Consider the following 835,868-nt stretch of genomic DNA (forward strand, 5'->3'; position numbering starts at 1 on the left):
AGGCCCCAGAAAGGTGAATGATCTCGTCTTGACCCCTTGATGTCTCTCCATTTTCCAGAGCTGCTCCTGTGAGACCAGTCTGTGTCACTCTGTGACACTGGCCCAAGGCCATGCAGAGAATTAGTGTCAGGGGTTGTCAGTGGAGGCCCCCCTCTGGACATCTTTAGTGATAAGCCAATCATGAACGTGAGAGCTGGCTCATTCCAGCTTCAGACCATCCTAATGAGGAGAAAGAACCCCTGCCAGATGGCCTGGAAGCTTCCTCCCATTGCTTCCACCCACTGGCTATCATTTTGCCCACTGGTCAGAATGGACCTTGTGCTTCTTCCTCACACTCCATCAGAGCACATGGAATTAGCCATCAAGCTACTCTGAGTCTTTCCTTTTCCAGCCTAACTGGAGATGGATAAGAGAATGTCTGGGAGTAGTAGACTGACTTTAGATATCTAATGTAGACATAGTCTGTTTTCCCGAAGCCATCGCATCAGAACCTGTGTGCCTCTGCAGGTCTCAAGTACCAGCTCAACAAAGCGTGAAGCTGCCTGTGTTTTGGAAGAAGGGATGACTGTAAAGGCTTTTTGTTCACAAGTGTGCTTGCCCAAGGGCCTACACAGTCTAATTTCCTCCAAGCCTCTCCAGAAGCTCCATTTCCTGACGATCAGTGGTAAAATCCCTGCAACAGGATTGGTGGCGTGAAATTTCAGATTTTATGCAAGTTCACAGCTAGAACCAATACACAATTACCGCTAAGAGTTTGATTTTTGTCACTGTGAAAGTCCCGTGGATTAGGCCTTTCAGAAGAAAGGGAAAAGCCGCTTCTGAACTCTTAGCCTCTGTTGGATACTTCACCATAGAATAGTGCTCATACTGCCAGTGCATTTACAATGTAAATGTTTTCTTTCTAAGGTCAAGGTTTTAGAGCCCAAGGCCACTATTGAGACTGCAGGAGCAGAGCCAGAACAATTCTGCTGGAGTCCTAAAAATAAAAAGTTTTATTTTCAAATTGCACGATGTGGTTTAAAAGACAGAGTCTCAATAACTTACTTTTTTGACTGCCACTTGCATCCTTTTTCTGTTGATTGGGCCTGGGAGAAAGACGTTGGCTTCGTACCGAGGGAGTGTCAATTTCTGAGACTTGCATAAGACTAGCCTTCTTGGATTCTGGTACCAATGTCCCAACGTTCTCCTCCCTTTTCCTTCCAGGTGGTGAGCTGTTAGATTCACCAAATCCTTAGGCCAAATCCTAAGCATGGTCAGGCTTCCGGCAGACACAACAGCAGAAAGAAAATTCTGAAAAGACACCAAAGGGGCAGCAATCGACAGAACTGAAGTGCCAAAGGCTTTAGGGAAAAGCTTCCCATGGCCATCTCAGAGGGTCAGACAAGCATAAGAGGCAGTCTGGGGTTCTCAGTTCCTCATCGTCATCCCTTCTTTCCAGGTCTCATCCTCCATGGAATAGAGAATGCTTTTTAGAGTAACAATGCGTCCAAGGTATTTAATAATGTGGACACAATATTAGCACTCTCAAAATTTGTCTTGAAGATGCTCTTCTCCAAAGGCCCTGGAAGATTCTAGTAGGAGTCATCATTGCTTTCTTTGGAGGGGTGGTTCTTTGCCTTGACCATATTGGACTCAGGCAGTATGAAGTTGGGGCCCTGGGGAATAAATTTGCATGGGACAGAGGAGACAGAGGAAGATCAGAGAATATAGAAAAGAAAATAATGCACAGGTGAAGGGCACTGACGTATGAACAAGTTGAGTCTTGAGTATGTGTGAATGAAAAATCAACCCATAGGGAACAGCAAGTTCCTGCCACCATCTTCTCAGTTGGCCCACGGTCAACTACTAGTTGAGACTGGGTGCTCGCTGTATTGGACTGCAGCAGCAGGCCCATGCAGAATTTGATGTACATAATAGCAGTCTTTCACATAGTTTTCATTTATATATAAATATATATTCATTTATGCATATATAAATTTATACATGTTAATATATGAATATATAAATATATAAGTATATTTATGTATTTTTACATATTTATATATGAATATGCTATGAATATAGAATAACTTTATACCTTTATATGTATATATTTTTTCCAAGCACCATGTTATTCATAAGATCTCCCTCAAAATCCAACCTGTTTTTCCCAAGATTGAAGCAACCATTTCACAGCCATCAGATGATAGCTATTAATCTTTTTTCCATCAGTCTTTTGGGATTTTTGAAAGACACTTTTAAAAAATGAAGTATCATTTAGAATTGTTTTTATGGTGCTTGAGGATCTTGACTGACTGGGTACTTCTCTGAAGGGAAGGATTTAATATGTGTTTGAGTGCTTTTCTCTACTCCCTCCAACCCCAGAGCTAAATCATTGTTTTCCACTTCCTTGCTAAAGTCATGTCATAGATTTCTAATACCTATGGAAGTTTAACATTTGACTTGTAGGGGAATATAAAAGGTGGTGTCAGAATAGCTGGCTAACTGGTGTTCAGGAAGGTCACCTTTAATCATGTTGCCCAAGCAAGGTAGCCTTGACAAAATAAGCTTTTCTGAATTGTTGTTTTTATTTCTGTATAACAGAAGAGTTAAGATGGCTCGATGATGGTAACATTTTTTTAAATATAAATTTGAAACTCCCTCTTCCCTTCTTTGATTCTTTGAATCCATTTTATTACAGGATTTGCCCTCATTGGTCTTTGCTCCTAGATTATTATTTTCCTAGTTTTTCCAATAATATGCTTCATTTTTATTCTTTAAAGTTCATGTGTCAAAAGTTACCTCCTTAATAGGTCTTCCTGAACCACTCTAAGTCATCCTGACTTGCAAATGCCCTGTTTCTATGTTGTCATGTATTTATTTTCCATGTCCACCAAGAGGGCTGGGATCTTGTGTTTCTTGCTTACTGGCAGCTCATAAGCTTGAAGAGTGCCTGGTTCATTATACATGTTAAGATAAATGAATAACTTATACTTTTTTCAAAATTAACTTCATACTTTGCTATGATAGAGTTTAATTTCCTAATTATACCAACTTTAGAGATGTGAGAGGTAGGGAGAGGGTGATGGCTTTTGTTTGTTGCCAATCTGGCATGAGGCCTCCTGGTGTAGGCCATGTGAGAAGCCCTGGAATTCAGAAACCAGGGTGTGAAGTGTGGGCAGCATATCCAGCTGCCTTCTAGCTGCAGGGAGTACTCAGCAGGGGGTCCCAGTGACTGTTTCTGATGGAGAAGTCATTGGAAGAGTTTGATATGGTTCCTTATGCCACATTATCATTTTAAGTGATTCAGTGTCCAGCACATCAGTGCTTGAGGGAGAAAAAGAAGCTGAGATTACCCATGTACACCTCTCATGCTAATAACTTGATGACTGGGAGCAGCTGTTTTTATCACTTTCTTTGAGGCAGTTTTGTGTTCCTAGAAACTACATTATACATAGCAAAGTGTATCAGTCAATCAGCAAACATTTCTTGCATACTTACTTACCATGCAACACGCTGTGGAATATTTCTTGTCATAACCTCCTTCAACTTAAAAGCATTCAGGAATGCTCTTCATGAACAGATTTTAAAATGATTAAATATGATCCTTATCCAGGGGTTGCTGCAAGGGTTGGATTTATCTAAGCCATCTACCATTCTTAGATGATATCACAAAGTTTTCTGTGTCTACTTCTCATTTTTCAAATCAACCATGTAAGGGGCTCATTCACCTCTTAAAAATTGGCTCCTAAAATGGAATCCTTTAGTGGCAGCCTTCTAAGGTCAGGTGGTCCAAGTAGTTTGACAAAAATTAGAAGCAAGGCTTGCCTGAGGTAAGAATGTAACATCTTTTGCTAAGCCTAAAAAAAAAAAAAAATCCAAATGTGCTGTGTTTAGAAGGAGAGGGATGCCTGTGCCAACTTCAAAGAAATCTTCTACAGTTCAAATTTTATAGCAAATCCTTTCCTTTTGTTTTTTTTTTTTTTGAGATAGAGTCTCACTCTGTCACCAAGGCTGGAGTGCAGTGGTGCCATCTAGGCTCACTGCAAGCTCCCGCCTCCTGGGTTTTACGTCATTCTCCTGCCTCAGCTTCCCGAGTAACTGGGACTACAGGTGTGCACCACCTACGCCCGGCTAATTTTTTTGCATTTTTAGTAGAGACAGGGTTTCACCATGTTAGCCAGAATGGTCTCAATCTCCTGACCTCATGATCTGCCCACCTCGGCCTCCCAAAGTGCTGGGATTACAGGTGCTAGCCACTGCACCCGGCCGCAAATCCTTTCTTAAAGCAAATTTTTATTTTTGAGGAAAAGAAAATGAACACACTATTGGATACCTTTTATTTCCGCTACATGGTATGTATTATTATTAGAAATTACAGTCATTTTCTAGCAAGATTATGAGCTTTAATCAATGGTGACCCAAACTTCTTCAGCTGTGGCGATCACTCACCCAACTTTGTTCCATTTCTACAGAGAAAAAGTGCAAAGAAAAACACTGAGCAACTTTAGAAGCACACAACAAATTGAGAGAAACACTTGCTCAATGTTTCTCGAATCCTAGACAAATGGCTCACTAGAAATGGTAAGAGAAAGACCTATGAACAAAAGACAAATGGCTAAAAGATGTAAACAGACAGAAAAACATTATAAACAGAAGTATAAAACGTACAAAAAGATGCTCACCTTATTCTTAAATAGAGAAACGCAAATTAAAACTATGCAAGAATGTCATTATTGCAAATCATACTGTCAGAAACCACACTAGCAAAAATCCAACATTTGGATGTTATTGGGGTCGCAGGAAACCAGGTATTTTTATACGTTTCTGGCAGCAGTGGAAATTTGCACAATTCTACAAGGAACAATTTGAAAGTAGCTATCAAGTTTGCTAATGTATGTATTCTTTGACCTCATACTCCTAATTCTAGAAATTTATCCAGCAGATATGCTCCCATGCATGAGAAATAATGTTTGTACAAGCAAGGTTAATTTTTGCATGATTTGTAATTGTTTGTAATAGCAGAAGACTGGAAGCAACCAAAATGTTAAACAGAAGGTGACTGTTAACATTTTTTTCATCTACACAATAAAGAAGTTCTTCATGTATATTTATGGGAAGATTGCTAAGGTGTAGTCTCAAGTCCTGAAAAAGCAAAGTTCAGGAAGTGTAAGTATGCCATAATTGTGCAAAGAAAAAGGATAAAAACTTGTATGTGTGCATTGTGTGTAGATAGATAGATATTTGCTTGGTGTGTTAGTCAAGATTCTCCAGAGAAACAGAACTGATAGCTATATCTATACCTATCTTGATAGGTATAAATAGATTAATATAGAAAGGATTTGTTATGAGAGGTTGGCTCACATGGTTATGGAGTCTGAGAAGTCCCATGATCTGCTTGTCTGCAAACTGGAGGCCCTGGGAAAATAGTGGTGTAGTTCCAGTCCAAGCCTGAAGGCTTGAGAACCAGGAGAGCCAATGGTCTAAGTCCCAGTCTGAGTCCAAATATCAGAGAACCAGGAAAAGTAACGTCCAAGGGCAAGAAAATGTGTATTTCCCAGTGTAAGAAGAGAGTAAATTTGCCCTACATTTGCCTTTTTGTTCTAATTGAGACCTCAACAGGGGTAATGGCCACTCACATTGGTCAGGGTGATCGTCTTTACTCAACCTACTGATTCAAATGCTAATGTCTTCTGGAAACACCCTCAGAGACACACCCAGAAATAATGTTTTGCCCAGCTATCTGGGAACTTCTTAGACAAGTCAAGTTGACACATAAAATTAGCCATCACACTTGTATATGCATGAAATATCTATGGAAGTAGGAACTTACTGCATAAGTAAGGAAACAGATGAGGAATGATTCTGTTACCGTGTGAAATGTGACATTACAAAGAAAAGTACAAGACCCCCACAAGGGCCTAGAGGAAAGAGTGACTCTTTGTAGGACTTGATAAAAGCAAGAGGTAAGTCTTTATGTGGAGGGGGATTCTCCAGACAAAGAGGAGGGAAAGGGACACTCCAGGTCGAAAAAATGTGCAAAGGCTTGAAAGAGGCTGACGTGAGTGACATTTGATGCTCAGTAAGAAGTGCAATGTGTCCAGAATTTCAGGTGAACTGGAATGGAATGGCAAGAGATGAGTCAGGTAAGGCTGAATTCCAAGCCATGGGAGCAAGATGGGTGACAATGCTTGGGTAACTCCCAAGGATATCAGGTGAATGACACCAGCCTTGCCATGGCAGAGCCATTGCGTTGGGCCATCGGGAATACAGCTGAAGCAGCCAGGGAGAGCTTTGCACAAACTGAGTTAGCCTCACAACTCTAACACTTGCCTTGGATGCTTGGATGATAACAACAGCCTGGTTTCTAGCCCTGCCTCATCTAATCCACCCTCCATTTGACTGACATTGTGGTTCCTAAAGCAGCCTCCACCTACTGCTCTACTGTTCTCAGAATCAAGTCCAGTTTCCTTAGTGTGACATATAAAGCCTTTTGTAATCTGGTCCTGGCCTTGTCTCTCCCCAGCTTTATTTCTCTGAACTTAGTCCTCCAGCTATCCCAACTATTTGGGTCTGGTCGCAAAGCCTTATGCTATTTCATGGCTCCCTGCTTTTCTCCTGCCCAGGATGCCCCATCTCCACCTCCCCTTCCTTCCTGACTCATGGCTTAACATTTAAGACATAGCTCACTCAGTCTTCCTAAAGACCCATTCATTTCTACCTCCACCCTAGGCTGATTTCAGTGCCCCCTTCTATCCTTCTAAGCCACACTGTATACGTCCACATTACTCTTTTCTCATGCTGCTAATAAAGACATACCCGAGACTGGGTAATTCATAAAGGAAAGAGGCTTAATTGACTCACAGTTTCATGTGGCTAGGGAGGCCTTACAATCATGGTGGAAGGGGAATGAGGAGCAAAGTCACATCTTACATGGTGGCAGGCAAGAGAGAATGAGACCCAAGCAAAAGGGGAAACCCCTTACAAAACCATCAGCTCTCGTGAGACTTACTCACTACCATGAGAACAGCATGGGTGAAACTGCCCCCATGATTCAATTATCTCCACCAGGTCCCTCCCACAACATGTGGGAATTATGGGAGCTAAAATTCAAGATGAGATTTGGGTGGGGACACAGCAAAACCATATCAATGTCCTTGGGAGAAGTGAGGAAAAATCAAGATTTTGGTGTCAGTGAGAGATTTTTCCCTCTCATTCCCTCTGCTTCTCTGTACCTTGGTGTCTTTCAGACAGCTACTTAACCTTGCTGTAGCTTTGCTTTCTCTTCTATGAAATAAGGATCATAATCTTGTTTTGCATGATTACCATGTGGATTAAATGGGGTTGTGTACCTGAAGCATGATTGACAATGTCTGCCTTGGCTGGAGTTGCCTACCACTGCAGGTATTATTGCAGGCATGTCTCTGCCGCTGTCATTATTATAGCATTTCTATTTTTTACATCAAAATTATTTGTTTATGTGCTCTGTGTGTCTGCTTTTTCCCTTTGTCATGAGGGAACTACCTTCTGCAGTCTCTGCATCCCTATGCTCAGCACAGGGTGTATCTTGTACTAGGTGCCCAAAAGATATTTATTGAAATCAACTATAAAATATTTTAAAATATTTTCTATGATATATAATACCCACACATGGTCATAACAACGATGGTGATGGCAATAAACATTTGCACCACTTTACAGTTTAACAAGGAACTTTAGCATATTATTAAGCTGTGTTCCTTGCTTCATTTTTCTTTACCAAAGAGCATCTTTATTTACCAATTCCTCCACTTAAAAAAAGAATGTGTTACTTACTGCATTCATTAATGTTCGTAAGAAATGTACCTGTGTGCTATTCTTTTGATGAATCTGACCTATCATTTGATTACATAAGACAACATCTCTGCAGGGACTCCCTGAAGAAACAGGAAAGAGCACAGGGGATGAGGAACAAACACAGCCAATGGTGAGGCCCTCAGTAGGGTGCAGGGAGGGGGTGCTGCTGTTAATAAGAAAAGAAGAAAGAAGATTTTCATCTAAAATGAGAAAAGAGAAGAGAGAAAACAGCTGCATTTATATAAGATGGTATGATTTGCTTCTATTCATGGGCATAATGGGAAAAAATAACTTGCACATTGGGTTTAAAATTGGGTTGAATTGAAAAGAAATCCAGCTGGATAAAACGGCAGATCTGAACGGAAATGTAAGGTATCTCTGAAATGGCATTAAAATGGTGAGGAGAACAGTCATATTTTAGGAGGGGTGATTGCTCTATGACCCAGAGGAGCCTGGGCTATATTATTCATTTAAAGTTCTCCGGTTTCCAGCCTGTAAGAGTTCAGAGACTTGAGCTTCCCTGGGCTCAGTCTGCACTAGGCAAGGGTGGGGCTGAGCTGTCTCCACTGGCATTGTGGCAATCTATGGAAGCTTCCTGTGCTTCTGACTCAGTATTTCTCCACCCTAGTTGTGCAGTAGATCAGTATAAATTGAAGCCCCAGTTTACCTTCACTACCTCCTCTCCACCACTCAGCTTGTCATGACCTGCTCAGTAAATAGCTCCACAATTCCTAGAAGCTGTCCTTCAGTGCTTTCCTCTCAACTCCCTTATCCAGTCCATCAACAAGTGCTCTCAATTCCACCTCCTAAATATGTCTCTAATCTGAACCCGTTCCTCCTCTACTTTCAAACCACTAGTCCAAGCCTTCTATATCTTTTACATTCTAATTGGTCTCTCTGCTTCCCCTATTGCCCTTTTCATATTCAATCTCTTAATAGGAGCCAGTAGTTCTTCATATGGATCAGATCTTCAGTGGCTTGAAAAACCCAAAATGACTTAGCCAGCCCTGCATTATGTGGCCCATGCCTTCTGCTCCAAACCCTTTTCTTACCATTCTACTGTTCATCCACCACACTCTAGACACTGGCCTTTATTCAGGGTTTTCCCCCAGCCATGCATCTTCTATTATTCTGTGGGTAGCAGGGCCCCAAAGGCTCACTTATGTCCCTCAAGCCTTATGGTTCATGTACATACAACTCAGGTGACTAACTCTGACCTCCAATGACCTGTCCCTTATCATACCCCCAACAGATGTGGTTACTTTGTCCAAAGCACTTGGCCTTCCCCCTCCACCTGGTCTTTGCCAGATTGGTGAAAAGAGACAAATCTAAACCGTCTTTAAATCCCATTCCTTCCCCATTTTAGAGGTTTAGCAAGTAGCTGGTGCAGTGGGTCTGCTATCCACTCTCCTGGAACAGCTCCTGTAGTGGGTGCAGCCCAGCTTTGTCTGGGGGATAATGAGTGCTGGAAGATTGTGTACTCTGTGCTACTTCAAGACATATAAGCTTCCTCCTCTGAAGCCCATTTCATATATATTGCAAGGCATACTTTCAGCGTCTTTCTGCCCCTTTTGCCAAATCACTAAATTCATCTCATTCTCATCACTAGAAAATCAGCTCCAAGGGGGCAGGAACCCATCTGACACATTTACCTCCATATCCCCTCCGCTCCTAACATAGTGTTCAAGAGCACCAACGCTGCACCCAATAGCCTGGCAGACTCTTGGCCTAAAACTTTCTGGATGTTTTGAAAGAGATACGTCAAATCTCTGTACCCCTTCTTATTCTTTGTAAAATAGGAAAAAATCGCTTTCTACGTTTGGGTAGATTAAATGAGCTAACATACCCCAAACACTTAGAATAGTGCCAAACACTTGAAAGTTCTCACATAGGTTGGCCGGGCGCGGTGGCTCAAGCCTGTAATCCCAGCACTTTGGGAGGCCGAGACGGGCGGATCACGAGGTCAGGAGATCGAGACCATCCTGGCTAACACGGTGAAACCCCGTCTCTACTAAAAAAATACAAAAAACTAGCCGGGCGAAGTGGCGGGCGCCTGTAGTCCCAGCTACTTGGGAGGCTGAGGCAGGAGAATGGCGTGAACCCGGGAGGCGGAGCTTGCAGTGAGCTGAGATCCGGCCACTGCACTCCAGCCTGGGCGACAGAGCATGACTCCGTCTCAAAAAAAAAAAAAAAAAAAAAAAAAAAAGAAAGTTCTCACATAGGTTTGAATGATTCTTTTTATTGGCCTGTGATAGATGCGCATCAAATGTACTTTGAAAGAATGAATGAATGGACTCTGCAGGTATCAGCTTAAACATCATCTCTTTAGCAAGGTTTTCCAAGAAATCCAAGCTATAGTAGGTTCTTTTCTACAAGGGCACTTTACCCCAGTTTAGCCTTCTCTTCTTTGTCTCGCTCTCAGGATCTCTCTCTCTGACTAGACATGATCACTCTGAAGGCAGCCTGTGTTTGCTTCATGGACACATCTTTCCAACAAGTGCTTAGCACATAAAGTTGCCCAGGGTTAAGTACTGAATGAAAGAAATGCAACAGGAAGACTGAAAGGTTTTTGGAGTGTGTCTGAGTAGTTGTGTATATCCAAGGAATGCAGGACATCAGAGGTCAAAGTTAGATATCCTCAGATCTTACGCACACGGACCAGAAGACTTTGGGGGTCCAAGGGCAGTTAGATGAGGGAGCTTTCGAGACCCAGATGCCAGTGACTAATGGGATCAATTAATTTGAAAATCCACACATACACACTTAAAATCAGAACAGTACCAAATATAGCCAATATAGTCATGGTCAAAACTGGTCATAAATTCTGGTTCTGCCACCTACTGGCCATGTAACTTAGGCAAATGCCTTAACATCTTTGAGTCTCAGTTTCCCTATCTATATAATAGTGATAATTATCATTCAGTTCATAAGATTATTGTGAGAATTAAATGACAGAATGTGTAAAACTTGCTTATGATTTATAGTATTGAATTCTTATGTCTATTCAGTTCCCCACTAGATCATCACTAAAATGAAAGTAAAAGAATGAAAGAGGAGAGGTAGGAGAGGAAAAACAGCCTATGAGAAATAGCAACATGTATCAGAAGCTGGAAAGTGCATGGAGTAGGGGTCGGTGACACAGCAGAGCAGAAAAAGCAGAAGCAGAGAGGAATGAGGGTACAGAGCAAGTCTGAATTTACCCTGTAGAACCCTAGAAAGGCTTGAAACTTGGAAACATCATGAACTGCTGGGCCAGAGGTGAGGATCCAGATGAAAATCAAAAGAATTAACTGAAAGTCTGAACTAGAATTAACTGAAAGTCAGTAAGACTTCTGGATGTCTCCACCTCTTGCTGCCCAAAGACAGCTCCTTTTCTCTCCTCTACAGAGACTGGAGGTTTAGTCTCCAACCCTGAGGGCACCAGTGAGAAGGAAGTGGAGGAGTGAGGCATCAGGTTGAAATCAGAGGGGTTAGGAGAGAGTCTAGACTGAATAGTGAGACACTGCCTACCTGCTTCAGTTCCTGTCTTGTGTCTAGAACTTCATCAGCCAGGGGTATTCCATTCTCTGTCCACTAACACACATAGGAGATCAGAAAATTATTCTGTGGAGAAATGGAATTGCAGAAAACTGCTACAGATATTGGCATCCTGACCGTGTACGGGCCTCCCCAATTAAAAATCCAATTTGGCCAGGCACGGTGGCTCATGCCTGTAACCCCAACACTTTGGGAGGCTGAGGCAGGCAGATCACCTGAGGTCAGGAGTTGAAGACCAGCCTGGTCAACATAGTGAAACCCTGTCTCTACTAAATATACAAAAATTAGCTGGGGGTGGTGGCACATGCCTGTAATCCCAGCTACTTGGGAGACTGAGGCAGGAGAATCACTTGAACCTGGGAGGCGGAGGTTGCAGTGAGCTGAGATTGGCCATTGCACTGCATCCTGGGAAACAGAGTGAGACTCTGTCTCAAAATAAATAAATAAATAAATAGAAAAACCCAGTTTGCCTCCAAACTACCCTGCAGTGAGGCTTTCTACTCTTGTTTTAGTGACCCATTCTCAAATATGAAGTATCATTAGATACTTGAGAAATGTGTGAAAAACACCAGATAAAAAGGAACTCAGAAGAAACAAAGGCAATAGAGAAAGCAAAAAAAAAAAAAAAATTAAACTTTTTCTATTAATACCTTTAGATATATAAGGCAAGATCTTGAGTCTACAAAAAAGAATAAGATTACATAATAAGGAGTAATAAGGAAAAACCACTTTTCAATTTTAAAAATATAATAAATGAAATGAAAAATTAATGAGAAAGAGTGGTAGAAATATCAAGAAAATCTTTCAGAAACTAGAGTAAAAATCAAATAGATGAACATTAGGATAGAAGAAATAAGAAAAATTAGAAAACTAATCTAGGGAGTCTAATATCTAGGTAACAGAGATTTTGGAAAGAATAAAGAGAATAATATTGAGAGAAAATGATCAAAGAAATAATACAGAGAAATTTCTCAGAACAGTAGGACATTACTTTTCTGGTTGAGAGGGCCTACCCAATCCCCAACACAGTGAATAAAAATAGATTTACAGAAATTTTAGACTACCAGTGAAAATGAGAAGAACCAAAAATTTCACATAAAAATACAAGTCAGTACAAAGAAACTAGATTAAGGATGGCATTAGAAAATAGGATAAATATGCTATATGCCAGAAAACAAAGAAAAATATTTTTTAAATTTTGAGGGAAAATTATTTTCAACATATAATTCTCTAATGAGTCACCTTTCAATGAAGCCTGAGTGTAAAATAAAGCCATTTTCAGATAGAAAGGAACTTAACATTTTTATCTCCTACATATTCATTTTTAGGAAACTTTTGGAAGATGTATTTCAGTAAAACAAGGGAATAAGCTAAGACATAGAAGTAGAAAAATCCAGAATCCAGGGAACAGGAAAGCTAACAGAGAGGCAGTGAAGGAAAGTTCCAGATTGCAACCATGGAGCAGTCCTAGAGAGTCATCCAGTTTATGTTCACATTTTCAGCCACAGCATGGGAAGTGGGAAGCCAGGCAGAGCTCAGTAGATTCTAAGAGCTGAAGAAACAGAGCTGGGAGGCTGGAGAAGCCAAGGCAGCTAATAAAATTCACAGGGTAGAGTACCAAAGAGAAAAGTGTTGTGGAGAGAACTCCAGAGATTTACAGAGGATCTTTCTCAAGTATATATTTGAGTGTTGATGCATATCTGTAATACAATGCATGCCTATGAGGAAACTATTAAAGATCAGAGGAAGAACCACCCCGAAGGATTAGAGGGAACAGCATTCAGAAGTTATGCAGGGCTGGGAATAGTGCCTGTACCCGACAGCCGAAGTGGAAAACCTTGTAATTCACAAGACATTCATGAATCATGGTCTTGCCTCAGTAGTGGAGAACAACTAAAGCTACCTGGCACTCAATCAAAAATTATCAAGCATACAAAAAAGCAAGAAAAAATTGCCTTAATTAGGAAAAACATCTATCAATTGAAACTGACCCAGAAATAACAGAGGTGATAGAATTAATAGACAAAGCATTAAAAATTATTACATCTGTATTCTATATATATTTAATAAGTCAGAGGAAAGACGGAACACGTTAGGTAGAGACATAGAAGAGATTTAAAGAAGACCCCAATCAAACTTCTAGAGATGAAAACTACATCTAAGATGAAAAGTACACCGAATAGGATTGACAGCCCATTAGACATTGCACAAATCTTACTCAAACATTACTTTGATTATGGAACAGCTACAAAGTATTTTTAAAGTTCTGAAGGAAGCAGTGCTCTTAATTATCATTTATAATCAACACTGGACTTTCCTATTGACAGTACCTGTGAGTTAATTAAGAAGTCACCTGGCATTGATGTTGAGAAACCTGACATGTCCTTCATCAAAATAGATTCTTTTCAAGCCACAGAGGATAAGTGCTACCTGTTTAATGATACTGAGTGGTTGGCTCATTAGCTTGTCATGACTACCTCCCCTTCCCAAACACATGCATGCCATGTTTTTAACCTCTTGTGCTATAAATAAAAGAGTCTAATGGGAAAAGCCCAGGATTTTGAGGCCTGGTTTTCCATATTGTTCAATCAATTTTGAATGTGTTCTAGGCATGCTGTGAGGTGCCAGTGACTCAGTGACAAGACACAGCACCTGTCTTTATAATGCTCAAAATTTAATGGCAAGAGACAGATGAGGAAATGTGCGATTATGATACAGTATGATATGGTTATGATGGGAAAGAACTGGGTATTAGTGAAAGCATACACCATGGTATTTTAGATTTGGAAGCTAGAGAAGTTTTGGAGGAAATGAGGTCTTTTATGAACCTCGAAATATGAGCAGGAGTTTATCCAGTGAAGAGTTGGAACATGGGTCAAGCAAAGGCCCAGAGCCAAGAAAAGGCAAGGCATGTTTCAGAAACTGCAAGCAATTCAGCATGGTTAGAAAGCTTGAGGACTGGTCTTGGTGAGAGAGAAGCCTGGGGAGGCTTGATTTGGATATTGTCCCAAAGGGAAAAAAAGGAATGGAAGGAATTTATAATGTTACCACATTTGCTTTAAAAAATGTTGACTCAGAATAAGATGTCAGAGTTGAAGAGAGGGCAGATGCAATAATCCCAGTGAGGCGAATGTTAAATGGCATGAGGCAAAGGCTGCCACTATGGAGAGAAATGGATACTTTCAAGAGAAATGTAAGAGCTCAATTCAACAAAATGTCCTTGGTTAATGATAGGGCCTATGAAAGAATAAGAAGGCTTAGGTCATTTTTGGCTTGAGCAACTGTAAGTCCCCATCCCTGAGTCACTCTAACGAGCTTTCTTTCCTGAATGCCCACCTGACTGCTGGCTACTACTTGTAAAGTCCCCCAGTCCCTCTGTGGGCTAGTGTCTGTTTGAATTCACATTCTTGGAGCTCACCTCAGTCCCCAATGTTATCTGGCAACGACTGTGCATTTTTTGAGTCAGCTTTCATTCTACTTCTCCGTAGTGCTTCAAACCTCCCACCCTCCTTAAAACTCCCATCCAATCACTCATCATTCCCTTTTCAGTCCACAGACTTGCCTTCCATTTCACTAAAAACGATCAAAGCCAACCAAACCAACTGATGCTTGTTACCCTCTCACCCTCTATATGCTAACTTATCTTTACAGCTTTCCTTTGACTTGCAGAGAAAAATGTGCCCTATTGCACTGGAAGCATAATTTCTCTGCCTCTGCACTAGATCACCTCCCTTTTCATTTCTTCAGTCACCTGGTTTTGGGGCTCCATCAATTATCTCCCCACTCTGCACTTCCCCTACTCTTCTGTTTCCTTCCTGCCAACATCTAAATATTCCCAAACTTCTGCCATCTTGGAAAACCCTCCCTTGAGTCTTTCTGGCTTGCATGGCTCTTTCTTTTCTGTTCAGTTTGCCTAAGACCTAGCCACCCTTTCTCTCACCACTTCTGACTTTCCCATTGATTCCTCAGCCTTCAGAGGCCACCTGTGGGCTAAACCTAGTGCATTTCTTTTTAGCTTTGAGATTACTTTTCTTATTTCAGCAGCACTTAACATGACTGAAACCACTGGACACATTCTTCAAATTATTTCTTCCCCTCACTGTTCCTTCCATTCCCTTTTGCCTATTCCTCTCCCTTTGTTGGAATGTAATAAATTCATATTACCTGCAGTTTTATATTCAGGTCATTTTATTTTCTACTTAAAGGATTTTAACTGATATTTGGCTTTCTATATTTTTATATAATAAATGTGTGAATATATCTCTTTATAAACCATTCATTGTTTTTGGATAAAGCCAAAGTTCCCCTAAAATGCCACTCTTTGTCCCTTCCTATATCGCAGAGGTAACTGTGTTTGTCTTTTGGTGAGGTTCACTCCTGAGTTTGTTTTCTCAGTCTTTATGTACACACCTATGAGGGGTCTTCAAAATGTTCATAGAAAATGCATATTATGAACAAACTATGCATGGTTTTCACATTTTTTTGCACCAAAATAAACTGATACTAATGTGTTATGCCATGTCTGAACAGGATCTAGTTTGAGGCACTCAGAAGGATAATATATCAGTTTGAAAAGAATCCTTATCAGAGAAACATGAATTCTGCTAAAATTGAAGCAAGAACAAACATCAAATTTATGGTGAAACTAGGGTGGAAAATTGATAAAAATCACTGATGCTTTATGAAAATTTATGAGGATAATGCCCCAAATTATCCAGTAGTTTACAAATGAATAATTTGTCTTAACAAGGAATAAATCCAATGTTGAAGATGAAGCCCACAGTGGCAGGTCATCCACATCAACTTGTAAGGAAAACATTCACCTTGTTTGTGTTTTAATTGAAGAGGACTGACGATTAACAGCAGAAACAAGAGCCAACATCATAGACATCTCAAATGATTCAGCTTACACAATTCTGAATCAAAAATTAAAGTTTAACAAACTTTCCACTTGTTGGGTTCCAAAACCATTGTGTCCACCAAATCATCTGCAGACAAAAAAAAAGTTTTCGATGAAAAATTTAAACAAGTGGGGTCAGGATCCTGAAGCATTTTTTAAGAATTATAACTGGAAATGAAACATAGCTTACCAATATTATCCTTAAGACAAGACATAATCAGAGCAAAGGTTACTAAGAGGTGGAAGGGGTCCAGCCAAAGCAAAAGTGAACCAGCCAAGAGCAGAGGTCATGGTAACAATTTTGGGGGATGGTCAAGGCATTTTGCTTGTTGATTTTCTGGAAGGCCAACAAATGATAACATCTGCTTATTCTGAGAGTGTTGAGAACGTTAGACAAAGCTTGAGCAGAAAAAACAAAAACGTCTGGGAAAGCATTACTAGACAGTCCTGTTCCATCATGACAATGCTCCTGCTCACTCCTTTCAGCAAACAAGGGGAATTTTGGGAGCATTTCAATGGGAAATTATTTGGCATTCACTTTACAGTTGTTATTTGATGTCTTCTGACTTCTTTTTGCTGCCTAATCTTAAAAAAATCTGTAAGGGACACCCACTTTTCTTCAGTTAATCATCTAAAAAAGATTGCATTGACATGGCTAAATTCTCAGGACCCTCAGTTCTTTAGGGATGAACTAAATGGCTGAAATCATAGCTTACAAAAGTGTCTTGACTTTGATGTGAAATAAAATTTACATATTTTATTTTTACCTTTTAGTTCCACTTTCCATAAACTTTTTGAAGTCCTCTAGTATCCTCAATCTTTAGGGCCTTCCTCTACCCCAGAGGTCACCACTGTTTTGGTTTGATAGAAATGGTACCAGATCTTTTCCCATGCATTTATAGACCTGTATAAATCCATGAGTATTTAGTTTGGCTTCATGGAGGTTTAAAAAAACTTACATAACTTATTATTGCAAATTGTCTTTAAAACAATGACAATGACGGCCGGGCGCGGTGGCTCAAGCCTGTAATCCCAGCACTTTGGGAGGCCGAGACGGGCGGATCACGAGGTCAGGAGATCGAGACCATCCTGGGTAACACAGTGAAACCCCATCTCTACTAAAAATACAAAAACTTAGCCGGGCGAGGTGGCAGGCGCCTGTAGTCCCAGCTACTCGGGAGGCTGAGGCAGGAGAATGGCGTGAACCCGGGAGGCGGAGCTTGCAGTGAGCTGAGATCCGGCCTCTGCACTCCAGCCTGGGTGACAGAGCGAGACTCCGTCTCAAAAAAAAAAAAAAACAATGACAATGTGTCTTGGAAAATCTTTCCTTGTTACTACTAATGGGCCAATCACATTCTTTTAACATACAACAAAGCGTTCTATGGGTCCTGTATTAGCTTCCTATTGCTGCCATAACAAATTACCACAAACTTAGTGGTTTAAAGCAACACAAATTTATTTATTTATTTATTTTAAAATATTTATTTCAGGTTCAGGTGTACATGTGAAGGTTTGTTACACAGGCAAACTAATGTCATAGGGGTTTAAAATTTATGGTTCAGAGGTCAGAAGCTGAAATGGGTTTCACCGGGATAAAATTAAGGTACAGGCAGGGGTGCACTCCTTCTGGAGAAAGTGTAGAAAGAGAAAAGTGACAGACAAGAATCTCTTTCCTTGCCTTTTGTAGCTTTCAGAGGCCACTTGCATTCCTTGGCCGTAGACCTTTCCTCCATCTTCAAAGACATCGGTGTAGCATCTTCAAATCTCTCTCTGATTCTAACATTTCTGTTTCCCCTTTTCATAGATAAAGATCCTTGAGATTACATTGATCCCACCTGTATAATCCAGGATAATCTCTCATGTCAAGAGCCTTAATTTAATCAACTGCTTAGTCCCTTTTCCACGTGAGGTAACATATTCACAGATTCCAGGAATTACAATGTTGACTTCTGCATATCTCAGGGCCCATAGTCTGTAGCTGTTTTCCTCTTTTTTCTTTCTGCATTCTCCTTGGTGATCTTTCTCATTCTCCTGGATGATGCTACATTTCTATCTCCAACTCCAGTTACAGCTATTTATTGAGTATATCTGCCCTCTGAGATCCCACAGGCTCTGGAACCATGCCGTTTGTCTTCTTCAGGTCTTTGCAAATTTGCTCTCTTGGTTTGAGGACTTTTTCCTCCTTTCAAGCCACACTATCTTCTTTGTCTTTCAAGACTCAAGGTGTTTGCATCCTTCCCCAGGTTGTTTTCTTTCCAGATCAGTTCTCATACCTTCCAGAACTATGCCTATTGCAGTTTTCATCCTGTATTCTAAATGTCTGTGTTTTACCTGTCAACTTTCTGGACTTATCTATTATTTCTCGTAACCCTAGTGCTTGGACCAAAAGTAGACATTTAATCAATGTTTGTTGAATGTATGAGGTCAGAAAAAGCAGTCCTGAGGGCAACCATTCGCTTTGAAATCTGTCTTAAAGTTGCAGCTACCTCTAGATTTCCAACCCATGGACTTCTAACATTCACCAACTGGTACAGTTTAGGAAAAGGGGGCTGCAAGTGTGACTTCATGCCAACGCTCCAGGGGTTGTCTGAAGACCTCAGTTCATATCAGGTGTCTCTGCATGCAGCTACTTTAGGTCCTGGGAACCTTCCCTTCTTGCCCATCCAGGAAGAGAGGTGAACTGCTCCTCACTGTCACTAGTCCCAGGGTCCTGTGCTTGTTCTCATTAGATTTTCTATTCCTGCCCATTCCTTTGCAAGTATTTCCTTTGCAAGTATTTCCTTTACTTTCTCCTCCTTAGCTTATCCAACTTGAACATGCTCTCTGTTTACTGCCAGATCCCTGACTAACAGGGGCAATGGTCATATCTAATCTGTAACCAGATCCTCAATATTTCAAACCAAGCCTGTATCTCAGCACTCAGTTGATGTTTATGGAATGAATATTGAATGTTCTGTGATAAACTTACTAAAGTTTATAATGTCATAGTGTAATCATTGAAATGTTATAACTGGACCTGACTTTAGATATTTTCCACCCAAGACCCATCATTTTATCTAAGCAAATTTCAGTTTGGAAATTGTGATAGAACAGAGAGTGTGCAATAATGGGTAGAGGAAATATTTCAGAGTCATGTAGACTTGAGTTTGGATCAGAGGTGCCACTGGGCATATTCAGTTTTGTCAACTGCTAAATGAAGAAAATATTACATCACTGGACTGTTGAGAAGATTAAATGAGCTGATGCACCTGAGTTCCCTGGTATAGAACACAAATGTCCTGGTTTCCATTCCAGGGTGCATGCCACCATTTGGCCAACCAAACTGAGCTGAATATGTGATAGTTTAGTATATAGAAAGGACTTCGTGTGGCCCTACTCCTGGTGTGTACGTCCATGCTGCTAAACCAGTGATAAGAGATGAAGGAGCTCTTGCGGCCAGCTCCCAGCTGACTCTTCCAGACCATATTTTGACATTTATGTTTTCTTCTCTTTCATTATGTCGTTATATTTGTAGCTACAATTTTTATATTTAAACACACTCATAGAAGATGGAAAAGTTGAAAAAAATGTTGTTCAAGGGGATTCCACATTTGTTCTCCAGAACATTATTTTCTGACTCCACGTCTCTTCCTGCAAAGGTTCTTCCATGGTGGGTGCTCTATGAAACAAGCTTCCTATTTAGCTAAGCCTCAGGCAAGCTCATCCTCTTTTTTCTAAGGGATAGAATGTGTGGGTCTGCAGTCCTATTCTAGCAAATCTCTTGATACAGCAAACATTTCCTGAAGTCCTATTTCCTTCCAAGTATTTTGAAGCTTGCAAACGCAGATATAATGAATGGAGCCTTTAGCGTGAACAATCGCTCAACAGCATAAGTTATTTTAATGGGCCCATCACTTGAAACTAAACTTCCACCATCTGTTCTACCCTTTTACTGCAAATGCAAAAAGAACACCATTCCCAGTGGCATCATAAAAAGTTCGATATAAGTGATTTAAATGCATGTTTTGGTTTTGTAGTCAGTGCAATATACATCTGAAGGAAGGCTCATATTGGATTTATTTTTTATGGCAAAATCAAAATTCAGAGTGGAAGAGTTTCTCTGTTAACTGAGTACCTTTAGAATTGGCATGGAATAAGTTCTATCATGTCATTCATTCATTCATTCATTCATTCATTCATTCATCTTTCTTTCTGCAAATACATATGGAATGCCACCATGTACTTGGCACTATACGGACACTTGGAATATAGAAGTTAACAGTGACAATGGGTAAGACCCCTAGCACCTCTAAAGGAATGTAAAACAGGACATTTCATGTAAATACACATAAAAATCACATGAAAACATAAATTTCATGTTATGCTTCAGAATACTAATGTGAAGGAATAAAAAAAGTTTGCAGTCAGCCAGCTCTTGATTTAAAATTCCCAACTGCTCCACAATGTAACCTGAGACTGTTTTCTTATTTAACAATGACTTACATACTAAACTTTGTCTCCTCATCTGGAAAATGGGAGTAATAATATCTCCCTCATGAGTCTGTAGCGATTGAATAAGTTGTATACACAAAGCTGTTAGCTCAGGGCTTGGCTCATAGTTGGTGTTATATGTTAATTCTTCTGTTTTCTAAATAGCATTTTTTATGGATTTGGGGAAATTACATCTTAAAGTAATATTTCCCCTTTACTACATAAAATAATACACTCATAGAACACCAGAGTAGAAAAGAATCTAAGAAATATTCAGCTTTCAGCCTGGGCAACATGGGGAGGCCCTGTCTCTACTAAAAATACAAAAAAATAACCAGGCATGGTGGTGTGCACCTGTGGTCCCAGCTACTAGGGAGGCGAGGTGGGAGGATTGCTTGAGCCCGGGGACAGAGGTTACAGTGAGCTGAGATCGTGACACTGACTCCAGCCTGTGTGACAAAGTGAGACCATGTCTCGAAATAAATAAATAAATAAATAAATAATAAAAAAGGAAAATTCAGCTTTAACTTAGTGTTCCATATTGTATAGATAAATTTCATTCCAGAGAGAATTAGCAACTAAAGCCTCGCAGTATGCAACAGTTTCTAAAGCATTTTGGTTGTGTACTTATCAATAAAAAAATTTTAAGCATGCATTTCTAATATATATATATGTCATATATATATATATATATTTGAAATCATGGATAGCTACATTAACATCTTATAGTCTGGGCGCAGTCCTCACTCCTGTAATCACAGCTCTTTTTGGAGGCTGAGGCTGGCAGATCACCTGAGGTTGGGAGTTCAAGACCAGCCTGACCAACATGGAGAACCCCTGTCTCTACTAAAAATACAAAATCAGCCGGGCATGGTGGTACATGCCTGTAATCCGCACTACTTGGGAGGCTGAGGCAGGAGAATCTCTTGAACCCGGGAGGCGGAGGTTGCAGTGAGCCGAGATAGTGCCTGGGCACCAAGAGCAAAACTCTGTCTCAAAACAAAAACAAAAACAAACAAACAAACAAACAAACAAAAAGACCAAAAAAACCATATTACCTACATTACTATATATAATAGAAATAAAAAAGAATGAGATAATATGAACAATATTTATTGTCTCACTGGTTTTAGTTTCTTCCTACTATGCTTAAGGCATGCATATTGGTCTCTGGAGGCACACTGTATGCTTGGATGAAGCTTATTATTAACATTAATGTATAATTTCACAGTCAAACACTTTTTGAAAAGATATTGAAGAGATTTTTAACTGACTGCATTATTTCTATCTTGTGATGGGGCTGACCAAGAACTCATACCAGGAGGACAAGCATCAAACTCTGCCGTTTTCTTGTTTTTCTCCTGCATTATGCTCAACCCACCATTTCTTTGCAGGGATATTTTCAGCCACTTCTCCATTTCATGCTGAGTAGTCTGATTAGAACTGGACAATAAAATGCATATCCACTTAACCAGGTGCATGTTAATATACTGACAGGGAACAGATGTGTGAGGGAGCTGCAGCTGTCCCTTCCCTTCATGGGACTTGTCCTTGAGAGCACTCTTTGCACATTATGTGGCGTGTGACCCTCTCACATAGTGATCAAAGGTGGGTGAGAGTATCAATGTGTATATAAAACATTAGCAAAGCTCTTATTATTTCTCAAGGACGAATAGTTAAATAGTTTTTCTCAATATTTTCTTTCCGCTGTCCCCAAAATGGCCATGCTCACCTGACACTGAAGGACACTGAATTGCTGGAAGTGGAAGGACTAGAGTCTATTGATTTCAGCAAATGTTTTTTCCTCAGAAAATATAATTAAGTAAATACAAAAAACCTTTATTTCATTGTAGTCTCACTTGTTCAGAAAAGTGTGTATACCAAAGTGCACACCTTCATGAAGCTTCCTAAACTGAACCCACCCCATGACCATCATGAAGATCAAGAAATAGAACCTTCCCAGCACCCACTGTGGTTGTGTGCTTCCATCTTCCCCCACATAACGCCTGTCCTGACTTCTAAATCCACAGATTAGTTTGCTTGTTTTTCTAATTTTATACATAGGGAATCATACAATGGAAATTATTTTGAATTTGGATTTCTTTTGTGTAACATAATATTTGTGAGATGTATCTGTGTTGGTAGGTGTAGTGTGGTTCTTTCATTTTCTTTTTGTTTTTGTTATGTAGTATTTCATTGTTTGAGCATATAATTGCTTATGTATCCATTCTAGAGTTGATGAATATTTGAGTTATTTTTGTTGTATGGTATCATGAATAATACTCCAATAAGGCTCATACATTTGGGGTGTGCGTGTGTGTGTGTATATACATATACACACATATATATACATACACACATTTTAATTGGATATATACATGTATATCCATTTAAATATATACTTAAAATATGTTTATATATAAAATACACTTATATATAATTATAAATATGCATTATAAATATAAGTATAATTACATATATAAACAGTGGATTTGCTGAGTCATAGATTGGATATATATTGAGCTTTGCCAGGTAGAGTAGAGCACATATTAATCAACCATTGCCACAATAACGGCATGAAGTTAATCACATCAAAATGAGCAACATATAACAATGAGCATTTATTACTCACCCATCTGTGGGCTGGCTGGGATGCTCCTGATTTAAATTGGGCTTACTCAGGCTTTGCTTGGGTGTCCCTCATCGTTCTCGGACCACTAGCTTCTCTGGGTACATTCTTTTCCCAGCAAGAGGCTGGAACCAAGATGGCTTGCCTAACTGCAAAAGCATATTTCAAGCCTCTGCCCATCCACCAATATCCTCAGTACAATGCAAGTCAAACCCAAGGGATGGGGAAAAATCATGCCACTCACCATGCGGTCTTTGTGAGTGTGTGAATATATAATTCTATTACAGAGAAATGAGGAAATTTGCATCAGTAATTAAATTGGCCAGATAATTTTTTAAAGTGTGCCAATTTACGCTGCCAGCAGTGGTTCTTAAAATTCCCATTACTCCACATCTTCAACATTTGGCATTTTCAGTCTTTTTAAAGATAATCATTCAATACCATGGTTTTAACTTATAGCTACCTAATGATTAATAAGGTTGAGTACCTTTTCATATGTTTATTGCCTTTTCTAAATTGCTTGCCCAAGATTTTTACCCATTTAAAAAATTAGGTTGCCAATCTTTGCCTTATTGATTCATGGAATATATTCTGACTAGGAATTCTTTGTCAGTTACATCTTTCCCCACTCTGTGCCTTGCCTTTTCACTCTTCTAATTGTGTTTTGGATGAATATACACTTTTTATTTTGAATATAGCCCAATTATCAATCTTTCCCTTTATGATGAATGCCTTTTATGTCCTCTTTAAGAAGTCCTGGTCTACCCTGAAGCCATGAAGATATTTTCTCATGTTTTCCTTCAAAAGTTTTATTTTTCTTTACATATTTAGATATGCAATCTCTCTGGAATTGGTTTTTATGTATTTTATAAGGTAATGATTCAGATTCATATGGATGTCTAATTGACCCCGTACCACTTATTGAAAGATCATCTTTTCCCTACTGCAGTGCTGGGACACTCTCATATGAAATGACCATTATGTATTATCCATCCCCGAGCTGTTTTTTGCATTCTGTTGACCTATTTGTCTGCCTTTATATCAATATTACACTCTTATTTACTGCAGCTTCATGATACATCTTGACAATTGAGACCATGAACCCTCTAGCTTTGTTCTTCTTCAAGATTGTTTTCACTTTTCTTGACCCTATATTTTCATTAAAAATGTTTAAACCCACTTGTCAATTTTCACAGCAATCCTTCTGGAATATTGATTAAAATTATAATGATTAATTTGTAGAGAATCGATGATCACAACTTCTTTCAGTATACAAGCATGAAATATTCCTCCATTTTTTAAAGTATTTAAAATGTTTTACTCAATAGGTTTCTGTGTAGAGGTCTTGCACCTCTCTCTCTCTCTCTCTCTCTCTCTATATATATATATATGTATATATACTGGGCTTTTGATTTTTATTTATTTTATTATATATATAGAGAGGTATATATAAATATATGTGTATATTTATAGTTACAAGTTTTTGAGCTACAGTAAAAGATGTCTTTTAAAATTTCATTTTCTAGTAGTTTTTTTGTCAGTATGTAGAAATAAAATTAATTTTATATTGTTTCTATCTAGTGACTTGCCCAAATTTACTAACAAATTCTATCTTATCTGTATTTTTTCAGATTTTTATATACACAATAATGTTATCTGCAAATAATGACAACTTTATTTCTTTTTTCCAATTCTTATATCTTTTAGTTTTTTATCTTGCATTATTACTTTGAATATATTATTACATGGTGAAATAAAATATTTTCTGAAGTTCTTCCTGTAGGTGCCCTTAATCAAATTTAAACTGGTTCTTTCTAGTCTTAGTTTGCTCAAAGTTTTTAATGGTAAATTTTATCCATTTTTTTGCATTATTAACATGTTTGTGCAATTTTTTGTTATTCTATTATATGGTGGATTATAATCCATTGATGTTTGAGCATTAAATTAACCTTATGTTCCTGAAATAAGCACAATGTGGTCATAATAATTCTTTTCATGTGTTGCTTAATTGGTTTTGCAAATATTTTGTTTGGTATTTTATTTATTTATGCTCATGTGAATTATTGGTCTCTAGTATTTTTCTTGCAATATTACTGTCAAGTTTTGATTTCAAAGATGTACTGGCCTTACGTGTAATATGACTTGAAAAGGCAACTGGCTTTGTCCATACTCTGAAAAGTTTTGTGTAATATTGGTGTTATTTCTTCCTTAAAGTGTTTGGAAGAGTTCACCAGTGATGTATCTTGGTATCGAATTTTCTTTATGGAAAACTTTATTTACTTCAATATCTTTAATACCTAAATACATATTCAAATTACTTTTTCTTGTTTAGCTTTGGTAAGTTGTTTTGTAATAAATCACTTATATAACCTACATTTTCAAATTTATTTGAAAGTAGTCTAACTTGTTCAGTAAAGTGTGCATACCAAAGTGCACATCTTCATCAAGCTTGTCAGTTATATCTTTCCCCACTCTGTGCCTTGCCTTTTCACTCTTCTAATTGTGTTTTGGATGAATATACACTTTTTATTTTGAATGTAGCCCAATTATCAATCTTTCCCTTTATGATGAATACCTCTTATGTCCTCTTTAAGAAGTCCTGGTCTACCCTGAAGATCATATGAAGTGCACACCTTCATATTGGTCGCATGTTATACATTTTCCATAAAAATTTATGGGTATAAATTGATCATAATATTTTATTAATCTTAGTGTCTATAGAATTATGTAGTCATGTCCTGTTTTTCACTGATGGTATTACTTTTTTGCAACTTCTCTTTTTCTTGATGTGTTTTATAATGGAATTATCAATTTTATTAACTTTTAAAGTATCAACTTCTAGATTTATTGATTTTTTTATTGTACATTTGTGTTGTATTTCAGTAATTTAGAATTTTGTCTTCATTATTGTCTTCTTGAAATGTTTTTCCTGTCATCATCTTATATCATGACTTCAAACCTGTCTTCCTATCTGCTAGGTTTAATTGAGGCTATACGTTTTACTCTGAGCATGATTTTAACTACATCCCATATGTTTTGATAGCTTGCATTTTATTATTCACTTCAAATTATTATTTAATTTCCATTTTGACCTTTTTCTTTCACTTATAGGTTATTCGATAGTGTAAAGCTTAAATTGAAAATATTTGGAGATTTTCCAGTTAGCTTATGCCATTAATACTGTTCTTGCTTAATTTCATTGTAATCAAAGGATATATTCTCATTTAAATCATTTAGAATTTGTTGAGACTTACTTTATGGTACAACATATGGTTGGTTTTGGCAACTCCTATATGTCCTACCTACCCCAAAATAATATGTTTTCTGCAGGTTATGAATGCATTTTCCTATATAAGTTAATTAGATTCACTATTGCATACATGTTCAAATCTTACATTTCTTTAGTTTTGTTTATGATGCCATATTCCACTGATTACTGATAGAAGAATCTTAAAATTTCCCACTATAATTGTGGCTTCCTATGTTTCTCCTTTGAATTTGGATCATTTTTCACTTTATACATTGTGAAACTGTGTTATTTTCTGCATAAAAATTTATATTAAAAATAGTTTCCTGTATATTGACTCTCTTATAATTACAGCATCCCTTTTATCAAAATTTGTTTTTACTTTTTATTTTTAGATATTGGGTCTCATTACGTTGCCCAGGGTTGTCTCAAAGCCCTGGACTCAAGCAATCCTTCTGCCTTGGCCTCCCAACGTGCTGTGATTACAGGTGTGAGCCACTGCACCCAGACTTCCCTTTTAATCCCTAATAATATTCCTTGCCTTAAATTCTATTTTGTTTCATATTGGTTGCATGTTACACATTTTCCATTCTTTTACTTTTCTATTTTCTTCTATATAAGGAATATATCTTGAAAGTAGCATAGAGTTGGTATTTTCATTTTTTCCAATTTGGCAATCTTTGGCTTTTAATTAGAGCATTTACTTTGTTGACATTTTATGTAGTTACAAATACATTTGGGTTTAAATATATCACCTTACTACCTTTTAAAAATTTGTTTCACTTTTTTCGTGTTTGGTTTCCCTAATTTCTTGCCTTCTTTTAGATTTTTTAAATTATTTCAATTTCTTCTACTATTTGTTTGTTACTTTTACTTTTTTCTAGTCTAGATTCCCAAGAAATACAGCCTGAGATGAGGATCCGAGTTCAAGTTATTTACTGCAGGGATGCTCTCAGGAGGAGAAGAGTAAAGAAAGCAGAATAGGTCAGGGAAGAAGGTCAAGCAAGAGTGGCTCTCTGCTGTAGACTAGGTTCAATATAATCTAAGGGGAATCTCTGGAGCACAAATTGCACCATAGAGTTCGTCCTCCTTGAAGGAAGGGGGCTTTTTATACTCCTGTCAGTCAAACATTGTTCAAGTTCTGTTGTGGTGGCTGGGGAAAGAATGAGGGTCCATAGCCCGCATTTCCCTGCTTTTTAATAAGGTTAATTTTTAAAATATTTGCTCACCATTTGTAATTTTTCTCCTGTGAAGTGCTTGTTCATATATATTGTCCATTTATCTATTGGATTGCTGGTCTTTTTCTGTATTTCTTTATATATTCTGGATATTCATTCTTTGTCAGTATATGCTGCAAATACTTTCTTGTCTTTTCATTTTATTTTTTTTTACAAATGGGAAGTCTTAAAATTTTTTAATTTTATTTTAACATCCAGGGTACATATGCAGGAAGTGCAGGTTTGTAACATAGATAAATGTATGCCATGCTTGTTGCTGCACCTGTCATCACCTAGGTTTTAAGCCCCGCATGCATTCACTATTTTTCTTGATGCTCTCCCCGCCCCACGCACGCCCTCCCCTGACAGGCTCCACTGTGTGTTGTTCCTCAACCTGTGTCCATATGTTCTCATTGTTCAGCTCCCAATCATAAGTGAGAATATGTGGTGTTTGGTTTTCTGTTCCCACATTAGTTTGCTGAGAATAATGGCTTCTAGCTCCATTCATGCCCCTGCAAAGGACATTAGCTCACTCCTTTTTATGGCTGCATAGTATTCCATGGTGTATATGTACTGCATTATCCTTATCCAGTCTATCATTGATGGGCATTTGGGTTGATTCCATTCTTTGCTATTGTGAATATTGCTGCAATGAACATACACGTGCCTGTATCTTTATAATACAATGATTTATATTCCTTTGGGTATATACTCAGTAATGGGATTGCTGGGTTAAATGGTATTTCTGGTTCTAAATCTTTGAGGAATTGCCACACTGTCTTCCACAATGGTTGAACTAATTTGCATTCTCACCAACTAATTTGCATTTTTACACCAACAATGTAAAAGTGGTCCTTTTTCTCCACAACCTTGCCAGCATATGTTGTTTCTGGGCTTTTTATTTTTATTTTACTTTATTTTACTTTTTTGAGACAGAGTCTCACTCTTGTCATCCAGGCTGGAGTGCAATGGTGTGATCTCGGCTGACTGCAACCTCTGCCTTCCAGGTTCAAGCGATTCTCCTGCCTCAGCTTCCTGAGTAGCTGGGATTACAGGCACCCACCACCAGGCCCGGCTAATTTTTTTGTATTTTTAGTAGAGATGGGGTTTCACCATGTTGGTCAGTCTGGCCTCATACTTCTGAACTTAGGTGATCCGCCCATCTTCACCTCCAAAACTGCTGGGTTTACAGGCGTGAGCCACTGTACCTGGTTGGACTTTCAAATAACTGCCATTCTGACTGGCATGAGATGATATCTTATTGTGGTTTTGATTTGCATTGCTCTAATGATCAGTGATGTTGAGCTTTTTTCCAAGTTTGTGGCCACATGTATATCTTCTTTTGAGAAGTGTCTGTTCATTCCCTTTGCATAAATGGTAAGTCTTAATGAGTGTATTTGAATGCATTAGTCTCTTCTATTAGAATTTGTGAGTTTCATTTCATTTTGTTCTCTTGTTTACCAAGTTAATTTCTACCTCAATCTTATAAAATACTTTTTAGTGATGTCTTCTAAAAGATTTTACAGTTATGTCTTTAACATTTAAATCTTTGTTTAAACTGGGATGGATTTATGTATGGTGTGAGGCAGGGCCTCAAATTTAATTAGGAATCTTAATTCCACTTGTAATCTTAATTCCCCCTTGCCATGTAACATGATATTTCACAGCTTCTGCAAATTAGAACATAGACATCTTTGGAGTGGAAGAAATTATTCTGCCTCCTACAGCGTGCTGTTTGGCCTCAAAGTTTCATATCCAACTTACATGCAAAACATAAGTTGGATATGAAAACATTCACAATTGTCTAATTCCTCCTAACAGCCACAAATGTGTCAAGTAATTACAGCATACACAGTAAAAAAAAAAAAAAAAAAAAAAGTCATCTAAATTTCATCAGCTTAAAGAGTCTTAAGTCTCACCATCTAAATCATTTAAATCAGGTATGAATGTGGCTCTGTGTATAATCCATTCTAAGGCATAATTCTCCATCTGAAACCTGCAAAACTCAAGAAGTTATCTGCTATCAAAATATATAGTAGTAGGACAGATATAAGGTATCAGTTACAGATAGTCCCATTCAAAAAGGGAGAAAATTGAAGGAAACAAACAAACAAACAAAACCTGAGTCAGTGGTTCCAAGCAGTTTTGAAATCCAGCCAGGAAAACTCCATTTGATTCTAAGGTCTGGGAATAATTCTCTATGACTTGAGGCACCTCCCTCTGCGCTGTAGGATTTAACCTTTAGACTCATGGATTTATTCTCACAATCATAACTCCTTTTTCTTAAAAGATAGCACACATTTACAGCTGACTAGTTTTACCAGCCTGCTTTTTGCCTGGAGAATCTGGGGGAGGGGTTGACAGACTTTCATTTCATCCTTTCCCTGCACCTTTCAGTCCAAGATGGCAGTATTTCTGCTGATATGAGATTTCAATAACTTTGTCGATCACCCATGTATGTCATGGGGATTCATGCCATTAGACAAGAGGCTCCTCCACAGATCTTTCCTGGATAATCCCAACTCTGTTCTTGGCTTCTGCGTAGATAACTGAAATGATCCATGAGTAACACTTCTAGTTTCTTAAAAAACCCATCTGTGCAACTGAATGCTCTGATCTTCTGATCCTTCCAAAGCACTAGCATAAGGCTGTCCACCACACCCTTGATTTTCTCTCCAGAGCATGCTTCCCCGAAAGTGAATATCCTAATTTTAATATCTTTTATAATATGGATAAGCCAAGAATTTTCTGAATTATCAAATTCTAGTTTCTTTTTGCTTAACAGTTCAACAGTCTATCTATTTCCTCTTGCATGTTACTATAGCAGAGAGAAGAAACTAGACTTCATCTTTAATACTTTGGATGAAATCTTTTCAGCTAAATATCCAAGCACATTGTTTACAAATTCGCTTTCCACATACCTGTACACAATTCAGCTAAGCTTTCTGTCACTATATAAAAGATCTCTTTTCCTCTGGTTTTCAATAATATATTCCTTATTTCCATCTGCGCCCTCACTGGCAGTGCCTTAATGTCCATATTTCCACCATCGATCGGCTTATAATGATTTAAGCATTCTCTAAAATGTGGTAAGTTGTCCCTATCATGATGCTCACTTTCTTCTGTGTCCTCACACACAGTCATTAACAGAAATATCTCTGCTAAGAGTGTTTGTGAGGCAATCTAGGTTTTCTTCTCTCATGCACTTCAAAATTCTTCCAGCCTCTGCCCATTGCCCAGTTCTAAAGTTAATTCTACATTTGCAGATATTTATCTCAATAACACCACATTTACAGGTACCAAAATTTAAATTAGCTCCCTATTTCTATTATAACAAATTACCATAAACTTTGTGATTTAAAACAACAAAAATTGATTATCTTACAATTCCAAAGGTTAGAAGTCTAAAACAGGTCTTACTGGGCTGAAATAAAGACATTGGCAGGGCTGTGTTCCTTCTGGATCTTCTAGAGGATAATTCATTTTCTTGACTTTTCCAGCTTTTAAAAGTCACTCACACTTCTTGGCTCTTGTCCCCTTCTTCCATCTTCAAAGACAGTAATGGCCAGTCAAGTCCTGCTTATTTTGCCTCCTACCTCCACAGTTAAGGACCTATGTAATTACACTGAGCCCAGATAATCTAGGATAATCCCATTGTTTTAAAGTCAACTAATGAGCAACCCCAATTTCCCCTTGCCATGTAATAGAACATATTCTAGGGATGCATATCTTTTTTTTTTTTTTCTTATTGTCACTGAGTCATAGGATGAATATCTTTATGGGGACATCTATCTGCCCCATGACATGCTTTTTATAGATTTCTGTGAATATCTTTTTTTTTTTTTTTTTTTTTTTGAGATGGAGTCTCATTCTGTCACCCAGGCTGGAGTGAAGTGGTGCGATCTCGGCTCACTGCAACCTCCACCTCTCAGGTTCAAGCAATTCTCCTGTCTCAGCCTCCCAAGTAGTGGGGGTTACAGGCCCATGTCACCATGCCCAGCTAATTTTTTGTATTTTAGTAGAGATGGGGTTTCACCATGTTGCCCAGGCTGGTCTCGAACTCCTGAGCTCAGGCAATCCACCCACCTTAGCCTCCCAAAGTGCTAGGATTACAGGCGTGAGCCACTGTGCCCAGCTGTGAATATCTTTTAATAAATAGTTCTAAATTAATAGTTTTAAAACAAATTAAGGATGTGTCTTTAAAATTTCATGAGACACAATTACATATTCATTCACTAATTTTTTCATTCATTGTGAAAATGTTTTGAACACTAATCTTTGTTTTGGATACTCTAATGGGAGTTGTCAAAATGAAACCATCTCTGAGAGGCAGTGGAGCCTGTGGCTAAGCTCACAGATTCTAGAATTTAACTGCCTGGGGTTGAATTCATTGCCTCAGCAGAAACACTACTTATAAGCTCTCTGATCTTGGGATAGTTACTTATCTTTCCATGCCTCAGTTTCCATCTTAGCAAGAGGCTTGAACTAGTGCCTGACATATCAAACGTCACATTAAGAGTTTGCCATTAACATCATTTTCATTTTCAGCCCTCAAGGAGCTCATGGTTTAGTTGTGGATTCAGACAAGTAAACAAAGTGTGATCGTTTCCATGGCTAAGGTAAATTTTAGACATAATGAGGCTTACTGCATTTTGGTTAGACTATAAAAAATCAGTTTATCTGAGAATAAATAAGATATTTTCTTCTCCCTGACTATCATCTTCCTTTCTCCTGTGTTCCCTCAAGAAATGTTAGCGTTCTGCTCAACTTACCTGTGTGAGTCTAGGTGCTCTCCTACCCTTCCCTTCCCCATCCACATCTCTCAGACAAGTCCTGTTAATTCGATCTCACTAACATATAACTTTTCTCTTCCCTTCTTTTCATTTCTTTTCATGTCCCTTTTCCATTCTTTTATCATCATTAACTTTGAATGTTTAGTAGTTTACTAATCGGGCTACCTACCTCTTTTATCTCACCCCTTTCTTCTATCATTTACAAAGCTTCCAGAGTGATTTTTCTAGAACACAAATTTGATTGCTTTCTGTTCAAAAAATTTTCACCTGCAGGATTAAATCCAAACCCTTTCACGTGATATATGCATCAGTTAGTATGCTTTTGTCCATTGTAAATTAAATCTACCTAACTTGTGACATGAGTCCCTAGTAAATACATAGGGGCCTGTTTTTCTCACATGATAAAATGTCTGCAAACAGGTGATGGCTGGTATTTGTTCACAGCCTCAGTAAAGGATCCAGGGTCTTTCTACCTTTCTACTTTGCCACTGTTAACATGTTGGCAACTCTCATGCGTGCTACCTCATGGTCACATGATGCTTGCTACTGCTGCAGGCACCATATTCATGTTGAAGGCAGGAAGAAGGGGAAGAGACAAAATATTTCTCTTTACATCTTATTGGCCACGACTGGATCACATGTCTGCTTGTTGGCCAGTCATTGAGGAAGTGGAATGATATTACCTAATTGGTTTAGACCAGTCATGATTTAATCCCTTGACTGAGAAGAGGATTGCCTTCTCAGAGATCAAGGGATCTCTATACATGACCGGAATAAAGGTTCTGTTAGCAGGTAAGACATGGTGAATGACATTGGGTGAACCACTGGCTTTTGCTTACCTCTTCAAGCTCATTTCTCACTATTGTCACTGTCAATCGACACACCAACCTCAACCCTAATCCATCCAACCTGGGTCTCTGTTATATGTAATTTTCCAAGATGTTATTGTTGTCTTATGCATTTGTGCCTTTCTCTACGTTGTTGCATCTGTCTGGCAACCCTCTGTGCTGTGTCTTCCTAGCTAACATGTTCTTATCTTCCTGGAAAATATACCCTTATCCTGCAAGAAAACTAGAGTATCTGTCCCTCTGTGAAGACTTTCCTGAGTCTGTTTCAGCTTCCACTCTAATCTGCACACATTTCCTTTCCAGCAGGTATTGTATTTGTTTGTTGTATGTTTGTTTTCCCTCCCTAAACAATAACCTCCTGGAGAGAAGACCAATGTTTTACTGTCTTTGTATTCTCAAAGTGCATTGTGGCTGGCATGAAGCTTTTCTTTGAACATATTTGGCTGTGACAGTGGAAGGGATGTATTATCTGGAGCTTGAAAGATGAGTAGGGTGGGCTAGAGAGGCCATGAAGAAGGTCATTCAAGCAAGAGACAATGGCTTATGTTTTCTAAATGACCTTTAGGAATGTGCGAATGACCTAAGGTGTTACCTTAAAAGTCATTTCATTCTCTGATCACCATGCCAGCTTACATTACCCTGCTCTATTTCCATTTTCCTTATCACAACCTTGATCCCCTCTTCCTCCCATCACTTCCCCACCTAGCCAATCTCAGCAAAGGGCACTACCATTTATCGTTCATTCACCCAGTTGCTCAAGCTAAAAACATAATGGTCATTCTTACTTCCTTTCTTTCCAACATGCCTTTTATTCATTCCAGCAGTATGCCTTGTGAGCTCCATCTCCAAGTTACCCTGTCACTACCTCTTATCCAGTCAGTCTTGGCCATGATCATACAAGCCAGCAGCATTTCTCTCTTGCACTTCCTTAAAATTCTTCCTTCTGTGAACACTTTGGCTCTCTCTCTTTGCATTCCATTCTTCGCCCAGCTGCTAAGGTAATATTTTGCAAATCCAAACAGATCACACCTTTCCCCTGCTTAAAATCCCCCATCTATGTCCAGGTGCAGCTGCTCATGCCTGTAATCCCAGCAGTTTGGGAGGCCAAGGCGGGTGGATCATGAGGTCAGGAGTTTGAGACCAGCCTGGCCAATATGGTGACACCCCGTCTCTACTAAAAATACAAAAATTAGCAGGGCATGGTGGTGTGTGCCTGTAGTCCCAGCTACTCGAGAGGCTGAGGCAGAAGAATCACTTGAACCTAGGAGGCAGAGGTTGCAGTGAGCCAAGATCACGCCACTGCACTCCAGCCTGGGCAACAGAGTGAGACTCCATCTCAAAAAAAAAAAAAAAACAAAAAAACCAAAAAAAACCCCCCAAAAATCCCCCATCTCCCTTAGAAGAAACCCTTCTCTTGGTTTCCAAGACCCTATATGTTCTGCCCTTTGTCTCTCAGACTTTGCTCCTGTTCTTCCCTCCCCTGATTCACTGCTCCAGACCTCTTTGCCTTCTTGCTGTTTCTTGCTCTTCTGTCTGCCTGGACTACTTTTCCCCCAGTGACTCCCATGACTTGTTCCACCTGATAATCCTCATCACTTCTCATTCAGACAATGTCACTCAGAATATACTGGTAAGCAATGAGGGATTTGGAGTCAGGTTCCCTGGATTACAATTCACAATTATCAGCAAGGGACATTAGATAAGTTTCTTAAATTGCCTTTGCCTCAATTTCCCTCAACAACTTTAAAGTTTGTAAGTACTTAGGAGGGGGCTTGTCCGTGGTAAATCATATGCAAATGTGGCTCATTATAATTTTCTTAACTTAAATATAACTCTTCAGAGAGACTTCCTCGATCACTCACTGTAAAAGAGTAGCCCCAAGTCTCTCTCTCTATTACATCAATCTGTTTTCAGTTCTTCGTAAAACCTATAGCATTATCTTGTTTGTTCATTTCTGTGTTGCTTCCTCCTCCTAGAATTGAGCTCGAGAGATCAGAAGGTGTGTTCCTGCTGTATCTTCAGCATCTGGAACAGGTCTACCACCTGGTAACATTTCAATTGATAACACACACACAGGCGTGCTATTGACCTTGGAATAAAATCCAGACTCCCAGCTCCATCCTACAAGGAGGATATTGTCTCCTCTCTGTCTTTCTGACCCCATCTCTAACCTCCCTTCTCTTTCCTCATGAGGCTTCTTCCTTAGCGTGAGTTTCTTCCCACAGGATTCTTCTGAGCAACTTGCAAGTAAAGTTCTCAGACTTTCCTCAGAAGACCTAATATTACTCCTAATTTTTCTGAATTTGCAGCCAGCACCCATCTTAGGTCTTTTGCTATGGATTTCACTCTTCTGGATGTTACAACTTCCTCTTTGAGTCCATGTCTGTTACACAGTTCCTGTCTGCTAGCCTCTCTCCTCCATCCTAGAATCCCACTTCAAGGGAGTTGAAGAGCACCATGCTCTTTGGTTACAAATTGAATTTTAGGGACATTGTAAATAATGTTAACATACTGCCTGGATATTCTTGTCTTCTTGTCCTTTATACACAGATTATGTTTGACAACTCACCACTGATACAGTCCATGATTCCAATTATTCTTTTTAAAAAATTATTATTCTATTTCCGGGCAAGACTCCCAACCAGGGAGGTAAACAAATAAGTCATTATGATTTTACATGTCTACAGAGAGAGATAAAATGATATAATAGGAGAATAATTTAAAAACTATTGTGTTGGTTAATTATAATTTTAAAATAATTTATTCTTTGTAGGAAATAAAACTAAATAAATGGAAATCCTACGAAATTATGACACGCTATGTAAATAGATCTTTTTGATGACACTTAAATGTAAATACTCTTTAAAAATTGGGTTCTGATTTTGAATACACTTGGAATTTCATGCCTGGTTCCAGATTAATAATGATATAATAAAATCCTTTAGTATTTAACACATTACTGTGACACAGCGCTTCCTTATAATTTTGGGAAGTTTAAGGCCAAACTGAAACAGTAAGAGTATTAACCCAATTCTTTGAGAAAAAAGAAAAAAACTGGAATAAAATAATTAAGTCCCCTTTGCCTCCGAATGAACTGGCATGCAACTGTATCCAATTTCCTTCTGCTTTTCCTTTGATCTCTTTAAGCTCTCCCTTGGTCAAACCTCTTCTGTTTGAATTGCACTAATTTGTAACTCAGCTTCCTCCATCTGGGGATACAGATTTGTGCAGGCCCGTTCCACGCTGGGCTAAATGCGTTCGGCACCTGGCTGAACATATTGGTTTCATCATATTTACCCAAATTGTTAGTAAAACATCAGAAACAGTCGGCTCCTGCGTATCAAATTGCAAACGGGGTCCCTATCACTTAACGCTAATACAATTTAGACTCGAAGTTCACAAACAGAAGCACGGCATTTCCAATCATATCAGCTGCAGCCTCTGGAATCCCAGATTTGCTGTCTAAAACATCCACAGAGAGGGAGAGAAATAAGGGCAGTAATTCAGTTGGTCTCAGCCTTGGGTTTTATACATATTCTGCGGATAATTTTTTGACTTTTCCTTTTCATCTCCTTTTAACGTCCCCAAAGCCTTTGACTAGGGCTGTGTCCCAAGTGCTATAGCCACTCTCATTTCCTGTGGTCTTTTCAAATCCATTCTTTTTAGCTCCCTCTGTTTGGTTGAGGGATTAGAGCTTCTTAGCCTTGAAGCCAATTTTGGAATGCAGGTTGAGGGTCGATGGTGAAGAGACTGCTTCCTCCTTCCATTTTTGTCTAGAAGTATCCTTTTTGACTTACATGTCTAGAAACCAACAAAAGCCCTCTATTATTATGGTAGTTGGAAAATGGCCCAGTTCCAGCCCAATCCTTTGCAGCAAAGAGGTCCTTCTCCCATTCTTGCCTTATGCTTTAGAATTCATTATTGTGATGCCTTGTTTACCTACATTTCTATCTGGTGATAATAGGCTTTTCAGCCTCAAGGCTTCGAGGTCCCTGGCTGCAGAAAGAAGGCCAAGAAAAAGAGAGAAATATGTGGGATGGCTGGGGAACTTGCCCTGGGACTGGTTTCTCTGTGTAGATTCTGAACACTGATGATTAACTCACTGTGTCCTACTCATCTCTCTTAAAAATTCAGAATCTGTGAATGAACCAGTTTGTTTTCTTAGTTTAGTGTCTGGCTGGGGTTTCAGAGCCATGAGCAAAGTTAGTTGCTTGTTATCCCTTCTAAGGAGTGGATGTGGTGGTCCCAAGATGGAAAGAAGCTACCTACTCTATGCTGCTGTAGGAATGGGATCTTTAGCTTGCCCTGCCATCTCCTATGACACAGAAGAGACTTCTCTCCTCCCACACAGAGGTAGGAACAAGTCCACCCCTTCTGCAGCCCCCTACTATCCAGTGGACACAGCAGCCTTAGGAAATCAACTCTCATGTTTCAACACAGCCAAGATTTTTCAAAGAATAGATTGCAATTGTGTCTGTGGTTATAGGTCAGGATTTGTGTGCTTTATATGTCATTTGTGTAGCCAGGGAGGTAATTTTTTTATAGTATCCATCAATTTATTTATCCACTCACTGCTTAGCACTTCCTTCATGCATTCATTTACCTGTCCTCATGCCAGAGTGCTCACCACCTTCTGGGTCCTGCACTGGGTCCTGACAGTAGATGCTTACTAAATGATGAGCAAGAGATGAATAAGAAAGTTGGAACAAGGCTGGGGAATGTCCCACAATTCGTAACGAGGAGACATCAGTCACAATCCTGACTAGGGTGGTGAAAGGGTAAGGGGGTGTAAAGGGTCAAATAATTCAATTAGCCAATAAAATATTTTGTTGAAAGCAGTGAGGATGAGATGAGCAGACTTTTGTGTACTCCCTCAGTGATGAGAGTTGAAAGAGGTTGTCTTAGGAAAGGGGTGAGGTGAAACTGGGATTGCAAAGTCAAATCCCAGATGAAAGGCTTGCCTGTGGTGGCCCCTTGGATATAGCGGGCCCATTTTAGAGAGGTCCTCTGTGAATCTTATATGTGTATCCTTTTTCTTTATTTCTCCCCATCACAGGAATCCATTTCCCTTAGGAAGGCCATCCCTTAGGAGACTTGATGACAGTGAGCAGAGACTTGATGACATTGCAGACCCTGGAAGTCAGATTCTGACTTTCCTAGCTTCCACGCAACCAATGCTTTGGTATGTGCCTTGGACTCAGGTAATCAGATACAGGTGCCTTAGGCTGTGAATGGTGAACTACTGATGTGAAGAAAAGCAGAGAATTCATTCTGGTAGCAAGTGGCAACAGCTACAACAGCAGCATCCAGCTTCTAGAGGAGCAGTGGCCATGGTGATGGTTTCACTGTCTGTGTCTATCAGGCAGTACCAGTGGTGCACCCTGCCATGCCTCATCTCAGCAATGACACAGTGTTGTTCTTCTGCAAGGAAGTTGAATTTTGCCATTTTCCCTATAAGCACAGCCTCTGAAACTGGTTTCGCAACTTTCCTTCAGCTCTAAAGAATCCAGTATCCCAATGGTAGACCAGTTTATGGTTTAAATTTGCCAGTGGTTTTCTGTTGCATGAAATAATCTATTGCCCAAATTTACTCTCTTCAAGCCACATCCAAGTTTGCATAATCCCATTCAGAATCTTACTTTTAATCTTTAATTTTGTTTTTAATTAACTTTTTATTTTGTAAAAACAACTGTATCAAAGTTGCAAGAACCTATCCTTCATTTAGGTTTACCCACTGTTAACATTTGTGCCACACTTTTGCTTTTTCTTCCTCTCTACCACAAATGTGCTCACATTCTTATTCCTTTCACTATTCTTATTTTTATCTTTTGCTGAACCATTTGTGGAGATCTGACATTTCACTCCAAATATTTCAGTGTCACTACCTTAAAGAAAGTGACATTTTCCAATTATCGAATTCAGGAAGTTTACATTTATTAAAACTGATATCAAATATATAGTCTGCATTCAAATGTTGTTAATTGTCCCAATGCTGCCTTTTCAGCTATCATTTTTCTCCCTAATCCAGAATCCAATTCAGGATCATGCATTGCATGTAGTCATTATGTCTATTTGGCCTTCTTCCTCTTTCTCTTTTTTTTTTTTAAAATGATATTGACATTTTTGAAGGGTACAGTCTGTTGTTTTGTAGAATGTCTGTTAATTTGGGTTTTTCTGGCTGTTTCCTCTTGGTTTGATTTGGGTTATGTATTCCCAAGTCTTTGACAAATCCCTTGAATTTGCAACCTGTGTCTCAAATCCCTGACAACATTGAATCTGTAATTTCATTTGCTAAAGTAGGCCTGAGAGGGTAATTCTATTCTCTTTGGTTGGATAAGTGACTTTGTAACTACAGGAAAGGATAAAATATAAGCATAGAGATGATAAAAAATAAATTTGGTGTTTAAACCTTCATGTAAATTGTGATTATACAAGTGTAATTAAAACTTTTGTATTCACTGTGTTGTTTGGATAAACTTGGTAGGATGTTTGAAACATTTAAGGTATAATGACATTCTAGAGAATCTGGCTTAAGATTTTAATTTAAATTGTAAGATGGTTTTATTTAATTACATTTGCTTAAAGCTTAAGAGAATTGAAGTTACTAAATTTATATATTGCTTTTGAAGATATTGAAATACCTGTATCTGATCTACTAATTTGATAAATTCATATTTATTAAAGTTGGAAGAGTTAGCTTGAGAAAATAAAATATATTCAATTTATGATCATAGTTTGACACGTTTAAAGAAATTTAATTAAGTTTTACGTAGTATGAGAGATTTTAATTTGTTGTTTATAAGCTTTTATGACTTTAATTTGATCTGTCTGAAAAAATTTGTTAAAGTTTGAAAACAATGCTTAGGAAAAATTAATCTGTGAAATTTATGATATAAATGAGCAGAAATTAAAGAATGAGAATGTTTTTAATTTTCACTCCCAATTGTTAAATTTATAAGCAAATATACTGGACTTGAAAGTTGAATTTAAAGGCTAAAGGAATTACACATTTTAAAATTTAAAAAAAGTAAGTAAATTACTATCAATAAAAACCCAAGTCATGGTAAATTTTGCTTTTTTCTGTACACCAATCCTCCTTTGGACATTAAAAAAAAACAATTGATAAGTTCTGGGTACACAGTTCCTGATATGATTATTAAGTTATAGAAAAGATAGACAGATGGACACAAAATCATGATACAAAATTCTTAGTGCAATGGAAGAGGCAGACCCAGCGGGTTGGAGAAGGCACCTATCTGATCTCAGGGTGGAATAGGATCAGAGAATGGTCCAGGGGTGAACAGGAATTTATCAGCCAAAGAGGAATGGAATGGCTTTCCCAGCATGAGTTGGAGAATTGAAACAGTGCTAGGGAGAGGGAGGTATGGAAGGCAAGAGATGTTGTGCTTGACAAGATCTAATCAGGTCTCACACTGTATACGGTTGTGAGAAAATTTTTCAAGTGATTTATTTATTTATTGAGTGCCCACTGTGTGCCAGCATCTCTGTTTCTCTTTCAGGGCAAAGACATGGAAGATGCAGGCCCTCGCTGTATAGTAGCTGTATCAGTCTTCTTGGGCTGCCCCAGTGATTCTCTGCTCTTGGATTTTTCTGGTTGTCTGGCTGAATGGCTTAAACAACAGAAGTTCTTACAGTTCTGGAGGCTGGAAGCCCAAGATCAAGGTACCAACAAGGTTGATTTTTAGATCAAGGTGCCAACAAAGGTTGGCCTCTCTCCTTGGGTTGCTGATGGCAACCGTCTCACTGTGTTCTCATACGGTCTTACCCCTGTGCACATGCAGAAAGAGAACAAGAGAGAGAGCGTGCAAGTGAGCTCTGGAGCCTCCTCCTCTTCTGAAAAGGATACCAACTCTATTGATTTAAGGCCTTACTCTAATAACCTAATTTAACCTTAATTACCTCCCTAAAGGTCCTATCTCAAAATACAGAACCTATGAATTTTGAGGGCATACAGTTAAATCCATAACATTAGCATTCATTATATTGTACTCAAGCGAGTCAGTTTATCGATATGTCTACATGACAAGGCTGACAGTGCCATCAGAATTGGAGTACAGACTTACATTTTTTTTTTGTATCTCCAACACTTGGCATGAAGCCTAAAACACAGGAAGCACTCGATGTGAGTAAGCACTAGAACCTAAAACACAGGAAACACTAGAAGCCTATTATGTGAGTAAAAGAAATTACTAAATGAATAAATGATGGCAAGTAAACCCAGCATGACAATTCAGTATGATATGGTTTAAACTTTTATTTAACAACATTATCTGGGGCCCATTGTCTGCCATGTTTTCTAGAACCTTTGAAATATCAGTGAAGAAAACCACTAAAACTCTCTGTGGTTTAGGTAAAATTCCCTAGAAGTTGCTGAAACAGGTATCTTTGTTCAAGTAATTTTTTCCAGGAAATGGTCATAGGAGAGGGAAATGAAGGAAGCAGAATAAGGAGGGCATAAAAGCTAAGTAAGAATGGGGCTGCATCTGGTGGTTAGCCTTAGTTTGTTCTTATGGGGAAGCTGTGAAGCACAAATAACATAGCAGAGTTAGTCCTACCTTGAGTCTAGGGGTGCTTAGTCTTTTGTACACCCATGTCAGTCAGTCATTAGCTGAGGTCTTTCCTCCAGAGGATATAGGATATAGTTCCACAGGACGATGGTTGTTGTACTTGCCCATTTATAGGATGTAGAATTATCAAGATATTCTGACAGATCACCTTTATGCCAACCATTGTTTTTGGCCCCATTATGAAGCAGCAGTTCTATATCCTCATGCGGACCATGGTCTATTATCCCTGCTGTTACATAGTGTTTGCTTTCTGTGACTACTGATCTATTTGCATTAGGATGCCCAATGACCATGTAGCACTCTCAACTGCATCCCTTGGTGGAAACACCTCCTTCTCTGGAGACTAGGATTTCTGTAGCTATAGTGTATAAAGATATAGACAAAGGACACACAAATTTCCTAAGCAGCTCATGCTACTCCCATCCCTATTTCTCTCACCCATATGTTCTATCTATTGGGTACATGTCACCATATAATGACCATTGGTTTACAGTATATACCCCATCATAAATTACAGCACCCCATCTTCAGAAGGATGTCATCTTCAATCTGACCCCTCAGCTGTATGTTCAAAAGGTTGTTTCATCACTCTATCAGGCCAATAGCTTCTGGATGGTTTGCTGTATGGCAGGACTGATGGATTCCACAGTTATGTGCTCATTACCATTTTCAAGATGTCCAGACATTAACAGTCCTTTTGGATTTTAGCATGACAGAGAATGGAAAAAATTAACAAAGTTCCACAGCAACTCTGAATTTGTACCATTATTTGTAACATGAGAATGCAAACTGCTTCTGATCTTCCTCTTATGTGGGTATGGAAAAGAACACATTCATTAGATCAATAGCCACATATGATATATCTCAAGCTGTGTTAATCTCCTTTAGTAAAGACACCATATCTGGCACAGCAGCTACAAATGAGACTACACTTGGCTAAGTTTGTGATAGTCCATTAACATCTATCATAATGCATCCCGTTTTTGCCTTAGTGAATAAATGGGATATGACAGAGTCTATTACTCCTGCATTACTTGAGTATTTGAAGGTGGCATTAATACCTGTCATATACTCCAGGATGGAATCTTGGTTTTGATTTACTATCTTGGAGCAGGGAGTAGTTTCAGGGACTTCCCCTGGGCCTTTCCTACTACCATAGCTCTTATTCTCCATGCCAGTATGGGAGTTCTGTCAACTGCTGAGTATGAAATTGTTGTTTATGCCTTTAGGAATCAGGGAAATAGCAATGGATAAGAATGAATCCACTGTGAAATGGACCTGGGCCAGGATTTCATTTATTGTTTGAACCCCCATAGGCACTCTCAGGGGCAATATTGGTACTCTGGGTTCCTGGGTAGTAGTGCCTACTCAGTTCTGTGTCCTATAGCCTTTGAAGGATTTGGGTATTCCCCTTTCTGCGGTGTACAGTTATTTGAATACATAGCCATAATTCTTTTCTTTTCATTGTTGCTGTTTTTTGCTTGTTGGGAAGAACTGGGAAAGCACTACTATGCTCACTGGCTATTGTGTTGTAGGATTCTTTTGTTTTCCGTGGGAATATGATCTTTCTTTAGTTGATGTGCTCTGGATCTGAGAACTCCTCAGGGCCGTAAACTGGGCAGTCAAGACTTTCTACCATTTGAGACCAGCCTGGGCAACAGAGCAAGACCTTGTCTCTACTAAAAATTAATAAAAGGAATCAGACAGGTATTGTGTTGCGAGCCTGCAGTCCCGGCTACTTGGGAGGCTGAGACAAGAGGATCCCTTGAGCCTAGGGGTTCAAGGCTGCAGTGAGCTGTGATTAGACCACTGCACTCCAGGTGGGAAATAGAGCAAGATCGTATTTCAGAAAAAAATAAAAATAAAAAAAGAGACTTTTTACAGAGGCAGCAGACCTTAGTCTCTTGATCATCCATTCTCTGTGAACCTTTTTTTTTTTTTTTTTTTTTTTTGGAGACAGGGTCTTGCTCTGTCGCCCAGGCTGGAGTACAATGGGGTGATCATGACTCACTTCAGCCTCAAACTCCTGGGCTCAAGATCCTCCTGCTTCAGCCTCCTAGGTAGCTGGGACTACAGGCACATACCACTACACCTGACTAATCTTTGTATTTTTTATAGAGATACAGTTTCACCATGTTGCCCAGGCTGGTCTGGAGCTCCTGGACTCATGTGATCTGCCCGTCACAGCCTCCCAAAGTGCTAGGATTACAGGCATGAGCCACTGCACCTGACTGTCATTCTCTGAACATTTTTGGTGATGTATTTTAAGCAGTACACTTTCTGGTTGCCCATCTATTTTGCACCTAAAAATACTATGTTCTGTGAGCCATTGCCACGATCCCTATGGGACAGATGCCTCTGGCTGCCATTTCAGTCTTGCTGTCTATCACAGTAACTGGCTTCACATTATTCTTTTTCTGACTGTTAAGGGCTGTCTCCTGGCCTCTTCTATTCCAGAGTCTTATCCTCATTGCTATTAGGGAGAACACTTCTGTAACAACTTCTCTTATCATCACTCCTGACCTACAGAGGACAATTACTGCTCAGTTTTGCACTGCCTGTGACTCTCTCACCAGAGCCCTCTATTGTTTTTGTTAATAAAATGTCCTCTGAGTCTTTTTTTTTTTTTCTTTAATTTGGCTACATTTTTATTTGAGCATGGTCATTTTCAAAAGAAATTACAAATTAAAAATTCAATAATACTTTTACAAAGACAATTCAGAAAGATTGTTTGCATGGTATCATACATTGTATTTAACTGTCCCTCTTTTTAGCTAAAAAACAAGATAAAGAAAGTGGAATTTTCAGTGGAAAATACAGTGTTTTCGTAAGATCGTATCAAAAGTTCCCAAATTTGGAACTTCCAGTAATTGGAAAAAAACAAAAACAAAATAATAAAATTGAAAAATCCCATCTCACAATTAATGTTCCAAAACACAATAAATGCTCTTCTCTTTACATAAAATTTGCCCAAATGATCAATATCATGTTCCTTTTTTACTAAAATATAGCTGTATACTGAAGAACTATAATACTATGCACTATAGTATGAAATAAATAAAACTAGGAAATATAAAATGAGCCACACAAATAAAATGTTATTTGACCTAAAATTAAATGAATGCAAAAAAAATTTTTTGTTGTTGCAAAAACAGTTTGTTGTAATACTGACAAAATTAATGAACAAAAAAGTACAGAAAATAATTGCACAAACATATGTAAACTAAGGAACTGCTGCCTATTCTTCTAATACTGACATGGGTGCTTCAAAGAACAGGGTGAGCTTAACACTGAAGCTGGTGCAAAGGTAACCCATGTTACCCTCTTAATACTGTGCAAGGATGGCACTGGCAGAAACACAGAGTAAAAGGTTTGCCTATAAGGCTTTTAAAACCACCTTACAAAGGCTTTATTTCTCATCTTACTTTTTCCTTTACATCCAGGTCACTTTAAGACTTCAGTATCTTAAATTCACACATGCAACACTTCAAGTTCCTTAACAGAAAAAAAAAAAAAAAATTGAGGCCTAAAATTGTATGGTTACTTAAGCTGGAAAAAAAAAGGGGGGGGGGAATTGATGAATAACTAAAGGAAAGTACAGAGAAATCATAATACTGATGCATTGTAGTGCGAGCAAATTAAAAAGGAATAACAATAATGATGTATGGTAGTGCTGGCACCTTTTTAAAATGTACTTATGTAAATTAGACATCGTTTTTTAAAGTTTGTACTGATAAGTAGGGTGCAATTTTTACAATTTTCTATTGTGCTTAAAGTATAAATGCTATTAAACACAGGAATTTGTCTCTGAACCACACAGGTTTTAGGCCTTAACACGGTACAAAATTTTTGCATAATGCAGTTTTTAACAATACCCAGCTCCAACTCTGTCTACATCTGTCTTGGCTGAACCGCCCCTTCTGTCCCTCTCCACAGCTTCCTGGAAGCGTCAGGCACGTGCATGAACAGCTTAACACAGCAGTGTTTTCAAGCAGGTAACAATACTACTGAAAAAAAAAAAAAGGAAGCTTCAAATGCAGTAGTTTATTCCATGCCATCTTCCATATTGTCCTCCTCGTGGTCTGATTTGGTTTCCATTTCCCCATCCTCCGAACTACCGTACCTGGAGTGATCTCCAGTTTCTTCTTCATCTTGTATCGTTTAGGGATCCGTATCCATACTTTTATTTTCACTTTCTTCCTCTTCCGCCTGGAACCCCTCGTCGCCATCTTGTCTGCCCAGCTTCCGGTAGCCATCCTCGCCCTCTTTCTCGCGCTCTTTCTGGCTCTCGCTATCCCTCGCCATACTCGCCCGCTCCTCCGAGTCCGAGTACCCTGGAGGGGTAATGCTCTGCAAGTAAGCCCGGTTCATTAGCAGCTCGGTGGATTCCAAGTGCCCTGTCTCGCGCGCCTTGCGCCCCGCCGCTTGCCGCTCCTCCGCCTCCCGCTTGCGGTAGGAATACCTGCGATTCCTGTGCTGCGAGTACCAGCCCGAGTGTGAGAAGCGCTTGCCACGTTTATCACACTTATAGGGCTTCTCCCCCGAGAGAATGCGCGATAAGGCGGTGCTTGTGTATAAACGCTTTCTTACAAATCTGACACTGATGTGGTCTGTGTGTTCGTATTTATGTCGCAGAAGGGAACTGCTTTTCTGGAATTTCTTGCACATAAGTCACATGCATACGGGCCACTCTGTCTTCTTGATCTTGCGAGACAGACAGGAGTCGGAGTGTGTCATAACATCGAGGCCTGACATGTAGTATTGTGCTTCATCAAGCAGTTCTCCCTGAAATCCTTGTTTCCGTTGGTACTTTCTCCTTTGCTGCATGTCAGCAAAGGTAGTTGCTCCAGTTGGGCAGGTGTAGGGTATATGTGGTAGCAAGCTCATTTAATCCAGGGCTGGGTATGGTTGTAGCCCAGGAATACTGGTCTAAACTGGTGGCATGAAAGTAGGAGGGGGGGAATGCGCTTTGAGGTGGAAGAGCTGTGTATAAAGATTTGGCACTAAAAGGGTTCATCCCGAACACTGGGTTAGTGCTCTTGTTGTCCAGATTATTTGAATTTGAAAACTTCTTGAAAAAGTCAAGTTCAGAGGTTCATCTGAGTTTTCAGACGAGGAAGAAACACTGTTATGGTCTAAACTGATGAGCCATCTTAAGAACATGTGTAGTTGGTACATTTTCTGTTCTCCTATGATAGACATGTTCTAGCATCCCTGCTTCTCTGAGGCTCAGGATTCCTTCCTCCAGAATTTTCCATGGCTGCTCTGGTCTCTCCTTTCTACAAGATGGACCACAACATTTCCCAAGCTCTCAAGAGTTACTCCAGTAATGTGTTAGAACAATCACGTAGTGTCCTTGCCAGATGTTAAACATTGTGTTACAGAGGAATGCCTCATGTTGAAAACATGTTCCCACGTGCTCAGGATCCACCAATCTGAGTTCCTGACAATACATGTTAGCACATGGTCCTACAGCTCCTTTGGCAAATCATTCCTTTCTTTGCTTAGCAGGATTGCCACTTCTCTTGTCATTTCTGGCTGAGGTTTGTCTCTACTTCCAGGTCTGGTGGCCAGTAGGAAAGGAGGAAAGAGATTCTGATGAAGGCAACTATTACATTGTAAAGCACCTGCTTCATTTTAGGTCTCTGCATATTTTCAGGCAAGAAGTTCTCTACCTTCCAAAAAGAGAGTGGGACACTTCTGTAGGTTCAGAGGGTTCAAAGCAATCTGGATGTCACTCTTCAAATACATCTATCTGGATATCCCTATCCCAAATCTTAGGGTTCTACTACTTTGTATCAGGGCCCTGACTTTTTCACTGTATACTTACATAGGCTGGAAATTCAAAATTCTCTTAAATTCTACAATTCTTTAAAAATTCTGCGATTCTTAAAATGAGATCTGGTGCCTAATCTCAAGCGATGTCTGCCTGCTGGCTGTAGGAGATAAAAGTTTTTAAATGCTGCCAAGAATACCCTATGACTCTCTGCTTTAAGATGTTGAATAATAGATCCAAGCCTGTCATTTTTTTTCTTTTTAATAAAACAATGCTGCTTGGAAACAGCTACCAGTTGCAGTTCTTATTATTTATTCTACATTTCTCAAGTGTCAAAGATACTGCATCAGCTAGTACACCTCCTTCCAATCGTGTCTCATCTTAGTCCAACAAAAGTAGAAGTCTTAGCAATTACAATGCTTGAATATGCCAGGGACAATCTATAATCCAGCTAAGACTAGTAGTGGGATTCTTACTGCCATTCAGTCAGCAAGTGACATAACTTGAAAAAGCCCATCCTTAGAGCTTCCTAGGACTACTCCACTTTGGGTACCAGTTGTCTTAGGCCGGCGTCCCTAAAAACAAAGTACCCATCCAAAGATGGGTATTGGTACTCAAGTGGTTTATTGGGAAAATGCTTTTCAGAGCAGGTGAAGTGAAGAAAGAATGATAAAGCGGAGGAAAAGCTAAGCAGGGATGTAGCTTCAGAGGACAACTAGTTTCAGTGTGATCTCAAAGTGAGTTTTGGAAAACAATTTGTACTACAAAGTTAACCCCACCTCAAGACAGTGGGCTAGCTATTGTTAGTCATTGGCTGTGGTCTGCCTCCTAAGAGAAGTATAGTTATTTTTATTTTTTTAAGCTGAATGTAAAAAAAGAATGTTTGCTGTTGGGAATGACCTAGTAGAAAGACTACATTAAAGTTGAAAACTAAAACTAAGAGGAAAATAAAAATGAGATACAGAATTGCTGCAGCTAAATGGATAAGTGGATATTTAAACAATATATGGGTTCACCTAAGATAGGAGCATGGAGTTTCATATGCAAAAACAGCAGAGAAGGAGGAGCAAAGGCAGAGGCTACAGTGAAGTGTGTTCAGGTCCCAGGTAGGTATCCCATGAGGTTACAAAGCAGAAGTATCAACTCTGAGTGGTGCTTGCCAGAATGGGGAGATGTCTTCCTGACACATGTCAAATTTGATCTGCATCTTAAAGAAGAATAGGAAGCATTGTTTAGATGGAAAAGGGGGAAGGGAAGAGTTTATATGTTTGCAGTTTTTCCCTTCTGAGGAGTTTATATTATTTTCCAAATTAAAGCAGCTTCTCTAAAAAATATTTCACAAATATCTTTCTGAATTGAGGGAAACAGCATTTATTCAAGATATACTATATGCTGAATGTAGAACTCATCCCTATTGGAAATAAAAACAAAACAAAACAAAAAACAGAGAAGCAAGAGATACAAGCTATTACCCTGCCTTTATGGCTTGAAAAGCCTTTGTCAAGCTGCCTACTAGGGAACAAAATCTTCAGGATCCACTTCCTGGCACTTCCTTACAGTTTTACTAATTTAAATATCACAATTCCTTCTTCTCAGCATACCCTCGCCAAGTACATTTGTCCTTGTAGACTTCATGTATTAATTGTGCATTTTTTCACTTTTGTTCAGATGATTGTATCTCCTTTACTCTGCCTTCTAGTGGCTGCCTGCCTTGGTGAGTGTGCGCCATATTGGTGATGAATACACTATCTGTGCCATGTTTTGTAGCCTTAGTCTTATGACACACCACCTAGCCACACATTACATGTACATAATCAAAGTAATTGGGATAAAAGTGTTGTTGCTGTTGATGATGATTGGTGATGGTGATGATGGAGAGAGTCGTCATGTGAATTCTCAGCACCTAACAATGCTCTGCAGAGAATAGACTTTTAATTTGCTGACTGGATGGATGGATGAAGGGTGAATATATGAGTTAATGGGTAACATAAAACTAGATTCCTCAGTTACTCTTACCCCTCACCTGGATATGCTCTTTTCAATGTGAAAAACCTAAACATCTATTATTCAGTTATGAAAGTTTCCTTGTCTTTCTTTACGGATCATTATGCTGCCAAGGGCTGAGTTTACTGTTTGCTGTTACAAGAAGGATTGTGCTTCAGTGAAAAGAATATGGATTTTGAATGTGAGGGCTGGTGTTAAAATATAATTCAGTTACCCCCTAGCTGTGTTATCTTGGGCCAGTCACTTAACCTCTCCAGTCTTTCTCCGTATCTACAAAAGAATAATAACAGCACACTCTATTGTACAAGATTTTATAAAGATCACATGAGATAATACATTAGAAGGTGTCTTGTGTGCCAAGAGCAGCACAGAAATGCGAGCTGCTATTCTCTTCTTTGATGCAGGCAATCCCAACCATCCTGTCTTTTGAATTCACAGGAGCTTAGCTTTTCAGATATGTTATTTTTTTTTTTAAATTTCTGCCTAGAAAACATAAAGATAATGTGAATGCCGCTAAACCACAGGAAAATAGTAGAATAATAACAGCCTTTCACCTCTGTAGAACTCAACAGCATGCACAGTGTGTTACCACACCCACACACTCTCTCATTGGGTCCTTACACAGGCTCAGGGAGTAAATGTTGAAGTGTCTTCATTACTGCAGTAAGGCTGTGTTCCTGACAGCATTCCCCTCTGGAAGGAAGGCCACTAACCGAGCAGAGTAGACCCTGCAGCTGAGTAACGGAGCAGAGTAGACACTGCAGCTGAGTTCCCCGTGCAAAAAGGAGATGGGCTCCCAGTTGCCAGGAGTGGAGGCAAAGAGGGTGGAGGTCTGCTGTCTGGATTATTGTTGACTCCAACTATGATGTCTAATTTATGCTTCAACTTGACTGGGTCATGGAGTGCCCAGACATTCAGTCTAACATTATTTCTGAGTATGTCCATGAGGGTGTTTCTGATGTATTAGTAAACTTTATTTTGTAGAAGAGGATAAAGAATTTTACCAATAAACTTTATTGTTTAGAACAGTTTAACATTTACAGAAAAATTGCAGAGACAGCACAGAGAGTTCCCATTTATGCCACATTTGGTTTTCCTTATTATTAACCTTTTACGTTAGTATAGCATATTTGTTACGATTGAAATGTTACAACCAGTATTGGTATATTATTATTAACTAAAGAATGTAATTTATTCATCATTCCTTAATTTTTACCTAATCTCCTTCTTCTGTTCCTGAATTCCTTTCAGGATCCCACATTCCACTTGGATGTTATAATTTCTGAGGTTCTCTTGGCTATCATAATTTCTCAGACTTTCCTTGTTTTTTTGATGACTTTGATGCTTTTGAGAATTGCCAGTCAGGTATTTTGTAGAATGTTCCTTAATTAGCATTTGTCTGATGTTTTTCTCTTGCTTAGATTGGGGTCAGGACTTTTGAAAGAAAGACCACAAAGGTAAAGTCGTACATTGGTATCAAGGGTAAACACTATCAACATGACTTATCACTGCTCATATTGACTTCATTACTGGTGGGGTTAGTGTTTGTCACATTTCTTCACTAAAGTTACTCCCTTCTTCTGTACCGTATTTTTTGGAAGGAAGCCACTTTGTGTAGCTCACATTTAAGAAATAAGGAGTTATGTTTTGCCTCTTTGAAGGCAGAATATCTTCATAGACAATTTAGAATTTTTATTGTTTTTATTTCCATAGGTTTTTTGAGGAAAGGGTGGTATTTGGTTACATCAGTAAGTTCTTTAGAGGTGATTTGTGAGATTTTGGTGCACCCATCACCTGAGCAGTATACACTGAACCCAAGTCGTAGCCTTTTATCCCCTTCCCACCTTTTCTGCCGGAGTCCCCAAAGTCCATTGTGTCCTTCTTATGTCTTTGCATCCTCATAGCTTAGCTCCCACTTATGAGTGAGAACATACAATGTTTGGTTTTCCATTCCTGAGTTACTTCACTTAGAATAGTCTCCAATCCCATCCAAGTTGCTGTGAATGTCATCAATTCATTCCTTTTTATGGCTGAGTAGTATGTCATTATATATATATATACATCTATCTCACAGTTTCTTTATCCACTCATTGGATTGGGTATTTGGGCTGGCTCCATATTTTTGTGGGCAAAATGGGCATTTGGGCATTGAGCAAGTAGGCATTTGGGCTGGATCCACATTTTTGCAATTGTGAATTGTTATAAACATGTATGTGCAAGTATCTTTTTTATATAATGATTTCTTTTTCTCTGGGTAGATACTCAGCAGTGGAATTTCTGGATCAAATGGTAGTTTTACTTTTAGCTTTTAAAGGAATCTCCACACTGGTTTTCATAGTGGTTGTACTAGTTTGCATTCCCACCAGTAGTGTAGAATAGTGTTCCCTTTTCACCACATTCACACCAACATCTATTATGTTTTGGTTTTTTGATTATGACCATTCTTGCAAGAGTAAGGTGGTATCACATTGTGATGTTGATTTACATTTCCCTGATCATTACTATCTTTTATTTATTTATTTGTTTGTTTGTTTATTTATTTATTGTGTGTGTGTGTGTTTTATTATTATACTTTAAGTGCTCGGGTACATGTGCACAACATGCAGGGTTGTTACATATGTATACATGTGTCATGTTGGTTTGCTGCACCCATCAACTGGTCATTTACATTAGGTACTTCTCCTAATGCTATCCCTTCCCCAGCCCCTCATCCCTCGACAGACCCTGGTGTCTGATGTTCCCCGCCCTGTGTCCAAGTGATCTCATTGTTCAGTTCCCACCTATTAGTGAGAACATGTGGTGTTTGGTTTACTGTTCTTGCAATAGTTTGCTGAGAAAGATGGTTTCCAGCTGCATCCATGTCCCTGCAAAGGACATGAACTCATCCTTTTTTATGACTGCATAGTATTCCATGGTGTATATGTGCCACATTTTCTTAATCTGGTCTATCATTGATGGGCATTTGGGTTGGTTGCAAGTCTTTGCTGTTGTGAACAGTGCTGCAATAAATGTATGTGTCCCTGTGTCTTTATAGTAGAATGATTTATAATCCTTTGGTTATATATCCAGTAATGGGATTGCTGGGTCAAATGGTATTTCTAGTTCTAGATCCTTGAGGGATTGCCACACTGTCTTCCACAATGGTTGAACTAATTTACATTCCAACCAACAGCGTAAAAGCGTTCCTGTTTCTCCACATCCTCTCCAGCATCTGTTGTTTCCTGACTTTTTAATGATTGCCATTTTCACTGGAATCAGATGGTATCTCATTGTGGTTTTGATTTTTATTTCTCTGATGACCAGTGATGATGAGCATTTTTTCATGTGTCTGTTGGCTGCATAGATGTCTTCTTTTGAGAAGTGTCTGTTCGTATCCTTCCCACTTTTTGGTGGTGTTTGTTTTTCTCTTGTAAATTTGAGTTCTTTGCAGATTCTGGATCTTTGTCAGATGGGTAGATCACAAAAATTTTCTCCCATTCTCTAGGTTGTTTTTTCACTCTGAGGGTAGTTTCTTTTGCTGAGCAGAAGTTCTTTAGTTTAATTAGATCCCATTTGTCAATTTTGGCTTTTGTTGCCATTGCTTTTGGTGTTTTAGTCATGAAGTGCTTGCCCATGCCCATGTCCTGAATGGTATTGCCTAGGTTTTCTTCTAGGGTTTTTATAGTGTTAGTTCTAACGTTTAAGTCTTTAATCCATCTTGAATTAATTTTTGTATAAGGTGTAAGGAAGGGATCCAGATTCAGCTTTTTACATATGGCTAGGCAGTTTTCTCAGCACCATTTATTAAACAGGGAATCCTTTCTCTATTTCTTGTTTTTGTCAGGTATGTCAAAGATCAGATGGTTGTAGATGTATGGTGTTATTTCTGAGGCCTCTGTTCTGTTCCATTGGTCTATATATCTTTTTTGGTATCAGTAGAATGCTGTTTTGGTTACTGTAGCCTTGTAGTATAGTTTGAAGTCAGATAGCGTGATGCCTCCAGCTTTGTTCTTTTTGCTTAGGATTGTCTTGGCAATGTGGCCTCTGTTTTGGTTCCATAAGAACTTTAAAGTAGTTTTTTCCAGTTCTGTGAAGAAAGTCATCGGTAGCCTGATGGGGATGGCATTGAATCTATAAATTACCTTGGGCAGTATGACCATTTTCACGATATTGATTCTTCCTATCCATGAGCATGGAATGGGAATGTTCTTCCATTTGTTTGTGTCCTCTTTTATTTCGTTGAACAGTGGTTTGTAGTTCTCCTTGAAGAGGTCCTTCACATCCCTTGTAAGTTGGATTCCTAGGTATTTTATTCTCTTTGAAGCAATTGTGAATGGGAGTTCACTCATGATTTGGCTCTCTGTTTGTCTGTTATTGGTGTATAGAAATGCTTGTGATTTTTGCACATTGATTTTGTATCCAGAGACTTTGCTGAAGTTGCTTATCAGCTTAAGGAAATTTGGGCTGAGACGATGGGGTTTTCTGAATATACAATCATGTCATCTGCACACAGGGACAATTTGGTTTCCTGTTTTCCAATTGAATACCCTTTATTTCCTTCTCTTGTCTGATTTCGCTGGCCAGAACTTCCAACACTGTGTTGAATAGGAGTGGTGAGAGAGGACATCCTTGTCTTGTGCCAGTTTTCAAAGGGAATGCTTCCTGTTTTTGCCCATTCAGTATGATATTGGCTGTGGGTTTGTCATAAATAGCTCTTATTATTTTGAGATACATTCCATCAATACCTAGTTTGTTGGGAGTTTTTAGCATGAAGGGCTGTTGAATTTTGTCAAAGGCCTTTTCTGCATCTATTGAGATAATCATGTGGTTTTTGTCATTGGTTCTGTTCATGTGATGGATTATGTTTATTGATTTGCATATGTTGAACCAGGCTTGCATCCCAGGGATGAAGCTGATCTGATTGTGGTGGAAAAGCTTTTTGACGTGCTGCTGGATTCAGTTTGCCAGTATTTTATTGAGGATTTTTGCATTGGTGTTCATCAGGGATATTGGTCTAAATTTCTCTGTTTTTTTGTTGTGTATCTGCCAGGCTTTGGTATTAGGATGATATTGGCCTCATAAAATGCGTTAGGGAGGATTCCCTCTTTTTCTATTGATTGGAATAGTTTAGATGGAATGGCACCAGCCCCTCTTTGTACCTCTGGTAGAATTTGGCTGTGAATTCCGTCTGGTCCTAGACTTTTTTTGGTTGGTAGGCTACCAATTATTGCCTCAATTTCAGAGTCTGTTATTGGTCTATTCAGAGATTCAAGTTCTTCCTGGTTTAGTCTTAGGAGGGTGTATATGTCCAGGAATTTATCCATTTCTTCTAGATTTTCTAGTTTATTTGCATGGAGGTGTTTATAGTATTCTCTGATTGTAGTTTGTATTTCTGTGGGATTGGTGGTGATATCCCTTTTATCATTTTTTATTGCATCTATTTGATTCTTCTCTCTTTTCTTCTTTATTAGCCTTGTTAGCGGTCTATCCATTTTGTTGATCTTTTCAAAAAACCAGCTCCTGGATTCATTGATTTTTTGAAGGGTTTTTTGTGTTTTTATCTCCTTCAGTTCTGCTTTGATCTTATTTATTTCTTGTCTTCTGCTAGCTTTTGAGTGTGTTTGCTCTTACTTCTCTAGTGCTTTTAATTGTAATGTTAGCGTGTCGATTTTGGATCTCTCCTGCTTTCGCTAGTGGGCATTTAGTGCTATAAATTTCCCTCTACACACTGCTTTAAATGTGTCCCACAGATTCTGGTATGTTGTATCTTTGTTCTCATTGGTTTCAAAGAACATTTTTGTTTCTGCCTTCATTTCATTATTTACCCAGTAGTCATTCAGGAGCAGGTTGTTCAGTTTCCATGTAGTTGTGTGGTTTTGAGTGAGTTTTTAAATCCTGAGTTCTAATTTGATTGCACTGTGGTCTGAGAGACAGTTTGTTGTGATTTCTGTTCTTTTATATTTGCTGAGGAGTGCTTTACTTCCAATTATGTGGTCAATTTTAGAGTAAGTGCGATATGGTGCTGAGAAAAATGTATATATTCTGTTGATTTGGGATGGAGAGATCAGTAGATGTCTCTTAGGTCTGCTTGGTACAGAGCTGAGTTCAAGTCCTGGATATCCTTGTTAACCTTTTGTCTCTTTGATCTTTCTAATATTGACAGTGGGATGTTAAAGCCTCACATTATTATCTTGTGGGAGTCTAAATCTCTTTGTAGGTCTCTAAGGACTTGCTTTATGAATCTGGGTGCTCCTGTATTGGGTGCATATATATTTAAGATAGTTAGCTCTTCTTGTTGAATTGATCCCTTTGTCATTATGTAATGACCTTCTTTGTTTCTTTTGATCTTTGTTGGTTTAAAGTCTGTTTTATCAGAGACTAGGATTGAAACCCCTGCTTTTTTGGTTTCCATTTACTTGGTAGATCTTCCTCCATCCCTTTATTTTGAGCCTATGTGGATCTCTGCACATGAGATGGGTATCCTGAATACATCACACTGATGGGTCTTGACTCTTTATCCAATTTGCCAGTCTGTGTCTTTTAATTGGGGCAGTTAGCCCGTTTACATTTAAGGTTAATATTATTATATGTGAATTTGATCCTGTCATTATGATGTTAGCTGGTTATTTTGCTTGTTAATTGATGCAGTTTCTTAATAGCATTGATGGTCTTTACAATTTGGCATGTTTTTGCAGTGGCTGGTACAGGTTGTTTCTTTCCATGTTTAGTGCTTCCTTCAGGAACTCTTCTAAGGCAGACCTGGTGGTGACAGAATCTCTCAGCATTTGCTTGTCTGTAAAGGATTTTATTTCTCCTTCACTTATACAGCTTAGTTTGGCTGGATATGAAATTTTGGGTTGAAAATTCTTTTCTTTAAGAATGTTGAATATTGGCTCCCGCTGTCTTCTGGCTTGTAGGGTTTCTCCCGAGAGATCCACTGTTAGTCTGATGGGCTTCGCTTTGTGAGTGACCTAACTTTTCTCTCTGGCTGCCCTTAACAATTTTTTCCTTTATTTCAACCTTGGTGAAACTGACAATTATGTGTTTTGGGGTTGCTTTTCCTAGGGAGTGTCTTTGTGGTGGTCTCTGTATTTCCTGAATTTGAATGTTGGCCTGTCTTGCTAAGCTGGGGAAGTTCTCCTGGATAATATCCTGAAGAGTGTTTTCCAGCTTGGTTCCATTCTCCCCATCACTTTCAGGTACACCAATCAAACATAGATTTGGTCTTTTCACATAGTCTTATATTTCTTGGAGGCTTTCTTCATTTCTTTCTACTCTTTTTTCTCTAACCTTGTCTTCTCGCTTTATTTCATTAATTTGATCTTCAATCACTGATACCCTTTCTTCCACTTGATTAAATTGGCTATTGAAGCTTGTGTATGCGTCATGAAGGTCTCGTGCCATGGTTTTCAGCTCCATCAGGTCATTTAAGGTCTTCTCTACACTGTTTATTCTAGTTCGCCATTTGTCTAATCTTTTTTCAAGGTTTTTAGCTTCCTTGTGATGGGTTCGAATATGCTTCTTTAGCTTGGCGACGTTTGTTATTACCAACCTTCTGAAGCCTAGTTCTGTAAACTCGTCGAAGTCATTCTCCATCCAGCTTTGTTCCATTGCTGGCAAGGAGCTGCAGTCCTTTGGAGGAGAAGAGGCATTCTGATTTTTAGAATTTTCAGCTTTTCTGCTCTGGTTTCTCCCCAACTTTGTGGTTTTATCTACCTTTGGTCTTTGATGTTGGTGACCTACAGATGGGGTTTTGGTGTAGATGTCCTTTTTGTTGACATTGATGCTATTCCTTTCTCTTTGTTAGTTTTCCTTCTAACAGTCAGGTCCCTCAGCTGCAGGACTGTTGGAATTTGCTGGAGGTCCACTCAAGACCCTGTTTGCCTGGGTGTCACCAGCGGAGGCTCAGAACAGCAAATATTGCAGAACAGTAAATATTGCTTTCTCATCCTTCCTCCAGAAGCTTCATCCCAAAGGGGCACCCTCCTATGTGAGGTGTCTGTCGGCCCCTACTGGGAGGTGTCTCCCAGTTAGGCTACACAGGGTTCGGGGACCCACTTGAGGAGGCAGTCTGTCCATTCTCAGAGTTCAAACGCTGTGTTGGGAGAACCACTGCTCTTTTCAGCACTGTCAGACAGGGACATTTAAGTCTGCAGAAGTTGTCTGCCACCTTTTGTTTGGCTGAGCCTTGCCCACAGAGGTGGAGTCTAGAGGCAGTAGGCCTTGCTGAGCTGTGGTGGGCTCCACCCTGTTTGAGCTTTCTGACCACTTTGTTTACCTACTCAAGCCTCAGCAATGGCAGACGCCCTTCCCCCAGCCAGGCTGCTGCCTCACAGTTCTATCTCAGACTGCTGTGCTGTTAATGGGCAAGGCTCTGTATGCATGGGACCCATTGAGCCAGGCATGGAAGAGAATCTCATTTTCTGCCAGTTGCTAAGACCTTGGGAAAAGTGCAGTATTTGGGTGGGAGTGTCCTGTTTTTCCAGGTACAGTCTGCTGCAGCTTCCCTTGGCTAGGAAAGGGAAATCCCCTGACCCTTTGTGCTTCCCGGGTGAGGCGACTCCCCGCCCTGCTTCAGCTTGCCCTCCTTGGGCTGCACCCACTGTCCAACCAGTCCCAGTGAAATGAACCAGGTACCTCAGGTGGAAATGCAGAAATCACCTGTCTTCTGCATCGGTCATGCTGGGAGCTGCGGACCATAGCTGTTCCTATTTGGCCATCTTGGAACGGATCCCCCAATTATTAGTATCTTTCTAGACTCTTTAGAATTTTTCTGTATGGGAGATTTTGTCTCTTCTCCCACAATTATTTTATTTATTCTATTATCTATTGTATCAATGTGGACCCATGTTCATATATTTTATACCTTGGATTATAATAAGTTTAAGCTGCTTTGGCTATTTGGAACTCTTTCTGTGAGCTCCTATTTCTTTTTGATATGTCTCCATCATTGTGTGTGTTTTAGTATTTCCTTACTTTCTGGCACTGCAAGATGCTATAGTCTCATCTTGTGTATTCCTTGCCCCAGTGCTAGAATCAGCCATTTCTTCAGGATTACCTGGTTTCTTTTATTGGAGAATGATATTAGAAACCAAGATCTGGGTTAAGTGTGTTCATTGCTATTAGGGTGCTGTTAGTTCCAGGCCTCTCAGTTGACAGAATAAGGAAATAAATGTGTGTATACTAATTCATGTATACATAAGTAGTATGCATAAAATTTATTAATATAATATCTACACATAGATATAATATTAATTGTATTAATTGTACTTATATTTTGCATAATATTGATACAGATGATATAATCTGTATCTGTTTTTACTGATGTCTCCAACTGCAGTCCAAAATCGTAGGAATTATTCTAGCTTTTCCCCTGGATTGCCTGTAACCTCCTACTATAACAGTGAGAAACCTGCTCTTACCATCTGCCATTCATTTACTTAACTGTTCAGTTCTAGCATATATATGTAGTAATATCAGAATTGTTAACTTGTGCAACCAGGAGGAACAACTTTATCAGCTATAGTGTTTATGTATAATTAATTTTGTTTTTAGTTTTATAGACTCTAATCATTTCCAAATGTACTTAAGTGAGTACCTTTCCCTTCCCTCCAACTTCTTCACTGAAGATGTTTCATACATTTATAATACACTTAGATTGTTTTTTCACGTTGTGTGTTTCATCCTAGGATTCGCCTGACCACTTAAATATATATAATATATATTTTTAATTTGCATACATTAAGACATACTCTGTGCAGTACAGTTGAATGAGTTTTGACAAATGCATAGTGAGACAGATATATTCACATTATCATACAATAGTTTTACCTGCCTAAAACAATGTCTACCCTAAGAATACTAATTACAAATTCAAATTCATCTGGGTATGTACAGAAATTTTGTACTGTCTGGGTATTCACAGTCATGAAAATCCCTAGCTAAAGTGTCATTTAATTTTCATTTATATTTTCTATGTTTTTGTTTCCCTGATTACATTACTTCTAATTTCTTCATATCTATTGAAGCAGCTTCATTGTCTGAGGTATTACCCAGAGTTCTTTGTCTCACATCCAAGAAAATTAAGGAGCATGGACACCAAGGGTGAAGTTGGAGTGAAAGTTTAATAAGCAAAAGAGGAAAGCTCCCTCAAGCAGAGAAGGGGCCAGAAAGAGAATTGCCAGCTATGAGGCTGAGTCTGGGGTTTTTATGGACTGGAAAGGGGAGAAATGTGCTGACTGGTCTGTAGGCCATTTTGGAGAAAGCACCACTTAGAAAGAGGTATGAGAGTGTGAAGAACCAATTGGAGGCAGAGGTGAAGGTTTGGCCCCAGACCTTGGCCCAGGACCAATCAGGGAGTGAAGTGAAAGCTTGTTCAGGGACCTTGGCTCAGGATCAATCAACGGCTGAAGCTATGATTCACCTGATGTAAATGAAGACTTCACCCATGGCCAGTTAGAGAAAGGTAGGCATATGTAAAATAGGTGAAAAGTAAGAGACCAATTGGTGAAAAGTAACAGACTTAGATGTGCCAAGAAGAGAAAAATTCTGAAAAGGAGTGGAATTTGTTCATATGGGTTTACAGAGTAAGCATTTCCATTCAAGGACATGAACTTTCTCTTATCTGGGGCCTGCAGTTTGATTTCCAGGCTGTTCTTTGTTTTAAGGAGTTTTACCAAGGACCTACTCTAACTGGCTGCTTGACTGTTCATTAACTTTCTCCTCTCTATCTTTTAGTTCACAGTTTCACTTTGGATTTGTAGGGTCTCCATTAATGTGGCAGAAGCAAATACCAATTGTTTCTAGAAGAAAAGACTTTAAACTCAGACCTCAAACACTAATCACCTATAAAATCCCACAGAAGATGAGGTCACATACATATGTGTGCTGTACATGTGCGTGCGCGCACACACACACACACACGTGAACACAAAAATCATCAAAAGCATCAGCAAAAAAAGATATCATGAATAAGTCAACAAACAAAAAAAATGTGGGATAATATCCCTGGACTCTGGAATTTTCAGATATAAAATACAAAACAAACATGTTTAAATGTTAAAAATCTAAGAATATTTTAAAAATGATAACAGTACAAAAGACTACCGTAAGTGACCCATCACAGTGGGAAAGAAGCATATTTGATATATGGAAATTAAGGAAAGTAAAACTAATATTAACAACTCAGTATACGGATTAATGTAAATTAGACATTGCAAAAGAGAGAATAAATAAGATGAAAGGCATGAGAAAACAGAGTGAACCTTGGGAAGAGAAGGAAAATATGGATAAGAACAAAAGAATGTGAAAGACTTAGGGAGTGAAAGATAAATCTAGGGGAATTTATAGATAAAGAGATGACAGAAAAAGGAGAAAGAAGTAATATTTTTGAAGGTAATGGCTGAGAGTTTCCAGTGTTAACAAAATATACCATTTCTTAGTCAAGGGTCCAATAAATCCCAAGCAGAACACTTAAAATGTAAGTCATACCTAAACATATATTGAAATTGAAGATTGGTAAAGACAAAGAGATGATCTTAGAGTGAGTCAGAGATATAAGATAGAAATGTACCAAGAAACTAAAATTAGATTGACCACTGATTTCTTAATAGTAACAAAAATACCTGGAAGATGAAAAATTCTTCAATGTGTTGAGGAAAAAGAACCCTCAAATTATAATCATATGCAAGCAGAATTGTTTTCAAAAATAACTTCGGAATAAAAACATTTTCAAACAAACAAAATGTGGATTTTTAAAAATTTTTTCATTAGGCTTTCATTAAAGAAGTCTTCCTTCCTTTCTTTCTTTCTTTCTTTCTTTCTTTCTTTCTTTCTTTCTTTCTTTCTTTCTTTCTTTCTTTCTTTCTTTCTTTCTTTCTTTTCCTTCCTTCCTTCCTTCCTTCCTTCCTTCCTTCCTTCCTTCCTTCCTTCCTTCCTTCCTTCCTTTCCTTCCTTTCCTTCCTTTCCTTCCTTTCCTTCCTTCCTTCCCTCGTTTCCTTCTTTTCTTTTCTTTTCTTTCTTTTCTTTCTTTCTTGATGGAATCTTGCTCTGTCACCCAGGCTGGAATGCAGTGGCACGATCTAGCCTCACTGTGAGCTCCACCTCCCGGGTTCACACCATTCTCCTGCCTCAGCCTCCTGAGTAGCTGGGACTACAGGCGCCCACCACCATGCCCGGCTAATTTTTTGTATTTTTAGTAGAGATGGGGTTTCACCGTGATAGTCAGGATGGTCTTGATCTCCTGACCTCGTGATCCATCCGCCTTGGCCTCCCAAAGTGCTGGGATCACAGATGTGAGCCACTGTGCCCAGGCTAAAGAAGTTTCTTAAACAATGCAATTTATAGAGTTGAAAAATAATTCCAGAAGAAGATTCAAATAGTTAACGTGTGGGTAGATCTAAACAAGCATTAACTCTAAGTAGTAATATTGATATGTTTAACTTGTGGAGATGAAAGAAATCAAAGTAGAAATAAAATTCTGAATACTTGTACTGTATAAACAAGTGGTATTTGTAGTTAGTAGCACTCAAAAATCATCCTGTGCAGGAGAAAGATAAAGACAGTATATTTCTCTGGACTTGTTAAAAAGTTAAATGCTAAGTATGCATTTTAAAATTTCTAGGAAAACCAACAAAAGAATAGCGGCAGCGTACATGATTTCCAAGCTAATAAAGAAGGAAGAATGGAAAGCATATGGGAAGGAGTGGCGGGGGGTGGGGGGTTAGAGAGAGAGAAATTGAATCAATTCAATAAGTGTGTAGGCAATAAAAAACAGAAAAGGAGAATAAATAGCATGTATAAAACATAATAGCAGAAGGAATTTTAAAATCTTGGTAATCAAACACCACTGTGCAACTAATGCAAGTGTTGCCTAGTTATACTGCACAAGCTGGTTTCTGCAGCAATGTCTGGAGTAAAAGACAGAATTGAATAATAGGAGTCAGGATACAATGGAGTCTAATATATCATTCACTATTATAAAGAAACCTCAAAAACTAGCAATAGATGGAAACTTTCCTAAACTAATAAAATAATCTATAAAAACCCTACAGCAAACAGTGTACCCAAAGGAAAAAAATGTAAGGAATTTTCTTAAGTTCAAGAACAAGACCAGGATGTACCCCTTCTCCACTCCGCCAGTTGCAACTTGTATGTAATCTTCTATTGGAAGTCATAGCTCATGAAATTAGATGAGAATTATAAGTGAGTTTCAAGGATTGGAAAGTAGGAAGCAATGTTGCCATAATTCACAGATAATTCTGTTTACAAAGGATACCTAATGAAGGTAAAAGCAAAGCAAAAGGCATAATAAGACTGTTTAGTAATGCTTATGTATATCAGATACAAAAGTTAAAGTGTTTCTTTACATCAGCAACACAACACAACATAAAACAAACAAACAAAAAATCAAACAAAAAAACAGCTTTAAGCTGATTTAAGCCAGAAAATAAAAAGTTAAGTATGCAGTTATAATCTTAACCAAAACACAAAGTACAAAGGGATACATTTTTGACAATGACATTACACATTATTTTTGTAACAAAAACTTTAATGAAAGATATCAAGAAGACTTAATATATAGACATAGCAGGTGTACGTACAGAAAGAATTCATATTGTAAAGAGGTTAATTCTCTAGAAATTGAGCAATAGATTCAATGCATTTTCAACGTATATCTCAACATATTTTCTTGTGGAGCATGATTGAGAAGTTCAAAAGTTTTCCAGGGATTGTGCATTGGTTGTGTTCTGTGGGAACCAGATGCCATGATGGAGTGAGAGGTACAAGGGGTTTGTTGGGTGAAATGCCTCGGAAAGTAAAAAGAAAGAGAAAGTAGAAGTAGACAGGGAAGGCCTTTAGACTGTCATGTTTATCTGATCCCTGTAAAAGGAGAGAGGGAGGAAAAGAGGCACGAAGAGCCTCGGTCTGCAATGCAAATGTGAGAAATTTTCAGTGGCCCACACTGGTGAGTGTTGTTAAAATAATTGCCTACATAGGAGTCTCAATCTGGCCCAACACAGTGAGCCCACCCTCAGCCGCCATTGTGCTCAGTGCTGGGACTTGTCTGTGAGCGCATAGCCTCAGGTTTAAAGCTGAGGCCAATTCTGAAGACATCTCCAGCTTACTGCAGTCCCCATTGGAGGGTTCTCTCTTTGAGGGAAGACCTAAGTAGTATACTTTATGGTTGCTACAAAGGGCAAAGTGCCAAAATCAGCCAAGACACTTTTGATGATGAAGTCCCTACCCAGGTGCAGTAGAGACTTGCCCTTCTGAATATCAAGACATTATAATGAAGCTAAAGTAATCAAGATATTATAATTTTGATAAATACATAGTTAGGCAGGGCAAGGGGACAAAACAGGGAGCCAGCATCAGATCTCTACATATATGGACACTTGCTCCATAATTGAGCTGGACCTGAAAATCAGTGAAAAAGGATGGGATTCTGTAAGTGATACTTGGACAATTATCAATCCAGATGGTAAGAAATGAAAATGAGTCCTGTATCTCAGGCACAGAAATCAAATCCAGATGGATTAAGTAGTTATTGTGAATAATACAACTTTCAAACTTTTAATAGAGAATATAAGAGATGGTTTTATGATTTTGAGATAGAATTTCTTGAAATCCAAAAAGCACAAACCATAAAAAAAATTGACAAATTCGACTACATTAAAATTGACAACTTTTGATTATCAAGACCCATTACAAACGTGGTGAAAAGTTAATCCACAAACCAGGAGAATATATTTTTATTTTATTTAAAAGAATATATTTTTAATACATATAATTGACAAAATACTATTATGGGTAATATCTTTTTTTTAAACTCTTGATAGTAAGCAAGAAAAAAGCCAAATTATTCCCAATGGATAAATGGACTAAAGACACAAATAGGAATTTAGATTAACTTCCCTCTTTTATCTCTCACACATGAAAGTCTTCGTGATTATCACATTGTCTAGGATGGAATACTAAATACACTCTTTTAAACTGGAAAGGAAATGAAAACAAGCTACTCCAAAAAGAAAACAAACGTAACCAATTAAATTGTTGTAACTCACAAATCATCCTTGTGTAGAAAATGTTACAATTCTACTAATTTTTATTTTTGCTTTCTGCCTATAAAAGCAAGACCTTAACATTTACCTTTGAAGTGCTGATCCCAGTTCTCTGGAATCCATCTTCCCAGGATGGCCATTCCCAGCTTTTAGCCTCAATAAACTGTTTAAAACTGGATTTCCTATTGAACTCAGGAGGCGGAGGTTGCAGTGAGCTGAGATCGTGCCACTGCACCCCAGCCTGGGCGACAGAAAGAGACTCTGTCTCAAAAAAAAAAACCCAAAAAACTAGATTCCAATTCTTTTGATTATTTCAGGTTGGCAGATATTTTACACCGATTGAATTAGCATTATCTTTATTTCTTAGGTTTGGAAGAAAATAGTTTAATACATGATAAGCACATGATATGATAAAAGCACTTTATCAAAAATATATCAGCAAAATTTAATGAAAATAGATAATATTTTCTTTTTTTTTTTTTTTTTTTTTTTTTTTTGAGACGGAGTCTCGCTCTGTCGCCCAGGCTGGAGTGCAGTGGCCTGATCTCAGCTCACTGCAAGCTCCGCCTCCCGGGTTCACGCCATTCTCCTGCCTCAGCCTCCCGAGTAGCTGGGACTACAGGCGCCCGCCACCTCGCCCGGCTAGTTTTTTGTAGTTTTAGTAGAGACGGGGTTTCACTGTGTTCACCAGGATGGTCTCGATCTCCTGACCTCGTGATCCACCCGTCTCGGCCTCCCAAAGTGCTGGGATTACAGGCTTGAGCCACCACGCCCGGCCGAAAATAGATAATATTTTCTTGTCACAACTTTTTCCAAGTGCATCAGCTTAAGCAAGGTGCCTCCAAGTGAAAAAGTTACAGGTACAATGAATAGTTATTGTTAAACCTTCCTGAAATTGATGTATAATAAAGTATCTTTGCTATCTTTCCTAGAAACGGAAAAAAATGAATAATTAAAATGACTGAAAAAGTTATTGCTAGTCAAATAGTTTCCAATTCTTTACTTTGAAATGAATTGACAAAAGACCTTATCAAATTGTTAGCTGATGGGCCCTTGAAAATTTTTAAGATGCCAGATTACTAAGTAAATTTTTGCATAAAACAGAATTCACAGAATTCAGCAATTTTTCTTTTGCAAAGTTTTTTTTCACTTCCAGGTTTAATAGAAAAGGAAATGTTTCTGAGTCCTGCAACTTTCTGAAATGCCCAGAACAATTGTAGCATTGTTCCAGCCATCTCTGTTAGGTGAGGACCATCTTCTCAGCCTGATCTAGGGAGCCTGGGCTCTCTTGGCCAAAAAAAGCCAAACTCTGTGAAATACTTGAAGAGATGTATTCTGAGCCAAATGTGAGGACTGTAACCTGTGACACAGCCTCAGGAGGTCCTAAGAACATGTGCCCAATGTGATTGGGTTGAAGTTGGTTTTATATGTTTTAGGGCACATACGATATTAATCAATACATGTGAAATATACATTGGTTTGGTCCAGAAAGGCAGAACAAACTCAAAGTGGGGACTTATAAGTCATAGGTGGCTTCAAGGATTTTCTGATTGGCAATTGGTTGAAAGAGTTACATTATTATCAAAAGACCTGGAATTAATAGACAGGAATGTCTAGGTTAAGATAAGAGTTTATGGAGACCAAGGTTGTTATTATGTAGATGAAGTCTCATAGGTAGCCTCCCTTAGAAGCAATAGATGGCAGATATTTCTTACTCAGACCATTAAAAGGTGCTACACTCTTCGCTAGTCTCTTTCAGGATCAGAAAAGGACCTGGAAAGAGAAGAATGTTATCTACAGAATGTAAATTTCCCTCACAATAGACAGCTTTGCAGGGCCATTTCGGAATATGACAAAGAAATATATTTTGGGGTAAAATGCTTTGAAGGCCTGGTATCTGTCATGTGATGCTATATTAGAGTCAGGTTGGAATTTGGCATCTTATTGCTGCAAAGAGTCTGTTTTGTCAGTCTTAAGATCTCTGTTTTAACGTTAATGCTGGTCAGTTTTGCCTGAGTTCCAAAGGGAGAAAGGTAGAGTGAGTCATGTCTGATTCTCCTTTTCATCATGGCCTGAATTAGTTTTTCAGGTTTCTTTGGAATCTTCTTGACTGAGAGGAGGGATCTTTTTAGCGGGTTGAGGGATTTAGAATTTTATTTTTGGTTTACAGCCCAATGATTTTGGAAGACACAGGAACCCACTTTCCACCTTCTGTGTTGCCTGCTATTTTCTCACCCAGCTCTATCCTCTCCTTTACCTCAGCTCTCAGCCCCTACGCCCACAGAAGATTAAAGCTCATTTGAGAACAGAAACTGGTAGAAGAAGTTGACAATTACTAAAGGTTTTATGTTAGAATTTGCCTTTTCACCAAGTTTTACCATATTTACAGCATGACAAATATTACAGTTTTTGCAACACTGTAAACTTCGGTTGATTAATTTTAGATGTCCACCTAGAAGTATTTAAAAATATTTGAGGGAATTTTCAAAAAGTTTGTAGCAGATGCTCAGGCCAAGAAAAAAATTGAGGAGCTTCACCCTAGAATTTTTTGCGCATATGCAATAGGGTCCATATACAAGAATAAAAATGCTGAAAACATTTGAATGTCACTTTCCAAAGAGTTGAGAAAAAGTATGCTGCATTGAAACAATGAAATACCATACAGCGCTGGAATTCAAGAAATTAGAGTTATATTTATCCTTTTGGTTCCCCAAGTTGAGTTTGAAGAGCAAGTTATAAAAGAATATATCCAATATGATTTATTTTATCCAAAGTTTGAAAACTGGCAAAACTAAACATTATATTGTTTGGGAATAACCATGGCAAAATCCTCAGAACAGATAGAGAATGATTAACATAAAATTTATGATAGTGGTTTTTTTATTTTTTAATGAGAGAGGTTAAGACGGTGATGTAATCCATTAGACATACACGGACGGCTTCACCTGTGCTGACAAGGTTCTATTTGTTAAACTGCAAGGTGAATACTGGGCTTTTTATATTCTTTTTATTTTTAAATGATAAGTATACATTCTATTGTTACAGTAGGTAGCTAGTCAGACATGAACAGGGCAGGAGAGGGCTCCCCACCACCAGGAATGTCAGGCGGAGTGTGAATCTTTTGTTTTGGAGAGAGGGGATGCCATTTGCCCTGTTCACTTAACGGGCTTAGCCCTTGTCCTCCTCATTCTGCTCTCAGTTATGAAAGACTGAAGAGGCTAACCTGAGGACCTCCTGCACAGGGGCACTGGGTTTCCAGGCTGATTTTTATAATTTCCTCCCAGTTCATTTTAAAGCCAAACAGTATTACAAAGGAAAACTAGTCTTTTTGTTTTAAGGTTTAGGGGAATCAAACTTTTCTCGATTTTGGAGGATGCATCCAAGGTTCATGTCCTGTGGTATGGAGACACGATTACCCACCTGTGAAGAGAGAATAAAGGAGAAAAAAAGAAAAAAGTGTTCCCTCTACTTTCCTGCTCTCCTGAATGGGGCATCCCCTGTCGTCTTCTGGGTCCTGGAGTGAACCAGTCTTACAGTGTACCCTTGGTCCCATCTCATCACAATTGCCCACTTGAGAGTAGAGGAGATATACAGTGAACAGTGGGCCCCCTCTTCATTCTTGGGGTTCTGAAATAACCAATCTTATCATGTACCCCCTAACCTTTCATCTCTGTTCTAATGGTAATCTCTTAGCCTGGGACCACCCTTCAACTCTGTCCGCTATGGGTTCCTTGCACCCAAGGCCTTGGGCCAGCCTGTATCCTTGTCTCCATGACCTTATAGTGTCGTTCAGAGCATTCCAGCAAAAAATAAAATAAAATAAAATAAATAATAAAATAAAAAAAGATTATCTTTTTTCAGATTCTTATTTCCCGTGATCTTTTAAGTGACAAGAAGCCCGTTTTTTAGATAACTGCCACATGGGGCCGAACTTCCCTCTCCACTCCCTTCAAATATAATATTGAAGGTCTTGGTGCATATTGAGAAGGGTGTGGAAGTAACTGGAGAAGTGGAGACTGCAGGAGGAAGTGGAAGGAAGTGAGAGGAATATTCATGCTAGCAAAAATAGCAGCCCTTGGATTCAAGAGGGCTTTATGTGCCCTCTCGACATAAAGGAGGAACCTCTGGAGGACTTGGGACTTGGGGTAAGAACTCACAAATGGCAAAAGAAGAATTTCTCTCCACCCAAAGGGGTGCTAACTCAAAAAAAGCAAGTAGGTGGAATCCTTAAAGGACCAGAGTAAGACCCTATGCAGGCAAACAAACTGCTTCAAATGCCACTGGAAAACTCGGCCCTGGGGCATAACAGGAATGAAAAACATATGGTAAGTCATAAAGATCTGGCAGAACTGGAATTCCAATTAGTGTCTGTCCCGGCAATGTGCCAGCAGACAGCGGAAGGGTTGAAGGTCATCTGAGACTTAGGGTAAAAAGAAGTATAAATCTCCCCAGAGATTTATACTTGTTACAAGGGAGCCTGTGTCTTTGCTCCCACACAAATGCAGCAAAAGCCACAGGTGCACGAATAACAGGGAGTGTGTGTTTAAGAAGTTATGTGGCATGCGAAGTGAAAGCAATGAGGAGGCAGGGTGCTTAAGGCCATTTTGGAACACACACAGAGAAAACAGGAGATTGGGCAGTGCAGGTTTTTGTGAAAGAGTCAACTGTAGTTGAAAAAGTGGAGGAAACCCCAGACATTGCATGGTTTTAGGCTTTAGCCCTACTACTCTTGCAAGCCTCCTGTCCAGGAGGGCCATTAGTGCCTTAGTTATACTCAGTGCAGACCCTAAGGTCCTTCCCACCCCCATGAGCCACCCATCAGGGTGAGCTGAGAAATCAACTGAGGGGAGCAGAGTCACTTATGGCCAAGAGAAATTGCTCTGGGGGTTGGTTAGTAAGCGGCAGAGAGAAAGGGGAGAAGAAAATCGCATACAGGAATTGAATGCCTCCAGCCAAAGAAGGCGAGACATAGAGGTCACTTAACACTAGGGGGTGTATCAGAGTCACATAGCACCAAAGTATGTCAGCGGTAGAAGTTATCTGAGTCACGGCACCAAAGTATTTATTGGTGGTGGATCCATATGGATCTACGGCAACCTCAATTCTTGCTTCCTCAGAAGAAAGAATTAGACTGAGGGGCGTAAGGCAGAAGGAGACACTGAGGCAAGTTTTAGAGGAGAAGTGAAAGTTTATTAAAAAGCTTTAGAGCACTTTATGCATGGTGACCTGCCAGCAGTTGGGAGGGAAGCATGCGCAGTGTGTTTACTGTAGTTGTACGCATGCTCACTTGAGGTGTTTTTCCCTTAGTGGTGGAATGTTCCTGGAAAGTCATCTATCAGTTAAACTCCACCATTTTGCCTTTTAGTTTGCATACTCGAGCCCACTCACTCAATTCCTGAGATCGTATTGGGAAGCTGCTGATCACCAGCTTCAGGTTTTTTCTGTCTATAGGGAGGTTGCCTTTCTGTGGTGCTGGCTGTGACCAATTATTATTTTAGAGAGACAGTTACCAACTGCCTGACCATCTCCTAATGGTTGCCTGACATTCCTGGTAGTGGGGAGCCCTCTCCTGCCTTGCTCATGTCTGACTAGTTACCTCCTATAACAACGTCAATACATATGTCTATATAGATAGATGCTATTCTTTAATATGACTATTTTATGACTGTTTTCAGAAGAAAAGAAACCCAGAGTGTCTCAATCCAAGATGAAATACTAGTGTCAAGGGATAAAATAAAAAGTGAGACAAGTGAAAGGCAGCTGAAAGTTCAACACAAGGACCCTGCACATTGTGGTTCTGTGCTTTCTTGATGGGTGTTCTCTTCCTCTCCTCAAGAGTCTCCAAATCATGTGGAAGCAGAAGCCATGATGGCAGCAATATACTTGCTCTGCATGGTCTTTCTGTTTTGATACCATATTCTTTATGGCAGCTGGGGCTCAGAAGCAAATCATGGTTAGAGAAAGAGTCTGGCAGGGAGAAGGCGGGTTGTCAGCCTCCAATCTCAATGAGAAACGAATGTGCTTATCAGGAGCCAAACTGGAAACTGACGCAGATGCAGTGGTGATTAGGGGGCTAGAGGTCTTGTAGGGGCAAAAGGCTCACCCCAGACATGTTGAGTTCCACGACTATGATAGTGTTGAAGAAAAAGTGAGTCAGTGATTCTTGTTAAAGTGTGGTGATAAGAGTTTACTCAAGACTATCATGAGAGGTATAGAGACTGCTGTAATGAGATTTTGCATTAAAGGAAAGAGATTGGGCTCAATGCTGAATATAGACAGCATGGATAGATGGGAACATATAGCTAGATAGCAGTGTAGGGGTCAGTGGATGGAAAATGTCTAAAAGGAAACAGCAGGGGCAAGGGGGATTCTGTCTAAACTGACCTAATAGGATTCTTGCTGAAGACAAGCTGGGGTGATCAGATATCACCAGGGAATGATGGAGGATAAGGAGCCTAATCAGCCATTGATCAGTCATTGATGTCAGGAACTTCCTGACAAATTGACTCAGGAAAGTTATTTGTCAAAACTGGATTTTACAGGGAGGTACACAGATGGGCCTGGGAAGTTTTCAGGAGCAAAACTAAAGTTTAGCCAAGCAAAAAATCTTTGTCAATAATAAAAGCAATTCCAGATACCACCAGCCTGTGAGCCTGGGCTTCCCAAAAGGCAGTCTGTCTTGTTTAGAACTTGTTTAGGACCTTGACTGTCAGCATGCACCCTGGGCTTTTGAATCAGACTGACCCCCTCAGTCACTGCATCTCCCCAGTCTTAGCCATGCCATGAACCCATCTTATTTTTTGTTTCCAGAATTCCTTTTGTTCTTGCCCCTTGCTTATCTTTGCTCATCTTTAGTGGATATATGGGCCTAGAGCCTTTGCATTTTCTACTGTTTCTGCTCCTTGAACTCCATATCTGATGTCTGAGTAAGACACCCTATTAAGCTTGGCCGTGCCTAAAGATAAGACTTAGGTAATGTCTCACTCCAGTTCTTCTTCCGCCTGGGAGCTCCACCTGGGAAAGGTTGACATCAACCTACTGCAGTGCCTAAAGGGTCACTTCATGCTGGCTTTGAAGGTCACTGAGGAAGTCAAAGGTTGGTGACACATCCACACAGAGTAACGTTCTTCTTACAATGCCTGGAGTAACTGCTTTGAGGATAGTTGCTATGGACTGAATGTTTGTGTCCACCTAAAGTTTGTGTGTTGAAACCTAATCCCCGATGTGATGGCATTTGGAGACGAGACCTTTGGAAGGTGATTAGGCCACAAGTGCAGGGCATCCTTATAACAGAGGCCCCAGAGAGCTGCCTTGCCCTGTTTGCCATGTGAGGACACGGCGAAGAGATGGCATCTCAGAACAAGGAAATTCAAATCAAAACCACAATGAGATACCATCTCACACCAGTTAGAATGGCGATCATTAAAAAGTCAGGAAACAACAGGTGCTAGAGAGGATGTGGAGAAATGGGAACACTTTTACACTGTTGGTGGGACTGTAAACTAGTTCAACCATTGTGGAAGACAGTGTGGCGATTCCTCAAGGATCTAGCACTAGAAATACCGTTTGACCCAGCCATCCCATTACTGGGGATATACCCAAAGGATTATAAATCATGCTGCTATAAAGACACATGCACACGTATGTTTATTGCGTCACTATTCACAATAGCAAAGACTTGGAACCGACCCAAATATCCATCAATGACAGACTGGATTAAGAAAATGTGGCACATATACACCATGGAATACTATGCAGCCATAAAGAAGGATGAGTTCATGTCCTTTGTAGGGACGTGGATGCAGCTGGAAACCATCATTCTCAGCAAACTATTGCAAGGACAGAAAATCAAACACCGCATGTTCTCACTCATAGATGGGAATTGAACAATGAGAACATTTGGACAGAGGAAGGGGAATATCACACACCAGGGCCTGTCGTGGGGCGGGGGGAGGGGGGAGGGATAGCATTAGGAGATATACCTGATGTAAATGATGAGTTAATGGATGCAGCACACCATCACGGCACATGTATACATATTAACAAACCAGCACGCTGTGCACATGTACCCTAGAACTTAAAGTATAATAAAAAATAAATAAATAAATAAAAATGCAAAAATTAACTGGCCGTAGTGGCAGGCACCTGTAATCCCGGCTATTCAGTTAGCCGAGATTGCGCCACTACACTCCAGCCTGGGTGACAGAGCAAGACTCCATCTCAAAAAAAAAAAAAAAAAAAAAAAGCCATCAGTGTTACAGAGGCAAAGAAACTATGTAGGTTACAGAGCTTTGGGAGTAAGGAGGAATTCCAAGTCAGGGGCTTGACAGAGAAAGGGAAAGCCTAAGTAAGATTCTTGAGAATTCTACCCTTACTATCCAGATCTTCTTTCTTATACTTACTTAGTTATCTGATAAGATTGCTTTTGAGAGGGAAAAAAAAAAAAGATTTCATTGCAAATAAAAAATTTGGAAAAAAAAAAAGCAAGGAAACGGGCAGTCACGAGACACTAAATCTGCTGGTACCTTGCTCTTAGACTTACCAGTCTCCAGAACTGACAGAAATAAATTTATGTCATTTATAAGCCATTCAGTTTATGGGACTTTTTTATAGCAGCCCAAACAGACTAAGACAACTGTTGAGGGCTTTGCAGGAGCCTCCGCAAAGAACATTGACTTGAGTCATACTTAGAAAAAAGAAGAACCAGGGCTACAATATTTTTCCCAGTATCTTTCTGAGTGATTTTCATGGACCCTAAGTCCTTTTAATAAGCCGTGCAAGTAGAGAACTAAACACAGGCTTTCTAGTCCTCCACTTAGAAAGTCATAATGCAGAGTTATTTGTAAAGGTTCTGAGAAGTCCTTTCATAAATATCGTAGTTCTATGTTGGCCTAACATAAAAGATGGTGGGACTTTCTCTTTTCTCACCCTCCCAACCCCTCCCTCCTTCCCTCCTTCCCTCCTTCCTACTCCGCTTCCCTCCCCTCCCCCTCCCCTCCCCTCCCCTCCCCTTCCCCTCCCCTCCCCTCCCCTCCCCTTCCCCTCCCCTCACCTCTGCTCCCCTTCCCCTCCCCTCCCCTCCCTTCCCTCTTAAGATCTCAAAGGACTAGACTTGTTTAGAATATACTTTGGATACTATGGCTTTAGTGACATGACTCGGCCCACAGTAGAAAATGAGAGGTGGGTCTCACAGCCATTGTGCAGTGACCAGCCAGCTGACCTTCACCCCTTGGTGCCCTTAAGGAGACACAAATCAACAAGCTCTGTGACATCACTGGAAAGAGCATGTTGGAAGGCCACCCTGCCAGATGTTCCACATTATTAGTTGAGTTGCCTAATGAGAATTAGTTTGTGTTATTTTATTGACATAAATTTACCAGTAAAATGTAGATCTAAGTAATAGAATGGTCCCTTTGCACATAGTTTTAGAAGCTTTCAACATGTTTTCATAATAAATTACTTAATTGGTACCTTCTGTCATTCTGGTGACATTTTGCCTACTGAAAATATAACTGGTTTTGATTGTTGATGTGGTATCACTGAATCATAAGGTTGACATTCCAAAACACTGTGCCATGTTTAAGTCATTTTTATATAATCTTAGAGTATATTCATTCTTTCTACAAACATTAGGAGCATACCGTGTTAATTCAGAGAAACAGAGAATGGAACAAAACCAATTTCACTTCCCTAACAGAAATTTTAACAAGTGTGAGCCTCCTGCATGCAAAATAGTGCACTCAGCCTTCCTCCATTCCTTGGGCATTTATTCAGTAGGTATCATTATCTCCATTCTGCAAATGCAGAATCTGAGACTTGGAGACATTAAACTTTTCCAGGGTCATTCATGCTGTGAAATTAAATTTGAGAGAAAAATACAAGCTACTTGACACAGGCTGTACACTTAAGCAAGGAAATTTTATACTTCTTCAATCTGCAAACTTAAAAAATAATGGAAATGCCAAAATGGTGACTTTAAGCAAGAGCTACCAAACTTCCTGCCAGTCAATTTATGAATCATCAAAAATTTTCTTTCTCAGTGGTGCTGTGATTTAAGAATTTTGTCATTCTGGCCAATTTTTCTTCATAGCCTAATTTGGTCTTCTTTGGGCAGTCAAGTCGAAAGCAGAGGTTTTCTACATTTTTGAAAAAACAGGACTTGAACTTTGTCTTCAAATGAAGCAATGCACAGATGTCTGAGAGAGAAGGCGCTCGAGAAGGGTCCTTGGCTCCCCTTTTCTTCAGCCTCTCCTTGCCTTTGGCAGTGGTAGCTCCAGGGTGTCTTCGCAAAAGGAGATTAGGGCCATTTATCTGGTTGCGGAGGGTCCAGGGGCCTGATCTCAAACTCTAATTAAATGCCAAAGTTTTATTAGATATAAATTATTTAGGCTTTTATTAGATACAGCTTATTCTTATTATAGGTTATATTATATTACATATAAGTCATATTATGCTATAGATTGTAGATTATTGTTACTATAGGCTTTCGTTAGGTATAGGGTATTATGTAGGTTTTATTCGATATAGGTCAGATACAGTTTTTTGTTAGATGATAGGTTATTTGGAGATCCTTGTGTCTAGGGTAACTGATGTAGAACATAAGTGTATTAGGGCTCCCTCTACCAAGGCACTCGCTTATTTGCCACTTTTGTCCCCAAGTCCCTCTGCAGAATCAGAGGTAGAGCGCAGCTCTCTGCATTTGGAGCATGAGCATCGTGTGACCTTGGCAAGCCTCTTCTCCCTGCAGACAGTTTCTTCAGGCACATGAAGATGCAGCATCTTGCCCCAGGATTTCCTGAAGATGAATGAAATCAAGTCTACAAAGCCTTCTTTGCTCTTTGGGGAACAGGGGATGAGGGGAATAGAAGAGAAAAGATATCATTAAATTGAATTATCAGGCCTGGCCACACTGGGGCAACAGGAATCCAGCCTGTTGCATTTGAGGCTTCGGTTCACTTATTTACAAAAGGGCTCAGAGCCTCCCGCTTCTTTCTCTGCATCAGGAAAGAGTTTGGAAGTGGCTGACAGCTGTGTCTTCTTTCTGGCAGCCCTTATATTTTCTCTTTACACAAAACTCAAAAGAAATCCTCTGTCAGAAGGAAAAAGTGGAGGCAGAGGAAGTGGGATAATGTGACCAACAGCTAAGCTCCCATCCTTGACACAGGCTTAGGCGGTGATCCGGGCTGAGACAAGGATTGGTGAGTTACCTTAGAGAAGCCTCTTCTAAGTGCTCAGACTCTCTGCAGACTGGAAGGATTTGACTTTGAATACTTCTGGAATCCTCCCCTCCTTGTTCTTGATTAACCATTGAGATGACAGTGTAGATTTGAGGGAGAGGTGGCTCTGATTCTGCTTCAACCAGAGAAAACTGAAAGTGATATTGGCAATCTCAAATATCAGTCATTTTATCGATTTGTTCATTGAGTCACTCATTCATCCATTCACGTGTCAGGCATTGTTCCAAGCAGTCGAGGTGCAGAGACACGATAGCAAAATCAGGACAGTGGATTCTTAGTTGGGATTTAGCTGTCTGTGGATCCTCTGATAGGGCAAGTGAAATCCAAGTGTGTGCTTTTCCAGAGAAAAGATGTATTGCTCTGGTCAGATTCTCAGAAGTTTAGAAGATGCTAGTTCTTGGGAAATAAAGGCTCTTATGGTAAAATATACAATCTATTAATTCAATTAGAGTGCAGTGGGGAGGTAGTGGGATGCGCAGGTGAACATCTGAAATGCCAAAGGGGACCAAAGATGACCAAATCTCACAGCAGCTGGACACAAGCAGCAGCAACCATTTCTCTGGGGTGTTTATGATGGCATTAAAAAAAAAATGTTTACCTGACGCCTGAGAATGGAAAGGTGAATGCAAATCTTCTGGGAAACAAAAAGAGGACCAAATATCAAATATCAATCATCAATCTCCTGTGGAAAGAAAAGTCTGAATGGAGAGGATATGCCTTACGGCTCCTAAGGAGTCTGCAGGTATTTTGGGAAGACAATGTAGAAGTATTCTTTTTGCCCCATCACCATCACACCTTCTTTAGCAGAGAGATTTATAGTATTCTTTGCAATCATTGTCTTGACTCCTAAGGCTGGAAATATTACCCAACCTGTGGATGCCGGTGGCACCGAATTTTCTACTAATCCATTTCCTGTCTGGAGGATAGAAACTGTGTCTCATTCACCAATAAAAGCAATTGTACCAAATAGATACTGGGTATGACCAGTACTCTAAACACTGCCTGGACGTCTTGGGCCTTTCAGGATGGTCCCTAGACTCCACCCCTTGGCACCTCCCTTCAGAAGATGGTAAAACATCTTATTTCTTCACTCCTTGAATATGGGCTGGCTTTGTGACTTGTTTTGACCAATAGAATGTGGCAGAAGTGACAGAGTGCGTGTTTTAGAGCTTAAGTCTCAAGAGGCCTTGCAATTTCTGCCTTTTTCCTCTTGAAAAAGGGAAATGCCCTGCCCAGGCTATCCTGCTGTAGAGAACACATAGGGAGATAAAGCCTAGAGGGCGAGAGAGCATGAGGGAAGAGATCCACAGCCACACAGAGGGCCTTCTGGTCACTGGAGCTGGGGCACTAGGCACATATAGATGTGACGTGATCTTGTGTCCCCTAATTTGGGTTGGGTGGTCCCACCAATACCACATGGAGAAAACACAAACTGTTCCCACTAAGATTTGCCAAAATTGCAGAATGGTGACCAAACAATGGTTATGGATGCTTCAAGCCTCTAAGTTTTGAAGTCATTTGGCATAGAGCAACAGATAATTGATATGGTGGCAGGTAGCTACTACTCAACAAATACATATGGATGAATAAATGAATGAATCAATCTGGCCTCAACTCTGAAGAGATACAGATTACCTGCTGAGGATCCCAGGTCTATCACATGTACTTGGTAACCTCTCATATGACCAAGAGGAGTTAATGCAAATACTTGGACCAATTTGCACTGTGCTGATTGTCTTTATATTAGTGATCCCTGGTGGATATTTGGAAAATTCCTTTCTGCTTAACAGACAAGACAACAAACACACAGTTTTAGGGCAATGAAGTAAGTGCTATGGACAAAGAGTGTGCACGGCTCCAGGGGTTTGTAGTGGAGGGAGCTTATGGCTGCCTAGAGTGGTCAAGAAAGTCTTCCAGGAGGAGGACTTGAGTTGAGAGGATTTTCTTCAATATCTGGAGCTGCAGAGAGAGGCTTCCAAGCAGTAGAATGAAATGTACAAAGACACATCAGCTGGGGAAGTTTTGCAGCATACATGGTACCAGGAGTGGCTTCTGGACTGTTTTTTATTCACTAGACCTTACTGACTAGTCTGAGATTTCCCATGTATGTGGGGGGCAGTGGATGGGGCAGCTGGATGGAGATGATGCTGGGGTGGGGGTGGACAGGGACCTGAGCATAAGCATCCTTGTTGGCCCCTAAGAGTGGAACTTTTCTGTAAAGACTCAGGAAACCATTGAAGGATTTTAAGAAGAAGTTTGATGTGATCTTACTTATAAGGGCAGCCCTCAGCTTTTGAGATTTCAAGGGACCAGAGCAGCTTTCCAAGTCATGGACTTAGATCCCACATGGCTCTACTTTCTGTTTGCTGCTGGCTGCCACGGGGCATTATCTTCAAGCAACTGCATGTCCTCGGTCCATTCTTTTTCAACTATGCTTAGAAATCTTCAGGGGGTAAGTGCTAAGATGAGAACAACTGCTAATTCATTAAATCATTAACTTGTTCTTCAGTCATTGATATGGGTAACAGACTCCTGAAATGGCATTTTCCTTATAAAACTGGTGACAAAGATGTGTTTCTTGGCCAAACTTTAGTCAGGCTCCTGAACCTTCTCCTAGGCTCATCTATGCACTTTCTAGTAAAACCCACTTTTAGCAAATAACTGCTGAGTCACTTTGGCAAGAATTCCCCATCCGCGATACCTGATCAGCCTTGATATTTGATCAGATTCTTCATCCTCTGCTGTGTCCCCTGTGATGTCTGATCACCCTGTACCATCTTCAGCAAGAATCCTCTTAGGTCAAAGTTGAGCCAGAATCCTCCTTTCCCCTGATGTCTCCTCTTAGTAATTTTTCATCCACTGGCTCCCCTCCCACTTCTCCCCAGGGCTCCTTAGCTATAGATTCCCACTTGTCCAGGCTGTATTTGGATTTGAGTGCAACCTCTCTGTACTGCAAAATCCCATTACCGTGGTCACTGTGCCTATTTGTGATGGTCTTAAATAAAGTCTTCCTCACCATGTTTCACAAGTATCACTGAAAATGATTTTCCTTAATGCTAGACAACCAGTGCATAGTGTTTTGAGTCTCTATGAATATCCCTTCACACTGATAATGAACATACAGAAAGTAGAGTCTCAAGTTAAAGATGTGTTTTCAGAAATAATTGGAAAATATTTCTGAGTTAGCAAATTGTGATTTTCTGCAGTGAGTTTCTGAGTTCACAGAACAAAATATTAGGGAACTTCTCTGAGTGGGATAGATACTATTCTGCTTCAGAAGGTATTAGACTTCAGAAGCCAGAGGAAGTCTGTATATCCCTCTGATCCCTGGGATTTATGACATTCTTAATCAGGAAGAAGGATCTGTAAGATTTCTTCCAATTTCAAATGAAGGCAAAATTTATGAGTGGTCAGATGAATAGGCCATCTCTTTCTGGAGACAATTTCATTTCCAGCCTTCAATCAGAGTTAGGATTGATTTAACCCTTTGGTTTGGTGCCGAACAGTCAGCCCTGAGCAAAGGTAGATGTGAGATGTTTATTAGGCTGGAGCATGAGCCTGATGGTATTCTGCTTCCAGTGGGAACCATGGTTCTGTCCACCCACCAAACCACGGCCAGGCTGCACAGAGTTGCACTCAGAGCAATGGCAGTCCCAAACTAATAAAAACTGCAAAGCAGTTTAATCTCAGTCTCACTCACAGCAAAAGTTTTGAATCTGCTTTTTTCATCTTTTGTACATAAATTTTACTGCCATGTGCCACCCTCAACCTCTGCTTTCCTCTAAATTACCCATAAAACTCTCTCTAAATGGGAGCACAACAGACACACTCTTTTCCCTCTTTCTCCACTGCTCTTTAAGTTTAGTTCTTCATTATATTAATCAAAATTATCCCCCTTCCCTCATCATCTGTATTGAGCCAAAAAAGAGGCTGGGATAAATTTGACCGGAATTGCTCCTCCTTCAACAAAAAGATACGGGGATAGTCAGGGGAATGCTGAGTTCTGAGCGCTGGCCTTATGAAGCCTTGCTTCTCACGTGCTCTCTGAAAATCCTAACATGGACACAAGAACTGGCCCAAACAAGCCTGCAGGAGATGAAGATGGTGGGAAGCAGAAAGGAGCCATCCCAGTGGGGCCATCCTTGACTAGCCAGACCAGCCTCCATGCTAGCTGGCTACCAACACAGGAGCAAGCCCAGGAAAACTTAGCCAAGCCTGGTCCGGATCAGCAGAGCCACCCAGGCTTCCTGGAGAACTGTGAGAATTAATACGTGGCTATTGTTTTAGAGTTTGGGGTGGGTGGTTGCTACACAGAAATATTGTGGTGATTGTGGTGATTGACAGCTATCTATCTACTCTCTTAAATCCATCATGATTCAGGCCAATGTCTAAGTTGAATCTCACCTCTTTCCAAGTGGATATCTGTGACTCCTCCAGGCTACCATGATTTTCCTCTCAGACAAATGTCTTCACCAAACAATCAGGTGTCAATCTTAGTTTTTCTCTTATAATGTTTTCTGTTTATCTCTTGTGTGCCAAAGAGTCACTGTATTATCTCACCACTCTACCCCCACCAAGATAATGTTCCACTCTAATGTCTCATTTAGCCCACAGGAAAAAATAAATTTTGAACTGTCCACATAAAATTAATCATATCAATTTTGAAACCTAACTCAGGCATTTTGTTCTGTCACAGTGGAATCTGTCAAAACAAAAACCAATGAAATAATTGAATGGTATCAAGGGGGAAAGTAGCTGGCAGGGTTAAATGGTACTAATCCACCCTCCCACCTTTGCACAGGCATACATTTTAAGCCTTTTTGTCTGGGAAAATCTGCCTTTTCTACTGGATTGTAAGCTTCCTGAGGTCAGCATCCATATCCTGCATCCCTCCTAAGCCCTCACTGACCACCAAAAATTGCTGGTTCTTGGTCATGGATAACTGTCAATTACATGCTTGAGGGATCCTTTAGAAAAGATAAGCAGCCAACCATTTCTTCTAATTGATGAGTATTTTGCAATCCTTGCCTGCCTCGTCCTCTTCCCCTCATTTCTCCTTGATTACTGCCAGGGAAAATTCCTCCATCCCAACCCCAGGGAGTCTATTTCATTTCCTAATTACTTTCCCTGCTGAGAACTTTCTTGTCTTGCTGTATCTAACCCAAATTCCCCCTTCTGTAGCTTTAGGCCATTGCTCCTTAGTCTAAATCCTCTGGAAGGAAGAGTAATTCCCTTGATTAATTTATATTGTAATCTCAAAGCTGTTTATACATCACAATTTCTGCTTTCCCTGGAGTCTCTTTTTGCTAGATTAGAGGAATAAGGTTTCTCTTTTCATTTTTTCTCTATACCTAATTTTTTTTTTTTTTTTGGCTTACAGACCTCTCAGATCTTTCTAGGTGCTGCAGTTAGATATCTTTTTTCCCAGGCTGATGTGTAAGAATTGCTTCTCATTTATTGAATATTTACTCTATGTGTTAGGCACTGGGCTAAGCATTTTTACACACATTATGTTGTTTGACTCTCAGAATGAGACAAATATTGTTGTTAACTGTGTTTAATAGATGAAGAAACAGAAGCCTGGGAAGGTTGAGTCACATCTACACAGCACAATCAATTCACACAGCTGATTATTGGCAGAATTGGGGCTTGGGCATCTGTCCTTCCATTCTCAATGTAAGTTCTTAACTATTGTTCTATACTTTCTTTAAATATGGTATGTTGTCTTCTCCATGATTCTCACCAGGTTACCTAAATGACACCATGTTCTCCTCTTTGGATATCCCTTTGGTTACAGAAATAAGTGCCTTCAAACAGTTAAAGAATATGAGTTTGAGTATTAGTTTGAGCACCTATTTTCTCTGTGACCTTGGACAGGTTATTTTCCAATGTGTGAAATGGGAGGGAAATCGTGTGTATTACGATTTCAGATGCGATAACTATGAAGCACTATACCATTAGAACAGACTTTATTTGTTGGAATTATTTATTTTTGTTACTATTAATTATTTTTATCACTAATTTTGAGAATGAGAAATAGGGGAGTGGGGAACTTGATAAATCCAGAAATATAAAAATAGCCAATAATTATATGGTATGGCAGCCTAGTCTGGATTTGGAATTTGGAATTCTACCCTTGACTTTTATCTCTGGTACTTATATGAGTGTGGGCATTATAGACTGAACTGTGTCCTTCAAATATTCTTATGTCGAAGCCCTAGCAGTGAGTGTGATTGTATTTGGAGATAGGGCTTTTAGGAGGTAGTAAAGGATAAATGAAGCCATAAGGTAAAATCCTAATCCTATAGGACTGGTGGCTTTATAAGAAGAGGAAGAGAGAGTGATCTTCATGGGCACCCACAGAGGCCAGGCCATGTGAGGACACAAAGAGCAGGTGCCATCTAAAACCCGAGGAGAGAGCCCTCACCAGGTAGTGACCCTGCTGACACTTTGATGTGGTACTTCGGGCTTCCTGAACCATGGGAAAATGGATTTATGTTGTTTAAGCCACACACTCCATGGAAGTCTGTCTGATCAGCCTAATACACTGAGTCAATCACTGATTGCATTATGGTCAATTCATGGTATCCCACTCGAATCTTCACTTGTTGTCAGTGAAGGCATAAACTCCATTTGCAGCGGCATTTTCTCTGCTTCCCGAGACTTCCTTTCCCATAAGGAATGGTGAAATGATCTTGAGTGAATCATCAAGGGAAGGACCATCTCTCAAGATGAGTCTGCATGTGGTGCAGCCCTGCAGGGAATCTTCAGCCTTCCTACCCCATGGGGAGATTGTCCCTTCCTTTCCAGTGTTGGGAAATCAGGGTATTTTTGTTATTTATGTCTTTATTGATTTTAAAGGAGCCAGTGAGTTCTTTAAAAACATTTCAGTTCTCTCATCTTCAAGGTAACAATGAAGTCACTTACGTATTAAGCAGGATAATAGAAGTGAGTGAACATTGTACTAGCTGTGATTCTTTAGCCGAGATGCTTAACCCTTCTAAACCTGTTTTCTTTTTCTGTAAAATGAGTTCTATTAGAGCCAGATGACAGGTTGGAAAGAAAATGCCTATCTAGACAGGTATCAAGGGTGATTGCAGAAACTGGAGCTTACCTGCCCCAAGGGGAGCCGCTGCTCCTCTCCTGTCAATTGGTGCCCTGTGGAATGCACACACTTGGGGTTGCCAGATTTCAGATTTTTCAAAACAAAATTAGGGATTGGATTTCTTTGTGACATTCCTTGTTTTCCAAATATGGGATACAGAGTTACATTTTATGAAGATGCTGACCAAGGTGATGCTGGATAGTTCAAACAGAAGACCTAGGATGTATTGCCGGGTAAATGGGGTAAAGCAGGGCTTTAGGATGTGCATATGAATTCTCCCTTGTTGACAGGCAGGGTTGGGAATGAGCTCCCAGGTGATGCAGTGCTGCTCCTTAGAGTAGAAAGGCAGCTAGATGATCTCTCGAGTAGGTTTCCTTCACCTCTAACAGCTGGCAATGATACTGAAATTCTTTAACTTCATGAGACTAACCTATATTGGACTTGCATCTTGAAGTGTGTTCTTCACCCACCTAGACCGACATTCCTCTTGTCTCTGTCCTTCCGTATCACACCTCTGTCACAATAACTTCCTGAATTCCCTTTGACCTTAAAGTAATTATAGTCTCTTTGGGTCATTTTGGATGCTTGGCACTGCTGGATATTACAGATGACATATATGATATAGGGGCATCCCAGGGTTTTCCAGGATGATTGCATGGGAGCTATCATAGGATGATATGAGAAGAGCAGAGATTGCAAAATGGGAAAACTGAACATAGAATAGGAAATGGTGATCACGTCAGGTTTTAGGTTTTAGGTTTCTCCTGATAAGACTCAGGTTTTAGGTTTTTCCTGGTAAGAGCCCCATAAATTAGGTTGTTCTGGTGATAGGGGCAGGAATTTATTCACTCAGCCACTTAATAAGAATTTATTCTTTGTCTGTGATGTGCCAGGCAGTATTCTTCTGGGTAGGGATGTAACAGAAAGCAAGACAAAATTCCCTTCTCTAATGGAGCTACATTCCAGTGAGAGAAGCAAGTAAGAAACCAGGAAGCAAACAAGTAATATAGTGTCAGACAATAATAAGTGCTGTGAAGAAAAAAAAAATATCAGGGTTAGGGGATAGAGTTTACTGTGGGAGGACTGGGAGCTTCTCTGAGTGGTCACAGAAAGTGTCACCAGGAAGTGTGAAATTCTACTTCATGGTATCCAGATTTGTCATAGTCTGGCTCTAGCCTCACCTTCTACTTTCTACCTTATAGTTCATGACTCAGAAAAGCTGAGCCTCGTTCTGTTTTTCCTTCCTGTGCTTCTTCTGTCTGGCTGTTCCTTCTATCTGGACTGTCTTCCTTCCCTGGTTACTTCCCTCGTCTGGTTAGCTCCTACTCATCCCTGTAGGCTCCACTTGGGTGTCTCTTCCGCTAAAGCACGCCCTGAGCTGCCATTACACCCTGACCCTCACTGGGACTGCTAGTGGTTATGCTTTAACCTCAACAATCCGTTAATGCCTTCTGCACTACCGTTCATTGCATTCTCAGTTTCTATGCAGTTGTCTCTATCAATTGGAACAGACCAGCTTAAAGGGGTTTAAATAATGAGGAAAAAATCTAGACTCTTGCCGCTGGGAATGCACAGGTTGACTGGGCTGCAAGGCTGAGCTAGTCTGGGTGCTTCTGCTCAGTTTCTCTGTGATTCTTTTACCGTGCCATCCTCTAGGTGCTGGCTTCATCTCCAAGTTGGAAACGAGATGACTGTAATCCTTTTACTATATCCAGTGGCCAGAGAAAGAGAGAGCAGACTTTCCCTCTTTATCTCATTGAACTCTTAGAGGTCATGTGGCTGCTTCTGAGTCAGTCTTTTAATGGGGAAGACTGGGTGCTGACCGTCTCAGGCCTGGGTTCCTGCACTAATCCCTGGCAAGGCTAAGGGGTTCCCCTTAGAACCATCACGCATGGCCTTTAAGCCAGGAATGGGGTCACCTTGTCCTGGGACCCATAACTGGCAGAGGGCAGGTAACTGAACAAGAGCAGGGGTCTGTTAATAAGGAGGAAGGGGCTACAGATGCTGAAGAAGCTGTCAACGCTGTCTTTTGCTATGTTTGAGTCCAACATTAGATGAATCTCCTTGAGGACAATGATACTGCCTTTTTTTATCTCTGTACTCCCAATACTTGACATAATGTCTAACATATAGCAGGCATTCAAGAAACACTTGTTGAATGACTAAGTTATAAGGGCATTAAAATGTAAGTTAGTTAGAAGGAAGACAACCTTAAGAGAAAAGTCACATTTTGGCCAAGTGAAGAAAATCCATGTACATTTTGCCGCACTTTATTCCCTACCTCATGGCTAACCCTGCCCTTTGTTATTCCAGATGATGCGTGTCCTTTTAACTGTAGAAATGTCCTTGTCAATCGTTAAAATTAAGTATCTATCTAGTGGACAAAGGTTTGAAGGACAATAAGTCATTGAAAAATGTAGACTGATCGGCACATAGTGGACAGCATATGAAGCTGTGGCCTCCACCTCCTGGTGGGTGCTGTTGATGGCCATAGATCAAAGTAAATGCTGAAGGCAGAGATTCACTGAGTTCAGATACTATCCAAATGTTCTGAAACCATTGGGTGAATGATCCCTGGAAACTTAAATCACTGTATTGAAAGTCCTTCAGGGGACAACAACATTTAGACTTAATTAATATGACTTCTGGCACTCTGCCACATTACTCAGGACTACAGGATCATGGTGGGATTCTGCACTGACTTCTTCTAGTCAATCACCTTCCTGTATGTGCAACCTTTGGTGACAAGATGCATGAACCCAACTGGAACCAGCTGAAGATTCTGGAGTTGCTCTTAGCGTCAACTAAAAGACAAAATCCAGGCCTTGGGAAGGAAAGGCAAATCCAGCACCTCAAAAACTAGACTGAGAGACCTGAACTCCACCAAGATTTACTCACTGTCACTCTTGGCTTTTTTCTCTTTGTTTTGGAGTGCTGGTCTCTCCCACTGTTTCTACAGATGATGTTGCAGCTCTTTGCTTTGCTTCTTCTGAACTTAGTCTCCAGAGGCAGACACTCACAGGAAATATTGTGATTGGCAAAAACTTGGGTGACATCTACACAATTTGGACCAATTAGTGGCCATGAGCTCAGGTCCAGTTATTGGGCCAGCTTGGGTTAGAGATCTTCTCTCAGACCAGTGACACACCAGTGTTTAATGTGCTAAGTTTACGCACCTCTTGTTTGCAGCAAGTGTGCACAGACCCCAGAGTCTCTTAGCTGCGCGACCTTGGACAAGTTGTTTAACTCTTTGTGTCCAAGGTCGCTTATCTGCAAAGGAAAATAATATTATATGGACGTTTTATATATATATATATATATGTGTACATATATTTGTGTATGTATGAATAGATACTGTTCATTAGATCTCACAATGCCACAATGTCTATATCATTATTATTCCCATTGTTTAGAACAGTGCCTGAGACATAGTAAGTGCTGTATAAGTCTTAGCTTACTAATTAGCTATTAATTGAGTCAGAGCTGGAAAGAGTGTTTCACCAAAAGAAGTGTGGGCCTAAGGTTGCTGCTTGACCTTGTCTGTTTCTCCTAATTATAATGTTGAAATTGTGGCCCAGACGAGTGGCCCTGTCTATTAGGCTCAGCTACTTGCTACTGGATTCCCCTGATGCTGGCCAGATTTAAATGCAGAAAGACCCAATCCTGGGTCATCTATACCACTCTGATAGGGCATTGCCAATCCTGCTGACCAAGGTCAAGCTTGGCATGTGGGGCCTGTGCCTGCATGGGGGGCCAAATGCCCTCTTGATTCTTCATGTCATTGCATTCATGGGCTCAAAAATACAAGCCTGGGCTTAAATGCAGTTTGTCATTCCCCAGAATGATGCATCAGTGTGTACTCTGAAAGGCCTTGTTGCCACCTGTCCCCGGCCTGAAGGGTCAAGATTAAGGAAAAATATGAAAAATATCTTGTTATGTTTGGTTTGTGTTTGACTTGGGAATCACTATAATTAGGACCACCTACTGTCAGCCAGAGGACTTATTCACGCCTTATGAACACTACCAACAGAATTAGAAGAACAAATTTGCTCGGCAAGCACACATTAAAACATGATGTCTTTGGTTGATAGAAAAATCTGACAAATCCTATTTCTATTTTCCAAAAGAGTGAGCAGTCTTATGAGAGAGTCTTTTGGATCAGAAGACTGTGTATCTTTAAAAACATATATGAAACTGTGGCACCTCTGACACCCCTGAGCTTACAAAATCTCCAGTGGTTCCCATTGCTCTTAGAATACAATTTGCAGTCCTTATCAGGGTTATAAGACCCCTGATCTGCATTCTTTAATATGGTGGCCTCTGAACACGTGTCACTATTTAAATTAAATGCAGTTTACAATTAAAAGTTTAGTTCATTATTTTCATTGACCTCATTTTAGGTGCTGAATAGATGAATCCATATGACCCAGCATAGATATAGAACATTGCCATAATTCCAGAAATTTCACCATCTCTCATTTTCTCCAGTGCACAAAACTTTTTCCCACGATTACACATTTCTCCCTTCTTCCCTCTTCGCCTCTCTAACTCATCAGGTTTCAGGTTAAATATTACCTTCTCAGAGAGACTTTCCTCGATTCCTCTCTCTAAATTAGGTCCCTCAATTAGTCTTTCTCATAGCAGCCTGTGCTTTACTTTCATGCTACTTAAGATTTATAGCTCTTTAGGTATTTTTGTGGGAAATGCGTGACTTCCCCTGTAAGCTCATGAGGACAGTCATATGTCAGTACTTTAACCTCACTGTCCAACATACAGCAGGCACTCAATCAATATTTTTTGAATGAACGCATGATTACATGGGTTCTCCTATGTGCCACCCTCACATGACACATTCATTTTGGTTTTCAGAGGAGACAGAAAACTTAATTTTCACTTGCCACATATATTTTCTTCCTCCCCTTACTCTGCTATACGTCACACTTAAAATTCCCTTGCAATCTGCTCTTCCAAGCTAGCCCATGAGAGCCTCTCTCTGTGCCATGTCTGTGCCATAACCATGTTAATGGGATGTACAGTTTCCCTGGAAAAAAAGGAATGTATGTTGGCAGAGTAAACTAAACTTTCTTGTTCAAGGTCTATGGTTTGTTTATTTTTCATAATTCTAATTGACAGGGTAAGCTATTTTAATTTTCCTATATCTATGTAATTAATATGTCCACTTTAGAAATCAATTATCCTTGATAATTACCATTGGTGCTGTGGCTATAAACTGAACGCCAGTCTTGCTAACAAACTGAATAAGACATAATTTCTTGTTGTTCAAAGAGATGATAAACTCTAATCAGCAGCAAATTCAATCAAAACTTACTGACATTAGTTGAAATCACATTAGACTTTGTAAAAAATAGGATAATTATGCTCATCTTATAAGCTGCAGGTATTGTAACAACTCTAAAACATGGGCCTATTTGAATAAATGCTTATATTTGCTGGCTCTATGCAAGCAGATGCAGAAACGTGTAATCTGCATAAGTAAATCAGGAGACTATTTTTTCCCCTCATAGCTCTTTAGTTCTATGAGATTCAATTTTTTCAATTTTTTTTTTTTTAAATGGGCTCAGGGTAACGAGGTAACCAGGTGTCAGTGTGCTGGCCACTGAAACAGGACAGCCCCTGGTACAGATTTGTCACATGGGGTTACTTTTAAAAATCCCGCTTGATTATTTAGAGATAAACTTAATAGGGGTTAAGATAATGACTCCTGGAGGTATGCTGGCTGGGGTCAAGTTCCAGCTCCACTGCTCAGAACTGTGAGTCTCAGTCAAGTATAGGGAGAATGTTGGTGCTCTGGCCAATCCCTCTGAGTCCCTCTTAGTGGATTCTCTGGGATGACCCTTAACCCAATGACTGAAGAGCATAGGAAAACAAAGGGCTCAGTTCTATCATATTGTGATATCATAAGAAATATAGATTTGGTTTCTGTCCCTGGTTCCTGGCACAAAGCTCGTAAAACCCTTGGAATCTCCAGAATGATGAGGGTGCTTTGTATGCTGATGAGACGACTGATGGCTGGGGGTCTCTAGGTAGCTTCAGGATGCGGGCTGGTCACACAAAAGACCCGGCATGATTAGAATGTTTGGGACTTTCAGCCCCATCCCCTTCCCAAACCTCCAGGGAAGGGAGGGGGTTTGAAGGTTCAGTTGATCACCTTTAATCGATCATGCCAATGGAATGAGGCCTCCATGAAAACCCCAAAGGCCCAGGTTCAGAGAGCTTCCTGATTGTGGAACATGTAGCAGTTCTGTGCTTCTTCCCACGTGCTTTGCCCTATCTCTTCATCCGGTTGTTCATCTGTACTGTGTGTGTGTGTGTGTGTGTGTGTGAGAGAGAGAGAGAGAGAAAGTGAGAGAGAGAGAGAGATGGAAGGAGATGGTCTCCCTGTGTTGAACAGGCTAGAGTGCAGTGGTACAATCATAACTCACTGTAGCTTTGAGCTCCTGGGATCAAGTGATCCTCCCACCTCAGCCTCCTGAGTAGCTAGAACTACAAGCATGAACCACCATGCCTGGAAAAGTGTTTTTTTCTCTTTTTTATAGAGATGAGGTTCTTGCTATGTTCCCTAGGCTGGTCTTGAACTTCTGGCCTCAAGAAATCCTCCTCCTGATCCTCCTGCCTCAGCCTCCCAACGTGTTGGGATTACAGGTGTGAGCCACCACACCTGGCATCATCTGTATCATTTGTAATATACTTTACAATAAACAGGTAAACGTGTAAGCTATTTCTCTGAGTTCTGCGAGTCCCTCTAGGAAATTGCTGATTTGGCTGGTTGATTAGAAGCACAGCTCACATCCTGGGGCTTGGAATTAGCATCTGAAGTTCGGGGAAGTCTGTGAGGCTGGGCCCTTAACCCATGGGATCTGTTGCTCACTCCAGGTAAACAGTGTCAGATTTAAATCGAACTTAATGATGCCTGGCTGGTGTCTGCTAGAGAATTGCTTGATTGTTATGTGGGGAAAAATCTACACACACGTTTAGGTAACCAAAGGTGAATTGTTTCATGTTGTGTTGACTGTGTGAAAACAGGAAAAACAATTTGTGATTTTCTTTCAGAATTCTCCTGTCTTGAGTTGGCACAACTCTGAGAGCATTTACACTCCAGAGCTCCCCGAAGGATCAGGCGGATGCTACCCCATGTAAAACTTTGGTGGATTTCTCACCTTTTGCTTATCTTCCTCCCTTTTCCTGTCCAACTCACCCCAACACCTGTGCTGCCTGTGCTGGCTCTCCCAGAGGCATTTCCTTGAGAAGCCATTTGCACACCATTTTTTTTTGAGATAGAGTCTCACTGTGTTGCCCAGACTGGAGTGCAGTGGCGCGATCTCGGCTCACTGCAACCTCCGCCTCCAGGGTTCAAGCAATTCTCCTGTCTCAGCCTCCTGAGTAGCTGGGACAACAGGTACATGCCATCATTCCTGGCTATTTTTTTCTATTTTTAGTAGTGACGGAGTTTCACCATATTGGTCAGACTGGTTCGAACTCCTGACCTCACGTGATCCACCTGCCTTGGCCTCCCCAAATACTGGGATTACAGATGTGAGCCACTGCGCTCGGTCTTGCACGTGAATCTTCGTCTCAGGGACTTTTGTTGAGGAGTCTGACCAAATACAACAAGTTTCTTAAATGTCTGCACTTCATTTTTCTTTTCTGTCATTTGGGAACAATGATAGGACTTTAGTCATGGGGTTGGTGTGGGCTAATTCAACATGAAGCTATGTGTGGTGGGCCCTACATAGAAATTAGATATTATTAGTAGTATGATTACAGCTTTATGAACTAACAATAATGTCCTAATTCATTATGGGACATTAATGTCCTAATACATATTATTCTATTGTATGTAATACTGTATTATAATGCAATATTGCAATATTCAGTACTGTATTATGTATCATACAATGAAACGTACACTTCGCTAAAGTAATACAGTGCAGTGCGGCTTAGTGAAATGAACTGAGGTGACACACTTGGATTTAAATTTTGGCTCTGCTGTTGACTCTGTGCTCTTTAGAAAGCTTTTCCTAACCTCTCTGAATCTCCATTTCCTCATCTGTGAAACTGGGGATATAAACATGCTACGTACACCTGATTTGGTGGTTGTGAGGATGTGAAGAGAGAATGCTGGACATAGGAGCAGCATGATGCCTGGCTCACAGTAGGCGCTTGATCAATGGCAGCTCCTGTGATTACTCTTATTGTTAATACGCCTTGAAAAGCAGCTATCATCAGATTCAATGCAACTCACAGTTATTAACAGCAATAATAGCGAGGAATATTTGCCAGCATGCCCTCACTGACTCTGATCCATGTAACTACTGTGAGTGTTGGGCAGGGCAGGGATTGTGTGCCAAAAAGGCAGATAGCACAACTGAGGCTCATGATGAGTTAATTACTCAGGAGAATTAAAGCCGCTGATTTGGCACAAATGCAGAACAAAAACCCAGAGTTAGTCTGTATTCCGTTCTGTGTCTACTGTACCATGCTTCCCTGTTTTGCGTGAAAACATTGGGAAAGTTTATGGAGAGGAGGGAGTGAAGACAGAAGAGCTGTCCCCAGATATTTGAAAGAGAGGAGTGCTGTGGCATGGTAGTTATGAATGACAAGGGCCTCAGTGGCCAGATGACCTGGTGTTTGAATTCAGCTCTACCCCTTTCTGTGTGACTTGGGACAGCTCACAACCTCTCTGTGCTCTGCTTCCTCACCTATAAAATGAGACATTGCTGGAACTTTCCATGTAGTGTTGTGAAGATTAAACAGATGTGTCTGAGGCGGGACGGACTTATCCATTAGACATTGTAGGCACATGCCTAGGGGGTCACAAAACTTGTAGGTTCCCAGAATTTTTTTTTTTTGAGACGGTGTCTCCCTCCGTCTCCCAGCCTGGAGTGGAGCGGTGCGATCTCGGCTCATTGCAGCCTCCGCCTACTGGTTCAAGTGATTCTCCTCTCTCCCCCTCCCAAGTAGCTGGGACTACAGGCACCCACCACAACGCCCAGGTAATTTTTTGTATTTTTAGTAGAGACGGGGTTTCACCATGTTAGCCAGGATGGTGTCCATCTCCTGACCTCGTGATTCGCCCGCCCTCGGCCTCCCAAAGTGCTGGGATTACAGGCGTGAGTCACCGCGCCCAGCTGGAAAATGTTTTAATTTCTTTTAAATATCAGAAGGGAAAAAATGAACTTTTCAATGAAAGAAAATATTTTATTACATACTATTAATATAGTCATCTTAATACCAATGCAATCATAAAATAGAATTTGTTATTTAATAATATTAGTTTTTTAATGGAGGAAGGGGACCATGAAGGCAAAGTATCTAGAGTTCCAGGCAGTCATAATGTGGCTGTGGTGAGAGGTATTTAGTGCACAGGCCGGCACTACACAGGGTGAGTATTAGGCATTCTCGCTCTGTAGGGGGCGTTGCAGAGTTAACTCAGAGCCGCTGGGTTCACGGAGGGTCAGTGCATCCACACATTCCGCCCTCTTTTCCTTCTTCCGCAAGAGCTCCTGTGCTGTACCTGCACGGGATAGAGAATACACCGCTGACCAGACTTTCTCTTAGGAAGGACTTCAGCGAAGTCCATGGGTTAGAGAGGGAGACCTCACAGTGGGGCCGGACGTGGGTGCAGCTTTTTGGCTAAGACCAGGGAAAACTCATCCATGACTCTGGGGTCTGTGTCTGGGATTGGGAGGCAGCCGAGCAGGTGGTAGAGAAAGCTGCGAGCTGGGCCTGTGGGATGACGGTGTTCTATGCATGTGACCTCCAGCTGTGACCCACCCAAGTCTTCAGCAAAGTCACCCAACCTACAGACCTTCTCCAACCTTAGTCTGAGGAGAACTGCACTGAGAAGTTCGAGGCCAGAGGCACAACTGCATCATGGCTGAAGACGAGGAGCTTTGACCTCGAAGGGAGATTAGAAATTCCTTATTCCGGCTGGGCGCGGTGGCTCACGCCTGTAATCCCAGCACTTTGGGAGACCGAGGCGGGTGGATCACCTGAGGTCAAGAGTTCGAGACCATCCTGGGCAACATGGCGAAACCCCGTCTCTACTAAACATACAAAAAATTAGCTGGGAGTAGTAGTGGACACTGTAATCCCAGCAACTTGGGAAGCTGAGGCAGGAGAATTGCTTGAACCCAGGAGATGGAGGTTCCGGTGAGCTGAGATTGTGCCATTGCACTCCAGCCTGGGCAACAAGAGCAAAACTCTGTCTCAAAAAAAAAAAATTCCTTATTCCGTGGGAGGCACTTGTGTGCCTTGCTACTCCAAATGCGGCCAGCAACCCCAACCTCCGCTAGGACATTGTTAGAAATGCACAATCTTGTGTTCACCCTAGGCCGGCTGCATTTTTACAGGACATGTGGTCTTCATGTACGTTAAAATTTGAGATGCACTGCTTTAGTTCCTGGGCCACTTGGCCACTGCTGTAAAACGGACCTGGAACTCCACCCATCTAGAAGAGGTTGCTTCCTTTTCTTAGCAAGGGGAGCAGGAACTAGAAGATTAGGAACTTCCACTTTTTGGTTTAGGTCAGCATTTCTCAGCATTGGTCACTCATTAAAATCACCCGAAGACCAATTCAAGCAGAAACTCTGATGGTGGGAATGAGGACTGGTAGATGTTAAACGTTTCCCATGTGCTTGTACTGTGTGGCCACATGTGAAAACCACTAATCTAGGCCTTTGGCTGCAGGGCTAAAGGGGAAGGAATTTCGACGGAGAATTTCCTACAAGGCCATAGGACCAGATCTCTGTCTAAAATGGAAGAACAGTTATGTCTGAAGTCTTCTCTCTACATAGATGTAATAACCACTATCGATAGGTGGCTGTGGAGGTGTAGGGAATTCAAGACCAGTGCTGTTCCTCTTTAACTCTTTGAGGATCGCTTGCTCTGTGGCTAGTCCAACTCTCCTCATCTTGTGTGAGATGAAAGCCGTGTAAAGAATATGGAGACTTTAAAGGAAAGACCTCTGAGCAATAGGTGTCCTTATTTATTTATTTATTTAAGATGGATTCTTGCTCTATAGCCCAAGCTGGAATGCAATGGCGCAATCACAGTTCACTGCAACCTCCGCCTCCCAGATTCAATCAATTCTCCTGCCTCAGCCTCCTGAGTACCTGAGATTACAGGCACACCCCACCACACCTGGCTAATTTTTGTATTTTTAGTAGAGACGGGAGTTTCACCATATTGATCGGGCTGGTCTCAAACTCCTGACCTCAGACGATCCACCTGCCTTGGCCTTCCAAAGTGCTGGAATTATAGACGTGCGCCACCATGCCCAGACTGATATTTTTAGTACCCAGACAAATCTGAGGCAACAGTTTCCTGAGGGAAGGCAGGGCACGAATAGAAGTGGGTATCAGAGAGCAGTGAGCCTCTGTGCATCTTATTCCTGGATCTGTTTCAACATCAAGCTTCTTGTTTTGTGGATTAAAAAAATGTGTATGTGACAAAGGGCTTAAGGACCGATACAACAGGTATAAATTACTCTCTAAGTTTTGAGGGGGAGAAGGTGTCACATTTCTAGATTTGTCTAAATCACATAAAACCTGGCTCCGGGTCTCTGCTCACCAAGGTCCCTGAGAAGCCCAATGACAGCCACCTGACAGGTCTGCTCTGCAATGCTGGGGATTCCACATACTATAATAATATAGGGAGAGAGGAGGCTGTGAGGCATCTGTCCCCACTGATCACACCACTCTGCTACAAATGCAGGGGTCAGGTGCTGTTCCTTCAATGTCCTTTCTGGCATCTCTGCTTCCAGTGACACCGGAGACATGCCTCACAACACATTTTTCCCTCACTTGGATCAGTACTGTGTCCCAAGGCCCCTCCCTTGGCCCCCTGAAGTCACTGAATTTAGTGTCCGGGCTCTCCCTAGGCGCCGCCACACAACCTCTCCAAGATCCTGCTGTCCTGGAGTGATGTCTGAGAGTAGACTGCAGCCGTCATCCCTGCTGCAGCCTGAAACCTCTGCTCTCCCCTTGCGGCATGGGATCCAGGCCCCTGGTAACAGGTCAGTCCTTCTTCTTTGCCCTCAGAGGACAAAAGTCTCCGTTCTCTTTGCCACCAAACGTGCTGTCCAATATGGTGGCCATGAGTGTCATGTGACTATTCTTGGAGCAGCTGACATGTATCCAGTTCAAATTGCAACATGCTACAAGTGTGAGATCTACACCATATTCTGGGGACTTGGTACAAAGGAGACGTAAAATATTTCAATAATAGTTTTTATATCACGAACATGTTGAAATAATATTTTTAAGCTATTGGGTTGAATAAACATATTATGAAAATTAATTTCACATGTTTCATTTTATGCTTTCAAGTGCTTACTAGAAATTTTAAAGTTCACACGTGGTTCGCATTATATTTATTTTGGACAGCACTGCTCTCTGCCCAGTGTCTTTCACCCGACCTCAGAATGAAAAGCTAGGGGAACAGTAGGGAGCATGTGCAGAGAAGCCCCTTCCCATCCATCAGGCCTGAAGTGCAAGCAGGCCTGTCCCTGTTCCTGCCTCACTCTTCCTGGAGAGCCTGGGTCTCTGCCTCTGAGCACCTTGCTGCCCTGGTCTGTTGTGAGCATGTCAAGGAGGGAAACAGGGTTACTACATTGTGAGCCAATGTCTTGGTCTTATTTATTCTTAATATTCTCTCTGGATTTACAGATGAGGGGGCCAAAGCCCAGAGAGGATAAGTGACTTACTTCAAGACACACAGATTGAGTTACAAGAGGGTGACTCATCCACGGCTATTGCCATCACACCACAGTGTCCACTGCAGTCCCAACAGCAAGAGAAAACGGCAGGCAGAGTCAGACAGGAAAGAAGTGCCGACGACAAGGGGTGACCACACAAGGGGTGACTTTTGAGAATGCTACTGGGATGACGGAAGGTATCTGTGGCCCGTGATGTGAGTTTAACACCCCAGCCCCATCCTAATCTTGAATTCCTTGTCCTTCGCTTATATTTTCAGACCCTCAATATTTAAGTCTTATTTCTATAAAAGATATTTTGGTGATGGTAGCGTGGGGTTTTGTTTATTTATTTAATTTATTTTATATATATATTTATATATATATGTGTGTGTGTGTATATATATATACACACATATATACATATATACACACATACACACATGTATGTGTATATATGTATATATGTCTCTTGTGTATATATACATATATACATATATATACACACACATATATGTGTGTGTGTATATATATAGTTGAAAACTGCTAAAAATTTCTTGTGAAACAAGGCAGAATAAAACCAAACTAGTACACACAAATTTCAGTAATTTCTGTGCTGGCCCCTTTGGTGTTGTCTCCTGAGGTGCCCCAGAAAGAAGGCTGAGAAGGAGTGAGGTCTCTCACACAGCACACAGAGGCACACAGCCGGGGAATGGTTCTTCCCCAGGAGGATGGACACCTGTCTTTTAATAAAATACAGACTAGCCTCAGGGGGCAAGGTGGTGAGAGCCCTTGGTGGACCTGCAGAGATGTGGAAAGACACAGGATCAACTTAAAATCCCTGCAAGCTCCCATTACCACTTAAGTTTCTTCCTCCACTTTCTTCCTCCTTGGGGGATAACATTGCTTTTCTGCATCAGAAACTCTAGGAGAAGAGGATTGTATTTCTTGGTGGAATTTCACGAAGACTTGGGTCTACCTTTACCCTTGTTCTTATCTGCATCCAACAACAGAGATTTTGCAAACAGCCCAGGTTGTCTTTTAAGACTGTAATGGAGATCCATGGAAACTCCTGCTTGCTTCCTTCCTTCCTCACTACCACCACAGCACAGGAGATGCAGGAGGCCATGGGCCCCCAGACCCCTCTCGTGTTCACTGGAGTAGAGAGTCCCATCGTGGAACAGTGCATGATGTTTGATTAGAGAGAGCTGATTTTTGCTGTATTTGCCCTTCATTAAGAATTTTGCAGGACAATGGGTTGAATGGGTGTTCATGGAAGGCAGATAAATGAGCTAATGAAAACTTAGTTATCTCATCTTTTAAAAGGCTACAGAGTCCTGCTCATGATGGCCTTTTTTTTTTTTTTTTTTTTTTTTTTTGGCCATCTACTTTGTGCCAGGAATTGGGCGAAGCCATTGTCTTGCATGGCAGCTTTCTTTGTTAGAGTGTGTATTTCATGTGTGACTTGCTTCGCTCTGCTGAGACCAGATGTCAGTCAGCCAGGGTAGACCCCTCACTTGACAGGAATGAGCATCATGTTTTGTGGAACAGCTGCCCTCCAGGGAAGCCAGGTCTGCATCTTATATAATGGGTTTGGTGTGTGAAATTTGCCAGGAGTTGATTTTGGAAGTCAGGGATGAAAGTCAGGGATGGAGAGGGCAGGATTGCCACTCACAAGAGTGAAAGAATAATTAAAAAATCCAAATGTGAGAAGGAAGAGGGTGAGAAGGGGGAAAAAATAGAGAAGTCAGCAAGAGCCTTGGCAGGGGGTGAAGTCTGCAGTGAAAATCCCATGGAGCCACCATGGCCAAAGGATGTTTTAAAGACAAAAATGTTCTAATGTTCAATTTCAAATGGCTTGTTTTTCCACGACGTAAACCCATTCTCCATCTCTCTCAGGCTCCCCTCCAAATATTCAATCAGGTGTCCAATCCTCATGCACTTGAAAATGCTTTTTGTGAGCTGTTTTGCTGTCATTATTATCGTGTGGAAATTAAAGAAGGGTTTGAATTCCACATCTGGATCTAGATGAGGCAGAACCCTGTTCAGCAGAAGCAGCACCTTAGAAATAGATTTGGCTGCAATAATGTAACTATCCCCCAGTTTTGAAAATAATATTGGTGGAAAGCTCTGGATCATCATAGATCATGAAGTACAGGTTCCAGTCTTACCAAGATTTCAAGAATATGGAAGATTCCAGCAGACATTTCTGTCTACATGTTAATAGTTTAGGCTTTCCTTCTCTCTTTCTCTTTCTGTCTCCCTTTCCCCCTGCCCCCCCATCTTAAGCTTGTATACAGAAATTAAGCTTGTATACAGAAATCCACATGTAAAGCTACAGATAGGTTAAGGAAGATTTTATAAAAACTCCCTCTAGGGAGTTTGCCCACCAAGAGGCCAGGGAAAGGTTGGCATAAGACAGGAGTAGGTGGGGAACACACACTCTGTTTCTTTAATAAGACAAAGGGTGAGGCTGGACGTGGTGGCTTACACCTGTAATCCCAGCACTTTGGGAGGCCAAAGTGGGCAGATCATCTGAGGTCAGGAGTTCAAGACCAGCCTGGCCAACATGGCAAAAACTTGTCTCTACAAAAATACAAAAATTAGCCAGGTGCAGTGGCGCATGTCTGTAGTCCCAACTACTCCAGAGGTGGAGGCAGGAGAATCGCTTGAACCCAGGAGGCAGAGGTTGCAGTGAGCCGAGATCACGCCACTGCAATCCAGTCAGGGTGACAGAGCAAGACTCCATCTCAAAAAAACTGCAACAAAACAAATTAAAAAAACAAACAAGACAAAGAGTGAGTTTTCTGTTACATACTCAATTTCTGGTAGGAAGCCCCTACAGGAGATGTAGCAACAAGTAAGTTAGTATGTATGCGCAATGTACATACATACTTTATCTCAATTTCACAAAAAAATTGTATTCAATCTTAAGTAGACCATAACCAGCAAAGAAGTTGAGATTAGACTTCAGCTCAGGATTAGTCATGTAAATCTTTCAACAGTTCCATCTATCACATCTCATGCCAGGGGTTATTCAGTGTCTTTTACTACTCATATAGATTGTCTTTACCAATATGTTCCTTTGCATTCAGCCCTGTTAACCCCTGGGTTCCCATTGCATTTCACTGCGTCCCAGCCTTAGAAATGCACCGTTATCTTTATGCCCGTGTTAGCATCTAATCTGGCCATATGTATTTCAGGCTTTCCTGGCTGTGCTTGAGTGATCAGTGTGTCTACCAGAAGCTTCCTGATAAAATACTGCCTTCTCTGCTATAGCAGACTTACAGTTTACTTTTAAAATAACTCACTTGAAATTTAATAGGCGGTTTTAAAGCTACATCTGATTTAAGCCCCATAAGTTCTAGTTTTTAAGAACACACTTGACATGCCAACCTGGGGTTTTCTGAGCTGTTGAGTGGAAACACAGGCTTGCCATTGTATTGTGCGTTGTGGCTGTGTTCACTGTGGATGTGAAAACAAAACCAAAAAAGCAAACCTGGGCTGGCCTGTGAATAAACTTGGTGACACTGGATAAACAACCAGAGAAAGCCGAAAACTAGGGCCGAAATCTTTCAGTTTACAGATGAGGTGTTTAAATGGTGCTCTCAGAACACAAGGGGAAGAAAATGCAAATCCTTTAAGATATAAGCTTATTGTAGTCAGTGATTTTTTTTCTTTCTTTCTTTCTTTTTTGAGACGGAATCTGGCCCTGTTGCCTAGGCTGGTATGCAATGGCATGATCTCGGCTCGCTGCAACCTCTGCCTCCCAGGTTCAAGCGATTCTCCCGCCCCAGTCTCCTGAGTAGCTGGGATTACAGGTACGCACCACCACGCCCAGCTAATTTTTTGTATTTTTAGTAGAGACAAGGTTTCACCACATTGGCTAGGCTGGTCTCAAAATCCTGACCTCATGATCCACCCGTCTCGGCCTCCCAAAGTGCTGGGATTACAGGCGTGAGCCACCATGCCCCGACTATAGTCAGTGATTTTTAAAAATCAAAGAAATAGGCCGGGTGTGGTGGCTCATACCTGTAATCCCAGCACTTTGGGAGACCGAGGTGGGCGGGTCACAAGGTCAAGAGATCGAGACCATCCTCGCCAACATGGTGAAACCCCATCTCTACTAAAGATGCAAAAAATTAGCTGGACGTGGTGGTGGGCGCCTGTAGTCCCAGCTACTCGGGAGGCTGAGGCAGGAGAATTGCTTGAACCTGGGAGGCAGAGGTTGCAGTGAGCCGAGATTGAGTCATGGCACTCCAGCCTGGTGACATGGTGAGACTCTGTCTCAAAAAAAAAAAAAAAAAAAAAAAAAAAATTCAAAGAAATCACTGGATCAATAATATTTATTGTCTTGGCAAATCATAGCATCCTTGTGGAGGGAAAGGAAAGGGGCTAGACAAATTTCAGCCTCACAAGCAAAAACCTTCACGAAGATTCTTTCCCGTGTTTCATAATAAGTCTGAGCCAAAGGCACCAGGAGTTCAATTTTACAGATGAGGACACTGGGACTTAGGAGGCACAGGTGGGGTATGTTGCAGTCCACCTAAATCCCTGGGTCCCAAGCCCATCCTCCTGCTGTGTGGCCACTCCCCCGCTCTTGCCTGGTACTTATGGTTTAGTCTTTGTAGACTCCCGTGGACACCCCTTGCAAACTCAGGAAACCCTGTCTCCAAGCCATGCACACACATTCCTAAAAGTGTCTCATAATTTAGCCTTTTATCCTTCATCAGGACTTGTCAAACTCTTGGTCTTAAGAAACAAAGCAAAACCGGCTTTCTGCTAGGTCATTTTTGCAGAGCAGCATTTGTTTTCTGTACATCATTGGTTTTCTAGCACTTCCTGGCTGCTCACAGAATTCTTTCTGTCATTCCTCTTTAAGATTCCACTTTGATTTCTCCTATGGTGAAAAATCTTGCTTTTGAAAGTCACAGAAAAAAAATCCTATTCTGATATGGCCTTGATTTAAAATTAGAGTAATAATTTGCAAAGCTCCTGTTGGAAAGAGATGAATGCTGTCATGCTCTATGTATGGTTCTGTTCCCTGATACAACAACTTTGCAGAGGAATTATGAAACCCCTTTAAACTTTGTCATTAATTATACTCTCAGAAATCTATCTTAAAAATAATAGTTTCAAAAGTAGAAAGAATTTCATGAGTAAAGAGACTCACTACTGTGTTGTTTTTGGTGAAGGTAATAAAAAGGGGAACAATTTAACTGTCTGAAAACTAGATATAATGTATCTACTAATGAATATTATGGAACTATTAAAAATGATTTTTATGGAAGTTTCAACTTTCATGTGAAAAACTGAATATATGTATTTACATAATTTCTTCTCCAAATCTCACTAAAATGATAGTAAAGGGATTTAAACAAGCTTAAGACCATATAGTCCAAGAGAATGAGACAGGAGACTAAAGCAGATGAGAGATGGCAGTACAGCTTAAAAAGCTGGACAGCAAGTTGACTGTTGGTAATGAGTTATGTGGCTGAGAAAGCTGAGCCCTAAGTGCCCACTGGGATGAAGATAAGAAGGAAACAGATCCAATTCAGAGAGCCCTGGAAGGCCTCAGGGACTCAAGGCATCAGGCAGCATCGAAGGGAAAGAATGTGTGGAGCTGAAAGCAAGGAGTGTGGGTGAGTTTTCATGGAAGCAGTAGGCCTGCATCTTTTCCTCAAATAGGCAATTCTCCTGAATCACCTCTGCATAAGATTGGAGGTTTACTCTCGGTAAAAATTAAACCAGACAAATTCTAGATTTGAGGACCTGAGACATAAAATAGGAACAGAGAGGAGCCTCATCAGAAAGAAAGAGAGACTGAGTGGGAGTTAACCAACATACTGTACTGTGAAAATCTCGGCCTCCTCTTCCCAACTGTGTAAGGAATGCTAGCAGGGCAGCTCGTACATGGCGCCTGACGGGACATTGAAGAATTCTCTAGGTAGAAACTAGGCAGTCCCTCTCTTCCCCCAAATCTACAGATTTTGATAGTTGGGGGAATCGTACATAATGACCAGGTCCAAGTCCTGTCACTGTATGGTGAAGTTCACTACTTGGTAAGCCTGGCCCATACGCAGAAGGCCCAAATGGCTTTTTAATGTTCCATCCTCAAATAAGAACAGATGGGTGAGGATCACCTGACATTTGCAGAAAGCATATAATATGAAAGGACACACTATGAAGATTTTTTTAAATGACCTTTATCAAGTCATATTTGAATGAAATTTCAAAACACTGGAGATAAAGAAAGGATACTTAAATCTCCCAAAGATGAAAAAAGTGCTCAGGCAGAGCATCGGGGATCAGAATGACATCAGACTTCTCAATAGCAACACTTAAAGCTAGGTGACAAAAGAGTAACTTTAAATTCAGAGTGGAAATGAATTTGATTCCAGAATTCCGTATCTATAAAATACTTATTAAAATGTGGTGCTGGAATAAAGCCATTTTCAGGTGTGTAAGTTCTCAATAATCTTACTTCTACTCCCTTTCTGAGAAGAAAGTGATTCACAACAAAAAAGGAATAAGACAAGAAGTTGGGGGGTGTGAAATTCTGGAAAGGGTCGGTTACACAGTAGAGCGATGATATAGTTTGGATATTTGTCCCTGCCCAAATTTCATGTTGAATGTCATCCCCGATATTGGAGGTGGGAGTTGGTGTGAGGTGATTGGCTCGTGGCAGTGGATTTCTCGTGAATGGTTTAGCACCATCCCCTCGGTGCTGTCCTCTGGAGAGTGAGTCCTCGTGAGATTTGGCCATGTAAAAGTACGTGGCACCCGTCCGCCTCTCTCTTGCTCCTGCTCTGGCCGTGTGACATGCCTGTTCCCCCTTCACCTTCTGCCATGATTGTAAGCTTTCTGAGTCCTCCCTAGAAGCTGACTAGATGCCAGCACCATGCTTCCTGTAAAGCCTGCAAAACCATGAGCCAATTAAATCTCTTTATTTACATATTATCCAGTCTCAGATATCTCTTTATAGCAATGCAAGAATGGCCTAATACAAGCAGGGAGAGGATTCACAGGGTGATGGAGAAGAGACATGCAGGGAGGACAGTTTTGCAGCCACCTTAGCCAGCTCCCGGTCTATATTGGGACCAGAGGTCAGAGAGCTGCAGAGGAGGGTCACCAACATAAATACAACTGACAGCTATGTGGTATTCAGAGGGTTTGAAAGAGCATTTGTGATGGGTGCATAGGAAATTAAGCAAATTAAATATGAGGTAACTATTAACTTGAAGGAGAATAAAAAGTTTCAGAAAGGAGAACTAAGGAGTTACAAACAACGTTTATACAGAATCAGTCAGATAAACACTAATACACAGTAGAACAAATATCTCTCTATATCTACATTGGAGAGATGGAGGGGGGGAGGATGTGTGTGTGTGTGTGTGTGTGTGTGTTTGTGTGTGTGTAAAGAGAGTGAGAGCTAAATTTCTAGAAGGAAGGTAATGTGTAAACCTGCAAAATTAAGAAATAGCAGATAAGCATTGTAAGAGGCTGCTGTTTGTCCTCCAATATCAGTTTCCCTCTGAAGATTTATCAAATGCACATCTGCAAAGGCCTGGAGCTCCAAACTAGTACAGAAGCTGTAGGATCTTACTTTGGCCTTAGATGATGAACATATTGCAAAAGATTACAAGATATTTTGTGAATGTCTACACAGCTGACGATCTCCTGTGGATTGAGGGAGAAGGTGTCCCAATGATGACTAGAGTGTTGAGAAATCAACACTATGTATAGGGAATTCCGAGATATATTTTTATTTGATATGGCAAAATGAGATAATGTGATCTCTCATGAATTTCAGTATTATAATGGAAATCAGACTCACTAAAAAAAGTAATCACAGCACTCAGAGGGAGAGCTGTAGTAGAATAAAACAAGGAGTACTGCAGAGGCGAAGAGGAAGAGCCCAGCCCATCCTTGGAGTCCAGTGATTTATACACAATACTTCAAGCCCCAGCTTGGAAAATGCCAATCTTCAAATTCCAGGGAATGCCATTGTTACGCCATGAAGTAATGGGGTGAAAATAAATAGTCTCAAGAGAAGTTCAGATAAATGAATGGGGGTCATGCTAGAGATGAGCATTTTGAGAGGAAATTGAAGATGTTTAGAACACCCTTTGTTGGGATAGGTTCACAAAAGTGAACTTCCTAGGTATGTGCTCCTGTCTTTTAAATTAGTCAGTCAAACGGAAACCAGCGCTTCCAACCTTCTGACAAATTAGCCCTTGTTGCTACTATAAGTTGAAAATACGGAATGTCACCCACTGTGTGCCCTAGAATTACAGACTTAGGGTTACAAGAGGCCTTAGGTGTTCCTTGTAGACTGGCCAGGCTCCAATGAGTTGGTAGCTTCACTTTGGACTAAGTTAATTATATTATTGTGTGTGTGTGTGTGTGTGTGTGTGTGTGTGTGTGTGTGTGTGTGTATGTATTAGTCCATTCTCACGCTGCTATGAAGAAATAAATGAGACTGGGTAATTTATAAAGGAAAGAGGTTTAATTGACTCAGTTCCACAGGGCTGGGGAGGCCTCAGGAAACTTACAATCGGGGTGAAAGGGGAAGGAAACACTTCCTTCTTCACATGGTGGCAGGACGGAGGAATGCAGAGTGAAGTGGCGAAAACCCCTTATAAAACAATCAGATCTTGTGAGAACTCACTCACTATCATGAGAACAGCATGGGAGAACTGCCTCCATAACCTGATCGTCTCCCACAAGGTCTCTCCTACGATACGTGGGGATTATGGGAACTACAATTCAAGATGAGATTTTGGTGGGGGCACAGCCAAACCATATCAGTGTGTATATGTGTGTGTGTGCGCATACATATATATCTACATGTCATATATGTATCATATATTACATTACCTGTGTTACATAAAATACAGTATTACATATGACACTAGAAGTCTCTCCTACTAGCAGGAATGTTCTTATCAGAGGATGTCCGTTTTCCTGGAACACCTCCAAAAGCACCTGCCGTTAAAGTAGGAGTTAGCAAACTGTGGCTCATGGACCAAATTCATCCCACTGCCTGGTTTTGTAAATAAAGTTTTATTGGAACACAACCACTGCCACCCATTCTTTTACATGTAGCTCCTTTCACAAATGACAGAGTTGAGTAGTTATGGCAGGAACTAAAATATTTATTACCTGGCCTTTACAGAAGGTATTTGCCAACCCCTGTATTAGAGCATGCTTTCTTGTTAGGAAGCCTGGGTGCCCCTCTATTGTTGACTGATTTTAAGTTGGCTACAGTCTCTTTTCAATGTTACCTCTCTGACTACAGAAACATCAAGGAGGGAAAAAAAGCCATCATGAACAGAAGTTTTCAAGTATGACTGAGCAGAATTACCTGGGGAACATTTACAATAGAAATTTCTGGACCTATTCCCAGAGATCATGATTCAGTAGGTCTGGAGTAGGGCCTGGGAAACTTATTTGATACAAATGATTCTGGTGCACAGCCAGGAGCGAGAAACTTGAGGAAAGCACTTGGAAGCTGGAAATCAAACACGCAGGAAGTGAATTCTGATTCAGTCTTGCTGTGTTAACTTGCGTGAATTGCTTCATTGAGCCTTAGTTACCTCATCTGTAAAGTGGAAATAACAGTTTTTCCTTCTGAGGACCAAAAGAAGACAATGGTTATAAAATGCCCAACACTGTGTTTGCACAGAGTAGGCACTTGGCTAATGGTCTCTTCTTTCCTCCACTGGAGAATCCAGTGCCTTAGAAAGCACACCTGTTTGATTTTCTTCATTTTTGTCTGTATTACGTTTCTACTTCTGTTTATGTTATTTTTGCTCTTGTCAAACTATTCCCCAATCCACAAGTCCTTCTCCATGTATATTAAAACTAGATGTGTTTAATTTTTTTTTCTTTTTTACAAATTTGTTTCTCTGGGAAGCACCCAGAGAGTTGAATGACCCTAACTGGGTTGTTAGCCATATGATTGCCAATGGTCTTGATAAATTCTGCAAAATATAATTAAGGCCAAGTTTTTAAATAGCGATTTTCTTAAAAACCTTGATACAAGATGTTAGTCTTTATACATTCAGAAGACAATCAATTGGACAAATTGAGATGAAGTTTAGTGAGAATCTCTTTCTTTAGAAATGGAAATACTTGGTATTAGTTTTTATTTCAGTGTTTTGTAGAAATGAGCAGTGAATCCATCAAGTTCCGGGCTTTTGATGAGAGACTGTCTGTTACGCTTCAATCTCATTCCTCATTATTAGTTTGTTGAAGTTTTTCTATTTCTTCATGATCGATCTCAGAGTTTGTATGTGTCCAGGAATTTATCCATTTCTTCTAGGTTTTCCAACTTGTTGGTACATAGTTGTTCCTAATAGTTTCTAAGGATTCTTTGTGTTTCAGTAGTCTCAGTTGTTAGTCTCCTTATTTGTTTCTAATTTCATTTAGATCTGAGCTCTGTTTTTCTTAATCTACCTAATGGTTTGTCAATTTTATTTATCTTTTCAAAAAACCAACTTTTAGTTTTGCTGATCTTCTGTATTTTTTGTCTCAATTTCATTTATTTCCACTCTGATCTTTATTATTTCTTTTCCTTTACTAATTTTAAGTTGGTTTGTTCTTGCTTTTCTAGTTCCTTGAGGTGCAACATTAGATTATTTAGTTGAAGTCTTTCTGCTTTTTCGATACGAGTGTTTATTGCTATAAACTTCCCTCTTAGTGCTGCTTTTGCTGTATCCCATAGATTTTAGGATGTTGCATTGCCATTTTTATTTGTTTCAGAAACTTAAAAATTTTCTTTCTTAATTTCTTTACTGACCCATTGATAATTCAGGGGCATGTTGTTTATTTCCATGTATTTGTTTGTTTCCTGCTGTTCCTCTTATTATTGATTTCTAGTTTTGTTCCGCTGTGGTCAGAAAAGAAATTGATATGATTCTGGGGATTTGTTGAGGCTCGTTTTGTGGCTTAAGATATGGTCTATTCTGGAGTGTTCCATGTGCTGATAAAAAATTAATGTGTACTGTCCAGCAGTTGGGTTATTTGTCCTGTAAATGTCAGTTGGGTCTATTTGGTCTAGTTCTTTGTTGATTTTCTGCCTTGGTCTCTTTCCCTTACCATCCTGACTGATTGAGAGTAAGCCATCTGTGAGTATTGGACACTGTTGATGTTTTGCTCACCTGTCCTCCTGCCCCCTCTGAGTTAACTGGCAGTCCCAGTAGACTTCCCAGCATGCTAACACCTTCCCGCCTCAAGCAGCAGATCATTCATCTGCTTCACCTGAGACCTTTCTCAGCCCCTTAGGTGCTTGTTCTCCAGGAGTCCAAAACAACCTGGCAGTATGGGGTAGTGGATGGTAACCCCAAGTCCCCTGTCTGCAGTGGGACAATGCTGTGGGGTGTTCTACTTGATTCCTCAGAGGGTCACCAGAAGGATTGAGTCCCAGTTGCTCAACATGTTTGTCTACTCTTTAACATACTCTTTACCGGCTTTTCTTTCTTCCTTGTCTCAGATTTCTCACTTCCTCACTCAGGACGTGTGGGATCATCTCCCAGATGAACTACCAGTTCCTAAGTCCTTGTCTGAAGGTACGCTCTTGTGAAAATCAAAACTAAGACCAGTTTGGACCCAGGACATAACAGAGACCATGGTCTGGCTTTAAACAGGCAGCTTTAAATTTGCCTGTGCATTTCTAGCTTTAGCTTCTTTTTTGCAAGGGGAGCTTAATGATTAGGATCACAGCTGAGGCTCAAGATATAAGAAAAATAAAAATAGCCTCTGAGCTCCAAGTTATGTCTATTCTGAATCTCTTGCTCACAGGTGAACATCTCTAGGCTTCTCTTAGAACCTGCTTATTTTTTTTTCTTTGCATTGATATAACAAACTTGTCTAAATAACTCCCAACTTTATAAATGTTAAAAGCAGCAAATTATAGAAAATTCAGAGGTTACTATTAGTACTGCTGCAAATATAGTTGTTACTAGCCTGCTGGTAAACAAGAAGACAGAAATTGCTCACAGTAAAAAGCACAGTGGTTTATGACCATCAAGTGAAGGGATGTGTAATCCTACATACATATAGACTCCAAGGATTTTGTTCTATTTTAGCCTAGTACAATAACTGATTGTGATGGTTAATTTCGTGTGTCAACCTCTCTGGGTCATGGTGCCCAGATACTTGGTCAAACATTATTCTAGATGTTTCTCTGATGTGTTTTTGAATTACATTTAAATCAGTAGATTTAAAGTAAAGCAGATTTCCCTCTATGATGTGAGCGGGCCTCATCCAATCAATTGAAGGCCTGAGTAGGAAAAAAAAAAAAAAAAACTGATCTCCTCTGAGCAAGAGAGAATTCTGCAGCACATGGCCTTTGTCTTGAGCTATATTGGCTTTTTTTCTGGGTCCTCAGCTTGCTGGCCCTCTTTGCAGATTTTGTACTTGCTAGCCTCTGTAATTGTGTGAGCAAATTCTTTAAAATAGGTATCTTTCTCTATATATACATACACATTCTATTGATTCTATTTCCCTGGAGAACCCTAATATATATCATAAATAAATATTTATGATAATTTACCTCTTTATTCAACACCTATTTATTGAGCACTTATTATGTGCCAAGTACCATTCTAGGAACTTGGAATGGATTATTAAACAATACAGGGTCTTACAGATGAAGACCGTACCTTGGTGTGCTTTTGTTCTAGTGGGAGAAGATAAATGGTAAAAAGTAAACATGAAGCATTAAATTATGTTCTAACATGCTAGAAGTGATAAGTGCTATAGAAAACAAAAGTGAAAGGAAGGCAGTGTGAGGAGGCATTGGGTCTTTAGAGAAGGTTGAAATATAATCAATATATTGGGAAAGTAGGTAACTCTGAAAGACTCACAAATGTGCAAATTGCTTTAAATTAAGCTTTTAATTTTGAGATAATTATAGATAAATGTGCTTTTGTAAGATATAGTATAAAGAGATCCTGTGTACGCTTTATCCAGTTCCCCGCTGTGGTAACATCTTGCAAATCTATACTAAAGATCACAACTAGTCTATTAACACAGATGCAGTCAAGACACACAACAGGTGCATCACTGCAGGTATTTCTCCTCCTGCCTTTTTACAAGCACACACCGCTTCATTTCTTTCCTAACCATTACTATAATTTTGTCATTTTGAGGCTCTTATATAAAAGGGCCTTATGGTGTGTAACCTTTCAGAATTGGTTTTTTTTCACTTGGCATAGATCCTTGACAATTCATTCATGTCAATGAGTGTATCAGTAATTCATTCCTTTTTATTGCTGAGTAGTATTCATGGTATTGATATACCACAGTTTGTCTCACCATTCACCCAATGAAGGGCATCTGAGTCATTTCCTGTTTGGGGCTTTTATGAATCAATTTGCTATAATTGTCCATGTACAATTTTTTATGTGAACATATGTTTTTATTACTTCATAATGAATGCCTAGCGGGTGCAGTTCCAGGGTCCTATGGTAGTTACGTATTTAGTTTTGTAAGAAACTGTCAAACTCTTCCAGAGTAGCTGTGCCATTTAATTCCCATCAGCAATGTATGAGTGATTCAGTTTCACTGCTTCCTCGCCAGCATTTGGTATTATAACTATTTTTAATTTCAATCATTCTGATAAGTGTGTAATGGTATCTCATTGTGGTTTTCATCTGTACTTGACCAATGGCTAATGATCTTCCACATCTTTTCATGTGCTTATTTGCCACCTGTATATCCTCTATAGTGAAGTGTTGCTTCATGTCCTTTGCCCATTTTCTAATTAGATTGTTTAGGTGTTTTTTTGTTTGTTTGTTTGTTTTTTAACTTCAGAGTTTGGAGAAATATCTACATATCTATATACTAGTCCTTTACTAGCTATGTGGTTTACAAGTATGCTCTCCCAGTCTGTAGCTTGTTTTTTCATCCTTTTAACAGGATCTTTTGCAGAACAAAAGCTTTTACTTTTGACGGAATTCAGTTTACCAATTTTTCCTTTTATGGTTCATGCTTTTGCTGTCAAGTATAAGATCTCCTTGTCTAATTCTAAATCCTGAAGATTCTTGTCCGCTGTTTTTTCTTATAAGTTTTGTAGCTTTATGTTTTACATTTAAGTTTGTAATTTTGAATTAATGTTTGTATTCGGTGTGAAGCTTAGGTCAAGTTTCATTGTTTTGCCTATGGATTCAATTGCTTCAACACCATTTGTGAAAAGTCTCCACTTCTTTCATCGAATTGCTTTCGTGTAACTTTGTTGAAAATCAGACGGGGATATATTTGTCGACCTATTTCTGGATTTTCATTCTCTTCTATTGATCTACGTGTCTATCCTTCTGCCAAGACCACACAGTCTTAACTACCGTAGCTATAGAATATGTCTTGAAATCAGGAGGACTGATTCCTTCCACTTTATTATTTTGCAAAATGGTTTTAGCTATTTGTTTCTTTGCTTTTCCATTTAAATTTTAGAATGAACCTATCTATGCCTACAAAAAATCTTGCTGGAGATTTTATAGGAATTGCATTAAATGTGTATATCAATTTGAAGAGAATTGACATATTTATTGTGTTGCTTTTTTCAAAGCACGAACTCAGCGTGTCTCTCCATTTATTTTGATCTGTAATTTATTTCATCAGTGTTTTGTAGTTTTTAGTATAGAAGCCCTGTGTATGTTTTGTTAGATTTAAAACTAAGCATTTTTATTTTTCATTTGCAAATGGTATTGCCTTTTAATTTTTGGTGTCCATTGGGACAGTTTTAATTTCCTTATTTCCATTCTCATTTGTATGTTTTTTTTACTTCCATTATTGTTGTTGTTTGTTTTCACCTTACAGCACTGGCTAGAACTTCCATCCCTGTGTTGAATAAGAGTGATGAAAGTGGACACCGTTTTTCATCGGTGAATTCAATTCACTGATGTAATTCAATTGTTGAATTGAAGGGTGAGTGCCACCTTATTACTGTCAGGTGTGGGAAGAAGTTTCACTTCCCCACTTGGCCTCCATTGACACCCAATGCTGGGAGGTTCCTCATTACTGGTGAGTAAGGTGAGTGCTCCAGATCTTCACTGAGCTTCCATTGATACCTCCTGGACTGAAAGAGGTAGGAATACCTTCTTACTTCTCCCCACATAACCCCCACCAACATCGTGGTGGAGAGGTGGAGGGCCAGCCCCACTACTGCGGGATTGTGTTGAAAATCCTAACTTTCCACTAAGCCTCCTCGGACACCAACTTAGTGTGGAGTGGGAGGTGCACCCAGTTACTTCCAAGTGGAGTGCTACTACCGCCCAGCAAAGATGAGGTTCCTATTTTTATATTCAGCCTCCTTTGATATCCCCGTCTCCCAGTGGGGAAATGGGGAGCCTCATTACATCTCTGTTAGGGTAGGAATCTAGGCTTTCTACTGGACCTTTGCAAACATGAGTAGGGCACAGAATTTTCTGCTGTGTTTGGCTGGAAATGAGCTGCTATTTTGTGGAAATTTTCTGACTTGAAAGATGGAAGCTTGGTTCGCTTGTTGGGTTGCCCTGTTCCTGGTCCTTTGATGGAGGAAGCAGGCTTCTGTTGGGCTTTATTTTGCCTGTGCTAGCTCACATCTATGGGCTGCTGGCTTACTTAGGAACAGTTTGGAATATATGAGGCAAGGAGCTTGGGTCCTGAGTTCCCTAGCTGGCCTATCTTCTTCTCTCTACTTTTCATAGCCTTCTTTTATTTATTTTACCTATAACATCCAAGGTTTTAAGTGTACTTAACAGAAGGAGTAGGAAAAAGCACATTCACTCCATCTTCTCCAAAGCTGAAGTCCTTCATAAGTTTTTTAAATCTCCTATAGCTAAAATGACTAAATTTTTAGTTATCTAGAAAACTTTCGTATCCAAAGTGACTCATCAAGGACAACTGTAAAATTTTGTTTCACCACCTATGTTATTAAACTGGAGATTTCCCCCAGAGAGTAACATTTACTTTGCTTGGTATTCAGTTATAACTATCAGATATTTAAGGCTGAGTCACCTATTTCTAATAACCAAGGTGACTGCACCAAATAATTACATATATAACATATGAAAGGCAGTCCTCCAGCCGAGGGATCTATGGAACCACAGGTCTGTAGAACTAGAGAGAATGTGAAAATCATTAAATCCTTCTGCACCGAGGGGTGGATATCTGAGTTAGCAGAGCAGGAGTTGAAGGTGCAGGTTTTGACATTTTGGCATGGAGTTGGCTGAGCTCAAATTTCTACCCTGTGTTTATAAGCTGGCTGGCTTTAGGCAACTTATTTTGCCTCAGTTTCTATTATTTTTAAATGGAGATTATAATCATACATATTTCAGGGGGTTGAGGTATGCATTAAATGAGCGTATATGAAACACTTATAACAATTATTGGCACATATAACCGTTCAATGAATATTACCTACCATAATTACTCATATAGTGTGATTTAGAGAGATTAGGAAAACTGCTTTCCACCTACTTTCCTGCCTATTTTTTATCAGTAGCTGGGTTTCAACCACTGAGTAATCACTTAGGTGAAGGTATGGGCCCTATTAAATGCAAATGTCAAAAGGTGTAATGTATTATTCTGAAGGCATCTATACCTTGTATTAGAGAGATATAGCTATTGCCTTGGCTGTCGATGGCAGAGACCCAAAATGACAGTGGCTTAAAGAAAGATGGAAGCTTGGTTTGCTCTTATCTGTAAGTTCAGGTGGTCTGGAAGTTCTGGTCTGCAAAATTGCCAGGGCCCAGGCAGCTTCTGTCTCATTGTTTTGCCATCTCTAACATGTTGGCCTTGTCTACATGGTGCTAGATGGCTCATCCTGTATCCATTGACCAAGCATCAGGATGGAGCAGAGACTAAGTGGGAAAGAATCTGCCTTCCTTTTAAGCACATGTCTCCAAAGAAGCCAGCATCACTCCCACTCACATCCCATTGGCCAGATATAGGTCACCTGGTTACATGTAGCTGCAAGTCAGGTTGGGCAGGGATTTCTTCAAAGCAGTTGACTATGACACTATCAAAAAATGCAGTTAATATGGAAGGAGAGTTTGCCCCAAACTGCAGGGTGGATTAGTGTATCTTCTACTGCCTACCTTAAAACCCGTGAAGAATCTTCCTGATTCAAGCCCTTTATCCTCACTCTGTCTTCTTATTTGCCTTGCATATAAATAGTACCTCCTCCTGCTCTCATCAAAAGTCAACATTACTGGGGCAACAGGGAGAAAAGTCAGTTGTCTCTGTTTTAGGCAAAAGCTCACCTTCTCTGTCATTCTTGGCTAACAATACTCACATAAGTTTTGAAAACCTAGGTTATGCTGGCTTTGTGATATTGGAATAATAGCTAATAAATCTCCCTAAACCAGTGGTTTTCAACTGGGGTAATTTTGCTCCCCAGGGGTATTTAGCAATGTCTGTAGGCATTTTTTGTTGTCCCAATTGAGGGAGAGGGCTGTTTTAGTGGGTAGAGGCCAGGAATATGGCTAAATATCCTACAATGCACAGAATAGCACCAACTTATAAAACATTATCTGGTCTGAAAATATTAATAGTGTTCTGGCAGATAAGTTCTGCTCTAAGCTTCAGTTTCTTTCCAGAAAACTGGGACGAAATAGCTTCATAGGTTATATGTGAGGAGGCTCTGAACCGGCACTCGTAAAGGATTTAGCCAAGTGCCTGGCCCATGGTGGGTTCCAGACAACCTCTGTCCTCAGGGACTCTTAATCTTCTCCTTGTTTTTTCTGACTTCTCTGCACTCATCTTCTTGCAATCTTTATGATTGTTATTTTTAATTTTAGATTCAGAGGGTACATATGCAAGTTTGCCACCTGGGTATATTGCATAATGCTGATGTTTGGGCTTCTAATGATCTTGCCACCCAGGTAGTGACCACAGTGCCCAATTGGCAGTTTTTCAGTCCTTTTCCACTCCCTGCCTCCCTCTCTTTGGAATCTGTAGTGCTTATTTTCCTATCTTTGTGTCTGTGTGTGTCCAGAGTTTAGCTCCCACTTATAAGTGAGAACACGTGGTATTTGGTTTTGTTTCTGCATTACTTGGTTTAGTATAAATGGCCTCCAGCTGCATCCATGCTGCTGCAAAGGACATGATTTCATTCTTTTTATGGCTGCATAGTATTCCATGGTGTGTATGTACCACATTTTCTTTATCCAGTTGCCACTTATGAGCACCTAGATTATTCTATGTCTTTGCTACTGTGATAGTGCTGGGATGAACATGTAAGTGCATGTGTCTTTTTGGAAGAACAATTTATTTTCCTTTGGGTAAATACCCAATAATGGAGCTTCTGGGTCAAATGGTAGTTCTATTTTTAGTTATTTGAAAATGTCCAAATTGTTTTCCATGGTGGCTGAACTAATTTGCATTTTAACCAGCAGTGTATAATGTCTTCTTGCAATCTTTAATTCATAGTATGTATGTTTCTTGGGAAGGGGAAATGAGGGAAATTACATTTTACTGTGGAACTGGTGGATACCAGAATTTTAACATAAATTATTTTAAGTAAACATCTCCAAATCATTTGAAGTTGGCATTACTCTCCCCAACTTGGAAATGGGCCAGTGAGGCTCAGGGAGATCTCCCAACACCCCGTGAAAACAGAATTAATCAGTGGCTGAGCAGGGATTCCACATCATATGTGTTTGACCCTGATACGTGTGTTTTGGTTGCAAATTGACTTCTCCCAGTCCTGTAACTTGAAAATTCTAAAAGGGTAAAGAGGGCCAGGTGTGGTGACTCATGCCTATAATCTCAGCACTTTGGGAGGCTGAGGCAGGTGGATCACCTAAGGTCAGGAACTTGAGACCAGCCTGGCCAACATGGTGAAAGCCCCTCTCTACTAAAAATACAAAAATTAGCCAGGTGAGTGGTGGGTGCCTGTAATCTCAGCTACTCAGGAGGCTGAGTCAGGAGAATCGCTTGAACCCTGGAGGTGGAGGTTGCTGTGAGCTGAGGTCACGCCGTTGCACTCCAGCCCGGGCGACAAGAGCGAAACTCAGTCTCAAAAACTAATGACAATAAAATAAAATAAAATGATAAAGAGAATCTGAAGCAACAGAATGCTCTGGGGAAAGTCAGGAGAGACTGTTGCAGGGAACAGGGATGCAGTCACACTTTTTCCCCAGGTTGGGCTTGCAAAGGCAGCATGTACTTCAACCTGTTTAGGAGCCTTGGCCACGTTATCTTGTTCTCACAAAATGGTAGGCAGTGTTATCCTCTTTTTTCCTTGTTGAATCCTAGGAATTGGGTTTATATTAGCATCCTAAGGATGTTGTAAGAAATTACCACAGACTGAGTGAACTAATGCAATAGAAATTTACTCTCTTACAGTTCTGGATGCCAGAATTCGGAAATCAAGGTGTCAGTGGGGCTGTGTTCCCTCTGGAGGCTCTAGAGAAGAATCCTTCTTTGCCTCTTCTGGCAATTGACAATTGCAGGCAATTCTTGGCATCCCTTGGCTTGTGGCTGCATCACTGCCATCGCCGCATCTGTCTTCACTGGCTTTCTTCCCTCTGCATCTGCATCTCTGCATCTCTGTATCTCTACATGGCCTTCTCATAAGGACAGCAGTTATTGGATTTTTGGCTGACTTTAATCCAGCATGACTTCCTCTTAACTTGATTATATCTGCAAAGACTATTTGCAAATGAAGGCACATTCACTGGTGCTGGGGGTTAGGACTTAAACATAGCTCTTGGAGGGACACAATTCAATCCATGATGGGTCTAAATAATGTTTTATAATTGATGTAAAAGCTAAACCATGTTTTCTTAAAACAACTAGAAACTTCTAACCCAGTGGCAACTTTGGGTGTGCAAGAGAGCTCAAAGCAAACTCTCAGTTTCCTGGCAAGAGAGAAGGCCTCCACTGTGTCACCCTGTGGAGACTCCTCCGTGATACTGACATTATTGCAATACATGCAAAACACACAAAAAATCACCTTAGAGTTTGGGGAGGATGAGGATATATAATGGCAGCAATATAAGTAATTTTTTTTTGCCTCTGCATATACTCTTTTAAATTAAAAGAATAAAAACAAAAATACAGATTGGGGTAAGGTCTCTTTAGTTTTTAGAGGCAATATGAAAGGAGAAAACCTGTATGGCTTCTGGTCTTTATATGGTGCACTGGAACAGAAAGTCTTAATTATACCAATCAAGGCGACATCCTTTTCCACTGAACTATGTATTATATTTTCCCTTCAAGACAAAGACGAACATTTATGCAATTAAAATAGGCTGATTGAAAAAAAATCCGTGTCAGGCATAAACTCGGATTTATACTTTCAGGCTCAAATGACTGGGGGAGCGTTTAAAAACCTGCACAACTGAGCAAAAATGGTCTTTTTTCAGCATGTATTTTGAACAGGAAAGAGGAGTTTGCTTTCTCCTGCATTCAGCAGCCCAGCTCCCCTCCTCACTAGTCCAGTGCAGAGCTGGGGCTGCTCCCTCGGGTCCTCATCAGCTTACTCAAACATGCTGTAAAATTGATCTGACAGCCCATGAAAGGGAGTTTAGAGGCAGGGAGGGAAGCACATGAGAGAGCTAAGATTTTGGTGACATGAAACTCTGTATTTTCAAGGCTATCGCCATGTTTGCCTGAGCATTAAGGGCTGTGACATTAGCAAGGCCCTCTGATCTTTGGGCTACAAAATTGTTGTGACAGCGGCCCTACGTGTGTGTGTGTGTGTGTGTGTGCGCGCGCGCGTGCCCATATGTGTGTTGAGGGGGATCTTTTGAGTCCAGAGCTTGAAAATACTTATTGGTAATAATGGGAAAGAAAGTTCTCTGTGATTGAGGGCTGAATCCTTTTGACATGAAGAGCAAAGACAATTAGCATTTGTTGATCATTTGCTCAATGACAGATGCTTTCATTTTTTTTCTTTTAATTACCATGGTCGGTATTATTACCCCATTATACAGATTAGGACACAGAGACCAAGAAGGATATTTGACGTATGTAACAATCGGAAAAACACACGCAGAGACGATTTAGAAGTACTCTGGTCATAGGTCCTGGAGTTTCCTGGGAGCGAGTTAGGATGGCTGGGGCCATGGGAAGGTGCACCAAGGAATCTTGGGACCACAGCTATTTATAATCACAAAAATGTTTCAACTGCCACCAGAGCAAACCAGGTAAATCGGTTCTGTTTGGGAGAAAAGTTTGCTTTCCCTAAGACAAGCAGTTAGTCACATGGTCTGACTTGGGATTTGAACTCAGCTTGTTTTACTGCAAAGATAATACTCTTTCCAATGTGCCATACTCTTGTCTGCTCACTCTATCCTTTCTGTGAGGTCAGAGCCTGCAAATGTGTCTGGAGGAGGAACAGTGGCAGATATTATCAGGGGTGAATGAGGTCAGAGGCTTTCCTGTGAATATCTTTGTCAAGGTGATGAAGAAAGTTTCCAGCAAACTTGAGAATGTGTATCATGTATCATGAGGATTGGAGACTACAAAGGGGGGAAAGGTGTTCAAATTCAAAGCTGGATAATTAAAAACAAATATTATCAACATCAATAATTTTCCCCAGAGCTGCTTCTCCCTTTATGGTATGGAAAGTTTCAAGACCTGTGACCTAGATGTTCTTCTGGAGAGAAGGTAGATATACATGGAGAAAATACCAATATATTTTATGGTTATGCTAAGCATATTTTGAAAACTTCCATTAAGATTTTGGTTTGGCCTGGTGCAGTGGCTCACACCTGTAATCCCAGCACTTTGGGAGGCCAAGGTGGGTGGATCACTTGAGGTCAGGAGTTTGAGACCAGCCTGGCCAACATGGTGAAAACCCATCTCTAATAAAAACAAGAAATTAGCCGGGTGGAGTGGCAGGAGCCTATAATCCCAGCTACTCGGGAGGCTGAAGGAGGAGAATTCGCTTGAACCTGGGAGTCGGAGGTTGCAGTGAGCCAAGATGGCGCCATTGCACTCCATCCTGGGCAACAAGATCAAAACTCCGTCTCAAAAAAAAAAAAAGATTTTGGTTCCCCCACACACAAAAAATAGAGTTTGAAATTTAGCCAATTAATAGTATTCCATGGCTTTTTCTTTACAGATAGATTCAGGTCTCATAAAAAACTATGCCATCTGTACACATTCTGATATGTACAGCGAAATGTTGTCATTGTCTTTCAACTGGCAACCCCAAGCTACAAACGAAAACATGTTGGTGGAAATTAAAGGAAATACCCTCTCTATCCAATTGAAACAGAGAGATGTGTAAAATCCTTTCTTTTGTTTTCAAATAAGGGCAAAAAACAACATTCCCTTCTCTAAACACAAATAGAAATTTATTCACTGGCTTGGAAAATTCAGGCCAAGAATGGACACATTTTCCTCTCCAGAGATCATCCTAGCTCTTATCTCTATTTAAAAACCTTTGAATCTGTGCTTCCTGCTGTTATCTTACATTTTTTAATTGCATCTACCTCACTATGCTGCTTTCGTCAGTGAACTAGTACCACCTCTCCTTTCCTTCTTATAGATTCAAACCTCTTCTGTGATAATCATAGAACTGTAGCATCAGAAGGCAGTTCCCTAAGTGTGGTCTGCCCACATCCCTGGTGGTTAGCCAAATGATCGTAAGTGGTAGAGCGGCAATTACTTTTTAAAAAATTTGACAGTCATATATCTATTTCAATGTATAGTAAATATAGAATTGGAACATCAAACTATGATTTTATAGATATTATTGTCTAGGACCATGCTAAGTTTCAAAAGTGAATCTATTTAGATTAAATAAAATATATTAAGAAAGTAGTGGCATAGGTGTTGTGTGACTCTTATAGAATATAAACCAGTTGGCAGACAATCCTACCGAGGTCTGGAATGGCATTCTCACACTTGGACTATGTTCTCAGCAGGTGGGCAGCTAGCTTCTGCTTATGAGGAGCAGGGGTAACTGCAGTGGCATAGTCTGAGTGAGGATTGAGCAGACCCAAACACAAGTTGAGAGAGGCTGGGCATTAGAAGAGCAAATATCTCTTTTTAAGATTGTTCAGCCTGGTAGGCTGTTCTCAATGTGAACTCAAGAGGCCGCTTCCTCTACTTGCCCATGCAAAGCACAAATCTGAGATCTTACCATTCCAATTTGAGGAAGAGCCACCTGTACCTTGGAGAAACGGAAGCGCATGCAAAAGCCTGAGAACCAGCTGGCTGCAGGCCTGTGCCAGGCGTTTCTGCATTGGATGTGCCTGGGTCAGGGGATAAGTCCATGGGGCTGAGCTCAGTCAGGCCAGTGCTCCCTGTATGTGGTAACAAGAAGGTAAAGGAACAAGAAAAGCTGTTGAACCAGTCATAAATTGGCTGTCTTCTGTGGTATTCAGTGTTCTGTTTATGACTGTAAATTGGGTATGTATCACAACTCTGCTTTTGGGGAAAACAGGAAGTATTTCCCTTAAGGATGGGTTTATGCTGAATATTTGGTGTATTAATTCTCACAGTGCTATAAAGAACTACCTAAGCCTGGGGAATTTATGAAGAAAAGAGGTTTAATTGACTCATAGCTCTGCAGGCTTAACAGGAAACATGGCTGGGGAGGCCTCAGGAAACTTACAATCATGGTGGAAGGCGAAGGGGAAGCAAGCATGTCTTACCATGGCAGAATAGGAGAGGGGGTTGGGGAAGTGCCACACACTTTTAAACTATCAGATCTCATGAGAACTCATTCACTCTCATGAGAATAGCATGGAAGAAATCCACCCCCATGATCTAGTCACCTCCCACCAGGTCCCTTCCCCAACATTGGGAATTACAATTCAACGTGAGATTTGGGTGGGGACACAGAGCCAAACCATATCACTTGGTATGTTGGTGAGGGTTCTCTAGAGAAACAGAACTAACAGGATATATCTATATATTTATCTATACGTAGGTGATTATAAGGTATTGGCTCACTCAATTATGAAGACTGAGAAGTGTCACAATCTGCTTGTCTGCAAGCTGGAGACACAGAAAAGCTGGTGGTGTAGTTTAATGGACTGAGAGCCAGTGCTATAGATTCAAGTTCGAGCCTGAAGGCCTGAGAACCAGAAGCTCCAAGGATAGGAAAAGATTTACTTACTAGCTCATGCAGTCAGACAAAGAACAAATTCAACCTTCTTCCACCTTTTAGTTCTATTTAAACCTTCAACAGATTGGATGATGCCCCCTCACATTGTGGAGGGCCATCTGCTTTACTCAGTCTACCAGTTCAAATCCTAATATCTTCTGGAAATAAACTCACAGAAATCTCCAGAACAAATGTGTCATCAGATATCTGGCCATCCTGTGGCCCAGTCAAATTGACACATAAAATTAACCATCACACTTGGTGTCCTCAACATTGTGCTAATTAAGACTGAGTTATTTAGACTTTGGAAAATATATAGTGAACTGTCGTGCTCATTTGAGGATGTCCATGAAGTCAGCCTTTAGTACTAGATACAAAACAGACAGATAAGAAGAATGGATTGTTTAGGCAGATTCTGGCACAGAACACGGCTGATATTAGAACCTCCCCTCCCCCAGGGTCATGACCTTGGGAAGAAGAGATGGATAAGTAAACCCTTAGACCCATCTCAATCTTACCTCCTCCATAAGTTCTTTCCTATAATAATTGTACCTTATTCTTCCTTGTTCTTCCATCTTCTATATCACGTTATTTGGACAGCGGTTAGGGTAAGCACGCTGCTAATTATGTTTTTGTTTAATCCACTTTGGTAACATGTTAAGTGCCCAGAGTGTAGAGATCTCTTCATGATCATCTCTGCACTCTGCTCAGAGTCCAGCTCAGTGCTTTGTGGAGAATAGTAACTCAGAACAATAGAAATGGAACTGAAGGAGGAGATAGAAGTGGGGAGATGTAACCAAACTCAGCAGGACAGGGCCACGTGGTCACAGAACTACCCAGGAGACTTTGTGCCTGGCCAGCGCCTAGATGACATTTGCTGGACACTTGGCACTAATTGCTGCTAGCTGAGTGGGGAGGGAAAAAAAATCCCAAAATATATTCAGCTGTTCTAGATTTAAGGTTTGCCTGGCTGCTTCATGGTCACAATTGAGCATGCTGGTTACTCTGGGTAAATTAAATTAGCTCCAAAGATATGCCCAATTGCACCCTAAGTTCCAGGTGTTGACAAGTCTTTGTCTCTGAAACAGGATCATTGGTGACAATAAATGTCACATCTTTTGCTTTTGTAAAACCTAAAGGGTTTGTTCACATGGTTTTAAATGGCTAAAGAAAACAGAGCAGCAGGTGCTAAGATATGTGTTGTTCAGTTGCTTAGACAGGCAGATAAGACCCTTAAATGTTGTAGCCTTGCAATTTGGGCTGGGGAAGAGTGATATCTGATGCCATGGCAAGCAGCATAACAGGCTGAGGAAGAACTGTCATTGCATCAACAGGTAGGGATTTGAGTTCTACCTCTGCTGCTTAGTGCCTGTGTCACCTTGGACAAGGTTATGTAACTTCTCTGAGGTTCAGTGTTTTTCCTTTGGAAAATGGATTTTAAAACACTTGCCTCAGTGCTCAATAAATAGTAAGTTTTTTATTATTTTTATATAGGACCTCATTTAATCTTTCCAATAACTTCATGAGTGCTCTATCAATATCCCCATTTTATAGATGAGAAAACCAAAGCAATGGAGGCTTGGAGAATGTATTAGTCAGGGTTCTGCAGAGGAACAGAACTAATAGGATAGACACATGTATAAACAGGAGTTTATTAAGGAGTATTGACTCACACAATTACAAGGTAAGGTCCCACAATAGGCTGTCTGCAAGCTGAGGGGCAGGAAAGCCAGTCCAAGTTAAAAAACCTCAAAAGTAGGGAAGCCTACAGTGCAGCCTTCAGTCTGTGGCCAAAGGTCCAAGAATTACAGAGCTGAAGAACTTGGAGTCCAATGTTTGAGGGCAGGAAGCATCCAGTATGGGAGAAAGATGTAGGCCAGAAGATTAAACCAGTCTAGTCTTTTCACGTTCTTCTGCCTGCTTTTATTCTGGCCTTGATGGCTGCTGATTAGATGGTGCCCACCCAGATTGAGGGTGGGTCTGCCTTTCCCAGTCCACTGACTCAAATGTTAATCTCCTTTGGTAATGCCCTCACAAACACACCCAGGAACAATACTTTGTATCCTTCAATCCAATCAAACTGACACTCAGTATTAACCATCACAGAGAGCATAAGCAGATTGCCCATGGCATTAGAAGTAGAGATGAATTTTGAATGTGTTACAGGACCAACAGGTTTGTTGGCCCACTGTGCAGTAACATACCAATACATTGAGACAGCAAGGTTTGCATCAGAGAAAGAGTTTACTTATCACAGGATGGCTGAGTGAGATGACAAGGATACTGAAATTCAGCTCCTTGAGAAGTTCTGGGCTGGAGTTTTTAAGGCGATTGTGGAGAGTGAGGGGCTGGGAAATTAAGGTCACTGGCTACTTGGATTAAGGGGGATGAAATCATTAGAATGTGGAAACAACACTCTTCAGTGTGTCAGCCTCTTCTCAGTAGTTTCACTGGAATGCAGAATCGGAAAGAACATCTCCAGTATAAAACTTAAGTTTCACAATGCCTAAGTTGTTATCTATAGAGCAGTTAGGGGAATTTTAACCTTGTGACAGGGTCTGCATGATTCTGGGGCAATAGGCACCAACAACTATGAGGAAGCAGGTCAGAGAGCCAGCTCCCCTCATGGTTAATGCTGAATGTGTTGCAAGCTGGATTTATTTTTGTTTCTTCCCCTCCTTTCTTCTTGACTTAAATTTAGTTTTCTTCTTTAATTTTATAAAGTTTATAGGGATGGTTACAAATCCATGTCTCCAGGCCAGTGACTGATCCCACTAACCCACCTTGGTAGCTTATAGCTATTAGTAATTTATATTCCACAACCAGCATAAACATGCTGGATGGGTTCACTTGAAGTTGTCAACTCTCCTTTTCTTCCAAGATGACTCAGAGACTTGCAAACTGAATTTTGTATAAGATGTATCTCTGTCCTCTTTGGCAGCTTGGCATACTGGATCACAATCTAATAATTACTTTCATGGTCATCCAGGAACAGACAAATCCCTTCTTTCCTCATGCCTTCAATGTCTTACCTGAGAAGCAAGAGGGCTGGAGTCTGAGAGATGATCTCCCAGCTCTTACATGCATGGGAACGCAAAAGGCAAGCATCGTCCATTGGAAAAGAAGAAGAAAAAAAAAACCTGTTTGGATCAATAAACACGAACAGGCATAGGAAAACAATCAGAGCTTGATAGATGAGGGAACCTGTCATTATGTAGGTGGGGAAGAAGAGGAAGACAAGGGTGCATAGAGGAAATGGGAGAGATCTGTGGCTCTTGGGGACTTTATTTAGAAAATTCTTCACAATTGTCAGAAAGCTTAAATAGTTTTTGAAGAAATAGGAGTGAAATTCTTTGGCTACAAAGTGTGGACAGGAGACCACTGATCTGTGTGCCTGTGTTTGTGAGAGTGTGAAAGTAGATGGATAAAATTTGCAAGCAGGAATGAGTCAGACAGCCAGCTTCTGGTACCCTTGCTATAACTATCCAGAAGCATGAGTCCATTCTGGTTTTAGGACTCAGGAATATAAATGGAATTTGTATTGCCATCCGAGGGTGGGTGTGAGAACTGGTGAGAATATAATAGATTACTTGTGTTTATGAGGTCTGATATGAGTAGTTTAAGCTGTAAAAGCAAGATATGAGTGAGTCTCATTTTCTGTCATTCTTCCAGTTGCCCCTAGAGAGAAGCGATGACTGGGTACATTCAATCCAATAAATAAATAAACACATACACATTTTGCAATGATTGCTTTCTGCCAATATTAAATATACCTCCCAAGTTGGGAAAATGGCTTATATGTTCTACTGTCCCTCCTGCTTTCTGTCTCCCCAGCCCCTCTCTTCCTTCAAGGCTGAAGACTTCCATAGTCAGTTGAGACTCTGCTTCCCACATTATAATGAAGGTACTTACTCTCTAAATGACTCTCTAGTCCTGATTGTGCTAAATAGGGTTTCTGTGGTTTCAGATGAGGACCATTTTTTGTTGTTATTTAAATGCTGATGGCCTCCCAGACATTGTAGAATCAGTGGGGTGCTGAGGAGTGAGGGAGAGGAAGCTTCTTTGCCAGTCTACAAAGAATTGGGGTAGGAAGCCATGAAAAGAACCCCCGGAGTTTCTAAAACCTCTCAACTGGAGTGGAAGAGGAGGGGTGTCCTTTGTAAATTATCCAAACACATTTCCATAAAAGTTGAGCATTTGTACTAAAATGGGATCTTGGCTTCATTTTCCCTGCAAATGGCCAGGGAGAAGGAAGCACTCTCTCATTGGGTGCAGAGAAGGAAAAATATGGCACCCTGCCTAGAATGGAGATTTTATGTTTTACAGAAATGGCTTAGGGAGGACATCCCGCAAGAAGCTGTTGATCAGTGAAATGTGTATTTGCTCAAAACACGCTTTCCCAGCTGAGCCCCACCCCTTCGTTCCAAGTCTTCCTGGCGGGGTCCTGCACATTTGGCTCCCCCGTCACCTTGTTTAGGACTGTTTCTGCCGAGGATCACACTGTGCAGTTTCAAAGTCATTCTGCTAATGTGAGTGCTTCTCCTATTTTATGCATCAGAAGGCATTCAAAATCTGTCCACAGTTGAGAGCATCAGAAAAACAAAACAAAACAGGTGTTTATAAAAGCTAACTTACTATATGCCCGACCAATTCTAAATACTTTACAAATACTAACTCATTTAATACTCACAACAAACAGTTGTTGCACTTATCATCACCCATTTAAAGAAGACTTAGGCATAAACATGTTAGTTTGCCCAGGGTCACAAAGCTCGCAAGTGATGGAGCCTGTATTTCATTCTGAGCTGTCTCACAACACAGCTCACACTTTAAAGCACAATACTATAATAAAAATAATACCTACTTCATGGGGTTGTTCTGAAGATCAAATGAGATCATCAAGAAGGATAAGCTGTAATTATCCAATGGGGGAGAAGCAGAAATACTTGAGCTGTGTTTCTGTTAGATGCTTCTGATAGAAAAATCACAATTGCCAGGATCCATCCTTCCTTCCTTCCTTCCTTCCTTCCTTCCTTCCTTCCTTCCTTCCTTCCTTCCTTCCTTCCTGCCTGCCTGCCTGCCTGCCTTCTTTCCTTCCTTCCCTTCCTTCCTTCCTTCCTTCCCTTCCTTCCTTCCTTCCCTTCCTTCCTTCCTTCCTTCCCTTCCTTCCTTCCTTCCTTCCCTCCCTTCCTTCCTTCCTTCCCTCCCTTCCTTCCTTCCCTCCCTTCCTTCCTTCCTTCCCTCCCTTCCTTCCTTCCTTCCCTCCCTTCCTTCCTTCCTTCCCTTCCTTCCTTCCTTTCCTTCCTTCCTTCCCTTCCTTCCTTCCTGCCTTCCTTCCTTCCCTCCTTCCTTCCTTTCCTTCCTTCCTTCCTTCCCTTCCTTCCTTCCTTCCCTTCCTTCCTTCCTTTCCTTCCTTCCTTCCCTTCCTTCCTTCTTTTCCTTCCTTCCTTCCTTCCCTTCCTTCCTTCCTTTCCTTCCTTTCCTTCCTTTCCTTCCTTTCCTTCCCTCCCTCCCTCCCTCCCTCCCTCCCTCCTTCCTTCCTTCCTTCCTTCCTTCCTTCCTTCCTTCCTTCCTTCCTTCCTTTCTTCCTTCCCTCCCTTCCTTCCCTCCCTTCCTTCCCTTCCTTCCTTCCCTCCCTTCCTTCCCTCCCTTCCTTCCACTTAAATTTTCCATTGGCTGCCACAGGTGACTGGATACTTGATCTAACTGAGAAGAATTTTGAAATGTGGAAGGGAGGAAGGAAGGAACAAGGAAGAAAGGAGGGAAGTGAGGGAGGGAAGGAAATGGCTCTTTTCTTCCCTGTTTCACTTCCCATTCCCTCACTTCTATGTCCTGAACTCACCCTTCCAAATAAACTTCCCATTCATGAACCATTGTCACCATCTGCTTTCAGAAGGACCCAGGCTGAGATGCTCTCTCTCTTCCTCCTACCCTTCCTGTCTTTCATTTTTTCCTTAGACTTTCCTTTTTTTGAAGTGCTATTAACTTGTTTTCTTAGATTAGGGGATATTTTGATCTTATTAGAGTCATCTGACTGAAAGCCCTAGTTCAAATACAGCAGATTTGGACAGGTAAACTGTCCGCACTGCTTACCAGCCTATCCCAGCGTCCAACCCAGTTCTGGAACATGACTAGTGTTCAGTAAATGTCTATCCAAAGATTTTGGAAAGTGTGGGTTAACCGTCATTGCCCAATCTACCAAAAACACAAGTGTAAAATGTATTTTTACATTAGCAAAATTGGAAAGTTGTATTTTCTTTTTTCTTGTCTTTCCCAGCAAAATCACTAACTTAGGTCTGCTGTTTTCTGTATTTCACTTCACATGTGGAATTTCAATAGTTCAAGAAGACAGGAAGGGCTGGAGAAATACTAAATATATATACTTACAGACACACACACATATATGTGTATATATATACATGCTCATATATATATGTGAGAGTGTAAAAGTAGATGGGTAATATCACTGAAAAAAGGAAAAGGCTCAGGAAGGAAGGAAGGGTAGGAGGACAAGAGAGAAAATCTTAGCCTGGGTTCTTCTGAAAGGAGATTGTGACAATGGTTCATGGATGGGAAGTTTATTTGGAAGTGTGAGTTCAGGACACAGAAGTGAGGGAAGGGGAAGTGAAACAGGAAAGGAAATACACACACATGTGTATGTATATATGTATATACATATATATGTGTATATATACATATATGTGTATATATTTGTGTATATATACATATATACACACATACACACATATGTGTATGTATATACACAAGTATATACATACATACATGTATTTACACATGTATATACATATATACACACAGATGTGTGTGTGTGTATGTTGTTTCTCCACCCTTTCCTGTCTCCTTGAACTATTGAAATTAAAGGAAAAAGCTTCTGGCATGCCAAAATTGAGATATATTTGTGCCTTTCAAGTTACAATTTTGAGGATCACTGGCCCACTGATGCTTCTATCTCTTTAAATTCTTGATTCAGACCAACTACCTAGAATGAACCTTTTCCAGGAGAGACTGTTACCCCGTGGACGAGGAGATGGTAAGGCATAAGTAGGTACAGCTGGCATGGTCTGACAAGCATGTACTGTAAAATGAAATCATTGCACCAGAAGATTAGAGGTGATAAAGAAAGTAAAATATGGAAATTTGAACAGAAAAACAAAGTAATTCATTGGAGAATTAAAGGCAAGACTAAAAGTCTGGATTAAAGGGGTAATTGTGCTTCATTTTATCGCAGTGGTTTGTTGTTTTATTGATTGATTGACTGATTTGTCATTTGTTGAGTGCCTGCTATGTGACAGATGCCCTACCTACACACATCTGTGTGTGTTATATTGTTGAACTGTAATTGAGAACTGTAGTCTTGATTCCTGAAGTGTATAGACTTGTCTTTATTTCTTATTTGTTTATTTTTAATTTTTTTTTCACCACCAACATAACCAAGTAGTGATTATAAGGCATCCCTGTAAACCTTTTAAGCTGCTTTTCTATGTTTAAGGACATTCCTATGTTATGAGTTTGCTTCTTTCCAAAGTGAAAGCCAGAAACTCACCTTCCAGCTTTCCTTGCTCTGGGTCAGACACAATGGCGTGAGATGTCCATGTGGAAACTAGTGTAATGGATACTTTCCTTACTCTGGGTCAGACACAATGGCGTGAGATGTCCATGTGGAAACTAGTGTAATGGATACTTTCCTTGCTCTGGGTCAGACACAATGGCGTGAGATGTCCATGCGGAAACTAGTGTAATGGATATCCAGGTGCTGGGCAGTGACAGGCACATTGCCCATTGCTGTGCAGAGGTAGCAGTGGTGGCAGAGGTTCTAGTGGTACCCTACAGCATCAGAGGAACAATCCATGTTACCTCTGCCCAGAAGTGGCAGTAGTTGTGCCACTCCTGGAGCAGTCCTTTATTATAATTTGAAAGTTATTCCTGAATTTGTAGCCTTCAGTCTTACTTCAGTCTTTCCTTAAATTTCTAGAGCTTTTGTGATTAAACCAGTTGAAATAATCTCATAACTGATTCAATGTCATACTCACATTTCAAATTTCAAAATGATAGCCTGAGAACTATTTGAAATAGCTTCCTTCCACATCAAACACCAGAGAATGATAGATTTTTTTAAAAAATAAAATAAAATATATATTTTAGAAATAAGAAACAGTAGCTTTTAAAAATTAGAGAAAATGGGCCGGGTACAGTGGCTCATGCCTGTAATCCCAGCACTTTGGGAGGCTGGGGTGGGTGGATCACCTGAGATCAGAAGTTCAAGACCAGCCTGGCCAACATGGTAAAACCCCGTCTCTACTAAAAATACAAAAATTAGCTGGGCATGGTGGCAAGCGCCTGTAATCCCAACTACTTGGGAGGCTGAGGCAGGAGAATTGCTTGAACCTGGGAGGCAGAGGTTGCAGTGAGCCAAGACTGCGCTATTGCACTCCAGCCTGGGCAACAGAGTGAAACTCTGTCTCAAAAAAAAAAAAAAAAAAAAAAAGAAAATAATTTCCTGGACCATAAGCTGCAAACAATTCCTAGAAGAAGGGAAGGCTGTGGGTCAGTTATCACTGTGTAACAAACCTTAAAAAATATCAGTGACATATAGCATACAAATTTATTTTTCATTCGTGAGTCTTAAGTGATATGTGTCACACTAATGTTGAGTTTTATCAGTGAATTAATGGTCATCTCAGTAGTGACACCTGCTGATCAAGAAGTAAACTCCGTTAGTGGCTTTCCATTACACTCCGGATTAAGCCCCAAATCTGTAACATTGTCTACAGGGCTGTGTGTGCACTCCCAGCCTCATCTCTCACTACTTCCGGCCTGGCTTATTCCATGCCAGTTACGCTGCCTTCATTTAGCCCCTCAAATCAACTGGAATATTTCTAGACTTGGAAACTTTGCGCAAGCTGTTCCTTCTATTCAGAGCACTAACATCACTCTCCTTCTCCAATTTGCTTGGTAAATTCTTTTCTCTTGAGAAATCAGTTTAACCTCATCTTACCTAAACCTTCCCTGTCTTTCCAAGCTAGAATAGTTTTTCTTATTATCTACTCTCATGATGACACCTGTTGCTTTCTGTTTGTGTTACTTAGTCACAATATAATTTTCTATTATATGCCATACTTTTTTTAATGTCTGTTTCGCCAGTGTGGCTAGAAGATACTTGAGGGTTGGAATCATGATGTTTTTGTTCAGTGTTGTATTATGAATTATTGATCTAGTGTTGGGTTTTTAGTAGGTTTTCAAGAAATATGAATGAATGCCTGTTTAAATAAACTGATATGTCAGGGTATGCACAACTGAATTGTGAATATATACCAGTTAATTTTGTGAATGTAACTTTTGTGGTTGATTAAGTAAAACATGCACCGCTATGAGAGAAAGAGCTGTAGGGAATTTGCTAGTGTTTGGTTTCACAAAAATACTGAAAGTTAGTTTGTCTATTATCCTAAGATTGGCTCTTAGGTAATCAACGTGTCACATTAAGTTGAGCTTTACCAATGGTCACTCAATACTAACACCTGCTCTTCAGGAAGGACACACTTCCTTCTCCCCATTAGCTATAATGTTTTTATTTGTCCTCCTCTTCACAGCTTCTATCAAAACTTGAAGTAGACAAGGACCTGATATGCAATGGAGTGAACGTTTGTGTTACCCCAAAATTCATTCGTTGAAATCCTAACCTCTAAAGTGATTGATATTAGAAAGTGGGGACTTTGGGAGGAGAGTAGTTCCTGAAGGGAGAGCCCTCATAAATGGAATTAGTGCTTATAGAAAAGAGGCTGCTTCTACCACGTGAGGTTATAATGAGAAGACAGGGGACTGTGAGGAAGAGAGCCCTCACCAGACACTGAATCTGCTGCAGCCTTGATATTGGACTTCCCAGTCTCCAGAAGTATAAGAAATAAATTCCTGTTGTTTATAAGCCACCCAGTCTAGTATTCTGTTACAGCAATCCTAATGGACCAAGATGTTTTTACAACTTGTACATATTGTTTTACAATCTTGTACATTGTACAACAATGTACAAGAAGTTTTTAGTTGTCCATTTAACCATCCTATGCTCTTTTTTGTTAATTAGAATCAGTTTTGTTCAGACCTATCAACTTCAAGGCCAAGGATTTTATAAGAGACAGTCCAGCCCTAGTCCTAGGTATGAGTCTTGATTAGTTTCAACCAATTATGATGATTATGAATAGATTTTCATTAAAGAAAATTGAGAACTCCAAAAAAGTAGAAAACATACTGATGTTTCACTATGCAAATGTAACCACTTCCCATATTTTCTTGAAATTCCTTCTTGTCTTTTTTCTCTGCACTAGTGAATTGTTTTAGCATATAGTATTCATAATCTCATATGCTATTGTATCCTACCTATTTACATGTATACATTGTGATCCTTTTTCTAAGTCTAATTCTTATTTTTAATGGCTGCATATTTCATTAAGAAATTGTTTCTCAACTAACATAAAGATGTTACTGTTTGTATTAGTTTCCTAGAGTTGTGGTAACCAATTACCACAAACTGGGTGGCTTAAAACAACAGAAATTTATTCTCTCACGTTTCTGGAGGCTAAAAGTCTAAAGTCAAGATGCTAGCTGGCCATACTCTCTGTGAAGGCTCTGTGTCTGGAATTGGTGGGTTCTTGGTCTTGCTGACTTCAAGAATGAAGCCGTGGACCCTTGTGGTAAGTGTTACAGTTCTTAAAGATGGTGTGTCTGGAGTTTGTTCCTTTAGATGTTCACATGTGTCCAGAATTTCTTCCTTCTGTTGAGTTCGTGGTCTTGCTGACTTCAGGAGCGAAGCTGCGGACCTTTGTGGTGAGTGTTACAGCTCACAAAGGCGGTGTGGACCCAAAGAGTAAGCAGCAGAAAGATTTATTGTAAAGAGTGAAAGAACAAAGCTTCCACAGCATGGAAGGGGACCTGAGTTGGTTGCCACTATTGGCTGGGGCAGCCTACTTTTATTCCCTTATCTGACCCCACCCACATCCTGCTGATTGGTCCGTTTTACAGAGAGCTGATTGGTCGGTTTTTGACAGGGTGCTGATTGGTGTGTTTACGAACCTTGAGCTAGACACAGAGTACTGATTGGTGCATTTACAGTCATTTAGCTAGACACAAAAGTTCTCCAAGTCCCCACTAGATTAGCTAGACACGGAGCACTGATGGATGCATTTACAAACCTTGAGCTAGACACAGGGTGCTGATTGGTGTGTTTACAGAACCTTGAGCTAGACACAAAGTGCTGATTGGTGCATTTACAAACCTTTGACTAGACATAAAAGTTCTCCAAGTCCCCACGGGACTCAGGGGCCCGGCTGGCTTCCCCTAGTGGATCCCACACTGGGCACCGCAGAGCTGCCCACCAGTCCTGCACCACGCACTTGCACTCCTCAGCCCTTGGGTGGTTGATGGGACTGGGCGCCACGGAGCAGGGGGCGGCGCCTGTCAGGGAGGCTCCGGCCGTGCAGGAGCCCACAGGGTTGGGGGTACTCAGGCATGGTGGGCTGCAGGTCCCAAGCCCTGCCCTGCGGGGAGGGGACTGAGGCCCAGCAAGAATTCCAGCGTGGTGCAGGCGGGCCAGCAGTGCTGTGAGACCCTCTGCACCCTCCGCAGCTGCTGGCCCGGGTGCTAAACCCCTCACTGCCTGGGGCCTGTGGTGCCGGCCTGCCGCTCTAAGTGTGGAGTCCGCCCAGCCTGTGCCCACCCGGAACTTGCTGCTGGCCCTCGAGTGCCACGTGCAGTCCCGGTTGCCACCCGCACCCCTCCCTCCACACCTCCCTGCAAGCAGAGGGAGGCTGCTCTGGCCTCGGCCAACCCAGAGAGGGGCTGCCACCCGCAATTCTCCCTCCACACCTCCCGGCAAGCAGAGGGAGCCTGCTCTGGCCTTGGCCAACCCACAGAGGGGCTCCCACAGTGCAGCGGTGGGCTGAAGGGCTCCTCAAGCGCAGCCAGAATGGAGGTTGAGGCCAAGGAGGTGCCGAGAGTCAGCAAGGGCTGCTAGCACGTTGTCACCTCTCAGCTCTAGGGGAGAGCTTATCCAGGCCTCTCTCCTGGCTTCTGGTGTTGCAGGCAATCCCTTGCCATGTAGATGCACTTCTTTGATCTGTGTCTCCATCCTCATATGACCTATCCTTGTGTGACTCTGAATGTCTTCTCTTTTTCTTGTAAGAACACTAGTCATATTGGATTAGGGTGGATCTTAACTTGAACACATCTGCAAAGACCCAATTTCCAAATAAGGTACTATTCAAAGGTGCTGGGAATTAGGACTTCAATGTATCTTTTTGGAGGATATAATTCAATTCTTTATACTATTCATCTGAAGTTGAAGAATTATTATAATTTTTTCTGTTATATGTACCACACCATTTAACATCTTCATTCAGTGTTTTCTACATCTAGAATTATTTACTTAGATTTCCCAGAGAGGAATTCCTGAGTAAAAGTATGAAAATGAGCATTTTAAAGTTCTGCAAATTGCTAGCCTCTTTTCCAAAATTACCAATTGCTAATTGTCATTAGCAATATACAAGGGTGTCTCTTTCATCTCGTTCTAGTGAGTATTTGGATTTTTTAGTTTAAAAAATACACACACAAAATGATTGATCAGGAAAAAATAGTATCTCCTAATGTGCATTGAGATCAAACATTTTCCCATGTTTGATTTGCTAATTTCATTTCCCTTTTTGGTGAATTTTCTGTTTCTTTCCTTTGTTGACTTACCTATAGGAGTCTTCATGCTTTTCTTATCTGTTTTTCAAATGTGTTGCATTATTTTTCCTAGTCTGCTGGTTCTCATTTTTTTTCTTTTTGTCCTGCAAAAATTCTAGTTGGTATGTTCTTGCCTGCAAGAGTGATTTTGAAAATGTAAACAAGTATAGTGCAAACACAAATCCATCAAAATGGGTGCTGTTTGTGCACTGTACTAGGATCTGTCTGCCCATCTTTCCTTATATGAATTATTTTATTATTCTTGAAAACAGAAAGTCTCCCTTTAAAAAAGGGAATTAAATTGAATATGTTTTAATTTTTATTTATATACATTATATTTTTAATTAATTAGGATATCTTTTATTATGTGGAATAAGGTAATTATTTAAATATATTATGTTCCAAATTGTTAGCTGATTGATCCAACCTCATTTATTAAATAACTTGAGCTTTTCTGAAAATTGGCTTGTGATGAATTCTTTATCGTATATTAGAATATGATAGATAATGGGATCATTTTCTGGGCTGTGGTCCCTGGTGCTATTTTGCACATATGTCACATTATTTAAATCTTTATAGCTTTATAGAATGCAGTGTACTTCCCCTTTAAAAATTTCTTCAATATTCTGTTTCTTTTTATAGGTGAATCTTAGAGTCATTTTGTTAAAGTCAGGTTGGAATTTTTGTTAAAATTGTAGCAAGCCACACATTAATTTAAGAAGAATTTATACTTTAGCAATATCCAGCCTCACCATATGGTATCTCTCTCTCCTTCTATGCAAGACTTCGTTTATATCTCTTCGTAAAGTCTTTCAGCTTTCTATGTAGGTCACACAGTTTTCATTAGAATTATCTCATGATATATTATCGTTTTTGTTGGTGCTGGAAATAGGACTTTTTAAATTATTTTATACATTATTTTTGGTACTCTGTATTTGTTTATCTTGCATTCAAATTGCTAAGTTACATTAAATTTTGATAGTTTATACCACATGCCTTTGGAGCTTTCAGACAGATAAGCACATGATCTACAAGGAATAATATTTTCTATTTTAAATATTTTTTGGTCAGAATTTCTCAAACAATATAAAATATGATGATAAAAAATTTGCTTTTTTGGCTCTTGATTTTGATATGAAGTGACTGCCAACTATCAGTGTGAAATACATTTTCTTTTTCTGGTAAGTGGCTCTTCTTATATTCCTACTTGAATTTTAAAAATAGACTGGTCATAAATTTTGTAAAGTGCCTCTGCATCATTTTGATATAATTTTTGTTGGCTTTGACCTATTGCGGTGATATGTGATGATAATAGCTTTTTATTTGCAAACCATTATTAAAATCCTACATTATATCCTGTATGACCCTGGTCCTGGCAGACTTAAAAAATACAAAGTTGAATTACACTTAATATTTCACTTTATTAATTATTAACAATGGGTTTTTAAATCATTAATTGCTAATAAAACAGCAACAATAATTTGTTTTTGTCACATAGACCTTACCTCATAAAAAAGAAAAGAATTTTACAACCTAGAGACTTGGTCTAGTACCAGAACCTGGGGCTACTCCAAGATAAAGATATTGTTCATTTACTTATTCATCCATTTGGGCATTGTTTGTCTCTCCACTGTAAATTCCCAAGCATTTTCTGAGTAGCCCCTGTGCTGGGCAGAGGTAGAATTTCCAAGGTCAGTCCCTGCGGTCAAGAAGACTTAAGTTTATATCCTGACTCTGTTATTTATTTACTGACTATGTGAACTTGGGCAAGTTTTCTAACTCTGAAAAGTCTCAAGTTTCCTCATTGGCAAAACAGGCATAGTGAGTAGCACCTGCTTGATGGTGCATATGCAAATAGTGTCTATCAAGCTCTTAACGGCATCTGCACACCAATACTCAATCCATATTATTATGATGTTATTACTACTTCCCGGGATATAAAGATGGATAGGTCTGTGCTCTGTGCTGGACAGCAGGGGTTATGTAGTAACTGCATATCATCCAGTCCTTCTCAAGCCTCCACTAAAGATTTGAGGGTTTTCTCAACTTGTATATTATTCCGGGTCCCTGGGATTCGAGCCCATTTCCCTTCATCATCCTGAAAGCCACACATACACTCCTCATCACCCAGTCTTCATTTCTATCCCTGTATAAGGGATAAGAACTGCTGGATAAGAACTAGAACAGCTCGACCATTATAGGAGAAACGTAAGCCACGTAACCAAGTCACCTGTGCCATGATTACCGATGAATTCTTGGTGGGGTAAGATGAGTTGAATATACTTATGGCGGGTTTCTGTTAAAGCTAGCATCAGACCATAACCTTGAGAACTCTCACTTCCAAGGGTGGTCTCTCTTTGCTTTGTCAGCATGAATCAGTAGCCTCAGCTGCAGAAAAGATTCAGAACATGCAGATGGCTTCACTTCCCCAGCGCTGTCCTGATCTCTCCTGACACAAGCTAAGTTTCAGAGGTCTTGGCCTTGATTGCCTTTTAACAAGTGGCCTCTGGATTGAACATGCTTCATCCGTATCATCAAGGTTGGCCGCCTGTTACTTTCTTGGTGATTGTGATGATTTATTTTATTTTGCAAAAATGATTTATTTTCTTGGCCTCCCCTCCTTTGAAGAAACTTAGCTAAGTTGTCTTGTCCCTTTGCCCTCTGCCCCGGACCCTTTACCGTAAGTCACATTTCAGAACACTGCCCCTCCTTCCCATGGGTAATGGGGTTTCTGCAAAGGAAGCATCTTTGGACCTTTTGGGTTGCTGAATTGTGTCAGCCTGGGAGACAAGAAGTTTGTTATGCGCATTGTGTCAGCTGCAGACATAATTCACGAAACCATCCCAGACACAGGATGTCACCAAGTGATGCTTCAATTTTACAGTCTCCCAGAGCTCCTGTTAGCAAACAGTGTTGAGTGAAAGCTGGGAGATTTTCAAAGGCCATGGACTTTCCTTTCCTTCCCCTTGGTTCCCCTTTACTTTGTCTCCTCCATCTTTGCCTTTCTGTATGGGTCATGCTGTGTGCCCCTAAGATTTTTAAGGCCAATTAGCAGGTTAGAGACTGTCAAGCCATATTGACCTGTGAGATCACAGTATTTACTGTCACCGTAATTTTTCATAATATTGAAGCTTATACAGGCCCTCTCCATGGCTTTGTTCAAAGCCTGGTGGGGAGAAGGCTGTTTAGATACCATAATCAGAATTCTTGAGCTGAACCATTTTTTAATTACAGCTTCGATAGGGAGCTGTGCAGTTTGGGAAAGGAGTCCAGCTGGGAGTTAGCATCTCTTTGATCACAGGGCTGAATGATTCACTTTGATCACAGAGACAACAGTTCATAAAAGAGCCTGGTCTCTTTCTGAAATTTGCAGGTAAACAGAGGGATCACTTGAACCGACTGTGGAATGAGCAATTCAGATCCAAGACAATGGTCTTCTTTGAACTGGATTTAGAGGCCTATTGATTAACATAGCAAAGGGAATTGATGGGTGGAAAAAGGTGGCTTTAGTCCCTAGACAGGTGCATCAAGAGGTCACTGGCTAGTTACTCTGTGGTTGGGCTCCCAGGTTTGGGATAAATCCCTCTTTGGGGACTGCATGTTGTTCAGGCAAATCTGTATAAAAATAAACATTGCAGGTAACCTCAGAGGGAAAGACTTGATCTAAAGAAGGTGGTTAGAACAATAGGAAGCTTGCAGGCTTTGGAGTCAGGGGACCCCGAGATGAGATCCTTACCTCTCCATTTTTTTTTTCAATATGCAGGACAAGGATCTAGATGCTTAAACCCTTCTGTGCCTAAAGTCTTTTATCTGTACAAATTGGACATATTTAGGTTGCTGCTAAAGTCGTTGCACTTCAAGGGTTATTTTAATACTTCAAGGGTTATTTTAAAGGTTTAATGATGTGCATTTTGAGAAAGAAGCCCTGCTAGGTACCAGACATGTTGGGAAAGAAAAAAATACCAAGGTGTCCTAAAACTACTGAGAAATTGTCCTGCCTATGCTACTGAGAGGAAGCTATACTTGATTTTCCTGAGCAAATTGTTTTAAAGTGCTATTTGAATTATATTCTAATGGGATTTGTTTGAACATTTTATATATAAGAAGCTCCATTTGGCTAAATTATAGTGCTTGAGTTTTGGGGGGTTGTGGGGGTACTGCTGCATGACACATGGGGGAACTGTATAAACGCGGTTGCTGAGTTTTAAGAATATTGGTTGGGCAGGGATTATTTAGCATTTAGTTGTGAATGTGATGTGTGTGATTTGGTTGGTTCCTCTTGTATTACCCCATAACACACTGGTCACTTGACATCTGGTTGTGACATACAGATAAATCATCAAGATCTGATAGTCACTGGAAAAAGACATTGGCCCTGAATAAATAAGCCAGTCTCTTTGAACAGAAAACAAAAGGCCCAGGGTTGTCTATGCCTAAGACTTGGATCCTAGGAAGGAAACACACCATCTACAGAATGGCTCCATCCGATTTTCTTTCCCATTCTTCTCCTATAGCTGCCTACAGCTCTGCTATTGGCTACTTGCATTTCTGTGTCATGGTCAACACTCTTTTATGGGGAGCAAATGGGGTTGGAGAAGGGAGGGAAAGTTGGCTTTGTGTGGAGTGTCCACCTAAAAATTCCTGCTACATCTTAATCAAGGGATGCCAGGAAAGTGAGGCATGGGACCCCCTAGTCATTAAAAACACCAGGTCGGCAACACTACTTCATCTCATTTTAATGAGTCATTGGTGAACACCTACCGTGTTGTTTTGCTTTGGCTTCCATGGCAAAGTGCTACACTTCGTGGCTTAAACAACAGAAATGTATTTGCTCACAGTTCTGGAGGCTAGAAATCCAAAATTTTAGGTGTCAACAGGCTTGGTTTCTTCTTCTTCTTCTTCTTCTTCTTTTTTTTTAGATGGAGCCTCACTCTGTCATCCCATCCAGGCTGAGTGCAGTGGCACGATCTCAGCCCACTGAAACCTCCACCTCCTGGGTTCAAGCGATTCTCCTACCTCAGCCTCCCAACTAGATGGGATTACAGGTGTGTGCCACTACGCCTGGCTAATTTTTGCATTTTTAATAGAGTTTTGCCATGGCTGGTCTCAAATTCCTGACCCAAGGTTATCCTCCTGCCTCTGACTCTCAAAGTGCTGGGATTGCAGGTGTGAGCCACTGCACCCAGCCAGGCTTGGTTTCTTCTAAGGCCTTTCTTCTTGGCTTGATGATGGCCCCCTTCCTGCTGTGTCTTCATCTGGTTCTTCCTTTGTGTGTCCACAGGTCTGTGTACAAATTTCGCTTCTTATAAGGACACCAGTGATATTGAATTTGGGTCCATCCTAATGACCTCATTGTACTGTAATTATCTTTTTGAAGATCCAAATACAGTTTCCAAATACAGTCACATTCTGAGGTACTAGGGGTTAGGACTTCCAACATACGAACTTTGGAGGAACACGATTCAGCCCAAAGCACCTGGTCTCCATCTCCATCCCCAGGAATCCTTTTCTCTGTTTCCTAGTAACTCTGTGCCTCAGTGTCTTCATCTGTGAAATCAGGTGAATAGAAATATTTTAAGGAATAAATGAGTTGAGCTCATGGAACAGTACCTGACACAGAGTAAACGTTCAGTAAGTATGAGCTGTGATGGTGGCAATCATTTCAACTTTCTTACAAGTGCTCTTGAAATTTCCTTTTCTTCTCCCTACGTCAAAATTGTTTTCTTTTTTCTTTCTGTCTTTTTTTTGTTTGTTTTGAGACGGAATCTTACTCTGTTACCCAGGCTGGAGTGAAGTACCACCTCTGCCTCCCGGATTCAAGTGATTCTCCCACCTCAGCCTCCCAAGTAGTTGGAATTACAGGCACCCGCCCCCATGCCCAGCTAATTTTTATAGTTTTACTAGAGACGGGGTTTTGCCATGTTGGCCAGGCTGGTCTCAAACTCCTGACCTCAGGTGATGTGCCCGAGTTGGCCTCCCAAAGTGCTGGGATTACAGGTGTGAGCCACTGTGCCTGGTCCCTACACCAGGATTGTTAAAGTGTGATCAGGTGACCACCGGCATGAAAATTCTCAATGGCGGGATGAATCTTAGATGGCCTCAGGTCTAAGAAGCCCAGCCCTAGGGTGAGTGCGGGAATTTCTGAAGACAACAACCTCTTGAGAGCAGTGACTATGTGTGAGACATCCGTGAATCCTGGTTCTCTCTCACTTGGGGCTTGGAGCCAGTGCTCGTCCACTGCTTACTGCACCAGCTGACAGTTGGACGTTTTAGATGGGAGAGGAGGGAGACATCATCCAGGGTACGGTATGATGGAACAAAACAAGGTACGAATGACGTTTTGGACATTTCCTAAATGAGGAAGCTGAGGAGAGTCCTGTCAACTTGGCCAATTTATAGTTTTGATTTTGTGCCCAGAAGCTGTTTGCAGAGAGGATATTTTTAGAAATATGAAAATAAATACAATTAAATTAGAGAGATATGTCAAGTATTTTTTTTTCTTGTTTTAAGACTGTCCTCTGACCATTACAGCTTAGGTAATGACAACTCTTTGAATAACAGTGCCATATTTTCTAATTAAACAATCAAGGCTCACCAATCATTACATTAACGAAGATAAGGGTCAAAAGGCTAGAACCTAATGGGAAAGGAATTTTAAATGGACAGAAATGGCAATAAAAATGGAAAATTTTTTCTGACTCTTTTCTGTATTTTATTAACACTTTGTGGCCTGAATATGTTTAAACAGCTCTTTGCCACTTAATGTAAAAGTTAGCCTTTGGAGATGAGAACACACACACACAAATACACACACACACAGAGTAGAATCAGGCAGACCTAAGGTTGCACCCTGGCTTACTAGCTGTATGGCCTCAAGAAGGTTCCTTAACCTCTCAGAATCTCAGTTTTCTCAACCACAGAATGGGAAGATTTAATACCAACACCATAGTTTGGCTATGGGAATTAAATTAAATAATATATATAAGATGAATATGCAGTTGACCCATCATGGTCAAGAGGTAGGGAATGTTGCTTCAATTATTTTCTTTTCTCAACCAAATCAAATGTGACTAAACTGGCAGATACTAGAGTTGGCTAAAAAAAAATTTTAACTTCTTAGTGACTCCTTCTTAGAACCCTACAACCCTACCCTTAGAGCCCTACTCTTGTAACAACCTGCAAGAGTTGGAAGATATTTATAGGGATTTCTAAGGCTGAGGACACCATTCTGAGGTTTTGCCTTGCCTAGGACCACATGGTGCAGAGCCCTGCTGGTAGCATCTGCTTCCCTCTTATAGGCGCACTTAGCCACACTGCTATTTGCCCCAGCTCCCAAAGATCTGGAAGCAACAGCAAAATCTCAGGCAACCACGCAGGTCAAGTCAGTCTGAGATTTTGATACTATTAATGACAACATCTGGAATTTGCAGGCATACTTTGTAGATATTGCAAGTTCAGTTTGTCTCAAACTACAATAACATGAATATCATAATAAAGTAAGTCATACAAATATTTTACTTCCCAGTGCATATAGAAGTCATATTTCCACTATACTATAGTCTACTAAGTGTGAGATAGCAGTATGTCAACAGAAACAGTGTACATACCTTAATTTTTAAATACTTAATTGCTAAAAAAAAAAAAAAAGGCTATCATCTGAGTCTTCAGTGAGTCATAATCTTTTTGCTGATAGAGGATCTTGCCTCAATGTTGATGACTGCTGACTGATCAGAGTGGTGGTTGTTAAAGACTGGGGTAGCTGTGACAGTTTCTTAGGACAACAATGATGTTTGCCGCATCGATTGACTCTTCCTTTCACAAAATATTTTTCTGTAGCATATGATACTGTTTGATAGCATTTTACCCACAGTATAACTTCTTTCACAATTGGAGACAATCCTTTCAAATCCTGCTGCTGCTTTCTCAAATAAGTTCATGTCATATTCTAAATCATTTGTTGTCATTTTAACAATGTTCACAGCGCCTTCACCAGTAGTACATTCCATTGTAGGGAGCCACTGTCTTTGCTCATGCAGAAGAATCTACTCCTCATCTGTGAAAGTTTTATCATGAGATCACAGCAATTCAGCACACCTTCAGGCTCCACTTCTCATTCTAGTTCTCGTGCTATTTTCACCACATCTGTAGTGATTTCCTCCAAGAAGTCTTGAACTCCTCAAAGTCATCCATGAGGATTGGAATAAATTTCTTCCAAATTCCTGTTAATGTTGTTATTTTGACTCTTCCCATGAATCAAAAATGTTCTTAATGATGTTTAAAATGGTGAATCCTTTCCAGAAGGTTTTCAATCGACCTTGCCAGGATACAGCAAAGGAATCACAATCTATGGCAGCCACAGCCTCACAAAAAGTATTTCCTAAGTTATAAGACTTGAAAGTTAAGATTACTCATTGATCCATGAGCTGCACAATGGATGCTGTGTTAGCAGGCATGAAAACAACATTAATTTCCTTGTAAATCTCCATCAGCGCTCTTGGGTAATGAGGCGCATTGTCAATGAGTAGTAGTATTTTGAAAGGAACCTATTTTTCTAAGCAGTAGGTCTCAGCAGTGGGCTTAAAATATTCAATTAACCATGATGTAAATGGATGTGCTGTCATACAGGGTTTGTTGTTCCATTTCTGGAGCATAGGCAGAGTAGATTTAGCATAATTCTTAAGGATGCTAGGATTTTCAGAATGGTAAATGAGCATTGGCTTCAACTTAAAGTCACCAGCTATATCAGCCCCTAACAAGAGCATCAACCTGTCCCTTGAAACTTTGAAGCCAGACATTGACTTCTCTCTTACTGTGAAAGACCTATATGGCATCTTCTTCCAATAGAAGGCTGTTTCATCTAGATTGAAAATATGTTGCTTAGTGTAGCTGACTTTATCAATGATCTTCGCTAGGATAACTTGCTGCAACCTTGCCATCAGCACTTGCCGCTTCACCTGGCACTTTTACGTTATGAAGACAGCTTATTTTCTTAAACCTCATGATCCTCCTTCTGCTAGCTTCCAACTTTTCTTCAGCTTCCTCATCTCTCTCAGTCTTCATGGAATTGAAGAGAATTAGGGGCCTTGTTCTGGATTACACTTTGGCTTCAGGAAATGTTGTAGCTGGTTTGATCTTCTATCCAGACCCCTAAAATTTTTTCCATATTAAGACTCTTTTGCTTTATTAGTCACAGGTTCACTGGAGTAACACTTTTAATTTCCTTCAATAACTTTTGCTTTGCATTCACAACTTGGCTAATTGTTTGGCACAGGAGGTCTTGCTTTTGGTCTTTCTTAGCTTTTGACATGCCTTCCTCACTGAGCTCAATCATTTCCAGGTTTTGTTTTAAAGGAAGACATGCATGATTCTTCCTTTTACTTGAACACTTAAGAACCATTGAGGTATATTAATTGGCCTAACATCAATATTGTTGTGTCTTATAGAATAGGGAGGCCCCAGGAGAGGGAGAGAGACAAGGGAATGGCCAGTCTATGAATTAGTCAAAAAACACAAAATATTTATCAATTAAGTTTGCTGTCTTACATGAGCACAGTTTCTGGTGACTGCAAACAATCACAGTAGTAATATTAAAGGTCACTGACTACAGATCACCATACCAGAGATAATAATAAAGTTTGAAATATTGTGAAAATTAGCAAAATGTGATACAGAGACACTAACTGAGCATGTGCTGTTGGAAAAATGATGTCAACAGATTTGTTCAATGCAGGGTTGTCCCAAAACTTCAATTTGTAAAAAAAAAAAAATACACTAAGGCTGCAAAGCACAATAAAGTGAGGTATACCTGTACTTAAACATACTTCAGTACACAAAGAGCGATGGTGTGTTTGTGTGTGTGTAGTTAAGCTATCATCCACGTGCTATACACATTCTAATCAGCACAATTCCAATGTGCTTCATTAACACCAAACAGGAAGCCCACATTCTGAAGGACACAGGACAGAGGTGAAACAGACATCCATATTAGCTCTCCATATTAGATCAATAACTCAGGCTTTCTTGAATAACCTAATGAATTTCTGAAATAGTTTTTCAGTGATGAAATTGGCCTGTTAACTAGGATGATACCAATTAGAAATGGACCCTCTGTGGATGGTGACATTAAAGGTATATGGATGTCTAGAATATTTTGGAGACACCTTCCACAATAGCATGATTCCTGCAAGGCCTCAGGTCTGTACTCCCAGCCATGATGCCCTAGGCTACAATTTGCTCACTCTCTGACCTTGTTTGTGTCATCTTCTGTGCACCTCTCTTCCTTCCCTCCCTCCTTCTTTCCTTTCTCCCTTCCCTCTTCTTCTCTCCCCTCTCCTCCCCTCTCCTCCCCTCCCCTTCCCTTCCCTTCTTTGTCTTGCTCTGTCATGGAGGCTGGAGTGCAGTGGCACCATCTCGGCTCACTGTAGCCTCTGCCTCCCAGGTTCAAGCGATTCTCCTGCCTAGCTTCCTGAGTATCTGGGACTACAGTGTGTACCACCACACCTGCCTAACTTTTGTATTTTTTTAGCAGAGATGGGGTTTCACTGTGTCAGCCAAGCTGGTCTCAAACTCCTGACCTCATGTGATTCCCCCACCTCGGCTTCCAAAAGTGTTGGGATTATAGGTATGAGCCACTGTACCCAGCCAACATCTCTCTTTCTTAAGAGCTACCTCAAATCTTCCTCCTCAGAGAACAATAATTCTTCTGACTATTTCATTGTTCTGCTTTTGCATGCCCAACTCATGGGTATGGAATGTGTTAGACATGACCATGTCAAGCAAACAACTATTGTTCCTGAAACAGGACAGTTCCCTGAACCCTTCTCAGTACCTGTGACAGGAGTGTGACTCGTTTACTCAGTCACTGTGCACTCAAATCCCTTACGGGAAGGGGAGCATGCAGACAGGCAGGTGCAGGAGCCAAGGCGAGTGCTTTTGGGCTCTGACCCGATGGTAGCATCTAGGAGTATGTTACAATTAATGCCCTTTTAGCAGTTGCCATCTGTGGAGGGCTGTGTTAAACCAGCTTAGTGGAAGGTCAGGGTGACAGCTTTTTACACCCTGCCCTCTTGGTAACTGGGTTCTTGTCCAGCATCCAGGAAGAACCAGGTCACATGGACTTGAACGATGGTGAATTTGGGGATTTTACTGAGTGATGGAGGTGGCTTTCAGTGGGACGGGGAGCTGGAGAGGGGATGGAGTGGGATGATGATCTTCCCTGGAGTTCAGCCATCCTGTGGCTGATCTCTCCAATTGCCCCCATCTAAACTCCTCTATGTACAGATTCTTCTGTTCTCTCCTTCTCTGCCATGTTGCTCTGCCACTCTGCCACTCTGCTGCTCTTCTACTCTTCTGTTCCTCTGCTTGTCTGCTCTTGAGCCTGGGATTTATATGGGTACAGGATAGTGGGGTGTGGCAGCCCAAAAGGAAACATTTGGGCACAAAAACAGGAATGCCTGTTCCATTTAGGGCTGCAGGTCTCTAGGCTTGAGAGTGGGGCCTTTGCCAGGGAACTGCCCTCTTCTGTCCAGTATTTCTCTGCCTCCTGTCCCTATCACTCTCACCTCCTTTGGCTCCTGTTGCTGGACTAACAGGTGGAGCGACTACTGGGTCTCTCTGTGATCTTTCCCCATGGGTCTCCTTAGCTGCTGCATAGTGTGGAGAGTGTGCTGTTCATCCCAACCCTAAGTTATGGCAGGACTGCCTCCTGTTGGCCCAGACCATGGTGTGTGGGCTCTGGTTCAACCTTTGATATGCCTCTGTACTCTGTGAGTTCAGGGCTCATCTTTGACTCAGAATCTAGCTGGTCCACAACACTCCCTTCTTCCTCAGGATGAGATCTTTTTTCTTTCCTCATCCTACTCATTCTCTCACCTCCCCACACAGCCTGCAGGCAGGGGTTAAGAAGGATTTTTCATATGAGTTGAGTTCCTGGAAAAATACCCTTGGAGGCTCTACTTGTTTCTATTCTCTTTCTATTATCATCTGTCCATCTACCATCCACCAGTGCATGGTCATGGCAAACATTTACTGGACATCAGTTGGATACCCCGTTTTTGCTAGTGAAAGGGAAGAATAATACTTCTTTAATTCAGCACTCATAGTTTCTCAGTTTGAATGGAGCCCTGCAACAAAAGACAGATTAACAAGAGAAAAATAGGCACAAATTAACATGGATATTTCATGTGTACATGAGAGACACCCAGAGAATGAGTAATTCTCCAAGAGGTAGCTTTGAATTCCAACTTGTATAGCATCTTCAATTTAAAAAACAGTAAATTTTTAGAGAACTGACAAGACAAAGGAAAGGACTATGAGTCTCTCAGGGCAGCAACTTGTAGGAAGGCAAATACATAGCAGAGAAAGGTGAGTTAGTAGAGCTTGTTCATATAGATTTATTTGGTGCCATCTCCAGATGACAGGGTCTAAATTTATCTTCAGTGGCACTCTCTGATAGAAGGAGGGAAAGATACCTTTTGACTTTGTAAATCTGGGTCCTGCCTTTAGGTAAATAGAGGGAAGGTGGAGAACTTTCCTGCATCTACTTCTTCTTAATTGCACTTACCTAAATAATGCTTTCTCTTTTGGGATGGCATATTCTGATCCCCCGTACTAGTAAGACAGGATTCCTGCCCTCTATGAGCACTTTTAGTGACTTGGGTTGGAGGGAGATATCTGTGGTTGAACAAATAGTCAAAATATTTTGTTTAAGAAATAAAAACAAAACACAAAAGTTTTAAATATTCATACACATGTATAAATGTGGCAAGTGTAATTGGTGGAAGAAATATGCACAAGGTATTATGGGCTCTCAGAGGAGAGTCCTTAACCTACCTGTAAGTGACCTGACCTTACTGTCTTGGATACTGCATTGAAATTCCTGGACCCCAATATAGTCAGAATCCTGCCTGAACTTGCTGTTCCTTTTGGGCACCCTTCTGAGGAGACTCACTGCCTACCCCAGCCTGCATGTGGAGCTCAGGGACAGCGGGAGTCAGCAGTGGGGCTTCCGAAGGCAGATGGTCTGACTTTGATACCCAGTTCCACTAGCTTCCTAGCTGTAGCATGTCCAAAAACCATGTAACCTACTTTATTCCTTTTTCAGTTCTTTATCTGTGGAAAGGTGGTAATAATGGCCCCTATCTTACAGATATTGCCTTTAAGGCACCTTTCACTGGGTTTATCACCTTAGAAACTTTTTATCACATTTAGTTTTTGTTGATTATTTGTATCACATCAATGCACCACCTCCCAACCCAGCCTCCCAACCCCTCGGGCCATATTCCAGTTCCTGGGATTCCATCGAATTCTAGACCTCTTGCCCACATACTTGCTTCATGTTCCAGTCACTAAATTTCTCTTGGCAAATCAGAAAGGGAAGGATTTTTTACACGTTTGAAACTGCTTTACTAAAAAAAAGTAAGTTTATTCCCAAAGTGCTCAATTAGTACAATTAAAATAAATTTTAATTTATAAATATTTAACTCACAAGCAATTATTTGTCCTATTCATTCTTTGAACAAACATTTTTTTAAATGAACACTTACTATGTAGTAGGTGCTGGGAAGATAGTGGTGACCCAGATACATGGTTCCAGACCTCAAAAAGCTGAGGATATTGTAGGGTATGCAGGTAAGTAAACCAACAGCAACACTTAATGTCTTAAGTGCCCCAAAGGGAAGTGGAGGGCATGTGGGAGTATGAGGAGAGGCTCCAGATTCAAATGGGGCACCTATAAATTGTACCACTAAAAAGTCCTTCATACTTATTTACTCAAATAGGACTGAGTCCTCCATAGGTTCTGTAAACTTAAGTTAGGTTTCAAATCTTCTGTTTCATTAAAGCACCTTTCTCTGTGTTGGTGACTCAAATCTATGAGAGATTTACACTGATTTTTTTCTCCATGTACAAAAGAGTTTGATTTCCTCGAGTGCCTATGGGATCTTCCATGTTTCAATTTGGAAAGTGCAATGAGCAGAGCTTCAGAAAAGAGTGCTTGCTTTCTGTGAAGCTCTCTCTCTCTCGTTCACTTGGCTTAGACACTGCAGGGAGGGCTCCATGATCACAGACAAATCGTATGTGGCTGGAAATTCCAGTCTTTCTAATTAATGAGTATCACCAGTTTCACCCCCTAGTTGGAGTGGGTCTGCAAATGACAGACACTGGACTGGTGGGAAGTATGTGAACTGCAGAGACCTGTGCACAATGCTGCCCCTGACTACAGCCATCTGTGTGGTTCCTGTCAAGTTCCTTAACCTTTCCTTCTGTTGCTTTATCTGTGAAATACAGATCATGTTTGCTTTCTATGGTTTATAGTAGGAATAAAATGTTAGGAAATGTAAAGCAGGCTGGGCGCAGTGGCTCATGCCTATAATCCTAGCACTTTGGGAGGCCGAGGCAGGTAGATTACCTGAGGTCAGGAGTTTGAGACCAGCCTGATCAATATGAAGAAACCCCGTCTTTACGAAAAATATAAAATTAGCCAGGCGTGGTGCTGGGCACCTGTAATCCCAGCTACTTGGGAGGCTGAGGCAGGAGAATCTCTTGGACCTGGGAGGTGGAGGTTGTGGTGAGCCAAGATTGCACCATTGCACTCCAGCCTGGGCAACAAGAGCAAAACTCTGTCTCAAAAAAAAAAAAAAAAAAAAAAAAGGAATTGGAAGGCAAATGGTATATATCAAGTACTGGAAAACTGCTAATTTCTTTCCCTCCCTCCCTTCCCCACTGAAATTATCAATGAAAGCAGACAAGAGCTGTATCTGCATGTGTATAATCAATTTCACTAAATTGGAGAAAAATATGTAGACTGAAGTTAGTGAAATGGTCGAGATAGTTTTGTCAATTAACATGATACCAGTATAGAAACTGGGCAGAATCCTCCACTTTCCAGACACTGGTTAGCCTACTTGGTGAACATAAATCTTAAATGAAGGATTAGGTCAATAAACACTTCAGCAGACAATGCTATTGCTCTCAGCCATGCCTCTCACCCTAAAGACTGGAGAACAATATCTTATTTTTGTCAGATCTGTACACATTTCCACACATTATTTCATGCAACCAGCAAAGAGGGATTCTGAATTAGATCGGGGAGGAATTACTCTCTCCATTTTGCAGATGGTGAAACAGACACAGAGTACAAGAAGAGTTGGTTTGCTGGCTCCTTGACTCTGCTGTATTATCAGGCACTGTTGCTTGACTATCTAATGTCCACACTCTCTACTTTGTCCCTCATCACAGTCTACAAATTTTGTTCACTTACTCGTCTTCCTATACTTAACCATGAGTCTGACAAGGTGGGTCATCTAAAGCCAGTTTTTGGGAAATTTTGGAGGAAAGGGGATGCTAAGTAAATCTAAGTAGTGGCTCTTGGAAGCATTCAGGTGTGGTGTTCCGGGCTTCCTGTGGCTGTGTCAGCAGCGGCCCTGACCAAGAACCTAGGGGGCACATAGAAGACTTGTGTCTTGGTCTAGGGCAAGGGTTCTTAAATTTGAATAGGCATCGGAATCACCTGGAGGGTTTACTAAAACATGGATTTCTGGGCCTCACACCCAGAATTCCTGATTTCATAGGCCTGGTGTGGGCCTGAGAATTTGCATTTCTAGCAAGTTTCTAGGTGATGCTGATGCTGGTGGTCTAGAAAACACACATTGAGAACCATTGGTCCGAAGGAGTTGGTCTTAACTTTGGCTACACATGAGGATTAACTGAGGAGCTTTAAAAATTCCAAAGCATAGTCAAGTGTGGTGTGCACCTCTGTAGACCCAGCTCCTCAGGAGGCTCAGGCAGGAGCATTGCTTGATTGAGCCCGGGAGGATGAGGCTGCAGTAAGCCATGCCAGTGCCACTGAACCGCAGCCTGGACAACAGAGTAAGACCCTGTTCCCCCCTCAAAAAAAAAAAAAATTCCAAAGCCAAGGCTACACTCCAGATCAATTTCATCTGAATCTCAGAAGGGAACCCAGGCCCAGTAGTTTCTAAAGCTTCCTAGGTGATCGTGGTGTGTACAGAACTAACTCTAGGGAGTTTAGAAGGCCTGAGTTCAAGGCCCACCTGTGACTGAGGGGTGGTGGTCAGTGGATTAGATCAGTGATTCTCAAATATGTAGGGGAAATGTTGTCACATTATAAAACTCTTTGTGAGCAGACATCAAACTTGCTCTCAGTAGAGTCCTACTATTTTATCCATTGTGAAATTTCAAAAATAAATAATCCTGTGGGATATTTACATTTATTCCAAGAAAGCATGAATGATGGCGTGCAGGAAAGAGTGTACATAGCAGGCTTGATGTGGCTGGTTCGATGGGCTTGCTTTGGGGTAGATCATTGGCTGGCCTCTGGGAACTTAGCTTTGGAGTATTCCCTATGTTATTAACTGATAAGACTGTTTTGTGTGCCTAGGGCACTGTACCAGCTTGCTAGACTTTGTATTCTGCTTTCTTTAGTGATCAGATGCCTGGGTGACCAGCCCCCAGTGAAAACCCCGGACACTGGGTCTGAAGTGTGCTTTGTTAGGCAGAAACACTTCATATACATTGCTGCATTTCATTGCTGGAGGAAGGAGCACATTCTATGTGATTGTCCCCTCGAGAGAGAGAACACATAAAACACACTAAAGCAAAGATGCAGGTACAACTGCCTCCAAGTCCCATGAATCCTTGCAGCCAAGTCACCAAATGGGTGGGTGTTTCTGAAACATCCAAAATAGATGGGTGAAGTTTTTGTGTAAAATTAGAGGTAACTTTTTGTATGGAATGTAGACAAACATAGGATTTCAGGGACCTCTAAATTTATTATGCTAAGGAAGAATTAAGCCCTGGAGATTGAGTCACAGAGCAGTTTTGCAATTCTGTGTCTTAGATTATAGATCAACTCACTTCCTCATTGTTCTTGTTCTGTAACTTACTAGGGGAGACGAGAACAGGCCCTCCCACTTCTAGTCAGTGATCTTTGTTATTAATTAACTGCCTCCTTTATTGTCCCATTCCCAACTCCGACTAGAGGCTGCAAAAGACCCCATGACTGCTACACCTTCAGTGTGAAATATTACATATACGTTTCCTGAAAGAAAAAGACTACTTAAACTAATTAGATCATTGTAGCTATACATTAAGCCTTATATAGGAAGATGTTAAACTTTGTCTACATAAACAATCTCAAACTTCTACACTTTGAAACACCGACTTCCATTTTTTGGAATCTGCTTTTCCTGGGTGGCTATCCTTAAACACTGCACTTGAATAAACTCTCTTTAAACTAGATTCTGACCATTTTGATTATTTTAAGTTGACATAAACATATACTAAGGAGACTTTATATGTAGACATGTATGTTTAAAGACCTTCTGTATGTGAAATAGAATCCAGTTAACAGAATTAGAAAGAGGATATTAAGCAAAGTTGACATTCCTAAAATCACAAGAAGAATGAAGATGGAACCTGAAAATGTTTGCGCAGACAGTGGAGAATAATATCATCTGCAGGGAGACTCAGTAATGCATAGGTGGCTTTACTGAGCCTGGGAACTCGTACCTCCTGCTGGCGTGGCCATGAACACAGTGGATCAACTAAAAGCTCCTGAATTCTTACTGCTGTCCTGTGCTGTTTCTCACCATTCCTGCATCTATATGTGATCACAGAGCCCACTTTATAACTCATCAGCTACCATGGCAGCTGACTTTTTCTGCCACACTCTCAGAGTCAACAAAGAGGGGCCAACCATTCTCCCCCACTCCCCACTGAGAGAGTAGGATTGAAGGAGAGATTGTGAACAAAGGGTCTCAGAAGGTTGAGAGCCACTTAACTAGACATTCTCTAAGGATCATGATGACCCTGAGATTCTATGATTCTGAGTCCAAGCATTCTGAATCTTGGTCTCCGCATCTGTAAGATGGGCACGCGCCTGTTGACTCAGCATTGTTGGGAAGACTTGCAGAAAGTTCTAAAGAATAATGGCAGCCAGGTGCCGTGGCTCACGCCTGTAATCCCAGCACTTTGGGAGGCCAAGGCGGGTGGATCACGAGGTCAGGAGACTGAGACCATCCTGGCTAACATGGCGAAACACTGTCTCTACTAAAAATACAAAAAATTACCTGGGCGTTGTGGTGGGTGCCTGTAGTCCCAGCTACTCGGGAGGCTGAGGCAGGAGAATGACGTGAACCCAGGAGGCGGAGCTTGTAGTAAGCCGAGATTGCGCCACTGCACTCCAGCCTGGGTGACAGAGCAAGACACTCTCTCAAAAAAAAAAAAAAAAAAAAGAGAATAATGGCTCGTCAGAACAAGGAAGGAAGCATGGGCTCCAAATCATCCATTTGACAGAGGAGGGAAAGGAAACACAAGCCATAACTTGGTTCCTTTGTTCAGTTAAAGTCAGAGTCGGGACTAGAATGCAAGTCTCTGGACCCCTCTGCTTAGCCGTTTGCATGCATGTTAAAGTTCTTTATTAACTTTCTGCTGCTGGGCAAATACAGTCAAGTGTGCTATGTTATATTGAGTGCCTATTGTGTGCTAGATGCTTTATATATATCATCTCTTTTACTCCTTACAGAGATTAAAGATGGGAACACTCAGAGACATACAGGACTACTAAGGTCTATATCAGTCCTGAGTTTAAAACTCAGATAAGTTCTCAATCACTTTCTGTCATGTAATCTTTGCTGCAGTAATAATAAAATAAATAGCATTTCCTGAGTGTTGACTGTATTCCAGGCACCATAGCAAGCTCTTCATGAATTATCTTATTTAATCCCTCTAAGAATGTTAGCATGAATTGTGATCTCATCAGCTGATTTCATCCATTCCTAAGGCAGCAGAGTCTCTGATAAATCAGTGCTGGGTGTGTGGTAAATTATTAAATCTCAATGCCAGTCCTAGGATTCTGAGACCAAGCCAAATGCTGGTGATTAAGATGACAACTCTGACTTAGGACCGTGTTGAGGCCAAAGCCATTTCTAACTGGACAGTCAAGTCTATACTGACCAAAATCAGCCTCTGCCCCAAGTACTCGTGGAAATGATGGTTTTCATTTCATTCCCAAACTGCCAAGGTGTAAGAGTTTGGTAGTAACATTGATTTGAGTTTGAATCCTAGCATCGATTCTACCAGGATTCATGCAAGTTATTTAATCTTTCTGAGCCAGCTTCCTCATTTACATAATGGGTATATATACAACAGAACCTGCCTTCTTAAATATTCAGAGAATTTAACAACTAGCCCAGCAAAGACACCAAGCTATTAGTGTGGAAACCCCATGGAAGTTCCCTGCTGAGCTGAATAACCAGAGCAGGGCAGTTCAGGGGGTCTCTTGGGAAGGCTCAGGGTAGTGCTGCTGGTCTAGCGTTTCCTCTCCGTTTGTCATGTTCTCCACAGACAGATGTGGCAGTGAACTTGGAGTGGGTGGGGAGGATTTTGGAGACCGAGACAAGAAAAAAGAAAGCTAGGAAATTGGTAAGAGGATCTGATATGGTTTGGCTCTGTCCCAACCCAAATCTCATCTTGAATTGTAGCTCCTGTAATTCCCATGTGTTGTGGGGTGGGGGGGGGCCTGGTGGGAGGTAATTGAATCCTGGGGGTGGGTCTTTCCCATGCCATTCTTGTAATAGTAAACAAATTTAATGAAATCTGATGGTTTTATAAAGAGGAGTTTTCCTGCAGAAGCTCTCCTCCCCGATGCCATGTAAGACATGACTTTGCTCCTCCTTTGTCTTCCAGCACAATTGTGAGGTCTCCCCAGCCATGTGGAACTGTGAGTCAATTAAACCTCTTTCCTTTATAAATTACCCAGTCTCAGGTATGTCTTTATTAGCAGTGTGAGAACAGACTAATACAGGAGCCCAGGAGGCCCACAAATGTGGAAGTTCTCCTTCAAATCACCAAGAGGAGATTGTAGCTGAAACTAAGAAACTAGAGGAAGTGGAGGACAGTTACTCCGTTGAGTTACCACTACGTACTAAGCATGTTTTAGAGGGTAGTGCTAAAAGAGGAGTGGTCTCTAGAGGTAGATGGCCTAAGTGTAATGTAGATGGCCTAAGTGTAATAACACAGGGTTTCACTGTGTTAGCCAGGATGGTCTCGATCTGACCTCATGATCCACCCGCCTTGGCCTCCCAAAGGGCTGGAATTACAGGCATGAGGCACTGTGCCCAGCCCAGACTGCTTCTTTAAGTGGGACACCAATTCATTTCTCCTCACTGGACCTCATTTCTTCTCCCAGCCAGGGCCTCCAGCTACCCCCACCTACATGTTTTCTGCAGACAGAGCTCTGATCTCTCCTTGGGATGAAGTGCCTATGGGGAGAGGAGAGTCACCAACTTGGTTATTTGGATGGTTCAGCTGTTCCAGCCTGCAGGCTTTAGAGAGTCCAAGCCAACAGGGCCAGAGATGGTTCCCCAGCACGACACAGATCCTTTGTCTAGGCATGGCCAGACTGTTGCTTTAAGTGGAACTCTAATCCACTCCTCTTCAAGGGGCAGGTCCTCGCAGCTGGATCCTCTGGCCACCCCCGACCATGTTCTACAGCCAGCAGAATTCTAATTTCTTCCTGGGACAAAATGTCCAAGGGGTGGGGTAGGCCACCACCTTGGCTGTTTGGCCATCTCAGCTGGTCCATCCTGTGGTCCTTGGAGAGCTCAGAGCAATCAGGGGCTGAAGGGATCTTCAACACAGCACAGCTGCTCTACCAAAAAGCAGCTAGACTGCTTCTTTAAGCAGGTCTCTGATCCTGTTCCTCTTGACTGGGTGCGACCTCCCAAGTGGGGCCTCCAGCCACTGCCTACGGTGCATTCAGGCCAGCAACAGGTCAGTACCCCCCTGGGATAAAGCTTCCAGAGAAAGGAGCAGGCTGCCATCTTTGCTATTTTGCAGGCTTCACTGGTAATACCTCCAGGTACAGGAAAAACCAAAGTGACTAGGGTCTGAAGCAGACCCCAGCAAACCACAACAGCTCCACAAAAGAGTGGCCAGACCATTAAAAGAAAATCAAACAAACAAAAAACACTAGTAACAATGAAAACAACAAACCACAAAAACCCCATCCAAAAGTCAGCAACCTCAAAGACTGAAGGTAGATAAGTCCACAAAGATGAGAAAGAATCAGCACAAAAACATTGAAAACTCAAAAAGCCAGAGTACCTTCTTTCCTCCAAATGACAACAACACTTCTAGAGGAAGGGCTCAGAACTGGGATGAGGCTGAGGTGGCTGAAATTACAGAAAGATCTCAAGTTAACAACTTAACACAACAACTAAAAGAACTAGAGAACCAAGAGCAAACAAACTACAAAGTTAGCAGAAGACAAGAAATAATCAAATCAGAGCTGAATTGAAGAAGGCAGGGACACCAAAACCCTTCAAAAAAAATAAACAAATCCAGGAGCTGGAGTTTTGGGGAAAAAAAAAAAAGAATAAAATACATAGATCTCTAGCTAGACTAATAAAGAAGAAAGGAGAGAAGATTCAAATAAACACAATCAGAAATGATAAGGGAGATATCACCACTGACACCACAGAAATACAAATAACCCTCAGAAAATACTATAAACACCTTTATGCACAAAAACTAGAAAATCTCGGAAAAAATGAACAAATTCCTGGATACATATACCCTCCCACGACTGAACCAGGAAGAAATTGAATTCCTGAATAGAGCAATGATGAGTTCTGAAATTGAGGTGGTAATAAATAGCCTACCAACCCAAAAAAGCCCAGGACCAGACAAATTTACAGCTGAATTCTACCAGTGGTACAAAGAAGAGCTGATATGATTTCTGTTGAAACTATTCCAAAAAACTGAGAGGAGGGACTTCTCTCCTAACTCATTTTATGAGGCCAACATCATCCTGATACCAAAACCTGGCAGAGATACACCAGCAACAAAAAAGCTTCAGGTCAATATTTCTGATGAACACTGATGCAAAAATTCTCAACAAAATACTGGAAAACAGAATCCAGAAGCATATCAAAAAGCTTATCCTCCATGATCAAGTTGGCTTCATCCCTGGGATGCAAGGTTAGTTTAACATATGCAGATCAATAAATGTAATTCATCACATAAACAGAACTAAAGACAAAAACCACATGATTATCTCAATAGACACAGTAAAGGCCTTTGATAAAATTATTGAACATCTTTTCATGTTAAAAACTCTCAACTAGATATTGAAGGAACATACTTCAAAATAATGAGAGCTATACATGATAGACACACAGCCAATATCATACTGAATGGGCAAAACCTGAAAGCATTCCCCTTAAAAACTGGCACAAGACAAGGATGCCCTCTCTCTCCACTCCTATGCAATATGGTATGGGAAGTTCTGGCCAGGGCAATCAGGCAAGACAAAGAAATAAAGCAAATTCAAATTTGAAGAGAGGCAGTCAAATTATCTTTATTTGCAGATGACATGATCTTATATCTAGAAAATCCCATTATCAGCCCAAAAGTTTCTCAAGCTGATAAGCAGCTTCAGCAAAGTCTCAGTATACAAAATCAATGTGCAAAAATCGCTAGCGTTACTACACACCAACAACAGGCAAGCAGAGAGCCAAATGACAAATGAACTCCCATTCACAACTGCTACAAAAACAGCCAAATACCTAGAAATACAGCTAAGAAGGTAAGTGAAGGACCTCTTCAAGGAGAACTACAAACCACTGCTCAAGGAATCAGGACACAAACAAATGGAGCAACATTCCATGCTCATAAAGAGGAAGAATCAATACTGTGAAAATGGCCATAATGTTCAAAATCATTTATAGATTCAATGCAATTCCCATTTACATTCTTCACCGTATTAGAAAAAGACTATTTTAAAATTCCTATGAAACGAAAAAAGAACTCATATAGCCAAGACAATCCTAAGAAAAAAGAACAAAGCTGGAGACATCATGCTACTCAACTTCAAAGTATACTACAAGGCTATAATAACCAAAACAGCATGGTACTGATACAAGAACAGAACCATAGACCAATAGAACAGAATTGAGAGCTAATCAATAAGACCACGCACCTACAACCATCTGATCTTCTACAAACCTGACAAAAAACAAGCAATGAGGAAAGAATTCTCTGTTTAATAAATGGTGCTGGGAGAACTGGCTAGCCATATGCAGAAAATTGAAACTGGGCCCATTCCGTACACCATATATGAAAATTAACTGATGATGGATTAAAGACTTAAACACTCAAAACTCAATCAAAAGCCTAGAAGAAAATCCAGACAATATGATTTAGGACATAGGCACAGGCAAAGATTTCATGACAAAAATGCCAAAAGCAACAAAAGCAAAAATTGACAAATGGGATCTAATTCAACTAAAAAGCTTCTGTACAGCAAAATAAACTGTCATCAGAGTGAACAGACAATCTACAGAATGGGAGAAAATTTTTGCAATCTATCCATCTGACAAAGGTCTAATATTCAGAGTCTACAAGGAACTTAAATTTACAAGAAAAAACAAAAAACCTTATTAAGAAATGGGCAAAGGCCATGAACAGACACTTCTCAAAAGAAGACATTTATTCAGTCAACAAACATATGAAAAAAAGCTCAATGTCACTGATCGTTAGAGAAATACAAATCAAAACCATGATGAGATTACATCTCACGTCAGTAAGAATGGTGATTATTAAAAAGTCGAGAAATAACAGATGCTGATGAGGTTGCTGAGAAGAAGGAACACTTTTACACTGTTGGTTGGAGTGTAAACTAGTTCAATCATTATGAAAGACCATGTGGTGATTCCTGAAAGACCTAAAGGCAGAAATACCATTTGATCCAGCAATCCTGTTACTGGATATATGCCCAGAGGAATACATATCATCCTGTTGCAAAGATACATGCACACATATGTTCACTGCAGCACTATTCACAATAGCAAAGAGAGGGAATCAACCCAAATGCCCATCAAGGATAGACTGGATAGAGATAATGTGGTACATATACACCATGGAATACTATGCAGCCGTAAAAAGGAATGAGATCATGTCCTTTGCAGGGACATGGAGGGAGCTGGAGGCCATTATTAGCAAGCTAATGCAGGAACAGAAAACTAAATATCACATGTTCTTACTCATAAGTGGGAGCTGAATGATGAAAACACATGAACTTGTGGGTGGGGAGGAAAACACACACCGGAGCCTGTCAGAGGGTTGGGGATGGGAGGAGGGAGAGCATCAGGAAGAATAGACAATGGATGCTAGGCTTAATACCTGGGTGATTGGATGGTCTCTGCAGCAAACCACCATTGCACACATTTACCTATGTAATAAACTGGCATATTCTGCACATATACCCCTGAACTTAAAAGTTGGACATTTTAAAAAAGAATGCATGGTTACAAAGAGAGATACAGAGAGAGAGTTCATACAAACATTCACACATGCATCCACACATGTACATACATTGTTTGTTGTAGCTCTTACCATGGAAATGGTAGCAATGAGCACCTCTAGAATCCGTATTATGATCATTAATGCAATTCCACAGTAAAAGGAACTAGAGATTCTTAGAAAAATGGCAAATTTCAGGTCTGAGGCAATCACCACCCCCCAAAAAATGATACAAGATGAACTAAAGGCCTTTCATTGTGCTAAAAAGCAAAGAAACTTTCAAAGTTTATTACTATAACATAAAAAAACTACTGTAATGTAAAAAAGACCCAGGAGACAACTTACAAAGTGTCATAAAATGTTATGAGAATTTGAACATAAAAACAGTAATAATTGTAATGGATTTAAACATTCAGTCAATAAAAATCCACAAGTCTATAGTAATATTTAGAAAATGAAAAGAAAACCCCCATTTCTTATCATTTTAGGCAGTTTAAAACAATTGATTACAGTCTGCCCTTTATATTCATGGGTTCTGCATCTGTGAGTTCAACCAACTGCAGATTGAAACTATTTGGAAAAAAAAATCAACAAAGTTTTAAAAAACAGCACATTGTTTGCTGCAATGATGAGTACTACATTGAATTCATGTAAATTAAGTGATGTGGCAGCATTATATCAAGTATTACAATATTCTAGAGATGATTTGAAGTATATGGGAGGATGTGTGTAGGTTACATGCCAATACTATGTCATTTTAAGGGACTTGAACATACAGCGATTTTGTTTTATCAGGGGTCTTGGAATCGGTCCCCCATAGAGAATGAGAGAAAACTGTACTTTGAAAATTGGTAATTATATGGATAGAATTAAGCAAGTATCTTTCTTTTCCGGTAGAATCTGTGCTTTGGTGTTACTAAATAGCCCTAGTTAAGATATAAATCTCCAATGTATAAAAGAACATCAGGTTAAGATATAAATATTCAATGTATAGGTAATAAATAGGAAAGAAGTGATTGCATTTTTAAAAACCTTAATTTATAAACCTTTTTGACAATATCGTTTGGAGTGAAAAGTTTCCATAGGTGTTAAAGTCATTAGATGAACATTTCATGAAGAACTGGATGTTTGAATAATGTTAAAAAAACACCACATAGGTTGCTTTCTGGATGCAGGTGAAAAATGACAACTAAAATTGAGCTCAGTAGTATTCAATCTTAACTTCCGTAGTGGTGTTTATTAGTTTGCTTGGGCTGCCTAACAAACTACAAACTACCACAAAATGGTTGACTTAAACAACAGAAATTTATTTTCTCAGTTCTGGAGGTCAGACATCTGAGATCAAGGTGTCGGCAGTTGTCTCCTCCTGGGACCTCTTTCCTTGGCTTTCAGATGTCCACCTTCTCCTCATGTCCTCACATGGTCTTTATGTGTCCAGATAACTGTGTTCAAATTTCCTCTTCTTTTAAAGACGTCAGCTACATGGAATTAGGGCCTAATGACCTTATTTTAACTAAATTATTTCTGTAAAGACCTTATCTCCAAATATTCCAAGTATTATGAAATACTAAGGGTTAGGACTTTAACACATGAATTGTAGGGGTTCACACTTCAGCCCATAATGGTGGGTTAAACAGAGAATACGTATTTGTGAATATGATGTGATGCAACATGTAGTATACTACAATACCCATTGTGTGTTCTAGTCAAAATTACCTATATTAATTACATCAAGTTTACAGGAAATACAAAGAATAAAGGAACCAGCTAAATAATACCCCTAGGAGACAACAAAACAAATTCACCAGCTGGAACAATCTGCAGGACAACGTGTCCAGTCTTTTTAACAAGTAAGATTTTTTTAAGTAATAGGAAATGCTTACAAATGAAAGAGACTTAAAGGAATAAACAGCATGAACTTTGTTGTGTTGGATTCGATATTGTTCTAAATGACTTAAATGTAAAGATTGGGGGGTTAATTGAGGATATTTGAATATTGCCTGGATAGTGGAGAAAAAGGAACTTTACCAAATGAGAAGGTAATAATTATGGACCCAAAACATTAAGTACCATATAATTTTACGTTGATTTTAAAAAGGGCTCTTTACTTCTGACCAAGACAGGAAAAAAGAGATCAAATTTACCCTGTAGCCTGAAACAACAACAACAAAAACAACAACAACAAAAAAAAAAACGAACATGAAACAATGGTTTTTGGAACACTGGACATTAGAGTAAGAATGACAGTGATCTTCAAGAGACAGAAAACACAATAAAGTGAGCCCAGCTTCGCCAGCTTATTGAATTGAGGGGGTTTCCAGGCCATAACATAGGGGGAGAGAACCCAGGTAGAGCCTGGCAAACTTCAGGAGTTTAGGAGATGAATAAATGAGGTAATGAAGCTTCGAGTCTAAGAAGATCAAAGAAGCTAGAGTTCACAAGATAGCATACCAGAGAGGAGAGAACTGCACACAGAGAGAAAACCAGAGGACTGCAGAAGGACCCCCACTTAAGTATTCAACAGAATTCTGATCAATGCATACTTATGAGGAAAGTACCTGAGGCTTGGGGAGGAAAAAACAAACAAACGAAAAACACTGGAAAGGTTTAAGCCAGGGATGTCCAATCTTTTGGCTTCCCTAGGCCATATTGGAAGAAAAATTGTCTTAGGCCACACGTAAAATACACCAACACAAATGAAAGCTGATGCGCTAAAAAAAAGTTGCAAAAAAAAAAATCTCATAATGTTTTAAGAAAGTTTATAAATTTGTATTGGGCTGCATTAAAAGCCATCCTGGGCTGCATGTGCCCATGGGCTGTGGGTTGAACAAGCTTGGTTTAGGGAAATCAGTGCCTGGAACTCAGAGAGGATCAGAATACTGTATGTTCCCATAAGTCAAACTGGAGAAACCTCGTGATTCATAGGCCATTGGGTGGAGTACATTGAAGGATTTTGCCTTAGTAGTGGCTAACAAATAAGCCTAGACTGAGCATTGTTTTCGTCATATATTAGTAAACATTAAAAGCAATACTGGAAAAACAAAGCAATACTGGAAAGGATCAAACTGTTTTAAGTAAATCAACTGTGTCCTGCAACAAAGTTCACGTATATTTATTTAAATATAAAAACATCCACCACCATACAGGGTAAAATTAACGATGTATGGCATCTAATAAAAACTTATGAGACATGCAAAGAAACAGAAAAATATGACCTATGGTAAGGAGAAAAGACAATCCATAAAAACCAATAGAACTGATAGAGATGTCAAATTAGTAGAAAAGAACATCAAAACAGTTATAACAGCATTCCATGGGTTCAAAAAAAATAACTACAGACATAAAATATATAAAAGAGACCCAATACAATATTCTGGAAATAAAAACTACAATGTCTGAGATAAAAAATGCACTTGATAGAATTAATGGCAAATTCGATGTTGCAGAATTAGACATTAATGAACTTGAAGACACAGCAATAGAGACTATTTAAAAATAAAACATGGAGTAAAGGGTGAATGATAATAATATAAAAAGATGAACAGAGCATCATTAAACCATGCTACAACTTCCCATGGCCTAATATATGTGTAATTAGTCCTGAAGGAAAGAAAAGAAAGATAAATACATCAAATAGTTAAAGAAATAATGGCTGGAAAATGCACAAATTTGAGTGAAAACTGTAAATCCACAGATCCAAGAACCTCAATGAACCCAAAGCCCAAAAATTCTGAAGAAAACAGCACCAAGATGTACCATTGTCAAATTGCTCACAACCATAGATAAAGGGAAAATCTTAAAAATATCCATACAAAAAAAGATACTTTATGTTTAGAGGAATGAAGAAAAGAATGACAAACTTCTGAAGAAAGACTGGAAGTAAGAAGACAGTGAAGCAACAAGTTTTCAATACTAACTCCTCAAAAAATCTGTTAACCTAGAATTTTACATTCAGAAAAAAATTGTAGAAAACAAAGGCAAAGTAAAGACTTTTTTAGATATTCAAATGCTAAAAGAAGTTATCACCAGGGTGCCAACACTATGGGAAATATTTAAAGGAAATCCCTTAGGCAGTGGGAAAATGATAACAATTTACAAATGGGAAACTTGTTTTAAGAAAAGACGAGACAATGTTGAAGATAAAGTCCACAGCAGACAAGACAATGTTGAAAATGAAGTCTACAGTGGCAGATCACCCACATCAATTTGCGAGAAAAAAAGTCATCTTTTTTGTGTTCTAACTGAAGAGGACCAGAAATCAACAGCAGAAACAAGGGCCAACATCATAGACATCTCAATTGGTTTAGCTTACACTAATCTGACTGAAAAATTAAAGTTGAGCAATCTTTCCACCCAATGGGTGCCAAAACCACTGTGTCCAAGTAAGCTATAGATAAGAGCAGAGCTTTCAATGGAAATTTTGGAAATTGTAAACAAGTAGGATTAAGATTCTGAAACCTTTCTTTGAAGAATTGTAACAAGAGATGAAACAAAATTATAACAAGATATGAAACATGGCTTTACCAGTACAATCCTGAAGACAAAGCACAATCAAAGCAATGGCTACCAAGAGTTAGAAGTAGCCCAGTCAATGCAAATGCTAACTGGGCAAGAGCAAAGGTCATGGCATTAGTTTTTTTGGGATGTTCAAGGTACTTTGCTTGTTGGCTTTCTGAAAGGCCAACGAATGATAATATTTGCTTATTATGAGAGTGTTTTGAAAGTTAGTCATAGCTTTAGCAGAAGCAGGGAAACTTCACCAAAGAGTTCTTCTCCACCATGACAATGTTCCTGCTCATTCCTCTCATCAAACTAGGGCAATTTTGTGAGAGTTTCAGTGGAAAATCATTAGACATTCACCTTACAGGTAAATGATTTGGGTTATTCTTTTATTTTTTATTTTCTTAATCTTAAAACATTTATAAAGGGCACTGATTTTTCAGCTAATAATTTAAACAAAGATGGCATTGACATGGTTACATTCCCAGGACCCTCAGTTCTTTAGGGCTATACTAAATGGCTGATATCATTTCTTACAAAAGTGTATTGAACTTGATGGATCTTATATTGAGAAATAAAGTTTATATTTTTTATTTTATCTTTTAATTCAATTTTTCCATGAAATTTTTGAAATTCCCTCGTATAAATGTCTATATTACAGTGGTGATATTGTACTATAGTTTTGCAAAATATTACCACTAGGGGGAACTTGTTAAAAGTACATGGAATCTCTGTATTATTTCTTACAGTCTACAATTATCTAAAAATAAAAACTTTAAGAAAACAAAATTTATTGTTCAAACAAAAATAGTAACAAGGCAGTGTATAATTTCTGACACCGTGGAAAAGTAAAATGTAAAAATTCCACAGCATAAAGGTTGTCAGAAAGATAGAGGTATACTAGTGTAAGTTTTTCATGTTATAAATGAACTTTTATAATATTATTTAAACTAGACAGTGGTAATTTAAAGATGCATACTATCAACCCTAAAGCAACCACTATACTAACACAACAAAGAGCTAAAGCTAATAAGTCAAGAAGGAGATACAATGGAATCATAAAAATGTTAAATCTAAAAGCGGGGTTGTTTTTTTCTTGTAAATTTGTTTGAGTTCTTTGTAGGTTCTGGATATTAGCCCTTTGTCAGATGAGTAGATTGCAAAAATTTTCTCCCATTCTGTAGGTTGCCTGTTCACTCTGATGGTAGTTTCTTTTGCTGTGCAGAAGCTCTTTAGTTTAATTAGATACCATTTGTCAATTTTGGCTTTTGTTGCCATTGCTTTTGGTGTTTTAGACGTGAAGTCCTTGCCCGTGCCTATGTCCTGAATGGTATTACCTAGGTTTTCTTCTAGGGTTTTTATGATGTTAGGTCTAACATTTAAGTCTCTAATTCATCTTGAATTAATTTTCATATAAGGAGTAAGGAAAGGATCCAGTTTCAGCTTTCTACATATGGCTAAGCAGTTTTCGCAGCACCATTTATTAAATGGGGAATCCTTTCCCCATTTCTTGTTTTTGTCAGGTTTGTCAAAGATCAGATGGCTGTAGATGTGTGGTATTATTTCTGAGGCCTCTGTTCTGTTCCATTGGTCTATATCTCTGTTTTGGTACCAGTACGATGCTATTTTGGTTACTGTAGCCTTGTAGTATAGTTTGAAGTCTGGGAGCGTGATGCCTCCAGCTTTGTTCTTTTGGCTTAGGATTGTCTTGGCAATGTGGGATATTTTTTGGTTCCATATGAACTTTAAAGCAGTTTTTTCCAATTCTGTGAAGAAAGTCATTGGTAGCTTAATGGGGATGGCATTGAATCTATAAATTACCTTGGGCAGTATGGCCATTTTCACAATATTGATTCTTCCTATCCATGAGCATGGTATGTTCTTCCATTTGTTTGTGTCCTCTTTTATTTCATTGAGCAGTGGTTTGTAGTTCTCCTTGAAGAGGTCCTTTACATCCCTTGTAAGTTGGATTCCTAGGTATTTGATTCTCTTTGAAGCTATTGTGAATGGGAGTTCATTCATGATTTGGCTCTCTGTCTGTTACTGGTGTATAAGAATGTGATTTTTGCACATTGATTTTGTATCCTGAGACTTTGCTAAAGTTGCTTATCAGCTTAAGGAGATTTGGGGCTGAGACGATGGGGTTTTCTAAATATACAATCATGTCATCTGCAAACAGAGACAATTTGACTTCTTCTTTTCCTAACTGAATACCCTTTATTTCTTTCTCTTGCCTGATTGCCCTAGCCAGAACTTCCACCACTATGTTGAATAGGAGTGGTGAGAGAGGGCATCCCTGTCTTGTGCCAGTTTTCAAAGGGAATGCTTCCAGTTTTTGCCCATTCAGTATGATATTGGCTGTGGGTTTGTCATAAATAGCTCTTATTATTTTGAGATATATTCCATCAATACCGAATTTATTGAGAGTTTTTAGCATGAAGGACTGTTGAATTTTTTCAAAGGCCTTTTCTGCATCTATTGAGATAATCATGTGCTTTTTGTCTTTGGTTCTGTTTATATGCTGGATTATGTTTATTGATTTGCATATGTTGAACCAGTCTTGCATCCCAGGGATGAAGCCCACTTGATCATGGTGGATAAGCTTTTTGATGTGCTGCTGGATTCAGTTTGCCAGCATTTTATTGAGGATTTTTGCATCGATGTTCATCAGGGATATTGGTCTAAAATTCTCTTTTTTTTGTTGTATCTCTGTCAGGCTTTGGTATCAGGATGATGTTGGCCTCGTAAAATGAGTTAGGGAGGATTCCCTCTTTTTCTATTGATTGGAATACTTTCAGAAGGAATGGTACCATCTCCTCCTTGTACCTCTGGTGGAATTCGACTGTGAATCCGTCTGGTCCTGGACTTTTTTTGGTTGGTATAGCCTTCCCTGATTTTCAGAGATCCTTTTTATCTTTATTAGGTAGAAGGCTTGAAGGAGATGCCATTTATGCCAGAGCTTGAAGAAATCCTGCAACAGGCACAGAAGTTGATTTGGTTTCAGATTTTGTCATCTCTGAATGAATTATTTTCTTGAATGAAACACTCTAAGCTCAAAAGAGCATCTCACAGTAGTTCACAAAGCATGTAGAGCTGGTCTTACATGCAGCCTAAGTAGGAAGTTGCCTATGCCCTACCTGTAGGCCAACATGCTCAGAGGAGACCCCTTTGCATCTGATTCCGCCTTTTGCTTTATCTCTTTGTGCTTACAAGAATTTTCATCCTTCAGTTTCAAAGTGCAGATGTCTTTCAGTTGCACTGATATGTCTGGGCTCAGAACCACGTGGTCTAATACAATGAACACTGCACTAGAAGTTCAAATCTCAAATCTGGTGTTTACTAGCCCTAGTCATTTAATGACTATGATCCTCAGCTTCATCCCCTTTCAATTGGGTCCATAATGGTCATTGTGAAAATTGAGATTATGTTTCCTACACAATACCACTCACTGTGGACTCTCACTTGGCCTTTACCTTTGCTAGCTTTCTTCCTTCCTAATGAACAAAAAATAGCAAGGAGCAGACTCAAAACCAGGGCCCACAGAAGAGAAGAAGGGGCTGGTAGTCCATGGGAAAGATTCAGTTTTCTTCATGTAAATGCCTTTTGGGGAGAAACAGCCTTGCACAGAAGTCTATCAATACAAATTATCCAGATTGTAAACTTCTTTGTATCTCACTTTCCATTTTCTGCTGACATCTACCCTACATCAGTAAAATGAGCTGAAATAATTTTAAAAGATGCAGCAGAAAAATTTCTCTAAATTATAATCTGCCAGCATATTTCAGAATTCACTCCACCTGTATTCTGGGTATTTGATCTTGGAACAGAAGATTAGCAAAGTGGAATTGATAATACTTCTTATCTTTGAAAGGTGCTGAAGAGTTAATTCACTAAGCAACAATTTAAAAATAACACCTGAGTTATCTCAGAGCCATTTTCCTAAAGAGGCTGGTGGAACTACCGAAACACTGTTCTTAAAAGCTTTTTTAGTCCTTCAATCCCCCAGAGATCATTCAAGGAGAATATAATTTTATATGATGAAATGAGAACTGGAGGAGAATATAATAAGTGTTAAGTGATTGAATCAAATTGAGTGTTTGCTAAATGTTTCCTAAATGGGTTGACACACACACACAAAAATACCATGAGATTCCATGTAGCTCTTCAGAAATGGAGGTCTTGACTAGTTAGAGACCTGAGAAGTTGTGGTGATCACATTTTTCATTCAGGCAGTACTAAAGAAACAATGTCTCTTAGAATAACTATTGATCAGCATTTCATGATTTGATCATTATTCATTCTTAACTTCTCTATGATGCAGTGTCTTGCTCTGTACAATGGGAACAAAAATAGCATCTACCTCAAAGTGTTGTGGTGAAGACTGGATAAAAAATTAACTAATATATCTTTTAGAATGGCATCTGGTGTACAGTAAGTGCTTGAATAAGTTAGTGATTTTCAATCATATTAATTTCTTCCAGCAAACCTATAGCACCTACTCTGTACTGGGCATTGTGGTAGGACCTAGCGTATCAGTCAGGCTCATAGTTGCAGACAGCAGAATCTATTGTAGCTAGCTTAGGCAGACATGCATCTTGTTGGAAATGGATTCAGCATTGTTCCCTGCTTTGGGACACAATATCTGAACATAAGGCTCCCACGAGTTCATCTGATTGGGGGAGACCAAGTCACATGCCTAGCTATTCTAGCTGCAAGGGAACCTGGTAAAGTAAGTTTTAGGATTTTTAACTTGGGTTAAGATTCTTTGAAAGTCATGACAAATGTCCACTAGACCTAGTCTCTGCCATGGAAGAGCAGTCTAGTGATGAGACAGGGGTATAAATAATTATAACATTGGGAGTAGGGATGTTTGTATTATTATCCAGCACATATCTACTCTCCCTCCCCCACAAAGAGGGAGACTGCTTGACTTTAGAGTTAGTGATGTGACCTGCTTTAGTCTATGCAATTGTGGGTGAAAAAGATGGGTTGGTAGCTCCAAGCAGAAGTTTTAAGAGGTATTTCAAATTTTCTCTAAATTTTCTCTCAGATTTCTGCTCTCTACCATGAGAACTTCACATTTATGATTGCAGGTGGAAAGTAAAGATTCTCCTTCAGCCTTGACACTTAAATTGAGAAAAGTTGTGGATCAGACCCCAAACTCAACCACAGTCTGGCAGGGCTATAGCATCAAATCCACAGGTACAACATGAGTGAGAAGTAGTTATTTGTATTTGTACACCTTTAAGCTCTGGAGATTGTTTGTGATAAAGCATTATTATAGACAATGCTGACTTATACAAGGAGATAAAGGCAGATACAGGTATATATGCCAAGTGCTGGAGGAAACTTAGAGGAGGTGATAATTAACTGGAGACCTTTAGGAATACATCACAAAGGAAGTGACCTTTAGGAAGAGTTTTGTAGGCATTTAGGATTTGTCCAGGAAGAAAAGCTCAGGGAAGGTAATTTCAGGATGACATATGCATATGCAAAGGCACAGAGAATTAAAGTGGTCAAACATGTTTTTGGAAATACAATGGGTTAATCCCAGCATATCCCAAGTTGTAGTGATTTAAGCATCTTGTGTTGTCTTTTCAAACCAGCAGTACAATTTTACTTATCATCTTATTTAAATCAATTTACCTTCTTGCTCTGCTCCCAACCTTAATATCATTGCAACAAAAATATTTCTAAAATCTCAAGCCTGATATCTTAATCGTTTTTTAATACATATTAGAATACATGTTTAACTATTATAGGTGTAAAAAATAGTTTTTTATGCGCCACCAATTTTATGTTCCCTGTGTTGTCTCTGACAGTGCTAGTAGACTATGACATATTTCTTCTTCCCTGCTTTATACTAATAGAAATACATTTTGTTTGAGGAAGCACTGTGCCCAATTTAAAAATGCTCGCCTCTCCAAACTCCTTTGCAGGCATCTGTTGAGTTGCCTGTGTGACCGAATTCTGGCCAATAAAATCTAAGTTTACCGGATGGTACTTTAGGGAAGGATGTTATTTTTCTTATGAAATAAGATTTAGTTGGCAGGTGTCTTTTGCATTTTCATCATCCTGTCCCTTTCTCCTTTTTCTTCTTTTCTGGAGCATGGATTTGGTCCCTGGAAGTGTGGCAGCCACCTCTAGCCTATGAGGATGAAGGGAATATGCTGAGTGGCAGAGCAGAAAGCTAGACGAAGCCTGGTCCCTGTTGCCTTCGTTTTACAAGTACTGTAGCCTCACCTGCAGTTAAGCCATTATAGATGAGTGTTCGTTACATGCAGCATCATACAATCTTACCTGATACATATGTTCTGGCAAACCCTGGGTTAGAGTATAGCATTCAAGTCTGGTAGGCCAGGAGGTAATTCTCCTAAAGGATGGCAAGGGCCACATCCCAAAGATGCTTGCAGAGCAGACAAACAAGTTTAATCTTTGTTTGTTTGTCTTTTGGCAGACAATGGAGTGAAACAATTTGGAAACCAGGGCGTCTTAGATTTAGGGCCCTGTCCAATCACCTGGACTATTTTTAGTTCTTCTTCCATTATCATGAAACTCATATGGGAGCCAGAAGATCTTATTATTTCTGGACCTAATTACATTAACTACAAGCTGGGAAAATCACAGAAGGTCTAGACTTCAGTTTGTTCAACTAAAAAACACCATGTATCCCTATATTAGTTTCCTAGGGCTTTCATAAAAAAGTACCACCACCTGGGTGGCTTAAATAGAAGATGCGTATTGTCCCATAGTTCCAGAGGCCAGAAGTCAAAAATCAAGATATTGGTTCCAAAGCAGGATTGGATCCTTCTGAGGGCTCTGAGGTGGGATCTGCTCCAGGTCTCTCCAAGCTTCTGGTAGCTGCAGGCGTTCCTTGGCTCTGTTTTCACGTCTTTCCTCTGTATGTGCCTGGCTCTGTGCCCAAACTCCTTTTCATAAGGATGCAGTCTTATCGAATTAGGACCCACCCTAATGACCTCATTGTAATGCAATCATCCGCAAAGGACCTGTGATATAACAAGAAATATAGATTTGATCCCTGCCCTTGTTTTTTGACACAGAGCTCCTAAAATTCTTGTAATTTCCTGAGTGATAGCAGTGATAGGAGCATCTTTGTTATATTTGGTCTTGGAGCTGTAAACTGAAAATCAAATCCTAAGCCCCTCCACCAACTGAACAGAGCCCCTCTTGGCCAATGGGACCCCAGAGAAACCTTAAAAACTGAGTTCCTGGCCATGACGGGATTAGGAGGTCAGACACGCCTTGTTACAGTTCCTTCTTTTTGCAGGTTAGGCACAACTGACCAGCGTTAATGTTAAAATAGAGATCATAAGACCAGTAGAACAAACTCTGTGACACTAAGTTACCAAATTTTAAATAGGACGTATGATCATGCCAGGCAAGGGTTAAGTCATGACCCTTAATTGGCCCAGAACATCTAACAGTATCAGAAACTAGGCGGAGAGAGGCCAGTTGAGGTTATTATAGTTTCATGGTGATTGAGACGAAAGCAAGAAAGTGGCTGCCCAGTCATCAGCTGGTGATGCCTGTGCAGTGCAGTGGCTCATGCCTGTAATCCCATCACTTTGGGAGCAGTGGCTCATGCCTGTAATCCCATCACTTTGGGAGGCCAAGTGGGTGAATCACCTAAGCCCAGGAGTTCTAGACCCAGCCTGGGCAATATGACAAAACCTCACCTCTACTAAAAATACAAAAAAAAAAAAAAAAAAAAGATCCAGATGTGGTGGTGTTTGCTTGAGGTCCCACTCAACCTCAGGAGGCTGAAGCAGGAGGATCCCTTGAGCCCATGAGGTTGAGGCTGTAGTAAGTCATGATCGTGCCACCACACTGTAGGGTGGGTTTCAGAGTAAGACTTTGTCTCAAAGAAAAAAAAAGTCATGCACCTCTATACTTAAAGAATAAACTATATTCTAATTGGCTCAAGGTTTTCTTTTTCTCTAGCAGTGAAACAAACACTGGCTTCAAGATAAGCAATATTAAAACAATTTGTAGCTCACCACGAGATGCTGACTGACTCCCCTGTTCCACAAGCCATAACTACAACTTTGATTAGACAAGAGACTGATTTCAATCCCTTTCTCCTGGTAAGAAGACCACTGGCCAAGACCTGGTTGTGACTGATTTATAGAGGCTGAGAACTGAAGTGCCGTCACTTCCTGAAAACACCTCAACATATAGGGCCTAACTGCAGTACATTTAAGTGTTAAGTCTTCACCTCAAAGTGAACACGGGTTGTATGTAACATGCATGTTTCTTCAATGCTCATGCCTCAGGACCACCTTCATGAATATTCACAGCTCCTCCTATAACCCATTGAGTATGTGTGTTAAGCACCTTTTCAGCTAAAGCTCCAACCTCAACCTTCTCCTTCAATACCTGTCTCTGACTTTTGCCTGAAGCACACTTCCCAGCCTGCGGGATGGCCATCTTACAGGCTATAACTATTTAAAATAAATAAAGTTTCTTTTTCCAAATGTATAAATTTTTTGATTTTTAAAGTTAACAGCCCTAGAGGATGGGGTTCAAAGAGCTCCTGGGTTGGTTAACACATCTCTGTGCCAGCAGGTGGCTCACTCAAAACTCCACAGGGACAGAAGCCCCCCTGTGCTTGGAACCCTTCAGAACCCTGCCCTATGTATGTTTTCATCTGACCGTTAATTTGTATTCTTTATGATTTCCTTCATAATAAACCAGTAATAGTAATCAAAGTATTTCTCTGAATTTTGTGAGTTGTTATGGCAAATTATTATACCTGAGGTGGAGAGATCCTGGGAGCCCCTGATTTGCAGCCAAGTCATAGAGAAATGTGGGTAAACTGGGAGCCCACTGTTTGCAATTAGTATCTAAAGTGAGGAGCAGTCTTGTGGGACAGAGCCCTAGTAGACTGACTCTGGGTAGTTGGTGTCAGAGTGGAATTAAATTAGAGGGCACCCAGTTGGTGTCTGCATAGAATTAGAGAATGTCGTGGTGTGAAAACCACACAGATTTTGTGTCAGAAGTGTTGTGAGTGCTGTATTTCAAAATCAGGTCACACTCACCGGTACTGGGGATTAGAAGTGGAACAGCATTTTGGAGGACACCATTGAACCCATAGCAATGCCCATCTCTCAGAGTTGTGAATATCACATGGCACGCATTGGCATGGGTTGGAGAACAAGGCACTGTGGGAGGGTGGAGAATTGCACATCATGTGTGCTGGTGCATTGATGGAACAGAACACAACAGCCTGAAGAAGTAGCCTATGAAAGAGGGGCACTGGATCCTGATTCTGTCATGGACATTGTCACCAGCTGATGACTGGGCAGCCACTTTCTTGCTTTCGTCTCAATCACCATGAAACTATAATAACCTCAACTGGCCTCTCTCCGCCTAGTTTCTGATACTGTTAGATGTTCTGGGCCAGCCATTTGAACTTTCACGGAAATTTTCCTTCCCCAAGGTTTTCTGACTTTAGGCCTGACCTTAGCCGGGTGGGCTGTTGCTGAGGTCTGAGTATCAAAATGTACAATGGTGGTAATGAAAGTAACAAGCTTATAACAGTAAAGCCAATTGGACCACTTTTAGAAAGGTCTAAGATATTATTTGTCTAGCTGATGAGAGGATTAGCTTGAGCAGAGAAGGTTTCTGTGGAGCAAAGCAGTTGATTAACTTGGATGCTAGAGAATTCTCTGTAGTGTGAACTCTGTTTGTTGTGGGAAAAACCTTGAGTAAACAAGTAGTGAAAATGTAGGACAAGCAATTTTATCTTTTATTCCGAGAAAAGGGGTCCTGGTTCTTGTTCATTTTCTTTAATTGCTTTATGAAGAAGATTGTTTCTTGAGAGTGAAATGTTTTAAATATTGCCTGGATTTAAAATTGGTTAAGGAGGTCAGCACTGCCTGACCCAGCTTAAATTTCCAAAGGGCCAATCACAAGTATATTGCACATAGACTCATCTGGCTGCAAGGTGGAGATTTTATTTTCAAAGTGACAGTTTCATTTCAGTTCATTTCACCCACACTTGGAAGGGGAGAGAGCTTCCTATGAAATTAACTGAGCACCATTTCTTATTTCATATTTGCTTTTCTAATTAAGGATTCAGGTTTGTGGCTGCCTTTCCAGACAGGTTCATGTTGAACTGGCAGACTCAGCTGTTTAGAAATAGAACTTGAGCTTTGAAGTTCAATATTTCTTGGTTCATGTCCAGGTTCTGCTGCTTACAAGTGCTGTGGCTTTGGGTACTTAATCTCTGGATTCAACTGTAATATAGGAAAAATAATTACATAAAATAGCAAGTTCTAATTGACCTGTGGAGTAAGGTGCCCAATAAATTTGTAGTTTCTGTGTTTCCCATTACGGAACCTTCCTCCCAGGATTCTGTTCTTCCAGATGAAACTTGAACCTGCCAGGTTTAGCCATTTAGCTATGTATCTATCTATATATTTATGTATGTATGTATGTATGTATCTATCTATCTATCACTATTTATGTGTGTATGAATCTATCTATCTCTATCCTTCCATGCATCCATTTATATTTTCATCATTCCTTCTGCCTTTTTCCTATCACCCAAACTTATTCTTCCTGTGTTCTGTCCCATTAGAGCTTCTTTGTATATCTGAAACTTACCTAACAAATTAATTAATGGGAATGTATAACGACTTAGAGAATAAAACATTTTAAAGCTAGAAAGAGCTTTAGAATTTTAGTCCAAATATCTTAATTTACTTATGAAGATGGTGGAGTGATTTGGGCAGTGGTTCATGGTTTAGTAGGAATATCATACTAATTTGTGTAGGCTCCCCAGACCTCAAATGCAGTGACAGTAAACAGATGAAACATTCTCCCATACTTGTATTTTACCATGAGGGAAGATGATGGTGATTATGATGATGGCGGTGATTATGTTGACAACAACAACAGGCATTCTTTTTAGCCTTTATCCTGTGCCCAATACTACACTCATGTATACCTCATTTTTTCCTCCAGAAATCCTCTTTGAGGCATATATTGTGATTTTTTAGATGAGGAAACTGAGATTTAGAGAGGTTAAGTAATTTGCCTAAGATAATACAGCTGGGAAGTGGAGGAGCCAAGATTTGAACATTACTTTGAATTTAAAAATTCAAATTTAAGCTCTTAATCTGGATCCTCTTCTGCTGGCATAATCAGGCAAGAAAGTGGTGGTGATGATGGTGATGATGATGACAATGGTATTACTGAATGTTTATTGAGAATTGACTGTATACTAAGCACACAGTAAATTAACACATATGATCATGCATTAACACACTTAATCATCACACCAACCCAATAAGGTCAATGCCTTTATGGTCCCATTTTTTGAATATGGATATGGAGGCAGAGAGAGGAAGTTAAGTATCTTGCCCCACAGCTAGAGATGGTAGATTTGAATTACACTCCAGGTATTGTGTTTTCAGAGTCCTTACTCCAAATCACTGCTCAGGGCAGTTTGTTTTGCAAAGGCAGGGAGTATGGCAGACTGAGGGTATGAAGTGGGCAGCAAGGTTGTCTGCATTTCAGGTTGCACACAGGAATGCACCATGCATATATCCAGCTAACGAAATTATGTACACAAAGGTATTTTGTAAAGTCTAAATCATAATCATGGTTACCATTACCTATTCTCAGCCTTGCCTAGGACATGGCCAACAACAACTCTGTTTTAACAGTGAGGTCTGAGTCAGGAGGACTTAGTGGCTGTCCCTGGGATGACAATCCCATCCTCTGAGAGCTCATAACCAACAGTTTGGAACCAGGGCAATCTCTGTGGCCCAAGTATCCACAGACAGCCAGGGAGACAATGTGATTGAGTGAAGATTAAACTATAGGAATAGTCTGGACTTCTTGCAAAAACAATATGGCCACCTACATTATTTTTGTTACATAATCAGTTCTTTTTAAACCTTTTCAATGTTTCAAAGCAAGGATATTGGGATAATCACTTTCTTCATAATTCTCCCAGAAACAGAGTGGCAAATAACAACCCATTTGCTCTCTAGCATCAGAACTGGGGTGTCGTGGGATCTGGTGTTAAAGGGTGAGCTCTGGACACATCAGAGGAGCCAATTACTATTCAGCAATTATTAGTACAAACTGTATTGATCAAGTCTATTGGGAGAACTGAAACACGTCAATCATTTCAAAGTGGAGAATTATTACCAGGAATAATTAAACAGATTGATGGACTGAAAGGCTTAAGGAACACACTAAGGTAATACTCAGCTGGTAACTGCAGGATGCTGCTACACTGCTAGTGGCTGGAGCAACAAGAAAGAGAGAATGTGGTTCTAGGTGCCTAGTGCTGCCAATTCCAGTACAGAGGCCACCAGCCCCATGTGGCCACTGAGAACCTGAAAAGCAGTCAGCCTGAATAGGGAAGTACTGCTATAAGTGTGAAATACACATTCAAAGTCCTAGTGTGTAAAAAAGCAATGTAAAATAGTTCATTAAAAGTTTTAAATATTAATTACATGTTGGAATAATAGTATTTTGGATAAGTTGAATTAAGTAAAATTTATGGTTAAAATTAATTTCCTCTGTTTCTTTGTGCCTTTTGAAAAATGGCTCCTAGAAAATTTAAAATTACATAGGTGACTTTCATTTGTAGCTCTCGTTATACTTCTGTTGGACAGCACTAACTTAAAAGCTTGGAGCAGAGGCCCCATGTTGCAGAAACCCAGATCTCCAGGGAGGTGAGTGGGATGGCTGGTGCTTGAATCTCAGTGAGGGGGAGTAACTAAGCTGATTTGGGGGCATGTGGAAAAACCACAAATGGGAATCACTACTCTATCAGGGTAAAGAACTTTTGCTTGGGTGACAATGACGAAGAGGAGAGACACAGGAAGCTATGTGTCCTTTCTTTCTCCTCTACATTTCAGACTGTCTCTGCAATGCTGCTTATTAGCAGAACCCAACAGAGAATCAGATGGCAAAAGAGAAATGTTTGCAGAGTTCCAGCATCTGCCTCACAGACCAGTGTAAGAAAGGGTGGGCTTAACATTAAGAGTCAGTAGTTTAATGACCAGCATGACTGGCATTGCAGAAACGATTTATTTCTCAAGAAAGCAGGAATTCTAGATTGCTTTTTAATGTGAAATTTTCCTAGTTCTAACTGATAACTAAATATCTTCTTAAAAAGTATGCAGTCTAAAGAAAGTATTTCTGTAGGTTCCATTGCTTGTGGATAATGATCTGGGGACCATGGTCTATATGTCTAAAGATCCCTTCCAGCTCTGACTTCTGTGTTTCTATGAGCATTTGATATGTGGGTAATAAAAAAATTGAAGTTCCCTGGGGAGAGACCACTGTGGGCTGTAGTCCAGAAAGGCTTTCTGGAGGAGGAGAGGCCTGGAGTGAGTTCTTAGATATGCTTTCCAGTAAGCATGCCCTTATGCAATGCCCCCAGTTCATCACTGGCAGGTTTTTCCTTTGCTTGCCCCCATGCATCTGCAAATACTGGTCAGAGAGTGCCAGCATTGTTTATAATCAAGGGTGGGGTTTGCCTGGGCCAAAAGTTGAGTTTGTTTAGACCCAAATAAGGCATCCCATTGACAGCCTCTCCAGAGTACCTCCGAGGCAAGTCATGACTTTCAGATGCGGTTGGTGTTGAGGGGATCTTGAAACTGCTCAGGAAAAATGGCTCTTTGTTGAGTTTTTTGTTGTTGATATGAAAAGGGGGTGAATCTCAAAAATGTACTGTTTTCATTTCTAACTGTTGATGTTTGTTTAGTGATAAGGATGATGTAATACATCTTTCAGAAATTAAAATGCTAATGCCAGTCTTTAAAGTTTGATAAGGAAGAACCTTTAAGTATGCTTGTGAAAATCTCATATGGAATTATTACTAGGATTTTAAAATTCTTTACAAAATTCCAACCTGGATTGCAATGTATTCCGGACCAAACTCTTCTCTAGGGAAAAACAATGGGTATGCAACTGTTTACAGGAGAAAGTTGGTGCAGATACACTGATGAATTCCCATCTGACTTTAGTTCCTGAGTCTTGCAGGAGCCCTTCTCTTGGCTGTTCACTCCATCCAGCCATCTCCACTGGGGCCCACTTAAGGAACTTTTCCAACTTCAGAACTTACAATTTACAAAATCACTGCAGCCCCTAATGTCCTGGGACCTTCAAACTCCTGTTTGTGTTTTAGTTTGTGCCCTGTGGCTACACAGCTGGTTGGAGGCAACTTCTAGGAAGAGCGCACAATGGAGTCTGTGCAGGCTTGACATTCGCTAGACCTTGCACTGTTAGACACTTTGCTTTGGAATTGGGTGCTAAGACTAGTGATATGGAGAGGCAATCAGGCCTATTGCCTGAGCTCCAGCTGTGGACAATGCATCAGCATAGAAGCCAAAGGTGACTGACCATGAAGAGTGGCTGTGGGATGGCCAGCCACCTGCTGGGTGGCCTGGAGTGAACTCTAGCTAACAGAGGTGCTGCATGCTGAGTGGTGGCAATGTCAACCATCCAATTCCTATCTTAGTAGAAATATAAATTTATGATGAATAAAGAGAAGGCATCTCATTCCAGATTTCTTTCTGTAGCAATGATGAGTTACTTATTTGATTTTTCTGTTGACCTACTGTGTATTCCAGTGTCGAAAGAGCTGAAACTCAGTGGTATAGTTCGTTTGTTCTTTCATTCATGTGTTTATTAAGATGCCTAATATGGGGCATTTACTTTACTGGACTCTAGGAATACAGCTATCCACAAAACAGTCTTTGCTATCATGGAACATACTACCATTGGGAAAGGAAGATAGTAAAAACACAACTACAGGGTAGTATGTAAGTTCTGTGATGGAGATAAGTACAGGGTAATATGGAAGCACAGAGAAGGGGTCACTAGCCTGGTGTGGGGGTGTTAGGGAAGCTTCCAGAGGAAGTGTGGTACAAACCAAGAATTGAGCAATGTATAGAAGTTAGCCACAGAAAGGGGGGGCTTTCTATGCGACCCAGACATCTTTGCAAGAAGTCTCCAGTTCCAAAGGTCATGAGTGCATGACTTTGGATCCCTGAGCAATTTTACTCTAATTGACCAGCTCAAAGTTTGTAGCTTACTGGCCTTAGGAGATAAGTCTTCCCAAAGGCAAAGGAGAAGCAAAGTCATGTCTTACATAGCAGCAGGCAAGAGAGAGCTAGCGCAGGGGCACTCCCATTTATAAAAGCATCAGATTTCCTGAGACTTATTCATTATCATGAGAACAGCATGGGAAAAACCTTTATGATTCAATCACCTCCCACCGGGTCCCTCCTTTAACAAGTGGGAGTTATGGGAGCTACAATTCAAAATTTGGGTGGGGACACAGCCAAACCATATCACTTCCTGTCTGGGCAATGGAGTGACTTACTGGATCAATGAACTTGAGAAGGGAAAGTGAGTGCAGCCTCTTCCCAACTCACTGCTCTTATGAAGGCAGCACGGGTTCTGTTTGGTTTGCTGTCACATGGCAAAGTAGGCCTCTCTGACAAGTCTTCGGGGCTGCCTGGTCACCTCTGACTGGCTGGCTAAGTCTCTCCAATTCAGTTTAGGAAGGCTGCATGCCTGCATGTATCAGCCGTATTTTCCATATCAGCATTGTCAGTAGCACTATGATATTCGAATATCTATACAACTCATATTCAACTTAAATTGATACCAAATTTTGTCAGGAAAGTGGCTCCTTTTATTGATTAGAATCCCTCTCACTCTAACATATAAAAATCACTATTCATGATTCACTCTTTGCCTTGATCATCAGGAAATTTTCAACCCGAAACATCAGGTGGTTAACAAGTGTAATGCTACACAGCAAAGTATAAACAAAATACAAAGGGACTTTGGTATAACTTTTCTTTTTCTTTCTTTCTTTCTTTTTTTAAGATAGAGCCAGTGAAATCCTTTGGCCACGCATGAATAAAAAAACTGTCTTTATTTGTTCCTGTCCCAGTTTCTCTTCATTTGTCGCTCAGGTTCTGCTGAGTCTCACATGTCTGTCTCTTAATACTTTTGTCCCAGGTTAGCCACCAGCATATGTGCTTTTCTTTGATGATTGACATAATGTGAAATTGCAGACCAAAATCTTGATTTCTGCATATTATTGTTTAAAAATCCAATTTTAAATATAGACACTCAATAAAAAGCATTTCTGAAAAGGCATTGCTCCAGGCAAGGGTTCCCTCTGTTTTGTGATAGTCCTGTTCATCTCTGTCTCTGTGCAGGTTCTACCTCTGCCATTCTTCCTCTTGAGTCTGATTGGCACTGTGTTTATTTTCCACTCCTCCACAATAAGAGCTGAGGAGTGGAAAAGCAACCCTTTGATTGGGGTGTGATCTGAAAATGGATTCCTCCTTTGAGCAGAAACTCAGAAGTGATTACAACAGCTATAAAAAGGATTATACATACTTTTCCCCTCTCCCAAACACAGCAGCTAGAGTTTTATTGTTTAACTAATTCATGCCCACTGTTAGAGAGTTTACAGTTTCACCTCCCCAAGCCTCAGGTTTTTCCTCCATGAGGAACCAAATATAGATTATCTGGCCTCTGAGTCCTTTATTTTCATTGCTTCCTTTCTAAGTGAATCAGGTATCCATGGAAACAACTGAAGATTAATACTCAAAATAGACAATCATTCATTTCTCTCTGAACCATATAGCAAAAATAAAGATTGTTTTAGTAACAATTTTAATTCTTGCAACAAATTATGGAGTTCAGTTGCACAATATAGGTAGAAAGGAAGAGGCTACCCCTCTAAACTTTAAAAAAAAATCTCAATGTAAAAATCACAGAAGGCCAGAAACAATATGTTTATCATACATAGAAGCATCAGCTTTCATGAACACTGGATATGGTCACTTAATGAATACCTTTTAAAATTAGGTCCTGTTGGACTTCAATGGAACTGAGGTGCCAACCGTATTTTTGTGCTAGTGGTGACCCAGCTTGCCAAAGCTGCCTTACTGTGACCTGGGCCCTGTACCTACAGTAGTTGTAGATAGATTCTAGACTGCTATCTTGTTTGCATTCTTTGTGAACCACCTCATCATCTGATATCTTCTCACTTATTTATCTTCTTTCTCCCCCAACTACATTCCCTGGGAGAAATATTCTGAATGGTCTATCTGAATCACAAGCTATATTTTTGGCTATAGGAGAGCAGAACAGCTTGATCTCCCCAAAGGAAATAGACTGTTGTCAGTAGAAGAATAGGGAATGGATACTGCAAGGTTGGAAGACAATCCACGTCAGTGACCAGGTTCACATGAGATAGCATGTGCAGATGTGGAAAGACAGCATGGAGCCATGAGACAGGGAGGTATATGGTTGGCAGAAGTAGTGGGGACTGCATTAGAATTCCTCAGGCTGTAAAACTGGGAGTTTGAGCCTAAGTAGATGATTGCACCTGACATTTAAGAATTGGTAGATGGCTGTTGTTAGACATTGCATTGTTTTGACTACCAGTGGGGCTGAACATTTGTCATATATTTATTAATGATTTACATTTCTATAATTTTTTAATGTTCTCTACTTTCTCTTATAGTTATAATGTTTTTGCAATAAAGCAATGTTTGTTAATTTAATAACAATGATAACTATTTGCTTGGTAGATTTGTGATAATTCTCCCAGTTAATAATTTTCTTTTAGTTTTGATGTTACAAACAAGTTTTATATTTTTACAAAATAAAATTGTATTAGTCCATTCTCACACTGCTAATAAAGACATACCTGAGACTGGGTAATTTATAAAGGAAAGAGGTTTAATTGGCTCACAGTTTAGCATGGCTAGGGAGGCCTCAGGAAAGTTACAATCATGGCAGAAGGGGAAGCAAACATGTCCTTCTTCACGTGGCAGCAGGAGACAGAAGTGCCAATTGAAGTGAGGGAAAGAACAGCATGAGGATAACCACCCTCATGATTCAATTACCTCCCACCAGGTCCTTCCCATGACATGTAGGGATTACGGGAACTAAAATTCAAAATCGGATTTGGGTGGGGATGCAGCCAAACCATATCAAAAATTAAATAATCTTTTTCATGAAATTTTAATCTGTTGCTTTTATACTTGACAAGTCAGTCTACAGTCTCAGACAAGAAAGATAATGCAACTATGTTTTCTTATTTTATACTTCTGTTTTACACATTTATCTCCGTGTTCCAGCTGAAATTTATATATTTTCTCTTCTGAGTGCTGAGAATTTGTTTTTATGTCCTCCTCCTATAGTTAGCTAATTGTGTAGATATTGTTAATCAAATAATTCTTTCTCTCCTTTAGATTTGTGATAACATATCATAAACAAAATCTTTACACATACTAGAGTTTGTTTTTAAGCTATCTATTCTGATTCAACAATCTGTCAGTTGTCATAAGCACAATATTTTTTGAATTACTGATGCTTTATAATACATTTAAACAGAGACAAACTGCTCTTCACCAATTGCGCTTATTTTTTAAAATACTCCTTAGCAATTCTGCTTGATTGTATTTCTTAAAGAAATGTCAAATGATATTTGGGATAAAATAATTTTGGGATTTTGATTGAATATGTAGGTTAATTCAAGATAAATATACATCTTTGTAGAAACATAATCATAAGAGTACTTGGTGTTTATTGAATACTTTTGATGTCTCAAAAGTGCAACATAAATAATATCTCATTTAATTTCCAAAATAGACATATAGAATAGGTTCTTTTATGATATTTACTTAAAAAATGAGGCCAAGAGGAATAATTTTCAAAATCCCCATCACTGATTAGAGGCATAAACTCAGGTTTGACTCTACTGCTTATGTATGAGAGATCCTTCCAATTGTGTTCTTTCTCTCTATCATAGTGGATTTTTATTGTTTTGCTTATATAGATTTTACACTTTTAAAATTAAAGTTATTCCTACATATTTTATGTACACTCTCACTTTCATTCATTTTACTTCCCTACAGTTATTTTTGAGAAACATGAAAGGTGCTAATTTGTATATCGATAGTGTACCAGAACAGATTGGGGACCTGTTGAAAATGCTGTCAGTTGACTGTCTTGGATGTTCACAAGCAAAAAAATGATGTGTTAATATTACCAAGGTGGCAATTCTCCCCAAATTGATCTATAGATTCAGTATAATCCTCATAAAAATTCTACTCTGAACACAGATGCATTAAGAAAGTGAAATCATAGAAAATAAAATGTAACAGTATATTATGGAAATAATTTACCACGATCAAGTAAGTTTAACTTAGTAAAGTTAGGAAATAAATCAACAAAATAATTATTGTGAATAGTACAAAAGGGAAAAGTATACTTGATCATCTCCTTAGTTGGAAAATGGCATTTGCTAAAATTTAACTTCTGTCAGTGATTAAATAAAAAACATTAATTAGAATACTTAATTAATTTGTTTTTATTTACTTATTTAATTAGAGCTGGAGGTTGTTCTTCCTTATGTTGCCCAAGCTGGTCTCAAACTCTTGCACTCAAGTGATCTCCCAGGCTGGACACAGCCCTAGCCTCCCAAAGTGTCGGGATTACAGGCATGAGCCACCATGCCCAGCCAGAACTTTTTAGAGGATAGTTTTCTTTACATATGATAAGATTGACAACATCATATCAAATGAGTAAACACACTAGAATCAATTTTATTAAAACCAGGAATAATACAAAGATGCCTGTTATCACTCTCACTATTTAGCATAGTTTAACTTTTAACCAGTGGAGTAAATAAGAAATAAAAACAAAATATAAATCTATTGAAAAGGGAGAGAGAAAATCCTCAATATTTACAAATGAATTAATTATATTTTTAAAAATTCTATAGAATGGAATGAGAATTACAGAGAAAATTATTAGAATTAATATGAAAAGTCAGTAAAATTGTTCAATTAAGACATCAGTGTACAGAAATGTAGCAGTCACTAGAGCATAGAATGGAAAAAAATTCTATTAGTTTTAGAAGCAATGATTTCATTTTCCTTTATTTTACAAATAGTATGTATATATTAATTATGTTTTTCTCTAGGAGAACTTTCAGAATTTTAAGGATTTAGGAGAACTTTCAAAATTTAGGAGAACTTTCAAAATTTTAAGTGGTTAAGAATATTTTGTTCACATTTCTGTTAATATTTTTTTGTATTCCATTGTTATCAAACTATGCAATCCATACAATTACTGCAATGGTGAAATGTTTTAGGCCTTTCTTTGGCTCTATTATTTGGAAAGTTTTTGTACACGTTACATTAAAATGTGGTGTAATTCCGCATGTTCTCACTCATAGGTGGGAATTGAACAATGAGATCACTTGGACTCTGGAAGGGGAACATCACATACCGGGGCTTATTATGAGGAGGGGGTAGGGGGGAGGGATGGCACTGGGAGTTATACCTGATGTAAATGACGAGTTGATGGGTGCTGATGAGTTGATGGGTGCAGCACACCAACATGGCACAAGTATACATATGTAACAAACCTGCACGTTGTGCACATGTACTCTAGAACGTAAAGTATAATAAAAAACAAAACAAAACAAAACAAAAACAAAAAACAAGAACATATTAACATAATAGGCATAAGGCAATCTATGTAAACAGTTCAATGCCTAGCACATAAAAACTTTATCTTCAATTTTTAACTGGCAGAATAACAATAAATATTAACTATATTAATTAATCATATTAATTCAGAAGTTGAGGGAAAGCAAAATGCTCTGTCTGTACCACATTCTAACAACTACTCAATTCCGTGAAGAAATCAGTCTAAGAGATTGGTAGAAATAAAGGAACTGAGAGTGCTAAAAAAAAAAAAAAAAAAAAAAAAAGTGGTGTAATTAATGTATCTGAAGAAATGTATGTTTATTATTTCCATTTAATTAGTTACCTATTTAATTTTCCATGTCCTCATTTTTTTTCTTGTTTAACATGTGAAAGATTGAAAGAATGAGTAACCATTAACAATTGTGCTTTAGTCAGATTCTTGAGTTCTAATACTCTTTTGCTTTGTGTTTTGATACTATGGTGCTTGGAACATAATGATGCTGTTAGTTAATATAAAATTTAATATTTTTATCCTCTAATATTAACTTATCTGAAATAAATATTTCTACTTTTTTATTTAGTTTGGTTTATATATAACTAATAAATAATTTCCATTCTTTTAATTTTAATCATTCTGAGTTATGTTTTTTGCAGGCTTTCTTATTGCTGAATATTGATTCTTTCTGCCTAGGTCTCTCTTTTGTGTTTTGCCTTTTAAAAAGAGGAATTTAAACTAGTAAAACTTAACACAGCTCTTACTTTTTGACCTAGTTTCACTTGTCTAGTGTTTTATAAATTTTATACATTTTGATACTTACTTTGTCTTTTATTATAAAAATAGTAATACTAATAATTCATAATATTAACTGATTTCTTGCCATGTGCCAAATGTTTTACATATAATATTGTATTTAATTTGTAACACAACCCATTGAGCAGGAACTATTGACAGGTTTATTTTACAGATAAGGAAGGCAGCAGGGGACTGGAGAGGTGAAATAATTTGCTCAAGGTCGCAGCAGGTGTGTATGAATATCAAGGTATGGACCCAACTCTGACCCCCTCCAAAGCTCGGATGCTTAACCACAACTCCATATTGCCTTCAAATATGTCTATTAGAAAAAATGGTTTCTGTTGAAAAGAAATAGTCTTTCTTAAGACTTCTATTTTCTTAAAAAAGTAGTCTTTCTGTTTACAGGAAATAGGTTTTATTTTAGTTCCTAATTTTAATAATATTTTTGTTTTCTTCTAGTGCTTTCATTTTTTAAGTCTCTAATTCATTTAAAAATTTACATGAGGGCTAAATTAAGGATGTAAGATAACTGTTTTGAAACCAATTATTTAAATATTATTTAATTCCATCCCTTCCTCATATATGTAAAACACCCTAAATTGAGATCTATAGGTAATTATATTTCTGAAACATTACTTGATTTGTCTACTTTTGTGCCAAAGCCACACAATTTTATGGGCTGCTTTGGTATCTGTTGGGGTCAGGTCCTCTGTGTTATTTTTATTTTCAAAATGTTCTGGAGTGTGCCTTCCAGTATTTGTTTTATTTATTTGTTTTTAAAATTTGTTGGGAGGGCTGTTTTAAGGACAGTTCATAGAAGTCATTTTAAGAAGTCATTTTAAACCAGAAGATGTCCATGAACCTCTTTCTTAGGAATGTTAAACAGTAATCCATCTGGCTCTTTAAAATGTGCAGTCAACTTTATGCATATATTTGAAAGGGGGAATTAAGAATGTTCACATTCTCTGTGACTAGATAGATTTAATATGCTAGTGGAGACAATTTGCCCTCTTTGAAGAAATAGTGTGTTCTTCCTTTAAGAAATGCAGCCCAGGGATTATGTTACCTTGTTATCTGAGTTCTGCAGTGAGAGATAAGCAGCGTTCTGACAATCTTGGGTGGTGGTAAAAGCGGGGACCTATTGTTGAGTTATAGAAACACCCACCCTGAAGTTGCTTCTCCTGGCTGGCTCAGAGACAACAGTCCTCTTTGATTATTTGTAAAGAATCTCACAAAGTCCACTCGGCAAATGCAAACTCCCAAAATCCAGTTGCAGAGGTAAATGGAGTGAAGTGAAAATAGCCACAGATGTTTTCAGTTGTTCTCTTGCCTCGTGCAAAACTGCAGGTGAGTCATTAAGACAGGCTGAATTAGCCTCTATTACAAAGGGAAGGGAGGTTTCCAATTCAGCCAAATGGGATAATCCTTAGCTGTGCTAAGCAAGTTGAGTCACAGTAATGGAAAAAGCGGTGTTGTCAGAGGCAGGTGTGAACCTCATTTGCACCACCAGGACTCTGGTTGCTCAGGAGATGTTTTGGGTCTCACAGTTTCTGATGCCTGATTATTCCTCATTTGCCGACTTGTTAGCCTATTCCACTCACCTGGGTCTTATTTAGAATACACGCTCAAAGCCATCATTGTAGCAGAGAAAGCACAGGCTACCCAGCCAGTCCCGTCTAGGTTCTGACGTCAGCTCTATTACTTATTGGGCATCTTCCTGAATGTCTCTTCACCTCAGTTTTCTTACCTGTCCTACGATTATATTAATGTCTCCATCAGGCGCGAGTGTGAGGATTAAAATCAATGTGTGCAAATTGCTTGGGATGCAAGAGCTGCTGCCTAACGAGCTGTTAGGACTATGCAAAACCTGTTTTGCTACATGGATGGGCAGGTTTGCCTGGGACAAAGGAGTTTCCAGGGACCTGAGACTTTGGTGCTAAAACTGGGAGTCACAGGAAAACCCGACGGTTGGTCACCTTATTATAAGGAAACAACTATGATGAATCTCATAGGCCCCTGCTTTTGGAATCCTTGTGATTTAGTGTAGAGATTGCAAATGCAAGAAACTCCTGCTCACAAACTCTGCTGCTTTGCCATGGCAGGTGCTGCTAAGAGTTCACACCTTTCTTCCCCCTGAGTGAGCTGCTACCTCAGAAGCTTTCCCAATGCAAGTTCCCGAGAGACTACTCACCATCTTAGATGGAGAGGAAAACAAAACTTGTTTGATACTTTATAGGGCCTAGTTTTTCCCAAATTTCTTGTTCTGCAAAATGAAAGTTTTCATTTTTCAAGAAAATGAGCTCCTTGTGGAGGTTCCTTGAGTTCTCTGCTGAGATCTAAATTAATTCTACCCTTTAAAGGTTGATTCTTCTCAGGAATGGAGAACCAAGTCTTCTTACCCATAATCACCAGATTCTGTTTACCTTCTACTGAAGAGGTTGTGGTCATTCTCTGGAAATATCTGAATTTTCTTGCCAGAAGTCTGGATGATGCCTTAAAACTTACTGAACAACCAGAATTAGCAAATAAAGTAGACATGATTTGGATAGTTGGTGGCAGTTCTGTTTATAAGGAAGCCATGAATCACCCAGGCCATCTTAAACTATTTGTGACAAGGATCATGAAAGACTTTGAAAGTGACACCTTTCTTCCAGAAATTGATTTGGAGAAATACAAACTTCTACCAGAGTACCCAGGTGTTCTCTCTGATGTCCAAGAGGAGAAAGGCATTAAGTACAAATATGAAGTATATGAGAAGAATGATTAATATGAAGGTGTTTTCTGGTTTAAGTTGTTCCCCCTCCCTCTAAAAAAAGTATGTATTTTTACATTAGGAAAAAAGTATTTCGTTGACTTTAGATCTGTAGATAATTATTTCTAGGCCACTTGTTTTTATTCCCCACTAGTCTTGACTCTATCAGATACCATTTATGAAACATTCTTGCTATAAATAAGTGCTTCTCCAAGACCCTGAGTCCCCAGCACCTGCTATAGTGAGCTGCCTTTCCACACCTATCACATGTGACACTCTTGCCAGTTCTTGACATTGTGACACTGCACTCCAGCATGGGTGACATCTATGGGGCTTTTGATGTTGCTTCACCAATTTCCTTAATATATAGTTGGTTTTTGTTTGTTTGTTTGTTTTTCCCTGATATGGAGTCTCACTCTGTCGCCCAGGCTGGAGTGCAGTGGCGTGATCTGGGCTCACTGCAACCTTTGCCTCCCAGGTTCAAGCAATTCTTCTACCTCAGCCTCCCGAGTAGCTGGGACTATAGGCATGCGACACCACACCTGGCTAATTTTTGTGCTTTTAGTAAAGATGGGGTTTCACCATATTGGCCAGGCTGGTCTCGAACTCATGACCTCATGATCTGGCTGTCTTGGCCTCCCAAAGTGCTGGAATTACAGGCATGAGCCACTGTACCCAGCCAATGTGTAGCTTTAATAACCTTTCAATGTCTTTCATCTCAGTGACTGCAAGCTGAGAAACATCTTTATATAAACACCAACAGTGCAAATGCATTAGGTTTTGTTTAACACCCAAACTTCTCAATACTCCCAATGATCAGAGACACCATCTTAACTCTTCTGATGAATAAAAGGAGGTGGCCAGAGAGGAACTTTATGGAAACAACTAGACACCCAGATATGTGTATGTGTATCAATGTGTTACCATCCACCCTCTCTCTTAGCAAGTCTTCCCTGACAATACACAATCACAGCATTTGCTTTTTCCCCTGAAATCTCCTGAGGCTTAACAGAGAAAACACAGATTTTGGAGTCCTGCACTGATTCAAACTTGACCTTGCTATTTTCTGTCTGTGCCACCTTGGCAAATTATTTGCCCTCTCTGAGTTTCATATACAAAACACTTGCATCCCCAGGTTGCAGTGAAGGATAAATTAAATGCAAAGCACTACATGCTAAGTGCACAATACATTTGAGCTCCATGCCTCTAAACTCCTAGAGCTTTTATCCTCTGTGCTTTGTTGACACGTTGAGTTTGTTCAGCCTTATGTATGTGGTTAGCATTTTATGCACTGTCCCTTATCCCAAGTCAGTTGAGAGCACCTTGAAGGTGGAGACCAGGTACGGGAATCTCTACTAATGCTTCACATGGTGTAAGGCATATATCAAATACCCAATAAATGAAGTTTGATTTAACAAACTCTTATGAACTTTCAACAAGCCTATTAATGATAAAGAAATTCTAACAGGATGTAAAAAAGGGAATGAACCAGTCATAAATAAGTGGGCTAATACATTACAGGATCTTCCATTAGTGGACCATTATATAGAAACTAAGATTATGTTTTTAAAGAATACTTAATGAGGTAGCTCGTGATATATTTTTTTAAGGAAAGGGGTAGAATTTGTAATCGTCTACTCTGAGTATGATCGATGTTGTAATGTATGTGAGACAAGAAGAGAAGACATGCAGGATATGTATAAAAATATTAGTATTGATCACATTAGAGCAGTGAGATTACTTTCTTATTGTTCCTCTTTGTTCAAATGATGTACAATGAGCATGTATTACTGTACAATCAGGGGAAAAAGCCTAGCATTTTTTTCTTATGGAGGATGGAGGGGATATTCCATTATAAAATGAATTTCCTAAGGATACTGCAAATCCTGCGTTAGGGAAATTGATCTTGATAGCCTTGCTCTCACAGCACCCCATCCCACATAGCACCAATGTGAGTTGTGTTATCCTATTGCATTAAATGTTCACCTCAAGGTTAAAGAGAAATAGAGAAAGAAAGGATTTCCTGCAGGACTGGGCCACTTATTTATAAGTCCCTTGTCAGATGCCCTTGAGATTTCAAGGTCCTAAAAAGGGGCCTCCCTGCCTGTGCCATTACCAGGTAAGCAGAGAGTCTTGACCTCTTGTGTACTCTTTGACAATCCCTCAAAATACATAGTGAATGGCAGCAAGGTGGATGTCAGGACCCCTCTCCCAGGCCACAGGATGCTGACCTGCAGACTGTGTACCTGACAAGACAGCAAGTCTAATAAAGTGGCTCAGAGTCAAGATGGCATGTTGTCATTTGTGAGTTCTGCAACTTTGAGAAAACTGTTTAATTGTTCTGTCTTATTTGCAAAATGGGGGATAATAACTTCACCTCACTGTTAAAGACTGAATGTTTATGTCCTCCCCAAATTCATATGGTAAAATCCTGATCCCCCAAGTGATGATATTAAAAAGTGGGGTCTTTGGGAGGTGACTAGGTCATGAGGGTGGAGCCCTTGTGGGATTACTACCCTTATAAAAGGGACCCCTGCTGCTCTCTCCTTTTGGCCGTGTGAAGATACACGGAGAAGTTGACAGTTTGCATGGAAAAGACCCTCACCAGAACACGACTATATTGGTACCCTGATCTCAGACCTCAACCTCCAGAACTGTGAGAATAGATTTATGTTGTTTATAAGCCACCCAGTCTATGGTGCTTTGTTGTAGTAACCCAAACTGACCAAGATACCCACCAGGACATTGCAGATTGTGTCATCATGCTTGTCAAGCTCCTAACTTAACCCATGGAGGATAACCATTACTGTGATTCCTATTAGACCAGCATGGTTTCATGAAAGGAGCACAGGCTTTGACCTTGAGGACCCATGTTCAAAGCTCACTTCACCACTTAGCTGTGTGACAAAGGGTGTCACTTAACCTGCCTAAGCATCAGTCTTCATATCTGCAAATGGGGCTTCTGATACCTACTTCCAAATGTGGCTCTATAAGGAGTAATGACCATGCATAGAGTGAATGCAGTAGCCAACAGCAGTCAGGCAGGTAGCAAGAGTGAGTGAAACAGGCTGAATGTTACCAGCTGGAGAGAAGCCAAGCAGGGCAACTGTGATTCAACACCAGGCAACTGTTACCATCCAGCAATTCAGAAGTGTGAGGCTCTTGTGTGATCTGATTTTTTAAGAAAAATAAGATACTTCAATTTTTATAGGAAATTCATCAGTTTTCAAGTGCTGGCAAATAATAAGAAACTTTTGAGTTAATGATGAAATGAGTTAACACTTTGGGAAGTGTTGAGAAGGCATGATTGGTTTGCAACTGTGAAAAGACATGCAATTTGTGTGGGGCTGGGAGGGGCAGAGTGATATGTTTTGGCTGTGAGTCCCCACTCAAATCTCATCTCGAATTGTAGCTCCCATAATTCCCATGTGTTGATGGCAGGACCTGGTGGGAAGTGATTGGATTATGGCAGTGGCTTCCTCCATGCTGTTCTTGTGATAGTGAGTGAGCTCTCACAAGATACGATGGTTTTATAAGGAGCTCTTCCCCCTTTGCTCACTCACTCTCTCTTGTCTGCCACCATATAAGACATGCCTTTGTTTCTCTCTCACCTTCCGCCATGATTGTAAATTTCCTGAGACCTCCACAGCCATGAGGAACTGTGAATCAATTAGACCTACGTCCTTCATAAATTCCCCAGTCTCAAGTATGTCTTTGTAGCAGTCTGAGAATGGACTAATACAATGGTAAAAAGTGGTTTCATGATTTCTTGCTTGGGATTTTTTCATTAATTCTATCCCAGCAACATGTATGATAGAGGTTAGATATTAAGAATACAGATTACAATGATTAAACCTCTCAGAGTCAAAGAAGTCTAATGGGACAGTGAGGGGTATTTGACAACAACAGAAATTTGAAAGGAAATGCTGGAATGAAGCAAGAATCAGGTGTTTTTGGAACCCAGAGGGGGCAATCAAGCCTAACCAGAGGTGGGAAAAATGTCTCAGAGGACATGAGAATCAAGCAGAGTTTTTAAAGATGAGTAGCTTTGGTTACATAAGAAGGTGGAGAATGGCATTCTAAGAGGATAAATATTTAAATACACACGAGGCATAAACATTTGGTGTATTCAGAAAATAGGAATCTAGGGTAGAGAGTTAATCAGGTCTAAGTGGGAAGGGAGTAAAAATAAAACTGTAAGTTAAGCTGAGGCCAGGTTGTAAATTGCCTTGGCTGTTGTAGATGGTTTTTTCCCAAAAGTGATGGCTATCAGTTTCTTCCCTCCTGGTATGCACATGCCATTTACCCATCACAAGTGTAGTCTGTCCATCAGTGCCTTGAATCTGGGCTGACTTGTGGCTGCTTTGGTGGATAGCATGCAGAAGAGGTGCTTTAGTGCCAGTTCTAGGTGCTGGCAATTTCTATTCCCTATGTTTTGGGATGCTGTCTCTTGCAACACCCCTTCTTAGAACTCAAACATTATACTATGATAACCTTATAGAGAGGCTATCAAAATGCACTTCAACAGTCAACAGCACTGGTTAAGCTCCTACCCAATAGCTAGCATAGTGAGGGCACCATCTACAATGTCCAGCCTAGTCAAGGCTCTGATGACCTCCCCCCCAGCTGGCATCTGACACTGTAAGGTGTAAATCACCTGGCAAAGAGCAGTGAACTCTCAGAAGGGTAACTGATAATAATCAAGTGTTCTCTTGAGTTAATAAGTTCTGGATTGTTATACTATGCAACAACAAATAACTGGAATAGGTGTTAGATAAATTGTTCTATGCATCATCTGTAATGATTGTGCAACAGTTTGAATGTGTCCCCCAAATTTCATGTATTGAAAACTGAACTCCCAAGTTTATGTGTTGATGGTATCTTGAGGTGGGGACATTGGGAGGTAATTAGTGTTAAATAAGGTCATCAGGGTGGAGTCCCTATGTTGAAACTGGTGGCTTTATAAGAAGAGAAAAAGTGATCTGAGCTGGCAAGCTTTTGCCCTCTTGCCATGTGATGCCCTCCACCATGTCACAATGCAGGAAGAAGCCCCTCACCAAATGCTTGTACCATGCAATTGGACTTCCCAGCCTCCAGAACTGTGAGCTAAATAAACTTATTTTATTTACAAATAACTCATTCTGTGGTATTCTGATATAACAGAAAACAGACTGATATTGTATATGTAAATGACTTTAATGAATTGATAAAAGAAAACCTAAAATGGTGAGGTGAGGATGAGGGATGCACTGAAAGTTATCTTAAAAGCACACAAGTGGGAAAGCAATAAAGTATCTGTTTCCCTATGTTTTCATTAGTTCTGTTGCTATTACAGCACATATATTTTAAAAAGTGAGAATGTTCTAGGAAGGCAATGTAATATTCTAGGAAAAAAACAAAACAAAACCAGGCTTTGTAGTAAAGAAAGATCCAGATTAAAATCCCAACTGTGACATTCCTGATATAGGAGACCAGGGACAACTTACTTAATGGAGTAAGCAAATTTGTGCCTACATAGATGTCCTTTATGAAGCCAGAACACCCGTCCCAAGATAGTGTCACTGTTGCATCTAGTTGGTTTCTTCTCTGTAGAATGCCCCTTGGTTAATGAAGCCATCTTGCTCTGAAGGTCACAAATCCCTCATACACCTGGGGATGGTTCCCAATCAATGAAGTGTTGATATTGATACAGGTGCGGAAAGGCTGGACTGTAGCACAAGCAGGGATAACTCTTCAGTGAGGTCTACAAAGCCCTCACCTTGTGGATCAGGCCCAGGAAGCTGACTGTGGAGGCCCATAGCTTTCCTTAGTTCTTTCTCCTTCCCTATCCTGCTTCTCCCACTCTCATGTATATATATATATATTTTCCTGTAGAGCATTCCCTTAATAAACCTCATGTCCCTGAATCCCAGCTTTAGGCTCTGCTTCTAGAGATCTCAACCTAAGACGCTTAACCTTTCTTTAGCTTCCCCCTTTCAAATCCCCTTCCCAGAATTCACGGAGATGATAAATTGAAATTGCCTGGCACTTAATAAACACTCAATAAATAATACCAGATTTCCTCTCTCATCTTTATCATTAGCACAAAGTGAAAAATATGAATAATGTTCTTTAAACATAAAAGATACTCCAGTGAATTTTCCTTACTCTGTCTAGAAAAATAGGCAAGTGAGACATTGATTTTCAAAATGGTAATAATCATGCTCATGCTATGGAGTTATCACGAGGATTAATTGAAATAATGAGCCTTAAGTAGAGTGCAGAGCAAGCACTCAGTGACTGGAAGCTACTGCCTTTCTACTTGACTACAACCTCCAAGAACACCATTCAGTCTATCTTTTCATGTTGTATCCTTGGCTAGCACAGGGCTCAGCATAGAGAAGGCATTTCTGTGTTTGCTCAAGTAGCTGCAGTAAGCAAGGAAAGAAACAATGCTTTATAAAAGATGGCACAGGTTGTAGGACAGTTCTTCTGTGGCCTCAAACTGACCCAATTCTCTCCTTTTTCTTGCTCTTTGTTCTCAAGAATAACTGTAGCATGAGCTGGGAATGAAACATCCTGAGATAAGGGGTGACTGGCTGAAATAGCCTGAGCTCTGGTCCCAACCCATCCCCTCATAGAAACAGGATGCCCTTCAGTGCTTTAGTCCAGCGTGTCACATGACCTCAGGGTATAAAACCCAGGTCCGGCTGCTTTCCAGGGTCCCTCAGCTGTGGTGCAAATGGGGCCTTGCACCACAGCTGAGACTCCGTCTGCCGTGGGCAGCTTTTCTGAGCCTTGGGGACTATGTCCCATGATTCCTAGGCTTCTGTTGTTTCTTGCTGCCTGTCTGTAAGTAATAAACCTGCTCCGTGTAATTTGTTGCACATGAGTGTCTTCTGGCTCACTGGACTCAGACGAATTGGTAGCCAGCGCACAGTGAACTTACTTCACACAGGTTTTATGGTTCCACTTCATTTGGAGTCTGGACCATGAATCTAAGCTCAATACTTCTCATAATTGTGAGCAGATTGCTACACACGTACTCACACAAATAGCCAGATTCACTTGCTTTGGTCATTAACACAGTTTATTATTGGCACACTTATCAGTAAAGCATACATAAAATACAGCTGTTTTTAACACACGGAGCCACTGTGTCTTTACATGTGTGGGGGAACATATTAATATGCAAATGGAAAAATTAGTTCTCTTATAAAGTTTCACATAAATACACTGGAGTTGCCCAAAAACGAAAAGTCCCCATAAAAGAACCAGGTGAGAGCTTTACAAAATATCATACAAGAAATATACTATAAAAAGAAAGGATGGTCAACTCAGGTACAATTTAAAAACACACAAAAGTTTCAGGTTTATTAAACTTCCCACAAAACCAATGGATTACATGGCTTGAAAATATTTGGATCAACAGCAACTTTACAAATGCATAAATTCTTAAGGGTCCAATTGTCTTTCTTTACTTAAAAATCTGCCCTGGTGTCTTCGATGAAAAAAATGACATTTCTTGTTTCAGCACTTGGGCTAAATTGAGTCGACTCAAGACTTAAGAACCAATTGACATCAGCTCGACCATAAATTACCTTGCTGGGCCCTCTTAGCTGTTGCCCAATGAAAGAAAACATAAAGAAAAAAAAATAAAGGTACGTTTAAATTACTTTCCAAAGCTGATTTTTTTGTCTTTTCTTTTTTTACTGAAACAAGAAACTCTCAGATGCAAGTCAAAAAGCAGAAAATATTTTACAATATTAAAAAGTCATCTGTAGTTAGGTTCGGCATATTAATGAGATCCTGAGCACTGAGCATTTATGGACAATATGGCCTTCGTTTGATGCATAAAAAGGAAATTCAACACAAACACGTTGTTAAAACTGTGCCAGAAGATGCGCTAGAGTTTTCTCTCGTTTTAATTACAATCAGTGCCAGTATCTGTATTACCTGTGAAGGCCTCCAAGGAAGGGTCATGGAAGCTTATTTGGAATAATCCTCTCAATTAGAAAAAAAGAAAGAAGAAAGAAAATCAGATCATTGTGGTTTCGAAATAGATATTTGCATGGAAAAGTTTTTATCTCTTCTGTTTCCTCTCCTGTAAGTAAAGATCTGCAATCGTAATGATCACCCACGGGCCTATTGACAGTGGATTCTGGTGCGGATAATCTTATTGGGAAGCCTGGGGTGGGGGGTTTTCTGATTTGGTCTCTTGAGTGGCGGGAGGTTTACTGTTCCACGGGCTGTTGTTCCCCAGCGCGGGTGAATTGTTGAAGTCCTCCTCGTCGTCCATGCCGTTGGCCGCATCATATTGCGTGTTTTCTAATCTAGTGATTAGCCTTTCGTCCTCGTCCCCAAACTCACCTCCCATCAGAGTTGGCTCTCCTACCACCATCACATCCTGTGAACAGCAGCTGACATTATTACAGGGAAACCTTGGGAGAGAGAAGCTCAGCTTAAAATAACAGTGGGAGGAGTCGGGGAATCTAGGACAGACACACTCGTGTACTGTACAACGGGGTCAAGTCTCAATGTCGGGGGCCGAGACGCATATTTGATTTCTACAGGAAATAAACATCGCCTCCTGATGTGTAACAACCACGCGAGTTTATGTCCTTAGTGCGCAGCCTGACACTGGAGAACGAGCAATGCTAGCAATCTGCAGAAATAAAAAAATGTATTTTTCAAAATTAAAAAAATCCATGCTTTCAACTTGCCGACATTGGGGACTTTTGAGAGGACTGTGGAACCTTCTGCTGGGTGCTTCTCAATACCTCAAAAAATCTTCCACTTTTATTTAGGGCCTGTGAGTGGCTTTGGAAACTAGCAGTGACCAGAGACACACATAAGGTGCAATTCTGCAATATTCACATAACTCATTCCAAACGGTATTTTCTCTGTCCCAGGGATGATATACATTTTAATTGAAGACAGAATCTCTCTTTTCTCTACTCAGCCAGGCCCTTTTATGCAGCCAATATCCTTGACATTCTGCTACTTAATTATGGTAATTAATTTAGGTAAAGTTTTCGATAAAAACAATGTTCACACTGATTTGACAATTTGCATAGCTAATTAAGTCATTAGCAAAAACCTGCTGATTGCCAACAAGCCCTGAATTTACCATCTGTTATTTCATGGTGCCTGTCACCTATCACCACACAGGCAACCCTGCCACCCATCTGGGCAGTAAAGAGAACCAGTCTGTCCAGCTGGTGCCATAAAAGGAAGATGAAGAACGCTAATTATAATTACATTGATGAAGCTGGTAGTCATCAGAGATGGAAGCGTGTAAGAAGAATCCATCTAATCACTCTTTTAAGTACAAATTGTCCTTCCATGCAAATAAGTAAGCCACCTACTGTAGCTGGGAGCATGGGGAGGCCACAGCTGGAGAGGCCCAGGGATGGGGAAGAAGAATGCACACATGGGGCAGAGCTCCAGCTTCTTTGCTCAAAGGGGACTATATGGGGTTGATGAATGACCTTGGCATGGGACAGGACATCTGTCAGGTGGATTCTTCTGGGCAGGCTCTGAGCAATACTCCACTCAAAAGTGCAGTAACTTCAGGAAAGTGACCAACTGTGATCAGCCTCCACTGAGGCCAGAGAAAGTAGGGCTAGCCAGATGCTTTCGGAGATGAGAGGGTGGGGTTTCCAGTAGAAAGGCTAATTCAATAAAATGTTTCAACAACTGTGCAAAAATTCTTTTTACTAGAGCTTTGCCCAGAGAAGGTTTTCCTGGGGCAGTAGAATGGAATACTGCCTACCGTCGGGAGAAGGGCCAGTGGGATCTCTAAATCCCTTCTAGAATTTTCAAAGTGCCCATTGAACAAATCCCTTAGTTATCCCCTAGTCTTTTACAATGGAAAACCTTGTTTTATCTATTTCTGCTCCCCACCATTCTTGAGTTAGAGGAGATAATTAATAGGTTTCCAAACTATGTTTTCTGACTAATCATTCTTGTGAATAGATAAAAATGATTTTAAAAAGAAATGTCCCAAATGGAGTAAGTGACTAAAATGTGAGCTTGGTAAACCCAGCAATAAAAATGCCAGGGGATATTCAGCTCTGTGCTTCCAAGATTTATTTATTTATTACGCAATGAAGAACCAGAAATGACAGTGACATGGAAGGAGACTCATGAAGACTGTTAAGGTGAGATACAAAGTAGATACTGTCCTGACTGGCAGAAAGGATGACAGGATTTTAGATGGAATATGGCCACCGCAGAGACGTGAATGGTATTTGGTTAGCTGGGCAGCTGCAATGTTACCTGCTGGGGGGTGTTCAGGATAAAAGAGTGCCACTGAGTTATAGGCAATTAGGAGATGACACTTAACGATCAAGAACAAAGGGAGATGGAAAAATAGGGCTAGGTTGTACAGAGCATGACACGAGGGTTAATCTCATTTCATGACTTGTGTCCAGCACACTTGAAGGGCTTGGAAAACACATGCATAAGGCATTGCAGGGCAGGAGAAGGATGTTAGAACCAACCACATGGGTCTGCATTAGTATTGTGACTCCAAAGTCATCGAGAGAGGATGGGAGAGTATGAGGAAGCATAATTTGAAAGAGGAGGAGGAAAATAAAAAGCAGCCAACTTAAGCATGATATTAAAAGAAAAGCTCCCAACACTCCAAATGCATTCATTGAATTAGAAAACAACAGTCATTCAAGGAAAGTACTATGAACATAATGGTTTGAATCATTTCCAATGGAGCTGACAGGCTTGTAATCTGTTTGTTGAATCTTTGTTCTAGGAGCAACTGGAAAAGACGTCTAGGCATAGGTGTTTTTAAATGTACTAAATTTCAAAGGGATGTCACACATGGTTTACTAAGTATATAAAAAATCCCTAGCTAGATATGTAGTTGTGTGTGTGTGTGTGTGTGTGTGTGTGTGTGTATGTGTGTGTATGTGCGTGTATGTGCGTGTGTGTACATAATTGACAAATGGCAAGTTAAGGGCTTCATATGCACATAGACAGTTAAGGCCACATAAATTTATGTGCACATTTCTATTGGTTCTTCTAAGCCTCTAGACTAGGATAGTGATTATCTGCTCTGGTAGTCTGGATTTGTCATTCTCACACAAAATAAATAAAGCATGATGTGCATTCTAGGCTGCCTCTACTTAGGGGTTGTTAGCAACATTTCTCCCCATTTTGTTAAAAATCCCCCCAACATTGGCAGTGAGAGTACATTTCCTTCCCATCTCTATCCTGTGTGTCCACGAGAGGCAACAGCAAGCCATCTGAGAGAGGTCCATACGCCCTCAGATCCCCACAAGGCCAACTTCTGCTCCTCGCTGGAAGCCCAGAGGCGCCACCAGCTCTCACCCACTTCACATCTTCTCACTAATCCCCCGTGCAAAGACCACCAACCTCTGAGGAGGACTGGAAGTGACTCCTTTCAGGGCCCCTCAATGCTTCTCCTTAAATTGGCCAGAAGGGGTCACTGCTGTTGAATGACACAGGTCTCCATCCCTCCCAGGGTTGAGGCTGCAGTTCGGGATCGCTCCTAGCCCCTGCTCATGGAGTGAGAAGCAGAATCCAAGGATTAAACCCTAGCCCTCGCCAGACACACACATCGCTGCCGCAGCAGCTACACAGACCACATCTGTGGTCATAGTGGCACATGCCTTTGGACCAGACAGTGGATGCCTGCAGGTAGCATCTCTAGTTAACCAGTAGAATAGTGTTGATAACTCAGTAGACAGGGTTAAAAGATGTGGTCACCACAAGTCATCCAACGCTTATCATTTAATGTCTATTCAACTCCAGGACATATATGAATTTGTACGTTTTCCTAATCTAGTTGTCCTTTCTGTCTCTCTGTGACATCTGACAATTTTACTTTATTAAAACATCTTTAACTGCATGGTGTGGAGATAGTGTTGAAATTCAACTCTCACTTCCTAACGGTGCCTTGCTTTTAATCACACAAAATCCAAAGGGTCTCAACATGTTAAAAACCCTCTGGATACAGGCAACCTCCAGTAAAATACAGTTGTTGATTTGGAAGACAGGAGCATAACAGAGTACAGAAGCTATATCCTTTTTCAAATGAAATTGAAATGATTCTGACTAGTCCATATGTGCCAAAATATATGACACGTAAGCTGCTACTCTCAACTTCTACAACCATGTCAGATATCACTAATGGATGGCCCACCAAACCCAGACTACACCTTAGAATCCTCCTCAATACCATACTCTGAGGGCTGGCAGGAGAGAGAAAATGTCCTTGCCATCCCTAGATTAGACGGTGAGCTCTTTGATGACAGGGCTTTGTTGTTGTTGTTTTTCACCTTGGTATTGCTGCTACCTGGCACAGTGTGGGCACATAGTAGGTGCTCAGAAAACATCTGTTAAACTGATTGGGATTCTTGCAGCTACAGTGCCTTTAAGTAGCTATGTCACCATTCCAGAATCCTCTGAGATGCACTTTTTTCCTATTTGCTAGAGGAAACTAACGAATGTTACTGCCTTTAACTCCAGGATTGGATAAATAAATGGGCTCCTGTGTATACTTTTTCAGCTGATTTATCTAAATCAGGCCATTTTCTCTATTCAAAATTTCACCAGGAGTGGGTATAACTTGATACTTCTTTAATAAAGAGACTCGGGTTTTCCTCTTTTAGCTTTTCCCCCTGAGCTTCAGAGGTAATAGGTGTAAAGCCTAGCTCACAAAGTGGAGGACCACCTGGAGACTGTTTTCATTATTTGAAGACTGCAATTTGTAACTTTGTAAAATGTAACATGGTACCTTCCATTTTAGGCTGGTCATTCTCCCCATGCCCCCTTCTTTCTAATGCAATGGGAATGAAAAGTATACCCCCTGTCTGTGGGAGACAGGAGAAGAGAAACAATAGCCCAAGGAATCCTCAGGGTACTGATGGGGTTGGTTTTGGCCAAAGAGAACTGACCAATGGAAAGTAGGTACAAGTGGGTGGGGGCAGATTTGAAATACACACTTGGAAGTAAGTGAGGAATCCCTGTGCAAAGGTCCACTCCCACATGGAAGCGATGGAACAGGATCAGAACAATAAGGGTAAGGATGAGAGCAAGAAGGGTGAGGGGGAAAAACGTGGGAAAGACGGAAAAGGTAAAATTGTACTAGTTGAGGGATGTAACAAGAAATAGGGCATCTTTGGAAAACAGAGTATCTAAAAGGTATCCACGAAGCACTGAGAAAATCTCAGGATTTGAATGATGGCCAAACACCTGGTGACAGGCTGGTATGACAGGGACAGCAGAGAAGGAACAGAAGCAGTTTAAAGGAGCTAAGGACTTAAAGGAGATAGTCTAATAAGGGGCTGGGGAGTTAGGAGATGGGAGGGATTTAGGCAGAAGGGACAGAATTCACGAAGAATGAATAAGAGATGAAGAGAGTTCCTGTGCAGTTTTCACTATATGGGACTACCCTCAGCTGTCAGCTTTGTAATTCAAAGAAGTCCCCTTCCTAATGGCCTTTGTCAAGATCAAGAAATGAAAGAAAGGGGCCAAGGGTTCGAGAGAGTTGAGACCAAACCAGAGGCTGATCTTCCCCCTTAACTAATGAAAAGGGCTAAGAGAGAGCTTCACTGAGCTGCATTTTTAGTGGCTGCCGGTTAATTACCTGAGTCTTAAAATAAGAGAGGACGCCCATGTTGGGGAAGGCCCAGTCGAATTACAATATGGGACTGAGCCGCTGGGAGCTAGTTTCCAGTGGAGCACAGGGTCTCCAATGATGGTGCTGAGAGGCCCTAATATGCCACCAGGCATGCTGCTAAGTGATATTTTAATTAAACCTTAAGTGACATATCTCCTGTCTGTGACTCTGATGGCTTTTTAATTCAGGTCCCATTGCAGCACGACTCTTAATATTCCTTTCTAATTCCCAGTTTGCAGGGGAAGGTTTCCATGGCAGAGTTCCTCCCTCCCATCCCAACCTCTGTCCCTGTCTTTCCTCCCTCCCCCACCTCCAATCTGCCCAGGATTTTTTTTTTTTCAGTGAAAAGAAACTTTAATTTGGGCCCTCTAAGTAGGAAGCAGGCGGTTAGGATTTCGGGCCTAAGAGGAAAGCGAGACTTACAGGTACCTGACTGGACAGACTCAGGTTTGCGGCTGTGGTCTTCTTCTTGCTGCCAGTGCTGTTTGCATTGTTCCCAGCGCTACTGTTGGAAGTGCTGCTGGTGGAATTTTTCCTTTTTCTCCGTTTGGTTGTTGGTTGCCTTGTGGGTTCTGCTGCAATATGGAAAAGGGAAGAGGGATCAGTTCTAGGGCAAAAGCAACAAGGCAATCGTCAGTATGGTTCCCCTAAGGAAGCTGTCTTTGTAAACTTAAGAGTAGAATATTTAAACCATTTTCCATTTCTTATAGCTTTAGAAAGAATAAAAGGAGGAAATTGTAGATGTATTTTTAGCACAAAATATGTGTCACTCTTTTCTTTGTATGTAGATCAAATAATTTTTATTTAATTGTTCTAATGATATATATTTAATTTTGTAAAAATATTTTTTAGGGGTATACCTACAAGTACCACTTTCTTAATTGGATTTAAAATATTTTGCCATTAGAAAATTTGGGGAACTTTTTTCCTCTGGTGTATCTTCTCTTTAAAACAAAGAGAGGACTCCTGGGATCCCTAGGGTACCTCCAAGGTAAGAGTGAAGTAGGAACTTTAGATAGCCAAATTCGTGAGCAAGTGTGCAACAGCAGCATCTACTGGTAAAATGTTATATTGCAGCCCACCTCTATTACACCTTTATAGAATTCTCAAGTAAAGTCAGTTCCATCAGCTGTGGATGTGGAGCTTAGGGATTCCCAAGTTCAGAAGGAATACCCATGGTTTGGGCCCTGCTGTCTAATGAATGCTATTCCAAAATTGCAAGAAAAAAATATGTCTGAGTATATGGTATAGCCAGTATATTACTGAGGGGAAACTAGACCTCTTAAAGAAAGGCCTATTCAAAAATAGAGAAAAATATTTTGGACTTGAAGGATGGGGCAACATTTTAATGGAAATATAGAGACCCAAGGTAAAGTGTGGTAAGATAAATATTCTTTATTTATTTGTTTGTTACTTATAAGGTATAGAACATTATGCAATGCCTGTCACTATTCTTAATGTTTCCAATGCACTATTTTATATTTAAAAAATCCTATTATTTAGGAACTATTATTTTAATCTTTGTTTCATAAATGAGAAAGTTTCAGAAGCCTTCTCCTGCCAGTTACTGAATAAGTTGGAAATGGCAAGTAAGAGCATCCTTTTTGCTAACTCTATTTTAGACCTGACTGTGATGGAGAGAAGGCAACTCAGGGCCACACTGGAACCAAATAAGAGGGCCTTGTAAAATTTTCTTAAAACACCTATGCTGGCTGGGTGCCATGGCTCATGCTTATAATCCTAGCATTTTGGGAGGACGAGGCTAGTGAATTGTTTGAGCCCAGGAATTCGAGACCAACTTGGGCAACATGGTGAAACCCCATCTGCACAAAATACATACAAATTAGCCAGGTGTGATAATAGGCACCAGGGATCCCAGATACTCTTGAGGCTGAGGTGTGAGAATCACCTGAGCCTGGAAGTTGAGGCTGCAATAAGCTATGATTGTGCCACTGCAGTCCAGCCTGGGTGACAGAGCAAGACCGTGTCTCAAAAACAAAGCAAAGCAAGACAAAATAAAACAAAAACAAACAAAAAAACCCACCTATGCCACTTCTGATGGACAATGGGAAGGATCTTCTTCTAAGGCTCATTTCAAAGACCACTTAGTCCAAAGAGTATCCCTGACTTCTGACTTTTGACTTTTCTACTTATCTACTATTTTTTTTGTCATTCGTAAATATTTTGTCTTTTATGCTTAAAGATTTTCATCAAATGGTCTATCATTTTCCTCCATCGAGTTCTGGGTGCTTGTTCTGAAGGATGAGAGGAACAGGATATAGAACTGTTCCAGGTCATGGAGTTGAATAAAGGGTTGAGGAGGACATTCTAAAGTCCAGCAGATACTCAGGCCCACTGCTGATAAGCATCTTCTTTCTTTGACCTTAAGAGTATAAATTTGGTACTTTTAAAATTTGTAATTTGACATGACACTGGGGCAAATGTACCTAAAATGCAAACCCTGGACTATTCCCATTAACAGTAGGTGGCTGTGGTAGTAAAGTAATGGACTTTGGAGACATAAAAACCTTTTTGTGACACAGTCCTCCTTCATTTGTTAGCCATGAGACTGGCTGTGTCAAATTACTACCCTAAGTCTCAGAGCGCACTATATAAAATGGAGATAATATATTTAAAGTTATGGTAAGGATTCAATATTTTTGCATGTTTTATTCAGTGTTGTAACTCCCAGTGGCTAGAACCATGTCTGGACCCTAGTAAAACTCAATAAATAATTATTGAATGAATGAAGGAATTAATGAATGATATATTAATTATGTACGCCTATGTTAGAAAATATAGGTGCTCAAAGCATTTGCTGAGTGGATTGCTTTTTTTCTGTAAAGCCTTATTAGCATTAAAAGAAAAAATAAAGCCAATTTAAGCACATTTAATATATTTGGAAAATAATATTCCAAAAGTCTAAAATTCCCATAAGATGGGGATGTAACTATTCCACATAAAATAACACTTATTTTCTCAGCTTTCTAAATATGTACTTGATTAAATTTGCTATATTCATTTTATGTAAAACCCCTGGCCAATTACCAGCCGAAGGTGACCATTATATTTTGTGATTCAGAAAGCTATGTGCCTCGTGTTAATAATTACTCTTTATAAAAATAATTTTTAGCGAAGGGATACGTTTTGCTTTTATGATCAATGAGGCTCAACACACGCCTGGGAGTGAAAGTGTATTAGATAAGAAGACAATTAATGATGACTTGAAGCGGTAATTTCAGAACCCCAGCAGGAGACTGTAGTATCTAAACTGCATTCTAGGGAAGTGAGGGAAATGGAATGGCTTATGTATTCTCTTCATGATCAGAACTTTTGATACAATATATCTTTAAAAATAGAGCAAACTTCGTTTTTCCTTCATTCCTTTCCTCCTTTCTTCCTTAATTCCTTTGTTCTTTCTTCCTTCCTTCTTTCTATCCCTTTTTTCTCCTTTCCTTCCTCCTTATCTTCCCTTTCTTTGTTCTTTTTCATAATTTCTACCATTCTTAAAAAAACAAAAAACCTAAAACATTAGGCTGTGAAAAGCCAGCAATCTGGCTCAGTGGAAGAACCACTAGCTTGGGAGACAGGGACCCCTGGCTCTGATCTCAACTTTGCCAATGACCTTCTTGATCACCTTGAACACGTCATTTTACCTCTCTGAGTTGCAGGTCCTAATCTGGTAAGCAACGAGACTGTAGATAATTCTTAAGGATGTTCGCATGTCACAAATTCATTGTCTCTATGTCCATAACCATGGTCAGAATATCCCTAATAAGCTACTTGTCCTGTTACATTAATGATCACCTTCCTCCTTTTCACATCACTTCATCCCTGGAAGACACCTCTGAAAACGAATTAAGAGAAAGAGCGAAGAATGAGGGTGTACCTGGCGGAGCCACCATCCGCTGCCACTTCTGAAACAAGCAGGTCTTCAGGCAGTCTCGGGGACTGAGGTTGTAAGTTTTATGTCTCGACATCAGTTCCTGCATTGGCTCCAGTATTACACACAACTGCAAGAAGTTCAAAGACATTGGCATTTCACTACTTTATAATACTAATTACAATAGATAATGTTAACAGCTGGAATCAAGTAGACAGCCTTGAGGATACTTTTATTTCCCTGGTTTTGATTTTCTTTATATAAATGTTAGGAAAAATAAATATTACAAAAACTTGACTATATCTACTTAATTATCATTTATAATATGATATTACAGCTGAATGTGATTCACACAGATACACACATAGACACACACACACACACACACATACACACACACACACACACACTCCTGTACAGACAATGGGGTGGATATATGTAGCTCTATTCTGAATTCAAATAACTCTCTCTGGTTGAAAACACAAAACAAAACAAAAACGAACAAACAAACAAAAAACCCTCTTCTTTCAGCATGCTTCGATTTCTACTCTGGTTTCTGTTCTTGTTTGTATAAGCACACGCTGTGAGTTACAATGCTAGTTTATGCAGATTGGTAGTGAAATTCATCTTTTAAACTGGAGAACAGAGTGGAAACTCCAGGCACTTTTTGATCTTAACTCTTAGAAAGGTGGATGGTGAATGCTATTTTATTTTTATTCATGTACTCATCTGTATTTTATACATGACGATACTGTAAATAACATATGTCAACATTCAATGTGGGAGGATTTTTTTTGTGGTTCTGCATACAGCCACCTTGTTCCTTCCTTTGGTTAGATTTTTTTCAGCCTTACTTTGGTCTAAGACGTCTGATGACAAAGATTAATGAGGAAAACAAGAAGATAAAACCATTTAGGATTGCCTTGGACTTTTCCGATTTCCTTCTCAACTGGAAGCTTATCAGAATACCACTGCATTGACAGTACTATACCTATGAGGACAGAGACCACAATTTGGAATTGTACATTGATCACTATTGCAATTACAATGATATAAATATTGGCCATGCACCTTCTTCTGCGAAAAAGCATCACCTTATTATGAAAGACAGATGTGCAGTCTTCAGCATCATCAGTCTACCTTCCTTTTTAGCCTCTCTTCTTATGCCATCCCTCATCTTGAACATGTCTCTAGAGGCCACTCTGCTTTTGGTCCTCTGAGCTCTCTCTACCTGAAATTCTTCTCTCCCCTCCTCTTGGAGAATACTCACTCATCCTTGAAGACATAGTTACTTCTTCTGTTAAGCCTTCCTCCCAGATGTGCACCTGTTCCCACACAGGCTGAGCTGGGTGCCTCTCTCCAGTTCTCCACAGCACCCAGCTCCTTCTGCTGTATGGACTCACTCATTCATGCTATGAAACCATCTGCTTCTAAGTCTGCCTTTACCACTAGGCCATGAATGCTTCGAAGGCTGAGACTCCTTTTATCTCTGTGTTCCTAGTTTAACTCAAATGAGTAGATGCATTTAAAGAGTGATTCTTAGAAAATCTGGAGGATCTTCCTATGCCGACGTTTCTCGAAGTGTGGTCTAAGAAACATTTCCATCAGAATCAAATGGGCTGACTGTTAAAAGTTCAGATTTCGGGGCTATGCCACTTCTGTTTCATTGGGCCTTGAGGTGGGGTTCCAAATCTACATACTCCTGTTGGGGCTCAGAAAATGATACCCCCAAATGAAGGCCTCTGTATAAAGCAAAGTTTGTCTTCTACTTTCTCCTGCCCTACTGTCTCCTGCCCCTTATTCTCCCCCACAGCAAGCCATATAAACTAGAATGCCTCTTCCCCAAGGAAGATCGTAGAAACCAGAACCTATCCCTGCTAAAGGTAGACATAAAATCTAAACATATTATTCTAACTTCCCTCTGCCTTTCTGTGTAAGAGCTGACCATAAAGAAATTCTGTGATCCGCTTTGGAAGTAGGTCATAAGACCCCCATTCCAGCAAGGATCCTGTCCCATACCCAGGAGGAAGGAGTGCTGAGCAGAGAGACAAAGAAGAATCTGAACAGACAGGCTTTGCTGGGTTTCCCTACTCAGTTATTCCCATTAGAGAGTACTATACCTGCATTGAGAGTACTATACCTGAGTACTATACCTATACATTGAGAGTAATATACTGTGACCATTAGGTCATACTCTTTTTGTCCAATCACAGTCCATCGCAATTGTGCATTCCTCATGTAGCCTAAACATAAAAATGAATCATTTTTCCTGTATCTTTGGGTCTTCATTCTGAAGTCTCCTGTGTCATGTAAAACTTTGCTTCAATAAATATGTTACACTTTTCTCTTGTTAATTTGTCTTTTGTTATAGGAGTGACCCTTACAATAGGTAAGAAAAGGAATCACATTTTTGTATCCCTATGCCCTCACATAATTCTGACAAACACAACTAGAATTTGTGGTCCACTAACCTATATATCCAGGGCTTTCAAATAGATAATAGAGACAGCAAGACATGCACAAACCCCAGTGGTGTCCAGTTCTAAGTCCATTCTCTTCTCACTTCTTCCCATTTTCTCAAGTTCTCTTCCTTCCTTCTTAAGTCTAAGGATGATAATTATCTTTACCTAGAAAGATTCTTCAGTTGTTTGTACCTATTACTGACCTAAGCTTGCTTAAACCACTTGCCCCATTTAAGGGTCAGCTGCACTTTTCTTACATTTGCAATTTCTCTGGAAGACAATAAGATTTCAAAGCCTGAACAACACAAGGAATATGCACATCAAAGGGACCAAGACACCAACCCTACTAAACCAGGCTGTAAAGTAATGAGACCTGGGTTAGTAATGTTGGGTCTTCAGTCTTGCTTACTTTGATGTCCTTTTTGAAGTCTAGAGTGTTAATATGGAAAAACCTGTGAAAAAGGCAAGGTTACTATACAGCTAACTCCATATTCCAACATCATGAAGACTCTATGTGTGCATTCCTCTGTTAAGAATTCCTTGCTGATCTCACTACAGGGTATATCCTCAAATGAAAACAAATCCTTCTACCAAAAGGACACCTTCACTCATGTTCATTGCAGTACCACTCACAATAGCGACAACATGGAATCAAGCCCATCAGTGGTGGACTGGATAAAGAAAACGTGGTACACACTCACCATAGAATACTACACAGTCACGAAAAAGAACAAAATCATGTTCTCTGTAGCAACATGGATGCAGCTGGAGTCCATTATCCTAAGTGACTTAACACAAAAACAGAAAACCAAATACTGCATATTCTCACTTGTAAGAGAGAGCTAAACATTGGGTACATATGGGCACAAAGATGGGAACAATGACACTGGGCACTCCAAAAGCAGGAGGGAACGTTGAAAAGCTACCTATCAGGTAGTAAGTTCACTATCTGAGTGACAGTATCAATAGAAGCCCAAACCTCAGTATCACGTAACATGCCCGTGTAACAAACCTGCTCATGTACCTCCTGAATCTAAAATAAAAATTGTAAAAAGGATGCTTTGCTACAAATCAAAGTGTAAGTTACAGACTACTTCATTGCCTTTCCAAGCCATTAATGCTCACCAGACCAAAAGGAGTGAAAGATTCCACAATTTTCTATGCAAGTAGATTTAAGAGTGGGTCATCCCTCAAAGAAGTACCACTGCTAGATCCACACAGGTTCAGAAGATATTTGCTTCTATTATTAAGCAAGAATGGTAAGAAAAACTTCAGAGAAATCCTAAAGACTGGGAAACATTTTACAGTATATTTTTTAGTATTTAAAACAGTTAAAAATGTTTTCAGCATTTTCAAATTATTTACATTTGGTTCATTTACCACTCATTGTAAATGAGCTTACACTGGAGATAAAAATACATGGATGGAGTGGAACAAACATGGATCTACAAGCTAAGAAGTCTAGGTATGGATTTTGACTGTCACTAGGTATGCATCCTCGGGTAAGTTATTTAAAAACACTGGGTTTCAGTTTTACCTGCAAAACAATACCCATCTTATATACTGTTGTGAGAATTTGAGTTAATATGTCTAATGCATGACTATTTAATAATCTGTAGATATTATGATTATATATTAGCAAGCATGCATAGGTTGCAATACAAACTACATTTCTATTACTTTACATCAACAAACATTTACTGAGCTTCCTCCCAAGTATCAAGCATTCTGCTTGGTGCTGGGGACACAAAAATGAGAATAACACAATCTCTGCCCTTAGAGGTAATCCTTAAAATTGCTTTAAGTATATTAAGAAAACTATCCTGCCTTAGGAAATCACATTCTTCCAAAGCAAGTATTTTTCATTGTACGACAAGGTAGATGGTGGTGGTGACCCGTTTGGACCTAGAAAGGACTATTAGCATTGGGCATGCTATGAAATGGGAGGGTTACACTTATTGTGGGGACTCTTGAGCTCACTGTCTTTTCCTTTTTTGCAGTGACTTTCCTCTCTGGGCTTTCAGCAACATTTCTTTTTCAGGTGCTAATCCTCAAAATTTATCCCTTTCCCTTTAATGTAAAAATATCTTTCCATCGCTGTAACCCACCCCAAAGGAGCCTGCATCTCTGAATGCTAATCAAGAATCCCCAGTCATTTTTCTTCCAGTGGAGAGTCTGGGGCTGGAGAGGCAGCCCTCCCCTTATTCATGTATGCAAATGAGGTTTCTTCTCTGCTGCAAGCATGCAATGGCTTTGCTGGGCTGTGTGCTGTAGGTGGCAGAACTAACTCAGATAAGAGCCTGTCTTCTTTGGCAGTAAGCCAGCGCATCTTGGCAACAGCACAGGCCTGGGGCATTATGAAATGAAATCAGGAAGCAGGTTTGGGGAGTGGGTTCCCTTAGTCGCTAGTCAAATCTTTTGGGAGCTGCCGTTCCTACTCTCCCTGAGGTCTGAGACCCTCATGAGAATCCGGTGAAGGCTATGCAGCCTGTCTTTCAAATTTTGTACAAAATTTCTGGTGGTTGTTGAATCCTCTATAGCCCCTTCCATTGACTCTAGGAAGAGTCCCCTGTTTGTAATAAGTATGAGCCAGGTTACAAGATATATGCCTTTTCCTCATTACCCCACTCCATATTCACACATAAAAAAAATCACCAGGCAAATGCACATTGTGGAACTGAGCATAATAACACATGGTCCTTTGATGATGAAAAAATTAATCTGCACAGCCAGGACAGCTACAAAGTGCCCACTGGACTTTTCCCCTTTGCCTAAAAAGAGAGGCCACAGACAACATGTTTGAGACATCTGCAGCAGTCTGCATGCAGGCTTGCACTTTTGTTTGGTCTCTTCCTGGGGTAGGACCGGAGTGAAGAATACCATGAGGAATCCCAGGACACTGTGGAAAGGGAAGGGATCAGCAAGGCCCGTGATCACTCTTTGAATATAAAACCCATAAACATGGGGTCCCTGTCAAGTCCAGATAAGATCCCTAAGAAAGCCATTGTTCATCCTGGCAAAGTTCCAAGGACATCTTTTTGCAGATTTAGTGAATGTTTTAGGCTGAGCTTGCTCCCCTATGCTTCTGACCTCTTTTTTTCTGAGATTCTGACCCCAAGACTGACCCTTTGGTATGAAATTTTGTAATCACAACAGGAACTTGATGAATGAGTGGATGGATGGATGGATGGATGGATGGATGGATGGATGGATGGATAATAGATAGCTTGGCCAGATTTATAGCAAGGAGTCATTTGTTAATGGCAGACAAATCGGGCATGGTCCTGTGTACTCTGAAGTGATGAATTTGTTCATTTGATAAATAAATGATTGTCTCCTGCATGGAAAATGCTTTGCACAATGCATATGTATGTCCTGGTCAGGCAGGAAGCTCTTAGCTCAGTCCCAGGATTCCTGCCTTTTCATATTAACAGAGGGCCTAACAAATGTAGACAGTGCAGTGTTTTGCTCTTGTTTTGCTTTTCATTTGACAGCTCTCCTGGAGAAATTCGATTCTTTTCACTACACACTCATACCCATTCTTTTGGGGCATCTCATTGCCTGAATCTCAGGAACAGGTGGTGCTTGTCAGATTTGGCTGTGAACTACAAAGCAGTATTTGATTATCTCCCAATGTAGGCTCTGTCTACCATCAACATTTTAATTCCGTCTTTTTTGTGTGACATCCTATGGCCTTGAACCTTCTACTCTTTGTATGTAGGTCTCTGCAGAGTTGCTAGGTGAACGTGTTGCTCGGACCTTTGCTTGTGTTGTTTTTCTTGCTTAAAAGGCCTTCTCTCCTCTTTCCCAGTCGTCTTAACTAGGATTTGGCAAACTATGACCTGTGGACTAAATATCCATGCTTACTTACTGTCGATAGCTGCTTTTGTGCTACAGCAAAACTCATAACTGGACAGCCTACACGTTAAAAAATACTCATTATCTTGTCCTTCACAGAAAGTTTGTTGACGCTTGAACTAAATCAGTACTATTCCAAGGAGGTGGCTGCAAATGACTTGTTACATCTTCATAATAGGATAAAGAGCTTGAGGCTGAGCATGTTCAATTCACTGCTTCCTTTATTGTGAAAGTTTTGCATTAAAAAGGTATCAGATCAACTAAACTATATGCCCAGTGACATAGCTGAGTTATATTCTGGAGACAGCTCCTTTACTTGTTGAGAACCACTCACCCACACTAAGTCACACTATCTGAACCATTTAAGGTCCTCCAAGGTCCAGCTCAAATCCCACCTCTGTCTCCAACCATCCTATCCTGCAAGGGACTCTTTTGCTTCTATAGCACTTATCGTGAATCTTTGCACATTCCAGTGTTTATATTTGCATTAGAAATTTTCCTTTCTTGTAGCCTTGTTCACCTCTTATATACGGCAAGCTAGGTTTTACTTTTCTTTTCATTTAACATGGCATTAGGTATACTCAAATATTTGTTGACTCATAACTTAATAATATCTACAGAATGCCTAGTCTATGTCTATCCCTGGAGTATGCACCTTATATTATTATATCATTAACCCTCACTCCCACCTTTTGGCCCACTTTTACAGGTGAGAAAACTCATACTCAAACCCATTAAATCATCCAGAACAGTGATAAAGAATGTGGTTCCTACAGTGTATCCAAGGCAATACAGCTATTTGAAGGGCAGAGAAGAGGTTCAGTCAAGTATCTCTGACTTCAACCCTGTACTATTAACTCCTAAGTGCTATGTTGTCTACCTCTCTGAATATCAGTGGCTTAAATGACTTCTAAGATACCAAGTTCAAAGCCTCTCACTGTTTTTGAGTTTCTCTTTGCAAATGGTGTTGATCCACAGAGCTAATACATGAAACTTGGGGATTTGAACCCAGATGAATCTGGTTCCAAAACCTACACAGAGAGGTAGGTGATGCAAAAGGGTGTAGGTTTTAGAAGCAGATTCATCTGGGTTCAAATCCTCCAGTCTGCCATTGTCTAGCTATGTGTTCTTTGCCAAGAATTTTAGCCTCTCTGAATCTCAGTTTCCTCATCTAGAAAATGGGGATAATACTACTTATCTCTGACAGTTTGAAACAAAGTAAGTAAGCCCTTAATACAAAAGCCTGGAACTAGGTCAGCACTCAAAAGATGAACACTGTTGTGATGAGAAGTGCTGTGGCCTTAAAGGCCAGCCCCACTGAGCCAGGAGCTCAATGTGTTATGGGACTGAGAAGCTTCTTTGGGAAGTCAGTCATGTGGTCTCTGCAAGTCTTAGGGTCACTAGATACAATGAATGCCCCAAAGAGTAGTAATCAGGTCAATGGTACATGGCATTTTAGTAGCTAACGTCTCTGATAATAACCTATATTTAGAATTCAGTGATAAATACCAAATGTTCAATTCCACAAGCCAGGTTTTTTCGCCCTCCCCTCCCCACCGCCCCACCACCAGTAATTTACTCCTCTGGCTAAATCTGTACTAGAAAGACCTCAGATGATGCGGGTCGTGGGGGGAGATTAAGAAACAAACTCTTATCTAAGAGTGAAGGAGTCTCTCCTAATTAGGAAACACATAATGAAAAGATAATACATGGAATCAAAAAGAAAAAAAAAAAAAAGCAAATAATCCCCACCAAGAAGCAGATAAGAATGAATAACAGGCATCCACATGACTAAACTCACTCTGCTCTGAAGAAGAAAAACAAGGGATAGAGGAAACACTTTCCCTTAGAAGCGATGCAATTCCAAAATATCAGATTATGATTCAGGTTTATTTCCTGATAGGATTAAAGATAGATTGGTTGTCAAATTCAAAACATCCTCCTTTTTATCTGAAGATTCAACCGGGGGATGTGTTGCCTTTTCTCAGTTTGTTTGCAAATTGATTACTCATGAAAGTTATCGCATCCAACCCTGAAGACAGGGAGTCCCTCTGTTCTCAGGCAGAGGAGAGTAGCAGCAGCTGTCACTCCAGTCTTGAAGGAACCATCCTTCTTCCAGAGTGATCTTCCCCGATTTCACTTTTGAGGCTTTCGGGAAGGAGGCCATTGACTGCTTTTCAGACCCACCCAGGGGAGAAGTGCTTGGACTGTTTTCCTACCCTGGGGCAGCCCCGTCAGACTAGCCAAGCTCATGATTTCTGCTGCACCCATTAGGCCCATGAAGAGACCATTCAAGGCCCCTTCTGTTCTTTTCTTTACCTCTGATGCTACAGCCATTATTTCTCTGCCATGTCTTCCTGCATGGGCAACCCTTTCCACAATGCTCAGGTTATTTGCTTCTTTGCTTTTAGACCTGCTCCTTCCTTCCAGCTCTGCATGGCAGGAGACAAGCCCCTGCACATTATTTCCCAGCTCTCTTTGCCAACTGGCTTCAGGAGAGGTTTGGCCAGTTGGAGGTACCCAGGGAGATTAGATAGAAGCAGGTTGTGTTAGTTTCTTAGGACTGCCATATCCTGGTACCACAGACTGGGTGGCTTAAAACAACAGGAATGTATTCTGTCTGTTCTGGAGGCTGGAAATCTGAAATCAAGGAGTAGGCAGGGCTGAGCTCCCTCTGAAGGCTCCCAAGAACAATCCTGCCATGTCTTGTCCTAGCTGCTGGTGGCACCAGCAATCCTTGGGGCTCACTGGCTTGTAGCTGCATCACTCCAATCTCTGCCTCCATCTGCACATGGCCTTTGCCCTTGTGTCTCTGTTCTCTCCTCTTCTTATAAGGATGCCAGTAATTGGATTTAGGGTGCACTCTAAATCCAGAATGATTTCATGCTGAGATCCTTAACTGATAACATCTGCAAAGACTCTTCTCCCAAATAAGGTCACATTATTCTAAGTTTCCAGGGGAATATGAATTTTGAGGGAGCCTGTTCAACCTACTCTATGGTTAAGGAAATAAGGAGGGGTATTTCTTGCTTTCTCTGTAGTTTAGGTAGCCTTTTCAGCAGCTGTCATCAGACACATCCATTACAGTTCCAGCTGACACCATGTGACCCTACACCTTCTGCCTTTGTTCTTCTAGCCCCAGGAGTGGCAATTGCTAATCTTAGTGCTTCTTCATCTTCCTCTGATTGTTTGTCTATCTCCAACATCTTTAAAAGCATATGCTACATTAAATTTCCTCTATTAAATTAGCAGGTGTGGGTTTTGTTTTCTTGGGTGGGCTCTGTTTGACATACATGATTTATAAGAAATTAGACAATATATGCAAGATGAAGGACTTTTGGTGTCTGGGAGTCTCATGTGTTGTGGCTAGGCAAGCAAATTCAGCTTGGGTTCAAACTCCACCTACTTAATAAGGGGGTGATCTTGGGCAAGCGACTTAATCTCTTGGCGTTTCAGTCTCCCCATCAGCAAGGTTAGGATAACCTTAGTACCTAACTAGTGGGGTAACTAGGAGAAAGAAGCAAATTTATTTGAGGTATTTACCTAGGTTTCTGGCTTATGGAAAGTGCTCTATACATGTTTATTATGATTGGACTATTACCAAGAGTGGGGCAGGGGGTTCACAGAAGACACTTTGAAACTTGGCATAACATATCTGTTAAAATTTTATAGATGTTCCCTGCCGTGTGTGTGCATGTTTACATGTATGTACAATTGGCCCTTCTTATCTGGGGGTTCCACATCTGTGGATTCAACCAATCACAGGTCAAAAATATTTAAAAAATAATGGATGGTTGTGTCAATACTGAATATGTACAGACTTTTTTCTTATCATTAGTTCCTAAGCAATGCAGTATAACAACTACTTATTTAGCATTTACATTGTATTAGGCATTGTAAGTTATCTAGAGATGATTTAAAATATATGAGCAGAAGTACAAAGGTTATGTGCAAATATACAATTTTATATGGGGGATTATGGTGTCTGTGGGTCCTGCAACCAAACCCCTATGGTTACTGAGGAACAACTCTATGTATCTCTGTATATATAGAGAGAAATGTAAATATATATACACACACAACCTGAAAATTAGATTTTGATGATACAATGGATGTCTAAAAAAATATTGGTCACTCTGTCTAAGGTATATATAACTTGTTCTGACCATTGGGCTATTGCCTCAAATATCCCATCTGTGGGTTCTAGCAGCATCTCTAAATTCTAGGGCACAGTAGCTAGATGTTTACAAAAGAAAGAGGAATCATCTGCCTGGAAATACATCACAATCATTAACAAACATCTACGGAGTGCTGTCTGTCACCTAGAGAGGTACAAGCAAATTTCTGGTAAGTTTTAAAGATTCTTATTGGCGAATTATTGTCCTACAGTTGAGCCAAGGCACTAAAAATGAAGGCCAGTGGCTCAGAATTACTCTAAATGGCCTCAGACATTGACTATTGTAGGTCACTATATTAGTCAGGATTCTTTAGAGAAACAGAACCAATAGGGTATGTGCATGTATGTACGCATGTATGTACATATGTATTTTAAGGAGTTGGCTCATGTGATTTTACGGGTTACCAGGTCCCAAAATCCATAGTGTTTCCACAGGCTGGAAACTCTCAATAGTACCCAACTCTATATATACTGTTTTTTAAAACCTATATGTAGATACCTATAATAAAGTTTAAGTACAACAGCAAAAATAGCAAGAATTTCTTTATCTTCCTTCACAGGTAGAAGATTCATTCTTACTGTAGATCTTACTGTACATCTTTCATTCTTGCTGTAGATCTTATTCACTTCAGGACTCTTTTTCTTTATTAAGTTGAGAACTTTTACCTTTCACCTGAAAGAAATACTTTATGGCTTCTCTCTGACATATCTGAATGGCCAGCCATCACTACTCTTACATTTTGGGACCATTATTAATTAAAGTAAAGGTTACTTGAACACATGAACTGCCATACTGCGACAGTCAATCTGATAACCAAGCAGGCTACTCAGGGACTAATGGGTGGGTGGGGTAGATAGTGTGTATCCATTGGACAGAGGGATGATTCATGTTCCAGACGGGACACAGGACAGTGTGGGGTTTCATCACACTACTCAGAATGGCAATTTAAAAGTTATGAATAGTTTATTTCTAGAATTTTCTCTTTAATATTTTCTGACCGTGGTTGACCATAGGTAACTGAAACTGCAGGAAACAAAACCGTAGGTAAGAGAGGTCTACAGCAACTAGTACTACAGCCTAGCTAAGTTGACACTTAAAATTAACTATTAGGGTGCCCCCCACTAGACTCTAAACAACTAGAGGGCTGGGCTGTATCTTGTGAGTTTACTTTATTTCTCTTTCAAGGTACCAAGCAGTAGGTCTGATGTTTGTGGAAGGAATGAATGCTTGAAAATAGGGATGCGGTAGGATGGAAAACAAATGGACCAGATTTTGCTTTATCCATTTCATAACTGTAGTAACCTGGGGCACATTATTCAAGCATGTATCACATAGTATTTATCAGGCATCCTCTATATGCTCAGGAAGGAGAGTGGCACTCGAGATGCAATGGTGAACACAGAAGTTGCGGCTCCCTCCCCTGAGGCTCCCTGTTGGAGGGAGAGACAGGTGATAAACAAGGATTCCAAACTGGATGCACATAATAAAGAAGGGCAAAACGTGTCAGGAAGGGCTGCCTGAGGAATCGATATTTAAGTTGAGACATACAAAGATGAATTAGGAGTCAGCCAGGTGAAAGAAAAGATTCCTAAGACAGAGGTAGGGAGGGTATCTCAGGCAGAGGAAATATGCGTGTAAATGCAAGAGAACAGGGCATTGGAAACCACCACATCGTGGAAAGAGAGTATGAGGGAGGGGCTGAGAGCCTGAGCTGCAGTGGACAGGCAGGCAGGGGTCCAGTTAAATCAAAGCCTCACTTTCTGCCCCAAAGAGGAGCTGAGAGGCACAGATGATGTAGGCAAAAACATTCTGTGTGTGATAAACCCTCTGCAAATGCCATTAGGGTTTACATTAAACTGAAATGTGTCAAATGCAATATTGCTCTTTCATCCATGTTTCCAGAACATGAGAAAAGCATCAGCATTTTGATGTGTTTGGTGAAACAAAGCACCAAATATCCCAAAAGGCAAACAATGGCTGCTTGGAGACTGACCCCCAGCATAGGAACCCTTTGCAATCATCCATCCTTGCCTCACGGGAAATATGCAGCTTTTATAGCACATTGGTTATTCTTCTCAGGGACCTAAAAGACTAGGTACTCACTGTAAGGTAACATTTAAACACTAACATTTATAAATGCAGCTTTATAATTGCAATACTGCAAATAAGGGAATTTGGATATGTTCCTTGAGAGCTGTCAGTGACAGTTTCCAAGGAACATGACTATCTTGTTCATGCAGTTATAATCCCTTCTGAACACTAACTGAGTGATTACTGCTGCCTCCTGCCCTGGGATAAGTACCCACAAGACTGGAAAGACAGCTTTGTGCTGGGGTTTGGGGCTGTGTCCCTAAGGCTGCTGTTTGGGAGGATTTCGGGGCTGCTGATCAGTGTGGGGATGTGGTCTTCTCTCTCGGTTCTGGGCACGCAAAGCGTGGCTGCATTTAGAACAGCTGTCTTCTTGGCTGCCTTCTTGGGAGCTTCTACCAGGCAACAGCTCTCCAGCTCTGCTCTGACAAAAAGGAAAGGAACAGTTTCTCAATAACGCAGCACTCAGCTGCTCAATTGCTCCCCGGCCATTTCATCACTGTGCGCTTGTAACTGCAGCCATCTCCTCTCCCAGGGATAGAAGGGAGTTTGGTGAAAAGTAAGATTCATGTTGATGATGCCAGCACTGTATGAAAATGGAGTTGGCAGAGGTTGCAGTTCATTCATTCATTCATTCACTAATTCATTCATTCAACACCTATTTACTGAATGTGTACTATGTGCTCTGTATTTGTTCTAGGTGCTGGGGATGCTGTGAGCAGGAAAAAAGAAAATCACTGCTCTTGAGGGAACTGCATTTTAATGAAGGAGACAGATAATAAATAAATTAAATAAACAAAAGATACACTATGTCAGCTAGTGATAAGTACCAAAGAGAAAAAGGAACATAGGGAAGAGAGATATGAAATGTTGGAGTTGGGAGGGTTGAAAATGTGGATACCTGGGAGAATAGTGGCTCTGCAGACATATCTACATTCTAATGGTTCGAAATTGTGACTACAGCAGGTTCCATGGCATAGGGAATTACAGCTGCTAATTAACTGCCCTTGAGATGCAGAGATGAGCCTGAATTATCCAGGTGGACCCAATATAACAACAAAGGTACTGTTATTGTTAATTTTTGGTGTCGACTTGACTGGATTAAGGGATACCTAAAAACCTGGGAAAGAGGTATTTGTGTTATGTCCATGAGGATGTTTCCAGAGGAGAATGGTGTGTGAGTTAGTGGACTCAGTGGGGAAGATCTGCTCTCAATGTAAGCAGACACCACACAATCAGCTGGGGGCCCAGATAGAACAGAAAGGCAGAGAAAAGGTGAAAAGGTGAATTCTCTCTCGCTTTTCTGGAGTTGGGACACCCTTCTTCTCCTGCCTTTGGACATCCGAATTCCAAGTTCTCTGGCCTTTGGATTCTAGCACTAAGCAGTGCTCCCCCAACCCCCACCCCTCAGGTTGTCAGACCGTCAGCCTGGGAGTGAGAATTACCCCCTTGGCTTCCCTGGCTCTGAAGCTTTGAGACTTGTCATGAGCCACATTATCAGCTTCCTTGGGGCTGCAGATGGCAGATATCTACTGCAGAACTCCTCAGCCTCCGTCATCACACGAGCCAAGGCACCTAATGAATTCTCTCTCATCTATCTGTCTATCATCTATCATCTATATATCCATCCAACCTATTGGTGAACCCTGACTAACGTGGGTATTTATCAGTGAAAGAAGGATTCAGAAGGTGGAATCAGAAAGATGGCAGCACGAGAAGGACTTGACCTGACACTGTGTCTTTGAAAATAAAAGGGTGCTAGGAGCCAAGGAATGTGTACGCCTCTAGAAGCTGGGAAAGGCAAGAAAACAGATTCTCCCTGAGAGCCTCCAGAGAGGAACGTAATCCTGCCAACACCTTGACTTTAGTGCAATGATATCTGTATCAGAGTTCTGATCTACCACAAGATCATCAATTGTGTTGTTCCCAGCCACTAAGTTTGTAGTAATGTATCTTAACAGCAATAGAAAACCAATATAAGCATCCAAAAGGCAACTTCTAAGTGAAGAACTCTGATATAGTTGCCATATTTAGCAAATAAAACTACAAGCTGTCTAGTTAAATCTGAATTTCAGATAATAAATAATAATTTATTAAAGTAATATATTATTAATAACTTATTTATTATTTATCTGTTCTCAAATGTAACTGGGCATCTTGTATTTTATCTGGCAACCCAAATCTCAGAGAAAGTTAGACAGTGAGATATTTGGGGAACACATTCCAGGCAGAAGGACAGCATTTCTGCTAGGGCAGAATTCTCAGGAGCAGAGGGAAGAACAAGAGCAAAGACCTGAGTTCCTTGAGAAACTTCTAGGAGGGAAGTGCAGCTGGAGTGAAGAGATGAGGGAAACTGCAGGAGAAGGTGAGTTCAGAGAGACTGTAAGGAACTATTAGGTTAGTACAAAACTAATTGCAGTTTTTACAATGCGATGCCACCTTACTCCCAAGAATGGCCATAAACAAAAACAAAATAAAAAAAAAAATAGATGTTGGCATGGATGTGGTGAAAAGGGAACACTTTTACACTGCTGGTGGGAATGTAAACTAGTGCAACCACTATGGAAGACAGTATGGAAATTCCTTAAACAATGAAAAGTAGAACCACCATTTGATCCAGCAGTCCCATCTAACCAGAGGAAAATAAGTCATTATATTAAAAAGACACTTGCGCACGCATATTTAGAGGAGCACAATTTGCAATTGCAAAAATGTGGAACCAGCCCAAATGCTATTAATCAAAGAGTGGATAAAGAAACTGTGGTATATAGTCAAACTCATAAAAGCAGAAATGATGACTATATTTAATAATACTGCATTGTAAACTTTAAATTTATAAGAGGGTAGACCTTAAGTCTTCTTACCTCACACACACAAAATGATTATGTGAGGTAATGAATGTGTTAATTATATTTATTTCAGTAATCATTTCACTAAAACTACATCAAATAATCAAGTTGTGTACTTAAACATATCCAATTTTCATTTCTCATGTATACCTTAATAAAGCTGGGGGAAAAAATGAAAAAAAAAAAAAAAAAGAAACTGTGGAATACTACTTAGCCATAGAAAAGAATGAGTTAATGGCATTAGCAGCAACCTGGATGGGACTGGAGACTATTATTCTAAGTTAAGTAACTTGGGAATGGAAAACCAAATATTGTATGTTCTCAATCGTAAGTGGGAGCTAAGCTATGAGGATGCTAAGGCATAAGAACGACACAATGGACTTTGGGGACTCAGGGCGAAAGGGAGGGAAGGGGGTGACAGGTGAAAGACTACACATTGGGTTCTGTGTATACTGCTTGGGTGTAGGTACACCAAAATCTCACAAATCACCACTAAAAATTTTACTCATGTAACCAAATATCACTCGTTCTTCAAAAAACCTACGGAAATGAAAAAATATTTTAAAGTAATTGTGGTTTTTATCATTAAAAGCAATGGCAAAAACTGCAATTTTTTTTGCACCAACCTAATGGATTACAAACGTCATAATGGGGATGTTGGCCTTTGGTCCAAGCGAGTTGGCTGACATTGGAGGATTTTGAGCAGAGGTGGACCAGTGTTTGGGGCCTCCTGAGAATGGAGAGGGGCTGACGGTAAGCAACTTGAGGGCAGGGCCTTCGGCCAGCCTTGCTGAAGAGGCACACACAAACTGTGAGGGCAGCAGGCCTTCGAACTGGTAGACTTGTGCGGTGCCCCCTGCCACCAGAACCAGTAAGGTATAGAGAAGTGCCTGGTGGGAGAGCAGAAGATGTTAAGAGGAAAAAAGTGATTCATGAGAAGAAATCTGGTCTGTGAGCCAGTGTGTAAGGGACATGGGCAAAGAACAGATGTATAGGGGCCTCACGAGGCTGAAGACATTACGTTCAAAGCCCCATTTCATCACTCTGGAACTCAGGAAGAGAGAAGTGTGTCATGACACCTGTCTACTCAGTTAGTTCAGAGCAGCAGAGTCTACACCAAGATCCCGAGAAGCCACACACATTTCAATCTTCAAACGCACCTGGCTTTTCTTGGAACAGTTGCCAGAGGAGAAAAAATGATGACTATAAAACTCTTTTAGAAGGTTAATAAATCACTCACTACCTCTAATCATTACCAGTACTTGGTGTTTACTTACCTTTAACTATACAGAGGAGGAAAGGGAAACCAGAGGGAATGAGTAACGGGCCCAAGGATGCAGCTTTTAGGGACTCATTAGCTTTGTCCTCCTTGAACTTGGCCCCCAGACTGAATCAATTACCCCCATCTTAATTTTTATGCCCATGCTTGGGAATGTATCTCTATCATCCTATGGTATAATGAGCTGAATATGTGTCTGCCTTCCTTATGAGCCTGGGATCCTAGTAGGCAAGCAGAGAAATAAATTAATGTTGAATGAATGAATGCGGCAAACCACTGACAGGCCAGGTTGCAGGTGCAGCAGGGCCCATGTCCCTTCATCCTCAGTAGAAATGGGTCAGAACTGAGGACCCTGCCTTCTGCCACCACTTCTCCAGTGTCATTTCAATGTGCATCACTTCTAATTTCACTGTGTGTTTTCCCACAGAGAGTATTCAAAGCTTTGAGAGGGATCAGGGATGGAAGCTTTTTATTTTTCCTCCACCTATCTGCATTTAATCACATAGGGAGCTTCTCTTCCTTGTCTTCTTCCTTGTGTTCCATCTCATTGTTTCCCTTTCATTTTTCCATGCTTTGAGAGCATCCTTGTCCCCTGGGTCCTTTACAGAAGATCTGTATATATGGTGTTTGAAAATCAGTTTCTGTTCTAGCCAATAAATTGATGCAATAGACTGCGGCTTCAGCCTCCACTTTTTTTGGTTTCTGTGTGTGTATGTGTAAAGTTTCATGGTTGACATCTGTCTGATCCTGTCCATTCTGGCATTGAGTCCCTAGATGTGAGAATGAATGTGTTCTTCACGCCCTTTGTGAGCACTGAGAAGCTTGGGGTGAGCAGATTCATCGGAAATGGCTGGTCTAATTGGCAGAAATAACCCAGGTGCCTTCCAGTAAGAAAGGCAAGAAAACACAACCACAAGTTCACTCTGGGCTACTACATTTGGTGGAGTCTCAGTTTCTCAAATTATTTATAAACCGGCAAGCAGATATCATAAGACTCCCAATATTAGAGAATTTTGAAAGCTAGCCTACTCCTGGACATTTTACAGTAGTGACAGCCAAAGTTCGTTGGGTTAAGAGGCTCTGCCTGACCTCACACTGCTGCCTCGGTGTCAGCCTTGAAATTGTGGCTGTTCTCCTTGTTCAAGGTCTTGCCCTTTTCACTGTGCCATGACACATGGTAACACTTTCCCCTTTTCAAATAGGACACTTGCTTTCGGTTGGGTCTAGTCTCAAACTTCCTTGCTAGCTCTTGGAAAATTCCTGAAACCCATAACTCTCCTACAACATTCAGGACTTTCTGTTTTCCAGTGCTGTTATGTATGGGCAAATATCAGTTTGCCCAGCAGCAGAAAGTAAGCTGCCCAAGGGCACACTGAAAGCAAAGTCTGTTACTATGTCCCTCATGATCTGAGGCAGAACCTAGTACCTTAAGTCCTGAAAAAGGACCTAGTTTATTTCTGATTCAAAACACATATTCATTTGGTCTGAAAACATCAAATAAGGGTTAACATATACCTCCTTTCTTCTGGAATCTTTTGCACGATACAGGCTTTCTTTGAGGTACAGAACCTTCCCAAAATGACAGTTTCCCATCTATCCTCACAGAGACTGTCCTGAAGTTTGTTCTTTCTTAAATGGATTCACCTGAGTCAACACACGGACTCCTAAAATGCCATCTACTATTTTAGGGGGCTGGCACACAACTCGTTACTCTGTTACTCCATCTAGACAGCACCATAGCTCTACGACTTGGGTATTTTTATCCTCATTTTGCAGATGAGCAACCTAAGGATTACAGAGATTTAAGTGACTCACCATTCATAAATGATCTCATTTTGTCCTCCCAACAAGGTTATAGATTAGGACTTAGGATCCTTAGTTTCAGAGACCATCCTTGGCGTTTTCTAGAGGGGTGAAGTGCTTTGCCCCAGACCTATAGCTAGAAAGTAGTGGAACCAGGTTTCAGTGTAACTTCTTTTCACCCATACCCAGGAAGGTGCTCAGCAAACAGCAGGTACTCCATGAACACCTGTTGAACAAATGGATGATTCTGCAGCCCACGTTCTTCCCACTATGCTCTACTATTGCAAAGCTGTTATCCCTCCGTCTGGCACACAGTTCTGACACAAAGGCTGATTAAAAAGCATGTTGCCAAGTCCTCTTTTCTCAGGCCACTTTGGGCTGTCCCAGTTCCTCTGGTACTTCCCTGTCACCCTTGCTCCCAGCAGTATCTTTCAGAAACAGCTTAGGAAATGGACAATTTATCATCCTACCATCTCTCTTCATAATCATGTGTGAAGGTGAAGAATGACATTTCCTTCCTCTTAATTCCTCCAAAAGGCAAACAACATATTATTCAGGAGTTCTGCGTCAAATCCCAACACCTGATATGCCTGATATGCAAACCATTCACTTTCTCTATTTGTGCAGCCATGGGACCTTATCACTATTGCTGTTCTTCCTTTTGATGATGAAACACATCCTCCATCACTCTTCACTTGTGTCCCTGGCAATTCCCGCAGGTTCACACGGCTTCTCAAACCTTATTTGTCTTCTTCAAGTTCTTGTGGGTCCAAAATAAATCATGGATTTAGAGAAATCATCACTGTGTCATTCATGTTTGAGTGCTGGCATGGCTAAATAGATAGACACCTTCATACCAGGGATATGGTTTAGGAAAACCTTATAGTTAGAATAAATTTTGTCTAGGAATGTTCTGTCGAAAAGCACCCAAAGTAATATATTTTTTCCAGATATCTTGTAAGGAAATATGCCCATCCGTAGTTTTTCCACGAACACTTTGCAGTTCAAACAGATGGAAGAAGGTAGGAGAGGACCTGAGATGAGGGAACACAGTTTCATTTAAGGATAAAACCCTCTAATAAAAGGCTTTTTGTGAGGTTTCATTCTAACTTAGAATGATCATTTTGTGTACTAAAAATAAACAGATTATGCATAGCTGGGATTTGGGGCAGGGGCGGGGATCAGCCTCTCTCTTCATCCTTCTCTTTCCACTATTCCCTTTGAATTTTTTCTTTTAATTTTAGGTATGCCAAAAAAATAAGGTTTTCAGGAGTGTAACAATTATGGATTTTCGGCATCACAATGTTTTCTTCAGGTACACACACACACACACACACACACACACACACACACACACACCCTTCCATATTTCCTTACCATGGCTAAAGCACAAATGCAGTATTTTTCACAAAACTGATGCTATTTTTAGACTGAATTGTAGGAAGTCTGCAGCATTAATAAACAGACAAGAAGCACAGGGCCATAGCGCACGGTAATATGCCAATGCAAAAGCTAGTTTGGCCTTTAGCCAATGAACTGTGGTTAGATGTTGCAACAACGAAAGTAAAAGCACTGCTTACAAAGGAATGATTAATAAGCTGACAAATTTCAGGCATTTATTTCCTATTCTTTCGTGCCAGCTATATTAACACTAGCATATTTTCAACTTTATTAGTAAAATCTGAGAGTCTCGTTCTCTTAGGTGTGTTCATGAAGAGCTTCCGAAATCAGCTGCAAATTATTTGGAGAGGTGAATATTTGATCAATGTTGCTTTTTTCTCCCATTACCCTAATAGACCATGTCTGTTTATTTGTCTCCATGACACCTTGCTCCGAATAATAACCATTATGGTTCCCCAAATCCAGTGCTGCAGGAAATCTTCTACTGTGGTATTAGCATCTTGTGGTAACTGATCCATGCGCCTTGTGTGGGACTTCTTCTGTCATATTTGCTTCAAAGAATTTCTATCCCTCCCTGTGACAAATGCTCTTTGTGTGCCAGTTTGACATTCTTAGCATGCAGCCACTTTCTAGGAAGGGAGCCAATCAACAGACTCCAATATCCTGTCTATAATAAACTCAAGATCTCAATTAACTGAAAAGATGGAGTAAATTGAGGACTTATGAGATAGAATTAGGGTGACCAACTTGCTTCAGTTTGCTTGGGACTGTCCCAGATTTTAAAACTAGAAGTTCCAGATCCCAGGAAACCTCTCAGTCCCCTTCAGTGGGTTGGCTTGTTACCCTTGATAGAAGAGTCACTGGCCTGAGCCTGAAGAAAACTAGGAAGGGACTTGGCTTTAGAGACAGACCCAGGTTCAAATCTCAGCCAGGTCCTACCAGCTGTGTGACTCTCTTCAAGCCTCGGTGCTATCAACATGTGATTAACCTCTAGTCTGAGGTTAAGGATTCCATTTCTAAAGTTAAAAAACCATTCATATCTGCAAAAATGGAAATAATAATAGCTACCCCATGGATCTGAGGATACAAAGCAAAATCGCATCTGCAAGTATCTACACATACAAGACATTGCAAACTTCAGAGCCCTGGTTGCTGAGTTCCAAGGTAGATTAACATGCACTTAAGTGGGTCCTAAAGAAGCAACGACAAATGACACAATGAAATTGTATCCTGGATGGTGTGTCCTGGCATTTGACTCTGAACATGGTTTTATTTTTGTCTATAAAGCTGAGACTTCTCTCAAGAAAGCAAGACCGTGACAGAGAAGGGCAGCTTCTTCACCATGTCCCTAACGTTACCAGACACCTTGTCCGAGGGACGTCACCCTGGCTGAACAAATGGGTGCTTATATAAAAGACCTGTCCTCCAATAAAATTCCATTTTGGGGTTGCATAAAAGCAATTCCTGGAAAGGTGAAGTTTTTAATTAAATGTATTCAAAGAGAGTACAGATTAATGCCTCTAAGCAAGAGAGTATTTAATGCTTCCAGGCCAGCTCATGCCTGCTGAAGTAAAAATCTTCATGTCAGTGAGGCTTTTAAGTATTGATACTTCCTGCATTAATAATACTCTAAACCACATTCATAATAATACAATTAGTAATGCAATTCACACCATACAGCATGTGAGGACTCTGCATTATTAATTACAGAAGCATATTCCTTTGTATGGAATGCCATGATCTAATTTTAGCTCTCAAGGTAAATTATCATAAACTTGGGGGGCAGGGGAGTCCATCAGAGTGATGCAGCGTGTGCAACTCACATTCCTCTGACGATCACAAAATAACAATAAATATTCTGTGCATGGTGCCTGCAGGGAGGAAACCCATTTTAAAGTCCAAGCTTGAGTGAATCTGGCTGTGCTTCCAAATTTTGTATGCAGCAAAATGTGATTAATATCCTCGACGTTCTTATTCTGTCTCAGCCTCCATCCTAAACCCATGGAGTATCATGATACTTTTATGTTGATGAACAAGATGCCTTAGTAGGCATTTCAGAAACCGCGTTTTACCCCAGTGGGACTTGCTTCATAATTACCATTCCCCTCCTAAACACCCCGAGCTGGCCTTGCAGGAATTCTCGTCTCTAGCACTGGGGTAAGGGGAGTACATGTTTTATCACTGATGATTTTGCTAAAGGCCTATGCTAGTTCTGAGTAATGAAAAAATGTATTGGAACACATAGTTGTGCTAATTTATATTTCTCAAGTAGCTTAAAAGGTCTTCCTTTTTTCTGTATCTTTACATACACTATGTATTGTTAGAAAAATAACTTTGCCCATGTGGTAGACCAAAAGTGACATGAAATTGTTATTTTCACTTTCTACGATGAATCAGAAGAGCAAAACACAATTGAGATGCCAAGAAAGAAGAGGATATCTGACTCAGAAGTATTAGGACAGATTCAGAGGAACTTCTGTAGGGTCCCCCTTGCTATGCATCTATCTGGACACTACACTCTTTCCATCATAAAGACCTTCCCAAAACCTCTGTGCACCCTGAGGTCTCTCAACTCAGGACATGACATCAGCACGGCCACCCCATCCTAGTGACCAGACCCAAACCACATACTAAGAAGTGTAATAAAGCCAGAAATGTAATTACGACACATCTGGAGTTGAGTTTTGTGCCAGTCTCAACTCTCCCCAAAGTGATACACAGCTGTCATTTTTCACAGGTTGAAAGAAGGTAAGAATTTCTCCAGCCTAACAGGCTTTTCCATGCATCTGGGGCCAGGGGCTTCAGGTAAACCAACTGCTGTGATTGTGTGAGAGAAGGGCAGAAGTAATTGCTAGTTCTTGAAAGAAAACCATTTGGATGACACAGAAGGGGAGCTAACCACTCACAGACAGGAGAGACCCTCATCTAACATGATACAATATAAAAGGCACAGATGGGATTTAGGGGTAGGCAGATGTGCGTAATTGTCCTGCCACCCCTTCCTGTCACTGTGCTGTCACTGTCCCTCCAGGTTCCTTTCATAGAGCCTTTGGTGCCTGATTGTTTCTTGGGTTCTTCAATATGGCAGAGACCTCAAGCTTTCCTTACAGTCATTCATTCATTCATCCAACAAACATGTTTTGAGTGTCCACATTCTGTGTGCCAGGTTCTATGTCAGATACAATCAACGAAGCAGACATAGTCCCTTCCTTCAAGCCTGGGTGATTTGCACTATTACGGGAGAAGAACATGGGCTGCGGAACATACCAAGGAAGAATACTCAATCCAGACTAGGGTGGGAGGGCTGTGTTGGCAAAGGCTTCCTGGGAGAAAAGCATATCAGAACTGGGACAAGATGGTTTAGTTACTGATTCTAGTAAATGCTGGACAATAATAGTAAATAATAGTAGTAGCACTTACTGAATGCTTTCATTATGCTAAGCCCTATGCTGGGTTTCCACAGACCATCTCCTCTATGAAGCAGGTTTTATTATCATCACCATGTGTAAACAAAGATACCAATGTGTTGAAAGCTCAAATGCTTTTCCTATGGTTCCAGGTAAGAAGCAACAGAGCTAGGAATTGAACTTGCGTAAAAGGAAAAATACAAAACATGCATTTCTAACCACTGCACTATGCTGTTAACCTTTGTGACTTGGGAAAGATCCTTGCAAATAAGCCTCAAAGTATTATTTGCCAAAGCAGATGAAGCTGCACAGCACGAAAACCCAATCCCAAGTATGCTTATTTTGCAAGACAGTTGGACGGAGCACTGGGCCACAAAGGGTAAGGGGAGTGCATTTGCCCCTAGAGGATGGTTGGCTTTCTCCCCAACAACTAACTTTGTTTTCTGTACTGGACCAGGAGAAGAACAGCCCGTATGAAGGATGCCCATGTAGCTCATTTGTGCAGGAGCAGATAGCAAGCCTTTTATCTCCCTGGCTGGGTGTGACCGTGGTGATAGAGCTGCCTTGGGAAGATGAGTAGCTAGGAAAAAGGTTCTCAATCACTCCTGCTTTATGGTAAATGTCTGAGGGCTGTGACTTTCCAAATTGATTGTGGTCCACCCCAGCGAAGTCGCCTTCCTACACCTCGCTGAGTGCCCCAGCCTGCTGTGCTGCTGGTCAGATGCCCGGATGACCTCTGCTACTGTCCAGAGAAGTTGGTGCCTCCACTGGAAGTTGATGATTTTCCTTCAGGGGAAACACAAAAAGGACCTGGCAGCTGAGTGAGAAAACGAGCCAGAATGTGATGAACAGCCATTGTGTTAACTCAAATTGTACTATAGAATGAGCACGTTTGTTCTCACTCAACAGGAAGTCATTCCAGGGTAGAGGAAATTCCAGTTCTGCCACCGTTGGGAATCACATGACTCAGGTGGGTCAGGGGATGGAGAATGGCTCAGCAGGGGACTGTCAGGGCTGCTGAACACCTTCCCAAAGATTTGCAGGGCTGGGAGGAAGGCCTAGAAGGACAAGTACGGTTAGGGGTCAAACAAGTGGGTGTTAATCCCATTCCCTATTTTTTGACTATGTGGCCTTAGGCCAGTTACTCAGTCTGTGTTCAAAATAAAGCCCTTTTTAGGTCTGCTCTAAAAATGAAACAGGATTATGTAAATGAAGTGCTGTGCCCACTCCAGTGCTGGTGCTTTGTCAATCATAATGTTACTCATATTCCTAAACTCATATTTCTGTATTGCCTTTCTGAGGTTTTTACAGTTTACATTTTTATGATTGGTATAATCCTGTGTGTGTGGCTGAGTGTCTAGGTTTTGTTTGTGAAAGAGGGACTTTCTTTCTTTTTAGAGTTTTCCTTACTCATGTGAAGAGACTGTTTCAAGAACTAAGGCTCTTAGAAACACCAAGACTTCTAAAACCCTTTTATTCTTTGTGACAAAGCAAGCAAACTATGGGAGAGTATGACAGGGAAAAGGAAAACACAATGTAGTTTTTACTAAGAAACCAATGATTTCCCTTGCTCTCTCTTCTTCTAGAAGGAAATGTGAAGATTTCCTTAGTTTCTTCCTTCTGGGTGAAGATCCAAGTACAGATCTACTGCTCTCTTGGAAAGAATAATTCAGGAAAAAACAAAGTATGTGTGAAACATATTTAAAGCAAAAGCACGTTTGAAATCCTTAACAGTCTCATAAGTTCTCCATTCTTCTCTTCTTTACAGAGCAGACCTTCATTTTGGAAAGAGAGCCCAGTGGGGTATTGGGAACTAGGTACAGCACGGTGTCTGAAGTCAATGCTTGCCTATCTTCTACAGTTATCTGTCGGCACAAATTACAACAGTTTACAAAGAACTTCACGGAGGGCAATTTAGTGCTCCTAATATCCTGCTAACAATCCTGAGAGGAGGGTCAATGAGGGAATCCTCTACTTCCTTTTAAAGGCATTGAAACTGAGGGGTAGAACTTGTGTGCAACACCCTTGCCCCTTAGCTGGTCCATACTGGAGCAGCAGTAGATCTGGTTCCTCTGCCATCTGTCTTTAACTGCCACTGGTTTCTGAAGTTCCAGTTTCACTTAGATGCCTAAGGTATCTAAGGTATAGGTATAGGACAGGACACTGGCAAGAAGGTCTTATTACTTATAGGAGTTGCCTCCCGGGGAAAGAAAGTGAGCCAAACTGTCAAGGGTGCTTTACATTTATATTGTGCTGCTTTATCCCTTTGGCATCAGGGCTTGAGCCAAGGTACTTGGGCATGGCTAATCTGGCATTTAGGTGCCCAAGGAGGAGCTGGCTTGTTGAAATGGCTCTCAGAGTGCCGAGTGCTTGAGTCACACCCAACCCATGCACTGTATGGCTTGTGTCCTGGGACTTCTTGCCTCCCCTCTTAAAGTGGCAAAAAAGAAAAGTGTAATCACTCTCCAATAAGCCTGGACCAAAGGTCCAGAGCAGAACAACGAGCCCTGTTTTGCTTTTTCCTAGCATTAAGAATCAAGACTGACTGTGTGAGCCATGCTACTGAGTGTGTTGTGTGACCTGTGGAATGAAAAATCCCTGCTCTGTGCCCAGAGGCCTCCAATCCTGCTGCCCAGGCTGTTTTCTTTTTATATCTGCTGGGAGGGAATCAGAAAAGCCCAACAAGCAAAAAAACAAAAACAAAAACAAAACAAAACACAATGACGAAGATTCAGCAGAAGCTAGGGAGTGTCCTCAGGAGGTTTCAACAGCTTTTCTCCTTCCTGCTTGTCTTGGTTCATCAGTTCTGATGTTTATTTCACTCACTTGTTGAGCACCTGCTAGAGGCCACCTATAGCAGCTAGGGGACAAGTTTTAGAGTCAGCCAGTATAAACTAGCTGTGTAAACTTAAGCAGATTATCTTCCCCCAAAGCCTTAGTTAGTTTGCTTATTTGTTAAGTAAAACCATCATAAGACTGAGTCAATTGATCACTCACTCATTCATTTATTTATTTCCTCATTCACCAAATATTTATTGAGCCTCTACTATGTGGTTGGCATTATTATTAAGCACTCTGCATGTATTTTTTAATTTAATCATCACGACAACCCCAAGTCAGTACCTTTTGCTTTCCTCATGTTACAGATGAGGAAACTGTGGCAAAGACAGATGAAATAACTCATCTGAAGCCACACAACCAGTAAGTGTTTGATTTGGGATTGGAAATTAATGCATCCTCAAGTCCTGATCCTGTACTAGTGAACCAAGGGTAAGACTCAGTCCCTGATCTTAAGATACTTGCAAGCTAATCAGGGAGACAGACGTGTAAATGGTTAAGTGATACGCAGGCAAAGTTTCACACAAGATATGTATGTAGGGAAGTACCCAAGCTGTTCTACAGTTGGGGATCAAGGAAAACCTTTATAGATTGAGTAATCTGGGGTTAGGCTTTGGGAGGCACATGGGTACTTTCTGGGGTTAAGCTTTGGGAGATGTGGGTGTTATCTGGGTAAAGAGAGGAGAAAAGAAGAGAAAAGGCATTCTAAGCAGAGGGAGAAGGATGTAAAAAGGTATAGGAAAGATCAGGCACGTTTGGGAAATCATCAAAAATTCAGCAAGTTTGGAGTTCACGGTACTTCAAGGAAAAAGGAGAGACATGGAACTAGCCCAGATTTTACTTCTCTCTGGTCACATACACAGACCACGGCAGTTTCTGCCCCTTTCACTTAGGTGACCACGGTGATGATAGTGGTGATAATGATACTAGAATAGATTTTCACCACACCTAGCAGCTTATGAAACACATCCACATACACCAGGGCATACTGCTTGATCCCATAAAGCAGGCAAGGCACACAAAAATAGTTTAGATTCCAAGTGATTAAATAAATTTGTGCCAAATTTATTCAATTACTCCCCCAAAAGAGGTCAAACAATGGTCTTTTCATCTAGAGTCCAAAACTCCACTGTGATTTCTCTTATCTAGTAAGACAAAATTAATCATATTCACTAAAAGTCCACCACTACTGTGGCAGAAGTGGTGTTCACCAAATATCCATGTGTTCCCCTGCATTTCCCAGCCATCCTCACAATAAAGTTGGAGTCATGTGACTAATTCTGGACAATGGGTGTATTAGTCCATTCTCACTGCTATAAAGGACTACCTGAGACTGGGTAATTAATGAAGAAAAGAGGTTTAATTGATTAACAGTTCTTCATACTTAATAGGAAGTATGACTAGGAGGCCTCAGGAAACTTATAAACATGGCGGAAGGCGAAGGGGAAGCAAACACATCTTACCATGGCAGAGCAGGTGCGGTGTGGGGGATGGTGCCATACACTTTTAAACAATCAGATCTCATGAGAACTCACTCACTGTCAGGAGAACAGCAATGGCGAAATCCACCTCCATGATCCAATCACCTTCCACCAGGCCCCTCCTCCAAATCAACATGAGATTTGGGTGCGGACACATATCCAAGCCATATCAGTGGGCTTGGGAGTGGACATGAAGTGCCAGGTTATGGTGAAGCCTAACTGTTTTACCCCTGATACTACAACCTTGGGCATCATTTTTCCATATGGTGTAGCTTCAAGATGAAGAAGGGTGGCCAACCTAAACCTGACTTTACAAAGCAAAAATGTCTTTATTGAGTTAAGCCAACTGAAATTTGGGGTCTTATCTTTACTCCAGCATCCTATCTTAACTACTACAGTTCTCAAAAGGTTGGCAATTTTTCTACCTGTTTTGTATTTTATTTCCCAGCAACTGTCCCTTTCCAATTCATTTGTAAGCCTCAATGGACCACTTAGAGTTGCTGGCCATGTCCTTTGAGAATCATTTATTGAACGTCTCTTCCTCTCCTACTTGATTGTAAGTTCCTCGAGGGCAGAGCTGTGACAATCATTTTGAAAAATAAATTATTTACAAGAAGAGTCTGGAACAAAATAAATATGCATAGAATTGGATTTTATTTTTAAAAAATCTATGAAAAACTGACCATTTTGCTTGGGATACACTGAGACCTCCAAGTCAGGTTTATTAATTTTAGTAATGATAGCATTTCATGTCAGATGATTCTCTGACTTGGGCTTTCAGTTTTTGACAACTTTTTAATCTTTATCCCAAATTAAGAAAATGCAAAATTTACAGAGAAGCATCTTATCTGTGTTCAACAAGAGTTCTTTGCTTTCCATGAAATGCTGGATAAGCTACAGAATGAAAAATAGTGATGTCTACCAAATTAGTAGTATAAGGATTGATTACATAATGATTACCTGTTAAACTTTAAAATTGTGCTTATTGTATAATAGAACCTGAGTATTTGCAGAGTTATGTGGGGGCATGGAACAGGTGAAATCCAGGTGATCACCATGTGAAATGGTTTGGATATATGTCCCCACCAAATCTCATGTTTAATTATAATCCCCAGTATTGGAAGTGGGGTGTGGTGGGAGGTGATTGAATCATGGGGGTGGGTTTCTCATGAATGGTTTAGTGCCATCCACTTGGTGCTGTCCATAGTGAGTTTTTATGACATCTGGTTGTTGTAAAGTGTAAAGTGTGGTGCCCTCCCTGCTTCCTTGCTCCTGCATTCTCCATGTGATGTTCCTGTTCTAGCTTCACCTTCCACGAGTAAGAGCTCCCTGAGGCCGCCTCAGAAGCCAAGCAGATGCCAACACTATGTTTTCTCTACAGCCTGCCAAACCAGGAGCTGATTGGACCTCTTTTCTTCGTAAATTACCCGGTGTCAGGTATTTCTTCATAGCAATGCAAGAATGGCCTAATACACCATGATTGGGGTTCCTGAATCTGTGGATGACAGTCAAGTGTGTATTTCCCTGCCTGGGGCATCCCAGGTAAAGGCTGAACAGCAATCGAGAAAATCTGTGCAATATTTGCAACATTTGCAACTCATAACATACCACTTATCACTTCACCCCTCAGACCCACAAGAACACATATCAGAACCAATGCAAGAGAAGGATGCCACAAGGGTGACCTTAAATCTCACCTCATGTATCACATAAAACATAAATGACAAAGTTTGGTAATTTGGCTACCATGTACGACAGCACTCACAACTGATGGGGTGATGCATAGGAGTTGAGAATTGCTGCTCTGGGGAATATGTAGGGAGTCTCTATTGAAAAGATTTTTTCTAGAGGAATGAAAATGCACCTAGTTAGGTTTGCTGTACATGTTTTATTTCCCAACTATTTTATGCCTCCTCCTTTTTTACTTCCTGGAGAAATTTCTGGCAAGAACTTCTGGTAGTGTCCTGTTTCCTAGATGCCCGGCTCCTCATTGATGTGCACATAACAGGAAATCCATATACAATCCTTCTTTGTGATAACATCAGGTGGTGGGGGGGTGGGCAGGAGGGCACAAGAAGGTCAGTACCCCAGAAGGCAGCCTCATTTACTCATCCACTAAGAAAATAATGACTGAACACCTACTGGGTTCCAAACACTTGGGAAAAGGCAGTGAGCAAGACTGATGAAGGCCACAGTCCGCAAAGCCTCATATTCCAAAGCTAGGACAGAGAGGAGAGAAAAGTAAAGAAATAAACAAGACATCTTGGATGGCGATAAATGCCATGAAGATAATAAAACAGGGTTATGTGATAGAAAATGGCCAGAAATGAGAATAGCAGGTTTGATGAAGGTCTTTTCAAGAGGACATCCAATAAGGACCCAATCATGTGATGATGTGTGGGAAGAACCTTCCCATAGGCTGGAGGGAGGGATGGGCGTGGTTTATTTGACAAAGGCCAAGTGGCTGTAGCAGAGGGAACTAAGGGAAGAGAAGCAGAGGCTAGATGATGATGAGCCTTATAATCCATTCAAAAACATTCCAAGTGCTAAAGGAGGCCATCAGAGGGGCCCTTGTGGACACAGCAATACAAGGTTGAAGTCCAAAAACAATAGTCTATTCATTGACCTACCCTTGTTTCCTAAACTCTAAATAATCCTTAATAATTTTTTTAACCAATTTACAAATGGTTTTATTACTTGTGCCTTCACTTTTTTTTTTTTCATACTTTAAGTTCTAGGATACATGTGCACAAGGTGCAGGTTTGTTACATATGTATACGTGTGCCATGTTGGTGTGCTGCACCCATTAACTCGTCATTTACATTAAGTATCTCTCCTAATGCTATCCCTCCCTTATCCCCCCACACCACAACAGGCCCTGGTGTGTGATGTTCACCTTCCTGTGTCCAAGTGTTCTCACTGCTCAATTCCCACCTATGAGTGAGAACATGCGGTCTTTGGTTTTCTGTCCTTGCTTATCATTCTCAGAATGATAATTTCCTGTTTCATTCATGTCCCTACAAAGGACATGAACTCATCCTTTCTTATTGCTGCATAGTATTCCATGGTGTATATGTGCCACATTTTGTTAATCCAGTCTATCATTGATGGACATTTGGGTCGGTTCTAAGTCTTTGTTATTGTGAATAATGTCGCAATAAACATATGCATGCATATGTCTTTATATTAGCATGATTTATAATCCTTTGGGTGTATACCCAGTAATGTGATGGCTGGGAAAATGGTATTTCTAGTTCTAGATCCTTGAGGAATCGCCACACTGTCTTCCACAATGATTGAACTAGTTTACAGTCCCACCAACAGTGTAAAAGTGTTCCTATTTCTCCACATCCTCTCCAGCATCTGTTGTTCCCTGACTTTTTAATGATCTCCATTCTAACTGGTGTGAGATGGTATCTCATTGTGGTTTGGATCTGCTTTTCTCTGATAGCCAGTGATGATGAGCAGTTTTTCACGTATCTGTTGGCTGCATTAATGTCTTCTGTTCATATCCTTATACAAAAATTAATTCAAGATGTATCAAAGACTTAAATGCTAGACTTAAAGCCATACAAACCCTAGAAGAAAACCTAGGCAATACCATTCAGGACATAGGCATGGGCAAGGACTTCATGACTAAAACACCAAAAGCAATGGCAACAAAAGCCAAAATAGACAAATGGGATCTGATTAAACCAAAGAGCTTCTGCACAGCAAAAGAAACTACATCAGAGTGAACAGGCAACCTACAGAATGGGAGAAAATTTTTACAATCTACCCATCTGACAAAGGGCTAATATCCAGAATCTACAAAGAACTTAAACAAATTTACAAGAAAAAATCAAATAATTGTTTTTTTCTCCCTCTCTCTCTCTTTTTTCTTTCCTAATAATTACTCCATACTCAGTCTATTGCAGGTATTGTGTTAGACTTTGGAGACATGGAAACATACAAAAATTAAATTCCTGCTTTTATGGGGAGGCAAACAATAAACAAACACATGCAGAATGGGTTTGGAAATGTTACACTTTATGAAGGAAAAACAGAGGATCATAAGCAGTGTCATGCATGTGTGTAGGCACAGGCTGGCTATTTTTGGGAGAAGGTCTTTGAGGAGCAATTGGAGAAAAGATGGGAGAGGAGAGCACCCTGTGAATCCTGTGAACAACCGGAGGAAAAGCAGCCAAGGATGTGGGAACTACAAGTCCAAAGCCACAGCAGGGAGCATGCTTGGTGTGTCTGAGAAAGAACAGCTGGCTTGGGGGAGTGATGGAGGAAGACAGTGGAGGGGAGGACCATGGGGGTGGCTGACAGTGACCAGGCCAAGTGGGCTTCATGGGTCCAGGGGAGGACTTTGGATTTCACTCTGAGATGACAAAACCCTGGAGGTGTTGGCAGAGGTGCTATAACGTTTTTCCATTTAAGCATAAAAGGCTCAATCTGCCTGCTTCACCCAGTGGTGGAGAACAACTGAGTGGAAACAGCTGGAGGAGCCATGTCCCTGGGAGAAGGGGAAAGCTGTCGGATTCAGGGCATGGTGTGAAGATGAACCAGCAGAATTTCCCAACAGGGTAGATGGGGCTGAGAGATAAGAGGGGAGTGAGAGGAAACACCAGGGACATTGACCTGAGGGTGTGCAGGAAAGGCCAGTTTGGGAAACCGTGGAGCAATCAGTTTAGTTCTGACCGAGATGAATTTAACATGTCTGTTAGACTTCCAAGTGAAAACGTTGAGGAAGTTGGTTGTATCAGGCTTGACTTTACAGGAGAAGTGGAGGCTGGGAATATATTAATAAATGAAGGAGTTGTCAGTTTAGAGATTGTATTAAAATGCATAGGACTGAATAAGATGTTCTAGGAAATCGGTATGAAAAGAAATAAGAAATGTGTGCACTGAATCCTGGGACAAGAGATGAACAGAGGACAGCTAGTGAGGATAGTGAGGAGAACCAAGGCAGCATAATGCTCATAGACCAAGGGAAGAAGGATTTCATGGAGAAACATCAGCTGTAGCAAAAAAAAGGATGTTTGGATCTGCCTACTCTCCTTCCTCCCTCCCTCCCTCCCTGCTTCCTTCCTCCCTACTTCTCTGCCTCCCTCTTTTCTTCCCTCCCTTCCTTCTGTTCCGCGCTGCCCTCTCTCCCTCCCTGCTTCCTTCCTCCCTACTTCCCTGCCTCCCTCTTTTCTTCCCTCCCTTCCTTCTGTTCCCCGCCGCCTCCACCTTCCTTCTGCCTTTCAGTTTCCCGTTAGTCTGAGATTCTGCAGGATAGATATTTCTGGTGCTCTTCACAGAATGAAGGGCCTTGGGTTTCCTCCTGATACCCCACAATGCATGCAAAGACATAGCGGATAAAGAGATAATCATATCTAACTGCAAAATGCATCCCTTGCCCTCTGTTATTCTATTAATAGCGCTGCTGGTACTTTCCTCCCAACTTTTACCCGTGGAGAATTGAAAAGACACTCTGAGTGAAGGTTCAGAATCTTCAAAACGTGTACACCATCAGCATAAATGTCTCATTCTGGATAAATCCACTTCAATTACATATTTAACTCAGCTGTGAGCTCCCCAAAGAAGGGTTATTCTGTATTCACCAGCAAAGTATTTTTGATACCCTCATGGGGACAATGATTTGCCAAAAATTCATGCAACCCTTTTTATATTAATGCAGAAAAACTTGAAGTGATTAAGTCCATGCTTCTGACAGCCCCTGCAGTTACAAATAAAATAGCTAATGAGAAGAAAAACTGCCCCTACCGGCTTATTCCCAAAGCCCCAGCCATCTTTACGCAAGAATGCTGTGACAAATGGTACTTTTCACCTTTCTAACATGCCCCTTCTCCGATTATAGATTTAGATGGATAACATGACCACAAGAGTTAGGCCCTGAAGCAGATGATTGCCTCTGGCACCCGCCGTATGCAATTCGAGGTGAAATTTCCAAGAGCCAAATGAAGTAATTGCAACAGGGTAAGTCTAACTCTGCCAGTGAATTTATAAAAATTAAAAGGTCTGAGAGGTAATGCTCATGAACCCATTTGTCTCATTTTTCCTCATTAAGATTTAATTGAAATGAACTCTGGTAACTGTAAGAAAAGTTACATTCTTATTTCAGGCTAGCATTTCTTAAGCACCAAACTCTCCTTGAGATCAGTTTGATGCACTGCTATTTCACCATTCACATTAATACTAGCAAACTAGTGAAATTAAAAAAAAAAAAATAAGAAAGGCCATTTAATCTTATCAAAAGAGAGTCGTTTTGCATTTAAGGAGCACAGGTATCTATGTTTGAAGGCACAATTAAAACAACTTCTGGATGAATTATAAAATGTGAATTGACCCCCTACTACTTAAAACTAATTTAAAGGAAACAGAAAGTCAAAGTATTGCCATCTAAAATAATTACCATAGATAGATAGATACAGTCACTCACTTATCTGCCACTTCAACATACTGTATGTGAGAAATTAATGTGAAATGCACTTTTATGTATGCATCAGAGGATCTGGGGACATAAGAATATGAGAGTGGGGTTTTCATCTGGGTTTTTTGAGGATGCTACCGTGCATACTGCCACTTACAGCTTGCACATGGTGTGACAGCACTGGCCACCAGGATCTCCAGCTCCTTGCCACCCGCTTCCCATCCACAGTGCCAAGCTGAAAAAATGGTTCTTGCCAAAGTCACTAAAAACCCCCTCTTTGCTCACCACTCTGTATGTTCCACACTTCTCAGTGGTATTTAACCTTGCTGTCCATGCCGTCCTTTTTATGTATAAAACTCCTTCTTAAATTTCTAGCTCTCTTCTCCTGGCGACCTCCTTCAACTTCTGAGAGCTTCTTATTGGCCTCCTCCCAGGGTTCTTTAGCTGTCTCTCCCCCAGTGTTGGTCTTGCCCCACTCTTCTCCTCTAGGTTGACTTGCCTCCTCACTCAAGATCTTCTCAGGACAAGCTCGTCCATTGCGGTGGGTTGAATAATGTCCTCCCAAAAGATACACCCAAGTCCTAACTCTGGAAACTGTGAATGCAAACTATTTGAAAATAGGGTCTTTGCAGATATAATTAAGGTAGGAATCTCTAGATGATATAATACTGGATTTAGGATCGACCTTCGATGCAATGACAGATGCTCTTATAAGAAGAGGAGAGGACAAAGAGAGACATAGAGGAGAGACAGCCGTGTGAAGAGACCCGAGGCAGAAAATGGAGTTAGGCTTGCACAAGTTCAGGAATGCCCTCAGTCACCAGAGGCTGGAAACAGCAAGGTAAGAGGATTTCTTAGACCTTCAGAGGGAGCACAGTCATGTGACACCTTTATTTGGGACTTCTGGCCTCCAGAACTTTGAAAGAATATGTTTCTGTTGATTTAAACCATGAGGTGTGGTAATTTGTTACAGTGGCTGTAGGAAATTGATATATTCACCCAAATGAGACCTTCACTCCTACCCTTAAGCCCAAAGACCCCCAATTTTAGAGCTTCAGCCAAGACCTTGCTCCTGAGTTTCAGATGCTTGGCATCTCACTGGGATGTCTTACAGACAGCTCCTTCTCAAGACACATATCCAGCCTAGGGCTTCTGCCTGCTCCTTGTTGATTCAGTTGCCGATGCTGCAGACTGGGGATTCATACCACTACTCAAGAACTACTTACACAACCAACTTAGACCTCAATTATAGAGGCAGCAGTGGGAGGGAGGGGCCTAGAACCTGGACTCTGAAGCCTAGATGTTTGGACTTGAATCCTCATTTAGGCTTAACTTATTATTTGAACTTGGGCAAGTTTTCTGTTTTCTCATCTGTAATACAGGCCAATAATAATACTTACAAAGGACTGAGAATACTGTTTGGCACATAGAAAGTATGTTTTCTTTATTTTTAAATAAATTTAAAAATTTACAAACATTCATTTGGAATGCTCCTGGTTCTTTTTTTTTTTTTTTTTTTTGAGACGGAGTCTCGCGCTGTTGCCCGGGCTGGAGTGCAGTGGCTGGATCTCAGCTCACTGCAAGCTCCGCCTCCCGGGTTTACGCCATTCTCCTGCCTCAGCCTCCCGACTAACTGGGATTACAGGCGCCCGCCAACTCACCCGGCTAGTTTTTTGTATTTTTTTTAGTAGAGACGGGGTTTCACCGTGTTTGCCAGGATGGTCTCGATCTCCTGACCTCGTGATCCACCCGTCTCGGCCTCCCAAAGTGCTGGGATTACAGGCTTGAGCCACCGCGCCCAGCCTTTTTTTTTTTTTTTTTTTAGACAGTCTCGCTCTGTCACTCAGGCTGGAGTGCAGTGGCACCATCTTGGCTCACTGCAACCTCCGCCTCCCAGGTTCAAGGGATTCTCCTGCCTCGGCCTCCCGAAGTGCTGGGATTACAGGTGTGAGCCACCGCACCTGGCCTGAACTTTCCTGGTTCTTGACCCCCAACTCAAGGTTAGCGAGTCCTCATCCTCATCTGGGGATAAAGACACAGGCATGGAGCAGGTGGCTCTGAAGAGTATCTCTGTGCCCATCTGTGCAGTGCCTTAGGAGCCTATGTTCCATAGATCACCCTTTGACTCTGATGAGGCTGCTTTCTTCCAGGTAGTCCCATAATAAGATTCACCCAAGGCTTCTGATCCCAAATCTTTCCCTCATCTGCAATGCTCTTCCTCTTTCCACCCATTCTTTCTCATCCTCCCACCTTTCTCCTCAAGTTGGATTCAGCTTTGATGCAGCCTCTTCCAGACGCTCTCCACTGCCTTGCAGGCTGAAGGGTAATGATCTGTTTATTATCTGCCTCTTCTACTAGATTGTCAGCTCTTCCAAAGCAGGAATTATGTTTTATTCCTATATGCACCTTGCAGACTTGGAATGCAGCCTACATAAAGTGGGGGTTCAGGGAATCTTTGTCAAATAAATAACCATTTATTTACCAGTTTCTGCATCCCTCTGGGTGACGAATGACAGGGTGGGCCAGAAAAAGGATCTGGCTACCAAATTATAGTCCTAAAGTCCTCCGTTTTAACAATTAGCTGAAAGCCTTTTGGGACATGTAATAGTCACTCACTGTTTATATTCCAACAAAGCACAACACCCTGTAGTCTACCGACTGATTCATTATACACAGAGTGCGTTTCACAAAGAAAACAGCAAAATGTGCTAGTGGCAGAGATGTGATTTTTAGGGAGGTAAAGGGCAAGGAATAGGATTTCTAGAAGATTAAGAGCATAGAACAAGACCCCAAGACCTATGCCTAGAAGCAAATGAAAATATATGGCATCTTATATGATTAGGAGGTATTGGAGTACAAAGGCTTTATGGATTCTGAAACCTATAGGTCAGTTACAACCTAGAATTGTTGAAGGACTCTGGTGTAGGCCATTCTCCTGTTCAGAGCTTTATCTAGGTATCATAGAGCTAACAAGTACACAATTTCTAAGAGACTCTTGCAACCTTAGCGTTGTTTCAAAGTTTTTCCTAGTTTCATCTGAATGCCCAGCCCACAGCTTTTAGGAGCACTCAGTGGTTTAGTGTTGACAACAGGTTGACAGAGAAAACCAAGTGCTTCCATATAGGAGACAGTTAACATGGGAAGTTGTAACTGCATTAGGGGTCTACTCTTAACAAGACCAGCTTCACTGCTCTGGTTAGCAATTTTCTGAGGAATTAGTAGGAAAATAGGAAGGGACTTGATCTCTCCTTTCAAACCCCACATTTAGTTTATCAGCAAATACTATTGATTCAATCTTTAAAATACATCCAGGAGAACCATCTCCACTGCAATTACTCTGATCTAAGCCCTCATCATCTTCTGTCTGGATTTTTGCAATAGTCTCCTGACTGGTGTTCATATTTCTCCCCTTATCCAGCTTCTGTCTATTCTCAACACAGCAGCAGAACATTCCTGCTTAAACTAGGACAGACCAAGGCGCACCTCTGTTGAAAGACATGCAATGTTACCTAGATTAAAAACCCAAGTATTCTCAGTATATACAATACCCCCTATGATCTGTCTGCCCCTGGAAAGGATTAGAAAAGTTACTTCCTCGTGAAATTGGTGCCATTAAGCTCAGAGCAGAAGTATGAATATGGTAGAGTCCCATAGACATACCAGTTCTTCTCTGTAACAGTTACAAAATATTTTGCTAAAGGGCAGCAAAAAATAAAAAATATAAAAATTAATAAAAATATTAATGGCTCTAGTAGGAGGGCTGAAAGCAACCAAAAATTCAAATGGTGTGCATGTCACCTAAACACACGGGTGATCACCAGTGTTAGATGTGTCCTTCTCTGAGCTTGCCCAATCTGTATTCATGGGACTTTGGTACCAACTGAGTCTTCAGGAATTCTTAAACAATGTGACGTCCTTTGGTGTATACTGGCTTTGGAATCAAAGATCTTACCTAAGTAAGTTAAATAAACACGTTAGGCCTCATTCTCCTTACCTGTAAGATGGGATAGTAGTATCTACTTTGGAGGATTGTATTTATTCAACCCTCTTCATTCTGAATTATGTTGGTATATCACTTTCTGTAGGAAGCCGCCTTAGGTCCTACTAGAATTAATCTCCTCATCTCTGCAGTTTCCTTCTCTATACCCAATAAATCATCGTGTTTTCTAGCCCATCTTATTTGTTTTGCATATCTGCCTTCTCAAGACCCTGGGTTCCTGGGTAGCAAAGAGTAAGTCTTATTCATCTCTGTATTCCCAGTACCTAAAATGGTGACATTTGTTAGATAAATGAATGAATGAGCTCTCAGAAGCAAATGGAGAGTCTATTTCCTGTGTGAAAGTCATAATTTTGTATTTCCAAGACATTTTCCTTTATTACATTGGTAAGTTACATTAGTAAACTAGAAGAAAAAGAGTAAAGAAGGAAACCAATAATGAGAAGCCATTTGATATTAATAAGATTGGTGAAAATTCCAATATCAAGTGTTGACAAGAATGGGCATGATGAGGACCTTCACGTGCTTCTGGTGGGAGTGCAAATTGGCACAAGCCTTTTGGAAAACAAAGCTTCAGATGCACATGGCATTTTGGCAAATAATTCTACTCCTGGATGTGTGCCTCTGAGAAATTTGGCACACATAAACAAGGAGACTTATACAAGGGTGTTTATAGTAGCACAGTTTATAATAGCAATAAAACTGGAAACTACCTGTATGTCCACCAATGGGAAAAAAAATACATAAATGTTTGCATATTTCTATAATACAACTCCTTACTGTACTTAAATGAATAAAAGCAACATGGCTTTATGTAAGTAAATCTTAAAATCATACTGCTGAAGAAAAGATGAAAGTTGCAAAAGGACCTGAACTTTTTTGTACACCATTTATATTAAGTTAAAAATCAGAAAATAGAAATTCATATATTATTTCTGAATGTATACATGCATAATTATGCATCAAATAATGCAAGTAATGGTAATTATAAGATTCTGAATAGTGGTTACTCTGGGGAATGAGAAGAGTAAAACGGAATTTAGGAGGGTCGATTGAGGTTGTAATGTGGTTATTTCACAAATAAAAAGACTCAAATGAAGTATTCTAAAATGCTAAGATTTTTTAAAGTTGTATTATGGATACATTATTGTTCATTCTATTCATCTTAAAACATTTCATACAATTTTTCTGAAGTTAAGGAAAACTATATCTTAACTGTGGAAACTGCATGTTGGCTAACTCTATTTTCAAGGCACCTGTGTGTTTGAGACAGATTCATAAATTTCTTTAGTATGTAACCAAAGGGACCAACTCCATGAAAAAGCCTTCTGTAAATATTTGTTTCCTTACTTCAACTATTTATTTTTGTTTTTTATTTATTTATTTTTAAGACGGAGTCTCACTCTGTTGCCCAGCCTTCAGTGCAATGGCACAATCTCGGCTCACTGCAACCTCCGCCCTCTGGGTTCAGTCAATTCTCCTGCCTCAGCCTCCTGAGTAGCTGGGATTATAGGCACCCTCCACTACGCCCAAATAATTTTTGTAGTTTTAGTAGACAGGGGTTTCACCATGTTGGCCAGACTGGTCTCGAACTCCTGACCTCAGGTGATACGCCTGCCTTGGCTTCCCAAAGTGCTGGGATTGCAGGTGTGAGCCACTGTGCCTGGCCAACTATTTATTTTTTCATCTTTCTGCAATGGAAATATTTTGAGGGAACACAGTATATTTGAGTTTCTTAAAGATATTACGAAGTATGTGGTATGCAAACATCCTCTCTTCATTCTTTTTACATATTTTCTTTCCTTCCTACTTTCTAAGTCTTAGGTGTATAATTCATTCATTCATCCACCTATCCAACAAATATTTGCTGAGCCCCTACTATTTGTAGGCTGTCTTCCAGGTCCTGAGGGTAGATTGTGGAAAAACAAATCTTCCGTTTGATTTGGCCTTTATCCTTGTTGGTTTGTATTATATTTTGTGTACCTGCTTTAGTTCCCTGAAGGCAGGGAAGAAGAACTTTTTACTGTTGTTTGTGTCTGATACATCGTAAATGCTTACACACAAACATTAGTTGAATAAATCAATGAATTAATGAATATATTTCAGATGGCGGTGACCCAGGAGTGTGTACAAAGCATTAAAAAATCCATTCTTTATTATTCCAATTTTTTTGAATTTTATCTTATTGAGAATTTTCCCATTTTTAAACTAATGCTCTGAATTATAGTTTTGTTAATAAAAGTTTGCTCTTAAAATAACTAACAAACTAAAAATATCCAAGATTTTTCTTTTTCTAAGCATTCAGCCACTGCAACTACCTAGGATTCCACCTTTTTTCTTATTTGTTACTTGGCATACCTGTAAAACAAAGGCTACCATAGGACTGAACACAGTCTCCCTCAGAGATAGTTCTAAAATGACGCTTATTACTCTTCTCTTTTTTATCCCATCCCCTCTCGCCCAAATATCATAATTTTCTGTTTTTAAGATGATGACTTCTGAAGCACAAAGCTCCCGAAAGCTGACTGTTTTAATATCAAATCCAAGCAATAGCTCCTCTCTCAAGAAAAGCAAAGTTGTAGGCTACTCTCAACAAATGCCTTTGTACCACAGATCCATAAAGATTTCTTCAAAGGTTTCTTTTTGACACTTTCTGACTTGGATGACTGAAGACAAAGAAACTGAAGTGAAAAAAAAAAAAAAAGATGAACAATCACAAGGATAGATCTCTACTGGCAGGTGATGTTCATCACTCAGAGAAGGGACCTATCTAAGAAAACACAGCCTGAGACTCAGGATGGGCTTGGGCAGGTTGCGGCCAGGAGGTGGAAGGCACCGACTCCACCACAGAGCAGGCCTGAAGTGTAGTCAACCTCCAGATTACCAATCACTCTTACACGTCCAGTGCAGACAGCATAGTTCCAAATCTCCATGCATTCAGAGGAGCCAGGTCAGAGAAAGAAATAGCCCTTCTCCACGCTAGGTAGGCAAAGAAGGATTTTCTTTGGCAGATTTAATATCCTCAGTAACCTGAAAACAGGATTTTATTATGATTATCATTTGAGACAGAGTACCTTGCTCTGTCGCCTAGTCTGGAGTGAGTAGCAACCATAGCTCATTGCAGCCTTGAACTCCTGGGCCCAAGTGATCTTCCCACTTCAGCCTCCTTAGTAGCTGGGACTACAGGTGCATGCCACCATGCCCAATTAATTTTTATTTTATGAATTTTTCGTAGAGATAGGATCTTGCTATGTTGCTCAGGCTTGTCTTGAACTCCTGGCCTCAAGTAATCCTCCCACCTCAGCCTTCCAAAGCATTGGGATTACAGGCATGAGTCACTGCACCTGGCCTGAAAATAGGATATTTTTATTGCCTCCATTTTACAGGTGAGAAAACTGAGGCATGGAGAGGTTCTTTTTTTTTTTTTTTTTTTCTGCTTTTTTTTTTTTCTGTTTTTGTACCTCAACCAATAATCCTTAGCCCGCAGGTACTAATGGAATTGGTACTCTTGAACCTGACCATTTAAGAAAGCTTCTTTTCCTATCAGTTACCTTAGGTTTAAGTTCTTTCTTAGGAAATGTCCTGCCCTGTCCCTGTCTCAGCAGTTCTTAACAGTGAAGAACGAACCTTTTATGTAGAGTTTTCTTCTAAGCCCTTTGTGTGAATTAGCTTAAATATTCCACATTACAAGATAGGTACCACTACTATCCCCATTTTATACCTGAGCACACTGAGGTCTGTGGGATTAAGTGATTTGCCTAAGGTCACCCACGTAGCTAGTGATTGGCCAAGTAGGAATTCATGCCCACACCCTCAAACTCTTAGCCACCACTCTGTCTAGATATGACACCACCACTAGAAACTGAGAATCTGTCCTCTACGTCTTTCTCCCCTCCCCCTGACATTCCATTAGACGTCTATCATTATTGTAATTCAATGGCCTGAATGTTTTTGTGTTTGTTTTTGTTTTGAGACGGAGTTTCACTGTTGTTGCCCAGGCTGGAGTGCAATGGCACAGTCTAGGCTCACCACAACCTCCACCTCCCAGGTTCAAGCAATTCTCCTGCCTCAGCCTCACGAGTAGCTGGGATTACAGGCATGCGCCACCATGCCAGGCTAATTTTGTATTTTCAGTAGAGATGGGGTTTCTATATGTTGGTCAGGCTGGTCTGGAACTCCTGACCTCAGGTGATCCGCCTGCCTCGGCCTCCCAAAGTGCTGGGATTACAGGTGTGAGCCACTGCGCCCAGCCAGCCAAAATGGTTTTTGAAACTCATCTTTTGTTTCCCATTGCCACTGGGTGCCGCCATTTTAAGACTTTTAATCTACTGTGGAAGACTCCTGGGATCTCCTTCCTGGTCCCTAAACTTTTCCATGAAGCCGGAGTGTTTTTTAAACCATTAGCTCTCAAGCTTGGCTACACACTGGAATCACCTGGGAAGCTTTAAAATGCACTGATGCATTAAAAAAATACAATACCATTCAGCACTGAAAAGAAATGAGTGATCAAGCCGTGGAAAGACATGGAGGAACTGTAAATGCATATTGCTAAGTGAGAAAAAGTCTGAAACGGCAACAGCATGATTCCAACCATATAACATTCTGGAAAAGGCAAAACTATGGAGACAGTAAAAAGATCAGTGGAGGCCAGATGTTAAATGGGGAGAGAGGGATGAACAGGCAGAGCACAGAAGATTTTTAGGGCAGTGAAATTGCTCTCTATGATACACAATGATGGATTCATGTCATTATAAATTTGTCCAAACCTCTAGAATGTACAACACCAAGAGTGAACCCTAATGGAAACTATGGACTTTGGGTGATTATGACATGTCAATGTTGGTTCATTGATTGTAACAAATGTGCCACACTGGTTGGGGATGCTGATAGGGAGACAGGCCATGCATGTGATCATGTGATGCAGCCAGTGCTATATGAGAAATCTCTGTACCTCCTGCACAATTTTGCTGTGAACCTAAAACTGCTCTGAAAATACGGAGGTTTTTTGTTTGTTTGTTTTGTTTTGTTTTGTTTTATAGTTAATATGGGTAAGACACCTAGAAAAAAAAAAATACTGATGTCTGGATTCCCTCACAGAGATTCTGATTCAATTGATCTGGAATGTGGTCTGAATAGTAGGAGTTTTAAAAGCTCCCCAAGTGATTCTGATGTTCAGTAGAGTTAAGAGAAACATTGTTCTAAACCAAAAATACAAGTTTATAAGAGGTGTCACATCTATTTAAAAAACTTTGTTACTGTGGGAAATTCCTTAGCATGGCAGATCATACTGCCTTGCGAATGCCTCAACCTGAATTTTCTAAATGGGTCTTTTAGGAATTTTTACCTCAACCATCCTGCACGTGTGTGTACACACACATAGATGCACATACATACACCAACAAACATGTATGTGCTTGCATGCACATACTACATACATGCTAATCACATGAAGTATGTCGTGCCTTCGGAATACACCGTCTTCCTTGATCTTTCTAAGCCTTTGCACATTCTGTTGTGCCCTGGCTTGTTCCTTTCTCTCATTTCTTGAATGTGAAGCTTCTATTCACTGTCAAAAACCTGCTTAAATGTTCCTTTCCTCTGCCTGGAAGCTTTCTCTGATCCTCTAAAGTGGAGGCTCTCCTCTCTGAGCACACATGACAGACATATCTGCTCTCACTGCCTCAACTGATGCATAAACAGGTGTTTGGATTATGTCTCCTCCTTTATTGTCAAATTGTTCGGAAACATGGAATACAGGCTCTGTGTCATCTGCCACCACTTCTGCTGTCACTCACCCCTGTCCAATTCAATCTCGTGTCACTCTCCCTATCACCCCATGATCCAGCCATGGCCCTTCTCCTTCTTCTTTCTGCAATGGAACCTCTGTCGGGATTGATTCCTGAGTCAGGATTGATTCTCTAGCATGGCAGAGGAGTATAATGTTCTTCCCCTGTTTCTCCTCTAGCTAAAACGAACTCATCCTTAAAACAGTCCAACCATTACCTTCTCAGAGAAGTCTTCAGAGAATTCTCCCAGACTGGAGGCAAATTTCCTTTGTTATATTCACTCATAGACTTATTATGTTCCTTTATTCTAAATTTGAAATTATACACATAATTTTGTGATATCACTTCGTAAATGCCCCTTCACCCAACCATAAGCATATAAGAGTAGGAATGTATTTGTTTTTGCTTATGTTCATATTTCTAGCACCTAGCACCCAAGTCTGGCATCCAGTAGGCATCCTTTAAACAGTTGATATGAGAATGAATGAATGCCTGGCACATAGTAAGTACTCAGTTATTCAGTTATTATTGATAAGCTTGGTGACAGCAAGCAATACATCTTCCTTTTTAGAACCCCCGGGCTTTGGAATATAGTGGGCACTCAGTAGTAGACTGCTTTGTGCATTATCAAAGCTAATGACTATTCCTTGGACTTCATCTAATAATCAGCATATTAAGTATGTCAAAGGTTTTTTGCTCCATCTTAAAACCACGAACAATAAAGACTGTTTATTCACATAGTCATTGTTGCAGATAGAAATTGCCCGAAGCCACTGGGAAATTAATAAAGTAATGGTTTAAAGAGGGGTGAGAGACCTCTAATAAGAGAAAACCTAAGTGAACCTATGCAGTTAAAATTTGAATTGACTCCATGTAAATAAATATAGCAACAGAAAACATGGTTTTAACTACTTTTATTTAAATGAGTCAATCTTGTTACCAGTTCGTAGTTGTGCATAATGAAATCAGTCCATCATACATTTTTAAGAAGGGAAGAAATAACATAAGAACATTACTTAGGTTCAAATTTGGGGGAGGCAGATTCTAAAATTTTCTAGAAAACTCTATGGTCAGAAAACCTAAGTTAATCTTTTTTCAAGTAAATTTTTAAATGGTAACTCTATGTGTTAATATTATCATATCCAGAGATCATTCCAGAGAGTCATATTAAAACTGTGGACATACTTTCCTTTCATGAAGAATTTGCAGCATTTTCATAAGAAGACAGATATCCTTCAGGATTCCAGGATCTCGTTTCTATCTGTGATTTTATTTTATTTTATTTTTTGTATTAAAAACCTCCATGTCATGTTTCAAGAGTCTCTTTGAGTTCATGGACCAAATTACAAACCACAGTATTATCAAAAATATTCAAAACCATCTCATCAGATATTCTAAACCAGCACAGCAGAAAGACTGGAAGGCAATCACACTATGGTGGACCTGATCATGGACACACATGGAGGCCCTGTAGTCCCCAATTCATGGCTGTTCTTTTAGAGGATCCAAAGATTATTCCACAGATCTCCAGATCAGACTCCATAGAAGCCCTGACATCAAAGATTCTCAATGGGTAGTAAAATAGAACAAATACTCAATTACAGTGATTGTCCAAGGCTGAATGTTAGTTAACACCCTTGCAGGGTTATGGCTGGGTCCCAGGCTCTCTTCCCTTCCCTCATTCTCCTCTCTTTTGGGGCTTCCCCCTTCTTAATGGTCTTCAAGATTTTAATTACCAGATACTCAAAAGACTCATAGCTTATATCTAACTGCCTTTTTGATAGCCCTCAGTGTCTCAAATGCCCTGAAGTCCAACACATAAAAAAATAAACAGGCCAGGCACTGTGGCTCATCCCTATAGTCCCAGCCTCAGTCCCCAGGAGGCTGAGGCAGGAGAATCACTTGAACCTGGGAGGTGGAGGTTGCAGTGAGCCAATATCTCATCATTGCACTCAGCCTGGGTGACAGAGTGAGATTCCATCTTGGAAAAAAATAAAAAATAACAAACAAACCCAGCTCAATGCCTCCTTCCACTTAACCACCCATGCAAAAGCCAACTGAAATATTCTTCCTGTCCCTACTCAGTGAAGGGGGACAGCATCCAGCCGGCTCTACAAGCTAAAATGCAGGAGGCATCATTGTCACCCCCATCTCTTGTGAGGTGTCCTTATTCAATTTAGTCATCAAAGTGCACTAATTTTTCTTTCCTAAAATCTTTCAAATGCATTCACTTTTCTAAGGGATCTTTCTTTCAACAGCTTCCATTGCTTTAGGTAAGCTTTATAATATTATAAATTTTATTTATTATGTATTCACTGTGTATGTTAAAATATATTAAAGGCAGGGTCTTCAAATAAAAAAAAAATTACCAGAAAGAAACTCTCCACAAAAAAAGCCCTAGGCTCAGATGGTTTCACAGGGGAATTAGGGCCATGTAAGTCTCATAGGAGAATTCTGCACAGCCTTTAAAAGTGAAATAACTTCAATGTCATCCAAATTGCTTTGGAGAAAGAATAAAAAGAATATTACCCAAATGGTCATGAGGCTAGGATATTAATAACACTCAACACTGACAATGACATCATATAAGAGGGAATATCAACTGAATTTCTCTTTTGAATCCTATTCTCTTTTACAATTACAAGAAATTTTAATAAATATCATCAGCAGTAATTAATGTGGCCCATCAAAAGGAGGATATATATTGAATAAGTGGATTTTTTTCTGGAAATGAAATAATGATTTATTAACAAGAAATCTATCATGATGAAATTAGTTTTACAGACAAGACAATCAGCACGAATTCAAAGCTCAGACCTGCCACTTACTGGCTCTCTGGTCTTGCCCAAGTTACATAACCTATGCATGTGGGTTTTCTTAACTTTGGAGTGAGAACAGTAATGATACCTAGTTCTAAGTTGGGCAAAGATTAAATGAGTTGATGCATGTAAAGAAATTAAAATACTGCCTTGAGCATCAATTGCACCAAATAAGCATCAATTGTTCTTATTAATATACTTATGCATAATAATAAAAAAGAGTAACACCATCTCCTTGGACATCAGAAATACATTTGATAAAATCCAACATCCACTTTTTTACATTAAATAGCTCTTAATAGAATAAGAATAGATATTACCTTAACATGAGAACTATGTCTATCTCAAATCATAGATAATCACCTTGCTTAATGAAAAAATCTAGAAGCATTCCCATTAAAGTCAGACACAAGATACGGATGTTAATTATCCTCACTATTATTTAACATTTTTTCTGATGGTACTAGCCAATATAATTAGACAAAAGAAAGAAATAAGATATAAAAATGTTAAAAGACTTGCTAAAATCATTATTATTTGCAAATGATACAAAACTTTAGCTAGAAAATCCAAGAGGGTAAACTAAAGAAAATATAAATATTAAGAATATTTTATAAGGTGCCTGGGAATAAAATTAATGTATAGAAGTCAATAACTTTCATAAGTACAAACCAAATCAATTAAACTACAAAATGGAAGAAAAGACCCAATTTGTGATCATAAAAGTTATTAAGAAATGGAAAATATATACATATATATGTCTAAATATATGCATATGACCACACACATATGTATTTATACATACACACACACAAGAAACTCTCAAAATGTTACCAAGAGACACAAGAAAGATCTCAAAAAGGAGTTCATTGGAGAAACTATCCAAGATTTTGAACAGAAAGACCAAACATCATCATAATAGCAATTTTCCCAACATAAATTTGTAAATTCAACCGGATTTCAATAAATACCAACTAATTTATTTTCAAATTAGATAATCTAATTCCAAAGTTCAAATGAAAAAAAAAAAAAGCCACAAAGATTTACAAATCCTGAAAAGAAGAATGAGGAGGTTATACAAATTCTAACAGATGCTAACATATATTATAAAGCAACAATAATTTAAAAAGTGTTATATTGGATCAAGAACTCAAAGCCAAAAAATACAAAGAATAGAGAACAGGAATTGGAATACAGAAATGGGCTCGAATACTTAAGGTAATTTAGAAATATGCTAAAAATAATATTTCAAATCAGTGAGAAAAAGACATATCAGTCAATGAATAGTGTTTGGGCAACTGAGGAACTAAACAGTTTCCTCTCACTTTGTAACCCCTAAAATTTCAGGTGGATCAATTATTTAAACATAAAGAAAAAATCACCCCATTTTAAAGGTGGCATTAGAGAACATCGAAGAATATATCATTATTATTATTAGCTCAGAGGGCTGTTACTAATTACAAAACATAAACCGGATGACATAGGGAAAACACCACATCATCTCACACAAACAAAAACAAAAATATTCAATGGAAAGCAAATCTAAAGTTAAAAAAAAGACCTTATGAACTTGTAATGTAAGTTTAGTACATCACAGCAAAGTTGCTTCTTTAAAATATAACATCCTACATATCTGTAAGGAAAAACAACCCAATTAAAAAATGGATTCAGTATACGAACAAACAATTCACAAGAAAGAAAATAAAGCCGCTCTTAAGTATATGAGAAGATAATAAATATCTCTTATAATAATAGACATACATATTAAAATGAAAATGAGATGCTATTTTTCACTGTTAATAGTGAAAAAATTTAAATTTAATAACTTCTAGTTCTTGAAAAGTGGGAAAATCGTCATTTTCATATGCTGCTGGTGTAACTGAAACTTGGTACAACCGCTAAGTTGAATAACTTGAAAATATCTATCAAAATTACAATGTATATATCTTTTCATCTGGCAATTCTACTTCTAGAAATTTCTCCTACATATTTAGTTTTTTAGCTGCTCCTATGCAAAATCAAATATGAAAAGATATTTGTACATCATTGTGAATAGTAGAAAAATATTAGAAGCAACCTAAATGTCCATCAATAAAATACAGGCAGAATGAATTAGGGTATATCTTTAGAGTGATAACCTTCTCTGGGATATATTTCTATTGCTTTTATAAAGAATGCCACTGCTTAACACTTAACACTGCAGACATACAGTGTGTGTGTGCGCGTGCGTGTGTGCATGCGTGTGTGTGTGTGTGTGTTTAAAACAATATATGCTTGTATATTCATAGAATATCTCTGGAAGAAAATGCAAGAAACTGGCAATGTTAACTGCCTCTCTTTAGAGAGGGGAGCTGAGTGATTGGGTGATAGGCGTAAAAAGTTTACATTTTAAGTATTTTTACACACTTTGAATTTTGTGCTATATGGATAGATTATAGTACAAATACTTTTTTTTTTTTTTAACAAAATGAGATAGTGAGGGTTGGTTAAATGGCTTGCAGTGTTTGGCACAGAGTCATCTGGCCATAAATGGCTGTTATATTCAGTATTATAATACTGATTAGGAATTGGAAAATGACGGTGAGAAATGGAAAATCATAGAACCAAGTGATGGCCTATTTTGGACAGAGGAACTCTGTCCCTTAAATATTAGAGTGAACCATATCAAATAGTCAATATTTAACAACTTTTGACCTGAAAAAAATGGCAGTTTCATATAATTCAATCCAATATTATTTTTGTCTGTGTAAATTAGACTGTAAGGTGATGGTGACAATAATGGTGGCTGTTAGTTCAATTATCTCTCACCATCCAAACCTACTTCTAGATTTAGAGAGTAAGGAATCAGAGAATTAGTTAAAATAATGGGTGTACTGGGCTGTATAAATCAATTTTGTTCCTTAGTTTTGGATACTGAGTGGCTTAAATGGGAGTACAAAGGATTTATCTGAAATATTATTGAAAACTCATTGATTCCTGAAATAGGATAGAAAGAGAATGGACATTGAAGGTAGGTGAGGGATGTCTGTTTTTGCAAGAGAAACTTACAGCTTACAAAGCATTTCAATGTAAGTGGCGTCATTTATTCTTTAACCTGTGCAGGTGGGTGTTAGCCCACTAACCCATCCCGAAACCCATTTTACAGAAGAGTAACTGTTCCTGTTCTTAATTGCAAGCCAGAGCTAGCAGATGCAATGCACTCATCCCTCAGCATACTCAGGAGATTGGTTCCAGGACCCCCATGAATACCCAAATCTGTGCATACTCACAGCCTACCCTGCAGAACCTGCAGATAAGAAAAATTGGCCCTTCATATACATGACTTTCCCATCCTGTGATTACTGTATTTTTAAACAGCCTGTAGTTTTTAAAAATCCACATATAGGTGGACCCTCGCAGTTCAAACTGATGTTGCTCAAGGGTGAACTGTAGAATTAACGTTGAAGTAATTGACAAAGGACAAGACCCACTGTCAAGGCCTGACCCCTCTTCAACAGGGGGAGAAATTTCACAGTCTCTCCAAAGCAAGGCCTTATCTTTCCTGCCTTCTGTTAGTGAGATACCAAGAATTCCAAAACTTAAGAAGTTACATGTAACTGGCCATTTTGTATATATGTGTAAATTCTGCTAATCAATGTTAATCAACATCATGCAGACCTCTGTTTTTCTACTTAAGGTTTCTACTCATGGTAAAATGGTTCAAGAATTTGGTAGGTGGCCATATATTTTTTTCTTTAGGTAAAGCACAGACAGAATCCAAGGTGAAAGTTGAAAAAAGGAAGGATGAAAAACAACTTCTTCGATTCCTAAGGCTACAAATAGTTTCAAAAAATAAAATCCACATTGTCATTTCTCTAGAGTTGACTTCTGCTCTTAAGTCAAAAGTTTCCATAGCGATCCATGGCATGATTGAACGGAAAAGAGGTTGCTGCATCCCTACCTTCTTTCACAAAGTTTAGAAATTAGCCTTGAAGAGAAGAGAGAATTAGGGGCCTTCTTGAGTAGACTTTGAGTCTTATGCTATGATTGGCCAAGAAAAAATTTTAAGGAGATCAGAGCAAAATGTGTGAGATTCTTAGGAGCACAGACATGAGTAGTATCAAATAGGGGGACCAGAGTAGACCCAGACGTACAGCAGATGCTTAGTAAGTGTTTGTGGGCTGAATGGAAGTGAATGAGTCCTTCAAATGGAATACCAAGAAAAGACCACCCCAAACCATCTTATACCAGTAGGCAGATAAACCTGGGTCAGCCTCCATCCATCCATCCATCCATCCATCCATCCATCCATCCATCCCTCCATCCAGTTGCTTGGTGTCAGTTTCCTCATTTGTAGCATGGTATTTATTATTTAATATGTGGTAGTTGTTAATATTTCTATTCTGTATTCTTTCTTTTTAGAATGCTTAAGTTGGAAAAGGGCTTAGAAGCCATGTTTAGCTCTCTTATTTTACAGATAAGGAACGCTTATCAAATAAAGTTAATGACACCCCACACCTACCCTCACATACAGGGCTGTTTATGAATTGCAAATAAGAACATCAGGTCTTTGGAGAAAGAGTGCTGCAGGCATTCACTCTATGATGTCAAGGACAGTTAATAGCCTTCGCAGAAGTGCTCTCAAGTATTCCAAGGTAACACAAAGTGTTTGCTTTTTAACACTCTGACTTTCAAGGAGCACATCTCAAGTTGAGCAGAATTAAAATGATTGACCCTCTATTCACTGCATATCAGGGCCTTGTTTTAGGCATTGGGGAAAAAGAGACACAATGCCTGCTTTCAGAAAGTTTACATCTCAGTGGTAGCCACAGGAGGCAGAGAAACAATAGAAGGGTAAACTGATGATTATGTAAGATAATTCAACTGATGAAAAAATACTACAAAAAACAAAACAAATGATGAGGTGTGAGAGAAAATAACTAAGGTAGAAAGGTTGCCTCAGATAAGGTAATCAGGAAAGACTTCTTGCAATCTGAATAATAGGGAGCTGGTCATAAAAAAATTTGGTTAGAGTATTCCAGGTGCCAGGATGATGATAATGATGATGATAATTATAAAATAGCAAATATTTATTGTACACTTACTATGTGCCAGCTTTATCCTGAATACTTTTCTGGTACTATTTTATTGAACCCTCTCAACTACTCATTGAGATAAGGGACTACTATTATCCCTGTTTTATTGGTGAGGAGATTGAGGCACAGAAATGGTAGGCAACTGCCCAAGGCTCTACAGCTATTTAAGGGTCCTGATGCAGCAAGTACGAAGTCCCTGGCAAGATAAGACACTTGGTATGTTGGAAAAGCAAAAATCAGGCCAGAAGTTGGGGGCAGGGGGCCCTGGAGCTTCAAGGAGATGAAGTTGGAGAGGCTAGATCCTGTAAGGTCTTGCAGGCCAAGCTAAGTATTTTGGGTTTTATTTGGAGTGCAGTGGGCTGTCACCAGACGATTTTAAGCAAATGAATGGTTTTAAGGTTCTCCTTCGAGGAGTGACACAGCTTGATCTACGTTTTTAAAATATATGTCCTGACACTAGCATAGGGATAAGAGCTTGGGTGATAAAGGGTGGCCTTGAAACCTGGGATTTTGAAGTCTCAGATCAACAGGGATGGGAGGTATCATGGAATGAGTCCAGGAGGGTTTTTGATCCCATTATGCTTAAGCTCTGAGTAGTTTTTGGTGTTCTCGATCCATTGCATCTGTGGGCAATTTGGCAAAGAATCCTGGTCATCTCAGTAGAAATGACTTCAATCCAGGTCTTCGATCCAGATCTCTTAGGATGTAACATTTCTGCAGCGTGATAGTGAGGAGGGCACTAGGTCAACATGGGATGTAATCCCAGCCTGGCGGTTTACCCTCTGCATGAAGTTAGATGAGTCCCAGGACCTTTCTGAGCCTCCGTTTCTTGTTCCGTAAAACTAGACCATTAACACCTCCCTCTCAAATGTCTATTTAGGATTAAATAAAGCCAACTTTGTGCCTTGCCCATGGTAGGACTCCATGATACTAGTTCACTGCCCTTTCTTCTCCTTTCAGAGGTGTGTGGTGGATGCTTTAAATTGTATTTATTTTCTCTTAATTATGGTAAACACTTATAGCTGTTCCCAAATTCATTATGTAGATCAAGACCAGCGACATTAGGTTCATATGCCTTCTTCTCTTTCACATATTTGTTTATTACTACCTATAGTGTGCCTCAAACTCTGCTAGGGACAGACGATGAGGCCATAGAATCTATAGTAACAGTTGCTGTCTTTGAAGAACTTGAGTTTTCTGTATTTAGCGAGATGTTGCCTGGGCAAAGTGGAAGAGTGATCAGAGACCAGACACAGAGAAGGGTGTTGACTGAGTTCACTAAGCAGTGAAGCCCGCCGGCTCCTTTTCAGATTTCAAGCTACTTCCCTGACTATGCCTTAAATCAAAAATAAATTCAAACAACTCCCTCCATGCTTCGCTCTCCCAATTTTCCTGATATACTGGTTTTTGTTTTTGTTTTTTAACCATTCTAGACAATTGGGAAGGCTGTTTCCCAGGAGCAACGGATCTGAGCTCCATCTTGCACTTAACTTGCAAATCCCTCAGCTTTCCCTTAGACTGACTGCCAATTTCCCACCTTACCGTCTATCTTGACTTTCAGTGTCTTGTTAAACAACAATTTCTTTCTCTTTCTCTAGTGCTTGACACTGGGAAATTACTGTCTTTAATCCAGGCCCTATTTGTACACTTAAGTCCAAAAATTTTGGTGGCATCTGTGGCTCTGAAATTGTTTTCAGTTAGAATTGCTCTGCTGAAATACTGTTTTGTTATTTTGTGTGTATGTGTGTGTGTGTATATATATATGTATTTGTTATTTTGTGTGTGTGTATATATGTGTGTGTGTGTGTATATATATATATATTTTTTAATGTGCTGATAGTCATTTTCTTTGGCCTGACTTCAGAAATCACTGTTTTCTAGACCCTGACATGTCTGTAACTTACGGTTATTCACTTCTTTAAGAGTTAACTGCTTTAATTCCCTTATCATGTAGTCATATGTACTACTTTTCTATCTCCAAATGCAATTAAAAGTGCCCTTCGGGTGTTCCAAGTTTTAATCATTCTCTGTGTGCAGCATTCCCATGGCTCCAAAGGGCTTTCTCTGCCTCCTCTCAGATGGGGCCTTTCTCCAAGAAAGAGGAGGCGGAGAAGAAAAGAAGGAGAGGAGGAGGAGGAGAAGGTGAAGGAGGAGGAAGGGAGAATCAGAATGAGATCTGACAGCTTTGTTTCAGAGGCTGAATCCCTCACCTTCTCTAAAGCACTGTCTCTCCTTTATGGACCCACGCCAAGGTCCCAGTTCTCAACACCACAGTGGAGTGGTGTAGCAGGTTCTGAGAACAAGCCAGGCCTGAGCCCAGGAAAACATTGCTGTGGGATCGGCTTTGTGGCCTTAGGCATTGATGGATGTGTATGTGTAAAATGGGGATAATGATACTTATCATTTCATTAGGAGCATATAGTTCCTAATATATATAGAGAGGGAACTAATGGTATTATGAATATTGTTATTCTGGTGGGTCCTTGGGGACAGTGGAGCTGGTTTCTGAATCAGACTCATGTTACTGAGCTCAATGCCGGTCCTTTCCAAACTGCCTGTAACACGTGCTCCTCCAGCCTTTGACTAGTGGCCTCTTGACATATGAGCTTGATAACCCTTGAATTGGTCTATATCTCAGTCAATGAGATGAGTCATGCACTCTCAGTCAATGAGATGAGTCCACTGGTCCTGCACTATCAGTCTACCTGACAATGCCAAATAGTTATAGTAGTCTTACAGTTCTTATTCTCATTTTCTGAACTCATGACAGATTGGTACCAGACAGTTTGCAAGCCTGCAGTGACCCATGGGCCACACTTTGAATAGCACCTTTTATGCTTAAGTCTTTTGAGGATTTATAATATGCTGGGCATTGAGTGAGGCATAGGAGATTTTCTGGTGTAGCTTCTGCCTCCTCACAACGTCAGGGCTTAATGAGGGTATCTTGCGGCTCTGTCAGAAGGCATGAATGGTGAATGGTATACCTGGATTCCAGCCTACTGTGACCACCAGTAACTAAGGGTCATCTCAATCTCTGAGCAGGGATTCCTGTTTCATCCTCAGGCTTGGCCTGGCATTTAGGTGGAAAAGAGGGTTGAATTGTAACCCCTTCTCCTGTCATGTAACCAAGGGAAATATCCTGGCTGGGAGTCAAAACCTCACAAAAATAAGAAACAAAAAACCTCGGCCGGATTCCAAATGCTGACTTCAGCCACACTCATTCTGCTGCAGGCCACTTTATGTCATTCTGATGGAGGTCATTTTCCAAAGCTAATTGCCCAATTCTTTTAGGCACTGGACTATGCTTCTGTTGCTATCAGCAGAGGCTACATGCAGGGACCAATGTTCTTTAAAGTATAACAATAACAACAACAAAAATCTTCATTCGCTTGGGAAATTAAAGGTACAGGATCAAAAGCCACTACTGTGAAACCTAAATGCTTTCACACTCAGTTGATGATACTGCTTATTTGAAGATTTAGACTTACTTAACAATAACAACATCAAATAGCCTATAGATAATATCAAAAATATCCCAATGATAATGATTATACATTTGTGATAACACTTGTACTGGGGAGAGGTTCCAAATACAGGTACATGCTCCAGCTCCCTCAGGCCACACACTTCTTGGCAGACATCATCAATCAGTCACTCCTTCTCTTCTTTCTGATCTTGCCTGCAGCATCAGAATCTCAGCATAGAATTCAAAGCCACAACCAATGTATGGACTTGGCTTCCTGGAGTAGTAATTCACAGTTTAGGAAGTGCTTGTCACATGCATTATTATTTTCACCCTCACCTGTAGTTACTGTGATTCAGAATGGACATAATTATTCACACATGAGAAAACTGGGGTGCTGAGAAATTAAGTCGCTTGATCAATATAATGTAAAAAATAAATGGCAGCAGTACAATTTGAGTCCTGATCTGCTGCACTCAGAAAGTACAGGAGGAGACTGGCATTTATTATGCTTCTTCTGTTTGCCAGGCTCTTTCAAACTGTGGTCCATCTAATCTTCATGCCAACCTTGTGAGACATATTATTCTTTCCAAGTTTCAGGTGAAAAAAAATTGGATTCAGGGAGCTTAGGAAACTTGTTCAAGATTATGTCGGTAGTAAGGGGAAGCATTAGGATTTGAACCTACATTTTGCTGACTCCAAAACACATTTATTTGTCTTCCCACATGGCCTCTGCCATTCAGCCTTGTACTTGCAGAAAACACTGTTAGGAGCAGGACATGACAAAGGTGTTTAGGGGAGCGGTATTAATGACACCAACAATTTGAACATGACTTCCTTGCCTAACATTAGAGAAATGATTAAACACATCATAGCACCACACAGGCATATTTGTAGCTATTTTATGGTTAATGATGACTATGTAGAAACATGCAAGTGTTTACTAAATAACATTAAAAATTTGTATGTAACCTGATTGCATTTGTGCAGAAATTATGCATCTGAATGGATAAAGAGTAAGAGAACACACAAAGAAAATATCTTTTGGCTGAGATACAGGATAAGATGTTTTAAAGTCACACAAAACATAATGCTTAAAAAAATAACACCCCACTTTCAGCATTGGACCAATCTTCCAGACAGAAAGTCAGTAAAGAAACATCGAACTTAATCTGCACTAGAGACCAAATGGACCTAATAGATATTTACAGACCATTCCATCCAAAGGCTGCAGAATGCACATTCTTTTCCTCAGCACATGGATGATTCTCAAGGATCAGCCATACGGTAGGTCACAAAACAAGTATTAAAACATTCAAAAAATTGAAATAATATGAAGTATCTTTTCTGACCACAATGGAAAAAAACTGGAAATCAATCACAAGAGGAATTTGGAAACTATACAAATACATGAGAATGAGACAATATGCCCCTGAATGACCAGTGGATCAATGAGGGAATTAACAAGGAAATTGAAACTTTTTTTTTTTTTTGAGATGGAGTCTCGCACTGTTGCCCAGGCTGGAGTGCAGTGGCACAATCTTGGCTCACTGCAACTTCTGCCTCCTGGGTTCAAGCAATTCTCTGCCTCAGCCTCCCGAGTAGCTGGGATTATAGGCACATGCCATCATGTCCAGCTACATTTTCTATTTTTTTAAGTAGAGACGGGGTTTCACCATGCTGGCCAGACTGGTCTCGAACTCCTGATCCCATGATACACCTGCTTCAGCCTCCTAAAGTGCTGAGATTACAGGTGTGAGCCAGAAACATTTTTAAAAACAAATGATAATAGAAACATAACATACAAAACCTATGGATACAGCAAAAGCAGTACTAAGAGGGAAGTTTATAACTGAAAGTGCCTACATCAATGAAGAAGAACAATTTCAAATAAACAACCTAACAATGCATCTTAAAGTACTAGAAAAACAAGAGCAACCCAAATCCAAAATTACTGGAAGAAATAATAAAGATCAGAGCAGGAATCAGTGAACTTAAAATGAAGAAAACAATGCAAAAGATCAGTGAAACGAAGGTTGGTTTTTTGAAAAGTTAAAGTAGACAAACCTTAAGCCAGATTTTTAAAAAAAGAGAGAGAGAAGAACCAAATAAATAAAATCATAGTTGAAAAAGGAGACATTACAACTAATACTGCAGAAATTCAAAAGATCATTAATAGCTACTATGAGCAAGTATATGCCAATAAATTGGAAAATCTAGAAGAAATGGACAAATTCCTAGACATAGACAACCTACCAAGGTTGAAACATGAAGAAATCCAAAACCTGAACACATCAACGATGAGTAACAAGATCAAAGCTGTAATGAAATGGCTTTCAGCAAAGAAAAGCCCAGAAGCTGGTGGCTTCACTGCTGAATTTTGCAATACCAATCCTACTGAAACTATTCCAACAAATAGAGGAGGAGGGACTACTTTCAAACTCATTCTCAGAGGCCAGTATTACCCTGATCCCAAAACCAGATAAAGACACATCATAAAAAGAGAAAACTACAGGCCAATATCACTGATAAATATTGATGCAAAAATCCTCAATAAAATACTATCAAACCAAACTCAACAACACATTAAAAAGATCATTTATCATGACCAAGTGGTATTTATCTCAGGGTTGCAAGAATGGTCAACATATGCAAATCAATCAATGTGATACATCATATCAACAGAATGAAGGATGAAAGCCATGTGATCACTTCAACTGATACTGAAAAAGCATTTGATAAAACTCAGCATCTCTTCATAACGAAAAACCCTAAAAAACTGGGTATAGATGCTTCCACATAATAAAACCCATACATGACAGACCTACAGCTGGTATCATACTGAATGGGGAAAAGTTTTAGTCTTTTCTTTAAGATATGGAACATGACAAGGATGCCCACTATTATCACTGCTATTCAATATAGTACGGGAAGTCCTAGCTAGAGTAATCAAACAAGAGAAAGAAATAAGGGGCATCCAAACTGGAAAGAAAAAAGTCAAATTTTCATTGTTAGTCAATAACATCTTAAATTTGGAAAAACTTAAAGACTCCACCAAAACACTATTAGAACTGATAAACAAATTCAGTAAAGTTGCACAGTACAAACTCAATGTAAAAGTCAGTCACATTTTTCTATGCCAACAGTGAACAATCTGAAAAGGAAACCAAGAAAGTGATTCCAATTACAATAGCTACAAATTTAATAAAATACCTAGGAATTAACTTAACCAAGTAAGTGAAAGATCTCTAAAATGAAAACTACAAAGTATTGATGAAAAAAATTGAAGAGGATATACAAAAATGGAAAGATATTCCATTTTCAGTGACTGAAACAATCAATATTGACACAATGTCCACACTACTCAAAGCAGTCTACAGATTTAATGTAATCCCTATCAAAATACCAATGACATTCTTCACAAAAATACAGAAAACAATCCTAAAATGTATATGGAACCACAAAACACCCAGAATAGCCAAAGTTATCCTGAACAAAAGGAGGAAAACAGGAAGAATCACATTGTCTGACTTATACTACAGAGCTATAGTAAATAAAACAGCATGGTACCGGCATAAAAACAGACACATAAACCAGTGGAACACAATAGAGAACATATAAATAAATCCATAGTCTACAGTAAACTCATTTTCAAAAAAAGTTCCAAGAACATACATTCAGGAAAGGACAGCCTATCCAATAAATAGTGCTGGGAAAATTGGATATCCATATGCAAAAGAATAAAATTAGACCCCTATTTCTCACCATATACAAAAATCAAATAAAAATGGATTACAAATTTAAATCTAAGCCCTCAAACTATGAAACTACTAAAAGAAAACATTGGGGAAACTCTCCACGACTTTGGACTGAACAAAGACTTGTTGAGCATTACCCCACAGGCACCCCAAAAATTGACAAATGGGATCACATCAAGTTAAAAAGCTTTTGCACAGCAAAGGAAACAATCAACAAAGTGAAGAGACAATCCACAGAGTGGGAGAAAATAGTTGCAAGCTACCCATTTGACAAGGAATTAATAACCATAATACACAAGAAGCTCAAAAAACTTCATAGGAAAAGATCTGATAATCTGATTAAAAATAGGCAAAAGCTCTTAATAGATATTTCACAAAAGGAGACATACAAATGGCAAACAGATATATGAAAAGGTACTCAACATCGCTGATCATCACAGAAATGTAAATCAAAACTATAATGAAATATCATCTCATCCCAGTCAAAATGGCTTTTAGCCAAAAGACAGGCAATAACAAATGCTGGTGAGGATGTGGAGAAAGGGAACTTTTGCACACTATTGATAGGAATGTAAATTAGTACAACCACTATGGAGAATACTTTGGAGGTTCTTCAAAAAACTAAATATAGTATGATCCAGCAATCCAACTCCATTCCTATATACCCCAAAGAAAGGAAATCAGTATGTTAAAGAGACAGCTGCACTCCTATGTTTATTGCAGCACTATTAACAATAGCCAAGATTTTGAAGTAACTTAAGTGTCTGTCAACAGACAAATAAATAAAGAAAATGTGGCACATATACACAATGGAGTACTATTCAGCCATAAAAAAGATGAGATTCTGTCATTTACAACATAATGGATTGAACTGAAGGTCGTTATATTAAGTGAAATAAGCCAGGCACAGAAAGACATATATTGCATGCTCTCATTTATCTGTGGGAGCTAAAAATTAAAACAAATGAACTGGAGATAGAGAGTAGGGATGGTCACCACAGATTGGGAAGGGTCAGGGAGTGGGAAAAGGCGGATAGTTAATTGGTACACAAACAGAGTTAGAAAGAATTTTTAAAATCTAGCACAACAGGGTGACTATAGTAAAAAATAATTTAATTGTTCATTTTAAGATAATTAAAAGAATATATTTGGATTGTTTGAAACATAAAGGATAAAGGCTTGAGGCGATGGATACTGTATTTACCCTGATGCAATTATGATGCATTACATGCATGTATCAAAATACCTCATGTAACTAATAAATATATACACCTACTATGTACCCTGAAAATTTTTAAAATTTAACAAAACCAAAAGAAGCATTTGTAACCTAGCTTTAAGAAAATGTGGCCAAAGGAAATAGAAAAAGATAATCATTCATCAAAACATTTGTTTTCAATACTTAAAAGAATGCATTTCCAATATAATGAAAATACCATAATGACATTTAGAGTAAGGATTAAATACTGATTTAGAGCAAGTAGAAGAAATAATATTCCAATAAACATTTAACATTGGGATCTCTGAGTATTTAAGTGGGAATCTGCACCCTAGAGAGACGTGAGGGCCTCATACCATGTTGCCTTTTATTTTCTCAATGCATTCAACTCTTTTGCTCCTCAGATTTCATGGTGAAGTTCTAGGTAGTGATTTTTGAAATGAATCAACATTTTTTTTCTAGATGCTGTAGGGCAAATGAATTCAACTGAGTTTTCTTTGTGTAGTTTTTATCATGTCATCATTTGAAATCTTGCCTTCCATTTACCAAATCATCCATCTGCCAAGCACACATTCAAGAGATACTACTGGGTACTTATGTGTCTTCACATTGCTCAGAGTCTAGTTCAGGAGACAAACGAGTGGGGAGACAATTCTTATATGGGACCTGCCAAGAGTTAATCCTGAGGCTATGTGCACAGAACTCCCAGAGCACTGGGGAGAGGCTCCTACCCCAGCTGAGAGTCAGAGAGATGTTCTCACAGGAGTTGATAGATGAAGAAATCCTGAAGGATGAGAAGGATTTCGCTTGGGAAAATCGGATGGTGAGAGAAGGGTAGCACCTCAAGGCAGTGGCAGTGAGTCATGCTGTGCAAAGGCATGGAGGCAAGAGAGCATGACCAATTTGGATCAACTGTAGGTGGTTCGTGTGGTCTAGGATGGAGTACAAGCTGGGGAAGGGGCATGGAATGAGGCTGGGAGGCAGCAGAGACAGAATCATGGAGGGCTTTGCATACAAATGGAAGAAGGTGTAGTGAAGCAGAGCAATTGATTAATACATTGAAAAATGTAAACAAGTCAAATTTAAGCCCCCTACTGAGACGAAGAGGACCATGGTATCCTCAGGAAAATTAAGAGACAATAAAAATTCTGGAATGACCTGAAGTCCCCAGATGAGATTGACAGTATGAACTGGAAGCAGACTTACTTGTAACAGTATCTTAAACTCCTTAAAAAAGAGAATGTGCCTTAGGCATTCTTGTAAACATTCCACCCCATCCCTTTTGTGCTTAATATAGTAAGTAGATGCCACCAAACTCTTGGTTAGCTAATTGATGTGAAATTTATGAACAAAAGCAGACTACCCCAAATCATCAGAGATGTAGACAACTGTATAAACCAATGCTATTCCTACTGTTTCTTGCATTCTGTTCAGTGAATGCAAGGAATGCCCACTCTATTGTTACAGGAGATAAATCAACATGAAAGTGGCACATTTCACTCAATGCCAGCCGAGAAGTTTGTGGCGGCTTCCTTTAAATGTTTAAGGATATGATTTCCGCATTGTCCACCCCTCTTTTCTTTATATTGTTGAAGACAAAATAGACATCAATTACTTCTTCAATTTTAAAATCTTATTATTTAAAGCTACTTAAAGAAAACATGGTTATTGCATACAGTAAACATTCAAATATAAGAATTTCATATTAGAAATTTGAAATGATGGCAATTTCAAACTGAGTTAGAAGAAACTTGCATTCTGATGAAAGGCAAGAATTAAGGAAGAAGGATCAACTCTTGTGTGTGTTGACCCACAGAGTCCTTCTGATGAGCTCTGCATACAGGGGAATTCAATAAAAGATTCTGATGCGCTCTACCCAGAAAAGAAGACCAGAAGCATTTACAAAGGTACTTTGGTGAATGAGTAATGAAAGCTGTGCGTGCATTTATCCTACTAGAACCTAGCGAGAGAGATGCTGTAGCTCATTTCACAGATGAAAAAATGAAGGCTCAGAGAGGTCAAGAAACTTGCCCAGGGTCACACAGCTAGTAAGAAGATGATGTTCTCAGATACATACTGTTTAACTTACTCCCAAGCCCATGTCACAGTGAGAGGGTGCTTATCTTGACCATGCTGTTACTGGAAAAACAAAATCTCTTGAATTACACCACTCAGCCAGGGTATATGGTTTTGGCTCAAAACACCTACCTGTGTTGGTACCTAAAACAAACTTGAAACTTATATTTTAACTATGTGAAACTTCCTAGAGCTCCCCAAGCCACTAACACTCTCCACCCTTCTCTGACTCCTTTCACAGTGGGCCCTGTGTTTGGACTGTCCTCTGCCTTGTCTGCCTGATGATCACCTACTCATCTTTTAGAATCAATCCAAGGGCCATCTCCTCTATGAAGACTTTGCAGCCTTCCTCTCCTACCTTCTAACAACCTCTCTGTCCTTTGTGCTTAGAATCAGATCATGGGTCCAGATCCCTGATCTGCCACTTACCAGTTCTGTGACCTTGGGAAGTTACTTCTCTGTGCCTCAGTTTTCTCCCCTGTAAAATAGGACTAAAAATAGCTCCTACCCCATATGGATGCTGTGAGTATTTAAAGAAAAAATAAAGACAAAGAAAGAGAGAAAGAAAAGAGAGAGAGAGAGAGAGAGAGAGAGAGAGAAAGCAAGAAAGAGAAAGAAAGCAAGAAAGCAAGCAAGCAAGCAAGCAAGCAAGCAAGAAAGAAAGAAAGAAAGAAAGAAAAAGAAAGAAAGAAACTCCCTGCAAGGCACATAGCAGCAATGCCTGGCACACAGTAAGTGCCCCAGAAATGTTAGCTAGTACTATGTTTCTCACTGCACCTGGGAACAATTTCTCTCCAAGAGTGTATTTGTTTTTCTTTCTTACATTCTAGGCAGTGATCTCCTTGAGGGCAGAGACCTGGCACAAAGAAAGTGTGTTAGAAATGCTTGTGAAATGAACAATGAATAAATGGGCAAACAGGATCTGGTGGTAGCTGACAAGGCTCCACAGCCAGGTCTCATTGACCTGGATGAACCAATGATCACTAAACTGCACTGCCTTCTCATGGTTGCTGAATTGGATCCCTTTGTAAAATGCCAGGCGGACAACAGGACTTCTGCTTCCCAGCAAACGAGGCAAAGGACACATTTCCGAGTTCCTGGCTTGCTTCTCCCATTCTAGTGCTCAAGTTCTAGCACTAGAGCGTGCTGCTTACTGAAAGGCGCCATCTCCCCATGCCCCAGTACACCGAGGACATGCTTCGTGAAACCCACCACCTGGTATCGGAATACCCAACAGCCACAAAATAATGACTTCCCCATCCTGCAGGTCCCTTCCCAGCTCTGGCTTGGATAACTACTGCAGGGACACTCAGTCGGCAAGTCCCAGCCCCCTCCAGAGGTCCCAGAGGCATCCTGTAGAGGAAGTGAGACCGCACTGTGACAGAGCGCCATCTCCGCAGACTCAGCCACTTCCAGTCGTAGCTCCACGGGGACCACTGAGTCAGCCATCGTTGCACCTCTTAGCTCAGGGCACCTCTAACCTTGTCATGCTGGGATGCAACAGGAGGGAACAACAAGAGGGAACAGCAGGTGATTTGACAACCCAAATCAAATGGCAACAGCTGTTCTTGTTGTCACTTCAAAAGTACAAGGTCACCAGTGTCCCTTCCAGAGTGCTGCTGGCGAGTGTCTGTGTTCAGTCCCATCATCTGCATTCACAATGTCCACAGCTCGGTCATCCTCAGGGTCTCACCTGCTCCTCCCTCCAAGGGTGAGAGCCGCATTCGATCAGCTCTGTGTATTTCCTGACTGCAGGTCTCCGTGAGAATGATTAGAATTTCACCGGAATAAATGAACTTGTTTTGACGAAGCTAGATGGCTGTAATTGCCTACTTTCTGCTCTGCTTAATTTTGTTATGTTAGACACTGCATATTGAAATTTCAATGTCTGGAGCCTTTAAAATCTCTGTCCATCCTTTCCAAAGCAGAATGCATCCGTTTTTAAAGTTCTTCAACTGCATAGTAGGTTTTGGATTCATATTTACCAACATATCCATTTGACCTCTTTTTCTGATACTGGGAGTGGCATTGAAGCTTCTGGTTACCTTATTTGCACAATACTTCAGATGACCTTCTGGGGCTTGAGGCAAAAGCCAGCCTCCTCAGATGGATGTGGAGGCTTCGGATCTTAAGGCAACTTTATAAATGAATGTATTTTGTGATTGCTCCACTGTCTTAAAAAAATTAGATGATAAGGCTACTAGAAGAATCTTAAATCCCAGTACTAAATGGAAGAAATGACCTTTGTCTGTCATTCTCAGTGACCTACCCCATATGGATAACCACCACAGAAGCCCATGTTCACTGCTTTTGGGCAATGAGTTTGAGATTCTGCTCAGCCATGACCTGTCAAGTGGCCCACGTCAGCCTGAAGGATTGTGACTAGGAAGCATGACTTCTATCCTGAGCTGCTCCTTAAGACCTGAGGATCATTCCTTGGGCTATTTCTGGCTTTGCATCTCCCTCTATTTCAGAACGCTTCACTGGAACCACAGCTGACCACATCCCACCAGCCTGTGACTACCAACTGAGGACACAGGCCATGGCTCCACCATGAAACCCAGCAACTGGAAAACTGCCAGGAATAACGAGTGAGTGAGAAGGAATGGAATGAAGGCAGGGAAGGTAAATAGCTACTGAACCACGATTTGCAAGTCAGGAAACAAAGTAGCATTAGACATCCCCAGAGTGAGAGTAGAGAGTGGGTGCTGTGTTTCTCTGCGTGGCTCCAGCACAACAAACAATGATGGGCACACAGAAGGTGCTCAATACATGATGAGAATGAACACAAATGGGGCACTTTCTGTCCCCAGGCCCTGTGCTAAGCCCTTTACATGGACTGTCTGACCCAATCCTGGAACTAAACCCTACAAGGAGCTGATGTTATTTTTGGCAAAGTGAACGAAGGCTCACTGATAGATGCTGACTCTCTAGCGAAGGCAGGAAAGACATGACCCAATTCCTATCAATATCATCAGTCTCCCATGCTCACTAGCAAGGGAGCAGCATTCTGTGGTGGAGCTCATGGATTCTAGGGTCAGGCTGCCTGAGTTCAAGTCCCAGTTCTGCCACTTGCATGTAAAGCTGGGAGACTTACTTCACTTACTGAAACCCTCGGTGCCTCACTTTGCTACAGGGATGGTAATGGGGTGCAGGGTCCGTTATGAGACTACTTCAGTCACAAGATACACAGCAAGGAACCTGACATGCAGCAATCACTGTGTTCATGTGGTAGCCTCAAAACACTACTCCCTATTGCCAAAAGCTATACATGATTTCCTTGCTATCATTGTCAGGAGAGGGGTAGTGCCTTCACAGGTCTGACCTCAGTCTTTGTGGGCCACAGGATGTGGGGACCTGGTGGGCCTTGACCACAGGGTGAAAGTCAACCATTGACAGATGACAATAAGAGGAGTGGGGAGGAGAAGGAAGGAAATTTGGTGTTTATTAATCTGTGTTAAATGCAGCTAAAAGATGTAACTAAGAATCTGTCCAAGATCTTGCTATAGGGTGAGTGACCAAGTCTAGGATAGACTTCAAAGTCTCAGCTTCCTATGTGGGGTCAGCTGAGGACACATAGTGTGGAACTTCTTTATCTGCAGGAGGAAGAGCATCTTCCCTGTTTTAAACTAAAACTCTCCTGGTCCCTGACAAGACAATATGCCCAGCAGTACAGAGCAGCCTTCTGAATTGTGGAGAGAACAACTTCATAGACCATCACGCCCCAAGCCTCGCCACCCATCCGCATTATATCAGATGCCCCACAAGAGAGCCATTCTGACTGCGGAGACCGGAGGTTTGGGAGGACACAGCCCCAGCTACCCTGGCTGGGAGCACCTGCCGTCCACCCATACTCCTGGGCTGACTTTGGTTTCCCTCTGAGCAGAGACCAGTGGGCTCTTTAGTGTTTCAGGGCCACTGCAATGGCATGGGCATGAGGATGGGCGGGTGGGGAGCACAGCTGATTCTGGCTGTTGTCAGGCCTGGATTTGGCCCTGGGGCATCTAGGCTGTAGAGAGAAAGAATCTCCTTCTTTTACCCACCACCAAATCTGTTACATGTTGTGCAGAGAGTCCTTATGAAGCCTTAGAAATATCTGTGTTTCAGCCTGGGATTGGATTTCTTCAGGAGACTCTTTGAGGCAGTATATTGATTCTCCTAAGGGATGACCAGTGCCTGGCTGGAGGCATAGGGGCAGTGAACTCACCAATAACCCATTTGAACTTGAGACAACAACAAGGGAAGCAGCAACAAAGCATTTTGCGACAATGGGACCTTGCTAGCCTTTGAATAATTAATTCCAAGAGACATATAGATATAGGACTGAACCCTGACAAATTCCAGGTTTGATGCTTTGTTAATTAAACCCCGTCCTCCATTGAAAACACACACACACACATACATCTGGTACAGAACACAGACACTGTGCTATATCACCAGTACCTCATTTTAACTTCTTGGGTCAGGATGCATATAAACCTCTGGAGTACTTTTCAAACTCACCAAAACATAAAATCATTCGATTGATCTTACCCTGAGGTAGTTGAGGGTGAAGTTTGTTAGCCCCATCCTGGTGATGTTTTTGGACAGCTGATCCAGGACCTGAGGATCTTGTGCCTAAATGGAGAAAAAACCCCACATGTATTTTATCACTACAGGATGGTCCTGAGAAAATCTCAGACTGCGCTACAGCTGCTAAGGAAATGTAATCTCGACATTGTCGATTTTATTTGGAGGGCAGGCTGCTGGAGGTAATTTAATTTACATTTCGAAGACACTTGCATATAACACTCAAGGACATTTTCAGATCAATTGTGCAAGACTGGGGAAAAACCAAACTGCTCAGATGTGCTTTCAGTCCTTGGGAGAAATGACATTACTTCCTCTTGGAGAGGCCTTGGCACTCAGGTCTCCAGCCTGAGTCACAGAACTCTGCCAGGAGAGCTCCAGGTCTAACGCCCTCTTTAGAGAAGGCAGTCCCCCTGGACTGGGCAGATCCATGCTTCAGGACTGGTCTCTGTTTCCTGCTGTGATAGTGGTGGTGTTATTACAGCCTGGGGTTGAGGGCTGTATTGGAAAACTTTGCCACTGACTCGAACTACACACACACACACACGCACGCATACACACGCATGCACACACACACACGTATATATATGGAGAGACAGAGAATTCTAACTCTTCTCCCCATTAAGCTAGTCTGGAAATAGATATCCCCAACAATTTTTATCCTGCAGGACTGTAAGAGTAAGTATCATATTTTCCAAAATGTCAGCCACATTTTAAGAAGGGATGTAAAGTACCATGGGCCACACCAAATGTTCTGTTTGGCTAGAAGAAAATGAAAATTCTTTCTGGGATCCATTTTAAAATGAGTCTCTTGGTTGATGTTCTTTCTTTCTGTTTGCCTTTCCTTCTTCCTTAATTGATATAAGCAAATTGGCACTAAACAGAGGGAGAGGGAAGTAAACATCCCCTTGTCTCCACGTCTGCCTTCGTGAGACTAGGTTATACTAATGTGACTTATTCTTTTCTGTACATACCTTTTCTCATAGTGATACTACCAATTGGATTTGTGTATATAAATAAAAAATGCAGGAGAAAACAGAGCATGTCAGTTTCATGTCAATTTCCTAAACGAGGTCTTCCCTGACATTGAGCCTATATTCTTAAACCACTCTGATGTGCTAAGAAGAGTTTGTTCTATCAAGTAGTCAGGGTCAACCTCAAGGAACTTACATTTCAGTCAGAAGAGAGGAAAACTAATAATAAAGGAATGCAAAAATCTTGTTCCTGCTGCTGTGGCTACCGATGACGATGATGACAGCCAATCGCCGAAACTCGTAGAGGACACACTATAGGCCAGGCATTGTTCTAAGTGCTTTACAGTCATTAACTCTTAATTTGATGATCTGAAACATGCTTTATTACTGTACCCATCTTATAGATGAGGGACTAGAAGCACAGAGATGTCACATCATTTGCCCAAACTCACCCAAGAGCAAGGGTCCAACCCTATGTGGTCTCAATCCAGGGCCCAGGTTCCCAACTATTATCCTTTGCTGCCTTTTAGTCTATTTTGAGAATACTAGAAGTGAATATTCCAGACTTCCTCGAAGAGAGTGGAGGATGTAAACTAAGCTTTAAAAACCAAGGGCTTGGGGCATAAACAGCCAGAAATCATGGAGCAGGAAAGTGGGGTGCCACAACAAAAAGAATAAGGCTAATGGGAAGGGCAGAGCTTGCATTAACTAGTCAGAAAGAGGTGGCTGACAACTAATGTGTGGAGAAATAGCCGGGAATGGGACAGCTGGGAGACAAAGTTAGAACCACCGTGGACAAAATCTTGATTTTGCTACTTCTGGGCTAAAAAACATGGGGCAACTTATTGATTCTCTGAACCTCAGTTTCCTCACTTTTAAAATAGGAATAATACTAGCTCAACTCTCTGCCTGACTGTGAGAATTCAATAGCATGAGATACACAAAATGTTTAGCTGAAGGCCTGGCAGAGTAAAAAATCAGGAAATGGTAGTTACTGTTACGTTATTTTCTTTTGATTGTTCAGGGTCTTTAAAATTAGGCTTATGAAGTCTGATTTTGCTCCAAAGATTTTCATGGAAGCATCATGTATTATAGAGGAGAGACTTAAATTTAAGTTGATGCCTTTGACGACTTATTAAGAGATTGCACCTGACTAGTTCCTACTTACATTTAAAATACATCTCTAGCTTGGCATAGAACCCACCCTTGCACCTAATTTGTGCTCAGTAAATTTGATGTGATTTATGGTCAAACAAAACCAACAGAAGCCAAAATATTCCACTTCAAATTTAGCACCGTGATCAGGGAGGACCAACTTCTGACACGAATCTGAAGATATAGGAGTCCCATGTCCCATCAGATGGTTCTAATCAAAACTGGAAACTGTTTTCCTAACTTCTTGTTTTATTTCATTCCCCAGTTATACGTAACAGGTTTATTAGCCCAAGCAGAGCAGTAATTGATAATGACTGAATGGAATTTAAGAAAAGTACAAACTGTTTATTGAAGTAACCTCAATTTGGAGTTCAAAATAATAAAATATAAAAAAATAGTCACACAATGTACCAATCTTGGAAAGAAAAAGGGGAGAAAAGGGCCTGTGGATTAAAATGGTTGAGAACAAAACTCAATATTTAGAGTTAATTACCTAAAGCGTGACAACTACTGGAATTCTTTCACAGAGAGAGGACTGGGTTTTTCCCCTTGAGTGAAATGAAGGAGGAAAAAAAAAAAAAAAAAGAAAGCAAAACAGAGATTAAATTACTTACATGCATGGCTAGGATGCTTCTCGGGACTAACTCTCGGTATTGTCTAATGGTAAAGTGCCATGTTTTTATTCTCATGAGATCATCAAAGGTGAACTCCAAGATCAGTCTGCCTTCTGTACACACCTAGAAGTGACAAACAACACAGTCATTCATTATGCACTTTGTGAAAGCCACTTTTTGTAACTCACATATCAGCTACTCAGCGTGGTCTCCCTTTCTGTCCTTGGGCAGTGCTAGCTCTTGGTAAAGATGTGACACAAGTGATGTGTCCACTGCACATGGTACAAATGTCAGCTCTAAAATCAGTGGGTTCAAGAGACTGTACAGCTGCTTATTGGCCGTGATGTGCTAGTAATTCTACTATTTACTGCTGAAACTCTATGACCCTCAGTTTCTTCGTCTGTAAATATGGAGATAAAATCCATCTTATAGTGACATTGGATCAAAAAGTTTTCCTCCACTTTCATCATCCTTCAACCACAGAGGCTTCAGCTCTTATTCTAATCTTGGTTATCCTACTCTGGGACAAAGTACTCAATAAACTCATTCATGGTTAAGTGTAAGTTACTACAACTTGATCCAACTGGAGGAAGTTTTTATTTCGAAAATGAAATTCCAGAGGACAATGCTTAACCCAAGGCAGTTAGTATCAGTTACTGACATGTGGAAAATAGAGGCATGTGTCAAGAGTATATTCCTTGAATCTCAGCACATCAGCAATGATAAATTCTGCTAGCATAAAAGGCCAGTCTTAGGGGGATGGGACACTTTATCTTTCTAAGAAAAATATATATAATTAATGAAACATAATAGAATTTTGAAGGGTCTCTTCCTTGATAGAGTAATCAGTGACAGAGTAGCATTTTAATCTTTTTTTTATATTCATAGCATTTTTAGCATGTAGTTCCTATTTTATTTACCATTCCTTTCGCTATTAACAACTTTGAAATCAAAGAAAGTGCTAGGCAATCACAAACCACTGAGCCTATGTCAACTCTGAGCTAGAAGTGGCGGTAGTGTATTGGTTCAGTTTAAATAGTTACAACTCATTAATCAGACCATTTCTGCCCTAGGAAAGCAGTACAAAATAGTGGGTGCATACTTTGGCATCAGAGGGTACTGGTTTTGAATCCCAATTCTACTTTTTACTTATTCTGGAAATTTGGGGAAAATCTAATAAATTCCCCAAATTCCAGTTTTTCTCATCTGTAAAATGGAAATAGAAATATCCTTGGGTAAGGATGTTAGGAAAATACATTAAATAAAGTTATGTACGTAGGCTACCTGGAATTCTGCCTGGCATGTAGTAGGATAGCAGTAAATGATAGCGCTGCAGATAAAAAGAATGCTACCCAAGAAAACACAAAGCCCTAGACCAGTAATGGTCATCGTGTGCCACCTGAGACCTAGGGCTTCACTAGTGGCGACATCTCAGGGGCTCTGCTGGGAGGAACTGGGCCTCCATCTCGGCTTTGAGATCCTCATTGACTTTCTGGATTTCACTGAGCAGCTTTGATTTTTCAGTTTTTTACTGCATTGGGCTTCTGATCAAGCTTTTTGGAGAAAGATTTCCTAGACTAAAAACAAACATACAATACTCCAGACACTTGAAAAAACACTCAAAAACAAATAAACAAATAAGTAAAAATTAATTAACTGAAGAGAGAATGTAAGTATTTGTAAAACTACAGTCCATGAAGATAGTGAACAATTTATATCAGCCTTTTATGAAATATTAATAATTACTTTCTTCTTTGGAAATTTAATACAAAACACCATCACTAATTGGGTTGCAACTTGGTCCACAGGACTGGGTTGGGTGCATTCCATGCGCTCAAATTGAAGGTAACATGTTCTTTCAACAAGTCAAATGCCAGTACAGGAGAATTACTAACAAGTGTTGATGGGACACTACTCGAGAAAGATGCTGTTAATGTGTGCCATCTTTGTCTTATCAAAGACCTCAGAGACACTGTGGGATAATTGTTGATAATCTGGGTGAAGACCTTTGCTTCAGATCCAATTAGCAGGATCTGTGGGTAAACTCAGGCATGTGGGCACCTTGCCTTGAAACCCCTTGACTGTGTAGTCTTCAGAGCCTTGTTTCTGGTGTCTCAGCCATGAGAGTTGAGTGCATAGAAATGGGAGAAGACTTCAGTGTCCCCAAACCTCTCCCCTTGAGCATCATCAACTTTGGAATTAATTTACCAAGACATTAAAAAGAGTTGCATGGAGATTAAGCCACACAATTCCCCCTGGGGTGTCGGCATGACAGAAGCCACCTGTGGTGACAGCTTTCACAAAAGGGAGGTAGCTATGGGGAGCCATCAACAGTGAAATGTCTTGACAAAAACAGGACAGGGATATTTGGATGCTATAATCCTCTTTTTAAAGGGGGAGATTATTGGATATTTAAACAAATACTAGCTTAGTTAAATGTCAGCGTTTAAAAAATTATCTAGTATATTTGTTTTGCACTTGTGAACCACAAACGCAGGGCAGGTGAAGGGTCTGGTTTACTTCTATTGGGAGAGAATTTCATAATGAGAAAGCATGTATGTAGTCCTACTGACAGATGACTCAATTGGAGCATCTGTAAGGTCAAGTTAAATTGTGTCCTTTGTTCACGGTAACAGAGTGAGCTAGTTGGGGACCTTTCTTGCAGTCAAACTGTCATGGGCCTACAAATGGAAAATTGCAGCAAGCCTTGGGCTCCTCTAATTTTCAGTCAAAACCAAGGGTTTAACTGGGGTATAGCACGTGCAAGGCAGGAATCTTTAGAATCAAATCTGAGTTGACTATGTTTTCTTTAAGGAAAAATAAATGACTTCCTTGAATGAAAGGTCAGAGGAGGATTTTGGTCATGGCTGGTCTTCCCCAAGTAATTACACCCACACCTTCCAGGGCCTAGACAGCCACTCCACACCCTGTACCCATCGTAGAAATTAAAGGAAACCAAAGGCTTTGTGATTTGCTTTACATGCAACAGCCAGCAAATGGAATGGAGGCAAATAAGAGAAAATATATACGTATTTCCTATTTAGAAATTATAAAAAACAGGCATAGCCTATAAAAGGCAATTAACATATTCTCTCTTCAGAAAAAAAATTCTGTGCATTCCTCTTAATCAATACAATTAATGTAGCTTTTATCTGAAGTCGGCCTTTTTTTTTTTTTTTAAAAAAAAGATGCCTTTCACTTGGAATCCAAAATCAAAAGGGTCCCCAATTAAGAAAACATTTTCTGTTGTGCTGAATTCATGTTACCGTACTGTGAGCTCTGACATTTTGTTTCTGTGGTAACCAAAATCAGCTGATTAGTTGGCATGGCAACAGAAAAGATGTAATCCCAGCAGACACACTCTAATCAATGCCCCCAGTACAGATGGTCTCCGGAGGATCAACAAGAAAGAGGCTGGCAGGCATTCAGCCGATCACGTGCTAGCTTGAGACTAGGCCAGGAACAAGAGAACTAAAAAAGAACATTTCTCAAACTAACCAGTAGCTTTTTAACCCTTTTCTTTCTTTGGCTAATTGTAACGCAATATTGACTGTATATTTAGCTGTATAATACAATGATTCTCATATAGCTTTGATGAAATCAGGTGTGCTTGTTAAGTGGGAGTGTTTATATAATTTTCTTAGTTTGTATGCTTGGAACAGCATGCATGGAGTAGTGCTTTTAGATTAACAGTTGTGCAAAGCTCATTGTATTTTCCTTAGTGGTACTTCATATGTAAATACATACATATGCATTATACATATATATATACACACACACACACACAAACATACACATGATCTGATCATTGATATTATAACTTGGTTAGAGTCAGGAGAAGAGTAGAAATTCTGAAATCTAATGTGGTATACAGGCTAAGGTAAGAAGGATGAACTGTCAAAGACATAAGTAAGTATTCATATAGGAAAACTGGTGGGTACACTTCCATGGTACTTCTCTGTAGCAGTAAATACTTTCATAATAACAAATTGAGAACAGAGAAAACATAAACCAATCTTTATAGAGATGATAAGAGTGTCCAGTAATGGCCAGAACTTTGTTGCGGTTTGTAAAATCTAAAATTAACCCCAAGAATGTACCCTAGAAAGTGTTCCTCCCCAGAATCCACCCATGTTCACATCCTCAAATATAAATATTACTCGGAGGCATAAATTCTGAAAACCTTGGTGTCTGCTCTTCTGATTATTAAACCTTGTTTTCTGTTTGATTAAAAAACTGAAAACACAAAAGAAAGGCTTTATAATGTGTGTTTTAAAATTCTAATTACACATTTATCCATAATCGATAATGTTCCTGGTATCAGGAAATTGCAAAATGCTCATGATACTCCCGAGGAATAGTTAATATTTCTGTTGATTAGGATTGCAGCTGATTTTTGAATCATGAGTTGACCAAATTTTCATAAAAGCAACTCAGAACCACTGGGTCAAATGCTATTTGGGGAATGAGAGTTTATTGATAGCCTAAATTAGAACACTGCGATGCTGCCTGCACACAGTATGCTAAGTACTAATAGCAGGCTTCCCTTTAAAAATAAGCATTGGCTTCTGGACCCTTTTTCTTTGTAAAAAGGTCTGAAAGGTCATTAGCCCACTGTTTTGTAGTAAACAGTCATAATATTTTATTACATGTAAATGAGTTATTTTTAATTAATATAAGAACAATAATATTGGAAAGGTTTTTGAGTATTATAATAATCACCAAGGAGCAAAAAAACAAAAACCAAAAAATCGAGAGAGGAAAAAAAGAAAAAAAATGGATCCTTTCAAATTTCCTAAAAATAAATGTGCATAATTAGCATCTGGACTAAGTCCACGTAACTGAGCTCCATTTCTCAGAAAGTGATATTTTTCATCACGGTATGGAAATATTCATTTCAAAAGTCGGCAAATATACTTCCTTGGAGTCGCGTCAGATGGGTGGTCCAAACAATTGCTGCTTGGGGCAAGGGAGCTGTGTGCGGGGGAGTGCTCAGGTCTTTCTGGTGACTGCCTTAGACACCTGAACAAACCACTCAACCATCTGAGAGGAAAATTTCAGGATAAGAAAGAATGCAACACAGGAAAACCCTAGTTTCTGGATTTGAATGAAAATAACACTTTATCGATTTGTCAGAAGAATGGGATTCTTTTCTATCTAAAACAAGTCCCAAATGTTCAGCACTAAACCTTCAGAGAAGCTATGTTCATTTATGAATCAGTTTTGGCCTGAGAAAGAAAGAAACTGAGTAAATATATAAAAGGACTACGACAAAATGCATTTTTATTTTCAATGGCTACTGGCTTTGGAAGCAACTCCTTAATTACAGCAAAGCTTTTAATTTAATTATCATGGATTTTTTTTCCCCCTTACAGCATAAGGAGTTGGTATGTTTCTCTTGAATTACCTAAAAATAAACACTAAGCCTAGAGGAAAAAAGAAAAAAAAAAAAACAATAAGGAAGCAGCAGAGAAAGGCTTTCTCTGCAGTGCTAAGACTTTGTAACACTAGAAATGAATGGCTCGCAAAATGAATGGCTTCCATGTCCCTCTGATCTACAAGGTTATGTAAATGTTCTGCATCTCCAGAATGAAGTGAGACATGGACAGATTAAACCATCATTCAGGTGATCATTACTTTCCATGTAGCAAAAGTCTATTGCCAGCCAGGACTTCTGCATCCAGTGTGAAGCTTCTTTGTCTCTGAATGACAACTTTCCTCTCTGCCTGTTTAGACCAGGAAGAAAGAAAAACCCTACCCTTTCCTACATTTTAAAAAGTCTACTGACAAAATTAAGATGCCATAGAATCAATGGTATTTGATGATTTGTTTTTGCATTTTATAACCATTTCCTTTGCCTTTGGTTTTGCACACCAGCATGGGTACTGGAGAGATGAAACTATACCAACAAGATCAATGAATAAATAAATATATTTTTATTCTTGCAGCAAAATTGCATAAGTAATAACATCTTCAGTTTCATACATTGGGCTTTTGCAGTTAACCCTGATGATTCAACCTCTCTTAAGCATAAAGAGAGGGTTGTCATTTGTGTTTTGAACTGAAAGAGATAGCTGCTATCATTAATATCACAAATTAGTTTCATGTTGAGTGTTAGTGAAAATGCAGTGAACTAGTGTTCATTAAAATAAACTTCTGTTTGTCAGATTCTGTGATTAAATATTTGTTCTTACTAATTTTTCTACCTGCAAAAGGACATAAAGAGATTATCTGTAGTGTTCCAGAAAGGTCTTTGGTGAGAGGGAACACTCCATATGTCAATTTTCTATGTAGGGCAAGGATCGTAGATCTAAAATGTATAGAAGATGAGGTTAAAGATCTGTCTCTTCTGTTTTTCATTTCACAGCCTCCATGGGGCTTTGAATTCAGCCTCAAACATTGTGATAATCTGATCCTGACACTTGACCTCCCCTCATTCACTCTTTTATAGGTATACTTGTTCAGCTGCTTATTGAATTCCCTAATTTCATTGACTTTTTAAAGTTTTTATGTTCCTTTACAGATTACAGTTGGGTCATGGTTAGAGGATTCTTCCCTTATTCAAATTTGAATTCAGCTCCAAAAAGTTATTTCAGTAACAAAGCACAAATACAATGCTGACCACGCAAAAACAGGATATGTTCCTTCAGCTATAGTAGATATTTTGTATAAAACAACAATTCTAATCTAGCAACTAAAATTTAAAAGGCAGTAGAACCTCTCTTCCTCTTAGTTTTTGGCTCCCTCCTCTTTGATTTTCATGTGCTCAGTATCTCGTGCACACATCTTAGAACAGTGTTCACCCCAAGAGTCAAGCCATGTCACAGACAAGGAAGATTCTCTCATGGTGTTGAAAGTATCTGGGAGATGAGCAATCAGCCCCAGGTTCCATAGGAAAACCATAATTATTATTCTTTAATGCACTCAGAGTAGGAAAAGCCGGGCATGTGACAGAGCCTGTCCTGTACCTTGGTAAACATGGGCTTCCCGTGCTGGGTGACCATGGTACACTGGTCGCAGTCCACCGTGATGGATGAGTTGTGGTATGACTCTTTCGAGTGTTTGAGAATGTAATACAGGTCGGTCACCCCTCCTTCAAACACAGTGCTAAAGTAACGGGGGATGAGGGTCCTGCCGATAGCTGGGAGAGAAACACAGAGAAACAAACCATTAACAAAAATATCCCACCAGCCCCACACACCCAACACCATTGCCAAACCTCCTAAAACCGGATACTGATCATCTCAAGAAACCATAGCAAGAGGCAAATTTCTCTTTAAAAACAGCCGTGACCCTTCTGGGTTACAGTTAATAAAATATAATCCCCAACTATTCAGGAAAAATGTGTCCAGTCATCTCTCCAGATTTTGTGTCCACTGCAAGTCAATAAAATAAGGGTTAGTACTTTAAAAATAATAGGAGGGAAACGCATGAACTACTTTGGACCTTGTATACTTTTGGAATGAACATGTTTGTAAAAATAAGACACTTCCAATCTACTTGGACTTTTTAAATGCATCATGTATAGGCCAGTTACCCAGTCATGTTTTATTTTTATTATTAGTAGTGATAATATAAATAATGCTTTGTAGTGTGTAAAGTATTTTGGTATTCTCTCATTGGATCTTCAGAACAACCCCAAGAGAGTGCAGGACTGATACCTGAAAATGTTATTATGGTGGTGGGGGGGGCGGTGAGGAGGTTATTTTGAATGTTTCAAGATCACATGACTTGTAAGTAAATATTTGGGGTCTCTAACTGCATGTCTATAAACACCTAAAATATCTGCTCTTCCCAACACTATGTCTCTGACTGCTTTAAACAATGGAAATCTTTAAAAAATAATTCCCATCTCCATATACAAAGAGATCCATAACTATGTAAATGCTGATTATTCTACCTGCTTTTGGAGCTGTATAAGATATCTCTCTAGAATAAAAGGCTCATTTTAAGAGAAGTTGATCCCTTTCACTTGGTCTAAATTGGTCTCTTTCATTCCATGTGTCTGGTCCTGCCCCATTTTAGTTTCAGCGATTGTGTAAGTAGCTGGGCCTTTCTGACATAGGACGCTTAGAAATCTCTAACAAGCCCTTTTTTCAGCAGTGATGTGAAATCCTCTTACACTGAAAATCCCAACTCATAATATCAGGAATTTTGCCTATGTGCAGATTTTAAGGCAAGGTTCTAAAGCACTCTCAAGCAATCCAAGGTTTTTAATAAATCTCTTACATTCACTATATAATACCCTTTGAAAGACAAAAATAATGTTTAAGATAAATAAACTACCGAAGAAAGCTTTAGCTAGGAAAGATCACCCAATCGTCACTTGAATGTTTTAAAATATTTAATTTCATTATAAAAGAATCAGTGATAATCCATTTTGTATGGATCTATATCTCTTTTGTACATGAACTTGGAAAAAATAAGTATAAAGGAAATACCCTGCCAAATTGTTTTCTGAAATGATTTTAAGGAATCCCCATACAGATGACTAGTCTCTAAATAATTTACACAGTTGTTATTGCCTCATATTTGCTGCAGGTAAAATCAATCAACAAGTGTGTGCTAAATATTCCAGGATTTTCAGTGATTCCATCCTAGATAATCCTTCTACATGCATTTTCTAAATACTGCCTAATCTCTAATACTGCATGCTCATTTTCTAAATATAAAATTCAAATGAGAGTAATTTGAGTCCACCATGTCCTTTAACAAATGCATAGCTAATATTATAAAGAAAACTTTGTAATGCTAAAATCCGTATTGTACTTCACTACACAGATAAAATTAATTGAATGTATTTCAAATATTCTAACTTAAAGCTAATTATCATAAATCAGCCTAAGTAATTTGACAATTTGGGATTCATACTGTTGAGAATAAATGCAAACTATAAAAATGCAGATGTAGGCCAAAGAATTGTCACATTAAAAAGGTTATGGCAAATAACCACCATTGGATTAGGAACATTATACTTTATTTATCATGAATCCTGCACAAGTTAATTCCTTTAGATCACTGTTTGCTACATAGCACCATCGTTTTCATTCATAGTAAAATAGAAGTTGAAAGGGAGAAACGTTTGAGAGTCTTTAACTTTAAACCTAAGTTTTTAATTACTTGCCCAAATCCAGAAAATGTACAAATTATATTGTAAATACACTTAAAGAGAAACATAGCTTTGCTTTATTGAATAATTTCTAGCACTCTAGGAAATGGTTGCCATGGATACTGGAGGTTTGTTTTCAGTCCTGTTTCCTTTGAGAGCCTGCCCTCCCATTTTTCCATGGTCCTGTTTAGACGATTAGTCACAAAGGTTCATTATCCACCGTAGTAGACTAAACCCACAGTCCGGTGGCCGCAGTAAACCATGACAATGGTATTCACGCCCTTGAGTATGCAGTCTCCTCTCCATAAATCTGAGCTTGGCCCTGTGATCTGCTTTAATCAATTGAATGTGGCATGAGTATCCTTGTATCAGTTTTGGGCTACACCTTTAAAAGAACTGGAAGCTTTCACTTTGTTCTCAGGAAGAAGTCAGTTGCTACATACAAAGTCCTGCTACTCTAAGACTGCCAGACCATGAGAAGCCCAACCTAGTCATGTGGAGAGGTCATGTGAAGGAGAACTGAGTCTTCCATCCAGCAACCCCAACTGAGCTTCCAGCCAACAAACAGCACTAACTTGCATGGGAGAAGCTGTCCAGGAAGTGAATCCTTGAGCTCCAATTGAGCTGCCTCAAGCTGGTGTCACATGGAGCAAAGACGAGCTGTCCCTGACATGCCTTGCACAAACTTCAGAATCATAAGTAAATAAAAGAAATGTTTGTATTTTAAGCCAACATGTGTTGGGGTGTTTTTTAATGTATCAGTAGATAATTTTCAACCACACTAGCCACAAAGGTAGTCAAATAAGAATTCTTCCCTGAAAGAAAGAGGGAAGTTTTGCCAGGAAAAACTTGCAAGTCATGGAAATATAGGAGGCTGAATACAGAAGAAAAGCAAAGCAAATTGACAGAGAGGCTTCACGGGCTGATTTGGGCCCTAGTCTCAGCTGGGAATAAAGCCAATGCCATCCCTCAGAGGTCACACTTGTGTGAGGTGTGCCCCTCCTTTTCTTTCTTTCTTTTTTTTTAATTGGCTCAAGCTGGTTCATGTTGGATTTCTGTCATTTGCAAATAGAGAAATCCTGACCACTGCAGTCCTCTTCCAGCATGGACAGAGTAGTAAACACTGAGAGAATAAAGAGGAAGTGATGAGAGCGATCAGCTACAAGAGATAACTGACTCTCCGTGCAACACACTGTGTTAGAAGCTGCAGGAGATTAAAAAGGTGTCAGAGATTGTATTAGTTTCCTGTTGTTGCTGTAACAAATTACCACCAACGTAGTGGCCCACAACACCACAAACTTATTATTTCATAGTCCGGACAATCAGACATAGGGCTTGCTGGGCTGAAGTCAGGTTGTCAGCAGGGCTGAATTCCTTTCTGGAAGTTCTCAGGGAGAATCTATTTTCTTGTTTGTTTCATCATCTAGAGGATGTTCACACACCTTTCATGTGGCCCCTTCCTCCATCTTCAAAACTCACAGGGGGAAGTTGGGGCCTGGCGAGGCATCATTCTCACTTCCTCTTCTGCCTCCCTCTTAACTTTCAGGATCCTTGTGATTGCGCTGAATCCATCCAAAGAATTCAGGATAATCTCCCATCTCAAGATCCTTAACTTATGAGATCTGCAAAGCCCCTTTTGCCATGTAAGGTCACATTCACAGATACCAGGAATTCAAACCCGGATATCTTGCAGGGGGCACTATTCTGCTTCCCACAGAGACTATACTTGCCAACAGCTTCTGTTCTACAAAGGAGAGCAATCAAAAATACAAGAAACACACGCATACACCGTGCACACATGCATGCAATGTGCAATACATAAATAATGTGCAGTGAATGGGACAGACAGCCAGAACAAAATCCCATGCGCCTGAAGAAATCATTCTATTGATCATTCATCAATTTCTTCTGTAAACATTCACTGAACCTGGAGTAGGTATAAAGCTCCATGGTCGACGGTCGATGCTGCAAACACAAATTTTTGTCCCTCTCTTTCAGATTCATTTTTGAATTTGAATTAGATTTTTGTCCCTGCCTTTCAAATTCATTTCTATCAGGAGAGGTAGCAAGTATCTAAGTATCTATAACATGATGTGATCGCTGATAAAGCTTAAAACTGGATTTATGATTTTGAACTCTTTATCAGTATCTCCTGTATCCTGAATTCGATGTACAATTTTATCATTTCTGAAGCTCTGAGATTAGCAAGTTCTTTTAATGCAGTCAACCATGCCACTGCATTGCACAGTCAGATAAAAATGACTAAATCAGTGAACATTTCAGATGTAGGTTCAGCGGTCACCTAACTCGACAGCCACACCAGTTCCAAATCTATTTAGATTTTATACTGTTACATTCACATGTCAAAGTTACACTTTACATTTATACTTTTATCCCTGGAATTAAAATAATTTAAATATTGATATACATAAATCTACATTGTGCTCCTATGAAAAGGATTATGTCTTCTTTTGTTTAATTTTTTTAAATTTTAATTTTTTTTTTTTTTTTTTTTTTTGAGACGGAGTCTCGCTCTGTCACCCAGGCTGGAGTGCGGTGGCCGGATCTCAGCTCACTGCAAGCTCCGCCTCCCGGGTTCACGCCATTCTCCTGCCTCAGCCTCCCGAGTAGCTGGGACTATAGGCGCCCGCCACCTCGCCCGGCTAGTTTTTTGTATTTTTTAGTAGAGACGGGGTTTCACCGTGTTAGCCAGGATGGTCTCGATCTCCTGACCTCGTGATCCGCCCGTCTCGGCCTCCCAAAGTGCTGGGATTACAGGCGTGAGCCACCGCGCCCGGCGATTTTAATTTTTTATATTTTCAATATTGTTGGAGTGAGATTAAGATTATAGTAGATTATAATGGCGATGGTATTTTTCTAACACATTTAGATCAAAGCTCCAAAAGTTGGGAAGTGTGGAGAGCCAGATAACACAGGAAGATTTTCTGTGATGTTAGGTGAGTAAAATATACCATACATTATTTATCTATGTATTCATGAAAGATAAAAGAAAATCATACATTAAATTATTCAGGTGCTGAAATGTGTATAAACAATGTTTAAATTATACCCTACACTTTATAGGTAAATATGATTAGTCCAGAAATAGCTAAGATTTTATTCATAGCTAATTGTGCTGTGGATCCCTGCCTTCAAGCTCCTCAGGGAGATTTTCACTGTTGTTCTGTTTTGTTTACATCCATCCCTACTCCCTAGAAATTCTTGCTATGGAAGTTGATAGGGTGATGGTGTGGTGGAGGCAGGATCTAGCTTCTATCTTTTCTTGTAGGTATTACTTGTAGATATTAGGCTATCTACCAGATATTCATTGATGTTAACTAACTTTTTTCCTTATTTAGAAACAAAATGGTGTAATACAAGCTGGGAGATCATAAAGAAGACATAAACTACTGTGCATCCTCCCCAAAGCAGAAGGTCTGCCTTTTAGAGCATTTTATCTCTTTTAGTAATTATGAAATGCATTAAAAAAAACTCTTAAGGATGTTTATAAGTAATTCACGTGAAAGAAACTGCATGTAGAAAATAACCACAGAGGAAAATATTCAAACTAGTTATTGAAATACAAAGTTAAAATAATAAAAAAAGATTAAAACATAAACCTGGTGAGGTTGTGGTAAAATAGACATACACAAATACTTTTAGGGAAATCAACGTAGTGATTGCTTCTTATTTTGAGAGTTTCTAACTCTCTAGAAGTCTGTTAGCTGGGACTCTAAGCTCTTGGTAAATACCCTTACCAAACTGCTACTCTCAAGTTTATGTTTAAGTGCTCTGAAGTTCTACAAGTCTTTTGAGAAAACATCATCTAATGTGAGACTTTTTAATTTGGGGGCATAAATTAAAATTTTAAATGCCTGTAATTTATGTGTTTCAAAGACAATTCGCTTCCAAGAAATAAAAGGGGTTGAGAGTCTGATTTTAATAAAATGTGAAGTAAGAGGAAAATTTGTTACTAACAATATATTAATGCCATTTGACATATGATCATTATTTAGCTGATGATTTTGCAACTCTGAAAAGAGAGAACCATATAACCAAGCATATGTTTTTAATTAGGCAAACGTTTTAATTATATTAAAATTATTTACTATACTAGGATTTAAAAAATTTGTATCTAAACATGAAAATAGATAAATTTGTTGGCTAAATCTGGGTAGTTTTATGTGGTTCTGCTAAAGCTACTGCAGTTCTGCTATATGTCAAAAATCCAAATGGAAATTCTATTATTCAGATACATAATAAACACCAAGAGTCATTAAACTTTAAACTTATCTGTATTCAGAAATCAGTAAATGCATTATGCTGACCTGCAAATGAATATGGTCCTAGGAGTGAGATAAACAAGACTGATGATTTCATTTATAGTAAATAACCATTATATATAGCCAAAACAATAGCAGTAAAATATGCTTGACCTGTGATGGGGGTGATACTAGTTCAAGGTAGATCTCGTTGTTCTTGATGAAGGGAATGCAAGTTGAATTAATTAATTAATTTTACTTTCATAAATTGGCATAACTTTCATTCTAATATGCCTTATTTTCTCAACCAAACTAATTTACTTGAATATTTTCTCTCTGATGATCTGTCTTGCTATTTCAAAGATTTGTTTATTTCATATATACTTATTAAGTAACTACTACAGGCCAGATATTGTTCTAGGTGCTAGAAATAGACAAGTAAGGAGACAGAGAATAAACCTGATGGCTCGGGAAGGCCAACTAGTTTAGATTGGCCAGTCTGGAAGGCTGCCGTGAAGAAGTGATGACAGAGATGAGTCCTAATTGAACAAAGCCATGTGAAGATCTGGAATTAAAGAGGTCCAGGCCCAGGAACCATAGGGGCAAAAGCCCTAAGACAGGAATGAATTTTGATTGAATGGGTTTGGTGTGTTATGGTATCAGAAAGAAGGTTTTGTGGCAGGAGGGTGGTCAAAGAGAACAAGATGATAGTGATGAGGTCACAGAAAGAGGCAGGGTCAGATTATGTGGGACTTTCTAAACCATGGCAAATGGCTTCCATTTTATCCTTAGTGCAATGTCAAGACATTGAAAGATTTTAGCCAATGATATAATTTACTCTGTTTTTCCTAAATGCACTTCCAGCTGCCAACATGGTCTCAAAATGCCATAAAAATTTTTGATCCTCTTATAAATTTAATAGGCATTTTTTCTTCCACTTTCTACCTACCAAATTTTTAATAACTTGACCAAGACTTCAGTCACCCTATCTCACACTAGGTGCTAAGTGCTAGAGAAACAAAGATGACTAAGACAGACCCCATTCCTGCTGCTACAGAGCTTTTGATCAAGCAATTCTTAGCATCATTAATTCACCAATTAAACGTGTGTCATGGCTCCATCTTGTCTCTCCTGCTTCCCCATTGTCTGACACACAATAATGAATGAGTCAATGCAATAAATGTGTGAGTTTATAGGTCCCAAGTCATAGGAGCTTACATGTAAACCTGATAGAATTCATCTCATTTAATTGAACCCAGTACTTCGACATATTCAGATTATTTTGGGTCTTAATTCTGTCAGTGATACTATGGGCTATTTATTCTAGATGTGTGTCTTTCATGGTGGCAAAACTCTTTCGACTTTGATCCAAAGTACAGACAATAACATTGTACAGGAGAAGTCCACAGCAATGGAGACCTCCTTCTAACTGGACTTCTTAGTATGAATCAAGCACCCTCTAAGTATGAAATTGAAGTCCTTTAATGACTTCCATAATAAGTCCATGCTCTGTTACTAATGGCTCATAAAGATAGTACAGAGTCCATGGGGAAAGAGTGAGGTGTCAGAGAAAGACCCAAGCTGAGGGATACAGAGACGTTAATCAGGCACAGAGGGTGGGGGAAGAGAGTGGTCCCGGGAGAAGCAACAGCATTAGTTAGAGAAGGTGATATATTTCCATCATCTAGGCTGCTGCCTTGGTCAGATGTTACATATTTATGCCTTGGAAGATCTCATCTGGATAAGCTACTCCATTACACAGAGCTCTTGCTCTCTTCTTATGATGGTACAATATCCTTTTAGTTATTAAAATTTTAGGATGTAGTTTACATCTGGTAGATTTATTTTTGCCCTCTGTATTACTCTTTTATGTCAGCATTGTCATAACTGTACTGTTTTTTATTCTTCATATGAATCTTAAAGTAATTATGTTAAATTCAAAAAAGAAACACGGAGAGAGATTGATTCAAATTAAATTAAATGTACTAAGAAAAAGTTGACATCTTTACAATATCCAATGTTCCTATAAAGGAATATGAAATGCATGTCCAGTTGTTTAAATCTTTATTTTTATCTTTAAAAAATTCCCTAGTTTTTCTCTTTTCTTTCTTTTAGAGAAAGGGTCTCACTCTGCCACCTGGGCTGGAGTGCAGTGGTACGATCATAGCTCACTGTAACTTCGAACTCCTGGGCTCAAAGAATCCTCCTGCCTCAGACACCCAAGTAGGCTGAGAACACGGGTGCCACCATGACAGGCTAAATTTTTTACTTCTTTATAGAGACGGGGTCCAGCTGGTCTTGAACTCCTGGCTTCAGTGGATCCTCCTGCCTTGGCTTCCCAAAGGGCTGGGATTACAGGCATGAGCCATAGTGCCTGGCCACCAAAAAATACGTTGCACCCTCTGAGGTTTGTAGTTTTCTATATTTGGATACTTAACATTTCTTAAGATCCTTGAATATTTTAGTTATGCTAAATGGTTAATGGAATTTTAAAAATTGTATTTCCATTTGTAACCCAGGCATTTAACTGAATACTCATTAATATTAATAGTGTTTTGGGAAGGTTTTAAAAAGTTTTCTGGACCAAATAATCTATTATTCCCAAATATTGATATTTTTATTCCCTTTCTCCTTACCTATATATAGATCCTCCTTTCCTATATATAGTCCTGTTCTAACCCTTGCAATAACATGAGAATATATATATAAGAATGTATATATATTGCAATAACATTGCAATAAGATGAGAAAATATGTGTGTGTATATATATATATTGTGTGTGTGTGTGTATATATATATTAAAAAAAAAACAGAACGTTCAGAAAAAAATTTAAATAATGAGGGAAGTAGTGGGCATTCTTTTTTCCCCTTGATAGTTTTAGGGAATGTATCTAGGACTAGGGGAAGTACTAAATGTTGATTTGAGATCTTGTTACTTACTATGGAAAGAAAAACAAACAATTATTCTATTCCTTGGTTTTATGACTTCTTTCTTTTTAATCCTGATAAACGTCTAATTTGACTGCATGCCTTTTCAGTAATAAAGTAATTTTCCTTTTGAAAACTATTCATTAATATATTATCAATTATTGAATACCTTTTCTACTCTTAGCATAAACCTTACATTCTCTTATGCACACATATACCACATTTTTGGATAAATTTAACTTATGAATTAATTCATTCCTTTCACAAATGTCAGTAAAAGCAGTGCCCTATTTGAGCCACTTGCTGGATGCTAAGTTAGAAAGATAGGGCCAACAAAAGGTTTAGTCCAGTAATTCCCAGCAGCATTTCCTAATCCCAATGGATTCCTAAAGGTCTTAAAACGCAACTTTAGCTAGTTCCATGTTTTTTTAAAAAATCATTAAAAAGGAACATACTTAACATGTTTCTTTGATTCGAGTAGGATGATCTCAACTATGGTAATACTGATTAGCTCTTGATTAGTGATCATGAATGGCACTTAACAGATGTGGAAAAAAATAAAATACAAAATGCCGACAATTATTTAATAAAAGTAATTAGGTTATCTATGATTATTTTCCACACCTTCCTTTTAATAGGAGAGAAATTCCATGATCAGAGAAGTAAAACTACATAGCTTACTTGGAGTTAGGGTGGAATAAAATGGAACACTTGTTTTTAATCAATCAATGTTGGTTAATTTCTATGTCTTGATTTAATTATAATTAGTTCTTAAGTCACATTAGTAATACATGTGCAAAAAGAAAAAACCATATTACTCTCACAGGTACTCACTAGCTCGTCACAATAAATTTGATTCTTTTCTCCAGGTGTTGAGCTAGACCTTACAGAATCCTCAAACTCCCTTTTAGCTCAGTGCTGTCTTATGACAGAGTTGTGGCCAGTGCCTAATGGACACTTCCATTGTTTTCATTTTGTTCAACAGAATAGGCGTCAAGAAGGGAAATCCCACTGCCAGACAGGCCAGTAAAATAATTCTGTGTGTAACTGGTGCACTGTCTCCCTATCTCTGACATTCAGACACTGAAGACACAGTGGGCAGATTCCAGAGACCTCCCCGCCCCACTCACTGCCCTAAGGATGGAGAAGTCAGGAAACAGAGGAGCCTCTGGTTTCCTAAATTACCACCAGGAGGGGGAGCTGCCACATTTGGGGAGAACTCATTTGGACTTTGGAGCAAAAAATACCTTTCTATGGTGTTAAGACATTAGAATATCAAACTTTAGTTGTTTAAACAGCTAGGGTTAAGTAAAACAGTTACCAGTAAGTGTAGGTTCCCTGACCACCCTATACCCATCAATCTCAGTGCCTTCACCACTTCCTGGGTCACCTTTTTATCAATGTTTCCTAGCCTTCTAGATTTTTAAATTATATTGTTTCATTTTATTTTGTGTTTATTTACACAAAGTTATATTAAATGTATTTATATGGCAGGAGTTTTCTTTTATTAGTCAATAATACGTTTTCAGCTTTACATATGTTAGTGTACATAAGAAGACTCATTCGTTGATTTTAAATGTTGCATTGTATTCTAGAGTATGGCTCTATCAAAGTTACCTACATATTCCCATGTTGAGGGACATGAGAGATTGTTTTACATTCTTTTCTCAATAGGGTAGACCCTGAGAAAGGGAAATATATATTTTATTTTACTGGGTACCAGAAATTGTCCTTCAAAATGCTGTTACCAATTTACTTCCTTATCAGCCCTGATAATACCTGTTTCACCCACAACCTTCACCAATACTTAATATTGTCAAGTTTTTAATTTTTTGCCATTTAGATCATAAAGCAAGTCCCTCACAAAGTGACAGCCCTCAAGTACTCAAAAGTTTATCTGCATGTAAATGATAAAGGTAAATAATTAATGACAGGCATCCAGCTCATGTGGTTATTGCTCCAAGTGACTAATTTACATTTGGCCTTTTCAGATGGTTTGCAGTTTTCTACTCAAAATCCATTCACTTGGCTACATGGAAAAATTATTCCAGACTAAAGAAGTAGAAAAGAAAATCGACTCCTCTATTTTTCAAAGTTGCCAAACTCTAAGAATTCTTATAAAATTATTTCAATATGTTTTATCAGGACTTCTCCAACTCAAACCAATGGGGACACCCTAATTCATTGAATTTTGTGTTTTAATATCAATGTGATTCACCTGGGTTAGAGAAATGTTGCCAGAGAAACAGACATATGTGTGTAATTTCCAGTTTAATCTAAACCAGGAATCATCAACCATTAGCAATTCTAAGAGTGGTCAGAGAAGTGATTTCCTTACTGTAGAGAGAAGGCCGACATGGGTAAAACTGGTCCTTTCTTCAGGGTTGGATGTTATACAAGATGTTCGTTCTAAAGTGTTAAGCAGTTACTAAAATAGAAGCTAATAAAATATGACCCTTGAAAGAGGATTTTGAGGTCAAAAGAAAGGTTTGTAGAATTAAAATAATAAACTGGCTCTCCCCCAAACTCTTTTCTCAATGCCATTTCAATCTCATCTACTTCCTTAGTGGTGCCATGCACTTGCATTCTTTGAAACTTTTGCTCACTCAGCATCCACCACCCAGGGGGGCCTTGCTTGGGTCTCTTCTGTTTTATCCAAACTCTTAGGCATCTTCAAGTCTCAGCTCCAGCACCATCCTCACTGCCTTTTTGAGTCTCATTCTCTCCTTTGTATTCTTAAAGTGTTCATAAACTTGAGCACTGCTTTGAAAGTTTCTGATTCATACACTGGCTGTGCTACTTCCTCATACTGTGACCTTGAACAACTGATTTATGCTCTCTAAACCCTAGTTTCTTCAGCTACAAAATGGCAATACAATAACTGCTTCAGTGGGCAGCTGCAAGTATTAACGACGCTATGCATGCAAAGTGCTTAGCACAGTGCCTGACACATGTTAGCTCTACTTATCACTCCCATAATACCCTGTTTATGCACAGACTTTGGGACTCATCACACTGCATTGTGATCATCAATTTTATTGTCTTCCCTTCAGTGACTGTAGTTCCCTGAAGGCAGAGAATGTTTCTTGATCATTTCAGTATCATGCCACATTTGTGATGTAAATAGCTGCTTATGAGATGTTTGGCAAGTAGATAAATGTGGACTTGGCACACCTATTTGGACAGTCTGCCAATCTCAAACCTGTTATGCATACTCACGGGTTTCTAACACAGAGGTAAGGCCACTTTCATTTCAGGTTCAAGAGAGTAAAGACCACAAAAACAGGGAAATAAGGTTTTAGGGCCCTGTACCTGGAATTTTCATATGTCAGTGTTCTAGTCCAGAACATGGTTTATGGTTTTAGAGTGATCACTTTAAAAGATTCATTTTTAAAGTTAATTTTGAGTTCTGCAAGTAAAAAAATAAAGTCTCCTATCTAAGATAACTTAGTTTTGATGGGGTTTCTACTTTATCATACTATATGTGCGTGATTCACAAACATCCAACTCCACACAGAAAATCACACGTCTTTAAAAAAAAGACAACAAAAAAAAGACTCTATTTGCATGCCAGGTCAGCATTGCAGGGGCATTTTACAGGAAGTAAAGGTCCTTGGAAATGAGAAGCAGTAAAAAAAGGCTCAGATTCACATTCCATAGGAGTCCACAGGGGGCTGTCTTCCTGACCCTTGAATTGTCTACAAGAAAAGGAACAACGGTTCCGACAGAGAATTAATGTTGCATAGGCTCTCAGGCAGCAGGACGGAACAGCCCAATTATACCCACCCAAGTCTGAAACGTTGCCTGGGCACCAGCTGTGGGGTCTGACATTCTGTGTGCAGGTTTTCGGCAAAACCTTGGGACTTAGGCAAGAGAAAGCGGCCTCTGGGCATTCTATGCGTTCTGAAATGGCCCTGGTCAACCTGATCCTTGGACCCAGGTGCCGGTGCTTACGCACGTCACTAATGTCTCGCACAGGTTAAACACACAACCAGCACACCGGACATTCCACCACTATCCCATCATCCTTCCTTGAAGCTGTCCCATCACCTTTCAGTGGGGGACTGGGGCTCCATTCCTAAAGATGAATGACATCTCTGAACGGTCTGCACTCCATCCCCTCCAGAAGGAGAGGCCTTCTGACAGGGAGAGAGGAACACCGGACATCTACTGGACCACACAAGTCAGGGGCAGGGCTGCTCCATTGCAGGTCACAGCTCAGGCTTCTCTCTCTGGCTTCATTCTCTCTCTTCTGTCATCAATAGAAACTAATAAGAAGGTCTGGGGAGCGAGGCCAAGATGGCCAACTAGAAACAGCCGCGTTCGGAGGCTCCCACAGAAAAAACCATAATAAGCGAGTGAATCCTTCACTAGCAATCAAAGTATCCATGTTCTCCAATCAAAATTGACTAGAAGGCTGGTGTGACCTATGGACAGAAGGAAGAACAGTGTGGGGCGGTGGCCTACCTGAAAGCCACGCAGGGAAGGGGAACCCCCTCCCCGCAGCCAAGGGAGACGGTAAATGAGCGTGCTACCCAGCTGAGGAAACTGCTTTTTCCACAGAACTGTGCAACCCACAGATCTGAAGATCCCACTTGCGAACCCACGCCACCGGTGTCTAGTGTCCCAACCCCAGAACCAGCAGATTCTTACAGCCTCTCAGCTGGAATCTGCTTAAGCCTACTGAACTCCTGGGGGGAGGGCAACCAGCACCTGCTGCCGCTGCCTGCTGCCTAAGCCATTTGAGCTCCTTGGGGGAGGGGCAGCAGCCAGCACTGGGACTCACAGCTGGCTAACAACCTAAGCTCCCTAGGTAGGGGAAAGGTGGCACCCGTTTCTATAGCTCCAGGCTGTGCTTTTCCCCTGCTGGAGCCAGAGAGGCTGGACAGCTTGGTCCCAACACATGTCCCCACAACCCAACCCATGTCCCCACAACCCAACGCATTGGCCGTGGCAGTCTGCGGCCAGAGTGCCTCTTCAGGCCCAACCCTGACTCATTCTCCCTCAGTGGGCAGTGCCTCCCTGCAGGATCTCCAACAACTCCAGTCAGAGGCTCAGGGACAGAATTCAGATCTCCCTGGGCCTGAGCCCCTAGGCGGAGGGGGAGGGATGGCTGCAGTCTCTGCGGACCACCAGACTTAGCTTCTCCTCCTAGTAGTTCTGAGGAATCTGGGTAGCACAGACGGGAGGGTTTCCCCACAGTGAAACACACTCTCCCCACCAAGGGTCAAAGTGCTTTGTTAAATGGGTCCTGCTACCTGTGCCACCCAACTGGGTGAGATCCTCCAACAGGGGTTGTCAGATACCCTACTGGCATCCTAATGGCATCAGGTTGGTGCCCCTTGGGGTCAGAGATCCTGGAAGAAGGAGCAGACACCCATCTTTGCTGCCCTCCAGGCTCCTTGAGTGACGTCTCCAGGATACAGGAGCGAATCAGATGAATATGGCCTGAAGTGAAACTCCAGCAAACTGCAGCACCCCTACAGAAGAGGGAGTTGACTATTGAAAGAAAAAACAAACAAGCAGAAAGTGGCAACAACAGCATCAACAACAAAAAGGTCCCCACAGAAACCCCATCCAAGGGTCAGCAGCCTCAAAGACTGAAACTGGACAAACTCACCAAGACGAGAAAGTATCAATGAAAAAATGCTGAAAACCCAAAAGGCCAGAGTACCTCCTCTCCTCCAAATGATCGCAACGTCTCTCCATCAAGGGCGCAGAAGTGGGCAGAGGATCAGATGGATGAACTGACAGAAGTAGGCTTCAGAAGATGGGTAATAAAAAACTATGATGAACTAAAGGAGCATGTTCTAACCCAAAGAAGCAAAAGCCTTGATAAAAGGTTAGAGGAATTGCTAACTAGAATAACCAGTTTAGAAAGGAACATAAACGACCTGATGGAGCTGAAAAACACAGCATGAGAACATTGCAATGCATACACAAGTATCAACAACCAAATTGACCAAGTGGAAGAAGGAATATCAGTTTGGAGACCACCTTACTGAAATAAGACATGCAGGCAAGAATAGTGAAAAAAGAATGAAAAGGCATGAACAAAACCTCCAAGAAATACGGGACTTCATAAAAAGACCGAACCTACGATTGATTGGAGTACCAGAATGAGATGGAGAGAATGGAAACAAGCTGGAAAACACACTTCACAACATTATCTAGGAGAATTTCCCCAACCTGGCAAGACAGGCCAACACGCAAATTCAGGAAATACAGAGAACATCATTAAGATACTCCATGAGAAGATCAACCCCAAGACACATAATCATCAGATTCTCCAAGTTTGAAATGAAGAAAAAATGTTAAGGGCAGCCAGAGAGAAAGGCCAGGTCACCTACAAAGGGAAGCCCATCAGACTAACAGAGGATGTCTCAGCAGAAACTCTACAAGCCAGAAGAGATTGGAGGCCCATATTCAACATTCTTAAAGTAAAGAATTTCCAACCCAGAGTTTCATATCCAGCCAAATTAAACTTCATAAGTGAAGGAGAACTAACATCCTTTCCAGACAAGCAAATGCTGAGGGATTTTGTTACCACCAGGCCTGCCCTACGAGAGCTCCTGAAAGAAGCACTAAATATGGAAAGGAAAAACCAGTACCAGCCACTGCAAAAACACACCAAAATATAAAGACCAATGACACTACAAAGAAACTGCATCAACTAGTGGGCAAAATAACCAAATGGCAGCATGATGACAGGATCAAATTCACACATAACAATACTAATTTTAAATGTAAATGGACTAAATGCCTCAATCAAAAGACACAGACTGGCAAATTGGATATGGAGTCAAGACCAATTGATGTGCTGTACTCAGGAGACTAGTCTTACATGCAAGAAACACACAGGCTCAAAATGAAGGGATGGAGGAAAATTTACCAAGCAAATGGAAAGCAAAAAAAAAAAAAAAAAAAAAAAAAAAAGCAGGGGTTGCAATCCTAGCCTCTGACAAAACAGACTTTAAACCAACAAAGGTCAAAAAAGACAAAGAAGGGCATTACATCGTGGTAAAGGGAACAATTCAGCAAGAAGAGCTAACTATCTTAAATATATATATGCACCCAATACAGGAGCACCCAGATTCATAAAACAAGTTATTAGAGACCTACAATGAGATTTAGACTCCCAAACAATAATAGTGGGAGATTTTAACACCCCACTGTCAGTATTAGACAGATCAACAAGACAAAAAATTAACAAGGATATCCAGGACTTTTACTCAGCTCTGTATCAAGCGGACCTAGTACGCATCTACAGAACTCTCTACCTCAAATCAATAGAATATACATTCTTCTCAATGCCACATGGCACTTATCCTAAAATCGATCACATAATTGGAAGGAAAACAATCCTCAGCAAATGCAAAAGAGCAGAAATAATAACAAACAGTCTCTCAGACTACAGTGCAATCAAATTTGAACTCAGGATTAAGAAACTCACTAAAAACCACACAATTTCATGGAAATTGAACAACCTGCTTCTGAATGACTCCTGGGTAAATAATGAAATCAAGGCAGAAATCAATAAGTTCTTGAAACCAATGAGAACAGACAGACAGTGTACTGGAATCTCTGCGACACAGCTAAAGCAGTGTTAAGAGGGAAATTTATAGCACTAAATGCCCACATCAGAAAGCTAGAAAGATCTCAAATCGACACCCTAACATCACAATTAAAAGAGCTAGAGAGGCAAGAACAAACTAATCCAAAAGCTAGCAGAAAACAAGAAATAACTAAGATCAGAGAAGAATTGAAGGAGAAAGAGACAAAAAAATCCTCCAAGCAATCAATGAATCCAGGAGCTGGTTTTTTGACAAAAATTAACAAAATAGATAGACCACTAACTAGACTAATAAGAAGAGAGAAAAGAATCAAATAGACACAATAAAAAATGATAAAGCGGATATCACCACTGACACCACAGAAATACAAACTACCATCAGAGAATACTATAAACATCTCTAAACAAATAAACTAGAAGAAACTGATAAATTCCTGGATGCATACACCCTACCAAGACTAAACCAGGAAGAAGTTGAATACCCAAATAGATCAATAACAAGCTCTGAAATTGAGGCAGTGATTAATAGCCTACCAAACGAAAAAGCCCTGGACCAGACGGATTCACAGCTGAATTGTAACAGAAATACAAAGAGGAGCTGTTAACATTCCTTCTGAAACGATTCCAAACAACTGAAAAGGAGGGATTCCTCCTTAACTCATTTTATGAACCCAGCATCATCCTGATACCCAAACTGGAAAGAGACAGAATAAAAAAAGAAAACTTTAGGCCAATAACCCTGATGAAATTTGATGCAAAAATCCTCAATAAAATACTGGTAAACTGAATCCAGCAGCACATCAAAAAACTTGTCCACCACGATTAAGTCAGCTTCATCCCTGAGACACAAGGCTGATACAACATACGCAAATCAGTAAGTGTAACCCATCACATAAACAGAACCAAAGACAAAAACCACATGATTATTTCAATAGATGCAGAAAAGGCCTTGGGTAAAATTCAACATCGCTTCATGTTAAAAACTCTGAATAAACTTAGGTATTGATGGAACACATCTCAAAATAATAAGGGCTATTTATAACAAACTCACAGCCAATATCATATTGAATGGGCAAAAGCTAGAAGCATTCCCTTTGAAAACTGGTACAAGACAAGGGTGCTGTCTCTCACCACTCCTATTCAACATAGTATTGGAAGTTTTGGCCAGGGCAATCAGGCAAGAAAAAGAAATAAAGGGTATTGAAATAGGAAAAGAGGAACTCAAGTTGTCTCTGTTTGCAGATGACATGTGCCAATGCAAAATTCAGTCATCCAAAACATGTTTATGTATAAAATGCCTACTATGCATTTACATTTAAAAAACCCTATCATCTCAGCCCCAAAATTTCTTGAACTGATAAGCAACTTCAGCAAAGTCTCGGGAAACAAAATCAATGTGCAAACATCACAAGCATTCCTTTATACCAACTATAGGCATACAGAGAGCCAAATCATGAATGAATTCCCATTCATAATCGCTACCAAGAGAATAAAATACCTAGGAATACAGCTAACAAGCGATGTGAAGGACCTTTTCAAGGAGAAGTACTAACCACTGCTCAAGGAAAGAAAAGAGGACACAAATAAATGGAAAACCTTCCATCCTCATCGATAGGAAGAATCAATATTGAGAAAATGACCATACTGCCCAAAGTAATTTATAGATTCAATGCTATTCCCATCAAACAACAATTGTCATTCTTCACAGAATGAGAAAAAAACTATTTTAAATTTCATATGGAATCAAAGAAGACCTTGTATAGCCAAGACAATCTTAAGTGAAAAGAACAAACTGGAGGCATCACACTACCTGACTTCAAACTATACTACAGGCTACAGTGACCAAAACAGCATGGTACTTGTACCAAAACAGACATATAGACCAATGGAGCAGAACAGAGACCACAGAAATAACACCACAAGTATACAACCATCTGATCTTTGAAAAGCCCGCCAAAAACGAGCAATGGGGAAAAGATCTGCTATTCAGTAAATGGTGCTGGGAAAACTGGCTAGCCGTATTTAGAAAACTGAAGCCAGACCCCTTCCTTACACCTTATACAAAAATTAACTCAAGATTAATTAAAGACTTAAATGTAAAACCAAAAACCATCAACACTCTAGAAGAACACCTAGGCAGCACCATTCAGGACATAGACCTGGGCAAAGACTTCATGGCAAAAATGCCAAAAGCAATTGCAACAAAAGCCAAGATTGACAAATGGGAGCTAATCAAACTAAAGAGCTTCTGCATAGCAAAGGAAACTATCATCAAAGTGAAAAGGCAACCTACAAAATGGGAGAGAATTTTTGCAATCTACCCATCTGACAAAGGTCTAATATCCAGAATTTACAAGGAACTTAAACACATTTACAAGAAAAAAAAAAACAAAAACAAAAACCTAAGTCGGCAACCCCCTCAAAAAAAGTGGGCAAAGGATATGAACAGACGCTTCTTAAAAAAAAGACATTTATGTAGCCAACAAACATGATAAAAAGATCAACATCACTGATCATCAGAGAAATGCAATGAAAACCACAATGAGATACTATCTCACGCCAGTCAGAATGGTGATTAGTAAAAAGTCAAGAAATGATAGATGCTGGTGACGCTTTGGAGAAGTAAGAATGCTTTTACACTGTTGGTGGGAGCATAAATTAGTTCAACCATTGTGGAAGACAGTTTGGCAATTCCTCAAGGATCTAGAACTAGAAATACCATTTGACCAGCAATCTCATTACTGGATATATACCCAATGGAATATAAATCATTCTACTATAAAGATACATGTACACATATGTTTATTGCAGCACTGTTCACAATAGCAAAGATGTGGAACCAACCCAAATGCCCATCAATGATAGACTGGATAAAGAAAATGTAGTACATGTACACCATGGAATGCTATGCAGCCATAAAAAAGAATGAGATCATCTCCTTTGCAGGGACATGGATGAAGCTGGAAACCATCATCCTCAGGAAACTAACACAGGAACAGAAAACCAAATGCCACATGTTCTCACTCATGAGTGAGAGTTGAACATTGAGAACACATGGACACAGAGAGGGGAACAACACACATCAGGGCCTGTTGGAGGATGGAGGGTGAAGGAGGGAACTTACAGGATGGGTCAATAGGTGTGGCAAACCACCATGGCACACGTACACCTATGTAACAAACCTGCACATTCTGCACATGTATCCCATTTTTTTTAGAAGAAATAAATAAAATAAGTAAATAAATAAAAATTTTTAAAAAAGAAGGTCTAGGGAACCCTCCTAGGATTCCTCCTCCCAGGCCTCATTAGGCCTGAGCCTCTGCCAGTAGTGGGTCATGGGGTCAAGAGTGGGGACCTGCAGCAGCCCTGCCTAGGACTTGACTCCCTGCTCTGCCTTATGTTAGCTGTGTAACCTTGGGCAAGTTCCTTAATCACTCTGGTCTCAGGGTTCTCATTGGATAAATGGGAATTAGAACAGAAGCAACCTCATGGGGATGTTATACAGAGGGTATAAAACCATCCATGAAATGCTCTTGCCTCAGGCGAACTCTACCCCCTTACCCTAATTAACTTTTCTTCCTGACATTCGTGGATACTCACATTATGTCATACTTGTTACTGTATCAACCATTCCCCCACAAGAATACAAGCTCCAGAAAGGGAAGAACCATGTCTTTTTGTTACTGGTTATCCTCTCAGAATGCATAGTAGGCATTTCATAAATAAATATCTGTTGGATGACTGAATTTTGCATTGGTACATATCAAGATAGATAATGTGTTGACTGTTGTTAGTTATTTTATAATTTAATTATTAGCTTGCCATAAAGATTAAATAACATGGAAAACACCTGATTCCCAGTGTGTGTTCAATACATAGGGAATAAATGCTAGCAAAAGAGAAAGGGAGAGATGGAGGATGAATGGAAAGAAGGAAAGAAGCATCAATGCATTTCCAAGCAGAGGTGCTGAGAATAAAATCAACTTGATGTCCAGGTAGGTAGTGGGGCAAAGGGGTGGTTGGTGTCAGGAGACTGAGGAGATGGAACCAGCCACCTCAGTCCCTGGCCAATAACCCATTTTGAGTGAACTGTAGGTCGGGGAGACAAGGCCACCAAGAGAAACCATGCTTCCTAAGAGTGACTTGAGGCTGTCCTGGTCCTGTATGACTCGCATTTGGGATCTGGAGACATCTTCTGTATCAGAACTTACTCCTTTTGCTATTTCCCAGAGCTAGGAGACCAGGGACATAGAGCTTGGCTGCCTCCTCGAGTAAAAGTCCCCTCACACCACCCCATGTCAATATAAATGTATTACGTACCAAGGCAGGTCAGGGTAATCTAGATTGAGTTCTCCTGTCTGCTATTATTTTCTCAAATCTTTGGAAACTCTTGGTATTATTTTTATAGTCTGTATTCAAATGACCGTTAGTATGTCCTTGCTACATAATATCTCTTCAATTATCCTACTCTTCATCCCTCTATCTTTCCCCTCCTCCCCTTTTCCTGTCCCCCAAGGATTTTGTTATTAGAATTTCACCCTCTTCTCAGAGGGAACATTTTAGCAGCATGGGTTTATGGCAACCGTAAAGAAGGAAGTTGGAAAGGCAAAGCCGGACGTGATCCCCAGTTTTATAACAAACTCCTGTCAAAACATAACAAACCCCAGCCAGACATGAGTTGCAGTGACAGAATGCAAGACCATAAAGATGATGGAGATCAGATGGGACAGGCACTTTATAGAAACAAACACCTTCCTTGCAAACAGATAGGCGAGTGGAATACTGAAAACGCTCCCTGGGAAAAAAAACCAATGCTAGGAAAAAATAAGAACAAAAACATAAAATTCAAATGACAGCCCAACCCAAGGAGATAAACTCGAGGCAGACAATCCAATTTTAAATCAAGTCGACATCTCCTCTTGACCTTAATTGACCTCAGTAAGCTGGATCCTGAACAAATATAAAATTAAGAAGTGAGTAACACCCAGTGGAGAAATGGACCATTCGATTGTAGGTGTTGGAAGTTTCACTCTCAGGACATACTTGGTTTTGTATAGGAAACCTGAAATCATTCATTTCCTTGGGGATGGCCACCAAGTAGCCATAGCACCACACGAGTTCAGGAATTCAGTGTTCCTAAGAGCTACACATGGAAAGTTTTGTATTTGTTTAGATCCTGCACTGTGTCCAAACACAAATTCAGGTTTCTATGGCATTGTCATTATCAGAAAGATGTATGCAGAAGAAGAAGTGAAACTAATATATGCAGCTTATTGGGATGCCAAGATGCATAGGAAGATATTTTCTACTATCAAGTTGGAAGCATGATAAATGGAGAGAATGGAGGAAACGCTAACCTGGCCTGTATTGATGGCACCCTTTAGATGTTAGGGGTGGGTTCTTTGAGAAATCTTCCTATAGTCTCTCTGGCTTTCCTCTGCTGACCATTCTTTCTGACTGCTCTTCTGTCTTGTATTTTTCTGGATGATTCTTTCTCTTCTCGAGCTCCCAACTTGGGAACTACTTCCTCCAGGGTGCCTTTTCTGATTTCCACAGGACAAATCTGTTAGGCGCACCTCCTGCAAATTCCATTAACTGCGTACACTTGTCTATTACAGTATTTTTCACATTACAGTGATCCTCACACTTAAACTACACCTGGGGAGCAGATTAAGATAACGATTCCCAGGCCTCACCCCCGGCAGCTTCCATTTTCACTGGACTGGGATGAGCCTAGGGTCTGACACTTTTAACAAGTGTCCCAGGTGCTTTGGAGGCAGGTGATCCCCAGACCAGATTCAGAGACATTCTGTTTTATTTGAATTGTCTTTGTGGCATATTAGTGTGTGGGTTCCATGAGGACAGACACCCTATCTGCCTTTTTGCATTCATGCTCATAGGATTTGTCAGAGCACCCAGGACCTAATAAGAGTGACGCCTTGTATATATGTATATATGTATGAATGTATATGTGTGTACATATATGCATGTGTATATGTTTGTGTATGTATGCATATGCACATATGTGTACATACATACACATATCCACACACACATATAGTTATTGACTGAACGTGACATGGAATTGTGTTTGGTAGGTCACAGAGTCTGCTCTGCTCTATTCAACAGAGAGGACAATGCAGCCGATCCAGGCACGGAATACTGGAAGGAGGTGCAGTGTCCGATAGCCTCCAGTTGCCATCACATATTTTCTCTGTGAGGAGTTCCAGGTGATATGGTTTGGCTCTGTGTCCCCACCCAAATCTCATGTTGAATTGTAATCCTCAGTGTTGGAGGAGGGGTCTGGTGGGAGGTGAAGGGATCACAGGGGTGGATTTTCCCCTTGCTATTCTCATGATAGTCAGTTCTCACGAGAGATCTGGTTGTTTAAGAGTGTGTAGCACCTCCCCCATCACTCTCTTCCTCCTTCTCCAGCCGTGTAGGACATGCTGGCTTCCCCTTCGGCTTTCGCCATGATTGTAAGTTACCCGAGGCCTCCTTAGTCATGCTTCCTGTACAGCCTGCTGAACCGTGAGCCAATTAAACCTCTTTTCTTTATAAATTACCCACTCTCAGATTGTTCTTTATAGTAATGTGAGAACAGACTAATAACCAGGAGAACCAATGGGATCTTTAGAAAACAAAAACAAAAGCAAAAATTTTTTGCTGTGATTGACAACTAGGCAACACGCTGGCTGCCTTTGTCCTGCCAGAAACTCCGCAAAGCTTACCCTACTGCAGACCACACCGGGCTACAGACCCTGATCAGGAGAACTCTATCCCACCAGGTGAGAACCTCCTCTAGTGGCCCTTCTGCTGAGAGGATAAATATTTCAGTTTTCAAACCACAAGGACTGCATTGATGCCATGTGGTGAGATAATTTTGGAAAAGAAATTGGAAAGATGAAGTTTCTTTTCTAACATTCCCAAACCTTTATGTTTCTGAGACGGGCCACACTGCACTTAACATGTTAAAATATGTTGGAGTGCTGAGCTTTACCCAAGGTTCATTATAGTGGAGACTTTGCATGATGAATTTGTTGAAGATGAGGGATTTGCAGCAATTCAAGGAGGTAATTCCCAGAGCCACCAGGCCATCGTGAGCATGTATGAATTGATAACCAGGGTGATCATTCGTGCAATTTCAGGCTGTGGAGATATGAACAATATCTCACCAGTGGATAATATCAGTTGTCAAGTGTATGTTTTATTACGCCTAGAACTCCCTTTTGTTTTTATAGGTTGCTAGTGGATATCTCTGATTTCTTTTTTCTCCTGGCTGCAGAGAAATTTGGAAGGGGTTTATTTTATTTTATTTTTCTTCTTTTACCAGAGAAGTTAATATTAATAGTAGGGAAAAATTAAAAAGAATAAAATGAAGATAGCAGATAAAACATTATGAATAACCATTTCATCGGCACTTTAAATACTATGGAAAGGATTCTAAATGCATATTTTATTATCTGTAGCTGGTGTAGGAGGATTTTTTTTTTGAGACGGAGCCTTGCTCTGTCGCCCAGGCTGGAGTGCAGTGGCACAATTTCGGCTCTGATATTCTAGATGAGTGGGCCAGGCACCAGCTGGAAAAGCAACACTGAGTGCTTACTTAGAGAAATCACAGATTAGATAATACATTTCAAAGGGAACAAATAAAGAGAAAACAAAAACTATAAATTTCTGGCACATAGAAGATCTTCAATAATTATTGGTTGAATGACATTAATGAACCAGATACTTGCTTACAAAAAGAAGGCCAGGATAGGTACAAATCACAAAGATGAGGCAGTGTTCAGAGTTATGGGAAATAGCGATAGCATAATTTTCCTTCTTCATCCAAGGTCTCTTGAGACTTCAGGATGCCTTGGAGATTAAAGACAAGATATCAAGAAGAACAACAGCTATTGGCTGGTTTCATAGGGAGGTTCTGAATGAAAAGCTTTAAAGTTCAGCTTTTTCTCTGCAGATAGAAACTATTAAGCGGTCTGAGCAAGGCAGGAGCAGATCTGGATTTAAATATTTCACAGCTTTAAATGTCTATTTTTTTTTAATAGTCCAGTAGTGCTTAATTTTCCCTGTTAATATTCATGTCGAATGGCTGAGAAACTAAGATGGGATTTGATGGTTCTAGTGTGGAGTGAAAGCATTTGTTAATGGGGGAAACATTCCAATCTCTATGTGCCAAAAATAGTTGCTTGTGTAATTTTAAAGACTTTGTCTACAAAAACAGTGTCTACAAAAGCTATTGTCCCAAAGTTTGTGATACTGTATAATGATCTAAACTCTGATTAACTTATTCTGTCAGTGTTCAATTTTACCACATTTATTTTTCTATATATACCACTAGACACTTTGGACCAACTCCCAAAAGATGATCACTATTCTATTCCAAAGCCAAACCTATGACTACAATGTATGCTGCAAGAGGGAGGCCCTTGTCTTTCTGTGTATTCCTGTCTCAGTATCCAGCCTATTTCCTGGAATGCAGCAGGCATCCAATAAATATTCTTTGAATAAAAAAGTAAATGATGACTGCTGCGAATTTAGTAAAATAACACACATTGAGAGTAACTAGAGAAAGCTAGAGGACAAAAAAGAACATATAAAGTAAATAAAAAAGACAAAATATTCTGCAAAGAAATGCCATTTAATTGCTTTTAAACATATTCTTGAAAATAAATGACTATCACCCAGGCACGGTGGCTCACGCCTGTAATCCCAGCACTTTGTGAGGCCGAGGTGGGCAGATTACCTGAGGTCAAGGGTTCAAGACCAGCCTGGCCAACATGGTGAAACCCCATCTCTACTGAAAATACAAACATGAGCCAGGTGTGGCGCCACACACCTGTAATCCCAGCTACTCGGGAGGCTGAGGCAGGAGAATTGCTTGAGCCTGGGAGGCAGAGGCTGCAGTGAACCAAGATTGTGCCACTGCACTACAACGTGGCTGACAGACAGAGACTTTGTCTCAAAAATAAATAAATAAATAAAAATAAAATAAATGACTATCAATGTGCTGTCAATTAAGTGATACTTGAAGATACTTGAATAAGTCAGTATGGTCATATTGATACTCAGCTTATTTCATGTAACATGCATGGCTTGAAAGCTACTTAAAGAACTTGAAATATACATATATATACACATACATATGTTATATTTACATATTTAAAGAGCTTAACACCCCCTCACCTCTACTGCTACCATATTTTCCATTATTCACGTGTAAAGCAAGCTGTTTTTGGCCCCATAGAGAAAAGAATTTCATACTAAATTGAGTTCCTATAATTCTGAATTTGAGGTGTTCAAAAAGCAGAGATCTTACCACAACTACAGTGTGTGTTTGCAACAGCCTCTTCTTGCCACCTCCCTCCAAACTCTTTTTTTTTTTTTACCAGTTCTAGCTTCACAGAGGTACCCGTACCATTATTGTTATTACAAATTATGTTTATAAAATTGTATTGCATTAGGGATTTTTGTTAAATAAGTAGATTTTAGCTGCACTTGTCATACACAAGAAAAAAGTAACTATGCGAGATGATACATTAATCTGCTTCACTATAGTAATCATTGTTACACAGTGTAGCATCCCATAACACCATCTTAAACCTCAAAACTGCACACTGAAATTTTTGTTTTGTTTTGGTTTTTATAGAGGCAGGGTCTCGCTATGTTGCCCAGGCTGGTCTCTAATTCCTGGGCTCAAGCAATACACCTGCCTTGGTCTCCCAACGTGCTAGGATTACAGGCATGAGCCACCATACCCAGTTACACATTAAAATTTTTAAAATAAATAAAAAAACAAAAAAAATAAGAAATATTAGTAACTACATTTTTTATTATGTGCTAGTCATTGGATTAAGTGTTTTGCCTACACTATCTCCAATAATCTCAATGACTTTATACAGAAGATAGTATTATTATCCCAATTTTATATTAAAAAGACTGGGACTTAGATAAAGGTCACACATGTAGAACATCTGACTTCAAAATCAATCATTGGTCAATGGTATATCTAATGCCATGTCTTTTATTGTGTAGGACCATTATGCATCCCTTGAAATCTGATTTAACTTTATTCACAATTGAATCACCACGACACCGATCCAGCATGGCCTCTTCCACATTATAAATGAGCAATGGAAGTTTTGCTAGATTGACACCATTTTACAAATAAAGGCTAAAAAAGTACAATTTGCTGTTTTTAAAGTATTAAAGAATTTGTTTCTGTGGGTAGAATTTCAAAGAAAATACAATAGTATCTGTTTAGGATGGTTAAAATATTCAGAGCTTAAAGATCACCTAGTCTAACCATCTACTAAAGGTTTCTGGCCAAGTTCTCTCATCTTTGAAACCTTTCAATGGCTCCCCATTGTCCTCAAGATGAGGTCCAGACTCCTTAATGTGACTTGCAAGGATCTTTCATGACCTGATCCCTGCTTACCTCTTTTGCCCCATCACCTGCTAGTCCCCTGCATCCTCACGCTATTTTCTCTGCATCATCTCACACCTCTCTCCAGATCCCTGCAGCCCACCCCACATCACAAACAATCACTCTTGCTCTAGCAGCACAGAACTTCTTATAGCCCCTCTGAATCAGATAGCTCTCCCTTGCTTTTGAGTCTTAGTTCAAAAAGTTCCATCTGCTTGAAGTGCCTTCTCTGATTAATTTATACTTTAATAACCTTTTCCAGGAAATTTGGAGAAAGGATCACTCAGCAGAGCTTCTGCTATTCCTTCTGCTCAGTAGTGACAGAGCACTTCTCCCACTGGATTGAACCACTGACATGACTGTTCTTTCATGAGACTGTAAGCTCTTTGAAGACAAAGACTCCTACTGTCTGACTCATTGCTGTATCCCCAGAGTACCAGGGATGGGGTAGCCTTGATACATATTTGGTGAATAAATGAGTTAGACCTAAAAGCCAGGATGGCCACTCACTACTCTCCCATGAATATATCAGCTTACCAACTGCAAAAAACACAAATGCAATAAAGTCTTTGGGCAGTACAGTTTTCTGAATACTGGGAGGGGTTTTTGCATGGAAAGCAGTTTAAGACACCCTGAAAACTTAAGGAAGTTTAAGCACACTCCCAAAGCCTGCTAATTTCCATGGCTTCTCTTAGTGATGGAAAAGCACTTCTTGATTCCAGCATGCTGTTTCATCATCATTGTAAAGAGTGTCTCCAATGTCTCCTACTCCTCACAGCCTCTACATAAAACCACTGGTCCCTGCTGTTCTGTTCCAGAATTGCAGAATGGCCCAGTAAGAAGGGTCTATGGAGACCATCCTGTCCAACACTCATTTGTGATATAGGTTGATACAGGACAGGGAACCAAAATCCTTAAAGGCCGCTGGGTAGAAGGCAGCACACTGCATATTTGAACCAAGGTTTTGTGCATTATCTTATTCTATTGATAGCACAACCTTATGAGGTTGGCAGTCATTAACCCCTTTGTATAAATGAGGGAAATGAGAATTAAAAATGATAAGTTGTGCAATGTCACACACTGGCTAGTACATCTAATGTTCTCTTTCCATCTGCCTCATTTTAATTAGACATCCAAACCACCTCATTTTAATCAGAATACACATTAATTACTAGACTACCTGGAGAACATGAGATTTTTACCTTTATCACCAATTCAAGCCCCTGCTTCTTGTTTGCACCTATCTTATTCTTTCTCTTGCTGTTTTGCAGTGGCAAAATGTTACTTGTCAAAAAAGTACTGCCATGGGAGACACATCATCATAAAGCCTAAACTTTGAAATTGGTCACGAATGACCAGCATATGTCAACAACTTTGAAAATACCTTATTCCCAAATCTCACTAGCTAGACACTTCACTTCAGTGCTTGAAATCTAGCCAGGTTCTCGCAGAGAAATCAGGCAAATACAACTTGCCTTATTTCCAGTTCCCAGCTCTGGCTAAGCTTCATTTTATTGCAAATCATCACAAACTTTTTTTTTTTCATTTACTAGCTCTGTGACCTTGGACAAGTTGCTTTACCTTGCTGTGTCTTGGTTTTCTCATCAATAAATAGGAATGATGATAGTCCCTACCTCAAGTGGCTACTGATTAGATGTGGTAACATGTAATGTCCTCATCAGAGTGACTCTCAATGAAGGTCAGCTAGTCTTGTTTTTGACATATATGAGCCTCGGCAGTACGCCTCTCCTACTATTTACTGTGAAAGGATGCCAACACTTGGATGGAAACGCTGCAGAAGACAGATCGATTAGATAGCCATGAAAGGAGATCTGGACTATAGACAAAGGATTCTCCAGAAACTGCAAGGAGACAGAACACAGAGAACTGCACCTTAGCTATCTTAAAGGTTACTGCTGCTGTGTTTAAAAAAATCCTTCTGGTGGGGCCATATGAAGTACCCACTCGCAACGCCTCCTTCCCCAACGACTGCATATTCATAGTCAGGGCTTTTTGGCAGTGAGACACACACCATGAGTCACACTGGGAGGTCAGTGACGAAAGGATTATTCCCTTCAGTGTCATCCCTGCCCCACCACAATTCCACTTTTCATTTGCAACTTTATATGCTTAAAACATCTGGAAGTAAATCATCATTGAAGGTACTATAAATGTGTGTGGTAATTATTGATGTGGTCCATACTACTGGGAGCAGCGTGCTTCTGTTCTTTTCCAGTTCAGTGAAAAAGGGGTTATAAATGTTAAAAACATTAGACTCCCCCAGTCCACTCTTCTATACAAATGACTATTCTCCCAGGTGCTTGTGGGGAGCTCACTCTACCTTCTGGAAAGAAGGAAGGGAAAACTAACATTTATCGTCATTATCATCATCATCATTATTTTTTGGCTGCTATCTGTTATGTGTCGGGCCTTTTACATTAACTGTCTCCATTTTATGGGTAGAAAACCCAAGCCCCAGAAAGATTGGATTACTTTCCCAAGTTTACACAGACACTAAGCAACAAAAACTCAGGGTTCCTGGTGTGGTAGGCAGCCTCCGAGATGGCCCCAGGGAACCCTGCCCCCTGGTATTCACCACTCTTACGAAATTCCTTCCTTTTGTTTGTTGGCTGAATTTAGTAACCTAGTTCTAGCAATAAAATAGAACATGACAGAAGCAATGGGATATCGTTTTCAAAATTAGGTTACAAAAAGACTGTGGCTTCCATCATGGGTGACTTAGCATATATTCCACTGAGGGCCAAGCTGCTGGAGTCAAATCAACATGCATATGGGGTTTATGAGTCAAATTCTGCCCCTTTTCACCATGCCTACACCATTGAAGAAACCCACCCTGATTCCATGTGGCCAATTCCAACCACTCATCAATGAGCCAGGATGTCCCCAAGTTCAACATAAGGAAAAAGAAACAAAGCTGCGTTTCAAACAGTTTGGGTGCAGTGAAACTGGACAGCACATCATGCCTAGTACCTCTTCTTTCTAACTTCTAAACCCTTGTAAACTCTGTGTGAATCAGAAACATACAGGTTGCATTCTTCTGATTCAATTAATCAGAATGTTGTTTTGTAGGGATTATGTGAATTCCAGGAAGGCCTTGAAAAATAGCATTCTTTCATCTCATGCCCCAAAAGCTCCCAACAGGATGGATCCCCACAACACAAGATGTTGCCATTTGACTTAGAACCTCTCCAGGAGAAGCTCACCATCTATTCAGCTCCATAGAAGGCCCTGGACTGAAGGTACTGATTTTCCAAATTAATAGTGCATTTGCATCAGATCCATCTTCCTATAATTTGGGGATGAGAAAGGTAACTTTTGGGAAAGACCCTTTTCAACTTTTTTGCCTGACAAAACACTACCCATCCTCTGGTGAGTTAAATCTTTTTTTTTTTTTTTATCCCCCACCATTTGAGAAAGACTGTCTTAAACTTGAGTTAGCCAGGGTCGCTTCCAAGATGGCCAAACAGGAAGAGATCTGGTCTACAGCTCCCAGTGAGATTGTCACAGAAGATGGGTGATTTCTGCATTTCCAACTGAGGTACCTGGTTCATCTCGCTGGGACTGGTTGGACAGTGGGTGCAGCCCATGGAGGGAGAGCCAAAGAAGGGCGGGTTGTTCCCTCACTCGGGAAGTGCAAGGGGTTGGGGGATTTCCCTTTTCTATCCAAGGGAAGCCATGAGTGACTGTACCTGAAGAAGTGGCACACTTCTGCCCAAATGCTGCACTTTTCCCATGGTCTTCACAACTGGTAGACCAGGAGATCCCCTCCCGTGCCTGGCTTGGCAGGTCCCACGCCCATGGAGCTTTGCTTGCGGCTAGTGCAGCAGTCTGAGATGGACCAGGGATGCTGAAGCTTGGTGGGGGGAGGGGCATCCGCCATTGCTGAGGCTTGAGTAGGCGGTTCTATGCTCACAGTGTAAACAAAGCGGCAGGGAAGCTCCAACTGGGCAGAGCCCACCACAGCTCAGCAAGGCCTACTGCCTCTCTAGATTCCACCTCTGGGGGCAGGGCATATCTGAACAAAAGGCAGCAGACAGCTTCTTCAGACTTAAACATCCCTGCCTGACAGCTCTGAAGAGAGCAGTGTTTCTCCCAGCAAGGAGTTCAAGCTCCAATAATAGACAAACCTCAAGTGGGTCCCTTACCCCTGTGTAGCCTGACTGGGAGATACCTCCCAGTAGGGGCCAACAGACACCTAATACAGATGGGTACCCCTCTGGGATGAAGCTTCCAGAGGATGGATCAGGCAGCAATATTTGCTGTTCTGCAGCCTCCACTGGTGAAACCCAGGCAAACAGGGTCTGGAGTGGACCTCCAGCAAACTCCAACAGACCTGCAGCTGAGAGGCCTATCTGTTAGAAGGAAAACTAATAAACAGAAAGGAATAGCATCAACATCAATAAAAAGGATATCCACACCAAAACCCCATCTGTAAGTCATCAACATCAAAGACCAAAGGTAGATAAAACCACAAAGATGGGGAGAAACTAGAGCAGAAAATCTGAAAATTCCAAAAATCCAGACCATCTCTTCTCCTCCAAAGGAATACAACTCCTTGACAGCAAGGGAACAAAACTGGATGAAGAATGAGTTTGATGAGTTGACAGAAGTAGGCTTCAGAAGGCTGGTAATAACAAACTTCTCCAAGCTGAAGGAGCATGTTCTAAACCATTCCAAGGAAGCTAAAAACCTGGAAAAAAGTTTAGAAGAATGGCTAACTAGAATAACCAGTATACAGAAGAGTTTAAATGACCTGATGGAGCTGAAAACCACAGAACAAGAACTTCGTGAAGCATACACAAACTTCAATAGCTGATTCGATCAAGCGGAAGAAAGGACATCAGTGATTGAAGATCAAATTAATGAAATAAAGCGAGAAGACAAGATCAGAGAAAAAAGAGTGAAAAGAAATGAACAAAGCCTCCAAGAAATACGGGACTATGTGAAAGACCAAATCCATGTTTGATTGGTGTACCTGAAAGTGATGGGGAGAATGGAACCAAGTTAGAAAACACTCTTCAGGATATTATCCAGAAGAACTTCACTAACTTAGCAAGGCAGGCCAACATTCAAATTCAGGAAATACAGAGAATGCCACAAAGATGCTCCTCGAGAAGAGCAATCCCAAGACATGTAATCATCAGATTCACCAAGGTTGAAATGAAGGAAAAAATGTTAAGGGCAGACAGAGAGAAAGGTCGGGTTACCCACAAAAGGAAGCCCATCAGACTAACAGCGATATCTCAGCAGAAACCCTATAAGCCAGAAGAGAGTGGGGGCCAGTATCCAACATTCTCAAAGAAAACAATTTTCAACCCAGAATTTCATATCCAGCCAAACTAAGCTTTGTAAGTGAAGGAGAAATAAATCCTTTACAGACAAGCAAATGCTGAGAGAGTTTGTCACCATCAGGCCTGCCTTACAAGAGCTCCTGAAGGAGGCACTAAACATGAAAAGAAACAACCCATACCAGCCACTGCAAAAACATGCCAAATTGTAAAGATCATCAACGCTATAAAGAAACTGCATAAATTAACAGGTGAAAACACCAGCTAGCATCATAATGACAGGATCAAATTCACACATAACAATATTAACCTTAAATGTAAATGGACTAAATGCCCCAATTAAAAGATACAGACTGGCAAATTGGATAAAGAGTCAAGACCCAACAGTGTGATGTATTCAGGAGATCCATCTCATGTGCAAAGACACACATAGGCTCAAAGTAAAGGGATGGAGGAAGATCTACCAAGCAAATGGAAAGCAGAAAAAAGCAGGGGTTGCAATCCTGGTCTCTGATAAAACAGACTTTAAACCAACAAAGATCAAAAGAGACAAAGAAGGTCATTATATAATGGTAAAGGGATCAATTCAACAAGAAGAGCTAACTATCCTAAATATATATGCACCCAATACAGGAGCACCCAGATTCATAAAGCAAGTTCTTAGAGACCAACAAAGAGACTTAGACTACCACACAATAATCATGGGAGACTTTAACACCCCACTGTAAATATTAGATCAAGGAGACAGAAGGTTAACAAAGATATCCAGGACTTGAACTCAGCTCTGGACCAATTGGACATAATAGACATCTACAGAACTCTCCACCCCAAATCAACAGAATATACATTATTCTCAGTACCACATAGCACTTATTCTAAAATTGACCACATAATTGGAAATAAAACACTCCTCAGCAAATGTAAAAGAACAGAAATCACAAGAAACTGTCTCTCAGACCACAATGCAATCAAATTAGAACTCAGGATTAAGAAACTCACTCAAAACAGTACAACTACATGGAAACTGAACAACCTACTCCTGAATGACTACTGGGTAAATAATGAAATGAAGGCAGAAATAAAGATGTTCTTTGAAACTGATGAGAACAAAGACACAATGTACCGGAACCTCTGGGACTCATTTAAAGTAGAGTGTAGAGGGAAATTTATAGCACTAAATTTGTAGCCCACAACAGAAAGCAGGAGAGATCCAAAATCGACACTCCAACATCACAATTAAAAGCACTAGAGAAGCAAGAGCAAATACACTCAAAAGCTAGAAGAAGACAAGAAGTAACTAAGATCAGAGAAGAACTGAAGGAGATAAAGACCAAAAAAAAAAAAAAAAAAACCCTTCCAAAAAAAAAAAAATGAATCCAGGAGCTACTTTTTAAAAAAGATAACAAAATATATAGACTGCTAGCAAGACTGATAAAGAAGAAAAGAGAGAAGAATCAAATAGATGCAATAAACAATGATAAAGGGGGTATCACTACCAATCCCACAGAAATACAAACTACCATCAGAGAATACTATAAAGACCTGTATGCAAATAAACTAGAAAATCTAGAAGAAATGGATACATTCCTGGACACATACACCCTCCTAAGACTAAACCAGGAAGAAGATGAATCTCTGAATAGACCAATAACAGGCAATAATTGAGGCAATAATTAATAGCCTACCAACCAAAAACAGTCCAGGACCAGACAGATTCACAGGCCAATTCTACCAAAGGTACAAAGAGGAGCTGGTACCATTCCTTCTGAAACTATTCTAATCAATAGAAAAAGAGGGAATCCTCCCTAACTCATTTTATGAGGCCAGCACCATCCTGATACCAAAACCTGGCAGAGACACAACAAAAAAAGAATTTTAGGCCAATATCCCTGATGAATATCAATGCAAAAATCCTCAATAAAATACTGGGAAACTGAATCCAGCATCACATCAAAAAGCTTATCCACCAGAATCAAGTGGGCTTCATCCCTGGGATGCAAGGCTGGTTCAACATACGCAAATCAATAAACATAATCCATCACATTAACAGAACCAATGACAAAAACCACATGATTATCTCAATAAATGCAGAAAAGGCCTTTGACAAAATTCAACAGCCTTTCATGCTAAAAACTCTCAATAAACTAGGTATTGATGGAACCTATCTCAAAATAATAAGAGCTATTTATGGCAAGCCCACAGCCAATATCATACTGAATGGGCCCAAACTGGAAGCATTCCTTTTGAAAACCAGCACAAGAAAAGGATGCCCTGTCTCACCACTCCTATTCAACATAGTGTTGGAAATTCTGGCCAGAGCAATCAGACAAGAAAAAGCAATAAAGGGCATTCAGATAGAAAGAGAGGAAGTCATTGTCTCTGTTTGCAGATGACATGATTGTATATTTAGAAAACCCCATCGTCTCAGCCCAAAATCTCCTTAAACTGATAAGCAACTTCTCAGGATACAAAATCAATCTGCAAAAATCACAAGCATTCCTATATACCAATAACAGACAAACAGAGAGCCAAATTATGACTGAACTCCAATTCACAATTGCTACTAACAGAATTAAATACCTAAGAATACAACTTACGAGGGATGTGAAGGACCTCTTCAAGGAGAACTACAAACCACTGCTCAAGGAAATAAGAGAGGACACAAACAAATGGGAAAACATTCCATGCTTATGGATAGGAAGAATCAATATTGTAAAAATAGCCTTACTGCCCAAAGTAATTTATAGATTCAATGCTATCCCCATCAAGCTACCACTGACTTTTTTCACAGAATTGGAAAAACTATTTTAAACTTCATATGGAACCAAAAAAGAGCCTGCATATCCAAGACAATCCTGGGCAAGAAGAACAAAGCTGGAGGCATCATGCTACCTGACTTCAAATTATACTACAAGGCTACAGTAACCAAAACAGCATGGTGTTGGTACCAAAATAGATATATAGACCAATGGAACAGAACGGAGGCCCCAGAAATAACACCGCACATGTACCACCACCTGATCTTCAACAAATCTGACACACATAAGCAATGGGGAAAACATTCCCTATTTAATAAATGATGTTGGGAAAACTGTCTAGCCATATGCAGAAAACTGAAACTGGACCCCTTTCTTACAACTAATACAAAAATCAACTCAAGATGGATCAAAGACTTAAATGTAAGACCTAGAACCATAAAAATCCTAGAAGAAAACCTGGGCAATGCCATTCAGGACATAGGCATGGGGAAAGACTTCACGTCTGAAACACCAAAAGCAATGGCAACAAAAGCCAAAATTGACAAATGGGATCTAATTAAAGGCTCTCTGCATGGCAAAATAATAAAACAAAACAAAACAAACAAACAAACAAAACTATCATCAGAGTGAACAGGCAACCTACAGAATGGGAGAACATTTTTGCATGGGAGGAAATTTTTGCAATCTATCCATCTGACAAAGGGCTAATATCCACAATCTACAAAGAATTTAAACAAATTTACAAGAAAAAAGCAAACATTCATTAATTCCACAAGTCTTTATGGAGTGCCCACTCTGAGCCAGGTGCAGGGCTGGCTACGTGGTCAACCAATGCTCCCCATCTGTCCTCTTGGGGTTTAAAACTGACTCAACAACAAGCAGATGTCGCACAAATTAATATATAGTAATTAATTGTAACAAAAGCTACCAAGAGAAGCCCTGGATGCTTGGAGAACATAATGGGGAGACTTAATTAAGATAGGGGTATCAAGACAGACTTCAGAAAGAAGAATGGAAATAATGTGGCAGGGACAGCAGCAGGAGAATAAACTATTCTTTAATATCTTAATTGTGAAGATTTCCTCTTCCATTTTTCCACCAAGAGAGGGTCATAGCAAATGCATGGCAGATGCTTGAGATTAGAAGTTGAACAAAGCACATCCTCTGTCAAAAGAGAGGGGGCACAGGGTACTGGATTCTGGAGTCAGGTGCCAGGCTCCACATCCTGGCTCTGCCACTTGCCAGCAGGACAGCTTGAGCAAGTGCTTCACCTTCCTGTGCTTCATTTCTTTATTTTTAAAGCACAATACTAACAGCACTCACCTTGTAGAATTAAAGGGCCTTAAGGATTAAACGAACGAAAAACATAAAATGCTTACTAGAGTAGTCCCTGGCACATGAGAAGGGCTCTGTGATTGCAAATGACTGAACAGTCATGAGAGTGCAAAGAAGGGAACTATGGATTTTGCTAGAAAATGTATTAGAAAGGAGTTCAGCATTGCAGGAAATAAAAAGCAGGATACCAAGCAAAGACAGCCCCACACTTGCACTTGGTACCTCCTGGCTTCTTACTCTTTGTGGTGTTGAATGGGCACAGTGACCTCAAGTGCTGTAACTGATGCATGTTTCTTACAAATGAGCATTCGCTGTGCAGCAGCACAAGGGCGTCTGGAGAAAACTCTCTGGAAGTATTTGCTGAAAGAACATACGAATAGAACTCAGAAGTCACCTCGCCCAACACAGCCCGATCTAGCTCAGATTGCTCGGAGGCAGGGAATCTCTGGGAAAGGAGGAATTAATAACTGAAGCAAAACCCAAAGAACTTCAAAAATGAAATGGAGATAGGCACACTTTAATGGTATCCAATGTGTCAATACTTCATTTTCTAATTAATTTATGTAAATTCTGTATTTTGCAAACCTTTTTATACCGTAGATTTAAAGTCTGCATCTCCTTTCACTGATGTATTCATTGAGCAAAAACATTTGTCCAGTGAATTACGTCTACCTGCCAAGTCCTGTGCTGGTTACTAGGACATAAAGGTAGACACCTCACTCTTCGTGCTTTCGAGGAGTTTATCATCCGGTACTTGGCACAAACAAGGGCACAGATTGATACACTAAGACAAGAGCAATGTGCCCCGTGATAGAAACAAACGCAGGGGTTTTGTGGGAGCACAGAGATGTAATCTCCAATTTGGAATGGGTAAGATCCTTTTTTAATGCTCTGTTAAAATTAATTAAATATTAAGAGGGAAATGTAACATTTCCCTATTAAAATTAGGGACATATTCCCTCATCTGGCAAAAAGAGCAGTTGCAAAAAGAAGTCAGGCTTGGATCTTTCAATTTTTGAATCAAGTTTCAGAGCAAAGTTTGAGAGCTTTTATAAAGTTTACCAAAGGAGAAGAATAAACTAAGTAAGTATTATAATCCTTACTTCGTTTCACATTTTTCCTCCTGAATGATTGTATGAATTCACTCTAGGTAAAACGTTTCTAATGTTGTCTCGGAGAAAAAAAAATGGTTCCCCAATTTTTGTTGCATGTAAAATAATTTAAAGGTTAAAAAGCTAATTGTGCTAACAATTGGGTCTATAGAAATTCAGCATGGGCATGACTTGACTTCAGAGACCACTATGAAACAAAACCCAAGACAGGTGTAACATCTAAATACAAAACTGGCAAAAACAGATCTTTTAGTGAGAAAAGAATAGTAAGTTTGATGAAAGAAAACAGGGGAATCTGAAACCAAAGGAATTATTATTATTATTATTATTATTATTGAGACAGAGTTTTGATCTTGTTGCCTAGGCTGGAGTGCAATGGCATGATCTCGGCTCACTGCAACTTCCACCTACCAGGTTCAAGCAATTCTATTGCCTCAGCCTGCCAAGCAGCTGGGATTAAAGGCATGCGCCACCACACTTTGCTAATTTTGTATTTTTAGTAGACACGGGATTTCATTATGTTTGGTCAGGCTGGTCTCAAACTCCTGACCTCAGGTGATCCACCCACCTCGGTCTCCCAAAGTGGTGGGATTACAGGCGTGAGCCACCATACCCAGCCTTATTTTTTAATTATTGAAATGTAGCCCCTGTTTTGCTTTAAATTCATTCCTTCAATAAATACATAACCAGGGACCTAGCACTGCCCTAAGCACAGGAGACCCAGAGGCAATGGGCAGATGTGCTCTGCCTTCACAGAGCTCACACTTGTGCAAAACACCTGCAGAAGATAAAGATGAGAAATAGCATATGTTGTCCATCTGTTTCCAACAACTTTACAATATTCTTACACCAATGAAGTTAGCTAATTCCCAAATTTTCATCCATCCATCTGTCCATCCTTTTGTTAATTATTTGCTAAACATCTACTCTGTGACACTTTGCTTTCTACATGTTTGAAGCACGCTAGATTTCTCCTTTGTAGTAGTTATGTCAGTTGGAATGCATTACCCAAGCATCTGTTTAGTGTCTTATAACCCTTATATTCTACAAGGGATAAGAGGACAAGTATTCTACCTTGTGGTTGTACAAAAAAGATATATTTAATATTTGCATGATGAACAAACAGATGAACTAATAGTTTTTTGGTGAAGAAGGTGGGTAATAGAGAACTGTAATTTAGGCTAGTCAGTGCAATAATGGAAATTCCTTAGATGTTTAGTGGATTGCAGATCATTAACTGAAATATGAAGGACCTCCTAAGTTGCTGGGCATTAGAGAGGCTTCAGGAACAATCCTGACATTTTAGGAGGAGGAATATGTCACCAGGACAATATTAGGGATGAGTGCTCAGTCTTCCTTCTTCCTCATTATTTCTCAGATTCATGGGGTGAAGGAAAAGAACAGTAACAGCTAGCATTTTGTGACCATTTACTACCAGCCAGACACTATTAAAACTACTTGTTATATGTTAAGTAATATAATCCTCAGCAAAATCTATGAAGTGAGCATTATTTTTATCTTCAATCTCCGTATAAGGAAACTTACTTAGGCCGGGCGCGGTGGCTCAAGCCTGTAATCCCAGCACTTTGGGAGGCCGAGACGGGCGGATCACGAGGTCAGGAGATCGAGATCATCCTGGCTAAAACGGTGAAACCCCGTCTCTACTAAAAAAAAAAAATACAAAAAACTAGCCGGGCAAGGTGGTGGGTGCCTGTAGTCCCAGCTACTCGGGAGGCTGAGGCAGGAGAATGGCGTAAACCCGGGAGGCGGAGCTTGCAGTGAGCTGAGATCTGGCCACTGCACTCCAGCCTGGGCGACAGAGCGAGACTCTGTCTCAAAAAAAAAAAAAAAAAAAGGAAACTTACTTATAAAGAGGTGAAGTGACTTGGCTCAGGTTTCACAGCTTGTAATTGACAGATACAGGATCAAACTCAGATAGTCTTGCTCTACCTTTTCCTCTGGAAGTAGATTCTATGCTAGAAGGCTCTCAAAGAACTACATATTTGATATCTCAGATCTAATATAAGATTTCTATTTGAAACTGGTCCTTATTAGGAAATATTGTCATTTTTAGTTCAAATTCAACAACAATTTCAAGACAATTTTGTTTTCATTAAATTGAGTCAAATTTCAGTCTAGGCTTGGAGTCCTTGTCCCCATGATGATTACACATTTAAGACAAAGAGGACACTAGTTCCAAATGATCGTGGGAAGTTGAAAACTATAAGGAAGAAAAGAACAAAACCAAGGAGATGGACATAGATGGAAACTGGAAGCATTTTGGATTTGACTAGGGAGTTTGGTGGTAGAGAAGAAGGAGAGGATACCTCTGTGATGTGTGGACAATATTTTAATAGAAAGAAATGAAAAGGCCATTTTAGGAGAAGCTGACTTTATTTCAGGAGAGGGCAGGTAGGAAACTGGTATTTCACATAAAGGAGCTTACCTTTTAGTATCTACAAGAGGAACAGGAAATGAGCCTATGTGGAAAACAAGGCATTTTCAATGAGAAGGAAAGCAAAGGGGAAGTTTCTAGCATGAGTGCTCAGGGGCATGGTAACTGTGTTAGTCTCTTTTGCGTTGCTATAAAGGGAGACTTGAGAGGTTTAATTGGCTGATGGTTCTGCAGGCTGTACAGGAAGCATGGCATGGATATCTTCTCTGCTTCTAGTAAGGGCCTCGGGGGGGCTTTTATTCACGGCAGAAGGAGAAGCAGAAACAGGTGCATCACATGGCAAGAGAAGGGGTGCAGGAGACAGACAGGTACCAGACTCTTTTTAATAACCAGATGTCCTGTAAACTCAGAGCAAGAACTCACTCATTACCACGGGGATGGCACAAAGGCAATCATGAGGGACCCGCCCCCAAGATCCAATCACCTCCCACAAAGCCCCACCTCCAACACTGGAGGTCACATTTCAATTTGAGATCTGGGGGGTACACATATACAAACTATAGCAGTAACTGTGTTGAGAAAGCAAGTATTTGAGGAGCAAAAAGGATTCACAGAGTCACATTGAAAACAAGGCAGAAAGCTGGGATCAGGGGCCAGGGTGCCTGCCTTCATATGAAAGAACATTAACAAAGGAAAGAAAATAGTAGTAAGAAACAATTACTAAAAGTAACTAAAGTGGGGGGAGGGACATGACTTAGTATAAAGAAAATTAAGTATTCAAAAGTGTGTAGAATTATTGCCTGTCAACTAAAAATAAAAGTGAAAAATTAAGAACTGGTAGCCAAAAAAAGAAATAAGACAATTCTGAAGTGGAAATGAGAGTTGCAAGACAGCACAACTTCAAAACTTGGTCTCATCTCCCAGAAACCAAATTGCCTCAGAAAGCAAAGTGCTTGGAGGGAAATTCATAGCAGTCCTAGATAATACGGGAGAGAGGAATGAGGTCATGCCTACATTACTGAGCCAACTAGTAAGTCTGAACCTTCTAGCATGATTAATATGACAAAGAACTGTATAGTAACTATAAGAAAATACTACAGGAAAAGGAAATGTTAAGAAAAGGAGAGAACATAGCAGGTAAACGCACAAAAACCCACTCCTAATGAAAAAAAGAATGTGAAAAAACAGGAAATACTCATAAAAACTTGATGATACAGAACTGGATAAAAACATGAATTTAGTAAACTAAGAGCTCAGCGATAAGATGATCAAATACCAGAAGGAGATAAATTGAAAATAAAAGGAAAGAAAATCTCACAAAAAAGCATGAAGGAACAAGATAACATTATCGCTGAACTAATAATAATTCACTGGGCTTCCTTTCCATGGACCCAGCTTCAGTACCCTGTTCCTCCTCAATGACAGTGGCTCTCCTCCAGGTGGCCATGATCAATCATTTGGAGGTGGCTCTTGCAAGGAAGCCCATGAACCTTTCTCTTAAGGATATGTTTAATTATTGCCCCTCTTAGACTATGAGCTCCTGGAAAGCAGACATTACCTTTGCCTACTTGATAGATGCTCATGGGTAACTGCCACCTTCAGCAGTGAATAGACATTGGACAAATAGATCATTCACATCAAGATCAACATAGCGTTTCATTCAGGCTTAAGTTTGAATATAAAAGAAAATTGTAGAAGGGTGGCAGGAAGACAGTCTTTTTAATTTTTTTCTTTTTAGGGAATGAGAATGCTCTCCCACCTGAATAGCAGGATTGGTTAAGCACCTGAACCTCCACGTACAGTGCCTGGCAGAGCCACCTTAAGAACACCTTTCACATCATAGACTTGTATGTATATTTATTACAACAATTTCCCGGTAGATGGCAGTAAGCTGTCTTGGTCTACATAATCGGTTTATCACAACGATTCTCTAACAGATGGAGATAAAAGTATCTTGGTGGGGTGTGGGGGTGTACTTTTTCTTAATTCCCATGGAGCCTCCATATGTGCTAACTGCAGTGCCCAGAGCATGACATACCTATGTTCAAGTCCTAATGCCACACTCAGTTACTAGCTGTATGCTCTTCAAAAAGCAATAGAACTGCTCTGAGCTTCCTATTTTCAGATTCCTTATCCATATCAAAGGATTGATAATAGTTCTTTTCTCATAGAGAGATATCAAGAAGTCATTAAGACAATGCAAGTAACACATTTAGCATGGCTAATTGGCACAAAATAAGGCCTAAATGTTCTTTGCTATCATCATTATTATTATTATTTATTATTGTTAAATGGCACTAAAACTCTGATCCCTTTGCATTTTACAAACCAAGAAGGCAAATTACTCTAAAAATAAACAGAGTATGCAGATCATGCCTAAAATAATTATTTCAAGCTAATAAAATACATTTTATATCTAAGCACTTCAAAATATTTTGTGTATTCCAAGTATTTGCCATAGAAACATCTTACAACAACCTCTTCATTTTGGTCTTTGGTAGAGAGTAATTAACGTTGTTTAATTAAAAAAAAACAAAACACCCTGCCCAGTAATTAAATGCATCTCACAAATAAAGTGTCATGAATAAACTTAGTGTATTATAATGCATCATTTTATTTGCTGGCTTTTTTCTTACAGTCTTGAGATGCATTGTGAGAAATAATTTTTGTGTGTGTGCAATGGCAAATATAGCACCTAACTATGCTTTTTCATTGTTTCTTTGGTCTCTCCTAAACAACAAACAACCCTTCCAAGTGCTGCTTCTTGAGTAATTGTTTTTTGTCAATGTTTTGTCAACTTGTCAATTGCTCACACACAGTTTATGAACACTCTCACAGCACAGCTGTCTGCGGTCTGACAGGGAAACCCATGCATTTGGAATGCCATTAAGTATGGTACTCCCGTTTGAAGAAGCTCTGTCTATACCCTGGAAGACTGGGAGAGCATGTGTGAGATTTATTGCTGCTGCTTTGGTAAATTCTGGTTTTGACAGAATTTTTTTGAATACAGAATGCCAACCAGTGTAGAGACACAAATGATGAGACTTGCACTTCAATATTTCATCCCAAGTTCCAGGTGTTTTCTTAAAAAAGGGCTGATCTAATGCCACTAGGCACTAAATGCAGTAAGGTGTCCATTTTTTTTTTTTTCGTGACCAACTTAATCATTAGGTATTTCACATGAACTAATTTTTTTTCTTTTCTTTTTATTTCTTTTTTTTTTTTTTTTTTTGAGATGGAGTCTCACTCTATGGCCTAGGCTGGAGTGCAGTGGCACAATCTTAGCTCACTGCAACCTCTGACTCCTGGGTTCAAGGGATTTTCCTGCCTCAGCCTCCTGAGTAGCTGGGATTACAGGCATGCACCACCATGCCCAGCTAATTTTTTTGTATTTTTATTAGAGATGGGGTTTCACCATGTTGGCCAAACTGGTCTTGAGTTCCTGACCTCAAGTCATCCACCTGCCTCAGCCTCCCAAAGTGCTGGGATTATAGGCGTGAGTCGCGGCACTCGGCCATGAACCAATTTTTTGTCTTATGCTTTCTGATAAGGTTTCTCTTTCATAATTTCACATTTTAGCTTCCATTATCCTCTTCTATTAAACTAGTTCCGATCATCTTCCATATCAGATATGCAGGTCATTCACCTTTCAGGCACCCTTATCTTTTCCCTCTTCCACTCTCATCCTCATGCTATTACTCTTCTAGGTATCTTTAGGTAACCTCATTTGCTTTTAGTGGCCCATCTGATATGTAGACATAAGCATGAACACTTAAGTTGGAAAAAGAAAAATTCTTATTATTGTTGAAACAAAATAAAATCACCCCCACTCTCTATATTATCTGTGTTTAATTCAGGCTTTGGCAAAAAGGAGCACAGACAAATAATTGCATTGACAGCTACGACACCTTTTAGGCAAAAGACTAAGTCCCAAGGATTATGACTCCACTAATTCAGAGTCTAAGCTAATTCATACAGTGGCTGAGTTTCCTTTTATAATCGCTGTAGTAATTTTAAAAAAGGATTGGTTAGGTAGATTCAAATATAAGGAAGACTGACAGAGGAATGTTTTACCTACTTACACTCAAAGAAAACCCGAGAGAAATAAGCAACAGGAGGTAAATTCAGGTTAAGATAGGTAGATTCAGAATCAACAGAAGCAGGGATTTTTTTCTATTTGACACATCCAGGATGATTGTGGCTGATCACATGAGCTTTGGGTCAGAGTTTAAATTTCAGACCTGTTGCTTGATAGCTGTGACTTTACCCTCATCTTTCTAAGTCTCAGTGTTTTTGGTTGTATAATGGAATGATAATAGCATCTACTTCAAAAGCTGTCTTGAAAATAAGTAGAATGTAAGTAATTAGTCTGAGAGCCATTTGGGGTGGCTGGCAGACATCCGAGTGGCCTCAGAAAGTGGAGAACACCCACTCTAGGGCTAGAATCTCTTTGAGCACTTTGCATTGATTCTTTAGATAGAATGAGACATCCTTTAAAGCTCTTTCTACCCCCAAATTTTGTTATTCTGCGAAGTAACCAAGCATTTGAGGACTCCTTAAGCATTGAAATGAAATGTTTAAAATCAATAGACTATCTACAAATTCCTTCACCCTTTCATTAAAGCACATCTCCAAAGAATGGCTTCTAAGTTTCCATGACTTTTTCACAGTTCAATTTTTTAAAATACGCTGTAATTCAGAAATCTCTCTTTCCTCTTTCTCTTTTTGTCTATTTCTCTGCTTATTATCTTGATCTAGAACAAGTCAGTTTCAGAGTACTGTAAATTCTATATTAACTGTGGAATATTAGATCCTTCTTCCCAACTCTTTACTCCACTCTTTTAATAGGCTTATATAAAAACACTTTGCCATGTAACATTGCAAACATTTTCAGAAAAACAGGTAGAGCAAACTTTCCCATGCATTCGACTTTGAGCTTAGCTGTGTGACTTCCTTTAGCCAAAGGAATGTTACTGGTTCAACATGGCCTGTTGCACATCTGCCATAATAAGAATATGGCCTGGGGAACCACTGGCCCCTGAATGAATCTGATCTGCAGCCTGGAGTCAAGCCCTACCAATCCTAGCAGGGCCTGGCGGAGTTATAGCTGACTTGCAGATTTAAGAGGAAGAAATCAATATTTGTCCTTGTAGGTACTGAGATTTGGTGCTTGTTATGCAGTATTATCACAACAAATGCTAATCCCTGTCCAGGACCATCAAAAGCAAAAAGGAGCTGTAACAACTTCCTCTGGTTCTCTTCCACAAAGTTCACATAGTTAGAAACAATAGTCAATATATCAGATATTAATAGAAAAGGGGAAAAGCATGCAGTCACTTTGGAAAACAGTCTGATGGTCCCTCAAAATGTTGAACACACACTTACCATATGATCCAGCAATAACACTACTAGCAATACCACTACACAAAAGAAATGCAAACATATATCCATGTAAAAATTTGTACATGAGTGGTCATAGCAGCATTATTCATATAGCCAAAAAATGGAAACAACCCATATATTCATGAATTGAGGAATAGTTAAATGAAATGTGTCACATCCATATAAGGACTATTTGGTCAGAAAAAGGAATGAAGTACTGATATATAGTACAACCTGGAGGAAACCTGAGGACATTATGCTCAATGAAAGAAGCCAGTCACAAAATACCCTATGCAGGATGATTCCCTGTATATAAAATGTCCAGAAAAGGCAAATCTATGAAGTTTCGGGAAGAGAGTAAGGAAAGTGACTGCTAATGAGTATGGAGTTCCTTTCTAGAGTGATGAAAATGTTCTAAAATTCATTATGATGATGATGGTTGTACAGCTCAATGAATATAGCAAAAACTATTGATTGTATACTTTAAATAGGTGAATTGGATAGCACATGAATTATGTCTCAATAATGCTGACATATAAGAAGAAAAATGAAAAATTATTTCTGAATAGTGTGCATAAGAGTATGTCATAATAATATGTAGCCCCTAGTGAATGATCACTTTTGCAAGGCAATGGGTCCCAAGCTCCATGCTGTGATGCCTCTGGTAACTGCATTTGATCTGACCCTACTTTTCCCCTCCTGAGGTCCTCAGGATGAAATCCAAGCTCCCGAGAAAGGCGATCATGTTTCACCTCAATCTTGCCCTGTGCTTCAGCTCAGCAACACCAGTCATTTTATTCCCACTGACTCCATGTCTTTGCCATGTCACTCCCTCTTTCTGACACCACGTAGGTGAATTCCTATTCAAATACCAATACTTGTGTTATGAGGTTCTCTCTGCGAGACCTTACCTGACCCTCAGGTCCTCCTTGAAAGAGAAAGAATGCATTTCCCCAATTTTCAGAGTATTTATAACCAAAGTTAGTACATCTTACAGGCTTATTCAGCTTTCTCCTATGCTAACCTACACTCTGAACATATTTTTATTGTTTTCTTTCTCACAATGCACCTTTAATCATTGCTCACTAGTCTGTTTTCCCTAGTAGAAGAATTCCTTGAGAAAAGTAACTTTTCTTGTATTCCGAACACATCACATAGCATCATAGCACATAGTAGGTATTCAATACATGTCTGTAAATAAAGTAGCTGATCTCAATTGCTCTCCACAGCTCTCTTAAACGGCAGATGTTCTCTTCTCATTTTATGCACAAGGAAGTTGAGGCTTGGAGAGGGTTAGGTAGCTTGCTGGGCTCCCCTCGGTAGTAATTGTTACAACTATAACTTTAGCTAAGAGCTCCAAACTAAATTCCAGCTCCTTTGCCCTCCGCCATCATAAAGGAAGACAGTGTCAACTCAGATCTGACAAGAAACACCAGAGTAGACGAAAGTGTTTTCTAGCCATTTCTGCCACAGACTTTCCGGGGAAAGAACATAGTCTAAGATGTTTGCCCTTGGTCAAGCAGGCATTGTGTATTCATTTTCATCCCTACCTGTCTCATTTTCTCAGCTCTCTAGCTTGACGAACCTTCTTGCCAACTGGCACCAGGCAGTAACTATCTAACACATCATGTGGTCATTCCTCACATTGACTAATTTCTGCAGGTCAAGTGAGAAAGATACTCTGGAGTTTGGTAAACACTGTTCTTTTCACCTCGACATACAGCTTATATGCTGATTTGCAGAGTCTTAGGAACTAAATAGATATACAACACAAGCCCAACATTTTAATGCAAAAATACTCTATTATATTTAATTGCTCCTCTCAACTTAACTTTTTTTTGCTTCCTTAAAATTTCTTTATTTTTTTTTTAACTGAAAACTCCAAGTCGCTCTAGTTTTTTTGAACCCAGCCATGGCTAGAGCAATTTCATTTATATTTATAGCTGAATTCCAACTGCATATACTCCACACATGATTAATTCACAGATGAAGGGCTCTGAAATTTGAATGTTCTAAGTAAGTACAAAGCAGGGCAGAGTTTAAAAATGGAAGCTGAAGCCAATAATTTGATTTTTTTTAAAAAAGTCAGAAATTATAGACAGTCACTGGTTTAAAAATTTATGATCCCTTAGAAAACTACTTTCTTATGTAGTAAAGAAAAATATTAATTCTATTTTAACTAGACAGTGGCAAGAAGCCACGTCTCAGCTTAAAACTTTACTTCTTTATATCTGCTCTCGGTATAACCCTGGTGGGAATGTTACCCTGAATTCTTTTCTGTCAAGAGGTAACTACCATATTTGGCTTTCAGGGTAGGCTGAAGTAAGAACTGCAGGTCTTGCTAGGTTTCTACTGGGAACGAAATGCTTCCATTTCTCATGATGAAGTGCGTATGTTTGCCCCAAGTGTTGCCTGTAAAATGTATGACCAAAGTCTAATTGCTCTACTATACTGTAAACATTTCACTTTCCTTAGGTTTCTGAACACATAGGCATATTGGCGTATGAGACAGAGAGAGAGATGAGAGCGACAGAATTAAAGTGCTTAACAGATTTTCTTACACAAAGCAGCATAGCCATAACATAGCTTCTACATTTGAGTAGATTAAGTTAGTACACAGAACGCACTATTTTACTCTTTCTCCATTACATATGCATTAAGACATACCAGAAATCTTGGGAGCCACCGCAGATCCAGCCTGCTTAGATTCCAGCTCTACCACTCACTAGCCCTTAACTTCTGTACCTCAGTTCCCTCATTTGTAAAATGGGGATGCCAATAACCGTGCCTACTATATACATCTGTATAAAGGGCTTAGAACGGCCTGTCAAATAGAAAATACAGAATCCATTTGAACTCTTCTTGCTATCCTTACTGACAGAGCTTAGAGGCTAGCATAAAACACTGAAAAGTAAACTGATGATAATGCCATGCTATTGAAGTTGCTCCAAAATCAGGGCTACTCAAAACAGGGTTTTAAGGAATTCATAGAGCTGGTGGCTGAAACTGACTGAGAAAATATCTGCAAGTAATTTTCATGTTTTCCTCCTACCTGTCAATAACTGGTGGGTGGAGAGTGCCTCCCTTTGCTCCCAATTCTGCTCCTAAGGGTGGCTCCTGGATCTTTCTGACATTGCTCTTTAACAGAGAAGAAAACATTCTCCTTTTGAGATAAAACTTTTCTGCTGTTTAATCAAGCAAGGAGTGTTAGAAGAAGAATCTCTGGAATCAACATGCCTAATTTCCAATCCTAGCACCACCACTTCCAAGTTGTGTGACGTTGAGCAAATTTTCTAACCTCTCTGTGTTGGGTTTCCCATCCGTAAAATAGAGATAATGATAAAACTTGTCTGATGGGACTGTGTGAAGACTCAATGAGTTAATACATGACAAATACTTAGCATTGGGTCAGTAGCATACTAATTGCCAATAGCATGTTTTTGATGATGATTATTATATACCTTCTTGAGGTCTTGTTGGTTTGCTTGGTGTAATCTTTTCATCCACCCAGTAAACATTTTTGAGAGTTGACTATGTATTGGGGTTCATGTTGTGTGTTGGGGTTACAAAGAATCTGAATTCAGGACAATTTTTATAAGATATATAGTCAAATGGAGAACAATTACTCCATTAAGACATTAATTATTCCATTAAAACAACTTAAAGACAACTGTGTTCTGGAACTCCAATTATAACATTTAATAACTGTAAACACATTTGTGTTTATGTTTTCAAATACCAAATCTGCAGTGTATAGCAACAGTTGGTATCTTCCTTGTAGCACTGGATTATGACATGTCTCTGCAAGTGAACACGCTGAGAGACACCCCCAAGATTACCAGAGCCATCTCGAATGAGGCTCCTGCTGCCATTTCAGTTCATATGTCAACTGCCACGAAGTAGCCGCACTCTCTTAAAAAGTGAGAGTCACTGAAGCTTGTCATGTCAATAGTCACTCTCCTTTCTCCTAAGACAGATAACACTTCTCTCTCAAGTCAAGGGTCTACTTCCTAAGCCCAAATGTGAAAACTCTTCTAGAATCTTGATTTCTCTATCTACCATGATAACCCTCTATCTGTGGGTTATCATGTGTGGGGGAAATTCAGTATAGGCGACTTTCCTCCTTCTTTCTCCCTATATTTCCCAAAGTGTCACATATTCCTTTTGTCAGTGAAATTAAAACAAAATAAAATTTTGCCTAGGGACTTTGGGAGGATTTTTCTATCTGTATTGTTACTCAATTTTGAGAATGACTATGTAATCTAGTTTTGAGGAGAACACATACTTTCTTTTTAACTCCCCATCTGGAATCACTCATCCATTCACTCTTTAGAGTTCATTATATCCAAGACACCTGACTTACAGTGGTTGCAGGGGGTAAGAGGACGCTAGTGTTAGAAGCAGCAGCACCAGAGATCAGCTTCAGCAGGGCTTTGTCGCAACTCCAAAGTCCAGGCTAATCAGATGCATATTTTAAGCATTATTATTTGGTTTTACTTAATTCATTAGTGCCCATGAATAAATTCAAATGACTTTGATTTTCCATAAATATTTTCACATGGCCCTCCAGGAAACAAATTCCAGTCAATGTTCCCCTTGCAAGTAAATATCTGGAGAAGAGCTGCATCTATTTCTGGAGTTAACACAGGAACAGCTAGACAGAGCTGCCTCACTCCCTCAGTTGATTTTCTTGGACCCTGGGGTGATTTTCATCTTTTTTTTAAATGTCTAGGCTTATAATAAAATTTGGAAGCTATAGATTTTTACCCCAAATCATGGTATTTAGAATAAATGTGCAGTCTTTCCTTGGCTCTCCCATGACTAGGTCTATGACCCTGTCTTCTTTGTTGGAAAAGGGATCAACAGATTCCCTTCCAATAGACTTGGTCACTCAATTCTGATTAAAAATTATGAGCAAAATACATGCTTTTAATCAGGTGGGAGGTGGCATGCCATAGTAAAACAGGTGTCATTGGAACATGCTCTTAATTAGGTACTATATCCCAAGAATTCTATAAAACCAGGACTTTCCTTTCTTTTCTTTATTTCAGACAGGATTTCACTCTGCTGTCCAGGCTGAGTGCAGTGGCGTGATCACAGGGCACTGTAACCTCGAACCCTTGGACTCAGATGATTCTTCCCCCTCAACCTCCCAAGAAGCTGGGACTACAGACATGCGCCACCACACCCGGGTAATTTTTTATTTGTAGAGATGAGGTATCTTTATGTTGCCCAGGCTGGTCTTGAAATCCTGGCCTCAAGTGATCCTCCCACTTTGCCCTCCCAAAGTGCTGTGTTTACAGGTGTGAGCCACCATGCCAACCTGTACTTTACTTTTTAAAGTAAAAAAGAGTAATTTATTTTGCATGTTAAGAATACACATGCAAAGCATGTGAAACTAAAAAATATTGATGAAACAAAATACAATACATTCTTCAGAACTGAAAGGCTACTGAAACAGATTGCTTTATTTTGGGACCAAGAAATGGAATGTGAAGTTTAAGTCCAAAGACAATGCTTAGTTGCCGAGGGAGAAGCCCTGGACAATTCTGAATTTATGTTCCCCACCCTGATAGATATTTAACCCATCCTGGTCCTAATGGACTTCTGCTACCCCATTTGTGGGGTAAGGGCGTGGCTGTCCTGCACAGAAACAGCTCTGGAAGGAGATGCTAAGATGCTGCCATCATCCCAGGTAGACATCGGGTACCACTTTAGGAGCAGCTCAAAAGCCGTCTGTGGGCTTTGGAAAAGCAGAGACCACTTTAATAAAGTCATCTCCAAAATACACCAGGTGTGAAGCTGCAAGCCTCAGTGACTTCCACTTTTTAAGGGAATGTGGCTACTTCACGGCAGTTGATTATATTCAGTCATTCATGCAGCTCCCCCGAGGACAGGATTTTTATTTTTAGAGAAGCCTCCATTTGCTGACTGTCGTGAAGGGAACACTCAGGAGGAGCTATTAGCAGTCACTTGTTTCAGTAAACACTGAATATAACATATGCCTCTCAAGTAATGTGTATCCAAACATACAATTTACAAATAATTAACATCATGTTAATTAGTCACATTAATTTATGCCACTTTGTGGAATTATTTCCTCAGAGTGTTTAGGAACGCTGCCAGGAGCTTGAGCCAAACAGTGTGAAAATGTGCTTGAAGTTAACTGTTGTGAGTGGCTGTGAAACACAGCTTGAGCAAGTTGTAGGAGGGGCCCTGCAGCTGATTAGAGCCACCGGGTCTTCCAGCTGCCCTGACTGGAGAGAAGTAAGTCCCATCAGCTGCTGTCTCACCTTTCCTGACTTGCACCCTCTTTTTCATTTTTTGGCTTCTGCTAATTGTTGCTGAGTGGTCATTCTCCCCACCGCCAGTCATGCACAACCAGGTATACACCAGGGTGGACAGCAGGTGAACTGGGATGAGTTTTACATGCGGCAATATCGTGCTGACAATTGGGTTTGGTGATTTAAAAACAACGATGACAACAATAACAAAGCAGCAACTAGGGATCATTTCCTGTAAACAAAGTTCTGAAAAAGTAAAAATGGCAAAAGTAAGGTGTTAATGTCGCCAAAGAATGGGGGGTCCTCAGAAAGGCCTCCTCTGTCTTGAAAACATTGGCATCTGCACAAAGATCAAACCCTACTCTTCTCCAAAGTGTTTAAAGCAGACAACAACACAGCCAAGTCGTTCAGGAACAGAAAAGAAAGATCTTCAGAGGAAACAGACTTCGTAGACAAGCGCAAATTCAGTGGGGAGAACAAATGGAAGCAAACTCTGAAATTAAGTGGAAGTAAGAGTGCCTACCTCAAGGGACTTGGGCTCATTCCAGTGGACGAAGAATGGGTGCCAGACAGCTTTGTGGCATTGCTGGGTCCACCACGATTTAGGAAATAAATCTGTGAAATACACCAGGATTGTTCCTTCCCAAATCCACTCACTGTCCTCAAGGAGCCCAGATGTGATTATATCTAAGGTTTCTTTGATTGGGGTAACAAATTTGGTAGGAAGAGATGAAATTCAGAGGCCTTTTCTAAGCCTCACATTAAAAATTCTGGAGAGCTCCAGATAAGCCGTGGAACCTGGTCGCCACTCTGTTTTAGGCATTCCAAAGGTGTCCATGATTCCAAATTAATCACAGATATCAAGAGTCAATGTCTATAAGCAAGTTATATTACCAAGGTCCAAATATTGGTGCAAAGGACTCGCATGAAAATTTAGTGCAAATATTTGAGGGTGAGAACCTTGAACAATATAAGGAAATTATGAACACAGAGTAAACAGTTACCCAGGAACTTCCCTGACACTATGTATGTTTGTGAAAATAAGGAGATTGGATTTGATTTTTCCCTCCCTCCAAATCCCTGTTTTGTCTGTCAATTCTTGCAGAATAGGTCATTGCAAGCTGTGCTACCCCATCCAAATCATGAAAAATATAGAGTAAGGCAGGGGAAAAATGATAGAGTGTGGAAGGGCACTGGAGAGGCAACTATGAGATGGCAACACCCAACATCAGCCCCATCCTTGTGGAGTTGAGTAATCTAGTAGAGGAAGCAGGTCGGTGCATGAAGAAAAGCAAGATAAAATTTGATATGAATGCCAACAAAGCATGCCAAAAAGGAGTTCCAGAAAATGTGTTGTGGGACCCAAAGGAAGCCCTGGTCCATTCAGAAAGTTAGGAAAATTTAGCCAATGAGTTTCTTTCCTGATATGTGTCCCTTGCTATCTTAAGAGATAAATGTAGAACACTGTTTCCATGTGGACACATTGATACGTGAAAGAAAAGGGCATTATTTTCCCTATAAGAAACCCTCGACTTACTAGTATGAGACTCATGTTAAGTCTATAACTTCCTCAAAAGTCTTGGTTAATAACAATATATTTTTAAGGGTTGCTTTTAAAATTTTATTTAGGCACTATTTGATTCACTTTAACTTCTCTTCAATTTGGTTCTCTGTAACATTTATCCAATAGTGTTTCAGAATCCTAAAGACGTGAATACATGAAAGCTCTTCCCTAATGTCCAGGAAACCATTGAGAATATAAAAGGAGCAAAAAATAAAAAAATTATCCTAGGGTTTAAGGACGTTTTGAAACTTCAAAGAGATTCGAACGAAATCTGCACCTATTTTGCCCAATCTGAAATTGCACGCGGCAGGAAGAAGCACTTCTCCCCATGCAGAAATCTGAAAATGCATTTGAAAAAATAGATCCATATTTTAATTAAAAGGGGCCATTCTGAGCCCAGCATGTGGAAGCACCGCATTAATATTTGTGACACTAACCATGGGGGACAGAGAGGCCAAGAGGGTCTTCCATCAGCAGCAGGAGGTCAAGGTTGATCTTTCTTGAAATCCAGATTCTCACAGACATGAAGGGGTCTGTTTATGCTTCAAAGCACTACCCAAGGACAAGGCACACTGATGGCAGGTCTGGAGACCTGCCAGGGGAGCTGTGGCAGGATCAGAGTTTAATCAGGGGAGTGTTTCTGATGAAGAGAAATGCTCATGACTGTAGATGAGTGCAGCAGTGTGGGTGAGGGACAGCCGGCGATGACCCCACCCATCACAAACACACTAATAACCCACAATCCTCCGTTACACAAATTTTAAAATGAGTGTCATTTGCTCCACAGACTCCAGAAAGTCTTATGGACTACTGAATATCAATGACATTTATTGGCATTATCTGTTTGATGGAGTACAACAGTCATCAAACCGCCCCATATTTGGCATTTAACAAAAATGAACACGTGGAGTCAGCTCGTGGCAGCCCCTCCTTGATGCCACAAAGTGGACACCAGCTTATGGCCGGCAGCCAGTCTTGGCATACTCAGTACTGCCAGGTTGATAGACATGTATATTTAAAACATAGCAGGTTGAAAAAATCACATGTGTGTGCAAGTCAATTTTTCTATGTCAAATGGATTATTTCCTTCTCGTAAAGAAAATGTTGGTTGTTCTGCAAGAAAACTTTTTTTTTTTTTTTTTTGAGATGGAGTCTCACTCTGTCGCCCAGCCTGGAGTGCAGTGGCGTGATCTTAGCTCACTGCAAGCTCCGCCTCCTGGGTTCACGCCATTCTCCGGCCTCAGTCTCCCGAGTAGCTGGGACTACAGGCGCCCGCCACCACGCCCAGCTAATTTTTTGTATTTTTTAGTAGAGACAGGGTTTCACCGTGGTAGCCAGGATGGTCCCGATCTCCTGACTTCGTGATCCACCCGCCTCGGCCTCCCAAAGTGCTGGGGTTACAGGCGTGAGCCACCGCGCCCGGCCCAAGAAAACGTTTTTTAAAAACATAATCTTCTTCCTAAAGGTTGGGTTACATACTGCCTTAATTTGTTTCTTAACTGAATGCCATAAGCGAGCCCTGATATTTGGGTTCTGAGCACCACAGAGTAGAAAAGCAGGGAGTCAGAAGGAGAGCACAGTATTTAGGAGTCCTGTAGCCCAGCCCCTTCTCTGGCCAGGGAGGAAAAGGCCAAGAGAGGCAAGTACAGGACAACTCAGTCTAAGTTACATTCGAGCTATGCTGTCCATTACACCAGCCAGCAGCCACACGTGGCCATGAGCACTTGAAATGTGACTAGTGCCACTGAAGAACCGAATTTAAAATTTTAGTTCATTTTAACTCTTGTAAAGTTAAATTTAAAAACGGAAACAGCTCAAAATACTTTTCCACCAAGCATGACTTTATGGTGTCGGTAAGATGACATTTCCATTTAACTATTTCATCACATAAGATGCTATTGTCATTTTGCAGTGAGTGTGTTGAATACACACATGCTTTGTATTATTATACATAAACACATCATGCCAATGTAAGTTTAGTCCCTGTCAACAGATTGATTCAGCGTGATTTTTTTTCTTTGTACCATATAACATTGTAATGTGCTTCCTTTAATATTTGATGAAAACAGCATAACTTATGAGGATATCTATGTAAATCATAATTGATACTTAAATTAAAATTATTGTTTTAATTATAAATTATTAACTTAAGTTCTAACAAGTAAGTATAGACATGTTTTGAAATTTGATGCTGTTGAAAAATTGAGGTGAGAATCACAAGCCTGTTCTAGAACTGAGAAAATTAAGGTAAAACAGATTAGAGGAAGGAATATCACAAAATTCAGTAGGAATGTCAACTGCAATTTCCTGCAGAAGAACACAACAAAGCTGTTTGTTGGGTTGAAACATTTAAAGGTAATGAAGCGGACAATATAAGTAGATATTTTCAACAGAAACAGCACATTTGAAAAGATGTTTCTTCTCAACACTCAACACAAAAAGGTTGTTACTGGGAAATGTGGTTCCTAAAATGTGGTTACTAAAAAATTTAAAATTATACATGTGGTTGGCATTATCTATCTGTTGGATAGTGCCATAATGCCAATCAATACTCAAGCTTCGAATATGTCCAGAATCAGTTCCATCATCATTATTACCGTATGGTCATTACCTATCACCTCTCACTTGCTCTGTCACCACCTAATTGGTCGTCATGAACTAAAATGTAAAATTCACCAGTCACCACCTAACTGGTCTCCTGGATTCGATCCTGCCTCCTTGTCATCCATTCTCTATGCAGAGCCAGCATGATCTTTGAGAAATGGAAATCAGATCTTATTTTCATAAAACTTGGAAAATACACCAAGTCTGCCACAAAGCCTAAAAGGCCCTGCATTATCTAACCACTGTTGTAATGTCTAATCACTTTTTCACTCTGTCCCCACAACCGCCCTGGCTTTCCTTCTGTTTCTTGGACCATATCAAGCTTATTCCCACCTCAGGGCCTTCGGACTCGCTGTCCCCTGTGCCTGGAACACCTTTCCCCAGTTCCTTATATATTTGTTGATTAAATGAATTAATGGATGTAGACGGAGGGGTGAATTAGATTAGACATTTGAGTGTCATCTAATATTCATCCATTCATCCATTTATTTCAGTGAACACACATTACTCCCACTATTTGGGAGTTGAGAAGCCACATATGTTTTAAAAACCTTCTCTCTACAAAAAAATAAGAAGGACACGTTTCTGTTCGTGTGCTCTTCTCCAAAATTTTAAGAAGACTAAATTTATCTGCAAATAAGTCACTGTCACAACTTTATGTTTCAAGTATATTGAAAACAAAACAAAACAAAAACTAGGGCTCAACTTGATGATGTTGCAAGCATAATATAAAAAGTTAATGATATTAGGAGTTTCAACCTGGGTTGGAAACAGAAGGACAGAAATTCCAATTCAATCAATAGGATGGAAGAGGTCACTAAGGCAGATTCCTCTTGGGCAGGGGCTGTATCTTATTAAGTTTTCTATTCTCAGTGCCAAGTCCACAGTAAGGATTCAATAAATTCCTGCTAAATTGAAATCATCGCTTACAATAAGCCCTTAATAAGACTGTGAATTCCTTGAAGGCAGGTCTACACTGGTAGGTCTCTGCATCCTTGAGGCCTCTCTCATACCAGTGTCTCCATAATAGTTTATGTGCATCGTGGCTAAAACCTTAAGCCCCAAACCTATCAGGAAAGTAACATAAGTAAGTGAAGTAGACCAGATGCAGACATCAGGGAGTGATGGAGTTTGGAGGACTCAGGAGAACACACTCCATCTACAGGGACAAAATGTTTCTAGATCTGATTTTTTTTTTTTTCCCTAAAGCCTGAAATTTTAGACTTTATATGAAACCTCCCAATTTTTAAATATTGGCAGTTAATTCAGAATGTTTAAAAACACATTTCAGGACAAACAAATATGCAGGCCACATTTGGCCCACAGGGTGGTCAGATTGTGACCTCAGTGTTAAGAAAAGGAAGCAGGAATAAAAACTTCTTAAGCATCTACCCATGTAGCCCACACTGTCTAGGTGTTTTCCATGTTCCATGTCCTTGCATTGGCCTAACCTCCCTGAGTGGTGTATCTTTAGCTTCATTTACAGAGGAGGACAATAGGGCTCAGAAGGGTTAAGTAGTTTGCCCAAGGTCTCATAACCTAAGGACTGAAAGTCAAAGCAGGAGATCTTTTTACTATATTGTGCTGTCTTTTAATTACAGATACTAGGTCAAGTCTTAAGCAAGAAATAAACAATCAAACAAATAAGCAAACAAACAAAACAATTTATTTACTAAGAGACCCACCAACTGAGCCTGATTTTAAGGTTGGGGTCCTCTTTGAAACACGAATACGAGCACCACCTGGGGAATGTTCTCCAAAGACAGACACGTTCTTACATATATGAAGGTTCTGTTCCACTTTCCTGGAGTGTACAAAGACCAAGACTGTCCTTAAATATGAAATTGCATGTGTGGAAAAGACCTGAGATGTACTTGGCAGCTTGATCTTTCTGTATTTGGTTTGCAAAGTCTCATTTTCCAGACATGTGTTTTTGCTTAGAAACACACAGAGGTGGATAAATCCCTGGTCGGCGTCCCCGGAGCCGCTCCATTAACTTTCTTGGCATGGCCTCACCACTGAAGTCAACATGACTTAAGAGTTTATATAATATTTTATTAGGCTTTAATTCCATACTTTTCCTGAAGTTCAGTGTTCATGTGTTGGGTAGAAAATAAATGTTGCTCATAACTCAAAGACCAAAGTTTTCTAACTTTTAATTTGTTTTAAATTAACTTACTCAGCTAATTGTAATTTTAAGCAGGCAGGAGGGAGTTTTGAACACTCCTGAAGGAAAAAAAATCTAATATATATAAACTACACACACACACACACACATACATGGTTTGTATATATACACACACACACGAGTGTATATATGTATTTTTTATATATGTATATGTATATATATGTAACAAGGTAATCAGCCTTCTGAGAAAAGTAAGTGGACAGATTTCCAAAGTTCAATGAGATAAAGAAAACAGAATTATTTTACCACAATAGGAGTCATGTGACTCTGGAGATCACATTTGACTGGCTTTGTCTTCTGACAAATCTCTTGCTTTATAATCCTTACCAGACTTTTCTAAATGTGGAGCTTTGTGTTTCCCTTAAAGAAAAGGAAGAGTGCCACCAAAACACAATTATTTGAAAATGTCCTATTCAGACAAAATCTTTCGACCAGTGGATGTCAGCAAGAGACTATTTTGCTCCCCAGGGTATAGTTAGCAGTGTCGGGAGACATTTTCAGTTGCCATGACTTGGGGAGCTGCTACCAGCATCTCAGGGGTAGATGTATACCACAACACACAGAAAAAGAATGACATAGAGATGCCCTAAAGATAAAGAGATAGTGCCTATATTTTTCATCTCAGAGGGAAAAGAAGGTAAATATTTCTTCCTATTCTCTGATGCAGAATCATATTTTGCAGTTAGATATTGGCAATGCCTCTCACAATTGTAGAGAAGGCACAGAATTTGGGAAGGCTGAACACAAAACTCAGATTTTGTACTGGCTATCAAATAGTCTTAGGCAAGGTTCACAGGTTCATTGAAACTCAATATCCATACTTAGAAATAAGGGTAAAGAGGATAGTGATACCTGCTCATCTGACCTCAGGAGATATTGAGAAAATCAAATCAGTTAATGACTAACAAGGTACACACAGATAACCACAACCACCATCCCCATCATTAGTATCCAGGAGAATCGAAAATGTCCATATGGAAGTAGCATGGTTTCCTTTCTCATTCATTCATTTCTTCAGCAAACATATACTGTGCACCTACTACATGCCAGGCACCCTGCTAGGTTCTGGGGTCATAAAGATGAGGTAGACATCAAGACTTTATCTCCTTACTGCATTAATTTCTACTTTTCATCATCTTACTGTTACTGCTGTATAGGACAAGAGAAACAGGTTTTGGGATAAATGACATCAACAATCCCTGGAATCCTTGTTTTAGAATCTCTTTCATAGTCAGTGAACCCACTGAAGAAGGACACTGTAAGATTAGGAGTGTCTGAAGATATGTATTGGTCAGTGTTAGGAAAAGGATTGCATAAATCAGTTGGGGTGTAGCCCAGGCTAATTCAGCCTCAGGCCCACCCACTCCTAGAAATACCAGGAATATAGGCATTGTCCTATGTGGACTAATGGGGAATACATTCGCATGAGAACAAAACTTCCAAAGATTTCAATTTAATTCCCTGAGGATTTGTCAATAGACTTTTGATTATAAAGTCAAATTATACCCTGTTCTTTCCAATCTTTTTTCCAAAACCCCAGAAATAATTACCTTCCCCCACCTCCCTACACTCACTCTGTCCCCTCATAGTACATTGTACAAGACTCATTACTGTGTGCATGGTGTACGTGTCTACAAATGTAGGTATATTTAATATATCCCCACTGCTAGACAGTGAAATCAAGGAATGAAAAGAAAGAAGCAAACAGTTTTGGCACAAAAAGACAGCCAAGCACTGTGTACCAAGACATGCCAAGTACTATTACTTTGGCCCATGGCTTTCAACTTCAGAAATACAGCAGAACTTTCTGGGAAACTTTACCGAAGTACAGAGGGCATATAACTGGTTGAGAAATGGACTGAGAGGGTTAAATCCCATATCAGGCACTTAACTAGATATGGACCTTGGGGAAGTTACTTAGTCCCACCATGCTGCAGTTTCCTCATCTTCAGTGGGGATGATACAATTACCTACTTCATAGGGCTGTTGTGAGAATTAAATGAGGTAATTTATGCAATACAGAGCAGTGTTTGGTACCTACTAAGTGTTTGCTGTGGCTATTAGTACAGCTATAACTATTTTTTTAACATTGTCCTCTTCATCAATATCATTACAGATGTCTTTGGCCCAAGTTCAGATGTGTTCTACCAGTTCCAATGACTTAGGGCCCAGGCATCAGTATTTTGAATGACTGAATGAATTGAAAATCACATGCAACAGGAGAGATCCAGAGGAGAAAGAGAGTAAAGAAGGAATGAGAGCCAGAAGCATTTAATTAAACCTGAGGAATTTACCAGGAAGAGCAGTCAGACTCTCTAGGACATTAGTGAGAGAGCACATGGAATCTTGTTCCCTGGGAACTTTAATTACTGAGGTAGGTAGCACTTGCTCTTGGAAGATCTCAGCACAGATTCTACTCTTGAGCCAAAGGAAGTCTTTTTTTTTTTTTCTGAGATGGAGTCTCACTCTGTTGCCCAGGCTGGAGTGCAGTGGCATGAACTCAGCTCACTGCAAGCTGCGCCTCCCGGGTTCATGCCATTCTCCTGCCTCAGCCTCCCAAGTAGCTGGGACTACAGGCGCCCACCACCACGCTCAGCTAATTTTTTGTATTTTTAGTAGAGATGAGGTTTCACCGTGTTAGCCAGGATGGTCTTGATCTCCTAACCTTGTGATCCGCCCACCTTGGCCTCCCAAAGTGCAGGGATTACAGGTGTGAGCCACCACGCCCGGCCAAAGGAAGTTTTTAATGACCACTTGGTCTCATTCTAGCATTCCAAGTATGTCTTTTTCCCTTTCTGTAGGGCACAGGTGAAAGAAAAGAGGGCAACTGATTGCCAGAAAACTCAGCATTAATTCTATGCAAATTCTCTTTGTAAATACCTTTCTGTTTACATTTTGCCTTTGAATAGCTTGGTTTCTACCCCACACATGCCATTCCTCACCACAGTGCCCATTCCTTCAGTCTCTACTCATTGGACCCTGGCCCTTTCTCACATCCTACCTTGCCCTGAGAATTGGTATCCTATTGACTTTTGCTCCAAACCAAACACAGAAGATACTCAGTAATCATTTGTTGAAAGATGACGATAACTCAAACAAAGCTTAGTGCAGAAAGTAGCTATAAAATAAATATTGGACATCAGCTTCTGAAATCCCTGTTCTCCCATTCCTAATTTTTGTAAAGTCCACCTTCTCCAACACAGTGCCTCGCAAAAATTAATATCTGGTAAAAATATATCATCCAATCATAACGAACAGTGAGGAAGATTTTAAAGTTAAACTCATATATTGATATGGTTTGGCTGTGTCCCCACCCAAATCTCATCTTGAATTGTAGCTCCCATAATCCTCATGTGTCATGGGAGGGATCCGGTGGGAGGTAATTGAATCATGAGGCAAGTTTTTTTTTGTGTGTGTGCTGTTCTCATGATAGTGAATAAGTCTCATGTGATCTGATGGTTTTATAAAGGGCAATTCCCCTGAACGTGCTGTCTCGCCTGCTGCCATGTAAGACGCGTCTTTGTTCCTCCTTTGGCTTCCACCATGATTGTGAGGTCTCCCCAGCCATGTGGAAATGTGAGTCCATTAAACTTCTTTTTCCTTATAGATTACCCAGTCTTGGGGACTTCTTCACTGCAGTATGAAAATGGACTAATACATATATGTTATATAGTTTTATTTTCCTTGAAAAATAGAATCATTTGGAACATTATAATAACAAATGAATGAGAACACTCCTTCCCCTAAAATCTGCTACTGACTCTTGCAGGATCCTGAAAGAATCATGGAACCACTCCAAATATTTGTTTCCTGGCGTCAAAGAATAAAGAAAATAAAGCTTTTCTTCCAGGCAGCTCAAAGCACTTCCTTATGAATACTTTCTTTGGTTCTCACAGCTTTCCTAAAAGCATATGGGATTTTTCTGGGCACCAAGATGCTAAATGGTTCACTCTAAAGTGAATTGGCAGTCAAAATGAAAGTCAGAAGAAGAAAACCCTAGCCTGACTTTTGTGGTGTGCTGGTAAATGTTTAACATTTGGTTCTCTAGAAACAAAAAGAAGCCCTGATTTATCTGATTTATAAGCACTTACCAATTTCTGTGGTGTAAATTCTCCCACCATGGCTGATTTCAAGCTATTAATTGGGACATAACTGAGTACAGAGTTGGGAAGAAAGGCTCATAATTGGCAGTCATAAACAATCATGAAAGTTGGCTCCAGCACACCACTGCCTGACTTTTCCAACCCGATAGTTCATCAGTTTCATAGATGTAAATGGTTGGTGACTCAGCCTCCTCTACATCACCTTTATGACATGTGCAAATATGATTTGGATGGTTGTGTTTCAAAGCACAATGCATGTGTCCATGAAGCTCCTTGAAGGCAAGATGGTAGCCTGTTTACCTTTGTGTCCTTGGTGTTGAGCACAGGGTAGCCAGTAAATAAACAGCTGCTTCTAAGAAAAATATCTATTTGTAATCTAAGATCTTTTAGAATGAAACTTGCCATGCTAGTTTCTCATTATCGTAACTACATAGATAGATTCTAATTTATCCCATTTTGACCTGATACACAATCTAAGCCTCCAAGACTGTCAAGTTGAAGGGAATAAATTCTCAGGCAATTCCAAGGAGTAGAATCTGTCTTTTAGGATTGCACAATTTCCTCTAGTGACAGCTATCACCCTGGAAAAGACAGTCCAAGTAATGACCACACATTAACACAGACTGATATAAGCTATTCACAATTTCCTCCCAGCATACTTAGCAGAGAGCTAGAGGGTGGAGGGACAAAGCAATGTTAAGTTTCAATAAAAGAGAGAGAGAAAAGAAGGGAATTGGAAAAGATGTGTTCTACAGTCTGAAAGTCTGTGTCCCCCAAAATTCATATCCTAACCCCCAAGATGATGGTATTAGGAGGCTAGGTCTTTGGGAGGTGATTAGATCATGAAGCTAGAGTCTTCATGAATGATACTAGAGCCTTTCTTAAAGAGGCTTCACAGAGCTGCTTTGCCTCTTCCACCATGTAGAGACACAGAGAGAAGATACTGTCTGAACCAGGAAGCTGGCCCTCACTAGACACTTAATCTGCAGGTGCCTTGATCTTGGACTTTGTAGCCTCCAGAATTGTAAACAATAAAGTTCTGTTGTTTATAAGCCACCCAGTTTATGGTATTTTGTTATAGTAACCTGAAGGGACTAAGACAATATGGAACACAAAATTTGATCAGGGCAGGATGGCAGGGGTAGTAGGACACTTGACGAGTCAGGAACACCAAATTGAAGACGTGGGTAGGAACTAAGACCCCAGTGTTGATCTGAACTATGAAACGGTTCTTGATTCTCCATTTAATTAGTTATCATGAGTCTGTTTGTTTTTAAATCAAAAAAGACCATCCAATAGCTTCATTACTTTTGTAAATGTGATTACTAAAAAAATCTCCCTAGTTAAGTTTACATTCCTGGGGGACAAGCCTTCCCACAAGGCATAAAACAATGGATTGATTTGAATTACCTTCCATTCTTTCCCCACCTTTCAGGTGCCTGCATTGTAATGAATGTGGAATAGGTGCACACTTGTACTCTCTGCTTGTTTGGGGTGTCGGCTTAGGAATCAGATGCATCAACCTTGCCAAGGCTTAGGAACCAGATGCATCAACCTTGGGTCAAGACAACTGCAAGAGGGAGAAAGGGGATGAACAGAAAACACACAGGAACCTCCAAAGCTCCTATGGAAGGACAGATGTACTTTCTGCATTGGCTAGGCCTAACTAGGGTCTCCACTTCAAGTATTTGCCAGACCCAGATAATACAAAGCTACTCAGCCAAGTATGAACTACCCCATCATTCGCACCTCACCTACCTTAGACTCCGGCAAAGAGTGAAACAGCAGCTGTATGGGAGAGGGGAGAAAGAAGGTGAGCAGAAAAGAGTAAAAAGAACAGTGTTTTCCTTCCCCACTGCAGCCTCCAGTTTGGATCGGGTCTGAGCCACAGAGGAGGGAAGATCTAACTCCAAAAGATCAAGCTTCATCAGTTCCCCAGAAGCAGATATTCTTTTTTTTTTCTTCTTCTTTTTTTTTTTTTTTTTTTTGGAGACAGAGTCTTGCTCTGTTGCCCAGGCTGGAGTGCAGTGGTACGATCTTGGCTCATTGCAGCCTCTTCCTCTCAGGTTCAAATGATTCTCCTGCCTCAGCCTCCCGAGTAATTGAGACTACAGTGTCTGTCACCACACCTAAGTTTTTGTATTTTCAGTAGAGGTGGGGTTTCACCATGTTAGCCAGGATGGTCTCGATCTCCTGACCTCATGATCTGCCCGCCTCAGCCTCCCAAAGTGCTGGGATTGCAGGCGTGAGCCACCGTGCCCAGCCCAGAAGTAGATATTCTAGTTACTAAATTGAGACCCTGTTGGTAACTTAAAGTGGCTGAATCCTACCTGAGCATGAGCAGAAAAGATGTGGCTAGCATTCTCCAGGACAGGGGGGAGAAAAAAATTGTTATAACAGGTTTCAATAGTAGCCCCTAAAAGACATGTCCATTTGGAACGTGTAAATGTGACCTTAAGTGGAAAAAAAAAGGGGTGTCTGCAGATGTAATGAAGAATCAACTTGAAAGGCCAGCCACGGTGGCTCAAGCCTGTAATCCCAGCACTTTGGGAGGCCGAGACAGGCGGATCACGAGATCAGGAGATGGAGACCATCCTGGCTAACACGGTGAAACCCCGTCTCTACTAAAAAATACAAAAAACTAGCCGGGCGTGGTGGCGGCGCCTGTAGTCCCAGCTACTTGGGAGGCTGAGGCAGGAGAATGGCGTGAACCCGGGAGGCGGAGCTTGCAGTGAGCTGAGATCCGGCCACTGCACTCCAGCCTGGGCGACAGAGCGAGACTCCGTCTCAAAAAAAAAAAAAAAAAAAGAATCAACATGAGATCATCCTGGACTGGGGCAGGCCCTAAATCTAATGACAAGTCTTTATAGGTGAAGAGAAGGGAAAATAGACAAAGACACAGTGAAGGAGGCCATGTGAAGAAGGAGGCAGAGATTGAAGTGATGCAGCTACAAGCCCCAGAATGTTGAAGATTGACTGCAACACAAGAAGCCAGGATGGGGACCTGGAACCGTCTCTCTCAGAGCCCTCAGAAGGAACCAACCAACACTGCTGAAACCTTGATTTTAGTCTTCTGGCTTGCAGAATTGTGACAGAGTACATTTCTGCGGTTTTAAGCAGCTTGGATTGTGGTACTTTGTTATAGCTGCGACATGAAACAGCAACTACCCCATAGAAACCTAAAGAGATAATGGAAAGCACAATAGGTCTGCATTTTATCAAAATCCATAGGACAAGCTCGCACTGTGCGCAGGTTACAGGTGTTTTTATTTTCCTTTCTCTGGTTCACATGGGAGCAATAATCAAGAGATGGAGCCTCACCAAGCTAGCTGTTGTCCCAGAGTGCTGCTCAAGGCAGAATCAGAAGGCAAAAAAAAGGCTACGCTGAGAAGAAAGGAAGCCTCGTGAGCCTGCAGCTGTCCTCCAAACTGCAGCCTCACAACGGTAGCGACTCTTCCCTCATGCTCCATTTTCTGCCTCTGGAAGCAACCAGGCTGCTGCTGCATGTGGAATAAACATGAGCTTCCTGTCCTCTAAGCCAGTTACTTCTCTGCTCGTTCTTCAAGTCTTGCTTCCTGCTGAAGAGAACCAGGGTTCCACCCGGCCTCTGAGGCAGGGGTGTCCATAGAAGCTTGGGTTTTATGCTATTTGTGGCCTCACCCCAGTTACCCGCTGCGAGGTAACAGTTTTGTGGAGACAGGCCCTTGGAAAGAAAATTCACAATATTTTGCAGAATGTAAAAAATGAAGAGAATCGTGGTATTTGAATGACAACAAATTGGACGTGTGCCAGTCCAAAAGCGACACTGCAGTTTTTCCCCCTTGACTAGATTTGGACAGAACAGGCAACAGTTGTTTTCTGACAGAGCCTCATTGTAGTTTTTTAAAATGGAGGAAAACAGACAAAGAAAAAGACCTTATTCCCTCCATATTGGTTGGCTCAAGGAATTCTCTTTTGAACAGGGTGGGGGAATGGAAAGGTGAGGGTATGCAGAGGGTGATTGGTTAACCTTCTGAACGCTATGTCTATCTGCTGGATTAAGTTCATCAGTGCAGAGCACCTGGGACTGTCAAGGGCCACCTGAACCTTATATATTTATTTAAGAGGATAAAGGGATGCACAGAGAGTGTGGGTGATTTGCCAAATGACACACAGAGACAGGGAGAAGACTGCTCTTGCCTGGCGCTGCTGACTGTTCTCAAAAGATCTTGAACCAGTATCTTCCAGAACCAAGGAAAGGTATTTTCATCACACCATGGGGTCTCCCATTGTTTCCTGAACTTCAGACAGTGAGAAGGGGAAGGAAGTTAGCATGTGCAGAGTCCTTGCAGTGCACGGAGCCCTGGGTGACATTCTTTACCTGGGATGTTCTACACCATCCTCCTGACAAGCCCATGGGGCAATGTGCCATTATCATTTTCATTTTAGGGCTGAGGAAACTGAACTCTAGAGGTGGGGCAATTTGGCTAGTTTCTAGCAGACCTGGGATCTCCTGATTCTCCATCTGATGCTCCTGCTACACCTGTTGCTTCTACCCACTGCAAAACAGGAGAAGGCAGGAGTCAAAGAAAAATACAGAAAACTAGGCAGAGCTCCAAACTCCAAATGCATGCAATGCACAGAATCTCAATTTTGCTCATCTGCAAGGCTGACTCAAGGATGGCAATAGGTTTACTCACGGGGAGCAACAGCATAGACAGACAGGTTGAGAAGGATTCAGAGGCACGCTCAGGCCTGGAGAAAAGGATTGCTGGGATCAATTAGCAACTTCTACCTGAATAGGGTTGAGGGACCAGATGTGCCTGCACCTCACACAGCTGTCCCTGCACTGGCCTCAGGCTTGGCATGCTCTGTGCACTTGTATGTTATGGAAGGTCATGGCATGGCATATGTGGCCATTCACCTTCCCTCTCACCCTGGGCCTCTGCTCATCTTCCACCATCACCACAATCTCTCATCCCAGACAAGAATATCCTATATAACAGAATTCTTCAAATACAGGCTGGGATCCAATCGAGTTCATGAATTCAAATTACTGGGTCAAGACCAACATCTTTAAAAAAATGAAATGTACAATTTAAATAGAGTAGACTAGAAAGTTAAAATGCATTTCATATGCTAAAAGGATAGTTTCATAAATTTTTAATCAGATATATACATATGATAAATATATATATACTTGTACTGGGTCACTTGTAAAATATGTTTATTACTGTGGGTCATGGTCAAAATGGCTTGAAAAACACTTTGGCAAAGTGTTGATTCCAGGTGACCCCAGAGCCTGGATGGACACAATCACTGCTCTGAAACTGCCTGTTCCCCTCCTGGTTGAGGAGCTTAGCCTAGAGAAACTCCTGACTTGGCTGGAGTTCTGCCCTCTGGGGCAACATAGCACAAGGTGAATCCCTCTCCGTGATAGCTCTCAGTCTCTTCAAATCCTGCTGTCTCCCAGGCTAAGCCTCTTCCCTCCTTTTACGTTTCTCTCCTCTGCAGGCGCATTTCTAGACCACCAAGTTTCTGTTCACATGCCATGAAGGCCACTACACTTTTGTTTTCTAACATCCCTCCAGCATTTTTTTAATGAAATACTTTCACAAATAGGAAGCATAAAAGCTATATTATCCTGAGCCCTTACGACATGCCAGGCAGTGTACTAATTACACTGCATGTTCTATTACTCCAGATTCTTTAGAGCAAGTGACAGAAGCATAAATCAAAACAGCCTCAGCAGAGATGTATTTTCTTATGCAACTGAAAACTCAAGAGATTTAGGTGCAGTTAGATTTAGGTGCAGCAAAGAGAGTCATTACAGCTCTGTCTTCTTTGTTCTCTGTCTCACCTCTGCCTTAGTTCATCTTGGCCTCCTCTAAGGCTGACTCCCCCAGTGCTCAAGACCTACATTCTGGCTTCCCATTTGGAGCAGAAAAAAAGAGCTTCTCTTTTCCAATAGCTCCTGCTGCAGTGCTGGATATGGTTCCCACTGGTCTGGCTTGGGTCACATGCTTATCTCTATACTAGGAAATAGGGTCAATCCCCCTGAGCTTTACAGACTGAGCATAAGCTTAGGTGGTGCTCAGAGGAAAACTAAGAGTGGGGAGCTGTTACCAGAAAGGGGAGAATGAATATTGAGCAACTAAAGCAAGAATCATCTACCAGGGACCTCACAATATTGTAAGCAAGATGTTATTCTTAGACGTGGAACTGAAGGTCAGAATGATTATGTCATTTGACCATGACCTCATGGTCAAGAGGTGATAGAAGTGGGATTCCAGCTCCAGTTCTTGTTCCTTGTCCTATGCTATGCTGTTCTGCCTGCACTACCCTCCTGGCTGCTCATTGGTTTGGGCTGTGAGCTATCAGTTCCCTTCATCTCAGCTCCCCCAGAGACAGGTACAGTTGCCTCTGGTGAAGCCAGGCCACATGGCTGATTCAGTCCACTAAAATCTGGACGCTGATTTTTAATCAAGTTCTTCCAGCCTATAACCCTGTTAATTATTTTCTAAAAGATAAATGGAGGAGTCTACCTTTATCCTTTTATACTTAAAAAGCATCTCATAGGCCGGGCGCGGTGGCTCAAGCCTGTAATCCCAGCACTTTGGGAGGCCGAGACGGGCGGATCACGAGGTCAGGAGATCGAGACCATCCTGGCTAACACGGTGAAACCCCGTCTCTAATAAAAAATACAAAAAAAAACTAGCCGGGCGAGGTGGCGGGTGCCTGTAGTCCCAGCTACTCGGGAGGCTGAGGCAGGAGAATGGCGTGAACCCGGGAGGCGGAGCTTGCAGTGAGCCGAGATCTGGCCATTGCACTCCAGCCTGGGTGACACAGCAAGACTCCGTCTCAAAAAAAAAAAAAAAAAAAAAGCATCTCATATATGTTGACAAATATAGTAATATATTTTGATCTTTACATGGATCCACAGAGGAAGGTTAAGAATAGTCTCTATTTTATGGAAAACACATGTGAGTCAGAAAGGTGAAGTTACTTTAGTAATCTGTCTAAGGTCACACACTAATTAGTGACAGAGCCAGAATTCCAATCCAGCTAGTCACACAATTTCTAATATTTAAAACCTGAGTTTGTCCTGTTCCACGGAGAGCTTAATGAACCTTCACTTTCCTCATTCACATTTCATCCAGCCCTCTTTCCCAAATGTTTGTCATTTTCAGTGTAATCACTCTGCCTGTGTCTTGATCTAAATCAGAGATCAGCAAACTCGTTGGAGTTCTATCTCATTAGACTGGTCCCTTGCCTGGTTTTACAAATAAAGTTTTATTGGAACATAGTCATGCACGTTTATTGAAAAATAATCCATGGCTGCTTTCATGGTACAATGCTAGAGTTGGGTAATTGTGAGAGAAATCTAAGGGTCTCCAAAGCCTAAAATATTATCTGTCTGGTCCTTCATAGAAAATCTCTTTTTTGGTCAGAGATTTGCCAATCTCTGATCTAAATCATTGATGAAGAGCTGAACCAAACAGAGATCTACTGTGCTGCCCAACACTGGAAATCTTTGTCAGGCAGCTTGTGATCAGCACTCCTTGTAGTCAGTCCTCATGTAGAACCCGTATGCAAGGACAGTCTACTGGTACAAGCCAATCTATCACTATCTTCTGTATGTCACTTAGATATTTGGTACCTACCTTTGGTAGATATAGGCACCAAATATCTATCACTTTCTTCTGCTTCTGAAGATGTCTCTTTCCTTCTTTCTATGAATGTCCTATTTCAGAGGCTGAGTGCTGCATTTATTCACAAACAAATATTAAGTCCCCACCATTAGGCTCATTGCTGGGCACTAGGCAACATTTCTCAAGGGTGATGCCCTAACACTTTGGCCACAAAGTGATCTGTGAAGCATCTACAGTCAACACACTGATAACAATAGTTAAGTTCCAAAATTTAGAACTAGTTATGAAATAAATAAATAAATAAAACAGAGCCAATTCAAGTTCACAATAAAACATGACATAATGCATAGAAACAGTTAAGGACCACAGGGTTAAACCAAACCTGCCTCAGTTTATTCTGCCTGCATGGCCTTGGGCAAATTAGTTAACTATCCTATGTTTTAATATCCTCATCTATAAAATGGGGATAATAATAGTACTTGTCTGAAAAAGGTTTTATAGTGGTTGAATTAGTTAAAATATATGTCGTTCATAAGAGACAGCTTGACATGTAATAAGGGGTATATGAATTAGCTATTGTTATTTATCGAGTGTTTACAATATGCAATTGTATGCTAAGAGCCTTGCATGGATTATCTTGAACCTGTAACCCTGCCATTGTCACCTGATTTATGATCTGCTTCTACATGACAAAGAAGGAATTAGTTACAGCTGGTGTGTGGGGAACTGTAGAACCCACAGCCTGTCTTATCTGTGCCATATTCAGAAATAGATCTTTAACTGGATGATATTATTACTCAAGTGCTTGGAAGAAAATTCTTTTTAAAATAGCACATACAAAAAAAAAAAAAAAAAAAAACAAGTGCTTAGAGCTTAAACCCAATTTGTTTAACTCCCTCTTAAAATTTGGAAGTGGGGGGTATTAAAATCTAGGTATACCCTTGAGAGTACTTCAACCATGTGAGCATCATTCGTCATGTGTATCCTGGAAGAATAATCCTTGCAAATCTCTTTTCTGGGGTACTTAGAATCACATTTCCCTTTCAGTCCGTCATGAGTTTCTTCATGTGTAAAAAGCTAGTCTCCCAGGTTTGTTGTGAGGGGGAAATAAGATACTCCATGTAAAAACTGTTTCATTCAGCCTCTGGCTCCTGATGTGCAGGCTACTGTCGCCCCCAGGAACCTCAGCTTACCTGCCTTTGTCCCTCCAGGTCCCTACTGTCTCAGCAGTCAGAGCCCAAGCCTGGTCCGGTCCAGCAGCTCAGCCAATTCCCCAGAGAGTGAAACAAACCAACAATTAGAATCCTGGGCTTAGAATGTGCAAATGGATGAGCCTCTGATGCCAACATTGATGGGAACTTGGACATAGAACTCAGACCCTTCGGAGTCAGAAGGGGCCAGGTAGGTGGATCATGGAGTCCAGTCCCTCCCTTACTCTGGGCTCGGTCCATACCACTGCAAACTCTACAATGGCTTGGGGGTCCTGACAAAGCCAAACAATGCCACCACATCTCATTAACCATCCACCGAGAGCTCCTCCACAAGCAGCTGGGTGACTGGGACTGTAATGAAATTACATTACCCAGGCACAAGAAGTAATAGTTGCTTTCCACACAGAATGAAAGTGGGCTGCAACTGAATTGGCTTCATTTTAATGATTCACCGATTTATTTATCTCAGCAGGAAAAATGCTGCCTGGAGTCCACTGGGATGCAATTTCCAGAGCTGCCTCCTGGCTCCCTGGACAGGTGCATGGAGAAGAGTTAGACTCCAGTGACAGAACACACCTGGTAATAACAACAGCAACCATGACTCTTTACTGAGCACTTACCAGGTGCCTTAAAGATGTTTCCTCATTCATCACTTGGAGCAACCCCCTGTGAGGGAGGTATGACTATCATCCCCATTTTCATTGCAACCAAGTCTTAGAGATACTAACCAACTCACTGAAGGTCACACAGTGTGTGAGTGGCAGAAATCTATTAGAAGCCAATTCAGCTTGGGTTCAGAGCCTGCAAGTCTAACCCCTAACTCTACTGATTCCCAGGATGCAGGTGTCTCCAATACCCACATTCTCTTATGGCTAGGTTGCAGGAAGGGAACAGATGGGAAAAAAAGCTGGAGAGGAGCTGCTGAAAGTTCACTGGCACCATCTGAGCCAAGGGTGGGTTCAGGAAACCAAGCCCTAGCTCAACCCTTGCCCAGAGAGGCAAGAGTTAAATGGGAACTGAGCCCTTACTTTCTTGTGTTCTAGTTTCTTTTTTAAACTATACTACTGGGAACGACTACAAGACTTTCTTGCTCCTTATTAAAAACAGAAAATCTGTTTAGGCAGCAGCTACAGCACAAAGGCGGATAGATATATTATGGGCAAAAAGGAGCCAAACTACAGGCAGGGCAACATCAATGGAAGCAGGGCCTGCGGATCTCTAAACACAGTGCCTCTCTCAGGTCAGGAAAATCACAAACAATAGCGATCCTCTTTCCCTGCAGTAACACTGAGAGAATGTTTTCTTCAAGGGAAGAGAAGAGCTGCTTGCCTGCCTGCCTGCCTTCCTGCCTTCCTGCCTTCCTGCCTTCCTTTCTTCTTTCCTTCCTTTTCTTCCTCCCTCCCTTTCTTCCATCCTTCTTTCTTTCCCTTCCTTCTTACCTTCTTTTTCCTTCCCCCTCTCCTTCCTTTTTTCTCTTCCTTCCCCCTTCCTTCCCTCCTTCTCTCTCTTTCCTTTCTCCCTCCCTCCATCTTTTCCTTACTTCCCTTCCTTTCTTTCTTCTTTCTCTCTCGTTCCTTCTCTCTTTCTTTCCCCCTTACTCCCTCCATCCTTCTTTTCTTTCACCAGCTCACTGAAGATTCTGGTTTGTGACCAATGGGATTGTAATTCCAAAAGAGAGTAGTAATTATTGTGCTTTATCTTTTCAGGGAAAGGGGCATGAATCCACTTCACAAGAGATATATCAGCTAAAAATCTAGGAACAGGAAGTTGTTTATATTGATCTGACTGTAACATCAGCCGGACTTCTTACTTCCGAGGGTTTCCAGGTCTCCAGATTATCAGTATGCACACACTAAACTGAGACTATGTTCAAAACACTGTGGAACTTAATCCATAATTGTTGACTAAATGAATAATTATTAGAAGTAGTAGAACTCCAAAGTCAAGGTTATTCCTGCTGCCCCAGTGTTTGATCTTGGAAGTGGGATTGTGTGTCACTTTTAAAATGGGTCACAATGGGGAAAAGGCTTAGGTCTTCTCACAGTGCTTCATATATGCCCTCTGTCTAAGAACACATTTTCGCTAGCTCTGAAAATTGTTCCATTATATTTGAGGAACTGTCAAAGTTTGGAACAGGGCTTAAAGTTAGGAAAGCACCCTTCTCCATGCTATTATAATAAGTGTCTCCTGGCATTTCTTTTGTCTCCCGGGGAACAACTGGCAATCTCTAGAGACATTTTTGATTGCCACAATTGATGGGGTGCTACTGGCATATAGTGGGTAGAGGCCAGGGATGCTGCTAAACATCCTACAAGGCACAGGACAGCACCTACCCCAACAAAAAACTGTCCAGTCCAGAATGCTACATGCCAGGGTTGGGAAAGCATGGGCTACCCTGCTCTGAGATGTTTGTTGAAAAGATGGGGATACATATATCAAAATGAGAGCATTTCTCCCTCTTTTACATTTCTTCTCCACTATCAAAAGACCCATTAAATTCTGTGGGATATCTGTGCCCAGAGCACTGAGAGAGCCCATGGGGAAATTTGAGCAAAGATCAATAATAACCAAAATGGGAACAACTCACATTTGTATATCACCTTAGTGTTTACCAAGTGCTCTCTTATATGTTAACACAACTGCAGCTGTGCTAGGGAAGGAAGTTGGAAAGATTTCCCTGAGAATATTTCCCATTTTACGCGTTTCCAGAATTAACGCCTTAAAACAAATTAGAAATAGATTAAATGAGGTACCTTTGGTCAAACAGAAAAGCAATTACATGATAGGAAATTGTAATAATCCATCACAGGCATCTGGTTCCAAATCCCAGAGCTGGTTGCAGTTTCTTCTGGCATCTGCTGCTGAATGCACAACTGCAGAAAGACAGTGCTCTTTGTCTCTGAGACGCAAAGATAAGAGCAATTGCCCTGGAGGAGGTGTTAGAAGAGAGACCCAAGCTTTCTCAGTGATAATTCAGGAGCACCCATCATTCATTGAGTGTCCATGGATTGGGCTCTATGTGGCCTATAGGGTGGATGCTTCCATGCTTATTATAAGTTCATTTCTGAGCATGATATTTTTGAAAGGGGAGGATTATTAATTACTTGCGTGTGATAGCTAAGGAAACTGAGAAGTTATACAACTGCCTCAGAGAAGACAGCTAAGGACAACTGGTAAGCCAGGATTTGAACACCGGTGTGTCTGCTCCCCAATTTATACATTTGCTATTACATCAGTTGGGATCTATGAATACATAGTGCCTGGTACCCAGAAGGCACTGAGTAAACACTTGTTAATGTCATTTTTAGAGAAAAAATTAAAGAAAGAAAAATCTACTGACAGCACACACACACCCCTCTCTTCTTCGGTGAATTTCCCACCCATGTTAAGGGAGTATGCTTGGCTTCTCTTCTTATTCAAAACTATTATACCAAAATAGCTGCCTTATTATCTAGGAACCTGAAAACGAATTCCCTATTTGCTCATGTTTACATACATGGAAGCTCTGTGAACACTGGGGTATTCAAAGTTTTACCTCGTGTATGCAAATCTAAATATTTTCACTGCACCTTCGCAGTATCTTAGATGCAATCATTTGTTTGTTAAAAACTTTTATTTTGAGATAATGGTAGGTTTATATGTGGCTGCAAGAAATGAGGCCAAAGGGGTCCCAAACACTTCCACTCAGTTTTCCCCAATGGCGACATCTTTCATGACTATAGTACAAGATGACAACCAAGGAATTGCCATTGGCATTCATCACACCTGACTTAATTCAGATTTCACCAGTTTTCTGTCCACTCGTTTGAGTATGTGTTTAATTCTATGCAATTTTATCACATGCGCACTGATTTTATTTTATGGCATGATACGTCCTCATGTGGCTTCAATATAAATCAAAACACAAAACAGTAATAAAATACATCTCTAACGTAGGTACAGTACTTCAATTGATTCATTGAGGGTCATCTCTATGCCAGCCACTTTTATTTAAAAAAAGAAAAAAAGAAAACACAGCTCCTGCTGTCATAGAACTTGTAATCTCATGGGAAAGGCAGGAATGTAGATAATTATGGGACCAAAATGAGTACAAAATGAAAAAAACACCCTCTTAATTAGTTGCAAAAATAATCAAGATAAATAAAATTATATATTTTGGTGCTTATGATGTTGCCTTGATCCCAAAGTCACTCATACCTTTAACACTATCTATGTCTTAATATATTAATAGCACTCATGTAACATATGTTTAAGATTTTAAAATATTAGCTTTAATGATCTATCAATATGCTGTCTGTGTATCTTTTCCCATTGCAACAATTCAATTCGATATGTTGAAACATAAAAATAAATCAACTTCGGTGTCGGTTAATTCATGCATACATTTCCCCATTTCTTTATTATAAGACTACATGGAATTCCACTAAATGACGTGTATCTGTTTGTGCTTGATTAAACAAAAGTACTTGTCAGAGGAAGAGGGAATATTTGGCATATTGGTAGGTGCCCTTTAAGCTTTTATAAATAATAATAACAGTATTTTATACCCACATGAAGGCCTCTATTGGGAGAAGCCAGAGAAAAAAATGTTTTGTAACTGACTAATGTCATGTCTGAACACTTGACACACTCAATTTCCCACTGCAGGGCCTGGAGGAGAGGTTGTGTGTATGTATGTGTTTGTGTGTTAAACCACTTCACCTACAGCTGAATCTAAATGAATTTCTTCTTTGTTGCTACATCTAGCCCGCTTTGTCCTGGAGTATGTTTCTAACTTAGTGTTCAGGAACCATGTGAAAATTCTGGAAGATGTTGATGGAAAAAGAATAAGACAGCAAAGTATTCTGTCTCTGTGTCTACTCCAGCTCCATTATTGCTAGAAAGTGGAAAGTTAATCCAATGCAGCTGTGACTGTGAAGGCTCTAAGATATCTTAAGGGGAAGCCCTTTCGCCAAGATCACGGCACACCCTGGAGACCTGGCCTGGATTAAGGCATCCATTATTGAGTTCCCGCTCTGTGCAAGGCACAATGTCAAGTGCTGTGGGGAATTACACTAAAGAGGAAAAAAAATCTATCAACCAGTAAGCAATATTCACCACCGATTACAAACAGGGCAATGCACTAACTTCTGACAATACAAACAGCTCTATGAAATCATCTCCACCTTTGAGAAAAGTACAGTCCAAATGAGAACTCAGGAATGAGACACGTTTCAAGGGTGATATAAGAATGGCACACTTGCTTTCAGAAACAAAACAAACCAAAACATATGGTCTAAGCTGTAAGTACTGTAGGAATACCAAAAAGAAAGGAGGAAGATGAGATCCAACTCAAGGAAGAGTTCTTGGACAAGGTGGAGTGTGAGTTTAGGCATTGAAGGTGAGTAAGATTTGCATGCATGGGAGAGTAGGGCAAAGGGCAGAGGTGAGAACTGTCAGGTGCTAGATGGTGAGGCCAGAACAGAGACCCTGCTTTTTGGTATCTGAGTCAGACAAGTTGAGATTGGATTATTGGGCCCTCGCTTAAGAGCAGTGAATTGAGAAAATCCCTTAAAGTTACTCTTAGAACCTCAGTTCCCTTAAGTGGGGAGATGATAGTTCAGTGGGAAGAGGATGGCGCCTATGGGTTAGAGTTATAGTGTGAATATCTGTGAAGTTCTTAACATGTCCAATCAGCACTGGAGGAAAATAGTCATGGGGCATTGGGAAAGAAGAGGATGAATGGATAACAGAAGGATGAATAGAGTGCAGGGTGGCCTGAAGCCAGTCAGAGGAGTTGAGCCTCTTTCCCAAGCTGCCAAGGGTCTTCTGAGCTAACCTAACAAAAGCAAAACAAATAAGCATATGTGCATAAAATATGTTAACAAATAAAAATGTATTCACAATCAACAAAACAGAATGGAGAAAAGCTCTGAAGTATGTGGTTAAGAATTGCAAAGGATAAATGGCAAGAGGGATGACTGGATTGGGCAGGAAAGGTGACCAGAGGTAGGTAACACTCATCAGGCAGAAAAACTGAATTACAATCCACATCCCCCAAATTCAGAGCTTCAGCCTAGCAGTATGGCTCTTCTGATCTCGTATTAGACAAGACCCCTCCTTGGGAAAGGATCCAACAGCTTACTATCTGAGATTCTAGTCAATTCCATATAATTCCAGAACATGTATTGTTTTTAGATCAAATGTCTTGCTCCATATAATTAAGGCACTCATGTAATTTATTGTCTTAACTGGGAGAGTTTTGTTCTGACAAATGCTAAACCAGATGGGCTGCCAGGAAAATGGAGATAAACTGAAACTGTTCAGCCAAGCCAGGACATGTGTTTCCATTTCATACAACCCACACAAATAATATTCAATTTCTGCATGTTAGTCTATTAAGAAACACTGGGAAATGGCTAGACCTATTTTTGCCAAATTTGGAACTGCCTGAATTAGAATATTGGTTTCTGCAAAATTTACACTGAAGGGTCTGAGAAACACTTAAGTGTGTAGACCATCTTTCTCTGCAGCATCTGAAACTTGATTATGAGCAGTATTGGTGACTTCCATTTGAAAGGAAGTTCCCATTGTCTTAGGACCAGCAATAGATAGAGAAAGCAAACAATGATTTCAAAGATCAACCCCAAATCTGAAGCACCAAGGACAGACTGGCTACCCCTATTAAGCAATGGCAGTGGGAGGCATAGCAAGCTGTTTCTTGATTATGACGCATTTAAGACAAATAGTTGTAGGACTTATCTTCTTCACAGTAACACAGTAAAGGTAAAGGTCAACTCAAGAGTTATTAGTTGTTAAACAATTATTTTGTACCAGGCCCACTGATAAATTATTTTCTTTTTATCAGCTATACTGAAGTATAATTGACATGCATTAGACTGGACATACTGATTTTTGAGTATTCTTACTCCTAGTTGTTCATCAAGTATCTGATTTATGTGTGTCCCGATCATGGGACAGGCAAAATGTAGTGTTGGGGACTAGTGCAGTTTCAGGGGTGCACGGGGGACCTTGCCCAGGGCCTTGGGATTCTACGTGCAGTGAGCTTTCCTAGTAACACTCTGGACTACTCTTGGGCCCCCTTCACACTTTACCCTAAGAAATATGGAATCAGCTATTTGAGAAATTCTGGAGGAGCTACTAAGAAAATCCAACTTGGTTTTATTCTCTCTTCTTTGGGAGAGAACTGTCTGCAGAAAGGATTCATTCTCTTCTCCATACATCTTGATATATGGTATACAAGGGCAGGGCATGGAGGCAGTTGGAAGGTGTGTTACCCCTGCTCATGACGGTGAGAAAATGGTCTCCTCTGCAGCCCCATAAGGGAAATCTCACTTAATCCACTCATCTAACAACCTATTTTCCCACCTAGACTTCACTTCTATAAAGAAAATTTTCTATTTCTACCTGATTGAGTCCTTTTATTTTCAAACAAATATAGGGATGAAGGGTGATATTTATCATGCTTTCTCAAGTCTAAACAGTAGGGAACCTAAGAAATACAAAACAAAGTCCCTGACCTCATCGCTAGGTTATAGAGACAAATCATACATATACAAATTAACTGAGAATATGTAAAATATGAAATTGTTAATAATGCCTTCTAAAAATATAAATGGTGCAAATGTAATCTTTTTAGTCTTCAATTTTCATCCTTTTTATTCATATGTGCAAGAACTTAATGTATAAAAATAAAACAATTTTATCAGAGTGACTGTGAATGAATGATTCTTTTAATTTTTGATGTGATGTCAGTGTATAAATAAAGGGAATAACAAAAAGTGAGAGAAGAAAGGAGGAGGGGAGGGAGGAAAGAAGGAAGGAGGAAGGGAGGAAGAAAGGCAGGAAAGCAGGAAGTGAGGGAGGAAACCTTTTCTGAGTTGACAGTAAGATAATAAATGACAATGACAGTGATGAGTGCTAACATTTTTCTAGCATTTACTATGGGCCAGGCACTAATCGGTGACCTATATTAACTCACTGAATCCTCACAACAACCCTATGAAGTGGGTACTACTGTTGTTACTCTCATTTTAAAGGTCAGGACAATGAGGCGAAGTTAAGTGACCTGATCACAATGGCATGATCTATAAGAAACAGGAGCAGACATGGGATTTGAATGTCTGTGAGCTGCCTTCAGCGCTTAACACGACGCTCCATAGCTGCTGGTGATGGGCACTGAGAGTGGGTGGTCAGGGGAGGCCGTGGGGAGAAAATGACGGGGGCAGGGGATGGGAGTGTTCGTGAAGGAGGAGCTGATGTGAGTAAAGGCCAGAGGTGGGGGTGGGCAAGGGGTCTTCATCAGGAATGCCTGGTGCCAGCCCCGCCAGAGCAGAGGGTCAGTGCAGGGAGATTGGATGTAGCTCAGGCGCTTATGTCTCTGCATTTCTGCAGGAAAGATTGTCCCTTTCTGCTCGGAACATCTTTCTCTTGTCCCTTTTCCTAAATGAAACGAATTTCAGCTCTCACTCTCTGCTATAGATGGAATCTTTATATGCCCTCCAAATTTCTGTGTTGAAGCCCTAGTCCCCAGTGCAATGGTATTTGGAGATGGGACCTCTGGGATGTGATTAGATCACGCATGAAGGCAGAGCCCTTGTGAATAGGATTAGTGCCCACATAAGAAGACACGCAAGAGAGATGATCTCGGTCACTCCAGGATACAGCAAGAAGGCATCCTTCTGAAAATCCTTGCCAGGAACCAAATGAGCCAGCATCTTAATGCTGGACTTCCCCGCTTTCAGAACTTTGAAGAATATTTTTCAGTTGTTTAAATCACCCAGTTTATGGTGTTCTTTGCATAGCAGTGCAAACGAAGACACCTTTCTCTAGACTCAGCGAAATGGAAGCAGGGAAACACCGTCTGCTCCAGCCTGCTCTTTGTTTTATCAACTGCATCTCAAGACCACCTCTGGCAATGAGCATAAGTGCTTGTCTTCTTAAAACTCACTATGTGAGCTATTAATAGTAAAATAATCACCATTTACAGGGTCCTTATGGTCTGCAGGGAACTGCACTGAGGACTTACTTATCTCATTTACTCCCTTTACAAAGATCCCCTGGAAAAACATTCCCTCTAGTTTAAAGATGAGAACATTGAGGCTCAGAAAAGCTAAGTGGCATGCCCAGTGCCACACAGCAAGTAAGCATAGAAGCATGGGTTTCAGTCCTGGTCTATCCAACTCCAAAGCCACGCTCATATGCATTGTTGTATTCACAGCCTTTCTCTATTTTTTAAATAACCTGCACGGTATATAGAACTGGGGGAAAGAAAAATGCAAATGAGAGCAAAACCAAACAACAAACAAGAACCCTCCTACAATGCAACATGGCTGAATTCTCTGAACTCTTCAGAATTAATTGTCTGTAATACTTACACAATCAAAGAAAGAAAGAAACACCCGGCCCGGCGCAATGGCTCACGCCTGTAATCCCAGCACTTTGGGTGGCCGAGACGGGCGGATCACGAGGTCAGGAGATCGAGACCATCCTGGCTAACATGGTGAAACTCCATCTCTACTAAAAATACAAAAAATTAGCCGGGCGTGGTGGCGGGTGCCTGTAGTCCCAGCTACTTGGGAGGCTGAAGTGGGAGAATGGCGTGAACCCAGGAGGCAGAGCAGGCAGTGAGCCGAGATTGTGCCACTGCACTCCAGCCTGGGCAACAGAGCAAGACTCCGTCTCAAAAAAAAAGAAAAAAAGAAAAAAAGAAAGAAAGAAAGAAACACCTACCCACAAGTCAATTAAGTAGTAAATCTGGAAATTTACCATTAAGATGAAAATTCACAAGAAAATAGGATTGTGGTAGGCAAAATTCAAAGATGTGCCTCAGGACTACTGGCCCTTGGTTATTCAATAAAATACAAATCTAGGTACTGCTATAAAGAGATTTTACAGATGTAAATGAAATCCCAAATCAGCAGTCCTTAAGATATGGAAATTTTTGAAGTGGGAAATTTAAAAGGACCAATTACACGAATCCTTTAAAAACAGAGAGTTTTCTCTGGCTGGTTGTAGAAGAGGAAATCAGAGAGATTTTAAGTGTTCAAGGGATTCAATTTGAAAGAGGTTTTCCCTGGCTGGATAAAGGGGATGTGGGTGATTCCCAAAAGCTGAGAGGTGTCCCTGGCCAACAACCAGCAAGAAATTGGGGATTTAGCTCTATAACCATAAGAAATTGAATTCTTCAAACAATCTAAATGAGCTTGGAAGTAAAATAGCCCCAAGACCCTACAGATAAGAGCCCAACCCAGCTGAAACCATGACTTGGGCCTTGTGAGAATCTCAACTGAGAACACAGTTGAGCCCATTTGGACTTCTGACCTACAAAACTGAAAGATAATACATAGGTGTTACATCAAATCATTAGGCTTGTTATAATTTGTTACATAGCAACAAGAATGAATTCAATAATTTTGCTGTAGGATAAAGCAAATTATTGAATTGTATTCTATTTGTGTGTGTGTGTGTGTGACGCAGTCTCGCTCTGTCGCCCTGGCTGGAGTGCAATGATGCGATCTTGGCTCACTGCAACCTTCGCTTCCCAGGTACACGCCATTCTCCTGCCTCAGCCTCCCGAGTTGCTGGGACTACAGACGCCCGCCACCTCGCCCGGCTAATTTTTTGTATTTTTAGTAGAGACAGTTTCACTGTGTTAGCCAGGATGGTCTGGATCTTCTGACCTCGTGATCCACCCGCCTTGGCCTCCCAAAGTGCTTGGATTACAGGCGTGAGCCACCACGCCCGGCCTCTATTCTTCATTTTTACAACATACATTCATTCCAGTTCTGCAACTTGACAGCTGGAGAAATCTCTTCTACTTTCAGTGGCATTAAGTTAAACCATCAAGAGACAGAGGATGGGTGCCTATTTATAAATGAAGATTTGCAGTAAAATGCAGAACTGACTGATTTTCCAGGTGACTATGTATCTTTAAAAATTAATGTCATTTTGAACATTGCTCATCATCGTGTTTATTTTATATAGACAGAGAGAAGATAATTGTCTAAGATAGTTGATGGATTTGAGTCTTAAATAAGTAAAAAGCACATGTTCTCACACTGTAATAATTTTAATCTGTCAGGAAAAAAGCAAAGCCTTAGAAACAAGTCAAAAAGTAACTAGTTAAAATTTAAAAATCCCAATTTAGATTCTGTCAACCATAACAAGCAGTTTATTTTATTTATCTGAGGACAAGGATTATTAGAGATGGAAAAATAAGTACAATAATGCCTGTAGAAGTGGAGAGACCAGGCATCGTCAGCTGGCTCCTCCCTCATTTATCAACTGAACGCTCTACCTCCTCACTGACCGTTGAGCCTCAACACAAGGTGGCTGTGGCAGTGATCAATGTTATTTCATCAAGCACTTAGAATAATGACAAATATTGTTAGATACCCAGTAATGACAAATATTGTTAGATACCCAGTAAATGTTTATTCTCACCCTTCTGAACTACCCACCAGTTAGTTGGGAATGCTGCCTCCCCATGTCTGATGTTTCTTTCCTATGATGGCAGCTCAGTTAATTTCAGAGCCCTGGTACGCTCAGCTTAGCACCTCCCTTCTTCCTCCCCTAGAGGTCAACTTAGCTCCTGGGGGGATAAGACTTATCCCAGTGCAGCTTTGCCTGCACCTGGTTCTGAGGCTCAGAATTAGGACAGACTCCATGTTAAGTCCTCCAACCAAAGGTGACATTTCAGACTAATCTTTAATGCTGTATTTTATGTCACTACTTGTTCAGAACCAAGATGGGAAACAGCGTGCTAGTTATTGAGGCTTGTCTTCTGAGTCCCCAGTAACACCCCTCAAGAACCTCTGATTCGCCCCGCTTTCATTTTGACATACAGGATTGAGCTACCAAAAACAGGCTTTCTGACTCTGGGACATGTCCTTTAATGAATGCCCTTCCTATTTACAAATCTCTCCGGGAAATTGCACTAATGCAGTTTTTCAGCCTGACAAACTCAACCCACTTGGGAGCTTTCTATCCCAGAGATAAATGAGAGGTAAACTTAATTAAATGTTTGTGGAGTACTGTCTCCCCAAAAAAAAGTGTCACTTTAAACAATCTGTTACAAAACCAACAACTGTATTTATCTCTAAATACATTCATGTTTGGAAAATTCCCCCTATAGATAACTGTACAGCTGGAAGATGTCACATAGGCGTACTTCCTGCCTTAATACTAATATTATGCTTTCTCAATCCCAAGAGCTAACATAATTTCAATTATAAACTCACATAGTCTAAAAATGTATACCATGGTGAAATTTTTAAAAAATGGAATTTCAGGAGAATCAAAACACTTGCAATCTAGTGCTAGTGCTACCATTAACTACAAACAGGACCTTGACCACTTCATATCATTTATAAAACTTATCTGTAAAAGAAGATGCTTGGACTGTAATCTCCAAAGTTTCTTTCAGCTCTAAAATTGTGTCATTTTTTGCGACCAATTAACAAAGAACACAGGAGTAAAACTGCTCAGAAATGTGGAGAAGTATTCTTCCAGAAGACGGTAAACTTCTATCAGTGAAGACCATTGCCACTAGAAATTATTCACCTTAGGAAGGTGCCATGATAGATAGAAGTAGAAATGATGGATTAGCATATTCATTAATGTTAATTCCATAATAGATGAACCTTCAAGGTTCAGCAGCTTAGCACAACAGAAATTTGTTTCTTGTGCATCTACTTTCTGACAGGGAGGTTCAACAGGGAGCTTACCTTGCAGTGATTCAAAGACTCAGCTCTTTCTTCCTGTGGCTCCATCACCTGCAGAGCCTCTGATCCTTCTAATCTATCCAGATGGGAAAATAGAGAAGAAGACTCACCTGCTTTTTAACCAACCAGCTGGAAAGCAACACACATCATTTATCTCACTTTCTGTTAGCAGTAATGGGTCATAAGATCTGCCTAGATATAAGGCAAAGCAAAATAGGATATTGGCATTGTAGTTCCTGAATGGGCAGCCAGTTGGCAGCAGCTACTTTCCTCCATGGAAAATGGGAACCAATCTTTGAAGAGCAATGCCACGTCTATCACAGTTAATGCGATGAGCTCCTCACAGATACAAACTTTCTCTTTTCTACAGCAACTTTTACATCAGCAACTCATTTCTGCTCTATCTGGTTTTAGTGATGTGATAAAGGTCTGCTAAATAAACAGCAACGGTCATGACTCGAAGCAAGCTAATCTCAGCTGAAATTTCCTGTGAGTTTTGCTCTGTGTACCTTTTGTTTTCAATGTGTGCAAGCAGAAATACAAGTCAGATGACTCCAAGAGAAGAAAACATGACTGCAGTTATTTCTGTCCAATCGTAATAAGAACTAACAAATGAAGAAAGGCTGGATTTAGGTAGAATTGCAATCACCAAGAATATTCTACAAAATATGTATATATTCCCTGAGTAGTCATTCATCATATTTTGGCTTATTGAGCTGCTGACAGAGTATATTTCTTGTTTTGTGGGAGAAAAACACTTTGAAAAGGTGGTGTGTTATTATCTAGATAGCTAAACCATGTTTTTAATTTGCTCTCTAAGATGAAGAAAGGTCTAGATCTAATATATTCAGGTTTTAGCCCAGTAGAAACACTTGGACCTTTGGATTTTGGATGTGATAACATCGCCACCATACATTACTATCTATGAGGGAAAGCAAAACTTATTAAAGAATATAAATTCAGAACTCTAGGCCAATAACAAGTATTAACTAAAACAGGGGCTGGAAAACTTTCTCTGTTAGAGACCATATAGTAAATATTTTAGGTTTTATGAGCCATATTGTCTCTTTTACAGATACTCTACTTTGTATTTATAGCTATGAAATGTAAATAAATGGGCATGGCTGTGTTCCAATAAAACTTTACTTACAAAAACAGGCGATGAGCTGCATTTGACCCACAAGCTGTAATTTACTGATTCCTAAATTAGAGACGAAATGGCAGAAAACCCAAAATGGAAAATTTTGTCATGTATAGCTTGGAAAGGGCCTCGGTTTTCCTCTTCTATTTTGGAGCTATGTCTTTCAGGTTTGTTTGGAATTTTCTGTATAAAATAAATAACATTTCTATCATAAATAGCTGACGAAAGGAAAGGATATTTACCAGCTGCTAATGAACAGAGCTTGAGTCCCAGGAGACCAGGTTCTAATTTTGGCTCTGCCAGTATGGAGGATGTGATCCTCACTTGTCCCATTTAACTTCAATGGGTCTTTGTTTCTGCCTCCCTAAAATCAGGGAGTTAGCTGAGGTTACCTCAGATACCTTTTACATCTCTCAAGACTTTTTTTTTTTTTTTTTTTTAGCTGGAAAGCTAACTACTCTAGAAAAAATTTTTGACTTGACCCAGAGGACACAGTGAGATGAGTTACGTAAACTCTCTAAAGCTCCATTTCCTCACCTGTTGAAGACTTAATATTCTCTACCTGAAAGGATTAAAGTCATGTATGTGACTTTGTAAGTCATGTAAGTAGCAGGGGGAAGGAAGCAGATTCGATGTCCCAATGTGAATGGAATCCAAATAATGTGATTTCATGACTAGTTTAAAGGAATCTTCTTCACTATTATCCTAACATCACAAGCAAAGCTGCCCACACTCCCTTAGAATCTAGAAGCATTCTCTACCAAGTGGTCATCAAAACACACACAAAAGAGGCCAGGCACAGCGGTTCATGCCTGTAATCCCAGCACTTTGGGAGGCCAAGTCAAGTGAATCACTTGAGGTCAGGAGTTTTCGGCCAGCCTAGCCAACACAGCAAAACCCCGTCTCTACTAAAAATCCAAAAAAAATAGTTGGGTGTGGTGGTGCGTGCCTGTAGCCCTAGCTACTCTGGAGGCTGAGGCAAAAGAATCACTTGAACCTGGGAGGCGGAGGTTTCAGTGAGCTGAGATCATGCCACCGAACTCCAGCATGGGTGACAGAGAGAGACTCCGTCTCAAAAAAAAAAAAGCAAAACTAACTCAAAATATGTAAACATGGCAGATCAAAGCTAATCACAATATTAAGAATTCAGTTTCTCTGGCCAGAGAGCCATTCCAAGCAGACAGTAACCATAAATGAGGATTTCCTGACCTCCTTAGCTAGATCCTCACAAAGCAATAGCCCAAATTCTCCCTTCCATGTGACTATTTATCCCATACTAAGCCAATAACCACATCCTAAGAGATGGCTGCATAATGCACAATTAGGAAGAAGTTTTATTATTTTTATTGTGCCAGTCATCACATTGGAATCTTATATAATCATGATCCAAAGTGGGTGGTATTATTCTCATTCTTACTGATGCTAAGGCTGAAGTTCCAATGGCTTAAGCAAGTTGCCCAAAGACAAAACATGCAGGGCAAGACTGTGTGACCTCACAGACTGTGCTCTTGCCCTTGTGTGTGAATCTCAAGAAATGATAAGAATCTTTGGGCAGAAATGCTGACAACTGAGGCCGAGAATCTGAAAACAACCTTCCCTTCAAACCCAAAAATCAGAGACTGCTTCTTCCAAACCACTGACCTGTCAGAAGATGAATAAGGCAGAGAGACCATCAGAATCCAAGTCAGGAGTACTAGCTTGTTCTTGACATTGTAACAGAGCCTAAGATACTGCAAGTGAATTCCACCTTGTTCTGAATGAATGAATGAATCAATGAGGAATTGCTCAAATTCAAGTTGCCAGTAGCATATAGGTCCACGGGTACAAAAAACTCATTCTGATTTTTTGTTTCTTTTTAATGCATATCCTTGCTCTTGCTACACATCACAATTTTGGTGGGGTTGGGGGGATCCTTATTCCTCCAGCTTTCACTCTTCCAAATTCTGACTTCCTACTCTCTTTGGCCTCTTATTCCTCTTTCCTACTTTCTGCTTTCCATATCTCTTTTTTCTTCATCCTAATGTTTCAGAAAGAATGATTGAGAATATATATTTTTCTTTTTACCAGTGAAATATGGGGTGAAAAAATATTGTATATACATTTAGATTGCCTGACTTTCCTCTATAAACTTGAAAAAAAAACCATTAACTTCAGTTCATTAATGCAATGCCATGTGTTTCTTGTTACAAATTGTTATGGTCAACATGTTTATGTTTTCTGCAAATTCCTATTTTGAAATCCTATCCTCCAATTTAATAGTATTAGGAAGTAAGGGCTTTGGAAGGTAATTAGGTTATGAGGGTGAAGTCCTCATGAATGGGATTAGTGCCCTTATAAAAAGAGACTTAAGAGCTTGCTCTTTCTCTTGCTCTCTCTCTCTCTCTCTCTCTCTCTTTCTCTCTCTCTCTCTTTCTCTCACTCTCTCTCTCTGCTCTCTGCCATCTGAGGATACAGCAGGTAAACTGCTGCCTATGAACCAGGAAGCAGGCCCTCACTAGACACCAGACCTTCTGGCACCTTGATCCTGGGCTTCCTGCCTCCAAAATGGTAGAAAATACATATCTGTCATGTAAGCCACCCAGTCTATACAGCAACAGAAACTAAGGGTCATATTTTTAATGATGGAAATAATAATAAAGAAGAGAAATAAGTAAACTAAGTCTGGACTTCTCTAGAAACCAAACAATATCAGACCCAACTGGGAGATATACTTACCCATATCAACTAACGTGCTATACTCATCCAATGTAAGAAACTCTGCACCCTCCCACACCCACCCTTCCTTTTCTCTGTACAAGGTACCATGCTAGGCCTGGACCAAAAAGGAGACCAGGAAAAAAGCTAACATGTAAGAATATGTGATTCTAGGAACTGTCTTATAGATTTTCAGGAAGAGAAGTTAGCACGGTTTGCAACTGAAATTAACCTTATTCATCATAAGCAAAACTGTGGGGACAAAACTTGTAGAGAAGGAGCTCTTATCCCATTCAATACACATTACCTATAGTGATTCTGAAAGGTAGTATCACACTTGTTCAGCACCTAATAAATGGCAGGCACTGGGCTAGATTTTTTACATTAAACAGTAGCTTCTGAACCACATTATGAGTCAGATAAAGAAAATAAGATACAAAGACTTACATGAATTATTCCAAGTTACAAGGTATAGAAATGCACAAATGGGAATTTGAACTTGAAAAACCCGTTGGACCTTAAAGTTCACATTGTTTTTGCAACTACTCTGCATACATGAGTGGCCTCACCACAGTAAATGGATTCAGGAACTTGGAAAAAGACAAAGGAAACCCTCATGAAATAAAAAATTTTGAATAACGTGGATATGGCTTTGGGGATCCTTCACCCCATCAAATTCAGGCAGGTGCTTAAGCAGCCTCCCAGGCCCTCATGTCAAAGGAAGCAGGGCCTGGCATTGATGGCAGCTGCCTGAGTCCTGAAGCACTGAGAGGCCAGCTTCAGCCACTGTCCATGCACTGGACAGATAAGAAATGATAGATTCTTCCTTTCTGTTTTATTCCATTTTCTTAAAAAAGCACAAAATGGCATTTTGTTCTACAGCAGTAATTACTGTTACAGCATTAGATTATAATATGGGATCTGATAATAATAAATTATAATAAAGTTGTGCTTCTCTCACGGAGTCTTGAATGACTTGTCCAGGAGACCTAGTTTGGAGCTTTTTCAACTCAGCTGTGTTCAAAACAGAGAATGGGCTGAATTTCAATGAGGTGCGGATACTATGTAATATTCTCCACACCAAGTACCAAATCTACAGGCTCAATATCAAGAACATACAAGGTCTTGTAAACTAAATTCAAAATCTCTAGCTTCTATTCTTGCTCCTAGCAGTCCTTCATCTCTCCTAATACGTATGTTCTTTTCAATGTGGTTTTTCAAAATAGAAAATGAGTATTAGTTTTATAGTTGTGGTTTCTGTATCAGGCAAAGTCTAGCCAAATAAACAACAGCAAAGACTTTAGGTATTTCAAACAGAGGGAATATAATACAGGGAATTAAACAGATGACAGAGGAGCTGAGACCATTGGTAGGGGACTGTGAATACTCTGGAAATTACTAACAGCAGGAAGCTGCTACAAGCCCTGGTGATGGAGGGGAAAGACAAGAATTTAGACCCAAGATCACCCCGTGACAGCTGGAACCTTTAATGAGCTGGGATATGGAAGGAAGAGCTGTCCTATGAGAGCTGGATCACCGAGGGTACAAAGCTAACGTTGGAGACAGCACCCAAACCCAAAACACAGGGTGGGGGAATATGCTAGCTTTTCCCTTCCTCTGCTCCCCAATTTTCTGCCAGTTCCTACCCTTGCCTAATAGCCAGAAGGAAACAAAGCTGAAAAATTCCTACTGATTCCTTAAGATCTGGCTAGCACACTACTTCCTCCATGAATCCTCCCTTTGGACTTCCAAATCTCTTTATGTAAACTTTTCATGATGTGACATTTGGCTATCCAATACAGTTATGCATATTTAACAGCCTGTGAGCTTTTCAAAGATAAGCTCTATGGTGGGGTCTTTGTGGTATCTCCAGGCCTTACACAGAAGAGATAAAATTTTGGTAGGCCTGGGTTCAAATCCTAACTCTTCCACTTAGAAGCTGTCTGACTCTTGTTAAATTCTTCAGTCCACTTCAGTTTCCTCATCTACAATTTGAGGGAAATAAATTCCTCCACGTAGGGCCAGTCTGAAGATTTAAAACTATGGGACCTAGGCCCCTGAGCATAGTAAATGAGTAGCTTCTTATTGGAATGTGGTCTTGCTTGGATTGCAAGTGAATGATGATGCATTCTGTAGTGCTAATGGCTTCTATTTGCTCGTTTCTCTAAACTATATATTCTCTCTACTATATATTACACAACCTAATGGAATTGACCACGTCTGGTTAGAAACTTCTAAGAATAGTTAGGCCTTGAAGCTGTAAATGTGAAAATCTATTTACAGAGCTCTACCTTCCTTAACACCACCTCTAATGAGAAAATCCCAGTAGAAAGCAGCCTCAGAAGGAGGCTTCAGAAAGGGTCAGCCCAAATTGGGTGATACCCATGTGTGCACTTAGTCAACTTCAGCTAGCCAATCAAACGAATAAAGACTGTTAGGCTAATTTTTATTGGCCATGATCTTAGAAAAGGAACACACCATCCTCAGTTTCTAACTCATGGGGAAGTTTATCACAAGGATGTGTGGTATAAACAATGCTACACCAGCTATTGCCAAGATTTTCCAATGAAGAACCATGAGGCCTTTGAAAGGTCTATGGTTTTTTTCAGGAGCTTTAGACTAGCTTGGACAACATGGTGAAACACTGTCTCTACTGAAAATACAAAACAATAGCTGGGCGTGGTGGTGCACACTTATAATCCAGCTACGCAGGAGGTTGAGGTAGGAGAATCACCTGAGCCTGGGAGGCTGAGGTTTCAGTGAGCTGAGATTGCACCACTGCATTCCAGCCTGGGCAACCGGAGTGAGACCCTGCAGAAAGGAAGGAAGGAAGGAAAGAAGGAAGGAAGGAAGGAAGGAAGGAAGGAAGGAAGGAAGGAAGGAAGGAAGGAAGGAAGGAAGGAAAGAACGGAGGAAGGGAGGAAGGGAGGGGAGAAAGGAAGGAAGGAAGGATGGAAGGAAGGAAGGAAGGAAGGAAGGAAGGAAGGAAGGAAGGAAGGAAGGGAAAGAAGAAGAAAGAAAGAAAGAGAGGAAGAAAGAAAGAGAAAGAAGAAAGAAAGAGAAAGAAGAAGAAAGGAAGAAAGAAAGAAGAAAGAAAGAGAAAGAAGAAAGAAAGAAAGAGAAAGAAAGAAAGAAAGAAGGAAGGAAGGAAGGAAGGAAGGAAAGAAAGAAAGAAAGAAAGAAAGAAAGAAAGAAAGAAAGAAAGAAAGAAAGAAAGAAAGAAAGAAAGAAAGAACAAACAGACAGGAAGACAGGAAAGGAAGGAAAGGCAGGAAAGGAAAGAAAAGGAAGAAAGATATATGTTTTTTTATACCTGGTCTGATCATCTGGGAGCTGAAGTTGGTCTTTCTAAACCAAAGGACAACCCTCAGACTCAACAGAGCAAACAAAAATGTAAATCCTATCAGCTAAGTTTGATTAGGACTTCTACCTTAAGTGTTGAAGTATGAGGTGGGAAAGAGACAAAGTTACGCTTCAGTACTTAAGTCAAACTGTGGTAAACTTCTTAAACCTTAAAATAAACCCCATTGTTGACTGAATTCTAGAAATATTTTTAATACAGTTAAAATGACTCTGATATTATCTAGAAATAAGTTTGAGTCAGATAGACAGTTTCCCCTAAGTCTCAACGAAGCCATCTCTGATGTCCTGTTATATCTCTTAAAAATGAGCACCCCACCAGCAGCATTTATTAATCATCTATTATAGTCCAGGCAATTTATGTTCTTTAATGATATCTAAGTCTTGTTTCATAACTACAAGGTATGCTTCATTATCCAAATCTTAGAGGTGAGGAAACCACGATGAGACACATTAGATAGGTCACCAAGGTCAAATAGCTTCTTGGTGGCAGGGCTGCCACCTCTAAGGCCAATTCTAATCTAGGGCTGCTTGCCTCTAAGGCGCTGGGGTCTTTCTTTTTCAGCTGGACCATGTTAACTCTCTTATGTGAAAAGGTAGTACTTACCCTTTAATTTATTCATTCAACAAACAGTTAATCAGAGCTTACCATGTTCATGGAACTGTATGAGGTACTGAAGTTACAAGAATAACCATGACATGGAACAGCTTTGCAAATATGAAAATTCACTGCAACTGTAACATTCTTTGCCCCGAAGGGAAATAGGCTATTCTGTAAATAATGACTATGCACTATTACAGGCATTTATATATTGCTACCTATTAAGTAGAGGTAAAGAACAGTGTAGACTAATTAACCACAGGGCAAGAACCCAGGACAGAGAGAAGGAGCTAGAAGCAGGGATGGAAGAGCAAACGCCATTGTTTCGTGCATGGAGGAACAGTTCATATCTAATTTCAAGAATGAGAACTCTGGCCAACACATCTGAGATCAATCTCAACTTGGACTATTAGCTTTGGCAACTTTAGTTTCAGGCCTTCTTTGGGGAATAGAGGCAGTTCTACATCTTCTAAATTCTGAGTCTACCATTTTCTCACTCTAAAATGAAAGGGAGAAGTTAACTCATTTTCTTCTCATGATGACCATCATCAAAAGGAGTGTAGCTGTCTGATACATACAGGTTTTCATTCCTTCTGTTAAGGACTCCCTCTCTGCTTAAATTAATAATCCTTTGAGAGCTGCTTCCTGTCCTGAATTTTATTTACATCTTTTCTCTGCAGGCTAATTACTGATGCTATTTGTGATTACACAAAGTTGAGTGCCTGACCTTTCCTCTTTGATATTCCAGTGACTTTACTGTGCTGAATTTGTGGCATTGGTGACATCCTAAGAACCACAGTACAGTACTGAATTATCATAAACACAGATTGAAAGTAGCAGCCTTTGATTCATCATGAGGCAAAAAAAGAAAAGTGTTCTTAAAGGGAGAAATCCTACATGGAAAGGAGCATCATGTGACTATTAGGACATCAAAATGCAGATGCATACATAAACTTATGAGTTATACATCAGAATTTGATGAAGTACAAGTTAGATATACATACATTGACTCATGCCCAGAGGCTATAAAGCAGAAAATGATCTTTGATTAATTGCTGAGACATTCAGAATAAGCATAGCTGATGTCTTCTTAAGTCCCTCGGCAAAATATACAAACAAAACTTAGGTATGACCTTGCCCTTAGGGATGCATCTAGTCTCAAATCTGACAGCAGCAGCAAAAGGGTTACTTCCAACTTCACCTTAGAAAGCAGCGATGTACAGGTACTGGTGCCCTGAACATGTAATATTTATAACAGTCATACAAGTTTAATTTTTTTCTTTTCTGTGGAAAGAAAAAATACTTTTTTTTCCCTCTTCTTTTTTGGTAAAGCTCTGCACTGCAGGGGGAAGAAATAAAAAGAACCTCTTCAAGTTTGGAATTTTCCACTCCCCACACCCGCTCATGCTGGTCAGAGGAGCATAGCAGGAGAGACAGAGCCAGGAAGAAAAATGCAGATACGATGATGTGTCTTGGTGAGTTTCAGAAACCATTCATGGCCCACGAGGCTGATCTGACCTGTGTTAAGTTGGTGATTATGCCTCATTCACTTTTGTGTTCCTCACAGATGCATATACTGGCCTATACGTAGACATGAAAAGCATGAAGCTGATGTCTGCTATAGAAATCCAAGGCAATTTATTCCTCTGCTGTGAGTGTTTGCATTAACTCCCAGTTTCCTTGAGGTAGAGATTAGGATAAGAGGGTTTTCTCCTAATATTTTCTTCCCTGCCCCCCAGAGCTAGCTATTTTTAGAGTGGGAATTAGGTAATTATCTGGACCAGGTCCCCTGTAATTCTCATAAAAGGCAAGCAAATAAAATGAGTTTCGAGGGCCTTGGCTTGGCTTCGGGCAGGATATTGGCAGTGGGGATACCATGTCCTGAGATATACAAGGAGTGAGTCTCTAAGAATGCAGTGTGAATCAAAGGCCTTTATATTTATGAATTATGATTTTTATTTGAGCCTCAAGAATCTTGGTATCTAAGAATCCATAGGGAGAAGAAACCAGGCAACCGTTGTAGCATCAGAATCTTCTGACAGGGTTATGCCCTTGAACTATAGGCTAATTGTTATCTAGAACAATAGTTTTTTTGTTGTTGTTTTTTGTGTTTTGTTTTTTTTTAGATGAAGTCTTGCCCTGTTACCCAGGCTGGAGTGCAGTGACGTGATTGCGGCTCACCGCAATCTCCGCCTCCCGGGTTCAAGTGATTCTTCTGCCTCAGCCTCCTGAGCCGGGACCACAGGTGTGCACCACCACATCCAGCTAATTTTTGTAGTTTTTAGTAGAGACAGCGTTTCACCATGTTGGCCAGGCTAGTCCTGAACTCCTGACCTCATGATCCCGGCCTTGTTTATTCTTTTCTTGCTGAATCTGATCACCCTTCGTGGTGTGTTTCCAGTTCTGTGACAAACCTGAAGCACAGCAGAGAGGTTAAAGAGGGAAACAGTGATGCAGAGGCCTAGAAACTGTGCCATGAGGCATCCATGCCACTGTGCAATGCAAATGCAGCACTTCCCAGCAATACACATCTTTTTCTTTCTGCTGAGGCACATGTTCCAATGCTGACACTAGCCAGAATGGGGAAGAATTCCAAGGGAGACCTGACACATCATCGTTTCTCTCCCTCTCAGCGAAGCAAAGTGAGATGCAAATTTATGGCAATAACCTTAAGTCCACTTCATCATTTACAGAAATCATTCAAACTTTCAACAGTGTAGTTACCTGTTGTCGCTCCTTCTGGTTGATCCCGTCATAGCACTGAGTCAAGTAGAAGCAGAAACGTGGGACTGCAATGGACCACTTCTGGGGCTGCCAGTGTAATTTGTGGCTAGTTTTATTTCATTCTGCCTGAAAGCTGCAGAGCTTAGCTGAATGCCCACACTGTGAGAAAGCTTCTTCAGTTGGGATTTGGTCTGCACATTCGGGATAACTTACTGGAAGGATTTTAATGGATTCCTGACCCCGATAGTTGCTTGCGAAAACAGCATTTTACAAACACGTTGCCATATTTACTTGCGCATTCACACTTTCCTCCAATTTGGAGAAGAAACTCAGAAGAGATGTTTTCTCTGCATCCTCCTCCCCCTTCTCTCCACGCTTCTCTCTCCTCTGTTTTAAGAACATTGACCGATCACAGCTGGCGCCAGAACATAAGGCTGAGGGAATAATCACTGCATTAAATGGAAGTATCATTGTAGTTCATGTTTATTTTAATGGAGGACATTTCCATGAAGCACAACAGACTAAATTAGGCATCTGAATTCTCCCTATCTGGGGAATGTCTATCAAGGTGGCTCATGCCCACCTCCTGCAAGGCATTCTTCCCTCCCAGCCCTTCCAAATCTTAGCTGGACACAGCCAGCTTGAAACTTATGATGGGGTGCGTGCTGCAGGCTCTGGCACAGAGATGAAATCCATTCCTTGTTATTCATCATGAAGGATCTAGCATCACATGGCCAAAGCTTTATTCTCTCTGCCACCATGTACTCTCGGCTACATGTGTAGCAAGCACCTACCTTCCAGAGTTGTGAGGAGGATTTAAAGTGCAGATGCAGGTAACACGCAGGACAGTGCCAGGTGTGTAATCAACATCTAACGAATCCTAGAGTTATGATTATAATGCTGATGTTCTATCTATCAATGCAAGGAGTTCATGGCGTCTTGGCCCCAGTTTGCCAGGGAAACAAGAACTCTTTGTAGAGGAATCTGTGTACCTACCTTTCCTTCTTATCTGTCTTTCCCTTCTCATGCTGCCTATTGTTTCGTTAGTTAGTTAGTTTGGCAAGTTGTGTTTCACAGATTCCTCTAGCATGGACTTGTAACTTGAGATCCAAGGAACCTCAAGGGGGGACTTCAGCAATTAGTCAGTGCCCTGAAATGCATGCAAATTTTTGAATACGTTTGTGTGTTTTTCTGGATATGGTACCTACAGTTTTTTGTTTGTTTTTGTTTTTGTTTTGTCAGAGCTCAAAATAGATGCAGGCCACAAGAAGTATAACCATTGCTCTAGGCCAGGCGCGGTGGCTCATGCCTGTAATCCCAGCACTTTGGGAGGTGGGCGGATCACCTGAGGTGTTGAGTTCAAGACCAACCTGGCCAACATGGTGAAACCCTGTCTCTCCTAAAAATACAAAATTAGCCAGGTAAAATGCTGCAGTGAGCTGAGATCACACCACTGCACTCCAGCCTGGGCAAGACAGAGTGAGACTCTGTTAAAAAAAAAAAAAAAGTAAACAAAGCCCTTAAAAAAAGATGATGAAGAAGAAAGCCTTATAAAACATTGTAAAATAAGTTATACAAAAAACACAGTGCTATGAAATATATCTAAATATTTTTTAGCATGAGCACCATCTAATCAGAATGGATTGAACTAGGGGTTGTCAATTTTTTTCTGTAAAGGATCAAATACTAAATATTTTAGAGTCTGTGGGCCATAAGATCTCGGTAAAGACTATTCAAATCTGCCCTTACAAAGCAAAAGCAGCCCTAGATGACACAACACATTCATGAATGGGTGTGGTTGTGTTTGCAATAAAACTTTATTTATAGACACTGAAACTGGAGTACCATATAACTTTTACATGTCACAAAAAAATTATTATTCTTTTGATTTTTTTTGAAGCATGTAAAATGTAAACATCATTCTTAGCCTGCAGACCATACACAAAGAGAGGTTAAGCCTGATTTAGCTTCGGGCTATAGTTTCCCAGTTCCAGGATTAAATCACCAAAATGGCGGTATCTGTGTCTTCTGTGTCTCCTGGTTGCATATCATCATTGCACTGCTCTGAAGAAGTTGAACATGCAGAGCAATGGGATTCCTGACTTGACTGTGGGCAGAGACAGAATGGGCAATGAATGGGCTGCAAAGGCCTTGGGGAGAGGAAAGGACGCAAGGACAATGGGACTAGACTAGTCTGTGCTTTTTAGCTCCGGAAGAGGAATGTAAAGCAATGTTTCACACCATCATCTGGGTTGTAGCAGAACAGTGAGTAATCCCTGATCAATGATGGGCTCTATACATGGTGGGCTGCTCTTCCAGCTGGATCAGGTGCTGCAGAGCCTAGAGACAGGCTGATCCATTGTCCTTTAACCAGCACAGCTCAAACTGCGAGTAGCCAATTTTTCAGTAATGCTCTAATGATGATTCTATTAGCCAAAATTAAGAAAAAATAATCCAAGTTGCCATTTACGTTCAGAACTTTTTTTTTCAAAGGAGTTAGCATATATAAAAGAAAAGGCCAGCTCTAAGAATCAAAATTAGTTGTCTCTCCACAACCTAATTTGGGCCTTTTAGGAAACAGAGCTATGATTTCTGTGGGGAGTGGGCTGGAGACATTTGAACCCACCATCATGATAACAGACCCTGTCAGCAAAGGGCCTGTACTCTCTCTATTGTAAACTGGTTGCAGCAGAAGATGTATTTATTACCTGTTTCTGCACATTAGGGTGTCATTTTGTGCGACTTATGGTTGTGAGCAAGAGTTTTTCTTAGAGGAGTGGTCATGCTCATTCCATGATGGGTCTAAATGCTGTCACTGTGCAGCTAATGGGTGGTTTCTACAAGACCAGAATCTGCATTAGACTCCCTTGCAGAGGTTTGTAAAATACAGATTTCCAGGCTCTGCCCAGATTGCTTCAATTTAGCAGATCTGGAGTGGTGCTGGAAGATATATATATTGGGGGAAAAGTAACCCAGGTGATTCTAATATCAGCCAGGTCCAATGCTCACTTCTCCAGTAAACAGGATAAGCTATTCGCGGAGGGGACAGAGTATGGAAATGGTAACTTGGGGTCTCCACAGACATCAGAGTGGCCTAAGCATAAAAGGAACCTCAAGGACTGCCAAGCACTATATTTCTATCTTCAGTAAGAATAAATTACAAGTTCGTCAAAAATCCTGTCTTTGGCCTAGGAACGGTGGCTCACGCCTGTAATCCCAGCACTTCGGGAGGCCGAGGCGGGTGGATCACAAAGTCAGGAGATCAAGACCATCCTGACTAACACAGTGAAACCCCATCTCTACTAAAAATACACACATACACACACAAAATTAGCCAGGCATGGTGGTGGGCGCCTGTAGTCCCAGCTACTCGGGAGGCTGAGGCAGGAGAAGGACGTGAATCTGGGAGGCAGAGCTTGCAGTGAGCCGAGATCACACCACTGCACTCCAGCCTGGGCAACAGAGCTCTCCTAAGGCTCCCTATGAAATTCCCCACCACGGCTTCTTCCCACCTATCTGCCACCTCCCTGTGTCTCCTGGGCCTTCTCTCTTCCACCTTTCCTGGACCCCAGCTCTTCAGTTCACCCCTGTTTCCTGCCTTCCTTTGCTCTTGCCTTCTCTTTGCCTCAGCCCTCTTCTAATCCAGATGAGGTTGTATTTCCGTCACTGATTCTCTCTGCTCTACAGGGAGGCTCCTCAATTCCCTTCCCCAGTGTTGGAGGAAAAGTGGTGGGCAGGACACACAAAGTTCCTGCTCTGATCAAGTTGACACTCCAGTGGGGAAAGACCAATGGAAAACAGCAAATATATATATGTAAGTAAGATTGATTTAGGTAGTAGTAAGTTAAAGCAAATTAGAACAAGATGAAGTGGTAGAAATTTGTTCACTGTGGCAGTGGTGGCAACTATAAAAATGCTTGGAACATTGTAGGCACTGGATAAGTTATATTTTTTTAAAAAATGGATTCCATTTCATGTGTATATTCTTTATATACAAATGATAATTTGTGCCCTGTTCAACGTTCTACTTTTTTCAGTTAATAATATGTCTTGGAGAGTTTTCCACATAAGCATTTGCAGAACTACCCCATTACTGTTTTTGTCCCTTTGCATTGTACAGTTTATTTTTATTTACTCAGTTTCCTGTTGACAAATCACTTTCCAGCTTTGTTTTGTATTTAATTACAAACACTTCACTGAACATTCTTGAACATGTATCTTGATACACTCAATATTGCGTTAGTAAAGAATATTCCTGGGGGTAGAATTATTGTATCAAAAGAATATCAGTGATTATTGTATCAGAAGAAAGATAGATATTACCAAATTATCCTCAAAAATGATGTCACCATTTGCACACCCAGCAGTAGTGTATGATAATACTCTTTCCACATACCTCACAGGTCCCCATTATGATCAAACTTTTAATTTGTCAGTTTGAAAGGTTTCTCCTTGCTGTATTTGATTTGCATTTCTTTCATTATGATGAGGTTCAGCATCTTTTCATATGTTTATTGGCTATTTGCATTTCTTTCTGAAGTTTTTTCACATCCTTTGCCCTTTATTCTACTGGATTTGTTAAATTTTTTTATTTCTTTCTGTAGGTTCTTTGTAAATTAAGAAAATTTGTTTTATAATTCACATTACAGATATTTCTTCCTGATTTGTCATTCTTTTTATGTATTTATGACATGCTTATTTATTAGTGCATTTTATTTGCCATACAGAGAAGTTTGTAATTTATATAAATGCAAACTTCTTATTTTTCTTAATGGTTCCTATGCAATGGTTTACTGTTTATGTATGTTTATGTAACAAGCATCTTAGTGATCTTGTCATGAGCGAAGTTATATAGAATATAAAATTCCTAAAGTCTCCACAATCAAAGGTCTTTTGAAGAAAACCAAAGAAAAGTTTTGAATCGATGACCAGATCTCTTCCATATTATCTCTGATGATGGCTCAGCTAGCTTTTTTCCTCAGCCTGTTAGGAATTGGGCATCTTATTTTAAGAGGCAGCTCTTTATATTGTTACACAGCTTTTTTAGTCATTTGTTCAAATAAGCGGTAGAGGAATTGTGGTTTAATCAGAGAGCAATACAAACAGAGGTCAAGAGCAGGAGATGATGACATCTTCAGGGGGCTACACATTCTTCACCTTTAATCGTAAGATTGCTCCTCCTAATACAGAGCCAAAATTGTCTCCTAGTGTTTTCTCATGACATTCTGATAAAGCAAAAACATTGGAAATAAAAGATTCTGCCATTCCTTTTGATCCATGCTGCAAAAATCAAACCAATGCTACGTGATAAGGATCATCACTAACTAATTGCGTAGTAAATCCTGCTACAGACTTCGTTCTCTGATGATATTATCAAGTAATAAGTATTTCTTTTCAGTTCATGGAGACAGGATGTTACTTCTGTGAGTTTGTCTATAAAACAAGTTCTGTATACCAATACCATTTTCCACTGACTTTTATTGTGTAATTAGGTATATGATGGCCTTGTATTCGTATCCATTATGCAAATAGATATATATTCCCATGGAGAATATGTGAGATGGAGAAGTATATAGAGTATTTAGAAATATAAAGAAACTACACTGAGAATTGTGAGAGGAATAAGGCAATAATTCCAACCTTCAAAAATAAAAACTGTAGAGAAGAGGAAGAAGGAAGAAAATGCCAAAGAGAGATTTATAGCTCTAAATGATCATTTATAGCTCAAAGAAAAACTTCAGACTTTCATTGCTCAGTTCTCTCCTCTCTGAGAAGGGAACACAGACATGTGCCTGAGAGGGACCAGAATTCCCATGATGCACTCTGTTCCCAATATGGCAAACACTGCATTCACTTAGAACGCATGTACAGTAGGGTGGCCAGATTTAGCAAATAAAAATCCAGAACACTTAGTTAAATTTGAATTTCAGATAAACAATGAATACAGGTCAAGTATCCCTTATTTGAAATGTTTGTGGCCAGATGTGTTTAGGACATCAGATTTTTTCAGATTTTGGAAGGTTTGGGTTGTACATTGAACTGTAGTTCAGCATCCCTAATTAAAAAACCCAAAGTCCAAAATGCAATGAACATTTCCTTTGACCCTCACATCAGCACTCAAAACATTTCAAATGTTGAAGCATTTCACATTCCAGATTTTCAGATTAGGGCTACTCAACCTGTAATAATTAGTAGTGTAAATACGTTTCCAACATTACTCAAGTGCCCTGTATTCTATTTGGCAATTCTAATGAATGGTCAACTTCTCATTTTTTCGTTTGGAATTTCCAAACTCCAGGAAAGTGACTCTTGAAGCAACCCAAAAATATAAATGTTTTTAAAATATTATACGTAAGATACATTCGGTTGCTATGTAAGAAGATATTCTTATCCTGAGAAGTTTCAAATATCTTAGTAAAAAACCCAGCCCTCCATTTCACTTACATATAAACACATTCACAATTATCACTTGTTTTCTTGCTGGAAACTTCCGGTGTGTTTATTTTATTTTATGTTATATTTATTCTGTTTTGCCTGGCACTTCATATTCAATCACATTATACCTACAAAGATGGGCTTGAATTGAATCAAGACAAGATATGATGGGCAAAAGCCAGGCCCTGTGGTGAGAAGCCATGGGATTCTCTGACCACTGTCCCCTTGTAAACATACAGAGTAGGAGGACTTGAGATGAGAACAAAATCTCACTGAATTGTGAGTGAAAGTGATTACCGCTGACACCTCCTGGGCCAGTTTGAATACAAAAACAATTTAGGTAATGACTTCATTAAAAAAGTTAAAGCCCCCTATTGAATAGATCAGAATAAATGTTCTCATCAGCTAAGGCAAGTAAATGTACAAATGAGTGAGCAAATCACAGCTTATATTGAACAATACTAATATAAATAGCTCTCATTTTGCATTGAGTGTGTGTTTTACATATATGAACTCATTTGTTACTCAAAGCAGTCCTGTGAGAGAGGAACTTTAATTATCTCCATTTTACTGCTGAAGAACCCTGAAGCACAGAAGGGTTAAATAATGATCCAAGATTACACTGCAAGGGAGTGACTGAAATAGAATTCAAACCTTCTTCTTAAGATGTCACTTGCCCCTCAGATTATCTGGCAAGCAAAGGACAAAATAAATTTTTTCTCGATTGTGATTCTAATTCTAGCAGATTCCTTAGAAGGCAGCCTCAGCCTTCATAACAAAGACATCAATGCTCAATAGATACCCCGTGAGCAGACAATCATGTTCTTAGTCTACTGACCAACCTCAACACCTATTTTGCTCCCAGAAGTGAAGCCAAGTGGATCACAAAAGAGTAGAGTAGATTGAGTGTCCAAGACCTGCCTGGCACCATGCAACTTGGGATAGGTCGTGGGCCTCAACATCGTAGTTGTTTCCTTATCAGAATAAGTAATGATGAAATGATAATGGTAGCCATCCTAGAGTGAGCTTCTAGTCTTCATCAGGCACAAGGCTAGGTAGGCACTTAGCACATATGGCACCAAGAACACTGTGATCGTAACCCCCATTCTTGCCTCCACTTTACAGATGAGGAAATTAACATACAGAGGAGTTAAGTAACCTTTGAAAAGTCACACAGGTAATAAGAAGCAAAGCAAGGGGTTGTACCAGGTCTAGCCGTGGGCTAGGTGCACAGCTTGTGGTGTTCAGGCTGGCTGGGATCTAGTCCTGTTGTAACACTGAGTAATATTGTTCACATTACTTAAACATTCCATTTCCATGTCATGTTTTCCTCTTCTGTAAGTTGGGGATATAGTACTAGTAGTGTCTATGTTAGAATTCAAGAAGACAAGATATATAATGACCAGAACATTGCCTGGCAGGGAGTCAACACCCACACAAGCTAGCTGTTACCGTCACTATTACTATTGTTATTGCTATTACTATTACTGTGGCTATTACTATTGCTATTGTTATTGCCATTGCTATTTCTATTACTATGAATGCCTTTCCTATTTCAGCACAATGTTCTTGTCTTAAAAAAGAAAGAATTTATAGATCAAAAGTTCCATAATTCTAGAAATCTATAGATGAGACGAGGGGGAGAAAAGAAAATGAAACAAAGACTAAAGTTCCTTGAGGAGAAAAGAAGTCCTTGAAGGGCTGCTGGCAAAAGATCAGAAGGAAAAAAGATCTGAAATATCCAGTGCTTTGAGTTTCAGATATTTTATTTCCATTTGGTTTGCAATATTCAAGTGCCAAACTTCCCATGAACTTGGAAAGTTCTCTTATTAGTTGTCAATATATTTCCTAAGAAGGACCCATGAAAGAAAAGTCTGAACTCCATGCCTGCGCGCTCCCATTCCCCTCCCCCTCCCCTAACAGGGACACCAGCCTGAATTGCCTGAACGTGTATCATTTTAGGCTTCAGCCCTGAAGCATCTCCCTGTCCCTCTTACTTAATGTAGTCTTCCAAGACCAATTTCAAGAAGTAGGTAAGGAGAAATGAAGGTGAAAGAAGCTGCTTCTGTGTTTCAGGCTTTAATGGACTTTATTTTCCTTGTCCAAGTGCCTCTCCCTTGCAGGCCCTGTGATGTGGGTCATCTTCCTCTTATTTACTTCCTTCAGGGAACATGAACACAATGGCTGTCAAGGTCCATGCATCCTCTTGGTCTGCATGGGGATGCATGAGTGAAGCTCAGTCCCACCAGCCTTTGCAGACACAAGCCCAAGCAGGAAGACTTCCCACATGGCTGGGGCGTCGTTCCTCACCACATCTTATGGGCCACTCATGTACTTTTCATGATGGACTTCCAGCCCTATCCTTCCCACTCTGCCATATTGAATTGCTCACAGCTCTTGAATGCCTATGTACTCTCCCTCCCCTCATTCATGTCCCATGCACCCTCCTCACCTCTACTCATGCTGAATGGCTAAGTTTCAATGTGGATCCTCTAGGAAGGATTAGTTGTCCTAATCACAGACTGGGTTAGTTGTCCTCCTGTGTATGTATGTGTATACACAATAAACCCTCATTTATCCAGTGTCTTCTGTGTGCCAATCCTCGCTCTAAGAAATGGAGAAAATAAATGTTGAACAAGGCAACATGGAGAAAGAAATGGCAAAATAAGCAAGATTCCAGAAAGTGATATGGGCCATAACAGCTGAAACAGGATGACCTGGTAAAAAGTAAGGGGAGGCAGCTATATGAAATTGGGGAACCAGGTATTTTTTTCTGAAAAAGGAACTAATATTTAAGCAGAGTCATAAAGGCAGAGAAGCAGCCAGTCATGTAAGGAGTTGGGGCAGAATGTTCCAGGTAGAAGAAATGATGCAAAGATGCTAAGGCAGGAATGGATGTAGTGTGTGAGGTGAACAGAGAGCTTTCTGGGGGAGAATGATGTGGTTTATGGACATGCCAGTAAAGTCATTGTCATGGCCAATTTATATCCAATGGTAATCTGATGGGTAGAGAGCAGCCGGACATATGACAAAGGCTTTAGAATAAGACAGCTGTATCTACCACTGACTGGTTGTACGGCTGTGAGCAAGATTTTTTAACCACTCTGATCATCACCTTTCTCAACACACGATAGTGCTTAAAAGCAGACCTTCGAGTTATTCAAACAACTTCTCTTTTGCTAATTGGGTGGCGACATATTTAACTTTTCTGAAGCTTATTTTTCCTACATGCTAAGTGGGTCACATATAGAAAGCCTAGCATTTAGTTATGGCCAATATTTTGGGTGCATTATCAATGTTACTGTCACTCATTTGTGTGCAAGTAATAATACCACCAACTGCAGACTGTTTGAAAATCAGATATAATTTATGTGCAGTATTCCAAATTTAGTAAGTTTACCACATTAGTATAGTGGATGTTTCTTGTTTTGAATTTACTTAGCAACCATTTCTCTATCTAACAGCAACTTATTTCCTTTAGGGAAAGATGTATTTCAATTGTATATACCTGATGGGACTGTTATCGGGTACCCCTCTTTTCCCCAATTGGGTGATCCATGCTAAGCTAAGCAGATACTTCTTCCCTGGAATCTGCATCTTGAGTAGAGTCAACAAGACTTAAAAAAAAGAAGGCACTCATTCATTCTAGCAATGATGCCTGAGAAAGTCTCTTCCTATACAAGACCATTATTGTGATTTCTGTTTCCTTTGGCCTCCAGAACTGCAAAAACCCCTGTCCTTTCTAAGACCTGGTCTCCTTTTTCTACCAATTCGAGAAGTTCCTGATAGCTTTCCACTAGATTCCCTTTTGTTTAAATTATCCAGGGTTATTTTATTTATCTCGCAACTAAAAATTATAACCAATCCAGATAGTGATATTATTGTTACTTTTATTGTTATTAGGAAGGAAGGTTTAACTACTAACATTATTGTTAATTATTTTTTTTTTTTATGGTATGGGGAGTATAAACTGCCCACAAATTTTCTGCCTTAATTGGGAATAGATAATAAAATCAAAAGCAAGCCACATAAATCTCTCTTGTTTTCCCATTCACACCCACACCTGCTCTGTATACGTATCTATTCCCATAGCTTGTATGATTTGTAGTTGAAGACTAAATCCTGGCTACAGCTCAAAGCAAGAAAAAATTTACAAATGATAGACTGGGCTGTTGGTTTAATGTCTGTTTTCAAGGCCAATGATGTAGTCACATAAAAAAACCTCTGATAAAATTTTAATAGACAATGATGCGTGCTATGTGTGTTCTCTATGGTGAGGACAAGGACATTGATTCAAGACTCAGAGATGATATTTAACTTCCCTGCATGTGGAAGCCACAGACTGCTTGCTCTCTTACAACTGATTCTAACGGAGCAGTGAGGGAGGCAGGTGGAAAATAAGGATGAATAAGGTAACATACCAGAAAACCTAGTGGGGTCCTGTCTACTTCCTCTAGGTCTATGATTACATGATTCTATCTATGAAGTTATTAATTTTTTTAATGCACGAGGATCTTTGGCTTAAGAGGAAATTTCACCTACCTTCACCACAATTTTTAACCTGCTCAAGTTCCCTATGTCTCTAATCAGAACAAAATGATTTCTATTATAAATTATGAAATAATAATTATACATAATCCTTTCATAGTTTACATAAATATGTCATATATAATTTACAAAGTTGTTGTAAAGACTAAAAACAGTTGTGTGCCCTTCCTACTTCACTTCATAGAAGAAGTGTGCTCACTCCAATCAGTGACCACACTGCTTCAACCCCCCTTTGGAATAGAGTTCACATCCATGCCCTACGGCTTCTGACTTAGTTTAGCTCCTGTGAAAATAGGCAGGGTCTATTTTTTAACCTATTGAAGTTGGGTATGACCATGTGACATTTTTTTGGCTAATGGAAAGTGGACAGAAGTGACCAGGTGCCTGTTCTGAGCTGACGTCTTAGGAGGCATAGTGAGGTTCCACTCTCTCTGTCTCCTCTAGTAATTTGCTATGAGAACAATATGACCTAAAGCTGCTATTCAAGGAGAATGAGTGGCAGGAAACCCAATCTGTGGCCTGAGGCCAAGCCCAGCCTGCCTGCAGCTTAGTACAGGGCTGCCCTAGCCTACCATAACCCCATGAAGAAAAAAATAAATGCTTTTTTTCTTAAGTCACTCTGTTTTAATGTTATGCTGCAATATTGGGACAACAGCTGGGCAATGTGCAAACCCTTTTTACAAATTTCATTGCCCTCTGCATGATTTTAAACTCTGTAAAGTTAGGGTCTGGGTCTATTTGCTCCATTGTTATTTTCCCACTTCCTAGGACGGTTTATAGTGAGTAATATTTAATGGTCTATCATGAGTTCCTTGTGTTAGTCTAGTCCCCTTTCTCCAATGAGATATACATTTAAGATAAAGAAGCAATCCTACTTAAGAATGATATCTGCAAAATACGTGTGAGATTACCTTTCATTTTTCTCAGTCACTGTATAATCTTTTTTTTTTAAGTGAACAAAATAAACAGGCAAATCTTGTGGATAATAGCACAGAGGCTAGCTTTAAAACTATTAGAGACAATATTTACTATTTCTTTGTATAATGAAGGGGCCAAAATTGCTGGTAAACATAATTCTGAATCCTTGTGTTCCTTTGTTTAGTCAGCAAGCCTTTTGATGGCATTTTGTGCTAAGCCCCATATTAAGTCCTTGAGATATGGTGCAATGGATTTAATGTTTATTCTGCTACTTCCACCCCCAAATTCATATGTGGAAGTCCTAACTTTCAAGGTAATGGTATTAGGAGGTGGGGCCCTTGGTAGGTGATTAGGTAATGAAGGTGGCACCCCCATGAATAAGATTAGTGCCATTATAAAAGAAGCCCGAGAGAGGTCCCTTGCCCCTTCTACCACATAAGGACACATCGAGAAAGTGGCCATTTGCAAGCCAGGAAGATACCCCTCCTCGGATATTTAACCTGCCAATGCCTTGGTCTGGGACTTCCCAATTCTAGAACTGCGAGAAATAATGTCTGCTGTTTATAAGCCACCCAGTCTATGGTATTTTGTGATAGCAGCCCAAATGGACTACGGCATAAAGAACGAGATCATGATTCTTGGTGTTAAGTCATTTATGCGATAGTGGCAAACACAATTCCATAGACATCTGAAGTTGAGTGTGTTAAGTGTTTGCATTGATGGAAACAGAGTTCTTCCTAGGGGGACATAAGAGAAGGAGTATTTACCTCAAACCTGGAAGAAATCCGGGGAGACTGAGCAGGTGATAGCTGGCTGTATTTTAAATTATGTGTAGGAGCCAGCTGTGTGAAGAAAACATTCACAGCAATAAGATAGCAACTATTGCAGCTCTCAGATACCTCATGGCAGATAGGGTGACAGGGATCAGTCAGTTAGGAAGTAGCTCATTATTGCTAAGTAGTGTATGAGCATAGCCTTTTTTCCATCTACCTTTACTGACCACAATTCTGTACCCTCAACATCCTGATCTCTCCAGGCAAATGATTAATTTCATTTTGCAAACAATCCAGGGTGAGGCAAAGTCTGCAAAGCTTTTAAACAAAATATTCATAATTTTAATTCCTTTGCCCTTCTCCATAAAATTAATAGTAAACCCATTTACTTAATTTGGGAACAGAAGCTACACATGAAAGCCTTAAAAAAAAAAAAGAGAGAGAGATTGATGAAATAAAATCTGCTAATTCATGTGATTATCTCAGAACCCAAAAGACAATGTTTTGGTTCACTTTATGCCACTGAGAACTTCACCTGCACACTTGTGACAAGTAACAAGACTACTATCTTTCTATTGTACACATTTTGGCAAATAACTGAGCATAATAATGAAATACAGTTCTAATGTTGTGCTCTAACCTTTAGAGCACAAAATTAAAGGAAGAAAAACCCCTATAATTAATATATTACAGAAAATGACCAAATGGACGTGGGAGTAATATAAAATAAATTCTGGCGTTTAATCAGCTTTTTAATCATCACTAGTTAAGACAATTGGTTGGGACTGTTATTGTCAATAGCAAACTAAAATCATTTCATGTGATAATTTCAAGGGTTAATTGTTGCAGTTTACTCAATGCAATCTTCTCCACCGGCTTCATTTTTATTTGCCAGTACACCAATACACCATGATTAGCATAAATTAAACTAAATGAATTCTGTGGGTTACTCAATTATTTTACACCTGTCTTTTTTTTTTTTTTCTTGTCTTCCCCAAACATTTAAAGGTTAGAGATGGGTGAATGGTTTGATGGCAAATTCCAACCTCCAGCTGCTCAGCCTCAGCTCAAAACAGAAATGCTTAAAATCTGGGTGATTGATTTTCAGAAATCTTGGGTAGAAAAATACATCGCGAAAAAATGTCATCACGAAAGATGTTGTATCATTATACACTGACCTTTTACAGAGGCCCATGCGACTCACAGCTGGGAAGCAAGGAGCTCTACATGCAAACTTAGATAATACAGAATGGGAAAGATTTGCGTGTGCGCCTCAAATGAGCCATTTCCCGTGTTCAAACTGACACACAGTGACCTTGGATGGCTCTCGTAACATTTGTTCTTAACAAAGTGAGTTTTATCTAATTTGGAAACTCCATTCTTTTAACTGTGGCTCACTGGTGGTAATTCATCTTTCACTGAGAAGCTCACCACAGGAATCCTTAACTTACACCCAACTTCGGAGAAAAAAAAAGTCAGTTATACAAAATGGTCAGCCCAGCGGGGCGTGGTGATACACACACCTATAAACTCAGCTACTCAGGGAGGTGAAGTGGGAGAATTATTTGAGCCCAACACTTTGAGGCCAGTATGGGCAACATAGCCAGGCCCTGTCTTTTTTTAAAAAAAGAAAATTTAATAAATAAATTTTGAAAATTAAAACACACACACACACACAGAACCCCAAATGTTCAGCCCATTCCAAGACCTGCTTCCCATCTACTTAATTACCATCCAGGACCCTTAACTCCTCCTGTCCACCCACATTGCCTCCGGCCATGTCCTCGTCCCCTCTCCTCCTCACTACTTCACTCTTGTGGGAATTTACCCACTACTTACCACCTACCACCTTCCTCCTCTGCAAATATGGACTGAGAGAAACTTCTTCAGCCAGCAACAATCATGGTGCATCTATTACGAACTAGACTGTTAGGCTGGTGCTGAGGATACATTCTTGGGACCAGGTAGAAATGATTCTTTTATCACACAACTTAGAGTCAAAAGGAAAGACAATTATGATATAGTGGATAGACATAATTGTATTAGGGAAGTACAGAGACCTATAAGAACAGGGAGCCTCTCTTCTCCCTCTTCAAGCTTCCTGTGCTCTCTGTGGGAGCTACCTTTCCCCCAACACCTGCTTTTCTCCTCAGTGGGAGTTTGGGGTGGGCAACACATTGGCTTGTATTGAAAGGGAAAATGACAATAATCTTCTCCTCACTCTGCAGGTCTCTACTCTGCAAGCCACCTCATCCTGCTCTGGGGCCTCTAACACTTCGGATGCAGAAGATGTCCAGTCCCTTCTTTACTCCCAGGCTGCGGTTTGAATTCAATGACAGCTCATCCCTGAACCATCTACTCAGCATCAGGCTTGGGTAGAAGGCGCTCCATGCTAGAGAAGCTGCCTATTCCATCTATCACCGAATTCTCATTTCTTTGCCCAATGCCTAGCTCAGAATAGTTTCTCAATAAATATTTCTTAAGTTAAATTTTAAAAATGTGTTTAATTAATGAGCAATTTTAAGATCATGATATATTCAAATATGGTAGATGGTATTTGAGTAGAAATGGTGATTACACAAAAATTATTCTGCAGGGTATAGTATAATATGAAGAGAGAGGTTCAAAACTATTGTGAGTCTGCCTTGAGGCCCAATGGGAAACTTCATCTTGCATTTATAAACCAAGTGACTATGACCTAAGGGCCTCAGGTCCAAAAGAGCTGACTTAGAATATCATTCACATGAACACATGGGGTCTGTCTTGTCGAGCACTGAGTCTATATGATTGCACACAGCACACAAAGGTGCTGAGTTAATATTCATTGAACATACTCAATGAATTAGCTAAGATAAACTTTTAACTCACAAGACATTTGTATGGGGAGGACCTTCTGTACAAGAATTCAATGAATGGCTTGCAAAAGTGTTTTGTTTGATTTGCACGTTGTTTTTCTCAATATCGAATTTTTTGCCAACATAAAACTTTTAAGATAATAACATTTTACATTAAAAGATTTCAACTTCTGCTAAATTGAAGAATTTAAAAGAATTTTCAATTTCTTCTGAAATATCAGAGGATCTTGAAATTGTATAAGTGAGAATAATTCCAGAGGGAATATCACCTGCAACTTTTTGGGGCTGATGCATTTAAATGGGGCATGAACTCTTCAGTTCACCAAATTCCCTACTTGGTCAATTTTATGCATCCATACACCCCTAGAGATATATGGCTGTGTGACCTGGATCTATATAAGCATATTAAGGAAGAAGTAAGAGAGGCCATTTGAGATTAGGAGCCCTAAGCCTCTTTTAAATTCTTGATAATTTATAGCTTAAATCCTTTGGCATATATACTACCAAATTTGCCATTTATGTGTAATATGTAGCTTAAATCCTTTGGGATATATTCATACATATAAACAGAGAGTTTAAAGTGGAGACTGATGGGATGGGAAGAAGAATAACTTTTAAAAATATTTCTGCGTTTATAAATAAAACTCAAGACACTCCCACACTCGCCAAATCAGCTGAAAACAGCAGGGTGGGATTAGATATTTTGTTCTCCACATGTTCTCTCCTGGCCTGTGAGGAAAAGAAGGGATGGCCATGAATACATACAGTCTGAAAAATACTAGAAAAATGCCTTGTTTGACAGTCAAATCAACTGACAGCTTTAAAAAGTGGAGTGTTTTCATTCAGATTCTGGCATCTGACAGTCAAATCATTCTTCCTGGAGTTGGCCTTGTCAGTAACATAATGATGTGAAAATTACTGAGAGTTTGTGGAGGATCCAGGCTTCCCGAGGAATCTGAAGCTATTTATTTGTGGGCAGGACCCCAGAAGGTGGAATAAAAGACAAATAATAGCTATTGAGATGGAATAAAATAGACTCCCGAAGTAGAAAGCAACCTGAGAAAGCCACCCCTGTGTAGTCAACAGGGAGGTTTTATTTAAGAAAATACAAAAAAACGCAAGTGTGTCTCTAAGGATATGAATTTGATTTTCACAGGGGCATCCAACTCAGAAACCTATCCCTAAACAATATTTAGACTGAGCTTTATTGTTATGCCAAGGGTTGCCCTTTTTTAACTTTTCCATTCTCATCAATTCTAGCCCACTGTTTACTGCCCTGAACCATCTCCCAATACTACATTGAGTCAACAGGGAAAGATGCAAAGATGTGGGTGGAGATGATGGGCTCAAGTGCCAAAAGGCAATTGGCTCTGCCCTTATTGCCTATGGCTGGGAAACAATTTTACTGCAATCAGCAATGATCTACATCCCACAAATCTAAGGTATTCTTGGCTTTTTATGAAATTTCAAAACATACATTAATCCATCCATTCCTTCAACAATGCTATTGAGTATCAGGCATCATAAAGGCCAATGCTGACAATCTTGCAATCTACGGGGATGGATAATCATGTAAACCTATCACTCTGATGTAATACAACAAAAGTATTTCTAGGGCACCTCAAGTGCATGATAACAGGGGAGGATTTGGTCAGAGAAAACAGATAGGAGTTAACCAGGTTAAAAAGAAGAGCAAAATGGTGTTTAGGAGAAAATCACGGCATTATGGTTTGTTCAGCCTTATGTGGTGGAGACCTACTTTGCGCCAAGCACTGAGCTAGGCCGCAGGACACTGTGCTGGGCTCTCTGGTGCTTGAAGAAGGTAAAGCATGTGGCACCATTGGGCAACTTGGGTAGCTCAGTCATGCTGGGATGAATGAAGAAAGTGAAGATGGGAAAAAATGAGGATGATTGTGTTGGCAGGGACAAGATTGCTAAGGTAAAATTAGACTTTGTATTAAGGCTGGGGCGAATGAAAGGCTTTACACAGGGATGACAAGTCTGATCTGGGTTTTAACAAGGTCTCCCTGGATGCTGTGCATAGAATGAACTGCAAAGGGCAAAGAGTGGAGGCAGGGGACCAGTTAGGATGATGGGTTAGTAATCCGGGAGACCAGTTAAGGACCTGATTTCAAAAATTACTGCAAAGCAATAGTAATAAAGACAGTACGGTTCCAACATAAGGATAGACATATAGATCAATGGAATAGAATTCAAAGTACAGAGATAAACCCTTTCATTTACAATCAATTGATTTTAGACAAAGGTGTCAAGACACGTCAATAGCAAAAGAATAGTCTTTTTAACAAATGGTGCTGAGATAACTGGCTGTCCACATGCAAAAGAACAAATTTGAATCCCTATCTTACACCAAATGTAATAATAAACTTAAAGTGGATCAGAAACCTAAAATAATAGAACTTTTAGAAGATAACATAGGCCTTAGGTTATGCAAAGATTTCATAAATATGATCACAGAAGCACAGTCCATAAAAGAAAAAAATTAACAATTTGGACCTCATCAAAATTTTTAAAAATTGTGCTGCAAAAGAGATCCTGAAGGAAATGAAAAGACAGTCCACACACTTGGAGAAAATATTTTAGAATCACATATCCAGTAAGGGAATTGTATCCAGAATATATAAAGAACTCTAAGTCAATAATAAAAAGACAACTCAATTTATAAATGGGCAAAGCATTCAGTATACATTTCTCCAGTGAAGAAAGCTATACATGGCTCAAGCCTGTAATCCCAGCACTTTGGGAGGCCGAGGCAGGTGGATCACGAGGTCAGGAGTTCAAGACCAGCCTGGCCAACATGGTGAAACCCCGTTTCTACTAAAAATGCACAAATTAGCTGGGCATGGTGGTGGGCGCCTGTAGTCCCGGCTACTTGGGAGGCTGAGGCAGGGGAATCGCTTAAACCCAGGAGTCGGAGGTTATAGTGAGTCAAGATTGCGCCACTGCACTCCAGCCTGGGTGACAGAGTGAGACTCTGTAAAAAAAAAAAAAAAAAAAAAAAAAAGAAAAAAAAAAAGGCAAGAAATTTACACAAATGGCTAAAAAGCACCTGAAAAAAAATGCTCAACATCATTAGTCACTAGGGAACTGCAAATCAAAACTTCAGTGAGATACTACTTCATACACACTAGGATGGCTATAATCAGACAATCATAAGGGTTGGAGTGAATGTGGAGAAAATAGAACCCTTATACATTGCTAGTGGGAATGTAAAATGGTGCAGCTGCTTTGGAAAACATTTCAGAAGCTCCTCAAAACGTTATACATCAAACTATCATATGATCCAATAATTCTACTCTTAGATATTTCTTCAAGAACAATAAAAACATACTTCTATTAAGACTTACACACTGATGTTTATAGCAGCATTGTTCATAATTGCCAAAAAGTGGGCATAACCCAAATGTTCATAATAGCTGAACAAATAAATAAATTGTGGTATGACCACACAAGGGAATACTATTTGGCAATAGAAAATTGTGAAGTAATGATACATGCTACAACATGGACGAATCTCAAATATATTAGTTAAGTAAAAGAAGCCAGAAACACAATATGATTTCATTTGTAGAAAATGTCCAGAAGAAAGAAAATCTATAGACATAGAAAGTACATTAATGGTTGCCTTGGGCTAGAAGTAGAAATTAACAGTGCAAATGGGCACTCTGGGTCTTATTGGCATGATGGAAGTATTCTAAAACCAAATTGTGGTGCCAGTTACACAACTCTGTAAATATGCTAAAAAATTTTATTTAATTGTACACTTAACAGCAATTGGCGAATTTTACGATATGCATAAAATAAATAGTAAAGCTTTTTTTTTTTTTTTTTTAAAAAGCAGATAAGAAACGAAAGGAAATGATATGAAGTAACAATAGGAAGTAGCATCAGCAGAACTTGGGAACCTAAAGGATTTGAGGGTGGGTGGCCAAAAGGATTCTAGGATTACAAGTAAGGACAATGGAGATTGCTAACCTCAATTGAGTAACCATTACGTGCCAGATGTTGTTATGTACCTACTGTGAATCATTGTATAGTCTTCATTTTAAAAGTTTTATTAGGTTGGGATAATTATTTTCTATGTTTTATGTAGTAGAAAACCCTGCTGGGGGCACAGAGAGGTTGAGAAATTTTCTGAAGGACACACAATAGAAGCCATTTCTAGAGCTAGTGGAACAAGAGGAGGGATGGATTTCATAGGCTGCCCTGGAAATTCACTCTAATGTTAGACAATCCTCTATTCCATGACATTCTCATAGACCATCTTGATCTACCTGAGAGAAAACGTTCACATTGTTTCTTTTCTAGCAACAGACTCTGGCTAGAGCAAGTTGATTCCAGCTTTAGCATTGCATTCTGTGTGGATGTCCATTGACAGATTATTTCTGTCTGAGATCATCAGAAATGACAAACGTTAGGTCAAGGACACTAGCCAGAGAGATATTAAGAGCAGGTAGGGCTCATTCACCAGCGAGAAGATATTTTAAAAGCATTAACAGCTTCCTTCTGACAAGTAGCCAGAAATAGCCACAAAAAAAGTTGTTGGGTGGAAACTGGCCTCCTCTGAGCAGGAACCAGAAAGGCATCTAATAACAGTTCCCTGCTAAGAAGTTTATTCTAAGAAACTGGAGGGTTTTTTTTTTAATCTTCATTCAAATGAGGGTACTGTTTTGCTTGGAAGATGACATTGGAAAGTAGTAAGCATGTGTTTGCTGTGCTTCTTCAGCAAGAATTTTACTTGTTCGAGAAATGCACAGGTGAGCAGTACATACCTGCTCAACTCAGCTAGCTGGATGTGAGGAATCCTACTCCACTGGCTTAAGCTGGCCTGGCCAGTCATAGCTTTCTTGGGGACAGTGGCCTGGCATGGTTCCCTGGAGGTCTTTTTTGTACTTCAGGTGCTTGTACTGCCATGACAACTCTCTGTGTAGCTTTGGGCAAGCTCTATCACCGCTCTGGGAAAAAAATGAGACACTAGAACAGGTGGCTTCCAAGGTCTCTTCTATCTTTAAAGTCCTTCTCTTCTACTTGAGTCTAGGAAACAGCCCAGCCTGGTAGTTTCCTGTCTGCTGTCACATATTATTACAAATGGGGTGACTTAACAGAAATATATTATCTTACAGTTGTAGAGGACAGAAATAAAAATTTTCACTGGATTGATTTCATCTGGAAGCTCTGAGAGAGTAACTGTTCCATGCTGTTCTCCTAACTTCTGGTGGCTGCTGGTAACCCTTGGTGTTCCTGGGCCTGTAGACACATCACCCTAATGTCTGTCTCTGTCTTCACTTGGCTTTCTCGTGGTCTTCCCCTTCATGCCACACAACATCCTCTCCTTTCTCTTCTAGGGACATCAGTCATTGGATTTAGGGTCACCTTAAATTCAGGATGATCTCATCTTGAGAACTTTACACCTGCAAAGACCCTATTTTCAAATACTATGGGTTAGGACTTGGGCATGTCTTTTTTGAGGGGCACAGTCAACTTATTAACAAATAGCTAGTATTTAGTGAGATGTAATATGTGACCAGCTTGTTTCTAAGTGCTTCATGTGCGTTGTCATGCTTAACCCACACAATAGCCCGATGTGATAAAGGCTTGTATTGTATGCATTTTACCAATGAGGAAACTGAGAGGTTGACTAACTGGCCCACATTACCCAGCTATTAAACCAGGAGGCAGAATGCCTCTAGTACACACTCAAACAAGGATTCCATGCTGCCTCCCATAGAAATACAACCACACAAAGTGCCAACCTTATGCAGATTATAGGTACTATCAGATTTTAATCATTAATTCATTACCAAACAGCACAGTAGGCACTCAACATAGCTTTTTGAATGAATAAATGCTTGAAATGTCTCAGGTTCTATACTGGTCACTGGAGTATAGATGTCAACATGATTCTGCTATGCTTTTCTTGCTAAAATTAGCAATGACTCTTCTCCATATTAGGCCTAATTTAGGCTTTGATTAAAACTAGCAATAAGGCAGAGAAATTCAAGACACTAAGGGTCAGAGATGTGAAACAAGACTGAGAGTTATTCTCTTATCCATTTTTTCTCTATTAAGAAAACAACATCAGAAACACAAATAAGTGAAAACATTACATGACTTTCACAACCACATGGATTTCAGCCATCTGCTTGTGAAATCTCTCTTTCATTTTCATACACTCTCTTTTGTTCTCTCTTTCTCATACTAAGAGGATCTCCTCAACTTAATTTTTTTGGTGTGTGGGAAGTCACTAGTATTCAACCCATAAGAAGGAGTCGACCACAAGGAATATGTGTGCATGGAAGTGGTGGTGCTGCTGCTGTAGACCTTTTTTATAAGCTCTTCTAGGCAGACTGAGTGGCAAGTATGATATTCTTATTTCACTTAAGGCAGAGTTTATAGCTGGGTCCCTCTTGTTTTTTAGTAGCAGCATTTAAAAGCAAGCTAACATAATTTCTAAACACAGATTTCTTCCAGGAACTTCTTAGGCTTATATGCCCCATTTACTAGAATATGCAAAGTTTATCTTTCTAAGTAAGGCTCATGCAGATCTTGGTGTGACTTTCTTGAGAGTAACAATCATAAAGAAGTGTTTCTATCTTTTTCTTAAAGGAAAGAAGGAACAAACCCTTTTGATGTACAGCAAATGTTTGGAGCTTTAAGCTTTCAAAGAGGAATATGGCTCAGGCTGTCCTGCAACAATGGTTCTTGCTTCTCACTATAGTGGGCCTTAAGCAAACCCAGGAATAGGAGCTTCAAAGAGCTGGAGGGACTTATAAAGTGGGCAAAGGTCAGGCTCAAAGCCCACATTCATGGAATACTACATAGAATATTTGGGATGAAGTGAACTTGTTTAGGGAACTGTGTATTTTAAGCCTGGAGAAGGAGGTTTGTAGAAAGCTCTGAAAGCCAGGCTCTGATGTGGGAGCTATTTACAAAATGTGTTATTTGTGACACCCTGAAGTAGCAATGCTTTAGTATATGAGGCCTTAGGGAATAAATCAACTTTTGTCACCAGTGATCAGTCGTTTTTAAATCTAGAATTTGGGGGTTAGCATTTGAACTGTTTTCCTCAAATGAAATTTTATCCACATAAACTCCAAATTACAAAATATGAAAACTGGCTTGAACACTAACCAAAGCCCCTCTGGCCTCTTCTTAAAGCTTTTCTCTCCAGCCCATCCCATACCATACCCTAGAATTTCTCAGAACATGGATTGAATCCTTTCACCTTCACCCCATGGAACAGAGCCTTACAAAGCATGGCACTCATGCCATTATAGTACATGCAGTAATTTAGTATAGGTACAGATAAACATTCATACTAAATTTTAATATTCATGTATTTATTTTAATGTGTATTATTCTATCAAGGCCATGATTTAGTGGATATGGTGGTTTAAATGAAGTTAAACATAAAACGGGATTTAATTTAAAATTAATTTGAAAAAATGCTAATAAGTAATGGTGCAGATAAAGTTTTTAAAAGACTTTCATATATTAGATGTTTTTCAGTTATTCAAAGTGATAGATGGTTAGGTTAGCATAGAAAAAGGGAAGTCTGAAGATAAAATCCATCCATAGTAGCTTTAGTTTCTTCACTTTTTGCCAAAGCTGATGGCAAATAATAACGATAATGATGATGATGAGGACTAAATTTATTTCACTCTCTTTTCCTGTTTCCTTTTTAATGGAACTAGAAATGGTTGAACAGAAGATGACTCCGCAGGGGAAACAATAACTCTAGTTATTCTGCAAGTCAGAAAAAACAGGCTTGGTTAATTGGGTAGTAGCTGGAGAAAACTGGATTGTTACTTTGAATACAAAACATATTCTGCCTCCAACCCCAATCATACCCCCTCCTGCATATTAGACGCATTCCAGAAAAGTCGTGGGTAATGAAAATAGCTGCTATTGAGTAATTATTCATTGACTTGCTTACACTAGCTGAGAAGTTTTCCCAGAGGAGAAAAAAAAGATCCCAAACTATGATTAAAAGTTACATTTTAAGAATCTTAATAATCATATCAAAAAGTTTTCTGTATGTCTCAATGCATTAACATTTAGCTGCCACATGGACCAGCAAGTGAACAATGAATCCATATGATAACTTTATATGCAATTATTATTATGTTTCCTTATATGCAAATCTGATAAACACCCCCCTTGGCTGGACTGATTGTATTCCTTGGTATTTTGCCCAAATTTCCCCCATGCATTTGTGCCCTTTAAATATTCCTAAAAGTGGTAATGGGGGCTTCCCAGGCTCAAATCTCCTTAAACACATCAGTTTTCCTCTAAATATGACTGCCAATGTTAACTGAAATAGCAAGTTTCTTTGCTTTAGGCAGGAATTTTAGAAACTCACTATGATAGCAATACTATTATCTTGTAATCAGAAGCTCTATTTTTCAATAGCAAATAATGGGAATACAAATTAATTGTTATGTAATAAACACAGTTTAATAGACAAAAATCTTTCAAAATGCGGATCCCAGGGGGAAATTAATAAAAGATATCCATGTACATTAAAAATGCAGATAAAAGTGAATTTTATTGGTGGGGCTGTAGAGTATTGACAGTGTTACATCTTTACTCACTCAACCCACCAAAGAATGGTTTATTCAGCTTCTAATGGGTGCTGGGTATTGTATAAGCTGCTGGGGACATAGAGACAAATAAGACTTGAGTTCTGTCCTAAAGGAATTGCCAGCCTAAAAGGCAAAATATTATAATATACAATTACATATGTAACCTACATAATTTCACAGATATGTATGTATGTATATATATTCTTCAATCCATTGAATATGTTGAGTCTAATGCAATGACAAGAAAAATGAAAACAGTTTAAAGTATTTTTCAAGATGATACTGAGTTTGAGTTTTTAATGACTCTCAAAACTTCTGACGGCTTTTACTCTTGCTGCTGCTATCTTTAAGCCACATGGACAAAAATGAGATCTACAAATTGAGTCAGCCAACCTGTACATTTGTAGTCATTGACCTAAGGATTGTGCTGTCATTTCTCAAAGTTTGCCCTGAAGATCATTGTTCCTTGAGATATTTCTCCAAAAATCAGAGGAGAGCGTCATGATCAACAATTTGAGAATCACTGAGTACTTCCTACCCTAGAGATTCATGACAAACCCTCACATAAGAGCTGTATGAAATATTTGTATCAAATAACCCAGTTTAATTTAGAGAAATCAGTCTTTCCCAATCTTACTTGATCATGGATGGCATTTTTATCTATTGACATTCCATGGAAATAATACTCACAGAATGTTCTTTTGGGAATGCTGCAGCAATAAATGACAAACATGTATCTATTGTTCTGAAAAGAATATCTGTAGACCACTTGTACTATTTTCCCCAGTGACATTTTACAGAGATTAAACTTTCCTGCCCTGTTCTACATATTTCCAGAATCTAAAGTTTATATGTTGTAGCAAATTGGACAAATTGAAACTCAAAATAAATAGGTATATAAGAAGAAACAACCTGTAACATGAAAAGTTATGACCAAATGCAAAAGAAGAAAAAAAAAACTCATTTTCTACTCAGTGGGCAAACTGCTGTTAAACAACTTTTATAAATTGCTTGATTTTCCATATTTTTTCTTCTTGACATAAATATGATACAAGTGTTTGAATCAATTCTTATGTGGCCACTTTGTTAGCTTCAAGTTGTAGATTACCCCTTCAGTAAAGGCTAAAATAATTTAGCAGAAAACATAATCAACTATAGAGAGTTTTTTTGTGTGTGTGTTTGTTTTAAAGAAAGTGTGTACATAGAGCTATGATAAGCTCATTAGCTTGACAGAATATATTCATAAGATCAGTATAGTCAGTCAAAATAATTTCATTTTTACTATGTCAGTATCACAGAGAATGACCATCCCTTTGACCCTTATTCTTTGAGAAGGCCTTCTGTAGCATCAAAAAATCACTTGAAAATATTTGTCATCGTCACTTGTTCTTCCCATTCATCCTTTTGAAGATGCTAAAGTGTCCTAGAATCCTACCTTTCTTGCTCCTGGCCCATGGTAATTTCAGCTAAATTTTAGGAAGCAACATGGTTGAAATATGTACCCCAAAGTTCATGTGTTGGAAATTTAAACAATCCCTAATGCAGCAGGTTGAGAGGGTGCAGCTCTTAAACAAGGTAACCCAGGTAATGCATTTATAAGTGTCTGACCCAGAGTACGTGTTCCTAAGTGTTGGTTTATATTCCATAATTATGCATTATTTGTTATCATATATTACATGACTTGCCAGTAATTTTAAGTTCAATCTCTCTTTCACTTCTTACAATAACACTATTGGATAGTTATTATTATGCTCATTTTACAGATGAGGAAACTGAAATCTAATGACACTAAACAACTTAAAGTGAAAACCAACCAGGTACAGATCCTAGAGATTATTTTAAGTCCAATCAAAAGCTAATTTAAATATTTATCTTCTTGTAATTTATTAAACTTCAACTATTATAATCCCTCTTAAGCCAAGGGAGATTCAATAGCTCATTCATGGTCATATAAAGTCCAAAGTGGAGCCTGATGTGGTGGTTGATCTTATGTGTGAAATGGCTATTTTCTAATGTCTAGTAATTCAATCAAACACTAGTCTAGGTATATGTTGAAAAGTATCTTGTACATGTGATTCAGTTCATAATCAGTTGACTTTAAGAAAGATTAGCCTAGATAATAAGAGGTGTGGGGGTTGGTGGGGGCGGGTAGTGTTAAATCAGTTGAAAGGCCTTAAGAGCAGAACTGAAGCTTCCCTGAGGAATAGGAAATTCCACCTGTGGACTGCAGTGTCAGCTTATACCTGAAAGTTCCAGCTCGCTCATCCCCGTTGGCCTGCCAAACAATTTTCAGATTGCCAAGCCAGCCCCCACAATCACATAAACCAATTCCTTGCAATAATTATCCTAATATATGTCTCCTACTGGTTTTGTTTCCCTGGTTGAACCTTGACTGATACACCTGAATTCAAAAACAAATCTCTGTGTCCAGAGACAGAGGCCAGCTCTGATCTTCTGGCATCATGGCAACCATCAATGTTCAACTCATCAAGGTCAATTGGGTCAACTGACTTTGTCAGCTGCCATTAACTTACTTAGGAAGCTTTAACCATATGAACCATAAATAAGCAATATGAATGTTGGTATGTTTATGTAACACTACTTCAACTATTTCTAAGACAACAATAGTAATATTAATAGTCATTAACATTTACTAAGGAATTACCATGTTGCAGCAAAGGACCAAGATCTTTAAAATCATTATCTGATTTCATGGATGGAATCTGTAAAGCAGTAGGATCCTTCTCAATACAAGAAAGATTTTCTAAGCACAAGAGCAGTCTAAAGATAGACTAGGCTGATCCAAGAGATGGAAAGCTCTCCATCTGTCAAGGATATGCAAGCCCAAGTTCAAGTCACTTGACAGGGAAGTAAGAGAAAAAAATTCAGCATTGGATGTTAGCTGAAGTTGACAAACCATAAACTCCCTCATTCCAAAACTATGTCCTCTGGCAATTTACATATTTAGTCTCCATCATATTTTTAAACTGTTGGTAAAACTGTCCTTAAATGACTGAGTAAATGTATGCTTGGACTGTTCGCAAAATTGGAAATAAATCAATGAACCTTATCTTTCCTTTTATAGCCTCCCATGAGGGTGACTGTAAAGATCTATAAACAGGCACACAATACATGCAAGTTAAATCAGAGTCAATTATTAGTTATCCACATTGATAACCGAAGCAAATTGACAGATAATCCAAAATATAAGGGCCAGCATATTTTGTCTCTGGTCTTTAAATTCTGTGTCCCCACCTTCTCCATGATCAGGAAAAGGTAGCTCTTGGCTTAAAAAGTATTCACTTCCTAGATAGAATTCTGGTTCTCCCTTTCACTTTTAATATCTATATTAATTTTTTAGAATTATTAATTAAACTGAGTCCATTAAAATTAGCATCATTTTTTTTTAACAAAAATTTCCCCTGGACTCACTAAAATTCAGACCACCCAACAAAAAAACTGAGGGAGAAAATGGCAACCTTATTGCACACAAATGTATCCATAGGACATGAAGCAACAAACCTAAATTGTGAGGTGTCAACAGATGAAAAGTACTTTGCTTCATAAAGGAAACTCACACTGATCTTATCCTAACCACAGAAGAAGGCTCCTTGTCTTGTCTTGACACTAAAACTACCCAGTTACTCTCTCGATAGGGTTGAACATAGGCCAATTAGTATAGATAATCTAAAGCCGAAAGAGAGTACAGTGATGTTTGTGAAATGCTTCCAAGAATTTTAGAGAACTAGAGATAAGGTATGAATCATTCACTTTCTAAGCCACAACCCACAGCTCGGCAAAGAAAATAAAGTTTCAAATTCATTTTCATTTGGTTTAAATAAAAAATTAAAATACCATAAACGAATTTAAGACAAAATGAAATGTGTCCATGAGAGGCTACTGGATTAGAAAGTAGAACAATCTGGGTTCTAGATTCAGGTCTGTCAATAATTACCTAAGAGATGGTAGGCAAATTATGGAACTTCTCTGGGCCTCAGTGTCCTTATCATAATAGCAGCTACTACTTCATGAAAGCTTTCTTCCATGTATTTTGGTTGTTTTTCTAAAAGCACTTTTGCATTTTACTTCAGAGAATCCTTCCAACAACCTTATAAACTAAGAACCATTAGTAACCCCACTTTACAGATGAGAAAAGTGAGGCACGGAAAGTAGCTTGCCCAGGGGAGGGTCATATTAGTGGGATCAAATGACATTCCAACCCACACTTAACCACCTGCTACACTGCATCTCAGCTGGAAAACATGAGAGACGAACTAGGTGCCATCTCAGGACACCTCTCAGGACCCTTTAGCTCTTTTTTTCTGTGATTCTACAATATAGCAAAATATCTGTTAAGCAGATATTTTTAAAGGGCTAGCCTCAGAAGGAAATTCCATTTGAATACATATTCATCCTTTAAGATGTGTATCAACTGTCATCTCCTTTGTGCCCTAGGCAAAGATGCCATCATATCCTAAGTGAGGTGAGTATGACTTCAATTCTTCTGTCAGCACTCATCATACAATCTTTATCCTGTCTTTCTTATCTACTTGATTGCCAACTTTCCCACATCAAGACCATAGTTTGTTCATCTCTGTGTGACCCAAGAAGCTGTAACATGATAGGTAATCAATAAATACTGTATTTGTTTATAAGAGGACAGAAAACTCAAGGTCCTGAGGGTAGGCCCTGTTTGGCGTGATGAGAAACAGCAAGAAGGCCTGGACAGTCCTCACCTTATGATGGTTCCACTTATGATTTTTTGACATTACAATGGTGTGAAAGCAATATATATTTAGCATGCTCCTCAATATATGACAGGGTTATATACAGATAAACCCTCATAAGTTGAAAATATTATAAATTGAAAATGTATTTTTGGCTTACAATATATTCAACTTATGATGGGTTTTCCGGATGTAACTCCACAGTTAGTTAAGGAGCATCTGTACTGTGTTTAATATAGTATGTAAGCTGCACAGAAGGTAAGACACTTCCTGATTATGACAAAGTTTTTGAGAAAGAATGTTTAAGAATAAGGTATTAGGGGCCAGGCGTGGTGGCTCACGCTTGTAATCCCAGCACTTTGGGAGGCCGAGATGGGTGGATCACGAGGTCAGGAGATCGAGACCATCCTGGCTTACCTGGTGAAACCCCGTCTCTACTAAAAATACAAAAAAAGAATTAGCCAGGCGTGGTGGTGGGCGCCTGTAGTCCCAGCTACATGGGAGGCTGAGGCAGGAGAATGGCGTAAACCCGGGAGGCAGAGCTTGCAGTGAGCGGAGATTGCACCACTGCACTCCAGCCTGGTCGACAGAGCGAGACTCCATCTCAAAAATAAATAAATAAAATAAAATAAAATAAAATAAAATAAAATAAAAATAAATAAATAAATAAAATAAAATAAAAAAGAATAAGGTATTAGGATAACCTAGTTCCCTGTCTTTGGTTTTTGTTGCTATAACAGAATACCACAGACTGGGTAATTAATAAAGAACAGACTTTTATTCAGCTCACAATTCTGGAGGGTGGGAAGTCCAAGGACGTGGTGCCGGCGCCTGGTGAGAGTCATCCCATGGCGGAAGATGGAAGTGCAAGAGGGACAGGAGGGCAAGTGTGAGAGAGCTCGCTTTTAGAATAACGCTACTCCCAGGATAACAGACCCATTCTCATGATAACAGCATTCATCCATTGGTGAGGGTCAGCCCCTGTGACCTAATTAACTCTTAAAGATCTCTCAACATGGCTACACTGAGGATTGATTAAATTTCCAACACATGAACACTGGGGAACATATTTAAACCATATCACTTCCTTGGCCCTGCCACCCATGAACTCACCCCATCTTATACCTCCAAACTGTCTTCTCTTGATTTTAACCTTATTATCTCCTGCCACAGTCCCCTGGAGCCACGCAGGCCTTCTGGATGTTTCTTGTTATGCCAAGAAGACCCCACTTTCAGAAACCCGAGATTTTTGCCCTCTTGCCTGAAATGTCCTTCAGATTCACATGACTCATTTTCACGCTTGCTTTAGATCCCTGCTAAAATCCCTGTGAATGAGACAGCCCTTCACTGACCACCTACAGTAAGAATCAACACACTCCACTCACAGATTCCTCCTCCTGCTGCCACCTCTTGTCAATGACACTTGCTACCACCTGGAATAGGACAACTATGTTTCAATAGAGCCAATTTCTCGTCCATTCAAACAACAGTGCCATAAAGTTAGAATCTTTCATCAATTCATCTCCTGCCATCTCCTCAATGCCTAGAACAGTGCCTAGCACAGTGCAGCCAATCAAACACTGTGTAGGCAAATGAATGAATAAAGGAAAAAACTTCTTGTCATACAAATATAGAAAGTGCTTTTTAAGGGGTTTGTTATGACAACAATAAATTTAAATGTGAAGCATTAGTTTAACAACCCAAAGTTCATCTCTGGTCAGCTTTCTGTCCCAAGGTCTGTTATATTTCTGAAGAAACTACCAACAGAATGTGAAGTTCATGTCTTGCTGTCATATTTGGGTATCTGTGTTCTATTACTAAGAGGGAGAATGGGTAACAGGAGTGTGTTGGATGCAGGAAGATTTGTGGGCACCTGGATACAGGGAAAATCACCTTAGTGTAGCAACTAGATAGTTGTGTTATTAAACATCTGCCTCTCTCTGCACTTCTCAAAGTCATAAATCCCATCTCATTCACCTGTGCCTCCAGGGCTGGGCAGAAACATGCTTGTTGAGTGAATGAAGCCAGTGCTAATCTCAGGCTTCTCTCTAGCCCCAGTTCAAGTTGCCCTTTACTGGGCCATGGTAAATCTATAGTATCAAGTTCAGATACCCTGTGAGATTCTCCTTCTAGAACCATATTCACAGTCTGTACCTTCTAAGCCATGTCAATACTTTTCAGGTACCCTCATCTCATTGATTAGCAAGCCCAAATTACAATGAGAAGATACTGTGTCCAAATCTGAATCCAAACCCTATGCAAACTTTGGCATTTACTCAAGACTCAAAAAATGTTAAATAAATGAATAATTAAACAATTCAGAGAGAAGTTTTCCCAAGAGGAGGATGAGTGCTTAGGAGGTACTCCCCAGTGCACATACACATTATTCTAGTCATTTAGTTAACTGATAGGTATTAGAATTTTTATTTTAAAAGCATAGGAAGGTTAAGTCCAGAAATATAAAATGATTTGCAGATGGAGATACCTTGTCATTGGTGGAAACAGGAAAAGTCTGAGATCTATTTACTCTGTGTCAGAAACTAGTAACTTCAGTTTTAATAAGGATTTATCCACTTCTCTCTTTTGCAACTGCTTGTCCATGTATAGAAGAAGCAGAACAGTTCCCTTGGATAAATATATTAAAGCTAGCCCCACCTATTCACTGACACGAACCTGAGGTATTAATCATGCTAATCCATTAGTATATAAAATATCTAAATAGCTGTCTACCTCTTGTATGTGTATGCATACAAAAGTTCACACACACACATATATTAATATATATATAATCAATATATTATCTGTATTTATATGAATATTATTCATACATATTATTTATACATATATAAAAATATATTTATATATTATTTATATATATAAATATATACATATAAATATATTTTTATATATCCAAATTTTATATATATATATATAATTGGAGAGAGAGAGAGAGAGAAAGAGAGAGAGAGAGATTGAATATGTCAACAGACAATGGCCAGACCATACATAAATGTAGAACTCTGACCTACAGCATGCATCTACCTGTCCAGGAAACCAACCCCTTATCTGCAATAAACAACCCAAGAAGGCAATCTGCCATAAATCAGACTTGCAGGAAGCCAGATCCCGCTATCTCTAGTAACAATCCAGGAAGCTAAACAATAGCTTCTGTAACAATCAGCCCAAATTGGCCAGGCTTTAATTAATAACTGACAGCTTCCCCAAGTTTTGTCCCCAGTTTCTACTTAGAACCGACCAGAGAATGCCAAATATGTACCACTAAGCAATCATATTGCAGGCCTGCTCCTAATTAGCTCCTCTAAAGAGTCCCCAGATCAAAGACCTCTCTCAGGGACACATCTGAAGCCTTCCCTTTTTCCCACTATGAAGTTTTCCTACTCCTCTGCCTGCCTTTGAGTGTCTACCAAAAGCAAGTGACAGTGGCTGACTCCCTTGCTACAGCAAGCTCTAAATAAATAGCCATTGCTTGTTCTCATTTGGTTGGTCTTCATTTATGTGTGTGTGTATATATATTATGTATATATATTATATGTATATATAATGGGTATATATACATTATGTGTATATATCATATATTTATATATTAGTACATAAAATATCCATTATATACTTACATATAATTTTTATGTGCACATAAGCACTGAATTGTTTAATGTTTTCTTTAAATATACATTTCATAAAAAATTTTTCTTTTAACATTAATTATAATACTTTTATCTTAAACAGAAAAATAGTAATTTCCTAATAAGCACTAAAGTAAGTACCTATTAAATCTATTTACTGAATTCCCACCTAAAAACATGTCACGTGCTATTAATAATGCATGTAGCTTAGTTGAGGCAAACGCTGAGTTTACAGTAGAAACCTGTTCCTGAATTCAGTTTTATCCCCTCACCTGCTGTGTGGCATAAGACAAATGATCTAACATTTCTGAGTCTTAGGTTCTTACCTCTGAATACCAATGATAAATCCAAACTTGTAGAATTACAGCGAAGATGAAATTCAATGGTATTTATGCATGTACCAGACCCAGGCAGGTGCTCGGTCCTCAATAAATACATTTATATTTTAATACATGCAAAATAACAGGAGGCAAGGAATATGAGAAGAAAACTGTAGCATCAGAATCAGGTTCCTTGAATTTGTTCAAATCCAAATGAGTATCTGGAGTTCACCATTGGCCAACTATACAACAGCCAGAAAACGTTCATGGGCATTAAGTAAAATGCTGACAATGAAAAGCTGTTTAAGCCACCTTAGCCGAATCACAATATATTATTTATAAGGAAGACTTTAAAGGGGAGGGAGTACAAGCCTGTGGCCATTTCCAATCAAACAGAATCATTACCAATAACATGTTTTCAATGACTGCATAGGGGGTCTTTGAACGTTGGTTAGAATTAAAGCTGAGAAAGAGAAAAATATTCAGCAGATGACAAAACAGTCCCAAATCTATTTTCACACATTTTCCAGAAAAGACTGGGTCTCTTTCAAAAGCTTTAAATAGACAGTAACAGTAAGAAATCTGGAACGCAAAAATTACATATGTAAGTTATATGTGTATGTGTGTGTATAATTATTTCTTAACAATGTTCACATTAACGTGGGTCAGGTTGCTTTAGAAAAACGGTATAATTAAGGTGGCTTGATGGTAAGTTAGTTCCAAAATAACTGCACAGATTAAGAAATTGATGAAATGCATTTAAAAGATGGGTGATCAGTTTCCTCAGGATGGCTTAGAAGTAGAACTAGTAAGTTCAGTAGAGGCTGCCAGGGGCACGGATACCTGATTCATCAACTCAAAGAGTATGCAAATTCTCAGGACATTAGAAGATGGATCAGAAAGTGTAGCGTTCTCAGGTTTTTCTCCTAGGAGAAGAGCAGGGGAGGTTCTCTTCTGCAGAAAGGAAGAAACAACCTCAGCAATTTCCAAACGAAAAGGCTGGCATCCCAGGGATGATAAAAAACAGAGGTTGTGTGTCTGTCGATCCCACATGCAGGTCCAGGTGCACTCTGCACCCTGCTCCAGGAACTGGGAAGACTCAGGCATGGAGAATGCAGTTGAAATGCATCTCTGAACCCCTTTTTGAGGTATTTCTTACCTGGCTTTTCCCCTCCTGTCTCCTGAGTGATTCCTCAAGCACAAGAGATGACATTTTGCTTTTGCAGGCAGGTACTTTATAGCTACTTCTGAAATATTTGTTTTGCCCTATGAATAGCCACTGTTTATTTTCTTTTATCTCCCAAAAGCTATTTTTTATCTAGAATCCCACTCTCTCTGTCCTACTATTAAAACCTCTAATTTCCAAAGTTTGATTAAGTCTTCATTTTTCATTTCTTTGTTTTGCTTTTTTAAGATGGAGGCAAGTTCTCTTCAGTTAAATGAATTGACATATAATAATGAAATGTTAGTGTGGGAAGGAGCACGGGTCATTATCTAGCCCACGTGTTATAGATAAACTGAAGGAAGCTCAGGAAGGTTTACAGTCTAACCATTCTCAAGGCCCCATAGGAGCAGCCATTTAAAAATGGAGCCAAGGTTTTCCGACTCATCTTACTACAACTTGTTGGAGATCTGAACAAAGATTTACCGTGGGGGAACTGAATGCTGGAGGAATTTCTGGAAGTTGCATTTGTTACTTAATTATGCATATAAAAATGAGGATGCTTAATGAAAAAGTAAGGAGGTAGCACAGGACAGGATGTGGAAAGAAGGGTAAGAAGCACGGTATCAGATAGAAAAAGAAGGGATAAACAATAAAATTTACTTGAAAAGAAAAGCTGTAGAAAAGCTTGGGGTGGGAAGAGTAAATCCTTCATGCAACAAGAAGATCTCTCAAACGAGGAGCTGTCCCTCAAGAGACTCAAAGATGTCAGCTTGCCCAGAAACTGTGCATTTTAATATGTCAGAGTAAAGTGAAAGAAACAGAAATAGAGAGATGAAATAGCTAGATTAGCTAGCTAGATGGATGAATAGATAATTAAGCAGTACTGTATAGTATCAAGTATCAGGCAAAGAATTAACTGCAAAAATTTTTAAAGTACTTCAAACCTAAGGAGGCAAGAGGGATTTTTTTTTTTGCTTATATAAACATATTAATTATAGAAATAGTGATTGTATTTACAATTTAAGCTCCATTATCACATGGCACAGTAACTCACACAGTAACTCACACAATGCATCTATTCTTTATATTGGTGTAATTTGTAGCTGACTGCACATGAAAATACTCTGGTACATCAGGCTTGATAGATTACCTAGAGCATCCTCTTTCTGAGGGCAGGATCAAACCACGTATATCTTTGTATCCTTCAAGGAGCACAGCAACGGCCTTCTGTGAGATGATGGCACAATAAATGTTGGTTAAAAGGCTAAATAACAGACAGTAATAATCTCACTAAAAATAAAATAGAGAAGTAAAAGGTTCTAAAATGAGGCCCCACAAGACTTTTTGCCCAGGCAGCTTGCATGCAAATAAAGTGCTAAACCCTGTCAAGAAATTAAAGCCACATTTACAAATCAAATGAGATCCCTTTTCTATTGGAAGGACTTGGGTATAGATCTATGGTCTGCTAATGCATGAAAGACGGTTCATGTCATTACCAGCCAGATCCTGAAAATATGGATGACAAGCTCCTGAATTACACAGAAAAAGGCAAGTCTTTGCCTCGCAGAAAACTTGAGTGCTTCCCTTTTTCTTAATTGTATTGCAAATTATTTCAGACTTCAAAACAAACTTCATCATTTTTCACATTAAAAACAAAAACACAAACCCTCCAGCCCTTTCTCCTCATGCTGTGAATGAAGCTTGTCATTTTAAAAAAGCCTTTATAAGCTCAGCCTTTATTCATCCTATTATTTATCATAAGGCTACACTATTTAAGGGTAACGCACATTTGCTTACAGAGGATCGGCCACGGTAACAGCTGGGCCACGTGAAATTCAGTCGGAAATTCACATTTAAAACTTAGATTTTTCTCTTTGAATGGCAACTGAAAAGAAAAAAAAGTACAAAACACACCAGCTCAGCCAGAGAGCAGAAGAGGGAGGAGGGGAATTAACAAATCTTTGAAAAATAAAGCTGCATAATCTGCTATATTTCAGGCCGCTTTTATCCTCCAAATCCCCCATCTTTGTTTAAGCTACAAACAGACTCTATAAAAATCAGCTCACTGGCCTCCTCCTATTATACACCTCCCTGCACAAATCAAATGAAGCCTTGGCTGAAAAGCTGATAAAGAAAAAAATACACCGACACATGAGCAAGCTGATGTATTTTAAAAGTGGTTATCATTTCTGATCCTTTCCTTTCTCTCCAGGGAATAGATCATCTTTCTAAGGAGCACCAAAACTCTGGCACTGAGCACACCTCACCCCTTGCATTTGTTTTTATTAGGGATTTTCTAAAATAATGAAGGCGTGAAGTGTTCCATCATTAGCACTGTTTCTAACACCTAGGGTGTGAGTTGTTGTCATGTAACTGTTTAATATTAGGGCATAACCAAGACCCCCTCCTATTATTTGCTCTCACCATACAGTTTTTCCCTGGGAAACACATTTTTCTCATGCTAAAAACAACACTGGCTCTGCATTATCCAGATACTTCAGGTCTGTTCTGTTCTATTCTGTTTTCATTTCTGTTGTTTGTAATAAATTCTAGATTCTGGCCTGCAATGTCCAAAAGCAATACATCCTTCTTAGCCTTTTTGTCTTAGCTTTTCTTGTGATTTCTGGCATAAGAGGGGGATCTTGAGATTCCCAGAGTCCCTCCCTTTTGTAGCTCTGTTCAGCCAGCTGCCAGCCCAAATATGAGTGTCCCTTTTACACAATCCTACAGCACCAGGAATCTTGCTTCACAGTCATTATCATAGTTACGACTTTATATTGTCTGGTCTTTGATTAATGCCTGTCTCACCTGTACATTGTAAATTCCACAGGGCAGATTTTGCTCTTAATCTCTGAATCTTCCATGTCCAGCTCAGTGAGTTAATTAAGCATGATAAAGACTCAAAAACTATATCGCTTACCAGATTACAGATTTTTAAAAAATAATATTACCTAAAATTTGCAGAGTATATGCTACAAACCAAGCACTTCACATACATTATCCCATTTATTCCTCCCCCAATCTCTACAAGGTGGCAGCTAGTGTCTCCATTCTATTTTACACATGAGAAATGGAGACTTAGAGAGCTAAAGTCATTTGTCCAGTTAGAAAAGCATGGGATGGAATCAGGTCATAAACTCACAAACTTGTGCTGACTTCGGAGCACAAAGGCTAGCCCAATAGTCTCATCTTCTCTCATAGCTGCTTCCCACACTGGGCCAAGACCATCAGAATAAGACCCATTCATTGTCATGATACCTGGTGCCATTCACCAAGCTCCTACACCCTACTTCTGAGACATTCTGCCGAACACATACAACAATCTGTTCCATTAAATATTATTATTATCCCCCTTGACTGTCAAGAATATTGCTACTTAGAGTTCAAGTTACTTCCCCCAGGCATTATGGCAAGGAAAAAACAGAGTTAGGACAAAGCTTTCCCACACTTTCCTCAAGGGACTTACCACTGGAGACAGAAAAAGCAGGAAGAAAACAAATAAACGAACTGCTCTTGACCACCAAAAAGAATCAGACCTAGGGGAAGGACGTCCATAGGAGAAAGAAGGTGTCGACGAAAATGGTGTGCTGGCTGCAGAGGTAGGACTCAGGGAGGTAGCTGTTAGAACTGGAATGGACCGGAAGGAAATGGGCTGGACTGGACTGGACTGGAATGAAATGGATTAGATTGTATTGAAATTAAAACACACGGCCAACTTCCCACTTTGTACAAACTTATTCTGACATATGGCTTCACTTGTGGCTATGAATGGAATTGTGTCCTTCAAAATTCATATGTTGAAGCCCTAACCCCTGATGTGACAGTATTCGGAAACAGGGCCTTTGGGATGTTAGAAGAGGCCACGTGATGTTAGACGAGACCCGCCTGATGGATCAGTACCCTTAAAGGGACCCAGACAGCATGCACGTGTGTGTGTGCTCCCTTGTGTTCTCCCTCTCTCTCTCTCTCCCCACACACGCACAAAGGCACAAAAAAGTCAAGTGAGCACGCCAAGATGGAAGTCAGAAAGAGAGCCCTCAACAGGAACTGAATTAATCAGAACTTTGATCTTGACTTTCCAGGCTTCAACACTGTGAGAAAATAAATGTCTATGGTTTAAGCCACCCAGTATATGAAATTTTATTATGGTGGCCCAAGCTGACTGAGACACTTGTACTTTCCTGAAAGGTCACAGAGGCCTCCTCAGCCTGCTTTAGTCTCCACATCCCTTGGTCTGGCCAAGGCTGTCTTCAGCCAGCAACATTTGGTGAGAATTTTTTCGCTTATCTTTATTTATCTTTATTTTTTATCTTTATTTATCTATATTTATCTTTATTTATCTTTTTTTCTTTTCGCTTTTCAAGCAGTAACTACAAAAAAGCAAACCAATATAAATCCAAAGATATCTGAGGCAAATCCACCACCTTTGAAAAAACCCATCCAGTTCCTCGCCAGTTGTGGGTGAAATTCTAAGAATGTCCCAACAGGAATTCAGAGGCCTTGCCTTGAAAAGTAGATCCTTTCCTTCAAAGCAGCTTTGTGTAAACAATTTAACCTATCAATCTCAAGCTGCTTAGATTCTAATCTGTTTTATTATGGATTTCAACCTGCTGCACAGAGAAAAGAACAGTCCCCCTCCCTAATGAACTGTTGTTTCAAGACACCCGGCTTTATGATTTTCACACCCCACCCTCAGCCTTGCCTTTTCAAAGGGGCTTGGGACTTGGTTGGAGCTTTCTTTTATAAATGCAAATACAATTATTAGTTATGCATTTCAATACACCCTAAAATGGTAAAGGACAATGCTCCAGCACTCACAATAACAATGCATTCCTTTTCATCCCCTGCAGAGCTCCAAATGTTACTTCATTAGTGTGGATTTGATCACAATGCTCTTTGCCACCATAGCTTCACTTTCGGAGCCCAAGGAAGCTGCAAATGCTATATAATGTATGATTATTAACTTACATCAAACAAATCACAGTGGCCCAGTCTACTGTTTTTCTACGAATTCAATTCCTCATTAATAACCTTGATTATTATGCATGGATAGAATAGGACTTTATAGTACAGATAGCCTGAAATTGCCATGGCAAAGTCATTACCATCCACAGCTATAGTTCTATATAGAAGTCAAATTGGAAAACAAGAGAAACTGCCTAATACAGAAAGTTTTATTTTGATGAGAGATAGCTGAGATGATTTCTCATCTGTTTGGACAAACAAACATGTACATCTGAAGGATCAGCTGTTAGGGACCAAGAAGAGGAAAAAAAATTGTGGAGGCATTCTTTTCTGAAAAGAGGTTTGGCAACAAAGCGAAGCCAGTGTAAGTTAAAAATGAACACTCTACACTTAGAAAGCCAAATTATGCAAATCCACCCGCTTCCTACCTAGCTACTGTTTCTCTGCATCGGGCATCCGCTGACTTTTTAAGGTCCGGGGAAAGGCATGTTCACAACCCGCTGGGCCAGCTGCTGAGGTTACACACTCAAATCACAGTTGGGGGAACTAGCCTTGACTGGAACCAGATACACATTTTTACAAACCACCAGAACAAAAAGAATAAAGCTGTAAAGTAGAACAAGCTCCGCACTCAGGCACCTTCTTTCTTAAGCTGAGTGTTCAGACCAAATAGCAACAAAAGATATGGTCCAAAATCAGGTAAGGCTGCTTACTACCTTGATAAAGCCTACTTTCCCACCTCTAATTATAATGCAAGGTAGGAATAAATAAGATCCAACCTAGCCACTCGTGATTATAAGGTGAATTGGAGTCATTTAAAATTTAACCCTGGCGGAGACGCTGTGAGCAGGATAATTGGAATAAATGTTAACAGATACCCAATGATTAAGAATTTGGAAAAAAAAAAAGGTGGGGGGCTGTTTAGGGCTATTATCCAGCTGGAATAGTTGTCTTGACCTCTGATTCCTGAGTTGGTCTAGAAGTTCTTGACCGAAAAGTGTGCACAAATACAGTCTAGAAATTGGCCTGTGAATCAGGATCTGCTGCTGACATAGCAGGCAAGGCACTCTGGGTTACAAAACCAAACATCTACAACTTGGGGGTTCCTGTCTCTGCCTCAAAGGGAAGCTACAGGGATATCACAAAACAATAAAGAGAAAGCCTTGTGGAAATAGCAGCCCTGGGTAAGAAGTCTGTGTGTGGCACCAGCTAATTCAGGTTTGCTCCTTTTCCCGCAATCCCCTGATAGGCTGAGCACAGCCTTGCGATATGGCAGGCATGTGGGAGTACCACTTTCTGATGTGATGCCTTTCTCCGTCTCCACGACTGTACACAAACCACCCTAGTCATCAAGGCAATAATTAACTTCATTTTGATGTTGCCTAATTACCATGTTTACTTTTCACACTATCATCACATATTGGCTTATTTTTAAAAATATTGTTATTAGTGGTAACAGATATAATAAATAAAATCTGAATACTTGGGAGAGACAGAGCTGTGGAAGACAATGCCTGTTTTTAGAGAGGCAGCCTGGCTTAGGGAAAAGAGAACCGAGTTTGGATTCAACAACAAAATCCGAGTTCAAATTTTGACTTGGCCATCGTTTTCTCATCTGATAAATAAGAATAATGATACTCACCTTTTAGAGTTGTCGGCTGGATTAAATAAGGTGCTTTGTGTAATATTCTTAACCTAGTTTGCAGCTTAAATGGTAACTGTAGTGACAGTGATGATGGCTAATAAAAAAATGGCTAGTTAAGTCAGTTTTTGGAGCCAGGTGTTTGAAAACCCACTCACTGGGGTAATGCATCCAACAACTATGTATTTAATCCTGTTGATTAAGTAAATGAGCAAATGAGAGAATGAATAAATGAATGAATGAATGGAAATGATTTAAGAAACATGCCAACTTTACTAATCACTAGGAATTTCAGAAGTGGAATCTCTGTTTCCTGGAACAGTGCCTGGTACTCAGAATTTGTTGTCATGAATGAAACGAGACTTCATTAAAACAAAAAAAGGTTCTCCACAAACATAGTTGCACTGCTGATCCCTATTTCCTGGCTTTCACCTTCCCCGCAAACCCACACAGAGATGTCCCTCTGCAGACACTCCCCTCCCACCCCGAGTCCTTCGCACCCTCTGAAGCACCCTCTTCCCTTCCTCTGCCCCAGCCCCCTGGCTGATGCCCGTATCTGGCAGGCCCTGTCTTGCTCACCATTTTTCACCAAAGATGAGGAAGTGCTGCTGCTGCTGCTTCCCATCTTCTTCTTTTTTTCTTTTCTTTCTATTTTTGTTTTTGTTTTTGTTTTTTGAGACGGAGTTTTGCTCTTGTTGCCCAGGCTGGACTACAGTGGCATGATCTCGGCTCACTGCAACCTCTGCCTCCTGGGTTCAAGCGATTCTCCTGCCTCAGCCTCCAGAGTAGCTGGGACTACAGGCGCCCACCACCACGCCTGGCTAATTTTTGTATCTTTAGTAAAGACGGGGTTTCACTCAGTTGGCCAGGCTGGTCTCGAACTCCTGACCTCAGGTGATCCACCCGCCTCTGCCTCCCAAAGTGCTGGGATTACAGGCATGAGCAACTGGGCCTGGCCAGCTGCTTCCCATCTTCTAAAGGCTCGGGTTGTAAAATGCCATCACATGGGTGCAAAAGAAAGAAAACAGTCATCATTCCTCCATGGCAGGGTTTAATGCTGAGGGTAACGATGAATGATGTATGTAGTGGGGACATCAAATTACTAGTGCTTGTCCACACTGGGGCCTCCTGCCACTCGTGTTTCACGTCAGTCTCCCCGGCGGTCCCCTGATGTGGTGGGAGACAGGAGGGGAGACGGAAGCGTCCTGGAGAATCTGTAAGAAGAGAGGCTCAAACCACCTCTCCAAATGAAGAGCTGCTTTCTTCCTGAGGCCGGCTGGATTCTCCTCCCTTCTGCTTGTCTGTTTTCAAATCAATGATTATATAAATAAATGAGTAAGAAAGAATTAATCTTTCTTAAAGAAAAAAATCCACATTTTAATGTGTAGATCGTACCCACTGTGTGAGATGGGGCTTAACTTCTGCCCTCCTCCCATGCAGGTGGCTAGATTTAGTGACTGGCTTCCAATGAGTAGGGTGAATGAATATTCATTTCAATAAATGGAGAAGGGACAGAAAAAAAAAAACAGCAATTCTACAGGAGAGAAACCTGGCACACACTACCTTAACTGAGAGATGAAAGTTAACATCACCAGCGATGGCCTGTGGATATCATGTGCCCCCTGATACAATGTGACAAAAGGGTATTTCACCTCCGGAATATTGTTTCAAAACCTACAACCTCAGTGTAATCACAAGTCTAATCACAAGAAAAACTATAGAAACTATACATTCAGATTAGTAAGCACTACAGGATATTTGCCTGAACAGTACTTTTCAAGATGGACAAGATAGTGAAAAATAAAGAAAGACTGAGAAACTGTCATAGACTGGAAGTCGCTGTCGGAGATGTGACAGTGAACGCAATGTGGTACCCTGGATGGAAAAACTGGTGAAATCCAAGGAAAGTGTGGAGTTTAATTAATTAAAAAGAGACAGAGACAGAAGACCAATTATCCAGGGAGCTGGACTTAGAGATGCCACAGTCTCTGGGCAGCAACCAGTGTATACCCGACAGCACCGGCCATCACTGACCAGCCCAGCCTCGTGGTTTTCCTCCTCCACTCCTTTCCACCTCCAGCTCTCATGCTCCTGAAGCTCAGCTCTGGGCAAGAAGGGTCCTCTCTCTCCACATTCTCCATCTGCCTCCTTTGGATCACAGGCACATGTACCCTAGACTTCAGCTCACCTGCTTCATTCACCCGCATGCCTTTACTTCTAAACCCTCCATCGCTCCCAGAGAATTACCAAAACAAAGTCAATGAAACGTTTCCCCAAATAGGAAAATTAGACTCAACACACAACACTCCTGAGTTTCTGTCCCCAAAAAGCAACAATCCAATCTTTATATTGCCTATTTGCCTGTATTTTTTAAAACGTTGTTTCCGCCCCCAACTTTGACTCTTTTGTCTAATACCTAATCTAATGTAACATTTTGGGAGCACTTTGAATTACATAAATGTGGCACTGACCAGGAGGGGATGTTAATGGCTTTAGTAGAAAACAATGGAGAAACATACTAAATTTAGTACAGGAAATCCAGTGTTCAAACCTCCCCTTGCTACACAAGTGGTTGTGTGGGCAAGTTGCAGAATTTTCTTGAACCCATGATATCCAACTGTGCATGTTTGGAAATATCATCTATATCATACCTTCAAATTCTTGAGTGTTGACAGTCTATTTTTCAATTTATTTAAAAAGAAATCTAGAATTTTACTTCCTTTGTTTGTAGGAGGTAACATAAAATGTAACAGAAATTCATATCAACAGAGACCTCTTCATAAAAACATTTAATATCAAACATTTAAATTAATAATGTTTTTAAAACCCTAACCAGGAACACAAAAATTGTTAAGTGTTTTCCCTGAGGTATTAGTTCTGATTAAATCTCCTAAAATCAGAATAACAAAAAAACTATTAATAAATTTATGTTTGGAATTAGTTTTAAATATAAATGTTAAAAAGATATGGATTTTTTTGTATAAGTAAGTAAAGAGCGAGCAAGACTAGAAAGTTAAAATGTATTTTTTTTTTGTAACAATAACTACTGCTGCTGAGTAAAGTGGACTTTCTTATGTATTGCTGGTAGGAGTTTAAATTGATACAAATTTTAAGAATCAAAATTTGACCATGTCTATTAAAAGTCTTTAAATGTAAAACAATATTTTATTTATTTTTCTTCACTTATTTGATTTTGTTTATTTTTGAGACAGTATCTGGTTCTATTGCCTGGGCTGAAGTGCCATGGTGTGATCATAGCTCACTGCAGCCTCAAACTCCTGGGCTCAAGCAATCCTCCCACCTCAGTCTCCTGAGTAGCTGAGGGTATAGGCATGAGCCCCCACTCCTGTCTTCAAACAATAATTTAAATTTTTATTTTAATTTAGCATTTTTTCTTTTGTGAATTTATTCTAAGAAAGAAAATTCGATGTGTTCACAAAAAATTCATGACAGGATGTTCATTAAGGCACAATTAACTATAGTATAAAAAACTAAGGCAAATAATATTCAATGACAGGAGATAAGTTAATTAGATGAAGCTAATTCATAAAACAGAATATTTCACAGGCATTAAAAGGGACATAATAAAAGAAAATTTTATGACAAAAAGGTGGTTGTTGTATATTGAGCAAAGATAAGGACAGGTTGCAGAGTGCATACAGAATGTTTCTGATTCTGTAAAGAAAACACATAAACTTGGAAAACAAAGAAAAATCGGAAGGGTATAAACAAAAATGTTGAATGATTTGTCTCTGAACTATGCAATTATGGATAATTTTTACTATCCTCCTTTCTTTTGCTTTTTTGTGTTTTAAGAATTATCTTCAATGAACATACGTCCCTTGCATTTCTTCTCCAATGATTTCTATTTCTCAATGGACGGACTTTAGAATAAGAACTTACCTGATTCCAAATGACTGAAACTAGTTGTCTACAGATATTATTGAGTTAATATAATACCTGTCTATAGGTTCTATTGAATTTACTAGTCATTTACCTGAGTTTGCTCTAATCCCAAATCACATTCCGTTTAGTTTAGTAATTAAGGTGACAGGTATAGAAGTATCTGTGTAAAAGCACATGATTTAAGGGATCTATTTAGAACATCCAACCAACGGTACCAACACCTGATGTGGTCAGTAGTTTTGGAGGAACCTAAAAATGGGACATGTCCAGTAGGATTTCAGTAAAACAAAGTTTAGAAATATCACAAGCCCTGTTATTTGATACACCACTGCTCCTCATCCACCTCCCCGACACCAAAAGGGATGGCACAACTTTGTCATCCTGAGACTCAAATAATGAAGAGTATTTTCTTTTATAGGAAGAAGAAAAAGGAAGCAGAGAAAGAGGAAGAGGAGCGGGAGGAAGATGAGGAGAAAATCAATTAATGATAAAACATACAAGGAGCTTTGAACTCTAGAAATTATTTTTCTATAGCCTTCATATGAAGCCAACCACTGCCCAAGACTGAAAGCTACCGCTTAGCCTTTACAACTTTTGAAAGTTAACCCTTTGGTACATAAAATTAATTTTTACTTTGCCATACAAAATCCAAATTTATGTATGTCAAATGTGAGGAGACACTTTTTCTTTCACATTTTCTATGAAGACTTTTAAGGCTACCAGAGGCATCCACAAAAATCTGGTTTATATGTATTAAGTACAAGGAGACAGAGAACATTTGGCAAATTAATGAACAAATGTTAGCATTGTTAAGTGTAGAATGAATGAATATGCGAATGGATGAAATAACATTTGCAGTCCCATATTGAATAAATTCTTATCAGAGATAGTTTACTCATACTTTTTGCAAATCTTCTGAATTCAGGCTGGCTGATATTTCTAGTAATTTGGGGTCCTTTGATGAGGGGGGCAGTTTAAAACTCTGGGCCCAATTCTTCTAGCTTGGGAAAATCCCTATCGTTCTGGAATAGGTCTCAAAATCTTTGTGATAGAAGAAAACAATTAGGAATGAAAGAGAGACAGAAACTCAGAGAGAGAGACAGAAACTGAGAGAGAGAGACTGAAAGAGAAGTCTTTCCAGTTCTTCCAGACGAAACTTTCAAGTGGGCTTCTCTTTAATTAAACCAATCTAAGGCACTCCCCAGATCATCTTCCTTTAAAATCTTGAATTTTGACCACCCTATCAGTTTCTGAAACTCCTTTTGATGATATTAAGTATTTAAAAATTTTTGGAGACAATTTTTGGAGGCATGAACAGCAAGTAAAAAGTAAAAAATGAAAGAAGGTTAAGTCATTATGATTTCAAAATATATTAAAGTAGGCCAGGCATGGTGGCTCATGACTGTAATCCCATCACTTTGGGAGGTTGAGGCAGGCAGATTACTTGAGCTCAGGAGTTCAAAACCAGCCTGGCCAAATGGTGAAATCTCATCTCTACTAAAAATACAAAAATTAGCCAGGTGTGCTGGTGCATATCCATAGTCCCAGCCACTCAGGAGGCTGAGGCACAAGAATCACTTGAACTTGGGAGGCAGAGGTTGCAATGAGCCAAAATCGCACCACTGTACTCCAGCCTGGGTGACAGAGCAAAAAAGAAAAAGAAAGAAAAAAAAAATATATATATATATATATATACACACACACACACACTTCTTAATGAAATAGATTGCATTTTTTACCTGAATTTAGATGTCCATATTTTTAAAAATTATCATTACAATATAAAAATATCAGTTCATTTGTTGGGTTATATGACGGTTTTTTTTTAAACATAAAATAAAGGTACCAAGTATATTAAAGCAACTATTTTTAATGAAATACATTGCCTTTTACACTTGAATTCAGGTGTTCATACTTTTAAAAATTATAATCACAATATACGAGTATCTGTTCATTTGTTGAGTTACATGAGGGAGGTTTTTTGAACATAAAATAAAGGAATCATACAATCACATGGTACAATTAATATGATTAATGGAAGAAAAATAAAAATTAAACTTGGAATTGGAGATGGGAAACAGTCACCAGATATTTGACTGTGAGAGCTCCATAAATATTCCTTGGTTTTGTCTTTTTAGCACTAAACTGTGACATCTTCCATTTGAAAGAAATCAGCTTTGTTTTCAGTGCTTTCTGAGAGACAGTTTCCATCATTTTTTCTTCTGGCAGACACTCGGCTATTTAAACTCTCCTTTTGTCTTTTTGCATTCAGTTATATTCCTGGCTCATACTGCCCTAAACATGCCACATATGAGCCTTGGAGGTTTATAGGTGTCTATCACGATGCATCCTCTGTAACAGTTGCTTAGCTACGTCGTACATCTTTTGTTCTTTGCCCATGGATCAATCCCACCAGGCCTCCAATTGTGCGAGCTGTTCTTTTGATTGTCCCTCCATATCCTTTGCCCTTCCCGCTGCTAAAAGCAGCATGGCAGGTACTACCTCATGAACTTTCTGCATCGGTTTGATTTTTGTCTCATGCTAATGTGATACTTGTCTAATAGAACTCATGGACTTCTGGGACATAACCACTTATGCTTCTCTCTTCCACTGGAGAACTGTGTTCAGGATGAGATCTAATTCATGTATATGAATATACATTTTTCTTCTATACTAAGTGATAATTATTCTGTCTGTCTTGACGCCTTACTCTCTTGCACAGGCATATTTTCATTCATAGTTGGACAGGATTTTCAGCCCTAATAATGACTTGGAATATCTATTTAATGCAATGCGTGTATTTTACTTATAATAGAAAAAAATCTTATCCTTGTTATAAATACAACTTTCAGTAAGGAGACCAAAATGCAAAACACAACTCAGAAGTGTATGGCTAGGAAAGACTCTCCCAATCAGTAATGCAACTTGTGGACATAAATCTGACCTGTGGAAAAAAATGCATTCACTTTCTCCAGTAATCGAATCAAAGACATAATTTGATAATTGAGAATGGTTATAATCGAGTTTTTCAAATTGTGCTTTGCTTCTGATTCATATATACAGAATTCTGGGATGCTTGTCAGCTCCAGAGATGGTGAGTTCTGCCTGTCATTCTGGGGCAGATCGTCGCATTTTGGAAAACTGTTGTTTTGAAAGATCTTCCTTTTAAAGCACTACAGTTTGTCAACATGTGACTTCTATCATTTCCAACGAGTTGTGGTATATTCATTCAACAAATACCATTCAGTAGCAAATATAGTGCCAGGTGAAATCCTAGATCTTGGAGATTAAGGGGTGAAAAGGCTGCAATTACTGTCCAAGGACATCTCCAGAGAGATCCCAACTCAGCACATATAAACAGATGACCGTGCACTATGAAAGCTGTAACATAACAGATATGTGTGCTACATGTCACTGGTACAGAGAGAAGGGACAATTAATCCTCCAGAGGGGACTAGGGAATGAGGTGGGCTGTGATATCTAAGAACCTGTACATCAGGAAGAAAATAAAAGACAGGAGTCCAGTCAGATCCAGTCTATCCCAAATCTACAGTCCTTCACTCTATCAGCCCAACAGATACATGCAAACACTCCAAGATGTATTTCTTTACTTAGATTTTTTTCAACCTTTATTATAACTTCTCAGAGAGATTTAGCTTGACTCCCCTCCACACACCCCATGGCAGATTTCACTGCTGCCCCCATAGAGATTGGTTAAAGCATCACATATATTCTGCTCATAGCACTTATCAAAACTAAAATTCATTAATAATTAGTATAAGCTTTACTTTATAAGCTCCTTATTCTGCAAGAATCTAAAGTCTAAATTATCTATGATCTAGAGTCTATATTATAAACCTTATGAGGGCAGGGGCCGTTGCTATCTTGTTTGATGGATCCCCTGAGGAAAAGTAGATTGAGCAACACAGCAGGAATACGGTACGTATTAGCTGAATGAACACATGAATGAATCCATGCACCATTTCTTTTTTCTTTTCTTTCTTTTTTTTTTTTTTTTTTTTTTGAGACAGAGTCTCACTCTGTTGCTAGGCTGGAGTGCAATGGCAGGATCTCAGCTCACTGCAATCTCCGCCTTTCGGGTTCAAGCGATTCTCCTGCTTCAGCCTCCCGAGTAGCTGGAACTACAGCCGTGTGCCACCACACCCAGTTAATTTTTGTGTTTTTAGAAGAGACGGGGTTTCACCATGTTGGCCAGGATGGTCTTGAACTCCTGACCTTGTGATCCGCCCACCTCGGCCTCCCAAAGTGCTGGGATTACAGGCCATGCCCAGCCAATGCCATTTCTTATACAACATGGTTTTGAGTTATTTTACCTACAACCAACTCCAGCTGGTTTAATGTGTAGCTTACAGAATTGAACCCACTGTTTTCAGACTTGTCTACCTTTTCTACAAGGGAGAAAGGCATTTTACAAGCCACAGAAGCCCCTAAGTTTGGAATTCTCCACCAGAAATGGTGGAGAAGAAAGACTTTTTCAAGGTCCTGAAGGGTGACTACAGTGATAGGATTCAAAGCCCCACACACAACAGACATGTGGCCAAATTCTTCCCTTCTTCATTAGCCAGTATATGAAAAAAGCAGAGGACGCTCATGGAATCAGGTATACCCAAGAGTGTCCCCATCACCTTTTCTAAAGATTTCAACAGGTTCAAAACACAAGTCTCTTAAAAACCACAGAGCAGCAAGTTCTAGCCAACCAAAAGCATTTACTATTTTCCCAAAATACCTTCTTTGCCTCCCTTGGGATGTGCTTCTTCCACTCCATTTCTACCTCACTGACCCTCACCTCTATCTCTGCCTACTTGAATTATACTCATTGTCTCTGTCATGCCTCCCAACCCCTATAGTGGGAAATGACTGCTGTTCTCTGGCTTCACAGGGCAGTTTTCCCTTGTTTGAAAATACTTGTCAGGGCCAGGTGTGGTGGCTCACACCTGTAATCCCAGCACTTTGCGGGTACAAGATGGGTGGATCACTTAAGGTCAGGAGTTTGAAATTAGCCTGACCAACGTGGTGAAACTCCATCTCTACTAAAATACAAAAATTAGCCAGGCATAGTGATGCACACCTGTAATTCCAGCTACTCAAGAGGCTGAGGCATGAGAATTGCTTGAACTCAGGAGACGGAGGTTGCAGTGAGCCAAGATTGCGCCACTGCACTCCAGGCTGGGTGATAGAGTGAGACATTGTCTCAAAAAAAAAAAGAAAAAAAAAAAAAGAAAAAAAAACAATGCTTATCAGGATGTCTCATATTATAATATAATTATGTACATGCTTCATGCCCTGGTGGTAGAAAGAATTCTGAGTGGCCTTCAAGATTCCCACCTCTGGTATATGCACCCTGTATAATCCCACTCCTTGATCATGAGTGTTTCTTGTGCCTTTGAGGGGATATTATCCCATGATTCATTTTACAGATGCAATTAAAGTCCCTAATCAGATGACTTCAGGTTCATGAAAAGAGATTTTCTTGGGCAGGTCTGATATAATGAGGCAAGCGCTTAATGTTGGAGAGTTGAAGGGAGAGGGATTCTCCTGTCTTAAAAAGGCAAGCTGCTTGTTGTAGAGAGGACTCCCATGCCAGGGAGCAGTAGAAGACCTCCAGGGATGCAAGCAGCCCCCAGTTAATAGCCAGAAAAAAAAAATAGAAACCTCCATCCTACCACTGCAAAAAAACAAATTCTGCCAACAAGCCTCAACCCCAAATGACACCTCAGTTTCAGCCTTGTGAAAGCCTAGCCAGAGCACCTAGCAACCTAGCCTGGACTCCTGACCCAGGGAAACTGTGAGATAATACATGTGTGTTATTTCGATTCACCAAGTTTTTGGTAATTTGATATTCTGCAATCGAAAACTAAAATACCTATCCAATAGATTGTCTCCAATTTTTTGCACATCACTAAAATCAAGGCAGTTAATGACACTTCCCCCCGTACTTGGCTCTAAAATATTTTGAAGATTCAAAGAACAAAATATGATATGTGGTCCCTGTAAACTATGTTTCTTCTAGACTGTTTAAAATGAAAATGAGAGTATGGAACTTTTAGCAAGTTACTAATAAATAGACTCATGTGGTTTGTTTGTTTGTTTGTTTTAGACACAGTCTCACTCTGTCACCCAGGCTGGAGTGCAGTGTCTAGATCTCAGCTCACTGCAACCTCTGACTCCTGGGTTCAAGTGATTCTCGTGCCTCAGCCTCCCGAGTAGTTGGGATTACAGGCGCCCACCATCATGCCCAGCTAATTTCTGTATTTTTAGTGGAAACAGGGTTTCACCATGTTGGCCAGGCTGGTCTTGAACTCCTGACCTCAAGTGATCCACTCGTCTCCGCCTCCTAAAGTGCTGGGATTACAGGTGTGAGCCACCGCACCTGGCCAAGTCACATGGTTTTTGTTTGTTTGTTTGTTTTTTGGTTATTGGTTTTTTTTGTTTTTGTTTTTGAGACACAGTCTCACTCTGTCGCCCAGGTTGGAGTGCAGTGGCTTGATCTCGGCTCACTGCAAGCTCCGCCTTCCTGGTCCACGCCATTCTCCTGCCTCAGCCTCCCAAGTAGCTGGGACTACAGGCGCCTGCCACCACACTTGGCTAATTTTTTTTTGTATTTTTAGTAGAGACGGGGTTTCACCATGTTAGCCAAGATGGTCTGAATCTCCTGACCTCGTGATCCACCCGCCTCAGCCTCCCAAAGTGCTGGGATTACAGGTGTGAGCTACCACACCCGGCCAAGTCACGTGTTTTATAAAGAATGAGGAAACATTAATCTGAATCCTGACTTTATGACCAGCTAGCTGGGTTGCCTTGAGCAAGTCAAAGCAAAGTCAATTTCTTGGTATGTTAACTGTACATATAAATACTGATTATAATAGCTATTACTTATTGATAAACTCCTGTGTATCAGTGATTATATGTATATTACTCACAAATACTATAATAACAGTGTCAGACAGACATTATTTTCATTATACAGATCAAAATGGTGAGGCTCAGAGAAATTAGCTGTAACACCTGAGGTCATATGGCAATTGCAGGACAGGGTCGTGATTTGAAGCCAAGTTTGTCTGACTCACAGGCCTGGGCTATTTGCCTTTAAAGTGAGGGGTTATGTAAGGCATTCTCTAATTGGGTTATCTTGGAAATGCAGACCGAGTATGTGATTTCCACAGAACAAGGCAGGGAGAAGGCCCTCCTCCTCTACACCTCAGAGGTAAGTCACATCTCAGTTCCTGTTGGTCCAAATGAACGCAGGCTAAGGCAATGGCAGGGACCCAGAGCCCAGGCGGGGAGACTGCAGGGATTTAAGAACTCGTTTACTTAGAACAGTGAAAAGGAAGTCAAGCGTGAACTTTCTGAGCTCCAAAGATATTCTCAGGGCCCATTTGCGAATAAGCATAAATCTTCAAATTTATCCAAAGTTTAGCAAATTCACAATGACAAATGTAACAGTTCCTCTAAATTGAAGTTCATCTCTTGGCAGTTTTGGAGGCTTGGAGAAAATGCCAGCAACAAGGACTTGGAAGGAAATAAATCTTTAGATTCCCTGAAAACACAGAGAGTTATTGTGGAAGACATATGGAGGACCCCATACTGCGTTAAGAAAGAAAATTTATAAATGTCAGCTTTGTAGCAGCAATGTCGAAGGGATTTCAGCAATCCACACTGAACTACAATAAGAAAAACAGGCTGCAGGTACACATTTGCCATGAAGAACTAATTATGCTTAATCTGTGCTCTTTCTGGGAGGAGCGAATGAGGAGAGAAGGAGGTAAGTTTCCAGGATCCAGAGTAAGAGATTAGAATTTTTTTTTAATCCAAACAGGTCATATTTAAAGATTCTCTACTGTTAACAACAACAACAAAAAGTTCTGAATAGTGGGATGGTAAAGGGTCCACAGTATGGGCCCATATGGCAGAAGAGTTGAATTCTGCATCTTTGAAGGCCTCGCTTTTGTCGTCTCTTCGATACTAATGGTTAGTCTGACACCTGCTCCCAGGTTTGTAGTGACGATGGAATGGCACATGGTCACCAAGTACTACTTGTCAAATATTGACCATGGGTCTTTCTCTATCACAGAAACAGGCACAGTGACTCCAAAGGTGAATGACACAGTCTTCACCCTCAGTAAGCTTACAGATGGTCCTGATTTATGAAAGCATTTCCTAAACTGTAAAGCACTACTAGAACGTTTATCATTTTAACTTATTAACTAATTCAGTAAGTTATTATTGAACATACTTGAAAACCACCAAGATAAGAACCTACTAAGTGTCTGACTCCATTTTTTTTTTTCTGGTAAATTATAATATTACAGCAAGAGGTACTTACATGGGACTAAAAATTCAAATCTGTATCTGTCTCTTTTTAGCCAAAACCATGGCTAACATTGGAGAGTCTTGATTTTTTTTTTCTTTTCCAAAGAGAAACAGGTAATAAATGAAACTGTAATTTTTAAAATGGGAAAATAGGTAGCTGGGTGCAGTCGATCATGCCTGTAATCCCAGCACTTTGGGAGGCTGAGACAGACCGCTCACTGGAGGTCAGGAGTTTGAGACCAGCCTGGCCAACGTGGTGAAACCCTGTCTCTACTAAAAATACAAAAATTAACCGGGCATGGTGGCACGTGACTATAGTCCTGGTACTCAGGAGGCTGAGGCAGGAGAATCCCTTGAACCCGGGAGGTGGAGGTTACAGTGAGTCTAGATTGTGCCACTGCATGCCAGCATGGGCAACAGAGTGAGGCTCTGTCTCAATAAATAAATAATTAATTAATTTAAACAATGGGAAAGTAGGAAGTGAAATGAAATCATATGCATTCCTAATTTCCGGGGAATGGGTCATCTTCTCCTCAAGGCTCTGAATGAAGATTGTGCCAATTAAAAGGTATCCTGGTTGGCCACAAAACCCAGAGCTAGAAACAGAAGGAACACAATGGAAACACCAGCTGTCAGGAGCTGCAGCAGGACCTCAGGAACGATGCTGCAAACATCTAATGAGAAATAGAAAACTTCCTACAACTCCCATAACTAATGTCGATGAGGCAGTGCTGAAGATGAGCCTGGATTTAATAAATCTTTTAATATTTCCACAGCTGGGCCTGCTTACTCAGGGCTGGTGGACCATTTTCTTAAATAAGGCATGGCGCTGGTCTGACATTAGTTTAACAAGGTAATTATCAAGTGAAAAATAGCTGCCGCACTGCTGTGAACCTGAATAATAACTCTCATAATTACTGATTTTGGGCCCATCTTTTAAAAAAATAATAGAGCTCTAAGTACTAAAGCATTTTACAGGAAATACATTCCAGTACAGTGTCTAGAAGGGTGGAGAACTATTAAGGATATAATTAGCGGTTTATTTACACAATCAGTCAAACACCATTTATCATTTCTCTTATGGTCCTATTGAAGGAAAGCAAATAAGCATGAGAACTAAGTTATTTTACGCAGGCAAATCTGAAAAAGAGAATTAATATCAATTGTTTTAAAGCTTGAAAGTTGAACTTTCTAAATGCCTCAAGGGAACACTGAATAAGTATAGCTCAGTTTGCCAAATACTAGTACTTCTCACATATGACATGACAGACATTTCCAAAGGAAATTTTACATGGACAAATACGTCTCTCAGCTAGCTAATTTTAATCTTTGGAATATTTTCAAAGCTTGAATTAATTCTGAAAACACAGACACAAATAATTATCCTTTACCTGAGAACCATCTCAGGTGGTTGATTTTTATCTGGAATATGAGAGAAACATGGAGATACCGTGTGTGTCTATGAGGAAATAACCTCACAAGCATTACTGACTGGGACAAGTTCATAATTAGATTTTGAAAGAACTCTTGTTTTTTTCTTTGTTTTCAGTGTAACAACCTCATCCTGACATAGCAAATGATTCATTTTTCAAAGTAAAACAAAGACAAACAATCGAATTGCAAATAAGATTATTCAAAGGCAGGAATAAGTCAGACATAATGTATTTTTTAAGGAAAGTTTGTAAAAATAATGTAACGCTCTTATAGTTTTTGACGAAATGAAGGACAAATTTTGATGTGTAAGGAGTAATGGTGCTATGCTTCATTAAATGGGAGGGGCTTTATTACCAGGCTCCTAGGTGACTTTACATCCTCCTTTTTCAGATCTTCAAAATGATAATTAGTGTCATCATTGTCAAATTCAAGTCCTCCTGACTTGTTGAAAAGCCAAAATACATATTGTGACAGGGAAGTTCCCATCAAAGAGTATTAAGGAGAATACCAACTGGGAAAGGACCAACTTCATAAAAATAAACAAGTATGGCATAATGGTTGTGTGAAGCTGATTCTCCTGGAAGGAATAATAAAAGCAAAATACATGAAGGCACCCAGTTCTGTAAGCTCCTGAATTCAAATACTCCAATATGATTACCCTGATTAAACAATAAATAATGAAACATACCCCAATGGGTAATTTTGTCATGGAGCCTCTACATTCTTAATGAAATCCATCTGAACATTGCTTAATACAGTCGCAGAAGAGTGCTAATTTAACCTGACTTCAACAAATGCTTTATTTTACCTCATCTGCATAAATAAGATGTGTTCACAGTTCGAAAACATGACATGAATGTGAAGATTAAGCTATACATTGGCTTGTGGGGAAGGATACCTGGAATTGGCTCACTCCACTAAACCAAAATATCACCAACCATTATTATCTAAAACAAATGCTGCACACATCTCAGCTGAACACTGTTTTTACCAAATACTTCATGTTTAAAAAATAGTAATAATGTAGCATTTGGAAATAATGTGTAAAAATAATGTGAAGCATTATTAGGAACAGATTCATAAACAGAGGCAGAGGGTATCTATATGAAAAACCATGGCTAAGATCTGCTAATAATCAAGTCTTTGAAACAATAGCTCACTGGATCTTTAGCTCCTCCAAAGCAAGAGATTTTGTTCATTCATCTTCTTATCCCCAGGGCACAGACAGATGACACATGGGAAAGTCATTGAGGAAGGTTAAATAAATAAATAGGTGCTTCCACTGAAATTATACCCAGTAAGATGCATTCAATAAGATTCAAGTACCTAGTTAACTATTGCTGAGCATTACTTATTCTGTAAAATTTGATGCTATAATTGGGTTTACTAGGAGGTTTTGAGACAATGTGGTGAAATACTCTAGCAATCTCATGGTCCAAAGCACCAAAGAAAAATGAAAGTCTTAGCATTGTAGGTTGGGTAGGAATTATTTTAGTTCGAAGTTTAAAATATGAGTCTCAGCCAGGTGTGGTGGCTTACGCCTGTAATCCCAACACTTTGGGAGGCTGAGGTGGGTGAATCACAAGGTCAGGAGTTCAAGACCAGCCTGGCCAATAGGGTGAAACCACATCTCTACTAAAAATACAAAAATTAGCCAGGAGTGGTGGTAAGCGCCTATAGTCCCAGCTACTCGGGAGGCTAATGCAGGAGAATTGCTTAAACCTGGGAGGCAGAGGTTGCAGTGAGCCGAGATCACACCACTGCACTCCAGCCTGGGTGACAGCGCAAGACTCCATCTCAAAAAATAATAATTAAGAAAAAGATTTAAAATGTATGTGTATATACACATATGAGAGTCTCAAGTCCTCGTTCTTTTTGTGGACAAATTTCTAGATTGCTCTGTAATACAAAACAGGCTGCAGTCACTTGAGATTGTGATGGTGGAAACGTATTAAAATATGGGAGAAACCATAGGTTTAGTAATGTGCCTATGGGCTAGATAAACAGATATCTTGGGTCACATTTGTACTATTTACCAGCACTGCATCATCTGTTCAAGTTACGAGTATCTATTGAAAGCTTTGTATTTGAAAGACATAGTGGTAGAGTGTTTTCTGCCATGAGTTTAAGAACTAAGGGTTTTAGAAGGTTAGAAAGAAGTCTTTGCCAGGCTGAATCTTTTTCCACTAGGAGCAGACTTGATCAACACCCCCTTCTCCATGCCTCATTGTACTTTTTATATTTTTTATTCTATTTTTGTTATAAAAATTATATGCATTTAAGGTGTACAGTATGTTTTGATATACATATACTTAGTGAAATGATTACCACAATTAAGCAAACTAATATAGCCATATCCTTCTACAATTTTTCATTGTTATGGAAGCACCTGAAATCATCTCTTAGAAAATTCCTGGCATATAATACAGTATTATTGGCTATAGTCATTATGCTGTACATTAGGTCTCTAGTGCACCACAGAACTTCGCTTGCACTACTCTTCAGGGTGGATGCTACTGCATTAGAGTTCATCATTCATGGGTCTGTCTCCCTTGTTATACTGCAAGTTCCCCTGAGCAAGCCATATATATCACAGTCCTATGTGTGGGCTCAACACCTGCCCAGATGCCTGGCACGGTCAACTGTGGAAGGCCTGCAATGCAGACTTTGGACTTAAATTCAGGCAGACTTTGACCTGCATCCTCACTCCCACCCTCTGCTGGGGTGTTTCTTTTTTTAGCTGGGGCTCATGAGTACAGTTTCTGGAAAAAAATAGAGGTAAGACTTGTGAATAAGAAGTCCAGGTAGATCTCTGAGTCTTTTTTGTATAATGTGTCATGCTCACACCACATTGTAGCTGCTCTGGAATTGTCAAGATTTCACATTTGAACATGAACTGGGGTCCTTGAAGTAGCGCTGCTATATTTAACAAAGAACACACAGGATGCTCAGTTAAACTTGAGTTTCAGATAAATATCAAAGAAGGTTGTAGCAGAAGTATGTCTCAAGTATTGCATTTGTATACTTACGTTTTATCTGGCAACCCTAACTTCAAAAACATAATAAGTTGGAGGTAAGACGAGTCAGATAACATGTTTCTCAACAATTTTTTATTGTGTAGAACAGTTCTCTTCTCCAGTCCCCAAACAATAAATTCTGGTAGCAACACCTGTCATTGTGACAATGAAAAGATTTGACACACTTTGTTTTACCCACTATGGGGTAGTGTTATTTTGGTTTGAAAACCATAGGCAATATACTGCATAAAACCGAAAGTCAGGAAATGCATATGCCAGGACTGCATAGATAACATAGTCACACAGTCAGACAAAGAGCACATCACGTCCATTTTCTGGTTAGTACCTCATTCAGACTTCCAAAACAAGCTCGTGAGGGGAGTCATAGATCTGACTTGTGTTTAAGACTGTACATTTGACAATTGTAACCCCCTAAGAGAAGAGCTAACAACCAGCTCAGATTTCATAACAGCTTGACTTATAACATATTAGAGGACAATAAAAACATACCATATCTGAAACGTCAATTATAAATATGATAATAATTATACCTTCAACTTGTACCGCACTTTAAATTCATTCAGAGCACTTTTCTGTCCATTATCTCATGTGATCATTAGTGTGGTATTTATCAGACATTAGAGAATGGAATGTCTCTTCAAGCCATTGTTATGGCCAATTTGCAACTTCTGATACTATCAATTTGAAACCACAAATGAGAAGAGATGAGTCTCCTTTTTCTCCTTCAGAAATCTGTCAGTTCATCTATCAATTGTGGGCTTTCTCTCAAGTATTTTTTATGACTAGTCCTAGATTTTCCATTAATGTCACAAGAACATTCTTTTTCTGAGCAACTTAGGTAATTATGCTAATTTAAGGTAAGAGTTTTAAATAAAATCAAATCAAAAGTAAATTTAAAAATTTGTGATGAACTATCTTTCTCCCAAGAACTGTCTGGCCGAGGAAGGCAATGTCTGACAAACAGCAAGAGTTCAGTGAGTTCTGAATGAATGAATCCATGAATGAGTGAAGAAACAAATCAACTTCGAATAACAATGCTCTACTTCTAATTGAATTTGCTACAAATCTCACCAGCCTAATGAAGACTGCTACGGAAATGGACACACACTAAAATCATAGTATCAGTTCCCACTGCACTCTAGCTTGGGTGACAGAGTGAGACCTCATCTTTAAAATAAAAATAAAATAAAATCACAACATCAGAGGCTACAGCCATCCGGAAACCATTTAATGGAACCCCATGTGAATAAATGCATGGTCGAGTCATCTGAGAAAATGACATTTATGTTTTTAAGCAACCAAGATGCCACAGTCAAAGGCAAGAATCCATTCCCGTAATTAACCATCAAGGACTACATCGAGGAAGTGCATTCTTTCCTTGAAAATAAATTTTTGAATGCAATCAAAATCAATTTCCTTTCCTCTGGTCCTCAGTGAACAAGATACAGAGCCCACTCTTTACATATACCTTGCCCAAAGAAATTACCAGCATTGATAAATGTTCAGCAGTTCCTTGCTCTCTGAGCAAAATGGGGGATGAAAATCTCACCCTCTGTTGGACAGATGTGGTAACTGTAATTTTTTGGAATTTATTTGTTTAAATCACCACTTGCCATTAATATTCCTTTTTCCCCAATTGGTCTTAAATTCTTGGTTCCTATATAGAAAGAAGACAAGTCTGTTTTGGCTCTGCCCAAAATCGGAGTTCTTCCCATTATGTGTCAAATAAACAATGGGAACTATCCTCCATTGTAATTTGAAGTGGCTGTTGTCTCATAGATTTAACTCACTCACTCATTCTGTCATTCATCCATTCATTAATTCATGCAGTAAATATTTATTTACTGTGGCTTTTCAAGAGTGGCACTAAGCTGAAGTTACAGGTGCATCTCATTTAACCTTCACAAGTACCCTAAAATGTTGGTATTATTGTTACTCAGATGTTACAGATCAAGAAACTGGGGTTAAGGTAGTTTAAGCCTCATGTCTAATGTCATCTCACATGCCTAACATCCAGTAGTTACGGAGGAGCAAAGACTCAAAATGAATCTGTGTGGATCCAAAGTCCATGAATTTTATCTCTATCTCAATGGATGGAAAAAAAAAAAAAAGAATGAGGAATGTTTAGGGAAGCAAAATTACTTTATGGAGGATCAAGTCTGCAGGGCCAGCTGGCCATACCTTCTGAGAAGGCTCAAGAGCTGTAAGCAGTGGCCAGAGGAACCTGTGCCTTTCCAGGTTTCAGGGGGACACCATAAAGGCATTATTCCTAGAAAAAACACACACTGGTCTTAAATTCCTGCGCTTGAAATCCCTTTCCCCATGTGCTGCAGTGCACACTCTTTGCATGTAACTTTTTAAAGTGGCCACATTCCTGCCATAGTAGTTATTAAGTGTGGTGTCAAAATGTCTTATGCATATTACCAAGGAGTGATTTTCCCAGAAACACGTTTTAAATCATGTAATGGGATATTAGATAAAGAGAAAGAGAAAATAGAGAAAACATGCTTTCAGAATTCCTGTATAGCAAGCACAGTAAAAATACAGCTGGGTGAGGTTGAACCAATAAAAAGCAGTAGAAAAATAGAAACCAGACATAGTGAACCTACTTGGGCCCCTTGCAGAGTTTCTCTACCTTAGGGGAACATGTCCAAATACACAACACATAAAAACACATATTACAAGACAAAATTGAAGAACTTAGTCAATATTGCAAAGCTATTGGAGCTTTCAGGAAAAATAAAGGAGGTAAGGAACAACAATGTAAAAGAGAAACAGGAAGTGTAGAAATGGCTCCACAGAGGTGCGGATCGGCGGTTCTTCAGACTATCTAATGAACCTTGGTGACTGAGGAAAATAAAAGCACAGAGAGTGATGACATTTCTTAAAATGACTTTTCTCTTTTTGGAGAGAGAAATGTCCCCCCAGCAGCCACGTAATACCTTTTGGCTAGTGTGGCCATGAATGCGTGTGGTCCCACTGGAAATCCTCATTCCAGACAGAGTACTAAGGTCAAGATGAAATAACAAGTGTGTGATAGAGAATTACTGGGACCCCTAGCCCCAGACCACAAATAGTAGTTAAAAAGTTGATGAAAATTTCATCTGCATTGTCCTAGATCTCAATCTAGAGAAAGCCATGTGCTTATTGGAATCCAATCTAATAAGAACACCCACCAATGTGTTATGGAGCATTTTCAAAGGATGAGAGCACTGCCAAAAACTACATGCACCATCCCATCAAACCCTTACAGTTCAAATAAGGCCACTTAGAAAAGAATTAGATTTTTCTCTAAGAAACAGGCCAACAGAAAGTGCTCTGAAACAAGGTGGCATTTTAGTAGTTACACCATTTCCCCCATTAACCTCCAAAGCCATGCACACTTACACATAGTTTAACCATGTGTTCTGGAGTCTTTAGCCCCACACATTCTTAATCACTGTTCCCCGCTCTACTCCCTTCGTCTGCTCGCCACTTACCAGAAGTGAGAGTGAGTTTCTGCACTTGAATGTTGGGAGCAGAGCCTAATCTCCTCAGTCCTGCATTTCAGCAGGAACCGCCCATCAAAGAGGTCGTATGGACTCCCACCTGGCCAGGAAGCCTCGGCATCAGGCTGTCCACATTGTGCATTTGATAAGTCCTGCCCAGTGGGAAGCCTTTTCAATGCATAGAAGCTATGGTGAGGTCAAGGCCATGCATATCAATGATAATAAATATTGATCATTCTATGCTTCAAATGGTCCTTGGCTCTTTGATTATAACATCTCATTTAATTTTCACTGGCAGTGTTTTTATTGTTTTGTTTTGTTTGAGACAGAGTCTCGCTCTCTCACCCAAGCTGGAATGCAGTGGCGTGATCTTGGCTCACTGCAACCTCCTCCTGGGTTCAAGGAATTCTCCTGTCTCAGCCTCCCGAGTGGCTGGGATTACAGGCGCAGGCCACCACACCCGGCTAATTTTTGTATTTTTAGTAGAGATGGGGTTTTACCATACTGGTCAGGCTGGTCTTGAACTCCTGACCTCAGGTGATCCACCCACCTTGGCCTCCTAAAGTGCTGGGATTACAGGTGTGAGCCATAGCACCCAGTGCAGTGATGGTAGTAATATACTCACTTGCACATGAGAAGATGAAGTCTCTGTTTATCGAGCAAAGCATGGATTAAAGCCCAAGAATGTTTGCATTGAACTCTTGTGCCCTTTCTCCTAAACCATCCAGCCTCTCAGCCCTGCATCGCCTGCTGAGATGGGCCTCAGGAGATCCTTCTCCATGTATCTCTCCTAGCAAGGAAATATTTTCTGAATGAGTTGTGAACCACATATTTCCTAAAAATGTGGCCAATGTGGACCTGGACACAGGCTAGGTTGGCTGAGAAGCGTATTACCCAAATGGTGGTTGTGACTGTCATGAGGCGGAAGAATAGTGTGAGGCACAGTTCTGCTACATGCCTAAAAGGAGCAAAGGGAAATTAATATTGTGCTTGAAACTAAGAGCCAGTGATCAGCCTAACCCAAGACAGAGAAGGAAATAGCAACACTTTATGCTGGACTTAGAAATGCAGAGTAGGTGCACAGAGGGCTTCAAGGAACCTGATCCTTGGCTTCCTTTGTCTTCTGTTTCAGATAAAGGAAAGTTATTATTTCGGACCCTTATTTCTGTTACCAGAAATGTGTGTGTTGATAAAATCATTTATTTTCCCTTAGCTATGGCACGATATAGGAATAGGGTGTGTATATGTGTGTGTGTGTGTGTGAGAGAGAGAGAGAGAGAGAGACAGACAGACAGAGAGAGAGAGACAGAGAGACAGAGTGAGTGAGCAAGCTGACTTTGGAGTCAGGAAACCTGAGGCTCAGCCTCACCTGTGGGGCACCTACCTAACCTCTCTGGCCCAAGTTTCCATTTTTAGAAAGGATCCTTTTAGCCCTAATGTTCTTTATTCTACTGAGCTGCTGCCAGGGAATTGTCTACCTCTGATCCGCTTCTTTTCTAGAGTCCACCTTATCCAAAGGTTAGAACTTCCTCCATGGAGCTGCCCAATTCTCCAGTTGCCAGAGTAGCACCTTCCTGGTGCTGTCCAGGGCAGGGACAGGCAAGTGGCCTTAGGGAGGCACAGGCCAATTTCTCACATAGTCTAATAACCTGGCCCATCCTGAAGCTCTCCCCACCAATTACCACCTATCCCCTAAGAAAACATCAGTGGCTTCCACCTGCCCAACCATATCTCGCCTGGGCGGACACTCCCCCATCAGGGGAGTGAAGGGCTTAGAAGACGGGGCACGTGGAGGAAGAGGGTCAATACAGAAGAGTTTTCTGTTTTCTGGATGCAAGGAACAATATATCACCCAGAACATCATTATCTCTTGAATTATTATACTGCTGGGACTTTTTTTCCTATTAAAATCTATCAGAACAGCCAGATGCGGTGGCTGCACTTTGGGAGGCCAAGGCTGGGTTGGTGGATCACTTGAGGCCAGGAGTTAGATACCAGCCTGGTCAACATGGTGAAACCCCATCTCTACTACAAATGCAAAAATTAGCCGGATGTGGTGGCAGGCACCTGCAATCCCTGCTACTCGAGAGGGAGGCTGAGGCAGGAGGATCACTTGAACCCAGAGGCAGAGGTTGCAGTGAGCCGAGATCACACCACTGCAACCCAGCCTGGGTGACAGAGTGAAACTCTGTCTCAAAAAAAGAAAAACATATCAGATCATAACCCAGAGTCTGTTTGAGCAGGCCAGCGGACCACTGTGGGTCAATTTCTTCCTATTCAAAAAAGTCCAAAGACCTCAGTAAAGGATTGCTTTGCCAACATTTTATTTGATGATATAAACTTTTCTACAAATGTCTATGCATTTGTGTACTCATTTATTCCTTCATTCAACAAATATTTATTGAGCTACCTATTATGTGTGAGTTCCTGTATTAATCTGAGAATTCAGCAAGTAACAAAACAGAGCCCTCATCCACATGGAAATAACATTCTAATAAGGGATGACAAACAATAAATAAAAAAGAAGACGCCCATTACAGGATTTGTGGCAACTTAGAGATAAAGTATCATAGACCCCAAAGGACCCCCTAGACACCAGTGATGGGGAGGAAGAAGGAAAAGTTTTTTCTAGTAAAGGCCAAAAAAACACCTCAGCTAGAATATCTCTTATTATTTCATATGTGTGTAATTGCGGATTTTTTTTTTTTAACAAATACAAACGCAACAGCCAAATCTTATTTTCCTCATCAGAAAAAAAAAGCTTTCAGCTTCCCTGGAAGCATGAAGGAAGAGCTGCAGCTTCCAGCCACAGGACAGCCAGGCATCTGCCCAGCCTGGCACAGCATGCCTCGAACGGGTTAAGGTGGCAGCGCCTGAGCTCAGAGCGCTGCATAAACAGTGCGCGTCAGGCGTTCTAAGCAAGCTTCATCTTTCTTGTCTCCCAGTCTTGGGCTGTCAATCAGCTGTCACCAGCCAGCACATCAGCAGCGTGTGCACATCACCAGGCTGTCAGCAAGGCAGCTGATGAGACTCGGCTCAAGACCGTCAATCATCTTTGTTTCTCTTCTCCACTCGGGAAATATTTTGGCTCGGAGAAACAAAGAAACCTGGGCAACAATGGCTGGTAGTCAGGCATTTACTCCTGTACATGGAGATAAGATCTTAAACAGGCGATGATCGTGATTCACTCCCAAATGATGCTGGGGTGGGATGGACAGAGGGAAGAGCCAGAATCTGTTGTATTAGGACATATTTTAAAACTGTAATTCTAGTTCCCTGAGCAGTCCCTGATGGATTTCTGAACCAACAAAGCACAATAACATAAAATAATGATAACTTGAAGTTATCTGAGCTTATGCCTCAGAAAAAAACAAGGTGGCTCAGAGGATGGATGACTGCTTGGTTAGAAATTATACGCCATTGATCAGGCAGCTTTTTGAGGAGGGAGTAATTGTTGGACTGCTGAGTTCATTTATCTCCCAGGGACTTCTGAAACACCTCTTTAGGGCATGAGGCTGCTTGGGGGCACCCACACATTGGAGAGCAAGTTAGCTCAGCAGGACCCCTTGAAGTAGGCTTATCAGTGCTTGCACCCAGAGTCACTTTGTTGAATATAAAGGTCCTCTAAACAGCCCATTTTCTGATATACTGCCTGCCCCTCCTCTCGCCCAAAATATTGATTAGAAATGTCCCACATCCTTAAAAGTCCGTGAGACACAAATATAAAGAGATGCGTCTGGCAACCAGTTTCAGTTGGGCAGAAAGTCCACTCCAGGCTGCTCCTCCCCTATTTAACACTATTGCAAAATCACCATGTACATATATTAGCATAATTAATCAGTTAATTATGCAACTGATGCTACTAGTATAGCTGTTAATAGTATGCAAATGGCACCAAGTTGCCTAAAGTCTCCCCGAGTTTTTTTTTAATTGTTGTTCCACAGTGGCTTTGAAATAGATTAGCAACAATCAGAGCTTTCAATCACACGTATCAAGAACCCTATTACCTGTCAATTTTTCAAATGTTCTGGATTGACTCATTCATACCATGACTGGTTCATCATACCACGTCTGGTTCCCTCATCATTTCAGTGTGTGTGACAGTGGCAATGTTTTTCCTCTGATGGATCCTTTCCTACGTGCAACACTGATTTCTGAAAACGCATCTCTCTCTGATCTAACTGGACATTAATTGCTTTTGTGCTGATGCATCTATGCCTCCTGGTCTCATAGCACAAGTAGCAAATCTGATCTCTGACAAGTTGGCTGAACCTAATCAGGACAGATCAGCTGTTACCCAAGGTGCCACAGGCTGTAATTTGAGGATCTTTACAGAGTTATCACTAGCCTGAAAGACAAGGAACTATAATTCTGTCAGCACTAATCCCAAATTGTATGTTCAAAGCAACTGTGGCCTCCCCGCACCCCAAAAAAAGATAGCACTTGTCAAATAAATACCTGAGATAATTGATAAGAGGGAATTAGAAGGATGTGGCTGATACAGTGACAGTGGGAATTTTTTTTTTAAAGAACCTTCAGAAGCAGAACATTGGATGTCAAGTGTGAACCGTCAAGGATAAAAGAGGGTGGCAGAGAAGAGATGCATGGAAATTTTCCATCATTCCGCTCCCACTCGTCACTGGGTGACTTGGTTCATATTTGCCTTGCTCTCTAAACAGGCAAATACCCAGACATTCTAAGCCTCGAAGGAAATCTCTCAGAGCCAACTCGGGCTGCCACCCAGTGACAATGACTTGATAGGCAGCAAGAACATCGTCAGGAGTGGAGGTATTATTGTCAGGCTGTCAGCTCTGTGCTATTCTCTGAAGACCCCTGTGGTTTTCTTACAGGCACAAAAAGAGGAAATATTAGAAAAATAAACTTCTTTCTTACTGTATCGCTTTGGTCCATCTTCCAAACAAAATGAAAGGGTTAATGTGGCATCATCTTCAAAAAATTCAGTGGCAAAGGCGTCCCACCAGAGGTTGTCGCTGTCCTGCAAAGAGACAGATCATTTATTTAACAGGGGAAAGTGGAAAATATCTCAAAGAGGAAAAGAAAACGGAAGAGAAAGAAAAATTCAGTTGCTGCTTGCTCGTTACTTCGTGTATATGTGTGGGTGTTCTAGGAAAGGGTAGGTGGGTGGTCACTCTTCAAATTAATTGCCTCAATTGGGAACCAAGTTTCAATTCAATAAGTGAGATCAAACCTACCGAATAAAAATTAATTCTCCAGTATATATTTGGGGAGATTTAATAAATGTGCCACAAAACACAATGTGATGTTTTTTGACAAAAGGGTTTGCATTTAATGTAAAATACACACGACTTTTTTTTTCTCTTTCTCTCTCTCTGCTCTTTTAAGAGTTCATTTTTATAAATAGAAACCACAATATTACAACCAGGTTAAACATCATTTTCAAACATAATTTAATCAAAAGAGATGTTCCCAGCTCTATTGTTTGCAAATATCCCTATAAAAGATAGAGGTATGGATACATGGATGGATAGATTGATAGAGAAATTCACGCACAAGAGATTCTCAAATATATATGGACTCTTCTTGATTGTTTTAAGAGGATAGGCAACCACTAGCTTGTTGTTAAAGAGTATTAAAAATAGAGCAGTTCAGCAGAATGCAGGCCATCCATATGAATTCTGTTTGTTTGTCTTGGGTTGAATGTTTCTCCTGCTCATGCAGAAAACACTTTGGAAGTGGCCCAGTTTAAGGCAGTTAGAAGACGGCCCCCTCTCACAGTGATTTAAGAAGGTTATACACAGTGTCATATTTACAGGAGGAATCACATCCCAGCCTAATTCTCGGTATAGGACTTGATTTATCCCAAAATTCTTAAGCACCATGTTTTTTCTAGAGAATTGTTAGTTGAAGACAAGATGCATCCCAGCTGCCTGTCAGATGGAAGAGGAGACAGAAAGGGAATTGCCACTCCCCATGTAATAGTCCCACTGCCGGGTCCTGGCAGAGATACCACAAGCCTCTCTTCTTCCCATTAAGTTGTTCTGCTTATGACAACATTAAGTTGTTGTCACTGGCAGGCCTCAGGAATGAACCCTCAGTCCCAGCAAGAATAGTTAAGGAGCAACAGAAGATTGATGCCGTCCTCTCCTTCAGAAAAGAAGCAGCTCAGACAAATGGATTTTTGTGTCTCTCTTTGGCTTCCTTCCAATCACCATAGCAAAAGCCAATCCTTTCCTCAGTAACACAGGGTAGATAGGAAACCACCGAACAGTAATGCATGGATCCACGTACAAACTGGTCTGCTTTGTCTCCTTTCAGAAACAAATATGTATTGGGCCTACGTGTAGGCCTTCAGAATGCACAGCTGAATAAGAGACTGGTCCCTACCCTCAAAGGGCTTAAAACCCACTAGCAGAAGACAATCACATGAGCAACTAAACAGGCAGCTTCGCTCCACATCTGAGACCATGGCACACGTCCTCAACGCTCTGGAAGCTTGCGGAGCTTTTAGAAAACTCAGTGGGCCTGGAAGTGGAGCAATCTGCCAGGGAAAGAAACCCTATTCAGAAGACTGGATACATTTGTTTATTTGACTTTAAATCACTACACAGATGGAAAAAGAGTCACAGTTAACATTTATTGAGTGTTTACCACATGCCAAGCACTAGTCTAACGACTTTATGTGTATTTTCCTACTTAATCCACACTACGAATCCATTTCTTCTGTGTGTGTGGTTTTTTTCTCTTCAATACAAATATAAGCTTCTTGTACACAGGGGCTTTGTTTTGCTTGCTACTTTATCTCCCAACCCCCAGAACAGTGTCTAGCCCAGGATATTACTCATAAAAGCAGCTCAGTGAATGAATGAAGCTGCTTTGCAACTCTACTTTGCAACTGCAGAAACCAAAGCTTAGGCAGTAAATGTCACCTGCTCCAGTTCACTCCGCGAATAAATGTCAGCGATGGCATTTAAACTCAGACCACTGGACACCCCTGACCTACCCATCCTCTGCTCTGTACAGCAACCTTGCTACACTTCCCTGACAGTCTTTGAGAGGCAGGGGTTAGAGTTCAGCAAGAGGGGAGAAAGAGTTGAAAGGGAATATTTAGTCTCAGGTTGGTTTCTTCTATGAGCTCCTTGCCTTGTTGTGCAGACCTGTAGCCAGGACTCACGCTCAGGAGACTGCCTGGTGCTTTACAGTAAAGCCATTGGTAATACATCATGGCGGAATTCAGTCCTGCAGGCAACACTGCCTCTTCCCAGCTATTGAACCTAGCAACTTATTCTACCTTCCCCAGCCTGTCTACTTATTTAGAAGCTGACAATAACAATAACAACAACAATAGTAACTATCTGGCAGCACAGATCGGAGGATTAAATAAATAAGTATGTATAAAGTGCTCCCCAAAGGGAGTGAAAATGAATAAAATCTTCAAGAGATAAAATCTGCAGGAGAGCACCCCAAGGACAGTGAAGATCAATAAAATGCCCTTTCCCTGCCTCTGCCTACCATCTTTAATATTATATCTAGGGCAGGAGGCATTCCACTTTATAAAGAACTGCATTGAAAATGAACTTTATGGCCAGACGTGGTGGCTCGCGCCTGTAATCCCAGCACTTTGGGAGGCGTAGGCGGGTGGATCACCTGAGGGTCAGGAGTTTGAGACCAGCCTGACCAACATGGTGAAACCCCCATCTCTGCTAAAAATACAAAAATTATCCGGCCGGGAGTGGTGGTGGGCGCCTGTAATCCCAGTTACACGGGAGACTGAGGCAAGAGAATAACTTGAACCTGGGAGGCAGAGGTAGCAGTGAGCCGAGATCACCCCACTGCACTCCCACCTGGGTGACAGAGTGAGACTTGGTCTCAAAAAAAAAAAAAATGAACTTTTTAAAATAGTCTGTTTATAAATCAGCACTTTTCCCTATCACTTCAACCATTAGCAACCCATTTCCCTGGCAACAGCATCTGTCCACAACACAGTTAAAAATCTGAATGAAAATGTATTACTTCTCATTTGCTTTGCTCATTATTCAGAGGCCCAATGACTGGATCCCCTCTGTATTAATTCATTCTTACACTGCTATGAAGATATACCCAAGACTGGGTAATTTATAAAGGAAAGAGGCTTAATTGCCTCACAGTTCAGCATGGCTGGGGAGGCCTCGGGAAATTTACAATCATGGTGGAAGGGGAGGAGAAGAATGAGTGCCCAGTGAAGGGGGAAGCCCCTTATAAAACCATCAGATCTCATGAGAGCTAACTCACTATCACGAGAACAAGATAAGGGAAACCATCCCTGTGATTCAGTTATCTCCACCTTGTCACTCCCATGACACATGGGGATTATGGGGACTATAACTCAAGATGAGATTTGGGTGGGGACACAGCCAAAACATATCACCCTCTATTTTCTGATAATCTAACTCTTGGTCTCTGACACTGCTGCTGAAAAATGAACCAGTGAAAGGCAAAAGTCAAGAGAAATGCTGGCTGATCTGAGGTCACTGGGAGAAAAGAAAGTACTCAAGTTACAATGAGGTTCGAGGAACGTCTATGAGCAGTGTTACAGGTTCCAAAGGGCCTAGATAGGTACGTGAGTTTTGGCAGAAGTTGAAAGAGACATAATGATCCAAGAATGAGAAATGTCATACGATTCAAACTAGTTTCAGTGGAACACGGGATAAGGCAACTTCTCAGGAAATTTCAGAAGAGGTTAGCTGGGAGAATGGGCACATTAGGTAACCACACACACACACACAAAATAATTGGTTTCGGTCACAAATCTTGAAAGAACATCCTTGAAATAAAAATGTAACATTTAAATTCACAGGGCCAGGCATATACTAGGTAGATAAAATAATATTTTTGTTTGGCTGATAGAACACATTAATAGATAGATGGATGGATGAAATTTCTTATTGTGGCATCACAAACTCAGCTCAGGAAAATCACTCTACAAAGTTGTCCAGAGATCTTGATTGTGGACCCTACTTTGTCTGTTGGTCAATAATTTTAAACTGGCATAAAAATGACATTCTGTGTATTTAAACTATAATTTTCAATCTTCCCCCACGTGCAAACACATGCAAACACACACACACACACACATACACACACACAGCTTTTGAATTAGTCTTTAGTTATGACAGAACAAATATTTATTTAGGAAAGGAATAAATGGAGTAGAGATTTAAGACAAAAATTACTAAGTGTTGGGGATAGGCCATTCTTGTGTTGGCTGTATATGAAGGAAGCTTATTACGGAAAGAGCACATCGTTGGGGGCCCTGGGTTAACGTTAGTATCGTAATCCAGAATTTTCTAAGTACTGTAGATGTATTGAACCATTTTATATTCATAACTACCCTAATTGCTACCAAGGGGCAGAGCAGACAGCCTTATAGAGAACTTATGTCCTTGACTTCTATGTTATACTGACTTACACAGGTGAATTCTGCCTCTTAATAGCTGGATGACCTCAGTCAACTCACCTAATTTCTTTGCGTCTGTTTGCTTGTTGGGTAAGTGAGAATAATAATCTCAGTGGGCTGTGAGGACTTAAGAGAAACTGCCTGGCATATAGTAGTTGTTCAATATGTGTCAACTATTATCATTCATCGTTATCTCATTTAACCCTTAAGATATTCATAGAGAATCTAAAATTCAAAAAGGCAAGCTACTCAATAAAGGTCAGAAAGCAAGAAAGTGATGAAGCTAAAGTTCACGTAACAAGTCTGCCTAACTCCAATACACGCTTTTTTATAAATAATTCTACTTAAAAAGTTATTTCCCACTTTAGGTTGAAGACCAAAAATGGTTTACAAGAGTTAGAGTAAGAGGTCAGCATTGACGAGAGGAAATTTCCTCCTCCAACCTTTCAAAGTTCATGCCCTTTTTCCCACCTTCACATGGTGTTCCTAATAATAAATCTCCTTTTGGAACACTTCTTGCTTCCATTCTCTTTTCTGGTATAGTTCCTGAGATCAGTTAGGCAATTTTGTAGGAGTAATGTTCATAATAAAGAGATTAGGAGTTTAGGGAGCGGCTGAAATACAGCTAAGACCTCTGCTGAGTCAAATGGAAGTCTCTGGCAGAAGATCTAACAACTCTACTGGTAGAAGCTCAGTTCTTGGTAACACAGCTACCTCATGAGTTGTGAACAGTTACTCCAAAAAAAAAAAAAAAAAATCCATTTTCCAAGATTTAATTGTCAGTCATCTTGGCCACATGTGAGGAAGAGAAAGAGACCATGGTCATTTGAAAGAAAAGGTACTAGTTAAAATTCTGCAATTTTATGTACAGGCTAGCAGTTCCACTTGATGTTGGAAACTTAGAGCCAACATCATTAGAGAAATGCACGAACCACAAAAATGGCCCATTCTCCTTTTGGACCTGGCAATGTGGCCATGTTCAGCAAGACAGCCAGTACGAGACTGCATGAATTAAGTTATCAAGGCTGTTTTGATGAAGGATCCCATAGAGCAACTCACTAAATCTGGTTTCCATTGAAGTTTAGAGGCAAAGCAGGGTGCAGCTGATCACTCTTACTCCACACACATAATCATCACAAGTCAAACTAACTTGGAGATTAACCAGGAGGTGCATTGAGACTGACCAGTCTCATCTTTGCCCAAAAAATAAAGATCAACCTTTTGGGACTTCCAAGTAAAGGGTATAGAACATGCTTTTAAAACACAACCACAAGTCTGACATCTTGATCCCAGGTGTACTGGGTGGCACGCACATCTGGGACTGGCAGATATAACAGATACAACATTTGGTGCGTCTAAGCTAAAAGGCAGTCCATCCAGAGAAAAAACATTCTTACCACACCAGAAAGGAGCCAGTGTATGCAGGAGCCCTGGAGTTGGCCTCCCAGCAATGTGTGGGAGCCAAGGGACCTCCAGCAGTTCACCTGTCAGGGTCAAGGGCTCCTTGTCAACTTTTTGTGCCTCCCTGCCTTTGCATATGTCATTCTTTTGACCTGCAATGATGCAGTTTGTGGACCCCTCTTTCACTGTCTTCTGTACTAGGAAATTTTGACAACTATACTCCCAATAGAGTGTATATGAAATTACCATGGAATCATCACCTTGTAACACACATTTTCCTAAATTTCTGACAGCTCCGGCAGACTACGTTACTTAAGGATAAAGAATGGGCATTATGTATCTATCCATCCTCAGCAGGATTCTCCTATAAATTAGTACCCAATAATGGAGTAGAAAAAATGCACTAAACAGATGATAAGGCCCTACCCACACAGTGTGTAAGATACTTTCTCTAAAATTATAGGAATCTTAAAATCTAACCTCAGTAGCTAGGGGCCAAGACAGCATTCGAGAGAAGTCTCCTCTATGTCACATCACTGTTATCTCATCTCACAACAACGGAATGCCCCAGACATGCATGTCAGAAGTTCACATGGAGGAAGAAATTTAAAATATTATCTCATACCTACACTGCCATGCTTTTGAGCCACCTTTGGAGTATTATATGTCTCAGTGAAATGTTGGTTAAGGTTGTTCGTAGTACATGAATGCACTTGACTGGCTGTCATTAAACAAACCAGATTTTACTTTATTAATTTCAAAAATTGAGAACAAAAGAGGATATGATGAAGACTCATGGGCCCATTACCCAGAATTAACAATTATTGCAATATTATTGCATTTTCCTTTTCTAAAGTAATTAAATGTTACAAATAAAAATAAATGTTCTGTCACCATAACCTACTCTGTTTTTCTCTCTCCTCCCCTAGACCCCCATACACAACTGTCTCATGAAAACCACATGGATCTTCCTAGCCCATCTTTTATATTTATATACATGCATGATTCCATTCATATACAGTCCTATTTTGTTTTTAATATTTGTTTCACATAAGATACATTATGTTTTCTTCCTTAACCGTGATTTGTTTACTTTTAACATTGTGTTTGAAGAACTATCCAATTTATATATGTATATATATACACACATATATATACACATATGTATATATATACACACATATATATACACATATGTATATATATACACACATATATATACACATATGTATATATATACACACATATATATACACATATGTATATATATACACACATATATATACACATATGTATATATATACACACATATATATACACATATGTATATATACACACACATATATATACACATATGTATATATATGCGTGTGTGTGTGTGTGTGTATATATATATAATTTTTTTTTTTTTGAGACAGAGTCTTGCTCTGTCACCCAGGCTGGAGTGCAGTGGCGCAATCTTGGCTCACTGCAACCTCCACCTCCCACATTCAAGTGATTCTCCTGCCTCAGCCACCCGAGTAGCTGGAATTACAGGTGCCCACCACCACGCCCAGCTAATTTTTGTATTTTTAGCAGAGCCGAGGTTTCTCCATGTTGGTCAGGCTGATCCTGAACTCCTGACTTCAGGTGATCCACCCGCCTCGGCCTCCCAAAGTGCTGGGATTACAGGCATAAGTGTGCTCAGCCCCAATTTATATATTGGGTCTCTCTTTCGTTATATAAATTACATACTAATGCACTGAATAAATATACAGTAATACATTTTATTTAAACATTTTGCTACTAATAATCTCCAGATAGTTCCTATTTTTTTGGTCATCACAACAATGCTGCCATAAACATCTCTGTAGTTTCCCTTTGTGTTTATATGTAAGAACTTCTCTCAGGCATACGCCTAAAGTGGCTGTGCCTAGACATAAGGTTTGTATCTGTCTATATTTTGGTCCTTTCATTAGGAGGTCCCTATACTTTCATATTAAAAGCATCTGGTCTGATTGATGCATGGGTAGAGATTCAAAGAGTACTGTTAAGCAATATATTTCCAAGTGGGATCTAGTAGCAGGAGCAGCTTAATGACAAAACAGAGACTAGCTCTGCTGAGAGAAGGGTGAACATCTAGAAGTCCAAAAAAAGATGCAAAAATGGAGTAACACTACTAATACTACTCCCAGTTTGCCAATCATTCTCTTAAAAGAGGAGTGTATGTTAAGGGCTTCATTAACCAAAAGGAGGATTATTTCTTGACACAGGCATAGGAAAGCAAGCAAGCATAGGTTTTCCATGCCACTCCACAACGACCCATGGATCAGGAGGACTGAGTACCAAATGCCCGAACTCGTGTGTGGACTGAGCTCTGTGCACCCTGCCACAAAGTTTCTGATCTAGGACACATGTTTTCCCAACAGACAGGTACTTCCAATTCTTGCTGTTGTTTAGTATCTGAACTGTGTGTGGCGAGTGTTTAGTGAATATTAATAAGTAAAAAGTGAGTTCTTTTCCCCAAAGCTAGAGAGTAACAATAGCATACAGCAGCCTCCAGGTAAATAAAGATGAAATTAACTCAGCCTGAACACAGACAGGGGAAGTGGAGTTGACAATTCTTCTATATTTTACTTAGGAAAAAATACCATCAAAGCTTCTTTATTCTAAACAATCCCCTGTATGCATTTGTGCTATTACAATCCTTAGTCCTTTTGTCCCATCTCACAGGTGAACCCAAATTTCACCAGCAGCCTAATCATATATCAGGGTGAAACACACAGTCATCTCAAATAGCAGAAGAGAGTCTTAATTATGCTTAAAAATCTACAGAAGCATTTTGCTTCCATCCTGGATTCTCTCCTGCTCCCAACCCTATCCCTCCTTCACCAAAAACAGGATCCCAGTGCCAGGGCTGCCCCTCGGCATCTTTAACTTAAGCACTGACAGGTTACGTGGGATTTTTGCCAGAGTAATTATTTTTCAATTCAACAATAATGAGAAATTACCATGGCAACCACTTGTCACGTGGTACACATACACCCCCTCCAAAGAATGAACCATACCTAAAGCATCTATTCCTGAAAATGTGTTTTTCTTTTTTTTATTAAAATAAACAAGTCAAAGTGGAGAGCGTTCTGAAGGGGTCTGAAAGCTGGGAGATGGGAGGGCATGAACTTTCTTCAGTATCTTGTGGTTCTAGAAAAAAATGAGAATGTCTCATCTTATAACCCTACTCTCTTGTACACACACACTTAAATAACACTATTAATTTGTATCTTACTATTTTAGTCATTCTTGTTTTACATGCATCAGCTAACCTTTCTCAGAAGATACTGAAGAAAGAATAAATTTGCCTGAAATGAACGAGGCAGAAACACACTTGCTACACTTGCTCTCCCTACATTTCTTTTTCTGCCACATCCAGATATTGAGAAAGAAGACAAAAAAAAAAAAATACCCCAAATCCCATGCCTTCTGCCTTTCCGTTACCTAGAGTCCCTCTCACACTGAAGGAAGCTCAGTCCATTTATATTCCAAGACTGTAACTGTGTTTTTGATTCCTTCATCACAAGCCACCCTTTCTCCAAAACCAAGTGTCTATCTCAAACCATATTTATTTTCAATCAGCCTCACTTAATAATAATAATCAACAGTTACGTGGCACTTATCATAAGCCAGCTACCATTCTGAACTCATCGCGCACTATAAACTCCATAAAACCTCACCATACCCTACAGTATAAATAGCATTATTAACCCCATCTTATAGATGAGAAAACTAAGTCACTGAGGAGTTAGATATTGCTTAACATTAATTACACAGCTATCAAGTTGCCAAGAAAGAGTTCAACCCCAAGGACTCTGGCTAGCAAGTTTAGACTCGTGACCGTTCCATTATGATGTTCCTTTATTCAAAACAATATTCCCTAAAATATCTGTCTTGTTAGTTGTTTCAACATCCAGTCAATGCCAAGTGCACTGAACATTTGGGTCTCTCTCTGGAACAGGCAGCCCAAAGCAAGGATTTCCATCACACCTATGGAATTTGGCTTGAAGACACACAAATAAAAGTAATAAGGTAAGACCATTTGCCCTTACCAGCTGGTAACTGCACAGGCATGAAAAGGATGCAGAGAGGGATTTTAAATCTCCCTTTTTTACTTATCTTTATGGGATTTTTTTTTTTTTTTGAGATGGAACTTCCCTCTTGTTGCCCAGGCTGGAGTGCAGTGGCACAGTCTTGGCTCACTGCAACTTCTGCCTCCCGGGTTCAAGCGATTCTCCTGCCTCAGCCTCCCGAGTAGCTGGGATTACAGGTGCCCACCACCATGTGTATTTTTAGTAGAGACGGGGTTTCCCCATGTTGACTAGGCTGGTCTCGAACTCCTAACCTCAGGTGATCCACCTGCCCCGGCCTTCCAAAGTGCTGGGATTATAGGTATGAACCACCACACCCAGCCCTATGGGATTTTGTTTTTTTTTTAAACAACTCATGTTCTAGAGACTGAATTTTTCTTCTCTAATTCTCAACTATGATTTGTTCATTCTCAGCTAAATTGCATTTTATTTAACAGTAAGCATTAGTTATCATTTTAACTGACGAATTATAAAACGACATGTTACCAACATAGCACATTGTGTGTTTTGAGAGAGCATCTCGGCATTTCACTCACAAATCAAGGCCTCCCTTTTAGAAGGTGCTCACTATGGTTCCCTGCCTAGTGCACGTGGATGCTGCCTTGAGAAAGTGGCATATTAAAATGTGCAGAAAGACAAGACTTGGTATCCAGTAGACACAGCTCTTCAGTAGAAGTTACATCAGTGGTTTTCCCCCCAAAGACCTGAGAAATTCATGTATTTGAATCTCCAGCTTTGATACACAAAATCAGTAATTAATTCCAAGTAGTCCAAACGGAAATGTTAGTTGGAATAACTAAAAGCAATGACTAAAATGCCTCAGTGTGTATGTGCTAACAATTGAGCTTTTTTGCTGCCGGACTTATTATAAGGGTGATTAAATAATTTTTTTTTTTGAAGTCGGGATTCCTGTCAGCTTTTTGAGGACAGTATCTGTACCCATGTCTCGTATGTTTTAGGTGCACAGCACCTAACACGTGGCAGGAAGGCAACAAATAATTGCTCCAGTATTTAATTATTTAAATGACTTAATTCAACAAATAAATATTTATTTAACTAAAACCCAGCATGTTCTCAAAACCCAGAAGAAAGCCAGTACTTTTAATTTTATGATGATTGAACACTGCCACTCTCTGATCTATTTACACGTTTGTGAAACAGGGGCTTTGATTCTTTGATGACTGAATCAGCGAAAATGTACAGTTTCAAAATGTAGTATTTTCTGGTCCTCACAGGCTCTCTATCAAGTTGGTAATTTTGTTATCCCAATGTCAGTAGGGAAACTGAGGCCCCAAGTGGTTAAGAAATGTACCCAAGGTTACAAATCAAAGAAGTGGCAACATCGGAATTCGCATCCTCTCCGACTCATCAATTTTTGTTTCCATCCACAAAGCTTTACTCGCTGCCTATTCCAATCTCTAATCTATACTATTCTAGCAGGAAAGAGGAATGGTCTTTTTTTAATAATTAAATTTCCTATTTTATACTCAAACACAGAGACATGCACTCTCACAATAAAAAATAATATACTGGGAATGCTATGCAAGGCCACTTTGAAAATGACGTGGAAAGGCATTACTCTAGAAGCACAGGTTTTGTTCATGACAGGTCTGTAGCAATGAGCACCACACATCGCATTACATCACACCATCGAGGTGTGAGAGGTCCCGAGATGCAGGATAATGTGATGAGGTAGCAACTCGTATATCTTGAGAAAAGCTCACTGTAAAATCAGGCACAAATTTTCCATTCCAACATAAACACAGCAGACAGGGGAATGTTTCTGGAAAAGCTTGCAAGATTCAAAATCTTGTTTTTGTGACCTACCCTGTTGCATCTGGATAGTTGATCAAATGACAAGAATAATTCTTCAAGTCACCCCTAAACATTGGAGGACTGTGCCAGGACCAAGGCCATAGGAAGCCACTAGATAAGAAAACTCAAGACTTTCTCTCTTCCTACTTGGAAGAAATGAAAAAAAAAAAAGTTTTTTTTATTCACAAAGATAAATATAAAAAACCCAGAATATTCTTGAAACCTAGAAAAAAGTAATGTTTTTCTTGGTGATGGTCAATCATTTCTATTCTCTGTTTACAAATCTGTTTACCAGTGTACTTGAATTCTCTCTGTCAGTGACACCCAAGTAGATATTACAGCTCCAAACTTCTCCCTGGGACTTCAGAATTGTGATTCTAACTGTCTCACTCACCTCTCCACTTCTTAACCAAAGAGGCATCTCAGGCTTAACATGGCCAAAGCCAGACATCTCCCCCAACTTCATCCCGCACAAGCCAATCTTCTCATTCTCTTCCATCTCCATAATGTTAATTCCAGTTTCTCAGTCACTTAGGCCAGCATTTGAGAACATACTCTTGATTCCTGTTTTACCCTAACTCCACACCTCCAATCTGTCAGCAAATCCCATGAATTTACCACTGACACATGAATGGAAATCCACCCATGTTTCTTTCCTTCCACTGCCACCCCTTCTCTGCGCCTCCAGTAACTTCAGCCTGGACAACAGTGACTTTTTCCTAACTCATCTCTCAGCCCCCAATCCTGTTCCCCTGTAACCTGTGCTCTCCAAAGAAGCCTGGAGGATCTTTCAGCAATGCCTGTTAGATTGTGTCCCTCCTAACTAAAACTTTTCTATGACTCATCTTTGCTGTGTAGGGAGCTCACTCTCCTATGTGGCTGGGACTTTGTCTTCTTCTTTGCTGTTGGTTCACTGTTCTCTCAGCACAGCCCACAGATCTAGGTTCTTACTTTGGGGACCTTCCTTTGGGCCCAGGGCTGCACTCCACTCCACCACAGGGTCCTTTGAACCAGCTATGTCCACCACTAATGGATGCCTTTCCTCTCTTTAGTGTGGCTTTCTCTTTCTCTTCATTCAAATCTCAGCATCCTTGTCATCTTCTGGTCATCCAATCTACAGAAGTCTACTTGCTTCACATCAGTTTATGTTTTTCCTTGATCATTCAATTTTGTTTGTTTGTCTTCTTACATACTAGAAATTGTGTTCATTGGGAATACAAGATCCTATTGCCTGCTTTCCTCTGAAGCCTGGCATATAATAGGTGCTTAAAAATGACTGCCTGAATAAATGAATATAAAAAGTGTGTTAGACAAACTACCAAAAACAAAAGATAAATCTATCAAGGAGACATGTTAATCTCCCTCTTGAACTCCCACAGGGCAGCCATACCAAGGTTCTGAGTTGGCACAGCCCAGCTGATTATAACCACATCACAGAGTACCAGGAACTTTCCAGAATCTTTATTCACTTTAATGTTTTAAATAAATATATGCTGTGAATTAAAAGCATTAAGAAATATTCATGCCCTTCGACTCAGTAATTCTATTTCTGGGAATCCATCCAAAGGACATAATCCAAAAATATGTAAATGCTTTGTACAAAAAATTATTCACCACAGGAACACTCATAATAGAAAAAAACACACACAAAAAAACTAGGAACAATGTGTTTCCCCTACAATAGAGAAATGATTCAAGAAACTATGATATGTCCACCAGAAAGAAAACAGGAATCCTTAAAATATAATGTTCACATATGGTTTAAAATAACACAAGCACATTCTTACATGATAATATAAAGTGAAGAAAATAGGCAGACAAACAGAGCAGTGGGACGGAATGGAGAACCAAGACACAGACAGAAGCCTGTGTGGAAAATGAGTAACTGGTAGATACAGAATTGCCTGGTAGTGAGGTTGAGAAGAATTATTTGATGAGGAGTATAGAGACAATTGGCTTTTCACCTGCAAATAATAAATAAATTAGGTTACAGCTCGCATAACCAAACATAAGTTCCAGAGGAATTAAGCATGTAAATAAAGAAAACCAAAATTTTTGAACTACTAGAAGAAAAGGTAGGAGGATATCTGTCTTTATGGCATCTGAAGAGGGGAAAATGCCGTAAGCCAGCAGTCCCCAACCTTTTTGGCACCAGGGACTAGTTTCGTGGAAGACAGGTTTTTCAGAGACACTCTGGGGGACGGTTTCAGGATGATTCAAGTGCATTACATTCACTGTGCACTTTATTTCTATTATTATTACACTCTAATATATAATAATTATACAACTCACCATAATGTAGAATCCTTGGGAGCCCTAAGCTTGTTTTCCTGCAATTAGACAGTCCCGTCGGCATATGATGGGAGACAGTGATGGATCATCAGGCATTAGATTCTCATGAGGAGTGTACAACCTAGATCCCTTGTGTGCGCAGTTCACAATAGGGTTTGTGCTCCTATGAGAATCTAATGCCACCGGTGATCTCACAGGAGGTGCAGCTCAGACAGTAACGTGAGTGATGGGGAGTGGCTGTAAATACAGATGAAGCTTCCTTCACTGACCTGTCGCACCTCCTGCTGCACAGCCCAGTTCCTGTTACAACCCGTACTCCCCTCCATTTCTATAGCTGCAATATTTCTTTTTTATATTCCTTTCTCTTTTTAGAGATACAGGGTCTTACTCCGTCACCCAGGCTAGAGTGCAGTGGTGTGGTCACAGCTCTCTACAGCCTCGAACTCCTGGACGCAAGGGATTCTCCCATCTCAGCCTCAAGAGTAACTAGTCAGGCCAGGCACGGTGGCTCATGCCTGTAATCCCAGCACTTTGGGAGGCCAAGGCGGGTGGATCATGAGGTCAGGAGTTCAAGACCATCCTGGCCAACATGGTGAAAAGCCGTCTCTACTAAAAATACAAAAAAAAAAAAAATTAGCTGGGCATAGTGGCACATGCCTATAATCCCAGCTACTCATGCAGCTGAGGCAAGAGAATTGCTTGAACCACTCAGGGAGTCGGAGGCTGCAGTAAGCCAAGATCATGCCATTGCACTCCGGCTTGGCGACAGAGTGAGACTCCGTCTCAAAAAAAAAAAGTAGTCAGATGCAAAGCCCTCATTCCACGCATTCTCCCACACTTTCTCAACCACCCCTTGTTCATTTCTCAAAGCTTTCACCCTGTCTTGCCTTGATCCTGAGGCCTCTCACACCTTCCAACCTGCAGAAAAGTCTTTATTTTCTAGACTGAGAGATGCGTTTTTAAAAAAATTAATGGGAACCTCATGGTGACTACTCCTGTAATACTATGTTTTTACTTTATTTTACACTATGTCCAGTTCTCATACTTTCATGTCCCAGCAATTAGACTGCGCACTCCATGGGTGGAGACACCATCTTCTTTGGGTTGTTTTCTGTATTCCCGTTGCTTACGTGGCACTTATTGATTATGTAATTACAAGCCAAACAATGTGCATTATCTAAGTCAAGCTTTTGAATGACATTATCAGAGAGGTGAATTATTATCCTCATTTTACAGATGACGAAAACCAAAGCCCAGAAAGGTTACTTAATTTTCTCAGAGTCATGCAGCTGGTACAGTTTGGAGTCAGTGATCAAAGTCATATAACCTGGCCTTTGAACTGCTCTATGTGTTTGTGTGTGCACGTGTGTGTGTGAGCGAGAGAAACGGGACTGTGGGAAAATACCTAGTAATAAAAGGTTATATGCATGTGTACATAAATGCTCATAACTTCATTGTTCATTATAGCCAAGAAATGGAAACACTCCAAATGTCTATCGACTAATGAACAGATAAACAAAATGTCGTGTCTTCAGACAACGGCACACTAGAAGTAATAAAAGAAAGAAAATGCAGATGCATGCTACATATAACATGTACCTCAAAACATTATGGCAATGAGAGAAGTCAGACACAAAAGGCCATATATTGGATGATTTCATTTACACAAAATGTCCAGAATCCTTGGTCTTATTACCTGTGTGATCTCAGACAAATTACCGAAGCTCTCTGTCCCTCTGTTTCATTAGTTATAAAATGGACAGCATCGTATCTCACTCTTAAGTGTGAGGATTAAGCTATATAATACACAGAGCAGTGACTGGAACAGAGTAAATACCCAACAAAGGATACTGTTATTAAGTGGCAGAGAAGGTCCCAACGCCAGAGTTGCTGTGGATATTAAATAATATATATCCATAATGCATCTTACAAATACAGCCTACATACCTTGCTGCCAAAGGACCTGGGTCTAGACGTCAATGACATTACTCTTTGCTCTTTGTTTCAGAAAAGTGACTCAGTCTCATTTGCCTTCACTGTGAAAAATGGTAACAATAAGGGTAGCTACCTCACAGTGTTATTATGAGAATTAAATTAACTGATACATTAAAGTACTTAGAACAGTGCCTGGAATGCAGTAAGCAACAATAATTATTATCTGTCATTATTATTATAGTTGTCAGTGACATTCAAGATGGGTTTCCCTATTCTCAGGAAATGTATGATCCAATTAGCCGGGTCCTGACACACAGTTGACACAGCACGGACACTCACAGTATCAGTGCCTCTTTGATGGATTAAAAACAGCATGCCCTCCACTGTCTGCCTTCATCACAAGAATTGAGACTGCAAACTCCTCAAGGGCAGGATCAGTGTTTAATTTTTCCCGTTCCCCTCGTGCCTGGCATAGTGTCTGGCTGCGAAAGAGCAAGGACCTATGAGAGTGAGTTTTTCAAGCAGCCTGACTGAAGCGAAGCCTCTATTTTGCACACCAACCTCAAATCCACAGTTGCACATTGTTCAGGCTAATTTGCATCTCAGCATCTCAGAAAGCTCTCCATTTAGCTATTCAATTTGCTTCCTTGTCAACTAGAGATCACAACTTGCAAGAGAAAAGAGAGCTTGAGAAAATTGTGGCTTGCCTGCCAGCATCCATATTTAGATCAGCAAAACTTTTCGCTTTCCCCCTTCCATCTCCCTGGGAGTCAGGAAACTGGGTTCTAATTCTAATCCTGATACTTCTTTGACGGGTGACCTTAAGTAAGTCCAAATCAAAAAACCGTCAGTGTTCAAAATGTCCTTAGAGGGTACACTTGGACCTTGGTTTCCCCATCTGTCAAATATAAGGACAATTCTAAGGGTCCTTCCAAAGACATCCTACCAGAACACTCACTTCTTTAGGAATTTGTTGTTTACTGAGAGAAACTGCCCACTTTCCCCACTCTTGCTTTCAGAGAAAACATTTTTGGGGGATCTTAGTGAGGGCTAAAGGGGAGACAACATCACAACCAAAGGATATAAAAGAAGAAATTTCTAAATTCCATCTCTTCCAAAGTCCAAGGAGAGTCTCCATAGGGATGGCAAATGGATTTCAACCCCAAGGGGCCTCTTTGATGGAATGGGGGTAGTTACCTAGGACTCCGAATTCATTCATGCATTCAGAAATGCGTACTGAGCGCCTACTTTGTGCAAGACACTGTTCTAGGATTTAGTGATGATGTAGTGAACAAAAAAGACACAAATCCATGTCCTTGTAGACCTTGTATACTAGTGGATGACAAATAATGAAAACGATGAATGAAATGTCATTTATTAGACAGCATTAAATGTACAGGAGAAAAGCAATAAAGCAGAAAATGGGGATATGAAATACGGGAGTGGGGAAGGAGAAATAAAATATAGGTGGGATAACTGTGGAAGGCCTTGCAGGGAATTGTCTCTTTAGGGTGGGGCTTCTCAACCTCAGCATCACAAACATTTAGAGCTACCCAGGCCTTCACTGCGGGGTGTCCTGTGCCTTCTAGCGTGTTCAGCAGCATCTCTGTCCTCTGCCCACTGGAGGCCAATAGCACCCCCTTCAGTTGTGAGAACCAAAAATGTCTCCAGACATTGCCAGATGTCCTTGGGTCAAGGGGACAAAATTGTCCCAGTTTGAGCACCACTCATTTAGAATAAAATCCTGAAGAACAGGAGTGAGGGAGCCAGACAGGGATTTAGAAGGGTTCTATGCAGGCACTGGTAGTAGAGGAACAGCCTAGCCCCCTCCCACAGGCAACTGATATCAAATATCCTCTCAATGATGATCAACTTACTCCTGGGATGAATGATGTGAGGGAGGAGGATGCAGTGTTGGGGAGAGAGGATGGGCACCCACGTGGTCTGGAAGATGAGAAATGGTTTCCTGTTACTGCGACATTTCAACTGAGAGCCGAGGCATAAGAGGATTCGATCAGCCAACATGAGGACACAGCAAGTACAACAGCCCTGAGATTGAAGAACTGTGATGCATTTAAGGGACTGAAAGGAAGACACTCATCTAAGCATCGGAAGCTGGCGGTGGGAGGCTGCAGATGAACCTGGGGAAGCTCCAGGGCTTGAACTCCCATGCAGGACCTGGCAAAGCCAAACAAGATGTGGGTTCTCTTCCTACAAGCAATAGGATCTCATAGAAAGGCTTTAAGCAGGCATGTGTGATGATCAACTTAGAGTTCTAGGTCCCTCCTATGATGAGACCGAGTAATCTCCACTGACTTAATAGCTGTGTAAATTCCTTCTCTCTTCTGGCCTCAGTTTCCCCATCTGTAAAATGGGGACAGCAATCACATCTGCATGGGTTTCTTGTGAAGATCAAATGAGATCATATGCGCAGAGTGCTTAGAACAGGCGCTGTGACACAGAGTATATGATCAGTAACTCTGATAGTCTTGGTTCATAGCACTCTTAAACAAATATTAGCTATCATTTTCTTTTCTTTCTCTTGGAAGCTTACCAGTGCCTGACTGGGATTTATTGCTGGTGTAGCTTTCCTTTTCAATCTTGTCCCTGCCCTGCCTTCCTCCCTCATCCCTCTCCACCCCAGGACAGTTCACGTCTCTGCTCCCAGAGCCCTGTGTTTCTACTTCTATGACACTACCTGGTTGCCAGCTCTCGGTATACCTCAACTTTACATTCTCCATCAGTAGTCCTTACTGGACACACATATTCGATCTGAAAACTGACGGCAAAGAGGCCTTCTCCGTGCATGAATGCTTTAAGATCCAACATTTGCGTGTTAGCTCTCGGGCTTGTCTTGGGAATGTCTCCAAGAACAATCAACTGTTCCCTTTGAGGACTATCAAACCACTCCTCACACAACACATACACACACATACACACACATACACACACATACACACATATACACACACGCATGTATGCACGCAAGACAAATATGCTGCTTCCTCATAAGCTGTATCGTGTCTGCGAGACTCCTCTCTATATAAAACTTTCCGCACAATTCCCAGTCTGGTTCATTTCTACTAGTCAACACCTGCAGAGGCTCCCTGCCAACCCTACCTTGTCCTCACCTTACCTCCCCACTACCACTGCCACCATCTCTCCGCTTATCACAGCCGTCATCAAGAGTGTGTTTGTGAGTTTGTGTTTTTATGCCTGTCTTTCCCTCAGCCTTCAAGAAGACAACGCCAGTGTTCATTTCTTGTTGTATCCTCATTATTTGGAGCAGAGTTTGATACACAGTAGAAGCCCAATTACCATCTGTTGATAGAAAAATAATATTAGCTCGCCATTTTGAAGTGTTTTCTCCCTCTCAGGCACATGACATGCATTATCCCATAGGGTTTAATCATCACAACTATTTAAGGGTAGATAATGTTATCATCATCTCCATTTTACAGATTGGGAACTGAGGCTAGAAAAGCTTAGCAACTTGCTCAAGATCACACAGATAAATATATAACAAAGTTAACCTAAGTTTCAACATCCTTGGATGTAAAGTTAAAGATCTGAACTAGCTCTGGTGTAAGGACCCTTCCAGTTTTAATATTAGACCAAGAAAATCTGACTCCCAGGCCAATGTTCTTTCATTCCTATCTCATTGTCTCCCTATAACTTAGAAGAGGACAGTTTTGAGAAACCTGCATTGTTTTCACAAACCTCACTTTATTTCTCTCTTGTGTTCTTTTGTTCTGGGAAACATGGGGGAATGAATGACTTAGCCTGGCCATATAGCTGTAGGGGGGCACTGAGCTGGAGGGGAGCCTCCGCAGAACTTCGCTTTGGGAGCCTGGGATTTGAACTTGTGCCACCACCACTGGCAGGATGCCTCACCACTGCTCAGATGAGCAATGGTTATGCAATTTGCTTTCCCCCACTAAGTGCACCACAGGATGTCTGATCTCCTTGAAATTGCTCTCATTTAAGAATCTGTCTTTTTTGAAGCAAAATGTCATCTAAAACCTTCTATGGCTTTATGGGAAACTAAATGTGCTTTCGAAGCATGCATGGCCTGGGTCTGTCTGCAGATCTTTTTCACTCATATTTGGCATTCACATCGGAATGAGACTGGGTGGTAAGTTAAGTGACTCTGCTGTTAGCCTCACCCGCCACCTTGGCCAATGAGAAGACCTGGAACATACAACTCTGTCTCCTGGGAAGGAATGGGAAGACCCGGGGTGAGTAACCCAGAGAAAATGAAGGGCCATAGGAGACATGGCTGTGTCCTCATATCTTTGAAGTTCATTTTTTAAAAGAGACTAATCTTTAGGGCTCTCAAGTGGTAAACCAGCCCTAATGCTGAGTAGTCAAAGGAAATGGGTGAATAGGGCAAGTTAGTTTTCCCCTTCCCCGTGGTCGGTTCAGTTGACTGAATGCAGTGCTGCTGTCCAAGTGTTCCAGGCATCAGCTGGGCGCCCACCAGAGATGACATGCAAGGTCTCGCCATTCTTAACTTGCTATGATAATTGCAAGTAGAAATACTATTTGAAATTATTTTTGACTTTTTTCATTTTCTTCTCCAAAATGCAAAATCTTCTTTCTTTTCTGTATTTGTTTTTCTGAAACTGTTAAAATGTGAAAATACGGCAACATCTCTATTTGCTCTTACTGGGTTTATTTACTTACTTGTTCACTCATTTAACAACTTTCATCGAGTAGACTGCCCTGTCACACACGCTGGGAACAGAGTTTAGTAAAAACCCTCATGTAGCTCAAAATCTAGAGCAGGTGACAAACAATAGCACACAAGTGAATAAAACCAAGAAAACTATTACTAGTAATAAGTGGTATGAGGAAAATGGACTGAGACTACGCAGAGGGGAGATTATTTATTTTATTTATTTTATTTTATTATTTTTTTGAGAAGGAGTCTCTTTCTGTCGCCCAGGCTGGAGTGCAGTGGTGTGATCTCAGTTCACTGCAACCTCCGCCTCCCAGGTTCAAGCAATTCTCTTGCCTTAGCCTCCCCAGCAGCTGAGATTATAGGCTCCCGCCACCACACCTGGCTAATTTTTGTATTTTTGGTACTGATGGGGTTTCACCATGTTGGCCAGACTGGTCTCGAACTCCTGACCTCAAGTGATCCGCCCACCTCAGCCTCCCAGAGTGCTGGGATTACAGGTGTGAGCCACCACACGTGGCCAAGATGATTCCTTTTAGATAAAGGTGGCTCTGCAAGGCCACCAGAGGAGGTGACACTAAGGTTACTTGAAGAATGCAAGCCATGGAGAAGCTGTATTTGTGTATCAGTGGAAATGATTGCATTTCTCTCCAGATACCAATCCAGTATTTTCTCTCCATTTCACAAGTTTATTAGCTCTGTGTTGGGTATTTCAAATTTTATTTTTTTTTTGTACAACTCAAAAAACATTTCATGAACACACATTCCATGTGTGTCAAATTGGGCTAAATGATTTATTACTTTTTAAAATTTAATGAGTACATTAACTGTAAATGGTAAGAATTGATATCAGCGAGGCAATAGCTGCTTGGAAGGTTAAGCAATTTATCTGCAGTGAGATGTCTAACAAAGGTTAGAGCTTAGACTTGGACTCTTGGCTGTTGGATTCTCATGTTTGTCATCTTTCCACTGAACCCCATTTTTTTGAATCCTGCTGGGCATCTCTGGGGTTTAGGGTTGCCTGGAGGTGGCTAAGTCCCTCTCTATTAAATAGATTAATTGACTCTTTCCATGGCTCTGGTCCTCTATTTGGACTTCAGGGACTTTGATTCCCATTACTAAGAGGAGCTAATACTGTGGCCCAACTGTGATTTGGAAGGAAGCCTCAGAAGAATGAAATAAAATAGGGATGCCACAGATCAGAAGCCAGGCTGGGGCATAAGAGTGGGCAGCAAAGGATGTGGGCCTAGGATCTTAAGGGCCACACAGAAGTGAAGGCAGTTGTCATGCGTGGCAGTTTCTTTGGCTGCTCTGTTGTACTAGAGAATGAGTCTTCACAGAGTAACTCCAAGGAGGAGCACTTAACTGGGCATATGCTTTGGTGGGACACAGATCACAGTTTGAGTTAGAAAATAAAGTCAGAGCAGATGAATATAAGCCCTCAGCTGAGGGAGTCTGGAGGACAGAAGGCACCAACAGTGAGGAGGGTCACCAGCCAGCCACTGACCTACTTTGCTCCTCTTCCCAATAGATGGAGTAGATCATGGGGACCCATTATGTGGGTCACTCCTTATACTCTGATGCACCCAAATGCTCAGTGGAGAGTCATACTAAATCCATCAGACCACTGATGCTCGTCAAAGTATCTTTCTCAGAATAAATGTAAGGTGTAGCCAACTGTACTGGATTGAATGGTGTCACCTGCCCCCTCACCTATAATTCATGTCTGCCTGGAATCTCAGAATGTGACCTGATTTGAAAATAGGGTCCTTGAAGATTAATAGGTTAAGATAAGGGTGGCCCCTAATTCAATGACTGGTGTCCTTAAAATAAGAAGCAGAGACAGACACACAGACACCACGTAAAGATGGAGGTAGAGGTGGGAGTGTCGCATCTACAAGCCAAGGGGTGCCAAGGGTTGCCACCAAAATCTATGAGAAACACATGAGACAGATTCTTCCTCAAAATTCTCAGAAGGAATCAAGGCTGCTGATGCTTTTTCTTCCAGTTTTCTAGACTCCAGAACTGCGAGAGAGTGAATTTCTGTTATTTTCAAGCCACCAGTGTGTGGTGACTTGTTAGGGCAGTCTAGGAAATGATTTACCCACTTACTTAACTGTGAAGACCACTGAATTCCATACTATTCCAAACTGCAGGCTAGGAATCATTACTATGTCAAGCGCTGGCTGTGCCTTCGTACTGTGATGAGTTCCTCATCTCACATCACGCCGCAATGCTGCTTCCTTCTCTTTCTCTCCATCTCTACTCTGAATTCCTTGTGGGCAGAAATCAGATCTAATTCACTGCTCTTTCTCCAGCTCCTGGAATACACTTGGCGCTCAACAAATGTTGAAAGAAGGAATGAATAAAAGAAATACTTTTTTTTTTTTTTTTTTTTTTTGAGACGGAGTCTTGCTCTGTCTCCCAGGCTGGAGTGCAGTGGCACGATCTTGGTTCACTGCAACCTCCGCCTCCCGGTTTCAAGTGATTCTCCTGCCTCAGCCTCCCAAGAAGCTGGTATTACAGCTGTGTGCCACCATGCTTGGCTAAGTTTTTGTATTTTTTAGTAGAGATAAGAGTTTCACCACATTAGCCAGGATCGTCTCAATCTCCTGATCTTGTGATCCTCCCGCCTCGGCCTCCCAAAGTGTTGGGATTACAGGCATAAACCACCATGCCCCGAAAATAAATATTTCTTGACCAACACAGTCTTTCCAAAGACTCACAAACCCCAAGCAACTTAGCATTCTATTTATTCATTCTATTGATATTATTAAGTGCCTACTCTACGCTAGGAACTGTGCTAGGAGTTGGGAACCCAGTGATAAATAAGAAGACAAAATTATTGAACCTTGTTATCTAGATGGGGAATAGAGGAAGGGGGCAGATAAGCCAAGCAGACAAATATGTGGGTGTATTATTGGTGTAGATAACTTTAGACAATGAGAAGTACTCGAAAGAAAATAAAATAGAATAATACTTAAGAGTAACTGGATTTACTTTAGTTAAATGGTGCTGGGAAAGACCTCTCTCCAGGAGATGACATTTGAGCTGAGACCCAAATAATAGGACTCATGTCTTCAAATATGTGAAGGATGAGGCGTATAGGCAGCAGGACAGCTAGTGCCAAGACCCGAAGCATAAGTTAGTACAAAGTGCTTAGAAAACAGAAAGAAGGCTTGTGAACGAGAAACAGGGGCCTGAGGGGTATGGGATGATGTCAGCAGGACAGATTAACCCTGCTTCATTGTCTGAGGTCGGAAGAGCTCCAAGTCATAGAAGAGTGATTTATAGTTTTCTGTTGCAAGGAACGTTGTTTACAATTAAAATTACAGTAGATGTTTGTGGTCGGGAAGGGGGAGCCCTATGGATGGCCAAATCCTGCATAAGGAAGGATGCATGTTCTCACCAAGGCCCAAGAGCGCAAAGCCAGACCTTGCATTTTCTCCTCATTAAATCACAGAAGGCCTGAATGGCCACCCACGGAGGTTATCCTCACTTGGTGCCATTCATGCCTGGCTCTTGCTTTGTTTAAAGCATCATTTTCTATGCGTTCTAGCGAAAAGACAAGGCAGAGCTAACTTACGGAGATCATGTCTCTGGCTGATATTAGCCATCAGTGGTATAAGCCCTGCAGCTGTACTGTGTCCTGCAGTTTGGTGGCAGGGATATTAGAAGTAGACTCTTGTTACATGGTTGTTTTCTTTGCCCTTGGTTTTTTACATTTTCACTAAATCATAGATGTTCCTAATTGCTTCCTCATGGTCACAGTGCCCCTTGATTGGAATTCTATGGAAAAGAGAGTTTGCATTATTAAATAGTGTTTCTAAAGGGATTTGAGTGGTTTTTGGTTTCCTTTTCCCCTCTTTTGCCTTTTTAAAAAAGTTTTTAATTTGTTGCAATGTGTAATTGCTGCTTCGTGCTAGAATTGCTCTCCAAGCTTCTACAGTCGTGTAGGAATTGAAATTCCCTTTACTACTGAGGAATCACTTTTAGCCTTCCTTTAAGATGACTGGACAAGAATCAGATTATACAGAATTAGTATCTATTTTGCATAGTGCATTGACCCTGCTGCCAGTGGTTCCCTTTGCTTGCTAACTTTTTGTGCGATTTTAAAAAGAATGAGATTTAAAATAATCAGGGTTTCATCTCATGTAAGCCTCATGGCACCCTGGGGCACACAGGCAGAAGTGATCCACATAGGAAACAAACTCTTCTCTTCAAAGAGGTGAACTGACTTGTCCAAGGACATCCATGCAGAGCTCATCAGAGCTACAAAGCCCACCAGGCTCCTGGAAATCCAAAGCCACTCTCTGCACCTCATTCTGCTTCTGTAGTATGATTTTCTAAAATATAAGCAAACAGAAAAAGCAAAAGCTGCTTCTGAGATGTTGGAACAAAACAAATTACATCTGGTGAAATGTTTCAGTGAGTTCCTTGCTGCACACCATTGATAATTAATGCCTCTTCTCTACCCAGCATAAAAGTTGTTCTAATTTTACTTAATATAGAGAAGATATAACATACCAGAGCTTAGGCACATACCACAACATGAGTCAAGGTTCTTTCCTATTTTGTATATACACATATACATGGATTTGGCTTATGCAATTATGGAGACTGACAAGTACCAAAATTTGCAGGTGAGTCAGCAAGCTGGAGACTCAAGAAGGCTAATGTCTCAAGAACTAGGAGATCCAGTGATAGAAGATAAAGTCTGAGGGCAAGAGAAGAGTGATGTTCTAGCTCAATCACTCAGGAACTCAGAGTTGCTCTTAATCAATCTTTTGTTGAATTCAGGACATCAATTGATTGGATGAGTCCCACCTAAACTATGCAGGCCAATATGCTATACTCAGTCTACTGATTAAACATTGATCTCATCTGGAAACACCCTTACAGACACACCCAGAATAATGTTTGGCTAAATGTCTGAGCACCCCGTGGCCCAGTCAAGTTTGACACATGAAATTAATCATTATGGCCAGGTGCAGTGGCTCATGTCTGTGATCCCAGTACTTTGGGAGGCTGAGGTGAGCAGATCACGAGGTCAGGAGTTCAAGACCAGCCTGGCCAATGTGGTAAAACTCCATCTCTACTAAAAATACACACACACACACACCCCAAAAAAAAAAAAAAAAAAAAATTAGCCAGGCATTGTGGTGTGCACCTCTAATCTCAGCTACCTCAGGAGGCTGAGGCAGGAGAATTGGTGGAACCCGGGAGGCAAAGGTTGCACTACACTCCAGCCTGGGTGACAGAGTGAGACTCCACCTCAAAAAAAAGAAAGAAAGAAATTAACCATCAGAATGGCCCAAATTTGGATATTGCTTCTATCATTGACTAGTTAAATGGCCTTGGTCAAATTACTAAACCTTTCTGAGTCTTACTGTCTTCATCTTTACATTGGAAATAGCAGTATCTACCTAGTAAGAATGCTGTAAGAATTATGTGACACAGTTTTGTCAAGTGTCTAGCACACTTTCTGGCCCACAGAAAAGACTCAATAATTGTTTGTTATTTATTTATTATTATTTTCATATTATTGTGATAACAATAAGTCCAGGAACACAGAGACAATGTTTTTCGTGTATATTTGTTACATATATTATTTGTTGCATATTTGTGTCTAAAAATTTTTTCCTATTTTGGCAAATAGAAATTTTATTCAAAACAGAAGTCTAGCCACTGAAAGTTGGAAGGTTTATATGTATCTTATGGCTTTGGTGCTTGCTTACTGGGTAATTTTGAGCAAACTGTTTAACCTCCTGAGCCTCCCGAGCCTCCCATATAAAACCACCAGTCCTGCTGACTTCACGAGCTTGGTGTGAGGATCAAATAAGAATCTATACATGACATTACTTTGCATGCACAAATCCCACCAACAGACACTGACTGGGCTGGGGAGGAGGCCCCCTCCTTGGTGCCAGGTGCCACACCAGGTGCTGGCATTCTAAGTTGAGCTGGATGGAGCTGTCTCCACTAAAGCAAACCCACCAGACAGACCTATAACTGGAATTCAGGTCAATCAGCTTACAGATTTTTAAATTTTCATGGCCCCTGTTGGCATCTACTTCATGTTCCCTATCTGTATGAGGGAGTGTGATGAGATATAATGGCCAACCGCATTCCTGGAAGTCCCTTCTCCTTGGTATTGATGAGCCCGTTGTGGGAGCCCTAACTCAGTTCTGAGAGCCCTCCCTTCCAGTGAGATATGGACCATTGTGAACCAAGTCCCTGGACAAGGATGGTAAAACTACAGCAGACAAGAAACGCTTTGGAGATGAGAGAGGAAAAGAGCACCAGTTTTAGAACCAGACAGACCAAAGTTAAAACTTGATGATACTGTCTACAAGCTTTGACTTTTGACCAATTACTGAACCTCTACACCTCTGTTTCCTCATCTGTAGACTGGGACTGGTAATTCCACCTTGAAAATTTAGTCTAAAAGTTAAATAAGAATGCGCACATAAAACACTTAGCATAATAATGCATGCAGTAAATGTTTAATAAATGTCTGTTATTAGTAGGAAGAAACGAGCACTAAAATGTAGAGGTTCGTAATATAGATCACATCTCTTTTCTGCTGAAAACCCTTCAATAGCTTGCCAACCAATGTATAGTAAAAGACAAAGTCTCCAGAATAGCCTGCAAGGCCTTCTACCTTTCATCTGCTCCCTATCACATCTCTGTTCTCATCTCCCTATACTCCCTCCCACACTCACTCCATTCCAGCCATATCTCCCATGCTTAGACATACAAATTGCAGGTTGCCTGAATGCCTTTGAAATTGCCAGCCATCCTACATCCTAATTAAAGGAGTGGGCTACAGAGTCAGACCCCTGGGTTTGAATCCCAGCCCTACCACTTACCTGGTATATGATTTTGGCAAGTTATTCAACTTTTGTGTTTTAATTTCCTCATCTGTAGAATGGAGATAATGATACTCCCACTTAGCTCACTGAACTTGACCTACGTCAGCAAGGAATAAATAAGAACTGGCTGCATGGCTGCCTAGCTGACGTGTAGTACCAACACTCTACATACCTTACATCTCATCTACACAGCAAATCCAAGAGAAGGTATCTATACAATAGTGAGGGTGTTTCCAGACTAAATTAACTCCAGTGGATGCCTGAAAACGCAGATAGTACTGAACCTGAGACATATTATGTTTTTTCCTATACATACATACCTGTGGTAACTGTATACATTAGGAGCAGTACAAAGTTAACAATAACTAATAATAGAACAATTATGACAATATGCCAGCATCACTACTCTTGCCGTTTGGGGCTATTACTAACTAGCTCCCCATCACATCTCTGTTCCCATCTCCCTATAATCTGGGCTCCTTGCACACAAGCACTGAGATACCATGACAGTCAATCTGATAACAGAGATGGCTCAGTGACTAACGGGGAGGGAGTGTATATAGCATGAAGACATCGGTTAAAGGAAGGATTCATGTCCCAAAAGGGACACTATTCAAAAACAGCTCAGAATTTAAAGTGTATAAATTCATTTCCAGAATTTCCCATTTAATATTTTCAGACTGTGGTTGATTAGAGGTAACTGAAACCACAGAAAGCAAAACCACAAATATGAGGGGACTATTGTAGTCCCACTTTTCAGATAAGAAAACTGAAGCCAAGGACAAATAAGGCACATCCAGGACTCAGCTCCATCCCTGGCTGGCTCCAGAGGTCTTTCTACTCTCTGTGTGTCCCTAAACCTGTTCATACCCTCTCAGTTTAGCGTCAGATTTCAAAGTCACTAAAATATGAGGTATCCAGGGGTACATATTTGAATATTGCCTCTGTGGGCCTCAGTTTCTTAAAGGGGCCCTACATCTTTTTACTTGTCCAGTGAGCATGTGTGAGCTAGAAAAGCCCCCTTTTACTCTATATAGCAGAAGTCAAGTGGGCAGACTCCATGCAGACAGGACGGGAGCTCAGCCTCTCTTGGAGCTGCGTTGCCTTCTGGTTATCTCATGAACAAGTGGGGTGAGGTCCTAAAAACACTTCTTCAGTGCCTTAAATTGTCTATACCTTCGTGCAGCACCCAACCTCCCAATGAATGAACTAGTACCTATAAAGAACATAGCATGGTGCCCAGCAGTGTGAGATCTTATAAGATCCTGGCCAAGTATCCACCCCATCTAATGCAGGCAGAAAATGTGAGACAGCCAGTGCAAGCACATGTGCACATGTGTGTAAATCATGGATACATAAAGTGCTCATCTGAGAGGGCCAGGTGCTGGAAAAATGGGACACTAGGGCCTGGGCTTATGGGTAATCTCTGTATGGGAAGGGTTTTATTACCCACGTGGGTGACCAAGTAGAAGCACAGAAGGTACAGATATGCTCAGAGGCAGGGCTTGGGCATTGATCCTCTAGACAAACCCATGTCCTAATTCTACTTGAAACATGGCCACAGACAAAGGGTTCTATGTTTCCCTTCCTAGTGATGAAAGAAACCAATAGGCTAAATACACTACAGTATCAAAGAAGCCAGTGCAGGACCAAAATACTTCTTCATCATAACCCAATCACTGAGTGCCCATGGCCATCATATAATGGCTACAAAAACAAAATATTTATTTAAAGTCTCTGTCTTCAGGGGTCTTTTGACTTAAAATGTTAAATTAGGTGGACTACCAGCCATCAGGGTGATACGCTTAAGACTTTGTTACTGGGTCAGAACTCATGGTAATAATGACTTAAGATGTGCCTTTTACTAGTCATTCAACAACAGTCTATCAACACCACTAATGCTACACTGCACTACACAAATAGTAGCAACGACAACAATAATTGCAAGATAGTTACTGTTACCTGGATACTTTTACATGTGCCAAGTACCAACTCTAAGTATTTTACATGTTTTGACCCATGAAGCCCCATCAACATTGTGAGGCAAGTCTTTTATTATCCCATTTTACAGATGAAGACACTGAAGCCCAGAGAGATAGTCAACTTGCCCACAGGCTAGGTTAGAAAGTAGCAGCACGGGGATGCATGCTCACATTGGGCTTACGCCAAAGGCAAGCTCTTATAACCATTGCTGTGTCTCTCTAGTTTGCTCCACTCTCTGGATCTCAGATTTTAGACTTGCAAAATTATGGGGTTATGTACCAGATAAAGTGATTTCTAAGGGAACACCTGGAACTCCAGCATTCCAGATTTCTAGACCATTCCCCAGTCCTCAGCAGGCAATAGGAAACATCAGCTCTTTCCAGGGACTCAGAGGCTGGTCCCAAGCATGAGAGTCTCCGTGAAGAACCTCAGATATTTTTCCTCTTCTCCTGCATAAAGAGCAATGGCTCAGGACCTAGAAATAGCTTCAGAGGCAGAGGTGGCCAAAGCTGTGTGAACCAAGAATGCTGTGAATTCCCTTAAGTCTATCTCTGCTCACTCTATCAAGTCATCAAAGTCTAGAGTGGAATCCCTTATCCGGAAAAGGAGGTTCAAATTCCTCACCACACCATTCAGGCCTTTCTGGGGTCTAATCCCAGCCTGCCATGGTAGCCCACCACTCTCTCCTTCTGTCTCCCAACAGTTCTATCTTCCCTCTATTATATACCCTATGCACTCTGCATCAGGTTTTATTCTTCCTGAAAATAACCATAATGTCAGAAAACATCCATTTTCTAGCTCGTTGGTGCTCTGGCTCCCTGGGGGTAGACTGCCAACACCCCTTTGCTCTGCCACCCTTAAATACCCTCCATTCTCCCACAGCACCTAGATTACTATAATGAGTGGGTGTTGCTCTGTAATTGAAGAACAGTTATTTTTTTTCATTGTTATTAATGGCATGCTTATAATAGTGAATGAAAGAAAAATAATGTCAACTTATTTATATAGGTATATGTGTATGTATGTATATTTAATAATCCCAATTTTGTAAAAATAAATCCTTTTTCTTAAAAGCCTGGAAGAAATTCTCTGCGAAATTCTCTGGGTGACCCAAAGAACTAAAAGTAACCCAGAGAAAATGTCTGTCAGCATGATAAACGTGGCTCCATCCAACAGTTCGGAACACCCCAGGCCACAATTGTACCCCAGCAGAGACTGATGTAGGCACCAACCAATGCCAGCCTTTTCTCAATCACTTCCTGGGTCCAAGTTCAACTTCAGGCCAGTCTAGAACAAAGGAGGAAAGGGCCATATTCCCTGGGAGACGTGGTCATGCTCTGCTGAGAAACATAAGGCTTCATGGTGAAGAAGGATGCATCACTGTAATGAGCAGTTGCAAGGGTGCTTTCCGACTCCCTAAACAGGCCAAAATGTAATGTGGCAGCATCGCCTACTGTTGCTGCAATGGCTGGGCAGCCGCCGCATGGGGTGAAAGCAGAGAAAACAATGTTCTGTAATGTTTCTGTGGTAATAAGCTCTAGTCAAGCATGAGAAGTGGTTCCTGAGAAATGCATGGCAGATAGACAGGGCGGCGTGGACAACATATTTGCTGGCTGGCTTGCAGGCTCACACTCTGCCTGCTCCTCTTGACCCACATCCACACCAGATCAGAGAATCACCCAGGCTTCCTACTTAGAAGGCTTAACTCCTCTACCACTCCTCAAGAAATTCGCATTTCAGGGTCCGTTCCTGGAATCACATTAGGTATTTTTGCTTATCCAGAAAGGTTAAAAACTCTCGTGACCCTCAAACCAGCTTCATTTGCCTCCTTAAGTTTTGAAAGCAAAACTCAAGAGACTCTCCCCAAAATGAATTATGCAGAAGATACGATAAGATGAGACTCTGCCTGCTGCTAAGGGACTCGCCTTAGAAAAATGTAATCAGATATTCATTTCCTGATATTAACAACCACTACAAGGGAGCTCTGATTTCTGGAACAAATACCTTAAGAAGAAAGTTTAAACATATATATTTTAATTGAATTTCTTCCCAGCCAGAATATAATTGACAGAATCCTATATCCACCATGATCCACAGGCTCTGTAACTCATAAGTCAGCTGATCTACCAGTAAGACTTTTCTAGGTTCTTAATCCTCTTATCAACCACTCAAGTTTCCAGGGAGACTCATTAGCAGAGCTGGCAAATGCTGTAGTCGGCATCGTTATCAACCACAAAACTTTTGAGCATCTGCTGTCTGTTTGTTTATTTGTTTGTTGTCTGTCTCATTGCAACTAGAATGTGAACTCAAGGAAGCAGAAGATTTCATCTGTTGTGTTCCCTGCTGCAGCCCTGTACCTAGAACTCTGCCTGGCACTTTGGGATCTCCCAGTACGTCTTTACTAACTGTGACTCTCTTGTGTACTGAGAAACTGGAGCCTAGGAATGCAAACTGGTCCTACCCTGCAGAGTTTTTTTAGTTTTCCTGTAGCTGAGTGGATAAACACATATTCAAACAGAGAAACTTGCAAGAGCATACTCTAAGAGTCACATAGTTGGCACAGACATTAGGGGCTAGGAAAGGGAGTGGGATTGGGCTACCAGGGTCCCCTTATTGTTCTCTCTTTTGCAAACCTCTCAGTGTCAATATAAGAGACTTAGAACAACTGAGAACTCTTCAAATGCCTAAACTTTATTATTTGGGGAAAAATACATATGCCTTATCAGAAACCAGAGGCACCTGTCTCTCTTCCCCCACTAAACCAGACCCTAAGTCCTGCACGCTCTATTCCTGAATCTTTTACGAGCCCTGCCACTGGTGGAGTTAGACACAGTACACCTTTCTTCTGGCCTCCCCAGGGTCCCCATTCATCTGTGAGATGATTTCCTTCTCCCCTTAAGTTTTAGAGCACTGGTAGGGGGAACCTATTGTTGATATTTAAATAAAGTCAGTCACAAAATGGAAATAAAAAGCTTCCCTCGGAAATAGTTTGAGTTTTTTTTTTTTTTTTTTCTGCAAAAGAGGGGAAAAAGTAGCAGGTGCTGAAGAGGCATTTATTCAGGTGTTCCCTTTTCCACTCAATAAACACGTATTGAACAGCTATGCAGTGTCAAAGAATGTGCTACCAGTTGAGGATCTACAGAGAACTATCAAGATGCAATCCTGTCTCAAAAAGTCTACAGCCTACAGAGGAAAGCCAATAATAAATAAGAAACAAAAATACAGTGTGATTGACCAGGCGTGGTGGCTCACTCCTGTAATCCCAGCATTTTGGGAGGCCGAAGTGAGCACATCACTCGAGGTCAGGAGTTCAAGACCAGCCTGGCCAACATGGTGAAACTTCATCTCTACTGAAAATACAAAAAGTTCGCCGGGCGTGGTGGCATGTGCCTGTAATCCCAGCTACTCGGGAGGCTGAGGCAAGAGAATCGCTTGAACCCGGTAGGCAGAGGTTGCAGTGAGCTGTGATCATGCCACTATACTCCAGTCTGGGTGACTGAGTGAAACTCCGTCTCAGAAAAAAAGAGTGGGGTTGTGACAAGACGTACTGTAAGCAAAACACAGGGTGTTACAGCAGCAAATAGGGGAGAAGGAAATCATCTCACAGATGGGATGGGGACCCTGAGGAGGCCAGAAGAAAGGTGTACTGTGTCTAACTCCACCAGTGGCAGGGTTCACAAAAGATTCAGGAATAGAGTGTGTAGGACTTAGGGTCTGGTTTGGTGGGGGAAGAGAGACAGGTGCCTCTGGTTTCTGATAAGGCATATGTATTTTTCCCCAAACAATAACGTTTAGGCATTTGAAGAGTTCTCAGTCGTTCTAAGTTTCTTATATTGAGAGGTTGGCAAAACCTTCCCTCAAACCCCAGTTCTACCACCTAGAAGGCGTATGGTGCACTTTCTATTGATTTTGTTACTCAGAAAGTGGGAACGCTTTTTACTGTCTTGCAGGACTGCCCTAAAGATTTGGCAGGATTTCATAGCTAGTGAGCTTAACAAAGCACATGGACACTGCAGACACTCAAAATATTGTAAATATTGTTACTAGAAAGGAAAGTCAGGACCCAAATTCAGATTTGCTTCCCACTACTTAGGAATAAATGAAACCAAGCCTGGGGTACATGTGTCTGATCACTCTCTTTCTTCCCGGCTGCAGAAGTCCATCCTCCCCTCCTCTGTGCCAGATGGGCATTCCCTGTATAGTGCTTAGGGCTGGGCATTGGGGTGGGAGTTGGAGACCAAGATATCTGACTTTAAGAAAATCCTGAGGCCGGGCACAGTGGCTCACGCCTGTAACCCCAGCACTTTGGGAGGCCGAGGCGGGTGGATTGTCTGAGCTTGGGAGTTCGAAACCAGCCTGGGCAACATGGCAAAACCTCGTCTCTACTAAAAATACAAAAAGTTAGCTGGGTGTGGTAGTGGGCACCTGTAATCCCAGCTACTCGGGAGGCTAAGGCAGGAGAATCGCTTGAACCTGGGAGGCGGAGGTTGCAGTGAGCAGAGATCATGTCACTGCACTCCAGCCTGGCAACAGAGCGAGACTTCGTCTAAAAAAAAAAGGAAAATCCCAAGAGCTTCCTCAATAGCCTTTCACCTATAGCAAGAGTAGCTAAGAAGCACCAGCCCATTCTATTAACAGGAGCCTCCGTTCTCCACAGGGCAAGGTATGCTTTGCTCACTGCCAGTGCAGGATGCCAAGGGGTGGCTCAAGAGGGACTTTGGGGGTGGTGACGGGAAGGGGATGCCCTGTGTCATCTGCATCAAGCTTCCCCACCTCAAGCAACTCTCGGAAACATAAAATTGAAGTGAAAAGAAAATACTTGCTATGCTAATTCTTCAAATACTGATCCCTCCTGTTTCCTGGGAGAGTAATGGGTTAGAATCCATTCAAATGTCTGAGCGAAACCAAGAGAAACTGAGAGGCACTTTAGAACCTAGACTGATCTTATAAAAGGTGCAGACCCCAAGCCACCCCAATCCCAATGGGGATGCCCTGGACCAGCTTCTGCCCTTTGCAGTGATTCTAATACTCAGCACAGTACCCAGCACGATAGCAGAAGGGCGAGCGCTGGTAGATGAAAAAACAAACTAACCAATGAATGAATGAAGACAAGAAGGAAGGTAGGAAAGGAGTGAGCTGGGTTTTGGAACTGCCTTGTGTTGAATGACATTAATAGTGAACCCCAAGAACAGGCAAGTTTATAAGATGGGTGCTACCCTGCCTCCTTATACTCCTGGCAGCAAAAGGGTACTACTGTGCAATTAACTCCTTCCTGTCCAGCCTCGGGGGGAAGCCAGCAGCCCACTGCAGCAGGGTCATTACACAAACAGTAGGGGGTCCCCAAAGCCCCCAGACCAGATTTCATTTTGGAATGCACGCTATGGGTTTTTTTTTTTTTTTTTTTTTTTTTTCTGCTGCTCTAGCAGCAGCAGTAGCAGCAGATTTACTCTCCTAATTATGTTTGGCTTTGGTTAAATTAGTTTGCATTCCCTGAGCACACACTGGTTGGGGGAGGGGGAGCAGGCAGCACAAAGAGGTGGCCTGAGAAGATGCCAGGAGGTGGAGAGAATCTACTGGAAGGGTGATGTGTACGGCAGAGCCATCAATCAGACACCAGGCAGATGCTGGAGAGCTACTGCACTGTGATCCATGGACCCAAGTGGGAGACAGAAAGTGGGGTTCTGCCTAAAGTGTCTACTCATTCATTCATTTCCATGACAAAGATTTATCAAAGGCCTACGATGAGTCAGATGTTCAACTAAGAGATGGAGGAAAGTGCAGTGAACCAGACAAACAAGGTTCCATAACTCCATGAATCTACATTCTAGAAGGAGAGTGAGAGAAGAAACAAAGAGAGAAGCTCAAACTTTGGATGCTCTGAAACCAATGTAACAAGTAAAGTGAACGGGACCATCTAGAAGAAGTTCATGATTCAGTTTTTCATTGGCAGTTGTAGCTGCAAACAACTATAATGAAAATAACACAACTACCATTTGTCCATTCACTCACTGCTTATTATGTTACAGACAGTCACCAAATATTTCATTTAATCTTTCTCAAAACCCTACACAGCCAGGTGCAGTGGCTCATGCCGGTAATCCCAGCACTTTCAGAGGCCGAGGCGGGCGGATCACTTAAGGTCAGGAGTTTGAGACCAGCCTGGCCAATACGGTGAAACCCCATCTCTACTAAAAACTACAAAAAAATTAGCCGGGTGTGGGGGCACACACCTGTCGTCCCAGCAGGAGAATCACTTGAACCTGGGAGGCAGAGGTTGCAGTTAGCAGAGATAGCGCCACTGCACTCCAGCCTGGGCTACACAGCGAGACTCTGCCTCGAAACAAAAACAAAAACAAACAAACAAAAAACCCTAGGAGATGAGTGTGGTTTTCCCCATTCTATAGACAAGAAAGTCAAGGCTCAGAGAGTTCTAGTCATCTGCTCAAGGACACACAGTAGGTGTCTTTTAATGCCATGTTGTCCCTGTATACCCTTTTGAAAGGTCTACAATTAATAACAGTAGCCAGTGATAAAAGCACTCACTAAATACCAGACACTGAGTGCTTATAGGAAGGAATTCTTTCCTGACAGCATTTACTAGTTGCATTTTACTAACCAAGACTCAGAGAGGCTGATGAGTTTAGCCAGCACGGCAAAACTCTTAAGAGGGGGAAGGCAGGATTCAAACTCAGGTCTGCATGCCCTCGAAGTTTTGTTTCTACCCCAGAACATAATATAGTCATGCACCGTATAAGGACATTTCAGTCAACAACAGACTGCATATGTGACAGTGGTCCTATAAGGTTCTATCGAAGCAAATATAGAAACCTGATATATGGTACTAGAGATCAGCATTGCAGAACGAGTAGAGGAAATGATTGATATTCAGTAATAGTGCTGGAACATTTGGTTTTCCATATGAAAAAATACATAAAGAAAAATGCACATACCACCTATACTCCATGATGTTTGCATAACAACAAGATTACCTAAGGATGCATTTTTCAGAACGTATCCTTGTCGTTAAGCAATGCATGACTATATACAGCAGTCTGATGGAGCTTACATATTATTCCCTTGATAACCGGGATGAAAGTGTCAGATGTTTGAAAATCCTGGAGTTACAACACAGGAAATGTGAGTCCACTGAGACTTCCAGTTCTTCTTCCAGGTAACCCAGAGTTAAGTTTAATGCTCTTGCAAAAAGTTACTTTCAGGTATGAACCAGAAAAAAAAAAATGCCTAAAACCCAAAGCAATGTGTGAAACTGTTAAATTGCAGTATCCTGAGCAGAGACATCAGTAGGCAATCCAGGACTTAGGCTGTGTGGATGAGAGCTATACATACAGGCACACCAGGCCCTTTCTTCACACCCTTTTGGCTCAGCAACTTCTATTTTCTAGGAAAGCCTAACTGCCTGGCTCAGAAAACCTATTTAAATAACTACTTGTCATTATCAGCTAGCGGGTTAGATTTCTCTACTGATGCCCAAGCCAACATCTCATACTCCTGCAACAGTTAAGGGCATTTTAGGATTTCCATGACAAAACCTGGCTTTGTGCTTTAATGCTTTACTTAGTTTTCATATTTGTTGTGAACTCAAACCTAAATGGGGATTGTCAAATCAGGCTTACAAAAAAAAAGAAAAAAGAAATGGCTGGGCGGGGTGACTCATGCCTGTAATCCCAGCACTTTGAGAGGCGAAGGTGGGAGGATCACGAGGTCAGGAGTTTGAGACCAACCTGGCCAACATGGTGAAACCCTGACTCTACTAAAAATATAAAAATTAGCTGGGCATGGTGGTGAGTGCCTGTAATCCCAGCTACTTGGTAGGCTGAGGCAGGAGAATTGCTTGAACCTGGGAGGCGGAGGTTGCAGTGAGCTGAGATCGTGCCATGGTACTCCAGCCCGGGCGACAGAGCAAGACTCCATCTCAGATGGAAAAAAAGAAAGCAAGCAAGCCATTACAAATTGAAGCAGCTGCTTTTCATTTACAAACACTGTAATCTTCCCCAGGCCTTAGATACTTTTTTGACAACATCCAGATCAGAAACAATTTAATTTTGAAAGATAGCTAATCAGGTAATTTGCTGTACTACCTCTCTTGTTTTTGATTTTGTAAAGGAGGCTGGGAGCCTTGCACGAAGAAACCAGCACTTTATTGAAGATTACGAATTGACCCTTCAGGTATCATAAAGTGTTTACCTATAATCTCCAGAAACAAGATAACTTCAGCACATTCATTTCAGCAACTTGAGCACTTCAGAGAGCTATGTGAAATGGTACCTATTTACATGGGGAAAGCCTGAAACTCCAAACATTTTTTTATTATGTGATACTTCCTGATGCCCTTAATGTTTTTAGTGACTTATATAGATAAATTCTCAATTTTGAAGGAGAGGGGTTGAACAGTCTCATAATCTTGATTTTTGCAATGTGTTATACTTCCAATACCCTAACATGTATACACTTGATGAGAAACAAAATGGGTACGGATTTGAGAATTTCACATATTGTGAGATCATTAGTGTTAACCTAAGTTTTTTATCCACTAAATTTTGTTGAATACTTGCTGTGTTCAAAATTAGATTCACATTTTAGTCGGAACAACAGGGCAACTCATGAAATTTTACTTACTGAATAGTTATATTCTTACTGTGTGCCAGACTGTGTTTAAAGTGTTTTACAAATATTTAATCCTCATGACAAGCCTATAAGATAGATACTGATTTGTCTCTTTAATTACCCGTGCTTTAAATTTGATCTGACTTCAGTCTCAGCCATGAGATTTTATTTCTCTCACCATGTAATTGCATCACACAGGATAGTTTTTTAAGACCTATTTCACCTTCTAATGTAGATGAAAGTGTCACGGAGTTGAAACCTGTTGCTGTCTGCTTAGTCCTCCCCTCCACAACCAATGATCTAATTGCTCCTTCTGAACAACTTCTCTTTCTTTTCAACACATGCATCATGATTATGGGGAGAGCACAGAGCCCAGAGACATTACCCTGCCAATCTGGGCAGATAAATGTGAAAAGCTGCCGTTCCTCCCAGTTATCCATGTCCCTGGCCTCTCCTCGGCTCCTCTCTGCAGTTAAACAGTCCTTTTTGCTCAGTGACTTACAGGCAGGAATCATGAAAATTCTTACAGGAAGTTTACCAAGAGGAAGGAGGAAGGAACATCATGACACATTTTATAAAGGCACATTTGAAAGTGTTTTCAGCACACTGTTGTAGAAATAAACATCACTTTGGGGGTTCAAATCCCAGCTCTGCTCCATTCTTGCTGTGTGATGTTGAGCAAGTTTAACAATCCCAAGCCCTCTTCAAACCCAAAAGAAAAGGAGCAGGGGCCCAAAGAAATGGCCCCCCTTGGTTGGAGTACATTGTACAGGATTTCAGGTTATATCAGTAGAGGTTGAAGGTGGCTATTTTCTTTGTACAGCTTAAATGCTTGATTTTCCAAATCAGGAAACTTCATTTCTAAGTGTGCTAAATAGAATCTACAGGCTTCCTTCAGCTGACAAAAGGGAAGCAGCTGAAAATTGGCATACGTGTTGCCTTTAATTCAAGCTTTTGTGCCCTTTTTTCTGGTCCTTATGGTTTAGGAGATTACATGCAGCTCCTGACCCCCAGGGAGAGAACAGCATCAAAGCACCCTCTAACCAGGGCAGAATGAGGCTGGTGACCTGAATTTTCTGGCTTCTGTGGGTTTATGTCGAATTTCCAGCGTTCCTTCAGGTGGTATTTTGTGCTTAATTATACTCAAAGGTTTGGAGGGTTCCATAGGTGGAATTCCATCTGAAGCCCAAACCATCAAACCATCAGCTCCCAGGTTGCCATTTCAAGCTTCTTATTTTTAGTCGTGCAGGTCTTTACCCAATATGTGTTTTTTTCTCATGTTAAAGGGTTTTTTGTCTTTTAAGCAGCCATTTATGCATACAGAAAGCAGTGTTCAGGAATAAAATGTTCAGGAATAAAATCACCTGAATAAATCTAAATCCGTCATGTAAATATTTCACCAATTATTACCAAGGGCTTTGTAATGATTCCTCTTTGTAACCTCTCCTTGCAGTCTAAGTCCCTCATTGGGGTAGGAAATAAAAAACTCAAAATGTTTTAGGAGCACAGCTGTATAGAACATCAATCTGAACCATGATGTGGTAAGAATCATATGTGAACATGAAAGTTAAGAGGGACTAGAATGTAATGAGACAGGCAGGCTCTATCCCCATTTTATAGATATTGAAACTGAGGCCTTGGAAAACTGCATGGGGTTATTAGTGCAATTAAAGCACGTATCTGGGACCTGCAGCTCCTTTCCTACCACTCTCAGTAATGTCTTAGATTTACCAGTTAAAGGTCATTAAGCCATACTGCCTCTTTCAGTTAGTATTACATATCCAAAATCCAGGTGCATCCTTCCAGGGCAAGGGCCATGCCCAAAGGGGACAGCAGTGCTCTGTCTTATCAGAACAGGGCCTTCTTGGAGCTTACTAATGACCTTAAAGCCCACAGCAAACAGCTCAAATATATGGGTTAGGCAGCTGTGAGGCTGACACCCTGGGGCAGAGCTGAGATGATTTGACTTACACCCGCTAAAATGCCAGGCTATATTCTATATCCTGAAGGTGCCTTAGTTGACAGGAGGTGGAAGTCAGGGGTTATCTTGGCTAAGGGAACAGGTAGCTAAAAGAAACCATGTAATGAGGCTGGGCACAGGGGCTCACGCCTGTAATCCCAGCACTTTGGGAGGCCGAGGCGGGCGGATCACCAGATCGGGAGATCGAGACCATCCTGGCTAACACGGTGAAACCCTGTCTCTACTAAAAATACAAAAAATTAGCCGGCTGTGGTGGTGGACACCTGTAGTCCCAGCTACTTTGGAGGCTGAGGCAGGAGAATGGCGTGAACCCAGGAGGCAGAGCTTGCGGTGAGCTGAGATCGCACCACTGCACTCCAGCCTGGGTGACAGAGCGAGACTCCGTCTCAAAAAAAAAAAAAAAAGAAAAAGAAAAAGAAAAAAGAAACCATGTAATGATATTAGGATGACCACCTCAAGATCTCAAGATGACTGCAGCTCCTCCTAAGCTATCACTGTACCTTCAATCTGTGCAACAGATCTCTATGAAAAATGCACATCTCATCTTCTTATACCTTCCCTGTCCTTGCTTTCATGATACAGGCCAAAGGTTCTGAGTTCCAAAGTGGATGACCTGGGTCGGAGCCCTGGCTTGTTATTGAGCTCTGTGACTTTGGGTCTGTTACTCATCTTCTCTGTGCCTCAATTCCTTCATTTTTCAAATGTAAATAATAGAAGTATTTATTTAATAGCATCAGTAATGAATTGATACATTTAAAGAGCATAAAACACTTAAGTATTCAATGATGTTACCTATTATTAGGTTGACCCTTATGAATACTCAATCATTTGTTGTTTACATAAATGACAATTTTGGATGGGGTTCAAACTATTATTAAAGTTCTCAGCCTTACCGAAGCTTCATCTTCTTTTTGATTTAACTTAAGCATCACCTGCTCCTGGAAGCCTTTCCTGATGTTCAGTCTGAGTTCATTCCCACATACAATCATGTGTTCACTTACTCAGCCTGACAGTATTGAGCACTCATGGCCACGTGCCAGGCAGTGGAAATTAAACAGTGAGCGAAAATCCAGACGGGAAAGACAACCAAGTAAAAAAGACGATCAATAGAATCAGTGCCTCTCTAGGCCAGTAGAGGGCGCTAGGGGGAGACATGCTTGAAAATAGGATCTCGATGGAGAGCCTGAGATGAGGCCAGGGAAATCTTCCCAGAGGACATAACCTTTACCCAAGACCTGCAGAAAGGGTAGGAATTGGTCAGAGGAAGAGGAGAAGATTCTTCCAGAAACACCTGGATCTTGCTGTGAAGAGACAGCCTGAGGAAGAGAAACATATCGGATGTCGCTGCAGAGAGGGAGCCTGTGGTGGAGAGGGCAGTTAAAGAGTCCACATTACAGAGACCCAATCATAAAAGGCCTTGTAAGTGACCAAAAGAAATCTGGGCACAATCTAAGGATGCGCTCACTGCCAGGGACGTGCAAGTACAAGGTTGCACCTGAGCGAGCGCTTCCTAACATTTGTCCTGAGGTGTCTTGCTGGTCTCCCTCTAGTACTAGCCCTGCTGGACTTTATCTTGAGGTCAACAGGAAACCCTTAAAGGGTTTCGAAAGGAGAGAGACACTTTCTTAACAGCGTTTGAGGTGGTTCACTCTAGCTCACCTTGGATGATGTACCAGAGAGAGGCAAGGGGAAGGCAGAAAGACAGGCTGTTATTCAGGCATGAATAATACCATGAATGGAGGCCTTTATCTCCAGCAAATCACTTATGACATTGATCTGTAATTTGTTTGCCTTTCACTAGACTCTGAATCCCTTGAGAATGAGGACTCAGGGGTCTCTCCCACCACCCTAACCTGTAGGACCAGTACATAATAAATACTTGCTAAATGGTACCTATTATAATTGTAGCTACTGTTACTAATACTTTCTATTGTTAAAATTAAGATAGACAAATGCTATTGCTATAGTCCCACTTAGCAAATTGGATCCCATGGAATATTAACCTTCTGAGGTGTGTTAAGCAATGTTTGGGGTATTGAGAGGGAAGGAGGTCCCTGAAGTCAAAGAAATTTGGGAAACATTTGCTTATAAACATTAAATGAGCCGGGCACGGTGGTTCACGCCTATAATCCCAGCGCTCTGGGAGGCCGAGGTGGGCAGATCTCTTGAGGTGGGAGTTTGAGACCAGCCTGGGCAACATGGTGAAATCCCATCTCTACAAAAAATAACAAATTAGCTGTTGTGGTGGCGTTGTGTGGTCCTAGCTACTGGGGAGGTTAAGGTGGGAGGATTGCTTGGGCCCAAGAGATGAAGGTTGCAGTGAGCCAAGATGGTGCCACTGCACTCCAGCTTGGGAAACAAAGTGAGCACTCTGTCTCAAACAAAATAAAACAAAACATTAAATGGCATTAGTATACACACATATATTTCTAAACTCTCACTGCTGAAAGAGCCTGAAAGCAACAACACCTCAGTAGCAATGAGTGACCAAAAGTGGAACAATTTGAATGACAAGATAATTAACATAGCACTGGATTCTAACTCAATGTACAATACAGACATCCATGAATCCATGCTGATATACACACATGGTTGAATAAATAAATGGAAGAGATGAGACAAATTTCCCATGCAAAAGAACCACAAGTGATTTATGTAGACACCCCCCTTGCAAGGAGATGGAGCCTCCCTACCCCTTAAGTTTGGTCTTGGGCTTACTGACTTCCTTCCAGAGACTGTGGTAAGGAAAGAAGGAAAAAGAATAATCGTGTGGTGGAGAATCCTGACGAATACTACGTCAGCCAGTGATCAAGCTTAACATCGTCACTAATAAGCCATGCTGGTAACATGTGCCTTTCATAGGATGTGATGAGAATGGCACTGTACTTTGGTAGTCTTCATCCCCAAAACCCATCACCCCTGTCTAATCATGAAAAGAACAGCAGACACACCCAAATGGAGGGGCATTCTGCCAAATACCTGACCAGCACTTCTTAAAACATTCATGGTTAACAAACATAAGAAAAGTCTGAGAAATTGTTCCAAGCAAAAAGACCCTATGGAGACATGATGACCAAATGCGACATGGTATTCTGCAGGGAAGCCTGCAAACATTAGGTAAAAACTGAAGAAATCTGAATAAAGGGTGGAGTTTAGCTGATAATAAGTGGTTCCTTGGTATATGCAGAGAATTGGTTTCAGGACCCCTGCATAGACGAAAATCCTCAAGTCCTGCAGTCAACCCTGAGGAGCCACATAGACAAAAAGGTCAGCCCGCCCTGTATGAGGGCTTTTCATCTCCCACATGCTGTATTTTTGATCTGCCTTTGGCTGACAAAATGCAGGTATAAGTAAACCCATGCAGTTCAAACCCATTGTTCAAGGGTCAACTGTAATGTATTAATATTGGTTCATTAGTTTTGACAAACCTATCATACTAAGATCTTGACAGCTGGGGAAAATGGACACAGAGTACATGAGAATTCTCTCTACTGTCATTACAATTCTTATGTAAATCTAAAAGTATTCTAAAGTAAAAAGTCTACTTAAAAAAATAAATGATGTCTACTATCTGACTTCTCAAATACTTTAATATATTGAGACATTTTAAGTATTCCCAAATTAGTATGACTAAAGAACTGAATAGTTGCTACATTCTCTTGGGTCCTAGTGTTCTCTAGAATAGTTAGGAATAATAATAATAATAGCTAACATTTATTAGAGAGGCTCTGAGCTTCATGGTTAATAACTTTATCCCATGAGCCAGACTGCCTGCTCACCTATGACCATTACCACTTGAGAGCTGTATAATCTAGGCTGGGCACGGTGGCTCACCCCTGTAATCCCAGCACTTTGGGAGGCCGAGGTGGGTGGATCACAAGGTCAGGAGTTCGACACCAGCCTGGCCAACATGGTGAAACCCTGTCTCTACTAAAAATACAAAAATTAGCCGGGCATGGTGGCATGCACCTGTAGTCCCAGCTACTTGGGTGGCTGAGGCAGGAGAATCGCTTGAACCCGGAAGGCAGAGGTTGCAGTGAGCTGAGATTGTGCCACTGCACTCCATCCTGGGTGACAGAGCAAGACTCCGTCTCAGGGGGAGAAAAAAAAATGCTGCAGAATCTTAGACAAATTATTTTATTTAACTGTGCTTTGGTTTCCTTAGCTGAAAAATGGGATTAATGATGCTACTTAGTTTACAGGGTTATTGTGAGAATTCAATGTGCTTATATAAATGAATATTCCTCAATCTATATGACCCTCATAATGACTTTTTGAGGTCTTTCCACGTGTCCTTTCTCTGCATTGTGAATATTATTATATGAAGTAGTTCCCAGCTGTCTGTCATGTTATAGGGAAGGAAGAGAGTTCAAGTAACTTGCTCCAGGTCACACAACTGGATAGCTATGGGATCAAGTCCATCTTGGAGAAAGCCTAAAGCTGAGGACATGACTTACGATGTTGGAAAGAAGCAATAGGACCCTGAGAACCCAGGAGAGAGAAGAATTTCCATTCTTCCAGGAAATAGGAGAAAAAATAAATACATGGAAACACACCAACAAAATTCATTGTGATCTACTTTGTAATTTGATAAGCACTTTCCTCATTAGTAATTGCCACCTCCCAGGAAGTCTTGGTAGACAGGCCACCTGTGCTAAAGCTGTAAATGCCACTCACCTCCCTCCGCCCACACACAGCTCCTAAAGGCCAGTAAACCAGTGGACCTTTCTCTACTTGGTCTTCTCTTAAGAACAGAATTTGCCCCTGAAATGTTCAGTTCGCCTCCCTACAATATGGAAGACTTGCTACAACTTTTCTTCCTTTGGCTCTGGCCTAGAAAGCTGGACTCCGTAATTTTCAGTCACCTCAGATCAAGTGACAGAGATTCAGCAGTGCTTATTCAGCATGACTGGGGTTTTCATCTGTCAGCCATCTACACAGTTAAGAAAAAAAGAAAATGCAAAGCTCTCCAATATGAATGATGTAATCCCATAAAAGTCTGGAGGAACCGGAAGGAAGTTTTCCCAACTCACAGTGTGCTGTGAACCCCCAAACACTGAACATGGTGCCTAAGGCACCTGCTGGCCTCAAACACACACATAGTAGGTTGCCCACTTAGAGATGGAACTATTTTCTAGGGCCAGAGGAGTCACTCATGGGCTATAAGCCCCATGCTCAGTTTCCTCTGCCAGTAACAAATACTTGTCAGAGCCTATCACCTGCGAACATTGAACAGGAAGAAGCAAAGAGAAGGAAAGGATTCTCTCCACTGGCTCTTGCCCTGTCCTTTCCTTTCCTTCAGGAACTTAGGTTCCTGCCAACCTGTAATCTCTGCCCCAGTTTGGTTTCTCCCCTCACATCTATAGAGGATTTATGACTGAACAACAACAAAGGCAAAAGCATGGGAAGTGCAGTCTCAGGGTTCCTGAGTCCTCTCGAATTGACCTTTACGGATTCTTATAATACACAGCTACACCTTTTGCTTAACACTTGGCATATAGTTAGGGCTTACCAGGTAAAATACAGGATGCTCAGTTAAGTTGGAATTTCACAAAAAAAGTATAATACTTTTCCAGTATATGTATGTCTGATGCAATATTTTTGACATACTAAAACAAGTATTTGATATTTATCTGAAATTCCAATTTCCCCAGGCATCTCTTGTTTTTATTTGGGAAGCCTGGCAACCCTACATATCGTGTAAGTTATTTTTTCAACAGGTTGCTTTGTTCAAATGGTGTTATACACTGAGGCCCAGTATATGAGTAGATAAAAAGGAAAAGACTGAGGTCCAGGATGGGAAAGCTCAAACAAGAGTGGCAGAGCCGGTAAACAAATATAGATTTCCAGAACCCAAGACACATATTTCTTTACCTTACTATCAGGAAAAAAATGTGAAAAGCTTTTGAAATGGGAAAAATAGATTCAAGGTTGTCCTGTCCATCTGGGTTATCTCCACCATATATTGTCTTTGAGCTATTCAGCAACTCTATAAAACTGATAATAATGTAAATAATTCTTGTGCGTAGACATGTGTTATTTGTATGGAGTTGATTATTGCCCTGTGAACAGACCAGTCTCTGCATCTGTTTATAAACCTATTTCACCATTCTTTTAGCGCATATAAACTTGGGGTCCTTTGAATTCTCCTTTCAATTGCTTGTAACATCTTACCAGTTCCTTCATTAGTTAAAAAATCTTTGACATGTGTTCATTTTAGAAGATTTGTTAATTTACCTTTTATAAACAATTATCCCTTGACAGTTTGTCATTCTTCTCTGCACAGTGACCCTGAAAGGAAGTCAAAGATGAAGATTGTGCCTAAGTAGTTGTGGGTGATAGGGAGTCATGAAAAAAAATGAACTGGATAGAGAGGAATAGAAGGCGTTTCTAAAACATAAATCTGATCTTCTCACTCCCTGTGGGACACTGTCCTCATACTTTGGATGCATGACCCTGAGGATGAAGTCAAAGCTCCCCATCTAGGGTTGGCAAACTTGCCTTGGGCAATGCTGTTTTTCCACCCAAGTCTTTGCACATTTCAGGAATTTTCCCACCCCCTCTGCCTGGGGCTCCGTCCAACCCCTCTTCAATTCTGTTTGGTTTAGATAGAAGCCCATCCCGTAAGCTCTTAAGCCCCTGGGCTTCATGAACCACAGCACTTTTCTCATTGTGTTGCAATTATTGTTTAATTGTCTGTAGCCTGCATTAGACTGCACTTTGTTAGGGCAGGGATCGAAGAAATTTGCTTTAGTTTATTTACTTATGCATTTCCACCTCCATCAGAGGGTGTGGTACACAGTGAGACTCAAAAAAACTTGCTGAATGAATAAATGAAACTGGAAGTATAATAGGACCACTTACATCCAGAGGAGAAGGAAACTGAAGGGATAAGAAATACAAGAAAGAGGGAAAGCAGACTCATACTACCGATATTTTCTTAGGAAAACACTTTGGGGAACAAGTCACTGAGTCACCCATCTCCCCGAAGTACTGATTCACTATCATCCAATGATTTTCCTTCATTTAACCACACAGACCTAATGATTAGATTATTCAAGAGTGCAGCATAATAATGTTCATCACTCTTCCTATGAAATCGAATTATAAAACTGGACACATCTACCAAAAATTTCAGTGTTTTATAGTCTTTCCAAAAATAATAAACTATTTAAAAGGAAGAATAAATATATGCTTCAGCCCCACCCACCCACACCTGGAGAAAAGCCAATGAGCTTGGAAAGGTGCTTTCAGGAAAGAGGCAAACTGGTGAATCATTTTTTAATGGACTGTCCCATCTCTACCTTTAGTTATCATTTGAAAGCGCCCATGGAATTCCAGGATCCTCTAACTCCTGAGGATTCCCCAAAGGAAAACCTGAGTTTTAGCTCTCTTTCCAAAGTGTGCTTACTCTGGAGGCTGTGGTTTCCATTTGTCAAAGTTATTCACTTGATAGCCTTGCACAGGTGAATTAGCCAAATGGTTTGCAGGGAAGATCTCCAAGTGTCAGTAAGCATTGGCCCCACCCATCCCCATTGCCAACCCGCCCCATCTCCATGGTGAGTGCAGGCCCATCCCCTTTGTGGTGAAAGTGAACTGAGACAAATGACTTTGCAGGCTCCATCCCTCCTAGACTCTTCTAACAAGACCCACCCCGCCTCAGGGGCAGCAGTCACTACTGAATGTCTATTGCTCCTTTGTTGTTCAACAGCTATTATTTCCTTTCCCTGTTCCTCATATGAATGAACAAAATCTGCCAGCAAATGCAATCCCAGAAAAAGAGGCCAAAAACCGCAGGCTGGAGTGAGGATGTGGGTGTGCTCCTTCCTGGGGAAGAGCTCCTATGGATGGGGCTGGGGCCCATGTCCCATCAGAACATCTTGCCAGAGAGCTGCATCTCATTGCTGACTTTCATGTTCACCTTTCAGGAAACAAGTTAGGTCTGTTTGAAGAGACACAAAAGGGATTAAAAGAAACACTAGAAGAGAACCAGAGCTAAATGCTAAGTGCTGTATGTGGATTCTCTTACTTACTCCTCCACAGGCCTATGTGGCTGATACGGTTTGACTGTGTCCCTACCCAAATCTCATCTTGAATTGTAGCTCCCATAATTCCCACGTGTTATGGGAGGGCCCCAGCGGGAGATAATTGAATCATGGGGGCCAATGGAACTGAGGCAGACTTGGGACGCCAACTGTGGAGTTTATGTGAGAGGCTCTAAGGGCTCGTATTAGCTCCTGACGACCAGGATCACTAATTTCAGACCAAGGTTTTACGAGAAAAATCCTCTAGGATGGAAGAGTGTGAAATAGGACCCACCCTTGTGTCCTTCCCTGAGATTCAAGCTGAACCTCAGGACACTCAGGGGGCCGTCATTGGAGCCAGAGACCCCTTGACCACTGTCTCTTGAGAGCGTTTTGTAACTGATGGCTTAGAAGAAAGGCTACAGAGTTAGCATCCTAGGGAGATTGTTTGATGCAGTAATATTCTCCTGTAAGGACCCTCCCTGTTGGACTACATTAAGGATAGCATAGCTTATTTGTGCATTGGGCAAATATCACTCAATTTAGATGCAGAACTCACAGACCCTAGTTTGTTCGTTTCTTTTACCGTTAACTCATCTCCTACCATTTTTTTCAGTTTAAAAGTCTTCAAGCCTATATCAAGTCATTGACTCAAATCACTGAAGTCATCAGTTTTTGGGGAATCAGATAGAAAACATTGATGCTGTTAAGAAATTCGAAGGATGCTGACTTCTTATGAGAGTTGCAACTTCATAAAAACTTTGTAGGAGTATTTGCTTGGGAATTGGAGAAAAACAAGTATAAATTTATATCATTTAAGAAAAATGGTCCAGAGTTCAATTTATAAAGGAAGACTTGACCACAGGGCAGAGTTTGTTCTTATTTTAAAATTAAATCAAAGCAGCACAAATTTTATTAAGCCTGTGCACTCACCAAATTGCTAACAATAGATGAGAAAAAAATGCATTTATTGCAGCTTCACATATCACCAACAATTTTTCAACCATATATCATGAGAAATATAACAAAAATGGAATAAGAATTGGACTAGTGGGAAAAATCTGCGTTACAAATCTGTGCTTTATTTTTATTGTTGCTTAATCTCAGTGTGTCTTGGTTTTCTCATCTGTACAATGGAAATAGTCGTACTTATTTTAGTTTTGTTCATAAGATGAAGAGAACAACTTAGCACAATGTCAAGCACAGAGGAATTCCTTAAGTAATGCTTATTGTTGTTATTTTACTTTTTAAAAATATATAACTTATATGGGACTGAAATAGCTTTCAAATCAGCCAGCTTTTAAGAATAATGGGCCTACAGGCTTTTACCTTTAAGATTTGTTGATGTTACTGAAAGAATCAAACAGATTCCTGAAGCCTGTAATTTTATTTCATCACTTGATTGAGTACTCTTAGAATATAATTATTGATTGCATCCTGAAGAAAGTTTAGAGAAAGTTTTTTTAATTGATCCATGTCAATGTGTAAATTGAAAAAATACTTTTTTTCTTTAAGAGAGAGTCTCACTCTATGTCCCAGGCTGGAGTGCAGTGGCACGCACAATCATGACTCACTGCAACCTCAAACTCATGGGCTCAGCCTCCCAAGTAGCTGGGACTCCTGGCTAGATACATATTTTTATACAATTAGATTTTGTGTTTATATTACATATACACATATATATTAATACATAGAAAGAAAGAAGGGGTAAAACAGAGAGAAAAACACAGAAATAAAATTAGGAAGGGCCTCTGCCTAGGGGCAAACGAGATGCAAAATGACAATTAAGGGGAAATTAACTTTTCTAAATTGTCCCCTGTATCTTACGGTTGACATAATTTTGTTTGATTATAAATACATATATGCTACTTTATTGTGTTTGATTTGTGCAACACAGCAATGGTTGGTCTTCAATGAAGTTTTGTTCCCAAGAAAGGGTGACTCTAAAGCAGAATATAAATCTCAAATGACTGCACATGTCTTTCAGGCAATACACAGACACAGCTAAGCAGAGAGAGGCAACAGGAATTGGTGAGGACTGTGGCAAACTGGAGCTTTCAGTGGAAAAAGGGCAGCTTCTACTCAGCTTGAGGCAACTGTTGCCATTTGGGAGGAGAGCTAGGTATTTGCTAGGTTTAATTATTTATCATTTGCTGTTTCCTCTTTTTTTTTCTTTTTGTTTTTGGTTAAAAGCTATAAAGTTGAATAAATGTCCCCTTTGGCCACCATAACAAAGTGCAATAGACTGGGTAGTATTCTGCCTTAAGCAAAAGAAATTTATTTCTCATAGTTCTGGACGCTGGAAATCCAAAATTAGGGTGCCAGCGTGGTTAGGTTCCAGTGAGGGCTCTCTTCCTGGCTTGTAGACATCCACCTTCTCTCTGTGTATTCATAGGGCAGAGAGAGAGGAGGGAGAAGAGATGGAGACAGAGGGAAAGAAAGAGAGAGGAAGAGAAAGGAGAGAGAGGGAGATGGAGAGAGAGAGAAGTGTAGAGAGAGCTCTGGCGTCTCTTCTTCTAAAGAGTACCCGCCACCATGCCCGGCTAAATTTTTTTTTATTTTTAGTAGAGACGGGGTTTCACCGTGTTAGCCAGGATGGTCTCAATCTCCCAACCTCGTGGTCCACCCGCCTCAGCCTCCCAAAGTGCTGGGATTACAGGCGTGAGCCACCGCGCCTGGCCCAACTTCAAATATTTTTAAATGCTGGGTAAGTCAACAAACTCATTTCTTTATCAGCAAGTATTTGTCTGGGCCAAAGTCATTGGTTTATGAACAGATAAATTCTGCCCAATAGGCTTCAACACATTTATCACTTTAAAATCACAGCACACACCCCCACTTTAGAAATGTTGTCAAATGCTTATTCAGGGGGTCTAGTGTCTCCTGGGGAGGAAGGGGTGGATAATAATGCACAGGCTCATGGCCCACTTTCTTGATTGGAATAGAGAGAAAATCCAGGGTATGGCGAGAGATGAGAGATGAGGTGAGGCTGCTGGGTACGAGGGAAGGCTTGAAGCCTGTGATCAATTTGATTCCAGCTGATTCAAGAGGCAATTGGGAACCACTACCTTGGTCTCAGGCGGGAAAATGCCAGGATAGCAATTACAGCGACAAAAGATGATTCCTCTGACTGCATGTAGAATCAACTAGAGTAGGAAAAACCTGCAGAGAGAAAAGGCAGGTGGAGCCTATTGCCTGACAGTATTCTCAGGACTGTGCCATGGGGAGAAATTATCCTGTGGCTTTGCACATGCTGATTTCTGGCATGAGAATTTTCTTCTCTCTGCTCTCAGGCACCCTCTCTTCTCTGACTGACAACAATAGGCTGTCCTGAAGTGTCACAGCCTCCATGAAGCTGTCAGGATGGTTATCACTGCTATCATTACCTTTACCAAACACTTACTATGTGATTGGTTTCATATGGAGATCTGTCATGTAATTTTCACCATATTTCCTCCCAGGGAAATGCAATTAGCATCTTCCTGTGCTTGGATAGGAAACTGAGTAACAGTGAAGGAAAGTAAGTTTCCTAACATCTCCCAGGTACCAACTGATGGCCATGACTTGAACCCACATCTAGCTGACTGCAGCTCCTGAGCAGCCAATTAATACTCTACCTTCTTTGACTCCGCACAGAGAGCATTGCATATACCTCTGTTCTAGCATTTACTGTGGATCTTGTAATTACCTGATTACACTGCTTTCTTTCCCCATGAAACTCTGATTTTCTTAAGAATGAAGAGTGGGGTGTATCTTTCTTCGTGTTCTCCAGAGATCCAGCTCAGTCACTGGCTCATGGTGGGCACTCAGCACACAGAGGATGAATGTTACCAATAAATGCCCTTGGGGTTGGTCTGAGTCCAGTGCACGGAAAGGGACAAATGGACACTGGCAATCAGTGAAGCTGCAGGTAGAAGGAGCCCTGTCATTAAGTGAGGAGGCAGTTGCAGAGGAGCTGCTTTGTGGGCAATTTTTTTCCACATATCTGAAAAATTACTTTTACAGGAGTTCCTTCAGGACTCAGAAAGGAAGGCCAAAATGTTTCTAATCTGAATCCCAGATCTTCAAAGTCATGGGACACCTTCAAGAATCTTCCCCATATATTGGGATGTACGGCTGTTTAGTGTTGAGAGGAAATGTTGCATGGAACTCAGGAGTAAGCTCTGTGGACAGACTGCCTGGGTTGTATTCCCAGCTCCTCATCTTCCCAGCTGTGTCACTGAGGGCAAGCTACTTCACCTCTTCTTATTCTCATTTTTTCATCTACACAATAGTGCTAATAACACAGCCTATCTCAGCATTGTTTGGAAAATTGAGTGAGATAATACACAAAAAGTACTTAGAAAAATGCTATATACATGTTACTTATTATTAGTATTTTTGCATTTCCGATCTCCTTAACAGAAAAAGCTACAGTTTTGGAACCAAGAAAACTGATTTTTGGACCTGATCAGTTCCATCCTGGGACTACACTGACAAGTCCCTCTTACATGTGGTTGTGGCTCTGTTTCAAGTTATTGCCTCTGAAAGCCAATCCTAAATTATATGTATAATTTCATCGCCATCTCATCTGGAGAATGGGTTGTAAATTCCTGCCTTGTATGCTTCACAGGGTTAGAACTGAATGTGATCATGACTTGAAAGATGTTAACAGTAATGATCTTATTGTAACTATTATTATATTCATAAGTAGAATATTTCAAGAGCCATATGGCCTTAATTAATCATGGATAATAACCAAAGTCATTCTTCTAACCAGGAATAATGCTGGAGGCTTAAAATAGCCTATAAACAAGGATGGAATACAATGAAAAACCTGTGTGTGTGAGAAACAGAACTGTATTTTCTGTAAGGCTGTGAAGCATGTTTTCACTCATTCTTTCCTTGTTTTACATGTCCCCTTTCTTCTCACTCTCTTACTATTCCAGCCTTGCCTGGCATAAATTTCCCTGAGGAATAGTAGCTGTTGGTGAATCACAAAAGATTACTGGCTGCTTATAGCTAATGAGCTATTTCATTTGCTATACTGCAGAAAACCTACCAGATCTTTCACTCTGATTCTCATAGCCAAGTCAGTTTTGGAGAAACACAAGCCCTCCCTGCCCTGGTGTACCCTTTAAACACTGTATATGGAGAAGCTGTGATGGCTAAAAGATAAGACACAAAAGATCAACTTTCTCTACCCCTAAACCCAGTCTTGGTTTGCGTCTATCCTTCCCAATATTCATTCATTTTCCAGTCTTGGCACATGAGAAATTGTCAAAGATTTCTAAACAGGGCAAAAAACTAAAGAGTACTTAGGAAGTGTATCTCTTACCAATGGGAAATTTACCATCAGAATTTAAATATTTAAATAAGGAGAAGGTACAACAGGTGAAGGTAGGCTTTCCCCAAAGAATTTCTTTCTTTTCCCAATTTCGTATGTCAAAGGAGTTTCTATGCTAGGGAAAAAAGTATGAGAGAATATACACCTTTACACACTCAATATAGTGTGTAGAATCATTAAAACAGAAAAAAAGAAAGAAAAAAAAAAGGAAAGGAAAGCAGAAAACTCAATAATCTTATAGTGGACGTCTCTCTCAGATATGCCCCTCTGGAAAACTCTGGAATCTTTAATTACAGCAACATGCCAGGAGGAGCTTCTCGTTGTCTTTGGATCTCAAATGCAACTCTAGACAGAGCTCCCCAAGAGAGTGATAGATATGATTTTATTAGTTTCAGCAAGACACAGACATGGCTGTTCAGTGGAGACTTTCTTACAAGTCGGAAAGAAGGAAGATAGCAAAAATGCCCTGAGACAAATAGAGCTTCAGGCAGATTTTATTAATGACCAGTGGAGACTGGGGAGCCTGAAAGTTTAGTGCAGTTGACTCCTTTGAGGTTTTTGTGTGTTTGGGGGGATGTTTTAAAGAGAAAACATGAGATGATTATGAACCCTTTATCTTTCAGTATCCCTTAAAACTGCTTAACTGCTGCTGCTAACAGAACATTCGAGGAGAGACTTCAGACAGTTTTGATTTAGCAGCTTACTTTTCTACCAAAAGCTGAGGTCCATGGATGCCCTGAGAAATAAAGGTTATCATTTTATAGTGTGCTTACCAGAAATACTAGTGACAGAAAGAAAACCTGCCCAAGTTCGGCTAGTTTGGGACAGACAGACTGTTTTCCCCATTTGCTAGAAAACTTGGTGAAGTATCGGAACAGTGTGTTTTGCATACCTGTATTACAAGCATTAGCACAGCAGCATATAGCAGGTCCTGGTGTATAATTATGGCTAGCTCTCCACCGAAAATCTGTGGTCCCCTTGCATGAATGGGATTGTCACTGAGAGGTAGCTGCCCCTCTAAAGGAACTACTCTGAAAGTCCCTTTAGAATTTTGTAGCCCTGTTTTAAGTTCTTACCAAAGGAATATAAGCCTAAGAGTTATATGTCATTTCTAGATCTGAATTTTTAAACATGGGCATGTATCTCTACTATCTTTTTCTAGTTCCTCAGGCTGCAAGTCTAAGATCCCCTAAATCTTAGGAGATGGCAGAGCTGCAGTTGGAAAGAGCCTGGGCCACTGAATCATTATATAGAGGAAAATCACTCACTGTTCAGAAACAGCTACATTGACCAGATGCTACATAACAGATATTGACATTGTGAGGTTCGTTTGTTATAGTAGCTATCACTATCCTAATACACTACTTTTTTATTTAAGTTTCAATTGTGGGTATTTTTGCTTAACATAAATGTTTAATTAAGCTCATATAGTAAAAAAAATGTAAAGCAAATCAGTTCAACAAACAGGTATAGAATGCCAATGCTAAAGGCTGTCCAGGACTGAGGGTGAGAATCTGCTAGTATAGTCTCGACCTTCTCAAGATAGAGAAGAGTTAAAGACAGGGCAGATGCAGGCACAATTACTATACACTAAGACCTTTGACTCCACACTTCACTCTTGAAAGGGGCTGCAGTTATCACTACGTATCAGTGAGTGGGTTTCTTTCCCTCATAGGATTTACAAAGATTCTTTGAGCAAAGGACTTTAATCAATGTCAGTGCTTCTAGGCATACATTGGCTACAAGTTTTGTACCTAAAAACCATGTTGGTTCCCTTGCTTTGGGAAAATGATCTTAAACTTCTGCTGGCCTGTCCAAAAAAAAAAAAAGGAACTACATGGGAATAGCTGATAAACTGGTATTGATTTTCACAGATCATCCTTGTCAAAAGGATTTATTGACGTGTCAATGTGTGTTGTCGAGAGGATCATAGCAGGATGACTTTGAAGGATTTATAAGAAATCTACGGGCTTTAATACACTCGGTGGTAAATAACTAACAAGTACTGCACATATTGATTCTTTTCATGTGGTCAATGCAATCTTTAGCCCACTAATTGTCAGTATTGACAAACAGTTCATGATCTAAATGAGCAGCTGGACATCCGTTCTGAGTGGAATGCTTCCAAATGGCATTTTCCTTGCTGTTCTCAGCCTAATGTTCATGGAGCAGCCTTGCAGGTAATCAGCTCTAGGCAGAGAGAAATGTGCAGTAATTAATTCTTCCTTGCTGTCAAATGCTACTATAAAGGGAGAGGGGAGGGAGGAAGAGTTCAGTCATGGTACACAAGTCTGGTCCCCAGTTCCATGACACATGTACAGCAATATCTTTCAACATGACCCATCTCAAATGCATCTTCCTAAGAGAAACCCTCCAAAATCATCCTACCTATGGGGGTCCCCACAATCTCAAACTCTACCTCATTCCAGACACCTAATCACACATTATCTATGTTGAACTTTGTCAGTTTATCTGTTTATGTTTTTCTATTTTGTTATGGCTAAATTTTAGTTTTTCAATTGTATATGAGCTCCTTAAATTTGAGGGAACATAAGGGTCGTGGTGATGGATCTATTTGAAAAGACAATGAAAAAGCTATTAATACTGTCCTTAGAAAGATGAACAGCTATAGAATCAGTAAAAGGTTTTCAGAGAGGTTCACAGAAGATCCAGGGGGTCTATGAACACCCCAAAGAGGGAATTGAACTGAGGTTCAAATTCAAGGTTATGCATCTTGTTTGGAAAGTTGATGAAAGCTATCAATACCACCCTTAGAAAGATGAACAGCTATCAAATCAGAAAAAGGTTTTCAGGGAGGTTCACAGAAGATCCAGGGGGTCTATGAACACCCCAAACAGGAATTGAGCTGGGGTTCAAATCCCAATATTATTACCTTCCATTGAGAGTGTAACCTCTCAGTCTTAAACTTTTCAGTCTACTCATTCTTAGTGTAAGAATAATCAGTTATAGCAATAGTCCCCAACCTTTTTGGCACCAGGGACCGGTTTCATGGAAGGCAATTTTTCCACAGACTGGTGGGCGGCAGTGTGTGGTTTCAGGGTGAAACTGTTCCACCTCAGATCATCAGACATTAGGTTCCCACAGGAGCACACAACCTAGATTCCTTGCATGTGCAGTCTACAATAGCGTTTGCACTCCTGTGACAATCTAATGCCAGTATCAGTCTATGGACCGGGGAGGGGGGGTTGAGGACCCCTGAGTGACAGCACAGGTTTGTTAAAAGGATTAAGTGAACTGATTCGTGGGATGTGCTTTGCACATTGTAGCTTCAGCATATCTGAGTTTATGTTTTCCTTCATTTTGCAAACACTTATTGAGCACTAACCAGGAATCACATGTGGGCTCATTGCTATGTCCCATGGTTAATCCACCCAAAATACCAAGGAGATATCTCACTTAGCATATGTAGTTGATGCTTTCTGCCAGATTGATTAGGATTCTTACACAGGATAGAACAGCCTTTGAATTATTCTACTATATTGGTTTTAATCAAGTATTCACATATTGCTATGACTAAACTTGGACTAAACTCCAATTCTCTATGGTATACTCATTCATCTTGAAATAAACCTTTTAGGGAAAGGGCATTTACTAGACCTGATTTTCTAAAATGATCATTTAATCTGTTATTTCTGTGGAACTGTATTACATTGTAAATGTAGTTTATCTAACCCCAAATATATATCTGCTCCCCCTTAAACATATTAATTGAATTTAGTAGAATAACTATTTTGTTCCTATTACAATACAGACACACATGTCAACTTATCTCTATCTCTGCTGTAAAACATTACGTTCTCCACTGGGGAAGACTACTATAAATATGCAGTTAGTAAATGCTGGTAAAAAGAGTGAAGCCAGGATATGCACATGTATATTTGATACTTGAAAGCGCCTTTTTAGACTTGGAAGACTGACCGTACAGACAGAAGGACTATTATGTTGTTCTGGTTAACAACATTATCAGAGCTCATTTATAGGACTGTGGACATTTTTCCAAATATTTTTATCCATTATTTGTCTTCTAAGCCTTCAATCCTGCCCCATCAAATCTTTATCTTTATGTTGCCAATAGGGAAATTTACGTTTATCGCAAATAAGATATCTTGTACTCCATTACCTGGATGAAGTCTTCTATCCCATCTTTTATAATTTCTCACTGTATTTTCTGATAATTGAGGTTTAGCACATTGACATTAGCAAAGCATAGAGCTTCGGTGTCTGGAGACAATGACTGACACTGCATTGTCAGAGATGTAGCTTCTTAAGGAAGTGACATCCTGTCTGATCTTACAAATGTCTCCAATGTCCAATTATCACCAGCCATTTGGGTGAGTGACAAGATATCAAGGGGAAATTCTTTCTAGATCACTTTCTCTTTCCTTTACTTTTTCTCTTAACACAGGAAGGGCTCATTATGATCTAAGAAACACAGACATTAATTCTGTAGTAGTAGTTACAGTTTTAACATACGGTTGCTTGTTTTGTTCCCCCAAATTCGAATCTGATCAGGTCATCTGTCCACCAGGGGAGATACCACTCTTCTCTGACACAGGGTTTAATATCTTTCAGCCCTACAGCTCTGACCCTCAGGGAAAAACAAAAGCAAAAATGATAAATACTTGAGACTGGAATCAATGAAATTATATATATATATATTTGTGTATTAAATATGTGTGTGTGTGTGTGTGTGTGTGTCTGTGTGTGTGTATTTAAATTAGGAGAAAACAGAAAGGTTAACTACTCCAAAGTCTTTGGCTTTAGAAAATAAGTTGATTGTGAGCTAGGACTGGAAAGATTAATTAAAGGGAACAAGAATATAAAAATAGTGTGATATTTCATTATTATGAAAATGCACAACAATAATTGTATTCACCAGAAGCTTTCTTCCAAGGAACGCTAAATATTATGCCAACATTTCCTCATCTTCCTTCTAAGATGGTGAAAAAACAAAAATTAACATTTAAATATTACCAATGGGACACAGAGCTAGAGAAAGATGTTGATGACAGACACTTTTGAGGCAAGCGTGCCTCAGTTTACTTTTTTTGAGACAGGGTCTTGCTCTGTCACCCAGGCTGGAGTGCAGTGGCACAATCTCAGCTCACTGCAACCTTTGCCTGCCAGGTTTGAGCAATTCTTGTGCCTCAACCTCCCTAGCAGCTGGGACTACCATGCCTGGCTAATTTTTGAAATTTCAGTAGAGACGGGGTTTTGCCATGTTGGCCAGTCTGGTCTAGAACTCCTGGCATCAGGAGATCCACCTGCCTCAGCCTATCAAAGTGCTGGAATTACAGGTGTGAGCCGCTGTGCCCAGCCTCAGTTTACTCAATTTGTATGGTAAGACTATTCATAGCATTTAACTAACAATAGGGTTTTTGCGGGGATTAAGTGAGTAGGACATAGAAGAAGTCTTCAATGAGAGTTCAATGCATAGTGAATACTCAGTAAATGTGAGACAATATTATTATTATCATTATCTTTAGAATACTTCATGTAAATGAGAGAAAGTCACCTTTATATTTTTTCTGGAGCTTCAACGCTCAAGAGAGAAGTCAACCTCTCAATTCCATTCATCAAACACCTCCTGCACAAACACCTGTACGAGTATTCTGCATTTATATGACACTTTTCATTTACAAAACACTCTTAGATACGTTATCTGCTACAGTCCCCCCAACCATCTGGTGAGGTAGAGAACTCAAAGTTATTAAGTTTAATAAGCAAGACAGTGAGGGGACCAGAGAGGATGACACACCCAAGCTCACCAGCAAGTTAGAGGCCAAAACAAACTCAAAATCAAGTTCATTAATTATGGAGTTCTTTCCATCTGCAGTAGACATAACTGTTTGTTTTGTTTGTTTGGGTTTTGGAGGGTAAAGGGGCTACCCACGGGGGAAACTGTTTTTCTAATAGCCCCTGCGATTTTGCTTCCAGAAAATTACCTTTGCTTAGCGTGCACAGACCAGGCTGGAAAACAAACCAAGCTACCCATGAAAGCTGAGGGAGTCCTGTGGCTACTCGTCTGTTCCAGGGCAGCCATGTGTCAATAGCAGAACCTAGATTCAGACAGCTGGATTCTCTCTCCTATGACTTTGAATCTTGAAGAGCAGGACACAAGTTCAGAAGAAAAGAATGGTTTCCATGTAGAGATTGCAATTGGATAAAACCACGAAGTCATTTTTGCTGCTAAATCCTATCTGCGGGTTCCCAACTCCCCCAAGCCTGATTCCTCAGCCTCCCTGCCCATTATCTGAGCAACCCCTGTAATCCTCCAATAATTTATGTTCTGGCTCAAGTCAACAGGAGTCACATTCTGTTTTCTGCAACTTAAGAGCCCTAGCTGATGCAACAACAGAGTCAATGTGTCCATCAACAGAGATATTGAGAGTTTTTCAAGTGCTAGCTGCTGTGCTAGAAATTATGGTTTGGCATATGATCAGGATGAAAAAATTATAAGGACCTAAGAGGGTTTTTAAGGGGATACGATAAAGTGCTAAAATCAGGGGGTACAAAGTGATAGGCATCAGAAAACAGGCAGATCAGAGTTATTTGGAGAAACAACAAAAGCTTCCTACAGGAGAGACTTCATCTGGGTCCTGAAAAAGGAGTGAAATTTGCAACCTATCTTTTTCAAACTTGCAGAAATTGGAAGAAAAAAACATCGGTGCTCCATTCAAAAGCAAAAGTATCTTCCTTCTAAGAAACAATGCCCGATTTATGGAGAAGAGCATTCGGGGAAACATAATTCTATGTATTCAGATCATTCAAATGCATTAATTTATTATTTGTTCACATCAACTCTGAAAATAATCACAGAGCAGGAGAGCATGAACTTTAATAAACATTTTTAATTGCAAGTCCAAGGCAAAGTATTGTGTTTTTCATTGCATTAATCAGGTTTGCCATTGGGAAGACAGTGTAAAATCCCTCTGGGTTTAGAACCAGGTTTTCCAGCTGAAAGCTATAACAATACTATGTTGATCACAGTTTTAACCAGGCCAAATACTTCAAATTAAAAGTCTACCTCTAAACTATCCCTGAAACTAGTGACATTGTCAGGGTATGGTGAGGTGTGTGTGGAGGACATAGAAGAGCCTGTTTTAGTTGTTTCTCCTAGATCCAAAGTTTATACAATCCAAAAGATTTCACTGGAGTCTTAATTACCCCTGAGTTTCTGTTGAAGCTAGAGTAAATCCAAAACACTTCCATCTAAGGTTATGTGGTGTTTATTGAAATCTAGTACCCTTTCCAGTGAATCCTCTATTTTTCACAAGCACTGATTTGTAAGATCCTCTGACTACAGGACCTTTGAATAGGCAGTTGTCTGTTTTACAGCCTTTTCCACCTCTCCTCTTCCTACCTACAGAACCCACTCTTCAAGTCTCAAGACAAAGTCACTGAATTAGGGAAGAATCCCTTTAAGAAGCTCTCAGTACCAGATTCCAGTTACCCCTCTCATAGCTCCCCTTGGTTTCTCCTCGTAAGGTGACAAAGTTGTGACTGTATGCTGACATGATTATTTTATTAATGATTGTTGCTCAGCTGAACTGTCAGCTCTGAAAGAACAGTGACATGTGGTCCTTCCACTGTATCATCTTCACTGAAAGGAAATAAATAAACAAATGAAGAGTTTTAATACATTTGGCTTAAAATCCTATTACATCAGGCCAGGCACAGTGGCTCACGCCTATAATCCCAGCATTTTGGGAGGTCGAGGAAGGTGGATCATCTGAGGTCAGGAGTTTGAGACCAGCCTGGCCAAAGTGGTGAAACCCTATCTCTATTAAAAATACAAAAATTAGCCAGGTGTGGTGATGGGCACTTGTAATACCCTAGCTACTTGAGAGGCTGAGGCAGGAGAATCACTTGAACCCTGGAAGTGGAGATTGCAGTGAGCTGAGATCGCGTCATGGCACTCCAGCCTGGGTGACAGAGCAAGACTTTGTCTCCAAAAAATAAAAAATAAAAAATAATAAAATCCTATTACTTCCAAAGGCTATGCAAATGCTGTATGTGTGGATATCCATGGTATTAATACATATTACTTATCAATATATAAACACATAGCAATGCATTTCCCAAGTTCAAAAATGCCTTTGTCATGAATCACTTTTCTTCAATTATATCTTTATTTTTAGTTTTTATTTTCTCTTTCTTTCTTTCTTTCTTTCTTTCTTTCTTTCTTTCGGTCTGTCTGTCTGTCTTTTTTTTTTTTTTTTTTTGAGATGGAGTTTTAATCTGTCACCCAGGCTAGAGTGCAATTACACGATCTTGGCTCACTGCAACCTCCGCCTCCAGGGTTCAAGTGATTCTCCCACCTCAGTCTCCCAAGTAGCTGAGACTACAGTTGCCTGCCATCACACCTGACTAATTTTTTTGTATTTTTAGTAGAGACAGGGTTTCACCATGTTTGCCAGCATGGTCAAACTCCTGACCTCAAGCGATTTGCCTGCCTCGGTTTCCCTAAGTGCTGGGATTACAGGTGTGAGCCACTACACCTGTCTTTAGTTCTTATTTTCTCTGACAACAGCTTCTAACTCATCCTGTTTTCTTTTTTGTCCTTCACAACAAGAAGGGCACAGCCAAATCTCATTCTCTTTCAGTCTTTTATTTCTTTTCTCTTTATATATATAGTCTCAATTTCCCATTTCTCTCTCTAGTTTTTCAAACTTTTTGTCTACCTATCCCTTGTGGTGCATACCATCCTAAGTAGAAACATTCACTCCCTCATCTGTATGTCGTCTGCACCCGTACTTATATCTGTTCTTGCACCCCCCACCCTGTATTATTTTTATTGGCTTCAGTATTGCATGGCCAACGAGACTATGAGGTCTTCATGGGGGAACAGGCCCTGTGAAGGAGTTGCTAGAAGCTGACATTTTTGAGCACAATACCAGACATGTAACGCACTCTTAGTAAATATTTGTTCAACTAAAATGTTTCAAAATCTATTTTTGTAAAGGATCGATATATCAGTGGCTCTAATTCTGTATCTTGAACTTTACTACACTTAATCTTACGGTTTCATTTTCCCAGCTCGACTTCCTACTCTCTCCTGATAGAGAGATATAATTCCTGTTCTCCCCTGTCTTCCACATGATTTGATGTCACAAATATGATTAATGTGCTACTCAACCTCTTGTCCACCCCACTAATAACAATGTTAAAGAACAGTGGCCCTGCTACTAAATGCCACTCTGACAAATGTCCTGTCTCTTTGCCCTTTGTTTACAATTCTTTATCTCTTTTAAGCCCCATGGGGATATTCATTCCTAAGGCCAATTTGAATTAATTTTGCAAGTCAGATTTCAAGAGACCTGGAATGTAGAGCAAAGCCCTGTTCACAATACTACAGCAGTAAAACCCAATCCTCTGAGCTGTAATCTAAGTCAATGTTCAAATATATATTTCTTTGTTCTAGAATAGTAATAATTGCACAGTGTTTTCTATGTGCAAGGTCCTATTCTAAGTACTTTCCGTGTACCAGTATTGACTTTCTTTAATCCTAAAAGGTTACTTTAATCCTCAAAGTAATTGTATAAGGTGGGTGTAACCATTACCCCCATTTTAAAGATGAGGAAACTGAGGTATAAATCAATTAAGTATCCAGCCCATGGAGTCAATCAAGGTGAGTCTTGCTCCAGAATGTGTATCATGCCATACTGCCTCTAGGAAACTGCTTACTTGAAGTATTTGCAGCAACTTGAGTGTTTCTGGTTATCTATTGTTGCATTTAAAAAATAAAAACGAAAAAATCTACCCCAAATTTTTGGTAGCCTAAAACAACAATCATATTCCTAAATTTTATAATTAGGTGGATCAACGGGTTGGCTAGGTGATTCTTTACTCCACGTAGCATCAAATGGGTTCAAACTAGGTGACGGTTCAGCCTGATGCGAGGAGGGTGGCTGGGCTGACCTAGACAGTCCTTGAAACTCTCCACATGCCTGGTCCCTCAGTGGGGATAACTGGATGGCTGGGCCTCTGCTGAACCTCTCTCTTTCTCTGTGTAGTCCCAGAATCTCGCCACATGGTTCCTTAGCAGGGTGACTGCACGTCTCACAAGGCTCAGTACTCCAAGGGATCAAGGTGAAAGCTATCAGTCTACTTAAAGACTAGAGCTAGAGCTGGCACTGCGTCACTTCCACAGCCTGCAGCACATTCTTACCCAACACAGCCCCACTCCAGGCAGAACGCAAAGAGAGGGGAAATAGACCACATTCTCAATGGGAGAACTGTCAACAAATCTGTGATCATACTACTCTGCCACACCAGGTATTACAGAGAAAGTTAACATTCCGGCAATTGAGTCAAAATACAGTATTTTGTATTTTGTTGATCATTTGTTGTGCTTTATTTTCCTTCATCGACTTCTTTTATAAGTAAAGTAGAAGAACAGGAACCAGGAGTTATGTCAGGCATTTCATTCCTGTTGTCTCAATGACCACCTACCAGGGCTATGGCAAGGCTTGTTATGATGAGGGTTTAAATCCCTCTATAGACAATGAGTACAATAAGGCTTAGAGAGGTTAGGGAGTCTACCCACTGAAGCACCTGAACTCAGCTCCAAGAACGATGTGGCATATTTTTTCCTCTTTGACCAAACCGTAGTTTCTTCTTATTGTACAGGACCGTTGATGGGGATAAAGACAGTATGTTAACTACCACACTCAATTTCAAGACAGGGTTCTTGAATCTAGTATGAGCGAGGGGGTGTTGCTGCTCTCTTTGGATCTAGGTCTTCCAATATATAGAGTAAATGGTTTGGGCCAGATTATTGTTTTCTGAACTGTGACTTGAAATTAGTATATGAAGGCAAAGCCAACATTTTTTAAACAAAGTTACAGAAATTAAAATACATCTCATGAAGAAAAAATGAGTACTGCTTGTGAATCTTTTGTTTCAGTTGTGGTTGCTTGTGTGTGTGTGTGTGTGTGTGTACAGGTCTATGTCACACAAGTTCATTTCTTGCTATAGGTTATGGATAGAAAAGTTTGAAGGCCACTGGCTAGGTGACCTTTTATGATTCTAAATTAAAAGAAAGAATTATGGGAACATTCATAATTTCTACCATAATTTTGTATAAAACATGCTATATCTAACTCACTTCGAACAAGACCCTGAATAAAATGGCCATTTGTTATATTATACTTGATATATTTATCAGTTCATATTTTATTATTCAAACCCCAAAAATATTCAGTACTTTAGGTCAGATTTTGGTCAAAGAACAACCCTCCCTGAACCTCATTTTCCTGCACTCAGGAAAAAAAAAAAAAGCAATTTCTGCACGGCAAATATTCCCAAGACCCAGGTCATGCATTTTGTATTCACTTCAAGCAGTATTTTTTTTTAATGAAATTGTACTCTCTCAAAAGCATTAGAACCATCCTTCCAATCTGAGATGTAACACAATTCAATTTTTGTTAAATATAATGATGTCTAGAAATTAACCCTCAAGGGAATATTTTAAAACACAAGTGTGAGCAGTATCATACATTGCTAAATTAACTCAGAGGATACCATCTGCAAAATTAAAGCAGCGATCTAGGGATTCAAGTGTTAGAATTGGGGACTGAAGGAGGTGAATGAATCAGTTTCCTTTGGCACTGAAATTCCATGATTCAGCAGTTCTACAAATGTTGACAGGCACCTATTTGGACGTATTAAGATTCGACATAAATTGTGGATGACCTTGTTTCTCTGATCCTCTGGATTCTGTTGGTCAGAATGTGGGACCAAGTAATTTTTCTCCTCTCAAATCTAAAATAATGCAGACTCTTTCCTGTGTAGTCAGCCAACAAGCATGATATATTTTTTGCTCTAAGTGCAGAAGTACTTTGTACTGCAAAATATTAATTTCTGAAATTGTGAGAAATTGGCACTCAAGTAAATAGTTCATGAGGAATAAAGTTCAAATGGGCTTTTGGGGAAAATGTATGATATTGTTTACTCAAAAAATTTAGAAATGATGTGACCGAATATAGTCTTAGACTTTTACATTTTTTTCCGATTTCAATTTTTGCATGATAATACGTTTATGGTGAGGGGTAGTTTAGTATTTTAAAAGCACTTTTTATTATTCATTTATTCAAAAATATTTATCGGGTATCTACTCTCTGTTGGGCATTGCTCACTGCTCTTGTTATTGGTGAACAAGACCAGGTTCCCTGGAGTTTACAGCTTAGCTGATGGGGAAGACAAGGGAGGAACAAGAAAACAAAGGAACGCGATCCCTGCAGATTGTGATAAGTGTTATAGAGGGGGAAGAACCGTCAATGATGACTTCAGCAGTGCAGGTCAAGGGAATATCTAAGGAAGTGACATTTGGGCTGAGAGCTGAATGGCAGGAAGGAGTCAGTCCCATACCAGGCAGAGCTTTCCTGGCAGTGAACCTGCTAGGGCAGAGGCTCCAGAGGAAATATGCCTGTATGTTCTCTGTAAAGAAGCTCATGTATACCACACTTTCTCTTCACGTGAATCTGCTGCATTTAAACCGCTTGTTCCTCATGCTTTTAATTCTAATCCCTTTTGTTCCAAATTTTGAGAGAAAAATAAGAGAGAACAGAAGGAAAATATAATAAAATTTTTCTGCGCAGTACATACTTAAAATAGTCTGACGATTTTTTAATCTTATTTTTAAAATCACTTTAGGACAAAGATCAGAATGATAATATTTAATGGTATAAGGGATGTTCCCCCACCCCCTACAAGCCTAATTTCTCTAAATGGCAAATTCCCATTGGCAATGGTCTTATTACATACTAAATATTTACCATTTTTTAAACTTTTTATTATGAGTAGATAATTTTTAAATGGATTGACCACTCATCAATTGCTTTATAGCTATAAAAGAAAAATATCCATTATGTTTTCAAAGTAGAGAATGTGCAAAGTTGGAGCTAATTTTCTCCAAAATATTTTACCCATTTGGCACCTTCCTCCATGTTAAATTGTTCCGCCTTCTCGCTCCATCATCACTCCCACTCAATTTAAGGACAGGGAAGGTTTGGAAGCAATTAACATAAAGGAAGCATTGAATTAGCTATACTGAGAGTTTCAGTGCAATGTTTTGGTATCAAGAGTGCTATTTTTCTTTTGTTTTTCAAAAAGGTTGAAAAGAGCTCATAGCTTCTAATCCACTGGCCTTCTACATGGAATATCTTAATTTTATCCTTAGTACCTAAGAACGGAGACCATTCCAACATTAAAGCAAAAAAAAAAAAAAAAATCAGGAATTTATAAGGTAAAGTCACTGGACAAATCGCCCAGGTTCTCTAAGCCTCATTTTCTACAGTGAAACTAGTGGCTTCTATGAATAAATAATGGAACGTGAGAGCTGGAAGGAAGGACTCCTGGAACCTATCTCAGTTCAGAGGTTTTGAACAGTCTTCTTTTTCTGGAATGTTCACACTCACTTTTTTCACCTAACAAACTTCTCAAGAGCTTTCAATTGAGCAGGCTTAGCTCCAGAGAGACCTAGACTCAAATCTTAGCTCTGCTACTTAGTAGCTTATTACCTCAAGGCCTCATTTGTAAAATGGACATCAAAAGAAGGCTTACTAGCATTGTTAAAAAAAAAAAAAAGTTGACTGAGATAATTCATGTATACCTGCCTGTGTACAGCTTAGCTGCGATCTGTGTCTAGGGTCTGCCACCATGAATATTAACTGTTATTTTTATAGCAGATATTCTTTTATCTGATATTACATGGCCTGGTAGTTGGTAGGTTAATAGAACATTGGTTAAAGCAGAGGTAGCATGGCTAATGGCCATAAGCTTAGGGTACCAACAATATGTTTTACAGAGGAAAGAAAGCATGTCAGCTAACCTAGAAAGTATGTCAAGCGGAGGATGTCTTCAAGGGCATCCATGGAATTTTTTTTAGGTCTGAGTTTAAATATTTCTTCTCAGGGGTCTGGTCTTCCCATACTCTCTACATAATCTTAGTTTTCACTGTCATGTGCTCTTATATTATTATTATTATTATTATTATTATATTTACTGATTGATTTATTTTTGAGACAGAGTCTTGCTCTGTTGCCCTGGCTGGAGTGCTGCAGTGGCACAATCTCGGCTCACTGCAACCTCTGCCTCCTGGGTTCAAGCGATTCTCATGCCTCAGTCTCCCAAGTAGCTGGGATTCCAGGCACGTGCCATCATGCCAGGCTAATTTTTTTTATTTTTTAGCAGACATGGGGTTTCACCATGTTGGCGAGGCTGGTCTTGAACTTCTCACCTCAAGTGATCCACCTGCCTCAGCCTCCCAAAGCGCTGAGATTACAGGTGTGAGTCACCATGCCCGGCCATGTGCTCTTTTATTAAAAACCAGTATTTACTGAGCACATGCTATGTGCCAGGAGATATTCTACATATTCCATGTCTATTAGTATACTTAATACTTGCAGGAGCCCAATTAAACAGATGTTGGTGTTTCCCTCAAGTTCACATAGCTGGTCAAATCAGTGAGGGCTGCGACCCTAGATAACCTAGCTGCAGAGTCAGTGAAGAGAAGCACTCCACAGCCTTGCTAACTCATTGTGTCCCGCACTCCTCCTGCCAGGATTCACAGAACACTTGATAGAAACACAATTTGTCTGTCTTCCTGGGCAGCTGAGCTCCACGAGGTAAGAATCACGTCATTATTGTCACCATAGAATTTGATTCACAACAGGCAGTCAATACATCTGGGGACGATTTACAAAGCCTCATTTTACAGATCAGAGTATGAAGTCAAGTGAGGAGGTGTAGTGACCTGCCCAATGGCCAAAGCCAATGTTTGAATGTTGGTCTTCTTATCCCGAAATAAGAAGTCACTTTCTTTTGACTTCATCAAGTTAGTTGTGTTGGTTTTCCTGCTCAACATCTTCTTACCCATTTAACAACATCTTGTCTCTGAAGTCACAGCACCCAATCCCATCCCTGGCCAGGTCTTAAATTCAATTTTCCTGAACCTGATTTAAGTCTCTGATACAATGAAAGTTTTAAGTACTTTTTTTTTTTTTTTAAGGAGAAAGCACTAAATGCTAAAACATCCAGATAGAAAATAAAATACAAAGCTTAGCCACAGCCAAGCTGCTTTCTGTGCCAGTGATGATGCCAGCACCCATAGTATCAGGCTTCATAATTACCTCTCTGCCTGAGGTTCCACAAAGTCATACCTTTGAACTGAAACAGAAAAACAAATAAATAAATAACTAGCTCTGATGATTAGCAAGGTATTGCAGCTGCAGGAAAAATCTCCCACATCTAACTTACCATCATATCATCATCCCTGATGTTTGTTTCTTCTTCCAGCTGAGATGAAGAGAAAACTGAATTGTGCTTCTAGTGTACAATCTTACCTAATTATGCCAACTGATCACTTAAAAGTAATGTTTGCACACAGACCGGGAAGATGCTTACAAGAACCAGCTGGTTGATAAAGGCTATAAGTGAGGATTTGATTCGTTTTCAAAGAAGTGTTAACTATTTACATCTATTTATAAACACCACATCACAACACAAGTTACTGTGCAGCACTGCAAAGTGATACTATACTCAAATTCCACAGAGGCAGGCAAATTTAGGAATAAAAGCACTACTCAACATGTAGAACGTAAGACACTACCATTCGCCACTTTGGGATGGCCATTTGAGGGAGGGCAGACCATCGTCCTTTGGTTTTTAGATACAAATGAAAAATTAATCAGTTATTAGGGGAGAGATTGTGTGTGTGTGTGTGTGTGTGTGTGTGTGTGTGTGCGCGCGTGCACACAAATGTGCTTTCATACAAAGCAGAATAGTACAAGTTAAATACCACGAGCTTTTGGACTTAGAAGACTTGAGTTAGAAAATTAATCATACCACATGCCACCCACATGCCTTGGCCAAGTTGCTTAACGAGCTGTTGGGATGAATACATGAGATGCTGCAAGTGAAAGTCAGGGCACGAATGCTTGTACAACCCAGTAAAGCTGTAAATAATGAATGCCACATATTCAGTAGTACTATGTGTTAAGACCTGTCCAAACATTGTCTTATCTAATCCACATAACAATCATATGGAGTAGGTTTTATCATCCTCATTTTGCTTTTCACTTAAGTGTCTTTGTCCAAGAGGCAAAGTGGAATTTGAACCTAAACCTATGTGATCCCAACTTTGTTTGAGTTCCAAAGTCCATGTTCATAACTGTTAAACTCCCTGGTTCTACACACTCTCCTCACTGGCAAAGTTTAGGCATCTTTAATCCATCCAATTTCTGAAGAATTTACCCACACCATGGGTGTTCACCCATGCTTTTAAGACTGAACGGGGATTTCCTTAACTCAACACATGGTTATTGAGTGCCAACCATGTCCTGGCATGAGCCTGGGTGCTGGGGATAGGAAAGTGAACAAGACAGTGAGCGTCTCAGCCTGCTTAGAGCCACATGAGGGAGAGATAAAACAAGGAAAGCATTACACTGTGATGTCACACATGCTAATCGCACCTAAATGGTACCTGGCATATGGTAGGTGCAGAGTGAATACATGCAGGATAACAGGGAAGTATTTGCAATGCAGTGGTAGCTGAGATATTGCCTAGGAAATTTGAGGAAGGCAGCCTTCCTGGAGGGGGTGGCTGGAAAGAGAGACCCTGAAGGATGAGTAGCTCACCTAGCAGATATAATGTGGGAAGGATACCACAGGCAAAAGGAAGAGACCTGTTTCACAGTATAATAAGACCTGTTAACAATTTGGAAAAAACAGCTCCAATTATCTCTAATATGAATCCTCAGTGTGTCTCGTAGATTCAAAATCTATAGGCCATTTACTGAGTGAAGAGATTAACCAGAAATAACAAATAACAGCTAAAATGGCAATTCTAAGACAGAAGTTAGGGTTTTCCAGGTTAATGACCCAGAGAATGAGGAATACTTGAAGACCCTAACCTTTCTCAGTGCACCGAATCCCCAAGGCAAGCAGGGTACCTTGAATATCTACTGGCCACATCCAGTCTGTAATTCATGTGGGTCTTTGCATAGCCACATAATGCGGGTAAAGAAGAAAAGTGCTCCTTCTCTTCTAATTCTAGACTCTAATTCTATTCATATAGGGAGATGGAGGGAACCACAATCATTGCATGTAAGTGAGGCCACACTTTTTTTTTTAAACTGAGCCCAGGTTTACACTGTTTCCAATAGCCAAACCAGTCAATAGGTGGAACTTCATGAAATGACATCAGTTGGCCTCTCTAGTGAAACACAAAAACATCCAGAGCACTGCCTGGCAATTCTGGGCAATGGGCTTCACTCTCTGCTTCATGAGGTTGTTACTGAACATAGGAATTAAATGATATATGAGATATGATACAATACATAGGCAAACTCTTTCCCATAATGGTTAATAAACAGCAATTTTCATTTTATCTAGGAAGCCTTAATATAATTAAAGCACCAAAATATAGTTTATTTATATATCACCTATGAAACTAATGTTATATATACATATTTATGTATGTATAATATGTCATATATATTCCTTATATATTATTATATATTCTATTATTTATGTATAAATCATTAACATCACTAACATTGACTTAGTTTAGCCCTAATGTTATATATATCTATCTAATCTACTTACGGATTATAGACCAGATAGAGAAATATTAATCTATCTAATATTAGATAGGAGATAAAGATGATAGATATAGATAGACATACAGATCCAGAGATAGATAGAATAGATAGATAGATGAGATAGCTACAACACTGAGACTAAAACAATATTCAAATCATAATTGGACAGGTTGATTTTAAATCACATAATTATCACAGAATGAAAGTCTTCAGAGCACATCTAGTCCCAATAGTTCAGCATCTACAACCTTCCAAGTCATATTTATTTCAGTGTAAACAAAAGCAAAAGGACAAAAATGAAATTCAATTGAAGAGATCCTGGCCATTTAAAACAAAAACGTAAATATTACACTTTACCTGGGGCTCATCTACATTACCTATTTCCACCAATGTGTAAATACTGAAACTTCTACCCCCAGAATATGAATATTCACCAGTAAATGAATAGACGGATTAAATTGTTATGCAAAAGACATTGTCTTTCTAGTGCATTGAAATTCTTTCTGCCTCACTCTGGTGAGCCAGGCTCTTCCCGCAAAAGGTTTTATAAGATAGACAGAGTTCTTCAACAAGCGTTTCCAACAACTGCTAAACCTTAGCTCTAATGTACACCGTGAAAAGGGAAAATCCTCTTTCTAAGCCCATTTATGATTTATTAGCTTATTCATTTGACTGCAAATGCTTAAGAAAATCTGCTCAACAAGCTTAAACATTTGGGAAAGGCCAGAACAACAACAATAAAAAAAGGGAAATAAAGGAGAAAAAGAATTGAAAAGGTATATTAAATGCAAACGGAAGGAGCTTAGTGAGGCACCAAGACTGACATGCAAACTGCAACAACTCGGCGGGTAATTTGAGATTGATTAAATACTAAACTAGGCTTGATTGGTGTAAAGGCTCAATCATAATCACGATTCAGAGACAGGAACATAAAGGAAGATTCCCTCGTGAGAACCTGAAGTCTGAAGAAAGTGCAAACCAGTTGCACAGAAAATTCATATTTGCTATTCATCATTACATCCTGCCACACTTAAAGGAGTGCTGGTAAAATAAAAACAACCCCACCACCCAGAAACAAGAATTCAGATCAGAAGTTGTGCTTTATGGATATCTCCTTGAAGGCACTACCCGTCTCTCTCATCAGCAGAGCAGGCAGCTCCACTCGGGGCAGCACTGCAGAGACAGCAGGAGGACAGCGTCGGAATGAGAGGCAATTCAGAAGGGCTGGATACAGGTTGAGATTTTCAAAAGGAGTGTAGAGCTATGCAAGATGAAAGAAATAAGTACTAAGATGCATCTAAAAAGATGCTACTCATTTTTTGCTCTCAAACATATTCAGAATTTTCCTGCCATACTTGGAAAAGCTAAAAAACCAAACCAAAACAAAACAGGATGAGAACAAGGATAACTGGTTAAGCAAAGACTACAATTCTGACATGCTTGGCAATAGGCTTTGCAAGGCTTTCAATTCTGTTCATAAGATTTGCTAGGCAAATTAGTGTCCAAAAGGGCTTATTTTGGAAAAACAGAAATATACATACGTGTGCGTGTGGAATGTGGAATGTGAATAGATCAAGAAAATTCTCTTGTCTGCATGCAGTTCAATATTCACATATTGCCAGAACTGCAAGATCAACATGATCTTGCTTTTCTTATTTCAAAATTTTGCACATATGTCTATGCTTTGACAACTGGAGGGGTGAAAACAAACAAGGAAGATCACAAAGATTCATGAAAAAGCCCCAGAGTGACCAGTACCTGGGCCCTGGCCAGATGACACACTGGTTGGGCCAGACTTCCAGAACCTTTCATGATTTCGTATCCTCTTACCTCCTAACTGCTATCAGGCAGAAAGGAGCAGCTGGTTTTCTCCTCTCTGACTCTTGGTTGCTGCCACTTTTGTACTTCCTGTCTCTTTCTGGAATCTTTCTCTCATTCCACCTCCCACTTCCACCAAACCATTTCCTTCCCTTCCAGTCCCAAAGTTGCATTTCCTCCCTTTCCCCAGGATGCTTCCATCTGCTCTCCTCGCTCTCCAATCCTCTCGTTCTAGAAGCTCCACCTCAGTTCTTACAGACGCTCTTTATGCCATCTGTTAGTAGGATGTAAGTGGCAAACCATCATCTTAGGATAAAATAATACTCAAACTTCTAATCAAACATTCAAGGCTCGCCTCCACCTGGTGCCCAGCCAGATTCATGTATCAATACATTCCCGCATTCCTTTACTCAACTCAAGCTGATGGACTCTGTTTTTTTCTCTGGTCCCTACACTTCTCTGGATTTTGCTTACACTGTTTCACTAGTCTTAAATACATTTCCTTCCACCTCCTCCAGTGTGCTTTTCTGGATACCTCTAGGTAGGAAAATTACCTCCTTTTAGCCCACAATCTGTAACCTCTCCTCTTGGATGTGTGATTATGTGTCTGTATTGGAGGTACACAGTCCATGAGCACAGTTTTGTCAGTGCTAGATTACAAAAATTTAACAGTAGAATCCCCTGTAAATTTTTGTTGATCTCTCTCAGAGTCTGGACACCTGTCATGTGATAGATATTGGGAGATAGTATAGTGATAAAGGAAAGAGCGAGCCTAGAAACTTCCATTTTAGAATTACAGCAAGACCATATGCACTTAAAAAATCCTATCTGAAATGACAGAAAAGTAACAGAAAAGGTGTGACTTAAGGAGCCAAAAGGAATGGAAGAGGTTAGATGAGTGAGATCATTCAATGAATTCTTGGAAGATGGAAATTGAATAGAGAAATACTCCTATTTTTATTAAAAGTGGAGACACCTGGAAGATGGCACCGTGCAGCAAAGAATACCAAAGAAAAGTGAGCCAGTTTGTACTACAGAATCCCCAAAAGGCTCAGAACTTGAATGTGTGGCTGAAGAAGATGGATGAAGCACAGAACTGATAACTGGGGTTCTGTTAAGAACACTTACATTCCCAGGTGAGAGCACTTACATGTCCTGCCCACTCCCCTCTTCCATCACTGGAACTCCTAATTTCTTCCTTACTCATGCTAACACTCAAGCAGGGTGTTAGTAAGTTCTTCTCTGCAGAAATGAAAAGGATACAGGAAAAAAGAACTCTAGGAACTGTCACGGGGTGATTCCAGTGAACATGTTCCCTGGCTACCCAATCAATCAGTGATGAGAACCACTAAGCAAAAGCTTCATCACACTCAGAGCTTGTAAGTAGCTGTTAGCACCATATGTTTAAGGGGACCACCAGGAATCCCCAGAATTAGGCAAAATTCCCAGTACGAAACAGAGGAACTGACACAAATAAATGGGGAGAAGATAACAAACGAACAAAAGAAAGAGACAATGCAGAAAGCAGAAGAAAACTTTCATTTGAAAACACAATTTATTTTTTAAAACCATGTGTCCATATGCTGCTTTGATAAAATATATATTAATATAAAATTAGGGTACATTCTTAAGAGTATAATAGATCTGGGTTTGAAGCATGATTCCCCTGGTTAAATCTTGTGTGTGTTATGTAAAAGTAATTGAATCTCCCTGACCTCAGATTTCACATCTATGAAATTACCATAGTAATATACTAACTCATGGGGTTGTTTTCATAAGTAAAACGAGGTGTTGTCACATAGTCTGTAGGTTCTGTGCTAAATAAATGACTTAGGAATTTTTTATGACCAGTACTTCTCATCATTTTTTGGAGTGGCAGATGCCTTGGAGAACTAGATGAAGGCTGTGTATCCTCTCACTAGAAAAACACATACACAGGCCGGGCACAGTGGCTCACGCCTGTAATCCCAGCACTTTGGGAGGCTAAGGTGAGTGGATCATGAGGTCAAGAGATTGAGACCAGCCTGGCCAACATGGTGAAATCCCGTCTCTACTAAAAGTACAAAAATAGCTGGGCGTGGCGCTGTGTGCCTGTAATCTCAGCTACTCTGGAGGCTGAGGCAGGAGAATCGCTTGAACCTGGGAGGTGGAGGTTGCAGTGGGCCGAGATCTTGCCACTGCACTTCAGCCCGGTGACAGAGCAAGACTCCATCTCAAAAAAAAAAAAGGAAGGAAGAAAAGAAAAACACATACACACGTTGATATTGTTTGGCTCTGTGTTCCCATCCAAATCTTATCTCCAGTTGTAATCCCCAGGTGTTGAGGGAGGGACCTGGTAGGAGGTGACTGGATCATGTGGGTGGTTTCATGATAGTGAGTGAGTTCTCAGGAAATCAGATGGTTTTTATAAAGGGCTCTTCCCCCTTCACTCACTCACACTCTCTCCTGCTAGCTTGTGAAGAAGGTGCCTGTTACTCCTTCTGTCATGATTGTAAGTTCCCCAAGGCCTCCGCAGCCATGTGGAACTGTGAGTCAATTAAACCTCCTTTGTTTATAAATTACCCAGTCTCAGGTAGGATCTTTATAGCAGTGTGAGAACAGACTAATCCACATATGTATGGAGGAGAGATCTTCACATAATTCCCAAGGCATGTCAGACTCTCTGAAGCCAAGTGAAACTTGTCCGGGTAAAATAATTGATCTACATGAAGAAGTCATTAAGAGCAAGCATATTCCTTTTTGTTTCTTTTAAATCAACTGCAATGATCAGCAAAAAAAAGGCAACTCAGTGAATGGGGTAAGAACTCTATCTAATTCTGCCTGTGCCAAATGGAAGTGATTCTGCACGAATAAGAGCAGAAGTTACTGGACCCGAGGAGGTCCAAGGAGTGTCATTTCATTTGGTTCATGAAAGGAAGATGGCTGATCCAATTAGCCTGTGCGACCTCAAGCCTGATGATGCTTTTAATTTTCTAAGACTGCAGGGTTGAGAATAAGGGCTCTCAATGGTTCCAGCAGAGATAGAACCTAGAAGACATTGTTTTCTTCTGCAAAAGGATGTGCGGATCTCATGGAAATGCTGAGCTGCCTTTTCTCAGAAAGAGCTGACTGTGTCCACGGAATCTATTATTTAGCAATCAGCATTCATTGAACCTCTAGGCAATGGGGTTGAATAGAAAGGTGCAGAACTCATAGTTAGATTGACCTGGATTTAGATCCCAGCTCCATGACTTCTAACCTGCATGACCTTAGACAACTCAGCCTCTCTGAGCTTTTTTTTTTTTTTTTTCTCTATTTTAAGTGCAAATATCATAAGGGAAGACTGAACTTCTTTTAGCAGTACAGGACAAGCAGCAAGGAGATGGGATGGCTGGAGTAGAGTGAGGAAGAGCAACACAGAGATAAAGTAAGAGGAAGAGTGAGCTGGGTCGCATAGATCTCACAGCAAAGTTTTAGGTTTTCTTTTGAGTAATATGAAAAGCCATTGGAGGGTTTTGAAGAGAAGAGAGAGACATGATCTGACCTACATTTTCAAAAGCTTACTCTGGCTATTGTGTGGAAGTAGAAGCAAAAAGTCCCCATGGTGGTTGTTGCAACCATCCAGGAACAGAATGTGGTGGCTTTGAAGAAGGCAGTGGTAGCGATGGTGCTGATGACAAGAGGAGTCAGATTCAGGATGTCCAAGGAGCATTTCTAAATGAAAGGACAACTGAGGCATCCAAGTAATTGAGGACAACTTCACAAAAAAAAATGTGGCTTATGCTAAGAAGAATGCAACAGAGCAAAGGTGCTGGTTTCTTTTTTTCTCAGTAATTGGACACTTGGATATTAATTGAGCACATGACTGTCCAGACATGTCTCCCTGGAAACTAAGTGTGACCATGTAACCAAGCATTAGCTAATGGGGTGTCAGCAGAAGTAGTGGGTGCATTTAGTGGGAGCTATGATTAAAGCGAAGAGGCACATCCCTTTCTCTTTCTTTCTGTGCACTAATATGGGCATGACCAGGGCTGGAACTGCCATCCTGGATTCTGGATTGCAACCCATGCATTGTGACTGGCAGAAATCAGGAAAGAAGCCTTTGTACCTGCTGATCCTGGTGCATCTATAAAAGACCTGGATTGTCTGAATTCATAACAAAACTTCAATTTGTTTAAAACAGTTATTTTGGGTATTCTGTTACTCACAGCTGAACATAGTCCCAACTGAATCAAAAGATAATAAAATAATTACTATTACTACATTCATTACGTGTTCGGTATGTTCTGGGTATTGTGGAAGGCACTTTACACATATCATGTTTTCTCATCTTCAGTACCCCAAGATGGAGGTAATAGTATTATCATCATTTTACAGATAACAAAGCTGGTGCAGTGAGAGGTCAAATAACTTATCCAAGATCACTTGCCTAGCTTATAATTAGCAGAGTTAGGGTTGCTAAAATTTGACAAATAGGAGAAAAGGGAGAGGACATACTGATGAAATTATAGAGAAAGGAAAATACCTTTGATATTGTTATCTGGCAGCATTACATTTTGACTTCTTAAGTTGAGATTCAAATATAAAATAATTTGGTTTATATTCCTTAAACTGAATTAACTTTTTAAGCTTAAGACTTTTTCGAGAAAATGTTATGAATTTTGGTATATTCTAAGCACATTGACACTAACTCTACTTCGACAGCATAACTTCAAATTTCATAATGAAACGAAATTGCACAGCCTGTCTTAAAGTTGATTAGACGAGAGATAAGTAACTGGCTTAGAATTTTTGAGCTGCATGTTAACAATCTACCCACAAGGCTCTGAGAAAGACTCCTGCCCAGATTAGGATCATTAGACTTAAGGGACCTCTGTAAGTACTAAGTACCCCAACAGTAAGTACTAAGTACCACCAATACCACTGATACTTGGGGAAATAGGACACAGGACAAAGGAGTTACCTGGGGTTGAAATTAGGAACCTCTCACATTCCTAGAAAGCAAAACTGCAAGACCATCTGAACAATTTTGAAAAATCCTATACATTGAGGGACTCAGAATAACTTAATGTTTACTGAGTGCCCAACATACAATCACACAAGTTCATTTGAATGTTTCTATTTTACTTGTAAGGAAACATACAGTGATGAAGTCCCTGCTCCTTCCAAAGCTCTGCTGTTGGACAAAAATAAATATTTATTCACTTAAAAAACACATTTTTATCCCAATCTTGGGGCATAATAAAGTCTGAAAGAAAAGAAATCAAATATGCTTACTCAATTATAACTAGAAAACCTAGGTCTGTATAATGTCCAGGCCAATAAGATATTCTAGAAAATTCACTGAAATTCATAAAAGGAAATATGTCTAATTAGTCAATAAAGGACTTTAAGGTGAGATATATGTCTAATTAATCCATAAAGGACTTTAAGATGAGACCTTTCTTGTAATTTATTTTCAATAGACATTTCTCAATGTTGGTGTCCTTGAGAAGTATGTACAAATGTGATATTAAGCACAAAAACAGAAGAAACAATCAATTTTCCTTTGCCTAACTTTTATTCCTTCATTCTTTGTAAACTTATTGAGTGTCTGGTGTCTTTTCTTGCAATATCTCCTTTAATACTAACAATATGACCCCGTCCCACCAGCTTCGCTTTCCACCAATCTTTTCCTCTTTTTTTTTTTTTTTTGAGACGGAGTCTCGCTCTGTTGCCAGTCTGGACTGCAGTGGCGCAATCTCTGCTCATTGCAACCTCCGCCTCCTGGGTTCAAACAATTCTCCTGCCTCAGCCTCTCGAGTAGCTGGGACTACTGGCGCATGCCACCATGCCCAGCTAATTGTTGTATTTTTAGTAGAGACAGGGTTTCAGCATGTTGTCCAGGATGGTCTCAATCTCTTGACCTTGTGATTTACCTGCTTCAGCCTCCCAAAGTGCTGGGATTACAGGCGTGAGCCACCGCACCTGGCCCTCCTCATGTTCTATCACTCAGTCTGTTCCAGCTCTGCAGCCCTTTGCTGCTCCCCTAAGCACACCTCCACCCCTGGATCTTTGTACTTGCTCTCTCACAGCCTGTAAGTCTCTTACCCAAAGTCCATGGTTCACTCTCTTACTTCATTCAAGTCTCTGCTCAAATGCCGTCTTTCCAGAGAAATCCTTTCTGGCCATTCTCTCTATAGTAGTAGCCCCTTAACTTAATATATTTCTCACCATGGCACTTACTTCTTCTTGATACTCTAGTACGTGTTGCTTGTTTGTTTACTAATGTTCTGCCTCCTCTGCAAGGGAGGGCTTATTGTCTGTTTTGTTCACTAATGTCCAGGGCTTGCCTCAATGCCTGATCCACCTTAGGGACTTATTAATAAATTGCATATAATGAATACACTTTGCAAGGGGTCACAAGCTTAAGCGTTTGGTGTGCAATATGCTTTGGGAAAAATGAATGAACTGCCAAACTTTCACAATCAGGATTTCCAGATTCTCTTGAAAAATCAGATCTGACATCACCATGCCATCACACCTATGTGACATGATTGAGTAGGAGTAGAATAGGGGTTGTCCCCTTTACATAGGGCATATGTTCTGCAGTTTGGGACAGAATTCCATCAGTGATAGTCTTCACCCCTATGAGCGCATGACTCCTATAGGTGCAAGCTTTAGAAGGTAGGAGTCAAGGCCAGGTGTGGTGACTTAAGCCTGTAATCCCAGCACTTTGGGAGGTCGAGGCAGGCAGATCACAAGTTCAGGAGTTCGAGACCAGCCTGGCCAACATGGTGAAACCCCATCTCTACTAAAAACACAAAAATTAGCTGGGCATGGTGGTGTGCACCTGTAATCCCAGCTACTGGGGAGGCTGAGGCAGGAGAATGGCTTGAACGCAGGTGGTGGAGGTCGCAGTAAACCAAGATTGTGCCACTGCACTCCCAGCCTGAGTGACAGAGTGAGATTCCATCTCAAAAAAAAAAAAAAAAAAGAAAAAGTAGGAGTCAAGAAGGAAAGGAAGGCTCTGTCTTGTTCACTATTGTACTCTCAGCATCCATTTACATAGTAATTGGCATGTAGAATTATTGGTTGAACAATAGATGAATATATTATCCCTATATTCCAGATGAGGAAACTGAAATTCATAGAGGAAATACCTTGTCCCAAATCACAGAGCTGTACACGGTGCAGACTGTTTGATCCCAGTGGCTTGGTTATTATGCCACATAGGCAATGAAGGAATTGCTAATTACAGACATGTCTTACATTGAAGAATAGAGACCTTGATTTCATAAATCAAGGTAATATTTATGTGGCATAAAATGCATAAATCTCATGTTTACAATTTGAGTTTTGATATCTGTGTTTTCCACTATATAACCACTAATCTTATAGAAATGTGAACATTTCCTAGAACATTCTCTCAGGCTCCTTGCCAGTCAATGCCATCCCCACACCCCAGACAGAGGTAGCCAGTGTTGTAGTCAATTGCCATACATTAGATGGACTTGCCTGTTCTTGAAGTCATGGAAATGGAACCATCACTATTTACTCTTTGAGCATCTTTTGTGTAACAATATTTTTGAAAGTCTTCCATGGTGTTGCATGCATCAGTCATTCATTCCTTTTTATTGCTGAGTAGTGTGTTATTGTATGTACAGATCCAAATTTTTTATCCATTTCCCTGCCATGGTTTCTGACTATTATTTAAGGCTGTTACAAATATTTGTGTATACATGTTCCTGTAGATATAAGTTTTAATTTCTGTTAGGTACATACCTAAAAATAGAATTGCTAGGTCATAGGGATAGGTGTAAGTTTCATTTTACAAGGAACAGCCAAAGAGTTTTAAAAGTGGTTTTACTATTTTATATTCTCATCGCCAATCAGTGAGAGTCCTAATTGCTCTATATCCTCAGCAATATTTGCTGTTGTCAGTCTCTACAATTTTAGCCATTTGATAGGTGTGATGTTTTGTTTTGAGGTGACTCAAAAGATACACTCATTTTTCAGAGGTAGGAACTCTTCTTCCAGCTCTGTCAGAGCTCAGCTTCACATTTATGTTATCTGTGCTCTAGTGATGTGCTGGTAAATGCTTAACAATGGAACATTCAGGAATGGTGGGGTAGAAGGTCCTGACTTGTAGTATTTGCTAATTTCTCTGGTGTAAATACTTCCAGTAAGGATGATTTTAAGCTAGCAACACAATAGAAATGCACAAACTGGGCTCACATGAGTTGGCTTTAACACACCACAGTCTGTCCATTACTTCACTGTAAGATTCAATCAATAGAAAATAACATTCATTCTCCAAAGATAATGACCGTATGTATAAGTGTACCCATGGTGTGAACCAAAGGTTATTGGTCATTCACAAGGAGAGAGAGGTGGCTTTCCATTCCACTATTGGTCTCATCCTCAACATTTGAAGAATCTCAAATTACTGAGCTTGTGGGACTCAAATCTAGAACTTCATTTGCACTGATTAAACATTTACCTGGGAGGATAAACTTGGATAATGGGAGAACAAATTGGGTTCTGAGGATGGCTGGATTTGAAATCATATGAACATGTCAGTTACTCGCAGGTGCTCAGGAAGTCCATAGGTTTCCATTTTCCAACTGGGCAAATTTACCTCCTCTACCTAGATGCCTAGATGTCAAAGCTCTCCAAATTTGGACTTTATCTTGCCTAACTGTTGCTATTTGCTATTGATCTCTGCTGCAAACTGGCAGCTCTCACTGCTCAGACAGAGGCCAATGTCTTCCCTACTATCAGAGCCTTCCCTCCTTCCAGCATTTCTCCCTTGTTTAAAATACACCCCCCCCTTTTCCCTCTGCTATTTTTTCCTTCCAAATCATTCATGCCTACCATTTATTGATTTCATCTAGTTACCAACGCTGTGCTCAGAGTTTTACACATATGGAATTACTGAATCCTTAAAACAGTATTTCTGCTTTAAAGATGAGGTCACCGAGGCTCATAAAATTTAAATAATCACACACTAAAAGTGGCATTGCCAGATTTTGAACTTTAGCACTTTTTATAACCAAAGCCCAGATGCTTTCCACTTTGTAGGAAGGTCTAATTAAAAGCTCTAGAATTTAATTCTGGAGATTTTAAATGGTCATTCATATTACACACACTGATCTGCTACATAACCATTATCTGCCTGACACAATTTCTTTTTTTTTTTTTTTTTTTTTTTTGAGACGGAGTCTCGCGCTGTCACCCAGGCTGGAGTGCAGTGGCCGGATCTCAGCTCACTGCAAGCTCCGCCTCCCGGGTTCACGCCATTCTCCTGCCTCCGCCTCCCGAGTAGCTGGGACTACAGGCGTCCGCCACCTCAGCTGGCTAGTTTTTTGTATTTTTTAGTAGAGACGGGGTTTCACCGTGTTAACCAGGATGGTCTCGATCTCCTAACCTCGTGATCCGCCCGTCTCGGCCTCCCAAAGTGCTGGGATTACAGGCTTGAGCCACCGCGCCCGGCCCTGACACAATTTCATATTTCATCTTCCGTTTCCAAAATGGTTGCTGGTCTAGGTCTGTGTAGACCCTGAATGCAAAGTAGAGAGAAAAACAGTTCACGGAATTATTCAGTTCAGTGTTGATATAAGCAGCTAAGATATTTAGACATTTTCATCTGCAGCCATGAGCTCTCTCACAACACGGAATTTTTCTGACATGGACATATTCTGACATGACTTTCTACTCTCTGTATGACCTTAGGCAACTTAACTAACTTCAGAATATCTGGAATAATAACATGTACCTTGGAGAACTACCATATATATTTAATGAAATAGCATATGTGAAGCATCAACTTCCACACCAGACACATATTAGGGACTAAATAAATAAAATAATAACTTATTATTTAGGTCAGGGTCAATGGTTGATTGTTACAGTAATGGTCACCAAAGAATCATGCCTCCTACACTCATGCCTTTGCATAGTCTCTTCCCACGTTGACTCTGGTCCTGGCTACATAACTTGCTCTACTGAATGTTTCGAGTCCATTGAATGTTAGAAAACAGGTTGAAAATAGAGACTTGGAAGTCACTTGCACACTAGGATTGCTTTCTGGCTCTGCATGAAAAAGCCTGGGCTAACCTATCAGAGACACATGGCCCAACCAACACCCAACACTAACTGCCAGCCATGTGCATAAGGCCACCTTCAACCGTCCAGCCCAAATTGCCACGTTGTATGAGTGATCCCAGGTGAGACTGAGACTGACAGAAGGGCTATTCACCTCAGTGCAGTCAAATTTACTAATGCACAGTACTACAAATAAATAAAATGGTGGTTGCTTCAAGCACTAAACTTTGGTATGATATGTTAGGCAGGAAAGTATCATTTACATTTGAATTTTCCAGCACTTAGCATGCTAGCTCACACACGGAAGGCACTTGGTGCACATTCACTGAATTCTGTAAAAAGTATAAAACTTGTACATGAGATTGTGAAGGCAGGGACTAGGCTTTATATTTTCATGGCATCTCACACAGTTTGAATACAGAGAAGGTGCAAAATAAGGCTTTTGGTAGTCATGAAAGCTTGACTTGATTTGCATTTAAAGAAAATCAGAGCCCTGTTTGTATGAACAGCAAAGATATTTAGGCATCTTCTTGAGCCATGAGTTTTTCCACAATATGGAACTTTTCTGACACGGAAATATATGAGCTAAACTTTTCATCGAAAGGCACATTCCAGTTCCTATGCTAGGAGAGGCTGACCTTCTCCTAATTAGGAGAAATTGAAAATGGAGATCAGCAAGCAACAGATGCAGAAACTCAAACTAATCTGCCTTTCATTCTTCCAGGCTTGCTACCTCAAATCCCTCGGCATATGACTATGAGGGCACCTTTCACCATAGTTGTGTTGACATTTCTGTGGCTCCACATCTGGAAAGACGACTTTTAAACTTTATTCACAAGCTCACTTGTGGCTCCCTCTTGGCCTTTAAAGACACAAATACATGTCTGTGAAACCTACAGCTAAGAGTTTTGGGCCAAGATTTAGGAAGTGCTATTGGGATGTTAGCAAGCTTCCTCTTGTCATGTACTTAAAGAAGGACACCCAGAGTGCGCTGTCACTCTCTGAAGAACACATTTGAAGAAGTGTCTTGCTTTGGAGCTCCCAACACACACTGAGGTCACAAACTTGGCCCAATCATTTCTCTGCCTGGCAGAGTAGGCAACTTCCAGTGTGAGGAAAAGGACATTAATCTGTTATCCATTAATGCTAATAAATGATTCAGCCTTCCATGCACTGAGCAAAGAATAAAATGCAAAAAGCATAGTTCCATGCATTTTGCAAGAACTTACTCTAAAATGCAAAATAGGCATAGTCATATCAGTGACTTCACTTCAAGAGACTTCGTTTGCCTTTGTTTTTTAAGCTTCCTTCCCTAGGATTACTGAGAAATTAAAATGGTGCTCTGTGTTAGTGAGAAAGCCTCACAAAAGAGCAGACCAGCTTCCCCAAGCATATTCTGCAGCAGCAGGGCTGCAAAAATGCTGCACCAACAATGAAAGACAAAGAAAGGAGAGGGGAATGAAACTATTTTTTTATTCTTTGTATTCTAGACACTTAATATACAAGCTTATATTTAAGCAAAACCATGAGCAAGCATCGTAGTTCATTTAGTGCTGCTATAAAATACCTGAGACTGAGTTATTTAAAAAGAAAAAAGTTTACTTGGCTCATAATTCTGCTGGCTAGAAAATTGGACATCTGGTGAAAACCTCAGGCTGCTTCCATTCATGGCGGAAGGCCAAGGGGAGCCGATGTGTGCAGAGATCACTTGGTAAGAGAGGAAGCAAGAGCAAGGAGTAGGACATGCCAGGCTTTTTTCAACAACCAGCTCTTGTGGGAACTAACAGAGTGATAACTCACTAACTCCACAGCCCTCAGCGGGGGAATTAATCTGTTCATGAGGGATCCATCTCCATGGCTCAAACACCTTCCATTAGGCCTCACCTACAACACTGGGGAGCAAATTTCAACTTGAGATTTGGAAGACACGAACCCAGACTATAGCACCCACTTGGGTGGGAATGATCCTCATTCTATATGAGCAAACTGAGGCTCAAAAAGTTAAGTAATTTTCCCAAGTTAAGTAATCTGTCAGGAGTTAAGGAATTTGCCCAAGCAAAGTAGGGATGGGCAGACAATTAATGGTAGAACAGTGATCTGAAGGTCCCCCAGCCTGTGTTCCATGTAAGAAGTCTTAAACTAAAAAAGATACTATTATTTAGAGATACCAACATGTGCCATGAGCTTCATATCCATTTTCTTATACAAGTTTTGAGGAAATTGCAGCCTTTGATTTGTAGATGAGGAAACTGCTCTGAGTCTGAATCCAAGTTTTTATAAACAGGTCTATGAATAATACAAACACACACACATACACACCCACATGCGCTTTTTGGGCCTACCTAAAGTGGCCAACATTTTCATGAAACGCACCAAGTGTTTTTGGCTGAAAACAGCCTAAAAAGGTCTTCTAAATCCTTTGCATGCTAGTAGTAAATACATGCTATGTCTATAGCTCTCCTCACTTTATAAAGCACTTACAGGATCACCTGTTTTAACTTTCCCAAAAATCCCATCAGGAAGGAAATATAATCACTTCACAGACAAAGAGCTAAGGACCTAAGAAGTTGAGTAACTTGCTCAACTATCAACTCTGATAGATTTATCAGACAAAAATGGCAAACTCAGGCACTGAGCCCAGCAGTCAGCACCAGTGATATACTTGACACTCATGTTTAGAGAAGTTCAGATGAAAATGACTTTGAGTGACAAATAGTAATATAAATGTATGCATGTGCTACTATCAAAACTATGTAAAAAGATATCTATATATACACACATATATATATATATTTACAATCTTTTATCAATGAACCTAATATACAAATACACATCAATAATTTCCATGTCCTCTTTTCCAGCCACTGGCCATTTATTAAAGAAGCCATGACAGAGGAAAACTCACAGAAGGTCAGCAATGGGAAGAGGAAAAGGTGAAACAGAAGGCCATGGCCACTATGTGGCTTTAGTAGCATATCTACAGTACTGAGGTTGTTTGGGATCATTTGAGTGACAGGACAGCTTAGTGGTTAGCTGTGAACTCTCAGGTCCAACAGACTTGGGTTTAAATTCTGGCTCAGTCCCTTGTCAACAAGTTGTGACCTTGGACAACTTACTTAGCATCTCTCAGTCTCAAATAAAGATGCTCAACTCACAAAAACTATCAAATGTATTATAGCACTTGATGCAGTATGCATAACACACAAAGTGTCCAGAAAACTATAGCTCTCAGTATGATACATAGCTCAGTCTTTTGTCCAAGAATGGGCAGAGACATCTCTTTCTCTGCCTACAAGAACAGGGGTGATGCCTTATTCCTGGCTCATGGCTGCCTGGTCTGACCTAGAGGAGACCCTGCAAGGAAAGAATTGCTGCCAGTAACATAGCCTCGATTAGGAACATCAAAGAGGATTTGCTTGGTTGCAGCAGTGTTTCCCCCGTCTCTGCATGCACATTCAAACCCAAGTTTCATGAGATAGACCACATCTCATGCAAACTCATAACCTGTGAAATTGTGTTTTGATTGGGTACACCACATATGCCCGGCCTTATCTACCCAAGTCCCAAAGGAAAATTATAGAATACCATTTTTTTTTTCCTAGTCCCTGTAGAAAAAGATTCAGTTATTACATTTTTTAAAATTCAGGGCAGGCATAACCATAGCTAGCCTTGACATTTCTGAACAGACCTGAATTTCCACGGAAAGCATAGCTAACACAACCAGTATACTAAGGTCTATTTTAGCTCATAGAAAATGTGAGTGGATTCACAATATCCCAGAACAATCAATATTTTCCCTTGCATATCTGAAACAGATGAACCAAATATTTAAATTAGATTATGACATGGTTTATTCAACATTTCCCACCTGGTAAAACCCCTTTTTGAATGGCATTATATATTATATGTGCACCTAGTAAACAGGTGTTCGATAATCCTTTAGAAGACATCACATGTGAATAAGATTCTAATTCTCACAGTTGCCTTCAAATGAGAACATTACTTTTCGTCTCGAAGGCAACCAACACACAGAAAAACAGCAGACATATTGTGCATTTTTTTCTAACCTAGATTTATTAAGGACTTCTTCCCCCTTTTCTCCTTCTTTGAGATAGGATGGAGTATGTGCAAAATGTTTTGTAAACTATAAGCTGTACACAAATATCAGTTGTTGTGCTGGAAATTAAATTTTACATTTACGTCGGAATCGAACAACTACAAAACTTTAGAGCTGGAGGAAACCAGGAGGTCATAGAGTCCAACCTACCATTTTCAAGTAGGCCCCTACAAATGAAAAACAGATGACATTTTAAACAGACCACTTTCAAATTAAATGTCAAATGCATATGATGCAACCTAACACACCATAAAGTCTTAGAACACAAAGTTCCTCCCCACTTTCTTCAAGAGGCCATCAAGGCCCTCATGGAATTTATATATTCATTCTAGAAGTCTATAAAAGTGTATTGCTGTGTACCTCTTGGGGAACTCATCTATTTTCATGGCTTTGGTGAGCATATTTTAAAGCTATAATCCTTAAACATGCTTTTAAGAGTCACCTTTGTAATTCTACTCCACACATTATTTTTTACTCAGAATCAACAGATATAAAGCATAGTAAAGCAACCCAAGCCCGGACTCCCAATTGTTGGCTGGGAGTTTAAACCTTTGGCTGCTAAATACCTCCAAAGTGCAAATTATAGTCATTTCCTGACCTTGAAGGGGCTTGTTCAATGAAAGGAGAAAGTCAAGAAAAATCATACAATGGTGTGACTGAGAATGTCAGAGAGAGAAAGGGAGAAAGAGCAAAGGGAATTCAACCTAGCAGAAGAAACTATTTACAAAATAAACCTTATTCAGTACACTTTTCTGTAAATTACAAAAAACAAATCCATGTTCTAAACAGTTATTTAAAATATATAAATGAGCTAATTTACCTGTGTATACATCAATAAAAATGTGCTTTAAATTATTTAGCATACACATTTATTAAGGCGCCCAATATTTTGAACACACCCCATGAGTGATCTTTGGAAATTTAAAATTTACAGAACACTGTCACAAGCATCATCACATGGGATTCGTGCCATAGCAGCCTTTGGGCAGTGGATATTGTTCAGATCTCTATCTTACCAACAAGGCACAAGAGCTTGAGCTCTGGAGACCGGTGTTTGGATTCACATTTTTAAAGCCGGAACAATTTATTTCTCTCTCTAAAGGAGCAATTTGCATAGTAGTTAAGAGGTCAGGTTCCGGAACTGGTATTTCCGGCTTTGAATCCAATTCTACAACCCTTATTGCCCCATTTTCCTAACTTGTGATATAGGGCTATCGTGAGGATTAAATGAGTAAATGTATATGAAGCTCACAAAGCCTAACACAAAGTAAGTTTACTGAAAGAGGACACTGTTATTATTTTACTTAAACGAAAAGAAAATATTGCAAAGAGAAATATTGCCAAGAGAAAAAAGATTCTCATCACACAGCCAGTTTTTTTTTTTTTTGTACTTTTTCCTTCCCTTATTGTCAGCATAATTGCAATCATTCAGTATATACAAATCTGTACTCCATGGTGTTTACTTAATACAGCATAAACACTTTTCTTACAAATACTTTGTTCAATGTCTATATCCAGTGAACTTATTATAAGTAATCATTTCCTTTATGTTTTTTTTTTTTTTGAGACGGAGTCTCGCTCTGTCGCCCAGGCTGGAGTGCAGTGGCCGCATCTCAGCTCACTGCAAGCTCCGCCTCCCGGGTTTACGCCATTCTCCTGCCTCAGCCTCCCGAGTCCCTGGGACTACAGGCGCCCGCCACCTCGCCCGGCTAGTTTTTTTTGGGTTTTTTTTAGTAGAGATGGGGTTTCACCGGGTTAGCCAGGATGGTGTCGATCTCCTGACCTCGTGATCCGCCCATCTCGGCCTCCCAAAGTGCTGGGATTACAGGCTTGAGCCACTGCGCCCGGCCTAGTTTTTAAACAGTAAGATTATTTTCAATTTTAGTGTTAAAAATAACATTATAATACATGTCTTTGGAAAGTTAGCATTTTCCACATACTGGATTATTTCCTAAGAAGGCATTTTCTCTGTGTATGCTTCTTACTGGGAGGAAGCATGTCGTTTTCTTCACTGTTCAGTCTCCAAAGACTAGAGCCAGATCTGACAAAAAACAGTTGTAAATGAGTGAATGAGTGAATGAATGAATGAATGAATGAATGAATGAACCACTTCAACAGATTCTTAAATGTTAAATATTGAATGCAAGTGTATACACAGTTCATCACCAAGTGCTGAAATATGAGATATTTTAAACCTATACATTATTAAAGGCATTATCAAACAGCATAAAAACAGGGTGCCATTTTTCAAAAATATGCTATTTTATAAATTTGTATTTCTTTTAAAACCAAGGAGTTTGCTTTCCCTATTAAGATCAATCAGCCAGGCGTGGTGGCTGACACTGGTAATCCCAACACTTAGGGAGGCTAAAATAGGAGGATGGGTTGAGCCCGGCAGTTTGAGACCCATCTGGGCAACACAGCAAGACCCCATCTCTACAAAAAATAAAAAATAAAAACTTAGCTGGGTGTGGTGACACACACCTATAGTCTCAGCTACTTGGGAGTCTAAGGTGGGAAGATTGCATAAGGCTAGAAGGTGAAGGCCTGAAGGCCAGAGGCCTCGCCACTGCACTTGAGACTGGGAGACAGAGACACACCCTGTCTCCAAAAAAAAAAAGAGCAATCAATGGTGAGTCACCAAGCAACAGCTGTAGAAGTAAAAACTAAATACCTCACTTCTCCCCCCACTTCCCTGGGTGCCTCATTTCAAATTCCTTGGCCAATGACCTCCCTTTACTAAAGCTTTATTTACATTTCTGCAGTTCCACATCTGGAAAAGGAACTTCTAAACTTAATTTCACAAGAACACTTGGGGCTCTCTCGTGTCCCTTTTTATGGTAAAGATATTAAAGATTTGCCTGTTATTTTTCTGTTAAGGCTTTTTTTTCTAATTCTGCTTTTTGATGGGGTGACTGGGATACATCCTTAAGGCACAGTGTTTTAATGTTAAGAAATCAAATTGATTGACTGCATTTAAAAGAACAATCCCCATGTCTTCTCTCATCTTGTTTTGTTTGTTTGTTTTGTTTTGTTTTGTTTTTTTTTTTTTGGTCTATGAATTTTTAAGACATTGGTTTCAAGTGCTACTTCCCTGATCTTATTGTTGATTTTCCTCACAACATGAGCACATTTTGCAGAAGCCCTGAAAACATTGCTTTTCCCTGACCTAAACCACCTAATGTTTTCTTCCACCTGCACTCATTTGATTTCAGGCTTGATACTGTATTAAATGTTCAGAGCAAATGGATTGTGGTCTGTGGTTAAAAGGTACAAGAGGGAAAACTACATCATGTCACGTCTCTGCTAATGGTAGGTCAAGAGTAAACATCCATAAGCAGATGCAGCGGAATCTACCGCCCACTGGGGGAAAGTTCACTCTGGCTCTTTAAGAGTCAACAGCTTAGACTCATCCAGTGAATGTTTCAGCCCAGTCCCAGATTAGAGATGTGGGATCTCAATTTTACCATGCTAAAGCTGGCGGGTGGAGGTTGCACAAGGTCAGTGGTCTTTGTTCTGTGGTCCCTGAAGATCTAGAGGGCTTTCCAGGGGAGAAGTGGAATGCAAGAGAGTAAGCAGATCCCCTACTCCCAAATTTATACATTAAGCTTCCTTATTAAAGAGCAGTTTCGGAAACTACTACAATGCATGTCATCGAGATCCCCTCTCAGCTCTTTCTGTGACTATTCCATAGTCACCCCTGTTTCCTTTGAGCATTGGTGGGTATTTTAGCTCTCTCAGTAACAGCTTTTTCTATCAAAGAAACCCAGATGGCAATGGGCAAGGCTTACTTTTCTCTCTCGCCTTCCTACAGCAGGCACAAAGACCTGACACATGTTAAGCGTTCAATAAATGTTTGTTATGGTTGCTAATACTAGTTATCATATAGGCTACTACAAAATACATGATTACCTATTATCCCAACATCTACTGTTTCTTGCAGCAACATTCTATGACAGCAACAGTGACAGGAATAATATCAGCAGCAATACTAATTGCACAGGGCTTATGAAATACCTACCATGGGTAGGTCTTCTACTAGCTGGTTTATGTGTACTATCTCATTCAACCCCTTAATTTTCAAGTACTACTAGTCCTAATTTATGGGGATATTAATTAGGAAAGAGTGCAAGATAAGTCGAATCGTTTGCCCAAAAGAAATGAGCTAATAAACCTGGGCGCGGTAGCTCATGCCTGTAATCCCAGCAGTTTGGGAGGCTGAGGTGGGTGAATCACCTGAGGTCAGGAGTTTGAGACCAGCCTGGCCAACATGGAGAAACCCCATCTTTACTAAAAACATAAAAATTAGCCAGACGTGATGGCATGTGCCTGTAATCCCAGCTACTTGGAGAGGCTGAGACAAGAGAATTGGTTGAACCCAGGAGGCAGAGGTTGCGGTGAGCAGAGATTGCACCACTGCACTCCAGCCTGGACAACAAGCAAGACTCTGACTCAAAAAAAAAAAAAAAAAAAAAAAAAAACAAAGAAAGAAATGAGTTAATAAGTAGCAAGACTGGATTATAAGGTCAGGTTCATCTGAGCTCAGCTCTCATACTTTTTCTATGCACCACATTCTCTAAGACCTTGGCCCATTCTTAACATGTTTTTACATTGTCTAATACACTTGGTTTAACAGATAAGAAGCCTCACCTGTAACATGTAAACCTACCAAGATGGCTAACTAAGCTTTAGTAATTTCAAATAACAAATAGCCCAGTGAATCCAGGTTTTAAAAATAGAAAGCAAAGTATATTCTATCCTGTCTACCCCTACTGCTGTTGGTAAGCAAAAGATCAAACTCTTTAGCGGAACAAGTTGCATTTTAGCTTATTGGAAGTGGGTCTAAAAATTCTATCTGTGTATTTTTTATGGCCTAAATTCATGGAAATCAGGCTTTTGAAGGATGTTTTTTTACCTTCTGTAGTAGTCTGAGAGAGTATTTCTAGAGCTATAAAAACACTGAATATGTAAATTTTGGAAACATTTATATGTTAAAAATACTGAAAAGCAACCGTGTGTAAGCATTGCTAAAAGCAGGTAGGGGAGATGCCACATTTGCAGTTTGTAGACTCCCTAGAGCTCTCCATTAATTCTATCATGTCATTTACATGAAAATGGGGCTGTCCTTTGTATTAAGATGCCAAAACCAAATCACATGGACAATGCAAATGAGCAGGCAAAGAGTGCTTTGTCACAAAAATATGTAATTTATTTCAACAATTTCTCTGGATTTTTGATATCAAAGTCTCTTTATGACACTGACAGTCATCAAGCGGATGTTTGTCAAAGTACATTTCCCAGATGTCTAAATAAAACAGTTTTGCCTTGATGAGTTTTATACTCAGAGCTGGAGAAGACTGCACTCCTTTTTAATTTCTCTACTTTTTCAGTATGTGTCATTTCATTCTCTTTTCAATTTGACTCTCACCCCAAAATTTGAATAGTTAAGGTTCTAGTTAGTTGGACCCCCAAAAATGAAAAATCTCCCGTGATTGTTTTTATGGCAAGATAAAAACATTTCTATATGTTGTAATAACATGTAGAAAAATATTTATCCTCAATAGTAAGCCACAAGATACAAATGAGACCATCAACACCAAATAATTTTTGACTATCAAGCATAATATTTTTTTTCGTGATACCATTTAACAGAGACCAGAATGTGGTCAGAGGGTCGCTTATATCCATACTAATTACACTATTAGTTAGACCATTGTGGGTCAATTACACAATATTGTTGGAACTCAGTGTTGACATTCTATAGGAAGATTTTAGGAAATATCCAAACTCTTATTTTATGACACCTCCTCCTTAAGGATGTTACCCAAATTATGAAAAAATTCTTACATCAAAGATGTTTACCATAGTGGTAGAAAATAATGACAATCATTAAAAACACCTAAACCTCTTGCAATAACTTACCATCTTATTAAATGAAAGAAATACTTGGCAATCATTGGTAAAAGTTCTTGAACAAATTTTTAAAGTAATATTTTTAAATCTCTGCTATAATACAAATGAAAAAGCAAAATATAAATGTAAAATACATAGAGTCTTATGAAAAAAAAAATAAAAATAAGTACTGAGAAAAATAAGCCAAATACGTAACTGTCAGGGTCTTTGATGATTGCTGAAAGGTATTTATTTTTGAAATCCAGCTACTTGTCTCTGTTTTTCTCACACTCTACAATAAGTATATATTATATTGAAAGTAGGGACAAAGTGAATTCTAAAAAGCAAAAAAGAACTATGTACAGGGTCTTGACAACAGGTCATTGATAAAGGCTTAGTGTTCATTCTAAATTAAGGCTATGTAACATGGTTCTGTACACAGATGAAAAGCTCAATTTGGAAAAATCCACGTGTATACACTATAATTAATGGCATTTTCACCCAAACTAATTTGAAATTTTAATGTTTTAAAACAATGTCAAAAATCTTGAGTATTCACATATTTGGCACACACTTCTAAGAAGACGGCAGATGTATTCCATGTGTTTCCAGAGAAACATGAATGTACACATGAACGGAAGTTGCAGGAAGGCAGAGTCTAGTTAGCATGTGGAAGAATATTTGGTCTTCAGAGACATCCAGCAATGGAGTGGGCAGCCTAAGGACGTATTAACCCTCCTTAACTTGAATAGGATTTTAGCAGAAGCTGCAGCATCATACACTAATACAAATGAAACAACCTTCTCCCCATACTTTCTTTTAACGTCTGGGTAACCCCCATCTCAGTAAATAATAGCAATATCCACATACTTGCTAAAGACAAATATTTTAATCTTCCGTTTCCTTTGTCAGCCATATCTGATATATCAACAAACAACATCTCAAATCAATCCACTTTTCCCCATCCCCACGGCCACCATCCTGGTGCAAGTCAGAATCATATCTCCTGTTGACCACCGAAAGAGCCTCCTCAATTGTCCACACTCTTTCCTGTAATTCACTCTCCACATGGTCGCCTGAAAGCTACATCCACTGATATATCTGATTAAAGCCTAAATCAAATCACACCACTCCCTTACTTGTAGTTCTTCAAAGATTTCTCAAAGCACTAAAATGAAATCCCAAATTGAAAATTGAAATTCCTTTCCCCGATCCACAAAGACCAAAAATCTGGCCCCCACTATGTCTTCAATTTAATCCCAGGCCATTTGCTTCATCCATATTCATTTTTTTCCCTCTCTCTTTCTTTTGCTGTACTTGCCATTGGCTCCTGCCTGTTAGTTCTCTCCCAAGATGCTCACAGGGCTGGCTTCTTCTCAAATATGTCTTTGTTTAAATATCACTTCCCCTGGGAGGACTTCTGTGACCACCCCAACTAAAGTAGCCCCAAACATATTGTCTTTCATCCTCCTCTCTTGCTTCTTTCTATCATATTTCTTTTTCTTTTAAAAATTGATTTCTTCTAATGCAAGATCCAGGAGAGAAGGACCTTGTTCATCTTATCCATTGTTTCATTCAAAATGTCTGGCATCAAGCAATTGTTTAATTAATACCAATGGAACGAATGCCAGTGACACTTTATCATGACCACATTCTATGCGCAAGAACCCAAAGGCAATGTCTAAAGGGTCTGGTGGCTCACTGAGGAGCCTTCTTAGAGAGTTGTGCTGCCTCCTTCAAATCCCTCTGGTCCAAATGATGCATTAACTCTTTGGGAGCCATTTAATACAGTGACACTTCCTGGCATGATTATTTCCTGTTTGTCAAAAAAATAACACATTCTTTGAAGTGTAGCTATTGAAAAAATAGCTGTCAAGAACACGTGGGCATTTACTCTTAATTCCCTCTTATCACTCTCTGGCCATTCCCTGGGTGGAGGGTTCTGCACCCTTCTGGAGGGTCAGCACTTTGAAGGCAGATACCCGCTCTTAGACTTACACCTGGTTCCTCTTACATTTCATCCCTTCCAGCGCACATGCTAGTCATGTAGTAGGCGTTTGCATACTGGTGAGTGATTTAAAAACAAAACTGTGAAAACCAGGCATACTTTTAGCAATCCCTAGGAAGGTGAAGCTCTTTCATCTACAAAACTCCAACATATATTAATAAACTTTGCATCTATGCATTCAGGTATATCAAAAAGGTAATATGCTGTATATGTCTTTGGAGGGGAGGTAAATGCTGGCTTTGGGAGAATACGAAGGTAGCACTAGAAAGAGGGCCTATGGAGCTCTTGTGCAGGGAGAAAGTCGGAGGCGCTTTCTGTGAGTCTGTTATGGGAGCTGCCAAGGAACTGCCAGTTTCCCTCCACATGGACACATCTAGCCAGAGGAAGCTTGGGATAAGGGAACGATCACAGGTTTTGGATAGGGCCCGGACAAATCCCTGCCCCACCACCTACTAGCTGAACTTCCTCAAACAAGCCATTGAGCTTAGCTGAGGCTCAATTTCCCCTGCATGCAAAAAAAAATTTTGATGGTTATATCTACATTATAGAAATATTCAGAAGATTAAGTAAATTTATGTATGGAAAAGCTCCTGAAAGTCTTGGCACCCAGTAGATAGACATTTAATTTACATAAGCTTATTTCCTCCTTTTCCTGAGAACAGAGGAGAACACAGGGATGTCAGGTTTCCCACGCTGTAGAAATCTGAATAGTCTAAGAATTAAAAAGTAACCACACCATCATCCGAAGTCACTGTTTCCCTCATATCATTACCCCAGGAACTAACTCCTAGAATGATAATCCCTTTTAACAATATCTTCTTGATCCCAGCAGGGCTAAGGAGAGAGAGGGCACATCAAATTCTGGATTGGGTGGAAGGTAGATGATGGGGTCATTCACTGAAACATGAGACACAGGAAAAAAACAAGATGGTGAGTTTGGTTTGGGACTTGATGAATCTATAGTACCTGTTCAACATCCAAATGGGAATTTCCAGGAAGTGTTTGGATATACAGGTCTGAAACTCTGAAATGAGTTCAAGATGGAGATAGATACTTAGGAGAAATGATATAGGTAATAGTTAAAACCATAAGAGTGTGTGTGTGTGTGTGTGTGTGTGTGTGTGTTGGGAAGCGGGAGATGACACCCAGGGAGAATGTGTTAAGTGAGGGAAAAACTTGTTCAGAAAGGCTATCCTAGAAAATATCCACAATTATGAGGGTCAGCAGAAGCAGTGGGGTACTAGTGAATAGTAAACAGCCTGCTCTTGGAGTGAAGAGAAACTGATTTTAAACCTTTGCCAATTTCTATGGTGTAAATACTCTACCATAACCAACTTCAAGCTACCAACAGGATATGAACAGGCTTATAAAAGTTGTGAATTTTTTTTTTTTTTTGAGATGGAATCTCACTCTATAGCCCAGGCTGGAGTTCAGTGACATGATCTCAGCTCACTGCAGCCTCTGCCTCCCAGGCTCAAATGATCCTTCTGCCTCAGCCACCTGAGTAGCTGGGATTACAGGTAAGCGCCACCACACCCGGCTAGTTTTTATATTTTTAGTAGAGATGGGGTTTCACCATGTTGGTCAGGCTGGTCTCGAACTCCTGACCTCATGATACACCCACCTCAGCCTCCCAAAGTGCTGGGATTACAGGAGTGAGCCACTGTGCCCGGCTGTGAAAAATTAACATATGCTCTCACAAGCAGGTATAAGTCAGGAGGGTGGCAGGAAGGAGAGAATGCAAAGGATTAGGCAAAACCAACCAAATAGTAGGGGAGTAAATGGAAAAAAAGGAAACAAAGACAGCAATGTTATGAAAACCAAGGGACTTGAGTTTCTCAGTAGGGATTGTGGCAATCACAATAGAAAGTCTCTACTACAAGTATAAAAATTAGCCAGGCATAGTGGTGGGCACCTGTAATCCCAGATACTTGGGACTCTGAGGTGAGAGAATCGCTTGAAACCAGGAGGTGGAGGTTGTGGTGAGCCAAGATCATACCACTGCACTCCAATCTGGGTGAAACAGCGAGTCTCTCGTCTCAAATGAAAAAGAAGAAAGAAAGTTCCAGGAGGTGAACAGGTAAACACAAAAGATGTCATTAGGATTTACCAATGTGTAGTTGAGTGAGGTCTCAGAGGCAGATTCAGAGAAAGGGTAAGAAGCTAGTCAAACTGTCGTAAGAACAAACAAATGAGAAGGAAGTGAAGACATAGAGAGAGAGTCTTTTCCAAACAATGGCTTAGGAAGGGAGGAGAGAAATCAAGCAATGTCTCCAGTGGGAGGGAGGATCAAAGTAAGGTAGAGTTTGCGCACGATCTGAGAAACATGAGCCACAAAGTGGACAAGAGAGTAGCAGCCAAAACATGGTGGAGATCAATGGCTGCCCAATGTTCTTCTGCCTACTCTGTTAGTATTACTTTTACCATAAAAGAAACAGTAGAGATCCAGCTTGATTTCTGAGATCACAGGCAGTTGGGAGCAATCCTGATCCTTTTATGTTCTAGCTTTGTGATCTCAGACAAAGCTCATTTCCTCAGCTGTAAAATGGAGATAATAATAGCCCCACCTTGGCCGGGCGCGGTGGCTCAAGCCTGTAATCCCAGCACTTTGGGAGGCCGAGACGGGCGGATCACGAGGTCAGGAGATCGAGACTATCCTGGCTAACACGGTGAAACCCTGTAAAATACAAAAAACTAGCCGGGCGAGGTGGTGGGCGCCTGTAGTCCCAGCTACTCGGGAGGCTGAGGCAGGAGAATGGCGTGAACCCGGGAGGCGGAGCTTGCAGTGAGCTGAGATCCGGCCACTGCACTCCAGCCTGGGTGACAGAGCAAGACTCCGTCTCAAAAAAAAAAAAATAAAATAAAATAATAGCCCCAACTTTTGGGGTTTTTATAAAGATGCAATTATCTAAAACATGCAAAGCTCCTATCAGAGTACGTGGCATATAGTAGGTCCTAGATACATTTTAGTCTCCATCTCTTACCCAGAACATTAAAGCATTAAAACGAAAATTACCAAGGTATCCTGTGCTCTGCCCATGACTAGGGAGGAAGGAAATGTTCCTTCTGCTGTGTAAATCACACAGCTTCAGACACATGAAAAGATAAACAGGATGGATCTTTCTTTTCCCTTCATACACATCTGCAGTGCGACGAAGTGATGAACATCCACACATGTGGGATGAACTAGGAGCTGCCACATGAAGGAAAATCCATTCATAAAGTACTTGGAGGATCATCTGGACAAAAGATGTTATATGAATATCTGTGATCATTACCAATTACATATTCCATTGGTATGAATCATCAGAAGATATAGCATGAATAACTTCAGAAGATAATATCTAGGAAATTCACTTTCTTCATTTTTTCCTAATTTGACATTAGTTATTTTTAGGATGTTATTAGTTTGTTTTTTGTGTGAATTAAATACAAGAGTAACATTTATTTTTAAATCCCTTAAATTATTCTTTTGGGGCTAAAAACTTTATTTTCCTATAGTAAATATAAGAAAGGTAGTTACAGGAGTATAAAAGTCAGTCACTAATATGTAAATTAAACAAACTGATCCACACATTTTAAGTAATAGTGGTTACTGTATCCTGGACCTCATATAAATATTGAAGTAAGTTTATTTATATTAGTTGGCCAGAATTTGAAGATAAAAGAAGAAAGATCACTTTAAGTTTAGAAAAATCTTTGGCCCAAATCTCTGTAACAGTTTAGGTAGGCAACACTTCTCATAGAAAGCAACCAAAAGAAAGCCTTCTCTTCCAGAAAATACCATCACATTTTCAAATACGCATGTACTATAATTCTTCCTGTTGAATAAGCAATACAAATGTCTCTTCGTGTGCTATTATGCTACAAGAATTAAGAAGACATGTTTTTATAATGTTTTAAATTATCCATTTCAATTACTAAATCAACAAAATGAAACAGCAGCCTATGGATTGAGAAAAAAATATTTGCAAACCATGTATCTCATAAAGGGTTAACATCCCAAATTTGCAAATAACTCATACTACTCAATAGTGAAAAAACAAATAATCCAGTTAGAAAATGAGCAAAAGAACCGAATAGACATTTTTTTCTAAAAGAGACATAAAAATGGTCAATATGTGTATGGAAAGGTGTTCAACATTATTAATAGCAGAGAAATGCAGATCAAAACCATTATGAGATACCACCTCACATCTGTTAGGGTGGCTGTTACCAAAAAGTCAAAAGACAAATGGTGAGGATGTGGAGAAAAATGAATCCTTGTACACTATTGGTGGAAATGTAGATTAGTACAGCCATTATGGAAAACAGTATGGACTTGGTAGAACTAACATATGAATTAGTAATCCCTCTTCTGGACATATACCCAAAGGAAATAAAATCACTACCTAATAAAGATATTTGCACTCCCATGTTCACTGCAGTATTTTCCACAATAGTCAAGATATAAGTACAACCTGTGTCCATCAGTGGATGACGGGGAAAAGGAACTGTGGTACATATATGCAATGGAATGTTATTTGGCACCACAAAAAGAATGAGATCTTGCCATTTGCTACAGCATGGATGAGCCTGGAGAACATTACGTGAAGTGAAATAAGCCAGATACAGAAATAAAAATACTACACAATCTCACCTATATGTGAAATCTTTTTTAAAAAATTTAAATATACAGAGATACATAATAAAACAGTGGTTACCAGGGATAGCAGGGGGTGAGGGGGGAGGAAATGGGAAGACGTAGATTGAAGAATGTAAAATAACAGATGTAGGATGAATCAGTCTAGAGATTAAATATTTGTACATGAAGACTACAGGTAATATAACTGTATGGTATATGTGATTCTTACTAAATGAGTAGATTTTAGCTGCTCTTGCCACAAAAAACAAAACAAAACAAATGGATAAGTATGTGAGATTATGGATATGTTATTTGCTTTACTATAGTAGCCTTTGTACTATCTCTAGGTATTCAATAATATCATATTGTATACCTTAAATATACACAATAAAGTTTACTTTTAAAAATTAATTCATAAACATATTCTATTTGTAAAAAATAAAAATTCCAAATAAATTTGAAGTCACAGTTATATAATTCTATTGTGGGTTCGTCCCCTCAATCCAAAATAATAGTAGTTGTTTTGCTATGTGTCCTTCCAGATATTTTTTATTTTCCTCTGCATTTAAATATAAATATACATATACATAGACATAGACACACACACACACGTGAAATATATACAATGTATTGTTTATTGTTAAAAAATGCAATGATGTAGAGTATATTACTTACCGATTCCCCTTCCCTAGGGGAGGAACTATGGAGAAGAATTTATAAGTAATATACTTTACGTCTACATATATGTTATACATATATGTTATATATAACTATTATACATAACTTTATAATATATGTGTTATATGTAATAGTTGTGTGTGTGTATATATATAACTGTTTCATGTAGAGGAGGAGGATTAAAGAGTGATATATGCTATATTAATGAACAACACATTTTAAGCCTTTCTATGTTAGTACATTTCATACAATGTGGCATTTTACTATGTATGGATGCACATTAATATTATTATTCTTTTTTATTATACTTTAAGTTCTAGGGTACATGTGTTCAACATGCAGGTTTGTTACATATGTATACATGTGCCATGGTGGTGGATGCACATGGTTATTTAAGCTTTGCCCTATTGGTGGAGATATAGTTGCAAGATTCAGAGAAAGGGTAGGAAGCAAGATTTATCAAAGATCATTTATCAAAGATCATTTATATACAAATATAATCTCACTTCTAAAAATCAGTAAGAAAAAGACAAACAACCCAATAGAAAAAATGGGCAAAAGATATGGACAGTCAGTATACAGAAGGAAATGCCTACAAAAATAATGCTCAACCTCAGTATTATCTAAGGTAACTGTTCTCAAGTAGTCTCTGAGATCATTTCCAGGGATACACATGATTAAAACTACTTTCATCAAAATTTTACACTCACTATTTGCCTTTTGCTCTGTGTTGACATTGCACTGAGAGTGCCCAGCAATAGTGAGAAAAACTAGGGTTCCTTAGCACAAATCACAAATCCTTAGCAATGGTACCAAGCTATATAGAAGTAATCATATTTGTCACCACCATGCACTCAGAGTTTTACAAAATTCCCTGATGAAGCAGTACAAATTATAAATTATATCTCTACCATGGAGTACATGAGTTTTTAATTTTCTGAAGGACAGACAGAATGAGAAGAATAAAGACCATCCTAGGAAAAACACTTGTATGCTTGTTGCAAGCTCAACTAGTGGCTTATTTTGTACAATGCCATTTTAGTTGAAAAGCAACCCAAAAATTATAGTTATTCAGATGTATATTTGGCAGATATTTTCCAAAAGTGAACAAAGTGAGCCAATCACATCAAGGAAGAAAATTCACGGTATTTATTGTCAATGATAAACTTTGAGCTTTCTTGAAAAAAATAAATGTTAGGAAAGTTATATCTGCCTCTGTGAGTTTAATACTTTAATACTTAAAGGCTTTTCTGATGAGATTGATGATGATATCAATGAGCGTGATTTTTTTGTTGTTGCATAATGAAATGTGTCAAATTTGGAAGATAACGCAAAACTAAGTGAACTAATATTTTCCAAATAACCAATGCATGCTATTATAAATTCATGAGTGGGTAAAATATCCATTCAAAGTGCAAGACGGACTAATGGATTTTAATATTACAGAGCATGAAAAGTTCATTGATATGGTTTCAGATTCCACACTAAAGCTAACACTTAAGAAAATACCACTTACAGAGTTTGGATGTAGCAACCAAGAGTATTTATTTTTATCTCAAGAGATTTCCAGAGTATTCCTTTCTTTTCCAATCCCAAATCTATGTGAGGCCAATTTTCTTCAAACAAAACAAATCAGTAGAGTGAATGCAGAAACTAATATGAAAATCCATGCACCCTTTATTAAACAAATATTAAAGAAATTTGCAAACATTTGAAACAATGCCGAAACAAAACTTCTTTGGAGTTCTCAAAATTTTTAAAGAGTGTCAGATGATCTTGAGATCAAAATCTTTGATATTCCTGGTCAGGGAAATGGAAGTTAAATTTAGATATCATTTTATATTCATCAGCTTGGCTAAAATTTTCAAAATTAATAATATCAAGTGTTAGCGAGAGTAGACAGAAGTGAATATTCTCACACTGAATCCTAAAGGGAATGTAAATTGGTAAAGTCACTTTTAAGTACAATTAAGCTGTATCTCTTACAGAGGTTAGCCAGCGTTTTCAATGAAAAGCATGTGGTAAATATCAGTATCTTAGATTTTGCAAGCCAAAGTTTTAACTACTCAACTCTGCCACTGCAGCACAATAGCACCCATAGAGGGTGTGGATTGGCATAGCTGTGTTACAATATAACTTATTTATATTTAAAATGTGTATGTTCTGCAACTCCATAATTCTGTCCTTAAGTACTTACTCTAAAGAAATGCTCACACCTATATAATGTTTAATAGACTTTGGGCACCGTTCTAATCACTACTACCGATTTAATCCTCACAACAGCCCTATGAGATAAATATTATTGGTTTCTTTATTTTTATAGAGGAAGAAATTGAGGCCAGAGTGGTTAAGTAGCTTGTCTAAAGTTATACAGCTAATGCATGTCATTGTAGCATTGTTTTGTATGGCAAAATTATAGAAGTAACCTAAATGTTCAGAGACATTAAATACTATTTTTTATCTGGTTTGTGTCTTTCCTTATACAGATTGCTCAAAATTAAGTAGTTCCCTGCCTGTATTTCTTGCTATTCAAATTTTCTGAAGTAGATTTGAAGTCCCACTTTCTTCTTAGAGCTTTTGTTGACTATGCAAGCCCATCGAGACCCCGTTACTAATTCTCACAGAACATTCTCTCTGGAGCTTATGGAATACCTATGGAGTGTATGTCCTCAATGATAATATGTTGTCAGGTGGCAGCAGAGGCAGGTCAGGGGAAGTCCTTTGTTTCCTTGACATGTCTCTGTCCCTTGGTAGACCAACAGTTCCTCAAGGATTGGGAAGGAATGGAATCTTATGTGCCCTTTTCATTCCTCACTGTCTATGACCATCTCTACCACCTCCACTTCTACTACTCACATCCAAGCCACCATCCTTTCTAGTCTGAACTGAAAAAGTCTCCAAATGGATAGCCCTGCTTCCATTCTTGCCTACCGTGATCTTCATAGCATCCATTCTTGCCATACGTGATCTTCATAGCATCCAGGGTGAGCATTACACAAAGTTTAATTCAGATCAAAAGCTCAACCCATAAGCCTCCCGTGGCTTCTCACTGGACAAAATCACAAGTGTTCACCACAGCCTTCAAAGCCTGACTTCCTTTAATCTGACCTCCTGTCCCTGGACTGCCCTGGCTTACTCTGCTCCAGGCACACAGAGGTCTTTGCCATTTCCCATGACAGGCTGAGACACTCCTGCTGCATGGCCTTGGCACTGGCTCTTCCCTCTGCCTGGATGCTCTTCCTCGAAATGTTGGCAAGCTTCATCCTCTCACTTCATGAAGGTCTCTGCTCAAATGAACCCTCAGCAGTAAGGCTTTCTCTGACTACCCTGTCCAAACAAGCAAACCTCCCAACCCAACTTCTTTACTCTCTCTTCCCTTACTCAGTGTTAGGCTCTTCATATCACATACCAGAATGTAGTACATCTTGTATTCATATTTATTTGTTTACGGTCCCTCCCTCCCCTCAGCTCAACCTAAAATAATGCCTGGGACTTGGTTGTTCAATACATATATTGACTGAATAAGCCTCAGTTTCCTCACTTCTAAAATGGCAATAATACTTGTGCCTCACAAAATTGATATTAATAATAATTACTGATTATTTGATTATTAAAATACAGCAAGTGATGCCTGGTATATTGCTAAATTCTTTGCCTGCATTATCTCACACAATTCTAGTAACAGCCCAATGAGATAGGTAAGATCATTATTCCCCACTTTACAGATAAGGAAACTGAGGCATAGAAAGGATGAGTCACTTCCCAGGTTCACAGCTGTGCCAATAATACTCAAAGCAAGGAGTTGCTCCCAGAGCTAAGTAGAATAAAGAATGGGCAGGCATGGTGAAAGCATCGAGCGCTTTATAAATGCAAGGAATTCCTGTTTACATTATTGCTCCAAGGAGGGCTTTGTGCATGATGCAAGAATTCCCCCTGCAACTAGACAAACCAGTGGTTGGGCTTCAGGAGAACTGGGTCTCAGTGAGTCACTGTGACTGAGAGGGACTGCTCAGGTGAAAAGAAGACTTTTCCCTCACAACGAACTTTTCTTACACACTGCTTGGGAAGGGTGTTTGCTAAGTCTGTTTTCTGATCAGATAACAGTTTGACACTAATTCTTCTATTTTCAGCTGGCACCAGACCCAGTCCTCGACTTTATCACCCATCGGTTATCTGTGTCGCCTGAAGGAACTCCGGGTAAGGTACAGGAAAAAGGTGGGGGTATTGTTGGAGCTTCCTGCTGGCCAGTACACTGGCCTATTGTTGGATTTATTTTTTTAAACTATCACATCACAATTATTTCGGCAACATCCTTTTTCCATCCTGGACCTGATACAATATTTATTGAACTATACAAACTGCGTCAATACACAATTCTTTCCGTATTGTTGCCCAAGTTCTTTAGAATATCTTTTAAAAAATTAATATCCATTAAAATATTTTGGTAATTGACACATGATCAGCCAACTCTCCATGCTTCAAATTATGATTTTTTTTAAAGAGTCTTCAGATAGAACTTTGCTCAACTGCTACATTTTTAAAAAACAAATGACAAAAAATGACATTTCTTGAGATTACTAAGTGCCAGCCACTATACTATGCTTCATTTGTTACAGCACTACCACCACCTGTTAATATTGCCATTTTACAGATGAGGAAACTGAGCTAAGAGACATGGTATAATCACATTCCCAATAAGTCATGAATGCTTACTCTGATCCCTGGGAGTCCTACTCCAGATCTCTGACTACGTTTCAACAAAAGAAAAAGAAAAATGACTTGTCCTTGAATCGTTTTGCTGCTTTAACTTGTGTTCAGCTGAATTCTGTAAGTAGTGAACATACAGAGCTAGGCCCCCATCACCATCAAGGCTGGTGGTATGCCCTGGTGATTCTTTCATGTGCACCTTAATAAGAGCCATTTGACTAGCTATTAAACCGCATTTTGAAAGCCATAACAGTATGGCAATACTGAAGCTGCTACAATACCCCATTTCTGTTTTCCCCTCCTAATTACTTCTATTGGATTATAGGAGCAAACCTTAACAACCAAAGCAGCATCTTGAGACCTGCTCTTTGCATCCTCATTAGGTGTGCATTACTTTTCCCTACAACTATCCATTCGGATTCTTTAACTGTGGTGTGACCAGAATCATCGACTCAGAGACTCAGTACAGAGAACTTGTAGAGCTGGGAGGGGCCATCTTTATTTTATTGAAAATAGGATGTCCAAAGAGGAAGGTGACTTTTCAAGGGCCACACATTCACAGTACCAGAGGAGTTACTGAAAAGAAAAAGAAGCAATGTTCATTGACAATCTGCTATGTGCTAGACACATTGCGTAATGAAATAACAGCAGTGATAAAGATAAATATAAAAAGTGACATATATTGAACATTTCAAATTTCTCAGGCACTATGCAAAATGCTTAACGTGAATTTTTTTAATCCTCTCCAATTTAGAGACAAGTACTATTTTATTACTCCCATTGGACAGATGAGAAAACCTCTCAGAAAACCATGCCAGTCATGGAGATAGAATTCAAAGACCCAAAGCTACCCAGCAACATGGCCCTGGCTTTATTTCAAACACGGGAAAATGCACTCAAAGTGCAGCCCTAACCTGGCCAAAAGAGTATCGTCCTAACCGGATTTCTGCTGAGACAAACATGGAAGAAGACAGATGGATTTGGGTAGCCAGGAAAGTAATGTTACCTGCCAGTCCCACTGGCTCTTTCCATCATGTGCAATTTATCTGCACTTTCCTGTACCATTTAAATACTAATGAGACCTTTAAGAAATGCATCATAAAAGCATTTTCTGCCAAATAATTCAGAAGCCATGATCTTTCAGGTAAAAGGAACACCACTGTCCACACACACACACACACACACACACACACACACACACACACAAAGTGGCTCCTGTATCAGAGCAGATGTACAATCTTCTCAGGCTATCTCTGTGTGAAACCCACAGGTCTCTATCTCACTGATTCATCTCTGATCAAACTTTGAAGAAAATGACACCAGCCATCTGCCTATACTTTTATAAATGAGTGCCACCTAAGGCTGCCACCCATCATCTCTGTGACCTCAGGTAAGTCACTCAATATCTCTGGGCCAGGTTTGTTCATCTGCCAGAGTAGAGGTGGACTGAACAAAATAGGTGGTTTCTCACAGCCAAACGCTCTAGGATTTCTTGACAAAGCATTCTAAGATGATCTCATTCAATGAGCACTTGCTTCATGATCAGACTATTCAATGAGAGACTCTATAATGCTGAAGCATTATTGGCGGTGATCCACATTTGTGGACTAAGTCATGGCTGGTGAATGTATTTTATATCCAGCAATACTGTGACCTTGGCTACACTGTAATTCTTTACCACATGGATCCAAATCTGCTTAGTGAAAAAAAAACTGAATACCCCAGGGCCATTCCTACAGCTATAAAAAAAAAATCAATCTAAAATAATTTGCCAAAAAAGCAGCGTTCGTATTGACACAAGGATTCTGTAGCTTAAATATACTAGGCATGGTAACTCAAAAGACCTCCCCCAAAGCAGCAGGCTTCATTAGGGTATGGAGGACTTCTCTGCTTGACTCTGAGTCTATGAAGAACATATATATCAAATATAATCATTGGAATGTTCATAAAAATGCTTGTCCTAACCACTGGGTTTTTGTCTTCTTATATATGCTGTACAGATGAGAAAGTCAAGCACGGGCTTACCAAACTGATCAAAAGAGATGAAAAAGAATGTGATTTTCAGTCAGAACCCAACCAGTTATAGCCCTGAATCACTGCAGGTCAGGGTTTCTCCACCTTGGCAACATTGACCTTGGGGCTGGATGGTTCATGCTGTAGGGGACTGTCCTATGAATTGTCTGCTGCGTTAGATGCCAGTAGTGTCCCCCACCCCAAGTTGTGACAGCCAAAAATGTCTCCAGACTTTGACAAGTGTTCCCTATGGGACCGTCACTATAGCGCTATAGTTGCTCAAAGAACACAACAGAAATAACAATTCTTCAGCTTCCCTGATGACCAAAGCCTGGCTTAGACCTTCTCTCTTCCCCACAGCTGACTCCATTTCTTCTAACCTTCTCACCAATCCCAGGCCTCCTTCTAATCACAGGGATTATTATGCCAGTTCCTGCTTTCAAACTCTCAAGCCTTGTCCTCATGGGCTGCAGAATCTCAAATATGGCTTTTTGTGGCCTCCAGCCATGAGTCAGCCCTGGTCCTGCTGCCCTAGCCATATGGTAGCAACAGACAGCCACAGACACACTACGCCTCGCCACTCCTCCCTTGCACATGCTGTTCCCCTGCCTGCAATGCCATTCCTGTCTCTCAAACAAACAGAAAATGGGCAGATTCATCCTCCCGAACCCATACACCTGCGGGGAATACTCCCTAGGTGCTCAAGAGCTATTAGTGGAACTAAATTGACTCTTTGCTCAGATGCCCCAGCCCTCGACGTCAGTCAGGTTACCCAATCCCCTCAGACCTCAGTTTCCTCCTCTGGAAGATGGGTGCAAAGATTCTTCCCATACAAGGTTGTTGTGAGAAATAAAGGACATCGAGGCTGCCACATAGTGAGTTCTCATCCAAAACTTACTTTATCTTCCTGTTCCATGGAGATTATTTTACAAGAATGGGCACAATCTCTGGGCTATATCTTTACATGCTTAGTATACAGAAATAGAACTAAAAACCTTAGTCTCTTTCTTTTGAATACTGAGTAATACATCATTTTTTTCACTTTTGGTTTTTTTTTTTTATTTTTCTCCTAAATATTTGGAAGGAGAAGCCCAAGTTTGACACCAGCATAAGGATGGAAGCTGCTCTAATGTTATGTGAATCAAAGAGCCCTGGCCGGGCATGGTGGCTCACACCTGTAATCCCAGCACTTTGGGAGGCCAAGGCGGGTGGATCACCTGAAGTTGAGAGTTCAAGACCAGCCTGACCAACATAGAGAAACCCTGTCTCTACTAAAAATACAAAATTAGCTGAGCGTGGTGGTGGATGCCTGTAATCCTAGCTACTCAGGAGGCTGAGATAGGAAAATTGCTTGAACCCGGGAGGTGGAGGTTGCAGTGAGCCGAGATCACACCACTGCACTCCAGCCTAGGCAACAAGAGTGAAACTCCGTCTCAAAAAAAAAAAAAAAAGCCCTCTGGCTCTGGCCCTTGGTGAATTCCCTCCAAATAGCTCTATCTGTGACCCACAACGTTTGCAACCATCAGTAGTTTTTAGAAGGTGTCCAGTTTCCCACGGGAATATAAGGAAATTGGAATTATTAAACCAAACGATAAGAGAGATGGGAACAAAGCCACAGTCCTCCGCCCCTGAAGTCCAGCAAATTTGAACTTCTTTGTGCAACTCTTATAAAGATGCCAAGCCCCTCAGAGATTGGCGACCAGGAAAAGGAAGAGGATGAGGAAAGGAAAGAGCGTCCAGCGAGTCAGAGTCAGCTGAGTAAGGGAGCCATCCATCACCAGTGCTTCCTGGGCAGCCCGCATGGTTCCAGTCACAGAGGGCACGGGCTCCAGCCAGTCAAGGACAGAGGAAAAAAACAACCTTGGCTTTGCTTTATTAGTTAAGTGAACGAGTCCTTAAGAGTATTGATGTATTGACTAATGATTCCAACATCCAGCACGCTGAGTGCTCACATGTTTAAAGGGCAAGAGTTACAAATCAACAACTTATTAATTTAATTCCTCTTTGAAAAGGTGCCAAAGGTAGAGAAAGCAGAAAGAGAGGAGCGTTTATCATGTTTCCCGCTTCTCCTCTCTTAGCTAGTGAATAATCATAAACACCAGCTTATTTAAGTGCAGATTCCTGGGCCCCACATTCAGGTATTTGATTGTATTAGGTGATGGTTTAAGCCAGGGAATTTGCATTTCTTTACTCTTCACCTCCCACACCAAAGGATTGTGGTACAAGTGGGGAGCAAACCATTTTGAGAAACACTATTGGCAAGAGCTGATATCTGTGTTTTCTCCCACTTGACAGCTACGCCCTGCTACATTTCCCAACCCCTCTGCAAGGAGCTGGATGGAGCCAGGTGACTGAGTTTTATACAACAGAGGTGGGTCGGATGTGCACCACTTCCAGGCCCGACTCTAAGACCTCCTCCACCAGCCTCATATTCTCTTTTTGCTTGTTGCCTGGTTGGATGAAGAGGCTTCAAAGGAAGCCCAGCTGCTAATGAGGAGGTCCCTGAATGATTCAGTGATGCAGAATCTCATCCCTACTTCCACCTCCCCGTACTCTACTGTCATTCACACGAGCGAGAGGGAGAGAGAGAAAAACCACCACCACCACCACCACCACACCTACAGCAAAAACTCTTTATTTTATTAAGGCACTGAGATTCAACAGATTTTTTTTCAGTTGCTAGTCTAACCTGGCAAATATACATTAGTCTTTTCTATTCTACAATTTTATTAGATCTTCATTCTAAAGATGCAGGGTAAATGTTTTAAGGGCAAAACTAGGAAACAAACACAGGGGAAAATCAAAGAGTGATTCATCACATCAAAATCCAACCCTGCTTTTCAGATATGGTAATAAAAACTCCTTAAAATAGAATAGTTCTCTTGGACTTTCTTTGCACAGACAAGATGACACCATAGATCTCTCTGCAGGTCTTGGTGCCAAACTAATACAATATAGTAAGTGTAAGACTCGGGTAAAATGTAAAGTAAACACTAAAGATGGGTAGGTCAATTACCCCCAGAGTATTAATTAAAGGCCCTTCTCGGGGCACTAGAAATACAAAGGAACCTGTCACAGAGACAAGAAAAGGGAACTGCGACCAACTCTTAAGAAATAGCCCATACTGGTTGGGCGCAGGGGCTCACCCCTATAATCTTAGCACTTTGGGAGGCCGAGGTGGATGGATCACCTGAGGTCAGGAGTTTGAGACCAGCCTGGACAACATGGTGAAACCCCGTCTCTACTAAAAAAAAAAAAAAAAAAAAATTATCCAGGCATGGTGGTGTGCGCCTGTAATCCCAGCTACTTGGGAGGCTGAGGCAGGAGAATCACTTGAACCCAGGAGGCAGAGGTTGCAGTGAGCAGAGATCATGCCACTTCACTTCAGCCTGGGCAAAAGAGCGAAAAATCCATCTAAACAGAAAAGAAGAAAAAATAGTCCATACTGTACACGGGCCAGGCGCAGTGGCTCACACCTATAATCCCAGCACTTTGGGAGGTCGAAGCGGGCAGATCTCTTGAGGTCAGGAGTTAAGAGACCCACCCACCTGGCCAACATGGTGAAACCCTGTCTCTTCTAAAAATACAAAATTTAACTGGGCGTGGTGGTGTGAGCCTGTAGTCCCAGCTTCTAGGGAGACTGAGGCAGGAGAATCACTGGAACCTGGGAGATGGAGGTTGCAGTGAGCAGAGAGAGCGCCACTGCACTCCACCCTGGGTGACAGAGCGAGGCTCCATCTCAAAAAAAAAAAAAAAAAAAAGAAAGAAAGGAAAGGAAAGGAAAGAAAAGAAAAGAAAAGAAAAGAAAGGAAGGAAGAGCCCATACCTAGAGTTTACATGGTCATCTTGACACCCCCCTGGGCTCCACTGACCAGTATTCAGAAACGACTGCCCTCAGCGCTATTGCAGGAAGCCCCTGCATTCTTCACAGGAAGGAAAAATAAGCATGGGAACGCTCCCTGCCTCCAGCTTGATGCACAGGGGCTTGGGCTGGGCTGGCAGCAGTCTCAGCTCCACAAGCCCTGCTGGAGACGGCATTAAGGGCACCTCCTCACACCAGCTCCTGTGATCATCAGGATGCCCCTGCCTCCAAGAGAAGGGCCATTTTCCATCTGGTAAATGTGTCCATGTCCCTTTCCATGGAGGAAAAAGCATCTCCAACTCTCTTCTTTCTCTGTAAGTTAAATCAGCTTCACACCAGCAGAGAGCCATTGACAACCGACTCTAGGGTTCAGCTCTTTGCACGTGGCTGTCTACAGTCACTCTGGGGATAATCCAACTTGACTTTGGAAAAAACAAAGAGAAGGGGTATTCATCTGAGGGAGCTCAGGAATAGAATCTCTCATTCACCCTTCCAGCCACACTGGCCTCGTTGCCCCATGGACACTCCAAACATATTCCCACTTTTGTGCTTGCCACTTTCTCCGTCTAGAATATTCTTCCCCAAACCTTCACAGGGTTGCTGCCTCAGCTTCCTGCATGCCCCTGCTCCAGCGTTCTCCCGGAGAAACTTCCTCTCTAAATCAGCTACCCCCATTCAGGCACTCTCTAACCCCTTGTCTCATTTTATTTTTCTTCAAAGGCCTTATCTCCACATGGAAGTCTAGTAATTGTTGTTCCTGCCTAACAGGATATCTACAGAGGACTCTGTGATAAGAGCTGGGACCTGGAGAATAGGAAGGTGAGTGTGCCGATTTTCTTTCCCCTGAGTGCCATTTAAAAACAATCAATACACAAAAAGGCATCAATATGGAAAATACACGATACTAAGTTAATAAAGACGTGAGTTACAAAGTGGCACACCTTACTTATAAACTACATTGGAAAAGACTGGGAAGAAATAGAGAAATATCGAATTTAAGTCATGGAAAAATAAGTAATAGTTTTTTACTTTTCAAAATTCTGTATGCTACTTTATATTACTTTATTAATTTTATGAATGCATTTAAGAAAATAAATACATAATTTATAATAAATACATAATTTATATGCCAACCAAATCAAATAAATAAATCAAATAATTTTGTAACAATCTGGAAAGAAAAGAGAATATGTGGTCTAATACCCTCATTTGCCAGATGAAGAAATTAAGCCTCAAAGAGAAGTGAGTGGCTCAACGTTATACTCTAGGTTAGTCAATGAAAAGACAGGATGAAAAGAAGAAGTTGGACTCCAGGCCGGTGCTTTTCCCACTACATTATGTTCCATATTCAGTCAACGAAAGGAGTCATAAAGGGAGCTGGACACAGGGGAAAAAATCTCCCTTCCACTGACATGTCAACAGATACAACATACAAAAATGTCCTGTCTTAGTAACAACACCAAAACTATTATCTCATTCCCTGTATTAATCAGATCTTAAAATATTGAAACAGAAATGGACCTGTATTGTTTGCAGAGTATGACAAATTGTATTTTCCAAACATGGCCACATTAATACACGTCCTATCCCACACACTTTTCTTACAAGGTGGTGTAGATATTCCCACATCAATGGATATAGGAGGCTGTGTTCCTTCTCCCTAAACCTGGCTGGACTTTTGTGACAACATTGCCGAACAGAATCTGAAAGAAGTGATACCTTCTGGGACTAGGTGCTAAAAGATAACACAACTGCTGTCTGGCACTGCGTCTATCAGAGACTTAGCCCTTGGAACCCAGCCACCATGCTGTGGGGAAGTCCAGGGCACAGTCAGGAGCCAACATCAACTACTAGACATGGGAATGAGCAAGCCCTCATCGCATTCCAATGCTCTGCCTTGGAAACACCTGCAGGTAACACTGAGGGGAGAAGAGATGAGCTAACCTGCGGAGCCCTGCCCACATCACAGATTAATACTCATTATAAATGTTCTTTCATGCCAATAGAAAACCGGAACTAGACAACCACTAAGGTACAGGATAGCAGTGCCCAGGTTTGTAGTGTTTTCTAGGTAAAGAAGGATTCCAGGAGATGTAGCTACTTAAAGAATCATTAACTTGAGATGGTAAAGAGGACCCTTTAAAATGTAGAAATAAGCACCAGTAATTCATCGGCAAAGGATGATAACAGCACCAAGATTTCAAGGTGGTAGTTGGGGGCAGTGGTGAAGAGGTGATCTATAATCAAATAGCTGCACTTCAAGATACTTCAAGACAGTGAAGTCCAAGGGTGAAAAATATCGGGCATTCATGTCCAAGTGGATATGAATATCCTCCTATGCACACAGAAGATATCAACAATCGATGACAGCATTCTATCCCTAACCTCACCTGACCACTTCAAAAACAATCCACTAGCATCTGTTGGAGCCGTCACATAAAATGAAATCCATTTGCTATCCCTGATAAAGTCCAGACCTCTCAAATTACCAAGGCCCAGAAAGATTGTCATTATAAAGCCCTGCAGTAGTTACATATGCATTTTCCACACCTTTATTTTAATCACATTAGACTCGTTTATCTTAGTGATTTAAGTGGACCTTAATAGATTATCTATTCTAGTTTTATCTTCAAGAGAGTAGGTATTGCCCATTTTATTTTACTTTTGGGTCAATCGAGCCTCAGTAATGATAAGAGGCTTACCCATAGTTTCTGTGCTTTAATATCTCAGGCATGAACAGGGACCAGACCTATAAATTTGGGGACTCCTGATAGAACAAAGGTATTATTACTCAAAAATTTTTTATTGTTCCAACATCACATTCTCAGGTTCCAGGGGCACCATTGTCAGAATGCAAATTAACATCTGCTGAAGGGGGTGTATTTTGCTGATTAAAATGCACAGCAAATACTATTCTCTGTAAAAATTCTTAATATCAGAGAGGTCAGAGTTATCAACCCCACCCAACCCCTTCTGCCATGCCAGACAGTGACTCAGCACTGGAATCAAAGTCTGGTGGCAGAATCTTAAGGCAAAGCAAAACCAATATTCACTCAGGCAGATGGAAAAAGTTGCAGATTGTGTGAAGGGATTTGTCTCTCCTCCTCTTTCACCCACACTTCTCCTTTCAAAGGATGAAGACTGAAGTAATTGTAACCACGCAGAGTATAACACAGAAGCACTTCTTATTCACATAGGACACCGATTGCCAATGACCTTCATCTCAGTGCCTTTCATTAGCCCAGTCTTTTAACCTTTTTGAGGATCTGTTTCTTCTCATAGGATGATGATGATGATGATGATAATGGTGGTCATGGTGTTAGTAATGATGTTGGTGATAATGATGATGATGCTGTTGACAATGATATTGGTGATGATGATGTTGATGAAGATGATAATGTTGATGAAAATGATAATGAAGAGGAGCATGTTGCTGGTGATGATGATGCCGGTGATGAGAATGATTTTAATGAAGATAATGATGAAGATGATGACATTATTGGTGATGATGATGCTGGTAGATGATGATGAATGGTGCTACCATTTGTCAGACACCATGCTAAGTGCCTCGGTGCTTCATAAAGATTCCTTCATTTAATTCTCAACAATACTATGAGGTGGCATCATTATTGTTATTATTATTATTTTAATTATCCATGTTCATCAGGTGAGGAAGCTGGGGCCTAGAGAAGTTAAGTAACTGCCCAAAGACACACAGGAGTAAAATGTTTTAAATTAGAAATCAAGCTCAGGCAGGCCAGTTCTAGAGGCAGAATTCTAGTACACAAATGCAAAAGTTGTAAAAAAAAAAAAAAAAAAAAAAATAGCTCGGAAATGCTTGAAGTTTTGGGAAAGGTGCTATGCTGACCCCTCAGACATGAAGGTGATAATATCAGACAACTTTTTTCAGAAATGAGGGTTGTTTTGAAGAGAAAATTAAATCATGGGTGTGAAGGTGCTTCTAAAATGACTATGTTATATGAACACTATGTAACAGTATTAATTCATGTAATTCCAGTAACACCAGTACAAGGGAGTTACTGCTACTATCAACTTGCATTTAAAAATGAGGCAATGGACTCATCTTCAGTTAGATAACTTGGCTGAGGCATGGTCGACCCGAAATCCAAGTGCAGAGAGTTCAGTACTAGGGCCTGAAATCTTAACCACTGCACCATGGGTGTTTCTAAAATTATGACTATTATTGAGTTACGAGCTTCTTACATCACAGAAGTACAGTTCATGTGCTTCATTTTTTGAGTTGGGAGCTGGTCATACCAATATGTAGATGTTCACTTTACCCAGTGATATTTTTGGTTGCCTTCCATCTTAAGTATTTGAGGAACATCCTGCTGTTTTAGGTTGAAAATTTGGAAGTGATCTAGAAAGTCAATGTGGCGATCCAAGAACAACACTCAGGATGTTCCTTGAGCCTGTTTTCCTACTTGCAGTATTTTCTTAGCCATGTATCTCAGTCTTTGGGGACTTGTTATTTCAGAGTGATGGTGACATGAGCCTATGTGAGTGGGTGGCTGTGTTGGGATGCCAGCCAGTAGCAACCCTAAATGCTTTAGTGGAAGAAGCAGCCATTGTGTTTCATACAAGGCAGCTGCAGAGACAATCCACCACATTCAGAGGTGAAGGAAGGAGATGCAGAAGATGCCATGGATTCAGTGTTTGGAAGACTAACCATAACCATATCAATATGACGGAATAGGAGAAAGCCCAGGAGCCTGCCACACGGATGGATTCAGTAGGCAGCAGTACTCGCTGCATTCATTACACAAAAAGGAGTGAAGTCTTATCCAGATCCAGAGATGGTTAGAATTAGAAGGAAGTTTAAATGTCATATTAGTCCAACTTCCGCATCTTACAGATAAGAAAAGTGGTGGGCAGAAGGGGAAGTGGCTCTTAAAAGTCACAAAGTTAATTAGGGGCTCTGCAATCCTCCTTAGGTGGGGTATGTGTGGCCTTACCTGGAGCATATGGGGACCTGCGGTCACCCCCACTCCCCTTAACATCCCTCTTAAGCAGGTATAAAAGCCCTCTCTGATCTGGCCTCACCATCTCTGCAGCCTCCCTCCCTTCTCGTGTCCACTCCATACCCACAAAAAGCACTTCCTTGCGTTCTCTTTTTATTTAACTTTAATTTTTATTTTTATTTGGGATGGAGTCTCACTCTTGTCACCCAGGCTGGAGTGCAGTGGTGCAATCTCAGCTCACTGCAACCTCTGCCTCCCAGTTCAAGTGATTCTCCTGCCTCAGCCTCCCGATTAGCTGGGATTATAGGTGCCCACCACCACGTGGGCCTGGCTAATTTTTGTACTTTTTAGTAGAGACAGGATTTCACTATGTTGGCCAGGCTGGTCTCAAACTCCTGACCTCAAGTGATCTGTCCACCTCGGCCTCCCAAAGTGCTGGAATTACAGGCATGAGCCACCGTGCCCGGTCTCCTTGCATTCTTTAAACCCAAAAAGCCTATTTCTGATTTAGACCTGCACACACTGCTTCCTCTGGCAAATGAGTGAGACCCATATGTTGTACTCAGCAGTGTGTTGGAGCTCTCCTATTGCTAAATTTTCAGAAATTTTGTGAGACAGTCTCTAACTTCCAATTAAACAAATCATACTGAAAGCAAAGGTAATAAATAGTCCAAAATTCCTAATTATTTTGCTACACATTACTATTATTTGTGCCCTTGGGGTTATTTATATCTATTGCATGATGGAAATACTGTATAATGGTGTGTGTCTTTTCTCAACCCCACACTCTGAATATATGTATCTTCAAATGAGCCATAGTGGGAGTATTTACTACAGAAATTGGCAAATGCTACAATGCAGGGCTTGAGTTTTTATTTTGTTGACTGTGTAGATTTAAGAAAGTGATGCAAAAATGTTAATAATATGAATTAAGCATAAATGTTTGCATGCCTGAAGCTGTACCATGATGAGTGGCAGAAAATTTGAGGAAATATTCTTCCAGTATTCAAGAAGTATTATCTAATTCAGGAGAGCAGTGACTCATGTCATTGATGAATGAAGTTCAAATATTCGTCTCTGTTGTTTCATTGTCTTCTTAGTCATTAATGTAAAAGAAAATATCAGCCAACATTCATGTCAAAACTACTGTTTTGTTTTTGTTTTTGTTTTTTTGAGACAGAGTCTCGCTCTGTCACCCAGGCTGAAGTGCAGTGGCACAATCTCAGCTCACTGCAACCTCCACCTCCTGGGTTCAAACAATTTCCCCTGCCTCAGCCTCCCAAGTAGCTGGGATTATAGGTGCCCGCCACCACGCCCAGCTAATCTTTGTATTTTTTAGTAGAGATGGGGTTTTGCCATGTTGGCCAGGCTGGTCTTGAACTTCTCATTGTAAGTGATCCGCCCACCTCGGCCTCCCAAAGTGCTGGGATTACAGGTGTGAGCTACCGCGCCCAGTCCATGTCAGAACTACTCTTACTCATCAACGAAAATTACATTTGGGCTATGACTGTAAGAGTTCAGCAGAAATCAATGAAAGCATTTTGGGAGAATTGACTACATAGAATTTATAATAAAGAATATTGTATATTTTATTATTATCCATAAACTGTAAACTACATATCTTTCTATTGGTAAAACTTACAATAAGCGTATGTATATATATACATGCTCTTTTTTCTTTAAAGACCCAATTGTTAAACATTTACCCACAGAGCTCTCCCTTCTGTGCTTTGCAAGGGTCTCTACTCAGGGAAGTCTTCTCTGACCATGTTATCTAAAGTAGTGTCCGTCATATGTCTCTATCCTCGGACTGTATTTTTCTTCATATTATTTTTATTCTTTTATATTTATTTTTTATTTTAATATTTATTTTTCTTCACCACAAATGAATATCTGAACTTCAATCATTCATCTATGACATGAGTTACTGCTCCTCTGAATTGGATAAAACTTTTCAAATACTACTTAATGCTATGGCATATATATATTTGTTTACTTGTTGATTGCATGATTCCTTCAACTGAATTATAAGTTCTATTCTGGCTAAAAGAATCTTTGTTGTTATCACTGCTTCTTTTTCCCTTGCGCTGAGAATGGGTGACTGGCATAAAGCAGATACTTAACAACAACAACAACAAAAGTTTGTTATGTATGAGAGCAATAGACCTCAGATTCTCAGGTAAATTCATGGTATCTTTTATTATAAGTCAGCATAGGCAGGACTCTTAAATCCCTTTCATACTGTTACAATCGAAAATAATATTTGCAAGTAGTTTAGAAATCAGTATAAGGAGGATACTAAAACAGAGAAAAGATTTCACAACCATGACTATTAATTAACTTTCAGTATGTTTTAGCAAAAGATGACAAGATCAGAAAATATGTTTCCTTGATTTCTGCAAACAAAGCAAGAAAAGCAAAAGATCCACTATATTCGAAGTGAGGCTGTCCAGATCATTGTGGGGGAGTTAACGTGCTTCTGAGGCCAATTCTAAGAATCCCATTGACAGCCCAGTGAGAGGGAAAGCAATCAGATAAGGAAGATGCTCGCCATCTAATGGGGGTTCAAAAAGGCCAAGCGGTAGGGTGGTACAGATGCTGTGAAGAACGGTGTATCGGGCATTTCCTCTGCATTTGAGAAACAGCTGAGCCCAGGGTGCAATATTTAGCAATGAGAAGACCTGGAGACTTGGGATGATAAACTCCTCATATTTGGATAGTGGAGGGCTCTCTTGTGGAAGAGAGAATGAACTTACTTTGTACAAGTTCAGAAAAGGGCTGGTGAATGATAGTGACTAAGAGACAAACTTGAGTTTAATTTTTTTACATTTCTTTTAACTAGAACTCTAAGTCAATAAGATGGATTGCCTCAAAATGGAGTGGGCTGCCTATCACTGAGAGTGCTGGAGCACAGGACAGGGTTGAGTAGAACCTGGAAAATTTCGGCCTGGGGTTAACCTTGGCGGTGTTAATGGTCTCTATCCACCATTTGATCTTAGGACAAAAAAAGTTCTTTGTCCTTAGGCTTTCTATACTTCTACCTTATTCCTTAAAAAATTCAACAAAGAGAAACCAAATTATACTAATTCCTAAAGAGTTTTCTAAAACAATGAGTATTTTGGCATTTCTTAATATTATTTTTATATTTTATATTATTCTGCATATTTTTAGTCTTAAAACTTCATATTTGAGAAAACAGCATTGGTGGTAAAGTTTTTTTTTCATGATCCTATTGACGTATAATTTGTAAATGATAAAATTCATGTTTTAATTTTTTTTTTTTTTTTTTTTTGAGACGGAGTCTCACTCTGTTGCCCAGGCTGGAGTGCAGTGGCCAGATCTCAGTTCACTGCAAGCTCTGCCTCCCGGGTTTATGCCATTCTCCTGCCTCAGCCTCCCCAGTAGCTGGGACTACAGGCACCCGCCACCTCGCCCGGCTAGTTTTTTTTTGTATTTTTTAGTAGAGACAGGATGTCTCTAAAGTTTAGTTAGCCAGGATGGTCTCGATCTCCTGACCTCGTGATCCGCCCCTCTCAGCCTCCCAAAGTGCTGGGATTACAAGCTTGAGCCACCGCGCCCGGCCCATGTTTTAATTTTTAACAAATTGACCAAGTTATAACAATCATCACCACAACCAGTTTCAGCAGGTTTTCATGATCCCAACATGATCTCTCATGTCAATTGCAGGAATTACTGTTTCCATCCACGCAATCTACAATATGTGATGTTTTGTGAAAGGCTTCTTCTATTTAGCATAAATGTTTTTGAGGCTCGTCCACGCTGTAGCAGTGGATCAGAATTTCATCCTTTTATGGCCCCCATTGTACAGATATATCATATTTTGTTTATCCAGTCATCGCTTAACAGACATTTGGGGTTACTTCTGCTTTTTGACTGTTATGAACAATGATAGCATCATTTAAAAATATCTCCAACTCCCTACACAAACCCCAAACCAAAAACTCATGGAAAACATTTATAACAAAATTAGATGGTAAGATCATCATGGCAATGCATAGGCTGGAAAATATGCAGATCTCAAGATTCAGTTTTATACTATATTTAATAAATAAATAGTTCAAATATATTTTAAAGTAAGAAAGAGGGTTACAAGACAAGATGTGCAGAAAAATCCCAAGTGTTTATATTTATCTATAATTTCATTAATTCTAAGATGCACATTTTTTCCAATATCAATCTGATGTCTCAATGTATGTTTTACAATCAGACTATGATTTACCCTCTTTGTCAAGCCATCATTATCATTGTATATGTGCAAATATTCAAAGCAGAAGCATCATAATTTGCAGAATGGGTGTGAACAGCTTGGAAGAAAAGGGGGGACAAAGATAGATCACTCTTTCTCCTCTCAATCATTTGGTTGAGGGTAAGAGTCAGGGAGATAGTGCATTCAACAAGATTCGCTACATTCCTGAAAATCAAATTCAAAACTAGGCAAGCTCTACCTAATGCAAAGCCTGCACAGAGACCTGCATCTTTAAAAGTGTTATTTTGAAGAATGCCACTTCACCAACATCCTTGGCGGCACAAAGGTTATACTACATGGAAAATCATGGACAACCATGAGTGGAAGAACAATTCTAAACCATTAGACCCCGAGTGTAAGTCTTAGTAATACCTAACCGATGTATTTCATTTATAGCCTTGTTTATGTATGCACAAGAGTGGCACTTGACAAAAATTGGTCTAATTATGTTTTTAAAAATCTCTTTCAATTTTTTCAATAAAACAAAAAATTATATTTGAAAAGAAAAGAGGACATGACATCCCAAAATACAAGCCAGTGGAACAAACCACTACAGCCATAGACATGCATGTTATCAGGGTCTAGGCAGGAAGGAAGCTAGAGAACATGTGATAGGCCAGAAAATCAGGGAATCAAAAACAGCCAACAAGTATTCGCTGGACAGTAAGGCAGGCCAATCTGAGAATCAATAGCAGCTGAAAGTATCTGGGGAAACATAAGAGAATTCACACCAAAAAAGTGTTTTGGTGTTAATTAAGACTACACAAGGAAAGGGGTTATAATCAGGGCAGGGTTTCTGGGCTGGCTGGCAAAATCTGATCTGAGTGGTAATCAGATAACCTCATTTAATGGCTTAAGCTACACAAAATTAATTTATCAATTGAAAAATAAATTTTTAAAAATTACCATGTTACTGGATACAAAGCAGATCCTGTGGCCTACTCTGGACTAACTGAATCAAAGAGTTTAGAGTGAAGCCAAGGAATACTAAAGAACATTAAAGCTCATGGAAAGAAAAAAGAAACTTATGATCAATTTTACTTAAAATTATTTTTAAGAATCAACTGCATTTTAGAGTGAATCATCTGTTTAGTCACTAGAAAAATTTCTTCCAATTTTATAAAAGAAAGTTTTGACCAATAGAAGAATCTCTATCTAGAGTTATCTGATGTCGACTGAGCTAGAGGAGGCATGACGGTATTCTCAGCAATGACTCAGAGCCCTCCACCAGAAGAGCTGCCGCAGAGCGAGGAGACATTCCCTTATGTAAGCAGATGGCCAAGGATAGGCCCTCTCCGGGAACCACCAGCCAAAGGCATGGTATAACTGCCGGGGATGATACTTGCCTTATGAAAGTCGCATTCACAATAGCATCACCATTGTCTATATAGAGAGCTTTAGCTTCCACAAAATACCCTGTATCCTTCTCCTTCCATTCCTATTTGAGTCTTAGAACCCTGGGTAGTAGGCAAGGAGTGCATTATAGGAAGAAACTGAAATTCAGCAAGGGAGGCCACATGTGCAGAGTGATGGGCTGAGGCCATGACCCATGTCCCTGGCTCCAGTCCTGCCACCCTCCTATTGGGCCTTTCTGCGACCAACTCAAAGTCACAAAATCATCTTGCATTAGCATATTTCAGAAGCACTGAAGGTTTGGATAAACTGACTATGCTAGACAGAAATTCTTCTTAAGTACCTACGTGCAACAATTTCATAAACATTTAGTATTCTGGGTCTATTCCTTTCTCTGAAACACCTACTGAGTTGATTGATAATTTATGCAATGGTAATATTCCACCGCATTTAAATCTAGGGGTGCACAGCTCTGCTCTAATGCTGCCTCTAATTTTCCTACCTCACTTTCCCTAAAGGAGCCAAAACTTGGTAGATATAGAAGAGTTACAGCAGCTACAGCCTGGAGTTTAAAAGATAAAGAGTTGCTAGGGTCACCCTAATGTATTCATATTGCACCTGTTCTATATAGGACTTTTCTCCACTAATAGGCGATTAAATGTAAATCCTAATGTACATTTCATTTTATGTGCAATATGGGTTAGTTACTGTTGCTATGGAAACCTTCACTTTTGCATTTACTGATTTTAATTCTGTGACATTTGCTGACTTTAGTACAATGTAAAGTTTATAAATATAACATACAGGTTTGTGGAGGATTTTTTTTAAGGATTCAATTTGCATAGCTAATTCTATCACAAATCTCTAGGTACATTAGGGGGAAAAGCATTAAACTGATCCCTACCAACAGTAATCAGCAAAAACCAGGCTATTTCTAGAAATAAGGATTGCCATCGATCCTCAAAAATCTCTCCTCACTAACCAAATACCCCATCCATTGTATAAGCCTTTAACCATTGATTCAGTGAAAATTTCCCAATATGGAATTTGTATAGTGCTTTTTTTTTTTTTTTTTTTTTCCTTAGAGACAAGGTCTCGCTCTGTTACCTAGACTGGACTACAGTGGTGCCATCATAGCTCACTACAACCTCGAACTCCTGGGCTGAAACAGTGATTGAGTCTCGAGTAGCTGGGATGGCAGGCGTGTGCCACTACACCTGACTAGAGCTTTTATTTATTCCAAACATTTTCAAATCCGTCACCTTTAATATGAATCTGGTAAGAGAGACAGGCCAGATGTGGTTTGAAAAATAAAATGATGTCACTTTGGAGACTACTTCCAATCCAGGGCATCCTCTGACTTTCAACCAGAACTTCAAGGGGATCATTGCAACAAATCATTCTCTTTTCCTTCTTATTCTAAGTTGTCTTAGTTGTCTTTGTGTCTTTGGAATCTAGCATAGTTCCCACTATGTGGAATAAACACAAGTTGTCTAGGGGGCCTTCATGCTTTTCAGGTGTCCTTAAATTTTTAAAAATTCTCTGATCATTGCCATTTAACAGATATAGAAACTGAGACCCATTATGCAAATCATCTGAAGTCATCTAGCAACACTGGGAAAGTCAATGCATCCATAAGAGTTTATTAAACTGACATGTGTTTATGATGAGCACCCAATACTTTTAGAGGTATTCTCGCAGGCATAGGTGAAAATTCTTGTCACTGTTATAGATCCACAGAGAAATCAATTACTTTAGAATATTCCCAGAAAAAACCTGGATTCAGGTAACCATACACATACATACGTAGGTAGAAAACAGGGTGTGTACAAGAAACATTTTAAGTGATGGCATCAAAGCCTGAACAATCAATAGAAGAAATAAATTTAACCAACATTTGTTGAGCTTCCACATTGTGTCAGACACTGCTTAGTAACCTTGGAAGAGCAAAGTGTCTGCAGTTGAACCTGAAGAAGAGGAAAGGGGATAAAAGAAAACTAAAACGCCATACTTAAAACTTGTAGGGAAAAGGAAGACAGACCAACCAAATGGCAAATTGCCCTGAAAGAATCACAAGAGCTTCTCAAAGACAAGAGGCAACTGAAGGAAAAGAGTCACTAATAACCAAGGAGAAACAGAGAAATAACGAGACTCAAAAATGGCAAAGAGAATAAACTAAATCAATCTATGATTTAAAAAAATAAAAAGGATGTTGAACAAACTGGGAGTAATGAAGATACTGTAAAAGTTAAAGCCAATCAAAAGCAGGTAGGGGAAGGGGCTTGGGAAGTCCATAGCTCAGCAGAGGCAGAGGAGGCCATGAAGGAGCTGGACATGAAGAATTGATGGGCATTGAGGATGTGCTGTTACAGCAATTTCCAATGGATTCTGGGAAGTGGATAGAGTGAACAACATTAAACTGTACAGTTATTTGGGGCTGGGAGATACATGTACATACTGCTGACAAGAATAAATAAAGATAAAGCCTGGGAAGGGTTCCTACTCTGTTATTCCAGTAACCTTAGAGTTTGGCTGGAGACCACTTATACTCAACACCTTCCATGGCTAATCCATCGCCCATACAATTCACTATCATCTTTTACCAGAAAACTATACAGTCCTTCTCTAATATGTCCTTCTGCATCTGCTTTTAAATCCTTTGAAGCCATTCTCTACTCAGCAGCCTGAGTGTTATTTTCAAAATGTCATTCTAATGATGTACCTTCTCTCAGACCACCACCAAAAGGAGTACATTTTTCTTAACTTTTAGAATTAAAACAAAAACCTAAAAAGCCAAAACCCTTAACATCCTATCTGTAGTCAAACACAATCTGACCTCAACCTGTATCATCAGCTTCAGATTGCATCTTGCATCTCCTCTTTGCTCTCGGAACTACGGACCATCAGCTCCCTCCTGCTACGCGGCCTTTGCACTTACTACTATTCTGTTAAAATGCCATCTTGGCATCACATGTCCTATTTTTCTAGCTAGAACAATGCATCTCCTCTTTGCTCTAGGAACTATGGACAATCAGCTCCCTCCTGCTACAGGGCCTTTGCGCTTACTATTATTCTTTTAAAACGCCATCTTGGCATCATATGTCCTATATTTCTAGCTAGATCTCATTTGTTCTTTAAGTCTCAGCTAAAAATTCACTTCCTCAAAGGAGCCTTCCCTGACCACTATTCCCACCAATATAGGTCAGCTTTCCTTATTTATTTTATGCTTTCACAGAAACATGCTTGATTCTTCTAGTGCACTGATCACATTGTGTTAAATACTGCACATTTAATCCATTACAACTATACTTTAGTTGGTATGAGTTCTTAATTGCTGTACAGCTCCCTTACTTGATTGTAAATTTCCTGAAAGAAATGCCAATGTCTGTTTTTATGTGGTATTGTATGCTAAACACCTGGCCCTGCTCAATATAGATGTACCAAATGAGGGAATGAGTAAGATGTTAATGGATCTGCTGAAGAACATATAATATTCCCTCTTGCAATAAAGTCACATCCAAAGTCCTCAGACAAACATTCAAAGGCCTCTGACACTAGCCTCTATTATATCTGAGAAGGCAGCATTTTGGCAGGAGAGAATGTGATGGTTAATTTTATGTGTCAACTTGACTGAGCCAAGGGATGCCCAGATATCTGGTTAAGCATTATCTCTGGGTATGTCTTTGAAGGTGTTTTCTCTGAGATTAGGGTTAGAATTGGTGGTTAGAATTGGTGGCCTGGGTAAAGCACACAGCCCTCCCCAATGGGGGTGAGCACTATTCAATCTATAAAAGGCCTGAATAGAACAAAATGGCAGAGGAATGTTGGCTTAACTCTGCCTGGTTGTTTAAGCTGGAATATTGATCTTTTCCTACTTTCAGTGCTCCTAGTTTCAGAGCTTCCGACTTGAACTGGAATTGATACTATCAGCTCTCTGGCCCTCAGGACTTTAATCCATACCACCTGCTTTCCCGGGTCTCCAGATTACAAACAGCAGATCATGGAACTTCTCAGCCTCCATAACAACATGAGTCTATAGCTTATAATGAATCTCTTCCTGGATATATACCCGATATCTGCTTTTCTGGAGAATTCTAACTAACACAGAGGGTGTAGAGAAGGAAGGGTGTCTACCCTAGAAACAGGAAGTCAATTTAACATCTCCATGAAGCCTCATTCCCACTGCATTCTATGGACATGGTACCCAAGCACGGAACACAGAGAAAATGATGTCTCCTCTTGGTGTCCAGCTTTCTTTACACCTCCAGAGACTTCCTGTGCAGAGGTCAGCCAACCTCACCCTATTCCTATACCAGATGTGTCTGCTTGATGGCATCTCAGACCTTTATTTCCCCAAACCAGATGCCCTTCTTCTTTCCCAACAAATCCAAATCCTACAATCCCTTATCAAACTGATCCCAGCCTCCTCCATGACACATGGCCCAAACATTCTTCTTTATGCACTGTATCTTAATGACAGAAGAGAATTTAGCACCATCTTGAAATTCTTGGGCTGGGTGCGGTAGCTCACACCTATAATCCCAGCACTTTGGGAGGCCGAGGCGGGCAGATTACCTGAGGTCAGGAGTTTGAGACCAACCTGACCAACATGGAGAAACCCCGTCTCTACTAAAAATACAAAATTAGCCGGGCATGGTGGCACATACCTGTAATCCCAGCTACTAGGGAGGCTGAGTCAGGAGAATCGCTTGAACCTGGGAGGCGGAGGTTGCGGTGAGCCGAGATCGTGCCACTGCACTCCAGCCTGGGTAACAAGAGCGAAACCCCAACTCAGAAAAAAAAAAAGAAAATTCTTCATGTGTCCAATGAAGATTTAGTGAAGATCAATTAGAATCCAGGTTCTGGGTGGCTAAATTAAATCAAAACAGGCCTCCATTTACTGTTGAGCAGTTTCCACACTGCAAAAAGGCAGCTGACCAAGGGGAGAAGGAACAGCTAAAATTCAGAGCACTTTGCTAAGCCCTGTGGAACTCACGTCTGCCAGGAAGACCAGGAAGATTTCATTTGCACAAAAGGGCCATAGGCTCACTCAGAAGGAGCACGTTTTTCTAGTTTGCATAGACATGTCCCATAGCCTTCCGGGCCTGAAAAGAGAGGAACAGCGCTTGTCTGCATGGTCCTTATAGTTAGTTGCCTCTCTCACTCTGTCTAAACTTCGGAGTCTACTACTTCTTTCATATCCCTCATCCATTCAAGCACTATTTAGATGATCATTTCTGCCCTTGGCCCTGTGTCCTCTGCTGCTGATACAAAGATGAGCCAGGCGAGGTCCCCGACCTCAAGAAGTCCTTGGTGGTATGACTCTGACAGTGGTGTGACCCTCAGAGTGGATTCTCAGTAAACAGATGCTAGTCCCACAGTGGAATGTGGGGACCACTGAGGAACCAAAATCTAAGTTGTCAGTCAATGAGAAGGCTTTGAATGTGTCTCACAGTGAGACTCAAGACCTACTGTAACCTCCCGGGGCCTCAGTATCTTCATCTGTAAAGTGGGCGCTGTCTGGAGAGGCAGCAGAGCTGACAAGTGAAGTTCAGCTCTGAACTTGGGAACACCCAGGTTTAAGCCACAGACGTAACTCTTGCTACCTCTGAATCCCTGGGCTAATTACTAATTAATCTCTTGGCCTCACTTGTCTTATCTGAAAAATGGAGTGGATACCACTACGTACCACAGCAGTGTGTGGCTTAATTGAGGCCATGATGTAAAGCACTTAGCTGTGGGACTAGCGATTGGTAAGTACTCAGTAGATATTCATCCTGATTAGCAAGGCTCCTGCTCCTGAATGTTTGAGATTTTCTTTCTTTTTTCATCCAGTCTCCTGCCTTCAGCTTTATGGATTTCTAACCATTCAAGGCTTTGAATGATTTGCTTTCTTCCTAAAGTTCTCTCGATACTGTTTTTCGGGGAGCGGAGTTTGGGCCTTTTTTTTTTTTAAAGATTGACTAAGTAACCACCTGGAAGTTCCACATAAATTACTATGATTAACTTCCTGATAAGGATGAAATTTTCCACCCTATACTCAGACAATTTCTCATGGTCAGAAAAAAAACGATTATTTTTTGCCATATCTTAAGTCTTCAGTGGACTTTAAAAAGCTGCTTTTTTTTCTTTCTCCCTCACCCAAGGTTTAGATTATAATAGGTTAAGAGACCTAGTTGCAGCCATCACTGGGGCATTTATGCTTCTAGCTTCATCTCCCTGTTTTGAGATGTTTACGCAATCTAATTCCTCCTAAAATCATCAGAGATGTAGCATTGTTAAGAAGTTAACAGGGCCTCCAATTAAACATAGGAATACGTGGGTCAAAATTTCCCACATAACACAAGCAACTTAGGGTGTGAGTGTGCATGTCTGTGCATGTGTATGCACGTGTGTCCATGTCTCAGTACCGCAATCCTGGCTGGGAAACCTCTGTCCTCGCTGCTCTCAACAGCTCACTCTTGGCACCCTCAGTTATAACTGGAGGTTCAGTTGGCTATCTTCCCCACTAGGCTGTGAGCATCCTGAGGGCAGGGTTTATATATAGTCCTTCCTCACTGAGCACATAATGAAAAAAAACTCAATAAGGTATTGAGGAATGAATGAGCCAATGCAATTCCATCCTAGACACCACAGGGTGCCACCGTGAATGCTACTTCTTAAATGGTTTTAAAATCAAAGCTGTAATAAAACTAACAGCAGAGTTCTTTCTTCTCTCCTTTTCCCCTGCCCCCATAAAGAAAGTCACAGGAAATATAGAATTAGGACTGGAAACCATTCCCCCTCCATTCTCTAACCACCTCCCCCATTCTCTAGTTATCCTAAGGGTATCTGGTATCCCTTCAAGGAGGTCTCCAGAGACCAGGTAATATTATATAGGGTTGAGCTCCTTGGAAATACAATGGAGTGAATTAAGGCTGAGATTTCAGCTTCTAACGAAAAATGTCTTGACATATTTTCCTTTCAGACAAACGCCTGGGAATATACTAAACTATATTTTAATGTTTATTTGTTTCAAATACAGTATTTTTTTTTCAACAAATGTGAAGTTTTGAGTCCAGAAAAAAATAGGTTTAAATCACCATCCCAGCAAGCAGTTTTTAAAATAGTACACACAAGTGATCATTTCCATGCAGTTTAATGCACTTAGCCAACAGGCATTAACAGTCTTTTCAGAATAACCTAACACCTGAAGCTTATTTTCTAGTCTTAGTTCAGATGCATTTTAACCTTTCTAAAAAAAAAAAACTGGCAATGCAGGGCACCCACTGAACTCAGTAATTTTAGTAGATTCTGCATTTGCATTTTGAGCTTATTTTACGAGGACGGGAAAAAAAAAAATCAACCATCGAGGCTTCCTTTATGTGCGGGTTTTAAGACAATGGTGCCCAGAGCATTTTGAGGCAAAACATGGTCCTCCAGCTCCAGCCAGTTTGTGCGGAAGGCAAGACTCAGTAAGATCCCTCACCAAAGAAGGTGGGAAAAAAATAGCTAAAGGAGGCTCAACAGAGGGCCAAAAACACGTTATTTACCTTGATTTTTGTGTTGGATGTGACAGATTAAAAACAGAAACCAGCAGTCCACCTAATCGGGATCATAGACTGTGGCCGAAGAGAGAACCTTGCTATTCATAGCTCATCTAATCCAAGGAAGTCGGAAGAGGAAATAGACTCAGGGAAGGAAAATATTTCTCCGAGGCTTAAGTTAGTTTAAAGAGGGAAGAGGGTATGCGAAAGATTCAAGAAAAACACGCATTCAATGCACAAAGCACATGGGCCTGCAATGGGGCATAAACTACCATGCAGTAGAGGGAAGAGCCACACCACATACCCACCCATTTAGGGCTCGGGATGTTCCCCGAGGCTGACAGATTATTTTTCTCATTCTACCAGTGTGGAAACTGAGTGTCAGAGACTCATGTCCCATGTCCTGGGTGAGGTCAGGTTTCACCGCTTCTTGCCTTCTTCTCTTCCCCATGTAGGCTTCTCGCCTGCCTCCCTGCCACATCACTGTGGGGTCCTCCTGCCAGGCTGGCGGCCAGCACATCACTTCTGGTTCCTCACACAGGTCATAATTGTGCCAAGGCATGAAGAAAACTCAAGGCTAGAGGCCCCAGGCCGCTGAACGTTTCATGGCCCACAGTGTGGACCTCAAGGATTGGCAAATAAAATGTCACAAGGCAAGTTACATCACCTTGGCTTACGGGAATTTTGCATCTTAAAAAAAAAATACCATGAAAATCCATCCTTTGCTTCAGACACACTAGGCTAAAAATAGCTCAGTCAGCCAGTAAGTGTGTGTAATTTTTCCTTTGTGCATCTCCCTATCCACTGATTTCTTCCTCTCAGCAGACAGATGTGCTCCAAGACAGACCACCAGTCCACCCTCCACAAAGGGATGAGAATGTTCTTGCTCAAAGGCATAGCAGATTGCTTCACTCCCCGGCCAACACAAAACAAAATAAAACAAAACACTTTATTAGCTCCCTTGGCCCAATAGTAGAAGCTAATACTGACTGAATCCTTACTATGTACCAGGTGTTGGTCTGAGGGCTTTCATGCCTTACCTCATTAAATTCCCTAAAACAACTCTGTGAGATGGGGACGACTGCTGTGTCATTTTGCAGATGAGGAAACCAAGGCACGGAGAAGTTAAATAATCATGCTATCATCCAAAGTATAGTCTCTGAAAGGTAAAGAACCCTGGCTGGGTATTTAAATACCTCCACAATTTGGCCCCCACTTCTTCTCCAGGCCTACACACACAATCATATACACACTAATACATATACCCCAGACCATAAGCCTCAGCAATGTCAAAATCTTCACCCTTCCTAAAATATAATATCAATTTATTTGCATTTGCTGTTCTTTCTACCTTAAACCCCCTTCCCACCACCCTTCTCTAATTGGCAAATTCCCATGTATCCCTCAAGACCTTCCTTCCCTGTAAGTCCTTACTGTGTCCCCAGTAAGCTCTTCTAAGACACAGATACTGCCCTCTTCGTCTCTAGACCAGTAATATCATGTATAGTAGATGTTCAATATCCATTAAACAAATAAGCCACAATAAAAATTGTTAACCTTCATAGGGTACAGTCACTATGCTAAGCACTGTATAAGAATTAACTCACTCTATCTTATGAAAACCCAAACACGTAGATTCTGTTATTCCCCACATTACCCATAGAGGCATCCCAGGCACAGATGGATAAATTATCCAAGGTCGCACAGCCACTAAGTAAAGAAAAAAAAACTGCATGACTCCAGAAGTTAAGCTCTTAATGCCAATGCTATGGGAGAGGACATAATCTTATTGCACAAACTATATTGTACTAGAAGCATATGTGTATGAGGCTTATTTTTAAAAAGCATATTACCCATGCAAAAACAGTGATCTGAGGCGGGAGGATCACTTGAGCTCAGGAGTTTGAGACCAGCCTGGGCAACATAGGGAGATACCACCTCTACAAAATAAAACAAATAAATAAAAATCTTTTTTAATTAGTCAAATGTTGTGGTGCATGCCTGTGGTCCCAGCTACACAGGAAGCTGAGGTGTGAGAAATTCGAGTCTTGGAGGTCGAGGCTGCAGTAAGCCTGTGATCACACCACTGCACTCCATCCAGCCTGAGGAGGAAGACCCTGTCTCAAAAAACAAAAAATAAAAAAAAGGAAGTGATAACAAAATGGCTGCCTCAGTGAAATGTGCCTTTAAAAGAAGATTGATACTGGCCACAGAGAATATCAGTCATTATGACTGACACAAATATGAGTAAGAGAGTACCCAATCCCAAAGACCTCTTTGATCCAGTAAACAGGATAACATTACATACAAGTCATGACATAACCCACTTTTTGAGGTATCCCTTTTCTTTTTGAATTAAAGACACGTCCTTCAGAGGTGTCATAAATTAACTTGCTGTATCTCAACCCACTGGTTCTAGATCAACACTAACTCTTAACATTAATTCAAGCTTCCTCTTCCTGGTAGGAATTGTGCTAAAATATTTTGATTTATGGACCCTGTGAAAGACTACATGCTCGCTGCCTTTTGACTCAGAAATAATACAAGAGAAGGAAAAGCAGAAATGAAAAAAGATCTGCCCTCAAGTTGGGAGTAGGGAGTGAGAATAAGGGTCTCTCTTGAAAGGGAGACAGAGAGGCCTAGATCAAGACTTCCGACTAGTACCAAATGCTAATGGTCATCGTAATAGTCATCATAGTTAACTCCTTCATACCAGTAATCCTCTACCTCATTGGGGGATAAAATTGATTGTTAAGAATACTTAAACTTGTAATCCCAGCACTTTGGGAGGCCAAGGCAGGAGGATCACTGTGAGCCAGGAGTTCGAGATCAGCCTGGGTAACAAAGAGAAATTCTATGTCTACAAATCTTTTTTAAAAAATGAGCCTAGTGCAGTGTCTTGTGCCGGTAGTCCCAGATACTTAGGAGGCTGAGGCTCAAGGATCACTTGAGCTCAGGAGGTCAAGTCTGCAGTGAGTTGTGATAGAGCCACTGCACTCCAGCCTGGGCAACTGAGCAAGACCCTGTCTCAAAAACAAAACAAACAAAAAAACAACTGATCTCAAATCATGGTACAATGGAGTCAAATAATTTTTAAAATATCTATATGGTGTTAATTTTTAAAACATAAACAGATGTATGAATAATTCAGGCAACTCAAAATTATATTTTAAGAAGATTTAAGGACATAGTAAAATACTCATAATTTTAGTTGAAAGAGCTGGATTCAAAAGGATGTCCAATATGCTTGTAAGCAAGTAAAGATTTATGTATATGTATGTGTGCATTAAATTTATATACTAACATGTTCACAGCAATTTAGTTGCATGGTAAAATTAAAGATGATTTTCTTTACCTCTTTGAACATTTTTGTATTTCACAAATACTCTACATTAATAATGTACCATGTTTTTAAACCAAAAAAGGAGACATGTCTTTTAAAGTACATGCAACTTTATTCTAAATAAACTGGCAAAGGAAATCATAAATTCAAAAGCAATGAAGGTTAGTGATGTGTTTTTCAACATCAATAGCATGACACTAAAAATCAACACTGTTTTAAGACGTTTGGAAAACTGAAAAAGGAGATATGGACTTGGAATACAAAAGTTTTTGTAGTGTTGAGGTGCAGATTAGTGGTTGGTAAGTGTGTTTGGATTTGGCCAGTTCCTGGTAATTACGTAGTGACAGGAGAGTGCTAAGACTTGAAAAAATATATATAATAACTTGAGATGGCTTGTGAATTGACAGCACTGTTAGTCCAAGTTAGCCCCGCCTGGATTTGGCTTCTACACTTCCATAATCAGGAGCTTGGGCTAGATGATCTCATAACCATTCCAGCCCTGAAATTCTAGGATTCATCTAATTTGGGAGTAGTAGGCTCCATCAAATCAGAACCTTTCAATGGCAGGTAATATGCACTGATGGTTTAATTTTAATTTCAAGTAACAAATTTCAGCCAACTACATGGTAATCATGTTAAACTTGTAAGGTCTAAAAAAGGTTGTTTTCTGTATGTATTGCCAATTGGTCAGTTTTATGTATTGGTTTAGCTTTTTCTTGTCTACACAGATTTTCAGTATCAAGATCAAATTTTCACGGGTCCTAAGAAATGACCTACGTTGGGAGGAGAAGTGTAATACATCCTAACTCCTACCTAAAGGAAAAGAAAAAAAAAAGGGCTACAAATTATTTCACGTTTGAGCTACACAAGATGTTACTCTATAAAGGCTGATAAAAATTATTATTAATATAGGACTATAGAAAACGTAGGTGCCCTGGTCAGAGAAATGAAGTGTAGGACAATGTAGGTAATTTGCAGAATTCAACAGGAAAAATAAAAAAGGTGCTACAGTGAAGTGAGTGGGGCAAATCAGCACAGTGCAATGCCCAATTGCATCTGTACAAAAAAAAGAGACAGGTAGCATGACTACCCATCCACCTGATCCCTGTGGCCAGAAAGATACTGTATGGTAGGGTTCAGCACACCGCTACTTCCACCACTGTGTGCATTTTCACTGTGTGAGGAGTAAGCCACAAGGTGTCACAGTGAGTCAATTGGAAGGGCTGTTATCAGTCCAGACACGCTGATGGTGCTTCAGGCTTCTGACCAGTGCTGACCCGGCTCCCTTGGAGAAATCTGTGCTGGGCTGCATATTGAGAAGCCTGCCTCCTTAGAAGAAATGGCCAGTCAAGGCCAGTGGGTGTGTGCTCTCCAGCCCTCTCCTGGGGCCGCCATTCAGACAGCCCTCCAAAGGCACTGGTGAAAGGGAACATTTTAATGTTTTGTTGTCTCCACTGAGTTCTTAAAGGGGGAAAACCCCAATCACAGCTTTTTCCCAACAAGACGGGGTACACATGGTCTCATACATTGGTCAACCCTTACTACTTAACTATAGGTATGCCTAAGAGATCATTCTAGCCTTGAATTTGCAGGAGATTGTGACTACTCTGCCATTACTCTCACATAACAAGGTATATGATTATTATATCATCCCTGCCATATAACAGTGAAAAGCCCCTTTGGCATTATCACACAAGAACCACCAAACTCAAGAGTTCTAGATCATGTTATTGCAAGTTTTGTTTATTAAAGTGAAACATGCTAGTGCAGGCATATAAAAAGTATTTTTAAAGATACTTTTAAGAAATGAAGCAATGAAGGCCGGGCGCGGTGGCTCAAGCCTGTAATCCCAGCACTTTGGGAGGCCGAGACGGGCGGATCACGAGGTCAGGAGATCGAGACCATCCTGGCTAACACGGTGAAACCCCGTCTCTACTAAAAAAAAAAAAAAAAAAAAAACAAAAAAACTAGCCGGGCGAGGTGGCCGGTGCCTGTAGTCCCAGCTACTCGGGAGGCTGAGGCAGGAGAATGGTGTAAACCCAGGAGGCGGAGCTTGCAGTGAGCCAAGATCTGGCCACTGCACTCTAGCCTGGGCGACAGAGCGAAACTCTGTCTCGAAAAAAAAAAAGAAACGAAGCAATGTTTGGCATTACTTACACTACTTAATTTGCTGATAAAATCCAGAATAAGGGTATCATCGTCGTCATCATCATCATCATCATCACAGTTCCCATTGATGTGGCACCTATTATATACCAGGCATTGTACATGCATTCATTCTTTACTTCACAATGTAACACTCAGGCTAAGGAAACTGAGGCTCAGAAAATTTAAGAAACTTCCTGAATATTATACAGCAAGTAAAAGACAAGCTCAGAGTTTGGACCCAAATCTGTCTTATTATTAAGTCATACTGAGGTTGAAGCCTTTATGCTCAAGGCTGGTCACTCTTTTCATTCCAGGAGAAAAAACTATTGATGAAAAAAATTGTTCATATTCCCTAACCAAAAGCTGCACACATACACAAACACAATCTGATTAGAACAAATCTCTCTCTCTCTCTTTCTCCCTCTCTCTGTCTCTCTGACACACACACACACACAACACACACACACACACACACACACACCCACCAGTTAGCAAACACAAAGTTATTATAGACCACAGCATCATATACTGTTAGAACTTCCCATATTTTCTGTTGTGCAAATCACTTCAAATAAGCTAATTAATGGCCCCGAAAGCACTCACCTAAAATGCAAAGTGCTCCAGGAAATGTAACATATTATCATGATTCATATTGTAATTCATGACTGTGGGCCCCCAGGTAGATACAGAGAGAGAGAAGTAGCAGAAATATCAAATGAAAAAAGAAACACTAGGATAAATATAAACATTTTTAATCAGAAGTCAGGAGATTCCCAATAGATTTGCACTATCCAGAGGGCAAAATAGTCAGGTCAACACTCCCTTCACAGAATAAATTTTGTTTTCTCAGGGCTTCTTTTTCCTTTGGGCTGGATGTGCATTCTAGCAGTGAATGCTCACTGGGCTATTAGGCTCACAGATTCTTCTCCTACTGGAACTGTAGGCAATTGTTGGTAAGACTCGGGGAAAATTTTAGTGTCAGGATAGCCAGTGCTGGAACAATTTAATTTCCTTTATTCAATAGATATATTTTGCACATCAGCCATGTGCTACATAGGGTACTGGGGATGCAATGATGCATAAGACAATCAGGTCCCTGCCCTCATGGGGCTTATATTCTATCAAGGACAAGCAAACACTTAAAAAATAAACAAGAAGCAAGGCTTCCGATAATTCCTATGAAGAAGGCATGTGACAGAAAGTGATTGGGGGTTAATTTTAATTGTTTGAGGAAGGGCTCACTAGGAAGAGAACGTTTAAGCTGCTCAGTACAGGACCTCCTAATTGCTGGGACTCTTTTCCTTCTTTTCTTTGAGAAATCTAATTGATTACCTGCAAATAAAACCAGCACTATGCTAAATCCTAACTCAACTGAGGTCTCCTAATAGTTAGCTGAGTTATTACAGAGAAAGTCATATATTCGGTGTCCCCCGACCGAGGGCAAAGGTCCTGCAGTGTGAATCAGCTTGGCAAGTTAATGGATCCCAAAGAAGCCCTCCGTGGCTCCAGTCCAGTGAATACTTGGTAGGAGATAAGAATGGACCATCAGGAAGGAAAAGATCAACAGATTCTTAAAACCAGAGCAAGGAGTTTAGAGCTTGTTCTAGGTTTGAGGGGAAGCAGGAAAGTCACACGATCTGATTTATGCTTTAAAAATATCACCTTGGCTGTTTGTGGGGATCAGATTATCAGGTGGAAAGAGGGGGCAGGGAGTGCTGTTAAGAGGCCATCCTGATTCCAAAAAGAGAGGCTGGGGGCTTGTAATGTCACCAGAACAGGGTAGATTCCTCTTCTTCAGAGGGGTCTGCCAAATCCTTAATGCTAAGCCTCCTATTTTAAACTGGAAGACTAAAACTTCAAATTAGGCTGGTGGAACATGGTACTAACATGAGAGAAGGGTGTGGCTACCAGGGCCTCCAGGAGGAAGCGGGCAGCTGGGAAACAACGTCCCTTCACCAGTATGCTCCAGGACAGCCCATACAGTGAAAAGTTAGATGATCCAGCCCCTGGGCTCTCAAATCTCAGGATGGCCATGCATGAACTGAGGCCTCGGTTTCTTGTCTGGTAAAGGAGAATGAGAATGCATAGAATGCATGCATCTCAGGCTTTAGGGGTGGATCAAATGAGGAGATCTATCTTATCTTCAACAACTGGCAGGCATTAATGACAATGGCTTTGCAGGTAGCTAAAGTGGTCTGCAAGGGTAGGAAGGAAATATCACCTCCCACAAAGAACTTCTGCAGACAGACAGGATGTGGGGACTGACTTCCTCTCAGGAGTAGATTAAACGAGGATCCTGAGAAGCCAAACATGTTCAAAGTTCTTTCCCCTTAATGTCTTTATTTTTCCTAAGATTCCTAATTGATTACCTGCAAAGGAAGCCAATACTATGCCCAATTTGAATTGTAATTTAATTTCCTAACATTTATTTTGATTATTGTTTCCACCAAAAAATGAGATAGCTTTTATACTCATTCACTACTGTTTAAAACAATAAAAGCACCATCTTTCTCAGGGCACAGCTAAGAAGAAGCACTGAATGGAAATTTCAATATTTTTAAGTAAAAAAAAAAAACAAAACAAAACTTTTAGATGACTATGCATTATATTCAATAACAGTTTCAATAACTCTTCAGATACAGTGGGCATCTTAAGTATTCTCTTTTTTTTTTTTTTGAGACGGAGTCTTACTCCGTCGCCCAGGATGGAGTGCAGTGGAACAATCTCCGTCTCCTGGGTTCAAACGATTCTCCTGCCTCAGCCTCCCGAGTAGCTGAAACTACAGGCGTGTGCCACCATGCCCAGCTAATTTTTGTATTTTTAGTAGGGACGGGGTTTCACCATGTTGATCAGGCTGGTCTTGAACTCCTGACCTCATGATCCACCCGCCCCAGCTTCCCAAAGTGCTGGGATTACAGGCATGAGCCACTGTGCCTGGCCTTAAGTATTCTTTAATAAGGAGTGTAATTTGGGTTTTTTTGTTCAGTTACCAGGGTATATTTTCCATCCCTGGATCCATCCCTTGGAATTTCACTTGGTTCCTTTGCAAATTAAGTCAGGCTGTTGAGACACACCTAGCAGAATCAAGTTAGTGAATGGGATCAATTTCCAAGCCACGTCCAAAGTCAATTTGTCTTAGGAAAAAAAAAATGAATATATTCACATTAAAAATTTCTATAGGTAAAACTAGATTTCTAGCTCGTGTTTCCTATTTCAAGAGAGGTCCTATGTTAGAGTAGTTACAACCTCTGAAGCTAAACTACTGTCTATTTGACCTTGGACAATTTATGTAACCTGTCAGTTTCCAGTTTCCTCATTAGTAAAAGTGCAGATGTTAGTAGGTATTAGTATCATATGATGTGATCATGAGGTTTACTTGAGCCGACGTACAAGCACCTAGTATTAATACTTGCCCAACAGACACTGAAAACTCCAAAGATGCTATTCTATGACTGCCTTTCAGAAAGGTGTATATACCTTTCTGAATACGCCCACAATACACTGTGTATTACGCCCACGATACACTGTGTATTAACCTATCATGGCTCTCTGTTGTAAATGTGGTTTGTAAGTCTCCCTTCATTATCAAATTGTAAGCTTCTAGAAGACAGAAAATATCTTAATCATGTTTATATTTCCAGACGCTGAGACTGTCATTGCCTAAAGTATGCAAATTCTTGAAGGAATGCCTGAATTTTGTTTTAAGCATTAATAGTTGCCTAGGTTCAAATGCATGCGGCCAGAATTTAAATGTTTTTAAAAAAATCTAGGCTCATACTGATTTTTAAAAATTTAAAAAGAAGGAAAACGCCTTGTCAGAAAATGACGAAGGTATTTGTAGTATCTCCGTCCTTTGGGCATTTTTTTTAAATGCTGTGTTCTGACACTTCAAAAAGACATTGTTTTCCTAGGTCAGTTATATTTTGAGGTCCACCCACCAAATCCAGATAAGTAAGTTTATGAATTTTGTTCTTGATCATTTATAAAGTTGGATGTTTGGGGTTGCTTTACATTTTGTTTGCTTGTTCAGAAAGGGGGTGCTCTGTGTTCCTCATGAAAAATGAGTTAATGTGGACAACTGTAATAAAAAGAGATTTATGGCCCTGTTCTCCATATACTTTAAATTAATTTCTTTCTGAATCCCAAATAAAAAGCTAAATGTTTAAAAAAATGCATAGCGTTTAAATCCTACATCATAAGTTACACACCAAAAAGAGAGAAATTTAAATGTGCATTGATTTTAGGCTGATAAGAATCTGTGTTGAATGTGAGTTGAAAGTTCTTTTTTTTTTTTTTTTCTTCTTGGCCTCCTATGAATAGTTAGTTTGCAGCAATTTTTAATTAAAAACAGTTCCCATAGTAAGAAAATGGGGGAAGAAACAGACTTCAAGAAAATAAAATCAGTATAAGAGCCCTACAATTTGTTTTCTGAGGCCATGTAGAAATCCTGAAAAATAAGAGAGTTTGGAAGTTCTCATTTTTAAAACTGCACTTTTGGTTTCATTTAACATTTTCAAAATAGCTTTCCTTTCCACCACCCAGCCCCCTCCCCCACCTCACCAACCCCCTTCAAACAACTAACAAAGTTCTGTTTTTAACACTGAAAATCATTCATAGATCTCAGAGTAGCAGCAACATTTTTCTTTCTAAATTTCTAGCGGGGAGAAACCTCCAAGTTATCACAAAGCATTTTTTTCTTTTTCTCCACCTATCCAAAATAACTAATCTCATTTTAACTAGATTCCATCTGAACATCAATGACACCAAGCTATTCCATGAATAAACATGATGTTACAAAGTGAAACGCTGTGACTAAAGTATATAAAAATGTAGCTGAAAGAAAAGAGAACTAAGAATCCCCCTCCTCCCCACCCCCTCCCCAGGGAGTTTTAGAGTTGAGCTGAGAAGGGGTGAAAATCAGCAGATTTAAATTTCCAGGTCTTCGAACATTTGTAACCTTCATATTAAATCCTGCAAAACTAAAAACTGTAATTCTAATAAAATCCTTGTGCGTACGGCTTCTGATTGTAATCACAGTTTTCTCTTTTGGAAGAGGATGTGTAATATTGATAAAAGAAAAAAACCTCAAAACAGGAAAAATATACAACGGAACTCACACTTTTCTGGTGTTTATGGTATTTAAAAAAAAATAGCATGGTGCCAACATGAGGAACTATATATACTTAAAAATATCTTCACTTAAATGCAGGCAGTTTTGGTCATTTGAATGAGAAAACAAGGTATAGGAAAGTATCTACTCTAACAAAGATTTGTGAACTGTACTTGATAAACTTTCTTAAATTGTATAATAATCTAACATTAGTTAAATCCCTTCACTTACAATGATGTCCACTATAATATTTCTCATATATTTTAGCTATATTTTCATCTCAGAGCTGAGACCTAAAAATGAAAAATATCCATTGTTTTTGCTTTTATTGAAGCTTTTCACAGAACAAATTCTGAAGTCTTCAGGACATATTTTTATATCCTATCTGACTGTATTGCGTGTGCAGTGTTAAAACCATATAATTGTGTGGCTGTATTCTTCCAAAATACATTGGGCACCGCCAAACCATTCAAATACATGAGTTTTGGAAGACATTGGGTCAACTTTTGACAGCATACACAACAGAAAATGTAAACTGCTTTCTGCTGCCTGGGAATTACAGTGAACACAGTGATGCCAAGCTCAGAGTTTTTCTTCATTTCATTTTAAAGGGTGGGGGGAGCACCCACACATTTCTTTATTCAATTCCACTGAGATTCTAATGTTTAAAAGAATTTACTTTTCAGAACACCTAGCAGCATTTAAAACATACTTTTGTTGTTGTTATTGCTGTTTGCTCTTTAATGCATGCCTATTCCTTTACAGAGAGGTGAGGTCTTCTCAGTACTTAGTCACTTGCTTTCCTTTGCCACAAAGATTATGGATCTAAATGACCTCAGATAAAATAAATGTGGGGGATGTGAGATGAGAACTTTAGGGAGAGTGAGAAGCACAGGCCCAAAGCTGCTTCAAGCTCAATAGGAGATACCAGGCCCCAAAAAACTTCAGAAGTGTATTTATCAGGGAAAGTGCTAATATAAATGCATTGGTTTTCAAATTATCTCCTTTTGTCTACTGATTCATTGATTGGCTAGTCAGCAAACGTTTAATGAGTACCTACTTGATCCAGGAACTACTTGCTCTAAGTGCTAGCTTATTACCCAGTTATTTTATTACCATTTGTGATTTTGAACTGAATACCATGAGCAAAGAAATCATGTCTGCACTCTTCACAATACTTTCTCATGCTAAAAAACCAGAAAATCTGAATTTTCAATTAAAGGGACACTGTTGGTAATTTGCAAATGAGGAACCAAGACCTATTCCAACTAGTTTGTAAGAGAAATAATATTAACTCCCAATGCCATGCTCTTTAAACTAAAACTTCCCAGCTTCTGAAGAACTTTGATTTAATTTAATTGGAAGAAAGGCATCGATCCCCATGAGAAAATGCCCTGGGATCAGCCATGGAAGGAGAGTAGGTAAACATCATGGTTCTTTACTAATTTCTTTCCGTATAAAAAAGGAGGTTTCTAGGAAATTTCCAGAAACTTGATTACAATTTCTTCATCACATACTGATTTGCTATATTTTTTTTTCTAGCCAAGTCCATGTTCCAAAAGGAGTGAAGACTTGAGAGCATTACCCAGTGGGGTGTGTGTGTGTGTGTGTGTGTGTGTGTGTGTGTGTGAGAGAGAGAGAGAGAGATTAAGACTTAATGAAATAATACTATATACTGTAGGAGTGGGACCAGAGGAGAGAGAAGGAAGAGGGATGGGTGAGTCACTCTTGCCCAAAATGGTTGTATGCTTTGGCTAAATTCTCAAAGTAATCACTCAAAGGCATATTTGATTTTGCATGTGAATAAACTAATAACTCTTGCTGAGTATCTTTGTATTTTATTCCAATCAATCCCTCTCCAGAACTCAGAAAAGCTTTATCATAAACAACAATTATTGGCAAACGTACAGTGTAACTTTACATGAAAGTTATTTTTTTCAAAGTATATACATCATGATCAAAATTTAATATTTTATGTAAATATTTAAATATCTTAGGAGCAATTGTTTGATTCTCTCTTCTTTTCATGTGAAATAAAAACAAATATATGGTATTGCGTTCATGACAGTATTTTACTGCTTAGCAAAGAAAAAAGAAGTATTGAAGCAATTATTTAAATAATTATTTGAAAAATTATCTAATTAAGGAGGGAAAAATGTAAAGGGTGAGCTCTAGGACACACCAGAAAATAGTTCATAGCACTTTACTGTCACAGGCAGGGAGGTTTAAAAAAATCTTTAAGATTTGTCATAGCAAGCTTTCTTCTCTTGGTTCTTGAGCTATGAAGTAGTCTTTCTCTACTCAGAGCTAAATCTTTAAAAGTAATACCCCATAATCAAAAAGTTAGGAATTCCTGAGTTTAGCTCTCACAAAAAATAATGTGGCATCTTTGCGAAGCATACTGAAAAAGGAGGTCTTTTCAAATGTCTTGTCTCAAATGGGAAACAAACATGGGACCATATTGAATCCTGCAATTTTTTTTTGAGGACAAGAATAGGGAAATCTTGCAGATAAGTCTCCTAGCTCAGACCTAGCCAAGTGCTCAGTAATGGGCAGGAGGGCAGGCAGATATCAGAGAATGCTGCCTGTGATCCTAACTGCAGGAGGATGGAGAAGAATGTCTGCAATTCCTCAAAAACTTTCTAAAATGTAAGGTGGACACAGGTCATTTTTAAATATTGTTGCTCTTCAAGAATTGAGCCATAATAGTCCCTGGCCTCTTTTTTATAACTGATCACACTTTTAAGAGACTATTTTTCCCAAATCTGTATTGCAATTAATGTGTGCCTGAACTATAAGACATTTTCTATCCTCCTAATTCTGAAAGCAGGCTATGTCAACCAATAGTTTATGCAGAGATTTAAGATTCCAACACGCAGTTGCAAAGATCTGAAGGAAATATACAAACTGTAACACACACAAAGCAACATACATAAAACAGCAAGCACAAATATCAGTCACTGCCAACAGTTCACCACCCTAAGCAAAACATAGTTTGCACTTCTGTAGGAGCTACTGGCTTCTAGAAAGAGCAAGGATACCAGCAGTCATAGTTAGCATCTATGGTGTATTAACATATAAAGAAAATAGCAGTCATTAAAGACAACCCAGCTTTTAAAATACATATAAGTCCTTGTCCAGCAGTTAGCCAATCAGAAAGCAGGTCACATCTTGTTAGCTGTATTAAATACATGAAACGTCATGAATTCTCTATGGCTCTGTTGACAATTCAAGCAAGTGTGTTTTATTCTATAATGCCAACTTAATGGAGTCCCTTCCTAGAGTTAAAAGTCAATCTTCAATCTAAAATTCCACCAAAGCTATTCCCTAAAAGCTTTTTGGCATAAATCTTCTGGTATTTGTACTCTGCAGAGAAGACTAAATTCCTAGCAATTTCCACTTCCTAAAGGAACTTTGGTGTACCTATAACAGACTGCTTTTCCGAACACTTCCACAAAGCCCCAACTCACAGGCGGATGGACAGCCCAGCAGCAAGACCTGCCAGCTGAGCTAGCACAGAGAAAAAGTCAACTGACATAAAAGATTTAAATTGCAGGAGGCGAGTCTGGAGTTTTGCATTTAAAAAGTTCTGAAAGTCCTGTTCTCTCTGCTCCCAGAGTTGCTGGCTGCCTAGGAGGCTGAGTCTCCCTCTCTCAGGCACAAGATCTCAAACGTGCAAAAACTACAGCTGACTTGAAAGCTGAACCAGCTCCTGTCCTAAGGTAGAGTGATGGGGGCGGGGGGGGGGGGCAGGGCACGGCCGACAGCAAAAGGAGAAAGTGTAGAGTCCCCTTGCCCCAAGCAACTGGTTTCTGATTTTAACACTGAAATATACTATGTGTCCCTCCAGGGCTAGTTCTGAGAAGTAGGCAGGGTTACTCGTCTGCCCCCCCTTTTACCTCGATTTTGGTGACTTTGAAAAGCAAAGACAGGTCAAAGCAGACTTCCTCTAGGATTTATTTCTATTAAAAAAAATACATATATAGACAGTCATATGCAAACAATCACAAAATTCCTTGGGATTATATCTCAAGAAACACCAACAGGACTGACTCAGAGCCTGCAAAATACCAGAGTTCTGGAAGAGCAACATTTCTGGAAACCTGGCATGTGAATCAAGTGCTGGGTTCTCTCAAGATTCCGGCAGAAACTGTCCCCTGCTACAAGAGTTGCTGTGCCTGGAAACCCAGCGTTCAAACTCGTGGATTCACCCCGGCGCTCATTTCCACATACGTGGTAGTATCAAGTGGGACACTTCCCACGGAATTCAGCCAGAAACCCTAGGAAAAGCTCATGCATAGCTTAACAAAAATACACAAACACATCCCCAAGGTTGAAGTACTTACCTCTGTGCGAGACTGCAGTCTCTTGTTCATCTCATAGATTCGGTACTCTGGCTGTACCATGTATGGTGTATGCCTCCTATAAAATGGGCCGAAAGGAGAAGAATAGAAGGGGTCATGTGGTGTGCTGGACATCTTGCCTGCTTTTCGAAAATCAAGCTAAACAGAGTATCAGTAACGTCCATGCAGAGCACATGGGCTGTGTTCCTCCCAGTACAAAGTAGACGCACGCACACTCGCTCACACACACACAGAGGCAGGCAGGCAGGCAGGCTGAACACGCTGGCTGGGAACTGCTGTCGGAGCCCTCTATAGCAGGAGAGGAGAGGGAGAGGAGAGGAGGGAGGGAAAGAGGGAGGGAGGGAGGGAGGGAGCACGGGAGAGGAGGGAGAGGGAGAGAGCAGGAGATCCAGAGAGGGAGGGAGGTTGGCATGGAGGAAGGGAGAGAAGGAGGGAGGGAGGGAGGGTGGGAGGGAGGGAGGGAGAGAGAGAGAGAGAGAGAAAGAGAGAGAGAGAGAGAGAGGGAGAGAGAGAGAAGCTGGATAGCTTTAGGCACCACTGCTTGTTTTTAAAGAAGCAGTTTGTGGAGAGGTCATTTCCTGTCCACACTGTAGACTAGTTCACAAATATAATTCTCCTCACAGTCTGACAAGAGGTCTAAGGTTTGGTTTTAATTTTTTTCCTCCAGCCAGGACCCTTGGCAGCCTGATTGCTAAGCCTGTTAGCATAGAGGTGGTCTAACCGCTGCACGAGCCTCTCACCCCTGACAACCACACTGTTGTAATGTATCAGAAATGTTGATTACTACAAAATACAGAAACATGGGTACTGTGGTGCCCCAAATTGGGGCCACTGATTCACTCACATGCAGAGATTTATTTCTGCACTAATCTCCCTACGTAGTTTTGCTTTACTTGCTGTTGTTCCAAGGGCTGTTATATTCTTTGCCCTCCACTCCATCTCACCCCCATGTCTCCCCACTCACCCCTCTTTCCAGCCACCTCCCTCTTCTCCCAAGACTTGATTCAGGCCCGTAAGGTGCCTGGGCATTTTCAGGTAAAAACAATCGTTCTGAATGTGCAATGCAGAAAATACACTTAAGGAGAGCAATGGTCTTTTTTCCTAGGAAGGAAAAAAACAAAACAAAACAAAACAAAACAAAAACCCCAAAGCAGACCTCCCAATAAGACAGGAAAAGCAAAAAAGGAGAAAACTGCCACAAAAATGACCATGGAAAATTCAGTTGAGTAGGAAATTGCAAATAATTTAATGGATCATCCCCAGATAACATGTCCAACTCTTGTGGAGACAAAGTCTATATTTTCCAAGATTGGTCAAGTAAACAAATCTTTTCCCAACTGTGGTATATGATAACTATAAGAAACCCCAACAGCCCATGGAAGGGGAAAGAATCTCTATAGAGAATTAAGCGATCTATAAAATAATCAGATTCTGCTAGAACCAACCATAACCAGAGATACGACACTTAAACAAAGCTCAGCCACAGAAAATTTAAATGTATTGAGCTAACACCTAGGTAGGTCAGTGGTATTAAGGAAATAAAGCAAACGACCACCAAAAAGCATGATGAATTCAAGACCTGAATGCAAATGCATGCAAATGAGACATTTCTTCTTTTTAATAAGCAGATTAATTAACTTTCTGCCCCAATCATGGCTTGGGTATCTCCAAGTCACTAGCCAACAGGGGATAAGGTATTGCTAATTCTGCAATTTACACTCTTAAAAATACTCAGACACAGAAAAGTGTATTGCTGTTTTGATCAGTCCTTCTTCATAATTGCATGAAATATTTGCTGAGTCCACCCCAAACTTCCAGCAGCGCAGCCCAACACACTAATGTAGCCTGCCAGGATGAGATTAGGGTAGGTATTACACTAAGGCTGCTTGGAACTTGCGCTAGGAGACCCCAAGGCAGGCGAGAATGCTTGGTTTCAGGTTTCATTACAAATCCAAAAGCTGGACCAAATTTGCTGCAAGGTTTGTCAAAACACACAACCTTCTAAAGACAGGATTTCAAACAATTTTGGCATGATTTATGTTTTGGTATGGCAGCCACTGCAAAACCTAACGGTTCCTTATGTTTAAATTCCCAAACTAAAGACATTCTGAGAGTTTAGTGTCTGCCTGAGTTTGTGCAAGAATGAAAGTAACACCTAGGCAGGCATGTGCAGGCCAATACTAGTAAAAAAAAAAAAAGAAACAGTTCAAAAATCCATTTAGGAAGGCAATCCCTCTCCGAATAAGGTTCCAGTTTGCTCTCATTTGTTTCTGCAGACCATTGCAAATTATAATTGGAAATATTTCTTGCCCTTAATAGCAAAAGACTCATTTCAGAACTATCTGAAACTTGATAATGCTGATCCATATCCCTGATTCTCATCCCGGCTACTTCAGGAGTCTCCGAACGGGTCCCCCTGCCCCCAGATTCACAGGTCTCTTCTAACTTGTGGTCTGTCCTTATTCAAATCAGAATGCGGATTTCAAATAAGTGAAAGCGATCATGTCCCATGTTTTCCCCCTCAGTGTTTCCTGGCTGCCAGCAGGAAAATGTGCAAGTTCCTTAGGAACACGGCATAGAGGGCTCGGTAAGACCCACACTTCTGTGCTCTCTCTTTCTCCCGCTGTCACACACACAAACACACACACACACACTCATTCATTTACTCATTTGTGTGTCCATTCATTTATTTATTTGCTATACTTGATCTTCCTAAACTTACAACCTTTCTCATGCATGGCCACATTTGTACGTCTGTCCCTAGCTTACCTACAAACTGCTACTTATCCTTCTATTCAATTAAATTGTCTCCTCCATAAGCCTTTTTAAATTACACATTCATTTGTTTATTTATTCAACAGATATTCCATTCACAGTGGATAGAGGCAGAGCCAACAGCATGGCCAGAGCACATTTCAACCCTAGCTCCACGTCCTACTTGTTGCGTGAACCTGAGCAAACGACTCAGTCTCTCTGCACCTCAGTTATCTCAGTGCAAGATAAGGACAATGATAGAAACTCGTCTATAAGATTGTTGCTAAGGATTAGCAAATACATCCAAATGCATTAGAACCCTCTCACCTAAACGCTCAAATAATAACACGATAGGCTGGGCGCGGTGGCTCACGCCTGTAATCCCAGCACTTTGGGAGGCTGAGGCGGGCAGATCATGAGGTCAGGAGTTTGAGACCAGCCTGACCAACATGGTGAAACCCTGTATCTACTAAAAATACAAAAATTAGCCTGGTGTGGTGGCGCACGCCTGCCTAGCTACTCAGGAGGCTGAGGCAGGAGAATCGCTTGAACCTGGGAAGCGGAGGTTGCAGTGAGCTGAAATCACACCACTTCACTCCATCCCAGGCGACAGAGCAAGACTGTCTCAAATAATAATAAAAATAATAACAACAACATGATTATTAGGTACCTAATATCTGCTTAGGTCCTAGGGATCATTGGGAGGCCAAGGTGATGTAGCACACAGGCTACCTGCCTTCCTGCCCCTTGCCATCTAGTGAGGGCAAGGAAAAGACAGTGTAGAAGAGCTAGTAAATATTTGGGAACATAATTTTAAACTATAGTGCATGCTCTATTGGAAATAAATAAAATAAAAAGAAGAGATAAAAAAATATCCCCCCCTTGGTATCATCAGTGTAGTTTCTATATTCTTCTATTAGAGGACTTATATTAATACATAAAAGGAACAAATACTGTCACTTGTTCAGCACTTGCTATGTGCCAGCCACTGTGCTGAGTGGTCTACACAATTACTCTTAGTTAATCTCACAATAAATCTATGGAATTGATTTGATTACTATTCCCATTTTACCTAACCGGAAACTGAAGCTATGAGACGCTAAGAAAGTTCTTTGAAGTCATGCAACAAATAAGTGACAGAGACAAGATTCACATCCAGTTTGCCTGACTGCTTGCGTCTTAAGAATTTTGCTGCTCAGAGGTCAGGTCCATCCTCACCTCCAGGGCGTTTCTGTTCTTTGTCCCTGGTGGCCAGCACGGTGCTGAGCCCATAGTAGGTGCTCAGGACACATGGACCTGACTAAATGGAAGAAGAAGCAATGGATAAAGTGACTCCCTTCACTTGGATTTTATTCTTCGTGGTCTTGCTTAGTTTCAGACACTCAATGCCCCCTGCCTCGCTCCGACCCCTGCCCCTGAAGCCCTGCCCTGCCAAATCACCACTCCCATCTTTGTTATTGTCCCAAATCTCCCAGCACAGATTCCTAAATCCACAAGCTAGGAGTTGAATCCTTTGCACCGCCAGGTTACCTGGTTGTCTTTGTCATTCATCTGTTTGTCTTCTTTCTTGCTTCTTGAAGGACCAGATCTTCTTCTGGGTCATGTATGAGCTAAGAAGTGAAGAAAACAAAGTGCGCATTTTAAGATTGTAAATCAGCTCCTTCAGAAAATCATAGAGAATTGCAAGTATGCAGTATTTGTACCCTAGCAAAGAATAAACAAGTCTAACCCCCAACACAACAGTTCCATTACCCCCAAAGATTAAGCCATGTTCATTTACACATCATTTTGTGTGTTGAGTATGAATGAGTTCCCAAAGTCCTCATGCGGACATTCAAGGTGCTCCAAAAGCTGGCCTGCCCTTTATACTTGGGACCTCATTTAGCTACATTCACCATAGGTTTAACCCACAGAGTGATTATTGTTCATTTAAGCAGAAATTCTTACCCACAGTTTAAAAAGTGAAGAATTGGCCGGGTGCGGTGGCTCACGCCTGTAATCCCAACACTTTGGGAGGCCAAGGCGGGCAGACCACGAGGTCAGGAGATGGAGACCATCCTGGCTAACACAGTGAAACCCCATCTCTACTAAAAATACAAAAAAACAAGCCAGGCGTGGTGGCGGGTGCCTGTAGTCCCAGCTACTCGGGAAGCTGAGGCAGGAGAATGGCGTGAACCCGGGAGGTGGAGGTTGCAGTGAGCCGGATCACACCACTGCACTCCAGCCTGGGAGACAGAGCACGACTCTGTCTCAAAAAAAAAAAAAAAAAAAAAAAAAAAAAAAGTGAAGAATTTCACATACAGTCCAGATTTTCATCTTCTCTGAAAAATTATAAGCTCTGATCATCCTTGGCCCCATCCCTGCTGCATGCCAATGTGCAGCGGTGCCAGCGTCTTTGTGCTTGTCTGTTCACCATGGTCTCTGTCACTCTACAGCCGTCCCCTCCAACGCCCCTAATTTCCATTTACCTGCCTGGTTCTTCCAAGTATTTGAAACATTGTTTTTTTTCTTAATCTATCAATTGCATCCTTTCCAAATCCTTCATCCAAGCACTGTTTGCTTCACCCAGTTTTCTTACCACTCTTCAATTCCCCTTCTCTACCCTTCCTTACCTATTTCTTTCTTTCCCTTTTTTTCTTTTTCTTTTTTTTTTTTTTTTCCTTTTCTGAGGTGGAGTTTTTGCTCTGTTGCCCAGGCTGGAGTACAGTGGTGCGATCTTGGCTCACTGCAACCTCCTCTACCTCCTGGGTTCAAGCAAGTCTCCTGCCTCAGCCTCCTGGGTAGATGGGATTACAGGTACCTACCACCATGCCTGGCTGATTTTTGTATTTTTAGTAGAGACAGGGTTTCACCATGTTGGCCAGGCTGGTCTCGAACTCCTGACCTCAGGTGATCTACCCGCTTTGGCCTCCCAAAAAGCTAGGATTACAGGTGTGAGCCACCACACCCGACCATTTCTTATCTATTTCTGTGCCCTATACAATTTCTGCTTCTTCGGTCAATAAGCATTTCACTAATAGGTAAAGGAGGGCTGGGCGCAGTGGCTCACGCCTGTAATCCCAACACTTTGGGAGGCCAAGGGGGGCAGATCACGAGGTCAGGAGATCGAGACCATCCTGGCTAATACGGCGAAACCCTGTCTCTACTGAAAATACAAAAAATTAGCCAGGCGTGGTGGCAGGCGCCTGTAGTCCCAGCTACTCAGAAGGCTGAGGCAGGAGAATGGCATGAACCCGGGAGGCGGAGCTTGCAGTGACCCGAGATTGTCTGCATTCCAGCCTGGGCAACAGAGCGAGACTCCATCTCAAAAAAAAAAAAAAAGGGGTAAAGGCAAGGTAGAGCTGAGATATGGTGCGGAATACAGACAAATGAAAACATAGAAGGCGTGGCAGATTTCAACCCTGGTGCCACCACTTAGCTGTCACGTGAACCTGAGCAAATGGCTCAGTCTCAATGCACCTCAGTCATCTCATTGCAAGATGGGGACAATGATAGAAACTAGTCTATAAGATAGTCACTAAGGATTAGCAAATACATCTGAAAGCATTAGAACCCTCACATCTAAATGCTCAAATAATAACATGATTATTAGGTACCCGACATCTGCTTAGGTGATAGGGATCATTGGGAGTCCAAGGTGATGTGGCACACAGGCTACCTGCCTTCCTGCCCCTTGCCATCTAGTCTCCGCCTTCAGGAAACTTAACGGACATGCAAAACTATGCTTCCTTCATTCCACAAGGTATATACTGAGCCCCTACTATGTACTAAGCACCATGCCAAGTACTGGGAATATTGCCCCAACGACCAAGCCAAAGGAAACACAGAACTAATCCCCTACTCTAGGAGAGAGGTGGTCTAGAATAATTTGTCAGCCATGAACTTTGGAGCCTCACTGCCTTGGCTTGAATCGTGCCTCCTGCATTTAGCTGTGTGACGTTGGCATTTCATCTGTCTCTGCCTCAGTTTTCTCATCTCATCTGTAAAGTGGAACTAACAGCAATCATATGATTCTTACGAGGATGAAATAAGTTAACACATATACGTTTATTAGAACAGTGCCTGGCATTTAGTAAGTCCTCATAATTATTAGTTATTATTAGAAGAGGCGACAGGCATTAACCAATATCAGAAGCACATGGAAAGTGACACTGTGAAGTGGAGAAGACAGGCTGGGATAAGGAGGAGGCATGAGCAGTAGAGATGCGGCAAAAAAAAAAAGTCTAAGGCATAATATGATAGGCATCTCCATATTAATAAACAAAATGCTAATTTACAAAAAGCCTTGAAATAAGGAGGGATCCATTCAAACTAGTGAAATCAAAGAAGGCTTCACAGAGGAGTTGGCATTTGTATTTAGCCTCATAGAGCACCTGGCTCTAATGTCTTCTTGACTAAGCCAAATGTAATAAGAAATTATAATGACTAAGAAAGGCCATAGCCATTGAGAACAGCTTATTTCAAGAGTATCAACAGTGAAATCCAACCCCATAGCACGGATCATTTAATGTTCATTTAATTATTAAACAGGTCATCCCTGAGTACCTGCAATGTGCTGGACCCTCCTCTTTTGGACTCTGTGGGCCCAGATCCTCTCTGACCTCCTACCTTTCCAACCAGTCACAAGACTAAGATGAAAGTTTGAGAAAGTTCATGCCAGGCAAAGGGGACACCACGGGAATGAACATATTTGACATCAAGCAAAGTCAAGCAACTTGGTGAAGGCAGAGAGAGTGAAAAGATGATGAAGCTCAATTCCAGGAGACCTGAAAGTGCCATCTGAAGGAATTTTCAGTTTATTGTCTGGGCACTGGGAAGCCAATAAGCGGTTTGTTCAAGCAAGATGACTTGCTAATACAAGGAGGATAAATTAGATTCAGAGCAACTCAAGAACTGAACTATGCTTTGGGAAGTTGATTTTAGTGAACAAAGTCCCCAGCATACATCTGTTCCAAAAACTCTCTTAGAGCACATGAAACAAAAGACCCAGAACAGAGATTGAATAAGCTCTCATTGTTCTTGGCTACCACCTAGAATTAAAATCTTTTATGACCTTGTGGAATTCTTCAAGGCCATCTTCTAAACAGCACCAGTAGTCATTGTCCAGGCGTCGAAAGTTTATAAATTGAATTCAGGGTTGAGAAGGGCATTGCTGAGTACATCAAAGAGCTTGGAAATCTGTCTCTACCCTGCAGTCTTAGAATTCTCTTGGATTTCCTTTATTGAGGTGTTTGCTGTCATTCTCTAATGTCTTTTTTCTTTTCTTTCTTTTTTTTTTCTTTTCTTTTCTTTTCTTTTTTTTTTTTTTGAGGTGGAGTCTCACTCTGTTGCCCAGGCTGGAGTGCAATGGTGCGATCTTGGCTCACTGCAACCTCTGCCTCCTAGGTTCAAGCAATTCTCCTGCCTCAGCCTCCCAAGTAGCTGGGATTACAGGTGTGCACCACCATGCCCAGCTAATTTTTGTATTTTTAGGGGAGACGGGGTTTCACCATGTTGGCCAGGTTGGTCTCGAACTCCTGACCTCAGGCGGTCCACCGGCCTTGGCCTCACAAAGTGCTGAAAAGGCATGAGCCACCGCACCTGGCTCTAATGTCTTCTTGACTAAGCCAAATGCAATAAGAAGTTATAATGATTAAGAAAGGCCATAGCCATTGAGAACAGCTTATTTCAAGAGTATCAACAGTGAAATCCAACCCCATAGCACAGACCATTTAATGTTCATTTAATTATTAAACAGGTAATCCCTGAGTACCTGCAATGTGCTGGACCCTCCTCTTTTGGACTCTGTGGGCTCAGATCCTCTCTGACCTCCTACCTTTCCAACCACATCTGTGCCTGTATTCACCCAGCCAACACCACCTGCCATGACACTTCTGCTTCATTCCTAGTATATGTCAGATTCTTTCTTCTAGATCGTAGAACCCTCCTCTCTTGGCCTTGGCATGGCTAGCTCCTTCTCAGCTCAAGATGTTACCTTTTCAAAGAGGCCATCCATGATCAAGTTATATAAATAATTTATCCATGCTCCATTACTTTCTCTTATAGAATTCTATTTGTTAGGTCTCTAACATGATCACCATCTGTAATTATGTCTGTATTCGTTATTTACTTGTATATTGCCTGTGTTTACTATGAGATTATAAATTCCACAACTGCTGATGATGTGCTGGTTTTATAGACCAATGTATACAAAATACTGTACACTCAGAATTTTGCATAAGGTCTGGCATACGCAGGAGCTCAGTATATTTTTTGAAAATAAATAGGTGAAATATCTGAATGCATCCCCAGAGCTGCCCTGGCAAATTATATCCCTTAATTCTAGGCCGGGCTATTCATGTAACAGTGATGTATAAAGGCTATTTTTGTTCATTTATTCATGCAATTGGGTACTTACTGTAAGTCAGGTACTGGGAAAACCAACCTGGGCAAATTTGGTAACTTGAGAGACTCCCTTTCCAGGAACCAATTCCCTAGAAAGCCCTTTGTCATCATTAATTATTTCATACCCAGAAGACCTCAGAGCTGCTATTGAGACTTCTGTGATCTACTTCTGACCTATGGGAGACCACGCAGCCAAGTGTCAAGGACCCTGTATTCTCTATCCAGCTCTGAACCTTTCTCACTGTGAGAATTGGGTAAGCCATATCACTGCAGTTAGCTTGAGTTTCCGTATTTGCAAAATGCAGACAATAGCACTAACTTCATAGGGCCCTTACGGAAATTGAGGAACATTTTCTGCCCCTAATAGCCAATAGCTGTTACGAAGTGTCAAGCATTGTTCCAAGCATTTTATAAATATTGATTCATTGAATCCTTACCACTATCCCATAAGAAAAAGACTATTTTGTTCCCACTCTCTAGGTGAGGAAACAGAAGCTCAGAGAGTCTGAGCAACTTGCCATGGGTTGTACAGGTAGTAGCTGGTGGAATGGGAGCTGAATGAGGGGCGTCTGACTCCCCTTGTTGACGCTCCCAGGGGGTCCACAGCCTCTGTTCATCTCCACATTCAACTGTGAGCTGCTTGAGGGCAGGTGACACATGTTTTTCATGAAAGAAGAAAAATATAAATGAGAAAATGAAGAGAGAATATCATTCAAGATTCTTCTGCTTATAGAAAAAAAAAAAACTCCAAATGTCTTAAGCAAAAAAGAAAAAAAAAGTGAATGTATTTGCTTATCTAATTGGAAAAGTCAGAAGCATTTGAGTTCAGGTTCAGTAGGATCCAGGGGCCCTAATTACATCACCAGGACTTGGAACCTGTGGCTGCCCCTGCAGGCAGCCTTTCCTCACTTGCTGGTAGACTCTGCCCATGTGGTGACTGTGGATAAGGCTGGGTTCATATTCTCTCAATTTAGCCCAGCAGAAAGAGAGGTTTCTTTTCCAAGAGTTCCAGCAAAAATCCCAGCTTTGTGTCTCATTGCCTGATTCAGACATAAAAACCAATCTCTGCAGCCAAAGGAGTGGCCAGTCCTGGGTCACATGCCCATTCCCCCAGCCTGGGGCAGATTGACCCTCCTAAATCCAGGGACCCAACAAAATGGCACAGTTCTGTTACCAGAAGGTGAGTGCATTTAGGGGTATAGCCACCCACAAAATATACATTCAAGTCCTAACCCTTAATACCTGTGAATGTGAGATTATTTGTAAATAGTGTCTTAGTGGATGTAATAAAATTAAGATGAAGTCATACTGGAATAGGGCGAGCCCTAAATCTGATGACTAACCTTCTTACAAGGAGAGACACAGACACACAGACACACACATGAAGAGGGAGGCAGAAACCAGAGTGATGCAGCTACAATTCAAGGAACACCAAGGACAGCCAGAAACCACTCGAAGCTGGGAAGAGGCAAGAATGGAGTCTTCCTTAAAGTCTTCAAAGGGGGCGTGGGCTGCCAAGACCTTGATCTTGGACCTCTAGCCTCTAGAACTGTAAGTAAATATATTTCTTATTATTTAAGCCAGTCAGTTTGTGGTACTTCGTTACAGCAACCTTAACAAACTGATAGAGAATGGATATGGGTTCTGCATGCAAAGCCTCTGCTATCCAACCACAAAGAGGCTGACTTGGCTCAAAACAGAAGAGAGTGCAAGGAGACCCTACCTGTTGTCTTTTCCTATACTAACAAGGGTAATAACAATAACGATACTAATGTCATTTACTGATTGCCTACTAATTGTCATGCAAATGTAAGGTCTGGTTATTCACATAAAATTATATCATTGGATCCTCACACTACCCCTGCTGAGTTATCTATGTTTTCCTCTAAGCACAAAGAGCTATCAAACAGGAATAGGGTCCTCCTTCTTCTATTTAGGTAAGATATTAATCTTTATATGAACCTTCCCTCTAAATCTCAAATCTCTCTCTCTCTCTCTCTCTCTCTCTCTCTCTCTCTCTCTCTCTCACAGACACACACACACACACACACACACACACACACACACAGCCATACCACTAAACTGTGCTTGTCCCCAAATGGGTGGCAAATATTTACAATAAATGACAGCCTTTTAAAAATTTTGTTCTAACTTACTAAAAATTATTATCTGTGGTATCGTGATTGTCTCCTTGTGCTCTGGTTTATCAGAACTAACTTTGAGCCATTCCCCTGCCTGATCTGCCAGAGCTGCTGTCACTCATCCTGATTTCAGCCATGCGCCTCCTGCCTCTCTTTCCCTCCCCTAGAGCTTTGTGAGCAGGCTCATGGATCCGCCGCTGACACCAGGACTCCTCCGGACACCCTGGAGGCTGGAGAAAGACAGTGCGCTGCACAAAGTCTCACACAGCCTGCCAAGGACAAACTTCCTCTGCGCGACTTGGACCTGGACAATCGTTCTCTGACAAAGGAATCCCCAAGCCTGCGCCTTCGTGGAATTGACTTTTGAGTCCCTTTATTATTAAGACTGACATCTGAAGCACATGTATGTTTTTCTTTCATAAAAGCTCTACCCTAATCCAAGATCAAACAATTTATTTTGAGAATAACTGTACAGAATGGTACATTTTCCAGAACCAAACAGGTTTCTCCTGTCATTTGCCATCGCCTTTGAAGTATTTAATAGCGGAGGTAACTTGGAGAAATGACTGTGTTCCTGAAAACTGCAGTTACTCTTGCTCCTGTTTGCAAGGGACTTATCATTTACTCACTGCTTTTATCAGTCTACTTTTTGCTTTTATCTGCTTTGTTTCCCAAGCGAATTATCATTCATAGTTTTCTACACATCATTTCTAAGAGCCATCGAGGATTTCCTTCTGGGAATGGACCTTAACTGATGTCAATGTCCCTTGCCGTTGACATTTGCATTATTTGCAATTTTTCTCTAATACAGCAATCCTTGATAAATATCCTTATATCTCTTTGTATATCCATATGTGTCCACATCAAAACTCTAAAAGTAAAATCATTTTAAGGCAAGGGGCATGGGGTTTGTAAACCTTTTTTTACATATTGCTGAATTGCCCTATAAATGAGTTCTACGGATATAGTCCCACCAGTAATTTTTAATTTTGATTTCATTTTTATGTTGATGAGCATGAAACACAATTATGAAGAAAACTCATGCAATACTTCAAAGTATGAAGCAAAATGTGAAATGCACCTGATTTTCTCCACTGTACAGGTTGTACAGAAGGACCTAGCAGCTCATCTCTTTGTGCATGGGCTGAGTTCTCCAGTCACCATGCCTCCACTGGGAGCTAGTGGAAGGAAACCCACCGAATGGGTGCAAAGCACTATAGCTGACAAATCGTTGGGTGTTTTCTAACTTTTCACAATCATAAACAACAGGGCAAAGAATTCCCTGGCATTCATCCTTCAGCACTGGACATAAATGCCACTTCTTTTTTTTTTGAGAGAGTCTCACTCTGTCGCCCAGGCTGGAGTGCAATGGTGTGATTTCAGCTCACTGCAACCTCCGCCTCCCGGGTTCAAGAGATTCCCAAGTAGCTTGAACTACAGGCCCACCATGCCTAGCTAATTTTTGTATTTTTAGTAGAGACAGGGTTTCACTGTGTTGGCCTGGCTGGTCTCTAACTCCCAACCTCAGGTGAACTGCCCACCTTGGTCTCTCAAAGTGCTGGGATTACAGGCATGAGCCACCATGCCCGGCCCAGAAATGCCACTTCTTGAGCATGCTTTCCTTGACTCCCTAACCTATATTTCAATCTTTTCTTTGATTCATTAACTTGAGTAAGAGGTTCTGAGCCCTATGCCTGGAAACTTGCACCCACAGAGTATCGTGTACTTAGCACATCTTGACAAACTAGGTTTGGATGCATTTGTTGATATGTGGCGAACTTTTCAAAACATGCAACATGATGCAAGATATGTTATCAGTGACAAGTTAATATCAAAACGAATCAATATTCTATGGACACAATGGCCTGTATGTTCAATTGAAATGGATAAACATTTGTTGTCACCACAGTGCATCAGATCTGCTAGGCAAGTGTTGGAAATGGTGATGGTTAATATTATATGTCAACTTGACTGGGCCACTGGGTGCCCAGACGGTTGAGCAAACGTTATTCTGAATGTGTTGTGCAGGTGTTTCTGGATGACACTACCATTTGAATTGGAAGACTGGGTCAGCAGGTTGAAGGGAATCACCCCGCATTCCTGAGGAAACTCAATGGCCTCCCTGAGGCAGGTGCTGTGCAGGACAATGCTGAGTCTCCTTAGGACCCATCTCACAGTTCCTGTTTGCTTCTAGACCTGTAAGCAGACGCAAGTCCCAGCAGCCCTACAAGTGAGGGACACAGTGTGACCCCTGAGGAGTGCACTGCACTCCAAAAGAAAGACTTGAGTTTTCTAATGACAAGGACAGAAATCCAGAACATGTGTGGGAATGCATAGTAAGGGATGGGACAATGGTTAAAGTTGGCTTGGGCTGAATTTATTGGTGTGGACTCACTGAGAGATTCTGCATTGAATGCTGCAGCTCAGGGAGTCAGAAAGGGCTCTAGCAGTTTGGCTGTTTGGTTGTTTGGTTGGTTGTTTGGTTGGTTGGTTGTTTGGTTGGCTGTTTGGCTGTTTGGCTGTTTGGTTGTTTGGTTGGTTGTTTGGTTGTTTGGTTGTTTGGTTGGCTGTTTGGCTGTTTGGCTGTTTGGTTGTTTGGTTGTTTGGTTGTTTGGCTGTTTGGTTGTTTGGTTGGTTGGTTGTTTGGTTGTTTGGTTGGTTGGTTGTTTGGTTGGTTGGTTGGTTGGTTGGTTGGCTGTTTGGTTGTTTGGTTGTTTGGTTGGTTGTTTGGTTGTTTGGCAGTTTGGCTGTTTGGTTGTTTGGTTGTTTGGCTGTTTGGTTGTTTGGTTGGTTGGTTGGTTGGTTGTTTGTTTGGTTGTTTGGTTGGCTGTTTGGCTGTTTGGCTGTTTGGTTGTTTGGCTGTTTGGTTGTTTGGTTGGTTGGTTGTTTGGTTGGTTGGTTGGTTGGTTGGTTGGTTGGTTGGCTGGAACATGGACCAAAGGGTGGGCCACAGTGACTGAGTTGGAAATGTCAGAACGGTTTTGATTTAAAGTAGAAAAAGGGATACAAAGCTTAGGGAGATGGAATGTTAAGGTGGATTCACCATTTAAAACCAACTCACTCACACTGGAAGGGTCCAAAGACCGTTTCACCACAACTTTGAGAAATAAACTCATGTGAGGAGCCTCAGCGTCCTTGGAAAACCATCCCACAGCTGCTTTTCTACATAGGGCAGGTCTTACAGTGGAACTTCAGTTACTGAATTGGGAAACCTAAATGCAATGGGTGTGATTGCATCCTGTGGTGGCAGGGGCCACGTGGCAGCATCAACCACCTGAGGCCAGGTGAACGTGGCCACTGTCTGGCACAGCAGAGTCAAAGCAGCCCTCAGAGCAGCCTGACTCACACTGACCCATGAGGCTAATTGATCACGCTGTTCCTAGAAGTGAAATAGACAGGAAGCCCACTAAATTCTTACTTGATGTGTATAAGCAAATTCTAGGTTGAGAGAACAAAAGTCTAACTCGAATCATAAAATCAGAGTCATGGCTCTTCAGTTCACTCAAGGGGAGACCAGTGTTGTGGGGTACATGGAGATTTCCCTTCTAAGGCAGAGAATACATTGATGCATCTGGCCCCACGCCTGCAAGTGAAAAGGAGACACAATGCCTGGTAGGCCTCTGTGGCGTTTGGAGGCAGTATATTTCTCACTTGGGTGCATTAGTCCAACTCATTTACTGGGTGAACCAAAAAGCTGCTAATTTGAAGGGCACAGAACAAGAGAAGGCTCTACAGCAGGTCCTGGCTGCTGTGCAACCTGCTCTGCCACTTGGACCATACGATCCAACAGATTCAACAGTGCTTGGCGTCTCCATGGCAGATGGACAAAGAATGCTGTCTGGAGTCTTTAGCAGGCCCATTAGGTGAATCACAGCACAGGCCCCCAGGATTTTGAAGCAAGCCCTGCCATCCACTGTGGTGAACTACACTTGTTTTGAGAAATAGCCCTTGGCCTGCCATCAAGCCTTAGTAGAGACTGAACCATGAGCCAGCAAGTTACCGTGGGGCCTGAGTTGACCATAAGGAATTGAGTGTTAGCTGGCCTACCAAGCTATAAATGGAGGCATGCACAGCAGCACTCCATTATCCAATGGAAGTGGTGTATACATGATGGGGTCTGAGCAGGTCGTGAAGGCACAAGTAATTTACATGAAGTGTCCCAAATGCCATGGTCCCCAGTTCTGCTACACTGCCTTTTCTTTCCCAGTTTGGACCTATGACCTCATGGGGAGTCCCCTACAATCAGTTGACAGAGAAAGAAAAGGCTCGGGACAGGTTTACCGATGGTTCTGCAAGACGTGCAGGCACCACTGAGTGTGGACAGCTGCAGCACCGCAGCTCCTTCCTGGGGCATCCTGAAGGACAGTGGTGGACGGAAATCCTTCCAGTGGGCAGAATTTTAAGCAACGCATCTGGTTGTTTATTTTGCCAGGAAAAAGTAACAGCCAGATGTGCGATTATATACAATTCATGGGCTGCTTCCATTGGTTTGGCTGGATAATTGAGGACTTAAAAAGATCGTGGTTGGAAAACTGGTGACAAGGAAATCTGGGAAAGAGATATGTGGATATACCTCTTTGACTGGGCATAAAACAGGAAGATATGTTAGTTCCATGTGAATGCTCATCAAAGGGGGACCCCCGGCAGAAGAGGGTTTTAATATTCAAGGGCATAGGGTGATGTAGTCTGTGAGTACCAGTCAGCCTCTCTTCCCAGGCAACCCTATCATCACCCAATAGGCTCATGTATGAAGTGACCATGGTGTCGGGGATGGAGGCTATGCATGGACTCAGCAACATGGACTTCCACTCACCAAGGCCAATCTGATTACGGCCTCTGCTGGGAGCCCAATCTGCCAGCAGCAGAGACCAACACTGAGTCCTCAATATGGCACCATTCCTTGAGGTGATCAGCCTACCACCTTGCAGCAGGTTAATTACATTGGACCATTTCCACCATGGAACGGATAGTGTTTCATTCTTAATAGAATATATACTTACTCCGGAGATGAATATATCTTTTCTGCATGCAATGCTGCTGCCAAAATGACCATCCATGGACTTACAGAATGCCTTATCCATCATAATGGCATCCTATAGAGTATTTCTTCTGATCAAGGAACTCACTTCACAAGAAAGTGTGGTAGTGGGTGCATGTTCATGGAATTCACTGATCTTCCCACATTCCCCACCATCCTCTAGGAGTTGCATTGATAGATCAGTGAAATGGCCTGTTGAAAACTCAGTAACAGTGTCAGCTAGGTGGCAGTACCAGGCAGGGCTGGGGCAAGGCTTTCTAAAAGACTGTATAAATCTCTGAATCAGCAGCCAGTATATAGTACTGTTCCTCCCATAACCAGGATTCATGGGTCCAGGAACCAAAGGGTAGAAATAAGAGTGTCACCATTCACTATAACCTTTAGTGTCCCACTAGCAACATTTTTGCTTTCTGTTCCTGCAACCTCTTCTCTGCTGGCCTAGAGGTCTTAGTTCTCCCTTAGTTCCAAAGGGAGAAGTTCTTCCATGAGGAGACAAAAAAATGATTATTTTGAACTGGAAGTTAAGACTCCCACCCAGCCATTTAGGGCTCCTCATGACCCCAAATCAATCAACAGGCAAAGAAGTGGTTTTTGTACTGCCTGGGGTGAGTGATCGTGACTTCCAAGGGGAAACTGAACTGCTGCTCCACTATGGATGTATGGAAGGTAGGAGATTCCTTAGCATGTCTCTTAGTATCACCATGTCCTGTGATTAACACCCATGAAGAGTGACCCAATCCAGGGAGGACTACAAATAGCTCAGAACCTTCAGAAATGAAAGTTTGGGCCACCCCAACAGGTAAAGAACCACAGCCAACCGAGGTGTTTGCTGAAGGCAAGAGGAATACAGAATGGGTAGTGGAAAAAGGTCATTATGAACACTGGCTACAGCCATGTGACCAGTTACAGAAATGAAGACTGTCATTGTCATGAGTATTTTTTCCTTATTTTGTTACAAGTATGTCTGTGTGTGTGTGTGTGCATTAAGCAAAAATTGTTTTCTTTCCTCTCTTATCTTATTACGTATTACAAGATGTGTTGACTTTATAATAAAGTATTTAATATTGTTAACTACATCATAATTTATATGTCATAAAATAGCAAGAAGAAGAGTTAACATCACTCAAGGACTTTATTTCCTCTTCTATGGAAGGGGTTAGTGCATTTCTGGTTGTACATATGATAGTTGTATAACATTTGGGGGAACTTTGACCTTTTAATTGTGTTTATTTGGAGAATAAGCGTGATTTAAGAAGATGTGTGTGGGTGCCAAGTTGACAAGGGGTGGACTTGTGATTGTTAATTCTCTGTGAACTTGACGGGGCCATGGAATGCCCATGTATCTTGTTAAGCCTTATTTCTGGGTGTGTTGGTGAGGGTGTTTCTGGAAGAGATTAGCATTCGAGTTAGTGGACTGAGTAGAACAGATGGCCCTTCCCAGTGTGGGCGGGCATTATCCAGTCACTGAAGGCTTGTATAGAATAAATGGTGAGCATTAACTAAATCATGTATCATGACTGTTTAAGATGTTAACATTAGGTGAAGCTTGATGAAGGGTATACAGCAATTCTCTGTACTATTTTTGCAACTTTTTGTAAGTCCAAAATTTACACAAATGTAAATTCTAAATCACACCACATGGTGCCATAAAAGATAAGTGTGTGTATAGATCCTATACACACACTTATTTTTTATGTTTGGCACAAACATTTCTAGCAATATTTAACAGAAAAATACTCATTCGTATTTGCTTTATTTAAAAATAAAACTTGTGGTTGTCATTTACTTTTCTAGTTCAGGGAGTAAGTGGGTTACCACCTCTCAGTCACTGAATGACATTAATTTTGCCTTTGGAGTATTTATTATAGCAGTGTGTTTCCTCGAACAAGTGAAAAATTTTGGAATCCCTTTTATTCACCATGTAAATGGCAACACGGTCATCTTAGAATTCCACAATGTGTCAAGCTTCAGTAGTCAACATGGTCAGTGACCCAGATCTTAGACCACATCCCCTTGAGAGGAAGATATTCTTCTGAGCCTAAAATGTTGAAGATGTTTCTCTTTTGCTGCTGACGTCTTCATATAGGTTGTTTGCTTCAACCCCTGCTATGCTAAACTCTAAGGCACAATCCCAATGATTTTGCTATATGTGAATTTCAATGTGTTAGTTTCCCTAATTTAAAAAATAAGCTCCTCATCTACTGGAACCTGGTTTGACTGCACATTTTTCTTTCCAATGTGTTTACTGCAGAAGAATTTGAGCCATACATTTTAGCTACTTGTAGGACTCTGCTTAAGGTTATGGTGAAATTGGACAATTTCCCAAGATTCAGGTTGTGGGTTTTGGGGACGGTGCTGTAAGAGCGGTCCGGAGAATCCGGCTTTGGAAACTAGATCATCACTCAAGGGGAAGGGGACAGTGGCCCTACAGATTGGTGTGGTCAGTATATGGACAACAGAAAGTGGCACGCCGACCCTCGTATCTGGAGTATGATTGCTTATTTAGAATCAAACAATGAAAACAAACAAAATCAAAGAGATGACATGAGCAGATCCATTGATGACCCACCTCTTTAAAAATGACACAAAGTTCCGGCCCCCTTACCCCAGTCAGAACAGCCGGTTTCCCTCCTGCACATTCCCCACTCTTGAAGCAGGTAATGGCCTGACTGCACAGTGATTTCCCTTGAGCGAGGGCGGTACCTGGGGAGCTTGCGGTGTGACTGCCTCAGCGCCTCCTGTCTCCCTCTAGTGACAGCCTCAGGGAGGGCAAGCACACGAACGTAAATTCTAAATCACACTACAGGGTGCCCTTGTTTAAAGTTCTCCAATGTCTCCTCATCACTTAGAATAAACCCTAGTTATTTATCAGACTCTGTGAGGCCACTCACTACTGGACCCTGTGTACATCTCTGAGCGCGTCTATGTCTTTCCTCTTCCCAATACTTCCGCCTTCCTTCTGACTTCAAATACGCCAAACTAGAGTTCCCTTTAAGATCTTTGTACCTGCTTTTTACTCTCTGGGATTCTCTTTTCCCCAGACTCTAAGTCTACCTTCTGATCATCATTCAGGTGTCATCTTAAACACCACCTCTTCATCGGAGTCTTCCCTAACGACTCAGTCTACAGAAACCCTCTTTCTTCATTGCACAGCCATATTTGATTTGATTTGATTTATTTATTTATTTATTTTGAGACAGAATCTTGCTCTGTCACCCAGGCTGGAGTGCAGTGGCGCGATCTCGGCTCACTGCAAGCTCTGCCTCCCGGGTTCACACCATTCTCCTGCCTCAGCCTCCCTAGTAGCTGGGACTACAGGTGCGCGCTACCACGCCCGGTTAATTTTTTTGTATTTTTAGTAGAGATGGGGTTTCACTGTATTAGCCAGGATGGTCTCGATCTCCTGACCTCGTGATCTGCCCGCTTCGGCCTCCCAAAGTGCTGGGATTACAGGGATGAGCCACCGCGCCCATGCACAGTCATATTTTATTAGTTCTTCATGGAATTCATCATTACCCGACATTTTCTTGTTTAACTTTGTGTTTACTTCTTTTGCAACCTAAATGGAAGCTCCATGAAAGAACACTGCTTTCTTTGTTCAGCTTTATATTCGTAGGGTTTAAACTAGTGACTGACAGAGGGTTATGGGGCTTAATATGTATTTAGTAATGAATTGATTCTGCCACTTTCCTAACCAGCATCATGGCAGATAGAAATAATGATTTATGGTAGTCTTCCCTCTGTCTCTACTGCATTTAAAGGACTACTGCCTGGAGATCTTGAACTCATCCCTCATTCAAAAGTAAATTCCAGTCCGGACGCAGTGGCTCACGCCTGTAATCCCAGCACTTTGAGAGGTTGAGGTGGGTGGATTACTTGAGCTCAGGAATTTGAGACCAGCCTGATCAACATGGTGAAACCCTGTCTCTCCTAAAAATACAAAATTAGCCGAGGGTGGTAGTGCACGCCTGAAATCCCATCTTCTTGGGAGGCTTAGGCAGGAGAATCGCTTGAATCTGGGAGGCAGAGGTTGCAGTGAGCCAAGATCGCACCATTGCACTCTAGCCTCGACAGTAAGAGGGCAACTCTGTCAAAAAAAAAAAAAAAAAAAAAAAAAAAAAGGGCAGGGAGAATATTTAAAGAAGGATATTCTTATAATATTGCAATGAGGAAAAAAATCTCAATGGGAATTTTCCAAAGTCAAGCATAAGACCTGGAAGTCAATGGAGAAAGAATTGACAATTACGGCAATAAAATCATTGTTTGTGTAACACAGTAAGCCAAGTTAAGAGATAAATAAAATATCTGGTGGCAATATTTGCAAAATAAATGAATAAAGATTAATAGCCTTATTTTTTTTTTAAAAAAAAGCATATCTCAATAGGAAAATGAAAACAATCCTATAGAAAATGAACATTAGATTTAAACCAACAATTCACACAGTACACATAACCACTGAGAATACAGAAAGACATTCAACCTCACTTATAATCAAGAAAAGGAAAATCAACATAAAATACTGGTTCCTGTTAGATTAACAACAGAAAAGGTTCGCATCTGTCGGGGAGGTAGAGGAATGGCCGTGGTAATCACTGGGGAAGAGTATGGATGGGTCCTGTCCTTTTGGAAGACAATTTGTCAGTGTCCACCAAAATGTACAATGTACAGATATAATAATTTCACAGTTATGTGTTTTGTAATAACTGACATTTCTTTGACTACAAGTGAGATTAACTATTTTCATGATAATCATTCATCTGTATATTTTTCTATTCTCAACTTGCCTGCTTATGGCCTTTGCCTGCTTTCCTACCATTAGATCATTAGCTGAGTAAGAGGTAGGGAGGAAAGGAAGCACAAAAAGTTCCCTAAAATTTACTTCCTCATACATGAGCTGTGGAACTCCTTCATCTTTCACTTTCAATAGTGGAGCCAGTGGAGGCAATAACATAATTACAATCATTTCTTAGTAGTGGCTGTCAGGCCTCTGAAGCCATCATATCCCCTGTGACCTTATGTATATATACAGATGGCCTGAAGTAACTGACGAATGACAAAAGAAGTGAAAATGGCCTGTTCCTGCCTTAACTGATGACATTACCTTGTGAAATTCCTTCTCCTGGCTCATCCTGGCTCAAAAGTTCCCCCGCTGAGCACCTTCTGACCCCCTGCCCCTGCCCGCCAGAGAACAATCCCCTTTGACTGTAATTTTCCGTTACCTACCCAAATCCTATAAAACGGCCCCACCCCTATCTCTCTTCCCTGACTCTCTTTTCGGGACTCAGCCTGCCTGCACCCAGGTGAAATAAAGAGCCTTGTTGCTCACACAAAGCCTGTTTGGTGGTCTCTTCACAGGGACACGAGTGAAAGTGGCCCCACCCCCAGAAACTTGCAGTCCCTCATAACTTGCTAAAAAGATGAAATAATTGCATTTAAATAAGATCAAACTTATCATGCATTCTTTAATTCAATTAGCAAACATTTATTGACTATACCTACATTTGCCAGGGACTGCTTCCGTTATCCTTCCGCAACCTCTTTTTTTTGCCCACTCTTACTTATAAAATATATACAACCTCTTTTTTTTTCTTTTTTCTTTTTTTGAGACGGTGTCTTGCCCTGTAGCCCAGGCTGGAGGGCAATGGCACAGTCTCAGCTCACTGCAACCTCCGCCTCCCGGGTTCAAGCAATTCTCCTGCCTCAGCCTCCCGTGTTGCTGGGATTACAGGCACACACCACCACACCTGGCTAATTTATTTTTCTGTCTTTAGTAGAGACAGAGTTTCACCATGTTGGCCAGGCTGGTCTCGAACTCTTGACCTCGTGATCCGCCCGCCTCATCCTCCCAAATTAGTGGGATTACAGGCGTGAGCCACAGCACCCGGGCTGTACAACGTCTTAAGAAGCAGTGGCATGGCAGAGGAATCAAAGCCAGCCATCAGAGTCCACAAAAAAGGTGCTCAAGATTTCCTTCTGAGCAAGAAGGGAAATTGTGTTATTAAAATTTAAAAAGCAGAATCTTGAAAACTTGAAACTTCTCCATATATTTTTTAAAAAGTTAACAAAATGCTACGTGTATTTATAGCTTTTTTGCCCATCTTTGCTAAAATGTATGTGTGTATATATACGTATATTTATATGTTACGTGTGTGTATATATACACACACACACATAAGCATTCATATGTGCATATTTATATGAATGAATTTAGACAAGAAAAGTCCTGGAAGAAGGCATTTGAAACATTGTCTCAAAAGGTGAAATTTCATACTATTTTTATTGCTTTTTGTCATATTTTATTTTATTTTATTATTATTTTTTTAATTTATTTTTTTTTTTGAGACGGAGTCTCACGCTGTTGCCCAGGCTGGAGTGCAGTGGCGCGATCTCGGCTCACTGCAAGCTCCGCCTCCCGGGTTCCCGCCATTCTCCTGCCTCAGCCTCCTGAGTAGCTGGGACTACAGGCGCCCGCCACCGCGCCCGGCTAATTTTTTGTATTTTTGGTAGAGACGGGGTTTCACTGTGGTCTCGATCTCCTGACCTTGTGATCCGCCCGCCTCGGCCTCCCAAAGTGCTGGGATTACAGGCTTGAGCCACCGCGCCCGGCTTGTCATATTTTAAAAAAATTTTTTGCTACTGATGTATACTACCCCTAATAAACTCAGAAAAGAAAATTCCTTGTGTAGTAGTTAAAAGTAGGTTCTGTAACCAACGAGTCCCAGTTTCTTTTTGGTTTCCTTTCTGTTACTTTCTAATCTCATGAATTTGAAAATTACTTTTAAAAAGTTATTTAAACTATGCTAAGCTTTAGTTTCTTCACCTGAATCTAGTGATAACAACTAATAACTACTCTTACAGGTTCTTAGTTTGGATTAAGTAAGATCAAGGGAGAAAAGCCCTTAGGATACAGCTTCACACATAGTAAATACTCTCAGGGTTAGTTCATTTCTTTCCTCCTCTCTTCTTATGTGGAGTAATGGTTACCATCAATTAAACATTAGGGAATCTATAGGAGCAATAACTGTACACTCGGGGGTTTCTGGGATAGTCCCAGTTTCAAATATTGTATCCTGTTGCCAGACCACATGTACTGATTTTAATTTAGGATTACTGATTTTCATCAGTCTTATGTTCCTTTTGTCATCTTATCATAGTATCGAACATCTTTGAGCACGTGCTATGTGCTATCCAATCTTCCGTAAAAGTAGCTCTGAGAGTCTGATCAGTGTCTGCAGTATCCAGCCTCACTCACAGACAAAGTCTCTTTTTTTTTTTTTAAACGGAGTCTCGCTCTGTCGCCCAGGCTGGAGTGCAGTGGCTGCCATCTCAGCTCACTGCAAGCTCCGCGCCTCCCGGGTTCACGCCATTCTCCTGCCTCAGACTCCCGAGTTGCTGGGACTACAGGCATCCGCCACCACACCCGGCTAATTTTTTGTATTTTTAGTAGACACGGGGTTTCACTGTGTTAGCCAGGATGGTCTCGATCTCCTGACCTCGTGATCTGCCCGCCTCGGCCTCCCAAAGTGCTGGGATTTCAGGCATGAGCCACCGCGCCTGGTGACAAAGTCTCTTTTATACAGTTAACTGAGATGTTACCTAACTTCCTTAGCAGATAGGCAACCTCAGCTCATTGGAATGCTAAAAGTGCTTCTCAATGAGTATGTATTTTTCATATGATATTAAAGAATAAATGATAAAAATAAGGAGAAATTCTAAATAGATTTATAAAGTGAATATAACATTGGTATAAGTTGACAAAATTGTATCAAAAAAGAAAACTACATACAGACCATTCACACTACTATTTACCCAAAAATCTTTAAAAAAATATTAGCAAGCATAACCCAATAGCACATTAAAGAAATAATCTGAACCTTAAAATAAAAATATTAAAAAAACTAAAATAAACATTGTAACCATGGATACTTTTTTTGGAGGAACGCAAAGGTGGTTCAATATTGGAGGCTGTATTTGTATAAGCCATCATATTAATAAACCAAAAGAGAAAAATTACATGTTTACTTTTGCAGACATGCTCAACTTAATTTATAATTAAAGAAATCTACTTCAGAAAAGGATACCATTTCTTGTTCATTAAGCAGCAAAATCCAAGCTTTCTTATTAATTTGGCAAAAATTCTGTAGGTGTGACTTTAGGCGAGTAGCACTTTCATACATTGCTACTAGAAATGCAAAGTTGTAAAGCTCTTACAGAAGAGAATTTGTCAATATCAATATATATAAATATAGATAGATAGGTAGATATGTGCATTTAAACTTTGATTCAATCTGGTTTCTAGGAATATATTTTACAAATACCCTAGCTAAAAGGAAGGAAGGAAGGAAGGAAGGAAGGAAGGAAGGAAGGAAGGAAGGAAGGAAGGAAGGAAGGAAGGAAGGGAGGGAGGGAGGGAGGGAGGGAGGGAGGGAGGGAGGGAAGGGAGGGAGGGAGGGAGGGAAAAGAATAGTATCAAGGCTATTTATTGCAGGATTACTTATAAAGGAAGGAAGGAAGGGAGGGAAGGAGGTAGGGAGGGAGGTAGGGAGGGAAAGGAATAGCATCAGGCTGTTTATCGCAGCATTACTTATAATAGCAAAAACATGGAAATGACCTAAGTGTCCATCAGTAGAAGACTGGGCAAATAAATCCTGGCACATTCACCAATGTGATAACATACAGATTTATATAAAAAAGGAATAGCTCTATTAATATACACTATAGAGTAATACACAGGATCGATTATGTTAAAAAAGCAAGGTAAGAAAAGTGTGAATAATGTGTTTTCTTAAATAAAGGGAGTATGATATATGCATATACTTGCTTATATTAATAAAAAGTAAATAATTAAGGAATAAGTCCTAAAATAAAAAGAAAATAGTCACCCATTTGGGGGCTGTTTTTTAAGATTCGGCTTTGTTTTTTGATTGTCTTGGGAACTATGCCAAAAATGTACATATCTTTAAAACAAATTAAATTTAAAAATCAATTACTACTAATAAGTAAAATGAAACAGATGAATTTCACTGTATATATAGTTTGTGTCAAATCCACAAAGAGAAAAATAATTTCGAATGACTGTAAATCACAATAATTTGACTGTTTATCCCTGGTGGGTGGGATACACCCTAAGGACAACAAGAACTGCCCCTCAAATATGTAAACTTTCAAAAATCTTCCTATTGTTTATGGCAAAGTTGATGTTGTCATTCTGAGACTATTGTGTGTGTATTGTGAAATAATGTAATTAAATAATTATGCAAAATATAAATTTTATTATTCCTGTAAGGAAAGGACTGTGGACAAATGACCCATTTTCTTCAATAAACAAATTGTAGCAAAGGGAGATAGAGAGAAAGAAGAAACAACCGACAGATTAAAATAAATTTAAAATACCTATTAAACAATCACAATATATGGATCTTATTTGAATTATCATTCAAACAAATAAAATGTTTTTACAAGAGTGACATTTATGAAACAATCAAAAAATTGAGTAACACTGTAAACCTGATATTAAGAATTGACTGCTATTTTATGTAAAGTAATAAAATAGGGGCTATGTTTTTATAAGAATTCTTGTCTTTCTTACATACATATTAAAGTATTTATGGGTGAAATGATAGGATAATGCAAATTAGCTTTCTAATAATAAGAGAAAGGGAAGTGAGTAGAAGTATGGATGGAAGAGACTGCCCATTAGTTGACTGATAATCATTGAAACTGAATGATGGATACATGTGGGTTTATTATGCTATTCATTCTATTTTGTGTATGTCTGAAATTGTTCAAAATAAAATAATAAAAAATGTCAACTTTTTGATCAACAAAAAGATTGCTAACAAAAATAAACAAAAAAATTGCTAACATTTGCTAGATTTATAAGTAAAGCAAAAACTTCAAAATGAAGCTAAAATCCTAGGAAAGAGCTAGGTTTCATGAATCTGTAACTTTGATGTACTGAATATTAGTTTTTTAGACCCAAATACAACTTCTGAATAGTGTTTTCTATGCATAAAAAAGCAATCTCAGAGACACTAAAATTACAACTTTAACAGTAAAGAGGCTTGACTCTGAAGCGAGACAGGCTGGATTCAAATTCGTTCTCCCCACAAACTTGAAACATAAGGTGTTTGGAACTGTGGCTGCTACAAAGACAACACTCAGAAAATTCCAGCCATCCTGATGATTACCAGCCTGGACAGTGGAAAGGGAATGAACTTGGTTTCAAATCTTGACCCTTCTATTTATAAACTGGGGGCAAGTTATGAGGTTTGTCTTAACAACCATATATGGAAGTGCCCTCTGTGTACTAGGCCTCCCAAAAATCGGTCTCTGCTGTTGAGGAGGTTACAATCTTGATGGGATTTAGGACATGCTACCCTAAAATATGGCACCTTGGCATTTGAGAAAACAGCAGAAGCAGGAAGGTCTCTGGTCTTCCCCTGCCCGTGTCTTCTGTTACAGATTATAAAAGAATTCTCTGACTTCCTCCAAAGCTGATCACAGGACCCTCACCTCAGAGGTACCCTCTCTATACCCAGAGGAAAGAAATGTCCTTATTGCTAAGACACAGGGACACAGAGAAGGGTTTGCATAAACAAACTTTGTTAAGTTTCCCCTGGTTTATTACCATTAGATTATACTCCTGTTGTCCAATCACACTTCTCTACTACTATCCACTTCTCAAACTCAGCATAAAAACATACAGATTTCCTATTCTTTGGGTCTTTATTTCTGAAGGCTTCCATGTCATGTAAAACTTACATTAAATAAATGTATATGATTTTCTCTTGCTAATCTGTCTTTTGTTATAAGGACCCCAGCCATGAACCCTGTGATAGTAAAGAAAGATATTTCTTCTGCCTCCCCCAAGCTTGTTTCTCACACTCCAGATGGAACAGCTGAGACTCCTTGGTCACTTTTAATCCTGCAGATGAGATCCTGGGACAATGAACAAAATGCCAAAAAAAGGTAAGAATTCTTCCCAAGGTCAGCACTCCTGGATATCTGTCTGTAGTTCCCAGTGGGGAGAGGAAGGTAAAACCTTCTTGTCCTTTTCTTTCCAGATTCAGAGTATTTGTTTGCATTGTGAAATAAATTTATATGCTTTTCTCTTGTTAATCTTTCTTTCGTTATAGATGCCTCAGCCATGAACCTATGGATGGGTGAGGAAAGAAATCTCTGTGTCTCAGATTCTAAAATTGTTATCCTAATGGTCACGGATCACAATACCTTCACTCAGTTGGTTTGCAAATGAAGTAAAATGATTCCAATGATCTAAACAGAAAAATCCCAAAGTGGAAAAAAAAATGTTTGCAGCACCCCAACATCCCAACTAGATGAAAACAGCCTTCAAGAGCATGGGACCAGTTTGCTTTCTTTTCTAACCATGCTGACTGCTGATGTTGATTTGCTCCCTTACAGGACCTACCCACCACCCAATGTTCAACTAACTTCTGGTGCTCCTGTTAATACAAAAGGGGTTGCATGAAGCCAGAAATTTTAATTTGGATTTATAAATCAAACCTTAGCTCATTTTGTTCATGGAAATCTAGAACCTGAAATCCAGAACCTGTTTATCTTTTATTCATGAATTCATCCAATAAGTAGTTCTGAGTGACTACACACAAGGCACTGAGCTAGGACTTGGGACAATCTTCAAACACGCAAACAAGTCTATGTCCTAGCACAAGAGGAGAAAGACAAACAACATGCTTAATAAATGAGTAAATTATTAGTATGCTAGATAGTGAAATTTGCCATGGGGAAAAAGGTAGAAAAATATACACTGGGTGTTTAATAATATTTGCCGATTGATTGTTTTATATTTGAATTTTACTAGCCTTTATAATCGTTATCTACAACTCTTTTTTTTTTTTTTTTTTTTTTTTTTTTTTGAGACGGAGTCTCGCTCTGTCACCCAGGCTGGAGTGCAGTGGCCGGATCTCAGCTCACTGCAAGCTCCGCCTCCCGGGTTCACGCCATTCTCCTGCCTCAGCCTCCTGAGTAGCTGGGACTACAGGCACCTGCCACCTCGCCCGGCTAAGTTTTTTTTTGTATTTTTAGTAGAGACGGGGTTTCACTGTGTTAGCCAGGATGGTCTCGATCTCCTGACCTTGTGATCCGCCCGTCTCGGCCTCCCAAAGTGCTGGGATTACAGGCTTGAGCCACCTCGCCCGGCTACAACTCTTGATATTTCACAAGCAATTGCTTTTGCAGACACTCAGTTGGTTTATCAATAAACATAGAAGCTTGGACTCAAATGTGTAGCAAGAGCTCCACAAGAAGGAATTAAGGCTGTGGATGTATGTGATTTGGAGCAAAAGAAGCTAAATTCTGTTTACGTCTTCATTTCCACAAGTCAATTATTTGAAGCTTCAGGTGTTGAGTGATAAAGCGTTGGTAAGAGTTTACAGAAAAAAAAAAGTTGGAGTTCACAATATTAGGATATCGTGTCATTAGTCTTTTGGCAAAGCAACAAACCTATTGCTTCAGTAGGGCTCAACAGAACTCCCATGTTACACTGAGTGCCCTAGAAACCTGGTAGATTGCAGCTTGGATTGTTTTTTGTTATTTAATAATTTGCTTTCACCCACAGTACATGGTCTTTGTTGCTGGCTAAAATTCCCAAGCAACTTCTGAATGTATACTCAGAGCTCTCCCCTAAAGACTATAGGAGAATAGGTAGCAGAGGCTTACAGGTGTGGATACCTCCCTCTCCAGCAAGGGGAGCCTGGGTGCTGCCCGTCTCATCTGTTCTACACACCAGCGCTGGGCAACACTGTGAACTTAATCTGTTCTTTCTCAGCACCTTTGCTGTGTAGGATCTCTTTACCATTGAAGCAGTGGTGTCTCTCTAATTATGTATTAGACACATCAAAGGGATTCTTCAAAGTAGAGAGGTCTCCTCTGTGTACCCTTGCTAGGCTGCTGAGAAGTTTAGTGCCTGGTCTTCGATTTAGCTCATCCCCTTCCTGCCCATCTGGATTGACTTGGTTGACTTTTCCTTTGCTTGGGTTAGCTCAGTTGTTTGCAAACCCAATTGTGTTTGAATCACCTGGGGGTTTTGAAAAATAGTGCTAAAGTCCCCCACTCCACCTGATGAAACTGGACATGAGATGGGCTGGAAATCAGTGTTTTGTGATGATCTCACACCTGGCCTCCGGCCTCTGAGTGCAGCCAAAAAGGGTAAATTTGGGAGCCTTTGGCTTTCCGGTGACAGTTTTCTTGTCCCTGCTCAAGCACTTCCACCTAGTTTTTTTTTTTTCTTTCTTTCTCTCTTTCTTTCTTTCCTTCCTTCCTTCCTTCCTTTTCTTCCTCCCTTCCTTCCTTCCTCCCTCCCTTCTTTCCTTCCTTCCTTCCTTTCTTCCTTCCTTCTTGCTTGCTTTCTCTCTTTCTTCTTTCTTTCTTTCTGAGTAAAGTGAAAGCAAATTTATTAGAGAAGCAGGGAAACAAAAGAATCGCTACTCCATAGGTAGAGCAGCCCAACTAGCTTCTTTATTTGAGTCATTTTTACAGTTTTCCAGAACTGGGAGCCTGCTCTTTATTCACTGATTCCTCTGAGCAGGTGCCATGATGCCTCCTCCAATCATTATCATTATATACAGGCTGCAGAAGTCAGCTACTGGGTGGATATCAGGTGGCAGGACTATTACTTGGCTGCTGCCACTACAACTTGATTTGCATCATCGAGCAGTCTAGGAAAGGGAGTTAATGTCTGCCTAGTCCGCTCAACAGTATATGCCTGTTCTTTATCTTCTGCTAGATTGAAAACCTGAACTGTTTCCATGGTTACAAAGGCCACTTGATGGGGCAAGGGGCACAATAAACATGGCATGGGGCATTTAACATGCTAAATGTCAGCTTTTGTCTGGGGCCACCTCCTAAAGAATTAAAATAGGACTTGTGGAGTCCGCCTCCATACGAGATGAGAGGGCAATTCTTGGTAAAGCTATTCACACTGAGGTGCTGAACACTACACTCCAGGCTGACAATCCCACCCAGCGACCACCCTCAGATAAAATTATTTCCATGCTTGCCAGTGCTCAAAAGATAAAATCCAAATTCTTGCACTTTTCTGTAAGACCTCAACAACCTGTTCTCATGAAATTATGCATCTCCTCCTGTAGACACACAGGTCCCTGGCTTAGCAAATTCCCCACTCGCTCTCCTTCGATTGGCAAACGTTACTGTTTTCTCTAGAGCCATTTCATTTATCACTTTCTCATGTAGCCTTGGTGCCTCTACCAGAATTTATATCCCCCACCCAAATCCTCCATGGCATTTATATTATTATATTGATTGGCTTACGTGCCTTTCTCACCAACTGGGCTATAACATCTTTAACAATAAGGCTTTGATATATGGAATTTACCTTTGTAACTCTCAGCAGTGAAAACATGGTAGACACTCAAAAAATACCCATCAAAATAAATGAAACCGCCTATGAAGTATTCTTGCTCTAAAAACAAGAACCTGAATCTTTTAGATCTATCTTCTTGTTTAAATAAAAGATGACATGAACACATAGAGGGGAACAACATACACTGGGCTTATCGGAGAGTGGAGGTTGGGAGGAGGGAAGAGGATCGGAAGAAATAACTAATGGGTACTAGGCTTAATATCTAGGTGATAAAATAATCTGTACAGTGAACCCCCATGACACAAGTGTACCTATGTAACAAGCCCGCACATGTACTCCTAAATTTAAAATAAAAGTTAATTTTTTTTTTTTTAAAGAAAAGACATTGATGAAGGCACCAGAGAAATGGTACTATTAGGAGACAATCATAGCATGGATTTTACAGACAGTTGATGTGATTTCTCTAATAATTCAATGGCATGCGAAAAAAGGCAGGGGATAGGATAGGGACTCTTCTAGATAAAAGAAAAAAAACATATGTTACAACCAAATGCAATGTGTCAATCAATTATAAAGACATTTTTGAGATGATTTGGGAAATTTAAGTACAAGAGGGTATTAGATGATATTATTGTTAATTAAGTATAAAATAGTGTTTTGGTTATATATGAAATGTCCTTACTTAGGTATAAAGTAACCTGATATAGAAGTTTTTCCTTAAAATACACTATAGCAGGCTGGGTATGATAACTCCCACCTGTAATCCCAGAGCTTGGAAGGCCAAGGTGGGAGGATCACTTGAGGTGCAAAGTTTGAGATTATAGTGAGCTATGATCGGCCACTGCACTCCAGTTTGAGCAACAGAGTGAGAACCTGATTCTAAATTAATTAAATTAAATTAAATTAAATTAAAAATTAAATTAAATACTACTGTTGGAGGGTTAGAACTTTCAACACCATGTCAGGACCTCTGAGGAGGGGAGAGGAGCTGGAAGTTGAGGTTAGTCACTAATGGCCAATGATTAAATCAATCATACCTTTTAACGAAACCTCCACACAAAACCTCTAAGTTGTGGGGTTCAGGGAGCTTCCAGGTTGAGGAACACATCGATGTGCTGGGAAGGCAGCACACCTGGGGAGGGGGGAGAAGCCCCTCACCACCCATGACTCCCATATTTTGCTCCATGCATCTCTTCCATTTGGCTGTTCCTGAGCTGCATTTGTCATAATAAAATGGTAATTATAAGTGAGGCACTTTTGCTGAGCTCTGTGAGTCATTCTAGGTAATTACAAAACTTGAGGGGAAGAATAGCCTCAGAATTCCCAATTTTGTAGTTGGCCAGGCAGAAATGCAGAGGTCCTGAGGACCCCCTTTCAGGCTGGCATCTGAAGTGGGGGCAGGCTTATGGGACTGAGCCCTTGATTTGTGGGGTCTGTACTAATGCCAGATAATTAGTAACAGAATTGAATTGAACCGTAGGACATCCACCCAGTTCGTGTCAGAGAATGGGATAATTGATTATTGTTGAAAAATGACACAAGGTAATTATGGCAAAATGTTGGTAATTGTTGAATCTATGAAATGAATATATGAGGGTTCATTAAAGTACTCATCTATTTTTGTGTGTTTCAAAAGTTTCCTAACAAAAACATTAAAAACTTAAAAGAATATTATTTCCAGATTCATTTGCCTGTTCAAAGAGAATATTTGTAAGCTTTAGCCATGCTAGTGGGATGCAGTGGTATCTCGTAGTGATTTAAATTTACATCTCTTACATGATTAATGGTGTTGAACGTTTTTACAGGTGTTTGTCGGGCATTTGTATACCTTCTTTTGTAAAGAATTATTCCAAGATATTTTGCTGAAGGAAATGAAAACTTTGTCCACCAAAGGACTTTTACAAGAAGGTTCATGTCAATTTTATTTGTAATAGCATAAAATAGAATAAAATAAAGAAAATAATCCAAATGTTCATCACCAGGAAAACAGGTAAACAAATGATGGTATACTATGCAATGGAATATCACCCAGCAATAACAAAGGACACAATAACATAAATGAATCTTAAAATTGTTGTGTTGAGCAAGACATGAGACACAAAAAATGCATATTTTATTATTTTTAATAAGAATTTTGAGTTCAGGCAAAATTGATCTGTGGGGAAAAATGAAAAAGAATGGCTATCCAGGGAACGTGAATGATAAAAGGCAGTAGCGACCTTTCTGGGGTGACAGAAATGTTCTGTTGTCTCGGTAAAGCTATTGGTTACACGGTGTATACATTTTTTAAAACTCACCAAATTCTGTGCTTAAGATCTGTGCATTTCACCATATATAATTACAGTTTAATTTGGAGAGGAAAAGAGAGAGAGAGCAATACCTAACACACAAAACATGTGTTGCTAGAAGTGGGATTTCAGACATTGGCAAGGGAGATATTTTAAGATGGAAGAGCACGCCTTCCTGGTCTTTCCTCCAGGTATGAACCTGTAATTCAGGACTCTCTGTGTTTACCCTGAAAAATCTCAATTCCTCTTTGCTTAGGTATCAATGCAGAGCAGCTGGCCACCCTGTGATCTGAACTCCCCTTGCTGCAGACACAATCCGGAATTCTTAGTATGACACCATGGAAACAGCGCTAGCTTTCTCTACGGGCCACACAAGTAACCCCACTACTGACATCCTCCTTGGATGAAGAAGCAGAAATAAATATTATTAGCAATAAGTGGGCTGTATTTGACTGAAAGGAACACAGTAGAGAGACATATGTTACTTTTCAATTCTAAGAGCTCATCTCATGGAGTTCAAGGTTATCGGTTCACGTGACTTACCTGTTGGACTTCTCTGGGAGTAGGAATGAAGGCTCAGTAAGGAGAAGGTCTAAAAGAAAAAGAAAAGTTGTTTTGTAAATGTTGAGACTGATATTTGTTTTGGTGTTAATGCACTAGAAATATATAACCTTAGTAGTATATTAACAATAAAGTGTGTTAATTCTACCCAGGTGAAGGTATTGTGGTCCCCATTTTGGTAGTACAAAAATGAGCCTCAAAGGCATTAAGGAACTAGATCAAGGCCATTTAGCTGGCAAGTCATAGAGTTGTGTGTGGGGAATCATATCCCTTAGGCCTCATCACTGTATTACATCCCAGCTGACTTCTAACAGGAGTATGTAAACCCAGTTAATAGCAGGTGGAAGGACTTTCTTTGGAGCTCTGAAGGCCACTATGACTCTCCTTAGCAGCAGCTCTTAACGAGTTACTAATGGAAGTTACAATGCAAATATTCCAGCCCTCTCCCCTTGGGTGGGCTGCCTCTGAGGTGCATGTCTACACTGACTTCCACATCTGCCTAGTAAGAGCAAGTTTCCACTGCCACTGGTTTCTGTTGTGGCTGGCTGGATAGCATGCTCTTTGTGGGCTGCATATTCTTCTCTGGGTCTCTTCCTCAACCGGCATGTCCTGCCATAAACTCCTTCACCTTGAGTCCTCGTGTCAGTCTGATTCTGAGGAACTCAAGCTAAAACAATGAAATTCACACGTAAGATTTTTGACTTCACAATCTATTCTTCTACTATACTATAAAATACAGATCAAACTGTTGGAAACAGTGATATTTGACCATTTTTTAACCAATAGAAATGGCAGTATCATACAGTTCAACTGACTCACAGTATATTGATGTGTACATCAATATAAACACTCAAAAATGCATGCACACGCAAAATGCACATATGTGCATGTAATAGAAACATAACATACTTTTTATACTATAAGGAGGCCAGCCACGTGGCCTTTCTAAAGCAAAAGTCTTTGCATCTCTTCCTTTACTAAATCCTTCAGTAATTATATCATCCCCTTGGCAAAATCCAGGCTCTCTAGCATGATATAGATATCCCATTATCTTCTGGCTCCAGCCCTTTTCTTTGGCTTGTGCTCTGCCCTCTTTGCTTTGTTTGACATTACTAAACTGCTTAGAATTAAATAATAAAAGAAAAAAGAAAAACACTGGGTTATTTCATCATCTTTTCCTGCTCAACAGCAAGAAGTTTTTCTTGTGGCTCCCTTTTCCCAAAGCAAATGAGTCCAGCCCCTCCCAGGACCAGCTCTTTACCTTGAAAATAAATCCATGAGTGTGTCAATCACATTGAACTATAATATTGTCTTTTGCTTGACTCTTTCCCTTATCAGAATGTGAGCTCCTAAGTCCAATACCTGGTTTGATCATCTCTGCATGCCTACTGTCTACCATAGAACCTGATGCATAATAGGTGCTCACTAAATGATATTGAATGAAGATGAAGTCAAATTTGAACTTTGTCATCTAGGCTCCAGTAAAGCATTGTGCAGAAGGTATGTGAGCAATGCCAATTTCTTTACAGTGCGTAGGGTCTTTATACTCAGAAACAAAAATAAAGATGCATGACTTTTGATACCTGGCCCCAAACCAGGTCTGAATATTTTATGCAAACTATCCAGGGAAAATGGAGCTATGCTGAAACTGTGACATCTGAAGTCAGGCTGCGTGGGCTCAGTCTCCAGCTCTACCAGTAACTAGAAGTATGACCTTAGGCAAGTCTCTCCCCTTTTGTGCCTAAGTTGCTTCTTCTGGAAAGGAGGATAATAAAAGCTCCCACATCAAAGAGTTGTTGCAAAGATGGTTCAGTTTTGGCAATAAATACAAGCTATGGATAGCGATAATGCTAGCAAGTCCACAGCCTTTAATCTGGATTTCATGTAAACACTGAGCCTCAGTCTCTGTATCTATACTCAAGGGATAATTTATGAATTATTGCAACCAATGTTCATGTATCTGACATGCTCAGCATAGTACCATGTCTAAGGAAATCACAGTGATGAAGATAAACACCGGACTTTTCCTCATGGAGTTTCTTGTCTGATGAAGGAATACAGGGAAGTAGAAATAGCATGAAAGCTGAGAACTGAGGGTAAGCTAAGTTAGAAGAAAGGGGGCCGGGCGCGCTGGCTTACACCTGTAATCCCAGCACTTTGGGAGGCCGAGGCGGGTGGATCACGAGGTCAGGAGATCCAGATCATCCTGGCTAATACGGCGAAACCCCATGTCTACTAAAAATACAAAAAATTAGCCGGGCATAGTGGCGGGCTCCTATGGTCCCAGCTACTCGGGCGGCTGAGGCACGAGGATGGCGTGAACCGGAAAGCGGAGCTTGCAGTGAGCCAAGATAGCACCACTGCACTCCAGCCTGGGCGACAGAGTGAGACTCCGTCTCAAAGAGTGAGTGAGTAAGTAAGTAAGTAAGTAAATAAGTAAATAAGTAAATAAATAAATAGAAGAAAGGGATAGTTAGAGAAGATGAGAAGCTACGTTAAGAAAAATGGAAACTTTATCTTAAGAGCAATGAATTTTAATCAGGAAAGTAACTCGATTTGAGTGAATTTTAGTTGAGATCACTCAGTCTGCCACGTGCAAAATGGAATTTAATGGGGAAGGCGGGAGCCGAATGATCTCACAGGCAGCATTTACAGCCAGTGATCCCTGCAAGAGCTAATAGGAGCCTGAACCAGGAAAATGACAGTGAGCATGTGTGTTAGATTCCTGGGGCTGCCTTAACTAGGTATTCAAAGTTGGTGGCTTCAAACAACAGAAATAGATTCTCTTATAACTTAGGAGTCTAGGATCCCAAGTCAAGGTTTTGGGAGGGTTGAGCTTTCTCTGAATGCTTTAGGGAAGGATCCTTCCTCACCTCTTGCTAGCTTTTCATGATTGCTACAATCTGCACCTTCTTCCTATATATCTTTGTCTCTGTGTCCAAATTTCTTCTTTTTTTTTTTTTAATAAGAATACCAGTCATTGAATTAGGGTCAACCATACTCCAGTCTGATTTTAACTTGATTGCGTCTGTAAAGACCTTTTTCCAAATAAGGTCACATTCAGGTACTGGGGTTTAGGACCCAAGCCTATCTTTTTAGTGGGGCAAAATTCAACCTACAAAAGGCTGGCATTAAATAACTAAACTCGAGAGAGATTACTAATTTATTGATTCATTGGGGATGGTGAAGGATATGGAAGAATCAAAGATATTGTCCAAAAAGCAGACATGAGAAAATAGTGGGTGAAATATGAATAGTAGGTGAATAATGGTTCAATTCACTTAAAAAGTAACGTAGGAGAAGTCCAGATTTCATGGAACAGCTGACATGGAGTTTTAAACCTGCTGCTGGAGAAACCATCTTTTGAAGCTTCGAAACTCTTGAGGAACAGCTGTCAGGGTAGAATTTGAGAACTGGGGATTGGATTTATAGATGGTAGAGCTTCCACAGTAAACACTAAGGAGCAAAACTTGAGATGAGGTGGAGATGAATGTTTCAGTAGGTTTGAAAAAGCATGAAATTTGGAATCATAAGCCTTACGTTCTGAATGTTTAGAAATTACACATGAGGCCGGGCGCGGTGGCTCATGACTGTAATCCCAGCACTTTGGGAGACCAAGGCAGGTGGATCACAAGGTCAAGAGATCAAGACCATTCTGGCCAACATGGTGAAACCCTATCTCTACTAAAAATACCAAAAATTAGCCAAGAGTAGTTGTGGCCCTGTAATCCCAGCTACTCCGGAGGCTGAGGCAGGAGAATTGCTTGAACCTAGGAGGCGGAAGTTGCCGTGAGCTGAGATCATGCCACTACACCCCAGCCTGGTGACAGAGTGAGACTCTGTCTCAAAAAAGAAAAGAAAAAGAAAAAAAATTACGCATGAAAGAACCTCATCTTCTGTATGTCTCTCTAGATCAAACTTGTCCAACTTGCAGCCATGAGGCCCAGGACAGCTTTCAATGTGGTCCAACACAAATTTATGGACTTTCTTAAAACATTATGAGTTTTTTTTGCAATTTTTTTTAACTCATCAGCTATCATTAGTGTTAGTGTATTTTATGTGTGGCCCAAAACAATTCTTCTTCCAATGTGGCCCAGGTAAGCCAAAAGATTGGACCCCCCTGTTCTAGATGAATGTAACGATGGCTCATTTTAATATTTAGGTAATATTTTAGTTTCTAGAGTATTACTACATACATTAAATGATTTGGTCCTTACAATAACCCTAAGATGAGATGAAGTAACTTGTCCTAGGTCCATAGTGAACAAAGGGCAAACATAGCAGGCAAGCCCAGGTCTCTGGTTCCAAGGCTGCTGCTCATTTCACAGCACCTCACTGCCTCTAAGAGGTTCCTTGATTGGAACTCCTTATTACTATGTTTGCTTTCTTGGCAACAGCCACTGTCACACAATGCCTTTAATTTAGATTTCTCATACATATCAGTGTGGAGGAATCCATTTTCCTCAGCTCAAAAGACCACCCTCCTTAAAAAGTAGACGCTTCCTAAAATATATGGATTTAAATCCTCTTCAATGTGGTGTAATATTATTTTTCCAGAGAAAAAGAACGATATATCTTTGAAAGCAACTAGAGGTCCCCTAGATTATAAAGAGCCAGATGAAAAGGAGAAAATGACTGCAAAAAAACCCAAAAAAAAACAAAAAAAAAAAAACAAAAAAAAACTAAACAAATGTTTGAACCTAAAAATAAAATTTCCAAATATTGCTTTTAAAAATTCTGATCAAAATAAAATAAATTAGAATCACAGATTTTTCTACTAGTATTTAAGAGGGCAAGGGCAATCTCACATTTATACTATAATATCTAAATATTATTATAACAATAAACAGGACCTTTGGGAGTTACTTAATACATTTTCCTTTCTCGAGAATAGTTGTATCTAATTCAGTGCTGCTTGAAGTTTACTCCATAGATGTTAATAAATATTATTTGTTTTAAAAGAATGGGTGATGGTGGGAAACCTTAGAATAAGTTAAATCGATTTACTTATTGCAGGACTTCTCAGAGCCTTTGATATGCTAACATGTTTACTGAATCTCTAAGGAGAGGGATGGCATGAATGGATATTTGCTAAACTTATTTGATCATAAAACCCTTTTATCACATAAAAGCATGAAGAGTAGCACATCATAAAATATACTTTAGGAAACAATCATTTAAGTAATCAAAAGGATAAATATTTACCTAATTTTAAAATTCAGAATCAGAGATTTCTGAGTTTCTTTCCATGACTTATTTCTATATTTAATATCAACCACATTTTTTTTTTTTTTTTGAGACGGAGTCTCGCTCTGTCGCCCAGGCTGCAGTGCAGTGACCAGATCGCAGCTCACTGCAAGCTCCGCCTCCCCGGTTTACGCCATTCTCCTGCCTCAGCCTCCCGAGTAGCTGGGACTACAGGCGCCCGCCACCTCGCCCGGCTAGTTTTTTGTATTTTTTAGTAGAGACGGGGTTCACCGTGTAGGCCAGGATGGTCTCGATCTCCTGACCTCATGATCCGCCCATCTTGGCCTCCCAAAGTGCTGGGATTACAGGCTTGAGCCACCGCGCCCGGCCTCAACCACATTTTTAATATCACTAACTTTAATCACACTAACTTTAATATCAACCACATTCTCCTTTAATATGTGACTCAAATTTTAGCTCCTGCAACGTAAATCGTATGCAGCCAGTAAGTATTTATTGAGAGCTTACTATGTGTTGGGCTGCTCTAGGTACCAGCCTCTGAAGATAGATAAGACAGCAAATATATTCTCAAAGTAATATGTCTTTTCTAAAAGTGAAGTCTTTGGCTCCGTCATTCTTCTGAAGTCTACACTCAAGAATTGCAATTCTTGCTTCTTACATAATTGATCTGAACCCCCTTTTTAATGCACTTTCCATGGGCAGAGATCAGAGGGTCTGTCAGATCAAAGTTCTCATTTTGTAAATGAGAAGAGTGAAACACAAAGGGAGAAATAACTGGTTCAAAATTACAGAAGAGTTAAAGATGGAGGTGAGATCAAACTCCAGATCAGTGAATCAGTGCGAGCAGAAGCTCATGTCTGTAATCTTAGTTACTAGGGAGGCTGAGGAGGGAGGACCACTTGAGGTCAGGAGTTCAAGACCAGCCTGGGCAATATAACGAGAACGCCATATCAAAATAACTAACTACCTCAATGTTTTTTGTTTTGTTTTGTTTTGTTTTTTGAGACAGAGTCTTGCTCTGTTGCCCTGGCTGGGGATACAGTAGCATGATCTCGGCTCACTGCAACTTCTGTCTCCTGGGTTCAAGGGATTTTTGTGCCTCAGCCTCCCAAGTAGCGGGGATTACAGGTGTGTACCACCAGGTCTGGCTAATTTTTCAATTATTAGTAGAGATCGGTTTTCACCATGTTGGCTAGGCTGGTCTTGAACTCCTGGCCTCAAGTGATCCTCCTGCCTCGGCCTCCCAAAGTGCTGGGATTACAGGCATGAGTCATTGTGCCCGGCCAACTAAATAATTTTTTATTTTTTTTATTTTTTTATTTTTTTTTGAGACGGAGTCTCACTCTGTCGCCCAGGCTGGAGTGCAGTGGCGCGATCTCGGCTCACTGCAAGCTCCGCCTCCCGGGTTCCCGCCATTCTCCTGCCTCAGCCTCCTGAGTAGCTGGGACTACAGGCGCCCGCCACCGCGCCTGGCTAATTTTTTGTATTTTTAGTAGAGACGGGGTTTCACTGTGGTCTCGATTTCCTGACCTTGTGATCCGCCCGCCTCGGCCTCCCAAAGTGCTGGGATTACAGGCTTGAGCCACCGCGCCCGGCCTTAAATAATTTTTTAAAAGCAATCAATCACCTTCTTTTGGCTATACCAACCAGTCTGTCTTCCTTTTGCTCAGTTCTCAAGTCCATAGATTATAGCTTCTGCATACTTAGAACAACAGTGTGACTGATTCTTGATGAAATGCAAGGAACTGCTTGCAGTTCTAACATCCAAAACTTGTATCCACGAAAAGTGACTGCAATGGAGACAAGCATGGACTCAAATTCTCTGTTATTAACCAACAGTGAGAATAGGAAAAAGTTTTTAAAACTCTCCAGGCCTCAGTTTACCCATCTCTTTAAGAGGGGCAACAGTAACAACTACTACTACAACTACTACTACAACTACAATAAAATTACAGAAATGAAATGCCCAACTTGAAGGTTATGCTCAATAAATATTATTAAAACTAAAAATATATATCTGTAAGTTCATTTAACAAATTCATTAGGCTTAATCTCATTCTCTATGACACTCATAGCCTAAGGCAGGGTTGACCATTACATACCCTGCATGCTGCTTCACTACCTTGCTCTCTTCAACAGAACCCTCCCCCAGGGCAAAAGAGAATAGGAGGTTCAAGCAACTCTCTGAGACAGGTGGTAAAAAGAGTGGAGACAAGACTCAAATGAACATCTCAGTCAGGCACGTTCATCTGTAATCCCAGCATTTTGGGAGGCCAAGGCAGGCGACCACTTGAGTCCAGGAGTTCAAGACCAGCCTGGAGAGCATGGCAAAACCCCCATCTCTACCAAAAATACTGAAAAATTAGCCAAGCCTGGTGGTGCGTGCCTGTAGTCCCAGCTACTTGGGAGGCTTAGGTGGGAGAATCACTTGAGCCCAGAAGGTCAAGACTGCGGAGAGCAGTGATCTCGCCACTGTACTCCAGCCTGGGAGACAGTGAGACCCTGTCTCAAAAAAAAACAAAAACAAAAACAAAATAAAACAAAACAAAAAACATCCCAACAAGCTGTTCCATTACACATGCATCATACTGTTTCATTTTATAGCTGTACATACATCTTATACATAAGCCTCTGAGAACAGGGAATTTGTTTTAGTCTTTTTTGTATCATTCAGGAACATTACATAAAGGAGTTCTTAACACAGAGCCTCACATACACTAAGCACCTACTACTGGCAGGCTAGAAGAAATCAACAGAGGAATGAATGGGTCTCCTGTCATTTGCACTCCTGAGGTTCTGGTCCATTTCTCCTTGTGTTCTCCTTAAGCTCAGTTCTAAACCAGAGCTGCCCACTGCCTTTGCATACCCATCTGCTTCCTTTATCTATTGGGTAGTTTCACTTTTCTCCCTGAATCAAACCACCAGTATTCAATCAAGACTTGTTACAAAACAATCCAGCCAAGGGATGCTTAGGGAAAGAATTACCTACAGCATCTTAGCAGATCCCAGCTAAATAAAGCACATCATACATTTGACATAAAAGCAAGATTGTGACTATATCTCACCTTAGAGCAAACAGCAGGGCTTTGAGACACGAAGAAGGGCGGGAAAAATTACTTACACACTGCAGACCATTAGGCCAGAAACTAGAAAACGAGAGCGATCTGTTAGTGTGGGATTTGACACACCAGAAGTGCCTGCTGTCAATGAAACATCCATCTTCAGATCAAACTGGCAGTGTATGAGGAAGGCTGCCAAGCCCTGCCATCTGAGTCGAGACTCATCACTGACACTTGGGTGCTGCTTTCTCTATGACAAAGTTTCCAATAAAAAAGCCTCAGGGACTTGGGCTCTGCAGACACGTGTCTGTAATTTCTCTTGACATCTTACAGAAAGTGGAGATAAGGCGTGGCCACTGTCAGTTGAACTGAAGCAGGTCAGTCCTTCACAGATATAGTTCAAGGACAGTCTTCGGTGCTTACAGGCTGGCTGGCAGCACAGAAAAGTCTCCTCTTCCTGGAATCTTGCCCTACCTCACTCCATCCTGCTGAGATCATTCACTTGCCCCATTTACACCTGGTCTGCACCAGATCGTTACACATTTGTTTTAGATCCTTGGGCAGTTTCCCAGTTGTTCTATATCTATAGTTAAGACGCAGTAAATCCCACCTTAGCCATCAAGCCTTTTCCCATAGCTGCCTAAAGCCCTGATCAAGGTAACCTCTCATTCACCTTGGAGGGATGGGATATCGAGCTTTGGAGTCAGGAGAACTTGAATTCAAAGTGCATGTCCAACACTAACCACATGATTCCAGACAACAGTGAGCATCCCTTTTGTACCTACGGGGGACAATAATCATGTCCAGATAAAATAATTTGTGATATAATGGAATGATTGGAAACAAGCCAAATGTCTCATAACGGCTGGTTGTATAAATTACGGCATATGCATACCTTGGGGGCAGCTTCTCTATTTCTGATGTTTCCTTTGATATGGAGGGAGCTCCACTAAAGTAACCTCTATTCCTCTCTATCCCCTTTCTTACTCTTCCAAAGAAAATCAGGGGTGATTTTTCTCATTGATGAGTTTGGAAACAATCAACTGGACGTGCTTAGCCAGTCCCTCCCTCCCATGTCTTGGGAATGAGATGCTTGCAGAGGTTCTTGTTCTCTATGGGAACCACACCTGCCTGTTTAGTGCTGCCTGGGGCTGGGGAGGGAATTCTGTCTAATTCTGGGGTTCTGTATCAATCAGTCTACCAGTCTTCAGCTAATAGCTGCTGCATCATCATCATCAGGAATGAAGGTGATATTCATTTCTCAAATAATTCAGAACTCAGGTAAGAAAGATGGTTGCTATTTGGAGGGTCCTCCCAAAGTGCCAACACAATACCATGAAACAATTTAAGTTTAAAATAATTTAATATATGTATGTTTATTGACATAGAAAGATAAAATGATGTTCATTATAAATTGATAGAATAAAGATAATAAAACAGAAAGAATGGTATAATTCTCCTTTAGTCTAAAATGTATATTTATATATATGCAACATGTAACAATAGGAAAAAAGTCTGAAATGGCAGCGTGAACTTTTAATAACAAATACCTTGGGGCAGTAGAATGATGGGTGTTTTTTAATATTCTTCTTTTAGATCATGAGCATTTTAAAAGAATCTATAACAAAAGTATATTCCTGAAAATACCACAGTTATTTATTTGCTAAAAAATAAAAGTCATTTTCAAAATTGTCAAAAACACAAATGTCTCCCAATTACCTCTTCAGGAGTTCATTGCTTGGATTGTTAACTCAAGTCAGAAGTAATTATATATTTTGTTGGGGACCATCTGGTGTCACTGGTTTTAAATGGACAAGTTTCTACAGGCTATAAATCCCTTTGAGTTTTAGAATACTAAGGATGAAAGAAAAAAGGCTCCTTCAAAATTTGAATAATGCTGTATGCTCAGTATGTGTCAAATAAAAGGGAAAGGATACAGTGATGAATAAGCATAGCACATAAAAATGTAGAATTGTCTCTCTAGAAAGCACCTTGGAGTTGCCCCTGGCCCTTCCCTCTGCTTTCACCATGGCAGCTACTGATGGGAGGTAATGGCCTTTTTCTATCCCAGTCCATAGCTCAGTTGCATCCTCTACTCCAAGAAGCTGCTACGTATTCATCAGCTTTGGCAAAACAAATGACACCTTTGCCCGTCTCTCCTCTATCTGAACCATCTGTTTCAGAGATGAGGAAACGGAGACACGTGACAGTTAAGTGGTTTTCAAAAAATCACATGGCTGATGACAGACTCTGATACCAAATCTTCAGTTCCACCCAAAACACTTTTACTGAGCCCCTACCATGAGTAGATCACTGACCTAGGCTTTGTGAAGCTGCTTGGGATAGGATAGGAGAATGTATTCACCTGCCTTCAAGAAGTTTACGATCTACTCAGAGTTACTCTGGTGCATAAAGGAAGACCACAAAATCACATATAACACAAGAAATTGAGGTACAAGGAGAGATCAGAGAAAAAAGGACTAATCATGATTGGAAAGATTGAGAAACCCAGTGGTCAATCTACTACACTGGGATAAACTGTATACTACAAATGTAAACCTAGCACATAATAGGTGCTCAATAAAGGCTGACTGAATAAATTAGTAGATAAATATCAAAAAATATATATATGTCTTCAAATAATTTATATATAAATCACTTATATACAATCAAACCATTTCAAATTATATTGAGATTTTAATAATTTATATGAGTATACATACATTTATATGTAATTTATATATAAAAATAAATTTAAAAAGATATATACAGTCTTCAAATCATTTTACATAATGCTGATAGTTACCATAATGTGTATCAGACCCTGCACTGCTTTACATATATGATCTTACTTGATTTCTTCCAATCTTATGAGGTAGTTTATGGGTAATAGAAAATAAAAAACAGTAACAGCTAACATTTTATTTCATGGGCTAGGTAATCATGTGAGAGGTTTGCACATATTATCTGACTTAATTCTCAGAACGGTCTCATGAATTAGGTCCTATTGTCTTTTACAAATGAGAGAATGGAGGCAGAAAGGGACTGATTAGTGGACCCAGAGTCACCCAGCTCCTAGGCAGAGCAGCCCAGAAAGAAACTGAGGCAAACACAAGCTGTCTGACCCCATAAACCATTAGGCGCATTATACTATACAGTCTGGGGGTGGATGAGGAAATAACGCACATCCTTTCACATCGCCCTGCACGGATGTAGAGGGGGCTCCAAGACTTGGGCACAAAGAAGCACAAGCAGGCCAACAGAGGTCAGCAGTAGGAAGACCACTCAGAGACCGCTCATACCTAGGGAATGGTGGGTCCTCTGGATTGTGGTGTTTGACTTAAGACCAGCAAAAAACCTTTTGTGGCTGCCTCGAAGAATAGACGAGAGGGTGTAATTCAGATTCAGTTTCTAGAAACTGTTTATGTAAAATGTCCTTATGATTCAGTGAACCTATTATGTTTCCTTTAAAGTTATCCATGCAGGGCAGAAGCAAATGTGCACCCCCTTTTCCAGCGGCACAGCGGGTCTGCTGGGGTTGAGGGCCGACTTGCTTAAGCCGAGCAGCTATGCCCCAAAGGGCCACTCAAGTCAGCTGTGGAAAGAATTGATTTGGAAGTCACCTATGACAACTGGAATCCCCTTCTGTCATGTCCAACCTGGCAGACTCCTACAAGCTTTTCCAGGGCCAGTGGACAGTGTGAGCCTGGGACAGGTACCGGCATGATGGGCTTATTCCTGAAAGGGCCACAAGTGTGCTTTGGTGTTGGCCTCAGACGACTTCTGCAGCTACCAAACCACTAATCACATATCCTTCCAATCAATGACCACATTGTCATTAAAAGCAAGACTACCAGGCATCGCTGCTATTGCATTTACTTTGAAAATGTAAGACTGGCTGTGGAATGTTAAGGCAGGTAGACCATTGGGGGATGGATAGCATTTCCTTAGATGGAGAACTGAAAGAAGGGAAGGTGTTCTGAGGAAAGCAGAAATAAAAACTAGAAAAAGGAAAGGTTTGAGATGTAATAAGGAGTTTGTGAGTAACCTGGTTTATTAGTTTGATAGGACCGCCATAGCAAAGTACCACAAAGTGGGTGGCTTAGAAATTGTCTTACAGTTGTGGAGGCTAGAAGTTCAAGATTAAGGTGTGGGCAAGATTGCTTCTTTCTGAGAGCTGTGAAGAAGAATCTCTTTGATGCCTCTCCCCTAGTTTCTTGTGGTTTGCTGGCAATTTTGGGCATTCGTTGGCTTGTAGATGCATCACGTAATTTCGGCCTTCATCTTCACATGGCATTCTCACTGTCTGCATGTGTGACTCCAAATTTCCCTTTTCTATAAGGACACCAGTAATACTGGATTAGAGGTTCACTCCTCTAGTATGACCTCATCTTAATTATGTCTGCAATGACCCTATTTCCAAATAAGATCACATTCTGAGGTACTGGGGCTTAGGAATTCAGCATACGTATTTTGGGGAGCACAGTTCAGCATGTGATATTTGGCATGGTTGGATAATTGAAAATAAGACTTTTTTTTTTTTTTTTTGAGACAGAGTCTCGCTCTGTTGCCCAGGCTGGAGTGCAGTGGCTCGATCTTGGCTCACTGCAAGCTCCGCCTCCTGGGTTCATGTCTCAGCCTCCCGAGCAGCTGGGACTACAGGTGCCTGCCACCACGCCGGGCTAATTTTTTGTATTTTTAATAGAGACAGGGTTTCACCATGTTAGCCAGGATGGTATCGATCTCCCGACTTTGTGATCTGCCTGCCTTGGCCTTCCAAAGTGCTGGGATTACAGGTTTGAGCCACCACATATGGTGAAAATAAGACTTAAAGGAACAGAGTAGGCTGGGCACTGTGGCTCATGCCTGTAATCCCAGCACTTTGGGAGAGTGAGGCAAGCAGATCACCTGAGGCCAGGAGTTCAAGACCAGCCTGGCCAACATGTCAAAACCCTGTATCTACTAAAAATACAAAAATTACCTGGGTGTGATGGCACATGCCTGTAATCCCAGCTACTTGGGAGGCTGAGGCACAAGAATCACTTGAACCCAGGAGGCGGAGGTTGCAGTGAGCCAAGATCATGCCACTGCACTCCAGCCTGGGTGACAGAGCGAGACTCAGCCTCAAAATAATAATAATAATAATAGAGTGGTTGGAATGTGACGAACTTGAGAAGAACCAGGCTGAGAAGTGTGTGTATTCATCCTCTTAACATATTGGCTACTTACTCATGGAAGCTGCAGTGGCACTCAAACTTGTTTAGGTAGAGGTCTTAAATGTCATGGTGCTTTGTAGGACACCATAAAATACAATATATTTACTTCCATTGAGTAATTGGAATAATCCTCCTTACCATAAGGAAAAATACCCAAGATAATACGTGTTTGCTTGCCAAGATCAGCTTAGTCGGGGAGACCCTAACCCAGTGGCGCTAGAGAAATTAAAGACACACACACAGAAATGTAGAGATGTGAAGTGGTAAATCAGGGGTCTCACAGCCTTCAGAGCTGAGAGCCCTGAACAGAGATTTACCCATGTATTTATTAACAGCAAACCAGTCATTCGCATTTTTTCTCTAGATATTAAATTAACTAAAAGTATCCCTTATGGGAAACAAAGGGATGGGCCGAAGTAAAGGATAGGTTGGTCTAGTTAACTGCAGCAGGAGCATGTCCTTAAGGCACAGATCACTCATGCTATTGTTTGTGGCTTAAGAATGCCTTTAAGCGGTTTTCAGCCCTGAGGGGGCCAGGTGTTCCTTGCCCTCATTCCCCTAAACCTACAACCTTCCAGCGTGGGTGTTAGGGCCATCATGAGTATGTCACAGTGCTGCAGAGATTTTCTTTATGGCCAGTTTTGGGGCAGTTTATGGCCAGATTTTGGGGGGCCTGCTCCTAACATTTGCTAGTTTTCATTTGTTTTGCTATTTCATATGTTTTTCTGGCCAATAAGTTAGTGAGATAAAAGAGAATAACTAAAAGTTAAGAAAAACTTATCCACTAACTTACTTCTTATCCTTTATGAATGAGAAAAGATGGTATTCATTCACTTTTGGAGGTGGAGTAACTCAATATTTACTTGAGTTACTTTTTGGCATTTAAAAATATAATTCAAAATGTTATTACTATAGAATTTCTAGAAATATGCCACAAAAAATTGTTAAACATTTAGAGATATTAAATATGTAATATATGCTTGATGACTAAAGGAAAAGCGTGTGAAAAATAGCAAAGACATGAAATCATTCCAAATGCCCATCAATGACAGACTGGATAAAGAAAATGTGGTACATATACACCATGGAATACTGTGCAGCCATAAAAAGAAATGAGATCATGTCCTTTGCAGGGACATGGAGCTGGAAGTCATTAACATCAGCAAACACAGGAACAGAAAACCAAACGCCACATGTTCTCACTTTTAAGTGGGAGCGGAATGATGAGAACACATGAATACATGGTGGGGAACAACATACACTGGGACCTGTTGGAGGGGGTGTTGGGGGAGGGACAGCATCAGGAAGAATAACTAATGCATGCTGGATTTAATACTTAGGTGATAGGTTGATAGATGCAGCAAATCACCATGGCACATGTTTACCTATGTAACAAACCTGTACAGCCCTCATATGTACCCCGGAACTTAAAATAAAATAAAATGAAAAGTGTGAGAAAATATTTGTAAAATAGATGAGCTTCAAAATGTAAGAAAATGTTAATATAAAAACAGCTTCTACAAATCAATAAGAAGAAAAGATTTATTTAAAAATTTATAAAAATCCTAAAAGGAAAAGTAAAATAGACCACGGCCATAAGGAAGTTTCACCTTAGTATTAATTAACTAAATGAAAATGAAAAGAATGAGACGTATTTTTTATCTAATCAGATTTTCAAAGATTAAAAACTGTCCAGTTTTGGTGAAGGGACATGAAAAGATAATGTCACATGTTGGAGGTAGAATTGGCAATATATTTAAAATGTTAAATGTGCATACTCTTTGATTCAGTAGTTCTACCTCTAAGAAGTTATCCAAAGGAATCAATATGGATTATGTGAAAAGATGTTTAATAGTGATACTAAAAATAATGAAACAATAGCTAATATTTATTGAATTATCTACCAGTTATGATAAGCATTTCACACTTACTGACTGGTTTAGTTCTTAAAAGAATACTTTGAGATAGATATTTCTGTTATTATTTATTACTATTTGAGACAGATAACGGCTATTTTACAGTTGATAAAACTTTCTTGGAGAAGTTGAATTACTTAGCAAATGGCCTTGGGGATTGTGAAAGAAAAAATAAAAATTTATTGTACTGTTGTTTCTAATAGGAAAAACTTGGGTACCACCTAATAGATTAGGTGGTAAGTTAAATAAATAAAGGTACATTTGCACCATGGAATGCCTCTATTGTAAAGAATGAAATCTCTATATATTAACATGAAGAGATAACCATGATATATTATTGAGTGGAAAAAGGCAGCTACAAGTGCTGTGTATAGAATTATTTAAATATACACAAGCATTTAAATCATGTATTTCAAAGTATTCACAGCAGTTATCTTTTTTTCTTAAAGTTTTATTTAAAGTTCCAAGGTGCATGTGCAGGATATGCAGGTTTGTTACACAGGTACACGTGTGCCATAGTGGTTTGCTGCACAGATCACCCCATCACCTAGGTATTAAGCCCAGCATCCATTAGCTATTCTTCCTGATGCTCTCTCTTCCCCCACACCCCCTCCAACAGGCCCCAGTGTGTGTTGTTCCCCACCATGTGTCCATGTGTTCTTGTCATTCAGCTCCCACTTACAAGTAAAAACATGTGGTGTTTGGTTTTCTGTTCCTGCGTTAGTTTGCTGGTGTTAATGACTTCCAACTCCATGTCCCTGAAAAGGACATGATCTCATTCCTTTTCATGGCTGCATAGTATTCCACGGTGTATATGCACCACGTTTTCTTTATCTGATTTAGCACTGATGAACACTTAGGTTGATTCCATGTCTTTGCTATTGGGAATAGTGCTGCAATGAACATAGGTGTGCATGTATCTTTATAATAGAATGATTTATGTTCCTTTGGGTATATACCCAGTAATGAGATTCACAGCAGTTAACTTTACAGGGAAAATTTATGAGATCAACTTTATAAAATGTCTGTTATTTTAATTTTACTAATAAGCATGTAATACTATTGGAGATCTCCTGAAAAGGTGCCCCTCTTCTTTACCTGAGACCTAAATCAATGGTGAAATATGACAAAATAGTAATGCAAACAGAGCCCTCAGTGACAAAATGAAGTTCCTATCAGAGAACATTCACAGGCAAGTGGCTTCCAACTTCCCCTACCCTGCAACCTGGGACACAGCCTTGAAGGTGTGGGAAGGACGGAGACAAGGATGCCTCTTGCTTCTTTCACACTCCTCATTCAAATTGAGTCATTTCTCCTCCTCAAAAGCAGGGACAGAAAAAATGAGATAATGGGCAGAGTAAGATCAGAGTAATATGAGATATAGGGTCAGACGGAAATGAAATATTTTCCCTACCCACAGTTACTTATTTATGCTCTGAGCTATCAAAGATGTCCATGTCCCAATCCCCGGACCCTGTGAATATTTTCTTATATGGCAGAGCCACTTTGCGGATGTAATGAAATTAAGGCTCTTGAGATGAGGAGGTTGTCCTGCATTATCTGGGTGAGCCATAAATGTTATCACAAGTGTCCTCATAAGAGAGACTCAGAACAGGAAATATGATGGGACAATGCAAGTCATGGGAGAGATGAAGAGAGATTTGAAGATGCTATGCTGCTGGCTTTGAAGATGCAGGAAGGGGTCATGAGCCAAAGAATGCAGGCAGCCTCTAGAAGCTGAAAAAGGCAAGGAAACAAATTCTTCCCTCAAAGGCTCCAGAAGGAACCAGCCCTGCCAACATCTTGACTTTTGTCCAGTGAAACTGATTTCAGACTTCTGACTTCCAGCACTGGAAGGGAATACATTTGTGCTGTGTTAAGCCACCCAAGTTTGTGTTAATGTGTTACAGCAGTAACAGGAAACTAATACATAATCCTAAATATTCAATAACTATGTTTGCATCTTTACTCAAAATATGTAGAGGGTTCTGCTAACTATAATTAGTAGAAAATAATCCACATCTTTTTTCTTCTTTACAATTATACAACATACTAAACACTGCTTAAGGCAATGATCTACTTTTCTCTCTAACATGGTGAAATCTAATTTACCTGGTAATGTGGATAATGCGAAAAGCATATCCGTAAATTGTCCAAATATTGAAATATCCTTTTAAAGTGCCAACACTTGCACATTTGATCATTTTTTAATTTTTCTTAAAAGAATCAAATATTTCCTTATTCTTTTCATAAATAGACCATTCTGAACATATTTGAGCCTTTTTTTTTTTCAATTAAGAGTCATAAATGTGACTATATAAAATAGGACCTGTGTACTCAAATGTCCTTCACATATTTAGATGTAATATACCTCTGTAGACTTCTGTTTCAAATTACCCCAAAACTTCTATGGTATCTGAATTCTTTGGTCAGATTATTCCAGTTTTTCTGCCTCCTTCTTTTCTCTCTGGTATAAGAGAGCGAAGCTTCTTACCCTCACAGCGGCTGGTATACTTCTGTGTCCCTGCTTTTACGACTGCTTTTAGCAAGTTCTAGCTTTTCTTAATTGCTGCTTCTAACGTATAACTAAATAGGAAATCAGAAAACTGAGCTTGTAACAATAGTTTCTAAAATAAATAGGAAATCAGAAAACTAAGCTTGTAACAATAGTTCCTGAAATAAATAAGAGCTAAGCTTTCTAAGAGGCTTTCTTGAGAGTAACCTATATATCTGGCAGTACAAAGACCCATCAGCGAATTACCAGTATCTGAAGTGATCTGTTTTTCTGTCTGTCAGGCTATGAGCTTTCTGAAAGCAGGCATTGTATATACTATGAAAATTTAAAAAGACCAATAATTTACTGTTCACCTACTATGTGCCAAGTGTCACCACTCCTTCCCTCTGCAGGGCTATGGCATGTAGCGTACATTCAGCAGAGTACATGGCAATATTTCACAATTCCAATGTTTGTAAAATGCAGAACTTAAATCATGCTTGTCACTGCATGCATCTCCCTCAAACGATACAATAAAAGGGCAGGGCATCGACCGCTGATTCCCAGGAACAGAAACCACTAACAAATGTATCTTGTTAGTCTCCTGTCAGGAGCAAGATTTTTATCAGGAATGTTGTATTTCTGAAGACACCAGAATAATTTCCTCCTAATAAATTTCCATCTTATTCAGAAAAGCTGAGATTCTGCCAGGAGCTCAGAGCCTCCTGGGGGTAGGGCTCCGGCAGCTTTGTACTGCTGGATTAGATGTGCGTGCACGTCTGCGAAAAGCTGGGATGAACCCAGCACTCGAAAACACATTGGGACGTTTAAAGCAAGAGCACAGTGGCACTCGTAGCATGGGTGTAGGTTCCAAATGCCCTTTTTAAAGGACCTAAAATGTGATTTAATGGACTTTCTTCCCCTCCCAGTAGAGGAGGAAGTGGGTTTGCCTGCCTGTTCATTCTTGCAAAGAGGAAAGTAAGTATTTTCCTATATTCATTTTAGATTTGATTCATGGAAGTTTGAAACACTGTTAAGGCTGCATGGTTTGTATTTTTGGTTTTGTTATCTCCAGTTTGGGGTTTTCTTATAAATTCTCCATTTGCACTAGCACTCATTCCAAATATGTCAAGAAAACACACCCAAGAAGAGAATTTCTGAAGACCCTAATGGATTAATTCCTGCAAAGGATGTATGATACATTTAACTGTTTAAACATGGATGGAATTTTTAAAAAACAGATAATAAAAACTCAGTCTTTCTCTTCTTTCCTTTGCTTACAGCTTTTCCCCAAGTCTTTAATAAACAGAAGAAGAATCTTAGGATCCTTTACCTCCTTTTATTGAGTAATGTTCTACTTTTTACTGATCCCAAACTATATTTAAACTCCAAATTCTTTTCTCCTCCCACAAGAGATTACCAAGCATGCTATTCCAAACAATAGCTAATGAAATGAAGAGGAATAGTGCGGCTTTAAAAAAAAAAAAAAAAAAAGAAAGAAATGTCATTCCAGCCTGCAAACTAATTCCATTTGTGATTTAGCCTGGCACCTTTTCCCCTAGAACTTCCCTGGGGAAAGGATGAATGGCCATCTCAACATTGCATAAAAATTAGTATCAGGCTACAAATTATTGGACCTTATTAGAGATTTCCTTTAAGTAAATTAAGGTTATATATCACAGTCTTCCAAGAGGCTTGAGAGTTTTGAATTCTCCAGACTCAGAGAATATTTAAAATTTCCTGAAATCTAATAGTAAATATAATTAGAAGACAGGACCTGGTTGTTACAAACCCAGCTCCTTTTTTGTGGCACTCTCATTAAAAAAATAAAAATGAGATGATGGATCTTATAATTAAAGGATATTTGGCAAATAAAATTGATCACATGGTTAGCAAATCATACATTAGGAGTGCACCACCAATTCTCTAATCTGTCAGATCACCAGGAAATTTAGAAGATGCTATTGCTTGTTTGTGCGCATGTGTGTACACATACTCACATTTGTGTGTTGTATACTTGCATTTGTGTGTATGCATGTGTATTTCAAACCACACAAAGGCTGTTCATATTTCCTCCAGCCAGACACATCTATGTTTATGTTCTATGTCTTTGTTTCTTCAGTCATCAGTTTTAAGTCAAATTTTATTGTGTTTTCTGCATCTTTCAAGTAGCAAGCTGATATTAAATGCCAATGTTCACATAATATTGAGGAAACCTACACATTACTGCCAAGCACAGTGACTACACATTTCACATTTCATGTTAATTTTACAAAAATGTTAGCCATGTCTAGGTGGAAACGCTATTCTCTCAGGGTAAGTGCCTACCTTACGGATGGGTTCCCATACATTCGCCATGACTTCCCTCCAAAATCATCTTTATCTCATTCCCCTACATCCTAGATGTCTTAGTCCATTTGTATCACTATAAAGAAATACCAGAGGCTGGGTAATTCATAAAGAAAAAAAGGTTTCGTTGGCTCATGATTCTGCTGGTGGGAAGATTGGGCATCTGGTGAATGCTTCAGGCTGCCTCCACTTGTGGCAGAAGGTGACGGGGAGTCGGTGTGTGCAGAGATCACATGACAGGAAAGGAGGCAAGAGAGGGTGAGAGGAAAGGTGCCAGGCTCTTTTTAAGCACCAGCTCTTGTGGAAACTAATAGTGAGTGAGCAGAACAAATAAGTGAGCAAGAACTCATTCACTGCTGTGAGGAGCGCCATGCCATTCATAAGGGATCCTCCCTACGATCCAAACACTTCCCATGGGGCCCCACCTCCAACCCTGGGGGTCAAACTTCAACATGGGGTTTGGGGAGATGAACATCCAAACTATAGAATTCCACTCCTGGTCCCCCAAAACTCATGTTCTTCTGAGAGTGGCAAATAGAATCATCCCTTTCAGTCGTCTTCAAAAGTCTTAACTTTTCCAGCATCAACTCAAAAGTCCGAAGTTGAAAGTTTCATCTAAGACTCAAGGCAAGTTTCTTGCAGCTATGAGTCTGTAAAAAACTAACAAACGAGTAAAAAAACCAAGTTATTTACTTCTAAGATACAACGGTGGTCTAGGCATTAGGTGAACATTTCCACTCCAAAAGGGAGAAGACTTCTGGAATGACTTCAGAGTCTTTTTCACATTGTTTTCACTATTAGCACCTGACTCCCTTTTGGTGACACTAATCTCTCTAGCAAGTGGTTGCTCCACGCCATGTGTAGATTTCTCTTTTGAAAATGCTGTTTCCTTTCCTATCATATGGCGATGCTACCAATTTTCCAAATTTTTACACTCTGCTTTTTAAAAACTATACCTTAGGTAATTTCTTCACTGTCATTATCTTATTGTAAGCGATCAAAAGTAGACATGCCACTTCCTGAGTGCCTTGCTACTTAGAAATTACTCCCACCAGATATCCTAGGTCATCACTCTCAAGTGTGGCTTTCCACAAATTTTTATGGCATGGACATAATGCACCCAAGTTCTTTGCTTAAATGTAAAAGTATGACTTTTGTTTCATTTCCCAATAAGTTCTTCATTTCCATCAGATTTTATCAGCATGGCCTTTACTGTCTATATATCTACTTGCGTTTGGGTCACAACTACTTAACCAATCTCTAAGTAGTTCCAAACTTTTCCTAATCTACCTGTCTTTTTCTGAGCCCTCCAAACTCTTCCAACTTCTGCCCATTAGCCAGTTCCAAAGCCACTTCCACATTTTCAGGTATCTTTATAGCAACACCCTAACTCTTGGTACTAATTTTCTTAGCCAATGACCCAAACACCTCCCATTAGGCCCCACATTCAACATCGGTAGTCAAATATCAGCATTAAGTTTGGGGGAATAAACATCAAACTACAGCACTAGGGGATGGCGCACCCCCATTGTTCTGAGAGACTATCATTGAGAAACCTAACCTTCTATACATGGTTCAAGTTTTGTATAATAAAAGAAAGATGGTCTGTACAGCTTCTCACTCTTTGCAGTGATTGCTTTAAAGAAAGAAAAGGAGGAGGTGTGTTAGGCCATTTGCATTGCTATAAAGGAATACCAGAAACTGGGTAATTTACAAAGGAAAAAGGTTTATTTGGCTCAGGATTCTGCAGGCTGTGTAGGAAGTATGGTGCCAGCATCTGCTTCTGGTGAGGCTTTCAGGAAGATTTCCATCATGGTGGAAGGTGAAGGAGGAGCAGGTGATTCACATGATGAGAGATGTAGCAAGAGAGAAGAGGAGGTGTTGTATTCTTTCAAACAACCAGATCTTGCATGCACTCAGAGTGAGAACGCACTCACTATCACGAGGACAGCACCAAGACATTCATGAAGGATCTACCCCTATGACCCAACCACCTCCTCACAGGCCCCACCTCCAACATTGAGGATCACATTTCGGCATGACATTTGGTGGGGACACACATCCAAACTATATCAGGGGGTGAGGATGTTCAAGTTGCTCTAGCCCTGTCTCTGCCCTTTCTTGCCACCGCACCATTCTGAAGACTATTCCTCAAGTACTGCTGCCCCAGTCCTCCCTGACTAATGTTGGGGAAGAGCCCTGGCTGAGAGTACAAAGGCCTGAGTCCCACTCCCAGGTCTGACACTAACAGACAAAACTAAACTTCCTGGGATCTCTCTCACAGCTATGCACAATGCTTCGCTCTCTAAGTGTGCTACCTCATTTCATCCTTATGATGCCTTAAGAGTAGGCATGGGTATTAACTCTACTCCAGTTTAAGAAACTGAAGCTCAGAAAAGTGAAGTGATTTGCCCAATAAGGGAAATAGGATCTGAATTCAGGCATTAGTACCTAGTGTTGCTGAGCTGAATGGGCCACCGGTGACTCCCAATTTCGTTGTCTGTTACAAAATGGATTTCCACATTTCCTTCCATTTCTAATATTTTGAAATATATTTGCTCTCTCTTTCTCTAGTTTATATGTCAACTTTTATAGAAGCCAAAAGTCTTGCCATCATGTTGGGGATATAGCCTCATTCTGAGGTTCTGCAGTGGGATTCTCAGGGGTTATACATATATTCTCAAGAAGATTAACAAGAAGTTAACACAGATCCTAAATAAAAGGTAGCATAAAAAAGTATGCCCCATTTCCAACTGCAAAATATTTATGATGAGATTCAAATTTTTTAATTCTTAATTTATGACTGCCTGCTGAAAATACATATCATTTTTGTAAAGTGGTAATTTTCTAGAAGTTCTCCATTACAGAATTTTGTGTAGAATTAATTAATTTGACTGAAAGAATGCCTTTTCTACATGCTTAGAAAAATAAAAATCTGGAAAGATATATACATATGTGTGTATATATACACACACAAACACATATATACATATATAGAGAGAATTAGCATATATGTATGTGTGTGTATATATATGTATATTTAGCAAGCTCATGACATTATCATTGGGTGGTTGGTGACTTAAAACCCATTTTATTGGTGGTGGTGTATCTGATTTTTCCATAAATGTACATGACTTTTGTAAAGAATAAAGAAAAATAAATTAAAAAATAAAAACACCAAATTCCATTTTCCCCTGTCTAAAATTCCTACCATTTTAAATTGAGGAAGAAAACACAGGACAGAGGGTAGAGGATGGGGAAGAGATTTCCCCGAGACAGAATCCAAATTGCACAGATTTCCAGTGTGCTTAATTGAGGAGGGTGGTGATGGACAGAGTCTTAGGTCTCTCTGCAAGGAGTTTCTCCAGAGGACATTTATTTTTTATTATTTTTTAATTTTTTTGCCAGGGCAGCTGATGGCCTGGAAATGAGATTAGAAAGCCTGTATCTTCTTCTGATTATACACTACAGATCCACAATTCCTTCTTTGGAATTCCAAAATCCAAAATACTCAGCAAATTAAAAATTGGAAGCTTTCTTCAAGACTCATTTGGCTGCAAAACCTAACCTTTTACTGACAGCTTTTAGCCCACTTTGTGTGATAATTAATATAATTTTTGAAGAAGTAGTACAACCGGATTACTGTATACAATGAGCTGCTTTCCCAAAATTTAAATAATCCTAAATTCCAAACTGCATCTGACCCTAGAATCTTGGCTGAGGGCCCAGTGACCTGCACCAAACTAAAGATTTGGTCCCATTTAAACCTTACAAGGAGTCATGGCTTAACAGTGTACACAGGCGATATCTCTCTCAATTTTCCAGCTAAGGTTATTCCTCATGAAATAGATCATGTTGGATTTTTCAAAGGAATGCAGAGTACAATCTTGGAAGGACAAGACTCAGAAGAGAACCTCATGGAGAAAGGAAAATACTAAAACAAATAAAAAATAATTGCGAAATAAATAAACCCTTTTTCCCTCTCTTTGCCTGGAACATAGCCCTGTATTTCAAATTACAACTGCCCTTGAATGTTCTTTTTTTTTCTTTTCAACCCTACACATTTTAAAGCATGTTCTTATTTGATATGTATGATCCTCTTATTGGCAATATTTTTATGAATAGGATACACATATAAGATGACAGAGTTGGGCATATTTTTATAGATAGGTGCTCTAACCTTCATCACATTCCAGGTGATTACATTCCATGGGATGCCAGAAAGCATATCAAGAAGAGAAACTACTTTAAGCATCCTAACTTGGGCAAATGCATCTCTTCTATCAATTTTTTTTTTTTTTTACCTTGCAACGCAAAGATGGTAGATGAAGAAAGATGTTGGTGAGGTTATTAATATAGGACAGGCTAGTTCAAAGAGAGGTAGGCAGATAATCACCTTGTAGTCAAAACTTTTAAAGAACTTGAGCTACCAAATTCTGGGGTATTTTGTCCTATCAGGTCACAAACTCATCAAAGCAATTTTCAGTCTCAGGTACAGACTCAGAAAGGACTGGCCTCTTTTTCACCCTGATGGCTTGCACTGTCTACAGATCAGCACAGATCTCTGTGCAGTAACTTAGATCCAGCTTCAGTTAACTTCAGTCAACCAAGGATTCATGCATTGACTATTTCAGAGAAAGATTCATGCATTGACTATTTCACAGAGCAAAATTTGGCGATGTAATTTCTTGAAAGTTAATTGCCTTGGTTTTTGTCTTCTACATGAGTACAAAGCTCTGCAAAGACAAAAACAGCTTCTTAACTCAACCATGTGTGTACAGGTTTGTTAATGTCTTCTCTTGATTTAGAATCTGTGAGCCAGAGCTTAGCTAAGATGCAAAGTACCAGTGCACAGCTCAAGGTTGTACAAAGGGGAAATTGTGGAAGGAAATAATGTGAGGGACAAGAAGAGACGACTGAGGCATCTTTGGAGAAAGGGAATCTAAGCGGGGAGGGCAAGAGCAGGCTCAATGAAGTCAGAAGGGCCCAAACAGATCCTGGCTCTGAGATGGGAAAGCTGTGTGTCCTGGAGCTGGTTATTCAAACACTCTGAGCAGTTTCTTGGTATTCAAAATGAAGGCATTCTGAACTGTCCTGCTGACATGAGGATTAAATGAAATCACATACGTGAAGAGTTGAACAAAGTGCCAGGCATGTAAGAACTCAATAAATTGTACTTGTACTATTCCCCCTAATATCCCAACTTACCTTCTCCACTCTCCCTATATTCCTTGCACTGAAAATGAAATCATAGTTTCAGGCTTACCTTTGTGAGTAAACAGAGCTGTCTCTCCCCGATTCTTGCAGAAAGCCTCACAATTAAAAACTACAATAAAATGTTTACTCTTCACATTTTATTTTAACCAGCCAACAAAAGTTTTATCCACCTTTGCATTGCAGAAACTCTGCTACTGATGGCAGGGAAGCAGACAAGAAGCTTTCAGATGTCCCAGATTTTTGAGTTTTCTGCTGCTTTTATAATTCTGCCTCACCCATAGCCTAATTCCACATACTCCTGACTGCAAAGCCTACAGGGCAGAGCCTGTTCCCGTTTTATTCATTTATTCATCAAAGATTTATTGAGCATCTTCTACATGCCAGGCACTGCACCATATTCCAGAGCAGCTCAGACACACACACACACACACACACTAATTCGACACAATGAGGAAAACACAATGCTAGAGGCTTATCAGAAAGCAGAAAGGAGAGGACATCTCCACCTCAAGTGGGCATGGGAAGGGCAGCAAGAAAGTTGCAGAATGTAGCTTCCTTATCATGTGGCTTGGAGGGGCAAGACTTTCCCAAAGCCCCTCCTCTCATTCAAGGAAACTTCTAACTATGCAACCTGTCATTTGCTGTCTTCCTATAATTTATCATTATTAATACTCACCTCCCCTCTCCCCTGTTTTCATTCATTGCCGTATCTCTAGCATCTCTGAATACTGTCTGAAGCAAGTAACAGGCATACCTCATTTTATGGCACTTCACTTTATTGTACCTCCCAGATAGTGTGCTTTTTAAAAACTGAAGGTTGTGGCAACCCTGCTTTGAACAAGTCTATCAGTGCTATTTTTCCAATAGCATGGGCTCACTTTGTGTCTCTACATCACATTTTGATAATTTTCCCAATATTTCAAACTTTATATTATTATTATTATATCTGCTACAGTGATCTGTGATCAGTGATCTTTGATGTCACTATTGTAATTAGTGAAGGCCATGAACTGCACCCATATAAGGCAGTGAACTTAACCAATAAATGTTGTGTGTTCTGACTGCTCCATTATTCAGCCATTCTCCCTTTTCTTTCCTTCTCCTCAGGCCTCTATATTCCCTGAGACACAACAATATAGAAATCAGGCCAATTAATAACCTTACAATGGCCTCTAAATGTTCAAGTGAAAGGAAGAGTCACGCATCTCTCACTTTAAATCAAAAGCTAAAAATGACCAAGCTTAGTGAGGAAGGCTATGCCTTTTGTGCCAGTTGGCCAAATTGTGAATGCAAAGGAATAGTTCTTGAAGGAAATTAAAAGTGCTACTCCAGTGAACAAGTGAATGATAAGACAGTGAAATAACCTTATTTCCGATACGGACAAAGTTTTAGTGGTCTGGATAGAAGATCAAACCAGCCACATTTCCTTAAGCTAAAGCCTAGTCCAGAGAAAGGCTCTAAGAGTTTAATTCTATGAAGGCTGAGAGAGGTAAGGAAGCTACAGACAAAAATTTTGAAGCTAGCAGAATTTAGTTTATGAGGTTTAAGGAAAGAAAGTGTCTCTGTAACATAAAAGTGCAAGATGAAGCAGCAAGGGCTGATGGAAAAGCTGAAGTAAGTTATCCAGAAAATCTAGTTAAAATCATTGATGAAGGTGGCTACACTTAACAACAGATTTTCAATGTAAATAAAACAGTCTTCTACTGGCAGAAGATGTCATCTAGGACTTCCTTAGCGAAAGAGAAGTCAATGCCTGGCTTCAGAGCTTCAAAGGATAGGCTGACTCTCTTTTTACGGGCTAATGTAGCTGGTGACTTTAAATTGAAGCCAATACTCACTTATCATTCAAAAAATCTTAAGACCCTTAAGAATTATGCTAAATCTACTATGTTTGTGCTCTACAAATGGAAAAACAAAGCCTGGAGGACAGAACATCTGTTACAGCATTATTTACTGAATATTTCAAGCCTACATTTGAGACCTACTACTCAGAGAAAAAGATTTGTTTCCAAATATTACTACTCATTGACAATGCACCTGGTCACTCAAGAGCTTTGATGGAGACATACTAGAAGGTTAATGCTGTTTTCATACCTGCTAACACAATATTAATTCTAAAACCCATGGATCAAGAAGTAATCTCAATTTTCAAGTCTTGTTATTTAAGAAATACATTTCATAAGGCATTAGCTGTCATAGATAATGATTCTTCTGATCTGGGCAAAGTAAATTGAAAACCTTCTGAAAATGATTAACCATTCTAGATACCATTAAGATTTGTAATTCATGGACGAAGTTCAAAATATCAGCATTGTATTAGTCCATTCTCATACTGCTATAAAGAACTACCTGAGACTGGATAATTTATGAATAAAAGAGGTTTAATTGGCTCACAGTTCCACAGGCTGTAAGGAAGCATGACTGGGAGGCCTCAGGACACTTACAGTCATGGCAGAAGGCGAAGGGAAAACAATATGTCTTACCATGGTGGCAGGAGACAGAGGGCAAGGAAGGAAGTGTAACCCTTTAATGAGTTCACCTTGCTTGCTGCATAGACAGAATCAATTTATCGAGACAGGGGAATTACAATGGAGAAAGAGTAATTCACGCAGAGTCGGCTGTGTGGGAGACCAAAGTTTTGTAATTACTCAAATCAGTCTCCTGGAGCATTCAGGGACCAGAGTTTTTAAAGAGAATTTGGTGGGTAGGGGCTTGGGAAGTGGGGAGTGATGATTGGTCAGGTTGGAGATGGAATCATAGTGGCTCAAAGTTGGGTTTTCTTTTCTTCTCTTTTCTTTCCTTTTTTTTTTTTTTTTTTTTTTGAGACAGAATCTCACTCTGTTACCCAGGCTGGAGTGCAATGGCACAATCTCAACTCATTGCAACCTCCACCTCCCGGGTTCCAGCAATTCTCCTTCCTCAGCCTCCCAAGTAGCTGGGATTACAGGCATGCACCATCATGCCAGGCTAATTTTTTTGTATTTTTAGTAGAAATGAAGTTTCACCATGTTGGCCAGGCTGGTCTTGAACTCCTGACCTCAAGTGATCCATTCAACTCAGCTTCCCAAAGTGTTGGAATTACAGGCATGAGCCACAGCACCAAAACCACAGAAATTTGGTTTTCTTAATGTCTTCTGTTTCTGGGTGCAATGGCAGAACTGGATGGGCCAGATTACCAGTCTGGGTGATGTCAGCTGATCCATCAAGTACAGGGTCTACAAAATATCTCAAGCACTGATCTTAGGTTTTATAACAGTGACATTATCCCCAGGAGCAATGTGGGGAGGTTCAGACTCTTGGAGTCAGAGGCTGTATGACCCCTAAATTGTAATTTCAAATCTTGTAGCTAATTTGTTGGTACTGCAAAGGCAGACTGGACCCCAGGCAAGAAGGGGGCCTTTTCAGGAAAAGCCTGTTATCAATTTTGTTTCAGAGTCAAACCATGAACTGAATTCCTTCCCAAAGTTGGTTCGGCCTATGCCCAGGAGTAAAAAAGGACAGCTTAAGGGTTAGAAGCAAGATAGAGTCAGTTAGGTCTGATTTCTCTCATCGTAATTTCCTCAGTTATTATTTTTGCAAAGTCAGTTTCAGAAGTGCTACACACCTTCAAATAATCAGATCTCATGAGAACTTTATCTATCAGGAGAACAGCAAAGAAGTCAGCCCCCAGGATCCAGTCACCTTCCACCAGGCGCCTGCCCCGACATGTGGGGATTACAATTCAACATGAGATTTGGGTAGGGACACAGAGCCAAATCATATCAAACGTTAACAGAAGTTCAAAATAAGTTGATTTCAACCCTCATGAATGACTTTGAGGGGTTCAAACTTCAGTGGAGGAAGTACCTGCAGGTGTGGTTGAAACAGCAAGAGAACAGGAATTAGAAGTGGAACCTGAAGATGTGACTGAAATGCTGCAATCTCAGGATAAAACTTTAAAGAATGAGGAGTTGTTTCTTATGAATGGACTAAAAATGTGGTTTCTTGAAATGGAATCCACTCCTGGTGAAGATGCTATGAACATTATTGAAATAAAAATGAAGGATTTAGAATATTATATAAACTGAGTTGATAAAACAGTGGTAGGGTTTGAGAGGTTGAGTCCATTTTGAAAAAAGTTCTACGTGGGTAAAATGTTATCAAAAAACATTGCATGCTACAGAGAAGTTTTCCATGCAAGAAAAAGTTAATTGATGGGGAAAATTTTGTTGTTATCTATTTTAAGAAATTGCCACAAGCACCCCCAACTTTCAGCAACCAGCACCCTGATCAATCAGCAGTCATCAACATGGAGGCAAGGCTCTCTACCAGCAAAAAGATGATGCTGAAGACTCAGGTGATCATTAGCATTTTTAGCAATAAATTATTTTTAAATCAAGGTAGGCACATTATTTTTTAGCCATACTGCATATTTAATAGTTTTATAGTGTAAACATAACTTTAATAGGCGCCAAGAAACAAAAACATTTGTGTGACTCATCTATTGCAATGTTTGTTTTATTGCAGTGGTCTGGAAATGAACCTGCAATATCTCTAAGGTATACCCACAGATGCTTGTTATGGGCTGCCTTGCACCCCCCAAAATTCATGTGCTATCCTAACCCCTAGTGTTTCAAAAGGTGATTATGTTTGGAGACAGGGTATCTAAAGTTAGTAAGTTAAGTTACTAAGTTAATATGAGGTCATAAAAGTGGGTCCTAATCCAATATAATATAATTTTGAACCCCTCAAAGTCATTCATGAGGGTTGAAAACTTCTTTCGAACTTCTGTTAACGTTTAATATATAACCTTATCCTATCATCTTTGGCAGCTTTGGTGCCACTTGGACAGAGTTTAATCATTATGACTGAGACAGTAGGGCCCAGCAAGTTTAAAATATTTACTAGCTGCCTATATTTACTATTTTTAATATATTTTTTCATTTACTTTAATATTTACTCTAAATATATATTTTATATTTACTACTTTTTTCCAGACAAAGTTTGCCAATTCCTTCCATCTGTTTTCTCTGAGGTATCCCTTATTTAAGCCCTTGGCATTCTTACTCACCTCAATCATTCATCCAAGGAATATTTATTAAACACCTATTATGTGCCTAGACACGGTTCTACAAGTGGAGTTTATACAGCAATGAACAAATATAAACAAGGAGCATGCACACCGGCCCGTTCCTGCTTCAGCGAATGTGCACTTGAGGGGCCTCCTGCCTAAAACTCCCTTCTCCTGGATGACTCCATTTTCAGATCTCTGCTCAGAGTCACCTCACCAAGCAGCCTTCTCAGCCTAAGCTATCCAGCATGGCACCCCCCAGCCTTATGGTTTCCTTACTTTTCTTAATAGTATTTCTACCACCTGCTGTATTGCACGTATGTGTTTCCTTCTCTTTGTTGCCATTAGAACAAAAGCACTGTTCGTTTTGCTGAATTTTTACCTCACCTCCTCCCACTCAGTCCAGCTTGCTGCCCACACTGCTTCCAGCCAGAATAAAGTGCAGTGGAGTAGGTATTAGCAGGGCTGAGAGGCCATCCTAGGACACAGTATGAAGGTCGTTACATGCTTAGCTAAGGAGTTTGCTTTTATAACTCTGGGAGGTGTCCACAAAGTGTACCTAAATTTACAGCTTTACCAAACAGCAAGAGCTCTGGGGACCAAGAGTAAGAAAATTTGAAGTCTAGTCCTAGTCTTGACTTCAACAGTTTGAGCCTGCATCATGTAGCCCCAGGTTTCCACATATCATCTGTCAAGGCTAGCCAGCGCTGTTGACCTAAGATTTGTAAGTCCTTCTAGATCTAGTAGATCCTTGAACAGCCCTCCCTGGGAGCAGAATCCATTTACTGAACTCTTGGGAAGACAGAGGGTATTATAACACACACACAGTGCAAGCTGGTACTGGACCTTTTACAAAACCTGTTCCTCTTGCTAGCTTTGTAATCTTGGGCATGTTGCTTGACCCCTCTGCCAAGTTTCTACATCTGTACAACAGGGATAAACATTACCCCTAAACATAGGACAGTGATACGAGACAGTCTACCAGAAGCCTGAAGCATCATATAGCACATTGTAAGTCCCCAGGAAATGCTAGCTGGGACAATCACCACTGTTAATTGTTCAAAGTGTACCTCAGCTTGGCCCTGACATCCCAACATATTCATCTTCTTTCTCCTATTTACCATCTCCCTTTCTCATTCCATTTTAACACTTTCATTCTCTTCCCCAAACCTCCCACCCCCACGCTCCAGTCATGCCCTCAGGGTTTCACCCCCAAGAGGCTAATCAAAGGAATTTCCTGGAGAAATCAAGTCCCCCTCAAGACAACTTCTAGTGCCAGCTGTTAATGCCTTTGTCCTCGCCGCTACATAAGCACTGTTATAACTGCTCTTGTTTTTGTAGACACATATCTGCTTTGTTACATAACGTTTGGCTTCAGCTTTAACTCTCAGAAGAAAGATAAAAACCTCTTAATCTTGGGGATCTGATCTGAATCACTCCCTCCATTTCTGGAAATGCAGAAAGAAGCCTGGGCTCTTGCTGAATCTAGAAGCCCAGCCAGCGCTTCTCAGAGGAGCCAAACTGCCGCCTGCCATGCATGGAAACCCGGGAAAGAAACGGGGACCCAGAGGCAGCTGGAGTGTCAAGGGTGGAGGCTTAAAAATAGCAAAAGCTGCCCTTGGAGAACATTCCCGCTGGATGTTTGCATTTTAAGAAGTGCCTCCAAGGAAGAATCTGTTCCCACAAAATGATGAACAGCAAACAGGAGGTGGTGGCATCTTTTGGGGAGGTCTTCAGAGAAGGGTTCACCTGGACTCTTAACATCACACCACCAAGCCCTTGATTTCAGGCCAGTTTCTTACAATGCAGCACATTCAAAATTGGAAAAGATAGGAAATATCAAGAATAGACAAGAAGAAAATCCTCTTTACCACACAGTGTGATAAATCCGGGTATAATCTCAGACTGGGAGGTTTCTAGTCTTTTTCATTCTTTTCTCTGTGCTTACATAATCGTAGATATATATTTTTCTTTCAGAGATCGAAAGAACCTTAGAAATCTAAGCCAACCATCATTTTCAGAAGGAAATAAAGCCAGAGAGGTAATGTGACTTACTAAGGGCCACACAGCCCAGCAAGGACCAGGGCCAGGAACACTGTTGTCTTGACCCAGTCTAGGCCTCTCATGGATTTGGAACCTGCAGACCTACGGTCCTAAAAAGAGCTGCCCCTCCACCCACCACCACATGTGGTTACTATAAACACCCTCTTCCCCAAGATGACAAGATTTATTTTCCTTTGATGCCCACACTAACTTTAGAGCAAATTTTTGCCTTTGCAGATAGAAGAAGAGACCAGCGGCTCAGAGTTCAGGAGATCTGCACCAGGTCACTGGGATGGTAAGTGAAGGATCCAGAAGTCAAATGTAGATAAATTTATTCCTACCCCCAGGCTGAATTCATGTGACCTAAGGCCAGGAATACCCCTATTTCTGATATTATTTCCGGTCCTGTCCAGCCTGACATCTTATAATCTGCTGTCATTTTTATTTAGCTGGTTTAAATCTTTTGTTTGGAGCACTTGCATAACAGCCCTGCGAGTGGGCGCCTCCTCCAGTGTTGCTTGCTGGGCACTTGACTTGCCTCCCACTAGTCCTGAATGTGTTGTCATAGCCTCTCGCCTTTAAAAGTCAGAATGATCTTTCCAAAATTGAAGCTGGCAATGCTGCCTCGGCTTAAACCCTATCGTTTCTTTCCCTTGCCCCAGGATAGAGTCCAATTTCCTTCATTCAGCAAATGAGTCTGTACAGTATGCAGTGCAAAGATCTCAAACTGCAGGGTGTGCAGCATCCAACTCAGAGACTAGTTTTAATCAACCTAATAATTTGAATATTTTGATTGAAAAGTGCACATTTCTACTTCTCTTTAGGAAAGAGAGGAAAGAGAAGTTACTCTTCATGCCTTAATTCTTTCCTCAGTAAAATGGGGGCAATAATATAGAAAATAAATACAACAGTGCTTGACCAGTGAATGCCATCTTTAGTATTATGTCAACTGATGTCCACAAGCCTGGCCCAAATCAGCAGGAGCTGAGGAATTGTTCCCTGCCTCACAGGAGCAAGAAGTCACAGCTCTCCCCAGTCTTCAGCCCGTCCTTGCCTTGTGTCATTCAAGCTTCCTTTCCAGTCCCTGAAAATGGAGGCCCACTTCCTGTGTCCGTTTTTGAACAACACTAAGTAGCTTCAGTTCCGTCCATGTTTTTTCAGCCTGAACCTGAGCTTTGTTCATTCACAGCACTTAGAATATGTGCATTCCCTGCTACTGACCCTGCTGGAGAATCACACCATGCCTCAGCTGGGCCAGGGACGTGTCTTAGTCGTTTCTGTAGCTAACACCAGCGTGTGGCCCAGAGCTGAGCACTTAGTACAGCTCAACAAGTGTATTGAGAAATAAATGAAATTGGGAGGCTAACACAGCAACACGCCGACAGGGATTTAGAGCCTCTTTTGGCTTCTAAAGAGCCTGCACTCTCAACCAGTAACACCAGACCGTGCTCAGTTTCAGAAACCGAGTTTGAAGTTGAACTGAATGGAGTTCAAGGCCTTGCCCTGTCAGTTATTTGCAACCTTGGCCTAGTTCCATTATCTCTGAGCCATTCGTTTTTCCACCTCTTCAAAAGGACATGAGTCAGCCTAAGTATTATGAAAGCACACATCCACACAACGATTTGTATATACGTAGTCAAAGTAGTTTCATTCACAACAGCCAAAAACTGGGAGAAACAAAAGTGTCCACTAGCAGGTGAACAGTCAAGCCAGCGCTAGTGTAACCCACGCCATGGAATATGGCTCAGTGATTTTAAAAAGTGTGTACCACTGACACCCAACAATATGAATGAAACACAAACGCATCACACTGTATGAAAGAAGCCAGACACATGTATAATTCCTTTTATATAAATGTAAACCAATCCATGGTGACAAAAAGCAGTTCAGTGTTTGCCTGAGGCCCAGGAGAGGGAGAGAGTGGGGCAGAATGAACTGAAAAGGGACTTGAGCATTCTTGAGGAATGATAAACATGTTCTGAATCCTGAGTGTGGCGGCACTTTTGTGGGTGTATGCCACTATCAAAACTCATGAATTGCACACACGTTTTTAGATTTAGCATAATTATTTTCATTTATTTTATTTACATATAAGATATACATATTTCTGGTATATATAGGGTAATCCGATACATTTTAATAATCAACTCAAAGTAATTAGGATATCCAGCACCTTAAATATTTAAGTTTTGGGGCATGGTGACTTATTCCTGTAATCCCAGCACTTTGGGAGGCCAAGGTGGGCAGATCACCTGAGGTCAGGAGTTCGAGACCAGCCTGGCCAACATGGCAAAACCCCATCTCTACTAAAAACACAAAACTTAGCCAAGCATGGTGGCATGCGCCTGTAATCCTAGCTACTTGGGAGACGGAGACTGAAGCAGGAGAATTGCTTGATCAGGAGGTGGAGGTTGCAGTGAGCCAAGATTGTGCCACTGCACTCCAACCCAGGTGACAGAGTGAGACCCTGTCTCAAAAAAAAAAAAAAAAAAAAAAAAAAAATTAAGTTTTGGAAAAACTCTCAAACCAGGTTTTTCCTCTGCTCTCATACCACAGCAATCAACATAGAAGACTCCCATAGCCCAATGTGTGGAGGTTTTTCTCCACCAACCAGCAGTGGACACCAGCTGAGTATCCCCCAATTCAATTCTGACACTATCTACTTGGAGACAGTGTCAGATACCACAGGCCGAGAGCTCAGTCCCCAAGACTACACCCCCTAAACACTAGTTGCAAGTCTAGGCCTCAGGAACTTCTGACCCACTGGCTTCAACTTGGGATTCCCACGACCTCCTCTTTGAATTGCACGCTTTAAATGCATGTAGTTATTGCACAAGAATAATTATTTAATACATTGGAAAAGAAAAAAATATTAAAATTATAACCTGCATGATGTTCACCAGCATTTAACAGTAATGGATGAGATACTTCTGTGGGTTTTTTTGTTGTTGTAGTAATTCTTATTTTAAACATATAAAAGAACCAATATTCAGATCTATGGCATTAAGGAAGAACTATATAACCTTATTTTTCATAGCAGTTATTTGACATTTCTTCTTGCACTCTTGACAAAGTTCATTGTAATTTTAAATTTAATGCAACAGTGTTTACACGTATACCACATATGCACTGAAACCATACATGTGTAGGCCTGTTGTAAAAATATTTAATAAATGCCTTAGTTAATAACCAAAAAGAAAAAGAAAGGAAAGAAAAAACTGTTAAGCGAATGCTTGTCTTGTTTGGTGGTTGTGTGGGAGAAACGACCACACATCCAGAGAGGAGGTCTTTGCAAAAGCAGCCCGTTTTTACTGACCAACAGCCCCTGGATCCCAGGGATCCTCACCCAGCTCATCTCTCATTTTCTGTTCCTCACACTTGCATGAACCGGAAGTGGTCCCTTCTTCTCTGTGTGCCTGGGAACACTAGCATTATTGCTTCCCTCCCAGGCTTCAATTTTTCTCCGAGTGCCTAGTAGACAGGGTTTCCCTAAAAGGACAATTAGAAAAGACTTCATAGTTGGCGATAAATGGGGAAAGTGGGGGGAAGGTGGGAGTAAGAGCCATCCTTTATCTTAATAGCAAATACCAAATACCTGTCCCCCACAGTCCACTCTTGACCTCGCTCAGCAATTTCATTCAGCATTTTGATCATTATCTTCATAGGCATCTACCGACCATTTACCAAAATGCAGCAAGTGAGGTGATCATTTTTCTAAAGATAAAAGTGATATCTCTATTCTCTTTGTCTCTCTCTCTTAAATCCGACGCTTGACTGTTATTTTAACTCTATCTCTTTTTGGTTCTCCGGGACGGCTCAGTGCTCTGGGTTTGTTTGTAACGGTTGGGGAGACAAGGAGTTAAACCATCACCTAGAGACTTTGATCACCGCAGACCTAGACTCCTGGCAGTTCCGTGCAAATGAAAACAGCAAGTTTCTTTTAGCCTTAATTATCTGCATAATTACTTTAGCCAAGATAGATACAGGCTCAGAATCTCAAGAAAGGTGAATTTTTTTCTTCTCAATCCATCACTGTCATTGTTAGTAACATTTATTGTGTGCCAACTGCATGGAACAACTCTGTTTTAAATATTGAGAGGTACATAAAAGACTTATTATAGATGCTGCTCATGAACCTCTTAATAACCTAACTGCAGAAACAAGATCACTGGAATACCTGATGGGCACCAGGCAGTATACCAGCAGCAAAGATACAAGGACATATAATCTGTGGACTTAATGAATGTATAGTCTAGTAGGTAAGAATAAGCAAGATAAAAACGGTTAATCTGAATACACTATTACGTTTGTGACACTTACAAGTGTGGTAGGATTTCAGGGAGGAAACAATCAAGGTACAGGAGCTGTCATCCAACAAACATTTAATGGACAATTACTCTATGCTAGGCATTATCCGTTAGACTTTTGCCCACCAATCATCACAGACTTTCAATGAGAATGTTTAAGTGTCCAAAATGATGCTGCATTCTGAGCTGAGAGCTAACCACTTAATGATTTGAGGACACATAAGAAAAGGAGTTACCCATGCATTGTAGCCAAGTCGCTGCAGGCAAGGTGAGCAGTTTTTCTCCATGTTTTTGAGTCTTTATATTGACCTCTTTTAAAGGAGAAACTAATGATGGGCCTGTACTGATGTTCAGCCATAAGTCTCCTCTGCCACATTCTACAGGACACAGAAGGACAACTTTCTTGCAATGCTATAATAGAAGCATAGAAATCAAGCCAGCAGAGACTGTAAACAAAGAGGGTTTGGGCAAAACTTTTTGCTAGGGTTACCTTTTTTCTCCATCTTTGATGTGGTCTCCCTTCTGGAAAGAAGAATGTCAGCTTTCTTTTGGCAATATCACAGTCTGCTAATCCCATTTGCTGCCCATAAGCAGGAATAATCATCACATAGTGTTGTTTAAGGTCTCAGATCTGTAGATCTTTTTCCCCCAAGATTCTTCTCCAACACAGACACTGATACGTTAATTCACACAGAAAAATGTTGTCCATTGGGCCACAGCGACTTCTTTGTCATGATCAAGGCTTTCCCTTGCTCCAGCCCAACTTGATCAAGGATCCATAACCTAATTAGAAGGTGCTGAGTGAGGACGAATCAGAACAAAATGAGTTTGTCAAACTAGCTGAGTATTTAACTGATTTATTCCAATGCAGACATTTTACAATAAGAATCATTTTCCCACTGAGACCTGAAGATACAAATGTGGGCTTTCTTGAACTGTTTTGAGAAGAGCACTGTTGTATTTTCCTTGGGATTCCTCCATGCTGTACCGTGGGTCTTCGCATTCGCCTGTCCAGTCAATGAAGCCATAGACGTGTAATGACTTAGACATCATCCTTTTTCCTTAAGACCTTGAACATCTCTGTTATGATTTTTATAAGTGGTAAATTTTATATCTTAGAGGGCAGCTCTATTTTCCTCCTTCAAAATTATTGAAATATCACACTGAGACCTCAAACTCGAAAAAAGTAAGTAATCATTCAGTGTGAAAATGTGTTATTGGAGCTGGAACCTCAACACAGTGATTGCTATGCACAGAGCTGGAGTGGAAGGACATTCCAGTAGACAACGGGGAAATGTGAAAAATGGGATACGAACTTGAAAACTTCCTGCCATCCCTGGACTATTGTCTGAACATACAATTACACCTCTGGGCCTTTGGTCCATATCGGCTTTTTTCGGAGCCGGGGGTGGTGGTAGATGGGAACTGAGATGCTCTTTGCCAGCTTTTCCAGATCCAAACACCTATTTTTCTTTTAATTTTCTAATATCCAGTACCAAATGGCAGAGAGGACACCAGAAGGAAAAAACAGGTAAGAAGCAAAGAATAAAGGAGGGAGGAAAAAAGAGACAAAGGCTGTACTTGCCATCAAAACCCTGCATTCGAATCCTGCTCTGCCACTCACTGCCTATGTTACTTGAACAAAATGTTTTACTTAATTTCTCAAACATCAGGTTTCTCTTTCAGGAGAATGAGGAGAATGTTACCTACATCCCGAGGTATTAAGTTATATGATTGACCAAGAGAATGTGTATACAAAAGCCTGGAACAGAGCAGTAACCAACAAGATGTCAATCAAATCAGATCTGAAAACCTCACTTCAATATTACCTCCAGAATAAAGGAAGACATGACTTCTTCAGCAACATGTGGCCCTCCACCTCCATCCTCCCATACACATAGCACGTGCCACCATCACAACACTCACCATGTCCTGCTATTCTGTTTTAGGTGCCTGTCCCTTACTAAAATAGAAGTTCCTCAATGGCAGGTGCCAGTCCATGACCATTGGTGGACCCCAGACCTGGCGCTATCACTTATACAAATGGGATTTTTACAAACATTTATAAGATGAATGAATACAGGCCGTCAAAATTGCCAGACCTAACTCAGAAAACAGAGGTGTCACTATCATTTCTGTTATGAGAACACTTTCCCACATTATGTGATCTTTTTACTTTCTCAAGTTCCAGCAGATACAGCATTGTGCATTTGCTCTCTCTGGTTTCCAGATGCATTTAAAATGTACCTCACCAGGTCAGGTCTCATTGATGTAAAATCACACAAGAAGAGTCTTGTTTATACAGGAACAGCAATATCTATTAGTTCCTTTATGTCCTCCTTTTACAGGTTACTCTTTATTGATGTCAAAAACCAGATTTCGGGGGGAGGGATGGCATTGGGAGTTATACCTGATGTAAATGACGAGTTGATGGGTGCTGACGAGTTGATGGGTGCAGCACAGCAACATGGCACAAGTATACATATGTAACAAACCTGCACGTTATGCACATGTACCCTAGAACTTAAAGTATAATAATACTAAATAAATAAATAAATAAATAAATAAATAAAAACGGGGAAGTTGGAATTACCTTGTTAAGATTTCAGCATACCTTATAATCACCAATTTGTGGTTTTTATAAAGGAAATAAAATTATACTAAGCATTGTACACACACACACAAAAAAAACAAAAAATAAAACACCAGATTTCCCCCAAACAGTTTTAGTCTTTTATTGCTTTCTGTCATCAGTTATAATTTTTACAGCAGAAACTGCTTCATTTTCCTTGTGTTCATGAAGATTTTAAAAGTTCTAAGCTGGCTTCTCTTTCATGTGCACAGGAAAAAAAAAGTAAACAGCATTTGGGAGGATAGTGTAAGGAAAGAATAATAAAGGTTTCTGAAAAGAATCCAGAGCTCAGACTGACTCTAAATGCTTTACCCTGCAGGCTGGAGCAGAATCAGGGTTTAATATTAATGGATAATTTGTCGAGAGCCCTTTTCTTTATTTTAGTGTGAAAAAAATATAATGAAACAAGCTCAATGGAATTTTCCATTAATATTATTAAATAGAATTTTAAATTAATAAAATGTACAGATTTTAAATGTGGTTTGATAGGTTTACAAATGTATGTACCCATTAACTACCATCCCTATCAAGATATAGAATAATTTATCAGCATTTTCCTTTATGTCTCTTTTTTTAATCTGCTCTCACAACCTGCCCTGCAATCCATGGGTTTTAATATTTTGAGCTCCATGAATTGTTTCTTAGAATCTGACAAAAGCTACAGAACTCTCCGTACTTGGGGAGAGAACTTGGGGCAGGGTGGATGGATCCTAGGTTAGGAACTAAAAGCAAGTTTTATTAATTCTTCTATTTATTCATTTAAAAATCTGTATTGAGCACTGGCTGGGTGCTTTGGGATAGGTGTTGGGCAGACAGGGTAAAAAAAAAAAGATATACTTTCCTCCTTGACCTTACATCAAGGAGAAAGGCCATAAAAAGCAAAGAAGCTAAACACTCAGTATTCTGCTAGAATAAATGGAATGGCAGAAAGTATTAAGTGTTTTGCTATGAAATCTATAACTTTTATAATGTTGTATGTAAAGACTTATATGACCTACAGCAGTACAAACCTAAAGAAAAGGTTTGTCTGCTACTTTTCTAGTTCAGGTGTTTTCTCCAAGCTCTTGGTCATACATCCTTACTGAACATGCATTCTCAATGTATATCTATGTATATGCTACTATGTTAATATATTGTTTTATGATAAAACATGTACTAAACAGCCAGGCATGGTGGCACACCCTTGTAATCCCAGCACTTTGGGAGGCCAAGGTGGGTGGATCACAAGGTCAGGAGATCAAGACCATCCTGGCCAACATGGTGAAAACCTGTCTCTACAAAAAATACAAAAAATCAGCCAGGCATGGTGGTGCATGCCTGTAGTCCCAGCTACTCAGGAGGCGAAGGCAGGGGAATCACTTGAACCCGGGAGGCAGAAATTGCAATGTACTAAACTAGAAATGAAAAATGAAACCGATAAGTCACATGAGTAGCCATGACACAGAAAGTCAAAAGAGACTAGTTTTGAAATCAATGAATACACATTTATAGTTGGAGACTTCAACACTAAGCTCTCAACAATTGATAGAACAACATAGACAGAAAGTCAGTAAAGCTATAGAAGAATTCAACAACACTATCAAACAAGACAATCTAATCAACATCTATGAAACACTCCCCCCAACAATAGCAGAATACTCATTTTATTCAAGTTCTCAGAGAACATATACCAAGATAGATCACATCTTGGGTCATAAAACAAATCTCAACAAACTTAAAATATGTGAAATCATATAGCATGTGTCCTCTAACCACAAGAGAATCAGTTTAGAAGTCAATAACTAGAAAGAAAAGAGAAAAAAACTACAAACGCTTGAAAAACTTACAACACATTTCTCAATAATCCATGAATCAAAGAGAAAGTCTCAGTAGAATAAAAAAATATATATAAAGTTAGTGAAAATGAAAATACAACACATCAAAATCTGTGGGATGCAGCTGAAGCAACACTGAAAGGGAAACTTATAGCACTAAATGTAGATACTAGAAAAGACAAAAAGTCCTAAATCAATGCTCTAAACTCCCATTTAAAAAAAAAGTAGAAGAGCAAAATAAACCCAAACTAAGTAGAAAGAAGGAAATAATAATGATAAGAGCAGAAACCATTAAAATTCACAATAGAAACAATAAAGAATAAATTAAAGAAAGAATTCTCTGAAAAGACCACTAGAATAAGCAAAACTGCAGCAAGATTGACAAAGAAAAGAGAAAAGACATAAATGACCAAAATCAAGAATGAAACAGGAGGTACTGCAGACTCTGTAAGCATCAAAAGGATCATAATGAAAAATTACAAACAACCGTATACATATACATTTGCTCTGGTTTGAGTGTCACCAGCAAAACCCATGTTGCAGTGGAATTGCCAGCGTAATGGTGTTGGGAGGTAGTGACTTTAAGAGGAGTTTAGGTTGTTAAGATAGATTAATGTCTTTCTTATGTGCCTGGGTTAGTTCTTACAGAGAATGAATCAGTTCCCAAGAGTGTGAGTGGTTATAACGCCAGGTAGCCTCTCATGCTCTGCCCCTCTGGCACACCTGCTTCCCCATCCACATCTCTGCCATGTTATGATGCAGCACAAGGCCCTCATCAGAAGCTGAGCAGATGCTAGTGTCATGTTTTTTAGACTTTCCAGCCTCTGGAATTGTGACCCAAATAAATCTATCTATCTATCTATCTATCTATCTATCTATCTATCTATCTTACCCTGTCTCAGGTATTCTGTTATAACGACATAAAATAGACCAAGAGAACATTTGACGACTTAGTTAAAATGAACTGATTCCTTGAAAAACACAAACTATCACAACTTACCCAATATTAAATAGATAATTTGAATATTCCTATAACCATATTAAAAGTTGAATTTCTAATTTAAAAATTACAAAAAAAAAAAAATCTTCAGGCCTAGATGAATTCTTCAGATCTTTAAGGAAGAATTAATATCAATTCTACACCATCTCTTTCAGATATAGAAAAGGAAGAAATATTACTCATTTTATTTTATAAAGTTAACATTACCAGAATCAGACAGAGAGATTACAAAAATGAAAACTACAGACTCACTAAGAAATAAAAACTACATTCCTCACTAAGACAGACACAAAAATTCTTAACAAAATATTAGCACATAGAATTCAGCAATATACATTAAGAATTTTACACTATCATCAAGTAGGGGTGTGCTTCAGTAATACAAGGATGGCTCAATATTTGGAAATTAATAATGTAATGCACCAAATTAATAATTTAAGAAGAAAAGTCACATAATCCTATTTATTAGTGCAGTGTTAGACAAAGTTCAATACCCATTCATGACAACACTTTAAGAGAAATGGAAATAGAGAGGAACTTCCTCAACTCAATAAAAAGCATTTTTAAAAATCCAACATTATATTAATGTGAAAGACTGAATGCTTTCCTGGTAAGATCAGGAACAAGGCAAGGATATTCTTACTATTCTTATTCAGCATAAGTTAGAAGTACTAGTCAATGGCATAAGAAAAAAATGACATAAAAGGCATACAAATTAGAAAGGAAGAAATATAAATTTTCATGTTTGCAAATGACATGATTTCCTACACAGAAAATCCCAAAACATCTATTTTTTAAAATCCTAGAACTAATAAGTGAGGTCAACCAGGTCACGAGATCAAAGATAAACATACGAAAACCAATTATACATCCATGTACTGTCAATGAACACGTGAACAACAAAATTTAAAAATGCAATGTCATTTATAATAGAATAGAGGAAATTCTTGGGTCTAAATCAAACAAAGCATGGGTGAGACTTGTATGATCAAAATTACACAATGCTGATGAAAGAAATCAAACAACTAAATAAAGAGACTATGTTCATGAATTGAAGACTCAACATAATAAAAATGTCAATGTCAATTCGTCACAAACTGATATGAAGATTTAAGACAATTCCTATAAAAACTCCAGCAGGATATTTGTAGATACAGATTAAAAATTAAATTTTAGGCAAGAATATTCTAAAATTTAGGCCGGGCGCGGTGGCTCAAGCCTGTAATCCCAGCACTTTGGGAGGCCGAGACGGGCGGATCACGAGGTCGGGAGATCGAGACCATCCTGGCTAACACAGTGAAACCCCGTCTCTACTAAAAAAATACAAAAAACTAGCCGGGCGAGGTGGCGGGCGCCTGTAGTCCCAGCTACTTGGGAGGCTGAGGCAGGAGAATGGCGTGAACCCGGGAGGCGGAGCTTGCAGTGAGCTGAGATCCGGCCACTGCACTCCAGCCTGGGTGACAGAGTGAGACTCCGTCTAAAAAAAAAAAATAAAAATAAAAATAAAAAAAAAAATACAGAAAAACAAATAGGATAGCTAAGGCAATTTTGAAAAAAGAATAAAATGGGAGGAATCAGTCTACCAGATTTCAAGACTTAGTAGATAGCTACAGTAATCAAGGCTATGTAATAATGGCATAAGGATAGACACATATATCAATGGAACAGACTGGAAAATCCAGAAACAGACTTACACAAACATGTTCAACTCACTTTTGACAAAGGTACAAAAGCAAATCAATCGAGAAAAGATGGCTTTTTCAACAAATGGTGGTGGCACAATTGAACATGCATTGCTATAAAAATTAACTTCAACTTAAGACTCATTTCTTATACAAGAATTAACTAAAATTGAATATGAAATTAAACTTGAAACCATCAAACTCAGAAAAAAAAGCGTAGGAGAAAATCTTTGGGATCTAGGAGTAGGAAAGAGTTTTTAGACATGACACCAAAAACACATCCATAAAAGAAAAAATTGGTGAATTTGACTTCATCAAAATTTAAAACTTTTGCTCCACGAAAAACTCTGATTAGAGAATGAAAATGTCAACTAATGATGGGAGAATATATTTGCAAGCCACATATTCTAGAGTATAGAATACGTAAGAAACTCAAAACTCAACAGTAAAAAAGCATACAATCCAATTAGAATGTGGATGAAATACATGAAGAGATACTTCACTGAAGAAGATATACGAATTGCAAATAAGCACATGAAAATATGCTCAACATCATTAGCCATTAGTGCAATACAAATTAAAGTCACAGTGAGATACATCAAATTAAAATAAAAAAATAACAACAACATCAAATGCTGGTGAGGATGCAGAGAAACAGGATCATTGACATATTCCTGGTGCATATGGAAAAGTATGTAATTACTCATGAAAATTGTTAAAAAACAAAATATGCAGCTACCATACGCAGCCATTTATTCCTGAGCATTTTCCCCAGAGAAATGACACTTTCATTCACACAGAAACTTGCTCATGAATGTTTATAGGAGCTTTATTTGTAATACTCCCAAACTGGAAAAAACCCAGATACCTTCAATTGGTGAATGGTTAAACGGAGTGATGCATTCATATGATGAAGAAATATTACTCAGCAATAAAAAGGCACAAACTACAAATAGACAAAGAATTATGATGGGTGAAAAAAGCGAGTCCCCAACTGTTACATACTTTATGATTCCATGTATGCAATATCCTTGAAATGATGAAATTACACAAATGGAGGACAGACTAGAGGTTATCAGGAATTAAGGAGAGGATAGGGTGGGAGGGAAATGAATATGGTTATAAAAGTGAAACATGAAAAATCTTTTTGGTAATGAAACAATATGTAGCTTGACTTTATCAATGTCAAGGTCCTAGTTTGTAACATTGTACTATAGTTTTAAGCTATAGTTTTAGATTGTAGTTTACCATTTCAGGGAAATGCATAAAGGGTACACAGGATCTCTCTGTGGTATTTCTTAAAACTGCATTGTCAATCTACAATTATCTCAAAATAAAAAGTTTAATTTCAAAAGTTAACATACTTCAATCTCCAGATCTAAAAACTGAGTGAACTCAAAGCAGGATAAATACAAAGAAAACCATGCCGCAACATCATAGTCAGCTATTTGGTTGAAAACCAGAGATTAAGAATGAAACTTAAAAGCAGCCAGAGGAAAAAAAAACATCCATTGAAAACATATTACCACAAATTGAATCACAACTAACTTCTCACCAGAAATATGTGAGCTTTAAAGACAATGAAATGGTATCTTTTACGTGTTAAAAAAAAAAATCTGCCAACAGAATTCTGTATCTAGCAAAAACATCTTTTAAAAGGAAAGCAGAATTCTGCCTTCTAGTAAAGGTGGTGTGATAGGCAGAATTCTATCATGAACCAAACAATCTCTGTCCCACGGTGTTACTCTCCATATTGTCTCCTTCCTTTGGGTGCCCAGAGATGATGCTAGTGGCTAAGGAGTCAGGGTATTTGTGCGTAGATGAGTTCATGGGGTTCTTTCTGAAGGCAGGTTTCTACGTTCACAAACAGGGAGCTACACCCTTGTCTAATCCTCTTGCCTTGAATACGAGTGAAGTCTGTGACTTTTCACTAGTCAATAGATACGGCAAAGGTGATGGGATACCCCTACTGAGATTAGATTACTGTGTGTGTATGTGTTTATAAACGGACATACATATGTTTGCATACATGCATACACATATATCTCTCAATGGTCTCTCTCACTCTTCTCTCTCTCTCCTCTCTCTCTCTTTCCTAGTATGCATGAGAGAGACTCTTATTGGCCTTAGAGAAGCAAACTGCCACGTTGAGAACTGCCTATTGGAGAATCCTACATGGCAGCAAACTGCCTGTGGCCTCTAGAAAATGGAAACTGCAGTCCTACAAACTCAGGTAACTGAATTCTGCCAACAGTTACCTAAGCTTGGAAGAGGATCCTGAGCTCCATTAGAAGATATGAACCAGTCAACACCTCAATTACAGCTTTGTGGGACCCAACTAAGACATGCCCAAACTCCTGATGCGTAGAAACTTTGAGATAATAAATGTGTAGGGTCTCTTCCAAGATGGCCGAATAGGAGATAATAAATGTGTGTTGTTTTAATTGGCCAAATTGTGGTATTTATTATAGAACAATAGGCAACTAACACAGCTGGAGAAATTTGATGGGAATAGCATTCCTTCGGATAACAATTATATTGGGAGGCCGAGGCAGGTGGATCACCTGAGGTCAGGAGTTCGGGACCAACCTGGCCAACATGGTGAAACCGTGTCTCTAATAAAAATACAAAAATTAGCCCAGTGAGGTGGTGCGTGCCTGTAATCCCAGCTACTTGGGAGTCCCAGGCAGAGAGAATCGCTTGAACCCAGGAGGCGGAGGTTGCAGGGAGCCAAGATAGTGCCACTGTACTCCAGCCTAGGCAACAGAGTGAGACTCCATCTCAAAAAAAAAAAAAAAAAAAAAAAAATCATAAAAGCTAGACAAAAATTTTTTTAATCACCATAAAACAAGCTAAATATATTTCAAAGCACTGATATCTACACAGTATGTTCTTTGACTACAATGATATTTAATTAGAAACTAATACCAATAAGACAATGAGAAAAAATGCCTTATATTTGGAAATTAAACAATGTATTTCTAAATGATCCATGAGTCAAAAATAAATCAAAACTGAAATAAGAAACTATTTTAAACTGAATGAGGTTAGGATATAACATATCAAAAATTATAGGAGGCAGTTTGTGATGAAATTATATCTGATATTCTTGTAGAAGAAGAAAATTTAAAATCAATTATCTCATTTTTATTTTTATTTTTATTTTTTTGAGACAGAATCTCGCTCTGTCGCCCAGGCTGGAGTGCAGTGCCGCGATCTCGGCTCACTGCAAGCTTCGCCTCCCGGATTCACGCCATTCTCCTGCCTCAGCCTCCCGAGTAGCTGGGACTACAGGCGCCTGCTACCACATCTGGCTAATTTTTTGTATTTTTAGTAGAGGCGGGGTTTCACCGTGTTAGCCAGGATGGTTTCGATCTCCTGACTTCGTGATCCGCCCGCCTCGGCCTCCCAAAGTGTTGGGATTACAGGCGTGAGCCATCGCGCCCAGCCAATTATCTAATTTTTAAACTTAAAAAGCTAGAAAAGCCGGGCACGGTGGCTCACGCCTGTAATCCCAGCACTTTGGGAGGCCGAGGCGGGCGGATCACGAGGTCAGGAGATCGAGACCATCTTGGCTAACACGGTGAAACCCCGTCTCTACTAAAAAAAAAAAAAAAAAAAAAAAAAATTACAAAAATTTAGCCGGACGAGGTGGTGTGCGCCTGTAGTCCCAGCTACTCGGAGGCTGAGGCAGGAGAATGGCGTGAACCCGGGAGGCGGAGCTTGCAGTGAGCCGAGATGGCGCCACTGCACTCCAGCCTGGGCGACAAAGCGAGACTCCGTCTCAAAAAAAAAAAAAAAAAAAAAAAAAAGCTAGAAAAAGAGGACCAAAGCACACCCTAAGAAAGAAGAAGAATGGAAAGATCATTGTGGAAATCAGTAAAGTGACAAACAAACATGCTAGGGAGAACAATTTTAAAAATTTAAAAATCAAAATATATTTCCTTAATAAGGTTAATAAAACTGATAAATCCCAAGGAGCAAATCAATAATATGGAGAAAAATGTATTACAGAGGAGAAGAGATTCCTAAAGATCTTACACACACGGAAAGGATAATAAGGAACTATTTTGAACAGCATAATGTCAATAAATGCAGCAACATAGATGAAATAGATGAATCCCTTAAAAATACAACTTAACAAAACTGACAAAAGATAAACTACAAAAAGATTCATATTTATTAAAGTAATTGAATTAGTTATGAAAAACCTTTTCACACAGAAATATCCAGGTGCACGTGAATTCTATCAAACAAAATAAAGTTACTATTCTTTAAAGAAATAACAATTCTATGGAAACTCTTTCAAGCAAAAGAAGAGAATGGGACATGTAATCGACTCATTTTATGATAACAGCATTATGCTAATAGCAAGCCTGACAAAGGCTTTACAAGGAAATAATATATACACCACTATCCCTTATAAAATAGATTCAAACATACTTAGAAAATATTAGAAAATTAAATGTGGCAATATACTAAAAGAATAATACATCATGACTAAGTGGGATTTAACATCTGAAAATTAATCAAAGAAACTCATATTTACAGAATAAAGAAAAACCAACTCAACTCAATGGTCAGCTCAATAAATGCATAACATTCTATTCCCATTCATAATAATAACTCTTGGAAAACTAGTATCAGAAGGAAAATTCTTCAATCTTATAAAACGCAACTATGAAAAACCTAGAGCTGGCATCACACTTAGTAGTGAAATATTAAATTATTTTACCGTAAGATTAGGAGCAAAGCAAGGTGACTCACTCTCACCACTTATGTTCAACATTGTACTGGAGGCCCTAACCAACTTAATAAGGCAAGAAAAATAAATAAAATGCATGAAGATTTGAAATTAAAAAGTCAAACTTTTCTATGTATAAGCAATATAGAAAATCATAAGACACCAACTCCCCTCTCCCTCAAAAAAACTATGGGAACTATTAAGAGAGTTTAGCAGTATCTCAGGATACATCAAGAACAACATCCAACTATTAATTACAATTTTATGTACTATCAGTCAACAATTAGAAAACAAAACAAAAATATATATAAAATTCCATTTACAATAGTGTCACAAAGACTTAAAAAATCAGGAACAAATTTAACCAAAGATAGGCAAGACTTCTCTTCTCAAAGCTACAAATCTCCAGAGAGAAATTTGAAAAGGCCTAAATATATGAGAAAATATGCTCTCTTTATAGGTAAAAAGACTTAACATTATCAAGATATCAATTCTCCACAATTTAATTCAATACCATCGAAATAATAATCCCACCAGGATTTTAAAATAGAAATTTGTATGCTGTGTCTACAATTCTTATGAAAATGTAAAGAACCTGGAATAATCAAATGAATCTTCAAAAAGAATAAAACTAGAGGATTTACACTATGTGACTTTAAGATTACTGTAGTGCTAAATATGAAGAGAGTGTGGTATTTGCATAGGTATAGACAAATCAATCAACAGGACAAAATGCAGTCCAGAAATAAGTTCTTTTGTATGATCAATTGTTTGTTTCTTTTTGTTTTTTGGTTTTTGTTTGTTCATTTGTTTCTGAGACAGGGTCTTACTCCAGCACCTAGGCTGGAGTTCAGTGGCATAATCATGGCTCACTAAGCCTTGACCTCATGGGTTCAGGTGATCCTTCCACCTCTGCAGCTGAGACTACAGGTGAATGCCACCATGCCCAACTAATTCTTGTATTTTTTGTAAAGATGGGGTTTCTCCATGTTGTCCGGGCTGTTCTCTCACTCTTGAGCTCAAGCAATCAGCCCACCTCAGCCTCCCAAAGTGCTGGGTTTACACGCGTGAGCCATTGCACCCAGACTTTATATGATCAATTCATTTTCACTGAAAGTGCAAAGCAGTCCAATAGGGAAAGGGAATGCCATTCAACAAATGATGCTGGAACTAATAGATAACCATAGAAGCCTAGATTCTTACCTCATGCTATACACAAAATTCATTTGAAATAGATTGTAGATCCAAACGTATTAATAAAAGCCAGAAAGATAAATCTTCTAATAGAAAACAGAGAAGAAAATCTTCACAACCTTGTGATAAGCAAAGATTTCTTGGAAAAAGACAGAAGTCACAAACCATTAAAGAAAAAATAATAAATTATATATCATCCGAATAAAAATCTTCTATTCATCAGAAGATACTATTTTAACAAGTCAAGTCATAGGGAAAAATACTTGGATGAGTATACACGTATATATGATTATATATATATATACACGCACACAGTCATTCTTTGGTATTTGTGGGGGCTGGTTCCAGGACCCACTTACGATGCCAAAATTTGAGGATGGTCAAGTCCCTGACATAAAATGGTATAATATATGCATACAATCTGTGTACGTTCTCTTGTATACTTTAAATCATCTCTAGATACTTGTAATACTTAACACAATGTAAATTCTCTGTAAATAGTTGTTATATTGTATTATTTCAGCAATAATGACAAGCGAAAAAGTCTGTACATGTTCAGTGCGGATGCATTTTTTGGCTATTTTTGATCCATGAATGGTTAAATTTATGAATGCAGAATTATATGTCTATAAAATATAGATTTGATACAGGAGTCCTATTTAGAATATACAAACTTAATAATTGAAAAAAATTAATGGGCAAAAGACATGAACAAACATTCCACCAAAAAGGACACAGAAATGTCCAATAAGTATGTGAAAAAATGTTCAACTGACATTAGGAAACACGTAAATGAAAATGAAAATTATAATGAGATACCACTGCACAAGAATGGCTAAAGTTCAATCAACTGATAACATGACAGGATGAGGATGAAGGAGAAGATGAAAAGCAACTAAAACACTCAAACTTTCCTGGTGTCGATGTTAAAAGTGACCACTTATAAAGTTACAAATTCACTTACTTATTGATCTAGCAATTCCACTCCTTGGTGTTTATACAAGAGAAATAAAGTCACTGTCCACCAAAACTTATAGAAAAAAATGTCCATAGTCGCCTTATTTCTAATTGCTAAAAACTTGAAACAACCCAAATATTCATTAATAAAAGAATGAATGTAAATTTTGTGATAAATTTCTACAGTGGCACATGAGTTCACAATAAAAAGGAACACACTACTGAGAGAAACAACACAGATAAATTTTACGCACATATGTAGAGCAAAAAAAAAAAAAAAAGCCAAGTACACACACACACACACACACAAGATACATTGTATATTTACATTTATAAAAAATACAAGAAAATGACAAAAGGAATCTATGGTGATAGAAGTTTAAAAGTGTTGATTGAACCAAACATTTAAAATCTGTGTAATTTATTGTCTGTAAATGATACCTCAATTAAAAAGAAGACAAAATAAGATAAAATTTTCAATGAACTGTATTTTATATTTTCTCCAACATAATGTTTTATGTCATTGTGTTGCTAGTAGCTTAAGCATAATCGATTTGAAATCGCTAACAATAATTGATGAAAATTTATTTTTCAAATAGTCTTGGTGGTTGCAATTTTATCTCCACCACCCTCGCTTCTTGCCTGATGGGAATAGATTGCCACTGTTTTGAGGAGGAGGTGAAATGCTGCCTCTGCCTCCTTGGGTTTTTTTTGTTTTTGTTTTTGTTTTTTTGTGCTTGCTTTCATAGTATTGTCTTGAGTATAAGTTAGTTCCTTTACAGGAATTTTTCCAAGGGGCTTGTTCATTTTGTGAAGTTTCATATAGTTAAAAGCAATCAAAATGACTATAATATTAATACAACTGAGTACAGGAAACTCCCAGTGAGTCAGAATGTGGCAAAAACAACAAATAAGTGAGGGTCTTGTGAAGCTCTTTTGTTGTGGACCCCTGTATCTCCCCATGGGGACACCTCTCCAAGTATTAGTGACAGTGACAGACCTCTACCTGTCTCACACAGGTACCTACTGAGGACTCTAGTACTAATGAGTATATTAAAAATGAGCAAAGCTTATTTCATTCTTAGAAAAATAAATATGCATCAGGGGTCTTCCTATACCCAGTGGGCCACCTATGTGTCCACTTCGGTACCCTGCTGTGTCTCCTCACCTGTTCCCTTCTTTATGACTATTCAGCCTTCAGGTTTCAGATGCCACTTCTCTGGCAAATGTCTCTGACCTTTTAGAACTGAGTTAGGTGCCTAAGAGCCTTTGCACATGAAAGCAGGCCATTCTGTGATTCAGACAACGAGGGAAGTATCTCCTTAAAATACTCTTTTGTGATTCAAGAAATTGATATTGCTGATTATGTGCTAGGTACTGCAATAGGCACTGGAGACTCACTAGTGAGCCAAAAAACCAGTAGTCTCCTGCCCTCATCGAGCTGAAGTTCTGGTGGAGGGGATAGTTAAAGAATAGGTGACTTGGTGTTAAGTAGAAAGGAGAAAAAATAAACAAGAAAAGCGGGTATGAAATGTCCGATTGTATGGGGTTGACAGTGAACATTTACCGGCCAGGGAGCACCCCACTCAGAATGTGACCTTGAGCCAAGAACGAAAGGAGCCCATGTGAATATCTGCAGGAAAATTCCAAGAAGAGGAAGGCTCGGTCTTGCTGAGGGAGAAAGGATAAAAGCAGGAAGAGAAATGGACAGGTACAAGATCTTTTTTGGAGTTAGTATCCGTGAATCTTTCTTGCTGATGGGTTAGCTGTGAGGAATCCCAGGATAAGGAAAAAGGAGGGCTCAGGGAACACTCCCAAGTGTCTGCTTTCAGCTAGTAGGTGAACAATGGTGCCACTTAGGAAAATAGGAGAGAATGGCAGAAGAGCAGATGAAGTGGGGTGGCACACTGGATCAAGAGGTCATATTTGATATGATAAATTTGAATTATTAGCTACATAGTGTTCACCTATTTTAAATTTGAGGGCACTCAGGCTCAGAAAGCATAATTTACTTGTGATAGCAGGTTGTGTTTGCTGCCTCTTTGCAATGTGATTTTTCAAAACGTCCCATCAAGACCGGTTTATTTTTCTGCCCCTGGAGTGTGAGCTTAGATGTGTGACCTGCTTTGGCCACAGAGGACATTGGCAAACGTGACATGAGCTGAGGCATAAAAAGGCTGGGCAATTCCACGACCACCACCATGGACAACAAGCTAGGGCTAACTGGCTGGGTGATGAGAGTCGGGTAGCCAAAGTCCTCCAGGTGACATTACTCCAACAGCCAGACACATGAGTGAGGCTACCTTGAATAATCCAGCTCCATTAGAACCATCCCAGAATGTGAGAAATAATAATAATAATAAAAATTCACTTGTATTATTAAATTGCATAAGCAAAACCTAACTGATATACTTGCATGAGATTCAGAAAGGATGAGTGGCCATGTCAGGAACTGTGCCTTCCTTCTTCTAAGTTTACTGCTTTTCCAATACTCCAAGGTAAGTCCATTTATATATTAGTTAGCAGAATCAGAACCAGGAGAACCCTAAGGCTGTGCCCCTAAGCTGCTGTCTTAAAGCAACTGTGCTTTAAAACCTACTCTGTTTGTTAATGTACAACATGCCTCCCTCTCTCTCCCTCTCTTTCCATCTCACTCTCTCTCTCTCTCTCTCTCTCTCTTTCCACCACCCCCCAACCCCCCATCAGACAATGTTGCTGTAAAAGCAACCAACAGAAATCCAATTCAGTCTCTGGGGACATTTATAGAAGAAAAAAAAAAAAATCTTGCTATGCCAGTGCTTTTTCCATGGCAATATGAAGCATATGGGATCTCAGAAGAAGCATCTATCACAATATGTTGCATTGCAGTGCAGGAACTGGCATTTTCTCCAATTCCTCAAAGCATAGTTAAGAGCAAAATAAATGTAAAGATATGAAGTTCAGGCTACTGCTGACATGCTCTCCCTTTCAAAGCATTGTAGTGGTATAGGAGAAGAAAAAGAAAAATCATAAACTAAAGCCCCCAAATGTAGCTAACTTTCAATCCCAGAAGTCTCTGAGCTAAAACTGAAACCCAAAGCATATTCAAAGTTGTAAATAGGATCAAAGAGTTCAACCGCCCAAAATCACACACAAGCACTACAGGATAACATTCTGGGGCCCTAGATAGAATGGAAAAGAGGATACAACTACCCAGCCTGGCCTGAAAAATGCAGAGTCCAGCGCTCTACCCCTGCCTTCCTACCATGTTCTTGCATGACTCTGGATAAGTCACGTCATAACCAGAGAGGTATGACCCTAAGAGTTATCATTAACCATGAACACTTTAGCATAGGACTCATGGTTTAAGTCTAAGGGTGAGTGAACTCAGGACTAGGGATGGCATTCCAGACACAACCCCCAAGACATGGCACCTTGAAATCAGAGAGAACAGCAGAAGCAGGGAGGTCCCTCTGACCTTTTCCTGCCTTTCTTCCCTAAAGCGTGCCATAAAAGGATTCTCTAACCTTCCTCTGAAATAGATCACAAGACCCTCATGTGAGAGGTGCCCTCCCTATACCTGGAGGACAGGAACATCCTTCCCTCTGAAGTCACAGGGACGCAGAGAAAAATCTGAACCAACAGACCTTTCTAAGTTCTCCCCAGTTTATTACTGTTAGACCATACTCCTTTTGTCCAATTATATTTCTCCACAACTTGTCCACTCTCCATCAAATCTAAGCATAAAAATACCCAGGTTTTGCTGTTTCTTTGATCTTCATTTCTGAAGGCTCCTATGACATGTAAGACTTATTAAAGCATTTGTGTGATTTTTCTCTTGTTAATCTGTTTCTATTTTTTAATAGGGGCCTCAGCCACAAACCTAGTGATGAGTGAGGAAAGAAATGTTTCCTACCCTACACTAGGAAGGGTCTCCTAGACTACTGAGAACAGAAGGAACTGGGGCATCCAGAGTTAGCCAGGGAACAAAAAGAGCATAATGTTGGGTGCTTGGAGTTTAGATCCTGAGAAGGAGTTGGGCTGTGGAATGTGGAGGGTAGCTTTACTGCAGGTTGTACCACTTAGCAGTGGGTGACTCTCATTATATCCACATCCCCAGTGCCAGGTCCTTTTAACTCACGTCATTTGATTAAACCTGGCCATAACAGTGAGGTTAAGGGTGACGACTGGAGCCCCTGTAGTACCAGTGAGGAAACTGAGATGAAAGGAATTATGTGACTTATCCCAGTCCCATGGCCAGTAACTGATGGAGCTTAGACGTAAACCCAGGTCTTCTGGCCTCTGAATCCCATGTTTTTATCATTTTAATCTTCTTGGAACATAATACTTAAAAATAATGCCTATGTACAAGAATTGCTTGAACCAGGGAGGTGGAGGTTGCAATGAGTTGGGATTCTGCCACTGTACTCCAGCCTGGGGAGCAGAGCAAGACTCTGTCTCAATAATAACAGTAATAATAATGCCTGTGAACCTATTCCAAAATATAGAACAGATAACTTGGTGCTCACTGGCAGAAAAATAAATTGTAGTTCATTATAAAACACAATTTTAAGTGATGAAATGAATTCTTTCTCTTCTTGCTCCTGTAAATGGATTTAATATAAGTTTTACATGACACAGGAGCCTTCATCAGTGACTGAAGGCTCACACAAATGGAAAAACCTGTGTATTTTTATGTTAAGTTTGATGAAAAGAAGAAAGTCATGGAGAAATATAAGTGGAAAAAGAGGATTCCATCTACTGGTAATAAACTGCGGCAAGGGAGAGGGCTTAGCATGGCCTGTTTGTTCAGATTCTTCTGTGTCCTGTGTCTTCAGAGATAAGGATGTTCCTTGTTTCCAGGTACAGAGGAGGCCCCTCTGGAATGAGGATATTACGACCTATAGCAGGGCAGGAGAACATCAGGGTTTATGACCTGCTTCGTGGGAGAAAAATAAGGGGAAGGGGAGAGTGACTGATATGGTTTGGCTGTGACCTCACCAAAATTTCACCTTGAATTGTAGTTTCCACAATCGCCACATGTCGTGGGAGGGACCCAGTGGGAGGTAATTGAATCATGGCGGTTGGTTTTTCCTGTGTTCACGTGACAGCAAATGAGTCTCATGAGATCTGATGGTTTTATAAAGGGCAGTTCCCCTGCACACGCTCTCTTGCCTGCCATCATGTAAGACGTGACTTTGCTCCTTTCACCTCCGGCCATGATTGTGCGGCCTCCCCAGCCATGTGTAACTGTGAGTCCATTAAACCACTTTTTCTTTATAAATTACCTGGTCTTGGGTATGTCTTTATTAGCAGTGTGAGAACAGACTAATACAGTGATCCTCCTGCTTCTGCTGTTTTCTGCAATACCAAGATGCTATAGTTTGGGATAATGTGTCCTGAATCTCATTACTTCCTTAAAATGAGTCTCACATGGTTTGCCTTTCCTTTCCTAATCCTGTTATTAAGAGTAGGAGAAGCAAAATAGTAGTGCTTGGGAGTGCAAGGGCCAAGAATATTAGATTCTGCTTGGTCACCACAGTATTAAACATCTTCACAATGTATAGAATACACTACCTTACTGCCTCCCAGCAATCTACAAGATTCTCTATACTGGGAGAGAGAAAAAGCCCAGAAATGGCTCTGGGATTGGAAATAATTTTACAGAGAAGCCTGTCCCTGCCTTTTAAATCACTTAATCAAAGTTATTTTCCTGAAATTATAATTAATATTTGAAATTAGATTATTTAATTCCACTTGTGTATGTGTGTTATGTGCCTCAAATTAAATTAAAACCAACAGAAACATTTCTTGAAATGGAAAGGCTAGAAAGCCAAGAATTTTTCCAAGCAAGAATAGTTATTGAATTTGTGTCCTCTAGATGGGACCCATATACAAGACGGCCAATGAGATAAAAGCTCTGATGGTTATTAGAGCCCAATCCAGATATAAAGAGCATTCCCTACTATGTGTCAGGCATCCTGCTGGATGCTGGCAAGGTAGGCAGGATGGAGGGTTGGTAAACGAGGAAGTGCCTGCCAGGAGTTTCTGGAACAGATAAGCACATAAATATCACACGAGTTTAGTGGCGGGTCCTAAGAAATGTTTTACTAGGAAGTTTTTCAAAGGAAAAACATAGCAAACCCCAGCTTCACCACTTTCCAGACCTGCAACTTCAGGCAACTTACCCTCCCTCGGGCTCAGTTTCCTCCTCTGAACATCGGGGATGATGTTTCTCACTTGGCAGGGGAATTCGAGGAACAAATGAGATCATGCTATTTCCCAAACTCACCTCTTCTTAAGGATCCTTTGGAAGAGCCTGTCCGAATACAGATTCTCAGGCCACTTTCTGGAACCTTCTGCGGCCAGGACTCTGCTTTCAACAAGCATCCCAGCAGGGACATAACCAAAGGAAGGGGTTAGGGCTTTGTCCCAATTCCCTTCACCCAGGTCCACCCCGATCACTCCAAATCCACAGGCATTATTTTACTTATTTTTATTTATTCTTATTTTTAACTCTTCACTATGAAATTATTTTAGACTTGCAAACATTTATAAGAATAGTATAATGAATTGCCCTATTTTCCTCACTCAGCTTCCTCAAATACTAAAAGCTTACATATCCACAATTCAATTATCAAAATCAGGATGTTAACATTAATACAATATCATTAATTAACAAACCTTATTTAAATATCACCCATTGTTCCGCTAATGTCTTTTTCTGGTCAAGGATCCAAGCCAGGCAAATGCAAATAACCTAACTAAGGCATTTGTTTGCTAGGCAAATGTCTTATCTAGATAAGTCTCCAACTGCTCCCAGCCCCTTCCACCTGGATGCTCCAGAGCTGACATTGTAGCCACCGGATCATATGATCAGGATATTGAAATTAACATTGCAGTCATGATTTCTTATGCTTTGGGCACATGTTAGTCTAACCAGTAGAAGCTAATGCAAACCAAAAATGTACATTTATATGTAAGGAATCAAGAAAAGAGCAAAGAAAGGTGGACAGAAGCTTTAGTTGAGAAGCCTTGCACAGAGGCCGCTGGCTCTTGTCCTTGCTCTTTCCATTGAGCGATGCTGTCCCCAGACATAACCACCTGCCACCACCCTACCTGTCAGTCAAGGTCTGTTAAATGAGATGATGCATGGAAAGGATTTAGTTCAATGAGTACATAGGGAGGACACAATGAATGTTGGTTATAATTTGATGTTACTCATTCCAAAGCCACTGGCTTCTTGAAACTTCTGATTCAATACATAAAGCATGATAGGCCCATTTTCTAATTCCCATCCTGTTCTTTGAGTCCTTCTTATAGCCCCAGTGGAACACATCCTGATTTATATCATAGTTATCTCTGTGCTTATCTTACACCCCTACTAGATTGTAAATTCTGATCCTTTTATCCCCCGTGGAGGCTTCTCGGGCATCATGCAGATCCCACTGCCAGCAGCTTGCCTCCCAAATGCACTGGGGCATCCAGCCTGCATATCCTTTGATTTAATTTATCACCAAACACTCTAGGCTTTAACTTTTTGTAAGCATCTTCAAATGAAACCTGCCATTGTGGCCAAGAAGGGAAGCTCCTTTTCAAAACTAGGCCTCTTATGAGAGTCAAGTTTTTAACCCCCTCTTCAGGAAAGAAGAAAATGCCTCTATTCAGGTGGGCCACTTACTGATTATGAGGACTTCAAAGCAAGATCTGTATTTTGGGTACCGCATCGTGGTACTGACAAGTTGCCTTTAGATAAAAGAGAGACAAAGAAAGTTTAAGGAGGTCGAGGATGCTTCTAGCACTCTGGGTCTTCGGATCTTCAAAGCACTTTACACAAATCCACTAATGAACACTTCATCACACAGCATGTAGGCTCCCCCAGGAATTGGAAGGCTCTAGGCTTCCATCCCGTAGCCAGAGACTTGAAAGGGGCTGAGTAATTTGCAGTTAACAATTGCATTTATGATGGTGACTCCTAAAAGGAGACAATCAAATCTCTTGCCTTTCACTGCCTTTCACCGAGTCCTTGCTAGATGTTTGTTGAATGACAGAATCACACTGAAGGCAGATCCAAAATGTGGCTCTACTTCTGCTGCCCACTTTCCCCAGGTCTAATTAATAGGGGCCAGGCCAAGTTCTCCCTAGGAAGTTTTATTCAATGCCACAGTAGGTCATTTAATGTAAAACATTTAGGGTTATGTGTCCCTTATAGAAATCTGATGAAAACTATGACCCTGGTCCCTAGAAAAATGCTAAGTGCACACATGTACATACTGGAAACATTTGTATGACTTTTCGGAGTCCCTCTGAAATCCAAATTAAGACTCTCTGCTGTAGGTATTGCTGGGAGACCGCAAGCTTAAAAGGGATCACCTATGTCCAAGTTTGGGAGTAACAATTTATTCTTCCAAGAATACTGCGTTTCACTGGTTTGAAAGCAACATTTAGAAGGGCAGTGGCCCTTTTTCAGATTAGGCATCAAGAACATATGAATATGTTTCTTTTAAAAATATTAAACAAAATAGGTTCTTTCTGGTTGCGGCCCCTTGCAGTGACTATGGGGACTTGTTTTTCTTCTTCTTAGGCTCGTTTAATGACATATTCTCATATTTGAGAAGTTTGAAAAAGAACTGCCTGTCTCCTCAGCGAGTAGATGTGTGACTAGGGAAAACTTTTTTGAAGACCTGCTTGCCAGTGTTGACAGCAATGTTAACTAAATCCTCCGTGAATACCCCACCCCGCCCCCCCCCAAATAGAGCTAAACAAATCACGATAGGAAGCCCTATCACCTAGCAACTAATTTCCACACTATTGAAAGTCAGCAAGGAAAAGTAGTATGTGCACAACCAGATGGAAAAGAGCCTCACTTTCTAGGAAAAGTGAGCATTCCAGAATGATGCTGGGGGGAGGGCCTGGAAGAGATCAAAAGGGAGTTTGAAGTCCATGTGGAAGTGACTCTTTAAAAACAAGGGCTTGCATTTCAATGGCCAGCCTTGAAATGCAGGAATCTCAGGTTCCTTCTGAAAAGACCTGTGGTATTCACAAGTGCCCAAATCTTAAAGAAGGTCAGATATATGGGCCAATCACTTTCTGGTAATGTTTCTTGACAGAAAAGAAGAAACTAGAAAGTTTGGAGCTAAAGGAGAAGATACCATAAATAAAAGCAAAGGATAAAATGTTTTCCATACTTCTCACCAATTGATGTGTAAATTTGCGTTTCCACCCAGATGTCCTTAAATGACTGTGTGATTCAACATCTACACCAGAAACCTTGACGTTTCAGTCCATGATTCTTAGTTAAGATAATGAGCCCAGAGGGCTATTATGCTTCCTGGGTTTATGGTCAACTATCCTGGATTTTTTCTCCTGATCCATTCTTTCTTTCCTGGTTGAAAGTTACCGGAATCCCATCCCTACATCCAGTTCTATCCGCTCTTTGCACAATTAAAATGGTCAAGTGTAAATGTCAGTCTCATTCACATTTAAGTGTTCAGCTCATCTGTTTGCCCAGGTCAGCCTTGGGAACACCCCGTCTCTGAAGCACAGTGAGGTTGTACGTCAAGGTGCTCCCCCATTCTGAATTTGGGAGTCCTGGCATCAGATTTGTGTTTAGATCCTGGCTCTACCACCTCCTGGCTTTGTCAGGTAGACAATTTACTTGAACTCCTTGATTCTTCATTACTTCATCTGTAAAATGGGCCATATGCCCATTTCATCAATTTGTGGTGAGGATTAAAGAAAATGTTTAAGTTCATGTAAGTTCATCTGCCTCATTCCATGAAGGGTTTTCAGTGGTATGCCCACACAAACACACATTGGAATGGAAGGAAGGAAGGAAGGAAGGAAGGAAGGAAGGAAGGAAGGAAGGAAGGAAGGAAGGAAGGAGGGAGGGAGGGAGGGAGGGAGGGAGGGAGGGAGGGAGCGAGGGAGGGAGGGAGGGAGGGAGGGAAGGAAGGAAGGAAGGAAGGAAGGAAGGAAGGAAGGAAACCAATTAAAATGAAGAATACTAGAAGTTTAATAAAATATTTATTCTTTCTAATAAAAGTTATGTTTGCCAGGTGTGGTGGCTCAAGCCTGTAATCCTAGTACTTTGGGAGGCTGAGGCGGGCAGATCACGAGGTCAGGAGTTCGAGACCAGCCTGGCCAGTATGGTGAAACTCAATCTCTACTAAAAATACAAAAAATTAGCCGGGGATGGTAGTGTGCACCTGTAATCCCAGCTACTTGGGAGGCTGAGGCAGGAGAATCGCTTGAACCTGGGAGGCGGAGGTTGCAGTGAGCCGCCATCGTGCCACTGCACTCCAGAGCGAGACTCCATCTCAATAAATAAATAAATAAATAAATAAATAAATAAATAAATAAAATGTGATATGTTCAGTGATATATACTCATTTTTAAATTTGAGGTTTCTGGAGTGTGTTTTATTTTAGGAACTTTTTTTTTTAACCTCAGAATGAAAGTACAGAGGTTGAAGAAAACACAAGATATGAATTTCTCAACCTACTTTTCTATTTCAATTAGTTTCTGTCCCTGGACAGGAATGGCTTTCCTATAACTAGTTGGTGATGTTGCTAGCACTCTATCCTAGGTCCCTTTCCTGGACAGGAAGTTGAGGCATCACCAGTCCGGTTTTACCTTCAGGACAGCAATACTCATATCAAGGTGTTAGAGGCATTTGAACCAGAGCAACTCCATCTTGAATAGGAGCTGCTACTAGGTTGCATTCTCAGAAGGTGAGGCATCGTAAGTCACAGGATGGGATGAGGTAGGCACAAGATACAGGTCATAAAGACCTTGCTGATAAGACAGATTGCAGTAAAGAGGCCAGTCAAAACCCACCAAAAGCAAGATGGTGACAAGAGCAACCTCTGGTTGTCCTCACTGCTACACTCCCACCCATGACAGTGTACAAATGCCATAGCAACATCAGGAAGTTACCCTATATGGCCTAAAAAGGAGGGGCATGAATAATCCATTTCTTATGTATCATATCATCAAGAAATAACCATAAAAATGGGCAACCAGCAGCCCTCGGGGTTGCTCTGTCTATGGAGTAGCCATTCTTTTATGTCTTTACTTTCTTAATATACTTGCTTTCACTTTACTTTATGAACTTGCCCTGATTTCTTTCCTGTGTGAGATCCCTGAACCCACTTTTGGCGTCTGGATCTGGGCCCCTTTCTGGTAACAAAGGTGCTATCAAGAGACAGAGAGGGATTTGTTGATGCTTCTTAACCTTGTTAATATCAAATTTTCTGCATCTGAGTAGTGCTTTGAAAACCCCTGTAAGGTGTAAGACATGGGAATTTTTGTGCTTATTGGAAACCAGAATATGCCACACCAAAGTATACAGGATTATTGAGCCAAAGGCAATGAAGGAGGAAATGCAGGAAAGCACTCTGCCCTCCATGTGACTAAAAGCAGGATATAAATGTACAAAGGCAAAGGATTTCCATGCCCTCACCTACCAGAGAGAAGAAATGTTAACCATTTAAGACAACATTAGCCGGTGGAGATGGTAGCAGTGGAATCTACATTAACCAGCTTTCCTAACTTGCTGTTAATTGCCCTTAGTTTACCTTTCCACAAGTTGCTATTCTGCGCACTCAAAGTTCCTTTCCTTTGTTTTGTCGCTTCTCTAAAATTTTACTGTACTTTGTTAAAGATGCTATATAAGCTGTAATTCAAATTCACCTCTATGAGAATTACTCATTCCCTGGTATCTCCCATGTACATATAAAATATACATGTTAATAAATGTGTTGGGTTTTTTTTTATTAATCTGTCTTTTGTTACAGAGGTCCATTCCAACTATGAACCTATGAGAATTGGAGAAAAAATTATTTTTCTTCCCCTACATGCCCGTGAGAAAAATGGGCTTGGACGGAAAACAAAATGGCTTTCCTATAACTAATTAGTGGTGTTGCTAGCACTCTATCCCAGGTCCCTATCGCAGAGCCTACATGGTACCATGAAACTTAAATCTCTACTTTGCAAAATTTCCTCCCTTACTCCATGTTCAGCTGTGGTTCCATTTGTGCTTCTGTTTCTTATGAGTTATATCTTTGTTTTACCCAAGGATCAAGATATTAACCTCCTGGAGCGATTGTACCTAGCAACAAGCTGCAGCGGAGATGAGAAAAAACATCCTCATCCATTTCTTGCGGCTTAGCTCTCCTTCATACAGATGGATGGTGGTTGGAGCCTCTTGGAAAGGTTATTTCTAATGATTGCTCCAAACACATGAGCAATATATTTCACCCATTAAGCAAAATTCTTGAATTCTGGCATTTTAACAAAAATGAAAATCTGAAAGAAATCCTAATGCTTTCTTCTTCTGGGACAGAAGTGTGAAAATGGCATATTTAAAACTTCTCTTCATCAATTTCTGCTGTCCCTACTAGATGACACTGTCAGGCAGGCTCTGCTCTAGGTGCTTTATGTGCATTAAACCCCACACTAGGCTATGGAATAAGCACTCCTATCATCCCCACTTTACCAGTGCAGACACTAAAGTTGAAGGAGGTTGTCATTCAAAGTCATGAACGTAGCAAGTAGCAGAGCTGAGATTCAAATCCAGGAGTTTCTCACTCCAAAGCCTGTTCTCTATTCCACTGCAATTTACTGCTTTCTCTCCTCTATGTAAAGAAACTACTTAAGATTCTAGAATAGTTGACAATATATTGGCTTTCAAAATACAAGTTTTCAGTTACAGTAGAAGAAATGGGTAACACAGACAACCTTACCATCTTAGCCTTCCACTGGGAAAAACAGACAGCCACACAGCACCCTTCTAAATTTATGCATTATATGCCAGGCACCAAGGAATGCCAAAAATGATTAAGATATAATTTTTAAGAAATCACAGCTTGATGGCGGGGGGGGAGGGGAATGGCAGAAGATTCTACCTTTAGTTAGGAGTATGAAAGAGATACAATTACAAGGTGAGAGGAAATAAGAACTCTTTCTGGCCGGGTGCGGTGGCTCATGCCTGTAATCCCAGCACTTTGGGAAGCCGAAGTGGGCAGATCACGAGGTTAGGAGTTCGAGATCAGCCTGGCTAACATGGTGAAATCCTATCTCTACTAAAAACGCAAAAAAAAAAAAAAAAAAAAAAAAAGCCCAGTGTCATGGCGTGCGTTTGTAATCCCAGCCACTCGGGAGGCTGAAGCAGGAGAATTGCTGGAACTCAATGGAGGTTGCAGTGAGCTGAGATTGTGTCATTGCACTCCAGCCTGGGCGACAAGAGCAAGACTCCGTTTCAATAAACAAAACAAAACAAAAAGCAAAACTCTTTCTGAGGATGTCAGTAAAGGTTCCCCTGAAGAGGTATCTTCTTGAGCTACCTTCGAAGCATGGCATCCTTTAGGAAAAGGGCACTTCACCCCTAAGTTCAGGCAAGGGTAAGGACATGGTGCAGTGAGTATGTGGCATCTAGAGCCCTGGGGCTGGAGGGGCAGAGATGAGGCTGTGGAGAGGTTGGTTTAGGTCCGATTATAACAGGGTCTCACCCTGTATTTTTGTGACAATTCCTCAGTGAGCTCTGCTGGATGATGTGTCGTAAAATGGTGTCTCAATTTTTGTGCCCAGAAAATATATTTGCTAATACTAAGAGCTGTGTCTTAATGTGCTTTAAAAGCAGAGCCTTTATTAAACTACACCATACTATATAAGCGTTTTTGTATTAATGTTTGACTCAGCAGAAAGGCAGTGAGTGCTGTAGAAAAACAACCTTTGGAGCCATACACCACTGGGTTCAAATTCTCTTTACTTTCCACCCCTCTGATCTTGGGGAAATGCCCTAATGTTTTAGAACCTCAGTTTTCGTATCTATAAATTAGGAATGATCAAAAGTGGTATTCAAAATATTTAACAACTGGTACATATAGTCACCCTGCAATCAAAAGAGAAGCCAGTCCTTCTGGGCTTTACCTGTGAGCACTGTCTGCATATCCGGGCCGCAGATGATGAAACCTACTTTGTAGGGAAGAAGGGAGAATTAACTGGTACAGAATCAGGACTATAGAAATGATCAACAATGGCTAATGAGTCAGAAGCTCATCTCTGCTGCAGTGGAAAGGAAGCCCATCCTTTTGTAATCAATACAGGCTGTCAAAGATTGCTTTTGGTCTATACAGTCACCATGAAGTTGGAATGGGGGCCATTTTGGCTATAGAGATCTTAGTTCTACAAAGGCAGCAAAGAAATGTGTGTGTGTATATATATATGTGTGTGTGCGCGCGCGTGCGCGCATGTGTGTGTATGTGTGTGTGTGTGTGTGTGTGTGTGTGTGTGTGTCTGTGTGTATATATAAAGAATATTGGCAGGATCTAGCACAATTAAAAATGCACACTCCCTGACATGTGAGAGACTGGAATGCATATCTTTCTCCTCCCAGGGTGCCTCCTTGACAGTGGAAGCCAGGAAGCCACGCATTTCCCAGATTCCTTTGCAGATAAGGTTTCAAGTGTGAATGAGATTCCATCAATCAGAAGTACCATATGAGATTTGGAAGGCAAAAAAAGAAGCTGACATTTGCTCCTGCTGTATTTGTGGTCACTAGTTTTGTGGGTATCCAAGGTCAGGGCATATAACATCCATTTTCCTGGCACAGGATAATTCTGGAGCAGCAGCAGCAGCAGCAGCAGCGGCAGCAGCAGCAGCAGCAGCGGCTTCCTGATCATCACAGATTCCTGACCTTGGTGCTTCCTGATCATGGCTCCATGGTGGTGGGATTCTGGGAGCTGACATCTGCATGGCGACTTCCCAGTTAGGCAGCAGCTCCTTTGGTGGATCAGTCCAACAGTGTAACTTTGACAACCATTCCCAAAAGTTCAAACTTGAGTCTTTACCCCCTTGGAAAAGATTTGATTCTCTGTAACTAAATGTATGCTGATTAAATTCTCCAACCCATCTTCTGGGAATTTAGCCAACAGATATACCTATAATCCATATGTATGCAAAAATGAGTGTATCAAATTCACTAAAGCGTGGCTTTTTATCAGGAGAGATTTGGAAATCACCTAAATGTTCATTAGTAAGGAACTGGTTAAATAATATTATATCTAGATACTTTAGCCCTACGCTGACAATTTTAGCTTTTCAAAGAAAGTATCTCTAGCCATACAGCTATGGAGAGATATTCCCAATACAATGTTAAGAATGGTACTAAAGATTTTATTTTTTGCCTGGATAGCCACACCTACCACTCACAGCCCATACGCTTGGAAAATGACAACTCCACCTCTGGCTCTCAGGTGAGTCCTTCCTTGGCTCAAACCTAATGAATTCATGTAACCCCATCCTTTTCTAAGGAGATTGGTTCCAATGGGGGCACATGACCCAATTCATGCCAATAAGATGTGAAAAATTATTGGCTTGAGCCTCCAAGTGAAAAAACATTCAAATTAATGTTTTCTGGCTCTTCTGAGAGAACTTCAAGAAATAACCTTCTCTCTTTCTGCCTACATATGGACATGTAGGTATGTAGCCCTAGGGATGTTAACAAGTCATACGGGAAGCCAGCCTTTACAATGATACCATGAAAGGCAAAGCAGACAGAGAGAAATCAGACCTCTGATAACATAGTTAAGCCACTGAGTCAAATCCACCTTGAATCAAGCTCTTTCTCTGAACTTCTAATTATGTAAGTCAACAAATTCAGTTTATTATGCAGGATAGTTTGGTTTTTGGTTATGTGCAATGGAACTTATTCTATAAATTAAGTGCAGGGCCGGGCGCGGTGGCTCACGCCTGTAATCCCAGCACTTTGGGAGGCCGAGGCGGGCGGATCACAAGGTCAGGAGATCGAGACCACGGTGAAACCCCGTCTCTACTAAAAATACAAAAAAAAATTAGCCGGGCGCAGTTGTGGGCGCCTGTAGTCCCAGCTACTCGGGAGGCTGAGGCAGGAGAATGGCGTGAACCCGGGAGGCGGAGCTTGCAGTGAGCCGAGATGGCGCCACTGCACTCCAGCCTGGGCGACAGAGCAAGACTCCGTCTCAAAAAAAAAAAAAAAAAAAAAATTAAGTGCAAAGAAAAGGCAAGGAGCCTAAAAAAGGTGTGTTATGCATTATCCCACGTGTGTTAAAAATGAAAATTTAAAAAATACACATATACAAATGTACTTTATCATGTATAGTATTTGTTTTGTTTTGTTTTGTTTTGTTTTGTTTTCAGACGGAATCTCACTCTATCGTCCAGGCTGGAGTGCAGTGGCGGGACCTCGGCTCACTGCAAGCTCTGCCTCCCAGGTTCACACCATTCTCCTGCCTCAGCCTCCGGAGTAGCTGGGACTACAGGCAACCGCCACCATGCCCGGCTAATTTTTTGTATTTTTAGTAGAGATAGGTTTTCACCGTGGTCTCCTGACCTTGTGATCTGCCCGCCTCGGCCTCCCAAAGTGCTGGGATTACAGGCATGAACCACTGCACCAGGCTAGAAAATTTTTAAGAAGAGACACAAAACTGTTCATTGTAGTGATTTCTCCTTCCCTTCCTTCCTTCCTTCTTTGCTTCCTTCCTTCCTTGCTTCCTTCCTTCCTTCCATCCATCCATCTATCCTTCCTTCCTTTTGTTGAGACAGTTTCACTCTTGCTGCCCAGGCTGGAGTGCAATGGTGTGGTCTCGGCTCACCGCAACCTCCACGTCCCGAGTCCCGGTTCAAGCAGTTCTCCTGCCTCAGCCTCCTGAGTAGCTGGGATTATAGGCACATGCCACCACACCCAGCTAATTTTTGTATTTTTAATAGAGACGGAGTTTCACCATGTTGGCTAGGCTGGTCTCGAACTCCTGACCTCGTGATCCGCCCGCCTGGATCTCCCAAAGTGCTGGGGTTACAGGCATGAGCCACCCCGCCCGGCATTGTCGTGATTTCTGAGGAGTGAGTTAGAGAGACTTTTCATTATTTATCTTTTTATATTTGAACTTGTTTAATCAGTTACATATATGACTTTAATAATTCTACTTTTAAAATAGAATCATCTATTTTGCTCCTAAAGAAATATCAACAGACACACAAAAATAGTTTGGATCTATTTAATCGTTGTTTGAGCAGGCAGAGGAAAGGAAAAGCTACTCTTTAGGTGACATCATCTCTGCACTGGGAAGGGTGGCCAGAGGCAAGTCAGGATCTGCATCCCCCATAGCCAGGTGTCATTTAGGAAACAGCAGCTGGCTTCAGGCTTCAGATGTACAGGATACTCTATCATGTTTATCTGCATGATCTTATTTACATATGGAATTTTAAGAAGTGTACGTCATAGAAACAGCAGAAGAGTAGTTACCAGGAGTCAGAGGGGTCGGAGAAATGAGGTTGGTCCAAGGGCTCGAACTTTCTGTTATAAGATGAATACACTCTGAAGAACTAATGTACAGCATGGTGATTATAGCTAATACTAATGTATTACCTACTTGAAATTTGTTAGGAGAGTACATCTTAAGTATCATCACCACAAAAAAAGGTAACTATGTTAATCAGCGTGATTGATTGTGGTAATTTCACAACATGTAAGTGTATCAAAACATCATGCTGTACACTTTAAATGTATGCAGTTTTTATTTGTCAATTATACCTCAGTAAAGCTGGGGAAGATGTAGAGGATGCTGACTACCTCTTGATAACGTGCTGTGAGGTTTCATGGACCTTATGCAATTAAGCTGTCCCTGCAAGAAATCTGGGGGCAATCTAAGAAGACCTGCCCTTGAGTTTTCCTTTCCCTATGCAGTTGAAGAACCTTTGCCTTTGGTCTTGGAGGCTTCTGGAGAAAGGCCAGTTAAGAAGCCACCATCTCTCGTATTTTTGTTGTTGTTGTTTGGTTTTTTTGAACCCAGGCTGGAGTGCAATGGTGCCATCGTGGCTCACTGCAACCTCCGCCTCTCAGGTTCAAGCAATTCTCCTGCCTCAGCCTCCAGAGTAGCTGGGACTACAGGCACCCGCCACCACACCTGGTTAATTTTTGTATTTTTTAGTAGAGACAGGATTTCACTGTGCTGGCCAGGCTGGTCTTGAACTCCTGACCTCAGGTGATCCTCCCCGCTCGGCCTCCTAAAGTGCTGAGATTACAGGCGTGAGCCACCGCGCCCGGCCCCATCACTTGTTTTTCACAGCATCCTCTTCAGCTGCAGCAACTTCAGAGTGGACAGAGAGAGACAATCTCTGGGCTCTCTATAAGGTTCTCCCTCCTTCTAAATGCCACACAATCTTCACAGGAAACCTTGCCTGGCTTTTTCCTCCCTCCCTGCCTGCATTCTGGCTGCTCCCTTTACCTCGAATGCCATCACAGGTCGGCTTTCCTGGGAAGCAGGCTAAGGGACTATTTTTAAAATTATTACTATTATTACAGTTTTAAAAAATCAGATGAGCCTATTTGTGAAACTAAAATGTAGAGAACAGACACACACACATGCCCCCATTCGGTCCCAGTTATAGAGTTCAAGGGACTAAGATGGTGGGACCCACAGGTTCTACTCACTGCACTTACTTTTAAAAGGAAGAAAAGAGAAAGAAGCCTAAATGATGCTATTACGGCGGCTAATTAAATTTCTTCTTGCTGTTACAATGCATTCATTTTTGAGGATCATTACTTTTCGTGTAGCTTCTCTCAAGAGCTTGGTTTAAGGTTTAAGTTAAGGAAACCGCAAGGCAAGCCTTAAAGCCACAGGCTGTGCGTACATCCGCCCATGGCAACGTGTGCCCTGCGCAGGAGAACTCCTGGAAGCGAAAATGACGACCGAGCTGCCATTTCTTTTGAAGTACGTGAACTGAAAAGGAAGGGGGAGCAGCTCTTCTTTTTATAGAAGGAGATCCACTGAGTTGATAGATAGGAGTGTGTTTGCATATAGCCTTTAGCTAATGTTCAAAATTCAGGGTGTTCATTCCCTATTTAATATTCATCTATTCCACCAAAAGACACGAGTTGCCCTAGATGTGCCAGGAGCTCTGACATATGTAAGGGAAAGAGGGTAGAGAGTAGGTGAGGCTCAGAGACAGCTTTGGGGAGAAGGTAGCACTGCGCTGGCCCCAGGGCTGTGTGCTGCAGACAGGTCAGACTGGCGCAAGGCAATCGTGCACACCTCTTCTCAATGCCACATTCACTCCCATTCGGTTCATAATTTGAAACGAGCCATTGTGGGATTATTTACACCACAGAAGTTGGTAAACACTACAACACAGCTTCTTTTTCTCCTCTTCTGGAGAAGCTGCACAGTGGCTGCACCGCATTTTCCAGATGGGAAACTGAGGCAGAGACAGGAAGGATGTCTTATTCTTTGTCTTCCTTAGTCCACCAGCACAGTGTGTACCACACCACGGATGCCCAATAAATATGTGACTGACTAAAATGGGGGCATTCAAGTTGCTTTCCTCCTTTTATCTAAGTTATTGGTAAATACAACTGAAAGTGTAAAAGATAATGCAATTGTATTAAACCAAAATGTAGTGGCAGAAACAAATACCTAAACCTAAGAAAACATATCAAGTGTTACAGAAAAAATAAGTTGCTAACATTTTCTCCTAGAAGGAGCTTTGATTACTTTTTGTTGTTGTTTTCCTCATCAAATTAGACCCTTTTAAGAACTCGAATATCCCAGATATCCCAGAGCCTGCAAAATCATTTTGGACTGAGGCTCCCCATTTTGAACAGCAAAAGTCTTCATTCACTACACAGATTTTTCAGGCACTGAACAAAGCATTACCCCAAAGTGAAATGGGTGCTCTGTGCAGCCAAATATTTAGGTAAAGGCCAAGTAAAACTTCAGCAGATGATACCTGCAAGTTAAACCAGAAAACAAACCTCCAACATTTGGAAATGTGTGTGGGCAAAAGCAAATAATAACAAATGTATGTTTTTCATTAGAAAATGATGGAAGTTGGATGTGAGCTTTGAATAATAAAGGATATCCATCATTAAATACTCATTTTTATTCTTACCTTTTTCAAAGTACTCAGAAAAAAAATAAAGAATTAAAGAAAGTGTAAGTGATACAGAGAGATAACACGCAATAACTACTCACCAACACTGTATTGCAAATGCCCAGTTGGAATCAAGTTACAAACAAAACTCAATTCTGAACCCTCAGTGTATCCCTTACATTCCTCTGTCCACCACCCCGACGCCTTGTTCCTCCCACCCTCCACTCTGGTAGTGATGTGAATGCTGAAAAGTCAAAACTGGGTTAAGAAGGGACCAAAAGAATGTTTTAGATGAAATCAGATGTGACCCCTGAAATCAGGGGCATTTGCAGAACCTGGTTTTAATTATGGGGGCTCAATCAGCTTCCCAGTACCTGCTCTTGGCTGCAGCTTGGTGCACCTCTAAAAATCTGTATGGCCTGCCAGCCTGCCAGCAGGAAGGGTTTACGGCCTCTCACTCCATTAAAAAATAAATAAATAAATCAGAAGCCCCTGAGGCAGTCACGTGTTTAGAAGCAATGAAATTGCAACCTGTTTACCTCTTCTTAGACATTTAAATTCGCAGCCAAGGTACAGCCTTATAAGCTACCATTAAACATTATTGTGAAGGAATTAGAATTTTTTGGCTCTGATGCAGTCTGACTTGCGGCATATGGCCCATCGCTGAAACCCAGAGGCTCATCCTGTGTTTTTCAAGATCTCATAAAATTGTCCAGTTCTAATGGAAGGAAAGAGTTCTGCATCTGAAAAATCTATAGGTACTTCATTACAAGCTCAAGTTCTTTAAATGATACAGTCAGCGGAACTCTAAGGGCTAGGCCACTTCACAATGCAAAGGAAATGAAATCCATAAATGTGGGAGTTTGGGTCCAATATCACTGGGAAAAAAAAACTGTGTCACTGGAAGGAAAGACACAAGTAAGCTGAGAACTGAAAGCCAAAAAAAAAAAAAAAAATGCGGCCGGGCGCGGTGGCTCAAGCCTGTAATCCCAGCACTTTGGGAGGCCGAGACGGGCGGATCACGAGGTCAGGAGATTAAGACCATCCTGGCTAACACGGTGAAACCCCGTCTCTACTAAAAAATACAAAAAACTAGCCGGGCGAGGTGACGGGCACCTGTAGTCCCAGCTACTCAGGAGGCCGAGGCAGGAGAATGGCGTGAACCCGGGAGGCGGAGCTTGCAGTGAGCTGAGATCCGGCCACTGCCCTCCAGCCTGGGCGACAGAGCAAGACTCTGTCTCAAAAAAAAAAAAAAAAAAAAAAAATGCACCAGTCCATGGGGTGGAAAGGGGAATCTGAAAACGTTTAGCTTTGAGAGAGAAGAGTGCTAGCCATCAAACTTTTCCTCTTCAAATAGTTGAAGTGTTGGGGGTAATGATTGATTTTAGGTGTCAACTGGGCTAGGTTATTGGTGTTTGCTCAAATACCAGTCTAAATGCTGCCTCAAAGTATTTTCAAACAGTTATTAACATATAAATTAGGGGACTTTGAGTAAAGCAGATTACCCTCCATCATGAATGTGGGCCTCATCCAATCAGATGAAGGCCTTAAGAGAAATGACCGAGATTCTCCAAGGAAAAAGGAATTCTACCTTTAGATTGCCTCGGGCTCAAGACGGCAACATCAGCTTTTTCCTGGATCTACAGCCTGTTGGTCTGCCCTGAAGATTTCAGACTTGCCACCTCCCATAACTGCAGGGAGAAAATTCCTTAAGTTAACTCTCTCTCTCTACAAATGCACATCCTGTTGGTTTCTCTGCAGAACCTTGACTAATATAGTTGATATGTAAAGAAGAAAGAGAAAAGAGAACTAATGTTTGGTAGCATTTTATGATTTCCCATTCATCTCTGTTGTCCTGACACAACCTTGTAAAGTGAGCAATTGTCCCATTTTCCAGATTAGAAAACTGAGGCTTTGATCTTGCTGAGGATCATGAAAAAAGTAAGCAGTGAATCTTACTTTCACTCAGGTCTGTCTGTCTCCTATGCTCATTCCTTTCCAGAACATCACTGGCCTCCCTACAAGGCTTGTTCTGAGTTATTCCAGAAGGCAGAGCGAGGCCTCGTGCCTCCCATGTGGACAGGCTATCCTCAGAGAGAGAAGCCGGTCTGTAGAGAGAGGTCGAGGCGGAAGAAAGAAAGTCTTAATGACATTCAACACCTTGGCTTCAGTGCCTTCTGAGGCCAACTCCATGCAGCCCTTTCACTGCCAGGTTTATGTTTTGGTTTGGTTTGCTTTTCATCAGCTTTATTGAGGTATAGTTGACATACCATAAACTGAACATATTCAAAGTAAACAATTTGATAAGGCTTGTAGATATACATTTGCGAGACCAATATCTGCAATCAAGATAATGAACTTCTCCACCTCTCTCAGAAGCATCCTGTGTACTTTTGCGACATCTTTCTCCTGCCTGCTTCCAGCCGTTCTGCTAAGAACCACTGATCTGCTTCCAGCCCCTATAGATTCGTTTGCATTTGCTGACATCTTATATACATTGAATCATACAGTATGTACTCTTTGTTAAAAATCTGGTTTCTTTCATGCAGCATAATTATTTGAAGATTCATGTTGTGTATGGATCAGTAAATGATTATTTTTTGTTTCTGAGTTTTATTTCATGCTATGGATATGCCACAGTTTGTGGATCTGTTCCTCTGCTAGTGAAAATTTGGGTTGTTTCTAGTTTTTGGCTATTATAAATCAAACTGCTTATGACCATTTATGTAGAGGCCTTTATATGGATGTCTGCATGGGGTGGCAGATTGTGGCTTGTTGTGTACTGCCTACAGACACAGCCACACACACTCAATTACTTGTTCATTTAAGATCGGTGGCTGCTTTTATGCAACAATGGCAGAGTATGTGGCATTTGGTTTTGGCTAGAAAAGGCTGAAACATTTACTTTACAGTTTCCAAACCCCTGCTTTTCAATATATTCCTAAGAGTAGAGTGGCTATACATGAGATAGGTATTTGTTTAGCTTTTTAGAGAATGGCTAAACTGTTTTCCAAAGTTGTTACAATTTTACATTGCCACCAGCATCATATGAGACTTCCAGTTGCTCCATATCCTCCTCCAAACTGAATATGCTCATTTTTTTTTAATTGCATCCATTCTAATAGGTGTATAGTGGTATCTCATTGTGATTTTAATGTGCACTTCTCATAACTAATGATATTTAACCTCTTTTCAACTGCCTTCCTATTTGAGTGAGGCAGTATTTATTTTATTATTATTGAGTTTGGAGCATTCTTTATATATTCTGAATACAAGTGCTTTATTAGATACATAATTTAGTAATATTTCCTCCCAGTTTGTGACTTGTCTTTTCAGCTTCTTATCAGGGTCTTTCACAGAGCAAAAGTTTTTAATATTAATGAAAACCAATGTATAATTTTTATGTTATGTATTATGCTTTAGATGTTATGTTTAAGAAGTCTTTACCTTACCCAAGATCATAACACTTTCCTTATGACATTTATAGTTTGGAATTTTACCCAAAACTATTTTGAGAACTATGAGAAATGATTAATTTTTAAAAATGTGCACATGGATACCCAATTGTTTCAGAATCATTTGTTCAAAAGACTATCCTGCCGGGCGCGGTGGCTCAAGCCTGTAATCCCAGCACTTTGGGAGGCCGAGACGGGCGGATCACGAGGTCAGGAGATCGAGACCATCCTGGCTAACACGGTGAAACCCCGTCTCTACTTAAAAAAAATACAAAAAAACTAGCCGGGCGAGGTGGCGGGCGCCTGTAGTCCCAGCTACTCGGGAGGCTGAGGCAGGAAGGGCGTAAACCCAGGAGGCGGAGCTTGCAGTGAGCTGAGATCTGGTCACTGCACTCTAGTCTGGGCGACAGAGCGAGACTCCGTCTCAAAAAAAAAAAAAGATCTACTAAACTGTTTTTGCACTTTTATTGAAAATATATACATAGGTCAATTTCTGGATTTCCTCTTCTATATTATTAATCTATTTGTCTGAACTATCTTGATGCCAATACCACACTGTTGATTAATATGCATTTTGTTGTTTTTGTGGTTGTTGTTGTTGTTTTTGAGAAGGAGTCTCGCTCTGTTGCCCAGGCTGGAGTACAGTGGCGCATCTCAGCTCACTGCAAGCTTCGCCTTCCGGGTTCACGCCATTCTCCTGCCTCAGCCTCCCGAGTAGCTGGGACTACAGGCGCCCACCACCTCACCCAGCTAATTTTCTTTTTTGTATTTTTAGTAGAGATGGGGTTTCACCGTGTTTGCCAGGATGGTCTCGATCTCCTGACCTCGTGATCTGCCTGCCTCGGCCTTCCAAAGTGCTGGGATTACAGGCGTGAGCCACCGTGCCCAGCCAATTAATATGGATTTATAATAAGTTTTGAAGCCAGGTAGTACAAGACTTCCAGTTTAGTTCTTCTTTTTCAGAATTATTTTAGCTATTCTAGGTCTTCTGCATTTCTATTTGAATTTTAGAATCAACTTATCAATTTCCACCAAAAATAAAAAAACACGCTGGGGTTTTTATGGGAACTGTTGAATCTATAGATCAATATGGGAAAAATTTACATCTAAATAATACAAAGTACTCAGATTCATGAACATGATATATCTTTCCATTTTTTATTTAGGTTTTCTTTAATTTCTCTCCATGATGATTTGTAATTGTCAGTATATAGCTCTTACAACCACAGGCTGATTGGGAACAACTCTTCCCTTGCACTATAATGCAGGGTCACAAAATAAATAGCACATCCCTGTCATTATTTAAAAATTCGATATTTTACTCATCATAAATTTTTTGAATTAATTTGGATATTTTAAAATAGCGCATTATAATATTATTTATCTTGATTATTGAGTTTTCAGTGCCTTAAATTTTGGGCCTGAAGTGAATGCTTCTTGTAACTCACTCTCATCCCAGCACTGCCTAAGTATTTCATAATTTTTGCACTAATGTTTTTAAATTTGAATTTTCAATTATTCATTGCTAGCACATAAAAATACAATTGATTTTTAAAATACTGATCTTGTACACTGCAGCCTAACTTGTTAGTTCTGGTACATTTGCTATAGATTTCTTTGGATTTTCTATATATTTGATCACATCATCAATTTTCTGGAAGAGATTGAGTACAATTGGCATTATTTCACTCTTGAATATTTGGTAGGCCGGGCGCAGTGGCTCACGTCTGTAATCCCAGCACTTTGGGAGGCCGAGGCAGGTGGATTACGAGGTCAGGAGATCGAGACCAGCCTGACCAACATGGAGAAACTCTGTCTCTACTAAAAACACAAAATTAGCCGGGCGTGGTGACGCATGCCTGTAATCCCAGCTACTCAGGAGGCTGAGGCAGGAGAATCGCTTGAACCTGGAAGGCAGAGGTTGCGGTGAGCCAAGATCGCACCATTGCACTCCAGCCTGGGCAACAAGAGCAAAACTCCGTCTCAAAAAAAAATACATATATGTACACACACATATATATATATATATGTGTGTGTATATATGTATGTATATACATATATTTGGTAGAATGTGCCCTTGAGCCACATGGGCCTGACATTTTCTTTGTGGCAAAGTTTTTAACTACAAATTCAATTTTATTAACAAATATCAAGGTATTCGAATAACTGATTTCTTCACGAACCTGCTTTGGTAGTTTGTCTTTTAAGGAATTTGTCTATTTTATTTATGTTGTTGAATTAATTGGCATAAAGTTATAATATTCCCTTATTATCACTTTAATATGTGTAAAATCTGTTTCTATGTCACCTTTCTCATTTCTAATATTGGTAATTGTTAGTTTGTTTTTATCTCTTTTTGTTCCTGAACAGTCACCTTTCTTCTGGAACAAGAAACCCCAGCTTTTGAATGCATTTTTCTAAATTGTTTTTCTGGTTTCTGTTTCATTCATTTTCACTCCAATCTTTAAATTATTTCCTTTTTTTTTTTTCCAAGTTACATTGAGTTTCATTTGCTCTTTTATTTTTAGTTTCTTAAGGTGGAAGAATTTGAGACTTTCTTCTTTTCTACTATGCATAGGTGTTTAGTATTGTAAATTTCCATCTAAATACTGCTTAAGCTGCATCCCACAAATTTTAATATGTTGTGGTTTCATTTGCATTCAATTCAAAATAATATATAATTTCCCTTTTGATTTTTTTTCTCTGACCCAGGAGTGTGTTAATTAATATATAATTATTTGGGAATTTTTCAGGTTTATGTTTCTATTATTTACTTCTAATCTAATATTATATCCAAGGATAATAGTTTTTATAAATTTAATCTAATTTATTGATACCTTTTTATGGCCCAGAGTATAGTCTATTTTGGTAACTATTCCATGTGCACTTGAAAACAGTGTTAGTTCTATCATTGGGTGGAATGTTTTGCAAAGTCAAGTAGGTCCAATTGGCTGCTACTGTGTTCAAGACTTCTATATTTTTCTTAATTTTCTGTCTAGTTGTTCTATCAATTACGGAGAGATTGTTGAAAAATCTAATTTTGGATTCTTCCAATTCATACTTCATTTCTAACAGTTTTTGCCTCATGTATTCAAAGTTTTGTAGTTACGTTCACACACTCAAGATACTTCAGTATGTTGGTAACTTTAAAAAGCCAGTTAGATAATCTTGTGCCCTCACCTTGCACCTTCAAACATTGACAGTGCTGAGATTTTATCCTATTCCTATATAAGTAGGAATAGACAGTATTTCTCCCAAATCAAATTGCTTCAGAAAGCAATAATCAAACACATTTTTAAAGCAGCATGTTTTCTTCTTCTTAAGGTACTTGAAATCTCACTGGAGAAGCAAAACCATGACACTATAGCAAACAACGCAAGGCCGTTTGTTACTAATAGCTGGGTCTGGCTCTGAAAAATTCTGCAGAATTCCAAAGAGGCTGGAGTTCAATCAGCACTGGGGCCTGTTTTCATGCTTTCATTCTTTTGTTCTCGCACCCTCCCTTCTGTCTTCTCTTCCTCTCTCTCTCTCTCCCTTCCTTCCTTCCTTTCCTTCATTTTTCATTTACTTTGTACCTAATCCAAGTTCATTTCTTTGTCAGGAAGAGGATACAGAGTTCATTCAAACAAAGTCCCTGACCTCAGAATATGTAAGAAGGGAAATTGGCTTGGAAGAAGTGAGACTTGAGTTGGCCTTGAAAGGCCATAGCTGAAGGACACATTATGTATGATGAATAGAGCTGATACATTCTTTATGAAATAAATTGTATGGTTGCCTGTAAAACTTGAAGTTTTAAAATCTCGTATTTTATTCTTGTTGGTTAAAAACTAAAGATGCTTTTTTGTTTGTTTGTTTTTCTGTCGTCATCACGTAAGGGGACACTAAATAGCAGGAAAATGCATTCCTAATCACAGAACCTATGAATAACCACTTAGAGACATTTTGGTAGTTTTCTAATTCTATTTCTTGTGTATTATAATCATTAAATTTTGTGTGTATCTAGAAAATTTTTTCTCTTTTTCTTTCTTCTTTCCTTTTTTCTTTTTCCTTCTTCTTTTTTCTTTTTTTTAACAAGGTCTTGCTCTGTTGCCCAGGCTGGAGTGTAATGGCACAGTCATCTCGCTTTTGGGCTTAAGGGATCCTCTTGCCTCAGCATCTTGAGTAGCTGGGACTACAGGCATGTGCCGTGACACCCAGCTAATTTTTTAATTTTGTGTAGGGACAGGGGTCTCACTATATTGCCCAGGCTGGTCTCTAACTCCTGAGCTCAAGTGATCCTCCTGCCTTGGCCTCCCAAAGTGTGGAGATTACAGGCATGAGCTACCATACCTGGCCAGAATTTTCATTTTCTATAATTTTTATCAGCATAATTGTTAAAATAGTTTAACTGAATGGCTAAATAATAGTGTACTTTACATTTTCCCTGTTGTTTTATACCTGAATTGTTCACTTGCCAATATAAGCTGCCAATAGATTTTTATAAACTCTGTATTTATGACTATAGTGTTTTATAGGTGAAACGAACTTTTAAAGCTTATCAAGTACAACTGTCTCAATTTTCAGACAAGAAACTGAAGACGGGATAATTGACTAAGTTCTCTCGAGCTACACTTCTCAAACTTTAATGAGTATGGAGATCATCTGAGGATTTTATTAGAACGCAGTAGGTCTGGGGTGAAGCCCAATATTCTGCATTTCTGATAAACTTCCAGGTGCTGCAGATGATGCTCAAAATATGCTTTATGCCCCAGGCAAAGGTCTGGAATCCAAATGTTTCTGTTTGCAAAGCCCCAGCATACTGAATACTGCCTCTCTGTTCCAGGTTAATGCTACAGTGGCTAACTAGGACCAATGGGTAGAAGCTTTCAAATGGAACTGAAATTTAATTTGATTATCTTAATTTAGGGTGTCTTTTCTGCCAGCCATTGGAGATATGTAAGCTCTGGCTGAACATCCAATGGGTGGAGATGTTTAATGGAAATTCAGCAATGGAGGGGAGCAGCCAGCATCTGCTGACCTTGAAGGTCTTCCCAACTCCAAGGTCAGGGTTTTAGAAGTTACTATTGACTATTTTGAATGTTGACCTTAACAGCTAGTTCCTCAGCCATTTAAGATTCAAGGAGCCCTTTTCTGACAGAAAGTGATGGTTAATACTGTGGGTCAAATTGACTGGATTGAAGGACAAAATATCTTAATCCTGGGTGTGTCTGTGTGGGTGTTGCCAAAAGAGATTAGTATTTGAGTCAATGGGCTGGGGAAGGCTGACCCACCCTTAATTTGGTGGACACAATCTAATCAGCCTCCAGCAAATATAAAGCAGGCAGAAAAACAGATGTGAGAGAGATGAGACAGGCTTAGCCTCTCAGCTTACGTCTTTCTCTTGTGCTGGAGGCTTCCTGCCCTTGAGCATGGGACTCCAAATTCTTCAGTTTTGGGACTCAGACTGGCTCTTCTTGCTCCTCAGCCTGCAGACAGCCCATTGTGGGACCTTGTGATCATGTAAGTTAATACTTAATAAACTCCGCTTTATAAGTAGATAGGTAGGTAGATGATAGATAGACAGATATAGATAGATGATTGATAGATAGATAGATAGATAGATAGATAGATAGATAGATAGATAGATAGAGAGATATCCTATTAGCTCTGTCCCTCTAAGAAAACTCTGACTAATACACAGAAGTGGCATTGTCAGGCAGAAAAACCAGATGAAATTAGTCCTCTTTTTTTTTTTTAACCAGAGTGGTGGGGGTTAGAGACCCAGGCAGGAGACGGCCAGAGTTGTCACATGAAAGAAAATCCTCTCTCTCTTTGGGAAAAATAAAACCTCACATGTGAGAAATTTTCTGTAATATAATTTGCATTTAAAGAAAATGTCAGAATTATTTAACACAAGATGGGAAGCAAAAGTGAAAATGTAAATGATTGGGGTCTCTTTACAAAAAGGGAGATAGTGTCACTTACTACAGACACATTTCTCTCTGCAAGGTTTTCAAATGATAATGTTCTCCTTGAAACATGTTAAAAGTCTGAGTCGTAAATTTCAAATTGTCACTGCATGATGAGCTCTAGCATTAAAGACAAGGAAAGATCTGCTTGTTTTTCATGCGTGCTACATTAAAACTCCTGAAAATTCCCATTTGAGTTGTTGATTTTACTTCAGTTTTCCAAAAACTGGAGACCCTGCTTGGTGATACGTAGGCATGTGGACAAGAGACAATGCCTTAGAGATCACCTTGGACAGCCCATGACTCTGATCTGCTTCAGTGTCCTGGGGTCCCATTTCCAGGTACCTGTCAGACTTTTTTCCCTGGGTTGGACACTTGCAGCACAATCTGTCTAAAACCAAGCTCATTGTCCACCTTCTGCTGCCAAACCAGGTCCTCTTCCTGATTCTGAATACATTTCTGTCATCACCTTCTTCTCAAAAGCACAAATCAGACCCCAAACAGATTCTCCAACACCCAGTTCTCCACCCTCATGGCAAGTGTTGTTGATTCTCTTGTTCCAAATGATTTAAAAATTTAATCCTCCGTTAAAGCTCAGTTCAAATTCTTGCAGTCTTGGCTTTTCTGATGCATCCTCTACACTGATGCCACAAATCTTCCTCTTAAGTGCCAGGTCACCCACTGATCAGGAATCTTTGACTGACTACAGCTTTCCTCACCTAGAAATCATCATCTTTCATGCACTGCCCTCTCCTATTCTGTTCAGCCTCATCCCCATTGAAGTTGCAATCTAGCGACTCAAAAGAATGCTATTCCCGAAGACACACTTAGAAAGATCATTTTGTAGCCAAGCACAGTGGCTAATGCCTGTAATCCCAGCACTTTGGGAGGCTGAGGTGGTTGGATTACCTGAGGTCAGGAGTTTGAGAGCAGCCTGGCCAATATGGTGAAACCCCATCTCTACTAAAAATACAAAAATTAGCCAGGTGTGGTGGTGTGTGCCTGTAATCCCAGCTACTCGGGAGGCTGAGACAGGAGAATTGCTTGAACCCAGGAGGCGGAGTACAATGAGCCAAGACAGTGCCACTATACTCCAGCCTGGGCAACAGAGTGAGACTCGGTTTCAAAAAACAAAACAAAGCAAACAATCATTTTGCAAAGTGGTTACTGGGCTTTGGATTCAAGTCTCAGCTCTATTCTTTTCAAGTTGTATGGGAATTTGAACGCAACTCTGAGCCAGTCTCCTCATTTTTAAAAAGAGGATACAAATTGTGCCCACCTTCCATAGTCGGTGCGAGGTTTCAAATAACAACTCAAAGCAGATCTTCTAGTTTCTGCTCAGGATATAAAGAGTTGGGAAAAGCATTGCTCCTGACCTTTTAACAAAAAGAAGTCAAACAAATGGCAAGCTGGTGAACTTTCTCTAATAAGTCAAAGATCTGAGGTCACAGGCCAATGGACTAGCCCAGAATCCCAGGAGAGACAGTCACCTGCAAAGAGAGAGAGGACACAAGCAATTGCTCACCTGGAGCAGATGCTGCAGGATACCAGGAAGAAGAATTGAGCTAGAAAATTTCATGAGTGGAGGCTGGTGAGGGCATAGAGTCCTCAGGGGGTACAGGTATAAGGGAAATTTACACCTTTTTGTGGGTTTCTTCTCCAAGGACCACACTTGATGAGAGCCCTAAGAAAGCATTCTTCATGGTGCTGGCATGTGGTTGGCAGACAGCAGTCACTGAAAGATAAACATTAAGTACCACCAGGACCCATCCCACAAATGAGGACTTCATTGATCCATGGCCTAATCTACTTCTCTTTTGCACAGGGTTTTATTCTTTACATTGAAATTATGTATTTGAAGGCAGGAATTGCTAGCTTTTTTTTTCGAGACGGCGTCTTGCTTCGTTGCCCATGCTGGAGTGCAGTGGTATGATCTTGGCTCACTGCAACCTTCGCAGCCCGGGTTCAAGCGATTCTTCTGCCTCAGCCTCCCCAGTAGCTGGAACTACCAGTGCACGCCACCATGCCTGGCTAATTTTTGTATTTTTAGTAGAGACGGGGTTTCACCGTATTGGCCAGGTTGGTCTCGAATTCCTGACCTCAGGTGATCTACCCACTTTAGCCTCCCAAAGTGCCAAGATTACAGGTGTGAGCCACTGTGCCTGGCCACAGCATTTTTGATAGAGAGGGACAATGGGTGTCAGACAACTAGGCTCTGTTCTCAAGGGCACACAATGGGCTTCTCTAAAGGCAGTCTGAAAATCGTGGTCACATGCTCTAAGTCTGCTTCCTGGAGTTGGTGGGAAATAAATGTCTAGTCAAACATGAGATGTGAAAGGTTTTACCAGACATGCGGTCATTTTGTATGATTTACGGCTATTCTGTCAGTTAGATTAAAGTAAACATTAATAAGCCTATTTTACAGATGATAAACATGTGCAGGGAGATTAAAGTTTGTTCAAGGTCAAAGGGAATTATCATTAAGGAGAGGATGAGGGAAAAAAGCTGGAGAGGGGAGAGAGGAGGAGGAGAACAACCATTCAGGAACCTGGAGCTCTTCTTGAAGATGGTATCCCATGCACAATTTGAAACTGTAGATGTTTTAAGACTACACAGACATGATCTGATGTGGGTTTGGGTGTTAGCTAATTTTGTTTTTCTTGAGGTGGAGTCTCACTCTGTCACCCAGGCTGGAGTGCAGTGGCGCGATCTCAGCTCACTGCAACCTCTGCCCTCTGGATTCAAGCAATTCTCCTGTCTCAGCCTCCCAAGTAGCTAGGATTACAAGCAGGTGCCACCATACCTAGCTAATTTTTGTATTTTTAGTAGATACGTGGTTTTATCATGTTGGCCAGGCTGGTCTTGAATTCCTGACCTCAAGTAATCCTCCTACCTCGGCCTCCCAAAGTGCTGGGATTACAGGCATAAGCCACCGCACCCGACCTAATGGTGTTAGCTTTTCAAATGATGCATTTCTTTATAGTATATTAGTGGGCAAAACAAACTGTTCTTCCTACTATCCTCTCACCACATGGAACACTTCTGTGACTCCAGATGCATAGGGGCCTTTTTCCCACCAACAACTAACTCTGCAGATGATTCTGCAGTGGATAGCAACTGGTTGTCCTCTAATTCAATTAAACTATGACACTATCTACCCGGAGAGAGCATTAGATCCCACAGGTCAAAGGCTCAGTCCCCAAGATCACCCCCATCTTTTGATGCCAGTCATAAACACAAGTTCTGACCAACTGGCTATAAATCCGGAGCTCCCACGACTTTCTCCTCAGGTTTGATTAATTTGCTAGAGTGGTTCACAGAACGTGGGAAACACGCAGATTTACTGATTTACTATAAAGGATATCACAAAGGTTACAGATGAAGAGATGAATAGGGCACCATTATGGAGGAATGGGAGTGAAGTTTCTATGCCTTCTTTGGGCATGCACCACCCTCCAGAAACCTCCATGTGTTCAGCTATTCAGAAGCTCTTTAAACCCAGATCTTTTGAGGTTTTTATGGAAACTTCATTATACTCATGATTGACGAAATCATTGGCCATTGGTGATCAGCTCAAACTTCAGCTGCTCTATCATTCCTGGAAGCCTTGGGGGAAGCTGAAAGTTCCAATCTCTAATCCTGCCTTGGCCTTTTCTGTGACCGGCCCCAATTCTGAAGCTATCTAGGGACCCCCAGCCAGTAGTGATCTCGTTAACATACAGAATACATTCCCTTTTTTTTCTTTTTTTAAACATTTCAACTTTTATTTTAGACATGAGGGATAGAAATGCAGGTTTGTTACATGGGCATATTATACCCAGGTAGTGAGCCTAGTCCCCACTAGGTAGTTTTTTAACCCACACCCTCCTGCCACCCTCTCCCCCAGCAGTCCACAGTATTGTCTCATGTTCACGTCCATGTGGCACTCACTCTTATCCCTGCAGAGTTCCAAGAATTTCAGAAGCCGTATGTCAGGAAATGGGGATGAAGGCCAAATATGTATTTCACAACATCACAGTATACTTTTATATTTAGTCATCTAACATCCTGTCCCTTTTCTTGCTGATAGCCATCCCTGCTTTGGCTTTGAGCAAGCTGCCCTCTCCTCACCATAGCCTATAGATCCATGGCACCCTCACTCTGCCCCTGGACCTCAGAGGAGAAGTATACACCAGGGCCTACTCCACTGCCTGGTTCACTGTTGGCCACATGTCCTTTGTAGGCCCAGCCTGGGCTAACAAGACTTAATTCTCAAGTTTTTATTAGACTCTTCCTTCTCAGGCCTAGATATTGAGATAATGCCACACAAGGAGGAGAAACCCAACTCAAAAGATGCCCAGTCTCGAAATGGGTTCCAGCAATGTTTCAAATCCTACTTAAAGTGAGATCTACCCTGGAGACTTGGTGATTCAGTGAGCATCAATCTCTCCCTTCCTCCATCCCCTGACCTCTTTTGCTTAAGCTATTTGAGTCAGGTCTTTAAAAACTGCAGTGGAAAGATATCTAAATAGCATACACTTTCACGGCTATTAAATGAGCCAAAGTGTAAAAATGATAATGACTGATCTGTTGGCAAGAGTGTGGAAAATAGGCTCTTTCCTACACAATTTACAGAAATATAAATTGACTATATATAGAGTATATATTAAATATATATACATAAACATAAAAATGTGCATGCCCTAACACTCAAAAGTCCCACTTTAAAATTTTATCTTAAATAATCAAGAATGTATGAGACAAATTTGTTAGCAAGAGTATCTACAATTTTCATTTGTAACATCCAAATATTGGACATAATCTAAACATACAATGGAAGATAAACTAGATAGTGATACACTCATACAACGCAAACTAAGCAGAATTTACAGTAAGATTGTGGTAGAATATTGGCATGTTAAAACATTCATAAAATATCACTGAGTAAAATCTAGACTATAAATTATAGGTAGAGTCTGATTTCATTCTTGATTATGAAAATGGAGAGTTGTGTGCATGTACAGAGAATGCGGAAGCAATATGCTACTGTGTTACCAGTGGTGGATATACTAGTAAATTTTAACTTTTTCCTTTTTGATTATATTTATTTTTGAAAGCATGCTTAATTATGAGTTACAAAAGCAACATTTAAACAATGCCTTTAAAAAATTACTTAAATGTTGCATAATGGAAAAATCAGAAAAAGAAACACCACACCCATAATCCTATCACCATAATACAGTCATTCTCATATAACTGGATATTTTCTCTGCAGCCTTTCTTTAGCTGCTGTTTTCTGTTATGTTATAGCTGTTAGAGTACACCTGCAATTTTGCATCCTGCCTTTGTCACTTAACATTTTGTTGATGTTTAGAGTTTTCCCAGGTCATTATTAGATATTTCTATCCAACATTTGTAATGGTAACATTCCATGAGTTGATCACTCTTCATTTTTTAACCATTCCCATATTGTTGGACATTTAGACTGTGTCCAACTATTCAAAACCAGATTCTGCATTGCTCTGTATTTTGGATGACTTTCTTAAGAGAAATCTCCAGAAGAGGATCATTTCATCTTCTAAGGAAGAACTCTTCCAAAAGCACTGTGTGAATGACAGCCAATGGATGAAAGCTGTTGCCCATGCCCCCTGTCTACCTCTCACCAGAACTCCTAATTCCTGCAGCAACTGGAAGCAGCCACCTCTGCGGAAGCCACTGTCAGGTGCAGTGGAATCAGAGAGCTTCTGAAACCAAAAAGAGGGCTGGGACCAGGCTCAAGGTCTGCTAGGGAAAAGCTAAGAGGCAGGAGCAGAGCAAGACTGTTCCAGTTACTCCTAAGTGCAACTTAAGGCTTAGCGGCCATCATTTGAATCAATATCTGACCTAGAGCCCAGTGTACCGAGAAGTTGAGCCATCTTCCTTATGTCCAACGCTACAAAGTGGAGACTCTGTAATGGACAGGGAGGGCCCTTTTGCAGTGAGGGAGGGAGGGTAATGGAGGGAGGCTGGCCTTGGGTCAGGAGGCTTCAGTTCCACCTGCCAGATCTGTGAAGGTCTTCCCGACAAAACACGGCTGATAATACGTGGCCTGCCTGGAAGGCTGAGAGTCTTCAATGAGAAAACGGATGAGAGAGTACTGTAAATGTTAAGAGCGCTGTGTCTTTGTGAGGGATTAACGAAGACCATGTTTGATAAGGGCAAGAAAATCACAGAGCGCTCTGCTCATTACGCTCCTCGCGTCGGACAGCAAAGGGGGCTATTTCTTCTTTCATTCCACACCGACTGGGTGCCTGCTGGGTGCTGGGTTGCCTTTTAGGTACTTGGGACACAAAAGTGAACATCACAGATAAGGCCGTTCATGGAACTTGATACCCTAGTGGGTAGGGACAAAGAACATAACTAAACAAATAAGTGAACAAGATAATTTCAGAGAATGGTATTAAGAAAAAAGATTAAATGGGGTGATATGACAGAGAGTACAGGAATGAGTGATGTTGTTTTGTGCTAGCATGTGAGCAGAGAGTCTGGAAAAGGTGATAGCTGTGCCAAGGCCTGGGAGCTGTAAAGGTACAAGCCACCTGAAGACCTCAGGGAAGATGTTCCAGGCAGAAAGAACTGAAAGGGCAAGAGCTAGGAGCAGGAACACACCCTCAAGGTTTAAAGATCAGAGAGATGATGGAAGCTGAGGGGCTAGAACTTCCTGACTGCTCTAGGTAGGTGTGTGGGTTCCCCAGGCAGCACAGGTAGGTAGGGATTGGACCTGCCTTCCCCAGAAATTCCCATGCCCTACTTGTTTAACTGCAAAGTCTTTCATACACGTCCTAAGCACTGTGGTTTGCTCCTCCTCTCCCTGTGAAGTCTTCCCCAGCCACCCTAGACTGGGTTCGCCTCATAATCGTATGGCCTCACGCTGTGTTGGTTCTCCACTAAGGCTACATCCAATGCACAGTGACATATATCTGCTCTCTTTCTGGTCTTCAGTGATTTTAATAGCAAATGGCATACAGTATTCACTCAACAAACACGTGGAGAGTCCAAAGGGAGTAGATTCCTAAATAGATTTTGGCAGAGTGTGCCAAATGCCGTAAGGGAAGCATGAGCAATATGCTGATGAAACACAAGGTGGGTGGGAAGAGAGGAATGCATCATAGAATTTGAGTCATCGTATTGGAAGCACTAGAAATGGGAAAGAGGTGTTCAAGGCACAGCAGAGGCCTCCAGGAGTGAATGTGGGAAACCCAGTTTGAAAAATGCTGGATAGTTTTAAGTGCAGGTTTTAAGAAGCTGTGGTTGGTGCAGGTGGAGCACGGAGGAGGAAAATACATTGGAGATGGACTTCTTTGTGGGGAAGTGGGAGCAGACAAGGTTCCAGTCACTCACTTCTAAATGTTCCCTGTGATGTCACAGGTTTTGGTCAGCAAGAAACAAAGAGCCTGGACTTAGAGGAGATGGATAGGGACTGAGCCTGGAGAGATTTGGAGTCAACCCCTCTAATTCAGGAAAGAACAAATACAAGAGCTATAGGACACAGGCTGACGGACTCACTCCAAAAGCACCACTAAAACCCCAACTGTGCTGGGTTGAATATTGTTCTCCACCAAATCCATGTCCACCTGGAACCTCAGAACATGACCTTCTTTGGAAGCAGGATCTTTATAAATGTAATTAGCTCTGTTAAGATGGGTCATACTGGATTAGGATGCACCCTTTCTAAGAAAAGGAAAAGATGCACAGAGATACACAGGGAATAAGGCTATATGATGATGAAGGCAGGGATTGGAGTGACACATCCACACATCAAGGAATGCAAAGGACAGCCAGCAACCAGCAGAAGCTACTGGAGGCAAGGAAGGATTCTTGCCTCGAGCCTTCAGAGGGAGTGTGGCTCTGCTGACATCTCGATCTTAGGCTCCTGGCCTTCAGAACTACGAAAGAACACAGTTGTGTTGCTCAGCCCTAGAAAACTAGTACCCCAGCCCTGGGAGGCGTGGCTCTGTGTGTGTCCCCACAGTTCACCAGTGTATCAGCAAAGGAAAGAAGCCTTTGCAGATCTCTGGGTCCTCAGTGCAGAAACCTGAGTGTGAAAGGTGAACGACTTGACCAAACAAAGAGGGAGAATGTGAAAAGGAAAGAACCCAACTTGCGAATTGTAGGATACACTTCCACCTTTTGATGGAGTGCTCCGGCAACTCAGAAACAAAGGGAAGCATGTCACACGCTCACTTCTGTTGCTATGGCAAATCCATTCTCCCCTCCCTCATAACGCATCCCCAGACCCTGCCACCCTTGACTAAAACTGTAAATACTTCCATAAATGTTTAGCGCATAAAAATCAGGACTGCCCGTAGTCATTCTTATTTACCACTCCTATTTTAGAAACAAAATTAATTTGTACAATGTATCGAAGTGAATACGCCCTGAAGTCTAGAAAGTCAGTGAGCCAGACAGCAAATGTTACCCAGCGAGCTCCATGGCTGGTTCTGCTGGCTGAGACAAAACTAGAGAGAAAAAGGTTCATGGGCTCAGGGATTTGGAATTGTAATTCTTGCGCTTTGGTGTCAGGTAGACCTGTACCTGAGGGTTCTCACCTGCAGAATGAAGCATCAAATTGCCTAAGCTAAGATTCTTTCCAGTTTGAAAATTCTGACAAGAGGGCTGGGCTGAAAAAAAATTTAAAAAGCCATTTTTCAAGGCATCGCAGGCTAGTCAGTTGAAAATTCATACTCCTGCAGTACAATTGCCACTCATTCAACATCACACAGCTTGTCAGTAAACGTGGTAAAACTGCTACTTCCTCCTCCTCCCTCCTCTCTCATTCCGGGCCAAAAGTCATTTCCCTGAGCCATGCAAACTCTGGACTTCTGGTCATGTATCCATGCTGCTTTGGTCAACCAGGAGGGGCTGGCAGAGGGGCTGTGGTCTGCCTCAGTGCTCCCATCACGCAGAGCAGCAACTGAGGCTCAGGGAGATGATGTCATTGACCCAATGTCTTGAAGCTCTGGCAGAACCAGGATCTGAAACAGCAAAATAAATCACAACTGGAACCCAAGACAGCTGCATCTGATGCCACAAGGCCTCTCCTCTGCATTGCTCTGACTTCTCAGTTCCCAAGCACCTTCCTCAGTCCATGTCAAAAATATGGATCACAAGAAGCTTGTCTTGTGTGTGCTCTTCTTTTTCTCCTTTCCCAGGGACCTGCCCCTAGATCTCTGCTGCTCTAGAACAGCTCTGCCCAGCCTGACATCTGCACTGCCCTAAACACCATGCTCATATTGAAAATAGTCCCTACTATATTTACAACCTGTGTATTCATCCATTTTCATGCTGCTATGAAGAAATACCGAAAAAGACTGGGTAATTTAAAATGAGAAAGAGGTTTAATGGACTCCCAGTTCCACATGGCTGGGGAGGCCTCACCATCATAGCAGAAGGCAAGGAGGAGCAGAGGCACATCCTACATGGCAGCAGACAATACAGCATGTGCAGGGGAACTCCCATTTATAAAACCATCAGATCTCATGAGATTTATTCACTACCACGAGAACAGTATGAAGGGAACTGCCCCCATGATTCAATTATCTCCACCTGACACTGCTCTTGACACATGGTGATTATTACAATTCAAGGTGAGATTTGGCAGGGGACACAGCCAAACTATGTCACCCTGCATGGCCACTCCTACTTGATCTGATCAATTTATCTATCCAAACACTTGAGAACCAACTGTATTAAAGAGGCACGATTTGCCATTTGTCAAAGAAGAGCTAAAACAGTCTCTTGCTCCTATGGGCTGCTGGATAATCAGAGATTTCTGTCTCTAAGGAAGTGTAAACATCTTGGGGTTCTTGTTAAAATAAACAGCTTTCTGAATCCCCTTGGGGAGAGTGGATTCTGCAGGTCTGAGGTGGAAACTAGTTTTAATGCACTCCCGGGGGTTGTGGAGTGAGTCCCTCTGCTCTGGATCTACTTGGATCAACAGGCTCAAGTGGTCTCTTTGGACAACTGATTTACCCAAAGTCATACCCAGGCTTTTTGATAACTTACTCTTGTCCAGGGAAGGAGTTTTTTTCTTCAGCAGTCTTTGAATTCCCTTCTCTTCCCTTCCTCCTTGGTGAACATGAGCTTTATTTCATCAGAACAGTGACTCAACACTGACTCATGCTGACTTTGCAGCCCACCTTTCCTATCCTGAACTAATCAGGGCTCTTTTATATTTATTTAACCTCCTCTGAAATAGAAAAAGAGAAGTAGAACAAAGAATTTCTGACTGGTGCTCCTACTCTTTAATTTTACATATACACAACAAAACGCATCTTCTCATCCTTTTTGCCCCACCATGTACCTAAGTATAAAACTCAGCCCCATATCCAAGCTTAATACCAATACCATATCCAGTATTAATATACAAAGTATGCTTCTACAAACTAGTGGGGTCTTTGTCACAGATGGCCATATTTGTTCCCCCAAATAACTACAATATGATGGATAAATCATGATGGGAATAAAGGATCTCTGAATTCTAGGGTTAAATGTTTTCGACTTCTCCTACCATCAAAGTTTTCCAGGGAAAAGAGCAGGATTGCTTCCCCATTATTGCGGAGTCCCTTCCCATGATCTTAAAAGAACAACTTCCACTCGCTTCTCAACTTTCTGTATGTCTCTCACTTGCATTCCTGCCCTTCATTTGTAATCCAGAGCTACTGTTGCTTTGGTTCCAGGCTTCTGCCTATTTTGGTGAACATTTCAAACTCAAATGGAGTAGACTAAAGGCTCAGTGGAATGCTACCTACAATGCTGCTTTCGCTCCAGCAAAAAACATTCAGAGAGGGGATGCCAGAGCCCAGCAGATTCACACAACAAGTGCTTCTGGAACACATTCTGCGTTTCTCTCTCAGAAGAACCCACATTTCCACACTACCCAAGACCGCCTCACATTCAGAAAATTGTTATTTCTCTTTGGAGAAGTCACCTCTGCATCTATCTGGTCAGATCTCTCTGCTGCAGCTCTAATACCAATCATTACCCGTGTCCTGAGCCCTTCCTTTCAAAGGAGACCCTGGCACCTCCCATTCTCCATGTCCCAAATGGAAACAATCAACTTCTCCCAGAAATCTGCTCCTCTTTCTAATCTACTTGCTGTCATATAATGTCCAAAGTCCCCTTTTGAACCATGCTGCATTCATTTCCAAATACAAATGAACTAAGATAAGTTATTTTGCACTTTTCTTTTAACCCCCACAAGGTACGAAGCAGGGCACACTAAGCACTCAATAAATACTGAATTAGAAGGAAAGCACTTAAGCAAAAAGTTGATGGAAAGTGTGAAAAAGACAAGGGATTATACTCTTTTAACCTCCACTACAATGATTACTTTATAGAAAATGCTTTACCGACGACAATATCTGATCTTTATACACAACTTTCTAACATGCTTTCAAATACACGGTATCATTTAGTTCTCATCCCAGTGGTTTTACCTCTTAACTTTAGTTTACTGAGCAGGAGGAACACACAGCATAGTCTGTCTGAACTGAGTCAAGATGATGATGATTATAACTCACAGGGTATTTAAGATTCTAAAAATTATACCCTGAGTGTGAAAGTGCATTGTAAACCAATGACCTCCTCTAAAACTCTACCTTTGTGAAGTCACCTGTTAGAGGCGACATCTTTCTCTTTGTGGTCCTACTATGTGGTCCTACTATGCATAATCTTACTTAGGTAGCACTGAAATGACCCTACTAACCTTATTAATTTCTGTGGTCTCTGACTCTCACACAGTGCAGTTCTTTGATAATTATTTGTGGAATGAAAGTGTAAACTTTTAGCAAATGTGATCATTAGGATCATGTTTGCAATCTTATTTTCAGTTAAAGTCATTCATTTAAATTGAGGTCTCCGTCCCTAATTGTGTTCTGAACTCTGATCAAAATGGAAGAATGCGTTTAATTTCGTAAGAACACTAAAGCAACATTCCCATGTATCTGTTTAGACTTTTGCCCTTAAAAACAACACAACAAAAATATATACAGTCATATGCTATTTAAAGGATAGGTTCTGAGAAATGGTATTGTTAGGTAATTTTGTCATGCAAACATTATAGAGCATACTTACAAAAATGTAGATTATATATGTATTTTTATATATGTATATTTATTTCATATGGAAAACCAAATGTCCCAGCACCATTGTTAAACATGAATCCTTTCCCCTACTTGATTTGCAATGCTAATATCAAGCGCCACGTATCAGGTTTCTCTATGTGCTCTAATATACTCTTATAGGACCACCGTCATATATGCAGTTCATCATTGACCCAAATGTCATTTTGCAGTGCATGACTGTATATAAATAATTATCCTGAGAAAAGCTTAGAGGGAGGAACTGAATCAGGGTACGAAAAAATGACCCCTAATTCCTGAACTAACGAAGAGTAAGTAGTTAATCAATTTTTCAAGAAGTTACTCATTGTTGGAAGTTAACCTGAAAGTTGATCTCCAGTTAGTTATAACACTTGAGTGGTAAGATGATGTATGAAGTTTTACTTTTTCTTTTTAGGGATCACTGCTGCTGTACTCCTCCTTCCAAGAAGTCCCCTAATTCAGGTCCAGCTTCTTTCACTCACTGAAATTTAGTAGTTGAGGTCTGCCTTCAACCCATAAAACCAACCTGTCACTGTGGAATAACTCACATAGGGCTGGGGAACAGGGAGACATCAATTGAGAAGCCAGATAAGAAATGCAACTGGGGTTCAATTTGAGCATCATTTGCAAAGTCCATGGCATACCTTCCTTATTCATGGTGTGTGTGCCCAACTGGAAATCAGGATGCCAGGACCATGCAGCTCCTTCTAGCTCCACAGAGCCAAATGCCTCGCTCACAGCTTACTCACTCCAGTTGCCTGCTGACCTTTTATGGGTTGCAACCTGCATGCCTGACGAACTGATTTGTTCCAGCTGCAGCTATATTTTCTACCTTCCTTGTTACTTAATTGATCCTGGCTGTGCCTGGTCCTGCAAAGAAGCCCTCCCAGACCTTGCAACATATGCTATATATCCTGTATGTACTCCTGTGTCCTGACAAGGAACATAAAAATCAGAGATGGCAGGAGACAAGGGGAGGGAAAAGTCAGCCAGAACACTATGAATGCAAATAACTTGGCTTGCCTCATTGAGTCTCTCAACCGCCTTCCGCTGCTTTCTGGACAAACTGACTTTCTACAAACAGCACATCTCTAGAGACTCAGATTTTCTTTTCAAATTTTAAAAACTGTAATCACCTACAGACCTTAAAAGACAAAAGAAAAAAACAGAACAATAAATGCTTTCCTTCATTCATTCTTTGTTCTTTTGGCCATGTGGATTAAATTTCTGCTAAGTACTCGGCACATTGCTAGCCTCCAGGGAAAAAGGTGAATTAGACAAAGTTCCTGCCCTGCTGTAGCTCACCATCTTACAGGGGTGGAGGCACAAAAATCAATAGTTTGATACCTTAACCTAGATCAGCAGTTCTCCATATATGGTGAGGAAGCCCTGGGCATTTCTGAAACATTTCAAGGGGATCTGTGAGGTCCAACCTCTTTTCATAATAAAACTAACATGTTATTTGCCTTTTTCACCCTCTTTCTCTCATGAGTGTACAGTAGTTTTCCAGAGGTGACATATAAAGTCACAACAGATAGAATGCAGAAGCAGACAGGGCAATGCAGCTGTATTCCACTCAGCCAGATGTGAAAGAGATTTGCAACATGGAAAGTAATGCCAGTCTCCTTACCATTGCTTTGTCTTGGAAAATACAGTCATTTTTTATAAAATGTATTATTTATGTCATTGTATAATTGGTTCACTGTTATTTTTAAATAAATAAATATATAAAGCTGCCTCAGAATTGATGTCTAACATAGTAAATACTGATAAATATAGCATACATAAAAAAACTCTTTAATAATATTTTGAAAGAGTAGAAGACTGTCAAGAAGTTGTAAAATTAGTACTGAGAGATCCTATGTATCCTTTGCCCAGCTTCCCCCAATGACAGCATCTTATATAACTATAGTGCATTGTCAAAACCAGAACATTGACCTTGATTCAGTACTATTAACTAGAGATCTTACTTGTATTTCACCAGTTTTTACATGTATTCATGCGTGTGTGTGTGTGTGAGAGAGAGAGAGAGAGGAGAGAAAGAGAGAGAGGAAGTTCTATGAAATGTTATCACACCTATAGATTCATGTCACTATTAATTTGGACCAGCATACAGAACTATTCCATCACCACTAAGCTATTTCCTCATCTAACATTTTACATGGTCAGATTCTCCTCCCAACCCTAATTCCTGGGTTCTCTGATATTCTCTCTATCACTATGATGTCATTTTCTTTTTTTTTATACTTTAAGTTCTAACGTACATGTGCACAACATGCAGGTTTGTTACATATGTATACATGTGCCATGTTGGTGTGCTGCACCCATTATCTCATCATTTACATTAGGTATATCTCCTAATGCTATCCCTCCCCTATTCCCTCACCCCACAACAGGCCCCGGTGTGTGATGTTCCCCTTCCTGTGTCCAAGTGTTCTCATTGTTCAATTCCCACCTATGAGTGAAAACATGCAGTGTTTGGTTTTCTGTTCTTGCGATAGTTTGCTGAGAATGATGGTTTCCAGCTGCATCCATGTCCCTACAAAGGTCATGAACTCATCCTTGTTTATGGCTGCATAGTATTCTATGGTGTATATGTGCCACATTTTCTTAATCTAGTCTGTCATTGATGGACATTTAGGTTGGTTACAAGTCTTTGCTATTGTGAATAGTGCCACAATAAACATACGTGTGCATGTGTCTTTATAGCAGCATAATTTATTATCCTTTGGGTATATACCCAGTAATGGGATGGCTGGGTCATATGGTACTTCTAGTTCTAGATCCTTGAGGAATCGCCACACTGTCTTCCACAATGGTTGAACTAGTGTACAGTCCCACCAACAGTGTAAAAGTGTTCCTATTTCTCCACATCCTCTCCAGCACCTGTTGTTTCCTGACTTTTTAATGATCGCCATTCTAACTGATGTGAGATGGTATCTCATGGTGGTTTTGATTTGCATTTCTCTGATGGCTAGTGATGATGAGCATTTGTTCACGTGTCTGTTGGCCGCATAAATGTCTTCTTTTGAGAAGCGTCTGTTCATATCCTTCACCCACTTTTTGATGGGGTTGTTTTTTTCTTGTAAATTTGTTAGAGTTCTTTGTAGGTTCTGGATATTAGCCCTTCGTCAGATGAGTAGATTGCAAAAATTTTCTCTCATTCTGTAGGTTGCCTGTTCACTCTGATGGTAGTTTCTTTTGCTGTGCAGAAGCTCTTTAGTTTAATTAGATCCCATTTGTCAATTTTGGCTTTTGTTGCCATTGCTTTTGGTGTTTTAGGCATGAAGTCCTTGCCCATGCCTATGTCCTGAATGGTACTGCCTAGGTTTTCTTCTAGGGGTTTTATGGTTTTAGGTCTAACATTTAAGTCTCTAAACCATCTTGAATTAGTTTTTGTATAAGGTGTAAGGAAGGGATCCAGTTTCAGTTTTCTACATATGGCTAGCCAGTTTTCCCAGCATCATTTATTAAATAGGGAATCCTTTCCCCATTTCTTGTTTTAGTCAGGTTTGTCAAAAATCACATGGTTGTCCAGTGGAAGCATACAGTACAAAATCCTCTGAAATGAGCACTTTTTGCTTAACATAAAGCTTTTACGAACCATCCCAGGAGTTGTGTCAATAGTCTGTTCTTTTTTATTGCTAAGTAGTGTTCCATTGAATTGATAGATACCATTCAAGGGAATGATATCCATTGTGGATACACCAGTTTATTTATTCATTCACTCATTAAGAACATCTGCACAGTTTTCAGTGTTACAAATAAATTACTGTGAACATTTGTGTACAGGTTTTGTACCTATGTGCTTTTATTTCTCTAGTCTAAATACTTAGGACTGTACTTGCTGGGTCATATGAGGAATGTGTTTAACCATGTAGGAAACTGCCTTATGTTTCCACCATGAGTATACTATTTTTTCTTCCCATTCACAATGTACGAGAGACCCAGGTGCTTCATATCTTCACCAGTACTTTTTTTTTAATTTTTAAGACAGAGTCTCACTGTGTCACTAAGACTGGAGCACACTGGCATGACCATCGTCCACTACAGCCTCGACTTCCCAGGCTCAAGCGATCCTCCCCCCTCAGCCTCCTAAGTAGCTGAGACTACAGGCATGCACTACCACACTCGGCTAATTTTAAAAAATTTTGTTGAAATGCGGACCCACTCTGTGCTCAGGCTGGTCTTGAACTCTTGGACTCAAGTGATCCTCCCACCTCAGCCTCCCAGTGTTGTCACTTTTTAAGAATGTTAATTCTGCACGTGCCTACATCTCAACCACACTGGAAGGCTTGCCGTTTCCAAACACACTGTGAATTTCCACAGCTGCTCAGCTTTGCTTCATTGCTTGTATTCCATGAGATGCATTCCAGGTGTGAGCCAACATGCCTGGCCACCAATACTTTTGTCAGTATTTTCTATTTTGGCCAGACTAATAGGCATGTAGTAGTAATTCATTTTAGCCTGCATTTGAATTTCCCTAGGAGTTAATGATGTTGAACACTTCTTTATGTACTTATCCATATATTTTCGGTTAAAAGTCCCTTCGAGTTTTGTGCATAGATTGGGCAGTCATTAGATTGTATGTTGTCTTACTGTTCAGTTCAAAGGGTTCTTTTATATTCTGGATACAAGCCTTCTGTAAAAATATGATTTGCAACTATTTTCTTCCAGTCTGTGATTTTTTAAATCCTCTTAACAAAGTTTTAAATTTTGACAAAGTCTAACTTGTTGATATTTTTCTTTTATAGATCATGCTTTTTGGTGTCAAGTCTAAGAACTCTTTGCCTAGGCCTTGGTCAATAAAGATTTTCTCATAAATAATTTTTAAGCACGCAAAGTGTCCTGAGACCAAAAAGGTTGAGAACTTACAGGCTTAGGTGCATGTGCAGTGTTTTCAGAGTATAGAAAAAGAATCTTTTATTGGCACTTGTTTGTAAAGAAGACAGAGAAGGCGATAGGAAGAAGATACAAAACCAGCCTCTGCAGAGAAAGTGAATGCCCAGTCAGAATGTGGGGTCCTGGGTCCCAGCTCCTGCTGGGTCTTAGGCCTGTATTTCTCCTTCTTCCTTTCTTGCTTTCTTTTTTTACATCCTTAGCACCTGGTATTGAGACTGGCACATAGAAGGATGGGACAAAGGCATCTCATGGAATACAAGCAATGAAGCAAAGCTGAGCGGCTGTGGAAATTCACAGTGTGTTTGGAAACGGCAAGCCTTCCAGTGTGGTTGAGATGTAGGCACATGCAGAGACTAGGGAGTAGAGGTGACAGATGAAGGAGGAGAGGTGGGGAGGGGTAGGCTGTGAACAGGTCTATGTGCCCTGCTGAAGGGTGCTTCTGTATCCTTCTTGTAATGCTTTTCCATTCTAGACTATAGCTTATTGCAATGAGTTAATTACAAAACTTTTTGTCAGATAACAAAAACTTTCCAACACTAGCTGCAGAGCCAAGATCCCATGCATTTTATTGAAGTGAAAATGGAACAGGAAGTGGGGCAATGAATAAACTTACTTGTTTCCTTCCTATGTGCTAGGCATTATAATACGTACTTCGTAGCTCACCCTTAGGATCAGAGACTGGTCAGTTTTGCATCAAAACTCTTTTCCTTTTGGGAGCATACAGGTAGGCTCCATTGCCAGCCTCCCTTGCAAGTATGTATGGCCAGTGGAATCCGAGCAAAAGTGAAGTCAGTTCTTGCACACAGAAATTGTCAACACAATCTGCCATGCCCATTCTCTTTCCTCAGATTGTCACAATTTGGGTGCAAAAGTGAGTCTGAGCCTCTGCATTGGAGGAGAGCTGCCCACGTCAGGAGCCCCTGTTTGGGAATTTATAGGAGCAAGATATAAACCTCTACTAGGGGCCATTCATGTTAGAGATTTTGTTATAGCAGCAAACATGACTTTAAGTAACCCATGCCTGGAGCAGTGTTGTCACTCTTCTGTGCCTCTCCTGCTTCTCACACTCACTAGGGCTTTCTACTCAGCTCTTTGGCCTTATAGGGGAGCAAACATCTTTCTGGTTGGAGGCCCCATCCTCTGATTCTATCCAAAATGAGAGGACAAGAGCTTCCTGAACTGCCTGGCAGGTACCTTCTGGGAGCCCAACTGACTTTAACATCTCAGATTTTCTTCCTACGCTTCTAATCAGGGTCAATAGCTGGGAGTGGAAGGAATGCCTCAACTCCTTAGAAAAGCACGTAGGCCCTTTGTAATCTGATCCTTCCCCGCTGTTCCCCCTTCACTTCTCGCCTGACCTCCTTGCACAGCCGGGACTTCCTCCTCCGAATTCTGACCACACTCTGTTCATACCTCAACTCGGATCTTTTTCTGCGTTGTGCAGCTCTTTTGTGCTCTGTGTCTTTGAGGAAGCTGAGCTCCTCGAGGGAGGAAGAGGACCTTATTCTACCAACACTGCAGAATCCATGACTATACCTGGAACATCTGTGATTGTCAGACATTTTGAAAGTCACTGAAATATAAGAAACCCATAGAGAGAGTATTGCCCCTGCCTATCCTTTACCTCTCTGATATCAGCTCTTAGAGCTCCTTGGCTCCCTCCTTCCCCTTCTGCCACACTCATTTCCTGTTCCCTCTGCCAGGAATGAGGGTCAGGGTTAGGGTTAGAGCTATGGTCTTCCCCAGATAGCTCCCTGGCCTGCTCTCTCTGCTCCTGCAGGCTGCACTGAACTGCACCTTCTCTGGGGCCTTTGTGTAATAGACACATGATAATTGCCAAGGCTTCCTTCCTTAAAGCCCCTTCCCTCTCCTCTTTACCTGCTTCATTTTCCTTCAATGTGCTTCTTACTGTCTGACATAATTTATGTCAGTGGCTTACACCTGTAATCCCAGCACTTTGGGAAGCCGAGGTGGGTGGATCAACTGAGGTCAGGAGTTTGAGATCAGCCTGGCCAACATAGTGAAACCCCATCTCTACTAAAAATACAAAAATTAGCTGAGCATGGTGGTGTGAGCCTGTAATCCCGGGCACTAGGGAGGCTGAGGCAGGAGAATTGCTTGAACCCAGGAGGCGGAGGTTACAGTGAGCCTAGATCATGCCACTGCACTCTAGTCTGGGTGACAAGAATGAGACTCCATCTCAAAAAATAAAAATAAAATAAAAAATAAGCTGTATAACACCTAAAACTAGAGTATCTGAGGCACTGGGATGACACTGTTTTTTGTTTTTTACAAATCAAATTAAAAAGTGAAAACAGTGACAGAATATAGCACTGTTCTCCCTATGACCAAATCACATTTTTTTTTTTTACTTAACTATTTAGCATTTACTGAGCATCTGTTATGTACCTGTTCTTGTGATATATTTTGAGAATAAGAATATGAAATATAATGTCTACTCTCAAGGAGTTTCTGTTCGGGGAGAGATAAAAGTTAACAGTGACATGGTGTCCTGCATTCAGAGATGACGTGTAAATATTTTCTGTGCCGTTTGATGAGTGCTATAGTTACAAGGCCACATCCGTTTAAAACTTCTTTTGCGTTAGTACCACATCTATTGTAATTTTTGTTTTAGTAAATATGGTCCTAGGGTGAAGATTGTGAAACCAAAATACTCTGAGGTCATAAAGGAGAGAGCAGCCTTGCCTGCATGGATCAGAAGATAGTGAACAGTCAAAAGAATAGGTGATATTCAGGATAGGTTTTGAAGGATGAGCGGACGTTCACAGAGAGAGGAGAGGAGAGGATTTCAGTAAAGGTAACACCACGCTGTGAGACATAAAGCCAAGGAATAGCGGTAAAAATGAAATGATAATCTGGATCTAAATAGCAATTCATGCTATTGCCACAGGGCACTGAATGGCTAATTAGTGACCAAATAAATGCTACCTGGAAGAACAGGAAGGGATGTGGAAAAGGGAAGGATTGCTTTAAGCTCAGAGAAAGCTTCACAGAGAAGTTCAGGTTTGAAGCAAAGACAGAAATCGTTACAAAGGCTGAAGATGTTTGAGGCTCTTCTTTTTAATCCATTGGAATAGAATTCTTTAAACTTGAGTATTAAGAAACTTGTCTTGGAGATGTTTCTTAGCCTGGGAAATGGGCTTCCTCTTCTTCCTGGCAACATAGAAGACAGCTAAAGTATTCTTCTGTATATACCTTGCATCATCTGTATGAAAGCCCTTAGGACAAAGACTTGACAATTTCTCATGGCCTCAGTATCCCTGAGAAGGTGTTTCAGACTAATGCTTCCTGTCATACCGAAAGGAGGTACAGAGAGCAGTCCCTTTGGTTGAATTCATCACAGAACACATCAGGCCAGGTATAGATCAAGGCTAACTGTCTCTTGCTCCTCCTCCTCATAACATGGAGAGAGGAAAAGGATTGAAATTCAAATAAAGCATGGTTTTAAAAATCTGTATTTCATATAAACACAGAGGTAAATGCCACTTTTTATTTTTTGGTTCTTTTTGGCAGCAGAAACTAAAAGAACAAAGAATACTAATGTATATTTGAACAGAATTAATTTTAAAGCAAATTTTAAAAACCAAATTCTTACCACCCCTTTAGTTTTCTCTTAGCAGTGTTCGGGGCTCCCAGCGGGTAGGTACAATAAACACCCTAAAAATACTTTTAAACTCAACAGATCAGTCACAGCGTTAGGTTCCATGGCAAAAATACGTCACGGGCAGATCATTTTCACTGGAAAACACATAGGGGAATGGGTGAGGAAAAGAAATGATTTAAAAAGTAAAAATATTTTATTTTATTTTTTCTAATTAAGATTTCTTTAAAGAAAGACCAGAGCTGAGGTTTCTCATTTGGCAGTCAGCAGATGTTGGCACTTGCCTCATTTCAGGTTAAAGCCCAGACTGCCTCCTAACTCCTTGTTCTTTACGGTCAGAAAATGTGATTTTAGACAGAAAATTATGTGTCTGCTTATTTATTGAAGCTTTCTAATTGGCTTCTCTTTCTGTCTTCCCTGGTGTGCCCAAGAAGGAGCTATCCACTGAAAAGTTGGCCAACATGGTTTAGTTTCAGCAGGGATGTATTAAACCCCAGGGATGTATGAGCCACCGTAGTGGATGCTGCAGTTGCACACACATAAGATACTCTCATTTCTGCCTAGAGGGTGCCATAATTGCAGGGTGAGATAGGAGTGTGAAATGTTGTGGAAATGAGACGAAGGACACCAGGCCTAACCTGGGGATGCCAGGGAAGATGCCCTGGAGGTGGGGCAGCCTGAACTGAGACAAGACAGGCCAGAAAAATCACCAGGGGCCTGAGAGGGGCACTTGCAGAGAGAAGGAATTTCCATTTGCAGAAAGCAAGGGACAGCGTGGTGCCTCTAGGCAGCCACAGACAGTTTCCAAAGCCCAGAGCAAAGAGCACCCTGGGGAGGCAGGAGAGAGCACCATGGGGGAACTGGAGGCCAGCGTCCAGGCCTCAGCGCACAATGACCAGGAGGGTCCTGGCAAGAACAGGCTGAAGGGACCACTCACAGAGCAGAGTCCCAGGAACTAACAAGGGATGTCAAGGCATCCAAGCACCAGGTGAAGCTTGTACTACCTCTGGGCCTGGGGGAGCAAGGGAAGGAGAGTGAGCCCTGGAGCTGTGGGGGAGTCACCCACTGGGAGATGGAGCCATGGCTGGGATCGTGGCACTGCAGCAGGGATGGGAAGGGAGTCATCTGTTATTAGTCCATTTTCATACTGCCATAAAGAACAACCTAAGACTGGTTAATTTATAAAGGAAGGTGGTTTAATGACACAGTTCCACATGGCTGGGGAAGCCTCAGGAAACTTACAATCATGGCGGAACAGGAAGAAGAAGCAAGCACCTTCTTCTCAGTGCATGGGGGGGTTGGGGGGTGGTGTCACACCCTTTTAAATCATCAGATCTCATGAAAACTCACAATCACAAGAACAGCATGGGAGAAACCACCCCCATGATCCAATCACCTTCCACCAGATCCCTCCCCTGACACATTGAGATTACAATTTGAAATGAGATTTGTGTGGGGACTCAGAGCCAAACTACATCACCCTACCTCCCACTCTCTCTCCTCCTGCCCTCAGTCTCTTCCCAGCACCTCTCACGGTCCAAAGCCAACCAGGAGCCTGGGGGCAAAGGAGCTTTTGGGAGGTGGGGATCAGCCCCAAGCACCAGGCTTCCCCCTTACAGGTTTTGCATCCAAACTGCAGCCAGCATCAGTGTGGACCCCACACAGGTACAAGGAACCTTAGTGAAACGTTTTAAAAGGACACAAATACCAAGTGACACATGGTGTTTAGATAACTATAACAAACATGGGTAAATTTCTTTATGTAACTTTATGTAACAACTGAGTGGTTTTCTATATTTTGTTAAAAGCATACACCCAAAATATCATCCTAGTGTTTCAGGCCTAGATCTATTATTCCTACAAACCCCTGAGTATTTATTGGATCCTGTTACTGGTTTATGGGAATGTAGCTGAGCTTTCCTTAGTGGTTTATATGTTTAGGTGAAGGAAGTTAAGGGGACAACATTGGTGGAAGAATAGAAAATGAAGAAGAGAAGCATTTGCTGAACACTTCCTAGGAGCTTATATATGGACTTAATCCTCTTAATTACCACTCAATTTTTTTCACACAATGTACATGGGTTCCATCAGAAACTCATTAAGTAACTCATGGAGCCAGGATTCAAGCCTGCCTCGCTAACACCAATGCCCATATTCTTTTCACAAAACCACAATGTCTTTGTGTTAACATTTCATGTTGGTTAACATTTGTTAACATTTCACAAGTCAAAGGTGCCAAATGGGCAAAAATATCTTTTATTTTAAAATATTTTTTTGAGACAGTCTTGCTCTGTTGCCCTGCCTGGAGTGCAGTGGTACAATCTCAGCTCACTGCAAGCTCCGCCTCCCGGGTTCACACCATTCTCCTGCCTCAGCCTCCCGAATAGCTGGGACTACAGGCGCCCACCACCACGCCCGGCCAATTTTTTTGTATTTTTAGTAGAAACGGGGTTTCACCATATTAGCCAAGATGGTCTTGATCTCCTAACCTCGTGATCTGCCTACCTTGGCCTCCCAAAGTGCTGGGATTATGGGCGTGAGCCATCGTGCCTGGCCTTCTTTTTAAATTTTTCATTTCCATGTTTTGGGGGAACAGGTCGTATTTGGTTACATGAGAAAGTTCTTCAGTGGTGATTTGTAAGATTTTGGTGCACCATCATCTAAGCAGTATACCCTGAATCCAATTTGTAGTATTTTATCTTTCATCCCCTCCCCACCTTTTTCCTCTGGGTACCCAAAGTTCACTGTGTCATTCTTACGCTTTTCTTTTGTTTTTTCTTTTTTTTTGCCATTGGTCCCTAAACTTCATATATTATGGGTAACATCTCATTCATCATCAATCCCTGATGCTTTCTTTAGAAAATCAATGTTAGATCATAAACATTTTTAAACAGTTTTCCAATAACTATTAAGTGGATTGCCACTTGGGGCAGGGGGACGTCTTTCTATGGGGACCATGTGTGTGAAGAACTCGTATAACAAGACAACAAAAGCCTGCTTTTATAGGCTTCTATTTTATTATGAGGAGTTATTTCTTCTCAGGGATTATGCCCATAAAACATGATCTAAAAAGAATACAAAAAGGAGGTATATGAGTTCTATTTTACCTGTTCTGGTTCAAGGGCTATATGAGTTTCCCACTTCTGGAAGAGATAAAATTTTCCAGAAGTGTAAAACTCATATAGCCCTTGATTCATGCTTTTCTGTGGAATCCAATTTGTCCTCACATGTGTTACCTGAAAAATCATCCACATAACTATTATGGGGGAGAGGACTAATCCCCATGACTTGACAACTCACACATGCTGAGGGAACTCAGTTTCAAACATCCAACTTCATGTTAAACAAGTCAGGTGGGGAAGACCAGATGTTTGCACAGGCTTTCTCTATTTACTCATTCATTAAAGTTGGTGCTTTAAAACCATCTGAACTCCTAGGTACCTCATGAAGCATGCTTTATTATGCAGACTCCTACTGAGCTTCAAAACAGACCCAGGTCAGGGCCTTGGTCCAATGTTTAATACACATCATAGTACACTTAACAAATCTGAGCCCTTCATACCACTACTGTTCTTAAGCCATCTCTAACAGTCTTGAGTGTCTTCCACCTAACTGGACTCTTAATTTCAAGTCTCTGCATGCTTCATACGTTTCTTCTCCCAGCTGGTACACTCGTTCATTCAGTCATCAAACACTCGCTCTGTACCTCACAGTCTGTTCCTTCTCTACACTCATCTCATGCAATTCTCATATCAAACTCCAGCCACCCTAAACCACTGTGGTCCCCAACAGGTCAGTGGCACTAAGTAAAAACTTCCAGTCTTTGAACCATGCATCAAAATATAGTTTTTGTATCCTTTGGTCAGATGAATGGAAATAATCACTTTGATGAAGCTGAGATGGAATTAATGGTGCACACTGGCATGGCTAGCTCTATTGGAGGAGGCATAAAATGCTGTTTAGTTAGTGCCCCCATCAAGTGTATGAGCTCCTACAAAGTTCCAGGGTAACCTTCGGGGCCTTGTAAATGCTGGTCCCTCAGGTTGTAATGTCTTCATCTAAACTCTTGCTCCTGGGGAACTCAAAGCCAAGGTTCAGCTAGGACCCAGCTACCTCCAGAAAGCATTTTTCTTTTTCTTTAATTTGGAAAACTTTGAACATATACAAAAGTAGAAAGAATAATAATGAATCCCCATGTCTTACCCATCTACCAGATTCAACAATATCACCTCATGTTCAATGTTGTTTTCTCTATGAACCTGAGGATGAGAAGCAAATGGAAAATAAAGCATGCAAGGAGGTCAGACCTTATGCAAAAGAAAAGAGAGAAACCTTGACAGGTTTTAAATAGAGAAACTGCATGGCCAAATTTGCTTTTTAGCACAAAACCTGATCTTAGAGTAAAAGATAAATTAAAAAGACGCAAGACTAAGCTGGGCGCAATGGTTCATATCCATAATCCTAGCACTTTGGGAGGCTAAAGTGGGAGGATTACTTGAGCCCAGGAGTTCAAGACCAGCCTTGGCAACACAATGAGACCTCATCTCTATAAATAATAATAATAATAAATTAGCCAGATATGGTGGCACTTGCCTGTGGTTCCAGTTACTTGAGAGGCTGAGGTGGGAGGATCACTTGAGCTTGGGTGGTCGAGGCTTCAGTAAGCCACGATCATATTACAGCACTCTGCAACAGAGCAAGACCTCATCTCTACAGAAGTGGGTGGAAGCAAGACTAAACTCAAGGATACAAGGGAGGAAGGTATTACTGGAAAGTAGATGGAAACTTAAAATGTATAAATTGATGGAATAGGCTATGGTAGTGCTATGGGAGGCCTGCTTTAACTCCAGCAGAATATGGGGAGGAAAAGTTCTTTCCCTGGGAGTCTCAGAAGGCTTCTTGCAGAATAGTAAGGTTTGAATTCGTTCTTGAAGCAACATTAAGACAAGCAGCTCTAACCGTTTTCCAGAGCAAAGAGAGTTTACCCAGCAAAGAACGTTGTTTATGGTGCATCGATAATTAAACCTGACCCTCCATTCGCCAAGCTCCACTGATTTTCACTTGGAGGAATCCAGCATATGTGTGTTGTTATTTTAATGAACAGCATTTCCACCTCACCCGCCCAACCATACAAATCCCAGCAAGTCGATATGGTTCTTTAAGAGTCGTTATCGTGGGAGCTCACACTTCCAACATAAAACCTCAAATGAATGTTTCTTGCGACCACTTTGCTTTCTCATTGAGGCTGTTCAAATGTCAGTGGTTTTAGCACTGAGCTTAACCTTTACGCATTTTCACCAGAGTTTCAGAAACACAGCCTGTGCTGGATTTCCCGTCCGGTGGTGAGTGGGAATGTTTTAGACACATAGCTACAAGCCAAGAATTCTGGCAGCGCCATCAAACTGCCTTTGAAACATCATACAAGTTTGAATGCTTGCAATGATGCTCAATCACAACTAAATGCCAAGCGCATATAGTCATTCATTTCTTCTCTCATTCATCAAAATACTTACCGAGGGCATACTATGGGACAAGCACTGTCAGAGGCAATGGGGTAATAAGACTGAACAAAATGAAGTGCCTGTCTTCATGAAGCTTATATTCTAGTGGAAAAGACAGACCACTAAAAAAAAAAAAAAAAAAAAAAAACAAACAATGGATCAAGTGGTGATAAGAGTTATTTAGAACAATGAATCATGAGAAGAAGGGTGGAGAACACTGGAATGAATGGAAGCCATATTGCGGTGGATTCTAATGAATGGGGAGATCATATTTTATGTGAGTGATCAGAAAATAGTTATCTGCTTACTTCAGAAATACTGGAAGATAATTGACCTAAATGTCAACAATACACAGTTGCTATTCATTATTTGTGGATTCCATATTTGTGAATTTGTCTATTTGCTAAAATGTATTTGTAACCCCCCGATCAATACTCGTGGCTCTTTCACAGTTATTTCAGGACATGTGCAGAGCAGTGAAAAATTTGAGTCACCTGGTGTGCACTTTGCCAGCTGAGGTCCGATGAGGCGATGCTCTGTCTTCTCGTTTCAACCCTCATATTGTAAACAAATGTCTTTTTCGCGGTCTATTTAGTAGCATGTTTTTTGAATGTTTGTGCTTTTGTTGGTTATCTGCTGTTTAAAATGGCCCCAAGCATGGTACTGAATTGCTGCCTAGTGTTCCTAAGCTCCAAGGTCTGTGATGTACCTTATGGAGAAAATGCATGTGTTAGATAAGCTTCCTTTACCTGCTGTTGGCTAAGTTCCATGTTAAAGAATCAACAACATGTATTTAAAAGGTATCTTTAAACAAAAGCACACATCAAACAGAGTTATGTCTTGATCGGTTGACCAAAATGTCAGGACCAAATCCTCACAGGAGACTAACCCTGTATTTTCTCTAGAAGCAGTGGTTCAGTATTCCCAGTTAAGTGTTAGCAGTGACTTTATAGAACAAAACTATGGCAAATAATTAGAATCAAACTGTGTATCTCCCATTTCTTTTATTTCTCATACTGCATACTAAGAGGCACCTTAGTATTGTTAAAAAATAAAAATAAATAAAAACCATGGACTTCAGAGTTAAATAGATCTAGATGTGTTTTTGTTGTTGTTATTGTTGCTGCTGTTGTTGTTGTTGTTGTTGTTGTTGTTGTTTGACAGAGTCTTGCTCTGTCACCCAGGCTGGAGTGCAGTGGTGCAATCTCAGCTCACTGCAATTTCTGCCTTCCAGGTTCAAGTGATTATCCTGCCTCAGCCTCCCGAGTAGCTGGGACTACAGGCGCACCACCACACGCAGCTAATTTTTGTATTTTTAGTACAGATGGGGTTTCATCATTTTGGCCAGGATGGTCTTCATCTCCTGATGTTGTGGTCCACCTGCCTTGGACTCCCAAAGTGCTGGGATTACAGGCATGAGCCACTGCGCTTGGTCTAGATCTAGATGTTAATCCCATGTCTGCTACTTATATCTGTGTCGTTTGGGATAAGATAGCTAATCTCACTGAGTCTCAATTTTATGATCTGTAAGATAGATATATTAGCATTTACCTTGCAGGGTGGTTGTGAAGATTAAATGAAATAACAAATGAAGACCAATTATTTGGCACATCATAGATACTAATGAAATTGAAACCCCTTTAAAAATATTATCTAAATTTTCTATGTTGGTTATATGTTGTGAATGGAAGTATTATAGTGGAAAATAATCACTTGAACCTATTTTTTTTTTAACCAAACCAATTTTTCAATTGAAAAAAATATTGCTTACATATGCTAAAAACCCAAATGATACCAAATGCCATGCATGAACAATGAGCTTCTATCTTAACCCCAGCATGCCAGCTTTTTTAGTACAACTTTATTTTAACTACACTCTAACTAAAATTTAGATTTTCCTTCAATTTATTAAGGTAGCTAACGAATGTAGTAGTTTTACAGTTGTTGCAGAGATCTTGAAATGGTCCTTACATTCATTTCATTAAGACTTCGAAATTACAGGCATATCTCAGAGATATTATGGGTTCAGTTCCAGACCATGACAATAAAGTGAATATCGCAACTGAGTCACACAAAAGTTTTTGTTTTCCCATTGCAAATAAAAAGTTATTTTTATACTATACTATAGCCTATTAAGTGTGCATTGCATCTAAAAGATAATGTTGTACCTTAATTTAAAAATAGTTTATTGGCTGGGCAAGGTAGCTTATGCCTGTAATCCTAGCAATTTGGAAGGCCAAGGTAGGAGGATCACTTGGGGCCAGGAGTTTGAGACCGGCCTGGGTAACATAGCAAGGCCCCATCTCTACAAAAAATAAAAAAAAATAGCCAGGCATGGTTGTGCATGCCTGTAGTCCTGGCTGATTGGGAAGCTGAGACAGGCAGCTCTTCTGAGCCCAGGAGTTTGAGATGTCAATGAGCTATGAGCACACCACTGTACTCCAGCCTGGCTGATGAAGTAAGACCCCATCTCAAAGAAAAAAAATTACTTTATTTCCAAAAACGTGTTATTACCTGAACTTTTCAAAGAGTCATCTTTTTGCTGGTGGAGGGTCTTGCCTCAATGGCTGCTGACTGTTCACGGTGGGGCGACTGTGGCAATTTCTTCAAATAAAACAACAACGAAGTTTACACCATCAATTGACTATTTCTTTTACAAAAGACGTCTCTGTAGCATGCAATGTTGTTTGACAGCATTTTATCCACAGCAGAACTTCTCTCAACATTAGAGTTAATCCTCTCTTACCCTGTTGCTGCTTCATTGACTAAATTTATGTAACATTCTAAATCCTTTGTTTTCATTTCAACAATATTCACAGCATTTTCACCAGGAGTAGACTCTATCTCAATAAACCACTTTCTTTGCACATTTGTAAGAAGCAACTCCTCATCTGTGAAAATTTTATCATGAGATTATAGCAGTCACATCTTCCCACTCTACTTCTAATTCTAGTTATCTAGCTGTTTCTACTATATCTGCAGTTACTTCCTCTACTGAAGTCTTGAATCCCTCAAAGTCATCCATAGGGGCTGGAACCAACTTCTTCCAAACTCCTGCTAATGTCGGTGTTTTGACTGCCCTCCATGAAGTACAAATCTTCTTAATGGCGTCTAGACTGGTGAATCCTTTGCAGAAGGTTTTCAATTTACTTTATCCAGATGCATCAGAAGAATTACTATTTATGGCAGCCTTATAAAATGTATTTCTTTCTTTTTTTCTTTTCTTTTCTTTTTTTTTTGAAACGGAGCTTCACTCTTGTTGCCCAGGCTGGAGTGCAATGGCACGATCTCAGCTCATTGCAACCTCCACCTCCCGGGTTCAAGCAATTCTCCTGCCTCAGCCCCCCAAGTAGCTGGGATTACAGGCATGTGCCACCACACCTGGCTAATTTTGTATTTTTAGTAGAGACAGGGTTTCTCCATGTTGGTCAGGCTGGTCTCGAACTCCTGACCTCAGGTGATCCGCCCACCTCGGCCTCCCAAAGTGCTGGGATTACAGGCGTGAGCCACCACACCTGGTTGAAATGTATTTCTTAAATAATAAGACTTGAAAGTTAAATTACTTCTTTATCCATGTGCAATAGAATGAATGTTGTGTTAGCAGTCATGAAAACATTAATCTGCTTGCACATCTCTATCAGAGCTCTTGAGTGAGTAGGTACATTGTCAGTGAACAGCAATATTTTGAAAGGAACCTTTTTTTTTCCTGGACAATAGGTCTCAACTGTGGGCTTCAAATACTCAGTTAACTACGCTATAAGCAGATGTGCTGTCACCCAGGATTTGTTCTTCCACTTACAGAGCTCAGGGTAGATTTAGCATGATTTAAGGGCCCTAGGATTTTAAAAGTGGTAGATGAGCCTTGGTTTCAACCTAGAGTCACCAGCTACATTAGCCCCTGACAAGAGAGTCAACCTGTCCTTTGAAGCTCTGAAGCCAGGCATTGACTTCTCCTCTCTAGCTATGAAAGTCCTAGAGGCATCTTCGGCATCTTCTTCTAATATAACGTAATTTTGCCTATGTTGCAAATCTGTTGTTTAGTGTAGCCACCTTCATCAGTTGTCTTGGCTAGATCTTATGGGTAACTTACTGTAGCTTCTCCATCAGCACTTGCTGTGTCACCTTGTACTGCTTCACCTATTTTTATAACATAAAAGTAGATAGAAGTGGGTTCTCTTCTTAAACCTCACGAACCCACCTCTGCTAGCTTCAGACTTTTCTTCTGCAGCTTCCTTAATTCTCTCAGCTTTCATAGATCTAAAGAGAGTTAGGGTCTTGCTTTGGACTAGGGTTTGGCTTAAGGGAATGTTAACTGCTGGTTTGATCTTTCATGTGGGTCATTTAAACTTTCTCCATGCCAGCAATAAGGCTGTTTTGGGTTTTTTTGTTTGCTTGCTTGTTTGTTTGTTTTTATCATTTTTGGGTTCACTGGAGTAGCACTTCCAATTTCCTTCAAAAACTTTTCCTTTGTATTAACAACTTGGCCTAACAGTTTGGCACAAGAGGTTTCACTTTCAGCCTGCCTGGACTTTCAACATGACCTTTCTCACTAAGCTTAATTATTTCTAGTTTTTTATTTAAGTGTGAGATGTGTGACTCTTCTTTCACTTGAATACTTAGAGGCCATTGTACAGTTATTAATTGCCCTAATTTATATATATATATATATCTCAGGGAATAGGGACTCCTGAGGGGAGAGAGAAAAGGAGGGGGAGAGAAGTGGGGGAATAGTCAGTGAGTATAACAGTCAGAACACACACAACATTTATCAACTAAGTTCAGCATCTTATATAGTGAGATTTGTGGTGCCCCAAAACAATTATAATAATGACATCAAAGATCACTGACCACAAATGAAAAATTTTGAAATATTGCAATAAGTATCAAAATGTGACACAAAGACATTAAATGAGCACATTATTTCATTTTTTTGTTTGTTTGTTTGTTTTATGGAGTCTCACTCTGCTGTCCAGGCTGGAGTACAGTGGTGCGATCTCAGCTCACTGCAACGTCTGCCTCCCAGGTTCAAGCAATTCTCCTGCTTCAACCTCCTGAGTAGCTGGGATTACAGGTGCATGCCACCATGACCATCTAATTTTTGTATTTTAGTAGAGACGGGGTTTCACCATGTTGGATAGGCTGGTCTTGAACTCCTGACCTCAGGTGATCCACCCACTTTGACCTCCCAAAGTGCTGGGATTATAGGTGTTAGCCACCACACCTGGCAAAATGAGCACATTCTATTGGAAAAATGGCACAACGGACTTGCTTGGCACAGGGTTACTACAAACTTTCAATTTGTGAAAAATGCAATAAAATAAAGCTCAGTAAAATAAAATAAAATATGCTCGTGTTAGTTATTAAACCTACCATGAGATCCTGATATTTAATGACTTCATCAAAAGGCCCATATATGAGACACTACAAATTTTTTAAATGTTTTGAGAAGTTATTTTAATTGAATTGCAATCCTGCATCTTTTATGGATTTAAACATTATCCTACGAAGGGGAACCATGGGCTTTGTCAAATTACCAAAGGCATCTTTGGCACAAAAATGGTTAAGAACTCTTTTATCTTTTCTTTTCTTTTCTTTTTTTTTTTTTTTTTTTTTTTTTTTTTGAGACAGAGTCTCATTCTGTCGCCCAGGCTAGAGTGCAGCGACGCGATCTCAGCTCACTGCAAGCTCCGCCTCCCGGGTACACACCATTCTCTTGCCTCAGTCTCCCGAGTAGCTGGGACTACAGGCACCCACCACCACGCCTGGCTAATTTTTTTGTATTTTTAGTGGAGACGAGGTTTCACCGTATTAGCCAGGATGGTCTCGATCTCCTGACCTCGTGATCCACCCGCCTCAGCCTCCCAAAGTGCTGGGATTACAGGCGTGAGCCATCACGCCCAGCCCCTTTTTTCTTTTTAAGTGATGTAACTGGGTGAGTTACTAAGAAAAACTGGTGTCAGCATCTCCTTCCTCTTCTATAATATTATATCCAGGTCTTCCCTGTATTTCCAAATGAGTCACTCTGGAGGAGCTGGAGCCCAAAGGAAGGGCTTAGAGAAGTAGAAACAGAAACAGCTCACTGTGAGAGGGAAGCACAGTATTAGGAAAAGATGGAGTTCGGGTGGTTGTTGGCAATAAAAGATAGCTGCACTCCTTCTTTGCAGTACCATAGGGAGGTATCACAACCTAATATTCATGGGTAAACAGCGAGCCAGTGGGCCCAGGGGCTGGCAGAGACATGAAGGCTCCCATCTTCAGCACTGACCCCCTCGCAAAGCACAGCATAGAGGAGTGAACCTTCTGAGTTAGGATAGTTCACATTGCAGCAAGGACCTGGGTGTTCTGAAGACCAGAGACCCTGGATACTCCCTAATCCCTGCTCACACACATATACAAAGAAAAAACAATAGAAATGAAAATTTTTACTTCCTGATGAACTGGGACTTAAAGTCCAATCTTCTAAAGTAAATATTGTGCCATTTCTTATCTCCAAGTGTTGTCGCTGAAGAAAATTCACATCTGCTTTCCTAAGAGCTGAAAGTTGAGTAAGAGTTAACTCAGGAAGGTTGATGGGATCAGGGCTGTACTTGACAGGAAGCAGCATGTGCAGAGGCCCGGGGGTGAGAGACAGGATGACACTGGTGGAAGGGAAGGTCGGTGAGCCTCAGGGTAAGACAGGAGAGGGAGGTGGGAGTCTGCAACCACAGAGCCTTCCTTGAGATGGGCCATGCTCAGGAATGTGGCCTTTCTCATCCTAACACTGGGATGGCTTCAAGTGTGTGTTTAGGTTTTAAGGATGTAGTTAGGGTGGAGTGAGCAGAAAAGAAGGGCGTGGAATGATGGAATTTGCATTTTACATAAATCTCTTTGGCTAGTGTGGAGAAAACATTGGACAAGGAAGTAAACAGGTGAGCGGAGACACTTTCAAAATCTGCAACTGTCCCATGAGAGGTGATGGTGGCTTGGACCAGTGAGGAGGCAGTGAAGGCAGAGAGGAGTGAAGGCATTCAAGAAAGAGGAAATTGACCCAAGCAGGCGTGGGGATGGAGCGGGCTCTAAGGTGAGAGATGCTAGGGTACCTGGCCCACATGCATGGGGGTATGGCATTCCTTAAGGTGGGGTGGTATCATTCCCCGGCATAGAGCTCCCTGAGGAAGCAACAGGGAAGAAGGGAGAAATCATCTACAATATTGTGAATGAGGTGCTGGTGAGACATAAATAGTTGGATATGTGGGTGTAGAGAGTAGTATCCATTAGCAGTACAGGTTCAAGTAGAGATCTTCACATCTTCAAATTTTATGCTACTCTCCATTATCCTTGGCCTTTGCACATGGCAATGACAAAGATGATTACAATGATGATGATGATGATGACGATGATGATGATGATGAATAATGTTCATTGACAATTACCTTGTTCTAGGCACTTTAGTGCATTTTAAATTTAATTATTATGACAACACTGTATGTTTGATTACTATCCCATTTCATGCTTGAGAAACTGAGGCTTAAGATCGCACAGGCAATCAGTAGCAGAGGCATGATCCAGACCCAGACAATTTGTTCCATAAAATGGAGATAACAATCATATTCACCTTATAAGATTGTTATGAAGATTAAATTTCAGATGATAATAACTGACATTTATGAAGCACCAGACATTCTTTTAAGGGCTTTTAAATTTAATCAGTAAAACAACATTATGAAGTAAATAGTACTTATTATTATCCTCATTTTAGAGATGAGAAAACACAAGTACAGGGAGCTTGAATAACTTGTTTTTGGTTAGTAAGTCAAAGCAAAGATTGAGACTCAAGTTGTCTAGCTCCAGAGTCTATGGTCTTGACCAGTATGTTATACTATTTCAGATTCATAAAGTGTTGAAAACAGTTCCTGCTACAGGGCAAGCATTCAATGGCATAGTGCAGGAAATTAAAACAAACATGTCTCAGGACCTACCCAATGACATTGATCCTTTGCAAAAGATAAGGATCTAAGCCTACATTTGCATTAAGGGCTAAGAGCTGAAATGTAAGAACACCTGTCAAGAGAGCACAAAGTAGATGCTCAATAAGTATTTGTTAAATGATAAATAAATGGATAAGCCTTGGATAAGAGTAGTAAATGGATCAGAATATAGGACCTGCTCTGCCACTGTCCCTTGGCTATGGCTCTTGGAAATACCACTTCTCTTCTTAGGTCACAGTTCACTCATTTGTAAATATGTTGGTGGAACCATCTGACAGGGCAAATGATATACGTGCTACATGCTATCACTTCTTACTTCTGCCCTCTTTGACAGACATTGCAAATCCATCACAGGTCTATTTCCTAGTGAGCCCAAGCCCACTTTCAACACCACGCTCTCAGAAATTGCCAGATATGCCACTGAAGGTGCAACGTGTTACCTGACCCTGAACTCCATGGCTTCTGACGTCACTTCCAGCCCTGACATCTCATCACTCCCTGAAATAAAGTCTTGCTTTATTAAGATCCTGTTCTGCATGAATCTGCTGCCTTTAACTGTCTTTGCTCAACCCGAAACCTAGATCCCTAGCTTGACTGCCTTCAGTTCAGGCCATGGGGGAAGAATATGAACCACATGCTGAAAAAACTCCAATTGTTGACACATCTGACTGAAGTTGCCCTGGTGACTGGAGGCCACATGCTGCTGTCAGCAGCGTCCTTCATGAGAGGCCTTCCCATGTTTCCTAGGCATTCCCAGTGTTCTCAGGAGTAATTGGCTTTTTTTTTTCTTTTTGCAAAAATTCTGCTCTTCCTACATTTGCTTTTTGTCTGCCTGTTCACAGCTGCAATCTACTAGGACCAAGCAAACCAAAATGAAAGCACTATTGCTGACACCCTCAACCTCTCCCCTCATGCCCAGAAAAATGGGCCTCTGTGATGCTCCCAGGATTGTCTAACCTCCTCTTGCTTCCCTCTGTCTTCTCTCTGAGGCTGTGCACTGGGACTTTAGGAAGCACTTTGACCAGACACACATTTTAAACAGCTTTAGAGCTGTTTTTCACCATCTGCTTTTAAGTACTGAAACCAACAAAAAATGTCTTTGAGCATCATTCTGTATTTCCCCCAGCCCTTTCTCAACACTGAATCAAGACCCATCACCAACTCTAATTTAAACTAGGGAATAACAATATTTATAGTATGATTCTATATGTGCAAACATGGAACACTGCAAATGAGCATAGCTGGATGGCCGCCAGCCACCAGTCCCCACCATACTGTGTGGGTTGGCCATGGGTGAAGTCTTGGCAGGATGAGGCTGGACTGGACGTCTGAGTTTCCACTTGGCTGCCTACTCACCGTGTATGACCACAGGCAAGTCACTTTGCTACTCCGAGCCTCAGTTTCTTTCTCTGTGAAATGAGGCCATGGAGCCATTTCCTCCACAGCTATGGGGTTGAGACCCACCTTGCTCTGGAGATGGGAAGTGACTGTCAAAGAGAAAGAGGAAGAGAATAGAGTTCTTGGGGTCCCCTATCTCAGGTGTAGACGAGAAAAGAAGGCTGGAGAAAGGAAGGCAGCAAGACACCAAGTTTTCAATGCTTGACTTTTCCTATAGCTATGTTGGGTAGTGAGTGGGGATAGGGTGCTTCCTGTACCTGAGCGGCACACAAATGCTGAGATAGGTCCTTCCATATGGGCCCAGAAAGATGATTTGCAAATATGGAGTGGTGCAGCGGGCCCCCGCAGTTCGCTGCCTGATGCCCTCCCACAGGCCCTCTGACAACATGGCAGTTTGCCTCTCCAAAGCCAGGAGGAGAATCCCTTGCTGCAGTCTTATATGATGCAATGCACAAGACTGAAATCTCATCAGTTTTGCCATTGGCTGGAAGCAAGTCACAGATTTCACTCCTACTCAAGGAGAGGAAATTATATAAGGGGGTGACTCACTGGGTGTCAGCTCAGAATCCTGCCTACCATAAACACCCCATGCTGTCTTCTGCACATAAACACCCTGACTTCTCAGCAGCCAGCATCAACCCCAGTGCAGGGAGCCTAAAGGCACTGTCTGACCTCAGTAGTCCTGATCTAATCCTGCCTTCACATAGCACATTTGCCAGTGAAGACTCTCAATCAATAAATCTGCAAATATTTATTGCCAATATATTATATACAGAGGGTATGGAAACATCTTTATTATAATGATTATCATAATAGAAACATTTATGGTGAGTTTTGCGATTTGTAAAGGACTTTGACCTGCCCTCTTAATTGATCCTTACAGAAACAGACAGGGGAAATATCCTAGTCCTTTTAATTCATAAGGAAGCTGGACCTCAGGAAGGTTAGATGACATCGTCAAGATCACACAGCTAGTAAGTACAGGATCAAGATGAGAACCAAACACCCTAGGTTCTTGTTTCCAGGGATATATATCCAGTAGTGGAAGTATAATAAATGTGCACTTTTATGAAAAGATCAGCAACAATAAGTGGGATATTACTTACAGCCATATGAGCAGTATGGTATTAAAGGATTTTGCAAAAAAGTCTGATCTGGGCCGGGGGGATCTTATAGAAAAGGTAGAACATGAATTGAATCCTGCAAAACAAGATTCATCTACCTGGTAGGGTGGCTGAAAAGATGGGCATTCAAGTGGGAGGAACAGAATGAATAAAATCAGAAAATTATGAGAGTTTCCAGAGCGCCACAGGAAGACTATCCACCAGAGAAAGGCGTCTATGAGAGACAAGTGGAGAAGACTGGAAAGCCATCTGGAACCCCAAAAGTCTCTTCGAGGATCTAAAAACTGTGGTGCCAGTGGGCCCCTAAGCCCTACCAGCTTTCCCTGAATCTCATGCATAAGCAGCAGCCTGCAGACCCGACCATGCCTGGCTACCTGGGGCAGGATGCTAGGGCAATGTTGATGCTAGCGCCTCCTCTGCCGCTGAAACTTAAGACACTTGGTTCACCTGGAGAACCAGCAGTGTGGAAACAGTTGGGCAGATCTGGTTCACTTTCCACTTTCCAGGTAGGTAGCTTTCAAGTCTCCAAGCCTCAGTTTCTACCTCTACAAAATCGGGATTAAAAATACCTACCTTGCAGGTTTTTTGAGAAGGAAAAAAATGAGATCATACTTGTAAAGTGTCTAGCTCAGCACATTCAATAAAAAGGAGCTATTATAATGAAGTTAATTAATCAATCTACTAGTATGCTATGAATTTGTGTCCCCGGCTTGCACCCATGAGAACTCCCGGGCATATATTCCCCCTACTCTACATGCCTTTTCCTGTGTCATAAGCCCCAAGAATCTCCTCCTTGTTTATCTTCAGTTAAAAGATCATTGATAAGTTCCTTTAGACCGGAGCAGTGGTTCTCAACCAGGAGACAAGCCTTTGGTGATGCTTGGAGACACTTTAGGTTGCCACAACTGGAGAGAGCTACTGGCATCTAATAAGTCGAGGCCAAGGACATGGCCAAACACTGTACAATGCACAAGATAACTCCCCTATCCTCTACAGCAAAGATTTATCCAGCCCCCAATGTCAATAGTACCACGGTTGAGAAACCTTAGGCTACAGACAGGAAGAACTGGGTTCTAGTCTTAGCTCTGCCCAGAATAAACTCTGTGATAGTTACCCACTCTATCTGGGCTTCAGTTTCCTTATGTGTAAAATGAAGACTGCAGCTTAGATCTGCATGCCATAGAATGGGGGGGGGGGGGAAGCAAGTTGTAGCAAACTTTGCATACAGCTAAATGTGTTCACTTTAAAATAATATCCTTTATACCGATGTTATAGTCTGCTTTGTTGAAGCAGGATGTTAAGTGCCTTTTCTTTTAAAAATGATTGTGATAGTTTACTTGAAAAACATGTAAAAATATTCTCAGCAAAATAACTATCAGCCTGCATGATCTCAGATATCTCCTCCAGCTTCAACAAACTGTGATTCTATAAGAAATAACTGAGGGAAATGGCTGGCGAGTTGCTGCTCCTTGAAGTGTTATGCTTTCCTGAAAAATGTCCTGCATTAACCAGGTTCCTTCAGTGAACTGGAAGCCAGTCTATGCATTTCACTATTGGAATTGGAGGGCTGTATAACTGAGGGAAGAGTTGGAAAGTGGACGCCAGAGAAGCTACCGCTGAAGTAGTCAGCCTGAAGCACTGAATCAGGTCGTCCTCAAGCAGTTGTCAGGAGGCCTCTGTGAATTTCACCTCTGTGCACATCCCTGCCACAGCTGCCTCCAGAGAATCACAGCTTCTCCTGCTCTTCAACCTTCCAAATCTTGTGCAAGTATGTCTCCCTGGCAGGCAAATCTGGAGAAGGAGATTTGGGGATATGTAGTCCCCACTTCTCCTCTGTAACATGTAACCTTAGAAGGGACAGGGTGGAGGGGGTGAACAGGGTGCCAGATTGACCAAAATCCAACCCACTTAGTAAACAGGGCCAAGATGTCATTGCATGCCTCCACCCACACCCCTCTGCCCCATCGCTACACAGATGCCTGGAGTAAACCCAGACAAGACATGGACAGCTTGCCTTTGAATGCATGCTGCTCTGTTGCAGAGGAGAGGAGTCTGAAGAAAGGGACTACAATCAGCTAAATAAATCAACGTTGCTTACAAAAATGTCTGATTGTTCAACTAATTCCCGAACTGATTTGTAAAGATCATTGGGATGCCTTTTGGAGTTTTCAGTTCCCCACGAACATTCTGTGAGCCAACAAGTCTCTGAGATTCAGATCCTGTGACCATCACATTAAGCTATAAAACGTTGTTCTGCTGATGCGGTAATTGCCTGACATGGCTACCTGGTTCGAACTCGTGCTTAGTATGCAAATCTGCTCCAAGAATTCATTTGACAATCACTTTTCTGTCCACAGAAACTGCCCCTTGACAGAAAATGTATTCCAAAGACGACTTTCTATTTTTTGCCTTTAAAACGAAAGCTTGCAAGTCCAGTGGTAGCTGAGAGCAACAACATATGCTTATAATTAGGATTACCATCAGGGAATTCAACCTTACTGAGGGAAGGGGAAGAGGCCCACCAAGGGGGAGCACAAAAGCTCTCTGAAAAATAGCAGATGAAATAAGCCCAGTCGGTTTGGCTATTCCTGGGTAATGGGAGAAACTTGATTGTGAAGAACAGCGCTGGTTTTACTCCAGATTCTAAAGAAATGTTGCGTGGGCAGAACAAGAAATGCTGACAAACAAAATCAAGCTTTGGGGAATCTGCCTTCCAGGGCAGCCCGAAGGAGCCTCACTCAGGGCAGGCAGTCCTATCTCCAGCAGCTGCCCCAGGGTTGGGCCTGGAAACCAGGCAGGCCACTTGCTTCAGCCCCATGTGAGCCATGCACTGCTCTGCTCCCCAGCGCGGGAGGGTGTGGAGCCTCTCACTTCTCTCCTGCTCTGATTCCCTATTGGATTTCTGGATTCCAAGCATGAGTTTGCAATCAAAGAAGCAAGTCTTTGAATCTCAGCCTCTGATAGTGCATGAGCTGCACAGTTCATATAACATCTCTGACCTTCAGCCTTCCACACGGGAAGGAGAATGCCTACCCTGCAGAACCATTAGGGATTTAAATAACACGATGGAAAGGAATGCCTGGTGCCCACTGGCCACTCGGTAAGCAGGCACTACTGTTGTTGTTCCTTCGTTTGGTTGGCTCCTAAGCTTCTTGGGATTGGTTACTGTTTGTGGCTCCATGGCTCTTTATTAATTAATGTATTCCACAATTACCTGTTCCATGACTACTATGTACCAGGCATGCTGAAGCAGCCGTGGCATAAAGGACAAACGCCATCTTTGTTGGCCGCCTGGTAAAGGAAACAGGAACTACTAGGGTATTACAATAAATGAGATGGGGGAGGCGCAGGATGCTAGAGAAGCATCTAAGAGGGAAATTTTACCCAGATTTGGGAACGAGGGGACATGGAGGAGGCAGCTTCTGAGTTACACGTGAATGATGAGTCTGATAAAGCCAGATACAGGATGGTGTGAAGGAGTAGAGAGAGGGAAGGAGACCTTCAGACTGCAGTGAGTGCCAAGGCGCATAGTGAATGACTCCATTTTGTGCCTGTTACTGAAACAAGTTCCATATGGGTGAAAGGGGCAACAGGGGCCTAAAGAAGGACAGCGAGCAGCCTGTGAGTCACACGGCCAGCTAATGGGCAACTGGGCTTAGATGTTCCTATTCTATTCCAACTCTATGTGCCTGTTAAGCCCTTTGCTCTTCTGGGAACCTCCTTCTACCTTCCCCTTCATTTCCTGGTATTCTTGCCATGAATCTGGCAGAATCTCACTGTGTGGCTTTGGGCAAGTTGTTTCATTTTCTGAGTCTACACTTCTTAGTCAATCAACTATCACTCTTGTATTAGTTTGTTTTCATTCTGCTACAAAGAACTGTCCAAGACTGGGTAATTCAAAAAGAAAAGAGGTTTGATGGACTCACAGCTCCACATGGCTGGGGATGCCTCAGGAAGCTTACAGCCATGGTGGAAGGTGAAGGGGAAGCAAGGTCCTTCTTCACATGGTGGCAGGAAAGAGAGAGCTAGCAAAAGAAGGGAAAGCAGCCTTATAAAACCATCAGATCTTATGAGAACTCATTCACAATCACGAGAACAGCATAGGGGAAACTGCCCCCATTACCCAATCACCTCCCACTGGGTCCCTCCCATGACAAGTGGGGATTATGGGGGTTACAATTCAAGATGAAATCTGGGAGGAGGACACAGTCAAACCATATCAGCTCCATTTGTGAAAGTATCCTGAAAATTTAAAGAAAGTAACTGCATGACAAGCGGGCACAGGGTCAGTAATGTATGGAAAGAGACAGAGAAGAAAGTAACTGCATGACAAGTGGGCACAGGGTCAGTAATGTATGGAAAGAGACAGAGAAGAAAGTAACTGCATGACAAGTGGGCACAGGGTCAGTAATGTATGGAAAGAGACAGAGAAGAAAGTAACTGCATGACAAGTGGGCACAGGGTCAGTAATGTATGGAAAGAGACAGAGAAGAAAGTAACTGCATGACAAGTGGGCACAGGGTCAGTAATGTATGGAAAGAGACAGAGAAGAAAGTAACTGCATGACAAGTGGGCACAGGGTCAGTAATGTATGGAAAGAGACAGAGAAGAAAGTAACTGCATGACAAGTGGGCACAGGGTCAGTAATGTATGGAAAGAGACAGAGAAGGCTGCAAGCAAAATGTTCTGGCAGTGAGCAGATGGACCATGGACTCTGCTATCCACTATATGTGTCCCAAGTTCCAAAAGGATACTTCAACCATTGCCACAGACCCCTGTTGGTGTCCAGAGTCACTCAATTAATTCCCATATGCATTAAGAAGCATCAGCATCTAATGTCTTTGCAATGATACCAACTGGAATTGAAATTCCTCTTATGGAGAGCCAAGGTCAAGTTGTTCAACCTCTATGAAGCTTTTTCATATGGATGAGACAATCAATGTACCTCATAATCTTGTTAAGAAGACTAAATGAAATGCAATAAACTATGTGAAGTGCCCAACACATAGTAGGCACTAAATACATTCTTATACCCTTGTTCTTCTTATTGAGCCAGAAAAACTCACTCAATGCTCCACTTACCCTGATGTGATTATTATATATTGCATGTCTGTATCAAAAAATCTCATGTCCCCCATAAGTATATACATCTATGTCTTCCCCAAAATAAAAACCAAAGAAACTCACTCAAAGACAGAATGCCTTACGTGGTGTCAACTTTAAATTTACTTTCTCTATTATTTTCTCTAATTACTCTTTTATCCCCCATCCCAAATCATCATAATGTTCAATGTAGATGTTCTACTTAGCCTTCTGTTTTAGAACAGAGTTTGCTCAGTTTAACTTGAGAAATGAAAGGCTTATGAAAAGGGAGCACAGGGAGATAAAAAAGCAGGAATTACAACTGTTTAGCCCGGCACCATGAAAAGACAATGAACTTCGTGGACACAGGAACAAACAGGCCTTGCAGAATCCAAAGATGTTTTGGCTCCACCATGTCTCGCCATCAGAGGAGTTCATGGATCACCCCCTGGATCTCCATTATTGTGACTTGGTTTACCTCTTGGTGTCTTCTCTCTGTGTGTCTTTTGTCATCTTTCATCTTGCCAGCAGTTGGCCAACTCTCTCCAAATTAAGTTCTAATTCCCTCAGAGAGAAGATGTAATTGGCCTCATTAGACCTGGTCTTCCCAGTCAAATGCAGTTTTCAAACCAAACCATCTCAAAGGCAACTCTCAGTCCAGAAGTTGGATACTCTTAGGAGCACTGCCTACACTAAATTACTGGGGTCAGAGGGTGGGGGTCCCATGGTCCTAGGCTAACCAATTCATCACAGTTTGCCTGGAACTTTCCCAGTTTTAGCATGGAAAGTCCTGCATCCCAGGAAAGCCTTAAGTAACAGTTTTAAAACTAAAAGTCTCCCACCTTATAAAGAAATCAACTCAAGATGGATTAAAGACTTAAATCTAAGGCCTGAAACCATAAAGATTCTAGAAGATAACATCAGAAAAACTCTCCTATACATTGGCCTAAGCAAAAACTTCATGACCAAAATCACAAAAGCAAATGCAATGAAAACAAAGAGAAATAGATGGGACTTAAACAAAAAAGCTTCTGCACAGGAAGAGAAATAAGCAGCAGAGTTAACAGACAACCCACAGAGTGGGAAAAAATCCTCATAATCTATACAACCAACAAAGGACTAATATCCAGAATCTACAAAGAACTCAAACAAATCAGCAAGAAAAAATCAAACAATCCCATCAAAAATGAGCAAAGGACAAGAGTAGACAATTCTCAGAAGAAGATATACAAATGGCCAACAGGCTTATGGAAAAATGCTCAATATCACTAAGTATCACAGAAATACAAATCAAAACCACAATGCGATATCATCTCACTCCTGCAAGAATGGCCATAATTAAAAAATCAAAAAATAATAGATGTTGGTGTGGATGCAGTGAAAAGGGAACACTTTTCCACTGTTGGTGGGAATGTAAAATAGTACAACCACTATGGAAAACAGTGTAGAGATTCCTTAAAGAACTAAAAGTAGAACTACCATTTGATCCAGCAGTCCCACTACTAGGTATCTACTCAGAGGAAAATAACTCATTATACAAAAAAAAAAAAAAAAAGAACTTACACATGCATGTTTATAGCAGCACAATTTGCAATTGCAAAAATATAGAACCAGCCCAAATTCCCATCAATCAACAAGTAGATAAAGAAAATGTGGTGTGTATGTATATATATATATAAAACATGGAATATTATTCAGTCATAAAAAGGAATGCAATAATGGCATTCACAGCAACCTGGATAGACTTGGAGACCATTATGCTAAGTGAAGTAACTCAGGAATGGAAAATCAAATGTCCTATGTTCTCACTGATATGTAGGAGCTAAGCTATGAGGACGCAAAAGCATAAGAATGACACATTGGACTTTGGGGATTTGTGGGAAAGGGTGGGGGCTGGGGAGGGATAAGAGACTACACATTAGGTACAGTGTATACTGCTTGGGTGATGGGTACACCAAAATCTCAGAAATTAAGACTAAAGAAGTAATTCATGTAACCCAGCACCACCTGTTCCCCAAAAACCTATTGAAATTAAAAAATTTAAAAAGAAAAAAAAAGATAAAGATAAAACTAAAAGTCCCATATCCTGGAAACTTCTTCAGTCCCAGGCAAACCAGGATACTTGGCCACCCTTTGTGGCCCCAGAATGAGAATTTCTGCAGTGGAGGTGTGACTGAGGCACGGCCTCTCACACAGTAAAAATTAAGAACTCCGTAGCCTGCCAAAATCATTCTGACATGGTGGAGTCAATCTGTCTCAGAGGATCATCTTGTTGGTATGTGGGATTCAACTGATTTCTATTAAAACAATGTTTAAAATAAACATTCTGGAATAAAAAAATCTCTCTTAACTTGCAATTTGGAAGTTTTAACCTTTTTTATTTTTACTGCATTTCAGCTTTCTAAGCTTGTAACCAAAACAGTGCCACTTGGACCCAAATCAAATATGATAGTCTGGCTCAAAAGGGAACGTTGATAAAGTTAGTAAAACTTGAAAGCAGATTTATGGTATAGGGGACTCACAGACACAACCAGGGATCCCCAGACTGTGAAAGTGGGTATGCGTGCTGACTGCCCACTATCATTCTTCTATTTTCTTCTTAAATCAACATTCAGTAGGAAAATTTATTGGGCGATCACCACATACCATGCTCCCCAGAGTCAGCCAATGTATAAGATTTGCGGACATAGTCCTCAGACTGCCAGGTCTGCTCAAGGTGTCTAACGCCAATTGCAAGTTTGGGGATATCCCCAAATTACCCTCAGGTTGGAGAGTTTGCTGGAAGAACTCCCTGAACTCACTGAAAGCTATTGTGTTCTGTTATAGTTTATTACAAGGAAAGGATACATTAAAATCAGACAAGGGAAGAGATGCATGGGACAGAATCTGGGAGTGTTCTGAATGTGAAATTCCTCCTGTGCTCAGGGTGCATTATCCTCCCAGCATTGATGTGTGACAATACACACATCTTACTGTAACCTGGAAAGTTCACCTGAGTCATGGGGTCTAGAGCTTTTATTGGCACTGTACTACTTGGGCATGGTTAGTTGATTACCCATGTGGTTGAACTCAGGCTCCAATCACCCCCTTCATGGAGGTCAGGCTGATATTCTGTGGCTTGAGGGGCCTACCACGAGTCATTTTCTAGCATAGTGAATTATCAAGTGTGATCCAAGGGCAACTGTGAATTTCAAAGATATTCGTATCACACCAGAAATTTTAAGAGTTTAGAGGTTACCTCCCAGGAATTTTGGAGAAGGTGCAGAGCTCTTTTTGGGCAAGGTCAAATTCTTTACTACATCCAGCCCAATGATAAATAATCTGTCTTCATGTTCCCATTTAATCCTCAGAAATCTGTGAATAAGAATTATTATTATTATTATTTTGATTGTATCTTGAGGAAACAGAAACTTAGAGTAACTGACCCATGATTGCACAATAGTGGAGCTGGGATAAGAACCAATTTTGTCTGGCTCCAAAGCCTGAGCTCTTAACCACTGTGCAGTGCAATTGCCCGGTGTTCAGGATTTGTGATACCACTCAAGATATACCAAGATAAAAGTGGCATGGTCCATGTCTCTATCAGGTGCCTGGCAGGAAACAGATGGCCTACATATTCTTCCTAATTCAAAAGACTTTGATGAAACAACCATTTTCAGAAGTGTAAACAATAGCACAGGATGGTGCTTTATCCTGGTGCCAGCAATAATGGGGCGCTGTTAGCAACCCTAGCCCTGAACATGAGTGGAGTCAGTGATTCCTGGATCTCAGAGACAGTAGGCCCAACTACTGCGTGGAGGCCGTGAGGCTGTGGCCTCTGGTAGGGAAACACAAATACAGCCAATGCACAATCCAGTTAGGAGTGGGGGATTGAGAGCTCTGGTAAAAACGCTCCAACCTAAACTTCTTTCCTCCTTCAGATTTCCGCCCAGTGTCTCCCATTGACTGAAATCTCCAGGAAGCCTGGAGCAAAAGAGCTTACGGACATAGTCTATACACAGTCCTAGACACAGATCAGGGTTGAAAAGTGTGGAGAGTTGATCTGGAGGGATAAATAAGAAAATATTCCACAGCCCTCTGCTCACCATGAACTCAATTATAATAGGGTAAAGAAATAAATACATACATAATGGCAACTCAGGGAATAAATATCATCTTTAACAGAGATAGTAAGAATGGGATTAGGTGCAGTAGAAGGGCTGAAAAAAAATCATCAACCAGCAGAAACACTTGCATCTTTTCTTGAAGGATGAATAGATTACTATTTGGGCAGGAGAAGGATGGACATGCTCGATGAATTTTTTTTTTAATAGGCAAGACACGGAGGCTTGAAACAGTGAAAAGAACTGTATAATGTTCATCAGGCTTGGTGTGGACTGTTGGGGGAAGCAGCTAGTGATGAGCTTGTGAAGTTAGACAGGGCCAAACAGGGAGGAACTTCAAGTACCTTATTAAGTAAAGAGTGTCTTGATCCCCCTAAGGCCATGAGAGACATTCCATAATTTTATGATAATATTTTAATTTAAGAAATTCCTTCTGGCAGTTTGGAAGATAAATTAGAGACATATGATTTGGTGGCAAAAGATCTGTTAGGAGGCTATTGCAATAGTTTGGGTAAGAACCACAGAAGATGTAGTATAGGGAAGGGGTCTGATGAGCTTGCTGGATGCAGAGGAAGACAGCATGGAGCACGTGCAAATCACTGCATGAAGTGGAACCAGGACCACTTAGGAGGCTGATGACACAATGAAAACGATGGTCATTGCTAATGGCATGTGACAACAGTACTCAGATATTTAGGTGTAAAGCATTTGAAAAGATGAGCATTTGTTCATCAACATCACACCATAAGACACTTTTTCCTTGTCTCCTTATCTCCCGATAAAGAAGTCTTAAAGAGAGACTTTCATTAGATGATGTTGCACATGGGCATCTGAAGTCTAAACGGTCATGAATTTATAAAATTGTAAGGTCAGTAGGAAAAGGAAAAGTGATTAGATGATGGACCAAGAAATGATGAAAAAACTTAACAGCAGTGGAAGAACTCTTGAGTTATATAGAAAACCTTTGTACCCTAAAGAGTGAACCCTCAGTAGTCATGAACATGAAAATGGAAAACTATTTTTATGGTTCTATAACCACTATTCAGAAGGAAGCTAGAAAACTTACCCACTTTGGGATTTATTTATCTAACAAACTTTGGTCCAGCACTTGTTACGTACCAGGCGTTATTATACTATATTTTAGGTTAGATCAGATTAGATTCTCTCTTTGATCCTTATAAAGACTTAAACTTTACTACCATATTATTATTATTATTATTAATATTATTATTATTTGAAACGGAGTCTCGATCTGTCGCCCAGGCTGGAATGCAGTGGCACGATCTTGGCTCACTACAACCTCCACCTCCCAGGTTCAAGCAATTCTTCTGCCTTAGCCTCCTGAGTAGCTGGGACTACAGGCAGGTGCTGCCACGCCCAGCTAATTTTTTGTGTTTTTAGTAGAGATGGGGTTTCACCATGTTGCCCAGGCTGGTCTCAAACTCCTGAACTCAGGCAATCTGCCCGCCTTGGCCTCCCAAAGTGCTGGGATTACAGACGTGAGCCACCGTGCCCAGCCTACTACCATTATTATATCATTATCTGATAATATAAAAGGATTCTGATTCCATTCCCTATTCCTATCCAGGCACAGTTACCACGTACAGTGACGCAGTTTATTCACTGACAAAATATGCCCGTCTTAGGGAGTGAGTCAGGGCCAAAATCCCCCGCTGCATGTGAGACATGACTTAGGCTGACATTTACCTAGAGGAGAGGAAGGACCACATTTCACTATTATTCATCCGGAAAAGTTCCTTTTTCCTAATTTACACAAAGGCTGATGCCTGGCCCAAATTTAAGGTCCCACTGAGAACAGAGACTTGGCCAAGATGCCATCCAGTTAACTGTGCTCCCCACAGACTGTCTAGCTCTCTCTTGCCAACCAGGATCCCCTTCCCCAAAGTTCCAAGGGTGGAGCTCCAGTTCCTTGGCTTCTACTTGATTTTCTGCTCTGAATAAACCGATTATACCAAACCTATCCAGGTACCCATAGTCTCTGCTACAATCTCAGAGCATTTATACCACCATAGGCAGTTCCAACATGCCTCCAGTATAGGATTTGCTAAGTCGTGAGTGATGTATATTTGAAGTAGTCCCTGGCTCAGAGCGCCTAGATATGGGTAAAAGAATGGAACTTGCTATCAGGTATTGACAACCTGAGATGATTTGAGGGCAAGGGATGGGTGGGGAACTGATTGCTACAGGTGTGAAATCGTTAACTCTGGTCTCACTTTGTCCACCACTTCCTGAGTTTGGAAACTGAAAGCATGGCCATTTAGAACCTCTGTTCCCTGGAAGCTAAGAGCTAGATCATAATTCTTCATAGAAGGGTGATGAGGCTTCCCAGTACCCTCTTCATTAAGCTCCCCTTCCTCCCTACCTCCCTCACTCCCCACCTGTAGTCCCGACAACAAACCAAATTTCCACAGTCCCAACTCAGGCAACCTGAACCCTTTCTGGCTAATTCCACAATTGCCAGGAAATTTGTTTCTGATAAAAGAGACTCACTCTCTGATGTTGGTTCTAGGTGTCTTTTCTTAATAAATAGGCAAGATCATGACGTGCATCTTAGCCACATAAGAAATTAGTAGAAAATGAACAAAATCAAAACAGCATGGGCTTCAGGGTCAGACAGAACTGAGTTCAGTGCTAGAACAGCTAATTATTAGCTATGTGTCCCTGAACAAGTTACTTCACATCTCTGAGTCTCAACTTCAAAATATGTAATATTAGGGTACCAATAATTACCTCCAAGTGTTGCTGCGAAGATGGAAGTAGGGTCCCCTACAAAAAGTGCCTCATATAGTTGCTGGCAAATAAGAAGTACTGGATGAGGCACTTGGAGGAATTTGAAAGACTACCTCTGCCTGGCTTCTTTCCTTATCCAAAAGGAGCCCACAGAGCAGCTGATCTCAGAGAGAAGTCACTGGTGAATTTGTACCCTGACTTCCCCCATCTGACAGTATGTAATAAAGGAATAATCCTTATGTAGATATGTGTTTGAAGTACCAGTTGCCATCAACATGAACATAAAGAACCTATTAGATTCTAAATACCTCGTGTAAGCCAAATTACTCATCCGCATAGTGTGGCAAAGACTTGCCTTGGAATTAGGCACTCAACTTCTAAGTCTGGCTCTGCCTGTCATCAACCATGTGTCCTTGGATCGGTCACACCCTTGCAAAATCACAACTTTGCAAACGAATATTTGCAAGAAACAGATGAAATAATTGATATGGGATACAACATAGAGAAGAGGTTTAATATATTAGAAGTCTCTACAGTTTTTTTGTAGATCACTACTGCCAAACTTACAGACTGTGAGATGACAACTGTACCCTGAACTGTTATTTCAAATCCTTTATTCTTCAGTATGTTTTGGGAAATGGACTTGTTGATATTTGGACAAGTTAGCAACATGGGTTTGTTTTATGGGCTGCCAGTACTAAATGTTGTCTGTATGCACTTTCATCTTGTTTTTATTTAAGCTTTTGCATAAACTTCTCTTCTATGTTGATTTGACCTTTTCAAAGCCCTGTTCTCCAAGTGTTTGAGACAAGATGAGGATATGTAGAGTGATGAAGCTGAACTCACACCTTTTAGACTGAGACGGGAGTAAGCCCAGGCAATTGGGTCCCATGCCAGGAAAGCCTATTAAAATATCAAATGAGGAGTTCATGACAGGTTTAACTAGGCTCTTGTGGCACACCTCCAAATCTTAACTTAGTAAAGTTGGGTTTTGGCTGCAACAAACCAGCTGTCACAAGCTGTGTGAGACCATTAATTATGTATGTGAGCATTGATAAATTAATGCCTGATGGCTAAAAAAATTAGGGGTTCTTGTTTTGTTTAATGTACCCTCTTCCCACCTTTAATGGAGTTCCATGAGAAAATTACATTGTACAACAAGTGTATGGAGCTACAATGAATAAAATGAACATTAACAAATGCATGGCATAGATCTCACTGCTAAAAGACTGAATGTTGGACTCATGTTCCTCATAGGTTACTCTTATGGTGGACCACCTATTCTGGCATTTTAGATGATTGTCCCGGGAGATCATTCTTAATGGATCAGGTGGGCTTATAATGAGGCCATTTTTTATAGTTTACTAACCAAGAAACTTTGGATCTGTTCCAAAATACAACACCTTATTCTGAATACCTGTACTATAATGATAATAGCCTATATTTATTGAGCAGTTATGGAGTACCAGGCAATTGCAAAGCATGGAGATTATCCTAGTAATTATAATATGATATTAATAACATATAAGTAATGAGAGAATACACTGAGGCAGGACATCCTATGACCTCGAAGCAAAGAACACAAGAGGAGAGGAGAGGAGAGGAGAGGAGAAGGAAGGGGAGGGGAGGGGAAGGGAGGGGAAGCCTTTGTGTATTTCAGTCTTATGCTCAGTATTGCAGGGGGTCAGCTGAGTTTGGGCCAACACTAGCTGTTACAGTACCCCTTGAAATGTCAGATTCTCAGGACAAAGAAAAATCATTCCTGATATTTCATTTCTGACATATTACTAGGGATGACAGCCAGTTGATATGAGTAGACAGTGAGATATGGTTACTAGAATTTGATTTCATGCTAATAACTTAGAATCCATGGTAGACTGATTGTAATAATGGCTCCTTTTCTCATCCCTCAATGTAAATCAATCCCTTTGCCACATAATTTTGTAGTCCTTCTCATTAAAGAAAGATAAAGTCTATTTTGCCCAATATTGAATATGGTTGGCATTGTGACTTGCTAAGGCCAACAGAAAGCAGCAGAAGTGACCAGGCGCAGTTTTGAGCTTAAGCCTTAGGAAATCTTCTTGAACTTAGGCAACTGCCACGAGAACATACTTGGGCTAGCCCACTAGAGGAGGAGACACATGGAGCAGAACTGAGTTGCCTCACTTATCTCAGATGGGGCCAACCAAGACGAGCCAACAGCCATCCAACTCTGGAACTCAGAGTGAGCCCAGCCAAGATCAGCAGAGGCATCTAGTTGACCTGCAACTGTCTGTAGACATGAGAGCAAACCCAGCCAAAATCAGCTAAGCCCAGTTCAGATCAGCTGAACTCTGAAAACTCAAAAACCAGAAATTTGTTTACTGTTATTTGCCACAGAGAATATCTGGTTGTCATGCAGCATTATTGTGGCCATTGATAAACTATATAGAGTCTTATAGAAGCTGCTATTTGACTCTAGATTTCTAAGAACAAATTCACTAATGAGAATACCGTTTGTAATTTACATCACAGGGCTTGTGTTACTGAGTCAACGAAAGGAATCTTAAAGCTTATCTTGCCTACCTGTCCAATCTTAAATAGAAGTTCTACCAGATTCAATTCTACTCAAAACACATATATGGAAATTGCAAAGCACAATTTTCTTATTGGGAAGGATGATTCTCAATAGAAGTATACACTGAAGAGACAGAGCAGAACTGTGCTGTGTAACTCCCTTTTTCCCTCTACACCAAGATTCAGTGGGTGATATTTCCTTCATTACTTCTGTAAAGGGTCTCTGTTGCTAATGGGAGGAAGTTATATCCTTCAACCGTGTTGGGTGGAAAAAATGGAGAGCCATCAACCTAAAGTCAGAGCTTACTTTCTATTGTCAACTATAGCCATCACTTGTGTGTTATTCATCATAGTAATGCCTGACAGGCAGTAAGGAAAAGAAGACAATGCTCACAAGTCCCCGTGATTTGCAGGTTCTATTCCCCAGTAGCCTCCCTCTCAGTCAATGTTTTCACATCATGACAATTTACAGATGGGCACAAGGTCTTCCTGGAGTCAAGAGATGATTATTCATTCCAAAAGAACTCTAAACAGGGTTCTCATTAATAAATTTGTTCTTTACTCCATAACTTAAACATAACATCAGGTGGTTCATTTATTAAATGTCATGCTTGAAGCCAAGCTTTGTGATGAGATTCGTAACCCAAGTGTGGGTTAGCAGATGAGTAAGTTAGGATCCTGGGTCTACACAAGAATATGAGTAGTTGGGAACCAGAAAACTTGGCTGAAAGACATTCCCTGACTCTAGCATGTATTGCTCAGATCCACAAAATTTATTTTACTTTTAGAAAGACCCTCAGTGATATGCAGAATATTCTATTTGATGGTTAATATTCTGTGTCATCTTCACACTAATCTAGATGCTTGCCTTGAAGGTACATGGTAGATGTGGTTAACATCTACAATCATTGATCTTAAGTAAAGATAATGTAGCTGAGTCTAATCCAATCAGTTGAAGGCTTTAAGAGCAAAAACTAAAGTTTTCCAGAGAAGAAATTCTGCCTCAAGACTGCAACATCAATTCCTTCCTGTGTTTTCAGCTGCCAGCTTCCTCTACAAATTTGGGATTTGTCAGCCCCCACAATCACATGAGCCAAGTCCTTAAAATAAATCTCTTTCTCTCTCTCCACATATACAATACATTAAAAGATATATATTACATGTCTAATATACATATGTATATATGTATGTACATATTACATAATACATACTCATATGTAATATGTGTATTATATATGTGTGTGTGTGTGTATATATATATAAAAAATATGTATATACCTTACTGGTTCTGTTTTACTGCAGAATCCTGGCTAATACACTACATCAATTTAAACTTCCATCACTCTCACAAAATTAACTTCTGCAACCCTGAAGGAACTACTTGCACCTATTTTGCACTCAGTATCTGAACTTGCTTTTGATACATTTGTTTCTAACCATTTTTATGGTTAGAAGTCTTAGGACTTGGATGTGAAGTTGCTGTGTGTATTATTTGCTATGACTTTTGAGGGGGACACTGTTAGCATTCTGCTCAGGTAACCTTGGATCCTTTTTAACTTTACCACTTTACCGTGAGTCCTTCCCCAGAATGTTGTGTGTTTTTGCTTCTGCAGCTCTCTTTGTTGGGTCTTCTCTTATGTTACTGAAGCCTTCTTCCCCATGAGCACAGAAAGCCTATGTGTTAATATCTTAGTCAATGACCGACTGATGTGGGAATATGGAAGCCCAGTATCCTTGCCTTAAGTTGGGGTAAACTCTGAAATGTAGTTTACACTCCAGAGGTCCCTGTGGGATCAGATTGAGTCTGGGACTCTGGCTTGACTTCTGCCCATTTCCTGTCCTGCTTCCTGCCTCTCTTACCACTGTCTCCTAGGAATGCTTGCTTATCTCAGGCCTTGCTTCTGGCAAGCTCAGTCTAAGACACTCTGTTGTATTCTCCTTTGTCTGGAATCCAGATTCTTATTCTAGCTATACTAGCTTGGAAGAGCCTGGAGAGATAACCTGCCTGTAATTCAGCAGACCATCCCATCAAGAGTGAAATTTTTAGTTAGTTCTGTCTCCCTGAGTAAGATCCAGAGAGATCTGACAAAATACTAAATACAGAAATGCAAAAGCAAAGGTAGAATTTTAGAATGACACATTCATAGCAGCTCAGAGTTGGAAGAAACCTAAAAGTATTTCATCCAAAATCCCACCTACTCCTGAATTCCTTCTTTAACATCTCTGGAAAGTGGTCATTGCATTCTTTTTGAATAGTCTCTACTTTTCAAAGCATCATGTCCCATTGTTCAAGTGTTATATCAGAAAGTTCAATCTTACACTGAGTCAATTTATTCTCCTATAAACTTCACCCATTTGAAAAAAGAAGTCTTTGCTGTTTATAAGAATTGCACTGAAGAAGAAGAGTGATCCCAGGGGCTCATGCGCACCACAGTGCAATTCCTTAATGAAAAATTTTAGAAGTTTCCTTTTATACCTGAGTTTAATCCAATATCCCTCCAATAGTTGCCTTGTTTTCCACAGGAGTGACAGAGCCTCGAGACACATATGTAGGGAAGATAAGACATTTCATTGTTCAGCATAGGAGAGACCCATGGCTACAAGTTAGCAAACTTCAGAAAGACTTCTCATAAGACTGTTGATAACATACTTGAAAAGGTCCTAGTCCTTATCCAGTAAACACTTAGGATCTATAAAAGGGTTTACAATATGTGTTCAGCTGAGTGAGACTCTCAAAATCAATAAAGATCCCCAGTGTTTATCTGGAGGAGGTGAGCATCAAGGATCTCTTGTTAGTTAAAAATTTTTACTTCTAGAAAAGATGACATAAAAACCAATTGATTATGTAGGGACTGATATCAGTGTGAATATACATAGTAGGTCTAATTCCATGTTCATTTAACTGCCATTTAAACATTTGAGTCCTGGTCTAAGGCGCTCCTTGACCATCTTCAAGTGCTCCAGTCACTTTTCAAAAGATACAGCGAAGCTCATTCCTTTCAACCCTTACCTCTCAGTGCTGTGCCCTCTTCTCTTCCCAGGGATTCCCTCTCTATATTCCTTTCTGGGCTCTGGGTCCTCGTGATCTTTGCATTTTGTTCTCCATCAAACTTTGTTCCTTGTTAAGAGCTGAAACTAGAGTGGAGATGACTATTAATTTAATATTCTTACTCTGGCCTACAGACCAACATGATTTCCCCCCATCAACATTCTGCTCTGAGCTCCTATCATCCCCATTACCCTCTCCAGCCCCACTGGTCTCTGCTGTTTCTCAAACACTCCTGAGACTCATGCTTCAGGGTTTCAGCATTTGCTTTCTCTCTGTCTGGAAGGATCTTCCCCACATGGATTCTGATGGCACCTGGGTTAATCCATTCTCACGCTGCTATAAAGACATGCCTGAGACTGGGTCATTTACAAAGAAACGAGGTTTAATTGAATCACTGCTCTGCATGGCTGGGGAGGCCTCAGGAAACATAATCATGCCAGAAGGTGAAGGAGAAGCAAGTACCTTCTTCACAAGGTGGCAGAAGAGAGAGAGTGAAGGAAGACACACACTTTTAAACCATCAGATCTCATGAGAACTCACTATCACAAGAACAGCATAGGGGAAACCGTCACCATGATCCAATTACCTCCCACCAGATCCTTCCCTCGACACATGGAGATCACAATTTGGATTGGGGACATAAAACCAAACTATATCAGAACCCTAACCTCCTTGAGGCTTTTGCTCTACCTTCTTACTAGAGAGACCTTCCCTGACCACCCTGCATATTTCCTCTCTATTTCCATTCATGGCATTTGTTACTTCTTGATGTTTATAAGCTTCTTCATGTACTGTCTTTCTACCCCTATTAGAATATCATCACTAGAGGGCAGGGAATGTGTCCATTTTATTTTCTGCTGCCACCTGAAACTCAGAACTATGCTTAGCATCCAGTGTAACTACTCTATGTCTATATAACCAAAAATCAAATTTTCATATTATCAAGGTTCATGTCTTAGCATATTTCTTTATTTGCAATTTTCGTTTTTGCAAAAGTTAGAGGAGTATCTCTGCATCTCTGCCCCCAGCTACCTAGATTTCCTTCCTAAAGGCAACCAATATAATAATTTCTTTATGTATCATGCAAGGAAAAATTTTGCATATACAGGAAAATATACATAAAGGTATTCTTTTTTATATTTTACTCAAATGAAATCACACTATGCATACTATTTTGCTAATTAAATAATACAACATGGAATCATTTCACACCAGTATAAATCAAAATATTTAAAAAGATGTATCTGCACAGTCTTCCACGGAAAGGATGTGTCATAACATATTTATCTAATCCCCTATTGATGGACACTTTGCTTATTTCTATTGCATGATTTCTTGGCACACTCATTACTTTGATCATTTTCAAGTGTTACATTGGACCATATACAAATGCAGATATTTAACCATTTTGTATTAAGAGGATAAATTTCTAGAAGTAGAATTGCTGGATTACAGGAGACAGACACTTGTGAAGTCAATCAATATTGTCAAATTGCCCTCCAAGGAGGATGTGCGATGACTTTCCCATTATGGGAGAGTTTCTATTTCCCCACACACCATGCTGGCACAGAATGTTATTAAATGTTCTTAACTTTACCAATTCGATAGGCAAAAAGTGATACCTCATTGTAGTTCTAATTTGCATTTCTTTTATTATTAGGCTGAGCATCTTTTTATATGTGTAAAAACCATTTGTATTTCCTATTTTATAAACTGTTTTGCCTATTTTTCTTTTAGGTGTTTTTATCTCTTTTATGTTGATTTGTAGATTCTCTCTATTAAATAGATAATTTCTATACTTGCAGTCTGAGTTGCAAATATTTGCCCCTAATTTGTGCTTTGTCTTTGAATTTATGCTTATTTTTTTCTTTGTGGAATTCTATGTTTACATTTATGTGGTTAAATTTATGTTTCATGTTGGTTTTGTGTTCTAGGAAATGACTTCCTTTCTCCAAGATTAATTTAAAAAAATTCTTCCATATTTTCTTCTAGTATTTTATGGTTTCAATTTGTATTGAATCTTTTAAAAATATGGAGCTTATTTTCAAGTGTGGGTGAGGTCAGGAGCCAGCAAGATATATATATTTTTTCAGATGGCTACCCCATTTTCCCAACTCCACTTTTTGAAGTTGGTTTTATCCCTTTTTCATATATTAAGTTCTCATACATATTTGCGTTTATATTCTGCTCTTTCTGGTATATTTCACTGACCTGTCTGTGCATGCATAGAGCAATACCACATTGCTTTAATTAGTGTAGATGTATAACATGTTTTAATAAATGGAAAACCTAGATTCCCTTAATCGTTCTTCTTTCCTAGCATTGTTTTAACTCTCTCTGCTTGCCTAATTTCCATATTAATTTTATACTCAACTTATCTAGATTCCCCCAAAAAATTCTGCTGAAATTGAATTCAATGAGTCTATTGTTTCTTCATTAGGCATGATGTTGATTTTCAGATTAATGTACCTTTAAAATATATATTCATATAGTTGTATGTCATATAAATAAGCATTTATCTTTTTATTAAAGTTTTATTAAAGTGAACTATTGAATTTTATCCAATACCTTTTCAGTAGCTTTAGAAATAATTATATAATTTTTTCTTTTGATCTGTTTCCCTGATGAATTACATGGATGGATTCCCTAACATTTCAATACACTGGGATTAAGACCCCCTTGATTATAGTATTACTTATTTAATGCATTCTGGATTCTGTTTGTTATCAATACAGGTAAATTAGTTTGTTCTGCAATTTACTTTTTTTTTTCTCTTTATTTATGGTTTAGGTTTCAATATTATGCTAAATTCAAAAAGGAGAATTTCAAAAACTGCTTTATACTTCTGCGTTCTGGAACAGTTTAGGTCGCATTGGATTACCCTCGTCCTTAAAGGTTTGGTGGAATTATTCTGTGAAATCATCTGGGGTGGTTGCTTTGAGGGATGTAACACTTTGACTATACTCCCAGGTTTAGTGGATGCTAGTGAACTTAAGTTTCAGGGCCCCTTGCATGGGATCCTAATAAGTCCCTGAAGGGCCCTAGCAATTTGTCCACATGATCATATGCTTTTGTGAAATCTGTAAAGTGAGATGTTTTAGTCACAATTGGCTTAGGCCACTATCTCCATGCTAATTTCTACATTAGCCTTCTGTTTCTGTCAGGTGGCGCTGGAGGGACTGCAGACATTTTTGGGGCTCTGGCTAAAGGGAACGTGGTAGACTTGAAACTAGGCCGCTCAAATCCCCCTTTAAGAAAGGAGTTGCATCTCACCTGCAGGAAGTGTGGGCAGCAGTCTGCAGCTGCCGGCTCCTTTGGGGAGAGCCTCCCTGCTGAGTATGCTACCCTTGCCAGGGCAGCCCCCTCACGTGGTGATTGAGTGAGAAGAACAGGAATGCCCAGGCATTTCAGCCCAATGGAGAATACTCTGACAAATGCTACCGTCTGGAGGGCTCTCTACAGCACTGTTGATGTCTTCCTTTGTGCGATCCCACTTCCCATCACAGCTGTTGATTCCTAACAAACACCTTGCACCCGAAATAGCCTCCCAGCATCTGCTTCTAGAGAATCCAGCCTGCAATAAGAAAGTTCAGTCAGACATACATTTAGTTTGATTTTAACAGGATACAACGCACACGCACAAACACTACGGTTTTCAATCAACCATAGTCAACCAACTTCTGTGTTTTGTTATTTACTGTTGCCAGATTTGGTGTGTAGTCTTGGCTTCCAAAGTACTCCTACTCCCCAGGGTATTTCCTCACCTGGCATTATCACATGAGTGGTGCCCGGCTCTGCAAGTATCCAGGGTGAAAGAGAAACCAAGTTTGAAGTATAGGGAATCACAATGTAATCTGTAAAAAAGAAAAAAAAATTCAATTGTCACACACGTAAATGTGTAAGCAAAGAACTTGTTTTCAACCAATACCAGTCAAAATGGAAGATTACCCTGAAAGAAAAATCCTCAATAATGTAGCATATTCACTTAAAAAAGCATCACACTTTAAAAAATCAAACTGCACAAAATAGAACTTAAAATTCTCCTACGTAGGGCACAAATCTGCAGCAATACTCAAAACAGCAAATACATCTGTATGTGAAGTAGAATGGCATTTGTCTGCTTTTGTGTCCCTATATATTGAATAGAACCTTAGCAAAGTTGAGCAATTCCAGACAAATGGCATGCCAGATTACTACCCAAACCTGAAAGAGCCTGAATAAACAAGTATTCCAGTGACAAAACCACACATATTTATCAATATGTCAATGCATGTTGCTTATGAGCAATTTGATTACACAGTTATGCAGTTCAATGTAACACAGAAGAAATTTTAAAATGCTTTAAATTGCTCTAGGTAATGAGCGATATAAATTCAAACAGTACTTAAGATTAGTCATTGCATAAGAAAACTTAAAATACCTGAAAATACATATCTCATATAGGAAAAAATACGGTGGTTTTCCGAAACTTGCCAATAATCCTAACATACTTTTATATTATCAGTAATGAGTTGTGAAGCTAAAAAAAAACTCTAAGAGACAATAATTAAAAAATTTGAATTAATATTGCTAGAGGAAAGACCAAATCGCCTTTCTCATCTTTCTATAGAAAATGATCCTCAAAAAGCATTATCATATGAAGAGATAACAAAGTATGCTACCAAAAACTGTTGCAAAAGTACAGTATGGATGTATTGTTTAATAAAAATACTACATTATTTACCTGAGTTTTGCAATATTTGCATTTGGGTTTACTATTTTGCTTGTAATTTATCCTTTTTTATATCTTCTTTCCAAACAAACATTAACTTTGCTTTTTTTTTTTGAGACAGAGTCTTGCTCTGTTGCCCAGGCTGGAGTACAGTGTTGTGATCTTGGCTCACTGCAACTTCCACCTCCCGGGTTCAAGCAATTCTCCTGCCTCAGTCTCCCAACTAGCTGGGATTACAGGCACATGCTACCACGCCTGGCTAATTTTTTGTATTTCTAGTATAGACGGGGTTTCTTCATGTTGACCAGGCTGGTCTTGAACTCCTGACCTCAGGTGATCCACCTGCCTCAGCCTCCCAAAGTGCTGGTATTACAAGCGTGAGCCACCTCACCCAGCCTCACTTTGCTATTTTTATTTCAATATTTTTATATTTATTTATGAAGAGAACAACAAAATTTTTTAAGTATTGAGACCCTAAAAACTGGAATCCAGTTCTGCTCTTAATATGTGTGTGTGTGTGTGTGTGTGTGTGTGTGTGTGTGTGTGTGTGTGTGAATGCAAACATAAGCAACTTAGGGAATTTGATCTTTTCAGATGTTTTATTTCTTACAGGTCAGTTTTAGTAATCTATGTATTCCTAGATAATCCTTCATTATCATTACTCATTTTATTCTGCTTTCCAATTTATTTGCAAAAAGCAAAGTAGTCTCATATTTTCAATTTCTTTTGTCAGTAGTGGTTTGCCTCTTATGATCTAATTTGTATGTTCTCTCTGTTTTTCCTGAGTTGGTTATCTGATAGAGTTTACCTATTTGTTGTTCCTCCCTTAAAAACAGTTTATTCTGGCTGGGCATGGTGGCTCGCGCCTGCAATCCCAGCACTTTGGGAGGCCAAGGTGGGTGGGTCACCAGGTCAGGAGTTTGAGACCAGCCTGGCCAACATGGTAAAACCCTGTCTCTACTAAATATACAAAAATTAGCCAGGTGTGGTGGTGCATGCCTGTAATCCCAGCTACTCAGGAGCCTGAGGCAGGAGAGTTATTTGAACATGGGAGGTGGAGGTTGCAGTGAGCTAAGATGGCGCCACTGCACTCCAGCCTGAATGACAGAGACTCTGTCTCAGAAAGAAAAAAAAAAAAAAATGAAAAAACACACACACAAAAAAAGGGGTTTTTTTAGTTCAACAATTATTTACCTGAATTACTTTCTGCTCTTATTTTTACTTATCCATTTTTTTTTCCTGGTGTGCCTTTCCTAATTCTTTTTTTTTTTTTCTCAGCATATAATTGAATTTTGCTTTGTAAAATCTGGATTTTTTTTTTTTTTTTTTTTTTTTTAAGATGGGAGTCTCGCTCTGTCATCTAGGCTGGAGTGCAATGGTATGATCTTGGCTCACTGCAACTTTCGCCTCCTGGGTTCAAACAATTCTCCTGCCTCAGCCTCCCAAGTAGCTGGGATACAGGCACACGCCACCACGCCCAGCTAATTTTTTTGTATCTTTAGTAGAGACGGGGTTTCACCATGTTGACCAGGCTGGTCTCGAACTCCTGACCTCATGATCCGCCTGCCTTGGCCTTCCAAAGTGCTGGGATTATAGGCGTGAGCCTATTATAGGCATGAGCCACTGTGCCTGGTCAAACCCAGATGTATTTTTAAATTATAGAAGTTAAGCCATTTATAGTTATTGCCACATCAGATACATTTAATATTGGCATCATGTTATGCTTGCTGTTTGTATATACTTTCTTTACTTTTAAAAAACTTTTTCTCTATACAGTGTGTGTTGTATTTCTTCAGATCATTTGGAAGGTTTAATGTATATCTTCTGGATAAGTTCTTCAAAATTATAATAACATAATACACTTAATGCTGTCTTTCTTTAGACAGTGTCAATTGAGTTTCTATAACAGTGATAAAATTGATGCATGTCCACATCTTCCCTTACCCTACTCACCAATTTTAGTTGAATGACTTTCCAAAAATTATCATGTTTAAATGATATCTTTTTACTCCTGGTTATAAAGGATAAGAACATAAGAACACACTTACACTTAATTTTTTTCTCATCCTTCTTTCTCAACTATTGTAATTTATATAGTTTCTACATTGGTAATGTATGTAGCATTTGTATTTTGTTTTGTAGCTAAAATACTCTTATTCATTTAGTCTTTATTCTACTCAGTATAATCCTAACAGGGTGGGTTTTTTTTTCTTTCTTTCTTTCTTTCTTTTTTTTGCTATGAATTCTCCAGTCATCTCTTTGTTGACTAAACATCATATTCCAGTGGTTTCTTCAAGAAAAATTCACAAGGACTACACATTCAAAAATATTTTTCTGGTTTTTGTTTGTTTGTTTGTTTTGGTGTCTGAGCAAGGTGTAAAATTAATGGGTCTTACTTTATTTTCTTGAAGACATTGTCACTTTTGTGTTTTTATATTGGGGCTTCTGATGTTATTTAGAGGAAATATAGTTGGGTCAATGGAATTCCTAAAGTCCCAGAAATTAAAGCTTCTAAATTGGTCACTTGCTCCCTAAATTGGGTGAAACCTGAAGCTTTTTGATGCTTTCCCTCTGATATTTTATAATCTGGGTTCAAGCCAAATGTGCCCCTTTCCAATGATATCAACTGATTTGGGGTAATATAATTGGTTATTCAGTAGCAGTTTGTTGCCTTTTTAAAAAATTGTTCGTTTTTAACTCTGTATTTCCTAATCAAAAGCCTGTGTCGATTTGGGGTCCATGAGAAGCTAGTGCTCACCCTTTCTGAGGATCAGAATGATGCAACTTTGTCACACTCCTCTTTCTTCTGTGGCTGACAAGAAGCTTGCAGTAAATCTCATTCCTATTCAAAGGCACTTTTCTAACTCCTGTATTTGCCTCTTCATCCTCTCATAGTGCTGACTTTTTTCTTGGCCCCCTTGCTCACATGCGGTGTCTTTTGGTTGCTAGTCCCTTTCCAGGAGAGCATCCTTTCCACTCTCTTCCCATTGCTAACTCCTAGACACCCTTCAAGGCTCAGCTCACACATCAGCTCTTTCTGCAAGCCTTTATGGGTACTTCCACAACCTTCTATGATTGCACTCAACCCAATGCATTATAATGTTTTTGTTTATGTGGTTCCTCAACTACACATAAACTGGGAACTCTCTCAGGATGACATAAGTGTTTTTTGTTTTGTTTTGGTGTTTGTGTTTTTGTTTCTTTTTGTTTGTTTGAGACAGTCTCACCCTGTCACCCAGGCTGGAGTACAGTGGCGCATTCTCAGCTCACTGCAACCTCTGCCTCCCGGGTTCAAGCCATTCTCCTGCCTTGGCCTCCTGTGTAGCTGGGATTACCAGGCACCCGCCACCACGCCCTGCTAACTTCTGTATTTTTAGTAGAGACAGGGTTTCACCATGTTAGCCAGGCTGGTCTCAAACTCCTGCCTCAAGTGATCTGCCCGCCTCAGCCTCCCAAACTGCTGGGATTACAGGTGTGAGCCACCACGCCTGGCCGACATAAGTGTTTTTAATCTCTGATTTCCCAACATTGAACACTGGATTTATGTTTATTCAGTGAATAACTAAATGAAGGAATGATGCTTGTTCTTCTATTTTTTTAAGCTGTAAACCATATAAAATATATTTTATCAAGGGCCCCCCTGCTATCTTTCAAGGCCTTTGCTTTCCGTATTCAGTTGTATCATTCATCACTTCCTTACATAGACCATCTGACCCAAGCAACCAGAAGTCTTTACTCACGTACTTTGCATTTCCTCCCTCACCCCATCCCCAACTGGCTCTGAAAAACCAGACATCCCTCATTTAATCTGGTGACATTGCCTTTCCCCTGACTCCACTTCCCTTGCAGCCAAAAGATAATTGGATGCTTGGTTAAGACACAGCCCTGGCAGGAGCTTTGCATTCTTTTCCCCTGATGTGTCTGTATTTTGACACCTGTATTACTCTTCTGGGCTTCTCCAACTGACTCTCTGGTTTTAATTTGCCTCAACATACCATTTGGTTTCTTCAAGTAGCTGAACGGCTCCCTTCTTTTTGTCCCTGGAAGAGGGGAGCTCATTTAATAATTTCATAGTGGAATGCATTATTTCTTATAAAACTGATTAATGTCTCAGCTACATCAAGGAAATGAAAAAACAGATATCCCTGGCAGTTTAGTCAATTACTGATCGGCCATATTTCCTAGGTTCCATTATCAGATAGAAAAAATAAACACTGAATTTGGAGAAAAATGATCTGGAGTTGATCCTAGCTTTATCACTTGCCCATTATGTTTCTTTGGGAATGTACACTTCCTGAGATTTGATTGCCTCCTTGGAACTAATGATTCTTCTGTGCTTCATAAGATTATCATGGGTATGAAGTGAATTTATGAAGTCAAGAGTCATTTTAAAACTCTGATGGATTACATAAGCAATAGTTGTCATTATATAAGACATTTCAAGTCAAATCTGTAACTCCTACCTGATCTTTTCTTTTCAACAATGGTTATATTTTTTAAAACATACAATATAGTTATTATCCTTTTAGCAACAAAATCAATGAGGGCCAGTATGTGAAGTTCGAATACATCCTGAACTCAATGTGTTCTAATTTGTGCTAAATTAGTTTTTGACACACCCTATCCCAATACCACTGTGTAATATAAGGGTTGTGATCAGTTTTATAAATTTTCATGTCATACTCCTAAGTGGTGACAGAAATTCTAAGCCTACCAATTCATTTGTTCAAAAATTCATTTGTTTCTCCAAGTATGAATTTAGAAGTGTGCTTCCTAACTGTGGCCTTTATAAAGCTGTATATTGGCCAGGCGCAGTGGCTCACGCCTATAATCCTAGCACTTTGGGAGGCCGAGGTGGGCGGATCACGAGGTCAGGAGATCGAGACCATCCTGGTCAACACAGTGAAACCCCATCTCTACTAAAAAAACACAAAAAATTAGCCAGGTGTGGTGGCGGGTGCCTGTAATCCCAGCTACTCGGGAGGCTGCGCCAGGAGAATGGCATGAACCTGGGAGGCAGAGCTTGCAGTGAGCCGAGATCGCGCCACTGCACTCCAGCCTGGGCGACAGAGCAAAACTCCGTCATAAATAAATAAATAAATAAATAAGCTGTGTATCTGGCTCTGGAAAAAGTTCTACTCAGTCTCATCACAGTGGGGCTCAAGCAGTGGATGTGATTTATTTTGTGTTGGTTTTCATCATAAAGCCCTGGTGTTGAACTTTAGCTTCTTTGATTCAATAATGATAATGCTAACGAATGACAATGATTATGTTATTTCTAAGGCTTCTCTGGAGCTATGTATTTTAAGAAATTAAGGCAATTTACATGTTTTATACTTGAAATGATGGTTCGTGACCTCACTATATAAGGCATTAGATATAGCTAATTATTTGCCTGTGTTAGAATCACCTTATTTTGATATAGAAAGCAGTCTTTTTTTTTTTACTTTCTTTGCTAGATTTCAATTTTTTTCTAAAATTTCAGTAATCTCATTATTAATTTCCAGACAGTAAATATTAATTGTGTAACATTAAATACACAAAAGCATGATGATATTTAATAATATTTACAACCTTATTTTTGATACTACGTATCAAAATGGTTGTATATGTTCTTGCAAATAAACACACACATGCACACACATTTTTAAAGTGAAATGTATATTAACTATTTCACCTGGGACATTTTACAAATTTTTCCCTGTTTTAAAACAAATGTCTATTTATTATAAAAAATCTGAAAGGACGTTTAAGATATTTTTACTCATTAAAGACATCTTAAAGAAAGTAAAACAACAAATTACCAACTGCAAGAATTAGTTTGTAACACAATTAATTGATAAGTGACTAGAATCAATAATATATTAAAAATACATAAAAAGTTCCTTTAGGCCGGGCACGGTGGCTCATGCCTGTAATTCTAGCACTTTGGGAGGCTGAGGTGGGCGGATCACAAGATCAGGAGATCGAGACCATCCTGGCCAACAGGGTGAAACCCCATCTTTAAAATAAATAAATAAATAAATAGCTCCTTTAGATGCAAAACAAAAAGACAAAATACCCTAATGAAAAATGTATTTTAAAAGTATGAACAGGAACAAAATAGGAGCAGAAATACAACAGGCTAAAAAAAAACACAAACAGATGTTCAATCCCCATAGTAATTAGGAAAATATAAATCAAGATTAAAATGTAACTTTATAGCCAGTTGATTGAAAAATAATGTTTTGGACAAATTTGTGATGGACAACAATTTTAAAAGTTTGAAGAATATCAAATTTTGAAAAAAATTCGGGAAGAAGTTTAAGATGTTTTTACTCATTAAAGACCTCTTAAAGAAAGTAATAACAACAAATTCCCAACTGGAAGAATTCATTTGTAACACAATTATTGATAAGTGACTAAAATCAAGAATACGTTGATATTCTTGATATCAATGGCACAAACTTTGGAGACAGAGAGACAGAGGAGAGAGATTTTTGTCCATTATTAATTACCTAGTCTCAGGTATCCTATTATAGCAGCACAAAATAAATTAATATACCTTCTATGGAAAATTGCCTCAATCACATACCTTACGAAGGGATGCAGCCAGTGTTTTTGCCTTTATAGCAGGGGCCATATTCAGTACCAAATAATCACTCCCCAGCCATGATAATTTAACTAGAAATGATCACCTGACTCACAGTAAAATAACAGGTTGATAACTCAGACACTCTGATTTAAAAAACATGGCAACAAATTCTTTGGCACCCTCCTATACAGAAGATGGAGGTCGTCTATGCCTCCTCTCCTCCAAGCTGTGATTGCCTAGCCAAAAGAATATAGCGGAAGTGGTACAGTATCAGTTTCCAAAGCCAGGCCTTCTGAGGTTGCAACCTCTACTTCCTCTCTTTTGAAATACTAGTCACCATGCTGCAGAGAAGCACAAGTAGCCATGTAAAGAGGCTCACGTGGGAAGGAACCTAGGCCCCTGGCCAGCAGCCTCCACTGAGCTCCCAGCCAACAGCCAGTACCAGCTTCCAGGTATGTGAGTGAGTCATCTGGGCTGCTGTGGGAGGTCAGGGACTCTGAACAGAGGGACCGGCTGAAGCCGCGGCAGAAGAACATAAATTGTGAAGATTTCATGGACACTTATCACTTCCCCAATCAATACGCTTGTGTTTTCCTATGCCTGTCTTTACTTTAATCTCTTAATCCCGTCATCTTCTTGGTAAACTGAGGAGGATGAATGTCGCTTCAGGACCCTGTGATTGATTGTGTCAGCTGCACAAATTGTTTGTAGAGCATGTGTGTTTGACCAATATGAAATCTGGGCATCTTAAAAAAAGAACAGGATAACAGCAATGTTCAGGGAACAAGAGAGGTAACTTTGAAAGGGTCACCGGTGAGCCAGACGGAAACAGAGCTACATTTCTCCTCTTTCAAAAGCAAATAGGAGAAATATGGCTGAATTCTTTTTCTCAGCCAGGAACATCCCTGAGAAAGAGAATGCACCCTGAAGGTAAGCTTATAGACAGCCCCTTTTAAGGCGTCCTGTCTTTTATGTTTGAAGCCCAAGGGATGAAATAAGCTCCGGTCTCCTGTAGCGCTCCCAGGCTTATTAGGATGAAGAAAATTTCTGCCTAATAAATTTTGGTCAGACAGGTTGTCTGCTCTCAAACCCTGTTTCCTGATAAGATGTTATCAACAATAATGCGTGCCCGAAACTTCATTAGCAATTTTAATTTCACCTCATCCAGTGGTCCCATGATCTCCCCTGCCTCCATTTGCTTTGTGATATTTTATTACCTTGTGAAGTATGTGATCTCTGTGACCCACACCCTATTCGTGCACTCCCTCCCCTTTTGAAAATCGCTAATAAAAACTTGCTGGTTTTACGGCTCGGGGAACATCACAGATGATGTCTCCCCCGGACACCCAGCTTTAAATTTCTCTCTCTTGTGCTCTTTCCCTTTATTTCTCAACCCAGCCGAGACACTTTGGAAATAGAAAAGAAACCACGTTAAACATTGGGAGCAGGTTCTCCCGATACTGGGCTATGGATCCTCCAGCCCCATTTGAATCATTTTGGTTGATACCCCGTGAAGCAGAGATTAGCTGGACTCACTGAACCCTGCCCGATTACAGAGTCACAAACGAGTATTGGGATGGCTTGTTACACTGCAACAGATAACCAGAACTCCTAATTTCTCAGGCCCCACTTCTTAGATGTTTTAATGTGGCCTAGCACAAAAACATTTCAGGAACAGGGAGTGATCAATCCCATTAGATGCCTGTGATTAGGAATTTAAATTAGAAAAGATGGAGAAATAAGTGTTGGCAAAAAAGAGAAGTTAGAAGTCTACCAGGATGGAAGAGAGGCCATGAAGGGAAAAGGAAGTAAGGCAAGAGATGCCAAGAGAGAACTCAGGGAGCCCGGGTTAACCCCCAGCCTATGCTGCCATGTGACTATTTACATTAAACTTTCTCTGCATAGACAAAAACATGGGTTTTGCTGGTAGTCAACACATCAGAACTCTCAAAATAAAACTAATCCTGAGCATCACCTAGTTAAGAGAGAAAATGACTTATCATTTCCCTCATCTGGGATTTATGAGTATCTCTGGAATAACCAAAAAGTGACTAAAAAATTTTTAAATGAAGACAAAGTGGCTCACGCCTGTAATCCCAGCACTTTGGGAGGCCAAGGTGGGTGGATCACCTGAGGCCAGGAGTTCAAGACCAATCTGGCCAACATGGTGAAACCCTGTCTCTATTAAAAATACAAAAATTAGCCAGGTGTGGTGGCAGCATCTGTAATCCCAGCTACTTGGAAGGCTGAGGCAGGAGAATCACTTGAACCCAGGAGGTGGAGGTTGCAATGAGCCAAGATCATGCCACCACACTCCAGCCTGGGCAACAGACCAAGATTCCATCTCAAAAAAAAAAAAAAAAAAAAAAGACAAAGAAACTTGTCTTGATTTACAAAAGGACAAAGAAAAAGACAGACTTCGATGTGTGTATTAGTTTTCCATTGTTGTTTAATAAGTTACCACAAACTCAGAGGCTCAAAACACCACCAGTTTATTATCTCACACTTTCCAGGGGCATGAGTCAACTGGGCTCTCTTCTGAGGGCCTTACAAGGCTGAAATCAACGTGTTGGTCAGGCTGCGTAACTGGAACTACCATTTCTTCCTAGTTGTCCCTGGGGACTGCACTCAGGGGTAGTCACATGGGCTCCTCCACTGGCTGTCTCTCCACATGGCTGTCTACTTCTTCAGGACCAGCAGAGCAACCGCTTGTACTCTATACCTTTTCCTTCAAGAAGAGAACAGTGTCTTTGAAAGGCTCACCCAATTAAGCCACACTCACCCAGAATAATCTTCCTTTTGATTCGCTCAAAGTCACCCCTTTAGGGACCTGAATTACATTTGCAAAATGTCTTCATTTTTGTCATATAACCTAATTATAGTCATAGTCTTGCCCCATTCAAGGGGAGGGGATCATATAGAGCATATATATAAGGGGTGTGGACAGTTTAGGGGCCATCTTAGAATTCTGCTTACCACAGTAGCGTTATCAGGTATAATTAATTATAGGATGCCAAGCTAGATGTCAATTTCAGATAAACAACAAATAATTTTTTAGTATGCTTGTTTCCCAAACTTAGTCTTCAGAATGTTCAAGTGCCTACAATAGGGTCATGAGCTCAAATGTTTCCAGGGGGCAAGAAGGTGATGTGAGTGCAGAGGCCACATAGGAACTGTGGCCGACTTAGAGGCTCACGCCTCAGGTAAGGGAGGCCACAGCTCTGCAACTGCAGCTGGCTGTTGTCATGAGGACTCACAGGCCAAGTGGCAGGAACTTCTGATGCTTTTTCAAGAGATAGTACTTCTATTTGAATTTCTACATGAACTCTCCCAGGGATGACCATTAATCCAAAATTTAAAAACAAAAACATTTTATGAGCTATATAAAACACATTTATGGACTATATTTTGGCCCATGGAAGACAGTTTGCAACCCATAAACTAAGGTCTGCAATCCTTGAGACTTTGGTTCCTCTAGGATGCAGGGAGAGCTTCCCTTGGTCCTGCTCATGACACTGTCCCATCTGAAGCCCACAAAATTTATATCTCTTTGTACCCCCATCTCACTTAGCCACCGAGCTTCACCTCTAAAACAAAATTGATTTGCCACATCAGAAAACTGATTTACAAGTCCTCTACGGCAGCTGTAATGCCAACAAATCAAATGCCAGATTTACAAATCCTCCGAAATGCACAATAAATGCCAAATAAAAACTTTCAATTTACCAATCTTTATTTGTAGGAAGTATAAATCAGAAATGGGATGGAATGGCTCCTGGCATTATTATGATTAAGTTTTGAAGTCATGATTTTTTTTTACTTTATATTTCCTTTCAAATTTGATCTTCTCTTTATGAGTGGACTTCTAGTTTTAATGACTGTGTAAAAATAATAACCTTAGTTGCAGCTTAGAAAAGATGTTAGGCCAATGGAGGCTTGGGTTGGATATTAAAACCCACAGTATTTTTAATTTGGGGAATCAGCAAGGCCTTTGGTGTCATTTCTGGCCAGTGTCTTATTCACCAAGAGAGTTTGCTGGACACAGGCCTTGTGTAGCCAGGCAAGGCCCTAAACATCCCAACCCAAGTCTTTTACCTTATTTGGTTTGTTTTATAGTGGCATTTAATACTCTCTCCAATTTATCATGTGGCTTGACTTTAAGATGCTTTTTTTTTTTCAGAGAAGTCTCAATCTTCGGCTCAGAAGCCTTTGACAACCTGACTTCTGCACAAGACAAACAGAAAACATTAGAAGTGACGGGTGCTCTTTGGCAATTGTCAGCTAGGTAGTGATGGGGAAGGACATGTGTCTGGAGATCATGGTGCTGGAGCTTTGAACATTTCCACCTTTGCTCTTTTCATCATTAACAATGGCTAACACCACCGCATATTGGTTGATACGCTTTGGCTGTGTCCCCACCCAAATCTCATCTTGAATTGTAGCTCCCATAATTCCTACGTGTTGTGGGAGGGATACAGTGGGAGATTATTGAATCGTGGGGGCAGTTGAATAAGTCTCATGAGATCTGATGATTTTATAAGGGGAAACCCCTTTCATTTGGCTTCCATTATCTCTTGTCTGCTGCCATGTAGTATGTGCCTTTCATCTTCTGCCATGATTGTGAGGCCTCCCCAGCCACATGAAACCGAGTCAATTAAACCTCTTTTTCTTTATAAATTACCCAGTCTTGGGTATATCCTTATGAGCAGCATGAAAACAGACTAATACATTGGTAATTACCATGGCACACGGCAGCCTATGGTATCAATAAATACCGTTAAAAGGAAAGAAAGTGCCAGACGAAAGAGAAATGAGAAGCTCAAAGCAGGCCTTCTCTACACTGTCGTCTTAGGTAGCTCACAGTTAAAAGCACATACTCTCACGGCAGAGGGATCACCAAGAGCACCTAAGCCGGTTTCTTTGCCTGTATGTCTATGTCCCCATCAACCATGCAGTGGAGGCAGAAAGGAGCAGCTTCAGGTGAGACTGAGAGACACGAAGGGGCAATTGAAGCATGGGGATTCTTGGGGTGAGGGAGGAGCCATGCAGGGGTGCAGAGAAGGGAAGGTGGCAACAGGCAAGGCAGGAGGTGTGTTTGCAGCAGTTGGCCCCATCCTCTCTAGGTTGAAGATCCCTCCCTTTGGTAAGGGGTCAGGGGACACTTGTATCTTAAAAAAAAAGAAACTTAGAGCAATTTCTCTTTATTATAAAAATCTTAATAAAAATTTTAAAAGCCTATAAAATATACAGATAATCTGTTCCATCCAAAGTTAATCTTTGTATGAACCCCCTATTAAAGGATCCTTTGGTAAGGGGGTGAGAGGACACTTGTATCTAAAAAAAAAAAAAAGAAAGAAACCTGGTCTAAATAAAAATTTTAAAAGCCTATAAAATATACAGATAACCTGTTCCATCCAAAGATAATCCTTGTATGAACCCCCTATTAACAGACTATACACAGTAATGGAATATAACATCATATATGATATTATCATATCATATGCCACTATGAAAGAAAAGTTGTTTTGTTAGTGTTTATTGATTGTGAAAATTCAAAGTGACAGTGAGGAGTTTGAGACCAGCCTGGCCAACATGGTAAAAACCCATCTCTACTAAAAATAAAAAAATTAGCTGGGTGTGGTGGCACACGTCTGTGTGGGAGGCTGAGGCAGGAGAACTGCTTGAACCTGGGAGGTGGAGGTTACGGCGAGCTGAGATCACGCCACTGCATTCTAGCCTGGGTGACAGAGTGAGGCTTCATCTCAAGGAAAAACAAAACAAAACAAAACTAAAGTGACAAGCAGCCACTATGAATTGAGTATCAGTGCACATTTAAAGTGTAGCTATGCATAGCTCTAAGGAATGTGGGCTATAGATCAAGTTTTGTGCACATCTTCTTACCTTGTAATATCTCCCCTCCCTTAACCCATCCTACATGCACTCAGTTATTCCACTCACACAATCCAGTGCTGTGTCAGCAATACATGAGTGAAATCATTTAATAAAAATATTTCCCATGCATCTGCTGTGTTTAAGGCATTGTGCCCAGATGCTGGGAATGTACTTGTGGGGGAAAAAAAAAATCCGAGCAAAATACCTGTGTTCCTGGAGCTTGTTATTATAGCAGGGAAAAAGTGACTCACTTGTGAGATGTTTCACTTGTGATTTTTGCTAAAAATTATTATTAAAAGTAATGGCAAAACCACGATGACTTCTGCACCAATCTAACAATTTAAAATATTTGCAAATGATTTACTTTAATTAATTAATTAATTAATTAATTAATTAATTTTTTGAGACAGAGTTAAGCTCTTCTCTCCCAGGCTGGAGTGTTGTGGCGCAATCTCGGCTCACAGCAACCTCTGCCTCCCACTTTATTTCTTTGGTAACAAAACTCTCACTGCCACTTGAATTTGCTACCTTGGGTGAGATCAAGAAGTCCTAAGGCCATCTTGTGTTGAGATTTAATCCCGAGGGCTAGTGTTCCCCAAAAAGAGCATGTTACCCTTGTTGGCATACCAGATCATTTTAGAAACATTTAAAAATCATTGTTTACTTATTTTAATTTTCCTTCATGTTCAATGAAGAAAAAGCAACACATCAAAACTGAAATTTAATGAAAATTATTGCTTAGGACAAGAGCAAGTTTAAAATAAGAGTATATTTAAGTAAAATAGTAAAGAAAGCATTGTAAAGATGGTACATGATACAGCACAAAAAAATGTTAAAATGTGGAGGCAAATCGTGAATCTGAGAAATAACCCCGCTAGAGTTAGGCAGGAGAGCAGCCTGAGTGACACGCCTAGGTCTGCAGGGCGTTGTTGTGGGCTGTGATTTGCCCTCCAAAGATCACCCAAACACCAAAGCAGAGGTTGCACTAAGGTAAGTAGAGGACAGTCTGGAACTCTGATTTGGGAGACCAAAGAGTAATCCCAGAAAAAGACCTTGAAGACTGGAACTACAGTAGTGATAGTGACGGAAGAACACATTCAAATATGCTCCCCCTGCTTCCTGTCAAAGTAGAACACAGCCTGGCACACAGGCAGGAAATGAGAAGCAAAGATGGCTTTTCCCCAGATTGTTATCATTTATGCTTCCTTTCCCAATTACTGGTATTAGAATTATAACGTCGCGTGATAGTGATGTTTTCTCCTGGTGTCCGGAAGCTGCAATCTAAGTGCTCATAAACATCTTTGGGAATGGATGAACAGAGAGTATGAAAATGGACTTTCTGATTTAGTCATTACAGCATCTGTGCTGAACTGTCAGCCACTTGCAACTGGCCACATGCAAGGAAATGCCACTTTGAAGTTTACAGTCAACATCAAATATAAAAAAGAAGACAATTTATACCAGATGGGTTGACGGTTGTTTCAATCCCCAAAATTTCCTGCTTGGTATTCATCTTTATTCTCTCTCCTATCAGCACCCCAACTTTCCTCCAAAAGATACCCTTTCTCCACTTTAATCCCTGAGTTTAGGTGGGCTTAACCCCCTCCCTTGCCTTTGAGGCAGACACAAATCTCAGGTTTGGCCTGGTTCACAAATAGGCACTTGGTACAATCTCAGTAAAGAAGACTCAATCAGCACGATGTGCTGGGCCTATTTGATAAGGAAGCACTTTGTCCACTCCTTACATTCAGACCTGAAGTTCAGGAGGGCTACTACAGGGAAGGAGAATGACCCTCATCCAGAGAGAAATGGACCTTTGGGAGATAAAGACTCTATGTCCTCATGGCAATTTTTAGCCTTTTGGATATGGTTTTTCTCCCTAGACCTTTCAGTTTTGTGAGAAAATATTCTCCTCTTTTTTCCCCTCAGGGTAATTTGAGTTGGGTGTCTGTCACCTACAAACTAAATGTCATTGCACAGTCAAGCCCAGCTTAGTAAATCACCATGTAACTGGGATGGGATGGGGGAACAACAGTGAAAAGGAGGCAAGCACTGTCAGGAAGACGCCAAGGGGCTCATTCTGATTCATCTCTGTAAAAATGTATTGAGGACTTGCTATGTGAAAGGAAGTGTGTTGGACAAGGTCAGGTAGGGAGTACGAATGTAAAGACTTAAGAAAACGGTCTGTGTCCTTAAAATTATTATCCTCCATTCAGGTTGGAGTGTTACCAGTGTAAAGCTTACATGGTGTAGGTGAGTTTCTACCCTGTCCTAACTCCGCTGACCTTTAGGAAACAGGATGCCTATGATCAGAAGTTCCCCTTCATGGCCAAACCAGTCAAGACTTGTGAGATCTAAGACAGCAGCTCACTTGACCTAAGAACCACCTCTAACTTTGTTGTAACCTAATTTCCATGCTAAGTGATACTCCCATAGTGCCATGACAGCTGACAATCACCATGACACTGACCAGAAGAAACTATAAAAGGACAAAAAGGCAGGCAGTATTCTGTTTCCCAGAAGTTTTCTGCCCATTCCCAGAAAAGACATGAATATTCCTCCCCTTGTTTTTAATACCCAGCCTTTTCACTAAAGATGCCCTACCTATATTTGTGGCTTCCCAGGTCTCATGAGCTGAGAGGTTGATTTGGGAGCCGAGCTCCTGCCTCTCAATTCCATGGCCATGGAATAAAATCTGTACCATTCAATGCTCCCTTTCAGTTTTGTGTATTGTCTTCACAGCACTAAAAAGGGAAATACCCCATTTTGGGGAGGACTGGCTTCATTGGTAACAAGAGCAAAGTAGCGTTACCTCTGGATCTTGCCTCTACCAAAGCATGCTCCACTGCCACCTTCCCTCTTACTCTCTACATAAGATGCTGTCTCCAATCTCATTGAGGAAGTCCACACCATCAACCATAAGCTCCCCTAACATCCTTCACAATGTATGAAGGATGCATTGTATACTGCATTGTATGGAAGGTTTTAGAGCAGGGAGTGCTGCAATCAGATCTCTGTTTCTTGAAAAGTCACTTTTGAGACTTAATCATGGCATAAAGCATTGTATGAATTTCCTGAGGGCTAATTTTGCCCAGAAATGGAGCAAAATTAGTCCTCAGGAAATTATTTTTGTGTATATATATGTATAAAATTATTTTTGTGTGACATGTTAAAAACCCCAAAACTGAAAGGGCAACATGCCCATTGAATGAACTATGATGACCATTCCCACAACCTTTCCTCTCCTGGTATCCTCTTTCCTATTGTGTTTGTCCTTCTGACAATTGCACTTTGAATGTGGCATGAAACATCTGGAAGGAAAGAAAAAATGAAAAGAAGGTAAAAGGAAGGAAAAGGTAGGGAGAGAGAAAAGGTGCAAGGGAAGAAGGGAAGAAAGGAGGGAGGGAGGGAGGAAGAAAGGGAAGGAAGGAAGAAAGGGATGGAAGGAAGGAAGGAAGGAAGGAAGGAAGGAAGGAAGGAAGGAAGGAAGGAAGGAAGGAAGGAAGGAAGGAAGGAAGGAAGGGCTGCCTCTTGGAGTTTGTTGGCATGGAAACACAATGTTTCTTTCTCCGAACAAAGCCTCCTGCACAATTGCAATGCTACCATGTATCAATCCCACAAAATAACCACTGGCCAGGAATCACAAAGTATTACCAAAGAAATGCAAGCTGAAGGGGAGCCTGGATAGAAAGGGCAGATATCCCCTGAAAATTCACAGAGAAGTATCTAGAGCTAGAAGTTGAAGTCAAGAAGCCGAGTGCTGGCAGAGGCCGCTGTTGTGCTTCTCTCCTCCTGCTTAGCCAGCAGAAATCAGATCATTTGCAGATCTTGCCTGCCCTTCTCTTTTGGAATAAGAAATGTATGGCCATTTGTTATTTCTGCATGTGCTGGGGACTCTTCTCCCTCCCGCCTCCTAAATGGAACCACGGGGTCTGTAAGTGCAGCAAGAATCCAGCATGCAAAACATCAACACTATGGATCGCTTCTAGCTTTTTCGTTGCGCACCCCCTTCTTCCTGCCTTAGGAAACCTTATCTTTAGCCTCCTTTGCCCAGCTGCCGGATTCTTAGTGTGGCTTTTCAAACTGAAGGACACATATTTATGGCTCTTCCTCTGAAATTAAAATCCAGGATAGGTTACGCATATGGGGAAACGGAGGGGTCCTTCAATCTGAACATGCTGCCAAGTGAGTCAGCACACAGGCTGGCTTGAGGGAAATAGAAATATCTGTAACAAACAAAAGCCAGGAAATAAAATCATGACGCTTGCAATACTTATCAAAATGATGACCACCACAGGAATCTAACACGGGCAACCCCACACTTTGGGCAGGGCAAAGGAGATGTGTTTCCATAAATAACAACATACAGTTGCCACCTTGAATGCTTTCTTTTGGAAGTAGGAAAGTATAAGTTGTAAATTAATATTAAATTCAAACACACCTGCCTTTATAAAGACTCTATAGCAAAATTGATATGTGAGCCTAGACAAAAGAAGGTACTGGATCCCATAGACTCTGGCAGTCCCTGGGAATGGAGTGCATTGTCCTCTAAGGATGTGTCAAAGGACCGTTGTGAAGTTCACAGGGACCAGGAGCATGATCATTTTGGGATGGAGATAAAAGCATGTGGCTGAAAAAACACAGAGTCTGTTTGGGAAATGGTGACTGACCCAGGAACCAGATCAGGAGTATGAGATATGAAGAATGAATCTGTCTATGGTCATATATTCTAAACTTTTATGATAAATTGGTGATTCTGGGTATGGCAGAAGCGGAGGGGAAGGGTGTGGCAGAGAGTAGAGGAGTCCTCTGTTTTAGACGCATCTTTGGAAGCAACCACAGCCTGGTCCTGCAGCCCATCCAGGCTCCCCCTGTGAGGTGAGTTATTAGCTCATCACACCAGAAGCCATTTAGAGATACAGCCATTTAGGGAGAATTCCTTCCTTCCCTCCCTCCCTCCCTCCCTCCCTCCCTTCCCTCCCTCCCTCCCTTCCTTCCTCCCTCCCTCCCTTCTTCCCTTCCTTCCTTCCTCACACAGCCTAGACAAGAGGTGGGTCAATCCATAATATCATGAAAAATTTTTAATTAAAGGAAAAATGAAAAATCGGCTGCTGTTGGGTGCTTGTCACATACAACATGATACAGCATTACTTTAGCAAAACTAAAAAAGATTCTAGTTTTTTTAGCCTCCCTCATTCTCAGGCTCAGATGCCAATCAATCCCTGAGCCCTTAGTGCCTTAGCATCCTCAGCAACAATGAACTCCATCTTTAATTCACTAAGGGGGCCCATTAAAATGGCCTGGCTGCAGTACCCAAACACGGTTCTTCTGCTTCCTCCCTTCTCCAGCAGATGATCCCTACCCACAGTTCAGAAGCTCCCTTCACTAACCCTCTTTACCCTTGCCTAGTGTCAACTATCCTCTTCCACCCTTGACCACTCTTCTCAACCTCAAGTATCTTCAGTAACCCTCATCTACCCTCGGTCACCTGAATCCATCCTCCATTCTCCTCATCTAATCTTACCTATCCCCAACTATCCCCATCCACCCTTGACTACCCTTGCCTCCTTTTATGAATCATTAGCTTGCATTACTACCATCATACCTACCCCCAGAATATAGTAACAAGGATTAAAATCATGCTCTGTCTGACATGTAGCACGTTTTCCACTCAAGAAATATCTTTGGAATGAAGGATTTGTGTAGCAATCATAATCATTTGTGTTTACTGGCAACTTATATCTTTACATCATTGTTATTTAATCCTCATAAGAATCCTGTAAAGAATGTGAGATTTTCCCCAGATGAAGAAATTTAACAGCTTTATGAAGGTGAGTTTATACCTAAGTACAGGATGAGGACTCAGGGACCTCCTGCTGTTCCTGCTCACAATAACGGATATTGTTTAGCGTCACACTGTAGTATGTTCATTCCAACCATGCATGAGGAACTTTATGGATATGGTGTATCATCCTCAGAGTCTCACAAGGAAGGCAGGCATCTTACAAGTGAAGAATCTAGAGCTCAGGAAACCTCAGTGACTGACCCAAAGTTACCAAGCCAGAAAAATGGCAGAATAGGGACTGAGAACCAAGGTCCTCTAACTCTGGGTGTTTCTTTTGTGTCAGAAATAAACTCATTCACACTCTGATGTTATCGAAGTCATGTGCATTTCTTTTTCATGAACACGTGCATTTTAAAAGGAAGAAAAAATTCACTTTCATGGTACAGAAAATATTTTTAGTTGGAGGAATTGTCTGAAAAATTGTACCAGAATGATTAAAGTTTCCATAGTCCCTCAAGTTATACTTTATACTTCTAAAGTCATTCCTGTGTCAAACACCAAAGAAGAAAATAGGTCAGATATTGAAGTTATCTTCCTTCTACTACATTCCCCTCTGTTTCATGCCTATTTCTACTGCAGAGTACATTTGACTCCCTTGAGTTAAGGCTCAAGAAATGTGAGATACTCTGTTATGCAAATCACAGGAGGAAAGAGCAGGCAGGAAAAAAGGGGACAATCTGCTGTGGTGGATGTTTTTGAATTATGAAGCTTTAAGGTAAATAGGCAGATTAAGCAGTGACCTAGTTTGACTTCACAAGCAGATGGAAGACTCTTAAGAAATTGTGTTATGAAGAAAAACTAGGAAGAAAAAGGGAATTGGTATCGACTGAAGGCTGAATGGCACATTGGCTTGGGTGCATGTTCTGACCTCAGACTGCCTGCCTTTGATTCCAGCCCCACTTCCTAACTGTCTCAGTTTCGTGATCTCTAAAAAGGGAATAATATGGAAAATGGTACCCAACTCAAATAATCAGAGAGAAGTCAAGGAACTAGTGTGGTGCAGCCTATTTCTTTTCTTTCTTTTTTTTTTTTTCCTGAGATGGAGTCTCACTCTATCACCCAGGCTGGAGTGCAGTGGCATGATCTCGGCCACTGTAACGTCCACCTCCTGGGTTCAAGCCAATTATCCTTCCTTGACCTCCCAAGTAGCTGGGACTACAGGCACACGCCACCCCACATGGCTAATTTTTTGTATTTTTAGTAGAGATGGGGTTTCACCATGTTGGCCAGTCTGGTCTTGAACTCCTGACCTCAAATGATCCACCTCCCTTGGCCTCCCAAAGTGCTGGGATTACAGGCGTGAGCCACCGCACCCAGTCATGTGCAGCCTATTTCAAACAGGCACTGGTGTGTTTATCAAATGCAGCATGAATGATAGCGAGACATCACTAGAAAGCACCCTTCCTGGATGCCCTTGGGCCACTTTCGGTGCCGGGTGAATTAGGCTGCTTGACTTGTACAGTGCAGAACCTCATTCAAGGTGCAGCAAGGAGTAGGAGTTTCCCATAAAACGTACAGGAAATGAAGAAGAGCAGGGAACAAGTGCTCAGACAGACCACACGGAGACTGCAATGTGCTCAGCACATGGGAAACTCTGAGCCATCAGGTGCCAGCTTGTGACTGAATGGATAGTGCACTGTTCCCCAATCTCTTGGACCACTGTTAGGGCAATGAATTCATTCTCTCTGAAGCAGGCTGCCTTCAAAGGCCACTAGAAATAGGATCTCACTGGTTCAGTGGGGCAACATAGATCTTGGCAGTTAAAGCCATTATTTAGCCAAGTAACCACATAGGTTCTCACCAACCTATAAATTAGCCTCCAATGGGCCAAGAGCCAACCATGATCAATAAACTGAAGTCTAGGGAGAGAGATCCCAGTTCCTTCCTGAGTGAGGAACAGGGTAGGACAGGTATAGAGAGTGCAGTAGTCTCCTATCTAATACAGTTATTTCATATGATCTTATACAGCCTGGTGAAATGATCATTATTAAGTCCTGTGTTTCAAAATGCATTCTTTAGGCGTGTTTTTTTGTTTTTGTTGTTGTTGTTTTTTGTTTTTTTTTAAAGAATGATGCTCAGTTATAGACTTCAGAAGTAAGTAGGGCTTAAAATCAAACCTTTTTAAAAAATTTAAACTTGAGAAAAGTTAGAGTTCCCTAAGGAATTCTAACTCGAATGTGTTTTTATTTCACCAATCCTCAAATATTCAAAGTTATAAATACTTTATACAAATGTTATGGCATTTGGATTTTTATCATGTGTTCTTGATTTTATTATCATCTTTCCTAATGAAGGATAAACACTTAGGCATTTAAGAAAGGAAGATGGGATTTAGAAAAGAGGGAAGGAATGAAAAAAGCATTTTATAGCCAGTGTTCCCCAAATTAGATACACATCAAAATCATCTGGGAAGTTTGTTTGAGAAAGACCTTTATTAAGGTATTATTTACATCCCATAAAATTCACTCATTTAAGTATAAAATTTAACACTTTTAGTAAATGTACACAGTTATGCAACTACACCACAATTCAATTGTGACATTTCTGTCATCCCCCAAATACTCCCTCATACCTGAAAGCTTTTAATTTTGATTTCAAATCAATTCATTCTCGAATTACATAGAAAATCAATGTTAAGAGGTTGGTGTTTTTTCCATACTTTTATCAATACATCTATGCATTTATATACTGTCTTAGTAACTCAGGCTATCATAACAAAAAAATATCATAAACTAGGTGGCTTGTCAACAAGAAGCATTTGTTTCTCACAGTTCTAGAAGATGGGAAGTCCAAGATCAAGGCCCTGGTGGATTTGGTGTCTGGTGACAGCCCATTCCTCATAGACAGTGCCTTCTCACTACATCCTCATGTGGTCAAAAGGGACAAGGCAGCTCTCCAGAGCTTCTTTTATAAAGGCATTAATCCCAATCAGAGAGCTCTGTCCTCATTACCTAATCATCTCTCAAATACCCCATCTCCTATTACCTTGGGGCTTAGGATTTCAACATACACATTTGAGGGGGACACAAACATAGCACCATAGCACATACATAAGGGGGGGTCAAACACAGACCATAGCACATACATAAGGAAATAATAGCCACACATGTGTTGAGGCTTTTTTGTTTCATTAATAAAATTAATGGGGCCAGGCATTGTGACACATGCCTGTAATCCCAGCACTTTGGGAGGCCAAGGCAGGTAAATCACTTGAGGTCAAGAGTTTGAGACCAGCCTGGACAACATGGCAAAACCCTGTCTCTACCAGGAAATACAGAAATTTGCCAGGTGTGGGCCGGGCGCGGTGGCTCAGGCCTGTAATCCCAGCACTTTGGGAGGCCGAGATGGGTGGATCATGAGGTCAGGAGATCGAGACCATCCTGGCTAACACGGTGAAACCCCGTCTCTACTAAAAAATACAAAAAAAACTAGCCAGGTGAGGTGGCGGGCACCTGTAGTCCCAGCTACTCGGGAGGCTGAGGCAGGAGAATGGCGTGCACCCGGGAGGCGGAGCTTGCAGTGAGCTGAGATCCGGCCACTGCACTCCAGCCTGGGAGACAGAGCCAGACTCCGTCTCAAAAAAAAAAAAAAAAAAAATTTGCCAGGTGTGATGGCACGTACCTGTAGTCCCATCTATTCAGGGGTCTGAGTAGTAAAAAAATTTAAATATAAATAAATACATAAATGAAACCATAGCATATATTATGTTTCATGACCTGCCTTTTTCAGCAAAAAATATGTCTCAGAGATCTTTTCACATTGGTTGTCTTTTCTCATTCTCTTGTAACGTCTTCCTGGCATTCCAGAGAATAAATATAGTGTAATTCACTTGGCCACCATTTCCCCTTTTGATGAAAATGTAAGCTGTCTTTTTTACTTTTTATCTTAAATAATGTGGCAGTAACATTTGTGTGCTACATCCATAAGCATCTGTGTGTTATTCCTGGAGCACAGACTCCTAGAAATGCAACCACAGGTGTGAATTTTTTTAAAACCAGGTATCGTAACACCCTTCCTCTCCATTCTCAGACCTCCGAGAGTTTATTAGATCTGGGTGGGGCTGCATTCTTACCAAGCCCCTGCTCTAGGGATTCAGATATAGTCAGCCTGGCACCAACTGCAACTGTCATTGTGGAGTCTTTGTTCTAAAGCAAACATCAGTAACTTTGTAGTCAGAAAAGTGTAGGTTCAAATCCCAAGTCTGTCACTGCAAGTGATATAACCCTGGATGCCATTCATTCTTGCCTATGCCCATGCACCCATTCATTCACTCACCATCTAGTAAACAAGCATTGAGCACTTCTTATGTGTTCAATTCTCAGTCAGCAGGTGACACAGATACAAAAACAAATGAATAGATACAGTAAAGTATCACAGATTTTATGAAGAGGAGGATAGTCCATTTTATGTAGAGAAGGATGACTGGGGAAACCTGAAAAGATGCTAGAGGGAACTCTAAGGGTGAGCCTTAAATTAAGGTTTCTGCCAAGCGACCAAAGATAACCCACTCAGAGGAAACAATGAGTGCAATGGACTGGAGGTAGCATGCATCGTGATTTCGCAAAATACAAGGTACAAGGGGCAGCAAGGAGGCTGGGAAGGCAGACAGGATTACGGTAGGCTTTGTAGGGTGTACTAGGGTCCTTTTAAAGGTCTGTGCCATGGGACATCCCATGGTAGAGTTGCATTTAGCACAACTTTAATGCTGCGGTATGAAGGAAGGAATAAAGGGGCTTTGGCAGGGAGACCTAGGTCATGGAGTGAGTTGGTGTGGAGCCTTGTCCCAGGCCAGCACTCTATGCACAGCCCACACTAAACACTAGTGTTAGAACCCATTAGAAAGCCAAGTAGTGCTCCCTAATTATTGTTGACTTGCCCAGTTGAGAAGCTTATTGTTCTTGGCCTTGCTGCAGCCCAGCACTAAGCCTAGTATTGAATGTCAGCCAGGTACAATGGTCAATTTTATACGTCAGCTTGGCTAAGCCACATTGTCCAGATGTTTGGTCAAACATTATTTCGGATGTTCCTGTGAGGGTGTTTTTGAATAAGATTAACATTCAAATCCGTGAACTTCAAGGAAAGCAGATTGCCCTTCTTAACGTGGGTGGGCCTCATCCAATCAGTTGAAGGCTGACTAGAACAAATGAATGACTTCCCCCGAGTAAGAGGGAATTCTGCCAGCAGATGGCCTTTGGACATGGACTGCAACATCAGCTTTTTTCTGGGTCTCCAGCCTTCTGGCTCACCGTGCAGATTTTGAACTTACCAGCTTCCTTAACTGCATGAGCCAATTCCTTGAAATAAATCTCTCCAGATATATGCACACTCTGTTGGTTCTGTTTCTCCAAAGAACCCTGACTAGCACACCAGGGAAGACAGTGTAAGTCTTTAGCAGTTCTCTCCAGGGCTAGAAGCAGCCCCAAGACTGTGGTGGGAATGCTTCTCATCACAGGAAGAACATCCAGAAAGGTTGCAGGGGATGGATAGACAATCTGGTGACATAATCTCTCTCTCTTCAAATGTCTCCGTTACAGCAGTGTTTCTAGACAACTTTTCTGAACTTCTTCTTTTCATTCTCTATCTTAGTCCAGGACGCGATACTTGCTTGAACCTGCATAGAATGCTGCTTTGCCTGTTTTTGTTGTGGTTTGTTGTTTTGTTTTCTTACATTTTCTTCGGTTATTGGCACAAGTCGCTCAACTCTCAGAAGGTGGGATCCATATATTGAAAATTTTTCATATTTTCCTTGTAAAGTGAAGGTGGTAGTCATACTGGCACTTTCTATTTAATATTATTTTATGATTTATAGAATGGTGCTTGGTTTAATTAAGCTCTTAGCCTCAGTTACGAAATCTGTAAATTGAGGATAATACAATAATTGGGACTAGTACTACAGTACCTCATAGATTGTTCTAAGGATTAAATGAGAACATGCATGTCAAGTGCTTAGCAATGTACCTGGCATTTAATAAATGCTAGGTCTTTCCCTTATGAGATCATAAGTCTTATATGATTATTTCAATAAGCCTCTAAAGTAGACAAGAAATGATCAGTTAACCTTGCTTCATAAAAGAAGATGAAGCTTAGAGGTAAAGTATCTTCCTTGAGGCCACACAGCCAAAAATTAGAAAAGCTAGAACCTGAATTCAGAACTTCTGACTTCAATGCTCTTATTACTATGCACACTCAGTTTCTGGGGCGCTCAGACCCTGAAAAGATACATACACACAGAAGAATTTAGGTAGATCTATATGAGTATGTACAGCCAACAATAAAACAAATATACTATGTACTTATATGTATATTAGAAACATATGTGCAAGTGCACATTTTCCCAAATCACGTAAGTTTTATTATTCTTATTCAAATATTACTGTTTTAATTTCTTCTTAAAATCTTTATGAATGGACTGCTAAAAATGTATACTAAGGGCATACATTTTTGGCGGGGTCAGGTTTCTCGCAGCTCTTTTAATGTACCAAAGTGGTGGTAGAATGTGAAACTTCTAATACAGCCACTTGAATTGTCTACACATTCTTTTTAAGGGATATGAACCTTAGTTACACTTTTTTTTTTCTGTATGCTGACATAGACTCCATCAGAAAGGTTTCAGCCAAGTAGCCTCTTTCCAGTTTCCAAAGCCACATATTTGCAGAATGAAGAAAACTCAACTGGAGAAGAAATGGAATGTCTATGGCCGATGTGAAGAGTGCTTTACTACAGCATCACCATAATAATGCACATCAGTAGAAAACCACATCCAGCATCAACTTCAGAGAAGGCAAAGGTGTCACGGTGGAGACACAGGCTGTGGAGCCAAGCAGGAGTGGGTTTACATCCCTATTTGTCAATGGAGCAAACTTATGCAAGTGCCCATCTTGAGTTCAAGGCCATACATTTGAATAAAATACATTTGTCTATATGAGTAGATGTGGAAATATTGTATTGGTCGGCATTTGCACAATAATAGTTGGTAACTAATTATTCAAAACTCAGTGGCTTATAACAGTAAGCATGGATTTTCATGTTCATGGATTTTCATGTTAATAATTTTGGCTGATCCAGGCAGGACTCAGCTGGGTATTTCTACTGAAGGGCTTGTTGAAACTACCTCCAGTGTATGAACTGTGTTTCACTTGGGCTCAAGCCTGCAGGGCAGTGACAACTCAGCACACAACATAATTATGTTGAGTTATGGGACTGAGCAAAACCTTAAACTGACATGTACAGTCAAATATTTGATAATGACATTAATAAATAATTATGCTTTTTATCCTTTATAATCTTTCAAATGCTTTCAACTTTAACTTTTCATTAATTAGGAAGTAAAGATAGGTATATATTTTCATGTGGCTTTAAATAGAAATTTCCTTAAATGGCCTCATTTGGGGAGAAAATATCTGAAGTAAATATTCCTTAAACTATAGCTTCTTAAGCCTTGCATGGATCACTTGTTAGCTTCCTAAAATGTAGATCGTCATTCAGTTCATCTAAGGTGATTCTGCAGTTTTGCATTTCTGACATGTTCTCAGGGATGCTGATGATGCTTTTGAATTCTGGACAAATTTTAAGTAGGAAGGAAAATAATGCTACATCCACTTTTTTATTATTTTAGCTTTGTAGAGAAAGATTTTATTTGTTTCTCAAATGATAGTTATATGGTTTATGCAATAAAATGAAAAAAGTTTATGCAGATCAATGAATAAAAATGTGTATTTCAACAGTTTCTAGATCATGCCAGATGAATAATAAGTGTTGAATAATATTCAACAAAAGAAAAATCTCAGTCAACAGTTCTTAGCCTTGATACATTTCTCTCTAAAATATTGAGCAGATCATTAATCCTCAAATGCCTCAGCAAGCAACTTGTAGCATGCACTCCCTTCAGCTCCCAGGGTCACTTCTGTTCCAGAAAGCGCAGGCCTATAGCCTCTCCCGTACTGAAACTCTTAGGTACTTTTGAGTAGCTGCTGCTTCCAACTTCCACTGCCAGGATTCCATTCTCTATCCTTCATCATTTCTTCTAGCATCAGAGTTATCTTTCTGAAACTCAAATCTTATCATAATCTTCAACCACTTATCTGCAAATTAAGTTCCCTCCCAGCACGCCTGGATTAAAGTTCAACTCCCCTCACAAGGCCTACAGGCCATTCTTCATGCATTCAATCAACAAATATTTACTGTGCCATACTATGTGCCAGACAGAGTTCTACGTGCTGGAGAAATCAAAGTCTCCACACGGATTCACAAGCAAATAAATGTAAATAAATCAGATATTGTCCTAGCACAGTCTTACCCCCTTCTCCTCCTACCACTGTGCCCTATACAGTGCATAGTTGGTCCTCATTTCTCTACACCCCCAGGTACATCATGTTCTTTCCTACCTTTGAGCCTATATTGTTGTTGTTTCCTCTATCTAGAATGTCCTTGACTCTTCTCTACCTGGAACAGCATAATTGTCTTTGAAGATATAGTTCACATGACTTGCAGTGTGAAGCTTTTACTTTTTTTTTTTTTTTTAAAGATGTTGTCTCACTCTGTCGCCAGGCTGAAGTCCAGTGGCACAGTCTCAGCTCACTGAAACCTTTGCCTCCTGAGTTCAAGCAATTCTCCTGCCTCAGCCTCCCAAGTAACTGGAACTACAGGCGCACATTACCACGCTCAGCTAATTTTTGTATTTTTAGTAGAGACAGGGTTTCACCATGTTGGCCAGGATGGTCTCGATCTCTTGACATCGTGTTCCACCTGCCTTGGCCTCCCAGAGCTTTTCCATCTTAACTCCATGTAGTTATGTCCTGGTTTGTGCCTAATTAAATCTGAAATGTCTGTTATGGCCCTGTTTTTATTCATTCTTTTTTCAGTAGATGATCCACCCTCACCCAACATGGGCTTGCCCCATCCAATCCTCCAGTAAGTTGACAGAACCAAAAGGCAGGGAAAAGGCAAATTTTCTCTCTCCGTTATGGGGCTGGGACTTTTTTTTTTTTTTTTTTGCTTTTGTTTTTTTTGAGACAGAGTCTGTCGCCCAGGCTGGAATGCAGTGGCACAATCTTGGCTCACTGCAACCTCTGTCTCCCAGGTTCAAGTGATTCTCTTGCCTAAGCCTCCATGTAGCTGGGATTATAGGCACACGCCACCACACCCTGCTAAGTTTTGTATTTTTAGTAGAGATGGGGTTTTACCATGTTGACCAGGCTGATCTTGAATTCCTGACCTCAGGAGATTTCTGCCTACCTCAGCCTCCCTAAGTGCTGGGATTATAGGTGTGAGGCTTCATGCCCAATCTGGGACATTCTTCTTATCCTGCCCTTGGACACCAGAACTCTAGGTCCTTTGGCCTTTGACTGAAAATGACACCATTGGTTCCCCAGTTCTTCAGCTTGCAGACAGCCTATCGGACTTCTAAGCTTCCATAATCACGTGAGCCAATTCCCCTAATAAATACCCTTTATATGTCAAATTATCTACATGTGCTATTGGTTCTGGAGAACCCAAATACAACCCCTCCCCTCATTCCAAGCTTTGCAAATATGACTTAACAGCCCATTTTCATCAAGAAGTACAGTCTATTTCTTTACACCTTGACTCTGGGCTAGACTTACACTTGCTTTGGTCAGTCGAATGTGTCAGAGAGTTGGGGTTCTTGCTGACTTCTGCTCTCTTGGATCCCTGTGTCTGCCATGAGAACAAGCGTGGGCTAGCTGGCTGATGGATGAGTGACTTAATGGAACAGAGTCAAGATCAACCAGTAGTCCCCGCAAGATCCCAAGGCAGAATCAATAAATCCCTCCAGATAACCCACAGATTCATGAAACAAATTCAATATCTGTTGCTCTGTGTCCCTAAGGTTTGTGACTGTCTGTTACACAGCATCACTATGGCCCTTGAACACTGATGCCAATGCTTTAGAGCATCATCAAATCTTATGACTCTTTATATCTGACATATCATTTGCATTGTTTTAGTCATTTATTCACTTATTCATGTATCTGTATTTCAAGGAGGTTTGTCTACCATATGCCAGACACTATTATAGGGCTTAAATACTAATATAGTATATTTTGTGCCCTAATCAACAAATGTCAATGAGACAATTGACATGTGTCTTTTCCCCCTGAGCAACTCTAGAAACAGAACTTCCCTGACTGCTCCATAAAGCCAATTCCTCTGTTTAATCTCTCCAGGGGTTAAGAAGTTCTTCCTTATGTCCAGCCCCAAACTCTTCAGCTTTAGTCTGAGCTTCTGTCTTTTCGTTCAGTTGCCCATGAACCTGGGGAATAAAGCTCAGCATCTGCCTCATAAAAACCCTTTATGAATTTAAATTCAGTCATTAAGTCAGGGAAATAGTTAAGCCACTTTACATGTGCTGAAGATTTTATTTTGGGATATCTCTGTGGGAAGGGATGTTTGGGATTAATTGAGCTTTCTGGATATCTGCACATGAGCACCGGAGTTTTATATATAGAACCAGAACACCTGATCACAGCACCTGCAAAAGGAAATTACTCATTTAACCTCTTGAACTCCAATCAGAGAGAGGAAGGTGTTGAGGATCTGAAGGAAAACCCTGTGGCAAGGGGCCAGGTCCCATGGATGGGGTGCAGGAGGGACATTCCAAAGATACCATCTTGCTACTCATCTTTCCCTGCATCCCTTCTCCCATTCCTCATGGTCACTCCAGTTCATATTCTGCTTAAAACCCTTTCTCAGGTCAGGTTCTTAATCATTCACTAATGTATATGTCTCTGTCTGATTGCTCCAGATACCATCTTCTGTAATATTTTAAGAGGTTGGTTTCAGAGAATTTTGTAAATACTGGAAAGGAAAATCTATTTATCTTTTTCATTCTTTCTTCCATCATAGAGTTTAGAAAATCATCATTCCTGCTGAAGGTTTGATAAATATTTACTTTTCTTTCCACCATCTTTAAAATGCAATTAACTCTATTCAACCTCATGTTCTAAACTCATATGATCAGAGAGAACTTTCCTGACCATTCTATATAAGCTTACATGCCCTCTCATTATTTTTTCTGGTTTATTTATCTATTTATTTTATTGCTGTACTTTATTCCATTGTGTGACTGTATTACATTTATTTACTTATAGTGTCTGGGTTTCTGATTTGTTTGTTTGTTTTTAATAAAACAGGTTCGGGGTACACATACAGGTTTGCTATATAGATAAACTCCTGTCATGGGGGTTTGTTGTACAGATTATTTCATCAGCCAGGTACTAAACCTAGTGCCCAACAGTTATTTTATGCCCCTCTTCCTCCTCCCACCTTCCACCCTGAGGTGGGCCCCAGTGCCTGTTGTTTCCCCTCTTTGTGTCCATGTGTTCTCATCCTTTAGCTGTCACTTATCAGTGAGAACATGGAGTATGTGGTTTTCTGTTCCTGCATTAGTTTGTTAAGAATGATGGCTTCCCGCTCCATCCATGTTCCTGCAAAGGACATGGTATCATTCTTTTTTATGGCTGTGTAGTATTCCATGGTGTATATATACCATATTTTCTTTATCCAGTCTACCATTGATGACATGCACTCTCATTCTTGATCTCCTTTTGTTCCTCTAGTCTTTCTAGTTCCTAGCATCAGCTGACCTCCATGTATTTATGTGCATATGTTTTTTAATGTGTTTCTCCCCACAAGAAGTGGGAATTTGTTTTGGTGTTTTGTTTCATTTGTCTAATTTTTTTCATTTTTTATTGAAATGCAATTTATATAGTGTAAAATTTACCTTTTTCTGTGTAGGGTTCTATGAGTTTTGACAAGATATCTGTTTAAATTCTTTGCCAATATACAATCATATAACCACCACTACAATCAAGATGTAGGACAATTCCATCACCCCCAGAAATTTCCAAATGGCCCTTTGTAACCAGCCCTTCCCCTCACCATTCACTGATAACTATTAATCTGTTTTCTGTATCTCTAGTTTTATCTTCTCCAGAATGCCATAAAAATTGAGTCATGTATTATGTAGCCATTATGGTTTCTTTTACTCATCATAATACATTTGAGATTCATCCTTGTTGTTGCATGCATTGGTAATTTTTCTTCCTTTTTTTAAAAAAAATTAATATATTTTATCCATTTTTCAACAATACATTTTGAAAGCAAAATAAGCAAATTATAACATAAAATGGGGTCTGCTAGATTCCAAATATTTTACTGTCAGAGTTTCCAGAAAAGGTCATGTAGTCACACCTAATGAGAAGCAGCTGACCCTCTAATGGAGATTTCTGGACCCACTGGGTGGATCTTTTGGCATTCCTGGGGAGGCTCTTTCACCATCTTTATATCACACACTTCAGCATTTGACTGCAAATAGATGCCTGTGATTCTAGGCATCTACTTTGTGACAAAACATCTTGCATATATACTGAGATCCACTGTTGTTTTCTCTACACATGGCATATCAATTCAATGACACATCTCTAATCGGCAATCTCACGGGGCTCTTCTTTTCTGTACCTCACTCATGGTCACTTAGACTGATGCTAGTCTATCCCTTTGAGATGTTCCTAAGTCCCAGAGTTACTGCAAAGACTCGTTAGTGCTGCAGAACATCCTTCTCAAGTGGCCACAAGAAAGCTCCCTCCCTGTTTTGTCTCAGATAAATTTCCTGGTATTCCAGCAGCCTATCTTTTTAAACCAGGCCATCCTAAACACATTCAGATTGGTAAAAATTCATTTAGCCATTTTTTTTTTTTGGTACTTTAAGTTCTGGGATACATGTGCAGAACGTGCAGATCTCTTTCCTTTTTTAATGCTAAGAAGTGTGCCATTGCATGAATTGTACCACAGTCATTTATAAATTTAAGGACATTTGAGTTATTGCCAGGTTTTGGCTGTTACACACAAAGCTGTTATAAATATTTACTTTACATTGTTTTGTAAACATAAGCTTCCATGTCTCTTGGGTAAATACCTAGGAGTGGGATTGGCAATTCATAGATTAAGCGTATGTCTAATTTCACAAGAAAGTGTCAAACTGTTTTCCGAAATTACTGTACTATTTTGCATTCTCACCAGCAGTGTGCACAAGTTCTAGTTGCTCCACATTCTTTCTAGAACTTGGTATTATTAGTTGTCAGTTGTCCACTTTTGCTCTGTTTTGTTTTGTTTGGGATTCCAGTAGGCAAGTGGAGGTATTGTGTTGTGTGGTTTTGATTTTTCATTTCCTTAGTGATAAATGATGCTCATCTTTTTTTTGTTGTTGAGACAGAGTCTCACTCTGTCACTCAGGCTGGAGTGCAATGGCACGATCTCAGCTCACTGCAACCTCTGCATCCCGGGTTCAAGCGATTCTCCTGCCTCAGTCTCCTAAGTACTGGGATTACAGGCACCGACCACCAGACCTGGCTAATTTTTGTATTTTTAGTAGAGACGAAGTTTCACCATGTTTTGCAGCTTGTCTCGAACTCCTGACCTCAGGTGATCCACCTGCCTCGGCCTCCCAAAGTGCTGGGATTACAGGCATGAGCCACCACGCCTGACCACTGAGCATCTTTCTATGTGCTTATTTGTCAACCATTCATGTTCGCTGGTGAGGTGTCTATTTAAATTCTCTGCCAATTTTTAATCAAGGCATTTATTTACTTATGAGTTTTGAGAGTTCTTTATGTATGATACAAGTCTTTTATCAGATTTATGATTACAAATATTTTATTCCAGTTTGTGTTTTGTCTTCTATCCGCTTAAAACGGTCTGTTGAGGAGCAGAAGTTCTTAATTTCAATGAAGTCCAATTTCTTAATTTTTTTATGGTTTATGTTTTGGAGTTGATTCTAATAAATCTTTCCCTAAACCAAAGTTACAAAGATTCTCTACCATGACTTCTTCTAAAAGTCTTACAGATTGAGGATTTAATTTCATGAGTATGATCCATTTTGGATTAATTTTTGCATATGGTACAAGACAGGAATTTGTTAGTTTGGTGAAGCCTATAGACTCCTTTCTCAGAATAATGTATTTAAATGCACAAAACAAAAGCATAGGATTGCAAAGGAAACCAATTATATTGAAATGCAGTTTTCAAAATACTTTCATAAAATTGTGACATGGTAATATATGTGTTTCTTTACTTAAACATCATAACACAATCTAGCAGCAAGTCTAATGACTACCATCGTGTCAGAGCAGTGATAAGCTTGAGATACTTTAAGAGGTCTGCAACAAACTGTAATGTGATATAGAAACATCTGGGATTTCTATTGTTGCAAAGTTACAGGCACTGCGGATTCTACTGTGGCTTGTTGCCTATATCATGATTGAAAGACATGCTAAATTTCTGTTAGAGGTTAGTGAAAATAAAGATATATTCTTGTCCTATTCAAATTCCTAGCCCCAAGAACCGTAACTCCATTGAAGAATTCCTGAGCTGGAGGGATGCAGAGATGAATAAAATAATAATGTGGCCCCTATTCCTAAAGAAATTACATTCCAGTGAAAGGCAAAAGACATATGAGCAAGAGAGTCCTCAAGATGCCAGATTGTGTTGAATGTGCTAAGGCAGTATGGCAAAGGATTTATAAGGATGGAAATAATTTAAGTCATCCCTAGAGGAACATATTAAGTCCTGTGGTCACATGAGAGGAAAAGATGACCTCAGTGATCAGTATAATCTCTTTCTGCATCCCACCACTGAATAATCAGACATAGCCGTGTTTTTAAGAGCTTGGTCATTATTACAATTTTTTTGATAATGGAAAAAGAAGGTACTGCTATGTGGGGCAGATGGTGGACATGACAAATAAGTTCTCTTCCAGTGGAAGGGGAGAGCTACGGTTGTCTGCTCTCCCTGGTATATGTGCATGTTGTGTGTGTGTGTGTGTGTGTGTGTGTGTGTGTGTGTGTGTGTGTGTGTGTGTGAGAGAGAGAGAGAGAGAGAGAGAGAGAGAGAGAGAGAGTGTCAGTGCATTCAGGGGACAGTAATCACACCAGTAACTTGAAGAGAGTATTTAATATAAAGAATTGTTAACTAGATATAAAGTTGTTACCAAGGTAACTGAAAGAATAAAAGAGAGCTCAAGGGTATGGCAGAGGTAGTAACTGCAAGCAGCAGCCACCACCCATAGGGCTGGGGGAACACAGGGAGGAAGCTGGCGTCATTACAATCTAGAACTTGGAGAACAGCCCATGGAGCTGGGACTGAGACCTCCGAGGAAGGGGCACTGCCAGCTTAGGAGTGCCGCTGTGGCGCGGGCAGGGGGAGTATAATGAGGTATATTTTACAAGTGTTTTTTAAAAGCTGCAAACTGGATTTAGCTGCTTCTATAGGAAGGAAACACCCCTGCCAGGGTGAAGGGAAGAGGCTGGGTAATGCTCAGAGGAACCCGAAGTAGCCAGGAAGCCAAGAGACAGTTTCCGCCTTTCCCCTCTGGCCTCCCATACTTTCTCTCTAGTGCCCCCTATTGGCAGATCTTAGCAGGGAGTAACCAACAAAGTCCAAATGCAGTCCCAGCTCTGGCATTGCAGAGACGAGTATTAAAGGGTGGATTTGGAGCCAAGAAACAATAGTGTAACAATTGGCATAAGGGGTGTGTGTGTGTGTGTGTGTGTGTGTGTGTGTGTGTGTGTGTGGTATATGTGTATGTATCAGTATGGTAGGGCGTATGTGTGTGAAATAGGAGTGGGAGGAAGGAAGTTCACCTCTGTTTCTAGTCCAGTTTTATGATTACTAAGGCATTTGATTCTTATGTGACTATTATGTTTATCTTTTAATTGGTTAAAAATGCAAAAGGAAGAATAGTGTGATTCATTACCGCCTCTCACAAACCCTGAGAAATTTCTTACCTAGGAACTCTATGCTGTGAGCATATAATTTTAAAACATAAGTGAAATGGCTAAAACAGTTCCTTGCACAAAGTAGAAAATCAACAAATGCAAATGTTCTCTTTTTTTCTCACTCTTCCATGTACAACTGAAACACTGGCTATAGAAATAAATTTCTCCCAACATACTTATTTATATTAATAAAAAGTAAAGAGTTGATAGAGAATTTATGTTTATAAAAGGCTTCACATGTATTTTATTCAATTCTCACAATAATCTTACAGGCAAAATATTTATTCCCATTTTGCAGAGAAGAAATCTGCAGCTCAGAAAAGTTGGTAAACTGGCCCAAGGTCAAACAGCTGGACTATATACTTAACTGCTCCAGTGTTTCTGGAGTGTGGCCCTTTTACCATTTGACTCAGAAATACTTCTGGCAGTTGTTCATATGCATGTTTATAAACCTCACCCCAAATCTATGGATTCAGAATCTCTGGACTTCTCAGATTGTGAACTTCACCAGGACTCTGTATTTTTCACAAGCTCCCCAGATAATTGTGATGGACAATGGAGCATGAGACTCAGTGTCCTACAGTATATGTCTCCCTAATTGGTAATAAAAATCTATTCTGGCAAAGGCCTTTAACTGATTCCCTGACGGTTAAGATACTACTCCTGACATGATTCTTAATGATTTCACTATCTTTGTAGCTATTAATTGAAGTAATTCTCAAAGTATGGTCTTGAAACAGCAGCATCATGATCCCATGGAAACATGTTGGGGTGCAAATTCTTGGACTGTAACAGACATGGGGGAGGGAGGCCTCCAGATGATACTGGGGCAAATGAAGTTTAAGAGTTACCTTTGCAGATGACACTTTTAGTAACTATTCAATTGCTTGGCCTACTTTCTTTGGAGGATCAACCGTCCCATCTGCATATACTGTCATCTGTATATAGCATTGGTTATACCTTTATAAACTCTGTTCTTACCAACAGCTGCGCCCTCTCCATAATCACTATTTCTCTCTCCTATTCTCTAACCGGCACTTTCTACCTTTCCAGATCATTCTCTCTAGTACTGTAAGTCCAACAACTCTTCAATCCTATGGGAGCCCCCAATCCATTGATTCCATCTCCTTTTCATTCTCCTTATCCACATAGGTAGTTCTCCCTAACTAGATAGTATGGTCCACGATTACATTCATCTCCTTACATATACCCTCAATTTCCTTACTTCTGTCCCTTTATTGTGTTACACCTGTCAAATTCCCAATGCTGGCTACATCCAATGCTCTACCTATTTTGAGCTTTCACATACATAGTGGAACACATCAAGAGAAAAATATAATCATGCTGACAGGTCTAGCATTGAATTCAGTTCTTGGACTACATCTCATCTGTATCTACATATATTCCTTAGGTAATCTCATTCAATCCTCTAGCTTTCAATACTTTCTACATGCAGCCATTCTAAAAATTATATCCCTACCCAGACTCATCCCTCAAACTCCCGAATCATACACAATCCAAACTCTTCACTTGTATACCTACTTGGAATCTCCAACTTCATATCTCTGAAACCCCTGATTCCACCTCCTTCCCTGACCTGCTTCTACTACCAGTCTTCTCCTTCAAGGAAAGTGGCAGGTCCGGCCTTACAACTTTAAGATTATCCTCCCTTCTTTTGTTTCTCAAATTCCACATCAAAAAGTCTTACCAGCATCACCTTCAAAGTATATTTTGAACCTGACAACTTTGTCCCATTTTCATCACTATGATATTAGGCCGGGACAACATCATCTCCCACCTGGATTATTTTACAAGAGCTTTCTAAACACCTAACCTTGTTTCTACCTTTGCCCTGCCCCCATCCCCAGTAGCAGCCTAAGGGATCATTTTTATTTTTATTTATTTATTTTTTTTTTGAGACAGAGTCTCGCTCTGTCGCCCAGGCTGGAGTGCAGTGGCAGAATCTCAGCTCACTGCAAGCTCCGCCTCCTGGGTTCACGCCATTCTCCTGCCTCAGTCTCCCGAGTAGCTGGGACTACAGGCACCTGAAACCACGCCCGGCTAATTTTTTTTTTTTTTTTTTTGTATTTTTAGTAGAGATGGGGTTTCACCGTGCTAAGTCAGGACGGTCTCAATCTCCTGACCTTGTGATCGGCCCGCCTCGGCCTCCCAAAGTGCTGGGATTACAGGCCTGAGCCACTGCGCCCGGCCCAGGATCATTTTTAAAACAGGAAGTCCAATCATGTCAATTCTCTGCTCAGAACTTTTCATTGGCTTCTCACCTCAGTACAGAAGACAGATTTCCTACAGTTGCCTGCAAGTCTCTGGATAATCTGCCTCCTCTTCCTCTCAGACTCTACCTCACACTACTCTCCTTCTCCCTCCCTCCGTTCCAGCCACTCTGGGCCTTGCATCTCCATATACCACACAGGATCTCATCTTAATGTATTTGACGTCATGCTTCCTCTCCTCTTTCACATCTCTGTTCATGTGCCCATATCAGTAAGACCTTCCCTGACCATCTGCATACCCAGCAGCCACCTTGGATCAAGTCTTTATTGTTGTCCCTATTTCCCTGCTTTATAGTACATATCACCATTGGGATATTATATTTATGGCATACTGTGTATTTGTGTGTTGACTATCTTTTGACACTAAAAGATAAATTCCTTGAGAACAGATACTTTTTCCCTCCATTGTTATACTCAGCACACATCGAACGGTGCCCAGTGCACACCGCACATTGTATTTACCTCATTAACCTTATTGAATAAACAAACTAGTTTTTGAAACTGGGAAATTTTTGCACAAAAACTGATATATCTCTTTTTTTTTTTTTTGAGACGGAGTCTGGCTCTGTCGCCCAGACTGGAGTGCAGTGGCCAGATCTCAGCTCACTGCAAGCTCCGCCTCCCGGGTTTATGCCATTCTCCTGCCTCAGCCTCCTGAGTAGCTGGGACTACAGGCGCCCGCCTGATATATCTCTTTTTTGGGGGGGAAAAAAAAGGTGATGTCTATGAACCCATAGCTCCTCTGTATCTCCTCGGCATTGGGCCCAGCAGCTGAGGGTGAAAGGGAGCAGATCCACTTTGGAGGGTGTGAGCCCTCCAGTTTACAAGGTCCCCCCTCACTCACTTGCCAGCCTAGACTCCATAGGCACTTGAGTGTTTTTTAAAATCTTGTTTAGTTTTTGTGGGGTTGTTTGTTTTTTGGCTTAAAAAACAGAAATGTATTATCTCACAGGCACTTGAGTTTTTGAGAATCAACTGTAAACTTTTAGCCTTTAAAGTCATTAGAACAAGAAGCGAAGCTCGATTGCTTCCCCTCCTCCCCTGCCTGTGCTGCACTGGGAGGAAAGAGCTGAGATGGATTAACCACCCTTCAGCCAGATGACAGGAACACACATAGCAATCCACCCAGTGGCAATATAAAGACTCTGCTCAGTGAAGCCACGGCTGCCTGCAGTATCTTAGTAAGAAAATAAATAAATAAACAGCCCCTAAACATTGACCAGCATGCCCGCCCCGAAGCACCCCAGTGTTGTGAAATAAAGGGAGGGGCTCTGAAGCTGTGCAGCTGTCATTCAAATCCTGCCTCTGCCATTTATCGCTGGTTGACTTCAGGCAAATATTTTCATCTCTCCATTTCTCAATTTTCTGATCTGTAATATGAAGACGATAATAATATCGACCTCACACAACTCTCTTGAAAGGCCTCACTAATGATCACTCAGTAAGAGTAGCTATTGTATCTATTCAGATTTGTATTCCTTTCGTTACCATTAGACTGCAAGCTCCTTTTAAAGTCAAGGATGATGTTATCTATTCTTGAATCCTCATGCCCCACAGCTGTGATTCTCAGGGTAATGGGTTGGGAGTAATTCTAAATTACAGAGAATGGAAGGGGCTATTTCAAGTTATAAAGGGGGCTTTCTTCCCTGGTTTTCTGAAAGCTGGCTAGGCCCAGTGGAGTCTGTTGCATATTTTCCAACAACCACATTTTCAATGACTTAGGACTCTGGAGTCAGACCGCTGAGGCCTGAATCCTGACTCTTTCAGCTGTGTGACTTTAGACAATTGTTCTGCTTCCCTATGCCTCAATCTCCAAAGTGGTCATATCAGAAGGTGGAGCCTTTGATATGTGATTAGGTAATGTTAGCTCATGAAGGTTTAGTACCCTTATAAGGGGATAAAGAGACGTTTCCACCAGGTGATAGCACCGAAAGAAAGTGCTCCTTTTCCACCATGACCTCCCTTTCCATCATGTGATGACACAACAAGAAGGTGCTCTCTATTAACCAGAAAGTGAGCCCTCCTCGGACACTGAATCTGCTGCTACTTTAATCTTGAACTTGCCCGTTTCCAGAACTGTAACAAATTTCTCTTGTTTGTTTCTATGAAATTTCCATGGCATTTATTATAGCAGCCAAAAATGAACTTATATATTATATGTACATATGTTTAAGATTATATATATGTGAAGATATGTATATATCTTACATATTATATATATACATTTAAGATTGTATATATTTTAAGCTATACATATCTTAACATAAGATATACATATCTTTACATATATGTTTATGTTTAAGATATATATATACACATCTATGTTATGCTTAAGTAAAATGAATGACAGCAATGATATGAGGGATAAACTAGGATTATTTTGTTATTATAAGATATTCACACTACCTGTGAGGTGGACAGTGTTATTTAAGAAGCTACTTGGATTACTTCTAAGTGTATGTTGCAAACTCTAGAGCAATCACTTAAAAAGGTTTAAAAATGTATAACTGATATGCTAAGAAAGAAGAGAAAATGAAATCATATAAAATGCTCAATCAAAACAACAGAAGGCAGAAAAATGTAGAAGACAAAAATAGAACAAGGGCAAGAAATAGAAAATAGAAACAAATATGGCATATAATAATCTAACTATATCACTAATCATTTTGAACATCAATGAAATAAATGCTTCCATTAAAATGCATATATTGTCAGAGGGGATCAGAAAACAAAACTTAAATGTATGTTTTCTGCAAGAAACCTACTTTATTTTTTGAGACACTGTCTAGTTCTGTCACCCACTCTGAAGTGCAGTGGCACAATCACAGCTCACTGCAACCTCAAACTCTTAAGCTCAAGTAATCCTCCCACCTCAGTCTCCCAAAGTGCTGAGATAACAGGTATGAGCCACTGCACCAGGCCAAGAAACCCACTTTAAATATAAAGACACATGTAGGTGAGAAGTAAATTGATGGATATACCATGTAACAGTAATCAAAAGAAAGTGGGCGGAGCTGGGCGCGGTGGCTCACACCTGTAATCCTAGCACTCTGGGAGGTCGAGGTGGGCATACTGCTGGTGCTCAAGAGTTCGAGACCAGCCTGGGCAACACGGTGAAACCCTGTCTCTACTAAAATACAAAAAATTAGCTGGGAGTGGTGGCGTACTCCTGTAATCCCAGCTACTGAGGAGGCTAGGGCATGAGAATTGCTTGAAACCAGGAGGTGGAGATTGCAGTGAACTGAGATGGCGCCACTGCACTCCAGCCTGGGTGACAGAACAAGACTTTGTCAAAAAAGAAAAGAAAACAGAAAAAAAGAAAAGAAAAGAAAAGAAAGAGGGAGTAGCTATATTTATTTCAGAAAAAGCAAACTTCAGAGCAAGAAAAATTTTTGAGGATATAGAGGGTCATGACATGCTGAGAAAAGGTTCAATTCTCCAAGAAGACATAATAATCATTAATGTGATTCACCTAACCACAAAGCAGCAAACTGTGTGATGCAAAAACTTAGAGAACTTCAAGGGGAAATAGATGAATCCACTATTAAGGTTAAAGACTTCAACATTCCTTTATCAGAAATAGACAGACCTTGCAGGGAGAAAATCAGAAAATAACATAGTTGAATTCAGCAACACATCAATCCACTGAATATAATGGACATCTACAGACTATATCATCCAGCGACAGTAGAATACACATTCTTTTCAAGCTCACATGGAAAATCCACCAAAATAGACCACATTCTGGGCCAAAAAACACATCTTAACAAACTTAAAGGAACACAAATTATACAACGTCTGCTCTCAGACTACAAAAAATTAAACTAGAAATTAATCACAAGAAGGTAGTTGAAAAATTCTAAAACACTTGAAGAATAAACAACACATTCCAAATAACACACAGGCCAAGAGTGAAATCTCAAGAGAAATTTAAAAATATTTTGAACTGAATGAAAATGAAAATAGAAATTATCAAAATTTGAGAAATGCATCAAAAGCAGTGCCTACAAATAAATGTATAGCACTGAATGCATATATTAGAAAAGAAAAAAATCTAAAAATAATTATCTAAGCTGCCACCTTAGGAAACTAGGAAGAGCAAATTAAATTTAAAGTAAGCAGAGGAACAAACAAATCATAAAAATTGAGCAAAAAAATCAATGAAATTAAAAACAGTAAATCAATAGGAAAATCAACAAAACTAAAAGCTGGTTATTTGAAAAGATGAATAAAATTTTTAAAAATCTGTAGCCAGGATAGCTAAAATAAAGGAGAGAGAGCAGAAATTATTAATATCAGAATGAAAGAGGGGATATCACTACAGACCTTATGGACGTTAAAAGAATAATAAAGAAATTATTTCATGCCCACAAATTGGAGAATATAGGCAAAGTGGAACAATCCCTTAAAGCACAATCTGCCAAAACTCCCATAAGCAGAAATAAACAACCTGAATTAGTCTTTACCAATTAAAGAAATTGAATCAATAATTAATAACCTTTCAAAATAGAAATCACGAGGCCCAGATAGGTTCACAAGTGATTTCTACCAAAATAAAAAAAAAAATTATACCAATTATCTACAACCTTTTCAGAGGATAAACGTAGAGGGAATACTTTCTAACTCATTCTGTGAGGTCAGAATTATTTTAATACCAAAACCAGACAAAGTCATTACAAGAAAGGAAAACTACAAACCAATATCTTTCATAAATGTACATGCAAAAATCCTCAACAAAATATTAGCAAATTAAATTTAAAAAGAAGACATAATAAAAATTACACACTATGACCAAGTGGGATTCATCCCAAGTGTGTGAGTTGGGTTCAACATCTGAGAATTGATTAAAGTAATCCATCACATTAACAGGCTAAATAAGAAAAATCATGTGGTCACATAAATACATTCAGAAAAAATATTTGACAAAATCTAGCACCCATTCATAATGAAAACCCTCCGGAAACAAGGAATAGAAAAGAACTTCCATAAGTTGATAAAGTATGGGCTACAACAAACCTGCAGCTAACATCACATGTAGTGATGAGAAATCTGAAGCTTTTCCACTAAGATCAGGAATAAGGCAAAGATGTTCCCTCTCACCATTCCTTTTTGATATTGTAGCAAGAGTCTTAGCTAATGTGAGAAGAAAAAAAAAAAGATATATGGATTGTAAAGGAAGAAATAACATTTCTTTGCAGATAACATAATTGTCTATGTAGAAAACTGAAAAAACTGACCAAAAAACAAAACAAAACAAAACAAAAAACCCCTCCGGGACTAAAAAGCAATTATAGCAAGGTTGTAAAATACAACATTAATATACAAAAGTTCATTGCTTTCCTGTATACCAGCAATTTAAAAAGTGAAATTTGAACTTAAAAACACATTACCATTTACATTAGCACCCCTAAACATCTATACTTAGGTATAAATCTAACAAAATATATACAAGATCTATATGAGTAAAACTACAAACCTCTGATGAACAAAATCAAATAATAACTAAATAATAGAGATATATTCCATGTTCATGGATAGGAAGACTCAATATTGTCAAGATGTTGAGTCTTCCCACTTGATCTATAGATTCAATGCCATGCCAGTCAACATCCTAGCAGTTATTTTGTGGATATCCAGAAACTTAATTTTACAGTTTATGTGGAGTTTATGTGGAGAAGTTTATGTGGAGAAGCAAAAGATCCAGAATAACCAACACAATATTAAAGGACAAGATCAAAGTTGAAGTACTGACATTAGCTAACCTCAAGATTTACTAAAATGTGACAATAATCAAGACAGTATGGTATTGGTGAAAAAAATAGGCACATAAACCAGTGGAAAAGAATAGGAAGCCCAGAAATTGACCCAAATAAATTAAATCAACTGATATTTGACAAAGAAGTAAAGGCAATACAATGGCACAAAGATAGTCTTTTTACCAAATGGTGCTGAAATAACTAGACATCCACATGCAAAAATAAATACACAAATCTAGACACAGATCTTACACTATTCACAAAAATGAACTCGAAATGGATCACAGACCTAAATTTAAAATGCAAAACCATAAAATTCCTAGAAGATAACATAGAAGAAAATCTAGATGACTTTGAGTTTGGAGGTGACTTTTTTAATACAACACCAAAGACATGACCTATAAAATAAAGACTTGATAAACTCAGTTTCATTAAAATTAAATATTTCTCTTCTGTGAAAGGCACTATCAGGAGAATAAAAAGACAAGCCACAGGCTTGGAGAAAATATTTGCAAAAAAACGTATCTGGGCCGGACACCGTGGCTCACACCTGTAATCCCAGCACTTTGGGAGGCTGAGGCGGGTGGATCATGAGGTCAGGAGATCGAGACCATCCTGGCTAACACAGTGAAACCCCATCTCTACTAAAAATACAAAAAAAAAATTAGCTGGGTATAGTGGTGGGTGCCTATAGTCCCAGCTACTCGGAAGGCTGAGGCAGTAGAATGGCATGAACCCGGGAGGTGGAGCTTGCAGTGTGCTGAGATTGCGCCACTGCACTCCAGCCTGGGTGACACAGCGAAACTCCATCTCAAAAAAAAAAAAAAAAAATCTGATAAACACTTAGAACTTAAAAATAAGAAAAAAAAAAAACAACTGAAACATGGGCAAGACTGTAAAGACACCTCAGCAAAGATGATGTACAGATGGCAAACAAACATAAGAAAAGATGCTCTACGATGCATGTCATCAGGGAAACATAAATTAAAAGAAAAAGGAGCTACCACTACTTACCTACTATGATGGCCAAAATCCAGAAAACTGACAACATCAGATGCTGGTGAGGATGTGGAGCAACAGCAACCCTGATTGATTGCTGGTAGAAATGGAAAATTGTAGAATCACTTTGGAAGACAATTTGGCAGTCTTACAAAAAACTAAACGTACTCTTACCATACAATCCAGCAATCACACTCTCTGGTATTTACTCAAAGGAACTGTAAACTTATATTCACACAAAAACATGCACACAGGTGTTTATGGCAGCTTTAGTCATAATTATTAAAACTTGAAAGCAACCAGTATGTCCTTCAGTAGATGAATCAGTCAGTAAACTGTAGTACATCTAGACATGGAATATTATTCAGGACTAAAAAAAAATAAACCATAAGCTATGAAAGGACAAGGGGAAACTTCACTGCATATTGCTAAGTGAGAGAAGTCAATCTAACTGTGCTACATACTATGTGATTCCAACTATAAGACATTCTGGAAAAGGCAAAACTATGGAGACAGTAAAAGGATCAGTGGTTGCCAAGAGTTACAAGGGAAGAGAGGAATGAATAAGCAGAGCACAGCAGATTTTCAGGATACTGATTCTGTATGCTACTATAATTGTGGATACATATGATTGCATCTTTGTCCAAACTCATAGCAGGTACAACACCAAGAGTGAACCCCAATGCAAATGCTGGACTTTGGGTGACAATAATGTGTCATTGTAAATTTGTCAACTGTAACAAATGCACACTCTGGTGGGGGATGTTAATAGTGGGGGAAGCTGTGCGTGCGTGGAGGAAGAGAGTTACTGGAAATCTCTGTAGCTTCCCCTCAATTTTACTGTGAACCTAAAACTGCTATTTTAAAAAGTCTATTAAAAGGAAAACCAAACAAAAATATGCCTATAAGAACCACCCTAGATCAATTGAAATGAAATATGTGGGAGACAGGGCCCTGGCACTGCTATTTTTTGAAGTTCCCCTGATGATTCTAATTTGCTGCCAGGACGAGAGCTGCTGTGGTAGACCAGCGGTTCTCAAAGTGTGGTTTCCTGGCAAGCAGCATCAGCATTACCAGGGAAGAGATGCAAAATATCAAGCCCCAACCCCAGCCTTCTGAAGGAGAAACTCTGGGATTGGGGTCCAGCAATGTGTGTTTCAACAAGCCTTCCAAGAGATACTGATGCACACTCAAGTCTGAGAACTGCTTGGTACGGCCGTGATGTGAAGAAAGGACATAGGAGTCTGTGAGGAAAGAGGTACATAGAGGTTCCAAACTTTCAGGTCCCCTCAAATCACTACATCCTGTCAAGTCTGGGCCTTTATGTACTTCTGCTGCTTATTTCAGTCACCTAGAATGCTTTATGCATATGTAGAAACACAGGTACTCACTCTCTAGAGAGGGAAGACAAGGAATGTACTCTCTACCCTCCAGTGCCCCTCAGACGGAGCCTGTCACTCCCTTTGTGCACCTGAACACAGCATCGGGTCTGCATTAGTATAACAGCCTGCTCATGAGTCTTTCTCAGACCACCAGACCCTGAACCTCTGCAGGGTAGAGATAGCATCTTACATATCTTTGTTTTCTCAGCACTTGGCAAGAATCTGGCACAAAACAAAAAGGGGATCAGTAAGTGAATAATGATGAGTAAAGCTATCTAATATAAACTATTAGAATCATTATTTTCTTTTATTGACTATCATTTCAGAGAGGAACACTTTCATCACAATTACCTTACATACACAGTCGTTCCTTGGTATCTGTGCATGTCAGGAACCCCCTCAGATACCAAACTCTGCAGATGCTGAGGTTGCTTATATAAAATGCCATAGTATTTGCATATAACCTATGCACATCCTCTTGTATACCTTAAAGCATCTCTTCTCTAGATTACTGATAATACCTAATACAATGCTAACATACCACTTCATTCACCGGGATTCAACGTAGTACTCAGTGCACAGCAAATTCAAGTTTTCTTTTGGAAACTGTGTGAAATTTTTTTCTGAATATTTTTGAGCTGCAGTTGGTTGAATCCACAAATGTAGAACCCACAGCTAGGAAGGCTGACTATTACCTATTTAAACTTCCCAGGTACACTGAGGTACTACTGTCCCCTTTTCACAAAGAGGGGAAGACAGAGATTTAGACAAGTTACTAAAGGCCACGTGACAAGTAAGTGGCAGAGCTGGGAGTTTGGAGTCAAGTATCTATACTGCCTGTTTTAACCACCACACTGTACTGTTGTAGGTATTAGAAAACTTAGAATCTAGTCCTGGCTAAGTAATCACTCTCTTGGTGATCTTGGACAAGTCAATTCTCTCTGCGTCTCAATTTTGCAATTTGCTAAGTAAGTCTGTCTAACCACACCAATGCCTTTAATCCATGGGCCCCAAATTCCTGGAACTCATGGAATTACTACAGGAAATCAACAAGTCCATCTGTATACCAAGCACTGTCTAGGACTCATACCTATGTGCAGTACTTTTTTAATGTATGTAGAGGATGTTGTAAATCATTCAGTTCTCAACAAATGTTTCCTGAGTACCTACTCTAAGACAAACCTTCTACTAAGTGCTTGATACACAGTGAGAGCACCTTTGTAACTGTCACTTCCTTGAAGGATTGACCATGCAGAGCAGGAGACAAACGTAAACACATAGGTAAATGTGGAAGCAAAAATTGCTGACAGATGCAAGCCATCTCTCTATGACCAGACTAAGGCATGGGGAGGCTGCTTTATTAGACTGGTGGTCAAAGATGGCCTCTCTGAGTTGGTGATAATTAAACTGAGGCTGGAAAGATGAAAAGGAGCCAGCCAACTTTGTAGGAGAAATATTCCCAGCAGGCAAAACAGTGAAAATGCCCTGAGGCTATTGAATTTAAACACGTTTATTCCTAAACACTAAAACTATAATTTGATGGTGGGGAAAATTTTTTGAAGATAAAAATAAGCCTATTCTCATATATATATATATATATATATATATATATATATATATAAATTTTTTTTTTTTTTTTTGAGGCAGAGTCTTGCTGTGTCACCCAGGCTGGAGTGCAGTGGCACCATCTAGGCTCACTGCAACCTCCGCCTCCCGGGTTCAAGCATTCTCCTGCCTCAGCCTCCAAGTAGCTGGGACTACAAGCGCCCGACACCATGCATGGCTAATTTTTGTGTGTGTGTGTTTTTAGTAGAGATGGGGTTTCACTATGTTGGCCAAGCTGGTCTTGAACTCCTGACCTTGTGATTCACCCACCTTGGCCTCCCAAAGTGCTGGGATTACAGACATGAGCCACCGTACCCGGCCACCTATCCATATATTTTTCAGGGTAAGCAATATTAGTTCCTGTAATAAACAAGCCCAAATCTCAGTAGCTTAACACTGAGTTTATTTCCTGCTTCTATCATAGATCATTGTAAGTGGATACAGGGGCCTTGGCTCCATGCAGTAATTCAGGAACCCAGGGTCTTTCCACCATGCAACTCCTCCATATTTCAGGACACATTCTTAACCATCTCAGCCTGGAAGTGACATACATTTCCTCTGCTCTCATTCAATTGATAAGCAACAGCCACTTGGCCCCACTTAGAAGCAAAAGACCTAGAAAATGCAGTCAAGCACACTCTTATAAATGTCTAATCCAGGTATTAGGGAGCACGAGCAGAATCTGCTTCAACATGTAGCTGGGCAATCTGCAAACGAAATACAAATGGTCAATGAGTATATGAGAAATGTTTAGCCAAATTAGAAATCATGGAAATGTGTATTAAGATAGAAATAACATCATTTTCTCATTTATCAAATGGACCAATTTTTTAAAAATATTAGAAATTGTGAATATATAGGAGCTAAACGTCCATTAATAAGGAATAATTTTAAAAGATTGTGACACATTTTTTTCTTTAAATACTATGTGATTGTTCAAAAGAATCAAGATGAATCATGTCTACACTGACATGTGTAGACTCATCTTGATTCTTTTGAACAAGAGTGGTACTTATTGTTATGGAAAGACGTTTGTGATATATTGTGAGGTGAAAAAAGAAAAGCGAGCAATATAGTGTGTGTGTGTATGTGTGTGTGTGTGTGTGTGTGTACATAGTCTGATTCCATTTATGACCAAGTACATGCAATCTAAATGCATAGAGTTGTTCTAGAAGGATGCTCACCAAATTTTAACAGAAGTCCCTCTTGGTAGAGAAACTGGATGGGAGGATCAGTGAAACAGATACAGAGAAAGAAGGAGATTTTATCCTTTTTTTTTCTCTGCATAATTTTTCATTATTGGTTTGTTTTTTTATTTTTCTTTTTTAGTATGAGCATTATTATTTTGGGAATTAAAGGAAAAAGAAAGAAAGGATAGCCCCGAGTTGAGATCAGTGAAAGGACATAGGCACTATCATATCCCACTGGTGGACATACAAATTGGCACAATGTTTCTGGGGGAAAATTTAAAGATGTATATATCAGAAGTTTTAAAAGTTTGCATACAACCTCTAGGAATTTAATCTGAGGAAATACTACATATGCACGCACAAGTTGAGCCCCAAAGACTATGGAGCAGTTTTGAAAGAATATGGCATATCCATTTTTTAAAAAACGATGTAATTGTCCAGAAGAATCATCTATCCATACTGTCATGAAAGATGTTTGGGCCGGGCGAGGTGGCTCACACTTGTAATCCCAGCACTTTGGGAGGCCGAGGTGGGCGGATCACGAGGTCAGGAGATCGAGACCATCCTGGCTAACACGGTGAAACCCCCATCTCTACTAAAAATACAAAAAATTAGCCGGGCAAGGTGGCAGGCGCCTGTAGTCCCAGCTACTCGGGAGGCTGAGGCAGGAGAATGGCGTAAACCCGGGAGGCGGAGCTTGCAGTGAGTGGAGATCATGCCACTGCACTCCAGTCTGGGCGACAGAGTGAAACTCTGCCTCAAAAAAAAAAAAAAAGATGTTTGAGATATATTGCTAGGAGCAAAAAGGGAAGCAAGCCATGGAGCATGCTGTTTGTAATAGAGGAGCACTGGGAATAACTTCAATATCCAACAATAACCTATCAATGGAATCAAATACTATTTAGGTATTTAATGTTACAGAATTTCTAGTGATATATTGTTTCCATTAATTGAGTAGGTTTTAAATTAAAATCTCATTTTTGTTTAAATATCACTGTATAGAATATACATATAAGGCATATTTAATGTACTGTATCTAATGAAACATACATATATGTATTTCATATGTATGTACATACATACATTTTATATGTATATATACATACATGTGTATATATGCATACATATATGTGTGTGATGTGTGTATATGTGTGTGTGTATATATACACGTGTATATGTGTGCATGTGTAGATAATCTCCTTTGTCTATACTGACATGAGTAGACTCATGTCAAAAGGACTAGACAGAGACCAAATACAGAGATCGGTCAAAGATAGGTAATGGGTACAGTAAGAGCCACTTCACCTAAAACCGGTTTTCCTAAACATCACTTCTCCAAATATCTACTGATAATTTGCTAAGATCATCCCCCTTTCAAATGTGTCTTATTATTTATAAAACATTGCAATTTTGACAAATCCGAATTTGATAGACAAAAATAAGTTTGAATTGCTTTTAAGTGAGAAGTGCCTTTTTGTTAGGAATACTTACATGCCAAAAAGATGCAAGGACAAAGAGTAAGCTCCAAAAAGATGCACAGAGGATTTAATTTTAGAAAAATGTAAATTGGCAAATGATTCATAGAGAAACTTGTTTTAGCCAAACCAGATTTAGGTAAATTGATCTAGATACAGTAAGCCTATAAATGGCTTTTTCCCCCTTTTTAAAATTCTTCTTTCTACTCTTCTCTTCATTACTTCTTCTTTCCTTTCATTCTTCCTTTTGTTCTTTTTGCTAATCTATGAGTTTTAATTTTTCTGCAGATCTATAACTTATAATAAAAGTTAAAAAAGGAAAGTTATTTTTTAAATCATACAGGGAGATTCTGACACTAATTAAAAGTGGGCAAACCTGTACTGTAAGATCTATTCCATCTATGACATCTTTTGATGAATTCGACACGCAAGCTCCATCTAGTACCTACTATGTGCTAATGTCCGAGGTGGATGTCATCTAAGCATGTCCTCATTGCCAAGAGCCAACAGTGAATACCAACAAGTATGGAAAATCCCTATCCCAATTCTGCCTAAGTCCAGGCTTGGTGACCAGCCCTGAGGAGTGCTAACTCTGCCCAGAGAATCCATTCGGTTGACAGTATCTGACTTCTACAGCTTCTATTAGGAATCTGGGAGTCATTATACACCCCTCATTAGCATTGAAAAACCATCTGGTGGTCATTAGAAAGCAAACATTACATATTATGCATTAGGCCCTAAAAACAATTTAATTACCATCAAGGGCTAGTCAAAATCCTTCAAATAAGGGGGATTCTCAGATAAGGGGCAACCTTGCTTCCCCCTTTATAACTTGAGTAGATGAAGAATTATGTCAGGCTACAGTCCTGCCGGCTCCAGGCAATGCCTAGTGCAGATTCAATCAGCTCAATTCAGAGGTCATTGGCCAAACCACCATTTCTTTTAGGAGTCTGTGAAGTTGAATTTTTTCAATCTTTGATAGTTCTGTTTGTGAGGGGAACAATGTTATTTCCCAGATACTCTGAAAATGCTGCAACTGGGGACAAAACTACATTCCCCCTGCCTGGCACACAATAGTTTTTTGTTTTGTTTTGTTTTTTACTCTGGGATTTGCTGTGTTGTAGTTGAAAGAGCTCTCATTAGGAATCATACAATTGTATTCAGCTCTGTCCAGCTTACTCTCTGTGTGATCTTGGACAAGTTGCTTAACTTCTCAGAGTGTTTCTCCTCCTCTGTTGAATAGGCCATCTCACTGAGGCACTGTTGATTCTACCTAACACAAATCAAGTCAATATTGAATTTATCAATAGGCCAGACTGGAATTACAGAATTTCAATACTCCACTCTCCCTTTGGCTTCCACAAAGCAGCATCTTGGAGTGTGAGGACTGGTCCTGAGAAAATAGTTTTCACTCTAGTGTTTTTAAATGACAAAATCCAGAGTGCATTTGCCAACATCCATTTTTCCAGAAGATTTGAATGAGGTTAAGGCATTCCATTTCAGACCCATGTGCTCCCTCTGGTCACACGTGCCAGTGATCTCCTTAGGGGCATAACATCAAACTAGACTCAAAAATCCTTACCCCAATTCCTTACTCGTTCCACACAAAAGTCTTTAGTCAATTGTTCTTTAGTTACTGGTCCTGGCTGGTCCTCAAGCACAAATCTGGGCCCCTCTTAACGAATTCTACTCTCTTTTCTTCTAGCCCAAAGGGAATCTTTTGAACACCTACTTTGTGCTGGGCATCCTAGTAGTATTGGGAATACAGGTGCTTCGGATACTGTTCCTTTCTTTGGGGAACTGACGAGTTAGTGGGGAAAATCAACACACAGAAAATTACAATCAAATGCAATGATCGCCGAGACAGAGAAAGCAAAGTGTGTCCCTATCCCTTGCCACTCAAAGTGTGGTCCTGACACCAGCAGGACCATAGCAGCAACAGCACCTGGGAGCTTGTTAAAAATGCAAAATCTCAGGCCTCATTGTCCCTACCGAATCAAAGTCTACATTTTCAGATCCTTTGTGACTCATGTTTTTCAAATTTGAGGGGCACTGCTACAGAAGACTGAAGTAGGGTAAAAAAAAAAAAAAATCCTGTTTATGTGAGAGTGAGGCGTTTCCTGGAATATGGAGCTTGCAGTGGTAAAACTGGGACAGCCTCAGGCAAACCAGAACAGTTCATCATCCCAAGCAGACGGTTCACTGAGCTACGACTTGAGGGGTCAGGAGCAACTTCCAGGATCACATGAAGCCCGAGATGGCCATGGAGGAGTTAGTCAGTGAGAAAAGGCTGATGAGGGAGGATGATCTAAAGGTAGCAAATGTGCCTGGAGTGGATTTCCAGCCTTGTTTCCAAAGATCTAGCTTGGCATGATGAAGCTTTAGAGGCTGTCAAGTCAATATTGGATTTATCAATAGACCAATTTGGAATTACAGAATCCAAATAGCCCAGGCTCCATTTAGCTTCCACAGAACAGCATCTTGGAGTGTAAGGACTGGTCCTGAGAAAATAGTTTCACTCTAGTGTTTTTAAATGACACAATCCAGGGTGCATTTCCCAATATCCATTTTTCCAGAGGATTCTAATGAGGTTAATGGGTTCCATTTCAGGGATAGGAGGTGGGCCAAATGACATGTGGCCACCATCCACCCACACTTCAACAACAATACTGTATTGTTCTACTTCTTAATTTGCATACTGGGAATCTTGTTACTTTTTTTTTGTACACCCATCCCAAAGCATTATGCTGCTAAAAATAAAAACATAGTTTGAAAACCTCTGTTGCAGAGATAAAAGTAAGGCTGTATAGCCAGGAAGATTTAGGTTTCAGCCCTGGTTCTTTTGTTTACTGGTTGTGTGATCATAAGCTAGTCACATAAATCCTCTGAGCTTTAGTTCATATGTAAAGTGGAGTTCCGTGGGAGGTCTTTAAGACCACCTTCAGATTCAATGACTCACTAGAAGGACTAAAAAATTTCCGAAAAAAAACTTTTATACTCATGGCTTGTTACAGTGAAAGGATACAGATCAAAATCACCAAAGGAAAAGGTACATAGAAAAGAGTCCCAGAGAAACAAGTACAAGGTTCCTATTGTCCTCTCCCAGTGGAATCATACTGACAGCACTTAATTCTCCAAGAAATGATGTGTGACAACACGCACAAAACTTTGCCAAAACCGGAGACTCTCAGCCAAGCCTTGGTGTCCAGGGTTTTTATTTGAGGTCAGTCACGTCAGCATGGAGAGTTCATGTGACTGATCTTAACTACTCAGTCTTCAGCACCCACAGAGGTCAAACTGATGCAAGCTAGACCTCAGGTGAACAAAAACAGGTGCTCACTTTAAATCACATTGTCAGCATAAGCAACCTAAACTATCTGCTATGGGGCTAAAGCTTCAGTCATACGAAGACACTTTTACTAGGCAGGATATTCCAGCGGTGCAGAGGATACCTCTCAGGAGCTAGCCAAGGGCCAGTCCTTTCTTCGGAATGTGCAGGGTTTGAACACAGCAAGTCTGCTGAATTAACCCTTTACTTCATATGGGGATAATAGCCTTTACCTCGCAAGAGGTAGCACATAATGGGTGATGAATATAAGGAGGCTTTCTTTACTCCTCGAATAATAAGTATCTTTGCCCAGGCTTTCCCTATGTGGTTCCATAGCCTCATATATTTTTCCTTTCCTTAGGTCCATCCAGTTATTTCCCAATGGGAAATGCTCTCTTTAAAGCCCCTCTTCCAAGAGGTCTTCCACAGTAATATTTTTTCTCACTCCTTCTGGGAGCCACCCACAAACAATCCCTCATGGTTACTTTTACATATATATAAAAATATATATATATATATAATATTATATATTTTTGTATTTATAAAATATTTGTATATATACAAATATATAAATATATAAAATATTTGTAAAATATATAAAATATATAAAAAATATTTATATATTTGTATATAAAATATATATTTATGTGTATATATATTATTTTTGTAAATAAAATATACACTTGTTGTGAACTCAAGCAATTCAGAAAAACATAAAAAAAATTCCCAACAAATTAAAAATCATTTCAAATGATCTCACCCAAAACTAACCATCAATATTCTAGATAAATATTGTTCCACATATTTTCCTATCTATAAATACAGATAGAGAATAGATTGATATATCCACTTCTAAAAATAGAATCATGCTATAAGCAGTATTTTTATTGAATGTTTACTTGAATTTACCAAAACAAAAAAAGTTAAAATGAAATGGAAGGAATTGCTAATCTTAAAATGTTTCTTTACTATAATAGATATTTAAAAACACTTCTGATGTTAGATAATAACATCAGAATTTTAAGCTAATAAGTTTCAATTTTACGCAGCATTGATTGGCTCCTGTGAGCAATGAAGCCATTAGCACTCTCATGCTTCCTCCCTCCAAACCTCCCGCCACCTCCCAATTTTCGTTAGCTAGAGCATCATTTTACACTGTCAGAACTGTAGTATTTGCATTCTGCTTTGTAGCAATAATTCTCACAATTTTTTAGTATTAGGCTTATATTTAAACGAATTCAATGTTCACTCTTACCACATCCTCCATTCCTCACTGCTGTGTTTTGATTGATCTCTTAAGCGGCCTGATTTCATTTTTAAGTGTTTTTTTTCCCAGTAAGAGCTCAAGGGTGCAATATTTCCTGATTTATATGAGTTATTTAAGAATATCTGCCTGTTGTCCTATTCTTGAACAACATCTTGGTTATAACTGATATTACTGAATCACAATTTCCTCCAAAAAATGTAAACATTGGACTGGGTACAGTGGCTCACACCTGTAATTCTAGCACTTTGGGAGGCTGAGGTGGGGAGATCACAAGGTCAGGAGATCGAGGCCATCCTGGCTAACTTGGTGAAACCCATCTCTACTAAAAATACAAAAAATTAGCCTGGCATGGTGGCACTTGCCTGTAGTCCCAGCTACTTGGGAGGCTGAGGCAAGAGAATTGCTTGAACCCAGGGGGCAGAGGTTGCAGTGAGCCAAGATCATGCCACTGCACTCCAGCCTGGGCAACAGAGCAAGACTGCATCTCGAAAAAAAAAAAAAAGGAAAAAAAAATGTAGACATTGGTCTATTACCTTTAACTACTGAATTAATGCTGTGATCAGTCTTCTTGTCTCCTGCTTCTGCGACTTACTTATTCTTCCGGGATGCCTGAAGAGCTCATTATTTTTCTTGGAAGTTCAGCAACTAAACCAGGATACGTCTCCACATTGCAGGCCCTCTCTGCTTAGCGGCTCTCCATTAAATTGTTTTGAAGCAGAGCTAGTTCTGTTAATCTGCAGAGTCATGAATTTTTTATTTCATTATATTTTTATTTCATTATATTTTCAGAATAATTTTTCTGTTCTATTTGCTAGGTTCTCCACTTCAAAGACTTCAATTAGGCACTGATAACTCACAAATTTATATCTTTAAGCCAAAGCATCTCTCAAAATTCCAGAATTGTACATCTAACCACCTCTCATATCTTCACTTCAATTATGCACAAATTTAACACACCCAAATCCAAACTTTGGTTCCCATCACAAACCTGCTACTACCAGAATCTCCCCAGTTTCATAAATCGGGACTTTATCCTTCCAAATTCTAAGGCCAAAACCTTTGCAGTTATCCTTGCTTGGTTCCTCCCCTTCTTTCAGACTCCATATCTGAACCTACAAATCCTCTGATCTCTCCGGAGCTTCAACAGATCCAGAATGTGACTGCTTCTCACCAACCTCCCCTCTGCCCCGCTCTATCCCACCATCATTTCTTGCTTCATTTACTGCAACAATCTCAAACTGCTCTCTCTGCACACCCTCTCACTTCACAACAGTCTCAATTCAACAATTCATCCACAGTGACCCTATCCTTTTCCATTCAAAGCATTCTATGGAATTCATACCCAACCCCTGCCATGGCCTATAAGGCAATGCTCATCTGGCTCCTTCCACTTCTCTGGCCTCATCTCCTAGCACCTTCCCCATTCTCTGTTCCCTTCACAATGGCCCCCATGAAGCTCCCAAATGTATCAGGCATGTTCTCACCCAGGCCTTTGCATTTGTGTTCCTTTTTCCTGGAACTCACTTTCCCTAAATGCCTGCGGGCTGGTGCCCTCACTTCATTCAGGTCTCACCTCCAGAGTTGCCCCATGAGGCCTTCTCTGAACATCTTTATAAAATAGCTACAGCCCCACCACTGTCCTCTCCAACTTTCCTTTGCTTTCTGTTTCTCCTTGGCGCTTATCATCATGTGACATGTTGGCCTGTCTATGTTTATTGTCTGTAAATGCATTGATCTCACAGATGTACTCTATAATATTTGCTAAATGAATTGAATAATTGTTAGATTTATCTTTTTCTGCCCTATCAGCATCTATCCAGTTACTTTTCTTGCTCTTTTTAATCCACCTTCATTGGTGCTGTTTTCAAGCCTTTTTGTATTTTCAATAATTAAATTTTCAGTGATGTCTCTTCCCTTCTTTAGTTTTTTAATTTTATTTTTTAGTTCTGTATTGAAAGCATGTTATTCTACCATTTTTCTTCCTTAGGGCTGCAATGTCCCTCTGCATCATGTTCCATTGCTTTAGTAGCTCATCTTTGAGCATTTGTTTTTATTGAATTCACACTTTTACCCAGTTGCTCAATAACTAGAAACACATGGGGAATTGCCTTTGGTTCCTTGGGTTATGTTTTCTTCTAGACTGATTTCTCTATGTTTTGGATGAAACTTTCTTTTTCTTTACTTTTTCTTGTAGCTTATTTCTATAATTGTCATACTTTTTTTCTTTTTTTTTTCATCTTGCTCTTACTGACTAGTTCTTAACAGTGCTTCTCTTTGTTCCAATGTGACTTTTAAGACTAATAGTTTCTCCTCAACATGCATCTTTGAGGATAGCTACTGTGTGTTCCTTTTGGTGTATCTTTTCAGGATGGTGACGGTTGCAGGAGAGGGTCAGGGAAGCTCAGCTGACCAAAGTGCAAGGTTCTATTAGATGTGACACCCTTGGGATCCCTGTCGGCTCCTCTCTCTTCTGACACTGTGTTCAATGCCCTCTTCCAGTGTTTACTTACTTGGTGGGCTGGGGGTTATTCCCAGCAGGGAGAGGAATGCCTCTGGCTTCATTGCTTTGATTCAGCATGGAGCCTCAGAGTCCTCACGGCATCAGAGCACATCACTCTTTGGGACCTCTTTGCCTTCCATTTGTCATTAGACTTGCCCTTGCAGCTTTTCTCACTGTTTCAAGTATAAGAAGAAAAAGATATTAAGTTCGCTTCTCTCCAGGTTTGGATAGTCTGTGTGAATATTCTTATATAAGTTGCTAGGGCTGCCATAACAAAATACCATAGACTGGCTGGCTGAAACAACAGAAATGTATTGGTTAACATTTCTGGAGCCTGGAAGTTTAAGATCTCAAGGCCAGCAGGTTGGTTTCTCCTGAAGCCTCTCTTCTTGGCTTGTAGATGGCTGACTTCTTGCCATATCCTCAGATGGCCTTTCCTCTGTGCTCATATCCCTGGAGTCTCTTGTCCTCCTCTAAGGACACGAGTCTTATTATATTAGGGATCCCACCCTAATAGCCTCATCTTAACCTAATTATCTCTTTAAATACTTTCTCTCCAAAAATAGTCACATTCTGAGGCACTGAGAGTTGGGGGGCTTCAACATATGAATGTGAGGGAGGAGGTTACAATTCAGTCTATAACAATTCTCAACATGTAGTTGACTTCTTGGTTACCATGCCTGGGGTGAGAGCTCCATTAGGGGCCTCCTCAAGGTCCTCCCTGCACCCAGCTGTGCTCCTGTGCTTCTCTCTTTATTCTCCTGGATTCATGTCATTGGGCCATGATTGAATTCCTTTGACTATTTGTTCATTTTGTTAGGAACCTATGGTGGGTGCAGAGGAAGACTGGGCGCTGAGAGTTCTGATTCAACAGATTTGTTTTCTGTTATGAATCCATTCTGAGCACACTCTAAGGACCAGGCATAAGGCTGTTGTGCCAGGCTCTGGGCCACCACTTTAAGAGGGTAGCACATCCTGAGCCCTATTGCTCATACTTCCTTCCTGTCTTCTTCTCTCCCCAGCCTGATTATGACCTGCTGGGGGAAAATTTCCTCATCTTTCCTCCTCTGATTTGCTGCTGTCTAGCCCAGTTCTTTGCCTGAAGTTGGGGATATTCAATAAAAATCAATTAGAAAAAAGAAATGGACACAAGAACTCTAAAAGCTACTGTCACTGTGTTACTTGTTCTTAGCCCCAAAGAAAGAAAGAAAAAAACCTGCCCAGTTTTCTTCTGATTTCAAAGGAGGGGTGAAGAAAAGAAAGACTCACATCTGGCCAAGTTTTAAGTATGAACATTTTGTATAATCAACTAGAAACCCTTTGTTAGCAGGCCAGATGGTTGCTGCACCCCAAAAGGAAATTAAGTACGTAAGCAGTGGCAGTTGATGGGAGGAATTAGAAATTCTTTTCTAAAGAGAAAGGACTTCATCTGGAGTGGGCTGGTAGGTGTGGTTAATAGTGGCCATTGGTTTCCCAGCAACCAAGCCCTTTCCGTTTCAGAAATATTTCAGCACCCAATCTTTAAAGGATTGCCATAGATACTGGAGGATGCACCCACCACCCATAATGCCTTTCAGAAGAACTGGAAAAGCCAGACCAATAAGGATAGGCCAACCCAGCTTACCTAGTGCCACTGATATGAATGGGACTAGCCCTTGCACATTTGGCCATAAGTTCTTTGCCTAGACAGGCTACAGTGTCCAAATTCAGAACTCTGAAATTATTCTTGACATATAAAGGGTTTCTAAGGCAAATCCAGCATAGTTTTCTGCCCATAATTCAGAGTGTACACTCATCACACTTGTTCAACCTTCAACATCCTGGATTATTGCAGCCACTCCCTGACTGATCTTCTGCCCCTAACCCATTCTTCCTCCAGTCTATCCTGCTCATGCAGCTGGAGTCATCTTTGCAAAAGGAAATTCTACTCATTTCTGTCTCACAAGACCTTTTGTGATATGGCTTTTGCTTCAATCCCCAGCCCTTTCATTCTTCCATACACAACCTTTGCTTAGGACAGATTATACTATTCATAGTTCCTTGGACACCAGGTGGTTTCCCATCTCTATTACATAGGACATGCTTTTCCTTCTGCAAGTTACACTTAACTTAAACTTCTAAAATTGCTCAATTCCTCTGGGAAGTGTCTCCTCGCTCAGTTTCTATGCCTACTCTACTTCATGTTTCCCCTCTTTGCTCCTACAGAACTCTGGGTTTACATCTGTCTTAACACTAAGAAAGATGTGCTCTTACTTATCTGTGTTCCCAACTTGATGTCACTTTTCCCCAAATTCTCCTTACCCAGCACAGGGTCTAGTACAAAGTAGATGCTGAGTAACTCCATTGAATGAATGAGTAAATAGTGAAGTAGTCAGTATGACTTGGCTCCTTCCTAAAGCTTCGCATGTATGTTTCTGGGTCTTCTCTAGACTAGAATTCTGCTTTTATGAGAAGTCAGCTGAATGCTATAGAAAGGAGTATAGTTAAGTGACTTAAAGCTTCAGGCAACTTCACACCAAAACTTGCATTCTAACCTCCCTGAACCTGTGGTCTAGAAGGGACGTATCAGCAAGATGATAACCAAAAATGTCTAGAATCTGAGATGGTTCTAAAAAACCTAAGATATTACCTGAAATAATCACTCATCTAGTAGAAGAGTGGACTCTTTATAAATGATTCCAGACATGTGTTTTAACCACCTTCCATATCCTTGAGCACAGGACCCACTCAGGGAACAAATTCTGTTCTACAGCATGTCTAATTAAAGTCTTAACAAAACAATTTCTATCTTGTTATAAAATCCAGTCAGTTTCTGTGCATTAGTCGCAGCTTTTTGCAGGTGAAGTGTATATCTCCTTGACAGGTAGCTGAAATCTGCTTCCATATGTCTTCCTCATATTGGCTTGAACTTTGGCCTTTGTAGCATCCCAAAGAGCATTCTTTTCTTCCATGTTACTCTCAAAAGACTAGAAGGCTGCATTCATGTTCTCTCTTGGGCTGTTGTTCTTTAGGATGAATTCTTTGGGTTCCTTCAACTGCTCCTCATAAGATGTGGCTTTCAGATATTTCCTCATCTTATCACCAGGCTTTATATTTTTATCATAGGTATCTTGCCCAATCAACAAGAAATTACCAAATTCCAATTGTCAAGACTGTAAAGGTCTGAGATTTTACACTCATTTCAAGTTAACAACTTAAGCTGCCAAAGTTTTATGGATGCTGGCAGAAGATACAAGCCTCCTGGGTCACAAACAAGGACAAAACAGCCACAGCAATAGCTGAATTATCACCAATGTAGGTGCCAGCTCCCCAAGCCTCAATCCCCACAGAGAGATGTGAAGAGGACCAGATAACACCTGCACAGTGGGTTGCATTATAGAGGAGGGGCCATGAGTTTAAGAAATCCCATCTGTTATAAAGATTGGGCAACCCTGTCCAACCTTTCTCCTGAAGGGAGACATTATCTTTATCTTCCAAGGCTCTTTGCTGTACAAACTTACTCAAAAAGATAATTCAGAAAAGGTTTTCAATACCCCTACTCATAGGATGTGCAGAAGTGTGAGAGGTCCATGGAGAACACCAGCATTCAGGAGATGAAACAGTTCTTTGGCTGTAAGTGGACCATACAAAGGAGACAAATTGGAAACAGCTCTGGTCTCTGGAAACAATAGCATGAGCATCATCTTCAGGTTCATGGAGCAAAAAGACCACCTCAGAAAAGCTGTGGTCTTGAATTATGGAGGACAGCAGACACTGGACTTATATCCACTCATTTATTATTTATGCGCACTTTTCCCTCCTCTATTTAAATGTCTATTTAGTAAAACAGGGGTCAGAAACCATGAGATGCCCTTGGGAGTGAATTCTGGGTCCCATGTGGCTAGTGGCACTTTTATTTATTGCTTTAATTATGCTTATTGTATCCAGCCCACAAGACCAGGCAAAGGGCATGCGTCCATGAAAAATGGGTTTATTATGGAAATTTTTAGTGACTTTTTATGACCACAACAGTATAGAGCTAGCTTAATCCTAGGCAGAACAGTCATGAAATATGACAACAGTTTTTTCAGAATTTTCAGGTCCATTCAGTCTGTTGTACATCTTTGGATTTCAGAATAACTTGGGTTTTATTCGTTGATTCATTCAACAAATAGATATTGAACTATATCAGGCACTACGTGAAATGCTAAAGATAGAGCAATGAAAAAGACAAAACCCTTAACCACCCACATGGAAATTACATCCTAATGTGGGAGACATAAAACTAACAGGTAGTTACGTAGAGAAATAATCTCAGGTAGAATGGGTCTGGAGAGTGATGCTAGCAAGATGGCAGGATAGGAGTTTCTAGTGCTTATCTAATTGCAGAAACATTAATTTGAACCACTATGCATGCATAAAAGCAACTTCATAAGAGCTGAGAAATCCAGGTAAGAGATTTCATCATCCAAGTGTAGCACAGAAATAAGAAAAACATTGAAGATGATAGGAAGGACAATTTCACATTACCCACTTTACCTCTTCCTTTCCTCAAGCTCACACAGCACAGTATGGAGAGAGATGTCCTCCAAGTGGGGAAAGGAGAACAAAGTGAGAACCCAACTTCACTGTGGACCCCAGCACAGGCCTGCCACAGTGACTCATGGCACCAAACTGACCACTGTGAACCAGGCTTCAGGCCCACCCCAGGGCCAAGCTGGCCCCTGAGGTCCCAAGCTCCAAGGCAATCCCTGAGACCCAGGCACCAGTCTGGCTCCCACCAACCCAGACTGTAGGCCCACTCTAGCACAAGGCTGGCCACCACAGTGTGAGGCTCCAGGCCCACCCTATTGCCAGGTCATCCCCTACTGACCCAGACCCCCAAGCCAACCCCATAGACCCAGACAATAGACTGACCATCAGATACCTAGCTTCCAGACCAGCCTCTGCAGACCCAAACTCCAGAATTATTCCAGCACCAGATCATCCTTGGAATCCCCACATGCCAGAATGGCACCCATGGACCAATGCTCAAGACTCACTCCGGTGGACCTCATCACTAGGTTGACCCCTGAGTACCCAGCTCTATGCCCACCCTCATGGACTTGGGCACTAAGCCAGCTTACCTTAAGAAACATAGCTGTGAGCTCACCCACAGATCCTGCCATCGAGCCCACTGCGAGTCTCTGGATAGGCTGGCTGGTCAAGGACTTTCCTTGCCAAAACTAGTCTGTAAAGATTGGAAGAGGTGCCCACTCCTACTCCTTCAAATGCAAAGATACCAATACAAGGCCATAAGAATCACAAATTATCAAGGAAACATACCACCACCAAAATAAACAAATAAATAAATAATAAAGCACTGGTAACCAACCATAAAGAAATGGAGAATACCTAACAAAGAATTAAATTTGATCAACTTGAAGCTCAGTGAGCTATAGAGAATGCAGATATGCACCTATATGAAGTCAGAGAAACAATATATAAATAAAACGAGAAGTTTAACGAAGAGATAAAAATGATAAAAGAGAACCAAACGGAAATTCTAGAGTTGAAGAACACAATCACTGACCTGAAAATTTCCATAGAGAACTTCAACAGCCTAATAATATATTTGGCAGAATGAATTAATGAGTTAATGAATGCATGAATATCCTATGTTTACATATATTCTTTATTAGCAGTAAGTATTTGAATACATTCCTCTGGACCACCATAGCAGCTGCTCTAATCATACTGAAAACATTTACTTTTAGACTTCTCAGAATATAATACAATAAATTGTTTTAAAGCTACAATGCATTAATCAACCAGATTTCAAAATTTCACACTGCCACTATCCTCTAATAATTTCAGAATCATTGGAAACAATCTTATTTGCTCCCTTTTTCTTCCTGGGCTCGCAAATAGTGACACCAAGGATGATTTTGCATTTTATGGTCTGAAAATCCCACTTAACAGGAGTTAGCAGACCTTGAAATCCCCAAAGAAATATAGCCCTTCCTTAGGTATAATTGGTCTTGGGTTACTTTACAGAGAACTCAAATTTTTGGTGTCTCTATAAGTGTTTAAAATGAAACTCAAAGTCCTTAGCCAATATAGCTCACAGTAGAGTATGTTAAATAGTTGAATGGAATACTCCTTAGTTACTGCTGCTAGAACAATGTGTAATGTTTATTTTAATTTGGGTCTTCTCAGAAACAGAACTATAGACAAGAATTTCAGAAAGACATTTATTTGGAATGTGCTGGGAACCCCAATAGGGGACCAGGGGAAATCATACAAGGAAGAGAAGGCAGTTGATAAAGGGTGTGCTATTAAGTCAATTGCCCTGGTGGGTGACTAGAACTTCATCCCAGGGAAAACTCTGGGAAATGATGCGAAACACACTCTTCACAAATATCGCCCTCAAAAAGTGAGGGACCTGGGGTATGTATACAGTCATACAAGTGTCACTGATTCAAGGTTCATGCTTGCCTCTTGCTCCTACAGGTGCACTCAGAAGGATAATGGTAAAGGTCCCAGGCACAGAGATGCATATAGTGGCAGGCAGGATGTATAGATAAGACACTGACAGTGTCTGCCATAGGCACTTACTCAGCAAGTATCTTTCTTGCCTCTGAACAACATGGAGGTCCATGTTAAGCTCACATCTCAATGAGCTCTCCTGCCTACCAAACAAGGACAAATGTGCACCCTCCTCAGCCTTACTTGACAGTGGACTCAGATAGGATCCAGTACTCAGGTTACTGTTGCAGGAAGTCAGGGACCCCGAACAGAGGGACCAGCTGGAGCCATGGCAGAGGAACATAAACTGTGAAGATTTCATGGACATTTATCAGTTCCCAAATAATACTTTTATAATTTCTTATGCCTGTCTTTACTTTAATCTCTTAATCCTGTTATCTTCATAAGCTGAGGATGTACATCATCTTAGAAACACTGTGATAATTGTGTTAACTGTACAAATTGATTGTAAAACGTGTGTTTCAACAATATGAAATCAGTACACCTTGAAAAAGAACAGAATAACAGCGATTGTTAGGGAACAAGGGAAGACAACTATAAGGTTTGACTGCCTGCAAGGTCAGGCAAAAAGAGCCATATTTTTCTGCTTGCAGAGTGCCTATAAACGGATGTGCCAGTAGGGAAGATATCACTAAATTCTTTTCCTAGCAAGGAATATTAATATTAATACCCTGGGGAAGGAATGCATTCCTGGGGGGAGGTCTATAAATGGCTGCTCTAGGAATGTCTGTCTTGTGCAGTTGAGATAAGGACTGACATATGCCCTGGTCTCCTGCAGTACCCTCAGGCTTACTAGGGTGGGGCAAAACTCTGCCCTGGTAAATTTGTGGTCAGACAGGTTCTCTGCTCTCGAACCCTGTTTTCTGTTGTTTAAGATGTTTAACAAGACAATATATGCACTACTGAACATAGACCCTTATCAGTGATTCTGCTTTTGCCCTATGCCCCCTGATCTTTGTTAGACCCTTACTAGTAGTTATGCTTTTTACCCTTTGAAGCATGTGATCTACTCCCTGTTCTTACACCCCCTCCCCTTTTGAAACCCTTAATAAAAACTTGCTGGTCTGAGACTCAGGCAGGCCATCATGATCCTATCAATATGTCACTCACCCCCGGCAGCCCACCTGTGAAATTCCTCTCTTTGTACAGTCTCTCTTTATTTCTCAGCTGGTTGACACTTAGGGAAAATAGAAATAACCTACGTTGAAATATTGGGGGCAGGCTCCCCCAGTAGGTTACAAAGAGGGAAACAGCATGAAGCAAAAAAACAAAAGCCCTCTTCAGAGTTGGAAAAACAAGCAGACAAACAAAGAGTAGGCACTCATAATTTTACAGAGCATATCAGAGACAAGCAAAACTCAAATAAATAAATAAACTGATGAAGACCGCTTAGCTAAGTGCAGTGGCTCATGCCTGTAATCCTAGCACTTTGAGAGGCCAAGGTGGGAGGATTGCTTGAGGTCAGGAGTTAGAAACCAGCCTGAGTAACATAGTGAGACCCTATTTTTTTTTTTTCTTGAAAAGTCTATATAGTTTTAATTATTTATTTTTTTTTTAACTTTTTTTCTTATTATTATTATTATACTTTAAGTTGTAGGGTACATGTGCATAACGTGCAGGTTTGTTACATATGTATACTTGTGCCATGTTGGTGTGCTGCACCCATCAACTCGTCATTTACATCAGGTATAACTCCCAGTGCAATCCCTCCCCCCTCCCCCCTCCCCATGATAGGCCCCGGTGTGTGATGTTCCCCTTCCTGAGTCCAAGTGATCTCATTGTTCAGTTCCCACCTATGAGTGAGAACATGCGGTGTTTGGTTTTCTGTTCTTGTGATAGTTTGCTAAGAATGATGGTTTCCAGCTGCATCCATGTCCCTACAAAGGACACAAACTCTCCTTTTTTATGGCTGCATAGTATTCCATGGTGTATATGTGCCACATTTTCTTAATCCAATCTGTCACTGATGGACATTTGGGTTGATGCCAAGTCTTTGCTATTGTGAATAGTGCTGCAATAAACATACGTGTGCATGTGTCTTTATAGCAGCATAATTTATAATCCTTTGGGTATATACCCAGTAATGGGATGGCTGGGTCATATGGTACATCTAGTTCTAGATCCTTGAGGAATCGCCATACTGTTTTCCATAATGGTTGAACTAGTTTACAATCCCACCAACAGTGTAAAAGTGTTCCTATTTCTCCACATCCTCTCCAGCACCTGTTGTTTCCTGACTTTTTAATGATCACCATTCTAACTGGTGTGAGATGGTATCTCATTGTGGTTTTGATTTGCATTTCTCTGATGGCCAGTGATGATGAGCATTTTTTCATGTGTCTGTTGGCTGTATGAATGTCTTCTTTTGAGAAATGTCTGTTCATATCCTTTGCCCACTTTTTGATGGGGTTGTTTGTTTTTTTCTTGTAAATTTGTTTGAGTTCTTTGTAGGTTCTGGATATTAGCCCTTTGTTAGATGAGTAGATTGCAAAAATTTTCTCCCATTCTGTAGGTTGCCTGTTCACTCTGATGGTAGTTTCTTTTGCTGTGCAGAAGCTCTTTAGTTTAATTAGATCCCATTTGTCAATTTTGGCTTTTGCTGCTGTTGCTTTTGGTGTTTTAGACATGAAGTCTTTGCCCATGCCTATGTCCTGAATGGTACTACCTAGGTTTTCCTCTAGGATTTTTATGGTATTAGGTCTAACATTTAAGTCTCTAATCCATCTTGAATTAATTTTCGTATAAGGAGTAAGGAAAGGATCCAGTTTCAGCTTTCTACTTATGGCTAGCCAATTTTCCCAGCACCATTTATTAAATAGGGAATCCTTTCCCCATTTCTTGTTTCTCTCAGGTTTGTCAAAGATCAGATGGCTGTAGATGTGTGGTATTATTTCTGAGGACTCTGTTCTGTTCCATTGGTCTATATCTCTGTTTTGGTACCAGTACCATGCTGTTTTGGTTACTGTAGCCTTGTAGTATAGTTTGAAGTCGGGTAGCGTGATGCCTCCAGCTTTGTTCTTTTGACTTAGGATTGTCTTGGAGATGCGGGCTCTTTTTTGGTTCCATATGAACTTTAAAGCAGTTTTTTCCAATTCTGTGAAGAAACTCATTGGTAGCTTGATGGGGATGGCATTGAATCTATAAATTACCTTGGGCAGTATGGCCATTTTCACGATATTGATTCTTCCTATCCATGAGCATGGTATGTTCTTCCATTTGTTTGTGTCCTCTTTTATTTCACTGAGCAGTGGTTTGTAGTTCTCCTTGAAGAGGTCCTTTACATCCCTTGTAAGTTGGATTCCTAGGTATTTGATTCTCTTTGAAGCAATTGTGAATGGAAGTTCATTCCTGATTTGGCTCTCTGTTTGTCTGTTACTGGTGTATAAGAATGCTTGTGATTTTTGCACATTAATTTTGTATCCTGAGACTTTGCTGAAGTTGCTTATCAGCTTAAGGAGATTTTGGGCTGAGACAATGGGGTTTTCTAAATATACAATCATGTCATCTGCAAACAGGGACAATTTGACTTCTTCTTTTCCTAACTGAACACCCTTGATTTCTTTCTCTTGCCTAATTGCCCTAGCCAGAACTTCCAACACTATGTTGAATAGGAGTGGTGAGAGAGGGCATCCCTGTCTTGTGCCAGTTTTCAAAGGGAATTTTTCCAGTTTTTGCCCATTCAGTATGATATTGGCTGTGGGTTTGTCATAAATAGCTCTTATGATTTTGAGGTACGTTCCATCAATACCGAATTTATTGAGCGTTTTTAGCATGAAGGGCTGTTTAATTTTGTCAAAAGCCTTTTCTGCATCTATTGAGATAATCATGTGGTTCTTGTCTTTGGTTCTGTTTATATGCTGGATTATGTTTATTGATTTGCGAATGTTGAACCAGCCTTGCATCCCAGGGATGAAGCCCACTTGATCATGGTGGATAGGCTTTTTGATGTGTTGCTGAATCCGGTTTGCCAGTATTTTATTGAGGATTTTTGCATCGATGTTCATCAGGGATATTGGTCTAAAATTCTCTTTTTTTGTTGTGTCTCTGCCAGGCTTTGGTATCAGGATGATGTTGGCCTCATAAAATGAGTTAGGGAGGATTTCCTCTTTTTCTATTGATTGGAATAGTTTCAGAAGGAATGGTACCAACTCCTCCTTGTACCTCTGGTAGAATTAAGCTGTGAATCCATCTGGTCCTGGACTTTTTTTGGTTGGTAGGCTATTAATGATTGCCTGAATTTCAGAGCCTGCTATTGGTCTATTCAGGGATTCAACTTCTTCCTGGTTTAGTCTTGGAAGAGTGTAAGTGTCCAGGAAATTATTCATTTCTTCTAGATTTTCCAGTTTATTTGCATAGAGGTGTTTATAGTATTCTCTGATGGTAGTTTGTATTTCTGTGGGGTCGGTGGTGATATCCCCTTTATCATTTTTAATTGTGTCGATTTGATTCTTCTCTCTTTTCTTCTTTATTAGTCTTGCTAGTGGTCTGTCAATTTTGTTGATCTTTTCAAAAAACCAACTCCTGGATTCATTGATTTTTTGGAGAGTTTTTTGTGTCTCTATCTCCTTCAATTCTGCTCTGATCTTAGTTATTTCTTGCCTTCTGCTAGCTTTTGAATGTGTTTGCTCTTGCTTCTCTAGTTCTTTTAATTGCGATGTTAGAGTGTCAATTTTAGATCTTTCCTGCTTTCTCTTGTGGGCATTTAGTGCTATAAATTTCCCTCTACACACTGCTTTAAATGTGTCCCAGAGATTCTGGTATGTTGTATCTTTGTTCTCATTGGTTTCAAAGAACATCTTTATTTCTGCCTTCATTTCGTTATGTACCCAGTAGTCATTCAGGAGCAGGTTGTTCAGTTTCCATGTAGTTGAGCGGTTTTGATTGAGTTTCTTAGTCCTGAGTTCCTTAGTCCTGAGTTCTAGTTTGATTGCACTGTGGTCTGAGAGACAATTTGTTATAATTTCTGTTCTTGTACATTTGCTGAGGAGTGCTTTACTTCCAACTATGTGGTCAATTTCGGAATAAGTGCGATGTTGTGCTGAGAAGAATGTATATTCTGTTGATTTGGGGTGGAGAGTTCTATAGATGTCTATTAGGTCTGCTTGCTGCAGAGATGAGTTCAATTCCTGGATATCCTTGTTAACTTTCTGTCTCGTTGATCTGTCTAATGTTGACAGTGGAGTGTTGAAGTCTCCCATTATTATTGTATGGGAGTCTAAGTCTCTTTGTAAGTCTCTAAGGACTTGCTTTATGAATCTGGGTGCTCCTGTATTGGGTGCATATATATTTAGGATAGTTAGCTCTTCCTGTTGAATTGATCCCTTTACCATTATGTAATGGCCTTCTTTGTCTCTTTTGATCTTTGATGGTTTAAAGTCTGTTTTATCAGAGACTAGTATTGCAACCCCCGCTTTTTTTTGTTCTCCATTTGCTTGGCAAATCTTCCTCCATCCCTTTATTTTGAGCCTATGTCTGTCTCTGCGTGTGAGATGGGTCTCCTGAATACAGCAGACTGATGGGTCTTGACTCTTTATCCAGTTTGCCAGTCTGTGTCTTTTAATTGGAGCATTTAATCCATTTATATTTAAGGTTAAGATTGTTATGTGTGAACTTGATCCTGCCATTAGGATATTAACTGGTTATTTTGCTCATTAGTTGATGCAGTTTCTTCCTAGCCTCGATGGTCTTTACATTTTGGCATGTTTTTGCAATGGCTGGTACCGGTTGTTCCTTTCCATGTTTAGTGCTTCCTTCAGGGTCTCTTGTAAGGCAGGCCTAGTGGTGACAAAATCTCTAAGCATTTGCTTATCTGTAAAGGATTTTATTTCTCCTTCACTTATGAAACTTAGTTTGGCTGGATATGAAATTCTGGGTTTAAAATTCTTTCCTTTAAGAATGTTGAATATTGGCCCCCACTCTCTTCTGGCTTGTGGAGTTTCTGCCGAGAGATCTGCTGTTAGTCTGATGGGCTTCCCTTTGTGGGTAACCCGACCTTTCTCTCTGGCTGCCCTTAAGATTTTTTCCTTCATTTCAACTTTGGTGAATCTGCCAATTATGTGTCTTGGAGTTGCTCTTCTCGAGGAGTATCTTTGTGGTGTTCTCTGTATTTCCTGAATTTGAATGTTGGCCTGCCCTACTAGGTTGGGGAAGTTCTCCTGGATGATATCCTGAAGAGTGTTTTCCAACTTGGTTCCATTTTCCCCCTCACTTTCAGGCACCCCAATCAGACGTAGATTTGGTCTTTTTACATAATCCCATACTTCTTGCAGGCTTTGTTCATTTCTTTTTCTTCTTTTTTCTTTTGGTTTCTCTTCTCGCTTCATTTCATTCATTTGATCCTCAATCGCTGATACGCTTTCTTCCAGTTGATCGAGTCGGTTACTGAAGCTTGTGCATTTGTCACGTATTTCTCGTGTCATGGTTTTCATCTCTTTCATTTCGTTTATGACCTTCTCTGCATTAATTACTCTAGCCATCAATTCTTCCACTTTTTTTTCAAGATTTTTAGTTTCTTTGCGCTGGGTACGTAATTCCTCCTTTAGCTCTGAGAAATTTGATGGACTGAAGCCTTCTTCTCTCATCTCGTCAAAGTCATTCTCTGTCCAGCTTTGATCGTTGCTGGCGATGAGCTGCGCTCCTTTGCTGGGGGAGATGCGCTCTTATTTTTTGAATTTCCAGCTTTTCTGCCCTGCTTTTTCCCCATCTTTGTGGTTTTATCTGCCTCTGGTCTTTGATGATGGTGATGTACTGATGGGGTTTTGGTGTAGGTGTCCTTCCTGTTTGATAGTTTTCCTTCTAACAGTCAGGACCCTCAGCTGTAGGTCTGTTGGAGATTGCTTGAGGTCCACTCCAGACCCTGTTTGCCTGGGTATCAGCAGCAGATGCTGCAGAAGATAGAATATTTCTGAACAGCGAGTGTACCTGTCTGATTCTTGCTTTGGAAGCTTCCTCTCAGGGGTGTACTCCACCCTGTGAGGTGTGGGGTGTCAGACTGCCCCTAGTGGGGGATGTCTCCCAGTTAGGCTACTCAGGGGTCAGGGACCCACTTGAGCAGGGAGTCTGTCCCTTCTCAGATCTCAACCTCCGTGTTGGGAGATCCACTGCTCTCTTCAAAGCTGTCAGACAGAGTCGTTTGCGTCTGCAGAGGTTTCTGCTGCGTTTGTTATTGTTTACTGTGCCCTGTCCCCAGAGGTGGAGTCTACAGAGACAGGCAGGTTTCCTTGAGCTGCTGTGAGCTCCACCCAGTTCGAGCTTCCCAGCAGCTTTGTTTACCTACTTAAGCCTCAGCAATGGCGGGCGCCCCTCCCCCAGCCTCGCTGCTGCCTTGCCGGTAGATCACAGACTGCTGTGCTAGCAATGAGGGAGGCTCCGTGGGTGTGGGACCCTCCTGGCCAGGTGTGGGATATGATCTCCTGGTGTGCCTGTTTGCTTAAAGCGCAGTATTGGGGTGGGAGTTACCTGATTTTCCAGGTGTTGTGTGTCTCAGTTCCCCTGGCTAGGAAAAGGGATTCCCTTCCCCCTTGCACTTCCCAGGTGAGGCAATGCCTCGCCCTGCTTCAGCTCTCGCTGGTCGGGCTGCAGCAGCTGACCAGCACTGATCGTCCGGCACTCCCCAGTGAGATGAACCCAGTACCTCAGTTGAAAATGCAGAAATCACCGGTCTTCTGTGTCGCTCGCGCTGGGAGTTGGAGACTGGAGCTGTTCCCATTCCTTGAGACCCTATTTCTATCAAAAAAATAAATAAATAAATAAACCAGGCATGGTGGCCCTTGTCTGTAGTCTCAGCTACCCAGGAGACTGAGGCAGGAGGGTTACTTGAGCCCAGGAATTCACATTTACAGTGAGTGATGATCATGCCACTGTACTTCAGCCTGCGTGACAGAGCAACACCCTGTCTCAAAAAAAAAAAAAAAAGAAAAGAAAAAAGAAACTGCTTACAGTGAACAGTGATTAATCATCAGAAGTAATAACTGAGAAAAAAAAATAGTGGGATGAGGCAATGTAGGGCATACACCTGGAAATCAAATCGAAGGGAAAAAAAGGCTGAGAATCCAGGCCTAGATAAGAGAGGCTTTCTTGGTCCAACCGGATCCAGGTTATCTTTAGTTCCTTGCAGAAAAGGACCTGGATATTGATATTAGAACATCATTGTATTCGTGGCTGTTGTAAGCTTTTCTGTCTAATCACCTGTATAGGATCTCTTTACACAGTAAAGGATTAGTCTTGCTCAACTAATCCTTTTATCATCTTTAAAAAATCCTGGAGTAAAGAACCTATCATGATACTGCTGTATTCAGATATCAAGCCTGGGAGGGCACTATTTGATTTTTGCTAGGTCAAGAGTCTAGCACCCAGAAGGTACAAACCATGAAAGCACCTTTTAAATACACACACACACACACACACACACACACACACACACACACACACGGATTTCTGCTGGGCATGCTGGCTGCATGTCACAAAATATCTCCTGAACAGCAGGAATTTTAATTAAATCAGGGGAGATCTAATTTGGCCTAAATTGGCTTGCTACAAAAGGTGTTAAGAAGAAACTGTTCTGCAATATGGATGTTTGTGAAAGGGATGGGCTGGATTCATTGACAATGGTAATGCAAAGTGATGTGGAAAATATGAAGCCCACTGAAGATGCTAGAAAGCCTGAGAATGCTAATCTGTGATAAGCTGATTACAGAAGGAAATATATTACATGCATGAACTCCTGGAACTAAATTCACCTGAAGGTACAACCAGTATTGAAGGCTGATCTCTGGTAGCCCTCAAAGAAAATAAGGGAGAAATACGAGAAGAAGAGCAGTATAAACCACTATTATTGTGTAGACTGGAACAGGAAGTGGAAGAGTATCACCGCTTGGACAGAGATAATGATAAAGATCATATTCCTTCATACTTTCAAGAGAAGAAGACCTTTGATAGCAGGAATGAAAGAATGACCAAGCAGAGCTGGACAGGTCTAACAAAAGAATAAGTAGGTGAGAAATTTGAGGATGCCAGCAATAAAGTTGTCAAAGTTGCATGCCGTGGGATTTAGAATGAATGAAGAAAGGAAAATTGGAAAGGGAATGGCAGGCCATGTGGCAGAGGGAAGTTTGAAAGTATAGCAGGCCTGATGTGGTTAAAAATCAGAAGCATTGTAAGGAAGTGAGTAAGCTGAAAGGAGGGAAATTTAGGTCATTGTTGGGTATGGAAATTTACATTCTTTAGGTGTAGGATTCCTGGCAATAACCATGGGTGTAGGTGGTTGAAGGGGAGTTAGTGTAAGGATCATGGGAGTCACAGAGAAAAAGGAGCTTGGAGGTCTGGCTGTTGGGTGACTCATCCACATAGATGCTGCCCATGATAATTGAAGGAACTGGGGTGGAGACAAAAATAGCTATGCAATTGCCAAAGGCTTCAGTGTGGAAGAGGAAGAAGGCAAGAATTAAGCAATTAAAGGCAATGAGAAGTAGTAAAGAGTGGTATAGATGAGTGTCATTAGCCTCAAAGGAAGAGGGCTTTTATGCCCACAAAGATGAAAGGGTAATGGTCTGGAAGCAGCTGGGAGAACTTCTCCATGCTTTGGTCTCCATGAGATGTGAAGTTTGGGAGAAAACTCAGGTCCAGCTGCTATTTAGGTAAAGTGATGTTCCCCAGTTGTATCCTGTACAACAATAACTTGCCCAGGTGTTACAGATGAACAACCAAATAACGTAAAATAAATGTTTTATGATTATATACATTTAAGAAATATTGCACAGTAAACCTTCTTCTGGAAGCATCATAATACAAACTAAAAAAATAGAGCAATACTGTGCAGTAGAAGCATATTTTACCATAATTTTTTCATCTATATTTGACTACTAAATCATTGCTCTGGAGGGATTCCTAGTAACACCACAACATAGGTATCCTGTAGAGAATGGGGAAAGCTAAGTTAACATAAGGAAAAAGAAAGAAGCTTCCATAAAAGGGTAAAGAGGTTGAAGATAGAGAGGTATAGTGTGGGATCTAGAGGAGCCTGACTGGTTTTAAATCCCTGATCAGGTACTTCCCAGCTCTATAACCTTGGGAAAACTGCCTCAGTTTGCTTATCTGTAGAAGAAGGAGGAGGAGGATGAGAAGACATGTCATAAGGTGGTGATGAGGATTAAGTTAATTAACACAGGAATGCCTAGAAAAACACTTGGTACATGATATGTGCCCCACAAATGAAAGCTGTTATTATTGCAGGGTTTATTTGCAATGGAAAGAGAGTTCTAAGTGACAAACTGTTTTCCAAGCACTGAGAGTTGCTAGAAAGAGCAATTCCCGCTCCAAAGGAAGAGAGTAGGTGAGGTAACTGTCAGATGGACCTGAATTGGGAAGAAATGTGGATACCAGGGGCAATTTTTTGAGAAACATAATTAAATATCCCAATTGTGTTTGTAAAGTCTAAGAGCTCGCAGTTTAACCATTTTATACCCACCATTGTGTGGGCTACCCAAGACAAGATGAACACTTTCTAGTGTGTTTATTATTTAACTTTCCTCTGGTGTAAATTTTCATTCATTTCCTTTGCTCATGTACATATCAAGGTCTTAAATGACTTTTCATCCAAATGTAAATGTAGGTAGTTCTTTCCACCCTTTCTTTCTGCCCCTTTCTCTTTACATGACTGTAAGAGCTGCTTCCATTCATACCAGTTGTGTCAACGATCTTCTCATTTCAAATATTAAGAGGCATAATCAATTCATTTTTCTAAGGATAATGTGGGAGAAATACAGAGGTCTTTCTGATCACAGAATCTGTCTTTAGGCCTTGCAACTATTTTCTTCCTTTCACTTAATATCTTTTCAAATTACTAACCCAAGACTTCAGTCCCTTCTTTTTAGCTGACAGTTTTGAATCAGGAATATTGTACTGTGTCCACATCTCCAAAATCTAATAAGATAGAACATGCTTTTCCTGCTCTGTGGAAACGAAGGAAAGCAACCGGAAAATGCTCTAGGCCACCGTCAATGAGCCATAGCCCTTTTCAGACATCTACCATACCCCACCCCTCTCCAGGAGATGCCAGAGATATTAGCTGATTATTCAGGGCCCAGCCTGAAAAAGCATGGTGAACTAGATGGGATAGAAAAAGCAAATCCAAATCCTCAAAAAAAATTCCTTGCTGGTACCTTACACCCATGTAAAACTTTACTATTCACAAAACCTTGTCATGTACATCATCTTCCCCTCGGATACTCAAATAATTCTGCCCCAGTGGGCAGTTCTAGGCTGGCCAGGCAACACTTATTTTTGGTATTTCTGTAAATGTCAAAATATCTGAAATGGAATTATTTATACCTCAAAAAATACACAGGGAATTATATACTGTGTGAAGATAGCTCATCAAAAAGGTGCTCTTGTTTATTTGGCACTCTGACCTTTAACAACTTCCAAGGCAACTTATTATATCATTAATTGCCTTTTATTTAACTATATTGAAGTAGAGCATCATTCCTTATGTTTATTAGCCATCTGTACTTCCTCTAAGGTACTCAATATGGGCCTTTTTAGAATGTGACTAGAGGAAAACCATAATGAGAAGAGAAGGAGGGTGAGATAGAGGATCAGGGAAGGAGAGAGGAAGAGAAGGAAGGTTTACAGGCTGTAGGACAGAAAAGATAAATTTCCTCAACCATCACAAGATTCACGGCTGACACCCCTTTAACAAAAGGCAGAGCAACAAAAGAAAAGCACAACACATGTATTTAAGTTTTACATGACACAGGAACCTTCACAAATGAAGACCCAAAGACTCAGAAAAAACTGGATTATTTGTATAAATAGTCATGCAGAAGTATGATGGGAGGACAAAGGTAAAATGTTAACACCCTGGGGGGAACTTAGCAAGGCCTATTTGTTCAGATTCTGCTTGGCCTCTCTATGTGACATTCACTCCCTGCTGTTGTAGAGCAGGACACCTGACAGATGAGAGTCTCCAGAAAAGAAAGGAGAATAAATGTTAGAGAGCAACTGTGATGGTTAATATTGAGTGTCAGCTTGATTGGATTGTTCCTGGGTGTGTTTGTGTGAGGGTGTTGTCAAAGGAGATTAACATTTGAGTCCATGGACTGGGAGAGGCAGACCCATCCTCAATCTGGTTGGGCACCATCTAAGCAACTGCCAGCACAGCTAGGACAAAAGCAGGCAGAGAAACGTGGAAGGACCCGACTGGCTGAGTCTTCTGGCCTGTATCTTTCTCCCATACTAGATGCTTCCTGTCGTTGAACATCTGACTCCAGCTTCTTCAGCTTTTGGACTCTTGGACATTTGACCACAGACTGAAGACTGCACTGTTGACTTCCCTACTTTTGAAGTTTTGGGTCTCAGACTGGCTTCCATGCTCCTCAGCTTGCAGATGGCCTATTGTGGGACTTCACCTTGTGATCATGTAAGTCAACATTCCTTAATAAACTCCCCTTCATATATACATCTAGCCTATTAGTTCTGTCCCTCTAGAGAACCCTGACTAATATGGCAACCTTCCTGTTTCTGTGGTTTCCTCAGTTTCCTTCAGATTAAAATCCTTAGCAGACCAAGGTGCCAAATTTGGGGTTATCATGTTTTGAGTTCCAACGAGGTCAGATTCCACACTTCTAGCAAAGACTTCCCCATTCTGCTTCTCTCCCCTTTCTTACATATAAGGCCAAATTAGCTCTTTGGGGCCTATACCTCCTCTCAAGGGTAATGTGCTTAAAAATCTAAATCCCCTTTGTCAGTTTTTCTTAGAGGACTTTTGGTCCTAGATCCTGGATCTCTCTGATATCTCATGATATTTGAGGACAAAAAGTACAAAACAGTGGAGATGTCGTTTCCCTTTAAAACATAAAACAGCAGTATTAATGCCAGTTTTTCAGTATTGTCTCTTTACCACCATTTTGTAAACAAGTGTATTTTGAGAATGAGCTGGTTGAGGGTCACCAGGTTGAAAGTGACATGACCAAGATCCTTGCTAAGCTTTTGAGAAGATCTCAAAGCCAGTTCTTTTGACTCCTAGACTCCTGTAGCCATGTGGGCATGGGACACAGAGATGAAAAGTGAGGCATTCTGGGCTCGCTTCCCAATTTTAGCCAGAGCAGCACAGTTCTGATGTTTAGCATCTACTGAGGTTCTATAATATTTTATTGCCAAAAGGGTACCATTGCTGAAATAGAACTTTGGAAACCATAGCACTACATTGGGCTAGGAAGATGAGAGTAACAAATTCTACCTCTCCAGAAAGTTATGATCAACAGAAAGCAATTGTCATTATCATCATCAAAATCAGAATATATTTGAGCTCTTCCTCTTTTAGGACATTATATTTTTCCAGCTGCTAAAGACAAAAGGGCTTTAAGACATGGCCTCATTACTTAGGAGCTAATAACTTAGTTGATAATGAGGACATTTCTAAAATGTTAAGATGTGCACTAAAAACTGGTATTTCCCAAAACAGTAATGTCCACTCAGAGTTCATTGGAAGAAGAGACCCTCCTAAAAGTTACAATTCAAAGATGGGCTCTTTAGGATTTCAAAAATGGAAATAGTCTACAAGTTTCATCCAGGGCAAATTAGAGACCGTCATTCATATGCAAAAGCATACTGGGGATCTCTGACTAATGACCCAGGAAGAGGAAGGATGTTTCAATAATATCCACCTTTATTATGCTAAGTGTTGTATACGAACTGCCTTATTTGATCCCTACCTAAACTCAGCGGTACAGGTATTATTTTTCTCATTTGGAATAAAGGAAACTGATGTTTAGAGGGTAAAGTGCACAAATCAAACATCAGCACTTCTCAAATCTAAATGTGCTTCAGAATTAAATACCTGTGGATCTCGTTAAATGATAGATTCAATTCAATAGGTCTGGAGTGAGGCCGATATTCCCTATTTCTAATAAGCTCCCAAGGGGATACCAAAGCTTCTGTGGCCCAGATTATTCTTTGAGTAGCCAGGTTCTACACTATCATGCTTCCTACTGTGCCATTCCAGAATGAACTGGAGCTAGCTGGCATATGGGCATGGAGGAAGGGAAGGGTAGGCAGGGGATACTGGGGCAAGGGTGATAAAGAATAATGCACTACTGAAGAGATCTTTGGAAGATGATTTTTAGATACAGAGATAGAGTCAATATGAAAATTTAAGATGAATATGAAAATTCTGAGCAGAAGACATTCATTCATTCTGTCAAGAAATATTTATTGACCATCTGTGATGTGCCAGGTCCTATGTAAGGCACTGGGGCTACAACCCTTCAGGTGGCTTAAACCCTAATGAGAAATGAGTAGACAGTCAATTAGGATAAACATGGGAGTGGCAGGAAGAAGTGAGATGCTATGGAGTTCACAGTAGAAGCAACGCCCTAGGACTGCAGAGTCAGGAAAGACTTCCCAGAAAAGTGATGTCTATGTGAAAACCTAACTTCGAATAAGAGGTAGCCAAGTGAGGGTGGCAGGGTGGGAGGGAGGATTTTTCTGACCAAGGGAAGAAAAGGCATGAATGCCAGGAGGTAGGCAAAGCATGGCCCTGGAGGAACGGAGGAACGTTTAGGATGGCTGCAGTCCAGAGGTCAATGGAGAATCCCCAAGAAGGAAGCAGAGCAGAAAACAGAGAGGATTCATTCTTAGAAGCATGGCCCACACACAGCAGCCAAACCAGTAAGCAAAGATGGGGCAAGAAGAAGGGATGTTGCTTATTCTTTCCTTCTTAGCTGTTTGGCCAACAGAAGATTGCTTGGGGACATACATGCTGAGACTTGGAACTATGTCCCCAGCACTTTGTCCTTTTGGTAAGCCTTCCTTTTAGCAGATAAAATTCCTACCCTCTAAACCCCAAGGAAAAGATTATTAGATGAAGATTTTCGGGCATATTGTCAGGTCATCCCACATCTGCCAGAATAGGTTGATAATGGCTAAACTGTGACTTACTAAGAAAGGACTTGGGAAATAGGAAACTGACCCTAATCTAGGGAAGAAATGGGAAGAATACTAACAACCAGCTTTTATTGAGCATGTACTATGTAACAGCACTTCCTCCCAGGCATATTACTCACTTTTCTCATTCTACCTTCTCAGCAGTCCTGTACATAAGTGCTATTACCATTTCCGTTCTGTAAGTAAGGAAATCAAGGTTTTAGATTAAGCAACTTTCTCATTTTTTTTTCCATTTTCTTGGCTAGAAATGACTGAGACTAGATTTGCACCTAAGCTCATCTGAATATGAAGCACATTTTCTTAACTACTTTATATAATAAAGGTTGGACAGAAGAAAGGACCCATCTGAAAAGCGTGGCATGGCAACTGCTTCCTCAGAGCAGTTTATTGAGTCAAGGATCTTAAAGACAGCATCTTGTCCTGCGGTGGATAAGATGGCTTGGAAAACCCAGTGCTAAATAAACAGCTATAGTGTGGTCAGCACTCAGCAATGGCCCAAATTGAGACCAGATCAGACAGGACATAAAACCAGACTTGGGTCCAGACTGAAAATGGATTAGAATCAGTGTACAGAGTAAATTAGTCAGGATAGACTGATTTTTGCCATGGTAACCAATAGCCCACAAAAATGAGTAGGTTACCACCACAAAGATGCATTTCTCAGTCATGTAATGTCAGCTACTGGTCCAGGTATCTCTTCAGGGCAACCATCCTGATATGGTATGGTTTTGTCCCCACCCAAGTCTCATATTGAATCCCCACATGTTGTGGGAGAGACCCAGTGGGAGGTAACTGAATCATGGGGCAGGTCTTTTCCGTGCTGTTCTCATGATAGGGAATAAGTCTCCAGAGAGCTGATTTTTTTTTTTTTTTTTTTTTTTTGAGAAGGAGTTTCGCTCTGTGGCCCAGGCTGGAATGCAGTGGCGTGATCTCAGCTCACTGCAAGCTCCACCTCCCGGGTTCACACCATTCTCCTGCCTCAGCCACCTGAGTAGCTGGGACTACAGGCGCCTGCCACCACGCCCGGCTATTTTTTTGTATTTTTAGTAGAGACAGGGTTTCACTGTGTTAGCCAGGATGGTCTCGATCTCCTGACCTTGTGATCCACCCACCTCAGCCTCCCAAAGTGCTGGGATTACAGGTGTGAGCCACCACGCCCGGCCGATCTGATGGTTTTAAAAAGGGGAGTTTTCCTGCACAAGCTCTCTCTTTGCCTGAGGCCATCCATGTAAGATGTGACTTGGTCCTCCTGCTTTCCGCCATGATTGTGAGGCCTTGCCAGTCATATGGAACTGTAAGTCTATTAAACATCTTTTTCTTCCCAGTCTCGGGTATGTCTTTATCAGCAGAGTGAAAATGGACTAATACACCTTCCCTATGGGGTCACCACAAATTCCAAACTGTTGGAGACACCACCACCTTGGATGATTCAGCAGGAATGAGCAAGACTGGAAAAACATATGCTCCTTTTACTATTTCAGCCCAGAGGTGATATCTTTCACTTCCATTCATCCTTCATTGGCCAGAATAAGTCATATGGCGCCCACTTAACTGCAAGGGAGCTGAAGAAAGTAAGTATATTCCTTGCACCATGAATGGGGAAGAAATTGGACATTGATGGACACTGGTATGCCCAACCACGAGAGACTCTTGAGAGTTCTCAACATACCTCTCTTTATAGTGAATTACTAGAAATCCACAATCACCCTTCACTGACCACTGCCTCACACCATCCACTGGGAAGTCATCAGTTAATACAATTTAATTCCTTACATTGTTGCAAGGCTGTAACTTATTTGACTTGGGAGTCTTAAATCCCCTAATCCAAGATACACCATTCTGATTATCTTTCCCAGAACTGGAACACAGGTTTTGGGTGTTTCTGCATGTGTCCTTAAATTTAAGGATGCTACTTTTCTGCTTAAGTGAGCTCAAGAGTATTTCTATTCCTTCATGGCCTTCATATTTACATTTACAAATGTAAATAGCCAGCTCAGAATGAAGGACTGACAGGCATAGACTTTTCTCAGGTAAATT

The 835,868-nt window shown here is 40.2% G+C and overlaps 1 protein-coding gene, 1 long non-coding RNA gene and 1 pseudogene across 40 annotated transcripts; all 3 read right to left on the bottom strand.

The window, feature by feature from the left end:
* Positions 1-46,088: 46,088 nt before the first annotated feature.
* On the bottom strand, positions 46,089-46,931 carry LOC714811 (zinc finger E-box-binding homeobox 2 pseudogene; annotated as a pseudogene).
* Positions 46,932-192,651: 145,720 nt separating this feature from the next.
* Positions 192,652-584,211, bottom strand: LDB2 (LIM domain binding 2). 39 transcript variants are annotated; one of them, XM_078001899.1, is made up of 10 exons: positions 583,878-584,172; positions 439,811-439,913; positions 316,641-316,763; positions 279,667-279,839; positions 272,699-272,821; positions 269,920-270,003; positions 203,132-203,255; positions 199,672-199,814; positions 196,974-197,116; positions 192,652-193,986 (listed from the first exon to the last, which is right to left on the bottom strand). In XM_078001899.1, the coding sequence occupies exons 1-9, from the start codon at positions 584,007-584,009 to the stop codon at positions 197,012-197,014; spliced, it is 1,110 nt and encodes a 369-aa protein (XP_077858025.1). In that variant the 5' UTR covers positions 584,010-584,172; the 3' UTR covers positions 192,652-193,986; positions 196,974-197,011.
* A 3,957-nt stretch (positions 584,212-588,168) lies between these two features.
* LOC106998275 (uncharacterized) lies at positions 588,169-755,630 on the bottom strand. The gene is made up of 5 exons (XR_003729569.2): positions 755,540-755,630; positions 755,049-755,349; positions 751,737-751,861; positions 617,406-617,454; positions 588,169-588,259 (listed from the first exon to the last, which is right to left on the bottom strand). It is a non-coding gene; the product is annotated as an uncharacterized LOC106998275 (long non-coding RNA).
* Between the last annotated feature and the right edge of the window lie 80,238 nt (positions 755,631-835,868).

The sequence above is a fragment of the Macaca mulatta genome, chromosome 5 (genome assembly GCF_049350105.2).
Source record: "Macaca mulatta isolate MMU2019108-1 chromosome 5, T2T-MMU8v2.0, whole genome shotgun sequence".
NCBI classification, from domain to species: domain Eukaryota; kingdom Metazoa; phylum Chordata; class Mammalia; order Primates; family Cercopithecidae; genus Macaca; species Macaca mulatta.

Coding starts and splice junctions, on each gene's coding strand:
- LDB2 (XM_078001886.1), bottom strand. CDS start 584,009: ATGTCCAGCACACCACATGACCCCTTCTATTCTTCTCCTTTCGGCCCA. Junction 439,914..583,877: donor GACTGCAGTCTCGCACAGAG/GTAAGTACTTCA, acceptor GTCTCTTTGCAG/GACAGCGACAACCTCTGGTG. Junction 279,840..316,640: donor CCCATTCAACACCACAAAGA/GTAAGAAGCCAG, acceptor TTTCTCTCCCAG/CTATCGGCAGGACCCTCATC.